The sequence below is a fragment of the Arabidopsis thaliana genome, chromosome 5, assembly GCF_000001735.4.
Source record: "Arabidopsis thaliana chromosome 5, partial sequence".
Taxonomy (NCBI): Eukaryota; Viridiplantae; Streptophyta; class Magnoliopsida; order Brassicales; family Brassicaceae; genus Arabidopsis; species Arabidopsis thaliana.
In genome coordinates, this window is record NC_003076.8 from 489640 (window position 1) to 1517885 (window position 1028246).

Below are 1028246 nucleotides of genomic sequence, written 5' to 3' on the forward strand. Positions count from 1 at the left end.
TTTTTTTGCTATAGAATAATCGTCAATAATAGTCAATTATTGTTTCGAAACACTGAAACGATGAGAATATGAATTATTGTTTGACAATTAATTAGCAATTGGACCCTTCTAGTTTTCTCAATTAATTTTTGTATATCCTCTGAGGTTCTGACTATCTCACACGTTATTTGTGCTTTTTTAATATGGATGTTATTTGTGATTTTTTTCTGATTACTCTTTATCAATTTTTTTATCTTTTATTTTATCTCCTGAATCTTCAAATAAAAATACTCATCAATGTAAAATTGTGTATGCATTATGTATATTTGATTTCAAAATAACGAAACAAAAGCAACCACTAACCTCCTCTGGAGTCCAACTACCTTTTGCTCGTCTCATAGGTCCACGAGTCCTCCTCCAAGATCATCTTCTCATAGGTCCACTAGTCCTCCTGCAAGATCAACATTAAAACTAGGGGTATTAAAATTGGTCAAAATTCATGGATCAATTCAACTCAACTCAACCTATGAATCTTAATAAGTTGAAAATTTTGACTCAAATGAGTTGATGGGTCAAACGAGTTATTGGGTCAATTGGTTTGATGAGTAAAATGAGTTGGATTGTAATGGTTAATGATTTCAATGGTTTACCCAATTAAACCATCAAGTTTTGTAAAATTGAATCAAACCAACCAAAATCTCTAAACAAATACCAATTTAAGTTTAACCAACACATCTAAACCAATTTAACAAAATTAATATTTTTCCAAATTTCTTAAATATACAAGCGATGAAATTGAGAAAAAGTAAACTCGTGATTTTCCCGCAAAAAACGTAAACCCGTGATTTTTCCAGCCAAAAACGAAAACTCAAGATTTTCCCAACAAAAAATATAAACTCGTGATTTTTCCGCCAAAAACGTAAACCCGTGATTTTTCCGCCAAAAACGAAAACCCGTGATTTTCCCGCCAAAATACGTAAACCCGTGATTTTCCCGTCAAAAACGAAAACACTTGATTTTCCCGTCGAAAACGTAAAGTTGTAATTTTCCCGCCAAAAACGAAAACCCGTGATTTTCCCGCCAAAAACGTAAACCCGTGATTTTCCCGCCGAAAACGTAAACTTGTGATTTTCCCGCCAAAAACGTAAACCCGTAATTTTCTCGTTGAATACGTAAACCCGTAAAAAGTGGAATCCGTAAATATCCTATGTTTGATGATAATGAATTAATAATTATTAATAATGATAATTATTTATTATTATTTTATAATAATAATTAATTAAATTATTACTTAAATGAGTTAATTCATTTAACAACTCAACCCATCAAATTAAATGAGTTATGGGGTTACCCAACCCATTTAACAAAATGAGTTGGGTCAACTCATAACTCATTTAACCATAAACTCATTTGATTATAAGTTGAGTTGAGTTGGGTTACCCAATTTAAAACATAACAAAAACCAAAATGAGTTCGGTGTAAGTCATCAAAGGACAATCTTTCCAATCAATCAATTTCATAATAAGTTGTATAAACACACAGATAGAAGATGAAATGTAAAAGATAGTAAAAGTACCGAGGAAATGAAGATACTGTGGCAAGAGTTGCGATTTCAGGTGACTTGAGGAAGAAACAGCCACTGCCTTCGGATGCAGAGGAGCAAGAAGCAGCTAATGGTTGCTTATTCTCCATAAATTGTATCTCTATCTTCATTAAGAAGGGAACGTTAAAAAACAAACCAAAACTTATATTCGAAAAAAACTTTGCCCGTTGAACGAGAGAGAAGAGAGAAAGGAGAAGGAGACTAATTGGGATTAAAACAAATATTGTAACGAATACTTCTTCCGCCGACGTAACTGCTAACCGCCGTTAATTTGGCACCGGCCGGTTTATTCCAAACCGACTCAAATGTTTTTCTTATACTTCTTTTGAGTCGGTTTGGAATAAACCGGTTAAATGAATTGAGAAAATATGTGTTTTTTTACGAAATTTATTCATGTGACTGGGCTAATTATAATATTCTTTCGAATAAAAACGAAAACAGCGAGTTTAATGCGTGGTTTGATAGAACCGGTTATCTGAAATCAAACTATAACCGTAAATGGTGACAAGAAACCCACAGGGGGATTTAACGGACGTTAAAAGTAGAAGAAAGGTTGACGTTGCAAACAAAAGTTTCAACCTCAAACGACACTCTTTAGCTGATGCGTTGACCATTGTACACATCGGCAAATCAGAGGTCCTCAATGATTATGGACCGTCGGATCACTAAGATAACTCATTCTGGTTTTTTTTTGTTAACTGTAGTTTCTTAAGCGAGAGCCGTCCGAATTGGCCCATAATTTAAAGTCCAAAGGCCGAGATATAATCAATCAGTCGAGGTATTTGGGTAAGAAGATATAGAAAATTACAATGCGTTTTAGTAAAAGAAAAGATTACACAAAAACGTAAACAACCAGACAAACAAGAAGATGAAGCAAATGGGGAACTAGAAAAGTAGAGATCTAGAAGAAGTTAAGAATCCAAAAGTATTACAATACGTTTTAATAGAAGAAACATATTACAAAACGTAGACAAGCAAATGGGGAGTGAAATATAGCGAATAAGAGACGACGAAGCACTGGCGATGATGACATCTAATGCATCGAACAACTGTAAGAGCAAAATGTCATGTCATGCCATTTGAAAACTACTTTGTGTGGACAACGATCTTCTTTATGACCATGGCAGAATGGTCGAGTCATGGTATTGTTGGGAAGAATATGAATGTTTGACCTATAATTCATTACAGTATGACCAGGTTTCAGCATATACTCATCTCTCCCAAGCAAACGATTAACATGGAGAGTGGCGCAGCAGTCATCACACGCATAGAACCCACCTTTTCTTGAGTATACTAACTTCTTTTCGCATACCTCACACCAGTCTAATTGATCACTTCCCTCTTTCCCTTCCCGAAATGTGAGGAAATGTTTGTCATGCTTGTACTTTGCCTTGTATGGCAAGGTAGCACACCTGAAACATATAATGTACTTGCATTCCATGCAATTTAGTTTTCTAATATAGTTATTTCCATCACCATCTTCTTGGCAGATTTGACATATCACCGCTTTTTCTTCATCTGGCTCTAAGGCTAGGAATAAGGGATTCTCGTGGCCTTGATATTCAAATGGTTCGAAAACCGAGGCACAGCGCAAATCAAGTGAGAAACCCAGACTATCATAAACAAAACCACAACTTTGACGCCTACAAGCACGACATTCGAAGTAATTCCCTCTTCTTCTGTAATGATCGTATCCAATACTGACGACCTTAAGCGTAAGCGGGTGAGGATGCAACGGATGGTGTTTCTTTCGAGGGGCATTAGCGCATGCTTCGTGTAGAATGAAGTCACATGTATCCATACATGAATAGTAAGTACCCTCATAGATTGGAAGGATGCACGCTTGACAAAACTTGTTTTCATCGTAAACTCTATTGATCTCGAGTTTTAGATGATGGTCATGAGAAAAATGGAGTATAATTGCATCGGTTATCGTCTCGTATGGCTCAACATCCATCTCAGGCTCTTCCGGTATTCCCTCGAGATCTTCTCCATTCCACACGTCTTTTCTCAATGCACATCTTGTATGAACAAAATAATCACCACACTTGTTGCAAGAGTAGGCACCATAATGATTGTCAACCTCTCCACGACAGACTCCGCAAGACCATTTTGCAGATGGAAGAGAAGAGGTAAAAATGATACGGTGGTGGTGACGAGAAATTTTTATGATATGCGGGAAATAGATACAATCTTGATGGACTACAAAGTCACATGGAACACAAACATAGGTGAGAATAGATTCTTTAATCAGGCCGCAAACATTGCAAGGTAAGAAAGCTTTGCTAGGGGAAAAAGTGAGAGGGTGGGGATGTCTTTTTGTGTGGTCTATAAAAGAGGGTACTGGTTTCATCGCACAAACAGGATGCATACTCAGTTTGTAAGTAGAAGAATGATAAATCATGTCTTGGAAACTTATATCACAACAAATGCAATTCACAAGGGCAAAGGGAGAACTATAAAGTTGGAGAGATTGAAAAGGATAGGAAGGATGTTTGATTTCAAGTGGAGACTCCACACATTCTTTGTGGAACTTTTTACGACATGTGGTACAAAAATAGTAGGCTGTGCCAAGATTTGTGATTTTGCATGCACTACAACAGAAGTCGGCACCATTAGGTTCTTTATTGTTGCACCAAAAGAGAGGGAGAACAGGGAGCTTACAGATAAGACCGCGGTTGTGAGAATCAAGCATATAGTGGACTTGTGGATCAGCGCTTGGGAAGTGAGGGGAAATATCGAACAGGACAAAGCCTTGGTCATCATAATTAGCCTCCGGATCTTTTTGGCTGTGAGTTTTGACACGTAAGAGAGGACAAAGGAAAAGAGGTTGGAGAGGGATGTCTTCACCGGAGGAGGTTGAAGAATTGTATAAGAAAAACGTTTTTCCATCAATTTCTTCCTCACGAAATTCACCGACTGGGTTCATGGTTGCTTCTAAAAACGATTTTGGGCAGTTGTGATATTCTTTTTCTGTCTCCTTCTCCCCTCTTTCGTATATTCAACTTGAAACACACAGCTAACCTTGATTAATGTGTATAAATCTTTGTGATTTTCTCAATTAAAAAAGTTTCACAATCTCTGACTCTCTCACACATTCTCCTTAGACATAATAATTGTTTTAAAACAGAAAAATAATATAGTTAATGCTCTCCACTCACCAAAATACTGTAATTGCAACTTAAAAATCAGTGAGTTCATCTCTTTATTCCCTTCCTTCCAACGTGAAAATACAGCTATTTTATAAATCGGCAATGCAGATGTCCCAGTCCCAGTCCCAGATGAATTTAAACCATCAGATCATTTACAACTTTTTTTCCCCTGTGGACTTTACTGTAATTTGTTGGGCCCTAAATAAGCCCATAGGCGGAGGAAGAATTGAACAACATAAAGAAAAAGGCTTTAAACAAATTTGAACACCGTAAATTCAAACGGCTCTCTCTTGGTGACTGTGGATTGTGCGTTTACCATAATTTGATGCGATGATGGAGTTGCTAGTCTACCGAGCTTGGCTTATTGAGCTACCAGAAGCTGTAAGATATTTACAATGTAAGTCGGTTAGCCATAAATTTCACAAAATTGGATTACTTAATTTATGTTGGAAACTGAAGAATGGTGAAAATTGTTGTTTGCTGATAGTTAGAGAAGAGAGGATTGAGAAGTGTCTATCAATGGTCTTTTGGGCCGGCTCAAGTAATTGTGAGCCCTTGCGCAAAAATAAATACTTCGATTAATAAATGAAAATTTTATGGGCCCACGCCTATTAAGGATATATAATATTTTTTGGGCCCCTTTAATTGATGATAATTTTAGCTGAAATTTTATGGGCCCACGCCCCATTGCCCTCCCTCTTAAGCCGGCCTCACTCTATCTTTACCTTCTCTTCTACTACAAATTTTTCACATGCTTGTTCTCTGCTTCCTTAGAATTTAGAAACATAACCATCACAAGCACCTTTCCAAATTTTAAAACAGATTTGGAAGAAGACAAGAAAGTCACAGTAGATGTAGATAATTACAAAGCGTTATCGATAAAAGAAAAAGATTACAAAATGTAGACAAGGAATGAAGATTACAAAGCGAAGACATTTTACTTTATCAAACAACGGTAAGAACAAAATGTCATGTCCTGCCATTTGAAAATTACTTTGTATGGACAACGGTCTTCATCATGATGATGGCAGAATGGTCGAGACCGGGTATTGTTGGGAAGAATATGAACCTCCCTCTTATTATTCATTATGGTGTGACCAGGTTTCGACATATACATGTCTTCTCCAAGCAAACAACGAACATGAAGAGTGGTGCAGCAGTCATCACACGCATAGAAGCCATCTTTTCTTGAGTATACTATGTTTCTTTCGCAGACCTCACACCAGTCTAATTGATCACTTCCTTTTTTCCCTTCTCGGAATGTGAGGAAATGTTTGTCGTGCTTATACTTTGCCTCGTATGGTAAAGTAGCACAAATAAAACATAGAACATAATCACATTCGATGCAATTTAGTTTTCGAAGAAAAGCAATTTTCCGTTGGCAGATTTGACAAGTTGCCTTACGTTCTTGTTGTCGGTCTAAAGCTAGGAATAAAGGATGTTCATGGCCTTGATATTCAAATGGTTCAGAAACCGAGGCACACCGGAAGTCTATTTGGTAAGATCCAACTCCATAGGCGTAGCCACAACTTTGACGACAACAAGCAGAACAGAAAAAGGAATCTTCACCTTGGACTTTTAGCGTAAGTGGGTGACCGTGCAAGGCATGATCTTTCTTGCGAGAAGCATTTGCACATGCCTCATGGAGGACGAAATCGCATTGATCCATACACGAATAATAATTACCCTCATAGATTGGAAGGATGCACGCTTGACAAATAATGTTTTCGTCGTAAACTCTACTGTTCTCGAGTTTGAGATGATGGCCATGAGAAAAATGAAGTATTATTCCATCAGCTATTGTCTCAAATGGCTCGAGAATTATTTCAGGTTCTTCAGGTACTCCCTCGAGATCCTTTCCATTCCACACGTCTTCCCGCAACGCACATCTTGTATGAACAAAATAGTGTCTACACTTGTTACAGGTGTACGCACCACAATTGTTGTTAACCTTTTGACGACAGACTCCGCAAGACCATTTGCCGGATGGAAGAGAAGAGATAAAAGAAATACGGTGTTGGTGACGGCATATTTTAATGACGTACGGGAAATAAATACAATCTCGATGGGCTACAAAGATACATCGAACACAAACATAGGTGGGAAAAGATTCTTTAACGAGGCCACAAACATCGCAAAGTAAGGAAGCTTGTTTAGGGAAAAAGGTGAGAAGGTGGGGGTGCCTTTTTGGGTGGTCTATTAAAATGGGTATTGGCTTCATCGCACAAACAGGATGCATACTAAGTTTGTAGGTGGAAGAATGATAAAGCATGCTAAAGAGAGCTAAATCACAGCAGATGCAATTCACGTTTTCGCTAAAATTATGGTAAAGTTTGAGGGAAAGAAAGGGATAGGAAGGGTGTTTGATCTCAAGCGGAGACTCCACGCATTCTTTGTGGAACATTTGATCAGATCTGAGACAGATATAATAGTCTGTGCCAATTTTCGATAGTTGACATGCACCGCAAGTGAATTGTAAATACTCATCTTTTTTACTGTTACACCAATAGATAGGGACAACAGGGAGCTTACAGATTTCATCACCATCATCATCATGGCTGTTGTCGGAATGAAGCAAATCATGGACTTGTTGGCTGTCGGAATCAAGCAAATGCTGGACTTGTTGATCAACGCCTGTTATGCTGGGGAAGTGAGGGGAAGTATTGTACGGGAGAAATTCAGTATAAGAATTGTTTTCCCCGTAAACTCTAAGACGTAAAGAAGGACAGAGGAAAAGAGGTTGTTGAAGAGAGAGGTGGTCGTCGCCATCAATGGCTGTTTCACCGTAGGAAGAAGGAGTTGTGGTGTCTGTTTGAGATGATAAAGTGTATGTGTGGAATGGTTTCCCATCGATTTCCCTCTCACGAAATACACCCACTAAATTTGAATTCATGGCTGCTTGCTAGCTAGCCTACAAAGATGATTTTGGGTAGTTGTGATATTTGTCGTCTCCTTCTCATCCTTCCATATATACAACATTAAAGACACACACACAGCTAATCTTTACCGATATGTTTAATATTTTTTCAATTATTATTTCGTTTGTTGAACTCTTTTTATATTCTTTGTTAAAGAAAAGTCTTTGTTATTACTTATTCACACTTGATTTTAATAATGATTTACATTTTTAATCGTTCATCACTTTAATAATTCGGTTGACAAAAAAAGAAAAATCGTTCTATCATCTAATATGTACTTATTTAACTGAAGTTTTAAAATTCTGTCCATAGCACGTCTCCATTTCCTAATTTTTTGCTTTAGAATAATCGTCAATAATCGTCAATTATTGTTTCGAATCACTGAAACGATGTGAATATGAATATTTTTGGATTTTTAGCAATTGGACCATTCTAGTTTTATCAATTAATTTTGTATATCCTCTGACTCTCTGAGGCTCTGACTATCTCACACGTTACAAATTAATTGTCAAACAAAAATAAACGTGGCAGTTAATGCTTTCCACTACACCATATTAATTTCGGATTTTTTGTAAATTATAAACAAATCACACTCGGAAATTCAAAATATTAAAAGTACTTTCTGTTTTATATTATACTCAGAGATTACAACTTTGTTTTAAATAAAAGTTGTTTTGTAATTAACATTAAAAAACCAATGGATTCTTAAATAGCCTTTTTTTCCGTCTCTTCTAATAACACCTCCAATGAGAAGTTCTCTGATAAAATTTATGGATTTTTCTGGTTTAACTTAAAAAAAACAAATGTAAACTGATTAAAAATAAGAGAGGTGATTGGTTTTCTGGAGAGAGTTTAGTATAGGAGAGAGTCGGACACATGGCAACTTGTGATTGGATATTTAGTTTCAACAAAAGAAAAAAGAATATCGGACTTTAATTTTTTTTTCCCGCCAAACTCTCTCTCTCGACGAAGCCACGAAGGTGACGAAACCGGTGATTACGAACAATTTACCAATTCTGAATAATTGGGTAAAAACCTGAAATTCCCCTTGACCTATTGCTCAATCTTGCAATCGTTTGCGGGGAATCTCTTTTCTAGTTAAGTTTTATGAGCTTATTTTTGTTGGAATTGGTCAAAATTGAATAATTCGTCTCCGAGTTTTTAGTATCACGTTTAGCTGAATAAGTTACATGGTCGAGTCTTATGCTTGTGATAATTTGTAGGAGTATCACGTTTTGCTACCTTTGATCTATGTTGTTAATCAAGGCAATTCTTTTAACATGAAAGTTTAGTGCCACTGGTTTTTTCCTCTCGTTTATGTGATTGACTTGTTCTTTTGGGCTCTATGACCATAGAGTTCCAATGAAGTACCAAGGACCGAGGAAGGCAGATTTGCTTGTCCGTTACTTAAAGAAGTTTGTTGCTCCGATCCAAATATTGCTTGCCTTATGTGTTATGTTATAGACATGGAACATAGGAATGTGGTTCTTTTGTTTTAATAGGACTTGTAGCAAAGGGATGACCATATATTGAATGATTGTACATCTTGTTTCAAACAAAACTAAATCGGGTATTGTTGGGAAGAACACACAGCCACATGCCACAGCTAACCTTGATCGCTGTGTTGATATTTTTCAATTATTTCATTGGTTGAAGTCTTTTTTAAATTCTTTGTTATTGAAAAGTCTTTCATTTATTTTTCTTTGTTTATGAATCTCATGAGTTTAGTCTTTGTTATGAACAGTTTCTGTGTAGAACATGGATTCTCTGCTTCTGCATTTGTTGCATATTATAATTGCAACTTGTAACAATAGTATAAATAACTCGCACTTGCAAAATCATAGTATTAAATCTCCGGTGAGAGGGAAATCGATGGAAAAGTAATTAGAAAATTATGACGTGTAATACAGAGATAGTTTTTAAGTTTTAACAAAGGTTCTATAGCTAAATCCATGAGAATTTTTTCGATTTTAAATCCGTAATATAATTGTCTAGTCGATAACTATACCAGATTAATATTTCAATTAAAAAATAAAGTTTAGTTCTACGTTACTCTCTAACATGTTCTCTTAGACATGACATAATAGTCGTTTAGTATTATTATCTCTACAGATTGTCAAACAAAAAAGTTGTAATGTTGTTAAACAAGCATACGAATTAAAGATACCCAACTTGAAAAATCATATTACCAAAAACATGGTTAGTGGGATTTAACGGACGTTAGATGCAGATGGTCAACGTTGAGGACAAATGCTTGAACCTCAAATGGCAGTTTTGATTGATGCGTTGACTATCTGATAGTTTACATACGCAATGAACCGTCGGATCATGAAGATAGCTCATCCTACGGTAATTTCTTAAGCTATTAGCGAAACTGCGAGAGGGATATTGATTACCGGTGAAAACCAAAGTGTTGGGTTCATCTTCGATTTCCAAGATCATGGTCGCCTTAATAAGCCTCTCCTTTGTCTCAGAGAAGGCTTTTCTTTTTTTTGTCATCAGAAAAGGCTTTTCTCTTTGTGAGATTTTGAGCCCCAAAATGGTTTTTTTTTTTAACAGATAATGATAGATTTCCATCATGAATTAATGGACTCTTAAATGACTCGTCTATACAGATTTCTTTGAATGAGAACTAGATTCATCCTTACTCATAGAATCTTTAACAAGACATCATCATAGAGTCCAAGACCTTTTAATAGACAAAACTGCAAAACCATCTTTTTTTTTCAAATTCGTATTATCTGTATATGCCTATGAATTCTAACCAAACCAAAGGCAGCAAATTTTGGAAGTTCTCCAAATTTCGAAACAGATGAGAAACATTATAAAATTATATAACAGAAATCAACAATGGTCTTCTTAAAGAACAAAAAGTGAAAACAGAGCACATGTAACATCGATCAAAAAACATAACAAACTTACATATAGGAAGAGGATAAGAAACAAGATTACAATGCGTTTTAATGAAGAAATATGGAGAGATTAAAAAATTACAAAGCGTCTGGCTATGAGTAATGAATTATATGCTTCTGGCAAGATATAGCACAAAATATATAACCATTTTTGTATTTGAAAACTATTTTCTGACGACAACGCTGCCTGCACGTATTGCAAAATGGCCGAGACAAAGTATTGTTGCGAAGAATACGAAGCTTCTTCTCATAATGTTCGCCGAAACCCGTCATATTATACATTATGGTGTGACCAGGCTTCATATACATGTCTTCCCCAAGCAAACAATCAATATGAAGAGTGGTGCAGCAGTCGTCGCATGAATAGAACCCTTTCGTTCTTAAATCTGCGTTGCATGAATAGGTCCCTCTCGTTCTTAAATCTAATATTCTTCCTTCGCATGCATCACACCACTCTGAATGATCATTTGCCTCTTTCGTCTCATAAAATTTGAGGAAATGCTTGTCATGTTGATACCTTGCCTTGTATGGTAAGGTAGCACACCTAAAGCATATCAAAAATCACTTTCAATGCAATTTAGTTTTCTACAATGAGTAGACTCATCTTCCCTTTGTTGGCAGATTTGACATATTGCTGACTTTTCTTCTTCTGGATTCAAAGCTAGGTATAAGAGATGCTCATGACCTAGATATTCAAATGGTTCAGAAACTGAGGCACATCGTAAATCTAGTTGGAATTTATTTCTTCTAGAATTACCAATCTTTGCTCCGAGATCCTCGTAGACGAAACCACAACTTTCACGCTGACAAGCATTACAACAAAAACGTCCTACGTTGCCTTCATATTCACTAGTGATGACCGTTAGTGTAAGTGGGTGAGGACGCAAAGCATGATGTTTCTTGCAAGGTGCATTTGCACATGCTTCGTGAAGGATGAAGTCACATTCATCCATACATGAATAATAGCTACCCTCATAGATCGGAAGGATGCACGCTTGACAAACCTTTTTTTCGTCGTAGACTCTACTGATCTTGAGTTTCAGATGATGGCCATGAGAAAAATGGAGTATTATACCATCAGAAATCGTGATAAATGGCTCAACAACAATCTCAGGTTCTTCAGGTACTCCCTCGAGTTCTATCCCATCCCATAAGTCACTCCGCAGCGCGCATCTTGAATGAACAAAATAGTCATCACACTTGTTGCAAGAGTAGGCACCATAGTCGTTGTCAACCATTTGACGACAGACTCCGCAAGACCATTTTCCGGATGGAAGAGAGGAGGTATAAGATATACGGTGGTGGTGACGGGATATTTTTATGACATACGGGAAATAGATACAATCTTGATGAACTACAAAGACACATCGAACACAAACATAGGTGGGAATAAGTCCTTTAATGAGGCTACAAACATGGCAAGGTAAAAAAGATTGTTTTGGGAAAAAGGTGAGAGGATGGGGATGCCTTTTTGGGTGATCTATAACAAAGGGTATTGGTTTGAATGCACACAATATATGCAGAGTGAAGTTGTTGGTAGGACTATAATAATTCATGCCATCGATACGTTTTTGACAACATGAGCATAATACGCGGTCGGAGGGAGGACTGTAAAGTTGGAGAGAAAGAGAAGGATAAAAAGGGTGTTTGAACTCAAGTGGAGAACCAATACATTCTTTGTGGAACTGGTCACCACATGTGACACAAACGTAATAGCTTCTGCCATGTTCTTGGGTTGTGCATGCACGGCAAATAAATTCGAAAATAGAACGTTTTTTATTGTTGCACCAAAAGAGAGGGAGTAAAGGGAGCTTACAGCTGTCGGAATGAAGCATATACTCGGGTTGTTCATGACCGCTTTGTATGGTAGGGAAGTGAGGGGAAACAACCATCGGGAAAAAGCTACGATTTGAATCTCTCGTGTATGGTTTCAACTTTTTAACTTTGAGACGTAAAGTAGGACAGAGGATCCGAGGCTCAAGAGAGAGGCGGCCGTCCCCACCATCGGAATCAACCGCTGCTTCACCGGAAGAAGGGCTCTCTGTTTGAGATAACAAAGTGTATATGAGAAATGGTTTTCCATCGATTTCTCCCTCACGAAACTCACCCACTGAATTTGAATACATGGCTACTACTAAACGATTTTTTGGATAGTTGTGAACTTGTGATATTCTTCTTCTCCTTCCTCTCCCTCTTACATATAGATGTATACAGGATACAGCTAAGCTTGATCTATATGTTTATCATTTTTAATTTAGTTATAATTGACTTATTGTAATTATCATTTTTTTATGGATCGTCTATTTATTATTTAGAAAGTTTGATAGAGAAACATTATAAGAACAAAAGAAGAAAAGAAAAAAACTTCAATAACAGTACTATTTGTTGATGTGTTAACGTGTTAGAGCATACTAAATTATGATTGATATACTAATTTATCTTAAAAATTTGAATTTAGAAAAAAAAAAACTGAAAAAATGTGAATATTACCTTTTCTAAAAACAAACTACTCTCTCTAAGAGCATCTTTTGTGGGTAAAATCGAAGAGAATGTCTACAAATGATTTACTTTAACTATTTATTTGATTTTTATTTCTTTAAATTATTTAAACTAATTAATAATACTAGTTGATACGTGGAGATACCCATTAAAGATCGTGTTTTCAGTGTCTCCTTAGAAATTTATCTGTTTTGTGCAATTAATTTTGAATTTCCTTTAGTTAAAGATACCTCCATTATTTGTCCAATGGGAGTGTTCTAACATGGTCTATTAATTAGAAATGATAGTCGTTTAGTATATAGACAAATTGTCAAACAAAAAAAGTTGTGAAGTTAAACAAAACTATATAAAATCAACATTTGGAAAATCATATTAAAAAAATGGTTAGTGGTAAGATATTGAAACCCGGGAAAGTCAACAAAGCACATGGGATTTTTAGCGAACGTGAACTGCCGTTGAGGGCGATTGTTTCGAAGTTTAGACCTCAAAGTAACAAACGACAGTTTTGGCTCCCCAGTGTGAACCGTCGGATCATGGAGATAACTCATCTAACGGTAATTACATAGTTTTTTAGCGAGAGCCGTCCGATCTAAAAGTATTAATCACCCTGAGCATAAATGGGCCCAAAAAAGGCCTTCTAAATTTTTTTTTAACATAAGCCAATTCAAAAATATAATATCAACGGATCACTCAAATTTTGAAACTAATCATCTCTCTCCTTTTTTCAAACATACACAGAGAATGGTGGATTCGAAAACCCCTGCGAAAACCAAATTGTTAGATTCGTCTTCGATTTCTAATGTCAGAGTCGTCCTTAGGGTTCGTCCTTTTCTTCCCCGGGAGATTTCGGACGAGAGTTGTGACGGGAGATCGTGCGTTTCCGTAATCGGCGGCGATGGAGGAGATACCAGCGAAGTGGCGGTTTACCTCAAAGATCCAGATAGCTGGTAATCGTCTTTTTGGTTTTCCCTTGTTCAATTTTGATTCTTTATTACTAGAAATTTGAATATGGATTTGGTGATTCGGTGTAATTTGGAGCAGTCGTAACGAAAGCTATCAGCTGGATGCGTTTTACGGGAGAGAGGATGATAATGTGAAGCATATATTCGATAGAGAAGTAAGCCCTTTGATTCCTGGGATCTTTCATGGTTTCAATGCTACTGTGCTTGCTTATGGAGCCACCGGAAGCGGAAAGACTTTTACGATGCAGGTCTGTTAAAAGCTATTAACTTTCACAATTTAGAATTTACGGTTAGAATCTTAATTGGATTCTCTTCGGTCTGTGCTTCCTTGTAATGGTTTCAGCTCTCTTTGCATTTGATTATCAGGGAATCGATGAGCTACCAGGTCTGATGCCATTGACCATGTCCACCATTCTGTCTATGTGCGAGAAGACAAGGAGTAGGGCTGAGATTTCATATTATGAAGTTTACATGGACAGATGTTGGGATCTTCTAGAAGTTAAAGACAACGAGATTGCTGTTTGGGATGATAAAGATGGACAAGTTCATCTTAAGGGACTTTCTAGTGTCCCTGTTAAGTCCATGTCTGAGTTTCAAGAGGCGTATTTGTGTGGCGTTCAGAGGAGGAAAGTTGCACACACTGGTTTAAATGATGTCTCTAGTAGAAGCCATGGAGTGCTTGTGATCTCAGTAACCTCACAAGGGCTTGTCACTGGTAAAATCAATCTGATTGATCTTGCAGGTTGGTTTTTACCATTTTCCAAGCATTTGCTAGAGTAAGAGGAGCATCTACATGTTCTTTTATCTGCAACATTAACAAAAAACTCTATGGCTTGAGCAGGTAACGAAGACAATAGAAGGACAGGCAATGAAGGGATCCGTTTACAAGAGAGTGCCAAGATTAATCAGTCATTATTTGCATTGTCCAATGTGGTTTATGCACTGAATAATAACCTCCCTAGAGTGCCATACAGGGAAACCAAATTGACTAGAATACTGCAGGATTCACTTGGTGGAACAAGTAGGGCTCTCATGGTCGCATGTCTGGTAAGAAGATTAGCTATTGTTGTTAGTTGGGTTCATTGCTTTGATCAGGATATATCCTAAGTGGCTAATGTGATGAATCTATTTGCTTCTTTTGGTTGTCATAGAATCCTGGAGAATACCAAGAATCTCTTCGCACCGTTAGCCTGGCTGCAAGGTCAAGGCACATCTCAAACAATGTTTCTCTGAATCCCAAGGTAGAGACCCCCAAGGTTAAGATAGACATGGAAGCAAAACTGCAAGCTTGGCTTGAATCAAAAGGCAAGATGAAGAGCGCGCATAGAATGATGGCAATACGGTCTCCATTGATGGGTACAAACCAGACTTCAATTTCTCAAAGCTCAGTCAAGAAATTACTCTGTCATAGATCAGCCATTGCAGAAAGTGCTAAGCTTGCCGGCACAGGACAGAGGTATCCCTTTGAATGGTCTGGTCTAGTTTTTAAGTGTTCTACATCTTAAAACCACTTCCCTCATACTTTACTCATGCACAGGGACGCATTTGTGACCGCAAGAAACTTATTTGGTGTGGAAACTCTTGCTGCTTCACATTTATGGGTATGCTCTTCTGCATTCATTGTGAATAACATCGATATAGCTAGTTTCTCTATGTATATTATATTCTACTCCACATTTGGATTTATACTTTCATACAACATAAGAATCTTTTTAAGTGATGGAGTTCTCTGAACATCCAGGAACCTATACGGAATCTGCAGTTAGCTTCTCCAACCAAAGAAGATGAGAGAGACACATCTGGCGAAGAGAATCTATTGGTATCAGAAGCAAGCTTGAGAGGTTTGCTTTCTTGAGCCACTTATTGATGAAGAATCTGGACATTTCGTTTCTCTCCTTACTTTTGTGTGCGTTTATTCTAGATAACACATTGGATGTCGAGAAGAAATATACTGAACTGAGTCCTCTTCGAGAAGCTCTATCTCCAATAGACTCCAATGCAAAACCAAATTCAGCACACGGAAGCTCTCCTTTTCTGAAGCCAATGACCCCAAAAACACCTTTTCTTTCTACAAACCCTGAAATTATGCAGATGGAAGGCACTTGCCAGAAGTTCAATGCATGGAGCAATAATTTAAAGGTATCAACATTCCCAAAATCATGGTATATTTGACAAGAACACTAGAAATCTGATTCTCTATGCAATTTACTTTCTTATCACAGACCTCTCTCATAAAAGAGTACATTCACTTCTTGAACACAGCCAACAGGTAATAATAGCCTCCAGTTTCATCTGCCTACCTTTGATTCTTCATTACCCTTAGGATCACACAAGAACTAACTTCATTCATATATTAATTTATGAACACACAGAGAGGAGCTAAGGGAATTAAAGGTAACCTTACTTCCATAGTCTCTATTGATTTCACTGCATGTAGCTCTGTTTCATTTTTTTGTTTTCAGGGAATTGGGCAGAAGATGGCTGAGTACATCATTGAACTCAGAGAAACAAGCCCTTTAAAATCGGTAACACACTCAATATCTCTCCCCAAATTTGAGCGTTTAGTGCTAAACTATCTGTCATCTACTAACCAAATGTATGGATTCTCAACAGCTTACCGACTTAGAAAAGATCGGTTTCACCTCAAGACAGGTACATAACCTATTCAAAAAAGCCACTGAAGGAGTCCTCGAGAAGCCAGTTTCTGCTTCAACAACACCTTAGTTGTTGTCTCTAGCAAACAACAACACTTGTGTATTATATCAGTTCTATCTCGTGTAATTTCATTATTGTCTGTTCTTGTATGTTTAAGCTTTATAACCAGAGAGACAATGGGCTTGAATCTTAATTGTGTAGTGAGCAAGAAAGAAGCAAACTTTAATACAAACCCATAATAGTCTTAGGATTAATAAAGTCACAAAGATAAAACTTTGCAGAGATATCTTAATGACCAAACCATAAAAACACACACAGAAGAAGAGAAAGACCAACGTCGCCGGCAAAACTACCGGAAAAATCAGCCAATTATTACATATAAGCAAACCTAACATAACATTAGGGTTATTACAGACTTAGGGTTTATGAAGTTCTTCATTTGCAGGTACAAGGGTTGCACTTGCAGTCAGATCCGCATTTGCAAGCATCATTCTCGGCAACGAAAGTCTCGCCGGAAGCCTCGTACTGAGAGTTCATCGCCGGAGCAACACCGAGGACAAGAGTCTCGGTGGCGGTGTTCTCCAAGTCAGGGTACCTTTTGCAACTGTACAAAGCCCCAAAAAAAATAAAGATCATGGGTTAAAAATGATGAATAATTAAAACCAGAAAGATTTGATTAAAATTGTATTATAATCTCATCGAGAAATTAGGGTTTTTGATTCAGAAAATCACAAGAAACACCAGAAGAATCAGAATTATGAGAGATCGAGAAACGCGTACCCTCCGCAACCATTGCCGCACTTGCAGGCAGATCCACAACCACAGCTTCCACCACAGCAAGACATGTTTTTTCTAGAAAATTGGAAGAGATCTGAGAAGATTTATGAAGATGATCTTAATTTGCCTTAAACGATAATCAGTGAATGAAACTTACATATTCAGGAGCTTTGATATTTATAGGCAAAATTAGAATTTGTAGACCGTCCACGTGTCAACGATCTTTGTCCACTCTTATCACCTAAATAATCGTTCCTCAAGTAAATAATTTTAGTTTACAGCCCTTTTCCAATAAACAGAAAAATAAAATATTGAGGATTAGAGTTGGAAACAAAAGCTTTTTACATGTATAAAGATTTACAAGAAAAAAAGAAGTAACAAAATCATAGACTTTACTTCTTTATAACTAGGAGAGCAAAGTAACAATTAATACAAATAAAAGTGTAAAGTATATTTCCATTTGACAATTTAAACATAAATTTTTTTTCAATATTTTCTATGTTCTAACATGTTAACATGTTAGCGAATAAAGCTTATCGAAAGGAAAAATCGTTAAATTCACTTTTTCAGTTTCGTAATTTTCAGTATATGACACATAATTTTGCTTATGTAATAAGTTGGTTTCCGAAGTTTTGTATTAGCTTCGTAGTTGTCATTGTAATACCAATTGTCTAATAAAAAATTTTAGAAGGAAAAAAAAAAATTCCTTTGTTCATTAATCCTCGCGAAAATTTTCATATTTTTCATTAGTTATCTCTTTGATTTACATATATTGAGATTAGTTTAGACTTTAGCTATCACTTCTTTGTTTTATTGTCCTACAGGTTTTCCCTTTAGATATGTCTTTGGTTTCCAATTTGAAAAAGGTATTCAACAAAACAAGATGTTGGCAAAGTAAAGTAGTGTTCCAAAGTTTGGCTTCCATGACTTTTTGTCAAAAGGTGAAGTGAGAGTACACAAAAAAGATGATTCAACTTGTTGAGATGGGCTCTCAAAAGAATAGTGGGCCCATTATTGACCTTGTCCGTTCTATGTGGGTATTTGAATCGAATCTCTCCTCTTTTTTCGATACATTTCCAAAAATTCGATCTATGTAAAAAGTAATGTTAAAAATATGAGAACCATCCATATGGGAATCATCATGGAGTGTCGATAAGTCTAATTCTATAAAAAAGTAAAAGAGTATCTATATGAAAAAAGGAAAGGATCTCGTGATTTGATTTGTGTAGTTTCGAGGTTTACACGTTCACAAGAATTGAAATGAACAGTTGCGTAGTTAATATTATCACGATTACATTTTAAGACACAAATCTCAAAATCGCATAAAAAGTATCGCCCACCGTGGGGCTCGAACCCACGACCACAAGGTTAAGAGCCTTGCGCTCTACCAACTGAGCTAGACGGGCTTTTGTTAAAATCTTGTAGCACAATGTTATTATACCATAGTATACCATATTATATAAACTATGAATGTATCAATCACCTGAAAATATTTTTGTATATTCCAAAAATTTATCCTCTACAATTTCTTTTAAACAAAGTTTTATCATAAACAACAACAAAAACTCATACAAACACCATATTTTCTCTTTTATGTACCTTAAACTCCAAGCAAAGCAACAAAGTAGAAGAAAAATGAAGAAATGATTCGAGTTCTTGAATGCCTATTAACATGATATAAGCAATTCTTCCAGAAGCTCCTCGAAGATCAAATCCTCAACTTCAATCCCAACACATTCACTCTCGAACTGCAAATCCATCCATCCATCGTCTCTCGACAAATCCCTACTCATAACCTTATCAAACGATTGTTGTTCGTCGTATGGCTTGTAACGCAAGTAACAGCTTATTCTAACCCAAACCTCTTTCAAAACACTATACCCCACCGGCATTGGATGGATCTTACATAGGGATGATAACGGTTTAGGATAATAATGGTAAGACCTTTCGTAGATTTCGATTAGTACCTCGTTGATTAGATCGAAAAGAAGCAAGTGGTTGCAGTTACCGCCTTCTTCTTCATTTCTTGAACATTCTGGATCTTGGAACATACATCCTGTTGTTGTCGTTGTCACTTCTTCGTAGACTAATGGATCCAGTGGCTGGTAATCTAATTGCCACATTGAGAGAGATTCTGGTGCATTGAAACCGGAGATCTCGAGAATGTCTCTTACATAGTTGAATTTCACTTTATCTTGTGCATCTATGTTGAGGACTTCTTCATCTAATTGTTTGCTTGTTGAGACAGTCTCTGTATCTAAATCTGAGCAACAAAAAAAAAATAACTTTCTCAATTTGATGGAAAACTTTGATATGGAGAAATGATTGAATGTTAAAGATATATACATACCTCGAGAGATATCAAATACAGAAGCATTTTCGTCAATATCAACTGTAGAAACGTTATTAGGACTTTCTTCTGATGATTCTTTTAACGATCTTGTTTCATGTTCAACGTCAAGCGTAGAGATCTCTCTGTCTTGTTCTGTTTCTGCATCAACGGGTGAATCCTCAGAAGCATCCATTGTTTGGTCAAGTGTTTCATGTTCTGAAGACTGAGAGTGATCTTCTGAGATCTCTGAAATGTTGTCCAAGCCATCTTGTTCTTCCTCTATTGATTGGACAGTAAGGTCATCAATCTTCAAAGCATGAAATTTCATTTGAGGTAACGAAAGAATCCTCCCCAAGAATTTAGGAGCTCTCTTAGAAGGCAACGCTGATTCCTCTAACTCCATCTTTGATTTCTCTGAATTACTACTGTTCTTCGCTTCTCTTTGGAAGCTACACTCATAGAGCTGAAGATATCTATCCAGCGAACCACACAGCGACGAAGCTCTTGTTATTTGCTTCAGTTTTGTACCTTCTGCTTTGTTGTTGTTCTTAGCTGCAGAGTTTCCTTTCAAGTGTTCGAAAATATCGTCTCTCAAATCTTTCGAAAAACCGTACTTCCGAGGTACTTTGTCCAACACAGCATCCATAGTGATACGGTGTTTCTCGTTCTTGTTCTCATTAATCACATGCTTTATCTTCTGTCTTAGATCCTTGAAACGTTTGATCACAACTTGGTTCTTTCCTCGCTTCCTTGCATAACCAGAACCAGATGAATCTTCATCACCCAATTTCAACACTGTTTCATTCATCTTCTGAATCCCATCAGCTCTGTGCTCTGCAGCTATGGAAGGAGGAGACATCGGTATTTTATCGACATCTCCCACCGGGTCAAACGCTTTATTATGATCCTCTCTATTGATACCATGAGTAGGAAAGGATCCAGCTTTAGTCATAGTTTTGGAGCTAAAAGATTGTTGGCTCTGGAAATGCCGGGCTAGAGGAGAACCCGGATCCTGCAATACCTTTAACAAGAAGTTTCTATTCATGTGTATCAAGTTAAGAGCATCAAGACATGCTTTTGACCTTCTAGGTGATGTATCATCATCATTTTCTGAGAAGCCCTTGGTGTGTCTCATCTTTGGGTCAAACCAAGCTTCCTCATCATCACTCTTCTCTTTTTTCTTAAACTCTTTTTCATCAAAATCTGATTTGCTTCCATCAGTGTTATCATCAACTTGAATGTTGTTATCTACTCTAAACTCTTCACTGTCACTGTTGCTTGATTCCTCAGACATGAGATAAAGCGGGTTCAACGAACCAACCGCGGGTGAAATGCCAACCTTCTTGTTAAAGACACGGTTACGTTCATCACCATTTGAGGAATTCTTATCTGAAGATCCAACCTCACTCAATGAATCCTTCTCTTTTGAGTTTGACTGGACAGGATAAGTACAGCTACGGTGGTGACGGCCTTTCTTCTTAGACTTGTCCTCTATTACAAGTGCCTTGATCAAAGCTTTCACAGACCTTTTGATTTCAGAATGTGTTTTTCTTGACCTCTCTTCTGAATTAAGTTTCTTGGACTTCTCCTCTGGATTATGCTTCTTTTTTGTTTTCTCTCCTGAGTTGGAAGACTCTTTGGACTTTACTGCAGAACTAGGCTTCTTTGGTCTTTGCACAGATTCCTAAAGCAATGAGTCCCATTGGTGAGAGAGTTAATAAGAATATACCATACCGCTGTAAGATAATAAGTTTGCATCAACTTACTACATCTGTTTTATCTTCCAGCTTGATCTTGGGTACTGGAATACCATCTGGTGATGATGGTATAGTGTTGTTTACTTCGTTTTTTGTTCCTTAAAGCAGAAAATAGAAAATGTTACAAAAGATAAACAATTATGGTCATGAGCTTCCTTTATTAATATAGGAGCTGAGAACATTAAACAGAACCAGGGTATAAACTTATCTATTACTAAACTTGGCTTCAAGCACATATATCCAACCAAACCAAAACATTTGAGATTATGAAGTGTGCTATCTTTTGAAGTACTAAAACGGAACGAGGACATGGCAAAAACACCAAACTAAGGTACGAGAGAGCAGAAGAATCAACAAAACTGTCTTACCAGGAGCGGTTCTTCTACAAACGGGTCTTTTGTGAGGAAGTCGTTTCTTGATGTAACGCCAATGGTTGTGTTTAAGAATGTCAAATAGACCCCACATGAATCCAGGGTGGTTTTGGATTGGGGAGCAAGTAACTTTGTGACGCAAGTTCTTCCCCATTGGTTACTTGTGGTAAAAAAAAAAAAACTCACTCAAGCTATAACTTTATCAAACCTGAAAAACAAAACATAAGCCATAAAACACATCAATCTCCAGCAAAATTTATAACGAAAACAGAATAAGAATTTTGCAGAAGCAGAACATTTTAATGGTCAGAGAATTGAACTTTGGATCAATCTTTTACATTACCCAGATTGTGAAGGTTGAAGAGCATGAAACCGTTCACATATATCTAAATTTCAAATAATGAAGACACTAAGTAATAACATAAAACGTACTTATACGCATTCTACAACGTACAAGGTCATCAATGGTGATCCCAAATCCAAAACGGTAATCGTGATTTTGGCAATTTACCCAATCATATATACACGAAATGGACACAATTTGGAAACGGAATTAATGTGGTTACCTTTGTGGGAAAGGTGAAATGTTTATGGATTTGTGTGGAACATCGTCTTCTCGGTTGCCATATCCATGGCGAAAGAAAGAAAGAGAGAAGACAGAGCGGAACCATGCGTGCGTGCGTAACATGAACTTTCAGAAATTTGCCGTTTTCACGAATTTTGGATTTATTTATCTTGTTTTGTATATTAAAATGAATAAATGGGCCTTATAACAACATGGGCTAACTATAATAATCTTGATTTTTCATGGGTTCCTTAATGGGCTGACGATTGACCAATTGGCCCAGCTCAGGACAATTTTTAGCCCCTTTTTCAATATCTGGCACAATAATATTAACCTCCCTTTTCTTTTTAAAATGTGAAACTGGTAGTGCGTATATATCAATTCTTCAATAACCTCCCTGTAGAACCAAATAAAAATTAACAAATATAGAAAAAGTTTTTAGTTTTTATTTTGTGTAATTGTAAATTTGCTCTGATTATCTGTCTAAAGAAAATATATCGTTTTACGACATTTGTGATTTATTCGCGACTAAATGTCACATGCAAATTTTATTGGGTGTATTGAATATTTGAAGTTTATAGAGTTAATGTGGTAGTCTTGTAAAATTCGTTCTTTTTTACTCTCCACGTAATGATAAAACCATAACGTAATTTCTATTTTCATTTCCAAGATGGTACTATATTTTTATACTATTTGTATTTGGCTATTTGCTTTCAACCCATTATCAAGTCATTTGACTTTTTGCCATTAATACTTAAATTACTTTCTTTTCTGATCTCTTACAAAACCACCACACTCTTCCTCAAAAGTCAACTCCTTCGTATAAAAAACATCTGTTTTTTAATAGACCAAAAACATTATATATGTTAGTATAATTTTGTTTTTATTTCTTCGATATTGCACGTTGGTTTAGTCAAACCGAATCGGATAGCGCATTCCCGAATCAGAATGTTAACAGGATTTGAATTTTCTTGGGTTAGAAATTAAAAAATTGTGCCAACTTCAGCCCACAAAAAAAAAACAACAATAAGATCAATTATAACTAAAATCTCTTAATTTGGACAATTTTTTTTAAGAAAAAGACGTATATCAATAAATATATAAATAATCTGAACTTAAATCAAACTAATCTTTAGGTTCGTAATAATTAATAGAAAAGATTTTGGCCAAAAGTATTTTGTAGTATAATTTTACTAATTCCACTAACAATTAGAATAAACCAATCCCTAAAGAATAAAACTTCACAAAGTCAACTCTTCACTTTCTCTCTCCCACCTATGTGACTCTGTCTCTTCTTCTTCATTTGGTTCCAACTTCCAACATATATTCAACCAAACTCAATTCTCAAGCATCTCCTTTTCATGAACAACGCCGATTCAAGTGGCTAGAGAAAAACGACATCGTTTTAAAGATTCTAATCTCTCACTTCTCTTAAACAAATGGGAAATGGAGTCACCACTTTGACCGGTTGCTGTACAGGAACTCTCGCCGGAGAAATTTCCCGGCGTTACGACGTATCTCTCGTTCACGATGGACTTGGCCACTCTTTCTGCTATATTCGACCAGATCTCCCCGGAGTAGTATTACCTTCGCCGGAGTCTCCTCTCCGATCAGATCATATCCAAGAAACCACTTTCCGTTCAATCTCCGGCGCATCGGTCAGCGCAAATCCTTCAACGGCGCTCTCCGGAGCTCTGTCATCGGATTCTGATTGTCCGTACAGCTCCGCAGTCTCCGCCTCCGCATTCGAGAGCTCCGGTAATTTTGCCTCTTTACCACTCCAGCCTGTGCCGCGTGGCTCCACGTGGCAATCAGGTCCAATTGTTAACGAGTCGGGTCTCGGGTCAGCTCCGTTTGAGCGACGATTTTTATCGGGTCCGATTGAAAGCGGGTTGTATTCGGGTCCGATTGAATCAACGAAGAAGACGGAGAAAGAGAAACCGAAGAAGATCAGAAAAAAACCTAAATCGAAGAAGAATTTTCTCACATTCAAAACACTATTCGCGAATCTAATCTCTAACAACAATAAACCTCGCTTGAAGAAGAGTGTGATCGAGCCGATCAACGGCTCTGATTCATCAGATTCTGGTCGTCTTCATCATGAACCTGTGATTACTTCCTCACGAAGCAACGAGAACCCTAAATCTGATCTTGAAGAAGAAGATGAAAAACAGAGCATGAACTCTGTTTTAGATGTTCAATGGGCTCAGGGGAAAGCAGGGGAGGATCGTGTACACGTGGTTGTATCTGAAGACAACGGATGGGTCTTTGTCGGAATCTATGACGGATTCAGTGGTCCAGATGCGCCGGATTATCTCCTCAACAATCTTTACACCGCCGTGCAAAAGGAGCTCAATGGGTTACTTTGGAACGACGAAAAGCTTAGATCTTTAGGAGAAAACGGCATGACCAAAACCGGAAAATGTTCTGATGAGGAAGATCCCGAGTCAGGAAAAGAGAATTGTCCCGTGATAAACAATGATGATGCAGTTGCTTCCGGTGCAAGAAACCAAGCGAAGAGTTTGAAATGGAGATGTGAATGGGAGAAGAAGTCAAATAACAAGACCAAATCTGATAACAGGTGTGATCAGAAAGGATCAAATTCGACGACAACAAACCATAAAGATGTTCTTAAAGCTCTTTTACAAGCTTTGAGGAAAACCGAAGACGCGTATTTAGAGCTAGCTGATCAAATGGTTAAAGAGAATCCAGAGTTAGCATTGATGGGGTCTTGTGTTCTCGTGACATTGATGAAAGGAGAAGACGTTTACGTGATGAATGTCGGGGATAGCCGAGCGGTTTTAGGCCGGAAACCTAATTTAGCAACCGGGAGAAAGAGGCAAAAAGAGTTGGAGAGAATAAGAGAAGATAGTTCATTAGAAGATAAAGAAATTTTGATGAATGGAGCAATGCGTAATACTTTGGTTCCTCTACAACTTAACATGGAACATAGCACAAGAATTGAAGAGGTAATTAATTAGTAAACAGATAAGTAGAGTTTTTGTTGTAATTAGAGTGATATATAAATTGATATAGGTTTTGTTTTATGAGGATAGGAAGTGAGAAGAATCAAGAAGGAACATCCTGACGATGATTGTGCCGTAGAGAATGATAGAGTTAAAGGTTATCTTAAGGTCACTCGTGCATTTGGAGCTGGCTTTCTCAAACAGGTAATAACATCACTCAAGATCTACACGTTAGATTATGTATAAATTTTTTTGTATTATGGGGTTTGTAATATGAACCAAACCTTAGACTAATGTTATTGTATTTAATGTTGAGTTTTTTTTTGCCGCAGCCTAAATGGAACGATGCCCTTTTAGAGATGTTCAGGATCGATTATATCGGGACATCACCATATATTACATGTTCACCATCATTATGTCATCACAAGCTAACGTCACGTGACAAATTCCTAATCCTATCTTCTGATGGATTGTATGAATATTTCTCTAACCAAGAAGCCATTTTCGAGGTTGAATCTTTCATCTCTGCTTTCCCTGAAGGCGATCCAGCTCAACACTTAATCCAAGAAGTCCTCCTTCGTGCTGCCAACAAGTTTGGTAAGAACATAAAATAGTGTGTGTTTTTATAAAAGAAACGCCAAATATCTGAATATTGTTGAAATCTGATCTTTGTTTGTTTTTGTTTCATTTTAGGTATGGATTTTCATGAATTGTTGGAGATACCGCAAGGAGATCGTAGGAGGTATCACGATGATGTCTCTGTGATAGTGATCTCTCTTGAAGGAAGAATATGGAGATCATCAATGTGAATATTATTGTTTTTTCATGAATCTGAATCATTTGAAGAATAACAATAACTCGGGTTGATGATTTTTTCCGATTAAAAGTTCTTATTCTCAATTTGATTTTATTTTTTTCCATAATTTTTTCATATGTTGTACTTGTATCTATGTTACTATATAGTTTAGTGAAAATACACCAAAGTGGCATATATATTTTTCATATGATTTTATTTATGTATTTGCTTATATCAAATCCATTTATTAGTTTCTACTTTTCTAACATGTATAATGTAGAAGATTTTAATGTCAATATTATTTGAAAAGATGTAAACAGTAAACACTATATAGCTATATAGTTCTGAAATTCTGAATTAGTCCATCATGAGTTGTACTATCGTCATAATTTGTTTTCCAACGAGATTTTATACATAGAACATAAATTGGCAGTCCTTTTCAGAAAATATTTCCCCATACCAAAAAGTCTAGAATTCTATTTATATATTCCTCAAAAAAAATATTATTAAGATTCAAACTATTGGACACTCAAAAGCCTGTAAATCCCAACTTCTAATGGTTGTCATTTATTTTCATCTGAAAAAGTCGAAAGACGCGTTTGGACAATTTGTCAATGGTTAGATAAAAATCTTAACTTAAATCCAATTTTTACTCACAGATTTCAATTTAAAGTCTTTTTTCCTCCGACTACCAGTTTTCAGTTCACAAACGACAATTTTGGTTTTGTTTTTGTTTTTTTCTTGTTTAGGAAATATACAAAATGTGACTTTTCCAAGATTTCTAGTATGATTTTATTGTCACTTTGAGGAAATATTTTTTTAATCATAATCTATCTTAAAATGTTATCATATTCACATTTTTTTTACTTCAGTCACGGTATATAAAAGGAAAACTAAACAAATATTTTTTAAAGGGATTTTGCGATTATCATTGTCGACCTATATTGCTGTCTTAATTTATTTGTTTTAGACTTTCAGTAATGAAAAGAAACTGAAGAGGGTTAAATAACATTTATTTCAAAATATCTTCTCCTGTTTGTTTTTCTGAGTTTGGTAAAACTACTAAAACATTAGGACTCAATCAAAAGAAAAAACATTCCACTGTAATCTACTTCTAACAGATCTCAAAGACTCGTTCCCATGACTGTGGAAATTCTCTGCTACATTGACTCGCCTAAATTCTCACATAAACCAACCACTTTCCAGATTAATGTGACTATTACGTATGTTGTTTTTGCCATGTGGTTATAGTATTAATAACAGAGACACTTATAGCCACATGGCAAATCCCGAATCCTGCCTAACTATTGTACTCGAGTTGACAAAAAGAAACCTTAAAACGTATGTTTTTATAACAACAGAAAACATCATGAACTCTTAACAGTTTCTGAGGAACCAAACAATAGCATCAAAAAGAGTATAATAAACCTTGTCCCTACCATATAAACCTCTGGACACCATCTTCATGGCTCCACTTAAACGGTCTAAACAAGAACATTGCCATTGTAAACACATTGATAGAGACAAAAATCGTTCCGATGAGAAGCCAAGTGGCGAAGCTGCTGCTTCTGACACAGGAGTGAAGCATGAAGAGGTAAAACGGAATGGTGTAATATCTGAACTCGATCAATGGAGTAGGAACAAGAACACCGCATGTAGCTAAGAAATAGACCAATATCCAGGTCTGCCTTCGAGTTTTCGCTATCGGATCATGAAAGAATAAGTCAGGTTCACAATGCAAAATATATGGGAAAAGTAAATAAGTATACTACAGAAAATGGTTTTAACATACCTAATAAAGTTAGGATTGAGAACCAGGAATAGACGTATACCGGGACTAATATGTACTTCATTAACCAATGCGCATTGATAATTTTTCTCCATAGGTAGAAAGGATAATGGCGATTATCAGCAAGAAGATATGGATGAGCCAAGCTACAAAGAATTTTCAGAAAGTAAAGAGAATTAAGAGTCTGAAGTAGAAAAGCCTTTAGTTGTTTTAAGAAGTATTCAGAAATCAAACCTGAAAAAGTGTACAGAGACAAATCCGGCTACTAGAGCCACAAGAGTTAGTATAAGGCTTAATGACCAATTTCTATGGAGCTGATGGAACTGATGTCTCAGTTGATTTACTGAGAAGTGTAGGGGAGCAGTGAAAAGAGCAGAAACGAGACTAAAATACATTATCTGCGCAAAATGCAGTGAAACTACATGAGCCTCTTTTGCACCTGTGAATTTGAATTGATGGATTAGTAAAAAGGCAATAGACACCAAAAAATTACAGTTCAAGGAAATACAGAGAGTAGTAAATAAGTAAATTGAATCAACATACCGAGGACTATACCCCCGTTCCAGAGGATAAAAATACCAAACGCCACCACAACAAAGATAAAAGGGCTAAACTTGATCAAAATCCTCCACTTCAGATTCCAAGATGTTGAGATTACAGTATAAATATCATACACTAAGTCTGCATTTTTAAACGTAGATATCGTAAGAGATGAGGAACATTTATGCTTATCCTTGAGAAATGCAATAAATTCGCCAAACTATAAACAAAACATGTAAAGAAGCCTACCTGAAGTATCCTCTGTTGAAGGAACAGTTTGACCGTGGTTAAAAGGGTCTGAAGTGTCTGAGCTGATATCAGATTTTCTTTTTCTAAGATTTGATCTCAAAGTTGCTCCTTTCTTATTACTAGACTGATGCAGTTCTTGATTTACTTCTTGTTTTCCTTTTTGCTTAGACGAGTCAAGGGTGAAGTCTAGAATACCTGAGCAAGCAACGAAAAGCATCCAGACTACATTTGTTTGTCGGATAAAAACTGCTAAAGTGCCAAACTGCAAGGACAAACCCGAAATAAATTTGCCTACATAGTCGTAACTCTAAGTTCAAACAATAACAAAAATTCACTAATTTTGCTTCAAATCACTTACCAATGCACTGAGCACATATCGTCTTTTCAAACAAGTAAGGTACATGGCAAGAACTGCGGTTAGGGACGCAACATCTGTATAGTATAGGAAAGTGAAGAACCAATGGAGAGGGTAAAGCGACATGACTAACGCCATAAAAGTCGCTTTTCTATCACTAAGATTCGGCCCCAAGAATCTTATTATCTCATACACTAAAACACCACACAATACTGCAGAAACAGCATTTGTAGACCGCAGGACAGATGTCGAACAAGCTTCTGAAAAGGACTGAGATGTATTTTCCATCAACAACATTCCTGGAAACAAACTAGCAACATGTGCTAGTGAAAGATAGTACCTGCAAAAGAAAGGTTTATATCAACATTTTCAATTCAAAAGATGTAAAATTTCAAACTCTAAGTTAATCCTCTACATAGTAACATGAACAAGTAACAGCTTAAAGAAGCAGTAACAACACAAATTAGCATCAACATACACTGAAAAATCCAGACTTTACTTAAAGGTAACTACTTGAGAATCTACGTAAGAAGGGATGATTCAAAAAGAGAGTATTACAATCCAGGTGGGGTAGTGATCATTGGATCCCAGCTCCTAAAATTCCCATTGCAGTATTGCTGAGCTTGAGGCACATGAAATATCTCGTCCTGCAAAATTCAACAGATGCAGTAATCAACACAAAATCAGAGAGATAGAGGAACCCAAGTTCTAAAAAGGTTTTTTTTTACCATGTAGGGTTCAGGAACAATGTGATTGACGATAATCGACATCGGAATCACCCACAAGCTCGTGATCGCTGCAACGGCTAATTTCCCCATTTTTTCCCTCTAATTTCCCACAAAAGGAACCAATCGGATCCGAATCACATTCGCGGATCAATCATGGGTTTTCGTTGCCTGACGAATAATTCACAACGGAAATCGGATTTTCCCGGAAAATTGAGTGAGCTGAAGAAGACGGTGAGATTACATCGGAGAAAACTTACGAGGAGTCAAATCGAAGTCAACGTATCAAGATTGATGTTGGGCTTTTACTAAAGCCCAAGTAAGTTGTAACAAGAAAGCCCTGTATTTATATATATTTGTAATTCTCATACCTTAAAAAGTCGATATTTCGATTAGTCCTCAATATTTTCATTTAACTACTGTTAGACCCAAAACTTTTGTAGTGATCAAAATTTTCCTATGTAAAGTGATTTCTTCGCTTTATTATCTTGTCAATTTCACTAGTCATGCTAACCAGATCAATTATCACTCTATAATTGATAACAACTGCACAGATGTGTGTGTCTTTCTTGTTTTGGTAATAATGCCTAGCTGATATTGATATGACTACGAATGAATTTGAATTATTGTCAAACGGAAAAGGTTTTCTAAAATTATCCCCATATTATTATTTCTCACATATTCTATCATTTTTTAAGTTTAATGAAAATGTATATTAAAAGTTTTCTATATATATTGTTCTTTTTTTAATGGTCCTCCTTGATAATTATTAGAGGAAAAAGACTAAGCATGTCCTACACAAATAGACAACAAAGCTGTCTCGTGTCCTTAAGAATATACACTGCAAAGCGATTTTCATTAAAAGATGTGGGAATCACAAATAAAGCTTTATAAGATAATGAAAGCATTCAATTAGAATCTCTGGACCCAGATCCCAACCTTTATCTAATTTACTACTATATGTTTTGACTTTAGTTTATACTATTAGTACTTTGTTTTAAGGTAAACTCCATTAATAAGCTGTTTTCTCTTTTGTTTACAAAGGGACAAATAAATTATAAAACTGCATAAAATTAACGTGAAAAACATATATAATCGTTGATTCTGAAAATATGATGGTTCATAACGTGTAAAAGAATTAAAAGATTTGACGACTTGATTATCAATTTATGAACATCAAAGCACAATTTGTTTTTTTCAGACTTTCTCAGTTTAGTTTCCTGATGATGATCATTAGATAGTTTCCGGATGTGATTATTTAGAGGGTGAGGTGAATAATAGTTGTTACTGATCATGATCATTAGATAGAGTGGGTAAAAACCAAGCAAAAGAAATGGTCCCAAAATTTGCATGTGGGATTTGATTCATATATGTCTAAGCAGCATCGGTTGATGTCATAAAGTATCTCATTTTTCTTTTCTCTCCATGTGTAAAAAGCACACCACCTTTGCTATATAAAAAGAGAGAAACCACTCTCTTTGAATTCTATATACATATATCAATATATATACACACACATAGATAATTTTATTGACGACGTTAACACTCTAGTTGGATATTTTGTAACTTGAAAACAGAAAAAAAAATCTGTATTAATATAATTTTGTAATCACTGGAATCAATTAATTGGAAACCTGATCAAAAATTTCTTAATGATACTACAAAACTTTGGAAATTATACCAAGATATATTTATTTTTAGAATATAAGCTGATAAAGCTCAAAAAGTCTTATTTTAACTTGTTATTGTATATGCTTTGTAAGAGGTTGAGAATTTCGATTGTACGATCTTGTTATCTTTTTCATTAAATTGGCTAATGCATAAACATGTTATTTGATCATGTTTGCAACTTTCTCTCGCGACTTTTAATTGTACTATATACATTTATGAAAATATAAATTTTGTACTTGAGAGATATTTTTTCTCCTAATTTTTGACCCAATCATAAGTATAATTTATTAAGCTAAAAAAAGTAAATAACAAAACGTGAAAGATGGAGGACATGATGAGCACCCATGTGCGTAGTCATCGCACCACATGCCTAGTCGCCAATCTTTCATTATCCTTTGCTACACCTTTTAATCCATACTTAATCCCCTAATTTACTTACATCTATATATTTCACAATTTGTTAATTTGGACTTTGGATGGTGGTTCTGGTAGTCGTCGTTTAGCGTATAGCAAGTTTACCAAATCTAAAGTGGTTCACATTTTACGGCTGAGGAATCCAAAGTTATAATTTTCCACGAGTATCACTCATATATTAATTTATACTAAAGAACATCGATATTTCAAATGTTTATGTTAATAATAACAAGTAAAACTACAACAGTAATGATGGATAAAACAAATATTCAAAATGGAAAGAAAAAAATAGACATTTTAGAACAGTCTTGTGTGGATTGTTATTGGTTTTGAACATGAAAGGTTGCGTCTGCAATTTGGAGATCTCAATCTTAGGGGTATGATTAGTAAGTAGTCATAGTCATACCCCAAATTATTGCTGCATTTAATGGTAATCTTATGTTTTGTTTTCTACTCCTATCACAAAACAGTAAAATAGTTATCAAGAAATCTAATTTAAAATAGTAAATTAAAAATAATTTGATACATGTACAAGTTTAGCTTACAAAGATTATTTTATTATCTAAATATACAGAAATCCTCTAAAGTAGTATCATTAGCTTGTGAAAATTACTATCATTAATTCAGTTTACATTTTAAATCTATAAGTAACATCTAAAAGTTTTTTTTATGGTAAATTAAACATCACTTTCTTTAGAGAGGCCGTTATATAGGCAATAATGTTTTCGAGAAATATATAAGAAATAAAAAGATAATTTTTCGTGTTTGATAAGGAAAGAAACGATGAGAACACAAATTAATTAGTGCGAAGTCAATTATTAGTTGGTGATTCATTACTTGCGTGCACGATAAAGGAAGCATCTGAGAAAATTATTCTTTCACGATATTGGGAAATTTTTACCATATACGACATTGTATATCTGAAGATTGAAGAAACATAAGAAACTAAAACATAGAGAAGTTTCAAAAAAATATCGCGAGGACCCCATGCAAAGCAAAGGCACGTGCGTCTGATTTGCATCAAAGTTTGTGTACAAAATTTTTTACCTTTTCGTTTGTTTTTCGATATTTTCCGTTTAATTAAACAAAAATCCGTAATTGTTACAAATATCAACAAGTGGTAAAGAAAGCCGGATGTTTTTTTTTTATCACCAAGATCATTATTCTTAAAGTCAACAAGACTAATCAAATCATCGAGAAAAATTAGTTTATATCATCTAAAATAAAACACTATTGTGTTTCTGCAAATACTTTTAGCGCTTTGAAAAACTGCAGTATTTTAAATTACGATTTCAAAATCTTGAATTTATTCGTTATAAAAGAGAAAAAAAACTTCAATTTATTTTTCTTCTTATCAGAGCTTCTGGAACGGGACATCCAAAACTAGTCATGATATGTGTTTTATAAATATACATTTCTTTGCATGCATGCATATTCAGATTGTGGTTTGTAAACAGTGTTAAGTCATATATTTGTAAGTGTTTAAAAAAAATAATTTGTAACTGTAAAGTATGTTTTGTATATAGTTTTAGATCATATATTTGATTTTCATTAGACAGGTCTTTTTCTAGTTTACTGCTAAATATTAATTTACATAGATAATTTATTTTACTTTTTTTTGGACATCAATTTAGATAGATATAGCATACATTTTTTGTCAACAACAATAAGTATACATATACAATGTATATATTGAACCTATAATAGAAAAAAATCAAATAAATAAACATTTTATGTAATCCCGCCACTTGGGAGACAGATCACTAGTTAGTTGAAATGGAGGCTTTCAAGCTTCGGATCCAACGCACGTAATCTCTCTCTCTTTCTTCTCTCTTTTTTCTTTCTCTCTTCTTTCTCTCTGTAAAACTTGTCTAATGGCAGAGATCTGCTGCGTCAAAGAGATCCAAGAAGAAGACGTGGAGAAGATCCGATTACCGACCCGACCCGAATTAGACATTCCTGACTCTGATCACGAAGATCCAACGGTCAACGAAGAAGAAGGGTGCAAGACTCCAACATCGTCCGATCACAAGATTCCGGAGGTGAAGTATACGTTATGTCCACCGGCTCCGAGAAAACCAAAACCGAATCGATCTTCCGGTACGAAACGGAAATTAACGCCGGTTAATGTTGTTAACCGCATACCGATTGATCTGAGCCGTGAGATCGAGATGTTCTTCGAGGATTTGGACCGTAGGATCAAGAAGTCACGGAAACAATAAGAAGATTATTGCCTTAATTGGTAATGATCGTTCATTTCTAATTCATGACTGTGTGGTGGTAATTTGATCCTTTGAATTTTTCTTCATTTTTTTTCTTTTTTTTTCGTTTTCTGTATAATTAATTAGCTAATAACAATAAGAAAATTTATGTATCATTTAATTTGGATTTATACAACTGATGAAACAAAGTCAAAGCTCACATTATAATTTCTTCTTTTCAATTTCAACATTAACTTACGTTTTCAATGCGTTTATATTAATTGTTATTTTCTGCTTTTGATGTGTTTGATTTTTGGAGTAAACCAAACTTGTAAATGTAATTAGGATAATTAGGAGGACAACTAATCATATCAAATTTCTTTATAAAAAGACAAATAATCAAATCTAAATTTTATTTTGTATTTACTACCAAATCTAATTGCATGTCTCTATTTTTGATATAAATTTAAAATTTTAATAAGAAAATTTAATCTATTAATGTATAACCACTAGCTTTGAAATATGATTTTTGCATAGAATTAGTTTCTTCAAGCTAAGTAGTTCTAATTAGTTATATTAATACAGTAAGAACATATACTACAAGGGGCTCGTCAAAAATAGCTTGAGTAGAAATATAGTTTGAATCATAAAATTATACTCCTTTTGGGTCTTAAGTTTACTATCGAGAAGGTAGTCTTAGTATTACACAAATGTATTTCATATAGAAGAAATTATATATTTTTACCTGATTCGTGTTAATATACACTGAAGGCTCATTTTCCCATTAACACACAAATCTATGCTACCATATCACTAGATAATTATACCTGAATGAGCAGTGACAAAAATAGATGTAACAAACCTAATTAAATTTTGACAAGAAAAAATAAACTAGAAAGATTTTTAAGTGGAAACAAACATCCTTCGTAATGGATCATGCTTCCTGCTTTGGGTACACCTTGTTTATGATCGATGGATGAATTAATATTTTATACCTTTTATTATGTGTGTGCCATTGTGATGTATACAAGGTTAAAATTGCACATCAATCAAGGAGAATATCGTTACCATAAATTTTCAGAATTAGTTAGATACATATATTCTTCTACTTTCATGTGTGATATACTGACTGATAGTGGTATTAAACTATTTCTGTAACGGAGCTGACCGCTATAATAATTAATTAACATTACTAAAATATAGAAATGAATAATGATCTCTTTTGTTAGTTCTTAATCCAGAAAAAATGGTCAAAGTTTTCCGATATATCTTATCTAATAAAACACAAGTAATAGTAAATTACTCTATATTTGGCAGTTGACACTTATACAAAAACCTACATGTCAATAGTAGTAGTGCTATACAAAAAACTCTAAAGTCCTATATGATCATGGATGTACATTACAAATTGAGGACGATATTCATATGTCTCTTTAAAGAACGGATGACGACTCAACAGAAATTGGCTAATGACGATGAATATAATCTCCCGCTAACTTTTTAAAAAACTAGCTAGCTAGTGTAATATTATCTCGTATCTACGGTACTCCCACTATGCAAACACTTACAATTAAAATTTTATCTATATTCATACGAATAAAATATTACGTACAAACAACATTATATATATATATATATAGTTAGTTAAGACCCAATTCCATAAGCATAGTTTTTTCTCTCGTAAAAAAAGATAAGTTTGAAAGCAGAGGAACACACCATGCAGTATAATTTGGAGAACGCAGAAGTGAAGAAGACCGGAGATTCTAACTGCTGGTACAGGATGCTTGCCATGCTTGGTCTGGTTTTCCTGATTCTCCTTTTTATCACAAATTAAATTTTTAATTAATCAATTTTCTTAATTGTATGAGGTTAAATAATATATAATGTGTATGACAAAAAGTTAGATGAATAAATATACCTGAATTTTGTGATTTTGGAGTAGTGGATGATTGAAAGAAGTTTTTTTTATATATATAACGAAGATTGTTCGTAAATATCCACAAAATCATATATCATCTTCTCATGTAACTATGAAAATAATGTATAAGATATATCCCGATCTCATAATTTACATACAAAAATATCAAAATAATGATTCTTATTATATACATTTTTTACTTACCTTGGTAGAATTTTCAAATTTTAGTAGTTTCTCGGGACTGAACAAAAGAGAATGAGATTATAAGAAGTGCAAAGAGTTTGAAATGAAATCCATGAATTACAGATCAATATTTTTGGAAGCGTTTTTAGTAGTATTTTTGTTTTACCTATATATTTGAGATTAGACCCACACCAAGTATTTATAATAATTAGGGATTTTTAATAGTAGTTTTTATTTATATACATAATAAAAAGGCTTTTGTTAATTTTTTAAATTGGTAAACTTTACTTTTTAATAAAAACTTATAACTATATACTTTAATTTTGTTAATTGTGTTCAGATTTCATATACTACATTATAAAAATGTTTTCTCTTTTTTTATTGGTCTACTTGATTTTTTTTGTTAACACGTAGATTGATATTTGGTCCACTTGGATTTGACACGTGGCGAGATATAAACCGTTAGATAATGGGATATCAAAAGTAACACTTGATTAGAATGGCAGGGATCCCTTGTTTCTCTCCTTTCCACTACTCTCCCTCCAAAACAAAAATCACAACAACAAGAAAAAACTTTGAAATCCAAAAAAAAAAAAACCCGAGAAAATTTGAATTTTATTGGGGAAAAAAAGAAAGAAGATCTGGAAGTTTCTATGAACAGTAATGGCGAATCGAGGCGGCGAAAACGGGAAATTGGATCGGAAGAAGACGATGACGATGAATTGGGCGGGGTTAGGCGAGTTTGAAGACGACGACGATCATTTTTTCGATAGCTCTAATCGTATCTCCACCGTCGTACCTTCGGATTTAGCATCATCTTCTGACGAAGAAGAAGGTGAGTTTGATGATTGCCGGATCTCGTTTTCTTCTAATGTGTCGTCCTCCTCTCGCGCTGCTCCTGCGCCGGATATGTCGCCGGATTATGATATTTGGATGTCGGCGCCGGGATCTATCACGGAGCGTCGTCGAAGGCTTCTTAATGGAATGGGACTTGAATCTAAGAAGACTAGGCTCGGAGCTATCTCGATTCAACGCGTGAGTGAACCTGTGGCGGCGACGGGTGAGTGCTCAGGTTCTCGCGTTGCGGAAGTGAAGGTGGAGGAGTCAGATCACAATTCTCCGGTGAATCAAAGAGTTCGTCGATCTCCGTCGATGTCGGTTTTGCTTGTACGGTCTAGATCTGATTCCGATATCGAAGCGTCTTCTGCTGAGAAACAGAGGAAAGAAGAGATGTTAGGGAAAACGTCGAAATCGCGATTGACTAGAACCGCGTCTGCGATTGGAGCTCCGTGTGCGAGGATTTGTCCCTACTTCACCCAAACGCAAGCCTCGCCGCCGGACGCACCAAACGGTCATCATCAGTCTCAAGGCCAACGTAGTGGTCCGTTGCTCTCTTCGGTAGTTTCCAATACTCGTTTTAGTGCTTTTTTCTTGATTAAGAACCTTGACACTGGGAAAGAGTTCATTGTGAAGGAGTATGGTGAGAATGGAATGTGGAATCGGCTTAGCGATTTGCAAACTGGTAAGCAATTGACAATGGAAGAATTTGAGAAGAGTGTTGGTTATTCATCTGTTGTTAAGGATCTTATGAGAAGAGAGAACGCGAATTCGACGATGGATTTTAGGAAATTTAACTCGTATGTGTCAAAGAGTTTGAGAGTAAGTAAGAAGAGAGGAGCTGCTTTGTTAAAGAACATAAAGGACGTTGCTCATTCTATGAGCTCTTCTAAGGTTTCAGAGAAAGAGAAGGATTCAACTGGTAGTGGCACAAGTAGTCCAAAAGTAGCGGAGAAGAACAATGAGCAGGCGAATCAATGGGTGAAAGTGAGGCATTCAGGGAAGTCTCATAAAGATTTAAGTGCTTTGCATATGTGTCAAGAGATTCAAGCTCATCAAGGAGGTATTTGGACTATGAAATTTAGTCCAGATTCACATTTATTAGCAAGTGCAGGGGAGGATTGTGCAATCCATGTGTGGGAGGTTCAAGAATGTGAAATCATGTCAATGAATGAAGGGAGCTTGACACCTATTCATCCTTCAATGTCTGGTTCCACAGATAAATCGTCGGAAGGTGATGCTGCAGAAGTGTCACAAGATAAGAAGAAGAAAGGGAAAACTTCAATGAGTAAAAAAGGAAACCAGATACCAGATTATGTCCACGCGCCTGAAACTGTGTTCTCCTTGTCAGATAAACCAATTTGCTCTTTCACTGGTCACTTGGATGATGTTCTGGACTTATCTTGGTCTCGGTCACAGGTTAGTTTGTGTTCCTTTCTTGCCAACATTAATGCAAGCAGCCATGAATTTCTATTGAAAAAAGTTAAATCATTGGTTGCCGAATATACACAGCTATTGCTTTCATCTTCCATGGACAAAACTGTGCGGTTGTGGGATATTGAAACTCAAAGTTGTCTAAAACTATTTGCCCACAATGACTATGGTAAGAAAGGAAATATATTTCAATTCTCAAATTCCTTAAATTTCATATCGTTTTGGGAGATTCATGTCTTCCTCTATGGTTTTTAGTTACTTGTGTACAATTCAATCCATTGGATGAAGATTACTTCATTAGTGGCTCCCTTGATGCCAAGATCCGTATATGGAACATATCAAACCGTCAAGTAGTTGAGTGGAATGATCTAAAGGAAATGGTTACCGCGGTTTGTTATACTCCTGATGGTCAGGTACGTAATTCTCTTGAACTGTCACCAGCATATACTTGCATTAACGAGCTCGTATTGATATCTCTATGCTCTTTGGTAGGCTGCATTTGTTGGTTCAATTAATGGGCATTGCCGGCTTTACAGTGCAGAGGGTATATATGCTAAAGGCTCATTCTATTTGTAAACCATGTCTATAACCTTAATTCTTCATAAAGTTAACAGACTCATTTTATTTGTTTTTCTGTAATAATTGATCAGATTGCAAGTTGGAACAAACAAACCAGATAGATCTGCAGAACAAAAAGAAGGCTCAAGCTAAAAAGATCACAGCTTTTCAGGTTTCACTCTTTCTTTTTGAAAACGTTTACATTGTTGTTGTTTTTTTTGCCTCTACTTACCATTGAGTTTGCTTATACCAGTTTTCGCCAATTAATCCATCAGAAGTGCTTGTAACTTCTGCTGATTCACGCATTCGGGTTCTTGACGGTACTGAACTTGTTCAAAAATTCAGAGGTATGTAACTGAAACAACTCCATTTGCTTCGTTGTTCAATTTCACAAACTATTAATTCTAAATCTCCTATTCATACATAAACCAGGCTTCAAAAACATGAACAGCCAAATGACAGCATCTTACACAGTAGATGCTAAGCACATTGTCTGCGCTAGCGAAGACTCACAGGTTTACGTGTGGAAACACGAGGAGCCACGACTAGGTATCACCGGTAGAAAAACAGTCACCATGTGTACTTCTTATGAAACCTTCCCGTGCAAAGATGTTTCCGTGGCAGTCCCATGGAACGGCGTTGTAAAAGGTGAACCACCATCCACACAACACCAATCGAAAAGAAACCCGAAAAAACCATCAACTACTACTACTACCCCTGAAAACACGACCACGGGTAAAAAATCAGGCCTCCCACCATTACCTAAGAAAAACAATGACGGCACCGCGGATGGAGCAACAGAACAACATCAAGAAGATGATCCAGCTACGCATATTTCGCATAACGAATCAGAGAACAACACAGGCGAGTCAATAAAGCATGGGGATTCACCTTCTATATCAATCTCCTCTCGGATTTCTTCTTGGTCGTGGTTTGATAGTAGTGGCAGTCATGGAACACATTCAGTTCAGCCAACAGCTTGGGGAATGGTGATTGTTACAGCCACAATCAAGGGCCAAATCCGAACTTACCAAAATTTTGGATTACCACGCAGGGTCGGTCGTCAAGGCTCTCTGTTTTGACACAACCTCTCTCAGTTCTTGTACATATATACGGTGTATTATGTATAGTTCTCATGTATTCATGCATAGTGTATTGAGTTTAATTTGTATACTGTATAGTCACAAAACAAGAAGGAACTTGATATATAGAGATTATATTTCTGATGCGAGAGCCTCTTTACCGTTTAGAGAGTCTCACACTCTCACTTTTTTTTTTTGACATCATCACAGTCACTCAAGTACGTTATCGCATGAAGATATATCCCAATAGTCTACGTGCTCACAAAATCAAAACTCAATTAGGTTTAGAGTGTGTACTAGAATGAAATTGTATCAAATGGAGGGATAAATCTATTTGATGACTAGATCAGTAGTAGAGTTTTATTTATTTCTTTAAGTTATTATAGTTTCGGACCTTTCGGTGTTGGACTATATAGAAAATAATCATGCCCGTACGAGCTCATGCTAGCATGGGCTTTGCTGACTGACATCCCTAGTTTAAAACTATAAGAAACCTATTACATCTGAGTTTAGAACCAACTGATTATTTTGGAACATTTTTGTATATTGATTGTTGAACCCAATATTTAACAAGAAAGAAATAGAAAGCTTACAAAACAGAATGATGTGGTCCAAAAAGGATAAAGTGTTTTGTCTCTCGAGGTACACTGGACGATGCATATGGTCTTTGTCCATACCATCTTCTTTTCTCCTTTTCTCAATTTCGAGCTTCTAACGGTAACGGTACTTATGCTATTTTTCTTTTTATTCAATATTCCAATAAAAATAGTATTCCAACCTGAAATATCAAGACACTAACCAGAATTTCATACCACTATAGAATCGAAACTAATACCAAATCAAAAATTAAAATCCACTAAATTGATAATTTTAGAAACCTTTGTTCCCTTCAATTAACAACCTTAAATCAAGATGATTTGGTTTCCGTACCTACATTGGATTCAGTATTATAAATAGCTATGTTTATGAATGAATGTCAAATGGTTTCGTGGTGTAGTTGGTTATCACGTCAGTCTAACACACTGAAGGTCTCCGGTTCGAACCCGGGCGAAGCCAATTTCTTTTATTTTATTTTAATCTCGTCGAGTTTTGATTATTACCAAATAAAATAAATCAATTATTTTCTCTCCAAAAAGTATGTACAACACATCATTTCATTAGCTACATCTTTTGTTCCTAAGTTTATTCAACCAAATCTCTCTCTCCCTTTGAGTCTCAAAGCTTCAATGGCTCACCAGGTACTGTTTCTCCTCTCTTTTTTTCTCTTTCTCTGGCTCTTTAACACAATAGCCTTTATATACACACGCATATATATAGTATAGACCATGTGTAATGGATGTGATTATATAGGAGGAAGGATGGCCATTGGGTCTGAGACCAGTAAATGCAAGAATCGGAGGACTCACAAGAGGAACTCATCATCATCATCATCATGAACAAGTCTCTGCTGGTTCAATCTCCTTCAGCTCTCTTCTCTCTCCTTCTCCCTCATCTCAATCTTCCTCCGATCTTGATTCTCAGGTCCGATATATACACTTCTCTACTTATACTATAAATATATGCATATAGATATATATAGTTGCATATATACACACTTTTTATATAGACTATATATAGTATAGTAAACTATTCACGGGTTAGCAGATTCTTTTCTTGGTTGAATCCTTACATATCCCTCCAAATTTTCATATTTTGTTCCATATTTGGATAGATCAATGAATTACTTTAACATTATCCATATTTTTGTTTTATTTCAGTTTTATCTTTGTTTTTCGTTTTCTTGCATATTAATTGATGAGCCGTTTGAAACTGTCTACGGTTCTTTTGGAAATTTAGAAGGAATACAATGATTCTACTTTGACTACTAGTTTGGATCTATTGAATTCACATTCTCTTTCAAATTATTAAAATGAATATACTAAAATAGTATTGTTGTTGTTGGTTGAGATGACTTCAGAGCGAACGTGAACCAATCGTATGCACTTTAAAGCTGTGATGGTTTTGTCTGAAAAGGGCACGTTTGTCGGAAATTGTTGATTCTCAAAATAAAGTTATTGTATAAAATTATAATCAGACCAATTTCTCAAATATGTTGGCACCTTTTGTCTTTTGATCACACCGTATTGAAAAGTGAAATCATTGAAAATTTTACCAATAGTCCGTTGAGAATAACTATGTGATTATTTCTTTTGGCATTCACGTAAATTTGAAAACTAGTGATTTGTGTTCAGTTTTCTGCCATTCAGCCAATTTTATACTTTTAAAAACAAGAGGTTCCGTCATTATGCAGTTTAACAAATAAATTATGTTTTTAACCTAACGATTTCGGCATTTTACTCTAAATATTTGGTTCTACATCAGATTTTTGTTCATACTTAACTTTCTCTTTTTGGTCACCATTCACCATCACAGTTCAAATATTGACCTCTTTTGTGAAGCAAACATGGCAACCACTGTGAGACTTATGTTGTCTCAATATTGTTTTTCTTAAATTCCGTATATACACTAAAAAGCATTTTACACATCTATTTTTTGCAGTCGATGGGATCATTTTTCCGCGATAGGAGCTACACACTAGGAAACCTAATCGGGATATCAAGCTTTCTAGAACTTTCAAGAAGATCAAACCGAACAAGGAATGATCAAACAGGCGCTGCTAGAAACCATCAACACCATAAGAATCTCAAAACTTACTACAAGCCATGGATTTTCTCTATATGTTCAAAACTAAGCACAAACGCCACTGTCATTTCCCATAACAGGATTATAAACGAAGAAAATGATGGCCGTAACAATGTGCAGTCTCTTGGACACTTCCTCATTATGGAGAGACGAGCTGTGGGATCAACCATAAGGTCCACACCGACACCGACACCGACTATGTGAATGTCCGATAATTTATAGCCAATTGTGTCTTTAAACGATAATGGAATGTGTAATATGATTTCCTCATGGTCTGACGCAACAGATTCTGATTGTATTTTTATTTTGTCAATTTGAGATTTGGAGTTTAAAATTTGTTTTTGGTTTCTTATGTATAGTTCAAAAACAGTTTTCTTTGCATGAGTTGCATCAATATATTTTTATTGGGCCTCGTTGAAAGAAACAAAATTTCGTATCTAATAAGGCCCAAAAAATTGAAACAATTCCTGATTAAAGCCCAGTTTATAAACTATTTCGTTTGGGCCCAACAATCTCACAATGGCAGGGGTAGATTTGGAAATATAGAAAGAAGGTCTCAAAAATCACTAAACCCTAATCTCTTTATTTTGGAGAAGACTATAAAATCGATTTTCTCTCACAAATCTTATTCTCTTTCGACTTCAGTGGCGGCGCATTCAGAGATTCAAACTCAGGTGAGTGATCATAATCAGATCTTTTCGCTTTATTGATTTCATATGTAGTCTCTTTCGATTAGTGTGAAAGTTTTGGAATCGACAAATCTTTACGAGTTACTACTACTACTAGAGTACATCGCGATTTGCTTATTCAATCGTTTTTGAGAAATTGAATTGTTCGTCCGTAAAATCAGTTTTGGAATTGAGCTGATAATATTAGAAGATAGATATAGCTTATCTGAAGAGAAAATCGCATAGAAGAGTAGATCTGAGATTTTGTTCTTGAACTAAATATGTCACGATTATTGAAATTGGCAGAGAAAATGGTGGCGACAGGCTTATTCGTGGGGCTAAACAAAGGACACGTTGTTACCAAACGCGAGCAACCTCCTCGCCCTAACAACAGAAAAGGGGTAAGCTCTCTAATGTTACTTACTCTGTTTCTTCTACTTAGTCCTATTTGATTCCATTGGTCACTTTTAGTTTAACTATCGGTGGTTGGTTTAAATATATTTTGAGGTTCATAGTAGAATAGGTCTAGATCATGAGCTTTAGAAGAAACCAATCTTTGAGGATAACTTGAAGTTCCTTGCTCTGTTCATTCTATTTGTTGAGTCTAATAGTCAGGGATTAACCAGATTAAGTTAATTGTCTTCATGTCTTTATCATAGTATGTCTTTGATTCTTCGTAGCCTTGTTGAAAATCTGATTTGCATATTGTTACACTTGTTCCGTTTGTTTTTGTTTATTTTTTGGTAATCTGTTTACATTTTCAAGTTGAGTGTTATGATTTCCTTCTGAAAGAAGATGCATTATAGTATTTGAGGGTTTTTCTGATAATGAGTAATTTGTTATGTGTAGAAAACAAGCAAAAGGACTATTTTTATCAGGAATCTCATCAAGGAAGTTGCGGGTCAAGCTCCCTATGAGAAGAGGATCACTGAGCTTTTGAAGGTTGGTAAAGACAAGAGAGCTCTTAAAGTTGCCAAGCGAAAGTTGGGAACTCACAAGAGAGCTAAACGAAAGAGAGAGGAGATGTCCAGTGTTCTCCGCAAGATGAGGTATCTCCTCTTCCATCTTTTTTCAACAAATATCATTCATTATGCATCTTACTATTTGCTCCTTCATAATGAAATGTTTTTCTTCTTGCTGATTCCTCTTGCTTTTTGTTTCTTTGCAGGTCTGGTGGTGCTGGTGCATCCGAGAAGAAGAAGTGATGCGCTGACTCTGGTTCAGCGCTCTGTTTCTTCTAAACCAGTTTTCTGTTTTTTGAATTTTTTGCAGTACCTTGTGTTTCCTTTGGATATTTTGTAGCAGAGATAATTAAATGTTAAAACGAAACCATTATGACTTTTGAGCCAGTTGTCTTCGGGTGTGGCTATGTCCGGTCCAATCTGGTTTGAAACGAGTTTTTCTTGACCCCATTTTGTAGTCTTTCATAAATTGGTCCTACTTCGAGATTTCAAATATTCGTTACAATGATGATTTGCATAATCGATGTTGATGTGCTTGAAAGTTGCAAATGTTGGTGATCTTTTTAAGTAGTGAGCTAAGCATGATCGGCCACAAAGTTATGTTATTGTGATATATACTAATATATGTGATGATTTATTAGGCCTCGTGTGTTTTCTTAAGGGCCAAGCAACTTTTTATGGGCAGTCATCATCATCCGTCACAATCATCTATTATCCCCCACCATGGCCGTTCTTTTTTAATTTATGGGTGAAAAAATTAAACTATAGACTGATCTATAAGGCAGGACGAAATTATCCTTATAACAAACAAAAAAGAAACATATGATCGTTTATGGATATGTGTTGGTACACATACGTGTGTTAAATGTGGTTCTTAGTTATTGGTCAAGTTAAAAAGGAAAGCAACTTGAGGTGCATGGCTTGTGTTATTAAAGGAAATCAAATTGTTGTACAAATTTGAAAATGATTGGTGCATGTACCAATCACATATATTAATCCATTGTGACGTGATGACGTCAAATATGTGAGAAATTGAACGTAAAAGTGGTGACTAACCTAAGGCCCCGCCTTGATTGTGGGCAACGATTGGGACAAGTGAGCAAAAAGAAAAGAAACCTTCTTTTACCAGTAAACAGACAAGGATAAATATATGAATGACCTAAGGTTAAAAATAAAATATATAATCTAAGATATATAAATTGATTATTCATCAACATCCTATATTTCAGATACACTAAGCTCTTCGGATAGTTTGGATCAAAAACTGTCCACAATAATTTTGGTTTGAGTCAACGAAATATTAGGCTGGCAAAACAATAAGGCTTGCAAGTTGCAACTTTATACTTCGAAGTAAACACATGAATTGCCTCGAAGCTATATTTGTATCCAAGATCAATTAAAATTCATCGGTTAGTTTTATTTGACGAAAAGGAAGGACGACCCATATAAAATTTTGATTAGTATGTGAACACGAGAATATTAATGTAATTAACTGTCTTTGTTACTAATTGTTTATATCTATATAATCATTAGATTTTTTAAAAAACGTATACAATATGATCTAATTAGCGGGAGATTGTCAATCGTAATGATAAGTGTAGGCGTAGGAGTTGCATAACGTTGTTAAGGAAATCGTCGACAGTTTTACTTAGCCATATCAAAAAGGTCCCAAATTGAGGGACCCTCATTGTTTTTTTTTTAGGTTTGGCCAAAATTGATGATGGGGAATAATGTAAATAAGTTTTTCGGCAAAAGACTAGCTAGAGAGAGGGCACACTAATATGGAATTTTCATCTTAGTTAAAATGTTTTATAGGACAACTAAATATCCATCACATGTACTATACATAGGTCATAGACACATAGTCAAGATAGACACATACTTGATTTTTTTTTTGTACACCCATTTCTTAAAGTATTATAAATTATGAAATAAAATAATATTTCATTGATTCTGTCATTCCATTCCTACAACAAATACTCTTGCACAGACTTCGGTATGTTTTTATATTACCAATTAGAGCCTTAACTCCAAGTACCACAACACTACACTGTCACACTATAAAATGAGTAAATGAGATCAGTCAAGCGAAGGACCTAGTCTCAGAAAAGTAAAAGCTGCGAAGTTACTGTAAAGAGAGAATGATCTTCGCAGAAAACTATACATGGAGGCATCTTTTTCCGAGTGTAAAAAATGTAAATATATGATACTATAATGTAAAGATCCGGCTCGGTTTTTGAGCCAAGAAGGTTCCATGCTCTAGGCTTCTAGTGACAAGTAATTTTCATTGTTAATTCTTCCAGAGTACATATATTGTTCTTATTATGAATATCACCAAACAAGACTCGTAAATATGTGTGTATCATCTTTTTCCACGTGACGTTAGCTAGTATGCAATATTTTTATCCTCAAGAAACAGTTACCTATAATAACCCAATTTGGCAAAACATTATTCAGATTCGCTGGTACGTTTTCAAGGACCGGTTTGAACCAAATTTTACTACCTATGTTATGACTAGGAGTCATAGCCTATGACCGAATCTAAGACTTCGATACGAATAAAATATTTATGATACGATCGAGTATACGACCATGAAGATAAAACGGATATAATTTCAACCGTTCGTTTTCTTATCCTATGATTGGCTGTACTAAGAACTTGTTGAATTTAAAGATCGAAGCAAATATTTTTTTGAAAAAAATCATTAGTCTTGCAACTAAAGACAAAATAAGTTGTATACATTTACTGATATTTAATTTAACGATTTAACAAAACAAAAAATTAATAAATAGTATTGGTATTTTAGATGTTGGTAAAATGTAAATTTTTGTTAAAAACAAATACAGTAATAGAAAAAAAATGGTGATGTGTAAAAACAGAGAGTTTGGTTGTCTGTCAGTCACATGTAAGCGAAAAACAGAAGTACAGAGTTTGGGATTTTGTTTTGGGCTCAAATTCTCACGCGTGCATCGAAGCGCGTGTAATTTCAAGATCGAATCTCTCGGTTCTTGCGCGTGGGTTCCCACCTCCCTGACGCACCGTTACTTTTGTCGCCTAGTGGTCCGTGACGGTCACGAGCCTCTTGCTCTCTCCCAAGGCGCGTCGTTTATCTTGCTCATTGTCCCGACATTGATTCGGTCGTCGTTTACTACGTTAGATTTCAGTCTCTTTTACTTCAGTTTTTATCTGAAATTCTTTCAAGAAATATCATATTTTATGTTCGTCGTCTATTATTATTTGTTGTTCGAACTTTCACAACTGATATTGTAAAACAATTGGAGTCATTTTAATTACTAGACCAAGTCAGATAAATTCATTTGACGTCTAATATAAATACGGTATACTTAAAAAATTCATAGATGTATGATTTTGTATTTTTCCTCATTTCTTATTTTTGGGTGCTAATTAAGATAGTACAAAAATAGCATGTATCATAGTGCAACTTATCGATGTTGGCCAATGACTTTTATCAATAAAACTCCAAGATTTGTCTTCTAGTTGGTAAAGCATCATTCCTCTAAAATCATTGTTGACAAAGCAAAATTACAGTATTTGTCTAGACGAGTATCTATGTGTTAATCAATACTTATATTCCTTATTAATTTAACTATGGTATTAAACTAATAACAATATTTTGACTTACTACAATAATTCATCATTTCATTTCTTATCCTCGCTATATAAGATGAACTTTTTTGTCCATCAATATTGTTTTGTCGTTTTCAAAACTATATATATGTTTTTTTTTTCTTTTCGAAAACTATATACATTATCAAAGATCATTCATGCATTGCGCAAAAATAATCTAATATACTTAGCGGGTTGGTCTCCACTACTCATATTACGTATATTTATACATACACACACTCGAAAACAAATACTATTACTATTAGTAACTTTATGAAGAAATATTAATTTTGTATTATAAATTAGGCAGCAAGACGATACTTCTCGGGACTGACAAAGAACGTTCCTTTGCAGTGCATAACGAAATCATTGTCCCTTAATTACTTCCAATAATATTTTCTGCAATATATCATTATATAATCACTATGATTCATGCAATAGCTACAAGGTAATACTATTACAATCATTTTAATATTAATCACTATCACATATTAATATATATCGTTTTCCTATTTCTTACTACAAAAAATATTCAAATATAATGCTCTTCCGGCTTTCTGGATGTGAGGGTTAGACGTTAGTTAGTTTCAGCACATGTTTAAATGAAATCTTGTATATATGTCATGAATATGTATTTACTAATTGTTACAAAATCATATGTGATGATTAACTCATGATATGAGGAACAAATCTTTAACAAAGTCAATAATTGAATTTCATTGTTGCAGTAATGCGTGTTAAATTGAAATTTTAGTTCAAATTACCTACGAATTTGAGTATACGTAGTTTAGTTAGATGTTCAAATAGCTAGCTTGTAGATAAAGTCTCAAATAGATTCTTCTTTGCTTTACATCAAAATCATCAAAAAGTCTAATTAAAGTATTCCGTAAAAGAGACTATAATTTTAAAAATGGAATAATCAGAAAACTATGCGGCATTTGGACCGATATCATCATAAACTATAGTTTAAATTTGTTTATGAGATATTAGACTCAAAAGCTCTCCACAATATTTGGTGACATGTAGTTCAGTTCATATGGCTTAAAAAGAAACATAAAGCACGTACAAGTCACATGTACGTAGTATAATCAAGTCTTTAGGTGAATAATCCGGAACTGGTAATGTTCTTTTGGTAATGTGCTTTTGAATGTCATAGATTAAAATAGATAATTTTTTGACAGAAACTAAAGGTCACCGATTTAAAATTCCATTTTAGTTTTCAGACATTTTAATTCCAAGTGTTGTCATACTTTTTCATGGTTAAACTAAAAAATGTTATCTCTAAATTCCAACAAAAAAATGGATTCTTAATATTATGCCTTCTCGTAGCTAATGATATGGATCATGGTTATAGCTGCTGCGACAGAAATACTTTGATTAATGTGCTGCAAGCTAAGTTGGTTAGAGATTTCAATTAAAAAAAAAACAACAACAGGAGAATATGTATATATAACCTCATTCAAAATTTTGAATAAATAAAAATATGTTATATAATAGAACACATTACACGCATGTATGATGATATCTTCATACTGAAAAATGAAAAATAAATTCTGCAACAGAAAAAAAACCCTAATTTTAATAGAAAATCCAAAAAAGAAAACCCAAAACTAGTAACGAAAATTTAATAGAAAAAACAAAAACCTAGTATAGATCGATCGATGTACTAACTTCAAACTAAGTACATAAGATCATACCACACCCAATAAGAAACTAATAAAAGCATAATTGCATCATCACATATATTGATCACTTAGAGAGATGATTGTTTATATATTGCTAGTAGAAGAAGAACTGAAATTATTAGAGACTTCACTCCACGAACTTGTTGCAGCTGCGGTGGATGCTGCAGCAGCGCCATGAATATTCCAGAGCTGTTGTTCGTCTCCAAAAAGTTGTCTAGACAAGTTGAGCTGATTGTTACTATCTTCCATTTTCACTGAAGCTAATTGCGACGCGGTGGCTGTAACCATAGCTGATGAAGCAGACGAAGAAGAGGAGATAAGGTTATGGAAAATGTTCTTAGGTCGATACTGACCCGACCCGGTAACCAATCCGTAACCTGGATTCTGCTGCTCCATTTGATGTTGTTGATCAAACGGGTCTAAACCGCCTAAAGGAAGTTGGTTTGTTGCCGGGAATCTCCACTGGTCAAAACCGTTTAAAAGAGCCGCCGCTCCTCCACTGCTTCCACCGCCTATATGATAAGAAGGAGCTGAAACGGCACCGTATTGTAAGGTGAAGTTGTCTGTGAAGTCTAAAGGAGGCATAAGCTTAAGAGGAGGCAAAGATGATCCAAGTCCAAGTATGTTGTTGTTATTGCTGTTATGATCATGTCCGGGGATTAACCCTGCGTTGTAAGAAGACAGCAACGAGCTTAGAGACGATGACGAAGAAGGTGGTCCCATCTGATTGTTAGCCATGGCTCGGTGGTGGTATTGGTCGTTGCTCGTGGCGCTGTCTTGTGACTTGCTGTTACCGCTACTGGTGCTACCGCCACCTCCACCGCTGCTGTTTTTGGTTCTTTTGTTTCTACGGCAACCGCCACCGACGGGAACGCTCCTTAGAGCACCGCCACGTGTCCAGTAACGACGGCATGCTTTGCAGAAGTGGCGAGGTTGAGTGAGACTGTAGTTGTTGAAGTAACAGAATTTGGTGTTAGTTGAGTCACATCTTGGACACTTCAAGGCTGTTTCAGGTAATGGTATGTTGGCTAGCCTTGCTCTTTCCGCCATCGAACCTGGTCGGATTAACCCGCCAGGTCCACCGGGAACAGCGACTCCGCCGTTACCGTTGTTGTGGTGAAGCTGCGGAGGCGTTTGTTGCTGTTGCGGTGGGAGGGGATGGTGAGGAAGAAACTGTTGGTTGATGTTATTTCCCGTGAATCCAACGGTGGTTGTGATTGGTTGATGCTAAAGAGAGGAAGAAATGATTCAAAAACAACACAAAAAGTTTTTAGAATATGTGAAAATTTTGATAAAGAAGGAAAGAAAGAATTAATTTTATGAGTATATTCAAATTCAACCACAGATATACAAAGATTAAAAGTGACAAAAGGAACAAGAATATTATTATCCTTTTTTCTTGTTTGTTTAATCTCTCTTTATGTTTTTTTTTCTTCTTCTTTAAATTGGTTCTTGAGTACTCATAAATTATAAAACCAAAGAAAGCCAACAAAAGCCATTTAGAGTAAAAGAAGAGATAATCGGATCATGAACTTACTTGTTGTTGCCAGTTTGATGAATGATCAGGATAAGTAGGAAATGAAGAAAAAACCATCTTTGATCTTTCTTCTTTGATGATATCTTCTCTCTTTAGTTTTCTGTTTTTTTTTGAGCAAATAAAGGATTTAAAGCTGATTTTTTTTTTGGTGAAGGCTTATATGAAGAAGTGGAGAATTACATCAATAAAAACAAAGGGAAGAGCTTTAGAGAGAGGAAAGAAGAGGAGATGAGAGCTTAGCGAAAGATAGAGAGAGAAGGCAAAGGTAAAGGAAGAACCTTTATTCATTTATATACATACCCACACATATACACATATATATATATATATAGAATATGTTTGAATATCATATTAATTATATATATAGATGAATAAAATAAGAATTGAGTGTGTCCACAGTGTTATTGCGAGGCTCTTTTTGTTTTATATATTATATACATATTTGCTTAGGGTTTTGGGAAGGTGGAGGAGAGTGAGTGTGTCCGATTGCTTAACCCATAAGTTTCTTTCTGATTCTCTCTTTCTGGCAATACTGCTACTTCTGTACTATGTGTGCAAATTATACATATACACAGTTTTAGAAAATAAAAGAAAAAAGCACTTAGCTTGACTGGTTGTATGGTTTAAACTTTAAAGTCAGTAAAAATCAGAAAACATTGATGTACGTCAAGATATTTAGAAACGTTTTAATTAGCATGCAAAAAATCGAAAAATAAAATAAAAGATGATAAACGTTAGGATTGGATCTAGGTGACGTTAGTACTTAGTGGTATTCAAGAGAAAACTGCAATTGTGATATATCTTAGTTGTTCTATAAGAAAATTAGGGCTGATATGATATCTACTGCTTTTGTGGACTATATCAGCTACAAATCTAATTATACAGAAGAGAAATTGGTTGTGCTTGAATTTTAGTACGTCTATATACCTCAACTTTAACTAAACAAGTAACTAATAGATTGGACTAAAATGGGCCAACACTAATTACTAAATAATATTAGATGATATTGATTTAAAATGTATTGAGAATGAGTAGATTAAGTTGATGAAAAGAATAGTATATAGTATTTATTTTGACGGCAATTGAAAAACAGTCCAACATTCTTCCGAAGTGTCCCCAACCAATTTCGCTTTTCTTTCCCTCGAACCGCCGCGATGTCTCTTTTTTTCCTTTTCCAGACAAAAAACATTATTTTTGCATGGGAATTGCAAATTTTGAACTTTCCTAGCACACGCGCCATTTAAGCGCGTAAATTGAATCTAACTAGCTTCGGTAAACCAACCTAACCGGAGACTAAATTTGTTAGACCAATCAAACAGAAGGAAAATAGCCAATAGATTCAACACGGTTAGTTTTGGTTTAAAACAATAGTTTCTGTTTCCGTTGAAATATCGCATCAAGTTCGAATAAAAAGGAAAATTGGATAAACAAACATTTGTTGGCCTATGAATTGATTTTACAGTCTCTCTCAATTGAACACTAAACCAGATGTATAATTTTTTAGTATACCAATTAGATCATTACTTCTTCTTCTTGAAGAATTTGGGAATAGAAGCTCGGTCAGCGAGTATCAATGGATCCCGAGTTCCAGCAAACCGGGCCTGAGGTTCCAGAAGCAATGCAAGAACTGGATGAAGAATGAGCGGAGCTATGTTGAGATTGGTGATGTGTAGATGAAGAAGAAGATACTCTGTTCTGTTCTTGCTTCTGTTCTTGCATCAGTTTCAAAATGTAAGCATCATCATGGACCGAGAAAGGTGTGCTGCTCACAACAAAATTTACGAAGATTTCAATTCCGATTTAAGAGATAGCAGAACTGATTTTGATTTTGAGAAGAAATGTTGTTTATTTTTACCTATTGAAGTCGAGGTGTACAAGTTGCATATCTTCAGAAATCTCGATTTCGACTACTGCGTGAGGGTTTGTCTATAGAGATGGAAATAGATTAGGATATCGAAAAACATGAAATAGAAACTACGGACGAGAAAGAGATTTTTGAAGTACCTCAAGTAGAATGAATGGTAAGGTAAATCCTTCTGCTGGGCCTTGAGTCTTCACAACCATCTCTTGATTTCTCGACATAAGACTCTCAAGACTTGAGACCTGATGATAACAACATTTGAGTAACATTATAAGCAAAACGTAGAAAGACGGTTTAACATTTCATTAAGACAACATAAAATGATTCAATACACGACGTATCTATGGATTCTAGAAAACCTGCAATATCAATAACTTTTGTCATCTATTGACATGCATAACAAGATCTCAAATTCTAAGAGAGTCTTGTATTTAAATTTTCCATCAAACAGAAAGAAGATCACCTTTTCTCTCAACTCTTTAAGAAAAGCAGCCTTCTTTTGCACACTGCTCATAACTTTATTACGATCCATCTGCAAATAGAGGTAGAGAGATTAGTAGAGAAGACGAAGAGAGAGAGCAATTACATAGATGAGATAACTGAAAGGAAAAGCTTGGAAGCTAAACCTTGACTTCTTCCACATCCTTTTTGCAGGTAATAGGAAGTCCTTTCCACCGGATTTCCTTTTTATCCCTTGCAATAATATCCAACGCCATGAACACATTGAGCGCATCGTAGACTCTCCGCCTTATGTTCTTCTCATTGTACTGATTGAACATAAGAGAATGTTGTTATAGCTTTTTTTTTTTCCAAATAACTCAAGACAGATGATATGAGCTTTCCATCTCGCTATACCTCATTTTCATTCAAAGGCTTCTCTGCGTTTTGCTTAATTGTGGCAAAATCTGAAATAATTTCGTCTGCAACCTGGAATCACAAGAGCCACAGTCTCAAACGTAGATTTTCACATTTTCTGATACAATGCCTCTATATAAGGGCAAGACTCCTGATTAGAAGAAGAATTTGAGACAATGCTCAACAACTAACTTAGAGGATTGCTTCTTGAAGTGAATACTTGTTCATATAAAGATCAATTCTAATGCGTCTTAAACTGAAAACTCATTGATTACATCACCAATTCCTTAATGGAACAAAGAGAGTAATACCTCCTTGTAAGTAGTTATCTTCTTGGCTTCCAACTTCTGACAAACTGTGTGAAGTTAAATCAAAATCAGCAAAACAACAATACTTTCACTTCAGGCATGTTTGAGCTAAGAGAGATATATCACTGACCCATAACACTGAATTGACGAAGCCCGCCTCCAGAAGTTCTTGATTGCCCTTTCTTCTCTGATCTTTTAAACACAAATTCAATACAGACATTTTAGCTCCAAGTAAAAAAACCAGAGACTTTGTGAGTAAGAAGAATAATTAACACTGACCCAATTTCAGAATCATCATCAACAATCAATTTCCTTCTCACTGGAGTTTTCTCAACGCTCACTGAAGGATGTTGCCTCTGCTTCTCTGGAGTGACAAACAACTCCATCTCCATACTCATCCTTCTCTACACAATTTACCAATTAACAAAGTTAGCTACACGAAATCAAATCAATTAGTTGTTCATGTCTCAAATCCATCGTTGACTAAAACCGATGAATCAATAGACACAATCTAAAAAACCCTAAATTGTTGACAGCTCCAATTTCAATTTTTTAACAAAAGCTAAACAAAATTTATGAAATGGGAATCATCAACCAGTTGGATTAGATCTAACGATGGTGAAGAAAACCCTAGTTCAGAGAAATAAAGGCTAAAGCTCGAATCCGTTTCAAAAGATCAAAGAACGAACCAGTGATCGATCTTCCAATGGCGGAATAAAAAAAGATGGAGATTTTTTTTCTAGGGTTTTGGTTTTACTCTTTTTATTACACAGAGATGCGAACAACAACCAAAAAAAAAAAATCGGAGATGAAATTACTTTGGGTGAGAGTTCCCGCTATAAACAAACAAACAAACTGTAACAACAAACAAACACAGAATTCTCCATAGCCCATCAAAAGCCTCAACAAAAACAAAACACACGCACTCTCTGTGTTCGAACCCAACCGCTACGGTGTCGTTTTTCAACTTTGGCGGGGGATTTAAATGGGCCTTTTGTAACTCTTTGTAATTTTAAGCCCGTTGGGCTAATTATATGTCTAAAATCGATCACGTATTAAACTCTTTGATAATCGATAACGTTACCAAATAAATAATGAAAATTTGGCTGTCTCTATTACATATGTTGACAGTTGTGTTTGTATTCGATCCAATTGTTTAAAAAATAATAATATTAAGTTCACTGAATCTTGAAAAAATGTTTGGTACGTATGCATTTAAGTTATTGAAAACATTATCGCTAGCTTATAAAGTTTATGATTTTTTCGTCTTATATATAAGACATGGTCCGTATCATCAACTTGTAACTATTAAAAAAAAAAACTCACTATTCTCATATACTTTTTATTTCTTTTCTAAGATGCTTATAGTTTTACACGTTAGTGCTTTAAGCCTGCAACGTGTGAGAAGGTTGCGTTGCACTTTCACTAGATCGAAAGAATATATGCATAGTTGCTTGATCCTTTTTCTTTTTCTTCTTTATACGATGATCGTACTCGTATAGTACTGAAAACTATATGATAAATTTCAGCATAACTGTTTGTTCAAGTTGTTAACCGATTAAAAGCTTTAAAGTTTGAAAAAGGATATGTTTATGATAATTGCAACCACTTGGTACTTGCCACTTGTTCTCCATGATTGTTTTTTTTCTCTCCATATGAAGATTAAATTAAATTATTTTGTTTGTAGTTTTAACTAGTTCGAGTTGATAAGAAAGTTTGGAGCATGGCCATGAGAACCAAAGCTGTTCCTAGTTCCTACGCTGCTTGATTGCGGAGAGTCATTCTCTTACTCATTGCTTCATCATCATTTCCAACCGTTTAGAGTTTCACTAGCCATGTTTCTCTTCTTCACCTCTTTTTTTGTTTAACCTTTATGTATACCTTCCTTCTCGTATACCTTAATCAGACCGGTATGGACTAATCAATTCCTCATGCTATTCATAGCTATGCACTATCATAAGATTTTGAAACAATATAACTTCAAATTTGATTTGTTTACTTTGATGTTTCTATGTGTTGTCAGAATATATAAATATATGTTTTGTCATTACAAAAAAAAGAAATAGTGTGATCTATTTAAATGTTTGTTTGCTGTTTGTATATCTGTCGTTGTTTTGGGAGATGAGAGGTGGCAACTCCCAATATCTTTTTGGGGTCATCTTCAATGTCTTCTCAGATCTCAATTATTGAGTTTTTAAAGTCATGTTTGATTCTTTCTTCTCTTTTTTTTGGTTCACTAATTCTACTCTTTAATTAGTCTTCTTTTTTTGTCAACTTTCGTTTATATCACATAAACAATTATATCTATTGCAGTAAATATATTATTCATAATGTTCAAGTGTCCCTTGAGGAACTGAACATACAATAAACAAAATAATGTTACCGTATCATATGGTATGCGTATTTATTCCAGTAGCTTTTTCTTTCTTAACATCTGAAATCTAGTAGAGTAATAGACTATTTATTTAATTTTGGAAATTTAATATGTTTTTTATATTTTTCCTATGTTTGCCCAAAATTGTTTTTACACAATCATTACTCGCCTTCATAAATTAAAAACTGACATGGTGAAATACATCAACAAGCTAATATGATACTCATAAAACTGACTCAAAATGCATTTTTTTTTTTTAAAGTAAAAAATATGTTGTCCTCGTAGTTATCCTCAAACTCTTTGATTCGATTGTTTTAGAATTTATAATACACTTAGATAGTCAACAAAGCTGGATTAGTTAATTAAATTCGTAGGCCGATGTATACTAAACACTGATGATGACGCATAATCCTACTTCAATGGATAAATAACTATACATAAAAAATAGTATTAATTTTGTTACACTCACTGGGGGCACAATAATGCAATTCGTCACTACAATTGATTTAAATAATATTTTAGGATTAGTAATCATATCACTCAACTAATCACCAACAATGTCTCCACATAGACCACAACTATCTAGCAAGATTATAACAACACCTATCACAAACAAGAGTTTTCGCTACATATACAATACATACAAAAAAATCATATACACATCGGTAACGAGAAATCATACATATATCATACACATAAAATTCAATTACTCACATCAAACTCAAGACACATCATAATTCTATTCTTGATATATAAAAAGTTGTTGCTTGTAACAAGATAGATGCGAAATTCGGTTTATTACAAGATGATTAAATATTACTTTTTTTTTTTGAAAAGACAAAAGTTAACCGGTTTATTTCCCTTAATTATTTTTGGCATTTGAATGATATGAAGCTTTTTATTTTGTTTATCTAATTAAAAAATTCCGCAAACCGGTTTTAATTATCAAATTTATTGGTTGATAAGCACATGTAACACCACGATAAGCAAAGCATAAAATCGTAAGAGAGAAAAAGAAACATTGTTTAATTTGTCTAGATGGAACCTATAAAAATAAGACTAGTTAATAAGAGATAGAGAGAGAGAGTGGGGATCAGGTGGTATCTAGTTCAGGCTCCTTCTCTCTTTTTCTCTTTCACTCAGCCACGAACGAACCTTCCCCTTAATCCAATCTTCTTCTTACATAAACACCTCTCCTCCCCCACCGTTTCCAAAAGAGAGAAGCTTTCTCACTAACACCAAAAACAAGTCTTTGAAGAAGAATAAAAAGATTGGATTTTGATAAGTTTAGTGAAAATGGGGGAGCTTTTGTGTTCTTCACTGTGGAACCCGTCACGATTCATTGTTGCTTCTCTCAAAAGGTATTTTCTGGGTTTAGCTTCTTAGAGGTTCTTCGTTCTTAAAGGTCTGTTTTTTTTTAGGTTGTGATACTTTGAATGTAAAAAAGGGAAGATTTTTAGTTTCGATATGTATATCTCTCGGATGGGTTTGAGTCGGAGTTTCCCGCCGCTTTTTGGGGGATTTCGGGAAATTCTAGGGTTAGGGTTGGATATTGTCTTCCTCTAGCAGTCTCTGCCACTTTTAAAATCTCTTCATCTTTCTTTGAGAGTGAAAGAGGTTTTTTTATTTGTTTGTGTCTTCCTGGGAATCGAGATTCTGGATCTTAATCAATATGTGGGTTAATTGGGAGATCTGGGATTTGGGAGATCTTGTGGTGGATTGAAGAAAAAGCAAGGTTGTAGATTTTGAAAAATGAAAGGTTCAATTCTTACTGTTTTGTCAATGGAGAATCATCATCCGTCAACGCTTTTATCTATGGATTCTAGTGGCTCATCTCATGAAGAGCTTGATTTGGAGATGAACAATGGTAATAGGCAAATCACTCTTTATAATCCACCAGACATTAATCTGCCTTTGTCTGTAGGAAGAAGCTCTCCTTCTTGGAATTTGGATTCTTGTGATAACATTTTGGATGTTGGTCTTAGCTCTCATGTCTATGAGACCGAGACGTTTCTCAATGTGGTCCCGAGTAAAGTAGCTAAGAAGTGTTTGAAACGAGGGGATAGTATGTGGGGAGCTTGGTTTTTCTTTAGCTTCTACTTCAGACCGGCGTTGAATGAGAAATCCAAGTCTAAGGTCATTAGGGAAAGTGGTGGTGGTGGAGGAGGAGGAGGAGGATGTTTTACTGGGTTTGATAAATCTGATCTCAAGCTCGATGTTTTTCTTGTTCAGCATGATATGGAGAACATGTATATGTGGGCTTTTAAGGATAAACCTGAGAATGCGCTTGGGAAAATGCAGTTGAGAAGCTATATGAATGGGCATTCTCGTCAAGGTGAGCGTCCGTTTCCGTTTAGTGCGGAGAAAGGGTTTGTTCGGTCTCACAGAATGCAGAGGAAGCATTACAGGGGACTCTCTAATCCTCAGTGTCTTCACGGGATTGAGTTTGTGGCTTCGCCGAGTTTGTTTGGTGTCGGTGAAGAAGATAAGAAGAGATGGATGGAGCTCACGGGTCGAGATTTGAAGTTCACTATCCCTCCTGATGCTAGTGATTTCGGTTCATGGAGAAATCTTCCCAACACAGACATCGAGCTAGAGAGACCAGCTCATGTTACTAAAGCAGCACCGAATAACGCCAAGAAGATTCTCAATGGCTCCGGCTTACATTTGACAAGCAATGCGTCTTTCAGTAGCAATGGGGACTCGTCTGATCAATCTCCAGGAGGAGGAGTCATCAACAACAAGAAGAGAAAAGAGTTTCTATCTCCTGGAAGCAGCGAAGAAGAATGCTGTTTGACTGTTAACAACATCGAGACCCACCACGCCAAGGACCCGCCCAGTTGGGTAAACGACTTCACGGGAGTGATGAAGAATAGCTGCGGACCTGTAACTGCTGCAAAAACCGTCTATGAGGACGAAGAAGCTTATCTGGTCGTAATAACTCTACCATTTGTGGATTTGAACACCGTGAAGGTTTCATGGAGGAACAATATCACAAATGGAATCGTGAAGGTCACGGGACTAAGCACTTCGAGGGCTTCGTTTGTGAAGAGACGGGACCGGACTTTCAAGCTGGTTGATCAGATGGCTGAGCATTGTCCTCCAGGGGAATTCATGAGGGAGATACAATTGCCGAATCGGATTCCGGAAGAAGCAAATATTGAAGCATACTTTGATGGGACTGGACCAGTTTTAGAGATTGTGGTTCCAAAATTGAGAGGAGGAGTGGAGGAAGAACACGAGGTTAGAGTTTGTCTACGGTCACACCACCTCGGATGAAAGATGCAACCATGTTTTAAAGTGTTTGTAGAAGCATTTTGTTGTGTACAATGGGGAAATAAGCATAAGCAAAAGCAGAAAGTGCTGTTTTTTAAGTATAACTTTTTCACTTTAGTTTTTTTTTTGTCTTCGTTTCTAAAAAGTATATTCTTCAGAGCAAGTTGTATTTAACCACAATTTTATTTGATTAGTAAACACTATTTTATTTATAAAAAGGCTAAATTGTCTACAACAAAAAATATATGTAACAAAGGTTTTTCATATGTAAACAAAGTAAAATATAGGTTGTGATCATCAAACATGATGTAGTGGTTTATTTTTGTTTTATCTCCAAAAGAAAGTAGTCTTACTTTTATCGTTCTCACTTTTTTCTAGTTTGATCACATTTCTTCGAAGCTTTGTTAAATATTCAACACACTTATGTGAATCTGACATGTAAAGAAATTTTCATAACAAAGCTTTCTACCAAGTGACCACTAAAGCATTGTTAAGAGAAAGGGGTCACCAATGACCAAACAATAGAGAGAAAGTACTTAGATCAAAGAAAATGTAGAACATAAAATCCAACACTAAATTGAGAGAGTTCAAATAAAAAGACAAAATAACTAAGAGAACACTTAGTCGACTTCCTCGATCTTGGGACCAGCACCACCTGATGCAGGAGGAGCTTCATCCTCGTCCATTCCAGAAGCTCCAGGACCACCAGCTTCACCACCAGCTCCTCCTTGGTACATCTTAGCGATGATCGGATTGCAAACACTCTCCAACTCCTTCATCTTGTCTTCAAACTCGTCAGCTTCACCCAATTGGTTACCATCTAGCCATTGGATTGCTTCCTCAATAGAGTCCTCAACCTTCTTCTTGTCTGCAGCTGGAAGCTTCTCACCGATCTTCTCATCACGGATGGTGTTCCTCATGTTGTAAGCGTAGTTCTCAAGAGCGTTCTTGGCCTCGACCTTCTTCTTGTGCTCCTCATCCTCAGACTTGTACTTCTCCGCTTCTTGAACCATCTTCTCAATATCCTCTTTAGACAAACGACCCTTGTCATTAGTGATTGTGATCTTGTTCTTCTTTCCAGTGGTCTTGTCCTCAGCAGAGACGTTGAGGATACCATTGGCGTCAATGTCGAAGCAGACAGTGATTTGAGGGACACCTCGTGGAGCAGGGGGAATTCCAGAAAGCTCAAATTTACCGAGGAGGTTGTTGTCCTTGGTCCTAGCCCTCTCACCTTCAAAAACTTGGATCAACACTCCAGGCTGGTTGTCCGAATAAGTTGAGAAGACCTGTTCCTTCTTGGTTGGAATGGTTGTGTTTCTTTGAATCAAAGTGGTCATGACACCACCAGCAGTTTCAAGACCAAGGGAGAGAGGTGTGACATCAAGCAAGAGAAGGTCTTGGACCTTTTCGTTTCCTTCACCGCTTAGGATCGCAGCCTGAACAGCTGCACCATAAGCTACAGCCTCATCAGGGTTGATAGACTTGCAAAGCTCTTTGCCGTTGAAGAAGTCCTGAAGCAATTGCTGAACCTTAGGGATACGGGTGGATCCACCAACAAGGACAATCTCGTGAACAGTGCTCTTGTCCATCTTAGCATCACGGAGACACTTCTCAACAGGCTCCATACACTTCCTAAAGAGATCCATGTTCATCTCTTCGAATCTAGCACGGGTGATTGGAGAATAGAAGTCAGCTCCACCATATAAAGAGTCAATCTCGATGGTCGTTTGAGCGGTGGAAGAAAGAGTCCTCTTTGCTCTCTCACAAGCTGTTCTCAATCTCCTGAGGGCTCTCGGTTGACCGGTGATATCCTGCTTGTTCTTTCTCTTAAACTCTTGAACAAAATGGTTAACCATTCTGTTGTCAAAATCTTCCCCACCAAGATGAGTATCACCAGCTGTTGCCTTCACCTCAAAGATACCCTCTTCGATTGTAAGAAGAGAGACATCAAAAGTACCACCACCAAGATCAAAGATCAAAACATTCTTCTCTCCAACACTTGTGGCCTTCTTGTCAAGACCATAAGCAATGGCTGCAGCAGTGGGCTCGTTGATGATACGCAAAACATTCAAACCAGCGATGACACCAGCATCCTTTGTAGCCTGACGTTGAGAGTCATTGAAGTAAGCAGGAACAGTGACGACAGCGTTCTTGACCGTAGTGCCAAGGAAAGCCTCAGCGATCTCACGCATCTTAATAAGAACCATGGAAGAGATCTCTTCAGCAGCGAACTGTTTCTCTTCTCCCTTGTATTCGACGACAATCATTGGTTTCTCTGCAGTTCCGGAGATGATAGTGAAAGGCCATAACTGTCTGTCACTTTGGACAGATGCGTCACTGAATCTACGACCAATCAACCTCTTTGCATCTGTCACAATTAGCAAACAAAATAGAGTTTAGTCAACCAAACAATCCCAAAACAAAACATCAACTTCAACTAAAATTCTTTGTTCAAACTAATGAAAAATCCTAAATTCACAGGAAGAGTTCATAATATAACGCAAACAAGTGATTCAAAAACTTCTAAGCAATTAAGATCATCCTATAAACCCTAAAAACTCTTACTTCAACTCAAATACGAATCAACAGAGCATAAGATGAGATTAACCAAACCCTATAAATTCGTACTTTAACTCAAATACGAATAAACAGAGCATAAAGATGAGATTTACATACCGAAAACAGTGTTAACAGGGTTCATGGCGACTTGGTTCTTAGCAGCATCACCGATCAACCTCTCGGAGTCAGTGAAAGCAACGTACGAGGGAGTGGTTCTGTTTCCTTGATCATTAGCGATGATCTCAACACGGTCGTGTTGCCACACTCCGACGCAAGAGTACGTCGTACCAAGATCGATACCGATCGCAGGACCTTCTCCTTTACCAGCCATTATCACACGAAGATAGAAAAAGCTAAGAAAAAGTTTAAGAGCAGCAAAGAGAAAGAATAGAGCTAGGTTTTTAGGTTTGTGAAGAAAGAGCGTTGAAGTCTTGTTTTTTATAAGGCTGAGACTTGAGTTTCCAGAATGTTCTGTAATTATTTATAACCGTTGGATTATGTTTGAGGTTGATCTGACGGTAGCTAAGTGATAGATTCCTTTTCCAAATCCTAGGCAAATATGTTCCTGGAAAAAAAGAGGAAAAAACTGATATTGTCCAAATTTTGAAAAGGGAAAAAGTGATATTGTCCAAAAACTGAAAAGCGCGTGTTGAAAATTGGAAAACTGCTCTATAACGTTCATATGTGGGGTCGATTTATTTATTACTTGACACGTAAGATTTCGTAGTAGAGTAATGGGCCAGTAAGACATACTAAAGGCTGTCATTGGCTGTGGGCCGAGGTGAGGCTTTTCTTTTTACTGATTGGGCATAGGTATAAGCGAAGCTATTTATTTGATTTGTCTGTTACACTACAAAGGCTTTGAGGATAAGAAAATTCACAGTCCTACTGATTTCACTGTTTTGTATATGTTTCAAATATCCGTAGCTTCGTATATAGTTTTGAAATAAAGCATAAAACATCAAAGTAAAAAATCCAGATAAAATCACAAATCCAAAGCTATAACCAAAGCATCAAGGTTGACCAAAAAAATAAAATAAATAAGCATCAACAACACATTCACATAGACCAACTAAATTGAATGCTTAAGATTCACTAGGCTTTTGATCAACATTAATTTAATAAAAACTTCCAATTTATCTCTTCAAATCTAAACCAAATTTGAAACTTCCAATTCATGAAAGCTTTGAGATTTTTTTTCTACTTTCTTTTCACTAATAAAAACCCAAAGAAAAAGAGATTGATTTAATAGCTTTTTATCTCTTCAAGTCTTTTGGTCTTGCTTAAACTGGAGTTGTCACCAGATCTCGTCGTGGAGAACACTACATGGAGAGATCAATTTTGTTTTAGGATTTTGTGGGGGAAAAAGATTTAGATTTTTTTCTTTTCAACAAAACAAGGGTAAAATTGACTTTAGTCTGTGTTAGAAATGATAAATTCAACAAATGTCATAATAAAAAATGGGTTTCTCGTAATTGATTAATTAATTATTATCGTTGGTTCCTTCTCTAAGTAATTTTTATGTTATGCCATTTGGGAAATACTTCCCATTTCAAACAACAAGTCATGTTTCACCTACGAGATTGGAAGGGAACAAACACCATAACCAAAATAAGAGAGAAAATGGCAAACTTTTAATTTTATCCGTCATCGTAGCTAAACTGGTATAGAACCAACCATTGTTCAAAATAGTACTAACCAAAAAACACCACAAAATGGGCTTCTTTAAAAAAGCCCAACATAAAAAGTCTTAACAGATCAAAAAAAAGCAAGTAAAAGAGATAGAGATAGGAGAAAGAGAGAGGTCAATGTCCAACAAATTAGTCGACCTCCTCGATCTTAGGTCCAGCACCGCCTGAAGCAGGGGGAGCATCATCGTCCATACCAGAGGCACCTGGACCACCGGCTTCACCACCAGCTCCTTGGTACATCTTGGCAATGATTGGGTTGCAGATGCTCTCCAATTCCTTCATCTTGTCTTCGAACTCATCAGCCTCAGCCAACTGGTTACCCTCGAGCCATTGAATCGCCTGCTCAATAGAATCCTCGATCTTCTTCTTGTCTGCAGCCGGGAGCTTCTCACCAATCTTCTCGTCTTGGATGGTGTTCCTCATGTTGTAAGCGTAGTTCTCGAGAGCGTTCTTGGCTTCAACCTTCTTCTTGTGCTCCTCGTCTTCGGACTTGTACTTCTCAGCCTCTTGAACCATCTTCTCAATCTCATCCTTGGAGAGACGACCCTTGTCATTGGTGATGGTGATCTTGTTCTTCTGTCCGGTGGTCTTGTCCTCAGCAGAGACATTGAGGATACCATTGGCATCAATGTCAAAGCAGACTGTGATCTGGGGGACACCACGAGGAGCTGGAGGAATTCCGGAGAGCTCAAATTTACCAAGAAGGTTGTTGTCCTTGGTTCTGGCTCTCTCTCCTTCGTACACCTGGATCAACACACCGGGTTGGTTGTCTGAGTAGGTGGAGAAGACTTGTTCCTTCTTGGTTGGGATGGTTGTGTTCCTTGGGATCAAAGTGGTCATGACACCACCGGCAGTTTCCAAACCAAGGGAGAGAGGAGTGACATCGAGCAATAGAAGATCTTGAACCTTCTCGTTTCCTTCACCGCTGAGAATAGCTCCCTGGACAGCAGCACCGTAGGCAACAGCCTCATCAGGGTTAATAGACTTGCAAAGCTCTTTGCCGTTGAAGAAGTCCTGGAGCAATTGCTGAACCTTAGGGATACGGGTAGAACCACCAACAAGGACAACATCATGAACAGTGCTCTTGTCCATCTTAGCATCACGAAGACACTTCTCAACTGGCTCCATACACTTCCTGAAGAGATCCATGTTGAGCTCCTCAAATCTAGCACGGGTGATGGTGGAGTAGAAGTCGATACCCTCGTATAGAGAGTCAATCTCGATGGTGGTCTGAGCAGTGGAAGAAAGAGTCCTCTTCGCTCTCTCACAGGAAGTTCTCAACCTCCTAAGAGCTCTTGGGTTACCGGTGATATCCTTCTTACTCTTCCTCTTGAACTCTTGGACAAAGTGGTTAACCATTCTGTTGTCAAAATCTTCCCCACCAAGATGGGTGTCACCAGCAGTTGCCTTCACCTCAAAGATACCCTCTTCAATGGTAAGAAGAGAGACATCAAAAGTGCCACCACCAAGATCGAAGATAAGAACATTCTTCTCTCCAACGCTGGTAGCCTTTTTGTCAAGACCGTAGGCAATAGCGGCGGCTGTAGGCTCGTTGATGATTCGCATAACGTTCAAACCAGCGATGACACCAGCATCCTTTGTAGCCTGACGCTGAGAGTCGTTGAAGTAAGCTGGAACGGTAACAACGGCGTTCTTGATTGTGACACCAAGGTAAGCCTCAGCAATCTCACGCATCTTAATAAGAACCATGGAAGAAATCTCCTCAGCTGCGAACTCTTTCTCTTCACCCTTGTATTCGACGTAGATCATTGGCTTATCGGCAGGTCCGGCTTGAATCTTGAATGGCCACAATTTCATGTCACTCTGAACAGAGCTGTCAGAGAAACGACGACCGATCAACCTCTTAGCGTCTGCAACAGCCAAATAAAAAACGGATTTAGTAATAAATCAAGCAATAAAGATCTGAAGCATAATCAACAAAAATAGCAATAAATATCTAACAAACTTACAAATTCCAAAAACCAACAGATACTACTAGTCCAAGCAAGAAATTACTAAAATAAGCATAGTTGAATTAATATAAACAGGATCTAACCGATAAGATCTATAGATGAAACACTAAATCCAACATATACGATTGTTATCCAGATCTAACTAGATCTAACTACATCACGACTACGATGAACGAGATCTAGATTTCAAGTATAAGAGAGCTAAGAAAACGAGACACGTACCGAAAACGGTGTTAACGGGGTTCATGGCGACCTGATTCTTAGCTGCGTCACCGATCAACCTCTCGGAGTCGGTGAAAGCAACGTAAGATGGCGTGGTTCTGTTTCCTTGATCATTAGCAATGATCTCAACACGGTCGTGTTGCCATACTCCGACGCAAGAGTAAGTGGTACCAAGATCGATACCGATAGCTGGTCCTTCTCCTTTACCCGACATTTTTATCGGAAGATTTGGAAACTACAAGGGATCTAAGAACAGAGACTGAGGAAAAAACTAGAGAACGAAGAAGACGAATAAGGCGGCTAGGGTTTGTATTTGGTAAGCAATAACGAAGGAAAAGATTTCTTTATATAGAGTTTTGGGTTGAGGCTAGAGTTTCCATCGGACGGTCAAAAATTGGTCGATGAGAGTTTAGATCTATGGCGCCAGGCTGTTTAAAATGTTTCGAGAATGTTCGATGGTTGTGAGGTAAAACCCTAATTTGTACACGTTGGCATTATTCAGTATTTTGATTGGTTTGTGAGAGGTACCATTAGTGCAACTTGTGTGGAGCGTATAGTCTCTCTTTCCACGTGCAAGTTGTTTTAATGCATTGATCTTCCTAAATATGCGGATCATAATTTTCCTTATTTGAAGATGTTAATTAAGAGAGTTCGGTTAGTTATTTTCCCTGTTTTATCTGTTTACATAATCTCCCCTTTTCTTGACAAAAAAAAAAGTTTTTCCTTCTTGTTGCTGTAAAAAAGGAAAAAAATAAATATTTTTGGTTGTTGTTGTAAAAAATATCTTATATTCAGAATTTTACATTAAAATCTTTTTAATGGGAGTATGATTTTATATGTTGTTGTCAAAAGGAAAAAGGCTTTTTCTTCTATTTCAAAGAATATTTGTTAATTTTCCAAAATCAGTAATTGTTCAGAATTTTTACATTATCCAATAATCCTTTTAATGTGAGTATAATTTAAACTTCATAAAGAATTTGGTAAAATTAAAACATAATCTGATTGAACCGCTTTTGGTTATCAATGGGACGAAATGTAATGGGCTGGTTTGAAACGGATAAATGAAATGGACGGTTCATATAGGCATTGTTGTGGCTTGATTTCAAAGCCAATGACTGTTGTTAGGTCCAGTTTCTAAGGACGAATCATCCAATCACTGGTTCTTTCTGAACAAAACAAAGAGCTATAGAGTTACGTTACTGTAGCCGAGACAGAGCCTGCAATCTGGTTATGCCACATACTAGGTTCTTTCTTAAAGTTGACTCACTCTATCCTAAGTTCTACTTACAAGGAGCTACAACAAATTGGTCATAACCGGAGAGCGTTCAAGGAGGTAATATCCCATCTTACTCTGTAGCAAGGCTACAAAAGGAGAGCTAAAGAACTAGGCTACAAAAAGAGAGCTAAAGAACTAACTATCTAGCAAGACTACAGAGCTATAGTGTAGAGATTTCATAACCGGTGAGCGTTCAAGGATACTTTGAAGAGAAGAGGTAATATCTCAACTAGCAAGACTACAAAAAAATGGAGATATAAAACTAACTGTCTAACAAGACTACAGAGCTATAGTAGAGATAGATACGTTCGACACTTAAGCATGAACATTCACATAAACTGTCTCGCTGGTCCCAGTAAGTTCTACTTACAAGGAGCTACAACAAATTGGTCATAACCGGAAAGCGTTCAAGGATACTTTTAAGAGGTAATATCTCAACTAACTCTCTAACAAGACTACAAAAGAGAGCTGTAGAACTAACTATCTAGCAAGACTACATATCTATAGAAGAGAAAGACAGGTGAAGACATTAAAGCATGACCATTTAGCAAGGAGACACAGAGGTTTAAGAATGAAACAGCTCTTTGTTCAAATAGTCTAGGGTGGTGCATTAGAAGATTGATGCAATAGACAATAAGTATCACAACAGAGGCAATTCAAACAACCTAAACTTGAGAGTTACCAAAGGATGAATGAGTATGTACTCAACATAATCACAGAAACTCCAGTGAACCAGACTGTATAAAGTTATAAACATAGTAACGGTATCACATATGACATAACATCATGGAAAAAACTTTGGATGCAGATAAAGCTAACGCGAATCAAGTAAACCTGTAGTAAACCATGATTATATGGAGAAATTCATTTTAGCTAACTCTTTTTTCTCAAATACCCGATAACTGTGATAGAAGTAACAGAGCTACAGAGAAGACCTGAAGAACTGGGAAATCCAGGTATACCATATTCGCCCATGTATGCAATATGCTCTAAACAGAAAACTTGCATACTAAAACTTGAATGATTGAAACACTACGAAAAATGAAGTCTTTTAACTCTTAATCCATCCAAAACCACATTGTCAAAATACATTGATTACTCATCTACTGGCGAAACATCACGACCTATAGAATGCTAAAGACATATTGATTCCAACACATTTATAAGTTTTTTTTTTGTAGAAACTAACAAAGATGAAACCTCATTCTCATTCGAATTTAGGCTCTGCCACCACGAAATGGTATGCAATGACCATTATGAAGATGAAAATCCCCAGAAAATTGGCAAAGAAGCCGAGGTCTTGGTCGTCAAACATCTGTAACACCACACACAATTAACAATATGAGAAGCTTGGTATCAGACTTAGACAAAACTTGTTAAAAATCACCCACCAATCTACACTTTCAACATCATTTTCTATGAAGATGGAGCACATAGTCCAACACAATTAGGTTCATACGTCAGGAACAAGTTTCTTTACCAAAATCACTAAAAGAAAATAACTTTGACGAAATCCAGACATGAGTATAACATCAAAAACATGGAATACACAAAAATAAAAATAAAAAATTGATTGAATCTCATAGCAGTAAATAAAGAAAGAGTTGCATCATCATCACATCTATAAGTAATTGATCATATGAAATAGATTCAAGCCTTAAGATCTACAAATTCGCTACCATCTGAGAATGACGTATCCAAGGTAAAGACCGAAAAAAACAAATCAAATCTCTGAGTGTTTTTACCTTTGGAGAGCTCAAAAGATACAGACTTCCTTCTTTGATTCTTCCCTCTATCGACTCTACGAAGCAGATCGAAAAAGAAGAAGAACTGAAGAATGACTCTGGTTAAAGAGGTGGTTGACTCAAAAACAAATCGTTTGGTAATATGGTAAACGACGTCGTTTTACTTCTCAAAAAAGGAAAAAAGAAAGTGTGGCTGCTGGGATTCGAGCCCAGGTCTCCACGGCCACAACGTGGAATTCTTACCACTAAACTACAGCCACTTTGTTGTACAGTCTATAATATTAATAATTATATTACAATATGTTTAATTGCTCGTCGTTGTCTCTTCCTTTCTTCTTCACTGCAATTGCTCGACGTTGTCGCTTCCTTTCTTCTTCATCATCCCCGACGAATAAGAGAACCAAATGGTCAAGCTTTGGATCGCCGATTCGTTCATCTGAAACCGGGTCTGGATCCGATGACCCGGTTGCATCTTTGATCCATGTGTTCCCTACCATGGATCCTGAGGTTCGTTAGATATTGTGTCGTAAAGTTTCCATTTTTGACTGATGAACAATGCTACTACAGTAATTGCTCTTTTCATATACTTTAAGTTCATCAATCTTCCATTTAAAAAGTGCTAAGTTATATTGATGTAGTTCCTTCATGAAATGAACTAGGTAACAGTTTTGTGTAGCTATTGATTGATATGTCTTCATCTACAGATTAACATTGTGATAACCAAAGCCAAAGCCCTGCATTGCAGAGAAACTTTGATGCAACATTAGCCTTTGTTACTTCTGTGTTGTGAAAAACTGAAAATTGGCGACAGTTTTGTGTAGCCATTGATTGCATAGAAACTTGATGCAACATTAGTCTTTGTTACTTTGTGACTTGTGTTATGAAAATTGGTGATCTTGGCTGTTATGTTTTGCTACAAAAGTCTTTGGGAGTTTATTGCTAATGTAGTCTTTGTTTTTTGGTGGGATCTTGAATTAGTTTGTCAGAGAGGTTATGAGCAACAAGAATTACGTGTTTGAAGAGGCAAAAGAGAGTTTAAGCTCAATTTTGTTCAATGGGGATTCTGATAGAACAGAAGCTGGCTTTTTTGATGGATCTGTGGAAAGTTGGAACGATGAGGATATGATCGATGGAGCTAAATGGGTTGATAGACTTGTATCCGAGATGACAAAAGCGATAAACATTGATGACATGAGGCGACGTGTTGCAGTGATCTTAGAAGCTTTAGAGAGTATCATAAAGAAGAACACCAACGCCTCGAAGAAGGTATAAATTGATGACATTGATAATGCTCAGGTTTTCTTGGGCCTAGATAATATAACAAATAGAGAGCTCCCAATTCATTGCAGCTTGAATATGCGTCGATGAAGGAGAGTCTACAGAGTTTGATCAATGATAACCAAATATTGAAGCGGGTCATTGCGAATCAACATCAGCGTAGCTCTGAAAACGAAGAGAAGGCCAAACAAGTACTGCATTTGAGAGGCGTGGTGGGGCAGTACCAAGAACAAGTTCATAAGCTAGAGGTATAACTAACTTGCCTACTAGAAATTCTCGGAATTATCAATCTTATAAATCAGCGGATTACTGATTTTCCCTTCGTTTTCGTTTGTGGATATCATTCATCAGCTTAGCAACTACGCCATGAAACTCCATCTTCAAAGGTCACAACAACAACAGACTTCTTTCTCAGGGAATTTGCCTCCAGACATCTACTAAAACTATATGATTGTTTACTACATAGTCATTTATAGTCATTAGGACCTTAAGAAGTATTATTAGTCAACTGAATTTCAAGTCATGCAAATTTTAATACTAAAGACTTTACTTGTATGGTTTGTTTGCAAATTGTTTTAGGGCAATTCTCATTAATAAAACAAAAATAATTTCTGTTTACAAATTTATAACCGAAGAAACCGCACAAGGATTAAACCAAACCTGTTATTTAAACCGGAGAATGTAGAAAACCAGGAAACGAGAACCAAAATACACAAGCTTTAAACCAAACTGGTTATCTAAACCGGATCAAGTTTTCCCCGCCAAAGCAATTTTCATTCCCATTGTTCCAAACAGTTTAAACCCTAAACTTTTCCCCAATTTTGCTCACTAAATCTCACGAATCTCTCCTCTCGAGAATCTCCTAGGGTTCCGATTATTTCTCAATTAAGATAGTATCCAGCTCGATGACGGAACCAAATCTCGACGAAGATGGTTCCAAGTCGTCTTTCCAGAAAACGGTGAGTGAGCTTCTTACTTCATCTCCTCGTATTTGATTCAATCAGTGTTCTAAATCCGCCTTTTTGTTCATCTGGGTTTTTCGAATAAAGGTGGTGCTGAGAGATTGGTGGTTGATAAAATGCCCAAAGGAATTCGAAGGGAAACAATTTGGTGTTGCTGGATTCGAAGAGTCCGTCGAGTAAGAGTGCTTTGGACTTTTCAGGTTTCTTTTTTTTTTATGAAACGATTTAGTTTTTGAATTCTTCGAATTTTGCCTTAATAGGACAAGAGCAATGCGTGTGTTTACATCTTCACCAATCACCAAAGCTTTGGATGTTTTCACACTCTTAGCATCTGATGGAATCTATATCACTCTCAGAGGTTTTCTTAACAAAGAACGCGTTCTTAAAAATGGATTTAACCCTGAGGTAATCTAAAGATTGCTTAACTTGTTGGAACTTGATCTATCTAAGAACTAAGGAAGAAGAACTGACTTTGATTTGTTCTTTCTCTTTTGTTCTGTGGTCTGGTCTTGGGAATAGATTTCTCGTGAATTCATCTTCGGGTTTCCTCCTTGTTGGGAACGAGTTTGTAACAGTTGCTTTGAAGGAGACTCTTTTGGCACTGATGTTAATACCGTCCCTTCGACTATCGAGAAAGGTTAGGTCTTGAAGCAATGTGTTTGTGTGTGTGTGTTTTTTTCTGATGCATCTATGTTTTATTGATATGTCCTTGTTTTATGATTTCTTAGCAGCTTGTCCTCCCATTTTATCACCTTGTAAGTACTCTAACAGGAATCTTAAGGATAATCCAGCTGAGAGCAGAGAGAAAAGCAATGTGACTGAGACTGATATTGCAGAGATTAATGATAAAGGTGGTTCTGGAGCAAGAGATATAAAAACTGCAAGGAGAAGGTCTCTTCATCTGCAAATAAAAAGGATACTTGAATCGAGTAAAGTCCGGAAGACTGCTAATGATGGAGATCATGGTAGTGAATTTTTGAATACGGCTAAGCGCGGTGATGTAGAAAGAGATGGATGTGAGGTTATCAATAATGAAGACAGTGAATGGAAACTCGATGAAAGTGAAGTCCAGAATCTTTGTAATGATGGAGATAATGGTAGTGAAGGTTTCATTAAGGCTAAGAGCAGTGATGTAGAAAAAGATAAGAGCGAAGCTATCGATAATGATGTGATATCTCCAGCGGTTGGAAGTGGTATTAAGCATACCGGTGCAGATAATGTTGATAAAGTGACAAGTGCAAGTGCTACTGGAGAATCACTTACTTCGGAACAGCAAAATGGTTTACTTGTAACAACAGCATCTCCACATTCCCTGCTTAAAGACTTAGCCAAGAGTAGCAAACCTGAAAAGAAAGGAATATCCAAGAAAAGTGGCAAGATCCTCAGAAGTGACGACAATGTAGTAGATCCCATGAATTACTCTGGGACGAAAGTCAAAAGTGCGGAAAACAAAAGGAAAATCGATGCGAGTAAACTCCAGAGTCCGACTAGTAATGTTGCAGAACATAGTAAGGAAGGTTTAAATAATGCTAAGAGCAATGACGTAGAAAAAGATGTATGTGTGGCTATCAATAATGAAGTGATATCACCAGTGAAGGGATTTGGTAAAAGGCTTTCTGGTACAGATGTTGAAAGATTAACAAGTAAGAATGCTACTAAAGAATCACTGACGTCAGTACAGCGAAAAGGTAGAGTGAAGGTATCGAAGGCATTTCAAGATCCCCTGTCGAAAGGAAAATCAAAGAAAAGTGAGAAGACCCTTCAAAGTAACAGCAATGTTGTAGAGCCTATGAATCATTTCAGGTCTGAAGCTGAAGAAGCTGAAGAAAACTTGTCATGGGAAAAAATAAAGAGGAAAATCGACTTTGATGTGGAGGTAACCACTTCCCCTTATGCCACCACTTACATGGTTATCCTCTGATATTCCTGTTTGAGTGTTAATGCTCTTGTTGTTATGTAATTCAAAGGTAACACCGGAAAAAAAAGTGAAGCAGCAGAAGACCAATGCGGCGTCTACTGATTCATTGGGACAGAAACGGTCAAGATCAGGTTAATAGAGAGTAGAAAATCTTCACTTCCAAAGGGCTCTGTTGAAAGCATTAGTTAAAAAAAGAATTTTGTTTAATGTTTTGCAGGAAGGGTGCTTGTGTCATCACTAGAGTTTTGGCGTAACCAAATTCCTGTTTATGATATGGTTTGTGATTTGATTTCCTTAACACTAGACCAACCATGGGAACAGAGTCTTTAACATTGTCTGGGTTTGCAGGATCGGAACCTTATCCAAGTAAAGGATGGTAGTGAGACTAACTCCGCTCCATCTAAAGGTTAGTTCTTTAAAGCTGTTTTTTGATGAAAACGGCTTTCACTATATAATACAATATTTGTTGTTTTTTTCTTTCTTCTTCTTGATAGGAAAAGGATCGGATTCTCGAAAGCGAAGAAACTTGAAAATCAAATAAACTATTTCAAACTTTCGTAATTAATAAGTAGGTTTATTATGGTCTCTGACCCTGTAATCATAATTAATAAGTAGGTTTGTTATGGTCTCTGACCCTGTCTGTAATCATTTTGTTGGTCGTGAAACTCTCTTAATATTTTAGTATTACTAGCTTCCTTTATTTTTTTTACAAAGTAAATTCATAGTGGATCTCGTTTGCTTCAAGCTCAAAAGTTTGAAACGACAAAGTATACGTAGTAAGAGAGTAGATAGAATTGTGTTTTGAATTGATATTTTAGAAGAGTTTTGAGTTCCACGGTACACACAATGCTTGTTTCTCTGAACTCAACTGCAAAAAGCTAAGAAGCTCACCAAGAGAAGAAAAAACAAAAGCTAAAGCTCGAAAATGTCAGACCCATTGACATTCAATCTAAAGATCATACTAATACAAAAGCATATCGGCACTAAAGGAAGGAATACATGTAGACATGCAATAGGTTTAATCTCCCCTTTCTAACTTGTTTCCATTGCCTCTTTGTGGTACTTGTCCAATTCAGCATCAAGATCCTCTGCAGATACGTTTTCATCACGTCCTCTTCCACCACTGCCACGACCACCACGTCCTCTAGCTCCCCTGCCACCTCTGAAATTACCACCGCCAAAACCACCACCACGAGGACGCCCCATAAAACCGCCTCTTCCTCTGCCTCTGTGGCATAACAGGTTATCCAAAATATTTAATAGGAGTACAAGGTTCGTGTAATCTACCTATCAGGATATACTTGGCCTAACCAAAAAAGCATTTCGTCAATATACTAACTCAAGAACAAAACATAGGCCATCTTAACAGAAGAACAAAACATAAGTATTTCATCAAGATACTAACTGACTTAGCAATAGATTGATAGACCCTAGCAAATGATACTATGAAGTTTCCATATTGAACAAAGTGTGGAAACAAGACAAACCTGAAGTTTCCATTGAAGTTGCCATTGAAATTGCCATTAAAGTTCTCATTAAAGTTGCCAAGTATCCCATTAGTAGGAAAAGGAATCTGAGCTGTAGCAAGAATGGGAAGAGCTGGAGCAGAAAGATTAGTCCCAACAATCTCTATCTTCATCAGTTTTCCATCCAACTGAACATTGTTGTAACGCTTGACAGCTGCCAATGCATCCCCACGCCTCGAGAAAACAACTTCAGCAGTCCCCTGAAAGCATCATTAAGTTTAATCATGACAAGACGATTCAATAAACAAATCTCTGAAGCACAATAAAGCTTATCAAGTAAGTACCTTTGATCTTCCACTCCTATCATAGTGAATCCCATATCGCTTAAGATCACCAACCTCAGAGAAAAGCTCCTACAAGCAAAACCATCTCAAGATCAGAAACAAAACCACAATTTTTCTCATAAGTAAGACTGGAACTATAATAAACTTCTAAAGCACAAACCTTGATATCTTCGTTGGAGACACCATAGTCTAAGTTTGAAATGTAAAGCTTAGTTCCAGTCTCGATAGACGAGCCACCACCAACAACAGCAGTCTGATGATGCCCAAAAGCCGCCGCCACAGACGCATCAGTCGCGAAGACGTCGTTTTGCCACATCGCATCATGAGCTTGTTGTTGTTGAATCGGCTGTTTTATTCGTCAAAGAAGAAACGAAAACAGATCTCAGCTTTTTTTGATTTCACAAAAACCCTAAAAGGAATTCTCTGATTCTTGAAGGAAGAGAAGGTAAAGGGAGAGATATAAAATCAATGGGCTGACCCTTGAATACGGCGCCGTTCTGGCTCCTACGCGGTTAGCAAACCGACGAGACGGACCGGAATTAGAACCGGAACCACCGCGACCACCGGTGTTATTGCCACCTCCAATGCCTCCTCGGCCGCGAGATCCAGTAGGTTTTCGATTAGATTTGATGATATCATCAAGTGACATATCTAAGCCACCTGACATCTTCGCCGGATCTTTTCTCCGATATCGAGAAATGTAGCTAGGGTTTTGTTGCTCTGAGATTTCAAAGATGGAATTACGCACCGCGAGAGTGAGAGAGAGAGAAACAGATATTATCTTCTCGGAGAATTACGATAAACACCTCAGCTTTAATCAATATTGTTTTGTTGCCCTTAAACTCTTACGTTTTACTAAATAGACCCCTGAGTTCTTAATGGGCCTTTTGGACTCATAAAAATCCAGTGGCCCATCCTCATTGTCCACTTCAACTTATTATATTTTTTTCCCTCCGGCCATTGTCATAATCAAAGATGTGGACAAGTACATGTGAAGCACACGCATTGCCTGTATGGGCACAGTATGTGACTGTATCACAACGTACATACACATTCACGTATTAATATTAGTAAGTCAACCCTTTTTTTTCTTTGTTTATCTCAATTTGGAAAACAAATCTTGCCTTGCTATTTAACAAATTACTTGTACCATGAGTGTTAAAGACATCTTTATAACCTGACCAGAAGATTTTATGTAGAATTCTAGACGAATTATGAAATTTTTAATGGTTAAGTGGACTTTTTTATTATATGATATACAGATTTGTATTCAAATGATGACACATTAATTACTATACAAAATATTTAAATATGTTGATAAAAACAAAATGTGGTTAACAAAAAATTATTGATATCTTTGATCCATGGAATAATAACCGTTGCACAATAGTATTTTTTGAGCTGCCTTTTTTGGCAGTAATATAATATAAGGAAATAAATAGTCAATATCGTTAGACGTTATAGTCTCACATGGTCACATCACTTCCCCATACAAATGAGCCAATGAGCCGGATGTCATGTGCCAGTCGCCGCTAAAAACATGATAGATAGAGTAAATGCCTTCATTATTCTACTTACATAATTCGACTATCCTAATATATAGGTGCTAGATCTAGCAATATAATCTCTTCTGTTTCTTCTTTTTTTTTTTTTTTTTTTTACTGAAGCAGTTACAAATGTAGGTTGGTCCATTCTATTTAGATTTGTTTCGTTGCATGCCAAACAAAATAATGTTAACCGGTTATAGAGTACTAAACAAACAAAATAATCGCTAAATATAAGTTCAGCTTTGAAAAGAATATACTCTCAGCTACCACGACAAGTTTGTTCAACTATCAGTTTTACATCATAAAGCATTATAGGTTTTGATTGTTTAAATCACGAATTAGTATGTTGAAACAATAATAACAATAATAAATATGGCATTAATCTCGATAGTGGTGTGTGTGTGTACCTTTGTGTAAATCTACCACCTAACAATGTCATTATGAGGCTCTCTCAGCAATCAATTTTGCAAGGCAAAAAAAAGAAAGATCCAAATCTCGTAGTTGGATTCTCTGAACTTGGAAACGGGATGTGAAAGGAACATCGATATCTATGAGCACGGGCTATGAATTAATTTTATACATTCTGTATTGTTTCTTTATCCAAATAAGTATATATCTTTCTTTATCTGCCGGTCAAAAACTCTGTAAACGACCGATGAAGTATTCTTGAGTAGAGTTTTAATGATTTTCTTTAGTATAAGATTTATGCTCTTCAGTTGTTTAAAATTTGTACGAGACCTTGTTTAGTTATGTTAGGTTTTCTTCTTTATTTTCTATCAAGAACATCCAATGCAGGTTTGAATATGGATGACAAAGTCAAGTATTTTCGTCTCTACATGAAAGAAACAAACCCACACCACTTTGATTTTGTTGGTTTAGACTATAGTCATCGGTTTAGTTGCATAATAACCTCCCTAAGTTTTGGGGAAAAAATGAAACTAATTAGATGGTTAATTAAATGAAACTCGCCCCTAAATTAGGAGGGATTTGGGTAAGTGGTAACACATTCACTGGAAACATGTGAAGAAAGGAGGATGTCAAGTAGCTGAAAACTCAGTATAGTAACCAACGGCTTCTCACCAACCTTTCATTAATAATTTGGTCATCCCTATATTTTTATTCAACATTTTGTTTTTCAATAGCTTAGAGCACCTTAATACCTTTCAGTGTTTTTTTATAAAAAAAAACAAAAATTGGGATTAATCATCAATCCCCAAATGTAACGTTTACTTAGATTATGTTCATTTTTCTATACACACAAATCATATTCTTTTGTTTTAATCTTCGAAAAACGAGAGGACATTAAATACCCCTAAAAAAGGAGGGGACATTACTACCAACGTACATTAACATGTTTGATAGCAAACGATTTATTTTGTTCGTTTTGAAAAGGGGAAAGTAATGTGTAAATTATGTAAAGATTAATAAACTTTTATGGTATAGTAACATTTTCGAATAATAAGAGAGGGAAAACACTCGCCATTGTCGGCAATTTAGAACCAATATTAGAAGGGTTTTTTTAGAGAAAAAGGACTTAAAAGTTTAGAGACCTTAACAACAACTTATTTAGAAATAGACATGCTTAAGTTGACAACAGCGAGTTTATTTTCTATATCGAAGAAAAATACGAACTTTTTCTTAATTAGATTTCGAATGCATGCACTATCGAGAATCGACCGTCACAAGAAAAAACTAATATACATACTGTACATATCTATATTCAATATTGGTGGGGATGGGTTTAATGTGTATTTATAATTCATGGATAAATTCACACAATAAGGTCCATGAAACTAGAAGGTACCAAAAATAAGCATTAATGACTCTTTGCCACTTATATATATGATTCTCTCATAGTACCATTTTATTCTCCCAAACCTATCTTCTTCTTCCTCTCTTGTCTCTCTCGCTCTCTCTCTTCTACATTGTTTCTTGAGGTCAATCTATTAAAAATGGGATTATATTCACTAATCACAGGAAGAAGAGGACCAAGTGGATTTGGTTCAGCTTCAACAGCTGAAGAGGTTACTCAAGGGATTGATGCAACTAATCTCACTGCAATTATCACAGGTTCACATATGCATATGCATACATTTACAAAAAAATTACATCGCTACGTTTTTGAACATGTTTTAATTATTTATTGCTAACAAAACTTGGTATGTGATTTATTATTATTGTAATAAGGAGGGACAGGAGGAATAGGGATGGAGACAGCGAGAGTGCTGTCGAAGAGAGGTGCTCATGTGGTGATCGGTGCCCGAAACATGGGAGCTGCAGAAAACGCCAAAACAGAGATTCTCAGACAAAACGCAAACGCACGTGTCACTCTTCTTCAATTAGATCTCTCTTCCATCAAATCCATCAAAGCCTTTGTTCGTGAATTTCATGCCCTCCATCTTCCTCTCAATCTCCTCATGTACACATTCTCTCTTTCTCTCATTCAGTTTAAAGCGTTTGCACCGCCTTTTTTAGCGTTTGGATTATTGATTCTTATGACAATTACAGGCTTTGAATGGTTTCCACATTAACAACGTTAATTAACACTGTTTTGGTTACCATTCCTCTGTTATTGTGTAGTACTACTATTTACGTTAGTTAGGTAATAAACAACGACACCCAATAATTATTTATGCAGCTTTTTCTTTTTTGATGTTTAATGCTGTGACAATGACATTATTTTTTCGCTCTAAACATTTGACTTCTTTCTTCTTGTTTTGACAACATCAATGTTACTTTACATTTTCCAATGTGGTATCATTTATTACTACCAAATCTCTACACACGTATCACTAGATTTGTAGATGTGTGTAGCAAGAAAAATAAATGTTATCTGTTTTTATTTTATTTTTTTGGGTGAAAAAAAAAAGTGCATACTTTTAATTAATAATTATAACAATTGTACACAAAATGGATTTTGCAGAAACAATGCAGGAGTAATGTTCTGTCCATACCAACTCTCTGAAGATGGAATCGAATTGCAGTTTGCTACAAATCACATTGGTAAATCCTATATTTATAAAAAAGTTAAAGAAACTTGGTTTCAGAAATTAAACCTGAAAATATTGAAATTTTTAATTCTTGAATTATACTGTATAGGTCACTTTCTGTTGACAAACTTGCTCTTGGACACAATGAAGAACACAGCTAAAACCAGTGGTGTTGAAGGAAGAATTTTGAATGTATCATCTGTAGCTCATATCTATACTTACCAAGAAGGAATCCAATTCGACAGCATCAATGACATTTGCAGGTAAATTCTACAGTTTTTGACTTGTTTCAAAACTAAATAAATCTTGATCTTGTAACCATGTTTTTTCTTTCTCTCAGTTACTCGGATAAGCGAGCTTACGGACAATCGAAACTAGCCAATATATTGCATGCTAATGAGCTCTCCCGTCAGCTTCAGGTCGCCTTCACACACACTGACAAACACAAACACATATATGATATTTCAAAGTGTTAGTACTATCTCAAATTTATAAACACTTGAGAAAATAAAAACTCAAAATCTTTTTGGGGACATTGTTTGGTAGGAAGAAGGAGTAAACATAACAGCAAATTCAGTTCACCCTGGTCTTATTCTCACCAATCTCTTCCAACACACTGCTCTTTTAATGAGTAAGATTTCACATCATTTTCTTAGTTTCTCTGTTTCTCTTCAAATCATTCCTTTTAATTCCGTTTTTGGCAGGGTTCCTGAAGTTCTTCAGCTTCTACTTGTGGAAAAATATACCTCAGGTACTATACTAGTAGATAGAATCCTAAGACTAAGCCAAATTCAAGATCTTACTCTATGACTATGTTACTAAATAAAGACAAATCTAAGAACAATATTTTGATGCTTCTTGTGATGTTGTCAGGGAGCAGCAACAACATGTTATGTTGCTCTGCATCCAAGTGTGAAGGGAGTAACAGGAAAGTACTTTGCTGATTGCAACGAAGTCACTCCAAGCAAACTTGCTAGAGATGAGACTTTGGCACAGAAACTCTGGGATTTCAGTGTTAAGCTCATTAACTCGGTTTCTAAAAAGAACTACCTCGGTTTCGATGACACCACTTGAATCTCTACGGTGTTCTTGTTGAATGTTACCTAAAGAGTGAAAAAAAAGTAAGAACAAGTAGAGATTGTGATGTTTCTTTCCACATTATCGTATGGTAACTCATGAGATGCATTGTTGTATGCTTAAATATTTTATCGAGTGAATATGTAACCGCGTCAATCTTTTCATAGTATGGACAATAAAAAGAAGGGTTGTTCATCACTTGATTATTCCTTGGATGATCAGTGTCTCTAACCTAAGAGCTACAAACAAGAACCGACAAGAGTAAAGTTGGTTGTGTGTGTTTTAAGTAATTAAGATCGGAAATGTTTGGTAATAGATTGTGTCATAGTTGAAGAATAGATGACTTGAGAGTCTAGTTCTCCATCACCAATGTCTCATATAGCCTCCATGGGAGATCAAGAAACAGAGTTGTAAGTCTTTTGACGAATAAGCAAATAGAGATCGAGAGATAGTTAGAAATATCAAGAATATACCAAGTAGTTAAGCATTCACCATCTTAGTAACATTCAAAAGCCAGTACAAGGAAGAAGATCTGGTGAAATCAGATATTCAGATGGGTTAATACGGTTTATTGTGCGACCGTGCAGTTTGAATTTCGGTTTGTTACGGTTTATAGTTAAACCAACTCCAACGATAGGAACCAAAATATTCTGGTCAAGAATTTCATCTTTATTTTTCTTTTAAGAAGAGAAAAATAACAAAAAACAGGAAATTTAACGACAAACTATACAACCGTATAACGGTATTATGTTGGGCCGGGCCCATTACAACGTGATTCACCACGTGGTCACACGTTTCCAATTTCCATACCTTTTTTTCCTTTTTTTTTTTAAAGATGTTCTACATCGTAAAACATCTTTACTGGAGATTGAAAATTTGGCTGAGTTGCAACAATATAATCAATTTCTGTCAATTGATATTGTAGTTAAGTTATCATATAAAAATATACATATACCAGTTACAATCAAATTGGTACGTTCTTTTGTTAATGCAAAAAAAAAAAAAAAAAACTTGATATAGGTTTGTACTTTTTAGTATTGCTGTGTGAGGTAATCCATAATTAAATCCAACAGATTGCATGTTATTGACAAAAATCCATGCTAATTAAACAAAATTACCTAATTTTTAATGACTTTGTGGCTTTGGTAACTGGTCTTTCACTTTTTCTTTTGTCCTTTGGCTTTACCTTTGTTGACTCATCTTGGCCAAAAAATAGATGTTTAATTGTTTATTATGATTTTGCCAAAAAAAAAATTGTTTATTATGATTTCAGTTACTTTTTCAGTCAAGTGTAATAATAATTATACATTTTGTGGATAAAAAGAAACAGACTCATCGGAGACAGACAAAACGTCAGATCGATGGCAACAATATTTATGTAAGGAGAAAAAAACGTTGTATATATATATTTTACAAATTTATTACTTTTTCACAATTTTATTTGTATAATTTGTCTTTGGGAACACCAGCGGAATCTTGTCCGTTGCATTAGCCAATTTTCTGCCACTAAAATTGGATCCACTTTAATCATTTTATAAATACTTTTTCCGTCTAATAAATTTCCGTCCAATGAGAATATAAATATACAAGAAAGAAACATTTTGATCACAACAAAAAAAAAGCAAGCAACATTATATATTTATTCAGACGAAAGATTTTCGATTTTCAACTTTATATTTTTCAGCAAAATGATTAAACTTTTAGCGACCAAAACCACTGGCCACATGAAGTCAACCATTTTAGTTCAATGTCATCTTTTCAATCTTATAATTTCGTTATATATACACATATAATGGTGTAGTCAATGATAATTTTATAGGATGAGACTGTGAACTAAACTATCCTCAAAATTTAGTTCACAGTTTCTATAAAACAAAAGAGAGTTGTCTACTAATTATATTGATATATTTTGTATTTAAATTCATCGAACAATGAACTAAACTGAAGTCAAATTTTCTGGTTAGTGTTTACAAGGCCATGAAGAAATAGGAAACAAAAAAAATGTAAAGATATTCTACGCATTTGGGCATTCTATTTAACATTTTAATATTATCTTTCAGGAAAATTTAAAACATTTGACTAAATCTTATTGATGTTTGCGTCTATTTACAATTTTAATATTATTGTTTTAGTACTTCAAAGCCTTTTCCATCTTTCAATATAGAAGACCCACGGATCTCGCGGTCAACGGCAACCATAAGGTCCATCCGTAACACATTAAGATTCTATGAAATAAATCGATACTTGTATTTTCTTAACAGTTACATGAAAAATGAATTCTAACAACGATTTTTGTTTAGTATAATTTTGTCATAATCAAACATTTGTCTAAGTTTAATTCAGATTTTGTTATTCATCATTCAATACCACCATAAACCCGAAATACGAAACTACGATTGATTCATGGGATTATCATACAATAGTAAAGAAAGACAAAATCTGATTATTAAGAGAAAAGAAAGGCTTATGCGATAATTAAAAGGCTGAAACTTATATTAAAACCAAAGACAAAAAAAAGCGATATTAATTAGAAGAGGCGTTCCCATGGTGATCTTTGCTAACATTGTCGTCATTGTTGCTACGGTTAGCCGGAGGAGCTGCAGGAGACGGCGGAGGGATCTGGTGACGTGGCGGGTTAGTAGGAACGGTGGAAGGAGGATTTGCTGCGAGAGAGATATCGGAGAGATCGTCAAGGGAGATCGGAAAAACGCTCTGAGAAGGTCTTCTCTGGTGACGGCTTGGTCTCTCCGACATGGTTAGCTACAGATTCAGACAACAAGGATTGGGAAGAGAGAAAAGAGAGATAAGAAGAGAGAGATTGTTGTGTGTGAGAGTGATGAGATCGGGAGATAGAGAGAGACTGTTTATATAAAGAAGGTGAAAAAGAAAAATGTGTTAGGTAGACAGTGATTATCCGAATTGAGAGCATGTATATTGTAATTTTGTAAATTCTAGTATATTACAAGAATAAAAAAGTTAATTTTAATAACAAAAACATGAAAGAAAAGTAAGAAAAACAAATGAAACATGAGTTTGGATGTCAAATAATTCTCTCTTTTTTTTTTTTTAAAGTTGTCTTATAATTCACTATTTTTAAAAAATTAGCATAGACTAAATCATTTAGTAAAATAAAGTTATTTAGTACAAAAGATTTTAGGCAATGTGGATTTCGTGTTAGTTTATCAATCAAATGCTCTTTAAGAAAAACTGTATTACCATCTATTTTGTACTGTTTTTCTTTATATACCATTACATCTTCAATTATCATGTCATCTATAACTATGTTTTAATATATATGAACTACGAAGAACATAATTCTTCTTATCATATTTTTTTTTTAAAATGTGTGAAAAGTATTGTTTTCTGTAGAAGCTGGTTCTAAGTAGCAAGACTAACATCTCTATGCATGGTCAAATGGTTCAGTAAATGTTCTGTGCATGGTCAAATGGTTCAGATACAAAATTATGAATTGTACCTTTTTAACAAGTAAATTTACCCCACAGTTCCTTAAAAGTTTATCTTTTGTTAGGTAAGTAATTAAGATTGACCAAAATTTTGTATTTTAAGTATGATTTGTTTTAGGTCAATAAGTTACTACAATGTATCCATCAGATACATGAGTCCATGTGGTGAGGGAGATACAGAATTTAATAATCACCATTAACTGTATTTGAATAGTCTTTACTTTCTGCAAAGTCATAATGTTGAAAAAGTTAATTGCAATTAAATGTAAATCTTCTCCAATAACCATCATAGTTCATTGCATTTAGTGGAAACAAAATTGTTCATTGCATTTGATGAGAATATAGATAATTGGTCTGACAGATCTTATATATATTGATAATATGAACAAACTTCCGATAAGCTTTGTCAACATAAATAAATTAAGAACCCAAATTATTGTAATTTGTTTTAGTTTTTTTTTGTCTAGAAGACAAACATTTCTCCCCCATGTGAGGAGATGTCAGTCTCGTTGGAATTTAATGTTGTTATACGTTCCATAGAGCCATACGACACGAATACAAACATGTATTCAATTTTCTGTGTCTGATTTTTCTTGTTGATAAGATAGATTTAAATGTGACACACAGATGGTGATTTCATATGGGATTGCTGATTAAAAAACTCAAGTAATTTTACAAAAGTACTAGTGCTAGTGCTAGATATTATATCTAGCTAGTAACTTCGATAGATCATCAGTGTCCAGTGACACTGATTTAGTGTCCAATAGAAAGCATCCAAGTTTTTGCCAAAAAAAAAGAAAGAAAGCATCCAAGCAATACATATAAGTTTCATTTGCATTATATTCAACAGTACCATTTTCATATCTTGTTTCAAAAAATACATCAAATTATTTTCCAAACCTTCACATATAATTTGAGAAGAAATATTACAAATTTAATATAGGTTCAGCATAATTTAGAAAATATTATTCAATGTTTAAAACTTCTCCTAAATTTTGGAGTATTGCTATTAATCCTTTTAATGTGAACAAAACATTGAAGCGAAGGTTGCCAGATCAGCAAATCATAGCCGTTGATTCACTTCCAATCCAAAAGCTAACATTCATCAACTGACAAAACCAACCAACCAACCAACTTCTTTCGCTATCTTACGCCAAAGCTCTCTTAATTCCTCCGTTTGCATATTTTCCGGTCAGATCAAAATCAGAATCAGAATCAAATTTCTCGTCGTGTCGGAGTAAATCAAGCCATGGATTCCGGAACCAAAGTGAAGAAAGGAGCCGCTGGAAGAAGAAGTGGTGGAGGTCCTAAGAAGAAACCGGTTTCCCGTTCGGTTAAATCCGGTCTACAGTTTCCTGTCGGTAGGATCGGTCGGTATCTTAAGAAAGGTCGTTATTCGAAGCGTGTCGGAACCGGAGCTCCGGTCTATCTCGCCGCCGTCCTCGAGTATCTTGCTGCTGAGGTAATAAAGTTCTGAATTCAGATCAGCTAATCATTTCATCGGAATTATCGCAGTTTCATCGATTTCACTAGAATTCTTGTGGGTTTTGTTCTGTTGCTTCGTTGACCATCTATAGGTGTAGAATGTCTTCTTCTGATTTTAGGGTAAATTGATAATCATCTGAGGTTGTAAAATTGAATTTGTTAGATACTATATCACGAGTAGATCAACCTCAAGACATGGTTTCACTTTCAATTAGGTTTAACATCTTTGCTTTGCAAATCTCAAAATCTTAGATAGAGATATATTAGCGTTACATAAAAACTAAAGTTGCATAGTCAATAAAACCTAAATAAAACATCTGCAAGTAAACTTCATTGAGAATCTATCATCATGTAACACCGTTTTGAGAATCTGAATACCTTGGACTGATGTGCATGTTACATGTAACTCTTGTCAACAAATCTCTGAGTAACTAGGATATGCAAATATTGCATACTAATCTTTTTGATCGAATGTGACAAAACCCCATTTTAAAGTTTACAAGTCTGATCCGTTATATATATGTTGTCGATTTAGGTTCTCGAGCTTGCTGGTAACGCTGCAAGAGATAACAAAAAGAACCGTATTATACCACGCCATGTTCTATTAGCGGTGAGGAACGACGAGGAGCTAGGGACACTACTCAAAGGCGTAACCATTGCACACGGCGGTGTTTTACCAAACATAAACCCAATACTCCTCCCAAAGAAGTCTGAGAAAGCAGCTTCAACTACAAAAACACCCAAATCACCATCAAAGGCAACCAAATCCCCTAAGAAATCTTAGTACTTCTTTCTTCATTCCTCTGTATAACCTACTGTTTCTATCTCTCTGTACGTTTCTCTGTAAAGACAGAACAGAATATCTCTTTGTTGTTGTGAGAAAGCTTAGTTTCTCTGATCGTCGTTGTGAAATAAAAAATGCAACGTTTCATATAGATTTTGCACAATCAAAAAGTATTCATATAAACAATGTATTATTATTCGACTATCATCATATGAGATCGAAGATTTGATCAAAAGACAGAACAATGATCTATAATTCCGATGGAAAAACAAAACTGATGTAATCTTAAGAGCTTGTGAATTTGGTGACAGCTTTGGTTCCTTCAGAGACGGCATGCTTAGCCAATTCACCAGGCAGAACAAGTCTCACGGCGGTTTGGATTTCACGAGACGTGATCGTCGGTTTCTTATTGTAACGAGCGAGACGAGACGATTCCTGAGCGAGTTTCTCGAAAATGTCGTTGATGAAACTGTTCATGATTCCCATCGCTTTACCAGAGATTCCAATATCTGGATGAACCTGTTTCAATACCTTGAAAATGTAGATCTTGTACGTCTCTGTGCTCTTCTTCGTCTTCTTCTTCTTCTTGACAATCTCGCTCGTTCCTCCTTCTTTCGCGATCTTCTTCTCCGCCTTTGGTGCTGGTGCTTTCTCCGCCGGTTTCTTCTCTGCCTTCGGCGCCATTAATCCACGATACAGCGATTGTGATGAATACTTCTGGGCAATGAAAGATGATTTTTGAGGGTTTCGGTTTTGAATTTATACGTTTCGTGTAATGATGTATAATTGGATCCTGAAATATGACATAGATCGATGACGTGTCGTTAGATGAGGAATTGTTGTCAGACTAATCAACGGTTAACGCTAAAGTCGGCGGTTAATGTGGGCTTTAATGGGCCTTGACTAATATATTTACATAAAATAGGTGAAAATATTTTAGGCCCGTTGAGAAAGTCGCCACGTGAATTTGGAGTGTTTTCTTCGGAATTTAATTGATTTTGGTGTTTGGAACATTTTAAACTAAATACAATTATTTTCTTAATTAATTATTCTTGGTATTTAACGCTTTACGAAATTCCAGTAGTCTTTTCCTTTTTTTTTTTTAGATAAAAGTTTTATTTTGTCGTTTTCCTTTTTTACAAATAACTTTCTACCGTTTAATTAACCTTTTGAATATATATTATCATTATGTTTAACATAATAACAAGAGTTTACCAATCAATTCCTATGATCACTTAGCAAATAAACTTCGATGAGTTTTTCTTAGGTATATATATGCATGAACAACAATGTAAAAAAAATAAAATAGAGGACCAGTAATTCAGTACCATATAGTTAATCAAATATTTTAAAAGTTAACTTTATTCACATGCAAAAGATACGTTGAAAGTGGTACCAGCTGATGGATAAGTTTTGTAAGAAGTATAATGTATATTTGACATTATGGTATAAGTGATTTTATGAACTTTTGATGATGTAAACTTTGTACCAGCTAATGTGTTTCCAAGAAACACTTCTTTCGACACATACAGTTACCAAACTTGGTGGTCCCTAAAAATGTTCGAGAATCCAACCAAAGCCTTCCCAAGGATGTGGGGAAACTCTTAAGTACATCGAACTCATTCCTGCCTTACAAAGTATATCAAAATGTTAAATGTTGTTGAACTCATATTGGCTGGTTTTGGTTTACTTATTCTGATTGGTGATGTACTAATGCAAAGAAATAGTAGGATATATATTGATAGAATGGAATGGAACAACAGGTTTGAGAAAGAAATCATTTGTAGATATGGGGGCTGAATTCCATTTCATATACAGTATTAATGATTCGATTCACGCTAGGTCGCTAGCTACATGCATGGATAAACTATTCGAGCATAATTGTTTTACGACAGTTTTTCTGTCTAAACGTCATTTGACATATATATTTTTCTCCATTAACTGTTTAGTGCTATAAATAAGCGGCCATGATATATTTTTTTCCATCTTCAACGCGATTTTCTTATGGCAGTATTCCAATTTTAAATACTGATTTGTTTTGTTTTCCATGGATAATGATTTATTTATTTTGTAGGTCATGGATAATGATTCTATATGCTATACTAATTACATTTAGAGACAACAATATACATTCAAATGTATATGAATAGCCTAATACTGAAATTATTTGATTCATATATTCAAACGGAAAAGGTTAAAAAAAAACTCTGAAGGCCTGAATTGGTTAGTGGTTACATTACCCGTCCATATGCCTGGAAATATTCGAGATACCCACACTTACTCGCTCACTCATGTGCATAATTGCTCTATCTCCCATGCATCTGTGTGTCCTCACTTGTTGTTTACGGGTGGCTTTTGATATAATAATATTAGTATAATCTCGACTAATATTGTTATAACTCGATATCATTGATGGTAATACATTATCTAGCCAAACAAGTTGTTTAATTGCTCTTGTAAATAAACTCTCACAAAATTTTATTTGTTTTGACATTGTCACTGGCTATTTTTGGCGGGATCACTCGTTTATTTATATTAAAAAACGAATGAAAAACATTCACATATTTTGTAAATTAAGATTATTATTAAAGCATATACAGGTCAATTCTTGGTAGGTGGAAGTAGGTGGCATTACTGAAAGGAAAATACAAGTAAAATTATACTACTATCTAACAATTAATAACTGCATTAGTAAAAAATGCTAAACGATGATGATTATTGATGATGACCCATATGGGTCATTATTACATTACTATACAGATTTTAACTACGTAGTGTGGGTCCTACTTCACGTGATAAACGACCCAACCGCCACGTAAGCAATTGAAGGATGCGTTCCCGTTTCGTAAAATCTATTGCAATCTCCTCTCAGCCAATCATAAGCATATGCCCACGTGGGATAATGGGCCCTATCACGAGCCCATTGTACAAGTCAGCAACTGATACTAGCAGTAGCACGCCGTTTAGATTAAAGATAACATATTTTAATTATTAAAGTATTTATAAATTTATCATATTGATTTAATTATTTTTTCTCAAAAAAATATACACTTTTACATTATTTTTTTCTCTCTTTTTGGACAAAATTAATGCTCTTTTTCTTATTCTACTTACTTCTAAATATCATTTCTCATGGTATTAGCACAATTAGGCGATTCCTTTGAATACAGAAACACGTCAATTTTAACAAAAAGCAAAAAGTAGCATTCGTAAATTGATTCGATTATTTGAATTATTCTGTAATCAACTACACAAATAAAACAAACCCTGTCCATTTTAGGTCATTCCGTGACTATAGCATCTATCATCCTTCAAAGAAAAATATCATTTCCTTGTGTTTTTCTTTTAGATATTTTTTTACTTATAAATATTTTAATACCCCTCTTCCTATTTTTCGGGTCTTGTAGCGTTTTATATATATTTTCACCTGCCTTTCTTCTCCCATCCATCATCATATCTCTCTCTAATTTCTCTCCGTATAACACAAACTACTCTTTAATAAGTATTTATGGGTGATCATAATAGCTCGCAAGCTTCTTACATCCATTTGGTACGACTTTATCAAACTCTTTTTTTTTTTTTCCGTTTCTTGTCAAATCAATCTCTGATCTTGATCGATATTTTATCACTTAACCGATGCTGATCATATCATAATCATGTGTATATATTGGTTGCAGGTGCATCATTTGATAGAAGAATGTATAGTATTCAACATGGGCAAAGAAGAGTGTATGGATGCTCTGTTCAAGCATGCTAATATTAAGCCTATCATCACTTCCACAGGTACACATATTATAGATAGATATATGGTAGTATGGTACAATAGTAATTTATGAAAGATAAGGGTTGGAGAATTGATTAAATTTGCAGTGTGGAAAGAGCTAGCGAAAGAGAACAAAGAGTTCTTCGAGGCATACGAGAGAAGACGAGAAGAAATACCGACCGAGAAAGAGACAGCTCGAAGAATCCGTGATTTGCTTTCACGAACTACAATCTAAGATCATGACACCTACTTTTACTTACATATACATACACTCATCTATATTACCATAGGCATGTGTGTGTATATGTATGATCCGACGATTCTATATATACTCTTTAGACAATTTGTATTATAATCTTCATTAGGAAATGAATAATTCACCTTTGGGGAAATCTCTTTTTCAGCTTAGTTTAAAATCGTTATGATTTATTTGCTCTTTTTCACGTTATGATTTATTTGCGTATTACTTTTCTTTACGTTATGATTTATTTGTAAGTTACCAATTGGATCTTAACCATTTTCAATGTCTAAACAATGTTATTGGAGCATAATATACCTGTCTTTGTGTTCATGGTTTTATGTATTCATAATTGAGTAAATATTTCAGTTGTCTCTTTAATTTTGCTCTTTGTACTGAAAACTAAAATGTAGCCAAGAATAACTAATATAGTTTTTCTTTTAGGTCAATCAAGCATCTGTATCTATCTCCATTTATGAATAACTTTAGTATTCAAATTAAAATAATGATCAAAACTAAAACAAAATTAAGTTTAAATATGGCTCTCTGTACACATATTGAGTAGTTATTCATATACTTAAACCCTTTAGAATTTAAATACATAAATTGTTATCATATGAATATAATCCATCAACAATTAATTGTCATTGAATATGACGATTACCAGTTTACCACCATCATTAAGATTAGCGGTAGATCATTTTTACTTTAATTAGTATGAGTCGTGTTTTAAAAAAATCCAATGCTGGAAAACAAAAGCGTAGGACAGAGATCGAATGGTGAAGATGCCACGTGGAAGGCACGTGGAAGCACGTGGAAATGTTGGCGTCACTACATAGGATTGCGTGTTACGATTTGGTGATGACCGCTAAACTGTGGTGGCTATTTTTGTTTTCTTATCTTTTTCGATTTTTTTGGTCAGTGTTGGAGCCAAAGTTTGGTCTGTTTGGTGAAGACACTCTTCTTCTTTAGTACCGCATTTTCAGTTCTTGATTGGACCGACCTTAATGGTCCACTTGTTTTTAGGATATGTATAGTGGTTTTTTAATAATTAGGTAGAAGTGATCATGTACTTTTTATAAGTATTAAAAAACCATTTACTAGAATGCATGATTAAGAGTTAAATTCTTATAATCAAACATTTATTTGGGTTTCATATAGATAAAAAATTATAACTAAAAGTGAATCAACAACCACTTTGTAAATCTCTAGTTCAATTTGTTGATCTCGGACAACTGCTTGCAAGACACCTTTGGAATAAAGGATGCCAAAAAGATTTCATTTAAACCGCTTTGCCAAATTTTAAGGACAAACAAGTACTTATATGTGAAAGCCAATCAATCTTGTTTCTTCAAAATATATAGATTGGAATTTGGTGGCTTCTTTTATTTCCCAACGTTGCAAAACGAACAAAAAAGTAAGAAAAGAGAAGAAAAGGAATGATAAATGTCAACAACACGAATGAAAAAAGAGCAAACAAGAAAACGAAATGTATAAAACGACAATGTACTTTGGAAATACCAATGAAAACGTAATGTCATGCATGTAGTTCCAAGCTCTTTGGCATTCCGTTTCAATTCTATTATTATTTTTTGTTTGTTATACGAAGAAAAAAGAGTTTCGACGGTCCAGTTTATTTGCGTAACCTTCACATATACTTCTTTGAACGTTAACATCTCAATTTGGTCAATCAGACTGTATTCATTAGTGTAGAGGGAATCAAAATTTTATAGCCACAAGTTCACGAGTATAAGACGAAGAAGAGTTTCAATGAACAAATCAACAAATGATGGAAGGGCTTTTGTATTTTAGTTTAATCAATAATGACTTTTCTTTTGTATTTGATAAATGCTGATATCTAAAAAGAAATTGCATTGTATAACCAAGAAAAAACTATATAATTCATCAACTAAAATTTTGTAGCCACAACGAAGATGCGTTTCAATAAACAAATCAACAAATGATGGGAGAGGTTTTGGTCCTGAATGGATGCTGATTTTCTATTCAGTTTTTGGATTTAGATTTTAATTTTTATATTTTATATTTTAGTTTAAATTTTTGATAAATGCTGATATCTTAAGAGAAATTGCGTTGTATAACCAACAAAAACTATAATTCATTAACTAACTATACTAACCTAAAATTTTGTAGCCACAAGTTTAGAGTATAAGACTAAGATGAGTTTCAATGAACAAAAATCAACAGATGATGGGAGAAGTTTTGTATTTTAGTTTTATCACTAAGGACTTTTCTTTTGTATTTGAGAAATGCTTATACAGTATCTTAAATCATAAGGAGGAATAACTTTTTATACGTCACGACAATTATTATTATTAGAGTCGAAATTAAAAAGTATATGCAGTTTTTTTTTAAGATGGATTTTGACATCATAATGTTTTCTTTAAAAGTTTGACTTGTATTTAACATTTTATAAACTTAAAACAGTCATAATTAAACTCAATAATCTTTAAAACTATTTTATTTAAGTGTGTAACAAATTATACAAAGAGCCCAGCCCATTAAGCTTACAAAACAACCTCTAAGCCCAATAAATAATACGACGACGTTTAATTCTGTAAAAATAAAATTTTCCTCTTCTTCTTCCCTTCTTCTATCTATCTCAATCTCATCGCCGGCGTTAGGGTTGTTTTTCTCAACAATGGTGTCTCTGGCCAAGTTTCACTACTGTGATCAAACACTCCACCTCCGACTCGACACTCACCGTAAACCGCAGCCTAAACCTGTTTCATACCGAATCTTACATAAACCTCCTCCTTCTCGCGTCATCAGAGCTTCTTCGTTTTCATCAAACCCTAAACCCTCTTTCCTCAAAACCACCTGCGTGACCTTAACAACAGCCGCCGCTTTACTCTCCGCTTCCCTCCACCTCTCCACCAAACCCGTCACCGCAGCAACTCTCGTCTCACCTCCTCCTCCACCATCCACGGCGGCGGATCTCACTTCCGATCAAATCTCGTCGCGTCCAAAGGAAGAAGAAGAAGAAGCAGCGCTGGAGAAGCACCTCACTAAGAATCCAAACGACGTCGAAGCTCTTCAATCACTGATGAAAATCAAATTCCAAACCAAAAACATCGACCACGCCTTAGAGATTCTAAACCGTTTGATCGAAATCCAACCCGAAGAACAAGAATGGCGGATCCTAAAAGCTCAGGTACAAACCTACGGCGGCGATTTCGATTCAGCGACGAAAGGATTCGAAGAGGTTCTATCTAAAGATCCATTTCGTGTAGAAGCTTATCACGGATTAGTAATGGCTTACTCCGAATCCGAATCGAAATTATCAGAGATCGAGAGTAGAATCAACGAAGCGATTGAGAAATGCAAGAAGGAGAACAAGAAAGATTTTAGAGATTTCATGTTGTTGATTGCTCAGATTAGGGTTATCAAAGGTAATCCAATTGAAGCACTTAGGGTTTATCAAGAGTTGGTGAAAGATGAGCCTAAAGACTTTAGACCATATCTATGTCAAGGTTTGATTTATACATTGATGAAGAAGAAAGATGAAGCAGAGAAGCAATTTGCAGAGTTTAGAAGATTGGTTCCTGAGAATCATCCTTACAAAGAGTATTTAGATGCTAATGTACTCAATACTAACAAGCTTTTCGCTAAGAATCAGTGAAAATTTGTGTTTTTGTTTGAATATGCTTAGAAATGTGACTTTGAACTTTTATTTGTGATCACTGCGAAATTATTCTACTACCATTTTACAAGCTTTGCATCAGATTCACATACCAAATTTTACAACATGTAGAATTGAATTATAAATAAGCGATCCTTACTACAGCAAGTTTAACGAGTATCATACGGATCTAGGCGGAGATGGAGGAGTTTCTTTTCGGCTTGGTCCCGATGGCGGGATTGGAACGTTTTTTGGTAACATTCTGAAAATCAGGCGTTGTGATGGTGACCATGGTTTTAAGCCGAAGATGGTTGGTTTATGTGGATCTTGTGGTGGTGAATCAGCCAGTCCTCTAGCCCATGGTCTAGACCAGAGCAAACGGCTGGTCTCATCTTGAGTGGTTCCAATGACACAAGCGAAGAGGAGGCCAAAAGAAATTACCACAAGAACATAAGTTGATTTCGCCATCACAATATTACTTTGTTGTACACACTGACACAAGTTGATATGGTTTGGAAGGTTTATATAAACTTTTGGATGTCTTTATCTTGTCAATAAATATTTTTCTTTTTAGTAGTAAACAAAATTATTTTGTAAATTGATTCATATTTTTCTTCTTCATAAAAGCTATGTTGACTAAAAATGATCCAATTCCAACAAAACGTTCCAATCCAATCCGTAGGAACCAAGCAGAAGAAACACGTTTCAATTAGGCCATAAAAGCTATTCACATTTTAACCACAATGCAGGGGAATTTTTTTTCTTTCATTGTTGTTGTAAGTAATATATTGGTTTATCCATTTGAATACTTTTTTTAGATATGGATATAAATTTGTCCTGTCATCAAAGAAAAAAGAAATGCAAGATACAATAATTAACAAACCTTTGATTTTGTTTTTCCCTTTTTTGAGGATAAATAAATAAAATTTAGTCTTTGGTGTAAATCTATATGGATTGAATAACATTAAATTTTCGGTGTAAAGGTAAGTCTTTTTTTTTTTTTGGTCATCTGTAAAGGTAAGTCTATATGGATTGAATAACAATATTTGTTTTGGTGTAAATCCATATGCATTGAATAACAATAGTTTTTTTACTTTTTTCTCCTTTTAAAAGGCTTATTTTTGGATTAAAAAAAAAACATATTTGGTGTGGTGTAAATAAAAGAAAGAATAACAATATTCAAAATCATAGATTAAAAAATATGTTTTTATAAAAATTTCTAAATCACAAATAGAGCAAGACACTATTTATGACATTATTTTCAATATTAGTGATCAAATAACTTATCAGTAGTTTTTTTGCAAGACCTTCCTCTTGATATTACTAATGTTTGGGTTTGGCTTTCAAGTTGTGAAGTGATTGCTCATTGCTCCACGGTCTTAACAAGCTAATACTACTAATCAATTTTTATTTTTCCAATACTTGAATAAATAGTAGAGATTTAGTATCACAAAAACAAATTATGAAGTGTGTTCATATAAAACATTTCTGAATACCAATCTTTAATCATAACCGAGACAAATAAACGCACAAAAGAAAGTAACATCTTCACAAGTTTTGTCTTCCAAAGTAAAGATAAGAGCATAGAAGAAAACAGAGGGAAAAAGAAAGAGAATTACTTCTGAATAATCTCAGGCCAAAACTGAGCGTTTTTAACTTTGGAAATACTCGCCAACACAGTTAACGGTGTCACGTCTCCCGTCACGGTAACCTTCTTTGCTGCGAAGTCTATGTTATACGACGTCACTCCTGCGTTCAACAATCATCAAAGGACCAAAAACAGAGTATTTTTACAAATCAAGTATATATTTTCATGAATAGAAGAAATACTTTACTTGTTAGTTACCTTTCAATTTCGATAGATGTTTCTTAACTTTCCCTGCACAGCCTTTGCAATGAAGTGACACTCTCAAAACAACCACCTTTAAGCAACGAAAGAAAGATTGTCAAGTTTAATCTCAAAACATTAACTCATGATTAAATATTATGGTTTTGTTCGATTACTTACTTGATCGGAAGATGAGTTTTTCTCCGGTGGTGATGGCGGCGACGACTGAGGAGGAGAAGGAGGTGGGGGAGGAGGAGGAGAGAATTTGAAATCCGGGGACGAAACATCTTTATCTTCAAGAGAGCTCAGAGAAGCTGTAGGAGAAGCTTTTGTGGGTTCAGAGAAAGGATTATCGGGAGATAGAACCGGTTCATAATCCAAGAACCCCTCGAAGAAATCGGGTTGCTTCTTCTCCAAGAAAGAAGCAGAAGTTGATAGATACTTTGAGGCGTTTATTATGAGTCGATCTTCATGAAAATTATTTAAATCATCAGCTTTGGTTATCTCCGGTTCATCAATAGGTATTGGAATCGGGTCGGAATCCACAAACCCGTCAAAGAAAACCGGGTTACTCAATAAGTACCTTGAAGAACCCTGAGGTGTGTCACTGCTAAAACAACTAACCGGTGACTTACCAACATCACTGTCACCTTTCTTGCTCTTCCTCTTCGCTAACCGTTTTTGTTCACTACTCTCGAGACCTAGTCTAGTCATAAGAGGAGTATGATAAGTAGAAGAAGACGAAGAAGAGGGATTAAGGTTTGGGGAAGGTGGAGGAGTGAGTCTCCGACCGTCACGTATGATTGGGTTATGACGGTCAATGGCTCGACCACCGAGCCGGATCGTGGCTGAAGAAGAAGAAGAAGGTTGTGAGGTTTGATCCATGGTTGAGCAAAGGGTTGTTGTTGATGCTTGAGAAGCACACAACATGTTTTGTATGGTTTACAAGAAATTTAAGAAAAAGTCTTTAGTGTTTGCAATGAAAATGTGGAGAGATTTCTATAGTCACATATAAAATCAATTAAAAATGTACATATTTTTAGGTTCGAGTTAAAGATATTTTTTTGGGTGATGGAATCGACTTTAGAAAAAAGTAAGTTTATTCGTATTCTTATCAAACCAATGTGTGAGAGATTGATTGCTAGTAGACCTAGAAACCGTGTGAAATTATTTTGATTCGATTGAACTGACGATTTTTGGACCATCTACTACAAATAAATACAGTGTAGTTTACTCTCTTTTAGATAGAAGAAGAAGAAAAAAAAAATCATTTTGTTAGAAAATCATATTTTTTTAAAACACCAAAAAGAAAATAGAAAGGCCAATTCTTTTTGCCAACCCTTAATGATAGTTCCGAATCTCATTCTCACAAACAAAAAATAATCAGAATCTGATGCTTATGGGTTTTATTGACGAATTTATTCGTATTAGCTTTCACTATTCACACCTTTTCTCTTTTCGGCATACGACGACCCAATTAAATGTTCTTTAATAAAAAGCCCATGTTTTGTGGAAATAACTATTGGGCTATTACACGGCCCATTATATTTGCCAAGAGAATCACGAGGGTTTTCTAACTCAAATCGATTTCACAAAGGCATCGTATAAATTTTCTTCTTCAACAAAATTAGGGTTTGGAGCCAGAAAAGAGCAAATAGGCGGCACATCAGTTCTCAACACTCACGATGGGTATGACGAAGAACAGATCCTTATAATCCTTAATCTAATTCGTGTTCGTTTCTTTTGATTCTTCAATTGCGTGATTCTGATTGGATTTGTTTTTGTTTTGGTTTGATTTTGTTGTATAGCGAGAATTAAGGTTCATGAGCTTAGAGATAAATCAAAGACCGATCTTCAGAATCAGTTGAAGGAATTCAAGGCTGAACTCGCTCTCCTCCGTGTCGCTAAAGTCACCGGAGGCGCTCCCAACAAGCTCTCCAAAATGTATGTCTTTTATATATCTACTTATACGTATATATGAAATGTGTGTATATATATCCTCATTTGTTAGGATTTAGTGTTACTTTCCAATTTGGAGACATTTCACTTAGATTTAGAGTAATTGAAGAATTTGGAGTAAGAGAACATATGGTGCTCTGTTTTGGAATTTGCATTTGTATCATCATTTGGGATATCATCAGTAGAATGGATGTGGATTTAGCTTATGACTCGAATATGTATCTTAGATCAATCAAATTTGGGCCTTGTATGTAGTTGATGAACACCTTATTTTGGTTTAGTCGGATTCGGTTTGACAAGTCATTGATTGAAAGTTGTGTGTTATTGATATCCAGCAAGGTTGTGAGGAAATCCATTGCTCAGGTGTTGACAGTGATCTCCCAGAAGCAGAAATCTGCTTTAAGAGAGGCATACAAGAACAAGAAGCTCTTGCCTCTTGATCTCCGTCCCAAGAAAACACGAGCTATCCGTAGACGTCTCACCAAGCATCAGGTCTTTACCCGAATTACCATTTCCAATTATATAATGTTCTTTTGAATTGGATAGCAAATTAGCAATCATAATAACTTATGGTGTTTGTGGTAACAGGCTTCGTTGAAGACAGAGCGTGAGAAGAAGAAGGAGATGTATTTCCCAGTGAGGAAGTACGCTATCAAAGTGTAGTTTCATTCTCCCAGCTCTAGCTTCTAGAAATGAATGATTCAGCCTTTGATTATCGGCTTATGTTATCTCCTCTCTTTTTGTCCAACCTTATTAATTTTAGTTGTACTGAAGTTTTGTTATCACACAACCTCTCTAAAATCATTAGTATTTCATAAATATTGAATTTATTCTGGGTTTTGTTGTCTCTTTGGTAAATTTTGATTTTTCGGTTGTTTAGAGTTAAGGGACGATTGAATGAAGGATTGTAAACGAACATGGTTGATTTATACGGAGAATTTCTGATACGTATCGGCCAAAATAGATAAAATCAGGAAAAAGAAAAGAACAAGTACTTAAAGTCTTAAACGACCACAGTGGGAGTCGAACCCACGACCTTTTGATCCGAAGTCAAACGCGCTAATCCACTGCGCTATGCGGTCAAGACGAATATGCAAGTCTCAAACACTATTTGTTGATTCATATTTGGATTTCGAGACTTGGAGCTTGTGAATGTGAAATCTATTTTCACTTTGGACCAGTGTTATTTTCATGGTTGGTTGGTATCATAAATTCATAATCGTCGGATATTTTACCACGTTCACACAGAAAACCCCAATAATGGAGACTCATTTATTATTTTCTTCATATGTCACTTTCTATCGCCAATTGTTTTTTGGTTTTCTTTGAAAAAATGTCTAAATGACTAAATCCATCGCAAATTTCATTTTAGTGAATTAGTGGCACGGAGAACATTTAAAGTTGATTCTGTTGGTTTTGATAAACATTTTATTCAAATATACTCATGATTTGTTTGTTGACCTAAATCTGATTGTTTTTTGTTTTCAAATAGAAAAACAAACAAAAATAATGCTTCGAGTGGACACTAAGGTTTGATCATGTGTTGTTTGTTGTATTAAGATAGTTTTAAGATATGTCTATGTGATATAACACAAGCAGCCAAAACCACGAGCATAGTTAAGAGGTAATAATATATTTTGTTGTTTCTTGTCCAGAGAATTCATGTTACTCTTGTCTGAATCTTCCTCAAATCTACTCATGTAGACCTCCCTATCTCGATCTAAATTTCCGCCAAACTTTTTTTAATCCCAAAGATTCTTTAAACAGAATCATCATCAATCATGAAAGAGATCAAGAAGACGATGACGAAGCAGATGACGGCAAGACGTGACGACACGCCGTTACACACGGCGGTTAGAGAAGGCAAAACGGACCTTCTTTTGGAGATGATCGGAGAACACGACGGCGTGGAGCTGAAAGAGTTGTTGGCCGAGCAAAACCAGTCCGGTGAAACGGCTTTGTACGTTGCGGCTGAGTACGGTTACACCGACATGGTTAAGATTCTGATGAAACACTCCGACTCTGTCTTAGCCGGAACCAAAGCCAAGAACGGCTTCGATGCCTTTCACATCGCCGCCAAAAACGGAAATCTACGTGAGTTGACTTGATTCTCAAAAGTCTTTGTGCTCAAGAATTACCAATTTTGCATATATATGCTGAAGATCAACTCCATTTTTATCTCTAATTGTGAGTAAATTGCTAATTATCTACTACTGAATAATCCACTTTCATTCTCTAATTATGTGAAAATTGCTATTTGTGTGCTCATTGACAAAGATAGGAAAATGTTTATGTGAATTTGGATTTTGCTTTTGTTGCAGAGGTTCTTGATGTGTTAATAGAGGCAAATCCAGAACTCTCATTTACATTTGATTCATCCAAAACCACGGCGCTTCATACCGCGGCTTCACAGGGTCATGGAGAGATTGTTTGTTTCTTGTTGGATAAAGGTGTGGACTTAGCTGCTATTGCGAGAAGCAATGGTAAAACCGCTTTGCACTCTGCAGCTAGGAACGGGCACACGGTGATTGTGAAGAAGTTGATTGAAAAGAAGGCTGGTATGGTTACAAGAGTCGACAAGAAAGGTCAAACCGCTCTTCATATGGCGGTTAAAGGACAAAACACTGAGATTGTGGATGTGTTGATGGAAGCAGATGGTTCGTTGATCAATTCCGCGGATAATAAAGGAAACACTCCATTGCATATAGCAGTCCGTAAAAACAGAGCAGAGGTAATCGTTGATCAATCTTTTAAGTTATTCTTGTTGCAGAAGTTAGAATCTTTCTTGTATTCTTTGCAGATTGTTCAGACAGTTTTAAAGTATTGTGAAGTCAGTAGAGTGGCGGTTAATAAATCAGGAGAAACAGCTCTTGATATCGCTGAGAAAACCGGACTACATGAGATCGTACCGCTTCTGCAAAAGATCGGTATGCAGAACGCAAGATCCATCAAGCCAGCTGAAAAAGTGGAACCATCAGGCTCTTCTAGGAAACTGAAAGAAACAGTTAGTGAAATAGGCCATGAGGTGCATACTCAGCTTGAACAAACCGGGAGAACGAGAAGAGAGATCCAAGGAATCGCTAAACGGGTCAACAAAATGCACACGGAAGGACTCAACAACGCGATAAACTCCACTACCCTAGTAGCCATTCTCATAGCAACCGTTGCTTTTGCAGCTATCTTCAACGTTCCAGGCCAGTACACGGACGACCCTAAAGACGTACCTCCAGGATATTCACTCGGAGAAGCAAGAGCAGCTCCAAGACCCGAGTTCTTGATATTCGTCGTGTTTGATTCTTTCGCGCTTTTCATCTCTTTAGCGGTGGTTGTGGTTCAGACATCAGTGGTGGTTATAGAGAGGAGAGCAAAGAAGCAAATGATGGCTATAATCAACAAGCTCATGTGGATGGCTTGCATTATGATCTCAGTAGCGTTCGTATCACTGTCTTTTGTTGTCGTGGGAGAGAAAGAGAAGCCTTTGGCGGTTGGAGTAACCGCCATTGGAGCTTTGATCATGGTTTCAACACTAGGGACTATGTGTTATTGGGTGATTGCTAACCGGATTGAAGGATCTAAGTCATCTCCAGCTTCCATGATGTCAGATCCTGAGTTAGCTGATTCCAAACATAACCGGAAACTTTATGCGGTTTGATTAGAGTGAAACAGAGGATTTAGAAAATCATTAAAGAACAGAGAGATTTTGTATCCAGATAATAAAAGAGATAACTCTTGTGTTTATAGTAGATTCTGTATATGTAACAAAAGGGAAATAGTATAAATCAATTTATAAGACTTTTACATGATAAATCATCAATGTTGACTTTGACTAGAGTCAACAAAAATGACGATGCCTATACAAAGAACAAGGGACGAGTAGACAAGAGCCGTCTCTTTAACTGTCTCCGGCATTATAATGACGATATTACCCTTTCTCGCCGCCGTATTCGTCCTCCAACTCCTCTCAACTCTCACGGTCGCGGAGATCAAGTCTTTCACTATCTCCAACGATTCTCGGCCAGTGATTCTCTTGGAGAAATTCGGTATTATTGAGATTGGTCATGTAACCGTCTCTGTTTCCTCTGTTTCAGTATTGTCTCCGATTCTAGACTCGTCGAAATTAGGGTTCTTTGTTCTATCAGAAGAATCTCTTCCTCATGTACTCCTCGAGCTCCAGCAAAACTTTAGCTTCTGCGTTCTTGATTCACACTACATACTTCATTTCTTCACCTTCGTCGATCTCTCTCCTCCTCCTCGCTCCCAGTTCAGTAAATCTTATCCGATAACGTCTCCAAACGATTACTCTCTGTTCTTCGCTAATTGCGTACCAGAAACTAGGGTTTCGATGAAGGTCCACACGGAGATTTATCACGATCTATATCCAAACGGGTCAAGAGATTACTTACTAGCCGGGTCAGCCCAGTTACCGGGTTTGTATCTCGTCTTTTTTCTCTGTTACTTGAGTTTCCTCTGTTTCTGGCTCTGTTTCTGCTGGAATCATAAGCAAATTGTTAAAAGGATTCACCTTTTAATGACGGCTCTGCTTCTAGTGAAATCTCTGACTCTGATTTGTGCTGCTGTGTATAAACACTACGTGAAAGTCACAGGCACAGCTCATGGCTGGAACATTGTTTTCTACATTTTCCAATTCATTAGTGTTGTTTTGCTCTTCATGGTGATTGTTCTAATCGGAAACGGTTGGTCTTTCTTGAAACCGAAGCTACATGTTAAGGAGAAGAAATTGTTGGTGATTGTTGTTCCGCTTCAGGTTTTAGCTAACATTGCTTCCATTGTGATTGGAGAGACTGGACCGTACACCCAAGATTGGGTGAGTTGGAACCAGATCTTCTTCCTAGCTGATATAACTTGCTGTTGTGCGATTGTATTCGCTATGGTTTGGTCCATGTGTTGTCTAAGAGAGACATCGAAAACCGATGGGAAAGCGGTAAAGAACTTAGCCAAGTTACCAGTTTTAAGGAAATTTTACGTTTTGGTTATTGGATATTTGTTCTTCACGAGGATCGTTGTGGTTGTTATGAAGATGAAAGCAGATTTTACGTATCAGTGGGTGAGCAATGCAGCTGAGGAAATTGCAACTCTTTCGTTTTATTGTTTGATGTTTTATATGTTTAGGCCAATAGAGAAGAACGAGTATTGTGATGTTGATGATGAAGAAGAAATTGTAGAGCTTTCTCTCAAGTAAGAAGATTTTTGTGTTTTAAGTTTTACACTTGTAAGGTGATCAAGTACTATAGTGTACGTGGAAATGTATGCAATGATTACATTAATAAGCATAGTAAATTAACAAAGAAGAAAGGGTTGAATAATATAGGCCGACATAATTGTCTCTTTGATGAGTCGTGGAGCTTAAGCGTCAGAATTAAAGCATGCCTTGTTTGGTGCATGTCAATTTTTATATATTGTTTTCAATCTTTTTCATATTATATCCAAGAATTGTTTTTGCTTCCATCTCTGATTCATCCGACATTTTATCCGGAAATTATTAATCGGGAGTTTGAATATTTTTGACATTATTGTACGAATGAAGCAACGATGAATAAGTTAGCAACATATTAATGTATAACCTTAATCGGTGAATTGCTCCGAGTTTTACGATTGAATTCAGGTTTGGATCTTCCACGTATTATATTGTAGGAAAAATATCGTCGCACATGAAAAAGTGAACCATATTATTCTATGTATTATCTTTTGTGTTCGTGATTATGTGTGGTTCACTAATTCCCCACTAATGGTAACAGGCGTGACATGAATTTTGGTAAGACCTTGTTTTTTTATCCTAATATTGTTCCACTAAACTTATATATCACGCAATTAACATTCTTCATAATAGTGTGATTAATGCGAGACCATCATTATAATTATAATGTTTTGATCGTGCTAAGCTAAATCTTGTAATGCGGTTGGTAAAACGACCGGTGTTGACTCCTCCAATTCTAAACACGACACGGCGTACCTTTTTCTCTTCAGTGAGATTCAAGTTTTTTTGGGGGACTGAATTTATATACTTAAACTGTTTGAGAAAAATAAATCAAGATACGTAAATAGATGAAGTCAATAAAACATTTATGAGTATAAAAATTGTTTTGCAAAACGTAATTTTTAAAAAATATATAGTAATCAGAAATTGTTTTTGGCTACAATCTTCTTTTACAAGTGTTGAACAACTTTGGTTTAAACCTTTAAGTAAATCCGTTGGTATCCGATGCTGGAATTGCCCGCTTAATAGTTTCAATATAAGAGTTTATATACACACATCTTCATACAAAAACAAAATATACCATGAAAAATTCTATATATTACAAGTATAAATACAAAACAAAACAAACAAAAAAGTAAATATAATTAAAAGACCATGCATTTAAGGATCACTATTAAAACAAAGAAACAAAAATTCCAAATACTAATTATAATTTTAAGAAAAAGTAAGTCATTTAGTTTGGATCAACAACATCAACGGTAGCAGCACAAGATAATAACCTTCGAAAAATCCTTAAAATAACAGAACAAGCTTGTTCTTGTTTGTTCTTCCTACTAACTCTCCTCTTCTCACCACGACGACGCGGCTTTGTACTCTCAACGATGATGATGCCATTTTCCTCCTTACTCTTACGTCGAGACGACGCTGTTCCCTTAACTCTCCCTAGACACGACGTCTGCGTCCCAGACGACACCTTCTCCGATTTGCTCTCGTCGTCTTCCCGAGAGAAAGTGTAGCTACGGAGATACATCTGTCGACAAGATATGCTATCAACTACACGGGCCGCCGGTAGGCCGCCTCCACGACGTACGGACCTGACGAACTCGGCGTCGGACTCCGGCCACTTATAGAGATTCACGTAGGAGGCACGTACAGGACGAACCGGCACGCGAGGGTCGTGTGCATCGTTGATGCAGCTGGAGATACACACTGAGTTCATTCTCAATGTTTAGTTTTTGATTTGTGATATTACTTTTTTCCCTTCGGTGATTCTCTATCGTATATGTCTAATATATATGGATTTTTTATTTTAAGGTTTAATAACGTGGAGGAATAAGTGAAGCTTAAATTTGAAGAAAAGATAAGTGGAATGATTAAGGAAAGGGGTGTTAATAATTACTTTCACAAAAAGAGTGATACTTGTAATTAACGAGCAGGGGCGCGTCACCCAGACACATTTAAATATTTAAGTTTGTACCCTTGACATAGAATTAAACGTGTCGGAGTGGTTGTGGATATTTTTATGTATTTCATTTTTTTTTTTGTCTCTTTTTCATATATTTTTAACAGTAGTTTTTGTGAAATCACATGTAATTACAATCTTGTGTAGATTTTATAAAATAATTTTAACAAAAAAACTTACAAATGTTAGTTTATCTTAAAAAAGACATATACCTACTAAAATAATTTTATAGATTTAATTTTCTTACTTAGTTTTCAGATATATACAAATTAAATTGTTATTGTGATTAAAAGACAAAATTACTAATTTTGATAATGAAGGAAATATGGAGTTTATTATCTTACGGCTCACTATGCAATGGTTTATCTTCACGGAGATGGTATTTTAACGTGGTTGATGGACCGATTTCTCGGAGACAAGGGATTCTAGTTTTCAAAACCGCGTGACACAAACCACTATGAGATATGGGTGGCCATACTCTGAGCGGTTCACTTTAAAGTTAATATTTTGGTGGAAAAGTTAGCTAAAAACAACACTTAGTAGAGTATTCGACTGTTTTTTATGAAATAAAATATTTGTGTCAAAATGACGAAGATGAAAATAAACAGAGTTTTGCAAGATAATAAAATATTGATTATCATTGAGAATCTCGTATCAGCGGTAAAAAAAAAGTTTAGTTTCTAACTAAAACAGTTTCTAATTAAAACCCTTTTTAAATTTTACAAGATATGTAGTAGAATTGGTTATGGTACTCACTTAAGTATCTATACGATTTGGTCAAGAGACTCTCAGAATTAGGATATAAACGAAAATATAACAATTGTGATTTGGTCAAGAGACATTTACAAATTACAAATTAGAAGGCAAAGTAGTTTATTTCTGCAAACAAACATCTCATAGGTATTATCGTCATCTCACTCACTAACAAAAAAACAGATAAAAGAATTTAAAGAAGCAAAACTATCATTACTACTAACAGGGCCGGTCCAAAATGTTTTGATCCCTAAAGCCCAATAAAAATTGCTTGCTTTAACACAACCTAACATTAAACCCCATACAACATAACTTGGCAAATGCTGCTCTGATGAAGATATTAATTTCTCTCGTTTAGGAATAAGCGAATCCTGACCGTTTTGTATGAAACAAAATATTTGTGTCAAAATGACGAAGATGAAAAAGATAAACGGAATTCTGGAAAATAATAAAATATTGATTATCATTGAGAATTTCGTATCACCGGTCAAAAAAAGAGTTTAGTTTCTAACTAAAACCCTTTTTAAAATTTACAAAATATGTAGTAGAATTGATTATTTTCTTAACTCTTTGAGTACATTATTTTGTCGTAGAACTGTACTGATTGTGAACATTATTCTTAACTCTCTGAGAACTCTATGTTGGGTTTTGTTTTTCTTAGAAAAAATTGGCAATGGATTGGGCCTCCACTTGAAACTACAAATCAGTCGTTTCAAGACAAAGAGATCTTTATCGTATAAGTGTATCATATGTATAACCAAACAAGAATCAACAATAAAATAAAGATCAAACTGTTGCTACATATAAAATTGTAAAATACACATCTTATTGCATCATCTGGTTCTTATTTCAATATTTCATATCCAATGAACACCATTCCGTATCAGATGTTTTTTTCACAATTTTGTGACTGAACCCAATAAAGAAAGGTTTGCGTCTGAACCATAAGCATCTTTAGAATTTGCGGTTGAACCGGCTTACGCAATTTGGGTTGTAATCTTATCTTGAGAACATTTCTTGGATATAATTTGCGGCAAAAGAAAAAATGGATATTTCGTTCGCATTATCGACAACACAAATGAGTAGGACGTTATCGACGGCATCAATAAGCGTTGAACATCTTTTCTGACAAGTTGTAGACAAAATGAAGGCTAAGATTATGAGAACATTTTTTCTAGAAAGAATATTAACATTTTTCGTAAGATTTTTACGGATAACATTAATTTGTTTTATAATCAAAGCAATATATGTAATTAATGAGTATGAGTTTTTATGATATATTAAGATTTAAATGTTTCTGGCTGTTCTTGTTCCTACAAAAGCCTTAGTCAAGTGTATAGATATGTTAATAAAAGGAATAGCATAACCGAAGTGTGCCTTAGTCAAGTGGTTGTTTCCGATCTGCAAGATAATGTCTGGTCTCAGGTTTGATGATTCAAAATTGATATTTAGCATAAATGAACTTTTTTTTACTTTAGATAATAAAATCTATTGGGCCGGCCCTGGACTCAGGCTCTAATAATCAACCAGGCTATAAAACGCTTTACATGTCATTTTATTGCTCTTATTGTGAGAGCCGTGTCTGAAGACAGTGTGAGACACCTTACGTGTCAGCACTGTATTGGTCGGTGTGATAATGTAAAAGCTAAACCTTCGATGAATCCGAATATCTTCCTGTCGCCGATGAAGCTGAATCGATCTCGATGTATCTACTGCTGACGAGCTACTTCGTCTAGAATCGAGTCTTCGACGAGTCTCTCTTGCTACGGCTAACAGACCTGTCGCTGCTTCTCTTTTCGGAGAACTACACAGGCGAGCTTCTCTCATTTCATCCTCTTGTCTCTGGTTGATACTGAGATTATAATGATTATACTATTGAAGCAAATTGTTTCTCCAGTGAAGTCTTTGTTGAGTTATAAACGAAAGATGTGAAGTGTGTCAATTATAATGGCGGATTGTTTTTGTTTCTCTGTTATGTTACTTCGATTAGTTGATCGTTTTTTTTTTTTTTCGGATATTACACAACAGGTGTCTCAAATTGGTGTCAATCTTCAAAAGCGTGGTGTTTGGACAAGTAGTAATAGGTCCTCCTGGATCGGGCAAGACCACTTACTGCAATGGCATGTCTCAGTGTCAGTGCATCTCTCTAATGGGCAGGTTTCATCTTCTTTCTCTTTTTGGATCAAAGAAAGAAGCTTGCTTACTTGTGTACCTGTGAATCTCTTTGTATTGATTGTTTTGCTGTCCCTTGCTTTGTAAAGTTTAAAAAGTTGCAAGTTCAGTTAAAAATTAGTTGTGAAATGTTTGTTGCCTTGTCTTTATTTTTGCTAGAGATATTTGCAGATTCGTGAGAACTTCTCTGTAAGTATAATCTCGTTGTGTTACTTTTTGTTGTTGTTGTTGCAGGAGATCCTGCAAATGATGCATTACCGTATCCATTTTTAAGCCAACTCTTACAAAATGGTAAAAAGAAATCAGGTGTATATTGTTTCTTGACATTGATCTTAGTTTGTCTTGGTTTGTCTCATCTTATGACTATGATGTGGTAGCTTGCATGTTGTATACGGTTGATACACACAAGCTTGATTTCTCTATGTGCACTTCTTGTAGTTGCGTATGAAGAAGAACAGTGCTATCTATCTAGATTCTAGAGTAATTTGTATATAATAATAGAGTACTACCAATTGATACTGAGCCTTAATGGGAGCATCTACTTGTCTTGTGTTGTTTTCTTTTTCTCTTCAATCATTGTTCTGTTATCGTCATTAGTGTACCTTCCTTGTTAAAGCCGGATTGTAGATATCACTGAATCCATGTTTCTTATATATATGGCTTTATTGCTGCAGTGTCTTTTATTATGATAATAATCACTTGATACGTGGTAATATCTATCTATAGGATGTTTTCACTTCTTGTCTAATGTCTACTTACTATTTATTACGTGGGGTTTTCTTGCAGGAACTTGCGGCTACTTGTGCCACTGCGGTTAAGTCAAGTAAGCATGTAGATGGAAGAATAGTGACCAGCCGTTGAGTCAAGAGTGCAGACAGGTAGATCCTTGCGCTCTCTTGGTCAACTGCAGCTACTTACTATCTTGGATCCTTGCCCTCCAAAACTGCTCTGCTAAAACGTTGGTAGCTCTCTGGGAAGATGAGGAACTAAAGTCATTGGCTCCTCTGGCTCCCTCAGCTATACATGGAAGACCATGAATGAATCTAGAGGAGAGAAGCTCAGCAACGGTCAACAGAGCATAACAAATGCGTATGGCTTCAGTGACGATCCCGGGCCATTTCTTAGATTTCTGAGAGAGACAGAGTGGCTGAATGAGAATGATCATAGACATTGTTTCTCTCTTGGTATCAAGAGAGGAGATGGTGAAAGTAATCTGAATGTTTCTTGGATCACAAGATTCAAGTACTCTACGTTATGTAGATCTTCTTCTGTGATTCAAGTATATACCGATTAGAACTATTTTTTCCTTGAAAGTACAGAACAAAAGTGTTGTTGAATTATTTTACTTGTAAAACCAAAAACATAACCAAGGAAATGAAGATTATGCCGTTAAAATTCTTCTCTTTTGGTCGAACGTTGGAGTTTTTTTCCTGATAAATAGTGTGCAAGGCACGTGAGGGAAAAGAGAAGGAAGCTTGTGGAAGAAGTGAAGGCTCATTTGTTTGGTATGATGTGTAAATAAAAAAAAGGTTGATTTGCGCAGAAAGAGACTTCATGAACCTGATGGTGTGCATGAAGCACAGACCCTCTCACTGACCTATCAAGACTCTAGCGGCCAACTCCATGTACCGACCGAAACAGGGGAAGCTCTGTTGAGAAAGCTGGAGACCACAATCTCGGACATAGTTTCAGGTTGTTTTTGCAATGTAGGACAAGTGTTTGTTGACAGCTGTAGAAGTGAGCTAAGAGGACCTCCTCCTCATCCTCCTGCAAATATGAACAACTCAAGATGCGAGTAAGTGAGTTTGCAAGAAACTGTCCCAAGCTGACGAGCTGTGACACAACCCATAGTTATTGTCTTCTCACGAGAATGGAAAATCAAAGAAAGATAAGGTTTGGAAATGCTCTGATACAAATGTGTCTGGCTCTAATGGCTTGCATGATCACTTGGTTTCATCATAGAGGTGACAAATTCAGCATTTGTGTCGTCTTCACTTGTACTAAGGGTGTCTGAGCAAGAAACCTACCTACAGAACTAGTGAAGGCTAATATGCTCTGCAAAATGCAACATGTTCATATAACTTTCGAGAACAAAACGGGTCACAATAAGATAACACAAAGATGAGATCGATCTTTTGTAAGGAAACACAAAACTAAACTAGAGAGCATGAAAACCCTTATCTAATGTATAATTCAATTTCACAATGACCAAGGCGAAGAATCACTCATTAGTAGAACCATGAAACAGGAACAACACTCTATGAACATTCAATTTTCCCATGTAAACTTAGTCCGTTTTTGATCAGATTCCTCTGTATTTTTTGTATTTTATTTTCAAGAAAAAAGAAACGAGGACTTTAAATTCAAAATAAGCAAGAGCGAGCCAGGCCACGTGTCAGCGCTGATGTGACTAACGTCTTTTTGTGTTTCCTCTGATGATATATATTCATCATCGTTCACGCTCTTTCTCTACTTAAAAGAAAGAAAGAAAACCTCAAGAAACCCTCAAAGATGGAGAAAAAAGAAGAAAAGTTTAGTTCGGTCGCAAGAGGTTTGGGGAATTACGTCGATGCTCTTAAGATGATAAATGATTTCTCATCTTCCGCTGAAAGGGAAGAGAGTGAGGAGTTCGATCATCTTGAAGGTGAAATACTTGAGTATTTGGGGAAAAAATCAACGAATCCTGCGTTAAAATTCACTTTCTTGTTGGGTTCAGTTTCTTCGTTCTCCAAACTTGAACGCTTTCCTCTGTATGCTGCATTTTCTCTGTTGAATCTGGTCAGAGAGTACAAATCCGTGGTTTATAACAAGATGGCTTCTATTTACACCCAAAAAGCTCTCCACTTTCTTAAGCCGATAGATCGTTTTCTGGCAGAGAGGCTGACATTGGAAACTTTAGAAGCAAGAATTGATAAAGGTCCTGTTCCAGAGATGCCCGTTGGTTCTCCTCTCATTCGTATTCGGCTGGTTCCGGATACAGAGGATTATGAGAGGCAGAAGTCGTATTGGTTAGGTCTAGATGATGAAGGTTCCAATTTCTGGAAGGTTCCAATTTCTGAATTCAAAACCTATGTGGAGGCCAAAACTGGAGCAGTGAAAGATCTGGAGATAGTTCTCAAATATGTTAAGAAGAATCTGAAGTGGATAGCCTGGATTTGTAGAACTTGCTCTAAGAAGTTCTCTACTCGACAAGCATGTCACGATCATCTGGAACAAGAACATGCTACAGGGCTTATACCGTCTCAGAGAATGCATATGCCTCAGAGGATAAGTGAGGATTGGGCTGATAAGGTATCATCAGTTAGAGACTGGAAACCAGTGGATGCAGTAGCTGCTGTTCAAATGATCAAGGATCAGTCTGCACATGTGAAATCGTTTGTGTATCAGGATGGGTGGTGCAATGACTGGCCTTTAGCTACGGATCAGGTTATAGCGCGCAGCCAGTTACTCAAAGAGATCCGATCACTCCTTGTAACCTTCATCCAACATAAGGTTCTCTCAGATAGCTTTCGAGAGAGGGTGGTGTATTCCTTGGTTCTAAAGCTTGGCATTTCAAAACAGAAGCTTAAAGACTGTCGCCTACTGGAAACACCTCAGAGTATCTGTTTTCTGGAGTGTGATGAACTCAACAGAATCCTTGTCTTTCTGCGGAAGATCAAGAGTAAAAGGGATGATGGTACTAATCTTGTTTGCCAAGCAGTGGATGGTTTCTTGCAGAGTAGTCTGTTTAGAGGAAAGATATCCGTTGACTTGCAGTTTTCGTTTCTACTTCTGGATAAACAACTGCTACTAGGGGAGCTTAAGCATTATGATGATGAAGGAAAACTGCAGTTTCTTGTACCGAGTGATTACTATGGCAAGGTTCGTTCACGTGGTGATGCTATCTTAACGTGGTTACATGACAATGTGAATGTTTCACAAGAAGAGGATGGCTTTGTGTTTCCAAAACCCCCTGACGCTAACAACTATGGGATATGGCTGGCTGTACTACGAGCCATTCACCTCACCGTTAGTCTCTTGGTGGCAAAAATAGCTCGTAAGAAGCAGTTAGTAGAGGATTCCAATGCTTTGCACGAAGCCCAAATTCTTTGTCAACAGAAGAAAAAGGAGAAGGATGAAACGAAGCAGGTTCTTGCAACTCTTCTACCTGAAACATCACCAGAATTTTATGTAGCACATATAGATATCCTAAGTAAGCTGACGGATGACGACGACATTTTAGCTTCCATTGGTAATCTCTTCTCAGGGGTCCTAGAAGAGGTTAGCTTCTAACAGCTCCTAAATCTTCCTTTTTTAAACCTGTTAAACCCTTTTTTAACCTAGGACAATTCCTTTTGCTGCAGGTTGCTGAAACTGACTCTAGTATCCTCTTGATTGAAAAGTCAAGGATTGCTCTACTTGGTGAGCTCAACCAACTAGCGTTTTTTGACTACAGATCTTATGTTGCTAGACACCTCAAAAAGTTTCTGTTAACCAAGCTCTGAGTGAGAGAGGTTTTTTACCATATTTGATTTGTGTTTGAGTGAGAGAGATATGTTCATTTTTCACTTTTTACAAACCAACAAGTTTAGAGTTACCAAATATTGATTTCTGACTCAAAAATAACTTGGTCTCTGTGAATGTGTGTTGTTTTTGCTGCTGGTTTGGATTAGTGCTCTTGCTATAGCTTTGAAAAGGTCTCGTTATGATGATCTTCACTGAAGTTACACGACTCTATAGCTAGCTTGGAACTATGCTTGAAACAGTTGATTTCATTTGTTGTTTAATCTCAAAACTATATCTATATATACATATATGAAGCTACGGATATTTGAAAACATATACAAAACACTAGGACCAACCTAACAAGTCTTTAGAGAGTCTGTCTCCACTGATCCAACCCTAGCTTCCACTGTTGAGATTCTTCAGAGAGAGTCTGTCTCCACTGATCCAACCCTAGCTTCCACTGTTGAGATTCTTCAGAGAGAGTCTGTCTCCACAGATTCAATGTCCGGAGCATTTCTGGTTCTGCGCTGTAATCCCCAGTAAAAGACAATAATGTGTGGCTGCTTTGTAATAGGTTTCTCTTAGTTCCCAGTTTCCACAATACATAGATATCTTCCCAGATTTCTCCAACCAACAGGTCTTTGTCACCTTCTTGCTTCTGTTGTTGCTAGCACACTCACCATTCTTAGGCAGCTGAGATGCTTTCAAAACCGATGACTGGATTCTGCCAACTGGTCCCTGGAAGCAGGAAGCTGTTGAGATTCTGCAGAGAGAGTCTGTCTCCACAGATTCAATGTCCGGAGCATTTCTGGTTCTGCGCTGTAATCCCCAGTAAAAGACAATAATGTGTGGCTGCTTTGTAATAGGTTTCTCTTAGTTCCCAGTTTCCACAACACATAGATATCTTCCCAGATTTCTCCAACCAACAGGTCTTTGTCACCTTCTTGCTTCTGTTGTTGCTAGCACACTCACCATTCTTAGGCAGCTGAGATGCTTTCAAAACCGATGACTGGATTCTGCCAACTGGTCCCTGGAAGCAGGAAGCTGTTGAGATTCTGCAGAGAGAGTCTGTCTCCACAGATTCAGTGTCCGGAACATTTATGGTTCTGAGCTGAAATCCCCAGTAAAAGACAATAACATTTGGCTGCTTTGTAATAGGTTTCTTTTAGTTCCCAGTTTCCACAACACATAGATATCTTCTCAGATTCTCCAACAGGTCTTGTCACCTTTGTAATAGGTTTCTTTTAGTTCCCAGTTTCCACAACACATAGATATCTTACCAGAATCTCCAAGCAACAGGTCTTTGTCACCTTCTTGCTTCTGTTGTTGCTAGCACACTCACAATTCTTAGGTAGCTGAGATGCTTTCAAAACCGATAACTGGATTCTACCAACTGGTCCCAGGAAGCTTCCATTGTTGAGATTCAGTGAGGTGTAATCCCCAGTAAAAGACAATAATGTGTGGCTGCTTTGCTCTGATGGGTTTGGATCACAAAAATGCCATAGACTTCCTGTATTTCAATAACATGTGGAACAAAGCAAAGGCTACAGTCACAGACTATGAGACAGAACACAGAAGATTTCGTATCCCCAAAGAGTTGAACCAAAAGATGGGAAGTGGGTAACTTGATCAGAAGACAACGGAAACGTGACTTAACCCAACCACTGAGATGTTCCTGATTAGCAGCCGAGAGGTGTACATGTGTTTGCATACGGATAGAGCTCAAACAAAATTCTTCATTCTCTGCAGAAGCCTGAGATGTTCTCCACGCAACCTGCATCATCTGTTGCAATTTCCAATAAGCTAGTTAGCCTCTGTGAAGCATTATGTCGAATAGGTGATATGCAACATTTTTGTTCTTGACACTTGGTGACCTCCTCATAGTAATCCGAGCCAATTCCGATGTGGGTTTTTCTTCGTGGTGAATAAAGAACCTATCAATGCCAAAACCAGAGAGTAAATCATCAAAAATTAGGACATGTGATTGTGACTGTAATCGAAATCCAATGGTGAAGAAAACAAGTCCACGATGCTCCTTGAAAGATCGAATTCTCAATCTTCTGTTGTTGGAGAACACAAATCTGTCGCTAAGGTCAAAGCTTTTTCCTCCTCCTTCGATTGCTGTTCTAGACATGATGAATCAGAGTCTGTAATCGTTACTTTCTGTGGCTAGGAGCAGCGAATCCTGACCGTTGGATTGGTTTTTCTTTTTCTTTTTAATGTCCGTGATATTATTGTCTGAAGAAGAAAGAGAGACCAGTTTTGACTTTTGACTTCGAGTAATGAGAAGAAAAAGCACAGTGAGATTGCTGTTCTTGACGTTGAGTCAGAGTCTGTGGCTAGGAGCAGCTTCTTTTGTTTTTTGAATCGACAATGGTTGAGGAATAAACGAAATCCTGACCGTTGGATTTTTTCTTTTCTTTTCTTCTACTTAATAATGTCCGTGATATTATTATTGTCTAAAGGGGAGACCCGAGAAAGAGCGAGACCAGTTTTGACTTTTTGGACATTGTGTGTTTTCGATTCGATCTTTTTTTTCTGAAGGTATGCTTTTGAATTCGATTTTTTTTTTTTTTTCTCGAGATCTTTGCTTCGTGGTGTTTCCTTTGGACTTCGTTTGGTGATATTTCTGGGTTTCGTCTTTTGACGTTTTTTTTTTCTTCTCGATGAAATGTTTACTCAGCTGCCAAATTTCTCTGTTTGATATTGAGTGAGAGAGATTTGTTACTTTTTACAAAATCAACTAGTTTTAGGTTACCAAATTTGGTTTCGGTTTCGATGCTTAAACAATAACTTGGTGTAGTCGGTCTCTGTATGAATGTGTGTGTGTGTTGTTTTTGCTGCTGATTTGGATCTGTGCTTTTGTTATAGCGTTGAAAATGCCTCGTTATGATGACCTTTGAACACGGACTCGTTATATGCTAATTTGGAACTTTGCTTGAAACAGTTGATTTTTATCTGGATTTACATTTGATGTTTTATGCTTTTATCTCAAAACTCTGTATATATGAAGCTACGGATATTTGACCTCTGATATCCTATTTTGAAGTCTCAGCCTTGAGTGCACCACCTGCATGAGGATGTCATGAGATTTTTTTTTTTAGTGGTTTTTGAATCTTGTAACTACTAGTTGTTTTGGAGAAATTATGAGATTGTTCCTAAAATGTTTGGTAGCCCTTGTAATAAAGGTGTCAGCTTTGCTCTTGGGAAATGTTTTCGTTGGTCTTAGATGTTGGTAAATGCATGTTGCAGTTAACAATGCTGGTACTATCAATAAGAACACCAAGATTTGGGAAGTCTCTGCTGAAGATTTTGACAATGTCATCATGGTTAAAGGAGTAGCAAATGTGGCTGCGCCATTTTATCCCTTTGATGTTCCCACGGAAGCAAGAAATTACTGTAAATATGTCTTCTGGATGGTGGAAGATCTGGTGCTGCCCTGGTGAGTTTCATTGTGACTGTAATCCCCTTCATAGCCTGAAACCTCTACTCTGGTGCTGCCCTTGAAGACTTTGCCTTTGTCGTAAGTACTTCCACTTCATAGCCTGAAACCTCTACTCTTTCTTTTCCAGTGTGACTGTGATCCCCATGGATGTCTCTGTCCTTGAGGATCTTATCAGATAGAACACACAAAAAAGGTCTGTTTGGTTCTTGTCTTTTCTGAAGCTATATCCTCAAGGTCTTCTTAAGAAAGGTTTATCTTTTGTGAATTTGATTGTTTTCAACTGCTCATTTTTTTGTTTGTGCAGGTGATGGTTCCTTCTACGTGGCTTGGCACTGGGGAAAATTGGACACTGATGAAGACAATCAGAAAACTACGAAGACGGTCAGTTGATGTTTCACCATAGCTGAGTGTTTCTGTTTGATTTGCTTTTTTCTTCCATTTCTAGAAAATGAGGACATGTGTTTTGTATGGGTTTTCAGGAAAGTTCTCCAAGAGTTAAGGTGTTGGAGTGTTTGGTAATGAAGTAATAGATACAAATATACCTGTCCAAGTATGGAGATACTACTTGCTGACCAACAGGCCTGAAGTAACTGATCGCTGCCTTCTAGGTGTTTCTTCGTTCATCATAGGCATGCATAAACGTGTAAATGTCACCAACACTGGTTTGCTCTGGGGACTCTGCCTTCTAGGTGTCTGACACATTGTTTCCATGGAATGATTTGCAAGCAAAACTGAATGGCGAGTTTCTGAACAACCTAGGCAACTCTGTTAATCGAGCTCTGAGTTTTATAGCAAAGCACATGATAATGCAGGTTGGTTATACTTACTTTCAAATTCAATATTTTTAAGTATTTGGTGTTACCTGTAGATGGCTTTTTAGTTTGGCATATCCAAAAGAAAATATGGGATCTGTTGTATTCTTTTATTCAAACCAGCCAGTTGGTGTGTGCAAGTGAGAGATATTTGAATCGCAGGACATCAGACTATTGTAAAATGTTTGCTTGCGATTTTTGGTTTTCAATCTTTTTTTTGAACAAATAGGTAATTTAAAAACTTGAAAATGATAGAAAGGTGCATCTGGCTTGCAAGAGTCTTTACTATTATGATTATCCTGCTAAAGCTAATGTAACGCTCTCTGATAAGATTCCTCTCTTTGTAAGCTTATATGGACATGGAACGATTAACTGATAGAACATATAAAGATCGTTATACATGTATATGTATATCTGTTCATTCATACACTCTAGTGGATGGTCAAATGTTTGCATTTGGGATAGCATAAATGATCAAATTCTCTTAGAAACAGTTGAGTAATGTTATATGAATCTTGGCGTGGTATGGCTATCTGAGTTTCTGTGCCTGCTTTTTTAGGTTCATAGTAATGTTATATGTTGGGGTCTTAAAGGGTTTATCGATTCTCTTTTCATCGTTGTGTCACATGTATGATTCATCTGGGTCTCTACTTCAAGCAAAGCAAAGACGACGATTCTTCCGGATCCTTTAAAACCAAAGAACTATGGTAAGAGATTTTCCTACTGAAATTGCTTTTAGAAGAACTGCTGCTGGTTTAGTACACCTCTTGTGAGGTCGGTTTGATTGTTTATTTCGAAAATTTTGTTTCTATTTATTTCTAGAATGCCAAGTGTGATTAAAGCTGTCTATTGCATTTTGTAGGTATTTAAGCAGCAAGTAAACCATGGTAGATAACTATGGCAAGACTTGATATTCTATTAGGTAAAATTGTGAAGGCTGAGAAACATCCTAAGGCAAATGCATTGTATGTAGAAGAAATTGATATTGGGGGTGGTGAAATTAATTACCGCTTGAGGAAATGCAGGTTTGTCCAATCAGTCTAGTCATGTGTTTTCTTCCCAATATCATTATCAGTATGTAATCCCTTCTACATTCCAATTGATCTACTGTTGTTTCTGAACAGAACCGTATGGTTTCTGTTCTTTGTAACTTGAAGCCGGCTACAAATGAGGGATATTGTGTTACAAGCAATGGTTCTTGCAGCTTCCAGTAGTGAGGAAAGCAAGGTAGAGTTCACAGGACAGGAGTATCTGAACTGTTTGTAGTTCCGCTATGTTCATTTCGATTGTATAGCAAATTGTTCTTTGCTGGAAACCCTGAATCTGCTAGTATTGGAAAGCGAGTTACATTCAGCTTTTAGCAACCATACAATTTGAGATTTTAATTCTTTTGTGTCGAACTAATTGATGTTTGTCTTCAATTTTTTTTAACTCTTCTGACTGTAATAACAAAGACAGTTGGTCGGGATATAGGAGAAGACAGGGTGGAGAGAGAGCTGATGGGCTTAATTATCTCTCACAACTTCTAGATGGGCTTTCATAAGTTAAAAGCCCATTATGATTTAGTTGGGCTATCAACGTAAACTGAATTGTGATTAGAAAAAAAAAGGAAAAAGATAAACCGAATAATTATGTATGACGTATATGCCGTTGATTTGGAATACTGTATGCAAATCCTGACCGTTACATGTTTAATAATTATGTATAACGTATGCCCTTGTTTTATCGAACGTTAGATTTTTCCTCTGATAAGAGTGTGCAAGGCACGTGACGACCGAAGAGAAAGTCATGTTGGATATTGTATGTCACATGCATGAGGATCCAGTCGCCATGAGACTGAGATTAGGGAGATTAGATTCTAAGGGATATATATGTGAGCAAAGATTCTAATCTCATTTGTTCTTTTGTTGATTCATTGATTTCTTTTATTTTTCTTTGTTGTTCATTGATACAATTGTTTGATTTGATCGTCGATAACCGATAATAATTAAGAGATATTTGAGTTTTAAAAAGCTTATCACACTCATTTGCCAATTATATTCTAATTGCCGTCAGTTCAATGCAAAGGTAAATACCAAATTGGTTTCATCATGCTAGTGAATAGTGTCGATGGAGAATGTTAACACTGGTTATTGATCAACAGTAAAATACAGATCTAGCTGTTGCTGCATATAAGTTTTAAGTACTTATCTTATTGCATCGTAGGTTTCAGTTTAGTTACGATACTGCTTAGTTTCAACAATTCAATGCTTGAGATTTTGATTGTAATGATTAGTTAGACAGAAATTTATATTATGAATGTGTATTAAAATTTTAGTCTAAAGGCTTGACTAGTAAGTATGTCAGATTAATAAGTGAATTATGAAATTACGTAGTCAATAGAGGGACAACAATTTTAAGCTAAAAGATATTAATTTTGTTTAAAACCGAAAAAAAATATCTATTATTCTATTGATGAATGGAATTTTTAAATTTTGGTTTAATTTTAAAACGTGCATGGTAAACTGAAAATTCACTTGGTACGTATTTTTTACGTACTATTATTTAACACAAGTTTTAAGAAAATGTATGTATTTAGCGGAATCACATTTTCAAAACGTAGAAAACTGCATAACATTCAAGGCTAAATAACACAATACAATGTAGTATTTTTAGCAATTGCTTTGTTTGAGCAAAATGGAGACATTATTGTTGCGAGAAAGTGTTTCAACCATGTCAAACAGCTCTTCTTCAAACCATGGTGCATCACCATTAAAGTAGATGCCTCCCAACCAAACAACCATCCTCTCTAGCGTCTTTGCGTTTCTCAGCACCAAATCCATAAACGAAGCCACGAGTTTCAACGTTGCATCATTACAACCCAACATCTTGTAGATCTCCTTTGAGGTAGGAAACACCTCACATGTTGATCTCCAACATTGATCCGGATATAAACCTTTTAAATGATGCATTTTCTGTAGAACATAAAAAATTATCCTATAGAGAATAAGCTCATCTCCAATATATTTTTCAATTAGAGTAACTCAAAAATATAGTAGAGTTTTTTTTTTTTCTTCAATGTACCACTCTATTTTTTTATTTTTATTTTAAAGTGCAAAAAATAGAGTTACTCTAAATGTAAAGCAAACATATATTTTACTCTATTTTAGAATGGAGTTGTAAAGAATTTTGCTATGTAATAAAGTTTAGGGAAAAAGTAGAGTAGACTTGGAGATATACCCTTGGTAAAAATATCAATCCTATATCCCAACGAAAGTGAAAGACATGTGGTTCATGGAATGTTCCTAGTGCGTTATTAGTATGCATGGTCTTATATATAAATCGACAAGGAAATAAAAGAGGTAAAAATACCATTATGTCGTGGCTTAGCTGCAATGTGTGTAATGTTAGAGCATCTCCATTGGTGCATCTTAGCCCATATCTTAGCTTAGTATCTTAGGTGTAAACATTTAAAATTAAATCAAAAATGATTAGAATGCTAAGAAGTGAATCTTAGTTAAGATGTTTTATGTGTGTTAAGAAGTGTAGACATGTTGCAATATGAGTGGTTGAAAGTAAAGACAAAACCAAACAAAAGTAAAAATTCACCTCTGTGTATTTAGCTAAGATACCAAAAAGACAAAACTTATATTCTTAACCATTGGATGTAATACATGCTAAGATACTTTCTTATTTTCTTAACTCACAAAAAAACAAAAATTTATTCTAAAATATTGGTAAGATTCAAGATTAAGAATCAATTGTATCTTAACCATTGTAGATGGTCTTAGCTTCTTTAATCCAGGTGAATTCTGTAGTAACCTTGATATACCAGGGATTACAGATCGAACGAACTCCGTTTTAACAGTCAAAGTTTGGACCTTGAGCGTTGGGAAAGGAACACCGCGGAGCTCGGCGAGAGATAGAATCTGACAAAACGAGATGAAATTAAAAGGTCATGTTTGCTAGAAACCCACTTAGCAAGTTGGCGTTCTAAACCATCAAAGAAACATTATTAACCAAATAATAGTTCTACAGGTTTTAGACTTTAGAGTATACCTGAAGAAGGGTTTCCCCAACAGTAAGCCTCTTAACGTTGTGAAATTTTGATAGCATCTCCAGCGCCATGGTTTGATAACCATCTGCAGTCAAGGGAGAGAGTAGGCTACTGATAATGGTAAGGTTAGCTTCGCTCAAAGAGGAGACATCCACTATAGTAGATGGTGTGCTAGAGTATGTCAGTCTCAAATAATAGATGTGTGGCGCAACAATCGCAACTGGTCCTGTGCGGCGATATTGCTGATTTATATCCAATCTCCTCAGATTCGGTGATTTACTCAGATCAAGACGCTCAAGTAATCTGCATGTATCCAGTGTCAAGCTTTCGAGAATTGGACAGCCAGAGAGAATATTATGAATGGATTCGTCTGGAATTTGACAAAAACGCAGTGTTAAGTTCCTTAGGGATTTCCAAGACACTGTGCATGTGGGAATCATATCAAAAAAGTCCAACGTCACGTCGAGTAGCTTTAAGGAGGAACTGAGATAGAAGATATCTGGAAATCTGTAAGTCTTGGAGTATGTGAAATCCCTAACGAACACAGACAGATTTTGCACATTGCGGGAGAGAGCAAACTCGATCCAGCTATCAACCTGGGGTACAGTGTTGCTGTTAAGGTCCATAACAAGTTTGAAACTAGTGATTATGGGAGCCGTGTAGGAAGTTAGGGTTTGGTTCATCGCTCCGTGCTTGAGTGTAATGTCGAGACAAGGTGTCTCGCACCATACATGCCTCCATCGTCGGGATAAGACGGAAGTTCTCATGGCCAAATCGGTGGGAATAAAGGAGAGAATATGGTGAAGGATATCATCTGGCATATAGTTGATGAAATCTGCACCATCGATTATTCGTTGGATTCTGCGGTGGCTACGATGTTGTCGTCGGCCCCGTCTCTCTCGCCTTTTCGCCATCTAACGCAGATGTCTTTAGGTTTTCTTTTGTCTACAGAAGAATTACGTTTAATATTTATATACAATCGGCCTCCCATGGAAAAGACGGCAAAAGCTATGAATCGACTAATGACCCTTTTAAGCATTACCCTTTAACGGCCCAAAATGTATTTATAAGATTATGGCCGGGCCTAGTAAGACAAGTTTACTTTAACCTTAACTTTAACATTACCAGTACCCCAAAATGCCCAAAATTAATGTATCCTCAATCACTTGTGTTACTTTTACAAGTATCGAATTATCTGTAACGTAATCCCTTAAATAATGTACGTATTAGTCTACTGTCCAAATACTGCGCTTTTGAAGATTGACACCAATCTGAAAACAAAACAGAGCACAACCAACTAATCGAAGTAACATAACATGAATATTCAATAGAGAACAGTATAAACCCCTTCTAAACACTGACCTTGTAGCACAATTCGAATCGGAGACAGAAAAACAAAAACAATCCGCCATTATTATTGGGTTATTATTGACACACTGATAAGACCCAAAAGATGCGAGTAGTGAGTTTGTAAGAAACTGTCCCAAGCTGTGACAACCCATAGTTATTGTCTTCTTGTCTCTTTGTGTATTGTTGCTCAATTTGTTTCACGAGAATAGAAAATCATAGTAAGATGAGGTTTGGTTGTACACAAACAAACAAAGAAAGGAAACGCGTGTAAGTTTTTGAAACTTTTGTTTCTTGAAGAATCAATATATGAGAGCCAATGCTATGTACCAACAATAAAAAGTGGATCTTGTTGTTGTATAAAGAATGGTTTGCGACTGAACCGGATAAAAAAAATGGTTTGCGACTGAACCGGATGCAAATTCACAATTTGCGGTTGAACCGGCTTTCGCCATTTGGGTTCTAATCTTATCTTGACAACATTTCTTGCTTCTCTAATTTGCGCCAAAAGAAAAATGGATATGTCGCTTGCGTTATCGACGGCACCAATGAGTAGGACGATTATCTCTGCCACGAGGCGGTCCCAAGTTTCACAACCTAAAGCTAAGAAAGTCAAGCCGGCGAATAAGCGGCCAACGATGTCGACAAGCGGTTTCTCCGGCGGAACGACAAAGGAGTTGACTTGGAAGTGCGTAGAAGGTTGTGGAGCTTGCTGTAAGATTGCAAAGGACTTTTCCTTTGCAACACCTGACGAAATCTTCGACAACCCTGATGATGTTGAGGTTTGTTTGTTTCTCACCCACCACTTGTTCGACTTAATTACTCTGTTAGGTGTTAAAACGTTAATATATATATAATCTTATGCTTAATCCAGCTGTATCGAAGCATGATCGGAGATGATGGATGGTGTCTAAACTACGACAAAGCTACACGCAAATGCTCTATTTATGCTGGTAACAATCAATCATTATTAGCTATCAGATTGTTCTCTCTGTTTATGGACTGAAACTTTGAACGTTTTCTTCCTTTCCTGAGTTCAGATCGTCCATATTTTTGTCGGGTTGAGCCAGAGGTTTTCAAGTCACTCTACGGGATTGAAGAAAAGAAATTCAACAAGGAAGCTGTCAGGTAACTCTCCTTGGTTGTATAACTCTATTTCACAAGCTCTTACACACTGAGAGTGTTTAAATCAAATGTGTATCTGAATCTTAATTAGGGGATATAACAAATGTGGAAGAGATAAATGTGAAAAATATCTTTTTACGTTGCAGCTGCTGCATTGACACAATTAAGACGATATACGGCCCTGATTCCAAAGAATTGGATAGCTTCAACCGTGCCATCAGAAGTAATCCGAGCTCGAGTTGATTAGTCAGATAAACTCAAAGGAAGGTACTGATTCAGTTCTTTTCTTCGTAATACATACCTTAGAGTTCCCCTCAATGCATTTGTGGATTAGAATGTGTACAATAAATAGCCTTATAGTATTGGAAAATTTTGGGATTATTTTTGACTGAGATTACTAAAGTATGTGGAAGAGAAGCAAATACCAAAAGACAAAAAGTGAGATCCTACTGTCAATCCTCTTCCCTAATATAAGCTGCAAAATTCATGAAACACCAAAAGTCTTTATGCAAAACAAATCGTGGACGAACCTTCTTAAAACATGTCATATCACAGGGTCAAGTCCAAGTTCATCTTCAGGTTCATCACTTTCCTCAAATAGCTGCATAAACCGAGCTTGATCTCGCTGCTTCTTCATCCTTTGCGTGTGCTTAAACATAAAAACGCCTCCAACCACAACAAGCGTTGTACACAAAACGCCTGCTATGATCGCTATCATGAATGTTAACCCGTTATATCCTTCCTCTTGCGGACTTGAAGCAGCTACTGCTTTAGAAGATACTACACACATTTTGTTGCATACAATTCATATATGTTACTCATCATCATATCTTTTCGTTTCTTTTGACAGGAAACAGAAATAAGGAAATTAGTTATTACTCACCGGAGTGGAACTTGGCGCAACCGTGGCAGACAAAAGTAGCATTAATCTCCTTTTCTTTAAAATGCATATAAACTTGGCTAGCAGAGAAATCAGTGGGACAAACTTCCCATACATCGAACTCTTTGTCTGAAACGAGGCTGCCTTGCTCATAGATTCCGCATCGTTTACACTTTTCGCCACCAATTCCAGTCATAGGCTGTAACAGGCAATAGAGTGAAGAACATATATGTATTTATCCATGTTATTAATAGATTGTAGTAATGAACGGATGTAAAAGAGATTTGGGACTAGCCTGCCATGATTCTTGACCGCGGAAAGTGTACAAGACACCTGTTTTGGTAACGTCTGGAAGAACAGTTTTGTTCTCTCCATTGCATTGAAAGTAGACCGTATGTTTGAGCTTGAACCAGTCGTGCTTTGTGAATATCTCAATAGAGTTGAGTGTGATAAATTGCCCTCTTACCAGTCCTGAAATTTTGAATATGAACACATATATTAATCTTTTTCGTAAATATACAAATAAGTCGATATGTCCGAGTGGTTAAGGAGATTGACTCGAAATCAATTGGGCTTTGCCCGCGCAGGTTCGAATCCTGCTGTCGACGATTTTTAATTTTAATTTTACAGAAAATTCCCCATTAATCTTAAATTCTTTGAATCTCTTTTTTCTTGGGACGTTTTCTTTTTTCATCATGCAAAATAACCACAAATCGATCTATGGAAACAATAAAAAGCATCATGAAAAGATCGATCATTTTCGATCGAGTGAATGGATAAAAAGTTTGTTGGTTAACGAAACAAACATCATGTTTTGTTTCCCGGGAAAATTAGTCGTGTGGAATTTATTACCTGGAATCCACATGTGGATGATGTAACAGAAAAGAAGATTTCTCCAGATCATCGGTTTTCGAATCGGCATTTTTATCTAATTTTCAGGGTTTTTTTCCGTTTAGTTCTCTCTGTTATGTTTTCAACGAATATTGAAACAAAAGGAAAGAACAGGAAAGCAAGCTTTCGAGAAAAAAGAGGGACAGAGATCCACGTGCGTCTCACGCTTTCCCTCTAAACACTCTCCCTCTTCAATACCACATTCTATAATACATTATATTTGTAACGTTCGTATAAAATATTCACAAACAAAAATAATGATCATATTTTACATTGAAAAATCCCAAATTTTACCGAATTTGTTAAGCTAATTCTTAAATATTTAAAATTAAAACGAACAAAGTAAGCTTACTTTTGTTATGGTATGGACTTTTTTTTTTTTTTTGACATTCATTATGTCAACAAACTACGAAATCTTTTTACCAAAAAAAAAAAACAACGAAAAACAGATAACAAAAAGATGAGACACACAATCTGTCAAAGCTTGTCAGAAAATGGCAAAACACTAACCGAATAATGAATGTTTTCAAAAGTGAAACAACAAAACCTGAGAAACAGAGAAGATTGAAAATGAGAGACACGAAGACGACGACTAAGAGATATGTCGTCGTCTTCGTTATATCATCCGTTTTGTCTCTCCATCTCCTCCGTTCTCCTCCTCCTCCTATTAATCTTCTCCGGAGAATTTCCCTCCACCGCAGGAACTTCATCACCGGACACCAAAGCCGCAGCCGCACGTGCGACTAACAGAGGAAGGAGGAATAAGCAATCCGCGGAGTTCTTACTCGCGCACAACGCAGCGCGTGTAGCTTCAGGCGCGTCGAATCTAAGATGGGATCAAGGGTTGGCCCGTTTCGCATCTAAATGGGCCAAACAACGTAAATCGGATTGTAAAATGACCCATTCAGGTGGGCCTTACGGAGAGAATATTTTCAGGTACCAAAGGAGTGAGAATTGGTCGCCGAGGAGAGTTGTTGATAAATGGATGGATGAAAGTTTGAACTACGATCGGGTGGCTAATACGTGCAAGTCTGGTGCCATGTGCGGTCATTATACGCAGATCGTTTGGCGTACAACCACAGCCGTTGGATGCGCTCGTTCTAAATGCGATAACAACCGTGGATTCCTAGTGATTTGCGAGTATTCACCTTCGGGGAATTACGAAGGCGAAAGTCCTTTTGATATACCTAAAATAACATTGAAATTAGACAAGATTTAATCAAATATTGTTACTTCAATTCTTGAAACATTTTTTTCTTCCTTTAATGGTCAAGTTTTTTCCGTTACTCCTTCTAATGACTAATGTAATATGGACCGTATTGATGTTCGACGTTATGGGCTTTGGCCTTTTTTAATTATTATGTGGGCTTTTGAATTATTTTAGAATGTGAAACGCTGTCGTTTATGTAGCGAATGTGGGTGTAATTTCGAATCTTCTTCACCGTGTTCGTCATCGTCACCACTGAGACTCTCTGTAGAGAAAAACCCTAGACATTTTCCGGTGAGAAATGAGTATCACTCGTAGCGCGATCAGATCGAGTTTGTGTCTCCGGAAATTGGATCCGGAAATCAGTCGTAGCTCGCTTCCGTTTCTTCAAGAGTGGAGGAAATGCCTATCTACCGCCACGGAGCAGCCTCCTCCTGCCTCTCCGTTACCACCGCCTCCGGGAGGTTCTCCGGGAGAAGGTTTTCTCTTTTATTTCATTCCATTTATCTAGTGTTTCTTTGAGAGCATTTCTCCAATTTGTGAGGGCAAAGATCCTAGATCATAGATTGCAGAGTTTTGATTTGTTTGGAGTGTGTATATCTGAAGCTATTGAAATTGAAAATGTTGGTTTCAAATTTAACCGCAGAGGCTATTATCGAATTTTGCTATCCAAAAATGCGGACTTTGTTTACTTTGACTGTTATGGTTTTGAGACTTTGTTTAGCTCACTATGAAGGATGTTCCTTGATGTGTTTTTCTTATTTCTTTTTGCAGGGAGGTTTTATGGGAAGTTTTCAGGCTTTTCAAAACATGCTCTGAAGACAGACATAATGAACGTACTCGAGGGCTGCAGTCTGACATCAGATGATCTCAAATTCAACTATCCGCGTGGCGGAAACTTAACTCCTGCGGCAGTGTAAGTCTTAAGCTTTATTAATTCTCTGGATTGTTACTTTGGAAGAGAGGAATTCGAATCCAAACTAATGAATTTCTATCCTTTTTCATTCTCGACAATGTTGGTATATATCAGCTTTGTGCAGTTCCCATCCCTTTCCGCATATGATAAAGCACTGCGGAATATCGCAAAGAAAGGAAAGCTATATAGATTAGAAAAGGTAATCCTTTTACATTCTATAGAGTCCATATTTATTTCCGTTTTACAAACAAAGAAAGTATTCGTATGCTAGATGGCTATTTAATCTGGAGTTGATTCCTTGTCGATGATTAGGCTGCTCGTGCTCAGTGGGATCCCATTGTTCCTTATGAGGGGAAAGTGGTAAGCTATGTATTCTGTCATAACTTATAGTATTATCGAGGTTTGTTCTCACTTCTCAGACAACTGGTCTGACATAAATTGTAATTGGTACCAACTAATATTTGATGAAATTTTATATTGTTTAGGTTGCACTACATGGGATTCCGGTGAATGCTATAACAGATGACATAGATAGGTTCTTATCTGGCTGTCTCTATTATCCTGGATCCATCCAGTTCCTCACAGTGTGAGTAATTATTGGGTTTACTAATTCTTATTTTATTAGTACCCTGTTTTGTACTTTACTCGATCCGCATTTGATTAGCCGTTAGTTGGACCTGCAGTCTTGCAAAGGCAGTGCTCTCCTGTTTGATTCATCAGTTGCACTGATGTTTAATCATATTACTCACTAGAATAAGCAAATAGTACAGATGTAATATAAATAGCTTTCGCCGGGAACTATAGGAGGAGTGATAGCACTCACTCCTGACTGTCATATTTTTTTTATTTTCTCGAGTACGACATGTGATATCTTGTCACCTTGTTAGACATCATATCTAGAAATCTTTGTGTTCTATGCCTATAGTCGTGTTGTGCAGCAGTTTCTGGATTACTGATAATATGAGGACATGAAACTATTTTAATGCCTTCTTTTACCATGCAGTCAAGGACTTGGAACTTCAAAGAGGGTAGCATTGGTGCGTTTCACATCACAAACCCAGGCAATGAACGCATACATTACAAAGAACAGGAACTTCCTTCTCAACCAACGAATCACATTGCAAGTTCTGCAGTAATTTCTTAGTTTCTATTCCATTCTCGTGGTGTATTCCAATGGTAAGAGATCCAAAGCACTTTCTTTTGTCTCTACTGTTGGGATGTTTTAGGTCGATTTGGTTATCAAAAATTTCCATCTGCAAACTTCACGATGCTTGATAAACTGTTGTTGTCTCTCTCTTCCCTGGTTCAGTTCGAAGTTGATGAATAACAAATACATGTGTCTTAGTAGAAGCAGAAAGTCTCACATAAGCAGATGTTATACTATGTGATCTTTTTCTCTTTCTTGTATTTTGACTAAAGCTGTTATCATTGGATGCCCATGTGGTGAAGTGATCCATCGTGCTTTTAGAAAGTGAATGAATTTGTACTATAAGGGTTTGGTGGGGGCTCACTCTTCACTAGTGCAATAGAAATCGAGCACAGTAGAATAATATAATGAGTTTTTTTAATTGTTCTCTTGCTTTTCTCTAGTGGGTCATCTTTACTTGTAATTGAAGCAACTTGCTATCATATCTTCTCAGTTCTCACGGTAACCGATCTTTCTTCATGAGTCCCTTTGATTGTGTAGAAGATTTGATGTATTATTAAATTTGTAGATCGTATGACTAGTGAAACTGTGTCAGTGTACCTTCCTTTTGATATACTTCTAAGTGATAGTCAATAAACTCAATGGCCAAACCCCTCTAGTAGGATCTTCATTGAGCTATGGATCAATCAATTTGGTGAGCTTAGTTTTGCTATAGTGGTAAGTTTTCTTTGGAGGAAGGGGTAGTATTGTCAGAATAGTCATTGAAGACTTTTCATTGTTGGTGTCCACCGAAATCTTGTTTAGGGATTTGTGAAACATGAGAGTTTGTGAAAGTATGGACAACACACGGGGACAAATGCATAGAGACTAGAGTTATAGAATGGTGTGTGGTCATGTGAATTATTAATCTTTCAATACTGTTTCTTTAAGACAACAGTTGAAAGTGTAGAAGAAGCTATGGATTTAGCCGAACCTTTTGTTTTTGATATCTTTATATAGTTTTGACTTTTGATCATCTTCCTCTTGTTTTGTTGCTTTTGTTTAGCCATGTACACTAGTAAGAGAAACATCTATTTGTCCTGAACAGCAACATGAGTTTGGTAAATAATCTTATCTGATCATTAGGTGTGAATGATAGGTTTTTGGGTTTGTGATTTGTGTTGTGAAAGTTGACAAATACATTTATATAAACAAGCCGATCCAAATTCTTACTCTACTCCACAGACTCTTGTCTGGTCCCACTAACTAGCTTCACATTATCAAATTCTTCGATGAATTTTGGTAAATGTAACTAAAATATCAAATTCTTCGATGAAGTTTGGTAAATGTAACTAAAATATAGTTTGGTTTAGAACTTTAGATTGTGGAGCTAGTAACATTAATAAAATATATAGTTTGTTAAATTTCAACACAATTTTCCAACTAAATCCTTCGAAATTTCATATTTCCAAGATTTATAGTTAAAGTGTAATGAAACACTTTTTAATTGCATAAAGTTTGCAAGCAAATTATGCCTGTCACCAACAGTTGCTAAAGTGTAAAACTTTTGCCAACTCTTCTCCATTCATTGCTTCTTCACCTTTATTCTCCAATCCCAAATTTACATCTATCAATTACATCAAAACCCAAACAAGCAAAGCCGACAATAATCTCTTTTGTACCACAACCATTTGTTTTTTCCCTAATAGAAAAATCACCAATATTTTATTATTACTTCCACCAAATTCCTAATGACTTAATACAATGTATATATAAAGCAAAGATTCGTCAAAAAGTGAAAGTGTTAACAGAAGTGAGAAACGAAGCACACAAGATCTTTAATATGGAAGACGAAAACACCACAATCATCATGGCGTCACTCTCTGCTCTTTCTCCTTCACACCTCACGAATCTGACTCACTCCATTCTCTCTATCTCCCACCACCATCGCCGCCGCCTCGGTGCAGTCCTCTCCTCTCCGACCCTTTTCTCCCTCACTCTCCGCCACCTCCTCTCTCTATCTCTTCCTGACAAAACTCACCTCATCGCCAACCATCTTCTCTCCCTCCTCCATCCTCTTCTCATCCACCGTAAACACCACTCCTCCTACGCCGTCACCATGAAGCTCCGGGACCTAGACGCGGTGGTCCTCCTCCTCTTTCTCTGCGAAACCCACCAGCTTCATCCAGATGTTCTAGAAGCTTCCGCTGATAATTGGCGGGAAATTCTCGGTAATACGTACTCTAATAATATGTTAAGTAATAATTCCGGTCTTTGGACTTGCGATGCCGGAATCTTGATGCCGTACATAGAAACCCTAGTTAGATGCAAAAGATTTGTTGACATAATGGGAGGCTATAACCATCTTCGTCGAAGAGATCAAAAAGAAGGCTACCAAGTTCCAGCCGCTAGAGCGGCTGTGGTGGCGTTACGGGCGGTTGAGGTTTTCAACGTCGCCGCTTCAAACGCCGGAGAAGTAGAATGCGTGATATGCAAGGAAGAGATGAGCGAAGGAAGAGATGTGTGTGAAATGCCATGTCAGCATTTCTTTCACTGGAAGTGTATCTTGCCGTGGCTAAGCAAGAAGAACACGTGTCCGTTCTGCAGGTTTCAGCTTCCCACCGACGATGTCTTCTCAGAGATCCAACGGTTATGGGAGATCCTCGTCAAGAGTAGCGAGTTACACGTGGCGTAATCTCAGTTTGCGGTGATGGGTACATGTGTAAGAGGAACTAAAGAAGCCTGTACATCGTAATCTAATATACTATGTAGAATAATATATCAAGTAATTGTCATAGATAGGAATGTTTGGACCGTTTTGATATATCGAAATAGTTTATATTTTGAGAAAGACACATTTGTGTTAATAGTACGATGAATTTCGTAAATATGTTGTAATAGAAACCAAATTAATAGTGACCAAAAAAAATAAAATTAATTGTTTCATGTATATGAGCATTGGTTTCAATCATGTATTTGTTCCCATATTCTATAGTCAATCGGTGGGAAAATGAAATCAAAAGATGACATGTCGACAACAAACAAAAGATCGCGTTACAATTTTTTTCCCCATATCACCATCCATTGATGATTTCACGTTGCTCTTCAGTCTCGGGACTAATGGGCTTAAATACATTTTTGAGCTTTCTATATTCGGGCCTTACGTAGCCCAATACAAGTTAGATAATTTAATGGAAGCTTGCTTTACATTCTCAAAGCTGGGCCGATTCTACCAGGACAAATAACGGTTCATATAACTAACTATGATATAAATATCATAACGAAAATAATATCTAAATAAAGTTTATTTTGATCAAATCAATCAATTAAATAGTGTTGATCAAAAAGTCATGTGCATCTATTCTATCGTGAAAACTGGAAAGTCACGAAGAAAAACAAAAGAAGATAAATATTCTAATATTAATAATATTATATAAGATTCGAAGAGTATTTTTCTCAACAAATAATTGAACAAATCATCAACATATCTATCAAACTACCATCGAAGGTTTTGAGATAAATAGAAATGTCTTGAATCTTGATGAGAACCAACTAATAGTTGCACACTTGCACGTAAAAATTGCGCTCGTCAAAATGAAAATACGCGATTAAAACAAGTGATTCCTGGTGAACGCAGATCAAACTGTCGAAGTATAGCTACTTCGATAATTTGTATGTTTTGACAGTGGATTCGATGATATATTCTCTTGTTTTGAAAACAAAGTTCCAATATTGTTATTAACGTAATAACGGTTGGTCTAATTCGCAAATCCACAAATTTTATGTAGCTTACTGTTAATAATTAATATAATATACATATGTAATATGTGCGTAGTTTTTGGGGTATGAGCTATAAATAAAATTCTAATGTATTAACTACATGTACATAGAAAATATTTTTTTAAATTGCAGAAAATAATGATGATGGATACTAAGTTGCAAGCTAAGATGAGAGATCTAATGAAAGGTACAAAATCAAAGTGATAATAGTACGTCCAGATACAATTGCAACTAGCTAGATAACAAAATCAAAATCTAATATTATATAAAAATTTTAGTTAATTGCAATGTGATGAGATGATAATTGATAAAGTACTACGACAATACGAAGAACACTAGTTACTAGATAGATAGTGTTGTGATAATATGTCAAGGTTTGGATCGACCAGACAATATGGGACCTTCACGATGTCTGTCTCATGTTTCCTGCATGCCATGCATTCTATTTACTCTCGTCTACTCTACGTGCCCACGTCTCCACTTTTATTCATTTTCTTATTTGTGATCAATCAAACCTAAAGAAAATGTTAGGCTAAATTGGATCTGTTTTCTTATATATCGGTACGCTTAAACACATATAATTAGCGTTTAAAGATTCCTTTTCTTAAAGGTAGGTTCAGTTTACTTGTAACCTAGGTTTCTCGAAAGATGAGATGTACTTAAATGCTCGTTTATATTTTACTCCAAATTAAATACTGTAGTTGATAACATCAGTTTTCAAATTAGAGACAGTGTCGATGCGAGTGCATTCAATTTTCTTATTAATTGATAAAACCATATTATTCGATTTGTTTTATTTCTTTCTGAGGAGGTTTGTCTTATACTTGCATCGATGCATGCGATGTAAACTTTGTAGAAGCAATTCCAACCATGGATATCGCAGATACTGAAGTAACTCCATAATCAATCATTTACATATCTATCATATACATTAATATTGAAAGTGTTTTGATATTGGTATTTCTCTATATGAAAAAACAAGACAACCCGAGACATTTTAACTTCAGATTATAGTGTGATATCGAATACCAAATTGACCTTTCTATCGAAGATAAACCTTAATATAGATAAAGACATATAGTTACTAAAGAAGTAAGTTAATGAATGTTGAATAAAAACACCAATGGTAAGCTAAATATTAAACAATACAAAAGAGAAAACAAAGCTAATAAGTAAGAAGTAAGAAGCTAAAGAGATAGACTGACATCCATGCTCCCTCAACCAAAAGACAAAACACAGTGCATCAATGGCCCAGCTGTCACCACAACTCTTTTTTTTTTTGATATAGGAACTTGTTTTGTTTTCTATTCTATAATATTTATTTATTCTTCTTTCTTGTTATCTTTTTAAATCAAAACGATCGAGACTGAAGTTGTTCAATTTTTTTCGTAATAAGGATAGGAAATTAATTAAGGATAGAGAGCACATGAAAATACACTGTATGTACTGTAATGGTGCATTCAAGGACCCTTCAATACGTTCCAAGGCCACATGTGATTCTCACAAAATGGTTCAATATTTATGAAAGTTATTTGTGAATATATGTTAAGATAAAATGTACCTGGACCATTCTTTCTATTTGTATTAGACTATCTTACACGTGATTTTCTTACTCTTTTGATTTGACTTCAATTAGATCTATATATTGCATCAAACTTTTTACCAAATTATGCGTCAAGTCACACCAATTGATGAGGTTGGCCTTATCGAACTAGTGGAACCGTCATATGCGAAACCAAATATAAGAAATGAATGAAAGACCTTTCAACAAAATTAATAAGCAAGTAGAAGTAAATCCAATATCAATATAACAATTGGTTAAACCTAAATTATATGCATCCAATACGAAAATTCTTTTTTTGGTATCTTTTAATCCGTTTATTATATTTGTGGAGCCTAAGTTGCGGATCCACTTGTATTCCTTATTTGAATCATTGTTATCATTTCTCATTGTTTGTGACTCGTGAGCTAGAAGAAACAAAAACAAAAGGATAACGTAATTTTGATATTTAAAGTAAACCACTATAAATCATTGTGTGTGTGTTTTTTCTTGTTTTAAAAGATCGAATTAGGGAGCCTAACATGTTTTTGTCTCAAGAGATTATTATCATTAAAAAAAACAAGTGGAAGTGGAAGTTGTGTAACCCACTTGTTGAATTCTTAACTTCGAAGCACAACAAAAAGATAGACGAAAAACGAAAACTCGATCTAACTTCGACATATGCATTAGATAACATATAGAAATTTAAACAATCTCGTTGATGAAATTGGTCTATCAACACACGACAGTGGTTCTCTCTACAGTAGCATCAAATCGGTGGATCCTTATGAACAGAAAAAACGAGGAGGGACAGAGGAAGGCCAATGAGGGGTCATGCAAAATGGAACTTAGCAAAAGTACCAAAAAGATCCATCCTCTTTGAAAATTCATTTCAGCCCCATAATTATCCATGACATGAATTTCGATCTGAATCTCACAACAAGTAAGAGATCAGCTTTTGATAACATTAAAGAAAAAGGTAAAAAAAAGAAAGACGAGAGACTGAGAAAAGGGCAAAGACCTGTAGGGGTTAAGACAGCTAAGAGTGTTCCTCAGTCGCCCCACAAATGTCTTCTCTCCTCTCTCTTCAGTCTTTCTCAGCTCTCAAATCTTTAAATGGTTCCAAGTTCAATGCTCCCAAAACCCACGCCCACACATGCATCCTATGACCTTTCCTTTTCTATCCATTTTCTTCCCACAAATTACCACTTTGCAAACAAAAGCCAAAAACTCATTTACAAGATGAGTTAATAAAGACACTAACACACAACCAATGTGAAAACAGACGTTTACATGAGATATTGTTACCTCTAAGAAGTCATTAATCATATAATGAGAACATTCTTGCTTCCTAAGTTTTTACAAGATTATTAACCTCTAAGAAAGGAGAGACACTTTTAACGCAATAATAACTACATGATGTTATAAATATAGGAGAGAGTAGAAAAGAATATGACAGCCCTACTAAGACAGAGAATCATCATCGAACAGTAAAGAGGAGAATCTCTGAATATCCACTTTAAACTACTGCCCTCTTGTCTTAACTCTCAGAACCATTTAATTTTTCAGTTATTTTGACCCATACCCTTTTTGGCCTCTTTCCCTGCTTTCCAACACCTTCACACTTACTCTAGGGCTTCCACGGCTATATATATATGGTCCCTTCCTTAAACTTGTATCTCATAATTCACAACCAGCACTGCTACTACTAGTTTATCATTATTCCATCAATTTATTCTATATAGAGTTCTTCTCTGTTTATATTACGATATTGCTCGAAGATTACATACCTGAGAAAGATGGTTAAACCCTGTTGGAGAATAGGTGCCGGTATGGAGAGAAGTAAGATCAATCCCACAAAGGTTGATGGTTTGACATGGTACAAAGATCTTGGTCTTCACACCTTTGGAGAGTTTTCCATGGCAATGATCCAAGCCAACAGTGTGATGGAGGATCAGTGCCAGATCGAATCAGGGCCGCTTACATTCAACAATCCGACAGTTCAAGGCACATTTGTTGGAGTTTACGATGGCCATGGAGGTCCAGAGGCTTCCAGATTCATTGCAGACAACATCTTCCCCAAGTTAAAGAGTAAGACACCGACTTTTTTTATTTCCTTTATTGTTGAATCTGCCAGGCACACTAACACTGGTCTCACATGAACAGAGTTTGCGTCCGAGGGTAGGGAGATTTCAGAGCAGGTGATCAGCAAAGCATTTGCCGAGACAGACAAAGATTTTCTCAAGACAGTGACGAAGCAATGGCCTACGAACCCACAGATGGCATCAGTGGGGTCATGTTGCTTGGCAGGAGTGATATGCAACGGATTGGTGTATATTGCAAACACGGGAGATTCCAGAGCTGTGTTGGGCAGATCTGAGAGAGGTGGAGTGAGAGCTGTTCAGTTATCTGTAGAGCACAATGCCAATCTTGAGTCTGCGAGGCAAGAGCTATGGTCATTGCATCCTAATGACCCCACCATTCTTGTGATGAAGCACCGCTTGTGGCGTGTGAAAGGCGTTATCCAGGTAAACATTCATACATGATAACGCATCTGATAACCTGCACAGAGTTTTGCTTCATCAGTTTCTATGAAATACAAAAGCTTAAGAAAATCATATATTGAAGCCTATCTTGTGTAAGGATGTAAAACTGACTAGCAAATGTGTTATGACCTTTAACCAGGTCACAAGATCCATAGGTGATGCATACCTCAAAAGAGCAGAGTTCAACAGAGAACCTTTGCTGCCCAAATTCAGACTACCAGAACATTTCACTAAGCCAATCCTTAGTGCGGATCCATCAGTCACCATTACGCGGCTTAGCCCACAAGATGAGTTTATAATTCTTGCTTCAGATGGGCTTTGGGAGCATCTTAGCAACCAGGAAGCTGTTGATATTGTGCATAATTCCCCTCGACAAGTAAGTTCAATGCCTAACCCATATACAAATACGTTACATACTAGCACAATGCACACCAAGAACTATTCGTTAATACTAATACCTTCACAATCACAGGGAATAGCAAGGAGACTACTTAAAGCTGCATTGAAGGAAGCAGCAAAGAAAAGAGAGATGAGATACTCAGACCTAACAGAGATCCATCCTGGTGTAAGAAGGCATTTCCACGACGATATAACCGTTATTGTGGTCTATCTCAACCCCCACCCGGTCAAAACCAATTCTTGGGCTTCACCTCTGTCAATTAGAGGGGGATACCCGATGCATTCAACATCATGAACAGATCTTACGGCAAAAACACTTCCTGTGTCAAGGGCAATAAATTGGAGCCAGGGTCAAGAAAAGAACTAGTAGTATAGCTAGAAACAATATTAAGTTATGAGATCTTTGATATGTTCTCCACAAGAAAACATGAATTCTCATGTACCCCTGTATGCAAAATTATACACGAGGGTACTTGCATGCAATATCATCAATGTCAACGCTGGTAAAATTCGAAAGCGTTGCAACATATTGGAGTTTAGGCACAAAACAGTAGATAGCCAAGAAATGTGTTGAAACTTAACATTACATTCCCTTTATAAAAGTTTTCTGGCGCTTCATTCAAAATTAACAGAAAGCAAGTATCAACAAAAGTTTATCTAAAATCTATTACAGAAACAAAGAAACTGTGTAGCATCAGAAGCCAGCAAAAACGCAGTCCCACGAACAGAGAATTTAGAATCTGAGGCTCTCTTTCCTTCAACTGCCATAGAGACCAGAGATATGGAAACCAACAAGTACATCTATAGTTCTAATGATGTCTTACATGACAAAGAAATTCTGAAGTAGCGGCTTGAGAGGTCATATGAAATTAAGTAACCTAAGAACGACACATGTTTATGGGATCCATTTTGCATGCAATATTCGCAATCAAGCACAGAACACCAGTAGACCAGCTAAATTTCGTAACCAAGACTAAGAAAAACTAGCAAAATAGGCACAACTCAAAAGTAATCAACACTTCTAATTTCTAACTAGTTCAAAACAGTAAAAAAATGTCTCCCTTACTTAAATATTTGCTGCATGCAGTACAAATTTTCAATTGCTGGTGCTTGTGCTTGATACGAACATGCAATACTAAAAGGACCATCCACATTCCAATATATTAAAACGAAATAAAGTTATTAATCAAACTATACTTACCACTCCAAGAACCTGCAACATGGAAAACATCAATACCAGCCACTTCAGAATTCCTAGGTCCTAAACACATTGATAATTGTCATTTCAGACAATCAGAACTATAGGTTACTTATTGGTTTCTCAAGATCTCATCTGGTGATTGCTCCACGACCGAACTTAGTAAAGATACTACACACATGGACTTCTAATTCAGAAATAAAGAGAGAATGAAGCAGCCAGAGAGGGACTCATAAAACGCTAGCACACTACCTGCCCATATAACAGATTATGGAGTCAAATACGAGAAAAAATCGTATCAACAAGAGTTTGCAATGCAATAAGAATTATCTGGAAAAACTCACCTAACTACAAAGACGGAAAAACTTTATTGAGGAACCTTAGGCAGCGCTTCCTGATACAGCTGCCTCCTGATGAAACAAAGAGTTCAACAAGAGATATCATTAGCTTTTCTATCAATTCTCTCATTCTATCAGATGGACGACACAACAGAAGTTAAAAGACTGTTTACCTTGCCAATAATTTGCTTCTCAGGTAAATCTGAAGATGCATCTGCTGAAGCCTCTTTTGAAAACCTAATGATGGGAAATTCACAAACCACAAAAATCAATAATTAGAAAGCATGGCACAGTACTTCAGTTCTCAGGGACTAGAAGAATTTGAGGTTGCATAGAAAAAGTACCTCAATGCTCTAGCTTTGCGCTTATTTTCTTCAGCAGAATCAACTTTAGTCTCTTTTCCAAAACGAGCGAGCCTAGCTTTCTTCTTTGCCTCTTCCTCAGTCTTATCAGTAGTAGAGGTCGCAGAAGGAACCCCAAATCTGTTCAAAATACAAAGCGAGTATGAAACTCCTTTTTCTCTAAACCCAACCAATAAACAACTATCAAGTACAAAGAAAGTATTGTGACATACCTATCAGCTCTTGCTTTTCGCTTCAATTCCTCTGCTTTCTTCGTTCCCTCTGAGCCATTCACCACTGCTGCAGCTACAGTACCAAACCTGCACCGAAGGTGAAATTCCTTACAACATAGGTTTGACAATAAGTATAAAAAATTCCGTAACCCTAATTTTCGAAACCCCTAAATTCGACGGAATCTAACGAATAAATATTAAAGTCTTTACCTCTCAGCACGAGAATTGCGCTTCTCCTCTTCGGTCAATTTCACCGAAACACCAAACCTCTCAGCACGTCGAATCTTCTTCTGGATATCATCGACCGGAGAGATATCCCCAGAATCAACACCAGCCGTCGATCCAATACCATTAGAGTCGGTTTCTTCCTTCTTTTCACCAGAATCTGAAAATCCCTTGACTTCTCCGTCGAGAATGTCGTCAGTACGATCTAACTCCGTAGTGTTGAGGTCTACAATTTTCTTAGGGTTTTCACCAGTAGATAGCCCTCCGCCATTCACCACCGTAGCCGTGACCTTCTCTCCGTTGGTCGCCATGGAATCGTAGCTCCGTTCGAAATTCGCACTTGTGGAGATTCGTAAGATATCTCTTTCGCGATTTTAGCAGAAGACTATTGTAGGGTTAGAGTCGAACCGTCGAGTCTCGGGGACTTTTAAAGCCCTTCGACACGAAGGGTAATATAGTCAGATTAAAACTTGATTCTTATGGGCCGGATCGGATCTAAATTATAGTCCGATACATTAAGCATCCGAAATAAGGGGCAATATTGTCTATTTAAACTTGCTTACAATCCGGGTCTGATCTAAATAGCCCGGCCCAAATAAAAAATAAAACGACATCGTTTCATAATTTCATTTTTTTATGATTTAATCTTCTCCACCACGTGACCACGTCCACGAATTATCGGCCGGCGAAGTAGGAATGTAGGATTGGAACTTTGTTAACATTCCCGTCTTGTTTCATCCGTTCTTGAATATGTATGATGTATGCATGTCTCGTTTCAACACTTGTTCCTCCTTTTAAGCATCGTTGCACTTTCTCTTAGCGCCGGATTACTGAGAACGAAGTTTAGTGTAATAATCAACCAAAGCAATCAGTGGGTATTACTCAAAGCATTTAGTAGATGTGTTTTAAGTGTGGATGAGATAATGTTTTGCAGACCTCTTTAGTTTTTGTTTGGTCGTTAAATGCTGCAAAAGAACTTAAAGATCTCCCAAACTTTCTTAATATATTTTTATGTCAGTATGTGTTATGTGTTTTGCATCTTTGTTTGACCGTTTGGTATATTCTGTGACTATGTGAAAATCTACAAAAGTCTTCTTACGATCGGAAAATATGAATACAAACTATAAAAGCATTTAGAAGAAAAAAGGTTTTTTAAAAAAAAAAGAAGAAAAAAAAAAGAAAAAAGGTTTCTTTGGTTCATTAATTTCACCTCATATTTCAAAATGAAATCTGTATAGACAATGACATGTAAAATTTTTTAAATTTAGATACGTTCAAAGAAAACATAAAATTTTGATTGTATCTTCTGATACAAATATTAGTAACCACTAACCAGAAGCTTAAGGTCTACCAGAAAAAGAAAGAAAAGAAAGGCATGAAAGAATTATAATATTTTCATATACAAAAAGAATAATTATTTATACGATACGAATTGAGCATAGATGATTCGGTGAGGTAGCATCCAATGGCGTGGTTCACAGACTGAGCTTTTTGACCAGCATTTTGTTTTTGTCCACTTGTCATAATGAAATTTCGACGAAAACAAAAATAGTTTTTTTCGTTGTGTGTGTGTCATTCCAATCGTATTATTATAACATTACAAGCATTACAAAAAGATATCACAGTAATTAACAAAAATAGTTCTTTCAATTGAAATATTTAGTCATCTACCATTTTTTCTTCTTTTAAACTCTTTTTATTTGATATAAAGAAAAATCATCACAAAGCAACCAAAAAAAATTAATATGATTATTAGTATTCACGTATTCAACTGATTAGACTTCACGTATGTGATTATTAGTATTCTCGCAAACAAAACTAGTAGAAGCTTTTGATCAATATCTTTGACCTTCACAACAAAAATTAGAAAGTTCAACGACAGAGATTAATCAAACGCTGACGTACGTTTACCTTTTTCTATTGGTAGTCACCATTGGGTAAGCATGAACCAAGCCTCTTCCTAATTCCTAATTCCAATTTCCATTGAGTATATATATAATATATATACGTAGTCTTATGTGTTTGATCCATAGTTCCTTTAAAACATCATATCTGCAATAATAATCCCCTGAAGAAACAACTCTTATCAAATCCTCTCCATGGCTCTATCTCCTCCGTAAGATCCTTTTTGTTTACTTTATGAGGTTTCTTGATTAGTATAAAGTCGTTTTTTCTTGTTAAATCTATATTCATCTCCTTGATTTTTTTTCCTTTATCAAGAAAAATTTTCGTAGAAGATCGTCAGGTTCCGCTCGATGCTACCTCTGATCCACCTGCTCTGTTCGACGGAACCACAAGGTTGTACATAAGCTACACTTGCCCATTTGCACAACGTGTTTGGATTACAAGAAACCTCAAGGTACTTGTTTTTTATATATTTATGGTATATATGTATGTAAATTGAGATCGAGATGAAAAATTTATAAGCAAGATTTGTTGATTTGTTTGACATTGGGGAGTTTTAGGGTCTGCAAGATGAGATCAAATTGGTTCCTATAGATCTTCCTAATAGGCCAGCTTGGTTAAAGGAGAAAGTTAATCCTGCAAACAAGGTGCCGTTTATTTTTATGATTAATCCTTATAAACTAATTAACGTTCTTTCAAAAGTGACAATAGAAGACTCTAAAAGATTGTGATAATGATGTATGTAGGTTCCTGCCCTTGAACACAATGGAAAAATCACTGGGGAGAGTCTTGATCTAATCAAATATGTCGATAGCAATTTTGATGGACCTTCACTTTACCCTGAGGTATGACCTTGTTGGCATGTTATAGACTTGTTCTTGTCATGTAAGTAACAATATTTCGATGAGATGTTGTTTTTTTGAAATTTTTGGTCTAGGATTCTGCAAAGAGAGAGTTTGGTGAAGAACTGTTGAAATATGTCGATGAAACATTTGTAAAAACTGTGTTTGGCTCTTTCAAAGGTGACCCGGTTAAAGAAACAGGTAAGGTTGATTTTCTTTTGTGTCTTGTCAATTGTTTTGGGCATCTGAAGGCTGAAACATGTGTGTTTTTGACGCAGCATCAGCCTTCGATCACGTGGAAAATGCTCTGAAAAAGTTTGATGATGGTCCTTTCTTCCTTGGCGAGCTTAGTTTGGTATATTAGTCTTATCAAAATGTTAAGTGCGAATGAACCTTTTTTGAATGTGTCACTATGGTTACAAAATTACTCGATTTTGTTTGCTAGGTTGATATTGCATATATCCCATTTATCGAACGCTTTCAAGTCTTCCTCGACGAAGTTTTTAAATATGAAATTATAATCGGACGGCCAAATCTAGCTGCTTGGATTGAGGTACACGTGTGATATATGCATGTCAACATGGTAAAACTTTTGTATGATTTAGCTGCATACTTGATTGCTTTACCTCAATGTGTGTGGTGCAGCAAATGAACAAGATGGTTGCATATACGCAGACCAAAACCGACTCCGAATATGTTGTCAATTACTTCAAGAGATTCATGGTAATTTCGCTTTTTATAAACGTTTAAACTTTTGTTTATTTGGACTCAAATGCCCTTTTTACTTTAATGTTAGGCTTTGCAATTTTGTCTTAACTCAATTTCCGGTTAACGTTCTAAAACAAAACTAACCGATTCCGGTTTTTCTTTATTTGCAGTAAAAGTAACAAATCTGTTGGACTTTGGTAACGATGCCATGATGGCTTATGAAGAAGAAATATTACTACTTGAGAGTGTTATAAATTTCTGGATTTGGTATTGTACATTTTGTGATAAATAAGAGATATTTGGTATTGTTTACTTTCATTCATCAAAGAGAGAGACATGGTTTATTCCGGATAATACAAATGTCAATAATAAAATGGGCTTAATACCTTATTGAATACCTTATTGAATTGTATCAATTACGGCCCATTATGAGTTATGGAGTTCCCGACAAAGATCACAAAACTGCCACGTGTACGATGATGACTGTAATTTCGAGAAACGTAAACGCTTCCACACAAAAAAAATCCGTAGTTTCTTCTACAGAATCAGATCTTTGTATCGTCAATGGCTCCTTCTTTTATGTAAGGATCTATGTTCTTATCCGGAATTTAGAGTCTTTATTGAGTTTGATCGATTTTGGGATTATAAGTTTCGCAAAATTCATGTTTTTTACATTAAGTCTATTCGATTTCAGCTGTATTGGGAATTTAAGTTTTTCTGTGGCTTGATTCTATTGAGACAGTTTTGTAGAAGATCGTCCAGCTCCGCTTGATGCTACTTCTGATCCACCGTCTCTCTTCGACGGAACCACAAGGTTAATCTTCAATGTTGCTTCTTTTATGCTTTTGGTTTTAGCTCTGTTCTGTAGTTTATTGGATTTCCCTTATGTCTTAACCTCTTATTGTTTTGTGTTACCAAAGGTTGTACACAAGCTACGTTTGCCCATTTGCTCAACGAGTTTGGATCACTCGAAACTTCAAGGTTTAACAGCTTCTCCTTTGTACTAGTCTCTCACCTTTAACAATATTTTGGTCGTATTAGGGATATTTGAAGCCGGATTGGTTATCTTGTTGAAGTTTGTTAATTTGACGTCTCACAAACTTTTATCTTTCTTGCATATGTGTACTCTATTTATAAAGTAGTTGGATTCTTTGGTTGGTTTCCGGTGGTTGTAGGGTTTGCAAGAAAAGATTAAACTTGTTCCTTTGGATCTTGGGAATAGGCCTGCTTGGTACAAGGAGAAAGTATATCCAGAGAACAAGGTTTTCTATTTATAACTCACGAGTTCATATGTGACATTCCACTTTTGGTTATGACTTAGTGGAAACTTCTCGTTATCTTTTTCAGGTGCCAGCGCTTGAGCACAATGGAAAAATCATTGGGGAGAGTCTGGATTTGATTAAATATCTTGATAACACTTTTGAAGGGCCTTCTCTTTACCCCGAGGTAACACATCCCTTATACCGAGTATGGTTTCCCTTCATTATTCTCTGATTCCACTATTCATTTCCCTCTCTAGGATCATGCAAAAAGAGAGTTTGGCGACGAGTTGCTCAAGTATACTGATACTTTCGTTAAAACTATGTATGTGTCACTCAAAGGAGACCCCTCTAAAGAAACCGGTGAGACTTTAAACTCTTCAACTGTTTTCAGGGGTGAAAAGGCGACAAAATTATGACCAAAAATTTCATGTTCTTGTTTCAGCACCTGTGTTAGATTATCTGGAAAACGCTCTGTATAAGTTCGATGACGGGCCGTTCTTCCTCGGTCAGTTAAGCTTGGTATAAGCCTCACTAACCTTCTTTGAGATCATACATTTCGCCTTTTGTTTGTCTTAATTCTTATATGGACGGTTTGAATTCTTTGTTTTTTTCAAGGTTGATATCGCCTATATCCCGTTCATTGAAAGGTTCCAAACTGTACTCAATGAATTATTTAAGTGCGACATTACTGCCGAACGTCCCAAACTATCAGCATGGATTGAGGTATATATATATGCAATCTTCATTAAGTCAGAAAAGATTACACTTATCCTCACTAGGGAATGGTACTTAAGCGATCGGTGTTATGTTTGCAGGAAATTAACAAGAGCGATGGCTATGCACAGACGAAAATGGATCCTAAGGAGATTGTGGAGGTTTTCAAGAAAAAATTCATGGTAAGTCATACAACTAGGATATAATTTTTTTAACTGAACTACCACATGATTTTAATGGATCCAAATGTGAGTTGCTTCATATTTTCTTGGGGGTTAGAACATAAAAGCTATATATGCCTTTAAGCATCTGGTTGTTTAGGTGTGAATGTTCGTTGCTTTGGGTTAGTTTTCTGTTTTGGGAATGAAAACCGAGTCGGTTTAGCATCTGGCTCAGAGACAATCTCATCTTTCTCCAACGAGCGTTTTGCGACTTAGACGTTTTGAAAGCAAAGACCATGCACTAATCATCAGCTAGCCTATTACTATGGCCAAATGACTTGTTTAATACTTTCTCGGTTAATGGTCTATACTAAATGTGAGTCTAATTCCGGTTATATTCTTGCAGTAACTGTAAGCAAGCACGAAGCAGTAAAGTGTATGAGACCAAACCACCTTGTACGAACAGGTGGTCTTTGGATATGAAGAAATAAGATGTGTACTTGAACCTGATGATGCAATAAGATTTGTACTTTAAGCAGCAACAGCTTAATCTGTATTCTAGTGTTGATCAAATTATCAACCATTGACATTGTTAATATATTACTGTATGATAGTAATACTATCAAAATCTCACACATTAAGAACCAGATGATGCAATAAGGATAAGGTGTATAGTTAACTTGCAGCAACAGCTTGATCTATATTTGACTGTTCACCAATAATCAATCCTTGACATTGTAATATGATATCAATACAATCAAAATCTCACACATTAAAGTTTTGAAAACTATAGTACTTTAATATTTATACAATAACTTTGGAATCGAAGCAGACATCCTCAGTACAATAATGAGAAATTGTCACATTTGAAAGCAAGCGCTCAATAAACATTACATTAAACAACATCACCTATAACAACATTATAAACCGGCCTCTATATGAATCTATCTCTTCTTACACATATCTACAAGTAGCTCTTAAGCCATACATTCACACTTAGTCTGAAAATCATCCACCTTTCCTCTCCAAGAAAGACAGCACGGAATGGGTTTAAGCTACATAACTTACACAGCATTGCGGTTCTCGGGATTATTTTCAGACCCTCTTTGATCTAGGTGGAGTCCCTGGAGCGAAAAGGGATCCTTGGACTGGCTGAGCCAGAGGATCAAACTTTTGGGAGGCGAGGTAAGAAAGTGCAGTGACGACGTCAGCAATGAGAGGTCTAAGATTTGGCTGCTCTTGTACGCACATCGCTGCTACAGCGAGTGCTTGGTATAACCCTCGCGGAGGGTATTGACCTTGAAGCATTGGATCAGCCATCTGAGAGAATTTCCTCCTGTCTTTAAACAAAGGCCTTGCCTGACATAGAGAGCATTTCAAAGAATACAATTAGAAGGAAGAATCCGCAGAGAAAACAAAGTTTGTTCCCAATTTGTTTTTTTTTCTTACCCATGCGACTAGATTCTGTTCTCCAGTAGATCTTGAACTGTCTATTGCTTTCCGACCAGTTATAATCTCCAACAGAACAACACCGAAGCTGTAAACGTCTGATTTGAGTGTTAGCTGGCCTGTCATTGCATACTCGGGAGCACAGTATCCGTATGTTCCCATAACCCGAGTGGACACATGAGACTTGTCCCCAACTGGGCCAAGTTTAGCCAACCCGAAGTCGGATAGCTTTGGAAAGTAATCATCATCGAGCAAAATATTTGAGCATTTCAAATCTCGATAGATCACTGGAGGCATGGTTTTGTCATGCAGATACTCCAAACCTTTTGCAGCACCGGCAGCTATTTTCATTCTGGTGTTCCAGTCAAGTGGCTGCTTACCAGGTGAAATGTCTGAAATAAAAAAAGCATCACCCGATTGAAATTTAAAGACTTCTCATAGGCATGTGTGATCTTAGAAGCGCATACCGTGCAAATGATCTTCAAGTGAACCTAGGGGCATGTACTCGTAGACTAGAAGCCTTTGATCTCCATCAGCACAATATCCTATTAAGTTAACAAGATTCGGGTGATGAAGAAGACTCAACATGAGAACCTCGACGAGGAACTCCCTGTTTCCTTGTAAACCATTATGATCAAGTTGCTTGATAGCCGCTGTCTACAAATGAAGATATAATGACAGTGAGCTTTCACTACCAAGAAGATTCAAAAGGTTAAAACCAAGCAAAAAAAAGGGAAGGAACCTGGCTAGTGCTGGCCAAGTATCCTTTGTAAACTCTACCAAATCCTCCTTCTCCTATAAGACATTCTTTTCTGAAGTTTCTAGTGGCAGTAGCTAACTCAGAGAATGTAAACGTTTGTGCCACAATGTGATCAGAGCCTTTACTTTTGGATTCACTCAAGGACGACTTGGCCCTAGATTTCTCTACAAAAAAAGAAAGAAAAGAAAGCGATAAGAAGAAATAATTAATCAACACAAGCTGAGCATAATTGTCTCAAGGTCAATAATCAACAAATTAAAGTTCTAAGAATATAGCAAGATACTTAAGGATCTAGCAAGTCCCATTTAAGAGTTTAATCCACAACTTCCACTGGAGAGCAATAACAACAATTAACAGGAAAGAGACATGCAATAACACATCACTGTCAAAATACTAACACAGGTGTTACAGAGTAGTCAAAAGCTAGTGAAATGGAAGGAAAAAAGCAATCTTTAAACAGAAAGTCAAAAACCCTAATCAGCATTAGCAAACGATGATGGCTCACAGGAATCAGAAAGTTTTAGCAAAGGATAAAAATTTCCATAATTTAGTAAGAGAAGGTTAAACCCAGAATTAAAATTGGACAAAGACTATAAAGAGAAATTACCTGAAGTAGACACAGAACAATCAGAAGACTTCCTGTCGAGTTTGTGGTCACCGTTCCTCCTTGTCTTATTCCTCCCACTCGATTTCCCAGAACACGGGATCCAACCCATTAAGCTTCTCACGATCTTCTTCTTCTTCAAATGATTCTTCGTTTCGATTGTGTTCGATGATCTCAAAAGCGAGAGAGAGAGAGAGAAGCTTAGAGAACTTTGAAATGTAAAAAAAGCACGCCAAGCCAATCGCTGGATTTTTCGATTTTTCTCTTTTGATATAAAATATATTTTTAAAACAATTTAATTTTTGTGATACAAATTAATGTGAATGGGTTTGACTTTGACAAATAAAAATTAATTGTCAAAGAAAAAAAGACAAACAAAAATTATATTTTATCAAAGTAGTATCAACTAACTACCCCCATGGAATTTAAATTTCTTTTCAACACACAAAAAGAGATTATTTGATTGAATAAATTTCTTGTGTTGTAAGTTGTAACAATATTGAAATTGAACTTTAATAAGCAACAATCGTGGTCACCATTATAGTTTCCAATCATTTGGGTATAAGAGATTGATTATTCCTATTTTAAAATGGTGTTTATCAAAGACAGATTTTTTCTAAGAATATATATATTTACGATATAAGCTAAATGATATTGAAAGAGATAATGTTGATACAATACGACACCGTACTATGCACGGCTCCAAAAGCAAGCTTATACCAAAAAATATACAGAGAAGGGGTTATTGTTTTACAAGTTTACAACATCTACAAAGATTTCACTACATCCTGAAACCAAACCCTTCGTCCTAATTTCACAAACCAGACCAGACAACGACAATAATAACAAACAATCAAATGTCGTAGTGTCTTTGTTTCGTGAATAGTAGTAGTATTATCAAAGAATCAGACTTTGAAGGGAAAATGTTAAAACATGTGATAGATATATATATATAAGATAGATATGAGCACATTACTCATGTTTTTGGGCTGAGAAATAGTGGGTTTTGTTGATTTTCCGTTAGCTATCCTCAATGTTTTTTATGTCGTTATCATCAGTTGCAGCGGCTGTTTTACGCACAAATTGGCCTCGCACTCGAGGGCGTTGTTCTGCTAGTTTTTTCCGGCTTTGGTATCGTACCTGAGAAAGCCAAAAAAAAAACATTTTTGCGGTTTGCATTTGCTTTCGCAATTTACAAGAATACTTTTTTTTTCCTTTGTTATAGATTTGACCGAGAATTTACCTTCTTTCGGAAGCACCTCTCTTTTCTCTTCTGACGGAACTTTGTCAAAGCAGCTTCCCTTTGAGAGATCTTATTTTCATCCGCCAAGTTTCCGCTACCACTTCCACTTCCGCTTCCACTACCATCGCCATTTCCATTTTTGCCAGCACCATTATCACTTCCCATATTCATTCCTCCAGCATTCATACCGTTACTGCTTCCATATGGCCCATTACTTCCATGACCACTACCTGATACACTTCCATTCACACTGTAATTCACTGTGTTGTTGTTACCTTCAATCGTTTCGTTGTACACATTTGAGGATCCACATTGTGGCGGTAGCTTCTTCCTCTCAGCGACATGGACAAGGTTATAGGAGGCATGATTATTATGATGATCACAGGGTAAAGGCTGAAACGATGAATGCTTCACTGATGAAGATCCTGCTGAGCTTACTTTTGGAGCTCCTGGTTTTGTGAAAGCGTTGTTCTCAGTCGTGGAACTCATATCAAAGTTATTGCTACCGACATGTGAGCGATGATTATGGGGGAGACTCTCATTCATGTTCGAGTGACAATCATATGCTGCTTCAGTCTTTTTTATAAGATCCTGACTATTATTATCCTGAAGCGAAGTGCTTCCTAAGTTCCCACCAGAAATCTTATTGGCATTTGAGGCTGGATTATACCTGCACAAGTCCAACAGTCGATCTCATAGTTCTTCAATAAGGCATTCAAAAGGTTGTGTACGGAAGAAAAAACAGAGGTTTGATTCTAAGAAAGTACCTTGAGAAAGCTGAGCCCTCTGAACGCCTCAGCACATTCCGATCATCCCTAACTAGTGTCCCATCATCTTTAGTTCCTCTATGCCTCTTTGAACTATGTTCCACGTGCATTAGCTCTTCAGAAATTTTAACAGAAGCTTCATTTGTATCTAAAGTTTTCAAGTGAGTGTTAGGCGCCTCAGGTTCTCTGTTATCTTGAAGGTGGCTAGACATAGCTTTGAAACTCGAGCCTCCATCTTCATGCATTTGTTTACTTGAAGGACTTTCGCTACTGAGGTCCAATGGTCCTTTTCCAACTTTCATTTTCCATTTACTAGAGCTCTTTTCAAACGAATTATCCTGTCTCATAATGCCAGTAGTTTTAGATAGGGGTTCATCTTTTGGCTCCAGGGCCAGATCACAGTTTCTACGAATGCTAATCTCCAAGTCTCTACCCATTGTGACATCTTCTGCAAAATAGATGAAAAACATTCAATATCATGTTTTTGAGTTTCAGTATAAAGAAGAGTATGGAAGAAACTAAGAGATCACAGTTTCCTTTCTTTACCAAATTTATCATCATGTTCTTGAGTCTCCTTCTCAGCAGGTGGTGCAACCAACTGATTACTTGGAAACTCAGGGTTAGAATGTACCACTTGGGCGCAAGTGCTATCAACTCGGTCCCATAGAGATACCGCTCGTGGACTGTCATCAACATCCACAGCTTTTTTCGTCCAAGAGCTCTGAACAAAAAAAGGTATGTCAAAATCAACCTAGGTTTTGGAGATAAACCATGTGCAAAATAAAACTTCAAAATGAACTAGAAATTTTCACCCAGTTTATCACTGAATAGATCTAAGTTAAACATCATTGAGTTCTACAATTGGTTAGTTAAGCGCTTCCACCATTTATAAGCATCTGAGTGCACATGCGAAGTTCGATCATCCGACCCCTATCATTTGTGGTTAAGAAATTTTTAAAAGGATAGCTTCTCGGGTGTATATTTAGATTATCGGTATTGCACATTCGTCTTACCTGAGCGCCACTCCCATCACTACTTCCATCACTAGCATTCAGGCCAATGCTCCCATTTTCATTCTCATCACTGCTTCCTGAATCTTGATCAGATTTTTTAATACTTTTCGATTTCACAGACTTTTGAGTTTGATGCGTTCCGCTCTCACTTCCACTACCACTAGACTGAACAAGAAACAAGGAAAACCATGAGAAACCAAAAAGTAAGATACCAATCATGTGGAAAAAAAAAAAGAAGATACCAATCCACAATTAGACCATGAATTTCTAGTTTACTACTTATCACCAGTTGTACCAACAGGTTTTCAGATTAATCATATATGAGCAAGGACATACACTTTGGCATCTTCTCCAAACATGCTGCCAAAGGATCTTAAGCTCATTTTTTCTTATTGGCTTAACAAGAAAGTCAACAGCTCCTTTCGATAAGCACTTAAAGACCAGCCCCATTGAGTCATGAGATGACATCACTGCAACACAAATCTCACAGGGGAATGTAGTTAAAAGCATCTACTTTCCAACATACGCTAGAGAAGACTCAACAAATCGTGTAACTTCAAAAGAAAGAGCTCAATGTAAAACGACCAAGGAAAAAGAACTCACTGATGACAGGGATGTTCCGACGAGATTTGTGGTTCAAAATCTTGCACAAGAGACCGATACCAGATAAGTAAGGCATGATCACCTCTGTTAGCACAATATCAATATGATTGTTTAGATCTTCTAACACCTTCCAAGCTTGTATCCCATTTGACGCCTCAACAACTGCCATGACAGAGTTAATAATAATCAATCAACAAACAGAACCGAAACGGGTACATATATGCGCTATAGATTAAAGTTGGGCCATAGGCTTCAAAACTGACCTTCATAGCTACAATTGCGAAGAAGTGCAGTAACGATATAACGAGTGCAGTCGTCATTTTCGACAAGCAGAACTCTAATGGTTCTCACATGAAGAAACCTTTCCCAACAGACAGTTGCCGCTGTTTGTTGCGACAATGGAATTTGCAGTCCACCTGAACTCCCATTTCTCACATCCATAGTAATTCCATTAGTTTTCTCTTCTTCACTATGCTTCTCTGTCCGACTCTCAACCCTATCGAATTTCGTCTCTCCGGTCTTTCGATCAGTGATTGGGTAACGTGAACCCTCCCCCTCCTCATTAGCATTCATCACACCAACTCTGCTTCGCTGAATTCAAATGATCAAAATATCAAAACACAGCCATAAACCCTAATTTCGATTATTGCAATAGCTAGAGGAGTTAGAATCGTACAATATCTCAGATTAACAGAAAAAAGAGTTGAAGAACGACGAATTCTCAAAAAACCAACTAATCAAGTAACTTTTTGAAGAATCATCAAAAAATCGAATCTAGACAAATTACATCAAATAAAAATCCAACCATACAAAAGCATCTAAATTCCAAGAGAGTACTGATCTTACAATAATCAAATACTAGAACGAAGAATCGAGCTCCAGAAGTTGCATCAATCACCAGAAAAATGGATCTAGCACAATCAGCTAACGGTTGGGAAATAGAAACAAGGAATTCAAATCGATAAACAGAATTAAGAATCGAAGCTTCTTAGAACTTTAGAAGGAAGATAAACACAGTGAACAATTTTTGAGATTATGAGGTTTTTCTGTCTCCCAGAGAGTGGAAATCGGAGACGACCATAAGCCACCGATTTTTATTTTTCCGGAGATAGATAGATATTAGAAAGATTTGTCTCGGGCCAACAAAAAAAAAAAGGAAATTAAAAAATCGTAATATCTGACATGGACAAAACTAGAGGTCCCGAACGTTCGAGAAGTTCCACGTCAGAGCGGATATTTCCACATCATATATTGGCGAGGATTAGTGACGTGGATGGTATATCAAAAACAGTCGTTCAGGAGGCTAGTGGCAGATTATTAAGATCTTTTTGAACTGACACGTGTAATGGTGGGTAAGGAAAACGTCAAGTGGTAAACTCATCTGGACCGTTGAATAGATTTTGGCGGAAGAGACTAGCGTTTAAAGATTTTATAGATGTAGTTAATATTGGGCTTACCATATGGGCCATTCAAAAAGATTTTAACCCAATAAAAAATATTCAAAAAACTATCGTCGACAGCAGGGTTCGAACCTGCGCGGGCGAAGCCCAATAGATTTCAAGTCTATCTCCTTAACCACTCGGACATATCGACATCTCGTTAAAAGCACAATTAATTAACTTAATAAATGCGTTTCTAAGTCTACCCCTTTAGTTTACCCTAGAAATAACATTCACGAGATACGTTGACCTAAAGGGTAAATTTTCCCGCCATTGTTAGTACCAGAACTCTCTGGGCCGCCGCGTCTCCGTCGTCGTGGCTATCTACAGATGGCGGATAAGAAGAAGCGAAAGCGATCAAAAGATGACGAGGCGGAGGAACTTCCTTTCAAAAGCATTCTGGAATCAGACGACGTTATCACGGAGCTTCTCAAATCGTATATTTCCTCTTCTATCAAAGCCGCCGCCGGAGCCGGCGGTGCCTCCTCCTCTTCATCGAAACCTCTAACCCTAGCTGACCTCTCTCTATCATCTTCCTGTCGTGAAGTCGCAGATCTCTCACTCTCCTCCGTGCAGACAGAGATAGAGACAGTCATCGTCCAGATCGCCCGTTCTATTCTCGCCGGTGATGGCTTCTCCTTCAGTGTTCCTTCACGCGCCGCCTCGAATCAGCTGTATGTTCCTGAGCTCGACCGTATAGTGCTAAAAGACAAATCTACCCTCCGTCCATTTGCCTCCGTTTCTTCTGTCAGGAAAACCACCATCACCACTCGTATCCTCGCCCTTATCCACCAACTCTGCCTCAGGAACATTCACGTTACTAAGCGTGATCTCTTCTACACCGACGTTAAGCTTTTCCAGGTAGGTTCTTCTTGCTTTCAATTTTACTTGAGATGATACTTTCTTCCCATTAAATAGAGAATGATAGTCACTGTTTTAGATCCAGCTCTTGTAAACCTGAATCGAAAGTTCTAGCATTGATTCTTTGTAGTTTCGATTTTGGAAGGTTTTTGAACCAATTCGCAACCTTACTGAATTTTCAGGACCAGACACAGAGTGATGCTGTGTTGGATGATGTCTCATGTATGCTCGGTTGCACAAGGTCAAGTCTCAATGTCATTGCAGCAGAGAAAGGTGTGGTGGTGGGAAGGCTTATATTCAGTGACAATGGAGACATGATAGATTGCACAAAGATGGGAATGGGTGGGAAAGCCATTCCACCAAACATTGACCGGGTTGGAGATATGCAGAGTGATGCTATGTTCATACTCTTAGTTGAAAAAGATGCAGCTTATATGAGGTTAGCTGAAGACAGATTCTATAACCGGTTCCCTTGTATCATCGTGACTGCAAAAGGCCAGCCTGATGTAGCTACAAGGCTCTTCTTGAGGAAAATGAAAATGGAGCTTAAGCTTCCGGTACTTGCCTTGGTGGATAGTGATCCTTACGGATTGAAGATCTTGTCGGTGTATGGATGTGGGTCGAAGAACATGTCATATGATAGTGCAAACTTGACTACGCCTGATATTAAGTGGCTTGGAATTAGGCCGAGTGATTTGGACAAGTATAAGATACCTGAACAGTGTAGGTTGCCGATGACTGAGCAGGATATTAAGACCGGGAAGGATATGCTAGAGGAGGATTTCGTGAAGAAAAATCCCGGGTGGGTCGAGGAACTTAACCTGATGGTGAAAACGAAGCAAAAGGCTGAGATTCAGGCGTTGAGCTCTTTTGGTTTCCAGTATTTATCGGAAGTTTACTTGCCCCTGAAACTGCAGCAGCAGGATTGGCTCTGATAATCAGGTTTCTTCCTGATCAATTAGATAGACCAACAAGTGTACTCTACAAATTTCGAATTTTTGATAATGCAATTGCCTGTTTCTTAGCATGTGAATTATTATTGCAAAGATCGAAATTTGGTTTTAAATTTATGGTTGAATCTACACAGAACTGGAAAGATAGCTGTCAGATGATTATTTAGAAGACAACTCTTTTGTTTATTTAGAAGATTGTATACAATATGATGGGCATTGAGATGATATGCAATCTTTCCCCATTCTTTTCTGCATATGGTTTGAATTAGCATAAAATACAATGATGACTGATTAGTAATGTAACAGTCGGAGGCAGCTACTTTCTGCGCTGCAACCACTGATACAGAGACGCCTTTGTAACCATCAACCTCTCCAGAATCGCAGGTCTCCTCGTTGAGGATATACTAACAAATGACTTAGTGTTCTCTTGGTCTGCATCATCTACACAGTGTGCATCCTGTATGATATTTCTTTGTCCAGCAGGAAGAACCACAAGAGACAATTCATCTCGTAGAAGCTTCACTAGCGCTTCTTGCACAGTAATCTCTTGCTTTCCTGAAACGGTATTTGCTTCATCGGTTCCTATGATAATCAACACATCATCTATTACAACGTCACCTGCAAAGGAGATTCAGTTAGTTACAAGTGTTTTTTAGTCTCTACTGGCATAAAATTCAACAACATTTGATTTTTTTGTCCTAACTTAAGCTGCATGTATGCTGTTCCCGTTTGAAATGTTTACCGAGTCAAAAAGTTACTACATGAGAGAGAGAATGTATTGGTGTCTTGAATCTTACCTCGCATATAGTCTTCCTTGATCATTCGCAAAACTGCTAGAACAACAAGTCGAGCCTCAATCTGTAAATGGATGCAAAAGTTTGACATGGTCATATCGCTGAAAGAGTTAAATTGATAGGACTACAAGCACATATGAATATTTCATTGTCTCCAGTAACTTACCTTGGTAAGTCCTTGAAGGTCAATTGCAAGGTTTCCAGCTGTTCTCTCTTGCATGTGTGTAGCTACTTTTTCAATGAGTAGGCTTACAGGTCTCCCTGCGTTATCTCCTTCTTGGTCGCTTATTTTATCTTGGCTCTGACCGTTTTCCTGTATGACTCCTTCGCACCACTCCTCAATAAGTTCCTTGAGAAAGTGATCGTTAGGTTTGTACCTGCAGTGTTGTGGCTTTGTTTGTGAGTAAAAAGGAATGCCTCCTTACTTGTTGCGGAACCATCAGGAAGAGAAATGAAAGTAGACCATAAAAGTAAAAATTGTTCATACCCTGCATTTCGCATGTCCTGATATATAGCCAAGCATTGCCGCACTTCAAGTAAAGAACCATATTTGCTTCGTGCTTTAAGAAGTGTATTATATGTCACCTGAGAAACAATTTTCTAGACTGAGAAATGCTGAAATAAATTTTGAAACGGCTTCCATCTTTAGGAAATGCATTCCGTCAATTTAGACTACTCTAATAATAGCTTTGGACTTTATATGCATAATTTTATACACATCACTGATAATTTCAGTCTGCTGATTCTCTCGAAGGTGGCGTTAGTAGCTGAAAGGGACAAAAAGAAACAAAGCAAATTCGAGGAGGAGAATTACCCAGTTTGGCTTAATCTGATATCTCCTCATCTCCTCAAACAAAGAAAATGCCAACTTCAAACATTTATTTTCCGCACAAATCTGCAAGATAATAAGGTCTGGATCTTCACACCTTTGAGTTGCACAATAATTAACAACAAAGCAGAAATGTTGGCACCACTAAGAGAGAGATTAATACCTTGATTGCTGTTGTGTATGCAACAACATCAGGTCTGGTTCCAGCCGAATGCATAGTTCTCAAAATCTGTGCTGGAAAAGAATTTCTATCAGGGAACTTATCATATTACTGCAAATCCCATCATTGATATTATGAATGTATCTGGAAGCTTATAAACAAAAGCTGGAGAAGTATGATCACCTTAATGCTATATCTCTGTTTTAGGAAAGAGATTTGAATGATTAATTTTAAAAAAAAAATCAAGAGAAAAGTTAACTCACCCGTACAGCACCTTCTACATCGCCTGAACCTCCACACATATCAATCAAAGTCGACCATGTTATTTGATTAGGTGAAAGACCTAGGCTCTTCATCTCATCCATCAATTCTTTTCCTCGATAGTAATCAGTACCACAGGCTTTCAAGAGTATATTATATGTAGCAGTTGTTGGCTTGAAGCAAAATCTCTTTGAAGCTTGGATATAAGGTGAATTAGAATTGCGATTCACCAAAGACCCAGGACCATTATTTTTCAATATATTTGGGCTGGAAGTGCGACCTTTACTAACTATGTCATCTGCATATAAGGATTCATTAACGGAGCTTCCTTTCCAAGATTGAAAAAGACGAAAAGCTCTGTCATACTGGCAAGCTTCAACGCAAGCATGCAGTAGGATGTTGAAACATTGAGAATTAGGCTCGCAGCCAGATGCAAGCATTTCTTCAAATAGGTGATTTGCCTGCTCTACTAAACCTGCATTGGCACATGCACTGATTAATGATGACCATGTATGAGTATTTGGGGTTACACCAACAGATTTCATATCATCTTTGACTTTGAGTGCCCATTTCCACATCTTTGCATCTGCAAAAACCTGATCTTAAGACATTATTCAGAGACTTAGGGATATAAAAGCAAAAACTAATGATAAACTTAGTTTTCCAAAAATACTGATATTGTACCTTTATAATAGTACAATATGTAAAGGCGTCCAACTTCAACAATCCGGAAGATTCCATTCGTTTTGCTTCTTTGTATATATCCTGGGCAAGATCAACCCGTCCAGCCAGGCAACATGTTTTCAGTAGTATGTTGTAGGATGTCATGTCAGCTGTAACATCAAGTATCTGCCCATGACATGTAGAGTTTCAAGGTCAGTCCACACCCACTCCTAAATCTAAAATACTCTCTAGACAATTCAAATACTTGTATTCAAGAGACAGAAGAAAGAACATACCTGCATATTCTTGTATACTTTTAGTGTGTACCCAAGATCATGGGAATTAACATTCATTAGACTGTTAATAACATAAATATTTGGCTTAATGTTTTCTTTGAGAAGATCCTGCCACAAAATTATGAATTAACTACAAATCTCAAATGCAGGATGGCAGACAAAATCGAGCGTAAAGGATACTTACGCAAAAATACAGTATAATTAGGGAATTACCTCATATATGTACCTCGATTTAACGTAATCACCACACAGGCCACAAACATCTATCATCGTTCGGCATATATACATGTTAGGAGTATCCAAAATCTGTTTGCAGGCTTCATATGCTGTCATAACAGAGACCATATCTCCTTTCTTTCCGAAACCATGAATAATTCTACAAAGCAATAACTCTGTATGCGGCAAAAGACATGCGTATCTGCATTCAATAATCATCAAATCGTTAGCAGAACACACTACATCCAGCATTCTTGTAATAACTTTCTGAATTTGAAAACCATTAACCTGAATCGTTATGTGGGAAACAAGGCTTACCTAATAGCTAATTGAGGATTGGAAATTTCAACACAACTCTTTACAACATCAAAAGGATCCACCAACTCTTTGATTTTGAATCCGAGACCTGAAATAAGAAGCAGGTAATCAATTCAAGAGTTCATAGTCACAGTGTAACAGCAAGAATTGATATAGTATTTACCGGCAAGTATCTCCATTAGATCAATAGCTTTCTCCACTTGCACAGAGTTAGCCATTGCTCGAAACTGTTTCCTCATTAATTTCACAGACGAATCATCGACAAGGTCCAATGGAGCAATTCCTACCTTCTCAATTCTCTTCAAAGTGTAAACGACGCTCTCAATCTTACCTTGTCGAAGATTCGACGAAATCCCTTTCGATAAGAGATCATAATCAACCATGGAAGCGAAACGAGCCACATTAGCTCCGGACTCTGCAGCCAAAGTCTCGGCGATGAGAGCGACGTCCTCAATTCGACCATCCTCAGCTAGCTTCGAGGCAAAATCAGCGTAATACTCAAGCGAGCCATCTGGAATCCATCTTACGACATTGGAGAAGTGGCTAGAGAGAGAATGAGTCGCGGAGACTGAAGCAGGAGAAGGTGAATGTTGCTGCGGTAGTGACGGAAGTAGCTTGGTGAAAGAAGAATTGGATTTAGTTTTCCGGTTGGACTCTGGTGCTGTGGCGTAACAGCGACGGTGGTGATGGTGAGGATTGGTTATGGCGGAGGAGGAGCCAAAGACAATAACAAAGTCTCTCATTCCTCGCCAACGGTTAGGATCATCATCGTATCATCATTGTGGCTCAGTTTTTCTGGTTTTCTAATTTCATGTAAATCAAATGGATTGGATTTGAAAGGCTATTTTTACAACTTCCACACCGGACCGGATTTGTAGTGTTAAAATACACCGGTATATATAAACCGATTTGGTACTTTGATTTTAAATTTTAAGAAATAAAATAAGAAAAAGGAGAAAAATGGATGGCCTGAAATTGCAAGCGAAGCGTCTCCACATATTATACACCAACTTCTTGCCCGCCATGTGGATATCGTCGTCATTTCTCTCTCTAACCCCTTCTCTCTTCAGTCTCTCTCTCTCTAGACGATCTCTATCTTGAATAAAATACCGATAATGACCTCAACCAATCCGGTGGTCGCCGAAGTAATACCGGCGGAAACTTCTACAGATGCTACAGAGACGACGATTGCAACGACGGAAGCTGGTGAAGCACCGGAGAAGAAGGTGAGGAAAGCTTACACAATCACCAAGTCTAGAGAGAGTTGGACTGAAGGAGAACACGACAAGTTTCTGGAAGCTCTTCAATTGTAATTTTACCGCGCTCTTTTTTTCTTCCACCAGCTATTTGATTGACTGATTCTTTGTGTTTCGAGCTCTAATTTATAGCTGAATTTTGCGTAATTTCGCGTAATTTCTACTTAATTTGCTTAATCAGATCGAAGTTTGGTTATGTGGTAGATCATCTGGAGTTTTGCGTATGCAATTGGATTTTGCAGAAGCAACAATGTCTTCTTTGATTTGTTAGGTTGGATTGTATATTCGATAGATCAGAATTTATATTAATCGCTGATGAATGTTTCTTCTCATAAAACCGAAGTATGGTTTAAGCTTATCTTAGGTTGCCAAAATGATTGAGTAGAGGACTTGGCATCTGGTTTCTGCATAAATAGTGGTATTTTGCAGAAGTCGTATCTTTCTTTATTAAAAATGTTTAACATGAGAACTGAAAAAACTTACTACAAGTCAGCTTTTAGAGCTATGCATGAAACCAATTTCCAACTACAGTCCTAAACTACAATTCAGATTTTGGTAATGGTTCGTTACTTCCACATATTACATTGCTCTTTTGTGTGTGTGAAAGGCTTCTCTCTCTTTTAGAAAAAAGAATCTTACTTTGTCCTGACAATTTTCTCGTGTCCTTAGGTTTGATCGTGACTGGAAAAAGATAGAAGATTTTGTTGGTTCAAAGACAGTTATTCAGGTTTGAGATCAGCTTCTTTGGATTTTTGGTTTAATATACAACCTTGGCACATTTCCCCACTCAATCATCCTGTGCCTGTTTGATTTACTGCAGATCAGGAGCCATGCCCAAAAATACTTTCTAAAGGTCCAAAAAAATGGGACTTTAGCACATGTTCCACCCCCTAGGCCTAAGCGCAAAGCTGCTCATCCATATCCTCAAAAGGCATCGAAAAATGGTTAGTTCTATTGTAATAGATATTACTTTGGGTTGACAGATGGAGTAACATGTAATCAATCTGATTTCAACTCAAATCTGCAGCTCAAATGTCGCTTCACGTTTCCATGTCCTTTCCTACTCAAATAAATAACCTGCCTGGATATACTCCATGGGATGATGATACATCTGCATTGTTAAACATTGCTGTAAGTGGGGTTATTCCACCAGAAGATGAACTTGATACTCTTTGTGGAGCAGAAGGCATGCGTTCTCATCTGTACTCAGTTTTTATATTTTGCTTTGGTAGTCTAGTCACTCTATCTTCTGAAGTTTTCATATGCTAAATGCGGCTTACATATCATTGTTTCAGTTGATGTTGGATCAAATGACATGATAAGTGAAACTAGTCCTTCAGCATCTGGTATCGGAAGCTCAAGCAGAACACTATCAGATTCTAAGGGTTTGAGACTGGCGAAACAAGCTCCCTCAATGCATGGTAATTATCTGAACAATTGAGGGACTATTTCTTAGTTTTCATTTTGTGGTGGACGCTGTTGTAATGGTTGCTTTGCAGGTCTTCCTGATTTTGCTGAGGTTTATAACTTCATTGGGAGTGTGTTCGATCCTGACAGCAAAGGCCGCATGAAAAAGCTCAAGGAAATGGATCCTATAAATTTCGAAACTGTGAGTTGGAGCTTTACTTGCCTTTAGATTAACTGATATGTGTGTTGCAGCATATCAATCATTTAGTCTTCTTCTTTGAGTTCCCGAATAAATTCAGCTGTGTGAGAAGATAAATATAAAGATCAGTACTTGCAATATATAGATTCACGAGTTGGAAACACCAAAAAGCCAAAGTACCATGATTCTATGGAGATGTTGGTCAAATAATGGGATTGTTACAACCATGAGTCAGTTTTAGGTGTCATGGTACCTATTTGTAGCTGTCAGTGATTGTTCTTTTTCCTAGTATCCGTCACTAATCACAGTTTTTCTTGCAGGTTTTGCTGTTGATGAGAAACCTCACAGTGAACTTGTCAAACCCTGACTTTGAACCTACTGTAAGTTATAATTTTATCATTACTTCTGTGCTCGTTGAGTATGTGAGGCACATTTGTCTTTTCGTGATAAGAATGAGTGAGAAAAAGTCTCTAACAGCTAACAAACCTACTTACTATCTGCCTTGAAGTTTAACTATAGAAATTAAGACTAGTTCGCCTTTAGTGTGTTATGTTTTTAACCGTTCCAATGATTAAATGAGGATTGTTGTGCTCTATGAGATATAATCTAACCATAATTTAGTCTGAATATGTTGATGCTGCAGAGGAAGGTCATGAACACTTAAGCTCTTAGCTGTTTGTGCACTCAACAAGTTATATATCTTCTTGACGACTTCTTGCTCGCAACAACTCTCTACCAGCTATCAAGTAAGTTTGGTGTTATACCGCATCCCTCCGACACCAATATAAAACACTATAATAAGAACGTTCGCATTGACTTAATAGATTATATCGAAACCTAACACCACAGTTCACTAAGGTTTTCACCTTAATGTTTCTCATTTGTTACTGTAGTTATTGTCTCACATGATCGAACGTCATAATAAGAATGATCTGTAGATCATAACTGTTATATTCTCAGCGTTGCTGCTATTATTCTGATTACACTACCCTTAAGGTCTTAAGAATATTGCTCTTACGGTCTACCAAATTGCTATTGATCTCTGTATATGGTGGATTGTGTCAGATGCATTCTACGGTTGTTGTCTGAGGAGAACATAACTGAGTCGTCGTCACAAACAAGAGGAACATATGCAGTTTCGGTCAGAACCAGTCGTGTGAATGGTAGATATATGTATGTGTGTGTAGAAAATGGTTACCAATTGTATCTTCTTTTTGATAATTATTTTTTCATGCCTTTTGTAATATGTAAGTTTCTTTACCTCGTTCTCTGATTGGTTATTTTCTGGTTATCTGTTTAACCAAAAGCTATGTAACACAGTAGCAAATTGTTACTTAACTCGGAAGTGAGATACATAACTCTGTTGTATTGCACTTGTATCAAGCGTTAACGTCCATGATTCGTCTCTGTTATTGTCAATAACAATTGTTCGAAAGCCAGGTTAATGGTAATTAGGAAATTGAACCGTATCGGTATGGTTTTAGCGGGTCTTTAGACTTTTCTAATTGATACTGAGGGTTTGCGAATTTTGTATAAACAGTTGAACACTAAACAGAGAAGAGAAGCTTCGTCTCTTTAATTATCTTCGATTTAAGAGATTCTTTCGCCGTCGGCGAAGATGCTACAGCATCAGATCGTACAATCTCCGGCGAGATTAGGGTTAACAGGTCCTGGCTCTCCTTCCGTACAAAATCCGACGCCTACTCGTCATGGCCATCCAACCTCTTCTTCATCTTCCCAATCTCAGCACCAACAGATCCAACAACAGCCTAATCTACTTCCTTCCTCCACCGTCGCCGCCGCTTCCTCAGCCTCAGCTTCGGCGGCTGTTTCATCCTCCGCCTTGCTATCGCTCCTTCCTCCATTACCGCGAGCTCAAGCTCTTCTCCAGCAGATGGCGGTTTTGACATCTAAGCTCTTCGACGTCTCTCCCAATCGAGCTATCTGGCTCTCAGCTTTCCGTGGCTCTCTCCCTTCGTTCCTCTCCTCACACTCGTTACCACCTCCGCCGCCGCTTGAAAACCCTAGTCCTTCATCCACGAAGGAGATCCTCTCTCAATTCAATTCCCTCCAGACTCAGCTCTTCGAAGCCGTTACAGAGCTTCAAGAGATCCTCGATCTGCAAGACGCGAAGCAGAAGGTGGCGCGTGAGATCAAATCCAAAGATTCATCTCTTCTCGCTTTCGCTAACAAACTCAAGGATGCAGAACGTGTTCTCGATATGCTTGTTGACGACTACTCCGATTACCGCAAACCAAAACGAAGCAAAATTGAAGAAGATGACGAAGACAATGATAATGAGTCTTCTTCTTCTTCAACCACAGTTTCGTCTCAGCTCAAGTTAAAGGACATATTAGCTTACGCTCACAAGATTAGCTACACCACATTTGCTCCGCCGGAATTCGGTGCAGGGCAAGCACCTCTCCGTGGTGCATTACCACCAGCTCCACAAGACGAACAAATGAGAGCTTCCCAGCTCTACACTTTCGCTGATCTTGATATCGGTCTGCCGAAAACAGTAGAAAACATGGAGAAGAAGGTTGAAGCACTGATTGAGCCACCACCACCACCAGAAGCTATGGATATATCTGCTATTCACAACCTGCTTCCGCCGAATATCGCAGTTCCTTCAGGATGGAAACCAGGAATGCCAGTCGAATTGCCTAGAGATTTACCATTGCCACCTCCTGGATGGAAACCAGGCGACCCAGTTGTGTTACCGCCACTGGAGTCAATTGCTGCACCTAGAGCAGAGGATCATCAACATATGAGACCTTCTCAGGGACTCCACAGACCGCCTGATGTCATACAGGTCCGAGCTGTTCAACTTGACATTTTGGAGGATGATGATAGCAGTGATTACAGCAGCGATGATGCAAGCTCAGATGATGAGGATTAATCAACATTGTGATTGATGGTTCTCTGTAAGGTAATGATTTGACCAATGTTACTGCTAATTCTTGATCAAGTTTGATTTTCTACTTGGTTTCGTTTTGTTTAGCAGTGCCTTTATGTGGATAGATGTTAGTATATGCTTCATCGTTATCAGTATCTTTGATGTATCAAAGTTGTTTCTTACGAAAACCCTGGATTCTAATTCAGTTTACAGAATTATTGGTTATCTTTTTTCCAGAATCATTCTTTAGCTTCAAATTTCAAATTATTAGTAAAATTCAGAATGTTCAACTATTGGAGTTATGCAACTTGACATTTTGGATCGATCTCTCTATACGACAAAGTAAAATCCCTCTTAGGTCATACATACATATCAGAGGCTCTTTCTGCCCATTTCTTTATTGTACAGTTTATTGTTCCATTTGGGCTTCTAATAATATAATGGGTTGACAAAATAAGTAGTAGCCCATTTAGATCTAACCTGTTGAATCTGGACTAGCCACGTGGTCGAATATAATTGTAGGGAAATAAAACTAAAATTGTGTTCTTGGAACAAAAAAATATAATAAAAAAAATCTGACAAAAATATCCATTCATTTCTCTTCTTCTTTCACTCTCGGTTGCCTCCTGGTTCTTTTCTAGTTTCTACTACTACTACTACCTCTAATGGCGGACAAGCTAGCTCTTCCTCTTCTCCTTCCCTGCACTCCTTCCTCTAAACCTTATTCTCACGACCAAAACCACCATATCTCTCGGACGCCTTTTCTTACTACGTCTCTTTCGTCACCACCTCCTCCGCCTGTAGAGCCTCTCCTCCACGATGTTTTCCTTCACCAGAACCCTAATTCCAGACAACCCATCAGCTCTCAAACATCTAGAAACCGTAACCGGACTCGAATTGGCAAGTCACGTGACCCTAACCTCGGTAAACCTTGGTCTTACCATGGTCTTTCTCCACAAGGTCAGCAAGTTCTTCGTTCCCTCATCGAACCCAATTTTGATTCCGGTCAATTAGATTCTGTACTCTCTGAGCTATTCGAGCCTTTTAAGGATAAACCAGAGTCTACCTCGTCGGAGTTACTAGCTTTTCTTAAAGGATTAGGATTTCATAAGAAATTCGATTTGGCTCTGCGTGCTTTTGATTGGTTTATGAAGCAAAAGGATTATCAATCCATGTTGGATAACTCTGTTGTTGCTATAATCATCAGTATGCTAGGTAAAGAAGGCAGAGTATCTTCCGCTGCAAATATGTTCAATGGTTTGCAGGAAGACGGGTTTTCGCTTGATGTCTACTCTTATACTTCGTTGATATCAGCGTTTGCTAATAGCGGAAGGTATAGGGAAGCTGTAAATGTGTTCAAGAAGATGGAGGAAGATGGTTGTAAACCGACTTTGATAACGTATAATGTTATCTTGAATGTGTTTGGGAAAATGGGTACTCCTTGGAATAAGATTACGTCTCTTGTTGAGAAGATGAAGAGTGATGGGATTGCTCCGGATGCGTATACTTACAACACTCTTATAACTTGTTGTAAACGAGGCTCTTTGCATCAGGAAGCTGCTCAGGTTTTTGAAGAAATGAAGGCTGCTGGGTTTAGTTATGATAAGGTTACTTATAATGCGTTATTAGATGTTTATGGAAAGTCTCATCGGCCTAAGGAAGCTATGAAGGTTTTGAATGAAATGGTGCTCAATGGATTTTCTCCGAGCATTGTGACTTACAACTCCTTGATCTCTGCATATGCGAGGGATGGTATGCTGGATGAGGCAATGGAGCTTAAAAATCAGATGGCGGAAAAGGGAACGAAACCTGATGTTTTTACTTATACAACACTTTTGTCAGGGTTTGAGAGGGCTGGGAAGGTCGAATCTGCTATGAGTATTTTTGAAGAGATGAGAAATGCAGGGTGCAAACCAAATATTTGTACTTTTAATGCCTTTATAAAGATGTATGGTAACAGGGGAAAGTTTACTGAAATGATGAAGATATTTGACGAGATCAATGTGTGTGGTCTCTCCCCCGACATTGTCACTTGGAATACACTATTAGCAGTCTTTGGCCAAAACGGGATGGATTCAGAAGTATCGGGTGTATTCAAGGAAATGAAGAGAGCTGGGTTCGTACCCGAAAGGGAAACTTTCAACACCCTAATCAGTGCGTATAGCCGCTGTGGTTCGTTTGAACAAGCTATGACTGTTTACAGACGAATGCTTGATGCTGGGGTCACTCCTGACCTTTCCACCTATAACACTGTGTTGGCAGCTTTGGCCCGTGGAGGAATGTGGGAACAATCTGAAAAAGTTCTTGCAGAGATGGAGGATGGTCGGTGCAAACCAAATGAATTAACTTACTGCTCTCTACTTCATGCATATGCAAATGGCAAGGAGATTGGTCTGATGCATTCTCTAGCAGAAGAGGTTTATTCTGGAGTTATCGAGCCTCGAGCTGTGCTTTTGAAGACCCTTGTCTTGGTTTGTAGTAAGTGTGATCTTTTGCCAGAGGCTGAACGTGCATTCTCTGAGCTCAAAGAAAGAGGGTTTTCACCAGACATAACCACATTAAATTCCATGGTCTCCATATATGGAAGAAGGCAGATGGTGGCAAAGGCGAACGGAGTCTTGGACTACATGAAAGAAAGGGGTTTCACACCAAGCATGGCGACCTACAATAGCCTCATGTATATGCATAGTCGGTCTGCAGATTTCGGAAAATCAGAGGAAATCTTGAGGGAAATACTGGCTAAGGGGATCAAGCCAGACATCATATCGTACAACACAGTCATTTACGCCTATTGTAGAAATACTCGGATGAGAGATGCATCTAGAATATTTTCAGAGATGAGGAATTCAGGGATTGTCCCTGATGTTATCACCTACAATACGTTTATTGGTTCTTATGCAGCTGACTCAATGTTTGAGGAGGCCATCGGCGTCGTTAGGTACATGATCAAGCATGGTTGTAGACCAAACCAGAACACCTACAACTCCATTGTCGATGGATACTGCAAGCTAAACAGGAAAGATGAGGCAAAACTTTTTGTCGAAGATCTGAGGAATCTTGATCCCCATGCTCCCAAAGGCGAGGATCTTAGGTTGCTGGAACGGATAGTGAAGAAGTGGCCATAGATAATTGTTGATGAGAAACCTCACAGTAAACTTGTCAAACCCTGACTTCAGATCTGCTGTAAGTGTTAATTTTTATCATAACTTTCATGCTCGTTGAGCATGTGAGGCACCTTTTTTTCTTTTCTTGTTTGTACTTGAGAGAGAAAAAGTCCCACTATTTGCCTTCAAATTTAAATAAGGATAAACTGTTAGAAATAAGAATATTTCATTGTTAGTGTGTTACATCTGTAACCATTCCAATGACTGAAGGAGTATTGTTGCCCTTTGTGAAATATGTAGACACATCAACTGCTGACTTCTGGACTGATTTCAATCTAACTTTAAAATAGTCTGAACACTTTGTTGCTGCAGAGGAAGGTCCTAAACACTTAAGCTCGTAGCTGTTAGTGCAGGATCCGTGGTGAAGAACTCAACAAGTGATATATCTTCTTGGTGACTCATAGTAAGAATTATCTGCATAAGAGCTTCAATGTTTCTCAGCTCTCACTGTAGTTACCGTCTCACATGATCTTAAACTTGATAGTAAGAATTGTCTGTGAATCGGATTGTATTGACCATAACTGTTAGAATCTCAGCGTAGCTGCTATAAGCCTGATCATGTTCTCGAAAGAGTTATTATGGCTCTTACCTAATGGCTATTTGATTTCTGCATTAGGTGTATCGTGTCAGATGCTTCTCACGGTTGTTGTCTGAGAAGAACATAACTGAGGCGTCACACACAAGAGGGACATACGGCAGTATCGGTCAAAACCAGTTTTTCCGGGGAATGGTATATATATATATATATGAGTCAATGTGTCTAGAAAATGGTTACCAATGGTATTTTCTTTTTGATATTTGTTCCTGTGTTTTGTACTTTCTCTGATTTGGTTATCTATTTAACCAAAAGCAATGTAACACAGCTAGCAAACCAAGGCAGCTAACAGTAAATGCCAACGTCCATGTTATTGTCTCGAGCCTTTTTGTTGTTCTTATTGTCAATAACCAATATCCCTAAACCCGGTTAACAATAGTCGGGAAACCGAACCGTATTGGTGGATCCTATCAAATCAAAGCAAACCAGAACAGATAAACGAATTGAACCAAATCAGAGCTAAACCGAAAAAATGCAACTTGAAATTCTGCTGGACCTACATTGGGCCTTTCGGCCTGTATAAATTTCCACAATTTACGGTAATACCCTTGTAAGAAACCCTAAGTAATAATGATGTGCTTTAAAAGCGCACAGCCTCACTTCCAAACCCTTCGTTTACAGCAAAAAATCGAAAATGGTTGCCTCAGCCGCCGCACGACCTCTTGTCACCGTCCAAGGACTTGACGGTGACATGAGCACCGATCAATCCACCACCGTCACTTTACCAGACGTCATGACTGCTCCAGTTCGACCTGACATTGTCAACTTCGTCCACGCCCAAATCTCCAACAACAGCCGTCAGCCTTACGCAGTCTCCAAAAAGGCCGGTCACCAAACCTCCGCCGAGTCCTGGGGAACCGGAAGAGCCGTGTCACGTATCCCTCGTGTTCCTGGTGGTGGAACTCACCGTGCCGGTCAAGCAGCGTTCGGAAACATGTGTCGTGGTGGTCGTATGTTTGCTCCGACTAAGATCTGGAGACGCTGGCACCGTCGTGTCAATGTCAACATGAAGAGGCACGCGATTGTTTCTGCAATCGCTGCTACTGCTGTTCCAGCTCTTGTGATGGCTCGTGGTCACAAGATCGAGAATGTTCCTGAGATGCCTCTTGTTGTTAGCGACTCAGCTGAAGCTGTGGAGAAGACATCAGCTGCGATCAAGGTATTGAAGCAGATCGGTGCTTACGACGATGCGGAGAAAGCTAAGAACAGTATTGGAATTCGTCCTGGTAAAGGTAAAATGAGGAATCGTCGTTACATTTCTAGGAAAGGTCCTCTTGTTGTGTTTGGAACTGAAGGAGCCAAGATTGTGAAAGCTTTTAGGAATCTTCCTGGTGTTGAGCTTTGTCACGTTGAGAGGCTTAACTTGTTGAAATTAGCCCCTGGTGGTCACCTTGGTAGGTTTGTGATTTGGACTAAGTCTGCTTTTGAGAAGCTTGAATCTATCTATGGCTCGTTTGAGAAACCATCAGAGAAGAAGAAGGGTTACGTCTTGCCTCGTGCGAAGATGGTGAATGCTGATCTTGCTAGGATTATTAACTCCGATGAGGTACAGAGTGTGGTGAACCCGATTAAGGATGGTTCCAAGAGAGCGGTTCTGAAGAAGAATCCATTGAAGAACCTTAATGTGATGTTCAAGTTGAATCCTTATGCTAAGACCGCAAAGAGAATGTCTCTGTTGGCTGAAGCTTCAAGGGTTAAGGCTAAGAAGGAGAAGCTCGAGAAGAAGAGGAAAGTCGTCACTAAGGTAAACTCAATGCTCTCTTTTCTCTATGCCTGTCTTTATAACTTGAGTGTCTATTGCATATGGTGGTGATATAACATACACAAATTCCAAAGCTTTTGATTTAGATTGTGTTTGTTCATTACTGTGCTATGCATGATTCACAGTTAGTTTGAGTTTGGAAAAAAAAATTATGAAGTATTCTTATTGTGTTGACCTTGATGGAGTCATATGCATTGCAAATCAGTTGTGGTCTTTGATGTTATTTGGGAATGGTTCTTTGATTGTTTAAGATTGGTTTTGCGGTTACTCATATTCGTTTGTGTCATTTTCATTAACACTTCTGCTGTCCTAAACGACATGATTAACATGATTCAGTTCACTTGTGTACTCGAACCGCCAGCTTTATTGAGATTTTGTATAGTTTTTACTGGTTGCGTGACTGATCAAAAAGTTGTCTCTTTTCTTAATCTTATTTTTTTCCTTCTTTACTGTAGGAGGAGGCCCAAGCGATCAAAGCAGCAGGCAAGGCTTGGTATCAGACTATGATTTCAGACAGTGACTACACCGAGTTCGATAACTTCACCAAGTGGCTTGGCGCTAGTCAGTAATGATGCTCTCGTCATCGCAAAGTCTCTTATATCTAGGCAAAGATTTTGGTTTTCTGATTTATGTTCTTCGTTTGTATTGGATTTATCTGGGATTTTATGTTGTTGAGTTGGTAAGACGATTTTTAAGAACTATGATGGTGTTTTTCAAACTCTTTTCAATCTGTTTCCCTTAGTGCTCTTTACTCGCTATTCAAATTCCTCCATTTGAATATTTGATGATGATCATCTTATCAAACAAGCGCCATGAGTTGATAAGAATAACTGGAACTTCAACTTTATTAGTTATTGCACACAACTCTACACTCAATCGAATAATGTAGATAGTCCATCTTGACTCCAACCAATCGAAAATACGTGCCTCAGGCCCTTTAGTCCCGAACTATGTGTTGTCTTACTTCCACTGGAAAATTAAAAAAAAAAAAGACTTGAGCCTCAAGTTTTCTTATACAGTGGGATAAAATTATAAGCAGCCTTTGCTTGTATGTTGGGAAAGGTTGCTCTTTGACTTCGATCGATGACTTGAACAGATTTGTCCAACTTACAGGAATCCCTGTAACTAGTGCATTGTTTGGACTTGGCTCTTACCTTTACGACGACGATTTTTCCTTGCAAATGTTTAGAATTCAGCAGCAGGGGACGATGGTGTATGCAGATCACGCTTGACGCTTTGGAAAACTGCGATCTTTTGCTCGCTTTTGGGGTTGAAGGTAAGGCCTTCCGCCCTTCCCATTCCCTAGCAAAGCGAAAGCGAAAGCTAAAATTGTTCATATCGACATTGACTCATCAGCAATGTCTATGGATGTTAAGCTTGCTTTGCAAGAGATGAACAAATACCTGAGCTGAAGAATCTTGAATCTGGACTCTGGAGGAAGCAGTTGAACGAGTGTAAGCAGCAATACTCCCCTTTGAGCATCGAGAAGCGTGCAGGGGAGCATATAACTACCACTGGTCCATCCATTAGTTTACTTGGCCTTGTATGGTTCTTTATTAACTTGGCACTTATGTGGTTGCTCTTTAATTTGCTTTTAATAAATTAATTGGGTTTCGTAGATTTTTTTACAAATTCATAAGTTTCGTCACTTTTCCTTGTAAATTACAAGGAGGTTCTTAGATTTTTTTAAAGGTAAGTAAATATGGGGATTATCAGTAAACGGCATAAAACTGAGTCTTTAAAGTCTAAACAATCCGGATAAGTCGGTCAAAAGAAAGTTGTGTCGACCTGATGAAGCTTTGTGGCTCTCCGCTTGGGGCTGAACCAGTCCTATTAGATTATGCACAAGCCCACAAAAGACTTTCTTGTACGTCAAGTTTTTCTTATAATCGTAGAAAATATAAAAGAAAACAAAATACTAAAGTAAGATCTTTTTTTGTCAATAAAGTAAAGATTTCCCCTAAATTAGTTGAAATTATGAATATCTTAACTCCAAAAAAGTTAGTCACACCTTTCCGTATAATATGGTCAGATAACAACTTTCGTCTCTTTCTTTGTAACATTGCAAGGAAATTAGTAATTAGAACTTAGGGTCCGAATGGTGATTGCGTTTTGCGGTGCGGGAGAAGTGCGGTGCAGTTCAAATAATAACAAAAATACGTAAATACATATGTATATGTAAAGATTTTAATACTGTTACAGCACTATTGCGGTGCAGTTTTGGGTGCGGTGTATATCACCATTCATGATCTTAGAATTTATGTAAATATGAGAATATTATTGTCAATAATATTTTAATCAATTGAATATCAAATACTCATTCATAATCTGGTCGATAGACGTTTTCTCTTGAACAACTTCCGAACCAATTATTATAATTTTGTGACCAGATAATTTTATGTGATCGCCCTTTTAAGTTATCACGAAAGAATCGGGTTCAACTTCATTATGTATTTTTTAGAAGATATTGCCTTGATTTTCTCTTAAGCTTAACAAGATATACTCTTGATTTCCCATTTTCCCTTATTAGTTGGCGAAAGAGTATTATTTTAATTGACCTGACGTATAGTTATTAGAACTTCCTATACGAAACCCTAAAGTAAACGATTAATAAAGCCTTAACTTTGTTGCTTTAATATGATAAAAATTTAATTTCCAAAGACTAATCAAAAAGCCAAAAAAGGTTTCTATTTAAGCTCCATTAATAATCAATGGATTTACCATAAAAATGAACTAATTGTAAGCAAAGGAAATAAATAAAAGCTAGCTTTTGGATTAATTGTATGGTTTAAAACTGTTAATAACGACACGTGTCACAATTAACCCCACATGAGGCGGTGCTAAATACTCTGATCCTAAAATCCAAAACTTCACGTCCGTTGGATCTTCTCTCACCAAGTTTTGAAACCGTCCGATCTAATCAACCTTTCGGATATTCGATGTACACAGTACTTACCGTGTGCACATCCCGCAGATGATAAACATTTTAGAAGTCTGGTCTAATTAACAAACCAGCGTCTTAGCAAATAAGCTAAAGAAAAAAAAAAGTATATACATACACACACATAGTATATATATATATATTATGTGTGGATTTCTTCTTTCTGGAGATTAAAATTTTCCAGAGATAAAACCCTAGAGAGATTCTCATCTTCTTTTCTTCAATCTCTCTGAGAATTTCTAGGTTTTCGTTACCGATTGGGTCAATCTGGTGAAACTCAAGGTGTGTGTGATTATGAGTTATTTTTTTTGTTTCCCTTGATTTTTAATGCGATCATGATCGTTTTTTTTTCTTCTGTTTTGTGTTGTTCTAAGTTGATCGTAATTTCTATTTCGAATCTGTTATCGATTGTTATATAATTTGTTTCCTCTGTTTTATTGTTCGTTCTCGATAGTGAAGTCTCTGTGTGTGTGTTTGTTTTGATTTTATTTTTGAAATTGATCGTCTTTGTCTGTGTCTGTGTAGATTCTGGTGAGTAATAATGGTGTTTCTAAGAATTGCCAAAAAAAAAACCTAATTTTTGTTTTTGTTTATTTCCACTGATTTTGTGGTTAGTGATTGACTCTTAGTTGTACTTTCTTATATTTTTTTTTTTTTTGTATGTTGATGTATAAAGACTTGAACTTTGATCATTTGCTTGGTTACAGGTTGAGATCAGATAATTTAATTGGAAGATTTTAGGTTATGGAGAACAGAGGCCAGAAACGAATGGAGGTTGTGGAAGAGTTACCTGCTGATAAGAGAGCTTGTAACTCTCAGGATTTTAGACCAAGCACATCCGGATCATCTGTTCAAGCTCAAGCTAATGATACGAATCCAGGACATGAAAACGTTGACGCTGATATGGATACTTCTTCATCTGCTTCGCCTTCGAGTCGATCAGATGAAGAAGAACAGGAAGAGCAGGATAAGGAGGATTCGGACTATGGATCTTGCGATTCTGATGAGGAAGATCCGAGGCAGAGGGTGCTTCAGGATTACCAGAGGCAGAGATCATCTGGTGATCATGGGAAATTGAAGTCTCTTTTGTTGAATTTGACTGGAGAAACTGATCCTTCTGGACAGTTATCCAGGCTCACTGAGTTATGTGAAGTGTTGTCATTTTCTACTGAAGAATCGCTGTCCAGTGTTATGGCCAACATGCTATCACCGGTGCTTGTAAAGTTAGCTAAGCATGAGAACAATGCAGATATTATGCTCCTCGCAATTAGAGCTATTACTTATTTGTGTGATGTTTATCCGCCGTCAGTAGAATTCCTTGTAAGACATGATACCATTCCTGCTCTCTGCCAAAGACTTTTGACTATTGAGTACTTGGACGTTGCTGAGCAGGTACGTTATACTTTCCACCAAATGACCTTATTGTTTACACCTAAAGAACGCAAGTTTTGATTTCATACTAACTGTTGACTTTTCTAGTGTTTGCAAGCACTTGAGAAAATATCCCGAGATGAGCCGGTAGCCTGCTTGAATGCTGGAGCAATTATGGCAGTGCTTTCGTTTATTGATTTCTTCTCAACAAGCATACAGGTTACTCATCCCAAAACAAATAGCCTTGCTGTGTCAGATTTCTCTGTTTTCTGTTATTGTGACTTGGTTTAGCCCGACTGGGTGACATTAAGAGACTTATGGTTTTAACATCGCATTTGCTTCAGAGAGTCGCAATTTCTACTGTGGTCAATATATGTAAGCAGCTTTCTTCTGAGTCTCCCTCGCCTTTCATGGATGCTGTTCCAATATTATGCACTCTTCTTCAATATGAAGATCGACAGGTAAAAATGATGCTCAGCTCTTTTGCTATTTTTTCTCACTGAACTAAATATTTTTCTGTAAATTATTGATAGCATATATGTTTCCATTTGCAGCTGGTCGAGAATGTGGCTATTTGCTTGACAAAAATAGCAGATCAAGCCAGTGAGTCACCGGCAATGTTGGATCAACTGTGTAGGCATGGACTAATTAATGAATCAACACATCTCTTAAACTTGAATAGCCGCACTACCCTATCTCAACCTGTCTACAATGTACATGAGATTTCTTCTCCATTTGTTTGACCTCTCTTTTCATTATATATAGATAACATCTTGCATTTTGGCTTTGGTTGGCAGGGTGTGATTGGAATGCTAAGAAAACTATCTTCTGGTTCAGCTTTAGCTTTCAGAACGTTATATGAGCTTAACATTGGCTACAGTTTAAAAGAAATCATGTCCACGTATGACATTTCTCATTCAGTGTCTTCTACACATCCTATCAATGCATGTTCTAATCAGGTTTGCGTTTTATTATCAATCACTCTTATATTGTTTGGTATTCATACAAAGGGTTTTCTATTCAAAATAGTCATGTATCCAAAATAGCATTAGGTGAAAGTAAAATATTTAGTCTGATTTTAATGTTGTTTGGAATCAAACTTACAATTCAGGTGCATGAAGTCCTGAAGTTGGTGATTGAGCTTCTTCCAGCTTCACCCGTAGAGGATAATCAGCTGGCATCGGAAAAGGAAAGTTTTCTCGTCAATCAGCCTGATCTTTTGCAACAATTTGGAAGAGACATGCTTCCTGTCATGATTCAGGTTATTTCTGGAATACAATTTTATTCTCTGTGCGTATGAATCTTCTGATTATTCCTCTCTAATAGTAAGATATATATTTTGAATGTTTTGTAGGTGCTAAACTCTGGAGCTAACGTATATGTTTCTTATGGTTGCCTATCAGCAATTCACAAGCTGACTTGCTTGAGTAAGTCCGGTGATATTGTCGAGTTACTGAAGAACACCAACATGTCAAGGTAATTTCTCTTGTAATATATTCGGCAGAGCTTCTAACCCTGTTGTTTTATAACTTTTAATAGTGCATATCGTAATGCTGCAGTGTTTTGGCTGGCATTCTGTCAAGGAAGGATCATCATGTAATTGTAGTAGCACTACAGGTTGCGGAAGTGCTTCTTGAGAAATACAGAGATACTTTTTTGAATTCTTTTATAAAGGAAGGTGTTTTTTTCGCGATTGAAGCACTCTTAAGTTCTGATAGAGGGCAACAAAATCAGGGATCAGCTGACCTTTCACAAAAGCCTGTTACAAAAGAGATTGTGAAATGCTTGTGCCAATCTTTTGAAAGATCGCTATCCTCTTCTTCACAAACTTGTAAGATTGAAAAGGATTCTGTCTACGTTCTTGCAACACGTATCAAGGAGGGTTTCTTTGGACCTGAGGTATTCAACTCTGAGAAAGGCTTGACAGATGTCCTCCAAAACCTCAAGAACTTGTCGGTAGCACTTAGCGAGTTGATGACTGTACCCATTGATGCGCATGTCCTGCATGATGAGAAATTCTTCTCAATATGGAACCAAATCATGGAAAGGCTGAATGGAAGGGAATCTGTGTCCACTTTTGAATTCATTGAGAGCGGAGTTGTAAAGTCACTGGCAAGTTATCTTTCTAATGGACTCTATCAAAGGAAACTTAGCAAAGGGGGTCCTGAATGTGATAGTTTACCATTTATTGGTAAGAGATTTGAGGTGTTCACAAGATTGCTTTGGTCTGATGGAGAGGCAACTTCATCCTTGTTAATACAGAAGCTCCAAAATTCCCTTTCTTCTTTGGAAAACTTCCCAATTGTCCTAAGCCAATTTTTGAAGCAGAAGAACTCATTTGCGGCTATTCCAAATGGGCGTTGCACTAGTTATCCATGCCTAAAAGTTCGTTTTCTGAAAGCAGAGGGGGAGACTTCTTTGCGTGATTACTCCCAAGACTTTGTCACTGTTGACCCACTTTGCTATTTGGATGCTGTCGATCAATACTTGTGGCCTAAAGTTAATATAGAACCTATAGATTCTGTGGAAGCAAAAGATCAAGCTATAGAATGTCAATCTTCTCAATTGCAGTCAACTTCGATATCTTGTCAAGCTGAAAGCTCAAGTCCTATGGAGATTGACAGTGAGTCTTCTGATGCGTCTCAGTTGCAGGTAATTTCTAAAATGACTTAATTTTTAGTCGTGTGGAAGTAGTATGTGCAACCTTTCTTTTTATCGTCGATTAGGAGTGAATCAAACTTATCCTACATGAGTTCAGGGGAAGCAATTATGTACTAGAACTGAATCATCTTCAAATAGTGAAAGTTTTCAAGATGGAGTAAAAGTGATGGCTTTGTTTTTAAGCTGCGCATTAGGTAGTGTTTTGGTTGTTTAGTTGAGAAGAAGTTGTCTTCCTAGGTGTTTCTCCTTCTCTTCAAGCTTCTTGTTTTAGTTATTTTAGTAAATGAATCTTTTGTGTCTCTGGAAACTTTTTATTGTGTCAAGGGATCTCAAGTGGAAGATCAGACGCAACTTCCAGGACAACAGAATGCTTCCTCCTCTGAAACCTCCTCTGAAAAAGAGGATGCGGTACCTAGACTTTTGTTTCGTCTCGAAGGGCTTGAACTAGACCGTTCTTTGACAGTATATCAGGCGATTCTCTTGCACAAACTAAAATCAGAAAGTGAAGCAACCAACGATTCGAAGCTGAGTGGACCCCACAACATCACTTATGAAAGGTCTGCACAACTTGGGGATTCTCGTGAAAATCTGTTTCCACCTGGATCTATGGAAGATGATGAGTATCGCCCGTTCTTGTCCTATTTGTTTACTCATAGACTTGCTTTGCGCCTGAAGGGGTCAAGTCATCCTCCGTATGACATATTGTTTCTTCTTAAGAGTCTGGAGGGCATGAACAGATTTCTCTTTCACCTGATTTCTCTTGAACGGATTAATGCTTTTGGTGAAGGTAGGCTAGAGAATTTGGATGATCTGAGGGTACAAGTTCGTCCTGTGCCACATTCTGAATTTGTTAGCAGTAAGCTTACAGAGAAGTTAGAGCAGCAGCTTCGTGATTCTTTTGCTGTGTCAACCTGCGGTCTGCCACCATGGTTTAATGATCTAATGGATTCATGTCCGTGTTTATTTAGTTTTGAAGCCAAGTCTAAATACTTCCGACTTGCAGCCTTTGGTTCACAGAAAATCCGTCATCATCCACAGCACCTTAGCAGTTCAAATGTTCATGGCGAAGCGCGCCCAGTGACTGGTAGTTTACCTCGTAAAAAGTTCTTAGCTTGCCGTGAAAACATTCTAGAGTCTGCTGCCAAAATGATGGAGTTATATGGAAACCAGAAGGTGGTCATTGAGGTTGAATACAGTGAAGAAGTCGGGACTGGTCTTGGGCCAACACTGGAGTTCTATACGCTTGTCAGTAGGGCATTTCAAAATCCCGATCTTGGTATGTGGAGAAATGATTGTAGTTTTATTGTTGGAAAGCCAGTCGAACACTCGGGAGTTTTGGCATCTTCTTCAGGACTCTTTCCACGCCCTTGGTCAGGTACATCAACTACGTCAGATGTGCTGCAGAAATTTGTCCTCTTGGGGACAGTGGTAGCAAAGGCTTTACAAGATGGACGAGTCTTAGACCTTCCACTTTCCAAAGCCTTCTACAAATTAATTCTCGGACAGGTAAATTGGTTTCTTCAAGTATCTCATTTACATTTCAATATTTCTTTCCGACTTTGTTTGAGTCTTACAGAGCAAGTTGTCTTTTAGGAGTTGAGTTCATTTGACATCCACTTCGTTGACCCTGAACTTTGTAAAACACTGGTGGAATTGCAAGCTCTGGTACGTAGGAAAAAGCTTTTCGCTGAAGCACATGGTGATTCCGGAGCAGCCAAGTGTGATTTAAGTTTCCATGGAACAAAGATTGAGGACCTTTGTCTTGAATTTGCATTGCCTGGCTACACGGATTATGATCTCGCTCCCTATTCTGCAAATGATATGGTACTTATTGTTTTAGTTTTGTGAATAAATCTATTTCTCAAGATACTTGAACATGTAGATTTATACCTGCTTTACTCCTCTTTCTAGGTAAATTTGGATAACCTCGAGGAATATATCAAGGGTATTGTCAATGCCACAGTATGTAATGGGATCCAAAAACAAGTGGAAGCATTTCGGTCTGGATTTAATCAGGTAAATTCTTTAGCTTTACTCTTACCAATAGATTTAACTATAGATTAAATCACTCCTTCTTTTATGCATCCTTCTTCAGGTTTTCTCTATTGAACATCTTCGGATATTCAACGAAGAGGAGCTGGAAACTATGCTGTGTGGAGAATGTGATCTCTTTAGTGTAAGTAAACCTTCAGATGGGACGTGTTGAGTACCCTTTTTCATCAGCTGAAAAAGGTGTTTTCCTTGCAGATGAATGAAGTCTTGGATCACATCAAGTTTGATCATGGATATACTTCTAGCAGCCCACCAGTTGAATATGTTGGTCCTTTTAACTTTGAAAACATCTACTTTTCTTTCTGCATTATGTTGTTCTTTTTCACGGATAAACTAAAAGGTTCAATTGTTTTATATTCCAGTTATTGCAGATTCTGCATGAGTTTGATAGGGAGCAACAACGAGCCTTTTTGCAATTTGTAACAGGATCTCCCCGGTTACCTCATGGTGGTTTGGCGTCTCTCAGTCCCAAACTAACAATCGTCCGCAAGGTCCAGTGGACTGAAAAAACTTCTATTTTCTCACATTGAATGAAATGCTCTCTTCTCTTTTCTCATAGGCTTTTTCTTTTGTTGTGCAACAGCATGGTAGCGATTCTTCAGATACTGACCTCCCTAGTGTGATGACATGCGCCAATTATCTGAAGCTTCCTCCTTATTCATCCAAAGTGATATCTCTCTCGTGAATCTTTTGTTAACCGCCCTCTTACTACTCGTGGATTTCTCTGATTAAATAGCCGGTCTCATGATCAATCTCACTGTGTTGTGTTTCTGTCTTTTTCCTGTCTGTGTGTTTGCAGGAGAAGATGAAGGAGAAGCTGATTTATGCCATAACGGAAGGTCAAGGTTCCTTCCATCTCTCTTAAGTTAGGTTCTTGTAAAAAGTTAGCAGAAGCGGTAGTGGAAGAGAAGAGTGGATTGTTAGAAGAGACGAAAGGAAGCTCTTCTTCTTCTTTTTAACATGGTTTTAAAAAGTTTTCTTCTTTTTTAGGATTTTGTACAAAAGAATAGCAATAAGTATAAGTACTAGGAAAACAAAAGAAACTCTCTTTTTAAACTTATGGAAAAAGTTGTACATAAAGAAATTCCTAAACTGGTTTTAATATTATTGTATATTTGGGTACCCATAATAATTTGACAAAATCACACTGTCAAATCCGAAAATTATGTTGCGTCGCTCGTAATGGAAATGCACACTTCATTCTAATGAAATTCACATTCTTATCAAAAAAGTAAAGAAGATAAGGAATTGATCGATGATGTTTCTTTTCACATGGCTCTTTCTTTTGTACCACACACAAATCCATCATGCCATTCATATTTCTACCTACACGTTCATTATGAGATTGCATGGTTGACTTGATCTTATTTACATACATGTTCCATTACTAGTTAGTTGCAAATGTCAATTGGGTATAATAATAATAAATGATACTATCTTCACCTATCTACTTTTCATATATCAATATTTACTTCTTTTTTTGTCAACATCAATGTCACGTCGATATTTAAACCATTATACCTACTGAAAATAATAAGGATTATATTTTTATTTTATAAGTAGGAGGAATGTCAGATCCATTATTTCATTCTTAATCAGTGTTATTCTACCTAACCTGTCAAATTTGTTGTAATAGCCAATAAAATATTCGAATTTGTATATATATACCATTACCTAACGATATAATAAGGATTATATTTTCTTTTTTATAAGTAGGAAGAATGACAGATCCATTATTAATCAGTGTTTGTTCTACGTAACCTGTCATATTAGTTGCGATACCCAATAAATATTCGAATTCGGATAATATACGTTGATGTTTTGCGTTTTACGTGATGAGTTTGAACTACTACCATTAACAAGTAAAAATGGTTTGTGTGCGTGGCCGTAAGTAATTAATTGTTTTGCATTGTATCGGAGATTATTTCATTATATCATAATTAGCTTTTCCACAGTATATTTTCATTTTGTTAAATCAAATAAACCATATTTTTATGGTCTAACATATTACCGACATTTTTTTTTCTATCGAAACACATTTGTAGCTATATATATCGAGTTCGGTGTTTTACAATTTAAGATACATCAATAACACCATAAAAATTAACAACTTCACAATCAATACCCAACAAACATTATAATAGTAGCGTAGTACATCTACATTAAAATTGATAACATTACTCAAAACATTATACAAACCATGCATGTCACTGATATTAATGAGTTACTCTTTTGGCAGTGCAACAATAAATTTGGCTAGCGACTTGGCATCCCCAAAAGTAGATGGGAAAACAAATACTACCCCTTTTGAGACACACCCAACCCAACATGAAGTAACTTCAAGTCTTTCCCCAAACGATAAACTCTTATCAAGTACTCCATCATTTGTCTCCTCTGAATCACGACCGCAATCGCAACCCTTAATCACTTCATCACTCGAATGTATCTCTACCTTCGTACCATCACATCCAGTACTATTTTCGCCACTGCTTTGTTCCTTGATGAATAAGAAAACATCCCCACTCGTTCTTTTGCTAGTTACAATGCAGGCTGGTGATATTTTCAGGCATGTTTTGGCCCGAAAAGCAATAGGTTCGCCGCGGTCGAGAACCGAGGCTGACCTAAAAAATTCAGTGAGGAAATTACCAAAGTCTTGCTTGAGAGAAGGGAGGTGGAATACTGGTTTGAGTGTGGTTTGAGCTAAAGAGCTTTGGATTTGAGCCCATTTGGTTAAGAAACCTGTCTCAAGGAAGAGATCAGCTATTAGGATGCTGCAGCTTATCCCAATTGAGTACCCACCACTCTCAAAATTAGTCACCTATTAACAAATATATAAAAAAAATCTCAATATTTATATATGTGAAGGAACATTTTTATTTTTTAGACCAAACCAAAAAAAAGAAACATTAATTGTAAGTCTGAGGATTTTAATTAAAATATATTATTAATTATAGTGTATATTAAAATTTGATAGATGACATAAATAATTGAGTTTGCAAATAACCTGAACATAGAACAATGGAGAGTATTGAGGTTCATCTTCATCAATGTCTTTCCAGAAAACAGTCTCTGCTTCAGCTCTGCTTTTGTCTCTCTTCGCCATTTCAAGAAACTCCGGCAGACTCGCCGGAAACTTAGCCTCCACCATCCTCACACCACTATCATTGGCCACTAACTCCAAACCATCATTCCCCGCCGTCTTCCTCCTCCGTAGCCTACCGGAAAGCATCGGCTGCTCCGTCAAGGCTCTCCCTAAAGATTCCTTGATCCACCCGGCGACTAACCACCCTCTCTCACCACCACTATCACCTGCTTCTTTGTAATACGTAACTATGTTAACCGTTCGCCGGAATATTCCTACTCCGACGGGATCTACGACGGATACGGAGCGGATTTCCCGGTGTTGCGTCACTTCCACCGGCATGACAGTCTGTACTCCGGCGATCATTGACTTAGGGATTTTGGTTTCCATTTTGGTTCGAATTGTGAAATTGGCTTTAGACCGTCCTCTGCTATTTATAGGAACTCAAGTTATTACACAACTTGCAAAACATAACTTTGTAATAAAAAAAAGTGGTGCAAATATCTAGCTAGTAGTATAAGAAATGTGCTTTAATGTTATAAATGAAACCCAACAGCGAATACAGATGTGAATAAACCTTGAATTAATTGATACTTTATTTTATCAATGCTTGTTCTCAATTTGCGTAAAAGGTTAATATGGAGTCTTAATGATCATTGACTATTGAGACAAGCAAGAGTCAAGATTTGCGGTTGGGGTAATTAATGATTTGATTTATGAATTTTATCAAAACATAACCTGCAATTAATGATTTGACCTATGTTACTACTTAGTAGCAGTGTACGTAGTTGTGGGTATTCACTCTTGTTTTGTTTGCATCTACAGTTTACTAGTTTAGCCGATACAAAAAAGGGGTCGAATTAATTACTGGCCATCCCTCAGATGGCATGTGCTTCATAGTTTTGAAAAGGACCAAACATATCCTATCAATATTGCACAAAACAAGATAAATTAAACCATTTTGTAGTAGAATCAGAAATATAAATGTTTGATGAGGCCTCCGGGTAATGAAGAAATAACTTACCTTTCTTGTCTAGTAGTCCTTGAATTATGGCGAATGACTTGGCTCAAATCCATCAAGAACTAAAGCTCAAACCTGTAAGGCCATTGATAGCTTCAAACTTGTTGCAGACCTGACGCATTCATGGTGCACATACTAGCTAGTGGTAGTCACACTCTTTACTTGGACAATTGTAAAAGTGGTTGAATTGGTTTCTTCGTTTTTGACCGCAAACAATGTATCAATTTAATTTTTTCATAAATCAAAAACCGTGAAATAAATGATTGATGCATACAAAAAGCATATATATAAATCTGATACGATAAAGACAGGTAAACATCTTAGTAATTTATGTATTAGTAAACAAACATTAATTATATCTAGCTAACAACTATATAATTTGAACCTTAATTATATTTTAGGTAATGTCTATAATTAGTAGGTTGATTAGATGTTTTTAAGAACAAATCATAGTCTCTATCGTATCAATCAAAATGGTTAATATACATTCATTTTTATCAGAAAAGAGATGTTCAACTTCCACCTATATACTATTTACATTATCGTGGGACTGTGCCGCCTAAATTTATATCTCATGAATTGAAACCCATGCATGATTTTGTGCATGAAGGGATATCTATCTATCTAAATCGAATATATATTTTCACATAGATTTGTAAATGTCTATCTCAGAACTTTTAGCAATTCGTCGGTCTATGTATTTATTTGAGTAACAACAATATAATTAGTTGGTACACTATTCAAAAATTCACGAAATTGTTTCTGATAACAAAAAAAAAAAGAAAAAAAATAACAGATCGAAAAAGAAGACATCACTGAATCTGAAGATCTTTGGTGATAGATCGCTGTGTTTGGTTTAAGGGACCATTGCAGATTGTGGCGCCACATCTTCATTGTTTGAGTTTGAGAAACTCTCAAATACCATGTAGTTTAGTTGATTTCTCTTCTTTAACCGAAGCTAAACTCGACATATAGTTTGGTGGAGCTGAACCTTGAAGCCAGATTGTCTTCAAGACATGGTGCTAAAGATGCTAGAAAAGTTGCAGAACGTACAGAACCTTACTATTGGGGAAGTCTTTCTTCAGATATGTTTAGCCATTCTTGCATTCTCTAAAGCCTATAGAGAACTCACTACTATGTTGCAGAGTCACTCGAGATTATGGTTGATGGATAAGTTTTCATCATTTAGGTGCTGCTTCAGTATTCACTATCTTTCTCTGTATATCTTTTGTTAGATTTTATGCCTTGCCGAGCTCAATGGTGTTCATTTTCCGACATTCAAGGTCAAATCATTGACTCTTAGATCAATGATCTTCCAATCTCTTCAACACTTGGATTAACGAAGCTAATGCCTGAGCTCATGTCTTTGTTTGTGGAATTTGTGCTCAGAACTGCATCTGGAGACAATAATTGTACGCGTGGGAAGTGACCTTAATGAAACAAGGTTTAAAGAACTGCATCAGGTGGATTCAACACTTCCTCGCAGCAATAATGTCTCCATTGTGATATTAGATTAAGTTCATTGTATGCTTCATAGGGGGTTTAATAAATCTTGGATCACGTGGAATGTGTTTACATTGAATCACTGAGATAACCTCTTGGGAAAGTTGTCTAGCTAGATTCAGTTTTTGTAAGGAATTGGTCAATTTGTCATTTCTTGAGATGCTTTTGTATATGAATTGGTCATGTGTTTCCTTTGGTTTTCGTGAATTACTCTTAACTAATAGTCAAAGTATACATAATCGTTTACGGTCCAACCATTGCCCCCTTGTCTCTCTGTATGTGATAATGTGCATGTGTTCACATATAAAGTCTTCGAGATAAGAAATGGTCAGTTAAGGATATTGAAAGAAAAATCTACACATAATAATGATAAGTTAAAAAAAATAGCTACATGTATATAAATAAATCAAGTTGTTTGCGCACTCAAAGAAACCATCACAAGTGTGTGTGTGTATAAATCAAACTCTTCTAATGGCTTCAATAAGCTTATTCGAAGCTTCCATAGCCATCTTTTGCTTTATCATCCTTCACTTCTTCCTTGGGAACTGGCCGGTTCTCGGGATGCTTCCGGGTCTGCTCTTGGAGTTCCATCGGATCTATGACTTCAGCGTGGAGGTTCTCGAGAACTCTGACTTGACATTTCCATTTAAAGGCCCATGGTTCACTGGTATGGATATGTTGTTCACTGTTGATCCAACTAATATTCATCATATAATGAGCTCAAACTTCTCCAATTACACCAAAGGTCCCGATTTCAAACAAGTGTTTGATGTTTTTGGAGATGGGATACTCACAACAGACGATTCAGAGTTATGGAAGAATCTGAAGAAAGCTTCTCTAGTGATGCTCAACCATCAAGGGTTTCAAAGTTTGTCAATGAGTACCACGAGAAGTGCTCAAGGATGGGCTTGTTCCTCTTTTCAATCATTTTGCAGAGAATGGAACGGTGGTGGACTTGCAAGATGTGTTCAAAAGGTTTATGTTTGATACGACTCTAGTGACAGTAACCGGTTCTGCTGATCCTAGATCTCTCTCCATTGAAATGCCAGAGGTTGAGTTCGCTAAAGCTCTCGATCATGTAGGAGAAGGGATTATGCATAGACATGTTAGACCGAGACTCTTGTGGAAGTTGCAAAAATGTGTTGGATTTGGACAAGAGAAGAAGTTTTCAAAAGCTGACGCCACTTTAAATCAAGCGTGTGCAAAGTACATATTAGAAAAGAGAGAAGAGACAAGATCACAAGGTTTTGATTATCATTCCAACGGATCAGAAAGTGAGGATATATTGACATACCACATAAAGATAGATACAACCAAGTACGAGCTGTTGAATCCGAGTGATGATAAGTTCCTCAGAGACACCATCTTAGCTTTCGTTCTAGCAGGAAGAGATACCACTGCTTCTGCCCTCACTTGGTTTTTCTGGCTTTTGTTGGAAAACCCTCAAGTTGTCACTAAAATTCGCCAAGAGATCAACACAAGTAATGGTGGCCAAGAGAAGCCATCTTGTGAACCTATGGAGTACTTGAATAACTTGGTATATTTACATGGCGCGTTGTATGAAGCAATGAGACTCTATCCACCGGTTCCATTCGAGCGAATGTCTCCTATAAAACCAGATGTGCTTCCAAGTGGGCACAAAGTTGACTCAAGTATGAAGATTTTGATCTTTATTTACGCGTTGGGGAGGATGAGAGCCGTATGGGGAGAAGATGCATCAGAGTTTAAGCCAGAGAGATGGCTTTCAGAGACAACTAGCTTGAGACATGAGCCTTCTTTCAAGTTCTTAGCATTTAATGCAGGTCCAAGAAGTTGCATAGGTAAGCAACTAGCTATGACTCTAATGAAGATAGTGGTCGTGGAGATATTACAAAACTATGATATTAAGGTTGTCAAAGGGCAGAAGAAGATTGAACCAGCTCCTGGTCCTATTCTTCGCATGAAACATGGTCTTAGAGTTACACTTACTAAGAAGTGTTGATCGTTAAATTAAGAATAAAAATCATTTGAAATCATATGTAGCCTAATTAAGAATGATTCTCTCTACCTTGGTTACAAGATTATACTGCTTATATTTGATTGATGATGTGATTTCCTCATCACAGCTCTTTTAATGTACGGAAGATTCCATACTTATCAACTGAGACTTTTATTTTTATGATTGGTGTGTGTATAATTTATCTGGTTATTAGAAAAAAAAAATCCATAAAGGATGACATCAAAAAGGAGAAGATATGTTTGTTGGACTAAGTTTGTGCACTTTTTCTCTGTAGACATACCAAAAACAGAGCCACTCACTCAGTCACATCTCACATGTCGCTTTCTGCATGTAATATGTCTCGTCAGATTTTCAGGGTCAAACGGTGTTTTTGTCTCGTTTTTAGTTTCACAGAGACCAAAAGATCAAAGAGATATATGTGCTTGTACAGTTGGGATGTTTATACCATAATGCAACAGCTTCACATTAATTTGACACTTTCCCACACAACAATAATGTTAGTTTCTTGAACCCATGTGAGTTTTGCAGTAGGTAGGCTATACTAGGAATAGCAGACTGAACAATAAAGGAACTAAGCAAGATATAGAATCTAACTAAAGAATGCAAAAAAACAGAGTGAATATTTACTGAAACACATAAGCCAAAGCAACAAAAACAAGATCAAGGTACCAAAGTTCCTCAGGCATATACATATAAAAAAAGATAAATATGTAATGAAGAAAAAAAACAGTAATTCCTTTGTCTTTTGTGGATCTGTGAATTTGTTTTTCGTTGTATGGTCGAGCCAAATGGTTATGTTGGGCCTTAGCCTTTTTTTTTTTTTTGGGGGCAAACAAGACCTTGGACTTTATAATAGTTATTACTTCTTTGTTTACTATAGTTCTTTTTTTCGTAAATGGAAATTTATTAGTAATATATTTCACCTATTAAAAAATTGTTTACTTGATTAATAGGAATTTTTTTTACAAAAATATATAACACAAACATCGAGAAGCCTAAACATATACATATCTTGATAATTTAATCTGCAATAATTTCTAAAATCTAATGATATACTATATATAATATTATTAGTATGTTTTACATCAGAATTTTTTGTCTTACTTAGTAGAACAAAATTTAGATAAAAGAACACTTACGTAAAAAAAACATAATACTAGTCCTTTTGCATCAATATCATCAAATATATTATATAAATGATCGAAATATTATATAAACAATCAATAAAAACAAACCTAGTCATATGAAAATATTACATTATAAAAAAAAAGTTATTTTTTATGTCAAAAAAATCATTCACTTCGTAATAGTCAAACAAAAATGACATCTGTTAAAAAGATAAAAAAAATGACACCTGTAACATGTTTTAAAAGTTACTTTCATTCGTTAGAAATTATTTTATCTTTTACTTCATTTTTTTTTGGTCTTTATTCCCAGAAAAAAAAAATATTTATACAGAAAGACAGCGTCTCCGCGACGGTTGAAATCCCTAGCCACCACTCTCTGTCTGATTCTCCCCTCCCCGCCAAAACATGATAACTGGCGATTCAATCGACGGTATGGATTTCATCAGCTCTCTACCTGACGAGATTCTCCACCATATCCTCTCCTCTGTTCCGACCAAATCCGCGATCAGAACCTCTCTCTTGTCCAAACGGTGGAGATATGTTTGGTCCGAGACACCTTCTCTCTCCATTGATTGCCGTAGAGCCGATCCTAATTCGATCGATAAAACTCTATCTTTCTTCTCCGCTCCCAAAATCACAAGCTTTCATCTTCATACAACCTTACTCAACAGGATTGATTCTGTTAATGGCTGCATCGAATTCGCCATTTCTCACAACGCAGAGAAGCTTTCACTGGAGTCTCGTGATTATCGTGTCAGAAATTACAAGTTTCCTGATTTCTTCTACACCAATTCATCTGTGAAGCAACTCTTTGTCGACTCTGGATCTGTTCATTTGATTCCCAGATGCACTGTCTCTTGGACTTCTCTAAAGAACTTGTCTTTGAGCAATTGCACACTTTCTGATGAATCATTTCTTAAGATTCTTTCTGGTTCTCCACTTCTGGAAAGCTTGGAGTTGTTGTATTGTGCTGAATATATGTGTCTTGATCTGAGTCAATCACAGCATCTAAGAAGATTGGAGATTGACCGTAGCGATTGGTTTATGGGGCCAACGAAGATTGTGGCACCGCATCTCCATTGTTTGAGATTGAGACACTCGAGATTACCATGTAGTTTAGTTGATGTCTCTTCTTTAACCGAAGCTGACTTGAACATTTACTTTGGCGATCTTAAAACTGTTACCGCTGGTTTTCTTCAACACAATGTGGTCAAGATGCTACAAATGTTGCAGAATGTAGAGAAGCTTACTATTGGGGGTACCTTTCTTCAGGTTCGTTAGCCATTTTTCTGCCTTCTCTAACACATAGAAATCTGTATGTTGTAGAATCACATAGCATGCTCTTTTAGAATCAGTTGGTTTTGCATAGGCAGATATTGGTTGATCAGGCTTTGATACTCAGATTCATGATTACCTACTAAGTATTTGGTCAATGGCTCTTGTCTTGTTGTGCTTTGGTTATTTATTTTGCTGAGGTTTGTGTTTGGTATGTTGAACTATATTTGCATTGCCTTTCAGATGTTATCTCTTGCCGCGCTCTGTGGTGTACCTTTTCCGACGCTCAAGGTCAAAACTTTGACTCTCGAAACGATGATTATTCGGTCTGTTATTCCTGGTATAACAAAGCTACTACGGTACACACCTGGATTACGGAAGCTAACAATTCACACTGTGAAATGCAGCAGCATATCGGTCGGTATCTTTACCATGAAACCTCTTTTACTCTCCTTCACATATATGATCATAGTAACTATGACAAAATAGTGTTTATCCAAGAACCATGATGAAGTTTTTTGACACTCTTTTTGTATACAAGTTATTAGTTTGCATGATGAAATCCATTTTTCTGTTTGACAGGAATTGCATCTCAATGACTACTTGCGTAAACATAGCTTGAATCAGCGTCAATGCTGGAGATCAAAAGACTCGGTCTTCCCGGGCTCTCTTGAGACCATTTCGATGTTGGCGAGTAAACACGCAGAGTCCAATCTCGTGGCTTTGTTCATGGAACGTCTACTGAAAAGTACAAAAAGTCTAGAAACCATGGTTGTACTCTTGGTAGATTACCTTGATGCATTGGGTTTTGAAGAACTTCTTGCAATGGCTACAACACTTTCTCACAACAATGATGTCTCTGTTTTGATCAAACGAAGCTATATAAAGTATGTATCCAACACTTTCCCTCAACGATAGTGTCTCGATTGATCAAAAGCAAATGCCATTGTTAAATATGTATCATTAGATTTTCGACCTTGTATACTGAATCTGTAAATCAGATTAGTTGTATTTCTAACTTTCAATGAAATTTCTGTAGCTTTTTGTTTTGTTTCGTGTCACTTCTTCAAATCCGATCCAACTTGAAGTGATGTTTTATCGACGATCGAATTTATCAATTTGATATCCATCAAGAACTAACTAGAGATTTACGGACGATTGGTAACGACGGTTACTGGGAGTAGAGATTAGAAAAGTAACTACCATTACCAATCAGTCGAGTGAAAAATTACATTTAATGTCAATGGAGCGAATAATAATTAAGAAGATTTTTAATCTAACCTTAATGAAAAAGAGATTCTAAAGCCATGACTTTTTGAAAAATGAAAGAAATTAAAATGGCTATAAAAGATAGTGACTTTAGAAACTCTAAAATAAAAAATAAGTAAAAGTCTTGATTGGCAAAATTTTAGCTTTTAAATTTTAATACCTCTAAAAAAAGAAAGTAAAAGTCTTTAAATTCTCTACCAATCACCCCCAAATTTGTTTAGATTTATATCAAAATCTACAAAACAGTTTAGACTTTTTAATTGTTGACAAAAAAAGTTTACTTTTTAATACTAACAAATAGTCATAAATTTAAATCCTAAAATTAAATTTAATACTAAAAAAGTTTAGACTTTTGATATTCACTATCTTCTTATACTTTTGTGTCAAATTTTTGTTAAATTTTATCTAAATCCGAGCTCCATGGTGTTCTTTTACCGACGCTCAAAGTCAAAAATTTTGACCATTATGCGACCTGTGGTTCCTGGTAACAATTTACACAATGCAGTTCAGCACCGTACTGGTATCTTTCACTATCCTTCATATATTAATATTAGACAATGCATTTGTTCTTCCCTTTCTTTGGTTGAGATATCTTTAAAATCTTATTCTGGTTTGCAGGATAAATGTGACAGCTTCTTCCGGATCAAGGTTGGAGATCAATGGATGTGGCCTTTCCGACCTCGTGGGATTCTAAAGTTCCTGAGCCGGAACTCATGGTTTTGTTCATGGAACACTTTTGCTGGCAAACACAATTACATTAGAGACATTGGTTGTACGGTTGGGAAGTTTTCATAGATCAAGATTTGAATAGCAGTTTCAAATCGCTCTAACGCTTTCTCACAACAACGAGGTCTCAATTCTGCTCAAGTGAAGCAGTGTTAAAATCATGTAACCATCGGTTTTGGGTGTAGGATCCATCTGTATACTAGTGGGGAAATTGCTTCAGCTTCACCGAATTTAAGCTCTATTAGTGAGTATATTGGTCCTCACATACTATCCTGCTCAGTATGTCTTCTTGTGTCCTCGTTATTATTTCTTTTGATGAGGTCAAGCCTGATTTTTAAGTCCATCACTTTTAAAGAACCCTAACCCTAAAAAATACTTGTATTTGATAATTTTTCAAGAAAATTATGAAAACTTGAAAATAGTTAGCTATTTTAATTTTCCTTGATTTTAATTTTTTTCTTCTAATTATTCCACTGATAAATACTACTATAAATCAATAATCAGCCCCACGACACATATTGCAACACACAGTATTTTTTTTTAAATCTGATTGGCCATGGAAGAGGAAGACCACGCCACCTTTGCTGTAGGAAACCCTAGCCACCGTTTTGATCGTCCTCTAATCAGACGATCAAGTGATTCAATCAGCAATCTACCCGACGAAATTCTTCACCATATCCTCTCCTTTATTCCCGAGACCAATTTAGTGATCAGAACCTCGGTCTTGTCGAAACGATGGAGACATGTATGGTCCAAGACACCTCATCTCTCCTTTGAATGGCTTATGGTTTCCCCTAAATTGATAAACAAAACCCTAGCCAGCTACACGGCTTCCAAAATCACGAGTTTCCATCTCTGTACCAGTTACAGCTACGAGGCTGGCCATGTTCATAGCTCGATCGAGTTTGCAATGTCTCACAACGTGGATAATCTTTCTCTGGCGTTCAGTAGTTTTCCACCGTGTAACAAGTTTCCTGATTTCTTCTACACCAGCTCTTCTCTAAAGCGAGTCGAGTTGAGATCTGCTAGTTTGACTCCCAGTTGCATTGTGTCTTGGACCTCACTAAGGGACTTGTCTTTGACCCGGTGTAATCTCTCGGATAAATCCTTTCTTAAGATTCTGTCTGGTTGTCCAATCCTCGAAAGCTTGAGTTTGAAGTTTTGTGAGTCACTCAAGTATCTTGATCTGAGTAAATCACTGCGCTTGACAAGATTGGAGATAGAACGCAGATCCTGTTTTCGAGAACCAATGCAGTCTATGCAGATCGTGGCGCCACATATTCATTATTTGAGATTGAGAGACTCTGAGGCACACTGCACTTTCCTGGTATAGCAAGGCTACTGCAAAACTCACCTGGATTAAAGAAGTTAACAGTTTACACAATTGAAATGTGCAGCACGTTACTGGTATGGTTACTGTGAACCTCTTCAATTACCTTTCATATATAACCCAAAACAAATAAGCATGGCCTTGCGTTTCTTTTGGTAATCTATACATGAGCGATATGTTGTTTTCTGTTTTGCAGTGGGATTGTGTCAACAGCTACTTGAAGAAACAACGTTGGAGATTGAAAGATGAGATCTTTCCAACCTCGCAGGAGTATGAAGTTGTAAAGCCGAAAGTCATGGCTTCGTTCATGGAACTTTTGCTGGCAAACACAAATACGTTAGAGACTTTGGTTGTACAGTTGGGAAGTTGCATTGCTAGATCAAGATTTAAAGAGCTGTTTCAGATCGCACTCACGCTTTCTCACGACAAAAAGGTCTCAATTATGCTCACGCAAACACTTTAGCTTTGAATGTTTCCAGCAGATTCATCCCCTTGTGGAAGTTACCTTTTTCTTCACCATTCATTTATTTTTTATTTTTAGTATGTAGTTGTGCGGACAAATAATTGCAAATCGTTTTTCGAAAGTTTTTTTTTTTGGTCCGCAACTAATTGCTATCCCAAAATCAGTTTACCATTTCTTAGAGAATCTTTCAAAAAATTTAAGAACCCAAAACCTCAACTTTAGACATTTTTCTCATATCCGATTAACCATGGAAAGTGGATCGCTGAGAGGGAAATTATATTGCTTCAGCTTCACCGAATATATGGTCCTCACATACTAAACTATCCTGCTAAGTATGTCTTCTCGTGCTTTGGTTATTTCTTTTGATGAGGTCAAGCCTCATTTTTCAGTCGATCACTCCTTTAGAAACCCTAATTAACCCTAAAAGAATACTCGTATTTGATAAATTTTCAATAAAATTATGGAACCCTAAAAATTATTTGATAACTTGAAAATAGTTAGCTATTTTGATTTTCCTTAAAAATAGTTTTTCTTCTTGTAAATTATTCCACTGATAATTAATAATTAATTATTATTGATTGATTTTTTTCTTCTTCTAATTTTTGTTCTTCTACAAATCAATAATTTATCCCACTGCCAAGCATTTTGCCCCTTCTTCTTCTTTGCACACATAAAAACGCGACAACTTCTCTTGAGCGTGTCGACTCTTCTTCTTCTCCTTCTTCGATTTCGTCTGCACCTTCTCCTTTTTACTTTCTTCTTCCCATATGCTTGATTCTTTGTGAAGGGTTAATCAAAGATGAGATTCAAACAACCTAGCCGTCGAGATCGTCCCGTCATGTTTAAACGATCAAAAAATGTTTCAGTCGATGTTGGTGTAGACTCAATCAGCGATCTACCCGACGCTGTTCTCCAACATATCTTCTCCTATATTCCGACAGAGTTGGCGATCAGAACCTCTGTCTTGTCCAAACGATGGAGACATGTATGGTCCGAGACACCTCATCTCTCCTTTGAATGGCTCAAGGTTTCCCCTAAATTGATAAACAAAACCCTAGCCAGCTACACGGCTTCCAAGATCAAGAGTTTTCATCTCTGTACCCGTTACAGCTACGAGGCAGACACTCACCATGTTAACAGCTCGATCGAGTTTGCAATGTCTCACAACGTGGATGATCTTTCTCTGGCGTTCCGTAGATGTTCACCGTTTTACAATTTTGATGATTGCTTCTACACCAACTCCTCTCTAAAGCGAGTCGAGTTGAGATATGTTGATTTGATGCCCAGGTGCATGGTGTCTTGGACATCACTAAAGAACCTGTCTTTGACCGATTGTACAATGTCTGATGAATCCTTTCTTGAGATTCTGTCTGGTTGTCCAATCCTGGAAAGCTTGAGTTTGAAGTTTTGTATGTCACTCAAGTATCTTAATCTGAGTAAATCGCTGCGCTTGACAAGATTGGAGATAGAACGCATATCCTATATTCGAGCACCAATGCTGTCTATGCAGATCGTGGCGCCATATATCCATTATTTGAGATTGAGAGACTCTGAGGCACACTGCACTTTCGTTGATGTCTCTTCTTTAACAGAAGCTAATGTCGACGTTAGCACTTTCCATCCTAGAACCTGTTATCATGATTTTGACCCCTTAGACCCTCATGATCTTCTAGTCATGGTGCAAACAATGCTAAAAACGTTTCAGAAAGTAGAGAAGCTTACTTTGGGGGTTAATTTACTTCAGGTAATGTTACCATTCTTTCATTCTTTAAACACTTAGTGCCTATAAATCTCAATGTTGCAGAATAATCATCGCTTTAGAATGAGTTGCCTACACAGTCAATATTGGTTTGATCGATAAGTTTTCGTAAGGCTTTTGATATTATTGTCCTTATTTATCATCATTTCTCTGTAGATGTTCTGAAAATATGCTAATTAGTTTATGACTAAAGGTTTTGTTTTGGCTTTTGATTTGTTGAGAGGTTTGTGTTTTGGTGGTACTCACATCTTTTTGTGCTTTTTCGTCGATCATCTGTTAGATGTTATCACTTTCCAAGATCCCTAGTCTTCCATTGCCGATGCTAAAGGTCAAAACTTTGACTCTTGAAACAATGATTATCCGATCTGTGGTTCCTGGTATTGCAAGACTGCTACAAAACTTACCTGGATTAAAGAAGATAACAGTTTACACAACTAATCCGTGCAACACCGAAGTGGTATCTTTACCATGAATCTATTTTATTACCTCTTATATATTATATTACAAAACTACAAATTAACCAACCCAAAAGAAACATGCACTTGCCTTTCTATGGCTAATCTTTATATATATAATATATGAGCGAGATATATTGTGGAAATCTGAGATATTTATCTACAAGGGGTTTTAAGATGAAATATTTTTCTGTTTTGTAGGAGCCATGTGTTAACAGCTACTTGGACGCGCAAGACTTGAATCCAGATCAATGGTGGAGGTTAGATGATGTGGTCTTTCCGATATCTTCTGAGTATGAAGTTTTAAAGCCAGAAATTATGGCATCGTTCATGGAACTGTTGCTGGCAAACACAAGAACGCTAGAGACATTGGTTGTAGAGTTGGGAAGTTGCGTTGCTAGATCAAGATTTAAAGAGCTGTTTCAGATCGCACTCACGCTTTCTCACGACAAAAAAGTCTCAATTATGCTCAAGCGAAGCAATGGCTGATCTCATTCAACAGCTTTATTTATAGGTGGATTCTCACCTTATTTATAGGTGGATTCTCACCGAAGACTGATTTTATTCGCGAAAGAATGAAATGTACAAGGATTTGTTTCTTTGTACAAAATCAACAGACTTATCTGATACTTGCATTTGTGAGAAAATATAACATGTGGAATATCAATATGCTATAGTTTCATAGTGTGATAACTTGGTCTCCTTCAAGCTCTGATATAACAATCAATGAGTCTTCCATTTCGAGGGAAACAGGTTCTGTCTTTGGAACCGGATTGATTATCTGCAACAACAACAAAAACCGAGTTTGTGACAAGGAAATGTCTGGTTGCCGAGTAATAACAAACAGTACCTTTTTACCGCCTTTTATGTAGCCTATGGCAACTTCTCTCCTTAGCCAAGCTCGCTCTGAAAGCTCCGTGAATGAAGGGTTCTCGCCCTCTTTCATATACAGTTCAATGTCCTGTGTGTTCAAAGCAAACTCAAGATTCTCAGACCAGCAAGGATTGTGAATATTGTAAAAGTTACTGGCAAAAAAAATTGAAGTAAAAGTGTGTTTTTCTTGTTTAACCTTTACGTATATCTCATCACCCTCTGCATCCAAAATGTCCTTCCATACCTCGTTTAGTTCGCTGTTTTCAGCAACTGGTTACAAACAAAAGAGTATTACTATTGTTCGGATTGCGTGTAGATAGACAAGAAACAAAGATCGAGTAGATGAAATGTAACCTTGTGCTGTTACAAGACTCATAACTTCCTCTGCTGCTATGAATGTCAAGGACGGCTTGAGTCTTGTTATCTGGTATGGTTTTGTATCATGTTTTAGCAACTTAACCGTAAAAAAGCTAACAGGAACAGAAAAAAAAAAAAGCCTTTGAATACCTGCTTGCCGAGTTTTGTGTCGACAATTTCAGAGGCTAGATTATGTACCTAAAGAAACAACAATAGTAAGATGAAAGTTCAGTGAAGTAGGATGTGAATAGTATAGGCAGTAGCATTATGAGGTTAATAGTCACTAACACTACCTTAACTCCAAGCTTGTTGCAGATGGTTTCAGCAAGGAGAAGAGTATAAGCAGATTGTTTGTCTGCTCTAGATGGATCTATAAGACGTCAAACTATTCGTTAGTTTGATCATTCATTATTGCCAAAGACAGAATCAAGAAGAATAAATCATGATGCTTACCTCCAAGAAGCAAGTCTCGATCCGATATTACAACGATAGTCAGACGAATATCTTCTTCACCTTTTTCATATTTATTTTGCATGTGCATTATACTTTCCTTTAATGTATCATAATCCATATGATTCCCAACCTGCAAAAGATTGAAAACCATCAATACACAATGATTTTGAAGCTAATTCTTCTTCTTTCCAGTGAAACTGAAATTTACGCTATGTGAAACTTGGATGTTCTTGATTTTTCCTGTAGCTATACTCTGGTCCACTCCTCTTCTGTCCTCTAACGGTACATCTGATAATATTTCCTGTGTTTAAAAAAAACTATCAGTAACTCATTCCGTGAGAGCCCGTCAGAAAGAGACTATGGTATATGAGAGCATACCAATGAACTGCCTGGACCAAGATAACTATCAAACTCCTTGATCATATTCACAACATCTCCACGCCAACCAAGCAAAAGTATAGATTCTTTGGGTCCTTTGAAAGAATCTGATCCCTGTGTAAACCATAGAAATGAACGTCAGAGGTCTCAAAAGCCTAATATCATAGATAGTTCAAGCATTGTAGGGGGGACAGTTCGGAGCCAGACCTTTGATAAGGACTTACTAGGACGCGTTATAATCTTTTCTAGCCGTGATTTTTTTTCCTCATACACTTGCTTCCGAGTATCATCAGTCTCATCTACTGTCATGTTCTCAGTTTTCATGTCTGTATATAAAAAGTCCTTCTTGAGAGGTGCAATAAACAATAGTTTGTCAGTTTCCATGAGCTCTTCATCATCATTTGGATGGAAATTTACTTTCCCATCTCTTAAAATCCCACAGACCACAACCTGGAAGGAGAAATACATCTCTTAAAAGGCCGCAGACTAAAACGGTAATGATTCAAAAACATACTCAAAACATTGTCAATCCTACCTCCTGGAACCCCAGTCTTAACTGTCTATACTTCATCCCAGTTAGATTGGGGAAGCTGCAAAGGTTAAATACATTTTCTGCAACGAGTAGAGACTTGGTACTAATCAGTCTTGATAACAAAACTTAATAAGTCAACATATGTATAATAATAGTATCTTACTTGAGTAATTTAGTAGGTGCCTGTAGATCTTTATCAGGTCCTTTTGACGTGAGCATTGGACAAACAATTTGGATGTAGAATTTTCAACCGGCTCCACTTTCAACCCCGATATGGACTTGAGAAGATCATACATATTAGAGCTTGATACCTGCATTCATATTCAGAAGCAAAAGATAGGAAACAAATCAGCACTAAAAAGACATAAAAACCATTGCTGCACAATCTTCACTTACCTCTACAATGGTTGGGATGGATTCCATCTTTTGTATAGGTTCAAGGGCCAATACAGAAAGAAATGCGTCTGTATCAACTTCATACCTGAAACAATGTTTAACTTAATTGATTTCTCTTTTACAAACTACTGACAGGTTTCAGAAAATATTTATACTTTGTTTTCATTCAGAACCAAACAAACTAAACCATAATGAGAAGTAGTTAATTCTTACCGATCACCTTTCGTTGGTAGTATGATAATGGCGCGCGCCATACAGGCGGCAGCCCTTTCAAACGATTTTGTCATGTTAAGACTACAACTGCACTGATAGAAGAATGAAATCAGCATTGTAAAATATATGCAAACCAACAAGAACAATAACTAATATATATGGCATAACTTAATTTCAGGTTCACGTCTGCATATTACCTCTTTGTAAGGATGTCAAGTTGATCAAAATCTTTGGCGTACGCCTCAGCTAGCTTGTCCATCTCTTTCCTTGGAGTATCAGACATGAGCAGAAGTGTCTGCTTCCTGAAAGCATATAACAAGGAAAAGTGATTACCCAAGTCAACAAAAATGGGTAAATTAAATTCATGGTGTGACCAAATTTAAATTACCTAGCTGTGGTGGTACCTAAGCGGACAGCATGCTGTTGATAACTGTTGAGTTGCTTTAGTATGAAAGGCAGATGACTGTTTATTCCACAAATGATGATATGGTCAGATTCTAGGACTTGCATATGTGCCCCTTCCCTCACTTTTTTCATATGATACTGCCCAAGACAACATCGATCAGGATAACTTTTACCAATTAACCAATAATGTTTATCTCAAGAACTTACCCGAAATTGCTCTGTCATTGTGCTTAAAAGCCGAGAGTAAAACACTATTCCCCAAATGGCTAGGACAAATCCAATGAGTCTTTCGAAGCGTGTCTTTTGCTGCAGTTTGCAGTAAACATATACATAGGCATTTATTTAGTAAGCAAGAACTCCATAGAAATATCGTGAGACTAATATAAGTTGTTCTGTGAAGAAGCAAATCATGACCTCCAGATGAGTATCAGCGTTAACGAGGCATGCCCAGGCCTCCCAGAGGCAGTCTTCTAAGGATGTGTCTTTCCTTCACAACAAGAAGGAGGGGAATAAAAGTAAGAAACCATGCAATGGATATCACAAGAAGTTCTTAAACATAGCTAAGTTACCTGAATTTGAAAAAGAAGAGTCCTCCAATGATAACAAACGAAAAGCATGTTATCAGGAGCACCACAAATACCCTACAATAGCCATGACAAGTGATCAGAACGGATGTCATATATAGTCACATGCCTGCAAACAGCTATACTCGTTAAAACTCTGAGACTACATTGGGGTTTAAGGACGTACGTGCCAAGGTTCTTCTCAAGCTGAGTATTGAAGAGGTAAGAAGACCTTGCAAGACCCCATTTGATATCATGGGAAGAAGGAATGGCCTTGAGTAAAGGATGTTTGTCTATAGCGTTTGATGCACATGCAAAAGGCAAGCCAGCCTTCACTGAATTCTGAATGAGATTTGGAAGCTCTTGAAATATCTTTTGCGCTATTCTCAACACCGCATACAGTGGGATGCATCCTATCACAAGTTTATATGGAAGACTCTGCATATTTAATTAAACAAGATTATATTATTATAAGCATATGGAGTGATAACACATTCAGTGATGAAACTCATTCTATAGATTCACCTTATAGAATTTGGAATTTAAATCTTTGAAGTTTTTATTAGGCGGCTCTGTATCTCCTGTCCTTTGAGATTTGACTTTGAAGGTCCCTGTCATATAGAGAGAAAAAAAATACAATTAGCTAATCAAGAATGAGTCTAATTGTGGAAGAACAGCAACAATGAGACCGTAAAGAATTGCATCAAAGTTGGAAAAATATACAGAACCTGACCTCTGAAACTAGAAGACTTAATCCCACCTAAAGGCAGAGAGTGTAAACTCAAGCTCCTGCAAAAAAAGAATCAGAGATACACAACTTGTAAACATCACAACCCAATGAGCTTTGATTGAATGACAATTTCCAGATTTTGAATCAATTTACGATATACCTTTATCTTACAAACCCAAATTCCATTTGAAACTAAACTCTAAACCCAAATTCAGAGCTCCTAACTAAAACCGTCACATTTTCTAATCGAAACCATTGAACTTGGCTACATTTACTGTAAGCAAAACATGAAGTAAAATTCACCGGAAGAAGAAACAACAAAAATAAACTGTGATATATGCCCAAGCAAGTTTTGAAGATAAGGACGAAGAAGACGCTGACGGAACTAGAGGGTTCGGATTATAAAGAAAAGAAGAGAAGACACAGAAATAAACAGAGGCATTGGCATTTCTTTTAGAATATAGAATTTGTTGAGAGGAGTTACTTAGTATTGATCGCTTAAATGATAAATACCGTGTTCTTTAAGTATCTGTATCAGTTGTTTGGAAATAAAGAGCTTGTTTCTAACAAAAACACTCAAAATCTTCTGAGGATCACAAACTTCACAATCATCATCTTATCACTTATGGATAAAGTCACCACCATGCAATTGTTTTCAGAAATATCAAGTATAAGAAAGAAATTACAAAAACAAAACCTGTGAAAAGAAGCTAATCGATCTCTTGTCAAAGCTTGAGAAGGTAGAATCAATGGCTTCCAGGTAAACAACTGAACAGCCACCATCTTTCTTAATCTTCTCCTTGATTTATCTTACGCTCTTTTTGTTTCTCTCCTTATATATGTGGGTGGAGTATGGACACAAGGCTGGTTTTTTAGATTTTTGCGTGATTATTTTGTTGTTGTTATATTGTTTTGGACCATATTAGTTAGCCCGTGGGGTGTTATGAACATAAAAACAAATCGACTAATTTTTTTTTTGGCTTAGAACTTCATTTGAATAGGTAAACAACGCAGAGGAATCGCGTCCATAGAATAGAATATAATAAAAACAAAATGGTACTCTTATCGCTTTGAATTTTAACTACTTTCTCTTATTCCACTCACTATTCACGTTTTTATATACATACATACATATAAGAGTACATGTGCTAATAGCTGTCCAAACAAAAAAAAGAGTACATGTGCTAATAAACGACTATTTTTTAGTACTTTTGTTTCAATCGTTAAAATCTCATCCACAATTTTGAATCTCGAACGTTACTGGCTCCCAAAATATCCTCTCAATGTTGAGACGCCACATGACATAACAATAAAAATGACAAAGACATAACAAGAAAATGGATTTTGCATTTTTTGACCATTGAGAGAGCTAAGCACTTTACACAATAAACGGTGTTATTGTGTTTATATATGAATTGATATATTATTTTGTTAGTCTATGAGGAGTATTTAAAAATATCCCCAAAAGAGGTTTTTCAAAATATCACTTTTTAGTAAAACATACTATTAAACAAGTTTAGAAAACTTATAAAAAAGTGTCTTAATGTTGTAGGAAAACATTTGGTTCTCATTAAACATAAAATTAACAAATTTAATTCTTTAGAAATAAACTAGTTGTAGTAAAATTCTAATCTACTTGTAGTAAAATTCTATTCTATTTAATATCAGTAAAAACAAGTCAAATTCAAGTTCAAATAAAGAGGGAAAAGCAAAAGTTTGAAAATTTTGAACCTCACTCAATGTAATAATGTATGGTTGTGATGAGTCGAGACAAAATCAAGTACTGCCACGTGGAATAATTCGTGACGTACACGTAGCTCTCTCATAAACCCCCTCAAAACGAAAGAAACTCTGTTATTTCTTCATTACCCAAAATCTAAGCTTTCGTCGCCGGCGAAACCGTAACCGCCACCGGAGGTTCTGTCCACCTTTTTTGCTCTCCGATTATTTTCTTCGTCTCTCGTATGATGTACTGTTTTTGCTTTAATGGAAGCATATACTGAAGCAATTTCTGCTTTTTTTTGTTTCTTCGTTGTCTAGGGATTTTTGTTGGTGCTCGTTATGTCTACGGAACCAGAAGGAGTCGAATCTGACTCCAACGCTGATTTTGCCATAAATGCGTCGAGTTTTGACTACGGTATGGCTCACACATCTGAAACCCTAGCTGATCCCATGAGCTTTCAAGCTCAGGACTTGGTAGTGAACCTCACTGGAGTTGAGCGAAAAGTATTTGTCTCTGCTCGTGATGATAAGGATAGTCTCTGTAACGGGGTTGATTTTGATGCTGATTCAGATCTGCTTAAGAACAAGGATAAGAAAGGATTTTCTAAAGAGAATCTGAAGCTTTTTGACTCAGATTTGGTTTGGGCTAAACTAAGAAGTTATCCATGGTGGCCTGGACTGGTCTTTGATAAATCTGTTGCCTCTAAAGCTGCGATGAGGCACTTCAAGAAAGGAAATGTCTTGGTTGCGTATTTTGGGGATTGTACATTTGCTTGGAATAATGCATCTCAGATAAAGCCTTTTCATCAGAATTTCTCTCAAATGCAGGAGCAGAGTAACTCCGCTGAGTTTCGTGATGCTATTGATTGTGCTTTGGATGAGGTTTCAAGGAGAGTAGAGTTTGGTTTATCTTGCTCTTGTGTTTCAGAGGAAGCCTATAACAAACTCAAGACTCAGAACATAATCAATGCTGGAATTCGTGAGGACTCAAGTGTTAGATACGGTGGAGACAAGTTATCGGATGGAATCTCTTTTGAACCTGCTAAACTTGTGGATTATATGAAGCATTTAGCTTGCTTTCCTTGCTATGATGCGACTGAGAAGCTGCAATTTGTGATTAACCGAGCTCAGGTATTGGCTTTTCAACAATGGAAAGACTATTCTCACTTCATTGACTATGAAACATTTGTAAGGTCGGTGGAATCTGCTGCGACCCTGGCTTCTCTCCCAGAAGTAAATATGGATGAAGGAATATCTGCCAAAAAGAGAAAGACAGATTATAAAGATAATGCTGAACAGACAAAGGAGAAGACTTTGTCAGATTTGACTGTAAAGAAACGCTGTGGGAGCAGATCAACTGAGAAATTGGATGGTAAGTCGCATTCTGAAAAGAAGCGTAAGGTTGAGTCTTCGGAATCTGGTAAGTCTGAGAAAAGGATCAAGAAAAGTCAGCAAAAGGAGGATTCAGTGTCTAAACACTCTAATGAGGAAAGTCTTTTGTCAGTGGGTGATACTAATAAACTGCAGAAGACGGCTGAACCGTGTCATGGAACTGGAGTGGAAAATGAGATGAATTCTTTAACTCCTACACTTAAGCCTTGCCGTGCTTCTAAATCTACGGAAGTTGAGAATGAGAAGACTAAGAAGCCGAGACATCAAGAGCTTGCTGAAAGAAAGATTTCTTCTCCTGATGAGATGCTCTCAAGCCTTCACGCTGCCAATACCTCAACGGGAATACCTGATTCAATCAACATAGACCCCTCGAATTATGAAGATTTTGAAAAGTTCATTAATGAACTGTTTTGCAGTAAACTCAATGGTGACTCAAAGAAGGCAAGTATCACTGAGACATCAGAACCTTGTGATAAGAAAGACTCTGCAGAAGAAGAGATATTACCTGCAAATAAAGAAATCACTGGCTCAGGCTCGAAAGAGCAAATTGGTCTCAAGGACTGTTCTGCAGATTCATTACCACCCTATGCTTTAGTCCTCAACTTTGCGGATTCAGGTTCGGTTCCATCTGAAGAAAAGCTGAACGAGATATTTAAACGTTACGGTCCTCTCCATGAGTCTAAGACTAAGGTCACGATGAAGGGTAAGAGAGCCAAAGTTGTGTTCAAAAGAGGGGAAGACGCAAAGACTGCCTTTAGCAGCGCAGGGAAATACAGCATCTTTGGACCTTCTCTTCTAAGTTACAGACTCGAGTATGTTTGCCCCAAACGGAAAAAAACAACATGACTGATTGAGTCACGGCATCTCTTAACTTTCAGAGATTAGGGTCTGATCAGATATCATCAGCTAGGTCTTATGATGAGAGTAGATTTTCGATAAATAAACGTAACCTAGGATTTATGATGAGAGTAGGTTTTCGATAAATAAAAGTAACATTCGTGTGATGAGACTAATTCTTAACTTTATGACATACAAAACCAAAACTGGAAATACCAATGATAACAGTAAAGTTAGTCGCAACTGAAGATGAGGCTTATAAGTTAAAAGAGTAAATTGATTAAACACCAATAACATTAAACGATCATGTCTTAATTCAAAAACTCATAAAATGTAACACAAAATCAAGTTCTTGAAACATAAAGTAGAACAGAACAAGACTTAAACTGAACTATCAAAAACCATATCAAAAGCTTGAAGCTTTTTGTACGGGTTGCTTAAGATCTTGGCTTCTCCTTCTTTTCCTTGAAGAGGGCCAAGAGTGAAACACCAGAAACCTTCACGACCTTGAACCTAACTCCGGGAATATCTCCCACAGCGTGACCCTTACGACCAAATCCAGCAATCAAGACCTCATCCTGCAACACCATAAACAAGAAATGTATCAGCATATGAATGAAACTAATCCATAGTGTGATGATTGAATAGTCATTTCATGTGACTTACGTTTTCCTCGATGTAGTTCAAACAACCATCATTGGGGACAAAGGCAGCAATCTTCTTTCCATTCTTGATAAGCTGAACTCTAGCACACTTACGGATAGCAGAGTTAGGCTGCTTAGCCTCAATACCACTGCATCATCAAACACAAGAGTCTCATCAACGACCAATGTCTCTACTCAACAAATCAATTATAAGAAAAAGTAAACTTGAATGTTATATCAGACTTACATTTTCTCAAGAACAATTCCTTTAGCGTGAGAAGAACCAGCAAAAGGCTTCTTCCACTCATTTCCCAAGTGAGACTTCTTGTACTGCTTGTCAGCCCACCTCTGGTTAATTCGGAGTCTCTTCAGCTTACGCCCAGCTCCCATACCACGTGTCTTACTGTTAACAAATCATCACAAAATAACATTTGAGAACAACTTCACTCGATAAACCATAGTTAAAACTCAGAAAATCAATAAGAAATTCATCTAAATAATAACAAGACGATAGAAGATTTATCTCTAATACATCAGCAAAAGTGAGCTTCAAAACCCAAGAGACCATAGATACTCATACAGCGAATTTTAAATCTCCAGTTATCAACCATACTAGAACTCCAGAGTAGCTCAAAATTTACACAATCTATTGTGGATCTATACATAAAAAACATTTAGCAAACATATCCAGAAATGAAGACGCATTTGCTATAGAATCAGTTCCAATCAAAAACCACAATCAAAAGTCGAAAACATGTAACAATTTCAAACAAAAAAAAAACACAGCAGACTCTATAGAATCCTTCATAATTCATGGAAACAGCAAGTGAATCAGATAAATAAAACGCTAAACAGAGAAATGAGATAGGAACACGAAGGATAGATCTAATAGAGGAGAAACGTACCCCATGTTTGTTGATGGAGGAGAAAGATCAACAGCAAAGAGCTATTTGCAGGAAGCACAAAGATGATAAGCTCTTAAGCGGCTGAGAAAACCCTAAACCTAGTGAAGGCAGTGACTCTTAATATATGCGAAGCTGGTTCTACCTCCGCGGATTTCTAATACTTGGCCCATCAATTAGTAGGCCCATTAAGTCATGGGCTTTTAAAAAATTGACTATAATTGTCTCAACTTCTCATCATTCTTTTGGGCTTTTAAAAGCTGAACTCTAAACCGTTGGATCTAATGGACGCATTAGATGACATACACGTATACTCTGATGCTAATTAATACTGGGAATAAATACTTCCGCCACATCAGCATAACCCGTAATCCTTACGGAACCGGCTGTAACAGGTAAAAGGGACACACAAAGAGTGCACTGCCCGCACGACAGTCACTGGTTCAGCCCGTCCCCACCACTTAACCGTCGATACCACGACAGACCAACGTGGACAAATCACAACCGTTTACTTCAAAAAGGCAATTTTGATCCAGTGGTCCATGTTTATTAATGCGCCAGCTAAATCCGAAAGAGGAAGAGAGAGAGTCAAAGAAAAGCTCCAGAACCTCGTCAATGGCGGACTGGGATTTTTCATAAAGCCAGTCAAATCCAGGAGGCGATGGAGAATATTGAAAAAGACGAACGTGACAAAAAAAAGTTTAGCTGAAGAATAAATTGAAGATTCGAATCAAACCATTAGTCTTGTGTCGAAGCTGTTTCTACGTCATTTGGTAAGATAAACTTTTGTCTCCTTTCGCTTTCTTAAGGGAAAAAAAAAAGAGATGATTCGTTATTCCAATTTTTGTTTCCGAGATTTTAAAAAGAAAAATAGGGAGCTTGAATTTCACGCTATGTAAAAGTGTCACTCGTAGCTCATTTCTCTCTCTGATTCTTCTATATAAATGAATGTACAGGTTTTGCTGTGAAGAGTTGGTTCGGGTTTAGGTTCGGATTGGGAAGATGGAGGAGATTAGAGGAGTGCCTACGTGGCAGGAAGAGTTAGCGAGCCTAGTTGACGCCGGATTACGATACGACGGAGCACCGATCGATTTAACGGCGGCTACAAAGAGATCGGGTTTTGTGTCGGCGGATGGATCCGGATCCGAACCGAAGGAGACATTGAAAGATCAAGTGACGGGATTCATGAAATCGTGGGGAGAGATGCTTCTTGAGCTCGCGAAAGGATGCAAGGACATTGTGCAGCAGACGGTGGTCACTGATGACTCATTCCTAGTACGGAAGCTCCGGAAACCGGCGGCTAAAGTGTCGAAGAAGCTTAGCTTTCTAAACGAGTTCTTGCCTGAGGATCGTGATCCCATTCACGCTTGGCCTGTGATTTTCTTCGTCTTCCTCTTAGCACTCGCAGGTAATCAAATCAACACAATGTGTTATTATTAGCTTAGTATCTGAGGTTGATTCAGTATTGTTTATATGTAGTTTAAATAGCTTAGTATTGTAGGTTTGATTCCTTGCATTGACATATTGAACTTTGAAGTGCAGCATTAAGCTTTAGTCCAGAGAACGATAGACCAGTGACGGTTATAACGAAACTGCGTTTACATCCTACCGGTGCTACACGTGTACAGCTTCCAGATGGTAGATATATAGCTTACCAAGAGCTAGGTGTTTCAGCAGAAAGAGCAAGATACTCTTTAGTTATGCCTCATTCTTTTCTTTCCTCTCGACTTGCAGGTATTCAAATCAGTGTTCCATCGGTTTTAGTTACTACACATTACGTTTAGTTTGCCTCTAATGTTTGGAATGTGTACTTAATCAAGGCATACCTGGAGTGAAGAAGTCATTGTTGGTGGAGTATGGTGTCCGTTTAGTGTCATATGATCTTCCAGGGTTTGGAGAGAGTGATCCTCATCGAGGTCGAAATCTTAGCTCATCAGCCTCAGATATGATTAACCTAGCAGCTGCTATTGGAATTGATGAGAAATTTTGGTTACTTGGCTACTCTACTGGTAGTATTCATACATGGGCTGGAATGAAATATTTTCCTGAGAAAATTGCAGGTATTATTAACACTGTTCCTATCATTAGCATACCAGTCATGCAAGACTGTTGCTCAGTGGGTTTGGTTTTGTGAAACTGCAGGAGCTGCAATGGTGGCTCCCGTGATCAATCCATATGAGCCAAGCATGGTTAAAGAAGAGGTGGTAAAAACATGGGAGCAATGGCTAACAAAGAGGAAATTCATGTACTTTTTAGCTCGGCGGTTTCCAATTCTTCTGCCTTTCTTCTACCGTAGATCTTTTCTCTCTGGTAACCTCGATCAGCTCGATCAGTGGATGGCATTGTCATTAGGAGAAAAGGTACTAAATCTCCTCCATTGTAGATCACAAACACAAAGAGAGGAGTTCTCTAGGAGAAGGAGTCATCATATCTGCTAACTCTGTTTTCATCTTTCAGGATAAACTTTTAATCAAAGATCCAACGTTTCAAGAAGTTTATCAAAGGAACGTGGAGGAATCAGTCCGTCAAGGAATCACAAAACCATTTGTAGAAGAAGCCGTGCTTCAAGTATCGAATTGGGGCTTTACTCTTTCGGAATTCCGCACACAGAAGAAATGTGCAACCAACGGTGTCCTTTCTTGGCTCATGTCAATGTACAGTGAAGCCGAATGTGAACTAATCGGATTTCGAAAACCCATTCACATATGGCAGGTGAGTTCTGCACCATACAATGCATCAGTTAGTTTGTTTAGTAAAGTTAATCAAACCTTGATTTCTGTTTCTTTAAAGGGAATGGAGGATCGAGTGGCTCCACCATCAATGAGTGACTACATTAGCAGAATGATTCCTGAAGCAACTGTACATAAGATTCGAAACGAAGGTCACTTCTCGTTCTTCTATTTCTGCGATGAGTGCCATAGACAGATCTTCTATGCTTTGTTTGGAGAACCCAAAGGCCAGCTTGAAAGAGTAAAAGAAACAGAGGACACTGTAGTGGAAACAGAGGCACATAAGGACACTTAGTACTAATACAACCACCAAAAAAAGAGTAAAGAAGTAAAAAAGGAAAGGTGAAAATTAGCTATAGCTAGAAAATCAAAAACTAGATATTTTTTGTTTCATATTTTTTAGGGGTTACACCAAGCAGAATTTTATACTAGATGGCATTTTACATTCCTAAAGATGATTTATCAATGGTTTTATTAGATAAGTGAGCTATATTTAATGACATGCTCAAGCAACCTTTATATTTCGTTGTTGTTCTCTTGACTTTCCCATGCTAAATGTTTTTTAGACGTGTGCTTTTGCATTCACCGCCTAGGAAATAAAAAGTTGATAATATAACCGTAATAAAAAATATTTAAAAATTAATTACGATAATCTCGAAATATATTTTAAAAACTATCATAAATTCCCCACAATATCATAAGAGATCACAGAGATACAAAAATTCTATTCAATAAAAGCTTCCGAAATCTAGGCGTAGTAATCAGAATTTTAGTTTTAACCTGAAGGTGCTCCATAATAAATAAATAAAATCTCATATTTTACAAAGCACAGAAACCCTAAGTCATCTGAGAGATAGATAATGAAAACGGAAGAGATGAATGAATCATCAGAGTCTCCTCCTCCTTCTCGTACGTTTTCTTCGTTACCATACGACATCATACTCAATTGTTTGGCTCGTGTCTCGAGATACCATTACCCAACTCTATCTCTCGTCTCCAAGGAGTTCCAATCTCTCATCGCCTCCCGTGAGCTCTACGCTACACGATCCCGCATCGGAAAAACCGAGAGGTTCCTCTATATCTGCTTAAACCTGACTAAGAGCAACCCTAAGTATCGCTGGTTCACACTTCCCCCAGTTCCCAACGAACAAAAACTACTACCCGTCCCTTTGTTTACTTATCATCTCAATTCCTCAACCGTCTCCTCAACTGATTCAGAGATTTACATAATCGGAGGCCTCGTTTGGGGAAATAGAAGCAAGAAAGCGTCCATTTTTGACTGTCGATCTCATCAAACGCGTAGACTCCCAAAAATGCGTTTTCCTCGAGCTTCTGCTGCCGCTCATGTCATTGACGGTAAGATCTATGTTATTGGAGGCGGCGAGATTCGGGGAGAGGTTTATGACCCAACGACCCAAACTTGGCTCACAACACCAGTAGATCACACCACTGAAGAGTGTCAAAAAGTTTATGACAAGCATGGCGTGAATATTTGCTTTGTAGAGATAGACAACTTGCTGTGCCAAACATTTGTATTCAACGGGAAGCTATATTGGCGTCATCCAAGGGGAGATGATTTTGGCTGGGCTAGGGTTAAGGGAGTGGAACAGGAACTCTTCCGTAATCATCTTTCTTATGTGGACAAATCCGGCGGAGGAAGAAGAGTGACAGTGTGGTGGAAGTCTGTGGTGGTGTTTGGCTGTCAAGGTCTTGGCTATTCTACGGAATTTGATACAGAGATTTGGTGTGCAGAGATTTCGTTTGAGAGACGCGGTTTAAAAGAGCTTTGGGGATTTGTAGAATGGTCTAGAAAAGTGTTCACATGTAAGGGATGTGATTCTCCTACGGATTTTGTTATGGATTCTGTCCTTGTGACATATTGATCAATGGGATGTATTTTTGTTTTTTTTAGATTTTTTCTGTGAGGAGTCTTTTTAGTATAATTCGAGAATTTAAGAGACAATAAACAGCTTGTGTGTCTCTTAATAAGCAAATAATTTAAGAACATAAACATCAACACACTTGTGAAAGAATTTGGTAATTAGTCCTCGAATTTAGACCTTCAATTATGTGAAAATTTTACTAACGTTCCTTCGTTTCAATACACAAGATTAGACTATTATGACTTTGTTTGGTTTGTGAGCACAACTCATATATAGGGGTTGTATGCTTGGTTGGTATAGAAATATTGGATTCTGATTTTTGTACATCAATAACACTTCCTAGGGGTTGCTTCTTTACATGAAACCGGCCGATAGCAAAACAAAGCCTATGGCCGGTTTCGATTGAGAGCAGAGCTGGCCCTGACCACAGCCAATTGAAATAATTGCTATGGCCCATTAATTCTCAGGACCGGCCCTGATTGAGAGACGTGGTCTGACAGAGCTTTGGGGATGTGTTGAATGGTCTAAGAATGTGTTTACCTTTGACGGGTGTGACCCTCGTTCCGATTTCTTCTTGAATTCTGCGATTAGCACACATTAATTGATATGTCCAAGTATTTTTAGGATCATTAGATAGATTCTGCTTATGAGATTTTGTTGTAGTATCTGAGAGAGTTTTATATTTTCTTTGTCGGGAATGTTTTTGAACATCTTGAGTATGTTTTCAAGAGATGCATGATGATAAAAAAAATTACATGAATGTAACTCTAAATTACTAAATAAGCATGTGGCCTAAGAACATAAAATATCGACCCACCACTTGTGAAAGGTTTTGTCGTTGGGTTAGGTAATGGTACTTGAAATCTTGTTTGAAATAGTGTTCTCGAATTTAGACCTTTCACGATATGTTATTTATTATTGTTCCTTCGTTTCAATTCTTCTTTCTCACACAAGATTTGACTACGATTTTTTCTTTTTGTATACACAGATTTATTTTGATCATATAATTCCTTGGCCGGTCAAAAAGGCTCATTTAAATAAAAGCCCATCAGACCTTGAATTCCTCTCTAATTGATGATTAGGTTTTTTTTTGGGTAAAGTAATGATGATTAGGGTTTAAAGACTCAAATGAAGAAAAAAAATCGAAACACAAACGACGACGGAAGAGATGAGCTCCCCGAAATCATCATCATCAGAGTCCTCGTCTCCTCCGACGTCGTTTTCGTCGTTACCGTTCGACGTAGCTCTGAATTGTTGGGCTCGTGTCTCGAGAATCCATTATCCAACTCTATTCTTAGTCTCCAAGAATTTAAGATCTCTCATCGCTTCGCCTGAGCTCGAGGCCACACGACTCCGCATTGGAATAACAGAAGATTTCGTTTGCTTAGACCTCAATAAGAAAAACCCTAACCCTAGCTGGTTCATACTTTCCTCAACTCCAAAACAACAGAAGTTACTACCCATCCCTTCGTTTCCTTATCAACATCCCAAATACTCGACCATTCTTTTAGTCGATTCATTGATTTACATTATCGGAGGCATCGTGAATAGACAAAGGAGCAATAGAGTGTTGATACTCAATTCTCTATCTCACCAATGGAGTAGTCTCCCAAACATTGCGCCTACCTCGAGTTTCTCCAGCCGCTGATGTAATCGACGGTAAGTTGTACGTGATTGGAGGCTCTTCGTCCAAAAATATCGGGGATTGGGGAGAGGTTTATGATCCAAAGACACATACTTGGGAGCCAATATTGCCTACAACACTAGATCTCACAGCTCAAAAGAGTGTGGTTCAAGATAGATTAGTAATGGGTGGAAAGGTTTATGCCATGGATGGTTTGAAGATTGAGCTAAAGACGAATATTTGTTTGGTAGAGAAATGTTTGCGTCTAGTGTCGTATTCCAATCATAGTCTTTATTGGAATGATCCAACGGAAGATTGTGTGTGGAGGTTGGTTCGAGGGCTTGAAGAACTTTGTGATCATTATCCATATTTTTTTAATAATCATAATTCGCTTGCAAACTCCGGCGGAGAAAGAAGCGTGACATTGTGGTGGAAGTCGGTGGTGATTCAACCTCCAAATTACCATTGCACTAAGGAGTGTAAAACAGAGATTTGGTGTGCAGGGCTTTCGTTTGAGAGACGTGGTCTAAAAGAGCTTTGGGGATTTGTTGAATGGTCTAAGAATATGTTTACCTTTGAAGAATGTGACTCTCGTTTCGATTTCCTTTTGCATTAATTCACACATTAATTGATATGTCCAAGGATTTTTAGGATCATTGATAGACTAAGAGGATTTAAGGTTTTCTTTTATTTTATTTTATTTTTAATGATTTTCTAATAGAGATTTTATATTTACTATATATTTTGTCACAGATATCAAAAACTGATTGTAAAAATTTATTTATTGTTTTGGATAAATCTAAATTAATTATTTTCTTGAAGTTTATAATTCACCATCAATAGTCAGTAACTAATAAAAATGCATTAAAACAACAAGTCTATTAATTCTAGGTTTTCTTCGTAAATTAGTTTGAAGGTATAAAACCCTAATTCGAAAACCTCCCCAAATCAGGAAATAATGACGACGAAAAAGAGGAAGAAATAATCAAAGTCTCCTCCGACGACGTTTCTTTCTTTACCAGACGATATATATCGCTTTCAATTGTTTGGCTCGTATCTCGAGATTCCATTATCCAACTCTATCACTCGTCTCCAAGGGTTTCCGATCACTCATCGCTTCGCCTGAGCTCGAGGCCACACGTTCCTTCATTGGGGAAACCGAGAATCACCTTTGTGTCTGCTTAAACCTCAACAAGAACAACAACTATAATCCTCGCTGGTTCACACTTTCCCCGATAGCCAAACAGAAATTGAAATCCATCCCTTGGCATCGTCATCAATATCCCAAATCCTCAACAGTTGTTGCAAATGGTTCAGATATTTACATAGTCGGAGGCTTCGTTTGCGGAACAAGTAGCAAGAGAGTATTTGTTTTCGATAGTCGATCTCATCAATGGCGTAGACTCCACGACATGCGTTTACCTCGTGTTTCTGCAGTTGTAAATATAGTTGACAAGAAGATCTATGTTATTGGAGGCTACAAGCCCAGGAATATCAAAGATTGTGGAGAGGTTTATGATCCAAATACCCAAACTTGGGAGCCATTATTGCCCACGACAGTAAATCTCACCATTCAAAACTGTGTGGTTTCAGGTGGCTTGGTAATGGGCGGGAAACGTTATACAACGAATGGCACGAAAATGAACACTTGCTTTGTAGAGTTAGAGAACTTGCTGTTGGGTCTAAGTGAAACGTATAGAGATCTAGTGTGGCGTGAACTGAAGGAAGATGTTTGGCGTGTGGTTAGGGGACTTGAACAACTGTCTCACAATCAAAATTTTACTTATGTGGGAAACTCCGGCGGAGGGAGAAGAGTGGCCATTTGGTGGAAGTCGATGGTGGTGTTTCGCCCTCGAGGTCGTAGCCACTCGACTAAGAAATGTAAAACGGAGATTTGGTGTGCAGAAATTTCAGTTGAGAGACGCGGTTTAGGAGAGCTTTGGGGAAGATTTAGTTTTAGTTTTCGAGATAGTTTTATATATATTTTTTTGTGGGAGTTTTTTTGAACATCTTGAATCTGATTTCAAGAGATAATACACAAAATTAAATTGGTGTTGTATCTCTAAATTACTAAATAAGCAGTTGCCTAAGAACATAAATATCATCCCACGCTACTTGTGAAAGAGTTTATCGTTGGGTTAGGTATGACCTTTAACTCTTGCGTGAAATAATGTTCTCGAATTTAGACCTTCCACTATATGTCCCTTCGCTTCAATTCTTGTTTCTCATATACAAGATTTGACTATGGGGTTTTCTTTTTGTTCGCAACGCACGAATTTATTTTGATCATATTCCTTGGTTGGTAAATATTTGGATTATAATGTTGCATATCAATAACACCTCCTTGGTTTGCTTTTTCTAATGCATCTATGAAACCCGGTAGCGAGAATATCTCTCTATTTTATATTATAAAAGTTTAATCGTGATATTCTTAAAACTATCTTAGATCTCGGAAATTTTCCTAAATTTCCATTTATAAATGTTTCCGAAATTTTAGGGTTTAGCTTAGTCGTAGTAAACATGCGTTGATGCTAGACCTAGACGGAGTAAAATAAATAAATAGATCGAAGGTAAAAAAAGCTCCTATCTAAAATCAAAGCACAGAAACCCTAAAGCCTCCCAGAAAGGCAGAAACAGAACACCATGTTTTGCTCGTGTCTCGAGATTGTTTTTTTCCTTGCCGGAAGACATCATTCTCAATTTCCATCGTTACCGGACGAAAATGAGACGAACAAATCATCAGACTCTCCTCCGACAGTATTTTCATCGTTACCGGACGAATTAATTCTCAATTGTTTGGCTCGTGTCTCGAGATTCTACCGTCCATCTCTGTCCTTGGTCAACAAGGAATTCCAATCTCTCATCGCTTCTCCTGATCTCGAGGCCACGCGCTCCCGCATAGGAGTAACAGAGAATCACCTCTATGTCTGCTTGGAGTCGAATAAGAACAACCCTAATCCTCGCTGGTTCACACTTGCACCAATTCCCAAAGAACAGAAAGTGAAACCTATCATCCCTTCGTTTCCTTATCAACATCCCACATCATCAACTTTTGTCTCTATTGGCTCAGAGATTTACATCATCGGAGGCTTCGTTAAGCGAAAGAGAAGCAGGAGAGTCTTGGTTCTCGATTGTCGATCTCATCAATGTCGTAGGCTCCCCAACATGGCTCTACCTCGAGTTTCTGCAGCCGCTGATGTCATCGACGGTAAGATCTACGTGGTTGGAGGATCAAAGTCTAAAAATATCGACAATTGGGGAGAAGTTTTTGATCCAGAGACCCAAACGTGGGAGCCAATATTTCCCACAACAGTTGATCTCACCACTCAAAAGAGTGTGTTTCCAGGTAAATTGGTTATGGGTGGGAAAGTTTATGACATGGATGGGTTGAAAGTTAACTTGAACCTGAATAGTTGCGTGGTAGAGATAGACAACATGATGTGCCAAATATCAGTTTGCAAAGGGATACTAGTTTGGTATGATTCAGAGGAAGATTTGGTGTGGAATAAGGTAAGAGGACTTGAAGGACTACTGCCCCGTAATTCATATTTTCCTTGCTATCTTGTTTCGGTTGCAAATCATGACCGAGGAAGAAGAGTGACAGTTTGGTGGCAGTCGATGGTGTTTGACCGTCTAGGTCTCGATTGGACTAAGGAAGGTAAAACGGAGATTTGGTGTGCCGAGATATCGTTGGAGAGACGCGGTTTTGGAGAGCTTTGGGGATTCGTCGAATGGTCAAAGAAAGTGTTTACTTATGACGGATGTGATTCTCCTTCAGATTTCTTTTTGCATTCCGCTATTGTGACTTATTGATTAGGATTTGTTGGAATGTTTCTAGAACATTTATTACTATTGACTTTGATTTCAATTATTGAACTTTTTCTTTTCGTATCAATCATTTGCTTTCATTTGTAGTTTCTTTACACAAGATTGTCTTTGAATGTTAATATTTTGTAGTGGCTACAAAACAAGTAAATCTAATCAATAGAGGCCCATTTAAGGCCCATTAAACCTTGAATATTAAAAATTGATTCAGAGTTAGAAAAAGAAAAGAAACACATGACCCCTAAATCGAGAGGCTTCGTTAGGAGAAGGAGAAGCAGAAGAGTGTTGGTTCTCGATTGTCGATCTCAACAATGGCGTAGTCTCCCCAAAATGCGTCAACCTCGAGCTTCTCCTGCCGCGTATGTTAAGGATGGTCTGATCATTGTGATTGGAGGTTGCAGGTCCAAGAATATCGAGACTTGGGGAGAGATTTATGATCTAAAGACCAATACTTGGGGGCGAATACTGCTCCAATCACATGATCCCACAGTTCAAAATGCTTACTTGAATCGCTTTAAACCTAACTTGCAGACGAATGCTTGCTATGTAGAGATTGACAAGGTGTCGTGCCTGATATTTTTATCCGATGGGAAGCTATTTTGGCGTGAAACAAAGCAAGGTTTTGAGAGGTGTAGTGTTATATTGGGAGATGATGAGCAAGTGTCCTCTTATCAACTTGTTTCGGTGGCAAACGCCGCCGGAGGAGGAAGAGTGACAGTTTGGTGGAAGTCGGGGTTAAAAGTTCTGGATCTCTTAAGTGGCACTGAGACTTGGGAATGTTACACAAATATTCGGTGTGCAGAGATTTCGTTTGAGAGAAGAGGTTTAAGAGAGCTTTGGGGATTCGTTGAATGGTCTAGAGAGGTGTTTACCGTTGATGGATATGACGATACTTACGATTTCTTTTTAAATTCTGCTATTGTGACCTATTGATCAGTGGGACTTTATCTTACTTGTACTGTGGGAATTTTGAGTATGATTTTAATAGATAAATAAATGTGATTTGCTAACAACATTACAACATAGATCTAAGCATTCAAGGTTGTGTGGTGCCTGATGGCTTTTGATGAAGGGGAGGTTTTCTACTTTGTATCAGACTTTTGCTTGCTAGTGAAAGAGAGAATAATGGGCACAACATTTTTGTTACTCCATGGGAAAGATAATGTAGAGTGGTCTCAAGGAAAAAATGGTGTGGAGAGTGGTCAAGGGACTTGGATTGCCAAACATTGTGTTTCAGTTTGGTGGTGTACAATGTTGGATCACCCCTATGGTCGTAAAGTGCAGATTTCGCAGAGCTTTCCAAGGGAATCATAGAATCGTCAACAGAGTTGTGTTTCGAACCAAAGGATGTATATTTCGTTCCACTTTCTTCTTGCACTCTGCTACAGTAACACATGGATTTGTATGCTCTCATGGGAGTGTACAAACTCCTAGTGATTGGTGTTTTTATTTGTCCTTTGGAATGCTTAAAGAATGATATACAACAGCAGGAAGAAATCATAGCACATTCATTACAAAACCAATGGAAAATACATACTTTTTGTTGAGGTCGTATCAGAAACATGACAATCAAAAGGCAGAGCCGGTGTTGTTGGATTTTCGAAGCATCATATCTTTGGCTTCATTAATCTTAGAAGCCAGATAGTGACTGCCTCCAGCGTCCGGGTGATTGATGTAAGTCTTAGGTCTAAGACATGAGTAATAGAGGAAAGAGTTGTATAAGTATATGTGAAAGAATGTGTAATAAGATTTAACAATGTACAAGTTAAGCAAAGCGTTTCCCTTGTTGTCTCTGTAGAACAAAGAAACTAAATCTGTGTGAGAGATAGAGATGAAGAGAACTAACCTGAGAGGTTAGAAGTGGGAAAAGAAAACCAACACAATGATCAATGTGATTTTAATCTTTTATTCAGATTTTAATTATTAAACTTTTTATAAATACATCTAAATCTAATAAACTGTTTTTTTTGTCTCATCAACAAACAAGTCAATTTATTTAAATCAATAAAATAACAAAGTTAATCAATTTATTGCGTAAAATGTATTTCTAAATTTCTTTAAGAAGAAGAAAAAAGTCACAAACATTTATAATACTTTGGATATTTTTCCTTTTTAGTAAATTAAAAAAAAAACTGATATAATAATAATAAATCAACTGATATTTTATTAATATTGATCTTATTTATGATATGTTTATGAATTATTGTCTAAATATTTTGAAATTTTGTAGTAATTAACTGGTATCAAATATCTCAACGGTTTGATGCTTATAATCGAATTGTTATAGTTATGCAAAAAAATAATATCAAAAATGATAATTTTGTAATTTTTAAATGATATTAAATATTTTGGAAGTTTTGTTTTAGTAACTAATCGTGTAGTTAATGTAGAAAGATTTTGGGAAGATAGTTAAATGTCAAATATTTAATTCGAAGATTTACTTTCTAATTATCAAAAACAATTATTAAATGCTAGTGGCAGTCACAGTAAATAAGTCTCAACTTGAGGATTTATTTCACAAAGTGATTGCAAAAATGTATATGTAGATGATCAATATGATTTTATTTAGATTTTATTTTTTTAGCAATACATCTAATAAATAGTTATCTCATCGACAATATAAGTCAATTTAATTCAATCAATAAAGAACAAAGTTAATCAATTTATCAAAAGTTATTTATAAAAATTATCCTAAATTTCTTTAAGAAATAGACAAAAGTCAAAAGCATTTATAATATTTTGGATATAACTTTTGGCCATATGCATGGACCCTATAAATACCATCCTTGAAGAAGAAGAAAAAAAAAACTCCGATGACGGAAGAGATGAGTAAAGAGTCTCCTCCTCCTCCTCCGACGTCGTTTTCTTCGTTACCGGACGACGTCGCTCTCGATTGTCGGGCTCGTATATCGAGATTCCATTATCCAACTCTTTCTCTCGTCTCCAAGGGTTTCAGAACTCTCATCGCCTCCCCGGAGCTCGAGGCCACACGATCCTTTATCGGAAAACCAGAGAATCACCTCTGCGTCTGCTTGAGGCTGTATAAAAACCCTAATCCTCTCTGGTTCATATTTTCCCCAATTCCGAAACAGAAATTGAAACCCATCGTCCCATGGTTTCCTAACCAACAATATCCTCAATACCCGACCGTTGTCTCAAATGGTTCACAGATATACATAATCGGTGGATTCGTTAGGAGAAGGAGAAGCAACAGAGTGTCGATTTTTGATTATCGAACTTATCAATGGCGTAGACTCCCCAAAATGCGTCAACCTCGAGTTTATCCCGCCGCGTCTGTAATCGACGGTAAGATCTATGTGATTGGAGGCTTCAGAGGCTCCATGCCCACAGATATTGAGAACTCAGGAGAAGTTTATGATCCAAAGACCAATACTTGGGAGCCAATATTGCTCACATCACTTGATCTCACTGTTCAAAATGTTTTCAAGAAAAAACATTACTTTACGACCAAGGCATGCTTAGTGATTAATAAGGTGTCGTGCCTACTATATGTTTCCGATGGGAAGCTATATTGGCGTGAAGACAAGGAAGGTTTTGAGTGCCGTAAGGTTTATGGACTTGCAGAACAGTCCTCTAATCTGTTTCGTGTGGTGGCAAACTCCGGCGGCGGAGGAAGAGTGACAGTTTGGTGGAAGTCGATGACAAAAGGTTGCGAGTTTGACTGTCTGCTGACTGAGGAGTGTGAAACCAAGATTTGGTGTGCAGAGATTTCGCTTGAGAGAAGAGGTTTAAGAGAGCTTCGGGGATTTGTTGAATGGTCTAAAGAGGTTTTTACCATTGATAGATGTGACTATATTTACGATTTCATTTCACAATACGTTACTGTGACTTATTGATCAATGAAATGTAGTAAAAACTCCTTAGAGATTGGTGTTTGTATTTATCAAATGACTTCTTTTAAAATTCTTAAAGAAATAATATACAACAAGAAGGAGAAACATAGTGGTAGCACATTCATAACAGAATCAATGGAAAGTTCTGTTGGGTTCGTATCAGACACATGACAAATCAAAAGGCAGAACCGCTGTTGTTGGATTTTCCAAGCATCATATCTTTGGCTTCATTGATCTTAGAAGCAAGATAGTGACTGCCTCCAGCGTCTGGGTGATTTGCAACCATCACTCTCCGGTGAGCTTCCTTCACCTTATCTGCCACAACACTCTCCCTGTTATAAAAAAACCACCACACAAACTTAGTCAACCCATTCATTTTAAAATCAATAATCTCCTACACAACCAACAATGAAAAATAGGATTCAAGAACATAATCTATGTAGTTTGCTTTCATCTAAAGGGTGTTAAATCAATAACTTTTGACCTCAAATAACTAGCAGAACAACACTATAACCACATTTTCAAACAGGATTCTGAAGGGTATATAGCTTCTATGAATCTCAGCCTCAGGACCAGTTCAATCTGAGGAGCAAAAACAAAAAGATGAAGCAGGTATAAGAAAGCCGGACGAACCTAACACCAAGAATGAGAGCAGCTTCTCGGCGGGTCATAGAACTTTGGAAACCACCTTCATAAAACCTGCGCATTCTAGGAACACGAGGTCTTGCCTTGAAAGCTTGCCAAGCCAATATACCATATCTACCAGCAACAGCAGCAGCAGCTACAGCAGCACCTGCAATCATTGGCGTAGCCTGTGTATAGCCAGAACCAATAAAAACCAACGTCAGATACAAAAAAAGGAACACACTTTGGCTTTGGAAATCAAAGATAAAAAACATTCTTAATTGATATCGGCAAACCACAGATAAGATCATCTAATGTATCCATTTTGTTGTGACTTTAACATAAGACAACAAAAGGATCCTGATCTGAATTCATCTGAATGTGACACCAATCAAACCCATCTGAATTCTGAAATTTTTTGGTGTTGTCAACGTCGTTTTTGCTGTAAATTTTAAGTTTAATTCGATTACAAACGAACAAGACTGACTAGAATTTCAAGATACTCCTACAATAATTCAGAGCGAGAGAGAGAAATAGATTAATCCAGCTTAAACGGAAACAAGATCAGACCAAAAAAACTTACCATTATTCAGCTAAGTAGTTGTTCGGAGAAAACTCAATCGGAATAAAAAAAACAAAATTTCCTGATAAATTCTTCGATTGTCGAGTTTCTCGATCGAATTGGGGAATGGGTTTAGGGTTCTGGGAGGAGAGAAATAAAAATTCGCTGCTGCTTTTTTTTTGTTTTTTTTTTGCGTGGGCAGGAGGTCGGTTTGAAGAGAACTTCCTTCTTCTTTTCTATTTAATACTGTCGGTTCAACAAATTTGTCGGTTCAACAAATTTGTCGGTTAAGTAAGTCAAAACCGACCATTTTTGTAAGAAAAGGTCAAAACCCCTCTTCCTCTACCGGAGGGTTTGGTATACAGTTTTGTTCCTTTCATATCGCCGCCAAGGCAAAGTACTATACCTAATCTTCCAGAGAATGTTTGATTTCTCGCCAAGTAAATAAAAAAAGGGAATCTTCAAAGATTCTTTGACAGGATTATGTTTGCGATTACAAGTAAAAAAGATATGAATATTTTTTGAAGGAAAAACATACAAGCACAGATATTCATAGTTCATAGTACATACAAGCACAACCTAACGTAGAATAAGATATTTACGACTACAAATAAAAGGTATTACAAATTAATTAAGCTTTAAAGGATCTGCATTACAATACAAATAACATCATCATATTCCAATTCATCCAACATTAATAAAAATAACTTAAATATTCAAAGAAACAAAAGAACATGAATTTTAAAAGGTTATAAAATTTATTATAGTAAAAAAATAAATGACTGGCGCTTACACTGCACAAATGAATTACGAAATGAAGGGAACACATAAGAGACAACAATCTCGGACACATTCATAAGTGGGAAAATAATTATATTAAATAAAATACCTCAGCTGCCTGCTCCGTTGGTCACGGTAACGCCGCCACTCTCCACCTTAGGGGGAGCTGAGAACCGCCGTGGTTTAGGCAATGCAGGCGAAGTTGGATACGAGAGCCGTTTCTTAGCTGATGCCTTGTCTGTGAACCCTTCGTTTTCCTGTGTGGTACCACCTAATGGGCTTTGGGGCTTGAGCCTGGCTCGAGCTGATTTAGTTGGAACCATGTAGCTCGGGAGAGCTGGTGAGCCAGCGAGGCTCTCATCGTCTCTGACTGATGAACCAGCAATGCTGTGTCTGCGGTTCCTCTCGGACAGGACCGAGATTGTGCTTTTGGAGTCGTCGTCATTGGATTTCCTCGAGGATTGGTTTAGCCTTGAGGGAGTTGGAGGTGAGAAGAAACTGTTTTTGTTTCTTGGGGTCCCTCTTGCGGATGATGGTGTGTTTGGTTGAGTTGAGCCATTGCGGGTTAGAGATTTTGCAGCTTCGTTGCGGTTAATAGAGCCCTTGACCGAGGCAGCATTGTCATTGTTGCTGTTGCTTTGTTCTTTCTCGGAACTCTCTAGTGGCCTACCAGCCATCCATCTCTCTAACCAGCTCCAACCCCATGTCGGGTTGCTTGGATCCATGAACATCGGGTTTCCAGATTTAGAGTTGTTCTTCCAGTTTTGCTGCAAACATGAACATATAGGATCATTACAACATTCAAATGAACCACAGATTCAACTTCAATGGATGTGTTCACTTTTTAATTGTATCTTTCCACACATTCAGCATTATAGGTAACGACTGGAGTACCTGATGAGAGTATGAATAAGCCAATGCCCTTTCCCTTCTCATTGTTGCCTCGTACTTGCTTAGCAAATTCGCTTCAACTTTCTCCTTTGATTGAATGCTATCATTCCAGTTATCCCCGTTCTGTGAGCAGCAACAGGAAAAATAGTACTTTTATAAGCAAAGGCCCAAAGATTCCATTTTCAGATAAAAAAAGAGACAGTAAATTGATAGTGTAAGTAAACATCTATTTGATATGAATGGTAATGCTACTATTAACCCTTTCCAGACTAATAAGCAGAAACATAATAGCAACTGCTAGGAAGAAATCAACAGTTCTTACTTCTTAGCAATCCTCTCACCAAAAACAACGGAAGAAACTTTGAATAACAAGAAAAAAACTGAATCAGATGAATATGAGAGACAGACCTTCAAGCCAGCTAGCTCTTTAGCATGTTTCTGAAGGAGTTGTTTCTGGCGAGCCTGATTCTCTTCTGACATCCTGATTCTCCTAGCTCGGATCTGCGACTGTACACGAGAGAGAGTCTGCATACATTTTAGAGTATTTGCAGCTTGCCGCTTAACAACAGATCCTTCCATCAATAACTTAAGTCTGACCAAACCCCTCATTGCCCGCAACGCTCTCCTTGCCTGTATTTCAGATATTACACAAAATAAGATTATACTCAACAAAGCAGCTTCCTTCACACAAAATCAAGTGCCTCGGTCAAACTCATACGAAATTCCGAAGGAATTAAGTTTCTGCAGATAATAAAGCCAATTGCAAGAGTAGAATTACATACCAAATAACCTCTAAATATAGTCTGGATCAAGATAGCAGCGGCTTCTTCGTTTGACTTTCCAGCAAATCGAGTAGGTGTAGCGCGACGAACAACACCAGGAGCAGATGAAGATGGAACTACAGGAACATCAGTAGCTGTAACATTCACAGCATCTGCTGTAGAAGGAGGTGAAAGATCCCTGTTCCGTTCAACAATCACTTCAGCTACTCTCACTTCACGAGGAGCAAGAGCAGGAGGAGGAGAAGAAGAAGATTGTCTAACATTATCCACAACAGGAGGATTAGAGATAACACCATTTTGTCCCTCAGCCAATTTTTGCTTCGACTTCTGAAAACACATCAACATGTCAATATATACAGACTATAACATTAAGTCACATCAATATACAAAAAAAAAAACTTCACCTTTGAATCTGGGCTGAATGCTTTCTTAACACTTGAAAACCATTTAGCTTTTTTCCCCATCTCTATGTAATCCTTCACAGAGAAGAAACAAATTATTCCACAAGGAAACTGAATCTACTGATCTCAGTAGCTAAATTACGACAGATCTCGAAATCTAGAGCTAAAATTCACCAATTGATACTGAATCAGGGAGAGAATGAATCGTACCTATGAGAAGACAGTGACACCAGATCTGATAGACGAAAAAGCTTGAAGATAAAACCTGGAGGAGTCAACTAAACCACAACGCGGCTTCTAAGTAGTGACCTTATCGGAGAAGACGAAAAAGCTTAAGAATCGAATCGATTGGATCTTTGCTGAGGTGCGAAGATAACTTTTCTTCTTCGAATTGCTTTCACATTATCATAATTGCAAATGGAGAAGAGAGAGAGAGGAGAAGACAGATGGATTCAAAGCTGTGTGAAGAAGAGTATTTGTGACGGTGTGTGTTTGTGCGTGATGCCACTTAATTGGGCCTCTTTTGTGGGCCCCATTCTACTCTTCTTTTTTTCCTTTTCTTCTTCTTAATTTACCAACTTCGTCTCTCTTTTACTCTATTCTTTTCACTTTTTTTTTTTAGTGATGAGTTTTATTTCTTAAGTTTCATAAACACTGTTTTGTTAATTTTTCTTTTTATAGTATAGTATCTTTAGATTTATTATTATTTGGTGCATTTCAAAAATAGTATACATAGTTGACATGGTATATTGGTGTTTTCTCTAAAAATGTTTGAAATTTTCTTAAAATATGGATAACGTGTAAACTGGAAAATGTATTGGATTTTGTACCTTTTTTGAAACTAGATAATTTAATGAACAAGTTATGAGGATCGATAAAACAGTGACCATATAAATTTTAAATTAATTTATAACTTTATCCGGTAAGATTGGTCTTTAATTTCACCTAATAAAACAAAATTGTTGCAATAAAAAGTTTTTATTCGTCTTTAATTTTTGTCTTTAGGCGGGTTAAAATATAACACTATATTTTTGCCGTTAAATATCTGTTATTAATCGAATTAAGATTTAAGATCGTATTTTTTGTCGTCAAATACCAATTGTTTATCGAATTAATTCATCTGCATAATCCGTATAAAGTATGTGTGTTTTAATACACGCTTACATTACTACAACCGACAAAACATGTGAACAAAATATGTCCACCAGTGAGACAGCCTTTATCATTTTAAAATATACTCGTTAACAAGCCACCATATACGATACTTAATACTTTCTGGATTTGATAAATCATGAAAATTAGTTGGTCATTGTACTTGTACACCATATCATATTTTATGTTCAGATCCACCCACACTACTAAGTTAATCTCCGATGGATGAACAAAGAAAATATTTGACTCATAATACCTAGTGACACAAACCATAAATAATGCTTTGGAAAAACTCGTTTTATGCAACAGCTATTAGCAGACTGTATTTTGCTCTATGATCGTGTATATCCACCACAAAAGCAATTTCCCAAATTATATGGATTGACATACAGTGAACTAGAACGATGATTGAAAGAGTATATAATTTTTGTCCACTGGATTAAGTATTATCTGCCTGAAATCATTGACTTTTTTCGGAGATAAACCCAAAAGGTTCCTTATCGGTGGCCAGCTTGTACCAGTCTTCCTGTAATTTTTGTGGTTAAGAAAAAAAAAAAAAAAAAAAAAAAGCATATATATGTCCAATCACTCCATGTGGCGTCTTCTCTGTTTCGTTAGTATAACATCCCTAAAATTATTTTCATATAAAATAAGTGAGAACTAGCCGTTGGAATTTGATAATTTATTTTAGCTAATCATATGTCCAACATATCAAAGTCCTATGTATAACTGTTTATATAAAGATATGCCTCTGATAACTTATAATATTAATAGGTATCTGTATATCCAAAGTCGGTAGTTGAATTGGGGATATGGACATTCCACCTAATGTATAATTCAAACTTTGTCGTTGCCAATAAAATAAAAAATAATTATAAGCTATTATGAAAATTTCTCTCCCCGTCGGTCAACTTTGAGTTGGTCTTTGCATTCTAGCAAGTGAAATTTATAAGTTAATTAAACCGGGGGAAAAAAAAGATAACTAAACCAAAATTGAACCGAAAAATCCATTTGGCATTATCTGAAATGTAAGTGGGGCATGGAAATAAGGTCAGGGCCGTTAGCGTTTTAAAGATATTTAGATGAGCCAGTGAGTTTGGTAACGACCCGACATTTAAGTCTTGTCGTTTTGTAACAGAGCAACGGTAGAAGATTCCTATATTGGCTAACACCTAAACCTGAACCCATGATAACGCCATACCTTTTTCTTCCCAGTGAATTTAATTGAATTAACAGTTTACAACTTCATATATAGATTAGTCCATGTCCATCTATATCACCTCAGAGAATTTAATTTCACCACTATTCAACTTTTGTTACTACTTCAGTTCATCTATTTTTTCAGTTAAACATACACATTTAAAATAATATTTATAGTTATAAGAAAACAATTTTATAATAATATTTTTTAAAAGATAGGGTTACGTTCAGCATGAGAGTTTTTGGGAGATTGAGTTGAAACAAGAACTGAGAAAAACATTTAAGAATTGCAAAAGAGAATGAAGAGTTACTGGTTTTTGATCGAACTAGAGATATGAGTCATTTTCTATATTCACTCCAAAATCTAATAAAGAAGCAAACACAATTCTGGTTTTAATTAGCTGAGAAAGGTTCATGATAAGCTATTTCTATGTTTCCTTCAAAACATCATAAAGTTTTTGAAACTGAAGAAATCTAAATTCTCAAACCAACCATATGTTGATCTAAAGTTATATATATGACTTCTTACACCACTGGACGACAGAAGATAATCTATTCTTAGTAATGGCTGATAGTACTTCTTGATAGGGTTTTAGACTGTTTACCTCATTGCTCAATGCTAGGATTCTGAATCAGATAGCGAGCGTTGTGTAAGAGGGAAGTAGTCTCCTCGTTTGATGCATCAAGCAAACGCAACTCCTTGATCTCGTCCTGCCATTTCTCAACATGTTCCTTGTGTATCCTGTTTCATAAATGTGAACAGTGTTACACATGTGAGTGTATAAACATCTCAATCATGGTACATACAGAAACATTATAGAATCTCTTCAAACTCACATGATCAAGCGTTCTTCGAATTCGTTACTGAGTTCCTTGAGCATTGTTTTCCCTGTTTCCAGCAAGTTAGAAACCTACCACAAGAAGCATCAATCAATATCAGATTCTTCCTAAACTTAAGCAATCAGGGAAATGATAAGAGCAGCTTACAGTTTGTGTGAAGCTCTCAATCTTATCGAGAATTTGCGCAATGCTAAGTTCCATCTCATCAGAAGCAACAAGTTTCGTCTCAGCTTCTTCATTCTCAATGGTATGATCAAGGCTAATTCCATCTCTCGAATCTCCTTTTCCCTCTTCATCCTAACAAATTTCACAGGACAAAATCAAAAATCTGATCCACCACAAAATCATCATCACCAGATCAACGACAAATTCAAAAAAAACTTACAGATGCTCTCATGCGTTTCCGAAATCCTCCATTCCCTGCGTCTTCTTCCATTTCAGTGTTCATCAAAACTGCAGTAATTTAAAACGATGCTCATGAACGCATAAACAGATTAAGAATTAAGTTTTCTACTCGATGCGATTGAATCCACTAGCTAAAGCATCGCAGCAGATTCCGATTTCAAAATCTAAAAACCGTACGATTACATCCCCAACAATCTAGCTTAGGATTCTACAATAGAACGGAAGAAACTAGATCGAGATCGACGAAAAAACCTCCGAAAGAGATTAACAGAGAACTTACGCGATGAAGATCGAAGAAATTGCTCAGTACGAATTGGAGAGAAGAAGATGAAGAAGTTTTAGAGAGAGTCCAGTGAGTGTAGAGAATGAGGAAGAAAAGCCAATTTGTTTATTCCGAGAATCCATTTAAATAAGCGTTTAGATTTAAGACTTATTTTATTTTATTGTCTCTGTTTCATAATCATCACTAATTAAGTAATTATGCTTATACAATGCTATTGGCGTTTTAAGTATGGAGGAGTGACTCAAGAATCAAAGCGATTTAGATGCGATTTGATATTAAGCCGAGTAATCCAAACATTTTACAAAAAACATACAGCCAAAATATTCACCTAATCAGATACTAATCGTTTTTTTTATCTATCTCGTCCAAAAAATGTTACAACCTCCGGGACAAAACAAAAAACAATAAACCGGAGGATCGATAAGATATACCTTAAACTAGCTTAACTTAAGAGTGAGCAACTTCTTCTGGCTCAGTGATCACTGCATCGAGAAAGGTTCAAGACTTGTTATAAATATCCCGGGACCTTTTAAAGGGAAGCTCAACGAATACATGTTCAACTGATGATGATGATGATGATGACGACGATGATGACAATAGACGATTTACTTTTGATGAGCTTGGTCCAGCTGATTGTTGTTCTTGTTTTACATCAACAGAATTTTCAGAGATTATGTTACTCTCTCTTGGATGAGGATTATCATTTTCAGCATCACTCTCGTCAAGGATCACAATCGTATCTGCACACAACAGAAAATATTCAAATAAATTTTCTTACAAGAGAGGTTCACCAACATATCAAGAACATACATACATACCTGTTGGAGTGTTATTCACATTATGATCATCCACCATAATAACCTCATTCTTGATAGTCACATTATAATCCTCCACCACAATAACCTCATTTTCGAAAGCCACATCGCTACTCCCTAGACCGGCGAGATTCTCAGCATCAAAAAGCGATTTCAAGAATGAACATTGTGATTCAGCCGCATCAAATCTCTCTTTCAATTCAGCATACTTGTTCTCCATCTTCTTCAGCTTCTCCACTTCTTCCTCTTTCGCAATCAAAAGCTCCTGATTCTTAACACTCAAATCATTGATAATGGCCTCTTTCTCACTGATCATTCCCTTCATCTCCTTCATATACTCCTCTTTCTCACTTCTCTCTTTCTCTAAATCCTTAAGCAAGCTTAGAATTTTCTCCTCGAGTTCCTTAATTTGCTTCTGATATTGAAACTTCATTATCTCGTTCATTTCATTCATCTGCTTAAAACTTTCCTCTATACTTTTGTAATCTTTTTCCAGATTCTCATAATTCTCCTTGAGAATTTCATGTTTTGTCGCCAAAATCTCCTCCTGAACAACCAAATTTCTTCTTGTCGGAGTAGCCACCGACGAGATTTTGTTCTTCCCCGATTTGTTTGAACGAGCTGATGATTTTCCAGTCATGACGTCGAAACCCTAACCCTGGATATCAACACAAACAGCGGTCAAGCTTTTACTAGAGCTTCTTTATCTTTGCCAAATTTACAAAATTTCACAGATTTCTAAAGAAACCCTAAAACTCAAATTCGTTCTAAGCTCCACCGGAAGAAGAACGGGGAAACTAACACTAGCGGATCTTTAAACCAAAATGTACAACGGAAGAAGAAGAAGAATCTTACCCAGAAAATCTTTTGAATCTTCTTCTTCTTCAAACGACCAGAAGAGAGAAAGAGCTAGCTACTGGAAAATGAAAGTAGCTACAGAGAAGGGAAAAAGCAAATCCCTAGAAACAGAGAAAATGAAGCGGGAATACGAAAGGACAACATATTCATGATCAAGTTAATAATTGAATCTTTGTTTAGTGTTAAATTGAACTTAATCCAAATTTTTGTTCTCTTCCCATTCATGTCCTCAAACAAGTAAAATCATTTACTTTAGTTTAGCTTAGATTAAAAAGATAATTCGATATTCAAATAAAATACCACCGTATCTAAAAATCATAATTACATTGACAGTGTATCTTATAATTGGATTTGAAGTGACAAGGAGGATACGACAAAAAGGAATCAAACCTTCGGTGAGACAAAACTGTATTACAAGTAGTTACAACAACAACCCAAAAGACAAAACCTAAAGACTATTGTCTTTCTCTCTCACTCACTATCGTTACAAGCAAACGCTAAGATGACTAGTTTCCTTTTGATTTCATCATCCGACTTTCTTTGTATTCTCACCCTAAAATCCGAGGCGATTTCATTCATCGATTCCATAATCTTCACCAAAGTATTTATCCACAAGACTGTTCGCCATGACTCTCAGCTCTTCGTTCTCATGAAACTGAAACCGTTCCATTGCATCGATACCGTCTTCTCCTTCCACAAGCTTTGGCCCTTCCCCGTTTGGCATTCCTCTTAAAACCTATCCACCAAAGAAATCAAAACCAATTAGGATCATTCCTGTTCCAAATATGACTATGCGACATCAACATATAAGCAAAACTCGTGTCTCATTGAGCTTTTAAGAGCCATTTAATTAGTTGCTTACCAGCTCAATGAACTGAAGACCAAGCCTAGCAGCTTCGATATCAGGAGATCTGACCAGCTCAATGAAACCCCGGAGGCAACCGCCACTGACAATAGAGACTAAATGCTCTTGAATTATCCTTGGTTTTCTGTCTCCTTCTGCAGATTCTACACAGAGATTTCCCAAGACATAGGCAACTTCTTTCCTTATATCAAAGGGGGATGTGGAAAGAATCCGTAGCAACAATGGCATTACTTCAGTAGAATGTATCATTCTCTTGTGTTCAATAGATCCCGCCGCTATATTAGATAGCACCCAAGCAGCTTCCTACAGAATCGAGTATAGTGATGAAAGCTTCATATAATTGTAAAAAATTAAAACCACAACGGGAATGTGATACTGACCTTCTTTAAAACACGGTGCTCGCTTCTTAAGCACTTTGCAAGCACACCAATGATGCTTTCTGAAATTTAGTTTGCAATATAAGTATCTTGAATATATAGGATTAAGGTGATGATGTTTAACCCGGAAAAGATAATAGATACTAGCCTTCAGTGTTCTGTTCACGGATAAGAATTGTTAATACTGCTTTGGGATCAACAGCGACAAAATTGCCTAAACTTCGGAGAACCTGGATTCACATTTTTGTTTTAGAGATAATCAAGAATGCAACATTTGAAAATTAAGGACCACGTAGTGAGTATTCTGATTCTAATCATTCATGCTAATATGAGTATAAATGACATCGATGGGACTTGGAACTGGAAGCAATTGAATAGCATAATCTGAGGTAATATTTTAACTAGAATCCTGTTTCTTTTGGACGATAAGGTCTATCTGAAAGTTACCGGGATGAGAAGTTGTAGGCTACTTGAGGTTGCTAATCTGTCAATAAGTAGTTGAAGAATGCCTCCCTTCAAGAGCATACTTGTAGCGATATCTGAGAGGGCAGATAGGTAAACAATGATCCATGCAATTTCCGTGGCAGTTTCCTCATCCCTGAATCCAACAATCAATAATATTTTGATCAAATTATTCACCAAAATTGAACAATAGAATATCAATGGCATAAAACAGACCCCTATAAATCTAAAGAATCACTAAAAAGCAAGACACCACAACACGCTAAGAAATTGTTGAAATTCAGAGAGATGTAACTTTGCTCACGTTTTCTTCAAGTGTCGAAGAATTGCATCCAGTATCCCATCAATTTTAACAAGTTGTGCTGCTGCCTTTGACTCAGGTCCCTGTATTAAGGTATAATGAAAATAGTTTGTAACAAAGGCTTGTAAATTATAACCAAGGTGATAATATCCGTGCCAGGTTTTTCCCCACCTTAATCAGATTTGACAATGCCCATGCAGCTGTTCTCACTGTTGAACCCTTGTCGGGAAAAATCATACGTGCTAGAGGTGGCAAAGCCCCTTGAGACAAAAGAACATTTCTCAAATCTTCTCCTTCACCGGCAACATTACCAATTGCCCATGCGCACTGCTCAGCCACCGGTGCGGAGCTCTTTTCTGAATATAAACTTGGAATCATATGAAATCTAATCCAACAAAAACAATAGAGTAATAACAGACTTGGTTGGCCAGTACAACAAACCTCCAAGGTGAGCAATGAGTAACGGCAATGCAGGTAATAGAGCTTTTGTTTCTTCAGGTTTTCCAGCAGCAATGTTGGTAAGACACCAAGCTGACTCAAGTAACTGCAGTTAGACAGAACTGTGATCAAAAGATTACAACTCTCCTTAATATATCTTCTTTCAATGCATGAGTTACTTGTCAAAATCTACAGTAAAGTGCCGGACGAATATATAAGCAAATAAATGCAAGAACAAAGGTATAGTATTAAAGCATATATAAGGCAAATGTAACCTGTTCGTCGGGGGAGCCAAATGAAAGACACTGCACAAGTAAAGGTATTGCACCAGCACGGAGCGCAGCTTCAACAGGAGGGAACTCAGATTTTGATAATAAACGCCTGAGTTCCCGAAGAGCAGTCACCCTCTTCTGCATTGCACCTTTTCCCCTGAAAATTGAGATAAGAAGTAGATATCAGAAAAAAATCACGAACAATACCTGAAACAGTGAAGAAAACGAAAAGAATGACAAACAAAAATTGACAGATTCACTTACTGGTATTGAACAGCGGACTTGAGCTCTTCCACAGATTTACTGGCTTGAGCCTCCAATATAGGCTGCTCTTCATCAACCATCATCTCATTCTCAACAAGAGCATCCTCAACATCGCCATTAGTACCCACCCTACAAAGCCGCTTTGCCCTAACCAGTAATTCCCTTCTTTCCTTCGCCACTGTAACAGCTTGTTTTCGTCTTCTTTGTCCCGCAACATTTCCAACTACACACCACCATTTCCAGAATTACAATCAAATCCATGCCACCAATTGTAAATTTATATGGTTCTGAACTAATCAATATACATGAAAAACCAATACTAAAAGGAATGAAGCATCTAAATTTGTTCCTACCCTAATCACCAACTAACCTAATTATCTCGAGAAGCAAACAAAAACACTACACTAACACTACTCAGGTGCCAAAATCAAGTTGAGGGTTTACAGTAAAAGTCAGAAGGAAAATCACCTGAAGACTTTATTGGGTCCCTTCGATTAGAGGCGGAGCCATCATCCGCCATTGAAGAAGCTTGAGCACAGCAAGTTTCTTCGAGAGTAGGGTTTTTGATTCGGTAATTTCACCGGAGTAAGAATAGGATTTCGCCGAAAACGAATTGGTTAATTTGGATCCGTTCCCTCGCGCCCGCCCAGCAAAAAAAAGAAACACGAAAATTTTGCCGACTCATATTTGCATATAATTTCATATTAGTCCCTAGTATTTCCAAGTATACAATAAATAGCCCATTTAACTTTATTACCAATTTCCGAATGGATCAACGATCGTGGTTTCACGAAGTCTTTGACATTCGCCTATGTTGCAAACTAAAATAATGACATGGCGACTCATCATTGGTTCTTTACGTACACCGTAATCTAATGTGACGCATGTGGTAATAACTCTTGTGTCATAATACACGTGTCACGCATCCACATGATCCTCTTCCCTGAACATGATGAGTTCACACCGGCTGGCTTTTTCTCACCCACTTTTCCGTCACTTTCTCGGTTCATTTTCTCGAGAAAATAAAGAAGACGAAGACGAAACCTGAAACCAAAGCCAAATTCTCTCGATTAACAGAAATTCCTTTGGATCTATCGTCAATGGACCTAATACCTCAGCAGCTCAAGGCCGTAACTCTTACACACGTCCGGTACCGTCCCGGAGATCAGCTCGGACATTTCCTCGCCTGGATCTCTCTCGTCCCAGTCTTCATTAGCCTCGGTGGATTCGTCTCTCATTTCCTTTTCCGGCGTGAGCTTCAAGGGATCTTCTTCGGTATAGGTCTCGTGATCTCACAATTCATCAACGAGTTTATCAAAACATCTGTAGAGCAAGCGCGTCCCGAGACATGTACGTTGCTCGAAGCTTGCGATTCACATGGATGGCCATCAAGCCACTCGCAATTCATGTTCTTCTTCGCTACGTATTTCAGTTTGATGGGATGTAAAGGAATTGGATTCTGGTTTGGTTTAAGAAGCAGATGGATTATGAATCTTCTTCATTGGTCTTTAGCTGTTGTTACCATGTATTCTAGGGTTTATTTAGGTTACCACACGGTGGCGCAGGTTTTTGCTGGTGCGGCTCTTGGGGGTATTGTTGGTGCGAGTTGGTTCTGGGTGGTGAATTCTGTGTTGTATCCATTTTTTCCGGTGATTGAGGAGAGTGTATTGGGGAGATGGCTATATGTTAAGGATACTTCGCATATTCCTGATGTGTTGAAGTTTGAATATGACAATGCCAGAGCTGCTAGGAAGGATATGGATTCTGCTAAATCTGATTAATTTGGCTAATTTGATTTGGTAAGTCGAAATTTTCTTCACTGTTTCATTGATTTTGATCTGATTAGGTCTTAGAATAAGCATTTTTGGGAATCAGCTTTAGCTTTTGATACTTGTAGGTCAAGAATGTTTGTTTTGCTATATGAGTAGGTAGTCACATTTGTGTATAATGTACCACTGTAGCATTAGAAAATACAGGAAGAACAATGTTTGTGTAAAAGCAGTTTAAGTCATTCTTCTTGGAGTCCATTAGTTGTTCTGCTCATCCCTCATGACATTGAATCTGTTTTCTCATTGCTTAATGCCGACAACAAATCAGTTCTGTTTGAGTTTTTTCTTGTCTTCTTCTTTGTTCCGCAAGCACATCTCATTTGCTTCATCCATCTGCAGGTCGAGAACTCGGGTATTAGCGGTCTTGTTATCCTTTTTCTTTGTTACATTATATCAGGAATGGCAAGGAGATGGGAGATTCCATTTATGCTACCGTTCTATGATTAGCTGCTCACCTGAACATTTCACAAAATGAAACTTCTTCACACTTATGTTATGAAGTGATCTTTGTATCTTTTTTCCTTTTCTTTCTTTGCATATTCACTTATCTATTGAAAGAAACAGTTTCGTAAATTAAAGAAAGTTATAGAGGTCTGTGGTTTTGGCATCTAAATTGATGTTCTAGTTTGTTAAATTACTGTTACTTATTAACTCGTTGCAAAAAAATAGTCTTACTAGGAACAAGCTTCAATGCAATGCAAGTTTCGAGTTCTAAATGATACACTTCATTATGTGATGAGATTCTTATTTATTTACCCTATGTCAATATTCTAAGATGAGAATCGAGAAGATTGGAATAATGCATTTTTGTTTAAATCATGTTGACAAAATTAGTAAATAAAAACTATGTAAACTATAGTTAAAAACCATTTAAAATGTAAACATTTTGAATAATCAAATATAAAGTTTTTAAAAGTAGTTTTTACATGAATAAATATATTTTTTTAAACCATAAAAATTAATCTAAGTATTAAATACATTCGCGTGAAAAGCGGTTGAACTAATAACATTCTCTTACAGACCCGTCAGATGGGAAAAGTGCTTAACCGGTTTATTTTCAATGCATTGAAATTCAACACTTAGATTTTTTGAAAACAAAAATATTTTCTATAATAAAAAAACTTAGTTAATTCTACCAAAAAAAACTTAGTTAAACGAAAAAAATATTTTCATAATCAAAAAATAGTTTACATAATAAAGATATTGAAAAAACAATAAAAATTAATCTAAACATTACTTCCATGATAAGAGATTGAACTAATAACATCTCTTACAGACCCATCGGATGAAACTAATAACACCTCTCACGGACCCATCAGCATCGGATGAAACTAATAACACCTCTCACGGATCCATCAGATGGGACGGGGTGCTTAGTCCGGTTTATTTTTAATGCATTGAAATTCAACATTTAGATTTTTTGAAAACCAAATTATTTTATATAATAAAACAAATTGTTGACAATAATCAAAAATATAACTAAAAAGATAGTTTACATAATAAGAATATTTTAAAAAAACCATAAAATTAATCTTAGTGTTAAATTTACTTGCGTGAAAAGCGGTTGACCTAATAACACGGCTTAAGGACCCGTAGGATGGGACGGCATGCTTAGTCCGATTTGTTCTCAATGCATTGAAATTTAACACTTCGATTTTTTAAAAACCAAAATAATTTATACACTAACAACGTTTAGTTAAAAAAAATATATACATTTTATATAATTAAAAAGATAGTTTACATAATAAGAATATTTTTAAAAAACTATAAAAATTAATCTTAGTGTTAAATTTACTTGCGTGAAAAGCGGTTGAACTAATAACACGACTTAAGGACCCGTAGGATGGCACGGCATGCTTAATCCGGTTTGTTCTCAATGCATTGAAATTTAACACTTAGTTTTTTTTAAAACCAAAATAGTTTATAAAACTTTAGTTATAATAAAACAAAACAAAAAAAGCATATTCAAAAATATAATTAAAACATAGTTATTTAATAAAAAAATAATTTGCTTAAGGAGAGAGAATGATACCAATTTATGATCGAGATTGAAGCATTCTTGTGTTATCAAACATTCAGAAGAACCCTAGATTTGAAGAAGAACGGAAGATAAAATACCACGGAAGAGAGGAAACTACTTTCTGCGTTTAATGTCTCGTTACAATAATCCTGCATAAAATAGAGCCCAAGTAGGAAAGTTAATTGAAGATGAACAGCTGATGATACCAATTCACAACGAATCAGAATCAAATCTCAAAAATAATTTTAAATAAAAAAATCTCTTACCATAAGTTTTTGGATTTAAAGGATCCGGGAGAATCGTCGTCCTTGCTTTTGCTTAAAGCAGAAACCTAGATGAATCATACCTGTTGACGTGCAAAAATCAGAAAACAGAGTCACGTAACGATAAAAAGAGAATCGATGAACCCTAGAAGACCCCAACATATATGAATCATCAACGACGGAGTGAAATAGAGAGAGAGATAATGAATTTAAGTTAACCTGATCGTAGAGATGGCTCTCTCAGACTGAGATCGCTGATCCTTTAGTCAATCAGAATAAGAGAATTAGAGAGAATGAAGACGACGAACAAGTGTAAGAAATTGTTGTTGCAAAAATTGTAATATTGGGGATAAATAGAAGCATAGCATTAGTAAAAAAGAAAAAAGGAAATAACAGGAGCGTGGAAAATCACTAACGTTAATAATTGGAGTCAAATCAACCGACTCTACCAATTAATAAATATAGCATTCAGTTCTCTCTCTCTAGTCGCCGCCGCAAACCAGACCCCTTTTCCAAACGCCTTTTGCCTCTCCGGTGATCGGCTTCGGCCGGCGCCGTGAGAGGGCTTCTCTTCCTCTCTTCTCTTTTTAGTTTTTCTTTTTTCTTTGTGTCGTTTTCTTTTAGTCAGCGGCGGCTCCTCCTTCTTTGTGGCTTAATCAGAGACTTTTAAGCTGACGGCGAGCGGTTGTTGTTCTCTCAGATGGAGGTTCGTTGGTGGATCTACAATGGGGAACATTGGCTCTCGACGACTGCAGCAGATCTGATGGTTTCCTTCTTCAGCCCCTTCACGGAGGTACCTCTCCTCCGATGAGCCTCCTTGGTGGTGGTGGTTCAGTGTTAAGAAGGTACAGAGGGAGGTGGATCGTGGTTTTCGAGCTTGGCTGTGAAGATCTTACCGATCCTGGGCAGATTTACATGTTTCAAGGCCTTCTAGCTATGCTGCCGCCAACGACTCCTAATGGAAAAATAATTTGAAGTGGGAGAGAAAAGAAAACCATTTGGATGGTTGAAGAAGAAGGAAAGCTCTCCAATAAAGCCCCGGCTTCAAGAACTTTTGTCTCAGCCCGGTATTCGGTTGAGTTTCAGTCGGATTAGTATATCCGTTTTAGGCTTAGGACCGAAATAGTGAAAGCCAAGGAGTCAAAACCTTTCTGAAGTTGCGCTTTTGGCGTAGATGCTATTAGGACACGTTCTACACTCGGATCTTGAGGGACTAATAGCTTGGAATTGGATTGGATCTCAGGATAGGATTTGATGTGCTTTGTGTTAGTAATTGTTTTTGTGTCATTGGGTGAATTTAGGTGGTTTAAGAGATGATTTCACTTAGAGTCGTGGTGTAATTTATCTCGTTATGGTTGAAAAAATACAGTGAATTTCAGTTGGGTAACGTTGAATCCATCTTAGTGTTTCAGGGTGATACTAGACTGATTCATTGTATTTGGTTAAAATATGTTGTGGTCTAATGATTTGTACCTTTGAATTGGTTAATGGAAAGTTGTTGTTGAGCCAAAAAAAAATAAAAAAAAATCAACCGACTCTGCTAAGAAAAGGAAAATCAGTCGATTACTAACGGCTACTTATGGAAACAAATGGAAATTAACCGACTTTAATTTTAAGCTAACAGTAAAAAAAACACTGACGTTATATGTTGAAAATTTGAAATAACCGACTTTGGTTTATTATTTGTATCATCACTATTCAAATTACCTTTACGGCCCAACTAAATAATATAGGGCTTTGAAGAAGCCCATCTAGAAGTTAATATAAATTAAGTTTTTAAGGGCACAAGAATGACGTCATATTAGTAAACCCCAATTACAACTCTGATTCTCCTTCCCGGCGATATGAAACGAGCCGGCGGCGGTGTCGACTTCATCAGCTCTCTACCCGACGAAATCCTCCACCATATCCTCGCCAATACACCTACCAAGCTCGCGATCAGAACCTCCGTCTTATCCAAACGATGGAAGCATGTATGGTACGAGACACCTTCTATCTCAATTGTTTGCAATAGAGTAGATCCTGATTCGCTAAACAAAACCCTAAGTAGCTACTCGACTCCCAAAATCAAGAGTTTCGATGTTACTATAAGCAGAGATGTCACCGTACCTGAGATTGATACCTGGATTAATCTCGCTCTGTCACGCAAGGCTGAGAATGTATCTCTCAGATTCACATCTCATTATAGATTCCGAGATACATTCTTCATCAATTCCTCTCTGAAGCAGCTTAGTTTGACTTTGGTTTATTGCATTCTGAATCCCAAGTGCGTTGTCTCTTGGTCATCGTTAAGGAACTTGTCGTTGAATCGTTGCAAGGTGTCTGATGATTCAATTGCCAAAATTCTCACTGGTTGTTCATTGCTCGAAAGCTTGACATTGAATCTCTGTGATAGACTCAATGATCTTGATCTGAGCAAGTCACTAAGTTTGAGAAGACTGGAGATACTTGGAGACCGTTGGACACCAGAGAGGATTGTAGCGCCACACATTCGTTATTTGAGATTGGAAAACTATCAGCGACCATCTACTTTAGTGGATGTCTCATCTTTAACCGAAGCTAATCTCGGTCTTTCAAAACATGTACTTGACTATTTCACATGTGAAATGGAGACTGAATCGCTTCAATACATGGTGCGACAGACGGTGGTTAAGTTGCAAAACATAAAGAAGCTTACTATTGGGGGAATTTTTCTTCAGGTAATGATGACCAATTCTCTAATGCCTACGATTTTCTATGTCGTAGAGTCGTGCTATAGGATAACTTAGTTGCACATTCAAATGTTGGATTATGGATAAGTTTTCAACTTTAAGGAGCATATGAAGTCTCTCTGTGGAATATGGAAACTTGAAGTTGTTCGGTATAGTAGAGATATATGTCTCTGTAGTCACTTACTTTTTGTGCTTTTGTCATTCTTTTGCTAGATTCTATCTCTTGCCGAGCTCTGTGGTGTTACTCTTCCAGTCTTCCAGAATTCAATATCGAAGCTTTGACTGTTGAAACGAGGATTGATCAGTCTGTGATTCCTGGTCTAGCAAGGCTGCTACAAAACTCTCCTGGACTTAAAAGGATAACAGTTAACATAACGAAGTGCAACACCACACCGGTATCTTTTCTACAGATTATTCTTTTTAAGAACCGTTTCCTTCACTTTTTGGGCTAATGCAGATAGATGTGAGATATTTTGTAGAATCAAAGATCACTTCTAGTAGTTTGCTTGAGCATTCTTTTTTTATGTCGACAGGATAAGCATCTTGACAGACACTTGAAATTGCGAGGCTTGAATCCTGATCAAAGCTGGATATCGAAATATGGGGTCTTTCCAACTGTGGAGCAGACATCTGCAAAGATGAAACATGTGGATTCGTTCATAAAACTTGTCATGGGAAACACAAAGACATTAGAGAAGCTGGTTTTACAGTTTGGAGATTACCTTGATGCAGCATATCAAATGGTTCCAACATTATCTTACGACGATATCCAAATTGTGATCAAGAAAAGACGATCTTAAATAGTACTAGTATATTAGTATATGCTATGGACCACCGTAGATGGCTTAATTGTCTTGGTTAACGTGTCTACAAATTAATTGTTTTGATCTTAAATTTATGATTCAGAGCTTTAGGTTTCTGTGTTCACATTGAAGGGAACAACAGTTATAGCTAGTCTTGTAGGTTAGTCTCCGTGTGATTGTCGTTTTTGATGTGTCTTCACTGATCAGTACACGCAAAAGGCAAAACTTTCCTCCGTCCAAAGCGGATCTCTATATTACGTTTCTGTAGAAACTTAAGGTCTCTCTCACACATGTGGTGAAAAGTGATAGTTGAAGCAATGTTTGAAAATTAATATCTAAAGCTTCTAATTGACAAATAAAAAGTGTCAAAAAGGAAAAAATAAAATTTCAAGGGTTGATTTTTTTTTTTTTTTTTTTTTTTTAATATATATATATATATCATGCTTTTGCTTTAGTTTGATTTATTTGACTTCTTGGTATAGTTTTTGGTTTATTCCATTCACGAAAATTAATTTGAAGAGAAATCTTTTGACTTTTGCTTTGAATGTTTAGATGAATGAAATCTAGAAACCAAACAACAACTTGAAATTTAATTTGGTTTAATATAGATTGGTTTAGTTGGATTCCATTTCCCCCATTCGTTATTTTTGTTTAGGTTATATGTGGCTAAAAAGGAATATATTTGCATCCATTTGTATTTTTGGGTTGATATGTTTGATGGGTTTAGTGAGAATATTGGTAGTGGGAGACAAGAGTTGATTTGGATAGTTGAGTGTTGCTATTGTTTGTCTCAAAAGATTTCCACTTTATGTTTTTAGTCATTTCCAAATCATTAACATCAAAAGCTAGGTCAAATTCATACTTCATATGTCCCAAAATATTTATCAAGGATTCTGCTTTTAGACCATCAACTTCTAGTGATCTCTTATTATTATTGGCCAGTATATAGCAATTCTGGAGTTGGGTCCATTCTATAATCCATAGACAAATTTCTTTCAAAACTTTGGGTAGATTTTTGTAATATCGTCTTTAAGTTTATTATTCAGAACAATGTTACTTCTAGAGATTGTAATTTTACGTATGTAGATTGTAGATCCATCATATTTATTTATTATCGTAGAATTATCCTAAACACGTGTATGAAATATTTTGGTTTAAATCGAACGAGTCACAAAAATCAAAATTTGTGGACATGCAAATTTTGAAATGTACTCATATTTCTTTTGGATATAAGTCTTCGTCCAAAACAAAGTCTTGTTTGTGTATGATGTTGAACTTCACAAATGACTGATAACGTAACGTAATTTCACACGAGTGACCTCAATATAAAAAAGGGATTGTGTTCCATATTCAACAAAACGACACTAATGACCCATGATTAAACTAAGAAATGTAGATTTAAATGTTCTATAAGATTCGTTTCAAAGCAGTCAAAGACTCAAAGTCGCATAAAAGCACAAATTAAAGAAGATTAGTCTATAGGGAATCTTAAAGAATAAGTTGTTGGGTTTACCCATATATGCACTTATTAATCTATATAGTAGGGAACCACAAAGAAATTTAAAAACCAAAGTAGATTAAGAAGTTAATCTCCAAAATAAGTAGAGAAAAATTAAAAATACATTAATCAACCTATAAAGTGATATCATAAAGAGCCTAAAATCGATTCGTCCGTTGAGGACAAAGACAAATAAAAGAAATGTTTTCTTTAAAACCATTAATAAGTGATGCATAAAAATTAAATAAAAATAAAAAACGGAAAAAAAAACAAGTGCAGACAAAACGAAACCAGAACACGGTGAAGAGAAGAGGCGAGAGAGAGAGAGAGAGGGAAAAGGAAGACGATGATGATTTCTCGGAGACCCGTTTCAAGTCCGGGTCGGGTAGAGAAATATCCACCGCCTTTTATGGGGTTTTTGAGAAGTAAGAGCAACGGCGGAAGTACAAGCAGGAGTAGAAGTCGAAGCAGAGGAAGGTCACGCGCTAGTCCTCTTTTCGTTCGCCGGAATAAATCCGCGGCGGCGGTGGCTCAAGAACCGTCGTCTCCGAAGGTTACTTGCATGGGTCAAGTCCGGGTCAACCGATCGAAGCCCAAAATTAAACCCGAATCTCGAGATAACCCGACCCGACGACGATGTGAGTGGCTCCGAAACGCGTCGTTTTATAACAAATTCGCCGGGAAAATCAAAACGATGACGTTTTGGCCTAAATGGAGACTCTGTTCGTTTTCGTGTGCTTGTCGGAATTTGAAGGAGAAAGATTCTCCGAGAAGTCAATTAGATCATCCGACAACGGAATCAGTCAGAGAAATCAAAGAAGAAATCGAAGGAGAAGAAAATTTCGAAATCCCTAAATTATTTGTGTCTCCGGCTACTACTCCGCCTATAAACGCTCTGTTGTTGACGAGAAGCAGATCTGCACCGTATAGATCGTCGTCGTTGGCTTTCAGATTCTGGGAAGAAAATAACCAACGAGAAGTTGAATCACAGCAAAATGTGAGATCGGAGAAAACTGATTCGGAAGTTCCCATCGAGAAAATCAATGGTTTTCACGAGCCGGAGTATGTTGACAGAGATGAAGAAGAATTCACGAAGTTAAGATTTGTACGGCAGCCGGTGTTGACAAGGAGCAAATCGGAGCCGGCGAGGATCGGCGAGAAGATGATGGTGTTGCTTCCCGATGAAGAAGAAGGTTAGGTAGGGTTTAGGTCTCTCACGTGATTAGTCAATAATTGCACTAATCTTAATTAATTAATCGCTGGTATGACTAATTTAATTTGCATTGTTTAGGATAATTTGACTGTGTTTTAGATATAGTAGAGGAAACAAATTTGTATAAAGATTTGTAACCATACATATAACGTAAGGTGTAGATATGTTTGGCATTCAAAAAAAAAATGTTTAACAATACACTATGTAATCATTTTCAATTTGTAAATTTACATTATCTGTTTGATTTTAGTATGCTATTTAAATTTTGGCAATCAAACAAAACATAACTTTTTCTAGCTTCTAGAGCAATTCAAAACAAAATTTACATATTCGAGAATTGAACCGTAGTATTATTCTTTTATGTTTTACGTTATTGTAAAGTACTAAAATGTATAAATGTTTGAGCAAACCATGTTTGACTTGTTGTTATAAGAAAAAAGAAAAAAAGAGCTAATTCTGGCCCAACGTATAGATGGGCTTATATATTGTAGGCCATTTGTTCGATACTAAAGACCAATTGAAGACCCAAAATGTAAATATGTTTGTAAATTCATTTTATTACTAATCCGATATTAGATCATTGATGCATAAGTTAATGCATGGTAATGACATATGAAAAATAAGACAAAAAAAAGATGGGTGGGTGTGAAAATGAAAGGAGGCGTGCCTTAAGGAAAAACACAGCCATGAAATAGCTGTAGAGATGGATATGGACCCATTACAATTTATGATTTATGAATAAGAGAACCACGAAGATGTTAGACAAAATTATTTATGGAGTTCTCTCACTAGCACTTATAATATATAGTAGTACTATATACTATATAATACCAAATATTTAAATTTGACTTCCCCAAGACTGAGACATCTCTGATCACCTATATTCTTGAAAATTCAACTTTTTTTTTATTTGTGATTTTATTAGTATCTCATTTTATGAAACCACAATGATTTGAAAACGGATGTCGTTGGATTTTTAAGATTATACTGTTCAAGGTTTGATGGTTTTCTTAAAAAGGTTTCGAATAAATATGAATCAAAATATAGTTCTTTTCGCATCTCAGTACGGTGACAAGGAATACAAAATGAAGAAAGAAAAAAATGACATTTTGAAATTTCACTTATAAGTCAAAAGGTTTTCTTTTGTTTTAAGAGTATGAGATTCTCAAAAGGTTCATGCATGCATAATTGCATATTCATTGGAATGTACGGATGTACTTCGGTTATATATAAACTATATAATATTTCAATAAGGATTTAAAGCTTTCAAACAAGCTAGTTGATGATTTTTGGAGTCAAACTTTCTTAAACATGACTACATGAGTATAGTTATTGGTCCAATTTGTACGCGTCCATTTTCTATAGGATCGGATAGTCTCTGGCTTCAATTAGTGATACGTTGGAGTTTGAAGTAAAAAAACGAAGATGAATGTTTTGCTCTGTTTAATATTACAGTAGCATTAATATTATCATCCTACACATATATGTTTAATGATGGATGAGGAATATAAAATATGTGTTGATAGTGTATATTGGGGGTGCACGATCCATCCATCGACCGACTTGAAATAAATGGAAAGGTAGAGAGAGTACAGAGATGTACAGTTGTAAGAAATAAGTGGGGGATAGAGGAAACATTATAACATTATCATCTCCTCATTTAATTTTATCATTAAACTCTATATAATGTTTCAACTTCATACCAGCGATTTCTCCAATTAATAATGATGTTTATTTAGGAGAATTTTATAAAAATTCTATATTTGTATATCACCGCCAAATTACAATAACTGTGAATGGAATGTACTTACCTGTTTTTCTAACGACATTTTCTAAAACGAAATGGAATCTATCATAAATTTTATTTTCTAGCTATGTCAGTTTTTGTACTGTAAACTGTAAAGTAATAATACGACCCAAATAAGATTGTCATTGGACTAAAGTCATCACAAAACATAGTTCTAGCAGCGACTTGGATCTTATTGATCCACTATCGACTTAGGTTTACTTTGGAACGAACTTCGTAACTAAATGTTTGGTTTGGTATGGATTTGTTATTGTATGTGTTCAATATTAACAAAGCAACATTTATTTTTCAATAGAGTAAGTAATGCTATATATAAGTCGTCCTTCGACGAAAATAAATGACTACTACTAATGGTCAATAAATACGTTTGGATGCAAGAAAGATGATACTAGATAGGAACACGAATTCAGCTTGGAAGCCATGAGATTGAAAGCTAATATTGTCCCTCACACATGAACTTGTCTTTTCTTATTTTTATTTTTAGATGAATGGTCGTGAAAAGAAAAGAAAATTAATACTATGTTCCAGTCTTTTTAACCCGCCATAACATGTTGCCCATCTATACGAATACAAGAGCACAGTGTTCAAGACTTCAAATACAAGTGGCATACAAATTCAATAATACGAAAGACACAAACATTATTCAAATGGCCATGTAATAAATCAAAATTTTGCATATATTGAAAAAACGGATACAATGTAGGTACCTCTTTGCATGGACCTCTAATAAATTGTTTTTTCTTTTCTTTTCAGTTGATCACCTAGAAAAAAAAGATTCTATGTTATAGTGGAACAGAACTAGCTACTCACAATAGACAGAGTGATTGGGGAAAAATATATAGAATACAAAGTTAGACATATTTACTTCTCTATTTTAATTATTTTGAAGAAACAAAAAACATGACACGTTTTTCAGTCCACGTTATATATAAATATGGCCATCATGTACCTGAAATATCACCATTCAAATTGATTGAGTTTGTTATACAAAAAAAAAAGAGAAGAAGAAGCCAGAAGTCTGAGAGTTTTATAAGTAACGAAAATGAAATCGACCGTCATGATGATTTTCCTCATTATCTACCTCCTCATCGCCGTGCCTTGCTTCGCTAAAGGTATTTTTTTAGTTCTTTGTTTTTCTTAAAACGTTTAACTAGGATTTTTATTTGTATATTATATCGACGTTGTACTATAAAACATAATTCAGGATCGGAGCAAACGGATTCAGAGGTGTACGAGATCGATTACAGGGGACCAGAGACTCATAACTCTAGACCTCCACCGGAAACTATGCACGGCAAGCCACCGTACATCCACCATAATACCTCCGCCGCTGGGCTCGGTGCTCATGTAGGAGGAAAGAGTAAGTTGCCATCTCCACCTTTACTAATATTTATTTATGGCATTTACGTAAATATGAGTCTTTGGTTTTTTAAGGGGAAAAAGGTAAATAACAGTCATTAAATGATATATTTATTATTATCAAATATTCAAATTGTATATTTTATTCTTATTCTTCGAAATTATTATGATCCAATCAAATGAAGTAAATTTCCCTTTCTTGCATATAATGGTGACCAAAACATGCAGGATTAATTAATTAACTCTGAATTTGTTTCCAAATTCCATGTATTTTGATATGTTCTCTTCTCCATATATCAGACTAGAGAGAGAGCGAGACCTTTTCCAAGGAGAAGACTCAGAAGTTGAAGAGGAAGATTACGAGAGTTGTGATATATATATGAGTAATTAATGATGTTAATTGATACAAATTTATACTTTAATTATTTATCATATGAAGATGATCATCGATGTGTGATCAGTACAGTTAGTGTGAATAACACACTACTCTCCTGATGTCATGTCCGGTCTTTTATTTATTTCATTTTTCAATTCTCATGCACCGTTCTCTATATCATTTTTTTCGGTCTGAATCGTTTTGAACTTTTTTTTTTTTAATTATTAAATCAGGGTAATGTGTCACTAAATGAATATCAATATAGTAATTGTTTAAATGTTTGTTTAAAACGATAAATGTATAATAATTTTGCACTCTCCATATACAAAATGTTTGGGATGTTGTTATTACAATTACAAATACGTTTATTATATCATCTATTTTGTATCTATGTTTACAAATAAGTGTATTATATACTAACATAAGAATATTGGACTATATTATATTTGATATTAAGAAAATATTTAGACACTCCAACTCCAAGAATGCAAGATTGCAACTTTGCAAGGTGCCAAGGTCTGAAACAATCCAAACACTTATCATTGACAACTGACGAGGTTTATTTTGGTTGTTGTCTTTCTTTTATTATTCTATGAAAATTATAATTTAAAATTCGCAAGAAATTGTTTGTATTATTGTAACTTGTACATGATATTCAACAAATTAAAATTATGATATAGATGATCATATATGGAGTAATCTAAGACACTGGCTCCTTCGGACCCACCTTTTAATCACTTCCTCAATCATTTTCATTTTTCAATTATTCATTCATTTTAAAACTGGACCATGTGTATTATTTATCACAATTTTTAGCCAGTACAGTACCATTTCTTTCGCCTGAGAGAAAAGTTTATGAATTATGAAAACTTTGTAATAGAGAGTTTGATTTGATTTATTTTATGATCTGTCAATGTTGGAGTATAATTATTTATAAACATGACTTTTTAATGACACACGAACACGAGTACACGACAAATGTTCTATTTAAAATCTATATCTTTGTAGTTTTTAATGACACATTACTATTATTTATATCTTTGCAAACGCTTTTTATTTTAATTAAATTTTAACGGCATGCTTAGTCAGTTTTTTTTTTATGTAATATAAACTTTAATTAAAAGAAAAACCTTTTGCAAAAAAAACCTAAAAAGATGAAAAACACTTTTTTATGAAAATGCCAAGAATAATAACATTAAAGAGAAGAAACAAACTAGGGATACATCGGCCGACTTATGTTGAAAATACTATAGGCCTCATAAACAGAATGGGCCGTGGCTTTAAGCCCAGTTAATAACTAATGAAACTCGTTCAGCTGGGGTTGAACAAGTTCTTGATGTTGGATGTGGAGTTGCTAGCTTTGCAGCTTATCTTCTTCCTTTAGGTATAAAGACAATGTATTTTACCCCTAAAGATGGTCATGAGCTCTGCCATAGCCACCAATGTCTTTTGATATGGTTCACTGTTCGAGATGTAGTCTTGATTGGCATGAAAATGGTACGACTCTTGTGTTCTTCTTTCTGTTTCTAAATGCCTTGCTTGGTTTTGTATCAATTGGAACTAAAGACAGTCATCTGGGCTTGATTCTGCAGATGGTATCTTGATATTATTATTTTGTTTCTAAGATTTGGGAAATTCTTTTTTTGTTTTGTTTTGTTGTAGAGAGGTTGGTCCAGGAGCAGTAAAGACAAACATAATGCACGAGCTCCTTCATATATATACAAGCCATTGCATTTTGTGGTCTCAAGATTCTTGGACTCATGCAGTCTTCGGAGGATGCAGCTAAATCTGTCATTGATGATGTAGTAGCTCCACCTGTAAGATCTGCTCTTTAGGATTTCTTCATCTTATCTACATAATGTGGTTGATCTGCTCCATTGTATCTTCAGTACTTTCCCGTGAACAAAAATTTGCTAAAGAACGTTGGGACACATCATGTCACTTATTTAACGAATTGCAGCAAACTCACACTTGAAGATCAAAGAGCTTCTAGTGGTTGCTTGCTTATGACATAATCCTAGCATCCAAACTCTATCAACTTCTGGTTTCTTGTAGTACTTGTAAACAAACGCACACCTGCTTAAGTAGAATAAGGGCCAATGCTTCACCACTAAAAAAAAGTTTAGTTAAAGTTTTGATTTGATTTATTATAATATTTTGTATATTGATTGATGTTAGAAATTAGTAAGATTCCCATTTAGTGTATGCCAATTTTTTATGATTATGACCAACCTCCATTTTCTAACATATTTTATTTAGTTAGACTTTGCCATTCTTCTACTCAATCTCTTGCTCACTTTTTGTATTACTTTTTCTTTCTATTGCATGAGATAATTTGTCTGAATTTTGTTAGTAAAAACACTTACCAAAATCTAGACGTTAACTTGAACTTGAATTACAAGACGTTTTTATTACTAATGCCAGAGTTTATATCATTCAAGCCAACTGTATGTAAGCCACACAACGCTCTGCAAGCTATGTATTCTTATTATGCAAAAACAACTTTTTTGGTGGACGCAAAAGAACAACATTTTGTGTGATATGATACTACGAGTGGTCTACTTGATATGTTGGTATGATTACCAACCAAATTATACAGGTTATACAGTTTTTTTCTCTGCTCCCACTTGTAGTTAACTAATTATAGACATGGGACCAATTTCCAAACCCTTTCTTATACAGTAGAACTCTTATCAAATTCAACGTAAAGAAAGCGACATTCACCAAACTTTACCATCCAAAGTTGAACTAGTAAAAGTGTCGAACTATTATAGTATTTCTCTCTACTGAAATTGAACTATTTTATACACATTGTTACAAACTGTAGTCTTGACTCTTGAGGTTCCAAAACCAAGAATTATTAAAATCGAACAGAAAATATACATGTAAATCCAACATTTTTACAATTAGTATGTTTTTGGTTTTTGTTTATTTTCAATTTACGTACAAAATTGTGCTTCGTATTTTATATTAATTGTCATTTGAATAATTTATTTCAAACCGATCGGTCCTTGCCGACAATGAAGATGTCGTGTTCCGACGAGGAACAAGAAGTCGTTGAAATCGGAGCCAAAACTTCATTACAGTCCGATACACTGTCTTGTAACGTAAGCAATAACTCCGACGTACTAAAACTCATCGACGACGACGGTTTCGCAATCGGAACTTCCGGCACATCAGCTTCACCAACAAGAATCTGAACCACACTTCTCATAGTGGGCCTGGTGACCGGATCGGGTTGTGAACAAGCAAGGCCCACCATCATAACCCGACTCATCTCCTCCGGGTTAAACTCACTCAACCGCTCGTCCACGGCGGTCAATAACTTCCCTTCTCTATACAAACCCCAAACCCAATCTACCAAACTCGACCTCAAACCGGGTCTTAAACCGGGTTCCGGTTCGGGTCGGGTTATGGGTCTTCTACCAGTGCATACTTCTAAAACAACGGCTCCGTAGCTAAAAACGTCGGTTTTCTCCGTCGCTCGACCGGTTAACAAATACTCCGGCGCTAAATACCCCATTGTTCCAGCGGCGGCGGTTGCGTCCGGCGATTTATCGTGCTCCGTTTGCCTCGCGAGTCCAAAATCACCTAACTTCGGATTAAAATTCGCGTCGAGCATAATGTTACTTGTTTTAACATCACGGTGAATGATCTGATTCTCGCACTCTTGATGCAAATAAGCCAAAGCAGAAGCGACTCCAAGAAGTATTTTTCTCCGGTGAGGCCAGGGTAATGTAGTCGGAGACTCGTAGAGTGCTTTATCAAGTGATCCATTAGGCATTAGATCATAAATTAACAGAATTTCGCCTTTTTCTCTGCAATAGCCTTGAAGACGGAGAAGATTCCGGTGACGGAGGGTTCCGATTAGAGATAATTCCGATAAGAATTCTGTGTTTCCTTGAGAAATGTGGCTGCATCTTTTGATTGCGATAATTTCGCCGGAATCTTGTAAGATTCCTTTGTAGACGGTGCCGAATGCTCCGTTTCCGATGACTCTCGATGAGCTGAAACAGTCGGTGGCTAATTTCAGCTCCTTGTAAGTGAACTCTCTCGGCGATTTCATTATTTCCGATGCTAAAGATTCAGACTTTCGAGTGTATTTGATCTTTTTAGAGTAAACCCAGATTATCACTCCGGCGAATAATGCTAAGAAAAATGCTCCGGCGGTTACTACTCCGGCGACGGCGGCTGGTGATTTTTTACAGAGTTTGTTACGGCAAGAGGACGATGGATCGGCGGTTTTTCTCCGGACGGTGGATAGGGATGGTGTGATTGATGAAGACGGTGACGACGGAGGAGGAGAATTAGGCATCGGCGGTGGTGATTCCGATGATTCTTCGAAAGATGAACTAAAGCTCCACCAATCGACACTGTGAATCTCAGTGCTTCCTTGTGTTGATCCAGAGAATCCAACAAACATTGAATCGCTTACGTAACGATCAAGATCGAGAGGAACCGACAAAATCGGCGATTTAGGTTTCAAGTTTGAGTAAGAGACGTAAACTGTTAAAACCCGACCCGACCCGTCATAAGTGATCCATGAATTCACGGCGTTTCCGCTCTTGAGATCGATGTCGACGTTTCCCAAATCGGCTACCGCGGCTGAAACGACGGCGTTTAGATCCAATCCCACGTGGTTCCCGTTAACGTCTTTGAATTGCACATCCATTAACGTATCGAATTCAACCGCCACAAAACCCGACCCGGATCCGGTTTCTTCGGTTAGACCGAGAAATCCACCGGTGGATCCTAAGTAATCTTCATCAGGGGAGATTACGAAAGCTAATCCACCGCCAATTGAGGAAGGATTGAGATTCGTTACCGAGAAGGAGAAGTAAGTAGTGAAACTCGCCGGAGATTTAGTTTCCGGGTGCCGGAATTTTACCGGTTTCCCATAAAGAGCTTTTCCGGCGGTGGAAGTGGGAACAGAGAGTTCACGAGTGAGCTTAATAGTTCCGTTGTTGAGATGAGCATCGCCGAGAAGTTTGAGGCTTGAGAGAGTCAACGTTCCGAGATCGAATCTCGTCGCCGGGAAATCGCCTCTGACGTCGGAGGAGCAGAGGAAGGAGGCAAGAATGTGGATGAGAGTTGAGTAAACAGAGAAGAATCTCGGAGGAAGTTTCAACATTAGTTTAAGTTTTTCATTGGATTCCTTTGGAGATCTGAGGAAGAATTTGGAGGTTGTTGGGTTCTCTCACTGATACAATCATACAAAAGAGAGACGATGACAAATCTCTACTGAATCAGACAGAGGAAGACGAAAGACGACAGAAGAGAGTGGGAAATAAAAAGCAGAAGTGAAGAAGACAGGTGGATCTGCTGATTGACACGTGGAATTATGAACTGTTTTAAAAAAATGGAATTTTCCAGCGATGGAGAAGGTCCTCACGTGCAAGCGCGTGTTGGCTTCTGTTTGAGATCTCGTCAAAAAAGTCTTTGGAAGTCTTTAGTAATGTTATTGACTTTATGGAACTTATGATCAAAGTACTTCTCGAATTAAAGCACTTATTTATTTCAGCGTTATAGAAAAAAATTTTTTAAAAATTCATTAGTTGTCATAATAGTTACAGATTTTTTTATTATTTATTATTCTATGTAAGAAATAAACTTATATCGTTGTGAAAGTTTTATGTCATATGATTCTTTTTATTTGACTTTTATGTTGCATATTGTACCCGTTTTCTTCAAAGATACTTCCTTTTATAATTTTTCGAAAGGAAAGTTCGTATGGATCATCATATCAGCATAAACAAATAATACTTCAATGTCTTAATCATTATCTCTAACTAATCCACAAGTTCACAACGCAGCCACTCGTTGTCATTACCAGCTCGTGTCGATATTTGTATTCCTTGTTGCTTTTGTTTTATGTGTATTTCTTTATCTCCAAATGTACTAAGAGACTGTTAATAAATTTACTTGGTTGGTAGCAAAAAAAAAACAAGGGAAAATAATCGCCAATCTACGAGACATCGTGTCACAGTTTGAAGTATTTATGTCTATCTGACGTATATTTATTGTGGTCAATATTAGATTTAAGACATCTCTTTTTCTTTTCATTTCCTTACTCTTTTGAATTTATAGTCTAAATTTTGGTTGGTGATAAGATTTCCTCAAGTCCTACCAAAAAAAAAAAGATTTCCTCAAATGGAAACGTACTAGTACAAAACTTAAAAAGCCTCAAACGTATCTTATGGACTTGGGCCTGATATAAACAAACTTGTTATTAACTTGGGCTTCAGCCCAAATTGGCACACAAGCTAACGTTGTACAAGAGTGTTATCTCGCGGAGGTGGGGATAATCCTGATGAAAATTAAAGAGCCTCCATATTAGTATGTTTATGTGGGCTTTTAATTGCGAAGAAACAAAACAGATCAATTACTATCTGGGTTTCTATTGGGCCTAAGGATTTGGGCCTATCCTCTTTATCTACTAGCCCATATTGTTTTTCATACAAAGCAAAGTGAATATTAGTCTTTCAAAGCGGGGATGTTTAATTAAAATCATGTCGGTCCCTGACCTTGTGTTCTAGTTGTAACTTGTACTTGTAACATACTAACATTGAACCCACAACGTATCTGTCTTTCAAAGTTCCAACTAAAATAAACTAGAAAACTAATGCTGAAAAAAGAAGAAGAAGAAAATGTCGATATTTCATGCTCAAAATAATGCATCACTATAGCTTTCAAAGAACAGAATAGAGGAATGGGACCTCATATCCGAAAAACATACCTTTATATAAAATTCTGATGTAATGTCTTTGGTTTATCAAAATCATGTTTTTCTCTTTAAACGTTGAAATGATAGATAATGCTTTACAATGACGTCGAACTAATTTTTTTGAATATTGACCGGTTGAGTTTAATAAGACCGGCGTCCATATTCAAATAGAATTGTGACACAGTAATAATTAATAAAATACAAGTTGAGATATAAAATGAAGTTTGTAACAATATTAATTAGTTGCTGCTCATTTCATAATTGTATGCATATCTATTCAAATTTAACTATACATCTAAGCACTTTTATGGTTGAAGCCAAAATAATTAATTAAGTTTGTATATTTGTGTATATGCATATAATTAATGTGTGACTATGATAATAATTATAATAATACGTTTCTTAATCGTAGACACAAACTTTGGATACCAAGAGGGGAATATGATAGCATCCAATGGACCAAAAGAAGGCAAACACAAAAGGCCAAAAGAGAGGTTGAGTTGCATTATTTATGGAATTTTTAATGTAATCTAATCTAATCTATAATATATGATAATTATTGTACTACTAGTTCATTTTATTTAATATCTAGACAATCGTCTTTCATAAGAAAAAAAAACAAAAATTAAAAACTACGGTCGGTCTTCATATATCTGTATGTCTGCGTTAATATTTATACTTTTTTCAAGACATCTTTTTTCTTCTTTTTTTTTGCTATTTAGAAAGTTCAGACCCATTATCTTAATATTGTGATGCGTCAACTGTATTTGGTAACTAGCAAGTGGAACTAGAAGCGTTTAAGAAACCCATCGCTATTAGACTTGAATCCAAAATCATATTCATAGTAGACTCACAGTCACTATTATCAAAAGGATGATAATAGAAGACTGATATGCTCATGAGCTTCTATATGACTGAAGATGATTGATGAATAAAAAAAACTATGATTCAAAGGGATGATAATAGAAGACCAATGTGCATGAGAATCATAGCTCCAAAAAGAGGGTCCTACAGACAGAGAGACAGGCGTCACGGACTGTCCTATCGTCTTCATCGGGAAATGCCAAAAGATCCTCTCTCTCTCTCTCACATTACACAAATAACATGCAACATGCTATGTTTGGTCCAACTTGTAATTATGCCTTAATCATTTCTTTTGATCTATTTCCTTAAAGGCAATTCCCTTTTCTTGTAACTTCCTCGATTGCACAAACCAAAAGAAGAAAAGCAAAAGATGATCACACTTGAATGAGTAAGAAAATAATTTGTAGTCCATTCAAGAAATCCAATAATTTTATTTTGTCCAAAGCACATGATCAATCGCATATTTCAGATCTGTTTGTACTCTTTTTTTGGGTGCTCGAATTAGAAGAAAAAAACAAATCAATCGTCAATGAACCCATGCTTGTTCTACTTCTAACAAAACTTTCGTTATGATTTTGGCTAACTATGTACATGTTTTTATTTTATTTTTTGAACAAAGATGTACATGTTTTACTAGGTGAAGTTTATTACTAGACTATCATTTCATCGCTTCTGAATTTATTTATTAGTGAAAATAGAGGTTAGATTTAGTGCCAATATATTGTTCGATATCACATTTTGACTTCTCTCGGGTGTACACTAAATTACGTTTAATTCTTCGTATTACTTTTCTTGGCTTTAATTTTGTTTACGAGTAATTTGTACTTCCAAGTTTTGTAAAATCTTTATATAAAAAGTAGTGGAAAAATAAATACAAATTACAAAAAGGCTTTTTTGAGTTCCTAAAACTTTTTGGGAGTCAAAGATGGTGCTCTCTTTAAACAACGGGAACTTTTTGCATCGACCTATATGCTTTGTTCTTGGGACACAGAACATTTTCCTTTGCCAAATACAATTTCTTGGGTGGATAAAATTTTCCTTTTATATTAAAATAGGAGTTGAAACTATGTCCAATTAAATTAATATGTAGATCCGAAACATAGCTAGTACATATCAACGTAGATTTTTTATAAAATAAGTAATAAATAAAGAGCTACTGTTTCTTAGTCTCAAAATACCTTATAAAAAGATATTGTTTTGTTTTATAAAGAATAAAATGAAATTTGTTAAGAAGATATATATATATATATATATCTCAATTAGTCTATATATAGGGAGTATATATATATATAGTTATTGATTACTGCTTCTAAAATATGCAACAATTATATTGGTACGTATATAAATTGTTTTTTTTTAAAAAATAAATAAATTCAATTTGTAGAAAAAAAAAACTTATTACAAATAACATAAAACAATAAAATGCCGAAACTAAGAAACCCTTTAAAGTTATGACCGTAATAGTTAAATGTTGTATCTACAATCCTTTGAAACTATATCTATGTGAATGAAGATTTTAGTTGAATAAAGAATAAATCCAAAAATATCATCAAATTATGCATCAACATTAAGGGTGTCAAAATGGATCAAAATTCATGGATCAAGTCAACTCAACTCAATCCGTAAACTCTAATGAGTTCAAAATTTTGACTCAAATGAGTTGATGAGTCAAATGAGTTGATGAGTCAATTGGTTTGATGAGTAAAATGAGTTGATGAGTCAATTGGTTTGATGAGTAAAATGAGTTGATGAGTCAATTGGTTTGATGAGTAAAATGAGTTGGGTTGTAATGGTTAATGGTTTCAATGGTTTACCCAATTAACCCATCAAGTTTTGTAAAATTGAATTAAACCAACTAAAATCTCTAAACCAATGCCAATTTAAGTTTAACCAACACAACTAAACCGATTTAATAAAATTAATATTTTTCTAAATTTCTTAAATATACAAGCGATGAAATTGAGAAAAAAGTAAACTCGTAATTTTCCACCAAAAAACATAAACCCGTGATTTTCCTGCCAAAAATTTAAACCCGTGATTTTTCCCCCAAAAACGTAACCCGAGATTTTTCTGCCAAAAATATAAACCCGTGATTTTTCTGTCAAAAACTTAAACCCGTGATTTTCCCGCCAAAAACGTAAACCCGAGATTTTTCCGCCAAAAACGTAAATCCATAATTTTTCCGCCAAAAACGTAAACTCATAATTTTCCCGCCAAAAAACATAAACCCGTAATTTTCCCGCCAAAAACGTAAACCCATGATTTTTCCGCCAAAAACGTAAACCCGTGATTTTCCCGCCAAAAACGTAAATCCGTGATTTTCCCGCCAAAAACGTAAACCTAAGATTTTCCCGCCAAAAACGTAAACTCGTAATTTTCCCGCCAAAAACGTAAATCTTTTAAACACCGTGATTTTCCCGCCAAAAATGTAAATCCGTGATTTTCCCGCCAAAAACGTAAACCCGAGATTTTCCCGCCAAAAATGTAAACCCGTAATTTTCCGCCAAAAACGTAAACCCGTGATTTTCCCGCCAAAAACGTAAATCCGTAAAAAGTGGAATCCGTAAATATCCTAAGTTTGATGATAATGAATTAATAATGATAATTATTTATTATTGTTTTATAATAGTAATTAATTAAATTATTATTTAAATGGGTTAATCCATTTAACAACTCAACCCATCAAATTAAATGAGTTATGGGTTGACCTAACCCATTTAACAAAATGAGTTGGGTCAACCCATAACTCATTTAACCCTAAACTCATTTGATTATGAGTTGAGTTGAGTTGGGTTACCCATTTTAACACCCCTAATTAACATACACTAATTGATGATATATATTTTTCAAATAACAATATCATCTAAAATATAATTTAGATTACATCCCTTAAATATTTATACCTTCTCCCAACTTATAAACACACCATAGATGTACACATGCACGTGTGTCTATCTAAACTGCAAGAAAGGAAGAGACTGGCCTTTTCGAAGAAAATAATTATTTACAAAAAATCACTTTCCCTTTTAGAAAATAATTTACTAGTCGACTACAAAAAAAAGGGTAGATCTCTATATGTACATCTCCCAGATCTCTCAACATTATTTATACAATTTTTTCTTTTATTCCTGCAAGAGTTTTTTTTTGTTTATAACAACAAATCCTCTTTCAATATAATCTTTATATATACGTATACTTTCGTGCCTTGAAATTTTCTTCCTCATCTTCTTTGGTCTTTTCTTGTCATTTGGCATAACCAAAGAGTCAAGCACATTCAAACATTCTCAAGCCCTAAAACCCAAAAAAAACTTATATGCTCTTGTTCTTGTTCTTCTTCTCCCCTCAGCATATTAAACCCTAATTAACTATCTCTTTTGTTTGTATACTGTTATAAACCTCCTGATCATCTTCTTGTTTTCTTGCAAGATTTTATAAAAAAAAAACAAAACCCAGCTGTTCTTGTTCTTGTTCTTTAGCTCCGATCCGTTTTAAATTAAAACACAGATATGCAGATGATTCCAGGAGATCCATTTTCTATTTCATCCTCCATGGGAGGGTTTGTTCATCAAGAAACACACCTTCATCATCTTCAGCAGCAGATCCCTGACCTTAACCCTAATTCTAACCCTAACCCAAATGCGAAACCAAACTCTTCATCAGCCAAGAAGAAGAGAAATCAACCTGGCACTCCAGGTATAACTCATTCCACACCATAATATACTCACATGTATACCCAAATCTATGTGCATGTGTGTGAGTCATAGATACTTGTATGTCTATATTTCTACATATACATAAGACGTAGAAAGCAGCTCCATATATTTGCAGATCTGTTTTCTGATGAAAATAACATCTCCATATATATTATTTGCTGAAATAATCACAAACTCAGTATTCACATATGCATATACATCCCTCTCTATATTTCTTATATGTATATTTCCTCCTTTTACTGTATCCGGATGGTCATGTTACATATTTGTTTATTTATAATCTCTACAACATATTTGGAGCCATTAGATCAAAATATGCGTTGATATATCATATTTAAACATAAATATGGACAGATCCAGATGCTGATGTCATCGCTCTATCGCCAACAACACTCATGGCAACAAACAGATTCGTGTGCGAGATCTGCAACAAAGGGTTTCAAAGGGACCAGAATTTACAACTACATCGCCGTGGCCACAACCTTCCATGGAAGCTAAAGCAACGGTCCAAACAAGAAGTGATAAAGAAGAAAGTATACATATGTCCTATCAAGACTTGTGTACACCATGATGCCTCCAGGGCCCTTGGAGACCTCACTGGGATCAAGAAACACTACAGCCGCAAACACGGTGAAAAGAAGTGGAAGTGTGAAAAGTGTTCTAAGAAATACGCTGTTCAGTCTGATTGGAAGGCACATGCGAAAACTTGTGGTACTCGTGAGTATAAATGTGACTGTGGCACGTTGTTCTCCAGGTAATATTTACTAACGAGATTAACAGTTGGTATTGGTTAATGTATAAGTTGAGTTTTTTTCTACATGAAGTATTAGAACTCGGTATTCTATTCATATATAGCAATATCGGATGAAAGCAATGCAAAACAATTCATGTGACAGTGTTAGAACCTAAAAGAATTGTGTAAAAAACTCAAACAGATATAGGTGTATATATCAAGTGTCGGCATGCATGAATGTGTGTGCAATGTCTTGTGATTTGTTATATCTGTTGCGAAAGTTGGAATAGAGCAGAGCATTAATTGAAGACATTCTGACTTATGGGAGCAATTTCTATTTATTTTTGTTTAAGATTTTGAAATAATAGCTGCATACTTTATGAGTATATGATATTCGATGAGATTTTGATGGCATGAGCATCTATTCATTTTGTGTGGTTGTATGTGTACATGTCTATTTGGCTTCATTCTTTTCTTCTATTCACACCATATGGCAAGAAACTAGATATCATGCATATATTTTGTCAACAAACACATACACACACATGCATATATATTATATATATATATATATATATAAGTTCTATGTTTTTGTATATAGTAACAATTAAGGTTTTTGTGCTTTTTTTTTTTCTTTTTTTTTCTAGTTTTATGTTTATTTCTGTCTTCATGTCGCGAGTTTGCATAGGAGAAATAAATGCTTACTCCGGCCAAGAATGTTTTTGTTTTGCAAATGATTTCAAATTCAATGCTCTATTGAATAATAATCAATGCAGTTGTCTCACTCTTAAAATAATTATGTCTTTATTTTTATTATTTATTATCTAATAAATAATCGATCTCTGTTTTATAGGAAAGATAGTTTCATCACACATAGAGCGTTCTGCGACGCATTAACTGAGGAAGGAGCGAGGATGAGTTCACTTAGTAACAACAATCCGGTGATCTCTACGACGAATCTGAATTTTGGAAATGAGTCAAATGTTATGAATAATCCAAATCTTCCTCATGGATTTGTACACCGAGGAGTTCATCATCCCGACATTAATGCTGCTATCTCTCAATTCGGTCTAGGGTTTGGACATGACCTAAGTGCAATGCATGCGCAAGGTACATCACATACCAATCCTCTTTCTAAATTAGTTATTCATATATATGAAATATTTTTTTTTTTTGATGAATATGTTATAATACTATTATCAATTCAATTGCGTTAATTTAGGTCTATCCGAGATGGTTCAAATGGCCTCCACCGGCAACCACCACCTCTTCCCGTCGTCATCATCATCCCTCCCTGATTTCTCCGGCCACCACCAATTCCAAATTCCAATGACTTCCACAAACCCTAGTCTCACCTTATCATCATCCTCAACATCACAACAAACCTCAGCTTCACTACAACACCAAACCCTAAAAGACTCATCTTTCTCACCACTCTTCTCCTCTTCCTCCGAAAACAAACAAAACAAGCCTCTCTCTCCAATGTCTGCCACAGCTCTCTTACAAAAAGCTGCACAAATGGGCTCTACTAGAAGCAATTCCTCCACCGCTCCGTCATTCTTCGCCGGCCCAACAATGACATCCTCCTCGGCCACCGCTTCTCCTCCTCCTAGATCGTCTTCTCCAATGATGATCCAACAACAACTAAACAACTTCAACACCAATGTCTTAAGAGAGAATCATAATCGTGCTCCTCCTCCTCTTAGTGGTGTCTCCACTAGTAGTGTGGATAATAATCCCTTTCAATCGAACCGATCGGGTCTAAACCCGGCTCAACAGATGGGTCTAACCCGGGATTTTCTTGGAGTGAGCAACGAGCATCACCCTCACCAAACGGGTCGTCGTCCGTTTTTGCCTCAAGAACTCGCAAGGTTTGCTCCATTGGGTTGATTATGTGTTTAATTAGGTACTGTGTGGGGGGGACAAGATTTTGGGTTTAATTAGGATTGGAAGTTCCTTTGAGGAGACAAGTCTAATTAAGAACCGTACCCCCTTGTGAAGCGGTCGGAATGTGGGGACAAAGGTTGACAAGACATCATCATATCAATTTACATTGAATGTTATGTACTTTTTTACTATGTTTATGATTATCGCAATTCACATAATATATACCACCATGACATGCATGGATATGTATTTCCGACATTGTCGTTTTGTAAATGTTGTTTATTTTTTCTCGTTCTTGTAATGACATTCAAAAAATTGGTAAATCTTCAGGCTTTTCCAAGTTTGTTAACGAAGACATTGCTTAAATCGAATATTGTGATATATATGTTCAATTCTCTAAAATCCATGGTTTTCTGTTTTAGACACTTCTTTGATTCTATTGTGATGCGATCACTACACTTATACAGTTATATTCTAAATTTAGATATGTTGACAATAACCCTACAAAACGTTCCCCAAGAACAGCTCAAAGCCTCAAAGAAAGTCGCTTCAAAAGTTTTAAAACAAAAGTAAACTCATTTTATAACCAACATTATGCGTTCATATATAACTGTTTTCTTTAATAAAATACAAAATTCTTACATAAAGTATAATTGAAACTGAACCACCTTGTTGAAACTTCCTTTCAAGAGAACTCAAGTTCTCGAGGTGTGTGTCAATGTAACCTTTTGGATTCTGCGTAAATTAAAATATTTTTAACTGATACTCTTTTCAGTAGACTGATAGGCTTGTGCTTGTCTTTATTTTGACTTATCTCTAACCCCACACATACAATAGTATAACTAAATAGCTAGTATTATTTTCCTAGAAAATATGAAATCTGTCGTCTTGTGGATCCATGCGTTATTCGTTTTTCATTGTCAAACACTAAAAGATTTAGTATGTATTTATGTTATTTGCTTCCCCCCACCAATGGTAAATCCTATTATAAGTGCCACTAATAGGATTATTTAAATTTAAATTTTGATGCATGTCAAAATCAAAATCACAAAACAGAGTAATATTTATTTTACATAACATATTATTCTTTCCAAAATCTGAAGCAAAAAAAAAATTAGATGCAAGTTTTGTGATACTGATCCGGTTAATTACACTTCCAACATTTTGGGCCCATCAAGTATTCTGTTAGGCCCATATTTATCTTTCAGTTATAAGGTTGGCCTTTAAGGCTTCAATTCTAATAGGCCCAAGAATCGCAGTTATCTTACGTGGCAGAGTAAGAGCCAGCGTGGAATAGTTAGTCATACGTGTTTAATTATCATTGGTTACTATTTACGAAATTGAAATTTACTTAAAACAAGTTCCACGTGGGTCATAACGATTGGATAGAACAACGTGTTGTTATAACTAGTTACACTTAAAACATGCAAATCAAAATAAAAAAAAGGCTTCGAATTCGATCGAAGAACGATAATTCGAAACACACAAATTTGCTTGAATCAAAGACTCTTCTTCTTCGTTCGTTCGTTTCAGTGATTCCAAAGATTCCAAATTTGTCGGTGTAATCTTCGTTGTATTCAGAGGTGTATGTATATGTATTGAAATCGAGAATGGATCTGTTCCGAGTTTGGTCAGGGATGGATTTCTTAGCTTGGAGAGGAATGGCTTACACACTTCTTCTTCTCAACTTCGTCTTTGCTTGCCAACTTCTTCTTCTCCAACCTCTCGTTTCCGCTCTAGGTATATTTTATTCTCTTTGATTTTCCTATCTTCGCTTCGTTTTCCCCTGGTGAGATTGATGTTTGTTGTTTAGCTGATTTGGGAATCTTAGGGCTTAGAAATTTGCTCTAAATGGCGAATTGCTTCTGTACTTTTCGAAAGTTTTCTCCTTTTCGTGTTGGGCTTGTCGCAAATTGAGGTTCCCTGTGATGGTATTGAAATCGAATTTAGGACTCTGTTTTTGCTGCTCCACATTATGAATTGATCTAATTTGGATACTAGGTTATGAGAGTAATGCATCTTTGTATACTCGTTGAGTGTTAGCGTTGCTGTTTATTTTGGTACAGATGGTCAATCGGTAGATGCTGCTGAGTTATTCGAGAGAGCTTCACAAAGTATCAAGGTTAAGCGTTATAGTGATGCCCTCGATGATCTGAATGCAGCCATTGAAGCAGACCCTGCGCTTTCAGAAGCTTATTTTAAGCGTGCCTCTGTGCTTCGTCATTTTTGCAGGTATAGGAATGAGCTAAAGGTCCTGTCGGTTTGCATTTTTATTCTTATAAGGCGTTAAGCCAGAAGTTGATTTCTCTTCTATTTCTCTGTGTTATATAGATACGAAGACTCTGAGAATAGTTACCAGAAATATCTGGAATTCAAATCAGGAGATTCGAATGCTGAGAAAGAACTCTCTCAGCTTCATCAAGCTAAGAGTGCTTTGGAGACTGCCTCGACTCTGTATGAATCAAAGGATATTGCGAAAGCTCTTGAATTTGTTGATAAAGTTGTTCTTGTCTTCTCTCCAGCTTGCTCTAAGGTTCTCTTCTTGATTGCTATTTGCAGTATATCTTTGGACTCTCTGATCATGCAGTTTCTTATTATTTACATTGTTTTTTCACTTCAGGCAAAGCTTCTCAAAGTGAAGCTCCTTATGGTGTCTAAAGACTACTCAGGTGCAATTTCTGAGACTGGTTATATTCTCAAGGAAGATGAAAATAACCTCGAGGCGTTGCTCCTTCGTGGCCGTGCCTACTACTATTTGGCGGATCATGATATCGCCCAAAGGTTTGGTCTAACTTCAACCTTATTTTCAATCAGAGAGAGTTTGGGGTCCAAAACAGATATACTTAAGTAAACTTTCTGTTTCAGGCATTACCAAAAAGGGCTTCGTCTTGATCCGGAACACAGTGAACTGAAGAAAGCATACTTCGGATTGAAAAAACTGCTCAAGAAAACAAAAAGCGTGAGTTCTGCAAACCTCTTTGTCTTCTTTTAACACTGAGCTTTAGCTGCCAATTTCTTGTGTTGAAAACATGTGCTCTATTGCAGGCAGAAGATAATGCAAACAAAGGAAAGTTGCGAGTTTCAGCAGAGGAATATAAAGAAGCTATTGCTCTGGACCCTGAACACACGGCAAATAACGTTCATCTCTATCTTGGACTATGCAAGGTCTCAGTCAGGCTCGGCCGTGGAAAAGACGGCTTAAATAGCTGTAATGAAGCACTTAACATCGATGCAGAACTGATTGAAGCTTTACATCAGGTTCAAATCATCAAGTGTTAAATCATAACATTCATAACTATTTTAACCAACAGGGTTCTGATTACTACTTCATCAGAGAGGAGAAGCTAAACTGTTGCTTGAAGATTGGGAAGGAGCTGTGGAGGATTTAAAGCAAGCTGCTCAAAACTCTCAGGTTGGTGAAAGATTAGTGTTCAGTGTTTCTGATATCTAAAATGTAGCTTAGATCTTGACTCAACTAAAACACACATCTAATTGTAGGACATGGAAATTCATGAATCACTTGGTAAAGCAGAGAAAGCACTGAAGATGAGCAAACGAAAAGATTGGTATAAGATTCTTGGAATTTCCAGAACCGCCTCTATCTCAGAAATCAAAAAAGCTTACAAGAAGCTTGCTCTTCAATGGCATCCCGATAAAAACGTAGGCAATAGAGAAGAAGCTGAGAACAAATTCCGAGAAATCGCTGCAGCTTATGAGGTTCAACAAAATTCCACATCACTCTTTCATATTCACACACATGGTCATGGTCTCTCTCATTCTCTTGACATTTTAACCTTTTAATTTTACCAGATTCTTGGAGATGACGATAAGCGGGCGAGATTTGACAGAGGAGAGGATCTTGAAGATATGGGTGGAGGCGGCGGTGGAGGATATAATCCGTTCCATGGTGGTGGTGGTGGTGGACAACAATACACTTTCCATTTCGAGGGTGGTTTTCCTGGTGGTGGTGGCGGTTTTGGTGGTTTCGGTTTCTAACTTGAACAACATGATGGAATCATGTAACTTAAGACTAATCTTTTCAAATTATACTCAATATCACATTTTCCTTTCTTTCATCAAAAAAAGTTGTGTGCAATCTTAATCAAAACAATCACACGTAATAACACATCTATAAAACAATCTCAAAGTACAACAAAAACTTAAAGCTCTCGTTATTCTTAAAATTCCAAATGTGGAGACTCAAGAAAAGCTCTCTCTCGAGTTATATCCACAGAGAAGAAGAAGCAGCAATGGCTGCAACGGTAGTGATTCTGATCCCAAACCCGAATCCAGTCCTCTCTGCATCAGATGAATCAGTAGAATCTCCTCCATCATCGCCACCGGAAGCTGAGCCTTTTGAAACAGAGCCGCCTTTCTCAGGGGCCGGAGCAGGAGCCACGCTTGATCCAAACATGGCTAATGGCAGCAAAACTTGATCAACCTGATAAACGGCCAGCTGCTTATCGCTGTAGACAGAGTTAGCCACGGTGGCGCTGACAACTCCAGTGGTGATGTTAACTTGGTTACCGGAGCTAGTGATGTTAAGAGGGAATTTACCGTTTTGGCCATCTCCAGCTTGCGTGCGTAAAGGGTTACTAACGGTTTGAAACTGAGGCATGGTTATGAGTGTAGGTAAGACATGGAACTGAACAAGCTGAACTTTTTGTTGGTCAGACAATGAGTTTAAGGTTCCGGATTTGAGGCTGTTGAAGGCGTTATCAGTCGGGGCAAACACGGTTAAGCCATTACTCGAGGAAGAATTGAGCTGAGTGTTGATTTGGTCTGAGGCTTGAGTGCTTTTAAGAAGTCTTATGAACAATGTGAATTGACCAGCCTTTTCTAGGATTGCGGTTATGTTCGTTGGACCTGAAGGGCCTGGAGCTGGAGCCTGACCATAAGTAGTGGCTATAACGAGGAAGAAGATGAAGAGATTAGAGAAAATGAATGTTCTTGAAGTAGCCATTGTTGTAGTTGTTGTGTGTGTATGTTGAGATGTTTTGGGGTTTGTTATATAGAGAGAGATGTAGTTTGGTGAAGAGTAGGATTCTCTTACTAGTGTGAAGATTATTACTAGGTAACTAAATGAGATTCTATCAACTAAGTCATTAGAGATTGGAAATGTTTCTTTTAGGTTTAATAAAGTTTGTTTGAATTGAGAAAGAGAGAGGAGAGACATTGCTTTGAAGGGAGAGTTTGGGTGGGTGAGGATTGAAAATGAAAAATGAACTGAAAAAGGTGTTATAGTGACCTGTCAAAAAAGCTGTGAAGAAGTGTTATCCAAGAAATATGGATTGCTAATCATACTACTGTTCATTATGATTTTATGTGTCATGTGTGTGCCTATCATCATTCCTTATATTTTAGTTGGCAAAAAAAAAAAGACTTGGAAGTATTGAAAACCAAATCTGATCTCAACCTAGACAAGTCGATTAAAGCTAAACCGAAAACCGAATCCCGACCGGTTAATTGAAAACCGATCCAACCCTTTAGGGACTCTAGCTTCACTCAAAAGATCTACGCTGCTGTCAAACCACCTGAGTACTTGCTGGCTCTTCTGGCAGGTGGGAATTGCTTCTCCTCCATTTCAAATACTCGTTAATAGCTGTTGTGCCGGTCATGGTGAGTCCAAATCCGATCATAGTGGCTAAGACAATGCACATTACCGGCTGCTTCACCTACACACAAGTTAATGAGAGAGAGTGTGAGGAATCAAAAACTCTTCAACAAAGTAAGGTTTCTCTGTGACAACAAAGTAAGGTTTCTCTGTGACATTACATCAAATCTTACAACTCTGTAGAAAAGCTGAGCGAAAAGGACCACAAAACCGAACTGAACGGTGGCGTAGATCCATACATAGTTCTTCTTCACTGCAACAAACCAAACCACTTAAGACTGATGATCAATATAGAATACGAAAAAATATATAATTTCGAAGTAGCTTCTTTATTACCCATTGTTGTTGATATCATTGATGCAAGAAGACCGATAATGCAAGAGAACGGTAAAGCTATTGCAACGGCGCTAGATTTCATATCTATAATCAGAAGCTGTTCAAGGAAACAGAAGTATGCAAGCATGCTTACAATGACAAGAATTGGAATATCTTGCCATACATTATTGAACCGTGAAATCTCGATATCCCTGGCTGCTCTAGAACGGTTTTGAGAATCCTGCACACGTAGAAGGGTAACCGGGAGATTTCTCACCTCTTGCTTACACACATCACATGTTATGTTCCCTTTAATTGTAAACCATTTGATAGTGCACGTTTTGTGGGCAAGAGCTAGTTCCCCTTTGCACATACATTCCATCTTAAAAGCTTCTTCATCTTCTTCCATTTCAACCATACAGATTCTACACACAGCTTCTTCTTCAGGAACATCTTCTCCACCATCATCATTTTCATCTGAACACATATCACATAGTTTGTTACATAGAGTCAAAATATGGCATCACAAAGATATGTCTGGGAAGGTGATTTGTAACCGTGGAGTTTACTCAATTTCGATGCCTGCGTCATCTCTAGTCTCTTCTCATCCCCACGAGACGGAGTAGGAATCACGCGGAAAACACTTGACGGCTTTACACTTCCATCTTTGTTGAAGAATGTGGGGACAGAGCGTGTACGACGAATAGGCAGTAAACGCTCCCCTTTCTAGTAAAAAGAACAGTAAAATCAAGTAAAGCAGAAGATAAACAGCTTCTCTAAAGCTAAGACAAATGGAAAATGAATCAATTCATCAACTGAAATACTCAACAAGATAATCTCCCTTATTAATGGTATAACCAAGTTTTGTAAGATAGAATACTGACCATGGATGTAACCGGATCAACCTCAACGGCATACCTCCCGTTCATGGACTCAGGGTTTGAGTGAGTTATAAAAGACTCTGTCTTCTTAGATTTTCTAGGAGCTAAGAGATTAGTGAGAGACCATGTTCTTGGAATATAAGACTTATCACTACCATCTCCTAAAGGGGACACAACACCTTCCTCAATATCTGCACTGTGGTTCCTGTTTTTGAAATTCTTCTGATTCGTTCTGTTTCTTGACGAGGAAGGACTCATTGATCCAACACGTCTCCCAGTTCTAGGGCTGGACATTGGAGAAAACTTGAACCTTTTGGAAACGGGGCTATGAATTAAGGAACCATTTGCTCTCAAGAAATCGCCATGAGCTTCTCTCGATTGTATATCTAACACAAGGCCTCGCCATCGTTGATGTTGGCTCGGTGATAGCATTTCTGTTATCTCAGTAGAATCTCCAACCTGGAAAACTCAAAAGAAGACTTTTGTATCAGTTCCTCACAAAGTTGGATCCTTGAAAACTCATGTTCCTCAATGAGCAATTACAATCCCTAGATTTTCACAAAAATGTGTGCCTTAAACCTGGAATCTCCGGAAAACATAATTGAAGCAGTTCCATGATTTACAAGTGACAATTCAACAAGTACTAATGATCAAAACAATCCCTTAAACCCTGATCTTATAACCCTAAACTCTCAAGAGCTAAGCTAAATCAGAAAGAAAGAAAAAGAAGATCAATTTTGAGATACCCATGAACTAAAAACCACTGAAATTAGCTTAAAGCATGAATCTTTCAGGAAAAATTCAAAATTTTGGGAATTGAGTTAAGACTTAAGAGTGAGAAAACTCACCATTAGAGCTGGAGAAGTACCTTCGCAAGACCAATGTTCTACTACTTCGCGATATTTATCTTTATCATCCATCACCATCAAATTACAAAACCCAGAAACAGTGAAGTAAAAGAAGAATCTCAGGAAAACAAAGTATCAATCTTTGGGATTAATTTGCTTAAAAGGACTAATTTTTAGGAGAAATGATAATCTGAGAAAGAAGCTTTTGATCAAGAACACTCATATAGGTTGCTTCAATTTTGTGTGCTTACTCAGTGCCTGCCCCGTTTCTCTCAACTAAAGAAGTAAATTGGATTCGGCGGTTTTTATTTTTATTGTTTTGTCTCTATTACTTACTTAAGTAATAACCTCTTTTTTTTTTCTAATTTTGGTATATATCTTTAACCAGTGGTGCATATAATTTTGAATCAAAATTTCCAGCTTACATGTCAAATAAAAATTGTCTTCAACATTCTTGTGAAAGAAGAAAAAGAAAATCATGTTTCTATTCAAAAATTTGAATGCATCAAATGTGTAAAGCAATAGTAAGAAGGTAATCAAGTATGGCAGCCCACTCAAATGTATGTACAGATTACAGATATTCATAACATTTTAAAAAATGATTCAAAAATGGTTTATGGATATTATCTGAACTTCTGCTGAATGTTTTAGAACATTTCACAAATAGGTTATGTGTATTTCTGATCATATTTGGAACAAAATCTGATTAAACAAAAAAAAGAAACAATGAATTTTTTAAAAACAAAATCTGAACATATTTATAACAGAAAAAGAGATTAGGAAAAAAATATTATGTATGAAAATTTTGTTGGAAGAAAAATACAGATTGTCTTTACTTATTTAGATGTGCAATGCTGAGTTTATCTTATACTGCTTTTGAAAGATAAAACAACAAAAAAAATACTTTTGTAATTTATTTATTAATTGGGAAAAAGGAGAAAAAGTATAACATTTCGAGAGAAAGAAGTAAATAACATTGAGAGTGATAAACCTTTGGACAACAATTTAAAATTCTGTCGAGATAAGAACGACTCATAACGCAAAATATGGTAGTTACGCTGACACAAACAAAGAAATAATGGATAAGGCAAAATGTAACACGCATCACACCTAAGTAGGATCGATGTCTCAACAAACACATGTACAAGTGTACATCAAACCGACTAAATGTATAGATTATGTTTATGATATGAATGACTATAAGATGGTTAACAATGTGAATTTTTTTTCACGAAACTATATCAACGACGTGTCGAAAGAGCATGTAATCTTACAAATCTGATAGCATTTTTAGTGCTATACTCTGAAGGCTGAAGCACATGAAAGATGAAATGAAATCATGCTTGACAGAAAATGGGACGGTGACGATATCAAAAGCAAAAAAATAATTGTGGAAGGCCCAACTCGGCCCAACTTAGCCAAAACTGTGTGGCCACCACTCGACTCGTGTTCGATCCAAAACATAATAGGTTTACATTTTACAAATTTTCAGAGTTTTTTTTTGCTAACTTAAAAAAAAAAAAAAAAGAGAGTTTATCTATGCTAGGTTGGATGATTAATATGATTAGCGTACAATATTATTTCTTTTTTACAACCATTCAAAAAAATTAGTTTCCTAAAAACTTTTTAAGAAAATTAAAACAGAAACTACTTGGGATCAACACGTATGTGTTCACCACCCACACGGATATGGACACTGTGTAGGGACAACAGCCAAATTCAACATCAAATAATTATTTCGAAGGCACAGACAATAAGTGGGAGCCACTCGTTTTTGTCAAAAATATTGAATAACAAATTAGCGATATAAACAATTCTCACTTATTCTGTTTAAAAAAACGATTATTGGTAGTTTGGTACTACTACTCAATAATCATAGAAGACCATGAAAACGAAATCCACGTAGTATGTGTATAATCACAAACGGTCAAACATTTAACATTAGCATAAATTCTTGTCACGTGGCAATATTGTGGCGGTAGAATTTTAACATTGTGGTTAGCTTCACCATTAAATCTGTTAAAAGCGCTTCCTCACTCACTCTTCTTCCCCAAAAAAAAAACAAGACAGAGGAAGAGAATCACGAAACCATAGTCCCAAACCCTTCGAATCTATAAGCATTTCTCAAACACAATCAAGAAACTGTGTTTAGCTTTTAGATTTCTACAAGCATGTAAGACGAGATTTTGTTTCTTTTTTTTCTGCATGGTGGATCGAACGGTGAGAATGGGGACGGAGGTGAAGTCGATTAGGGTTCCAAGAAGGGTCTGGTTTGGATCACAAATATCTATAGTTCTCCTCGTGGGTGGAAACCATACCTCCTCCAGGTTTTGTACTCGCTAGATTCTTCGATTTTCTCTTTGCGATTCTTCTTTGTTCTTAAGATCTGTTTAGCAAATCGTACTAGACATTAATCATATTTTAAGATTCCATCGGAGCTGAAGTATTTGAAGAAATCAATGGGTATAAAGATCTTGAAGCTTAATATCTTCCGTGGATCTACGAATAGGCATGCTCTGTTTCGTGCTCTCATCATCGCCTCTGCTCTATCTGTTGTCCCTTTGTTGGAGTTAACCGCTAAAAATCACGTCTTTGGTGATCATGGAGCAGTGGATTTGGTCGATCTCGGCCGATTTGTTATTCCAGGACCGAAATTGTTCTTCCATAAGCTCGTTCAACCATTCTGGGGTAAAATTGAGACAGAGAAGTATCCACAAGTGGTAATTGCTGATCTCGTTGATGAGCTCATGGGGTTAAAGCTATTGCATTATGATGCTAAGATTCTCTGCATTGGTCAGGGATCGGATTCTGCTGTTTCAGGGTTCAAAGAGATGGGTTTCTCAGTTGTTCAAGGGGTTCCTAAGCATCCATTGTTTTCCTTTTTCAGTAGGAAGCATGTCAACGAGCTTGAGCTTAGTGGTGACAAGTCTTTTGATTTCGTGCTCTGTGGGGATGTTGATCATGTTGCTTCCCCTGCTCTTCTTGTGCTTGAGATGGAGCGGGTTCTGAAGCCTGGTGGAACCGGAGCAGTCCTTGTGAGTACTAATGCCAATCGTCTTGTCAAATCCGTGACTTCGGGGCTTAAGCAGTCTGAGATAGTGCGTGTGAACAACTTGGATAAGTTCACCGTCATTGTATTCAAGAGGAATGTAACGGAGACTGCTTATTGTATTGGAAAGTCTCAGCTACCAAGAGATTGCAAATCTGTTGACACCAATAGACCTTACACAGAGTTCATGGAACCTCTACTGGAGCAAAAGCCTGCTGATTTCCCAAAATCAGTAGCTTACTTACCTAAATTCCTTGATCTCTCTCTGAAAAAGAGCCTTGTCTACATTGACATTGGAGCAGCCGAGCACATGGATGCTAATTTAACTCCAAACTGGTTCTTTCCGTTATACCCACTCGACAGCAAAGCATTCAATGTCTACTTTGTCGACCACAACACTTCAGTAATGCTATCCTATGTCAAGAAACCCGGCGTCACCTTTGTTTACCATCCGGATTTGGCTGAGAACAACTCGACAGGGAAAAAGATAACTCCGCTTGAACAGCTAGAACCATTTCCAGAAGATGAGAGATTCGATTTCCTTGCTTGGTTTGAGGAAACTGCGAAATACGCAGACTTTGTAGTCCTTAAGATGAACACAAACCAAGTGGAAATGAAGTTCCTAACTGTTTTACTGGAAACAGGAGTCATATGCTACGTGGATGAGCTTTTCCTCCGCTGTTCCAACCACAAGTCAGACTGCATCAACATGCTTCAAACTCTGAGAGCCAGAGGTGTGTTTGTTCATCAATGGTGGGAAGACTAAACCAATGTAAAACTCAATCTCGCTTCGCCTTAGTCTTATCTACGTCGATTCGTGTCTGTCTTTGTCTCAGTTGTAATGCCATCACCTTCTGTGTTTGCCATAGTTGGTCCTCGGCCACCACAGCTCCTGGCCAAGCACCTATAACTAAATAAGAAGCTGCCTATCTGTTTATCATTGCTATTTAAGAACTCAGTTTCCACTTATAATATATTGAACCATAACGTTTTACGTCTTAATTAAGCATGGCATATATTACACAAGTCGATTGCTTAACTAAATTTGTTCATTCTCCATCTCCATTTCATCCGTTCTTGTTAATCTCCAAAAGCATCTCAACAGGTTGTCTGCAAACTGGGCACAGATTTGTCTGAAACCTTAACGCCTTTGCGCACCCGCTACACATACACTGCCAAACAGAAATACACAAACCATTTCAAAAGAAGTTCAATTTTTTTTTTATATGAGCTAATTTTAAGTATGATGAACACTATACCATGTGTCTGCAAGGAAGAACAGTTGTATCGCGTGGTTCAGACAAGCATACAACACATTCCTTTCCCTCATCGGAACCATCAACCGTGTTCTCAATCCCATAAATCTCAAGCAGCTCATACCTCCTCTTATTCACCCATAGTATCTGCTTCACCACTTCTATTTTAATCTCTCCTTTCTCCTTGGTATACACCACTTGAGTAATCTGCACATTGGTGGAACCAGACTTTCCTTCTTCCGCTGGAGTTGCCTCCGCCTTAACCGCCAACGGGAAGACATCTGTATCCACCTCCTTGAATAGCTCGGAATCTTTAAACGCCGTCAAGTCTATACCCGTTCCAGATGATTGTATGAACTTCTGACCAAGTCCTTCTCCGAAATCAAAAGTGATTGGAGGCAAAGTATCTTCCTTTGTAGCTCTAAGATTACATTCTGCATCTTCTGTAGCAAAGAAAACAACTGTGATCCTGTTCTCGCCAACCAAAACAACAAAAGCTAAGTCATTTATATTACTCCATTGATTGATTCAAACAAGATTCAAACTTTTAACTAAATTTGATCATTTCATAGTTTGAAAGTAAAACCTTCCGGGCATGGATGCATCAAATGTGAAGGAGACAAGAAGTCGATTCGGATTCTCCGGGTCGGGTATGAGCGTTAAAGTCTTCTTCTTCAGATTAACATCGTTACGAATCGTGACGGCTTTCTGGTGGACGTACGTAGGAGGCGGCAGTATAGGGTATCTACCGCCGTGAAACAAAGGATGAGGTAGTTGGTAACTGTTGGGAGGATAGTGATGCAAATGGTTGAAATTGTACGGTAGCATCGGCGGCTCAGTTACTGGCGGAGGAAGGCAGTTACCTGGATACTGGTCAACGTAGTTAGGGTTAGGGTTCAGATATGGTGGCACGGCGGCGAATACAAATCTGTTCGGTGGGAGTTCAAGAGGAGCCGTTTCCATCGCCGGAGGAATATTGCTCCTCTGCCTTCTCCCGCAGCAGAAGATCAAACTGATCAGATTCCCCATGATCGGAAAAAGAAAAAAGGTGAGGTTTTTCGGTGATTCAGTTGATAAGGAGTAGAATCGAAGTAGGTTTTATGATCATTGAGAAAGGGGAGTAATGAGATTGGAGATAGCGACGTCGACGAAGAAACACCAAAACGTTTATTTGTATATATTATAAATTAGTATTAAACTTGATTAATTACCATGGGAAATTGATTATTACTTTTAATCACATAAAACAAAGAAATCATTATCAGTAGCACTAGGCAGGCAATAGGCCCAAGGCCTCACAACAATATCACGGTTACAAAATAAGAAGAAACGAAATGACAAAACCGGAGACACGAGATTGGTTTTGGAGGTTGATCGGAAAACAAAGAAACACATCCATTAATACCGGCGATTACAAGAAGCACTGCTCGTCATTAAGAAACATCTTGCACTGATCGTCATTAAGAAACATCTTCTCTTATGTCTGATTATATAGGAGATCATAATAACGTCGATAAAAAAGAGTTTAAAGTGGAAATCAACCAAGAAATAGAAAGCACTATCAAGATATATTTCAAAATGAATATTTCATTAAAATGGATTAAAAAATAATTAAACACTCGAGTTTTGATCTTGTCTTGTTAAAATTTTACTCATCGTGTTCCTCATAAATTGTCCCCAGCGAAGGCGAAGCTGAAACCCTCATCGGATAAACAAGAATCGCCGGTACAGTTTCGAATGGTCCGATCATCCTAGCCATGATTTGTAAATATACTCTTTCTTCGATTTAGACTTCGGCAGCTTTCGACTGTGTTGAGAAGATCTATGTGGAAATTATTGTTATTGCTGATATTTATAGAGATAGAGAGGAATAGTAGTAGTGTAATTAACTAATCATCAAGTGATCTTTATATATTTGTATACTTTTTTATAGGACGCAGCTTAATACTTATCGCACGTGATATTTATGTTTCATATTTAGGTGATGCTCGAAAGTTGAAACATAAGTATGCGTACACTGCTTTAGTTTGCAGATAAATCATACATGTCTTTATTAAAAATTAATGTAAATTAGATTCTTTTGGTTGAGAAAATGATCGCACCAAACAGAAATAGCGGTGAGACTGGTTTCAGGTTTAAGTTTGGTTTGATATTTGAAGATACTGATTTTTTGTCGTGGACCGGTTATCGTCCCGGTTCGGTTAGAAAGTATATTAAGATTTGTCTTTAATTACCAACTCGTGAGCATATAACAACAGATCACCGAGCGTACAAGATGTGAAAGTTGAATGAAAATTTCACAAAGAACTGAGATTTGATTGTACAAAAGATACAATACAAAATCTCATCTTATACAGTTATAGAAAAAACAACAACAACAACAAGAGTCTATCTTAAACCCAAGACCGAGTAACAAAATGATCATTACAATTTACACGTCCTCGTTTTCTTGTTCTTGATTGTCTTCTTCGGTCTCTCCGCCTTCTAAAATCGTCTCAAGAATCGGAGAAACCGATGGCTTCGCCGGAGAAATGATTTGTGGAGGAACAGCCTCCATCCACCACGCCACATCCACCACCACCGTCAGATTCTGATCGCACCGATTATCAAAGAAACACATATTCGCTTCACTAGATATTATTTTAGATTTGCGGAAGTAATTCAAATTGTTACTTTTTGAGTTGAATTGATACGTGTTCATTTGTTCGTATTTATAGAGAGATTGACGCGTGGAGATATGTGGAACAATGATGGGTTTGACGTAAGAGTCGGACAAGTGGACGATCCACAATGTTTAAGTTAGTTTGTTGACTTGGTCTTATTTGCTAATAATAATGAAACCAACACGAATATTCTAGAACCTCTTGTTGTCGTCATTATCAACAAGTCTCGAATGTGCAACACGTGTGAGCTCTTGTCTCACACGTCTATATCTCCGCTAAGATTTTTTTTTGTTGTTGTCAATGTTAGGATATTTCTTTATGCGTCGTATATTGCAAAATACTAGACACACACTTAGGGTTTGAAGTTTCTCAGCAATTGTGTGGGTACGCTTTGGACAAATACACTACTCTACAAATTAGTTTAGACCGCGTTTGACTCGGTAACGTTAGAAGCAGATTAGACACTAATTAGGCCCAAGTTAAACTATCATGGGCTCATTCGTAAACTTAGTTCTAATGGGCTCTCAACATCAGATCTTAATATTTATAGAGAGCATGAGGTCAAATGCGTAGTTCCGTATATGAGAATTATGAAACTGAACCCATAAGCATTTTAATCACGCTGAGGAAAGTAGCCACTTCTCGTTTAACTAATACGGTAATACCTCATTCTGCCTGTTTTATTGATTTGTTTGGATATTTTGGTGCAATTCGATTAAAAATGTACCTAGAAAACAAAATTAAAATTGAGAAAATAAAAAACGTACCAATTGATAGAAAAAAAGATTATTGTACGCTGAAAAAGTAGAAAGAACTAGATAATTTTTAGTGATGACAAAAACGAAAATCTTCTTTGTGAACTTAAATCGCTGGAAAACATGCCATATGCAGAGTTAATCAAAACATTATTAGCAATCAATTGATATATGTATATATAAATATAAGATGCCTTAGCTTTTTCTTATATATATAATTAGGTTAATTAGAAAATAAGTCAATGGCCTGAAAAGGATTGGATAAGATAAGGATATTTGAAAGGTTGCTTTCATTCTTCTTGCAATTTCCCCCTTATTTTAGTTTTCTTAGCTTATAGAATTCATCCCTCATTTTCCGTCATTTGATATTATAACATAAGATGCATGAGGACGACAAAAATAGAAATAATAAGTGAATAGGTAGGTATACCATGTACTTGTCACTAGACGATTCGATATTTTACATAGAGATTAATCTATTTCTAGGGAATTATTGGCACCTTATGATCGAACATGTCACCTAAAAAAAGTGAGCTTATCACATCGCATAAGTTTTGCAAAAATATTCTTAAACTAATTTTTTAATGTATGTCAGAATAATGTTTCATCAATCGAGAATATGGATTAGAGATATAATTCACTAGCAAAATTTTACAAACGGATTCTTTTTTCTTTTTTTTTTGATAACCGAAATTGATATATGCTTGTATAGGGTGGTCGAAGCTAAGGTCTACCATAGTTAATTGCTAATTTAATTATTATTAGTTGTAAAACACACAAGATGACATCATTATTTGATCTAACACAATAAAAATAGAATTAGGCAAATGAAAATCGGTTTAGTAAACGACAAATCAACAATGTCATGTGTTTTGTTTTCTGATTTTGGTTCAATTTAATTATTTCAAAATAATTTTCTTGATATCCAAAGATCCATTTTTAATTCTTTTATGAGAGAGGTTAGAGCTTTTACCCTCAAAGGCCTCGAAGCTATTTTTTATTTTTATTTTTTTTTGTAATGTGTCATTTTTAGGAGTCCATTTTTCGAACATAACATAAGCATAGATACAATACGGAGCTGATCATTTGACATAATATGAAATTTTCCAACAGTTATTTGTTCGGTGATAAAACAATAATTGAAATCCCAACAAGTAGAAGATATGCAACTAACAAGAAAGATTACGATCATACGGCTGAACAATGAGAATTTGATGTTTCTTAATCACGTAGGATTCTATGCATAATTAGAATATATAGGAATATTATTAAAGACAAGAGAAGATTTAAGAAGCTCGATTATTATCTTACTACATGCATTATTATTATTTGTTTTTTTTCTTGGTACTTGTGTTTTGTTATGTATCTCAAAGCTCCAATTATGTAGAGGTCATCGACCAATAATTAATCAATTGACCACACTACTCTATATTTTAAATAGTAATTGGTTCAACAGGCAAAGACGCTCTTTTATTTGACGATTATTTTCTAGTATAATAAAATCTCACAAACGTCATAATTTAGTTGTAAGGAAAGCAATAGTATAAAAGAAGTATAGGTAGTGTGAGTGCGACAAAGGAAATAAAACACATACAAGACTTGAAACTATTTATGAATTATGACTTCTTTGTTTTAGTAAGCTAAAGTGATACATAAATATAACATATTATATGTGGATATGTACAACAACAAATCTACAATGAATGTCTACGTGCATGGTGGATACACATCTTCTATACATGCACGCGGCATATATGATAATTCATGCAAAATTAAAATAAAGTATCGTTATAGGAGTTATTAGGCCATCTCCATTGGTAAGATACTTTAAAAGTTTCTAAAAAAAAAAAATATAATAATATTTTATTATGATTTAGTTTCTGTCCAATTATAAACACACATATACACATAGTCTCTCAATCATTACTCGAAAGTTTTTCTGCAGAGAAACTATTCTCAATCTCTCTTCTATCTCTCTCCTACTCTATTATTATTTTATATTTTTTAGTTAATAAGAAACTATGTGACAGACTACTAATGGAGATGCTCTTATTATCTAGTTGTGAATTTTGTAGAATTGACATATGTATTATACACAACTAGTTATGAATCTAGATTTTTTAAAAGATTTTATAAGGATTAAATCCACCTATTTTCATTGCTATATATTAACCTACAATTATATCTATAATGCATAATGCATTGGTTATTTATGTTTATTGTTTACAATAATGGCAATGAACGTCTATACAAAATTACAAAGAATATATCTAAACAAAAAGTGAATGTCCTTTTATATATGACCCTAGCTATAAAATTTATTCGAGTCCCCCACATGTTTTGTTATGTTCAGATTATTGTCCAACAGATTTACCAATTATAATATGTTTCCTGTTTCTACAATAATATCATCTACTTGTAATTTGTTGGCTATTGCATTTTCATTTTGTCCATCATGCATTTGGTAAAATATTAGTAGTATTTCGCAAGATGTACCAAGCGTCGTTAATATCTGGTCTCTTTTGTCCATTTTCGTCTTTCAGCATCAAGAGAATGAAAAAATTGGAGAGCTGAGTGACGTGTCGCGATACTGACGCCTGAAATATCCGTAATTTTCAAATTGAGATGAGGTCCAGTGGGCCAACTTATGTTGACAAGTGATATCTCACCTATTATTGGCCCACGTAATCCTTTTATTATCAGGTGTATTTTAAATTATATGTAATTATTTTGTATTATTATAATTTAAAGAAAGTCATATCAAACAGCTGAACACTAAATAAATAAATTATAATTCTTTTTTAAACACTATGTTTTTGTTTTATCTTGATATATGGTTGACAAAAATACAAGATTGATAAAGAAAATGAGTCATTGTGGAAACAAAAAATGATTCCACAATTTGCTATTTATTTTGATAGAAACTATTTAAGTAAGTGAACAAGGCATGTCCCTATTTAGTCCACGTGAAGTAATCGGACGTGTCAATTTTGTTTACTGAATAGAGGTGTAATAATCCGACGTGTCATTCATCTTTGGACTATCCAATAATGTGTGCACAGAGTTGGGCCATGTTCCTCTGTGGACAATCCCACTAGTAATCCTCATACACAATAGAGTCATATTATTGAAATTAACTGCAATGAGTTTTTAGATTGGATAAAACTAAAAGAAATGAAACTGGCTAATTGCAATTGGATAAACTGAACATTTATTTTTAATTTGTATTTCTATGAGTTTCTAAAACATCGGTTCAGGTGTCAATCAACTGCTTAAATCAAATTCTTTATTCGAGATATTGACAGATCCATTCACATCAAATGTATGTTCGATATATCATAGTTCCGTTTCGGTTGTATCACCGGTTTATTCTTTCTCTTTTCCTTCAAAAGAAAACCCGGTTAATTATGGTCTAATTAATACAATCCTCATACTATTCAGTCTTAGTTGATTGTCAAATTAACTTTGTTTTAGTGTTAACAAATTATAATAAGCTTCGAAGGTCAATAACAATAACAGACAGATTATTAATTGCTAATTTACACACACAAAAAAAGACTCTATTGACCATCTAAAGTGAGGTAAGCATCCTTTAGAAGTCGCTGTGCTTCTTCTCTTCTTCTGCGCACAACCAAAAACATCAAACGGACCCATAAGAACTACCAACAAAGTTTCTGAAAAATCTTTGAACAGATGATGGATTGATATAAGCACACCATTAAGTACAGTATACAAACAAAATATGCACACCTTTTAATGTCTTCCACAGCTTGTTTCCTCTGTTGAATTTGAAGTTCCATAATGTGAATAAGCGTTGCTCTCGCCTGGACATAAGAGAAGATGATCAAAACAGTGAAAACAAAAACTGATGAAATCATGTTGTAGTTAAGCGAAGATGAGATCTTCTTTACTTGGTGAGGCCTCAAGGAATTGAGAAGGTGATGCAAATTCTTGAAGATAGAAGAAATTTCACCAATCCTCTTCGCATATTGAGAAGGTCTGTCAACAAGAACATCAGCAAGCTCCAATATATGTAACTGTAGTTCTCTATTCAGTGACCTGAGTTCATTCTTGTAATCTACACACAAAGATATTTGAAACTTTCTTCAACGAAACAAAGAGGCAAATGAACTCATGTAATAAGTTTGATTCCAATTAAGGGAAGAACCAAAAACCGTACTCTAGAAAGCAAATAACAATTGGGTTTTGAGTTTGATTCACAAAGCTAAAACAATGACATACCAAGATTAGAATCTTTGGGATAAAGTTGAGGCACTCCTTGTTCTTCTAAGCTTGGAAGAACATCTTCAGTCTACGAACCAAAAAAAATGAAAACTACTAAAACACATAAAGATGAAGATTTTAAAGAGGGGGAAATGTGGAGGAGACTCACAGTATAGTTGCCTCCAAAACAGACGTAGGTGCCTTCAATCGGAGGAGGAGGTTCAGGAGCAGAATTAGGGTTTTCTGAGTAATCCTTGTAGAGTCTGTAATATGGTGGAGGAGGCGGATACGTAGCTGTAGCCATTATTCCCTACAGATCCAAATAAAAAACTAAGCAAAATCAGTAACAGATTCCTAAAATTAAGGTTTCTAATCGATGCAACAAACGATTCAATCCAAAATCTAAGACTTTACTCCAACGATTCTGGATAAAATTTGCAACCATGGTACAAAGAGAAATTAGGGTTAACAAAAACACGAACCTATTGGGAATGCAGAATCGGAAATTATAACCAGACGAGAATAAGATCGAAGAAGCTTTTGATTTTGCTTTGGAGAAGACGGCGTAGAGCAAGAGGTCAATAATGACGAAACGAGTTTTGATTTTCTCGTAAATTTTCGGTTACGTGTTCGGACGGTTCGTATAAGTCTGGTTTCTTTTGGTTTAGTTTCGGTTTAATTAAAACAATGGCTTTTCAGTTTAATTCGATTTCTGCTGTTTGGATGTGATTAATCACCCCACTAATGATGTTATTCTTACGTTTTTACATTTAAAAAATAGTAAATATTTTTACTTTATAATAAATAAATATATTTTTTGTGTATTCTAGATTTTTTTGTCAATTTAAATAGAAATTAACAAATATTTTAATAACAAAAAAAAATTAAAACAGCTAAAAAAATCATATCTAACAACATTAAATCTTAAGATAACTTAAATTAAATCAAAGACGAAGATAAAAATTCCATTAACATCATCATTTTGATCATAAACTCATAAAGTTTTTACTATTTAAGAAAAAGAAAAACAAAGGACGAGTGAAACAAAAAAAGAGAGCTCACGATAAGAACGTGAGACTTGCCACACCTTATAAACTTTTTTTTTTATCTTCTTTTGTACTTTTGTCGTTTACTGTGTAAGTCATAAACTCACATAAGTTTAACCCAATGAGAGAGCTTATCTCTTTACTACATTTCTCTATAAAAATGATCATCTCAACACATTTCTCCTTCAATCTCAAATTTCACAAAAACCCTCTCAGATTTTTTCTACAAGCTGATCAAAACCCAGAATCCAGTTTTCATAAAAACATCATCTTTCTTTTATTCTTCTTTACACGCTCTGTTTTTCATCAATGGCGTCAAGGAAGCTTTTTTTTGTCAAACCTAAATATATCTATCCAGAACCAAAACCAGAGATGTCCGATGAGAATGTCTTTGAATTCGACGAATCTGATATTCATAACTTAGGCGATCATCAATTGCCGAATTCATTCGACGCGAAAAGATCGATATCAATCTCTCGGTTACGGAGAAAACCGACGAAAACCGGAGATTCAGGTAACCGGGAGATTACAAAGACCGGTTCGCTTCCGGTTAATATCCCCGATTGGTCTAAGATCTTGAAGAGTGAGTATAGAGGTCATGCGATACCTGACGATGACAGTGACGACGATGACGAGGATGATGACGATAGCAACGACGGTGGGAGACGGATGATTCCGCCGCACGAGTATTTGGCAAGACGGAGAGGATCGTCGTTCACGGTGCACGAAGGAATCGGTGGGACGGCGAAAGGAAGAGATCTAAGGCGATTGAGGAACGCGATTTGGGAGAAGATTGGGTTTCAGGATTAGTAATATAATAAGTATGTAATTAATTATAACTCTCTATAGGTAAACTTTTAATTACTTAGAGATCTTAAGTAAGGACTTGGTGTTTTTTTATTGGAGGGGTTTAGAGGATCGTTATAGTTTCGGTCCGAAGGAGAATTTTTCCGATTTCCTTTTGGCGTTATTTTTGTTTTTTGGAGTTTTTGATCATCGTCTATTTTTCTTTTTCTTTTTTGGATATGATCAATAATATTTTATATTTTTGTGTGTTTCAAATATGTTGAATTTTGGTTGTTGTGTGGTTACTTCAATTTTTACAGAAATCTACAGAGAAATAGGCAGTGGCGGAACTAGAACTTGCAGCTCTAGGGGTCAAAATGTATAAAGGAATGATCATAGGGGTCAATTTATGTATTTCATTGGTGTTAATTTAAAAACTGTAGCAAAAAAATAACTAAATTTCATAATTCCATGGGGGTCATATGAAGAAGATAAACGAATGCTAAGATCTATTGAACTCGGTAGAACTAAGGAAATTTGAATATAACAAAGCTGGATTGAGTTTAATTTCAAATATGTTAATTTTGGATCAATAATAATCCAAAAACCAACCAACTAACGAAAACCGGACTAGTCACTACAACAGTTCAAACTAAATTCTTCACAAAACATCTCTTCAAAGTTTGAAAACCTTAATAGTCACGTCTTTTGAAAGTCGTAAATTGAACCATATATTTATATAGTTTGGCTCTAAACGATAGGTTACAAAAGTCTTCAGCTTAGAAATGATGTGTTTTCTACACTTTTCTCTTCTTTTTTTTCTTTTCATCTCACATGAATCAAAAAGAGAAAGCTTAATTACATTAAAGGTTGATGTGATATTTACTTTCTAAATATTTGCTAGAAGAAATTATAATGATAACATTAAATTAAGTTATAGTCATTTCTATTTCGGTTGTCTCCCACTTTCTGCTATGCTTTTACAACAACAGTTCAAGATTTGGAATCGTTTTCTTTCTCCACCAATCGTAGTAATACTTCTTTTTGTGTTTGTTGAAATTTTGCAAGATTCTCTCTTCCTCTGGTTAATACACATAACTTACTTGGTAAGCTTGGCTGCATTTTCTTTTCAAGCTTTTAATCAAAGACTCACTAGAAATTGCAAAGGCAAACATAAAATTATGTGATCAAACTCCTACTGTGAGTTTTTGGTTACAAACAAAAGTTAAAAACAAAAGCTTGATATTTAAAAGATAAACTCAACACATATGCATTTGACTGGCGCACAGAAGACAATTCAAGACTTGGGAAAACAGTGAGCCATCAAAATCGTCAGATAATTCAGGGAATATATTGAATGTGGAGATGTGGTAATCACACTATTGCACACAAAGAGTGGCAAACAAGCGGCGCCCTTGGTTTGGTATAGTAAGAGACAATTGTTTTGGACTGTTTGTGTTGCCATATTCACAAAAATACTATTGAGCTATGTATGTTAAACATTATGGTCAATGAGTAGTAGTGAACATTCAAGTTTTTTTTTTTTTCCACTTCAAGTTTTTCATCTTATTATTATTTTTCGTTGTGATGCAGTAGTACGGCCCATCTTCACCAGTAGTATATCAAAGCCGAAACAGATGACAAATTGTTTAACATGCACTTGGATTATTATTGAGAGTTGAAATACAAAGGCCCGTTACAAGCCCAAACGAAGGTACATAAAAGAAAAGCAGAAAATGAAAACGAAATCGATAGGGATAAGTTTTTCCAACTGACGGAAACACAAACTACACCAGGTGAAATAGATCACCTCCCAAGTGCATGAGACACGAACCAACCACTTATCATCAGATCACAAAAAGCTTAGAAGCTTCCACCACGAAGACGAAGAACCAAGTGAAGAGTCGACTCCTTCTGGATGTTGTAATCTGCAAGTGTGCGACCATCCTCAAGCTGTTTTCCAGCGAAGATGAGTCTCTGTTGGTCTGGTGGGATCCCTTCCTTGTCCTGAATCTTAGCCTTGACATTATCGATGGTGTCTGAGCTTTCAACCTCCAGAGTAATGGTCTTTCCGGTAAGGGTCTTCACAAAGATCTGCATACCACCACGGAGACGAAGCACAAGATGAAGTGTCGACTCCTTTTGGATGTTGTAATCTGCAAGGGTGCGTCCATCTTCGAGCTGCTTACCGGCAAAGATAAGCCTCTGCTGATCCGGAGGAATTCCCTCTTTATCTTGGATCTTAGCTTTGACATTGTCAATGGTGTCTGAACTCTCAACCTCAAGGGTGATTGTTTTACCAGTGAGGGTCTTGACAAAGATTTGCATACCACCTCTGAGACGAAGCACCAAATGAAGGGTCGACTCCTTTTGAATGTTGTAGTCAGCAAGAGTTCTTCCGTCTTCAAGCTGCTTACCGGCAAAGATAAGTCTCTGCTGATCCGGAGGGATTCCTTCCTTGTCCTGGATCTTTGCTTTGACGTTGTCAATAGTGTCAGAGCTCTCAACCTCCAAAGTAATGGTCTTGCCAGTCAGAGTCTTGACAAAGATTTGCATACCACCTCTTAAACGGAGAACCAAATGAAGGGTTGATTCTTTCTGAATGTTGTAATCGGCCAAGGTACGGCCATCTTCTAGCTGTTTACCGGCGAATATTAATCTTTGCTGATCCGGAGGAATGCCTTCCTTGTCCTGAATCTTTGCCTTAACATTGTCGATGGTGTCAGAGCTCTCAACCTCGAGAGTGATAGTCTTGCCAGTGAGTGTTTTCACGAAGATTTGCATCTGAAATAAAACAATAGAACAAGTAGAAACCAATCAGCGAACATATACCAAATCAAAAGCCGTAAGAGAAATCAAAACAACACCAAAGAGAAACGGATCTAAACATAAGAAACCTAAAACAGAGAGAATCGAACAAAGAAAACACAAAAATTGAATAGATCGTCCTTGAAAATCCTAATTTCACAATCAAGCAAGAAATTACACAGATGTAAACACTACGAATCGATATCTTAGTAATCAGGACAAAATTTAGAAGCTGGATTGACGAAACGAACAATATTGTCAAAAGCAATTTATACAAAAGATTCAATAATCCACATAACAAAAATTGGAGATCAGATACGAATCAAAAACAAAAAGAATCAGAAAATATACCTTGAAAGAGAGAGTCGCGAGAGATTTGCAGAGATCGCTTTAGGCTTTGGGAGAGATTGAAGAGTCAGAAAAAGACGAAAGGATGAATTATTATCTTCCACACGAAGGTCTTCTTTATATCGCAAACCAAAAGCCCAAAACCGTCTTTTCTATTAATGAGAATAAAATATCTTTAGCCAAAACAAAAAAAGGAAGATATCAGTTGAGGATTATTATCACGAAACTAAAGGAAGGAATCATATGATACGTGTCATATTTTCCACCGTGCGTTTTTAAAAGACCGACTCAAGTAGAAACATCCTATGGTGGTGGTTGGATTAGGTCATCCATTACATCTGCTTCACTGACATTTTTCTATTTTTCTTTTTGTATATACTTTTCCTCAAATAATTTCTTTCTTTTCTATAGAAGAATTTAATCAATAAGGAAAAAGTTCAAAAAAGATTCTTTCCATTAAGACTATGTCTTGGTTAACCCAACCCATTAAGAATAAGCAATCATAATATATATAGAGAATACTAATACTATATATGAGATTTTTCTTTTAATTTCATGTTGATTATGATAGTTTATCTTCTTGATTTAATTTATCAATACTTGGCATAAAAGATTCTAATCTACTCTAATAAAGAAAAGAAAAAAAAGTATCTACCATTGACTAATTAAAATAAGGAAACTTATCTACCAAATTTGAGTATTTTTTAGAACAATCTTTTTGGTTTAATTCCAAAACTCTAAACCTAATTGTTGGGAAAAAGGACCTAATTTTTAAGAAAAGTTAATAATTAGAAGATCTGTATGTTTTTTTTTTTGATCCAAGTTTTTATTTCTTTTCTCTTTTTTTCATGATAAAATCTATGTTTTTTTAGTCTACAATTAAAGTAATTGTTATTATTTTCTTTATCTTTTTTTGTTGTTGTTGTTAATTCCCTTTTTTTTTTTTTAACAGCAACTTCTTAAAAAAAAAAACAGTTGGGCCTTGAATTTATTTCAGGCCTGCGTTATTAAGCCCAGATAATAACTCAAAACAAAAAAAATGTTGAACCGGAATAAACCCGCGAGATTAAATGCCGGTTTTCAGGTAACATAGAAGAAGAATATATGAGGATTGAAGAAGTATTCAAGAGGCGGAACAATTCACAAGTCCAAGAGCTTAAATTTCTCCTCACTCTTCTGCTACAGACTCGGAACTCTTTCTCTTTGCTAAAATAAGATGTTCAGGATTTTTGTTGCCCGACAATTCATGTATCTCACACTCTCTCTCTTCTCTGTTCTTACTACTCTGTTACATTACCACCAACTCAAGACTTTCTTCCACAATGGCGTTTATGAGACTTGGCTCCAAATCCGAAGCTTTCCATCGTGAAGGCCAAACCTGGTATTCTTTCTTCTGCATTGAATTAGACTAATCGACTTATAAGTCTTTGTTTCCGGTTTCGAGATCGAATTCTCTTCAATGTCGTTAATTTCTCTTGATTTTATATGTAATCAAGCTCTCATCTTTTTGTTGAAATCGAAATGGGCTCTTCCTAGAATCGTTAGTTATTGATGCAAGTTTCAAAGATCATATTTTTTTTGGAATTTAGCTCTGATTGATTTGTGACATCAATAATCAATTTTGTACGGACAAGTATATTCTGTTTTGGGTGGTGGTTTATGTCTCTCTCTTGTCTTACAGGCTTTGCACTACAGGACTCGTGAGTGATGTTACCATTGAAGTTGGAGACATGAAGTTTCATCTCCACAAGGTTAAATTTTCTCTATCTTCTCTGTTTATTTAGTCCTAGTTTTGATGTAATTGCATAAATGTGAAAGCTTGATGATCTAACTGTGTAATGTGTGTTCTTGATTTGTGTGTAGTTTCCGTTACTATCTAGAAGTGGGCTTCTTGAGAGGTTAATCGAAGAGTCTTCAACTGATGATGGATCAGGCTGTGTGTTGAGCTTAGATGAGATACCGGGAGGCGGCAAAACGTTTGAGCTTGTTACCAAATTCTGCTACGGTGTGAAAATTGAGCTTACTGCTTTCAATGTTGTTAGCCTTAGATGTGCAGCTGAGTACCTTGAGATGACTGATAACTATGGAGAAGGGAATCTTGTTGGTATGACTGAGACTTTCCTCAACGAGGTGTTTGGGAACTGGACTGACTCGATCAAAGCTCTTCAGACATGTGAGGAAGTGATTGATTACGCTGAAGATCTTCACATTATCTCCAGGTGTGTTGATTCGTTAGCTGTCAAAGCGTGCGCTGATCCAAGCCTTTTCAATTGGCCCGTGGGAGGAGGAAAGAACGCAACGAGCGGGCAGAACACTGAAGATGAATCGCATTTGTGGAATGGAATCTCTGCCTCTGGAAAGATGCTGCAACATACTGGTGAAGATTGGTGGTTTGATGACGCTTCTTTTCTTAGCTTGCCTCTCTTTAAAAGACTCATTACCGCTATTGAAGCACGTGGCATGAAGCTCGAGAATATAGCGATGGCGGTTATGTACTATACAAGGAAACATGTTCCTCTGATGAATAGACAAGTAAACATGGATGAGCAAGTGATTGAGACACCAAATCCTTCTGAAGAAGACCAAAAAACTTGTCTTGAAGAGATTGTCGGGTTGCTTCCAAGCAAGAAAGGTGTAAACCCGACCAAGTTTCTTCTCAGGCTGCTTCAAACTGCAATGGTGCTTCACGCAAGCCAATCCTCGAGGGAGAATCTGGAGAGACGAATTGGAAATCAGTTAGACCAAGCTGCTCTAGTTGATCTTCTTATACCAAACATGGGATACTCTGAAACGCTTTACGATGTTGAATGCGTCTTGAGAATGATCGAACAGTTTGTTTCGTCAACGGAACAAGCAGGCATTGTCCCTTCTCCTTGCATCATCGAAGAAGGACATTTGGTGAAGGATGGAGCTGATTTGCTAACTCCAACAACGTTAGTGGCAACTCTTGTTGACGGTTATCTTGCTGAGGTGGCACCCGATGTGAACCTGAAGCTGGCGAAGTTCGAAGCCATTGCTGCTGCAATCCCTGACTATGCAAGGCCACTAGATGATGGAGTTTATCACGCAATTGACGTGTACCTGAAGGTAATAAAGATACTGTTTCTAATTTTAACCAGTCCATGTATTAAGATTTTGATGCTGGATTGCAAATTTTGCAGGCGCATCCGTGGATTACTGATTCAGAGAGAGAGCACATATGCAGACTCATGAATTGCCAGAAGCTCTCATTGGAAGCTAGCACGCACGCGGCTCAGAACGAGAGGCTGCCTCTTAGGGTGATTGTTCAGGTTCTCTTCTTCGAACAGCTTAGGCTCAGGACATCTGTATCAGGCTGGTTCTTTGTCTCTGAGAATCTAGATAACCCCGATAACCAACATGGCGCTAATGGCGGTTTACTTAAACCCAGAGGTGAGAACGTAAGAGAACGGGTTTCTGAGCTGGAAAAGGAGTGTATGAACATGAAACAAGAGCTGCATAAGCTGGTGAGGACGAAGAGAAGCTGGAAGAATTTCACCAGGAAGCTTAACTTCAAGAAGAAATCAGAATGCTGCAAGCCAAAGGATCAAGCAACACCAGCAATTTGAGCAAAATCCTCTGTTTTAAGGCAGAGCTACTAGTATTATCTTCCCGCTTAGATTAGCTTTGTTTTTCTGGTTCTTGATGCTACTTTGTTTTCAAAAGTTTTCATCTTTCTCTTAGTATCTCGCTAAGAGTTTTGATGCTTTTAAGATAAAAACAAGAGCTCTTTTCAGAGAAAATTAATTTCATTTCTTATGCAATTTCGGGGTGTATTATGTTATGCAGCCCCATAGGAAACAATCTCAGACACAAATCAACAGAAGGGAAATACAATCAACAAAGAATATCATCAGCGAAACTTAACAAATAAAGACGAAGAATCAGAGTAGTGTTCCCATCTCAGATTCTTAACAGGACGGATAGTCTTTAGGCGGTGGTAGAACGGAAAGCTCAGGTGTTTCCCCGTTCTCGACGACGAAAGCCATCTTCAAACCCCACATTGTATGGACTTCCAAGTGACAGTGCATAAACCAAACACCTGCAACAACACATGCATTGATCAGTTGATCTACTTATCATATATGGTCATCATCATAATCATATATGTGCATTGAGAGATTGATTTATACCTGGATTATCAGCCCTGAATCTGATGGCAGCCCAACCACCGGTAGGTACTCCAACGGTGTTTCTCTCAGGCGGGTCAACGAGATTGAACTTAGCAGGATCTTTCTTGGGATCAAAGTTTCCAACACCGGTTCCAACGACAAAGAAGTTGTAGCCATGAAGATGGAAAGGGTGTGACTCAACGGTTAGGAGATTGGTGTCTTGCAAGACGAGCTCAATTGTAGTATTGAACTTAACTCGGCTAAGTCTTGTCCCCGTTGATGTTCCAAGGTTAGCCGTGAGCGGCACACCGGTGTAGTTAAACGCTTTGGGTGGTCGGTCTGGGAAATCAGTCCTGAAAACACCTGAGATGTTGGAGTAATGTGCTTTCAAGAGTGCAGTTTTGGGCATAATGAATGTGATATTGTTTATAGAAGCTGCGAGATTTGTCCCGTTAACACAAGTCGGGCACGCGTTAATGCCTAGCCCGATCGTGTAGAACAATCGCCTGTCGACTTTTAAAGGAACAAGAGCCGGAAAATTCGGTGTGTTGAGGCTCTTGAGCTTTCCGTTATAGTCCAAAGCAAATGATGTGTCGTTAGGCAAAGGAAGCTTTGGTAGGATTGGTAAGACCGTGTTTGGTACGCCTTTGTATTGAAGAATAGCGGTTACTGTTTTGTTGTCTACGGATACAGGAGCGTCCATAAACGGACTAGCTGCCATGAAGTAGCGGTTTGGTGACCGGTCGGTTTTGACTAAAACATTAGTGGTTTGACCTGGTCCGAGTAAAATGGCTTTGGTTGTGAATGGTTTAGTGTAGACCGCATCGATTTCCACCACGGTCATGTTGTGTCCCGCAATCCCGAAGAATAGCTCGTCGTTTAAAGCTGCGTTGATAATCCTTAGAAGATATGTTTTACCCGCTTCGGCCTCTATGACGAACGTGTCTGAAAATATGCATGTACGAAAAAGATTTAATGATATCTGAGATCCGGTCCGATCCGATAACTTACGGTTTAAAAAGGTTTAGAACTTTTACGTTTCTCGGAACATGGAAATAGCGGTCCAGGTTTTCCGTTAATGGTATGAGCATCCGACATCGGAGGCGGTGCACCCAATTGGTTGGCTTGGTTAACCGCAGTCTCAACGTCTTTGTTCCACCATTCTCCTACAGTCAAATAAAAAACCAAGGCAATGAGAAAAAGAAAAATTTAAGGATGGGACTAAACCGACCGGTTTTGTTTTATTTTCACTAACCGAGGATTATGTTAGATTCTTGGTATGGCTGTGGGAACGGATACGGTTTTCCCGGTGCAGGCAAGATAACAATAGCTCCGTAGACGGTGGCTCGTAGCCAGAGGATGTGTGCGTGCCACCAGAGGGTCCCGCGTTGTCCGGTCACATTGAAATCATAAAGGTAACTCTGTCCTGTTTGGATCGGACACTGAGTTATGTATGCTGGACCATCTGCCCAACCGTTCCGGTACTGTTTAAGCCCATGCCTGTTAAACAAACCGTTATATTTTGGTTCAGAAAGAATGATTAAACTGGTTGCGCCGGTTTGAGACTTAGGAAAGAGATGTTTTACCAATGGATGGACATGTTGTATTGTACATGGTTGGTTACGTTGATGATGACTCGATCACCTTCTCTTGCGTAAACCGTCGGTCCAGGGAACATTCCATTAACCGTGACAATCGGTTTAGCATTGCATATCCGGCTTATGTTCTTCACTTGAACCTGTTCCAAATTTCAAACGTTAATACAACAAACCTACATATCTTGGGTTTACAATAAACCGGTTTAGTTAAACCAGTATAATTTGTATTCCGAATTATCGAACACCTACATCGAATTGGTACTTCTTCACCGCCGCATCCACCGGAGAATAGCCAAGAAACGCAAGAAGATAACAGAATAGAAAGAGAAAACCCATCTTCATCTCCGGTTCAATTTTCCGGTTTGATGCAATGATGAGATTTTATTTGTACTTAATCTTCTACTGCTTTTGGTTATACAAAATGTTGTGAAGAAATAGTCGCTGGTTACAAATGCTTATATAGAGCCATCATGAAAAGAAAAGGTTGGTGAATCACTCTGGATATGAAAATAATAATGTGAAAACACACATAAAATAACATTATTAAGAAAAGCTTAGAGAAATATAGAATCGAAGAAGAAGGCTTGTAAGCAACTTTCTGAAAGACGTTGGCGAATCAGCGTAACGTTTGTTAATATTATGGAGTACCTTCGAAGTTGATATCTCAGCTTTCTATTTATGTTTTTGACTTTTCGTTAACAATGAAAAATAATAATTTCGGTGTATAGTTATGTTATCATCACAAAAGCCCTATAAATCAAAGATGAAACTATTCTTATAATATTTCTTTTTATACCAAAGACCCCCAAGTTCGAATGAATCAATCTATTTTCATATTTTTTTTCTTTCATATAACCGATCGAATTATGTATTTCGAGAACTCAATTAGTATCAGTTAATATTTCTATTTTATTTTTTATTTCTGAAAACTTGCTTTGCAGTAACATGTTGCTTAGCCATTCGTTTAGTCTGTAAATTTATTTTCTTTTTGAGATTATTTGGTTCCAATTATATAGTGATGTTTTGGCGTAACGGAAAATGACTGCTCTTTTTGACCATTTTGTTTTTGTTTTCGGCCAACGAGATCATATGTATAATTTTCTAAATTAAATTCTCAACAAATGTATTTTAATTTACAGGTACGAAAAGTTTGGTCAAATTATTTAAAATTTACGCTGTTGATTAGTCAAAATCATAAACGTTGGATCATAGGATCAAACACTTTGAGTCCAAAAGCCCATAACGAAAAGCCCATATTGTATCATTTACAATGTTTTGTCGCGTATAATCATATTATAATTTTTATAATATTTTACTTTGTAAGATCATCGCATTTGTTGTGAATGAGTGGTTTAGAATCTACTAGAAAGAGAAATGTCAAAAAAAAAAAAAAAAAAAAATACCACAAGTTTTTGGAACTTTTGATTGTTTGTTATTGGGTGATACTATTCTATGTTTCATCTTGGTTTCAATAGCTAATTTAGATATGAATTAGGGGAGACAACACATTGCTTTGGCCAAAGCGAAACGCGTCGTATTAACGTGTCTTAGGACATAAGTAATATAGTCAGGTCCACCAATGACATAGTGACAAATTTTCTCACGCTTTAATTCTGCCACGTTATAAATTACCATCCGCTATTATGCTGAAATATGATATACTATTGTGCTAATGCTACAAATTAACCATAATTTCGCTTTGTCGTATAATCTGAAACATAATATATCTCCACGTTGTATCATTAAAATTTGAGTTTTTATTGCAAGGAGAAAATCAACACTAAAGCATTTTTTGTCGACACCCAACATATATACACCAATACATTTGCTACCCTAATCATATCATTGATTGGCACCCAAACCAAAGAAAAAAAACAAAAAATTCATAGCTTTAAACAATCACGAGAAATAAAATCCAATCAAATCATACGTATCTTATTCTTTAGCGTCGAACATATATGAAATCATTTTATGCTGGCCTATCCAGAACAGGAACTCCTATTATCATCATGAACAGAAACAATGTAGATTCAAGAAAGACAAGATTTTCACAGTATAATATCAACTTTCCTTTCCGTGGCCATGCATATAATAATAACTTCTTAAATTATTGCGGATATAGACAAATATGCAACTTTTTATATCTCTAGGGGATAGATTGTGAGGACTAGTCTCTAAACTTTGACCTAAAAGGATTTTCAGTTATTAAAGAAACTAACTTTTAAGTACCAAAATTTAAATATTTGAAATTCGAAAATATTAGCTAGCGGAAATGCGGAAATTTAGTATAAATAGTTTTATAACAATATGCAATTGGTGTTTGGATGACCGATTCATCAAATAGACAATTCAGCGATTCATAGACCCCAACAAAGTTTGGAAGATTGCAAATATGAAGTATATGAGAAAAAAATATATCAAAATAAAAAAATAGAAAGAAAAAAATAGAGAATGAGTAAAAATAATTCACCGATTACTAGACCCCCACAAAATTTGGAAGATTGTAAATAATATATATGAAATATGAGGAAAAAGAGCGTGTGAGCACCACTTGCATGCGATTGTGCTACTTAACCGATGAGTTAGAATACTGTTGATAGAAAGAGCTAGCCAGAGAGTGGAACACTCGTGTGACCACGTTTCTCACGTGCCTAGCAGACTTGAGAAAGACAATCCACACTATAAAACATAACAAAGGGTTAGAGAAGAAGAGAGTTAATTAAAACACACAAAAAAAGAGAGAGAGAGAGAGAGTTAACTAATAATAGACTTGTCTTGTGTAAAAAAAATTATTCATTTGTTTTTCCATAAGAACTAGAAACAAACAAACGTAGAGAAAAAAAAGTTGCGACTTTGACAAGTTAGCCGAAACAATGGAGAATGAAGAGGGAAAAAGAGAGATGACGAAGAAACAAAGTTCAAGGTTTAAGAGCATTTGCGTCTTTTGTGGGAGTAGCAATGGGAACAAAGCTAGTTATCAAGATGCAGCCATTGATTTGGCCAAGGAACTGGTATGCATATATACAACTTGCAAGTTCTTTATAAAAATTCTTAGGTCTTCTTTAACAATGATAAAACGTTCTGTTTTTGCAATAACATCATGCATGAGGATTCTTAAGAAACCTTGTATTTATTAATACAGTCTCTAATTAATAAAGAGTTTATATGTCAATTTTTATTTGTTTTCTTTGACACAAACCGAAGACAGGATAATTACCAAATTCGGTTTTCAAAATTTGATGAACAGGTGATGAGGAAGATTGATCTTGTTTATGGTGGAGGAAGCATAGGTTTAATGGGTTTGGTGTCTCAAGCTGTTCATGATGGTGGTCGTCATGTTATTGGGTACTTACTCTATGTTTATTCTATAGTACTTACTGCATTAAAATTCTCATCATTTTTTGTTGAGAGTTATGAAAATAAAGGTAGATAGGTATGGTTTTTAATTCTTATTATGATGCAGAGTCATCCCCAAGCTCCTCATGTTGCAAGAGGTATTAATTGAGTTTTCATTAGAAATCAATGTTCAGTGGATCTGAATAAAGAATAATAACAATAATGGTAATGATGATGCTCTTTTTTGTCACTCTGTCAATGTCTCGCAAACAAACTCAAAGTTAACTGGAGAAACAGTAGGAGAAGTGAAGGAAGTTGCAGACATGCATCAGAGAAAAGCTGTGATGGCTAAGCATTCTGATGCTTTCATTACTTTGCCTGGTAATTTTTACTCTCTATCTCTCTCTCCATCTTCTATCTTCATTACAAATAATAAAGATAAACTTATGAAAAATTAAATTATTGATATTCACTTGTGAAAACTTTGCCACTACATTTAGAGTTCCCCAATGTATATGATGCTGAAATATTATAAAGCTAGATGCATATATGTATGGTGATGTTTTAGTGTTTGTTTTTTCCCCTACATAATGTAATGTTAGTGCTTTTTTATAAAAACCTTTTTATTAGTCATTATAGAGAGCTTTAAAGAGTGCGTTTAATAAGTAATAACATGTGGTTAATATGATATGTGGGAGATTCCAGGAGTCAAAGAATTTAAAAGAATCACGACAAATAGTTTTGAAATAATTAAAGTGAATAATCAGAAAAAGTCCTTGATCCATCAACATCCAAAAGCAGTGAAAATAGATGTCGACAAAGGACATCTGTTTCTTATCCAATTTAAGAAAAAATTTATGTTCGCAATTTATATCTGTAAGATTTATATTTCTGAGCAGACATTAAAAGATCGTAATATGAGTTGCAAAATGTTGTTTTTCTTTTTTGGGTAGTGCTGGTATATTATAAAGTTGAATATTCTGAGAGAAACATAATGGTAACTATTGTGATGAGTGCACTAACCTTTGACCTTTGACTTAAAAAGTACCAAAGAGAAGAGAAGGACTACTTTTCATAAATCAGATGTTGACTTTTCTTAAGAGGTCAAAAATGAAAGTGAAAAAAAAAAAAAATCTTCTTGAGTTTTACTATACGTGCCACTTGACTAAGTCAACGAGTCCTCACTGTCGAAGTGTCAATCCTCAGGTGGCTATGGTACACTAGAGGAGCTACTTGAAGTGATAACTTGGGCACAACTTGGTATCCATGATAAACCGGTATGTAAACCGGTTTGGTCTGGTATAAGATAATAACCGACATTTTGATAGAGTTAGCTATTGTTTTCTTTTTCTTGCAGGTCGGTTTATTAAACGTTGATGGATATTACGATGCATTGCTGTTATTCATCGACAAAGCCGTCGAAGAGGGATTTATTCTTCCAACCGCTCGACATATTATCGTATCTGCACCAACCGCAAGAGAGTTGTTTATAAAATTGGAGGTATATCGATAGATGATACGGATTTAACCCTAAACCGAACCATACAGTATATCCAAGTCATGATCCCGTTATGATTTATTATTTTCTAGTTGAATATGGTATCACTAGATCGAATATCTAAACATGCATTATCTTTGTTTCAAGTTATGTCTAAAGCTGGTTAGACTAGACCGAGTTTTTGTTTAATAATCATGAAATTTTTGATTGGTGTGTATTGCAGGAATATGTGCCTCAACACAAGTAATAATATGCATCAAAACTGAGCTCCAAGACGATTCATACCAAAAAATTGTGAATCGGGATGAGTAAATATTTGATTATTTCTTAGTCAATCTAAAAGTCGGATTTGATTAGGGAGTACAAAATGTAAATTTGTTTTGTGATTTTATAATATATCAACTAGTGCATTTCATTTACATTTTAAGTTAAGTTCATATACGTTTACGTTAGATACTGTAAATTTTTGGTCCGATGGTTTTGGATATAAGGGGCTGTTTTGACATTTCCGATTATAGAATAGATCATTTGCCTTCAATTTTTCTAAAAATGTTACGTAGACCCAAGCTAAATTTATTATTTGTTGGGCCAACCTAAACACTAATATCGATTGCAACACTTGGTTGTTGAAAGACCTAGCTACCACTTATATTACTAATCAATTTTTCTTGGTTTGAATGTGTAGATCAAATCGATTCAATTTACTACCAAAAACATTTGTCTGAGCTACAACTTTCGATCTAAAGTCCTGAGCCAAGCAATCTTTAATTATAGAAAATCATTACATAATCTCGAATTGTTTAAGTTACTTAAAATTCATATGTCTCCTCCTAAAACATCCCCGATTCGATCTTATTCTTCTGGTCTCCACGTAATAACTCACATACATTAAAAAAAGAACAAAAATAAAGAAAACCCACTTGATTAAACGAAAACATTTGTTGAATCGAACCAATTAATTGAACAATAAACGAGTTCTGATTTGTAACTGACGTCTCATGTTTCGAGGTTAATTACTAAAATTTTCAAATCTCCAATTCTTATGAACCCACCCACCATGTGTTTTAAGCCCAAGAGAGATTCAGTGAACCAAGAAGGAAAATAATTTAAATTGTCCCTTACACTAATGAAAGGTTATGTTAACAAAAATCCATTTTATTAATAGATTGATAGTACTAATAAATAAATATTTGGACACAAAGCCCAAAAGATCACAATCTAGTTAAAAAAAGATCGACAAGAAAGATTCTTTAAGCTGATGAATGATCTGTACCATGTAGCTTTGTTCCCTTTTTGGTTAACTGCCCAAACAACATCAACGAGACTTTATAAAAAAAAAACTTCCTTATGACCAAACTAAATAACTGAAATTGATTTATTAGTCAAAACATATTAAAGAACTTATTTGTATGATATCATTATACATTCCATATGTAACTGAAATATGACTATCTTGACTCTTTGAAGAATTCTGACTTTTTTTATTCAGTCAAACTTTTAAATTGTGTTGGTTACTCATCGGTACGGATAAAAAAATTCGTATGTGTTATTTCAAAAGTACTTGAAGAATATTGTTTCTATATATATTTATAGTGTTATAAAAAAACAAGTGTGGTCTCTATGTTATGGTTCATTGAACATATACATCAACATAGGACTGAGAGGAGCCCATGTTCCTTTCATTGATGCAAAATTTTAGTTTCTTGTGTTTTAATTTGCTTCCTATCCAATGTACATGTATATATACTTTCACAAGAGAATATGGATAATGTTGAGTATGTTAAATATATAGTGACAAGTTACATAAAAAAAGCCTAAAGAAATCAAATTGGAAAAAATAGTAAGGTACAATGTATGGTTATCGAAAGCCCAAGCTGTACTTCCATTGATGTAGGAGATGATTAGGAACACGTGGATTATATTTGACCAAAAATAGTAGAAATTCTATTTATATTTGTTTTCTTCTTTTGGTTTTGGGTTTGATTTTGTGATTTGGATAGTTCGGTTAAGGATGGTTTGATCAATCAATATAACCATACTAAAATATGATTCAGTTAACTAACTATAGTAACTGTTTCTTCGTTAGTAAAATGATACATTTATTGGAATCTATTGACAAATCTTAATGACTTATTATAACTGGTGATAACAAAATCTAGCTATTATTTTGTATCCAACTACATATTTTGTATAAAATGGAAATTCGTATATGATATTTGTTTAGTTTAAAAGTAGAGTGTATTTGTTTTTTCAATGATGATTTAATGAAATCAAGCTCTTAGTTGAGATCAAAAGACAAATAAAACAAAATGTTTTTTTTTGTTTTGTTTCTTTTCTATTTGAGGGAAGGCCATGAATTCTTATTTTTGACAAATAGTTGTTCTATGCAATTAATATTGATGTCTAATACATATACAGCAGAATAAATAAAAACTTGCTATATAAAGACGTATTATTTATAGCATTCTGTGGAGTATAATGTCGAATCCTGTTCTCATTTCCGATTTTACATATTTATGGTACTAACGCCTTCATTTATTTTTCCATTTTCGTTAGTCAACAACTTCAGCTTTTGATAACGCCTAATTGTATCATCAACTTTAGTTAGTTTTCTCAAATAACGTCATTTTCAAATAAAGTTTTTGATTTCTCTTTTATTATATTTATGCAAAAGGAAAATTATAATTTCAGTATTTTGCAGAACGCTGAAATGTATAATAGAACCTATTCATGTATTTTTGTAAAATTTTAAAGATTGTTTTAATACTAAAATAAGTAAATCATTAAAAAAATTCCTAGACATTGGTCTCTAATATAAGATAAATAGATCTAAATTATGTTTGGATTTTAATTCTAATAAAAAGGTAGCCAAAAGTTATATATACAATATTTAAACAATTTTATTTGTTTAAGATTTGAATTTTATAGTATGCGAGAATCGCGTAAACTTTTCTCGAATGTAACAAAAAATTTCAAATCTTCTCGACACATGTAATCTTTTGCGAGTTAGAAGATTTGATTCCTTATTTTTTGTTCGTATTCTTAAAGTTAGTCACGTTTATATTATTTTTCGCTTTGTAACCGTCCCTTTAAATTTTTAATAAAAATTAAAAAAATTGCTAGAAAACAACATTTTTGTATTACTCAAATCAAAAGTACAAAAATAAATTTAGCTAGCGTTTCACAAAATCAAGTAAAATAATCTCCATTTGAAACTCCATAATCAAGCTGTTTGATGTATTATTATTACATGTAATGAGGAGAAAGAGGGGTCGAGAAATTTAAAGTAATAATAATTCTCTTCTTCGTCCATGGAATAAACTACGATTAGTTTAAAAAGATTAATAAAGATGGATTAAAGAAACTATATGTTAAACCTGGAAAATTTATTTAAAAAGACGTTTTTTTAGCTATAAGAAAAAAAAGAATAATACCTTTATTTTTACATGTTATTTACAAGTAATAATTTTTTTTTTCTCTCTCTCTCTTTGAAGGTGGCACGAGCACCCATAACCTTCAGACCTATAGATACAAATATGTATGTATACGTTTTTTATATATAAATATTTTATATAATTGATTTTTCGATCTTCTTTTATCTCTCTCTTTCGATGGAACTGAGCTCTTTCTCTCTTTCCTCTTCTTTTCTCTCTCTATCTCTATCTCTCGTAGCTTGATAAGAGTTTCTCTCTTTTGAAGATCCGTTTCTCTCTCTCTCACTGAGACTATTGTTGTTAGGTCAACTTGCGATCATGGCGATTTCGAAGGTGACTTCTTTCAAAAACCCTAATCCTCTGTTTTTTTTTTTATTTTGCTGGGGGGCTTTGTACGGACTTTCATGGGTTTTTGTAGCTTTTCCCTCGGCTTTTGCGCAAATGAGACTTTCTGGGTTTTTTTTCCAGCTTTTTATAATTTCATCAGGTGGATCGAATTCGTAGTTTCAGCTTAGATCTCTCTCCCTCTTCATTATCTGGACTTTCCAGACTTGGAGTTCTTCGGGATTGTTTTCGGTTTCTGGGTTTTGTTTTAATTGCGAGATTTAAGCTTTTTTCTTTTTTACTACTGTACTTGGTTTGTGGTTGACCTTTTTTTTCCTTGAAGATCTGAATGCGTAGATCATACGGGATCTTTGCATTTTTGTTGCTTTTCGTCAGCGTTACGATTCTTTTAGCTTCAGTTTAGTTGAAATTTGTATTTTTTTTGAGCTTATCTTCTTTTTGTTGCTGCTTCATACTAAGATCAATTATTGATTTGTAATACTACTGTATCTGAAGATTTTCACCATAAAAAAAAAATTCAGGTCTGAAGCTGATTTCGAATGGTTTGGAGATATCCGTAGTGGTTAAGCATATGGAAGTCTATGTTCTGCTCTTGGTTGCTCTGTTAGGGCTTCCTCCATTTGGACCAACTTAGCTGAATGTTGTATGATCTCTCTCCTTGAAGCAGCAAATAAGAAGAAGGTCTGGTCCTTAACTTAACATCTGGTTACTAGAGGAAACTTCAGCTATTATTAGGTAAAGAAAGACTGTACAGAGTTGTATAACAAGTAAGCGTTAGAGTGGCTTTGTTTGCCTCGGTGATAGAAGAACCGACTGATTCGTTGTTGTGTGTTAGCTTTGGAGGGAATCAGATTTCGCGAGGGAAGGTGTTTTAGATCAAATCTGTGAATTTTACTCAACTGAGGCTTTTAGTGAACCACGACTGTAGAGTTGACCTTGAATCCTACTCTGAGTAATTATATTATCAGATAGATTTAGGATGGAAGCTGAAATTGTGAATGTGAGACCTCAGCTAGGGTTTATCCAGAGAATGGTTCCTGCTCTACTTCCTGTCCTTTTGGTTTCTGTCGGATATATTGATCCCGGGAAATGGGTTGCAAATATCGAAGGAGGTGCTCGTTTCGGGTATGACTTGGTGGCAATTACTCTGCTTTTCAATTTTGCCGCCATCTTATGCCAATATGTTGCAGCTCGCATAAGCGTTGTGACTGGTAAACACTTGGCTCAGGTAAACATTTTTCTGATCTCTAAAGAACAAACTTTTTAAAATAACAAACTGGGCTCTGTGGTTGTCTTGTCACTTTCTCAAAGTGGAATTCTACTAACCACCTTCTCTATTTTTCTAACATTTTAATGTTCTTTACTGGGACAGATCTGCAATGAAGAATATGACAAGTGGACGTGCATGTTCTTGGGCATTCAGGCGGAGTTCTCAGCAATTCTGCTCGACCTTACCATGGTAGTTACTTACAATCTTTGCTGTTCTTAATTTTTTTATTATGTGATAAAATTTTGATTCCTCTGACTTGAGCTTCTCTATTATAAACAGGTTGTGGGAGTTGCGCATGCACTTAACCTTTTGTTTGGGGTGGAGTTATCCACTGGAGTGTTTTTGGCCGCCATGGATGCGTTTTTATTTCCTGTTTTCGCCTCTTTCCTTGTATGACTGGTCTTCCTGTCTTGTTTTTTTTCTCCACGTTCTTGAAATAGCATTATTGGAAATTAGCTGACATGCATACAATTTCTGACAGGAAAATGGTATGGCAAATACAGTATCCATTTACTCTGCAGGCCTGGTATTACTTCTCTATGTATCTGGCGTCTTGCTGAGTCAGTCTGAGATCCCACTCTCTATGAATGGAGTGTTAACTCGGTTAAATGGAGAGAGCGCATTCGCACTGATGGGTCTTCTTGGCGCAAGCATCGTCCCTCACAATTTTTATATCCATTCTTATTTTGCTGGGGTACCTTTTTTCTCTTTATATGTATCTCTCTTTTCTGTTAAGAAGCAATAATTATACTAAGCAGTGAACGCTCTATTACAGGAAAGTACATCTTCGTCTGATGTCGACAAGAGCAGCTTGTGTCAAGACCATTTGTTCGCCATCTTTGGTGTCTTCAGCGGACTGTCACTTGTAAATTATGTATTGATGAATGCAGCAGCTAATGTGTTTCACAGTACTGGCCTTGTGGTACTGACTTTTCACGATGCCTTGTCACTAATGGAGCAGGTTTGTTCTGACGGTTTTATGTTCGTATTAGTCTATAATTCATTTTTAGGGAAAATGTTCAGAAATCTCTCGTGATTATTAATTATCTTGTTCTTGATTGTTGATCACAGGTATTTATGAGTCCGCTCATTCCAGTGGTCTTTTTGATGCTCTTGTTCTTCTCTAGTCAAATTACCGCACTAGCTTGGGCTTTCGGTGGAGAGGTCGTCCTGCATGACTTCCTGAAGATAGAAATACCCGCTTGGCTTCATCGTGCTACAATCAGAATTCTTGCAGTTGCTCCTGCGCTTTATTGTGTATGGACATCTGGTGCAGACGGAATATACCAGTTACTTATATTCACCCAGGTCTTGGTGGCAATGATGCTTCCTTGCTCGGTAATACCGCTTTTCCGCATTGCTTCGTCGAGACAAATCATGGGTGTCCATAAAATCCCTCAGGTTGGCGAGTTCCTCGCACTTACAACGTTTTTGGGATTTCTGGGGTTGAATGTTGTTTTTGTTGTTGAGATGGTATTTGGGAGCAGTGACTGGGCTGGTGGTTTGAGATGGAATACCGTGATGGGCACCTCGATTCAGTACACCACTCTGCTTGTATCGTCATGTGCATCCTTATGCCTGATACTCTGGCTGGCAGCCACGCCGCTGAAATCTGCGAGTAACAGAGCGGAAGCTCAAATATGGAACATGGATGCTCAAAATGCTTTATCTTATCCATCTGTTCAAGAAGAGGAAATTGAAAGAACAGAAACAAGGAGGAACGAAGACGAATCAATAGTGCGGTTGGAAAGCAGGGTAAAGGATCAGTTGGATACTACGTCTGTTACTAGCTCGGTCTATGATTTGCCAGAGAACATTCTAATGACGGATCAAGAAATCCGTTCGAGCCCTCCAGAGGAAAGAGAGTTGGATGTAAAGTACTCTACCTCTCAAGTTAGTAGTCTTAAGGAAGACTCTGATGTAAAGGAACAGTCTGTATTGCAGTCAACAGTGGTTAATGAGGTCAGTGATAAGGATCTGATTGTTGAAACAAAGATGGCGAAAATTGAACCAATGAGTCCTGTGGAGAAGATTGTTAGCATGGAGAATAACAGCAAGTTTATTGAAAAGGATGTTGAAGGGGTTTCATGGGAAACAGAAGAAGCTACCAAAGCTGCTCCTACAAGCAACTTTACTGTCGGATCTGATGGTCCTCCTTCATTCCGCAGCTTAAGTGGGGAAGGGGGAAGTGGGACTGGAAGCCTTTCACGGTTGCAAGGTTTGGGACGTGCTGCCCGGAGACACTTATCTGCGATCCTTGATGAATTTTGGGGACATTTATATGATTTTCATGGGCAATTGGTTGCTGAAGCCAGGGCAAAGAAACTAGATCAGCTGTTTGGCACTGATCAAAAGTCAGCCTCTTCTATGAAAGCAGATTCGTTTGGAAAAGACATTAGCAGTGGATATTGCATGTCACCAACTGCGAAGGGAATGGATTCACAGATGACTTCAAGTTTATATGATTCACTGAAGCAGCAGAGGACACCGGGAAGTATCGATTCGTTGTATGGATTACAAAGAGGTTCGTCACCGTCACCGTTGGTCAACCGTATGCAGATGTTGGGTGCATATGGTAACACCACTAATAATAATAATGCTTACGAATTGAGTGAGAGAAGATACTCTAGCCTGCGTGCTCCATCATCTTCAGAGGGTTGGGAACACCAACAACCAGCTACAGTTCACGGATACCAGATGAAGTCATATGTAGACAATTTGGCAAAAGAAAGGCTTGAAGCCTTACAATCCCGTGGAGAGATCCCGACATCGAGATCTATGGCGCTTGGTACATTGAGCTATACACAGCAACTTGCTTTAGCCTTGAAACAGAAGTCCCAGAATGGTCTAACCCCTGGACCAGCTCCTGGGTTTGAGAATTTTGCTGGGTCTAGAAGCATATCGCGACAATCTGAAAGATCTTATTACGGTGTTCCATCTTCTGGCAATACTGATACTGTTGGCGCAGCAGTAGCCAATGAGAAAAAATATAGTAGCATGCCAGATATCTCAGGATTGTCTATGTCCGCAAGGAACATGCATTTACCAAACAACAAGAGTGGATACTGGGATCCGTCAAGTGGAGGAGGAGGGTATGGTGCGTCTTATGGTCGGTTAAGCAATGAATCATCGTTATATTCTAATTTGGGGTCACGGGTGGGAGTACCCTCGACTTATGATGACATTTCTCAATCAAGAGGAGGCTACAGAGATGCCTACAGTTTGCCACAGAGTGCAACAACAGGGACCGGATCGCTTTGGTCCAGACAGCCCTTTGAGCAGTTTGGTGTAGCGGAGAGGAATGGTGCTGTTGGTGAGGAGCTCAGGAATAGATCGAATCCGATCAATATAGACAACAACGCTTCTTCTAATGTTGATGCAGAGGCTAAGCTTCTTCAGTCGTTCAGGCACTGTATTCTAAAGCTTATTAAACTTGAAGGATCCGAGTGGTTGTTTGGACAAAGCGATGGAGTTGATGAAGAACTGATTGACCGGGTAGCTGCACGAGAGAAGTTTATCTATGAAGCTGAAGCTCGAGAAATAAACCAGGTGGGTCACATGGGGGAGCCACTAATTTCATCGGTTCCTAACTGTGGAGATGGTTGCGTTTGGAGAGCTGATTTGATTGTGAGCTTTGGAGTTTGGTGCATTCACCGTGTCCTTGACTTGTCTCTCATGGAGAGTCGGCCTGAGCTTTGGGGAAAGTACACTTACGTTCTCAACCGCCTACAGGTAACAAAAACCGCAGTAGTTCATTGAAAATCACAGTTTTGCAGTTTGAAAATATTGACATGTATGGATTTAAACAGGGAGTGATTGATCCGGCGTTCTCAAAGCTGCGGACACCAATGACACCGTGCTTTTGCCTTCAGATTCCAGCGAGCCACCAGAGAGCGAGTCCGACTTCAGCTAACGGAATGTTACCTCCGGCTGCAAAACCGGCTAAAGGCAAATGCACAACCGCAGTCACACTTCTTGATCTAATCAAAGACGTTGAAATGGCAATCTCTTGTAGAAAAGGCCGAACCGGTACAGCTGCAGGTGATGTGGCTTTCCCAAAGGGGAAAGAGAATTTGGCTTCGGTTTTGAAGCGGTATAAACGTCGGTTATCGAATAAACCAGTAGGTATGAATCAGGATGGACCCGGTTCAAGAAAAAACGTGACTGCGTACGGATCATTGGGTTGAAGAAGAAGAACATTGTGAGAAATCTCATGATCAAAGTGACGTCGAGAGGGAAGCCGAAGAATCAAAACTCTCGCTTTTGATTGCTCCTCTGCTTCGTTAATTGTGTATTAAGAAAAGAAGAAAAAAAATGGATTTTTGTTGCTTCAGAATTTTTCGCTCTTTTTTTCTTAATTTGGTTGTAATGTTATGTTTATATACATATATCATCATCATAGGACCATAGCTACAAACCGAATCCGGTTTGTGTAATTCTATGCGGAATCATAAAGAAATCGTCGGTTTGAAATGTTAAATCTCCTAAACCGGATCTCTGCACGTAGCTGACACATCGACGCTAGATTACTGACACGTGTCCTTATCAATATTTCTTCTCGAAACGTCTTACTGTTTCATAAAGTCCTTCAAATTTCTGGGGAACTAAGAAAATCCAGCAGAGTAACTAATCCAATGGGTTATGTAATCTACATATCGTTCCCGGCGATTCTTCTCCTTCTGATCGTCGCTATCGCCTTTTATCTCATCGGACGAAAAATCGGCCGGAGAGAAGGGATTCAATCAACGTCGCAGTTACACTACGGACCGCCGTTGGCTAATTTTCCGGCACCTGCACCACCGCATAAAGCTATGGAGAAGCCACCGGAGCCGGTTTAGTGTATGTATGATGACGTAATAATACTTACGTATTACGTAAACGTTCTATATATGTAGTTTGTGTGTTAAATAAGATGTAATTGGGCCGATGCTGAAACCAATTTTAAAACAACTCTTTATTGGGCCTGGGGTTTAAGGAAACACTTCGTGCCGTTTAAATTCCGTACTCACCTAATGCAACCTAGAAACTACGCAGCGTTTTGACGGAAGAAGAAATATTCGCTTCTTCTTTTACAACTTTTGTCCCACAACGCAGAAAAGTCCTCTCTTTCTCTCTCTCGAATAATAATTTTTCATTTGCTGCGTCCTTTTGGTGCTTGAAGCGATGACCATGGCAGCAAATCTAGCGCGACGGCTGATCGGAAACCGATCGACTCAGATCCTTGGAGCCGTGAACTCTAGCTCAGGTGCGGCTAGTTCTGTCGCTAGGGCTTTCTGCTCCTCCACCACTCCGATCACCGCAACTCTCTTCCCTGGCGATGGGATCGGTCCCGAGATCGCCGAATCTGTCAAAAAGGTCCCTCATCCTAATCTCTTTTCTGCGCAGAATTTCGAGTTCTGGAAGTCATAGTTACGAGATAATTGTTTGATTGAATTTTGTACGATAATTTGTGGGAATTCGGCAATTTTGTTGATAGTTTTTGCGTTTTGTACTGATCCAGGTGTTTACAACAGCTGGTGTACCAATTGAGTGGGAAGAACACTATGTTGGGACTGAGATAGATCCGAGAACACAGAGTTTCTTGACATGGGAAAGTCTCGAATCTGTGCGTAGAAACAAAGTTGGTTTGAAAGGTCCAATGGCTACTCCAATTGGGAAAGGTCACCGTTCTTTGAACCTGACTCTTAGGAAAGAGCTTAATCTATATGCCAATGTTAGACCTTGTTACAGTCTTCCTGGTTACAAAACTCGTTACGATGATGTTGATCTCATTACCATCAGAGAAAACACGGAAGGAGAATACAGTGGCCTTGAACATCAGGTTTAGTTTGTTTTAAGTCTATTGATCGAATATTTCAGGTTAGTTCTTCTAATAAATGATTCTAATGATGGTTTTGTTTTCTCCTGACGCATATAATAGGTTGTTAGAGGTGTGGTGGAAAGTCTTAAAATCATTACCCGTCAGGCGAGTTTGAGAGTTGCAGAGTATGCTTTTCTCTATGCCAAGACTCATGGAAGAGAGAGAGTTTCTGCTATCCACAAAGCCAACATTATGCAGAAAACTGACGGTCTCTTTCTCAAGGTCTGCCCGTTTTATAACTCCAAGCATTTCTTATACGGAGGGATCAAAGCAATGATTGTTATTTCTGCTAGTTTTTTTTTTTTTACATTTTGTTCTGAGACCATTTTTATTTTGCTTCCGTTTTTCAGTGTTGTCGTGAGGTTGCTGAGAAGTATCCTGAGATCACTTACGAGGAGGTCGTTATTGACAACTGCTGTATGATGGTAAGCTATGACACCGAATCTACTATTTTTTCGTTAATTAAGTTAGTGGTCGGGACTCGGGATCACCTTGTAGATTTAGAAGTTTGGTTTCTTAGCAACTTGTATTTGAGTTCTGCTTTTCCACTGTTTTTACATGTGGAATATGCGACTGATAATCTTGAGATACCTGCAGCTTGTGAAAAACCCAGCACTTTTTGATGTCTTGGTGATGCCAAACCTGTACGGTGACATTATTAGCGATCTGTGTGCCGGATTGGTTGGAGGACTAGGATTGACTCCAAGGTAAAAACACTTGTTCCTTCATCTTGTGTAATAGTGATCTTTAGTATGATTATGAGCTACATCATCTTAAGGCCTTATTATCTTTGACGCAGTTGTAATATTGGAGAAGATGGTGTAGCCCTTGCTGAAGCAGTTCACGGTTCTGCACCTGATATCGCTGGAAAGGTTGGTCCTTCAAACAATATATCATTCCAATTTCATCATTTACGGGCTAAAGAGTATCATTTATGCATCCAATGTTGAAAGATTAATATGTGTGATTTTTAAATTTGTTGTTGTCTTTCTGTTTTGGGTGATGTAGAACTTGGCGAACCCAACCGCGTTGCTTCTGAGTGGAGTGATGATGTTGCGTCACCTGAAGTTCAACGAACAAGCAGAACAAATCCACAGTGCAATCATCAACACCATAGCAGAGGGCAAATACAGAACCGCGGATCTTGGAGGTAGTTCGACCACCACGGAATTCACAAAGGCAATCTGTGATCATCTCTGAACATCGTAAAATCCAATTCTTTATCGAATCTTCTTTTGGGAGCCTTTTTTATAGCCTCGAATTCTTCTTGTTTTCTTGTTTTACGATTAGAATAAAAGAAAAAGCAAAAAAACGGCTCTTCATGAGTTTTGAAGTTATTGTTTCTGCCTTAAAATTTCTCTGCCGTAAGGCAAGAAGATTCATAACACTGGAAAAAGTGATGTTCTTTCTGAATCGATCAGAAGAATTTTGTTTTGTTGCTTGAATTGTTTACATACTCTTATAACTTCAATCAGTTTATCAATTTCATACATACATCCAAACCTTTTTTTTTCTTTTCACTCGTAGAATAAAATGAGTAAATTACTATGATTATGAATGAAATGACAAAATCATCAAATGAAGAAAACTCATACATTTGTAAACCATTTCAATACAAATTAGTCGGTCCACAAAGAAAAGAGTACTAATTTAGTTTAAAAATTATACTTAAAAAAAATCTAAAAAGAGAATAATAATGTGTCGTTGGTGCACCAACTTCCCCTCGAGCTAAGATTATAAAGGCAAGACGCTTCACTCAGCAGCAGTAACTAAACTTGCCTCCAAAAACCAATCCCAGATCTGAATCTCAACCTAAACCTCAGATTCATCATCATGGCTTCTTCTTCTAACTACGATGGAATCCTTCTCGGTATGGGTAACCCACTCCTCGATATCTCTGCCGTCGTCGACGACGAATTTCTCACCAAGTAAATAAACTCTCAGATCCCTCTTTTTCTATTTGTTTCCAATTCCTTTTGCTGTATCCATTGTCGCTATCTCTCTCTGGGATTTTGGTTTGAATCTAGATTTGATAGTTTGATTCTTCTTCAGTGGCATAAACTCTGTGATTTGTGTGCGTTTTTTTTGTTTATGTTGTTCTCTAATCGTGTTGACAGATACGACATCAAGTTGAACAATGCGATTCTCGCGGAAGACAAACATTTGCCCATGTAAGTATTGATTTATGCTCTGCTTTTGGTATTTGATGGGTTAAAATTAGGTGTGGTAATCAAGAGTGTTGATCATGTTATTTAAACTTTCAAGTAGAGATTGATTCAATGCTTCAGAAGTCTGGATTGTTTCAGCTAAATATCTCATCCTCTCTTTATAATATAGACTATATAGTTGATGGTTTGAGAAACAGAAATTCACTTTGAAACTTTTTTTGTTTCTTTTTTTAAAAGGTATGATGAGATGAGTAGCAAGTTCAATGTTGAATACATTGCCGGAGGTAATTAATCTTTTGTCCTGTTTGACGATCCTGTAACTCTTTTATCGTTTATACGTTGACAAGATTATGATATATTGGTTATTCTATTCTTTCTCAGGTGCTACTCAGAACTCAATCAAAGTGGCTCAGGTAGATTCTTTTGCATTTTTCTTGCACTTTTTATGGGTTATAAGTAACCACTGCTAAAAATCAAGGTTTTTTTTTTTTACTTTCTGGTGGCTGCAGTGGATGCTTCAAATTCCTGGGGCAACCAGTTACATGGGATCCATTGGAAAGGACAAATATGGAGAGGCCATGAAGAAGGATGCTACAGCAGCTGGTGTTAATGTAAGCTGTGTTTCCTGGTTCTTCTTTGGTTTTCTTGTTTTCTGTTTGAGTCAATGCGCAGCTGCTGTTCCGTTTGTCTTTTGAGGATAGTATGAAGTTATTGTTGAAACTGAATTCGGATTTTGTAATCAAAGTGCATTAAAATGACACTATGCTTTTGTATCAGGTTCACTATTATGAAGATGAGTCGGCACCTACTGGAACTTGTGGTGTCTGTGTTGTTGGTGGAGAAAGGTCTCTTATTGCGAATCTTTCAGCTGCAAACTGCTACAAGGTTGATCACCTTAAGAAGCCTGAAAACTGGGCATTGGGTAAAATTCTTTTCCCATCGTTGCATCCTTTTAACACTTCTGTATTATCTCTTCGTGATCTGACTGATCAAATGTGTATTGGGTAGTTGAGAAGGCCAAGTTCTACTACATTGCTGGATTCTTCCTCACAGTATCGCCTGAATCCATTCAGTTGGTATCTGAGCACGCTGCTGCAAACAACAAGGTAATTAAGACATGGTCCTCCATTTCATGAGACTCTGTTTCAGCAGAATCTTTTATTTGTTTACAACTGCTTCTTTTATTGACATCCTCTACATATTCACCTATCCTTCAGGTGTTCACAATGAACCTTTCTGCTCCATTCATCTGTGAATTCTTCAAAGATGTGCAGGAGAAGTTCTTGCCGTAAGCTCTCCCTAATTTTATTTTATCCATTACAGATGTTCTGATTGCGTAAATGTACTGAATAACACTCTACATTGATCTTACAGATACATGGACTTCGTTTTCGGCAATGAGACAGAGGCAAGAACCTTCTCTAGGGTTCATGGCTGGGAGGTAAGAAGTTTCTCTAGCACGACTAAATTTCAGCAGGCTGTTCTGTTTTGTATAGCTGAGATAAGAATTAACCATTTATATGTTTATATATGTATAGACTGAAGATGTCGAACAAATAGCCATCAAGATTTCACAGCTTCCCAAGGCCACAGGAACATACAAGAGGACCACTGTGATTACACAGGGCGCTGATCCAGTGGTTGTTGCTGAAGATGGAAAGGTGAAGAAATATCCAGTCATCCCTCTCCCAAAGGAGAAGCTGGTTGACACCAACGGTGCAGGTACTAATTTTGATAATCGAAAGACCGAGTTGTAACCAAACCTACATTCAACTTTATGCTTATTATTATTATACTAGATAGAAACTGACATGATCATAGAATAAGCTGATCCTTTAGCATTTCAAAATTCAAACGAACTTTCTCCTTGAAACTGATACAAAACATGTTCTTCTCTGTGTCATAGACAGAACCAATACCGACTATTTTTGTTGATCTCTCTTACAGGTGATGCATTTGTGGGAGGATTTATGTCACAGTTGGTGAAAGAGAAATCGATTGAGGAATGCGTGAAGGCTGGATGCTATGCGTCGAACGTGGTGATCCAAAGATCTGGCTGCACTTACCCTGAGAAGCCCGACTTTAACTAAACAATTGGGTTACCCTCAGTTTTGTGATATCTTCCAAATAAAACAACCTTTGAATTATTATTGCTTGAGTGTACTTTTTACCACTTTTATTCTCATTATTATTCCCTAATTAATATTACCACCATAGGTTTAGACAAGACAAGTCATGTTTAATCAATGAAGGCTTCGATGAGAAGATTATATGATATCTACCATCAGCTAATACCTAAAAATGGCTCATTTCACAAACTCCTTAAATGGATCCTCTAACATTATTAAAAAAACCTAAACGTTAGTAGTAGAACCATCTTCTTGAATCAAAGACTCATAACGAATAACGAGGAGAAGCGCAACGGAGGACCTCGAGAAAGAGAGTTTCGTCACAAGCAATACAAAGCTTGGAATCTCCGGAAGTGAAATCGTCGTAAGCTTCATCTTTTGATTGATCAAGCAAAGCTCTGAAGATGGGATCGTGAAGCAACGTGATCTTTATAACGAACCTCTTATAAGTTTCCTCATCTTTACCAACGTACACCACAAGGTGTCCCTTTGGTACGTCATGTGGTATATGATATTGATCCTTAGGATTTCCGGTGGCGACGCGGTGTTTGGCAACTCTGCTTGACATTTGCTTCCATGCCTTTGCGATCAGCTTGCTCTTCTTCATCATGTTTATGAGAGAGATGAGAAAGAGAAAGAGAGAGACGTTTTTGGGGTTTAGTACTAGTGCCGTACATGGGTATTTATACACAAAGTCACTAACATAGGTCTACTATATATATATTCAATGTATGTATTATATGGATGAATAGGTATGGGTAATGATTATTTTTGGACCATGTCGTCTTTACAAATAATACATGATCTACATTAGTTATCATGAAAAACAATACATTCCATTCAATACATATATATTACCAAGAAATATGTATAAATATTTGGAACGTCATTATCAATTTAGTTTTGAAAATAAGATGTCTTTGTTCATCATCTTATTTTATTTGTTTTTTGGGGTCAACTACGGCCAAGCTGTACTTACGACATACGAAATCGTACGAACATGCATCTTCCCTCAAACAATGGCCAATGGGCTTTCGCTTTAATCATTGCTTCGTTTTGATTATTTGGTTTCTTTAAATTTTCATGAATACAAAACAAATCTTTATCGGCATGGCATGCACATTGGCACTCAACTATTTGGCATAGAGATAATGTATGAGTGTCGTCACAGTAGTAGAATCACTTAAAGTGATTTGCATAACTTTAACAATTAGTAGAATCACTTTAACGATGTTATTTAACGAAAGCAGAAATTCTTTAGAGAAGAGCTAAAATTTGAAAGATTTGTTTTTCTTATAAAAAGGAGACGCATTTTATTCAAGTTGTGAAATTGTGGGTCCCAGGGTTCGATCAAATGCTGGAGAAAGATAAGATTTAAAAGATATAAGAAAAGGGATAAGATTCTTGGACAAAGTGCAATTCCACTTACGTACCATACATCGGGATATGTAACTCACATATTACACAAATTATCTAATCCTAACTGATTTGTTATGCTGGATATATCCATTGTGATCTGTCACTGGTGATTTACCAAAATCACAATACTTTTTAAATAATATCATCAATAATTAGACTGAGTAGTTCAGCTGTATATCATCTAATACAAACGATGTTAATGCTGGATCTCATCATCATTTTGATGTATCACAGGTGATTACCAAAATCTTAACGTACATATCATGCCATCATACGTAAGCATGTTCGAAATTGGCCATTATAAATTCTTTATAATTCATTAGGGATTCATGATGTCTTGGTGGTCGACCATATGTTTACTTTTCAAGAAATCAATAAACGAATATAGCTAGTGGATATCTAACACTTGCGCATAAACATGAAATGTTTTACAGACAAATACGTTATACATATTTAAGATTGTATACACCTATATAATACATGTACGTGTATATATATGTAATGATTGTATATACATGTACGTATATATGTATATCATTACAAATCAGGCCGGTTGGAGATTCTGAGACGACCGATTCATCCCCCCCATAGAGACAGCCCGGTGCTTCATCCCATTGCTTCAGTGTCTCTCTTTAAGGAAACGAGAGATTATTAGCCTTCGGATCAGAAAATTAGATTTATTCCTAGCCGTTTGATGTACATGACCTCCAGCTATTGCACGTGAAATTTAATGGTAAGTTTTAACCAGAAACCTACAAAATTGTGTGGGTGATATTTAATTGTAAGTTATAACAAAAAAAAAAAAAAAATTGTCCTCGTCAGCATGGTCTAGTTGTAGTGATCAGATAAGAGATGTTGTAATAAGGTATCCAAGGTTTGATACACCCTAAAAACTACTCCACAAACGTGTGGGTGTCAGGAATTTTCACATAGCTCATACTAATCCCAAGATCAGTCGGATTTCATGGCCCGTTGACCCGAGAACTAACTAGGGAAAAAAGACCTCGCGACCTGGCTCAGAGCTCAGTAAAAAGGAACATGTTCGATTAAAAAGCTTCATCGCCTCGGAGCTCAGGGAGAACCATCATTCTTATAGGCATCCCTTGTTCTTCTCTAATTCAGCAGAAACATGTTCGATTTGTGATGAATCAGGAAAAGAAACGTTAACATGTGATGAATGCGAATTTTTCTTGTGTCTTTCCATATAAGGTGAGATACAAGAATGATGAGCATTTTACTCAACTTTACATATGAAGAAGACACAAATGGAGACTACTCGTGCGAAGCGATCATTGTGAGGAATCAACCATATTCTATGGATGCAAAGAATGTGAAGTGGCACTCCATATTAAGAAATATGTTAAGATTCAATCTAAAAAAAATAACATAGCCGTAGGGCAAACAGATTATTTCATATCAATAAAAAGAGATTTTACGGTTTTTAGTTTGCCAATCTTTGCTTTCAATTATTATTCATTGACCAAATTGTCTTCGTTTTTTTCTTTTTGTTGGTGTCGCACTATACATATATTCTATCAATATAAATATTTTAATCTAAACGTCGTCTCAACAAACCTTTGACTTCAAATTTGTTCTTCCTCTTATTAGTCTTCGTCATATTTTCTTCCTTCTTCCATCTTTTAGTTCTGATAAGTTAACATTTTCATAAGACCTCAAAAATAGCTCCTACATTTGTTATCTTCCTTTTCAAGTCAACAATATTTTTTTTTGTTCTGTTATCAAAGACTCCTTCTTTTGGTGATTAAACTCTGTTCAACTTCTGAAAAAAAGTTTTGATTTTTCTTTTGTCTGTAGTACACAAAGATCTCAAAGGTGAGTTTGTAATTTCCTCGAAAGTTACTTTACCTTTCTTCTATCACGAAGTTCATACTTCTTTAGATTCTTGTTTAGGGAAGACCCAAAGGTTTAATCTTTAGTATAAATCTTGCAAGTTAGGCCAAGAAACATTCTTTCCCTAACTTTTCAAAATTAGGGTTCGTTACAGAATTTGGGGTTTTCTTGAATCTCTAATTTGATTCGACAATTCATCAGGTTCCTTGATGTTACAGAATTTGATCCTTTGTTTTTGATTAGTTGGATTCAAAGATCAAATTTTAGAATGAAGTGAACAAATGAATAGTGCATTTGATTCTCAGTCTTCTAGTGTAGTCAAGTGGTTTAGACTTAGAATCATTGTGATGATTGTTTTGATGTAAATGCTCCAATGAACTAAACTTGCTCACTGTACTTCGTTTGTGTGTATATCAGTGGAGGAACCTCGGTGTTTTAACATCTTTACGAAGATGAAATGCTTCTTATTCCCTCTTGGGGACAAGAAAGATGAACAGAGAAGCCCTAAACCGGTTTCACCAACGTCTAACTTCAGTGACGTAAACAAAAGCGGTTCAGATTTCAGTCCCCGGGATGTTTCTGGAACGAGCACAGTATCATCCACTGGTAGGAACTCGAACACTAGCATGTCAGCTAGAGAAAACAACCTTAGAGAGTTCACTATTGGTGATCTTAAATCTGCCACAAGGAACTTCAGCAGGTCAGGTATGATCGGGGAAGGCGGTTTTGGTTGTGTCTTCTGGGGAACAATCAAGAACTTAGAAGACCCATCGAAGAAAATCGAAGTCGCGGTTAAACAGCTCGGCAAAAGAGGGTTGCAGGTAAAGGTTTCTTCATCTTTTGTTCACAGAATTTGTTAGTGTTGGTTCATCAATGTTTTGGGTTTTGCAGGGTCATAAAGAATGGGTGACTGAAGTGAACTTTCTCGGTGTAGTCGAGCATTCAAACTTGGTGAAGTTGCTGGGACATTGTGCAGAAGACGATGAACGTGGAATCCAAAGGCTTTTGGTTTATGAATATATGCCAAACCAAAGTGTCGAGTTCCATTTATCTCCGCGGTCACCGACAGTACTTACTTGGGACCTCAGATTGAGAATAGCACAAGACGCAGCTCGAGGTTTAACATACCTTCATGAAGAAATGGACTTTCAGGTAAAAATGAACATGAAATCCTCTGTTTCTTCACTTCATCAGTTAACTAAAATGTGTTTTCTTTTTGTAGATAATATTCCGTGATTTCAAGTCATCCAACATTCTACTAGACGAGAATTGGACAGCGAAGCTTTCGGATTTCGGTTTGGCTCGCTTAGGTCCTTCACCAGGATCCAGCCATGTTTCTACTGATGTAAGTTTTGTACATTTTCACTTGACTGGTTATAAGAAATCGTTACAAGATCAAGAAAGTTGTAATTTTTGGGGCTTACAGGTAGTAGGAACAATGGGATACGCAGCTCCAGAGTATATCCAAACGGGTCGCCTCACGTCGAAAAGCGATGTGTGGGGATACGGAGTTTTCATCTATGAGCTCATTACAGGAAGAAGGCCACTAGACCGGAACAAGCCTAAAGGAGAGCAGAAGCTTTTAGAATGGGTGAGACCTTACTTATCCGACACAAGGAGGTTCCGGCTAATAGTAGACCCGAGGCTCGAGGGAAAGTACATGATCAAGTCAGTGCAGAAACTCGCGGTTGTAGCCAACCTTTGCCTTACTAGAAACGCAAAGGCGCGTCCAAAGATGAGCGAGGTGTTAGAGATGGTGACAAAGATTGTGGAAGCTTCATCGCCTGGGAATGGTGGCAAGAAGCCGCAGCTGGTTCCACTAAAGAGTCAAGAAACTTCTAGAGTCGAGGAAGGGAAGAATAAGAAGGTTCTTGATGGTGCTGAAGGAGGTTGGTTAGAAAAGTTGTGGAACCCAAAGAATGTGAGAGCTTGTTGATTCGGGGTCTACGTCAGAAACAAATTAGTGAATTTCAATGCCTTTGTTTAAATACTGTAATTTAACAAACTTATGAGTTTTCTTACATTCCATTTTTTGGTGTGATTATTAAACGATTTATTTGATATTCGAGTGATTTCGAAGATTTTTGCAGAACCTAATGGCTATTTGGGCCTTTGGTCACAATCTTAATAATCTTATGATAAGCCCATTATAAAGGTCATAACGGTCTAAATCGGTTTAAACTAGGTAATCTCTTGCCCACCTTTTGGAATTTCCCAATAATAAGTGGAATAATTTTGATAAGATTGCATTCAACTCATGTGTACTAACAATGGCAAACAATTTGACTTTTGAAGCATTGATTTTGGCTGAAAACAGGGGAAGCCATTAAATTTAGAGATCAAAAAGAAGAATTTCATAAAAAAGTAACGTGAAAAGCGAATAGTAGGCAAATAAAATTGTAAATAGCTTAATTGGTGTAAGAAAAAAAAAGAATCCTGATTGCTTTTAGTGTAAACGAACAGAGGAAAACAAAACTCAATTGAGAGTTAATGATATCATATCAGTGTCAACTAATATAGTAAGTTAAGAAAAAAATTCATATAAAATCTAGTTATAGCATTATCAAAACATAAAATATTTAGTAAGCATTTTATGTCAAAAATAATATATACTCCTGAGTCCTTGCGTAATCGAACTCTGAAAAAACCCTTGATGCATTCGAAAGCATGTGTCATTTTGTTACATCTCTTGGATTATACGAACCACTAAATACTCTTATGCAGTCACATTAATCAGTAATCACGTATTACTTTATTTTATCAAGTAGTATTAACATAGAATTCTTATATAGTTATATGGCATGATTGTTTTGAACATAGAATTCTTAGTAAACCACGCGCTAATATATTTGGTTCTCAACTATGATTGCTAAAAGAATGCATGTTGTTTGGTAGATTTGCTCAATGAACTACCACAATAGTAACATTTATTCATATTCTAACTATATAAACTAATGGATTGACCCTTTTGAAATGGACTATTTTAGTTATAATATTCGATTAATTGACATGTAACATATAATATGCAGAGAGGATAATTGAAAACTAATTAAAAAAAAAAGAGTGTTGCTACTTGTTAATGACTTCAGCATAATCTTCACAACTACTAACGTTGATAAAAAACACCCCATAATTACGTATGCGTTTGATTAATTTTTGCTACCTAACAAAATTATTTTTTCCTAATTAAATTACACAAAAACTGGCTTTTGGGTTTCTCAAATCATTCATGACCCATGCCATAAAATTAAAATATACTGTATTATCATAGGCTGATTCAACATAAATTGACTACTTTTCTCATCTTTTTTATTTGCGAACAATTTAACTTATTTTATTTGGACTAACCCATTTATATTATTCTATTGTGTAACTATTACTCATTAGATCTCATACTTAATGAATTTGTCAATCTAGGTTTATACTCTATACTAATATTTTAACTAAAATAAATTGAAGCATTCGCAAAGCATCCATATGATTCATTCACCGCCAGAACATAGAACCTAGTTCATTTATTATAACCTAAAGAAACTTTAATTGTTTTTATGTGTTCCCAAGAATATTAAAATACAGTACACAAGTTTGTCGACGAGTCTTTGCGTGAGTTTTAACTAATCAAACAAAGGGGGCTGCCTGAAAGAATTGAATTCGATAGTTTTGGAATTCAATAAATTGAGTATGAGCCACGTGGAATTCTTACACTGACACAACAAAAACTAAAATAAAAAATATTTATTGGCGCCGGATATGATTGGGAAACTTCAAACTATGCAACCATGTGTTATTGGACCCATTTGCCTCTTTAAGAAAATTTTCAACATTTAAGCCTAACACTAGTTAGATTTTTTAATTTTAACTAATTACATTTGCATGTTAATCCTTCCTTAAATGCTCATTTACTATAAATTTATTTTTGGGGATTTGGTACAGAGCAGAAAATATTAACAATGAAAAGAAATCATGATTCATTTTTGATTATATCAATTAAAAATAAGTTGAAATAACAATTTTAAATGTAAAAATAAAAATTAAAATCTCCCAACCTTTTTTTCATCTCAAATATTTAAATCTATCTTTTACAGTATTGTCCTAGTAAATCTGAAAAGTCAGAAAGTCAGAATATTCAATCTAATCACATAATTATAAAGTTTTTCATGCCATTCGATTTTGTTTCTTCTATTGCACAAATTAGTAAAACAGAATAAAAAATATCTATTAAACTTAAAATTTTGGAAATAAATACACATCAATCTATATATTCCACTTCAATTCTATTTAACATGAAACCAAAACCCCAAAAAAACTTGATCGATATAGATTCCACTTCAAATCTATTTATGATAAGAAAAATAAATTAGAATCAAAATTAGATTCTACGCCCCCTAATTATTAAATCAATAGAATCAAGGATTATTTTTTTATCAAGTTGATTACTATTTTCCTTAGTAGACACCTCTTTGGAAAATGTTCTTACAACATTAAAGAATGAATCAAGTAATAAAAAATAAAAGCGAAGAACTCGTGACCGTTCATATTAATGATCCAACGGTTACAAAATCTCATGACAAAATCACTAAAGCCCAGATTTTCATATAAATATTGAGTGGCATTTTGCGCGTTTTCTCATTTTTCTTTTTAATTTTTTTTAATTTTTCTGGGTTTCTTTCTCGAATCGAAAAAGGGAAGAACAGCTTTATTTTTATTCGAATCATTCTCGATCCTTTTTTTTTCATCATCAGCCAAAAAAATTCAGTCTTTTTCAGAAGAAGAAAGTTGCGAAAAAGAGAAAGAAATAAAGAGAAAACCAATTTGAATTATGTTTATTTCCAACCTAAATTCTCAATCTTTCTTCCCAAAACTCTAAAAATTGTCTATTTTTAGTAAAAATTCAATTCCGTCTTCAAGTTGCAGAGATTTTAGTAAGTGAAAGGTGAGTTTCTTCAACTTTTGATCTAACTTCTTCTTCTTCATTTCAACCATTTATTTTCTCAGATCTAGGTCCATTTTATTCTCGATTCATAGCCCCCCAAAAAAAAAACTCCTGCTTTGAGTTCATTACTAAATCTCCAAGTTGGTCTCTTTGTTTTCAAAAAGCTTTTAGCTTTGATTTTGATAATGACTTTTAGTTACTGTATCTATCTAATTTAGGAAAAATGAATTTGGACAATTTTGGAGTAACAACATTTTGTGTTAATTCTTTAGAAATCACACATTTTGTCCTCTTTGTTGAAAAGTCTCTGTTGTTTAATTTTCCCGTCAATGTCCAGAGAGGTCTCCCAAGATTTACGCAACTAAATTAATTGATATTTTTGGAGTGTTAATTAAGTCATTATGGAGTATTTGATTTTGATTTGTTATGGATAAGATTTTTGATTTCCTGGTAACGTTTCTCTTGGCAGTTTTTTTTGTTGTTTGAAGATGGTGTCACATGAAGAGAACACAAGTATTGTGGAATGGTTTCTTGGTCCACATCCATACACGTATCCGCCTTATGGTATTGAGATGATTCATGAGGATGATGAAGTAGCAGTAGCTCATCATCATCATCATCACCAGAGCGGTGAGTATTACAGAGAGTATGAAGATCATCGTAGTAGCGATGTAGATAACGATGAGATCATTGCTAGAACTCTCCAAGACGATTTTTTGCAGCTTGAAATCGCAGAAAGTAACGATTATTCGCATCAGAATCAACAACAACAACATCAACAAGAAGGTTATACTAACAACTATAGTAATAACAACAATGGTTATGCTTGGAATGATCAGTCTCCTGCTGTGGATTATTCTTCAGGTTATTATTCATTGGTTTATGCTTTTCCTCTGTGTTGTTATGGTATTAGGGAATAGATTACAGAGATGCGTTTTTGGTTGTTGTAGAATGGATAGGAAATGATAATGATCAAGATGGGAGGAGCGATGATTCGGTTAATGTCTTTTCGTGTTCAAGCCCGAGTGACACGGATGAGTATGTATACTCGTGGGAATCGGATCAGTGTGATGCTGATGGTGAATTTGGAAGGAGATTGAATCAAATGGTTCCCATTCCGGTAAGTACTCTAAGATGTTCAAATTAACGTTAATATTGTTCTTATGATTTTACAATCGATCATAATATGTATGCAGTATATACCGAAAATAAATGGAGAAATACCTCCGGAAGAAGAAGCAGTTTCAGATCATGAAAGACTTCGGAATAGGTATTTGTTTTTGCTCATTCTATGTTTTCTATCATATATAAACCATTCTTGATTGCATTACTTTCCCATTGTTTCAGGTTAGAGATGTTTGACTTCACTGAGGTTAAGGTTCCAGGAGATGGTAATTGCCAGGTATACTTCTTCATACGCAGATCGTTCTGGAAGAATTAGTTAGATTCTGAGTCATCATTTTGAATCTTGAATGCTCTCTCCCGATTTTTTCTTTTCAGTTCCGTGCTTTAGCTGATCAACTGTACAAAACCGCAGATCGCCATAAACATGTTCGACGACAAATAGTAAAACAGGTTTGGTGATCTATTTGCTCTTGAGAATCTTTGCTAGCTTCCATAAGTTGCATGAACTCATTCTTTTTTTTTCAATTTTCATCTTCTGGTTTAGCTAAAATCTCGTCCAGATTCTTATCAAGGATACGTTCCTATGGACTTCTCTGATTATCTAAGAAAGATGTCTCGGTAAAATATCTTCTCTTAGTGAACTCCATAACCGCATTTGCTGCCAATTCTCTTGTTAAAGCCTAGTGTTAAAATTTGGAACAGGAGCGGCGAATGGGGCGATCATGTGACATTACAGGCAGCTGCAGATGCGGTATTCATTCTTAAATCTTGTAAAAAAAAGATGCAGTGATCTTCCTTTTACTTTCCTCAGTTCATAGTTAATCAGTTTGGTGAAACTTTTTAATATTGCAGTATCGGGTGAAAATAGTAGTCCTAACATCGTTCAAAGATACATGTTACATTGAAATTCTTCCTACCTCCCAAGAATCCAAAGGAGGTAAAGAGTTTTCTTTCACTGTAAATTTTGTTTGTCTACTATACCTCTCTCTTGCTGGTTATTACAGTGATCTTTTATTTTGCTCTTGTTGTCTGCAGTAATCTTCTTGAGCTTCTGGGCAGAGGTTCATTACAACGCCATCTACTTAAACAGAGGTAACTTCGAGAAACCTTTTGTTTCACAGACTATGTTTCGCTTCTTTCCTCTTCATCTTAATTCTCTTCTTCTTCTCCATATTTTTTGGTGTTCAGATACATCTGAAACAGAGCTACAGAGGAAGAGAAAATGGTGGCGTTTCGGAAACTAGACAGACCATTGGATCATCATCACTGGGTTACATTAATATTTATTGACTTGAGAGAGATGTTCTTAGACATAGTCCCTTCGTAGAGAGAGAGAGGATGCTGAACAGAGCTCACAGCTTCAAAGCCTTACAATAATATTATTTTCTTCTTTGAAAGAAAGAAAATTTTCTTTTAAAAAAACAGAATTAACAAATTAAATAAAATACACAAAATTTTGATCATTTCCTTATTCAGCTTGTTAACGTTCCAAATTCTAACGGTTCCAACGATTGATTTTTTTCTCGTATATTATAACTTCCTAAGAAATTAACGTTAAGTAACCGATCAAAGGCATTGTGAATGAAATAAACATAGAAATAATTTGCTCAAGTGATTATAAGCTGGCAAACCCAGATGATTTTAAACTGTATCAATCTCGACATCATCCAAAAGAACCTAATTTAAGTTAAAGAAAGAAGAAAAACGATCACTAAGAAATCAAAATCTAACTGTAGAGATCGTCGTCATCAGCTGCAGCTGCAGAAGTGGCAAAGGGATCGGCGGCTGCAACACCAGTGGTGCGTCCGACACCAGCGGTTGAGTCAAACCTGAACTCAGATCCAAACCCTCTGGATTGCTGCAGCGTCTGAGCAAAAGCTTGGTACTTGCGAATATCAGCATCACTCACACTTCTCCTTGCATATTTCATCGACTCTTCGAAATGAGCAGCTCTAATCTCTGAAACTTCATCATCCACCATATCTTCCTCCATGGCCTCTGGATTCTGGCTCCTTCTACGCTCGTTCTCAATATCCTGAGGAACAAAACACACAAAAAAGGGTCAAGATTAGAACAATTAAAACGAATTGGCACTTAAGGTTCCTTAATCACATGTTTCAGGAGGTAATCAAATCACTGACCTTTTCGATGTTTTCTCTGATGGCGTACTTGCAAGCTCTCTGGCAGATCTCGGTGATATCAGCACCACTGAATCCCTGAGTGTACTTTGCGAGTGCAGTAACATCTACATCTTTAGCGACGGGAGATTTTCTCAAGCAGGCCTTAAAGATATTGAGACGGGAATCTTCATCAGGTAGAGGAATGTAGATAAGCTGGTCGAGTCTTCCAGGTCGAAGAAGAGCTGAATCTATGATATCCGGTCTGTTAGTTGCTCCAATAATGAATACCGTCTTCTTTGCATTCATTCCATCCATTTCTGTCAAAAGCTGATTCAACACTCTGTCAGCTGCACCGCCGGCATCACCCGCGCTGTTCCCTCTCTGAGTAGCAATGGAGTCTAGCTCATCGAAAAACAGAACACAAGGAGCAGATTGACGAGCCTTGTCAAAGATTTCTCGGACGTTGGCTTCACTTTCTCCAAACCACATTGTGAGAAGCTCGGGTCCCTTGACACTGATGAAGTTTGCTTGGCACTCGTTTGCTATAGCTTTGGCTAACAGGGTTTTACCACATCCAGGAGGACCGTAGAAAAGAACTCCCTTTGATGGAGACATACCAAACTTCTCGAATTTCTCTGGATGCTCCACAGGGTATTGAACAGTCTCCTGAAGCTCTCTCTTAACATTCTCGAGACCTCCAATATCCTCCCAGGAGACATTTGGAACCTCCACAACAGTTTCACGAAGGGCGGATGGGTTGCTGTTTCCAAGAGCAGTGTGGAAGTGTTCATTAGACACAGCCATGGAATTGAGGATTTCGGCGTCAATTGAGTCATCTTCCAAGTCAATCACATCCATCTTCTCTCTGATACATTGAAGGGCAGCTTCAGTGCATAGAGCTGCAAGATCAGCTCCAACATATCCATGCGTGTCCTTGGAGATTCTTTCTAGATCAACATCTTCAGCTAGCTTCATGTTCTTCGTGTGGATCCTAAGAACTTCAAGACGTCCAATTTCATCAGGAACACCGATATCAATTTCCCTGTCGAATCTTCCAAACCTTCTCAAAGCCGGATCAATACTGTTGGGACGATTTGTTGCTCCCATAACAATAACATGGGCACGTGATTTTAGTCCATCCATAAGCGTAAGGAGCTGAGAGACAATCCTCCTCTCAACCTCACCATTCGTCTTCTCTCTTTTTGGTGCAATAGAGTCAATCTCATCAATGAATATGATAGACGGGGCATTCTTCTCAGCCTCCTCAAATGCTTTCCTGAGGTTGCTCTCACTCTCACCAGCTAGTTTCGACATGATTTCCGGTCCATTGATACAGAAGAAGAATGCTCCGGTTTCATTAGCCACAGCACGAGCAATAAGAGTCTTCCCGGATCCAGGAGGTCCGTAAAGCAGAATTCCCTTTGGTGGCTTCACACCAATTGATTTAAAGAGTTGTGGATGCCTCAAGGGAAGTTCAACCAATTCCCTAATCTGAGCCATCTGTTTCCTGACACCACCAACATCGTCATAACCAACCTCATCAAGCCTTTCTTCGTCCTCCCTCTTAACTGGTTCACCCTCACAGAAAATCTCTGTATCTGGAGCCACCACACAGTACTCAGCAGGATCAGTCTCGATCACTTTGAACTCCACACTCCTCATTCCTCCTCTCACTAGGAAAAGATCTCCCTTCCTCACTGGACGGTACGCCTCCAGAAAGTAAGCTGGTGAAAAAAACAATATAAGTTTAGAAAACACGAACTCCAAAAGACAAGCTAGACTATGATATGAAAGAGAGAATCAAAAGATTAAAGCAAACTTACGTTTCAGGTAAGCATCAAAGAGGTTTCCAGTAACGCCTTCAACTGTATCATCAACAGGCAAGATGTGAACACGCTTTCCATACTTGACATCTGGGCATTGGTGAACAGAAATAACATCTCCCAGCCTAACCCTCAAGTTAGACCTTACAACCTTATTCATTCTGATCTTGGGTTCCTCACATGTTTCATCAGCGAGGGCAATGCATACAGTGTCCTTCCTCTTCTTACCCTGAAAATCCAAAACCCCAATCAAGTAAGTAATCACAGAGATAAAAAGAACAATCCAAACCAATTCTAAACTCAAAAAAAAAAACTTCAGACAAAAAAGTTGTACCCTAACTGAATATGTTTACAAGATCAGACAAAGTAAAAAACATAACTGAATATGTTTACAACATGCTCGTGATATACAGTCAAGACACAGACGATCCAAACCAAGTCTAAACTCAAAACACCCTAACATAGTGACATAAGGAACAAAACCTAACCTTGATGAGAATTGTATCGCCTCGGAAAAGCTGGAGTTTTTCCATGGTAGTAGGATGGAGAGAGACAACAGAGTTGTCATCGTTAATAGCTTCATCGACAACAAGTCGGTTTGGAGACTTCTTCCTCTCTAGAATCGCAGTACTGAAATCCTTCTTAGTTTTCCTGAAACAAATACCCCAGGAAGACAAACAAAATCAGCTTTCAGATGAGATCAAACTAAAAAACCCTATTCTCAATATCGAAAAACCCAAGTAAAAAAATCGAAACTTTATGATCGGAAAACAAAAATCAAAGATCTAAGTACTTACGAGTCGGAGGATTCCGGTTCGTTTGACATAATGATAGCTTAAACTGACAAGAGAGCTCTAAGAAGGAAGTTGGGAAATTTGTTTCTAGAGAGATCGATTGGTGATGATGATGATGATGATGAATGGGATCTCAAGGGAGCTGAACTCGGGATTTTATACGCTCTGTGATTTCCTTCTTGTTGGAAAAATAAGCGACCCTTAACTTTTAAGTTTATCTTGAAAAGTTCCAAAAACTAGGTGTTGTGATAAATACACCCATGTTCCCTTAACATCATATCAATTAATTTATATTATTATATGATTTATCGAGAATCAAAACAAAAATCTACCTATATGAAGAATTAAAAAATTTGATGTAATTTTAAACTTATTTTAATAGTGTGGCGAGGGTACGTAAATGTTTATTAAAAACGTTATGGGGGAAAGTTGAAAATAAAAGTAAAAGAGAGGTGAGGATAACAGTTTTACTTTCTGGTTTTAGCAAACACAAGAAAGGAATAGAAGGTTCTTAGGTAGCGGTACCAAAGCAAGCTACATGTTTTTCTTACTTTTTTATAAATAGAAATTTAATATCTTACCATTTGATTTCTTTGTTCTAAAATAGATTTCCGTTTTTTTTATACGAAGTTATCAACATACGATTCAATTCAATAATTGCAGAAATTTTTGTTTGCATATGAATATATCATCAATATGAAATTCTAAATAAATATTCATAATTATTTATTATACGAAAAAATAATTATTTTCCCAAAAGATAAACCCTTATTGTTGTAAAAAAGTTATCAAACTAACTGAACTTTCATCTAATTAAAAATATTAGTTACTTAAAAAAAAGTTTGGGTTACAAAAGATTAATAGGAATCTAGGATATCATCAATCTAGAACTACGCGCCGTTGTTAGTCTCTTCGATATTAGACGTTGCGCCGTTTTCACTTTGAGATTTGCGATATTATAACTACATGCCGTTTTAAACTCCACTGATCGTCTTCTATTCTAGTTCGATTCTCGACGGAGAATACTCGACGAGAAAATCCAGATCGGGAATCAACTTAGAGAAGAAGAAAATTAAAAAAGAGAACTTCTAAAGATGAATTTGGGGTTCTTAGTTGGAGTTTTCGGCGTTCTTATTCTTTCTCATGCCGCTTATTCAACAATCCAATGTATGTCTACTCTTCCCAATCCAATTCCAGTTCCAATTGAGTCAGATCTACTTTAATTTTCGAGATAGGATCTTGATTTGGGTTTCTCTTGTTTATTTCAGATAGAGGATTGTTGAAGATTATGGAGGAAGAGTTTTCTCGACCACCGATTAATGTGAGTATATAATGATAACGGTTTCTCTTTTCCTCAATTGTGTTTGAATTATATCAGCAATGATTATGCTTTTATATGAATCATGATTGGATTTATTTAAGGTTATTCTGGAGTTGATCATTGGACTAGCTCTGTGTATGTGGGCTGCTTTGACTTTCCCTGGTAAATTTCTCTCGATCCATCCGGATTCTGATGAAAACAGGTTTGTGATCATGTTTCTCTCGAACTCTCTGTTTTGCATCAGTGTTAATCAATCTGAATTCATGTTATCTAGTGAGTGTTTTTACTATTGAATTTTTCTCTGTTCGTACTTTGTTGAACTTGGTGTAGAGTTACTACGGGTCTTATAGAAGCATCTTCTGGCTAGATTTGGTTCAATTATTCAGTTTAATCATGGGTGTTTCTAGTGAATATGTTTTCTTTTGACTGAGAAGGTTTACGGATGTGTTGTTAATCAATTGATTCAAAGAACTTGTGCTCTAGAGATGTTTCGAGGGTCTAGTTTTGATGTCTCTTTAACTCTCTGTTGTGCATCAGTGTTTATCAATCTGAAACATGGAAATTTGGTAGTTATTATATTTCCCGATGATTGAATGACCACCAAAGACTCATGTTTATTGATAAGAAACTGTCGTCTAGAGATGTTCTAGGTCAAACATTGATGTTTCTTTAATACTTTGTGCAGCTAAGGTTTTCTAAAATGCAGGACATTCAAAGGGACATTTTCTAGTTTATATTTGGTCCAGTTACGATTATGGGTTTCAAGAGCTTTAACCAGTTCTGCTCCTGGCTAATTCAATCAGTTTATATTTGTTTCATTGGCTCTTTAGACCCACTTTGGTTCCTTCTATGTCGCAGCCTCTCCCCTACCTTTTTGTACATTAGGTTCTTGAATTGGTTTTGAGTTTGGCTTTTGCTAGATAAAGTGAATATCTCCTGTTAACTGGTTTCTTTCAAAAAATTTGCAGGGCGGTGTTTTTACCAGATAATTCGGATTTCATGATATTCAATCACCGTGGCAGACTGTTCCCACCGCAGATCGACATGAAGTTTTGAATTTTTATCACACTGCTTAGTCAAACACTGATCTGTGTAATGTTATGAGATGTTTCCATTGAAATTCTACTCTAAGTAACTACTCTGCTTTGCATCAATTTTTGATTCTTGAAACGAGTCTTGTGATGTTTCTGTGTGTCAGGTCTCTACTTAGAATCTTTTAGAATGAAGAATCAACATAACAACAAGTGCACAGGTCCTAGCAGGATAGGATACTGTGTAAATAGTCAAATACAAACAATTAAAACAACAAAATTTGCTATTTTATTCATTCCGGTTACAACTTTCTGATACATTAGAAAAAGCATAACCGAACAGAACCGGTTTAGATTCTCTTGGCACTGTTCTGGAAGGTCCAACTCCAAATGTCATGACGTTCAACGCCACGGCCCATGGCACCAGAAAAACCGGGGTACATATTTTGAAGAAAAACCTTAGAGAGATCTAAATGGGCAACGATCAAAGGCTTCTTAGGTTTCTTAACGGTTTCTGGCGCGAGAGTAACTGTAACCTTGGAGTTTCTATACTCAATCCAAGCCTTGTACCTCTCTCCATTACTCAGCTTGAACTCTTTAAACGACCAGTGTTTCATTTTCCCAATTCCTGTCTGAACCCAATAACCAGCTTTCTCAGCAACAACGGAAGTAACAGAGTTGATATTAATCCCGACATGGTTATCATTAATGTCTCCAAAACCTTTGTCCTGAAAAACGTCGAATTCGACAGCAAAGATGTGGTTTTTGGGGTTGCCATTGTTGGTTTTGTTGAATATCCCGAGGTATCCAGCGGGTCCAGGACCGTCACTTTCAATGGAAGGGACGACAACAAAAGCAAGGCCGTGACCAGGGGCGGGTTTGATGCGAGTAGAGATGGAGAAAGTGAAAGAAGTTTCAAATGGATAAGGAGAAGAAGAGTTTGAAGAAGGCTTGAAAGGGACTGGAGTGGACCAAAGACTTTGGCCGTGAGAGAATGGGTTCTCGTCTCGTGTCATGGAGAGAGCTCCGGAGCGGCTGACGCCATCAGAAGCAGGACCGAGCTCAGCGTCTCCAAGGAAGACCAACTCTGAGGTTTTGAGGTTGAGGTTGAGGTTGACGGCGGAAGTGGTGTGAGCTAAGAGCAGAGCAAGAAAACAGAGTTTATGAATCTTCATTGCGTTTTCGTAACTGCTGTTTACTCAAGTGAGAGTTTGAAAGAGTGAAATTATTAACGTGGTGATTTATAAAGAGTAAAACATAAGCCCATGTACATGACGTCATATTGTATGATGTCAAGTAAACGCATCACCTACAAGATTTCCTTATCCTTTCCATAAATTGAACTCGACCAATAAAAAACGTGATTGTTAATAATGGAAAGAAAAAAAAATTAAAACAAAATCATCGAATGGTCACATCAGCACATGACATTTTGTCAAGTAAACGCGTGAAGACACTGTTGTGAATACACTCATTCAGCAGAGTATGTGTACAGTGTACGCATATCTCGTATATTAGATTGTACTTGTCTTTTGCGATGTGAAAGCATAGTATACGGTATCATTATGTGGATGAATGAATAGAAAACACTACGTCAAAAGGATAAGGAAAATCTAGTGGGTTCTTTAATTCTTTACCCACCACATAGACAACACTACGTCGTATAGAAATTTACTTAGAGAGTATTGAAGAGGAACATAGACAACCTTGTGTTTCTTCGGTGTAATTGGTCTAGAAAAGGACCAATGCAATGCAAAGATCGATTGCTGTTTATTTTTCTACGAGAGATATTTTCAAAGAAAATTCACTCAGGAAAAAGTAATTTGCTTTGCATCCCAAATTCTCATCAGTTTATCACACATATGAAATGTTCAACAATCTTACCATTGATTTCTTAGTAAATCGATCTCTGATTTTTCGTTTGAACGATTTTTAAATAGTAATCGTAATATTGTAGTTTAACCCAAAAATACTTGCACAATTGGTTAAAAAGTTCAAATTTTTTAGAGAGATCAAAGGTTCATATTTTCTCAACAAATAAATATTGTGAACTTACAATAAAAAATAGAAAATGGAGGGTTCTTTTGCAAAAAGGAGCAAAAACGGATTGAGCAGTGTAGTTGAGGCTTTAAATATGGCCCATGAGTCGTTGTGGCCCACAACTTAATATAGAAAAAGGTGCAAGTTGCATAGGCCAACGCCAATGTAACCCTCATTAACTTCATTATTAGTCTAAGAAAAACTCTTAGGCACGATCCGCAAGCTACGGACAGCTTGAGATTGTCTTGTCACACTTTATTTTTTTAATCTCTAAAAGTTGACCGTTGAATTTGTATTCGAACAGCCTGTAATATGGGATGGAGAGTGGATAGCCTGTATACATGATTATACATTGTTTGGTTAGATAAACATATACCAATATAGAGAGAGCAGCAAACATACCAAAATCATTCAAATCTCTCGCTTAATTACTCAGATAAACTCTCTATCGGCGAACGCTATGGATTCGGAGCAGCAGACGGAGCTCTTATTACGCATTAGTCAACTAGTGTCTTTCGTCGATCCTCTCTTTTGGATTTCGGATGAAGCAACGAGTTATGTCGTATTAGTCACTAGTCGCATAATCGATCTCCTCAGCTCTATGGATTTGGACTCGCTACCAAAACCGGAGACCAAACTCATGTCACTCACTACTCAAACCATAGCTCTCTTCAACACTATGGATTTGAAATCCCAGCCGAAGCCGCTAAGGAAGTTCATATCATTAGTATCTGAAAACATCCCTCTCGTCAACTCTATAGATTCTGCTACGGATCAGAAGCTCAAGTTGCTCTTTTTTAAAATAAGGGAACTCGAGCCGGAGCCGGAGCTCATATCACTCCTCCACCAAATTTACTACCTCGTCAAATCTAAGGATCCAGAGTGGGAGAAGCTTATTTCCTTATGCCCACAAGTACAAGTAAGCTTTCACGACGGAAAATTTCAGGTGACTGGAAATGTCCAGCGGTGCAGCAATAAAAAGCGGGACTGCCGATTTGAACGCTACAAGTTTTCAGGAGAAGACTACACCCATTTTCGCTGCTCGGCTTGCAATGGCGACGACCATGATGAAGAATATGACAAGGCTCCACTTGAGATCATTCACCCTCTTCATCCAAAACATTCTCTCCAGCTTGTCTTGATTGAAGCTTCTTATAGAACGAGGGAATGTTATTGCTGTGATGAAGATCTCGAACAGATGTTTTATTACTGCCCGGCTTGTGATTATGCTATCAATATAGCTTGTGTGGAGAAACCACGACGCTTATCTGTAGACCATCCCAAGTGGCATGAGCATACTCTTTCTCTGTTTCCAAGAAAGACTCCCTTGACTTGCAGCGTTTGTGCATTGACACATACAAGATGTCCTTTCTATATATGTCCCCCTTGTGACTTTGTGGCCCATCAAAGCTGTTTCAGCTTACCACGTGTCATTCGCATATCTCGTCATCACCATCGTATCTCTTTCACTCATTCTTTTGAGAAAGGAGATTGGTCTTGCGGTGTCTGCCGTAAAAAGATCGACAATGATTATGGCGGTTATTCTTGCATCAAGGACGGTTGTTTCTATGGGGCACATTCAAGATGTGCCACACGAAGAAGTGTGTGGGATGGTAAAGAACTCGAGGGAGAGCCAGAAGAAAATGAAGAAGAACTTAAGCCGTTTGTCAGGATAAGCGACGGAATCATACAACATTTCAGTCATAAGCATCATCATTTGAGACTTGATGAGAACACTGACAGAGATTACGATGAGAATATGGAGTGTCAAGCATGCGTCAGACCAATCTATTTCGGTAACTTCTACTCTTGTATGCAATGTGATTTCATTCTTCATGAAGCATGTGCGAATCTTCCTCGTAGACACCATCATCCAATACATGCACATTTGCTAACTCTAGTAACAGAGTATTACAATGTTATGGTCCATCGTAGCCAAGTTTGTTCAGCTTGTCCTTCGTTGTTGAGGGCTTGTTTCTTCTATAAGTGCGATGAACAAGACTGTGATTTCCAGCTACACGTTCAGTGCGCCGTAGTTTCTGAGCCGCTAGTCCATGAAAGTCATATGCATCCTTTATTCCTTACATCCGAACCATATGAGGCAAGACTTTGTTCGGTATGCAAAAAAGAATCATGGCTTCTTCTTTCCACAAAAGAAACATTCAATTGCATTGAAGAGTGTGATTTTGCTTTGTGTTTTGGATGTGCTACTTTACCTCAAAAGTTGAGGTATAAGCATGATAAGCATATGCTCACTCTTTCTTATGGGAACAAGACAAGTACCATGGCTTATTGGTGTGAAGTTTGCGAGGGATACTTAAATCCAAAAGAGCGATTTTATACGTGTGAGGAGGATTGTTGTGTCACCCTCCACATTGAATGTATATTTGCTATGACCATGAAACCTTATTCGTGGTGGCTCTTCTCCGGTAAAAAGGTATACGTTCTACCAAACAATGGTCATATGACTCACACATTTGCTTCGTTTGTGAGAAGCGTTGTCCACACAAAGTAGCTATTCAGTGCTCTGGAAAAAAATATTGTTCCACGTATTGTCTTGTTAAAGATTGATGGTAGAGGGAAGAGCAAATGTTTTGATGGAGATTGTAAGAAATGTTATTAATATTGTATTCCGTTGTATTGATTAATCAAAATATGTGCAAAAATAGATTCAGTCAGATGGTTGATCTGTATTAAAAACTTGATCCCGGTTCTTCAGTGGAAGGGAAAGCCTCTAACCATGGCTGCAGGAGGACCACGGCGGCACCTCTGATGCATCTCATCAACAGCTTCAGGTGATCCTGAAAAGAGTGCTTCCATTGAACCATCCCTGCGGTTCCTGACCCATCCCTATACCCCAAGCTGCTCAGCGTTCTCAACAGTCCAGTTCCTGTAACACACTTCTTGTAATTTTTCCCTTTATTGCCACCCTCACCTGCACCCAACTTTGAATATTTAGTAGACATCTAAAGCCAATCAGCATGTTCATCACGCAAAGGAACATTTCGCTTGAATAGCTGATAAATGGGGATAAAGAAGAACAGAACGAGCATGAAGATTCCAACGAAACTTAGTTGTAGATAAATATATCACATATGCAGATGTACTTCGGTTATAGAATTGCATCTAACTCAACCTTTTTGATGGTCTCAGACTCTTCAAGTATGAAAGTTTAAATCGCCAACATTTTAACCAATAAAAAGAGTCTAGGATCTGAACAAGCATATCATAGTTTCATCTATAGTATAACTCTCTGTTTCAATTTTTGACAACCAATGTGAAACAATAACCCATTCTATGTCCTGAGTGGTCATGGTGGACACAGGACGAGATGAGCGAAGCCAAAGCAGAGGATGAGCGGCAGAGAACGTAGGAAGAGGAAGAGATGATGATTCTGATGATAACGGCGAACGGAGAGACTACGAGGATTATAGATTCTCAACAGGATTTGTGGAACCTTGCCGAAACTCAGGATTCTTGTTCGAATTCCGACGATGGAGGCCAAACTCAGAAATTTTCTCATGTTTCAGAGTTATTTCCTTTGGTTTAATAATTCATCGCCGAATCCCGGTTATATTATATTTAACCAACCGGTTCGATTGCATCTCGTTCGGTCTAATCAAGATTCATTCTTTTTTTTTAGGCACCCTTAAACTTGAAAGTGTAAAGGCCCATATGAATTAGGCAATGATGGCCCAAGCCCAAAATACTGCAACCGTTCTGCACTGCAACAATTCACATCAAGACAAAGCAGAGGTTTACAGAGGAAGAAGACAGGTAGACAGGCTATGCAAAGAAGAGCGTATCGAGCGTACCATCTAACCAATTTGATTACATGTTTTGTTTATGAAAAACATGTAAAATTTGCAAATGCCGACCTAAATAACTCGAATATAATTTGACATTTTTAACATTGAACTGTTCAGGTTTCTAATCTTTAAATCCTTCATTGACTTTGCGCTCAGACAACCAGTAAACTTTTAAGATGATCTCATGATTTCGATTTTTTAATTATCTTAATAAGCATTACAACAAGAAAAGATCCACAAGACTTATTAGTCACGAAACTGTCGTAATTTACACATTATGATTCTTGAAGTGCGCGTTTTGATTTGTTCTTTTATTATATAAAGTAAACATCTACTGTTAACTAATTATTTTAAATCTCTCTGGTGAGCTGTTTCTTTACCACATAATCAGATTTCGTGATCTTTGATCACTAACAGAGATCGACATGCAAAAGTGTTCGTTTGACGATTTCAGTTATTTCTCTGCTTTACCGTTGGTTCACTGTAACTTGCTTAATCAAACATATTATATCCTTTTTTAATGTAATGAGATGTTTTTGAGTAACTACGCCCATTTCGTTAATCATAACTTCTTCTATCTAAAATTGATGGTTGACTTTGTATTCAGACAGCCTTGAGGTGTTGTCTCGTGATCCGCAAGCTACGAGTTCTATATATACATATACATACAGAGAGCAGTAAGTTTCTTATACGCATTAGTCAAAATAATCATCTCTCATACCGCTCATAACTATTCAAATAAAATCCCTTCTCAGCAGCTCTATGGATTCCGAGTCGGAGCTCATGATATCTCTTATTTCTCAAATGTTAACCATCTCATTCTCCGGGGATGACTCACCACAGATGCATTCAAAGTACATAAGACTTGCTTGTCAACTAATCTCTTTGGTCAACTCTCTGGATTTGGATTCGCAGTCAGAGCCTAAGTCGAAGATCATATCGCTCATAAAGCAAATAATCTCTGTCAGCAACTCTGTTTCAGGACCAGGACCAGAGTGCGAGTTGGTATCACTGGTGACTAAAATGATCTCTATCATCAGCTCTACATATTTTGATCTCAAGCAGTCAGAGCCGGAGCTTATATCACTTACCGCTCAAATATTCTCTATCCTCCTAGCAATGGACCAGCGCTCGGAGCTCTTAACACTCCTTTCTCAGCTAGGCCGTCTCGTCCAGACGGAGGAACTGAAGATCACCAATAACCAACAAGTACCTCTCACCGAAGAAACAGATGTTTTCGACGGCTACACAGAGGTTACGAATTGGGAGTCGGAGCTCATTTTATATATCATTTCTCAAATGGTATCTTTAATAAGAGGTGAGGATATGTGTCTAGAGCTGGCAACAGATCTCACAGGATACGTTACTCAACTTATCCCTCTCATCAAATCTTTAAATCTGGATTCGAATCCGGAGTCGGAGCAAGAGCCGAAGATCACATCACTCATTAGGCAAATAATCTCTCTCAGAAACACGTATGTTTCTGGACCAGAGTCGCAGTTGGTATCACTCGTGACTCGGATTATATCTATCATCAGCTCTACAGACTTGGATCCCACGGAATCACAATGGAGGCTCACGTCAGTCACTTATAAAACATGCCGTATCCTCAACGAAATGAAGGATTCGAATTCGGAGATGGCATCACTCATTAATCAAATACACGATCTCGTTGATGCAGATGAGAGACGAAAGCCAGAGTCGAGGCTCATATCACGCATCACTCAACTAATGTCTCTCACAAACTCTTGGAGTTATACTTCAGATAGGGATTCCAAGATCATATCTCTCATTATTCGAATAATCGATCTGGTCAAATCGATGGATTTGGATTCGAAGACGAAGCCGAAGTCGAAGCTAATGTCACTCATTACTCAAACAATCTCTGTTTACAACTCTATGGATTTGGATTCTCAGCCGAAGCCGCTAAGGAAGCTCATATCACTTGTTTCTCACTGTCTTCATAACGTTAGGCCTACAGATTCGGACTCAGACTCAGATGGGAATTACGTGTCACACGTTGAAGATTCATTGAATCACGAGCCGGAGCTGGAGCTCATTTCACTCATCCATCAGATAGGCTCCCTCGTCATTTCTATGAATCCAAAATGGAAGAAGCTTATTTCCTTCTGCCCTATATTTGAAGTAAGTTTGAATCATGGTAAATTTCAAGTGAGCCAGGAACTCACCTGCAGAAGCAATCGGTTATACTATATCCCTATGAAGTGGGATTGTCTCCAGGTCAACTGGAATTTACTAAAGTTACCAGGAGAAAATGACTTCACTCATTTTCGATGTCGAGGTTGCAATGGTGAGAACCATAAAGGTTATGAACAGGCTCCGGTTGATGTCAAACACCCTCTTCATCCAAAACATTCTCTTCAGCTTGTTTCGTCGCAACCTTCTAGTGTTAGAACGAGGGAATGTTATTGCTGTGATGAAGATCTTGCCCATATATTCTATTGTTGTTTGGCTTGCAATTATGCTATGAATGTAGCTTGTGTGAAGAAACCTAGTGTCTTATATAGAGACTATACGAGGTGGCATGAGCATAAACTTGCTCTGTTTCCAAGACTGCAGGCTTCCAGCTTAACTTGCAACCTATGTGCCTTGGCTGATTCTAGCTCGCCTATCTATATGTGTCCCCCTTGCGACTTTGTCGTCCATCAAAGGTGTACCGGCTTACCACGTGTTATAAGGATTTCCCGCCATCTCCACCGTATATCATTTACCTACTCCTTTGACCAAGGAGATTTGTGTTGTAGTGTTTGTCGCAGAAAGATAGACAATGATTACGGGGGCTATTCTTGCATCAAGGACGGTTGTTCATATGCGGCTCATTCAAGATGTGCAACACAAAGAAATGTGTGGGATGGCATCGAACTTGAGGGAAAGCCAGAAGAAGTTGAAGAAGAAGTCGTTGAACCGTTTGTGACAATAAGCCATGGAATCATACAACATTTTAGTCACCCACAACATCATTTGAAACTTGACGAGAACACGAGCAAAGATTACGACGAGGATAAGTTATGTCAAGCATGCATCATGCCAATCTACTTCGGTAACTTCTACTCTTGTGTGCAATGTGATTATATACTCCACGACGAATGTGCGAGTTTCCCTCGCAAAATGCATCATCCGATACATCCACATCTGCTCACTTTAGTGAACTCTGATGGTGTTATCAACGTTAGAAAGAAATGTTCAGCTTGTCCTTGGATGTGCACAACTGGTTTCTTCTATGAGTGCAGTAAAGAAGATTTCCAGCTACATGTGCAGTGTGCCAACGTTTCTGAGCCACTAGTCCATGAAAGTCATATGCATCCTTTATTCCTAACAACCAAACCAGAAGAGTGGAGAGTATGTTCCGCTTGCAAAGAGTCAGATTGTACTGTGACAAATGAAACATTCAACTCCATAGAGTGTGATTTTGCTTTGTGCTTTAGATGTGCTACTTTACCTCAAAAGTTGAGGTATAAGCATGACAAGCATACGCTCACTCTTTCGTATGGCGAGGAGACAAGTACCATGCCATCTTGGTGTGAAATTTGCGAGAGAAATATAAATCCACAGGAGCGATTTTATATGTGTGATGAGTACTGTTGTGTCACCCTACATATTGAATGTATGCTTGGGGTGGCTTTATACATCAAGCCTGGTTCATCGTGGATCAGCTTCAACAATAAAAAGATGTATGCTCTGGCCAACAATCATCATATGTCTCGACCTCTTTGCTTCATTTGCAAGGAGCGTTGTCCCCACAAAATAGTTTTCAAGTACGATGAAGTTATATTTTGTTCCCAAAAGTGCAGGGGGAAATATAGGTACTAGAAGAGTGAACAAGTAGCTTGATGATCATTACTAATTTGTTTTTTGCGAGTATTCCGTTGCATTGATTAGCCACGATACTGATATGTTTGTTGTGAGATATTTCCACATATAATTTCTACGCAAATAAGTAATTTGCTTTGCATCGATGGTGATTCTTTTTCTTTCAAATTGATATATCTCAAAGTCTCTGGCACAATTTGATCATAAGCAAGACACTTGGTTAACCAAACTGTGGTACCAAGAAGACCTTGTATAATCTGATGGTTAACTCAAAATTTTAATATATAGTAGATATCTATCCAGTGGCGATGGTGATTCATAGAAACATGGAAACAAAAACCCATCAAGATGAAACAGAATGAAAAAAAATACCAGAAAATTCGTTGAGCACATGAGATCAGAGGGAAGATATTTGCCTAACTGGAAAGAGAAGGCAAGAAAGAAGAAGAACACACTCTTTTTCATCACATTGCTCATTGTTCTGTAAATACACTGTCTCAGAATCTGCTGCAACTAACTACCCGTAGATAACAAACATATACACATGGAATGTTTGTTTAATCTAAAAGCCTTGGTTACAGCTTTTCCAGACATCTATAATCATTGCAACTTTTAGAAAATCATCTCTTTCTCTCTCTCTCCCTCTCTCTCAATAGTGAATCAATCAGACGGTTGATCTGTATTCAAAACTTGATCCAGGTTCTTCAGTGGAAGGGAAAGCCTCCAAACCGGTAACCATGGCTGCAGGAGGACCACGGCGACACCTCTGATGCATCTCATCAACAGCTTCAGGTGGTCCTGAAAAGAGTGCTTCCACTGAACCATCCCTGCGGTTCCTAACCCATCCCTTTATCCCCAGCTGCTCAGCGTTCTCAACAGTCCAGTTTCTGTAGCACACTCCCTGTACTCTTCCCTTTATCACCACTCTCACCTGCACCAACATGGCAACATCTTCAGTCCATATTCTCAGACAACTATGGTACCAAGAAGACTGATAATAATCTGATTATCAAATGGTGAGTTAAACTTTTGAATATTTAGTAGATATCTATCCAATCAGTATGATCAAATCGGCATGATGATCCAAAGAAACATTTCGCTCAAAGAGTTGTTAAAATGGGAATAAAGAAGAACAGAACCAGCATCAAGATAACTATACCAAAAACAGAAGAAGTTCCATGAGGCAGGCATAAGATGCAAAACAATAATGCAGATAGATTCGGTTATAGAATTGCATTTCTCACTCTACCTTTTGATGGTACCAAACTCTCAACCTTATGAAACTTTAAAAAACTCCAACATTTGAGACCAATAAAAAGAGTTTATAATCTGAACAAGCAATCATAGTTTCATTCAAAGTATAAATCTTAGTAACACGTTTTGAATGATAAATCAATGAGAAACAACAACCCAATCCTATATACTCAAAGAAGCAAACCTAAAGGCTATGGAATAAGATTCACTGAATTCAAACAAAGAAAAACTATCATCAATCGACATTGAAATGAAAAATACCCCGTTGAGTAGAAAACCAATGAAAAATATAATTTCAAACAGAAACGGATTGACGACTCTCAATACCCAAAGATACCAGAAAAAAAATCTCAACTTTAGCCACAACTTCAACGAATATAATACCGTTTTGGAAGAATCGGATTGCTGGGAAGACCCAGATTCAGCCTGAGTGGTCATCGAGGACACAGGCGGAGATGAGCGAAGCCAAATCAGAGGACGATGACGACTAGGAGCGGCAGAGAAACAAGGAAGAGGGAGAATAAGAGGATTCTGATGATTACGAGGATTGTGTATTCTCAACAGTGAAGAAGAGATTTGTGAAAGCTTCCCGAAACTCAGGAATCTTGTTCGAATTCCGACAATTGAGGCCATTCTCCGTTGGAAGTAATTGTTCTCGTGGCGTGTGTTTCAGAGATTTTGGGTTATTTCCTTAACGATTCCGGTTCTGTTTAATTAACCGGTTCGATTGCATCAGGTTCGGTCATTTTAATTTTTAAACATGGTACCTCAGATGTTATCAAAATATCCATAACTTTCCTTGGCAGCCCAAGGCCCAAAGTGATCAACAAAACGTCAATTGATAATAATAAGAAGAAACAAAACATGTTTTCAATAGTTTTTGCTTCTTTAGAACTGTAACTGTCATTAATTTCAAGTAGATGTGTCATATGTGTGATTGCTAGATATGAACAAAGTGGTAACAAGAAAATACCAATTACTCAAATAACCACGAGAAAGATAGCAACATGCAACGTATGAGAGAAAAATAGTAAAGGTGAATCTGAGACAACATGTTATAGTTTTTGACTTTTTGTAGTTGTGTTCTAAAACAAAAGAGATTTTTTTTATTGGTGTATAAGTGTACTGGTAAGGATTGTTTGTTTAAGGCAATAATAACTTTAGTTAGTGGTCATTTGCAAAAATTTGTAGAACTGTGTGGAGTTTTCAAGACATTTCTCAAATCTTCTTCCGGCCCACAAGAATGAAGCCTAGTCAAACCAATAGCGGCCCATATACGCTCATTCCCTTTTTATTCTTTTTTCTTTAACTTACCCTCGGTTTTAGAAAAATTTTAAGGAATTTTTGTTAATTTCAACATGTAAAAACAGTAGAAGTATGTATAGAAAATTGGAACGGAAAAGCTTTAATAGAATTATTTTATAAAATCAAGTCAGCCTTATTGATCATATAAAAAATCAAGTCAACCTAACATTTAATAAGTGTAAGTTCAAAGTGTTTGACAATTTACTGAAACAAAATGGAATAGTCAAATAAGTTTCCAACTTATTTTGAGAAATAGTCAAAATTCAAAAAAACGTTTCATGGAGACTTGGACTATGATTAGTGGCTTCCTTGTACATAGAGAGGACTCTTCTCAGCCCCTCTCCTCTGAGGAGTGTAAAACGAAACGAAACGAAACAAGGTGGAAACATGGTTGCACGTGTGGCTGCGGCGACTGAGCAAATTTTGAAAAGTCAGAATTTACTTACAAATATTATCATTGTTTAATTACAAGTTGTTACCTAATTCTTTTCAAGGAGTTTGACATTCTTTATTATCAGATTGGTTTGAAAAAGGAGCTTAACCTATGAAAAGTTTTTTTATTTTAACTGCAGAAAACTCATAGAGAAAATAAATGTGTTTGTAAAGAAAAGGATATTAACAAATCAAAATAACATGTTTTGAGAGTAGTAATTTATAAATTAAGAAAGTAAACAGATAAATATAATGATGTTATAAAAATTAGGAAAATAACAAAAATATAACCAATCTTAAAATAAAATAAACATTAGGTAAGCTGTGAAGTTCAATTTCACAAATAATTTTTAGGCAATAATCAAATATTGTTCAACACGAAAAAAAAGACATATACTTCACGTATATGATTTTTTATAATCTGAATTCATATTAAACCCCACAAAAATAATAGAGAATTTAGACCAAATCAGTGAAAATATGGGAAAGGAATATATATATTTGTCTCATGTAGCGAGTTTTTATTATTCATTTTGGAACACAACTACACAAGAAGAAGAAGACCATTCTATTTTCCAGCTGTACTTGTGGGGGAGACTCGTGCCGTGCAATCCAAACAGAGACAAAAATTGCCATGTGGGCCTGAGGTGGACCGGTCCTACTAATTATAACATGTCAACATAATACCCTACACATTAATCATACATCATCATCACCCATCATTTCTGATCATGATTCATGCTTGTTATGCACATACAGTTTCATGATATCGTCCTAAAAATCTCACAAGTCAAAGACTCATAACCACATGTATCGTATCAGTGTAGAAGTTTTCGAACGGCATCTACTAAACTTTGCCATATTAATGATATTAGGATTCTCTTCTTTTTTTTGCTGATTCGGATATGTTTATAACAGAAATTAGTAAACAATTAGTGGTAATTGCATGTAAAAACTAAAAAGCGGTAATTTGTGTACGTCACATTCAAAGCTGAGTCAGAAACACTTGGCATTTGTTAAGTTCATGGTCTCACCTTTACTCTCCTCGTCATCCTGATGCAACTTTATTCTACATTTTTATAATGTTGCTGACGGATATATCTTCTTTATTAATATATAATTATTATTATTATCCATTATAAGTGCTGGATTAGGTTTTCGCATCAGCAAATGATTTGGACGAAATTTAAATATACAATTTTAATTACGTTCATATGTTGTTTTTTGGTGGAGCTCACATAAAACTCTTGTATATACGCCTTTGTGGATAGAAATATTCGAGTTTTTATTTTTCTACAAAATCTGGAGGGATCATGTATTATGTTAGTACATTCAATTTCGTGTATTAGATAATAGAGGACTGGATTGTGCATCACGATATTTTGTATTACTTGTTTTGTTAATAGAAATCGAAAATATCACGACAAAAAAAAAAATCGAAAATATCAATACATTATACATGTAATATAATATTTTTTGCCCATAAAAAAGTAATATACTAGTTTGTGGTTTTATGCTAATATCGTTGATGTGTTATTATTTAGAGAACGTATGTAGTAGAAAAAAAATCAAAGATTAGGCAATTGCTTATACATGTTTATGACATCATTTTTCCTTTCTATTCATTAATCAAACAGTAACAAATGTTGCAGTTGTCCTATATGCATAGCTTCTGTTTATTTATTTGCCCTGAATCAAATTGTCTTTTGTTTTCATATGACAGCGACAAAGGAACAACATTTGTTTATTGTTTACGATGTACGAAAATATATATTAAGTGTATGCTATCTAAAAGAAACAAGTTTTAAGTATTTGGTTAATATATAAAGGAACAAAATAAAATAAAAAAATGTCTGCTGATGTATGAAACGGCATGAACCTTCTTATCTTAAAATTAGTATTGCATTTTTTAAACAATAAGAACAAAATTGTATATCAGAATCACACACGTAAACGTGATCATACGTCGGTCCGTCCAAATAACTACCCACTCTGAAAGTCTTCATTAACAATTATGTGGCTATTTATCTTAGTTGATAAAAAAAGAAACAGTATACTTTGATCCAGAATACCTCTAACTAAATGATACTGTATAGTATTAGATTTAAGGAATTAATTAGTAAAAGAAAGGGTTAAGATTAGCTTAATCTGCCCCCACTAACTTTGTATGAGTGTGAAAGGAACCAACAATTTTATCTACGAAGGCAACAATAACATTTCATTGGTTTTGTACTTCATTAATCATTTAAAATATCTATCGTTTCCTGACCATGGAAATTAAACGCTGGACGATTCTAGACTATTCTGGAGAGTGAGGATTGTTTAGCGATCAACAATAACAAAAAATATGTACAAAAAAATCTTGAAAATATCTAGAAACTGATTTTCTATATATTTCTAGACAGGTTTAAACCTTTTCTTTTGCTGTATATCATTGTGTCAATAGACAAAAAGAAAACAAAACAAGATATGTAACAATATGTTTTAGAAATGTCTATAGCCAAGCATTTGAATGCTCTACTTCCGATCTAGTTAAACTATAATTATGCGATTACTGATTATTTGTATATCTTATAAACATAATAAATTGATGGTTTATATTATCATCATCCAGATATATAAGTCACACCTACCTAGGAACACGTATAGATTTGCTTTCCAGTAAAAATATACACAACTGGTTAAACCAATTGAGAATGATCGAGATATAAAACAATTAGTTATTAAAGTCGATCTCTCCATATGTACATGTATCTATTGGAGAATGCTAATAGTTATTTGTCCCTTGGCAATTCTGACCACTCACAAGTTTTGATGATCATATCCGATGAAGACAGTTTTAACTCTAGCACAATTTCTTGTTCTGATACAATAAAGCTAACTTAATACATCCAACCATTTGATCCAATAAATCATTAAAATTCAACTACATAACTTCATTTATACCTAACATCCATAAATTACGTCTCCATCGACTCTTCTTTTTGGCCTTATTAAAACCAATGAGTCAAATATTGTTTCCATTAATACAAACATATACATATACACACCCACATATATATATTAGTCTTCTTGTAGTATAACATTTTATGCAAGTTGTATTTGTGTTTATGATGTGTTAACCATTATAGTGTTACCTTTTATGGTAAACGAAAAGATACTATGACCCTCAGAAGTATAAACTTTTCAAGATAAACTAAAGACGAATTCTAAATGTTCGGCTTTTTCTTATTTATAGCTATTAAAATAAGAAAGACTAACCAGATATTCGTGTAAAATAATGCAAAACTGAAAACTCAATTGCTGTGTCCTAAGACGATCGACCAGACGTTTGTAAATATGTCATTTGAGATGTGAATTTTGTTAAACTCACATTGGGAAAAATATCTAGGCACACAACTTGTATAATCAAGAGGTTTTGAAAGAAATAAGCCATATAACATATACTTCATGTCCGAAATTTTCAACGGCTTGAAACAGAGAGGGTATCAATTGTTTCCTAACTTTTGATCTAACGTCGGTTGATTACTAAATTATACTACTAAACAGGTATTAGAGTTACGTCATTTTATGCGAAATATTAAATGTTGCGTTATAAACTTATAAGTTATAACTTACACCAATTCGAACCAAAGACCAATAAGAATTGGATTATTCTTCTCCCGTTGTGATGATTGATTTGAAATGCGGTCCTATATGACTTAATGTTAGTCGGTTGTGTTACGTACCGATATTGAATATGTATCCATTTCATCCTTAAGATTCCTTACACATCCAACATTTTAGAACGAAATAAAAACGAGTTGATAAGATTCAAGTTATGCACATATATATTAAAGTGCTTATGGAGGAGTCTTAAAACTTAAGAATTAGTTATAGTAATAATCTTTTGAATTTTTTTTATTTCCCACCTCTTTGTGTATGTGGTGACTCTTCATTTTTATTACACACCAAAGACGATTTCTTGTAACAGATAATAAATTAATCAGAACTAATATGTTTTCTTTTCATTATGATCACCTGACAATTACATAGCACAAAAAGTTATAAAACAGAAGATTATTACGATACAAAATTATAGTACCTATATAGAAGAAATAAACCAACCAACCAATCCACGCCTCTCAAAAACCGGTTCTAACCGGCCAATCTTGCCGGTTTAGATTACCGGACTCGGAAGTTTCCGTGCTTTCGTAGTATACCATTTTTGTCATAGCTAACATTCTCACCCTATATTGTTTTAGTTATTTACATTTTCCTCCCCATTTGTTTTACTCACATCACAGAACACCCATTTGGATTCTCATCACTAAACAACTCAGGCGCACGCATGTGACCATAAGGATCTGCGTAACCTTGTTGGTTCATATATGGTGGTGGTGGAGCTTCTTGTCCATACCCTTGACCGTAACCTTGGTTCATATACGATTCTTGCACGTATCCTTGGTTCGAATACGGTTCTTGTACATACGATTGCGATGATTGACCTTGCATCATGTAATGTTGTTGACCGTATACTTGTCCTTCTGGGTAGTAATACATCGGCTGTGGAGGATAACCGTAACCGTTATACTCCGATTTCTTCACATCCATAGCACCACCGTCTCCTCCACCTCCACCTCCTCCTCCACCGCCGCCAACAGCAACTTCTTTCTTCTTCTCACCACCACCGTCGACTTTCTTTTCTCCAACATCTTTAATCTCTTTCTTTTCACCAGCAACTTTGTCCTTCTTCTCACCGCCAGCTGGAGCCGCCGCTGCAGCTGCCACTGGTGCTCCGTCATCCTTTTTGGCCGGAACAACTTCCACCGTGCGTTTAAGCTTCTCGTTAAGATAAGGAGTGAGTTGTTTCACGTCAATGATCCCCTTAACTATAACCAAATCCTTGGCACTATCAATAGCAACCGAATTAACCCCTGTAAAAAAAAATTTATACATTAATTAATTAACATTAACAGAATAATTAAGCTGGAAGATTAGGCTAACTACTTCTTAGCTAACCATATGATATTTTCTCACTAAAATAATAAATAAGCTAACAATAGGTTGTTGAGTCCAACCTAATTTAAGGAATAATAAAACTTTCTATTGCTTCCGTTATCTTCTTCAATCACCAACCGTATCAATTTGTTTAATTAAAATGGGATTAATGATCATAAACATACCTTTAATTTTGTTGACTATTCTTTTGATTTTGTGTTCGCAACCTTCACAATGTAACTTGGTCTTCAAAACCACAGTACTCTGTATCACATCAAAGAAATTTCATTAGAAACAACGATTATGATCATAGTTAAAATCTTAATTATAACTAAAGGAATCATCTTTATATAAAGATAGAAAAAGTCATCCAAATATATTTGGAATTGAACGAGTGTAAATACCGTAAAGTTTCGAAGTGGACACACACACGTTATAGACCACAAAAACAAATATATATTACTTTTAATATATAGTTTCGCTATCTGAATTTTTAAGTTTGTTTATAAAATTCTTTAATTAGAAGAGATAAATGACAGATAGAGACAATTAATGAATTAATTACCTCTTTAGGTGGTGGTGGAGGAGAAGCTTTCTTCTCTCCTTCCTCTTTCTTCTTCTCTTCTTTTTTCTCACCGGGTTTCTCAACGGCGGCTGGTTTCTTCTCAGCCGGTTTCTCCTCCGCTGCCGGAGAAGGCTTCTTCTCTGCACCGCCTGATGAAGGAGGTGTCTCTTTCTTCGGCGGCGCTACTGTAGAGACAAGTTCGACTGGTCTCTTAATTTTGTCGGCCACTTTATCACGAACTTCCACTGGATCTACGTTTCCGATCACCGTCAATTTGTTACTCTTATAATCAATCTTCACATCTTCCACACCTAAATTACAATTAAAATTCGGGTTAGGGTTTCAAATTCGATAGTAATCAAATCCAGAGAGAAATCAGTTGATTTAAATACCTTTGAAATGTTTGAAGATGCGTTTGATTTTTTTGCCGCAACCTTCACAATGCATATCAAGCTTCATAACGACGGTGGTGATTCCACCATCGGTAGGTTTCTTCTCTCCTTGAGGTTTCGTCGCCGTTTCTTCCTTTTTCTGCAAAATCGAAAGAGAAATTGAAATCAATCACGTGTTTGTTAGAGAGATCGGACAGAGAAATCGAAGAAGAAGAAGATGAAGTGACTAACCTCACCCATCGTAGTAGTAGTAGTAGAGAGAATCAGATTAATTTTTACTTTTTAAGGAAGAATTTGAATATACGCTCTGGAAAAAACCGAGAGAATATATTTTTGGTCTGGTTTGGAGAATAAGGAAAAAGGGCAAGATGAGGAATATATAGACCCTCTTTTTTTTATGTGTGTATGATTAATGATGTGTTTGATGGTGATGATATAACTTTGTAATATATCATTATATATATATATATAATACGAGGTCAGGATTAGTATGCGGGTTATTTTTGTATGCCGTCGAATTGGACCTCATCATTAAATGGGCCCATTTACGACGAGGATAAACGACGACGTTTATTTATTTATTATTGCAGCCAATGAATGACGGTCTTTAAAACTTCTTCCAGTTTTTAACCGGGACTGGTGCAATTGACGAAACGATTCTCGGCCCATTGGATTTGACTTTAAGGGTTTGAGTCAAACTTATTTTGCCTTGACTTTGTACTACCATGCTTTTTGTTGAACTGTTGTTGACGATTTTTATTTTTTTTTGTTACTTTAGATTATGTTATACTTTTTGGAACTTTCTCTCTACCGCTAATGGGTAGTAATAATGTTTTCTAGCATTTGACTGCTGTTGAGTTATATGAGAACATATAGCGCTACTAAAATGAAAGCTAATATCACACACTACATAAACGTGTTAACCAGTTCCCTTTTGTTATCTTTTTCTTCTGTTTCTTCCTAATCTAAACCAATTCAGCTTGATTTGATTTATTCGGTTATGATTCCCTTAATTTACCACGTTTAACCGAAATCGAATCAAACTCCCTAAGTCGAGTACTGATAAAGCGAGAATGCAAAAATGGAAACTTAGGGTAAAAGGGAAAAAAATGGAAGTTTTGGGAAAGTAAGGAAGTGAAGCAAGCAAGGGTTGGGTTTTAGGGTTTTGGTTAGCCGTCTAGGGTTTTCATTTTCAACAATGTCTCAGCTTTTGGGTCGAACCGCTAAGATCTCCTCAGTTGTGAAGAAGCAGAGACTCTGTTTCAGTGAACTGCGGTCTTTCTCCACGGCGGCGACGCCGTATCTGCTTTTAAAGGATACCAACTACAGGGCGGCGTCTGGTGGATCAGTGGTCGACATTAACCTGTATGATCCGAGGAAGAAGGAAATAGTGAAAATTCGCGACCAATATCTGTCGGAGGAGCTCCAATGTACGATGAAGATGGGATCTTCGAGGGGATGGATTGTTGCGAAGACGATATACGAGCCCACATTGTATCTCACTAATATCTTCAACCCGTGTGCCTCTGTTTCGTCACATAAGGTTTTCAATCTGCCTCCATTGGAGGATGATGCTAAAGCTCGTATCTCCAGTATCTCTCTATCAGCCTCTCCAAACCAGCAAGACTGTGTATTGGCAGTCAAGTCCTCTAGTAGTCCATTCCTCAGCCTGTGGCGGCCTGGTGACTCGGCTTGGACACGCATCAAGGTCCCGTTTCCTGCCTCCAATGTGATGATGTATTCTGGAAGAGACCGCAAGTTCTATCTCCTCCCCAGGGAGAGTAAGGAAGAGTGTGAGGGTCCCATTGATCTCATCAACACTAGCTCCGACGACTTCCCTCAGGTGACTCTGTACCAGAGATTCCCTAACTCTGACATCCCCGTGAGTAGGCAAGAACAGCTTCTCTCAAGTATCAAGACTCGATACCTGGTCGAGTCACCTTCTGGCGACTCCTTCATCGTTTACTGGTAAATTCATCATCCCTCTTGCCTTTGCAGAAACCTAGTGTAGGAATAGAATGTAAGAGAGCGAAATGTGTGGGTTATAGGGCATGGAACAGTGTGAAATAGAGAGAAGAATATGAGATATCCTAATGTGTTTCATTCTTGTGTGCATTGTTGTATTGCATCTGATGCAGTTAACCTTTGAACCAAAGATTATGAGATATCCTAATGTGTTTCATTCTTGCCTATAAGGTGTAATGAGAGATCCTTCTATTGGAAGAAAGGAGAAGTGAAGCCGTGGACCGGAAAGAACCCTCCTCCTTCAAGGATCTCTTGCAGGCTTAAGACCAGAACCTTTGTGGTTTTTAGACAAGACAGTGAGCAAGGAATCGGTTCATACACTGAAGACATTGGCGATCTCTGCATTTTCCTAGGCCATAGGGAGGCCTTTTGCGTCTCTGCAACCGAATATCCCGGACTTCGCCCTAATTCTGTCTACTATGCAACCTCGGGCACGGGGTTTGGTTACTACGACCTCTCCTCCAACACTCTCCACGACGTTATCCATGAGGGCCTTTTCTCGTGGATTGCCCCACTCCAGTGAATAGAGCTTATTTGCTCTTAAACTGTTGTAACTTATGTGTTGTTGTTTTATGCCTTTTTCGACTATTTTACATTAATTCGGGATTTGTTTGTATGTTTAACTTATGACAGTCTCGACAAGTAAGCTTAGTTTTTAGTTCAATAACTCCTTCCCTTGTCTTTTTATTTTATTTGTTATTGCTCACTACTCCTATTCGCTTTGTGGGTGATTATTCTCCTTGTGACTTTCTAACCTGCTAGGATAAATTGCTTTTAAATTTGAGTTTCATTTTTGTAGGCTCGACGGATTGAAAAGAAAATTGCATATCCCCAAGACCGGAAAGAACAAGAAGTGGACAATAACACCACTGATACGTTCGGCTATTATCCTCTCGTTATTTGTATCATATTTTCTTATCTGATCCTGTGTGAGTCTGAAAAATATGTAGGCCTTCAGAATCTGATATAGAGAAACAAACACTTGCATAGCTCGGGAAATGCTCCTAGCTCTTCCCGTTTATTTGTGCAAATAAACTGTTTTATTTCCACAAAACGTATGAGCATAGGATCAATAAGATGTATATTTTTACATTACAAATTGTAGTTGTCAACCTTTTTTAGTTTTCAAAACTGTAGTTGTTCTTGTAGTGAAAAACTGTTTGCCTTTGAATATCTGGTTCTTATTTTCCTCTTTGATTTGTTGCCAGAACTGGGAGAAGAAGTATAGAACATTGTGGTGTTTGCTTTGGAGCTGCAGCCAAGTCAAGAATCTAATATAAAAATCAAGGTGTTGTCTTCAGGTGTGCAGTTTTAATGACTGAAGAGTAGTCTCTAACATTAACCGTTGTTTGTTTCATTAACATGAACCTTTTATTTCATTGTCCTTAAAACTTTTTTTAAAGAGATTGAGTTGAAAATTGGATCGTGGAAGGTTTTTTTTTTTTTCAATCAAGAATCATTATATTCAGGGATCTTGAATATTTTTTCCATCAATATTTACAAAACATAATTTTTGATTAGTGGGGGAAATGGTTCTCTGAAACTCATGATGATATGGCGAGAGACAAAACGATGGTGCAAAAGATATGATCCACAACTCGTAAACAAGATCGAGAAAATAAAATAAGAAACGAAAGCATACATTAAAGAAGTTAACAGACAAACTCAGACTCGATAATTAAGAAACTTACATAGAAACTCGATAACTAAGACGAGAAAACATAAAACTCCATAATTAAGACAAGAAAACATAAAACTCCATAATTAAGAAACTTATTATTAGATAGTTCTAGAAGAACACATGAAGTCCATCTCTGAAACACTTAGTCTGATCAACTTAAGTACCCGTACATGATCTCCCAATACTTAGCCTCGGTAACAAAGTGAACTTTACGCTCCTCCCAGTAATCTGTCTTCTCTTTCAAACCCCAAACCTTACCCTCATCAGCCTCACCCTCAGCCTCAGCTTCTTTCTCCTTTGCCCAAATTTCAATCTCTTCTTCTGACATCATCTGTGCAATCTCAACGTCAGAATCTTCTTCACTCTGCTTCTTCATCTCCCACTTCTTGAACCAGTACTCGGACTCATTCTTCATTGCTACCGTCCTCTTCACGAACTCGAGGCGTTTAGCCTCCTGGATCTTGTTTCCAGATTCACCGCAGTGTGTGGTGAGGGCGGAGACAAATAAGCATTCTACATGAAATTGGAATACATTATTAACTTAGTGACATGAAGTTGTTAAAATTTACATGAAATGTTACATAACAAAAACAAAACTCTCATAAATGAAAAAAAGTTTTTGTATCTTAATTTATATCTATGTACAATTAATTCTCTATTCTCCATACAAGTTACAACCAAACACAATTAGAATATTCTTACATTATCAAATAATTTAATGAATTCTCTATTTCTGCTACCATGCTTCATGTAGAATTTCTGTACAATTCTTCTCAACTAATATTTATATTCTTTTTTTTTTGAATTTCTATTTGTTCAGTTGGTAATTTTTTAGAGTAATGTAGTGAAAGTAGAAAATAGACGGAAAAATAAAAGTGTAAAAATATAGATAAAGGTAAAACCTAAACTCATCAATGACTTGAACAAAAAATTTAGTTTTTTTTTTCAAATAATATTTTCAGCGAAAGATGTAAATTAGTCAAATTTTTAGGTTATTAGCGTGACCATAATTAAAACATTAATCAAACTCCATAATTAAAACACTTATCAGATAAAGGTGGAACACATAAATTTCATAAATAAAACACTTTAAATTGCGATTGATAGTTGCTGTGATTCGTCGTTGCATCCAACGGCAGACAAACGAACAAATTTTTGATAACTGTCGATGGTCGTTGTCGCCTAAGTATCCGTACATGATCTCCCAATACTTAGACTCTGTGACAAAGTAAACATGCTGCTCCTTCCAGTAATCAATCTTCTCTTCAATACCTCACACCTTACCATCATCTACCTCATCCTTAACCTCTTTCTTCTTAGCCCATATTTCCATCTCCTCGTCTATTATCATCAATGCTCTCTCCAACTCAGAATCTTCTTCACCTCGCCGTTTCATCTTCCACTTCTTGTAACCGTAATCTGAATCAATATTCATTTCTATTGTATTCTTCAAAAAATTTAGGCGTTCATCTTTTCTTTACGACTGAGTTTTCCTTCCCACTTCTTCACGTATTTCATCGCACTGTATGGTGACAATGGAGACATAAGTTTCGACGGTGATGATGATGGCAGAATCTCCGTCAAGTTGCTACGAACTCTCCTCCAACACTCTTAATGACGTCATCAATCCGCCCCCTTTCTTTGCTTCTTACCTCTGTTTTGCAACTCTCCAGTGATGAAGCTTAATTAGTGGCTTTTAAATTATGTAACTTGGGTGTTATAATTAGGGCCGTTCTAAAGGAGTGCTGGAGGTGCAAAAGTACAAGGTCCAACAATTTTTTCTTAAATTTTAGAGTAAAAAAATTGTAGAAATATAATTTTTAAGAAAAAAGTTTAGAATAAACGGCAAAAATTAGGTTTAGAAGAAAAAGGTGAACACATACATAATTTACATGAGTTAAATAATATTAGACTTAATTAAAACTAGATGTCATGTCTATAACAAAGTCTATCTAAGTCAAAGAAACCATTAATATCCCAAAGTAACTGAAATTGACGCCCAAACCACGACTAAGAGAAAAAATCAAAACCCTCAGATGAATCTAGAGGGTTTCGTTTTTCACCAAAACAATCTCTATTCTATTCTTCTTCAACACTGCAAAACTTGAGATAAAAATAGAGTCTTTCCTCTTGTTTTTCTCTTTGTTTTGCTGATTGTATCTCACTAAGCTGAAGAAGCAAACAACAATAGAAAAGAGATGCGAGCAATTCACATCGTGACGACGCGATTGAGCTCCAGCTTTATTAGGCCTGTTCTTCTTGACTTCGTTTCTTGTTCGCCTCTACGCCAGTTCTCTACCCCTAGGCGCTTTATCTGTGCCGCGAGCAAGGTCAATGGAGGAGGCAGGTCAGGTTCGATTGTTGCTCCATTGGTAGTGAATGAAGAATTTCAGAACATCGATGTCAATCCTCCTAAAGGAACTCGTGATTTCCCTCCTGAGGATATGCGACTCCGCAACTGGCTCTTCAACCACTTCAAAGAGGTCAGAGAATTACATGAACTCTATGTTTTGTTTCTGCAATTCTTCTTTTGGTTCGATGAAATTTTGAATACTGTCCGTAAAGTTTGACACTTTTATCTGTTTATTTTGCTTTGAAGGTCTCACGGTTATTTGGGTATGAGGAAGTGGATTTTCCAGTACTGGAGACGGAGGCATTGTTCATCAGAAAAGCTGGGGAGGAGATTAGAGACCAAGTTTGTCTTTCTACGTTTCGATTTCATTCGTTTTACTTAGCTTCATTCTTAGGATCTTTACTTGCAGTTTAGGTAGAATTTGGGGAAGAATTTAGTTCCTTAGCTTAAACTCTTGCAACCTTGTTGTGTAGCTTTACTGCTTTGAAGATAGGGGTAATCGCCGTGTAGCATTGAGGCCTGAGCTTACACCTTCTTTAGCGAGGCTTGTCATACAGAAAGGGTAACTAATGCAGAATTTTCTCTCAAGCCTTGAGAATTGTCCTTATTCTTCAATGAGCGGTTTATTTATTTTTGTTTGTAAAAATTCTGTATCAGGTAAGGATGTGAGAATGTTGATTCCCATATTCTTTTTGGTCCAGAAAATCTGTTTCCCTTCCATTGAAGTGGTTTGCTGTTGGGCAGTGTTGGAGATATGAGAGAATGACACGAGGAAGGCGACGTGAGCATTACCAGTGGAATATGGATATTATTGGTGTGCCTGAAGTTACAGTATGTATCTCTCATACCTTTAATCACTTTAGGCCTTCTAGTTTTTTGTTATATGAACCTGATCTGTGTTTAAAGTCTCTATAAGCCGGCTAATTTGGTTCACAAACCTTTTCTTTTAGGCTGAAGCAGAACTAATTTCATCTATAATGACATTCTTCAAGCGAATTGGAATCACTGCATCAGATGTGGGTTTTAAGGTTTCAAGCCGCAAGGTATTTTTGCTTACGTTCTCTTTTGATGTGATATGATCATTTTGTTTCTTGGTTTACACTCTAGATACAGAACCAAGTAACTCACTTGCAATGCTAAACATGAGTTGAGATTATTTTGCACGATCTGCAGCATCTGAATATCCACTGTAGCTAACATCTCCCATAACTTCTTCCTTGTACAGGTTTTACAAGAATTTTTAAAAAAGTATGGTGTACCCGAAGACCTGTTTGGAAGAGTTTGCTTCATTATAGACAAGGTTAGCAATCTAAACATCAATTAACAGCTGCTTTGTTGCCAGAATTGGGACAAGAAGTAGAGAACATCGTGTGTGCTTTGGACAAAGATCTCCAAGGAGCTGCAACCACCATTGCAACCGCTCTTAAAGACAAAGGGCAAACCGTTGATTTAGTATTGGAGAGTAAACCGCTGAAATGGGTGTTCAAGAGAGCGGCTCGGGTAAACGCAAGAAGGCCGGTTCTGGTTGGGAAGTTGGTTCGGTCAGTGTCAAGGTTTTGTCTTCAGGTGAGCAATTTCAAGTCAAACTTGATGACTTGGAGTAGTAGTATCTAAGGCTTGAACAAATTGTTCAATTGTCCTTTTTTTCAAAAGCAATTGAGTTGAGATTGGATTTTTATTTTGTCCTCAAAGGTTTCATTAAGAATTTTATTGATGGATCTTCAATACTCGTTTATTCGTCTAATAGTGATTTACAAAATATACTTTTTGACTTCGAATCAGCCACATGTGGCATGTGATTTTTATTTCAAACCGAGAAATGCTAAAAAGAAAAGAAAATGTGCCTTTCGTGAACCTTAAGCTACATTATCACATAATCTTCGGAACTAGAAAAACTCTTTTGCTCCAGTTTTAGTAATGAAAGAGGATGAACATGATATGTTTATATTTCCTAAAAGCTCAAATCTTATCAACACTAGAATGAGTAAATTTCATATAATGAAAATTCATATCGAATGTGATTGACTAGTGGTATCAACCACACATGTTTTTAACTTTTTGACTTGATCATCCATCTACATTATGATGTATCAATGTATGTTTTTTATATTTGTTTTCATGCTTATTAAAGCCATATAAACATATTTTGGTAGATAATTCCAGTATTTAGCCAACAAAAGAAGAAGACGAAGATAATTTTAGTGTTTAGCCAAAATAAAAATAAAAAGATAATTCCAGTATTATATTCTGATTAACAAAAGACCTAAATTTCACTAAAGAGAATTAATCTTTTGGTAAAATAAAAAAAAAGTAAAGAAAATTATCTTCTTTAACTTTTTGTTTTTTTTTCACCTATGAGTCAGTTTGGTCCCTCTCTCTCTCTCTCATTGTGGACATCTTTTCACCATCGCACAAATAACAAGCCTCCCAACCCCGATCGACTTATCCTCCTCCTTCTCCGGCGAAATCCATTAACTCTCCGCCGCGAAAACCACCTTTCCAGAGTAGTATCACACTAAGAATTCTAATGTTGATCCGCCATTATTGAAGCTTCTAATTCTCGTTAATAACCAAAAACCCAAGTCGATTTTCAAGGTCAGTACTCAAAATCTGGGTTTTCGTCAAAATCAGAAACTTTCCTTGACAAATTTTAACAAATCTCTTTCTCGTTTTCTATTGAATTCTCCAGTAGCGCGGTAGTTAGTTTTAGGTGGAAGAAGAATGACAACTACTGGGTCTAATTCTAATCACAACCACCATGAAAGCAATAATAACAACAATAACCCTAGTACTAGGTCTTGGGGCACGGCGGTTTCAGGTCAATCTGTGTCTACTAGCGGCAGTATGGGCTCTCCGTCGAGCCGGAGTGAGCAAACCATCACCGTTGTTACATCTACTAGCGACACTACTTTTCAACGCCTGAATAATTTGGACATTCAAGGTGATGATGCTGGTTCTCAAGGAGCTTCTGGGTATGTAAACCACCTCAATTCTGTGATTTTTATATTAAAAGGCTTTGATGTGTTTATTGTGATGTTTGGTTTAGCGATTTTTAGGGTTTTCATTCTATTGCAATGGCTGCTTTTATGAGCTTAATGAATATATGAAACTGAACCAGTAGATGTAAGTATGATGTGTGGATCATACTTTTACAAGCTTGAATTTGGCTCTCCTGATATGTATTAGTCTAAAATCTACTAATAATCTGCATATTTGAATACTCATCTTTCCTATCCTTATTGGGACAAAAGATACTGTTTAGGCCATTGTCTTTGTGCGTTAATTTTTGTGTGGAAGTTGTTACATGTGTTCTGTGTAGTTTAGTTGATCATATAATCTATTTACAGTGTTAAGAAGAAGAAGAGGGGACAGCGTGCGGCTGGTCCAGATAAGACTGGAAGAGGACTACGTCAATTTAGTATGAAAGGTCTTATCTCTTTCTCTGCCCCTATTATGCTTTCATCTAAATGCCTTTCAAGTTTCTAGCTATGAATTGTGTGGATAATGCCTCTTAAGATTGGTTATACATTTAACTGATATTATGTTCGTCTGGCCTTCCTTTCAGTTTGTGAAAAGGTGGAAAGCAAAGGAAGGACAACTTACAATGAGGTACGGTAGTTTCCTTTTTAAACAAAAAGCTTCACAGTATTTATGCTTTGCAAGATCCATTCACTTCTGTTTATGTTATATGATGATACTGATTTATTGTGCTTACCAGTGTGATTAAACACTTGTCAAGATCACATATGGGAATATCAATTTGTCTCATGATTAGTACTGCAAACGTGTAGCTCTGTAATACGGTATCTAACAGGTGATAGTACTTTCAGGTTGCAGACGAGCTTGTTGCTGAATTTGCACTTCCAAATAACGATGGAACATCCCCTGATCAGGTATGCGTTTCTTCGATAGTTTCTACCCTGGAACGTGTGCAATACTCGTTGTGAACTCTGATGAAATTATATCATGTGAAAACGTTTTACCAGCAACAGTATGATGAGAAAAACATAAGACGAAGAGTATATGATGCTTTAAACGTCCTCATGGCTATGGATATAATATCCAAGGATAAAAAAGAAATTCAATGGAGAGGTCTTCCTCGGACAAGCTTAAGCGACATTGAAGAATTAAAGGTTTCAACCACATATTCTATGTGCAGATGTTCCATAGCTTGTTTAGAGAATTTTCCTGAATTTGAATTATTTTGTTTTGCAGAACGAACGACTCTCACTTAGGAACAGAATTGAGAAGAAAACTGCATATTCCCAAGAACTGGAAGAACAAGTAATGAACATCATCGATACTCTCGGCTTATCTGCTTCCTGTTACTTTTATCATAGATTCTTACATGGTCCTTCTATCATCTCTGTGTATGTCTGAAAGTATGTAGGCCTTCAGAATCTGATACAGAGAAATGAGCACTTATATAGCTCAGGAAATGCTCCCAGTGGCGGTGTTGCTCTTCCTTTTATCCTTGTCCAGGTAAACTTCACCAACAGCTTCGTATGATCTTAGATTGATCCACAAGGAAACCTCAGAAAAATGAAAAAATCACCTGATTGTTGTTGTTTCTCTGCACCAGACTCGTCCTCACGCAACAGTAGAAGTGGAGATATCAGAAGATATGCAGCTCGTGCATTTTGATTTCAACAGGTAAAATCCAAACACCAGATTTGATCTCTTTTCAGCTAATATATCTATGGAACCGATTACTGACACTGTGACAACTGTTTTCACTATTTGCAGCACTCCATTTGAGCTCCACGACGACAATTTTGTCCTCAAGACTATGAAGTTTTGTGATCAACCGCCGCAACAACCAAACGGTCGGAACAACAGCCAGCTGGTTTGTCACAATTTCACGCCAGAAAACCCTAACAAAGGCCCCAGCACAGGTCCAACACCGCAGCTGGATATGTACGAGACTCATCTTCAATCGCAACAACATCAGCAGCATTCTCAGCTACAAATCATTCCTATGCCTGAGACTAACAACGTTACTTCCAGCGCTGATACTGCTCCAGTGAAATCCCCGTCTCTTCCAGGGATAATGAACTCCAGCATGAAGCCGGAGAATTGAAACACGTATGAAGGCCCCTTGTACAATTTCTGTAAAACTGTAAAGTAGCTCTTGAAAAACTTTACCTGGTTTTTTGACGAATAGTCTGTTTAGCGGTAAATGTACCGGTGGTTTATCGAATCTAGGATCCTTGTCGGGTTTAGCGATTTTAAGAATCTTTGCCATAGGAAAAAAAAAACACTTTGCTCTGTGGTGTAGAAATGAATTTTATTAACCATTTGGATTAGTCCATGTTCGGTTCTGTTATTCGGAAACCCGGTTATGGACTTCAATTTTGGAAATTACGAAACTGAACTAATCGATTTCCGGTTTTGTTGAACCGAAATCCGGTTAAAATATTACCATATCAATCATATCATTAGAAATGTAGTTCTGTTTCATGTAATTCGGTCTGAATGTTAATAAATGCTGGGAACATCGGAGCTTGAGAAAGTCCGGCCATGGCGACGATTTCTCAGATACCTTTCTCTATCTCCTTCCCTTGTTTCGAATTTCGGAAACCATCGTTCTACTATCATCAGCCTCAACTTTTTGTTTCGTACTTGAATTCCACGAAGAAGCATAGTTTTATCTGTTTCGCATGTTCCACCAAACAAACCAGGTTCGAAATTTCTCGTCGTTTTTTTTTTTGGTTTTTGCTTCGATCTGTGGAAAATTGGAGACAGCAGACGTACTTCAATTATTGTTTTGGTTAATTGGTCTGCTTGAATTGAATTTGAACAGAGTTCGTAAGAGAGTGAAGAGCAATGAGGAGCTTCGGAGTGAGATTATGCAGTTCGTTGCTTTGGCTGGGCTTCCTGAAGGTCACGTGCCGTCCATGAAGGAACTCTCCGCACATGGAAGGTTCCGATTTCCAAATTCCAAAATTGCAGATTTTGTTAAATTTCTAGCAGTCTAGTAAACTGTTTAATGACGTTCACTAGTTAAACACTCTTTTGATTTCTAGGGATTGCTTCTGAAACTCTTGATTTTTAATTTTAGTTTTGGTTTGTGGGAACATTTTTGTAGAGTTGATCTTGCTAACATTGTAAGACGAAGAGGCTATAAATTCATCAAGGAACTTGTTGCAAACTCTGGTATGGAGGAAGACTGTAACGAGCTAGTCGCTGACTCTGAGGATAATAATACCAACATTGAAACAGGAGGAAGCCGAGCTTGTTTGGAAGATTCGTCAACAGATTTAAGTAAGGAGGCTGAAAAACAAGGAAGTTTGAGTAAAGATGAATCGTCACTGGCTGGAGTTTTGAGCTTGGAAAACTCTTTTTCTAACTTGGGTGACAGTAATCATTCAGGAGAAATCACAGAAAAAATTTTCAAGATTGAGAGTGTGGAGCTCAATGAGATAGCTGACATTGAAAACTCATCGTCTGAAGCTTCAGTATTTGCAAACCATTCTCAAGATTTATATGATACTTCAAGCTGTCCTGACATAGAAGCAGGCAATGTTTCGATGACAGAGGATGAGGAGGTCAACGATGTGGACAAAGATTTCTCTCTTACGTTTGATCATTACACCAGTCCTACCTCTAATCATTACACTAGTCCAGATCTCAATTCCATCAAACATGTTGACATTGCTACTGGATCCTCGTATGATCTGACCTCAGAGAATACCATGACAAATGTAGAGAATTTTCAGAATCAGCAGATTGATGATATTGCTGCAAATCGTTCTGGTAGTGCTGATGATAGTTTAGTTGAGTCTGAGGATAATGATTGGATGTCAGGGCTTTCTTCTTGCACTTCAAGCATAGAAGAAAAAACAACCAGATTTATTCAGAATGGATACTTGGATACAGTTGGTGGTATGTTCGATCTCCTGAAGCCTACTTTAATTCTTCTTGCTTTGATTGCATCTATGTATATGTGTATATGTGATGACATGCCGTTTCTATATCTTCATTATTCATGCATGTTTCTGTAGTAAAACTTTACCCCTATGGTGAAATAGATAATTGATAGTTGGAATTTGTGTCAGCTGATGAAAATGACATACCCAATGAAAGCTGTCCTGAAGAAAGTTCAGAAACAACCAAAGGTGGTGAGTACATAGGAGACAGTCTTGGAGGTCCGAGAATTATGAGTACACCACTAAATGGAAGTGCCCTAGCATTGAAGGAGATAATCCATGCTACAGAAGTTAATAGCTCTGACAGGTGAGTCTAACCATGAAGGTCAAGTCTGTTACTCTTGATCATTATTTGCATTTTATAAGTGGTCCTGGACATTACATCCTAGCTTAAAACATTCGTTGTATTGTTCATATTTCCTTATGTTAAGTACTTATATCATTAGAATTTGAGCAATGCATAAACCATTCTTGACTGAAAGCCTGGAGTAGGTATCCTAGGAGTTTGAGTCGATATGAATTTCTCGTGGTTCACTTCAACATCTCTGACTTTCTAAATTTTCTTTCACAGGAATAGTGATCAGAGAGATGGGAGTGTTGGCTTGGACACGGATCCACATCATGAGGTCTTGAAAGATCCTTCTCATTGAACTCTCGCAAATTGATCTTTAAGTCATTGAACTTTAACTATGTTTTGTATCCATGCTCATAGAACCTTGTTCTGATATGATACAGACCAGGAAACGGGAAAATCAGGTTGAAATTGATCGGCTGAGGTTCATGCTGGTACATTGATTGCTTTCTCTCAATATGTGGACCCGATAAATTAAAATTTGCTAACTAAATTTGTTGATAATTGATTGCATGGTTAGGATCAAAAAGAGCTGGAGTTGTCAAGGCTGAAAGAGCAGATTGAAAAAGAAAAGGTAAGATACTACTCTCACATATTCTTGCAAAGGCTGATACTTGTTTGTGTCCTAATCTCCAATTTCCTGGGTTCAGCTGTCTCTTTCAGTTCTCCAAAGACAGGCTGAAACAGAGATCCAAAAGGCCCAAATGCTTATCTCAGAGAAGGAAGTTGAATTGCAAGAAGCTGAGGAAAGTCTTTCAGGATTGCAAGAGGTAGCTTAATACTGCTTCGTAATTACTGTTTTGTCTTGGTTACAGTTTATACTATCAAGTATTAATACAATTCCAGAGCCAGAGCCATAATTGCACTCTTACCACTGAAAGCCAAGACTATTAAAGTGATTTTTTCTTCAGGTTGTGATTGAATATTGCGGAGATGGTAACGCTGTGGAAGTGACTGGCAGTTTCAATGGGTGGCAACACCGAGTGGGAATGGAACTACAAGCATCCAAGTCAATAGGGTTAGTATTGGTCCCGACTCTTTCTACTTCCGTCGAATATTTGTCTTCTGATGATGAACATGTGAAGGACTCTTTTAACATTTGGGTAATGTTGCTTACATAAGTATGCATTTCTGCTGAATTTTTTGGCAGGAAACAGAAATGCTGGTCGACATTACTGTGGTTATATCCCGGTACATATGAGATAAAGTTCATCGTGGACGGGCAATGGATAACGGATCCTCAAAAAGATTCGGTTACAAGAGGACATATCTCAAACAACATTCTCAAAGTAGACAGCCAATGATCTCTTGCCTTTACTGATTTTTCGAGTCGAATTCACTCCAGATGATCGGTGCAGGCTTAAACAGGTGAAAAGAGCAGAGCAAAACATTTCAAAGGTTTATTAGCCTCTTCAATTTAAGTCTACGATGTTTTGCTTTTATTCTTTGAAGCTTAGGGATAGACTCTGTACAAAATTGTAATTTAAGGTAAAATAATACATTTATAAGGTTTCAAGTCCCTTAGAATGCAACATAAGCATATCATGCTTAAACCGTTCAAGACAAAATGTGTAAAAGCAGAACCCTTATGGGTTACTTTCCTACAAATTTCATTATTTAGAGTTGATAACTGATAAGAGTGATACATTCAATTTTATAGGTTATGATAAATATGTTTACGCCACAATAACTGCTTCCAGTTTCCTTAAAAAGTGTCAGATTCTGATCCTATCCTCTCAGTTACTTCCTCTCAGGTTCTGTGACCGGTACATAGAAGCCATTCAAGTGGACCATTGAAGCTGTGTCTCTTTCTCAACCGGTTCTTAAACTTGTGTCTACTTGATTTCTACGAACACATCTTTCTTGAATTTCTTGCGTAGTGCCTGTGCAGCTGAGTCCATCCGTGCATTATCCTGTATAAACAAATTAACAAAATCTTGTCAGCCTCGGAAAATGAGGAAAGACATGAAACCAGATCTTGTATATTTGTACCTTTCCCGTTAAGCAGATGATGATAGGACCTTGTCTAGATTTCCGGTAACACCCTGAGAAGAAGATTGCGGTTAAGACATACGTTGGATGCTCTTACAGTTAAATAATATTAGACAGGTCAAAGATTTTATACCAAGATATATGTCTGGGAATTCGAGACCTAGTTTGGACAGAGGTTCTGCAACTTCAACCTGCATAATGATAGTGAATGTTTAATCAGCTCAAAGCAAGCCACCCATCTATCAAGAATTATACAACTCTTGGTTCAAACAATGATGTTTGCATGAAAACTGGCAAATTGTTTGTTTAATCAGCTCAAAGCAAGCCATGGCGAAAGAAAAGGCGAGATGGAAAGCAAAACATACATCTGTTAAAGATGTCATCAAGCGCCTCGACGAATATTCTATGAGTGAACCTCCACCCAATTTAGTAAGTTCCGTCAGACATTCCCACTCTTTCTCGAGCTCCTCAGTGTTTGTAGCAGCAAGAACAATCACATTGCGGCACTTAATCTACACCAAATGACCAACGATCAGATGGGTATGGAAATAATGCTGAAACGTTATTTACTTTGAATGGAGTTCTGAGAGCACATACCAATGGCACAGAAAGCTTTTCATGATGCAGTAGTTCTGTAATTCCTTCCGGTAACTGAGCCATCTGAAATGAGAAAAGCAACCAACTTGGTGAGGAACCTTCTGGATATTACGCAAATCATAAGCATGAAGTTGGCCCCACATATATACAGAAATTATATAGTTTTAGCTTATCTTGTCTGAAGATCTATAAAAACTATTATGCTCAAGACCGAACTCACCTCATTCCTGTCACCTGTGCACTGGTCGCTGATAAGATGCCTAAGGTATTCCTCAAACTCTTCATCAGGTGCCTGAATAAATGGCAGTATCAGCTTCTCACATTACAATTGAGTGGTGATTGCTTTTTCACTTGTTGACACCCACATTCATTGAGATGTTAAGGCACATATCTTAACCATGAGTTTGCACTAATATAAAAGAGATACGTACCAGGCGAACTCCAAATGCCTTAGCAACACCGGCCAAAGTAACATCTGAATGCAAAGGACCAACTCCTCCATATATGAATACCTTCCAAAGAATCAATCAGACGAAATCTGTCAAGCACATCTTCCACAACAAAACCTCTCTTTGATTTTGATTTTATGATCATATGTTAGAGTACTTACCATATCACTCGTAGACCTTTGGCGGTCAACTTCCTCGGATACAGAATCTATCTAATAAAAAAAAACACAGTGAAGCAATAATAGAGATTAATGTAAATTCTCTGATTAACATGAATCCATAAGTGAAAACTGATGCAACAAAAACAATGAGTAAATCTCACTCACATCATTCCGAAGGACAGTGGTTTGTTGCACCGACCAACCGACAGAAGTCAACTTCTTACACAAAGACAGTCCTAATTGATCCTCAACAGTGCCAGACCTGAGCTATGGAACAGATAAATGGGTCGGAAGAACTTCATCACACTTAGTATATAAGTAACCAAGCAGGGCCCTTTTCAACATATGGTTGGCCTAAGTCTACTGTCATTGCTTGATATATATCTAGCATGCCATAATGTTCTTTCAACATAAATACTTTCAAGTACAGAGCCTGATAGTAAGAATTAATGACTTACAGAATCTCATCGCCGACAGCAATTACTGAGGCCAAAAGCACCTCGTGTTTCTGTGATTCGGTATCTACGTCTTTTTTCAGTGAAGCAATTTTCTTGACTCTCCCTGCCCTTTCTAATCTCCCATCAGAAAGCAAATAAGCAGGTTTGAATTTCTCTTTACTACTAGTGTCGTTAACAGACAATAATGAGTTGGGAACCGTATCATGAATGCTCCCAATTGATGTATATCTGTATATTCAGAAAAGAAACTCAATATAAGACGGATTGGTCAAGTATGAAAAACTTGTTAAAGTGAAAACAGTGGAGGAGGACTTTTACCCCTGGTCATAAAGACTGCAATACTTGACCTTGCAAGTTAGGAGAAACGCCCAAACATCTCTGCATAAGAAAAGTTAAAGAAAAAAGTCAGAATAATAAAGATCAAATGAGGAAAAGAGATCACAGCACTGTAAAATTTGCTTTAGTTTTTAAATTTCTAAAGACTTTATCTGGGTTGCTCTATCATATTATGGGTGTACCAATTACAGTGACCACCAGTTGATAGTTTAATAGACTTTATCATTATACAAAATATATGTCAGCACAATTGTGCTCAAAATTTTCTGCACGTCACGCATACCAAAACATAAGTAATAATAAGATTTTAACAGATAAAGCAATAAGAAGATATGATTACTGAGAAAGAGAAACCTGTAGGACCAATCCAATATAGGATTCACCCTCATAAAGGGAGGCCATCCAGGTGAACTAGGAGAGAATTGCTCTTGACCAACCTGAAAAAATGCATTAAGAAGTAATCAATCATTTTACTATCACAAAATATTTGCATCTGGATCTTGAGATTAAAGATTTGAAGTGAAGCTAACCGCAGTAGGATCACCAATTCGGACGCCAAGGAAAATAGCTCTGATAGGGTTAGCCTTTAATAATGCCTCCAACCCGGATTTGAAATCCTGGCGAATGATATCAAGTTGCAGATTGTAACTGCCGAGATAGAATAAGATGATCAGTTAACCAGCAGAAAATATCATACACAGAGGAATAGAACGAACTATTCTTACGTTTGAGCAGCATCGTATGTAAAAGCATTGATTTCAGTGAAGGCAGAAGGGCTCTCAAAATAAATGGTCCGGACTGGAAAACTTGATAGACCACCATTAGAACAAGTCTGCTCTTTTTTATGCAAAAAATAACCAGCTCTAAGAAGGTGCAACAGTACCTAAAATCATGAGTCATTATTATTACTTAGGAAACAGTGGGGGGAAAAAAAGAAAACATCCAAAAAGGAGACTTTTGGAAGGGAAGAGTTGTAACTTACAGTGGAGTCTTTTCCTCCATTGAAACTAAAGGCGACCTCTTCAATACTGCACAAGTCAGTAAGAGTAAAATGCATTTAATGATCACGATACAAAACGTCGCTATTGGATTAGAATGACAACAACTATAACTGATTATATCTATCTATCTATCTATCTTGTCAAATCCAATCATTGAAACATCATTAGTACCATAATATTACTAATAGTAACTTTATTTGAGATCAATGATCTTGTCAAATTCCAGAAAATATCTCTATCAACGTTTAAATTCCAATAACAGCATCCTACCAAATGGTCAAGAATTTAAATCTCGAGCAGCATATCAAACAACCACACACCAAGTAAGTTTTGAAAATGAATCTGAAGAATGAGAGAGAGAGAGAGCTCACGAGTAAAGAGCAAGAGCTCTTTTAATGACGAAGATGGCGTTATTGTACTTAGTCTTCAACCTCTTATCGTCACTTTCTCCGATCGCTTTATCGATCTCCATCTTCTTCTTTCTCTCCTGAAAAGGTCCCAAAATGCGAGGATGTCAAAGTCTACGGAAGTGCTTTTGCAATTCGAAACCAAATTTCGGAGTATCTGCAGTCAGATTGAGTAATCCAAAGATTTAGGAGCTAAAGCTTACCTTTATCTCGAGAATCACGTCCGAACTATTTAGTAGATTGGCCGGAGAGCGAAAAACAGAAACGAGAGCAGAGCAGATTCTTCTTCTTCTCGAGAAATGGAATTTTTTTATTTTTATTTATCGTTATTCCAAAGTTTCAATTTTTTATTGCCACACCAAATTTATCTAAAACCCACCAAAAATCTGAGAAATCAAAATAAATAAATTTCAATGATTTTTTTAAAAAAATAAAAAATAATTTGTCTCGGACACTAATAATGGGCTTCAAACACTAAGGCCCAAAAGATAAATATGAGCCGTCCAAATAGAAAAGCCCAAGAATCCGCGTGTTACTACTCATGGCGAGAGAGAGAGATTCATCAGAACAATACTTCGTTTGTGGGCAATCTTCGGAAGAAGTTGCTGACTCCACAGGGCATATCGTTGCGTAAGGGCGTGAAATTAAGCCAATATGCGATAGGGTAGAGAGACCAAAGCCACATCGGTATATTGTACCAGCAGAGCGCGACCAAAACACATATGAGCCAGCAGTAAAACGAAGCCAATTGATCATCGCCATTAAACGTTAAGAGAGCGTAAAGCCTTTCACCTTGTGACGCAGCATCGCCCAGTAATATCATCGGTCTCTGACAAACCATCCTTATTCTATCGTACCTCATCCGCAGAATGTTCACATCGCTCACCGACGACGGGAACGAGTCAAACTCTTCCTCTAACTCATCTAGGTTTGGCGATTCGAGTTTCCAGAGCTTCAAGTCGTTGACAATCAATGGAGAACGAGGATTTTCTCTCTTGTTCCAAAACTTTCGTGTCAGGAACTTGTGTAATCCCGAAAGACCTACAAGTACTATGCAAGGCACAACAACTAAGTAAATCGCCAACCAAACTATCAAAGAGGGCCAATAAAGAAATAGATCAAAGAAAGCAAGCGCAGCAACTTTCCGCATATCACATGTTGAGTATCTGGTATTCGCTAAGAACCAACCACACCAACCGTATAGTGCCCTAAAGATTCTATGACCTCTCGCAATTAACTTTGGTTACTCTCAGACTGAAACTCTTACTCTTCGGCTTCAACATATCCCACACGACCTCGTTTCTCAACGCCGGCTCTGTTCTCGCAAGATTCGCACAGTTAATCTTAACAGCTTCTGCTCTCATCTCTTCGATCTGATACACCGACAATGGAGATTTGTAATGAGCTTTCGGTAACAACCAACGGAAAGGAGCTGAATACCGTGCATACCCTTGCGCAACATAAACAAAGCGAACCGCGAGCTGAAGCTCTCCCATTTTCTTCAGTCCGCTGCTTCCCAACTTCAGAATTGGATACGAGCAAGCATAAATCCAGTCACTTTCTACACGGTTCAATGAAATCCTCACTTTCCCGATCGGAACATCGTTCGCCTGATCCTCTTTAAAGATTTGTCGATTGTCGTAGATTCCAAGGGTTAATACCGTACACTTCTCGTAATCATCCCACGAATACTGCTCGTTCCACTTGGGTGTGACACTATTAACCACGGTTCGAGTCCTGGCCCATTTATTCCCGTATTTAGCCACTACATAACTGTCAATGCCCTGTTTTCTCTCGTCGCTTCCCTTTAAACCCGTCGCACCCAAAATCCCAATTTCTAATTTCCCGAGCAGACATGGCCACAACCCTTTAACAAAAGGTCTATAGTCGCTCGAGTATTGAATGCTTTCCTCAGCGACGTGATAAGCTTGATCAGTGGCTAGTTTCATCTTGAGTCTGCTGGCGAACCTCCTAGAATCACCTGCTGGTTCGACCTCAATGTCGTAGAACAAAGCCGGTGCGGAACTTGGAACTTTGAGCGGAGTCATCTCTGAGAGCTTCTTCTCTAACTTCCCTATTATGCGTTCTTCGTGTTGATCGTCGACTCTGTCTATTAACCTAATGTAGACAGTTCCTTCTAACGGCTCTGATGCAACAAAGATTAGATCCTTGTTCCATGACGGGTTCGTCCCGGAAGAAACTTCCGTTTTTAGAGTGACTTGACCTAGAGTAGCTGTCACATAAACCGAAGGAGTCCGGTTTCTATCCGTGGAAATCAAATCGTGACCAGAAACAATGGTAACCCTAACATAACAGAGCCTTGGAGCTAGGTAGACCTTAGGTCGCGTGTTGATCACGCAAGTGCTCACTTCAGAAGCGTCTGAGAACCAAGCCACTGGATAAACCTCATCAACTTGTGTACCGAACCAAACTGACATCATCAAGTAAAAACCGGTTTTGGTATTACGCAAAGGGTACCGTTGAGGCGCGATTCTTGCATCGGGAGGAGCCCTAGTCGGAATTTCCGAGGCCAGCTTGAAGTTGGACTTGTTTATTACGGTATTGGTCAGACGGTCTTTAAGAGTAACCGACAAGACATCACCTTTGGTTTTGTCGAAAGCAAAGACTTGGTTCCAATCCATATTTGGTCCAACTGGCAGATCTTTGGTAGAGGATTTGTAGTTTCCGAGAGTGATTTCGACGACGGGGTCACATGGTCCAGGGTCTACATCAGAGTTCTTGATGGCTCGGATTACATCTACGTAAAGAAACTCCATCTGTTCGACGAGGTCGTGTAAAGAAGTTGGGCCGTAAGGGTTTCGAGCTCCTCTTTCTCCTCCCAGCTTTGGAGAGATTTGCTTGACGGAGAATTCATCTTTATTGGCAGCCATCTCTGAAACAAAAAGAAAGAAAGAGAGAGATGAATAAGAAAATGAAATTGTTCATGGGTTTTCAAGAGTTCCGTCAAAGGAGCAGGATACAGAGATGATTCACTACAAGCACAATCTGGAAAAATCGAAACCTAGACAACGAGAGAGAAGTAACCTTAGCTGATTGGAATCTTCGATGAGGACTAGAAGAGATATAAACGTTGGCTCTCAAAAGTTCCAGAAGAAATCGGAAACGTGAAAAGGAAAAAGCAGAATCCAATATGTGTTACAGTATATATATAATACATACATTCATATAGAATATACACAAAGAGTTGAATAGAGAAACAGGATTTAGAGAAATGGAATAATCTGCTAAACTTACCTTTAATGGCAGGGAGTCTCCCAAGTCGAAGATTGTTAATAGTACCAGGATCTAAGGTTTGAATTTATCTACACTTATCAATCTCTGTGTGATGATGATGATGCTTGTTACTAATCTAAATCTCATTCACCGTCTCTTTTTCTCCATCTCCATCTTTTTTCTCGATTTATCTACTTCTGAGAGAGTAGAGACTTAAGAGCATCATTATTGGTAATCATTATTGGTGGTATCTAAAGCCAAATCTTAAGCTAAGATTTGTGAAGAAATAGCTCTTATAAAAGAGTTTTTACACTTATATTTAAGTTTTTTCTTTACAAATCTTATCTTAAGATTTGGCTAAAATACCACCAATAATGGTGGTCTAACAGTAACTCTGTAAATTTTTGCATTTTTTTTACGGAAAGCAAATTTTATGTATTTTGCTCGTCTGCAAATTCTTTCATATACATTGAACCTCAAAACCAATGCTTATTTTATAATTAACTCAGATCAAATACTACAATAGTGGCATTGCAGCTCCTTAAACTTGCAGGTTTTTGAACTACCGTATGTTTATACAAAAAAATGATTCAAAATCTAGGACCATCATTGGCCAACTAATCCTTGTAATTTTGTTGGTTAAGACTTTTCTTGTTATAGAACAATTATTGAATTATTAAGAGTTAAGACGCTTTATTTTCACGAGTCACGGTCAACGAATTTCTTTTTGACTTTTCAATGGGAAATTTTTGAGTGAGTGCGTTTCGAGTTTCGACACCTCCTAAATACACAATCGCAAGCAATCACCAAACGCAGTCGCACTTATCAAGATCATACACGTTTTTCTTAACCCAATCCCAAAGTTCGTCTCTACCGTTTCTTTTAAATTCCACTACTAAAGTGTCAATCTTAAAGAAAAGAACCAAATGGCATCAGAAGCATGATACAGGTTTGGTGAATTTATCATGGAAGAGAATCTCAAAAGAACCTAATTTAGTTATATATCTTCATGGTAAGTCAATGGAAAAAACAAGAGTTTCTTCTAAAGATAAAGGACTTTGATCCTTTAAACCTAAATGGATTAGAGCCATCCTGCAACTAAATTTCTGTACCAAGAATACTGAGAATCCCCTCTCTGTTACCTACTCGAAAAGACCATCCCCGTGCCAGATATCGAACAGAAAATCCACCATTTCCTACAAAGAAGATTGCAACAAAGTTAACACCACACCAGTGAGGGTTGAAAGAGATGTTTGATAGCTATGACAAGAGATTATTCTCAAAGGAAACAGACGACAAAAACCAACTTAAGCAGAGAGTAAATGTTTTTGGAGAAGTGTAGGAACTCACAGCTAGAGGGATCGGCTTGTTGAAAGGAGTGTTGGATGTGAGCAAGTCTTCATAGGTAGCGTTGAAACTACAAAAGATTTTGATTTGGAAAAGAAGTTTAATATATGTAAGCCATGAAGCTTAAAGATCTCAAAGCGCTGAGCAATAAATAAAGTACCCAATTACAGGTTCATCAGGCATCTCTGAAGTCCTATTAGACGGATCACCAACCCACTTCTTTCTCATCTCTTGCCACGCAATCTCGGCTGCACAATCAATAAAGGGTAATCAAAATTTAAGATCATGTGTTTATATTTCACATTCTTTCAAAGAAACTGAGTCAATATTGGTGCTGACCAGAAGAACAAAGCATTAATCTTGACACGAATTAACCTGATGAGACAGTCCCTTTTCCTTAACAATTGTGAAGAGTGTTAAAGCTTACCATGGTTGACAAAGATCTCCTCAGACGACTTCTCTTTATCATTGCTCGAATTACTTGACACATTACCAGGCTCCTTATTAGCTTCCATTGTACTGACAAAGAGCCCTTATAGAATCAATCACAATTCTCTTGAAAGCTTGAACCGAGACAGGGGAAACGAGATATAGCACTTTACCTACAGATTGTTAAACCAAGGTTCATTAGCAACTAACTACAATTATTCTCATCGTATTAAGAGAAAGATTGGAACTACAACATGATTCGCACAATCAGAGGCAATGCATATGACTTAATTCGCAATAAAGGGAAGAAGAACCCTAAAACTTTTATTCTGGAACCCATAGGCAAAAGATCCGAAGAGGAAAGTGATAGAACCCTAGAATTAACAGTACTCATATATCGAATAACCGAAACTGTTGATTCCAAGCACAATCTGCCAAAATCAAAACCAAGACAACGAGAGAGAGAGAGAGATGAATGTAACCTTAGCTGATTGGAATCTTCGATGACCAGAATCGACGACTAGAAGAGAGAGATAAACCTTAGGCTCACAAAAAGTTCCAGAAACAATCGGAAACGTGAAAAGAAAAAAGCAGAATCCAATCGGAATCAATGTCTTCTTTTCTAATTCCCTTTTCTTTATCCTTCTTATAATCAGGACTTGATTAGATTCTCCAACAAGTTATTAACGTATATAATAAACTATTATCAGTAGCTTAACAAAACCGACCTTAGCTCAGTTGGTAGAGCGGAAGACTGTAGTAGTAGCTGTAATCTTTAGGTCGCTGGTTCGATTCCGGCAGGTCGGATTTTTTTCATCTATTTGGAAAATTCTGTCAATTTTTTTGTGCGTCATATAAATACGTCTCTTTTTCCATGCTTTTTCATTCTCATTTACAGATTTACTTAATCCACCAGTGATAAAGAAAAAAAAACTGATTTAAGTAATACGTATATACAAAAAAGGAGCAGGCTGCATTGCAGCAATAGGTTCATAACTAAGATAATAATATTTAAGTAATGGCTCGCTACTCTATAGCATCTCCAGATTACAAAAGATAGATAGACTAGTTAGCCGCTTTACATACATGTTTTCTCTTCAACAAACACCATCCTTGCAAGACTATCAATCTTTTTTAATCTTCATGGAGATTCGTTCCTAAGAATCTGCAATCTATCATCCGTTAAGAGACCGAGCAGATCCGAACCATTGACGTGACAGTATTTCACATCTTGAAGCGGAAGATGACTTGACAATGGCAACCGTTGAGAAATAGTAAAAGTCGAAGGATCTTGCAAGATGAGCTCCCGAGTGGACTCGTCACAAGATGCAAAAAGTTGTTTCCTTTCCCCACCAAAGTCTATAATCGCTGTTCTTGGCAAACGGATGGGATCTACAATAGCTTGTGTGGAGGATAGTTTCTGGTAATACGAATCAACACCTCTTCTCTTGTGACAAACATGAAATCCATCTACACCATTACTATTACTATTACTGACTCCTGTTTGAGTCAATGAGGGCTGAGTCGGGACTGTATCATCAGATGATCCAACTCTTGGTCTATAAGAAGCTACTATATGATTGCTGCGGGGACAGTACGAGGAGGATATGCATACACCTGGGTTTCCCGTTTCCGAAACTAATGATGGGCTAGACAAAGGAAAAAAAAACCGAAATTATAACATGTTAGAGCCTCAAAAATGCAATGATAAAATTCTTCAACTTCTGTGATGTGTGACCTCTACCTTCCCTCGCTACCACTAATGTTCCACTGACACAGCCCGATGGAAGAAGCAGATAAGAGGGTACGGACATCAGAAGTTGGAGTGGAATTGCCAGAGAGATGATGGACAGTATGAACTGGATTGGTTGTTAAGCCTGTCATCGATGCGAAAGGTCCCGTGGTTTGACGCATGTCAAATATCAAAACCATTCCATTTTGTAGTCCAGCATAAATATGGTGAGAGCTTTTGAGATCCCACGAGCAAGACCAAGGTGCAGCCGGTAGATCATAAGATAAGACAGTATTGTGGCTCTCCAAGCTTATAACAGATAATTTTTTTCCTAGAGACCCAAATACTGCAAGCCCATTATTGTGAGGGGAAAGGTGAAGATCTTTAATTGCTCTAGTGGTACGAGGCAACAAAATATCATCAATCTCACAAGGCGAATGTAGGCTCATCTGCAATATATTAAAAAAAAAGGTCGTATAGTGCATCATTTTACTGGTATAAGATAAAAAAGAAAAATGAGAGGCAAAACAAAAAAGCTTACTTGCGTAAGCACAAACGTTCCACCAACGCCTGAGAGCCTACGGGCATATAATAATATTTGTCTACCACCATCTATGTCAAATATACGGCCACCGTTTATTAGCAGATCTCCCTACGAAAAATGGATGGTAACGAACTTTATAATTTGCATAATACACATCAACACAATTGCAAAACAAACAATACTTCAACTAAACCAAAACAATGTGTCTGAAGGAGCACTAAGCCACACCTGATGTCTGAAGCTGCAAGAAGGTGACTGTCCATGATGCTCTTGGTAGATATTATGAGCTGCAGGCGTGCACTTACAACTATTTAGACGCAGAGAATTTCAAGAGGAAGAAAACAAAAAAAAGGGGCATGTTATTGTGTGATTACCAGGTATATATTTCTCCTGAGAAGCCACATTAGACTGGCTTTGCGAACCCTTAGTCGTACTTTCCATATTAGCTATTTTCTGCAAAAACAAAAATTCTAGCCATGACGCTAACTAGAGAAACATGTGCGACAATTTTATGAGAAAAAAAAACAAAAATAAATATAATCTTAGGTTGGGAGGGAAATTATAATGGGAACTCTTAGTCAAACTGAGCTCCCTTTTAAGAGTAACGAACCAACTTAATATTCCAGACTCGACTAGTTACTAGTAATCTTAATCTGTCCAAGCACAAAACAAAGTGACAAGAGTGACCACGTTACAACAAACTCTTAGAGTGTACCTTCTTCAGCTTAGTAACTTCTAATCGTAGCTCAGCTTCAGTTATTTTCCATTGAACTTCTTTGTTACTCCAACTCGCAGTCTGCATGACAAATAAGAACATATTAAAAGCTACAATACTAGTACGACGGGCTACACACATATGTTCCTGTCATCTAACACAGACATAACCTACATAGACGACTTATATAATGAACACATAAAGAGGTTTTAGTACTGAGGAAAATCTTATTGCGAATGATTTGAAAGCATTTCAAATAACGAAGCCCAAAATAATGCGGACTAATACTAGCAATATCATGAACTATCTGAGCAGTAAATTTATCCTACCTTCTGTTCAATTGACCTTAACTTGGCCTCCAGAAATAAGATTCTCTGCAAATATCAACAAAAGAATATCAGATTTTGATACTATGATTTGCTTTTACGAATGTATTTCGGAAAAACAACACTCATTGTAAGACCTTGTGTGCTTCATCATCTACTGCAGCAACCCGTGATGCATAGATTTTCCGGACATCTCTCAAGCTACATATTTTGTTGCACAGGGGACACTACAAAAGAAGCCAATGTGATTCGATGAGCAAGATAACTATATCCACTAACAGCAAAGGGATTTGAACAACTTCATAACAACCACAAACCTTCCCTCCACTTCGTCGCTGCTGAAACCACTTGTTGATGCAGGAATATCCATACAAGTGTCCACAGGGAAGACAACTTGTACCATCACACCAGATTAAAAAAGAAAAGAGAACATTAGTTGCACTCAAAATATTAGACGTGACCAGAGTAATCAAATAGTTAAAAGAGATACTAATCACAATCCAGTTCGAAAGTTTTGTATGACAAAAACCTAATCAACTAAGAACTATATAATTGCCAGTAGCAAATTACTGTCATAATTCATCAAAATTGATAGACCTAGATCATGAGATTATCAAATTGCTAAAACAAAACATAATCTATACACTATAGCCTCTAAAGAGCCAACGAATTCCAAAGCTAAATTACTGGAATCGAGAATACCAGACTTGGTGTTGGCCACCGCTGGTCCAAACTTCCATACAGATAGAACAAGACAATCCCTCAGTGTCACCTTGTTTCCATTCGACATCCTCCTGCGATCCGGAAGACGATGAACAAACACCTTGTGACCTATTCTGATTCTCTATCCCTTCACTCTCGTTCTGTGAAACCCTAACAGGTGAGTCTAGGACATCGATGTATTCCCTGGTTTGGCGTTCGGAATCTTCTTCCTCCTCTTCCTCCTCGTCTTCCTCTTGTACTTCACCATAGTCGACATATGCTTCCTCTTCGTCTTCCTCTTCTTCGTCTTCTTCTTCTCCATAGTGTCCAAATGCTTCCCCAAATTCAATGAATCGTGCAATTGTACCTCCGTGACCACTGAAGGGGTAACTCCGGCGAGGCGGCATTAGGTTCGTTTCTGTTACTGTATCAGATTTCGGAAGAGAAGAAGGCCAAAACGTCTCGGCAGAGTCGCAGAGGTATCGAATAAGAGAGACTCCCGGAATTAATAAAAATAATATTTAAAAGTAAAAAAAAATAGTTAAAAGATAAAATATTATAACAATGCGGTGAGCGTGGATCGAACACGCGACCTTCAGATCTTCAGTCTGACGCTCTCCCAACTGAGCTATCCCCGCTTGTTGTTATCATTTAATATTTAAACTTTAATAATCTCTAAACGTAAGCGTCACGTCAAATTGGTCGCAGTCTTCAATGAAATGTTCGTGACTTTTAGGGAAGAAAAGGTGTTTGGAGAGATATGGGGAGAAGCATATTTTCCTTTTTCACTAAGAAGAAAAAAATGGCGATGGCGAGAAGCATCTCTTACATCACCTCTACTCAGCTTCTCCCTCTTCATCGTCGTCCCAACATCGCCATCATCGATGTCAGGTATAACATAATCGATTTATTTCCGTCGATTTTAGTCACTAATCTGATCCTTTACCAAATTTTAGTTCGAATCAATCCCGATTATTGTTCTTAGGTTTGATTTTGCTCTACTATGTAATACTGATATGCGTTTTAAGAGATTACTTTACTTTTGAACTCTGGGGATCAATTAATTATGAACATGTTTTCTAAAACTGGATATTTTGTAGAATCTCTGTCGAAAAACAACTATTAGGGACCTCATGAGCTTGGAACAAAGGTTTTGTGGTTAGATGGGCTGAGAAAGAAACAGACTTTTTGTAATACTTATATAGGTTCTTCTGATACATAGTTATGGCTTAAACAAATTTAGACTTTTTATGAACCTATTGTATAGCTCACATTGGAGGAATTGTATGTTTTTAAGGGATGAAGAGAGGAATTATGACGGGCATATAGCTGGATCGCTACACTATGCGAGTGGCTCGTTTGATGACAAGATCTCACATCTTGTTCAAAATGTCAAGGACAAAGACACACTTGTCTTCCATTGTGCCTTGAGCCAGGTGTGTGTTTTACACTCTTTTCACTTCCCCATAAGATCTTCTTTTCCTCTTTTTTGAGAAACAACACATAGGTTAGATAAGCGGCATCAATTGGCTATTCGTAGAAGGAGATGTACATCTCTATGTTATACATAGTTGATTCATGTTTCATAGGTTAGATAAGTGGCATCAATTGGGTTTTCTTAGAAGATTTATATCTCTTATGGTCTACAATAGGTCCTTCATGTGTCAAAAAGTGGATTCGAGGTCGCAAAATCCAAGTGTTTTCCGATAAGTTTGCCTACTAGTCCATATATTCTTATGTATGTCATGGAGTAGGAACTTATTTTATATTCTTAAAAGAAAGAACAAAGAACAACGATTAGCTTAGCTCCCCAAATCATCAAGCTCAGTCTTTTAGCAACCTTTGATTTGAGGCAGTTCTCATTTCTTTGTTCCTAACATAAATCAGTACTTCGTTGCACTCAACATGAAGTGATTGCTAAAGCCTTGAAACCAATTCTTCCTGCAGGTTCGTGGCCCTACTTGTGCGAGAAGGCTCGTGAATTATCTTGATGAGAAGAAAGAAGATACTGGAATCAAAAACATCATGATCTTGGAACGCGGCTTTAACGGTTGGGAAGCTTCTGGAAAACCGGTCTGCCGCTGTGCAGAGGTTCCTTGCAAGGGCGATTGCGCCTAAACCCTACTAAACCATATTGGGACCTAATTGATGTTCCACATTGTCATGTACTAAAGTTGAATGAAGATTATCATAAATAATCTCTTATCAGTATGTTTGGTTTACATGGAGCACAAACACCAAACTTGCAACAACAATACTAAAAGGGCTTTTATGGTATTGCACGTTTGTGGAGCGTCAAAGCCACGTTGATATCTTAACGCCGTCAAAATAATAATGGATTTTTCGGTATCTTCTCTGGAAGAGGCACGTTACTTTATTAACGCCGTCAAAACTCTCTCGCTGATACAGAGTGTTTGCTTTCTTTTGTAGATTTTTAAAGTCATAAAGCAAAAGCAACGACGACTTCAGAGAACTACAATCATAATTTGTGATCTCTCTCCAATTTTCATCTTTTGGTCGAAATTCCCAATTCCCTGAGTCAAGAACCCTAATTTCAACATGGTAAGATTTGTTCGATATCGCTTGTTTTTTTTTTTATGGATCTAGCTTCCGTTTGTCTATCTTGCGGCTTCCATTTCAGATTGTTTGAAGAAATTCCTGAATTTTGTAGGTTTGCGTTATGTGTTTGGTGCCTCTGTTCCTCGTCCCGCTCATCAATTTAATGCCTCGAATCATCGATTATTTCATGGTAATTGACTCGTGCTTTCTTAATATTCCTTGAAGTTTTGATTTTTCCTTGGAATTTTGATGGGAAGAATGATCAGATTTCATGGGAAATTAAATGTCAGGATCCAAATTTCGAATTTTAGGGTTCTAAAGAGTGTGGAATTCGTTTAGTCTCAAAGGAGATATCTTTATTTGAAAGAAATAACAAAATTAGAGATTAGAAAGGGAAGAAGATAGTGAAGATGATAATCAGGATAAGCGAGAGAGCACATGATCATAATCTTTGCTTGTAAAAGTGAAAAACGAAGAGCTATATAGCTTTTGTTATTTGCTTGAGGTTGGCTCTTGGAAAGTTGAACATGTTAGCAATGTTTAGATCTTAGTTCTGTTGGTGTTTCATATCGATTTCTTTAGACTGTATCTTTTTTAAGTGAAAAAAAAAACAGTGCTTTAGTGAATCTTGCAGGTAGTATTTACTTGTGAACATTTGTTAACTCAAGTACTGTCTGTTCATGCTAAAAAATAAACTAGGCTAAATTGTACGCGTGGCTCGGATGGGAGTACAGGAAGCCAGCGAGAGTTCCTCCAGCTTGTCCTTTCAAGCCAGTTGCTAAAAACGACAACGCCACCAAAGTAAGTGAAAGGACTTTACTCATTTTTTATTCTTGGTTGAGTCGTTTCTTAGTTGAAGCAGTTTAGTTGATGGAAACATAGATTCTATCCTCCAATTGGTGTTATATGTTTATACTTCAATTCAACAATATGCCATGATCCCAGTAGCTTCCGAGAACTGACATTCACTGTTTATCTGATTTCTGAGTTTTTGTCTTTTGAGCCTTATGTGTAACACTTTGTCTGTTTTAGGTGGGTGCGGAAACTGGAACTGAAGGTACAGAAACAATAGCTAAACCTGGCGTTGTAGAGGAGACGGGTGGTATTAAGCAGGATTGAGGCCGAGTCTTTTCTTCAATAAAACCTTTTGTATTTGTGGATATGTTTTGGATAAGAGAAGAAGCTGGAAGTTGAAATTACCTGATGTGATACTGATAATGAATGATGTACGTTGAAAATGCTACGTAACAGATAATTTTCTTATATGTTTACTTCTCTCTCTCTCTCTCTTTTTGTCTAGAATCTTTTTGCATGTGGGAGATTTCGAATTTCTCAGTAAAACTCGGATCACTCTCTGCTAGTTCTTGAGCTTAATGCGTTATATGTTGTCTCGTAAAGTCTAAGTTGCATTATTAGTTTTATGGTAAGTTTAGTTTTAGAAACACTTAAATTTAGATTTAACCACCTAAACTTTTTCAAGCAAAGCCAAAATCATTGTCTTCTTGTTAGTTGCTATAATATCCCTTCGTTTTCTTCAAAGGTTGTTATTATCCATAGTGAAGAGTTTGGAACAAGAAATTTTTAAAGATTTTGTCTATTGCGACTACTCGATATTTGATTTCATCATCAAACATTCAAAATCTAGTGATGACCACTTGTCATTATTTTGTATTGTCATGTTAAATCTTAAATGGAGAGTTGAAATTCATGTCTTTTAATTTTATTTTTTAAGCATAACGTAATGTTTTATAATTAAAAAAAAAAACGAAGTAAGCATCTCGTTTTGCATAATTATAGTCATTATTATTCATATATGAATGGACCAAATTGTTAAAGTTGCGAGCACTTCACTCACAAGCCACGTGCACTAAGCCATCACACTTACGCTAGCGTTTAGGATAAAATCATAAAAATGTTTTACCAAAAATCAAAATAATTTTTAAAAACACTTTAATAAATATCTTCGTGTCTTTGGTTCTGATTTGAAAAGACAATAAAGAGAGAGATTTTGAATAACAGAAGAAATTTAATATCGTTACCTTTAATTTTATATTTTCTGTTTCCATTTTAATTTGAAGATCCTTCCCTTTCTTTCTTTCTCTCTCTCTCTCGCTCGCCGGGAAAAATCGCTGTCCAAATCTCCGGTCATTTCTCCGAGGATCTCTTCTATCAATCCAACGGTTTTGTTTTCATCTTCTCAGATCTCACAGAACAATAGTCAAAGACTGATGCAGAAGAAGCGTTAGTACAAGGTTTTTGTTGGAAAGCAATTGAATCTGAATTCATCTTTCATTTTCACGCTTTGATCCAATTTGAGTTCTCTCTTCCACTGAATCCCTCATACGTAAAACCTAGGGTTTCTAAATTAGGGTTCTCCTGAGGTCTGTTTATAGTGCGTAAAGCCATGTTTAAGAAGATCATGAAAGGGGCAAATCGAAAAGCCTCTAAAGCTGAGGCGAATGATTCGTCTATGTATGGGTTTGATCCACCAGGTAGGTCAGGTCCTGGATCCAATATGATTGTAAATCACGCATCTCGTGGTTCGCTTGTTCCTTCTTCTCCAAATTCAATGGCGGCGGCCACCACACAACCGCCTCCTATGTATTCAGTCGAGCCTCTTCCCTTGTTCAGAGACGTCTCTGTCTCCGAGCGTCAATCCTTGTTCTTGAGGAAACTCCAGATTTGTTGTTTTCAATTTGATTTTACGGATACGTTGAAGAATGCGAGAGAGAAGGAGATTAAGAGGCAAACGTTATTGGAGCTAGTTGATTTTATACAGTCTGGAGCAGGGAAGCTCACTGAAGTTTGTCAAGAAGAAATGGTAAAGATGATTTCGGTTAATATATTCCGGTGTCTTCCTCCGGCTTCACACGAGAATACAGGTCAAGAGCCTGCTGATCTTGAGGAAGAGGAGCCTTATTTGGAACCATCTTGGCCTCATTTACAGCTAATTTATGAGTTGCTGCTGAGATACATTGTTCCTTCTGACACAGATACAAAAGTTGCAAAACGGTATATTGATCATTCTTTTGTGTTGAGGTTGCTTGAATTGTTTGAAACTGAAGATCCTAGAGAAAGGGAGTACTTGAAAACGATTCTTCATAGGATTTATGGCAAGTTTATGGTTCACAGGCCCTTTATTAGGAAAGCAATGAACCATATTTTCTATAGGTTTATTTATGAGACAGAGAGACATAGTGGGATTGGGGAGCTTTTGGAGATTCTCGGTAGTATTATTAATGGGTTTGCCTTGCCAATGAAGGAGGAGCACAAGCTCTTTTTGATTAGGGCGTTGATACCGCTGCATAAGCCAAAACCAATCGCTATGTATCACCAACAATTGTCTTACTGCATCGTTCAGTTTGTGGAGAAAGATTATAAGCTTGCGGATACGGTGATCAGGGGCTTGTTAAAGTTTTGGCCTGTGACAAATTGTACAAAAGAGGTTCTCTTTCTTGGTGAACTTGAAGAGGTTCTTGAGGCAACACAAACTGTTGAGTTCCAACGCTGTATGGTCCCTCTGTTCCAACAGATTGCTCGATGCCTCAGTAGCTCTAATTTTCAGGTTAGTAATCTCTCTTATGGGTTGGTTTCCGTTTTCAATCTTTTCATTAGGTTCTCATTTATGCATAACACCCTTTAAATTATAGAACCTCTGTTATTTAGCTTCTTATTATGTTGTGTGGTAATTTTGCATATCGATTTGAGGCAATGATCTAGGCCTATTGCCTCTAACTCATGTTCTGACTCCTCCATTTGAAAAAAGTACTGCAATTTATGTCCTTGGCATGGTTCACTTTGTCTTTCTGAGTTTTTCGCCTTTCCCATGCTTCTTCACCAAAATGAATTGATCATGACCCATCTCTGTTGATGGGGTTATCTTATGCGCTTGCTTTTACAATCTGCTGAATAAATTATTCTATGCTTACATCATTCTATAGCTTAACTCATCTTGATTCAACTCTGCCAAACAACCAACTCCTCTGAATTTTTTTCAACCGTTGTTTTTCCTTTGGTAATGTGTCATGGAATTCTCACTTCAGCCTGATTCATCTTCTCTGTAGCTCAAACTTAACCAAAATTTTGCTTGATTGCTAGGAATTTTGAATTTTACAATCTCTCATGCTCACATGTATATATCACCATGCAATGCAGGTTGCAGAACGAGCTCTGTTCTTGTGGAACAACGAGCATGTGGTGGGTCTAATAGCTCAGAACCGAGGAGTGATCCTTCCCATCATATTTGCATCCCTGGAGAAAAACATAGAGTCTCATTGGAACCAAGCGGTACACGGTCTAAGTGCGAATATAAAGAGAATGTTCATGGAGATGGACCCTGAGCTCTTTGAAGAATGTCAGCAACAGTACGAAGAAAAACAAGCCAAATCTAAACAAGTGGAAGAGCAACGCCAAAATAGGTGGAGGAGATTAGATGAAGCAGTGGAGGAACGAGAAAGAGAAGATCCTATGATCACTTCTTAGAAAAAAATATATCAAATCATCAAAGTAATAATATTCTCTCTCACTTCTTCTCATTTTCTCTAATCGTTGCAAATTATTATATTTTATTTATTTATTTTGAGGTCTGGAAAAAAAAAAGTCCTTAATCTAAGTCAATAGGAATTTATTTTCCTCTTTTTGAGAATATTTAATACTGATTCTGATTGGCTCAATCCAGCTTTCACAATGATTAGACAAAATAAGTATGGTTTACAATTGAACTAAAAGGAAAAAAAAATAGCATATAAACATGATGCAAGTAACATCATGGATTATTATCATTACCATCCCATGACTCCCTTGGACTGCTATGTTCGTCACTCGTCATAGACATCGGCATCAGCCTTATCCCATGTACCTGGGGGCATATAGCCAGTGGTAGTGCAGTGGCGTACCCTTTTTCTTTTTAAGAGTTCGGGTTGCGGCACAACAGGTTCATTAACTACAAGAGTCCTTTCTCCCATGTTACATCCACTTAGTTCCAGCGCCTTGTCTACACATCTTTCTCCTCTAAGAGAAACGAAAGCTGTACTGTAAAATTCAACAGCGAAATTAAAGAGAGTCTCTTTAGTTATATAATTCAATAACTTCTGAGCCTTGGGAAAAAAATATTCACAAATTGGAACAAGAAAGAAAGCGCAAACCTAGAGAGAACTGTAACTTGCCAGATCTCTCCACATGAAGAGAAATGTTTACACAGAGCCATCTGGATATCAATCTCAGGAAGCGAAGCGTCATATCCCGTAACACGGAACCTAAACAATAACTTGATAAATATTATTAACATGACAAGCTACAACACATGTTACAGAATATGCTAAATAATAAACAGAATGATAATATTATCAAAAATTACCTGTGTATTTTGGATGCCTCAGGAGTAGTTGCAGGAGCACGCGAAGAATTATCATAGAATATTTCGGATGGCTTAACGATAACAGTCCATCCTACAACGTCAGTTCCACTAAGTTGCAATGCCTTGTCTTCGGCACCTTCTCCCTCGATCCTCAAGAAGGCAACACTGTAACACCAACGATACAAAAAACAAAGTGGTATTAATTTGAGAGTTAGCACTTAGCTGGGAGTGAAGAAGCCAGAGAGTAAGTACCTCTTGAGGACACCCCTTTCATAGTCTGTGGGAACATAAACATGTCTAATCTCTCCGCATGAATCGAAATGTTTTTCCAAGATGAGCTCGAGAAGATACTTTTGAAGCGAAGTGTCATATCCCTCAACGGAGATCGTCGTGATAGGGCTAATGCAACAATTTGATTTTATTACACGATCGAGTTCATATATTATTGTATGATCAACAAATTAATTTACCTGGGAGGTTCATGTTTGGGTTTAGGCTTAACGATAACAGTCCATCCTCCCACGTCAGTTCCACTAAGTTGCAATGCCTTGTCTTCGGCACCTTCTCCCTTGATCCACATGAAGGAGACACTGTAGTAAAACCAACGATGCAAGTCGTCTTATTTATTTTTGAGTTTGCAGCAAATTCAAAGCCACAAAAGTACCTCTTGAGGATTTTCTTTTTAAAGTCTCTTGGAACATAAATTTGTGTGATCTCTCCGCATGAAGCGAAATGTTTTGTCAACGCCAGCCTGAGAGGATACTCCTTAAGCGAAGTGTCATATCCTTCAACGCAAATAGCCGTGCTACTGCTACTTCAACAATTTGATTTTGATTGCAGGTTGAGTTAATATTATATGATCAACACGTAAAACAAGAATTTCCACACAAATATATGTAAATAAATTTACGTGGACTGTTTATCACTATCGTTCAATTCCAGCGACTTCAGACGCTAAGTTACAACAAAAAAATCTAATCAGAAATCCTACTACTATACGTACTTCATATATTTTTCTTCTTTCTTGTGCAGAAAGAAACCATTAATTAGTAGAGAAACGTACAGAGGTTAAAGCAGAAGAAGATTACTTTAATGGCGGATTCTTCCATGGTGATAAATTGACAAGATCGACTGCTAGGCTGGTTCCGGAGATATTTTTCAGATCTAGGGATTTAGGTTTGAAGATGGTTTTGTTCTTTCCCCTTATTCTGGTTTGGGACATCTCTAAATAAATCCTATCGTGTATAAGTTACGAACAAACTGGTGGGCCTTATATTTAGTTGCGTTTAAGCCCATATAATCTCTTAAACAGAACAAAAAAAATGTTGAACCGGACTAAACCCGCGAACAAACGGTTGGGCCTTAAATTTAGTTCAGGCCTGCGTTAAGCCCATATATTCCAAATCTTCTTATTCCTTGTGAAACATATTTCTGTTCCACTTACTATATCAGAACCACTTTATACGTTTTAAATGACGAAAGAAAAATGTTTATAGTTTTAGATGAAGCAGTTGAAGAACGAGAAAGAGTATGATTCTTTCCTATGATCACTTCTTAGTAATATTCTTTTTCTTTAACAAAACTGAAGAAAGTAACTTTGAGATTGGAAAGGAAAGTTCATAAATTTTGAAATTTATCTTAGACTATGAGTCAAACCAATGCATACATTTTTATGAATGATGGGGTATACAACTTTAATCTGTCTTAATCCATATTTTTGATTATATATTATGAAAATTTGATGTAGCAAATACCAAATTTTCTACCACCACACACAAATAACAACTGCAACGCCACCGCAAAATGACGGAAGTGTTATTGTTGCCGGGAACTAAATCGGAGAATTCAAAACCACCGCACATAGTGGTGTTTCCATTCCCAGCACAAGGCCACTTACTTCCTCTACTTGACTTAACTCACCAACTCTGCCTCCGTGGATTCAACGTCTCCGTCATCGTTACTCCCGGTAACCTTACTTACCTCTCTCCTCTTCTCTCCGCTCATCCCTCCTCCGTCACCTCCGTCGTTTTCCCTTTCCCTCCTCATCCTTCACTCTCTCCCGGCGTCGAAAACGTTAAAGACGTCGGAAATTCAGGAAATCTCCCGATCATGGCTTCTCTTCGTCAGCTACGAGAACCAATCATCAACTGGTTCCAATCTCATCCGAATCCGCCTATCGCTCTCATCTCCGATTTCTTCCTCGGATGGACTCACGATCTCTGCAATCAAATCGGTATCCCCAGATTCGCTTTCTTCTCCATCAGCTTCTTCTTAGTTTCCGTTCTTCAATTTTGCTTCGAGAACATCGATCTAATCAAATCAACGGATCCGATTCATCTCCTTGATCTTCCTCGCGCTCCGATTTTCAAAGAAGAGCATCTTCCGTCTATAGTCCGACGAAGTCTCCAAACTCCGTCACCGGATCTCGAATCAATCAAAGATTTCTCCATGAATTTGTTGAGCTACGGATCTGTTTTCAATTCTTCTGAGATTCTGGAAGATGATTATCTTCAGTACGTGAAACAGAGGATGGGTCATGATCGGGTTTATGTTATTGGCCCGCTTTGTTCAATCGGGTCGGGTCTTAAATCGAATTCGGGTTCTGTAGACCCGAGTTTGCTGAGTTGGTTAGACGGATCCCCAAACGGGTCAGTTCTATACGTTTGTTTCGGAAGTCAAAAGGCGTTGACTAAAGACCAGTGTGATGCTTTGGCTCTAGGCTTAGAGAAAAGCATGACCCGGTTTGTTTGGGTGGTTAAGAAAGATCCGATACCCGACGGGTTTGAGGATCGGGTTTCCGGAAGGGGATTGGTGGTAAGAGGATGGGTCTCCCAGCTGGCGGTGTTGCGACACGTGGCGGTTGGTGGATTTTTGAGCCATTGTGGATGGAACTCAGTGCTTGAAGGGATAACGAGTGGGGCTGTGATCTTGGGCTGGCCCATGGAGGCGGACCAGTTTGTGAACGCGAGGTTGCTTGTGGAGCATTTGGGTGTTGCGGTTAGGGTTTGCGAAGGTGGTGAAACTGTGCCTGACTCGGATGAGTTGGGTCGGGTCATAGCGGAAACGATGGGTGAGGGAGGACGCGAGGTGGCTGCTCGGGCTGAGGAGATACGGCGGAAGACCGAGGCTGCCGTGACGGAGGCAAATGGAAGCTCCGTTGAAAATGTACAAAGACTTGTCAAAGAATTTGAAAAAGTCTAAAAGTTAATTTCATTTGATGTAATTAACTAATCACGTGTGCAATATTTTTAGTGGGGATTTTGCAAATGTATGTACCAATGATCTCTTTCGTTATTAATCTAGTAAAAAAAAAGCTTTTACGACTCACCAACATACATAGGACTTCGATGGTAGGTTGGATGGTATACATACTTTATTTAAGTAATAAATACACACTTACTATATTGATATTCTTGTATCCTTGAGTAGTAGTAATTGTCAATTTCAAGGAAATACCTTTAACATTACATGTTGCGATAAAGATGCTTTTGCTGGTCTTGTGTTTTAATATCATAGGGTATGTTGAAGAGTGTGTGATCTCAAGGAAAAACTGAAGTAGCTAGAAAAAATTAGAAAACAAAGGTTGCTTTGAATAACTAGCAGATAACGATTATTGAGCTTACTATTATTTTTTTAACATCCAGAGAAAGACATATCATACGTGCATGGGTGAGAATCAAGGTAGATGATGATAACTTAGCTTACTTACTGTTAACATAAAAAACAAAGGTAAATAACATTTAAAGAGGTTCGTCTTCTCCTAAAAGAGAGCCATGTCCAAACTCTCCATCTCCATCCTCTTTTTTCGTGCTCATATCCATCTTCTTCTTATTCGCCATATGCTTCTTAAGCACTTTATCTACCTTCATCAGCTCAATCTTCTTCTTCTTCTTCTTCTCACCCATCTCCATCTCCATCTCCATCTCCATCTTCTTCTTCTTAAGCTCATACGCCTTGCATAAACAACCTAAATATCAAAATATAAACAAGGAAACGGATGATGAGATCCAGGTTTGAGTTTGTTACCAAGAATAAGAAATCAAATATTTGTACGTACTTAAGGGCGTATAGCCAGTATGGCCAGTAGGCGTGATGATGGCGCGCCCTTTTCTTTTTTTAGGTCTTCGGGTTCTATCAAAACAGATTCAACTACAAGATTCATTCCTCCCATTTTACATCCATTTAGTTGAAGCGCCTTGTCCTCACATCTTTCTCCTTGAAGATAAATGGAACCTGAACCGCTGCCGAATTCAACAGAAACAAAGAGTCTTTAATTAGTTAGAGTCAACAACTTGAGAGCTGGGACAAATTGGAGGAAGAAAGAAGCGACAAACCTAGGCAGAACCACAACTTGCGTGACCTCTCCACATGAAGAGAAATGTTCACACAAGGCCATCTGGATATCAATCTTAGGAACACAAGTGTCATATCCCGTAACGCGGACCCTAAATAATAATTTGATTGCAGGAGATGAGGAATATAATTAAAATGACAAGCCAAGTGTCTTACAGATACACAAGAATCTAAACTAATAAAAATTTGATTGCAAGGATCAGGTAGTATTATCAGAATTTACCTGTGTGTTTCAAGTTTGGGCATGCCAGGAAGCCAAGGATCCATGATTTCTTTCTGCCAGAGTGCAGGCTTAACGATTGCAGTCCATCCTCCCGCGTCAGTTCCACTAAGCAGCAATGCCTTTTCTTCGCCACCTTCTCCTTTGATACACATGAAGGCGACACTGTAAAACCAAGGATACAAAGTTTATATATTTTTTTGGGGAAAATCGAAGCCACAAAGTACGGTACCTCTTGAGGATACCCCTTTCAAAGTCTCTGGGAACATAAATATGTGTGATCTTTCCGCATGAAGCGAAATGTTTTTCCAACACGAGCTTGACTGTATACTCACGGAGCCTAGTGTCATATCCCTCCACGGAAATCTTCGTCCAAGGGATACTAGCAACAATTTTGATTGCAGGTGGAGAGTTAATATTATTATATGATCATTCAGCACGTACCACCAAAATAAAATTCCCAAGATAATATATTTACCGGGGCTTTCGAGAGTTTGCACCAATCTCGTTCAATTGCAGCAATTTCATACCCTAAGGTACAACAAAAGATCTAATCAGAGATTCTACTACGCGTACTTGATATATTTTTCTTCTTACTTGTGGAGAAAGAAAACAACATTAATAGAGAAACAGAGGTTAAGCAAAGAGTGAGTAAGAAGAAAATCCATAAGGGGAAGAAGATTACTTTGATGGCGGATTCGTCCATGGTTATTGATACAGAGAAACCACAATTTCTCAATTAATCCAATCACAAACACACATTGAATCGTCGTTCATAAAACGAGAATCCAAATCTCATGTGATAAAGCTTAGAAGTAGAAACAGCTCTATCACAATGAAGAAATAGCTATGAGAATTCAAATAGAACTCTCAGAGAAACAGAGGACAAATGAAGAAGAAGAAGATAACAATTCAACACAAATCTCATGAATGATTATTTTTCCTCTTCGCTTCCTTTTAACGCTTCTTTTCTCTTCTGTTAGCATCCAAACAATCTCAGCCATTAAACCAACTTCTAATCTCCACCCTCCACGTGTCCATTTAACCCTCTTTCTTATTCCTATATCAGTTATAAATTGACAAGAACGACTGCTATGATCTAGGGATTTAGTTCTGAACTAGGTTTCTTTGTCTTTTTTGTTTCGTTAATTCCCTAATTTTATTCTGGTTTGGGACATTTCGTGTGTATGAGTTACGAACAAACTGTTGGGCCTTGAATTTAGTTCTGGCCTACGTTTAAGCCCATATGGTTCTAATCTTCTTCTTTTTTTATAAGTTGAAGCTTGTAGTACTTGGTAATGTAGCGCATCAATAATAAATTGTGGAGCATAAAAATGATAATAAAATGACTATTGTTTGATCTTGGAGTCCAAACAAACTGGATATCTTCAAACCGATGTCGCCAGGCTTTTGCTTCCCGAATCCAAAATTAAGACTCTTCCCGTTGACCAACTGAATGACTTGTTTAAAATCACCTTCAAAGATAGCTTTGGATCCATTTTTGTTAAAAATTAGAAAACAAGGTTGCATTGTAATACCGAAAGCAGATAACGTTAATAGATTAAGCTTACTACTGTTTTTTTCTAACATCCAGAGAATGACATATCATACATGATCAAGGCAGGTGATGATTACTGAGCTTACTTACTTTTAACATGCAAAGACAAAAACAAACAAAGGTAAATACATTATAAAAAAACAAAGAGGTTCGTCTCCTCCTAATTCTCCATCTCCCTCCTAATTCTCCATCTCCATCCTCTTTCTCCTGTCCATATCCATCTTAATCTTCATCTCCATCCTCTTGTGAAGAGAAATAGAGTGAGTAAGAGGAGAGTCCATAAGGAGAAGAAGATTACTTTGATGGCGGATTCGTCCATGCTGATGATAAATTGACAAGACCGACTGCTAGGGTTCCAAAGATATTTGACAGGATTTAGCTTTGAACAAGGTTAATTTTTTTTTGTTCAACTATTTTTTGTTGATTCCCTTATAAAGCTGTTGTTGTTGTTCAGATACTTACGTGTAGTTACGAACAAACTGTCGGGTCTTCAATTTAGTTTAGCCCTGCGTTAAGCCCATATTGGTCTAATCTTCTTATGAATCCGTTATGGTTATAATAGTTCCCGTTAAGCCGAAATTGTAATAATAAATGTTGAACCGCACTAACCGGCGGAACTAAATGCCGGTTCACGGGTAACATTGAATAAAGATGATATAGGCTTTACTTGTTGAATCATGAGATTGCACACGTCTGTCTCTCTCTCTCACACACACAGGATCAATTAAAAAAAGTTTCGAGGGCATAGGTTATTAGCGCTAATTTACACAAAATGGGATTAACAAAAAGTATACTTTATTGACCATCTAAAGTGACGAAAGCATCCTTAAGAAGTCCTTGTGCTTCTTCTCTCCTCCTGCACACAACCAAAACATCAAACGGACCCATAAGAACAACCAACAAAGCTTCTGAAGAATCTTTAAACAGATGATAGATTGATATTAAATTATTAACACACCATAAAGACAGAAAACTTAAGTAGCATATACAAACCTCTTAATGTCTTCCACAGCTTGTTTCCTCTGTTGAATTTGAAGTTCCATAATGTGAATAAGCGTTGCTCTCGCCTATACAACAAGAGAAAGATCAAAACGATGAAAAAACAAAAAGTGTTGAAACCATGTTGTAATTAATCGAAAGATGAGAGCTTCTTTACTTGGTGAGGCCTCAAGGAATTGAGAAGGTGATGCAAGTTCTTGAAGATTGAAGAAATTTCACCAATTCTCTTCGCATATTGAGAAGGTCTGTCAACAAGAACATCAGCAAGCTCCAATATATGTAACTGTAGTTCTCTATTCAGTGACCTGAGTTCCTTCTTGTAATCTACACACAAAGATATTTGAACTCAAAGAGGTACTTTCAAAGAACATAACTTGCAAATGAACTCATGTAATAAGTTTGATTCCAATGAAGGGAAGAACCAAAAACCATACTCTAGACAGCCAATAGCAATTGCATTTTGAGTTTGATTTCACAGAGTTAGGAGAATGACATACCAAGATTAGAATCTTTTGGATAAAGTTGAGGCACTCCTTGTTCTTCTAAGCTTGGAAGAACATCTTCAGTCTACTAACCAAAAAAATTGAAAATTGCTAAAAACACATAAAGATGAAGATTTTAAAGAGGGGGAAATGTGGAGGAGACTCACAGTATAGTTGCCTCCAAAACAGACGTAGGTGCCTTCAATCGGAGGAGGAGGTTCAGGAGCAGAATCAGTGTTTTCTGAGAAATCCTTGTAGAGTCTGTAATATGGAGGAGGAGGTGGATATGTAGCTGTAGCCATTATTCTCTACATATCCAAATCAAAAACTAAGCAAAATCAGTAACAGATTCCTAAAATTAGGGTTTCTAATCAAAAACAAATCCGTCTACCGCCATAAAACAATCTGTTCTCATTAGAATACAACTATGTCATCACTACCAAATAACTCTGCGACCACTAGAAACTAATCTGTCATCACTAGAAACTAATCTGTCATCGTCACGTTGAAGTAGCCGCCACCACCACAACCGTGTTATTCCTAAATCACCACCAATTTGTCCAAAATCGTCAAATGCTTAACAGTAGATTTCAATTGATTCATGAGGAAAAAAGAAAGGTCAATACAAAAAATCCAGTGGCCACAAATGGGTAGGGAGACGAATGAGTTGGTGGCGACAAGGAGAATCTGAGGGAGAGAAATAAAAAAATCCCTTTCACGGGAAGCATAAAAGACAGAGTGAAAATAATAGAACTCACTGGAGATTCGCCAGAGAGATGGCTCGGCGGAGAATTCACGCAGCCGGAGAAGACGATCGGAAGAAGACACGCTCACCAGAGAAAGCAAATCGAGATTTGTTTCCTCTCTTTTAGTTGGGCCTTTAATTTAGTTCAGGCCTGCTTTAAGCCCATATATTCCTAATCTTCTTATTCCTCGTGAAGCTTAAAACGTATTTCTAGAGCCGTTGAGGGATTTGCTATATGGGGGAAGACTCTGTTCCACCCACCTATATCAGAATTCAGAACCATTTTATATGCTTCAAATGACAAAAGAAAAATGTTTTTAAAATATTGGAATTCAATTGTGCAAGTTTCGGTATAATTTGTTTAGGTGATCCTTGCAAGTTGCAACAACTACTTAACGGTTTTTGAGAAGCCTTGTAAAAAAGGTTTTGTTAGGATGGTGATGATGAATGTATGATGGGTGACGACTAATTATGTTTATGATTTTATTTATTTATTTATAAAGTATATGCTTTGCTTAGGTTGAGTAGTGAAGCTAGCTAGTTGGCAAGTAATGGCTTCTTTTGGCGGCCAAGCAATTCTCTATCTCTCTTTCACACACACAATCCTCGACGCCAAGACTTAAATCAATTCCTCCTGATTTATTCATTTTAAAATTGTGATGATACTAGCTTCACAATACACTCAAAAATATTCTTCTTAATGATCTATTGTATGTATAGTAACACGTTAGCAAAAGATAATCATTGAGAGCCAAAGACAACTAATGTGTATAGAGTTGAATGAGTAAAAGTTGGATATCAATCCAGCTCTAAGAAACTCATTATGTAGAATGAATATTAAAAAAACATGTGTTTCTTGAATTTTATAAATTGCTGTCACCGAGTTTATTAGTATACTATACTACAAAGACCTAGACTACAGTTACAAACTACGATAAGGGAGGTTACTTCATCGAATACATATTATTAGCTAATCACAAGATTAATAATGGTTTGATCAAATAATTGGATAACCAAAATAAAAATCAAAGTTTCTTAGAAAGAGGCGCAAACATAGGGAGTGATATTATATATTTAATTCGTTTTAGCTAATATCATTATAACTAAATATTGTATACATAACTAGAATCATGATTCATAATTGTGTGTTGTGTAATTGTGGGTTGGCTCAACTGCACATGAACTGCTCGACCCCAAAATTCGATTGCCTTTTACTTTCCAATTAATTAACTTAATTATTTAATCAGCAACTTAAGTGTACATATATCCGCAATGATTAGTAGTATTAAGAAACAAAAACAGAATTCGACGTATTTTCAAGTTAAATTTGTACTTTAGTAGCTTTTATATATAATAGTTGGTTTCAAATCTTTAATGTAATTTGTTACAAAACGTAATAAGTTTGCAGGAATTTATAATATGCTTGAATTGTGTGTGTTGTGGTACTGTGTTTCGTGTTGAAACTACTTGTGGATGACTCAAGCCATCAATATAAAATTATTTATAAAGTTTTAGGATTTTAGTTAGTGATAATGTGAAATCAAAGGAAAAAAAATCAATAAATTGAGTGGCATATTTAGAATACGCAATCCAGTTTGATTCTTCTTAATATAATACATTACATTCCAAGTGTCAAAATTGTAGTTCATTTTATTAATAAGAAAAAATGGTATATGTAGAATGACACCTTCTTGAACAGAAAACACAGATTTAATTTCATTTTCAGAAAGAAAATAAAATAACATCTTCTAAGATTAGTGTTGACATTGAATCCACATTTTTGTTACTTTAGCTATAATGATGTGTGTCTTTTGAAATTATAAGGATGCTTATGAGTATTTAATAAGTAAAATACTAGTATTTTTTTTTATGTGATTCATAAGACAAGCAAAACAAAAGTTAACCAAAAAAAGAGAAAATCATTTAAAAAAAATTGAAAGGAAAAAAATAAAAACAAGAAGAGAACAACAAGTGGTTCCAGGCTTGCAAACCAAAACTTCCAGAAAGGAATCCTTCACCAAAAGTTATTTTGGGTTTGCTTCTTTTCTCATCTTTTCTCTTACCCATTACATTATATATACACACAATACTATTGTGTGTATAAACAAATACAATCACATACAAATATATATAAATACTTAGACATATAAACCAAACCCACCAAACACTCTTTGATACTTCTCTCCATATATACATATACGACCTCTTGTGTTCTTGAAATACAGAGAGCAAATAAAAAACGGAGGATCATGACAAGTGTTCTTGAGGAGAGTGGAGACCACGCGCGTCTTGTTCTCCTCATCAAGGGCAAACGCACCAAACGTCAGCGTTCTGCGTCTCCTCTTATGATGAACGCTGCTGCAGTATCCAGCGTTTGTAGCGGTGAACGATCATCAGTGGAGGTAAGAGAAGAAGAAGCTGCTGGTGAAGTAGAATTCCAAGGAGCTACCGATGAAGACGAAGATATGGCGAATTGTCTGATCTTGTTGTCGCAAGGACATCAAGCAAAGAGCAGCGACGATCATTTGTCGATGCAGAGAATGGGTTTCTTTAGCAACAAGAAACCGGTGGCTTCTCTAGGGTTAGGGCTAGACGGTGTTTACCAGTGCAAAACGTGTGATAAAAGCTTCCATTCGTTCCAAGCGCTAGGAGGGCACAGGGCTAGTCACAAGAAGCCAAAACTTGGAGCTAGCGTTTTCAAATGCGTCGAGAAGAAAACGGCGTCTGCGTCTACGGTTGAAACAGTGGAAGCTGGAGCCGTAGGAAGCTTTCTTTCCCTACAAGTGACTAGTAGTGATGGTAGCAAGAAACCGGAGAAAACACATGAATGTTCAATCTGCAAGGCCGAGTTTTCTTCAGGACAAGCCTTAGGAGGACATATGAGGAGACATAGAGGTTTAACAATAAACGCAAACGCTACTTCAGCAATCAAAACAGCGATATCATCATCAAGTCATCATCACCATGAAGAATCTATACGGCCAAAGAACTTTCTCCAGTTAGATCTGAATCTTCCAGCACCCGAAGATGAACGATGCTGCGAGAAACCGAAATTCGCGTTTGCATCCAAAGATCAGATTCTTCTCTTCACGGCCGCGTCAAATTCTTTGATTGATTGTCATCACTAATTAAGTAGTTCTTTGTAATTACTTTTTTATTACATTGATATGTTAAATCATTAACCCTTCTCTTATTATTGTCCATTCATTCTTGTAATCTGACATTGATTGAATTAACTTCAAATTATTTCATTCTTTGAAACTACTCATTGCTCCATAATTTAGCACATTTCTAATAATCATCAATATATACACAATAGTATATAAGTATGTGATACTTAACTTTGGGAGAATGATGAAAGATGCTGAGGATGTTCCTTGGAGAACGGAAGAAGCATGTGACGATGACTTTCGCATAAAGTCACTTCGTTTGTTAGCCGCCACTAACTCCTTTGGATACACTTCACTTCCGTTTGGGGTTTTTCGTTTTTTCAGATTCTTTTCTGATATAATAATACATATATCATTTTCATTAGAGTAAATCAAAAGACTACATCTATAATAATCTACAAAGACTCGTTCAAAAATCGGATCTAAAGCGTGTTTTGAGAGTCCAATGTTGAAGTATACAGTAGATGTGATTTGATCCCTAGCTTCGACTATATACTATCGAATTTTTTTATTATCGAATGTGTTTTTCACTAGAAAATACGATAATATACTGACCGATGTCTTGAGATTTTGGACATATATCACAAGACATTCATGTAGCAACAAACGAATCTTCATGATCATGTTATGTAGTATGGGAAACTAACAGTAAACTGTTACAAACTTATTGATATGATATATGCTACAACATCTTCTAGAAATAGGAGCTATTACTACGCTACGTACTGTTAATGGTATAATGGTATCTCTATATCGATCATGTCATGTCTTTATATAGTTTATGACTCAATGACTCATCTATATCTTTCTTTTGAAAATAAGAACATGATATGTAGAGAAAGTGCAACTTCTTACTACTAACAAAACGAATGAATATTCCTAACATTTAAATAGAAATAAAGGACATTTGAAAACGATTGATAGGAAAAGTGATACTGTGATTAACGATGTCTTCTACAAATACATTGGATTATATATAATGCCTTTTATCTCCACTAAAAATTGTTGACAGAAAAACCATAATCGCTCCGATCGAAAAGCTCAGAACATAAAATTGAAAACGAGAGTGGTACCCTCAAACTGTTTTATCCATTTAAAGTAATAGCACTACGTTTAGTTCATTTTGAAAAAAAAACGTCGGTGAGACTTGTAACTAATGCTGTCCTTGTCGCATTTTAATAGATATACAATTACAAAATGTCTATCTACATTTGTAATAAAACAAAACATCGAGCCCATGTAGTGTAATTGACAACGATTACTCATTCACTTGGGTGGGATAAAATAATTATGTTTCACTATTATGAATTATCTTGAAAATAAATTCTTATACTGCGTTTATACATCATTTTACGCAAAGAGGCGTGACAAATTCAATGTTGAATTCGTAAGAATATGTTTATCAATGTATATAGATAGTGGATTATTAAAAAAATAAACATCAAATTAATAAAGACTTAAATTTGATTAAGAGATATGTGTGGATGAATATATAATTTGACTTTTTCTTGAACCATGCCACATGTAACAGAGACTCTGGCATGACTGGATACTTTGCTGGATTACGCTAGTGTACGACGTATATACAGCGAAGCAACCGTTTTCACCCACTTACTGCTTGACAGCTCACCATAAACGACATTATTCTACTAGTGTACTGTAGACCAACCGCACTTGATCATATCAAACCTACCTTTACCTCTTCCCCCTGAACTTTCCTAAATGTCATACAATCACCCCAATCATTTATATTACTCCATTCACTCTATCATTTATAAATTTTGACTTTTGTTCATTTAAACCATTAAGCAATCTCTAGTCCTAGATAAGTAGAAACGAGTATTTAAACCAGTTCTTAAAGAAAAAAGACAAATATTATCTGGTTTGGTTTGATATTTTTTTTGTTTTGTTTGGTTTAGTTTGATTTAGTTTCAATTCTAATTGAGTAATTTATAACAAATTTACGGAAATTGAGTTATTTATCATTTTTGTAGTTAAATGGTTTGATTTACGTTTTGTTGTGAAGAAACAAAAAATCTCTCATTTTCCATCCAATTTCTTGTCGGATTCTAGGTGTAAACCGGATTAGAAACCTCTTAGTTGAGAACTTAATAAGTTCATCCCACAATCAAATTAGTTGTGGGGTCAATTGTAACTATTGAAAGTTTCGAGGCTAAAAACTATAAAAACATGAAAATAATATTTTTCAGCAGCTAATCAACTTGTTTTCTTCAGCGAGCGACATTTTGGAAGGAAGCATTCCATTAGCTTTTTTGCTGTCTCCAGAAAATAAATTTTCAATCTTTCGTCGGAAAAAAGAAGAAGAAGAAGCAGAGCTGGGTTTAGTTTTTTCACGAGAAGCAAAGAGATCAATAAGTCAGTGAGCTTTTTTCTCGTTTCTGACGATGGCGGTTGCGCCGGCAAGAGCTCGTTCAGACTATGATTACCTCATCAAGCTTCTTCTCATCGGCGATAGCGGTTAGCTTCTTTATCCATTTATGTGTTCTCAAATTAGCAATTGAAAAAACTCAAAAGTGTTTGATTTCATCTTCTGAGATTATCTCATGTCTGTTTTTTTCCGATCTTAATTAGGGTTTTATGATTTTGTTTTGTTTGTGCTAATTACTAATAGTAGTAGAGATTGTTGAATTCGTTGACAAATTTACTTCTTTTTGTGTTAAATGGTTTGTTTTAGCTTTATGTGTATATTTATGTTTCAGGTGTGGGGAAGAGTTGTTTGTTACTTCGATTCTCAGATGATACTTTCACTACAAGTTTCATTACTACCATTGGGTATGTCTTCTGCTGTTTACTTCAAGATTTGTCTTAAATGTTGTTGTTGTTTGTTGTCTAAGTTTGTGTTTTTTACAGTATTGACTTCAAGATAAGAACTGTTGAACTTGATGGGAAGCGTATCAAATTGCAGATTTGGGACACTGCTGGTCAAGAACGTTTCAGAACTATCACTACAGGTAATAAGCTGGATTTTTAACGTTGTTTGCTACTAATTGAATCGGTTGATTGATTCTTCAGTCTTGTCTTGATGAAGTAAAAGACAATTAATTTGTTTTTGCAATTTCCTTTAAAGCATTTGGTCCCTTTTTTTTGCCTTGCAGCGTATTACAGGGGAGCGATGGGTATATTGCTTGTCTACGATGTAACGGATGAGTCATCTTTTAACAGTATGTATTTTACTTCTCTGTTCGTCTTGTTACTGTTTTGCAATGGCATTGAGAAAATCGGATTGTGAGACTTGTGGCAACTGAACACGACTGTTTCAAACAGATATTAGGAACTGGATGAAGAACATTGAGCAACATGCCTCAGATAATGTCAACAAAATATTGGTTGGTAACAAAGCTGATATGGATGAAAGCAAAAGGGTAAGTAATCTTTAGTTGCATACTTTACTTTCAAGAGTTTAATTATAGTGTACTGATTTGTGATCTTCTTGTTCAGGCTGTTCCAACAGCAAAGGGCCAAGCTTTGGCTGATGAGTATGGAATCAAATTCTTTGAGACGGTGAGCTAGATAAAAAACAGAACATGTCTGCTGTTTTTCATTAATATGCTCTTGAGGTTACTAATGTGATTACAATTGTTGCAGAGTGCAAAAACAAACCTCAATGTCGAAAATGTTTTCATGTCAATCGCAAAAGACATAAAACAAAGATTGACAGAAACCGACACGAAGGCAGAGGTAAGAACTGCAGGAATCAACCATTAATACTCGATCTTCATATTCTTATACCGACATTTTAGCTGAGTAATAAACATATGTACTGTTCTTGTTACTTTGCAGCCCCAAGGCATCAAGATCACTAAACAAGATACTGCCGCATCGTCTTCTACAGCCGAGAAGTCAGCTTGCTGTAGTTACGTTTAGGAGTATGATTGCTCTTTTTCGCCTGCACCGGGTTTTTTAAATATCTGGCCATCTTTTTCATCTCTTACGTCTCAAATCAGAGATAATTCTCATGTTGTTACCTAGAACGAGTAGGAAATCTCATTGATGGTTGTGATCTTTATGTCTAATTTGTTATCTCCATAATTCCTGTACAATGATCTTCCTGATATGGAAGACTATGTTGGTCAAAAAACTATGTGAAAAAGACTTTGAATTTATAAAAATGAAACTGTTGTAGTGTGTATACCTCTGACTTCACTGTTCAAATCAGGATTTATCTTATTCACTGTGAATGCTGTTCTCTACTAGAACCATAGTTTGAGCCAAAATAAACACGGATTTAAGAAAACACTTGATGGGGTTTATTCTATTATATGATGTTATTATCACAAATCTCATTTCAGAAGCAAAAGAAGAATACAAGTAATCCCACAAATTTACATTGAAGCTACATTATGTTCTACACACAAAAGAGGCAACCACAGAGAGAAGAATCAGGTTCAGTTTGCAATACACAAGATAAAGATTCGAGTATTTTATATGCAACATCGACTAGGGTCACTAGCTGCAACAGCCGGATTGAGTATTAGTCTGGTGTTCTGGTTTCTGCTTCAAGATGTTTCTCTTCACAGCACTTGATCCTTCTTCCAAGAGACTAGGTACCTCCATTATCTGTTTCATCACATTCACTCTATGTTATATATGAATCTCTCTTTTCGAATCGTTTTTTTAAACAGATTTAAGGATCTTTACCTTCAAAGCCAACTCTTCGAAACACTGTTCCACGTTTTGTCGAGTTCTAGCACTACACTCAAGAAACATGCAGTTGAGTTCTTTTGCTAGAGCAATCCCTTCTTCTCTGCTTACTCCTCTCTCAGATTCCTGTAATCATATGTTTTATCCAGTCAACTACCAAAATGACCAAACCGTGTTTTGAGAACAAGTAGTGCGATTTCGATTGCAACTCACTCTATCGACTTTGTTCCCAACGAGCATCCTTACACATTCTTGGTTTGTGGAGTAAAGCTCAATCTCCTTACCCCACACATCTACTAAGTTTGTAAATGTCTCCCTTCTCGTCACATCATAAACTGCATTCACCAAGAAACATTAACTAAACAGTTTACAGACAGAGAGATCTCTTAGTCTCCTTTGATTGATTGATTGATGATGGACGTTACCGAGAATGATTCCTTGGGCGCCTCTGTAGTAAGAGCTTGTCAGTGTTCTAAACCGTTCCTGTCCAGCTACAATGAGAAAACCGAGAATATTATCAGAACCATTAGTTTTATTTACAATAAAACTTCTATAATAATCTCAAAATATAGAATCATTCACCTGTGTCCCAGATTGTGAGTTTTAGCCTTTTGCCTCCTACTGTCAATTGTTTGATCTTGAAATCAACACCTATGAGTAATACTTATGTTAAACCAACAATATAATGCCAATAAGATCCGACAAAACAGACTTCCTTAAACCAAACCAAGACCAGACTGCTAGATTATCAGACAGAAAGTATCTAACTGGGTCTAACCAAAAAAGTCAATATTGTTTCAGTGGCAATTCGATCAAAGACAGATGTTCATCATTCAAGCTCTTCCATTTATAGAATACTACTATTTGATCAACAACTAAAGCACCAAAGACATGACTTAGCTTCATATCAATTTCAGAGCTCTTAAGACATAAATCTGAGACCCTTTTTCAAAAATCATAGAGGAAACAAGTTGAAGAAAACTATTTTACCAATAGTAGGAGCAAGATCTTCAACGGAGCTAGAAATGAAGCTGACAAGCAAACTGCTTTTACCAACACCAGAATCACCAATCAACAAGATCTTAAAAGACAGATCGTATCCACTTTGCCCAGAAGAAGATCCCATTTTCTAAAACCTCAGATTTGCTGTTTCTCGATCTGTAATTCTAGAAGATCAAATCAAATCCTACTTAACCACCAACTACTACAAAAGCAAACTTTTAGATAAACAATAATATGAATCTATGAAGCAGTAATGATGATAATGATAATGATAATGATGCTTCCTCGTTTGATAATTACATCTATCTGCACTCTCTACTTTATAAGTAGTAGCAATCTAAGAAAAAGGGAGAATTTTTATTTGCCTGTGAATGATGCAAACAAATGTTTTGATTAAAATAAGGAAAAGAAATGTGATGAAGAAACTGGAAGATTTATTCTTTACGGAGAAAGAGAGGAGAACTGGTAAAATGAGAGTTTTTTTTTTTTTTTTCTTTTGAAGAAGAAGACAAGACACAGACCTGAGATAGTAACGTTTGTTCTTTGCTTTCTTCTCTCCGACACTTTGCTTCACTCAAACGTCTCTGTTTTGGTTTCCAGGTTCTTTTGTCGACGTGTGTGTGTAGCGTTTTGGAATCGCGGCTGCGGTTGCCATATCTATTAACCACTGCGGTTGGAGACTAACCGTTTTCGTGGGCTACCAATTGAAACGATTTGATTTTGTCAGTTAGTTTGTTAAAGCGTTTTAAATTAGCGATTGTAAAAAGGGAATGAGCATTATTTTTGGACAGACTAATTTAAACAGTCTAAAAAATTAGACGATTCATTGAACCGCTTAGAAAAAGTGGTTGGAATTCATTATTATTTTTAAATTTTAATGTGTCTATACTTTCATGAATTTTGTTTTTTATATCTATAAAACAATTTATGATATGTCACTAGCTTACTATACATATTTTTTTAGTCATTAACATCATTTCTCATTGCTTTAGGCTATATTGTATTCTCTACAATATAAATTGAAATAAGGAAAAAAAAAACTTACAATGACTAAATTTTAGTCACCAATGGAACTAATTATTTTGTAAGAAGGTTGAAAACTACTTTTTTTTTTTTCTAGAAGAGTCGGCGAACAGTGATGGTTAAATGAATTATGGGAGCCATGTTTGGCCTTCGTCTGCTGTCAGCCAAGCCCCTGCGAAACCCCACCCCTGGCCTGTGCAAAAGTTTACGCGCGCATTCTGAGAACGTGCTTTCCACGCTCCGATTAAGACGTCACTAAGAGTCAAAGCACTTTGATTTTCTCTTCTTTTCTCACAAAACACTTTCTTTTTTTATATACAGTATGATTTTTTTTTTTGTCGTCATTTTTTTTTATTTATTTATTTAATATGCCTCTTATGGTAAAACATATTTCAAGAAGGTTTATGTTTCTATAAACTAAAAGTTATCAACGGCAGATGAATAAATATGGAACTAATTTTCTCTCTAAATATCCAAAAATATGAGAATGTTGTCCATGGTTTTGGGAACAGAATGAGTGACGGAAAAGCCATGAAAAGAAAAGGTATCTTAGGAATATCATCTTCCTTTTGCTCGCCTAACCTTTTTTTATTGTTCTTCTCTTTTTGAATTTAAAATATTTTTCTGCTCTCTAGTAAACATTTAAACCATCGTAATAAATTGAGAATAAAGTGTGTGTATGTTTGTGTGTGTGAATGTTCGGTGTGATTTCAATTTATTGGAGGATAGAACTGTTGTGTCGAAATTGACACACCAAGGTGCCAAGTTGAGTACAAAATAAAGATCCTCTAGAGGCTACATCTTCGTCTAACAATCCTCATAAGTCTTCTTCTTCTTCTTTTTTTTTTAGTTTTCAACACACTAATGTCAAGTGTTTTGTTCATTTCTTTTTAGTTATAATATGTCTCTTGAGAAAATGTTGATATTTAGTTTGTTGTTGAGCCATTTATTTTCTGAGACAAATTTGGTCGTTAATGGATAATATTCTTAGAGATAGATCTACAGTACTGTGACTTTTGTGTAAAAACAAATTTGTAGCCGTATTTAATGGGCTATTTCGTATTTGGACAATAGCCTTTTATTTTGTGGGCCATGATATGTCAACACTGCTCAATGCTTATAAATGTTGTCGACATTTAACGAACGATATAACACCAAAAACTTCGAGTTTGTAAAGAAAAATTATGAGAGGATTACATTATGGTTAGCATATCTGACTATAATAAATTGAAAAATTACATTACTGGTTGATGGAAAGACAAATTTTTATTGAAGTGTACTTATTTCTTTAATTTTATTGGAATATAATATTCGATATGTGTTATTATGGTTAGCGTCTGCATATATTAATTTACGATTACATTATTGGTTAATGGAAATACAAAATTTTATTGAACCTTAATTATTTCTATAATTCTGTTATAAAAATATTTAAAACAGAGGTCAATATTTTTAAGAGAATGTTCAACAATCTGGTTAAGTAAGGGGAAAGAAAAAGCTTAGCTGGCTTTGAACCGGCTCGGCATTCCTCTGTCACCCACCAAACCAAACCGAGTCATCCTTCGTCGTCTCTCTTTCTTTTTCTTCAACTTCCATTTTTCGAAAGGCGACGAGAAAAAGTATTTCTCCAGTTTTGGAATTCGCCATGGCTGTTGATAGCAGAATGGATCTGCTAAGCGAAAGAGCTGTGTTGATGAGAGCATCTCTTCAAAAGAGTCAAACCATCACCGATAATGTTGTTTCTATCCTCGGCTCCTTCGATAGTCGTCTGTCTGCTCTTGAAACCGCCATGCGTCCTACTCAGGTGTGGTTTAGAGTGCTCCGATCATCTTCTCTGATTGTTTTCTAATCCAGATCTGGTATTATAGCTCTATGGAGTTTTGCTGACTTGATCGGATTTTGGTTTGACTGTGTTTTGAAATCTCAGATTAGGACTCATGCTATAAGGAAAGCTCATGAGAATATTGATAGGACTCTTAAGGCTGCTGAAGTTATTTTGTCTCAATTCGATCTCCTCCGTCAGGTTTGTTTTACAAATCTTGCTTCTGATTTTACTAACATGGATCGGTATAAATAGATAGAATTGATAATGATCTACATTGAGAATAGATAGTCTTTGATTATGCTCTCAATTCAATTCTAGGCAGAGACTAAAGTACTCAAGGGGCCACATGAGGACCTGGAAAGTTATCTGGATGCAATTGCTCAACTCAGAAAGATTATTCGTTATTTTATGAGCAACAAAAGCTTTAAGAGTAGTGATGGAGTTCTCAACCACGCAAATAGTTTGCTTGCTAAAGCACAGTCAAAGCTGGAGGAAGAGTTTAAGCAGTTGCTAGCTTCTTACAGGTTTGTGCTTCTGCGCCTGATAAGAGTTTAAGAAGCTACATGATTTCAAACTTGATGCTCTTGCTATAACTATGACTCATACCTTGTAACTTCAGGGAACAAAGCTATTGTGGATTTTTAGCTACTTTTTCTAGTTAGTATTTTTTTGGGAACTGGTCTTCGCTCTATGATGGTCTTACTTCTTTAGTTATCTTTCAAATAACCTAGAATACTTAGAATGACCTTTTATCTAAATTATCGGAGTTGTCACCTGACAAAGATTTTTTTTTGTGAAATCAAACACTTGTCAATATACAAGTTTCCTATGATACGAGTGTTCCAGACAACTGGTTTTAGATGGAAGAATGCTAAGGCCAACTCTTTTTTTTTGTTATAATCAGTAAAGCGGTGGAGCCTGATCGCCTATTTGATGGCCTTCCCAACTCACTGAGACCATCCTCAGACGGGGATGGAGGTGGAAAACCCCACGGAGGACATCACAATGATGACGCGGAAACTGCTGCTTATACACTTCCAATCCTCATTCCGTCACGGGTGTTGCCACTTTTGCATGACTTGGCACAGCAAATGGTTCAGGCTGGTCACCAACAACAGTTGCTACAAATTTATAGGTGAACTATTGATTCTTGGTCATTCATCCTGTATGTCGTACAGTTCATTTTCAAATCAGGCTCTTAGCTTAAATTTTCAACTAATAATTGTAGCATGAGTCAAAGTACTGAGTCAAGGTATAGTTTCTTTGAACGATTGCGGGTATACAATTAACTTACATATAATTCTCACCAGTCACCGCTCATTTACAAAGTAGTTTTTCCATGGTTTCTGCAAGTTGTGAGTTTATATTTGACTATCCTTCTGCTGTTTCACTAGTAAAGCTAAAGAGAAATGTTTTTGAAATATGAATTTCTATTGACACTCATCAAATAGTTTGGCTGTGATGTGCACATCGTGTACTCCGCTGTTTGTGCTTACCTGATCTGAAAACATTATTGCTAGATGCAATTCTGTTTGTCTCATATGTGTAATGCATTGGAGAAGCTTTGTCTTTTTTCTTCTATATGAACTACTAGTATTGTCAGATATAAGCAGCGAATTGCATAATCTACTGGCATTTTCCCAATGCATATTTAAGATGCATTTGTGTTTTTGAATTTGTTATTAATCTCCTTCTGTTCAACCTGTTGTGTTTTGTTCAGGGACACACGTTCCTTTGTCTTGGAAGAAAGCTTAAAGAAATTGGGAGTTGAAAAACTTAGCAAAGAGGATGTCCAGAGGATGCAGTGGGAAGTTTTGGAGGCCAAAATTGGAAATTGGATCCATTTCATGCGCATTGCTGTAAGAACTCTAGTTAAGGATGGAAATAACTTTAACATGTTTTGTTCACTTTTAACTCAAGATATTTTGTTCAACAGGTTAAATTACTCTTTGCTGGAGAAAGACAAGTATGTGACCAGATATTCCGAGGCTTCGATTCTCTAAGTGATCAGTGTTTTGCAGAAGTTACAGTGAGCAGTGTCTCAATGCTACTTAGCTTTGGGGATGCTATAGCCAGGAGCAAGAGATCTCCAGAAAAGTTGTTTGTACTCTTAGACATGTATGAGATAATGCGGGAGCTTCATACAGAGGTAATAATCTTCTCATTAATATCATTAAGTCGCCATACATTTACTGAAGAGTCTTCTGTTAAATGGAAAAATTATTCTTTAGTTTCAGCTTTTGGTGGATTTTTTCTGATCTTTAAGAATGTCAGTTTTCAGTATCATGAACTTTGGTACATACTTGATTCACCTTCAAACCTGTATTCATTTGTATAAGCTAGTGAGGTGAAATGTTATAGAATATAGGATGCTGCAAACGTCTAGTTTTATTGACACTGACACACATAACGATTTACCATATTAAGACGTAAAACTTCAGTTTGCATACGCATAGAGTTCACCACTTACTTCTTAGAGATGTCAAACCTAGCTGCTTTGTTTACTTGAGGAGTAATATATGGAAAGTGATTGTCTTTAATGTTTTTCTTCCCATGTGGAGTTTCTATCAATCAGATATGTTTTTGACCAACTGAAATCCCCACCATAATAAACAGCATGGCACACAGAGAAAAAACTTTGTGATACATATGTAGTGGAAGTTTGCTATCTAGGACGACATAAAGTGTGAATTTTCTTATGACCAGTTTATGGTATAAGATTAGATGGTACAATCTCATGAAATTTGTGTCCATGGACAGATTGAGACAATTTTCAAAGGGAAAGCATGCCTCGAAATTAGAGATTCTGCGACGGGCTTGACAAAGCGGTTGGCGCAAACTGCTCAGGAAACATTTGGTGATTTTGAAGAAGCTGTTGAGAAAGATGCTACAAAGACTGCTGTTCTAGATGGAACTGTCCACCCACTAACAAGCTATGTCATCAATTATGTCAAGTTTTTATTCGAGTAAGTACATCATATATACTCAACTTATTTCCTCGAACTATTTGCGTATTGTTCTTCTCCATACTGCTATTTGCGTATTGTCCCTTTCCACGCTTTAATTGATGATCATTGGTGTCAGCTACCAAACAACATTGAAGCAACTTTTCTTGGAATTTGGAAATGGAGATGACTCAAATTCGCAGCTAGCATCCGTAACGATGCGGATAATGCAGGCGCTTCAAAACAACTTGGACGGAAAATCGAAACAGTACAAAGATCCTGCATTGACACACTTGTTCCTGATGAACAACATTCATTACATGGTCAGATCTGTGCGCAGGTATATTATTTTTCTCGTTTAAACTTTAAAGGCTGATCTGGTTTTATTAAAAAAATAAAAGAACGCACTCATTTAGCTTTATTCATATGATAATTTTTCAGGTCAGAAGCCAAGGATTTGTTAGGCGATGATTGGGTTCAAAGACATAGGCGTATCGTGCAGCAACATGCAAACCAATACAAAAGAGTTGCCTGGACAAAGGTTCTGTCTATTTGTCTAACTCTGTAAAGAAACACTATTATATAAAATTTCATTAAATTGTTACTAAGAAACTGTTACATATTTTGTAGATACTACAAAGCTCATCGGCGCAAGGTTTGACCTCATCTGGGGGAGGAAGTTTAGAGGGAGGAAACAGCAGTGGAGTTTCAAGAGGATTATTAAAAGAGAGGTAAGTCCTAAACATGTAAAATAAACACAGTAATTGGCAAATGTTTATATATTTGGTAATGATGATAAATCTGTAAAAAAAAAATGGAACAGGTTCAAGATGTTCAATATGCAGTTTGATGAGTTGCATCAGAGACAATCGCAATGGACAGTTCCAGACACAGAGTTAAGAGAGTCACTAAGACTTGCTGTTGCTGAAGTATTATTGCCTGCTTATAGATCATTCCTCAAACGCTTTGGGTAAAAATCTCCTTTCTCTCTTTACTGCGAAGGCTTTTCTAATATTTGATTGAAATGTAAAAAAACCTAAATGAGATTTTAACCTATGATCGATGCAGGCCTTTGGTTGAGAGTGGGAAGAATCCTCAGAAATACATAAAGTATACAGCTGAAGATCTTGAAAGATTGTTGGGTGAGTTGTTTGAAGGAAAGTCTATGAATGAACCACGCCGGTAAAAAAACAACTAAAAGATGATGAAAACTAATTGTGTAAGGTAAATTTCTATCAAACTCTTCTTTTTTTTGGCTTACCTTACATAACTAGGTTCGTTGCTATTGTATATGCAGTGTCAACTTTTCGTTTTTTGTATTCTACTATTCTTTGGTTGGAATGAGAATGTGTAAATTACTTGGAGACAGAGTTGTTTCCTTTTGTATACGTTAAACGTTTTGAAATAACCATGGCCTAATAAGTCTAATCTCAACTCACAAGGATATGAAATCTTTTTTCTTAGAATGAAATTAATCGGAAATCAAAATCCTAGGCGTAATTTATAAAAAAAAATATGCAGTGAAGGAGCTAAGTTATAAGTTGATATGATTGACAATTGCTTTGAGACGAGCTTTGGTACTAAAGATCGAGCCAATAATATTTGTCCGAACAGCTGAACTAAGCTTGGGGACAAGATTGTCATGCGGATCAATTCTGTTATTTTCTTAATGGATTTTAGGTGATTAATCAGTTGTTATTGAACAGAACAAGACAGATAGAGCTCTACCGACTTGCATACTTAAATGAAAGAAATATGATTTATTAGTAAAATAAAGAGTGATGAGATGGTTTTGTTGTTTTAAAACACACATGTTTGGTAATTGGCATATTCCTTTTAGAAGATCCAAATTCTCCCAACATCTTTACATGGACTTCCCCATTTCCATCATCTCCTTCCACTTTTTTCCCAAAATAATATAAAAAAATGATAATTTGAATCGATGTAATGAGTGTATTCAACCTCTTGTATAATTTGTCTCCATGACCAAAGACAAAGAGAGAAGCCATAAAAACCCTAACAACATCCATTGTTGAAACTCTCTTTGGCACAACACCAAACACACAAAATATGGCCATCCCCTAAAGAAACTGAAGCTCAAGAACCCTCTGAATCTATCAGAAGATCTCACCAATAAAGGGTTTTGAGAGGTTCAAGTTTCTCTTTATGGGATGGCCCCAAACACAAGAGTACTCACAAAAGGTAAGAAGAAGAAGAGATCTCTTGGAGATTATGATTGTGAATGTTCGTGTGTGGGTGTTGTGTAAATGATCATCATCATCATCATCATCATTATCCAATATCATAATTATCAATATGGTGATGATGATGATGATGAGGATTGTGTGTGAATGGAGCGATGAAGATTGCATGAAGGTTGATGAAGACAAGCTTGATGTGTCTTTTGTTATCCCTCGTTTGGGCAACTTCGATCCTTTGGCAAGCTTCGGTTCCCCTCGGAATCAGCAGATTATGATTACTATAGCTCTTATATGTTTATGTTCCGTGTTTACTTTGTTTCCGGTTTAGTTTGGTTTATTGTCTTTAATTTCGTCATGTTTGTGTTGAATGTGTGTTGTTGTTATCCCGTGTGATGCACCATTCAGGTGTGTTCCTATGTGTGTGTGAGGAATAAAAGAATATTCGGTTTTGATATCTAAAATCAAACCCCACTTCTACCTTTCATTAATAGTGAGTGTCTTCAAACAATTTTGTTTTAGCAATCTGTGTATACCTTTATCAAAAATACTTTTAAGCTGGCCCATTCTTAGCCCATTAATAGTCCAGTTTTAGCCAATTGAAATCGGGTAAATTTAAACACATTCATTCTTCTAATATGAGCATCTATGAAGAAACCCAAGAGAGCCCTAATCAAACCGTGTCTGACAAGCTATTAAATAAAAAGTCGTATAAAGTAAAACAAACTAGAAAACCTACTACAGAAAACGTAGGGGTATCTAATTATGTTTTTTTCCGAATAATACATGATTATTGTTTCTAGATAAACAATCCATAATAATAATATTAAAAAAAAAAAAAGATTAGATAACCCTAAATAACCATTATGTTATTCTAAAGTGTTTTAGAAAAAATTAAAATATAGTCGCCCATCTTTTGTTGCGTGTATCCAGCTTGGTTGCTTCTTCAACTTCTTCTTCTCCTTTTTCCTCTCACTATTGAGATCAGTCGCAGTCATCACGAGTTTCTTGACCTCTAGTTTGAGTTCCAGAATCCGTTCTTCAGAAGTCTTCTTCTCCAAGGAAACCATGTCAAGCTTTGACTGCAACCAATCCAGGTTAAAACCGGCTTGTGTCAGATCACACATATCCTTTGAAGCTTTGCTCAATTCTGCTTCGGTGAGATAACCAAGAGGCGTGTGGTAAAGTATCCCGATGATGTCGCAGAGAAGGTTCATTTAAGTATTCCTGAGAGCTTGGTTTTGCACTTTGACATGGTCTGTAGTTTCTGGATATGTCTGAAAAATCCACTTTGCTAACGTTATGTGACAAGAATCAATGGCAAAACCATTGACTCTAATCTTTCTTCGTCTATGCAACAACGGAATTTGGTCCCCCATAACTTGGCTTTTGATTTCGGTATAGGTAATTAATGTCAGAGCAAAAAGTTTTTTTTGTTTTTTTTTTGCTTCATGAATGATTGTTTTAGAACTCGCTCTCTTTATATAGAGGAGGCAGAAGCTTTCTAATTCCTAAACCAAATCGAAATCGAGTTTGTTAATTCTTTTAGATTTCGGTTTAATTTTAAAATAAGATAACTTTAAGATTACAAAAAAGGAAATCATATATATATATATATATATATATATATATATATATATATAACTGTTTTTTTTTAGATTTTGTTTGAACTAGTAATAATTAGTGAACCTGAAAATTCGCATAATGTTTTCCCTTTCTGAAACGTCTCAAATTTATCAATAATTAGTGGATTATTTTTAAAAGTTGCGATTGCTTGATGGGCTGTGACAAATAAACCTAATGTACTCATAATTGGGTAAATACACTATACACATTTTCTGAACCAAACTGTAATGAGAAAATAAGATAAGATCATTATCAGCCAAGGCATGATGAGTCAGTAGTCAAAATCCTACAATGAAGATGTTGAAAACCAGAGCAAACTCAACTATGGGCCCTTTTGAGATCTCCATCAAAGCTCCAATCTTTAACCATGCACAGATGGATTATTCGTGGATCTATGCCACACTCATAGATGAAACCACTGCTCTCAAGCTTTACAGTCAAAGTAACATTATATCACATTCATTGACAACGACCTTAAGTGTAAGTAGATGGGGATGCAACGTATATTGTTTCCTGTAGAAAGCATTTGCACATGTTTTATGGAGGATAAAATCATATTTTATACATGAATAGTAATTACCTTCATAGATAGCACATGCTTGAAAAAACGCTTTTTATAGGTGTTTTCATCATAAAGTTTATGACATTAACATGTTTTTTCAAGCAGTACGATGTTCTATCTAAAAGGTAATTATTATTCATGTATGGAATGTGATTTCATTCTCCACGAAACATGTGCAAATGCTTCCCGCAGAAAACAACATGCGTTACATCCCCATATATCTACTTATACTTAAGGTCGTTGTAAATGGATATGATGATTGAAAAAGGTTACTTCAACTGCAAACCTTGTTATTGTTATTCCAATCACGAGTATCACATAAAAAGGATTGTCACTTCCGACTATGAGCAATCATTTTTTCCTAGCTTTACACCCAAGAGAAACGCCACGATACCATGTCTGCAAAATAGGTAACTATCATTAGCTACTACGATCAAAATATCGAATGTCAAAATTTCTTAAAACACACGCAACCACAAATTTGTTCTAGATCTTGCGAGTATAAGAGTCACTGGATATGAAACCTGGACTATCGATGTGAAGAATCTCCCCGCTTGGCGAGGTGGAAGTGATATGGTCAGGGGAAGAATCGAGATGGTAAACGCCGGTATACTCTTCGGATTTAGCTAATGTATTTCGTCGCAATTTGATTTAGATGAGAGTTTATAAGAGTATACAAGATGAACTTCTTGGCTAATTTATCACATCTTGAAGATTTGGATGGTTGTGATAATGTTCTTCTCCTTCTTTCTCTTTACTTTATATACTATACATAACAAAACTCAACGTGGCTTTGCACATGGTTGTCTTCATATGATAATAATACATTAATGGTTTCAGATCTTAGATCTAGATACAGTTCGTTTCGTGACAGCTGTTTATATTAAAATAGAAAGCTACATTAATTACTGCATTCAAAGTTACTTTATGTTAATGATGTTGATTGGTTTTTTAAATCACATTGGATTCGCACTATGGAACAAATATTGACTTCTTAAAGTTTGAAAGTTTCTTTACGGGCTGAAGCAAGCCCATGGGCTGTAACAAATTCGTAAAGCTATTTAAGATCCCAATATGCTCATTGTTAACAAAAAGTTATTAGTCTGCATGAAAATCAATATTATGAAATTAAATCCGTAATGAGTAATGACAATTCTTTTCTTTTGTTCTTCTGTTTAATTTTACATCTGTGATGACTTATATTTAGTTACTTACGAAACCAATTAAATGCAAAGATTTACAAAAGCGGATGTGAAGAAGAAGACAACGAGCTCTGTTTCCTTCCCAGACGAGACATTATGATCCAATAGACAAATCCTGCGATGATGAAGCTGAAAAACAAAGCATTGTCGTAAACAACGACGAACCCATTTGAGATCTTCGACAAAGCACTGATCTTGTGTAGAAAACCAGGCACGACTGGGATTATTCCGGCGACCAAAGCGACGACCGCTGCGACATTATACCCCTTAGAGAAATAATATTCGCCGGAGGGACTCAAAGAGTACAAATCTCCAATGTTCAGTTTCATCTTCTTGATCAGGTAATAATCGACAAGAATTATGCCTCCGATTGGACCAAGAAGCGCTGAGTACCCTATGAGCCATGTGTACACAAAGCTCTCGCTCGATTTAAGCAATCTCCATGGCTGAAACACGATTCCGAGAACTGCGGTCAAGAAGGCTCCTCTTCCGAATGTGAAAAACTTAGGGTTTAGATTCACAAGCGCATTTGCTGGGGCGACCACGTTTGCAGCTATGTTTGTAGTGAGTGTGGCTAGGGATATTCCGACGATAGCGAGTAGAGTTGTGGCGAGGCCTCCAATTTGACCGAGAAGCTCAATCGGATTGGATATGACTCTTCCAAAGATGATACTTGTGGAGGACGTAACAGCTACGCCAACAAACGTAAACAACCCCATGAAAACAGGAAGACCAACTTGACCGATGATTTGATCCGTCTGTGATTTTGCAAACCGGGAAAAATCAGGGATGTTTAAAGCTAGAGTTGCCCAGAAGCTTATGTTTGCGGTTAGGGACGGGAAGAAGAGAGTCCAGAACTGAGCAGAGGTTAGCTTGGATGATAAGGAAAGCATGTGACCAAATCCACCGGCTTTGAGATAGGACCAGGCAAGGAGGCAGGACGTGAGACTGATCAGAATTGGAGCTGAGTACTTTTCCAGCTTTCTGATTCCATCCATACCTCTCCAGACAATACAAAGCTGAGCCAACCAGAAGACAATAAAACAAGAGAACTCAAGGGGAGAAGTGCCGAGCCAAGGTAGTGTATGAGACAAAGCAGACTTCTTAATATGACCCGGTAAGAGCAAGAAGATAGCTTCACCTCCGATCCATGTCTCGATACCATACCATCCGCAACCGACTAATGCTCTGAGTAGAGTCGGGATGTGAGCTCCACGGATACCAAATGATGATCTAGCAAGGACAGGGAAGGAAATTCCGTACAGAGTGCCAGGCTGAGCGGTGAGGACCAGCGGCACAAGTAGTATTAGATTGGCTGTAACAACTGTGGCGATCCCTTGCCACCACGCCATGCCAAGATCCACTAGGCTCCCGGCGAGGTAGTAAGTAGGCACACCAACTACGAGACCGATCCATAAACTTGACATATCCAACCATGAAAACGTTCTCTGGCTTGGAGTTGTCGGTTTCAAGTCGTCATTCGTGAGGGATGGGTCGAATTGGGACTCGTCGTACCCGTGGTCATTAATTTCTGAGCCGGTCATCGCTGAGAGTCGTGGGCGGATGACACCAGATCGGCTCAAAACCAAGTTGTCACCAGGCAGGATCGGACTGAAGCTGTGCTTGCCCAATTCATAGTGTTTGCTACTTTTGCGTTGAATGTCGAACGTAGACACACAAGAAGTGTAGGAACTCTTGTGGCTTGAATCTGTGAATGAGACATGTTGATAGAGTTTAGCTTTTGTGCGAGATCTTAAAGAAGAAAGAGAATGACGATTGTGTTTGTGGGGATGGAGATTGAGATGGAGACTAAGGCTTAAGCAATTGGAGACCATTGAGTCTTCTTTCTCACACAGAAAAGAGAGAAAGAGAAAGAATTGTGAGATGGAAATTGTGTGGTGGTGTTCTGTTTAAGTTCTCTAAGAAACATGTGGTTGGACATGAACCATGTGTTTAGTGGATGTTTCGTCGCTATCACATCTCATTTTCTTTTACTTAATACGGAAAAAACTTAAAATAAGATTCGATTTCTTTCTTTTTTCAGCAAAAAAGAGTTTTTTTTTTTCTTTTCAATCTTACTTGATTCGTTGACTTCCATTAGCCTACTCATTTAGAGAAATTATTCAAATTAAAGAACGTGATTTGATCCCTAAAGACTTCTTTCTTAGCTATAATTATCTTTCAAGAGAGTATTTGATGGATACAACATACATGAAACAACTCAAACACTTGTTTCTTATTCTTTTTATATCTAGCCTAAGCACCAATAGCCACATTGACTCGTATACTATCAATAGATATACTACAAACACAAGAACATAGTAGTGTGACCAACCTTTTGGCTTCTGAAGATGTTATTCTTTCAAGCGATCAATCTCTTTCTCCCACTTCAGTCCAAACATTTGACGGCCGAAAGGAACGATCAGATTGTACCTGAATACCTGTCAACAAACAAGAGACCACATAAGCAAACCATTATATATCGCAAACAGAATCTTGATTTGTAGTTGAATACTTGCCATGTTATTGATTTGTTTCAATTCGTTTTTCAGCAAATCTGATCTCTCTTCCCATCCCGATTGGTCTTCCTCGAGTTTCATTGTCCATGCTTTCTTCAGTGAAACTCTCCATTCTTTTGCTTTGTTTCTTATCTCTTTGTTGAGCTCCACCCATTCGGGAGCAAACCCGTTCTTGTTAAGAATCCGATACAATGTATCCTCCGCTGGGTCTGCGTGAGGATTTGTATGGAGGTTCAAGGGTTTGCCTTTACCGGGTAAGTTCTCAAAGTGGCCTTCTTCCATTGAATGCCATATCCTTTGCTCGACCACGTTGATTATATCAGTCTCTGACCTGCAACATCATCCCATGTTAGTATCCGTTACAAGCAGGTCAAATCAATAACATATTTCACAAGAAGAAGAATCTCATCTGGGAGATTAATAAAACCACAATGCAAGAAAAAAGCAACAAGCTAAGCTTCTCTGACAACAAAATGTCATATATTCCACGGAAAAACATAAAGCTACTGCGCAATTGTGTCAACATCTAAAAAACAAAAGACTCAGCAACATACTCAGACGCATCGCATAAAGGCCAGCTGTTCTACCTATTGAAAGATCACCAAACACTACAACTACTTATCAAATAAAAGGTTGATGACAGTCCTAAAGACTTGGCCTCTTTTATATTCGAGAGCCTCTCTCACAGCTTTCTCATCAGGCACAAAACCCTTTCCCTTCATTTCTTGCAACAATTCTCTAGCTGATTCTTCTTTTCCCTCTCTTACAAAAGCTTCAAACACTGCAGTGTAAGTGGCAGCATTAGGGCTCATGCCATTTCCCATCATTTCCAACAAGTACTTCTTCGCATCCTTATGTGTTTTACCATCCGCTGCAAGCCCTTTGATCAAAACTGAATACGTATAGGCATTAGGCGAAACACCACTGGCGAGCATACGCATGAAAACCTTGAGAGTCTCCTTGGCCTGGCCTGCATTAGCATAGGCCTCAACAATAGCAGTATGAGCCACCACGTCTGGCATTCGATTCTTATCTTTAATCTGAGAGAAGAGCTCTAACGCCTCATGTGTGCGGCCATCTTTAGACAACGCATCAAACATTTTCACAGCTTCATTAGTAAAACCCTCTGTTCTCATCTTGTGGAATATTTCTTGGAGATTCTTAGGATCCTCTGGTTCCTCAATCGCCGGTTTCTTGCTGAAAGGGTCATACGGAGGAGGTGGAGGCTCCTGCTTCTTTGAATCTTCAGTAACCTGAGTTTCAGTTTCCTCATCTGAATCATCATCAGACAGAGAGAAATTGACTTTGGTGTTAACTCGCTTAGTCTCTGAACTGAATTGCCTTGCAAAAACTCCACCGCAAAACCATGGAAACAGTGAATTTGAATTGCGCTTGGACCTTGAAATTGACATGTGAAGAAGAAAACGCTAAATCAAGGTAAGAGACGTGTCCAGAGATTTGAATTTTCATTAAATTCTCAACGAAACCTATGAACCCTAACTATATAACATATCGATTCCAAAGTCCTAATACGTACAGTAATGTGAGCACAGAAAGATGGAAAGAGACTATACCTTACGAAATCGCGCCGCCCACGTAGCTCCGGCGGGAGTTTCCGGTCATGGACTGCGTCAATCACGGCAGAGAAACGCTCTGTAGTCTTCTTCTCTTTCCTCTTCGATGACGCCGTCAAATCATCGGGAGACGACCACCAAGAGGACGAAGACGAATAAAAGGCGAAAGCTCTAACGAAATCAGAAAACTCGCCGCCGTTAATCGCAGATGAAGTGATATCTGAGGCTGAGAAGCGATTTCCGAGGGATAAACACGATGGACGTGACGAGGGTGACGCAGCCAATGACCTCGCGAGACGAACCGCCATGGCCGAAGCTCAGGGAGAGAGTAGTCGGAATGTTCTGGATAAATGACTTACGTAACCCGGAAGAGTGGTTTAGAATACGCGCCGTTTACGCGTTTAACACATCATGCCGTTTTCTTCATAAGAATATACAAAACGTGCCGTTTAATTTTCGGGTCTGCTTCGGCCCATATAACTAGCCCATTTATAGATTGTTGGATACGTGGATTAATTAAAAAGAATATTTTGTTGATGATCCAATAGATAGAGAAACAAACCCATTAGACATCGTGGGATTTGATATTTTGTTGGACGTACATATTTTTTTTTAACAAAATCACATCCCTAAACGTTATTCAATTGTTTCTTACTTTCTTTTGTTGATGAAACATCGTTTGCCACCACCTATTTTGCTGTGAAAAGTTGCTAATTTTATGGAAAAGGTGTTTCAGACCAAAAACAATAAATCTACATAAATAATATTGAACTCAAAAGTCATGTATTAATTTCTTGTAATGTACATATTTTTTAATTGTGACAGCATAACGTGTCAATCAGTTTAGAATTAGGTACCAACACTTTGACTGTATTAAGACATGATGCATGCTACATAAAAGTTCATGTTTTAATATACAACAATGTTTCTTATCCGTATGTGTATTTTATATATTTCATGATTTGAGATATAATGAGAAGATAATGTTGAAGCTTTTAATAGGACGAATTGTTGTATTGTATGTAACAAGTTGTGTATATAAACTATGGCTGATGGCTCTCACAAGAAAACGTTGTCTTATTTACTCAGTCGTTGTGATGTCCGAGGCGCTTTTTTTTTGTTTGTTTATTAGTATGATCACTGAGATATTCTAACGGACGGGACATAAACGACGATTAAAAAATTATGGTACCTGATCATCGTTGACGCCAAAAATGAGGAAATATTCGGACATTTTTATCCCTAATCCCCAAAACAATTCCCATATAGTGCAACTAGAAATGTGTCTCAGTTTCTGCGATAATTTCCTCGACTTCGATTTGGTGCTTCGACCATTCATCCTTCAAACCCGTCCCTGTGCCAGGTGAGTTTTGTAGATATTCATGACGTTTTTTTTTTTTTTTTTTTTTTGGTCATCATATTCATGAAGTTTAGTTTTACGAAAAATTGAAAATCGAACTCAAATTCTAGATTTCTTTGCGTCAAGAAATTTAGAAGTAATCAGAGACTTAATCAATTTTTGAACTAGACGTTCAAAACATGGAGAATATTTCACAAACGAAAATACCTTTTTTGGACGGATCAGAAATTGTCATATCTCAGATTTGTAATTTGTTTCAAGAAGATTAATTATCTTTTAAGGTTTTTCAAATTTTTAGTTTTTTCAAAAAATTTAAACATTAATTTAAGTTACTAATAATTAGGGGAAAGAAAATATTATAATTAGGAAATATAATATTATAATTAGGAAATATATGTCAAAAAAAAAAAAATCTAAAAATCAATTTTTATTTAGATAATAAGATAATAAATAAATTCTTGTAATATAAACGCAAAACCTCAGAAAATAAAATTCTGCAAAATTTTATCATGTAATGCATACTCTCTAATTTTCTTAATCCTTTTTTTGATACAGTTTATATGTTTTCTTCATTATTCATCTCATCCATGTGATCATGTCTTACTAGCTGCTTGCACCCATTGAATTGCAAAATCTAGAGAAGCCAGGGATATGCAATGAACACTGAATTAGCTTTGATCGATGTTTCCGATTTTCAGATTCAATTGATATTCAGAGGAAAGAATCAAAGTAGTCAGAAGAAATGGAGGAGGAAACAGAAACTAGGGTTTTCCTATCAAACGAACAACATCAAGAAGAAGAAGAAGAAGAAGAAGAAGAGCCGTCGTTGCCACGTTCCATGGTGATCTCTCTCTATCTCGGCTATTTTCTTGCTCGATGGGGTGCAAGGTCTGATCAAATCTTTATATATTAACACCAAACATGATTTTCATAAGATTATTTACTTTGGTATATGATATGCAGAACTTGGGAATTCTCTGTTGCTCTGTATATGATTTACCTCTGGCCAAACTCTCTGTTTCTCACTGCGATGTACGGTGTTGTAGAATCCGGTTCCGCCACTCTTTTCGGTCCCATTGTAGGCCAAATGATTGATGGAATGAGCTATGTTAAAGTTCTTAGACTCTGGCTTGTAACTCAAAACCTCTCCTTCATTGTTGCTGGTGGTGCAGTCGTTGCTTTGCTGGTAGTACCTGATCTTAAGTCTCAGAATTTCCCTGTTTTCGCAACATTGGTCGTGTTGACGAATCTTTCTGGCGCCATTGGAGTACTCTCTACTCTTGCAGGCACCGTTTTGATCGAACGAGACTGGTAAATTAATGTTTTTAGATTATTCACTTCATAAAATGGCATTGTAATTGCACTCTTTGATATGAGATTGTTGTGTTGTTTTTATTACAGGGTTGTTGTTATGTCGGAAGGTCATTCACCAGCGGTTTTAACAAGAATGAACTCTGTTATTAGAGGCATTGACTTGAGCTCTAAGCTACTGTCTCCGGTTATAACTGGTTTGATCATTAGCTTTGTATCTCTTAGAGCATCAGCTATCACATTTGCAGCTTGGGCTACTATTACCGTGTGGATTGAGTATTGGCTCTTTATCTCTGTGTATAACGGTGTTCCTGCTATAGTACAAAGCGATGAGAGAAGGAGTTTAAGGTCGTCTCAATCGCAAGCGGAAGAGACAGATAGTGCATCTAGTTTTTATGTTCCTCTTTTACACGAAGAGGAGTCTTATAGGAATACGCAAAGTAGAAGCAGAATCTTAAGGATTCTTGAGAGAATCTCTGAGTCTTCTTTTGTTAGCGCGTGGAGGAATTATCTCAATCAAGAGATTGTGCTCCCTGGAGTTTCTCTAGCTCTATTGTTCTTCACTGTCCTCAGGTTTCCTTTTTATCCTCTTGTTCTTTTTGTGTTGGCTTTGGTTTCGCATCGCATACATATAGTTTCTTCTCGATACAGCTTTGGAACACTGATGACGGCGACATTGGAGTGGAAAGGGATACCTACTTATATCATTGGTATAGGCAGAGGAATCAGCGCAGGTGTTGGTCTAGCTGCTACCGTTTTGTACCCTCTCATGCAATCCCGTATCTCACCTCTCAGAACCGGAGTCTGGTCCTTTTGGTCTCAGGTATATAGAAAGACTGTGTGAGGTTATTTGATGGATCAAAACTATATATTAACCGGTCTTTGATTTATCTGACTGAATATGATACCAAAGTTGGTTCTTGTTTCTCTAGTGGACCTGTCTTTTGGTGTGTGTTGGATCAATTTGGGTTGAGAAGGAGAAAATAGCATCCTACATGCTCATGGCTGGAGTTGCTGCTTCTAGGCTTGGTTTGTGGATGTTCGATCTTGCGGTAATCCAGCAAATGCAGGTACGAATTTGAAACTGAGATTTTTTTTTGTCTTGTTTATTACTGATTCAAAGTTTTTGTTTCTCTTGAGTTAAGTTGTGATGCTTTGAAAACATTGCTTTAGGATCTTGTTCCGGAATCGGACCGTTGTGTGGTTGGAGGTGTTCAGAACTCGTTGCAATCGGCTCTTGACTTGATGGCTAATCTTTTGGGTATCATTGTATCTAATCCCAAGGTATTTAATCACTAAATGCTTATCAATTATTTCTCTTTTTTTCTTAATGTTAATTTTGTTACATTTGTTTTTGGATGTGATTTCAGGATTTTTGGATGTTGACGTTGATCTCATTTGCTACGGTTTCGTTAGCCGGAATACTCTATACGATTCACCTCTACCGTATTCGAAAACATCTATTTCACTTGGAGAAGATTCCCTTATTGAACAACTTTTTTGCTTCATGAAAAAAGGTATAAAGTATCATAACATTTCTCTATTAGTCGTCAGTGTTTTTGTATCATCTATCTTTTGTATATATGCATGTTTAAGAAAGAAAAAAAAACCATTTGAACTACACGACATTTTGTGTATGATATTGTTATAATGACACAGCGACAATGAAGGAAACGTGGTCACACTGTAAAAATACCTCTATTTCATTAAGTTACCAGAGAGAGATTATTATCTAGGAAGAATCAAACGAGAACCAATTGAAAGTTTAGCGTAAAAATGTGTAATGTGATAAAATTTACCGGCCGTCGAAATTAAGGATAATTCTCAAATCACAAGTTTCTTTAGCACAAAACCTAAACGCAACGTGAGACGATCATATGTCTCGACCATCTTCGACCTTGGGTGTCCTCTGAACGCATAGAATCTTCTGACCTACTCATCACATAACAAAAAAAAAATTATTAAACCTAAAAAAAACTTATTTATGTTAACTCAATCGATACCGAATAACTGATTTGGTATTTTGGTCACCTTTGTATTTTTGTTCTTCATATATATAAACTAACTCAACCAAAAACTTGAAATGTTTTTACCTATTAACCTTCCGTCCATATGAAGCATGGCTCGTCCAGCACTATCCGCACTTTCAAACTCAATGAAAGCAAATCCTCGCGACTCTCCTCTAAAATCTTTTGCTAGAACTGATCTTATAACCTTTCCGAAATCCGAAAACATCAGAAACAACATTTCTTCAGAGACTTGGGCATCAAGATTTGCTATATACAAACTCGTAAATTTTCTTGGACAAGAAGACGATCCGTGATTATCATCGTTGCTCATCTTTAGCTCTGTTACACAAGAAGACGATAGAATAAATGTGTATTCAAATAGCAAAAGGTAGATATGTATTCTTTTTTTCTTTTTTTTATCAACAAATGTGTATTCAAATAAAATTAAATTTATTTACTAAAAAGATTGACTACAAGTTTTGACTAATGACTAATGACTATGACTGGACTTTAAAATAAATAAAAAATATTCAATTTTACAACTATAGAGGGTGACAAATTATAACAAAATCTCTATCTTGTTATCTTAATTATTTTAGTTATTCGGATATTTAACGTGTAAATTGTAAATAAATAAAGAGATGTGGTGAAAGATAAATAAATGGTAAAAAAGGTAAATTTGAAATTAAATCATATTTAATCGAAGTTGTCACTGCGTGCTTTTCAAGAAATGTCAAACTATTTACGCGGACCTAAAGCGTATAGTTTTCATGCGAGAAAATTATTGGAAGTTGAGGAAAAAGAATTTCGAATGAAACTCACCAATATTTCAACTATGGAACCTTATCGCTTTTTCGGTTAGAACAAAATTAAACATACCATAGAAAGAAAAGAAAAAACAGCTAAATACATTTTCCTCCTTTTAAAAAAATAATAATTTATTGCTCATACATGTTAAACTATTTGCCAAATTAATCCCAAAAATGTCCACGATCCATCGCTACCAAAATTTGGCCTCAGTCGAATAAAAAGGCTGAGTTAATGGAATACGCATTATTGCCTTAGCCTTAATAAGTTGTGACGATTTGGTCAAACTTTCGAGAACGGCGATGCTTATTAATAGTGTCAAAGTTCTCTCCTCCACATTTTCTCTAAGACTATCCATTTCTTGTTGTCATTAACAAAAAAAAAAAAAAGGAAAGACGCCTTTGCTCTGAATTTTGAAATGCATTATCTGATGAAACTCTTCTTCTCCCTCTCTCTCTTCTTTGGTAATTTACTATAATCTCATAGCGCCTTATATCACTAGTGGATTCTGTAAAACCTATATGTATGACCGGATTATTATTATTTTGTTATTTGTGTACATGTAGTAGGGATCAATGGAGCAGTGGGTTCAAATCAGCCTTCCCAAGCCAATAAAAATCCGAAGCTGTTTGTGTTCGGAAATTCTTATGCTGATACCGGAAACATGAAGCCCACTGCATTGTCTTGGAAACTCCCTTATGGTATCACTTTCCCCGGTAAACCTTCCGGCCGTTATTCTGATGGCCTTACCGCCACCGATTTTCTAGGTTCTACTCTCACTCTCATTCTTAAAACGTCAATTGTTCTTAATGTTTCTCTACATGATAAATATAATCAAACATACCAATAAGAAAGTTCTATATATAAATTTTCCTTTCTACTATTCTCACACATTAGAAATTTATATCATAACGTCTATATCGTTTGAACATTAATATACTTCTAAAGAAAATTAGCATGAATTTACTAAAGTTAAAATCTTTTATGTTCTTCCTCAAATTCATTAATATAGTATAATTATTTATTGAATTTGACGTCAACAAAAAAAAAACTTACTTCGTGCAGCAAAACAGTTGGGAGCAAAATTACCGTACCTCTGGAGAACTCACGGAAAAAAGAAAGTTAAACTAAACAGAGGAATGAATTTTGCGTTCGGAGGGTCCGAAGTGTTTGACTCTCCGGTTGATCGATCGCCAAACATCTCTACTCAGGTGGGTTTCTTGGTTAACCTTGCCCTTGCCCGCCGTGTCTACACTATCGACGGCGACCTTGCTTCCTCCTACGCTCTCCTCAGCTACTCCGGCACCGACTATTATGGTTTCATCGACCAAAACCCTAATATGGCTGTAAGAAAACATTCATATTTCCTTAAACGACACTAGTCATGCCTATCACTACTTATGCTAAGATTTCGATAGTTTCAAACGTAAATTTCTCTGAGTTTATATGTGAAATAAAAAAGCAATTGAAATTAGATATACCAAAAAAAAAAAAAAAAAAAAAAAAAAAAAAACTAAACCATTTTTTTCGTTTAACGCAAACACCAAATGCAAAAACCAAAAATAAAATAAAATCCAATACTAAAATTATTTCATTTTGATGATATACTCATTTCTTACCTTCATTATGTTGGATCTTTGTATGCAGGCCTACCCAGCATTTGTAGAGTTCATCGTGGAAGATATACAGTATAGTCTAGGGATAATGAACGGCTAAAAATTTAAGAATATAGCAGTTACTTCACTGCATCCGCTCGGATGCCTCCCACGTGTCACCGTTGCATCATCATTTCGGAGTTGCAACGAGTCATATAGCGATTTGGTGAGACTCCACAACGAGTCGTTGAAGAAAGCCGTGGCCAAGCTTAACAAAGAGGACAAGTTTAGGACTAAGGGGGACCGTTTTGTCATCGTTGATCTTCACAAAGCCTTCATGACCATCTTAGAGAAAAAAGGTAATTAACATAAGTTACACGTTTGATCTTTATGTAAAAAAACTTTAGTCTAAAAGTTTTATTTTGGTGTTATCGGTCTGTGGAAATACAGGGAACAAAAGGTTTAAAAGCCCGTTGAAGCCGTGCTGCGAAGGCGATTGTGCACGTATGGATATGAAGGGTGCAAAGAAGTATACATTATGTAATGATCCAAAGTCTGCTTTCTTCTGGGATGAAATTAATCCAACTCAAGAAGGATGGAGATCGATTTACTCGCTATTAGGCAAATCTCTAACCGAGTCTTTGACCAAAGGGTAAAAATACTTTTTGGCATCTAAAAACTCGAACTGTGTTGGATATTTTTTTACGATGAAATCGAAGGGAATAGAGTTAAAAGAAGCATAAATTTAAAGATCTGTTTACTGTTTATGTTCATTTGCTTTATATTTCTCTAACCGTTGGGATTTGATAACATTATAGAGGAAATCTAACCGTTGGGGATTTGATATTATAGAGGAAATCTAAATTAAATTCGATTTTCATTTACCAATAATAATAAGATCAATCTAACCAATAAGGACATTTCGTTTTGGTTGAAACCTTTTTTTTTTTTTTTTTGGATATAACGTTTACAAAGAATCATCTTTTTTGCTCACAAAATTTATATACCAAAAAGGTAATAACAGAGAACAAGAATGATGAAAAATTTCAACTCTATTCCTAATTTTATTCTAAATGTTTTGTTTGTATACAAAACAGAGGCTGTTCCTAACATATGTTGTGGTGGTTGCTACAGATTCATATCAAAATAACAAATGATCATGTGGCTTCTCTAGTTGGCTTACTTTCACTTTCGTGTATCTCTTATTCGAAACAGATGAGCTCACCATTCGAAAGCTAGTTTTGAAAAACACTCAATGTATCACCGCCGCTCATATACGAACCTGCCTAAGGCTAGCTTCTCAATACCCAAGCAACAATTTTCAAACTTTTCGAGTTTCAGTAAAATCGGAGAGCAACCAAATTTTCTGTGCGGCTTTCCGTCGAAAACCAAATCATCGAGAGCATGTAGTCACAAAAACAGTAATACGATATCAATATTTTTATTTAATAGGTATTCATTTCATAACAGAAAATAGGAAATTGTAATTATAACAAAGATAATAAATTCCACTTCTTTTCAGTATCAAAAGATTTATGTGCCCACTCTTAATGACAGTACTTTACCATTTATATTCTAATTTTGGTACGTCTTTATGTAAAGTAAACTCCATCCTCTCTGATATCCCAATAATTTGTCTTCCCATGATCAAATGAGCCACTGGAACCTTGATATGCCCTAATCCTTACAAATCTATTTTGTATGATCTCCCTTATGTCACAATCCATTTTGTTTGTGGTCACAAATTCACCATGAAATCTATAATCATAGATTTCTCCAGGGTTTAAAGAAAGATTGAACAATTGTTTGTCGTTCAATTTACAAAAGATTTTGATTTGTTTTCCAACAGAATTCTTAAATTGTACTAAATTTTTTTCCCACATATTCGTATTACCCAACCCGATACACAAAGCCATGACAAACAAAAAACACAAGTGATTCATCGTTTCAATTAACTTTTGTGGTTGTTTAGTATGGGTGATAAATAAGATATTTAACTTATACAAAAATGTTGATATATATATGTATGTATTAGTATCTTCTAAATAACTTTTATCATTTTAATTAGATTTACAAAATCTCATCTTAACTTTATGAACTTTTATTGCTTTTTCTTGTCTTAAAATTATTCTATTACCAAAAAAAGAATATAAGGTTAAAAGTTTAACTATTGATTAGATTTTGTACTAAAAGATTGCAAGAAATTGATAAGTACTCCCATCTTAATTTATTTCCTAAAAAAATTCTTTCTTCTTCTGGTCTTAAATTTGTTTTACTATCAAATAAAGGTTGCAAGTTTAATGTTTGACCAAATAAGATTTTTAAAATCTTAGTTTTATGATCTTTTGCTAGTCAAAGCTTCCTTCTGGTTAAATTTATTACAATCATTTATTATGAGCCCCAATTCATTTATATTTTACAAAAGATATGATGTTAAAGTTCTTTAACAAAATAGTATATATAAAAACCTTTGCTTTATGTCTTACAATACATTCTCTGATGAAACAGTTTCTCTCCAACCCCTACCCATCTTATAGCTCTCGTCGTAAGTCAAACAGATTCTTACGCCATATCCAGCTTCTTCTGGTAGATCTCAGAAAGACCGTTGCTGAATACAATGAGATTTTTATTTTTATAAAATTTGGTTCGAAAGAGTTTTACCAAAATAATTAACAAGTACGGCTACATAATTATTTATGGTGCATATAACTTGAATGCAAATTGGAAAGTTGACCCACTTGATATAAAAGATTAGTAATAAACTTTTGTAGTTAACACACATACGGTCTACACAATGATTTATGGTGCATTACCAGAATGTTGATCTATATAAAGACTTTAGTAATAAGTAATAACACTCGAATTTCAATCCTCAAATTTCTCTTCTTTAATCCATCTCCTCCACATACTCTCGATTTCCTCTCCATTTTATTTGTCACCCTTTTTTTAATTTAAATTAATTTTTGTCCTTCATAAAACACACAACAAAATCGACTCCTTTTAAGATTTCCATCTCTAAACAAAGCCAAATTAGTAAGAACACATTCAAATTTTAATCCTAAAAATTCTCACTTCCATACCCTTTATCTTTTCTCTCCATTCCTTATAATGAACAAACAAAAGAGAAATATTTGCTCTGAAACTTTAAATGTATTCTCTGATGAAACTCTTTCTATCCTTCTCTCTTTTTTTGGTAATTTATATCATCTTATAGCTCTCATCACTACATATTATTTAACATCTCCATGGCCAAATTTTAAATTTCTCGATTTTTGATATAATATTTTGTGCAGGAGTAGTAATCAATGGAGTAATGGGTTCAAACCAGCTTCTTCGACCAAGAAAAGTACCGAAGCTCTTTGTGTTCGGAGATTCTTACGCGGATACGGGAAACACAAAGCGCGACACAGAGGCTTGGGCTATCCCTTACGGTATCACTTTCCCCGGTAAACCTTCCGGCCGTTATTGTGATGGTCTCATAGCCACCGATTTTCTAGGTTCATTTCTCTCTCTCCCTCTCCATGATCAATGTTAAACCTCTCTCTTTAGTTTAGTCATGTACCCTTCCAACGATGTCTATATGATTTTATAGTATTATCATTATATTATACATTGTTACGGATGTTAATTAATAAAACTATTATGTTGGTTGGTGCAGAAAAAGTATTGGGGGCAGAATCACCGTACCTCTATAGAACTCACGGACGAGATAAAGGGCTAAAAAGAGGAATGAATTTTGCGTTTGGGGGGTCCAAAATGTTGGACTCCTCTCCGAATAGTCCATTCCCCAATATAACTGCTCAAGTGAATTTTTTGGTAGACCTTGTCCTCGCCGGCCGTGTCTACGGAGACATTACTCCCTCCGATGTTTCTCTCATCAGCTACGCTGGAGGCGACTATATTTATTACATCGACCAAAATCGTCCTGCCGCTGTAAGAAAAAAAACATTAATCTTAGATGTCAAGGCTAATTAATTCAGAAACATTATTACACCAAGTTCTCTGCCTTTACATGTGAAAGAACACTTTTGTTTGTTTGTTATTAGAAAAAAATCATAACGCCAAATGTATATATACTTTTATTTTGGGTGATTATTTGATTCTTATCTTCATTAAAATTTGCATGCAGGGCTTAAAAGCACTAGTAGAGAAAGTCGTGGATAATTTACGCGTTAATATGATAGTATTGGGTGGCCTGCTATTTAAGAAGATAGCAGTAACATCGCTGCAGCCGATCGGATGCCTTCCTTCTTACACCTCTGCATCCTCGTTCAAGAGTTGCAACGAGTCACAAAGTGCATTGGTGGAACTACACAACAAATTGTTGAAAAAAGTGGTGGCCAAGCTCAACGAACAGTCCAGGGTTATGAAGAAGGAGCAGCATTTCTTTATCATTGATATACACAACGCCTTCATGACCGTTATGAAGAACAAAGGTGAGAATCCAAGTAACAAAAGTTTCACGTTTGATTCAATATCAAAACCCTAGTCTTATAGGGTTTTTTGTGTGATCGGTTTATGAAAATGTAGGGAGCAAAAGATTTAAAAACCCGATGAAGTCGTGTTGTGAAGGCTATTGTGGGCGTTCAAGTGACGGTGGGAAGTTGTATACGTTATGTGATGATCCAAAGTCTTTTTTCTTTTGGGATGCAGTTCACCCTACTCAAGAAGGATGGAGATCGATTTACTCGGTATTAGGGAACCCTTTAACCGACTTTTTGACCAAACCGTAAAACCAGAATCTTTTTTCTTTTGGTTTCAAATGCTTGAAGCAATTTTTTTTTTAAATAAGTTAATTGGGTTCATAAATTGGCTTACTTCTTTAAACACGTTTGAAGAACTTTAAAATAATGAGAGGATGGTAATAGGTGTCAACTTGAAAATAATGAAAATTGGTAAATAACGAGAATGTTTTAAACATTCATTAGGGCGGCTGGACATCTGTAACTCACGTGTGTCATCGTGTTAAATACAAGGTATATCCATTTTTCAGGGAGTTTTGCGTGGAATTTTTGAAAACCTAGTATTTAATTACTAATTTAAATAGTAGTACTATATGTAGTGGACTAGTGGTATTTAGCAAAAATTATTGATTCGTTATTATTCTTTTAATTTTCTTAAACTATGAAAACCTGAAAAGGTAAAACTTTAAAATCAAAACCCATTTGGTAGTAGTAATAAAGAAACATACGAGGAATTAATAAATACTTCGTTGGGACAATAAATAAAATTTAAACAAAAATAAAAATAGTCAATAATCAAGGAGGGTATGCCAATATTCCATTGACGTAGATAAAGAAACAAAGTCTTTTTGTTTCTAGATTACGCGGCCACGTTTTAAATCTCGATGCAATCTTTGACTGTGTAGGAAACCTAGTCTTACACAAACTACATTTTATTCACAACTTAGCCCACACAAAAAAATCACAACTAGATTCAAAAGAATTTTGTTATTTATCATTCACTACTATAATTATTCATTTGATATATATTTTTCAAAAGTTTAAACAAACGATACGGACATGAACAGTTAGTCTACCGAAGTATGATTTCAGCCTACAAATTTGAAGTCGTACCGTGTCATGAGAAATATAAGTTTTTCCCACAAGTTTTAGGGATTAATTTTGATCTGGAATTTTCTTTTTATGAAAAAAATTGAAAGTCAATAACGAATGAAAAAAATGTTAATGATTGAAAATTATAACATTAAAACGCCAAAAATCATCGCCCCGTCAATTTTGGCAAAATATTCCATTGAACTCCATGGTCTATAATAGTACTCTAAGTCTATAAACTCAATACCTACACCAATCAAAGCCATTGTATCTCTTGTCCCATGCAATTGTATAGTAGTCACACTCAGACAATAAACAAACGTAATTAAGAAACTCTAATGGTGCAAAACAAAATTGAATAAACTCAAGGAATAAAGATACAAAAGTTGACCAGATCATAGTCGTTTCACATCTCTAAGGCTTAGTGGCTTACTATATAAAGCCGCAAAGACATTTTAGTGAGAACACAAATTCAATTCCAATTCTCAAAGTGCTCTCTTTTTAAACCAATCTGCTCTCTTCCACTTACTCTCTCTATCTCTCTCCCATCTCGTTTCTTTTTTGGTCATTAAAAGAGAAACCTTTGCTCTGAATCTTGAAAATGGATTCTTTGATCAAACTCTTCTTCTGCCTCTTTATCTTCTTATGTACTTCGCTCTTATTTGGTAATTAATTTTACATTTATCTTATAGCTTTCATCATAACAATTTCTTTGAACACAATTTTTTAACCATTTTTTTTTAATTATGTAGGAGAAATCAATGGAGTGGAGGGTTCAAATCAAAATCATCACTTGTATCCATTTAGGCCAACGAAGCTCTTTGTGTTCGGAGATTCTTATGCCGATACCGGAAACATTAAAAAGGCTTTCTCTAGCTCTTGGAAATTCCCTTACGGTATCACTTTCCCCGGAAAACCCGCTGGCCGTTTCTCCGATGGCCGTGTGGCAACAGATTTTCTAGGTATCTCTTCATCTTCGAAAGTAAAAAAACTTATCATCCTTAAAACTTATATTGTATCAATCTTGTTTTTATAAATATCTCGATTCCTAATCAAATTTGTTGATAAATTTTTAAAAGGCGTAATCAATTTTACCAACTAAAGTCTGTAACAGTCCAATTACTTGACTGACTTTTAGTTTTAGGCTTTTAGCCTTTGAGATAGATTATGTGGAAATGGGTGTAAAATAAATGAATGATTTGGTTAGTGTTAGGTACCTAACTAATCGATGTTTTAGCCTCGTTAAAAATTAGTATAACCGTATCTCTTAATAATAGGACAGTATTATTATTATATACGTATATTTTACATATATGTAGAGATGTGAAAAATGATGAGACGTAAATTGTACTAATATTTAAATAAGGTTCAGAAAGCAATGATGGAAGAGTGGTCTAGTGTCAATCCAGTGCGCGACTCACTTTTGCTTTTCTTTCTTCTCGCCATCTTCTTATTATTGTACTTTGCTTTTATAAAAGTGAAATTTTTTACTTTAGTTTCTGTTTATTAATCTTAAAAACTATTTATATTCTCCTTTTTATTATCCTATAAACCTTTTTCTTGTAACAAAATTTTTATATGATAACCATTTTGTTTGTGTCTCGATGAGCATATTATGGAGAAAATTAGGAATCATTTCAGTTTCTACTTGTTGTGTTAGACAGTTGGTTTGGTTGGTAAGGGAAATTAGTTCGATTATTTCACCACTTGTCAGTGTTGCGTCAAATCCTTCTTGTCCTCTATATGTCCAATTGACCAGTGTCCTTTTTCTTACGTTGTCATCATTTAGATGTTCTATAATGATACAATACGTTTTTTTTTTGTTTTTGAATTTTAACACGTTAATAAGGTCACACATAATATGACAAATAACATGTAATTTACCTCGAATGCTATAACATGTAGTCATGTACCAATATAATTAATTTATATATTTTGGATTCATTGTATTCGTTTGCTGGTCTCTTTTTTTCTTTCTAAAGGTAATTTTATTATTATTTCTGTTTAATACTCTCATCATAGCGCCACTACCACTAAGCATCAACAAAGCAACATACTTCAGTCTTTTCTTTTTCATCTTTTTATTATTATTATATAAAAAGACTATAAAGCTACACACCAACATATGCACTGTCAAAGTACATACATTATAGTTTAATAAACATTAATCTCAGAAAAAGTCTTATGTCAATAGCCTTTCTATGTAAATTTCTAAGGATTGATGAAATTGTATTAAATTTACATTTTGTCAACGATGAAATGCATTAATTCTCAAATATATCCTTTTTATGTGTGTTTGTAGCTAAATTTGTGGGGATAAAATCACCAATCCCATACTTTTGGAAAGATTACGCGGGAAAGAAACGATTACAGTACGGAATGAATTTTGCGTACGGAGGAACAGGAGTGTTCAACACTCAAACTCCATTGCCTAACATGACAACTCAAATCGACATCTTCCAGAACATTCTCACCACCGGCGACATCTACTATCCTCCCGAGCTTACTTCATCCGTGGCTCTCGTCAGTGTCGCTGGCAACGACTACTCCAATTTCATCGCCCTAAACCGCCCTGCCTCTGTAAGATACGAAACCCTATTTTTTATTTCTTAGATAGTGATGTTAAAATGTATAGTGATTCATTTCTTACCTTCATTGCGTCTTACAGGAATTCCCAGCATTCATAAAGCAAGTTGTGGATCAAACAGAGGTGAATTTGAGACGGATCCACGCTTTGGGAGTGAAAAAGATTGCAGTACCATCCCTGCAACCGCTTGGTTGTCTCCCTCCCTTCACATTCGTAACCTCGTTCCAGCGTTGCAACGAGACACAAAACGCTTTAGTTAACCTCCACAACAACTTATTGCAGCAAGTTGTGGCAAAGCTCAATAACGAGACTAAACAGTCGACTTTCATCATCCTTGATCTCTACAATGCTTTCTTGACTGTGTTCAAGAACAAAGGATCTAATCCAGGTAAAAGAAAAAAATGGCTTGATTTTATCGCATTTTTGCCTCCTTTTTTTGCTTATGCTGATTGGTTTTTTGGGAAATGCAGGGAGTACAAGGTTTGAGAGTCCATTAAAGCCGTGTTGCGTAGGTGTGAGCCGCGAGTATAACTGTGGAAGTGTGGATGAGAAGGGAGTGAAGAAGTATATTGTATGTGATAATCCTAAAACTGCTTTCTTTTGGGATGGACTTCACCCTACAGAAGAAGGATGGAGATCGGTTTACTCTGTTTTACGCGAAAGTCTTACCGCGTCTTTGATTAAAGCGTGAGAAACAAAAGAAACACACATTTTGCTTAGGTTTTTTCTTATGAAGCTCAATGTTTGAGCGCTCTGTTCCTGTTTTCAGTATCTCTTCATTCATTTGTGTTTGTGTGTTTAAAGATTGTGTGACTAATAAAATCTCTTAACTGGTTCATTTCTATTACTCATTAAAACCCTATTTAGTTTCAAAAAAATAATTAACTAAAGCTAAATATAAATAAATCAAGTAACTAATGAACCGGAAAATTAGGTTGAACATGATCCTAATAACAAGCCAAAGGACTCTCAGACTTCTAACTAATACTTAGCCTTACGAAACAGTTAGAAAGATAGTGGTTATTTAAGTATTGTCCACTTTGTTTATTAACACTAGAGTGTAGATTTTCTTCTCAGACAAGCAAATCTCAAAATCCAAAATATGGTTTCGAATCAGCGTGTACGGTTGTTTATGCTCTGTTTTTGCCTTGTTAACAACGCGGTTATAGCAGCCACGGAAGATGAAAACGTCGAGAGAAAGGTAATAACGTAAGAGTGAATAGTGTTTTTGTGTTTTGTCTGGTGAGACAACTGAATCTCTCACCCTTTTCCTCTGTTTCTCTTTATTTACAGCCTTACATTGTGTACATGGGAGAGGCCACTGAGAATTCTCTTGTTGAAGCTGCAGAAAACCATCATAATCTTCTAATGACAGTGATCGGAGAGTAAGAATCAGTTCTTGCTCATATTATCGTCATCGGATTTTTATTCGAAATTATTTACTTTTGCAGCGAGAGCAAAGCAAGAGAACTGAAAATCTATAGCTATGGGAAGAATATCAATGGATTTGTGGCAAGACTGTTTCCTCATGAAGCAGAGAAGCTATCACGTAAGTAACAAAACTGTCAGAACTGTTTTGGCTTTTATCTTGATGTTATTGATTATTGATTGTTTTTTCTTTGTGGATTGTTTCTTTGCAGGGGAAGAAGGAGTTGTATCGGTGTTTAAGAACACTCAAAGACAGCTTCACACGACAAGATCATGGGACTTTCTAGGACTTGTTGAGTCTAAATACAAAAGAAGTGTTGGAATTGAAAGTAACATCATTGTGGGAGTTCTTGACACAGGTAAAGTAAATTTACTAGTTAGAACTCGAATCTGAAAATATCGATAAACCCCGATTTATAACCCTTTTTTATTGTTGTCAAAAGGAATCGATGTTGAATCACCGAGCTTTAATGACAAAGGCGTTGGCCCTCCTCCAGCTAAATGGAAAGGAAAATGTGTAACTGGAAATAACTTTACTCGTTGCAATAAGTATAAATCCTCTGTTTTTATAATCCTCTGTTTCTGCAACTTCTCTACTCTCTTCTTTTTACTGAATTTGGTTTTGGATTAATGTTAAAACAGTAAAGTGATTGGAGCAAAGTACTTCCACATCCAATCAGAAGGCCTTCCTGATGGCGAGGGAGACACTGCAGCAGATCACGATGGTCACGGGACTCACACATCTTCCACAATTGCCGGTGTTTCAGTCTCCAGCGCTAGCCTTTTCGGAATTGCAAACGGAACAGCTCGAGGTGGTGTTCCTTCTGCTAGAATAGCTGCATATAAGGTTTGTTTTCTTCGTTATATCATTACTCTGTTTTCTTGGAACATAAGGAATATCTGAGACACATTATCCTCTGTTTCAAATTAAGGTGTGCTGGGACTCAGGATGTACAGACATGGACATGTTGGCAGCATTCGACGAGGCGATTTCTGATGGGGTCGATATAATATCGATTTCAATTGGAGGAGCCTCGCTTCCGTTTTTCGAAGATCCAATAGCTATTGGAGCGTTTCACGCGATGAAAAGAGGGATCTTGACAACGTGTTCCGCAGGTAATAACGGTCCTGGTCTCTTTACGGTTTCGAACCTCGCGCCGTGGGTAATGACAGTCGCGGCTAACTCACTCGACCGGAAGTTTGAAACTGTTGTCAAACTTGGAAATGGACTCACCGCATCTGTAAGTATTTCTCTTTCAAGAGCTGAAGTATCATCTCAATCTTGCTTGTATGGCAAGTACCATAAGATTACAAGATCTCTTTTGCAGGGAATATCTCTAAACGGATTTAATCCAAGAAAGAAAATGTATCCGTTAACAAGCGGTTCGCTTGCATCTAACTTATCTGCAGGAGGCTATGGAGAGCCCAGGTACATCTCAAGAACAGAACAAAAGCCTTAATCTTTCTCAGTTTTTCACAGTCTTGATCGTCTTAAATCATTTTGTGCAGTACTTGTGAGCCTGGGACATTAGGGGAAGATAAAGTGATGGGGAAGGTAGTTTACTGTGAAGCAGGACGAGAAGAAGGAGGCAATGGAGGTCAAGGTCAAGACCATGTTGTGAGAAGTTTAAAAGGAGCTGGTGTGATCGTTCAACTTCTAGAACCAACTGATATGGCTACTTCAACGCTCATTGCTGGCTCTTATGTTTTCTTCGAAGACGGTACAAAGATCACTGAATACATCAACTCCACCAAGTAAATCAATCAATCTCTTCTCTCTATGTCTTACTTCTATTATTCTTGCTGTTCCTAACTCTTATCGAACTTCACAGAAATCCTCAAGCGGTTATCTTTAAGACAAAGACAACCAAAATGTTAGCTCCATCGATTTCTTCCTTCTCAGCAAGAGGACCTCAACGAATAAGTCCCAACATTCTCAAGCCTGACATATCAGCGCCGGGACTAAACATTCTCGCAGCATACTCGAAGCTAGCATCGGTAACCGGTTATCCAGACGACAATAGACGAACACTGTTCTCCATAATGTCAGGAACGTCAATGGCTTGTCCTCACGCAGCAGCTGCAGCAGCTTATGTCAAATCATTCCATCCTGATTGGTCTCCAGCCGCAATCAAATCCGCCCTTATGACAACAGGTAACTAAAATCATCAAACAAAAAAGCTCAAAGCGTTCTCAAAAGTAAAAGAAAGTTTCAATCTTTACACTTCCTTTACAGCTACTCCTATGAGAATCAAAGGCAACGAAGCAGAATTAAGTTACGGGTCGGGTCAAATTAACCCGAGAAGAGCGATTCACCCGGGTCTAGTCTACGACATCACAGAGGACGCATACCTAAGATTCCTATGTAAAGAAGGGTACAATAGCACAAGCATCGGACTTTTAACCGGCGATAACAGCAACAACACTACGAAGAAAGAATACAATTGTGAGAATATCAAGCGAGGGTTAGGTTCCGACGGGTTAAATTATCCGTCACTGCACAAGCAAGTGAATTCTACGGAAGCGAAAGTGTCGGAAGTTTTCTATAGAACAGTGACGAATGTCGGATACGGACCATCGACCTACGTGGCTAGGGTTTGGGCACCGAAGGGTTTGAGAGTTGAGGTTGTGCCTAAGGTTATGAGTTTCGAGAGGCCTAAAGAGAAGAGGAATTTTAAGGTTGTGATTGATGGAGTTTGGGATGAGACAATGAAAGGGATTGTGTCTGCTTCTGTGGAATGGGATGATTCGAGAGGACATCTTGTGAGAAGTCCAATTCTGTTGTTTCGATCGGATAACGATTACCGTTAAAAAAGACAAGACTGCTTTTTTTTAGACCCTTGTTTGTTTGTTTTTTGTTTTTTAGTGTTTGGTTATGATTTCTATTTCTAGTGTTGTTTTTTTTCTCCTTTTTAGTGTTGAAATAAATAGGAACATATACAATAATTCTCCCAAACTTTAGTCGAATTAAAACTTGAATAGTGTTGTTGGAGAAGGACCAATCTCCAACAAGTTAGTAAAAATGTCTACAAAATTTGGACATAAAAAACTCATATGAAGACAAGGTTTTTGTAACGCCGGATCCGAGAAAAGTGACTGAAATGTTTCCAACAAGTTTGGTGTACCATTTTCGAAGAAAGAAATATCAGAAAAGTGAATTGAGTAGCTTTCAATTTTATTTTGGAACCAAACAATCACAAGAAAGTGGGTCAAACAAATAACAAAAATGTCGACTCTGCTATCATAATAGCAAAGTGACATAAAAGCCACTCTGAACTCAAAGCTCACACTAACACACAACCTAGAAAGGCAATTTATATATTTGTGGCGAAGGAAAGGCCTTCCTTAGATAGCACTTCAAGGCTCTCAACAGAAGGTTGTGCTCGTGCAAGTTTAGCAATTGCATTGTTCTCTTCAGGACTTCCACCTTCTAAAAATGCTCCAACCACTTTCCGTTCTTTAATCCAGTAGCTCCCGAATTTCGGCTTTGGCGATTCCGGGTCATTGTCCCCAAACAATACGCTTTCTCCAACGTTGTCACCGTAGAATTGCCATGAGAGATCAAAGGCTCGAGAGTAAAAGTATGGAAGATAGTCATATTCCGGAATTGAGTTCCCTTCCTCAGCCGCCTTGATTGCCTACAAAATCATTATATCAATCGATTCAATTAGGATGATTTTATACAGCTCCTTCATTAAGACAGGTTGAAGAAGCATTATAATTATTACCTTTACGGCTTGTTCAGCGGATTTGCGAGCATGGTCAACGTGTTCAACGCGTCTCATTTCATTGTAGAGTTTCATTGGGAAGGTGGCTACATCACCAATGGCGTATACATCTGGAAGGCTTGTTTTGAAGAACCCATCAGTCTGCAATCAAAGAAAGATCTCATGAGTAAACAATAATAATAAGAACTATATCTCAGATACAGAAGAAAATGGAGTATGCAAGTCACAAACCTTCAAACCACCCTTCTCTTCTTCAACTTGATCTTTGAAGAGTGATATAATTGGTCTACCACCGACACCCACTATCACAATATCAGCTTCTAACGTTCTTCCGTCTTTCAATTTCACCTCAGTGACCTGCATCATTAAGCAACAGAGAGATATTGTTGAAGCAGCGGAGAGAAAAACTGCTGTTTGTCAAGTTTGAACGGTGATGCTAATTGCTAACCTCTCCATTTGAGTTGGTAGTGAAACCAGATGCAACAGTGCCTTTGACAATGTTAATTCCTTTGTTGGCATAGTAACCCTCGTAGAAGGAAGCAATGCCAGCGGTGAAAAGCCGAGGCACTTTTCAAAGACACAACAAAAAGGAAAGGTGTTAAGCAAAGGGAATACGATGAGAATTCTATGGTAGTGGTTTGGCTTGTATCAACTTACTGCACCAAGGTTCTGGATAAACCATGGTAACGTCGAGGTTGTTAGCCTTCAGAGCAGCACCGAGTTCAAGACCGATGTAACCGCCACCAACAACCACAGCCTTTCCTTTTTCCTTTGTTTCCATTGCATAAGCAAGGTAATCAGCATCTTCGAGTTCTCTCAGGTAGAATATATTCTTAGCATCTGCACCTGGGACGCCAAAATCTGACAACCTTATGACCTACACAATTTAAGAAATTCCTTAGAAGAGATGCAAAAAGAAAAAAGAGACTAAAAATGGAAACTTCCAAAGTAAGAAGTGCAAGGATAGATTGTGCTCACAGAAGAACCAGTTGCAGCTAGCAAAGTTTGGTACTTGAAGACTTGTCCAGTCCCACTGACAAGTGTCTTCGCAGCAAGATCTGCTTTGACAATCTCTGTGCCCAAAATCAGCTCAATACCTGCAGAAACGACATATGAGAATGAATGAGAGACATTGAGCTAAAAAAACGCTTAAAGCACAAAAAAAAAGGAAACTCACCTTTCTCTTTGTACCATTGAGGGAACTGTCTCTCTCCCCCAATTCCAGCAGCAACATAGAAATTCGGAAGTGTAGCTTTATCTATATACCATAAGAACAAACAAATCTAATTCAGAAACCACGCACAGACTAAACTAAATCTCCAAATGATGTAGAATGAAGTTTTTACTTTCGAGGTGGATATATCCCTTGCTAAGTGCAGGACGCTCATATGGAGGAACCTAATTAACACCAAAAAATTGCCAATACTATAAATAACAAGACAAGAATCTAGCTTAAATTTAGTTCCAAGTCATGAAAACTTACTTGTTCCCTGGAAATGATAGCAAGTTCACCAGGCTTGACACCTTGGTTGAAGAACTCTCTCGCCGCGTATCCCTGTGAATCACAACATCCCAAAACAACAATAAATTGGGAATCTAGTTCCTATCTTCCCGTAATCATAGAAATCACTAGATCTAGCGATACAATCTACTCTACTTCTCAGAGTGATAAGGATACAAATGAGCAGTAGTACAGTGTGATGATTCGTAAGCGAAGAGATTGAGGAAAAAAAACAAATCCGATGAAGAAGAAGAACAGAGAGAGACTTACGGCGGCGACACCACCTCCGACGATCACATACTTGAAGCTCTTTTCTTCTGCCATTGATGCGATCGAATCGTCTCTCTTTGATTTGTCTTTTTTCCTTTTCTTCGTCTTTTTGGATCCGAGAAATGTGATTGGGTCAGAGGTTTTTATAGGGGACTTTGTCCAGTATAGAAGGAATCTTTAAACGTGGCTTAATTTAAACCGTTAGATATCCCGCTTCGTGCACAAATCGAAATCGAACCGTTACAAGTCAGCGTCTTATATTTTTGACCCGGTCTTATTTAACACGTGACAGATCTGGTCGATGTAAAACGGACATTCAGATTTAAAATTCCGGTATTACTCGGTTTACTGATTACATTTCACTTTCAGTCTTTCATATTTGGAGAATTTTATTTACATACCAATTACCAAGAGAAAATATATGAAAGGAATCATAAATCTAGTGTCAGCAACCACTAGTCAAATTGATGAATATAGTAGAATATCTTTATGGAGTTGTTGGTTGGTTTTAATTTCTTTATTAGACCAATCTGTAGTTTTATGTATAGTTTAAGACTTTAAGTTTAATTCGATTATTTGTGTCAGTGAATCATTTCCATAATTTATTTGGATATAATGTAAAGACAGTTAAAACAAGGACCTTATCTTGATCCCTAAACCCGATAGTACAAAAAGGATATGTATTTACTACACTAATCATATGATTTTGTTTGCATAAACAAAGATGAATAACCTTAAGACCATAAATTATAGTAATTAATCAAACTACTAATAATCTAAATGATTTATGTCGTTATCTTATGTTTTAAGATCTACTACAGTAAAGAAAGAAACTACCTAGTTTTGTATAATTAGTATATTACAATAACATTAACATATGACCTAATGTGAATAAGAGTATTACATTAATAGTTTTGAGAGGAAAGATGATTTGGATTTTAGTCAAAAGAGGAGAAAAAATTGTCAAGAATGATGACCTAAATTCCAACCAGATAGAATTTCCAGAAATTGGGACCTAAATATTAATGATGTAATGTCACTGTATTAAAGACCTAAACTATTAATGATGTGGACCTTGGCGGCCTAAAACTCTTCCATGCCTACAATAATGAGAGTTTCAAATCCAATTTAATGAGAAAAGAACAGAGATAGGGCTGTACTAGAACACTAATTTACCGGACGTATCAAAAGTACCCTATTGATTTTGACATATGTTAATAAGTTAAAATGTACTTTGTATTATAATTATTCCTTATGATTTTGACATTTGTTACCAATCTTCTTGGAAGATTAGTAATTAGCACTCGAATACAAAGAGTACTATTTTTAGTTTACTGCATGCATGATTTTGACATTTGTTACTAAATCTTCTTGGAAGATGCTAGGATGACGAATACTTCTTACAGTGACAAGTGACAACCATGTAGAAGAAAGGATCTAAATGACTGACTAAATTCATCGGTTACTTTTGTTGTGGTTATAGATATTGACGGGCTTCTGTTAATGGGCCGGTCCGATCTATCAGATTTCGAAGAATACCCACGAATAGTTTTTATGAAGTACTCACTTTGTTGGATCCATATACAATATTACAAATTATTCCAAAACTCCCAAGTCAACTGACCTGTTGTTAGAAATAAATTTTCAAAAATGCGAACATAACTTTCACTTGTACCCTAGATGCAGACTTAGTGCTAAGCACAAGGGCTCAAATATTTGACCATAATGAAAGATGTTTTAACTTAATAGTATAAACTTATTAGCAAGTCAAGAAAAGGTCAACGTTACTATTTAGAAGACCGATATTAATATAGGGTATGTGATAATTTGCAATTGTTACATTATTCACGTATTAAGTTACTTAAATTTTGTTGACACTTTTACGTGCGGATGTGATTCACATAAAGCTTTATTATTTCGGTATGAGAGTATTGAGTATTCTATGTTCTACCTAAAAAAACATGGTGACAACCCTAATTAATATACAAAGTTTACTAAATTATTTGTTGTGGTCCATATCTTCCTGAATTTGCGAACATTTTAAACTTTAAGAATACTTTAAAATGCTTTAAAAATCAGCTTATCTTTAAGAAAACTAGTAAAAATTTCAATAAGTTAATGTTATTTTAACTTTTGAATATTCAAGAGAGAAACATTATAATTTCCCTCGAGCGAAGTGATATGTAGTAAATTATACTTCTAGGGTTATAGTGATGAAAGACCAGCATTATTGTCAAAATGTACATTAGGTCCATCATTATCACCTTTTTCTTAAGTTTTGATCATTTTCTTACCTAATATATACATGAATCACACAATTCTGGAAAAACAATCTTCTTGCCAAACAAAAAATCTGGAGTTTTCATTGAAAAGTGACATGGTTCATAATAATCTACTAAAACAAGATTAAACTCTTGTGCTTAAGAGTTAAAATTTCGAAGACACTTGTCAACGGAAAAATCAGTAGTGATCAACATGTCAATATAGTCTCCATCGAATTGAACAAAAATATTTAATAATCTCGTTCTTACATGAGACCCACAAACATATGAATATGGGTCCCATGATTTGTTCTTCAAACTGCCCAGAAAAATGCAGAATCCTTTTGAAACCTCTTCAAAAATATACCGACAAAAAACCCCAACAAACATAAAGATAGAAGAGACAGAAGCCCAAACAACAGCTTTTCTTGTCTCTCTGCTTCGTCAATAATCTCTTCAGGTACTGTCTTACTCTTGATCATAGATGATTCATCATGATGAAACTAGAGTTTTTCTTTTGTTATGCTTTGTTATGCGATAGTACATGTCTGCTTAAGAAAAAGGTAACATCATAGAAACACGACTTTGCATAAAGTTTATATTCATTTTTCTTGTTTCAAAAAGATTGAACTTTTGATTTGACGATGATTATGTTTCATATGAAAAATTCTCACTTTTGAATTTGACATGATCTCTGTGGAACTAAAGACATGAACCCATTAATATCAAAAGAACCATCTGCAGTTGTTACAGTTTGAGATATGTGACTGTTTCATAGGTATTGTGTTGTGTGGTATGTTCCTTAATTTTTAGTCTCTGATCAAAATATCTTGTTAATAAAGCATTAGTGATTTTTTTTCTCCCATATTCCTCTGCTCTGCTCTGTTTTGCTCTGTTCTTATAAATCTGTGTTCTCTTTATAATTAGAATTTCATAGTTTTGATGCACTCTTTAACAAGAAAAATCACATACCTTCCTTTAAACTGTGAATATAATTTCAGGTGCGTGTGGGATAAAAAGATGTATCTACCGGTTTAGATTACTCGCATTTCCGCGGTTACTAAGATGCTGTGTGACTGAGCTTTAATGTTATGGGTTCATTTGCCGGAAAGTGTGAAATAGTTGAAGAAAAAGAAGACCGTCAAAACTCGATTGGTTACTCAGCGAAATCAACCACTATTCCACATTCTAGATCAAGCATTGTCGACGACAAGGATCTGGAGCGACCGGTACTGAAATTAGGTTACAGAGGTTCACTAGAAGATGACATAAACCAACTTTTCGAGTCTATAAGCATTCGAACATCAGGAATGATTCCTTCTTACCAAGTTGGTGCAACTAGTAGCAGTAGAAACAACACTCCTTTACAACGGAATGCTTTGAAGAGTCCCGCGAATCCCGCAGGACCTCGATCGCCTAGCAAGAGAAATGCGGAACCAGCGACGTTAAAACAAGCTTTGAGAGATTTATGCGTCACTAAGGCATCGGAAACCGCAGCTACCAAACGGATTCCTAAGAGTACTAGTACTGGAGGCTCAGTTTATGGTTCGGTTTTGGTTGAACCGGGAAGTGGAGCTAGCGAAGAAGGGAAAGCGGTTCTTGTCGAGTTACTCGGCGAGGATCAAAGCAGTTCATCGGATAGTATATCGCAGCAGCTTCGTCTTCTGAAGATACATTCTTCTAGCCAAAACTCTCAGACATCAAAGCGGTATTGCGATGAGATGACAATACTTAAAAAACACAAGAACCTGTCTCTTGACGACCAAGAAATGAGTATCGAGAACAAGAACTTCGGTTCATCATCGCCCGGATCAGGAAACAACAAGACCGTGGTTGGACTGAAATCAGTTAGAAAAGTGAGGTTGTTGTATGCCAATACACCGAGTTCCACCATAGTTAACGGGAAGAGAGTGGCTAAGTTAACCAGAACCATTCCAAGAGGAGGAGGAGCTAAACCTGCACTAAGGAACAAAGGTTCCATGAAGAAGAAGGCTACAAATGTGTATGATGAAGTAGATGGCTTCTATGATCCCATTGCAAAGGAACTTCTCTGCCATAGATGCCATTTCTCTTTGAAGAACACTGCAGCTAAGGAAGATCCCTCTAAAGATTCACTTGTAGAACCACATGAGATCTGTGCTAAAGATGAATTGGCTTCTGATTTCTCCAGCTCAAGCTATGAGAGCTCGCATGAGATCAGTGCTAGTGCAGAGACCAAACTTGATAAGATAAGAAGCTCTCTGGATTTGATGAATTCAGAGACCTCTCACGTTTCTTTAACATCTGCATTCCGTAATAAGAACATCAAAGATGTTTCTGAATACGGCAACAATGAGATCATGGAGGAAGATTCTCTATCTGGCAAAGAAGTTGATCAGAAAGATTCTGTCTTTATGTCGGAACAGAGCGTGGAGATTGGTTCTTTCAGTGAGAAATCTGTTGTGATGAATCCAGATAGTCCTCCAAACAAACTCAGTTTAGGCGGAGCAGCCATTGAAGATGTCAACGAAAACTCAGAAATCATAAACAAAGGCGACGGATACAACAGTTCAACCACGAGTATCAGCGAGGAAGAAGTACAACAACAGAGTAATAATATAATGACAAGGTCTAGCTTTGGAAACAGACCTCATATGTCTAAGGATGTGAGATGGGAAGCTATTCAGCATATAAGGGCACAACACGGGCTTGGTTCATTGGGTCTTAGGCATTTCAATCTTCTGAAGAAGCTCGGCTGCGGAGATATTGGAACGGTTTATCTCGCTGAGCTCACGGGAACAAACTGTTTGTTTGCTATAAAAGTGATGGATAATGAATTCTTGGAGAGAAGGAACAAGATGTCTAGGGCTCAAACTGAGAAAGATATTCTCAAAATGCTTGATCACCCGTTTCTTCCAACGTTATACGCTCACTTCACTTCGGATAACTTATCTTGTTTGGTCATGGAATGTTGTCCGGGAGGTGATTTACATGTCTTAAGGCAGAAGCAGCCCGGAAGGTGGTTTCCCGAGCCAGCAGCTAGGTACCTTGGTTCTTACGATTAGTGGTTAACTTTTTTATGCTTTATGATTTGTGATGTTGTAGTTACTAATTGTTTTTGTCTTATAGGTTCTATGTCGCGGAGGTGCTTCTTGCATTGGAGTATTTGCATATGCTCGGGGTAATATACCGAGATTTGAAGCCCGAGAACATTTTGGTACGTGATGATGGACATATCATGGTGACAGATTTTGATCTCTCTTTGAGGTGTACCGTGAGCCCAACGCTTCTAAACTCATCATCTCCACTCCATGCGGATGCAATGAGACTCTCTTCGGGTAGCCGCACTGGATCTAACTGCATCGAGCCATCGTGTTTCCGCCCTAAACTCTCCCGCGGATCAGGGCCCAAGAAAAAAGGCAAACAACACCGCATGATGATGAAAAAACTCAAGAAATCTGACCTAATCGCGCGGTTCAAATCATTGCCACAGCTCGTGGCAGAACCAACAGATGCGAGATCAAACTCTTTTGTTGGAACACACGAGTATCTCGCGCCCGAGATCATTAAAGGAGAAGGTCACGGTGCTGCGGTTGACTGGTGGACATTTGGGATCTTTCTATATGAGCTTCTTTACGGGAAAACTCCATTCAAAGGAGCTACTAATGAGGAGACTATAGCTAATGTGGTGCTTCAGAGCTTGAAGTTTCCTGATAACCCTAATGTGAGTTTCCAAGCTAAGGATCTTATAAGAGGTTTGTTGGTCAAGGAACCTGAGAACCGGTTAGGGACAGAGAAAGGAGCAGCGGAGATAAAACGGCATGCGTTCTTCGAAGGCTTGAACTGGGCGTTGATCCGGTGTGCGATCCCGCCTGAGCTTCCGGATTTCTATGACTATGGAGTTCCTAATCAAGAAGGGAAAAGCAATTACTTAGATTGCAAGGCAGTTGGGGAACATCTTGAGTTTGAGTTATTCTAGAGGAAGATGAAGAAGCTTACGTATTATTACAGCCTTTCATAGAACTCTTGCTTGTATCCTAAGTTACAGAGTCACTTTTTGGTTTATTATTATTTGTTTCATTTTTTTAAAGAAGTATTGTTATTTTATTTTACTTTTTGTCAACTATTGTTATTTGGTTTTAAATATATATAATTTTTTCCAAATAGAAAATTACCTGACATAAATAGATATTGTGGATACTTTTTTTTTTTTTTTTTGATATTGTGGATATTGATTGATATAAATTTTGTTTTTTGAAAATGTTGTGATCCATGTAATGTATAGTCTCTTAAACTTGAAAATCTGCTCAGTGCTGCTCATATATATCTTGAAATTAGAGTTCATAACAAAACTTTTGCCAAGAATTGTTCTTCCTCCAAGCGTAATATATAATTATCACCGAAGCATCCACTTTCAATGTACGATTAAGAGATAAACAAGAGATACTTTGTCAATTGGTTATTGGTTAAAAAAAAAAAGTAACGTACGTACGTTAAAGATCTGTTTATGTTTTTGTAACGCTTAGTTGTTGCCATGTAAGTTGCTGAGGATATCTCAAAACGGTGAAATCCAAACAAAAAACATAAAAAAAAATTCCTTTCATTAGATTGTTATCCTACGTTAACAATCCAAGCCAACTCTGAATTATTTTTTATATTCTTAAACAGAAAAATCAAAAATGGAAATACCATAGAAGAGCAAATAGACATTACAAAAATAAATCGTACTGTTGAATGTACATAAAAAATTTCTTACGCGTAATGCTATGATAGCTTGGCGATGGTCTCGTGACGCAAGATTTTTGGTCATATAAATTTTGGACCGTTAATTTTAAAAACCATATAATAAATTAATAATCATAGAAGAAGAAAAAGTTAAAATGGACGATGGGAATTGCAACTCGGGTGGACCCCACTCAGACACTGATCTTTAAGCAATCGCTTCGTTTCGATTTCGCAATCACAAAAGTAGCAAAAATCGAAAATAAAAAAAACTTAGTAGCGAACGAACGAACCCGCCCACTCATTTAGTTTCCAGATTTTTCTTCCGGATCTCTCTGCTCTCCGAATCTCCCGAGTTTTTTTTTTTTAATTTTTGTTTCTCACCGGCGGCGAGAGGATATGGTGGTGATTCACGGAGTGTCTCTTACTCCACGCTTCACTCTTCCTTCTCGACCTCTCAACACTGGCTTTAATGCCGGCAATTCCACCCTCTCTTTCTTCTTCAAAAAGCACCCTCTCTCTCGTACGCCTCTTTCTCTTTCTCTTAATTTGCTGTGCTCTGTGACGCCATTGTTGTAACTGACTGTAATAATTGATGATTAGCGAGTTCATTCGTCTATTGGACTAGCTTCATGAACTGTACTGTCTTTTCTTTCGCTGGGGAATACCTCTTGATTAGATCCATGTCTGTAGGGAAGATCTTTGCTGGGAAACAATCTGCGGAGTTTGATTCTTCGTCACAAGCTATCTCTGCTTCTGAGAAAGTCTTAGTACCTGATAATCTTGATGATGATCCCAGAGGTTTTTCACAGGTGGATATCTTTTGTCATCTCTGCTCTTTAATCAGTGAGTTATATACAATGCATAGGCAAATTGTTAGAGGTTGAACCTTATGTGCATTACATGAAAATATATAAAAAAACAATAATCTCTTCTTTTTTGTAGATATTTGATCTAGAAAGTCAAACAATGGAATATACTGAGGCAGTAAGAACAGAAGACCAAACAATGAACGTTGTCAAGGAGAGAGGGGTGAAACCAAGAATAGTTCCCCCACCGGGTGATGGCAAGAAAATTTATGAGATAGACCCCATGTTACGAACTTACAACAATCATCTTGATTACCGGTAAGAATCTTTGTTTCAAGTTGTTTCGTTATTACTATACCTGCTTGAGACTTATTATGTAAGCCTCTGAGTCTTATTTATTCAAGGACTATTCTTACAATTGATGTACAAGTTTGTAGCAAGGCGAGATGTTGTTTTTTACTTTTGATTCCGGTTATGTATCCTGCATTTTTGTTGGCTGCAGTTATGGACAGTATAAAAGATTGCGTGAGGAAATAGACAAGTATGAGGGTGGTCTTGAGGCATTCTCTCGTGGCTATGAAAAGTTAGGATTTTCGCGCAGGTAACTATTTGCTACCACCTATATAGTTCTCCAGTAGAATACCAAGTTTAGGCTGTAGTGTCACACTGTTTTCATTTCATCACTAGCATATTATATGTTTTCCTAATGGTAGTTACATTGCTATTACAGTGATGCCGGTATAACTTATAGAGAGTGGGCGCCTGGAGCTAAGGTTTGTTTCTTTTAGTTTTCCACTAGAAAGTTATAAGTTCGTTCTAGTAATTCCTTCATTCACGACTGTAGATAGAATCTTTGCATTTGCTTTATGCTCACAAAGTAAATATTGGTCATATAACAAGGGTAGGATATTGTCCTACAGTCACTATGTGGTCGAAATACTGTAGCACCTGTCTCATGTAGGAGTAGTGATTGGTTTTGCTTATTTAATACTGAATGTAGGAGGTTTAGCATGTTAGTCGAATCTTTATGGCAACCTTTATTTCTTGACTGTATGTGTGTGCATATTTTACAACTAGTTTGGTTGTTTTGCTAACTTCTGCCGTAGTTTGGCTGTTTTGCTAACTTCTGCCCTCGCCTGTTTCAGGCTGCATCACTTATCGGAGATTTCAACAACTGGAATTCTAATGCAGATATCATGACTCGGGTATGGCCTACTGACTACTTTGCGTAAATTTCTTATGCTTGGTATATTCATTTGAGATTTGAAATCTACTGAATTCTGACCAATGATTCTCTCATCAAATCTTTGACAGAATGAATTTGGTGTTTGGGAGATCTTTTTGCCCAACAACACTGATGGTTCGCCTGCAATTCCTCATGGCTCACGTGTAAAGGTAACTAACAAGGCGCTTCATTCATTCATTCTGCTTCCACCAATTATCACATGTTTTATCTTAAAGAGATGGTCTCACTGGTGCAAGCAGTCTATATTATGCACAGAAAGATATGTTTTTCTGCTGCGTATGATTAAAACTTAGTTCCAGCATCAGCCATCAGATATAGAAAAGAGAGAAACCTTTGATTGTTCTGGTCATCTGCTTAGGAATCCAAAAATGCATATTGTATCTACACTGCCTTAACAAATATTCTGCTTATCATTTATGTACATGTGGATAATATTGCTATGAGTTACACAGATATTTGGTTAGAAGCTTCTGAGAATATTATGTAATGACGATGAAGTAATTTCTTATGCACAAAACTCCAGATTCGTATGGATACTCCATCTGGCATTAAAGACTCAATTCCTGCTTGGATCAAGTTCTCGGTGCAAGCTCCAGGTGAAATCCCATTCAATGGCATATACTATGATCCTCCAGAAGAGGTAAGGCTCTACAGTCTTTTGAATAATTATCTTGTGGAAAACAATTGTGCCAGTGCTAGTCTGAAATTTTTGAAGATTTAGATTTCTCGATAAGTTTTCTCAGTCAATTCCATTTAATATATGCTTACAATTTAATATAAAAACATCAACATATACTTTTGCTTGCCCTTCAACGGTTCCAAATTTCTTTTTAGGAGAAGTATGTATTCAAACATCCTCAACCAAAGAGACCTAAGTCGCTAAGGATTTATGAAGCACATGTTGGCATGAGTAGCACGGTGTGTGTCTGGCTCCTTGTCTTAAATAATTATGTTTTGGTCCTTAACATCTGTGTACCAAGCTTCTTTATAACGTATCAATATGCCACACTGTTGGTTTGTTCAGTATGTTTGTTTGACTATAATAACATAGATCCCAATTTCTGGATATTTCTCTATATCACGTGAATAATGTCAGTGTACTTGTTATGCAGGAACCAATGGTCAATACGTATGCTAACTTTAGAGATGATGTTCTTCCCCGCATCAAAAAGCTTGGATATAATGCTGTTCAAATTATGGCCATACAAGAACATTCATATTATGCCAGCTTTGGGTATTCTTTTAACCTTAGTGAGCTCTAGTAGAACCCTAGATATTTGCATTTAATTATTGTTGCAGAACTATACGCTTTTAGGCCTTTGTACCATGATGCTAGCTGTATCTTCAAGCAACTAGTAGTATAGATATCTCAATTCTTATTGGTTTTTCTTACTGAGGAACATGGCCATTTCTATTATGAATGCAGGTACCATGTCACAAACTTTTTTGCCCCAAGCAGTCGCTGTGGGACCCCAGAGGAACTAAAATCACTGATAGATAGAGCTCACGAGTTAGGCCTGGTAGTTCTGATGGATATCGTTCATAGGTAGTGAAGGTTTACATGAAAGCAAACAATGAGATCCACCTTTTGGTCATTTACAAGTCATTGAATCTTCCGACTCTCTAACCTGTGCAGCCATGCTTCAAAAAACACATTGGATGGACTGAACATGTTTGATGGAACTGATGCTCACTATTTTCACTCTGGACCTCGGGGATACCATTGGATGTGGGATTCACGACTTTTCAATTATGGGAGCTGGGAAGTATGTAACTTTTTCGTGAATTTTAATCGAAAATGTAGTGAACATACAACTTCCTTAAGCACTATCAGTTCCAACAGTCTCTTTTGATCTTTTCTAACAGGTATTACGATATCTCCTTTCAAATGCACGGTGGTGGCTAGAAGAATACAAGTTTGATGGATTTAGATTTGATGGTGTAACCTCAATGATGTATACTCATCATGGACTCTCGGTACTTCAAACTTTTCTACAATGGATGGCTAATGCAATCTTTATGTTTTTCCCATCTTTCCAATGTTGTATCAGCTTTAAGTATATCTTAGGTCGGTCTGCTGACCTTCTATTTTGTGGGTTTTGGATAGGTTGGATTTACTGGGAACTACACCGAATACTTTGGATTGGAAACTGATGTGGATGCTGTGAATTATCTCATGCTGGTTAATGATATGATTCATGGGCTCTACCCTGAAGCGATTACCGTTGGTGAAGATGTAAGTTTTCTGATTGGCTAAATAAAAAAGTGCTCTACAGAACCATAAGGGATACATATTGTGTATCATATTAAAGATAGTCCAAAACCAAATTAGTGTGAACTGACAAGAGAAAGTTAGTATATATTTTTTGGTGATCTATGCTAATAAAATCGTTTCATTTCAGGTTAGTGGTATGCCAACATTCTGTATTCCTGTCCAAGATGGTGGCGTTGGATTTGACTACCGTTTACACATGGCCATAGCTGATAAGTGGATAGAAATGCTCAAGTGAGTGTTTTCTGCATTTTCTTTTAAGTTCCATCTGCTTTAATATTTGGTGAAATAAGTGTCTTACTCTCCTCCATGTTATGCTGTGAAGGAAGAGAGATGAAGACTGGCAAATGGGCGACATCATTTACACACTTACCAACAGAAGGTGGTCAGAGAAGTGTATCTCTTATGCTGAAAGTCACGATCAAGCTCTTGTTGGTGATAAAACAATTGCCTTCTGGTTAATGGACAAGGTATAGATAGATTAGACACCGTTTTACATTAAACTCATTATTAAAAGTTATGTGAGCGGTGTTGTTCGGGTTCCAGGATATGTATGATTTCATGGCAGTAGACAGACCATCAACTCCTCTTATCGATAGAGGAATAGCTTTGCACAAAATGATTAGGCTTATAACTATGGGATTAGGCGGTGAAGGTTACTTAAATTTTATGGGAAACGAATTCGGACATCCAGGTACTAAATCGATTTAAGCTTGTTTCATTTACTTTCTGTGCAAAAATTTTGAGTGTACAATTTCTTCATCTACTCCTGCAATATTCAGAATGGATTGATTTTCCCAGAGGCGAGCAGCGTCTTTCTGATGGTAGCGTGATTCCTGGCAACAATTTCAGTTATGACAAATGCCGCCGCAGATTTGATCTTGTAAGTTCTTACAATTTGGCTGAGTACAACATTACTCAAGATATTTTTCTGTGTATTCTGATTCAGAATAGTTCATATATAGGGGGATGCAGATTATCTCAGATACCGCGGACTACAAGAATTTGATCAGGCAATGCAACATCTTGAAGAGAATTACGGTGTAAGTCTCCAAGTTAAAACCTTTGTAGATGATCTCAGTTACCCATTAGCTTTATTCTTATTTTACATTTGAGCAGTTTATGACTTCGGAGCACCAATTCATATCACGAAAAGACGAAGCAGATAGAGTAATCGTATTCGAAAGAGGTGATCTCGTCTTTGTCTTTAACTTTCACTGGACCAGCAGCTACTTTGATTACCGCATTGGTTGCTCCAAGCCTGGAAAATATAAGGTATAATACACATCTAACTCTTCCTTTTCAAACACTGGAGACTTTGGTATTGGTTGTGAAGATAGAATCCGATATCTTTCTACATTTCGACATTCCAGATCGTATTGGACTCGGACGATCCTCTCTTTGGTGGATTCAATAGGCTCGATCGCAAGGCAGAGTACTTCACTTATGTAAGAAAAATAAAACCATTCTAGTCAAAGTTTACATTAATTGTGACTGTTCCAATCTCTTGACCAATCGTGCCAATGCAGGATGGCTTATACGACGAACGACCCTGCTCCTTCATGGTCTATGCACCGTGTAGAACCGCCGTGGTTTATGCTTTAGCAAACCACGATTAGAACTTTCAGACTTTGGATCCAATATCATAATCAAGGAAGAGTGTGTGAAAAAATGTTTTTCCTTCATTAGAGTGAAGTAAAGAATCTGGTAACGAAAAAAATGTCTGTGTATACAAGATCACCGAAAATGTAAAGAATCTGGTAATGGAAAATATCTAAAACATTAAACCAGAAATGTAGCACTTGATTAAAAACCAATTACAACAACCGAAATAAACCGATAATAAACGCCAGCTGGCCGGTCTTGGAAATGGATAAACAACCGAAATAAACCGATGTATGCCACCAAGCATAATTGCAACGGTATAATGCTTCAAACAAATAAATCAAACTAAAAAGGTATCACAACAACTTTTGATTATGATCCCACTAATAATAGTATTGTTGTAAATCTAAAATTTCAAAGGTTTTCAAAAAGGGATCATCTTCATAAGATACCGGTTTAATTTGATTTGGTTGCGATGAATAAATCCGGTTAAGACACCAGTCACGCTCCTTTCGCTTCCATTATTAGGAACAAGAAATCCAACGGTCATCGTAGAGCGCATCAGATAAACGGCTAAAAAGCAAATTCTCTGGAAGAAGAAGAAGACGAAGATGCAACCGACAGAGACGTCGCAGCCGGCGCCGTCGGATCAAGGCCGCCGGCTTAAGGATCAGTTATCGGAGAGTATGAGCTTCAGTAGCCAAATGAAGAAGGAAGACGATGAGTTGTCGATGAAAGCTTTGTCGGCGTTCAAGGCCAAAGAAGAGGAGATCGAGAAGAAGAAGATGGAGATCAGAGAAAGAGTTCAAGCTCAGCTTGGTCGTGTTGAAGATGAGTCCAAGCGTCTCGCTATGATTCGCGAGGTTTGATTTCGAATACATTATTTCAATTCGAGTTTTGGTGTGATTCACTTGCTGCTTTAAGTTTTGTTGTAGTGTATATTAGGTCAAATTCCTATGGCTTATAGTGACTAAAAGGGAAAAAAATTCAACCTCTTTTAAGATTTAGTAGTTGAGTGTTCTAAAATTAGAAAGCTGGATTTGGTCTTATTTAGGGTTTTTTAATATTTAGGTTCTAGATTTGTGGAACTTTTTAGAAATTTAGAGCATGATTTGTGTTCTAAGATGAGCTCTGTGTCATGATCTAAACCCGATTGGGAAAAGAAGAAGCTATGAATCAAGCTCTGAACTGAATTTGTGGTGATGTATGTTTGGTGTATTCAGGAACTTGAAGGTTTTGCTGATCCCATGAGGAAGGAAGTTACTATGGTGAGGAAGAAGATTGATTCTCTCGACAAAGAATTAAAGCCATTGGGGAATACAGTTCAGAAAAAGGTTTGTGGTTTGCTATTGAGAATTGTAATGCTTCATATATGTAATTAGGCACCGCGTTTTGAGATAAATTGCTTTACTGTTTATGGATGATGAAGATATATGTATAGATTGGACCCATTTTATACCGACTTGATACTGAATAATTTTCAGAATGTGTTCAGGAGTCTTATTATTCAAAGCCGTTTTTTTCAAAATGTGCAGGAAACAGAGTACAAGGATGCTCTTGAAGCATTCAATGAAAAGAACAAGGAGAAGGTGGAGCTGATCACCAAGCTACAGGAGGTTTGTTCAATATGATCTCACTTCTCTCTCTACAATTTCCAAGTAGTATTTCGTATTTGAATGAACGTTATGGATGGTCTGCGTTTGGTCCTACAAATTGGTGTGTTGTCTATCAAACTAATCGTGTTTAAGCTGTAGGGCATATAAATTTTACCATTACCTTTGTTTAGAACCTTACAAAATTAGGTAAAGACATTGGTCCCGTAGTTTTGTTCCAAGACTTGGGAAAGACTCCCATTGCAATAGGTGAAGTCATCTTACCGAGTTTTGGAATCCAGTCTGCAAGTTTGTCATTTTAATAGTTAATTTCTTGACTCTAAAACGGGTTTCACAATTTGTGAAAAGTGAAGTCAGTGTGAGACTCTAGATCAGGACTTTCCATGTTTGGGTGCTTGGAAATTATTTTCTCCAAACTAGATCCAACGCATTATCTTAGCACCTCTATTTCGCAAGTGAGATATCCGAAAGAACAATCATGCGTTTTTGCATGTCGTGTCTGTAATTGCACTATATCCTGTATATTCCATTGCAACGCTTGTACTATGTGGTGAGCCTGCTAGATCAAAAGTGTTGTTTATATTCACTATGATCGTGTTCTTATGACAGTATTGAGACAGAGAGACTTAATGTACTTCTCTTCTTTTTTGATGAATGCGCGCAGTTGGAGGGAGAAAGCGAGAAATTCAGGTTCAAGAAGCTGGAGGAGCTAAGCAAGAACATTGATCTAACCAAACCTTAGTGTTGGACGAGCAGAGTCGCTGGGATTTGGCTATTCAAAGTTCTAAAAAAGTCACTTTTTAGAGTATTTTCATTGTTCTTTTATGATTCTAGTAATATATATAATTTATAAAATAAAAAGTAAGAAGATATGTGTTTGAACTAGATGTTGCAAAGAAAATGTAACAAAGTTACGATGGCACTACATTATCGACGTGATTGGCAGAATTGTAATAGTAATGTAAAGAAACTATGTTTGTTCCGGAGCATTTTCGTACATGATTATATCATCAGCCATTTCAAATCTCTCTAATAATATGTTTAAGGCCACAATGAAAATTTTGACTTGAAAATTTGAGCTATAAATGTGAAATCAAACTGATGAGCTTGATAGACCAAGTTAATAGAGAACATAGATATACACTAGAATCAAGTGAAGAGAGTAGTGCATTATCCCTTTCAATTACTTCAGAAAAGAAAAAAATCTCATTCCCTTCCAATTATGTTATATGTAACCAATCAAATATTAATTTGCAGACGAATCCTTAACTAACAAACTTGTCCGATAAAGCCAAAATATTAATATGCTATGTCTTCTTGTAAGAATATGAATCTGCTATGGGATTTAAAATTTAGACCAATTTTTTTTAATATAAAAACAAAATAGAATTCAGAGGAAAATGGAATAATCAAAAGGTTTGGTTTGGTGGAATAATTAACGAGGTTTCCTTGTATGATCATCTCTCACATTATTATATTGAAAGTGCATGCATCTAGAATAAATCAATAATTAATCATTACTTAGCACATCTACAGTGTTCCAAGTTTAAAACCTATCCATTAGGAGATATCTCTCAGAACACATACTTCTCATATTCCTCTATTATTTCCCTAAATCTTTTTTTTTGAAGTTTTTATTTCCATAAATTTTATGTAATGCTTTAATTTTTATCTTTTTAAAACGTCTAACTTTTATTATTAACGTTGATCGTAAGTTTCATGATCTTGAAATAACAAATCGTTAATACATCAAGGAAGATTAAAAAAACAATATTGGAAAAATACGTTCTTAATTGTGTGCAATTTTCGCAAACCGATCGGCGACTTGATTAGCTTTTGTTGGAGAATAGTTGAATTTCAATAATCTTGTGAACAAAGCTTGTCATCTGTGAAATGTTGATATGGCCTAGAATAGTCTCCAAATATATATTTATGCATTTTCCTTTGACGAGTCAATAAGAGTCATTTTACAATCTCCTTGCATGCTTTGTTTTGTTTTGTATGTTCCTTCGCCGAAATGGTGGAGACATTAGTATTGTCACCGTCTTTTACTCAGATCAAAATTCTGCGTAAATTTATTATGTGTGTCAGTGTGTGTGTTCTAAGTGGTGACATGAATCGGTGCCGCCGTGCCGCAATAGTTCGTATATGTTTCTGTTTTAATTAAAGAAATTTGTATGTTAATTCGATACATTTTCCTATAACGAGATGTTCGTGAATGAGTGTAAAATATAAACGTACCGGTCGTGCGTGAGCATGGAGGAAAGCTACAAATCGAGCGACACGATCCAAGTTTAAGATACATACGGAGACATATTGTCTCGCAAAAAGTCAAAGTCACAAACTTTCTAATTGGACCTAAATAAATTTCCTGTTTCAATAATTCATATGTATCTAATAAATAGGTTGGTGTACATATATATTTTAGCTATTATTGAATCCTCTACATAAAATGTATTGGGACATGCTTCTTTCACTCTGCCCATATCTCTTCAATATCTCATCGGTTCACATGAATAGCCGTATACGTACAAATACAATTCAATTGATTAATAGAAGTACACGTCTACGTATATATTAGCATATCCAACATCATTTATGCATGGTTTTTATATTGCTCATATTGATTTCTTGTCTGTTTCCTTATTTTCTTCATATAAAATAACAAAGCATTTCCTTGGAAGCTTCTCAAATAAACATAAAATCCTGAAATTACGAAAGTTAATATTTAAAAAGATGTATAATTGTATACCAAATTAATTAGTGAAACATGCACCCATGCAAATATTTTAAAATATATATAAGAAATTCGTGGACATCTCTGTAATAAGTCACACTCACACTGTCACACGTTACATATATAATTGGGACACTCACATATATATATATATATATATATATATCTACATGGAACCTGAGCTTTGTAAAAGAAAAGAGGTTAAATTATGTGGATTCCAAAATTTGCCAATTTGGTAACCTTGCTCATATAAATACATATCAAATTCTGTGTCAAATATTTTTCATTTTGGTTATAAATTAACGTTGAATAACTACAGAATATATATTTGTCCAAAAAAAGGAGATATTTGTAGTGGAGTTTTATTGTTCCGTCCTCTATTTTAATCGAATGCATTCAAATTACAATATAGGCTTATTGAAACGAACAAAATTACACAAATAATTTGTGGAAAAGAAAAAAAAAAAAAAAAAAAGACGAAACGCGAAAAAAGAATCCAATGAGCGAAACGGCCACGTCATCAAACCGCGAGTCGGGGGCGTCCATAACAAGCCGTTGAACAAATCGCCGACCTTATTGACACGTGGCGTTATATTGTGAAACACACGTGTGCCTGGACGCACACGAAGATTGTCCTTAAGTTATGTGACGGTGCTCACTAAACAAGAGCGAAAGAACAAAAATAAAAAATATGAGCCCCACTTTGATTTTCTAATATTCACGAATCGATGTTATTGTCTCCTCATGTCTTTATAAGTACAATACTTTAAAAATTAATTACTACTTTACTTTGTGAAAAACTGTACTTATTAATATAACTAACTTCTGATTTTAAAATTAGATAGTACAATTGTACTAAAAAATATATTTAGAATTTACCTCGCATCAAAAAATAAATTCCATAGTCTTTAAACGTGAGTCAATTCACTGTTTTTTATTATTCAATAGTATGTATTCAGATCTTAACAAACTCGGTAAAAATTAGTATATAATGTAATAATGTTATTTTGACAAATGAGTAGAAACTTTTACTAATGCCATGTTAATATGTTACGATGTCACGATTTGACATGCTAAATATTTTTAAAAATCTAATACAATACATAGTAGAAAAATATTTGGTTGATGATAAAACATACAAAATATAAAAATATGAATATGATACAACATTTTTTCTGAATTACAGAAGGTCATTTGTATTATGCTTCTAATTAATAACGGGAGGCTGGAGATACAGTCAGACCGAATACATGTATATTTCCAACTGGACTAATATGTATTATTTATAATTTAATTTGAATGGTCTTTATATTAAAACATGTTCCATGCTAATACAAAAAACATCCGATGATGATCAAATCATAACTTTCGAAAGAAAAAAAATGTTCTAACAATACATCTTTTCGGCCAATCTATATATCTTAAATATCAGTTCGATTATTCATATCAAAAATCATGCTAACTGGTATTTAATTACCCGGTCCATCCCTAATACAAACACGACTAAATTAATCATGTGATTAGACAAATAATTGAGAACCCAAAGCATCTTAAGAAAATAAATAACGTTTGACAAAAGAATAACAATATAAAATTGGGTATGTCCTAAGTTTGTCTTGATATATGAAAACAATAAGAATATTGAGATACTAAAAACACCAACCACTAGAAGCGCCAACCTTTACCTAAATACAAAGGTGACTAAGACTAACCTCTAATTTTATAACTAATTCATTAGTTCTTGAGATAAAAGAAGAAGAAATATTGTTTGTTAAATTAAAGGCTTACTTGAGAGCTGAGATAAGCTTAAGATCTAGTATTTATTGTATTCATTATTTTCCTTTGAGACGTTGTCGGAATTTAATTAAAACGTATCCACCATCCTTAATTAATGGGATCGTGTAATTAAAATCCATAGTTCCCTACCACTCCGATCATTTCACATATTAATATTTGCTCAACAAAATATACAGTATAATTTTTAGCTCATAGTTTCTTTGTGGTCATAGCTTTCAATGATAAATAGTTAAATACGACAATATATTCCAGAACAAAGTAAATTTTTAGCCCATAGTGTATTTTCCATCTTGTTTATTCTGTAATTTCTTTCAATTCACTTTTATTGAAAATCATAAATTCATAATAACTGTTTACGAACACTGCTATGATTAATGATAAGTTGCTTTCTAGTAAAGTGTCCCAATCATAGAAATGTCTTTTTCATTGCCAGTTAAGCACAATAATCAGAATTTTTTTTGTTAAACAAAACTAGAAATGTCTATGTCTATCCTATATATCTACATGTAATTTAAAATATAAATTTATACCTTTTGGTATAGCCAAATACATATAATGTTATTCCCATACTCATTAATCATTCAAGTTTGATTATCATATCCCAAAAAAAAAAAAAAAGGTTGTGATCGTGACCTACTCTAAAAGTTGACCATCACGCCAATAAAGATATAGTGGCTGAAGTTACAAAACATTTTTATGTTTTTCCTACGTTATTCATAGAAAGTAATCGACGTTAACATTTCTTGAACACTCCCAATTCACTGGTATGGTCCTCATGGACATAGACAATATTTTTGATCTATGTCACAAAAACACTAAATCGCCAAGGCCTGATTAATTCGTAACAGTTATCATGGAAACAATAGTTAGATTAAGCCTTTAACAAACAAAATAAAAACAAAGTTAGAATTCTGCATTAAAAAAAAAAAATTTTAAACAAGTATAACTGGACCATTTATTAGTTACCTTTGTGACTATTAATTTGGGGATAATTAGTTTATAAGAAAAAAAGAATTAAAAACTCACTTTTTAGGTGGCTGTGTGACATTAGGAATCTCTTTTGAGGAAAGATCATTAGTTTCCATCATTATCCACAACATCTTTAGCTTTTGCTAATGATTTTTATATAACAATACATATATACTTTCAGAATATAAATGTGAAAAAATCAAATGGTTTTATCATTTAAGCCGTCTAAAATGCTTAATAATAACAATTAAAATCACAACGAGAATACGTTTAACTCAAGTCTGGAGTCTGGACCCATGAAACAAATCTTACTATACAATGAAGTGCTATTTTTCTAATATATATGACAAATTTTATTTTCGGCCTAGGATTCTCTCAACTTGTAATTCTTTTTTCTTTTTGTTTATGGGATGGGAATTCGCTTAATTCAGATTTCCTTGGGTAATTAAACGTGTTATTGTCACAATTTTATGAGTATTCAAGCGAATCTAAAAGACCATTATGAAAAGCTGGACCATTTCACGCATACCCAATGACTCCATACAGTAAAAAGGAATTTTAACTTAAGAATACACGCAACGTTTCGATTTAGATATGCAAGAAAAATATTGTAACAGCAGAAAATTTGATTTGTTTCTGTTTTTTCCGCATTTTATTTTGTTTGCAATGAAATTTAAGGAACAGTAAAGAGAACAAAATTATGATTCTGCAAAGCTGTTTGATTGGAAAACAATTGTGAATTACATAATGATTTACTTTTCGTCATTCCATTCCTGGGATTCTGCTCAGTCAAAACATTTTAAACAATATCGATGTATCTGTTTAATATAATTTTCTATAAAAAAACACTCTTACTCAAAAAAAAAAAAAAACTAAGACATTATTTTGAAAAAATCTTTAACCAAAAGTTTCATTTTGAAAAAAAATCATCCAGATAAATTCGATTTTATTAGAGAAACCCCACACCACCACTAGCTAGAAGCAGAAAGTGATTGAAGGAAATAAAGGGGGGCACGCGTTGCTCTGACCTCAATATATATCTGGGAACTATATGAGGAAATAACTGTAATCAACTTTATTAGAATTACCATTCTCAGAAACACAATCATAATTACTTCTTTTCAAAAGACAGAAGTTACAAAAAGGTTTTGTATTTTAAATTAAAGTTGATGTATATGTGGAGTAACCAATCAAATGAAAATATGAAAGCTATCAAATGTTGTACCATGTCCTTTTTTTCTGGCCAATCTCTACACACGAGAAGCACTGTAAATACCTATTTTTAAAAATTATTTTCGTTACGTTCAAATTGTAAATTTTGAATTCCCCCTTGCAGAAAATTGCTTCATGTGATTGTTGTGTCTGTGTATAATGTATATGACGCTATAGTTCGTCCCATTTATCAAGAAGTTAATTATTTGATCCATAAGTTTTTCGGACTACAGACCAAAACATATTGTTATTTTTCTTACTAATTGTTATCATCCCTCTCAAAAAGATGAGATTCAAGTTTTTGTTGCCAGAGAGTTTTGCAACTCTATAAAACAACAGAAAATTCAATAATTCATGTGAAGTCTCATTGTCATTTGAAATTGCAAACCTTTTCTTTTTTTCGTCTTTTGCAAATGGTAATTCACTGAGACTAACCATGTCATGTGGTAACTTAAATACAATCATTGATGATTTTGAAAAAGATTTCGTAATTAATATGAAAGTGGTGAGAAAAAGGGTCGTCAAAAAAGTAAATGGAGTCAAAATCCAGTTCCTATAATAAATTGGGCATGCGTGTTTCTCTCTTTTGTCGTTTTATATTTCAATTTCTCACGAGTTTTTTTAAATTAAACCCTAATTTTTTACTCTTTACTTCTTTGAGATCGTCAACGCTTTTGTCCTTTGAAGGAAAAATAATAGTTTCACAGAAATGTGAAAGTTGAAAACAACTATTCGATGCTATTATTGAAATAAGCGCTCGTTATGATTTACAATTTTCATTTTCTACTTCTGTAAAATATATGAAGATGGATATAAAAAGAAAACTCTTGAGTGACTCACAATAACGTTGAGATTAATGACTGCGTTTATAAAGATCTTTTTAAAATGATGTTTACACTTCTTCTTTCTTTTTTTCACAATTTTACACTTCTAATGTAGGAATCATATTTGTTTTGTCTGATTAAATATAGTTTAATATATGTAAATTAAGTAAGAACATCAATGAACATTAAACATAGAAAATATTAACAAAGAGCAGTTAACTATCAAGGGGACCAATTTGATTAAAGAAATTATTTTTTGTTCCCATTAGAAATTGGCAATAACGTTGAGGTTGTTCTCTCAAATTAAAAAAAAAATATTTTCTATTTTGTTGGTGTGCTCTTAAATTCCCCATTGTTACATTGAGGTTGCCCTCTAAATTTTAAAATATTTTATTTTTTTTGTTGGTGTGCCCTTAAATCACCCATTACACAACAAACAAAAAAAGAGACTAACCAAAAAATAATTTTATAATTAATTTTGTTTCTTCCTACCTACAAGTATTTACTTAACCATTGCCTCGATCTTTTAAACCATCCACATTTTTTGAATCACCATCAACATCTTTCTCTCTTCTTTTTCTTCTCTCTATCTGAGTCCAGAAACATTCACATTAATTACAAACTGAAAAAACATTGAAACTTTTGAATAAACTCACGAGAAGTACTCTGTTTTCTCTTCTTACTCTGTTTCTTGTTGATACAATGGCGTCTCAGAGACATTTAAAAGATCTTCTTGAAGAAGATCAAGAACCGTTTCAGCTTCAAAGTTACATCTCAGACCGACGTTGCCAAATCAATGCTCACGTAACGCATTTACAGGTCAAGAAACGCAGACCCATCTCTCAAAACGCTGGACTTCCCTCGCGTTTCTGCCGCAACGCTTGTTTCTTCTCTCTCCGTGAATCTCCTGACCCGAAAAAGTCTCCACTCTTCGAACTCAAGTCACCAAATCGGAGCCAAAACGCGATTTTCGTCAATATACCGGCGAGAACTGCTTCCATTCTACTAGAAGCTGCGGTTAGGATACAGAAACAGAGTTCAGAAGTGTCTAAAACAAGAACACGAAACGCAGGAAACGCGTTTGGTATATTTGGGTCAGTTCTAAAGAAGCTAACGAACCGGAAGAAACGCGAAATCAGCGGCGGCAAAGAAGCTGGTCGCGTTTCTTCCTCTTCTGTTAAAGATATGTTGAGATGGGAATCTCCGGTTGTACGTAAAATAGTCACAAGAAAATCCAAACGTAACGAAGAAGAAAACGCTTCTTCCCAAACGCATAAAATCGCGTCTGAAACGCATTTCTCACGGAGGTCAAGTAGTAGTGGTGTTTGGTCAGAGAGTGTTACGAACGGAGAGAGATCTTGGGACGTTGATTTCGAAACGTCGATTAGCACCAGCAGCCGATCTAACGGTTCAGATGAGTTTGCGATGATGATGAACGGTCAAGATTTATCGGAAGATAAACGTTTTTGTGAAAGCCCGTTTCATTTTGTTCTCCAAACAATGCCATCAAACGGCGGTTTCAGAACGCCGAATTTCTCATCGCCTGCGGCTTCTCCACGCCACGATTGTCATGAGGTTTGTCTCTTTCTACAAATTAATTATTTAATAATGATTACATTATTGATCATACTCGTTAGTTAGAAATTGAAAAAAAAATACCCCGAAAATAATTGATGTACATAATAATCATTAATATGATACTTAAATTTGAAAATACAAAACTATAGATGTTTCCAAAAATTGTGTATAGAAGTTTAATTAATGACTTAGTTTGACTCGTTTGAATTAGTGACAAAGTAAGAATGATTAGTAAATGACACGAATACCCCTCAAACTTAAGGTTTGGTTGTTTTCGAAGATGCAAAAACAGTTGAAGACAAATGTAATTTTCGTCTTTTCGAAAATGAACTCAGCCTTTTGTGCTGTTGAAAACAAAGTTGATCTCTGTTTCTGACATGCAAATCTTACTCTCTTGTTTTTGTGTTTTTGGTTTTTGTCTACCAAAAATTATTTAGCAATAGAGTCCAAAATATTTGTCTTTGTCTGTGTATTCTAACTCAATCAGTCAAATTAGCAGCTAAGCTGAAGTTGAATTATTCGATCCTAAAGTACTTCATTATGTGTAAAACAGATGGAAAAAGAGAGTTATGAAGTAGAGAAGCTAAAGAAACTAGAAATGGAGGAAGAGGAAGAAGAAAAAGAACAGAGCAGCCCAGTATCAGTTTTGGACCCTCCATTTCAGGACGATGACGAAGACATTCACATGGATGACAATAACATCCCTTCCAGCTTCAGATCTGTACAAAGTACGTTTTCGAACCACTCTTTTGTCTCTAAAGTTCTCCCAACTTTTTTTCATTTAATTCCATCTTACTCTTACCAAACTATTGATTCCTCTTTAAATGGTTATAAAACTGTTGTACGGTTGATCTGTTTTCGAAGCAGAACAGTAGCATGTTCGTGCACGAATAGTGTTTTTGTTATAATGTCTCTCAGTGACGTTTTACATGTTATTAGTGCACGCATATAGTGTTTGTTATAAAGTATCTCACTGACATTTTATAAAGTATTTTGGTTGAAAAATCTTGTGACTAGTGTATTAGATTTGGGAATGTTTTCTTTTTGTTAAATTGGTACATTTCCTATTCTCATATTTATGTAAAGAATTTGCAAGTTAAATTAGGGTTTTGAATGAATGAAAAAACATATTAAAACATATTGAATTCTGACAAGTTCGATCGTTTGATAATATTATACTAATGTTTATTTTTGGGTCTGAATTTACAGAAGCAAAGCATCTGCTACTACAGAAGCTTTGTAGATTCGAGCAACTTGCGGGTTTAGATCCCATGGAACTCGAGAAACGAATGTCGGATCAAGAGACCGAGGAGGAGGAGGAGGAGGAAGAAGAAGAGATGAAAAGTCTTTATCATTGTGAGATTATAACTCAGAGAGTTCTTAAAACATACTTTGAAGAGATGGTAGAAGTTCCGGAAGGCGTAGAAGCATTGATCTCAGACCTTGCAGCAGAGGAATTGCCAAGCGACATCGACGGTGAAGCTGAAGCCGCGATTGTAGCCAAAAGGGTATGCGAGAGATTGAGATCTTGGAGAGATGTGGAGTCAAACACAATCGATATGATGGTCGAACATGATTTCAGAACAGAGAGATTGGGATTATGGAGATCAAAGAACGACGCAGATGTCTCAGAGACGGTTTTGGATATCGAGTTTGAGATTTTTGAGGATTTGGTTGAAGAATTATCAGAAGACATTGGCGGAAACCGGTGATCGATAACATACGATTCTATATTCGGGTAGCTTCCGTCGCAAGTAATGACAAACTAACCTGCGTTGTTTAGATGGATGGTGGGTTCAGGGGTGTATGTAAAAGTTTTGGTTGATGAGAGTATTAAGATTTGTGTAATTCCTTATGAGAACTGAGAAATTCATAGGATCAGTGAAGTTCTCTAAACTCTCGGATCGGGTTCTCGAGTTGGGTCGAGGCTCTCTGATTCGGTAGTTGTACAATTAGAGGGATACAAATCGAATTTATTTCACATGAATTATTATTAGTTCTAACTAAATGGGTAAGTGGGTGCGAAGCAAATCCGTTATGAGCCGAAGAAAATGCATTGGACTTTTAAGCCCACTAGGCCCAACAGTTTTCGTTTATAGTAATTTCCTTCCTTTCACCCAAAAAATCTCATAAGAAATGTATAACACATTAGGCTATAAAAAATACAAAAAATTTGGGACCAAAAAAGGATCAAAGGAAAAGAACACTGTTGGTTGAGCCAATAGCCAATGATATTACTATTATTACACAATATTTTTCCATGACAGGAATTTTTCAGATCGATGTCCAAAGTAATTCGTGTGGTCCATTGTTGTCAGATTAAAACTCCAACCAATTTAAATCATAATTGTCAAGCACGTGGATCTTTCATTAGATCATACACGAAATAAAACTTGGATACAAATTAACAATTGGTTTGATGATTAGTTTCGCGTAAGCAACTGATTTCCACTAATTCTTCGTCTCTAATGCTAATGCAAATGTGAACGTGAATGTTTTCTATTAAGAAAGTTTTTTTTTCGGGAACAATGGAACATATTGAAAATATCTCTTATTTCTTTATGGTTCATGATTTGCACTTGGTCAGTGATATTTTTTGCATTCTAGTTCCAGGCATAAAGAGAACACGTCTTTGTTACTCTTTCTAAGATTTAATATAATTAATTAGTCAAAAGGTGTATTTAAATCAACTATAGTTCTCATGTTTAAATACTACATAATCTTTTTGAAAAAGACATCTCCACTATTATTTTCCTCTTTCGTCGTTGACACCTCGGTTAACGTTTCCCTTTTCCGAAATAAAAGTTCAAAGAATCAAGTTCACTCCTAGTTTCCATTTCAAGAAGAAAAAAAACCTAATTTCATTAAAATTATATGGCAATGATTTTTTTAAAAAGTTATGAATAAAAATATATTTACATACCGTTGCCAATGTATGACGAACATAAACAAAAATAAATATTAAAAAAGAATTACGATTAGCTATTACGTGACTCTTTTTAGATTTAAAAACACACAAAAAATAGTCATCTAGAAGTTTTTTCAGAAATGCATTTTGTTATGTTGCATAAGCATATATAATAGACTGTTCAAGCGTTGCTATGTGGTTGTAATTGTAACAAATAATTGAAAATATATAATAGAATAATTAGTGGTGAGGATAACCATCGGGGTTATGAATATTAGAGATTGCCCGTGAATGGGGTCACGGTCTATCATTCCCTAACGGTCCCCCGACACCACATCGAAACCAAAATATTTTTAATCTCTAATAATTAATCGACCAACCTTTGATTCCATAAGCTCTTACTTCCAAGATTAATATTAGTAGTCTCAAAATAATATACTTTGTTTTTCTCTTTGTGTAGTTCTTTTTTTTTTTTTTTGTGTAGTTCTTTTCTTAATTACTAGTACATGTTTTGTCGTTTGTGTTACGCCGCTATGATATTTAGTTACGAAAAAAAGATGGTAAAAGTTTAGACATCAATAATCACAAAGTTTATCATTAATCATCAAATGTATATATGATTTTTTTTTGTAATCTTCCACTTGGTTTATTAAATAAAAAAATAATAATACCCTATAAGAATTTAGATTAGTGTATGTTTTATTGACAAATCTTAACAAGATCTATAAAAGGAAAACAAATTCAAAAAGGCAATGAAAAAGAGGGGTATGCTTTCATACACATTTGTACATACTGTTAAATTAAAATTCAAATTTTTTGAGATAGCTTTCTCCTTTTTTATAATTTCAACGTTTTACCTTTTGAATCAGCACTAATCCTTTTCTATGAAATCACTTTTTTTTTGTTGGTCATATAGAGCTTCTCCACCTAATTCTCAAGGTCGATGTTAATGGGAGACCCTGTTTAATCTTCTTGTTTTATACGTAAAAACCAGAAAGAAACTTATTTGATGAAAAAGTTCAAATACTCAAGATTACAAGATAATCAATTGGATTTGGGTTTTGGATATTAGTGGTGAGTTCGATTTTCATTTGGAAGAGATAAATGGTTTCCGAGAAAAAAAGTATGGACTTGAACTTTGGTTCAAAACTCTTTGAGTAATTCTAATATATTTCCACCATTTAGCATAGTGACTCAAATTTATTGAAAAAATTTAGCGATACTAGAACAGTAGAACTACTATGTCTCTTACTAATTTATCTCCAACTAGTTATAAGTAATTAAAAATGATTAGAAGAAGACAATATTGGGTGCAACGAAAACAAAATTCACATGAACATCATATTTTTGTTATTATAATTTGTGTCCATAACCAAAACAAAAAGGCTGCAAAGCTCAATCCAATTCGATATGCTGATTTTCTGTTCCAGTCGTGTCATTTTTCTTTCCGTGCTGCGAAACTTATGATACCAAATTTTTATTTTTATTTTGTTACCTTAGTAAGTTAGTATAGTGCTGCAAAACTCAATCCAACTTTTCATTTACAAATTTTCACCAATTTAGAAAGTGCTCGAAATCAACTAAAATCATACTACGTAACACAAATATTAAAGTATTATTTATAGACTATTGGAAAGGCATTAACATTCGGAAATTATATACTCACCGAGTGTGAAATCATTTAACTTGTGATACTAAATTGTGTATATAATCTATACTTTCAAGGTTCCCAAATGCATGCATCCGTCGTTTCAAACCTTCCATCAACATGGGCCTTCGCACTATAAAAACCTTTTTTTTTTTTTTTCCAACTTGATTTTTTTTGTTGAAAAGAAATTCTAATAAGAAAACGCAAAACTAAAAATTAAGGAAAAAGCCTAAAATATCAAAATCCAGCTGGTGGGTGTGACCCCACATTCTTATCGACATCCATCAATGTACCCCTCTTATCAAACATCGATTATAAGCCTATACAATTTGTATTTACCTTTCCAAAATTTATAGTACTCCATTCGATTGAAATTAAGCTAATACAACATATGATTTAGACTTAAGTTTTTGTTTATGTAGATAGATGTTCTACAACATTCTCATATGTAGATTTACTTAATAACTATACCTCTCCATTTTATAAGATGTTTTGGGTGAATATGCGAGATTGTATAACTTATTTCTATATTTTTCTGTTTGAACTGTTTTTATCAATACTTATTATTCCTACAGAGATAAAAACTGTTCAAGCAGGATTTTTTTTGTAGAAACAAGCTTTCAATATAATGGAACCTTATACAAAGCAATATATAAATTTAAACCCTAATTAAGCAAAAATAAACAAAACAAACTATAAATCTTATGGAAATTTGGGGAAGGGCTGTCATAATCGATCGTTCCATGATTTACGACATGTGCATTGAAGAAGCAAGAGATTAGGCAATTCGATTGCTGCAGGCTGCTGCAAAACCTGATATGCGTATTTTATGGTCTTTCCTGCAATTGATTCTTACACACACACATATTAGTCTTCTAGTTCGTTTGAATTCAGTTAGATTCTATTATTCGGTATAGGAAAATGCGTTAATAAATACTTCCGCTAACGTTTTTATTTAGATAATTCTACTAAAAAAACGAATGACTGATATATATATGACTCTAACCAATTCCAGCTTTTACTCTCTCTCTTTTTGAGAGTTTAAATATTTTTCTTTGTTCTACAAATTATAAGTCCCAACAGCTTTTCGTGGCAGATACCTTAATATAACTCACAAATTGTTTTTTTTTTTTTATAACAAGAAAAAGAAAAATTTAACTCCTACTTCTTCTTACATAAAAGTGTTCTTATTCTACTAGCAACCAATCTAAAATAAATAAAATAACTGTTAGATAGCAGTAATGGTGGAAATTACAAAACACTGTGTCTGTACATATGAACACACGTATCATATGTGTACATTGCATGGATCAAACTTCTCTACCTACGTGAAAAGCAAGTCATCAGGTCTGACCACTCTGAGTTTCAGACACTCTCATTAATATTTTTCCTCTTTAATTATATATTTTCATTGTTTCTTCAAGAATTACAAATACATTTTAAGAATTAATTTTCTAATATATTTGTCGGGCTTAAGACAAAAGACTGAGTGAGCAAGACTGAGATTCTTCTGTTCAGCATGTTTCCCTTATTAAGAACTCTCTTCTTCTCTTACAGTTACTATACACTGTCCATGATTTCATCACTCTCTACGTACTCTCTGCTTTTATTTCCATTTTTTTTTTTTTGGTATTTCTGTAATCTTAAGAATTGATTGCGCATCTCTCTTTCCACACCAGTTAACACCTCGTTATATATATATCTTTAGGCAGTTGAAAAATAAAATGTGACTGTACATATATGTTGCTTTTGTTTGTCCTTTCTAAGAAATTATTACATCTTCACTTTAGTATTTCGTTTAAAATAAAAATCCAAATGATATCATTACGTGTTTGTCGGCATCTAGCTACCTCATGTCAAATATTAATCAAGTAAAATTAACTACTGATTGTTCGGGAAATAAAACCCTTCTATATTCATGATATTTTGTACCGTGGTCCACAACTTTTGTGAGAAGAATGTCTTTCAGTTTTAAAATTTAAAAGTTTTAAACGATATGATTGCTGAGGAATATAATATACTGATTCATACACAACTATGGAAAGATAGATCTTGTTTAGCAAATTAAAGATATAGATCTTCAATGATAGAACAAAAATATATTATATAAAACAGATCATGGTTGAGGCAACTTTCCCTTTTGTCAATAAAAACCAAAGGTAGCTTTAAAGAAAATCATGACATTTTCATATAAAAGAAAGAGAATCATAGAATATATTAAAATCCCGATGGCTAATGTTGTAATCGAAGAAATAACAACTCAGTATAAGTGAAAGTTGATCGTAAGTCATATTTTGGATGTGTCGTTGATAAAACTTGCGTTCGATAAATTTTTTGTTAACAATTGTACTCTCATAGAAATTCTATAAATTTTAATTATAATGAAGTACGAAATTTATAATGAATGTAGGTATACTCGGTGATGTACGAATGAATAAAGGCCCTACCGCATACTATTATTATTGTTATATAATTTGAAAATTATGGCATGCATGTGTCCATAACATCGACCCATCTTAGTAGAGTTCAGATTTAGTCTCACTTTCGCGCAAAAGCATGCTACTTCGCCTCTAGCCAATGTGGAAATTATAGGCCACTTCTTGAGCACTTATCAACAAAGTTATGTGTACATATAGGTCGATGCGGTTAAAATATACCAAATTTAAGTTATTTCTAGGGTTTGAAAGCATTCAAGATATTTAATTTTCATTGTTATAATTAATATACCTTCTCATTTTTCCTATAAGGTAGTAATTAAGGATACATCATCTGCTCTTAAATTTGTGAACGGAAAGAGGACCATTCAAACCCATGTGTGATTATGGGATCAAGAAGTTTGTTTAAGTCCTCAGATTATACTCATAGCATCAAAGTCATGTTATCGATCGGGTGACACAAGTTCGAGTGTAATACCATACTGTGTAGGTAACCAGATTTTCTTACTAATACTAATACAAAATCAAAATTGAGTTGTTATGTAAAAATTATAGAGGTGAATGATTTCTAATTCTTTTTGAATTAGATTCCTTAAAATACAAGAAAACAATTTTAAAAAAAAAACGAAAAAGAAGAAGATAAGCTAAGGTGTCAATTAATTTGGCGGTGTTGAAACAATAAATAGGTAGGTGACAAATGCAAACCCTAGCTACTTGTCTATTTGCCCCCAAGCCATGGAAGATGCAAGTTTTTTTTTTTTTTTTTTAAAGATTAAAATTATGAAATTAGAAGTTTGAAGAGTAGAGTCGATATTAGATAAACAAAAGAAAGCAATCGGTTAAACGTTATCGTTTGGGACGTGTCTTCTTAGGGACTGTTGAAGTCTCCCAGCTCAAGTCAATAAAAGGTAAACTTTTAAAGGGTCCTCTAATAGACGGCTATGAATGTGACACGTGTCTTAAGTTCGTCATTTTTAAGTAATAAAATCTTATTATTTTTTCCTGCTTTTATTCTCATAATCTTGGTTCTTTCTTCATTAGTCCACTGATTTATTTTACCAACTATTTTATCATGGACATAATAACCAACTTCATAACTTCCGCCTCACTAAACTCTCCAACATCTATTCAGGAAATTGGACAGGATTATATATTCGGAACATCACGGCCAAACCTGACCGTCAATCGTTAGAGGATCTTATGCGCATTTGGCTAAAAATTAGTTTTGCAGTGATGATGTTGCTTTTATTAAAATTTGTACAAATAACACTCTTTGATCTTATTAGTGTAATTTAACAATCAACTAAAAATGTTTATCTCGCTTTAAATTTAATGTTTGAGTTATGGATATAAAAATTATTTAGTATAAATTTGAATTTGAAACTTTTAGTTTTCTGGAATGAATGTCCGAACGGTATTATATATTGAGAAGAGATTAAAAACTTAGTAGTGAACATTAGGATTGAAGCAATAAAAGTGTCAAAAAGGACACTAAAGCCAAATGGTTAGGGATTAGACAGGTTGAAATGTTGGGGAGCATAAAAGCCAATAATTTGGTAATTTTCAGAGGACCCCCCTCTTATTGCGGCCACTTAATTCTATCTAATTTTTTCTAATAAATTCACACACATGCCTCTGGAGTTTTAGCTTTAAAAGTTCTGTATGCAGAAGAAACTTTTTAAAGAAATACGAACCTTTAAAAGCTGAATCGCAGATCTAAAAGTAAAACAAAAGGTACATGACTCGGTTAACCTCTAATGGAATCGTCATATCAAATGTTTTGGAAAATTATTGGTTTTTAATTAGGGTATATATAGCTTATAGTTCAAGAGATTTACATATATAGCGGCATTTCTTTCTACAAGAAGTAGGATTAATAAACTTATTAGGTTCACAAAGTAAATCACACAGTTTATAAAAAAAAAAAAAAATGTTAGAAAAAAACAAATAAATATGTTACCCAATAAAACTAAATGAATAATTCTATAAGCAACCTTTTGTTTTCTGAAAAAGGTTGTACCAATTATGGAGTCACATGTGCAAATCGCAGTGCAATTATCCTCATAAGTCATAACAAATCCAAATAACGAAATTTATAGTAATAAATTCTACAGAGAACCAAAAGACAAGTACTATATATCTTCCGATAATTATTTAAAAACCCTACAAATCTTATTAGATTTTGAACATAAAACCCCAAAATCCAAAGACGAGTGCCTCCATCTATTATTGTCTCTAAGTGAGACAAAACCTACATTGATATGAATACATACACATCAATGCACACATGTAGTCAAATTATTTGATAGAGATAATGAAAACTGAGCTAGACACATGTTGCAAAACACATACATACAAAATCTCATACAAAAAGATCTGTATATCTATAATTATAAACATATCTCTCTCATCTCTCACTCTCTCTCTCGCCCACACACATTCAAGAAGAATATAAAGTGTTATTAAGTCATGGGACCATATCGTTTCTGTAGCTTACATTCGACCTTTTTCGTGGACTACACGATCTGTCTCTCTCTCACTCTCTCTTTCTATCTCTAAAAATAAAAGCTTCAGTCTTTTTTCTCTCTTTTTTTGGAATTAAAAGGTTTAACCTTTACCTTTTTTTCCCTTCACTATCGATAATTGATCTTCTCTTTCGGCTGAATATAAATCTGAAAAAATGGATCAAGATCAGCATCCTCAGTACGGTATACCGGAGCTCCGGCAGCTCATGAAAGGCGGAGGAAGGACGACTACTACAACACCGTCTACTTCTTCTCATTTTCCCTCTGATTTCTTCGGTTTTAACCTTGCTCCGGTGCAGCCACCGCCACACCGTCTTCATCAGTTCACTACTGATCAAGATATGGGTTTCTTGCCACGTGGCATACATGGATTGGGTGGAGGTTCTTCAACGGCTGGAAATAACAGTAACTTAAACGCGAGTACTAGTGGTGGAGGAGTTGGGTTTAGTGGGTTTCTTGACGGTGGTGGTTTCGGCAGCGGAGTAGGAGGAGACGGTGGAGGAACTGGAAGGTGGCCGAGACAAGAAACCCTAACTCTGTTGGAAATTAGATCTCGTCTTGATCATAAATTCAAAGAAGCTAATCAAAAAGGACCTCTTTGGGATGAAGTTTCTAGGTTTGCTTCACTTCTCCTCTCTCGATTTTACCCTAATTTCTCTCTCTCATCATTTTTCTTGTTTTTTTAAAAGCAATTATATAAAAAAAGACACTATATGCATATTTCTCAAATCAATTCATACCACAAGAGTTTGATTCATTCATATATAATGTCTCTAGCTAGTTTTCCTTCTCTTTTTTCAAGATAATGTCTCCTAGTTTAAACGTTGATCAATAATTTGAAGAAAATTAATGATATTTGTAACTAAAACACTAAGTCGTAGCTTCCATCTTCTTAACAATTTTTTTTTCAAACGTTGAGTATTTTGTTGTTGTTGTTTTGGATTTTCTTTCAGATTTGAAAAGATTTGACCTTTCATACGCTTTCTTGTTAAAAATTAGACCTTTCAAGTGAAAATCCCGAAGACAATTTTAATCTTTTTTTATTCTTGTATTAATAACAAGAAAGAATGTGACCTCAACACTCTTCTTGGGTTCCTCAATTTAAACTTACTTTTTCAGCTGATCTATACAGACGTATATATATAAATGTGTTAACATTCTCACGTATATACGCAGACACACATATTGATGTATAAACTATAGAGTGGTCAGTTTCAAACAATTTCTTTAGGAGTTGTTTTGTTTTGGTCAAGAGAATGACCAGACCTTGGCAGTTTCAGTTAAGACACTATCAGGTGCTTTAAAAACCCAAAAGGGTAAAACATAAACAAGAGTAAAACAAAAAGATTTATTATCTTCTTTGACTTTGATTTTTAGTTTTCTACTTTTCTTTTTACTGATAACTTCTGATTCATCTTTCTTAGCTTCTGAAGATATGTACCCTCTTCTTTTGTGTAACTGAGCATTGAAACATGTTCTTGTGATAAACTATTAGTCCACTAGTAACTAAGTCTCAAAAACAGTCTTGGTCCGAAAGTTAACAACTGTATGTTATAAGAAGACAAACTTTATGTGTGTCACTATCGAATCTAATATTTGCATGAAAATGAATATGAATATCTTATCAATTGTTAATGATTCAAGCTAGTTTCAAGATTAGGGCACTGCTCCGAATTCAATCAAACATGAGCTGATTTAGCTACTTTCTATTCTTATTTCTTTTATTATTATATTCTTAAATAGGATTATGTCCGAGGAACATGGATACCAAAGGAGTGGGAAGAAATGCAGAGAGAAGTTTGAGAATCTGTACAAATACTATAGGAAGACTAAAGAAGGCAAAGCCGGAAGACAAGACGGAAAACATTACAGATTTTTCCGGCAGCTCGAAGCGCTATACGGGGATTCTAATAACTTGGTTTCTTGTCCCAATCATAACACGCAGTTCATGAGCAGTGCTCTTCATGGTTTCCATACTCAAAACCCTATGAACGTTACTACAACAACGTCCAACATCCATAACGTTGATAGTGTTCATGGTTTTCATCAAAGCCTTAGTCTTTCTAACAACTACAACTCCTCCGAGCTTGAGCTGATGACTTCCTCTTCGGAAGGGAATGATTCTAGTAGTAGAAGGAAAAAGAGGAGTTGGAAAGCGAAGATAAAGGAGTTCATTGATACGAACATGAAAAGGTTGATAGAGAGGCAAGATGTTTGGCTTGAGAAGTTGACAAAGGTTATTGAAGACAAAGAGGAACAACGGATGATGAAAGAAGAGGAATGGAGGAAGATTGAAGCTGCAAGGATTGATAAAGAGCATTTGTTTTGGGCTAAAGAGAGGGCGAGGATGGAAGCTAGGGATGTTGCGGTGATTGAGGCATTGCAATACTTGACAGGAAAGCCATTGATAAAGCCGCTGTGTTCATCCCCGGAAGAGAGGACAAATGGTAATAATGAGATCCGAAACAATAGTGAGACACAGAATGAGAATGGAAGCGATCAAACGATGACTAACAATGTTTGTGTTAAAGGAAGTAGTAGCTGCTGGGGTGAGCAAGAGATTTTAAAGCTTATGGAGATAAGAACGAGCATGGACTCGACCTTTCAAGAGATATTAGGAGGGTGCTCGGATGAGTTTCTATGGGAGGAAATCGCAGCGAAGTTGATTCAGTTAGGGTTTGATCAGAGAAGTGCCTTATTATGCAAGGAAAAGTGGGAATGGATAAGCAATGGAATGAGGAAAGAAAAGAAGCAAATCAACAAGAAAAGAAAGGATAATTCGTCCAGCTGCGGCGTGTACTACCCGAGAAACGAAGAAAATCCAATCTACAATAATCGAGAAAGTGGATATAATGATAATGATCCGCATCAAATCAACGAACAAGGCAATGTAGGTTCTTCAACATCAAACGCAAACGCAAACGCAAACGTAACCACTGGAAATCCGAGCGGTGCAATGGCTGCTAGTACAAACTGCTTCCCGTTCTTCATGGGAGATGGAGATCAGAATTTGTGGGAGAGTTATGGTTTGAGGCTCAGTAAAGAAGAGAATCAGTAAGTAATTTCTCTTAATGAAGAAGAAGAAGGTAATCATGTGGTTAACTAATTCTTTTGAGTTAGCTATATATGAGATAAACCTTGACTTAGCTATTATATGTCACATGCTGCTTAGAATTAAGAAATATTTGTTGGGGCTTAACGAATTATATATCAGCATATATAAGATGAGAGTCTAAGAATTATATCAAATTAGGCTTTAACCAACGTACGATTATATATTATGTTTTCATGTATTTATTCTGTAAGACTTTTTAATATCAATCTTTCTCTAAATATTGAATTTTGATCCCAATAGCATACGTATTTTATATATATCCATATGCTAAAGCCTAAAGATCGTATCTCATAAAAACCAATGTTTATAAGAGAAATTATTTGTTTCACATCCAAAGGCATAGGCACGCAAGACCAGACAAGACATGTCATAGGATAACTAAGAAAATCAAATCATGCATGAGTCTCAAGCCACTCGATATTTAAGCGTAATTCTTCTTTACCCTTTAATATGAACATGACATTTTCCCTCGTCCCTAAAATTAAACCAAAATTTCCGGGGGTTGAATGAATAATTTTTGATGATTCATATGAAAGGAATTGACTGAGCCCATACTTCTATGCTTTTCTTTGGCAGACTATGAATAGATTCGAGAGACACTAACATATGAACCAAACGGTTTGTCCATTGGCATGCAGCATTTTTAATGAGTTCTGTTTTTTTTTGGTTTTCCTGAGGACATTAGTTTTTTTAAATACTTGAATAATAATTGCTCAGTTTTTTTAAGAAAATAAGTTTCTTGAAGAGAAACTCTTATTTATAGGGTTTTTAAGTTTTCATTAGGATTAAGAACTTTACAAATCTAATTTACATAGTTTTTAGAAAATTCATTTCTTATTTTTCTTCAAAGGAAAAACACTTTTTAAAATCTTAGTTAAGTAATAAAATGGTTTTTTCAAAAGATGAAAAAACACTATTATAGTATAAATGGGGGACTATAAAATAAATGGTGTAAATCATAATTGCTTTTTCTTCTTCTATTCGGTTTTTGGACCAACTTTTCTGCCATGGAAAGTTCATAACATTTAAAATGGATCAAACATCTCTACTGAATTGTTTAGCTTATCGTTGTAAATCGTGAAACTTGTTTGATCTTGATTTGGTCTAGAAGACTCAACCTAATTAATACATGTACATAAATGGAGATACAAAGAAAACATACATAGAAGGCTAGAGCTGTAAATTTGGGTAATCGTCCTAGAGAGAGAAAGAGATGGAGATGAGAGTTATGTAGATGGAGACAGAGAGGAAGAGTAGTGAAGTAAGCTCTGGTCGATTCAGTGTGTTAATGGTCAGAGAGAAAGTAACCATTTGCCTTTATCTCTCTCTCTCCATGATCTCACTCTTCTCCTTTTGTCCCTATTCCCTATAGAGACAGTGAGACACGAGCACGAGTCAATACAATCCTTCGTACGTACACATTATTGATAACGTTGATTAATTCTGAATTGTCTCTATTCTCATTTAAGTGCTTGTTCGTTTTATGGGTTCCACACAAGACCATATTCATACTTCTAGAGCTTGATGATTCTTCTTGTCAAACTTTATCAACTGTTTGATTTGTGGATATAGGACGATGTTGATACTTGAATAAGTCGTGTCCTATATTTTGTGGAAATTTAGAGAACACGTCACACAATGACTTTTTTGAAGTTCAATGTTTACTCTTCAGAGCAATCCACTTCTGTGGAAATTTCAATCCATTTAAGGGAACTAATTAACAACAAAACGTTGAAGACTCTTTCCATTTACATGAGCTCATGAAAACCTTATATAAAACCTTCAAAATTTTCTAATATATCCTTATATTCATTTAATTTATACTTGTAAAAATTTGCATTTACATCTGAACATTAAGAATATCAGGTTGCGAAAAAAGAAACCCAAAAAGAAGTAGATTGTAGTGTATGCGAAGACTGAAATTAGAGTAATTAACAAAAAAAAAAGACTCATCCTAACATTATCATCACAAAAGATTCAAAACTGTTTTGATGACCCTATTTTGACGTTCAGTCACTGCCATTGTCTCTCTATTCTGTCCACCCTACGACTAGACACATCATCACCTCATTATATGAAATTTATTATTTTAATATTCTGCTCATTCAATCTTCAAATTCTTCTTTCTTTAGATTTTTTTAAAAGTATTTTGTTATTTATGTAGCAGAAAAAGTCTTTCTTTTGTCAACGTAGATATAAGAAAGTTACATCTATAGAACGAGGAGCTACAAAACCCAAAATTAAAAATTCCTGAAACCTAATATCTACGTTAATCTGTTTTGCTTTACCTTGCAAATTAATAAGTGGGAACAAAACTTTAGCAGAAATATAATAAAATTTTCTTTTTTATTAGATTATGAACTTACATACATAATTTACAACAAAATCTTCCCACGATAAGGGTTTATCATAAATGCTTTACAATTTAGATATTCGAGGGCTGATATCATATGCCCAAGTATAGTACTAAAAACATCTAATCCCACAAAAAGAACACCAAAACAAATTATTATATAATCTGTACAATAAAACCAAAACTCCAAAAAATAATGAAATTCCGAAAATAACCTTTTAATATTTGTAGTCTTTGACGTGAAGGCTCTCGGACGCACCTTCACCTAACTGAGCATCACCCTTGTAGCCACCAAGGGTTGCTTCAGAGTTAGCCTTGGCTCTAGCCAAGAACGCCTTTTGAGCCTTGTCCACATTCTCCTCTTTACCTCCCCAAGCCTTGAGTGTACTCTGTTGAAGCGCACGTCCATACGAAAACGTCAAGCTCCATGGTTTCTTCCCTTTGAGCTGATTAATGGCGTTTAAATTCACAGTTGCTTCTTCCTCACTCTGTCCTCCAGACAAGAACACAACGGCTGGAACTGCTGCAGGAACAGTCCTTTGTAAAGCACGGACCGTGTGCTTGGCGATCACTTCGGGTTTAACTTTAGAACCACTGTCAGAACCTGGAGTAACCATGTTTGGTTTCAAGAGTGTTCCTTCTAAGATCACATGGTGATCACTAAGAGCCTTGTAACAAGCCGCAAGGACTCGTTCCGTGACATAAGCACATTTCTCAATGTCATGAGATCCATCAACAAGAATCTCTGGTTCAACAATGGGAACAAGACCGTTCTCTTGGCAAATAACTGCGTATCTCGCTAAACCATAAGCATTCTCATGGATAGCTAACTCAGAAGGCTCATTGTTTCCGATTTTGAGAACAGCACGCCACTTGGCAAAACGTGCACCAGCTTCATAGTACTTCTTGCAACGGTCACCAAGTCCGTCGAGACCAGTGGTTGTGGTTTCACCATTTGTACCAGCGAGCTCAACGGTTCCTTTATCGACTTTAATACCTGGAAGCACTCCAGCTTCCTTCATTACATCAACAAATAGTTTCCCTGTATCAGAAACCAACCACATCAATACTAGAATCATGAGTATAGGATCTGAACAAGCATTGTTCAATATAGTGATTGAATTAACCTAAACTAAGATATATAAACAATAACTTCACAGATCCTTCTATACACATCAGAAACACCAGAATCAACTTCTTCTACAAATCAGAACAGATATATGAACCAGAAAATGGTGAAAGTTCTTGTGAGGTTTTAGAGTTAAGACCTGAAGCAGTTTTCTGGTAGAGTGTTTCTTCGAAGAGAATGATACCACTGATGTATTGGAGAGCTCCAGGAGTGGTGAACAAGAGCTCACGAAGAGCACGTCTGTTTGATTCAACGTTCTCAACGTTAATGCTTACGAAACGTTTTCCGATTGTTCCTGTGGATTCATCAGCAGCGAGAATACCTTTCCCTGGTGTTCCTATGTAAGCGGCATTGGCGATGAGCTCATCTGTGAAGAAGATCGGACAAAAACGAGATTCAGGTGAATTTTGATTTAGGAATTGAACAGTCTTCGAGCTATGATCAAAGCAATTTTGTAACAAAAGAGATGGAATTGGCAGAGAACCACGATTGATGAAACTTGAACAAAATCGATTCGAGCAAACGAATCAGAGGATACTTTTGAATTCCTTACAGGTTCTAATGATTGAATAACGACGATGCCAAATTAGAATTGATAATTGTGGATGAAACTGGATGATCGAAGAATGAAAAGTACGGCGGAAGTAAGATTTACCGGCGAATTTGGATTTGAAGCACGACATTGTGAATAAAAGAGGCGGCGGCGACGGAGAAGATATGATTGTGAGAAATAATGGAAACGATTTTACGTAATTTTTGAAATTGAGATTAATGGGCCTTTAAAAGGCCGCGTTGTAGACGGACATGACGACAAATATAGAGATTTTACGATCGGCCCATAGAAATTGTCGCTTTGTGACTCCAACGACTAGTAGAAATCGTCGCTTTGCCAGTGAAATTATAAAAAAAAGTTTTTTTTTTATCTATTTTCAAAAGGGTCATTTTTGTTACAATTTATCTGCTATTTTTAGTACTTTTCTTGTGGATTCATATTTGGATTTGGGAGAGATAAAAAAACTCGGTCAAATATTGCCAAGGAACAAGCATATGAAAGAATTAGAAGAAAAGTTGGCTTTTTGATCACACAAATATGGTCATCACTAAATTGTCGACATGATAAAACGGGGTAAATTCTGGTGGTTGCGCCCGTGAACTTAGCACTAGTGCATGCGGCTGACCAGAATATTAAAAAGTAACAATCTAGAATTAGATGTAAAAGTAGTGAAGATTATAAAAAATTGGATAATGGAAATCTCAAACATGTGGGTCTAAAGGAAAGTCCACTATCCACACTTGTTAGCGTCATCCGTGACGCCAATTGCTCATTTTCCACTATTTGATCAATAAACTATTTCTACCATTTCACCTTTTTCGAAAAAATAATCATATAAACAAACTTTATCTCCTCAACCATATAACATATCTTCGTAATACTAATAAGTACTTGTTAGGTAAAAATATTCATCAACAAGATAATGGTCAAATTGCAAAAAGAAGTTAATTTTATACTATTGTGTAAAATACATACCTCTCGTAAAAAAAAATATATGAGAAAAAAAAAAACTAGAAAGCTATCATCTCCGACTCATTTCAACGGAATTAAAACTATCCGACCCGAGATTTTTATATGGGCCGGGTGATAACCCATTATCTTCTTCTAGTACCCGTTTCTCTCTTCTCCAATTCCTAAACCCGACATAAACCATCGCCACCATTAAAACCAAAGCAATCACAGCAAGCAAAGACATCCCAACCGTTAATCCTACTCGACTCTTTTTCTTCCCTACACCTTCACGTACCTTAAAATAACCCAATTTACTCGGATCCGCAACACCCAACATCGTCCGAATCGGGTAATTAACCAAATAACAAAACCCAGACCCGTTATTGTAAACCGCCCCGAAACACTTGCAATTATCCACACACATCTCCTCACACTCTCCTAAAGATGACGTCGTTTTATGATCCATCAGTTCCTTAAACGGCACTTCAACGCCGTCACGTCTCACCACTTTAAACTCCGTCGTCTTATCACAAAAATCCGCCGGTGATGAAGCCGCGTGAGTACACTCTCCGATCACGGTTCTGTTATCAATACACGAACAACCCGATCCGGGAGTACATAGACTATACGGACCACACGGATTTGGTAGATCACAAGTTTCACGAATTGCTTCGTAATTCAATGCCCAGTGAGATCCATCCCAGAGATATCCCCGGAGATTCCCGTCGGATTCTAATCGGAGAATTAGTAAACCGTTGACCGGTCTTTGAAAACTATTAAACGCTTCAACATCGATTGGTATACTTCCGGTTTGGTACATACCGAGATAACCATTCGGGTTAATCCGAGCGAGAATTGGACCAGCTCCGTCTTTGACTTTGGCTTTAGCTTGAAGAGCACTGTGTTTCCAGTAAAACTGTTGAGACTCTTCGCTGACTTTAGCGTATAAACCGATGAAATCGCTACCTAACCGCATCGAATATAAACCATTGGGTGAAACCAAAGCCATGGCAGATGTGAAATTCTGGCTTTCGACGAGGGTATTTCCGGGAAAATCAAAACTCTCCCACTCAACGAACGTCGACGTTTTCACCACTTGAAGATTTGAGTCGTTACGGAGGATTAGACGGTCTCCGTTAGTATGAGTTGACCATTCTAACCTTGAAGAAGGATCGATAATTACGAGACTACCATTGAAGAAGAGTTTCGTTTTATGCGACCAGCTAGCTGAGCGGGTCGGGTCGAGAACCCATAGTGGATCCGTTAAATTTGGGTGGGTGACGGCGAGAGAGAGACGTGACCCGTTTACCCTTAAGAACCCGAATGAAAAGTTACCGTTTGAGTCAGTGAGGAGAGGCTGGAACGAGTCGATGGACGAGTCCGGTTTAGCTTCAAAGCCTTTTACCAGCTCCAAAACCGGTTCGACCGCGTTGACTCGTTGCCATTTATGAGAAAAAACCAAGAAAACGAACAATAAAAGTAAAACACGAGTGAAAGAGTTTAAACACAAACCTTCCATTTTTGGAAACTTGAATCAAAGAGAAAGAGAGAGAGGTTTTTTAGCTCTCAGAAATGGAAAGAGATTGTGATGTTTTTTTTTTATTCTTTCATGCAGAGAGACTCCATTGCATCATATACTTAGAAGAGTATATATATATATATATATATATATATATATATATATATTTGTAGAAAGACGCATAATATATTAAAAAATGTTTTGCCGGTACTAGAATATGTTAATTTGAGAAAAAGGAACAAATAAAACAATATTAAACGGCGTCGATGTCGTGGGACTGATATTAAATATTTGAAGTCGCGATTTGATAAAAGATATGGTTTTCTGGTGGGATAAATTGTTAACATACCAACCATTAACCATTACTCGCTAGGCGCAAATGGACCAGTTGTATATAATGCGCTAAACCAAATTATTTATACATAAATTACTGAGTAAAGACAAAATTATTGCGCACACTAAGCATGTGTTAGTGTCAGTATATGTGTGTATACATACATTGATGTACTGTATCATGTATGCATCTAAATATGTAAATGTGTTTAATGTTTTTTTTGTACGTGCATAGATTATTTTACAAACGGAGATCACAGCATCCCTATGTTTCCAAGTGTGCATACTCTTATAATATAGACAGTAAGACAGATATAATGAAATCGAATTTACTATAGTGAAGACTATTTATTTAAAAGGATGATCTTCTCTCAATTATGTCTCCGAGGGTTGTGGAAAACTCTTTATATAAAAAAAAGTTCTAGTCAGTACTTTTTTCAAGCACAAACCACTTGATCCTAATTCTTATTCTCGTGTTAAAAACATTGAAAGCATAAAATGAGGCTGTGCTAATGAGTACTGATTCTCGTGTAAAAAAAAACTGAAGATTTAACGTATATGAATTGCAAGTATATCTTTCAAAGAACGAAATTTGAATTTGATTGGTTTTGAGGTCGTGTACGTGGGATATGCAAATTCTCAGGATCTCCGAATTTGTTCATAATGTGTATGTTTGCAAATATCTCTCAAAAGTTATACATCAAATAAAAGATTATATGCAGAGTAGAAAATAGGCAACATTTATTAAATCACATGGTTTAGAAGAAAAATAGGACTAAGATCCGAGTTAATTAAAGTGATTAGTAAAACAAACAAGCAAAACGATTTTTTTAATAATAAAAACTGTTTGATATACTAATAGGTTATAGAAAAAAAAATATAACAATATATGAAATTTTTTCTATTCGAATGATTTATATTATTAAGGCATTAAGCCCCTAATGCACTGGAGCCAGACACACATTTCCGTAAATCTTTACAAATTGAATGGGGAAATCTAAAACGATTAGGGGTTAAAAATGAAATGGAGTTATATGTATAAAATGAAGTTATGAAAGAAGTCGTACCAAATCTAAAGGGTCAAAAGACTCAAGCTCTCCATTTGTTTCTGTCAGTTCGCTGAATCTCTAGATACAACTTGCAATCTTATTTACACCGCCAAAAACTTAGGGGACGATGGTGACATGCGTGGTATTGCTATACGAATGTGCATGACCTGATGTATAAGTTTGCATCATTTTTTTATTTTTTTTTGAAATTGCATGTTATTGTACGCAATTAAAACATTTCAACGAATCCACGTCAAAACTGTTATATATACCAAATAGACTAAAGCGAAGAGGATATCCCAAATAGTCCAATCTGATAATATCAATTGGATATTTCTTTTTGGATGATTGTATATTTTTCGGTTCATAACCAAGAAAGTTCAAAATGATTTATTTCACAATGATGGGTTTAGGGTTATTATCAACTCACATGGGTTGACTTCTAAAAGGAACATTAAATGTGAGGAGCTGACTAAACCGGCGGGAGGATATGTATGAATGTATCGTAACTAACACATCGAAAGTCTCACCAATTCGGATTTTGACTTACTTTATATCCTGATATTATTAATCTATGTTTTGTTTGGTTGTTTATTTATTTGTTTGTGTTGACATCATTTAAGTTCAACCACACAACAACTCTTTTGTTCCCTTCGGTCTCCCTCTAAAGAATCCAAATTTTCTTACCAAACCTAATCGTTCTATCCTGATGTAATGGATTTTTGTGTATGCGAAAAATTATTTTGTTTTTAGAGTAGTTTATTATTTAGTACAGCTTTGTATTTCACCTTTCTTACTATAAATTATATTTAAATATTTTTTTACGTTCAAGGTTCTAGACTACTGAATTGAGATTTGCAAAGTCAAATATAGTTTATTACTGATATAAAAATCATATATATGATTGTTCCCATTACTGTATCACTTAAATTAATCCCCCTTAAATTAAGTATTATATAAAGATGCAGTTTCCACATATAAACTCTTTTGAGCCACTATTTACATCTTAAATAGCACAAATTTGTTTTCCAATTTATTTTGAAAATTAGTCTATAATAAGCCAGTTTGTAAAAACTTCTCGATTATCAAAAAAAGTTACTACAATATCACATCTATTAGGAATATGGAAGAAAAAGTTGTGAAATGAAGACAAAATTACACCTAAAAAATAGATTTTTGGAAAAATGATCTAGACCACAAAGAAAAAAGATGACCTGATGCATAAAGCATAACACCATTTCCATTAATAATAGTATTTATGTTATAAACAAAAGTAATAGAAATAGTCGATGAAATCGAAAAACGAATCTGGTCGACAGAAATGTATGGACCTTTTTCTGCAATTGTCAAAGCCAAGACTTGTTTGGAAGGAAAAAAATAGTTTACATTTCTTCTACTGAGAAAAATAGATCAAAAGAAATACTATATGATATGTTGTTTTAGTAAAGATAAACAATTGGTCGCAGTAACGGATCTAGAATACATTTATAATGGGTTAATGTATTATATGAATTGAAAAAAAGATTTGAACCTGTTAATGGGATCAACTCAAGAAATTTTAACTATTTTCTCTATTTTTTCTTAATTTTTAATATCAAATTAATTAAAATATAAAAGTTATTGGGTTCAAATGTTCAATAAAATAACTAATTTCTATTTTGAAGTTGTTTGTTGCCTAAGACCTACGCTGCGACTATGACTAACTTCAAATTATAAATAAGGAGTTATAATGTTTTTTTCTAGGTAATTGATTGGAAAAATTGTTGACATTTCCATTAAGAACTCTAATTTTCCAACTTGCTTTGAGAAAAAGGTATTAAAAGGATCGATCCATACCAAACAAATCACATGAATATCTTAGTAAGTTTAAGATTTGACTATATGGCATCTAACAGACTATTCACTGAATATGTTCATTTGGTCTTAATTTTCTGATTTCGAATATTTTTGCAGTCATCATATATTTTATATCAAAATGGGCATTTAAAGCCCACTGTTAATTTTTAATTTCATTATAATGGCCTGCTAGATTCACTTGCAACAATCTATATTCGATGGGCCGAAACTAAATAAGCCCAAGTAAGAAAAAATTAATGTTGACAGTGGGATTTGAACCCACGCCCTTTCGGACCAGAACCTTAATCTGGCGCCTTAGACCAACTCGGCCATATCAACTTTTTGATAGTAAAATTTCAAAGTATGAATATAACCGATTTGCATAGATTTAAATGACAGGGACATGCCCTAAAATCCCTTGGTCCGATTAATAGCCTTCACTTCACGGCAAGTTCACGCCCTAAAAAGTAAAAACTGCGCTCGAGAGACGAAACCGCTATCATCTTCTTCGAGAACTTTCTTCTTTGACGCATCGTCTCCTTCAGGTCACAGTACCTCTCAAGACAATGGAGTTCTGGGGTAAAAATCTCCTATCTTCCTTCTTCTTCTTCTTCGTTCTCTGCGCTTCGTTTCCTGCATTTAGGTTTTTCTTTTTTTAAAAAAAATCTTTTGGTTTCATCATTTTTCTTCGTTTCCTACCGTTTCTTCTATGTGTAATCGTCAGGTTAGCTAAACGTGAGACGAGATTACATGAATACTGGCTATTGAATTTGTAATTAGTTTATAAATCTGTTATAAACCGGTACAAATTCCTTCAATCAAGACACAAAACATACCCCAACAGACAAGCAAAGGAGAAGAAGAAGAAGAAGAAGAAGAAGAAGAAGAAGAAGAAGAAGAAGAAGAAGAAGAAGAAGAAGAAGAAGAAGAAGAAGAAGAAGAAGAAGAAGAAGAAGAAGAAGAAGAAGAAGAAGAAGAAGAAGAAGAAGAAGAAGAAGAAGAAGAAGAAGAAGAAGAAGAAGAAGAAGAAGAAGAAGAAGACAGAGAGAGAGAGGAAAGAGCTTTTGCATTCGTACCTGGGACATAAATGATTAAACCAGACAGCTTCAGAGAGAAAAATCCTTTTAAAGAAACATTGTTCCACTTCAGACCTGCAAAAATTTTAATTACTCAAGCAGATAAAAGCATAATTTTGTGTTATATATCCTTCATAATCAATGTTATTAGACCCTGGATTAAGTGAATAAGAAAGGAACAATCAAACTCATCAATATTATATATATGTATAAAGAGTGCATTCAAAATGAATAATGAATTAATAGTTCACCCGATAAGAAACGGGTTTTTGGTCTAAACTATATATGAAAAGATCCTAAGGATCATTCATTGGCGTATTATCATCATCATCACCAGTTGGCCAGTTGAATCCAGTCTCTGTGATTCCTGCAGCAAATTGTTCCCAGCAGACATCAGGCAAACCATCACTTGTTGTTTCTGCAGCAAAACCAAACTCTGAGACATCATTATAGTCCATTGTGTTTCCCCATGCATCGGTGTTGCTGAAACTCGGTATTGTAGTATCGAAACCCATGCTCCATGTCGTCTCTTCTTGTTTAATAAGTCCTTCAGGAGATGGGAAGGACATCAAGTAATCTGGTTTGCTCATCTCTTCTTCTGATGGATACATCAAGTTCTTGCCTTTTGGATCGCTTGAAGTCATCCCTCCTAAACCCTTGGTGTTCTCAGTCTCTTCGTCATACATTAGCAATCTCTCCCAATCATCAGCTTCATACTTCACCACCTCCCCTCCTGTTGGAGAATCTTGAGGCTGCTGGTGGTGCTTGATGAACTTCTTTCTCGCCTTTTCCAATCCAAGAGCTCCTCCTTTTTCTTTTCCTTTGAAGTTCTTCAGGCGTTCCAAGAAACCCCGGTTCTGAAACAACTTAGCCAAGAAAGAGAGCAATTGCTTCTGACGTTGCTCTGCAGCTTTCAGCCTCTGGTTTACAGTGTCCACATGTCGAGCTGTGCCTCTGCTTTGCTGCTGAAGCTCAACCATTTCCTCCATCAATGCACGCCGCTCTTTCCTCAGCTTCTCAATCTCTCCTCCAACCTCAGTAGGTGACCCTTGGCTTTGGCTAGTGCTACTGCAGCAAGTTTGGTTGGATTGTGGTGATCGACGACGATGAATGTTCTTCAGAAGATGCTTCTTGCCTCTAAGGAAAGCCTCGTTAGCGAATTCCCACTTGTCAGTATCAATCTTTCGAAATCCCTGGAAACATTCCAACCCCAAAAAAACAACTCAAACAAGCTCAAGATAAAGTAAGTAAACACATTTACATCAAGACAAGACCAAATATCTCAAGATATTAGAAAGATTCTACCTCTGAAGTGTGAAGAACATGTGAGTAATGATGTCTTAAACCAGACTGAAGTTAACATTGTGAGAAAATAACAAAACTTCATAAACCAAAATTCTCCATTCAAACGAAACCATAAGTATACAAGATTACAAGCTTATTTCAGATGAGAAGTTATTATAAGATCCAATCGAGGCCAAAATTTCATAGATACAAAACTCAGTGTTACATGATAGAGAGATTAAACAAATCCCAAAAAGAAAAGAAAATTACAGGTAATTTTTTACAAGTTATCAAAAAACGAGTTTCAAGAATCTATACAAAATGGTTTTGGTCATCAAAAAGATTACAGAAACATAAAAACAAAACAAAACTGAAAGAAGAAGAAGAAGAAGAAGAATGAGTCTATCTAGAAAACAGAAACAGAGCAAGAGAGATGATTACATAAGTGTTAAGCTGTCTGACGAAGCTGGAGAAATTGTTGTGTTTGAAATTCCTTGGAAGTATGATTCTGGCAAACTCTAGAGGATCCCAAACTACGAAGCTAGCTCCGGTCAGTCCCCAAGAGATGACCGGGTCAAGAGTCGGGTCATCAACCAAATCAAAAGTCTTGGATAAAAAAGGTGGAATTGGATTCCCTTGTAAGATGTCTAGTGGCATGGGAAGTGGTGACCCAGAGAAACCCATGTCAGTGTCGACGTAGAGAGACCCGGGTATATCGGATCGTCTCGAAACGGGTACTGAAATTGGAGTTGGTTTAGAAACAGCATCTTTTTTTGGGCTCATTTGATATAGTAGAAAATTTACGGGTTTTAGTGAGAGAGAGAGTGAGAAATTGGGGTGTGTGTGATAATTAGGGGGTTTAAGAGAAGAAGGATGAGAGGTTTAATGGTTTATAAAGGTTTAGGGAAGGAAGTAACCGACAAACTGTAGTCAGATAATTGAAAAAAATCTGGGGAATAGAGAGGCGGTGGAAATGGGTGGGTCAGTTCCCGCCACCGTGGATTTATCTTTTTCGTCATCATGTTCCATTGATTCATCAGTTTAGAAGAAATTTGGAAACTTTAGTGACAAATAATTGTACAACCGACATTGAAATTGAAAGTTGTTTCCTTGCAGCTTCACTTAGCTCTCTCTCTCTGTGATTTGGTGAAGGAGAGAAAGTGGTGACGATGGTGGGTCCCACGTCATCTTGAGATTTTTGAAAGGAGGAGTGATTTAGCGCGTTTGCCAGGTCAGCTTTCTAATTTGGAACTGGGCCCTCACAAATCACTGATTCGCTTTTCGTGTTTCCTTTTTCAGAATTTAATATTGTATAATTTTGATTTACGCAATCCTATTGGTTACCGATCCATCAAACGATTAATTCGGAAGACAGGTAAAGTCGTTTTCAAGTGTGGGAACTTACTTAGACGCGAAGGCAAAAATAGTTGACTATGTATCTAGATATTTTCAGTCCCAATGCGTTTTTAACGATTTGGGATTATATTCATCTGTATTAGAGTCTCCGAAAGTTACAGTCTTATTTCATTTCTGTTGGTTTATAGTCCAGACTAATCGCACAGTGAACAAATGTAAATCCAATGAATCATATTGAGTTTGCAAAACCCTTTGACAGCATTTACCAGCTGCTCTTTTTTACCTTCGCTTAGTAACTAATTTAGCGGTATAAATGTACAGCAATGTAATTAAATATAGCTTTCAGTGCATTGCTACAAAGACATAACAACAAAATATTGCTTACCCTTTGGGACTAGATAGATAGATTATATCCCTCACATTGTTTCCATTACTACATTTTTTTTTCCTCCCTGTGACAATAGTCATGTACATTTTAACAATCTGCAACATTAAAAAGGGAACAAAACAGCAGACAAAGATCGCAAAAATAATACATGTATAAAAACCATGGGATTCTGTAGGATATGATTGATAGCTCATGAGGAATGTACCTTTAAAGCTATATCTTAACTAGTGTCTCCCTCCTGGGCAGCAAAAGAATGCTGAGAGTATATGTGCATATCATGATTATAACAACTTTTGAATGGACCGGGGGTATTTTACAAATCCGAGCGGTTGGGCGGAGGAACCGCTGATTTGATCAATGGTCTTAGCAAGTCCATTATAGTTGCAAATGATGGACGCTTCCATGGCTCACTGGTAATGAAACACATACATAAACATGAAGTCTATTCAAGAAGAATTCAAAAAAGAGATAGAAAATCTTAACGTACTTGGTCCAACAACCCTCGATTATGGCTGCAACCTGAGGATTCAGATTACGCGGGATCTCCAGCCGTTTACACTTGAAACCAACCGCAGCTACAACCTATGGAACATTTTTTTGTATGATCATATATAGCATGTTATGAAATGTAGAGTGAGGGACTTCCAAATGCAAAATAATATCATTATTATTTGAGATGTTTAGAGTGGAAAGTACCTGAGCCGGATTTAAGTTACCCCATGGTTGTTGCAATGTAGCAAGCTCCCACAAGATGACCCCGAAGCTGTACACATCTGACTTTTCATTAGACGGCTCATCTCGCAGGACTTCTGGTGCCATCCACTCGGGCTGATATATCAAAGTCAGTAATTATTTAGCTTCCATTGGAAATAGGACCTAGAAGAAAGTTACGTTGTTCAGCGTGTTTTAGTTTCAAACAAACTGAACTTACGGTTCCAGCTGCTGACTTCGAGGAAAGAAACGTGCTGGCCTTCAATCGCGAGAGACCAAAATCACAAACCTGAAATTTCAAGACAAATTGAGGAGTTAGAATAATAATGTTCTGATTGTTTTTAAGACGACAGCTTGAGGCTGCTGTATCTTTTAAGTTTCAGCAGATTAACGCCTTTTTGTAATGTCTCCAAACCAATTTAGAATTAAAAATCATAATTTATATATAAGCTTGTCTCACAAGAGGAATAAAATATCAAAATCAAAACATTGGACACAACAATTTCTAATTTAGATTCAAACCTTGACTGTATATTTTTTGTCAACCAATAAGTTTGGAGATTTTAGATCTCTATGCACAATTGGAGGATTGCGATTGTGAAGATAATTCATTCCCTTAGCCTGTGACAGAGAATTGGAAAGAAAGTTCCATGTGAAGAAACACCAAGATCAGGAAGTAATCACCCATACATGTAACATAAGGAATTAAACATACCACATCATAAGCCATACTCAGGCGACGTCTCTCATCTAATTGCTCCCTTGCTCCACTTTTATGCAAAAGTCTGTATAAACTACCTCTGTTTGAAAGAAATCATGGTATTAGAGTCATTATAGGCCAAAATTCTACACTCAGTACATCAAACCTTCCAAATCCAAGTAATTGTACCTTGACAAATATTCTGTCACTATTGACAAATTTGGAGGTTGAGTGACCGCACCCATGAAGAGAACAATGTTAGGGTGGCGAAGGCGTTTCATTATCGCAACCTGACAGCGAATCAAGATCATTGGAGACATTAATACAACAAGTTCATTACCAAAATCAAGAGAAAATTTTATTTGTGCACCTCTCTTAAGAACTCATTAACACGCTCAGCATGGAAGTCTTGCTCCATGAGAATTTTCACAGCAACATCCTGAAATTGATAGAGAATATTACTGCAATAATCAAAATTAGAATTCTTCTAGTGATAGAATTGTAAAATTCAAACAGGAAGACAAATTTATGATATAAAGACACATATACATCTAAAATGGGACACCTTTTGTCCGTGTTTAATTTCTGACAGAACGGAGAGTCACATATACAATAACTTTGCCTTTTATAATACCAAGCAGATCCAAAAGTCACAACCAAATTTTTAGAGCGAAAAAAAATTCAGCTGCGTAAATTCTGACAAAAAAGTTCTTACCGAGCCATGCCACTCAGCACGGTGGACAGTGCCAAAGGAACCTGAAAGAGCAGTCGCTCAAATTAGAGTGGAAGAATTAAAGGCAACAGAGAAGAATGTAATCTCAAAATGGGTGGCACTTTTTCCTTATTTTGTTCGAGAACAGAGTCCAAAGCAAAACCACTTCCTCAAGAATTTCATATTTCTTTGCATTTTTAGACCGAATCATTAATTTTTCCGTAAAATTATTACCTGCTCCAATCTTTTCTTTTATATTAAGATCACACCACGGGATGTCCATATCATCACCATCAAGTCCAAGTTCCCTATTTGCCCTGTTTGGAACTGGCTGACTGATTGGTGGGGCATTCATAGGTGCTGCTTCAATTTGATTTGACGCACGCATCATGTTCTGTGGAGGCATATTAGCACTGGGTGGCAAAGACCCACCACCATTTTCTGCCAATGCGTCATTCTCTCCACCCGGATTATCATATTGCCTATGAAACATTGAGAATCCCATATCATCTACAACCATTCAAACAAGCAGATATAAGAAATTAGAGTCCAGAAGACAAGTCTTGCACATAAATGCACTAGAATTCATAAGCTTGAACAGCAGACTAACAAGTTTAACCTTAAATATCATTAGGCAAAGAACCCACCAACAAACATACACATCAACAGCCAAAAACAACTAAAGTGAAAAGAGACAAGAAAACAAACAATAGAATCATTCTAAGACTACTAACACTTCAGATACTGAGACATGATCAAGAAATACCCTAAATGATAGGAGATTACTCTTTTAGGGGAAATACAAAACGAGATGTAAGCAGCATGCAAAAAGTTAACATATTATTCAGGTTTTTTGTATGGGAATACCTGATGCAGGATCGAAAACAAGATTAAGAGACTGGCTATCGGAGAAATATTGTTTGGCTAGTAACCTAAAATCGACTGCGGGTTCAACTGGCTTTGGTCGTGGAAACCGCAGAGGAGAAGAAATTGAGATAGATGAAGGACCATTTAGCAAGGAATCAGGCTCCCATAAGTGACCTGGCTTTCCTACTAAATCAACCAGGTACTCCCTGAAACCAAAACAAATTTTCCACGTCATCAACCTAATATTCTGCGAAACATTTGGAGCTATAATTGTTTTTCCAGAAACAAAAAGCAAAGAAAATAGGAAAATAAAGGCTCTTTCGCAATCACTTGTATCATACCTATCAAGCCCAAACCTGACAAGGCACGAAGCGGCATCGTCTCTATTACAATATTTACATCCTTTGGCAATTCGACAGGGTAAATCAATTATGTCAGCCAGTACCTGCATGCACCAAATAGAAGATATAAAATACTTTTTTTCTTTGGAACATTCAACTATCAGTAACCTATTTTTTTCTAATCAATAACACCACTTTTCACATTCAACGTTCTTCATATGTATTCCAATAAAAACAAATGGATGAAGCACAATAATTTATATGATCATTTCACAAGATGTCTTAAATGTCATGGGGATAGCATCAAAGTTGGGATCTCACTTTGAAGAGTAAAGCTCGATGTCTGCAGAGTCCAACAGAGAGGCTACCTATGGGAACCACCACTTTAAAGATTTCTTTTAGACCATCAATGCACTCCTTCCACATGGGAACCAACTCATCTTCCCCCATGATAACTGGACCCCTGGGGAAGCAAGAATTAACGAGTACAATGTGAGAAATCACAGGAAGATATAAAAATATAAGTTCAAAGGGATAGTAAGGATTGTATGAGTACAAACCCCATACGATTGCAGATAAGCTTTGCCAGCTGATCAACAACCTCTTTTGTGGTAATGCAGCTACAAGATATGTCGTGGACTCTATTGTGAAGTTCCTTGAAGGCTGGATCACTACGCCTATCAACTATGATCGCTTCAAGCGAAGAATCAACACCAGAATCAACAGCTCTTAATGATTCAATTGAAGGGATGCGACCACTTTCATGCAGGTCGATGCATAAGGTCCAAATATAGGGATCCAGACCATTCATCATATAAAACCCATCAGGAACTTTATCATAGTACGATAAGCAGCCATTAACCTGATGCAGCACACAAAACAATCATACTCTGCAATGTATCTAAACAACATATCTCATTTGCTACTAATAGACTTTTGGTAAGGAGATCTAACTGAAACTTCGGAAACAAGAGGACCATATCTCTATAACCACGATTCAATAATTTTGGGAAACAAAGCTTAACAGGAACAAATACCCAGAAACGATGTGAAACGGTTTCGGCTGAACTTGGCGAAGTCCGTAAAGCAGACTCGTCCGGTACAGGATCCAGAAAGTTCGGATCGTCGGCACAAGTAGCCTCCGACGAAAGCCTTAACGCCAATGCAAGCTGCAGCTGATAACTCTCCTCCGTCTGCTGCGCCCAGCTCTTCCCAGATGAAGACCCTCCAGCGGAGTCCGCCGCCATCTGTATCCTCAAATCTCCTCCACCACCACCAAATCCAAGCCTAAACCCATCATCTTGAGGAAATCCAACAGATTCGATCTCGTTAGCCGCCGCAGAAAGCGTAGGCATGTAATAATCCCCAGACAAAGAGCTCTCACCGAAACTACTCCCACTGGATTGCCTTTGCAACCCTAGAGACGAAGCATACATATTATTCCCAACCCGATTCGGTTGATTATTCAACCTATGATCACCACCACCACCACCGCTAGGATCCCAATCAAATCCGCCTCTCTCCGCCTTAGCTTTCCCGGTGTTCCCGCTGTTATGGTTGCTCCTGTTTTCGCTCGACAAGGAATCATAGTGAGGCGGAGGAGCTCCGGTGACGGAAACTGACACCTGATCGTCAGAAAATTGACTAAGCAAAGTGTAATTAGATCTTCTACCGGGCATTTCCATGGAAAAGAGAGTTATCGCGATCTAGATGAGAGAGTTTCCCGATCATATAAACATCAAACCCTAGGAAACCGCCATTGTTGAAGAAGTTTGGCGAGCTAGCTAGCCACTTGTTTCTCTCTCTAGTTTTTCATTTTTTTTTTGTACTTTTTAAAAAAGTCTCTCTCTCTCTCTCTCTCTCTCTCTCTCTCTAATGGAATTGGATTTTTTTTTTGTTTTTGCGTTATCATAGGAAATAAACTTACTCGGTGCGTTTCTGTTGATAATTTCGTTATATTCCTCTTTTGTCCTCCTTTTTATGGAACTTTGACATTTTTTTTATTTTTTGTCAAAACAATTCTCCAATTTAGTTTGTTTTTTAGTGTATTATTATTTGTCTAATTTTTGTATTCGACTATGATATCTATTCATATGTTTTGTGCTAATTTAATCGCTAATAAAACTGTTTAAACAATTAATTTGGTATTTCATATTTTGGTGATAAGCAACTGAAATTGGAAGATAAAAAGTAGTATCGTAGTGAAAGTAGAAAACGCAAAGCTAAAAGAGGAACATACACAGTGTAAAATACTAAACCATCTTGCCTATCAAATCCAAATACTATCAAATTTGATCTTTTACACCAATCTGAATCCGTAACATTGGATCCAAGTTTCGTATACCTAAACATGAAATTTTCATTCGGCTCTACGTAGTCTAAAAAACTCGACATAAAATAAATAAAAAGCCTTTATAACGTCCACAATATTTAGAATAGAAAGTGAGAGAATGGACTATAATAAAATAATTGGAGTCGAGGGGGATGTATTCGTGTATGCGAAAATGGATGGGCTCTTCTGTCTTTATATTCCTTAATTTGTCTATTCAAACACATTCGTATTTCTGGTCTTCGGCCTGCGACTTCTATACCATGCATGCATCTTATCTCTCTCTTTTTTTTTTTTTTTCGTTTTCTTTTCTACTTCTCCATTTTTTTTTAATTTGGTTATTTTTATTGCCTTTATGTTTTTTGTGTATTATATATAAATGAACTAATAATACTTCATTATGTTTCGTGTTATTATAAGTGAATTTTTCACAACCATTACAAAAAATTATCTTTTGCTTAAAAGTTAACTTTGGATTATAGTACTTCATAAAAATGTAAAGATTTTGATCAAGTACTTATCAACGCAGCTTGGGTAGTCAATGTGCTGTCATTAATTTATCTATCAAGCTATCCACGCAGCTTGGACAATAAATAAATATTTAAATTCTATTGCATATTTATATCATTTGATCCGCTAAGGTTCATCGAATACTGCCAGGTTCATTGCACTCAACGCATTTTTGTCATTAACTTACGTTTTTTAGCCATGGCTGCTGAGAATATAAAGTTGCTACTATGTAAAGAAACTTTTGGGTTTGATCATATTTGTGCACAAAAAAAAATAAAAAAAAAATCATACTTTTAAAACTAGTATTAATCCAAAAAGTGCTAAAACATAACAAAAAAAAATTCTCCTTAACTACTATACAAACATATATTTTTTTATGCGCATAAATTAAAACTTAACAATTGATTATGATCACATATGTTGAAAAAAATCGAAATTATGTGTGATATGTAAAACCGGAGTATAATATTGGTAAACTATAAATTTAAGAGCATTGGAAAATGTTCATGATTCATGCCGAGAACTCTTCTAAATCTAAACACGAGAGGCCCCGAATAGATCTAACTAAAATGAATTGTGTTTAATATAATAATAGTGTTCCTTAATTCTCACTCGTGCAACTATCCATTTAATAATTTTAATTATTCGTAGTCGGGGACCGTACTTAGTTTTATCATATAAACTCTTCACAGATTTTGTTAACTGGTTTTTCTTTGGATTAGAAAAAAATTAAAACTTTGCGATACATTATGCTCAATTTATCCGTGGGACTTATTTTGAGGAATGGAGATAGATATTGTCATGAAGACATGAATATATAGACCCCACATGTTGACGAAAACTCCGTCAGTCAAATAAAGTGTTAAAAGTCCGTTACGATCCGTCCTGACACCGTTAAAAAAAGCCGTCAAAATAAAGTATGGGCTTGAAACGTTAGTTTTGTTGGGCTAATTTTAAAATCATGGCCCAACTAAAGGAGATATTCGAGTGGACCGCGTAACAGAGGATCCCTAAAATCCCTTCCTCCGATTAATAAATTCCAGCGGACATTTTAGCCTTCTCACATCAACACGCCCTAAAACCGCTCTCGAGAGACGAATCGCTCTCAGCTTCTTCTAGAACCTTCTCCTTCTCCTTCGACGCATCGTCGCCTTCAAGATCACACTACCTCGCACAACAATGGAGTTCTGGGGTAAAAAACATCTCCTATCTTACTCCTTCTTCTTCTTCGTTCTCTGCGCTTCATTTCCTGCATTTAGTTTTTTTTTAGCTTCTGGTTTCATCGCTTTTTTTCGTTTTGCCATGTTTTTCTACTGTTTTTTCTATGGAATCTTCTGTTTAGCTAAACGAGAAACGGGAATAGTGAGTATATGTGACAATCTAGGGTATGGACTGTTCGTCTTCGTAGAAAATTGGGGAAAACTGAAAAGTTTTCTCTCTCGCTAGGTTTTAACTCCGATAGAGGTTTCATTTGGGGATTTTGTTGCAGAATTACTGATTTGTATGCTTTCTATGCGTTTGCAGGTGTTGAAGTTAAGAATGGCAAACCACTTCACCTAGATCCTGGGCTAGACAGGCTCGTGCACATCTCTCAGGTACTTTTGAATTTGCAAGCTTAATTTGATTTATAAGAATGTATTTTACAGTGACGTTTGGTTTATTTTTGTTGAAGGTTGCTTTGGGAGAGAGTAAGAACAATGTAACCGAACCAATCCAGCTTTACGTGACTGTTGGATCGGATAAGCTTCTCATTGGAACGCTATCTCATGAGAAGTTTCCTCAGCTGTCTACGGAGATTGTCTTGGAAAGGAACTTTGCGCTGTCTCATACTTGGAAGAATGGGAGCGTTTTCTTCTCTGGTTACAAAGTTGATGCATCTGATCCATATCCTTTACTATTTGAACATTTTTGTTGTTATCGCTTTAAGCTTTGTTGATGAAAATGTTTTGGGGACTTGTTGCTTTACTCTGTTTTTGACTTCCTTGACTCTATCTCACCGAGCCTGAGGATTTGATTGATGATCAACTTGAGGCTGCTGGTTTCAAAGGTAAATGGGGACTTTTATATCCAGTCCTGCAATGATTTGTCTCCAGTTGTCTTATTTTAGTTTATTTAAGAACATCAATCTCTTATAAATTTATTTGGCCTTGGTTGAGCCAGCTGCTCCGAAATCTGCTGCGAAACAGGTGAACTTTCAGTTGCCAAATGAAGATGTCAAAGCCAAGCAAGATGATGACGCTGACGGTAGTGAAGAAGATTCTTCAGATGATGATGATAGTGAAAACTCTGGAGACGAGGAGGTACTTTTATCTATATATACTAGCTCAATTTGTTATAGAATTTTACTTAGGCTCAGTGACATGTTGATTAAACCTATAGACAGTGGTACTAGAGTTATCTTAAGTATGTTTGTAACTTCTATATTTGCATTTTCACATGAACCCTTGATTACCTATTGTGTTTTAGCCCATTCTCACATTTCTTTAATCCTTATCATGGCTGCTTTGTTTCAGGAAGAGAAGGTTACTGCTGAATCTGACAGTGAGGAAGATGACTCATCAGACGACGAAGAAGATGACTCCTCAGAAGAGGAAACCCCAAAGAAGGTAACATGACAGTCTCTTTTATGTGCTTGTTGATGGGAAACCTATATTTGTTCTATCTTATCTTCCTTTGGGAGCAATTTCTCTGCTTCTGTGGTCAAGCTCGAATCTGATTCTAAGTTTTCTTGGTTTATAAAAGCCTGAAGAACCCAAGAAGAGGTCTGCAGAACCCAACTCCTCCAAGAACCCTGCGTCCAACAAGAAGGCTAAGTTTGTAACTCCTCAGAAAACAGGTGATTAAATCCTTTTTACCAATCTCCCCATTGAATACTTATTTTAACGATAGAAAGGAAGATTGATTTGTTTAATTAAAAAACATTCGGACAAAGCAGATTCGAAGAAACCGCATGTCCATGTTGCAACTCCTCATCCCTCAAAACAGGCGGGTAAGAATTCTGGTGGAGGCAGCACTGGAGAGACATCGAAGCAGCAGCAGACACCGAAGTCTGCAGGAGCGTTTGGGTGCAAGTCGTGCACCAGAACCTTTACTTCGGAAATGGGATTGCAGTCTCACACAAAGGCCAAACACAGTGCAGCTGCTTGAGAAGAAGAAGCAGCATGATGACTACTCTCTATAATATCTACTCTAGAACTTTGATGTCTTTTGGTACTTAAATCTGGAACTTGCGAGTGAGCCAGTTTTAGTTGGTCTTTTTTTTCAGGCATTTCTTCCTGTTTAACTTTATCGTTTTGGTAGCTGAAACTGTGCTAAACCTTTGTTTGTGTTTAGTGGTATGGATATTAAGTCTTTTTGTAGACTTTTCTAGTGAAAATCTACATTTGAAATTCTCTGTCCAAAACATACATTGATTGAAGATTAGTTAGCATGTCACTTTGTAACATAATCTAATGGACCCGAAATTAAGGATTTTTAGGGCTTGTGGTTAATATGCAGCTACTACACCAGTTTGCGTATATAAATATAATAGGAAGAGAAAAATAATAACAAGCAGGTTTGCCCGAGTGGTTAAGGGGGAAGACTTAAGTTCTTCTGCACATAAGTGCGCGTGGGTTCGAACCCCACAGCCTGCATTTCCCCTCTATTTTGTTAAAATTAATAAACTTGTTGTGTTCCTTCCACTTTTGCTGTCTTCCAAAGGTTTCCAACTTCCGCTTCGTATTTCTCTGATTGTGAATTAACCAAATCACACCAAGAATCATAATACTAATTGGTTTTCATGTAGAGTTTCCTTTTTTGCGGTTTTCATGTTGAAGAAAAAAAGGAAACGCAAGTATTAGTTTTCTTTTAATCGAGCTTACTTTTTAAGCTGCTTTGCTCTTTATATACAGATTGCTCTGTTTTGTAAGAAGCTAAGTTTTGGGTTTTGCCTTAATGCAGCGACTACGGCGTTTCGTCTGTGGTAATGTCGGAATAACAATGGAAGTATTCGATGAACCTGATGAGGAAGAAGAACGCCAAATTAGCCAATACATCGATGTGGTAGACTCACCTAGGGTTTCACAGAACGAGAGTGAGTATCAAAGAAGGTCATCAGAAAGTGTTTGTTCATCATCGTCTTCAGGATTGCAGGAGGATAAAGAATCATTATGTTCGATCTGTATGGAAGTTTGGACCAACGGTGGCGTTGTTCGTCTACCAGCTGCACCTTGTCTTGTTCTTGGGATCTCAACAACTATCACAATGTTTATGCTGGACTACAGAATGGAATGGTTTTAGTATTTGACATGCGTCAAAACAGAGGACCTTTGGTTTCGTTGGCTGACGTAACAAGCAATTCGGTTCATATTGTAGATGGATTTCATGTTTGTCTCAAGAGAAGAGGTGATGGTTCTTATTCTCAGAAACAGTCATCCACACAAGCTATAGTAGATGCCATCAGTTTGCCAAGAACGGCGATTAGACTTTGGCGAGGAAATGACACAACTTTTTGCATCGTATGATGAGTCCACCCGTGAACTCATCTTGCAAGATCCTTGGTCTTTTGCTGTCTCACAACGGTTCGCATTGTCAAGTCAACTTCCGCTTCAAGATGTGAAATACGCTAACCTCAATGGCTCGGGTCTGCTCGGTCTCTTAACCAATGATAGATTCCAGTTTCTTAGAAGCGAATCTCCATGATCGTTGTTGTAGAGATTAAAAAACAGTTTGTTGAAGAGCAAACATATATGTAAAGTGACCAACTTCTCTATCTTTGATTGCTACTATTAGTTATAAAATCTATATAGCTACAATATCCATAAATTGTTTAAAGCTTTGAATCTATTTGTTCAGTTAAGTTCTTTTGTCTAGCGATAAGTCAAAAATCATTTGCCTTCAAGGAATCTGAAAAAAACCTTCAAAGTATATTTCTTCTTTACTATAAGTATCCTTTATCTTCCACACTACACACACCATTTCTGTAACAATGGTATCATCAATTCTCTCTATTCACACCAACAAGAATTTAAATAGCTAGCGAATCCAAAAAGAAAGAAAACAAATCATCTTCTTATCCTCGAGCAATTCGTCGCTCGAAAACTCCTTTTTCCCTTCAATGGTTAGGCACAATTGTCCCAATTTGCCCGAATCCCGCAATGAAGAACGCGATTGCTTGTGCGAAAAGGTATAGATAATAATGATTCTTCCCAAAAAACGCGTCATAACATCCCACAAATAACAGATACATTCCTACACCGAGTTCCAACACATGAATTCTGCCATAACACACAAAAAAGGTAATATTAGAATTGGTTTGGTACAGTTTACCAGTAACCGAAATCAAATTGAAAAAGGGAAGAAGTTTTTTACCTATCTCCAAATCTAAAACGAATAACCTTCTTTGAAGTCTTGGTGGCTGATTTAGCCTTAACATCTCCCAGCTTCTCTGTAACAATCCACTCATTAACTCTTCCTCCTTCGAGTAAACCGATAAAGGTAGCTTTTGTTCTGTGAAGAGACATCACATTCTCGAACAGAATCCAAAAGACCATAAGATGCAATGACCTATAAAATACATGTAACCAACAATTAGAACCCTAATAAGACTTGAGCCCCAAGAAACTCTCCGAAAATGTTTTTTTACCTTGGTGTCCCAACGGCGTTGAGGAGAGTAATGACTGAAGGAATGTAAACCGCTCCCCATTTCGGAACAGTAACTTCCGGTACAAGAACTGTAGCGGGTAAGATCACACAGTAGAAGATGAAGGTAACAATGTGTGCCACTAGCTTTCTAACCACGAAGAAGCTATATATCACATGAACTTTCTTCCACAAAGTCACGTTCTGCCAAAAGAAAGTAAACCGGTTCAGTTTTGTTATGTTATTGTATCTTAAAGACTTTCTAATTCGTGTAGAGGGATTGAAGGAAACCTTATTAGTCATGATTTCGAATGCCATTTTCCTGAAAAGATTAGCTGGACCACATGACCACCTGTGCTGTTGATACCTATAAGCCTTGAATGTACTTGGCAACTCGTTTTTAACCTATAGTTTTTTTAAACAAATAATTATTTCACATGTCAACCTTTAAGTGACTCTATAACCATAGTCTATAAAAAATATATTATACTACCTTCAAAGAACCGAGGTACAAGAATTTCCAACCCTTGAGACTAGCTCTCACGGCCAAATCCATATCTTCCACGGTCGTTCTATCTTTCCAACCACCAGCTTCGTTTAATGCCGATATTCTCCATATTCCCGCAGTTCCTATAATTTATTGTATCGAAACACATTCACAACTTATGAATAAAACGGTTCAAAACATGTTCTAACAAAATTTTAATTTAAAATGTGTGTTAAAAAAAAGTACCATTGAATCCGAAGAAAGCGTAAGTAGAAGAACCAACTTCTTGTTCCACCGTAAAATGATAATCCAAAGACATTTCTTGCATCCTTGTCATCAAACATTCATCCGAATTTACTGCAAAAAAGTTGAAAAAATAGTGGAATTCAATTATTTTGTTTAGGAAAAAAAAATATAAAAAAATAAAACAATAAATGTGGTGGTATTAATGAAAGACATTAATAAACAAGTTGGTGAAATTGGAAATCAATTATGAAATGATAGACACCTAGCTCAACTACAAACCCAATTAGATTTCAACAGCTCGTTAGATTTTGTCACATGATGATCTCTTTATTTTGTAAGTTTCTCTCCTCTAAAAGCATAATTATCGAAGTTTTTCAATTATTAGTCGTTTCAGGATCTAATTAAATAATAAAAACAATTTTTTTACATAAAAACATTAAAAAAAAAAAAAAAAAAAAAAGTGAGTGGTGAGAGTGAGAGTGACAGAGACTAGTTGTAGTAGAAGAGAGTAGCTGGGTCCCACGTTGTTGCACATGGAGGGAGATGGATGGTGTTGGCTACGTACACGTGGCGGATCTAGTGAAAATGACAAATCTACCCATACTATTTGAACTACTAAATGAGAAATCATTGCCCCTGTGTGGCCTACACTTCCCAAAATGTTCTCTGCACTCAATTATGGGACACGACAACGATGCCAGTGATGCTATTCCACTAAACTCTACTCTAATTTAGTAATTTTGATCAAATTAGATTCCTAAATTTCATCTTGTTTAATTTTGGTATTTACGATGAAATATTTGGAAATACAAGTAAGAGACGGTATGATTTAAATTTGGTCTAGAAAAGTTAAGAGTTGAATGGTTATAGTAGCCACTATTTATGGTGGATAATTACTTAGTAAAATACAAAATACGTGACAGCTTTTTGGGTGCCAGAAGTTATAAATACATTGGTGGACAATTTTTATTGACAAATAATTTCTTTTCTTTTTTTTTGACAAAAAATAATTTTTTTTACTTTGACTAAAATATGAGGAGAACATTACTATGTTGAAATGAGTGGAAAATCAATTTATTGGAAGAAAAAGCCAAAACACCAAAACCAAATTTTCACCAACTCTTGCAGACATACCAAATACAAATTGACCAAAAAACATTAATAACTTTTACATTTGTTGATGTTTTCAGAGATTTTTCCAAATGTTTTGTTTTCATTAAATATTGAATTAGTTTTTTTTTGGTGAGTCAAATATTGAATTAGTTTAGAAGGGGGTATTGTCCCAGATTATATGCCTCCTAGATCCTTAAAAATTAATTTCGTATCCTTAACTAACAAATTATTTAAATTTATCGTTAAAGAAAAAGTAGTTCCACATTTTAAAGCTAGAACAAAATGGATACGTCAATATCAATATTCGCTAGGTAGGTTACATTGGGACCTCACAATAAAACACCCACCGACACTTCTAGTTAATGTAACTAAAACTTTATTTTTCTAACCATATTTTTTAACCAAAATTATTAAAACTCCATGATTCTAAAATTACTATAATGGGAGGAGCTCTTAACATATCATGTGTTAATATTATATAGTGTTATATAATACACGTTCATAGGTTATCGTTTATCACTTACATTTATATCTAGTTATAGTATTAATTTGACCCATCTCTACTCTCTCTTTTTTTTAGTCCTCCATTAAAAAAATCATAATTTCCCAAGAAACAATAAGGAAAAACATTATACAGTAGCATATAAGTATATCTATCTATTTAACTTATAATGTGCGATCAGATGATTTCGTAATTATTACTACTAAATCGATTTTATGAATAATTGCACTGATTTGTACATTCTAAAGTACTTAGCCTAAAAAGGAAGTAGTAATTGAGAGAGAAAGAATCTCATAACCCGTGACTAACTTTCTAACTAAGCAGTGATTAGTGATTAGCACTTATCAATCATGAGACCACAATAAACAAAAGGGCCAAAACGATCAAATCAAAAGTATGAACCTTAAAAAGGAAGAACCGTTAAAATAACGAGGTTAAATTTTCTTAAAAAAAACTTACCGAATTTCCAGCGAGCTTGAACAAGAGCAAGCTTAGGGTTATGGAGTAGATACGGTACGGTTCTCCATAGAAAATCCGCTTCAGGTTGAAAATCAGCGTCGAAGATTGCAACGTAATCGCAGCTTTTGACATAACTCTTCTTCATTCCTTCTTTCAAAGCTCCTGCTTTGTATCCATTTCTGTTGTCTCTGATCTCATACTTGATGTTTACTCCTTTACTCGCCCACCTGCTACACTCCATCTCCACTAGATCCTGCCACAACAAACGTAACGGTTTAGGTTTGATGTAATTGAGAACCCATTTCGGAAAAGAATCAAAAAGAAAATTACTTTGATCGTTGGATCAGTGGAATCATCAAGAACTTGAATAACGATTCGATCAGAAGGCCATGAGAGTCCACAAGCAGCTCCAATAGATAGTTGATAAACCTGCATTAACAACAACAATCAATAACAACAAAGATCGATAACCAAACAATTGAAGAAAGAAGAGAACAGAATTATGATTTGGGACCTCTCGTTCGTTGAACATTGGGATTTGAATAAGAACCATCGGGTAAGCAGAGTTTCCAAGCTCGATGTCATCTTTGATTGGTTCATATTTGAAACGTTTATCTGGTTTTCGACCAAACAGCTTCACAAGAGAGATAACAATTCCCATGTAAACCCTTTCAACAAAGAGCATCACCGACATTGTCAAACAGATGTAAACACCGAGCCTAAGGGCTGGAACAATCAATGGAGCTCGTATCTGATCCAAAACCATTGACATTTGCATTGTTATGTCGTCTCTGTATCCCATGAACGAGTCTGGAATCACCGACGTCGTATCTCCTAGCTCCATCTCTTCTTACTCCGACGAGAACAAAAAGAAAACAGAGGAGGAATTTAAAGAAAAAAACAGGGGAGGGAAGCAAGAACCCTAGATCAAGGATTCTCTTGTGAGACAAGCAATAGGGAACAATGTGAGATTCTTTAAAGATGTCTCTTTTGGTGTAAGAAATCAAAGCCAAGGAAGGACGAAACAGAAACAGAGAGACAGAGTTTTTCGTTTTTTGCCCTTACGGTGAAAATCTCTGTCTTCTCTGCCTGAGAAACTCAGATTGTCGGGAAAAAGGAGAATTCAATATTTTTTTTATGTGTTTTAGTTTTTTTTTGTATTTAAAGGGTTTTGGTAAGAGAAGAAAGATAATGAAAGGTGGAGAAGGAGAAGATGATTTTTGGAAAGAAAGAAGAGAGAAGAGAGATCTAAAAACAGAAACAGAGGGAGAGAAGACACAGTGTTGTGTGTGTGTGTGTGTGTGAGAAATCAGAGAGAGATCAATGTCTTTATATATAAAGGCTCTGTCCTTGTGTATATTGTTTTAGACTCTATTTAATATTCCATTATTCTTTTATTTTATTTCTCTAGAATATAGAGAAATGAATTTTTTTGCACCATCAATCAACCATAAATTTGCTCTTTCTATATATAACTACCAAACATTATTGAACGACACAAACATTAATGACGTCCAGGCGAAGATACAAAACAAATTGTTATTTTAAGTTTCTGATAAAATAATTTTCTTAAAAAATAAAAATGTCATTGTTAAAAAAAATGCTTCAATCTTCTCGAGGTGACATAGATGTATAATATAATACAAATGTGTAATTGCCTAATTATAATTCGTAACAACTATGAATTATGTATAAGGTTAAAACTCGATAGTTTATAGCCGTCTAGGCGTCCAAAACTATAGGACCATCTCAGTCAAAACAATTTGCTAGCCAGCGTTTATTATTTTATTTTATTTTTAAGCTCAAGAAATCGAAGATTAATCAGTTGATATAATATGTAATCTAATATAGAACTACCAATTAAAGGCTCAAAAAAAGAATCGAAGGCTCAATAACATTTTTTTTTTTTGTCAATCAATCAATCGAGGCTCAATAACATTACTTATAATATTTTAGAGCTGAATGAAAAAACTATGCATTATAGATGAGCATTATGTATATCAGTATTTATACAAATCATATGGACTTGCATAACCGGTTAATTCCAAAAGTAGAGTGATTCTAATGGTTCATTTCTCGAGGAAAATATATCGTCTCATATTGTTTGTCCTCATCTATTGACAAGATAGCGAACATCTCTGATGAGGATAATCGAATGATCGAATCCTTAGTACAAGACATGGATATCATGCAGTGGTCCATATATAGAGTAACATTGAGTTACAATTTTGTGAAATCCAGTAAATTGATATATGTTTTTAGCATTGAGTTATATGCCACTATACCTAATACATTATTTACAATTCAGTGGAAATATGTTATGTCATATATTTCGACCAATCAAAATCGAACAGAAGCTCTCCAAAGGAGAAAATGAATATTCAAGACATTTTAAAACAACGCACATTTGCCATGATGCTTCAAATCCCACCGACGGTCCAGTTTGTTATATTCTAATTAAGTACCATAAATAAAAAGTTTTCTGTTTGTTTAAAGTCAAATTTTTTTAAGTATACAAAAAGTCAATTATTTCATAAACTTCGAAGCACGTTTCGACTTCGTTCATCAATCATTTTTACTTCGTAATCTTTTAAGTTAATATATTCAAATCGCAATTTAAAGGAAATAATGTTGACTAAAAAAGTAAATGGATCTCGATCATTTTTAAAACGATGATAAAATGAAACACATAGCTGGAAAATAAGGACTGCTCAACGGCTGAAGTTGACTCTTATACGGTCATTAGTTTTGGGTTAAAGGAAAAGGATCCATGTGATCCAAACATTTCGTTGCTTCTCTTGGTGATGCATATTCGTTTGGTCTAATTGGATTCAAACTTGAAAGTAACTATTTATAAAATTAATTTGAATTTTAACTTAATTTTATGTATTGAAAGTTAGTTAAATAATTAACTATTTTTGCGGATACTTAAGCCATCACTCACATTACAACACCTTAAACAAACATTTCAGTTTGTAAACTTCATACGAATGATTCATTTTCTGTCGGTCCAGTACCAAAATTTTAAAATAGTTTGGAATCTTTGAAACTTAGATTATTTTTTCGCACTTAATTGTGATAGGATATTTCCTGTTTTAATCAGTTATTAAGTCAGTAAATTGACAAATTAAAGTCTGTATTTAGTTGGCATGTCATGTGAGAACACATACCGAGACAATTATCCAACATAATAGACAGGATTTAATTTGTTGATCTTCTAGACAAACGTGAGTTAACTATTACATATACGAGTATTTCATTAAACTCATAGCATATATTAAAAAAGATACCAAATTACCACTCTTCACTATCATTGTTTGTTTCAAACTTTCAGTTTCAGATTACCATTCTTTAACAGAAAATAAAATTTTATATTTTTCATTGGCTTTGATTTCTTTGAATGTGAAACAAGTATGTATGATGACACATGAGTTACGTTTGTACCTATATATTATCATGGTAACTTAAACCGTAATAAAAAAAATGTGTGCAGAGGTATAATAATGAAAAAAAGAGAGAATAAACTAATAAATAATAAATAATTGGAGAAAATAAAATAGCACTACATATGTTGCATGCAGCCAGCAAAGTAACATGCAGTACCATGCAAGTAAACATAATGTATAAGGACCAAATACCACATGGGTTCTTACAGTTGGACTTTGCTTATTTCACTCACATTTGTCACTATTCTTTTCTTGCTTTCGTCATTTACAATAATTCTGAATCGGCAATTTTATGTTCCTTTCTTTATTAAACCGATCAATAGATGAAATGGAACACCCTAACCAAAAATGAAAAGAATAAATAATGACAGGAGTACCCACGGACAAAGGCAACTAGTCGCAACATAGACTTTTTAGTTTTAACTCTTTATTTACTAATCGGAGCAGTTTAGCTTTGAACGTACCCAAGTCATAAGTATGTTATAGGCCCCTACCACAGGAACAAAGTTTTATTTACAAATAGAATAATTCATTACCAAAACCAAAAAGTTTATGCAAATATTAGTCTTTCAGAAAAGAGAAAAAATGGGCATCTTTGTTACTTTAGCTATAAAAAATATGAAAACAAAATTCAAAGAATCAATCAAGTTTTGTAGAAAACATAATTCAGGAACTAACTGGTGGGATCCAATGTCCATATACATATCATATATAATTGATATCCTATCTACTTTGGCACTGAAACTCCCCTAGACATTTTTTTTTAAGGTGTTATTTCAATCTTTATTTGTCGGCATATATATACGCAAACACGTACATTTGTGCGTATATATTAAATTACGTATCTATCGAATTTTTAAAAATGCTTTTTTAGTCTCCCTCCCCTTTTAAAAGCTGGGAAGGGGTTGTTGAAACCTCTTTAATTAAATGTTTAACAATTATATACTAAGTATGATGTTCGATCATCTGATCATACAATATTGTATATCTTATAGTTCTGAAACATTTAGGAAATTTTAGTGTCCATTTTTATTCGGCGTGATATACGTATATGTTGTATAAACTATAAATTGAAATTAACGGTTCATTAGAACCAAACTTAATAATTTGTCTAAGCATAATTGTTCTACAAATGGGTAAACATTTTATAAAGTCATTAACTCATTATACAGTTAGGGATTTAAAAATAAGAAATACTCAACTTCGGATTTGGTAAAAGTAATATATTTAATCGGCTACGTAGTGTGCAAAGATACTTGCCGTCCATATTGAAATCATGAAGAAAAAACTATTCAACATCAAAGGATCAAATCACCATAATAACATGAAAAATAAGTTCAGTTATATTTTTAATTTGTGTACCAAGTTATACTAAGACTACATTATATATGAGAATTTCGAGAAGCTATCATTGGATATGGTCTACCTTCTATGCGAACCACCGAGTTGATGTATACAATGTGGCTCGAGTGGCGAAGTAGACACCACACCTTAGTCTTCAAGACCAAGTCTTCATCACTCTTATTCTCACCTACTTCAATGTTTCATTACTAATTTTGCTTTATATTTATATATGTGTAATGGGAAAGTTCCTAGGTCAAGTTTTTTTTTTTTTTTTTTCTAATTTTAAAATATTTCACTTTTAGTTGGAGTATCATATATTAATTACTTTTGCCGCTTTTGACAAAACTATAGCCATCTTTGACATTATACTATAAATTATTTGTTCTTACGTCAATTAATCAAATATTTTCCAACAAACACTGGTCTTCATTATATTTAAAAATATACATAACCTGACCAGAATTGCGTTTTAACAACGGATTTTTTTTATGGCTCTAAGATAAAATAAAAAGTCGTTGCATAGCTAGTCGTTATTATTTCGTATTTAGAATTGATATGTTTAGCCACGTGAAGGAGAGGAACTAAAAACAAATATAATATTAACATAAATATGTTCATTATATTAGAGAATTTCTCTTCAATATCAAAAATGTAACTGGACTACAATTTGGAACTTACAAGTTAGTCGACGAGATAAATCTGAAACGATAGATAAAGCTCACCGGCAAGCAAACATGGCACGTGGGAAGCTAAACTTGTTATCAAAGTTATTCTTCAACATTTTGCACTGAAGAATTTTCTTAATAAAATCAGTGAAAAAAAGGCAAAAGGGTAATTCTCATTTCACATTTGTTTCCACAAACTACTTTTGAATTATTATAGAGTTGTCTCTTTTTTCTTAAAATAGAAATTAACAGTTCATAATGTAACAAAATCCTGCATTTTTAAGAATCTTAAGATCATTCCCACACGTAATGAATAATAAATAGTAGTTACTTTAATCGTCGTTCTACTAGTTGGGCCATACTTTGGTATTATTGGGCTCAAAAATAATTAATGGGCTTAAGGCCTCATTAGAAAACGGCAACGCCATTGAAGGAGTCTACGGTGAAGGAAAGAAGCTAACGTCGGCGCCGTCGTTAGTTGCCGGAGACGCGATGAAGCTCGGAGTGTTTGTATACAGATTATACAGAGCTTTAACCTACGGTGTCTCCCCGTTGATTCACCTACACATACGGTGGCGCAGACTCCGGGGATTAGAGCATTTCAGCCGTTGGCCCGAGCGGTTCGGTCATCCCTCCGCCGTAAGACCACCGGGATCGCTTATCTGGTTTCACGCCGTCTCTTTAGGTTACAATCTCTATGACCTTCAAATTTTAACTCAACGAAACAAAACTGTTCAACTCTTCATTGCTCATTGAAGCTAATCTCCAAATCGAGAAATTATGATTTTTGGTTTGTTTGTTTTGAGTGACTCTCAGGTGAAGGAATGGCTGCTATTCCGGTGATCAGACACTGCAATGAAGTAAAGTCAGATTTGACTATCCTAATGACGACGACGACAGTATCTGCATTGTATGTGGCTCATTGTTGTTTCTTACATAAAAATCTAAAATTGAAAAAGTTCAAAGTTTTTGTCTTTTGTAATTTGATTTCTTTGAATCTTTTGGTTGCAGTGAAGTAATAAAGAATCAGCTCCCTGTTGGTGTATTACATCAGGTATGTTTTGATTTGTATGATGATATTTTCTGTGAAGTCTTATAGATATGCTAAAGTTTCAAAATTTGGTCAGTTTGCACCACTGGATACACCTTTAGCTATTGACAGATTCCTTGGCCATTGGAAACCGAATGCGATTATCATAATGGAGAACGAACTCTGGCCTAATCTTATCATGGCTGCTTCAGGACTTCTAGTAATTCTTTGATCCTTCTTGATGTCTATATGGATGTATCACTTGTGCGAAGATATTGAACTCTTTTGATTGTGTTTCTGTTAATCTCTTTAGATTCCGTTGGGATTGTTGAACGCTCGGATGTCTACTAAATCCTTTAAACGGTGGTCGAGTCCGCTCTTACTACCGCTGGTATCGTTGTTGCTATCTAAATTCTCATTGATAGCCCCACTGGTATGTATGCTAACTTCAGCAAGTCATTTTTTTTTAATCTTATCTGATTGTATTAAAACTATTTACCTCAAATGCGACAGAGCACCCTGCAGGGTATACGTTTTCAGTTGCTGCATGCGCCACCCTTTGTCATAAATTATTCTGGTGACTTAAAATACGGTATTGTAGTCCACTTTAAACCTTCAAGATATTCTTATATTGGATATAATGTGCAACCCATTATGTTACTGAATTGCTCATACTCTTTCTGTTAATGCGATAGAAATATCCATGTGTGTTGTCTGCTTTTTGTTCCAGTGGTAAACAAGTTCCATGTATCTAGTGGAACATCTGAAAGTATAAGAGATCTAAAAGTAGAACTCGCAGAAATGAAAGTCTGGATTGCATCTTCATTACATAGAGGCGAAGAAGAAGGTACTTTTGTCCTAAACTAGTATATAGCATAACCTTTTTTTAGCCTCGTAGACTATCGTGTGGATCTGAAGTCACTTCCATGACTTGATTGCAAGTGACTTGTAAGGAAGTAGGAGTTTGGAGCTGATTGACTTTTTATTTGGTATGCTTCTTCTGTTGTTCTATGCATTGCTTAAAACTAATTATCAAAGTGTTGTGTGCAGTCATTTTAGGAGTTCACAACATGCTTCTCGAATCACATCCGGACTCTGTTGTCATAATTGTGCCTCGACATCCACATCATGGCCAACAGATTGCTCATGTATGGTATACCACACCTTCTGCTTATTTCATATTAATGGCTTATTGAAGGTTGATCTTTTTGGTGAATCGAATTTCATTGTCCTCAGCTTTTTTTGTAGAAACTGCGGAAAGATGGCCAAAGTGTTGCTCTAAGGTCTCAAAACGAAAAGCTTACACCAAGGAAGACGAATATATATGTGGTGGATACACTAGGTTAGGGTTTCACTACTTTTAGTTTATCTTCCTAGTGCTAGTCCCTTTTCTTTAAGAACCCTATCTGTGTCTGCTTGGTTTCTTCAGGTGAACTAAGGGAATTGTACAGTGTCGCTCCAATAGCCGTCATTGGAGGCTCTTTCATCCCGGGCTTAACTGGTCACAACTTGTCTGAAGCAGCTGCTGCTGGCTGCGCCGTTATTACAGGTTCTCAATGATAAAGATTAGATGCTTGTATATTATCACTCTTTCTCTCCTTTATCTCAACATTCATGGAATCTTTGATTAGGTTGTCATGTTGGGCATTTCTCTCACATGGTGAAGGCGATGCAGCAGGCGAACCCCTTATCGGTGACACAGGTCTCGACAAAACTAGAGCTCAAAGAAGCTGTCGACTTGCTCCTGAGTAACCCTGAGATCTTGGAAACACATCAGAGAGCTTCTAAAGACGTTTATGAATCTCTATCAAGCTGCATTATCACTAACATCTGGAAACTTCTCAATCTTCATATCTTTAGAGGGAAATCAAGAAATCACATTGAATGCAAATGATGAAATGGCTCGACAAGTCAAAATTTAATTAACAAAAACAAAACCTCTTCTAGGGTATATAAATATCTCTATCTGCAAAAGTCAAATAAAAACCATGGAGAATCACAATATAAGACCATATATAGTGGATAGACTCGATACAAACTATAGAGGGGACTATTGAGCTATTCTCTCTCAAACTGCATCCTGCTTAATTTCATCAAGTGTGGAGGCTTTCCTTTTCTTTACTTTCATCGTTCTTAATTTCATCAACAGTGTGGAGGCACTCATAATCTAACAACCATCAATGAACTAGAAACTAACCTTGACACTCACAATATGTCCCTGCTTCATCACTTAAGTTAAATCCTTCTTCAAAAACCTCATCAGTTGTTGTCATTCTCATACATATAACATGAAGGACATTTGGTTTCTTAATGCTCAACCTGGAACATGGCCGAAAAAAGAAAAAGAGAGAATAGAAATCGATTTTTGCGAATACTCATATTTGAAGAAAAAACTGTTGTAGAAAACCAGTACTTACATTCTTTGGTGGAAACTCTTGACTTTAAAGTGACTCCCAAGTTAGGGTTGTCGGAAGAAGAAGACGAGAGGAGGAGTTTTAGGTATTGTTTAAGTTGTTCCTTCCAGACCCGGGCCTGGACCGAAGTCCATGTGTTTTGAGCAAACAAGTTTTTAGCAGTCCAAAACCCATGCTTCTGAGTTGGTTATTGCATAAGATTAGGCCTGCGTTTTTTGTCCAAACCGAACAGATTGATTGGTTCAAAATCGGTTTAATTGGAAGAATCATGTTCGGTTTACAGTCTGCTTCGGTTCGAAACATTCCTACATGGCTCAAGTTTGTGAAAAATGTGTTTACTACCGTTCCTATATGTTTTAGTCTTTTAGAGGCCATAAAAAAAATTAAAAAAACATGATCAATTTTTATGTATGTTGTATCCTTCTTTCCTGAGAGAAGACTCTTTTAAAGCTATCCTTCCTGTTTTTGAAAAAAAAAAAAAAAAACATGGTTGGTTTTTGTTCAAATAAACATTTAATTCTTCTTTTCATTCAAAAAAAAAAAATGTATCCATTGCAATTGAAATCAAACTTTTATATTATTAAATTAATAATATCATAGTTTTTAATATAAATGTAGTGGTTAGATTTTTTGAAAAAAAAATTGATAAAACGAAAAGAAAAATTAATGCTTTATATTTGCTACACATAAAAATTCAAAATGTTAGAAGAGTTGAGCAAGTATATTCATCAAATTGTTAAAAGCGAACAAAAATATTTTACAGAACTATATATGTTATTTAGCTAGCTTACCCAACAAAGCACCCGTGGCCTAATGGATAAGGCGTTTGACTTCTAATCACACGATTGTGGGTTCGAGTCCCACCGGGTGTGTTATTTTCCTTTTTTTTCCTCTATTCTGTCAAGGATCCATTTTTCAGATTTTACTTTTTTCTTTTAACACATACAAGTTCGAACTTCGAGCCATATATTATCTATACTGAAAATCTAAAGATGTCGAAGATACACAAAAAGTAGAAGTCAGTTCTTGTAAAGGAGGAACTTTTGTCTATTACACAGATCAACTCCCACATTAGTTCACCAAGTCTGGCTTCATCTCCAAAATAAGTCACACTAACTATTGATTACATAGCAGTAGGGGTTAGTGTGCTGCCTTGTTCGTTTTTGTTCATAATCTTGACCATGCTCCTCCATTTGTCCTTGAGATCAGCTGGAGTACGTGTTTCGTGGAACACCTTCTCTCCCATTTCCAGAATTTTCCTCCATGGCATGTTCTTGTTTGCTTCTGCTGCAAATTTCTCCACTCCCACCTGAACCAACCAACCAACACATATATCAACAACAATTCTTATTCAATTCATGAAAATACAGCTAGTGTAGGTTTGGTATATACCTTTAGCATCTCTTCTTCTTCGTACGTCCAAAGTAGCCTCCTTCTTTGATCCATCTTAAAGAAAGAAATGTCCCTGCAAATCCGTGAGGTAACTTTCTAAATTTAATGTGGAAATGAACTCTTGATGTTCCAGTGAGTGAAGAAAAAGGAACAACCTCACTGTCTTTGACTTAGCCACAACTTTGGTTGTTGCCTGCTGGTTCCTCATTCTCCCTGACGGGGAGGTTACTTGAACCGATGAAGTTACCTGCTCAGTTACATCTTCTCCATTTCGTTCGTTACTTGATCCCTTTGATGAGATGTCACTATCGATAATTTTCAATCCTCTCCTTCTTCGCTTCTCATTCTGCTGGACCTGGTCCTGTTCTTTTGCTGAAAACGATTCTTGCATAGACAAAAACGAAGAAACCTCTCTCTTTTTCCCTGCACCTGTATTCAGGATTCTTGTACCTTGATCTTTAGCTGTTTCATCATCTTCAGCGTCTTGAAATTTTTCTGTAGCTACCTTCTCTGATGCTCCAACTTCGTCAATCACTTTACCAGTACCCACTTTCCCTTGATCCGCATCTGGTTTTGATGAACAGCCATCCTTCTCTCCTTGTAACTCATGATCACTTACAATGTCTGTACTCTGCTCTTGGTTTCCAATTTCATCACCAGATAAGGTTATATCCTCATCCCTGCTTTTCATCTCTTTATCTAGATACTTGCAGACCGCCTTTTCCGCCTCAACGGTCTTTTCTCTCAATGTTTTGGATTTCAGTGCAACAATCTTGAGCCAGCAATAAGGACAAAATGGATTCGAAACATCCTCACTACTACTACTACTACTACTACTAGTACTACCCAAATCAGCATACAAACACTCGCCGTGAAACGAAAGAAGACAGTCAACCCCGCAACAACGAGATACCCGCTCGTCTGAAACTTCACATACAATACAAGCATCCAAGTCCAGCAGCGGCTCTACAGATCCTCCTCTATCAGTAGTCTCACTAGTCCCAAGACAACGACGCTTCTTGTGTGGCACATCTCTTTCATCACATTGTGTGTTTTCATTAGCTTCATCATCCTGTGAAAGGATGACCAGAAATCATTCACAAATACATCAACCGTAACAGTTTCTATTTCGCGAGTTCCAAATTTAAAATTCAACCTCCACAATCACACAGAATCCAAAACAAGCTTTGATTATAACATACGAATCAAAATCAAAACCAAAATCAGTCATGTAGCTGCACCAGGAAATTACAAGCTCTAGTTTTCCGATTCTAAAGGAGACTGTTCCGAGAAGCAAATAGAGACGAAGGGAAGAAATAGGTTTACCAGAAGCGAATCGAGGGATTTGCGCGAAGACCTAACCGGAATCGATTTGGTTCTCATCTTCATCTTCGACAGTTTCTTCTCAATCATCAGTCTCGGTTTAAAATTGGCACTCTCGAATTCAACAATGGGGACGTTATATGAACAGTGAAGAGTGTCTCTTCTCAATTGTGAAGCGTACTGAGGAAGATGGATGAATAAACAAAATAAAAAAGTATTATGTGATAAATTTAGCAAATATAGAAGAAGTCAATTCACCTTTTAATTAATTATACGGATAACCCAAAATTTTATGTATATTGAATCAAAAATATATTTTAACTTTTTTTTATTTATTTAGAATTTTTATATATTTACTGACATTAAAATTTCAACTTTAAACAATAGTGTAATCAATATATAAAATCATAATTCATTAACAGAAAAGTTTTACATTCGTAAATGATTCTTTTTAATTGACTTAAATTCTTGAAAATAAATCACATATTTTTTTGACGCATAAAACATACACATGTATATACTAGAGACTATATGTCGGATGATTCATCATAATAATTATTTACTTTTTTTTAACACATATAAATATTTACTATAATGAGATTAAAATAATAAATATATTTAATTTTTTAAATCATGAAACTACTAAGCTAGTTATTATAGAAAGGAAAAAAAACAGAGAGTTTAGTTGATACGCCATAAAACAGGGTTTCTTTCTTCTACATATGTGTTAGGTCTTCATGAGTCATGACCATTTTAGTTCCACAAGCCTTCAACAATTAAGTTAAAAGAAGATTGTAGCTAACTAAATTTTAAAATATTGTTGACTTTTGTAAGTAATAAACTTGCAATGTATAAGTGGGTTAGTCTTATGGAACTTGTTTACCTTTTTTGTTACTATATATGTCTGGTCAATTTGCATAGCAACAATTAAAATTTGTAAAATGAATGTTATAAATATGGTCTTAAATTAGTGTCTGACTTTAACGGCGGGATTTAATTGTTACGTATTTACGATTTTGAAACTAATAGTGAAAAAGGAGACACTGTACCAACTTTAACCTTCACTGTTATATTCATCTTTAGCCTTCTTCACAATATTTTTACCTTTTCAGTTCTAGAGTTATTTAATGGTGGTGTAATAAATCTTACTATCCCATTTATCTATGTGAGGGTGGTAATTAGTTTAACCCAACAAAACCCATCAAAAAAATAAAAAAGTAAATGTATAATTCACATTATATATTTCATATTCACATTAAGCAATTCTCAGTTATATCGTATATATAGCATAAATACTTGGAATTCAATTGTTATATAATATAAGTTCTTACTTCTAATTCCTTATAAAGTCCCTACATTTTACTATAATGTGACAAGTAAATTTAGCTCCTCCAAGAAGGGGGGACCTTTTTCTTGATTACCGATCTTAGTAACTGATGGATCTAAATGAAATCGTCTTTTTAATTTTATTTTTATTTTTGTCGTCTATATGAAATCGTGTATGTTATATAAAAACTAATGAAATCATTTGGGGAAAGTCTCAATTCTCAAAGAACAATAACAAAGGAATTTAGTTGTGAATTATACCTGTACATGTTGGATTCTCCTCAATATCTGAGTTTTTAGTTCTGGCTCTCCTCTTTTTTTTTTTTTTTTTTTTTTTTTTTTTTCTAATGCATGCATGGAGATGAGAGTGAGACTCTGCTAAAAGTTTTTATTCGGATATTATTTAATTTGTTTGACAGTATTAACAAAAGGCTTTTAACTTTTAAGATTCTGTGAAATCATTCATCATGAACCCAACTAATTACCTTCTGGTTCTTAACATTATCTACTACTCGAAGAGTTAATATATAACCCTATAACTTCATCACTAGCTCTATTCTAATAAAGATGTATACGAAATTATGAATAAATATTACATTATATATTTTCGTATGTGAATGTATAATTAAATACACAAAAAGTTAAAAGGATTAGTGGCGATAGGACAAAACGGATAAGAAAGAAATGGAATTTCAAGCTGAATGATGATTCTAAATGATTTTATGGGTCTTAATTTTAGTTTATTTCGAATACAAATCGGTCTTATTTCTCATTTAATCCAGACAAGGAAAACCATATATATATTGGCGTAACACGTAAACATTTAAAAGTTAAAAACACGTTATTTTTGGTCCATATCGAAGACTTTTTACGTAGGGTCTTAGCTAAAATAGTGAAATTTGCATATTATTTTTTTAAGAAAATAGAGTATGAAATGTTGTTATCAAACGGATCCTTTACAATGAATGCAATCATCGAAAAAAAACCATAAAAATATTCTTAAAAAAATTATACACTATGAAAACTGTGATGTCTCATCTCTTTCAAGGGTTTAGGCTTAAAAGCTTCCCTTTTCTCTTATACACTGTCGTTAGTTTTAAATCTCATTACTTATCATCAATCTGTTCAAACCCTATCTACTTTTAACATAGAAAAAGATTCCTTTCCTTCCCTCTCTACCCTTCTCTCTCCATCTCTTACACTATTTACACATCAACAATTTGTTAAGTAGCAATTGAATATGAGAGAGAGAGATATAGGGAGAGAGATTGTGTGTAGAACTGCAAGTTAATAAAGAATGTGGGGGTAAAGAGTACACAGTAGATGAAGACAATGAGACTTAGTTTTCAAACTTCTTCTTTGCTTTGGCTTTTATTGGTCATATCAGACTCTTTATTTATAGATGATCTACTTAGCTCTCTGTGTTGATTCTTAGCTTTCAAAGGTAGCTTTTGGCCTCACCCTATATACTCTATACAGGTTACTGCACATATACATTGGTATGGACTTGCCACTAGTGCCAAACCTTTTGCACATTAATTTTCACATATATATAAGTAGATTTAGATGGTGTATATATAAGACAAAACAATAACTGAAAATCTTAGGACCAAGAATGAAGGCATAACCAAAGAAGGGGGGAACCACATTGTCAGTTTTTATGGAGTTTTTGGGGGACCATTAGTTTCGTTTCACTCTTTCTCTTTCACTTATTTAAGCTTAACTTTGACAAATACGTACCCCCACCTATATTACTACACGAAATTACAATATATTTATATATAAAATCTCATCAATTTCTTTTCAACTACATTTATGTTTCCATGTTTATAAAATTCAGTCAATTAAGACGGTGGTTTAAATGTTAAAGGCCACAAGTAGATTTATGTGAATGTTAAAAAGTCCCAAGTTTAGAAATTCCGTCAAATATAATTAATCCATGCAGATTTTGATTTACCATTTATTGGTTTACACTAGATTTTCAAAAGGAATATTTGGTGCATTCACACAAGGCTCAAGATTGTTTGTTTTTTCTTCAAAAAATATGATATTATCAAAACCTCTAATTTTGTAGCAAAATCAATTTTATTTAAATCTAAAACATGTATTGTCTTGGTTGGTTCACATCATCTTGCAAACTCTGTAACACTATAAATTGTTACAATTTGTATGTTTATCGAAAAAGCGCAACGATAATATTGACATAAACAAGTAGATTAGGTGTCATGATAGTATATATATTATAAAAAAACTAATACGAAAGAAAAAACAGTTTCCCGAAAATAAATTAAAAATTCCAAGTTTGACCCTTGGACACAACAAAATATATCAACCTATATTAATGTTAGAGAGATGATGGATGATGATTGATGATGTGCAAATGAGACAAAATTATATCACACTTTCCTTTTCAATCTTTAAATTCCAAAACAAAAGGTACTGTTGGGTTGCTCCCTTATTAGGTGAAAAAAACCTCACACAACACAGACAATTTCACTCTGTCTCTTTCACTACACCTCTATATCTCCCTCTAGATACATATCCCTATTTATATATGTATTGTTTCGAACACTGCGTGCTCTCACACTTTGTTACACCTCCAAAAGACAAAGTACATAGAAGAAGAAACTTCTTGTCACGCCTCTCTTACCCCTTCCCTTGTGGTCCAATAAAACCCTAATTTTCTTTTCTTTCTTTTATCCATTGTATTAGATCCTATATCTTTCTTCCTTATAGACCATCTCTCATGTCTTCTTATATATATTAAGATATTCACAAGAACTACAAAAGAAAGAAAGGAGATGGAGTGGTCAACAACGAGCAACGTAGAAAACGTGAGAGTAGCTTTCATGCCACCGCCATGGCCGGAGTCTAGTTCCTTTAACTCGCTCCACAGCTTCAACTTTGATCCTTACGCAGGTATATTCACACACCATCGTACCAAGTCTGCATATGTTACATGCTTTCGTTTTTTTTACTTTTAGATGTGTTTAATTCCATATTTGACGAATTCATGAACTTTAAAACCTTATTTATCCCACTTGCAAATGTTCTCAAGAAGTTTTTTTTTTTCTGTGAATGATGTAAAGAATTTCAAATATGACGTCCCTAAACTTCATTCCAAATGTCAACTAAAACGTTACTTTTCTGATGAGAAGCTAAGATTTTCTTATCTTCAGTCTACAATATCTATAAATAAAGTTTCTTACTTTTTTCTTGGGATCCTACAAAAACAATTTCTTGGGATCCAAATGCAAAAAGGTAAAACGTCACTTTTGAAAAGTTGAGATTCGTTTATGGTATAGTTCACTCTAAGAAAAATGGTTGCGGACATAATTTTATTCTTCTTATACTTTTGGAAGTTTTTTTTTTTTTTTTTTTTTTTTCGTATAATGATTATATTGTTGCGCTTCTATGTTTAAATATTTCCTTTTATCCTTTCGGGGCGTTTGCTAAAATGTTTAACAGCAGGAAATTCATATACGCCTGGCGATACACAAACCGGACCGGTTATCTCTGTACCGGAATCAGAAAAGATCATGAATGCGTACCGATTTCCGAACAACAACAATGAGATGATAAAAAAGAAGAGACTAACGAGTGGACAATTAGCTTCACTTGAGCGAAGTTTTCAAGAAGAGATCAAATTAGATTCAGACAGGAAGGTGAAGCTGTCGAGAGAGCTCGGTCTGCAGCCACGTCAGATAGCAGTTTGGTTCCAAAACCGCCGTGCACGGTGGAAGGCGAAGCAGCTTGAGCAGTTGTACGACTCGCTTAGACAAGAGTACGACGTCGTTTCTAGGGAGAAACAAATGTTACACGATGAGGTTTGTGTATTATATTGCACAAAATTAAAATCATGGGATCTAATTACATATTATCGTTTTCTTAATTTATCCCTTAAAGTCTTGATTCTATCAGATTGCCCCCCTTAAAAAATTGGATTGGTGGTGCAGGTGAAGAAGCTGAGAGCTTTACTAAGAGACCAGGGTTTGATCAAGAAGCAAATCTCTGCCGGGACCATCAAAGTTTCCGGTGAGGAAGACACGGTGGAGATTTCATCGGTGGTGGTAGCTCATCCAAGAACGGAGAATATGAACGCAAATCAAATCACCGGAGGGAATCAAGTTTACGGTCAATACAACAATCCGATGCTGGTTGCTTCCTCTGGCTGGCCGTCATACCCCTGATAGATGTTGCTGATCTCAGAGAGAGGGAAAGAGAATGAGAGAACGAGAGAAAGAGAGAGAGAGAGATTGTGTCAAATAGAGCTTTAGACTAGGACTTTAGTAGTGTTATAGACTAAGACAAGCTTTCTCTCATTGTACGATCTTAAAACATAAATGGCACGTTCTTGGATGCGAGATTGAGTCTGAAAATTGTTGAGTTGGTTTTGTTGAACAACTATACTATGAACACTCAGAATTGGCGAATGTCCGAAACAAAACTAGCTATAAACCAAAATAATGACGAGAGTAAACGAGATTGTACAAATCTTGACACTGATGCTCAGCATTTTCCGCTTCCCTTCACCGAACTTGAGACCTCTTGACGCAAAAAAAAGCTGCTTAGGCTTTGTGTGTGTGTGTGTGTGTGTGTGTGTTGTAGCTTGGTAAAAAGCTAATCTTTATATGTACATGACTGTCTCCAGGTAAGCTTTGATTGAAGAAGGCTTTAGTTGTTAAATATTTAAGAACTTTACATTTCGAATCAGAGATCATAAAAATTGTAACCTTGACAGTATTCCAATAACTGTCTCATATTGATAAAACATCAGACGCAAAAGCCATAAAGTGATCAGAAGTAGTACGAAGCTGCCACTCCATTGTTTATATTTGGAACCGTCGTTGCTAGTTTGTTTGGGCCTAGTCAGGAGTTATTTTGGGCCTAACTAAGAGTCAGTGAATCTGAGCTTAAAGTTTGGTAAGATGTGTAACTTGTAATGGGCCAATCAAATTTTGAACCAATTTTAGTATTTTACAAACCAACTTCGAATAGCTGTCTTTAAACTGAAATATACTTGATCCTAAACATTGAACACATGTATAAGTAATAACTAAAATAATTCAATTGAAATTAATTAATTAACAGAGTATTAGTATATGAACACCAAAAAGTCGCCTAATTATATCGTCACAGTATTTCAGTGCACAAGCTATTTTTCTTCTTCGAATGTTCCTTGACGCCTGATTATTTGTAAACTTTTAAGTTAACATATTAAAATATGCAAATATAACTATTATTTGTTTATTACAAATTAATGAAGAAAAACGCCCAATTATAATTTTACACACACACACAAACAATCCCGGGACTTTTCAATTATTTTTCGTTACACACGCCAAACAAACAAAAAAAATCTGACAAAACTTAGACTTCACGAATCTTCACATTCAATCTCCTCACCCAAATCGAATGAAGAATCATATGAAACACATCAAACCTCTTAGCCGGAGAATTCACCTCAAAATGTCTCCTTACCTTCAACACTCTTCTGTACATCCTTAAGTACTGTCTCGGCGATATAGATGTCAATATCGTTTTCAAATTCGGTATGTCTTCCACTGAAACGATCACCGAGAACGATCTCCAGTTCAGTACATCGCTGAACGGAGGAACATATCCTGAGTTTATCAAAACCGGGACGCAACCCGAGTAGAGTGCCTCCACGATCCTCGGGCTCGCAACCTCATAACCGCTAGGACAAATGCAGAACTTGCTGTTCCGCATCATGTCAGAATAAGACGTTCCTCTAGGGAGATACTTGTGGACTCTAATGTCATTATCTTTGTTCTCCCAATGCTGGAGCAAGACTGGCCTTACCGGTCCGTGTACACCCCCTGCAAAGAAGGCGAGGATGGGACGGCTGGAAGGTGACGGTCCACCGACCAATCCAGTTAAGGATCCCGTCCTTAGATTGATCTCCGGTATCGACACATCTTTTCTTGGTTTGAATCTCTCTGACGTGTTGGCATTGCACAAAGCTCTAATCGAATTATGTCCTAGATGTGGATGAGAGAAGCTTGCCTCAGGACCCTATACCAAAAAATTTCAAGATTATAACGATAACTAGCTAACCAGAAGATATAAGCCAAATATATTGTTATAGCGTACCCAATCGTGACAAGAAAGTATGAAATGATCGGCTCCGATGCTGCGGTTCCAATATGGGTATTTATCACCCACAAGATTGATGTAATCCTTGACTGTATTTCGGATGGGGCTGAAATCGCGGGAATTTCGTTCATACACGTATCTTACCATCTTGACGACACTAAATGGTAGATAAAAAACATGAGCCTTGTCGGGATTATTGGTCCGAAAACGTGTATCGGTTTCTATCTCATAGATGAAACTTCCTTCCATAGAGTAGATGCTTTTGCATGGACCGTCATGGAACAACGGTGGCTCGCCTTCTTTGTATACATATATCTTGAATTGTTTCTCCATCTCCAAGTAACTCCTAAACATTTCAATACATAAACAAAACATTGTAACCACATCATGGTAGTGTTAGCAAATCGTCAAAAGAAAATCTGTTTCACTCTCTACTCTAGACCACATGAAAACATTTTTGTGCACATGCTCGAATGTCTTGTCTAAGTTAATATGGTTTTCAAGATCAATCAACAAGTTACGCTATCATTGGTTACCTTATTTTGCTAAACCATGTAAGATGGGCCAATAATAATATTTTTGATTTTAGAAATTTAGCCCTCCAAAAAAATAAGGTATGTGATTCCTTGCTCTGCTTACGCTACGCATATAAGATGGGACACCACAAATCTATTGCATTTACTAATTTAATGGAAACAAACTACTACTAGTATTTAGCAAGAAATTAAATATAAAAACCTACTAAAAACGTAACTCAAATTTAATTGAAACTTCCTGGCCAGGTTTCCCCATCAATTTAGTAAAAAGTAAATCCAGTTCCAAGCCATAATTATGATTCACACTGCCAACCTGTATGACTTCAATTTAATTCAAATAAATTGATAGTTTCCAACCTGTTTGACTTTAATTTAATTCAAATACATTTTTGACGAACCAATAAATTCACAGTTCCAAACCGTGTAACTTAAATTTAATTCAGATACATTCTTAGCGAATCCAAATTGCAGTAACTTCAGAATAATAAATATAGAAAGTAAACATAATTATTCATTTCACTTACCGATGAAAGACCTTAGCGTTCCAATACATAGGACCAAGAGGAACATAGTCCGGGTCGTCCACGGGATCATCCATCGAAGCGGCTTTAATGGAGGCTCGAGCTTTTTGTAGCTTGAATTCTATCTTCTCTAAATTGCTAAGAACTCTTCTTTTCTTTGGTTCCAATGATGCCGTAGAAGAGACGTTATTACTCGTTGCAGTAACGTTGATCATATTCAGTTGAATTGTGCGATTATAATCACCCTGTTCAATCATTGTTATTCTCTAGACTATTGTACATAAATGAAATTAAAGAATGGTTCCATATCAGTAAATAAATCACTTTAAAAGAAATCAAAACTATATGAACATTAGTTAGTTGATTAATTAGTTCAAATTTATATCACCCGACCCTACATATATAAAAAAACTGTAATCTTTGCTTTCTTATTTTGCGGTTTTGATGCGACTGCTTCTCTCGTCCTTAATAAAAACGAATTAAAATTCACATTTGACTAGTTGACAAAATATTTTTTACAGTTGACTGTAGTTTGACCACGGAATTTAAAACATAAATGTTATGATATCTGTTGGTAAAACATTAACATAAGTATTTGTTAGTAACAAATAAGAACAGAAAAGAAATAAATAAAATAGCCGGAAAAGAAAAAAGACATGCAAAGATGAAGAATGAAGAAAGGAATAATTTAGGTATTCCTAAGTAATTTCTCTAACCTGAATAGATTCCACTTTAGTCGATAAAGATGATGCTGGCAACGAGGGAAGTATCTCCGGTAGCAGAGGAGATGGCGCCGGTGCCGGAGCCGTAGACAGAAACGGAGGAGGAAGATGAGAAGTAGTAGTGGACAGAGAGGTTAATAAAGAAGTTGAATCTTTAGGACCAATATTTACAAAGACGAAACCAGAAATGACAACAAGAGGAACCATGAATAGAAAGAGTTTAGTTGAATACGACGTCGTTGAGGAACATGCAGACATGTTTTTACACTTCCCATCAACATCTTCATCTCCCATGATCTCTCTCTCTATTAATTCTCTTTCTCTGAGAAGAAAATTATAAAGAAAGAAGAGGAAGAAGACGAAGAATCAAAACTAATAAAGAAGAGAGCTTTTTTGTTTTTATTTCAACCTTTTTTAGTTTTGCTTTCGGTTTTAGGAGCAGAAGAAGAGAAATTTAAAAGAAGGTGAATGAAAGAATAACATTTGGTAATAAGTGGTTGCTCCCTCGTCACCTCGTGCCAAGCGTCATCTTTCTTTCCACTCTCTCTTCTCTTTTCACATGCAAACTTTTTATTTCTATCAATTTCCACCCCAAACGTTTTATTTCTATCTATTTCTACCCCGTCCCAACCAATCCAAACCAAAACTCTTCTAGTATTAATTAAGTTGTTATATCAACTTTGCTATGCGTTTGCAATGCTTTTTTATTTGAAACTTTGAATGGACTATGTAGCTATCAGAACCAAAACTCTCGTATTAACAACTTACGAATTTATAAAAGAAAACATTACAAAAACTAAGGGTCTTGGTCGATTCACCACAGATCTCTACAAGAACACTTGCCATTCACAAAATGATGAAACCCTGAGGAATCTCTCAAAACTATCTCTCTTTTTACCACAACTGAAATATACTTGAAGAACTCGTGGCAATCACCACAGAGCATTACGTTCTTCATAACCCGAACCGGCTTGCCCCGAGTATTGCTCGAGAGAATTCCATAAGTCACTGCGAGTTTCGCGCTGTGGTGAAACAAGAAACTCTTCTTCATAAACTCATCAACCTCCTGAAGAACATACTCTGTGTTTGGTTCGTATCCAACTTTCAGACATTCCATTATCAGTATCTCCAATCCCCTGTATATGTCTTTCTCTTGCGGGTGGGATGTGTCACGCGCGTGAAAGGAATGTATTTTGTTCTCATGGATTATCCAGCTTTTAGCAGGATGTTTCCGGTAACCTCTTTCCCGCATTTCCTCTCTTATCATTTCAGAGCGATGCCAGAATCCGGAAGCTGAGTAGATGTTGGATTTGAGGATGTACTCAGACGGGGTTTCTGGCTTTGTAGATAGTATAAGCTTTGCTACTCGTTTCGCAACGCTTGTGTTTGAATGTATTCTGCAGCTATCAAGCAGAGCTCTCAAAACAGAGACCTCGGGCTGAACCGGCATTGAGTTTATTGTGTCTTCCGCTTCTTCAAGAAGACCCCAATGACCAAGAACACGGACGAATGCAGTGTAATGTTCAGTCGTTGGTTCAATGTCATAGATAGTCTTCATGGAGAGAAACAGATCACGGCAGCTACTAAGCTTATTTGACTCTGTATACCGAAATGCAGAAATAACAAGAGTGAGGGTGATTATGTCAGGCTTGATCTCTTTCTCATTCATCCTCGACCATAGAGCCAGTGCCTCATCACCATTTCTTTGAAGGATGTAGCAAGAAATCAAGCTGTTCCAAGAAATAACATCATGTTCTCGCATAGTGTTGAAAATCTTTATGGCATCATCTGAGTCACAACATTTCGCGTACATGCTAATCAAAGAATTTCCCAAGCTTATATCAGAAAAGTACCCAGCTTTAAGAGCATAGCAATGGATCTGATAACCCATTTCCCGAAAACCTAATGTCCCGCAGACCGCAAGAATCAAAGTCAACGAAACTTCATCTAAAAACAACTTCTGTTCACAGAGAGTGCGATGGAATAGCGATACAGCCTTATCAGGTAAGCCATTCCGAGCGTAACCACCGATTATAGACGTCGTTGCTTTCGAGCTATCGAGATTAGAAGGCCATTGGTCAAACATCTCCTCAGCATCTGCCATCCTTTCACACCTTGTGCACATATCAAGCAATGCAGTCTGGATACAAGGGTTGAAAGCAGTTCCAAACTTAATACAAAACCCGTGAATCTGTTCGCTTACTTTCTTCTCTGAAACTAAACCACAAGCATCAACAGCGCTTGTTAAACTAAAATCCGTCAACTCAACACCTCTCTGCAGCATATCAGTGAATAATTTTAGTGCCTTCAAGCCATGGCCATTTCTACAGAACCCAGCCATGAGCGCATTATACGTAATAGTGTTTTTTTCAGTTACATTCGCGAATATCTCAACAGCGGAATCCACCATTCCAAATGACATGTAAGCTGTGATCATCTCCGTGAAAGTAACAGCATCTTGCGCCATCATCATCTCGTATAAACTCTCTACCTTTTTCATATCCCAAAATTTAGAATAAAACCCAATCAGAGCGTTGTTCACACTCAACTCCTGCATCAACCCTATCCTAATTGCACGACCATGGAGTTCTCTACCTCTCAATAAGACACTAGAATCAGTACAAGAGCTCAAAAGCGTTGAAAGCGTAAAACTATCAACTCCAAATCCTTCGACTCTATTCATCTCATAAAACAAATCGAAAGCTTTATGAGACTTGCCCTCTTTCACTAAACTCGAAACCACAGTGTTCCAAGACGCCACATCTCTCTGAGGAATTTCATCGAACAACTTAAGCACATCATCACACGAAGACCCAGAATCCTTATCATACAAACTCATCAGCGAATTACTAACAAACACAGAATTCAAAAACCCTGATTTAACTATCAATCCATGAATCTGAATCCCAAGCGAGAATCGGGAAACTCTCACGCAAGCAGTCAAAATCGCTACAAAAGTATACTCATTCGGCTGAACAAGACCTGCTTTTCTCATCCTGAAGAAAACCTTAAGAGCCTCAATTTCAAGGTTTAACCTTGAGAAACCCGAGATAAGAGCTGTGTAAGAAACCACCGTTGGCGAAGACAGAGACACGAAGACGAGAATAGCTTCACGAGGGAAACCAAGTTTGAGATAAGTAGAGATAAGGGCATTTCCAAGACGGGTTTTTTCTTCTCTGAGCTTAAGAAACGAAGCGTGCACAGCTTTTGTTACCTCGACGTCGTGGTATTGAGCAGACAATCGAAGCAGATAGAAAAACCCATCAATAACAGATTCAATGTCTTCCGTTTCTTCTTTATCGAACGATGAAGAAGAAGAAGATGAGGAAGAAGAACATTCATGGATTGTTGCTGGTGAAAGAGACAGAGACGCAGAGAGAGCAAAGAGGCGTTCTGGTTTTCGATAGAGGGAGAGAGAAGAAAGAAGTTTGGGACGATGATTCGGAGGAATTGAAGGTGGGATATGAGGAAAATTGAGGAGGCAGTGATGATTAACGGTGGACATGAATGAATTTTTGAGCTTTTGGGCGCCTAAATCGCCATGGATAAACCTTTCTCACTTGTTCTATTTACTTCAGAAGAGAAGGACCATTTTTGTAATCAAGCAATTTATTTAAGGTCCCTATATTAGTGGGAAATATATACATTTCGCTCTTTACTATTGATATGATCAAATATCCCCGTAACTGAAATTATTTATTTACAAATTTATTTATTAAAGAAAGCAATAATTTCCAAACCAAACCTTTAGTTAATAATCTCCAACCATTCATTGAACTATATAACGATCTAGGATATATTTTCATCATATATTCATATTTTTGACTGTTTGAGTCAATGTTTTGGAATAAAGTTAGGTTTAAGAGATGAGGGGTATTCCTTGGACAAGAAGATTATTTGCGATAACACGATTGGCTGCCTCGGATGGATGAAAACCATCCCAAAACACGTAATTCGTAGCATTCGAGCATGTACCCACCGACAATGCATTACATAGGAACGAAGTTTCCATTGTACCCGTTCCACAACAAGCCCTTCTTGATTCGAAAAACCCTACAGTTTAAAAAACCATTAACAAAAGATATTAATGGGAACAAAAAAAAAGAATGTAGGTGTTAGTCGAAATGTCAAAATACCGTACCATACTCGACAGGGTTTATGACCATGTTCAATAGAGGATTATAGATGTCAAAGACGACCAACTTCAGACCGGGAAGATTGTTGGTTAAGTTAATAGACGTGTTGTTGAGTTTCGTATTGAAGGAAACTGCATCCTGGTTTAGTCTTTCCACGCACATATTGTTCCCGACCCCACCAAACAGGGTTATCGCTGCTGGTAAACAACCTAATGGCGGTAACGTCGTCACTCCAATCCTCCTAGCCCCTAAACCATACAAATTCTGCCAAAAAAGAAAACCGGTTTAGAGAGTAAACCGGTAAAATTAAAACTTGGTGCGTTGTAGTGTTGGTTAAGTTACTTGGACAAAGGTGGAATAGGATCTCAAGAGATGATCTGAGTATTGATCAGGCGTGAAAATCCGGTTAAGGATCGGATTGATGTAATAACTTTGAAGAAAATCGCTTGATCCTGTGCTTAGAAGATGAATTGCACCTGAGAATATCTCATTTGCTCTTTCTTTTCCCACAATGTTCGTCACCTTGTTTTGGTACTCTTTGTAGTTTTTCAGCTGCTGGCTCAATGTTATTGCATTCTACAATAATGATCGATAAGACCATATCAATGTTATTTATTACTAACTTAATATATAGCTACATTAAACAGGCTTGAGGAGATTAATTAGTTACGTAAAATATGGCAGTTGCGTCGTCAAAACCGGAAGCTCCAGATGCGAAATTGGCTCCGGTTAACAAATTTGTCTCATTTGCTTCTTGGCTAAGGTAAGCCACCGGGTAAGATGTAAACCCTAAATTCTCAGCTGCTCAACAACAAACAAATTTTAAGGAAAAAGGAAATGCATGATAGATTGTACTATAATGTGAATTAGCTAGGCTGGTTCGAACCGGTAAAGTCTGTGGCAAGTTTTCCGTTAGAGAAACGGCCAGTTGCACTGTGGGCGACGAAGTCACGTCCGTAGGGAGGAAAATTGGCTTTGACGAGGGTAATACGGTGGTTGTTGTTACCGGCATCAACAACTGAATCTCCCATTATGATTAGAGCCGGTACAAGTGTCTCACCGGTCCCAACGCCGGCGTAGAAACAGGCGATAACCGATAAGCACATCGACATTGTAATAAACATCTTCATTTTCTGTTTGAATGCAGTAAAAGATTTTGAGAGGACTGAGTACGAAGAAGTCGTGAATGATTAGGGTTTTATAGGAAGAGAGATTAAAGGAAGTTGCTTGAAAAAGAAGATAAACTTTTAGTTTGTTTGAAGCCATGCTTCGGTAGTAACGTCGTCGTATTCGAATTTAAAGATGACATACGTTACCTCTCACACTATTCATGCAATAACAAGAAACAAAAGATTTTTCTTTTTACTATTTCGGGACTCATTTGTTAATTAGATTATCATTAATTCGTTGGGTTTAGTCAAACGCGACACGAAGAGATCACATGCTAAATCATGTGAAAGAAACTAACTTTCCCTTATCTTTGTTTGTTTATATCAAGAATAGTTTTCATTATATCTTTTTTCTGTGTTTTGTTTGATCATATAACATCTTAACTATCTGAATCAATGTTTTGGAATAAACTTAGGTTTAAGAGATGAGGGGTATTCCTTGGACAAGAAGATTATTTGCGATAACACGATTGGCTGCTTCGGATGGATGAAAACCATCCCAAAACACGTAATTCGTAGCATTCGAACATGTACCCACCGATCTTGCATTACATAGAAACGACGTTTCCACTGTTCCGGTTCCACAACATGCTCTTCTTGATTCAAAAAACCCTACGTTCAAAAATATAAAAAATTGAAATATTTAAAACGAGAAATTAAAGTGTCGGTGTTAGTCGTTAAATAAAGTTGCGGTTTGATAGAAATCGTACCATTCTCGACAGGGTTCATGGCCATGTTTAAGAGAGGATTATAGATGTCAAAGACGACCAATTTCAGACCGGGAAGATTGTTGGTTAAGTTCATAGACGTGTTGTTGAGTTTGGTATTGAAGGAAACCGCATCCTGGTTTAGTCTTTCCACGCAGGTATTATTGTTCCCGGTTTCACCAAACAAGGTTATCGCCGCCGGTAAACAACCCAATGGCGGTAACGTCGTCACTCCAATCTTTCTAGCTCCTAAATCATACAAATTCTGCCAAAACAAAAAAAGGATTGGACCATCGGTTTAGAGTAAACCGGAAAAGTTAAAGATAGGTACGGTGTGGTGTTGGTTAAGTTACTTGGACAAAGGTGGAATAGGGTTTCATGAGACGATCTGAGTATTGATCAGGCGTGAATATCCGGTTAAGGATCGGGTTGATGTAATAGCTTTGAAGAAAATCGCTTGATCCCGTGCTTAGAAGATGAATCGCGCCTGAGAATATTTTATTTGCTCTTTCGCTTCCAACAATGTTTGTCACCTTGTTTTGGTACTCTTTGTAGTTTTTCAGCTGTTGGTTCAATGTTATTGCATTCTACAATAATATGATGAAACCATAAAATGTTATTAAGTATTCCGGTTTGACTAACTTAATAGCCGGATTAAACATGGTTGAGGAGGAGTTAATTAGTTACGTAAAATATGGCAGTTCCGTCGTCATAACCGGAAGCACCAGAGGCGAAATTGGCTCCGGTTAACAGATTTGTCCCATTAGCTTCTTGGCTAAGATACGGCACCGGGTAAGAAGTGAACCCTAAACTCTCAGCTGCTCAACAACAAACAAAAGCCTAAGGAAATTAAATGAAATGATATATATAGATGGTACGTACTATAACGTAAATAGTGAATTAGGCTGGTTCGAACCGGTAAAGTCTGTGGCAAGTTTTCCGTTAGAGAAACGGCCAGTGGCATTGTGGGCTAAGAAGTCACGTCCATAGGGAGGAAAATTGGCTTTGATGAGGGTATTGAGGCGGTTGTTGTTGCCGGCATCGACAACTGAATCTCCCATTATGATTAGAGCCGGTACAAGTGGCTCACCGGTCCCAACGCCGGCGTAGAAACAGGCGATAACCGAAAAGGTCATCAACATTATAATAAACATCTTCATTTTCTGTTTGAAATAATGTAGTAAAAGATAGAGATAGGAGTGAGTGAAGAGATAGGGTTTTAAAGGAAGATAGATTAAGGAAATTACATTCATTTGTTTGAAGCTTGCATGCTTCGGTAGTAACGTCGTATTGGAATTTAAAGATGGTAGACCTTAACACGCAATTCATCCACAAGAGGACATACGACACCTCTCACATTTTTCATGCAATCACAACAAACAAATTAAAGGATTTTTTTTTTTTTGGTTTTATAACTATTTCGGGACTCATTTGTTAAATAGGTTTTTTTTTTTTTTTTTTTTGTTAAACAGTTTATCATTCGTTGGGTTTAGTCAAACGATATACAAAGAGATCACATGCTAAAACATGTGAATGAAACTAAGTTTCACTTAACTTTTACTTCCTAAATTCAACAAACCTTTATTGTTTTCTTTCTTGAGACTCGTCCTACGTCATCTCCTTTTTGTCTAGACCTAATTAATGAAACCAAAATTCTAATTTGCTTACGTCGAGTATATAGACTGAATTCGGTTATCCTTTTTTTTCGGTTATCCATTAATATGCTTTCAAGTTTTTTGGTTTATAGATCTATTGTTTCGTTATAAACATAATAAGTTGCTAAGCTCCATTTTTTCGTTATTTTTACAACTCACAACTATAAAGTAAATATGAATTTATATAAACAGAGTAAAGTGCACTTTATATATTATTGATCAATATGACAACCAATAATTAAGATTGATCGTCTCTAAGCATCAGCATATAGATAGGATAAAAGTATTAAAAATTAATTTGTCATAGTATATTAAACGAGTTGATGAGAGCTACATTATTCAAAATATGAGCAGTAAAACTGGTTTTGACCATGTGAATATTATTACAGTAATCTTTGAATACACACACTGACTTCTCAAAGCCATTAACACCAAACCTTAGCTGTTGGGTTACTGTTGCATGACCACTTTTTCCGGTTCAGGCCCCAATTGGGTAAAGTGGGCTTTGATTTGGAAAGAACAGAGATCGGGTTTACAGTCAATCCGAACCGATACGATGGATTAAGAAAAAAATCCGGTATGGACTGATTTAACTGAACCATTCGGTTTCGTCCCGTTTCCTTAGTTCACTTCTCTCGTCTATCCCCAGTCGTCGCCGATTCTCTCTTACCGGTGTCAACTCGCTCCACCGTCGGTAAGTTCCACGAGAACCAAATAAGGTTTCCAATCTCAATCCAATTCCAAATCAATTTCGATTCTCGTAGAACTAGTCCAGTGAATCAGTTTTGCTATTCATACTCTGTTCTCTTATGAACTAAGATTACTATCTTCAATTCATAGATTAGGGACACACTTTGCATAGGTTTTGGTGAATTAGCCTGAAATGTTGTTTAGTTTTCGAATTGAAGTAATTGAATAGATGCCTAGAAGGCCATCAGGGAGAAGAAGATTGTCAAAGTATAAACCTTTAGCATTTTCATCGTTTATACGTTCTCTTGCCTTTGCTTCAACGGCTAGACGTAAATTGCCTCTTCCGGATATGTCTTTTGGTTAGTAGTAACCTCAAAGATTGAGACTTTCTCTAGACAGAACATCGTAGCGACTTGATGAGTATGTCTCATTCTTAACTTTGTAGATGAAAAGTTCCATAATTTGTCTAAGAAAGGGAAAGAGAAATCATCGTTGGAATCCTCTGATGAAGAAGACTCTCAGGTAACCGATTTCGTGAAGTTACTCTGCTATTGATTTCTTTTATCTTTTTGTTACGTTTTAATTCGTTGTTTGATCTTTGAAGGGAGATGTCCAAGCAGGTTTTGTGGATTTGATACTGAATCAAACAGCGTTAGGAACTGTGGTAAAAGTAGCAGATGATGAGGATGAGGCATTATTTGCTCTTATCACTGCTCTTAACTTGGCAAGATACAAGGCAAGTCATGTAGACTCACCTCTATTAAGTGAACTTTACATTTATATATGCTTAATGATCGACTTGATCATGTGCTGTGTATATGATTTCATTTGCTTGTTAAGCTTGTTGAAGTATTAAATGATGTTCAAAGGTGTTTATTCGTATTTGCTATTATGCTTATGGTGAGCAATCTATTAACAACCGAATGATCTTTTTTTGTGTGTTCAGGAGAATAAGTGCTTTAGAGAGCTAAAAGAGTTTCTTCTTAAAGTTTGTTCGGAGAAGAATGTAGCGAGTGATCTAGAACTACTCTTAGAGAAAAAGGCCAAAGATGTTGGTTTATTGGTCTCTCAAAGAGTGATGAATCTTCCTCTACAACTCCTTCCTCCACTATATGATGGATTGTTCGACGAAGTCTCATGGGCCACTGAAGACGAGGTTTGATCTTTCAAAGTTAAGTTTAGGCAAATTCTTTTCTTATGAGCAAATTAAAGATCTTCGAAATTTATCAATTTGTAAGTTTCTGTTTACAGCCTACAGAAGAGCTTCGAGGGTCATTCCGCTTCAAGTCATATATTCTAATCGCTAAGATCTACAAGGTAAGTGTTCTGGTAAGGTTATTTTTTCCGGTTCTCGAATTCTCTTTCTTGTTTCAACAATGTCGTGGTGAAGAAGAGAACGAGGAACAATATAACTTAAGCCTGAAGATGAAATTTTTCTCGAGGTACTTATTCTCACATTACCTACTCGACTTCCCGTCTGTTAGCAAAAAAAGTTATACCCTAAACATGTGTTACAAAATGTATTGCAGCTTAGCTCTTGGTCATTCATATTACCTATGTACTCGCAGCTTGTTACATCTCAAGAGGTAAGTTATCTCTTTAATGCCAACATACTTTCCCTGGAATCACAAAAATTTGATTCAAGTGTTTCAGGTTTGTAATCTTTGGTTATAATGGCGATTGGCGAATCTAGTAGTTGAAGAATTGTCAGTGCTGGTCGTGGAGACACAAAAGATTCCTGAATTCAGAAAGAAGTTGAAGTCTCTCATTGACGAACAATAATGAACATCTCTTCTTCTTAAAGATTCAGCTCACCGGTCAGTTGTTATAGATCTCTGCCAGTTTTGATGAGGTTATTACAGTGCTATTTTTTGTCATTCTCAGGCTTTCTTCCCCTGCATATTAGTGGAACTGAAACATTGGTCTACTACCTTTTCTTTTTTTTTGCTCAAGGGTTTATATGAAACAGTGTGAAATGCTATCAATGATTCTTAATTGTAAGTGTTGAAGTTTAGTTAGAAACAGATGTAGATTGGTCTATTTGATTCATAACACTAAAGTTAAATGCACGAGTTAGTGTAAACTTTGTATTTATCTTATAAAAGTATGTGTATAGATATACTCAAATGAGACATTTTCAGAAGATGAAACAGTAGTGTTGACAAAATATACTCAAGTATGTGTTAGTGGATCACAGCGCGTTGGAATACAGTGGTGATCATTGGGAATAAACAATATAGTTGGCTATGTATAAATGATCTCAAAGCTATGCATGTTAACCAGAAATTTCGAGCTAGATTGTGTAAATCAGAACCAAGATTGTGAACAGCAAATGTGTTATCTACTCTCTTCGTCAACCCTTGGACTCTCCCAAAAGACAATTTGCTTGTGATGTTTTTACTTTGGTAACAAATAGACTCTTCCAAAAGAAAGTCTTTGAGCTTGAATACAAAGTTATTTGCAACAGAAAAAAAAGAAAACAAACAAAAAGGAAAGTAAAACCAGAAAAAAATGAAAAAGGAGAAAGAGACACATGTTTTTTGCAGCTTTCGCAGTACAAAAGCATCGCAGAAGAAGCTCCTACCACTTGAAGATATTTTTATAAGAAAACATATATATGATTTATTTTTGTTTACATAGAATCTTTATGTTTTAAAAAAAAATATTGGATAGAAAATAGTTATACAAATCATAATTCTTATTTCTTAGTTGTAACTGATGAACGATTTGATTAATTTTATTCACAAAACATAGGTAATCTAGTTACTTGTAAATTAATTTTGAATTGAAAACTCATAAAACTCAACATAGTAACACAATATGAACACACGTTTTATCCAATCCAAACCAAAAACTGATATGATCAAATATGTATATAAAATTGTTCTAACTGGACCAATCCGAAATTGATATTAAAATGAGATCTTGTGAAGATGAAACTGTTGGAAGAATTATCCCTAACAACAACATATTATTCGTTTCAGTTTTACTTTGGTTAGTATTTTTAGATCCTAAAAAGAAACTCAAAATTTTCCACAAAAAAGAGGATTGATTGAAATCCATATAGCCTTTTTTTTGTAACAGCAATACAATATTATGGGTTAGCTATAAAGATGGAAATTGTTTTTATTAGAATTTTTTTTTTTTGGTTAAATTATTGAATTTACTTTGTCTACATGTATGTGTAAATGTACCTCCTCCTCACTTTATGTTGGTTACTTGTTGTGAGTATATATTATACGAGGATCAAACCTTAACACATGAGGGGACCTAGCACGACTCTTCGACACGTTAACCAATCAAATTTAGACAGCCTTTCTATGTTACAAAGCCCTAAACTTTTAAAATATTAGAATTTATGTGTTTATACGAAGGACCAGTAGACTCGGTCCAAGGGTTAGTATGTTTCTTGCTTTCTCTTTTTTTTTTTTGTTACTACATGCAACACGACAGGTCGTCTCTTTTAATCGTAAGGTTATTGCATGTTGGTTTGTCCTCGAGAGTCGTTCTAAACCGAAGTATGGCGGCTAATAATTTCCACTGCTGGTTAATCACCAGGTTTGCGGCTTCGTACCGGTGAAATAGAAGATGTTAATGTACTTATAAATCTATGTACCGGTAGATATAATTCGTTAGTTAATGCGTGATTTGAATGATGTGATTTATATGTGTACCGTGAAAAAAAAAATGTGTACCGTGAAATGAAAAAGAAATAACTATGCTCGTACATGTAGAAAGTAATTACTTGTGACAAGACTTGAGTTTGCATAAATTATAAATCAGATACATCAAATTTATAACAATATTTTATTTTGCATGACAGTTTTGTTTTTTGATTTTAGATTTTTTGTTTTATTTTTGGTTTTTGATGAAAAGAGAAATGAAACGAATATAAATGATCTTCAAATGAGTTTTAGTTAAATTTTATGTATAAGCAAATAATACATGTACTTGGCAGTTGGCAGAGAGATCATATGTTTGAACGATTTTTCTTAAATACGTATTTATGAATTTCAAAACGATTTTCAGTTTCATTTTATGACACATACGAAGAGCATTTCGATGCGATTCACACCCAAACAGTAAACTAATTTTTGGCAATGACAAATATATTTAGATTAGGCAAATTTTTGAGTGAAAGAAGGGAGGGAACAGAACCGAGTACGTGTTGATTGGTAATAACAAGGGCCACTCATTTTATGAATAAAATACGCTATAAAAAGTGTGTTTTACTGTTGGAAAGATATTTAGCCATGAAAACAACCATAAGTAGTTAAACACAACGCATGGACATTATGTTTTACTGAAACCCTAATACTCTACATAATGTTTTAGACTTTTAGTTCAAAACGATTCATACCCAAATACTGACACCAATCACCATCTCAATTTTGGCAATAAGAAATATATTTAGATGTAGCAAAATTTTGAGTAAAATCAGGGATGGAATGGAACAGAGCACGTGTTGATTTGTAATAACACCAAACGCGAGGGGCCAGTCATTTTATAAATAAAAATGGTGTTTCACTTTTGGAAAAATATTTAGCTATGAAAATAACCATAAGTGGCTAAACACAACACAGGCACATTATGTGTTACTGAAACCCTAAAACTCTATATAATGTTCTAGTTCACAGTGTCTTTTTCAGGCAAATCCTAAAGTCTTTGCATGCCCTTGATTTGGTAGCGAATCAATTTGCCTACGTAGGTGTACTGTATATACTTCTTTGTTTTTTCTTCAGTTTTTTCTTTATTTATTTTAGCTCTGAAGTCTTGGAAGCAATAATTACATAAGATTTTGTTATGGCACATGTGTAGATAACCCTTATCTTATCCCTTTTTTTTTTTAATTCACAATGAAACCAAAACCAGTTTGTTTTTGATCAATTTTGCTTTGACTATTCTTAAGCAAAAATAAAATAAAATGATTGAAACCCACATTGAACTTAAACTCGATTTCAATACCTTTAGTCATTGAGCTGGAACGAAAAATGTTTATGATATTTGGTAATTTGTTAATAAACGAGAATCCAAACTATGTAATAGTAATCTAACAAAATCGAAACAAGTTACTAAGTTAGTCGTATTTTGCTAGATTTGTTTATATGATAGCGAATATACATGTAGAGAACCAGAAGTTGGTCGGCGTTGAGGATAATTGTAACAGTACTTAGCCGCTAACCACTGAATTAATGACACGTGATCTCTCTTGAGTTTACCGTTGAAATTAATATTTCCCACTTGCATCTCTCATTTCTCAAAGATGGGTCTATCATTCAGGCTGTACTATATTCTTTATACACCCAAAATGGCCAATCCATTTAAAAAAAACTTTTCTCCATTTGAACACTGAATCAATGTAGAATGCTAATTTCTTCTTGTTGTCAAAAACTAGACTGTTAATTACTTAATTATACTTTTGCAACTTGCAAGGTAGCAAAAAGTAAAATCTTAAGTAAAAATATGAAAATATTGTAAGCATTTTAATGATTAAGACTTGTTATTTAATGGTTATTCGGTTGAATATAGATATTTTTTCTTAAAACTCTTGACAAAAAACTATATCTCATACCTCATATATACATATAATAAATATTTTATTGAAGACTGACTTTTCTATCTAATATGTTTCGAATTATATAGTTTGTAGGCAGAGACATTTTTTGTTTACCGCGGACATGTCTACGCTAGTGAGGGATTTATACCCAATAAATCTATATTTTTGACGTTGAATTTTGGAATGTAATAAATATATATATAGAGAAAGGGTCCCTATAGAGAAATATACATATGCCTATTAGATTTTTTTTTGAAAATAAAAGGTGGTTGTTTGTCACAATACCAGCCGTGAAAATAGATATGAATATGATCGCCGAGTAAGAAGAGGAGAGGATCATATTTTAGATGGTCATCAAGGTCTTGTCACTTTGACCAGAACTAAAAAAAGTTTTCATCGTTTAACTATCCTTTTCCGTATCTCCACGTTTATCATATAATAAGGTTCACTACATGTGATGTGACCTATCAAGCCATGTATGAGGATTTAATGATTTATATACTACAGCAACTTAGATTTTATTAATTAATCAAGAGTTTACTATTTTTGTAGTATTACAATGCTAAACATGATATGCAATTAATCTAGTTTTTATTCTGATAATCGACAGATCGTTATCAATACTTCTGTAAACTCAATTGATATTTCGGATTCAACTCATCTTTGGCAGTTTTTATTCAGAGTACGGAAATTCAGAACACAAATAAACATGAGATTACATGCAAATTTTCTTCTTTCATTTTTGCAGTTTATGACAATCATGAAACTAGCGTTTGCGTGCAGCGGTTTCTCTTTGTGCGTTAAAGAAGACGGCCGCGACAGGGAGACCAAGATCATACTCGACCGCAAATTTACGAGTGTTGAAGTGATCTCTCGAAGGGATATTAGGAAAGATAACACGTCTTTGCTTCTGCCTGAACAGAACAAACACAAACCTATGTATCCCTATGCTTGGCCTTGGCAATTCATAGCTCACCACCTCTTTGCCTATATTACAATGCAAATATTTTTATTTCTATATAACATGATATATGTATAAGTATTTAAATTACAAGATTCATGAAGAGGCCTTACCAAACGTAGCATCTGTTGTGCCGGGAATGTTTGTAACGATCCTATTGAAACATTCAACAATACTAATATTATTACTTTACAGAAAAAGTTCTGAGAACTCATGGCGATGGAGATCTTTGACCAACTCAAATGTATATAACTTACACCCAAAAAAAACTTTATTAGGGTTATAACGAAATGATTTAAATGCAATGTATATGGAATATGGGCCCAAAATGAAAAGAAAGAATAAATAAATTAAACGTACCAGTGCAGGTGTTCTTTTAGAAAGGGGTCACTAGGACCTGGAACATCTGGGTCTATCATCACCTGTTTTGCATTTCGGTTGAGTTTTACCATTAAAAAAAAAAGACTGGAAAAAGGAATGATAAAAACTAAAGCTACAATTTATAAGATTATTGAGTTAGAAATGGAAAACTTGTAAGAGGAAAAGGAAGTGAGACGTTTTATATGGTTTTTTTTGGCACAATATAAATAAAACCAACATTATTATAAAATAATTTAAATATATGTATTTACCAAAGTGAAGAAGGATCTGAGATCACCACCATGGATCTCAACCCTAGGCTTGGAGGAAACAGAAGAAGGAAAGAGCTCATGGCCATTGGAGACTTGCTTCTTGTTATAACTAACATTCATCTTAGTTGTTGGAGTGAAGAAATCAAGAACATCTCCTACCACTCTCCCCATTATCAATGGCTCTATCACTCTAGTTCCCATATTCTCCATTTTCTTTTGTTAACTTAGAGGAAAAGAGAGATTTGTAGTGATTTGGGAGACAAAGAGACGACCGAGACATCTATTTATAGGGGTTTTCCGTCTTAGAGAGAGAGAGAAAGATAAAAGAATCAATAGACATTAATTCCCAATTATGTGTACTAACCTCTTTCTCTTTTTTTTTTCTTTTTCTTTTTCTTTTTGTTTGCTTTCTCAAACATGTACACCAACTATATTAAAGTAAATTTGGGGGGTTTTAATAAGTAACTTATTTTAGGTGATTTAAAACTATAATTATATTTAATTGAATTAAGAAATATCACTTTTTTGGTATTCACTATATAATTACGTTTGACTTCTTCAGCAACATTGACTGCTTCAGCAACATTGGCATATCATGCATGGTTTCAAGTTTCAACCCCTATCTATGACCAAGACTTTATATAAATACCATATCGATCGCTAGATTTCGTTAATATATAGAATATCTTTTGTGTCACGAAGAACAAAACCCACTAACGTCTAAATTTCGACAAAATTCCTAGCTATATATACCTCGGCGAATAAAAAGCTATTTTTAAGTCTCACTGGTCGATGAATTCAAAAAGAATTTCAGTAGAACATATAATTGGCCAAGATTAAGATATTTGTCATAAAAACACTCTCATCGTACTTTGATTCTATTACAACTCCGGATACAATTATTGCTCAGAGTAGGCCTGGGCAAAAAAACCGCTAACCGATTAACCGAACCGAATCGAACCGAAAAACATGGTTCGGTTCAGGTTTGGATAGCTTAAAATAACCGGTTGAATATTATATGTCTTAGATTTCGGTTTCGGTTTCGGTTAGGTTAATAACCGATAACCAAATGAAAACCAAAGCATATATGTATGATAGATAATATATCACAGTATGTATTGACACTTAACTATGTTTTTCTCTTTATTAGTTTGCAAGTTGAATTTCGTGAGTTGTGAATCAGGTGTTTTAATATTATGGAGAGTATGGACCATCTTTGTGAGTTGTGAATATTTCTCTTTTTTACGTACGTTCTATATCGGTTATTGGTCAAATTTTTTGGTTGTTTCGGTTTTTAGTCGGTTATTTCGGTTTTAGTTTATTTATGGTTACCAAGTTTAATATCCAAACCGAACCGAACCGAAAGATATCCGAACCGAACCGAACCAAAATTCCTCAAATATCCAAATGGTTCTTATATTACTATAACCGAAATAACCGAAACCATGCGCAACCGAACCGAAACTGAATGCCCAGGCCTAGCTCAGAGGCTATTTGAAAGAAACATATCGCAGATTTGGGACTCCTTGCTCGTGGAACGACAACGCATTGTCGCATTGATTCTTAAAAAAACTTCTTTTTATCGAATCAATAAAACCAACGTGAAGAACCGATTCTTCAAATTGGGATTCTATATATGATTATTAGTTACAAAACCTTAAAACTTCCGAAGATTTTACGAATGCATATTTCAACCATAATACTCTATTAATCTGAAATACCAAAAGTGTTATACAAATCAGAAAATCCGTAGACTAATATAAACACACCCAAAGGTTTTGTCCTATTGAATATAATGATTATTAACTTATTATGGATTCTCCACTAAATAATAATTTATTTATTTTCTTATATTAGAAAGTCTTGATTGATGCTTTATTAAGATTTGGTAATTAATCAGAATAAAGGCACAAAGCAAAATATATCAAACTTATATAAAGTTGTCTACAACAAATTCTCCAAACAAGACAACCCTTTAACAATTTAGAAAAAAAAAAAAAGATAAATCGAATTTTCAAAAAGAAAAGAGAAACATCAATGTGCTCAATACAAGTAGACAACGTATCAACGACAAAAAAAAAAAAAAAGTAGACAACGTATCAACTAGCTATTTAGCTTAGGTGAAGCTTAATCCAAAAGATGTAGCAAGCAACAACTTACGACATGAGTCACGACCCCAAACCCCCCCAAAAGAATCTTCTCTATCCCCGGCCTCTGGTTATTAACTTTGGCGACCCCAAAACACCTCTTTGACGAAGGAAGCTCTTTTGGCAAGTAAGAGCCATAGAACTCAAATACGAGAAGCCTGGTCACTATGGTGACAAAGTAGGGATGTTATCAATAAACTAAAGTCTACACTCGCTACAGTCTTAAGACTCTTACCACCACGGATGAAATCAAGGTTGGACTCAGAACGGACCAGGGTAGAAGAAAGTGATTCTGATGAGGTATTAGCTGCTCTGGTTGGAGTACTACTTTAATTTGAAGCAGAGATTTCAAACATTAGGGTAGAAACATATTTGCTTTCAAATTTTATCTTAGCCTTGTAGCTTCCTATATCAGTTTTGGTTGATACATTTCAGAGACATTTTGGACTCGATTAAAGCTTCGATTTTCAATTGGAAAAACCAAACCAATATAACCATTCTTCTACGAATCCAAGATCTGTGGCGATGGCAAGACCACACCACTGCTTACCCAAGTTATAAACATAACCCAAAACACATGATTCAGGTAGAACAAGATGGAGAATAGAGCAAATTCTTGATGAACAATATAAAAAAGGGATGAAGAGATTTTGAATACCAAACAACTTATAAATCCAGCAGCAATTGTCTTAAAGCAACAACAAAATTAAGACTCCAAATGCATAATCCACTAATCCAATCAAAGAAAGCAAAAGAGAAATAACCAAATGTTTTCTTGTTTCCGCATTTTGGAGTATGAAGAAGAAGATCAACGAAGTCTCCTAGCTTCTCTCTCAGACTCGAGCAAGGTGAGGATATCACCTTCCCTCACTGGTCCTTTAACATTCCTCATGATGTAACGATCAGAGTCGGTAAACTTCACTCGAACCTGAGTAACCTGACCCCTTGAACCAGTCCTACCCATGACCTTAACCACCACAGCGTGCTTGATCTGAGAATCCATTCTGATTCAATCAACCAAAACCATGAAAATTCACATTAAAACATCAATCAAATGCATACACAATCAGTACACAGTTTCATGTAAAGCAATCAACTTTACAGAGATTATCACAATCAGAATTCCTTGTTATGAAAGTTTCAATCTTCAGAGTTTCTCATCGTAACAGGAGCAACACTAGGGTTTCAATTATCTAAGAAAACAGGGGCTAACTTCAAATAACAGATTCGATACAAGACAGATTTAGCAGAAGAAAATGTACAAGAGATAGCAATCGATTCGAGATACAACAGACAAGATTTGTAAACGATGAAGATACCTGTAGATGAAGGTTGACGGAGATGCGGCGATAAGCGTGAGAGGCAAAAACCCTAATTTTACAGAGACGAAAGAATAAGGGATTTCTTTGCATTTTATAGGCCTGCTTAATTTCGGTACTCGGTTTTCAATAACCGAATCAGTTCAGTTATTTTAATTTTGTTTTCGCCCAGCCGGTTCAATAATTTGGATTGACCGAATCCATGCTTTTATGTTTAATTTACAAATCCAAGCTTAATTTATCAATTTTGTATTTGTTTCATTGCTTCTTCTTCTTCATTTTTTTTTCGTTAAAGATGGCGTTTTCATTTACTTTGGTTTATTTTTCTTTGGTTTCAATTACACTTTACGATAAAATTAATCACTGAATTTTAATTTAAGAAAAACAAGTTGAATTTTTGGAATAACAAAAAAAACAAATTAAAAAATTTGTATGATAAATGTAAAAAGACAAATTGAATTTTTAGAATCATTAACAATCAAATGACGAGATTTAGAATCTGATTAGTTCTCACGTCGTATTCTAAATTTATCATCCAATGTTTTATTATTTAAAATTTCGAAGAAAAATAAATTTCAAATAAAAAAACTTGTATGATAAATCTACATAACAATGTAAAAACAAGTTGAATATTTGGAATCCTAACAATCTATGACGGGATCCAAAATCCGGTTAGTTTTCACATCCTATTGTAAATTTATCATCCATATTTCTATTATTTAAAATTTTAAAAACTAAAACTAAAAAGATAATAAGAAAAATAAATTTCAAATAAGAAACTTGTATGATAGATCCACATAACAATGCAAAAAAACAAGTTGAATATTTAGAATCGCTAACGATCAATGACGGGATCCAAAATCCGGTTAGTTCTCACATCGTATTGTAAATTTATCATCCAAATTTCTATTATTTAAACTTTTAAAAACTTAAAAAAAAAAAAAAAAATTGTGTGATAAATCTACATAACAATACAAAAACAAGTTGAATATTTGGAATCGCTAACGATCAATGACGGGATCCAAAATCCGGTTAGTTCTCACATCGTATTGTAAATTTATCATCCAAATTTCTATTATTTAAAATTTTAAAAAACTTAAAAATTATATAAAAAAGTTTTAAATAAAGAAATTTGTATGATAAATCTATAAAACAATGTAAAAACAAGTTGAATATTTGGAATCGCTATCGATCAACGACGGGATCCAAAATCCGGTTTGTTCTCACATCGTATTGTAATTTATCATCCAAATTTCTATTATTTAAAAATTAAAAATGCTAAGAAAAAAATTAACTTTAAACAAAAACTTGAATAAAATTTGCAAAAAAACCTTTGAAGAGAAATGGTTGAGAATTAACCTGGCAATGGGCTAGTCATTGTTTGATGGGCTGGAATTGTTGTTGTTGGGCCTCTGAGAGCACGCTCATGTGATCATCTGTTTCCGTTACCGCCTTACCGGGAAAACGAATCCCCCAATCTCCGACGATCGCTCCACCTCCTAAATCTGTCGCCATCTCCGTCTCCGGAGAGAACCTCCAACATCATGACTCCTGAAGCCGCTAACTCCTTCGAATCGCCTCCGTTTCTCTCTGTTTCTACGGTGAGATCATCACAGGCAAACAAATTAAGAATGTCTCTCTGACGTTTATATGAGACGACGTGATGCTTGTGTGTGTATGATCTCTCTCGTCTTATTCATAGCTTTTTAAGAGAACAGAGAGCCGTTGTATATATGATGAGTTTTTCTTGGGCCAGACCAACGAATGATTCTTTTTAAACGAAGGGAGAAGAAAGAACCAGGGCATCATCATCTCGAAGAAGAGAATTGAAATCAGAGAAATTGCGTCTTTAGACTCGAGGAGATAACAGGAAACGAGGTATATTTATAAAACTTATATGTTTAAGAATTGAGACTCAAGTTCCCTTTTTTTCTTCCCAAAGTTTCCTTTTTTCCTTTTCACTTAGGGTTTGTTTAAGTCCAGACTCCAGAGCAAACACCAACCTTAGGTTCGGTGATAATCAATCTAGCCGTTATACACGGTTCGGGTTAAACCTTAGAGGTTTGGTGATAATCTAGCCGCTAGACTCAAGTTTCCTTTTTCCCCTTTCACTTAGGAAGTCCAGACCAACCTTTGGTTCCGTGATATATAATCTAGCCGTTATACGGATTAAAAATTTCCATTTACTAGCTGATACGCTCCTATAAATTGTATTTTGATTGTATTACTACTAACGCATTGCTTCTCATTTTGATCACGTTGATCTATTGTTTTGCAGAACAGGGCTAAGAAGAACAGAACCAAAGTATAGCAGTCTTAAAGATTTTTTCATGGTTTGAACAAATAAAATCACATTGATAAAGATGCTTCCACAATACCTCAACAACAGAATGAACAGAAGCAAACACCAAAAAGTCTTCATAAACATTATCTATAAAGAACATGAGATATGTGTCCCAAAAAACAAAACAAAAGAGAAAACCAAAGAAAGAAAGTGACGAGATTTAACAAATTATGTTAATATGTAGTCAGGGACGACTTTTTAGCGTTGTTGATCTTACTATTTTCACAGACAAAAGAAGACCAGAGCCCATCCTTCTTGTAGTTATCAAACAAAGAATCCATGAGCCCTACACGTTGCCTTGGTGTGCTCAGTGATCTCATCTTTTGCCCTTGCAGACTCTGTCACACTCATGTAAGGCTGCAAACCATCGGAGCTTTGAAACCAGCTCTCGTCCTCCACTAATAGACTCTGCTCCAAACGGCTGAAAAATCTCCTTAGGAAAGAAAATGGAGAGTCTTGTCTCTACAAAGTTGTAAGCTTCACTTTTGTAGGAACAAGCATTTCACTTGGAATGAGAAATTAGTTTATGGATTTTGCAGACTTGGATTGATCACCCCAATGTTCCAGCCGACAGCTTCTCATCCCCATATCTTTAGTGTACAATGACTCCACAAGCATATGAGGACTTCTTCTCTCCTACCAAACTGTTATATGTAATCAAATGCTCTGCTTTTGGTGTATCTACAATGTCTAAACAACACATTAAGGATGATATAGAACATTTATTTCTTACTGGAAATAAAAGAACAAGTTTTGCTTATTACAATATACCAAAATACAGAAAGAACAATAACATTTTGAGAAACAGACACAAAGAAACAAAAGCACAAACTCATATCTCAACCCCTCTCTCCCCTTTCCTTCTTCATCTTCTTTCTTTCAGAGCCTTGAGACATTGATAGGGTAGTGAGCTACAATGTGATTATAAACAGCAAGTGTAAGAAAATCATCAAGCTCAGGTGCAGTACACTGCTTTGTAAACATCTTGCAAGCTTCCTTATACATTCCATTCTTAAACTTGTCTTTCCCAACTTCTTTCTCAATTCTTTCCATCTCTTCTTCGACAACTCTCCCAAACAACTCTTTACTCACTCGAACTCCAAGCCCGTCTCCATCAAGTTCCACTCCATACCTAATCCATTGCCAATTCTGGACACGGCTTATCTCAGCCGTAGCAGCATCTTCCATTAGGTTATAGAGTGGGACAGATCCTGATCCTGTTAACCATGCGGCTAAGTATTGAATTCCTACACGTGTGTTCAGCCTTAAACCCTCGAGTGTACGCACTCCTCGCGGTATTTGAAGCAGATCTTCCTCTGTTATTGCGGCTGCGTCCTCGCGCTTCACTGATTTGATTTGGTTTGGACTTTTTCCCATGTGACCAGTGAATGCTTCCATGCAGATTGGGATGAGTCCTGGATGAGCCGCCCATGTTCCATCATGCCCTGCTCTTACCTCTCTCAGCTTGTCTTTCCTCACTAGATCCAATGCCATCTCATTCGCTTTTGGGTCATCTCTTATCGGAATCTGAGCCGCCTGATCATCATACCACCGAACAAATCAAAACATTTTCAACTTTATTTATAATGTTTTCACAGAGCATTCATGTAGTTTGAAAGAGACATATAGTGAACTAGTGTTAAGAGGGGACTAACCATGCCACCCATGGCGTGGACACCGCGCTTATGACAAGTACGGATGAGAAGATCAGAGTAACTTCTCATGAAATGCTGGCCCATGCCAACTAGGACACGGTCTGGTAAGAGCCGGTCAGGGTGAGCTTGGAAGGTTTTGACATAGCTGAAGATATAATCCCATCTTCCACAGTTTAAACCGACTGAGTGATCACGTAGTTCATAGAGTATCTCATTCATCTGGAAGACAGCCGGGAGGGTCTCGATAAGCACAGTTGCTCTAATGCTTCCTCTCTCTATCCCAGCCATCTTCTCAGCACGCTCAAAAACACTGTTCCATATCTTTGCTTCCCTGACAAGAAACCAAGTAACCTAATTAACCCTAGACCGAAAAACATCAATTTGATGACCGAACCAGGAAGGTACCTAGAATGTTCCATTTTGGGGAGATAGAAGAATGGACCGAAACCGGAACCTTGAGTCTGTCTAAATTTGGCGTAGTTGTGGAAGAAGTAAAGGCCAAAATCGACAAGACATCCAGTGGCGGGTTCACCGTCGATGAGGATGTGAGCCTCCGGGAGATGCCAACCTCTTGGCCGGACAAAAAGCTTAGCGGTTTGGTCGTTGAGCTTGTAAACTCTGTTCCTTGACTTGTCGTGGAACGTAATGGATCCATCCACTGCATCTTTCAGGTTCACATGCCCTCTCATCAGATTCTCCCAGCTTGGAGACAAAGCGTCCTCGAAATCAGCCTGTTCAAACCCCAACACAAAATTTACTTAATTTGGTTAGTTTAAACCGGATATTATATACAGCAGAACATACCAAACCAAACCAAATCGACTTGTATCGAACATAGATAAAAACAGAACCGGATCGAAATACACCAAACCAAACAAATTTGATATTAACTAGCCTGCCAGACCAACTAAATTTGGTCAATTCCTCTGAATAGTAAATTCAGACATAAATATAACAAAACCAAATTTAAACTGATACCAAATTGAACGCGGTCCAATTAAAAGTTTGTTACAGTATTATTCAAAAGTTTCACCAATGTCGGTCAAATCCAATCCAAACCAACTAATGTGTTGTATAAAGAGAGAGTGAAAGAAAATGGACCATAAAGACTTTAGCTCCGGAGTTAAGAGCGTTGATGATCATCTTCCTCTCGACCGGACCGGTGATCTCAACTCTCCGGTCAGCAACGGCAGGAGGGACGGAGGCACAGCTCCAATCACCGTCTCTGATGAACTTAGTGGAAGGATCAAACCCAGGAACGGCACCGGAGTTATAACGCCGTCTTGCCTCTCTCCGGCACTCCATGGCATACTTCACATGGCCACGAAACTCTCTCTGTAACTCAGCCACAAAGCTAAGAGCTTCTCTCGTCAAAATCTTGGCGAAGATTTGGTCGTACCGTCCTCGAACCTCCACACCATCCGGAGAATCATAAACGGCGACGTTTGGTCGATAAACTGAGGTCTCGAGCTCCATATTTATTTTTTTGTCTAAATTTTGTAACGTGATATAGTGATATATAAATGTGATCGTGTAATATGAATTATAAAGGTGGAAATGGATAGGTATAATCGGTGAAACGCATTGACATGTGTGCCTCCTTGGGAAAGTGTGCCAAGTTCTGTATGATTTTCGTCACTATATCGGTTAGGATAGGATTATCACAAATTTTCTATTTATAATAATATCCTTTTCGTCACCATATCGTTTTCATCATCCAATACCTCTGGCTCTGCATAAAACCTAAAACAGTTTTAGTTGTCATGCAAATTAGTTTACTGATTGCTTCTATTGGATGATGAGACCAAAACATCCTTGTTAACGGATTGATTCAGATAAAATCGAGGCACTGTTTTGGGTTCAATCCAAATGTTTTGAAATTTGGTCTTAAACTCTTTTTTTTTTTTTTTTTTTGTTAAAGTGGTCTTAAACTCTTAATATCCCAATATGAGATATTGAGATACATGAATGGGAGAAGTTTAATTTTTATCAACATGCTGTAAGATCTGGAATCAATCGGACTTGTAGGTGTGCTTGGGCCTTGGAATTACCCATCCTCTATAACTTTATATTAGCCCATTTATAAATTAGTTCTACTGGGTTGGTGGTGTACTGGTGTTCACCAAATCTAGGAAAATTAATAACTGATTGATTCAGATAAAATTAATTCTTGTAAAGACAACGGTCATTATTCTTAATTCTTATTTTTTGACTGCATGATAACGATCATATTAACCTATTAAGGGGAAAACTAAACTTCACAAAGATAAAGAAACCAAGTATGACTCTCCTAATATTTCTCCATCCTTGACTAAATATAAAAGTATAAAACTATCATGAACAACTGAACAAGGTTGCCAAGTTATATACTATACCGGTTTAATAAGTCAAAAGCTATTTCATCCATCAGTTTTAGATATCTTGAGAGACAAGTGCACTAACAAAATAATCGTAGCCCAAAGTCCTTAAAATCATTGATATTATCTTAATTATTCAGTCACGAAGCTAAACACCTAATGAGAATCTAAATTAAACAAATCTGGTGACAAATTCTTAATGAATGATACCCATTGATTTGAATTGAATCTTAAAAATGAAAAAGGTTTACAAACATTAGAAACAAATTCCATTAAACTAGTAGTAGTACACACCAAGAGCACTAAACACGGCTTTAGAAACTCTCTCTCACCAAATCATTACAAACCAAAATCAACCCTTCAAAAGTCAGCCTCCAGAATTAGGGCAAAACTGATTCTCTTTTTTAAGAACAAATTGGACATAGAACCAAACCATTCTCATTACACTTCAAACACTTAACCATACTCTTCTTCTCTTCCTCCCTAACCTTGCAGCTTCCGTTGCAAACAACACACATCATAAATCTCATTCCTCCACATCCACGGCAGCAACTGCCTCCAAGCCTCGCCGCCGGAATACCTTCAAGTAATATTCCCAATTTGCCCTCCTCTTCTAACCTCATCACTTCCTCAACACTTCCTACCATCCTCCCTTTAACGAATACCGCAGGTATCTTCACATGTTTCGTTCCCATAATGCCCCTGATCTCTTCCTTAAAAACCGAGTGCATCGACACATCTCGCTCTGAGAATCGAACTTCGTGTGAATCTAATATCGATCTTACCACATTACAATCCTCAAACGTCTTCCGTATCCCTCTAAGAGTTGTTATGTAGATCACCACAGAGTGCTCTCCTCCCGGTGGACATTTCTCTGGGAACTTCTCAAGAATTCTCTCTGTTTTCTCTGTTTTTCTGCTCTCGTGCACCACCGGAGAAATCACCATCTTGATCTGTTCTTTCTCTTGAGACAACTCTCTTTCGTAAGAAGCCACAAGATCTGGATCAAACATTGGACTATAACTCTTCCTCCTCTGCGTAACCGTCACCGAAGATTCTTCAGATTTAAGAGGAAAACTCAAACGCATTACACCTCTCTTCGGTGTTTCAAGAATGTTCTTCGGCTTCAGAATCTGATTCGGACTCACACCTCTCGAATTATTCTCTTTCCCTCCAAATCTCTTACTACTTCCTCTCTTCGGAGATTCAACAACCGATTTCACCGGAGTCTTCCATGATTTACCGAAAATACCACGAGATTTGGGACTAATCTTCTGTGGATTAGAAACGTGCATTGAATCTTCAAGATCTTCCATAAGCTCCCAAGTATTGATAATCTCCGGATCATCTCTCTTAATAGATCTTCTCGGTATGATTTCAGATTCAAAGACTTCGCCTTTAGTAACTTCCAGTGACTTAGGAGAGGTCTCTGCTCGTTCATCGAGATCGAGATGACCATAAGTAGTTGAAGTAAGAGAGACAATGTGATCGCCGCCATTGTTGACTCTAATCTCTCTTATGAGTTTCTTCTTGCCTAGTTTCGAAGAAACACAACCCATCTTTCTCTCTCTCTCTCTCTGTCTCTTGTTTTTTTTTTACTGAGGAAAGTTTTTATTTTTGGGAAGAACAGAGAGATTGAAGAAGAAGAAGAGAGGAGTTATTTTGTTTTTGTTTTTAAAACAATTTAATTACTTTCAACGGTCATATTTTTCGAACGGACGTTGTGGAAGTGTAAGTGGATCGAAAGATTTTTGTCGGAAGTCCCTGATCTTTATGTTTTATTACGTTTTAATCGAATATATCCTTAAAATGTTATGATTGGACCTCTGATGGTAGTACTTAAAACTCCTGATTTATTTCATTTTTCTCCCTAAAGTATTTGTTTGTTTAGTTTTGACCCTGTGACTCTTTTATTTCTTTGTCCTAGATTCTTTCAATTGCAGACTGCAACGGTCTATTATTGTACGTTAAGCGAACGTTAAACGCTTTCCAATTTTACCTGTCCTTATGAATTTATATATTTCAATTACAAAAGTTGACCATTCTTAATTCTTTATTGTATAAACTTATACGTAAAATTTGTTGAAATATTTTGATAAAATTGTTGGAAGCAAGCTTACTTAATAATAAACATATAACAATTTTGTGTTAAAACCTTCTCAATGTATATGATTTTTGATGATATCAATAAATTTTGTAAAGGTAAAGATGCAAAATTGCAAATAATTAAGTTACGTGTAGCAGTTTTATTGTTATTTTTTACTAAAGAGGGACAATATATAGAGGAAAAAGGAGGGCATGCTAATTTCAAAGTAAACAAAAAAAAATAGAAAATCTAGACCAATACCATCACCCAAGATTGCACTTTAAATTAAAAGATTGATAATAATAACAGAATTTGCATATCTGAATCATAATGCCACCATACAGAAACAAACCGTGCTTAGCCTTTTTCAGTCTACCTTTTGTAAAAGGCATTCGTTTTAAAATAAAATTTTATGAGGCACAACAATAAATTGAATTTATATATAGTACAAAGAAATATTAGTTTTTGATAATCGTTATTTCTTGACCCTACTAATGTTGGCACAACTATATTTCCCTCCATTTATGTATAAATTGGATTTTCTTAGCTTAAGATATCGATAAAAATGTAATCATAACAAGCAATTAACAAACATTATTCATAACAACAAGTGCACAAAACGACACAATTCAACCACTAACAACAAACAAACAATTTATATGGCCATATTTCGAAACTTTAGATTTGAATTTCCGAATTTGTTTTAGTTTATTGGTTAAATAACTAATTTTGGAAAAATCTATATACAAAAGGACACAGAAAAAGAAACAAAAGATGATCCAAATTAAAATTTAAATAAAACGGACCACAATGTGTTGACTGTTGATAGACTTTTGTAATCATATATAATCCGACTCGGACCACTTGTAGTTCTCGGACAATCAGCATGTGCCTCTTCCAGTCTCTTTTCATCCATCCCATGATTTTGTCTATTTATTTATTTTACCAAAAAATCAGCTTTAAAATGATAGATCATCATCACCTTCAAATTATGTACACCGAAAATCAAAACTTGGAGGATTATTGTCACAATTCCTTTACTTATATATAAGTACATGTCTTCATTTAAAACCTCTACAGATAACTGCGTTCAGTTTATTGGGGGAACAGAAAGTAGGCTGAACATACACACAACAATTAACATATATCTATACGGTATAAAGTGAGGAAGACGAACACTTAGGCAGCATAAGTTTGCTTGAGATACTCAACAATTTCTGCACTCTCAAACATCGCGACTCCAGTGTTTGGATCTTCCAGGTAAGGCACCTATAACAACATAACACGACCATCAGTGTCAACATACTTTAAACCTTCTCCTCTCTTTCTCTAGGTATGTATTTCTCTAACTCACCTGAAAGTGACCAGCTTTCTCAAGCAATACCTGCCGTTTGGGGCTACCACGAGCACAACTGATGAAAAAGAACAAGTAAAAGGGTAGTATCAATAAAAGACTGACTTTGAACCCTTGAAGAACAGATGGTGGAACTGGTCTAAGAGACTAAGAGTCTTCTTTTTGTGGTTGCCATACCTGCGCTGAATGTGTGGTAACTCCAGTTCTACAAGAACTTCGCGTACAAGCTTACAAAACGGAGAACCCTGCAGGGAAATTCAAGTAGAGATTATTTGTTAAATAAGATTAGGTAATTTGATGATTGGGAAAAAGTGATGAGATCAACACCTCATATGCCCAGAATTCGAGTGGCTTAGGTGGTAGTTTCGCTGGTGTGTACAAGTTACCCTGCGTGGTAAAAGCTCAAGCATTCTGTGATAAAACCGTTGCTTATACCAATATTGTATCAATACATAGTATTCATAATAGAGTTTCGGTGATGCTATGCTACCTACCCAATTTATTATAGCATACTCTTCCGTAAAGAAACATTTGTTCTTTATGAAGTTTTCTTTTCACATTATTGTCTGTAGAGAAAATATGTCAAAAGAATGTAATGGAATTTGTTCTTACCTTTCCCATACGACCAATCATTGCAAAGCCTGCTGTTATAGCCTACAACGTCAAAGCAGCAATGTTAGTTTTAAGCTCCTTGATTCTGAAGCAAAGGAAAATAAACTGCAACATGTGCAAAGAAACTGACCGTTAAAGCACCAAGTGACAGACTTAAAGGAACTGTTCCATCTCCTGAATAAGTTTAACCAAACAGAGGGAAACAGTATTACTCAAATAGAAATGATGATGACAAAAAATGATGCTATTGCGATAACCACAAAAGGATCTCTAAAAACAATCAGAATCAGGCATAAGCAGAGAAACCAACCATATTTCTCGGATAGATATTTGATGATTCCATCTGATTCATACATGGACACTCCGGTATTGGGATCAACCTATGATTAAAGAAACATTATATAATTCATAAATACAGAACATTAAAATCATATTTCTTACCGATGAAAGTGGTGGTAAGGTAACAGAAGGAGCTTTAACAGGGAATATAAGAATATAAGCTCAATTTGGCATTCTAAGGTTTTAGGCAGTTCATGAACAAAAAAGAACTTGATATTGCAAAAATTTAGCAATTACAGATGTATTCTTAAACCACATTCCTGTGATTAACGCATCATGAATTTGAACTCGAAGCAAGGACATTTCAGGGGCAAAGACAATTACTTCCAAGAATGGTTTTCGTGGGAAGAACGAAAAAGAAATAGAAAACCATTAGGATAAAATGCCAAACCATGTACGGAAACTGTTGTTTCCCGCCCATCTGTTTAACCTTCGGGCGGAAATTTGGACTCCCTCTTGGACAAGGATAGTAGAGAATATCAAGATCCAACACTGCAACCATTTCCCTGACCTGCAAAAATCTCCATATTAGTAGAGTTCACTAAGCTGTTGCGATACATCAAGAATAACTACGAAGACATAAATTTTGTTTAAGGGGAACCAGAAAAAAACAAAGAAGCAAAAGCTAAAATGATCAGTGGGATTCGAAAACTTATTTTCATGGTATCAAGCAAAGATTATAAGTAAAATAAAATCTTCAGGATCTTAGCTAATTGTGAAACATCTAAGACAATCACATTGATCAAGTAAAAAAGAACAAAGCATTACCTTCCGGCAGAAGGGACAGCTTCATTCGCATACCGGAAATGGAGAAAAAGAAATCATTCATTCAATATCAAAAGAAAACAGAAACCAAATGTGTCTAAATGAACAATCAAACACACAGTCATTATATATACATACCCTTCAAACTCATATATCTCAATGGGTTTCTCAGGACGAGGCCCGACCTTAGCAGTTTCCTTTACCGTGATCCCTACACATCATAACATCAACCATTATGATTACCATCTATGCACAAACTCCTCTGAAACAAAACAAAAAAGTCCACAGCTTTGAAGGGAACTTTTCGTAATGCATCAAAATCCCTTCTAATAACATAAACCACTAGACACAGAAAGTGATCATGATTACCGCCTAAACGCAACGCATACTGATCAGCTGGAATCTCTTCCTTAGACACAAAAGATGCAGAGTACCTACTCAGATACAACAACGAAATCAAATCAATTCAATGCAGATAACAACAATTGAAATCATCAAGCTTTCGACTGTGTACACACTCAACTCAAGCTAAAAAAAAGAATCAACTCAATTTGGGGGAAAGAGAAATAAACGATTACCCAGAAACGAAAACACCAGTGCCGAATCGGAAAAACAATCCAATTGCTGCACCCAAGACATCGAAGAGTTTTCCGGATTTGACGGCGAACCGTTTTGGCTCCGGTGGCTTGAAACCAGGAGGAGCAGTGAACACAACAACAGCTCCAGTGTCGTCACTGGTCTTCGTGGAGACTGAAACAGACTCGGAAGGTTCAGAGGAAGAAGCTTTGACCATAACTAGGGTTCGAATTGAACTTCTTCGCGAAGAAGAAGAAAGCGATCGGAGAATCGGAGGTTGAGGGAGGATATTGTTCACTAGTATCCCCGCCATCGATTTTTCTTCTTCTAATTTGTTTTTGGCAATTCATTTATTTTAACGTCGTTATATCACACTTAATGGGCCTTACTTTTGGGCCTTAAGAGTCATAATTTAGGTTTCCAATATTTTGCTCTTGACTTGTTGGAGTGAAAAAATATGAGCGTTGTGAAACGGTAACATATAATGGGCCTTAATTTTGGGCCTTAAGCTTTCAGAGATTTTTTACTCAGTAAACGGATCAAAGAGTCTTAAGTGCGTTTACGATTTTTACTATTGTTCTAACGTATAGTTTGATTTGACTTGTTGACAGTGGAAAAAATATGAACGTTGTGAAACGGTAACATTTTTCTTCCCGTTTGAAATTATAATATTTTATTGGAAAGAGATTCAGATAATGCCTCTCTATAAATACTCCTTTCTTGAATCAGAAATCTGAATCCTCTTTACTTGGTTATTTTCTTACAAATGTCGAATACAGTCTTTTTTTTTAAAAAATTCCGTTCTTCTACTTTAGGAGTTCTCGTAGTCAAACTTGTCTACATTGCTCATTAGCCGAGAGAAACAAACATAAGCATCCTCTCTTACAAGGTAAAAATACTCTTGTCTTAGTTATTCTAGTTTTTTTTTTAATCATATAAACGGTTCTTGTTAGCTTATAGATATGTTCTTCATCTTTTTAACATCTTTTATGGAGTTGAACTTGGAATTTAAATTAATGTTCTGTTTTATATACATTGCTGTCTTGACTTCATCTATGAACTATGACATACACTGATTTTTAGCTACATATGTGTCTTAAATAAACTGAAATTTTATATCTAGATATATGTTCTTTTTGTTGCTGTTGAAATTAAGCTAGATATATTTATGTTCTGTCTAGGAAAACATAGAATGAAGATTTTAGTTTTTATGTAAAACATAGGAAGAATGGGTTTTAATTTTTGACTGAAATGTTTGATTTGTATGTAAATGCATGTGCAACGGAAAAAACGAAATACTGATTTTGATTAATTAATTTTGCAGAAGGTTGAAGAAGGGAAAACGAAGCCTTGGGACTATATCCAGTATTTTCCATTTTCTGCTGTGCCAGCCTTTGAAGTTGACAAGACTGTGCAATATTTTGTATTTTCCTCTTTCTTTCCGGATAAAGATACATGTATGTATGTAGATGTGAATGATAATGTTTAGGGTGTGAATGTGTAGATGTATGATAGGGTGTGAGTATATAGATGTATGTTTAGGGTGTGAATGTATAAATAGATGAATGTTTAGGGTGCGATGGTTTAGATGTATGTTAGGGTGTGATAGTATAGATGTATTATTAGGGTGTGATTGTATAGATGTATAAATAGGGGGAGATTGTATAGTTGTATGTATAGGTTGTATAGATGGGCGTGTGAGTGAGCATAGCGCCCAATGCGTGACTAGTGTAGTTCCTACAGCAACCTACAACAAATCGCTAGACACACACAAGAAAATAACAACCACTCTAAAATAACAAAAACAAACAAACCTTGGAATGACAGTCGCCCAAATGACAGGTACCCGAAGCCCCTATTTAATGAATTTGAACCTGACCCGAAATCTTAGTTTATTTTAAATAACTAAACACGAAAAACGTGAATCCGAAATACTCGAAATAAAACTTACACACACAACTAAAAGAATAAAGAAAGTTTTTTAGTAACAAAAATGGTAGTCGAAACATTAAATAAATCTTAAAAGCACAAAAACAGCAAAATAAGTCTAAAAACAGTAAACAAATTTTTTAGTAACAAAAAAGGAAAACAAACGAAACACTAAATAAATCTTAAATCGCAGCACAAAAACAGCAAAATAAGTCGAAAAACAGTAAACAAATTTTTTAGTAACAAAAAAGGAAAGAAACAAAAATGTTAGTTTCGAAACACTAAATAAATCGAAAAACAGTAAAATAAGTCGAAAAACAGTAAATAAATTTTTTATCAAAGCCCCAAAAAAAGAAGGAGAATAAACCATTAAATGACAAAAACACGAAAATGTCATTCGAAACACCTTAAAATGCCAGTCGAAACACTAAATAAAAACCACACTAAAAAATATTATAATGTTAGTCGAAACACTAAATAAAACTTAAAACACAGCACAAAAGAAGCAAAATAAGTCGAAAAGTAAACAAAGTTTTTACCAAAACCCCCCAAAAAAGAAGCAAATAACTTAGTCGAAAAACAAAGCTTGATTCAAGACATTTCATAAATATTGGAATTAAATAAAATTCAATAACAAAATCTCAAATTATGGCAATATATAACAAAATTATGTAAAAAATGGTCGAATCCCCAATTTTGAAGATGATTAAGAGAATTTTCCTATTAGTAGTCCTGAAACTTGAAAAAATTTGTAAGAAAGTGAATGTCAAAATGGAACGATCACTAAGTATATAAAGAGTAAAGACTAACACAATCGCATGTCTTGAATAAGCCAAAAAGTAAGAAAGTAAATACAACAAAAATCCAAACGAAAAACATATACTCCAGATATTACAATATAAATCCAAATGAAAACATATCGACTCCAAATATTACAACCGTTTAATTTTTTATTTTCTTTTAGGTTTCGAATTGGTTGTCACTAAATTCGTAAAAAGCAATTCATGAATATATACTATAAATGAAAAATATAAATTTCGTAAATAAAATTTCCACACAAAAGAAAAACTTGGTCGGTTTGAAAATATATTCATATCAACTTGGTAATCTATTTCTGGTTTTTTGGATCAAGTCAGATGGGAATAAATAATCATGATTAGCATTAAAACTAATCAATATTAAGCAAAAAATTCTAACTTTTCCTTTTATTTTTCTTTCAAATTATCAACGCTATTTTCATTTCATATAGACTTATTTAATGAAACATTAAAAAAAATTGTTTCATGTAGATATATACCCTCTGATATTTGACAAGAAACATATATATAAACTTAAATCAAGATTATCTGAGCGTTTAAAACTTGGTAGAAGCAGGCAACAGCAATAGTTTTTAGAAAGAAGTCTTTGGACGGTGCCTACCAACAGAAAACTGCCACGTGTTGCAAGTATATTTGCTGGAGCCTAGCACGTGAGCCGACCAAAAGCATGGGAACTTAGGCTGAGAAATCTAAATTCCTTTTGCCTTCGTCACTTCGTGTTTTGTCCAAAAGGGATATCACAAAAGAAAAAGGCTCTGTACTTTCCAAAAGAGAATGAGAATGGAATCTCAATCTTGACTGAAATTGTCATTTATAGTAATCCTTATCTGGGTTTGTGTTGCTTCTTTTTGGGTAAACTCATTTCGTTACAAACTACAACAGATAGCTTACATTATTTTCTTAAGTTGAATTACATACTAAGATAATGCGTACATGATTTAACGTTTTACTGTAATACTAGCTAACCTGTGTATACACGAGCTAAAGCTTGTATGTGTATATATACTCCAATTTATATATGAAGTACATGGACATAGTTTGATTAGTAGTTTTAAATAGTTTGAAGATAAAAAAATAAAAATAAATAGTTTGAAGATAGTTTGGTTATAGAGATATCTTTGGTAGGGTAGTGTACAATAATGTATAATTGATAGTAGTAATTACATGATTCCTCTTAATCTTGAGAACTAACTTTATATATAACCCAAAAAAAACACATTAAGAGAATACTATAATATTTGTAAAAAGAATTTTCAAAAGTGAACCAAAGCAAATCATTTGTTGATTTGGCCTTTGAATGTGGGCTGCGTTTGCTCTTTGAAAACAATTTTTTTCCTAGGACATATATGTGGTGACAAATTAGAGAAAATGACATCCATATACAAACACTATTTCTAAGTCCGCGATCATTACCTGTAAAACTAGTGCATTGCATTCACCAAATTTCTGCGCTCTTAATCTTTTGTTGTTGTTTCTCCTAATTTTCGTATGTCAATCTTGTTCTTGGATATAAAAAATTAGTTTCAATTTTAAAGAATAAGAAAAACTGTTCTCGCTATAACATAACTTCCTAGGTTAGACATACTGATGACATGCATATGATTTTTTTTTTCTACCATTAAATTTGGAGTTTGTCGAATATTTTTAATTCGAAAATTCCTACAATATTCTCAATTAAGCCAGAGTAATCAACCAATGTGCTTAGTTTCATCTGAACTAGTCAACCTCTTCGGTTTCATAGAAACCTAACTCCCCTCGCCAATTCGATTTGCAGTCGATTTGATTGATTTTATAAAATTTGGTTATTTTAAAAGTGTATCCCCACAAAATCTAGTGGACCTTTGGACATGGGACAAGCATGGTGAGTTGCCACTAGTAAGGTTTTTTATATATAATATCTCAGTGTAAAGAATAAACATATATATCTAAATGTACAATGACCACATACAAATTATGTAAATGTAATTTAACTATTGCAAAACGTCTTTAGAAATTAGATTAAAGAAGAGTATGTGAATAATCTATCTAAAAACCAATTGTCTGAATCATTAACGAATACTTAGGACTTGGTCAAAGTTTTCCAAAACAAATTCCACCGATTGAGAAATGTAAACAATTTTTCTGCCACCACCACTATAAGAGAGCTAGGAAACGCATTCAATGCCCTACGTTAGTAAGGAAAATTCAATGTCATGCACTGTATCACAAAGTCATAAACATTTAATTGAAACCCTATACCTAGCTAGATAGTTCTTATATACCCACCCATTACCAGTTTTTATTTATTAATTTATTATTTAATAGATTGTGATGACCATACCTATACCTTTCATCTTTTAGTTTTAACTTTTACCTCTATGTTCGTTGTCACACTCATCTTTTAAAGTCACATTCACTTTCTCGTCTCGAGTTATTAGTAAATTAAATCGAATTACGTTTCTTGAGATCATGGATATTAATAAAATTGATTTTGTCTCATACAAATTTATTTGTGAAATCATATGAAAATATAGAACGAAAAAATAATATAGACTGCATTATACGTTCGTCTTTAAAATTAAAAATTAAGAGGGCATAACGCGTTACGCGTGCATACGTAGTATTTGTATATGTAAGATTTTAATGTATAATAAGCTCATGTTGCATCTTAGTATGGGCATGCAATTGCAAGTGTATCCATAATGTTTTTAATTTGTCCGTGGAGTATTGAACATGATCTCTAATTTAAAGGGATACGTTTTTTATTTTTGACGAATGAATATCAATTTATATAGTAAATTACACATGACATGAATTTTTTTGGATTTGATTTCGAACCAAATAATTTCTTCAAGTATATGTATACTAGGAATAATAAATATCTTGCATGGGATCATTATATCAAAGGCGACACAACTTGGAATCGTGATGATACTAAGCTCACACAGTCGTAAATCGTAATATTAAATACGATCATCATGTACACTTGCACCGCCAACTCATGATCATGTAAAGGATACATTGAGTAATGAACAAAATGCACCACCCCGACCACACCACCCCACCCACTATAATATATTGAAGGAAAAGGAGAGAAAAATCAAAGCAGGTCCCACTTGATAAAATGGCACTAACGAAATCCCAAAAAACTCTTATAAATATACAATTTGTATAATACAAACACAAATCTCCAAGCAAAGAACAATAGATAAACGAAAAAGAAAAAAGTAAGAAAAGAAGAGGAAGAAGAGGAAGAAGAGGAAGAAGAGGAAGAGGAACGAATATGGGGAACTGTTTAGTAATGGAGAAGAAAGTGATAAAGATAGTGAGAGATGATGGTAAGGTACTTGAATATAGAGAACCAATTAGTGTTCATCACATCCTTACTCAATTCTCTGGTCACTCCATCTCTCACAACAACACTCATCTCCTGCCTGATGCTAAGCTTCTCTCTGGCCGTCTCTATTATCTCCTGCCTACAACAATGACCAAGAAGAAGGTCAACAAGAAAGTGACCTTTGCGAATCCGGAGGTGGAAGGCGACGAAAGATTACTTAGAGAAGAAGAAGATTCTAGTGAAAGCAACAGCAATATCGATGGTGATGACACCAAGAACGTAACTGTTGTAAGAATGAAGATCGTTGTGCATAAGCAAGAGTTGGAGAAGCTACTTCAAGGAGGGTCGGTCCATGAGATGATGTACCAGACTCTTGAGAAACAACTTTTACTTACTTCGTCTGATGATGATGATCTTGAATGTAATAGCGGCTGGAGACCTGCGTTAGATAGCATACCCGAATCTGAAAGTCTCAGAAGAACATAACAGATAGCTCATATATACTCAAAAAACAGTTTGAGCTTTGTTCAAGGAAAAACTTGTTTTTAGGTTTTGTTTGTAAATAAAGCTTTAAGCTGTTATAGGAAAAGACTGTGTGATATTGATGATAACACTAAGACTTTTTGAGTCAAGCTTTTTGTTTTCCAAGTAAATTTAAATGAAAATTTCATCCATGTTTTTCCATGGATTGAGAAGAACTCAATAGGAAAAGTAACAACCATGTATTAGATTTAATATAACATGAACAAACATTTATATGCACTTATTATTTATCATATGTTTCAGAACCAGCCTTAGTTTCTTGCTCATGTCTCTTCAAATCTCTTCATCAGTATAAGATTAAGTTAATTTTGTTCATAGTCAACAAAGAAACTAATGTGTTTTGGTAAAGTAACGACCACTCTATGTTGAACCGTTTCCGGTTTAAGATATTCTAACCGGATGATTGAGAGTCGTACCGATTGGTTTGAATCGGTTTTGGATTTTGCTGCTCTATCGTCGTGGGAGAGAGATAATCATCAATTTTTCCAGGCAAAAAGCTTCGATTTTGAACCATATAAATCATCTCCCATGGCGGAAATCGAAGTCTTTAACTAAAGAAGAAGAAGAAGATAAAGCTTTGTAATTTATAGAATGGCGTGTGTATCGACATGCTTGATTCTCTCCCCTAGGTTAACTCAAGTGGGTTTATCATCAAAGAAGCCTTTTTTGATTCGGCTCAGATCTCCTGTTGATCGTTACTCTTTTCCCAGAATGTTAACGGAGAGGTGTTTGAGCACTCGTCGGAAGTTTAATCGCCATGGAATCGCTGTGGTGAAGGCTGCGAGTTTAGATAAGGTTAGCGGCGCAATCAAACCAGGTGGATTGGTGGAGAGTGACAAGTTGCCGACTGATGTACGGAAACGAGCGATGGATGCGGTAGATGAGTGTGGCCGGAGAGTAACTGTTGGTGATGTTGCTAGTAGAGGTGGCTTGAAGGTTACTGAAGCTCAGACAGCTCTTCAAGCTATAGCGGCTGATACTGATGGGTTTTTGGAGGTATTCGCTAGTTCAATTTCATGCCCATTAACTCAAATTGAGATGCTTTGAGGAGAGTCTGATATAAAGTATTGATCTTTATTAAGTAGGAAAGTAACAATACATTAGAAATTTGAATAGCTGTCATGAGAATAGTGTATTGATTTGAGGAGATTTTGATAGAAAGTATTGATCTTTACGCGATTCATGTTTCGTTTTAGATGTGTGAAGTTGCTAAAATCAATGAAATGTTTCCTTCATTCAGGTGTCGGATGAAGGTGATGTGCTTTATGTTTTCCCAAGGGACTATCGAACTAAGTTGGCTGCCAAGTCGTTAAGGATACAAATTGAACCATTCCTTGAAAAGGCAAAGGTAGTATTTTTTTTCTGTTAAGATTTATTGATTTCCTTTTAACAGTGAATTGCTTTGAATTTGAATGTTCTGAGCTCTATTATGTGTCTCGCAGGGTGCTGTAGATTATTTGGCTCGTGTTTCCTTTGGCACGGCGCTTATAGCGTCTATCGTTATTGTCTACACGTCAATTATAGCCCTGCTTTCAAGCAAAAGGTATGTGTTTGCCTTGACCGCAATTAAGTTGTCTTGTTATCAAGATATATTATCATTCTGATCAATGGACTTGATTTGGATTTTGCACTAACCTTTTTTGGATTTTGTTAAAAGCGAGGATGATAATCGTCAAAGAAGACGCGGGCGCAGTTATGATTCAGGATTCAATTTCTATATCAACCCTGTCGATCTGCTTTGGTAATTTTAATTTCATGATGTAAAAGGCTCCTACTCTCAACCAATAGAGAGGATCAGTAATTGATTTAACAGAACCTCGTAGTCATATTCTAGTGTTTTTATGTAAGGTACTGGGATCCCAATTATTACAACAGGCGACGAGCTCGAGAAGATGAAGGAAAGGGAATGAATTTCATTGAATCTGTAAGTAGAGTTTGAACTTAAGAGAGTTTTCATGCTTTGCTAAATGTTTCTTCTTTTGCTGCTTATGAGTGATAATGGCTTGAAATAAGTGAGGGTTCATCTCTAGGTTTTCTCGTTTGTATTTGGAGATGGAGACCCAAATCAAGGAATCGAAGAAGAGAGATGGCAGATGGTAATGTGCTGGACTTGAATTTACTTATGTTTTCTATATCCGTTTCAGGTTACTATTCGATAATGTTTTATTTTATTTTTCAATAAAAGACTACTTTCGACATATCTAAAGGAAATGTAGTAAAATGCTTTTTTAAATCTTCTTTTAAAGGTTATGAGTTTAAAAGTACATCACGCTCATATAATGAAATATTAGTAATTTACTCGTTTTTGATACTTATTCTCAGATTGGGCAGTATATAACATCTAGAGGAGGTGTTGTTGCCGCTGATGAACTTGCTCCATACCTTGATGTGCCATCTTCAAAGAGTGCTATGGTATGTTTTGCTTATTGTTTCTTGCAAAGGGAGCTAATAAACTAATTTTGTTATGCTGCTATCTATCTTTGTATTTGTCCTTTGTACTCCTTTACCTCTTGCGCTAGTTGTATCACTAAATAATGTGAAAGACATACCGTTCAGCTTCACAAGTTTTCTTTTTTGATGTTTACAGAACGATGAATCCTACATTCTACCTGTTCTTCTTCGGTTTGATGGTCAACCTGAGTTGGATGAAGAGGTATACAAATCCTCTTTCTGGTGTCTTGAAATGTGATGCCCAAATGTGCATGATCTGCAGGGTTTTCATTGGCCATTTTTATTAACAATTTTTTCATGTTGCTTAGGGAAATATTTTGTATTGTTTTCCGTCCCTGCAACGTACAGCTTCTGGATCTAGTAGACGAAAAGAATATGTGGGAAAATGGTTTGACTGGGTTGCAGATATGGAGAAATTCTTCAAGGAGAAAAAATGGCAATTTAGGTTCTTATCGTTGTTTGCTCCTGGAATTTAATATCTTACAAATATGAGAAGTTTTGTTAATTGCTTTTGTGGTTCAGTTCCTGATAATGGAATTTTCGTTCTTCACAGTAAAACAAGTACATCTGAGAGAGCACTGGTCATTGGCCTAGGTGCGGTTAATCTCTTTGGTGTTATTGTTCTAAACACATTGCTAAAGTAAGCTCCTCATAGATTTATACTCTACCTATTATTCCCTAGTGTGTATATATATAAATGTCTAACGCAACCTTGTTTTTGTGTTCGTTTAGCGAGATGTCTGTCAGGCCAGGTGGATTTCTTACATTTGTTAAGAACATATATCCACTACTTCAGGTATGATTTAGTTTCTGTTCATATGGCAAACTACTATCATTAAATTGTTTCCTCATTCTGGTTCTTCCTATTCGCTTTAAACATGAATCTTATGGGAGTTTCTAAGCATGATTACTGACACAAACAAGTTCTTAATAGATTTTATTTTCGTAATCCAGATGACTGGTCTTTGTTTGAAACTTTTTGACTAATTATATTGATCTCATTCATGACTGTGCAAACGACTATTCAGATATACGCAGGTTCATTCTTTACCATCCCTTTGATTCGGTGGTTTTCAATCAAGAGAAAGAATAATCAGATAGAGAACAGAAACAAAGCTCGGCTACAATTTGCTCGAGCACTTGAATCTCCAGATATCGCACTACGGCGTAAGGTAGGCACATCAGTAGTAACATAAATCTTGGGAGATGTTTATTTGGTTTCTGCCCAAACATGCTCTTTATTCCAAAGAGGAGATAGCCTCGCACTACATTTTCCACTAGTGGGTAAACTCTTGCCAACTAACGTCAAGGGTTAGGTTCTGAATCGTCTATGATACCTGCATATCTGTGGGAGATCTCTTTATGTGATTACCCACTTTTGATTGCTTTATGTGACTCTTTTCTTGCCCTCTAGCACCAGCCAGACTAAAGCACATTTCTTGGATTCTTTTCCTGGAAACTTCATATATATGTTTTTTTCTTATAACTTGGGAGTTGTGAAATAACGCCTTGAAATGATGCAATGCAGCTACTTAGTGCAAGGGATATGGCTCAAAAAACAGTCATAGGGAAGGATCGGATCGTGTACAGTACAGATAGAGATATGATGGAACAAAACTATGAGACAGACGAATGGGACAGGAGATTCAAAGAGTTAGAAAAATCGGATTGAAATGTGAAATCTGGTAAGTGAATGAGGCAGTTTCACAGTTTCTTGCTGCAATTACAAATAATGGGTTTATATGAATCATGTACATCTCTTAATCTCAATATTGACCTCATCCAGTTTTGCATTTGACTTTTAGGGACTTGTGACCTTTTGCTGTTATATGCTAAGTTACGTAGCAGCTCACACATCATCCGCAACACAGAATTTTCCCAACAACGTAAAAACATTCATGGACGCTGGAGTTAAAGCGGATGACACAAGCCATGGCACATACTGTTTAGACATTCTTCCTCTCTCTGAGACAGAAAATAACTGGTTTATAGAGGTCTCTTAAGCTCTAGTGGTAATAGACCATTTTGTGATGCTCCGTAACACAACAAGCTTGGTCTTGTTTAAATCATCCAGGAGATCCAAGTATTGCTTGTTCCTGAGAGTTACTACAAATGCAACAATAGATTATGTACATTAATTTGTATATACGAAAGTCCAAATTCTTGCTCATAAGAATGAATGTTCAATGTATTATCTTCCTCTTCACTTTCTAGAGAAAATTGATGAATTACTCATCATCATTAATTTGCAATTTAAGGACGAAATTGATTTGAAGGGGATTAATGGGGCCAATTTGGAAAATGTATAAAAATAGTGGGAGCAATACAGAAATAGATGACGTGGATGCTAAAAGTAGCGTGGTCTTCACAACACCAATCTTTCTTTCGCCTCCCTCCGTCGTCGTCACCAAGGTAGAAAATTTCGTTCCAGAGAAAGCTTAAAACTTTCCATGGAGAAAAAATCATAAAACTCAATTAATTGTAGAAAGAGACTGAGAGAAAAAAGGTTCCGAAAGAATTAAAAAAAACTATGTCAAGATCTCTGGTGAAACGCGTTGCTCCTTATTTGGCTGGTCGGATTAGAGAAAATCATCGATTGCTTAATTTTTCTTCTGCTTCTGCTATCAAAGAAGCATCTTCTTCTTCTTCGTCCCAACCTGAATCGTCTTCTAATGATGTAGTCCATCTCAGCGACAATTGTATCCGGGTATGATATCTGCTCTTTTGAATTGATCTCTTTGCAATTCGATACACTAGGTTTTTACGAAATTAATTTATATTGGATTTTTGCTCTAATTTGACGGCTTTTTGATGAAAAAGTAACAAAAATTCGGTTTGTTTCGAACACCCATAGTTCACACGATTCTGCAGAAATGGAAAAAAAAAATGAAAACCTTTTCACTTGTTAACTTGCTTAAATTTAACAAAAAAGAATGATATGAACTATGAAGCATTTTTTTAAAATGTGAGGATTTGCTTCCAAAGATATTCATTGGTTATTTTGGATATGTGATCATGGGTTTTGTGAACATGAACTAAACAAACCTCTACCATGTAATTTCTGGCCTTTGCAACATTTCGAATCCTTTTACCTAACTATTTAGATTGTTGGAAGCAGGCATTGTTTGTTATTTTGCTCCTCCCCTTGACCTTTATGAGTGTTATCATATTTTTCAGAGAATGAAAGAGTTACAATCTAGTGAGCCGGAAAAGAAAATGCTTCGCTTGGGCGTAGAGACAGGAGGATGTTCTGGTTTCCAGTATAAGTTTGAGCTTGATAATAGAACCAACCCTGATGACAGGTACTCTGTTCCACTTTCTATTAGAATCAAGATTTGATTTTGGCTTAGTTATAGCTGTTCTTGAATATTACAGGGTTTTCGAGAAGAATGGTGTCAAATTGGTTGTCGATAATGTTTCATACGACTTGGTGAAAGGTGCTACAATTGATTATGAGGAGGAATTGATCCGTGCTGCTTTCGTGGTAAAGCCCTCTTTTTTCCTTTTTGCATCTTTTCAATGCTTATAATCTCAATAGTCACCATCTTCTACACTTTCTTCTCATCATTTTGCTTAGATAGTCTATATAAGCATTTGTGTATGCTTTGCCTGAGCTGATTGGAGTCCATAAGCCTATGATTCTTAACTATCATTTGCAACGTGTCTTCCTTATGCCCTGTGTTTTTGAAAAGGAGACAAGACATAATCTTGAAACTGCATGTTGGTTTAAGTAACCATTTTAAGATTTTCATTTGATTTTTAATGCTTTGGTGTTCAGGTAGCTGTAAACCCGTCCGCAGTGGGTGGGTGCAGTTGTAAAAGCTCCTTCATGGTGAAACTCTGAATCATTGACTCAACTTTCTTCTTTACATGGACTAGAAACCAAATTTGATCATTTGTTTATTACATGTATAATGTCAGAAGTTTTGCTATGTATCAAAAAGGCATAACTAGGGAAAGATACAAAAACTCTGTAGGCTTCTAGCTCAACAAATGATTTGTCCATCCTATTTTTAAACAATAATGGAAAGATTTATACAAAGAGGAATCTTGTATCTTCTCTTAATTTACACAACAGTTGGTCTGTACATGCTCTTGATCATACTTACATAATCTCAAATCACGAGTCCAGCTGATGTCAGTGAGTCTTTGTGAGTACTTAACAGAGAAGAGCGATTCAATTCCTTTAGTTTTCCCCTCTCTACCAAGAACACTCTCTGCGCCATCATCACTGTCTCCAGTCTATGTGCAATCACTATCACCTGTGAATGCAAACATAAGAGCCATGGAACCAGGAAGTTTTTGAATAATATCAGTGATGATTCAATTAAAAGGTTGTTTAGAATGGAAGAATCGGATGTGTGCTTTTACCGTATGGTCTTGCATTACACGTTCAAGAGCTTCTCTGACTAGCAACTCCGACAAACTATCCAATGCTGATGTTGCTTCATCCAAAATCAGTATGGATGATTTCTGATAGAGCGCTCTTGCGATAGCTAGTCTGCACATTTGCCAAATGAGAACAAGACGCAGTAAGCATCGTGAAGAGAATATATGAAACAATCAGTCTTCCAGACCCCACCTTTGCTTCTGGCCTCCGCTTAAGCTTGAACCCCTGGGACCAACTCCTGTGTTGTATCCCTCTGGTAGGTTTCTGATAAATTCATCAGCATTTGCAGTTTTTGCAGCAAGCTCAACTCTCTTCATGTCAATTCCTGTCGTGAGATCTCTGTACCCAATGTTGTCAGCAATTGTCCCTGAAAACAGAGTCTTGCATGTGCAAAAAAAGTTATGTAACTACGATGAACCATTATGAAATTCTTGGGATGAATCACGAAAGGAGTAAATTTGAAGACTGGAACGTACTGTGTCCTGTGAAACTAGACCAACATGTTTCCTCAAACTTTCCAGTTTGATATCCTTGATGTCAATTTTGTCAATGATGATAGAGCCTATTAAAGGGAAGAAAAAAACAAACACACATATGTGCTTAGATGTCAAACCGTTGGTTCTTAATATTGTGATTAAGTTAAGAAGTAAGAATTTCTAACCAGATGAAGGTTCGTAAAGGCGGAGGAGCAATTTGATCAGTGTTGTCTTTCCTCCTCCAGATGGTCCAACAAGAGCTACAGTCTCTCCTGCTTTAATATGAAGATTTAACCCATCCAAAACGGGAAGCATATTTTCGTCATATTTAAATGATATATCGCATAACTCAACTTCTCCAGCAACTTTTTCCAATTGAATGGCCTCAGGTCTCTCGATCACCTAATTTTCAAGACAGGGCCAGAAGCACTTTGCATCATATTTTGAGATAGACAACGAACAAAACCAAATCATTAGGAGTATAAACTGAAGAGAAGATCAGAGGAAAGATAGGGTGTAGTACCTTAGATTCCAAAGAGGTCAAATCAAACAAACGTTCTATCGCTGGCTCTCCTTGTTTCAATTCATTATAAGCTTTTCCCAAATCCTGCATGTTTTTTAGATTCAAAATCCCAATAAGACAGCTCCTCTATACACAAAAAAGTATAGAGGCAAGGCATGGAATGCCACACTGACACAAGTATCTACCTGGACAGGATCGATCAAGAAAGCTAATGATGCCACGAAGGAAACAATTGCACTAGAGCTTAAAGAAGAGCCTGCAAGGATAACAGCTCCAACACAAAATATCGACAATGATCCGAGATACATAACTTGAACAATCTGAGGGATAAGTGACTTCATTTTCTTCTTCTTAAACCGTTCATCTAGGTCAGCACGAGCAAACCTCTGAAACCTCACACTCTCAGAGATCTCTGCGTTATTAGCCTTGACAAACAAAATTGCAGGAAGAACCTAAACATAAAAAGCTCTGCTTTAGTAATTTTCCCGTAAATTAACAAGAAGAAGAAAAACACCAATTGTAGGAAAGACTAATACCTCATTCAAGTAGGTAGAAAGTTGAGCAGAGGCAATCTGTGCTTTTCTAGATATCTTACGAAGCCGGTCACCAAGATATGCTATAAGAAGCGCAACAGATGGTATCACCTAGAACAATACCCAAACTAATAAGAAAACTCTAGAGCAAAAGAGACACAAACAGAGACAATTGATTCACTTACCATTGCAGAGACTAGTGTCAAGGCAGGACTTGCAACAATCATATGTGCCGTCATTACAGATATCTGAATAGCACTGGGCACAACTGTCTGCCATATAAATGAAGTGTAGAGCTTATAGTTGTTAGCCAAAATCACCACAATGTATCAAAAAATTCTGAAAAGAAGGAAACTTTCTCTTCGCAAAACATTCATAACAAGCAAAACACTCACGTTGAGAAGAGCATAGATAGTGTCAGCAACTTCAGAAGCTTCAGCAGTGATCCTGTAAGCAATGTCTCCTGATGAAATCCCATTGCCACCTTCAAAGAACTCTAGTTCTCTCTCTAAAACCCTCCTATACGCGAAAACCCGAATCTTGTAAACAGTATTCAAAGCAGCTTCCCAAAGAAACGCTTGCTGCAGATAATAAGCAACAACCTTAGCCAAAACCAGACCCGCCAAAACGAGACATTCGCCTTTGAGCTTCGTCAAGCTCGCGGCGTTTGCGTTAAGGTTGGAAGTGAAGGAGCCGAGCCTAGGAACAATCTGAGAAAGCGAGACAACAGAGACACAGCTGCAGAGCCAGCCAAGTAGGACGGTTTTAGATTCCGATTGAAGATAGGGTTTAATAGTTTCGAGGGCTTTTAGTGAATTGACTGTTGTATTGGCTCGGAGACGGAGAGCGGAGGGTTTACAGAAGCTCAAAGGTCTCGGAGATGGTTGAAATGGATGTTTGAGAAAGAGAGATGAGCTCCGGCGATGAGATAGCGGCGGCGGAGGAATGAGAAGACACGGCGGCGGTGTTAGGAGGAGAAATGACATTTCTCTCCAAAACAAATTTAATCGAACCAAAACGAATCAACTTCTAATTCTAATTCGGTGATAATTCTTCTGAACCGAACCTAAACCCGAACATTTAAGCGATTGCTAAGAAGTAAGATCTGAGGCCTTTATGAGTTTAATACCCGAGGCCCAACCTGATCTTATCAAGTAAGAGGTTGATATTTAACCCCAAATAGTTTTACTTTACAACTATTAAATAAATTTTAAAACTCATTATACACACTATATTGAATATTTCAAGAGATTTATAGTTTTTGGTAGAAAAACATTTAAACTAAATTTCAGTTAATTTTGTTTGCAATTTAAAACGTTTCGATTAACTTTAGTTGAAATTGTAACATATTGATATATGTATTTTAGATTTAGGTTCGTAACATGGTGGGAGAGGTCCACCACCTAGTATAATTATAGAGCAAATGTCATGAATAAGAAGTTGTTTCAAAACTGTAAAAGTAGTTTGTTGACACAAATGAAAGTTTACAATCAGTTAATAACATATGTATTTTGTTTTGTGAGAGAATTTTAATTTAGTTTGAAATAACTCAGAGAATAAATCTAATTAGATAAAAATATGTGTTAACATTTGTCAAAATATTTAACACCCTTATCTAACTAATATTTAATAAGAAAAAATCAATACTAAATTAAATCATAAAAAATCTCTAAAAATAATAAAATCTGAAAATTATTAATTTATTATAGTAATTAAATTAATTCATTATTTTAATATCTAATCCACCTAGTATGAAATGTTGGACTCATAACCATGAAATGCTGCAGAATGGCCCATAATACACCTAGCTAGTATAAATCTACAAATTTCCATATATTTTGTAAATTATTCAAAAAAATACTCTATATTATTAGAATATATGACGAAAATTAAAACTCTATATTAGATATTTAATTGTAATCAATTTTAGTTCCAGTATTCCTAATTCATTGAGGATTTGTACCACTATATATAAATTATGGAGGGTGAATATATAAACACAAAATTCATTCCAAAACAAAGAGAGGTTAAAAGTAGATGGAGAAGTCCCCGGTGGTCATGGCCGAAGAAGGAGAACACTCGGGAGCTAAGGAACTTCCCAAACCCAAAATCTCCATGTCGGATCTCACCTTTGTCATAGGCGTGTACACAACCAAATCAAAGAAGTTAACAGTTGTAGAATTTGGCGCGGACCGCGAGTTTAACCCTAATGACCGGTTCAAAATAGAAATCGTAGACTTGAGTCGTTTTGAACTGCCCAAGTCTGGTATGGATGATGTAATGATCACTTGGGAAGTCGTTTATAAGAAAGATTGGCAAAACATTGTCACAATCGTTAAAGGTCGAAGGTCATTAGACACAAACTTACGATGGTTGTTCAACGATCTTCTTGCTCCAGAAGATCTAATCAGACGTGGCCTAACCGGCGATGTCAAGGTGAGTTTAAACGGCGACTTACTTGACAAGATCAGCCTTGAGATATTCATTGAAAGCGACCAGAGATATTTTTCCCCTGAAGATACTCTTAGATATCTTCAATGTTTTTTCCCCTCTAAAAACTAATTATTATGTATATACAAAGTCTGTGAAATTTAAAAATATGTAAGCGTTTCTACCTAAATAATCAAGAGCTTTGTTTTGCACCAAAAAATTTACTGCAAAGGCGTTGATGCTTGATGAACAAGAAACCAATCCCCTATTTTTTTTTTATCCCCTATTTTCGAGGGTTTACCGGAGCTCAGAGGTCTCGGAGATTGTTGAAATGGATGTTTGAGAAAGAGAGATGAGCTCCGGCGGTGAGATAACGGCGGCGGTGTTAAGCGGAGGAGAAATGACATTTCTCTCCAAAACAAATTGAATCGAACCAAAAGGAATATCAACTTCTAATTCTAATTTGATGATAATTCGTCTTAACCGAAACTAAACCGAGAATTTAAGCGGTTGCTAAGATCTGAGGCCTTTTAAACCCCGAAGCCCGTTAAAGCCCTTTAACAGCATATTAATATCATGACAATAGTCTTAGTGGTTCCCCGTGCCATGCATAATTGCATATTATTAATTAAATTTATATTTAAACCTATGATATTAAATACATACAATAATAATGTAGTATAAAAATATGTTAACACATAATGTTTAAACCATGAGCAATAAATTTGGAAGTTAATAATATATGCATGTGAAAAGGAGATTATAGGAATTCAATATTTTGTTATAAAAATTACTCCTAATTAATCAATTAACAATTAATGAGAATTAATGCAAAAAAACATAAAAATAATTGAGAGTCATTGTGGTGAGATATAAAGAAGATTTGTAACACTAAAAATATGGATGGTGAATAACATAAAACTCATTCCAAAACAAAGAAAAGAGAAGTCACAGGTGATGATGGCCAAAGAAGGAGAACATTCCGGAGCTAAGGAAGTGAAACTTACCAAACCCAAAATTTCCTTGTCGGATCTCACCTTTGTCATTTACGTAACTACCCGAGAAAAGCTATCATCTTCTACCATAAGTTGTGAGGAGATACCACTTAAGAAATGTGGCGCGGAGCTAGAGTGTGGCTCCAATGATCGATTCCATATACAAGTCGAAAACTTGAGCCATATGGGAATCTCCAAGTCTAGAATGGCTGGTGTAAAGATCGAGTGCGAGGTCATTTATAAGGAAGACTCGGAAGACGAGGCGGTAGTTAGAATCGTTAATGCTGAAAGGCCATTAGGCACAAACTTTGGATGGCTGAACAACGATCTTCTTGCTCCACTAGCTCATCGTGGTCTAACAGCCGAAATCCAGCTGAGTTTCAACAGCGAGTTATTGGACAAGATCGACCTCCAGATATTCCACCGAGGCGAGGGGAGATATTTTTCCCAAGACGATACTCTTGGTTATCTTCAATGTTTTTTCCCATCTAAAATCTAAGTATTTTAGTTATGCAAAGCCTATGAAATATTTAAAAGTACAATTTGTATGCATTTTGTTTGGTCGATTATATGATATTTAAATAAGAATATATTTCTACCTAGATAATCATGAGTTTTGTCAACAAATTGGTAATTAACTTGTAAGGTTTCTGTCTCATTCATTAACTTATACAAAAAAATAATCCGTTTAGAAATTAACCAAATTGGGCTGAAATAGTTTTAGTTACCAGAGCCGAAGCCACGAGGACCAGGCTTGCTTGATGCTGACTCTACAAATTTCTTCCTTGAGTCTGCCTTTCTCTTCCTCCTTGCAGTTCCAGGTGGAGCCTTAAGATACATTTACAAGACCCCATTAAACTCTGGTACATGTTAAAGATGAAGAAGAAGAAGAAGAAGAAATGGAAGAAACCTTTTGTTCTGCTTTCAATGCGTCCTCGAGACCGCTTAATGCTGGAATTGATCCTCCTTCCATCACTCCCATCAAGTTCTTCATTTTCACTCTCATTTGGAAGATTTGTGCTACAAGTGCGCTCACCTGAACCAACAACAACAAAATGGTATTGAGAATCTCCTTCTTCTTGTCTGAGATCTGCACAAAACTAAGCTCACAATCTGAGCGAGAGTACCTGTTGTTCTGTCTTTCCTGAATCTTTAGCGATTCTTTTTCTTCTCTCTGGAGATTCTGCTAGTAACTCTGGTCTCTCTCTTTCCTCTGTTCCAACAGATTTAAACCAAGAATTAGACAACCAAAATCTAGTTTATGAAATGCTTGTTTATTTAATGGAATGGAAGAAAGGAACAGAGACAAACCGGGTGTCATCACTTCAATCATTGCTTCCATGACTAAAAGATTCTTTTCCGCTTCTCGGATTTGTGCTGGACTCACTTTCCCCATTCCGGGAATCATTCCAAGAACTCGTGTCATCGAACCCATTTTCGCTACAGCACGAGTCTGCTTTAGAAAATCGTTGAAGTCGAACTTTGCACTCATTATCTTCTTCTGCAGATCTTCTGCATCTTCTTGACGCATCTATAAAGACAGATGAAGAAGGCCTCAATGGATAGAGAGAGAGGGAGAGGAAAACATAGTTTTGATTGTAATTTTACTGAGAAAGAACTTACAACTTCTGTTGCCTTCTCTACAAATGAAAGCACATCTCCCATTCCTAGAATTCGTCCAGCCATTCGATCTGGATAAAAGGGTTCAAGATCCTCCATTCGCTCTCCACGTCCTACCAGTTTAATCGGTTTTCCTGATACCTAGTAACACCCATTTAAGTGTAAACTATCAATGTTGAGCAACATTAAGTAAATTTCTATAAAATAATTGATTAAAGAAGAAGAAAACAAACCTCCTTGACACTCAAAGCAGCACCACCTCTTGAATCACCATCTAGCTTTGTCAAAATGGCTCCTGTAATTCCTATCTCTACATTGAATGTCGTCACCAGTGCTGTAGGAAGTACAGAAGCTCATCTTAGTATATGACCGATACAGCTACGGTTTTGAATCTAATCCATTTTCAGGATGTCTCGAATCTTCTTGACAAAGGTAAAATAGAAACAGCGTACCTGCAGCTTCTTGTCCAGTCATGGCATCAACAACTAGTAACACTTCTGTTGGATTCAGAAATTTCTTCACGTCTTTTAATTCGTCCATCATGCCTTTATCTATCTGTCACAAAGAGGCAATTTCATGACTGAAGCTGCAATAGATTTATGATACAATGACTCTTAAAGACGAAACATTACCTGAAGCCTCCCTGCAGTATCCATAATAACTACATCAACATTGTTCTTTTTAGCTTCTTTTAGACCTTGCTTAGCTATATCTGCAGGTTTTACATCAGTCCCTGCTGTATAAACCGGCACACCAACCTGACACAAAGAGGGCATCAGGGAATATTGATTTCCGGAATCAAATATCATCACATATTCACACAGAGGTTAAGCCATTTCAATACCTGTTCACCTAAAATGACAAGTTGATCGATAGCAGCAGGTCGGTATACATCTCCAGCAATAAGCATGCAAGATTTTCCCTGTAAACATCATTATTAGTCAGTGTCATTGACAGAAAGTAGTAACAAACAATCCCATCAAAATCTCCACTGTATTCATACCTGCTTCTTTAGGTAACAAGCTAGTTTAGCACAAACCGTTGTCTTTCCAACTCCTTGGAGCCCAGCCAACAATATTACTGTAGGACCTGATTTAGCAAACTGTAACTCAGATACTTCTCCACCCATCAATTTCACTAGCTCATCATGTACAATCTGCAATAAAGCCATGATAAGCCACACTTGAGTACTATTGATACCAAAATGATCATCATAGAGTGAATCAAATATCAAACCATTATGCTAATGAAACAAAAACAAGAACCGGTTTTATTGCTAATTACCTTGACCAATTGCTGATCTGGTTTGACTCCACGAATGACACCCATTCCAACGGCTTGGTCACTAACAGACTGAACAAACCTTCTAACAACTGGGAGACTCACCTGTTAACAAAATTACTTTTATACCACATTCTTCACAAGAACCTAAATGAAACAGAATAAAACACCACTCACATCTGCTTCCAGGAGAGCTCTTCTGATATCCCGCATTGGCTCAGCAATATTGTCCTTAGTCAAGACCTCTGCAAGTTCAAATAACGTAACTAGCTTAAACCCGTGCTCATCTTTTCTGCATCTTCTAATAGCAAACACTACTCTTAACTACAAAGTTTTCTTCATTGAATACATCAATAAAACTTAGTCTCTATTCATTCCTCCTAATTTGAGCTCACGGGCAACGAAATAAGAAAGAAAAAAACCGAACCTTCGCCTTTGAGTTTGCTCCAAGCAGCCTCGAGGCCACCAGTCAACTGACCAAACATCTCGGCTCTCACTTGGCTTCTTCTGTATCTTCCATGGCCAACAACAGTCTTCGATTTCACCCAACTCCATATCTCTCGCTACTCAACACAGAACATCACAAACAAGACTAAATAACCAGAAAATCTTACAAAACCACCAAACTAAAAAACGAAAAGAAGCAAACTTTGAAGCCAAACCGTGGAGAGATTCCTAGAGGAGGACAGAGAAGCTGAATTGATGGTGCCACCGGTGAACGCAGAGCTGAAGGCAGCCTTAATTCTCCTATTTCCGGTACAGCTCAGAGTACAAGGAACTCTATTCACGCTGGAAAATTGAAGAGCCTCCATTACTAGTGAGTGAGTGATCAAAGCTCAAAACTTTTCACGACTCTCCGCAATCTTCTTGGTACTTCTATCTTCCTTTTGGATGGTTCCATTTTATCCGTTTCGATGACGTGGCCCAGTAACAGACCGTCGATGGTGAGCTTTCCACAAAACGCTGCATTTTAAAACTAGAACCATCTCTCTCTTTCTCCTTACAGGCGCGGCTCAGATCCCGACAAGTGTACGGCTAAGATCACGAATCTCTTCTTGAAAGTAATCCTCCGCGATTACCCAATCGGTTATCGGTTCGGTTCCACTCGATTTCGGTTCTTTCGATTATAAAGTTTATTTGAATATTTTAAAATTTAGTTCAGTTTGGTTCCACTTCTTTCAGTTTTAAAATTTAGTATCCATTGTTTTAGATATTTTCTGGTGTTTCGGTTATTTTTAGATATTTTTAAGTATTTTTACTATTATATATATTTTTCAAAAATTAAAAAACTTTTAATAGTGGTAAAAAATTGCAAATTTTAATTTATTTTTTTTAAAATGTAAAAAAATTATATGTATAAACATATTGAATTTAGAACACCGCTTAAGGACCTCATATTATGGACAAGATATTGTGTCCAATTAGTTTACACATAATTAAAATTTAACATTTAAAACAAAAATATTTTGTATAAAAACAAAAACAAAAACAAAAACAAAAACCTTAAATTTTAAATAGTGATATGAAAAATACAACTTAATATATTTTAAAATATAAAAAATGTTAAAATTTAAAGATGTGTATAACATATTGAACCTAGAACACCGCTTAAGGACCTTATATTATGGACGGGATGTTGTATTCATTTAGTTTACACATATTTAAAATTTAACACTTAAAAACAAAAAACATACTATGTATATATAAAAATTATTTTATCTAAAATATTAATTAGAAATAAAAAAAATATTAAAGTTTAAATAGTGGTAGAAAAAATACAAATTTAAAATTTTTTTAAAATAAAAAATTGTTAAACATTTATATATATGTAAACATATTAAACCTAGAACACCGCTTAAGGATCTCATATTATGGACGGGATGTTGTGTCCAATTAGTTTACACATACTAAAATTTAACATTTAAAACAAAAATATTATGTATATTTTAAAAATAAAACACTTGATCTAAAATATTACTTCAAAAATAAAAAAAAAACTTAAAGTTTAAACAAAAACTTGAATAAAAATTGCAAAAGATTTTTTAAAAATTAATGAGAAAAAACCCTTTTTTTCGACATCACTGAGGAAAAACCCTTTAATTAAAAATATATTAATTTCTAAATTAAACAAGAAAATGAGTTGCGAAATAACCTGACAATGGGGCTCATTGTTTGATGGGCTGAAATTGTTTGTGTTGGGCCTCCGAGAACACATCGACCATCTGAGAGCACATGCGATCATCAGTAACCGTTACCGGAAAAACGAATCCCCCAATCTCCGACGATCCCTCCACCTGCTCAATCTCCATCGCGGAGAAAACCTCCAACATCATGAATCCAAAAGCCTTAAATCCCGGCGACATGTAAGCCTTTAACTCCTTCGAATCGTCTCGCTCTCTCTTTCTACGGTGAGATGTGGTCCCAAATTGACGGCGAAGTGAATATCCTCCGTCGTTTATACGAGACGTGATGCTTGCGTGTGTGATGATCTCTCTCTCTCGTCTTCTTCGTAGCTATAACAAGTGAACAGAGATCCGTTGTATATGTATGAGTCTTTCTTGGGCTTTGACTTGTGGAATGATTCTTTCTAAACGAAGGGCGAAGAAAGAATCAGAGCATCATCATCTTGAAGCAGACAGATATCGAAGAAGAGAATTGATAATAAAGCTAATCAGAGAAATTGCATCTTTTAACTCGTGGAGATAGAAGACGCGAGACGCAGGTATTTATAAACTTATTTGTTTGAGACTCAAGTTTCCTTTTTCCTTTTCACTTAGGGTTTGTTTAAAGCCCAGAGCAAAACACCAACCTTAGGTTCGGTGATAATCTAGCCGTTATACACGGTTAGGTGATAATCTAACAGCTATACATGGTTCGGGTAACAAACTTTCCTTTTTTAAGTTGATACGCTCCTACTAATTTCTTTATATACGCTTCTCATTTATCTAAGGGTAATTTGCAAGCCACACCCTTTGATCATGTTTTATTTTCAGGAATTGCCAAAGTGAAAGGTGGTTTTCACGTTTTGTCTTTTCAGCTGAAATTTGACCATTTTGCCCTTGCTGCTACAGATGAGAAATTGTTGAATGTACGGTTTAGTTAGTCAGGTTTAGTTAGGTACACTGTTCCGGTTTAGTTAGAGATATTTTTGTTTCACGTTGAGGAGCGCGCTGTACAGTTAGAAGAGAGATTTTTTCATTATAAACGAAATGACATCAACATTTAATGGCCCAAAAAGTTTAGACGTGACTCTTGTTATAATTAATGCAAAATCATCATTACATGTTATTATATTATAAAATTATTGATAATAATTGTTGAGTTAAAGATGAATCCAGGAACAAACATTAATTGCGAACGTACATTGATGCTCAAGAAGTGTTGATCTTGTCTATTTACGAAGTTTGGAGCCAAGATAAGCATTATCGTGTAAGTAATGAAGTTTTAAAGATTTTTTTTGTTATAACACGCTATGATCTTCATTTTATTCGAAATCGACTTTGTTTTTTTATAGAAAAACCCAGAATTTTTTTATTTCCAATTTTGTTGGTTGAAAATGCTAAATGTGTAAATATTTATGTTTCTAAGTGTGTACATCGAAATTCTATTTATTTTTGTAGATATAATCATGTTTTCAGTTGCATTTAATGGGTTTCTCCTGAATTTATGATGCAGTTGGGTAATGGATATTCCCGTATTTACTATGGTCGGTGAGTGGAGATGCAAATAAGATAAATGGAAATTTGAACCAAAGGAAAACATGTTTGGTCGTTGTGTACGTGTTAAGGAAAACAGGACGTACACGGAATTTGTACGTACACTAAGCGAGGCTTTCAGTTTGAAATCCATAGAGATCAATCCCATAATTAGTTACTGGATGCCGGGAGAGATGTTAGTGATGATAGATACTAAACGCCCTCCTGTCTACATTGACAGTCAAGTGGGGTTGGATACGTTCTTTTTAATTCGTGGTCGGTATCCTTCTCTCAACTTGTTTGTCTCTTTCATTACAACCGTCAAGACACTCGAGAATAATGTCTCTAGGACTCATGGTGATGATGCTGAAAGTTACCGTGTATGTGATAGTGTTTCAAATGTTGATGAAAATAATGAGGCCGTAGATGAGCAAGACGACGATGAAGACGATAAAACAAATGAGGATGAAGAGGAGGGGGACAACGAATATCGTGGTGGGTATGATGATTATCAGGGTGACGATGGATCTATAGGGGGAAGTACCCTCGATCCTACTATTGATGGTAGTGAAAGTAGTGGCGAAGATTATGATTACAACAAGTGGAACGATGTAATTGTAGAAGAATATGGAATAGGGAATGTTGAGGAGAACGTCATTCTCACACCAGGGGAATTCAGTCGTCTGTTGGCAGAGTGTACGTACACAAGTCAGCGTGTACCTGGCGGAGATAACATTTCTCACTCGGGAGACCGCACACCAGCTGTGACTCCAAGAAGTATGTGTCAACATGGTTTGTACCAATGTACCTACACTATACATTGAGAAGTGTTTTTAAGAACAGAAAATCATACAACAAACAATGTCTTATCTCAACCACTGCCAATATTGGTTTAATATTGTATCAATAAATTTTTCTTAATAATTTAATTCACAAACAAAAATGTACGTATATTATTTCACATGTACACATGTACACATGTACATACATTAATTTACCAACAAAAATGTACGTACATTATTTCACCATCTATTTTTATTTAATTATTATGTATGTATTGAGATTATTGAGATATAAGAATACGTAATAAAATAGTTTTAGTTATTAGAATTCGTCCCATATATGTTCCAATAAATAATTTCGTGTACGTACACTATAAATTGAATATACGTACACAGAAAAAATTCGATGAAGGGTATAATTGTAATTTTTCAGTCATCTTCAACCTGTGTATCCTTTTCTGCAAACCTAATTTTGCGGCCGTCTTTATTAGTTTTCTGAAAATCTCATTTTTTTTACGTTTTGATTACTATTTATAAATAAATCTTGTAAACCTAGAGTATCTTTAGTTTAAAAAGCTAAAGTGTTTGTATCTATGAGCTTTTTTTTTGCATTTTGTTCATCTCTGAAAACAAGAAATTTGTTCCTCAATTTTGGAGTTCAATGCAAAGATGTCGAAATATGAAGGAGTGGATAATGAATTTTGAACTTCTTTCTACTTCTCTCTCGAAATACTCCATCTCTTTCTCTTTTTCTTCTTCTTCGATTTCTTTGTTTCAGTTTTTTTTTTTTTTTTTTTTTTCAAAACTGAACCACAGAAACTAAACCGAAATCAAGTGCTGTGTGGTTTGGTTGCTCCCATTAATGATATTTTAGTCTGAAAATAACTGAAAAGACAAACGGTGAAAACCATATCTCACTTTGGTAAACTACGAGAGCAATTCTTTTTTCATCTACTTATGTGAAAATTTCTTTTTATCTAATTAACGTTGTGCTCTGCCTCCTTTGTATTATTTGATCCTGTTATTGAATGTTCCCATACTAGTTTCGATTTGCTACTTGTTCTTTTATTTCCACCTCTGTTCAAGAGATACTAGTTCATTCACAAGTTTGATTAGACTTGGTGGATGTATATATGTTTTGTCTCTTTTCTACTTTTATTCCTAGACTAAGTGGCTTATGTTTTACTCTTCTATATACTTTGAATTGCAGCTTTCAAGAACAGAGGCTAAGAAGATCAGAACCAAAGTATATTTAGGAGGATCTTGAACAGAAATGAACAGAAGCAAGACATCAAACACCAAAAAATTGACCTCTTCATAACCATATCTATAAAGCACATGAGATATGAGATCCAAATAACAAAACAACTGGGAAAACCAAAGAAATAAAGTGACATGAATGTTCAAGATTCAACAATTATGTTGATATGTGGTCAGAGACGACTTCTTAGCGTTGTTGATCTTACTATTTTCGCAGACAAAAGTAGACCAGAGAGAGACTTTATCCCCATCCTTCTTGTAGTTATCAAACAAAGAATCCATGATCCCTACACGTTGCCTTGGTGTGCTCAGTGATCTCATCTTTTCCCTTGCAGACTCTGTCACACTCATGTACGGCTGGAAACCATTGGATCTTTGAAACCAGCTCTCGTCTTCCAATATACTCTGCTCCAAACGGCTGAAAGATCTCCTTGGGAAAGAAAATGGAGAGTCTTGTCCATCACCAGAGTCTTGTCTCTGCAAAGATCTAAGCTTTACTTTTGTAGGGACAAGCATTTCACTTGGAATGAGAAATGAGTTGATGGATTTTGCAGACTTGGATTCACCCCAATGTTCCAGCCGACAGCTTCTCATCCCCATATCCTTAGCGTACAGTGACTCCACAAGCATATGAGGACTTCTTCTCTCCTGCAAAAACAACTCCTTGAAAAACTAACCAGATATATAAAGATCTTGAGAGAGAGACTTTACCCGTTGAGACCGGGAGTATTTCAACATACGATCGCGCTTGATCACACCTTCTTGCTTCCTCAACCATATGGCTTTTATATCTTCCTTCGTGAGAGCACTACTGTCCCAACCATTGCACTTCACCTTTGAGTTACACAGCGAATGGTTCGATACCTGAAGCTCCTCTTTGATCTCAGATTTGGTATTGGACCAATGCTTTCTCTCTGTTTGTCTCTGGATGATGTTTGATGTTGAAGCTTTGTTGGAGTGTGAAGACTTCAATAAAGCAGAAACCTTTCGCCTAACAGCTCGGCCACGCACAATTGCTTGAAGCCTTACAAGTGCCTTAAGCGCCCGCAACGCTTTCCTGGCCAGAGAAGCCCTGAATGCACTCTGAATCTTGATAGCAGCCACATTGGGAGCGAGCTTCTTGACAAAATGTTGTGATGTGAAGGCGTTTCCCGCCATCCGGACAACCTCAGCAGCTGCCTTGGCGGCTGCAACCGCTGCCTCAGCTGCTGCAGCCGTGGCAATGGCTACATTCATTGCATGTTTCCTCTGATCCTGTGTTGCTTCGTTCAAAGTCCTTGTCTCTTGCCCACAAGTGGCAAGCTGCGGTCTCAGCTTCAGCCTTTTAAACACCCATCTCAATCTCCTTGGCTTCTACGTAAAAAGAAGAATCATTTTAGATTCAGAAACATAAACAATTCATAGTGTGTAGAGAAAGAAACAAAACCTTCTCTGCTCTTGCTTTGGCCTCGCAGATGAATAGTCTTTTCATCCAACCGAACCACGACCTCCTCTTCGCCATTAGATGGAGTTCTCTGGTAACAAATGATAAAATCCTCTTATTAAGTTGATCAAGAAAACAGAACAAACATCTAAAGAAGATCCATTAAAGATCGAACCAAAATAGGTATATATCCACAGATTTTGTGTTTCAAGATCATTAGACTCATCAATATATAAATCACATCAATAGAACAAACGATATAATGATGTAACAACACATTAGTGTCTAATAGGTATGGAAGAATCTTACTTTACCTATGAACGAACACAAACCAAATGATGAGAATCAGGAAGAAAGATGATGTGGGAGATTCAGACACTTGTGAAGAGATGATTTCAAGTGATGTCTAAATATAGTGATGATCCTCTCTCTCTCTCACCTTTTCCAACTGTCACTTTCACTATCTATATGATTACTGACTTGTTCAAACCCCTAACTCTCCTTTTTCTTTTGCTTCTTAACCAATCACTTTATAAATTCATACATTCTTTTCTTTCTTCCTACTTTTGGCTTGTGATAAAAGAACATGTGGCTTGTCAACGTATCTAATATCTATGCCTCCAAAATATATATGAAAGTATGTTAAAGTAGATTATACATATTTTAATGTAACCATTATATCGCTTGAAAACTATATACATTGGACTCGTAAATTATTATAGCTTTGGGAGAAAAGAATAATGACGACAATGAGTGATAGTACAGTTTAATCATTAATAGAGAAATAAAATTAGATACATCAAACTTTGGAGATTTTTAATCAAAGACTATTTTGGGTTTCATTTTCTTGTAGTTAGGGGTGATTGTTGTCTTGTTGAGAATGCTAAAAAGTATTAGTCACTAAATGTTTATAACTCACTAAAATGACATTATACGAAATAGCAGTAACGGAGTTTTAATTATGAAACTGAGTTTTAACACCCAAACTTGGTAGAAACTCAAAACATGCACATATTTATTACTTTAAAAGTTTCATAATAATGAGCTAAATTTATCAAAGATTCACAAATCTCGTAATCGGATGAATATCAATAAAAATTAGTTGATGGTGGTGGTCCATATAGACCAAAATTCGTTGTTGAGTAGATCATTACAACTTTAGTTATCATGTCATTGAAACAATGATGAGCCATGTGAGCCATATATATGATATGAACATATATAGAGAGCGACCTATAGGTTTTGTTTAGGCCTTTATAAATAATGCATTGGAGTTTCTCAACACAGTTAAAGATCCTTTTGAGTTGTCATAATGTCCCACCACTCTTTTAACACCAGCTTCTTTTTCCCTTCAAATCCAACAATATTAGTGATCATCTTTTTTCTAGGCATAATGCATAATTTTGAAATGTAAATCTCACTTGAAGTCAGAATTGTTGGTGCATATTTAGACGGGTCTCTATTTATTCAAATCAATGATCTTTACAAATATCTTAACATAACATTTTCATCATTCATAAAAAGATAAAAGGGAAGAAAAAGGTTGCAAGCAAAAAGAAAATAGAAAAAAAATCAATGTACCAATAATGAGATCATAAAGTTATTATCTGTACCTAAGATTACATAGAGAGAAACTATGATCTGTTTCTTAGATCACTACATGACTTTATAATTATTATTATGTTTATTCGTTTTTTAGAAAATTGAAAGAACAAACATTCGTCATTACATTTCAAAGAATGTGGACATTCTCCAAGTGACCCATTAATTCAACTTATAATATTGAAACTATTTGGATCAACCTATAACTTAAGAACTATGTAGACAAGTGACATCGATTATCTGTGTAAATAAATTGATCTGTTTTATAATTTGTTAGATTGAACCATTTGTTCTATGTGTAAATTATCATAAATTAGCTACAAACGGAGTCAACCACAAAACGCAGATCCAAAACGCAAATGCAAAAAGGCAGAGTCTTTAATGACACCCATGAGAGAATACATCAAAACCATGAGAGGTTCATCAATGGCCAAAACCAAAAACCTTCAGCATCAAAACATAAAAGATAGTTGAATAGCCTACATACATAAACTGATTAAAAGCATAAACTACTTAGTTACTTCCTGCGGAAGAGGCGTTGCATTGAGGAGTGTCGATCATCATGGCATTGTTTTCAAACAGAGGAGAACAAGGCCAGGTACGTCGAAAGTAAGGCACCACTTTGTTGAAATCCCAAACGAGTGTCGATTTTCGTCCTTGGTACTGAACTACTTCGACCCTTTTAGTCTCTGTGTGATAGATGAAGATTTGTGTATCACATCTGATGTACACCAAGTCCGACTTCTGATTGAAGAGCGCAAGCAGCTGCGTTTCTTTAGTCCAAGTGCTGAATCTTGTAGCTACCGCTTGGTTCATTTTCCACATCGCCTTGAAATTCACCTTAAACAGCAGGTTCCATTCAAGCACATTGCCTACCTTTTCAAGCTTCCATACCTCCATTACCGACTTATTGCTCCATCCGTATTGTAAAGACCCATCATCGGTTTCTCCCAGAACCTGTTCATCATAGTCATATGTTTTCGGAAGCTTTATCACATCAATCCGTTTCTCCTCACTGTTTGAGTCATATATGGCAATTTTACCTCCTCTAGCATGCCAATAAACAACGCCTTTAATCACTCTCCCTGGAGTCCACGGGCTGAGAGATAGAGGCTCGAGACAAATAAGCTCTGAGTAGCTCCACGTAGAAGTTTTTGAGGAAAAAGTCTCTACCTTCACCTTTGTACTGTTAACAGGAAAGGCTACACACTCTGCCCGGACCACCTTGTAGCTAAACCCTTGATCAGGACTATCCTCAGAAATCAAAGACATACAAAGTTCTTCGAAATGAACTCTGGGACGTGGAAGTTGCTGCTGCTTCTGTGTACTCGGATCCCACAAGTAGTAAGCTTTTGGATGGCGGCCGCAGAGTAGAAGACCATCTGCAGAGTCGATGTAGTATCCAAGCTTTTTCAGAATACCAGAGGATTCAATTTCATCACCAATACTGCTGGTTGAGAGCAAAGGAAGAGATGGCTCAGCGCGAGGGCGACGAGTTCCATCTATGCGTCTTCCAAGGTACATTGAGCTGCAGACGAAGAAGCCAATGAGTTCAAAATTAGGTTTCCACTTGGCTAAGTAAGTGTGACGGAAGCAAGGGCTGGCTATAATCTCAAGCCATCTCTTGGACACCAAAATCAGCTTGTATATCGTTTCTGGTGGAAGCAGGATAAGAATCTCACACATAGTATCATTACTGTTAAGAACCTCATGAGTACTCAGAGCAGAAGTCATCCCCAAATTGGTTTTTAACCTGGCAGAACAAGACATTGCAGACACTGTTTCTTTGTTCATCAGTAATAGAAATCCAACACAATCAAAACAACCACACAGAATCAAAAGACCCACAAGCTACAAAGAAACACAAATCAATTTCAAGTATCTAGTGGATTGAGAAAACTCAATAACCTAAAATCTCCAAAGAGAATCTACCAAAACGCATGCAAAATCACAAAAGATGTTATTTTGGTTACACCCATGAGGAACAAGAACAAAAGTCGGAGAATTTCGCAGAAATTTTTCTGAAACCCTAAGCTTCAAAGTTACGATTTTTAAGAACAGGAAACGATTACAGAGCGAGACTCATCACTAAGGTAGAAAAAAAGACTTAGCATTACGTCAAGAAATTGGAAGATACAAGAGCTAAAAGAGGAGAGAGAAGAACCTTGGTGACGACGAACGCTGAACGCAGAGAAGGGATGCAAACGTTTCTTCACAAGACTAAAGTTATACAATGCTACAATATAAAGGGACAAGTACTTTCTCCTAACCGGATCTCGTTGCGATTGAACCGGGTTCAGTTCAGTTTAAATTTGGTTCGGATTGATGGAAATCCAGAATTCTGATTGGATGAATTGCTTTAATTTGATTTACATTATTTTTATGTTTGGTACGATTTCGTTAGGGTTTAGGTCAATTTGTTACTACAATAAATGTGAACCGGTTATGCTATTTGCTTTTTAACCTTTTTTTTTCTGACATCCCCTCTCTGGTTTCATCTGACGACGGACAAGATTTAAGGGATAATCGAACGGTCAAAATTATAAACTACGGGACAGATTTCGTTTTTTTTTTTTTTTGACAAGCGACGAAGATTTTTCTTTCTTTCAAATTGTGTTTTTCTCTATATTCGATTCGAGATTAAATTCTGAAATATTGTTCTTTTTTTTTTTTTCTCTTTTGTGGCATGAACATAATTGTTTTCTTTTGTTCTAGGAATGTCATTTGTCACTTTTGTTAATGCAATTGAGAAATTTGAGGTTGCAGTTAGGTATGCATTTAAAATAAGATTGTCTAGTAGAAATTGGACTTACGATTTATATGATCTTCATAAGTAAAAAAGGATGCTAACATATTTTAAAAAATCTGTTGTTCAAAAAAAAAAAAAACATATCTTAAAAAATCAATAAAATCTAAGGATGTAAGATATTATTACAAATAGTAGAGATTTATAACTTAACAAAAAATCGAGGAGGGACTAAAAAATAACGCTCGTAATTAAGCCCTAGTACACTTGATCTGTGAAAGAATCTGATTGTTCAAGAACTTAGACATGAATCTATAAGCCTTTTGAGTCAAGTGCACTCCGTCCCAACTTATGAACTTGTGTGGATTCTGACACACCGGAACTCCCACTGCTCCGTATGGCCTCTTTCCGTCGTAGTTGTAAGCTCCACCGGTCCCGCAACACGATTTCAAAGCTACACTCTTGTCGAATCTTTCACTTCGTAGAACGTATTGAAACGCATTGTAGTAATCTCCGTATACTATAGCCACGTCTGGAAACTCTTTTCTCAAAGAAGCTATAGCTTCTTGGAGTTGGTTATTGTGATCCATTGCGAATTCGTTGAGATGCGTCAAGCAACCGTTGTCGTCGTAATCTTTTGTATCTTTCACGGGAAAAGACGTCAAGTAAATCGGAAAACATCCCACTGGAAAGTTTCCCGGGACGACCACGTTAACCGCACCAGCACGGATCACCTCTCTAGCTGCGGCTGTGATGGCTCCAACCACGTGAGGGATGTAGCTTCTGATTTCTTCCATTGGTTTGCCTTGGAAGAAACCGTAGTTGTAGTCGTTGCCTCCTATCTCACCGACCATGAAAAGAGAGTGCTTCAAGCAATCCGAAGAAGAGCCGTGACACGTGGAACGTAGATGACCCTTGAACCAAGCAAGCTGCATGGAGAGAGGAGTGTTTGTTGCCGGAACGTGGAGATTTCTCTCGGAGAAGAAAGAGCTGTTGAGTGCTGTGCTTCCGGAAACTCCGAAGTTAACAAAGACGTTGTGTTCCCGTTGAGGTAAGGGTTTAGGAGTGGGAGATGAAGCCTGCGTGCCAAGTAATCGATCATTAGCAGTCCGTTAGATAGACGACCGGTGGCTTGGTGAAAGTATGTTTGACCGTATGGATAATTAGCGGCGTGAGAAGATCTGGCTCCAACAGGGCCGTTGCGGATTAAGTTTCCAGTGTCGGAGATGGAGTCACCGAATTGGTAGATAGAGTTGATAGGACATTGATCCGATGAATGAACAAGGGACACGAAGAGTATAAACACAAGAAGCGATAATGCTTTGGTCGTAGACATTGTTAGAGAAGTTTGAGAGATTTGTTTGTTGGTTTTAGACAAAGAGAAGGATGAGAGAATTTGTTGCCTATGTGTGTGTATATATAGAGTTTCATAATCTAGCTCCTAGTTAGTCTGTGATTTAGATAGATATATTCAATAATAATTATTGATAGTGATAAATTCAAGAAAAATATTTGATAGAACGAGATCTGAGAAAATATGTCAGAATTTTTATTTTATTTTATATTATTAAAAAACATTATTATTTAATATTTAATCAACTAGAATCAGGCAAAACGAGGCAACGTATCGAAAATTCCTCTTTTTATTAATATCAATATTTTGCCTAAAACAAAAAGGAAATAAATATTAAAACGCTTTCTTTACTTTTTTATTTTCACCTGAAAAATTCGAAATTAAGAATGAAAAAGGAAACGACAAAAAAAAAAGAATGAAAAAGGAAATTTCTAGAGAGAAATCTCTGTGTTCTTTGATTTTTCTTCACCTCATCTTCTTATAAATCATCTGTTTCGTTGCAGAGAGCTCTAAAAGAAACAACAACCTTTCTCTCTGATTATCTTCGCCATTTCTCGTCGAAATTAGGGATTTTGTTCATTAAATCTTCCTGATTTGGAAGGTATTTTCATTGTCTGCTTGAAAAAAATTCAATCTTTGTCGGTTCATTATGAGTAATTGGAGAAGACAAAAACCCAGAAACAACAACAGCAATAATTATAGTCGTCAACGAGGGACGACGATGACGCAATCATCATCAAAGCCACCTCTTGGTATGATCTCTGTTCTCTCCTCTCTGTTTTTTTTCTTTCTTAAATTTGTGATTTTGAGTTGTTCAATTATGTATAACCTTTCGTCGCTTGCAAATCGAGTTCCTTGATGTGTTTCTCATTGGGTTTTCCTCTTTTGTGTTCTTAATTAGGGTTTGTGTTCGTTAAGCAATGTTCGGTCTTTTAATCTCTTCTATGTATTTTAGGTTAGTGAAATTAGAGAATTTGTAATACTAATTGACTCTATCTTTGTTAGGTTTGTGAGTTTTTTTTAATCTTAATTTACTTATGTTTCCTTCTATATACTAATTCCTGCATGTACAGTAGAAATATATGAACTTTAATCTCTTCTATGTATTTTAGGTTAATGAACTTTTGATTCTTAACCCTCTGATTCTTGACAAGTTTATTGTTTGTAGCTTTTGCTTGATCTGTAAGTTATTCTTCATCCTGTGATCAGAATTTCTAACTCTTGGATTCTTATGTTTTTTTGCAGCTAATTGCAAGATCTCTGTTCCAGCGTGGGAGAAGGATTTTTGTGCTGTGATTGGTTCAGTTCCATGGTGGAAAGTTGTAGAGGCCAAGCGGTTTATGCACATATACGATAGAGTGGTCCAATGGGACGACTCAGCTGGTGAAGACGCATTCAAGAACGCTAAATCTCGTTTCTGGGCAGAGATAAATGGTTTAACTTGTGACTTATCTTTGCCTGATCCTGATGTTTACATTGATGATGTTGATTGGGATGCTGAAGTTGACAATGAGTTGATACTTGACCTTGAACGTGGTCCAGACCCTTTAACAGAAGAACAAGAGCATGTTGTGATACTCGATGCTTTGGTTTTATCTGGACAGTATGGCGGGCTTGGTTGGGGAACTGGTTGGGGTGACGCTGAAGGGATTAACGAGGAGAATGTTGGAAAGGGTAAACCAGAAAACTCATGGGGTGATCAGAAATATGATGGATGGAATGAAGATTCTTGGGGGATAAAGGAGAAAACTGAAACTTGGGATCATAACAACAACAACACCAACACTGATTCTTGGGATCATAACAACAACTTCAAAGCTGAAACTTGGGATCAGAAAAACTGCAACAACAACAGCTTCAACTACAAGAAGGTTGAGAATTGGAATGGTAGGGATCAAGGAAGAGAGAACAGAGGGTGGAGAAAGAGAGGAGAAGGGCGACATGGAGGAGAACGAGTGGAGGATTGTCGATGGAGGAATGGGAGAGGGAGAAGCAGAGGCGGGTTTCAGCAACATTCGGCGAATGCATGGGGTTGGACTGAATCCTTCTGAATCAGACACAGAGTCTCTCTTGATAAAACATTTTTTGAGGAAAGAGCTGTAGTATAGTAGGTTTAACTATATAGTGTGAGTGTGTTCCGTGTGTGTGTGTTAGAATCATACTGATGGCTCAAAATTATTTTGTCTAAACGTTTCAGAGGATCTTATCACTTAAAATGATATGCCTATATAAGTTTCTGAGTGATTTTGGAAATTATAATCTAATATACAACTTGTGAATGATAGAGCTCAATTCTTGAATATATACAAAACGCTTGGAGAGTGATGATCGGGAAAATGTACGAGTTTCTCTCATGCCTCTGGCTCGAGAGTTCCACTGTTGGTCATCTTCATGAACCTTTGGAAAGAAAACGAAGAAAGCTTCTGCAGATTTCTCCAAAGAATGTCTCTGCTACATTTTAAAAGATCTTGAGGACTTGTCCTGAAACATAATTGGATCTCAAACTTTTTTTCTACCAAGAATCTCTTACAAAATCTAAATCACAAATACCTCTTGTTTAAGAATATACAGATCGATACTCTTGAATATCAATAGATAACTGAGTCAAAAGAGAAGGAAAACAAAAACAAAAAACTGTTTCGCTAAGTTTAAGAGAAGAGACATGAATTAAGCTTAAGATAACAACACCTAATATGTGAAGTTTAAACACAATATATAAATGATGCATCCATGAAAAACTAACTATATATAAATTAAGCTCATAGAAGCAATTTCTAGTAAAAATAGAAAGCATTTTCGAGACAAAAATACGCACGTGTGTCTGTGAAGCATGAAGAACATTCTCAGAGAGGCATCGTGTGAAGATGTCCTCCACCATTAGAGCGGAGATGAAAACTGAGAATATGCTTTTTGATGGTTAGAACAAAATATCATTGTTCTTTGATTCTCTCTTTCCCCATATAGAAAGTGCCAGTGTTTTATCTGTTTGGTGGTGACAAGAGAAGGTAAGTCTATGATGTGGAGATATAAATAGGGGCAATATTCGATATTGGTGACCTGAAGAGACAAGTAGGATATATACATTGTTATGCTAAGAACAATTGCTTCTTTTGTTTAAAAATTAATAATGAGGCTATTATGCTAATGAATAATTAGAAAGTGCTATAGGAGACAAAATAAAAACTAGAAAGTGATAAAATACTAAAAGAAGTTATTATTCAAATGCTCTTATTATAAATTATATGTATTGTACAACTCTAGTGTTTTATTATTTTTGAAGTTAACCAATACTCTTATAGCTTAGTGTGTTTTTGCTTTGAAAGTGGGTGGTAAAATCGTTTATCTGTTTTTTTAGATAAATTGATAGATTTTCTTGGCTTTGCAAGAATGGGACGAAAAAACTAATAATGTATAGTGGTTGCCAATAAGAGGGTCATCAAATAATATCCAAGTAGCTGAGTGCTAGCTATGATTAGCCACTTTGAAAGATATGAAATAGTATTTTTTTGTTTTTATAAAAGTTCTAAATATTTTTTTTTTAAAAGGAGAGGAAATGAAAGTCTTACTTCATAAAAGTTAGAACAGGACATTGGATGATACATATGAGCTAAAAAAGCATTGTGGAGTCTCTTCAACTTGAGCCACTTATTGAATGGTGATTCCATTTTTCTTTCTCTCATTGGTTTTAATTTGTCCCACCAGCTAATGATCTCAACGTAATTGCCACATAATGATAATTCTGATTTATAGAATGATTGGTAGTTTCCATAATCCATCCCCCTTATATCAAATATTAAAGTCCTTTAAAAACTTTTTGCTATAAGCAGGGCAAGAAAACATATTTAGATTCATCTTGACAGAACTAAAAACTTTCTATAAATGTAGCAACTAAAACCAGAGTTCTCTACCTTGGAATGATCCAGCCTTAGTCCATCATCACAATTCACACATAACAATTGAACTCACAAAACCCAACAAGAACTATAGAAGCAAAGATTTACACTTTCGGATAGCCAAGACCCGGTCTTTGAACCTCTGGTTGCGCTTCTTCATAATCGCGTGCAGATCGGATTGATTCCTCAAAGTCAGTCGAGTCACTCGCCACAGGAAGGAAGCTTCCAATGTCATCTTTAGCACCAAACCCTCCAGCTCTTATCACATCTTCTGCTGATATAGAAGCTTCCATGTTCACTTCACCATGAGGCTGATCTCTACCATCTTGACTCATATCATTCTCATTAGTAGCACTGTGACTTTGCCTCTCTTCGATCTTGGACCCTCCCGGAGATAATACCCTCGGCTCTTTTACTTTACCTGCACCTTTCTCGGAATGATTAATTAAACTATTCATAGAATCGAGTAAAACTAAAGTCGAAGAAGAGGATTTGTACCATTTGAGACATCTAACGCCGCAATTTGCTCCATTTAGTAAGTGAATTTGATTCTCCGAGAATCTAGGAACTACACGAAAAATCGAGCAAAGATGTTTAAAGATCGCTTACCCTATGTGAGAGAGAAGATAGAACAAAGTATGTTTCTTTCTTGTTTTGGGGAAAGTTTTTGGGATGGAGACTCAGTGTGACGTGGCGTCTTCGTAGCCGTTACAGTTACACGTGTTCCCTGCAGTTTCAACTTCGTGTCAAAACTGACAATCTTATTAAAATATTTAAAAGCCTAATTATTAAATTTCAAAACCCTAATTATTTAATATTGGAATTTAATTTGTATCGGAAAAAAGGATTCTGATCGAAAGTCGCTTAAGGAAACTATGTAAACTTTACTTTAGCCAGAACAAAAAGATATTGTACATTATCCATTAGAAACTTGTTGACAAAAGGAATATACATTAGAAATTTCTAGGTTACTTGCTCAACAATTAATCCACACTCGAAAACTATTAGTCGACAAGAAAACATTGGAGATATCTCAAGACATCGTCAACGAACAGAGACTTCCAGTTGCGTGAATCTGCAATAGCGAACACGACTTTATCAAGAACATCTTCATTAAAACTTGGCTTGACTTCTCCCACCAGGTTGCTACCGTCACAGTAACGGTTCTTTGTCCCCGGAAGTTCATCGGTGAACCATCCAATCATAGAATCTAATGACTTTATAACAGTCTCCGACATTAGAAACATTCTTTCGTAATTCCTTAACACGACGTTCCACGACATGCTCACGTCTTTCATATCGGCGGTGAATCCCGAGTCGCGGACATCAGCTTCGATTTGGAACCGCTCGTTCGAGCCAAACACAAGATCCTTCCCCTGTTTCACAACCACTGCTTCTTTTGATCCAGCTGACACGTGGACGATGAAAACAAGATCGGAGAGAGAGATCTTTGGCTCCGCGGGTTGGTTGTTGCGGCGGCGTTTTGCTGCAGATTCTGCTTCAGAGATTAGACGCTTGTACGATAACCAGGCGGGCTTAGCTCCCTCCTTGGTGATGGCTTTAGCGAATATAGAATGTCGTGTGGCTGGTAGAGACTTCCATAGATCTTCCGAGGAGAAGCACTTCGACCACGTGGTGGAGACGCAAGAGGCTACGGCTAGTGACTCAGGGTCCATGTAAGGACCAACAAGGCAGAGAATCTCCCAAGATGGTGGAGACGGTTTGGTATGTTGGTGCTCGTCGTCTTCTTTGTGCATAGCCATGAGTAGTACGACTTTCTCTTCAGTGATCTCATCGTTGCGTTTGCGCTTCAGAGGGTTTTGTTTCATGGTGGCGAGAGAGAAGACAGAGGACACGTATGTGGACATGTGGAAGTTGTCTAATTGTTTACTTCAGTACTTGTTTTATTTTTCTTCTTCTAAAGCTTGGAACTGAACATGTGTATTTATAGCGGTATGAAGATGTTGATGACCAATGTCGAATCCTATTAGGAAACGCGTTAAAAGTTAAAACAATAAAGTGAGACTTAATCTATAATTCAAAAAATAGGAAATATTTGGATTGATTTAGGGTGAGTATATCCGGATTCGATCCAAATATATCTTTGTAATCAAAATACATGTTTAAGGGTTTTTATTTTTACAATAAATAAAATAATTGTTAAAACTATTAGCAAAATAAACTATATGTTGAAACATTGATGTATTTTAGAATGGTTATAAGAATTCTATATTCTAAAATTCTTTAAAACTCAATTTGAAAACTCTTATATTTGAGATTTTCGTATTGAATATATTTTTTTAATTTTTAAAATAAATTTTTCGTATTATTATTTTAAATATTTTATTTTTGAATTCATTGATCATACAACAACACAAATGACAACTATCTCAGCTCTAATATCACACTGAGTATATACTGTTGTTTTATTTCTTTTATATCATCAAAATCAAGAGAATGTGTATATAGACGAAACTCAAAGAGTTTTGACAACTCTGTAATTGAATCCATTTTAATCAAAATAATGAATCAATGCAAGAACAAAAGACAAAGAAACACATGAGATAATTTGCAAGAGCAAATAAAATGCCTTTAGTTATCTTCCGGTTCCTTGATTAGTCTTTTAGATATTGTTCTTCATGGTTCTTTGTTTTCTGAAGCTGCAAAGCTGTATCAAGTTATCATCAAACAATGGAGAAACTAAGTAAAGAGTAAAGTATTCTGATGCTTTGTTTACCTTATGAACTGGAAACTTTGTAATAAGAAATATTGCTTGGTCTCAGTTCCCTGTAGCCGAAAGTGACTCAAACGCTTGCACCAATAACTGAACTTTAAGTTTGCGAGCTGGTGTTAGCTTCGAAACCACTCCTTGAAGTGCGTTATCGACCATCCATTCATCGCCATTTTTCTTGTTTTGGGTTTCTTGATGCCTAAGATTCACCTTTTCCGCTTCAACTTCGGGGTTCGGAGGCAAGAACCGAGGCTCTCTTGGGTTGAATTTCCTTACATTCTCTAAGGCTTTGACGAATCTCCTAAGCAAAATCGCTCTTTTGAGGTTGCTCCATCGGTCAATCCTCACTTTTGAGACCTGTAGAGTTTCACTCTTCTGTCTTGTTTCTTCATTGTTTAGGTTCTGATCTTGACTCTCTTCAAGAGAGATTCCATCTATGACTTCTCCTAATAGTTCCACTGCTTCGGTTTGGTAAAGTTCCATCTTTTCACCATCCACACTTGTGTCTTCTTTCAGTTCTTCTTCTTCTTCTTCTTTTCTTGTTTCTTCAGGCAATGTTTGGTTTTTCTCGTTGTCTTCCATCTGTTTGCATAATATCCGCCACAAGCTCGAGCACTGTTGTTTCTCTTCCAAATCTTTGGATACACCATCAAGTTTTGCACTCTCTTTGAGATCTTCTTGGAGATTTCTCAGTTTTCCTCTAATGATCTCAGCATTAGCTTCATTTTCATAATGGGCCGCCATAGAAGAAATGCTGGATTGACGAGAGATGTTCCTGGACGATGCTGCTGACCCCGGGGTTGAACCACTCCCCATATCTTGTAAGCTTATAGTGTCGAAAGCTTGTGCAAGAAGAGAGACTTTTCTTTTCTGAGACGGTGCTAATGTCGATATGGCTTGTCGTAGAGCATAATCGAGCATCCATTCCTCTGAATTCCTCTTCCCTCCGATTTCCTGATGCCTCAAACGGATCTTTTCGGTTTCTGGATCGGGTTCCCATGGCAAAACACGAGGTGTCTTGGGGCTGAGTCTTGTCAGACTTCCTAAGTCACTAACAAATCGCTTTAGAAGAATGACTTTCTTCACATTGTTCCATCCCTTCACTCTTTTCTCAGTAAACTTTGGTTTGAAGGTAGCTGAAGAAACTTCACTCTTTTCTTCACTGACTTGAGAGTTTCTTTCAAATAGTTCTTGCTCCGTAGTTATATCACTGTCCATAGACTGATCATCAGATGAGTTATCCGGAATTTCAGAGAGAATTTTCTCAAGCGCTTCTCTAACAAGTGTAACTGTTCCGCTTCTTCTTGCATCAATCTGAAGACCACCAGCCTCATCATCATATTCACTTTCAACTGAAGCCACTGATTCAGCATTTGCAGAATCAATTCCTTCTTTCTCTGTTACCATGTGTTTATAGATGAGCTTCCACATTCTCGAGTCTTTCCCTTTCTCAACCACGATTCGCTGTTTAAAATTTCTGATAGGAGGCAAATTTCTGGATTCCTTAGGCGTATTATGAACCTCCTCTTCTCCTTTCAAGTCTTTTTGATGTACCTGAAATCTTGCAAAGACATTTTTAATCTTCTGCTCATCTTTGTTGACTTCACAACCTTCCTCTACTCTCGGTTTTCCTTCTTTAGTTTCATCATTGTTCCGGGGAGTATCACTGTTCTTGGTTTGTTTAGGTGTATCATGGCCATCAAGGACAATATCAAAGGCTTGCACAAGGAGGTCTACCTTCTTTCTCTGTATAGGAGCCAATCTTGATATCGCTTGTCTCAGAGCATAATCCAGCATCATTTCCTCTCCTTCTGTTCTTGTTCCTTCCATTATTGATCGGTGTCTCAGGAATACATTTTCTGCCTCAAATGCAGACTCAACAGGAAGATTACGCATCTTTCTCGGATTAGGAACCTGTACTTTCTCCAAGCTTTTCACAAATCTTTTCAAAAGTATAACCTTTCTCAAGCTGTTCCAGCTCCTCTTGGTCTCTCCTTGATGTTCTTTCTCCTCTTTAAGAGAGTTAGATGATTCCGAAACACTCTCTTCGTCGGACGATGAGTCAGGTATCTCCGAGAGAATCGTTTCAAATGCTAGCTGAATCGATTTAACAGCTGCAGCATTAGCATCATCAATACCTGTCATCTGATCAGTTCCATAGGACCACTTGTGTTCTTGCTCAGTTTCATTACGATTTCCCTCGCTGTTGTCTCTCATGACCATGTGCTTCTGTATAAGGTTCCTCCATGTAGAAAGATTTTGCTTTTCAGATTCTCCCTTCTTTTCTTCTTCTTCTATAAACGAACCCAAAGCCAACCCATCTACTTCTTCTTCCACAGCAAGATGATTACATAAACTTGCATCTGCTGTTGATTCCAAAGCTTCATCAGATTTCATACCAATACACAGAGATGATGATGATTCACTAGTTAAGTTTGTTTCTTCAAGATCCTTTGCTGGTACAACTTCCAGTAGATCAGTAGTGTCTTCATTGTCTCTCCAGATCGTTGGTGAGTTCACTGTTTCGTTCTCTTCATCAGATTTCATATCAATAGACAAAAAGGATGATGCTTCACAAGTTAAGTTTGTTTCTTCAAGATCCTTTGCTGGTGAAACTTCTAGTATATCAGTAGCGTCTTTATTGTCTCTCAAGATCGTTTGCGTTTGCGAGTTCACTGTTTCGTTCTCTTCTCTTGCAGGACTTACAAGATCATCATGACCTCTAGAACCACCATCCATTGGGATTAAACTTTCAAAAGCTTTAACAAGATGTTTTACTTTCTTTTTCTGCGATGGAGCAAGTGTCGAAATGACTTGCCTAAGTGCGTGATCAAGCATCCATTCTTCTGCATTCTTCCTCTCCCCAACCAGCTCTCTTCTCAACCGCATTATTGTTTCACTCTCTTTGCCATCAGATAACTTACGCCTCTCTTTTCGGTCCAAAGACTTGAGAAATCTCTTGAGAAGTATTACTCTTTTCAAGTAACTCCACTTCTTGGGACCTCTCTGATGACCAAATTCATCTCTCATATGAAAAGTAGAAGCAATCACAGACAAATGTGTATCTCTTTCTATAACAGGCTGCATATCCGAGCAACTTGAATCACTCGAATCCGCTCCTACATCTTCTTCCCCCAATCCAACCTCTAAAGCTTCATCCTTCGTCATAGAAATATCATCAGACGAGTCATCATCGGTGATTTCCGCAAGTATCTCATCAAACGCTTGCTTAACGAGCGTTACAGTTTCATTCCATACATATTCGGTTTTCTTTCCATCCTCTTCTCTCAATTCTCCAGAGGAACCTTCTCTGCAAACTTCTTCATTATCTCCCACAGTTCCATCACTCGTCGTTCCATCGACCTTACCATCATCATGATCGTGACCCGTCACAGTTTGCTCACATATAGCGCGCCATAGTGTGGCACCTACAGTCTCCGTTTTAGATTCCTGAACCTTTGATGCAACAGTCTCCATTGCATCCATTCCTCTATCCACATTATCATCAACATCAACCATTACTGTCTCACTAGATCTTCCAATCGATTCATTATCATTTCCACCATCCACAGAGCTGGAAACCTCTTCTTCAAACACCTCTTCATCAGAATCTCCATCTACATTATCATCCACCTCCTTTGATTCTTGATCAGTCACAACCCGACCACCTAAAGGCCCTCTCTTTCTACTCAAAGTCCTCTTCAATAACACCAACCTCCGGTTCACACTCTTCTGCCTATTCATAAACTTCCTCCTCATCGACACAAACCGCTTCAAAGAGGGAACACCAGCATTGTTATCCGCAGCGTGGCTATGACGCCTACCATGCAGAGAACAATACCTATAAGTGCAAACATCATTACTCCTCTTAGAAGAAGAACCTTTCATAGCTGAAGAACATGTAGCTTTAAGCAAACCATTGTATCTCAAGCTTGCTATTCTCTTCAACCTAGCTGCTCCAAGATTCTTCTGATTGTTTTCGACATTCTTTGAAGCAGAAGAGCTCGTTGGTCTCAAGTAATGAGGCTGTAACAATCCAAAATCTCCCCTATCAAGATTCTTTTTCCTTAGAATTTGTCTCGAATTTGAAGTTAAACGCTTCATAGATCTCATCTTCTTCAATCTCTGTCCTGCTCCATATAATGTCCTCGTTGACTGTCTCCTAAGAACCTTCATGCTTGAAATTCGTGAAATACTCTTCGATTTCGCTCGTCTCTTCACCGATCTTGGCCTTTCCTGAAACCAAAACTCACCAGATCTCTCATTCTAAGGAACTCTAAGATTCCGACAAAAACAGAGAGAAATGAAGAAAAACAGAACAGATTGTGAGACTTGCCTGGTCAAGCTCCTCATTCTCATCAGATGATTTCGAGTAAGTTCTGGAATCATCAGACATCTCGGAGGAAGAGGAATCTTCAGACTCGGCAGTGTAGCCGGAGAAGATGGCCGGAATCTGATCAAGAGTGAAGTCGGAACCGGAGAAACCGAAACTGGGAAATCTAGAAAGCTTGATGGGTTTCTTCCACATCTTCCTCTCTCTCCTTTTATGAACTCTTCTGCTGCTTTTACTTGTTGAGCTCTCCTCCCATTTCTCCGGGAACATCGGATTCGACATTCTCTGTTTACTCTAAAGTTTCTAGCTTTTTGATTGATTGTCACCGCAAATCTCTCTCTGTTTTTTTCTCTTTTTCAAAGACAGAGATGACCAAAATTCACAAAATTGCAATTCTTCTTATGTTTCTCTGTGTTCGTCAAAGATCGGAACTTTTTATTCGTTTTCTTTGTTTTGTTTGATTCGTGTTTGAACACTCTTCGAAGATGAGAAAGTCGCCGTAATTGAATTTTTATTTTTATTTTTTTAAGCTGAAGTTGAATTTTATAGCACTGTTAGATTTGGATAAATATTATTTTCCTCGATAGAAATGATGACGTCAAATATCACTTGACCTGTTTTATCAGCTTATATAATATTTTTTTTAAATAATTAGTACAAAAATTGTCTTTATAATTTAGGAAATTTTAGTTTACAATAAATAAAAGAATGTTGTAACTTAACTAAGAATTTAAGTCAATTCTTTAATTAAACGTTTGCGTTATATATATAGACATATTAGTATCAGTTTTTGTTGATAGAAAAGAAATCTGAAAAGAAAGAGCGTTCATTGACTAAGAACATTTAAACGACATTTAATGATATAGTGAGGCACAAAATATCTGTCTCTAATAATTTCAGGCTTAATACACATATTAATTGAGGTTGGTGAATTAATTGAACAGGGAATGTGGGTGTTAGTTCGCTAATAATACTACGTAATTATTTGTGAAAAATCAGAAGATATTTCAACTATTTAGTAATATATATAGAGATATATACATAGTTGACACTTGAAAGGAAAGAATTAGTTGGTATTAATACTAGAGAGGATACTTCAACAGTAATCAGATGTGTTAATGAGTTATTGATGTTTCACTTTGAGTAATGTTCCAAAGTTTAGGTCATATAATATAGATTTGATTTGACTGAATCATAAATCAAGCTTGTATCATGATTTTATGATCTAGTAAAAGTAGGGCCACAAGAAAGGTAGTAGTAGAAAGATGTACCAATAAAAGTTAAATAAATAGAACGCGTAATTGTGGGACCCTTCTTAAACATGTGTTTGATTATGACACATCTACCATGTGATTTCAAATATCCCTCTGAAATCACCTGTTTTTAATCAATTTTGAAACTTGTAGATTTACAACTTACAAGACATAACAAATATATACGCACATCAAAAACAAAAGTTAAATATCAAATTTTCTTACTATATAGCTGATCTTATTTCCTATTTCCTATTTAAATATCAAATTTCCTATTTCGTATTTTTAATTCAATGAAAATCGAGTGTGTTGGAATATGCTTTTTTCACACAAACTAAATTTCAAGCAATATTCACACTCTCTTCACCCATTGATCTTTGCAGGGAAGAACACCTTTTTGTTTTGTTTTTGTAACAAATATTGGTGATATAATAATTTCATAATTTTCTAGAAAACAGAAAAAAAATAGAGTACAAAGAGATAGAACACTAGAAGTATATAAAGATGCAATAATCTCGATAAGCTAGCGATACAGCTTTACTATTGCATGTTCAGAAATGTAAGAGACTTGTGTCGCACCACGAAATATAGTTTTTAGGGTTTCCGACTTTTGATATTCTGGAGCACATTCGATTGATCAGAGCGTAAACATGTTTTAAGGTCTAAATTTTGATTTACAAGGTATAATTACGCTAGATAGGTAGAGATCGAGTAAGAAAAACACTAATTTAGAAACAGATTACTGAACAGTGATATGCGGCATAAAAAACTTATTATCAATTTAAAGCATGACAAGGAAATTTTTTCTCAAAACCATTATTCTTATCGAAATCTATAGACTATAGTATAATATATAGATGCTTAAAAAAGATATAACGTATCAAGAGATTCTATAACTATAAAAAAATCTCGCTTTGATCGTTAGCAAAATCAGAAATCTCTAATTACGCTTTCAACCTACGTGGTGGTGCAAAATCATCATGAGGAATAGGTGCTGGACTACGTCTTGGAATTTTTGGAGTCGGGCTCCAAGAACCATAATCCCCGTGAAATACTTCTTCCCAAATTACATCTCCCTTTGCTGAATCTTGCTTCACCGTAAAACTTTCTCCGGCCACGAAAGCAACCACAATGAGGATAAGAAGAAACCTTACATGGTTCATACGAAGCGCCATGACTCGTGGTTGATTCAACTAGGGCTTTGTATCTTCTCTAGAATATTTAAACGTTTTTTTGTTAATGTGTGTAGTCATTGAAGTTCAACTAGTAGGGACTTTTGATCTTCTCTAGAGTAATTATAAGTTTTTTTTTGGTATAATGCGTGTATTCGAAAAAAGAAGTAGAATATATATATATATATATATATATATATATATATATATATATTCGTGTGGACATCATAAATGCCTAAATGATAATAGTTGATTTCGAGTTTTATTTTCGTTACTTCCAATCAAATTCTCCTTGCACCATATTTATTTTTTTACTGTGAGAACATATATAAGTATATATTGGAATTACGTATCCGAGAGGTTTTTGCATATTTCGTTTATTTATTTTCGATATCCACACTACTGTATTATTAAAAATTTGAAAAATTCAACTAGGGCTTTTCATCTTCTCTAGAATTATTCGTTTATTTATGTCGATGTCCACACTATTATTAAAATAAAACGAGAGGATATGGTTGGATCATCCAAGTTTCGTTTATGACTCTTTGTTCATTTACAAACGTTTAGTTTTCCACTTAAGTTTTGAAAAGAGTTAATTTCCAATATATTCGGCACAGTTTTTCAAGTGTATTCATCTGTTTTTTTTTTTTTTGGTTGGCTATATGGTCCAAATTTTGATTTGCAATATGAGATTGCACAGAGAGAACAATCTTTCATTATGATTAATTATTGTACAAGTAACAAACACCAATCTCCGATATACTTTGGCTCTTTAGCACATTGTTATGCTAGAAGTTAGCGGAAATCTATATGTTGTTAAACGCAGCGTTTAAATTGAACAGTGTAATTTACCTTGAAATTTTAAGACTACATGCTGTTTAGAATTTCAGATGAAAACATCTTGATGTTTTAGAAATCCACGTGGGAATAGCGTAAAATCTTATCCAACGAACTTATTTTGGTTTTGTTGTATTTGTGCAAGTCGTCACGCTAATCGAAAAAAGAAAAGAAAAAAAGAAGCCGTCATGATCGGCCATTTCTCGGCCGAGTCTGAGTCTGACTCTGCGTCCGTGTCACCATTATCAGATCGAGCCTGTCTTATCTCGTTGCGATTCCCTATGCAAAAATCTTCTTCTTTTTTTTATTCCCCCATTTATCTCTGATCTCTTCTCTCTTCTCAAGTAAACCTCTCTGCTTCACGTCTCTTCTTTTCTTGTCGATTTTCCCCAGATAATCAGGTAAATAAGGCTACTTTCTTATTTGATCTGGTGGTCTTTGTGTTGAAATCTCTGGGTTTTCTCTGTTGATTTCAAAGTTCTCTCTTTTTTTTTTTGTTTACTGGGTGCTGTGAAAAATGATCTTGTCAAAGTCTCCTCTTTTCATCGAATTGAAACTCTAATTAGAAAAAAGATCATAACTTTTATTAAAAAAATGAGTTTGCTTTGCTTAATTTTGCGAATTGCTTCATAGATTCATTGATTAGCCTATTTGGGGTAACAAAAAAAAGCTGACACGGTTTCAGATTCCAAAAATAGATCATGACTCTGTTTCTTCTCTGCAGAGGTTTTAATAAATATATGCTTCTTCTCATGAGTTCTCGTTTTTTTTGTCACCTTCGCAGTTGAAAACACACCCAAATTCATCTTCGAATCAATAATGGATATAAGTAATGAGGCTAGTGTCGATCCCTTTTCGATTGGACCATCATCTATCATGGGTCGAACCATTGCTTTCAGAGTCTTGTTCTGTAGATCAATGTCACAGCTTAGGCGTGATCTCTTTCGGTTCTTGTTGCATTGGTTTCTTAGATTTAAGCTGACCGTTTCACCGTTTGTGTCGTGGTTTCATCCTCGGAACCCTCAAGGGATTTTAGCGGTGGTTACAATCATTGCCTTTGTGTTGAAACGATACACGAATGTGAAAATAAAGGCGGAAATGGCTTACCGGAGGAAGTTTTGGAGGAATATGATGCGGACGGCTTTGACTTATGAGGAATGGGCTCATGCTGCTAAGATGTTAGAGAAGGAAACACCAAAGATGAATGAATCTGATCTTTATGATGAAGAGTTGGTTAAGAACAAGCTTCAGGAGCTTCGTCATCGTCGCCAAGAAGGCTCACTTAGAGACATTATGTTTTGTATGAGAGCTGATTTGGTGAGGAATCTCGGTAATATGTGTAATTCGGAGCTTCATAAAGGTAGACTTCAGGTTCCTAGACATATCAAAGAGTACATTGATGAGGTGTCTACTCAGTTGAGAATGGTTTGTAACTCTGATTCAGAGGAGCTTTCTTTAGAAGAGAAGCTTTCTTTTATGCATGAAACACGGCATGCCTTTGGTAGAACGGCTTTGCTTTTGAGTGGTGGGGCTTCTCTTGGTGCGTTTCATGTTGGTGTGGTTAGGACTTTGGTTGAGCATAAGCTTTTACCTCGAATAATTGCTGGTTCTAGTGTTGGATCCATCATTTGTGCTGTTGTGGCCTCAAGGTCTTGGCCAGAACTACAGAGTTTCTTTGAGAATTCTTTGCATTCTTTACAGTTCTTTGATCAGCTCGGAGGCGTGTTCTCAATAGTGAAACGGGTAATGACACAAGGGGCTCTACACGATATCAGACAGTTGCAATGTATGCTTAGAAACCTCACAAGCAATCTCACATTCCAAGAAGCTTATGACATGACAGGAAGGATTCTCGGGATCACCGTTTGCTCCCCAAGAAAGCATGAACCTCCTCGGTGTCTTAACTATTTGACTTCGCCTCATGTGGTTATATGGAGCGCAGTGACTGCTTCTTGTGCTTTTCCTGGTCTCTTTGAAGCTCAAGAGCTAATGGCTAAAGATCGAAGTGGAGAGATCGTACCGTATCATCCACCTTTCAATTTGGATCCAGAAGTAGGCACTAAATCATCATCTGGACGCCGGTGGAGAGATGGTAGTTTGGAGGTTGATTTACCAATGATGCAGCTTAAAGAACTGTTCAATGTCAATCATTTTATTGTGAGCCAAGCCAATCCTCACATTGCTCCATTACTGCGTCTAAAGGATTTAGTTCGAGCTTATGGTGGTAGATTCGCAGCTAAGGTATGTATTTAGCATAGTTGTTTTTGTTGGTCTCTGTTTCTTTTCTTTGTTGTAACCACGCTACTTTTTCGCCTTTTATATAGCTCGCGCATCTAGTGGAGATGGAGGTCAAACATAGATGCAACCAGGTATTAGAGCTCGGTTTTCCTCTCGGTGGACTCGCAAAGCTTTTTGCTCAGGAGTGGGAAGGTGATGTTACAGTTGTAATGCCTGCTACTCTTGCTCAGGTTTTTATCCAAAACCCGAAATCTTGAATTTTCTTTGATTGGTATCAGAGATTTTAGACTTGCCTGAGATTCTTATTGGGTTGTGGATTTTGTGTAGTACTCGAAGATTATACAAAATCCGACTCATGTCGAGCTTCAGAAAGCGGCTAACCAAGGAAGAAGATGCACTTGGGAGAAGCTCTCAGCCATAAAATCAAACTGCGGGATCGAGCTTGCGCTTGATGATTCTGTAGCTATTCTTAACCATATGCGGAGGCTCAAGAAAAGTGCGGAGAGAGCCGCCACTGCCACGTCTTCGTCTCATCACGGATTGGCTTCAACCACCAGATTCAATGCTTCAAGAAGAATCCCATCTTGGAACGTCCTTGCCAGAGAGAACTCAACAGGCTCACTGGATGATCTAGTCACTGACAATAACCTCCACGCTTCTTCGGGCAGGAATTTAAGCGACAGTGAAACAGAGAGCGTGGAGTTGAGTTCTTGGACAAGAACTGGTGGACCTTTAATGAGAACAGCTTCTGCTAATAAGTTCATTGATTTTGTTCAGAGTCTTGATATCGACATTGCATTGGTCAGAGGATTTAGTAGCAGTCCCAATTCTCCAGCAGTTCCTCCTGGTGGCTCGTTTACTCCAAGCCCGAGATCCATAGCGGCTCATTCGGATATCGAATCAAACAGCAATAGCAACAATCTTGGAACAAGCACTTCAAGCATAACAGTTACTGAAGGTGATCTTCTACAGCCTGAGAGAACGAGTAACGGATTTGTGTTAAACGTCGTTAAAAGAGAGAACTTGGGAATGCCATCGATTGGGAACCAAAATACAGAGTTACCAGAGAGTGTACAGCTCGATATACCGGAGAAGGAGATGGATTGTAGCTCTGTATCAGAACACGAAGAAGATGATAACGACAATGAAGAAGAACATAACGGCTCGAGTCTGGTTACTGTTTCTTCAGAAGATTCCGGTTTACAAGAACCGGTGTCTGGTAGTGTTATAGATGCTTAGAGTGTGATTGATTCAAGTGAGTATAGATTCTTAATTAAATTTGCAGAGTTTCCAAAGGGTTTAGTGCACCACTTGTGTATGTTTGTATTGCTTATTGTTTGAAATTCATTTGTGAAATCGAAATATATCTGTAAATTCAGAAAATATTCTCTCATCCATTACAAAATATTTGAGTCAAAAATCATTAGTCAACAAAATAATCTAAAATATATCTGTAATTTGTGTGTGTATGCTGACAAATACGACAATTTGTGTTGAAAAAATAATCTAATATATCTTTTTCGACAAGGAGATGTACGTAAGTATATGATTGGAAAATATATGAAGATTTAAAGGAGACGTGAGATATACAGTATTTGTTCTGTTCACTATGTACAAAAAACACTTACATGTACCCAAGATTCGCAAAAGGCTAATAATGTAAAACTTTTATTTTTGGGCTATGATAAGATAGTAAACTTTTAGTTTGAAAAAATATAGAAGAAGATTTTTTTATAAAAAGGAAAAAAATAAGAAGATTATAAGGTAAAAATTCTTTTTCGCCAAGATAAGGTAATAAATCTAATATCGATATTTTTTTTTTGACCAAGTCATATCGAATTGAAACAAAGGAGACACAAAACCCCATATATATAAACAAGTCTGCATTCACCCAAAATACTAACAAAAAATTGAAGAAAATCGAAAAATTAGTAAGCAACAAATTAAAATGGAAAAAGTTACAAGCATTTTCTTTGTTCTTCTCCTAATTTCTTCATGTAAGTTTCTCAAGGTCATTTCTAACGTATTTTTTTAATATATAATTTAGTTTAGTTTGAAATTTAACTCTGGTAAAATATATATACAGGTCTGATTTTGAGGAGTCAAGGTCAATTTCGATGTAAGAGTGTTGCGGAATGTGATTCTCGTGGTTGCAGAGTAGGAACACATGTAATATGCAATGAACACCACATATGTACATGTGCTCATGGTTCTCCCATTGGTGGTCAGTGTGATGGAGTCGAAGACTGTGACCTTTCTGGCTGTCCACCAAACTCTCATGTTATATGCGATAGAATTGGAGGAAACTTCTGCACTTGTGTCCCCAATTGATTTAAATGGTCTCTAATGATTGGAGTAAATTTAATATAATGTCTTATATATAAAGAAATATCCATTATAATTCATATGTGTGAGATGTAATATCAGTAAAAAAAAATATTGATTTTAATTAACCATTATGCTTTGAAAAGTCTTCGTTGCTTTTAGTTTTTAGACACAAGTAATTTAAATAAATACATATTTTACTTTACATATAATTCTTAAAAATATATATTAAAAATAAATTTAAACTTTAGAGAATTAACTTTAACATGTTTTACTAAAATAATTTTATTGAGAAAATAACTCACATAATTAAATGCTTGGAAAATATACAAAAATTTGGAGGAGACATAAGAAATATTTGTTTGTTACTATGTAAAAGTAACTTACATGTAGCAAATATTAATAACACTTATCGAAAAATTTAAGTTAAGATAATTAAAAGTTAAAAAAATTGAAACATAATTTTATTTTATTTTATAATTTTATTGTTGAAATCTATTTTTCTAAATGTTTAAAAGTTTAAACAAATATGAAGATAATTAAAAGAATTATAGTAAAATAAACTTTTTTATGTCCAAATCAAATAAAGTAAGTCTCTTTTTCTAAAGAAAAAAATGATTAATTTGATATAAAATATATAAAAAATAAATTAGTTTATTATATAGTAATTGATCTTAAATAGTTAGAGTAAAATATCTAAATCTTCAGAATTTTAACATCTAGTAAAAAAGAAGACATGTGTCACATGTGGCCCTCATTTTTTGGTTTTCAACATGTTGACTCTATTCAACTGTGTTTAATCTACATATGATTTTTTGCTGTTAAACAATTTATTCAACACCCCCATTACTCATAGTAAGGTAAAATATTTTTTTTTTCCTTAAAACTTTAGTCAAGGTCATAAGATCGAATGTAATTAAATCACATCTCAGCAACCTCTTAATTTTGTAGATCAAACAACAACACATTTTACTAAACGAAATATTAATAGACTACCATTTTCTTATCTTGGTTTTAAACAAAATCTGTCTTATTGAAAATAAGTCTCTAATTTATTTAAAGTTTTTTGATATTGGTCGAATCCCATTTATACATTAACTTAAAGGTTCCAGTTGCATTATTTCGTACATAAATTCCATCTTCTTGCGCTTGCCAGAAACATATGTTAGGTTTTCTCCCTCCACATATATCATGTATAAAACTTTCTTTCCCAATAAATGCGTTAAACTTCGCATGATGCACATAGTTAGGTCCCTGAAAAAATATATGTATTTCAAATATATAAAACTTGAGACTATCGTAGTAATGAATATGTAATTAGGAGTAAAAGAAGAATTTGAAATTACCATCCATACGTTGCACCATATCAAAGTTTTTGGGAAAACTGTGAACTTGAGTGTCCATACGGTATTAAAGGGAAGAAAATCAACTTTGGTTGCTTGTTGTTTGCCGGATCTACAATTGATCATAAGCTGTTTGTTACCTCCAAGTTGATTCGAAATTTGGATGTTGAAATGCCTAAATATAAGTAAAGAGTCTATTTGCTGGATAGAGATAAAAAATATAAAGAGGAAACATATAAGAATTTTCTCCATCTTTGTTATTATATATTTTTTTTCTCATTACATGAATAGGTATATATACCCTTTTTCACACACTTGTATAATTGTTAATATATTTAACTTCATTTCATTTATTGTGTTTCTTTTATACTCTTTCCGTTTCATATTGACTATCATTTTATAACTTCTAAAAACTATATCAAAGGAAAAAGATCTATCAGCGATAACATAATAAGATTGATCATCAAAACATGTATGTTACAAAAAAAAAAAAAATTGTTTCACGTAATTTGGATTTCACTTGAGAACTCGGCCCACGAAACAGACATCAAAGCCCAAAAGTAAAGTAATCCATTTCTTCTCCAATTTGTTTTCTCCCTCTCTGCTCTGCTCCTCCTCCGTCGCCGCCGGTGAACACTTCGCTGAACTTTTTCTATTCCATGGTTTTGCGGCTGAGAGTTCACTCTTTCTACAACCGTGGAATCTCATTCCTTGTCTCTTCTTCCTTGAGGAATCTTAGTACTGCTTCTTCGCTTTTTTTGAACTCCGACCAAACCATCACTGAGCCATTGGTGAAATCAGAGCTCGAAGCCCTAGTTCTCAAGCAATACTCTCATGGTAAGTTCTACAGTCTCGTTAAAAACGCCGTTTCTCTGCCTTGTGTCCTTCTCGCCGCCTGTCAGAATCTGTCTCTCTCCGCCAATTCGTCCGGAGATTTAGCCGATCGTGTCTCCCGGAGGTTCTCAATCGAAGAAATGGGGCGCGAGATACGCGAAGGCAGGTTTGATATTCGTTCATGTTGCGTCGAATTCATCTCTTCAAGTCTTGTTCTTCCCAATTTAAAACTCAAAGTGTTGATAGAAGCTATTAGAATGGTTCTTGAGATTGTGTATGATGATCGATTCGCTACGTTTTCGTATGGTGGACGTGTTGGTATGGGTAGGCATACAGCGATTCGTTACCTGAAAAACTCGGTTGAGAATCCACGGTGGTGGTTTCGTGTTTCGTTTGCTCGAGAAATGTTTGAAGAACGTAATGTGGATATACTGTGTGGCTTTGTTGGAGAGAAGATCAACGATGTTATGTTGATTGAGATGATCAAGAAGCTGTTTGAGTTTGGGATTCTGAAGATTGAGCTTGGTGGATGTAATAGTGGAAGAGGTTTTCCACAAGAGTGTGGCTTGTGTTCGATTTTGATCAATGTTTACTTTGATGGACTTGACAAAGAGATTCAAGATTTGAGGCTAAAGATGAAAGTTAAGAATCCTCGCGTTGGTACAGGAGATGAGGAATCAACAGGTAATGTTTTCTTTAAGCCAGTGAATATTTATGCAGTTAGGTATTTGGATGAGATACTTGTGATAACATCAGGCTCGAAAATGCTGACGATGGATTTGAAGAAGCGGATTGTTGACATTTTGGAACAGAGACTAGAGTTGAGAGTAGATAGATTGAACACATCGATTCATAGTGCAGTGTCAGAGAAGATTAACTTTTTAGGGATGTATCTTCAGGCTGTTCCACCTTCGGTTTTGCGCCCGCCTAAGTCTGAGAAGGCGGTCAGAGCAATGAAGAAGTATCAGAGGCAGAAAGACGTTAGGAAGTTGGAGTTAAGAAATGCTAGGGAGAGGAATCGTAAGACACTGGGGCTTAAAATATTTAGACATGTCTTGAAGAAAATCAAGCAGAGCAATGGGTTTAAATTTGAAGGTGAGATAGAGAATGAGGTTAGGGATATTTTCCAGAGCTGGGGAGAGGAAGTTATGCAAGACTTTATGGGTTCTCTCGAAGAGCGATGGAAATGGCACTGGCTGCTCACTAGAGGAGATTTTCTCTCTTTGAGACATATTAGAGAGAAATTACCACAAGACCTGATTGATGCTTATGATGAATTTCAGGAGCAGGTGGACAAACATTTGGCTCCGACCCAGGCTAAAAAGGTACTTGAGGATGAGGAGAGGAGAGTAGAAGAAGAAGAGGAACAGAGATATGCTGAAAGGACAGTTGAGGATTTGACTAAGTTATGCATGAAGGTGTCAGCTCCGGAGGAACTTGTCAGAAAGGCTATTAAGTTAGTTGGGTTCACAAACAGCATGGGACGACCACGGCCTATCATTCACCTCGTGACTCTCGAGGATTCTGATATCATCAAATGGTATGCAGGGGTAGGGCGTAAATGGCTTGATTTCTTCTGCTGTTGCCACAATTATAAGATGGTAAAATCATTGGTACGTATCATATGAGGTTCTCATGTATTTGACACTAGCATGAGAAGCATGGATCCACTAAAAAGCTTATTAGACACTACACGAAAGATCTCAGAGTATCAGATCTTGACGGGAGGGAAGAGGCCCATTTTCCATCGGAAAGAGAGGTTAAGATGATGGGAGACAAGAACCTTTCAGACCCTAAACCTGTGGATGGCACACTATCGTTGCTTTTGATCAGGCTCGCATCTGATGAGCCCTTGCATCACTGTGCTGCTAGTTTTTGTGAACGATCAGATACAATTATGCACCGTGTACATCTACTGCAAAACCGTTTACATATCAACCCACTAGACGAAGAGAAATGGGTTCCTGGCATGGGCACCATCCACTCAGCTTTGAATCGGAAATGTCTCCCTTTGTGCTCCACTCACATCAGTGATGTATACTTGGGTAAAATAACCCTTCAGGATGTTGATAGTAGTTCATTCATCGATCTCAGGTGATGTCTGTTACTCTCTTCTACAATTGGTTATAACATCTGCACGAGAGTAAGAAGTAAAAATGGCCATTGCTGAGATCAGGCGAAAATGCGTGCCAACAGGGTGTATCACATACACATTTTGTCTTGATTTCATCATGATAGGAAAATGAATGAATACTTCATAAGCAACTGTCTGGCTGCGCAATGGCATAGTAAGCTTCATAATTGTCAGGGGGTTTGGTTCTTCTCAGGATCAGGAAACAAAGATTTGAGCATTAGTTACCTGAAAAACGCAATGATCATCTGCATACACCTGAGCTGTACCTTGCACGGAGCGAACATGTTTGTTCCTTTACGGTCGTCAGTATCACGCTCAGCATTGTGATCTCATTTGACACACCAAAAGCAGTTGACACGATGGATATTTGTCGAATTGGCGGTTGGCAATTGACAGTTGTATAACTATAATTTTGCAATCGTGTAATGTATGAATCTACATTTTAGTATTGTAGTAGTAAGAGGGACACTTTTCTTCTGTATCATGTAAAGAAAGAAGTGAGGTCAATTACTGTTCTGGTAAACTCGCGAGGACGTCTAGTATAATTGCGAAAATGTAGGAGTGGATATGTGAATACAAGAAGTTTTGAGGGGCCAATTTGCAAAAAGACATGAAAAAGAAAAATGTGTCGCGTGTCCCTCACATGGATTGCCGACGGGAAGCATTAGGGGTAAAGTCGTAAATAAATTTGAGATCTTCATCTTCTCTGTCTCCTCTGTTCGAAGCTGAGCTTTTTTTGGTTGCTTCAGTCACTCAATAGATTCACATGGTTTCAGACAGAAAAGTATAAAGAAAGATTTGAATAGCAAGCGTGCGAGAGTTGAAGAAGAGGAAGGATTGTTTTAAGAGCAAGAAAGGAATTTGAAAACCATGGGAGGAGGTTATGTGTTGTTTGGTTCGGCTAGATCGGGGCAGATGATAATGGTGGCTCTGGTCCTAATGGTTGGATCATTTTACGCAGGCTCTATCTTCGGAAACAATTCACCTATTTACATTTCCCAACCTTCTTCTTCCAATTCTTCTTCTTCTTCTCCATCACAATCTGGTTCGCTCTCTCTCTCTCTCCCTCTGTATTTTTTTAAAGTCTTATCCTTTTCTCTGTATATCGTTAAATTTCCATGCTTTGCTTGATTTTTGTTTTCCGGAGCTATATTGATTGAAACCCACTAGATTTCTATTCTATATCGAACATAGCTCTCAGTGTAGCTCGCTAGTTTCTTTTTTGACCACTTAGGTCTTCAGTTTCTGTTGGATTAGGACATGAATAGATAATGCAACAGTTTTTTTGTTGCAGGTCCATCAAATTTTGCTAACAAAATAGAGCTCACTTACCGGAGAACTTCTGTTTCGATCCCTGAGAGTGGGGTGAATGTTTGTCCATTGAAGTTCAATGAGTATATACCTTGTCACAATGTCACGTATGTGCAACAGCTTCTCCCAAGCTTGAATCTTTCTAGAAGAGAAGAGCTTGAGAGACACTGTCCGCCACTCGAACAGCGTCTGTTTTGTTTGGTTCCTCCGCCTAAAGATTATAAGATACCAATACGCTGGCCGACTAGCAGAGATTATGTATGGAGAAGCAATGTGAATCATACGCATCTTGCTGAAGTGAAAGGCGGCCAAAATTGGGTGCATGAACAAGGTCAGTTATGGTGGTTCCCTGGTGGTGGTACTCATTTCAAACATGGAGCTCCGGAATACATCCAGAGGTATTTGAAATTATCATGTGTTTCGATTTCTATATTGCTTTGGAATTCGAGGGAGAAGAAGGTTAGACCGGGTTTTATACTTTTGCCTAATGCATTCCCCTGAATTTCTGTATTGTAATACAGGTTAGGAAACATGACAACTAATGAAACAGGTGACCTTCTTTCAGCTGGGGTTGAACAAGTTCTTGATGTTGGATGTGGAGTTGCTAGCTTTGCAGCTTATCTTCTTCCTTTAGGTATAAAGACAATGTCTTTTGCCCCTAAAGATGGTCATGAAAACCAAATCCAGTTTGCATTGGAGAGAGGAATCCGCGCAATGATCTCTGCCATAGCCACCAAACAAATGCCATATCCCGCGGCCTCGTTTGATATGGTTCACTGTTCAAGATGTCGTGTTGATTGGCATGAAAATGGTATGTCTCTTGTGTTCTTCTTTTTGTTTCTCAATGCCTTGCTTGGTTTTGTATTATTTGGAACTAAAGAGAGTCATTTGGGTTTGATTCTGCAGATGGTGTCTTGATGAAAGAGGTTAATCGTCTTCTCCGACCCAATGGATACTTTGTTTACTCGGCACCACCTGCGTACAGAAAGGATAAAGATTTCCCTGTGATTTGGGATAAGTTGGTCAATCTAACTAGCGCAATGTGCTGGAAGCTCATTTCCCGAAAGGTACAGACTGCAATATGGGTTAAAGAAGATGACGAGGCTTGCCTTAGGAAGAATGCAGAGCTAGAGCTTATAACTATATGTGGTGTAGAAGATGTTTCGAAAGCTTCATGGAAAGTTCCTCTTAGAGACTGTGTGGACATTAGTGAAAATAGACAACAGAAACCCTCTTCTTTAACTGACCGTCTATCTTCATATCCAACAAGTCTAAGAGAAAAAGGTACATTTCTTCTTAGAAACGAGATTATGTTCTGTTTGTCTCCTTTAATTCACTTGGGAAAATTTTCACCAGGCATCAGCGAAGACGAATTTACATTGGACACAAACTTCTGGAGAGAACAAGTGAATCAGTACTGGGAGTTGATGAATGTTAATAAGACTGAAGTGCGAAATGTGATGGACACAAATGCATTCATTGGTGGATTTGCCGCAGCCATGAACTCATATCCCCTTTGGGTCATGAACGTTGTACCTGCTACAATGAACGATACCTTATCCGGAATTTACCAGAGGGGCTTAACCGGTGCTTATCATGATTGGTAAGCGAATACGATCTCTTTCTCAAATTTTCATCCTTTCTCACTTAAGCTTAGCACCGATAGTAAAACTTGTTCCTCATAGGTGTGAGCCATTCTCAACATATCCCCGTACTTACGATCTGCTACACGCGGACCATCTCTTCACTCACTATAAAATCTACGGTGAAGGTTGTTTACTAGAGGACATCATGCTTGAGATGGACCGCATTATACGCCCTCAGGTATTTTACAAAGCATTAACCTTATCGGTCTCACTACCATTTAGTCATAACCCATCTCATCTTGTTATGTCTGTGACTGGAAATAATGGTTAATGCGGATTTTGGGGTTTTTGCAGGGATTTATCATTATCAGAGACGAGGAATCAATCGTCTCAAGAGTCCGAGACTTGGCTCCTAAGTTCCTTTGGGAAGTTGAAGCACATGAGCTTCAAGACAAATACAAGAAGACAGAAACTGTTCTATTTTGCAGAAAGAAATTTTGGGCAATCCTTTGAAAAAGTCCACGTGTAGAAATTCTTTTTTACTTGTCTTGGTTATTACTAAGAAAAAGAAATTACAGATTACTTTTGTAATGTTTGTTCATTGATTAACTGTAATAGATGTCTCCTTGTACATGTTTTGTTTCGCAACACACTCTCATAACCAAAACTAGAATTAGCCGATGGGCCTTTTTTTAAACTTGTAAACATTTTTGTCCCACATTGAACACTCTGCATAAGCCCAAAGTGAGTCCATTTGTTCTCTTCTTCGTCTTCGTCATTCTTAGTGCCTTGTTCAATGTCGAATTTAGTCTACAACGGAAAAACCCATCGATTATTCCCCGGAAAAAGCATCTAATCCTTGCATTCGGCTCTGATTTCTTCACGAGTTCGCAAGATCAAGTTGTTAGTCTACAGATTTTTGTTCAGGTACATAAATTTGATGGAGAATTTGAAGGAGGCTTTGCGTTTTATCTGCTCATCTAATTTCTGGAGGATGGTTCTGTTTTGGAACATTGCCCTCCTTTTTTCGTACTTTCAATTGCTTAAAAAGAGTATCTTTGCCCCCAAATCAAGTTCCTCTTCTTCTTGCTCCAAATTCAATCATTCACACACACCTGTTTGTGTTATAACTGGTGTAAGTCAGTCATTCTCTGTTGCCTCGAATCATGAAATGTAGTGTTAGTTTCTGTTTTTATATCGTCTGTTGTTGAATTCATTGCAGGCTACTTCGGGACTTGGTAAGGCCACTGCGTTTGCTCTTTCAAGGAAAGGTTTCTACGTTGTTCTTGGTAAAAGACTCTTGCTTTGAATCTCGTTTTCAATTATCTCTTGTTGATATGGAGAGTGATAACTTGGAACATGTCTTTTGTCATATATTCAAAGTGATTTATAAGCTGAGTCTTTCTTGTTGATTTTGCAGTTGGACGGTCCTCGCACTTACTATCAAAGGTTTTCTACGGTCCCTTTGATTTTCCTTGTACCGATAGATAGAAGAACCTCCGCTTTTTCCTTGACGCTAGAATCTTTGTGATTGCCACTTTCTGTTGACAGACCTTGAGTGATATTAAGAGGCAGAACGAGGATGCCAAACTCAAAGCTTTTGAAGTTGACATGTCGTCTTTTCAATTAGTTTTAAAGTTCAGAAGCTCTCTAGAGCAATGGCTTTTTGAGTCAGATTTGCATTCTTCAGTCCAGCTTTTGGTGAACAATGCTGGAATACTGGCAACATCTAGTCGTCCAACTGTTGAAGGCTTTGACAGGTAAGGTTTTCACTTTTCACTATGGTTTCAGAATTTTGAACTCTATTGATTACACTTTCAGTCTCCATCGTTTTCAGGATGATTGCTACAAATTATGTCGGCGCTTTCTCTTTGACCAAACTTCTCTTACCGCTCCTGAGAAACAGCCCTGTGCCTTCAAGAGTAGTGAATGTTACATCTTTTACACATCGTTCTGGTGAATAGTTTCTCATAATCAATCTGATTGAATGATTTTGCGTCCTAAATGAGAATAAGATAGTTATGTCTTTTCTTGGTATATGTTTTTCTATGTAGCTTTTACTGGGAGGTTTGACATGGATTCTGTTACTGGAGTGAACTTTTCAAGATCAAAGCAATATCCTTGTGCTAGGATCTATGAGTATTCTAAATGTAAGGAAACCCACTCATAAAAACAAGCATGTGTGTTTTCCCTTATATTGTAGTGATGCTGATATAGTTTCTGATCTTTTGTGATATAGTATGCCTTCTACTTTTCTCGTACGAGCTGCATAGACAGCTTCACCTCATGGATGATTCACATCACATCTCTGTTGTGTATGCGTCCTAAATACTCATTTCTCTTTACATCATCGCTCACTTATGTTGTCTCTAGTCTCTACTGTTCATAATTGAAACAACCAGTCTTAAATTAAGCAAATTACTATCTTAAACAATTAGGCGCTCTATTATTCCTATATGTTTATAAGTTTTGGGATTATGCCTTACTCATGTGTTTACACTTTTTTTATGGTTTGTTGTAGAGCGGTAGATCCAGGAGCAGTAAAAACAAACATAATGCATGAGCTTCCTTCATATATACAAGTCATTGCGTTTTGTGGTCTCAAGATTCTTGGACTGATGCAGTCTCCAGAGGATGCAGCTGAATCTGTCATTGATGCTGCTTTAGCTCCACCTGTAAGATATGATCTTTTGGAATTCTTCATCTTATCTGCATCAACCTTATGTGGTTGAAGAGCTCTATGTTGATCTGTTTTTGCAGGAAATATCAGGCAAATATTTCTTTGGCGGGAGGACCATTGAATCTTCAACACTTTCCAGTGACCCGAAAATGGCTAAGGAACTTTGGGACACATCATGTCTCATATTTAACGAATTGCAGCAAACTCACACTTGAAGATCAAAAAGCTTCTAGTTGTTGCTTGCTAATGACATAATCCTAGGATCCAAACTGTATCACCTTCTGGTTTCTTGTATAAAATCAGTTTTTGTGTTTAGTATTCCCTTGTTAGCATCTACGTAGATTCTTCTTTTATAATTCTTTTTGTTCAAATTTCTTATTGTTACCAAAGGAAATTTTTGCTTAGGGATTTGTTGTCAACTTTTGAGCCATTCAACTTAAAAGTATGATTAGACCAACATTCTGCTTTTAATCCCATTGTGGTGATCTCAAGTAAAAGTCTCCTTTTCACATTATAAAACTCACGGAACCATAGTTTCTGCAATAGACCCTTCGTGAAGGAAGGTATAAAGATATAAACGAATAAACCGAAAGTCATGAAAAAAAACAAAGAAGAATATTTCATCTAACAGTGCCACCGTTACACGTATTAGCTTAAGAAAAAACAGAGCTTATATAAAGAGAAGCATCCACACCACAATGTGTAATCTCATCGCTAACCAAACCAAGAATCATATTCCCAAATCACAATCCGCTTTTGTGTCTTTCCACTTGCATAAGTGAAAGAGCCAAGACAAAGAAAGGAGCTTCTTCTGTTTTTGTCCATACTTTTGAGAAGATGCAGGACATGAGAGATCAAAATCCTCCACAAGGTCAGATTTTTTCTTCGGTTTCCAGTAACAATGAATCAAACTTATTATAGATTTGTAGTACTTATATCTCTTTACAGGATATCCAGCTGCAGAACAAGTATCTGAACAGCCTGGACAAGACAAGAAGAAGAAGAAACCACGGTTTTTCGAGACAAAGCAGAAAGGAGACAGAGGCTTCATTGAAGGATGGTAAAGGCTAAAGTAGCAAAACTAAATCATTATCTTTTGATAGCAACCAAAACTAGCTACTCAGAAAAATCTTTTCTGTTTTTGTTTGTTTCTTTTGATGCAGTCTCTTTGCACTATGCTGCTGCTGGATTTGTGAAATGTGTTTCTAAGGAAACGAAGGGACACGTGACGCTTCTTTCTTCTGTATCTAAGAATGGCTTTCCTTATCTATAGTTTTACCTGAGAGAGATTGAAGTTTCAGGTTGCTCAGTTTCAATCTCCCTAATCTATTTGTGTGGTGTGTTTATTGAAAGAAGATAATTATACTAATAATGTAAAGGATCATACTATTTTATGGGTCTTACAAGTTTTAGACTTGGTCACACTAGCCCAAAGCAAAAAACTGCTTCAAACTGATTATACAATCAAAATCGAATATCCTACAATGATGCAATTAAAATCAACAGGTTCTTAAATATTTATTACTAAAAACCAAATTTCTCTACACTTGAGAATAATAATATTAGTAATCACCCTGAACCCCAAAATTGTCTTTCGAAAGGTAAGAATATCTATGTACACTGATCATGGGATTAAATCCTGCAAGTAGTTGCAGACGTAAAAGCATGACTACGAAGTTCCATGTGTAATAAACCTAATTGCTTCGGAAGTTTTCGTAACTGAAGCCTGATGATATGGTCCTCAATCTTTCGTGGTCTCCTGCAAGAGAAAGCACTTGTGGTTACCATTCACTCTTTTATTTTTCTGCAAGACTTACTGGTGTCTCTAGTTCCTGAATGATTCAGCTTTAAGTTTTTCCCATTATAGCTGAGATGAGCCAAACACTCCATGAAATCTATTGAACTAGAGAAATAAAAGAAGGTCAACAAAGCTTCAAGTGCTCACCTTGATGTTCTACCCTTTCGCTAGAGTCCAGGAAATTTTCAGCATCAGCCAATAGGAACGGTGATCCCTCGTAGCTCTCCAGAATATCTGGTATTAACAAACAATTTACGTATAAAAAAAAAGAAAAACAACGAATCCTAAATTCTCAATGCCAAAACTGCAGTTGCTGTGCGAGTTTATGCACAAGTGTCTGCTTAATATGTGTGCGAAGGAAAAAGGGAGACCATGTATGAAAATAATACCTGAACTCTGGGAAAAATCAGCTGTCAGATCAGAGAGGCTGAAGTTCTGAGGAATTTGTCCTAACGAGCCAAATGTAGGAGCATCTGGATCGACAAGAGGATCATTCAGGGATTGGTTGCTGGAATCATTGCTGAAAGATGCGATGGTGACATCTCCAACTGTGGACTGTGCTTCACCACCATACATGTATGGAGCACAGTTTTGATATGCAGTCTCAGACTTGATCATTCCTTGCATCAAAGGCATATTTGTGGCCTGCAAGGAGAGCGAGTTTGGTGAAGGATCAACTCTTCTAGAATGGGATGAAAAGTCCACATAAGAAGGTATATTTGTGTTAATTGCTGAGCCTCCATTGAGGTATGGACTTGACAGATTAGGAGAGGATTGATCTGGTTCCTTGCGTTCATAGAGTAATTGTTGCTGATTCACTGTTGAAAGAAATGACGTTAGTTGCAACATGAAAACCTCTTCACAACTCATTACTTCCATGCAGTATCCAACAAGTAAAACATAAAAAGCCTCAAAACAGTAAAAAGTCTTTGGACTCATTAAGCTTTAACAGAGGGATGCGTGAATCAGTGAAACAAGACGCTCAATGCTTCAAACAGATGATCTAGGTCTATCTAAATGATTCTAAGAGACAACAATTATGTATCACTAGAAAATACAAATCCACAGGAAAAAACTCGAACTAGTTCCAAAACATATCTTACTTGGTGGAACATGAGAACCATTCCTGTTTCGAACAGAAGCCCCTGCAGTTGGATGCATCTGGCGCATGTGGTTTATCTGCTGCTCAAGCAGTTCGTTATATTCCATTATCTGGTGCTTCACCATGAGCCTCAGATAATATGCCTTGAAAAATTCGCGGTTCTCTTCTTCAAGCTTCTGCCAAACTGTCAACTCAGAAGGAAAATATACAATCATAATGATCTACTAGAGACAAATAAGTTCAACCTTCATATATCTAGTTGCTAATATCAACCACGATCTATGATTTTTAAATAATATTCTTCCAAAGTGGTTCAAACCAATACAAGCTAACAAGTCAGACTTGGTCTAAGAATTATCCAATCAGGTTCAAAAAAATCCAGGAAGTGTGGAGGTTACCTAGTTCTGTAAAACCAGGTTCGATCTTAGCCTGTTCTAGAAGAGTGTCAACAACTTCTTTCTGGTTCATGTAAAGCTGGAGGCATCGTTCAATTAGATTCTGAACCTGCAAAGAAACAAGGACAGGCCAGAAAGAATAGTATGTCACATATTCTAAAGAGGTTTACACACAAAAGCTGAAGGCCTTCCTTAATAATTCCAATGCACAGGTGAAGAGAAACACACAAAAAAAAAGAGAAGATCTCATGGCTAACAAAATTATTTCCTTTCACTGATTCAACGCATCCCTCTGTAACAAAATTATACCAGTTGTATATCTTCGCGCGATACCCTTCTCACTGTTAAACTTGACATGGGTGAAATATCTGTAGAAGCGATCCTGTTCCTGTCAGAAGAAGTACGCATCTAACTCCTGTCAGAATAACAAACTCAAAAATGTACTTAACTGATAAAGCATACAATTAAGACACAAAAATACCAAGCATTTAACATACTAATCTCCTATTAAACTGAGCTTCAAATTAGAAGCCATAACCCATAAGACATCAATATTCAACATATTTAATACAACATTGAATATATATTTTTTTTGCGATAAAGAGAATAACAAGAGCTAACAAAATCGAATTAGTCGACATAGACCAAAAAAAAAAGAATCCAACAGAGGAAGATGGATTTAAGAGCAGGAGCTTATAAAATTCGAAACCCATAAACTTTTCCAAGAATTCGTAATTAATTTCTTGTTTAACGAAAGCTGGATCAAATCAAATCCTATTAACCAACCATCAACTCAAATAAAATCGAATAAAACACACAAAAGGGGCGAGAAAACCAACAGATTAACAGAAACCGGAAACAGGAAAAAAGAATTTTAAGAAAAATCGAGACAAAAAAAAAAACAAAGGTCATAGTAGAAGAAGCGATCAGAGAAACCCTACCCAAGAAACCTCAAGACTCGAATCAGAAAGCAAATCGTCCGATAGAGAAAGTGGAAACCTTTTTTTTTCTTTTTTTTTTTCTCTTCTCAGTGTATTTAATTTAATTTTAATATTTGCGGAATTGCAAAAGAGAATCTGCCACGTGGATAACGACCCACGTGGAATCCACCAGCTAAGCATCTCCGGTTCGAACCCTAGCTTGCCTTCATTTACGCCAAAAATTAGTTGCACGTTGTTTAAAGGAAAAAAACCACTTTTTCTATTATAATCGAATTTTACTGATAGGATTCAAGTTGAAAGAGCCGGCAAAGATATTAATTCTAGGACCTGCTCTAGCCTAAAGCCTAACAAACAAAGGAATTAGTGCAACCTTAATGGTATGCTCTTAATTTTGTCTCTTAACTATTAAGATGAATTGTTTTATTGAAAAATATTATAGTTAAAAGTTTTTGTAATGGTTTGAAGCTCTTAATCCTTCTTTTATCTTTTATCTAAAAGACACTTCTAAACTATTCACATATTATTTTGATTAATTATACCTAAAATTTATAGTAAGAGACTTGCAAAAATGATAGTTTTAGGCGCCAAATACTCAGTGTCGGTTTTAAGGGTGTGTCAGAGGAGCAAAAGCACAGAGTCTTCAATTTTTTTTTTAATTTTTCTTAAGATTTTAGGGTCCAAAAATTTCACTAATTAAAAAATAATATTAACTAAAATCAGTTTTTATAAATCATCGTAAAGTTTTCAAAAACTTTGAGCCGGCCATGCAAATACTATATAAATATTTGAGGGCATCAACAATAGTAAAAGTCCTTTAGTACAACGGTTGCTCTCAATTTTATAATTCGTCATGTCACAACTTCAAGTCGTGGTAGTAACATTTAGCCATTATTTACTACTCGATGGCAAAAAAAAAAATTGCTTTAGATAGTCATAGTGTTGGGCCAGCCCTCATCAATCCTTCCCAAAACATAAAGAGGTGAAGTGCAAGAATCCCACAACCCAATTAAAACGAATTTGAGACTAAAAAAACACACAAACGAGTTGTAATACAAGAATCTCTTTTACCACAAATTAGAATTAGAATCAGATGAAAGTGTCATGCGATCCTCTTTATATTGCTCATGCGAGGAACTACTAAGGTGGTGAGACACATCCAAAACCTAAAGACGACTCTTCACATTGATAATCTCTTGGATAAAGGAAGAAGATTATCCAAGAGACTGGTTGAAGACTGCTGCTACCATGGAAAAAAACTACTGATCTGAAGCTAAGTTTGATTAAGATACAAAAGCCAAGCAGCAAGAACCCAAAGTTGATAAGATTTAAGCTTTAAATATCTAAATCTGAAAAACTAGAACTGATTCTGTTGGAAGAAAAATCATGGATGTGCCAAGAAAAGAAATAAAACAAGATACGAGAAGGATAGAAAACCCCAGGAACCGGTGCAAAAGAAGTAACTTAAACTAGTTAACCAATACGACGACTTTTCCGAGAGAGGAGGGAGAGCTTGTTTAACAAAGCAAGGGGACAATCCTACTTAATAACCATTAATCACACTGATTTTAAACACAAATCAATACATTCTTGTTTTTTCTTTTGTAGAATTTTGATAAAAAGGTGCATTCAGTCGCATTTTAAGTGATTTGTGTTACAATAATTTTTTTTATGTTATTCAATTATTGATTTTAAAATATTTTCCAAAATCTACTGTTATTTTTGGTTCATCAGCTTGACGATGGCCCTCTCTTCGCCGGATTCTTCACCGGAGATATCTTTTCAGTTTTTTGAATTTTGTAACTCGGTATAACCAATTTGATATTTTCTTTTGTGCCTAACCAGTCGATTTTGTAAGTATTTTTTGTTTACCGGTCGATTTTGTAACCCTCAAAACTCAATAAAACACAAATCACATTCGACTCGAATAATACAAAATAAAAAATTCTAAGCCATTCAAGTTATTACAAATTCGATTCGGATTCGGATTGATGAATTTTGGTTCGGATTTATTGCCCACCAAAACTTTTTTTCACATTTAGTTTTTATGAAAACTAATAATTTGTTTTTCTTTTTGTTCAAAAATATAATTGATTAAAATGAATATGAAACCAAAACAATGCTAGCCTACCCCACTAGGTTCTCTCTTTGAATTTGAAAGAAAAAAGAAAGATCAAAAACTAGGAAAATATTACTAGAGAATCTTTGAAGCCTTGGGACTTTTAAGTCAAATATCCTAAGAAAACTTAACAATATTAAAGGTTCCAGATTCGAAATATTGTAGAACTGTTTCGTGAGTGAAACAAATCTTTAAGGTTCACGAAGAAAAGAAAAAAAGCTACGCATGACAACTCACATTTAATTTGGCCCTACAAGGATCTCTTCTAAAAGATCCTATGACAAAGAAACTTAGAGGAAACCGGTTCTTGAATCACTTGGAATCAAGAACATGGTAGAGCGATTTACATGTAGAACAAAAGAGTGAAATACCTGTAAGCACGAGAAACTCTGCAATGGTTACGGATTTACTATTATCAACAAGGCCTTCATCCTGCTAAGAAATCGTCATAGTGGTCATCATCGCTATCGATATTGTTAGCAGCGGAAGACTTAAGCAATCTCATGCGTTTGATGAGGAAAACATTGTAGTAGTAACTGAGCAGATCCTTCTTACTTTTTTGGGGGAAGGCATTAGAAGCAAATTCCCAAAATCCATCACTACTTGACAAAGGATTCTTTTTCACAAGAGCTTCAAACCTTCGCTCTTCTTTGGCCGTCCACGACTTTAACACTATTTCTTCACCCATTTGATCAAATTCCCATGTAGAGAAAGCACGGTTAATTTCCTTTTCCAAAAGCTCCTGTGCTTCTTTCTTGTGTCGTTTTATGCAATTGGTTGACCTCGGAGAAGCACAAGAACAAGAGTCGGATCTTCCTTCGCCAACTTTTTTGGAGTGAACTGTCTTCTTTAGGCTATATGTTGGCCAAACACCAGTTCCAAGCCATCTTAGAGTATTGGAATCTCCAGGGCTACCGTAGAATTTTCCCTTCTTGGTAGGGGCAATCCAAACCGGTATTTCAGCTTGGAACCTTGGACCGATCGGGATAGCTGGTCTTGTTTTATTGGACCCATGGGTTATTACATCTTTGGACGTCTTGTTGCTAACATCTTTATTGGACCCATGGGTTACATCTTTGGGAGTCTTGTTGCTAACATCTTTAGGGCTTGGTGAGTTTGCATCATCAGCAGATTGTCGTGAAGAAAAACAGAGATGCGAGGACGAAACAGAAGACTTGGGTTTCTTGCTTTTCTTCTCAAAACTTGAACCACTAGTATTCTCTGAAGACTCTCCTGGAGCTGTAGAGACTGCATCATCACTCCAAGGCTGTTCCCATGTCCTTTTGTTCTGGCAAGAGATAAAGATACCTGTCAGAGCCACCCAGACAATGTCTTTTGGCTGGTAAAGAGGACTCTTTGGCACTGGCATGCCATAAGGAGTCACCAGTTTCTGTTTTCGTCCAATCTTTTACATGATTTTCTGACAAACTCTTGCGAGCTGTCCCAACTCTACTTAAATAAAGTGTATAAAATCCAAAAGTATGGTTGTTTTCAAGCATCCACACGCTTGGAGACATAAAAGCGCTGCCTTATTGCCTAGATATAAACTAAATCTATAGTCAAAGAATGTATTACCTTGAAACACCTGTCAGAGTCGTGTTTTGCAGCACCACCAGAAGAAACTCCTCTACCTATAAAAGTTTCTGGAGGCATTGGGAAAGAGTTTTAATTAAAACTATCTTGTTTTCTTTTTCTACTTCTCATAATAAATGTACGAGATCGAATCTCTAGCCACTATATTATAGAGTAACTTCAACGTTTTATTCAGAGTTTTTTATTGGCACCGTGTATATGGTTCGTGTTGGCCATAGGGAAATACTCGTGGTGGTGACTAGGCTCCAAGAGGAGTTTCCTACAAGTCCACCACGGGTAAACCACTGGCTCAAAGACCCAGTGATGATATGGTTCAAGAATATTGTTTACACCTGTGGGGAAAAACAACGGACTATCTGAATTTACAGCATAGCCGCCGGTTTCTCCTACCACACGACTAACACATGCAGTTTTTTTTATCATGTTATATGTACCAATATTTAATCAAATAGAGCTCCTTTTCTGACTTAAGTTCAAAAGACATACCAGATGTTTCAGAAGAAGAGTTGGTCAGTTTCATAGGAATGGACTCAATGGCACACACCATTGCTACACTTTCTGAACTATACACATCCCTTGCCCTCTTGACAGCCAAATCAGTCTAAAAAGAGAAAGAGTCGCCATGTATATTTTCGTGTTCATTAAATTGAAAGTAAGAAAGCAACATGTAGAACACAACAGTGTAAATGAAGATACAGCAGTATCAATAGGTATAGAAACAGCATACCTTGTAAGCGTTATAGGATTTGGACATAATGCTCTCGAATACATCTGGATGCAATTCAAAAGACTCCATTAAGCACTCCTGGACTGATTGGTCAACAATTTCCCTGACATTTGGATTTCCTAATCTCTTCTTGCAGATATTAAGAGAGAAAATATCAGTGCAAATAATCGAAGAAAGTGGGAAAATATCACTGCTTGCAAACAGATAAGAATGCCAAAGAGGAGGATTAACAATCACTATGATCTTGTGTACCTGTGTTTGACCTTCAAACTCAGGTTTTGGAACAATGACTGAGACAATGCAAGTCAGTCCTTCCATAACATGCTCCTCAGTAAAGATAATATCCTTGTCCTGGACAGAATCAACAACAATAAATTTCACCATCAGTTATACAAAACACTGGAAACGCCTCCCTGACACTGGTAACATTAAATGCCCAAACGGGAAAGAAAGCTGTAAACTCTTCTATTGTTAGGTGCTGAAATTTTTTACAGCAAAGTCTACTATGCTGCAGATATGAAACTATTCAAATTCGGTTCAGTCTGTGAAGAGTGGGGTATATTGGCAAATTGAATGCAGCTTTTCGTGAAAATATGATGCATGGCAAAAAATGTTCGAAACCTCATATATAGCGAAATAAAAAGCGTTTCATAGACAAAACTTGGTCAGTGATGTCGACTGGTCTTATACCTCAACAAGCTTCGACTTCTCCACAAGGCTGTTCAGAGTTCTTGTTATTGACGCTTTCACACCATCTATGTATGTTCCACCATCCATGGTGCGGATGCCATTGGCGTATCCCAGAATTTTGTTTGAATATCCATCTACGCACCTGGTACAACAACAAGACAACAAAACTGGGATCAGATCAATAGAATTTTGTTCAGAGTAACTACAACATCCACATACATAAACATACAATAGTACAAAAAGGGCCATACCATTGAAGCGCAATGTTTATGGTGGTACCATTTATCTCTTTTCTAAATCCCAGCACATCGTGAAGCGGTTTCTGAAGAGGTGCAGTCAGTTTGTATTTTTCAAAATAACAGATAGCTTGAAGTTATGTAAGGAAGAAAACTAATGATACTGCCGCATTGCATTTTGGCATCGTCCGACATACAAAAGCTTGACAGGCTTGCTACAACCAAAATAAAATAGTTGTGGAGGCAAACTCTCACCTTATCAGCATTTAGCCAAGTAACAAATTCACTTAAGCCTTTAGCATACAAATATTCTTTATTCGGATCATTATCCTCCATTTCCAAAGAAACTGTAATCTGCACACGCTGTAAAATATAGACCACTCAGTAAAGCAATCTCTGTCCCATTCAAAAGAATCATCATGAACATACAAAAACCAAACCCTTGAAAAATTCAAACAAACATAAGAATTGATTTGATGATCTTACCAGTTTAATATCTTGCAGTGGTGATACCCTCTTCACAGTTCCACTGTACATTGCTGAAACTTACGAAACAGATGTTTGTTCCTGGCAGGAAGAAGAAGCAGTAGAATAAGGTTGAGACACAAAAACATAAAAAAAAGTATGTAACACGAACAAGAACAGAACCACAAAACAATTATACTCCATTACATCAATCAGACAAGAAATGCAATGCAAGACAACCCTGACACCAAAGATGATGCAGAAACAACAACATCCAGATGAAGCAATTAATGAGTAAAACCAGCAACAAGAACCCGGTTACTAGTAATGTCTTTAGGTTAGAACACAGTTACTAGTAACGTCTTTAGGTTACTAAATATGTATAAAAAGCATCTGATAATCAATCATTTGGCGAAAATCAGGTAAAATAAAACTCCAGATCATCAAAAACTCGGTGATAGAAAGAATGAAATTGAAACCAGTCATGTTGATTTTCTGGGGAAAACAAAATCAAAATCACAACCAAAAATGTATAGACAAACAGAACCAATTCAAAATTGAATTCTGAAAATGGATCAAAATCGATTTCTAACAAAGAGCAGAACGACAAATTCGTTATTTAGACAAAACTAAGAGAAAAATTACGAGAGACCCTATCGGTATCATCATAAGCTCCTTAATCGAATCCGGAGTATACGCGAGAAAATCTCAAAATCGTTAGAGAGAGAGAATTTTAGAAAAGAAAAGAAAAAATCTAACCTTACTTTTTTAAGAACCATCAGCGATAATCATCACTCTTATGAATTAAAGGGTGTGTCCATTTCCCAGAAAATTTATGAAACAGTCAGTTATTTATACGGAGAAACATTGAATATATGAGGACCACATAACCAAAAACTCTGAACGATTATAAAAAAAAAAACTCATTTTACAAAATGTTTTGTATTGCATCAAAATATAGATTCAAAAATTCTAAATATTCATTTGGAAAAATATACAATTTTAACTTTATACTCATCGTAAAACCTTATATATATATATAAACTTATAAACAATTATTACCGACTTGGAGAAAATATTGTTAAGATCTAAGAAATATTCTAGGTTTGATGAATATTAGAAAATCATGATCTCCTAGTGAATGTTTTCTATGGATTATCTAATAAAAAGGATTTATTCATAATTATCTTTACTTAAAATATTAATCTATTAATGCTTAATTGCCAAAAAATTAATGTCATATTTGTTACACAAGAAGGAAAATCCTCTATTATCAGAGTTTTTCTAAAAAACTTATGGAAGAAAGAATAAGTGGGGTAAAAAAATCATAAAGGAAATTCTTAAATTGTGAGAAACCATGGAAATCAAAGAGCATATGAATGATCCTAAAAAAAGCATGTAAAAAACTATATGCAGATGAAAAACAAACAATAAAGAGTGTTATTGTGTCAATGTATTATGGCCATGAATGGTGACATAGACCACACCCAAAACCGCACTGCAACAGTGCTGTAACAGTATCAAAATCTCTACATATACATATGTATCCATGTATTTCCGTTATTATTTGAACCGCACCGCACTTCTCCCGTACCGCAAAACGCAGTCACCATTCGGACATATGAATAGAATAAAAGGGACTTTTTTTTTACCGCAAAAACATCATACTCTATTAAGCTTGTTCGAATAGGTTGGCCTCATGAGCCAACCACTCCGGAACAAAAGGGCTTACATGTGAAAAAAGTTCATCTCTGTTTCGTGCGCTCTTAGCGAGACAGTCAGCCCGGACATTACATAAAAATTATTGGATTCAATTGAACTCAGTCTAGCTCTACCACTTTCGATAACAAGTTATGACAAAATTTAAACACATGAAACAATCCAACAATTGATTTTGACATACAAGTTCATGAACTTTGACATTAACAATGGTAATCTATGTTGAAATATATAGCTACACAAAGAATTTATACATACCTTGTGATTTTTCACTAGAAATAAGAACAATCTTCTAAAGATGAGTTAGTGTTGCTTTGATGTCTCTTCTCTGAGTTATGGGTAGGTAGAGGATAGTTTATGTGTGGGGATGGCATTTATAGTGAAGATCTTAAAACCCTAAACAGGGTTAGGTTTCCTTGTTAAGTTTGTTCACGGTAATATAAAACGCATGTGAGCCTGTATACCAGGCCCACAAGATAACATATAAAAAAAATTTCAAGAGCCTCATCGATAGGCCTCTTATCAGCATGACAAGGATAATTCTGCAAAAAAAAAAAAACTTGTTGTCACTGGATAGAGACTAAATATAATATTTTACTAACAAATTTTTATTGAAAATAACTACAGAATATTATTTATAAATGATTTAATTTAATGAAACTAGAACTCTTTAAATTATTAGAAACTAGTGTTGAAGCCATTTGTCCTAGTGATAAGGGTTTAACAGAGAATATAGGATAATTGAATTTAAAAGAATTAAAATGAACAAAAAATAAAAGATTTTAATGTATTTGACAAATTCTATCCAATCACACCATAAAAGGTGGGATTTGTTTGTTTTTATCTTTGATTTCCTTTAAATTCTACTCAAGTCACATTGCCAATAAAACAATCTTAATATTGAGTAACAGTATAATTTAACATAATTCTAAAACCAACAAATTGAATAACAGTAGAATTTAGTAAAATTCTAAAACCAATCAATTGAATAACACTAGATTTAAATAGAATTTCATATTCAATTAAAATCATATGTTCAATAAACACACACACACCCCCACCCACCCCCTTAAAGAATTTTACTGGCGTTCGTTGTAATCTCGAATATTAGGGGTAAAAGTAAAACTGTCAATAGTTGGTATGACGCAGAAAAAAAAAAAAAAAATCGTTAGTAAGAGATCTGAGTATTGAGGAGAGAACTGCGCATCATGAAATTGTTAGTGGAGTCTTTCGCCATAATTACTGTTGTGTATGGGACCACACCAGACCAAGATGATAAACAGAGATTAAACTTTTTTTGAGTTTGAAAGTAAAAATTGTAAATCAATGTTAATGTTTTTTTTTTTTTTTTTTTGTCAAACTGTTAATGTTTTTTTAGTTCTCTTTATTTCTGCTTTGTTTGATACAAAGTTAGTTAGTTTTTAATGTTATTGGGCTAAAGATATGGGCCTGGGACGATCTCTTCTTGTGTGCAAGCTTAAGAAAACAATTTATCAGGGAGATGGGAGGGAAATGAAAGAAGAGGAAAGAGCCGGCGAGACTTCAGCCGCCGCCTGATCGTTCGAAGCAAGATATTGTGTGTTGTTGTTGTTGTGATTTATTCTCTCTGTGACTGTTTGTTTTGTTATGTTCTTCCTTCCGATTCTACTAGACAAGTCGAAATCTGAAGTAGATGTTTGCTGCAACGGTATAGTTTTCTAACTTCTGTTTTGTTCAGTTTGACTATTCTCTGAGAAATCTCCATCGCGTGACAAAATAACTAAAGAAGTGGGCCTAAAAATTAGGACAATTATATATCTGTCAGCCTTTTAAAGCAAATTCGGACAATTATATTTTCGGGCCCAAAGGGTTAAATTAAAATGGGATCAGTGGGCCGGGCCTAAAATAGTTAGCTTTAGAAGAAAATTCCAACAGGGCAAATCTCGAATATCTCCTTCTCCACCTCTTGAGGAGAAGCAAAATCTCATATCCACTAGGGACAATCAGAAATTTATGCAACATTATTAGAAGAATAAAAGTCAAACACCCAAAAATAAGTGATTTTTTGGGCGTAAGATAGTTAAATAATTAGAATCCACAGTAGTAGCATCAAATGACCATATCTTGTATTATGTTTAGAGTTTTATTTTTATATTTTTAGTCAATGATCTGCTAGAGGTAATTTTGAATTTTGACAATTGCCCTAACCACGTTTTTTCCATTGTAGCAATAGATTTAATACAAAATATATTATGAATCAGGTCTTAATTATAAAAGTCTTTCTGAGAGAGAAAGTGTAACCAAACAAAATTTCAGATCAATATTATAAAAGTCTTCTGAGAGAGAAAGTGTAACCAAACAAAAGAACTAGTTTTGAAAACATGCATGTGGTATTGATTTGTCCGAATTGAATATTATTGTGGCCTCTTTCAGTTCCGTTCATGATTTCGAATCTTACTTGTCTTCTTGTATTAATTTAAAGTATGATTGGAGAACATTATTAGGGTAATATATATAATTAATTAACTAACCCCTTACGAATAATAAAAGGAAAAACGAGGAGGAAAGTGAAAGGAATCCTAAAATATTGATTGGTTACAACTTATTAGAATCAAACAATATAAGCAACGCTGGCAAATTTGTCTTTCCCACGTGGTCGCCACTGATCACACTATGTCACATATCTTGGAAACTCTCTCTGGCATCTTTTTTTTATTCTCTCAATTGATTACGGTTGCTAGATCGGAATATATTTTTTTGTTTCTTCCGTCGATCAGAATTACCTAAATGGTAATATCGATCGATCGTTTTTTTTTTGTTTTGTCCCGTATCTTCCATATTTTTTGAGGGATTTTTTTTTTCATTTTTATCTCGTATTCAGTTTGATCATAGATCATATAATAACTTTGTAACCATTGCATTAATTCTCATGTGCACTGTTTTGTAATCACTCGCGCGACACATGTTAAAGTATATTTAAAAACAGATTTCAAGTAAACAATTCGCTTGAATATATATCATTGGATCATACTGTAGTTAAAAAAAATAGGGAAAATGAATCTCATATTGAAACAGAGTTAGGTACATTGTTTATATAGGTACTACAAGCATCACAGTATAAATAATAACAATTCTACGTCTAATATCTAGCGGTAACAGTTCACCTGACTGAACCTACAAAAAATGTTTAGAAAGAAAAAGAAGAATATCATGTCTCGAACATGAAGTTTGATAATAATCTATGGTTTTTAAAACAATCGATCGTATACCATCCATAAATTTTTATTACAAAAGTTTCTGTATCACAACATGTTTGACAAATCATTTGCTTAAAAGTTTTTTAATTTAAAAGCGAATATTAGTTTAACTAAATCTAGAGTGAAACAAAATCGTACGTAAGAAAACCAAATACACTAGAGGAAAAACAAATAAAAAAATCCAGTTTACGATCATAACCCTAACGATTATAAAACATAAATATGGCGTGTCAAAAAAGAATAAATTACACTATAAATAGTGATAAAGAAACCGAGATTCTAGTTTCCTCCATGTGGCAAGATACTACACGACCACCGATCCTCATTGTGAGGAAATTAAACTATTTCTTTCTATGTCGCGATCCACCACATGACCTGTTTTTAAGTTATTGATACCGTTAATTCTTTGTATACATTTTTTTTTGGTACAACAAATTAATTTATATACCGTCTTTGTAATCACATATACGGATTATATTCGATTGATGGGATTTGGTGTAATATACTTATGAGGTCGATGAAGTTTATTTTCAAATCTCTCTTCTTGAATTTGACCGTAAGTTTCGTTTACCAATGCAATGATAAACAAACAAAAAACATCAGATTTTGCCTTATGTAAAATCATCAGGTGGAATCTATTCGAAACTGGACAGTCACTAGCAACAATTATGATATGAATTACTAATGAACATGGGAAGAGATATGGTTACATTTTAGGAGATTCCCTACGTATATTTCCAAGATCCAAAAGAGTTGGAAGTATCGACATGACACGTGGTTACAATGCGTATACGATCAAATAATTGTTTAAAAACCGATACGATATGAGTATTTTACTAATCAAGATGCATATACAATTACATTTGATTATCAATCAATGAGCTGCCACAATCTGAATTAATTTCATTACTTTTCCCAAATAAAGAAAAGAGACTTATTAAAAAGCTTTTTTTTCCTCGACGAAAAATGGTTATAAAAGCATAACCCTGAATCAACAATTCTCATCAGTACCAACTCTTCTTTCTCTGATCATCACATTATTCTCTCTTTTTCTTCACTTTTCTATCGACAAATACCAATACCCCTTCCGATAACATGGGTCATGAATGGTATTTTTTTCAAAACTCGATTAATTGCACAAATGTTTATTATTTTATTCGTAATATATACTAAGTTTTCACGTTTATAGATATATCATAATGTTATATAGTATGCACGTCTTAAAATTCTAACTAGTTCAAAGAATGTCTTAAAATTCTTTAGTGTTTTATCGTCAATATACCAACCACATACAAAAATATTTGGTTTGGTTCTGGTTCCTCCAATGCACTAGGAAAAATCCATAACCAATATATGTTTAGACCATGCATTGATCTTGAATAATTGATGAGAGATACCTGATAAATGTACAAACATATCTATTAATGCTACGTATGGTATGTTTAATAATATCGAGATTGATAAATAAAAAATAAAAAATGTAGGATCGATGCAGAGAGGGAGTTCAAATGGAGCGAGGATGTCAAAGTTGAAAGTGAAGTGACTGAGATCGTTCTTGTTCGCCATGGAGAAACCACTTGGAATGCTGCCGGAAGAATCCAGGTATCTATCTATCTATCTTTATATGCAAACACGTACGTGTGTATGTATGCATAATCGCATATACATGCATGCAACATGTACACACTCATAAACATAAAAATTGCCAAATGCAGGGACAAATTGAATCAGACCTTAACGAGGTTGGACTAAAGCAGGCTGTTGCAGTTAAGATCCAATCCCTTTAACTTCCCTGTCTTTCTTCTATTTATCTAAATATTAAGTATTAACCCATGCATGGTCTTTTTTTGTTTTGTTTGAATGAAAAATATAGATCGCTGAGAGGTTGGGAAAAGAGGAAAGACCTGTAGCTGTGTATTCATCAGACCTCAAACGAGCCAAAGACACTGCTCTTATGATCGCCAAAACTTGTTTCTGTCCCGAGGTTTGTATAATATTTCTCTCTATATACTAAGCACAAAATCATTAATCACTTCCATATGAATGGTGTAATTCATAAATATGTATACAGGTGATCGAAGTACCTGACTTAAAGGAGAGGCACGTGGGTAGTCTCCAAGGCCTGTATTGGAAAGAAGGAGCAGAGAAAGAACCTGAAGCTTACTCTGCCTTTTTCTCTTCCCAAAACGACCTCGAGATTCCGGTAATTAAGCTTATATTGATTCATAATACTCTTTATCACTCCTTAGTTTCTCTATTTTCGATTTACTTAACTATATCTATGCTTAATGTGGGATGCATCTTTTTACGAATCAAAAGGGAGGAGGAGAGAGCTTTGACCAACTTGCTGATAGATCCATGGATGCTCTTGAGCAAATTGCTAAGAAGCACAAAGGAGAGAGAGTGATAGTGGTGACTCATGGAGGAGTGTTGAGGGCAATTTACTTAAGGATCACACAAGCTTCCTCTGCCGGAAAACTCTTGAATGCTTCAGTGAATGTGGTTCATCTCCGTGATCAAAAATGGATCATCGATTCGTGGAGCGATGTATCACATCTATCATCCGTTGGATTTCTTCAACGTGGCTTTGATGGAGACGCCAAGCCCTAGAGAACCTCCTCATTCATATCTTGTGTCGATCTATAAAGACTTCTATAAATAAGTATCTATTTATCTTGATGTTTCTGTGTGCTTTACTTAAGATGCGTAATCTTCTTGTTGATCAATTCCTATCATCTTGTAATTTGTATTACTCTATTAATAAGAGATTTTCATCTTTACTTGTGATGGTATCGACAACTTATAATGAGACTTTATTTGTTGGACATCTCTGATCGTAATTTTCGTTTTGATTTTTGAGGTAAAAGTACAAAGGTTAAAGCAAAGATAAACAAAAAAAAAGAGTTACAGCGAAGAAAGCCCGTGAACGCATTACGAAATACCTTTTTTACAGTCACAATTGTAACGGTGGTCACTTTTGCTAGGCCAGAGAAACAAACAAAAGATTGTTGGCCTTTGACAAATATATAATCTAATGTCTCTGACCAGATGAAGAAATATGTAGAGACCAATCTCAAGTGGTTTCCTGTTATATGTCTAGACGCTGCAGGTTGATCCTAGTTGCAGCATTTTTGATGAGTTCTTTCCGGACATCGACCTGAGATTAAGAAACACAGTATTAGATCAATCAAACTGCAGTTAAGCTTGTGAATAAGCCTGTTTTTTACCCCCAAAAAAATCAATGGAGTCGGAAATTTGAGGGCTTACCCGAGCACCCATAAGAGATGAGAATGTCATGTTTGCTTCCGCTATATCATCGACAACAAGTTGCTTTAGTATCCTTGTTTCTGGATTCATTGTCGTTTCCCAAAGCTGTTCAGGCATCATCTCTCCCAAACCTGCAAAACCAGACAACGAAACAGAACAACAAGTTTGCCATCTTCCTTTCATTACATTCTGGTATTGGATGCTAAAGATTTTAAAACTGTCCTCGTAGCAATCAATATCATGTGAGGATGCCAGACAATGTAGATCACAAAACTCAGATATTTACCTTTGAACCTTTGAATGTTGTAGGATGCGTTTGCAGGGAAGTTACTGGTGATCTTTTTAAGGTCTGCATCATCATAGCAATATTGTGCATTCTTTCCCCTTTCAACCTGATCGTTTTCATAGTATTTGTTAATAATTTTTCTAAATCTAAAGCATCAAAGTTTTGAAGATCATAAAAATATAAAATCTACCTTGAACAGAGGAGGAACACCGACATATATGCAACCTGCATCAAACAAGGCTCTCTGTAGAAGAAATTTTAAGTCATGTTTACAACTAGATTAACTCTGCCAAATATTTAGGGGATATTTTTGTTTAATCCTTAACTAATACCTGATATCTGAAGAAAAAGGTCAACAGAAGTGTCCGGATATGTGCACCATCAACATCTGCATCTGTTAAGATGATTATCTTATGGTACCGCAAATTTTCTTTCTTAAAATCTTCTCCCTGAAACAAGTTATTTATTGCATTGAGTTTTCCATATACACCCAAAAAAAAAAAAAGAGAAAAGGAAAAACAAGAGATGGAAAATGGATACATCACCTTCACACCGAGGCCAAGGCCAAGAATTAGATTTTGAATTTCTTCATTCTTATACATGGCTGCTTCATCCTTTCTTTCAATGTTCAGAATTTTACCTCTCAAAGGAAGAATTGCCTACAAAAACCAAAAACCTGTTGAATTCTTTCAAAGGAAGAATTGCCTTTCAAGCTGTACAGGTTTCCTAATTTCATAGAAAATACAACATATTTGGCTGGTCAAGAGAAGACTCCTTGTATTGATCAGTCTAATCCTAACCTTATTGATCGGAAAGCAAACATAGGTTCTTTAAAGGATGGATCAACAATGGAAAGAAAAAAAACCTAACCATCGCCCTTCTTAGATAGTTACACAATGAAATAGAGGTAGAAGTGTGATTACCTGAAATCGTCTATCACGGCCCTGTTTCGCACTGCCACCAGCAGAATCTCCTTCAACTATAAAAATTTCTGCAGAGATTGCAAAGGGATGTCACTACTTGACCGAATTAGCATGGCTAATGGCTTACCGGTTGTAATCGTTGTAGCCACATAATTAAAGCCTAGATTTCCCTTTTTAACTTCTCACTTGGAATATACAATAAGAAGATCAGATACTTCTGTCATGTTTAGCTTTAATCAATTAAACAAACGACATTTTCATGATGGCCAATACATACCAGATACTTCAGGATCTGTTGATGAGCAATCAGCCAGTTTCCCAGGAAGTGATGATGACTTCAAAACGCTTTTCGACCTGACCAACTCCCTTGCCCTCTTGGCAGCCAAAGCAGCCTAGAGAGAGAAAGCGTGGTGAGGCAGATGAAAGTTAGCAACTGACACATTAATAATAAGCAGAGCAGGGGGTAGATAACATGAAGGACGTTGAAGGCCAAACGCTAAATCACATGAAATAGCCAATTACAAACTGCTGTACCCGTTCTTGTGGGTTGAAACATACACTTGGTGCATGCTTGTAGATGAAGATGCAGAAATATTGATATGTGCATTGAAAAGCATACCTTGTAAGCGTTAAGGGATTTGGAAATAATGCTCTCAAGAATATCTGGATGCAATTCCAAAAACTCTGTGAGATATTCCTGAACTGATTGGTCAACAATTTTTCTCACCTCTGGATTTCCTAATCTTGTCTGCAAGGTGGAAGTGGGATTAGTAGACGAATTATATTAGTTGGGGTAAATTTCCACAAATATGACAGAAGAAATTGCTTCATGTTGACCATACATAGATCAACACTAAAGAGGCAATCATCATCACGTACCTTTGTTTGACCTTCAAACTCAGGATTAGGAACCTTGACTGAGACGATACAGGTCAATCCCTCTCTAACATGTTCCCCACTTAAGCTAATATCTTTCTCCTGAAAACACAGCCAACAAAAATATAAAATAATTATAAATACAAAAAAGAAATGAAGGAAGTATATTATTTATTGAAGGTATGAATCAAGAACGTTTTACTGTAGAGCCTACTATACTGTGTAAGTACAGGTATTCAAATTTAGTCCAGTCCATAGAGAGGAGAAGATAGTCGGAGAAGCCCATGAGATTATGAAGAACATCTCAGAGCACTTATCAATTAAACTATGATCATGAAAAACAGTACTTGGAAAAGCCGATGGATATTTCAAAAATGAAGGGAGAACAAATAATGGAAAAAGGGTCGAAACCTCTGAAAATGAAAATAAAATAGCAACATAAGCAAAGCTGGTTACTGATGTCATACCTTAACAGTCTTTGACTTTTTTGCAAGGGTATTAAGAGTCCTTGTTAATGAAGCTTTCACACCTTCGATGTGTGTTCCACCATCAATAGTGCGAATGCTATTGGCATATCCCAGCATTGTGTCTGAATATGCATCTGAGCACCTGGTACAAAAATGTGCAAAGCCAATAACATCAGATCCATTTAGAATAGTCCTATATTATGTGTATTTGTGTGTAAAACAAACGACAGCATGTCGAGAATAACATGAACAAAGGTTTACCACTTTTATTGACACAATTTACAGGTAAGAGTAAAACCACAAAATCATGCAGCCGAACTGTTCAATTGTGTGGGTCTGGTAAACCTAGGCATATTACCTCGTAACAGAATACTAGTTGGACAATGTAATTATGTAGAATAACATACCATTGAAGGGCAACGTCCACGGTGGCACCATTTATCTCTCTCCTGAAACCCAGCACGTCATGAATTGGATTCTACAGAAAAGAATTGTCAGTTAACTTTTAACGTAGGAATAAGAAAGTAGTAAAATAATTTATGATAATGAAGATAATAATGCTAAGAGTTCACTTCTGTATAAATTGAGTCATAATAGTCCATAGATATGCTGGAGTAGAGTAGATCCATTGATAGCCATCAACTTATCAAAAGTAGTGCTCAACATATCTTGCTCACTTCAGTTAGTAGAAAAAGACATTCATTGATACCACTGCCTTGCATATCGTTTCACAGAACCTTTTCAAAATTCTAATCATCTTAGCCTACTTACATAAAGAATATGATAGGCCTCATATACACCAAAAGTGCCAATGTGTAGATTCTCACCTTATCAGTATTTAGCCAACTAACATATTCAGTTAATCCTCCAGCAAAAGAGTATTCACTATATTGGGTCTTTTCAGGATCATCATCCTCCTTTTTTAAAGAGATGGTAACCTGCAAACATAAAAATAGAGTAATATTTTATGACAAAAGAATCATTCAACAGCAGCCTCTGCCAAAAGTGAAGATGCTTTATGAAGTAAACTACAATGAATTCTCATGTCTTGATGAAAAATTGTCATGGTTTACCATGCTTTAAGTAAAGTAATTTCACCTTTGGATTCAAAAATGCAAGCTCCCTAATTCGTCCAGCAATGGTGTTATGGTCGAACTCGATTGCAGTTGTGAAAACTGAAAATAGTTCATTCCATAGAGGAAAATTAATCATTAAATCAAGTTTTGGCTTAGGCAAGGTAGTCAAGAGTGGAAAACAGGCAAAACCTTCTTTGTCAGGCCAAAACCTGATGCTTGTCCCTTTAGTCCCCTTTGACTCTAGGGGGAGGACGCGACATGTAAGTGTAGTTATGGGCTTTCCACGAGAATAATTTTGCTTATGCTCCATCCCATCTCTCCAAACCGAGACCTCCAGAGCCTGTAAACCAATAGATCAAAGAATCTTCTAAGTTAGCTATACTGATAATTATAGTCATCAGCTAGGTTAAACTTCAAGTCATTCCAAACAAATGTCCTGCAGTTCTTGTGAAGGAAGAGTATTTGACAACAACATGCCCTAGAATTCAATAAGGAAACATTCCAGCTTTTTACTCGTAAAAATCCCATAGTAGCCTAGGGTTTCACAAATCACTGAAGGAGATATAGAGAAAATGATAAAAGAAGAATCAATGTGAGTAAAGATTAGGACACACCTCAGACAAAGCATTTACTACTGATAAACCGACACCATGTAATCCACCAGACACACTGTAGCCACTACTCGTGCCACCAAACTTGCCACCCGCATGTAAAACCTGCAGAATTAAAAAAGATGGCAGGTAAATCGCATAATAATAATAGTATGGTCATGAAGCTCCAACATAAACTGCAGAACCTCGACAAATAAACTGCAGAATCTCCATATTACTATTGTGAAAAAATATAAAAGTTTGTAGCAATACCGTAAGCACAGTCTCCAGGGAAGACTTTTTTGTCGCAGGATGCAAATCCGTGGGTATCTGAAAGAAAGATTTATATATCAACGACACTGGAAAAACTAGAATAGATTATGGTTAACATATGTGTTTGCTCTCCATATGTGGGTAGATGTAAGAAACGAAAAGCTAGCGATACCAAAACTAGCACAAAATCTGCATGATTAAAGAGAAGATGGGACATATCACATACCCCACGCCCATTGTCCACAACACTAACTGAGCCATCTGCATGTAGGACGACATCAACCTTTGAGGCATAACCAGCTTGAGCCTCATCAATTGCGTTGTCAAGTATCTCATAAACCTAAGAAAAGAGATTACATTAGAAAAACATAAAAAGATGTCAAGAGCCAGTTCAAACGAGGGGTTTCAACGGATAAAGCATTTACCAAATGATGCAAACCACGAGATCCAGTGCTTCCGATATACATTCCTGGACGTTTTCTTACAGGGTCTAAGCCTTCCAGCACCTAATGGATCATAAGAACATATAAAGATTGAAATTAAAATCATGACTTCACACAATATATAGTAGAAAAGAGGATAATAAAAAAGATTACTTGAATCTGTTCAGAACTGTAACCCTTAGATGTGGTAGTCTCTTGGGAAGCCTCAGTAGACAAGAACCTCGATGAAATAGCATTTCGTTGTATCAGTCTTTGACTCAAAACACTGGTTAACTGAAACTTTAACCTGAAACTGAAAGATAACTCAATTAAACAACCAATTGAGGAATGCAAACAGAATATTCACTTTAAACCAAAAGAATTCAGAACCGCATGAAAACCACTGATTAAGATAACACTCAAAACGCAAAATTTCACAGCAATTTCTCTAAAATAACCTAAACCCATAAGTCTCCAAACACAGATACTTTATGAAAAGGCTAGAATCAAGAGACTCCAAGTATAAATTTCCAATTTCTAGGCCATTTTATCGGAAACTTAACACGAAATTAGAGAGCTTGGCAATTTCAATAACTCAAGCCAAAGTACTGAACCAAGAATACGAAGCTACTTTCTTATATTTCGCCGAATATCCAGGAACCCAGAAAGGAAAACGAAAAAGGAGAAGGAGCGGAAGCGAGAACCTGGGACTTGGAGAGGAAAATGGAGGCGAGGAGAGCGTCGAGCTGTGACGGTGAAGAGCAGGAGAGAGAGAGCTAGAGAAGAGACGAGGTCGAGAACCCATGAGCCGTAAATAATAGAGACGCAGATAAGAAGCTCTCTGAAGAAGCGCCATGAAATTGGAAGCTCAGAGGTTTTTCTTCTTCTTCAAATTTTGTTTTTTTCCTCCTTTGCTATTTTTTTTTCACCTTCACTGTGTAAAAGATAAAACCCTAAACCCCCAATGTATTTTGAATTTTTTAAATGATTAAATTTTTTATTTAATACAAGTAAAAAAAATAAAATACGAGAACAATAATTTTGCCGCCGTTTCCAAAGCCCAACAGTAGGGCTGGCTTAAAATATGGGCTTATTAGTTAAAAGCCCAAATATTATATTTTTCATAGCCCAATAGATAATTTTGGTGGAATTTTATGTTTTGTTTCCATGGTTTGATTAAAAGAACTTGGAAGTACAGAACAAAATTTAAAAGTGAAGGAGAAGACTAATTTTACATGTGTTGGTTTCCGTATCCGAAGAGTTTATAGGTTAAAGTTCCATAACGCCTTAGTTACCTTTAAATAAATGTTTATAAAAGCGTTATAAAATAAAATTATAAAGAAACCAAATCGATGCATGCATGTTTATCTTTATTTATGTTTCAAACCGTCACTAATAATAATATATGTGAGTTGTGAACTCGTAAAATTACCACATTGCAATCATAATACCAAACATTCAAAGAAACCAATCTATCTTTCTTTTATATAATCAATCAATATACAGTTATTAAATGGCAAGTGTACATTTGTACTCAAAAGAAGAGATTGGTGGATCCAAAACAATAACAAAGATTTTTATCAGACTATATTTCAACAAGTGTCGTCTCATTTCTAATTTCTGTTCGCTTTGGTGCTTGTGTTTGCTCTTTTTTGGGTGGTCGTCTCGTGATACGCCAACTGACGATAAGCTGTAGCTCTTATCTTATCATCATAATTCCATAAGTGACAGAGAGTAGGCAACGAGAATATGATAGAGAGAAGGTGGCTTTTAGAGCAACTTTAAGGACATTTCATATCCTTAAGGCTTCTCTAGTCTATTTCAGCCACACACACACCCCTCAACCCCATACCCGTACGTGTCTTTTCGTAAATTCACATATTTTTGTTTAGTTATACGTGTGTGTATAAATATTTCTCATTAATATTAAATACCAAAATCTCAACTATCTAAAGAAAAAGTTGACCAGAATAAACAATGGATACTATTCCAAACTGACACATTTATAAAGTCACCACTACAAAAAATGTATTGATCGTAATCACTATGTATGAATAAATATTTTTTGTATTTTTTTTTGGATTCAATCATTTTTACTACAATTTTCATAATTTTAAAATCATTTGGTAAAACATTATAATTTTTTTGTTAGATTTGATAGTTGATCTCTTATACTACTAATTCCGATATTTTTTCTTCAAAGTTTGGCGATATGTGAAAATGTCATTTTCTATTTTGTTTATAAATAATAACAACCTTTCAAAACATAAATAGATGAAAATTGTATAAATTAAAATCCATTGTTTGTTCGGTTAATAAAAATGTATGAATAAATTACAAACCTGACTATTTTATGTATCCTTTATCTGGTGGATATGAATTTTAGGAGTAGTCACTATCTTCCCTCTATCAAAATGACAATTTATCTACCCTTAATTTCATGTCTCAATCCGGTTTAATGACCAAAAGTGTCGTATCAAACCGGTTAATCAACCGAATTCTCCAAATGGCGGTCCCAGATTCCCGACCGTTACCACTCAAAACATTTTGTTTTTTCTTTAAAAAGAAAATTCGATTTTGTGCACTCCAACAGTCACACTTTTAAAATCCCCAAAATACCCTTTAGGTACAGAGCACTTTTATTCAAAAGCGAATTTTGTGTAAACGAATAAATACGAAACAGAGAAAAAGAAAGAGAGAGAGAGAGAGAAGAAGAAGCTCTCATCACTCATCTGTTATCTTCCTCTTCTTCTTCTTCTTCCTCTTCTTTTTTCCTTCCACATTTATCTTTATTTTATTTTTTAGTGTACATTTATCTTATTTTACACACACGCCTCTCATTTTTTTTCATTTCAATGGCGATGCAATCTCTTTCCCCTGTTCCTAAGCTTCTCTCCACAACACCAAGCTCTGTTCTTTCTTCTGACAAGAACTTCTTCTTCGTCGATTTCGTTGGATTATACTGTAAGTCCAAGAGGACCAGACGCAGACTTCGTGGAGACTCTTCCTCTTCCTCACGCTCTTCTTCTTCTCTCTCTCGTCTTTCCTCTGTTCGTGCCGTTATCGACCTTGAACGTGTTCATGGCGTCTCTGAAAAGGATCTCTCCTCTCCTTCAGCTTTAAGACCTCAGGTTCGTTTCTTCACTGATATAAATTTCACAAACACCCAACGTGCAAAGTTTCATCCTTTATGGGGATCTTTTAAGCAGGTTGCTAATTTGGAGGATATATTGTCTGAAAGAGGAGCTTGTGGAGTTGGGTTTATAGCAAACTTAGATAACATACCTTCACATGGAGTTGTCAAAGATGCTCTTATTGCTCTTGGGTGTATGGAACATCGTGGAGGTTGTGGAGCAGACAATGATTCTGGTGATGGCTCTGGTCTTATGTCTTCCATTCCTTGGGATTTCTTTAACGTCTGGGCCAAGGAACAAAGTCTTGCTCCTTTTGATAAGTTGCATACTGGTGTTGGCATGATCTTTCTTCCACAAGATGATACCTTTATGCAAGAAGCCAAGCAAGGTGACTCCTTAATCATAGATGGAACTAGCAATACGGATTCAGTATGTTGCTAACGAAGTTTGTTCCCTTTTTGTAGTTATTGAAAACATATTTGAGAAAGAAGGATTACAAGTTCTTGGGTGGAGGGAAGTTCCTGTTAATGTTCCTATAGTTGGTAAAAATGCTAGGGAGACAATGCCTAACATTCAACAAGTGTTTGTGAAAATCGCAAAGGAAGATAGTACTGATGATATTGAAAGGGAACTTTACATCTGCCGGAAACTAATCGAAAGGGCCGTAGCTACTGAGAGTTGGGGAACAGAGCTTTACTTCTGTTCACTGTCCAATCAAACCATAGTGTACAAGGGCATGCTTCGATCTGAAGCTCTTGGATTGTTTTATCTAGATCTTCAGAATGAGCTTTATGAGTCTCCTTTTGCTATTTATCATCGAAGGTACAGTACAAACACTAGTCCTAGGTGGCCTCTTGCTCAACCAATGAGGTTTCTTGGACATAACGGGGAGATCAATACCATTCAGGTTCTACTATTTCTAGACATTGTTATGATTCATCATTGTACTTTAACAATGAAACATCCAAGCTCAAAAGAATTCTTTGTTTGAATTGTGCAGGGGAACTTAAATTGGATGCAGTCTCGAGAAGCTTCATTGAAGGCTGCTGTTTGGAATGGCCGTGAAAATGAAATTCGTCCATTTGGTAATCCCAGGGGTTCAGACTCTGCTAATCTTGATAGTGCTGCAGAAGTAAGTTTCTCTTAGTTTGTTAGGATAATTTTAGATCAGATGTTGTAATACAGTTTTTCTATTATATCGCTCCTCATTTGGATATCGTGCAGATCATGATTAGAAGTGGAAGAACACCAGAGGAAGCTCTAATGATTCTTGTCCCTGAGGCATACAAGAATCATCCAACCTTATCTGTCAAATATCCTGAGGTAACAACATCTGAGTCTGATTTGTTCTTCAAGAACCCATTGCAAAACTCACCATTTTCTCTGCTTCTTTTTTCAACTTCAGGTTGTAGATTTCTATGACTACTACAAAGGACAAATGGAGGCTTGGGATGGTCCTGCCTTACTTTTGTTCAGGTAAATCTTTTGAGTACCTAGCTGTATTTGACCTTCTTACTAGATCAGGTAATCTAATAAAGTTATAGTGTTGTGGAGTAAGTCAAGGGAGTTTCTTGTCACTGCATTCTTGTTGTTTGCATGTTGTGTCTGAGCTCAGGCTTCTTCTATTCCCTGTCGTTTCTCCATTCTTTTTTCGGCTTCTCCTCAGGTTTATCTGACACTTGCTACTTGAATTCGTCACCTAGTGATGGAAAAACAGTTGGGGCTTGTCTTGACCGTAATGGCCTTCGTCCTGCTCGATATTGGCGGACTAGTGACAATTTCGTCTATGTTGCATCTGAGGTATTTCACATTTCTATTAATATATTTTTGGTTGATCATGATTGTCCAAGTCACTCTAGCACCAGATTTTATAGGACTCACTAGGTAAGAGAGGCCTATTCATCTTAGTAGTAAGAACTTATATGCACTTAAGTTGATTCTATTGCATCTCAAGTTGATCCCCTTGTAGCCAAGGAGATTGCCATATTTCTTGATTAAAGTAAGCTATCTTGGAATGCACATTTCTATCCTGAAGATGGAAAATGCTCTTCCTGATGACTACAACTTTGTTTTCTTAAGATCTAAACTAACTTATTACGCACTGACATACTTATCACGTGCTTGTCTTGTATAGGTCGGAGTTGTACCAGTTGATGAGGCAAAAGTCACAATGAAAGGCCGTCTAGGACCTGGAATGATGATTGCTGTTGACCTTGTGAATGGCCAGGTTTGTTGATGAGCAATCCAAATCTTTTTTGAACAAAAATCTTAAAGTTTCTGTAGTGATAGTACCATCCGATCCGAGATATAACTTTGTAGCTGACTCATAGCTCGTCAAACTTACAGGTATATGAGAATACAGAGGTCAAGAAGAGAATATCTTCATTTAATCCATATGGAAAATGGATTAAAGAAAACTCCCGGTTCTTGAAGCCTGTGAATTTCAAATCCTCAACTGTCATGGAAAATGAAGAAATCCTAAGAAGCCAACAGTAAATTTTCCTGAAACTTTCATCTTTTTGTTTAGATATGCCTCTTGTTTCTTTAATAATCCGGAAGGCTATAAATCACATCTTATCAGAGCATTTGGTTATTCAAGTGAGGATGTGCAAATGGTTATTGAGTCTATGGCTTCTCAAGGAAAGGAACCAACCTTCTGCATGGGCGACGATATTCCGCTGGCAGGATTGTCTCAAAGACCGCATATGCTTTATGATTATTTCAAACAAAGATTTGCACAGGTGCATATGGCTCTCTTTTCTAACATTCTTTTAGTCAAATTTTTATCCTCAACTAAAGCACATGTCCTGGTTTCAGGTTACAAACCCTGCCATTGACCCCCTTAGGGAAGGTTTGGTTATGTCTCTTGAAGTAAATATTGGAAAACGTGGAAATATATTGGAGCTTGGACCTGAGAATGCCTCGCAGGTTTTTGACTCTTTAGTACATTTCCTCTGTTTTCACCCATTTTGTTTCACACTATCTGTTTATGTATGGTTTTGTTTTACATGAACCAGGTTATTCTGTCTAACCCTGTGTTAAATGAAGGAGCGTTAGAGGAGTTAATGAAGGATCAATACTTAAAACCAAAGGTTCTGTCCACATATTTCGATATAAGAAAAGGCGTTGAAGGTTCCTTGCAAAAGGCTCTATATTATCTTTGTGAAGCAGCTGATGATGCTGTCCGAAGTGGCTCTCAGCTTCTCGTTCTTTCAGACCGATCCGATAGACTGGTAAAATGTCATATAGTTTCTTCACGGAAATTTTCTCTGTGACAATCTAAATCTGCTTCAAGCTATCTAAAACTTTCTGGTAAATTGGCTCTTTTAGGAACCAACCAGGCCTTCAATTCCAATAATGTTAGCTGTTGGCGCTGTCCATCAACATCTTATTCAGAACGGCTTGCGTATGTCAGCTTCTATTGTTGCTGATACCGCCCAATGCTTCAGCACACATCATTTTGCTTGTTTGGTTGGATATGGTGCAAGGTTAGTCTCTTTGGTTTGTTCTGAATATTCGAAAATTTTCCCTGCCAAGTGATAGTAACGACAACTCTTACTTTAGAATATGTTCCACCATCATATCCATTTCATTAACAAGTATACTTTTTGAAATTTCCCCACAGTGCTGTATGCCCATACTTGGCACTGGAGACATGTAGGCAATGGCGCTTAAGTAACAAAACTGTGGCCTTCATGCGTAACGGGAAAATTCCTACTGTAACCATTGAGCAAGCTCAGAAGAACTACACTAAGGTAAGAATTTCAGTACACGTTCTTAAGATGTTTTCACAAGTCTTTGACCTTAAGGATTCTTAAAGACTCATCTTTTAGTTGTTAAAAAATTATAGAGGATTCTGACTTACACATGGCTTATCTTGCAGGCGGTTAATGCAGGGCTTCTTAAAATTCTTTCTAAGATGGGAATCTCATTGCTTTCAAGGTTCCATTTATCTCCTCTAATATATTCTATCTTAGATTTTTACAACTACTGACTTAACATTTTTCTTTGTTCAGTTATTGTGGTGCTCAGATATTTGAGATATATGGTTTGGGACAGGATGTTGTTGATCTTGCATTCACTGGAAGTGTGTCAAAAATCAGTGGACTCACCTTTGATGAGGTGGGATATATACATTACATTGATACTCTTATTTCTTTTGATCAAATTTCACATTTCTTCTGAGAAAATGCAAATCTTCTTTCAGTTGGCAAGAGAGACATTGTCTTTCTGGGTGAAGGCCTTTTCTGAGGATACAACTAAGCGATTAGAAAATTTTGGGTTTATTCAATTCAGGCCTGGAGGTAAAATACTTTACTTCAATGTTTCTCACTTGTTGATTAAAATCAGTGTGTTTGTTCTTTTACACAACAAGGCTTGTGTATGTTATGTTAGGTGAGTATCATTCAAACAACCCAGAGATGTCAAAGTTGCTTCACAAGGCTGTCCGTGAAAAGAGTGAAACTGCATATGCAGTCTATCAACAGCATCTCTCTAACAGACCTGTTAATGTGAGTTTTTAGTTGCTCTTTCTCAAGCCATCTTCAGTTTCTTGATTTAGTTATCTCTATCTCTTTCTATTTAGGTCCTCCGTGACCTGCTTGAGTTCAAGAGTGATCGTGCACCGATCCCAGTAGGGAAAGTAGAACCGGCCGTTGCTATTGTTCAGAGATTTTGTACTGGTGGAATGTCACTTGGTGCTATTTCAAGAGAGACTCATGAAGCTATTGCTATTGCAATGAATAGGATTGGTGGGAAATCAAACTCTGGAGAAGGTGGAGAGGTACGTACATAAACATCCATTTTCTCTTTAAGATTAGTAAGCAAATTCAAAATATAATGCCCTGTTTTTCTCTGTTTCCCTCTGTAGGATCCTATCCGTTGGAAGCCACTTACAGATGTGGTTGATGGATATTCACCAACACTACCACATCTCAAAGGTCTTCAAAACGGCGATATTGCAACAAGTGCTATCAAGCAGGTCATATTCTCATCTCTGTTATATCACAGAACTCTTTCACCTTTGTTCTGGAAGACAATAATTGATGGTAACTTTTCAAATGTATTCTCTCAGGTTGCTTCAGGGCGTTTTGGAGTCACACCAACGTTCTTGGTCAATGCAGATCAATTGGAAATCAAAGTTGCACAAGGTGCCAAGCCTGGGGAAGGTGGTCAGCTTCCTGGAAAGAAAGTTAGTGCGTATATCGCTAGGCTAAGAAGCTCTAAACCTGGTGTTCCGCTTATATCTCCGCCTCCTCACCACGACATTTACTCTATTGAGGATCTTGCTCAGTTGATCTTTGATCTACATCAGGTGATCAATCTTTTCAGAACTCAATAAAATGTTGAGCTAAACAAAAGGACTAACTTCCAACTTAACAAACAAACAGATTAATCCAAATGCAAAAGTATCAGTCAAGCTAGTTGCAGAAGCTGGAATCGGAACTGTTGCTTCAGGAGTTGCAAAGGGTAACGCTGATATCATCCAGGTAACTTGAAAGTTGAAAATATAACATTGCATCTTGTTACTCCCATGTTCTTGTGCCGTCTCATTTTGTGTCTGCCAAGAAGTTTCATTTTGTTCGTTTTGATATGTTTTTCAGATATCAGGCCATGATGGTGGAACCGGGGCTAGTCCAATAAGCTCCATAAAACATGCTGGTGGACCATGGGAACTTGGACTAACAGAAACTCACCAAGTAAAAACCTTTTGGCTACCATGTGGTACTAATTCTCTTGGACGTTCTGAGTCTCTAAGCAAAAAAACTTATTTCTTCTCTTTTGCAGACACTTATCGCAAATGGACTAAGAGAAAGAGTCATTTTAAGAGTCGATGGAGGCTTAAAGAGTGGTGTTGATGTTCTAATGGCTGCAGCTATGGGTGCTGATGAATACGGATTCGGTTCCTTGGCAATGATTGCTACTGGTTGTGTTATGGCTCGTATTTGCCACACTAATAATTGCCCAGTGGGTGTAGCAAGTCAGGTAAGCTCAAAAAGACTTTGAATTTTTTTATAACTTGGCATCTTATTCATCTTCTCTTGAGTTTCACACTAATGCTTGTATAACACTCTATGAATGGTCTCAGAGAGAAGAATTACGTGCAAGATTCCCTGGTGTACCTGGTGATCTTGTCAACTACTTCTTATACGTAGCAGAAGAGGTCAGCCACTTTTTTTAATACCTCAATCATTAAGACTTTTTTTGGCCTAATCTCATCTGAAGTATAATCTTTTCTTGGCAGGTGAGAGGTATCTTAGCACAGTTGGGATACAACAGTTTAGATGACATCATTGGACGAACAGAGTTACTGAGACCACGAGACATTTCGCTAGTTAAAACTCAACATCTCGATCTGAGTTATCTTCTTTCGGTATATGATTGTATCCAGACTCTATTTCTTCAACATGCATGAAATGAATCACTTGTTCTAATTTCTCTTTTTTTTTGTTTTCACTCTTTTAGTCTGTTGGAACACCTTCATTGAGCAGTACTGAAATCAGAAAGCAGGAAGTTCATACAAATGGACCTGTTCTCGACGACGATATTCTTGCAGATCCATTGGTAACAGAAGTCTTTCACTGCTGTTTTCCACCTGGTTCTGCTGAACTGTAAAGTTGCTAACAGTTTTAATATCTCTAGGTGATTGATGCAATAGAGAACGAAAAAGTGGTTGAGAAAACCGTCAAAATATGCAACGTAGACCGTGCGGCTTGTGGTCGTGTTGCTGGTGTTATTGCAAAGAAGTATGGAGACACTGGTTTTGCAGGACAAGTGAACCTAACGTGAGAAATAAACACTGAAGCTTTGTAGATATCTATATGTTTCAGTTCAGGTTATAGCTAAAACCAAGCTTTACTCTTTCCTTGTCTGCAGTTTCTTAGGGAGCGCGGGACAGTCGTTTGGGTGCTTTTTGATTCCCGGTATGAACATCCGGCTCATAGGAGAGTCAAATGACTACGTTGGAAAGGTAAAACTAGCATCCATATACATTGAAATCAATTTTTGCATCAACTGTTACTTGTTATGAAATCTTCTGCAATGGTTGATCTTTATGAAGGGAATGGCTGGTGGTGAAATAGTAGTAACTCCTGTGGAAAAAATCGGGTTTGTGCCTGAGGAAGCAACGATAGTCGGGAACACTTGCTTGTATGGTGCAACAGGTGGTCAGATATTCGCTAGAGGCAAAGCTGGAGAGAGATTTGCAGTGAGAAACTCACTCGCTGAAGCAGTAGTTGAAGGCACTGGAGACCATTGCTGTGAGTACATGACTGGTGGCTGTGTAGTCGTGCTTGGAAAGTAAGTACACTGCGATAATCCAAAAACCGCTGGACGAGAAAATCTATATCTAATGATGAAATTTTGAAATGTTTTCCATTGAAACAGGGTGGGAAGAAACGTTGCTGCTGGTATGACAGGAGGGTTAGCTTACCTTCTTGATGAAGACGACACTCTTCTTCCTAAGGTTTCTTTCTCTCTTTAAGGTGAAAATATAGATTTCGTTCTTTCAAGATTCATCTGAACAATCTCTATTATACAGATTAACAGAGAGATAGTGAAGATCCAAAGAGTAACTGCGCCTGCAGGGGAATTGCAGCTGAAGAGCTTAATTGAAGCACATGTGGTAAGTCATCTCAAAGATCAAAGATCCAAAGAGCTAGTGGCTTGTCTTTGATGGCATCATATATAAACTCTATTTTGTTTTTGGTTCATAGGAAAAAACCGGAAGCAGCAAAGGCGCAACGATTCTGAATGAGTGGGAAAAGTATCTACCTCTCTTCTGGCAACTGGTTCCACCGAGTGAGGAAGACACTCCTGAAGCTTCTGCTGCTTACGTAAGAACATCCACCGGGGAAGTCACATTTCAATCGGCTTAGAGATCATTCAAGAGCAGGTTGTGGCAGTTGAAACACAAGGATTGATATACATCAATGGTGGAGGACTATGGAGAGCAGATTAATGGAAAATCATTATCATTCACATGTAGATCAAATGTGTGGGACAATATTCTTATTGTCTTGTGATCTTTACAACAATACCATGGTTGCTATAACTGTACAGTAAATTCAGTAAAATAACTGCTTTCAACTGTCATAATCATATCTCATAAAAAATTGCAATTTCTCTTTATTGAATAAGTTTTCCAGTTGAATAATCATTAATCAGAAGAAGAAAAAAATGTTACAGATTTGATAAAAGTCTAACATAAACTAACAACATTCACTCTTTTAAACACTTCATATCGCTCATTATGATTGGCGTAATCCCAAGAGCATACCATTGATGAGTTCCTCCAGTCTCACTTTGCAATCTCCTCTCATCTGCACAAAAAGAAGAATAAAACAATAGATTTTAGTTTCTCTTAATGAGTTCCATGTAAGAAGAACATGACCTTCTGATATCTTTAGACAAGTACCTGAAGATGTAGAGTGTAGAAGATCCTTGCGGTGGAAGAAACGGAAGAAGAGACGCTTATGACATTAAGCCCGTTTTCTTCTAACCTAAGCAACATGTCTGAAACAGATGTCCATTTCGACGTAGCAATCTGGACAGCAATCTCTGTGTCAGTGAGCCAATTTGCTGCGATCCGTTGAGAGGAAGAAGAATCTATTGAGTCCATCATTGCTTTGTTTCTCAGCTGCTCTTGGTGAGTTTTTCTCGAGATCCTCTTCAAGAGCTCTTCTTTTCTCCGAGACAAACGTTGAAGTTCTTGCTTCTGCTCTGGTATGTATTTCACTACTCTCGCTACCGTCATAGGAATGCTCAGCTTCCTCTGCAGATCAAAAGGGTTTCTTTAGTATTCATATATCCATTTCAAGATTACAAAACCTAATCTTGATCCGATATTTTAGATTAGGTTTAAAAGCACAAACCTTTTGATCAGAAAGAGGCAAGAGAGCACGAAGTGAAGAGTACAAGGCGTTAAGTTTTCTACGGCGGTCTCGTTCGCTTGCGTTGTGATTCAGTTTCTTCTCCAAAACCACCGCTCCTCGATCTTCTTCTTGATAATTGTTATTGTTACTGTTAGTATTATTGCTGTGACTAAGACTCATATGATGAAGATTGATGTTATGGCTCTTGGAATCATCTAAAGGATGAAGGAAGGAAGGAAAATGGAGAGTAGGTGAAAAGGAATGAACTTGAGACTGCAGCCATGGATACTCCATTGTTGAAGCAGAGTACCATTCTTGCTGCTTACTTGGAAACATTGGCGTTAAGGTACACATTTTTTTTGTCCACTTATGTTATGTGTGAGAAGAATATATAGCTAGAGAGACTTTGATGGGATGAAGTAGGAAAAAAGATGATAAGACCGAATTTGAGATGGAATCTATATATCTATGTGTCTCCAATTAGTTAGTATTTATAGCTCCATGATTAATGGAAGTTTCTTTAAGCATTTTTATGTGTCGTCTTACTCTCCACACGCAGTCTCGTGCCGGAACGAGTAGGGCACGGGTTCTTCGAAAAACATTATCTATTACAATAGTATTAAATAACTCGATGATCGAGGTTTAATCCAAAACTATAACATATTTTATTCAAATTTGTATTTATAAATTAGTTAATTAATTTTTTCCAAGGAATTTGATTAAGTAGGTTAACCTACTTTGAAAATAAACTAAAAAGGAGCGTAAAAATGTTCTTAAATATATACACAAATTAATCCATTTTTTGTCTTAGTTATATTTTGAACATGTGAACGCAGTTTGAGGGGTATCTAGACTAGTTGTAATCCTTTCATCAATTGGTCAATTCAACATATCACTACCAATTCAGTTAACATCTTCATGCATGTTTGCATACATCATATGATATTTCTTTCTAGATTTAACTTATCGAAGTTTTGTTCATTTCCCACATGAAGTTTTATGTTTGCTGTTTAGTGAACTACCGATCCGAATAAAGTAGACAATTTCAAAAGAACATCAGATCACAGTTATGTAGAACAAATTAAATGTACGGAATACTATAGATTATTTACCATTCAGAGATCCATCCTATACACATTAAAAAGAAAGATTGTACTACACGCAATTGTTGTAGTTTCTCTTTTATTATTAGAAAGTTAGAACATAAAACTCTAAAAGTACTGAATTAACAATGAAAACAAGTTACAAGTAATTAATGATCCACTATCAAAATAAAATGAGCTAATCGATGACGTTTATCTTTCTTTTTTTTAATTTTGGTTTAATGTATATATTAGAGATTTTTTTTTGTCATCACTTCATTTCATATTATTTCTTTCAACGAACAAGGGGTTACAGAAAATCTATCATATAGATGGAATTTGTTAGAACTCGATCCATAAGCTGAATATTTAACCGGTTTAATTAGTTCTATCTTGATCCCGTACTATATATTAACTTATAATTTTTATGTGTTTTATTTAACTTAATATTAGGTTTATAAGTTTATAATTTATATATTGGTATTTCGTACCAGAGTCTAGTTTTTATCAGAATATCACCAATTAAATTAAGGTCTCAAAACTTACAAATGTAAATGACTAAATGAGAAGGTAACGTAAACAAACACAAAATAGGTCATTAAAAATTTAAAAGTCTGTTTGTGTTTATCACCTTCATATATATAAGTCTAGGTTGTTGGTTTCAATGCTCGATCGGTATATTTTATCACCTTCATATATAAATAAGTCATATAAAGTAAGAAATTTTCTTAGATAAAACTATTTTGTAAATATCCACGAATTAGCTAGTGAGAAGATTTATAAACCATTCGACAATGGAAAATCGAATTTATAAACCACAAAGGTTCGACAACAATCCTCATGAATCATATCGAAATTTAATAAGCTGATCAGATATTATCAATAGTGGTCATCAAATTAGTGTTTAACTAACGCATGGTGATTCAAAAGTGGAAGATCACTAATTATGATGGATTAATTGGTTGGATAGTCTTCTCAATCGGTTCTAAATATTAAGGTTCTTTCTTTCACATGTTTTGAGGATCATCCCAAGACTTCCGTCCGGGATAAGAAAAAAAGATCCCAGTTAATGTGAAATGTTCACACACATGTAATTGTGAACAAGTGGAAAGTAAAAACACAAGAGGTAAAAAAGCACGCGGTCTTAGGTCAACGGCACGTGTTAGCCGTAGGGTCGTACCAAAGAACCACATCTCCATGTACACATCATTCATCGGCCACTTCTCCAACGCCTCAGCAGTCATCATCATTCATCGATCTATATATCCATTTGGACATATTACACATTTCGAATGTTCTAAACTCTAATTGCAAGTTAGTAAATACTTATATTTTGAGGATTTGAATGGATCGTTAACAATGCTCTTTTACCTTCATCTTCCAAAATAGAGCTCGTTTCATTAATTTCTATAGATTTATAATTAAGAAAGAAAAAGAAACTATATATATAACAATAGTGATATGTGAAAAATCAAATTAAACGTCCCGAGATAATTATTTTTTTCATCAGTTCAAAAGATAGTAATCATTTTATAATTCATATAATGTTCCTTAACCCTAAAATATGTATTAAAACCAATTAAAAGAAGAAAAAACCCTAAAATGTGTACTCTAGGAATTAAAATAAAACAAACATTTTCAGCATATAGTAAAGGCTTGACCTAACTAAGGTCTTGCCTACGTTGACAACCAATGTTTCAGAAAGTAAAACGAATTAACGTCTTTGATTTTATTAAATTCCTATATATAAATGCTAGAACATAATAAAACACGTTATAAAAATATATATTCCATATTCAAATAACTTGAATTGACTTGTGATTCAATCATTCACGAGTTTATTTTATTTTATTTTTGGGGTTGAAAAATGATTGTTTTATTAGAAGTTAGAAGAGAGCAGAGTATTTAAAAACTATAAGACTATCTTCCCCTCCTAAAGAATGTTAATGTGATAATGGTTTGCACGTCGGCGACAAGCCAGAAACTATATTCCAATGCATAAAAGTAAATCGAAACTAAACTTTTGTCATTGTTGGTAAGCCGTCCACTTATTTATCGATTTATATTAAAAAGCTCTTTGGAAGCTACTATAAGAATCTTCCAATCAGAATTATCTCAGCATGCATAAGAAAACATATATCATTAGTAAGTTTTCTCTAAATATTTTAAAGATTTACAGTATGTTAACGTTTACAAGTTATAATAATGTCATGTCTTCTTAAAAAAATTTCATTTATAAAAATGCACAACATCATGAAAATTTGCGTTCACAATCTATAATTGTTTTTTTTTTTAATTATAATTTTTGAGTAAAAAACATTTGAATGTTGTCATTTTTTTTCACAAAAAGAAAGTAAAAAAGAAGATATAGAGACATTAAATGATTAAAATAAGCAAACAACAAAAAACAAGTTTTGTTTGGGCTAAGCAAAACGTAATTGGCCAAACCTTCATAGCTTGGAGTAATATTTTTTTTTTTGCTAAAAAAAATGTAAGCTTGGAGTAATATTTGTTATTAATAAGTTCAATAACCAAAATGGTATTTCAACCAGGAAACACACAAAAATGATTATCTCACCATCAAATCTAACATAGTCCAAATACATATTACATGATAAAGTGCGTATAAAATAGTTACAAAAAATCACTATTGATAAATTCTCATCTCCTAAATGCCCAAAAATTTCAGGTCCTAAGGATGAGTCTTGAACAGATGAAGAAACAAACATAGAGAAGCTATGTTGTCTCACTTGCTAATGTCTGAGAGTTCATCTAAATCTGCGTTTTGTCTCTCCATAAGCAACCACCCCAAGGACGGTTATGGAGTACCCGCCAATTCCCATAACCGTAACCGGGTTTTGAAAGATCAAGATAGAAATCACCACTGCAACTGCTCCTTTAGCATTTCCAAGAACCTGCACAATGCGTAACACAATCAACATTGCTAGTCTCGTTATCTCCAAGATGGAGCTCTCCTGTGAGAAAAGGAGAGGCAAATAGGTTTACCTGGAGGGTGAGGGCGCTTGTGTGTTTGGTAACCAGAAAATTCAACAGATTGGCTGAATAAGCCATGACAGAGTTAACCAGAAGAAGTATCCACATGTACTGATGTTGTTTTGCAAGCGTCAAGGTCACACTGATCACGTCTGGTTCCATAAATAGCGTAACGGGAAGAAGAGCAATGACAGCTATGGGAGACATATACAACATCAAATTCATTGAGTTCAATTTTTCCCTGCAGGAAGAACAAAAAAGTTACATAAAGATGCACTAGTGTTTGTGGAGATGAATATCTTTGGTAGTTAACAATCTAATTCTATGAATTAAAATCTTAACCTGATAAAGTGATATATTACAACATTCTACCTAACCAATCATTTATGAGATTTCTTGATTTGACAAAAGTTTCCTGATTTGCTCATCTAACTGCTAGCAGAATCTTAAATTCTATTAGGATAAGATCAAGGTCATATTCTGATATATTACTTACCCCTCTGAAGAAAGTAAGATGCCTTGAAGAACAGATTTAAAGGCTCTTGCCGCAGTAGCACTAATGCACATTATGAACCCAAACCAGTGAAATCCTGGCTCACCCTGCAATGTAAAACTGGTACTTAGATCAAGATCATACATACAAAAAATAGCAATAAGATCGTCTCTTCACAATGATACAAATTCAAAACACACAAAACAAGGATATGATATAACCACTTGACAAGCTTCAGAGAAGTACAAAAACAGTATAAAGATATCACCTTTACGGAGAAATAAGGAAGGTTAGATCCCAAAATGATGTTCTACCAAATTCTACACCTGATTAAACCATAAAAGGCTGAAGCTTTTTAGATAACAACAACACTCAAATTTGCCCTGATTTCAAAGTTTAGACCTTTGTCCAAGTTTAGGTCTTTCAACATTAACATCTATTTACGGATCAGTGATCTGAATCCAAATTGGATCTTTCCAAAAAAAAACATGAATTTCAAATCTAGGGAGGTCCAGGAAACCTAACATTCAACACTGACATTGTTAAGAGAATTGAGAACAGAACAAAAAGGCTTACCCCACTGGCGATGACGACACCGGCGACGACAGGGACGAGAGCACCATAAGTAACCCAAGCTTCTCTCTTAAAGGTCATAAGATAAGCAAACAGAGCCGTGAAAAACGGCGTCGTAGCACCGACGGCTTGATTGAAAGAGACAGGAAGGTAACGAAGGGAGATGTTACCACCGACGACGGAAGCACAAAAGACGATGCTGAGAGTAGCAACCTTAAGGAATTGAGAACGAGATTTGAGATGTTGGAGAGGAACAAGCTTGAGGAAAACAATGGAGATGTAGCTAAGGATAGCGCAAGCGGACATGTGACACATTGTGAGAAAAATCGGGAATTTGAATCCGTAATTCGAGAGAAGGAACTTGTTGAGGAGAAGAACACCGATGTTTGAAGAGTACCATGAGATGATTAATGTCGATATGAACAGGGTTTGTTTCTTCGCAGACGACGACATTGTTGTTATGTTTTCTGATCTGGGTTCTTCTTCTTCCTCGACGAGATCGAGATTTCGTTGAGAGAATGAGAGAGAGAGAGAGAGAAAGAGAAAACGAGAGAAATCAGGTCCTTACTTGGAGCATGGAACGGCAAGGACACAAAAAGCTTTTAGATGAACAAATAAAGTTAAGCCTTTGCTTTTATTAATTAATGTCTAACTAAGTAACCCTTGTATTTGTAACGTATTATTTGCTTGTTAATTAAATTAAGTAGATAATATCAAAATCGTTGCCTAAATAACGACGATATTATCAAATCGATATTTGTATTGTGAAACTATATGGATTTGGTTAAAAGATTTAGAGGTTATGGTGAAGAAAATTACATTCAAGTAAGAGTATATAATACTACTATTTTTTTATGTTTCATGAAATATGATAATTTTAATAAGATAAAATATATGAAGATAATTCTGTTGAGGCTATTTGAAATTAATTACAACACAAATCAAACGAACTAATACAATATATCAAACCGTTCGAAATTAGTGTCTTAAACCGAACTAAAACCCCCGCTAATTATAGTGTCGGTTAGATCTAATTCCAATGGCATTATTGTAAATAGTTTGAAATTAGAGAGAAATTTCCCAAGAGTGTCCTTGACAATCTGACACAAGCTTGAGGTCAACTAAATATCACATTCAAAGCTTTGATTTTTATTTTCTCTTTCGACGAAAATCTCAAAACTTTAAGATCCTTTATTTCTGATCTCTCTTCGAAGTTTCGGTTTTTGTTTTCTTAATTGTCAAGTCATTTCATCGATGTCAGGATATCCTCCGACTAGCCAAGGTTACGGTTACGGTTACGGCGGCGGTAATCAACCTCCACCACCTCAACCACCTTACTCTTCCGGCGGAAACAATCCTCCCTACGGATCATCAACAACCTCTTCTCCTTACGCTGTACCCTACGGCGCATCTAAACCACAATCATCATCCTCTTCTGCGCCGACGTACGGATCTTCATCATACGGAGCACCGCCTCCTTCAGCTCCGTACGCGCCTTCTCCAGGAGACTACAACAAGCCGCCAAAGGAGAAACCATACGGAGGAGGCTACGGAGCTCCACCACCGTCTGGATCTTCAGATTACGGAAGTTACGGTGCTGGACCTCGTCCGTCGCAGCCGTCTGGGCACGGTGGAGGATACGGAGCTACTCCACCGCATGGGGTTTCTGACTATGGAAGTTACGGTGGTGCTCCACCTCGTCCAGCGTCTTCTGGTCACGGTGGCGGATACGGAGGTTATCCTCCGCAAGCCTCTTATGGAAGTCCTTTTGCTTCTCTGATTCCGTCAGGTTTTGCTCCGGGGACAGATCCGAATATAGTGGCTTGCTTTCAGGCTGCAGATCAAGATGGTAGTGGCTTTATTGATGATAAGGAGCTTCAAGGAGCTCTCTCTTCTTATCAACAGAGATTCAGTATGAGAACTGTTCATCTTCTTATGTATCTATTCACCAATAGCAATGCTATGAAAATCGGTGAGTTTTCTGATTGATTTGACCCAAATTTGCTTTAGATTCAACAAGGATTGTTAGTTTCTGAAGTTTTTTATCTCTATGATTCTTGTTCAGTATCGTTATTATCTGTCTAAGATGCAAAACTCAAAAGATTCATACTTTGGGTCATATCGTCAGGGTTTTTCTATTACCATGTTGGCAAAATTAACAATATTTGTGGACTTCTCCTTTAATTACGTGCAAAAGAGTATCCCACTGTCTCTATGATCTTGTTGAATCATTTGGTTTCATTATTTTAGTTCTAGTTGAAGTCATAAATAATCATTTAGTTCTGGTTTTGAATTGGTGTTCTTTACTGACTTGTGAAGTCTACATGTTGCAGGACCTAAGGAGTTTACTGCACTTTTCTACAGTCTTCAGAACTGGAGGGTAAGTTCCAATTGTTTTTATTGTTTTCATTACTTTGTTTGGTTTCTGGTAACCATTATGCAAGATTGTTGGGATATTCACTCTTGTGGTTGGTTTTGGCAGTCCATTTTTGAGAGGTCTGATAAGGACAGGAGTGGAAGAATAGATGTGAATGAGCTGAGAGATGCGCTTTTGAGCCTTGGGTTTTCGGTTTCTCCTGTGGTTTTGGATCTGCTGGTTTCCAAGTTTGACAAAAGCGGAGGCAAGAACAGGGCTATCGAATATGACAATTTCATTGAGTACGTTATTCTTTCCGTCTTCTTCTTCTTGCTGTGGCCGTTGCTTATTTATTATTAACGGTATCTGTTTTGCCTTGATGCAGGTGCTGTCTCACTGTTAAGGTACGCTCTCATTTACTCTTTTTATCTCTTATACATCTCCTAGATAAGTGCGCCTAGGTCAAATGAGATTGAAATCTTATTAGTTATAGAAATTAAGTCATTAACCCTGGGGAGAGTTAAACTCAAACTTGTCCTTCAGCCCGAATATCGAACTAAGTTTGTTAGTTTTGTCAAATGTGGTGAGGTTTAGGAGTCAGAACAGCAATGAGTTTGGCCTCACTAGTGATTGCATCTGAGACCGCAACAGTTCTTGTTACATTGTGGTTTGGTGATTCGAGTGTGGTATTTAGAAGTTTAGTAATCTGAATTGTAATATGATGGAAACTGCAGGGGCTGACAGAGAAGTTCAAGGAGAAGGACACAGCATACTCAGGCTCAGCTACTTTCAACTACGAAAGCTTCATGCTCACCGTCCTCCCCTTCCTCATCGCATAAGTTTTTTTTACGGTAACCCGTTTGCACATCTTCTGTTTTTTTGTATGTTCTTTGTTGTGTGAATGCTATTGTCAATGGAAGCTTTTCCGGTTTAGTTGAACTCAAGAGTTTATAAAAAAAATGTGAAATGTATAGTGAGAGATCTTGTGTTATAAAATAATCAAACAACTCATTATGGTTGGATATTATTACATCTTGTTTATTGGAATACATGTATAAAAGAAAAACTTTATGCATATAATATTGCGTAGTTTTATCTTTTAATCAAAAGAATAGTTAAAAAAAAATAGTTATGGCTCCCAATTTTCATACATCTTCAAAATTCTTTTCCGAATTTTCTTTGTATGGAAATTAGGGCTCGGAGTTGCCTTGTCCTATAAGACTGTCTTAGACCGGACCAACTCGTGGTATTCTTAGCCGTGGAGTTGGACTTGGACTGGACTGCTCGTTTAAATAAACCAGACGTCCGTTCAGAGGTTGAGCTGGTCTCGCGTTCTTCTCATAACCCTAGTTATTAACAAAATATGTTTAGTTAAAAAACAGAAATTCAAAAGTGTTCTTAGTAAATGTGTTTATATGAGAGTGTATAGTTCTTACACCGCGACGAGCATCTGTCAATACATCAATTTGCTCACGTGAAACAGTCCCCACCTGCATTTTTGAATATAGGCATACAAATTTGAGTCGGGATTTTATAGATTCTTGATATGGTTCAAGGTTTGCTAGAATTATTTACCTTGTTGATGATGGTCCACATGACATCTTCCGTGCAAGGAGGAGTCGTGAGAGAACCTCTGTATTCATAAAACTTTGTAAGATCCCATCCAAATTCTCTTGGATCTATCTTTCCGATGCTGACCTCTCCATCTTGTACGTCTGCGATCTTATGGATCTTGTCCATGATCTATCGAAAATGTAAGAAGACATAGCAAAAAATAAGCAGAGAGTTTCAGGAAAAGGTTGTAACGGTATGGTAAATGCAATCGCGGTTAACATTACCCGCGAAATGAAAGCATTTGGTTCTCCTTCTCTGAAGAGAACTCCAATCACTGCCAAGTGCCCTTCTACACTTTTGTGTACCATGTGAAGTTCCATTGCCAACCTAAAACCAAATCCAAGTTTGATATTTATTAGCTCGTAGCTACTATATATATATATCAGAAATGATGTCAATCTTTGGGTTTGTTTTCCCTTTACCTCTGTCCATCGAGAAAATGCTCTGAAGGTGCGTGCCAGTGGCTTTGAACCAATTTATAGTCGGTATCATTGATCACGATCTTCCCTGCATCGTCTTCCCACTTAACCTTCATGTCGAATCCACGGTTCTTAAGAATAGCCTCTACAGGTTTGTAATATGTCTGAAGAATCTCTGTAGAATTGTGAACAATGCGAGCTATTTTTGGAGTAAGATTGATTGGCGATTGCCTCTTCCCTGTCCCGCAAATTTTCCATTCAGCCTTGATACTGCTCCATTTCGAGGGATCGGCTATCTCACCGGGTTTGTAATGAAATTCAGTCTCTGTCTCATCTGCAAAATATCAGGAGAACAAGAGTCAAAATACTTCTCAGAGTTTTGCATCAATTAAATCATACATTACGTTCCAAACATTAAGACGACTATTGCATCATTTATGTAATGGACTGTGAATTGAGATTTTACCGGCTAGAGATGAAGAAGAAAGAGCAAGAAATGTTACAAAAAGGATAATGGTTTTCATCTTTTGTTTTTTCTTATTTTCTTCTTCTTCTTCTCAGAATGTGTTTTACCTTTTCGTTTTGTGATGTCTTAAATAGAAGATTAATGTAGGCAAATTTGGGAGGATGTCTAAAAACTTCAATAAATTCTAAGGTTGAAATTTTTGTTATTAAACTCAGCTTCTATTTTGATATGTGATAGTCTATCTAAGAAAGATTTTCATGGTTAGATTGGGTTACGACTCTATTTCCTCTGTGAATAGGCCTATTATTAAGCATATGAGGTCTAATTTAAGTCAAACTTGCAGTCCATTTTTAAAAAGTTTTGAGTTTGGATTAGATTTTTTACTTAGTCTAAAGAGAAAAAAACAATTCTCTTTTAGAAAAGCTTTAAATAGTAATGTTCTAGAATTTGGGAGGGGGACACCAACTTATGGACAATCTTTGAGTTTATATCACTTTTTTGTCAACGAACTTATGTTAATATAGGGTATGTATACACATTATATATACCTATAACCCTAGAAGACTGCAAACACAGAGTAGGCTCCCAAATCTATAATATGAGTGTGATAGACTAATAAATCAGTTAGGCCAAATGGTTGAGACATCAAAGTATTTGACACAATCAACTCATTGCTCTATAGTCTATATACCAAATAAGTTCTTACATTGAACATTGATGAAGTTAAAGTAGAAAACACCACATAATTGACAGCCTAAGAACCCTAATCACGTTCGGAGCATTTGTCCGTTAAATGTCGAAATAGCATGCATTGTAACAAAATGGACCCAATATTATTACAATGATAATTCTTATCCTCTCTTTTGATCTGTCTCTTGTCGAATAGGAAGTAATCACTATTAAGATTTGTCACCTTCTTTTGAGTTATCTTTGTCTTCTTGCTTAAAAGCATCATATAGAAGAACATAATAATGGAGAAGCCACATGGTCCAACTATGGCCTAGGGAAACCATCACGTTTCTAGATTTGAGGATAGGGTGCAACAAAACTTTATGTTTCTTCTCTCATCTTTGAGATTACGATTTGGATACTGGTTAGTCTATTTTGGGTCGGGTTTTTTTATTGATGTGGATTTTTTTGATAGATACAACTCATATTTCTTTTCATAATTAGGAAATTTTTGAATATTTATAGTGTAAACATGAGCAACTCTTTGATGATAACTGTGGCGTATCCACAAAATGTAAATCATACAAGTCACTAAGTCGACATTCTTCTGTAAAGTATATTAGCTTTTGAACAAGAATTAACCTTGAAAACCAAAATAATTTGTTATCATTTCAGAAGCTATAACTATTTTGAGTTTGTTCTAATCAAATCTTATTTTATTTTATTTTTCCAATCTTACTTAAGGACCAAAATTTGAACTTCCAAGTGATATACTAATCCTTCAAAACTGGCTTTGGACATTCATAGAGAGACTATAGACCAAATCACCAAATATCTTGGATTTATGGAAAAGTATATGAAGAAAAACCAAAAACCAAAAATCTCAAAATCCTAATCCATTCTATTATTTGTTGATGATGACTGCAAATTTCTTGTATGATGAATTTTAATGGAATAGTTGGGTTCCACAAAATCAAACCTTTTCTATTAATATAAAAAAAATCTCTAAGGACTTTTAAGGTTTATTTAATTAAGGAAACCTATATAGACCTAAATTTTTTACATGTAAAGAATGTATTGATGACATCTAAACGAGGTAGATATAACTGTTCCGTACATAACTAACTTATAACACTTCTCTCAAGTCTCGAGTATATATATATATACACAAAGTGAGAGACTTGAGACAGAGCACTGAACTAACTTGCAACTCTGTTTTTTCAACTTCTACCAGAAAAAGAGAAAAAGAAGCAAAAGATACTTCAATGGCGCAAACTACTGTCACTGTAGTCGCGACCAAACGCGATGCTCTTGATCCTTACATCAAGATTCTTCAGAATCGATCAAACGACATCGATGTCTCCTTCTCTTCTTACCTCAAACCAGACAACAACGAACAACAACAAAAGGAGAATGAAGATACTGAGCTAAGTATCTTCGAAGCTCGAAGTTACTTTAGCGAAAACGGAAGCAACGATAGTCGATGCCAGACGAGGAATCTAAGTGGTCCAAGATTTTCTTCGGTCGCATCTGCAAAAGTGTCTTCTTTTACCGTGGGACAAACGGCATCCTCTGAAGCTAGCTGGAACAGCCAAACCGGTTTGCTCTCTAACAAAAACCGCCAAGGATCGGACAGAGATGGACGTAGAAGCAGCAAGAAAGGACCAAGATGGTTTTTTAGACGCAGGGCTTGTCCATGTTCTAGCTCCAAGTCCGTTCAGGTCCAAGAATCCAAACCAAGAATCGCAGTGCCCAAAACCGGTTCTGACCGAATCGTCTCGAACCGAATAGTTCATAGTCATCAGACGATATCTTCACCTGAGCCAATAAGATTAACGATCCCTTCAAACACTGTGACTCGGTCCATCGATTACACTGCAAACAAAGAAGCTAGAGCTCCAGTTAGTAATTTTAGCTTCCCAACTCTAAACGAAACTTCACAATTATCAGAAAATCCCAAGAATCCGGTTTTGAATCATATTAAACCGGTACGAATTGAACCGGCTCTGCTTCCGATTAAACCGGTTCTGAATCCTACGAGTCCCAAGGGAGTCATCATAGACGAAGAAGCCACAAGCGACGCAAGCTCCGATCTTTTTGAGATAGAGAGCTTCTCTACTCAAACCGCAGCTCGTCCATGGGCTCCACCAGTACGGGACTCGATGGAAGAGACCGTGTCTGAGTACGGTTACGAGCCAAGCGAAGCAAGTGTTACTTGGAGCGTTATGACCGCCGAGCCGGCCTCGGCCGTTGCAGCTAACTTCTCAAGAATTGCCTTGTCGTCATCGTCTACAGCATTTAGTGGTTACGATAAGAAGAGAACCGGTTTGTTGAACTGTCATTGTGAGAAGGCGGTTATGGTTAACGGCGATAAGCGTTTAGTGCAACCGGTTAAGAGCGTTGGTGTTCAAAACGACGTCGCGGGAAAGGTGTTGTGCAACAATGGCAGTTCTAAACTAAGCGTGACGAGTAGACCAAGGCAATGATGGATACCAAATCTTTGTTCTTGGTTTAGATCCGGTTTTCTCCAGTTATCTTGGTGTGTTTTGGATGCTTCTCGTGTAAAATTGCTCTGTTTTTTCTTCTTCTTTTTTTTGGTTAATATAACTTGTGTAATGATTAATGAAGATTATGGTTTGTGAAGTAAACAAAATCAATGTGTCCTGTATTTATCACAATATTGATCACATTTTTTTGTAATAACCGGAGTAAATCCCGGAGTGAAACCCAAACTAATCCTCAATACTTGTATGTTGTATTTAAGGCGTCTATAGTCAAGAAATAGATTCGTAGCCTTGACCCACATAGCGAATCCTCTATCCACTCGAACAAACCAATGGACCACAAAACACTTGGTTATACGATTTCTTTCTTTAGAAACCTCATCCACTACTTCTTTGAGGTCCCATGGAAACATCAATCTTCAAAGATTGTAGGCGGGCTGAATTGAGCAAAAGAAGATGCCCCATGTGTCTTTGTTGTAGGTACATTCAGAAAACAAGTGGTTCTTGGATTCAGGTGCATTACAGAGGAGACAAAAATTTCAAGAATATTCATGCCCCAATTCCTTAATCTATCACGAGTTGGGAACTTGGGAGATGATTCCAAGCCGTTACCCAAGAGATAATAAATGCATGCATAGGAATATAAACAACTTTATGCAATAAACAGACTGTAGTATTGGTCATCGATTTAGTTTTGTTTATTTGTTAAAAACATAATCCAGCATGTGTTTTTATCACATAAAACCAAAAAGAAAAATTCTCAGTTGATGAAGACGTTTAATTTCTGATTAGTCTTTCGTTTACTAAAAGCTTTATCTTTTAATTTGAATGCTTTTTATTTTGTTAAAGAGTTTACCATTGAAAGTTTGATTTCTTTTTTGGGGATATAACTTGTAAATATGAAGTCAAGAGTTAGGCTCGTAGGTGAAGTGAAGATGGTGCTAATAGCATAAATGGTTCGTCTCAAAAAGACTTTTCCGTTGCGTGCACGAAGTATATAGACGGTCCTTTAGGATTAAGGCAAATTATAGTTTGGTCAATTGACATTATTTTCAACAATGTATACGTTATATACATTCGTATATCATAGCATTTAAAGTTAATTAGCTCCTCTCTTCCCTTAGATAGCTAGATGGATTAGGTCTAAATATTTGGGAAAATGACTTCCCTTTTGAAGTTACGTATATATCCAAGTTAACCAAATTAATCATGAATCCATGACTTAGGATTAATTATGTCTTTCTCAAAAGTCTGATTTAAGGTTTAGTTTCTTGCTTGAAAGCATTAATAAGTCAAGAGTAAGCCATTAAAAAATGTTCCATAGCTTAAAAGCAAACTAGACTTGAAAATATAAATACTAATATCGTATGTAACTTGAACTTCACTACACGAAACCTCAATCATAAATACACATTAGCTCCAAAACCACAACACTGCACATGAAAACTAAACACACGTACACAAGAAACCCCAAAACATTTTGCCTAGAAAGTTGTTTAAATTACCTCTTAAACCTTAAGAAATCATATCCAGAAACTCAATGGATCAACAAGGGATGGTCAAGAAAAGACTAGCCGTTCTCGTCGGCTGCAACTACCCTAACACAAGGAACGAGCTTCACGGTTGCATCAATGATGTTCTAGCCATGAAAGAAACTATTTTGTCACGTTTCGGATTCAAACAAGACGACATTGAGGTGCTAACGGACGAGCCAGAATCAAAGGTAAAGCCGACAGGTGCCAACATCAAGGCTGCTCTACGTAGGATGGTGGATAAAGCTCAAGCCGGATCTGGAGACATCTTGTTCTTCCACTACAGTGGCCATGGAACTCGTATTCCTTCGGTTAAATCTGCTCATCCTTTTAAACAAGACGAAGCTATTGTTCCTTGTGATTTCAATCTCATCACAGATGTTGATTTCCGAGAATTGGTCAATCAACTTCCTAAAGGAACAAGCTTTACCATGATCTCTGATTCTTGCCATAGTGGTGGTCTCATCGACAAGGAGAAAGAACAGATCGGACCCTCTTCGGTCTCCAGCAACATATCTCCGGCTATTGAGACAACGAACAAGACTATAACATCACGTGCCTTGCCCTTCAAGGCAGTCCTTGACCACTTGAGTTCTCTCACCGGAATTACAACTTCCGACATCGGCACACATCTACTTGAGCTCTTTGGCCGCGATGCTGGTCTTAAGTTTCGGTTACCGGCAATGGATCTAATGGATCTTTTGGAGACTATGACGGCCCGTGAAAAACACGTGGACTCAGGGATATTGATGAGCGGGTGTCAGGCGGATGAGACGTCTGCTGACGTCGGCGTTGGGAACGGGAAAGCGTACGGAGCGTTTAGCAACGCGATTCAAAGGGTGTTGAACGAAAATGAAGGTGCCATGAAGAACAAGCAACTAGTGATGATGGCAAGGGATGTGCTTGAGAGACTAGGGTTTCATCAACACCCTTGTCTCTACTGCAGCGACCAGAACGCAGACGCGACGTTCCTTTCTCAACCTTGAATTTTAAACGTTTGCGTTGTTTTCTTTTATTTGTTTTATCACGTTTGCCTTTGGGGTTGTTGTAAATTGTTAACTGGTGGAATGTGTGTATTTTCTATTCTCTGTGGTGTACTCTAAAAGGAAAAAGGACATATAAAACTTGTTTAATAACATTTATCTTTTTTAATGGTACAAAAAGGTTTAATTAAAGCTTTTCTAGAGAATGTACTAATTTAGTTACCAAGTCAGCAGTATTGGAGCTAGAAGAACCAACCTCTTGGGTTGAAGAAATGGCAGCACCAGTCATTTTGTGCTGCCATTTTTCAGTAGGTCCCCACAAGAGTTTAACCCTCTGGCCTTTGATGTCAGTCCAGGAGGAGAGCTCAAGCATGGCCTTCTCAGCAGCTAGACGGGTAGTGTAAGTGAGGAAGGCACAGGTGCCTCCTCCTCGGTGGGGGAAGATAACAATAGATTCGATTTCACCATAGGGGCAGAAATGGTCTCGGATGTCCTGCTCGAGGACACTGGAGTTAATAAGTCTACGGATGTAAAGAGTTTTAATACTTTGATCCTCTGGTGGTTTCAAAGGGCCCGTGTTACAAGCTCTTGCAAGCACCTCGAGTACAAATGGGTTTTCTAACCTGCGGTGAAGAAAAATACATGAAACACACAAACAAACAAAGACTCGAGAATATATATACATCTATATATGTATGTAGAATAGCTTACCCAGAACGACCATGACAATCTAAGCCTCTGTTGATCTCATGGCGGTATAGACACATGGTACCTCTTGTACACTGGCGACCAGCGTCGAATAAAGGACAAATTGGTATGCAGTCTAGTTTCCTACTTTTATCCTCAATTTGGGCCATAAAAAACTACATTGAAGACAAACAATCAATATATCACCAGACCACGTAGATACAAGCAACTAGACGAAATTGGTAGCGCTAACTAATTCCTAAAACATAAGAAGAAGATTTACTCCAATATACGTACGTACAGAAAACATCAACATTTAATATGTACTTCGAAATTTTATTAAAATTATATGATTTTGATCAAGTACATGCAAGATTTTACAAAGGCCATACTAGAACAAAACTTCATGCCAGAATTGTTATCAGTTTTGTTAACTAGTTGTCCAACGGATCTCAATGTGAATAATGCCGTTTCTGGAATTGATAAGATGGTATTTCTGGTTGATCCTTCCATTGTCAACTACATCGTCCAGATTTATGTCTACATGTCCTAGTTCCTCCTATACAGAGATTAAGCAAAGGTATAATAAGTTGAAATGTCTCTGTCTGCTTTAACAGAGATTTTAACAGGCATGAGATCTTTACCTTGGATCGAAAGTGAAAGCCGGTTCCTTTACTCATGACCTCAACGCGTATACTCTCTTTCACTGGAGGCTCCTCTAGTGTAAACTGGAATTCCTCGTTCCATCGAGGGTCTCGTGTTTTCTTCAGCATCTGATCAAGAAAAAGGTAGCCAATATAACTCAAAATAGTTCTTAAGTAGCTTCTCAGCAAAATGCAGATTTAGAATTTTACCTTAGTTTTCTTCTTTTCTCCTCTGAAGAGAACAACAGCATAAGGGTTCGAGTGTTTCTTCTTGCCCTCGACATCTTTTGCAGATTGGACTGCAACCGAGAGTAGACCGGCTTGGCTGAGAAAATCATCGTCCTCTGATGATTTCTCTTCTCTGCTCTCTTTTCTACGCTTAATGCTTTCTTCTCTGAATGGCACATACCTGAGATCAACCTCTAATCTTCCTCTTTTTTTCTTGTCTCCAGAATCCATAACAACATTTGAGTTCTTAATCAGATCAAGATTAAACTCCTTCCTCTCACCCGGGTTAATCTTTTGCAAAGGGATCATCTGCATTCCTAATCTGTCGTGCCCACCGACCTATACAGATACAGAGCCGCTTTAGTAAGAATGGCATAAAATGTTGAACTAGAGAAGAAATGGGATCATTAGATGCATGGACCTTGTCCCAGTCAAAGACTTCTAGTTGAAGGACTTGTGAGTTTGGGTCCTTGACGATGAGCTTAAAGTGTTCGTTCCATTCCGGGTTTAAGTTCCTCTTCTTTATGGTGGTTTTCTTTGCTGGAAGCTTTTCTCCAGTTAAGCTAAGCTTGACATAAGGGTCGGATGTTCCCAACAAATCCTTCTTGAGGAGATTACGAGCTCGAAGAATGCTCACATGTAGTAATCCAACAGGCTTCTTTACAGACGCTCTACATCAGAATTAAACTTATACATCATCAGAGGAAAAGAAACAGAAAGATCTTCTGATTTCTAGTTGATAAACCTTGAGACAACACTTACGTTGAAGAATCAAGAATAGGTATCTCAAGCACTTGTGGCCAATGGTACATGCTTGAAACTTGCCTTTTAATAGTTTCCTGCAAAAATCATTAGATAAAGATAAGTTCTCTGTAACGAGACCGATGAATGAGCATCTCATTTGACTAGATAAACCAACTCCTACCGATAGGAGGATCATCAATGCAGCACCTGAACATATCTGTAGAGCCCCGGTATGGACATGAGATCTCCACCAAGCACTTTCAATCCAAAATCAACATGTGGCTGCAAAAGAGAATCATGTTTAGCAGAGCAGGCCACTTTCAATCTATTTTGTGTCACTCTTGTGTGAGAGGTAGCTTACCTTTTCCATTAACGAAACTACAACCATTCCGAAACAAGGGAATGTCGGCAGAAGAGGCTTCAAAGCTACACGCACTATTGCAAAAAACTGGAGATCTACTAGCTGCAAAGTTAAAACATTTAGATATTCAGCAGTGGAGATGCCTATGTTCCATTCTTTGACAGTTTCACTCTCACTGACCTGAACTCTAATTCGTAAAGACAGAACCTTTAGCACCAAAACAATGTTGGGATTGCCTGCCCATTTGATTGATGGTTCAAACAGAAGCTCCTTCTCATTGGTCTCATAGAACTTAACACCTGCAGGAGGAATCTCTTAACCATTAACACCTGAGAAACAACGGTAAGAGATCACAAGAGCTAAATGAGACAAGGATTTGCCGTGAACTGTAGGTGGAAGCGTTCCAAGACTCAAATTTTCGAACTCAATGGATTCTATACAGAAGGTGCCAATATAATCTGCAAATAAAGGTTGTACAGAACTCCGGATGATCCCGCAAACAGCCTTATCGAGGTAAGGCCACATGTATGAGATAAATTTGTTGAACCAGTCCACCTTAATGTAAACAATAGAAACCAGAATCAGTCAAGTAAAGTAATCTAGCTTAGATGCTTAAGTCTAACAACAGAATCCTATTAAAATGTGACTCACTCTTTCATAATCTGGATTCTTCATCCATAATGGAATGTCTGGTAAAAGATCAAGAAGAACACTGATACTAGTCTCAACTAGTGGCCTCGCAGGTGGATACTGCAATGTGTTAAATCATTAACCCTCAGATTCATAAACTAAGTAGATGTAATCAGTAATTATATGAACAGTAAACGAAAGTCTCAAACTTTGATGAAAAGTAACAAGCTTTAATTCAAAACTAGGCTCTCAGATTCACCATCTTCAAACAAACAGAACAGGCCTCAGACATGAACGATGAACAAAATCAAAACGAAAGATGAGACAAGTGTGTTTGATTGATGTTACCTCTTGGTGTGAAGGCTGAGAATAAATCAAGACGAAGAAACCAAGGATGAGTCCGATAGGGATTCCGATTACAAAACCGATGATCCCCAACACACTGGTGAAGAAACCCATGTTTTTGTTTTGTTTTTCCCGATGAAAATCTTTAAAGAAAAAAAAAGCAAGAGAATTAATAAAAGAAAGAACGAGTCAGAGTCAGTAATAAGGAAACACGAAGGAGAAGGAATCGGGTCCAAAACGGTAACGAAGAAGAGAGAGCCCTTCTGTTTCCAACCGCCAAAATCTTTTTCTATGTGACTAAAAGGTTTTTTCCGATTGGTTACTCTTTTTTTTTTTTGCATAAGAGAAACAAAAAAAAATCACGAGATTTCCGAAGCCGACGTGAAAATGGTTTTTATCTATCTTTTTATTTTCTTGTGTGGATTGCTTGTGATTTTGTTTGTTGGCCTAATAATCAGCTTGGATTTTTTAGCTTTCTTGGAAATAAAAGAAGATCACGATAATTAATTACTTTTATGGTCCCAACTACAAATTGTTGGACTACTATTGGAACTAACAAATAAATACACGAAATTGATTGGGTGAGTTATAATATTACCTTTTTAGTTTTTGATATAGTCAAATTTTATAGTATAACAGATTTGTTAAAATTAAATTGTATCGAAACTTCTTATAGTAATGTACTAATGTGAGAAAATCTGTGTACTGTTATTATAGTATACGCGTTTTAATACTTTTATTATTATCCTACTTAAAGAAAATACCAAATATTTTTCCGTTTTTTGGGTGTGTTTAGTTCTTTTTTTTTTAACTGAAGGATTTTGGTGAATTTTCTGTTGCCATTAAAAATATTTGTGTTTAGTTTTTTGATATTTTAATTCTTTACTTTTTTTTAAGATAATCAATGTTGGACCAACATCCCAAATGTGAACCAAACTCCGACCCGAAAGCCGCTGCTTTCAATACTTTCAATCAAATAGCGTGTGACGTGTGTTAATATCTGCATGCATTGATTATCGGACAATGACAAATATTCTATTTATCCTAAATTTTATTCTCCGTGAAGTACACATTTGGACAAACCAAACGTAGATTTGAGAAAAAAATGCGGAAAACCCAAAGTCTATCCGTGGCGAAGAATAAGAGGCAAAAACGGGGAATATAACCCAAAGTCTAAACCCAATAATTATTTTATTGATAATCAAAATCTATCACGAGAAAGACGACGTTTTGACATCTCAGTCGTTATAAATTTCAATAAATTATGTTTCCCTTGAACTGATTCACATGTCATTTTCATTCCACATATATACGCCAATCGTGTAATCTTTTAGATTATCGATCGAACATCTAAATTTTGTCAACATGTTAATGAATATCTAAGGAACGCTATCGGCTATCGCTTTTTTCAACATAAGTCTAATTTGAGAGATGTTAATCCACCGCATGTTGAGTGGTGTAAGAGAGAAAGAGCCGCCACTAGGCTACTTGTCTCCCAACAACAATATATATCCTGAATTATGAATTATGCAATTATACTTTTCTGGTCATTCAATTATTATTACTTTTGTTTTGTTCAAAATCTTTAGTGTACTACTTTCAAATTTCAACATCCTTCTTTATTTATTTCAACTTTTTTCTCAACATTATCGTTTCTTTTTTGCTGTCGATAACAACAACTTGTTGAGTGTCTTGCAAAGATTAGCCTTTTATGATTCCCCGTTTGATTAGATTTTAAGGCTTTCCGTTAACCTTTAACAGTTAACAAAGTGTGGAGTGCCTAGCAAAGACAATTGTGCTTTGTTGCGCGGCAACGTCAGCAACGATTTTAGACTTCTACTTCTGATGAGAGATACAGTGCGTTGCCATGTTGAAAAAGAAATTAAAAGGAAAACATAACACATTATACGAGAAAGAAGTTTAAAAAAAAAAAAAACTGGTTGAAACTAATCGAATATTTGAAGCATTTTTTATATCTACTAGAAAGTAAGTTTTTTAATGGCTAAAAACGAATAATCCTATTCATTATTTTAAATCAAACACTAATAAGATGTTCTTAAACATTTCAACTAGTTAACCCCATTGTTTTCCCTCTATATATATACCCACCAAGGCACAAACCAACCCACTCACTCACATTATTTAAAACACATGTTTTACTACTTGTCTACATATATCTATATAATCATCGTAGAAATCGATACTTGAGGCCAGCCCAAAATCACACTCGAGTCGAATATATATATATATATATATATCTTAATCCGGCTCGTTATATAAAAGCTCCAGACTTGTCACTAGGGTTGCCGTCAGATTTTGTGATCATGGAGTTTCGTCAACCAAACGCAACAGCATTGAGCGACCCACTTAACTGGAATGTAGCGGCGGAGGCTTTAAAAGGGAGCCACCTGGAGGAGGTGAAGAAGATGGTGAAGGATTATAGGAAAGGAACGGTGCAGCTAGGCGGAGAGACGCTGACCATCGGTCAGGTTGCGGCAGTAGCGAGTGGAGGACCGACAGTGGAGCTTTCTGAGGAGGCTCGGGGCGGTGTGAAGGCGAGTAGTGACTGGGTGATGGAGAGCATGAACCGTGATACGGACACATATGGGATCACCACTGGATTTGGTTCATCTTCTCGTAGGAGGACTGACCAAGGTGCTGCTCTTCAAAAAGAGCTTATTAGGTAATTCATATTCATAGTTGAATCAGACGAAAAATAAATAGAATCATAGAAAACTAGGTTTAGAAACCCGTACATAAACTAGTTTTTTTAAAAAGGAATGCATATTTATATCCAGCGCCTATAGATAAAGAACAAGACATTTTATAATCTGTCTCGACGTTTTTACACCAACAAATGAGAATAATTAGTCGTACTATAAAAGTTCAAATTTCTTTAAATATGATTAAACGAAGACTAAAACGCTCTAAGTTTTACTACATTTTTAAATAAATACGACTTTTTGCCGAAAGAAAACATAGTACTTAAGATAAGAGCATTTTGTGTTCTAATGAAAATTAAACGTTTCTGCATTCTCTATTCTTTTGACTGTCTTATACTTTTATTGAAATAAGCTTTTTTTAACTTTTGTAAATCAGCTTTAACGAAAAAAGAATGTAGTGACTAGTGGAGCACGGAGGCAAAGTTGCTAGCTTTGTACACCTTTTTTTTATTTTTGTCTTTTGGGTTGTAACTTAGATAAGAAGAGGTCTCAGTCCGTAAAAAGTTTAAACGGTATCGATTAAAATTGTTTAAGCTAAAAGAGGTAGTAGTCGAAGTTATTAAATGCATTATATTATATAGTTGACAAAAGTAATTAAAAAATAAATGTAATGGTTTAAAACTGACGGATCCCAAATTATATCAACCAGGTATTTGAACGCCGGGATATTCGCTACCGGCAACGAAGATGACGACAGGTCAAACACGCTTCCCCGGCCGGCTACTAGAGCAGCGATGCTCATCCGTGTAAACACCCTCCTCCAAGGCTACTCTGGTATACGCTTTGAGATCCTCGAAGCCATCACAACACTCCTCAACTGCAAAATTACACCGCTCCTTCCTCTCCGAGGCACCATTACCGCCTCCGGGGATCTCGTTCCGTTATCCTATATCGCTGGATTCCTCATCGGGCGCCCCAACTCCCGATCCGTGGGCCCCTCTGGCGAGATCCTCACTGCCTTGGAGGCCTTCAAGCTCGCTGGAGTATCGTCTTTTTTCGAACTCAGGCCTAAAGAAGGGCTTGCGCTCGTGAATGGGACTGCGGTGGGGTCTGCTTTAGCCTCTACGGTACTGTACGATGCCAACATTTTGGTGGTTTTCTCCGAAGTTGCTTCCGCCATGTTTGCAGAGGTTATGCAGGGGAAACCAGAGTTTACCGATCATCTTACGCATAAACTCAAGCACCATCCTGGTCAGATCGAAGCCGCCGCTATCATGGAGCATATTCTAGACGGAAGCTCTTATGTAAAAGAAGCTCTACATCTCCACAAGATTGATCCGCTTCAGAAACCTAAACAAGATCGGTATGTTCTTGGGTATCAAGCAACTAGTTTCTTGTAACTCAAGTAACCCTTTTGATTTGCTTTCTGATTAAATTGACTTATAGTTTCGTGTTTAAATTAACAGTTACGCTCTGCGAACATCTCCGCAATGGCTTGGACCGCAGATTGAGGTGATAAGAGCAGCGACTAAGATGATCGAACGTGAGATAAACTCAGTAAACGATAACCCTTTGATCGATGTTTCAAGAAACAAAGCTATCCATGGTGGGAACTTCCAGGGGACACCAATTGGTGTCGCCATGGATAACACTCGTCTAGCACTTGCTTCTATCGGGAAGCTAATGTTCGCTCAGTTCACTGAACTCGTAAATGATTTCTACAACAACGGGTTACCCTCTAATCTATCTGGTGGTAGAAACCCTAGTCTTGATTACGGGTTAAAAGGCGCAGAAGTCGCCATGGCTTCTTATTGCTCAGAGCTTCAGTTCCTAGCAAATCCTGTGACGAACCATGTCGAAAGCGCTTCTCAACACAATCAAGATGTTAACTCTCTTGGGCTGATCTCGAGCCGAACGACAGCAGAAGCTGTGGTTATCCTCAAGCTCATGTCAACGACTTACTTGGTAGCTTTGTGCCAAGCCTTTGATCTGAGACACCTTGAAGAAATTCTCAAGAAAGCGGTTAATGAGGTTGTGAGCCACACTGCCAAAAGCGTTCTAGCAATCGAACCATTCCGCAAACACGACGATATTCTTGGAGTTGTCAACCGCGAATACGTCTTCTCCTATGTTGATGACCCAAGCAGCCTCACTAACCCTTTAATGCAGAAGCTGAGACATGTCCTCTTCGACAAAGCTTTAGCTGAACCGGAAGGCGAGACCGACACGGTTTTTCGGAAAATCGGAGCGTTCGAGGCCGAGCTGAAATTTCTCCTCCCTAAAGAAGTGGAACGAGTCAGGACAGAGTACGAGAACGGTACATTTAATGTGGCTAACCGAATCAAGAAGTGTCGATCGTATCCGCTGTACCGGTTTGTGCGGAATGAACTCGAGACGAGGTTGCTAACCGGAGAGGATGTTCGGTCACCGGGAGAGGATTTTGACAAAGTCTTCAGGGCTATATCTCAAGGAAAACTCATAGATCCTCTGTTTGAATGTCTGAAAGAGTGGAACGGTGCTCCGATTTCTATCTGCTAAAACGTTTCGTCAGATCTCCATATATCGAGAATAAACACACCATTCGAAAATATTTGGTTGTGTAGTAATCGTCTTGCCTTCGCCTTTTCAATAATGTCCTGTTTTTTTTTTTTGGTTCAAACGTTCTGTTTCTTTTATGATTATGTCGTGTGGTTGTGGTGGTTCGGTTATGGGTCAATCTTGTTAAACATATCTTTGATCTTCTTATTTTACGTTTTACAATTACCGAAAATTTATTCATCTTTGATAATCTTCTCATACTACTTTTACCAAAAAAAAAAAAAATTCATACTAAAGATCAATATCATGTTAAAATTTAGCTAGTAAACTCTTCCAATATATAGAGATTCTAAATCCGATTTTTTTTTGATCCGAATATCCTAATTTGTTTTATAATAATATCTGATCATGTCTATATTTTTCAACAACAGACTAAAAATATAATATAACAAAAACACAAGACCATTATAAGACGAAATTAAGAACACTAAGTAAATGGACTGATAAAACAAAACAAAAACAAGTCCAGTAGGACTGCAACAATAAAACGTAAAGGCACGAAGTCCCTGAAGAAGAATCTCAAACCAAGAGCTTAGATTCCTCTATGATGATTTCTCGTAGCCACAATGGCCCCTCCCGTGCAACATAAGATTGGTAACGATGATCTCTCGTGAAACTTGTTGCTATTTCATTAGCCACCCGATTACATTCAGTTGCAGAATTAACTATAACTGAAAACTCAAAGGCATCCAAAAATCTTCTAATGTCTGAGATCAAGTGTCGAAAGAGGGGGTATCTATGTGGGTAACGCATTGCTTCCACTACTTTTTGGGATGATATCTCAAAGATGATCTTGTTTTGTCTAAGGTTACTTAAGCTTTCTACTGCCCATAGTAGGCTCAAGAGATCCGCTTCAAAACGTGATGCAATTTTCGAATATGATCGACGACTATGGAACAGAGGTTTACCTGAATGATCACGAAGAATCCAGGCGGCCCCACAGTTCATCTCTTGTTTAATCCAAGAGCATCCAATGTTACACTTACCAAAACTAAGCATCGGGCTTCTCCAAGTATGATGGGTATGAGAAGATGTGGAGAGGGATGTATTTGTTGCAGGTGCATCTGATTTGTTTGCTGCCATCCACGTCTCTGCATCTTCTCGGGCTTTAACCAAAATACTGTTAGCATCATAGCGCTTCCCTTCAAACACAAATGAGTTTCTGGACTTCCATATATGCCACAAAAGCCAAGGAAAAACTTGTGTATTATTGGTGAGACTGTCACGTCTTTCAGCACGATTAAGAAGGTGAAAAAGGTTTAAGAAAACTGAGTTTTTAGAGAAACCCATCTCGGGAGCAGGGATATTAGAGAGTCCCCAAGATTGTTTTGCCACATGACAATGGAAGAGAACATGGCATATGGTTTCAGTTTCCTTCCCACACATTTTACAAGTTAGGTCTATGTGGATACCTCTCGATTGCAATCTGTCTGAAACTGCTAATGCTCCCGCTAGAGCCTTCCACATGAAATGTCTTATCTTAGGCATGGTTTGGACTTTCCATAATCGTGACCATAACTTCTTCTCAATTGGAGGAAGAGAAGTGATTGGAAATTCTTGATGCTCAGGAAGTGCTTCTAATAGTTTATAACCACTTTGAGAATTATAAAGGCCATTCTTTGAGAAGCTCCAAACATATGAATCTTGGAGGTCAGTCGACACTCTTAGAGAGAGAATATAATCAGCATCTTCCCGAATAAACAAATGTCTCACTCTATCTTCGTCCCAGTGTCCCGTGTTACGATCCAACAGATCTGATACTCTTAGCATAACGTCTCTGTTCCGTTGCAAACTTGTCGGCGGTCTCGGGTAGTCATCAGGGATCCATTTTTCTATCCATACCCATGTATTTTGTCCATTTCCAATAGATTTCCTCAAGCCTTTTTTCAGTAACTCTCGACCATGGATTATGCTTCTCCAAGCATACGATGGTCTGGTGCCTACACCACAATCCAAGAAGGATTTTTTCTTAAAATAACGGCTCTTTAGGAATCTCGCTAGAAGTGATTGTGGCTGGTCTAAAAGTCTCCAAGCTTGTTTGCATAAAAGTGCTTGATTGAATTTGACAATATCATGAAATCCAAGGCCACCGTCTTCTTTTTTCTTGCATAGTTTTTTCCAAGCTACCCAAGGTATTTTATTTCGATCATTTCCACTGCTCCACCAAAATTCTGTCATGACACTTGTGAGCTTTTTGCACAGATCTTGCGGTAACTGAAAGCATGACATCGCATAAACAGGGAGTGCCAAAGCTATCGATTTTAACAGAACTTCTTTACCACCTTGTGATAAAGATTTCGCAAACCATCCATGGAGACGCGATTGAAGTTTCTCTTGAATGAAATTTAAGAGCTTCCTTTTAGATCCACTGAAACACTCGGGAAGTCCTAAATATGATCCTTCTCCCCCCTCTTTTCCAATTCCAAGAATCTTTTTAACCACATGTTTTAATACCTCCTCTACCTTAGACCCAAAAATAATAGATGACTTGGAATTGTTGATGACTTGATCCGAGGCTTCCCCATACAGTTTCAAGCAACGCATGATCTCTGATCCCTCATTCGCTGAGGCTTTGCACAAGAGGAGACTATCATCAGCAAAAAGAAGATGGTGAATTGACGGGCCAGAATCAGCAAGTTGTATCCCGTTTAGCCTACCACTTACTTATGCCTTATTTAGTACATTCACTAAAGCTTCTGCACAGAGAATAAACAAAAACGAAGATAGTGGATCTCCTTGTCGAAGGCCACGATCCGGTTTAATATATCCATGAGATTGCTCGTTTAACAAGACCGTGTAAGTAACTGATCTAATGCAGCAACTAATCCACTTTATCCATCGATGGTCAAAGCCCATTTTCTCCATTAGTCTCTCCAGAAAGCACCATTCAACCCTATCGTACGCTTTGGACATATCAGTCTTAATCGCCATAAACTCCTTAGAAACAACATCGTTAGTCCGCAAAGCATGAATCAATTCATGAGCGATAATGATATTATCAGTTATTACACGCCCTGATACAAAAGCTCCTTGTGTATCTGATATGATCAAAGGAAGGATCTTCTTAAGCCTCTCACACATGATCTTGGAGATAATCTTGTAATGCACTGAACATAAGCTTATTGGTCGCATCTCTGACATTTTCGATGGGTTCTTCACTTTCGGTATTAAACATATTTGGGTATAATTCCATTCTATTGGAAAGGAAGAGGAGCTAAAGAATTTTTGGATTTCTGCTGTTACACTTGGCCCCACTATACTCCAGAAATGTTGATAGAAATCACTCGTAAAGCCATCTGCTCCTGGCGCTCTACTTCCTTTTATGCTAAAAACTGCTTTTTTTATCTCCGACTCTAAGACTGGCGCCGTTAAAGCTTCGTTCATAGATGGTGTGAGCCTTGCTTCAAAGCCTTCAAGAAGGGAATCTAAATTTTGTGGCTTTGAGCTGCTAAAGAGCTCTCGAAAATAGTTTATGGCAATCTGTCCTTTGGATCCTTCTGAAAACTGTTCATCACCCTCTTCATCCACAAGCATCAAGATCCTATTTTTTACCTTTCTACTCTTCACACAGTTATGAAAGTAACGAGTGTTTCTTTCCCCTGTGTTAAGCCATTGTTCCCTGCTGCAATGTTTCCAGAATATCTCTTCCTCTTTATAAGCAAAAGCTAACTCAGTCTTTGTCCTCTGCATTACGTTGGGGTCTGGGTGCATTTTAGAAACTTCCTTCTCAAGAGTCTCTTTTAACTTCACCATCCTTATCTCAGAGTTAGTATTTGATGATCTTTTCTAACGATATAATTCTGATCTACATCTTCCTATACGTTCTGCCAAAGAGATCTCTATATCTTGTTGTCCACCACACCATCCTCTTTTCACTACGTCAACAATTCCTGGTTTTGATAACCACCGCTTATCAAAACAAAACCTTCCTTTGGCATTAACACTTTGCTCCGAAGCAAAGGTAATCAAAATAGGTCGATGATCTGATGCCCACATATCAAGATATTCCATATGAGCTCTAGGAAATAATTGAAACCATTCGTCATTACCGAAACTCCGGTCAAGCCGACATTGAATCCATATTTTATCTCGCCAGCCTGCCCAAGAAAACCAGTTTCCAGAACTTCTTATCTCTGCCAATTTGCAATTATGAGCCATGTTACGAAAATCCCAGAAAGATGATTCATTGCGGAGAGGTCCTCCCATTTTCTCGGTATTGGTCATCAATTCATTGAAGTCACCAAGCACTACCCAAGCTTCATTTCTACCAATGCCAATCCCAGAAAGTTGTTCCCATACTAACTGTCTAAGAGCTCTCACTGGATCGCCATAGACACAAGTGAGGAAAAACATCATTGACCCTATATTCACCTTCAAGTCAATTATGCGATTATCAGCACTCAACACTTCAACCTTGTAGCAATTCTTCCAAAAAACGGCTAAGCCACCACTCAATCCTACTGGATCAACCATGAAACAGTTATCATAACCTAAAGAGTCTTGTAATCTCGTAACATACTTCTTTTTTTGTTTAGTTTCCATGAGAAATAGAAAATCTGGAAAAAACGTTCTTTGCATCTCCCTTAAACGACGGCCTGTCTCAGTGTTCCCAGCCCCTTGACAATTCCAACTTAGTATACTCATTGGAGTCTCAACAACTTCTCAATAACCTTAGAAATTTGCTCGGACTTGAACAATTGCTTTGGTAGATTTTATAAACACAGCTATCTATCTTATGCAATTGACTTTCCTTTCAAAGCTTCACTAACTTATCAATAAAGTAGAAAACCAGAGCAAATCCAGATGATGAAGGTTTGTACAAGCAAACCCTAGGCGATCTCAACCAAACTCTGCAAACTAATATGCAACCCACAAGATTAATCCAAACTTGTTGAAAACACAAAAACTTATCCTAATTCCGGCAGAAAACGAGAATATCTCCGGTCTTCAAGCTCCGCTCACTCTGAATTTGATGGAAACTCTTCGTGAGAGAGAAGTTCATAAGCCCAAAAGAGGGACGGCGATGGTGGTGTCTGCTGTTATGATCGGCACGAACGGCGATTGGAAATTGATGATCGCCCTTTTAGTCGGCGTCGCTTTTTTCTTTCTTTCTTATTCTCTTTAGAGTTTATCAAATGAGAATTCATCATGTCTATATTAATGAGAAAGAAAACAGTTTTTTTTTTCTTTCTTTCAAAAACTGGTTATTATAAATAGGGCCATACCGTAGTGGGCTTTTAATAGTTAATGCTACTAAATGCGAAAACAGTAATCCAAAAGTCCAGAACTGGTCCGTAAAAGAGTCAGTCTGGTCCACGAACCACCGAACCGCTGGTTTAAGTTATCTGATACTGCGCGCACACTAGTAAGAGTTTAGTTATCCCACGCTAACATGCGCCAACGGCAAACATTAAAGTAAATTAGGAATTTTCAAGATTTAACAATTTCTTTACACAACTTTCTCTCTCTTTGCTTCTCCTCCGTTTCTCCGTCGTTGCGCAACCGCACAGTTCATATCGTTTCTTCTCCTCATGAAGATTCCGCTGCTTTTGCCGTTGTTGATCGTACCGTTACGTAAAATTTCATTGTGTTGATTTGGTCCCGATTTGAAGAAGCCAGGAAGATACATCTTTGAAACCGGCATCGGAATTTTCGAATCTAGGGTTTTAGAGTGCTGGGTTTCTCCACTAGGTTTCTGTTCTTGATCTTGTTAATTGTGGGATTGATCTGATTTTGGTGTTTGAAGTGCTGGGTCTTACGGAATTGGGAATTTAAGATGGGTAATGTTGAAATTCCGAATTGGCTTAAAGCTTTGCCATTGGCACCTGTGTTTAGACCTACAGACACTGAATTTGCAGATCCCATTGCTTACATATCGAAAATCGAAAAGGAAGCTAGTGCCTTTGGGATTTGCAAGATCATTCCTCCTTTACCCAAGCCATCGAAAAAGTATGTTTTCTACAACTTGAACAAGTCTCTTTTGAAGTGTCCCGAATTGGTTTCAGATGTTGACATTTCGAAGGTGTGTAAAGAGGATAGAGCTGTATTCACCACTAGGCAGCAAGAGTTAGGCCAAACTGTGAAAAAAAACAAAGGAGAGAAGGGTAAGAGTAATTCTCAAAGGAGTGGTGTTAAGCAGGTTTGGCAAAGTGGAGGCGTTTATACATTGGATCAGTTTGAAGCTAAGTCGAAAGCTTTCTACAAAACCCAATTAGGAACGGTTAAGGAACTGGCACCAGTTGTCATTGAGGCATTGTTCTGGAAAGCGGCTTTAGAGAAGCCTATATATATAGAGTATGCTAATGACGTGCCTGGCTCTGCTTTCGGTGAGCCAGAGGATCATTTCAGGCATTTCCGGCAGAGGAAGAGGAGGGGCAGGGGATTTTATCAGAGGAAGACAGAAAATAATGATCCATCAGGTAAGAACGGTGAAAAGTCATCGCCTGAGGTAGAAAAGGCACCCCTTGCTTCTACAAGTTTATCATCTCAGGATTCGTCCAAGCAGAAGAACATGGATATTGTTGATGAAATGGAAGGTACTGCAGGCTGGAAGCTCTCCAACAGTTCGTGGAACCTTCAGATGATTGCACGTTCACCTGGTTCTGTTACACGTTTCATGCCAGATGACATTCCTGGTGTTACATCTCCCATGGTTTATATCGGTATGTTGTTCAGTTGGTTTGCCTGGCACGTTGAGGATCATGAGCTTCACAGTATGAATTATCTTCACACTGGCTCACCAAAGACTTGGTACGCTGTCCCTTGTGATTATGCGCTTGACTTTGAAGAGGTTATCCGCAAAAATTCTTATGGCAGGAACATTGACCAACTGGGTACGTTCTTTTTGAAAACTACTGCTAAAGATGATATACTGTTTCTGTATTTATAGAGATATGTTGTTATTATAATGCATGTGAAAAATGAGGTTTCCTAGAATGATTACCGCATTGACGTTTTCTTTATTAGCATAATTTTCCTACTTTGCAAATGAAAATATGGCTAACATTGACCATGGTATGAAGAGAGTTTATTAATTGTGGTTAATTGTCGTAGGTCTTATTGCTTTTGCGCTATGATAGATAGAAGAGATTGCAATACTCTTAGGAAAAGCATTGTCCTGTTTCTCATTAACACTTCTCTGCTCGTTGTTACTGTCAGCTGCTCTCACCCAACTAGGCGAAAAGACAACTCTTGTATCACCTGAGATGATAGTTGCATCTGGCATTCCCTGCTGTAGGTAGGCCTTTTATTTCATTTAAACTTTCACTTCTGTTATGTGGAGATATGAGGCAGTGTTTTCTTATAACTACTTCCATTCTCTGCTATATCTATGTTTATTTATGTTTGTTTGCCTACGTAGGTTGGTACAAAATCCTGGTGAATTTGTTGTGACTTTTCCGAGGTCTTATCATGTAGGATTCAGCCACGGTAAAGTGCCTTTTTTTTCAAACATTTCTTTCAAGTCTTAGTAATTCTGTTCATTCCATTTGCATTCTACAAAGTGGTTGAGAAAATGTGAGAAATTGAATAAAGCTGTGGAGAAAAAGGGTGTTTATCGACATAGCATGAGGTGAGGATTGATCTTCCAATCAGAAGAATGAAGAATCATATTTCTATTGGGTAGTTATTTCAGGCGCATAGTAAAAAAAGTGGATAGTTTGGCTTAGGTTAGGAATACGAATTACAAACTTTTCGGAATCCATAACTAAGCGGGTTTAATATAACTTTTCCTAGGTTTTAACTGTGGGGAAGCCGCTAATTTTGGAACCCCACAGTGGCTCAACGTAGCAAAGGAAGCTGCTGTGCGTCGGGCAGCCATGAATTATCTACCCATGCTGTCCCATCAGCAGCTGCTATATCTCTTGACTATGTCCTTTGTTTCAAGGCAGGTTACCATGGTCTCTTTGTCATATAACCTGTACGTTTTGATGGACCATGTCAATGCTCATATTCTTGTAATTATTACATTTTCCAGAGTGCCACGATCATTGCTACCAGGTGGTCGTAGCTCCCGACTAAGAGATCGGCAGAGAGAAGAAAGAGAGTTCCTTGTGAAAAGAGCTTTTGTAGAAGATATATTGAACGAAAACAAGAATTTATCTGTTCTTCTTCGAGAACCAGGCTCTCGTTTGGTGATGTGGGACCCTGATTTACTTCCGCGTCATAGCGCACTGGCTCTTGCAGCTGCTGGAGTTGCTGGTGCTTCTGCTGTTTCACCTCCAGCAGTGGCAAAAAAAGAACTTGAGGAGGGTCATTCTGAATTGCAGAATAAAGAAAAGACTTCTCTTTTAGAGGAATTGAGCTTGTTCATGGAGAAGCTGAATGATGTATACTACGACGATGATGATGGTCTGCTTAACGATTTCCAAGTTGATACTGGAACCTTGCCATGTGTGGCTTGTGGCGTTCTTGGCTTCCCCTTTATGTCTGTGGTACAGCCTTCTGAAAAAGCATTAAAAGATCTCTCAGAGAGACAAGGAGAGACAGGTAACAGATCAGTTTTTATCCAAGCTATGAACTGCATCATATGCCTTTTAAAGTCTATTAATTCTGTTTCTATTAACTCTACAGATGCTCAGGAAATTATGACACTGTCATCAGAAAAGTCTGACTGCGAATGGAAAACGTCTTCTAGATATATAAGACCTCGCATTTTCTGCCTCGAACACACTATTGAACTTCAGAGACTGCTGCAATCAAGAGGTGGATTGAAATTCCTTGTTATTTGCCATAAAGGTTTGTCTGCATCATTTGCGATACTTTTTGATAAATTGTTGAATAGAAGAGAGTTATGATTTTTACACCCCCCTGGAAATAAAAATTATCTAAAAGTCTGTTGATTGTTGATATTCTGTTAACCTTTTTCTAAAATTGTTGCAGACTTTCAAAAATTCAAGGCACATGCGGCTATAGTGGCAGAGGAGGTCAAAGTCCCTTTCAGCTATGATGATGTCCTGTTAGAGAGTGCATCTCAGGAAGAGTTGAGTCTAATTGATCTTGCAATTGAAGATGAAGAAAAATACGAACACAGTGTAGACTGGACCTCAGAACTTGGCATCAATTTACGGTACTGTGTGAAAGTGAGGAAAAATTCCCCTACTAAGAAAATTCAGCATGCACTGTCACTAGGTGGCTTGTTCTCCGATACAAGCCAGATGCTAGATTTTACAACTATCAGATGGCTGCAGAGAAAATCACGCTCAAAAGCTAAACCCAGTTCTACCTCAAGTTTCACACCTTGTGAACATCTTGAAGTAAAAGCAGATGGAAAATTAAGGGATAATTTGGATTCTCAGACCGGAAAAAAGGAAGAAAAGATCATCCAGTACTCGAGAAAGAAAAAGTTGAATCCAAAGCCTTCAGCAGAACAAGTTCAGGAGCTAGCTACCCTAGCTAAATCAAAAGATTTTGATAAGACATGTAAAAATTTTAGCAGTAGGTCACATCTGGATAGTGCAATTCGTTCTGAGATGAACAGTGAGATTGGAGACTCTGGAAGGGTCATTGGGGTATCATTTTCCATAAATCCTTGTAGCTCATCTTTCACTGTGGGACATGGGCAAGAACATCCCGAGATCACTGTCAAGTTTGGTTCAGATTTAGATGGGAATGTCACAAATAGTTTGAGTATGGTGAATGGAGACTCTGCTGACCTAACCTTAACCTCCATATCCAGAGAGCAGCACCAAGGACACTCTATGACCAGCAATAATAATGGCTCCAACTCAGGTAGTCATGTTGTGGCAAGCCAGACCATACTTGTTTCTACAGGTGATAATCATGACGGACCAAGAAAATTGTCTGGTGATTATGTCTGCAGTGATGTGTCTGTACGTGGTATTCAGGAAGCGGTTGAAATGAGTGACCAAGAGTTTGGAGAACCTAGGTCTACTGTCACTAATATTGAGGATGAACAGCAATCACAGATTGTGAAACCAACCCAAAGAGAAGCTGTATTTGGTGATCACGAACAGGTGGAGGGAGCAGAAGCTGTGTCTACCAGAGAAAACTTGTGCTCTGAAATAATTCTGCACACTGAGCATTCTTCAGCTCATGTGGGTATGGAAATTCCTGACATAAACACGGCCAGTGAGAACTTAGTTGTTGACATGACCCATGATGGTGAACCTTTGGAAAGTAGCGATATATTAAGTTCGAGCAATGGTGATGAAGCTTCTTCAAATGGATTGCAAGTTCTAAATGATGAGCTTAGCATGGAGAGTGAAGTTTCAAGCTCAGAAAACACCGAAGTTATTGAGGCTCCCAATTCTATGGGAGAAGCAAAGAAGAAGCGGAAAATAGAATCAGAGTCTGAGACAAATGATAATCCAGAGAGTAGCATTGGTTTCATAAGGAGTCCTTGTGAAGGGTTGAGGTCAAGGGGCAAGAGGAAAGCAACATGTGAAACTTCATTAAAGCACACTGAAACGAGTGATGAAGAGAAGAAACCCATTGCGAAAAGGCTGAAGAAAACACCAAAGGCTTGCTCAGGGAGTCGTCAGCAAGAAGTCCCCACGACAACTCACCCCAACCGTTGTTACCTAGAGGGATGCAAGATGACTTTTGAGAGTAAAGCGAAATTACAAACTCACAAGAGAAACCGTTGCACTCACGAAGGGTGTGGAAAGAAATTCAGGGCTCACAAATATCTGGTGCTTCATCAACGTGTGCATAAGGATGAAAGACCTTTCGAGTGCTCTTGGAAAGGATGTTCAATGACTTTCAAATGGCAATGGGCGAGGACAGAACATTTGCGTCTGCACACGGGAGAGCGACCATACATATGCAAGGTCGATGGATGTGGATTGTCGTTTAGGTTTGTATCTGACTATAGTCGCCACAGACGTAAAACCATGCACTATGTCACATAGAAAAAACGGCACTGAATGCTTAAAAATGGTGGCTGAACAAAGTGAAATGGCCTCTCTTTGGAATCGAGAGTTGTTGTAACATGTAATATCTGGTTGGTTTTTTTAGTTCTTTTCTAGTGGTTTAGACCGTTGCTATATCTCTTTATGTAGTATAGATGTGACTTCTTTCCACTTTTGAGAAGGCCTCGCACTCTTGTTTAGATTCGTTGTTAAACATGTAACGATTGGATTCAAAATGTTAATACGCATGACTCACCCATTTAATCCCAGATCTCTTCTTAGGTTCATTGCCTACAGACTTGTTGCAGCAGTTCCCAAACGGTTTAACAAAAAGTATTCTTGTTTTCTCCCAGGTCACAAATATCAGTCTTTTACGGAAATGTATTATAATTGGAAACTTAAGTTTTGAGCTTTTGGTTACGTGAGAAGTATTGTAATGTGTCAATTGGAATTGAGGAACACGTGTATTAAAAATAGAATCTATGTCAGATGTTGTAGTTACGTATACGTGAGTTAATCATTATCCCAATTCTTACTTGTATTGTAAATTCCTTAGAGGGTTTTATTATCTAACGATATAGATTACGCATCTTATTAAAATCACAACATAATGCTGCCAGTAACGATATCTTTTACGTATCATCATTATTATTTTTATTTATTTTTCAAAAAATGAAATAATATTTTATCTCTGCTAATGTAAACCAACAAAAATGGAGGAATAGTTGAACTTGGATAAGATGAATTGAGGTATGAAAAAACAAAATAAGGTAATGGAACTGGTACCTAAGCGTGACAACGACTCCTAATAAGGTAATAATACCAAATACGATAACACACATACCAATTGAAGTAATATGTGCAACTATTACCTAGTCATCAATTGACAAATGGTGTAATGGTATTATTTAATTTACTTTCAAATTATTTAATTTTGTTCCATAAAATTGAATATTTTATTTCTGACTGAAAACAAAAAAATATTACATATACAGTAATTCATAATTATTTGAATGTAAATTAGAAGAAAATAGAAATAAATTTATTCAATTTACATATACTGATAAACATATCAGTTAAAGAAAAGTGTGATTGTAGGAATAGAAAAACAAATTCTTTGGTAATTTTAATTTTATGATTTTGTTTTTTACTTGTCAAAAATCAAAAATATCTGAAAGGAATTAAATAAAGCGTGATCTAATCGTTAAAAAAGTGGGAGACACGTGGACAAATAAGGGAGGCTATTGGGGAAATAGCGGGGTTTTAGGATTGTCTTTAGCAACCGACCTCCGATATTAACCCGACGACGGTGTGAAACGGCGTTAATGTTATAAATATATATCTGCCGGCTCTTTTTCTTTTTTTCAACGGCTGCGATTTTCTCTATCTGATTCTGACCAAACCCATCTTCTAAGGTTTTCTCTTTCTTTCACTTTTTTTTTCTCTTCTCCGTTCCCAAAAATTTTCATCAAAAGTTTCAGCGATCTCCAAGTTCCCGAGGTTGGTTGGTTTTCCAAATTCCCTTTCTTTTCATTTGATCAATTCGTTTTGAAAAGGTCAATGATTTGTTATCAAATATTATTATGTTGTTGAATTTGTTCCAGGTTGGTCTCCAAGTTGATGTAAGAGAGAGGTTGTTAATGATCATGCGTTCCTCGTTTCCATCTTTTGCAGGAAACTCACAATTCTAAACGCAAGAGCAAGCCAAAAACGCATTTTTGGTTGTTTCTGTTTTGTAAAGTTTGAGAATTTGAATAAATGGGGTATGAGCCTGATCCAGATGCTCTTAGGTGGGGTCTTCATGATCTGGAGGTTTGTACACTTACAAATGCTGGTTCTTGCTCTAGTGTAACAAGGTATGAGTCTGGTGGTGGTGGTACTCAAGGCTATGTTAGAGAAGGTTACAATCAGCCTGTGACTGGTTATGTTGACAATGATGCGGTGATTGCTCAGTTTTATCAAGACGAATTGTCTAGAGTTGCTCGAGCCGAAGCATCGGGGATCAATAGTCTTAGTCCTACTTCTGTTGTTGCACAAGACTGGCCTCATCCTCATCAAGGTGGATTTTCACTAATAGTTCTTTTAAGAATTTGTCTATGCAATCACTTTTGATCCGTCATTTGGAATATCATTAGTTTACTTATTGTCTGCAGGACAGGAAAATCAAGGGGAAGCCATTGATATTACTCAGGAAAGTGATATTCTTCATAATCATAACGGTAACATGGAAGATAAGAATGTTGCAAGGATAAGATTTGAAGGAGGGCAAAGTTCCCCATCTCGTGATGATGACTCAGTTTGTTCTGTAGAAATAGAAGAAGAATCTTGGTCAGAGGTTGGGAAGCGACTGAACCAAATGATACCTATTGCTGTAAGTACCTCTCTTCTTTGTGAGTTTTTCTAACCAACTTATCAGAAGCATATGTAAGTTTAAAACCCCTGATTTTGATTTGCATGATGCAGCATGTGCCGAAAATCAATGGGGAATTACCGTCAGAGGATGAGCAGATTTCTGATCATGAACGGCTATTTCAGAGGTATGTTTTAGATGTGGTATCCAATACAAGCTAGAGAACAGTTTCTTGTCACCATTTCCGTGATTTGGTTGGTTTGATTTAACTTGCTCGAAATAGAAATGCAATCATATCTCTAGTCTTAATATTGCCTTAATCAATTTTGATAGCTGAGATTGGTTTCATACTTCTTCTCTGGCTTTTGCTAAGAGTCCAGACAGATTATTTTAACTTGGTAACTAATCTTAGCTTTATACATTTATATGAATGAATATTTAGAAATCTCTTCTTTTGTATGGTTATTATAAACTACAGATTACAGCTTTATGGCTTGGTGGAGAACAAGATTGAAGGAGATGGAAACTGCCAGGTTTTTTTTTTCTTCTTTTCCTTTTCTCACTTCTAAATTCTAATTAAAGCTTTGCAGATAAATCTCTAGCAGTGTCTCACTGGTTTACATTTTTTCTCAGTTTCGGTCACTATCAGACCAGCTTTACCGCTCTCCAGAACATCATAATTTTGTCAGAGAACAAGTTGTTAATCAGGTTGAGATATAGTACCAAGAAAATAATCTATTTCCCTCCATTTCAGTTCTATATTCTTATCACTTTGATGATTTAACACTCTTACATATATATTCCAGCTTGCATATAATCGAGAGATATATGAAGGTTATGTTCCAATGGCGTACAATGACTATCTTAAAGCAATGAAACGGTTCGAAACTTAATTCTCTCAATTCTTACCATTGGAGTTTACTGTTTTAGCTTCATCACTAATGGTGAGATTTTTGTAATATTTTGGGAAGACAGGAATGGAGAATGGGGTGATCACGTTACTCTTCAGGCTGCTGCGGATTTGGTACTTACACAACTTAAGCTCTGTCTTTTCTGTAGAAATTTGGTGTGTAAAATGAAAGAATCTTTAGGGAATGAGGTGAGATTTAGCTACTGAAGTACCTTTTTTTTTTGCTGTTATTGCAGTTTGGTGTTCGGATGTTTGTGATAACTTCATTCAAGGATACATGCTACATTGAGATCTTGCCTCATTTTCAGAAGTCTAATCGCCGTAAGTCACCTACAATTGCAGATAGTCTCTCTTTTAACACAAAATCCCGGATGCAATAAACTAATGTGTCGACTTCTGAATCAGTTATATGTTTAAGCTTCTGGGCTGAGGTTCATTACAATTCAATCTACCCTGAAGGAGGTATGTGCAATTATAATCATTGTTTAATCAAATTAGTTTGACTATTGAGCTTTGTTCTTCTTATGTTCTTGGCAATGTGTAGAGCTGCCGATACCAGAAGGCAAGAAGAAGAAGAAATATTGGGTATTCTGAGCTCTCTTTCTGCTGATGGAGGCACAAAGTTGAAGAAGTCTGCATATCGATATGTTTATTCTTTTTATCTAACTTAGAATAATTAGTTGTAGAGAGCAATATTGCTCTTGTATATACTGAACATAATCTCATTAGCCATAGTCTGCTCATTCTTTTCAATAAAAGTTGTATTGATCTTATAAATAAGAGGTTTACATTACATTTGGGGGAATCATCTGAAGAAGGATGGCTACAATTCTTGCTTACCTACCAAAGCCTCAATGTGTGTATCCCTTACTTACAAAACAGATAAAAACAAGACCAATCTTCGATAAAGAGAATAGTCACATAACTGAACATTCCTATGAGGGACCCCAAAAAAACTAAGAACAATCTGAGGAAAAAGAGCAGAGTCTTGAAACCTTCAATTCAAGTGATTGAATCGTTCTCTATCATTTCCCTGACTTCGTTAACCACGAAATGCGCTTTGTGGCCGCCAATAACTTCAGCTTGTTTCTGGCCATCTCTCCATAGCTGCAGGTTGTTTTGCATAGAGTTTAGTCAGAGTCTAGAACTGAATCATAAGTTTCTTGATATGGGAAAGGATAAAAAGAAACCTGAATCGTCGGCATTTTCTGCGTCCCCCAGTGTCCCAAACATTGAACAAGTAGTAGTTAGATCAACAAGACAACAATCCAAGCATCTGACTGAAACTGATTCGTACAAAAGGCTTACCGTAACTCCTGCACGGGAAACAAGTCTATATGGCACAGCGTTGACATCAACATGATAAAACCGCAGTCTGAAAGAAATAGTTGTTCCAATTAGAATGTACTTCACTGTCAAGATCCAAATCCATGGCAAAACATTCTATGAAAACAAGAATATAAATTACTGAAAACCTTGGATAGAATTCAGCAGCGAGCTTTTCGAGTTTTGGTTTCAAGTAAATACATTTCCTGCACCAAGCAGCCATCCTACAAAATCCATGCAACTAATATCTTCACCAACCATAAAAATACACAATCAAACACATAAGAGAGCAAAGACTTGAGATTTATCAAGCAATTGGCAAATTCAGGAACACCATGAGAAATCCAAAAACTTGGGAAGAATCAGAGTGCAAGTACTCTTTTTTCCAATCGGATTCGTGTTGCTACTAGAATCAATGAACCAATACTATATCGATTTGATCTAAAATCTCATGGAATTAACAAATTCTAACCTAGAAACTCACCAGACAATAACAACTGATTCACCGAGCTTCTGAGCATCCTCCATCACTTGATCGAAGTGGCTCTCACCACAGATAGGTCCGAGCTCAACAGACACCGGCGAGTCATCGAGCTCTTGCAAACCACCGTCCTGCTTCTGGATATCGACTGCTCGGATTCTCTCCGCTGCCAAACAGATTTTATCGGTAAAAGAATGATATTTGAAGTTTCTCGGTCGAGAGAAAGAGCTCGAGGTTTGGCGATATGGAGGAACCAAAGGTGAGATCTTTGGGTTTAAAGATCTCAAAGATGATGACAAATTTACAATTTCTGACATTCTCTTTCAGTCTCAGAGACTCAACAAGATTAGCAAATAATAAGTAACCTCCAATAGTCAATCAATATACCAAAACAAGAATCTCTTAGGAAAAGGCCCCCACATTTTAATGGTAATATCGGATAAAAGCCTCTACTTTTATATGAAACAATAAAACCCAACAACATTTAGATGATCTTACAAATCAATAACCATACACTTCAAGCTATTTTATCTTACAATACGGTTTAATACAATTATCTTACAAGATTTTCAGGTTTATTCCACCGCAGTGGTTCGGTGCGACTATATAAACCCGATCTTTGTTCTTCATATACTAAAACTCAATAATATGGCTATGCAGTGTCGTGTCGTGTCGTGCCAATGTTTTTTTTGTGGTTTAGGACGAAAATAAAATTTAGTTTAAATTTTTATTTAAATAATTAAATAATAAACTAAAATATATATATAAGAAGACAATTTCTATATATATATATATATATATATATATATATATCTTATTATATAAAGTACGGTTTTGAAAGTTACTAACTCACAAGATCATGACACGTGTCAATTTTAACAATTTTAACGATGTTAGATTTTAACATTTGTTAGATTTTTATTCTATTTTTTTTCTAATATAAAGTAAAAGAAACTAAATAAAGAAACATATTTACATATTTATATGTCTATATCTAAAATGTTAAACTTATAATTTTCTTAACTAAAATAGAAAACTAACAATAAGATATAGTGTATAGAATTAGATTATATTTATTAAAGTAAAATAGATATTTAAATTATATTGTAAAATTGAATTTGTAAGATTAAAATTTAGTTTACAGAAATATTAAATTAAATACTGAAAAAATATGTGAGTTACTATTTAAACTTTAAATATCATCAATAAGATGAAGTGTATAAGGACCAGATAGTTCAGATTACTCATGTGTAATGGAAAACTAATCGCATAGTGAATGAATTAGCAAACTATGCGTTTTAGTTACCGTTTAGTCTGCATTTATTTGATGTTTGTCCGATAGTTGCAAGTCCGACATTGTAAGATGATACACATGGGATGTTGTTATAAAATCTTCGAGTGTACTTTTATGTTATGAATAAATCATAAGGAGCTTTTGTCCCATATTCATTATCAAAAAAAGAAAGATGGAGTGTGTAGAATAACAAGATAGTTTATTATAATGAAATATATAATTAAAATATATTGTAAAATTGAATGTCTATGATTGAAATTTTATTAAATACAAAAGTTACTAAATTAAATATTAGAAAAAATGTGTAGATCACTATTTACTATTTAAAATTTAAATATTATTAAAGATTATTTGAAAAAGTTTATATCTTACACCCGCCTAAATATGCGGGTCTTATCTAGTATATAATAAAAGAATAAACAGAAAACAATACTAATCCAAGTGTTCAAATAATATATTGGAATAAATGTTACTAAAATGGATCATATTTGAACATAAGACATATTTGAAATAACTTAAACCAGTTAACCAACAAAATAGATTTAAATGATTGATAAATTTATACAATTATTAATTTATGATACTTATAGGACTATCAAGTTACATAGAATTTTCAAACTAATTTTTTATCTTTTATTATATTATCAAATAATGTTAAATATTACACTAGTCCGACTAGAGAAAAAATATTAATTTATAGTGATTATTAACTTATCGAGTACTAATTTATAGAGGTTTTTTTGTACAAACTGATAAGAAGTTAAACTTTAATTTACAATTATGCTAATTTCTTTTCTTCACCTAATCTATTTGAATGTTATATAATTACTAAATCATATTCACAATCATTCTGTAAAGTAAATTTCATTTAAACTCACTCAACATAAGTACTCCACAAGTGCCAATTGTTATACGCCGTGTAGTGGAAGTGTTCTATAGGTTTAGTCGTGATACACTTGGTTACAAAAGCAAACCTCTTTCATAGTAATAGGGTCCACCTAGTTCTTGTGCAATTCGACATAGTCTGACAACGACCCTTTGGTTGGACCAAGATCCGTATACGCAATTCTCATCTACCAAAACACGAACAAGGATTTTTGGTTTTTCTCTCTGAACATCTTGTAACTTCTGGATAAAATCTTGAGAGGTAAGTTTTTCTCCACCTAGGTCTTCTGCAATTGGACAAAGTCTAACTTTGACCACTCTCTAGTGTCGGTAGGACAAAGATTCGTAGAAGCACTCACCCGCTTCCCGAAAAGGAACCAAGACTTGTGGTTTCTCTCTCTGAAACTCATGGAACCGACGGGCAAAAGCTTGTGAAGTAAGTATCTCCGTCAATTTTCTTTCAGATGAAAGTAATGGTCGTACGATTTTCACAGTATCTCTAGCTAATATCTCCCCAACTAGATCCCTAGTCATCATGTACATAAATGAAATAGAGATTACTAAAAACCCTTGAATTGATTGAATTGATATAGAAGAAAGTTACCTTGAGTAAGAAGTAATCATTGTTTTTGCTGGAACTTTTCTTCTTCTGTCATCTTCAAAGGTCCAAACTTTTGAAAAACAAAATTTGAAAGTAAAAACATTTTTCAACCATATGTTTTTTTTTAATCAAGATTAACGGTCCGCTGATGCATATCTAATACAGTAGAAACTGTATAAATTAATAAATAAATAAAAAAATTAATCCTGATTTGTTGTTCCATTCTTCTTTTGAATAAAAAAATATCAATGCAATAACACAATTGGGCTTCCACAGTGGCTTTGTACATTTTCCAGTGTCCAGAATTGTAATATCTAAGGTCTCCGAATCATTTACACTCGCATAGATGAGATGAGAAAGGGATTAAGGTCTCTGAATCATTTTCTAGTGTCCAGAATTGAAATATTTTGCTAGCTGTCTCTCGATGCAGAAAAGCTAATACCGTCTTCAGGATTCCTAGTAAATGTGGGGCATAGCCATTTGATCATGTTAGGGCCTAACACCTGTGAAAAGCATGTAACTTTTTATGGTCAAGTTCTTAACCAGAAAGACATAACAGTGATGAAGTGATTGAAGACACAAAAGATAAAGGTCAATGTGATGAAAGGTACCGAGGTGAGGTTTTTGTAAAAGCCAACATCGAATTGATGCCTATAGCTTTGTCCTGATTTTCTAGCTAACCATGAGGCCCGCTTTGAATCATAATGCTACAAAGAAAAATTCCCAATTAAGATGAGAAAAAAAGACTTTATACGTCCTATCTTGGAGACTGTAGAGGGAAAATAGAATGCATACCTCAATGGTGGTCATATTGTGTGTGATGAGGTAGATATGCCAACAAAGGAGAGTCCCAAGTGTTATGCTTAGTCCGATCATGAAGATCCCACAAGAAACCTATACCGTCAACAAAATACCGATAACTGTAAGTTGCTTTCTTTACCGATAACTTACTCATCTCTAAGTTTCATATTCTTCAGAAAAGGATGTGATTCCTAGACAAATCTGCTTGAAGCTATAGACAAGTAGAAAAGTTTTTGAGAGAGTGCAGCCCATCTTTTGAGATTTATGAAAATCGCTTAGATGCTAAAGGTTAAGAGTAAAGGAAGACTTTCCAGTAAACCAAACTTACAATGAAAGTTTTGAGCGGAACATTTCCCGCATAGGAATCTCCGTTCTTGAATGCACAGCAAACCAGCAACACCTAAAATAACATTCATACACATAAGAGGAGAGTCTCACCAAAAAAAAAGAAGATTCAGAAATTGAGAATTGGGATTTACGTACTGTAGAGTAGATGGAAGCCACGGTTGCATAAAACACAAGAATGAAGAAAGCCTTATAGTTTGCATAACCAACACAGTTATTTATCCAGAGGCAATGATGGTCCTGCCACATATGTTCATAAAGAACCATTAACCAGTAAATCTCGATACACAAGATTCAGACAATGCTTTGACTCAAAATTGCTAAAATTTACCTACCATCTTCAAGACGCATCTTCTGCAAACCCGGCAATGGTGAGTCCGAAGAGGCTTATATGCAAAGCACTTATCACATTTCCTTGTTTCTGTAACCTATCAGTAAAATCAAACCCCGGGAAAATCAAATCAGAACAACATAATGCTATGCCTACTTGCAATCTCAAATATTCCAGGAGGAAGCAAATTCAGAAACTTAAGGACTTCAAAATTTAAGCAGCTACTTTATATCAAACAGCATCAACGATAAAGCCATTCTTCCTAAGCTTAACACCAACATCAAACCTCCTTTTGTAACACCAAAGAAAAAAGCCATCGACTTTCACCTATTATGAAATTCAAAAGACTAAACTTCTTCAATGACACTATAAGAATCTGTTACCGATCGATCAAGGCAAAAGGATCAATCTTTCTTAATCAGTGAAATTCTAAGAACTAGCAAACCCCAAAGATTCACAGATTCATCACTACTACTAGTTCAAAAGAGCAACAAAACATAAATCCCCAAATGCTTCAAATTCAGAGGTACACAGGGGAGAGCTTACGTTACTATTGGACCAGCCAGAGTCCTCAACATCAGGAGCATAAGATGCAGGAACACGACCTGGATCTACAAGAACGCAAATTGAGAGCGAGAAGAGACAGAGAGACGCCAATAAGCTGAAGAGTAAGGCGTTTAATTTCCCAGCTGAGCTTTGTAAACCAACCCAATCATCGATGAAAACAAACAGTGTGACGTAATACACGAAACCCATCACCAGAATCACCAAAAGGACCGGGATCGAGAAGAATCTCCGACAACTCATCGCCAAGATCTCTCCGTGGCTCGTGAACTCTCGACCGGTTTGGTTTATTCCTCGCCCGCCCAAATTTGATATGGTAACCGAATCGAAATTTCCAAAACTGAAAAATAAGTTAGTCAAATTTGCTTGAAACGAATACGTGGCAATATTTTATTCGCTACTTAACTACTTTACAAGTACGAAACGGGCTCAGTACTAAATGGGCTTCACTGTAAGTTATTGGGCTTATGGTGGCTTAATATGATATGGACTAATTAAATTGGGCTTGTGGTGGCCTAATATGGTCATGATAATGAGGAAGAAATTCAAATTTACTACATAGTATTGGCTTACTTATTGTTGAATTATATATATATATCAATTTATCTTTGAGTTAATATTAAAATCTGGACTTAAAGATTTTGTTTTAAAAAAAGTTTTAAAATGAAAAGTTATCAGTTAAAATTTAAATATAGGGATTTTGGAAGTGTTCATTTGTATGTTTTCCAAAAACTGTAAATCCATACCCAATTGTAGAAATAACTAAAGTTTACAACCATTTAGATTGCTTCTATAGCATTCATTATATCATCAATGGCATCAATTGTACGTTGGCCGTCGATGTTGTTATATTTATGTCATTTTCGGTTGATTTGATTGGAATAACGTACTAATTAAAAATTTACAAGAGAATAGAGCTCAAACGAGGACTTTTCTTTTAGTCTTCCAAAGTTAAATGTTATGTGTGGTTTTGTGAAATAGTCACAATCAATTAGTACGTCAGAAATATTTAAAATTTATATATACATTGCATATATGAGATAAAATAGTACAATAACTTAATATCAAGATAGTACTATGGAAGCTTAGCTACCATAAGTTCAATAGCCACCATGTGACTCGTGTCCCTCATATTTATTGGTACAACATCCTCCTACGTGTCATATATTCTATTTCACTTTCGTCATTTTGGTATAGTAAAATTTCATGATTAATCAACATTCAATCAGTTATAAAATGTTTCATCTAAAAGAAGCTAGTATTATGCTAAAAGCCTATAACAATTCGTATTCGTCAAAGATTTCACCGATCAATCGGTTTTGTATATTTTTATCTACAAAAGGAGAACTTTAGAATATGCAAGAGCATTTACATTTTATAATTCGTAACCAAGTGGAACTGAAACCTAGACATCACTGATCATTCCCTAATTAAGTCTATGGAAAACATACTACATAAAGATAACTAAATGTGTAGGCATGACAATTGATAAGACTAGCTCCTACTATGTTTTCTTTATTTTTAGTTTCCAAAGGAAGGTAGAGAAACCTAGATTGATCTATATAAATTTGTTTTCCCTAAATCATTATAGTGGTCAACGAGAAACTGCTTGTGAGTTGGGACTTGAGAGTTCTCCTAATCTAAATCCATTTAGAAAACTTTCATCATCCGATATCTGCCTTTGGACCACTCATTTTTGGTTCAGACTATATAACTCCTACTAAGTTGTGGAAAAGACCTCATTTTTAAAGTGTTTAGGATTAATAATCTCAACCGAATTTGTTAAGCAAATCTTAAAAAATAATTATTGGTAAATTTAAGTTTACGGGACAACTAACACACACAAAGTTACTGCTGAGATCAATAACTCAGATTATATTGTGATGATCCGAATCCCAAATGACCACCAACTCATTGACAGTTTACTCTTGCTATTTAATTTGCCTTTCATCAGTTATGCCAAATTAAGGACAAAACAATCACTCAAAGTTGTCTTAAATTGCTGGCCCCAACCTGACACAATATCTTTAGATTCTCCCTTCTCCATCTCTACAATGGATTTCTGTGGGGGCAATTCTTCCTTAACTTAATTTCTTTTTGGAATCATATGGCTGTTTTCCTATAAGTTTATGCATGACCAATATATTCATTCCGTGTAATTAGTGTTTTGATACACAATGCATATATCAAGAAAATCTATGGAATGTCTTATATATACTTATCATTATTGCTTTATCAATATAATAACCATGAGAACTGGACAAAAACAAACTAATACAACTTATTTTCATTCACTGCTCAAACTGTTTAGGGAATTAATTAAGATATAGAATTTCTTAGTAAAAAACAAGGGTAACAACTAAAAACGATCATTTGTTGTTACCAAAAAATAAAATTTTGCATAACTAAGTACTTCTCATAAAACGTGCATAATAAAGTTTAACATCACTTTAAGAAACACACAATGGATATCTAATTATTAATGTATGGAAATTTTATGTGACACTATTAAAACTCAATGTTCTGACGAAGTTTTGGCACAAAATAAAGACAAACCCACTTACGTAGCTAAGACAAATCACATACTTCGTTGTACAGATAAAAAAAGTAGTGTACACCTCTTCTCAGAATTACTTGTAGATGATTGCGTCAGATTGCATCAACCATTAATGAAATGTTGCATCACATATTATGTATAGTGTATTGAAGTTTGGACTAACCTTTTGGTTTTCATTGTAATAGAGTCTACCATTTAATTATATGGTATACAAACATTGCATATATATCTCCACCTACCTTTCTTGTTCATGAACTCACCAATAGAAGTGTACTTACTCAATTCCTTTTTGTTCTACAAACTTTACTCTCTTGTTCACGAACTCACCAATAATAGCGAAAATGTGTCCACATGGTATCTTCTTATTTGTAATTCAGAAATAGATATTTAAATCGAAACGAAGAGAAGAGACAAATGGTTCTCAAGTTGAGCACTTGAAAACAAAAGTTCTGGTACAATGTACAACACACCGTAATGTTTGATTTGATTTGGCAAGAAAACCAAATTTCTAATATTACAAAATTAGAACAATAAGAAAATTTCGGGACCAAGTAATAACCCAGAAATAGAAGGTGACACACTATTAAACAAATATTATTACAAGACTGTCATAAAATTGAAACTATAAAATGTCTGGTCTCTGGACGAACTATTCTGTATTTATTATACCTGATAATAACAAATTAACAATATAACATCTCTCTTTTAAAAAGTGACCGAACTGGCCGATCTGTGCTCACGATCTTGTTGTTCTTGATCATAGCATTACCTATAAGGACCTCATTTGATTAATGGAGAGTTGGAGACTAAAGAATGATTCTAGAAAAAATACAGTACATACTACATAACATTATACATCTGTTCATCAACACTCAAGTCAAGATCAAAGGCAAAATAGTTTTTCCATATTCATTGTAATTAACGCCCTAATCCGTCATTGACCCTAGATTAAGAAAATATATATATTGAGACATAGATGATATATGTAAACATGTTCAAACACAGAAAAAAAAAAGTGATTCTTAAAACTAATCAAGAGAGAGATTTACCAAAGATCGATCCAGACTTCAATCAATATCTTCAAGTTTCTTTCTCAAGCTTTAGGTATTTGTAGCCGTCGATTGTTGATGCAGCATCATCAAGATTCTCATATACATATCAAAACCCTAATTTAGGGTATTTATCAATTTCCATGTGAATCTTAATGGTGCTGCGCCTACAAACAACGACAGATGAGCTTTCTTCCATGGATCCGCCGACAACTTGTATAAAATTTACGCACGCACAAGAGATCGAGTATCTATTATTGTACAACATAATAGAACAATATATGAATGAAGAAACGAAAATGATAATTTCTTGCTACACAAAATAGATCTAATCTTTTCGATCTCTATTTTCTTGGAGAAGAAGAAGAAAAAAACGAGAAAAACAAGAACAAGAAGGAGAAAAGCAGTGGGATATGAGGAAAAGTAGATAGGTGAAGTAGAGAGAAAAACCTCACGAATCCAAGGGCTGACGTGTCAACTTATAAGTGGTCCTTTTACGTCATAAGAAAATATATGGAATCTTCTGATTTTAGACCGTGAAGAAAACAAATTGTGTGAAACTATAAGCGAATGCATGGAGCATATAATAGTTGATATTCAATACTGACCGGTTAGTTAATTTTTCGATCTGTCGATCCAAAGTCTCACACACAACAAACTAATCTTGTAACTTTTTCATATCAATAAATGCATCTAATTTTAAAAATATTTATTTATGAGATAATAGTACGTACACATAAATGGGTGCACACAAGACTAGTTAGAGAAAGGGAGTGAGAGGTGCAAGTGAAGAAGAAGGTGAAGTGTGGTATTTATAGAGACACGCAATGACTTCGGTAAATTGAACCGGACCGAACCATATTTATGGTTCATTGTCTCTAAATCGATATCGAAGTTTAAGATCTGAGTCCTACAAGTCCTTAATACCAAATATTAATGGATATGGTAGTAATATTAATAGTAGATTAAATTCCGCTAATGCATAACCCATTAACATATATGTTCGAACATATACAGTATGAACTTGTTGACCAAAAAGATATATATAGACATAATATATATGTTTGCTTTTATAAATATGCACATAACTATATGAATCTATAAAAATATCATTAATTAAGGCCATAATTTTTATATGAATATCACAATATTTCTTTTGTTGATGATTTTTTTTTTTTTTTTTTGACGAAGCATATCAAATAACTGATTGTTCGAACACTAAATATCCCTTGTTCTCAAATGGATACGGAAAAGAAAAACACTATACTATATGTTTATATAGCAAAACATATCACGGATATCGTTTTAAAAAATATATAAAAAGAATACGATGTTTGTTATATGTGTTCATCATCGCTAACATTTAATTAGCATTGTGATTAGTATATATGATACTGCAAAAATAAGAATCTTGAAATGATTATAATACTTTAATTTTGTGAAAATGATAGTGTATATATGTTTTAATAAAGAATCAAGAGAACAAATATGTTTCTGTTACAAGAACTTCAAAGACATAGCCATTAAACAAAACAAACACCCCCAAACAAAACAATTATTAATTTCCTGGTCACAGTGGTTTTTAATTTATCATCGACTCCCAGCTCCTCTAAAGCGTTGTCGAATATTCCTCACGATACCAGGAGAGCATTAGTGTTAATACTACATCCACCAATTAGATTAACATTAGGATTAGATAACATATTAATATTAATTAGTTACATATTTATATATATAATTGACTTGGAACTGAGTGTGAATACACGTAAAGTGCAGTGGGCAAGTTGATAAACATAGTACACTTCAAGACGAAGGAGATATTCCTTGTCTCCCACACTTTCACCTGAAGATCATCAAAAGCCACAAGCCTATATAAAATTAGAGATCAACACCACTATGCATTACTATTTTACTTCTTTATATTAATAAACATATAGACAACTAAATTTATCACTTTAAAAACCAAAAATTATACGTACATGTACAACAAAAAAGCATTTCATTCTCATGGATCCCACTTATTTTTCTCCTTTTTTCAATGAAAGTGATGTCTTTTCTCCTAAATGTGATAAATTTAATTCTTTTTTATATTTACAAAACAAAAACAAGAATAGTCAAAACAGTAACAGTAATAACAAGATACTAGATAAAATATCCGTGAATTTGATCTTAAAATAACAATACAAATTGAGTAGTATAATAAAATTTAGTTATATGAAAGAAGAATAAATATTACTTGACGTTGAAGAGGGAAAAATGAAAGGTTTACAGAGAAAAAAAAAAACAAAAAATAAAATAAAGAAGCCTTGAGATATAACGAAAATGTTGGCTTTCACTTGTGACTGTAATTTTTATTCCAAACTCTTAACTATGAAATTACGTTCAAATGTATTTACGATAACTGCCTGGTCATATACATAATCAAATCAAGTTTTTAACATGTGGTTCGTGCACCACTAGTTTTCTAAAAGGTTAGGATATTAGAACATACGTCTTGAAACCCTAGCATCTATAATTCTTTGTAACCATATATTCAAAATTTATAGATACTCAAAAATTTCCTAAAAGTATTAAAATTTGTCAATAGTAAAAAGCTTCGCACACAATTATTTTGTTTGGGAAGATGAGTTATCTACCCATATCATGGCAGACAACCTGGTACCTTTGCCTCTGTCCACATTATCATAGATTATATATATTTTTGGTTTTATATTCCATTTCTCTGTATTTTATACTTTAGAATCTTATTTACACAAATTTAGTATATGATTTTTTTTTGTATCTTTAGATGTAACTTTTTGATGACATTAAATAGATGGTATATTAGGTCAAATAATCAAAGTGTAACAGTATATACTATTATAGATCTATGTCATATATGACCTATTTAATTTGTTGGAATCTCTCGAAATGTACAAAATAATATTGGTTAGGTTTAAAAATGTTTAAGCACCAACTGGATCATTATATTAAATTAATAATCCAAGTGGTATTAATTACAATTAAACTTTCTTATATGCATTTCTTATAAAACTTTCCCTCGAATCTTGAGAGTCATTTTAGTAATTCGAAAGGAAACTTAGTTTAACAAATTTTCCTATAAAGAAAAACAAAACCGATTTCCTTGTACATTTGCGGATGACTATTTCTACAATTACAGTTTATGAATTCGTTCATAAAGCCTTTTGGCCATACAAATTTTGTATACCTCCAAATTTTAAGCCATATTTAACCATCTTGCTTAAGTAATGACCGTAAAGTCAAGTACATATCTGTCCACATGGGAACATGGATGCTTCTAAGCTAGTAATTATCCACATGATGTTGCAAAGGCACCGTTTTATACATAATGCCACACATGTAAAGCCCGGAATAATATGTGATATCTTAAACCATCACATACCTCCCTAAGATTTGTATGGAAATATATAAAAATTATTATGCTACAAAAATTCATTCGTCTTGTAATGAAAAGTAAAATTGTTTAAACGTACGTTTTAGAAAAAAAAGAAGAAGAGAGAAATTGTGCTATTTACATTACTGTTTTTTTTATTTGCATTAGAAATTTTGTTACTAGGTGCAAATACACTTAAAAATGAAGAATGTGTACCAGGATAGTCGGAGTTCTGTCTTAGGATGATAAATATACAAATCCTATAGGTTGTTTTGCTCCAAAACTGTGGGCTGGTTAAAGTTAGTTTATTAGCTAGGTAATGCGTGATTAGGTCATCTACACATAGTGACTTGGATCTCACGTGGAATAAAGCTTCTGATATCTTATTTTATTGTAAAGCTAAACAATATATATTGATCAGCTAAAACATATTCGATGTAATTTTTATATGCATGTTCAAATTTTCAAGTAAAAATTGGCAAGAGATCTTATTGGGAAAAACCCTCAACTACAATTATAATTGTTTTTTTTTTTGCCTCATTACAAGCTTAAAGGATGTATTTATAGTATACAGAAAAAAGAAAAGACTTATTTTTCTGGTCGGTCATTGGTGGATCCATGAGCTTAACAGAATAAACTTATGACTTGGGCCCATAGAGAAATTTGGGCCTAGGTCTGGGCCTCTGTTGTTAATCATCAGAGCCTTTAGGCACTTGTAGTGTACCTTTCTCGTGGCGTAGTACCTCAACCACCACCATTTTAGGGTTTCTTCGTGCCATTGATATTTTGAGAGGCGAAGGAAACAATACGATTCAGAGAGAGGTAAGATGAATCTATTCGTGTAATTCTAGAATTAATATCGAGTTTAGTCGTTGGAGATTTTTTTGTTCGTTTACCTCAATTTGTTTTGTTTTCTGTGAATAGACGAGTGAAAATGGCTGCAAAAGAAGGTAGTAGGATTTTTGTCGGTGGTTTATCGCCGGAAGTGACAGATAGAGACCTTGAAAGAGCTTTTAGCCGCTTCGGAGACATTCTCGATTGTCAGGTACCAATTTGAAATTTTTGTTCTATGTTTTGTTCTTCTCTGTGTAGGTTGGTACTATTTTTATTCCTTGAGTTTATCATAGCTTGTGCCTGCACTAGTCCTATGAAATTTAGAGATTGTTATCTAAAGCTTTGTGATAAGAATTGAACATGTCTATGAATATTTTTGGAATGTTTTAAGTTGAAAGTGGTATATTTGCTTGAGCTGATCGTGAAAACATATACTTGAAAAAATGAGATTACACTAATAATACAGAAATACAGAGACGTTTGAGGATTAGTTGAAAAGTCTTGCTTTGCATTATTCCTCTTTTCACTTATTGATCTTCCCTTTTTTCTTTTTTTTCCTGGATGCTGGTAATGTATCACTGAAACACTATAGATTGATGAATTAGGGATGATATTGATCAGAGCTACATGGTTCAAGTTGAGAAACTACTCTGTGATAAAGAATTAAACTGCCTGAGATTTTAGGATATACAGTAGTGTTTGAGTTTCTGAGCAAATTGATTTCCACACTTTTGGAATGTGTTTCACAAGGTTGGGACTGTCGTAACTGGTTACTTCAGTTTCTTCTATCATCAAGGAAATTCTTTATTTTGCTCTGGAGGGATGACTGTTTTTTCGTAACTCATGATTGAGATGTGTAATTCTTGAGTTCTCTAAGTATGCCGTGACTGGGTTTTGGTTTACTTCCTGATAATGTTCCTTGTTACTGCTCTTACTAGTAATTAAATGTTTGTTTGCTGGCCTGGGATACCTGATTTGGTTTTGAGTGGTCAATTCGAGATGCTACCCAGTTTAGGCCAGAGTCTCAGTTCTTCTTCAGGTGGTGAAGATATTTAGGAACTCCTTGCAGTAGTTACGTTGTGTAGTCATATTTCTGGATAATCCCAGTCTACATTCAGTTGTCTTGCCGCAAGATTTCGTTTTCTCCTCATACCCTGAGCATCAGTGCAAGCAGTTTGGATTCTTCAGCGTAGTATGAACCTGCAGAACGGAAAATTACACTCAGTTGAAGCAGAGATCTCAAGGTTTCGGTGATCCTTTTCTTATCCAGATTTCCTACTTGTCTTTCTTGTGGGCTGTTTGCTTTACCTCATCTCGCTTCTCCTGCCATGTGTGGCTAGTAGGAGTTACATGGATTTGATCTTTTCCTTTCTCTGTTCTTCTTTTTCAGTCTTACAAATTTCCTAATTTTCTAATGCAAGCCAATTAAAATGATTCTTGTGCCTGGGCCACACATTTTCTATATCCACCAACCCCAGTTCTCTGTGCTTATCTTTTCCGGAAGTTTCTGAAACCTGATAAAGCTCTTTGTGTGAGAGGAATTCTGTATTTCTGATCTGTGGGTTGTGGTGCTATGTAAAGAATCGTCAGCTCCAGTGAATCTGAATGACTTCAGCTGGATCAATGTCAGATGATATCTGCATATTGAGTAGAAACAGATGTTTGATCAGTAATTTTGAGTACAGCTAATTAACTGACTTCCTTCTCTGTAAACCTTCCTCTCTTTAGTTTTGCAACTACATCACATGGCTGTTGAGAATAGGGATGAACTAGTATACTATCTAAGGGCTTAAATTGAGGAATTTTTCATTTTGAACTGAGAAAAAGTTGTTAGTGCTTTCTGCTACCTCTGCTTGAGATTGGAGACTTACTTTAAAGTTGATTCAGTTTCTGGGGATCTGTACTGTGTTTTGCTCTGAAGTTGAGGTTGATTGACTATTTACTACACAAAGCAGGGTCACAGTGTTATGCAGTGAACCTTAAAACGGTTGGGTGTTTCTTGATGTCACATGGGCTTGATATGATCTTTCAGATTTTGCAATCGTTTCATTTTACTACTGCCCTTCTGCTCACTTTTAGCTACACGTATGCATATATCTTTGGGAAATCAGCTTTTATGGTGTATTGTGTATAGATCATGCTGGAAAGAGATACTGGTCGTTCACGTGGATTCGGGTTTATCACTTTTGCTGATCGCCGCGCTATGGATGAGTCCATCAGAGAGATGCATGGAAGGGACTTTGGTGATCGGGTCATCTCAGTGAACAGAGCTGAACCAAAACTGGGGCGAGATGATGGAGAAAGTCATGGCTCTAGAGGTGGCAGAGACAGTGGCTACTCGATTGCTGGAAAAGGAAGCTTTGGTGGAGGTGGAGGTGGAGGTGGGCGTGTTGGTGAAGATGAATGCTTCAAGTGTGGACGGGTTGGGCACTGGGCCCGTGATTGTCCTTCTGCTGGTGGTGGTCGTGGAGGACCTGTTGGTGGTTTTTCTTCACGTGCTAGTGCGTATGGAGGATCTGATGGACGTGTTGACCGCTATGCTGACCGTGACCGCTATGTGGACCGCGAACGATACATAGATGATCGATACGACGGTGCTGCACGCTATGGTGCTAGAGACAGGTTTGACAGCAGAGAAGCCTACATACCCCGTGATCGATACGCCAGTGACAGGTTAGAATCAAGTTTCTAATGCAACTCAGATTATTGTAAGGTTATCAAAGTGACTTGCTTTTCTTACATAACTTTATTCTTATCTGTGATTTTACAGGTATGCAGCCCCGGCTGATCGGTTTGCAGGTGGTGATAGATACAGCCGTGGATCAGACCGTTATCCTCCAGGGAGCTATGACAAAGCTCGGTCCTTTGAGAGAGACATAGCCCCGAGTGCAGGCAGTGACAGGTACGGTGGTGGTAGAGCTGGTGGTCCCATCCGTGGAGGAGGAGAGGAGGGAAGAGGGTTTAGAAGCAGAGCCGGTGCTCCTTATGAGAGACCGAGCAGAAGTGGTGGTGGTGGAGCTTATCCGTCGTCGTCCACTTTTGACCGTTATTAAGACACATTAATGAAAGAAAGTGAGAATGATGCTTGGTTAGAGCTCTATACACTCAGTCGTGTGTGTTGCTTGTGGTAATGAATATCTCTGTAAGCGTTATAGGTGTAAAAGACTTGTCTTTTTTATTTATATATGATTAGTTTGCGGACCTGTTTAGCTTTGTATTTTGATCCTTTATTATTTTTGGTTTGTTTTGGACCATAACATGACTTTTGAGCTTCGTCAGTCAATGTTAAACCTTGCACACATAACTAGCCTTTTTAGTTTCATCATCAATGTACAAGAGACGAGTGTCTTAGGCATCCGCATGTTATTCTAAAATTTTGATTTATTGTTTTGTATACTGTACATATTGCTTCATATTGTCAAAATTTTCGTTTTTTCCTATAAGTTCAATCTATTACCAAATAGGCAAATAAAACGAAGCAGAATATTATTGTAGAGACAAAAGAAAAGTTGAGAAATTAATTAAAACAATAAAGAGTCCAAATCGATTGGATAATAAAAAGGCCTTAAAAGAGTAAAGAGTAAAAAAAAAAGCCACTCAAAAGTCGGAAAACAATCACATCTATAAACGTTTTCTTCACTCTCTCTGCTACTTGTCTCTCAAAAGAAATGCAATTGTGAAAGCCCTAAACTAACCGTGAAGAAGACGATGGATCGCAAGGGAAAGGGTAAACAGGTCGCCGGTAGTGATTCGTATTCCGGCGGACAGAAAAGGAAAAACTCCGTCGAATTCAGAGATGAAGGTTTGAGGATTAAGAAGCGCAAAAACCCTGAGGTTCTTCAGTTCTTCGAAGAATCAGCTGAAGTTGGCTACTACGGAGGCAGCTCCGACGAAGATGATGACGGATTAGGTTTCCTTAACGGTAATTTATCATTATCTTCTCTGGGTTCGTTGATTTTCTTCTTTGCATGGTTTCATTGCTTCGTTTCTTCTTTTGTGAGGTCTCCGATTGTGTCTGTTTTTGTTTCTACTGAGATTTTTACCATCTAAAGTGGCGATTTTTAGGTCATCTCTGTCGAATGGCTGATTCCGTGACTAGGGTTTAGGGTTTGCATTTTGTTTTCGTTTGATTTCGAGCTGTTTTGTCTAGTTTTAACTTTTAAGGCTTTCATACTCTTAAAGCTTGAACATTGCAGAAAGTTCCACACTTTATTATCTTACTATTCTTTTGATGCAGATATGGAAGACGAGCCTGAGGTGGAAGAGAGTAGTAAGGCTGGCAAGGGAGAAAAGGGCAAATCATCCTTTGTTTTTCCCAAGGAAGAAGATTTAAACGAGGAGGAATTTGATAGAATAATGGAAGAAAGATACAAGCCAGGTTCTGGTTTTCTTAGATATGCTGATGATGATATCAAAGATGCCATTGAGATGGATGCTCTTGCTCCAACCTCCAAGGATCCTCCTATATGGAAAGTCAAGTGTGCGGTATGTCAAACTAAGGCTTCTTCTACTTATGCTTTATCCCTGTATGACTATGTTCTTACTTCTGCTCACTCCATTTGGTTTGTTCCTGTAGATTGGACGGGAGAGGCGATCCGTTTTCTGTCTCATGCACAAATTTGTTGAGCTGAGAAAGATAGGCACCAAATTGGAGATCATATCTGTTTTTTCTGTGGACCATGTCAAAGGTTTCATTTTCATAGAAGCGGACAAGGAACATGATGTTCTTGAGGTATTGAACATTTAGCATGCCTATGTTGGATTATTCTCGTACTTATCTGACAGTTTGGAGAATGTTGCTTGGGGATAATCATAATGTGTATGTCATTCTGATTTGTCTAATTTTCCTAGGCATGCAAGAGTTTAGTTGGTATATACGCTACTCGGATGGTGTTACTTCCTAAAGCCGAAACTCCAAATCTGCTAACTGTCCAAAAAAAAACTAAAAAAGTTTCTGAGGGAACATGGGCTCGTGTTAAGAATGGTAAATACAAAGGAGATCTTGCTCAGGTACAATTTACTTTGCTGTATATGTTTCCTTTTCATATTCTTTTCTTGGTAAGGCTACCTCCTAATCTGTTTATGTTATATGTCCTTGTAGATTGTGGCTGTGAGTGACACTCGGAATAAAGCACTAATAAAGCTAATTCCGAGGATTGATATTCAGGCCTTGACCCAGAAATATGTAGCTACCCTGTCTCCTCGCTCATTTATTTGTCTGTGCCACTAATTTTGGGACTGTTTTTCTTGTGCGTTCATGTCATCTTATCGTTTGCTCTGTGCTTTACTCTAACTTTCTGGTGCAGGGTGGGGGAGTTACTGTCCAAAAAGGCCAGACTCCAGCTCCAAGATTGATCAGTTCAAGCGAGCTCGAGTAAAAGCTTGATCTTTTCTTCTCGTTTGGTAAATAATTACCACCTTTCTAATCTTTCTTCTCCTCTCTTTTATCACAGGGAGTTCAGACCTCTCATTCAAGTGAGGCGAGATCGTGATACTGGAATAACTTTTGAACATCTTGATAGTCTGATGCTGAAAGATGGGTATCTCTATAAGAAAGTATCCTTAGATTCAATATCTTCCTGGGGGGTTATACCAACGAAGGATGAGTTACTAAAATTTACGCCTGTAGACCGAAAAGAAACTGGTGATGTAGAGTGGATCTCAGAAATTTATGGTGAAGAAAGGAAGAAAAAGATTCTTCCAACCTGCAGAGAGGGTGGGAAAGGAGAAGGATCAGGGGGTGGAAAAGGAGAAGGATCAGGGGGTGGAAAAGGAGAAGGGTCAAGGGGTGGAAAAGGAGAAGGTTCATCAGATTTCAAGTCAGAAAGTAGCTATGAGTTATATAATCTAGTTTGTTTCAGGTAAGGATTCGTCCATAACTGTACTTTTTTGCAAGTCTTTGTTGTAATTTCATATGTTAAGCACTTCCTATCTTTCCCTTTGTAGTCGAAAAGACTTTGGTCTGATTGTGGGTGTGGATGACAAAGGTGACGGTTACAAGGTATGTAGTTATTCACCATCTCTTAATACCCTATGGCCTGTCTCTGATGATTTTCAAATGTTACAGGTTCTGAAAGAAGGTATAGATGGACCCGTTGTAGTCACTGTTGGAAAAAAAGAAATGCAGAATGGACCGTTTGATTCAAAATTTACTGCCTTGGATCTGAACAAGAAACAAATATCAGTAAATGATGTTGTGAAGATTTCCAAAGGCCCATCCGAGGTGTGATTTTAAATTTCATTTTCTTGTTTGTTTCTGTTGCACTTTTCTTTCACATAATTAGGTGAACAATTTTGTGTAAAAACTTATTAGTTTTCATGCATAAATTATAAATTTAGGGTAAACAAGGAGTTGTAAGGCAAGTATACAGAGGGATCATATTCCTTTATGATGAGAGCGAGGAAGAAAATGGTGGATATTTCTGCTGCAAATCACAATCATGTGAGAAAGTTAAACTCTTTACTGAAGAGTCCAATGAGAAGGTAAAATAGCCCAGTCCCTGCAGCTGTCTTTTGATACAATTGCAAGATCTTCGCGTTCTGATAACATTCTGTTTTTTTCTCAGACTGGTGGATTTGATGGTACAGCTTTTGAAGATTTTGTATCCTCCCCAAAATCGCCGCTATCTCCTGAAAAAGAGTGGCAGCCCAGGGAAAGATACAATAGCTGTAAGTATGGAGGGTTATTATAATCTAGCTTCTTTTTAATACCTTAGGCTTCTCATAAATGATAATCAAATGCAGCCAACCAAGGAGACATAGGTAGCACGTATTCTATAGGCCAAAAGCTGAGGATACGGGTGGGTCCATTGAAGGGGTATCTCTGCCGTGTAATAGCTTTACGTTATTCTGATGTTACAGTCAAGCTTGATTCCCAGCATAAAATTTTCACAGGTTTGTTTTCATGCGTTTACTCCTTTGATATAATACTGTTCTATTGTGCTTATGAATATTTTCAATGATACTATTCAGTTAAAAGTGAGCATCTTGCTGAGGTTCGCGACAGAAACACTGTGCTAAGTACAAGGTAAGCTCACATGAATCTCTTGAATTCTTTACTCGGACTCTTGACTCTGTCCATGCATCTTTATCATTCATTGTCCTCTCTGTCAAATTCCTATTTCTCTTACACGCTCTGTTTGCTATAAAAGTGGGGATGCGGGTACTGGTTCCTTTCAACCTTTTGGCATGCTTGGAACAGAAAGCAGCACTGGAGGTTGGTGTTTCTTGTGCACATTCAGAATTCTTTTCAATTTGGCTGCAAATACGTATAGCATACCTGCTTTGTTCTTAAATGCCCTGAACCAGTTGAACATTGCTAGCCATCTATCCTATTTCCTTTTAACTGTTCTCTTTTCTCGTATGGTAGACTGGGCGATAGGAGCAGGGACGTCAAGTGAGGGTGGTAACTGGAATATAGGAGGCCCTTCTACTGACTCGTAAGTCTAATTCCCAATTATGTAGCCAAATGTAGTTATGGTTTCCTTAGATATAATTGGATATTCTTCAAATTTGGATCTAGTTCCTTCAGATATAACTACTGGGATGTAAACAAATTATTGGGATGATAAGCTTTCTTCAACTGATTTTTGTGTTGATTCCTTCTGCGGTTTGGGGTTGTTTTTTTTTGCTGGTTTTTGTCCCTTGATATATAGATTTTAGGCATGAGAGTCTCAATATTGAACGTAACATGGTTCAACTGTGCCGTGAGAAGTGTGTTAATAATAATATGAATTTCTCCCTGAGCTGATTTATTGCCTAAATCGCTGTAACAAAATTTTGATCTCATGTCCTCCTTACAGGAACCCATGGGGCGGCAGTAAGCCTACGTCTGACGTCTCGGTAAGTCTTGAACTTAATACTTTTATGTCGTTACTTTTACATTTACACCTCTTTTAGCGTCAAAGGGCTCAAGGAACTCGCAGATTTCTTAATGTCACAAGGTTTCTACTCTGCAGCCAACAGTTGCAGATGATAATACTTCAGCATGGGCCAATGCAGCAGCTGAGAACAAACCTGCCTCGGCTAGTGATCAACCTGGTGGTTGGAATCCCTGGGGTAAAACACCTGCTTCTGAAGCTGGCACTGTTAGTGGATGGGGAGATACAAGTGCTTCAAATGTTGAAGCTTCTTCGTGGGAAAAACAAGGAGCTTCTACTTCCAATGTTGCAGATTTAGGTTCCTGGGGTACGCATGGTGGAAGCTCTGGTGGTAATAAGCAAGATGAGGACTCGGTATGGGGTAAACTATGTGAAGCTTCTGAATCAAGTCAGAAGAAAGAAGAATCGTCTTGGGGTAAGAAAGGGGGATCAGATGGAGAATCTAGTTGGGGAAACAAAGATGGAAATTCCAGCGCAAGTAAGAAAGATGGAGTTTCCTGGGGACAACAGGATAAAGGCTCTGACGAGAGCAAGGGAGGATCTGCATGGAGTAATCAATGTGGAGATTTTGGTTCAGGGAAGAAAAAAGATGGTTCTTCTGGTTGGAACAAGTCAGCAGAAGATTCCAATGCCAATAGTAAGGGAGTTCCTGACTGGGGCCAACCAAATGATGGCTCTTCATGGGGTAAAAAGGGTGACGGAGCGGCATCGTGGGGTAAAAAGGATGACGGAGGCTCGTGGGGTAAAAAGGATGACGGTAATAAGGATGATGGAGGATCATCGTGGGGTAAGAAAGATGACGGTCAAAAGGATGACGGAGGATCGTCTTGGGAGAAAAAGTTTGATGGAGGATCATCATGGGGTAAGAAGGACGATGGAGGATCTTCTTGGGGCAAAAAGGATGATGGAGGATCGTTGTGGGGAAAAAAGGATGATGGAGGATCTTCTTGGGGCAAAGAGGATGATGGAGGATCGTTGTGGGGTAAGAAGGATGATGGAGAATCGTCGTGGGGTAAGAAGGATGATGGAGAATCGTCGTGGGGTAAGAAGGATGATGGAGGATCGTCGTGGGGTAAGAAGGATGAGGGAGGGTACTCAGAACAAACATTTGATAGGGGAGGACGTGGGTTTGGTGGGAGAAGAGGAGGAGGTCGTCGAGGTGGCAGGGATCAGTTTGGGAGGGGAAGCTCCTTCGGTAATTCTGAGGTTAGTTTGAGAAAAAACTTTCTTATTTTATTTTTGTAGGCTGTTGAAGTCTCATATTGTAATTTTCCAATGACTGTAGGATCCGGCTCCATGGAGTAAACCAAGTGGCGGATCTAGCTGGGGCAAGCAAGATGGCGATGGGGGCGGTTCAAGCTGGGGTAAAGAGAATGATGCTGGTGGTGGATCTAGCTGGGGAAAGCAAGACAATGGTGTTGGTTCAAGCTGGGGTAAACAGAACGATGGTAGTGGTGGTGGATCTAGCTGGGGCAAGCAGAATGATGCTGGTGGGGGATCTAGCTGGGGCAAGCAAGACAGTGGTGGGGATGGTTCGAGCTGGGGTAAGCAGGATGGTGGTGGTGATAGTGGTTCTGCTTGGGGTAAGCAGAACAATACTAGTGGTGGATCGAGCTGGGGAAAGCAGAGTGATGCTGGTGGGGGATCTAGCTGGGGCAAGCAAGACGGTGGTGGGGGTGGTTCAAGCTGGGGTAAACAAGATGGTGGTGGAGGCAGTGGTTCTGCCTGGGGTAAGCAGAACGAGACTAGCAATGGATCGAGCTGGGGGAAGCAGAATGATTCTGGTGGAGGATCAAGCTGGGGAAAGCAAGATGGTGGTGGGGGTGGTTCAAGCTGGGGTAAACAGAACGATGGTGGTGGTGGGTCGAGCTGGGGCAAGCAGGGTGATGGTGGTTCTAAACCTTGGAATGAACATAGTGGTGGTGGTCGTGGGTTTGGTGAAAGAAGGGGAGGAGGGGGATTCCGTGGAGGTAGAAACCAATCAGGCAGAGGAGGAAGGTCGTTTGATGGTGGTCGATCATCTAGCTGGAAAACAGACAATCAAGAAAACACTTGGAAGAGCGACCAAAGTGGTGGATCAGACTGGAAAAAAGGTTGGGGAGAGGATTCAAACAATAGCAAACCATCCGGTTCGTCTGCTGGTGGTTGTGCTGGAAACTGGCCTAGCTGGGATACTAACTCAAAGAAAGAAACCAATGACAAACCGGGAGACGATAGCAAATCAGCTTGGGGAACCAGTAACGATCAGGTGAATACCGATAACAACAATGACAGTTGGAACAAAAAGCCAAACAATGATGTTGGAACAAGTGGAGAAGCTGATAATGCATGGGGCGGCAAAACAAATGCAGTAGCGCCTTCACCAAGTGGCTCGGCAGCGTGGGGAACCGGTGACAAAAAAACCGGATGGTAAAAGGGAAATCCTGAATTGACTTGTATAGTAAAACTCTCATTATCTCTATCTATGTCTCAACTCTAAACTCTAGTTGAAAGCCATGAGGTAAGTCTTTCTTTAGTCTCTAGACTTTCTTTTGTTTTGGACCCTCATGGTTCGGTTTGTTTTTGTCGTGACTAAGGCTGATCAAGGAAGGATCGACTTTTTTGTAGCTGTTTATAACCTTTTGGCATTATCTCAGTTTTACTATCTTCACCACATTTCTATCTTTGATTAACGCTTACTACCAGTGAACGCAATTAGAACACCGTTTGCACTACTTAAAATTATATGGACAAAGTCAAACTGAAACAGCATTATTGTTGTGCATAACTACATTGATAATTAAAACATGACAAAATACAGTAAAGGAAGCTGAGCTTCTTGAAGTTTACTTGTTACCTAACCTAAGTTGGTCATCACTCCCATCATACTCTGTTCCCATTTCTTAAATAACTATTTTATATATCTCCCCTTTAAATCCAAACAATACGAAGATGCCTCCAGCCAATTGATATGCTCCAATTTGGGACCAAAATAGTTTAGGCATCAAACAAGATTTATAATATCTTATACATTTCCCATATTTTTACAACTTGCAAGTGCTGTGTACCTATATATCTGTATATTCGTTTTTTTGTCTTTTCATTTTTTTTTTGTAACTATGAACCAATAATGAAACTATGATCTCGTATGGTGTGGAATATACCAATATAAAATGATAATCAATAGAATCGACCAGACCTGTCCCGGCCTTAGAGCCACCGCACCGCTATTGTTACCGAATATCAATGTGAAAAGCCCATCATCACTGTCACTGCCGCTGCCACCGCCGGCAGGTCCACTTTTACTGTAACCGCGCGTGATGGTCCCACCACCGTTCGTAATTCCGGGAAAGCTTCCTCCTTGGCCGTTTCTCCCACTATACCACCAAACCGTATTATCAACAACTATAATCATATCATAATAATAATAGTGTTTTGTCAAAACATACTAAAAGTGACATGAGTCTTTGATCAAATGGGCGAATCAATGTAAAAGTTCAAAAAGTGGAAGTAAAGACGAAAACAAGTTGCTCCATCACATGCATCCTTATAACATATAAGAACTTTGAAAATAGTTTCTGTTAAAGGCTTTGAGTAAAATAACTTTGATATTAACAAGCACAAATTAGTTTCCTAAGCCGCCTTGGTAAAATATCGAACTCTTGATTTTTGAAAACAAGATGGCTAAAGAGGGTCAAATTAATGTTAAATTCTAACAAATTACTATTTGGTAGAATTAATGCAACACCAAGTAGGTTACGGAGACGCATACATGCACACACATATATATGACTGTTTATTCCACATATAAGTAGATCGAATCTACAAAATATGTAGTCTTCGCAAAGGTCCCACTAGGTATAGTTTTTTTGCTGGAAAGCAGATGATTCACAGTAGGGGAATACTTTTTAGAGAAAATATTTTTATTGGTCTGTTTTTTTCTTAGTCAAACCTAAATGTGTCTTCACACCTTAAATATGTGAATAACTGTTGCACAAGGAAATTAATATTTTCTTTTGAGAAAACTGTTATTTGTGGGGTTTTTGAGATATACCAACTTGCTAAAGAATGCTAAACCCTAAATTGGTGAAGAACTTGCTAATAAGGACATGAATCTTTTTATTTTCTAATTGTAGTTTCGTTGTTGGGATTTAAAGATATTCCATATCGTCCAACAAAGAAAACCACTAAACCCTAATTTTGTGAAGAAATGGTAATAAAGGAATGAATATCTTTTATTAGCTTTCATATTTATTTGCATGTAGAGAGGAAATACGATAAAGCATGCATCAAGAAAAGCATATATACACTATAGAAAGGCTTTTGGGGTTTTTCAACTTTTACAAGTTTAGATCTCCGATCCACACGCTTCGCACGTGGGATAAAAGCTTTTTTCTGAACATGAAAATAAAATAAAAGAGAAAGGCTTTATGCATGTTCATGTTAACGTCATGGCTTTCTTTGTTGCCATTTCGTAATTATCTTACCACTTTGGTGTGCAACTCACTAAATATCCGAAACATCAAAGACATGCATGTACAATATCATGTTTCTATTTCTTGAAAATTTGAAAAGAAATGTATTACCCTTTACGTCCGAAATTATAATTTTGGAAAAATACAAAATTTCTTTCAAAATAGTTATTATCTATTTGTAAATTAAAAAGATGAATATATTAAGTGAAGAAACCTAATCTTCAAATTTTGAAAAAAGTCAGTTAGGTAAAGCAATATTAAATAAATATCACAATAGACAAACCCAAATTATTTTAGGATTAGCAATCGTTTTTATAAATTCATTACTAAAAATAGCACCAACGTTTTGAAATTCTCACAAAATAATGAAATAACTAGGAAATATACGTTTCTAAAGAAAAAAATGTTGAATGTTATATAGTCTAGAATATAGTGTTAGAAATAATTAAAAGAATCGAATAAAAGTATAGAGGCAAAAATAAACGTAATAAAGTAGATGCTAGTTTGGGTGGAGGAAGCAATTGAATAGATGATTTGATAATAATACCTTGGATCGCCGAAAACGCCGGCATTGACCGTGAGCTGGTCAATGATCGCGGCGGCTTTAGGCTGAACACTGGTGGCTCTGGCATACGCTGGGCTCACTCCGTCACCTGACGGCACGAAAAAAGCTCCGTTAACCATAACGTCACCTTCCGTTCTCCAGTTCCATCCCGACCAATGTTTCTCGTTTGAGTCCACGCGCTTCGTTACCTTTACAAAACAACACAGTAACGTGAGAACCACGCGACACCAAAGCGTCAAAGTCAAAGACACACTACAATGTTTCTCGTCTCATTTAATTTGATTTGGAGGATGTGACTGTGTTAAGTGTCAACGTCGTAGACGACAAATATTGTAACCGGCATATAAGACTTAGCCGGCGCGAGGGATTAACGCGCAAGTGGACCAATATTGCATGACACGTCAGAAAGAGCACACCGATCCCACAAATACTTATCCTGTTTTTAAGAGAGCTTTAAACTTTCCCATTAAAAGTTCTACCAAATTTGAGAAAAATTTGAATTCAAGAACTTGTTTTCTTTGAAGTAGTAAACATTCAAAAACATTATGTGTAAAATGCTTGGTTATGTAAGTTTTTTGTGAAATCGATTTGATACATAATAGACGGGTAAGTAGAATTTATACCTCTTTGGCATTGGGATCAATAGGTGCGGTGTAACGGTTACCCTGACTATTAATTGTAGGGCTAGCACTTCCGCCGATTGCATACATTTCCCATGCCGTGAAGTCGTTGTTCACCACGTGGATATAACCGTGCCTACACCGCGGCATCCTCTGAACAAGCCCTTCTCCGAAATGGTTGAATGCAATTGTTACTTGCATCCCCTTATCAGCCGTGTACCTTTTTAATACAATACCATGACCATAAGCCATTAAATTTGGGTTAAATTGATAAATCCAAAAGTTTAACTCTTTAATTGGAAGATTAGTAAATAAGGGGCTTTTTGGGAAATAAGTGGACATAATTACCGGTCGTCGTGACCTAGGAGCATAACCTCGTCGTGATGAGAGAAATAGTTGTTGGAGATTGTGACGGCGGTGGAAGCGAGGATGACGTCGATGAGTCCGTCCGCACAGTAACCGAGAGAACAGTGATCGACCCAAATGTGATGAGAAGCTGATACTGAGATTCCGTCTCCGTCGGAGACTCCTCGAAATCCAACATGTGTAGGCGACGAAGCGACCAAAGTGTTGCCGGAGGGTTTACAGTGGTGAATGTGAACGTTGTGGATGATGACGTGGCTAACCTGCTGAATCGTGAGGCAACCATGGCCGGTGATTTGGATATTCGTGCCTCTTCCATCGATTGTCTTGTAGCTTCCGATGATGAGCTCGTGTTTGAGTTTGATTCCCATGTCGCTGGAGAAGATGATCCATAGTGGTTCTGGCTGAATCACGGCGTGTCGAAGAGTTCCGGGAATTGGATTCGCTGCGTCGTTGTCGGAGGAATCGGTGACGAGGTAAAACTGACCGCCTTTTCCTCCGAGTGTTCCTTGTCCGAAACCAATTGAGCAATCGGCGAGTCTTTGGCGGTTTGCCGACCAGTTTGGGTCGCAGCGCCAACAATCGTCGATTGGGTTTCCGGTGATGCAAGAAGGTATTGGTGACGACGCCGTGGTGCCGTCGTCTTGTTGGTAAGTGAGAAGTTGTCTTCTTGAGAGAGAATCGTTGAGTTTTCTACATTAAGAAACAGAGCATGTTAAAATGTTAGTTGGGAAAGAAACAGAGAAGATTGCTCTGTTTCTGATATTGTCATTATCATTATAAGAATAACAGAGGTTTTAAAGATTCAAACTTTTTTGAAATTTTAGTTGGATTACTTGAGAATGAGAAAGACCCACAAGATAAAGCATGAAAATGAATCAAACCCTTAAATGAAATCAAATAAAATGTAAGAGAAAAGTTATACCTTTGAACATTAAGAACAACATGTTCAGGGAATGGGTGTTGGTGTGGGAGAGAAAGATTGAAGATAGATGCTGAGGTTGATGATGCTCTTCCATGGTGAGAGAGAGAAACCAAGAGGCAAAACCAGATAATGCAAATGCACGTTGGTTTTTGAAGATTATGGATCCTCCTCTCATGAGCCACCATTATATCTCCTATTATATCTTATGAAAAGACCAGCAGAATTAGAAACTCAAGTTCCTTAAATATGGGTTTATGGGGAATTGTGCAAATTGGGTTATATAATAAACTAGGGCCAAAAGAATTTTATTTGTGTGTTTGCCTTCCTACATAGTATCTCTCTCTAATCTCTCTAGTTTGTTTCAAGTGGAAGAAAAGAAAATTAGAGAGAAAGAGAGAGTGTGTGAAAGGGGTCAGAGAATCCTTAAAGTGCTTAATCAAAACTATTTCTCCCACCTTTCTCCAATCTGATTCTTACTTTTGTAAGAGTGACTCAGTTTACTTGAATTACCCAATCATCCACGTATGACGTATCCCTCTCTCTAAAACAACTTTTCTATGGATTTAGCAGCCTTTTTATATGTCACTGATCACGGGATAAATCAATAATGTAGTTTGCGTTATAAACATGCATATAAAACTTAGACCAAAAAAACATGCATATAAAACAATACTTACCTTGACGAAAATACTCGATGCAGCGCAAGAATTCTCTTAGTTTTTGAAAGATTTATTGATGTAGCGTCATCTTTATCACTTCTTGTGCAAGACATAAGCTTTATTTCTTCTTTTGTTTCTTGTTTAAGTTTGCCTTTTCCAATTTGATTTCCTTTTCTTTGTTGAACTTTACTTTTCAATTAGGGTTTTGTTAAGGCTAAAGTCGGCTGTGACTTAGTTATATAAAGATATGTAATGTCTCTTTAGAGACTTGGTTTATGATTGAATAAAAGAAGAGCTTTCTTCAACATTGAAGTCTTCGAGTTCTTGATCCATTGATCCTTGAACCTCAACTATAACTGTTTTGAAATTTCTGTTTAAGTAAATGGTGATGAAAAGAAAAAGAACAATAATCAATAGAATTTTGACCTAGAGATAACAATTTGACCTAACCCATAATGGTCTTCACTTATCTTTGTCTATTAATCGAGTGTTTTAGTTGCAGTTATTTTTCATCAAATGTATCTTCACTAAAGAAATCGAATCAATGAAACTCTTGTGAATAGTTTTGAATTTCGACAAACCAGTAATATGTTTGCTAATTTAATCAGCCTAATTATAATTTGACAAAGTGGCGCCCCCAACAACCTATCCGTATACAATAGTTTATTGCAATTGCAGTTGTAGGCTTGTGGTATTCGTTTGTTATGGAGAATGTATTCAAAGAAAAAAACAAAATGTTGAAATTGTGAAGAAGAAAAAAAAAAAAAACCGAGGAAAAGTGATAGAATATAAGAAAGAATTACAAAGGAAATAATGTATCATCAATTCAATAAAATCGGCTATATTTATATAAGTGATCGGTACAACTTGACAAAGATTTTTTGTCAGATTCTACTAGGCCAAGTTGGCATTGTTAATGAGTTTTAATTATCACGGTTTTAGGCAACATAATATTAAATTTTAATAAATTATGTAATAGTTACAATTTATAATCATAGTTGTTTAGAAGAATACCTTTGACGTGAAACTACAACTACATGTGAGCAGAGCTATAAACCTAAATGTTTCTGATTCCAACCGAATTTTAAGATTTTGATCCAAAAACTACAACCGAATTTTAAGTTTTTCATCCGAAAACTGATTACAGTAGTTATTATTGCACATAGCCACATTTGTTTTTTAATGAAGGTTTTAACTTTTAACTATTTAAATTGCAGAAAAAGAGAAATTGTTTTTACAAATGCCCATTATGAGTTATGACCAATTTATTTCGAGCCCAATTAAAGCAGCTCAAAAGCCCAACTAGAAGGAAATTGAATTTTCTAATCAGATGTGAACCGGGTTTTAAAGCTGATGAAACCAGACCAGGTGAATTTTTTTGTAAATTTGTTGACTTGGTTTGCCGCCGATCCAACCGTATCTTTCCGTCTTCTTCGATAGAGTGAGAATCTAGGGTTTGGGAGATGAGCAGTCGATTCCGTTGGATCCCCAGCACCACATCTGTATGAAATTAAAGGCTGTGAGTCTATCTGAAAGCTTGATTTCATTGGCTTCGATTTGCTTGAAGAGATAATCGAAGAGATTCCGGTGACGACGGTGATACATTGTTGACTTCCATTTTCTTCCGAATTTTGAAAGGTTCTGAAGCTAGGAGAGAGTACGATTCTCACTATCGTGTTTACTGGTAAGTTAATTCATTGTCCAAATTGTTTAGCTTTTACTGGAATCGAAAGTATGAGTGAGGCTTGATTCATGTTTCCCCAATTTCAGAGTCCCCAATCAAAGGATGGTGCTAACTGAAATGAGCCTTGACTACTCTAATAGGGTTTTAGGTTCCCAAAAGGTGAACAATATTCATACATGAACCAACAAATCTTTCCCATTCCCTGCCGCTGTTGCTAATCGATAGCAACTTGCAGGATAATGTAAAACAAATGGATAAAGAAGAGACGCAGCAGAAGGAAAATATGCTATTCTCTTCCCAGGAATATGCTGCAAAGCTTCAAAAGGCATTTCCTCTTCACTTTAATCTTGTTGAATCCTGGCATATAATTTTTTTTTTCTGATTTGGTTGCTGTATTGATTTGATTTTGCAGGAAAACATGACACTGATGAAAGCTCTAGCACACCGAAAGTATGTGTCTTGTTTTCGTTAGAATATGTTGGCTTTTGAGTTTCATGAACGTTTTCTTTGTTGGTAATCTTTGTTTTGTGTGCTTATTTTGTGAATACAGTAAACTCGTCGAGTTGAGCGGTATTGAGATTCAGAAACTGAGGATTAACTTACGGAGTGTGCAGGAAAAGAATTTGCAGCTTGCTCAGGCAAACAGTCAGATGTTAGCGGTGTGTCCCATCCTTCTATGTTTTGATTTTGTGATGATTGCGAGATTATTTGAAACTATATGATTAAAGTATGGCTTCATTGTCCTTTTTTCATGTTTTTCCTGCCAGGAACTCAATACAAATAGAGACAGAGTAAGCTTTTCTAGAACTGAATTCTCTCAAACTGATGCTTTTCTTGATTCATTATATTACAAGTTCTTCAATCAATTGACATTGTATGTGATTTTTTTTTCAGCTCAAGGATCTCCAGCATGAACTTGGCTGCAAGAATGCTTTACTTAAAGTCAAGAAACATCTTGAGGTAAGTTATTCCGTTGGCCTACATATTTTCCATTGACTATAGTTACCAACGAAAAAGTTTAAAACTAGAGATTTGTTATTGTCCAGGAGCAAGTACTTCCACGTACACATCATGAATCGAAAGACAAGGTGTTTACTTGGATTATCCTTGGTGACATTCTCAGAATAAAAAATTATCACCTTTTCTACATTGTTTTCATACTATTTGGCTTTGTTGTTGACTTGAAGGTTTCAGCAAGCGCTTCTGATGGGGATTGCAAATCCTTTCAGGTGCATGACATAAAACATAAAGATACCAAGAGAAAGCGAACAACAAGGATAAAATGTAAACTGTTTTGCCTAATTTCATTGTTGATCCTAAATGCTTCGCATCCTTACTCTATATTGTTTCATCTTCAGCTTCAGTAAGTGCCGACGTCAAGCCAATACCTGTGAATGATTCTAACAGTAAAGCTAACCGTAAAAGGTCCTAATCTGCTTTATGTTTTATCCATGTTTTCTGTGAAAGATTTTGGCAGTCATGTAAACCTGAATTGTTATTGTTTTTTTTTGTAGAAGAGTTTCTGGAGTAATAGATACTACTGGTATTCCCGAAGAGATCTGTCAGACTGAAGATGACATTGATAAGGGGGTTGTCTCTCGAGGGGTAAACCAAGATATTGACAATGTTGTCAACAAGAAGTTTGTTCCTGATGCAGCAAACCCGGTAAAAGAGAGTGTGCATCGCAAGAGGTTCTTATTCAGTCCAAGAATTACAGTTTACATCAATGTCTACACAAAAGCAGTGGGAATATAAGTATATCTGATTTGTACTTTTTATCTTTTCTTGTTCTTGGTTGTTTCGTTGTAGGCAATGTACACGAAGGCAATCTACCAGATTTGATGTTCAAGAAACTAAACAAACGGAAAAGTTGCTTGAGATGGATGGTGCCAAAGAAAGTAAAGAAACCGCAAGGTTATTAGTTTTTTTTTTTTTTCCTCTTTCCACTTTAATTACTGACTGCAAACTCTGAATTGACAATAGCGTATTGTGATGACACTTTCTCCGTTTCGAGCAGCTTCTCTTTGAGAAGACGGTCTGCTCGGTTAAGGCACGAAGAAGCTGAACCATGTAAAAGCTTACATGAGGGAGACGAAGTCAGGGAGACAATCAAGAGGAGAAGGTTTGTAAGAGGCCTGAATTACTTCATATTTACAAGTAGTATCCTTTTAACAGATGTTACTAAAAATGCGTTAGAGGTCACTAATTTCCTGTATAACTTGTGCAGAGTCTCTTTAAGACTGTCTGCAAGGTTTGATATACAAGAACCGCATGTGACTGAAACCTCGAATGCTGACGATGCAAGGTTTGTTGAAACAAAAATTAAAAAATTTCTCCATCCCGTCGACAGATAACACAGAAATTGAGTTTAGCTAATGCCACTTGTGATTTCCCTCCTGGATAATATCTTCAGAAGCATAGTAATCGAAGAATCTGCTGGATCAAGATCGGAATCTGTAGAACCATCCGAAAGCAGGCATGAAACAAAAGAGATAACCCGGAAACGCAGGTTTGTTAGTGACAGTGAATTTCCTGCATTTCCGCTGATGAATATCAACTCTTAGTTATGTAATGTGACTGTTATCTCTGTGGTGTACTTGCCAGTTTCTCAACGAGAAGACAATCAACAAAGGGTAAATCTCAAACCGATGAAGCCATTAAAGAAATAGCGACAGACCCATCTTTGGTCAACACCATAGTTCAAGAGTGTGATCAGGAAACAGAATCAAAGGATAAGCCTAAAGCTGATGAAAACGAAGGGATGACAAGAAGATCATCTGTGGGAAGACCATCGAGACATGCCGCAGAGAAAGTCCAATCATACAGAGAAGTCTCACTTAGAGTAAAGATGCGACGAAAATGCTAAATCTCCAGCATTGTCTTGTGCTTTTGTATTCTTAATCTGCAAAATTGTTATTCAAAAGCTTACTTCATGCTCTTGTATGGCTTTTGCCTTCTATATCTACGCCTCTGTATTTTGTCGTTACTTTATTATGCTAATTTTTCTTGAATACATTAATTAAAATTAAGTCGTTTAATGTGGTATTGTTTTGATTTGTTTGTTTAGATTATATATTCACACAAATAACAACGTACAATAGGAATTTTCTCAATTTAAGGTTCTATAACACATTACAAGTTATTACTCCGATTCCGAAAACTCTTGTTTTCAAAGGTGGAGGCTTCACGAGACGACGATGGGGCAGAGGAGGCGCGTGGTCGGCACCGCCACCAAAGGAATTGCCTTAGGAACGGTGAGACCCGGTCCTTCAACGGTGTCGACGTCACCGGGATTCATACCGTCCGGTAAACTCCACGTGAAGCAGTGTAGAAGATGAGCCACCGCAAGCTCAAATGCGTACAACCCGAGTTGCATACCCGGGCACGATCTCCGACCCGACCCGAATGGAACAAATTCGAAATTATTCCCCTTCAGATCCGGAGCAATCGGGTTTAAAAACCTACCCGGGTTAAAACTTTCCGGGTCGGACCAAGAATTCGGGTCACGCCCTAGAGCGTAGGTATTGACCATCACACGCGAACCCTTGGGGATGAAGTAACCGGAAATCTCAGTGTCCTTCACCGTCTCGTGGAGGAGGAGAGGGAAAGGCGGGTGGAGCCGGAGGGTCTCCTTGAGGATACACTTGAGGAAAGTGAGCTTCTCGAGGTGCGTGTCCTCCACGCGCCATCTGTCAAGCCCGACCACACTCGTTAGCTCGTCCTGGACCCGTTTCATGTTCTCGGGGCTCCGGAGTATCTCGGTTAGCACCCATTCGATTGCTAATGCCACCGTCTCCGTTCCTCCGAACATCACATCCTTTAGAAAATAAAAAAGTTTTTATTTTTTTTGGTGGTCATATAATCTCACTTATGAAAAATATAATGTTTAAATACCATGATGATGCCTTTTATGTTATCGAGATTAATTTTGGTGACTGAGTTGTTGACTTTGACTTCTTCTTCGTAGAACGCAAGTAATTGATCTACCATATCAGTCTCTTCGTCAACGTTATCATGTTCTCTCTTCTTCTTGTGCAAGTGATCATCGATGACGGACTCAATGAAACCGTCTAGAGATTTTCGGGCTTTCTCAACTCGCCCGTTTATCCCTTGCGGGTCAATCCAACTGAGCCACGACGGGACATAATCCGCTACGTTAAACTCACCAAAGAGCTTAGAGAACTCTTGAATGATCTCAAGGAACTCGTCCAAACGGCTTTCATCAGATGTGGATGAGGAGGAACCGAAAGCTGCTCGGAACGTTATGTCTCTTGATAGGGAAAATGCTAGTTTACATATGTTTAGTGGTTTTCCGACGTTGGAAGCCACTAAACGGACCGATTTGTGGACCTCTTCATCAACAGAGACCCACGACTCGGCCCGTTTACGGCTAAAGAGCATCATGACGTAGAGTTTTCTCATCCGACGCCAAAACGGGCCGTAATTGCAGAATGCAAGATCGGATCCTCCGTAGGTCAAGTATCGGATTGCGATTGTGGTGGGACGGTTTGAGAAAACGTGGTCTTGGACTTGGAGGACTTGACGCGCAATGTCCGGAGAAGAAACGACGAAAATGTGGGAAAATCCGAGGCGGAGATGGAGCAACCCACCGTATATACGGCTGAGCTTGGCCAGACCCCGGTGGTTAAACTGGTTCATCATGAGAATATTTCCAATGACGGGTAAGCCTTTGGGGCCAGGAGGGTAGGGTTTCAGAAGCATCTGCCGCCGTAAAAGGAGGTGGGGGAAGAGAAAAAGAAGAAGAGGGACAAGAACGATGAGAGTCATTAGAGTAAGCATTTTGGATACGATTTAGTCTTTTTTTTTTCTTCTTCTCCTTTTTTTACCATACGATTTAGTCTTTATGGGACTGATTTATATTTTCAAATTTTTGGTTGTGATATCTTTACAGCTGTCTCAACGCTTTTTATTTTCTTGTTTGTATATCTTTGTGTTATTTTGATTGAATTTAACGTATTTGTTGTGAACTTTGATTGGTACAGAGAATAATTAAAGAAGCCACAATGATTAGGGTGATCAATGTGGATATATTATAATAGATTTTGTCTTCGGACAAGAAGAGATTCAAACAAAAAATGAGTCTCATCGAAATCATCCAATCCGTTTATTACTTTTGAATAATTAAACCAATTTTATCATAGCCATGTATATATGATACTCATAATGTATTAACTTGGGCCCATATGATGATCTGGTAGGTCACTATATGTCATGTGGCGGAATGGCTCGTGAAAAATAATGGTGCTTTTTGTTTGGTAAAGTATTGAATCCATGTTTTCATCATTGGCCTAATTACTTTTCTTTCTTTAGAAAACTATATTATGACTTAACATTGATACCCAAAAAAAAAGTATAGTATGGTTCCAGTAAAATACAATTTTGATTGTTATCAAAAAAGTAATTTTTTTTCTTCTGGGTTCGCAGTAGCGAACGATTTTTTTTTATTCAATGAGCGAAAATCTTCCTAAAAAAGTTTCGAACACTTGGAACTTAATTAGTCTCATTTGGAGAGCAATAACGATAAACAATTAACTACATATATGTATATACTTTATACATATATAGTTGGTAATGACATATAAATTTCACGACTCCCACATATATAATATTAGAACTTTTAAATGATTCACACGTGCAGAAGGGATTACTGATGGAGTAGGTACACATACATTGTGATGAATGTTAACTAATTAAGAAAGATACTATGAGATTATGAGTAGATGAAGATTTCGTCTGACAGGATTCCCAAATATTCTACAAAAGTATTTTTTTTGTCAGCTTTCAGTAGTTAGTTCTGTTTATCTAAATTATACAGGTGCGATTAGGTCTTAAACGGTGTCTGTACTGTATGATAAATTGATAATCATATTATCGCTTTTAAAATGTACTAAGAAAATAATGTTGAAGCTAATATTAGTAATTATACAAGGGAGTTTAGTATATAGAGTATTTACATTAATTAGAAAATATAATTTTTAATATAGACAAATTAAACTACTTAGGTGAATAAATTTCTCTAGTAATATACAATAATTAAGTAGAAGAAGAAAAACTCCATCTCAAGTATAAATATTATCTTTGTTTTTCTTATAGTTATCGCTCTGTGTGTCGATCAAACTATGTTAGCAGGTTGTGGCCGAAAAGCTTTGTATATTTTAAGAACTCATTTAGGTCATACAATGATGTTCCCAAAATGGTACATATCTGATAAAAAGGATCTTGGTCTTTACTCTTTACTAATGCGTCGTTCAATCTCATTAGATCATTTTAAATTTGGGGTACACCTAATTTTTATAGTCATATAATCACATGGAGTTAACTTTACACTTTATAAAGAAATTATGGCATATAAAAAGAAAAGCTCTCTTTTTGTTCTTAGATTCAGTACATTTATATTTATGTGATGTAAGATGATGGGAGATCAACTTGTTGGGTGTTGCTGGTCACGACGAGCCTATGTGGAAGTATGGTTGGATATATGATGGGCTCAAAACTTGTAAGTTAGGTCATACCGGCCTACCAAACTAAGTAGGCTAGTCCAACGGATTAACAAACTGGCCCGTAAATTAGTCACTTTCGATATGCTCTCTTATTATGTATGATGTATCCAAGCAAATTTTGATACGTGTGAAACAATAAAAAGTTATATCTTTTTCAGAAACATCAATTATACAACAAAGAATCATAATTTTTCAGTGAAGAAGAACATCAATCAAAATCGATATTTGTATATACAGTAAAACAATTTCCTATAAAATGAATTCTGTAAAGTTTTTCCTAGGTTTATGTTTAGGGTTTCTCCGGGAAGTCAAACCGGAGTTTCTTCGCCGGCATAGGACTCATCACCTCTTCGTCTCCGTTGACCATCGAGAATTCCGGTATCGGCGGTATGTTGAGGTCAAACCCACGGTGGCCACTGCTGACGTGGCTTGTAGACCCCACATCTTCAGAATTCGACACGCTACTACTCACACCGCCTCCGTTCTTTCCTTCGTAGTGGCACCGTTTGTGGCCGCCGAGAGCTTGACCGGTGGCGAACGATTTATGACAGATAGAGCAAACGTGCGACTTCACACTTCCTCCCCCGCCACCGGATATACCAGACGTGGTTATCGCCGACGATGTCGACAGCTCATCTCCTCCGGCAGATTGAGTAAGCGAAAAGCTTTTCCGGTGACTTGCCTTGTGTCCACCAAGAGCCTGGTAAGACGAAAACGCCTTGTCACAGACGCTACACTTGTAGATCGGAGTAGGAAGAGGAGGAAGCAGAGGAGGTGAAGACGAAGAAGAAGGCAGGTCAAGGTCACGGTTTCTATCTCCGTCGCGAGCAAGAAGCATGAGACATAAAGCGATATATTCATCCTCCGTGAGACTCTGACGGTCGAATTCAGATCTTGATCGCTTAGATCGTTTGCCTTTGCTTCCATGAAACCCTAGTGCTGAATCTTGAAACAGAGTCGGCATCGGAGAAGATAATCTTGGAGAAGTAAGAGTTTCAAGTGCCATTATCTTGAAGACTAGCTACTAAGTTCTAAATTGAGAAGAAAGATAATTGTAAATGAAAAGATTTGATTTGAAGAAACAAGAAATGAAAGTGTGTGTGTTATATATAGTAAAGTCAGAGGAGTCTGAAGAGGAAGGAAGTTGCGTGTCGAGAGATGAGAAAGAGTTGAAGAAGAGTGAAGAAGTCGATAATCACTTTAATTTGATATATTTATTTTAATTATATATAATGTTGTGTGGACTAGAGATGAAAAGTGAAAGTATCTAAGTTTGGTTTGGGCACATTTGGTTTGACTTGGTACACGTGTTTGTGGAAGTCGGCTAAGAAGACTTGTTCTCATTTCTTTCTAGTAAGTAAGTAATGCCGCCTTCTTCAATTCTTATCACTTAAGAATATTCTAGAGAGCTCTCACTTAGGTGTTTTGCTGACCAACCAACCAACCAACCAACCAAGTGGAGATACAAAAGGCCAAATTAAGTCGGCTACTTAACCAGTTTTACTGTCTTTTCATAACTTATCGAATTAATACCTACTATTAATGTCTAAACCCATCAATATCAACGTAACCTTTTTAATTTTAATCTCGAGGCCCACTTGAGAGATGAATATGTAACCGCTTAAAAGGTGAGGTTTCGAACTTGGGTGAAAGGAATGACCTAGTGAACTAGTGCCACTATAGTGCCCCCCTTCTAATGTAACCTTTATCTATGTTTCTTCTTTAGGTTTGGCAAACTATATCATGTTGACAAATTTGTATTGGGCATCAGTGATTAAATCTATGATATTTTTAAAATTCATCTATTAATAAAGCATCCAACTAAAAACGAAGAAAAGAATGTTAGAATTAAAAGATATAATGATATAACAAAGGGAATGTTTCGCCAAAGTACGAAAAGAAAGGTTACTATAAACCTAGGAATAGACGAAATTTTTTTAACCATTTTATTAAGTTTATGGTTGAAATATTTATTAACAATTCCTCCACAAAAATTGCAAGTAGAACACTCGAGCCACTTCTAATTTTAACCACTCAAGCCATTTCTACATGATGACCACTCGAGCCATTCCTAATTTTAACGCATAACCTCAAAAAATAAAGAGAAGACAGAATTTAAAGCACAACCTCAAAAAACATATACTGATCAAATTTGTATATATAAATACATCAAAATCGCAATCTTTATAAATAAATAAATAAACAAAAAAATAAAAACAATCTAATTAACATCCCCAGAAAAACAAAATGAAACGTCTCACAATTGTTCTCATTGTTTTAGTGTTTTACATTGGAGATACGCATGGGAGAAACGTATTAATGATAGTAAACAGGTTACCAAAAAACGCAACCCTGAAGCTCCATTGTTATTCAGGGGACGACGATTTTAAGACCATGTACTTGCGTCACAATGATCCACCACAAACTTGGCGTTTCAAAGATGCTTTCTTCCATGAGACACAATTTATATGCAATCTACACCAGGGTTACCATTGGGCGCATCACCGTTCGTTTATAGCTTACAAGTCAAGTATGAACACCTCTCAGAAAAATAATGCAAATGCTACATGGTTCGCCGGTGAAAAAGGAATCTACTTGTCCTTTAACCAGAGGACTCCTGAATTTATGTACATCTGGATGTAAACCAATCATAACCAGTTGCTCTTAATTTTATGTTATAATTAGTATTCTTGGTTTGATGTCAATGTATAGTACTATATATCTAGGATAAATTAATAACACAGAATGTAATATATCGGAGACTCGAAAATATGTCATTACATATGAATGTTGGCTATATATACGTCATATTTTAATTAGGTCGTCGTAGTTTCGAACGGAAAAATTCATCACCATCTCCCTCCTCTTTCTCTCCAACATGAAACTTCTATCGTTTCCTCTTTTTACTTATGTTTGTTCCTTTTTCTTGATGGCTACTTATTTTTTCAAATATTATTTTCTAAGATATTTTATGAGAAAACAAAATATGTTCTAAATCATGGATTATTAATTAGAATATATATCTTTTTGTGATATTAGTAACTATTATATGTTTATGTCACTAGATTATATTTTTTTCAAAATGTATTTTCAACTTATCTTTGATTAATTAGTGAAATTTTTAAGCTAATTAAAACTAAATTTGAAATTATAATGAAACCTTTTATATAACCAATTAATATTTTGACTACTAGACTAAATATTTTATTTTATTTTATTTTAAGTGAATATCTAAAAACATATTTTGCAATTTTCCAAATCCAAAGCTTTTAGTCTTAATTCGTGTTTGGTTCGATCAAAATTGAACATAGTATTTATATACGATTACAATAAACCTTAATAATTTTTACTAAAAAAGCTGTGTGATTAAAGTCATATATATATTCTACTGAAAAATAAAAGATCAATATAAGAAAACTTATGAAAACATAAAATATTGGAAAAGAATAAACAAATGTACTGAAATGAAGATATTAAGGAAGAAAATATTCAATTATTCAAATTTGATTTTAAAAACATAAAATCAATTTAGAAATGTACATAAATATCATTACTAAGTTTCTGTTGTCTATATAAAGATCAACTTGAAACGCACTTAAAAAGAAGACTACCAAAATGTTTTAACTAATTAAAATAAGATAAGAACAAGTTTGGTAACCGATTTGTCCTATTTTAATTTTGTTGTTGTAAAATATCAATGTCTAATTATCAAAAAAGATATTAAAAAATATCAATGTCTATAAACAGAATCAAAGATGTATATAAGTACCCATCATGGAGAAAAAAATGAAAGACCAGAGAGATTTGATCATATTGTTAGTTCCAAAAAGAAAAAAAAAAACAATATGAAGAATCTCTTTATCTTCGTGATTCTTCTTAGTGTATGCATCAGAAATACATTCGGAATAAGTACACTCTTGGTCAAAAATGAGCTGAACAATAAAGTCCTTGGTGTGCGTTGTAGATCTAAGGACGACAACCTTGGTGATCATATTTTGCGCGTTGGCCAAATGACCAAAAATAATTTTGATGATAATGTTTGGAGGAGGACGCTTTTCTGGTGTAATTTGTGGAAAGGACCTGATTTTAAGCTCCACGTAGCGTTTGATGCATACAGATCTCAATGGAAAGCGGATATTGGGCCTAGGTACTTGTGGATAGCAAGAGAGGATGGGATCTATTACACACAACATCCCGAGACACCTCCTAAAAAGAAATATGATTGGCCAAAGGCTTAAACGCCCAAGGATTAGGGTTTCATATTATTCGTGAAGTTCACGTATGTGTGTCTGATGAAGATCATTTCTTTGTTTTTTTTCTTTTCTTTATAATTTGAATAAAATTGGTCACTGTAGAAATCTGACTCTAATGTGTGCGTAAGAAGTGTGTAACGCTCGGCGGTGGAGCTTATGTTACAATCCGTACTTCATTATTCTGTCTGTGATAAGAAATAATAATAATTGAATATGTAGCCTAGTTTTATGCAAAAGTTTTGAATGTTTTCAATTTACAATCCAACTAAAAACGGAACAACATCTCAAACAATTTACAATAAAATCAAAGATTTATATTCTTTATCTCAGATTACGTTTTAATTTCATAAAAAGTAACATAAGAAATTATACCTTTTTGGATTCAACACTGTTTCATTTTTTGGTTAAAATATTATCATCCCATATCGTCTCAATTTTCCTTGTTAGCACAAAGAAATAACATCAAAACCTATTTTCATGAAATAAAATGTGAATATAAATATAACAATAGATTAAGTCTATTCCCCAAATTTATCACGAGAAAATGAACAATCTCTTCATATTTTCGATTGTTATTGGCTTATGCATTGGCGTAAGCAATGCTTTTCACGAGATAGGAGAAAGCAAAGTCGTGTTAAGCAATCAATTGGAACACAGCAAACTCCTCAAAGTTCATTGTCGTTCCAAAGACGACGATCTTGGGGAGCATATTTTGAAAATTGGCCAAGACTACGAGTTTACTTTTGGTGATAACATTTGGCAAACGACTAGTTTCTCATGTCAAATGGATCAGGGTCCTAATTTTAAGCATCACCTAGATTTTGTGGCATATGAGACTTCGTGGAGCAAAGCTCTTGAAGCTTCGTGTAAGTGGATAGGTAGAGAAGATGGAATCTATTTTTCTCAAGATGGAGTTCCTCCCACCAAAAAGTACCAAGATGGAGTTCCTCCCACCAAAAAGTACCAATGGGATGATCCTCATTGAAAATTAGAGTTTTATATTATCTTTGGTTGATCTGAAGAATTGGTCCTCATATGAAAATTAGGGTTTTATATTCTTTGGTGGATCTTTGTACCTCTTATTATGAATAAAGTTATCGATAAAATTTTCTTTAATAACAAACATTCCATTGATATGGATTTCTTTGAAAGGATAAGTAGTTATATAAATACGTGAAAGATATAAGAAATTTGAGGGACTAAAGAGCAAAAATATAGATATTTTGAAGAACAAACGGTCGAAGAACATCTGAAACTATCATCAATCGGAGAAGAAGAAGAATGGCACTGACACTGACACCAACAAGTTCCGTTCATCTTCTCAGTTCCATATCCGTCGCGCGTCCTCGGATCTTCGCCGCTGATTTTAATCTTCGATCGCGGTGGCGACGTCGTCGGCCTGTTACGTCAATTTCTAACTTCCGTCTCAGACTTCCTTCGAAAACTTCGCTTCACTGTCTCTGTTCTTCGTCTTCCGCTTCATCTCCTATGTCGCTCGAAGTCTCCAGTCCCAATTCTCAGGTTTACCCCTCTTAATTTTCGAGCTAGAAGGTTGATCGATCATGTTACTGGTTTTGCTCTTTTTAACGTTTTGTGTCAAAATTTTGGTCAGTTTCTTGATTGTTTGATCTATTCAAGAGCGTATTGGGTTACCCAAGGCGTGATTGCATGGAATGTGGATGTTGGTGAAGGGTCTTGTTACTTTTACGCGAGCAAAAGTGCTGGTTTATCATTCAGCGAAGATGGAATCGATGGTGCTTAATCTTATCTCTAAGTCTCTGTGATGGTTTGATTTATTTATTTTAAACCAAGTTCATTGGCTTTCAGGTTATGATTTAAGAATCAAGCTTGAAGCTGAATCCGGTTCACTTCCTGCAGATGTAAGTTGTGCACTCTCTGCCATGTGTTTGCTTCATAAGAGTACATATTTTTTAGGGAGTTTAGGAAGAAGTTTCAAAGTTGAAGGCTTGATTTCAGGTAATTGAGAAGTTTCCACATATTAGGAATTACAAATCGTTCAAAGTTCCTAAGGATTTGGATATCAGGGATCTTGTCAAAAGCCAGTTAGCTGTTGTTTGTTTTGATGGTAAGAGTTGTCTTTTACCATTTCATTTGATTGATTCGTCTTCTATGTTTTTCATATTTGTTTCCCTTCCTTGTTTAGGATTACTCATTGCCAACACTAAGAAACTTACGGAGACTGAATTATTTAGTGTTTATTTAATTTTTCTGTAGCGGAAGGACGGCTGATTCAAGGAACTGGGTTGCAGTTGCCTGGCGTCCTGGATGAATTGTTCTCATATGATGGTCCCCTAGGTGCACATTTTACACCAGAAGGTGTCTCTCTTCACCTCTGGGCTCCCACTGCTCAAGTATGTTGGAAATGGTTATTGGCGTTACCTTTTCTACTTGCCTTATACATAAGTAACTCTTTTTGTGTGCTCATTTGTGCATTTAAGTAGGCAGTATCTGTTTGCATCTATAAAAACCCACTTGACAAGAGTCCGATGGAAATTTGCCCACTCAAAGAGGCTAACGGTGTGTGGAGCACTGAAGGAGCTTGTAGTTGGGGAGGATGCTATTACGTGTATAAAGTATCAGTCTATCATCCAAGCACCATGAAATTGGAAACTTGCTATGCTAATGATCCTTATGCACGGGGGTAATAGTATTTTTCAATTGGCTTGAATGGATATCCCCCATAAAACTTTTTTGAAAATGAGTCATGTGTGATTTGTATTTTCTCAAGCAGGCTTTCAGCAGATGGGAGGAAAACTTTTCTGGTTAATCTTGATTCTGATGATCTAAAACCTGAAGGATGGGACAACTTAGCAGATAAGAAACCATGCCTAAGATCCTTCTCAGATATAAGTATTTATGAGCTGCATGTGAGGGATTTCAGGTAATTATACTCAATTTCCAGATTCATGGTTTACTTTTTACCATGGGGCAAGACTTAGCAGGTAATTTTCGTTACAGATATACGTACTCTTTCTTACCAATTATCTTCCTCTCTTCCCGCAACCAAGAAACAGTAACTTCTTGAATAGACAAAGAAAATATATATTTTTCTAGCCTATATTTGTTTGGTCAATCTTTGAATCACATTATTGAAATTGTAGAATCATTTTACTTGCTCGTGCATATTTCCCTTTTCTTCTCGTTTGTCTAATTTTTACCTGCTATTTCAGTGCCAATGATGAGACTGTTGAGCCTGAAAATCGTGGTGGATATCTGGCTTTCACTTCAAAGGTGCATATATCTTTGTCCATGCGCATACCTTCATCATCTTTGTCGATATGGGTTGTTTGAATTCACATGTTTTACTGGTGATCCCAAATTCTAGTTGTATTTCTGACACATTTGCTGCTCAGAAAAGATGCTCTGATTCATCATGTTGTGTCATATCTCATTAGATATATTGGCAGGATTCTGCAGGTGTGAAACATCTTCAGAAATTAGTTGATGCAGGTCTTACCCATCTACATCTTCTTCCAACATTTCAGTTTGGTGATGTTGATGATGAGAAGGAGAATTGGAAGTCTGTAGGTATATTTGATGTCTCAAGCACACGCTTAAACTTAATAGACTGTAAACGATTCATTTTTGGGATGCATTTTCTCTTTAAATTTGAGGCCTTATTTATTGAACTCAAGTTAGAGATCAAAAGCCGGAAGGGCCTTAAGTCTTCAGACCAATAGAAACATAAGCAAAAGTAACAAAGTCGTCTGTCTTATTTCTGGTTTTTATTGTAGATATAATTTGACCTTTTTATTGTAGACACCAGTCTGCTGGAAGGATTACGACCTGATTCAACTGAGGCACAAGCTCGTATTACAGAAATCCAGAATGATGATGGCTATAACTGGGGGTAGTTTGTTTTACACAAGTTACTTCATTCTTCATAATGAATCAATCACCTTCATCACAAGTTTTATGTTTTGTGAAGGTATAATCCTGTGCTCTGGGGAGTCCCAAAAGGAAGCTATGCTAGTGATCCGACTGGTCCATGCCGCATAATTGAATTTAGAAAAATGGTTCAGGTTTGCATTTTTCCCATGTTTGGATATTGAAAATAGTAAGTGTATACTGGTCCTGGTTATTTGCAATACTAATAGGCTCATTGAAAGCTAAAATTTGTAGTGATTCATACAATGTGTTGATGACTGCATGATAAAGCCTCATGCTATTTCGAGTTGGCTCTTTATGTAGCTTCTTTTGGCAGGCTCTTAATTGTACTGGTCTTAATGTCGTCTTAGATGTTGTTTACAACCACTTGCATGCAAGTGGGCCACATGACAAAGAATCTGTTCTTGATAAGGTGTGCACCTAACTAAGATTTGATTAATTTTCAGTTTGATAACTAACTGTCTAGCCTGAATTCTCATCTATCTTCCACGAAAAAATGTATTTGCTTAGATAGTTCCAGGTTACTATTTGAGAAGGAACAGTGATGGTTTTATTGAAAACAGTACATGCGTAAACAACACTGCTAGCGAGCACTATATGGTTGATCGTCTCATACGGGATGATCTATTAAATTGGGTTGTTAACTATAAGGTACATGCTTGTAATCTTTTCTGATTATTTTCCATCTTGCTACTTCTTCCCTCCTTGAAAAATATATTAGCTTTTTTCTCATGTATCTTTCAACCTTTGATCGACTGGCCATGACAATGTTTATTATATCCTGCAAAGTATATTTTTTGCTTGTATATTCCAGCTGCCTGATCATGTGCTGATTCTGTCAGGTTGATGGTTTCCGTTTTGATCTTATGGGTCATATAATGAAAGCTACAATTGTAAGCAGCTTTGTTACTCTGCATATTTTATTTGTATGATTGGTAGTTTTCTTTACTCTTTTCTTCAGAAGTTAGTATGTTATTTCATTAGGTTTCTGTGTAAAATTACAAAAGTTTTGAGATGAGTTGTAATATCTATATTCCTTAGGTAAACGCAAAATCTGCAATTGGTAGCTTGAGAAAGGAAACAGATGGAGTTGATGGTTCAAGAATTTATTTGTAAGTCTTGGCTATTTTTCGGACTTGCATGCAAGTTTTACGACATTCGTTATGTCCTTTTCCCTCGTGAAATAATTTTGGCCATATAATTTGTTGTGCTATCCCTTCATCATCAGATATGGCGAAGGATGGAACTTTGGTGAAGTTGCTGAAAATGGACGTGGAATAAATGCGTCACAGTTCAATTTAGGCGGGACAGGAATTGGAAGGTTTGAAAGTCATTACTTTAATAAATTGTACCTTTTTAGTTAATCCGTTGGACATCTTGTCACTTTCTTCAACGATTGTACAACATTCCCTGATCAATTTTGTTTTACCTGAATTGTTTAAATCTCTATTCAGTTTTAACGACCGTATACGAGATGCAACTCTTGGTGGATCTCCATTTGGTCATCCTCTTCAACAAGGATTCATTACAGGTTTATTGTTACAGGTATTTTGCCTTTTTTTTTGTGCAGTTACCAATCAAGATATTGAATCACCAAATTTTTTTAGCTCTAACCGAGGTTAAATGAAGAATATGGTCTTAACTCCACATTATCACATTTATATTCATGGCTTTACCAACAACTTATATTTGTGGTTTTGTTTGGAATAGACACTACAATACGGCTTTATTGTTTTGAGAGATGAGTAATCATCATGTATCCTTATTTGCCACTAGTAAATTATTATTCAAGTAGAGAGATACGCTTATAAATATGTAAAATTCTTTTCTTCACTTCTTTACCTTCCCTATTATGGACAGCCTAACGCTCATGACCATGGTTCAGAAGCTACACAGGAACTGATGCTTTCCACTGCGAAAAATCACATCCAGGTAATGATCTCCGTTAGATATCATATGATATATGGTAATCATATTTCTGAAATCAAGGCTTAAGGATTGCCCGAACCCAATCTTGTTCTCATATTCGCTTCATAGCTGTTCCCAATGCTTTCTCCTTTCTTACTACATTATGTTATCTTACTAGTTGAAATGTGACAGCTGTATGGATATCTTGTAACACTAAGTTCTAGAAAGTCTTTTTCTGATATTATCATTTTACTTCCATCATGGATTAGACTGGTATGGCAGCAAATTTGAAGGATTATATGCTGACCAACCACGAAGGAAAGGAGGTATGTAATTAGTCGCACTTTACTATTGAACCTTTCTCAAAGAATTTTTGCCTCACCTTTTATGTTGTATGGCTCTCATTTTGTAGGTGAAGGGATCAGAGGTTTTAATGCATGATGCTACACCTGTTGCATATGCTTCACTGCCAACAGAAACTGTATGCAACTTCCTTTCTATCACTTTCATCATTTAAGTGAAACAAGCACCAATAAATCTGCGATGCTCATACCAGCATTTCCCTGTGGTTTCAGATTAATTACGTATCTGCTCATGACAATGAAACTCTCTTTGACATTATCAGTTTGAAGGTAATAAAACAAATATGATGTCTGAACTTTTTCCAAATTTTCAATTCGTCAGCTCAATGTTTTCTTCTGCTTGATTAGTATTTAATTCTGAAGCACTTCACTCTGCATGTTGTATCTGCGAGCCAACAGACGTGTATCCACTCTCTATTTATTTGCATCATACATTTCTACTTGAGGATCTGTATAGACTTATTTCTGCTTTGTTCTTGCAGACACCGATGGAAATATCTGTTGATGAAAGGTGTCGAATCAATCATTTGGCGTCAAGTATGATTGCCCTCTCTCAGGTTCTCTACTGTATTCCAACTTAACTTAGTTATATGTAGACTAAGGGACTGCAAACTACGGCTAGTGGGCACTATTCTCGAATCTATTACACCAAGTAGATTTCTGTTCAAATCTTAATATGTTTTATTCTGCATGTAAAGGGTATTCCATTCTTCCATGCTGGGGATGAGATTCTACGCTCGAAATCACTTGATCGAGATTCTTACAACTCCGGTGACTGGTTCAATAGGTTTGCGTTTTCGTTCTTGTAATGAAACATTTCCTCTGATAATATATTTCCCCTACTGATCGACATGAACGGCAACAAGTTTAGGCTGGACTTCAGCTACAGTTCCAACAATTGGGGTGTTGGGCTTCCTCCAAAAGGGAAAAACGAACACAACTGGCCACTGTAAGTGCCGACGGAATCGCCTTCAATAAATCTGATTGCTGAGTAAACCATACGCCCATTGCATGTTTCTGATACCAGTCAGCTCCTGCTGAACATGTCTCTAGGATCAAACCGAGGCTACAAGATCCATCTTTCAAGCCTAAGAGCAGTCACATAGTTGCCACCCTCCACAATTTCTTAGATTTGTTACGCATCAGATACTCTTCACCTCTCTTTCGTTTAGATACAGCAAGGGCTATACAGGTCAGGATGACTACTGTTTAATAAATTCTCTACACTGGGTTCTCTGCTATGAATTATTATCCTTCTTTTGCTATGCCATAAAATACTACCAGAAGCTCATGCAGGTTCTAAGTGACTTATCGGTGGTTGTATTGACTCATTCACAATCACCGCAAATGAGATAAGAGATCTCAAAAACTTGTGGACTGATATGACCTCTATTTTTTTTTTCCTCAGGAGCGAGTGCGATTTCATAACACAGGCCCCTCATCAATCCCTGGTGCCATTGTCATGAGCATTGAAGATGGTCACAGAGGCATCCCAAGTGTATCTCAGATCGATCCAATGTAAGCAAGAAAAAAAAAAACAACTCGACAAATCTTTCAAAGCTTCATATATGTAGACATTGTTCAGTAATGGTGCTGTTACCCCTACAGCTACTCACTCATTGTGGTAATCTTCAATGCACGCCCGTCTGAGTTCTCATATCCCAGTCCCGCTCTAAAAGACAGGAAGCTCGAATTACACCCGGTTCAGGTAAATCACGCATCACAGAAAATAGAACAATATCACAAGCTTTCACCTTTCAGTTTGTTGTGTATTAGAAAAGTTGTAAGATCTCTAAGCGATAAGTTAACTCTGAGTGACTAACAGGTGATGTCAGCCGATGAAATAGTCAAGAAATCAGTTTACGACTCGTTTTCTGGGGGCTTCACTGTACCGGCAAGAACAACGACGGTGTTTGTTGAATCGCGGAATGGTTGAAATTTATCCTTTATAGCAATAACAGGTAAATGTTCTGTTCCATAATATTCTCTCAAGAACATGGCTTGTCTTTAATATAATGCCTCGAAATTTAATATTTTCTATATAATTTTGGCTCACTATCATCTTATTAGTTTTAACTTCATTATATGTATCTCTATAAAGATTGTCAGATTGACTAAGCTCGAATGAGGAATTGTTTACTGCAACAACTCTCGGCGTGTTTCACATTTAAGATATGTCCCACTCCTATATATAAAATATAGTGGATTTCTTCAAATTTGGGCGATATTGTTATCCAATTTTATAGGGATTGCTGTCATTTGTTATCCAAATCTCTCTGTCACCTAGTCTTCGAGGTGAAAAAATCATTAGATATCCACATTTGTTCAACTTTTTAAAGGACATGATTGGTTGGGGAAATTTATAAAGTCACTAAAAGCTACAGCTCCAAAATTAAAACAATTATGTTAGCACGGCTGATCAAACCTCTTCGTCTTGTTCCACGGTCATGTAGCACATGATTTTGATGAATATCGATAACTGAGAGTTTAGGGTTTCGGTGGAAATTGGAATGGACACGTTTTTTCTTATATACGTATCACGTTTTGGTTTTGACTCCAATCAATGGTTTAAATCAAAACATTTCGGATTGGCTATTTTGACAGCGCAAAAAAGAAACAACCAAAAGTCCGATTGGGCTAAACCGGAGATACCCAATTTTGGTCACATACTAAAAACTGCCCCTCATAAGTGTGCAACATTGGTTGCATTACAGAATTGACATTACAGTATTGGCTTAGAGCTCTACCGTACATGAGGAAAACCAAGAGCGGTTCGAAGTCGTGGATGTTCAAACAAAAGAGCGGTTAGTACAAGAGAGCAAAATGAGATTTACACATTCGTACTATATAATATAATACAAATATATATACATGAATAAATGATAAAATATTTTTTACAGCAAACTTTGTTATATATATATATATATATTTTTTTTTATTGGATATTACTACATTGTATGAATATCCATGAAATATTTAAATTTCGTTAAAAATGCCGTAGATATCCAAGCAAAATAGGCATAGACGCTTTAGACTGTCTAAGCGGTTTAGGCGGACAAAAAAATTGGTGATCCGAGTTCTTTTTAATATGGTTGCAAAGATGCTCTTCTACATCATTTCATTATTAGCGTTCATTTGAGAACATAGCCATTTGTACACTTGGTCTCAGATTAATCATTTCTAACAATTATGTAGATTTTGGTCGTTTTCTCTCTGTACAAATTGTGAACAAACTGCCTATTGTTTGCATATAGCTCTTATATTTGCATAGCTCATTTTTTTTGCCTTTGAATCAACTGCGCATATAGCTCTTACGATGTGTTATGTTGTTTTATGTTGACTCTCGTTTCAAAATTTACTTCTATTATAGTACATTAACATTAACATTATTTTCTAAAACCTACGTACCAATGTAATATCCTCTCATCATGTAAGGTCAAATCCTCTCATCATCCTGATGCTAAATCTTCTGATCTTCCTAAGGTTCACTTTACCATCTTATCTCTAAATTATCATTCATCAGCTCTGCTAATTTCCCTTGGTCTTTAGTAGATTTGACAGTCTCTCTTCTTTTTCCCATGTTGTAAGTCTTAAAAAAGAAAAAAACTGCCGACAAGAAAAAAAGAAGCTTCTAGCGGGAATAAGAAGAAAAGTATGGCTGCTAAAGCACCAACTGGAGCTGAAGAAGCTGAACTTGCCTTGCTCGCAAGAAAGAAGCTAGTGACTTGCTCTTGCGAAGAAAGTTATGTACAGGAAGGTGAACAAGGAAGAGTACTGCAGCTTTCATGCTTATGAAGGGTTTCAGCGGGATCTCCAGAAACTTTTCAAAGAAAATGTGACTGCGGCTCTTGCTGGTGACAACCCGAAAACTCGAAAGGAGAGGGAAATGAAAGAGAATTTGAAACGAGCCAAGGAAGAGAAGAGGCAAAGTGACACTCTCAAAATGGCCGAGAACCGGATGAAGAACACGAGAATCAAGCCTCCATGATGATGGTGGTCTGGCAATGACAAGTTGATGATCTAGAATCTTAAGAGAACTCCGATCCTAAACATATTTTACGAGGTTTTTTCCGATGAATATTGTTTCTTATTAATAAATTTTACTATATCTCCAGTTTTAGACATAATTGTTTTTTTTATTGGTCAATCTCAGTGGAATATTCTTATGTTGATTTGTTTGTTGCGATTATTTGCCAAAATCTTTTACAGTCTTCTAAATATTTAGCTTGGTCCATCTATAATACTATAAAATGATCCACGCAATGCGTGAGTTTAATAATTTATTTTTAAAACTTAAATTATACATTGCATATGTATTTGTAGAAAAGGTTGTCGAGTTGATATCAGATCTCAAAGAGAAACATTTATTCAACACTATTAAGCAAGAAAGTTAAATTTAAGTATGTATTGTTGATATTGGGCGACATTATTATCCAATAGGGATTGTTGTCATTGGGCGACATTATTATCCAGTGACAAGTATACGTGATAACGTGTCTCAGCATGCTAGCTGCGGGAACAAAACGCCGGTCACTTTAGTCGTTTCATTGATTCGGAAATAATTTGTATTATGGAGTACGGATATTAAGCCGTGTGCGACGTCAAAAACACCAAACATGGCTTGGATATCACTTTTGTGCATGTTGGTTCTGTTCCAGTAAGTGCTAGTGGTGTTGTCGTGTGAAACAAGACGTAACGGCATTGAAAAATGTCACAAATATACGAAAGTTCGTCCAATAATTAAGTTTATTCTACACAATGACAAACATATTCAAGTTTATTCTACACAGTGACAAAAATCTTCCTACATATTTAATATATATCACTAAAATAATTTGTCTACCTCTTTTATTAACGTTTATTTAATTTTGTTTTGAACAAAACTTCTTTTATTAACTAAGAACTAAAAATAATATAATGCCACGTACTCCTTTGATGTGCCGCGTAGTCCATCTTCTACTCTCTGTTTCTTTCAGATTTCTAAAAAGAAGATACAACATATTAAAGAAAAGGTCGAGTTTTCAAACACGTGTCTTCAACATATTTTTCTTTCCAACTTTTCGTTTAATATTATCGAGAATATCATGGTTGTTTGAGAATATCATGGGGTGTCGTACTTATTCTTCATGATCTTCACTATATTATCCTACTTTACGACCAATGTCACTCACTTTACATAGTGTTTTGATTCTCTATCTATGAATAGAGATACGATATGAACTTTGAAATCATCATAAAAAACTCATCGTAAAAAAAAAAAACACTACACTAAGTTTTCTCTTATATAGAAACACTCGTTATTCTAATTTGCCACTATATCCATTTTTTGCTTATTTATTTATTTGAATTTTTTTAAATTATATTAATCTCTGGAAAGATTGCAAGATTGGGTATGATTGAATGTGGAACTGTGTATCGCAACAACTCGGCGTGTTTCACGTTCAAGATATGTCCCAGTCCCACCTCTATAAATAAAACGACTAAGAGGTAGCCTCCCTAAACAACATACCCATATTATAATAATTCTCGTTTTAGAAATTTTTTGTCTTCAAATAGTGGAGAAATGGATTCAAGATTCACCGATTCCACAACTACCTTAAGGTTCTTCTCACCAATTCATCTTCACATCATATAGTTGTATATGTGAATTTGACATAGATGTATTCATATTGGTATGATTGTATACGTATTTGTTTATGTGATGCATGCAGATGTAATGGTAAGAGTGAAAATGAGAGGAAAAACGGCGATGAAGAAAGAATTAGTAAATACTCCTTTGTGAGTCCACTGTGTATGCGTGGAGGAGATGGATACAATAGTTACTCCAGCAATTCTCTTCTTCAGGTATTTTTTTTTATATATATTTCTTTCATTTTTATAAGACTTATCCATGCCGAAATTTAGAGTCACATTAGTTATTTTGTTGTTTTGGTTTTTTTCGGTTTGTTGAATCCATGATTAAACTGAAACCGAATTTTCTTTTGTAGAACCAAATTGGTTCATCAGTTTGTTTTGGTGCGATTTTGGATACAACGAGTTAAAAACAAAAATAATTAATTTAGTTAATTTGATTGAGTTTACATTACAGTGGTTCTCTACTGAACTAACAAGTTGTTAATTTGTTTCTTTTTATATTTTTGTGTTTTCAGAGAAGAGTGTTATCAAAGGCTAAACCGGTATTGGTTAAGAACACAAAGGACCTGATGATAAACTTAAACTTTCCTACATACATTAAAGTAGCTGATTTGGGCTGTTCATCAGGACAGAATACGTTCTTGGCAATGTCTGAAATTATCAATACAATCAATGTGTTTTGTCAACAGAGGAACCAAAACCCACCAGAAATAGATTGTTGTCTAAATGATCTCCCTAGTAACGATTTTAACACAACGTTCAAATTCATACAATTCTTCAATGGGATGAACATCACGAGCAAAGAATCATACTTTGTCTATGGAGTCCCCGGTTCTTTCTACTCGAGGCTCTTCCCTCGGAGGAGTCTTCATTTCGTACATTCCTCTTATGGTCTCCATTGGCTCTCTAAGGTATGATAAGTGTTGAGACTTTATTTATAACATTCTATGTATAGAAATTGATTAATTTGATGATTTTAAAATTGCTATATATAATGCTAAAACTATTTGATTGTAAGGTTCCTGAAGGGCTTGAGAAGAATAAGATGAGTGTGTACATCACAAATTCAAGTCCTCTAAGCACATACAAGGCTTACTTAAATCAATTCCAAAGAGATTTTGCGACATTCCTTAAACTGCGTTCTGAAGAGATGGTTTCTAATGGACGCATGGTTCTCACTTTCATTGGTCGAAACACTATTGATAATCCATTGCATAGAGATTGTTGTCACTTTTGGACATTATTATCCAAATCTCTTCGTGACCTAGTCGCCGAGGTATGTATATAAATCAAAACATTTTTTTGTTAACATAATCAATATATGTTAAGGAGTTTCAACTGTGAAATGCTCTATGTTAGTGTTGGTTTTCTTCATATTTCCGATGTGAAATCCTAACAATTTGGTCATCATATTTTATTGTATAGGGCCTTGTGAGTGCATCAAAGGTAGATTCATTCTACTTACCGTTTTATGACCCCAACGAAAAAGAAATAAAGGAGATGGTACAGAAAGAAGGTTCCTTTGAAATCAGAGACTTGGAGACACATGGATATGATCTTGGCCATTGTAACCAAGACGAGTCAAAGAGAAGTAAATCAGGGCAAAATGAAGCTAATTACATCAGAGCGGTGAGTGAACCACTGCTTGCGGCTCACTTTGGAGATGCCATTATCAACATATTGTTTAACAAGTTTGCATGTCATGTGTCTCAACATGTTAGTTGCAGGAACAAAACGACCGTCAGCATAGTCGTTTCACTGACTAAGAAAAAAACTTTCCTCATGTCCTAAAGTTTAATCTTGGCGATTAGTGTGGAGTAATTCTTTTTTCAAGTTTATGTTACATATTAAAATTTGGAAAAGAACATAGAGATTGATGCGATTATATTACAAGTGGTCTAGTGATTTGTATTAGGGTTGTGGTACTGGCTATTGGAATTTCTCAAGTGGTACTAGCTATCGGAATTTGTATTAGAATTTTTTTCATGTTTTTTTAATTTATTCACACAGTATTTGAAATCACTTTCCAATAAATCATCCGTTATTTAGTAAATTGTTATACTTCAGTCACGCTTTAAAATTCTCTTACGATGATGAATTGTTGAAAATTTGAGTTGAATTGTGACATCGATTTTAAAATCTACTATTATTTTAACTTACTTGTTACACCATTATTTTTTTCAAAAATCATGAGCTTTATAGTGACGACTTCTCTTAGATGAAATCAAATATACACTTGTAAAATGAAATCAAGTTTTCATGCTAATACTCACCACATCATTTCTACAAAGAAGTTTAAGGACAAAAAAACATTGATTTTTAAAAAATGTTTTAAAAACGTTTACTGTATGATTTCATTTAGTTGGATGAAATCAATTGGTACATGTACGTAGAAATTAGCAATTCCCTTTTTTCTTTCAGATAATAGATTTATATGTGAATGATGAGGCATGGACCATATGAGACAAAAAGAAGATATAAAGAACGAAAGACAACATACATTTGTTTTCCTTTTCCTTTGCCATCAGTCGTGACCTAAACCACATATTATTTTGGTCCCAAATAAGACTTCAAATTCATAAATGATGAAGTTTCCAGATGTATACAATGAAGGCTTCGAAGTGCATGCAGCCTCCTTCAACATAAATCAGTTTAATTTATTTTCTTGAAATATAACAATGGTTCAAGAAATAAAAGTCACCAATCCTTACTCAAGGTTTTTTGTTCTCTCCAATTCATCAACAAAGCATATAGAATATTATACGAATGTGTATTACATAGATGTATGTCTCTGTGTTTAATATTATGCAGGTGTGATTGTAAAAGTGAGTATAAAGTGGATGAAGAGAGAAGTAGTAAATATCCTTTTGTGGGTGCTCTATGTATGAATGGTGGAGATGTAGACAACAGTTACACCACCAAGTCTCTTCTTCAGGTTCTTTCTTCTTCTCTACATATAGTATATGTTTCTATAAGACATGCATACACAAATTAAAGTATCATTTCTTAACATGTGTTTTATCTATGTTTTCAGAAAAGAGTTTTATCAATAACCAATCCGATCTTAGTTAAAAACACAGAGGAAATGTTGACAAACTTGGACTTTCCTAAATGCATTAAGGTAGCCGATTTAGGTTGTTCTTCAGGACAAAACACGTTTTTGGCCATGTCTGAGATCGTCAACACAATCAATGTATTGTGTCAAAAATGGAACCAAAGCCGGCCGGAGATAGATTGTTGTTTGAATGATCTCCCTACTAACGATTTCAACACAACGTTCAAGTTCATAACTTTCTTCAACAAGAAACTCACAAGCAACGGATCGTGCTTCGTCTCTGGAGTCCCTGGTTCCTTTTACTCGAGGCTCTTCCCTCGCAAGAGTCTCCATTTCATATATTCAATTTACAGTATTCATTTCCTCTCTAAGGTCTTACATATACTTTCTTTCATTTTTCACTTATTTGAATTTCCTTACAAGCAAAAAGCCTATAATTAATGATGTTATTATGAACTTGTAAGGTTCCCGATGGATTGGAGAAGAACAAGATGAGTGTGTACATAACAAGTTCAAGTCCTCTAAGTGAATACAAGGCTTACTTGAATCAATTCAAAAGAGATTTTACAACATTTCTAAGAATGCGTTCTGAAGAGATGGTACATAATGGACGTATGGTTCTCACACTAATCGGCAGAAACACTCTAGATAATCCATTGTATAGGGATTGTTGTCATTGTTGGACATTGTTATCCAATTCTCTCCGTGACTTAGTCTTCGAGGTATCAAATTATTACATATATATAGAACTTTGAATATGTTAACCGATGGTTTCAAATATTTTGTCTTTTGTTATCTACTTACATAGGGTCTTTTGAGTGCGTCAAAGGTATATTCGTTCAAAATGCCATTTTATGATCCGAATGAGGAAGAAGTGAAGGAGATTATAAGAAATGAGGGATCCTTCCAAATAAATGACTTGGAGATGCATGAATTTGATCTCGGCCATAGTAAGGAGAAATGTAGCTTACAATCACACAAAGCTAAAGCAGGGCAAAAAGAAGCTAGTTGTATACGAGCGGTGACTGAAACAATGCTCGTAGCTCACTTTGGAGATGACATTATCGATGCATTGTTTCACAAGTATGCACATCATGTGTCTCAGCATGCTAGCTGCAGGGTAAAAACGAGTGTAACTCTAATAGTTTCACTGGTTCGGAAATAACTTTTACCATGGATTAATGATTGATTAGTGTGTGATGCAAAGTTTCCTTCAAAATTAATACTCATCGAATTGTCATATGACTCATATCGTGTAGTATTTTTTGTTTTTTTGTTAAACATCTTGTTGAATTTTTCCAACATATATATTGTTGTTTGATTCTGTTAATGTGAACTATGCATTTATATAATATTTATGAAATAATATTCTATCCAAAAATCAAACATATGTTAAAATGGACTCATTATTTGTATATCCGAAAAACTGAATTCGAATTTGAATCAAAGCAAAAATTATAAACTTATCTATAGCTAAAACCTCCATTTATTTGAAAACTAAAGATATATTTGATTTAAAATCGAATACAAATCGAAACTGTTATAGAAAAGAGTGGTGTGCTTAAAACAATTGTGTGTGGTCGTACTAAAGGAACGTGCGACCATGAAATAGACACAAATACTATTAAGAAGAAGAGACTCACACTCGATAATGGTCAGAGAGCCGACTTGTGCTCCTTAACGCTCCCACCACGGCACCACCCTCTCTCGCTCTATTAATCAACAACATACAATCAAACCAAAATCAAATTACGTTACAAAATTGTCACGAAATAATTAAAGAAAAGAATTCAGTTCATATGTTATATAAAATACATTAATTGATACCAACCGGAGCTTGTAATAATGTGATATATTACTATTGTTGGTATGATGTAACTCGAGCTTTATTAAATCCGTAAGTGTGTGTGTGAGTTATAGACGAAAAGAAAATAATTTATGAAAGTAAATTTATATAATTAGTAGTTATATATATATAGCTAATATAATATAATGATTACATGCAGTCCATGTTATCTAGTCGGTATACTCTTCCCTCATCATTGGGATTAAGCAATAACTAGTCACGCTCTTTTCCGTTAGCCAATTATTTAGCTACTAACCAAGCCTCCCAACAGAGGGAGAGTAGACTTTCTATTATATATGTAGATTTGTTGGCGTCAATTTAAACTATGTATACAACACAAAAAGAATCACATTTTCCATCATAAATTTTCAAATACATTTAGAGTTTTTGTAGGACAATTTTCAAATACTATGTATACAACACAAAAAGAATCACATTTTCCATCATAAATTTTCCATCTTCTGTTGTTCAATGTGAATGAAAATCTACGGAGATGGAGGACAATTGTTGAGGATCATTTAAATGTTGATATAATCGGATAATATATACTCGAAATAAATAAAAATAGGTAATATAACTCTTGAAGATACGATGAGCTGCTCTTGTTGATTGCTTGGTACTTAGTAATATTCTTGACGTGGAATGGGTGCTCTTCACATCATGCATCCATTAACGGAATCTGTTATAATGTATATAGTTCCATCTGCACATTACACACGCCAACGTGTGTTTATTTATAACATAACTTTGTATTAATCTGTCTATTTTAATATTTTATAACTTCATATTCCATAACTAAATGTGTTTATTTTCAATGTTATGGTGAAAGATTCTCTTAATGAAATTTGGAATATGATTACAGATAAGTAATAAATTTTATATATACTACTTTGCGACTACTTGTATTATTGTCTCAAGTCTTGCTTGAAGTCTTATCGTCGTAGCGTTAAGACAAATTAGTTGGACTTGAGTTTTTAGAGTCAATTTTACACAATTCTAGATAACTAAAAGCAATACGTTTTTCTTCTTCTTTCAATATATACATATATTTACGTATACGTATACGTAGAAATATGGTAAACAAATAAATAAAATATAGAAAAGATGAAGATGGAGTGGAGTAATGGTAGAGAGAGAGGAGAAGGGAGAGCCGTAGATTCCGTGAGAGACAGGCTTGCATTTGCACTTATCATTACTCCAAAGTCCAAACCTTTCTCTTAACCTCTACTTCCGTTTTTCACCTTTCTTTTTCTTCATTCATAAAATAAGCATCACTTAACAGTCTAAAGCAATCAAAATAATCGATGATTAACAAAATTCGTATACAAAATAATGTATATAACTAGAAAAAAACAATATGTGATTAGATATCATTTTCGTTTGGTTTAGTTTTTGTAGGAGTTTATAGTAGATGCGAACATGTTTAGATTTAAAAAAAAAAATAGAATAGTTTAATCAACTAAAATTACAAAACTAATAACATTCAGATAAATAAAATAGGAACTAAAAATATAGTGTTGAATCATATAATTAGAAATACGTTTGTGTTTGAACAAAAAAAAATCTATCTTTTAATTTCTATTTTGAAGTGGTCAATATATGCCTAGAATTGGTTAAATTTTACTCATCAATCTAAAAACTAAATTGAACAAGAAAAACTAAAGACACTATTTTACATGTGATCACACCCCGAAGAAATAGTTATACAGAGTAAAAAAACGGGATAATGAGTGGAACAAACAAATATTTGTATAGAAATTGTCTAAAATTGTACATTTTTTGTTGGAAATTGTTACACACACTCTTTCTCTCTCTTTATCTGATTGTAATGTGATTAGTTTGCCAAGTTGGGCAAATGGTAGAAGAGAGACAATAACAGAAGTACTAAAATTTAAGAGGCTACAAAAGGACAAGTCCAAACATATTCACACACTCTCTCATATATTTTTGTTCTATATGTGTGGTGTACCTCTTTGACTCCTCTCTTCCTAAATCACTCACTATTTATGTATCTATCTCTCCACACATCTCTCTCCATCCCACACACATCTTCCTCTTAACACATTACTATATATGCGGATCTCTCATCCTTAACTTATTCATAATCAACAACACAAATCCTCTTCTCCTGATCCGATCTTCATCTTTGATCTTGAATCTCTTGCTAATGGAAGCGTTCGAAGAGGCCACAAAGGAGCAATCTTTGATCCTTAAAGGGAAGCGGACGAAGCGACAACGTCCACAATCTCCTATTCCTTTCTCTATCTCCCCTCCTATAGTTTCTACCCCGGAAAACAACATGGAAGAAGAATACACTGATCTTGATTCCAAGGACAATGCTTTAGGAAATGATGAGGGCAACCACAAAAAGGATGGTGTGATCACATCTTCATCTTCATCAGCCTCTTGGTCCTCCCAAAACAATCACACATTGAAGGCAGCAGAAGACGAGGAAGATCAAGACATAGCCAATTGTTTGATACTCCTTGCCCAAGGACACTCTCTTCCCCACAACAATCACCACTTACCAAACAGCAACAACAACAACACGTATAGATTTACCAGCAGGAGGTTTCTAGAAACTTCTTCTTCTAACAGTGGTGGAAAAGCCGGTTACTACGTTTATCAGTGCAAGACATGTGACCGGACCTTCCCTTCTTTTCAGGCTTTAGGTGGCCACAGAGCTAGCCACAAGAAACCTAAAGCCGCCTCTTTTTACTCCAACCTTGACCTCAAGAAGAACACGTATGCAAACGACGCCGTTTCACTTGTACACACAACCACAACTGTTTTCAAGAACAATAACAGTAGATCACTTGTCGTGTACGGTAAGGCAAGTAAAAATAAGGTTCATGAATGTGGAATCTGTGGAGCCGAGTTTACGTCCGGACAAGCCTTAGGTGGCCACATGAGACGGCATAGAGGAGCTGTGGTTGTTCCGGCGGTGATAGCCCCCACCGTGACGGTGGCCACGGCTGCGGCCAACACGGAGCTATCACTGTCTTCGATGTCGTTCGATCAAATATCGGACGGTCATCAGGATCATCTGGCGATGCCAGCGAAAAAGAAAGCTAGGACGGTCGTGTCACTGGATTTGGATCTGAATCTACCAGCACCGGAAGATGAGAATCGGGTCAACGGATTCAGCTTTGCTTCAAAGCAAAATCACGAACAAGAACATCAACAGAAGAAGCAAAGAGAAGAACCAAAGTCTCTTGTCTTGTCTGCTCCTACTTTGGTGGATTGCCACTACTGAATTTATTATTACATCGTATTATTTAACCCAAAAAAAACATTTTTTAATTTTTGGTTTGCTCTCAGATTGATCATTCATTGTTTCTCTATCAGATTAAACGTGTTTTTTTTTGTCTAACCAATTCTTTGCTTGTTCAAGACTTGCGAGATTCTTTCTTTTTTTTTGTGTCATTTTTACAGAAATATAAAAAGTTAAGCTCTTTGCTAGTTTCGATTTGTTGTTATACAAAGAAAATTGTATATAAATTTACGTCACGTTATTTTATTCTTGACAATTTTTTTTTTTCCTCCCCAAAGAAAAAGTAAAGTTCATGAAAAGGGCGTGACGATCTTTTAAAGAAAAAGTTCTCTTTTCTGTTGACAATAAGGTTTACATTGAGGGGAAAAAATATTAAATTGAGAGTGAGAGAACTGGGGAAAATCAAGATTTCTATTACTATATCTATATATGTGTTTGATTATATGCGCTTTTTTTTCCTCACTAATGATTTTTTCCCCCAATAATGTTGTCATATATATTCACATTCTGTTTACTTGCAATGAATGTTTTTCCTTGATTCCAGGATCTCCACTGAAAGACAAATTTATTTTATTTTAAATCCTTTGAATTTATATAATTTTCCTTGTAAGAATAGACTCACGGTCACAAGACAAAACTATATCAGTTGATTTTCAATCTATATGGAACCAACACTTTCAATTCTTGAGAAAAATATGTAAAACAATATACAGACACTTCAAATCTGAATCTAGCTTATTTTTTTCACTTCAACGTCAAGACCGTATTTGCTTTTCTAGATCAAAAGTGATTGTTGTTTGGTATTCACTGAATACTATTCAGAGTGAAGATTGCACGCTGTTTTGCGTTTTTACTAGTCTAAATGGTTCGGGTTGAATTTGATAATCGGAAACTAAGAAAAAGTAATCGTTTTAAAAACGGGACTATTACAAAAGATGCCAACGAACAATATGGGCCTCTAAACTTAGGATATGGCCCAATTAATATTGATTTACCCTCCTAAACTACAGACTAGTCTAATTTTTTTAACCGTTAATAGTGTTTTATTTACTACAAAAACAACGTTGCACCCCAAAAACAAAAAAAATTAACTGCACAAAACGACAAGAAACGTAAAATCCAAATTCGAAATGTAGTCGTTTTAAAGTCTGTGAAATAGATCAAATTTTGCTTGCGTTCTAAGGTACTCATTTCTTGGGCTTTTCATTTTGTTCTTTCTCCTCCGTCAAATCGAGAGAGAGATTTGGAAAGGTGATACAAGAATAAGTACGTCTTTTCGTTAATGGCTCGCGACTCCAAGAAAGCTGGTGGAGCTTTACCGGCGCCGGCGACTGCTATGGGTAATGCTGCGGCGGAGACATCGCTCCCTCCTGGCTTCCGATTTCATCCATCCGATGAAGAACTCATTAGCTATTACTTGAAGAAGAAGGTTCAGGGAAAACCCATGCGATACGATGAGATTGGAGAAGTAGATATTTGCAAGCTCGAGCCCTGGGACTTAGCAGTTATAATCTTCCTCTGTTTCTTGGCTTTAGATTTCCGTTATGTGGTAGATTTCGTGTTCTTCAAGTTTGTGTAAGTGATAACTCTTCGAGAAGGGTTTTAACTCAATGGCTTCTGGATTTCTTGGCCGGTGCTTTTGCTATTCTTAGGTTGTATAACTGTGAATCATTCCATCCAAAATTAACCTTTAAAGCATTTCTCACGAATTGGTTGCTTGTAATTTAAGAAATGTAGTTTGAGTTAGTGTTATATAGTCTTTGACACTTAGTGGTTTTCTTGCTTTGTTTCAGTGCATTCGAAGTTAAAGACAAGGGACAAAGAATGGTTCTTCTTCAGTGCCTTGGATAAGAAGACTCGCACTGGTACTTCTATGAGCCGAGCAACAAAGCAAGGCTACTGGAAAGTCACTGGAACAGACGGGAAAATCCGCCAAGGAGGAGACGGTAAGGTGACCATTGGTACGATGAAGACTCTTGTGTTTCACAGGGGGCGTAGTCCAAACGGTCTGGGAACCGATTGGGTGATGAATGAGTATCACCTCGCTAAAAATGACGAAGGCGTTCCGGTGAGATATATGTTCTCTACAAGATCCTTTTGAGTTGATGATCTATTTGCTTCTTAAATCATGCATGTGGTACCACATTTTAAGTCTATTTGGTTTTTTATTACACATAATGTTCTTGACTTAGAAGTGGATTTGATCAAATCTCTTATGATTCCGGAATAAACTCTTTATATATCTGTGACTTGTGTTTATGGGATGCATATAGATGCGTATGTATTGTGTAGAGTGTTCTTCAAGCAAAACAATACAGGGAGCAGATATGCACCATTCTTGGAAGAAGAGTGGGATGATGATAATGGTGAAAGAGTTGCGATCCATGTTCCAGATGACGGTCCATTGCCTCTTTGTGTCCTCAACAAAGAAGCTCCATTGCCTCTCATCCAATACAAACGCAAGCGCCGAATCAGCTCAAGTCAAACCACTCAAGACCACCGTTCCTTCACAGAAACAATCATTGACAGTACTGCTTCCGCTGAGCCGCTCGATATCTCAGAACGAATTGCATTAAGAGCGCTCAACGGTATGTTAGATGATCTGGAGAAGGAGCAAGAACCAGTTGTTGTGGATGGCAATAAAATCAACGAGATTCAACAGGTTTTTGCTTCTTCATTCTCTGTTTTTTTAACCCTTTGCTTTGCTTCTTTGCTCTGTTTTTTTCGTTAAGAGTCCACTGAGATTGCAAGTTGAATACTCATGTAGCTGTTATTGTTTTGTGTAGGAAAGTCAGTTGCAGAGAAAGAAACTCATAGATCTGAACCTCAAAGAAGACGCTCCATCGCCTCTTTGTGTCGTCAACAAAGAAACTCCATCACCTCTCAAATATATGATCGATGATCTGGAGAAGGAACAAGAACCAGCCACCAAGAGGATCAACGATCTGGTACTGAAGGAGAATGACGAGATAGTTGTGTTCAGAGAGATGCAAGAGCGTGAAAGTATGAAGGCAGAAATGGAGATAAGCTTTCTTGAAGCGCAAATTGATGCGTTGGATAGAAAAATTGATCATCCTCATAAATAAAAATTATATGAATGAGATCTATATGTATATAGTTAATTTTGCTTAAGATTAACAACTTTAAAATGTATATATTTAGTAATTTTATGATCATTTCAAAGGCATTGTGTATTTGAAATTCATTAGTATTATTTTGTAGTTAGTGAGAGATCCCTATAATTATGTCAACGAAATAAATAGATTGAAAAAACAGATTTGCCTTGCATTCCTAACGACCTCCACATGTTGGTTAGAACCTTCTAGAATCAGAAACAGTAGCTAGGGTGTTGACGTGTCACCTAACTAGATACCGTCACTAATAAAAATATCACCGCACCGTCACCGAAAACTTATATCCAATCTCTCACCTTCGTGGAAGATTTTAAAACCTGTACTCGCTGCGTAATTTCTTTCTTTTGCTTTAAATCCTTTTTCTTTTTTTCTCTTTTATCTTTTTTTCTTTTCCACGGTTGCTTAATTCCAATGCCATCGTGATCGATTCATCTCTCTCTCTCTCTTCCAATTTTCCCAATTCTTTTTTAAAACCCTAATTTTTCAGATATCTGATTATCTCTTGTATTTCTTCTACTCGATTTGCTCCCATAAAAACCCTTACTTTCTTCAAGTTCTGGTTTTCACCGATTGATGGGTCGTGGCTCAGTGACGTCGCTTGCTCCTGGGTTCCGTTTTCACCCGACGGATGAGGAACTTGTTCGCTACTACCTTAAGCGTAAGGTCTGCAACAAACCCTTTAAGTTCGATGCTATTTCCGTCACCGACATATACAAGTCTGAGCCTTGGGATCTACCAGGTTACAACTTTTTCTCTCAATCTCTCTTTTTTGTTGTCTAGTTAGATCGAATTATGGAGCTTGATTATGAATGATCTAGAATTCTGATTGATTCGATTGATTTTGTGTGTGTATAGATAAGTCGAAGCTGAAAAGTAGAGACTTGGAATGGTACTTCTTTAGTATGCTGGATAAGAAGTACAGTAATGGTTCCAAGACGAATCGTGCTACGGAGAAAGGGTATTGGAAGACGACTGGGAAAGATCGGGAGATTCGTAATGGTTCAAGAGTCGTTGGGATGAAGAAGACACTTGTTTATCACAAGGGTCGAGCTCCTCGTGGTGAAAGGACCAATTGGGTTATGCATGAGTATCGGCTTTCTGATGAGGACTTGAAGAAAGCTGGTGTGCCACAAGTAAGTTTTGAGCAATTGGGTTTGTTTTGTTTTCCATTTTTGATCTGAAAGTTGTTTTCTTTTGTGTCTATGGAGAGTTATTGACTTTGTTGAGTCTTTTTGGTGGTTGGTGGAGAAGGAAGCATATGTGTTATGTAGGATATTCCAGAAAAGTGGTACGGGTCCTAAGAATGGGGAGCAGTATGGTGCTCCTTATCTTGAGGAGGAGTGGGAAGAAGATGGAATGACTTATGTACCTGCTCAAGATGCTTTCAGTGAAGGATTGGCTTTGAATGATGATGTTTATGTCGATATTGATGACATTGACGAGGTAGCCTACCTTTTTCTTCAACCGTTCCAGAAATTATTTCTCTTTGTGATTAGTGTGTAGTGTAAAAGTGATTAGTTATATGGTTAGAAAGATGGCTTGGAATATCGCAAATGCGAAAGAGTGATAAATGCAGTGTTTTCGTGTTAGCAAGCCTTGGGTGCCTTTTGCTTATGTGCTGGAATAGTATACCTGTTTAGGTTTAAGATGAGTGATGGATGTTAGTTAGCTTTAGGTCTTGGCATATTGATGATGATATAGATCTTTACATCTTCTGATGGTTTGGATTCATTCATGACATGTCTTTTATGTTAGCGTCTGAATATGATTTCCTTTTGCAGAAGCCCGAAAATCTGGTGGTCTATGATGCCGTTCCTATTCTACCTAACTATTGTCATGGGGAATCAAGTAACAATGTTGAATCAGGCAATTACTCAGACTCTGGAAATTACATTCAACCAGGAAACAATGTTGTCGACTCTGGTGGGTACTTTGAACAACCAATTGAAACTTTTGAGGAAGATCGGAAGCCTATTATACGGGAGGGTAGCATTCAGCCTTGTTCTCTGTTTCCAGAGGAACAAATTGGCTGTGGTGTGCAAGACGAAAATGTGGTGAATCTGGAATCTTCCAACAATAATGTGTTTGTAGCTGATACATGCTACAGTGACATTCCTATTGATCATAACTATTTACCCGATGAGCCATTCATGGATCCTAATAACAATCTTCCACTCAACGATGGTCTGTACCTGGAAACGAATGATCTCAGCTGTGCTCAACAAGATGATTTTAACTTCGAAGATTATCTCAGCTTCTTTGATGATGAGGGTTTGACTTTTGACGATTCTCTATTAATGGGACCTGAAGATTTTCTTCCCAACCAAGAAGCCCTTGACCAGAAAGTAAGACCCGTTCTTCCAACGTGCTTAGTTTATATATATGTGAAAAACTTCTGTTTAACTCACCTTTACATCAACAGCCTGCCCCTAAAGAATTGGAGAAGGAGGTCGCAGGAGGCAAAGAGGCAGTGGAGGAAAAGGAAAGTGGCGAAGGATCTTCTTCAAAACAAGATACAGATTTCAAGGACTTTGATTCAGGTAACACTCAGATGTTCATGGAATTCCTTTTAAAACAAGTCATATGATGACTGATTCTGACTCTTTTGAATCTAAATCATGTAGCTCCGAAGTACCCATTTCTCAAAAAGACGAGCCACATGCTTGGAGCCATTCCTACTCCATCTTCATTTGCTTCACAGTTCCAAACAAAGGACGCAATGCGTCTACACGCAGCACAATCTTCTGGTTCAGTTCACGTGACTGCAGGTATGATGAGAATATCAAACATGACTCTAGCAGCGGACAGCGGTATGGGCTGGTCATATGACAAGAACGGTAACCTCAACGTAGTCCTTTCATTCGGGGTAGTCCAACAGGATGATGCGATGACTGCCTCGGGAAGCAAGACAGGAATTACGGCGACAAGAGCTATGTTAGTCTTCATGTGTTTATGGGTTCTCCTACTCTCTGTTAGCTTCAAAATAGTAACCATGGTGTCTGCTCGGTAATAGGATCAAAGTTGAATCGTCTCAAAGACTTTTTTTGGTGTTTGTACCTCTCCAATCATATAGCCTTTAACTTTGGCAGTGCTTTGCTGCTCAATATTTAAATTTTTATTCGAAGGGTTTGGTGTAGCTTGAATTCTCTATATGGTTTCTAGTTTGAGTTTCTAGAAATAAGAACATAAACAACTTTCTTATGACAATTATTATTTGATCCCGTTATTGTTGGAATCATTGGTCTAAACATGTTACATTGTGAAATGATATTTCGTTGTAAAATCTCTAGTAAATGAGGGAAAAAAGCATTCATAACAAATTGATTTTGAATCTTTGAGAACAAATAAAGAAGAACATGTTTCCCCCACTCTATCTCTCATTCTCAAAAAAATGGAATTATAAACCAATGTTTGTTTCGTCAGAGCTTATAGGTATTTGTGTCGCCAAACTGTTTGGGATTTACCTTCCAAACAAACCCCACACACCAGCAGAGCCTTGCCTTTGCACAGTCCCGTCTTCTTCTTCATCAGACGCTGACCTCTGTCTTCTAAGCATCTCAACTTCAGCTTCGATGGATTGCCCTGACTCCAGTGCTTTCTGCAATTCTGCTATTTGTGCCTGAGACATGCCATTAGATAAAATCGCACTTGAGTTTGAGATTTTAGAAAAAGAGAAGGCTATTGAAAGGTTAGAGGAGGCTTATAAACCTCGAGTTTAAAGCATCTAGACCGTTCTGAAATAAGTTGACCTTCTACAGATTGGAGTTCCTGCGATAATGTTTATGGAATGTGAAACATGTTCATAGAACGCAAATAGGGATAACCTGACAGATAGAGATTACGTACTTGAGATAGCTCAGTGTGGCTACTATTGACTTCATCTATCTTTTCCCTGAGCTTCGCGTTTTCTACTTGAGTTTCCGCAATAGATGACTCCAATGCTCTTTTTTCTTCTTTAATGGTATCGATTCTGTTCCTAATATCTCTCTCAGGAAGACTGTTTCCATTTCCATTGAGAGTTGGATTTGCAGGTGGAGGATAATCTGACTTATCTGACTTGGCTATGGCATAAGCAGCAGTGACAGAGGCTGCAGCTGCAGCGGCTGCTGGTGACTTAAAGATTTTGGGATGTGAGGATTCTCCTGGTTTTAGCCTCATGACAAATATCTGGATGAAAAGAAGACAACAGCCCAAATAAGCATATCAATAAGATTTGACTTGTTGAAATCTATTGCTATGTGCTTACATCATTGTTATACTTCCCGTTATAGCCGCCAAAAGCTACTAAGATGTTCTCTCCAAATACTGATGCTGAACATACACTGAGACCCTGCAGTTGAACCATACAACACATAAGAAAACTCGGAAAAGAAACATGTACGATTGGGTTCTAGTTTTGGAAGTATCAACCTCACTAGCAAGTGGATGTCTTGCTTCTACATGGGTTGATGTAGACCAAACCAGCTTTGACATATTTAGAACAAGGGTCTCTAAACAACCTGCACGGAAAGAAAAGAGTTACCGAGGAGAGATGAATGCAAAGTGTTAACTGGAATCGCATGTTGAGCGAGTAAGACGTAATTCTAAAAGCAGAGACTGCATTTACCAGTACTGTTATCACCGCCCCCAACTATATACCAGTTTTCGTCAATGGTGATTCCAGCGTGTCCTGCCCGAGGAGTTACAACATCTCCCTGAACATGAGGCTGTGACCACTCCATCTGCCATGAGTAAAGTAAATTCATCAGAATATGACTAAATTGGCAAAAAAAATACCAATAAAATGTGCTTACTTACTGTTTGCAAGTCAAGGATATGAAGATCACTGTAGAAAATCGAATGAGAACAACCACCAAAAATCAAGAGGTAGCGATCAGAATGTGTGGCAGCTGTGTGATCAAATCTGGGAACTGGGCGTGTCTGCCTATCATCCAAAAAAAAACAATACAGAGCATTTACTTGTAAGACGAGGTAGACAGAAGTGCAGTAAACATAAGCATGGCCTAGATCTAGCTGCCTGCACTTTTACATAAACTTACTTTGTCTCTACAACATCCCAAGTCATTGTCTCAAGATGAAGAACATGCAGATCATTCAGCAGTCTCCTGTTCTTATCTTCCCCACCAAAAACAAGAACTCGGGATCCAACCAGTGTAATGGAATGTCCACCACGTGAAGCCTAGAAAACATGGAAGATAATATAACTTAACTATCCAAAACAGCTACATATGGAGTGAGCAACAATTTAGATAACAGTTTTCTTACCGGAACATTCCCAAACACATCAATGACTCCACATGAATGTGTTTCCAAATCAATGAACCGCACTGTAAGAAAAAACTCAAACACATAAATAAGAAATTGAAAGAGCATCCAATCAGAAGGAAAGCTGGATACGGCTAACCTAACATGTTATCTGATGACTTCTTGGAGTGTCCCCCGATCAAAAGAAGCTTGTTTCCCCACTTAATCTGCCAAAATGCTTCAAATTTAACATTTTTTTTGAGTATTGATTACAAAATTCTTCTTCATGTTAAGAAAGGACTTACCATGCGATGGTCTGAAATAGCAGGAAAAGCTTCCCGTAAGCTGCTACCATCATCCTCTTGAATGTTATCAGCACTTGATGATTCAGTTTTCAGTTTCAAACTAGACCAAGTCAAACTTCTAAGATCAAACACCTGATAAGTTGAGTTTTTTTCAAATCACCACAGATTCATGAAAACAAAAGGAAGATACAGACACAAAGAAGAAACACACAATTTACCTGGACATCAGATAAGTATCGGCCATTCCGGCTTCCACCAACAATGTAGAGCTTCTCATCAACAACCACTGCCGCATGCTGCGTCATCCAGACAACACACGAAAAGATTTCAGAGAAATTATCTCCAATTTAATCAAATGCTTAACCACAGACAAAGATATAATCAGTGACCTTGTAACGAGCTGATGCTCGAGAGCCAGAAACAGGGAGTGGTGTCCATTCATCGTGAGCTAGATTTGAATGCCAATCACCGACATCTATTTCTTTCCTGATCTCTTCCATTACCAGAGAGACCACGTCACAGCTTCACTCTGCCATTTTTGAGAACAAAAGAGTTTCGATCTAACAATTGGATACAATAAACTCCATAATCAAGTAGAAACGACTTCTAAAATCCAGAATTGAGCTTATCACGATCCTTCATTTTCCAACAATGAGATCCTAGTCTTTCTCGGAGACGATCACGAAATTAAAGTTGGGGACATTGCAATCATACAGAGATCTGAACACTAAATTTGAAAGTGATTTCACGAAAGCTAATTAAGTGATAACTGAGAAATAAAGGGAAGGAGAAACACCAACATAAAGTTAGAAACCGAAATGGCGGCGATGACCAGAGCTGCCGGAGAACGTGAATGGTTCGGAGCCGGAGAGGGAGAAGGATTGTGAGAAGCGAGATCGTATCTCCAAGTGTATATACTAATTAAAAAGTTTGGGTCAATTACGTACACTAGCAAAGGATATGGGTGCTTCTGTGTTTAGTACCCAAATATTAGGGGTACTTCAGAAAATAGAAAACTGTTCCTCGTCATATATATAATTATCAGAAGATACAAGTCTTACTTGTAAATAGTAAAAGATCCGAGCACTTGTAGTTAAATAAAAGTTTCAGGATCCATAACTTGATATTTACTGAAGAGTCTGGGAGAAAATTTACAAGATCTGAATTATGTAAATAGAGAAAAGTAAGGGTCTGATGTGTAAACAGCAGAAGATAAAACTTTTACGGAGTTGATTTTTGAAGAGCTTAGTATTTACCATCCTCCTAAGTCCTATACCGACACAACACGTTTTGGTATCATGAACTGAAAATAGTTGATAAAAGAAAGAAGCAAATGCAATGTAATGGCTGGTTATTGTAAATTGTTACAACAGAAAGAACTCAAGGGAAACAAAACTTCAACAAATTGCAACAAAGTTATTAAAAGAACAAATGAAAATAGTACTTCTCTAACTCCAAATCTGCTTCTCTCCCAGAGAAAAACACATTATATAATGTCGACATATAAATAAAACGAAAGAGAGCTCCTAGAGAGAAATCTCTGCCTCACTCAAAGATGATTAATGATCCCCATCCGATAGCTTAAGCCTCCACAAATGAAGTCAACAGACCAAAGATAGGAACCGAGATGGATTCTCTTAACGGTTTCAATCGGTGGTTCTCTCTGTGGCTGAATCAACTTTCTGTTTTATCATTGTCTCAGCTTGTTGGATTGCTCTCTGTGGCCCTGTGATACTCACTTTCCTGTCCATATTTTCCATTTATATCAAGTTAGACATGAGAGGTATCAAACACATTGTTCTGTTGTAACTCTCCAATAATCGTAACTTTACCTATCAGTGGTTCCAGACATAAAATCACCTCGGTCTGATATTTTAATTCGGGCACCAGTCATCTGCGGGAAGAAAAGTGGGTTTTAAGTTTCAGTGGACCGAAAGAGTTTTAACTAAGGGTTGCCAAATACCTGAGTGATTTCCATGATGTTTCTTCCTCCACGTCCAAGCACCAATCCTATATGCTCATCCGCAACACCAATTGTCACCGTGGTACTAGCTTCTTCCTGGAATATATGTCAAAACACAGCTTAAGTAATGTAGAAAAAAACGAATCTCTAGCTGTTTAAATACCAAAATGCCATCTTATTATCACAGTAAGACGTGACAGGAATTGCATCTCCGATCAAATTTATTTTCGTAGTTTGGTTCATTAAAAGCATCACCAATCCTTTTAATAAGCCTAATTCCTAACAAATATCAGATGTAGATTTCACATTGGTATCTCCTAAAGTTTCTGTAGTACGAATTGATCCAAACAATCATAGTAATAACATCGATAGGGATTTTTCATGTATATATGCGTTTACATAAATAGGGTGGAAGATATGACTTGTAACACCATATTATCCATAGTAGTAACACAAATAGAGATTGATTCATATAAACGCATAAATACTAATAGGGTGGAAGATTGTGAGAAGAGGCTAACCTTGTGGTTTTGATACTTGCCTCCAGAACCGTTGGGTGCGTAGTTAACCGAATTGTATCCCGCTGTTGCAACAGAAGGAAGCGCATACGCATATGGAGGACCATGAAAACCAGAGTAGAAAAGACCTAAAATGCCGAGTTTAAAGGAACTTACAAGAGAATTAAGCTACAACAGACAACCATCATACACAACCCTCAAAATGGAAAGAAGGTCCATGTGAGATGAAAGATACTAAATGCCATTACTATACCTTAGTTGACATCTGACAATCTAAAACTCAGTAGAAAATCCTACTCTAATCTTACATTTTTATCAAGGGATATGATCCAGCATCTACACTTGACACTTAGATTGTTCACATGACCCTAAAACAAGAAATCAAAAACCTTGTACTGTGATTTCTAGCCTATCTACGCCTGTCCATGTGTAGTGACTAAACAGTCTTAAAACAAATAATTTGATAGTGTCAATTCAATTGTCAAAGGAAACTCCGGAAATGATCTAACCATTTACTATATTGCTTTCCAACATGAATAAATGCAATCAAAGACATACAGAACACGATAACAAAAGAAGCTTCAAGGAGGATAACAAACCTAACTAAGCAAGTACTGAGTTGATATACCTGCATATGAATATGGGGAATGCACATTCTGGGAGTAATGATCGTCCTCAGTAAGCTTAGCCAAAATCAAATCGATTGCCCGCATCTGCTCCTCGAAGGTCCCAGATAATGTCACTAACCTATCGCTCAACCCATAAAAGGTATTATCCAGAGGGGATATCTTAATACCAGCTTTAGATTCCTCAATGAATGACCTTTTTGCAAAGAAAGAAATGTCTTGAGGGTTAGTGACAGCAGTACAACTGAAATCAGTATTCCTTGGAAAAAAACATAAAAGCAATGCCATATTCTAGAACTTAAAAGGAACTAGATATTCCATACGCATAAACTACTGCAATCTGAGTCATATCTAATACTCAGAAACTTTGTTCACCTGTTATATATAGGGTCTTGACTTGTTTATGCATGCATTCAGAGAAAATAATTGCTCTCTTAAAGATATGAACCAGAGAAGATTTGAACATAGAAACAATGCAAGAACATAACCAGATACATTATAGATGATATTTGGTGGTTAAGCGTGCTGTAGGAAATGGTGTCAAAGGAAACAGGCTATGGATTATAGAAGGTCTGAAAACCTCAAAGAAACTGCTGCAACAAATACAGAACGGAAACTTACTTGATGGTGGCCCCTCCTTTTCCGATTATACCTCCACAAGAACTGTTAGGAACCACAAGTCTAATTCTTCTCCTAGGCTCAACCTCATTACCATCTTCAGCATGAAGCTAGCAAACAGATAGAAAAGTTAAAACTGATTTCATTGTGACATACTATATAAACTAAATAAACGCAACTGTGACATGAAATACAAATTTGTCAAAAAAGATTACCTCACTGTGCAATTTATCAAGGATAAGTTCCAGTCCATTGACAACTTCTTTGATTGATCCCGATATCATAATAATTCTGTCAGTCGTCCCCGGGAAAAACTCTTGATTACGTGAAAGCTGAATCCTTGCCCCAGACTTTGCCTGAAATTCAGTGATGGTCGAGCCACCTTTCCCAATGACGGAACCAGCTGCCGCATTGGATACAAGAAACCGAATGTGTGTTGGCTTCTCAGCAGAATCTGAAAAGAGGAAAACACATTAGATAGTCAAATAGATAGCATGGTTCACTAAACCGCATCAGTATTGAGCTAATCATTGAATTGAAACAGCGTAATTTAACCATCCTTGGAAAATGAATCTATCACACAGGAAACATTCTCACAAGTTTTCATCAGCAAAAAAAGACATTAATCACACATGTCCGTTGACATATCACAGAGTACTTAAACGAGATCCGATTCACGAATGTGACGAAATACCGAAACAATTGAGTCAGAGTCGAAGGAGAAAAAAAAACAGAAGACCAGATCGGATCGAAAATACCAGCTTCGGAAGAATCATGCGGTTCAGGGGATCTCTTAGCCAGCTCTTCCGGTGAACCTGCCGCATATGACTCAGTAGACTCCATTGCTGCTACAGAAGATAAACGGCATTAACCAATCGACATTATCAATTCAATGAAGAGAAATAAGAACGAAATCGGAGAGAGAGGAAGAGATAAGACTCGTTCATCGAAATCTGAGATTGAGAAGGAAAAATTCCAAAGTTTACCTGTCTTCACACAATTCGAATCTGCTCCCTCCGTCGTCGTCGTCACTTGGCGCCGGTGGTTAAATGAATCTGAGCAAAACTAAGTCTCAATCGTCGTATCGGTGCTTCCTCGGCTTCTTCGTCTTTGTCGCCGAGCGGTTTGTGAAGTGAATGAAGGTGGCTCTGGTGTCCTTCGTCTATCTATCCACTAGCCTCCCTTATTCTATTATTTTTTATTTTTCCTAAATTTAATTTTATTGACCGCCTCTCTATTTCTTTTTTAATTTTTTTTTCCTCTTTCACAATCATCTCACTTTTTATTTGTTAAAATATCAAATCAACTCAACTACAAAATGTGTTAACATCAAAATGTGCTACGAAATAAAACATAATTAGAAAATAAAACACCAAAATTATCATTTTTCTACAATTTTAAAGCAATAGAATGAACATGATAATAATAAAATAAAAATGGCAATATGTGTCTTTTTCTCTCTATTTTCTCATTTTAGAATTTGATTTTATTGCATTGGTTTGATTTATTTTCATAGTTTGTTAGATCTTGAATTGCAGTAAATATATGTTTATCAAATTGTACGGTAGAGTTGACGAAGACGATAGATACGATTAATGGTAATGCATGTTTATGATTTGAATCGGTCGATTTAATAATGTAAGTTCAATATTATTATAAGGTGATTTTGGTTTTTTAGCCCGGCAATAATGGGAAGTGGCTCTTTAGCCAAAATAAATAATGGGAAGTGGCAACCTGTGTTTTCTTCACGACTACAGATTCATTGGTTAAAACCTTCAATAAAATAATCATGTTATTTTGTGAACTTTAAAATTAGTAATCAAATTCCTCACACATTATTATTTTCAATAATTAGATAACTCTTTTTCGCATTTTCTTAATTAATTTTGTACTCTTTAATTAGGAAAAAAACTAATTATTTTAATCAAAAATACTGACAAGTGTTATGGATCCAACCGAGTCTGGTTACATGACATTTTCATATTTACTTACTCAAATTGCGAAGGTTATTCGTTGTTGGCCCAATATATACATTTCACGGGCTCTTGTTGGGCTTGCTTTCAATATTCAGCGTATTTTAACTGTAGCGAACGAAACAACGTCAGCAGGCTAACATGCGCAGTCGAAGCAGGTGGTGATGGTGGTGCCACCTCCCAAATCTTCGTCGTCCCAATAATCTTATCACGTTTCTCTCACTCTCTCTCCTTCGCTTGTGTGTTTAAGCTAAGCCGTTAGTCGTTAAACATCTCATATCCTAAAACGCCGTCGTTTTAGCTATGGCGTTGAGCTCAGCTACGCTTAGACTTACCTCTCTGTCGTTCTCGGCGAAGAAGACGAATCGAAACCCTAGAAATCCAGCTCTCTCCTTCACCATCACTAGCTCATCGTCCTTTGACGAATCACCCAAACCTTCTTCTCTCGCCACTTCCTCTTCTACGTCACCTATACGCGTCTCCTCTAGTTCTACCCCCAAAGCTCGATTCATCGCTCGTCAGAAACAATCCGTCTCCGTTCGTCAGCTACAGCGACCTCTAAGTAACTTCAGCGCGATTCTCTCTGATCTAAATTTCTGTTTCCTGTGGATGATTAAATCTGGATCGGATTGTTTGATTTTGAATTTGCTTTTTGTTTATGGTTTGCAGTTGAGTATATGAGCTTACCTGCGAGTCAGTACTCGGTGCTTGATGCGGAGAGGATTGAGAGAGTTGATGATAACACGTTTAGATGTTATGTTTATACGTTTAAATTCTTCAACTTTGAAGTCTGCCCTGTTTTGCTTGTCAGGGTTGAAGAACAGCCTAATGGCTGCTGCATCAAGCTCTTGTCCTGCAAGGTAATTCTTCTTTTGTTCTTTTGGAAATGATTGAATTTGCAAACAAAGAGAGGAACTTGTGGCGTTTAGACATATGTCAAATCAAATCCAGTTATGATTTGTTAAGACTGTGATGATTTTTGTATTTTCTTGTGCCATATAGCTTGAGGGATCTCCTGTTGTGGTTGCTCAAAATGACAAATTTGATGGTAAGCATATCCCTGTATACGCTTCACTTTGTTAACCCGTTTTGAAAGTACTGCCATGTTGTCAAGTTTTGTGTACTGAAATTATTTAAATTTAGTGATGGTTGTGTGGGCTTAACATTTATTATTTTCTAGTCATGCAGCTTCTATGGTGAACCGGGTATCATGTGATAGCACTCAGGAGGGCTCATCAGAGCAACAAATTACTTCAGATGCAGTCATTGAGGTAGCTAAGTTCTTCATTTTTTTTCCTTTTGCTTAGTTAATCAGTGCATTGCTGTGGTATCTCTGACTTACTTGGCGATTGTAGGTCAATATCGAGATTCCTTTTGCATTTAGAGTCTTCCCAGTGGGAGCAATAGAGGCGACTGGGACACAAGTTCTTGATCAAATTCTTAAACTCATGCTACCTCGATTTTTGTCACAGGTATGCAGGAAAACAGATTTGTATTATTACGTTTTAATTGCTTATTCTGCATCAACGAGGTCCGTTAAGCGATCATTTATTTCTCTATGGCACTATGGTTTTTTAGATAGCAAGATCGTCCTGCTTGAGAGGATTAGTCTGACATCTGAGGTTTCCTGTTGATATTTGAGAAGATCTTTTATATTTGAGCTGTTTGATGAGGCAATATAACATGTTTTGGGCGTTATTTATGTTGGTAAAGCACATGTTGAACCAGGACTCAGGTTTCAGATTAGCCTAGGCTTCTATGGTTTCCTCTGTAAAACTGGCTTGTTGATTCTTTATATTTATGTGCTCCTCCTTCTGCATATATGAACATAAATACATTCCATTGCCTGCAAAATCATCCCAACATTAATCTTATCATGCTCTTTTATTCATTTTGCAGCTCTCCAAAGACTATCATGCATGGGCTTCGGGAGACACTTCAAGGCAACCTCTTGGGACCGGTGAGATCTGATAGTAAAGCAAAAGCTACCGTACGTACCTGGTTCAACGATCCTGTGCCTCCTCGAGTTCAAATAGGGGATGATAGCAAATTCTCGATCTTTTTCAATGTGGTATTCGGGTAAAATAATCACAAAGGAATCTGTAGTCACTGGAATTTCAACCCTTTTCAATAGAATACGTTTGTTTGTTTGTTCCACTGTAATCTCACGGTGTGTCATGTTAATGATCCAACCGAAAGTTCCTTAAACGGATCTCCTTTGTACCAAAAAACTGTCTGGTAGAACTAAAATTGAACCGATAAATGGATGAGCCGGTTCATTGAATACTACTTTTCTGAAGAAAAGCTTTCTCGCTGCATGTCATTTGTGAAGATAACGTGTTTAATTTCAAAATGAAGCCAAAAACAATTTAATGTTTTAATCAGAAGTCATTTGCAACTTGTAGACACAAACGTTAAATTTTAGTCGGTGAGTACTTTTGTTTGTGATTCATGTCAAACGTAAAACATAAAAGAGAACCATGTCAAACGTAAAACATAAAAGAGAACCATCTAAATTTATCTTTTGAAACCTATTATACTTTGACGAAAAAAAAAGCCCTATTATACAATTAAGCATGAGTAAAAAAGAAGCAAATGTTCTAAGCAACGGAGAAATAATTTTTCTTATCGGTCCTTTTACAAACGACAGCCATATATCATTTGTGCGTATCTCAAAGCAAAAGTCTCTTCTCTCTTTGAAAAGACAAAATCAAGCAACTAAGCAAGTAATGCTAACTTCACAGTTACAAGACAAAAGAAGACATTCACATAACGGTGAAACAAGAAAGATTGTGTTTGATATGTTTTCCTTTAATTTCGGTTAATTGGAAAATATTGTCAAGCCATGCATAGCCAAAGTAAATGTAGTTTAAGTGAATATCCTATTCACATTGCCTGAAATTTTCAAAACAAAAAGATATAGACAAAAGATCAATGCATATGTGATATGTCGACTAGCTAGTTATACAAATATCAAAATTTACTAAGTTAAAGATGCATGATTGTATATGGATGTCGTAAAATGTTAAAACCAAAACGTGCGTTTGTTCCCTCTCAAACGAAAGTTTGTGACTTCGAGAAATATTTTTTTTTTCAGTAAAAGACAAAATAGTGAAGAAGATGCAATGCATGAGTTGAGTCATATACATACTAAAGCGTTTCTAGTTTTTGGAGAATTTGCTAAAACCGTAAGCAATGATTTTCCTATAAATATCTAAAACACAATAACTTTCTTTGAAATAACTAATCACAGCCTATATTTTGTTTTCTAAACACAATCACAATGTCTTATCATGATAAACATATATAAACGAAGAAGGGAAGAAGATGAGTGGATATTATAGAAAGAAAACGTACGTTTGTGTAATTTATATTAAGCGATCAGTGAAAGACGTATGTGACTGATGAGACCTAACATAGACCCAAAATCCATGCAACCTTGTCTTTCGTCCCAATGCATTTGTACGCTTTCTCATAGACATTTTCTTATTTGATTATATCATTGATTAAAGTATAATTATAGAGAATGAAAAAAAAAAATCAACTATGCCACCATGTGATATAATTTATTTATTTTTCTTGATTATTGCATGTGAGAATATTGGTTGGTACGAAACCCTCACAAAGATCGATCCAAATTGGGGAAATATTTTTAGTGTTTATATAAACATAATTAACGCAATCTCTTTATTTTGCCACTAGGAAACTGAGCATTATTATACAAAAAGTCACATTTTATTTTGCCACTCGGACTCGGTTCTTATATTATATAATAGGTTATCTTAGTTTTGAAAAAATATGGCCATGAAGGTTATTAAGAATTGCCTTTGCCCATTTATGATACCAATATATAATTGTTTTTTCTTTTGTGTGTTTTAGTACCAAGATGTAATTGTTTGCTAAAGTCTATGAGAATACCAAACCAAAATAATTTGAGGATATCAGAAATAAACAAAAATAATAATATTGATAATGTGGTGTGAAGTTTGAGCTTTCCTTCCCTTTAAAAACTTGAAAGGTCAAAGATGTTGTCATCTCACCTCTCTCCATTTAAAATTTCAGGATCCCAAACCTTAACATTGCTAAAACCCAAAAAAAAAAATCTACCACACCTTTCTCAGGTAGGCCAATGTTTACACCTCCATTTTTGTTCACAATCTTCTTCTTCTGTCTGTGAATTTCCTTTATTTTGATTCCTCATTTACAAACTGGTACAAAGGAAATGAATATCTAATTAACTCTTATTTGTACATCTTCTGATCCATCTCTGTCTTTTCAGATTTTGTATTTGTTTTCCCAATAGATTTGAACTTTAAAACCCAAACAAGAAGAGAGATGCTTTGATTTTGTTACATACAAGTGTTTGTTGCATGAAACTAGTAATTATATATTTTAAGTTAATTTCACTTTAAAACATTTATGAGTTATCTTTATTTTCTTAAGTACATTGTGCAAACTTACTAAGAAAAACAAATCCAACTTTTTTGTTTTTGGGATCATTGTTTTATTAAAATCATTAAAGAATTTGTACTACATGTCTTACTCAAATGTGGATTTGGATATGGTCTTATGCATATCTAATTAATTTATAATTACAGTGACAATTTAGAGATTAAAAAACATGACGTGGGTTGAGATGATCATGCCACGTGTTGTAATCGTAGACCAGATCCTCGCTTCCTTGAGACTCGCCTTCCTTTTGCTTATTTTTAATTTTAGCAAAAGCGAAAAAGTAGACAAAATTAAAATTAAAAATAGATTATTCATTTCCAAAGGAAAACTAAAATAAATAAATTAATTAATTACGAGAAAAAGACAATTAAAGAGTGATTAATTAATTCTCTAATCTCTCTCTCTCTCTGTCTAATGGCCATTGCACCTTCTCTCTTTGAAAAAAATCCAATCTTTTTCTACTTTCATTAATAAATCACCGATTATTTTGTTTTCTCTTCTTCTTCTGCGATCCTTCATTGAATTTGATAGCCCAATTTCGTCTTATAGGAGCTTCATCTTTCACCTTTTTGTTCTTAATTGTGTTTCGCCATTGACGAAGAACACGAAGAGGTACGTCTTTTGTTAATTGGAAGTGGAATTTTGGGTTTTGATTGTTCAATTTGGCTGATGATTGGTATGAATACCAGGTGAGAGAGATGAATTGGAGGACATTTGGGTGTGAAATTTTGAATCTTTTGGATGTTGGGATTTTGTGTTTTCTGGGATCTTCTCAGAAATTCTGTGGAAGATGTGATGTTTGGTTTTAGGGGTTTGAGAATGATTGATGGAGTTACTAGTATGTTGTTTTGAATTATCGGAATTGACGTTAAAAAAGGGATTTTTAGGTTTTGGCGTGAGAGGATGACTAGTATTCAGCCTTTGCTACAAAAATCGGAGTCTAGAGATGATGTTCGTGCTGAGTTTGAGAGAGGTTTGGAGGAATTCATGCGTGGGCACTTGGACGAGTGTATCTCATTTGGGTCTTGTAGTTCTGTTCACAACCCTGAGGATGAGGATAATGAGGATGATCAGCTTGTGAGGAGGAGACGAAGGTCTGAACTTGAAGGGGATAATTTGGCTGAATCATCTGCTGCAAGAAGACGCCAATCTCAAATTTTGAGCCGTTGGGCTGCTAGGCAGGCTCAGGAGATGATTACTACGATTGAGAGGAGGAATCGAGAGTCTGAGTTGATTGCGTTGGCTGGTTTGCAAACGGTCTCTATGCTTGATTCTTCTTTTCTTAGGGAGTCTCAGTCTCAGTCTCCGTCTTCAAGGCGTCAGGGTGCTGCTAGTGAGAGGCCTAACACTCAGGCATCTGGGATTTTGCAGATGTGGAGGGAATTGGAAGATGAGCATGTGCTTAACAGGGCACGTGAAAGGGTGAGGGAAAGATTGAGGCAGCAAAGAAGTGTTGAGTCTAATACTAATTTATCTAGCTCTATTGCTTCGGAGAGTCAGCTGAGTGAAAATAATGGGAGTCTGAGAGACTCAAGTGAGAGTGAGAATGATTTCGGGTCTTGGTCACATGATCGGAATGAGCATGGGGATAATAATAATACTTCCAGTAGGGAACAATCTCCTGATCTTGGTGATGGCGAGAGGGAGAGGGTGAGGCATATTGCTCGTGGATGGATGGATAGTAGGATCAATGATCATTCATCTAATGTAAGGCAGAGAGACGATAACCGTAGACCGGAGTGGCTGGGTGATACTGAACGAGAAAGAGTCAGGATTATAAGAGAGTGGATGCAAATGACAAGTCAGCAGAGAGGAGGAGCTCGTGCAACACCGAGAGAAGATCAGAGGTCTACTTCAGAAGCTGATAGGAATCATGACGCTGCACCACAAGTTGACAGGGTCCGTGTAGGGTTAGCTGTTAACCATGAAGAAGGACAACCACCTCATGTTCGTCGAGACTTGCGGAGAGTTAGAGGTAGGCAGGCGTTACTTGATTTGCTTATGAGGGCTGAAAGGGAGAGACAACGAGAACTTCAGGGCTTGTTGGAGCATCGTGCAGTGTCTGATTTTGCTCACCGCAATCGAATTCAGGTTAGTTTGTAAACTACCAAATTCATGTCTACTTCTTTGTAGGAAATGAACGGCTCTTCTTTCTCATATTCTTTTTCCGTACACTTATGACATTCTGAGATACCATTACAATTCATGAGCTATAAATTTTATTTGCCAGCATGATAAATATGTTATATTCCGAATATACATGCTAATCAAATAAGAAATCTTGGTATTTGATTTTGGATTGTGATAAGAAAAAGTGTTTGGAGGAGCGAGAGATGTATCCTATTTCATGCTAGGACTGGACAACAAACATCAAATATTAACAGTATCTTAGCACCTTAGACAAATGTAGACTGATTTCTAATGCCTTACGCTTTTCTGCAGTCGCTTCTTAGAGGAAGATTCTTGCGGAACGAGCGACCTACAGTTCCAGAGAGAACTCCATCAATGGCTTCAAGGGAACTGCTTCAGCTAAGAGAAAGACAAACTGTCTCTGGCTTAAGGTAAGATTTCCCTCCAATTCCATTTTAATGGATAAAACAATTTTTTCATACAGTTTTCTGTCACTTTCTTGTTCAACTCAATAGGAACAGATTCATTGCATCATAATAATATAACTACACTACAAACCCGTAAAGGACTTTAGAAATATGAATTTTGATATCCTTGCATCTCATGTTCTCTCCCCTGCTCACTGAAGATAACATAAAAATTTCGGCTTGTTCTCTTTCTGATCTTTTTGTTGTGTTCGCATTTTGTCCTTTCATCTTATTCTATTAATTGACAAGTACTTATTGGCATTTAGCTTGCTTGCTGATAATTTGCCCAACTGTCGACTCTGCTTCTGTCTCAGGGAAGGGTTCCATAACGGGAGGGAAAATATTGTCCATGAAAATACTAGCAACACTGATAATGATAATAGCAATACTTCCACAAATGCTCTTGCAATTGCAATCACTGCTGGGAATTCTCAGCGTGTAACCGATGAGAGTTCAACTTCTTCCAGACAAGGGAATGATAGTCCCATTTTGCCTGATAACTCAGAAAGCAACCTAGCAAATGCGGATAGAGACTGGGAAGAGGATACCAATCAAAGAAGGATCTGGCAGGAAAATGTCCCAGTAGATGAGAGGCCAAATTTGGAGCAAACAACTCTAACGCAATTTGATGGGTATGATAACACAGATATAAATCGTGATGAAACCTCTGTCAGTGACATGCACCGAGAAGCTAGTGGATTTGCAGATGATGAATATCGCACACAAGAAGCTCATGGTGTTTGGCATGAGAATAGCTCTAGACAATCCGATGGGAACTGGCCTGGGACACGGTCAGAAGCCCTAAGGAGTCGCCGTGTAGTACAGTTGAGAAGATTAAATAGGTTCCATCCACCTGAGGATGACAATGTTTACAGCATGGAACTCAGGGAGCTCCTAAGCAGGTACTAAAAAGGTTTTAGCCACATTTTTGACAAAGGTGGATTTGTTTTCGTTCTTTATTACCTTGATTTCTGTGAGATTGATGATTTCTACCGTCTTTTCTGTTTGCAGGAGAAGTGTTTCTAATCTACTACATAGTGGTTTCCGTGAAAGTCTTGATCAACTGATACAGTCATATGCTGAAAGGAGAGGACACACTCACGTAGACTGGGATCTGCACGCTAACCTGCAAACAGCAATCCCAGATTCTCCAGAACGTGACACAGACCACCAAGTATTTGTGCGGAACGATAACCAACTTAATGGCATCAATGGTTCACAACTGCTTCCCACTCCACCCGCGCCTCCACCCCAGCCAATATGGCATCAAGATTTGCACCACACTAGCTGGTCTCGTCACTCTATGCATCGGTCTGAAATTGTAATCCTTCCATTGAGGGTTTTAGCCTCGAGTCCTTAGCTAATTAATTATGCTCAATGACATATCATAAGCTTGGTTAAAAGGTGTAATGTAGATATTGCTCTTCTTGGTTGCATTAGGAATGGGAGGTAATGAACGACCTAAGAGGAGACGTGGCAAGACTGCAGCAAGGAATGAGCCAGATGCAGAGGATGCTTGAAGCCTGCATGGATATGCAGTTAGAGCTGCAGCGTTCGGTTAGACAAGAGGTCTCTGCAGCCCTAAACCGATCTGCAGGTGACCAAGGTCGGTGCCTATTCTATCCAACAAACTTGGTTTCTCATTTTTGTGATCTTATGTATATAGTATCTTAAGAAACGAATTATGCAGCAGGTATGAGTGCGGAAACATCAGAGGATGGTTCAAGATGGAGCCATGTAAGCAAAGGAACTTGTTGCGTTTGTTGTGACAACCACATTGATGCTCTCTTGTATAGGTAACTAACTAACTCTTTGCTCAAAAAAAAAATTATTGTCTCTTAAACTCAAAACTGAACAAATCCTTTAAAATTACAGATGCGGACACATGTGTACTTGCTCAAAATGTGCAAATGAGCTTGTAAGAAACGGAGGAAAATGTCCGCTTTGTAGAGCACCGATCATCGAGGTAATCCGAGCCTACTCCATTTTATAAGCCTCAGAGAAGAAGGTATAGAAGAAAGGACCAGCAGAAAGAGATGTGTTTTGGTTTTGGGGTTAACATTATGTAGTTGTAGTATCTTCTTCAAATTCATATTTGATGTGTATAGTCTAAATTAAATTACTTAAAGGGAAGAAAAGAAAAGCTCTTATTGATTATGATTCATGTTTAAATCACATTTTACTTAGCCACATTTTATTTAGAGAAAAATATAAAATTCGGATAATTTTCAAATAAAGATCAAAAAGTAAAAAGCACCAAAGCAGTTTTTTTTTTTTTTTTTTATGGCAAGATTAAAAGAGAAAAGAAAAACGTTGCGAAATTAGATGACTATATTTAAATATGTAGACAATGGCTTCTCTTTGGCCATAGTACCATTCAATACTTTCTATTTCAATGCCATTTAAATGCTTGGTCTAATTTCCATTTATTACCTTTACCCCTTTAACCTAATTTAATAAGCTATTTAATTTCAAATTCGTTTGTATCCACAATTCTTTCTTGGACAAAATATTTCAAATTGTTTATATTTCAAGTTAATTTTGGATAGACAATGAAGCTTCTTCTGTTATTTCTTTATCTGCTAAACGCAAACTTATAAATAATTCAGTATAATTTGGTGAGCTGTGTGTAACCTTCGTTTAAATTATAATACGGAAAACAAATGTTTTGCAGAATTCACGTTGGTAGTATATTCTACCATAAGAATCCGACTAATTATTGTAACCCACTAGCCAACCTAATTTTTAATAACATGTTGTATGGATTCTAATATTTGATTTCATAGTAACGGAACAACAATCATGTTGATTTTTACGGCGTGTATAAAAGTATTACATTTTATTGTAGGTACGTTTATGCACGATCTAATAAAATAAACCTGATCAAAGATAATTAACAATGACCATTACAATTAATCTATGTATTTTATCATCGTGCTTGCCCACCTTTATCCACATTGCGTTTACAAGATCTCCATGAAAAGTAAATCTACAATGTATACTATATTGTATTATTTAACCTTGACCTTTTTGTACGAGCTCTCAAACTTCTAAAACTTATGATTAGATTAAGAAGATTCAAATGGCCAAATAATCTATACAAATACAAATCTGATATATATGAGAAAGGTCTTGATATAATGTGAATTTTTCTAGTATCCAAGCATATAAGCTTGCTAAGTTTAGTTATGCCATACTTTCTTCATTAGAAGTAATGAAAATTTAATTAAATGTCATAAGTTTCAAAAAAGAAAAAAAAAACTGAGTTAACATGTGCCCTATATTGTGGAAATAGAATAATTTCTTAGTTAATTATCACTAGCTAGTCCAATGTCAACACATTGTTAAATGTCATTTTACCAATAACATGTTAGGAAGTGGCTACATACTGACAACAAAATTCCATAGATAAACCAAACAGTGAAAATTCAATGTCCATCAGTAACTATATGATAAATTAAATTGTGACAGATCCAATAGTGATAAGACAAATGTATAATTTTCTCATAGCTAGTTTTAGGATTAATCCAAAAGTGGAAATTATGTGACAAGTTAGACATTACAAACCATTCGCCATAATATATTTCTTATGGGTCTTCATTACTTCACTAAATTCAACTACCATTCAATTGCTACAGCATGTTTTCATAATAGTGCTAGTGAATTTTCTGCTACCTAGTTTTCAGTTAGATTATATTCTTATGTGTAATTCCCAGTTCTCTTTTAGTTGAGTATATCTAAGGAATTTATGAAATCCTTAAAACATATTGGTAGATCAACTCAACTTTTTGTCCAAAAATGGCAGTTAAAAGAGTTAAGAGATTAAGCTTCAAAGCATATGTATTGGTTAGAATAATGTTTCAACAGAACCAGAGTAATGCAAAATGAACTATTATGTAAGAAATAGTACTAATATATAATCAAATATTTTTCAACATGTAAACTTATTAATTGGTAACCGATTTTCCGAGTACGTGACGAATGGGCACCCCTAATGAATATTAGATTAATTTTCTTCAAGACGTCATCCATAACATTAAATTTTCATTAAATTACATTAATTTACAGATCCCAAAGCCGTATTTATCGCTCTAGTTGTCGGCCCAAAAATGTCAGAGATCAACATGAATTTCCGATCAACTTTGTTTGATTACAATATTACTTTAATTAATTAGCTTGCAATATAAGCAACAATCTATTTTCTATTCAGTTTATATAATAGTATTAATTTAAATAGTTGGATCAAGGCATCATTAGCTCTCTCGTGGCTTCTTACACAAGCACACGTAAGTCACGCAACTATTTACATAATCTCATCAACCAAATGGTCCAAATCACATCAACACCTAAACCATCCGTTAATTATCATTCTTTTGAACTTTATTACTTTGTTGTAACCTGACTAACTACTTCTTCTTCTTTTTTTGAACCTGATTAACTTATTTTCAAAACTTTGAATATAATTACCTTTCTAACTTTTCATAACCTTAAAGATGGTGCCATATTGATTATATTTTGTTTTAATTTTCTTACTAGCTACCATCATAATTATGCTTATGTTAATTGGATCGGAAGCCATAATTATGCGCAACATGGTAACACATAATAGAAATATATCGTGGCCGACAAAAATAATTGCTTGCAAAGGCAACTCATTTTCTCTCCTTTTGTTCGTGATATCTCAGTGTTTTGAAATTGTTACTTTTATATAATTAATAGTTATCATCATAACCCATGACACAAAATTTCATAATTCAAACTATTGATCAATTCAAGAGATTCATATATCCTTATTAAGAAAGTACATCGATCAGCTAATGATGAAAATGTACTTTTTGGCCACTAAATAAAGTAAATGCTATAGGATTTCATTGTTCAGTTTCACAACTTTCATCAGTCGATATATATAGGTTTTTTCTTTTATCCAAAAGATGATATACATACTTGTGCATGTGCCTCTCGCTGGAAATATATTTACGATGTCAATAAAACTACTGGAATTTGGTCATTCGTTATCAAAACAGCTAGCAAATTTTAGTAAAGAAAAAAAGATTCCATCGATCGATCGCACATGTATATTTATAGAGTGGGTCGACGTGTAAAGTTGATAAAAACATTACATAAAAATAAATAAAAATCGAAAAAGCTATTCGAAATTATGGAACCTTTAATGAAACGTCCAATTATTGATCATCTTCGTGAACAAGAACGGAAACTTCTTCGCCGCTTGGCCACCGTGATAGCCGTCGTGGTGGATGACGCCATCGTTTGGTTGTAAACAGAGGAGAAGAACCGCTCGATCTCATCTTTGTTGACGATGATCTCATACTTGGACAATGACGTCATAAGCTTTCTCTTGCAAGATCTGATGCCGAGAGACGACGGTGTGGAAGGTGGACGGGGTTTCTGCGGTGGAGGAGGAGGAGTGGTGGCTGTGGTGGGAGGAATCTTGTGGTCGGAAGAAGTGGGAGTGGTGCAGCCGCCGCCGTCATCATCTCTGTTGGTGTTGGCTCGGATCTTGATGGCTGGTGGGAAATTCAAGATGGGCAGATCTTGTATTAAATCAAGATCCATTCTTTTTTGTTTATATAAATATTAAATGTATATGTTCTTGAAGAGTTGTTTTTTTGTTTGTGTGTTTTAGCGTGTGCCTGAACAAATCTTCTTAGAGAAGTGGACTTGTGGGTTTCTTATATATATGTGCTTCTGTCTTTACATACATGCCTTTTTGGTTGTATATGTGTTTATCTTTAATATAATTAGAAAGATAAGCGATGATAGAAATAAATCCACACTACTGCTACTTCTCTTCATTTACATTTGATAGATAAAAGTAAGCCACATGCCAAGTTAATCCATTACTATTAGTGAAAGCTTCCTTACAATCTTTTAAAAATAATGAAAACATATATTTTGAGGAAATAGTGATGTAATGGAATTTCTTACATGCATATTTAAACAACGAAAAATTTACTGAAATAAGTAAGGAATTCATAGTGCCTATTTTTCATGTCAGTAAAAAGAAATTGTATCTTTTATATATTGGGTTATGTTTTATTAACGAACCAATAATAAAAAAAACGTGTGTTACATGAAGCTTAAAAAGCTAGACAGTAAAGAAAATTCAATAGAGGAAGCAAAGAATATTTTAGACAAAAAAAAAAAAAAAAAGAGGAAGCAAAGAATATAAGTTTTTAAGATAAAATTCAGTTGTTTTCTACTGTAGAGAAAACAGTATATGCATCTATATATATACCGAAAGATAGAAAAGTCATCTTTCCAAAATGAAATAAAAGAAAAGAAAATGTAGAAAAGAGGGTATATATTCATATTTTTAGATTGAGAGTTACATCCACTTAAAAAAGAAGAATCAAATCAAGGAAGAGGGAACCTATATAGAATTAATTTACTTTAACAAAAATATTCAAAGAACATATTTTTTTTAAAAAATATCAAACTTCTATCAATCCGAATGTAGACTTAACATGCACGCATATAATTTAGTTTTTAGAAGGATATAAAAAGAAATCAAAATATTATTTTTGGTATCCTGTTTACATGCAAATTTGTTTGGTTAAAGTAGTAACATGCATTTGTTCAAAATAAAAAAAAAGTAGCAACATGCATATGTTTAGAAAAAATAATCAACCAGTAACATGCATATGTTTAGTTGAAGTACATAATAGATAGTTTATATTTATATAAAAAAATAGTTTATATTAATGAAAAATGAAAATCATATAAAAAATGAGGCAGATATATAAAGAGATTCAAATTTTACCTCAAAGTTTTTAATCTAGATCTAAACGTAGAGGTTGGTTAGAATTTATGTCGTGTACCGCTAAGGAAACTAGAGACATGTCATGTGTATAGACTTTAGAGTTTTTGTACATGCATGATGTATCAATTACATGCATATTTAACATATATACATATTTTGTCAAATTATACAAAATTATGTTAAAATATGTTTATAACTACGATCTGGGATATAATTGCAGTCGGTTTAATCTTATTTATTCTCTTTTAAATTAACCAAGATTCCATTGCAGAGAAAGTAGCATAATTTTATTAAGTAAGATTCCATTGGTATATCTTTTAATGATACTATTGACTATGATATTAACTTTTATCCGCACGACATCTACACGTTCGTTTTAATCATGTTTTTTTTTAATTTACTTACAACAGACTCCTCATGCCAATAATCATATTTCAAGAAAACAACTATATAGTTAAATTTGAATCTAGAAGTCAGCTTATACATGATGTATGCAGTGTATATCCAGACTTTAGTTACAAAGGTATTAAGGTAATTTAGTGTACAGAGAATCTATCATCTAAAGAAATGCCACGTGTCGAATTTAGAGGAGGCATGTAGTGTGATGTAGGGTTGATCTGTGGATGGATGCGACTGCCATTATCAGACAGTGAAAGCCCAAAAAAAAAAGGTACAGAAAAAGAAACAATCTCACTGATCTTTTTCTCAGTCTCTCACCGTCTTTTTTTTTTTTTTTTTTTTTTTCATTTTTACTTTAATATTTATATTACTATTTTTTCATATATAATTACAATTTGTTTTATTTTTCTTTTTTACCATATATTTTTTTTTACATTTTCTTTACGCAGAAATGCTTGGACAGTATTTTTATGTTATGGCCTTATGGGTTTGGTATTTCGGGACCACTTTTTTCGATCAATCTTTTTGAACAACTTTTTTTTTTTTCGGTAAATCTTTTTGAACAACTTTAGTTGTTGACAACAAAATAAACGTTTGTTGTTACTCAAGCGTTCGTGATTTAAACTTTTCGTAAGTTTTTGTTGAAGATTTTGGACCATTTGGTATTACTACTCTAGCAGTCTAGCCTTATATCTAAGAGTAGATTAAAAATATTCTTCTAATCTGTATATGATGATGTATACGATACTTAAGTAACACATAGTCACATACACATTAGCGTAACCGGTAGGTTTAAAATTGAGTGCCGGTTTGACAAGAATTTCGAATATGACACGATATATGAAAGCGAAACTATTTACACAAAGATACTTTTGGTTTCAGTTTTACGCGAGTAGATCTATGAACAAAAAAAACTAGCTAGCTACTACTCGATAAAAACAAGAATGGATGTAGAAAATCCTCAATATCATATTATATTTACGTGGTTGACATGACATGAATACATTATACAATTCATACGTGGTTGAGTTAGTATGCATTAGTTTGTTTAATATTTTATTTGTTGTAAAGTACGATGGAGACAAGGGAAGCAAGTAAAACGTAACGTGCATGTCTCCCTAATAATGTATTAATGTATCCTTATAATAACATCAAGCTATTTTCCCAAAATTGTTCCGAATACTATTTTTTTATTAAGTAACCGATCGATCATCGATACCAAGTGGATAACGATCATGATGGTCCTCTCTTGGATGTTTATGCTTCATATCCGATTGTCTCTTATACAAATGTCCAAACCTATATACATTATACATTGATACACACGACCAAAAGAAGAGAAAAAAACTAACTTTGAAAAAAGAAAATAAAATAAACTCCAATATAAAATATCATTACAATTAACAGTCTTGCAAATAGAATGTGACAAAATTTACATCAAAATGTTTATATTTATCCAATATGTTAACTAAAAAGCTGAATTTTAAATAAAAACAACTAACCTCAAAAACATTTTGTTCGATGATATATATTTGGTTAACATGTGGAGGCGATATAATTATATAATCAAGAAAATTTGAAGCTTATAAGATCTTCTCATACATTTGTGTTCCAACTTTCTTCACAAACATCAAAACTTCCTACCATAAACAAAGTAATATATATAATATGTTTTATTTTTCTTCTTCCATTTATAAATCTTCCGAAGTAGATTTCATTTGGTGTCCTTTTTCATAGGATACCAAAAGAATACCGAGAACTCGGAGTGATTGGGAGAATTAGAGAGCTAGACTATAGTTCTCATATAGCTTAAATGGTAAAAACTAATTTGGGGAAAATTTTTAAAAGGATTGGGACCATTCACCAAACCAAACCCCATCAACTTTTCTTGATTCTTTTCTTTTGTCCCCATACCATTTAATTTTGTGAAGTCGTTACGTTACTATTCCGATTGATCCAATTTCACGATTAATAAATGTTTAGCTCTTTTGGTCAGTTTTGATGTTGACATCGGAGAAAGGGAAGCTTTGCACGGTTTAGCTTTCCTAAAGTTTTTGTAGGATTTAATTATTATTGGTCCCTCTTTGTTTAGTAGATTGCAAAAAAGAGGTTTGTTGAAGGGTCTCTCTAGCCCAAAATCGCATGTGAGTCCATCTGTCTTCGAACACCTTTGTCTACATTATTGGGATATAGATAGATTTTATTTTTGTTGTGGGTTTAGATATAGATAAATTAGGTACTAAGCTTTAGTAATGATTTACATCTTTTTTTCTTTTCTTGTCGAGAGGTTCCACTAGATTCTCTATGGAAATCAAACAGGAGGTGGTGGTGAATCTGCATCAAGACGGTCGTTGGCATTGTTGGTCTTGGGTCTTGTCATCTTCAACATTTGTACGGTGCTTTCACTTTTCTAAAGTCCATTTTATTTTTAAAATAGTTATGATTAAAATGATGTAACAGCTTGTAGTTTACAAAGAATTGTACTTTTCTTTGGTTTAGTGAGTTTGTTTTTAAGCAATTTATTATTGTAATTTCTTTACTCTGTATATGATCTCGAATAATTGAAGTATTGTTGAGAGACCAGGTTGGCCGAGTTATGATGAAAATAAGTTGAGTGAAATTATGCAGCATCAACATCAAAATTGCCTTTTTATTCTGAAACCAATGAAACTATAGTGTATATACAAAAACCATGAAAGATAAAAAATAGAAACCTAAATCAGTGGCTAAGAGCTTAAATGCTTTTGTTTCTTACTAAGTTCAAATATTGAAGCAACGAAGAGAGTTCCGAAGGAAACCTTTACTTAAGTGGTGAAGAAAAAAATCCTAATTCTAAACTTTCTCCTATAATCTCCAGAGAAATGGCAACAGTGAGAATCTTTGCTTTAGATGATCTTCGTGTGATTCTCATGTGTTTTGCTTCCCCCTGTCAAAAAAGAATTAACTTTCGTCGAGTCTGAGCCCGAGTTAATCCGTTCGCTCAAGGCAACTAGATTTCTGTTTTCATCCTCCAAGTGATTTCTGCTTGTAACCATTTTTTATCCTATCGTAAAGTTTCTCCTTAGTTTTACGCTTCTTGTCCATTTTCAATCGGTATCTTTCTTCACGTTCCCTCTCGTAAACGCCTTTCCAGTGTACTTCTCCGGTCAATGGCCATAGCCATCTTTCCCTTGGATGGTCTTTATCATCTGCTGCTTCTGCTAAGTCTTCATCCATGCTTTTCAGTAAAGTGAAGTTAAAGTACTTTGCCCACATTAAACCTTTTCGTTGCTGCAACGGATGTTGTTCCTCGAGTGACCCATCTCTCGGGTTTATGTACACCATCTTTCTCCCGCTATGATATGCCCAGACATTAACCAACAGTTCCAGAACCCGGCAGTAACAATGCTTTCTCTAATAATTGTTGGAAAAAGAATCATAACAATCAAATATTTGTGAATATCAGAGAACAAAGTCAAGAAGTAAGAATCTGAGATTTTTACCTCGAGCAGTGATGAAGCCAGTGAGCAACTTTTGGAGTCGTTAAGATTGTTGTGCAGTGCATCTAGAGACTCTGAGAACATCCTGTGATTGTGGTTGAAACTGGGGCGGTGAGTTTAGGGAAATGCTGGTTTTTTTAGTGAATATGTGGGAATATTATTTACCTTGAGAACATGACAAACTCGAGGAAAGACGGAGTTGGCATCACCCAATTGTGGAGAGAAGACCAGTGATGACCATCTTCAGGCATGGGAGGAAGCGCTTCAATGTGTTCTGGTAACCCATACATATGCCGGAATGCATCTTCAAAAGTGGTTCTGCATCAATTACAAAACACGAGGAACCAATGTGAGCGCAGCTATCTGAATATCAAAATACCTAAAGAGAAGTAAATTCACATATCGAGAAATCGCCATTATCAGCATAACTTATGGTTATTACATGTACGGCATGTCTCAAGTAAAGATATGGGTTAGTTCAATATTATGCAACTGTATACTTTCCTCGCCAGTATCAGCATAAATGGAGCAACAGTTAGAGCGGAGGAATACCTGCAGTTTCCTTGGTTAAGGATATCGCACATAGACCAGAATGTAAGAGCATTTTTACTTCCATACGCATCACCATCGATGTCTAATCTTGTCCAGAAGTAAATAATCTCCCCCTTTGTTTCTTGCTTTATAATGTTTTCCAGAGACTCTTCAGCTTTAGATGATAACGAGACCTGTCTCCACAACAAAAGTATCATCAAACAGTGTCAAAGTTACACAACGGATGTAAAGATGGATACGTGTTGGTTTCAAAAAGTAATCGACTCAAGCATTCAAATAAGTTCAAATAGACTGATATATATATAAACTGTAACTTTGTAAATTAGTTATCAACAACACTACTTTTAAAGAACTACCTTCCTACCAGCAGCACGCCATGACTGAAATCCAATCCAAGGTCTCATGTGAATGCTATCCACTTTATTTGCGACAGAAAACATTCCTCCAATTTCACAAAGGATATCTCGATAATAGGTATCATTCAGTAGAGGTAATCGGTCTGCTGCATCTACGTCGTCTGAGCTTAGCCTTCGATCTTTGCTGGACTATAGTGAAGATATGACCAAAAATCAAAACCAGCAATATGAATAAGCACAAGTTTTAAAAACTGTCAACTGGAACATCACAAACCAATAGAGAAAGCTTACCAGGCTCAAACCACGGTACAGAGAGCCATGATGCAGAAAGGGCCAAGCCCCAGCGCCATTGTAAATCTCATAAATACATAAAGGCTCGCCTGTTCGTTCTAGCTCTCCTTCATCCCGTTCATTCACCTCAAATTTGAGCTTCTCCGATTTGCGAGCATTCCGGTATATTTCCTCCCAATCCTCAACATCTCTTTCCATTCTGTCCTCTAGCTACATATCAGATGAAGAAGAGCTAATTCAATATAACAGACCGATGCAGCTCAACAAGACTCACAGAAAAATGACTAGGGAGAACCTAGAAATATGTCTGATGGCAGCAAAATTTGATACCTCCTCAGATTCTACTTTCTCATACTCTTCAGCTCCCTCAATCTCTTCAAGAACATCCCAGTCTAATTTGGAAGGAAGCTCATCGGAAACAAACAGGGTATTGTTGTCAACAGGGTTTGTTGACTCAATAACACCCATGAACTTCTCTTCGACTTGGAAAACAATTCCAGATTTTCCAATGAAAGCATAAGCGGAGTCCAAGATGAAACTTTTTGGCTGCTCTAATTCGCTCCGGAAGAAATTCCACTCCCATGCTGCCACTTGAAGTTGAGAAATGGAACCTGGCAAGAAAGTATCAGATGGGAAATGGAGCATGTTCTCCAAAAGCCGAGCATAACCAGTAATGCATTCTGTTGCCATCAAGTTCTTAGTTAAGAGTCTTCCTGAAGAAGCAATTGTTTGAGCAAATTTAGAGAGCCTTCCATCTGATATCAAGGGTGAGAAAGCCTTCAACAATGCATCAGGATCGTTTCTTCGAAAAAATATTCCATGAACTTCATCAGCCATCTGCAGTTAAAGGTCCACGATTAAGCAAACAACATATTTGGTAATAATCACGAAATTATTAATTTCAGGGTACTCACATATTTTTTCATGATAGGAAAGTCAGGTGTTATGATAGGGATGCCAAAGCTCATAGCTCGTACAATTAATGGAGGAAAGTTTTGTTCCTCTTGGGACGAAGCATAAACAAGAATATCTGCCATCCGTAGAACTCTATTCACATCCTCGTTCAAACCAAAATGCCGAACAGTGCCTTCTGTCAACCCGAGCCTCGATGCAACCTCCTGCATTCATGTATTATTACACACAATTATGTCTTGAGTATACAATCTCAACCAATACTAATCACACACAGTAGCATTAAATTGTCTGAGGATACTCTTTCCCTGACCAAATTTAATGTGTTTTTTTAGTAGCACGGCCTAAATCATATAGTATACACATGGATATAATCCTTATGATAAGAAAATTACTATCAAATGAGCAAGCAAGATGAACTTGAATTAAGAGAAATTTAGAAGAAGTTGTTATGCACAACTTAAAGTTTTTAGCTCAAGACCAATGAGCTTCTGTGGATAGCATTGATTAAAGAAACTAATTATCCTAGTCATCTAGGAAGATATGATTGAAGCCTACCAAAAATATTTCTTACCTGTACAGCATCACTCTGGCCTTTGGTAGAATTACCATATAGAAAAACAAACTTAAAGGAACCGCTTGTATCTTTTCTCCTCCCATATCGTGTTAAAAGTGGTCCCAACATGTGCATTGCCACGGCATTATCCCAAGAAAACTCATCATAAAAGAAGGAGCTCCCAAGCACCAAGATGATCACGTCATCCTCACCAAATTCGTTAATTTCCCTTAGATTTTGTTTTGTATGGGTTTCACTGTAGCTTTCCGCAGCCCAAACATCAACTACAGATTCTGGAATCACAACGAAGTTCCCATCATCAAGAACGCTATGCAACATCTGAACAAATAATAAGATCTTAGTCAAATACAAAACCCACAATTTGGTATATTTGTAGTGGTAATGTAATCTTATTGCGGACAGGAATCTACCGGCAGGGTAAACTGTGGAAAGACAACCACATCTGCTCTCGCAAAAGCACTTCTCCAGTGGGAGATAAGAGAATTCTGGCCCATCCTTTGGTAAACAGGTAACCGATTTGCAAGAATATCTTCATGAACTATCCATATAAGTGGTACTGAACGAAATGGCTCCTGCATAAGGCTGCATAAATATAAAATTTTATTATCATAGAATCTTGGCCACGGAAGTAATTGTCAAAATTTTGAGAAGCCCAAGAGCTTGTTACTCTTCACATCTTAGGCAACAACAGCCAATGTAGTGTGCAATACAAAAGGTCACTCTGGTAGCAGGCAACTAAACAAACTTAATTTACCCACCTTGAAATGGCTTCTTTTGCTTCAAGCGAATCAGCAATAACACCTTCAAAACTGCACAAAATGAATCACTGTAAATTTATCCAGAAATAAAAAAGTATTTCAAAAAGCAATCCGAGAATCATCTGCCTAGAAATCTAATTTGAGAAAATGGCCAGGAAAACGTTTTCAAAGAATTGATCGGACACATACATTGTCCAATCAGCGTGCCCCAACTGCTCTGAAACCAAAACTTTGACATGGCCAGCTAGCTGTTCCCACAATGAGCGTGCTTCACCATTCTCTACGGCAAAAACCTGACAACTTTTAAGGTCACAAGCTTTTCTAAGAGATGCGGGAAATAAGACACATATACGCTTGTGTCCACACTTTACTGCATATTTATGGTGGATTAACAGATTAGAGCATCCATTCTGCTTATACTGTATATATGAGTAAATTCTCAACATCAACGCTAGAGCTGCAAGCATAAAATGCCATAAAGTTTCACCTTAAACACATAACCAAGTTTTTGAAGATTCTTCATAACAGTGACCAACATTAGTGTTCGGGGATCTTTCTTCATATTCCCTAGTACCTGTCATTCATAATATAAAACAGATGAGTGAATAGGAAGTGCATGGAGACGGAGACAAAAAGGATTATATGAGATCGATCAGAGAAAATAAAACAGTGTTGATGTACATAACAACGGTAATTTTCCAAAGCTAATGTGGACATGTAGACTGAAACGACTGATTGACAATGCAAGTAACTGCTAAGTAACCGTGAAAACTCCACTGGCAAGTTCCAGCATGATGTGCCAGAAGACTCTTTGACGCCTTTTACAAAGTTAATTTAGCTTATTCCACACTACAGGCATACCCTAAGGTGCAGCATTTAACTGAAACACATGGCATTTGCCCATAAGCCTGTCTATGTCTAGTCAGGGCGTTTAGTTGATCTAACTACTATTTGTTTCTCCATTGGCTCAGACCCAACACAAAGTTTTAGATCTTTGATCCCATCAAATCCTACTGACTTGTTCAACCTTGCTGGAGGTTATCTACTTTAGCTATGATAAGAAAAGAACATAAACCAGGGTCCACATCAAATCTTTTTAAAAAGAGATCTCTTTCTCATGGAATCTTGGCCAAGATGTCTTCCAAAAGTAAAAACCTTTTATAAAGTCCATTGCCAATGACCCAGGACTACTCGGAAACTCCTCTTCCAAACTTAATGAATAATGTTCCGTTTCCTCAATCAAATCCTCCGAACCCAAGTGCTAAAGATAGAAACATCTAATATATATATCACTAGCTGTACTAGAAGAAAGGCGTCAATATTTTCTGTCTCACAGTGGACAACACTAGCGCTCAAACCACCATCAGTCATAACCTAAATCGGACTAGTTTACAAACTCAAGTGGATCTAACAATCCTAGCACTTAAAAAAGGTCTCTTTCATGCATATATTGAAAAAGGCAATGAAGGAACTCACGAGAGCTAGCCTGGGCGGACGAACACCGATCCTGACCGCTGAACGCAAGGGATCAAGCCCTTTTCCTTCAATCAATGTTCTCGCAATTCCTCCAGGAACATACTTCAACGTACTCCCCAATCCAATTTGACTTCTAACTTGCCCTCCTTTCACATTCCCTTGCCAAGTAATCGAATTCTGAAGCAACAGAGATGACATGACAAACGCACAAACCGTAAACGCGACGAGAAAGTAGAGCAAACAGGTACCACGAGGCTTAAGCAAAGAAAGCAAGCCCTTGCGATTCAACGATCGGCCAATGTGATGAGGTCGGGTACGCAATGAAGGCCGATCCAAACCTGAGTGAGATCGATCTCGCCTATCGCTCGAATTACGCTTGAGACGGAGTCGATCTCTAATAGAATGGAAAGAAGTATCTCCGTTTCCGGCGACGTTGTTAGCGTTGTGATTACCGTCTCTTCCGGCGCCGCCATTGTCATCGATCTCGAGCGAAAGAGAGTTTCTCACCATGGAGAAAGAAGAAAAACTGCTCTGCTTCACTGGTTTGTTTCAATACGAAGAAGAAGAAGAAGCTTCTCTCTCAGTTTCAGGTGCCACAAAACTTCACCATGAGAAAGAGAGAAAGAGATTCAGATTTGAGAATTTGATTTTCGTAAAACTTTTTAGAGTTAGCGAATCTGTTAAGCGGAGACAGTGGTGGAGAGATTGAACAATTTTTATGTCAAAAACTTTTAATAATTCTACTAAATTTACATTTTTCGAATTTAATATATTTTTGTTAGGACGGTGACAATAATTTCACGCGTTTTATCACTCAAGTCCAACTTGCTTTCTTGAGCAGTAATTGTCACTATTAGTGATAATGGAATCACTATCCTTTTCGTATATCTCTATCTAATTATGTCATTTGTCTAATCTCTATCTAATAATCAGTGTTAACCGGCGATGCGGTCATGCAAAGCCATTTCAATTTTTAACTGGACTATATGGTTCGATATAACCGGAGTATTCGACTCTATAGTTGTTGTTTATCGTAACCATTTTTCATCTACATTTATTTTTGAATTGAAACTTGATGAAAAAATTAGTAGAAAATAGTGTGAAACCATTGACTTCTAGCGTGTTGATTGAGTACGAATCAATCAAAATTAAATGAAAACATAAAACTGTTACTTACCAGAATATTTACAAACGAGCAATTATTTACTTATTTTGTATAACCGATTTATAATGCAAATAAAACTATCTGTATTCTCTGCCAATGTTATTCATTGCAGCAGACTACTTTATTTTTGACTCTTCAATGGGGCATGTACATATATAGTTACATACAACTTTCTTCAAACTCAGAATGTATAAGAACAAACAAATCATGACCAAAGACAATTTAAATCGATTAGACGTCATTTGATGAAAGAATAAATGGAAGTTAAGTAACAACAACACATCATCATCCTCATCATCCGCACCCTTCGTTCTCCATTATGCTATTATACTGTACCTCCGTCAATCGCCTATGTTTGAGGGTCCATATTTATAGCTAGCTCTCATATACATGATTTTGTACTCCTTTCTTCTTTCTTTTTGTTTTCTACTTTGTTAGATATTATCTTCGTTCGTGCAATTATTGAGAAATTAATTGCAGTACTTTTTACATTTACACCCATATTTGCATATACACTGGACATAACATGGTTTTTACAAATATATCTTGGGTAGTAATTTTTGATACAATTGAAAGGCGGATATTTATAGTTGGTTTGTAGTCCATTTGATAGTTTTTTCCTGTTTTTACCATTGAGATCATATAATATATTGTTTTGTCGTGTTCCACAAATTTTCTATGATATATACTATGATAATGTAGAGAACAGCTAGTTTAAAACTGGAAATTTCATCCAAGTGTTAGTATAGTCAATCCGTTTTTTAAAATGATGTTTTATCTCTCTTGGATTGGAGTTCAGAGTTCAGACCATGTTGAAGAATGGTAATTTATACAATGTAAAATTTCAGACCAAAAGAATAGTAACGGTCTTAAGTACTAAAATGTTAGGTCTTCTACAACTAGTGAAAAAGATAAAGTGACAGAAAAACTCAAAACGATTTAATTGTTAAAAACGATTTACAATAAAAAAATCAATTCTCAGTTCAAAATATTGTAGATCGTCTAAGCTTTCAGAATATATACTAGGTTGAGAAAAAAATAGATTCACCGTCATAATTAGGGTCGGTCGGATTTTACAATAAACCCAAAAATAAAGTACGGAAGGTAAAAAAGTAAAAAACACAATTACCCGAATAGGCCATGCTCATTGGCCATTTCCCACCACTAGGTTAGTACAAACTGACCAACTGTCCCAATAAAGAAAGACGAAATTACAATGTGAGGCAGATTTTTTGCATTCTTCTCGATCAATCAGAAAGTGACACCTCATAGATTACGTCTTTTTAGTTCTTACTAACGAAACACCCAAACAAAAAAAGATAAATTACAAAATATCATTTTCCTTATCTTATTGACTTGTCAAGATTCTCTTCTTCTTCTTCTTCTTCCTCCTCCTCCAAACTCAGTTCCCTCCGTCCATGGCAGCAACCTTACCTCTATCTCCGATCAATCATCAGTTGTGTCGGTTCGGGAACAACTCTTTGACGACTCACCGGTTCTGTTCTCCTGGCTTCTTGATTTCTTCTCCTTGTTTCATTGGTTTGACCGGAATGGGCTCTGCTACTCAGTTACGTGCTCGTCGTTCTCTGATCTCTTCAGCAGTTGCGACGAATTCGCTGTTGCATGACGTCGGAGCCACCGTGGCAGTGCTTGGTGGAGCATACGCGCTTGTCTTAAGCTTCGAGAGTCTCACCAAGCGAAACGTCATTCAACAGGTCTCTTAATAATCGTTTTAGTTATCCACACAATTTCTCCGTTTACAATTCCAGTTTTATTCGAACACCACTATATGTTGAAAGAAGTTTCTCAAGTTGTGTTTGCAGTAGTACTCATTAGAAACAATGATAAGCCTAGGAAATTTTGTTGTGAATTAGTTTTTTCATTCTGAATTTTTATAAGAATTGGTAACACCTTAGTAAGCAGTATACCACTTTATCATGACCAATCGGTAAAGCGGACAAGAACAAAGTGGTCCAAAAATATTTACCGCTTTATATGTTACCACTTTTCCTAACCTCCCTTTTAACTATCCGTAATCGCCTACCGCTAAAAACATATACCGTTCCTTTGTGTTAACAAAGTAAGAAAAGGAAGAAACAATAACTTTGATTGTTTTATGGTGAGCAGAGTTTGAGCAGAAAGCTTGTGCATATACTCTCAGGTCTGCTTTTCGTACTTGCGTGGCCAATCTTCAGGTATTGCTTTCTCTCTATGTTTGTAAATCTCTCTGTACCTTTTAAACATGTATAGCATTCTGATTTCTTTTTACTCATCTTTAAGTTTAGCGGATCGACCGAGGCTCGATACTTTGCTGCTTTTGTTCCGTTAGTGAATGGCTTAAGGCTTGTTATTAACGGACTATCCATTTCCCCAAATTCGATGCTAATCAAATCCGTCACAAGAGAAGGGAGAGCAGAGTAAGTTGTCTAGTTTTTTTTTCCAACTTTGATATGATTTTTCAACAATCTGATTACACATTTCTTGTTTTCCAACCATCACAGAGAGTTGCTTAAAGGTCCTTTGTTCTACGTTCTAGCTCTTCTTTTCTCTGCGGTTTTCTTCTGGAGAGAGTCTCCTATCGGTATGATCTCGTTAGCAATGATGTGTGGTGGCGATGGTAAATTTTCTGTCAAGTACTACTGTATAACTATTACTACAATTTACAAAATGCGCATAAATGTACTAACTAAGTGCTGCATCAATATGTCTATGTAGGAATAGCTGATATAATGGGACGTAAGTTTGGGTCAACTAAGATACCTTACAACCCAAGAAAGAGTTGGGCAGGAAGCATCTCCATGTTCATCTTCGGCTTCTTCATCTCCATCGCGTAAAAATATTACCAATCCCACTATTAATCATCAAAATGTCTCCTTCTTGACGACGAACAAGTCTTAAGAACTGAGATGAGTTTGCTACTAAACCTAACCGTTTTCTTTTGTAATTTTGCAGATTACTTTACTATTACTCAAGCCTTGGGTACCTTCACATGAACTGGGAAACGACCTTGCAGAGAGTAGCAATGGTCTCAATGGTCGCCACGGTAGTCGAGTCGCTACCCATCACCGATCAATTAGACGACAATATTTCGGTTCCTCTGGCTACTATTTTAGCTGCTTATTTAAGTTTCGGATATTAGATTAATCCCTCATAAACCGAATGTGTATATACGTATTTTTTTAATGAATCCGACCTTACAAATGTTTCCACGATTACGGTACTAGTTGCATAGATTTTACCTCCGAGTCTCTGACCTCTGCCATTTACATAATGATTCAAATATTCATAGCTAATCTTGTTTCGGGTTAGTATACTATACTTAGTAGTAGTGTTCGATACATAGAAAGCAAAATGGAACACCAAAAAGATTATAGGACATTTAGTATGATGTTTTGAAAACATAGTGTTAGCTAGAAACTATATGGGTGATGTGAATTTCCTAGAAAATATATAGGTATAGTTAAACTATAGTGCTATCAATGTAATGTATTCAAATCAAGAAAAAGATACCTAACAACAACTATTATGACTTTGAGATTCACGAGAGGTTAGCATTGAAGCATTGTTGACAATTTACGATATTTTGTAAATGTTTTCACTAAAAAAAACATTTAAGAAATACTTTTTCTCTTTTTTTTTTTTTCTTTTTTTTTTCATTTAAGAAATACTACATTACAAATGTTAGGAAACTTCGTCGAAAACTCAAAATATTCTCTATTGTGCATGACATCTAAAATGGGCAACTCTGTATTTGTGTCCAAATCAATGAACCCAGTCTATGAGAAAGAAAATCTGTCTTTTGAACTATTTTGTTGTTACCTAACAATTGATTTGAATTCGTGATGGAATCCAGGATTCAAGTTTCTTCCGAAAATTGATCAATATTGGGTGCATCTGATTTCAATTATTAAGTCATGAAGACAGTAAAAAGCAAAGATATTTTACGAAAAGATGAATTCAATAATTTCAAAATTCAAAAAGTTTGTGTTTCCATGTTGGAACATAATTACTATTAAGGGAATCCCCCTTAATATAGTATCTGAGTCATTCACAGATACACAATTATATCCGATTGACATATTGCCATTTCGGTAAATACGATTCTAACATCTAGAGAGAAAACTACATCTGTAAAGAAACCATTTAGGGGGTATGTAGGAGCCTAGCAGATTTAATAAAACAGTTTTTATTTTATTTTTTTGGGTAATCTTTACTATTGTAGTGTGAATTGTTACTTGAAAAGTTTTGAAGACTTTTATTCTGTAAACGCTCTAATTGATAAGAATTTTTCATATTTTTGTATTCTAATTGCAATTTTTGGATTTCTTGCTATATATACTCGTGATCAAATTTAGAAATGGAAATATTAACTATGAAAGAAAAGAAAGACGATAGTGTATATAGACTTACACCAACAATGTTAACTCCTTTTCACATGGCACTATAATTTTACTGTGAATATGAAAAGTTTCTTGACAAAAATAAAACAAAATGATATAAATAGATCATCAACATCTACCATTCTATTTTTAGATCGGATACAAAAACAGATCACACGACCTATATATTCTATGCCCAACTTTAATTTGAATCTTTTGAACAAAAAAACCTTAATTTGAAGACTTAGAAAACGTACGTCCCCTAAATTAAATGCGTATTTGATAGTATCCAATGTACTTATTAATTTGTAGTACTTACTTTTTTTTGTAGTTCGCATGTATCCAAAAAATTGCGGTGAAGGACATATAGAATTAAACCGGACAAATACTGACGTAATCCGAAGCGGCCGGTTCTGGTTTACACGCGTGGAGCGGTAGGTTTAAACGTGTCACTCAAAAAGCAATTCAAAAGGGGTACTTTAGTAAAATAGACAAACATGCCAAGTAACGTTTCCGCTTCTCTGCATTAAACACTCGTCACCTTTATAATTCCTCTGCAACGCAGCGAGAATGAGATCTCTCTCTCTAACCTTAAATGGAAACAATCGATATAAATTAAGTAGAGAATACAAAATATTTTGTAATTAAGGAATTTAATTAGTAAATTTTTGAATTCGTAATTAACAAAAAAAAAAAAATTAGGAAAAGAATAAATTTTGTACGGCGATAATTACACGGTTTCGCCGCCGAGAGGAGGAAGAAAAATTCGTTTTCTGATGATGGAAGAGACGACGGATAACACCGGAACAATCAGCTCGCAGAAGAACGTTGCTGCTTCTGGTCACAATCATCACCACCGTTACAAATATATCTCAAATTACGGCGTCGGGAGGCGTTTTCTGTTCTTCGCTTCCTGTTTTGGATTTTACGCTTTCGTGGCTGCGACGTACGCGTGGTTCGTGTTTCCGCCGCATATCGGTCGTACGGATCATGTATCGTCGTCTTCCTTAGGTTGCAGAGAGGACAATGAAGGTTCATGGTCCATTGGTGTTTTCTATGGAGATTCTCCCTTCTCTCTCAAACCAATCGAAACCGTGAGTTTCTCAATTTTTTTATTTTAGGTCTGTTTTTTTTCCTTAGATCACAGGTAATTGTTTGATCTCGGGTTCATGAATTTTTTTCAATCAAAACAGAGAAATGTATGGAGAAACGAGAGTGGAGCATGGCCTGTGACTAATCCAGTAATAACATGTGCCTCCTTCACCAATTCTGGTCTTCCAAGCAACTTTCTAGCTGATCCTTTTCTTTATGTACAGGTATGTTCAAGTCTGATCTCTCTTTTTTGCTCTGTTTCTCTTCTGAAATCTCTGAATTTGGGTGATTTGTGGTCATTAAACAGGGTGATACTCTTTACCTCTTCTTCGAAACTAAAAGCCCCATTACAATGCAAGGGGATATAGGAGCTGCTAAAAGTATTGATAAAGGAGCTACTTGGGAACCTCTTGGTATAGCTTTGGATGAAGCTTGGCACTTGTCTTTTCCATTCGTCTTCAATTACAACGGAGAAGTAAGTTTATCAGTTACCTACAATGACATAGTTTTAGATCATGCATTTCTCTAACTCTTTTTTATTCAAAAGATATACATGATGCCCGAGAGTAATGAGATTGGACAGCTTAATCTCTACCGTGCTGTTAACTTTCCATTAAGTTGGAAGCTGGAGAAAGTTATCTTGAAAAAGCCTCTTGTTGATTCGACCATAGTCCATCATGAAGGAATCTATTGGCTAATCGGATCAGATCATACTGGTTTTGGGGCGAAGAAAAATGGACAACTAGAAATTTGGTATAGTAGCTCTCCTTTAGGGACATGGAAGCCACACAAGAAGAATCCTATCTACAATGGTAAAAGAAGTATTGGAGCAAGAAACGGAGGCAGAGCGTTTCTATATGACGGGAGTCTTTATCGTGTTGGTCAAGATTGTGGTGAAAATTACGGCAAAAGGATACGTGTTTCTAAGATTGAGGTTCTTTCCAAGGAAGAGTACAGAGAAGTTGAAGTCCCTTTCTCTTTGGAAGCGTCGCGTAAAGGTAAAAATTCTTGGAACGGGGTTAGGCAGCATCATTTTGATGTGAAACAGCTAAGTTCTGGTGAATTCATTGGTCTTGTTGATGGTGACCGTGTAACTTCAGGCGATCTGTTTCATCGGGTTATTCTTGGTTATGCCTCACTTGCAGCTGCTATTTCCGTTGTTATCTTACTTGGCTTTTTGCTTGGGGTTGTGAACTGCATTGTTCCATCAACCTGGTGTATGAACTACTATGCGGGGAAAAGAACCGATGCGCTCCTGAATCTCGAAACTGCGGGTTTGTTCTCAGAAAAGTTAAGACGGATTGGTTCTCGCTTGAACCGAGTACCGCCTTTTCTCAGAGGATTCGTGAAGCCTAATTCCTCCATGGGGAAATTTACGCTCGGTGTTATAGTCATTTTAGGACTTTTGCTCACATGTGTAGGCGTGAGATACATCTACGGTGGAAGCGGAGCCGTTGAGCCTTATCCATTCAAAGGTCACTTGTCTCAGTTTACGTTAGCAACTATGACTTATGATGCTCGTCTCTGGAATCTGAAAATGTACGTAAAGCGTTACTCTCGTTGTCCATCCGTTAAAGAGATAGTTGTCATATGGAACAAAGGACCGCCTCCTGACCTGTCCGAGCTAGACTCCGCGGTGCCAGTCAGAATCAGAGTCCAGAAACAGAATTCTCTGAACAACAGATTCGAGATCGATCCGCTGATTAAAACCCGAGCCGTTCTTGAGCTTGACGACGATATAATGATGCCTTGTGATGACATTGAAAAAGGGTTTAGAGTTTGGCGGGAGCATCCAGAGAGACTGGTCGGATTCTACCCGCGTTTTGTTGATCAAACCATGACTTATAGCGCAGAGAAGTTTGCAAGAAGTCATAAAGGATACAATATGATTCTCACGGGTGCAGCGTTTATGGACGTTCGCTTTGCCTTTGATATGTATCAATCAGATAAAGCGAAACTTGGTCGGGTATTTGTGGACGAGCAGTTTAATTGCGAAGACATTTTACTGAATTTCCTGTACGCGAATGCTAGTGGATCAGGAAAGGCTGTGGAGTATGTGAGACCGTCTTTGGTTACAATTGACACTTCGAAATTTTCCGGTGTAGCGATTAGTGGAAACACGAACCAACATTACAGAAAGAGAAGTAAGTGTCTCCGGCGATTCTCGGATTTGTATGGAAGTTTGGTTGATCGAAGATGGGAATTTGGTGGGAGAAAAGACGGGTGGGATTTGTAGATCAGTAGAGTTACTTGTAGGGCAAGTAAGTAGTTCTTCAAAAAAAACAAAAATTAAGCCACAGCTCTTTCTTGATATATTTTTTGTTGTAGGTTCAAAATGTAACTTTAGCTTCTTCTTCTTCTTCTTCTTCTTTTTTTTTTAATTTCTCTTTCGTATTGTTAGATATTTTAGAAAATGGTGAATGGACAACGATTTCTGATTTTCGTTAATATTTTCTTAGGAGCAAATATTTCGTTTACGTATGTTCAATCATAAATTTAAAGGTCAAGTTTGACATATTTTTCAAAGTTTGGGGCTGTCATTACAGTATTCATTCAATAACAGTACTGGGCTGAATTGCAGTTTGGGCTAAAGGACGACTTGTATTGGGCTGAACTTGTTTAATGACCGTTTGTGTGTTATACAATACTAGAACACAGTCCTACTTTGAAACACCAAAAAAGAGTAGAAATTCAACGCAAATTGTGAAGAACACACAGAACAAACCACACAATATGTACTAGCACAAACCAGAATTAAACATTTAACAATATGTACTCAACAAACCAGAATGCTATATCTACTAGACTACTAGTAGTATAGAACCATAATTGCACATTAACGAAATATAAAAATATATAATCATCCATAATTATTTATTGTATTTTGGAATGAATCTAAATTTAAGCCTAAGCCTAGTAATGAGTGAGAGCATTGGTTATTGAATCGAACGAATCATTGCAAAGAGCCAAAGATCCAAAATTTGCAACAAAAACAAAAACTCTACCAAGTGAAGAAGAAAGAGAAGTGTCACATCTCTCTCTCTATCTCTTTGATCCAAACAAATTCCCTCATATATCTCTGCTCTCTCTTCCCAATATTCTTCCTTTTTCTTCAATCGAGATTTTATCGCTTTTTGATTCGAGAATTTCGAAATCGGAACCCACCACCACCACCCTCCATCGTCGCCAACAGATCCAACGGTTCTCTGATTATTTTTATTTGAAAATTGTCTTCTTTGTTCTCCCTCTCGCTGGGTTTGATTCTGAGATTGATTAATCTAAATGGGTCGCATCGAGATTTAGAAGAAAAGGGAAATGTTGGCAATGGAGAAAGAATTTGATTCAAAGCTTGTTCTTCAAGGGAACTCATCCAACGGTGCTAATGTTTCTAGAAGCAAAAGCTTCTCCTTTAAAGCTCCTCAAGAAAATTTCACCAGCCATGATTTCGAATTTGGCAAGATCTATGGTGTTGGTTCTTACTCTAAGGTTTCTATTTTCATTACTATTTTCTATTGTGGCTTTGATTCATGAACCCAGCTCGATTCTCTGGTTGATTTTTTTGTTGCAATGTGGTGTTGATATTGGAAAGGATTGGTTTTTGACCTGTGGGTGATTCATATTAGGTTGTTAGGGCAAAGAAGAAGGAAACTGGAACTGTGTATGCTTTAAAGATTATGGACAAAAAGTTTATCACCAAGGAGAATAAAACTGCTTATGTGAAATTGGAAAGGATTGTTCTTGATCAACTTGAACATCCTGGGATCATTAAACTTTACTTCACGTTTCAAGACACATCCTCACTATGTAGGTATTTCTAATTCTAATGAACATTCCTGTGCTTGAACATTCTGTAGTTGATTGATTTTTCTTATTTCTGCTCGGTATGCTTTTGGTAGATATGGCACTTGAATCTTGTGAGGGTGGCGAGCTTTTCGACCAAATAACCAGAGTAAGATGATCGCTGAATCTTGGGAGATTGATTCATTCAATGTTGTCGGAATTTGACATAACATCATGGTTCCTTTTTTTGTGCAGAAAGGTCGGCTATCGGAGGATGAAGCTCGGTTCTACACTGCAGAAGTTGTGGATGCTCTTGAGTATATACATAGTATGGGACTGATTCATCGAGATATTAAGGTAGTTTCTCTTTCGAATAGCTTCTCTTTTATGGTCTTAACAATAGCTGTGCTAAGTGTTTTTCTTGAAATGGTAGCCGGAGAATCTGTTGCTGACTTCAGATGGACACATTAAGATTGCGGATTTTGGAAGTGTAAAGCCGATGCAGGATAGCCAGATCACAGTTCTACCTAATGCAGCTTCTGGTAACATGACCGTCCATAATCCTTTCTGGTATCTCTGAGCTTTAAGGTCTTATCAATAATTATTGTCAGATTCTGCTTTAAGCCTGTCTCTGTAAAACTGGTGACGTATACAGACGATAAGGCGTGCACTTTTGTCGGGACTGCTGCATATGTTCCTCCAGAAGTTCTCAACTCCTCTCCCGCAACTTTCGGGTAAGAGTTTTCTGTTTCTGTAATTTGCGTTTTGGTTTTGTGGATTGCGATGCCTCTCTTACTTTGTACAATTTCTTTGGTACTCTGTGGAACACCAGGAATGATCTTTGGGCTCTCGGCTGCACTCTCTATCAGATGCTTTCGGGGACTTCCCCATTTAAAGATGCAAGTGAATGGCTGATTTTCCAAAGAATTATAGCCAGAGATATAAAGTTCCCAAATCATTTTTCAGAAGCAGCAAGAGACCTCATCGACCGGTTGCTGGTAAGATGCATCAAAAGCCGTTGTCACCAATCAAATGATATGGCAGTAACTCTTTAAATGTGCGATTCTCTCAGGATACCGAGCCAAGCAGAAGGCCAGGTGCTGGCTCAGAAGGTTATGTTGCTCTTAAGAGACATCCTTTCTTTAATGGAGTTGACTGGAAGAATCTAAGGTCCCAGACTCCTCCAAAACTAGCTCCAGATCCTGCGGTATGTCTCCTCATGTACTTTGGAATTATGAGGCCCTTTATTATCATTATTGTTTTACTCGGTTATTAAGTCAATTTTTTTACATCTGATGCAGTCTCAGACAGCATCTCCCGAGAGGGATGACACACATGGTTCTCCATGGAACCTGACACATATTGGAGATTCTTTAGCCACACAGAACGAGGGGCACAGTGCTCCTCCTACATCTTCTGAATCATCGGGTTCCATAACTCGACTTGCTTCAATAGACTCTTTTGATTCAAGATGGTGGGGGCATTTAAGCTTCATTTGTTTTCTGGGCAGCAACCTTGTTCAAAGCTCCTAAAACTATACTTCAGTTAGACAATCTGCTAATTTTTTTCTTGTGAATATTTGATAAACAGGCAACAGTTTTTAGAGCCAGGAGAATCGGTTCTGATGATATCAGCGGTGAAGAAGCTTCAGAAAATAACGAGCAAGAAGGTGCAGCTAATACTCACCAACAAACCCAAGCTGATCTATGTCGACCCGTCAAAACTAGTTGTGAAAGGAAACATTATATGGTCTGATAACTCGAATGACCTCAACGTTGTAGTCACTAGCCCTTCACATTTCAAGATTTGCACGGTACTCATCATTTCCCTATTCTTCTATCCACCAAAGATCAAAGATGATGAAACTGAAATTGTGACCTCTTCTTGCATTTGTGCAGCCAAAGAAGGTTTTATCATTTGAAGACGCAAAACAGAGAGCTTCAGTGTGGAAAAAGGCAATCGAGACTCTTCAGAACCGCTGAGACAAACTCCACTGAAGAATGGTTCTGTTAATTTCCTCGTTGGTGTTTTGTCTTTCCTTCAAGATTTTAAACTGACCAAACTCCATTCTTCATATGTTTTTTCTATTTCACGCATCCTTGAAAAGACCAGTTGGACACAAAACTGAAAAACTGCTTTTTGAATCCTTTGTATAAGTCAAACAAATGTATTACAAGGTTAAAGTTACATGAGATACTGAATTCAAGCATGAGTGCTCCTTTCACAAAACCGTGGTAAGTTGGTAACAACAGTGTTGAAACATCAAGTATGTGAAAAGATAAGAAGAAAAGCAGTAGACTTGTTGGATTTTGCTAGGCATTGCTCTCTTTGACAGCAAGAGGTTCATACCATTGAGGACCAAAGCCAGCAGCTTTTCTTGCTTCAGCATTAAAAGGCGGTTTCAACGGTCCTCTGAAATGCTCCCTTACAACCGAATGAAACTTGTTGATTATCTCTTCATTGCTATCATCTGATTCTTTGCTGCTGATGGTGAATTCAGGATCCTTGGACCGTTCACATAGATACTTAAACCATTTTACTCCAGCTGCACAGTGAGTGATTTCTTCAGGGTACACAACTTTCTCTAGTAAATCTGCTGTCTCGTTATCGCCTCCATTCCTAAACCGAGATATCGTTGTGGGCAGTACATCAAGCCCTCTAGCCTGCAAATATACTATTTTAGTGACTAAGAGGCAATCAAAACAGAGTAAGTTACAAGAAGTTGAAATGGTTTCTCACCTCGTGAACGCAATGCTCTATAGCCAAACGAGCCAAAAGATCGTGAGATGTGGCAGTAGCAGAGTCCCAAAGACCGTCATGAGCAGGCAATGCACCGTAACTAGAACCAATTTCCTCAAGCCGAGCTGCAAGCAAAGTGAAGTGACGACCTTCGTCCTGAGCAACACGAACAAAATCCGTAAAGAAGTCTCTTGGCATCTTCTCTTGCTTGCCAAAACGAGCAATTATATCCTGCAGATTGATTAAACATTCCCCAGAATCAGCAAAAATGCAAAACCTTTAAGATAGATAATCATCATCATCATCACAGTTCAAAAATCAATCCTTTTACCCAAGATAAGTCAATAGCCCAACTTTCAGTATGAGCAAGACTATGAACAATTGCTTGCCTGCTCTGTAAGCTACCAGCTCTTCCCAGCTTCGGCATCAAACTTGGAGACACCAGTTTCACCGGAAGTCGAGCCGGTCTGTCCGGGACGGGGAAGTCGACGGTGGGATCGTAGGGTTCGGCGATTGCACCTTGAAGCCATTTCACGGCTATCGAATCGCCAAGTCGTGCTTTTTCGTGCGGGTCTGATGTGTTCAGAATCCTGATCGCCGATTCAATTAGGGTTTCGCAATCCATCTCTATATTTCCTTCTAGTTTTTCCCGGCGGCGAGATGTGTAAAAGAAAAAAAAAAACATTTCAACGACGTCGAGCGTAGATAGCACGCGCAACATAGAGCGCGTCGATAAGTCTCGTCCTCAACCAAAATGTCTTCGGTTTTTTACATTTTAATCTACCAATAGGAATTATTTGATAAGGTATATTTTTTTTTACAAGCAAATTGTAACATGCATGCATTAGTGGAGAAAAAAAGCCATGGGCTTGTCTTCTTCTTTTTTTTTTTTTGTCAATTAGGGCTTGTCTTCTTCTCAACGTCTCTTCTTTGTATATGGCCATCGAAAACGAAACAACAATTATTTTTCTTTGTTCTTTTAGATATATTCCTATAGGTTACACAACAACATTGACAAGCACAAGGAGGATTCATGCTTATGTTCTTTTTCTATTACTTTTAGTCTAGGAAGACAAGTAATGTTGTTATTGGTTTCTGATATAACTTGAATCGGAACGTAGGACCACCAGTAATTTTTAACTCGTTCTGTTCTAATATCTACTTTAGTGTAAAGATTATTAAGAGCAAACACAAAACGGTGCTCTAATTTTATTTTATTTTTCCCTTAATCTTGTAGACTCGTAGGACCACCAGTAATTTTTCTGTTTTTAAAAAAGGCTCCACAATCTAACAATAAAACTGATTGCATTCAAAGGCAATGTCAGAGAGTTTGACACATCAATATATTTTTGTGTAAATTATAGTCGACATGCATATCAATTACGATCTGCGAACACACATGAAATTTATTGTTGAGTCTTACTCATAAATGGGTATGCCACAATAATGTAATTCTGACAAAATAAATGCACCAACTTGAATACACACTCTTTTGTTACTGTTCTAAAATATCAACCTCTACACACCAATTGGTCGTTTACTAGTCAATTCTACAATCAAATTGTAAAAAATAAAATAAAATACAAAACAACGCCAATTAAACATGCTTTAATTATTTATTTCAAATTTTAAAAAATAAAAATCAATCGTCGACTATAGCCGTCTAAACATTCCAAATAATCCAAAGTTCGAAATATTGCCTGATAAAGAAACATTTCATATAATAATTGATTGACAAATATATTAAAAAGAATCGATCTTGTTATTTTCTGCTTACTTGTGATCAATCAACACGAACGAAGCTCATGGTATCGTCGTTGATCCAATCATACTTCTCAACGAATGGATTAGGGATTCTCGACAATTCCGGATATCGATCAACTGAATCTTCCCAAACATTCTTATCATCAAGATCCTTTAGAACCTCCCAAACACAATTATTAGACTCGAATCCAGCTCCCATACTCATCATTAGTATCTTCTCACCTTTCTTTAGTCTGTTCTTAGCTTCCATGTAGCCAAGAACATACCATAAACCACCAGAAGATGTGTTCCCGAACCTATGAAGCGCCATTCTCGCTGGCTCGATGTCGAATTCCGTGAGCCCTAAGCTTTTCCCAACTCCTTCGATAATCGCTCTTCCTCCCGGGTGAATACAGAAATGTTGCAACCCTGTTTTTAGGTTTAGACCTATCCCTGAGCTCGCGGGCTCTCTTTTCGCGGAGGTTCTTCGTTTAAGCGCGCGAACTATTGCATAGCGGATCAGTTCCTTGACAGGCAAGACTCTAGGGAGGAGAACTTGGAGGTTCTTGGTTAGGGCTCGAGCTGCGGCTTTTTTTAGGTATTTGGTTAAGAGAAAGCCTGGATGACCATCTCTGTCCTCCATTTGTATGCAGCACGAGTAGGCCTCGTCGTCTGAGCCAACATGAGCCCGGACCACTGTCACGAGCTTCATCAAAGCCTGGTTCTTGAACCTAGCTGCGTTGGTTAACAGAACAGAGCTTCCTCCGGCACGGAAGAGACAGTTTGAGAGCATCATTGACCTATCTTTACCGCAGTACCAGTGAGGACCCATTGTCTCGGTGCTAACCACGAGTGCGAGAGCGTTTTCACGAGTTTCGAACATCCTTTGCACGATATCTATCGATATAACGCTCGCGCTACACCCTAGTCCCGAGAGATTGTAGGATTTGATGTCTTCTCTCATCTTGTATCTGTTGATGACTCGTGAGGTTAGGGAAGGAGATGGAGCGAAGAGTGAGACGTTGACAACGAGAATATCAATGTCTGAAGGAGAGATTGAGCCTTTTGTCTTGTGGAAAAGCTTGTCGAGAGTGTCGAACATGATCTCGTCCATTTCGGAGTGAGCGTCAAGGAGAGTAGGAGAGTCTTCTCTACCTTCAAGCACATTTCTTGGGCCGTACGTTTCCTCTCCTATCCCGGAACTAGCCATAGTACGAAGGAGAAACCTGTACTCTTCAAGACCCAAGTTCTTGTTTCGTTGAACGACCTTAGCACAAGTCTCGGTGTCGAGTTTTCTCTCTTCCATGCCCTTGTAGCACTCGTAGTGAAGCATGTAGCAGTTTCTCTGGTTTCTTCTTTTGAAAACAAACTTGAAGATGTAGAAAACGAAGAGAGTGGAGAGTAGGAGAAGAGAAGAGAGTGAGAAGAGCTCCATGGAAGAAAGAAACAGAGAGTAGAGAAGGAAAGAGAGTGAGTGAGAATTAAGTGAATTGTGTTATCAAATTGTGTCAAAGTTGCAGGAAATGTACGGATTTTATAGAGTTAAGTGATATGGTCACTGGTCAGTTTTTTGTTTTCAAAATATATTTTTTTCTACACCCGTTGTAAATTAATTTTGTGACTTTTGTCATAGACCTATTAACTCCTTTACCAACTACTTTTTTTGCTTTTTGGGAAAATTTTGTTGCGTATAAAAATATATCAAAATATCACTGTGACGTACCTTTCTGTATGATAATTTCGTATGAATATTGACTATATATCCTTTTGGATGAATTTCAAGGTTTATCCTATAAAAAGAAATGAATTAAGTTTTAACTCTGTAGGATCGTTCATACTTTGATTTAAATATATAAATTTGGTACTGGCCTAGTACTACGAACGATCAACATCTTAAAATTGGTGTGCTATGCTTAGGAGCGGTTGGGACTGTTTAATTTTTGTTTTTTTTTGGGGTGTGTTTAGACTTTAGTGCAAGAACTACGTACACATCGGTGGCTTATGTTTAATTAGGAGTTCAAAGCTATTCTCCATGATATCGCTTATTTAAGTGAATCTTTTTCTTCTTCAATTTTGTCCCTAGATTGGACGATGTTGTTGCCGATTCCATGGCCAAAGTCGGCACTTGTTGCAGCAAACTCTTCTTCCTTCAATTGAGTGTAGTTCACCTTTCTTATAATCCAAGTTTAGTCTGTTCAAAAAAGAAGGTGAAAGGAATACAGCAATATTTATGGTAAATTGCCAAATGCGTTTGGAAAACAATAAACACATCAATGAAACCAAATATATCGCATAATTAATCCTTTCACCAACCAAACCCAATAATTAATAAGTTTTGATGACTCGATACCTCTCATGACAACGTTGCTTCGAGTTTGAAATTCGATACTCTAGATAGTTTTAGAGAGATCGTAACATCGAAACCTCCATGCTTAAATGTCTCTTTGTGGTTGATGGATAAAAGCAACTAAGCAAGTAGGTAGTAGGAGTGGAGCATCCATCTGTCAGTTAGTCCCATACGACATGTATCTTCATCATCATTCACATCTCCAATGTTTTGATTAATTATTAACATTATCTTATTTTTGGGTCGATTTTTTTTATATATTTTTTTCTCCATATTTTCAACATTTACGTAGTTAAGTTGTTTTCAACTTTCATACTCTATACTATACATTATACACTATACCCTACTCCATATCCAATCTATTAAAAATTAGGTATATCCACCAATTTATTTCGATTGGTTGTGATGATATAGTAACAAATGAGTAATGTCTCATGACCCTTTTCTAGTTTATTTTTTTTCTTCAATTCCAGCCTGTCACATATTTACTATGGTGTGTAACTCGTCCTTGTATTGCATCATAAGTCATAACATTGTGATGTATATTTGTGACAAAAAAGATTATGAAACCATTGTACTAAAATTTGACAAACTAATCAATGCTAGGCTAGTGGTTCAAGTATTTATTATGAAACTAGGGTTTGAAATTTTTCATTGCGATTATTATTTTTATTTTTTTAGATTTGCGATTTCAACTATGGTTGGCCATTGTGAACATTTTAAATGGCAAACGATATCCTTTAAAAAAAAAAAAAACTTTTCAAGATTAATCTGAATTTAGTCCGGAAAACCTTAGTTACCCAAAAACAAAATAAATTTGATCCATATAAAAAAAAGTGATTCATTTCCCTTTAATGTATCTATTTATATTCCTTTCCACACTATTTGCAGTGAAAATTAAATTCAGTTATAAAGCAGTGGTCAGTTACAACTGCAAGGGATAATAGTTTTGATTGGTTGTGAATTGTGATGATTCAAACTTTTGTTTCACCTCACAGTTTTGTCTTCAAATTCAGTCTGTGACGAAGTTATTTATTCATCTGTTCATTTACTACACTATGACAAAATTTTGTGAAAGTCTAGTGAATTAAGTCTTTTTTTTAACTCCACAGTATAATTATTTTCTAGTATTAATAACATATATAAACAAAAACATTTAAAAGAAATTATAAATTCTGTTGTGGTTCTCAGACTCCAAATTGACCAAAACTTCAATCGAATCACTATCCCAAATTGTGTGTGTCTCTCTCTCTCTCGCTGACACTTGTATGAGTAATGTGATCGAAGAAGTAGAGAAAGACATATCAAAAGAAAAACAAACACTTGACTCGGGTTCCTTCAACTTCGATAATTAATGAAAATCAAGCTAAGCCAATGGTAACCAAAATTTTAAAATTTGATCTGATCTTAAGCAGCTGCCAATCCAATTGAACCGTTTTACACCAATCAGAATCAGTCCAGTTTTAAACTCAAACATTACTTGTTTTTTTTTTTTTTTTTTTTATCGTCATGGACTCAGCAAAATCAAAGGCGGATAAAAGCGACATAATAATGTTGTGTGTGTTGTGTAATAAATTTCACATATACTACTATATAAAAATAAATGGATTGACTTTTCGACACGATTAAACACGAAGGACATGAGAGTCAACAGCAGACGTACAAGAATATACGATCGACGGCTCAAAATTGATAGTAAGAATTTAGATAAAAAGGGGTCCAAAGCCAACTAGAAAATTAAAGAGAGCAAGTATACAACGTATTGAAACAACACTCTTGGCATCTTTTAATTTATGTGATGTTGTCCCCAACTTGACACAATCTCTTACTCTTCATAATTCATATATTTAATACTTCAATCAATTAACACTCCTCACGTCCAAGTTTTTTCTTTTTTTGAGTTTCTTGGAACTGATGATAATAATAGCTGTTGTCGTCTCAATAATCCTATTATCAGTTTTCGTTACAACAAATTCGTTAAGAAATTTGTACATAACTTTCAATCTTTAGTCATTTCATCAACCAACAAAAATAAAATAACAAATCTAACGTTCTCAATGAAGCCAGCAACCTGCAGCAGACTCTAGTCTATACATGATCGCATTGCCTATACAAGAAGTTAGTTCCCGAAGCGCACCCACTTTCCAAAACGCTCTTGGTTTGGCGGTTTTGTACCGCCTTTTTATGGGGTTTTATTGATGATTCTGTTCCTCATTGGTGTTTGCTATGCCTTACTCTGTCAAAAAAAATACACACAGGTTCTTCATTTTTGGTCAATCTGGTGAAAACTTGGTCTCTCATTCAGCTGTGAAATAGCTGTCGTAGACGCATAGATTATCAAACGCTTCAAAGTTTGTTTTCAACCCGAGAAATTGGTTCCCGATTCGAGCACAACCCGCATCAGGCCATCTACACGTTCCTTCTCTTGTACGCAACGGACACACTGCTTCACACACATTTTGTTCAGTAACCGATGAGATAGATTCTGAGACATCTGTGGTGTTGTCCTCAGATTGTTTTTGGGGAATTGAGTGTGAACATTTCTGAGGCCCGTCTTCTACTTCAACTGTGCAATCTCCGTTTCTTGTGAATTTAACTTTGCAGCCGAGTGACTGCACAGCTCGTGATATGACTGCACGCTCTTTTGTAGCCCTCTTTGCTGATTCTCTAGCTGCACGGCTTATATCTCTCTCGTTCAGTAACTCTTCGTTCAATGACTCCATTGCAGAAGATAACTCATCTACCTTTCTCTCTGCTTCTTCTTTTTCCTGTTCAAATTTTTTCGACCCGACACAAGAAACAATCAGAGGCCAAGCATGTTAATTGACTAGAATGTCCAGTCAAATATAAACTTTTAAGAAAAAAATATTTTGCAAGGATAGGTCACCTTCTTCATTTCTGAATACTTAACAGTCATGGCTCTACATTGGTCTTCGGTTTCTGTGACGTTCGGCTCCACAGGGCAGGCCCACCGGAGATGGAACTGGGGCCAGAGAGTTGGGGCTAGAGCTGCTGCAGGAGGTAATAATGGGCCATCATATCTTGAAGGATCATAAAATGGGTTACAGTGGACATGAGAAGTTCCACTGGAGGAACGCAAATCAGCCAAGTAGGCCCAAATGCATCCACAGGTTTCAGAAATCCCACATTGCTGCCTCTCTTTTTCACTGCAATTTATCAAGAAAGTGTTAATATATATACTAAAGTGACTCATGGTCACTTCCTGCACGACCTAGGAACTTTCAATTATACAGAGTTGCTCCAACTCACCCAGAAACAATTATCTTACATATGATGAATTTCTGACTATACAAACTAAACTACAGAAAAGAAAAGTTTTAACTGAGAGGTTACCTATTGCACAAAAAGTTCCCAAAACGACACGAAAGCAAGCAGTCTATGAAATCTACCAGAAAAGTCTGAAACAAAATATTGATGGTTAGAGATTACTTTTAAAACAAAATTTCACCATGACAGCTCTTAACAGTATATACATACCGGAGAAAACTCGAAAGCAGAAGGATACATCCGCATTAGCTGTGAAATGCAATCAAGCCACTGCAAACACCATAAACGTGAACATGATATAATCTTAGGCTCCACTCAGCTATCGTAAGTAGATTTTCCAAATCAAAAGGAATAACATAATTGCAGGTAATAGCTGGTCACCTGCAAAAATATAGGAGAATAGTTGTTCAGCCCATATGAAGAGCTAGAGGATTGAGCAGCTGCTGATCCTGGAGATTGCCGCACTGGAGATGAAGGAAAACTTCGAGCAGAAGAAGACTGAATTGGTAATTCAAAATTACCAGATTCAGACACGTTTGGCATTCCCACCCGATCCGAAAATGGGTGACCAAATGATAACCAATCCTTTTCGACAAGAGCCTGATGTGAAGTCAGAACAGTAGGAAAGACTACATAAGACAATGGTGCATCAAACAAAAATCTTATAAGGGCTGCTTATGCAGTTGAATCAGCTGGCAAGAACACCACCCACAATATCAAGTTACAATCCTAAACTTGAAGTTGATAAGGAATTAAGTAAATTCAGTCACAACAAGATCGAGAAGCCCCAAGAAACCCAAACTATATATAGCACGAGGAATACCTGAAACCCAGAAAATGTTCTGTAGTAAGGATCAAGCAATAAGCATGCAAGAGAAACCAGCTGAGTTGTTCTGTCCCATCCATCACTGCACAGTGACATCACAAGTCAGGATATAACAAAAAATCTACTGAGAATAGTTAACTACCTGATGTAAATAAAAGTGCCTGCTTGAAACAAATGCATCTTTGTCTTATCACATATATAGCTAACCTGCAGTGCACAAGAACTGATGCTGACTCCATAGCAACACGTGCAGCAATCCATGCTACACCAGCTAAGATGCTCTGAATGTGACTCAACCAACCACTATCTCCAAGCACGGATACTGAAGCAGACATACTACTGAGATTACCTCCACCCCACGTCCAGCCACCATGCCTCTACAGATTTCACACAAAAAGAATTATCCACTTTAAGCAAGGGACGAAAAAAACTAAGTATGGTAAATCATGATGTAAGATATCTGTAAATTAATTTAGACGTTCTCCATGACATTGAAAAAGAAACTAAGGTTGCAAATATTAACTTGATAGATAATGTAAAATCATATCCACATGCTTAAGCTTAATTCAATTGAAGGATATCTGATTTAGTTACTGAAACCATTTAGATGTTGTGTGCTAGAAAACTTGGAAAGTGTCGTTGATATGTTAAGAAACTTTAACTGCTTTTGAAATTCTCTGCCAACTACAATTACTGAATTCCCTGGAATTCAATACTTACCAAGAATGATGACGTCCCATCGGATGATGTTGTACCATGCATATCTAAATAATCCCTAAGGCGGGAAAAGCTCTCTCTCATTGCATGTATGTTGTCTATCCCCAAAAAAACAATCTGAAGAAAAAACATTGTCAGTCAAAACAAGCAGTTCCAGAAGACAAAATATTGAGCTCCAAACCACTTTAGGCCATGTACAGACTTCAGATTGCAAATAATTTGAAGATGATTCTGAGCCTCCTCCCTTTGCTCCATTTGCTAATGCATTTTTCCTAGGTCTTGCATCTACGATATAAAGCTTCCTATGACATAAAAACAAAGGAGAGTACGTGAATATTTTTAATAACCAGGTATCAACATTCAACCACATTGCAGATATGAAACAGCAGAGTATTTTTTTATTCTAACCAAACAGACTTTTCTTAACATTTCAGAAAATAATCCCACGAGCAATGGGGTCAACAAGAGTGGTTATTTCAAAGTATATACATGTAATTTATGATTTTTAACACAAAAGCATGCGAGAAATGAAAACACAAAGAGGAGTCATGGTACTATGAGATGACAAAAAGAGCATCAGTAAATCAAATGTAAATTTTAACCAAACGACGGAAAATCAGAAGCTCACCTTCGTGCTCCCTTATGACCAGCTAATTGAGTGCAGAATGAAGCAACAAGTTTCTCATCAGAGTTACTGTAGAAAATGGGTGAAATATATCAAAACTTCAGAATCCATCATTTTAAGCACTTTGAGAATCCAAATAAGCAACTAAATTATCATGCACAAGTCTGGTCATAAAATTAAAACTTCTATATACCTCCTCATGTTCATCATCAGACCAACTAAAGGTTGTGATGAGCGAGCAATCACAGCTCCACTTCCTGCAATTGAGATAAAAAAAAGGAACATGTAAATGTGGAACTATGCCAACAAAGTTCAAACAGAAGTACCACAACCACTGCATATCTACCTGGATGACACCACGAGATCACAGGTAAGCGACATCTTGCCCGGAAAGTAGAAGTCTGGAGCAGCTCTTCATCACTGACAACAAACATTTGTAATGTTATTGTATGTCTATACTTCTCAAAAAGTTGAAACCAAAAAAGAAACAGTGGTTGCCAAGTAGCTAAAGAGAATCTTTGTGTGCAGTTTTCAATTCTCAATCTTTGATAGATACCATATTATGTTTTCATTCCTGTAAAAGGAATCAACGTCCTACCTAATGGATTTTGGAACCATCAAAGCAAACGGATAACTCTGGCACAAGTCATAATTTGAGTTTAAGTTAGTTATACGCCAAAGATCATTGGATAGAGTGAATGAACCGTCTTCAATCATATTCATTGACGCTCGTTGTGAACTTTTTCCGAGAAGGCGAAAATATTCATTAAGCAATCTTTCCTTTGGGTTTGTGTTACCGAATTGGGAAGGTCCGCATGTAAAAGCATAAAGATCCCATACTCTCTCTGGTTTGTTACACCTCAATAGCGTATCAACTACAGTATGTCTCTGCAAAAGTATGCCAACAGAATCATATAGGTTTCAAGGAGAAATGTAGAAATTAGCATAAGATGAAAAAAAATCAAAAGTTTCACCTGCTTGGTACCAGGTCGAAAACCATAGACAACTATTCTCATATCTTTTCCTGCAAAATGCACATGATTCATATGAAATGGTTTAAAACTAACATACAGAGGAACTATATAAAGCGGTAAAGAAAATCCCTTCAATCAACATGGGTGATGTCTACTGCCAAGATAATTACTTTCAGGTAAGAAACAAAGGTAGTAAAAGAGAAGGAACTAAATATCAAAGTGAATTTTGATATACACCGCAAGAAACTGAAAACCCAAATGAATCAAAATCGGTTTTAGCATAAGGTAATACGGAAACATACCAGTGACCTGTAAAAGTCGTGTCGGTGCATTCTCATTGTTGTGATATTTGTTTGATTGAACTTTCGGCGCCTACATACCAAAATTACATGCAGAAAACAGCATTAAAACCCACAGCCGAACTTCACCAAAACTAATCACAGTGTTAGATACAATGACTGACCAGTTTGTTAAACTTCTCGATAGCTACAAATGGAATTGTACCAAGTGGAACAAGCTTTCTGGTTCCTTCACTCTTCACAAAGAAAAACAAGGAATGCAGAAAATCAACAGCATTATTTACATGTGATGCACCACGAAAAGATTACAATGGGTTTACACAAAGAAGAAACAGAGGAAAGACAAGTCATACCAAAAACAGAATACGGAAATTTGATAACAAGAGGGTCCCTGCCTCATCGGTGTTAATGAGAATAACTCCACAAGCCTGAAATCAAAGCCATAAAGAACAAACACAACTTCAATTAAAGACCAAAACACAAGCAGCCCTCCACAATACAATTATGATGGACAAGTTCCAACAAACAGAAATTGATTTCTTGCTAAATTCCAAGAAACCTGAGTGATGCATTCCAATAAACTCTCAAATACAAAGCACAAAGCTTAGAAAACAGTGAGAATTAGAAGAAATTTTGAATTCGAAACATCCAATTTTGACCAAATCTAATGACATACCTCGAAGATGATCCTCTCAGATTCCAGCAAGCAATCCAAATTCGAATACGAGCCTGACCATGAAGCTGACTGAACCAAACCAATCAAAAGAGAACAAGTAAACATTAGGCCTCAATCGATTTTCCCCAAATTGAGCTTCTCAATAAAGAGATGGACAACAACGACAACAACAACAACACAAAACGATATACTCGTGTTGCTTGCTTAATTAGGTTAAGGAAAACGCGAGAGAGAAGCAAGAATTGATAGAAAAGTTACATCGAGTTTAGTCCATTCAAGCACGTCCCAGCTTCCGGTACCTTCCATCTTCTCCGACGAACATCGCAGCGATCGTGATCGCCCGGAGAGAGGTCTCAGCGCCGTCATGTAAAAAAGGAGAGAGAGAGAGGGGAGAGAGAGAGGTGGGAGAGACGGTGATTCGGCTTGGGGTTCACCGGCCGCTCAACGGTGGCAAAGGACGGATTTAGCACGCTGCCTTTTTGCCACAAAGACAATGAGACATCCAAATACGACGCTGTTTCCGTACGGCCAAAGTTTACGTTTCTCACCTTCTTTTTTTTTTCCTCTAAAATAATATTATTTCTCACCTATATAATAAGATTAGGAAAAGGAAATTTGTCTCTTTTTCATAAAATAAAAAGGAAATTTGTTGATTAAGAGTTTCTTAAAAAGGAAATATATTATTTCTCACCTTTATTGTTTTTTAATTCAACCTTAATATATAATGATGAGAGTTTGTTGATATAGTCCATTTATTAATGAAAGAGTTTAATGTAACTTTTGGTAATTAAATAGAGATTTCTTATTTTAACTCAATTAACAAAATATTTACAATATTTTTGATCTAAAACTATGAAATATCAACAGAAAATTAATTACATTTAATATATTTTAAAATATCCTAAAATGGATATTAGTAAATATTAACTAGTGTAATTGTATGATGACCCATTCTATAAAATATTACTAGTTGTATATTATCATCATATAATAATACTATCATCATACCAATATTTGTTTCTTAATGGTAGATATTTCCTTTTAAAATTTTTTATCATCATACTAATATTTGTTTTTAAATGCTAGATATTTCTCTAAAAAATACTAGTATAAAGTTCTTTAATGCTATAACGATTCAGCATGTGCTTGGGACAAATAAAACGATTCAGCATGCTGAATTCTGTGACATGGGACTTGGAGTTGGAATCAAGAATACAAAACACTAATCTTCTTCTCTTGGCCAGCTAGATCAAGTGCGATTCATTCATAAAACTTATATCATAAAATTTAAACATGTAGACTGAAGAAACAATAATCAACTAAGAAATCTATTGACTTTAATTTCAAACTTTGACAAACCCACATACGAATACAGTTGACCAAAAGGGAGGAGAAGACCAAGGACGAGTAATAATAATACAGGACAAAACTTGGACAAATCGGAATTTAAGGAATCTTCTGTATCACCAACGAGTATTACAGAATCTAAAACAACCTTGGCACATACGTATATATGCAGTATGTAACTCACCACAATAAAAATCATAGAACAATATACAACGCATCATCATCCTACTACAAGTCAGAATTTTGCAATCCACGAAGCAGAATAGTAAACGGGGAAGAAGATAAAGAGGTGCTCAGATCATAATACCTCTCATGTAATTAATCGAGCACCTTTCCGTACTCTGGTTTGGTCCAAGCTGCATAGGATACAGGGCGCGCCCACGGTATGGTTTACCCAGTGGGTGAGATCCAGTGCCGGTTTAGGTCAACGAGGTAGTAAAAATCCAGACTTGTGTGTGTCGTCTTGGAGAGCTTCACTAGTTATCTGTGTCCAAGCATTTCTCAAGGGTTTTACTACTGGTACACTCCTGAAGAGCCTTGGCATTGAGTTCTCTGCCAAATCTCCAGACATAATTGAGGCCTACGAGAAGCTCGGTAATGATGGCTTCTGTCTTCTGCTGGTTTGCAAAGAAAAGGGTTTGTGCAAGAACTATGTGCGTCCTTGAAACCAAGCTTTGGTGCTCGTAACTCCGCTCAGATTGCCATTTTATCATGTTGTGAGCTAATGGACCCAACCATTCCAAGATACCCGCCATTGCGTCTGTCCATTCTCTTGCTAGGCCTGGATCATAAACTGTGGAAGAACTCAAGTTTTTCGAGTAAGGTTTTAGCCTTTCTCTAAGCGATGTTCTCACGCTCGCCGGTAACATGTTGTAAAGGTCGTCTCTTGCATCATCTCCTATCAAGTGAGGAGACGCAACAAATCTCTCTATCACGATGATGACATTAGCATAGTGTAATGCTAAGCAAGCGGTACCAAGGGTATTAGGAGCAGCATCTGACAGCTTGGGTCGGGAAGGAAGTGTCAAGTTTTCAACGTGAACAGAGTTAGAATTATCTTCAAGAATGTGATGCTCAGCACTACTATTCCTAGCTCCATTCCGGGCCCTAGTGCTGAGAGGCGTAATCCCATCGTGAGACACCATACAGCCTTTAAATGGGCCAACCTGTGTTAATCGGTTGGCTTTCAATTGCTTTTTCACTGAGGAAATTGAAGGCCTTTCCGGGGTCTGCCCCATCTTCTTGTTGTTTTTGCCCATTCCGATAAGTGGTCCTGATTTGGAGGTGATCTTCCCAAGCTGACCAGAGTAAAACTTGAAACGTTTGTGTTTTTCTGCAACAAGAGGACCTGACTTAGGTGATTCGGCGCTGAGAGAACCCGAAAGGAAATCACTCATCTTCGTGGACCTTGTAGCAGCTGAACCCGATGCTGGACCGGTAAATCTTCCAAGGGGGCCAGAAGCAAATCTAGGAAGACCACTAGACTCAGATTTATGAGATACAGGAGTTAAAATAGTAGAAACGGAGTGGCTGCGGCCAATAAAATCAGAATCTGCAGAGCTAACATCACTTGCTTCCACTCTGTAACTAATGCCAAAAACATGTTTAGTCCTGCTAAGGATTGTGAAAACTGATCTAACCAAGAGAATGACGGTATAGTCATAAGTACGGTTCCAAAGAGACACATCCCGCAGATTCTTCACTTCGTGTCTTTTCCATGTAACTTTTTTCTGATACTCCAAAAGATTGTCAGTAGCAGATTCATTGCTCTTCATTCTCTTGAAAGTCTGTTCAAGATCAGCAAGAATCTCAGTCTCCTGGTAGAGACTAGCATTAGATGATATGAAACGTTCCATTTTCTTAGCTTTCTTATCCATTTTCTTCCACCCAAACTGCCAACCATAAGGGTCAGCTCCAGTCTTCATCATATCACTAAAACAATTCTCAAAGCACTTCAACTTGGGATCGTTGCATTTCCTCGCAAGCCTAGCCACAGCTTTCGCTACATTCTCAACGTTCTCCATCATTTCATCACGTATTAACCTCACAATAAAATCATCATCTTCTGAAACTAACTTCTTTATACCAGTGGAATGTGTAATCTCGTCCCTAAGCCTTGCAACATTCTTATCACTTAATGACTGCCACAAATGAACAAGCTTCGACAACAAACTCGCAACCTCAAACGCTAATACTCCTAGAACCGCCTTATCTTTATGACCATCATGTTTCTTTGGAAACCTCCACAGATTACGAAACCAAGTCTCTGAAACCATCTTCTCTCAACCTGCAATAAACCAATACTATCAACACCAAAAAGCTTCCAAATTTCACAATAAAAAACCAGACCCACGATTGAAATCTCAAGAAAACAGCAAGAAGTAACTCGTACACAAGCAAAAAGGAATTGAAATTGGGGAAATCTAGCTACAGAGCTCAAGTTAGAGAGAAACGCCCAAATTCAACCAACCCTCTAAATCGGTTCTCGAAGCTTAAAGCTACCAACATCGAATTTAGTAAAAGACCCATGATTTGAAATTGGAATTGTCGGCAAAATCGAGAAGATATAGAGCCGACACGGGAACAGTGAAAACCACAAAGCGCGTAAGAATGAAACAGTGGGAGAAGGAAGAGAGAATCTTACCGATCATTCGAGGGAAAAGATGGGAATCAGAGAAAAATCTGGAAAAAAAGAAATTAAGAGAAAGAGAGAGAAGAAAGTGAGGAGGAAGATGCAGTGAAGACTGCTATAGCCACATCCCACATGGTGTGATGAGAGAGAGAGAGAGAGAGGTTAAAGCAGCAAATTGTGGAGAGATAAAGAGAGAGAGAGACTGAGCGAGTCAAGTTCGTCGTCGTGTTTAAAAGAAAGAATCCTATATTTGCCTTTTTCTTTACTACTTTATTTTCAGACTATTTGCTTATTTTGCCTCAAACTTTTTTGATTGTCACTTTTCGATCCTAAAGTGTTTGACAATTTACCTGCCTTTTTCTCCAAGAAAAATCAGAACAGACCACAGCAAATTTATGTATTTTCTATTAAAAAAGAAAGAAAGAATTCATATTACTTATAGAATTAAAAGCTAAGCAGTTGAAAACGTGAAAGCAGAATTTCTAAAAAAAATAGTAAACTGCTACAAACTTATTTATGTGTATATAACATATCTATAAAGAAACTCAAATATATGATAAATCATTTTAACAAAATTTCTATGAAATTATAATAAAAAAAGTCACTTTTGACACTTAAAAGGTTGACAATAACCGTCTCTCCAAAAAAAAATCAAAACATTTATAATTTCTAAAACTATGGTGTAATTTTGCTGAAATCAAAAAGAAAAGAAGGATTTCTATATCATAAGTTTCATTATTGTATCAAACTTTCAAATTTCATGTAATTTGAAAGGAAAAAAATTAAGATATAATGTTGTTTTTGTTTCTTATGTTACATTTTCATGGAATATATATTCATAACAAAAAATGTATTTTAATATGATGAGAGATTACCATCCAAAAGGTCGAACTTATATAAAACAAGTTAATAACTAAACAATACATGTGATCACAATCAATGACAGTTTTGATCTTAAAATAGAAATGATTGAGCAAACCTCAAAAATGTCTTCTTAGGATCACAAAATCTTTCCTTTAGCTTATTAAAGCCGGGAGTTCAACTCTCTCTCCCTTGTAGACTTTTTGTTTTCAAATCTTTTTCTTTCAAAAAATCAATAATTAGTTAATGGGCATAATATTTGGTTTTAATTAAGTCCATAGATTTTTTAGGACCATCTCTAATCACGACAAATATCCTAAATTGTAACACATTTAAAACTTAAAAGTATTGCATTCACAATCCTTAAAATATATATATATATATATATATATATATATATATATATATATGAAAGTTATATAGAAACGATAACTCCTTACTCAACAATTAGCCCAAAAAAACATCCATAATGCATTTAAACTAGGAATTTTAACAAACTCAAATAGGTTGGTAGTTAAAAAAAAACAAATAGTAGATGTACATACGTACCTTTAAAAATATATACTCATATCGAAAGTTTTAAATTTTGCGAAATTAAATACATTTATCTATCAATTAAAATACATTTAATAATGCATAATTCTGTAATATCTATCTTTAATTTCCATATAGAACCAAAACAAAATAAACATATCAAATAGTTTTAACTTAACAAAAACGTTAGGGAAAAGTTGACCTAACTAGCTTGATTGACGTTGAACTTGTCAATGCGAAAGCGATATTTCCAATATATACTACATGTAGTATTATTTATATGGAAGTTTCTAAAAAGGTGTTGAGTGGATTGTTACTTGTTGGAGGATGCTATTTTTTCCTTCTTGCCATAATATTTTACGAGTATGGGATAACTACATACTCATGATTATGAAACGCTCACTTTATTTGAAAAACCTCCTAATACACCAAATATGTCACTAGATTCCAAAACGTAGACCAATTGTATCTAATCTCAAATTCTCAATCAAAGTATTAATTTACCGATGGTAAGAAAAGTTAACCGATATAATTATCAAAAGAAAGAATAAGTCAACAGATTCTTAATCTCTTTATTTTGGTATATGAACATTTGTACAAAAATCTCAAAAGATATGTAACTGTTTAAAATATAAATTCACTGAGATTAATTCTTCAGACTCGTGTTAGCTATAATAATGTCAAGAGTTCTTCTTGTTTCAAGGAAAAACCTTAAAGATATGTATATTTTCTGTAATTATGATGATATAATTTGCTATTCATTGTCACAAACATTACTTTAAAAAATCGTATTTTCATTACTACAATGTTGACTAAGAACAAAAATACATTGATTATTGATATATCGTCAACTGAATTTTCTTCCGAGGGATATAATTCTCAAACATAGCAAGAATCTCATAATAATGTTTCGTGACTACCTTTAGACGAAATTTTTTTAAGATTCGTAACGTGACTTATGGTCTCTTGCTGTGGGGGTCAATGCGAATAAATCTAAATGTATGGGAGTCAAATAAAATACCAAGAAAAATAAAGGAGCAGCACCCAATAAACTATATGGGACCAGAAATCCTTTCATTGGTTTAAAATAGGATTATCCCGAAAGATGAAGGACTAAATTGAAACTGATTGGGGGTAGGAAGAGATCCGTCACAATCATTAATGGCTTCCACGCGGAAACTTGTCGTTTATACAATTTCATTAACTTTCGGGTCGGGTTTATATTCCAAATGGGTCAAATAATATTAGTTTAATACACTAACGGAGTAATTAATTGGTGACTACAATTTTATCAGTTTGGTGCAATTAGAAACGAACATAGTCGTAAAATACGAGTTCGGTGTTATACCTTTATTTACGTTAAAAAAATACGAGAATTTTGTGTCAAATTTCAAATTAATTTCATGAATATATGGAAATTATTAGATACTCTAGCGAAAATAGTGATTATGAGCGTTTTACAAAAATACGATTTTAGCATTGAACTTCCTTTATGTAATTCGGTCAAATGTTGGCATGAAGAAGCAAGTTTGCAACATTAAATTTCATTTAAAAATCGTGTTGACATACTTTAAAATCTAAATATAGGAAGAAGACCAAAACATTAAATTTAGTAAGATTCTAATGAACATTTATAAGTTATAACTTATAACCAACAAAAGTTGGGTTTAGCGTTGTTGCTTTATCTGAAAACTTGCAAACTAAACCATTTTAATAGGACTAATGACAATTAACAACAAAATACACTTAAGCAACAACGTCCTCGTGAATATAATTTGGGCCTCAGGCCCATATTGCTAACGCCAACTGATATTTCACTTTATTCCTTCTTCATCTCACCACACTCTCTCTCTATCTCTATCTCTAACGGCATAGCTGACTCAGTGTTCTCCGGCATTGACTCGCCTGAGAATCAGAAAGCTTAGATCGGTGAGCTTTTAGCTCCATTTTCTGTTTATTTACATATTATTTCCTTTTTTTCTCTCTCCCTTTTTTATCTGGAATTTGTTCTGCTAAATTTTCCAGCTGTTACATTTTCCGATCACGAGAAGAATCACTGGGTTTTTATGTTAATCAATACATGTTCCTGTTTTCTGATCATAAATCTCAGCTATTAACACCTGATTTTGATTCTGCGTAATAAAAACCTCTGATTTGCTTTTATCTTCACTTTCCCCATAAACATTGCTTACTTTATTCGCTCTTCTTTTACCGTTTCCAGCTAAAAAATTCTTCGCTATTCAATGTGTTTCTCGTTTTGTTGATGAGAAAAATATCTGACAAAAAATCATTTATTGCATTTTATGGTGCAGATTCTTAGTTAATGTCGCCTTCTCTAACCAAGTCAGATTAAAAAGGAGTGTTCGTCCATGTTGCTTTGTTTTGGTGTTTGGAGAGAGTTTTCGGAGAGTTAGGTGAGTGTTATTTGGGGTGAGGTAGTGATAAGGTTTGAAGGGGGAGTGATTCATCAAGTGTGTTATGAATTCGAGGGCTGATCCGGGGGATAGATATTTTCGAGTTCCTTTGGAGAATCAAACTCAACAAGAGTTCATGGGTTCTTGGATTCCATTTACACCCAAAAAACCTAGATCAAGTCTGATGGTAGATGAGAGAGTGATAAACCAGGATCTAAATGGGTTTCCAGGTGGTGAATTTGTAGACAGGGGATTCTGCAACACTGGTGTGGATCATAATGGGGTTTTTGATCATGGTGCTCATCAGGGCGTTACCAACTTAAGTATGATGATCAATAGCTTAGCGGGATCACATGCACAAGCTTGGAGTAATAGTGAGAGAGATCTTTTGGGCAGGAGTGAGGTGACTTCTCCTTTAGCACCAGTTATCAGAAACACCACCGGTAATGTAGAGCCGGTCAATGGAAATTTTACTTCAGATGTGGGTATGGTAAATGGTCCTTTCACCCAGAGTGGCACTTCTCAAGCTGGCTATAATGAGTTTGAATTGGATGACTTGTTGAATCCTGATCAGATGCCCTTCTCCTTCACAAGCTTGCTGAGTGGTGGGGATAGCTTATTCAAGGTTCGTCAATGTGAGTGATCAAATCTATTTTCAGTTTTTTTTTTTCCCTTTCTTCCGTTCTTGCAGTACTTAGAGTAGAACATGAATTAGAATATCTTAAGAAAGTCATGGTTTTGAACAGATGGACCTCCAGCGTGTAACAAGCCTCTTTACAATTTGAATTCACCAATTAGAAGAGAAGCAGTTGGGTCAGTCTGTGAAAGTTCGTTTCAATATGTACCGTCAACGCCCAGTCTGTTCAGAACAGGTGAAAAGACTGGATTCCTTGAACAGATAGTTACAACTACTGGACATGAAATCCCAGAGCCGAAATCTGACAAAAGTATGCAGAGCATTATGGACTCGTCTGCTGTTAATGCGACGGAAGCTACTGAACAAAATGATGGCAGCAGACAAGATGTTCTGGAGTTCGACCTTAACAAAACTCCTCAGCAGAAACCCTCCAAAAGGAAAAGGAAGTTCATGCCCAAGGTGGTCGTGGAAGGCAAACCTAAAAGAAAGCCACGCAAACCTGCAGAACTTCCCAAAGTGGTCGTGGAAGGCAAACCTAAAAGGAAGCCACGCAAAGCTGCAACTCAGGAAAAAGTGAAATCTAAAGAAACCGGGAGTGCCAAAAAGAAAAATTTGAAAGAATCAGCAACTAAAAAGCCAGCCAATGTTGGAGATATGAGCAACAAAAGCCCTGAAGTCACACTCAAAAGTTGCAGAAAAGCTTTGAATTTTGACTTGGAGAATCCTGGAGATGCGAGGCAAGGTGACTCTGAGTCTGAAATTGTCCAGAACAGTAGTGGCGCAAACTCGTTTTCTGAGATCAGAGATGCCATTGGTGGAACTAATGGTAGTTTCCTGGATTCAGTGTCACAAATAGACAAGACCAATGGATTGGGGGCTATGAACCAGCCACTTGAAGTGTCAATGGGAAACCAGCCAGATAAACTATCTACAGGAGCGAAACTGGCCAGAGACCAACAACCTGATTTATTGACTAGAAACCAGCAATGCCAGTTCCCAGTGGCAACCCAGAACACCCAGTTCCCAATGGAAAACCAACAAGCTTGGCTTCAGATGAAAAACCAACTTATTGGCTTTCCATTTGGTAACCAGCAACCTCGCATGACCATAAGAAACCAGCAGCCTTGCTTGGCCATGGGTAATCAACAACCTATGTATCTGATAGGAACTCCACGGCCTGCATTAGTAAGTGGAAACCAGCAACTAGGAGGTCCCCAAGGAAACAAGCGGCCTATATTTTTGAATCACCAGACTTGTTTACCTGCTGGAAATCAGCTATATGGATCACCTACAGACATGCATCAACTTGTTATGTCAACCGGAGGGCAACAACATGGACTACTGATAAAAAACCAGCAACCTGGATCATTAATAAGAGGCCAGCAGCCTTGCGTACCTTTGATTGACCAGCAACCTGCAACTCCAAAAGGTTTTACTCACTTGAATCAGATGGTAGCTACCAGCATGTCATCGCCTGGGCTTCGACCTCATTCTCAGTCACAAGTTCCTACAACATATCTACATGTGGAATCTGTTTCCAGGATTTTGAATGGGACTACAGGTACATGCCAGAGAAGCAGGGCTCCTGCATACGATTCTTTACAGCAAGATATCCATCAAGGAAATAAGTACATACTTTCTCATGAGATATCCAATGGTAATGGGTGCAAGAAAGCGTTACCTCAAAACTCTTCTCTGCCAACTCCAATTATGGCTAAACTTGAGGAAGCCAGGGGCTCGAAGAGACAGTATCATCGTGCAATGGGACAGACGGAAAAGCATGATCTAAACTTAGCTCAACAGATTGCTCAATCACAAGATGTGGAGAGACATAACAGCAGCACGTGTGTGGAATATTTAGATGCTGCAAAGAAAACGAAAATCCAGAAAGTAGTCCAAGAAAATTTGCATGGCATGCCACCTGAGGTTATAGAAATCGAGGATGATCCAACTGATGGGGCAAGAAAAGGTAAAAATACTGCCAGCATCAGTAAAGGTGCATCTAAAGGAAACTCGTCTCCAGTTAAAAAGACAGCAGAAAAGGAGAAATGTATTGTCCCAAAAACGCCTGCAAAAAAGGGTCGAGCAGGTAGAAAAAAATCAGTACCTCCGCCTGCTCATGCCTCAGAGATCCAGCTTTGGCAACCTACTCCTCCAAAGACACCTTTATCAAGAAGCAAGCCTAAAGGAAAAGGGAGAAAGTCCATACAAGATTCAGGAAAAGCAAGAGGTAACTAATGTATTCTACAATCTCTGTGATATAATTTTGAGATTTTAGTAACTGATGTGTCCAAACCAGCTCCTTATCACTGTTGGTGCGTTGTATAGGTCCATCAGGAGAACTTCTGTGTCAGGATTCTATTGCGGAAATAATTTACAGGATGCAAAATCTGTATCTAGGAGACAAAGAAAGAGAACAAGAGCAAAATGCAATGGTCTTGTACAAAGGAGATGGTGCACTTGTTCCCTATGAGAGCAAGAAGCGAAAACCAAGACCCAAAGTTGACATTGACGATGAAACAACTCGCATATGGAACTTACTGATGGGGAAAGGAGATGAAAAAGAAGGGGATGAAGAGAAGGATAAAAAGAAAGAGAAGTGGTGGGAAGAAGAAAGAAGAGTCTTCCGAGGAAGGGCTGATTCCTTCATCGCTCGCATGCACCTGGTACAAGGTGAAGATCCACTTCTCTTCTCAACTCCATTTTTATTCACACAAATTAGTAGAATACTCAAAAATGATGTTTTGTTTGCAAAATTTTAAAATTCACTAGTTAACCATGTCAAATAATATTCATAATGCATCTTGTGAAGAACAGGTGTGCATTTATGGTGACAGCTGAATGGTTTATGTGCCTATTATTTCTTTTACTGCTATAGATGACCAATTGAACTTAAACGTTTACAGGAGATAGACGTTTTTCGCCATGGAAGGGATCGGTGGTTGATTCGGTCATTGGAGTTTTCCTTACACAGAATGTCTCGGATCACCTTTCAAGGTATATGAGTTGCCTTAATAAATTGAGTTCCAAAACATAGAAATTAACCCATGGTGGTTTTACAATGCAGCTCTGCGTTCATGTCTCTAGCTGCTCGATTCCCTCCAAAATTAAGCAGCAGCCGAGAAGATGAAAGGAATGTTAGAAGCGTAGTTGTTGAAGATCCAGAAGGATGCATTCTGAACTTAAATGAAATTCCTTCGTGGCAGGAAAAGGTTCAACATCCATCTGACATGGAAGTTTCTGGGGTTGATAGTGGATCAAAAGAGCAGCTAAGGGACTGTTCAAACTCTGGAATTGAAAGATTTAATTTCTTAGAGAAGAGTATTCAAAATTTAGAAGAGGAAGTATTATCATCACAAGATTCTTTTGATCCGGCGATATTTCAGTCGTGTGGGAGAGTTGGATCCTGTTCATGTTCCAAATCAGACGCAGAGTTTCCTACAACCAGGTGTGAAACAAAAACTGTCAGTGGAACATCACAATCAGTGCAAACTGGGAGCCCAAACTTGTCTGATGAAATTTGTCTTCAAGGGAATGAGAGACCGCATCTATATGAAGGATCTGGTGATGTTCAGAAACAAGAAACTACAAATGTCGCTCAGAAGAAACCTGATCTTGAAAAAACAATGAATTGGAAAGACTCTGTCTGTTTTGGTCAGCCAAGAAATGATACTAATTGGCAAACAACTCCTTCCAGCAGCTATGAGCAGTGTGCGACTCGACAGCCACATGTACTAGACATAGAGGATTTTGGAATGCAAGGTGAAGGCCTTGGTTATTCTTGGATGTCCATCTCACCAAGAGTTGACAGAGTAAAGAACAAAAATGTACCACGCAGGTTTTTCAGACAAGGTGGAAGTGTTCCAAGAGAATTCACAGGTCAGATCATACCATCAACGCCTCATGAATTACCAGGAATGGGATTGTCCGGTTCCTCAAGCGCCGTCCAAGAACACCAGGACGATACCCAACATAATCAACAAGATGAGATGAATAAAGCATCCCATTTACAAAAAACATTTTTGGATCTGCTCAACTCCTCTGAAGAATGCCTTACAAGACAGTCCAGTACCAAACAGAACATCACGGATGGCTGTCTACCGAGAGATAGAACTGCTGAAGACGTGGTTGATCCGCTCAGTAACAATTCAAGCTTACAGAACATATTGGTCGAATCAAATTCCAGCAATAAAGAGCAGACGGCAGTTGAATACAAGGAGACAAATGCCACTATTTTACGAGAGATGAAAGGGACGCTTGCTGATGGGAAAAAGCCTACAAGCCAGTGGGATAGTCTCAGAAAAGATGTGGAGGGGAATGAAGGGAGACAGGAACGAAACAAAAACAATATGGATTCCATAGACTATGAAGCAATAAGACGTGCTAGTATCAGCGAGATTTCTGAGGCTATCAAGGAAAGAGGGATGAATAACATGTTGGCCGTACGAATTAAGGTAAATCTACTAATTTCAGTTGAGACCCTCATCAAATCTGTCAGAAGGCTTGAACATCAGTAAATTATGTAACCATATTTACAACATTGCAGGATTTCCTAGAACGGATAGTTAAAGATCATGGTGGTATCGACCTTGAATGGTTGAGAGAATCTCCTCCTGATAAAGCCAAGTGGGTAAATCACATTTTTAGTGACTGCAACACTAGCACGATCGATTTACTCAACAATTACGTCAAACTGAGTATTAACAAGTTGCTCATGAACATTTCACAGGGACTATCTCTTGAGCATAAGAGGTCTGGGTTTGAAAAGTGTTGAATGCGTGCGACTCTTAACACTCCACAATCTTGCTTTCCCTGTGAGTCAGACTATTCCATTATCTACTAAAAACTTAGAATAACTCCGGCTAACTAAGCTGGAACTTGTATTGATGATATGAAGGTTGACACGAATGTTGGAAGGATAGCAGTTAGGATGGGATGGGTGCCTCTACAACCCCTACCTGAATCACTTCAGTTACACCTCCTGGAGCTGTAAGTTTCTTTTTGTTTGTCATCTAAACAACGAAATTTTTATGCAAGTCATAACCATGCTGTGTTTTCACAGATACCCAGTGCTCGAGTCCATCCAAAAATTTCTTTGGCCAAGACTTTGCAAACTCGATCAACGAACACTGTATGCTCATAAACTCTAACAAATCATCTGTCTGAAAAACCAATATTTCTTTGGTAGAATTCTATTGTCATTACTCATTACTAACAGCGAAATTAATTAACGTTCTTTTTCTTACTCAGGTATGAATTACACTACCAACTGATTACGTTTGGAAAGGTATTATTGCTCTAAGCTTTGAATTTATCATATGGTAATTTCAAGCATTGTAGGCACCTGATCAATTATGTGTCTAAATCATGTGAATTCATGTCAGGTATTTTGCACAAAGAGTAGACCAAATTGTAATGCATGTCCAATGAGAGGAGAGTGCAGACACTTTGCCAGTGCTTATGCTAGGTAAGCAAGCTTTCATGTACTTATATGCAATAATTAAAGATAAAATTTAGGATTATGGGTAAGTAACAAAAAATTAGGCTCAGTTTCATGGTAGCTAGCTGGAAATAGTATTACAAGAACAACATAAAGATCAAAGACAGAATCATGGATCCATATGCACTATCATTTTAGCTCTTGTAATCCATACATGAACACTATATGCCAAAGTAGGGATTTCAAATATGAGATTCGATGACTGATGCCATTGTAACAGTGCAAGACTTGCTTTACCGGCACCAGAGGAGAGGAGCTTAACAAGTGCAACTATTCCGGTCCCTCCCGAGTCCTATCCTCCTGTAGCCATCCCGATGATAGAACTACCTCTTCCGTTGGAGAAATCCCTAGCAAGTGGAGCACCATCGAATAGAGAAAACTGTGAACCAATAATTGAAGAGCCGGCCTCGCCCGGGCAAGAGTGCACTGAAATAACCGAGAGTGATATTGAAGATGCTTACTACAATGAGGACCCTGACGAGATCCCAACAATAAAACTCAACATTGAACAGTTTGGAATGACTCTACGGGAACACATGGAAAGAAACATGGAGCTCCAAGAAGGTGACATGTCCAAGGCTTTGGTTGCTTTGCATCCAACAACTACTTCTATTCCAACTCCCAAACTAAAGAACATTAGCCGTCTCAGGACAGAGCACCAAGTGTAAGCTAATATCTCCTCCTATATTTTATCTTCCATATAAATTTTGGGGAAAAAATCGCTCTCCATCTGGTTTTAGAACATGCGGGTCAGCCAGGGTTATGGCATTTTTATATATTTCACCGATCGGCCCGAGCTGGCTCTGGTTGACTCGTATGCCACCCTGCATTGAACAAACCAGTAGGAGACAAGCAAGCAAAACGTTTTAAGATAAGGTCTATGGTAAAATGACAAGGTAACTGATAAATGTGTCGTCTATTTGCAGGTACGAGCTCCCAGATTCACATCGTCTCCTTGATGGTGTAAGTCAATTTTTAACTCTCTCTATACTCGAGTTGTTTCACTTGAGCAACACTGTTTAAAAGTCCTCATTTGATAAAATAACAGATGGATAAAAGAGAACCAGATGATCCAAGTCCTTATCTCTTAGCTATATGGACACCAGGTGAGAATAAAACTGCAATGTTTCATTCATGTGTCTACAGTATCAAAGAAAGTACAGCTAGAGCTAAAAAGCATTTGAAATAGAGTCGGTTAAATATGAAAGTTTGAATCTGTAAATGAAAGCCGGAACGTAGCATTGGTGGATGTTATATGTAAATTAGTTTTTGAGATTGGTCTAATGTAGTTGTTTGACTGCCAGGTGAAACAGCGAATTCGGCACAACCGCCTGAACAGAAGTGTGGAGGGAAAGCGTCTGGCAAAATGTGCTTTGACGAGACTTGTTCTGAGTGTAACAGTCTGAGGGAAGCAAACTCACAGACAGTTCGAGGAACTCTTCTGGTGAGATTATCTTGATCTTTTGTGTTGCTCATGAAAAGGAGAAGTGAGAATACAAGTTTGCTAATATCATTTTTTCGTCATTCACAGATACCTTGTCGGACTGCCATGAGAGGAAGTTTTCCGCTCAACGGGACATATTTCCAAGTCAACGAGGTTAGATGAAATAAAACTCAAACAGACAGACGAAACATTATTTCTGTTTAGTGTTGGTTCTTTATCCTCCTTGCCATTTTTTATCTTGCAGTTATTTGCAGACCACGAGTCCAGTCTCAAACCCATCGATGTTCCTAGAGATTGGATATGGGATCTCCCAAGAAGGACTGTTTACTTCGGAACATCAGTAACATCAATATTCAGAGGTAAAAACATTCGTAATAGAGTTAGTTAATCAAATGTCCAAAACACAAGAAAGCTTCACCGTCCAATACACAAGAAAGCTTCACCTTCTCTTTGCCAAAAAAGATCTTAGAATGTTTTGCTGAATTTGTGCAGGTCTTTCAACGGAGCAGATACAGTTCTGCTTTTGGAAAGGTAAACGTTAACTTTCGACCCAGAGAAATCCGGAAAATCTATTGCTTTGTTCTGATCAATACGTTAAACATATACACACACACTTTACACTTAGGACCAATACTGTTCTGATCTGTGATAGAAACTGGTAAACATCTAACAATTATGATTGCAGGATTCGTATGTGTCCGTGGATTCGAACAGAAGACAAGAGCACCGCGTCCATTAATGGCAAGGTTGCATTTTCCTGCGAGCAAATTGAAGAACAACAAAACCTAAAGATGACTGGAAGAAAGCAAACGCATTGCTTCTCTGCTCTCCTCTATTTAAAGCCAGGAAAAGTCCCATTTAGACATAATAACAGGAATCCAAATAGGCTATTTTCTCTTTCTTTCTTATTTCATTCATAGAGCAGAAGCGACACAAAAAAGTTTTTTGGGTTATTTATTTTCTCTCTAACAAATTTGTAGCGTTTTGGGTCTTTTTCTGGCTGTCACTAGCGTGGCAAATCCAATGTCTGCGCACACTTAGGCGCATTGTCAATAAAATTTCTCCGGCCACCGGAGTGTTTAGCATCTTTTAACCGGCGGCTAATGCGAATATTTCCGGTAACACATATTCCTTATTCTATGTTGGGTTTTGTGATAACGGCAGTGGGCCTTACTAGACAATGATCATCAATAAAACTAACACAAAGTTGAATGCTACAAAGTAGAAAGTGAAGAAAAAATAATATAGACATTGCCGAATGCCAACCAAAAAGAAAAGCAAAATCATCAAATCGAACAAAGTATTTTTATAATTACTCTCGACTCTTGAGCATAATAATCTCTTTGATTAAGCATGAAACATTGTTTTTAATAAAATACTAAACATGTTATATGTTAAGAAAAATTGAATTATTTTTGTAACATGGATATAACTTGAAAAAACATGTGTGTGAAGAACAGAAAAGATTATATAATAATATGGTAGATTAAAAACATTAGATTATACGAGGAGCAAAGTAGTTAGCACCAGCAAAAACTCACATACTCATGTTTAGCATGTGCCCAACACAACACTTACACCTTTTGGGCCTCACGAATGGCCAAGTAGGTGAGAGAGAATCACTGTTATTTACCTTTTTGCCCTCATGTATATTCTCTCGTTAAAAGTATCTGAACCAATGATTATCCGCCACGTAGATACTCTCTGGGTGCACCAAGTTGCAAGAGTAGCATCTAAACCAATCACTTTGAATATATCCAAGATGCCATCCCGGTTCAAGTTTTTATCAAGAGTAAAAGTTCCATTTTCATTTCTCATAATCAGATTCGTATTCACGCGCCTATTATCTCGAACTTATCCAACACGCGCGTTTAATCAACCGTTGGATTCTCAATGGACGGTGGATTAAATTAGCTGAAAAGTAAAGCGGTGCGTTTTACGCGCTTCTTCTGGCTAGCCGCCGCACGTGTCATGCACGTGATAGCGCACGTTAGCTTTGACCATTGTCTTTTGTTCTCTATTAGTTTTTTAACACACGCCCCCTTATTCGATTTCTCACCCACCCAAAGCCACTCACTCTCTCTTCTCTCTCTCTGAAGCGATGTCATCGACGTTTCGAGCTCCGGCGGGAGCCGCTACTGTGTTTACGGCGGATCAGAAGATCAGACTTGGGAGGCTCGACGCTCTGAGATCCTCTCATTCTGTTTTCTTAGGAAGATATGGACGCGGCGGCGTCCCGGTTCCTCCTTCCGCTTCTTCGTCGAGTTCTTCGCCTATTCAAGCCGTCTCCACTGTAAGATTCGATACCTGCTCTTGATTTATTATAGTTACAAGGAGTTTTCTGCTTATGGTCGTGAAAAATTCATGAGATGCTTTTTGAATCGCCTTCACGAATATTCTTAAAAAATTTATGTTATCTGAGATTCTGATTATTATCTTAGTGGAAATGATTACTGGATTATGATAATTGATGCAGCTGTATCGTGAAAATCATTATTTATTCGGTAATTCATAGCTTTTCATATTGGTGATTAATATTTTATGAAATTGAGTTTAGGATTAAATAAGATATAGCAGTGTGAGAGAGAGAGAGATTCAGTGATGCGTTCTCATGTTTGATTTTGTTTTTTTGTTTCTTTTTTTAGCCTGCGAAGCCTGAGACTGCGACCAAGCGGAGCAAAGTCGAAATTATCAAGGAGAAGAGTAATTTCATAAGGTATCCTTTGAACGAGGAGCTTTTAACAGAGGCTCCAAATGTCAACGAGTCAGCCGTGCAGCTTATCAAGTTCCACGGTAGCTACCAACAGTACAACAGAGAAGAACGTGGTGGAAGATCTTACTCCTTCATGCTTCGAACTAAGAATCCATCTGGGAAGGTCCCTAACCAGCTCTATTTGACTATGGATGACTTAGCTGATGAGTTTGGAATTGGTACTCTTCGTTTGACCACAAGGCAGACGTTTCAGCTTCATGGTGTTCTGAAGCAGAATCTTAAGACTGTGATGAGCTCGATTATTAAAAATATGGGTAGCACGCTTGGTGCATGTGGTGATCTGAACAGAAATGTTCTTGCTCCTGCTGCACCTTATGTGAAGAAAGACTATCTCTTTGCACAAGAAACTGCTGACAACATTGCGGCTCTTCTTTCTCCTCAATCAGGGTTCTATTATGATATGTGGGTTGATGGAGAGCAGTTCATGACTGCTGAACCTCCAGAGGTAGTGAAGGCTCGAAATGATAACTCCCATGGAACTAACTTTGTCGACTCTCCTGAGCCCATCTATGGCACCCAGTTCTTGCCTAGAAAGTTCAAGGTCGCTGTAACTGTTCCTACAGATAATTCCGTCGACCTCCTCACCAATGACATTGGCGTTGTTGTTGTTTCAGATGAAAATGGGGAACCACAGGGTTTCAATATTTATGTAAGTTGACACTCATTTAGCCTAATGTGCTATTATATATATTTAGTGTCAGGCTTGTTTGCCCGCCTTTTCTTTCAGTATTCTTTTTCTGGATACTTTCTTGGTTTTAAACTAATGATGATAATGACTCATCTTGTAGGTTGGTGGGGGTATGGGAAGAACACACAGAATGGAGTCTACTTTTGCCCGCCTGGCAGAACCAATAGGTTATGTTCCAAAGGAAGATATTTTGTATGCTGTGAAGGCCATTGTAGTCACACAGCGAGAACACGGGAGACGAGATGATCGTAAATATAGCAGAATGAAATATTTGATCAGCTCCTGGGGAATTGAGAAGTTCAGAGATGTTGTTGAGCAATATTATGGTAAAAAGTTTGAGCCTTCCCGTGAACTTCCAGAGTGGGAGTTCAAGAGTTACTTGGGATGGCATGAACAGGTATTGTTACTAAAACCCTTTTGAAAATTGCGTCACTTTCAGAACTTTATAGCATGGCTTAATCAATAAAATCTTATCGTCGTTGTGTACTGATAGGGAGATGGTGCATGGTTTTGTGGGCTTCACGTAGACAGTGGTCGTGTTGGAGGTATAATGAAGAAGACGCTGAGAGAAGTAATAGAGAAATACAAAATTGATGTCCGCATCACACCAAACCAAAACATTGTCTTGTGTGATATAAAGACTGAATGGAAGCGTCCCATCACCACAGTACTTGCTCAGGCCGGCTTACTGGTAAGCAGTTTTATTTGACCCATAAGGTATGAAAATCTAATAGCTATTGTGTCTTAAGCTGAGCAAACCATTGCTTATTTGTGCAGCAACCTGAGTTTGTCGACCCATTAAACCAAACTGCAATGGCTTGCCCAGCTTTTCCTTTGTGCCCTCTGGCAATAACTGAGGCAGAGCGCGGGATCCCCAGCATTCTAAAGAGAGTTAGGGCAATGTTTGAAAAGGTAAGATCTCTCTGTGCACTTATCTAATCTTGTGCCATTACAGGCATTTGATATTGATGTGCAAAACTTCTTCCTTGTATCAGGTTGGTCTGGACTACGACGAGTCTGTTGTGATAAGAGTAACCGGTTGTCCAAACGGCTGTGCAAGACCGTACATGGCTGAGCTCGGTCTAGTCGGGGATGGTCCCAACAGCTATCAGGTACGGTTGGAGCACAAGCTCTTGTTACTAGTGATGAGACAGTATAGTAGTAAGCAAGCAGGCTAATATTCTGAGTTGTTGTCGGTTGTGCAGGTTTGGCTAGGAGGAACACCGAACCTGACCCAGATAGCGAGAAGTTTCATGGATAAGGTTAAGGTTCACGACTTAGAGAAAGTCTGCGAGCCATTGTTCTATCACTGGAAACTAGAGAGGCAAACTAAAGAATCATTTGGAGAATACACAACCCGCATGGTAAGTATCACATATAACTTCTCTTTAACTCTCTCACTGTGGCTTGAACATTTATATTGAAGAAGAAGAAAAAACAAATGACTGTGTTTTTTAACTTTAACAATGGTAAAATTGCAGGGATTCGAGAAACTGAAGGAGCTGATAGATACATACAAAGGAGTTTCTCAATGAGCACAACAGAGATCATCTTTCGTTTTATAATTCATGTAATGTAATGTCTCTGTCTGAACTGTTACTCTTCGGTAACTCTGATGGAGAACTTGTTCTCGTTTTGGTTTGATTTTGTACCCTCTTTTTTTTTTTTGTTTTTTTGGATTGCTTTGTCTTTGATTGGATAATGAAGCATTACTGTATCAAGGCTAATTAGCCCATCAATAAGCCTTTTTAAAGCTCTGGATATGGAAAAGTCAGAACCTCTCTCTCTTATCTCTCTAAATTTTAGAGAGAGAGAGATTTTGTTCGATGTTTTGCATGCTTTACCAGCTTATGAATCCGGATGTGATCCGGTTTTGTCGATCTATCTCGCTGTCCTATCTCGCCGTCCGGTGTATCCGGTGTTGTTTACGGCTATCCCGTTGCCGTTCTGTTTGTTTCACCGAATTGATTTGGGAAACAATTTGATATCAGTTTTTTCTTCTTTTCTAACTGGAAATTTTCATGGCCTTCTCTCGATCCGTTCCACCACCATCCACAATCAGGTAAGTGTTTTGGTGTTTCGATTGGGCGACTGTTTTAGTCTCATCCACATGAATCAATATCCAGATTTGGGCGAATTCTGGGTTGCTTGACTCCTTCCAACCGTTATAGTTGAAACGGTCCGGCGTTTTTGACGGCTTCAATCACCTCATTTGAGGTCCGTCTTGCCATTCCAGGAAGTCAAGATATCAATTTCCGAAGTCTATTCTTATTAGCAAGTGATGACAAGAGATCAGAAGCTTCACCTCGTGGTTGATTGTTTGCTGACAACTTCTTTCATGCTTTTGTTCTCGGAAAAGATCCAGTGATGAGAAGAGAAAGAATTTGAAGATTAAATTGAATCTTTTATCTTTTTCGGTTTAATAGTTGTTTGTTTTTATAATCCGGAGATGTTTCCGGTTGTTCACTCGCCGGAAATTGTGCCGGCTTCTGTCTGCATATTTTGCTGAAGGGGTTGTGGGTACCGGTTTACTAGGTTATCCGGTTCACCCGGTTTGTAAGATTGGTTTAATGAATAAAAATCCCTTATGAGAAAAAAAAAAAAGCTCTGGATATCATTTGATTACTCCTCTTTCTAAGATGGCTTCTTATGCTTTTTCTTTCTGTTGTTGCTCAGTTGCTCTGTTTAAATATGGACTGTTTTTTTAACCCACAAGTAAAACATTTTGAGAAATTTACACACCACTGTAATTTTTTAATGTCCACAATTATTTAAAAAAACATATTCACACATAAAAAACAGAATGGACGGGAGGGGTATAACTGGAAATTTTTTCACATCGATTAAATTGGTTGAAAACCTAATCGCCTTAAACCCTAATTGTATCATCCTCTTCCTTGCGTTCTCTCTTTCTCTCTCTCGCCGACGACGAAAACATGGGTGCCAAGGCGAAGAAAGCTTTGAAGAAGAACATGAAGAAGGTTGCTGCTTCGGCTTCTTCTTCTCAGCTACCTCTTCCCCAGAACCCGAAACCTTCAGCTGATTTTTTGGTATTTCCTTCGATACTTTCTCTTACTACCACCATTGTTTCGATTTCGTATCAGACTCTTTAGGGTTTTACATTGAATCTCTCTGTATGGGTTTTTGTTGATAGCCACTAGAAGGAGGTCCAGCTCGAAAAGCTCCAGTTACCACCCCACCTCTTCAGAATAAAGCTACTGTGCTATACATCGGTAGAATCCCTCATGGCTTCTATGAGACTGAGATTGAAGGTATAAATTTACACCCTTTATTATTGTGTTTGCTCAATTTAATGCCCTTTGTTGTCACAAACTTGCTAATATGAATAAACCTTTTTATTATCTATCTATGGTTTATGTGTTTGATAATCTGGTTTTCCTTTCTGGGTTATAGCTTTCTTCTCGCAGTTTGGAACAGTTAAGAGAGTTAGAGTCGCCAGAAACAAAAAGGTTATACATTGATTGATACTTTATTTTGTTTGCTCTTGTTTGATACGATGTGCTCTTTCTTAACTCTTTGAATTTGTATTCGTCTTAACAGACTGGGAAATCAAAGCATTTTGGGTTCATACAGTTTGAGGACCCTGAGGTATACTTTAGATTCTGTATAAAATTGGTGAAACCGTTGTGTGCTATATATATACTCTAGATTCAATTCTTGACATTTTTATTTGGTTCTCTGCAGGTGGCGGAAATTGCAGCGGGTGCAATGAATGATTATTTGTTGATGGAGCACATGCTTAAAGTCCATGTCATTGAACCAGAGAATGTTAAACCCAATCTGTGAGTGATTTTAATCGACTTTTTTTCGTAGTGATCAGGGATCTTCTTTGCAAATAGTTAGTTGGCATATCTAATTGTGTAGGTTAGCTATTTTACTTGGCTGCTTATGTACTTTGTGCTATATTGTTGAATGAAAGAGCTCTATATAACAATATACTATCTCGTGTGGTTTAGCGCAAGCTTTGAAGTACAATGTTCTATGGTTTACAGAGTGAGACTTAATGACATTTGAGTCATAGGATGATACTAGATAGGATGTGATAAAATAAGTGAGGATAAAAGAGAGTTTATTGAAAGATCGTTTTCTTGGCTGAGATGGTTTTATTTATGAGTCATAAAATTAGGGTAAAGAAAATGTGATTCTTGTCCCCTACCTTGGTTTCTAATGACTCCATACTCTAAAAGATGTGCGAGACTCTCTAGTGTTTCCAGAAGAGAACATGCATGACCTATTTTGAGAATTGTTCTTTTCAAGTAGTTGTGGATCTTAATGTATCTATGTCCTGAATGTTATAGGTGGAGAGGGTTTAAATGTAACTTCAAACCAGTGGATTCGGTTCAGATTGAGCGAAGACAACTTAATAAGGTTATTCTCTCCACTTTTCTTGTTATCAATATGCCATTTCTCTTGAACAAGTGGCTCTAACTTTGATTTATGTCACTGTTGTATACAGGAAAGGACATTGGAAGAGCATAGGAAAATGTTGCAGAAGATAGTTAAAAAGGATCAGAAAAGGAGGAAGAGAATCGAAGCCGCTGGAATAGAATACGAATGCCCTGAGCTTGTAAGTTTCCGATTACACAATTCTATACACTACATCTTCAACATTGAACTAATAACTGCATGTTTTGTGTCACTGCTTCAGGTTGGAAACACACAGCCAGTCCCGAAGAGGATCAAGTTTAGTGAAGAAGACTAAAAGCTGAAGCTGAACAACACTTTTCCGATAACCTTTTTTGAATAGAAATCTGTTCTGTTGTACTCTTGATATTGGATCAATAACTAAACTTTAAAGTTTGCAATGAAAACTTCTGTTTCAATGATTCAGATTTTCTGTATAGCATCAAGATACTTTCCCGAGACAGCGGGTGTTAGATTCTCTCTGTTGAAACCGCTCTTTCTAGGTGCAACGGTTGCGATGAGAACAAAATTCTCACCATTTCCTACATCGATCTCATACAACTCGGCAAAGACATGTCTAAACTGGTCTTGAAGCTCTTGGTAAAATGTCTTGTTCGGAGGAATGACATTGATAATGAAAACCCCAGAAGGAACAAGAACAGTTCTTGCAGCTAGCAACACATCTTTAGCCACAAACTCAACCGGAGGAGCAGTCATGCCGTGAATTGGATCAGTAGAGTCCAGATCAACCATCAAGACATCAAATCTGGCATCATCATCACAGCTTTTAGAAAGTCTCTTTAAGAACTCAATACCATCTTCAACGTGAACACGAGCTAAGCTTTCCTCTAACCCGAAGTATTGCCTTGCAATCCTCAAGACTTCAGGATCTATCTCTACGCCTGTAACTTCGAACCCTAACTGTAGCCTTAAGAAACTTAGCAATCCACCACCTCCAACCCCAATGCACAATGCCTTTGGTTTAGATTTGAGATGATCATATACATCAGAACCAATCAAGCTAAGACTTGCCACCATTGGTGCCAAGTAAGGATGCACAAGTTCCGTAAGATCAAGCTTGAACTCTGTTCCCATTAATGGCAGAGAAGGATTCGAACAACTTCTGGGAATGATTTTAATGGCAGATTGAACTAAATTTGGCATTCTCTTAAACCTCAATCTCCTCCTAAATTCTCTAACTCCATCATCGATCTCAATCTCTACATCTTCAATTAACATTTCACCAACGAAAGGCCCGACGCATTTTTCAATCTCTACACTGGAGACAACATTATCATCGTAAATCAGAAAAGGCACATCGTCGATTTCTTCTCGTGTTAGGGTTTTAGGTAACAAAGCTACCACAAGAGGTTTCAATCTTATCTCGAGTTTCTCAGATTCGTCGTCTTCGCCGTTCGGTCGGTGATAAACCGCAGGTAAATCAGAGTCAGTATCGTGATCATCACCGATCAAGATCAATCGAGAGATTTCTGGCATGTTAAGGAGAAGCTGTAATTGACCGGACTCAGTGGAGAAGATCCAATCGGATTCTCGGTGCTTGGGGACGAGAATGGCGGCGACTCGGGGAGGAGAAGACTCAGTGGAATGAACAGGCGAGTCGAGGACGGCGACGCGGAGGAGATGAATCGGAGAATTAGGGTTAGGGATAGTGAAAGAGATGAAACGAGAAGGAGAGGTTTTCTCGAAGATTCTCACATCAAGCGCCATTTCCTTGATTTTGATTTCACCATCATCCATCTTCGTCTTTTTATGATGCTGCTTACAGTTAACCGTAATAAAACCAAACCAGAAATAAACCGATAAAACCGGAATAAACCAAACCAGAACAAACCGATCATGTGACTTTCACGTGTTTCAACTCCGAAATTTTCAATTTTTCATTTACTCATCTTCTTCTTCTTCGTCCTGGGCTTTTCATCTCCAGGCCTCTCTCATTTCCTTCTCTGAGTCTACAAACATGTAGAAGCAGGTGTTTTAATTACGTCATAGCAGTAGGAGAAGAGGCTTTAAGTCCTCTTCTTTCTCTAGCTACCGAACCACTTTTTAAAATTCGCCCAAATCACAATTCTGTTTGCACTTAGAATGGCGGATCATTCGTGGGATAAAACTGTGGAAGAAGCAGTGAATGTGCTTGAATCCAGGCAAATTCTTCGATCTTTGAGGCCCATTTGCATGTCTAGGCAAAACGAAGAAGAAATAGTGAAAAGCAGAGCCAATGGAGGAGACGGGTACGAGGTGTTCGACGGTTTGTGTCAATGGGATCGGACTTCAGTTGAGGTGTCTGTCTCGATTCCTACATTTCAGAAATGGCTTCACGATGAACCCAGCAACGGTACGTTTCATTTCTTTCCTGATATTTTTTTTTGCCGAGAGTTTCGGAGTTTCCAAAGTTTGGTGTTTTTTTCTTCCTTTGAACTCAAATGCGATTTCGTTTTCATACTTTAGACAGTGAATTATGGCTTTATGCAAAGTGTAATTGATGGTTATAATTTGGGTTTAGTGAAGAAGCTGAATTGATTAGGCAAAAGACTGGGTTTTTATGTTGTATCAGTTTCACGTTGACAGGAGAAGAGATTTTTAGTGGAGATGCATTAGCTGAGTGTAGAAAAGGGAGATTCAAGAAGCTGCTTTTGTTCTCTGGGAATGATTATTTGGGTTTGAGCTCACATCCTACAATATCAAACGCTGCTGCAAACGTATGTTTTCAAAACAATTTCATGTCAACGAACTTAAGTATAGATTTCTTCCACTGTCTTATGTTTTTTCTTCAAGGCAGGCAGTCAAAGAATATGGTATGGGACCTAAGGGTTCTGCTTTAATATGTGGCTATACCACTTATCATCGTTTGCTTGAGTCTAGTTTGGCGCAACTGAAGAAAAAAGAGGTGAAAAAACGTCCTTGAATGATTTTAGATGGAGTCACATGCTATTGGTAAGAAATCTCAAACTGAGACAAATGATGTGTCTATTATCTTTACAGGATTGTCTTGTTTGTCCTACTGGGTTTGCTGCCAATATGGCTGCAATGGTTGCAATTGGAAGTGTTGCTTCTCTTTTGGCCGCTAGCGGGAAACCTCTGAAGAATGAAAAAGTTGCCATCTTTTCTGATGCGCTGAATCATGCATCAATTATTGATGGTGTCCGTCTTGCTGAACGACAAGGAAATGTTGAAGTTTTTGTTTATCGACACTGTGACATGTATCACCTTAATTCGTTATTGTAAGTACTTCACTTCCCCAACTTCTCCCTTGATATTTGGGTTTTCCATTAATGTCATCTATAACTGTTTGTATAGATCAAATTGCAAAATGAAGAGGAAGGTCGTGGTGACTGATAGGTCAGTATCTTGTGCAATATACTGCTCTTGTCGTTAAGCATATTGTTCTTGTACTTATTTAATGTTGTAGTACTTTCTTATCTGATCATAATTTTGTCCTTTTTTATTTTTCCTATTCATAGTGCTAGCTACAATGGCTAAACCATGTCTCTATGCTTATTAACGCCTTTGGTGGTTTCAGACTGTCGACATATGAAAGAAGTTCTTATGGTTGAATCTCATTTTTGGTTTTGACAGCTTATTTAGTATGGACGGTGACTTTGCACCAATGGAAGAGCTCTCTCAGCTTCGGAAGAAGTATGGCTTCCTTCTAGTTATTGATGATGTAAGTTGATCGAAAATGTTCAAGTAAAATTTTAGTATGTTGGTGTCAACTACTACTTTTGCTGAAGAAAAATAATATTGATCGGTCAGGCTCATGGAACATTTGTCTGTGGAGAAAACGGTGGTGGCGTGGCTGAGGAATTTAACTGTGAAGCTGATGTAGATTTATGTGTGGGCACTTTGAGTAAGGCAGCAGGGTGTCATGGCGGTTTCATAGCTTGCAGGTACTCATTCCTATGTGATCTGAAATTCGTGAACCCAGAATTTGTTTTAGTGGTGGTTAAGATCCCTATAGTATACGGTCCATGAAAGCTTATGATAAAGTGAATCAATAATCAGTCTGTATCGTCTCAATATCTCTATAAATGAAACAGAGATTTCAATGTACTAGTAGACTGGTAACAGCTTAAGTTTGTTGACGGAAACAGCAAAAAATGGAAGCAACTGATACAGTCGAGAGGTCGTTCATTCATATTTTCAACAGCAATCCCTGTCCCAATGGCTGCAGCTGCTTATGCAGCAGTTGTAGTGGCGAGGAAGGAGATATGGAGAAGAAAGGCAATATGGGAGAGGGTAAAAGAGTTCAAGGAATTATCTGGAGTTGACATCTCAAGCCCCATTATCTCACTTGTTGTAGGGAATCAAGAGAAAGCCCTCAAAGCGAGCCGGTTCACACACATCTCTCTCTGTCTTCTATTTCCTTACTCACACACACACATACACTTGTAAAACTGATTGGTTTTTCTCATTGTTGCAGGTATCTATTAAAATCAGGCTTCCATGTAATGGCAATACGACCGCCCACAGTGCCACCCAATTCTTGCAGGTAAACAAAAAAAAAACTTTAAAATCATTTTCTTGTGAAATGAAACCATTTCATCGTATAAATTTCAGTAAAACTCATCATGTATGTTGTTGTGGAATACCTACTTCAGGCTAAGGGTGACACTGAGTGCAGCACATACCACAGAAGATGTGAAGAAACTCATCACTGCGCTTTCTTCTTGTTTGGACTTTGACAACACAGCCACTCACATTCCTTCCTTTCTATTTCCCAAATTATAAAACTTCTTTCTGTTGTCGCAATTATTCCAAAGCTCTAATTCTAAAATTGTTTCTGATATTGTCAGTGAAAGAATCACTTGAAGTACAGAGTTCATTCATTGTATTGTTGTAATCCCCACTTTGCAATGTACTATAACATCTAGATTTTCCTTGGGCCAACAAAGCAAAAGCCCAATTGATAAAAAGTATCACAAGCCCAAACGGAAACTTAGCGCGGGAAAAAGAGAAATCTCATGTGTGTCCCAGGGTTTGTATCTTTTGCAACTACTCTAAAATATACACCGTATTTGTTTGAAATGGTAATCAATCCCATGATCCCATCTAAAAGAAATATCAACCTAATACCATATGAGTGGAGAAAGTATTATTAGAATAAGATTTTTATGCAAAACCATATATTTAGAAATTTCGCATACGTTATGCTATGTTTTCTATTAACATAAACAAATAAAGAATGAATTTCAAATTTTAAACAAGAACATATTTTTAGAAATTAGAGATACACATATTCATACGTTACACTCTAAGCTTTCTAATAACTAGCATGCTTATATGTTGATCCAAATAATATCATAAAACAGTTTCAAAATTGCTTCTTCTTCTTGTTCATCATTGCTTCAAATTCTTAGCTTCAAGACCAAAAATGTTAGACATCTCCAATTATGTCTTCTTCTTCTTCACCCTTGTCACAATTCTCCTATCATGTTTGGTTTACATACTCACGCGCCACAGTCACAATCCAAAGTGCGCGAACCTCCCTCCAGGCCCAAAAGGTTGGCCGGTAGTTGGGAATCTGTTACAGTTCGCGCGCTCCGGTAAACAGTTTTTCGAATATGTCGATGAGATGAGAAACATCTACGGCCCAATTTTCACACTTAAGATGGGAATTCGAACGATGATCATCATCTCCGACGCTAATCTCGCACACCAAGCCTTGATCGAACGTGGAGCCCAATTCGCAACCCGACCCGCCGAAACTCCGACCCGGAAAATCTTCAGTTCTAGCGATATCACCGTTCATTCCGCTATGTACGGTCCCGTGTGGCGATCACTGAGACGGAACATGGTTCAAAACATGCTCTGCTCTAACCGGTTAAAGGAATTTGGTTCAATTAGAAAATCCGCCATTGATAAGCTCGTGGAGAAGATCAAATCTGAAGCTAAGGAAAACGACGGGCTCGTCTGGGTTCTAAGAAACGCTAGATTCGCTGCTTTTTGTATCTTGTTAGATATGTGTTTCGGAGTTAAAATGGAAGAAGAATCGATTGAGAAGATGGATCAGATGATGACGGAGATTTTAACCGCCGTTGATCCACGAATTCACGACTATCTTCCGATTCTAACTCCGTTTTACTTCAAGGAGAGGAAAAATTCTCTGGAACTTCGCCGGAAACTTGTCCAATTCGTCGTTGGATTCATCGAGAAACGACGATTAGCGATTCGAAATCTCGGCTCCGATAAAACGGCGTCGTCTTTCGCGTATCTTGATACTTTATTCGATCTCAGAGTTGATGGTCGTGAAACGTCACCGTCAGATGAAGATCTCGTGACGCTGTGTTCAGAGTTTCTCAACGCCGGTACGGATACGACGGGGACGGCGATAGAGTGGGGAATCGCGGAGCTGATATCGAATCCGAAGATTCAATCTCGGCTGTACGATGAGATTAAATCAACGGTGGGAGATGATCGAACGGTTGAGGAGAAAGATTTGAATAAAATGGTCTTTTTACAAGCTTTTGTTAAGGAGCTTCTCCGGAGACATCCACCGACGTATTTCACGTTAACTCACGGCGTTACGGAGCCGACTAATCTCGCGGGTTACGATATTCCCGTCGGGGCTAATGTTGAGTTTTATCTTCCCGGTATAAGTGAAGACCCGAAGATATGGTCTAAACCGGAGAAATTTGATCCGGACCGGTTTATAACAGGTGGAGAAGACGCCGATTTAACCGGAGTCGCCGGAGTTAAAATGATGCCGTTCGGAATTGGCCGTCGGATTTGTCCGGGGCTTGGAATGGCGGTCGTACACGTGGAGCTAATGCTGTCGAGGATGGTTCAAGAGTTTGAGTGGAGCTCGTACCCGCCGGAGAGCCAAGTGGATTTCACCGGCAAATTGGTGTTCGCGGTGGTGATGAAGAATCCGTTGAGAGCGAGGGTTAAAGCTAGGGTTTAAGTTTCGTTGATTCCACGTCTTTGATTCTTTTAACTTGACCAAACCCGGTTCAAGAGAGAAAATTCGCATTTTGTCTAATTTGCTTTGGTTTAATTAAATGTTTTCCTACTCTTCAATTACTAAATAGAGCCATGCATATTCGATTTACGTTTGTTTTAGTTGGTTTGCATTATTGCATGTCTTCAAATTAAGCTAGTATAAACTAATAATTTAGATGGTTTGACTAAACCAAATAACTGTTTATTACTGAACCAAATTTTCGATTAAATCACTCTTTCAGAAAAGGAAATTTCTTTGACAAAGGAAAAGGAAACATATACTTATTGGATTAATTAGTGATTAGTAGATTATCACGAAAAGGAAATAGAATCGATGGTTTAACTGAACCAGCCATGGTTAGTTTCAGGTGCTTTTCGAGTTAAGTTTTCAAAAAAGGAAATCGATTGTACTTAGTTTGGTTCGTCTCAGGCGGTTTAAGAGTCATTACTTTCAAAAAAGGAAAATAATTATACTTAGTTCGTTTAATCACTGATTAGCTAATTGTCAGAAAAAGGAAATATAGTCGATTGATTAGAAACGAGTAACAACACAGAGTCTATATATACACGATTAGAAACAGAGAGTAGCCATATCATATTCTTTCGCAACAGGCTAACACAAAAATCTCTCTGTCTTTTTCTCCTTCTCTTTCTTTGTCTGTGAAATCGTGAACACAGAATGGGGGGCGTGAAGAGAAAGATTTCTATAGAGCTGATAGAGAAGAAAGATTCAAGAGCTGTTGCTTTCTCAAAACGCAGTAGGGGTCTATATAGCAAAGCCTCTGATCTTTGTCTTCTCTCCGATGCACAAATTGCGATCATAGCCACTCCGGTCTCTTCCAAATCAAACGTTTCTTTCTACACCTTTGGCCATTCCTCTGTTGATAACGTTGTAGCCGCTTTCCTCACGAATCAGCGTCCTCGGGAAGGTCTAGGGTTAGACTATTGGTGGGAAGATGAGAGGCTTTCAAAATCAGAGGACCTGGAGGAACTGAGAGACGCAATGGACTCGATGTCGAAGATGTTGAAAGATCTGAAGGATTTGCAGAATCAACGAGATTGTGAGGAGGACGTGAAGAAGAAGGGTGTTTTACACGGAACTCATCAAAAGCAAACCTTTAATCCTGAATCATGTTCTGTGAATTTCGATGGGTTTAACAAGAACACTGAAGAATTTGATCTTGATGAAATATTTGATTATGTGTCAACAGCTGAAGCTCTATCGATGAACTTGGACATGGACGATGTCTCTGTGGTGACCACGAATCAAAACCCCGTCTCTGCTTCTGAAACTGTTGAAGATAGAGAATTGGTTGTTCACAAAAATATGGATGAGGACAATATCCACGTGTCTGATATGGACGACAAGGATACGATGCTAATGATTTCTGACAAGAACAATGTTTTACCTGAAAACTTGGATGAATTCGATCAAGAGCTAGATCTTGATCAGCTACTTGATTTTGAGACAAACTATGAAAGCCTTTTGAAGAGTTGTGAGATGGAGGATTATGCCTCGATGGTGACTACAAAGCAAAATCTGTGCTCAAATCCTGAAGCTGTTGAAGATGGAGGATTAATGATTCAAAAAGATTTACCGGAGGATAATCTCTGCTTTTCTGATTATTTCAGTGACTTACATTGCTGATATTTGAAACTCCCTCCAAGATAACAGATGTTTCAAGGATTGCTTCGGTTTATTTTCGTTAGAGATACTTTACTCAAGGAAGGTTCCGGTTTGACTTCAATCAATTTTCCATGCTTCATTGGATTTCTGGGATGTTGATCTAACTCAAACCGGTTCAGTTTTGGTTTGCCTTAACTAATGAAGAAACCATCCTTTTTTCTTTTAAGTTTTGTAGTCTTTTCTATCAACTTGTCTTGTTTTATATGTGTGATGTTTTCTTCTTATATTAAAAGTTTAAAACCAATGAGTCTTACTACTCTTTTTTTCTTGTATCAACTTGTGTCTTGTTTAACTGTGGGATGTTTTCTAATCTAACCAACAAATAATATTAAAACCAATATTGAGTCTTACAACAGAAAACATCTGTCTGACAATCTTTGATTAGGAATGTCTCTGCTTTCTTATTAAGTACCAAAACCAGTCATCATCTAGGCCAGTATTTTGTGATTACTTCATAACTTGAAAACAGATAAAGCTTTACCAAAATAGAGCAGAATGGCTCCATAACAAATTGCAGAAGAACCGGTGCTAATTGATTCCATTCAAAACGTGATGCAGAGAAGTGTTTATATGGCGGGGAAAGTTTGGGAAAAAACACCTTGTAATTGGTTCAAATGCAATGTAGGGGGAGCTTGGGTGTTAAGAAATGAGTTGGGTGGTTTTACTTCACAGTCGCCGGGCGATATTTAGTATAAGAAGTGTAGAGGATGCAAAGCTAAGAGTTTTGCTTTGGTCTATTGAAAGCATGTCAAGTCACAAAGTCATGAGAGTTTTTTTTTGCTTGCCAAGAAAAAGGATTGGTAGAAGCAGTTAATAGGCCGCAGGCTTGGCCCCTCTTTTAAAGCTCAATCTTTTGCTTTAAAGAGTTTTTTGTTTAGTTCCAGGTGTGGAAGATGATGGTTTTGGAAACTTTTGGTGCAAACAGGGGAGCAAATCTTATTGCTAAAAGTGTGACAGGAGATCTGAGACTGCAGTCGTATGTGGCAATGGGTCCTCCAAGCTGCCTGGTAAGAGTTTTTGAGGAAGAAAGGACTTGCATCTCTGTTTGTTAATGCAGTTTCGTTTCATGGGCTAAAGTTCTTTTTGTGAACTGATATTTGCAGTCCGTTGTTGAGTTTGTTTAGTGTAGGGAGTTTGTTTTGTCTCCTGTAGTTTAGACCCTCACTTTTTTGTAGCTATATGGCTTTATCAGTGTATAAAAGCCAGATGATGAGAAAAAGAAAAAAAAATTGCAGAAGAACCCTTAATTTATGACATATATAATACCACTCATGAAGAACAGTTGAAATTTCTGACAAGTAAATTGAATTCCAACCAAGTCAAACACGTTTATTCGAGTTTCTTTTTTGTTTTTTCTCAAAGTATAATAAGATGTTGAATTCTGATTAGCTGAAAGATGACACGATTTTATTCATTGTTTTTGGGTCTACCAAAATTGGAAAGTGAGTAAATAAATGGCTTTCTGCGACATTTGGCTTTCCCATGTTACTAATTTATTAAAGGAACAGTTGAACGCAATAAATAAAAACAAAGACATGCACTGATCACACAATTCCTAGACTCCCAAATTATCATTCTAACAGGTAAATTTCACGGTGATATGTTAAATATGTAGCCTGTAGGTCCAAATACAACAACTACTTTTTTTGTTTTTTTTCTATTTTCATTATACATCCTTATTGTTATCTAATTAGTAATTATCAGCATTAAAGATCTGGGACACTCCTGTTTAAAGCTTTCATCGACTATTTGCCTATTAGTTGTAACAATCAGCCTATGGTTATAGGTGAATCTAGACTCATATAATCAATTCTGACTTAAACCTTGTTTGAAAGTAAAGAGTGTTTCTAAACGGTTACCTATAGTTGTAAACATTCATGTCTATAATAAAAACACACCAATATCAATTTACACATAGCCAAATAAGAGTCTCAAATGAGTCAAAATATTAAAACTGATTTATGAAAACACAAATTTTATAAAAATAAATGGTGAACAAATGTTAAGATTAGTGAAAGTTCCTATTTTGAAAAACAAATGTCTTTGAACCCAATTAATATGCCTTGTAAACCAGTCCATAGTATCAAACTCCAAAAAAAAAAAGTTACTTTTAATTTCAAATATTTACATAAAATTTTGCATGCACTACTCTGTTCTTATATAATCTTCGTCTTCTTCTTCTCTGCTTGAGTCAACAAGAAATAAACAGAGCTAAAATGTTTCCTCTAATCTCCTTTTCTCCAACTTCTCTTGATTTCACCTTCTTCGCCATTATCATCTCAGGTTTCGTTTTCATCATCACTCGATGGAATTCCAATTCAAAGAAACGTTTAAACCTTCCTCCAGGTCCGCCAGGTTGGCCGGTGGTCGGAAACTTATTCCAGTTCGCGCGCTCAGGTAAACCGTTTTTCGAATACGCAGAGGATCTCAAGAAAACGTATGGCCCGATTTTTACACTGAGAATGGGGACTCGAACAATGATCATCCTCTCCGACGCAACTCTAGTCCACGAAGCTTTGATCCAACGCGGAGCTCTCTTCGCTTCACGACCCGCCGAGAATCCGACCCGAACAATCTTCAGCTGCAACAAATTCACCGTCAACGCCGCTAAATACGGTCCAGTGTGGCGATCTCTGAGAAGAAACATGGTTCAGAACATGCTTAGCTCAACACGTCTCAAGGAATTCGGGAAACTGAGACAATCCGCCATGGATAAACTCATCGAGAGGATCAAATCGGAAGCTAGAGACAACGACGGGCTAATCTGGGTTCTTAAAAACGCAAGATTCGCTGCGTTTTGTATTCTCTTGGAAATGTGTTTCGGAATCGAGATGGATGAAGAGACAATCGAGAAGATGGATGAGATTTTGAAGACGGTGTTAATGACTGTTGATCCACGAATCGACGATTATCTTCCGATTCTTGCTCCGTTCTTCTCTAAAGAGAGGAAACGAGCTCTCGAAGTTCGCCGTGAACAAGTCGATTACGTCGTCGGAGTTATCGAGAGACGACGGAGAGCGATTCAGAATCCAGGATCTGATAAAACGGCGTCGTCTTTTTCATACTTAGATACACTCTTTGATTTAAAAATCGAAGGTCGTAAAACGACGCCGTCTAACGAAGAGCTCGTGACGCTCTGCTCTGAGTTTCTTAACGGTGGTACGGATACGACGGGGACGGCGATCGAGTGGGGGATAGCGCAGCTGATTGCGAATCCTGAGATTCAATCTCGGCTCTACGATGAGATTAAATCAACGGTGGGAGATGATCGTAGGGTCGATGAGAAAGATGTGGACAAAATGGTCTTTTTACAAGCTTTTGTTAAGGAGCTTCTCCGGAAACATCCGCCGACTTATTTTTCTCTGACGCATGCCGTTATGGAGACGACGACGCTTGCTGGTTACGATATTCCCGCCGGCGTTAACGTCGAGGTTTATCTTCCGGGTATTAGTGAGGATCCGAGAATTTGGAATAACCCGAAAAAGTTTGATCCGGACCGGTTTATGTTGGGTAAGGAAGATGCTGACATAACCGGGATTAGTGGAGTAAAAATGATTCCGTTTGGTGTGGGCCGTAGGATCTGTCCAGGACTTGCAATGGCAACCATACACGTCCATTTGATGCTTGCGCGGATGGTTCAGGAGTTCGAGTGGTGTGCTCATCCACCAGGAAGTGAGATTGATTTCGCCGGAAAATTGGAGTTTACGGTGGTGATGAAGAATCCGTTGAGAGCTATGGTCAAACCAAGGATTTAGTCTTTTATTGTTTTTTTGTTAAGAATATTGAGATTATTGTAAGGTGTGTTTGCTTATAAACATTAAAGTACCCAAATCTACACAATACACATGACCAAAACTACCACAGTCCATAGCACATTTCCATATATCTCCTTTAACTTTCTTTTTTTCACATTTCTTCAAAATTATATTGGTCGGAAGAAAAACGAAAAAAGTAAGGATGGAGCATCATCTTACGGTAGTATGAACAAAAAACAAAACAAAAACCTAACAAAAAACAAAAATCTAAATCAATTTACAATATCAGCGTAGAAACTATACATATAAAACCCAAAGCTACAGAGACTATACCTCTTTCAAATCCTCCTTGAAAAATGGCCAAAAAGATCCCAACTTCAGTAACATTTTCTATCTTTACCATTTCAGTTCTAGACAACGGTTGTGTCCACCTCCCTCGATTCGGCTTCCTTAATGGCTTCTGCAATCCTGAGAGCCCTCATTGCTTTGTAAACAGCAAGATCTGCGTTTTCTGCAAGAATTTGTGCTCGTCTTCTTTTGGCTATGGCAGTTTCCATGGTTTTATCAGCCAAAACTTTGGCTTCTTCCATTCTGAGAATATCGTCTTCTTCCTCTGGTTCTGCCGCCTTTACAGCCACTGTTCACATTAACACAACAAACGAATCAGATCATTTTCACTATACTGAACTTTCTGGAGCTAAATCAAACTTCTATCGAGCTTAGTCACCGATATTCAACTCCTAATGATACTGGAGTTTAAAACTTTATCTAACCTCAAATCGAATACAGTACACCTTAACCAAAAAGAAATGATTTTCAGTCTAATTCTGTGGTAACCTATTCTACTTAATTGTAGTTCGGCAAGACTGTTCCATATTATTCTAACTCTCAAGAGTACACTCTAAGCACTAACTTTCAGCAATTGCAAACAAATGTAACACAAGCCTCAACATTTCACTGCAATAACCAGGCGTCTCTGAGTCATTAGGTTATGGAAACTTACCCATCCAAGGGCTTGTCTGTTTGGCTTTTCCATGGAGTTGACTCCCCTGTCTTTTGAAGGACCTTCTTTTACGAAACACAGGTTTGGAAAGTAGCTGCGTTTTCTTCACTTGATGACCCTGTTTATATACATGCAAACATCAGTTTTGATGATAAAAACAAAACTGAAAATAAAGAATATGATACTAGGACACTGCATCATGACATTACCTGGAAAATTCTGAGGAGTGGTGCTTTTCGCTGCTTCCTTTTTTTCAACCAGTAATCATGTACCGCCTCAACCACCTCTTGCCTACCCAGATATGAAATACTACCTATAGTGGCTGCTTTTTCATCCAAGAGATCATCGGCAGGGCTATGGAAATGATACTTTTCAAACCCATCAATCATCAACTCAAAAGCTTCCCGCTGAAGTTGTAGATATTGGTCATCCTCTTCATTGAGCATTTTCTGGTTCTGCCTTTCGAGCCACTCTTCATCTTCAGAATCCATGTCATAAAGAGCAATACTTCGAGCCATGGCCCTTGAAACCTCATCTTCGTTCACAGATATATATGAAACTGGTGGCCTAGAAAAGGAGGGGAAATTATCGATATACTCTGCATATCCACACACTTCTCTGACCCCAGGAATAGGAATGACTTTCACACTCTGTTCCAATAGATTCCGTTCATAGCATTCTTTATATATATCTTTAAAACCAAGCCAATCTTGTCTGTCACAAAACTCAAGCTTCCAATTATCACCTCCCATCCATACTGTGGCATGTGTAATCCGGTTGCTAGAGAAAGGTCTCATAGTCCTTTGTGCCATGTGGCTGTATCTGATTGCCCCATCTTTCTTAATAACAAGGAACCACTCCTTCGAAGACGAAGCCTCCAACATGACACTAAATCCTTCTTCTCTGGTGCATCTGTCTGAATGTATCATCAATATATTCGCAGAACAACATATAGAATCAAGTTCCTCTTTTGTCTTCGTCATTGGAATGATACTTATCCCATTTGAAACCGGAGATGAGTTACTTAGCACCGAACTTCTAAGCTTTTTCGATGATACTGCTGCTGTCCTGTTTTTCCTACTTCCCGATATATCAAAAACAGGTGTTCCATTGTTCAACTTGTGTGCATTATGAGAAAGATTTCTTGCTCTTCTCCTTCTCAAAGAGCTTCTCCTCTTTTGGAAACTGTGAGAACCTAAATTGCCTCTATACTGAGCATTTCCTCCCGTTAACTTCGAGGCTCTCACTGATGGATGTAACCCAACTACAACTCCATTCCTCGGAGTACAAGGTTCAGGTAAAGCTAATTCAGACTCGGAATCTGATTCTTCAATCGGATTGTTTAGCAAATACAGAGATTTCTCTACGAAAAAGAAGGAGCGTGGTAGAACTCTTACAAATAGAGTGAAATGCATATCCATGAACCATCGAGGAATGACAGCAAAATCTGCTGAAAAGAGAGGTAGACAACTCATGGCCCCAAAAAACTTGCAGACACCCCTTGAGCTAAGGGGAGACCTCTGAAAAAACATCACAATAAAAAGAAACCAAAAGATTACCTTAGTAACATTAAAGATCACAATTACGTACATAAACAAAATGTAGTCCAAACCTAACGATAGTAAGCGCAAAGGTAATTAGGTAATTACCACAAGGAATCGCACGCCATGGTCTGCAAACACTTGGTTGATAGGTTGAGACAAGAAGAAAGACGCAAGTGAAGACAGCCTGAGTTCTTCCCTCCTTATATATCTCATTGCCAAACCGAAAACAGTTAAAAACCAGCAATCCTCACATGACCAATCTACTGTAAGAGTAAGCACTGAAGAAACCCGTTGTGAGAGTTTTCTTCGCCTGCGATAAAACTTCAGGCTTCGTAGTGGCTCTTCTGATCTATCACTTGATGATGGTTCACAAAGTCTCTTCCTTTTCCTACTATATACAATCCCAAACATCTTATCCACAGTCTTTTCATCCCCTACACCTTCATTTCTCACTTTCCTCCGTTTTGTGACCGGAAAGTCATCTACTTTGTCTTCTTTCTCACTAGAAACTTGTTTCGGGCTACAAGGCTGGCTGTTACTTTTACCGGAGGAGACTTTATTGCCTTTGGATTTGTTCTGATTCTTCAAAACGCTATCACAATCTCGATCCACCACGTCATGAGCTCGCCGTACCTTTGGCTCGCCAACGTTAGGCCAGATCCGGCGACCCGAACGGAGGACACGGGCTCCGTCTGCGGCTTTAACCACCCCGAAAACCCTAGTGGTTCGTCTCATTCCCACCGACGGCATCTATGCCGTGCTCATACGACTCCGTTTCTTACTCTAACTGGAGATGCCACAACTGGCTTGACTGAACTCAGAAATTGGCTTTGTTTTAAACCTCTTCTTCGATCTATACCCACTAATCTCTGTAAAAAAACACGAATTTCTTACAGAACCAACCCCGATTCTGACCAGATTTTATAAAAGAAATCACTTTCTTTTCAAGGAAAATTTAAGAAATTGAAACGGCTATTGGAAGGGGAAGAGCTAGATACTTTCGATTTAACCGATTCGATTCGAGATCAAATTAGTACTACCCAGAAAGGAAAAAGAAGAAAGAAAATGAAAATCGCCGAGATCTCTGGAGATCGAAGAAAATTTGAGAAATTCGATTGGGAGGATCGAGATCTGTTCATGGGTATAAATCTTTGTTTTTTTTTTTCTAGAAACGAGTAGACATGGTGAAGAAGAAGAAGATGAAGGATCGGCGGTGAAGATGGTTTCACGAACTTTTCGTTTTGACAAGAAGAGAGGGAACAGAGGTGGCTAGGGTTTATGATCGAAAACCAAAAAAAAAAAAAAAGATCTTTCTTTAGTGGTGATTGGTCGTGACCGTTGGATGGTATTCTCGACGGTTTAGATTGATTCTGGTTCGATGGGTCCAAGGCTATCTTTTTTTCTTTTTTCTCGACTGCGAATTTTTTGGGTTACACGAATATTTAGAAAAATTTAAACGAATTTTAAAAACGGAATGGGCCGAAATTTTCAAAAGGTGACAACATGAAATGACAAGATTGCCCTCGGGTTTAAAGCGAAAGGTGTCTGAATCTCAAGTGTTTAATTACAGTTGTTGGAGGAATCTCTAGTTGTTAGAGCATCTCCAATTGAGAGAGCTCCTCTATTGGCTCTCTCCATTTCTTTATGATTAAATTTCACAAAAAGTGATTAGAGAGCTTTTGTTTTTGTTTTTTTAGGTTTTCATCTTCCAATGGTAGGCTTTCTCTTACATGGGTTCTCTTGAAAAAAATATGCAAATCATAAGATTTAAAGAAAATTCATAGCCATGAAGAAAAATGTTTTCCTGAGATTCAGTGAAAGAAACAAATAAAAAAGAAACATAATGGTGAAGTTTAATGAAGCTGCAGAGCTCTTTTTACCGCATGGTGTAGAGGAGTCCCAACATGACGACCTAAAGAGAAACACAAATGACTCCATTAGCTCAATAACACTCTAAAACTAAAGCATCTAAGATCACATAACAAATTCAAAATCCAAAACCACAATCATGGAACCTCTAACAGAATCAACAATGTCTCAAACTACAAACACATTCCACTAACTTAAACTTGACAAGATGTTAGAGGAACCAGTTCAAAGACAATTATCCTAACACCGAAGCAAAATTTTTAACCATCTGAAATCTGAAATCATCATCAAAGTATACTAAAGAAGCATACCTGCAAGAAACCATCCCATGTATCATATCAAAACATTGGTTTCAGGACCAATTTTAGACATAAGAAGCTACAGGAGAAGACGGATTGGGATTTGGGTTTATGGTTTGAAACTTATGGCTAATTTCCCATGACAGATCCGGAATGACATAATCTGCGAGCAGCCAACTTTGAGGACGAATTCCTATCACACCACAAGGAACCAGAAGATGATCTTTATGTCGTTGGAAAGATCTCGCTTTCAAGTTTCCAGAACACCTTTAGAAGCAAATTCCGAGGTCGCTAGCCAAACAAAACGAAGAAGGAACAATCAACCCTGACTCATAAAACTGATTAGAAACCTGAAACTTTCTTCCCCTGAGCTACTTCATCATTCTTTGATTCTTCATAATACTGGCGAATCATTAAGAACCGTACTCAATAGGCTCATGTTTGATTCATCTCTCTTTCTCATGATAAGAATCCTTGTTGGCCGCACTAAGAACAAAAACCTCTTCTTTCATTTTGAACAAGAACATGACCATGAACAAGCTCTTCTTCTCTTCTTACAAAGCTCTTTATAGAATTCATATCAGTGGTGAATCAAACAATGTGGGCAGTCTTTTTCAATCATCATTGGCTCTTTATCTAAACCAAGTTCACAAAATTTAATAAGAACACATAAGAAAAGTTATGATAAAATTACAACTTTACTTAATTCAGTGAATAAGATTTGATGGGATGATTATCTTCTTCAAATTTCAACGCAATTCAATCTTAATCAAAAGACAGAGAGATGTTAAAGTTGAAGACATTGATATTCACTAAATAATTCTTCCTAAAGACATTGATATTCATCAAAACTTATAAACCTTAATCATTACCAGCTAAATCTGCAAACTCAAAAAACACACTTACTCATAATCAAATTTACCCCAAAAATAGTTTTTCTTAGTCAATGAAGCTTTAATTCAAACCTGGGAAATATTTTGGAGCTGATCGATTTTACTTCGGATGGGACTACCAAATTAACAATTGTTTTTTTCTTCGTTCACCGATGGTGCTGCAACGTCTCCTATTGATGAATTCCACGTTAACGGAGTGTCGACTCACCGGAAATCACAAATCGCCGGTGACATCGTATTTGTGTCGAGAGAGAGAGAGTTGAAAGCGAAGGAAGAAGAAAAAACCCAACTTTTTTTGTTTCGTTAAAAATAGAAAACCAATCGCAGCAAAACACTTGTCGCCTCTCTCAAATTAAAAAAAAACTCTCTCGAGAGAGCGCCTCTCTTCTTTAATTTTCAGTTTATATTTATTTTTTTGATACAAAATATAGAGAACCTGTGAAAAAACACAAGAGAACCTCCCATTGGAGGTGCTCTTAACTAGCAGCAATCCATACGTATTACTAGTTTACTACGAGTGTTTAACAACCAACATACTTCAGAAAGACGACGATACAAAAATACCTCTTGTTATTACGCTATATGCAAATTTTAATTATGCTTAGACATAAAAAAAAAAAAAAGGAGAAATAGCTGAGTATTTTTATGGTAAAATAAAGTGTAAAATTTTATCACAATGATAGATAAGGGCAAGAAACTTTAAGACAACAGAAGGATATAGCTTCGAGACAACTCTGAGGAAGTGAGAACCACAAGAGATGATAAGATTACACAAGACCAAACATTCATTGACTTTTCGTTACATATGATTTTGTTTTGTAGGAATCTCTTGTTAAAACAGAGTAATAATAGTAAGGTTCTATTGCTTCCAGAATCTTCTTTTTAGGTCTTGGGCGTTTCTGATGTTTCAGCCTGAAACATTAGCCACAAATTTTGGGAAGAAAGCTTTATAATCAAGGGAGTAAAAGAATCTTGAAACATTAGCCCTAAATTGGTTAAAAACAGCATGATGTATTTCTCAAGTTTGCTAGAAAGTAGTATAAAAGAAACAGACTCATATAAACAAAACAGCAAAACTTATTTTTCACGTTAAATTAAATGAACATGGCAAGGTTCAAATTTCCTTATTTAAATAGCTTGAGGTAAGTCTTCACTTTGATAAGAGTTATCAAATAAGTTCCAACAATTCAAGGCTGCATGCCCTACTTTTCCTCATATTTGACACTCAAGACGCTTAGAGGAGTTATTTGACTGAGACACTTGCTGATGAAAAACAGAGCGATTAGAAATTCATTTAATTCTTCAGTATTTAACAACGAATATGAGATCAAGAGTTTACCGTGGGGTACAAGCACGGGATACGTTGCGTGTAACTTCTCTTTCCGCATTTGAACCCAGTGGGAGGCCTCGAAGAATGGGATACTCTGTTCATCTACATTCAGAAAAATAAAGACAGGGAAGGGCGATAAATTAAGTTCATCTCTCAAAAATTTAAGATCAGGCTGCTGACATAAGAAGAAATCTATTTGTTTCTTGTTTTCCCTGCAGCGATAGCGACTAAATACGTACTCTTAAATTTTGTTTTTCAACATTTACCTTCTAATTTTTTGAACTTCAAGAGGACGTGAATTTGTCTACACAATCAAGTGAAGCCATGACTTAGAACATTATAGTAGATTGACATAATTGATAAAAAAAGTTTAAGCATTTTATGTTTTTTTTTTAAACAATTATCGGCATTTTCTATATATATACATTTGTTAAGATTTTCATTCATTATTTTTTATAATGGGCTTTAACCTTTTTAAATTAACAAAATATCTTGTTAATGAATTTAGTTTAGTAAAATTTTAGATTTAAGAAAAATAAAACCTTAAATTCTAAGACTTTGATTACAAAATAAGAAATGGAAGACTTTCTAATGTAAGGTGCATGAACTTTGATTATAAAATAACAAACTTTGTTTTGATTAATCAAATAAAGAGTTGGCTTTGCTATTCATTAAGACAATTATGGTTGAAAAGTTCAATTACGTGAATTTGATGAATGGTTTTGCAGACAATAATCTAAATAGAACTATATTTAAAATATATTTTTTTTTGTTTTTTTTTTTCCTTTTTTTTTGTTTACAAAATGCTTATAAAATTGAAAAAAATGTTCTACAAAGTTTTAGTATAACTTTATATATTATTATTCTATGTGATTATGCAAAAAATGAAGTTTCTCAATTTAATAAATTCTTAACTCTTTTCTTTCGTTACTTTTTAATTATCACGGTGTAAGATTTTTTTTTTTAATTTTGATATTTACTTATTTTTTTTCTTTTTTCCTTTTTAATTTAGACAATTTCTTTCCTAGTTACTACTTATAGAGTGCGTGAGTAAGCGTTTTGTAGAAGAACAATATTTTCTATGTTCTTGTTAAAAATATAATTTTGTTTAATCATAATTAAATTCGCATTCAGTGGAATACACATGATCTCATACACAACAGCTTAATTCTTCATACTAATATTGAAAAGGGCAACCGGGTTCAAATTGATGTGACAAACAGTGTTTACAAATTGATTATTATATTGGGGGAAACATTAAATGAAAATATAACAATCAACGTTGTCCGTCGACATATTTTACAAAAAAAACATAAAACGCTTGAACACGACCTAACCCAAATGCAGGATTCTTTATGACTCTTGCATCATCATCATCTCTTATCTAATGTTTCTGCAAGTCTAACGCCACAACTCTGTATCTTTCAAGTTTCAACCCGCTGCACCTCTCTTCTCCCTTGCTGGCAAAGTTCTCAACTTCCATCATAGACTCATAGTTGCTTCTTTCACTAATCTTCTTGCCCCTTTGTCCTTCTCTTCTATCCTTCTTCTTCTTTTTTTGCATCAACAAGCTCCTTTTATTAGTAGTATATGTAATATATATTGTACATAGATGTTTCATATGTGATGATATTTGGTGGACCGGTCCAAGAGTTTGTTTGTACTTTCAGAAAAGCATCATTATTTTTGTCTTTTTGATGTGAAGCCGAAAAGGAAGAACTGAATTATTTATTATTTTTAATGTATTAAAGAGTTTCCGAGTTAGGCCCAAAAGATCAATGTCTCAAGTTAAGCCCAACATGTCATATTTCTGTCGAAGATTCCTTTGCCGTAAGTGGAGAAGATCATTTCCTTGAGGAGAGGATACTGAAGCAGAACGAACAACAGCGCCGGTAAACAAGCGCAAAGGATCGTCGGAGCAACAATCCATTTCCCTTTATTCATCATTGTTATAAGCACCAATGAGAATGCAATAAGCATCGCCGCGATGGAAACGAATAGTATCGAAAGTCCCGTGATCATCTTTGTCGGCAGCGCGACCAAAAAATCGTCAAAGGAGTATCTCGCGGTGAGTATCCCGAGGAATATGGGTACGGCGGTGCAAGCGGCGAAGCAAGAAATCAAATCGGAGACGATGAATATGATGAACCTCTGTTCATATAAGTGAAAGGGGTTACCTTCTGAATTGTCGTCGGAGCCACCAGATACGGTAAAGACCGCCGCGAAAATGACCGTGATGATGAGAGCCGCGAAAGTGACCATGACGATGAGAGCCGCGACTAAGCTGCATGACATGGCTGTGTCTTTCATCCATTTCTCGGCTTCTTGTCGCAGTCCTTGGTGCTCCTTTGCAAATATCTCGATCGGTGTTTGCTCTTCTGTGTTTACTCTCTCCTTCTCGATCTCTGGTGCAATTCTCTCCACTTCCTGCATCATTAAGGCCAGATTTATTTTTAGACCTCTGTTTCCTCTGTTTTGGCTATGCATGAGAGAAATAGAGCAAACCTTGAACCATTGTAACTCGCGTTGCATCCGCAAAGGTGCGCAAATGACACTAGCGAGCTTGGAAGGAGGAGAAGGAAATCCGGCGAGATGAAGCACACCATTGCCGTCGCTGTCCTTGTCTGCGAGCAACAAGTACTTCCTGTCGTCCAGACCGTAGAGGAGATTAAACACCTTCTCTTGTCTGAACTCGACGGCCAAGAGAAACAGAGTACTGCTCGAGCTTGTTCTCGTGGACCATAGAAGCTCGGAGTTGTTTCTGATCATTTCCACCAAGAAATCCACATTCCCATATCTCACTGCAAAGAGTAAAGCTTCATCCACTGTCTCGGAACGTTCCTTCAAGCCCAAGGTCAATGTTTCTTCTGATATTCCCAGTAGAAGCTTCTTGGCTTGTAGATGCATGACCTTAAGTCGGTACACTTCATCTATTCCTGAAACCATCACTCAATTCAGATTTAAATTTCATATGAATCCTATTGAATAGCCTAATACTTACCGGTCCATTTGGAGAGACCTTTGAGCAGTTTCCTCATCAGAGTATCTGGGAACAAATCGAAACTTTTTCTCACTTTCTTCAGAGGAATATATATAGACTTTTTATAAACTTTATGTATACGGAAGAACTTACTCTTATGATCTTTGTTTGCATGTGAAGGTTTTGGGAGAGTTGGCAGCTTTACTTGTATCCCTAGCAAGTGAGAGAAGGAAAAAATTATTTGATTCAAAAGGGAATGACAAAATGATTGATCTTTGTAATGAAGAGGTCTTAGATTTGTACAGACAAGAGTAGATGAAACGTGTCAATGGTCCAAGATAGCAGTCACCAGGAAAAAGATCTGGCTTTGAAGCCAAGACAATGATGGGAATCGACTCGATTTGCAAGTGTTTTGTGACGGCTAAGCGTCTGCTCATGTTGAACAGATCCAATGCGATGTCTAATTGTATAAAGAAAAACAGATAAAGATCAAAACCGCCAAAGATATGGGTTGCTTGAATTCCAAGAAATCCCTTACCGAGCATTCTATAGAAGATGGCATTCAGAAAGAGCAAAGTACCATGATATCCGTCTTCAGCAAGTAAGACCTGAACCGGAGTTCTGGTGTAAAGATAGCGAGCCATTTCCATCTGCGTGTTCTCAACCGCAACCACAACCGGAATCTGTCCATTGATTCCAGGAATCTCTAGCAGCTTAGGGTTCTTGGCGACTAAGGCTTCAGCAATCTCCATATTTCCACTAACCGCTACGACAGTAAGAGCCGTGTGGTACGAAACGTTTTGGCTCATCTTGGGAAGCATTTGTTCAGGTGTCATACGCCACAGAAGCTCTTTAACAATCTCGGGTTTCCCACAAGCACAAGCCTTTAACAATGGCGTCTCGTAAAGGTTTATCCATTCGTCCACTGCGTCCGGATGATCGTTCAAGAAGTCCTTCACGACTTCTACACGACCTTGGCTTATTCCTTGACTTAATTGTATATACTCATAATATACGTTCGTATTCTTTCCTACATCAACAACAAGATCACGCTATGCGAATAAATCAGTATCCCGTGCTATATCCACCTAGTGATTATCTTCGAAACTGAGACTTTGATCTATCCTTTGTAACTTGCTTATTATTTGAGAATGGTATAAGAATTCTTACCGCGAAGCTGGATATTGACGGGATCACTTGGAACTTCTTCTTCAGGATTCTTTTTTGTAGGAGAGACACTGTCGCCTAGGTCAGCATGAGGAACCTTTGTATTAGCGAATTTGAAAGGACTCCTCCGAAGTGTTGCCATCAAAGTTGCGTGTAAGTAATTAGAACTAATTGCCATATTATATTTTATAAGACCAACTCTACCAAATATATAGAAATAAACAAGACAACTAGAGGTAATAATAGTATCTCTATACAAAAATGCAAAGTATATGTCGTTGTCCGATCTTTTTCTATCTAATTATTCTTTGATTGATCTTATACAAGAATATATGCTTTTCTTGGTTACTCATTATTAATTTGGAAAGCTTTTATGTTAGACAGGAAAGTTATTCTATAATCCATATGAAGATAATAAATTCAAAAAAAACTAAAAAAATAAGAAATTCGAATATATATATTTTATTTTTTTTGGTAAGCCGAATATTTTAAAATTGTTAAGGTTCGGAAGCATTAATTTTGGTCGCTTTAAGTGGCCAATTGGCCATTTACCTGCACAGTTTCTAGGACTTTCCTAAGAAATAGCGAACTAGCCTAATAGTAAAACTGTATCTATACTTATATTTATGAAGTATAAATTTGAAATATTTTTTCATTATCCAAATAATTACAATATACGTCATTGCTTATATCCATATGCACACAACATGACAATGAATTATATCGTCTTTCGGAAAATCTATCATAATCGTCGACGACAAACCCTAATACTCATACGTGTCGATCGTTTTTGTCGAGAACCCACTCTTTGATCGATATAATACTATATTAGAAAGAATCGAGTATTCTTAAACCAAATAAGAAAGAAAGAAAAAGTGACAATATATTGGTATTATACCATGATCATCCCAGAAGGTGTTTTTAAATATAAAGATAATGTGTTAAATATGAAAGATTAGTGACCGTGGCACTAAGAAAACACTTTAGATCCCCAAAATAGGTTGTCTTTACATTTATTAATGAGTCGTATGACAAATTAGGATGGTAGGGTTTTAATTGTCAAACTGACCCAAAAAAGTGACATATTTAAAACACGTACACTTTTATGTTAAAACAAAGATTTCATGTTTCGGTCGAAGATTCGTTTGCCGTAAGTGGAGAAGATCAGCTCCTTAAGGAGAGGATACTGAATCATAACAAATAACAGCGCCGGGAAACAAGCGAAGAAGATCGTCGGAGCAACGATCCAAGGGTCGTTAAAGATCGTGAATAAGGCCGACGAGAATGCCACAAGCATCGCCGCTATCGAGACAAACAATGTCGAAAGTCCAGCGATCATATTCGCAGGCAGCGAGAACAAGAAATCGTCGAAAGCGTATCTCGCGGTGAGTATCCCGAGGAATATGAGGACGGAAGTGCAGGCGGCGAAGCAGGAGATCAGATCGGAGACGATGAATATGACGAATATTCGTTCATGTCGGTGAAAGGGTCTACCGCCTGAGTTGTCGTCCGTGCCGCCGGGGACGGTGAAGATTGCCGCGAAGGTGACCGTGACGATGAGAGCCGCTACTAAGCTGCAAGACATCGCAGTATCTTTCATCCACTTCTCGGCTTCTAGTCGCATTGCTTCGTGCTCCTTTCTGAATATCTCGATCGGTGTCAGATTTTCTGTGTTTACTCTCTCATTTTCGATCGCCGGCACGATTCTCTCCATCTCCTACATTATCAAGACTATATATTTTTTAGAAATCCGTTTTAGTTATGCATTTAAGGTGCCTACTCCATTAAATCTATAGCAGAGAGAAACAAAGCGAACCTTAAACCATTGTAACTCGCGTTGCATCTGCAACGTTGCGCTAACGACCGTAGCGAGCTTGTAATTAGGAGGAGGATAGCCAGCAAGATGAAGCACACTATTTCCGTCACTGTCCTTGTCGGCGAGAAACAAGTACTTCCTGTCGCCCAGACCGTAGAGGAGACTAAACACCTTCTCTTGTCTGACCTGGACGGCAGTGTTAAACAGAGTACTAGTTCCCGTGGACCATAGAAGCTCGGAGTTGTTCTTGATCATCTCCACCAAGAAATCCACATTCCCATATCTTACTGCGAAGAGTAAAGCCTCATCTACTGACTCAGAACGTTCCTTCAAGCCCAAGGCCAATGTTTCTTCTGATATTCCCTTTAGAAGTTTCTTGGCTTGTAGATGCATGACCTTAAGTCGGTACACTTCATCTATCCCTGAAACATCACTCATCAATTCAGTTATAGATGTCATGTGAGTGTGACGCCTATCCAATAACTGTATTCGCAGACGAAAACCTAATATACTTACCGATACATTTGGAGAGACATTTGAGCACTTTCCCCATCAGGGTATCTGGAAAAAAACCCATAGATAAAATAACTGAAACCTTTCTCACGTTCTTCAGAGAAATATATTATAGAGACTTTATGATGTTATGAGTACTGAAGGCTTTGAAAAGAAGTTACGTAGATTTCAAGTTACTTTAGATTCACAAAAGAACTTACTCTGATGACCTTTGTTTGAACGAGAAGGCTTTGGAAAACTTGGCTGCTTTATTTGTATACCTAGCAAGTGAGAGAAAAACATATTGGATCAAAAGAGAATAACAATATGGTTGATCGTTGCAAAGAAGAGGTCTTAGATTAGTACGGACAAGAGTAGATGAAGCGTTTCAATGGTCCAAGATAGCAGCCACCGGGGAAAAGATCTGGCTTTGAAGCCAAGACAATGATAGGAACCGACTCAATTCTCAAGTGTTTTGTGACGGCTAAGCGTCTGCTTTTGTTGAACAGATCCAAGGCCATGTCTAATTGTATGATGAAAAACAAATCAAGAAATGATCATCAAAACACCCTAAAACATGGTTTGCTTGAAGATCAAGAAACCGACAGCTTACCCAGCTTTTTATAATATATGGCATTGAGAAAAAGCAAGATACCGTGAAACCCGTCTTTTTCAAGTAACACCTGAACCGGAGTTCTGTTGTAAAGATAGCGAGCCATCTCCATCTGCGTGTTCTCAACCGCAACCACAACCGGAATCTCTCCATTGTTTCCAGGAATCTCTAGCAGTTTAGGGTTCTTGGCGACTAAGGCTTCAGCAATCTCCATGTTTCCACTAACAGCAACGACGGTAAGAGGCGTGTTGTAAAAATTGTTTTGGCTCATCTTGGGAAGCATTTGTTCCGGTGTCATACGACGCAGAAGCAATTTAACAATCTCGGGGTTTCCATATGCGCAAGCCTTTAACAATGGCGTCTCGTAAGGGTTTATATATTTATCCACTGCGTCCGGGCGGCGGTTCAAGAAGTCCTTCACGGCTTCTACACGACCTTGGCTTATTCCTTGATTTAACTGTATATACTCATAGTATTCGTTCGTAACCCTCCCTACATCGACAACAAGGAATACACATATGATAAATATATCTGCATATTCAGATTATTATGCTATGCGAATAGCTAGGTATCCCGCACTATATTCACATTTAAATAAATAAAAATCATCTAAAGATACAATGTGAATAAACTAGTACTCCTAAGTTTGAAACTGAGACATTGATAATGCCTTCTTGTAAATTGCTTATAGGCGATTGATTTTGCCAACAGTAATATGAGAAATCTTAAGTACCGTGAAGCTGAGATGCCGTCCGAATCTGAAGATTGAATTGATCACATGGAGCTTCTTCTTCTGGAACTTCTTTTATAGGTGAGGAACTCTCTTCGGAACTGACTTGTAGGACACCATGAAAAAACTTTGTTTTAGCGAATTTGAAAGGGATCCTCTCAGATGTTTCCTCCAAAGCTTCGCCTAATTGATTAGAACTCATTGCTGTAATAAAGTTTCTTGGACCAACCCTAACAGAATATTAAAAAACAAGAAAACCAACGGTATTTGAGGATATATATATTTATATAGAGTCATAACGGTATCATACAATCTTTGGTGTTTTTCTATCTTATTCTTTGATTGATTTTACATATGAGAATATATCCTTTGCTTGGTTACTGATTAATTTAATTGGAAAGATTTTCTTTTGGACAGAAATAAAGGTTCTTCTATATGAAAAATATATAAATCCGACAAAAAAATAAAGAAGCTCGTACAGTATTTTATTGTCAAGGTTTCAAGACATGTCTTTTGGCTGCTTTAACTAGTCAGTTTTTTGCACAGTTCATACTTCATAGGGTGATATAGTTTGTCAAACCCTAACAATTATTTATATATAAACGCGCTTTAACACAAAAAGGCACAGCTATAAAAAAAAATATAAAACCATTACAATTTACAAAGTACCAACAGTAGAGTAGAACACTTGAAACACCAAACAGAGAGTACAACCCTAGAAACACAAACAATAGAAAAAGATCTAGAAGAAATCTTCTTATTGCGTTACATTAAAAAGGGATCCATATATCTTCTCTCATCATAGAGGTGCCTAGGGTGCGGCTATCTTGAAAATGGTGCGGTAAAACTATTTATCACCCATATCAACGTCCGAGTTGTAGTTTAGTACGTTTTATGATCCATGTTTTCCTATAAAAAAAAACTCATTGCCGTGTTATAAAATGACTTGGACCAACCCCAACAAACTGTGTATGGGATATATATGCATAAGTAACTGTCATGTCTGTACGTATATGCAGGGCATAACGGTAAACGGCAACGTACAATCTTTGGTGGGTTTTATCCTATTCGTTGATTAATCTCAACACAAGAATATATCCTTTGCTTGGGTACTCTTTATTTTATTTGGAAACGTAATTTTTCTGTTAGAAAGAAATATGAAGTTTCTACATGAATATATAAACTGGATTTTTTTTTTAAAAGAAGCTTATTTGTGACAATAATTTTTGGGTTCATGAAACTCTTTATTCACCTCCTCTTAGCTTAACCAATGAAAGTGTGCCAAGTAATATTACATATAAACAAAAATAATTAATTAAAATTAAAATCAGAAAAACCAAAACAAAATTAGATGCAGATGTATAAACATAGATAATCATCATCACTTGCTCCAAACCATCAAGCTTTGGATAGAAACTGTGAGCCTTGATAATCGCCCCATCGTAAATCATTCTCCGATAGTTTCCTCTCAGCAACCTCCACTGTAACAGATTTGCAGCAACTCGGTGCACAAGTGAAAAGAAGAAACTTTGCAAACACTCGTGCCAAGTAAATAGATCCAAAATTTGTATGCAATTTTATTGATAAGTTTAAATGATCAGTTATAGGAGATTTGAGGACTTTTCAAATTCACAAAGAGAGAGAAGATTAATATGAGATTTTTCGAGCTCCCCTCCAACATTTTAATGGATTTGCTGAGAACTTTTTGTTCTATAATTGATGATATAGGTTTCAAGTTTCAGACGTTATGACCGGTCTCAATGATCTCAATGTTGTTAATGACCGTACAATATGTTAATTCCGGTCTCAATGTTTGACCGGTCCAAGAGTTTTTATTTTTCAGGAAAAGCATTATTTTCAGGACTCATAATTACTGTACTAAAGAATTTTCTAATTAGGCCCATTAATGTCTTAGGTTAGGCCCAACATTTCATGTTTCTGTCAAAGATCCCTTTTCCATAAGTGGAGAAGATCATTTCCTTGAGGAGAGGATACTGAAGCAGAACAAACAACAGCGCCGGTAAACAAGCAAAAAGGATCGTCGGAGCAACAATCCATTTCCCTTCTTTACCCATCATCGTGAATAGCGCCGACGAGAATGCTATAAGCATCGCCGCTATTGAAACGAACAGTATCGAAAGTCCGGCAATCATCTTTGTCGGCAGAAAGACCAAGAAATCGTCGAAGGAGTATCTTGCGGTTAGTATCCCGAGGAAGATGAGGACGGAGGTGCAAGAGGCGAAGCAGGAGATCAAATCTGAGACGATGAATATGATGAATCGCCGATCACGTAGGTGAAAGGGTTTACCTTTTGAATTGTCGTCTGTGCCACCAGGGACAGTGAAGACCGCCGCAAAGGTGACCGTGACGATGAGTGCCGCGACTAAGCTGCATGACATAGCCGTGTCTTTCATCCATTTCTCTGCTTCTTGTCGCAGTCCTTGGTGCTCCTTTGTGAATATCTCGATCGGTGTTTGCTCTTCTGTGTTTACTCTCTCCTTCTCGATCTCCGGTGCGATTCTCTCCACTTCCTGCATTAATCAAGGAAACAGTTTAGACCTCTGTTTCCTCTGTTTTAGCTATGCATGAGAGAAACAGAGCAAACCTTGAACCATTGTAACTCGCGTTGCAACTGCAAAGGTGCGCCAACGACACTAGAGAGCTTGGAAGGAGGAGACGGAAAGCCAGCGAGATGAAGCACACCATTTCCATCACAGTCCTTGTCTGCGAGCAACAAGTACTTTCTGTCGTCCAGACCGTATAGGAGACTAAACACCTTCTCTTGTCTGAACTCGACGGCCAAGAGAAACAGAGTACTGCTCGAGCTTGTTCTCGTGGACCATAGAAGCTCGGAGTTGTTTCTGATCATTTCCACCAAGAAATCCACATTCCCATATCTCACTGCAAAGAGTAAAGCCTCATCCACTGTCTCGGAACGTTCCTTCAAGCCCAAGGCCAATGTTTCTTCTGATATTCCCAGTAGAAGCTTCTTGGCTTGTAGATGCATGACCTTAAGTCGGTACACTTCATCTATTCCTGAAGCATCACTTAAGTAAGATTTAAATTTCATGTGAATCCTTTTGAATAGACTAATACTTACCAGTCCATTTGGAGAGGCCTTTGAGCAGTTTCCTCATCAGAGTATCTGGAAACAAATCGAAACTTTTTCTCACTTTCTTCAGAGGAATATATGAACTTTAATGTATACGGAAGAACTTACTCTGCTGATCTCTGTTTGAACGAGAAGGCTGTGGAAGAGTTGGCAGCTTTACTTGTATCCCTAGCAAGTGAGAGAAGGACAAATTCTTTGATTAAAAATGACAAAATGAGTGATCTTTGTAATGAAGAGGTCTTAGATTAGTACGAACAAGAGTAGATGAAACGTGTCAATGGTCCAAGATAGCAGCCACCAGGAAAAAGATCTGGCTTTGAAGCCAAGACAATGATGGGTATCGACTCGATTTGCGAGTGTTTTGTGACGGCTAAGCGTCTGCTCATGTTGAACAGATCCAACGCGATGTCTAATTATATATAGAAAAACAAATCAAGAAATCATCATCATCAAAACCGCCAAAAATATGGTTTGCTTGATGTCCAAGAAACCGCTTACCAAGCATTTTATAGAAGATGGCATTGAGAAAGAGCAAAGAACCGTGATACCCATCTTGGTCAAGTAACACTTGAACCGGAGTTCTGGTGTAAAGATAGCGAGCCATCTCCATCTGTGTATTCTCAACCGCAACCACAACCGGAATTTGTCCATTGATTCCAGGAATCTCTAGCAGCTTAGGGTTCTTGGCGACTAAGGCTTCAGCAATCTCCATGTTTCCACTAACCGCAACAACAGTGAGAGGCGTGTGGTATGAAGCGTTTTGGCTCATCTTGGGAAGCATTTGTTCAGGTGTCATACGACGTAGAAGCTCTTTAACAATCTCGGGTTTCCCACACGCACAAGCCTTTAACAATGGCGTCTCGTAAAGGTTTATCCATTCGTCCACTGAGTCCGGATGATGATTCAAGAAGTCCTTCACGATTTCTACACGACCTTGGCTTATTCCTTGACTTAATTGTATATACTCATAATATACGTTCGTATTCTTTCCTACATCAACAACAAGATATATACACAGAATAATTTAACCCGACACTTTGATGTATCTCCTTGTAACTTGCTTATAGGCGATTGATTAGTTGAGAATGGTATAAAGAACTCTTACCGCGAAGCCGAGATGTGGAAAGAGCTGATTCGATGAATGGAATCTGGATATTGACGGGGTCATTTGGAACTTCTTCTTCTTCAGGAACTTCTTTTATAGGAGAGACACTGTCGCCTAGACCAGCATGAGGAACCTTTGTATTAGCGAATTTGAAAGGGCTCCTCCGAAATGTTTCCTTCAAAGTTGCGTCTAAGTAATTAGAACTCATTGCCATATCAAATTTGCTTGGACCAAAACCTAATAGAATATGAAAAATAAACAAAGACAAATAGAGGTAATCGGATATTATATGTAAAAGCTCAAGTATATGTAGTAGATATCCGGAAGTATATGCAAGGCATAACGGTAACATACAATCTTCGGTGTTTTCTCTATCCTATTCTTTGATTGGTCTTACATAAGAATATATCCTTTGCTTGGTTACTCTTTATTTTATTTGGAAAGCTTTTCTGTTGGAAAGAAAATTAAAGGTTCTTCTGAAAAATATAAATATTCGACAAATTAGAAAGAAGCTTATTTGTCAAGGTAAAACAATATGCAGTGTTACAAACCGGAACCTTAACCTAGAAGATTACATTCCAATTTGGTTTCTATAATTTCCTAAACAAGAAAATCAATTTTAGGTTCTGTTCTTGTTGTGAGACTGAGGACCATCCACGAACAGAAGCAACTAGCTTAACATTTCTCACCATGTCTTAAGATCTTTGTTGCCTAGAGAGAATATCCGGGGAGTTAATCATCCACAACGAGCTTCTTGTCTACGCTTGAGAAAGATCGATAAAACGCCTTGAAATGTCTGTACGCGATGTCTATATCGTCTGTTCCACAAATCTCTCTCACACTGTCTCACAAGTAACGAGTTCCAAAAACCAGAAGCTGAGTCTAACATATTTTGATTTGGAAACATGAGAAAGAGTTGCTAAGGAATGGCAGTAGTTAACATACCTATGCATAGAAAGCTGAGCTATGCCACAATCAACGGTTCGGATCCCTACTCCTGAAGCCAATATAGGTCCTATTGTTGAACCACATCCCATATCGTTTCTCACCACAAACTCCTGCAGAAATAGCAAAAATCTAAATGTCAGTATTTCATTCTTAAATGTGGGTGGATTAGTGCAGAGCATCTAGAAGATCTATGATGTGTAGATTCATCTTAACATTAAGAAGAACACCTAACCTGAATTGGAAGATCATGGAGCTTTGCTACTTCTTTGAAAAGAAAAGAAGTGATTCCACTGGTTGCATAGCGTTGATTTGCGTTATGTTTGATTACAAGACCCTTGTGTAGTTGGGGACGGTGGTTCTCTTCATGCTTGTCTGCAAAGTTGGGGTGGACTCCATGAGCCATGTCTGCAGACACTGCAACCACAAGAACCCAAACACAAGTTTCAGTAGAAATTAGAAAGTAAGAGATAGGAAACCATCCCAATTTTGTAACCACTGTCTCACAAAAATTCTGGAAACTACATATGCATAAACAACTGCAAAAGTAGAAAGTGTGTACCAAGAAACGATTTCCGGATAGCACGGTCAAATGTACACTCAGTGACCTGCTTATTTCCTAGGGAACTCACAATCCGTCTCATTGCTTGAAACATAGTGGGCGCCCCAGCACCTTGACATGAATCTGAACCAACCTATTGAAACAACACATTTTTAGGAAGAATTTTTACAAAAAGGCTCAGACGGTTCAAGGACATCATCAGCTCAAAGCAAAAAAGTTATGGAAGGTTAAATGCAAGTCCTCTTTATTCAACAATTTTCAGGACAATAGTGCTGCTAGTATGTTACTCGATTTGAAGGAACCTAATAAATATCTTAGAGGAAAAGGGTACCTCCTCGTTGTCAAATAAAGCTATCATCCGGATATCATGTTCAGTCGACAGATTTTCTGATGATTCACATGAATCAATGAGAGCTCTCAAAGCACAGAAACTTGATGCAAGATTATCAAGTCTTCCAGAGAATATGAATTCATTATTTGCTCCTCCAAGGCAGCTAGGTTGGGTGTCACAGATATTTAACTCAAGACTCACTATATCCTCGACCTTACAGTCCAGGTCATCTGACAAAATCTGCAACACGATCAGGAAACTTTGAGATATTTGCGGATTTTACAGTTACCCAAATTTAAACTAAATGATACAAAAATTTAGCAACACTAATGGATTATGATGACACTATGATAGAAACTCGAAATGTTGGTAATGATACAAAAATTTAGCAACACTAATGGATGATGATGATACTATGATAGAAACTCGAAATGTTGGTAATGATATAAAAAATTTAGCAACAGTAATTCCACAGTTCTCATGATCTAATATCTTAGAAACTTGGTGCATGTTCAGAAACGATGCAGAGGAATGACTCTAGTGACTAACCAAATTATGTCATACTCATACCTGCATGAGTAATGGATGATGAGCATCTTTGGAGGATACATTTTTGTCCTTGGACTCTGCTGAGGATTCATCTGATTTTGTTGCCAGTAGCGGAACAAGTTGGGTCTCCAAATTTGGTTTAAATCCATCACTGTTCACTGTGCTAAACAATACACGAAGAACAAAACAGCATGAATGAGCTTCAAAACATAACTCCACTTGATGGCAAATGCATTAGCCTAAAACTTCACTAGACAAGCTCATGAAAGAAATTTACCGATCAAGATGAATGGCCAAAGTGGGTACCCTTAGTAATGGCCTTTTCACTTTGACAAGCCTATGAACAAACGAGCCATCACTGGCTCTCACAATTGCTCGCCCCGCAACACTTAAGTCTCGATCAAACCATGTGTGCCACAAACCACCTCCATAAGTCTGAACATTCACCATGAGATAGCCAGACTTGGATGAAGCAGACTTCGGTTTAAGTTTAAGACACGGGCTATCGGTGTGAGCAGCTATGGCATGAAAACCATTACCAGGCACATACCTACAAAATGAGGAACAAATGTAGGTTCCCTGAACCCAACAAATAAGGAATCTAAGAAAGAAAAAAAAAACGATTTTTGTGAAGAACCCTTCAATTATCAAAGCTTGAACTAGTTCCAGGATTCATTATCAAAGCCAAACCAAATCTTATACCATGGAAGCATAATTGAATCGGAAGACTCACTTTTCTCCGACAGCAAAAGCAACCAAACAGGACATGTTTCGTGTAAAGAAGTAACGGCCACCAGGTTTCAGATTCCAGTCTTCGTTTTCACTGAGGAGATCAAACCCAGCAGCCAAAAGCTGTCTCTTCGCCTCAGCTGCCAGCAAAGAGAAAAAGACCAATGAGAGTCGTCACTTAAAGTTGAATACCGAAAAGAAAACAATATTTCAATATACCAGTGGCGTGAAACTGTGTCCAGGATTCATTAAGATAATCCAGAAGATCCCCAACAATCGACGCATTAGAATCACTCCCCGGCGATCTCGAATCGCGATGGGAGGTGCAGAGGATTGGAGAGACGGAGGAGAAGGAGCGAAAGGGAGAGCGATGGAGATAAGTAGGAAAAGAGAGAGACTGAGAGAGGAAGGATGAAGGATTGAAGATGGAGGGAAGAGAATGAGTTAGTGGAAGACGAGCTATGGCCGCCATTAATTTCGCTCCGGACTCTAAAGATGAGGTCTTCTTCTGTTATCTCTAAAGTCTAAACCATCCGCCGACGATTACCATCCGCCGGAGATTTGAAGACCACTTCGACTTCGAGAACCGGATTTTGTTTCTTACTGTGTGTCCCCAGTCTTCTAATCTTGAGGAGCTGAGCTGAGGGCCATGGCCCATGAGGATTATATGGGCTATGGTGCCACTTCTATGGGCTTTGGGCCCATGTACTCTTCACATGATTTTATTTGGACCAAAGAACCTTTGCCTTTTATGGTCCACACTTGCATCATTCCAATTTTATTGAACGCGTGTTAAGGACGTGTCTTTATGTATTGGGCCTTATTAGGCTTCAGTACTTTGCCCTTGGGCCTTATTAGACATAATTACATGAAAGATGATGACATTAATTTGCCAAAAGTCTTTATCTTTATTGGGTCTCCGTAGACTTTACCAAAAGGTGACTGCAACGAAGCTTCGTTAATGGGTTCCACAACGTCACCTACTTGTTTACTTCCTTTTGTTTTGTTTACTTCGTTGCTTGTTACTCCACTCTTCCTTGCCTTTTCTTCTCTCCACTTATCTCTCTCTCTTTTTCTCATCGGCCTTTGCCATGGCAGATATAATCGGCGGCGAAGTTGTGACGGAGCTCGTGAGGCAGCTCTATGCGGTTTCTCAAAAAACCCTCAGATGCAGAGGCATCGCCAAAAATCTCGCCACCATGATCGATGGTCTTCAACCAACGATCAAGGAGATCCAATACAGCGGCGTCGAGCTCACACCTCATCGCCAGGCTCAGTTGCGTATGTTCTCGGAAACCTTAGACAAGTGTAGGAAGCTCACCGAGAAAGTTCTTAAATCCAGCCGTTGGAACATGGTTAGACAGCTACTCCATGTTAGGAAAATGGAGAATCTTCAGAGTAAAGTGTCTAGCTTTCTCAACGGTCAATTGTTAGTCCATGTTCTCGCTGATGTTCATCATGTTCGAGCCGATTCTGAATTCCGGTTCGATCGGATTGATAGGAAGGTTGATAGTTTGAATGAGAAGCTTGGTTCTATGAAACTCAGGGGAAGTGAATCGTTGCGTGAGGCGTTGAAGACGGCCGAGGCTACCGTTGAGATGGTGACAACCGATGGTGCTGATTTGGGGGTGGGATTGGATTTGGGAAAGAGGAAGGTGAAGGAGATGTTGTTTAAATCCATTGATGGGGAAAGACTTATTGGTATCTCTGGGATGAGTGGTTCAGGGAAAACCACTCTTGCCAAAGAGCTTGCCCGGGACGAGGAGGTTCGAGGTAATGACTTTTCTTTGCTGGCCTCTGATTCCATATCGTTTGTTAATTTGCTTGGTACATCTTTGTGATCTCTATTGCAGTGGCTTTGTGGTGTTTCTTAATGGTATATTTTGTTGGTTTATCTTGATGATCATGCTTCTATTGTTTTGTTGTATAGTTGAGTTGCTAAAATTGCTTTCATTTACTGCTTTTATACAGGCCACTTTGGGAACAAGGTTTTGTTTCTGACTGTGTCACAATCTCCCAATCTTGAGGAGCTTAGAGCCCATATATGGGGATTTCTTACTAGTTATGAGGCTGGGGTTGGTGCTACTCTTCCAGAATCGAGGAAGCTAGTGATCCTTGATGATGTTTGGACAAGGGAATCTCTGGACCAGCTGATGTTCGAAAATATTCCTGGAACCACAACTCTTGTGGTCTCACGGTCTAAACTCGCAGATTCTAGAGTCACTTATGATGTAGAGTTACTCAATGAACATGAAGCAACGGCCCTGTTCTGTCTCTCTGTTTTCAATCAGAAATTAGTGCCTTCAGGGTTCAGCCAAAGTTTGGTCAAGCAGGTAATTGGTCTGCTTTAGGTGACACATGCATAGTAGCAATGTTCTTTTTTGCTTTCAGTACTCATATTGTATTGACTCTGTTTGGTAGGTTGTTGGGGAGTGTAAAGGTCTACCTTTGTCTCTGAAAGTCATTGGTGCTTCATTGAAAGAACGACCTGAAAAATATTGGGAAGGTGCAGTGGAGAGGCTATCAAGAGGTGAACCTGCTGATGAAACTCATGAGAGTAGAGTGTTTGCTCAAATCGAAGCAACTCTAGAAAATCTTGACCCTAAAACCAGAGATTGTTTCTTGGTTCTCGGTGCTTTCCCTGAAGATAAGAAGATCCCTCTTGATGTTCTCATCAACGTGTTGGTTGAGTTGCATGATCTCGAGGATGCAACTGCTTTTGCTGTTATTGTTGATTTAGCAAACAGGAATCTCCTTACTCTTGTGAAAGATCCAAGGTACGGTTGGTTATAAAACTCTTTATGATCTGATCTCTTGTAGCCACTTTCAACGGTTTTATTCGTTCTTAGCTAATGTAATTACCATCGATAAATTTTCAGGTTTGGACATATGTACACTAGCTACTATGATATATTTGTCACGCAGCATGATGTTCTAAGAGATGTAGCACTTCGTCTTAGCAATCATGGGAAAGTAAATAACAGAGAGCGGTTATTGATGCCAAAAAGAGAGTCAATGCTTCCGAGAGAATGGGAGAGGAACAATGATGAGCCATACAAAGCCAGAGTAGTTTCCATTCACACAGGTAAGGATTTGTTACACGACCATCTTCTAATGAATAATTTGGTTTGTTACTAGAATAATAAAGTTTTGATATGGATTTCTGTTTTATTTTACAGGAGAAATGACTCAGATGGATTGGTTTGACATGGAACTCCCTAAGGCTGAAGTTTTGATACTACACTTCTCTTCTGACAAGTATGTATTGCCTCCTTTCATTGCTAAGATGGGCAAGCTTACAGCGCTCGTGATCATCAACAATGGTATGTCTCCTGCGCGTCTACATGACTTCTCCATCTTTACCAATTTGGCCAAACTCAAGAGTCTCTGGCTTCAGAGGGTTCATGTCCCTGAACTCTCTAGCAGTACAGTGCCCTTGCAAAACCTCCACAAGCTGTCTCTCATATTCTGCAAGATCAACACTAGTCTTGATCAGACAGAGCTAGACATTGCCCAAATCTTCCCAAAATTGTCTGATCTTACAATAGATCATTGTGATGATCTTCTGGAACTACCTTCGACCATCTGTGGAATCACCTCTCTCAATTCCATCAGCATAACAAATTGTCCCCGCATCAAGGAATTGCCTAAGAATCTGAGTAAGCTAAAAGCCCTTCAGCTTCTGAGGCTATACGCTTGCCATGAGCTGAATTCTCTGCCTGTGGAAATCTGTGAACTGCCAAGACTAAAGTATGTTGACATTTCTCAATGTGTCAGCCTGAGTTCTCTTCCGGAAAAGATAGGAAAGGTAAAGACACTTGAGAAAATCGACACGAGGGAATGCAGCTTATCGAGCATACCAAACTCTGTGGTTTTATTGACTTCTCTACGCCATGTAATATGCGATAGAGAGGCTTTATGGATGTGGGAAAAGGTCCAGAAGGCGGTTGCAGGACTTCGTGTTGAAGCTGCGGAAAAATCTTTCAGCAGGGATTGGCTCGACGATTAGGTTCGTGATTCTCTCCCTCCGAGCCCTTAGAAGCATGTTGTATAAAATACTTAATTGCTAATCTGTAGCAAAGTCTTGTATAATATTATATTTTATGAGCACACTCAAGAGTCAAGAGTCAGTGCAAACTTCGTTCTTGCTCTTTCTCCAGAAATTTATCTAACTATAAAATTTCCATTCAAGAATCAGATTTATGTTAGTATCATTCCAGATTCCTTTATTAGAGTAGCTTTTGAGCCAACGCCATAATTGATTTATGATTTTATTTCAAGAAAATGAAAGCGTGGGTGCCAAGACACCTTTGCCTTTTATTGCCACAACTCCACACACAAATGGGACTAACACAACAAAGAAGTACCCGTTGAAACACAAACATTACATCCTCTAGACGACCACGGCTTTCTGATTTTGGCGACATCCTTCTGTAATATCTTCTTATGGTAGCCAGTTCTTTGTATCGCGGTAGAAAAGTCGTTTGCCATAGGTGGAAGAAATCATCTCCTTGAGAAGAGGATATTGCAACATCAAGAAGAGAAGCGATGGGAAGCTGGCGAGTGGCTTCAGTGGGTATACAAGCGCTGGCTTGTGACGCATTGACGCGGAAAGCGACGTGATAAATGCAACAAGCATTGAGGCAATAGAGATAAACAGAATGGATTGACCCAATATCATCTTTCTAGGAAGTGATACAATGAAGTCATCAAAAGAGTATCTTGAGGTCAGAATGCTGAGGAATATGAGCACAGAGATGCAGGAGGCGAAGAAGGCGAGAGTGTCTGTGAAAATGAACGCTCTGAAATGTAAGTCATTAAGAATAAGAGGTGAACCCGAAGTTCCATCAATACCTCCAGGAACAGTGAATATGGCTTGAAAAGTGACAGTTGCAATGAGAGCCGCCACGAAGCTACAAGCAGTGGCAGTGTATTTCATCCATTCTTCTCCTTCTTTTCGTAGATGTTCGTGATAATGTTCGAATATTTGTCGCGGGGTCTTGTTGTCCTTGTTTTTTTGCACTACTTCACGTTCTGATACCAAGCTCTCTACTTCCTTAAACCATTGAGACTCTCTTTGCATCTTGAGAGCAGCTCCAGAAATCTTAGAAAGTTGGTCGGGAGTAGAGAGACGACCGGCGATATGGAGAATGTTATTGTTTCCTTTGTCGTAAGATCTAAGAAGCGTGACCTTTCTATCATCTAAACCATGTATGAGATTAAAGATCTTCTCTTTCTTGAATTCAACGGCCAGCTGAAAGAGGTTTCGGCCAGAGGTAGGGTTCAAGATCCAAAGAAGTTGAGAGTTACATTTGATAATCTCGATGAAAAAATCCCTGTTCCCACTCTTCGCCGCTTCAAGTAGTGCTTCATAGACTGTTTCTTTCCACCTGATCTCGTTCTTGGCCATGATATCTCGTAGTGATGTGCACATTTGTTTTAGCAACTTTTGAGCTTGAGAATGTCTTTTTTTTAGATCATATGTTTGCTTGATTCCTATGTTGAAAAAAAAAGGAGTACATCTTATATTGTTATGGAAGCCACACTAAATAGCAGAAAACCCTAATATATGATATAAAAAAGCATATATTCATCACATATATAATTAACTCATCATGTGAATACTGCACTGAGTGTGACCACATAGTTAAATCTATCTACTAATTAAACTACTAAATGCACGTTTAATTAACGTCATTTCGAAATGAAGCAGACAAGTCCTGTCTATGTGAACTCTATTGTAGCATAGATCATAGATGCATCAACTTTGGATAAAAATTAGACCATAGTTAGACTTACGTACCAAACCATTTAAGAAGACTTTGGGGTAGTGTCATACAAAAAAGACCTGATGTAGGAAATAGATAGAAACTTCAAGTCGAGGTCAAAAGATAAAGAAAAAAAAAAAGATAGAAACTTCAATGTGTGTATATATAGCAAATGTTTAGGAAAAAAAGTCCAAATTATAAGAGTGTATGTGAGTGGCGTACGATTGTCTCGGTTTGGTCTCGGATTCTCAGATACACGTATACCTAACAAAGGAAGAAATTTATATAGGAACAATTAAGTTCAAGAAAATTAAATGAAAAAAGAACCAAAAAAGGAGTTTAATGGATTATTATATAGATAGATCATATTTAAGTACATACACGAGTAGATGAGGTGTCGCCAGAATCCAAAATTGCAGTGGCTACGAAACAGGTCAGGTTTCACAGCTATGAACTTATAAATAGGTAATCTTTGCCTTGCGTGTTTAGTCACGGCCACAGACGGTAAATGCTTGATGATGTCCAACGCAATGTCTAACAGCCCATGAAACCAAGCTATTATATTGAATGCCCACTTATTATGTTACACTATTTTTATCATAAAGCATGGCCGAAAATTTTTGTAATCTAACAACTAACATATATGACCACAACTAAAACAAATCATGAATTTTGATCACATAATTAAGCAACCGAAATTAGTGGAGTAGCTCACCTTTTCATACGCTATCTACAAATGTTCATGGATATTCTCATATTCATTTAAAACCCAATTTTTCTGTAAAAAGAGTCTTTTTTTTTTATAAATATAAAAGAGATTTTCATCCATTGATGTTCCTTATATTATATATCAGATTAGATTCCTATTAATACTAATCGATCAAAGATTCCTAACATTTCCGGTTGAGGTTTCCATTGTACTACTACAGTCTACAGCACTAGTTGTGTGTTATCATTGCTTCAAGTGCGTTACATATCATTATCAAGTAGTTAAAAGACTTACCAAGAAATCCATAAAATATGGCATCGAGAAGGAGACATGTAGCCCAATATACATCATTATCATTCTCCAAAACAAGAGGAAGGGTTCTCTTATAATGATTGTAATAAAGGTAGTCAGTGACCTTTTTATGCCCTGCATTAGATGCCCGCACAACCGGTATAGCTAGCCCATAGCGAACTGAATTATTACGAGCAAGCGGCTGGTTGAGATGGGGTTCACACAGTTGCTTTACCCTCGTCAAATTGCCATTCCCGGCAGCAATATCGAGCGCTAAACTTTGACAATAAGCATCGTTTTCCATTTGGCCACGACTCGTCATTTCGTCCAATAGTAGCTTCTTGACGATCTCCAATTGACGTCGACTACATGTTTTTTGCCATGTTATCTCAAATGCGTCCATCAAGGCAGTAATTGTCTCTGTCTGCAGGTTCAAGAAGTTTCTTTTCACGCGCTCCAAATCATCGTCGCTAATTTGCTGTGATAGTGATAAATTTTCACAAATTTCACCTAAAACTGCAACCGCACATGAAGAAGAAAATAACATAACCAATTAGATAGAAATTAAATTATCCATAAACAAAATTACATATAAATATTTTGTGCTGAATGTAGAGCATCTAATTTTACATCAAGCAGCCTGATACATATATAAACAAACATAACCTAACTTAGAAAACAAGTTATGAGAACTATGACGTACAATATGTAGACCGTTGGAAGTTACCAAAATCTCCTCCCAATAAAAAATCAGATCAGGAAACGAAGTAAACTTAACGTGGACGAAACATGCGATGTGTTTCATTTACAATGAGAATTGCCACAAGTGATAAGTAGTAATCAACGAAATGATGAAAAGAAAAACTGTTTACCTTGCATTTCGTCCGAAGAACCTGGCACTCCTTGTGAAGAACAAATTGGAGTTGTACTGTCAATTTTCTTCTCAAAATAAATCTCTTTTGTGATTTGCGATTTGATGAAATGTTGGCACAGTGAGCTTGCTTAAATAGACTTTTTTCGCTTAAAGTTAATAATGCGCAATTAACTTTCACATCATCACATTCTCTTACTGTCTTCATACGTCATCGCATCTAGTTTCTTACTAACAGTTTTTTTGTTTGTTTTGAGTTCTCCCAACTAGGGCATGACTCATGTTCTTATCAGTAGGATCATTTTGTTTGTTTGACTCTAATTCTTTTCCTGTTTTGTTTTAATTCCTAAAAGGTCAACGATAATTTGATAAATGTTTAACGATCATTTTTACCAAATATATTATAAAGTCTGTAATTAGAAATATCTCATGTTGTACATTTTAAATTCTTTTGACATTTTCGCATATATATTTTTAAGAAGTCCTTTTTATATGTGACGTTTGTGTTTAGTCCCTTTTGGAGAATCCATCAAACTAGTGAACTTATTCTATTCCTTGTGAAATTTAAATAATATGAAAGCTGTCACCAAGAAGTAGAATTAGTCATCAAAACAATAAAATAAACTTCAGCGAAGTGTTTTTTTCTCCTTTTATTATATTATTGACATTTGGGACGACAAAAGTAAAGTGACCTTTGGGAAAAGAAAACTAGAATCAGTCACCAAAACAATTAAAAAAAACATATGCAAGAGTATTGCCGAATAATTATGATGGATCCCACGTCGAAAAGTTCACTCGTTAATTAGTTTGATTGAAAGTTCATAATTTTAAATGATCAAAAAAACAGTCCAAGTAGGATTCATTGTTGGTTCGAGGGTAAAATGCGGTTTGAGATAGAGCGATTATTAAGAGTCGTTATCACGAAAAAGCATGTTGGATCCCAAATTTAGAATATATGATATTAATAGTTATATATTAAGGAGATGAACAAATACACTCATGCCACTTAAGGAGATTAATAAGTCTAATCCACAACTTTGTTTTGCATTAAGCTGTTATTAGGTGTGTTACGGTGAATAGATAAGTCCGCATGCTTGCCCGTGTCCTATACTTCTTTCTAATAAATTAGACCGCTTCGAAAAACCACCAAATTTTGCGTCCAGTTTTCAGGTTAACCACAGACTAATTAAGGTAAGGGAGGTTTCAGATTTGTAAAAATTGAGTCTTCTACGAATTTTCTAAACGCACCCAAATCAAGTGTCAAGAACCCATTTATTTTTTAGCCACAGTGGTTCAATTATAGTATCACGAATTTCCACATAATCTTCCATACAGAAGTCTGAAAGTTTCGCAAGCACAGATATGATTGCTTTAAAGGATAAAGAGCAGTTTTGTTTTAGAGCAAACAAAAGCTCATTTAGTAGCTGTCAATGTCAGTTTCAGGCCTTCTCAGGAAGTAACGCAGACAGTTCACCAAAACCTGCAGGAGATAGTTGATTCTTTTTACCTCTCTCTCTTCTTTTAAAGGTGCAAAATACAAGACTAACAGAAACAAAAACTTACCTGTGACAAAGATCTGTTTAGAGCTTGCCCTTGGTAGCTTACGTGAAACTTGTCTTTCGCAACCAGTCCCTGAGAGAGACAATGGAGACGTACTATTATAATGCATAGCATAGAAATGGAATCACAGTGTATGTACTTATGTAGGTTTTGACTACCTCTGTATCTATCTCTGCGGATTCCACGTCTATGTTGACATCAGCCATCACTTTGATCATCTCTACGACAAGACCTGGCCTGTCCGCTGTCTCTATGACAAGCAGGCTAGAGAAAACAGGAAACAGGCGAGAATTATGTAAACTATTTCAACAGGGCTATTCTTTATATATGATTTTGTGGTGTCATTAATAATGCTAATAAATATGGTGAATACCTCCTCTTTGGTCCATCTTCTTTCACATGTATATGAGTTGCGATATCGACATCAATCTGTACCAAATAAATCCAAAGCAGAAATGAGACATCAGTAACCTAGAGCTAGCTTTTAATGACTGCAAGCTTCTTTATAAAACTCGACTAAGACATTAGAAAAGAGTTTGTATAAAACACAGGACACAAAAGTAATCATCCAATAAGCAGAGTAAACATTACCTTCTTTTCGGGAGCCTTTATTCCAAAAGTCTCACCCATTGCAAGTTGCTCACTGCATTCCTGCAAAACAACCAAAGGCAATGTTCAAAAAAAAAAAAACAGCTGCATGCAAGCCTCTTTGAATGTGAATGTGATTACGGTAAAGAGATAAAGAAAACTGTAGGCAGACCGGATGGTATTTCAAGAGATTGTTGATGATTGTTAATCGGATTTGTTCCAACAAGTCAGGATCTTCCACTTTCCGGCCAGTGTCTCTGGTGTGAAAAAGAAAATTTATTTCAGGCATCTGTAACAACTGACAATGCAGGTTGCTGAAGATGATATATGCACACAACACCAATAATTCTCAAAAACAGAAAGTTCTTTTTTATCAGATTCACTTGTCTCAAGCTAATTATCTAGTTTAGAAAGAATTCTCCAGAGAAATGATATAGCCCAATGTCAAGCATGAACTTCATAGGACAACTGCAGAATTCTATACTAGCATAATTTGAGATAAGGGAAGATCATATCAGCACTAAGCAGTTTGAGACAAAATTGTGCATCCTATTGAACAAGTGAGAAGTCAATAAGTGATAGAAAATCATCTAAAGCAAAGGGAGACCAGGAAAAGAAAGGCCTTTCTTACCGTTTCGTTATAGAAAATTTGGTCTGCTTAATGGATCCTTCAGTTGAGACAGTTCCTTTTATTACATCCAATCCCAAATCTTTCAGCGCCCGCATCTGCCACACACATATGATTCATAAGCCGAAAACAAGGCAAGTTTACATCTGATTCTGATAGTAAAAACGCTACAAATCAAGAAAAGCTAAAGTTTTTTCACATCGATAAGATAGAACAAAAAACCAAAACAGGATATAGAATCCCTCACTGTGTCAATAAGAGCCCCAAGACGATTTCCAAAACTGAGTTGTACAATAGTAGCTTCAGGGTCAGCATCCTGGTCTATCATAACCATTGGCATTGGAACAACGTCGTCATCGTCTTCCGATTTCTGCGATCAAATTTTCCAGCAAATGTCATCTCAAAGCACACGTGAACACAAAACTCATACGCAGACCGTTTCCCTATTAAACATGAGAAAATCAAATCACATATCAAATAGCATACACATGAACACATAACGACATACTCCCTACATTTCCTTGCTGAGCTTCTGAGAGCGAACATACATGCAAGTCAAATCAATAGATCCAAGAAACATCCGACGAAACAAAAAAAGACTGAAACAAGTTACTGACCGGATACGATGGAGTAGCGGCCGAATCAATGCTGTTAATCGAAGCATATACACGGTTTTTAATACTGCATACAAAACGAACAAGCACGGAAAGATATATCAGCAACCTCAGATACATCATACAAAGAAGAATTTGGAATCGGTACATAGAGAAACCAAACTACCAAGCAACTTATTCTAATTATCTAAAGAAACCATAAGAACTTCAATCTCGAAATCGAAATTTAATCTACCTTTGCTTTCTCAAATCTCTTAAGTTCAAGATTCATAACGACCAATACAACTACTCTAAACGAGAATCTAGTATAATAGTTCCGTTTGCCGGATCGTTCGAGCACATACAGAGCAAAGATTTTTAGTCGAATCAAGCTTAATAGTAGCTGAACATAAAAGACGAAGCAAAGATTACTCAAATCGATTTAGCAGAAGGAGCAAGAAGACTATAAATCTCCATCAATTCTAGTAAAGGAAAGATCTAAGAGCGAGACACGACGCATAAGAAATAGGAAAGAGCCTAACCTCTTCGTCAAGAGAGACATTACACCTCCGACGAACTTCCGGCGATCATCGAACAAAGCAGGCGATAGATCTGGAGAAGCAATTTGAGCGGGAAAACGAGTCTGCCTACTGATTGCAGAAGAAGGACGCGAAGCTAACGAAGAAGAAAACTGAGTAACAGAGAAGATGGAACTCGAGAACGCCATTGAAGTTTGAAACAAGAATATTTTTTTTCTTTCTTTCTCCTCCGAAGTCAGAGAGAACACCTTAATCTATAAAATGGCGAGAGAAATTGGCGTTTAGTGATAACAAAAAGATGATGGAGTGCTGAATCTGCTGATGTGATGTGTGACGTCACTATCGAGATGCTCCACCTATACATCTACTAAGCTTTTATTTTATTTTTATTTTATATGGTTTCTACAAGTAACTAATTGAATATTTGCAAATTGCTATAGAATAATGTGATCATAGTGAGACGAATGTAGATGCAATTATTTGCTTGCTGACGTTCAAACTTCTACGCTGCAAGTTACCAAATATCTTCTCTTTTCTATTCTTTTACCCTCCAAGCCAATCGGACTGGTTTGCTGTTTGCAGATTTTTTAAATTAAACCTGCTAAAGAATTTTAAAAAATATTTTGTTTTGTCTCTAATAAAAAGTTTAAAGTAAAAAAATCTTGTATAAAAAATTAAAAACTTTTATTCGTTGACCAAAGAAAAGGAAAAAATATCTAAAAACAGGGGAAAACATGTATGTCAACTTGGGCCATTAAACCAAAGAATTGTAGACGAGTCTGGGGAAAGGTTCTCACTATTGGGCTATTGTAGCCCATTGGGTCATTAGACCAAAGTCCTTAGCTAACAATTACGCCGGTGCAATGTTCTAGCGGGTTCTTCAATAATCTATACCCGACCCGGTCCGGACCCGAAGCTGCCTAACTGTCTCTTCACTCCAAAGACATTTTCTACCCAAAAAAAACGATTTTGAGAAAACCATCTCACTGATTAGCAAGATGTCGTCGGCTCGTTCTGCGATCACAAAGCTAAAGCTGGCTCGATCCTTTGGGGAGAGGCAGATTGGTGCATCGCGTTCGGTGGTATCGACTCGAGGACCGGCGATTCGGTACTTCAGTGACGATAAAGGTCGTGTGCTCAGCGAAGAGGAACGCGCGAAAGAGAGCATGTATATCCAGGTTCTTCTTCATCGTCGACTTTTTCTAACTCTTGATTTATGTATCGATGCTATAATAGTTTGTTTAGCCGCTGTTGCTTATTTGGATTCAATGTTTGGTTGTCGAAATTTTGCTTCAAGTTAGCGAATACTGGTAAAAATCTGATCTCAGGAAATCAATCAAATTATATGAAATATCGTTTGGGAAATTGCGTTAGCATTGATTTTTAAGCTTATGAGATACACTGATAAAGATCCGAGGCTTATTCTTATCATAAGACTTGAATCCAATTGTTGTCTATCAAATTGTAAAGTCGTCTTTTGATAATAAATGGTCAAATAGTGTGTGGATGAGTTTTTCAAGGCGTATTAGTTCATACAGATGGAAAATAATTGAAGTAAATGTTGTCTGTGTGAATCTGTGATCCAACTTACGCCTCTACGAAAAGTATTTGTTGTAGAAAGGGGAAGAACTGTGTGTTGTTGACATTGTTGTTAAGCAATCTCTATAGCTTTTTGTGTTCCTTTTTGATTTGAGGTTGACCTCATAGTTACAGTTTAAACACAATTTTATAGCTTCGTTGCATCTCACTTGCATTACTCAGGCTCAGAATATTTGGCTATGACTATTGAAATTAATGAAGGAAGCTATTTCTCTTCACGCACTTATAAGAAACCGATCTTTTTGTTGTAGAAAATGGAGAGGGAGAGACTGGAGAAGAAGAAGAAACTCGAGCAAGATAAGCTAGATGGTGAGAAAGGAAGTGCCAACAAGGTAAACTTTCATCATACCATCAACTTCCATTGGTCTCTTTTCATTCAAGTGTTCAGTTTTACGTACGAAATGCCCTGTGGTCAGAAGAAGCGCATTTCTGAACCTGAATTTGGCTTTAATGTCACAGCAAATGATGATCTAACTTAACATAGCAAAGAAATGAACTTGCTCGTTGACTGTTTGCTTTTCACTCTCTTGTGCAGAAACCTGAGACAAACAAGCCATGAGTTTATCACTCACAGTATACAGAATCCGGTCATAAGGCAAGCAGTAGTGAAAAACAATAATGCCTTTGACCTATGTTCTCTCTTGGTATGAGAGATCTTGTACTTGTACAGAGATCTTTAACCTTCTGATGTGTGTGTTTGTGTGTTGTAAGAAATCAAGTTTAAAATAATCGAGAAAAACAACCATATGCATTGATTCAAAATACCAAAATGGTTACCAAACATATTTGTGTTTACAAAAAGCTTCCCTATACATTATTTTTATTCTTTGATCATCATCATCATCATCTGTATAAGAAAATACCCAATCCTATTTCTTTCCCTATTCACATAAAATGAGTAAAACCCTATTAAACTAAAGCCATCCCAATTTGTCTCCCCCTTTCTTCATCACATCCGAAACCCAAAATCCTCGAAATGACCAGGATTCAATTGCTGACCGAACTCAGACATAATCTGTTGCTGCTGCGGCGCCTGAACAGGACTCCCGTGTTGGCCAGTCCAGTCCATGTTAGACCCAGGCATAGCCAAAGTAGCATCAACCGTAGTTATATCATGGATGCTCGACCTTTTCCTCTCCTTCTTCACCGAGTTCTGTCTCAGAAAATACTTCTGAGCGTGACTCGCGACTTGCGTCGGTGTCCTCGTCACCACAACGTTTCTCGAGATACTCCTCCAATCTCCCTTACCATATCTCTTTAATCCGATCAGAAACAATCTGCATCAATAAAATTCATATCAAACAATGTAATTAAATCACCTAAATTTAGCAAAATTGCATTTAATTCCTAAATTCTCAAACCAACCAAAACCCTAATTTTTTTGAAATGATTGATAAAGAAACATACTTGTGTTCGTTCTCTGTCCAAGGAGTTCCTCTTTTGCGTTCACTCTCGCCATGTTTAGACCCAAAAGAGATCTGACCAGCGGAATCCCAACCCGCCGCCGCAGCCGCCGAGTCATCCATGTAATCAGGGACATCAACTCGACCAGAATCAATCTCGAAAACATCATGAACCAAGACCTCGTAATGCTCCCTAACTTCACCAGCAGATTTATGAAGCTGATCAGCGATTCTCTCCCACCGATTAGGAGATCCTTCAGGAAAAAGAACCAAAGCTTGCTCAAACATCTTATCCTCCGACCTCGTCCACTGACTTGACGCCATAATCGTTGATGATTACTCAAGTAGAGAAGAAGAAAACAAAAACAAAAATCTGAAATTTGTTGGATATTGGAAGAAACTGTTAGGATAATTTATACGGATTCTTCTGGTTTTTATTCTTGGGAAAGTTTTTTGTAAATAAGAAAATAAAGAGCTGGAAAAATAAAAATAAAAAAGGGAAGGAAGAAGCAGCTCAGAGACCAACTTCAACACGGTTTCTCTGCAATTGGGATGTCTTTTGTCTCTCTCTTTCTCTCAGTTTTATTTTCAATTTTAATTTTAGGGTTAACACCTGACCTGACTTACTGATTTTTTGCTACCAGTTTGTTACAGTTTCTCCCTTTTTATCTTTAAAAATTTTTATTTAAAAGGAAATGCCACTTTGTTTTTCCAATAAAATGGGAACACGTAGCTATTTAAAAAAAAAAAAAAAAACCAACCGCCTAAAAATACGAAAAAGCAATCTAGAAAGACTTGTTTTATTTAGGTTTCACATTCTCGAATCAATCACAGCACTGCACTGTCTACGTCTTCCTTGTCACTATTTTTGTCCAATCCTCTCTCAACTTCACTTTCGTAATTATGGTTATCTGTGATTTTCCATCTGTTTATGATTTTTTCATTTTACTAACCTTATAATTCTTGTTATGTTTTCGGATTTTTTTTTGGGCCAAGGACGATTCTCATGATGAACAAATATTTTTTTTTATAGTGATGGTCCAACATTTGACGTGTTAATTAAATTATGTACCGCAAAGTTTGACTAATTTTTGACAGTTGGGTCATTAATGTTAGTCAAAAAATCCAATCCTCAACTGTTTTAAGTGTATTGACCAGTAAAAGCTCCAAACACACACTACAATCAATCATATTCTATTCATAGCACTTCCATCAGTTCATGCCTTGGTGAGTGTTACATTATTACTTGTTGAAACACATAATGTTAGATTGTCAGCGTAAACGTGGGAAGTGGAAAACATGAGTATATTTGATTTCGAACGTGTTATAAAATAGTTCGATTTATACTTTTTATTAAATACTCCTGTAGAGAAAGATAACACCGAAATTTGTCTTATCTTATCGGAAGAGTTTCATTGTATTTATTAAACTATGTTCTCAACGACCTTCAACAAAAGAAAACAAAGCAACTTCAACTAATTTTTTTAGTATTTTTTTAGCCGTACTTGTTTCTTTCTTCACACGTAGTTTACTTTACTTGTTTTTAAAAATGGTTTACACACTTTTTACTAAATTAATTGGATTGCAAATATGAAGTGGATACGTTACGAAGTCGACCAAGACGCCAAGACCGACTCTTCACCAGTATTGAGCCACGTGTCTTCTGCCAATTGTTTTGCGAGGATACTTTTTGGCATCGGACTGGTGCATCTACATGACGTGGCCTCTTGTTTAATCGTCACCTGGCTTTCCAATTTCCAAATAAAATCTACTAAGCTCTTGCTATTTTAAGCTTTTTATCTGCTACCATATGTTTCAAGTTTTGATATTATCTTCAAAAATATGGGAAAATAAATACAGAAAAATCAAAAAAAATAACTGTGAGTATGAAAAATATGGGGCGATTATTGGATGATAAAAAGAAGGTATGAAATTTCTGAATTGAAAAAAATACATAGAAAGGAAATTAGAAGAGGGGATAAATTGGTGAGGTAAATTTTGAATCAAACATTAAATTAACAAAAATGTAGTAAAATAGGGGGAAAAAAAAGTTTTTTTTTTTTTTTTGGAAATGTGTATGGGCTAGTAGCCCAAAAACAAGGAAAACACAAACTATTGGACTGGACTGATCAAAATAGTTAATGAGCGGTTTTGGTTTATGTAAAAAAGAGAATGGGCCTTTTAGATAGACTCTTTAAATAGAATTTGACAATCTCTTAAGTTATCTATTTATGGATAAATAAGTGATCCAACTTTAACTAGGTGAATTTGACAATCTTAAACTAGTAGGGAGTCTCACTCATGAACATTTTACATATTTATTTTTAAAATACTACACTTTCTTGAATACACAGCTTTTTTTTTGGGTGATATAATAAGGTATCTTCAAAAATTTATATATGAAATCAGATCCTAATATCTTGCTTTTACTGAAACCAAAAATTGTGTTTACAAAACGGCTCACATATCGGATTGGCACTCAAAAGTCAAATCACATATTTTGCCACGGATTTTATATAACTTCAAATATATGGAGAATGGAATTTTTGTATTTTTCAATTAGAAAAAAATACTATAGGGAAAACAGAGATGGGCAGGTCTGGCACAGGGCGTGTGAGACGTGGTCGGATTGAGGCAACCTGAATTTTGCATCTTATCTAAAATTCAGATTTGACCATCCCACTCACTGTATAAACCACTCCACATTATCTTTTTTATTTATTTCATTATTACTCTTTTGTGTACCCAAAAATGTGAGACTTATTGGTGACCATACAAGTCATAATTTATTCTTGTCGAAATTAATTTATATATAAATGTATGCGTATGTGTGTTGTAGATACGAATATGTGTCAACGTTGCTGACACTAATCTAATTATCATTATTGTGAACAAAGAGAGGCTTAAGAGTGTTCGATTGAAGTAGATATTTAATACTATTTGTTTGGATAAGGTAGTGTTAATTCAATGCAGTGCGCGGCCAACCAAAAAATAAAAAGATCAATTGCAACGTGTATCCAGTTACGGGTATGATTGGGAGCGATAGAACTTTTACATAAACATACACAAATCATTCTACAACACTTTTTAATCAAGTTTCATAGATGGTTAGATGAGTTCTATTCGAATTAACCTTATAGTGAGTTTTGGTGTGGTAAAAATAGTGTTGATTTTGGATTACATATACACATGCGGTTAGTTGGTGGTGTTGGTGATTTTGGATTTTGGATTTCAGTGAACAGCATCAAAGGCTCCGAGTTCGACCCATGAAAATAAAATCAGTCAATCCATTGCTTCTTCTTCATCTTAAAGCGTCGAGTCTAATGCCGATTTCTCTATGGAGAATACTCATCAGGATCATGATACAACCTGCAAACATGTTGCGTTGCCCTTATCACAGAGAACAGATCACTCATCTTTTTTTTCAAGAACTCACTCATGCATATTACCACTCACACATACTATCAAATAACACGGCACTAACACTAAAACAAATTACTAAGTTACAAACTGTACCAACACAAGATTTGCGGTTATTTATTCCTCTAAGTACCAAACTATTCGTGTCCTCGTTTTAAAACATTTAAATGCAGAGACAAAATCAGTTGAAGAAGACCTTAATTAGCTGCAAATATGCGATAATATTTTCCTAGTAATGCCAAGTTGCCAACTATAAAAAATGAGAAGATTGTCGAAAAGAACCAACTAATTACAAAAACTCATTTCCTCAAATTCTGGTCACGCTTCGCTTTAAACCTGTGTGCTTATCCATTGAAAACAAAACAACATCCCACGTGTCACCTTCTTTGCCACACGTGTGAATCTTAAACCACACATAGCCGTTAGAGGTAACGTCGTTACCGTGTCTTATGATATACGGAAGTTAACGCCGTTTGTTTAGTTTTTTCTTTTTAACGTCCGTGACGGTTTCATAACCTCGGGAACTAAGTAAGGAAGAGCTTTTGAAGCAGAGAGTCGTTACGTTTCAAACAACCGATCATAGTCATAGACACAATTATGGTATTAATTTCATTAATTAGTACTAATTCCCTATCAATTACAAGGAACGCAATTACAAAATTTTGTCTATAATAACATCAATTTTAGACCCTCATTTCAAGGAAAAATGTGGGAATGATTCTCCAATGACATATTTATGATTAAAAAGTTCATTTCTCAGGTTCGAAATATTTTGACCATTTTGAAATATACTAATAATGTTGTTTAAAAACATATCTTATTAGAATGTTTATATGGTGTTATAGTGTTGAGATATTTTTTTTAAATATAAATAATTGAGTACAAATCTATAAATTTAAACAATAAAGAGTGTTATTAACAATTAATGATAAGTAGTAAAAAAAAAAGAATATTCTTCAATAAAAACCGTAATTCATTTTTTTCCTATTTTTTAAAAAACAAAACAAAATAAGATAACCATAGGAAATGCCACTCTGTTACAACTCAGCAGTCTAATGATATTTAATAAAATACCAATTTTAGTGGTTTATGGTCAACAAAAATAGTTTACAAGCTTAGCTAGATGTGAATACATACTATATACTACCAAACTAGTTTATGATTTGTATATGAATCAATAAAAGCGTTAGCATAATTAGTATATATAAATGTAACTGTAATTGGACCAAAGAGATAAAGCATCTTGGGTTTAGTAAGCTTTTGAGCTGATGATGCTTATGTGATTAATGTGAATATAAGAATTAGGGAACAATCTTGTTGTTAATAACAATACTTATAACATTTAAATGCCCTTAAGTATCGTCATAATTACATCTTTGTCCCTATCCTTCTCTTTTTCACTTTTCCTAATCTCTAATATAAAACCAACTCTTGTCAAATTCAACAAAATTCTCACACAAACCGACCCGACCCGAATCTGGCCGGTGAGAAAATGGAGGTCCAAAGCAGCAGCAACAATGGTGGTCACTCTTCTTTCTCCAGTCTCCGCGTCTACCTCAACTCTCTTTCCGCGACGCCTTCTCGCTTATCCCGCCGCGCTATTTCCGTCTCCACCTCTTCCGACGAGATGAGTCGCGTCCGCGCCGTCTCCGGCGAACAGATGCGCCGTACTCTCCGGTGGTACGATCTCATTGGACTCGGAATCGGGGGAATGGTCGGCGCCGGTGTCTTTGTCACCACCGGCCGTGCTAGTCGTCTCGACGCCGGTCCTTCAATTGTCGTCTCTTACGCCATCGCCGGGCTCTGCGCTCTCCTCTCCGCTTTCTGTTACACCGAATTCGCCGTCCATCTCCCGGTCGCCGGCGGTGCCTTCAGCTACATCCGTATCACATTCGGTTAGTCTCCCGCGAAAATCATCACTACTCCTCCGATCTGTTCACGGTTTTCTGAAAATTTTAATTTCAAAATCAAAAACCGTAACTGATTTCTTTTCTGTTACATTTCCGTTCAGGTGAATTTCCAGCATTTTTCACCGGAGCAAATCTTGTAATGGATTACGTAATGTCAAACGCGGCCGTTTCGAGAAGCTTCACCGCTTATTTAGGAACAGCTTTCGGGATCTCAACTTCCAAGTGGCGATTCGTCGTCTCCGGTTTACCGAAAGGATTCAACGAGATTGATCCAGTCGCAGTTCTCGTCGTCCTCGTAATCACAGTCATCATCTGTTGCAGTACAAGAGAGAGTTCCAAAGTGAACATGATAATGACTGCATTTCACATCGCATTCATATTCTTCGTGATCGTGATGGGATTCATAAAAGGAGATTCAAAGAATCTATCCTCACCGGCGAATCCAGAGCACCCCTCGGGATTTTTTCCGTTCGGCGCGGCGGGAGTTTTCAACGGAGCTGCCATGGTTTACTTAAGCTACATAGGATACGACGCCGTTTCAACCATGGCGGAAGAAGTTGAAAATCCGGTCAAAGATATCCCCGTCGGTGTTTCCGGCTCCGTCGCAATCGTCACCGTTCTTTACTGTCTCATGGCAGTCTCTATGTCAATGCTTCTGCCATACGATCTGGTCCGTACTTCAAATTTATTATTTTCTTATTGTATATTTCCGTTTTCATAAAGACGGCACGTAGTCTGAGTCTAAAGCTGAAAACGGCGGGGCATGTGTTGTTGTAACGCAGATAGATCCGGAGGCGCCGTTTTCCGCGGCGTTCAGAGGATCGAACGGCTGGGAATGGGTGACGAAAGTGGTGGGGATAGGAGCAAGCTTTGGGATATTAACATCACTTTTGGTGGCAATGTTAGGTCAGGCTCGCTACATGTGTGTCATCGGACGGTCCAGAGTGGTCCCCTTTTGGTTCGCTAAGATTCATCCCAAAACATCTACGCCAGTCAACGCCTCCACTTTTCTTGGTACGTTTCTTTGTCTTCATTCATTCATCAAAAAAACATTTATTTAATTACTGTCAAACAAACAATGATGAAATATAATCAAATCATATATAGTTAAAAATAAATTTTGGTCCAGAAAGTGAGATAGAGGAGTAGTAGTTAGGTTAAAAGGGGACCCCAATGAGAACCGTTTCGGTTGTTTCCATGATCTTTTTATTGATTTGAACTTTTAACGTTTTCTCTAAATCATACGATCCACGTGATTTCATTATATATACGTGTCCATTTCAATATATTTTAAAGATCAAAAGCTTTTGGACGTTACCATTTTAAAAATCTTCTGCTATCGATTTCGATCGTGACAAGGGCTATGTACGTTGTGTAAGTATATCTCAATGTAGGGACATGGTTCAATGTGATTTGTATCATTGTATGGTGTTTAAGACAAGAGTCACAGAGAGAGCATCTGAGTCCGATTGCTAGATGTCGTTGTTCACCACTGGTTTTCTTTTCTGCTCTGTGAAAAGTTTCGTGTTTTTTGATTGTTCAAAGATTCAATCTTTTCAACGGTCTTGATTGTGATGGATTTGGTGGGTCTCTTTGGTTCTTTTTGTGTCTCCTTAGTGTTAAAAATACATATTCCACTTTTTTTTAAATAAAAATACGATAGTTGGATTATTAGTCATCCATTGGACGACTAGTAGTTAATCAATCATTTTTTTATTTCATTTTTTTTGTGAAGATACTACTAAGCCTAGTCGGCTGATATTTTGACAACTCCAACTTTTCGTAATTTCCGGAACATCTGGCTGAGCTATGCAACTCGTGAGTTGTTAGGTACCAGGATTTAGAATAATGACCATCTTTGATAAAATACATAGAAGATTGGAAAACATATACTAACGTTTAGAGCCATATTTATATGCATAATCTTTGTAACAAGCATTGTTTTCCTCATTAAGTTACTCTCATGCCTTTGTCACAAAATGGATCATTATAAAGGGGGTCATCATCGTTCAACCTTATCCTTGCTAATTTTAGCACCCACTAACTCACATTTGCTATATCCATCAATAGCATTGACAAAAAGACAAAATAAAGGAACAAATCCTCCCACTACCATTCATTTCAAATTTGGACTTTTTTCACTAGTCGAATCATCTACAGTTATAGAGAATATGACCATTGACCAATCTTATTAACGTTCGTATATTTTATCCCTTATCAGGCATTTTCACGGCGGCTCTTGCGCTTTTCACCGACCTAAACGTCCTCCTAAACCTCGTATCCATTGGAACACTATTTGTCTTCTACATGGTCGCAAACGCTCTCATCTTCAGACGTTACGTCCCGGTTGGACCCACCAAGCCGTGGCCCACACTCTGCTTCCTCACACTATTCTCCATAACCTCTCTCGTCTTCACCCTCATCTGGAAACTTGTGCCGGAAGGTAAGCCTAAAGCTTTCATGCTCGGTGCCAGTGCGGTGGTGGCTATAGCCATCGTGCTGAGCTTTCAGTGCGTGGTTCCCCAGGCTAGGAAACCTGAGTTGTGGGGAGTCCCGTTCATGCCGTGGACCCCGTGCGTGTCGATATTCTTGAACATTTTTTTGCTTGGTTCGTTGGACGCACCCTCTTACGTCCGGTTTGGATTCTTCTCCGGTTTGATCGTGCTCGTGTATTTGTTTTATGGCGTTCATGCGAGTTCTGATGCTGAAGCGAATGGATCTTTTGGTGTGAAAGATGGACAAGTCATGAAAGAGCTAATTGAAGTGTGAAAAGTATTTATTTAGTTTAGTTTTCTAAAGCATCATGAACCAAAATGTAATTAAACTCTCTAATTTTTTTTCTACATGAGGGGGTTTGAAATATTAATGAGAAAATATTAAATACAACTTTAGGAAAAAAAAGAATATGTATTTTGGTTTAACGAACGACCAAAATGAAATCGGTCATATGCAAGTCAATCTGTTGAGAGAATAGAGAAACTGATGATATTTTTGTTTTACCGTTGTGTACAATTCACAACACACAATATTTTTAAATACAGTACAAACTATTAGGTTACAAGTTTTTGAGATTGAAAGATCAAATCTTTGTCAAACCTATAAGGCAAGATCACGTATGAAATATACATGTGATAGATAACATTAATAAATGGAAACGTTAGATAGACATAGGTCTCTCATAAATACGAGATGGCGTACAATTGAAAACGATGGGTCCCCATCTTTCTCACGGGACACACATACGTGACATTATCCGCAACTTCATATATATCCAACAAGATCACCTTTTCTTTTTCATTTTTTTGTTCACAATCACTTGTTTCAAATTCCTTGAGGATATTTATACATTCTTTTATTATTTGCATTTATATATTCTATATATCAATAGTACTATTGAACTTTCGTAAACAAAGAACCATGCACAAAAAGTTTCAGTTTATTAAAGATGTCTTCATTTTTCTACTTTTATTTCTTATCAAGTATGATTTAGTTTATCTTATTGATTTCATAAAGATGAATGTCTAAGGTAGGATCGAATATGTGATCTCAATTAGTATAATCAGTCCAATTATTCTTTTAGTGAACACTACCAATAGGCAATAATTATGTGAGTAATTTAGTTAGGATAACATACATAATTACATTTTTATATATTTTGAAGTGGATGATATAAATCTCGAATCTAAATGAACTGTGTTTAAGTGGGAGACGACACTTGCTTGTATTCTCTCTCTTTTTGGTAACTATATTCGTAAGGATGGGGTCCAAAGAAAAGCCCAATATTTTCAAGATCGTCACATTGTTGGAAGCTTTATTTTTACATTATTTATGGATTTGTTTATAAGAAATATTCTGCCAATAAGAAGATGTGATTCTATTGGCAATACAAAGATTTGATGTCTTTCTAGAAACCCCACTTTACTCAAAGTAATGAGTTCCCTCTGTAAAAGGGTTCAACTCTAAGCGTGATCAGTGCTTCTTTTTAAAACTTTCCTTTATCCTAATTACAAACCTTAATATTGGATTCTACATTGGATTAACTACCAAAATTTTGACTTTTGAGGTTTACAAAAAGACAACATGTATTTTGTTTAACAACGGCCATGAAAGAACCTATTTTCTTCATTTTTTTTTTTTTTTGGTACAACCTGTCTAAACTAACAAAATATCTTGGATTTAGGATCATTATTATTGCATTATAATTATCGGCTATCAATTTCTGAAATGCACTAGAGTAAATGAAGAAAACTAGAGCTTAATCCTTGATTAAATAAATTATATAGAACACGGGACCACGAAAATGTCAACCTCTTATAAACCATTCAAAGCAAAATCTAAGGCAAGTTGTGTAGAAGATAGAGTGAGCCCATTAATCCATAGCTATATAGGTCTAATCAATTATTTCACTTTTTTGTTGACATTTTTATCACGAAATTTTTTTCCGACTTCTCATGAGCTTTGACATTCGCTTAAAGAAAAAAAGATCTTTATGTATAAAATAGTGTTTTCCAAAAAAGAAATCATAAGAGGAAAGATAGGAAGAAGGATAAGACTTTGATTCTCACCAAACAGCGAAGTTTTTGGCAACTTGCAACACCCTCCACATTTTAATTATCCAAATAAAGTTAAATAAAAAGTTAAACTTAGACATTCTATTCCATGATGTTAAAATCTTGTCGTCAAGTTGGTCTTACTCATATTTCAACATTCTTAATCATACAAATACGGAATCGCAAATCTTATTTATCTGCTTTCTTTCACCAATTGTAATAGATTATTATATTTTGAACAAACAACATTTATGACTTTACAATTTAACAAATATAAGATAGAAAAAAACAAGTTAAAAATATATAATCATCTGTTAATATGGCATTAACCATTCCCGCCAAATTTCCAAATAAGTTGTATAACAAAAAAAAAGAGCAGACTTGAGAAAAAGCCCATCAATATTCGAATGTGATAGTACACTTTAGGCATTTAGGCCTTTGGCCCAAACTAAGTATGTTGTCTCCTTCGCTGCCAAGGATGAACATTCTTGGTTTCACGGTGAACTTCTTGATCCGATGCAAAGTCTTACCCAGAAGAAGCAATACGAGTTCTCTCTCCCGAAACATCTCCGTACTCGCCAGTTATGATCAGGAGGAAGTATCACCGGGACGATATAGCAATGAGTTTTCGAATCGTAACTTGGTGCACGAAATTTTACAGCTTTGTGCTAGAAACGGAGCTGTTATGGAAGCAAAAGCTTGCCATGGGAAGATTATTCGTATTGATTTGGAGGGAGATGTTACTCTGTTGAATGTTCTTATTAATGCTTATTCCAAGTGTGGTTTTGTGGAGCTTGCCCGCCAAGTGTTTGATGGAATGCTTGAGAGAAGCTTGGTTTCTTGGAACACCATGATTGGTTTGTATACACGGAATAGAATGGAGTCAGAAGCATTGGATATTTTCTTGGAGATGCGAAACGAAGGGTTTAAGTTTAGTGAATTCACTATATCGAGTGTTCTTTCTGCTTGTGGGGTAAATTGTGATGCCTTGGAATGCAAAAAATTGCATTGTTTGTCAGTGAAGACATGTATTGACTTGAACTTGTATGTTGGTACTGCTTTGCTTGATCTTTACGCAAAATGTGGGATGATCAAGGATGCAGTGCAGGTTTTCGAGTCTATGCAGGACAAGAGTTCAGTTACATGGAGTTCTATGGTGGCAGGTTATGTTCAGAACAAGAATTATGAAGAGGCACTCCTTCTTTACCGTCGAGCTCAGAGAATGAGTTTAGAGCAGAATCAGTTCACATTATCTTCAGTAATTTGCGCTTGTTCAAATCTGGCAGCTTTAATAGAAGGGAAACAGATGCATGCTGTTATATGTAAGTCCGGGTTTGGTTCTAATGTCTTTGTGGCATCCTCTGCAGTAGATATGTATGCTAAATGTGGAAGCTTGAGAGAGTCTTATATTATTTTCTCGGAAGTGCAAGAGAAGAATCTTGAGCTTTGGAACACGATCATCTCGGGGTTTGCAAAGCATGCTCGTCCTAAGGAAGTGATGATCTTGTTTGAGAAAATGCAACAAGATGGAATGCACCCAAATGAGGTTACTTTTAGTTCCTTGTTATCGGTTTGTGGTCACACGGGTTTGGTCGAGGAAGGAAGGAGATTTTTCAAACTCATGAGAACCACTTACGGTCTGTCGCCTAATGTGGTTCATTACTCATGTATGGTTGATATTCTTGGTCGTGCTGGTCTATTGTCTGAAGCGTACGAGTTGATAAAGTCTATTCCTTTCGATCCTACAGCTTCCATTTGGGGTTCTCTTCTAGCTTCTTGTCGAGTCTACAAAAATCTCGAGCTGGCAGAAGTTGCAGCCGAGAAACTATTCGAATTAGAACCAGAAAACGCCGGTAATCACGTCTTACTATCCAATATATACGCGGCAAACAAACAGTGGGAGGAAATCGCCAAGTCAAGGAAGCTTTTAAGGGACTGCGACGTGAAGAAAGTAAGAGGAAAAAGTTGGATTGACATTAAAGACAAGGTCCATACTTTCAGTGTTGGAGAGAGCGGTCATCCGAGAATCCGTGAGATCTGTTCGACGCTAGACAATCTAGTAATCAAATTCAGAAAGTTTGGATATAAACCAAGCGTAGAACACGAGCTGCACGATGTGGAGATAGGAAAGAAAGAGGAGCTTTTGATGCAGCATAGTGAGAAGCTGGCATTGGTTTTTGGGTTAATGTGTTTACCAGAGAGTTCTCCAGTGAGGATTATGAAGAATCTGAGGATTTGTGTGGATTGCCATGAGTTCATGAAGGCTGCATCAATGGCTACAAGAAGATTTATCATTGTTAGAGATGTTAATAGGTTTCACCATTTCAGTGATGGTCATTGTTCTTGTGGCGATTTTTGGTGACAAAGACAAACTCTGTTTTATTATTGATCTCACAGATAAATAAATTATTTTTTCCAACGAATGTTTTAAATTATGATTGCGTCAATTTGTTGGGCTTATTGGCCAATAGGCAAAACGAAGAGCATAACAAAGCAGCTCTCAGAGAGGCAAAGGTAAAACTTTTCAAGGCTTTGCTGATGATTTTCACTTAATTACTACCTAGTTAATTCGTAGACGCTTTCTGATCTTTATGATATAGATCAAAGAGCTTAAGGCTCTCATAGGTCAGCTTTCTGGAAGGAGTTCACTGTATTGTTCAGATGCATGTCTGAAGAGATATCTGGAAGCGAGGAATTGGAACGTAGGCAAAGCCAAGAAGATGTTCGAGGAGACGCTGAAATGGAGATCGAGTTTTAAACCCGAGGAAATCTGATGGCTATGCATCATTACTAAATCTTGGAATCCTTTTGAGACTTCCTATCTAACCAAAACTTACCCGTTGCGTTTTGCTTTTTACTAGAATGAAGTTTCAGGTGAAGGTGAGGCTGGTAAAGTTTACAAAGCTGGATTCCATGACAGGCATGGAAGAACGGTTCTTATACTGAGACCCGGCTTGCAGGAATCTAATGATCATTTTTCTTAGTTAATGAGTTAACTTCAAAGCACAAGCTAAAACTTCCATTTTCATTGACATTTTTTGTAGAACACAAAATCATTGTATCTCATTGCGAATGCTATTCTGAATCTGCCAGAGGATCAAGAACAGATGTCTTGGCTTATTGACTTCACGGGTTGGTCAATGAGCACTAGTGTGCCTATTAAATCTGCCAGAGAAACTATTAACATACTGCAAAATCACTACCCTGAGAGACTAGCTGTAGCTTTCCTCTATAATCCTCCAAGACTCTTTGAGGCATTCTGGAAGGTTAGACGAATCACTTCATCTATGACTCATAGTTAGACAATACATTGGTTTGGTTAAGACAACTTTGTGTGTGTTTTGTTCGTCTATATGTGCAGGAACATGCAAAGACATTCGTCAAGGTGAAGTTTGTTTACCCAAAGAACCAGGAAAGCGTGGAGCTTATGAGCACATTTTTCGACGAGGAAAATCTCCCAACCGAATTTGGAGGGAAAGCTTTGTTGCAATATAACTATGAAGAGTTCTCTAAGCAAATGAACCAAGACGATGTTAAAACTGCAAACTTTTGGGGATTGTGTAACAGTAACAATAACCAGCTGCACGCGAGCAACGGGTTTTCTGGAGCTGAGATTGCCCCTGAGCCAGTCCAAACACACCCTTGACTGTTTTTAAAGGCAATGTATTGTTATAACCAACCCTTTTGAATCTTAGCTCTTGATGCTAACTAGAGAGGTTGTATGATTTAGACATAGCATTTGAATAAAATAAAGAGGGGTTGTGTGTGTGTATTAGTAACTCTTGCAAGGCTTGTAAGTGAATCCAAAAACTCTTTACACTCATAAGCATTTTATTAACAGGAAGCAGAAAATAAGATTCACATTACCAGCAACAAGCTTTGTTTCTTTCAATCTGAATCTGACCAAACACAAGAAGAAGGGAAAATGAATTCTTTCAAAATTTGAAGGCACAAAGAGATTAAAAAAAGTACATAAAACAAAAATTATACTAGACAGCAGTATTAGCTTAGACTATATAGCTTAGAGTTCTGCAGTCAAAAGTGATGTGCAACGGATTGGAGTTAGAGCCTAGAGGGAGAGAGAGAGAGTAGGCAATTTGAATGAAACTAGATAATCCTCCTTCTGAAGTTTCTGGTGGTTGATTGATAGGTGCGAACCAGCAGGCCAACCCCAATGCCAAAAACCTACACAGACACCAAGACCAATTCCCACACCAGCGTTGAACCACGACATCTCACCATCTTCACCATCTGCGTACTCTCTATTCCAATACATGTCGCTGTGTTCTCCTTCATATTCTTGTTTACTGAATTGGAAATAGGCCCAACAAAATGCGACGAATGTTAGGGCCCATTAATGGAAAACCTATATTTATATAGATAAGCAATTAGGGATTGCGTTGCCGCTTAGCTTCGTCTGAAAAAAGGGGGATCAGTTCCGTCGCCGCTTCTTCGATTTTTGACGCCGCCGCTTCTTCTTCTTCCTCGCAGGTACGTTCTGGGTAACTTAGGGATTGCGTCGTTGTCGGAAACTGCAAAAGCTTGTGCTGTAGGTTTCGATTTGTTGTTTTTTTTTTTGTCTCTGTAGCTTTTGAATCTTAGGTTTGGTTAGATTCGTTAATAAGATAATGGAAAAGTTATGAAATGGGTTGATTTTTATTACCGGATACTGCCGCTGCATCTTCATTCTTTTAGTTTTATTGTATCAATGGCTTCGTTGTTTTTATAATCACATTAGGCCTCTGTCAAGTTCAGTGTTATGGTGATGTATATTTCTTGATTCATTTGCAATTCTCTAGACATTATTTGACATTGCATTTACATGTGATTCCTGTGTTTGTTTAGTGTTACACCTGAATGTTGATGTTTAAGACACAAATCAACTATACACTTGGTTGTTTCTTCATTTGTCATATGCTTATGGATCTCTATTGTTTCTATTTGACATTGCTGTTCATATGTTTCCTTGAACTATGATTATAACAATCGATGCTTTAGGTGCATTTCTTGATACATAAATGGTTTTAATTTCATGATGTAATTGAATCACGGATTTTGAACCCTAACTAAAGACATGGAATTTCTTTGGTTTTTCCCCTTTCAGCAGGTAAGTCACACAGGTAACTGAAAGATGGGGCGTGTTAGAACCAAGACTGTGAAGAAATCTTCTCGTCAAGTCATCGAGAAGTACTACTCTCGCATGACTCTTGACTTCCACACTAACAAGAAAATCCTTGAAGAGGTTGCCATCATCCCTTCAAAGAGACTCCGCAACAAGATTGCTGGATTCTCCACCCACTTGATGAAACGTATCCAGAAGGGACCAGTCCGTGGAATCTCACTCAAGCTTCAGGAAGAGGAGCGTGAACGCCGCATGGACTTTGTTCCCGATGAGTCTGCCATCAAGACTGATGAGATCAAGGTGGACAAAGAGACTCTTGAGATGCTTGCTTCTCTAGGAATGTCTGACACTCCCGGCATCTCTGCAGTCGAGCCACAACAAGCTATGGCACCAATCGCTGCTTTCGGTGGTGGCAGGGCACCCAGAAGATACTGAGATGGCTTTGTTATCATCAGCCAATCAAGGCAAACGACTGGCTCTCTTTTTTCACAGTTAGGGATAAGAAAGACATGTGTGTTCTTGGAAAGTTTATTGTTTCTTTTGATTCAAGTTTTTATGTCTTAAACTCAGAGTGAGACTCTTTCGTATTAATGGGTTTTGAGTTATGTGGAACCAAAATTGGAGTTAAAACTTTCGATAGTAACAATATCTTTTGCTTATCAGATCCGAGTTGATTCATGGGGGAGAAAATATCGAAATTCACCTGAAACTTTCTCGAAAGTTGGGTTAATACTTATTTGGACTTTGAGAAGGGCAATTTGGTAAAATTTCAAAAGTTATAAGGATTATGTTTCGTTATAACCAGAGAGAAGAGATACTAGAGAGAAGGGAAAGATAGAGAATGGATAATGGAGGGAGCGTGTTGTCGCTCTCTGCTCCACACTTCCCTTACTCCGCCACCATTCTCCGACGTCACTCTCCGGTGGCTTCCATATCTTTCTCCCTTAAGCAACCACCACCGCAACCACCAGAACCTCCTGAGAGTCCTCCTGACCTCCGCCGCCCGGAGAAATCTATTGGTTCTTCTTCATCTTCTTCCTCTCCTTCCCCTATCCCTTCTCCTAAAACCCCTCTTAAGATTAATCCACTCAAGGGTTTAACCAATCGCTCTTCTGTGTCTCCTCTTGTTCAATCAGAGGTTTCGAGTAAAGTTTCTTCCTTTGGCTCCTCTCTAGCATCCAAGCTACGTTTGTCCAGCAAGCTCTCTCCTCCTCCTCCTCCTCCACCTCCGCCTCCTGTTGAGGAAACCACCCAATTCCGAGATGAGTTTCGGAGTGACACGAAACCACCGGAAGAAGAAACTCGAAACCCGCAACAGGAATTCCGACAAGAAGGGAAGATATTCGTTGGTAATTTACCGACATGGATAAAGAAACCAGAGTTTGAAGAGTTCTTCCGACAGTTCGGACCGATAGAGAATGTGATTCTAATCAAAGGACATCACGAGGTCGAGAAAAACGCGGGATTTGGGTTCATTATTTACGCGGCAGAGAAGTCTGCAATGAAAGCTGTGGAGTTCGACGGCGTTGAGTTTCACGGCAGGATATTGACGGTGAAGCTAGACGACGGAAAGAGGCTGAAAACAAAGGCTGAACAGAGAGTGAGGTGGGTAGAGGAAGGAGAAGAAGACACGAAAATGTCTAATAAGTCGTCGTGGCATCAAGAGAGAGAAGGGTCTCGAAAGTCACTACAGAGGATTTTAGATACCAATGGAGATAACTGGCAAGCTGTTATTTCAGCTTTCGAGAAGATCAGCAAGGTTTGTCATTGTTAACATCAATCACTTTTGCTCTGTTTTTTGACTTATCATTTGGTCAATTGATGAATAATGTAAAAAGTCTCACTTATACAATGTTTATACTCAGCCTTCGAGGACAGAGTTTGGTTTGATGGTGAAGTTCTATGGAAGAAGAGGGGATATGCATCGTGCACGTGAGACTTTTGAGAGAATGCGCGCGAGGGGTATCACACCAACATCACGTATATACACAAGGTACAAAATGTGTTACATCTCTTGTTCAGATTCTGCTTAGTCAAACATTTCATGGATAAAGTCTTTGTTATGAATTGGTTCACTCTCTTGTCTCATTTCCAAAGTAAAATTGATTGGTATCTTTTGTGTAATTAGTTTGGGATTCCTCAAAGGTTAAAAGAGGATTTGTTTCATGCAGCCTTATTCACGCTTATGCAGTTGGTAGAGACATGGACGAAGCACTGTCTTGTGTTCGTAAAATGAAGGAAGAAGGAATTGAGATGAGTTTGGTGACTTATAGTGTAATCGTTGGAGGATTCTCTAAAGCGGGACATGCCGAGTAAGTAAAATATTGTGCCTGCCTGTATTGGTAAACGTTGTTAATCATTGTATATGCTAATTCGATCTGATACTCTGTTGTCTTTGGAAGAGCTGCAGATTACTGGTTTGACGAGGCCAAACGGATACACAAAACCCTTAATGCCAGTATATATGGAAAAATCATATATGCACACTGGTAAGCATTGATATGATTTCTGACTCTATTAGTGATGTTTGTCTTCATTCTAAAAGATTATGGACATTTTCTCAGTCAGACGTGCAATATGGAGCGGGCAGAGGCATTGGTGAGGGAGATGGAAGAAGAAGGTATTGATGCTCCTATTGCTATCTACCACACCATGATGGATGGTTATACAATGGTCGCTGATGAGAAGAAAGGCTTAGTTGTTTTCAAAAGACTTAAGGTATTATTTGGCTTTAGATTTGGATTCTTTCTTACTTCCTCTTTAGAATCTGAGCAAGTGAAAAGTTGATTTACTTGTTTTGCTATAGGAATGTGGATTTACTCCAACAGTTGTTACTTATGGGTGCCTCATTAATCTTTATACTAAGGTAAGGGGAACAATAGTGTTGTGTATAAAGTGAAAACATTCATCTTGGTATTATTGTGTCTTGATGCTTGCCTCCTGTTAGGTTGGAAAGATTTCAAAAGCCTTGGAAGTTAGTAGAGTGATGAAGGAAGAGGGCGTAAAGCATAATTTAAAGACTTATTCGATGATGATTAACGGATTTGTAAAACTAAAAGATTGGGCCAATGCGTTTGCTGTATTTGAAGATATGGTAAAAGAAGGCATGAAACCAGATGTTATACTATACAACAACATCATCTCAGCATTCTGCGGGATGGGTAACATGGATCGAGCGATCCAGACTGTTAAGGAGATGCAAAAGCTGAGGCATAGACCAACCACACGGACATTTATGCCTATCATACATGGATATGCGAAATCCGGAGACATGAGGAGATCACTAGAAGTTTTTGATATGATGAGACGATGTGGGTGTGTTCCAACCGTTCATACTTTCAATGGTTTGATTAATGGTTTAGTTGAGAAACGTCAGGTATGTTTCACGAATCTATGTCTTGATGTTTTCCTATAGAGATTATCTGATTGAACTAATCTCTTGTCAAATTATTTTTGTAGATGGAAAAGGCGGTTGAGATATTAGACGAGATGACATTGGCGGGTGTAAGTGCAAACGAACATACTTACACAAAGATCATGCAAGGCTATGCATCAGTCGGTGATACCGGAAAAGCCTTTGAGTATTTTACAAGGCTTCAAAACGAAGGTTTGGATGTTGACATTTTCACTTACGAGGCGTTACTTAAAGCTTGCTGCAAATCAGGAAGAATGCAGAGCGCATTAGCTGTCACGAAAGAAATGAGTGCACGGAATATCCCGCGCAATTCCTTCGTCTATAACATATTAATCGACGGGTAATGTATCTGGTTTTGTAGCCACTTTTTGGCCTGCTTCTAGAATTCTCATTCGTTTCCCTCTGGTTTATTTTAGATGGGCACGAAGAGGCGATGTATGGGAAGCCGCGGATTTGATACAGCAGATGAAAAAAGAAGGTGTTAAACCCGACATTCATACTTACACATCCTTCATTAGCGCTTGTTCTAAGGCCGGCGACATGAATGTAAGTTTCCATTCAAGAAGCAGATTCTTGTCACGGGTTTGTAACGAGAAATAAAACTTTTGGAAATGTTTGGCAGAGAGCTACACAAACAATCGAAGAAATGGAAGCACTAGGTGTGAAACCTAACATCAAGACATACACGACCTTAATAAAAGGATGGGCGAGAGCATCTCTTCCAGAGAAAGCCTTAAGTTGCTACGAGGAAATGAAGGCGATGGGGATAAAACCCGACAAAGCTGTGTATCATTGCCTTCTGACTTCGCTTCTGTCGCGTGCTTCAATCGCAGAAGCTTACATTTACTCAGGAGTGATGACTATCTGCAAGGAAATGGTGGAGGCAGGCTTGATTGTTGATATGGGAACTGCGGTTCACTGGTCTAAATGTCTGTGTAAGATTGAAGCTTCAGGTGGTGAGCTCACTGAGACGTTGCAGAAGACTTTCCCACCTGATTGGAGCTCGCATCATCATCACCATGGCTTCTTAGATCAAGTTTCTGATGTTGACTCCGATGAAGATGATGTTGATGGTGAAGATGGTGAGGACGATGAAGATGTTAACTCTGTTTCGGATTTATTATCACCTTACAAGTAAGAAAAAACTGATATTGTAACAACTTAAGGAAAGAGCAATATCAGCATATTTTTGTAATTTTGTTTTCTTGTGTTTTACGTTTTTGCAAAATAAACCTTATTGAACGTACGATTTCTTCATAAAAGCGAAAATAATAAAAAGGAACCTAATAATAAAAGACATTAGAAAATAAATCCAAGAATTGATGAAAGCAACTTTATAAACATTTTGATCCATCACTACATGTGGTTTTGCAGATTAGTTTGCAATTAACCGCCAAAAATGGATTGAAGGATTTGACAGATTTGGTCGACCGTCTTAATCTTGACATAATTGATCTTATTCTTATATGATTAGGATAGGAGCATAACTGAACTTGATTTTTTTTTTTAAAAACGAAAGGAAATTGGCTCTAAAGAAACTTATACAGATTACAATAGTGGACTAGTGTACAGCATTATACAGATTATACAGGTTATTTCTGTCAGTAAATAAAACCAATCTAATCTAAGTATCGATCATGTGCATATCCAAATACTAACTTATAATGTATCTGTAAAATTCATATCTAATGATATAGATACTAGGAAAATGTAGTGTATATATTAAGAATTCAAACAAAACTGTACTATATATTTCACTGAGTGTTAACACCTAATAGAACAAACTACATTATCTTAACAACACATGTATTGACAGTTTGTTTACATTTATTTAATTTATTTAAATGGTATTCTTGTGTCTAACGCATCCACGAAAATTAACATTTATAAAGTTTCTTTTATATATAGTTTTGAAGATATGCAAATCTGACTTAGAAAACAGAAAAATAATTGAGTGTCGATCCTTAATAAAACAGTAGTCAGAACTCTCCTAACTCATGAGCCCATGCCTTTATACGTATTTAATTTTATAAATACTCAATATAAAATTTGGCCAATACGTTGCATGATAGGTTAAAGAAATCATATTAACTATAAACATGTGGTTCGTAAACGTACGTCTCACAAGCAAAGTCACATGTTATAATGGTTGTATAATAAATAAACATTCATACACCAAATTAATCATAATGTCGAAAGACGCGCGTATAATTGTTATCTATCATTGTGTAAGGTTAGGATAAGAACAACAAAATTGCATTATATAATGAATCAATCATGTACGTAATTTAATGTTAAAATGTTCATGTCTATAACATTATAAAGAAAAATGTTTATGACTAGGAAGGCCATAGACAAAAGGAACAATATGACATGGAACAAGATTCAATGGATCTCCCACTTTTGTACCTTATTCTCTTCTCCCACTTTAACTTTTCACCTAACTAACAAATAGATGAAGTTTAGATGAAATTGGTTAACCTAAAATTTAGATACATACTATACAGTGTCCTTTCTTTATGTAGACTAGCTCATTTCCACTATGAGTTTTTGGAAGCTGCCGGCTAAACCACATTTTTTCATCGCACTGCTATCTATCGACATTTAATTCTCGTATGAAGAGATTAATGAAGTGCGGGGTCAAGAAAGAAAATGTTTTGTTTTCTTATTCATCAAATCATTTGAAAAAACGAAATAGAAAAGTAACAAGTCAAAATCTAGTTGAGACAAAGAGAAGTAGAGAGGCGGTGCCCATGTGGTCTCCTATAATTAAGTCCTAGGTACACATACATGACCTTAAACGTTACATTATTATTCCCATTCTAATTAGTAAAGACTTCTCTTATCTTCATAACTATTTCATTCATAAATATGAACCATTTTTAGACGAGAGTTTTCAAACCCATATTTACTGCTGACAACAAAACTAGCCTTTATTGTTATTGTAAAATAGGAACATCAGAAAAAGGACAATTCTTTATTTTTAGTATTTGTCCCATGCAATATGTTCATACTACTGCATTCTAGAGATGAACCTATTTATAAGTAGGTTTCCACTTTGCGCTCATGCATATAACTTGTTGAACGTGTACGAATGTGTAACTGTGTATCTATGTAATATAGAAGACACATATTAAATATTTGGAGTTTTGGACCAAACAAAAGGGACCCAAGAGGCCCCTATAAGTTATGTGACATGATAATTTTATATTAGTTCTCTAGCTAGTTTATTAATGACTAATTATATAGGTATAATAAAACACTCATATGAGAGATAATGTTAAGTAGGGTGGTATTATAGAAGACTAGTTGCTAATTACTACAAAGCTAAATAAGTAATCATGAGGGTCAACGGGGTACATGTTGTTCCATGCATTGCTGGCTTTGCCTGTTGCTCGATGATTTCGAGTAATGCTCTTTTCATGCAATCTTGATAATCATATTTTTAAATCAACTAACACTTGATGATTGTACTTTTCCTTGTTCTTTTTTTTTTTCAAATATTATTCCTATCTTTTATAATAGTAAGCTCGATGATTATTCAACAAAATTTTAGTTTTTAATTAGTAAACTCCGTAGAATCATATGAGTTGTTTGATAATAGGTATAATAAGATATACTATAGTATATTAGTATCCGAACAGTCATATAATGAAAACTTTTAACCAACCAAACTAATTATAACCTTTTTGTACCAACCCACACTAATGATTCTATCTATTAACTGGTTTAGCTCAATCCTTTAATTTTCTGTGCTGATGGAGAAGATAGTAATTAGTAGAAGAAAGACTTATGTGTTTGGATACTTTAGAGAAGAATTATGTTTTAATAAAAAGAAAACATTTTAGTATGTCTCTATGATTAGTACCAAATGGTACAAAGTCCGACATACGTATCACTTGGTCGCACGAGCACAATATTCGTATCTCTTTTGTAGGTTTTATGTTACCAAAGTGCTGAGATTTGTTACTCCTCTATCATATATAGCAAACCATTAGTAAATATAATTATGACTTTTATCAAATTTATATTTTCTTTTAGTTTTTATGTAGGTTTTCTTCTTAAATCAACAATCATTTAAAACAAGATTGTTTGTAAGTGATTTTTTAAAAAATCACAGAACCAAATAAATCATAGGGGATATTCCAGTGAATCGGGATGATGTCGTCTAAAGTTTAGTGGGTTCGGAAAGCATCGATCTATTCTACGAACAAGTGAACCCTGCCCGAAAAGCTTTAGGTCAATTACTATGTCTTGAAAGAAAAATAAACATCAATACAATCTCATGTTTCGAAGCTTGAAAAAGGTAGCATTTTTCTCATAAAACCTTGGACACTTCCACGAAACAAAATGCATTTATCTTGAGTTCTCTAGCTACTAATGATAATGCAAATAAATACTGAAGCTAAACAAAATGTAAACAAATTCTAAGCACAATATTGACCATTTATCAAATCTACCAACTTAAAAGTTAGTAAATATCAACATCAAAAATATTTGAGGTAAATTTCTTAAAATACTTTATTTAGTAATGGATAAAAAACAAAAAAAGTTTAAATCACCGTGGAAGTTGTTGAGAAGTTACTTCTAAGATTTCTTACAACTGTGCTTGGCATTTATTATTTCTTACACAGTTAAAACTCAAGTAGAATAATTATACTAATGTCGGTCTTTAGCAAGGGGATAAAAGAGGCATGTCCAAGATGTTCATGTATTATAATTTCGGTTTTCGTTGAATTGTTGAAATTGTGAACAGTTTCATAAAACCAAGTAAGAGTATTCAAATAACTTTTTGTTAATCAACTGTATAAATAGGGAGCAAATTTAAAAGGATAATATGGCAAAAATGTCGTATTTGAACATAAAATTAAAAAGATGTAGGAACACTGTAGAGTATTCCAAATATTGCATGTTATAAACTTTATTTTTAGACATCTTCATTTGCAAACACGTTACAAGTTGAATAGTCTATCATGAACACTGTAGAGTATTCAAAGTACTGTAAATGAAAAAATGTAATTTATATATAGTCTAATGTATTTAAAAATTTAAACCATAGAGAGGAATATACTGTACTTTTGTAAATTTGGTCCCCTAACTAAAGATCTAGTAGTAGAAGATGGAAATCCACAGTTAATATATGCGTGATTCAACGGTGCCCTCTTTAATTCCTCACATGAGTTTTGCACACAATCTTTCTCTCTCTTTTTCTTATTCTATGTTCCCATATTTATCCCACAAACGTTGATCCAATATCTTACGCAAATTAAGGCAAAACAGGAAATTTTTGCAAAAGAGAAAGATATGGAGGTGTTGGGTAAATAAAGTTGAAAATGTACGAAAATAATGATGCATTTATTTCACAACAATGGGTTTCAACATCAGATTGCTTCTGTTTAAATCTTTTACTACTTTCAGTTTTATATCTCTGATAAACTCTATAATATTGACTGATTCCTAAAGGACACTGTCTCAGGATCTATCCCCTACATTCTTGTTCTACCTTGATGGATCATATATTTTACCTTAGTAAAGAAAATCGTCCAAGAAATTCATCATTAATTAAAAACATACATATAACATAGTCCTTCTTCGAATATAAGACTTCAATTCCTCAAAAAAAATTAAACGAAATAAATTATTTTTAAATATATATTCAAGAAACTGATGTTCATCGAGTTTAATTATTCAGTTGAATTACAATTCTTACTTTTAGAAATTTGTATTGCGACCAAGAAGAAACATTCTTTAAGCTCAAAGCTTCATATAATTTACACATACGTAATTTATAGATAACACGTTGACCGAGAGTATTAGAAGCTCACAGTGCTTATAGGAAAGTCAAAACTGACTGCATCAGTACGATTTTTACGTGTTCGTTTATGGATTATATAATACAAAATAGCTTATACATCAGTTTTAAAAAAATTAAACAAATTAATTAAGATGTAAAACACTATTAAAGTCGTAAAGAGAGAGTAATTAAAAATGAGAAGAAGATTTGACAAGACGAGCCAATAGACAAGAATGTAGTACCGTCAATCAACCTTTATAAAGTAGTAGTAGTATATAAAATTACTAAATGTTTATTGGGATTTGTTTTTCTGCAACATTTTCTTGTAAGCAATCGTTTTTAATGCTTTGTGTTCTGCACAGTGCTTTGTCATTGGCTCGGGACTAACATTTTTTCTAGTATTATTTTATTTTATTTTAATTAAAATATTTAATTTTTCTTGTCTTCAACCAAATTGAATGCTACTGCTGTGTCTTACTATACTTGTTCATGAGTATAATATTATCATCTTAAATTTAGATAACAAAGACAAAATAAAAATTCAAATTCCCATAGAGCCATTATATCGTGTTTGCATGAAACTTTTGTTAGTTAAAAAATACAAATTCAACCTCTCCAACAAGGCAATAACAACCCATGGAGCTAATAATATGTAAACTGCATGAGGATAAGTGTTTTCGTCACACAAGAAGATTGTCAATTTTTCAAAACAGCAAAATATTTGTAAAAAACATAATTCTTCCACTCATGTGTATATCAATAAAATCACAACGACAAAAACATTATTGTAAAATGTAGCAATAAACTATTTGTAAAAATAATATATCTCCATTATAAAAACATTTTTGTAAAATTGATCAATTATTAGATCGAATAGTGTAGAAAAAACCAATATTAAAAATTTGGATTGTAGCAAATCAAATATTGGAAAAAACTATTGAAATCCCGGTTGAACAGAAAACGAATCGAAAAAGCTAACCACAAAGCAAAACAAAAACAAACTATCAACTTCAATCATCGTAATTTTTATAGTTAAGACTTTAGACTAAATAAGTAAAAGCACTTCAAATAACTAACCAGAAAAAAATGGAAAATTAACAACAAATAGAAAAATATCCCAAAATTAAATAGACACATGACCTGACCCCACCAGCTCTCTCTTCTCTCCCCATATATCGCATTCCCTCCAACTCCTTCCTCTTCCATTAATTACTAAACCCAAACCCAACCAAAGATCTTCACAAAGAAAAAAACAATTGGTGGTATCAATGGGGAAGAAGAAGATGAAACTCTCTTCTCTGTTCAAAGGCGGAGCCGGAGGATTACTAGCGGTTCCTCTCTGTTACAATGCCAAAACTCTTTCGTTCCGAGTCGGCGACGACATGATCAAGACGGTGAACTCTGTTTTCTTCGACCACCACCACAACAACAACAATGGAGGAGATTTGTTGGAAGCGGAGACGCCTGAGTCATGGTTTACTAACTCGTCCGAGACAGCGAGTCACTCAACCGAGTCGGATCAAGACCTTGACGCTGAGTCCTTAGAGATGGTGGTTCGTGGCGTTGTTAGATCGGAGCGGTTATTCTTCGATCCAGGAGTTACGAGTTCGATTCTGGAAGAGATTGAAGAGAAATCGAAATCGGATTTGAAATCGAAGGAAACGGTTGCGGTGGGAGAAGATCGGAGTACGCCGATTGAGGAGATTAGTGTCGCGGTGGCGATGGAATCCGAGGATCCGTACGGTGATTTCCGGCGATCGATGGAGGAGATGGTGACGAGTCACGGTGAGTTGGCTAAAGATTGGGAGAGCTTGGAATCGATGCTCGCTTGGTATTTGAGGATGAATGGGAGGAAGAGTCACGGCGTTATCGTCAGTGCTTTTGTTGATCTTCTCTCTGGACTCTCTGATTCCGGCGCCGGAATAACGTCGGCTTCGGTATCGGATTCGGCTCGTTATTCAACCGCCGTTTCGTCTTTGCCGTCGTCGCCGGTTTATTCGTTATCTCAAGGTCAGACGGAGATTCAAGAGGAAGAGAGACGGAGCTGTTAAAAATAAAAAAAGGCTTAAGATTCGGTTTTAAATTTTTTAATCTCCGGTTTTGTTTAGATTAATTAACCCTTTTTGGATTTTGTAAAAAGTAATTAGTGGTTAGAGGAAAAAGAACCATTAAATATATATCAAAAATATTTTTAGAGCCATTATTGTTGATTTATGTGTATAACAGTGCCTTTTGTCATAACTCGAAAGTTACACTATTTTTCCCCCAAAATTCATGAAACTCAGCGAAGTTTATGCCAACAGATTCAGAGAAATTTTGTATAACAGCCCCATTTTAAAAGGAAATATACATAAGAATAAATTCTGTGATACTTCTTTTTATTTAAGCTCTTTATTTTTTACTTCTTTTTTAGGTTTTAAAGGACATAGAATTATAATTTCTCATTTTTTTTGCAGGCATATTATATAGCCTTTCTCATTAGATGTAGGCATGTAGCTCCTTTGGCATCCATATTAAAAATTTTTTTGTCACAAATATTGGACCTTACATTTTTTTTCCCCAAATAAAATTTGGTATTACGAATTTTCGATGGTTACACAAGGACTACTACACTAACATAAACTGTAAGACTCATTAAATATCATGCTCGGATAATTCATGTATTAACATTAATAACATAGAGATTTTATTTATTGATTTGACTCTTAAAAGCATCATCACGTAAGATATTTAGCAAAACCCTTTTTGTGATATCCATGCTGGAGTTAAAATCTTGAAAATAAGCGTAATAGAAACACCCGTAGTGTATGTATAAATGTAATTGTCATGAACTTATGAGATTCAAGTTTTAAAAATACAGAAAAGGATAGTGTATTTACGAGGGTGCATTAAAAGAGAATGTTGGTCTATAGTAACGTTTGAATTGAAATGTTACAAAAGAGATTTGTAATTTGTATTTTGTATTGTGAAGTGAATGGAGTAACATGAGATGAGCAATGGTGCTGTGGTCAGTGGTCACACACACACAGGCCCTGTGAATCCCAACATCATAGACCTACTCACTTCTCTCTTATCTCTTTTCATTTATTACTCTACATTTAATTTTGGGACCAACCTAGACGACGACGTTTATTTGTTTTTGTTTTGTTTGTTTTGTTTTGTTTCCTTTCTTTTCATAATTTTAGAGCTATGCATGTTCTCATTCCTCCTCAATTTCACAAAATTGATTTTTCTATAGGAAACACATATAACATAGGGCTGGTCCTCAAATATATACGAGATAGTATACAATTTGGAGTTTTTCAAGAGTACAGAAAAACTATAGCCAAATATTTGTAACAAATAAAAACACAGAACTGTGTCTGTCACAAACATAGCGTCTAACAGTTACTTTTACACAGCTTGTTTTCTTTGTTTCTACGGTACTTACAAAAACCAGAGTCATTTTTCGTCTTCTACAAGTATATAACAGGGGCCCAAACACAGTACATGCACAAAATCTAATATCTAAATACATTACGTCAAGCACGAGACCAAAAGTAAATGGATACTTTAGATTTGACAGTGAAGGCCCATTTGAGGGAGGTTCTTCGATCCGGCCCCACGTCGGTTTATTTTGATTTAGGATAATTCAAACCCAAAAGCTAACCAAAATCAGTATGGTTCAAGTTTGTTCAACTACAAGAATTTTCCATTCAAATTCAGTTATTGACTGTATCGTACCAGACTAAAAACCAACAGACGATTAACATACTGTATTACATATTTTTAAACTAAATTCGAAACCAAATCGATTAAAGGAGTTTCTTAAATTCAAGTAGTGTTTTGAAGAAACTGAACACTATAACATGATGTGTGTTTTGTATTTTCCATTTGTTCATTGGGAGTCAGGATCTTTACCAAAACCCATCATGGCATGAGTCGCTAGCATCAAGCCTCTTCGACCCATCTCCATTACCCGTCCGACTAATGGAAAGCTAACCGTGTCTCTGTTCCTCAGAGGTTTCTTGTCCCACCTTATACACACCATTCACCAACAAGTTAAGGCAATGAACTAATACAAAAAGTCAGCGTTTATGAGAAAGGTTAGCTGCAGGGTTATTACCAGTCTTCATGTCGAACGATCTTCCCGTCCTCGACATAGAGCTTAATGAGAGAGATCATATCTATGTTCCTTCCCATGATCTTGTAGTGTTGTTTGTTGTCAATTAGTATCTGTTTTTCCCACAAGTTGTTTATGTTATATTTAGATACTAAAAAGGAACCACGAGACCATGTTATAGTAAACGAGGATTCTAACCTCTTTCTTCCCCGGCGAGGTTTCACTTTCTTGAATATGATATTCAACTATTTTCGACTCACCAAACACCTATAGTAAAATAATTATGATGTGAGGTTGAGGGAGATAGTTCCATCATCATAGTAGTTAACAAAGAAGTGACTAGTGAGGGAACGAGAGTTTGACAAAAACCTTAGGGAGTGAATAAAATGCTGATTTGATCTGCTTCACTCTGAAAAAGCCAAGGGTCAAAAATAGAAATTTCAAAGTGAGTAAATGATCTCTGCAATAGTAGAAAGAAAGAATATTTAGTTGGAAGATTGACATACCCCTGAGCATGCGTCAAAGGGTCTTCAAATGAAGCATTTGGTGCATACATGTCAAAATCGTTGGCTTTTGCACTAGACCCGTACCTAATTCAAAATCAAAACTCGCATTAGATATTTAGTAACTTGATGCTTTTGTAATTCAACAAAAAGCCATGAAAAGACTTATCACAATCACAATCTACAAACTAAAAATTTATACAGTGCTCATGTGTGAGAACGACAACAAACTTATGATAAACATTGGGATGCAAGGAACAAGTAGGATTAAGTTAAGCACACAATTGACACCAATTTCGTCAATCACTGCGGATGGATTCACCATGATCTACGGTTAGGCAAATAACCAAAACCAAATCGAAAGAAACCAAAATGAACAAAACATATTCCAAAAAACTGAACCAGATTGAATCTAAACCTATTTGTCCTAGATAAAGCAGTATCTAAACCGGACCTAAATCGGACAGAACAAACCAAGTGGATAATCAATAAGGCCACAGTACTAAATTTCACGAAGAACCTCAATTTTTAGAAAAATCAAACAAGAAGGCTCACAAGTTGAGAAGATGAGGCATGATTTTATCAGCAAATCGCTTGTTCGATTTCAATTCGCAAGCTCCTTTGCCTTCGCATTCCCGCGCTGGATCCATCGCTGTTTCATTTTCACATCACCAGAAAATCGAAGAAGAAGATGAAGAGCCTCTCTCATCCACAAACCAACAATAATCAGATCGTACAAGGAAACGAACCTGAATTCGGATTCTGGTGTTGCTTCTCCACGGATGTTGTAAAGATTTTCCTGAGAAAATATCGAAAGAGACGATTGAGAGATGAACAACAATAGAAACTAAAATTGAAGCGAGGGAAGGAGTGATCTTTGTTAATAGAGATGAAACTGGATCGTGGTGGATTAGCTTCCACGTGACACAATCTTCTCCATACGTAACCGTTGATTATTCCAACGGAGAAAATGTGCCTTTATTTTTCCTAGTCCCTTTTAATTATTAGTATGAGTGAAAAATATTACAAAGTTGAAAATGTGATTCGTGCTATTTAATTTATGTATCACAAAAATTTAAAGCAAAGATGAGGAATAATTAGATTTCAGATCTTCAAACAAAATATACGGTAGGTGACTATTCTTTTTCCGAACCATTTTAGTTACCTTCATTTTGAAGCTTAAAATTTTTGTTTGACTTTGACATGTATTTTTGTCTTAACATTCCAATGCTAATCATTAGTACCATTACTCTGTTAATATATACTCCCTCTTTTGTTTATTAATCTAAATTCTTGAATGGAAAAAATGTTGCAAAAGATATAATTTTGAAGTCTTCTATGTATTTTTAAGTAGTTATTAATGATGAATTGTAGATTTCAAAAATAAATAACTACAAAATTATTGGTTTAAAGTTGTAAAAAATTATTAATCACAAAAGGAATAAATTTATAATCTATTTTTAATAGGTGTAACAAAACTTAAAATTTGGAATAATAACGAACAGAAAGAATAATGTTTTTTTCATTATTTCATGCTATAATAATAATTTAATACTACAAATGAGAATACAAAAAATCTCAACTTTGCGTAAACGACACAAAGTACTAATAAATATTATAACACTAAACGTTTGGAGAAGCAGAACAGCTGTTTTTCTCTATTTATTATTATTTGGTTCTCTGATAACAGCTGTTTTATTGGTCAACTCTATTTGGTTAAACTTAAATCTTTGACCCGAAACAAAAAAAAAAAAAGGCCAAAACGAGGCCCTTGATTGAATTAAAAATCTCTTGGTTAACAACTATTTAAAGATACATCGCCACTTTGGTAATCAATACGCAAAACGTTACTAACAAATATGTGTTAAGCGAAGTTAGTTAGATCATTACTTTTTAACTATTCAACATTTTGATGACCCCAAATATATAAATTCCACCACTTCTTCTCCACCATCACAAATCACATTTTAAAAAGACACTTAAAAGACTCACTTCTTTACAATAAATTCTTCCCGAACGTTCTAGACTAATAAATGTAAATGCCACAATCAGATCAAATATCTTAATCAATGTGACAACACAAATATAAACAATTTTTTTTAAAAATTTTATAACAAAAAAGTACGGATGGAGATGGGTCAGTGAACCCTTTGCTTGACCAAATAATAAAAAAAAAAAAAACTCAAAGGGCCCAAAAGAGCCGTCCGTACGCCTCCTCCTCCAGCCAATTGGGGCTTTCAAATACACAATTCAATTCTGCGTTATACATTTATACGCAGCTGTGAGAAAGAGAGAGAGATAAAGCAAGCAACAGAATAAATTCTTCTCCTTTTCTTTTTTGTTGCAACTAGTGAAAGAGAAAGAGACGATCGCTTATTTTCTTCTTCTCCTACACTCTGCGTTTTTGCTCTCTTTTTACTCCGCATTGCTCCTCCGTTACTATCTTCGCCGGCGAAAATTTGTTTTCTTTTTCCCTGGAGGTAAACAAGCAACTGACGATTGACAAGTTGAATGCTTTGGTCTGTTTGATGTTTATGTATCTCATTATTCGAGTCAAAAGCACTGTAGATTTCAGGGTTCTCTTCTCTTTAATGTCTCTGCTGAAATTTCCAGTTTTTTCATTGCCGTTTCTTAAAATCTTGTAATGGGTTTTAGGGTAACTGTTCCATTGATTCAATGTTGTTCTTCTTCTTGTGATTTTTGTTTTTCTTTCACTCTTTTGTCTTGTGGGGTTAGTACAAGAATGGTTGTCGGAATTTCACAAATTTGTTTTACTAAAAAAATACTTTTTTCTTTCTTTCTGGGATTGAGGTTTGTGTTTGCTAGCTGAGAATAAAAATCAATCTTTAAGAGCTGTAGAATTGAATATCTGGAAGCTTTCATTGCGTAGAAGCTATAGCTTCTTAAGGTTGATGATAAGTGAAGTTTACTTTTAGCTAAGAAAGCTTTTTTGGATTGTTGATTTATTAGGTAAATTCGAATCATGTCAAGGCCTGCTCCGCTTCCACCTCGTTGCCCGATTCCAAAGAAACTTTCTTTGAGTCCAGTTGCAGATACATTCTACTCTTCTTCCTCACCCATTGAATCATACATTGGTCAATACAAGTCTTCTACTCAAGATTCCAGGCTCGAAGATCAACCTGCTTGGCTTGATGAGTTGCTCTGTGACAAAACTGATGGGTTGCTCACTAGAGGAGGTCCTCTGCGCCGCTCAGCTAGCGACTCAGTTGTGCTTTTGGGAGACATTTCTGCTACTTTTTCTGGTTTTGATCAAAGTGAGGATGAAGAAAGTTTGAGTTCTGAAGCTTGTGGGGACTTGGAGTCTGCTTGTGTATATGGTCCCAACTCGCCAAGAGCAAAGAACAACTCTAGCTTCTCTAACAACCCTATTGCTTCTGCCTTTTCGGATTATGGTTCTCAGACACCGCCTCAGAACTTGGATGATACGGTGAAAGGGATCAACCGTTCACCTGTTGCTGAAAATGCGTGTGGTTCAATGGGCATACCAAATGCAAAAAGGTGAGAGAACATTAATCTTCTTAAGACATTATTATTTAACATCATTACTTTATTTGTGTAGAAATTGATAAGCTTTGGTCCCTTAAGAGTAGTATTCTTTATCGGCTAATGTTGCTAATATTAATTCGGCTGCATCAAGTCTAGTCCATAAGCTCCTATGTGGTACCTCTGTGTCTATTCTAGATCAAGATACATCGGTTTCTGGTTTGTCAGTGAGAAGGAAGAAAAGAATAGTTCCATATCTCTGTTTTACACTTGGATTTGTAGTTGGTGGGGATTCTTATGACTACTAAATTGGCAGAAATATGTGTCTGTGTCCACAAGAGTGCTCTTAGAATGCCAATTCGGTACTTTTACATTATCTTGTTGTGTCATATGTTGATTTTTCTATCTTTACTCTGCCAGGAACCCGGGACAGCGTTCAAGGGTTCGTAAGCTCCAGTACATTGCTGAACTTGAGAGAACAGTAGGCATGTTGCAGGTAGAGATTCCATTCAAGCTGTGCGCTTTCTTAAAACACAATCGTTATTTTTTCTGTGGACAGTTATATGTACAAAATGCAATGTTGTATGTTAGATCTCTGTGGTAAGATGATCTAGTTGTTGGTGTTACTACATAGTTAGATGCAGAGCAGTAAAACATTATACAGAAACCTAGCACATTGTTTTTGGTAGTAACCAAATAGCAATCTCGTTTTGCAGACGGTGGAAGCAGATTTATCAGTGAGAGTGGCTTCACTTCTTCAGACACGAGCAACACTGTCCCTGGAGAATAGCCAGTTGAAGCAGCAGATGGCGATACTAAAGCAGGACAAGCTCATAAGGGAAGGTAAATAAAAACATGACATAAACCACACATTCAAGGAGTCTGAATTACAGCTTGTGATCGATCCACTGATGCTTGTTCCGAAATATTTTCTGTAGGTGAGTATCAGTTACTGAAGAAGGAAGCTCAGAGATTGAAATCTGGATTGGGATACTTAGGGAGCACTAACAACAGTAACAGGCTGGTGAGGTCATATTCTGCTGGTTCAAATGTAGCTCCAAGGACAGCTTCGTCCCACTTGGACTGGAATTTGCTAGATCTGACCAAACTCAATCTCAACTAAAGACAAAACCCTCCATAAGAATAAGTAGCTTAAGGAATTCAAGAGTTAACAGTTCTATGTTCGGAAAATGAACAAATCTTTGTCGATTTGTATAAATATGATTTAGGAGTATAAAGTATCCCACTGTCTTGGGATGTAGTCTTTTTTAGCTAAAATGCTCTGATATTGGAGACATTTTAAGGGTTCCTATTTTGTAGCTCATTGAGTAATTGTGGTGGCTTTGACTGAGAGTATTCTTCTATTTCTGGTGTTCTAAAAAGCTATTAATTTGATGAACGTTGGGATCTAATATCACTAAAATGTATGCATTTGAGTATTACTATAACAAATAATTTGGGCTTCATGTTTCATGTTCAACTTCTCAAGAAACTCAAAAACTTCACTTCTCAGCAACATATCTTACACATCATTTAGAATGCGATGCTGTAGACTCCCGATTAGATTTCCTTATAAAATAATATAATACAGACCAAATCTGAGGATTCAAGGTTAATGAAACTGCTAAGCAAAAAACTTATTACATACAGTAACAAGACTTTAAAAGCATAGTCGCTGGAGATGAATATTTATGCACACAAAGAGGTGTGTAAATGGGATTTAGCCCCGAAGTGATGCACGTGGTACCGCTGGTAATCCCCATTCATCTTCAGCCTGTTCATCATTACACCATCATAAAAATCTCTCAGCAGACATATAAAATAAGTTCCAAGTCCAGAGTGTGTAATATTCGGTAGTTATTGAGTAAGAAAAATATGCAAAAAGCCATCATCACTCATTTAGTAATCAAGCAATTTGTGTGAATAAAGACTAGACCAGCCTCATAACTAAAGATAAGTTTGTAATAGGAGGACATTTGTTTTTAGAGGTTTATCATCTGAATTCTCAAATGAGTAAGTGGAAACTCACCTGAGCTCGTCCGGGTGGAGCTCCTGTATGCCCCATTGGTGCTGAAGGCAAGTTGAGCTCATCATTAAGATCCGGTTCCTTATCGGGTTGGAGATAAGAAGGCACTCCGTCTGCTTCAGTCTCGTTCCCCATGTCAGCTTCAAGAGCATCAAGCTCTGAATTCACAAACCGATATAACGTATAAGGAGCAGAATTTAACAAACACAGGGAAATTGTTTCTACCAACCCCAAGGACAAGCAGCATAAAGAGCAGAGAAAGAACTTACCGCCCAGGAGGTCATCTTCGTCAATGTCATCAGGAACATTGTAGCTCCTACCAAGTGTCTCTTGAATTTCAGAACTCTCATCCATTAAGTCCATCATATCATCTTGCAAATTCTGTGGTATACAACAAATAATTCTTAACCAAAACAGTATCTAGGAAGCAAACACACAAGAGAAGCTTGAATAAGAACCAAGACATACATCTATATCTTGAATCTTGACGGTTTTCATCATTCCTTTCAGCTCCTTGTTAGCAGATTTTAGCGCTGTCATCTGCATATTCATTCATGTACATGAGGTTTTGGTTCAATGTGCTATTTTTTACTAAGAAGATAAGAAAAAACTTATGAGTACATACAGTTTGTTGAGCATCTTTAAGGCCTTCAGCAGCAAATGAAACTTGATCAAGGTTAAAAGTCTGATTATAGAGCATGTCACGTTGTCCTTCATACCTAAGGAAAAATGGAAACAGTTGGTATTAAAATCCATATCATCAATGTCCATTGAGAGAAGAAGCAGAAAGAAAACACTGACATCTTCTTTTGCTTGAGAACTCTCATAGCACGAGCTTTGATAGCTTCTAGAGCAGGACCAGGTCTAGTCCTTTTGATCTGATCTTTGTATTTGCAGAGCTCAGCATCAAGCCTCTTAACTTTCTCTTCCACTGAATCTCCTCTTTTATTGATCTGAAAACATCAAAACTGGAATCAACATCAAGTAGCTCCTCAAAAGTTTTAACTATGATCTCACCACCCATCAGTTCATCTAAAATCCAAAGCTAAATCGCTATATCTCGAATAAAGCTGAGGAAAACAATGAAATTGAAAGAAACGAGAGAGAGAGAGAGAGAGAGAGAGAGAGAGAGAGAGAGAGAGAGAGAGAGAGAGAGAGAGAGAGAGAGAGAGAGAGGAGGAGGAACCCGATCAGAGGCATCTTGAATAGACGGAGGAGGCTCTTTGTTATTCTTCGCTCCAAAGATTCTCTTCATGTTTCTCCTTCAAATCAACTAATCTCTCTGCGCTATAATCAGATGATACAGACACAAAGCCTTCTCCGAAGAAGAAGAACTCGATTAAACTTATTTGCGTCCGGCCATAGCTTATATATTCAAATAAAATAAATCGGCATCATTTGTAAATCTTGACATGTAAATTATGTCCTTTACTTTTTTTGGTCTTTTTTCAATAACAGGCCTTAAAACACTTTGGGCTTGTAGCCTGGTAATTCTCGGCGCCGGCTCTTTTTTTTACTTTGTTCCCAAATTTTTATTTATTATTTATTTTTCATTAACATATAGTAGAAATAATTAAATTTCTTAGATTACGATTAATTCATAATTATTAAAAATAATTGATGTAACCACAATTTTATTGTTTTGTTAATAACATGTGAAAAACCTAAAAATATCAAATTCTTTTTTCCAAAATAATAATCTATTAGAAACACATGAATATTTAATTATTTATAAAATTTCTTAACTGTTTAGTTTTGTATAAGATATGGAGAACTGGTATGGAAAACTGAAAATCGACCGAGATGACAAGGCTAAGATATGAGTCTAAAAAAGATTATTTTTCATTCTTATGTTTTACTTTCTTTTTTACTTATTATTTGTTTGAGACAGAGTTGGAAGATGGAAGCCAAAACTGGCTTAACTAAGCCAAAAAATTTATTTTTCGTTCTTATGTTTTGCTTCTTTTTTTCTACATTATTGCTCGACGCATGGACGAGCTTGCTCGCGGTGGTACAGACAGTAGCACACTGCCGCAACCACCACGATCACAAATGCAAATGCCGCCATGACTCCGAACAACACCACTAAGCCGAAAGAAGAGTGAGACTGATGTGGTGGAAGCGGAAAGTCTTGATTCGTTGAGTTAATCATGGTGAGTGAGTTGCTTTTCCTTCACTCTTCTTCTTATCATTATATAGAACAGTGAAGATCAAAACCTGCAACCTACAGACTGTGAATTGCCAAGAGTGTCAATTGTAGTTGAAAACTTGTTTTTGGTTTTTCTAGTAAGTTTGAGATAAACGTATTACCTAGAATTCAAAAGTGATAGAGCCGTTAAAAATTTTCCGAATTGTTGATCTTTATAGGTTTTGAATTGTTGATCTTTTATTGGGAATTCTAGATAATGACAAGGCCCGCCTCGTTGCCCGATTCCAATGAAACAAGTCCCGTTGCATATTAATTCATAATCATTAAAAATATTTGATATGTAAATTATATCAAAAAATTTGTTTTGTTGATAAAATGTGAAAAACGTAAATATATCAACTTTTATTCCAAAATAATAATCTATTAGAAACATATGAGTATTTAACTATTTATAAATTTTTTTTACTGTTTAGCTTTGTATTGAGATATGGAAAAATGGTATGGAGAACCAAAGATCGACCGAGACGACAAGGCTAAAATATAAGTCTTGAAAACATTTTTTTTCATTCTTATGTTTTGCTTGGTTTTTGCTTATTATTTGCTTGGGACGAATTAGAAGATGGAAGGTGAGACTGGCTTAACTCATGGATGTTTCTTAACATTTTGAAGGTTTGAGTGGTTTTCTAGACACATCCACTTATGTATTGATTGAACATTGTAAATAAATTATAACTTGTAATTTTATTTAAATGGATGCTTAAGTAGACGATGTCACACTGATATCGGTATTCTGAATAGAGAGAAAACTTTTCTATTATATATTGATTTTGGTTTTGGATTCAATAACATTTAAGAAAAAACAGTTACCGATTTTATTAAATACTTATAATAACTCTGGTAAATTTCCTAAATACAAATTATTGGAGTGAGGAGTAAAAGTCTATCTCCACAGAAGACATTATGAACATCAAATTAGCCAGAAAAACACCAAAGGGGTTATCAAGTTATAAACATCAAAATTCACACAGAAGGAAAACTCCTTTTCTCTATACACTTCTCTTAAACTTTAACCCCCAAAAGCTCAGCCATTTCGCAACTAAACCCACCACTATTGCTGAATTGGCTCGCCAATGACCAAGCCACTGTCACAGACACAGCAGCTTCTGACACAGTTACTTCGGTTGCAGAGGATTCAAACATATTAGGTTGGTGGTGATGAAGGTGTTTCGTGTAGTGAAGCTCTATTTGAAGACGGTGATGCAAAGATGAAACCAGTCCTTTCTTCATATCAGCTTTCACTTGCTGTATTGGAATCGCTGCGAGAAAGCTCTTTATATACTCTCTACATGACTCTTTACCTCTACACACTACTTCTTCTTCTTCTTGTTCTTCTGATTCTTTTGATCTTTCGGGTTGCTCAGACTTGTTCTTACCACCTTGTTTCTGGTTTCCCATGTCGGCTTTGTTGTCTTTGATGACGGATGGTAATCTTTTGATCTCTGCATCTTTGTCAAATTTCAAGACATACGCTTGGTTGCAACCCTCATAGAGCCTCTCTCCAAGCGTGTCTATGATGTAATAAGCATCGTGGTTCACAAGGAGTACAAAGAAATGATCATTCCAGCTTACAATGTAGATCACAGGTTCGCTTGCCGACTCTTCTGGTTCTTGTTTCATGAGCTCTTCCCAGATACTGTCAAAGGACATTACACCTTTGAGAAAATCTAGACTAGCATCTTCTTTTCCTTCTTCTTCCTCTGATTTCTCTGGATGGAAAAACCCGATGAATGATCTTTCAGGGACTACACAGATGGGTCTGACTTTTGCCTGGAGAACCGTCTCGAGATCGAAATGTTTGTCTGGAAACCGTTCCCGGTATTCCTCGTTTTCACACATATTTCTCCACTCGGATGATCCTTCTCTGATAAGACTGTCAAACTCTGACCTTGTTGGGATTATGTCTCTGTTGGATCCTAACCAATGTGCCATCACTGCAACTAGAGCTGTGCAGGCGCTTTCTCCAGCAGCTCTCTCGCTTCTCTGATCAATTGATGCGAGAAATACTCGAGCCGTGAGTTTCATCAGCCCATCACGGCTTATAATCTCTTTGGTCTCCCAGCTACCAACAACGAAATCATCATCTCCAAACTGGGATAATGGTTTCATGATTGCATCATCAGACCTATACCACTGCAAGAGAATCAACCAAGAGTTAAGAAACAATATATTATGAAAACCGAGAACTATAAAACAAACGTAGTCAATGAACTTACATCAGAGTTAGACTCATCGGATGAACTTAGTTGTCTGCGGTCAAAATCGATATCATCACCTCCTTCTTCAAGACAATCCTTCTTAAGAAGAGGCTCGCCTTTCTGTTTAGGAGATCTAAAACTAAGTTTTCTCTTCTTCCAAGATAACATTCTCTTCTTAGACATTTGTCCTTTCGCCTGCTCCAAGCTTACTACATCATTGGAAACCTCATCACTGCAATGTCCTGTCTCTGCTAATGGACTGCGGTGACTGTAATATATCAAATCCTCGTCTTCGGGGTTTGTAACAGTATGAAATGAGCCTCTAGCCCAATTAGCAGAACGAAGTGTTTTGTAATTAACTGGATCAGCTAAGCTACTTTCATTCTCTTTGTTCTCTTCTGATTCATCTGCAGCATCACCTTCATCTAAAGAATCTGTATCAAAAGGATAACTAGAGTCAGAATCAAGATTTCTCTCCGGACTTTTGCCGTCACTTCCGCTTCCACTGCTTCCATCTTTCTCACTCTCCTTTTCCGATGCCTGTGTACTAGACATGCAATTGTTGAAGGTCTTCATCTTTCTCAGGCCTACTTTAACAACAGACTCAGCTTTCTCAGCCTCTGCGGAAAGAGGAGACCATAGAACAGGAAGAGCAGACCTCTGTCTTTCAGGCAACGATTCTTTAGGAGAAAACTGAAGGGATATCTGAACACAAAACAGACACCACAATGGTTAGAGAAATGAAACAATGATAAATTCAGAGAACTAGCTAACAAGCAAATCAATGACGCACATGAACATGTGGACTTCTCACAGATGATGAGTCACAATCCTTGAGAGGCACTTTGACTTGAACATCATCTTCTTTCATCAATGAAAAGTATTCTGCAATGTTCAGTGATGCCTTTCCAAAGCTACGAACTTTCTCCTTCGATCCTTGATTCAGTCCCTACACAACAAAAAAAAATCCACAAAATTCTTAACATATGTTCCAAAAATCTCTAGAGTGAATCAAAATCTAAATAACAGAGGACCTAAGCAAAGGTACAACCTTTAAACAGACCCTGATCATTCAGACATCAAAGTCAACGAAATTAAAAGAAGATAGGAGATAGAGAGAGAGACTAACACTGAAGACGGTTAAAGAAACGAACCAAGGAAGAAACGATCCTTCCTTGTAAACAGAGAATTCGCAAACCCTCTTAAACTCTTCGTTCCATTCAACGACGCCATCGCCGCGAAATCCACCTTCTTCGGTGAGATTCCGTACGACGGAGCGTTTGAGAGTAACCGATTTAGGTCCTTTCCATTTGATCTCAACAACAGGTCTCTTCCTCGTTGTTGTCCCTCCTCCTCGCTGACTCTGATCAGTACTATCATCGCCACCACCATCGGAATCCAACAAACCATCCATCTGGTGAACAACGACGATCACGTCGAATTTAACGGCGAAGAGCGGAGGCCACGGTGGCCAACGCATGATCTGTTTCATTTTGACCACCATACAATTCACAAGTGGCTGCAACAAAAAACCTAAAAGGTTTGGAATCTTAGAGAAAAAGGGTGTTGGAGTAATCGAGATTTGCGGAGGAAAGAATCGGATTTTAAGAGATGGAGATGGAGGATTTGGTGGACGCGGTGTGATTCAGACGCAAAATATTTGAAATTTGAAGAAAGTGAGAGACAGAGAGAGAAAAGAGTAGAGAGAAGGAATCTCTGCGTTTGTTTTCTTTAGAGTCAACCCTTATAGAGATAGAGAGAGAAAAGGACGGTAATATTAAATTGTTGATTACAATAATTAAATAATGTATATAATTTAAAATTATGTTTGACATTTTTTTCTTCTCTGTTTTTAGTATAAAAGCTTTATATAATTATCATTTTAGAGAAATATAATTAATTCTAAAACTGAAAATTATTTAACGTTGTGTGATTACCTTCTTTTCTTTTTTGTAACTACAATTTTCAAGTAGTCTGTTACTTTCTTTCTTTTTTCTTGTAAATATTATTGTAGAGATTTTGTTCACCGGTAATTATAAGATTATCCGGTTTAATATAGAGAAATGTGAGGAATAAGTCAATCTTTTATTGCATTTATAGATAAACCCAATAAATGCTATAACTAGTAAAAACGGCCATTTATATTGAGTAAAGTTGGATTTTTTATGGCTAAAGTTTAGGAATTTATATTATCTGCCATATTTGCTTACAGTGTTAATTAAAGCTACCAAAATTATTACTTTTGACTTAGTAAAGGAAAATTAATAACGATTAAAAAAACTTGTGTCAACTATTTTATCTGTAAGTTCTGACTAGATTTTTCTAATGATTTTGTTTCCATAAAGTTCTTTAAATTGCAGCCAGTAGCAGGATTCATATCTATAATAGACTCTAGAGGCTCTTTAAATCTTGATCACAAACTTCACAAGTATGACTTTTAATATGCATCAATTGTTTTTCACAAATTTATTTCGACCCCTCATAAGAAACTGTTCTTTTCTTTTTTTGCTTACTCAGAAAATTAATAAAATTTGTAGTGTTAACTAAATCTTATAGGCTTATAGCTAAGCTATTATTTTGTCCAATCCATGTGAAAGATAAGATTTTTAATGTACACGAAGGATAAGTTAGGTATGTCCTAATTCATAAAGATTTAGCTGCTAAGTCCTAACCATATGTCATTGCCTTAAAGTTAATACAGTCCCTACACTAACTCATGCTCCCATGATCCTTTTTGCTTTTTACTTCTTTTGTAATGGAAAATAAAACCACATTTTAATCCAGCGTAAAAAAAAAAAAAATCTTATGTGATGAGTATTTTTTTGATGTTGTGACAAACACGTACATTCTAAAACAATATGAGGTTTTTAGGGTTCGATATTTTGAGTTGCATGTTTATATATATGTGTAATGTGTTGTTCATTTTTCATAGGAACTGAAAATCCCGAAAAAAACTAACTTAATACGTACAATGATTCATTTTTCAATAAAAGTTAGAAAAAGTAAACTAGACTACTTATATTTTTCAAATATAATTAACACTTTAAACAAGGACCAACATATTTAACAATTAGACCCCTACACAAATAAAACTTTATGATACAGTAATCATGATCACGTTTTGTGGACTGAAATTAGGAAATTTAAAAGGGATAGGGACGCAGTTTTGAAATAGACAATTTAATCAGTTTATTTAAATAAAACCAATTTAATAATTTTATAAATTAAAAAGTCGTACCCCAAAATAAACATTTTTAAATGTCAACAACAAACGCAAGCTTTAAATTATTTATTTTTGGAGAAATAACTTGATTGTGAGACCCACTTTTATATTTTTCCTCCATTTTTTTTGTTGTTCTAAAGAGTAAGTTAGGTATTTATGTTGACCAAAAACACTAGCTAAAAGATCATTTTATTCGTTTTTTCCAATCATAAAAAAGAAATTAATTATGTAAATGGAAAATAAAGATCTCAAAATACTACGTGTTTAGGATTAGGAGGTTTGGTGGCTATTATTTTCGGTGACCAATTTAATTATCTGCTTATAATTTAATTTGATTTCAGCTTAGATTCGGTAAGGACTTGAATTATATAATTCGGACAACAAATTAATTGAAATTCGGTTAAGTTATTTTATTTCTCAAAAAAAGAAAACTGGGAAATTACATAGAAGTACCTCAACTTTTAAACGATTTTCACATAAATACTCAAACTTTTTGCTTTACAAGAAAAAGCCCTCACAAAAATTTGATGATCGTTATCGCAAAATTTCCAAATCGTGTTCAAGTTTTTTGACTCTTTGAATTTACTTACAGACAAGAAATCGTGGTTTGTAATGTTAGAAGACTATATATGCTCAAGAAGTAACACAATACAACAAAGTTTCCAAAACAAGTCTAAGACAAAACCTCATCCAAAAGATTGAGAGAATCCAAAAGAGGGCAAGAGAGAATCTTGGCTGTGTGCATATGTCTTCAACATAATCAAAATGGTATATATTATCAGAAAACTCTTTTGTCTTCTTGGCTTTAGTTTTGTACTTTTAAATAGACTGAGAAACTAGAGTTTAAGAGCAATGCTAAAGCTTTTCTCTAGACCCATTTTCACAGGTCCTCCTGTGATGCTTCCTTTCTGCATCATCGCCACAAACTCGTTGTAGTCTATTCGCCCGTCCTACAATACAACAATTCAAATGTTCAACATTATCAACATTCAACCAATATATCAATCCAAAACCGACATGAAAACTCGGTTTACTTCACTGTTTCTCAGGAAAGAGAGTTTCTACTATCCCCCTAGGTTTAACAAGAATCATACTCAATCGTCTCAGTTTTCCCAAGAAAACAGACATGAAAACTCGGTAAGTGAAGTGTAGTTTTAATAATGCAAGGATTTAAGAGGATCATATAAGTGAGATTCCTATGAGTAAAATGTATATAATCCATTGAAATTTGATCATTGTTGAGAAGTATTCAAGTCATTTTATAATTAGGATGAGATGATAAAAGGTGTAAAGGAACTTACATTGTCTTGATCAACATCGCGCATCAGTTCTTCTATGCGGACATCCTCAACACCAAACTCCTCACAAGCTTGTTGAAGCTCGTCTGGGGTGATATAGCCGCTCCCATCTTTGTCAAAGTATGTAAAGGCTGCAAACAAATGGTCCTCTCTCTCTATTTTGTTTAGATGTAATGTTGCAGCTATGAACTCTTTGTAATCTATTGTTCCGCTGTTGTCCACATCAGCCTGAATTATATACACATGAGAGAGAAACCAGATTACTTGCATATCTAGCAAAAACAGAAGTATATAACCACAACCAACAGAGTAAGTTTGAATGATAACAAGATCAGTTCAGAATCTTAGTTAGGGAACTGGTATGCCGGTTAAAACTTACAGCTTGCATCAAGTCGAGAATTTCAGACTCTTTGAGATTCGCCCCTACTCGTTTTAGTCCTGCTTTCAGTTCTTCGAAAGTTATCTGACCACTCTTGTCCGCATCTATCATATTAAACATTTCTTTCAAGCCGGCGATTTCTTCTTCAGATAAGCTCTCAGCAATGACCTGCAAAAAGGCATAAAGAGAGAAACTTAATCTCCGTCGTCTCTTTCTTTCCACATAACAAGAGGAAGATGGGTTAAATGTAGCTATCTTATGTTTATGACAGGAACTTCTTTTATATGGTTTTAAATTTTGTTTAGCATCGGAAAGCTGCTTACTCTAAGAGCCATTTTCTTGAACTTGTTCATTGCAGAAAACTGCTTCATACGGCTCAGAACAGCAGAATCCAAAGGCTTGTCTGGAGCCACACCGTCGACTTGAACCCATGGATGACCTGAGAAGAAGCACAACTCCATAAGAGATAGAACGATGGTAGATCACTCTACATGACAACACACTTTATTCATGTAGTGAAATCTATGCTCAATGGAATTAACAGAAAGAGAATCACAGCGCTTTAACTGGAAGAGAAGGTTTCAGATCAAAATAACTTACATAATACTTGGTGGGCAGTTAACCTTTTCTTGGGATCCCTGACAAGCATTTTCCTCACTAAATCCTTTGCACTTTCAGATATACTTGGCCATGGATCGGACGAAAAGTCAAGATCACCGTGGAGGACCTGTTCGAAAATACCTTGTTCGGTTTCTGAATGTTCAAAGAAACAAAAAGATTAGAGATGTTGTTCAGAGCCTAGTTAGGAAAAGTGACAAATCTCTTATCTGTATATATACAATTCTTACCAGCCCAGAATGGAGGAACTCCGCTTAATAAAATGTACACAATCACTCCAGCACTCCAGACATCAGCTTCAGGGCCATAACGCTTTCGAAGAACTTCTGGGGCAACATAATATGGGCTACCAACAACATCTGTAAAAACATCGTCTGCAAAGAGGAAGGGAATCGAGTTCAGAAATAATTGTTCGACAAGGATCACACTATTCACGTTAAAGACCAAATCTGGAAGTGGATCTTTTAAGATGAGTAACAATGAAATCAAACCTGGTTTAAAGAACATGGAGAGTCCAAAATCAATCGTCTTCAAGAGGGAATCTTCGTGTTTACTGACAAACAGAAAATTCTCGGGCTTGAGGTCTCGATGCATAACACCAAGAGAATGGCAAGCCTCTACAACCCCAACAATGGTTCTAGTGAGCTCAGCCGCTTTCCTCTCTGTGTAGTGACCGCGTTGAATGATCCTGTCAAAAAGCTCGCCGCCTGCACAACACTCCATTACAAGGTGCACTGCCACAACATCCTCATAAGCTCCTTTGATGGAGATGACATTAGGGTGACCAGCCAAGTGATGCATTATCTGAATTTCTCTTCTCACATCCTCAACGTCCTCATCAGTCAATAGCTTCCTCTTAGCAATCGACTTGCAGGCAAACTCCTTCCCCGTAGTCTTCTCGACACATAAAAAAGTCGTCCCAAATTGCCCTTGTCCGAGTTTCCTTCCCAAGGAATAGAATTCCTTGAAGTTTTCAGTCTTCCTCTGCAACACTGACTCAGTCCTAAGCCCTGCACTTGACACTCTCTTCATGTGTTTAGGCTTCTTAGGTTTAGCTGGAGGATCAGGTTTTGACTCCGGCTTGGTCTCTGACTTGGTCTCCTGCTTAGTCTCTGGTTTGGACTCAAGGCTTATCTCCTCTAGCGTTTCAGGCTTGCTTTCAGTTCGAATCTCTCTGTCCTTGGTCTCGACGTCAGTCCCTGGCTTCGGCATTGTGACCTGTTCAGGAGGTTTATTCTGGACTTCATCAGATAATCGAGATCGAAGCTCTCCCGAAACAGCTTCACTTGCAATATCTCCATTACTCATGGAAGCCGAATCATCTCCATCTCTTGGCCGCCACATTGCAGCTGAAACAGATTGCAAGAAGCCATTTCTGCTTGGTCCAACACAAGTATTACCCATTCCCTAACTTGTCTTAAATCTCTTTCACCAGAAATAGCATCAAGATCTGATTACAATAACCTCAAAAACAATCTAATCTCATTACTAATCTGATAAAAGTCAAATCCTTTCGATCTTAAAACCATCAGACATCAAACCTCGGACTTCTCAGACGATTGAATTTCTACACAGCTGAACTGATAAACCCAACTTGGATGAGGAGAAACAGCAGAGAGCTTGCTTATACAGAGGTGAGAAATAGCAAGAAAAATCAAAAGGGTATCGGAAAAATCATGACTTGAAACAAACCCAGAAAATAGAAAGTCACAATGAAGGAAACCAAACAGAGAGTAGAAAGCATCCCCAGATAACAACAACAAAGAAAGAAACAGAGAGATCTGAAGAAGAGTAAAGAGAAAGAATGAGAAAATAAATTGAGTTGGGTGGGAAAATAAAAGGGATAGTTTAATAGCACTACACTTGCATAAACCGTAGGGACATTTGTTAATTTAATGAGAGAGTCAAGGTCTGTATAGAGAAGAAGACGATGAAGAAAGACGAAGAAGAAGATTGAACCAGTTTGAAAAACGCGTTTCTTTTGTTTTGATTATCTATCACCGCCGAGTTTTCCGCTGAGATTTGTCTTAACTCTCTTTTTAATTAATCTTTGATTACAAAGTCCACCACCCTCTTCAATCTTGGCAACGCAGCTTCTTATGTAAGGGTACTTAATTAGTAATATATTAAAACTTTGAGGTAAAAAGGTGATTTTCCATAAAATCAATTTCCTTTCTGGAGTCCTAATAACATCCTTTTTATAATGGTCCCATCATTTACTACTTTTGAAAAATATAACCCGCAAGTGAAAAATGCGCAAACAAAACCCACATATTAAAGAGCAGTCATTAAAAATAAGACATCCACATGTTAAAGCTTGAACAAATCACATGCTCTACACATTCTTGTCTTCGCCCTTATGTTTTACCCTAATTACTCCTTCCGACCACAGCTATTATTGAAGATCAAAACCTAGACCAGAACTAATATTGTAGAGACGGCGAGTTTGGTGTTCTAAACATCATGATCACCACTTTCCATTGTTTTTGCTGGTCCTAACGGAACACTCAAGCACCCTTCCTTTTTCCAGTAGATAAGCCAATGAGATGTCCCTACTGCAATAGAACGGTATGAATCTCTGGACACTCTGTTATTGATTTGATATGGAAAGAATGCTTGCCTAAAACAAAAACGAAGCTCACTATTGTTATCAAGAGATGGTGGTTTGAATCAGTATTTAAGAAGATATGATTTGTGGCAAAGACGCTCACTATGATGTGTATGAGACTTGGTTTGATGTAGTGCAGTATGTTCTGATAGTAGATTATCAATCATCACAACAGCGTTTTTTGGTGACAAAAGTCTGTTCATTGCCTCTGCCACGTCCTGATCAAGTAAACATCCAAGGACCTCCAAAAACAGATGATCCTTATTACAGAGATTCTCAATCTTTTCCGTACTTGTTCCTTGATTGATCCTTTTCACTATGACGAAATTAAATTGACAACTGTTTCCATATCTTGCTATGAGGAACAAAATTTCCTAGTCATGACTATAAAATGAAAAGTAACCTATTCGGCATTCTGTTTATGACACTAATAGAGAACAAGTGTGGGAAAGGGAAATGACGGTATTCAAGTGTGTGTCTTCCATTGACCGGAAAATAAGGTAAGAAAACCCTCACCTTTCTTATCATGTGTTGCGCTTGGAAATGGAAGAATCTCTTTATGCTTCTTTTCGCCACCTCTAAATCCTCCAACTGCATGAACACAATTCTATATCAGATATATGAGTGTGCACCATCAACTAAGTAACAGTCCAAAACCATCTAACTGACTAATGCGCGAAGACACCTACATTGGCTCAATCTTTGGCTGACCAGGTTTTCTGTTCCTAGCATCAAATACTATATTCTCGAGAAAATCCATATTGCTAACACCAGGGATCTCAACTGGAGTTTGGAGACTCAAGAAGAGAACCGCAAGAGATCCTTACATATCATGCAGATGCTCGGCTTTAAACACAATGATTTATGAGAGGGGTACGAGTAGAGATACTCTAGGAATCATATGTTTCAACAACATGAAGATTGAGAAACTTACCTTGAAAAAATGTGTTCATAAGCAAAAAACTTACGAGCCTCAACCTTTCATAATATTAGTTAGGAAATATCAGCAATGATGCAAATGATTCACACAATTGGAATTAGTTAAGCTTGTCAGAAATTTTAGCTAATGCTCTCTTAGTACAGAAATAATATCCAATAGAATCACGGCTAACAAACTTCACAACGTCTATATGTACTAGTGTTTCATTAACATGAAAAATCTCTCCTTTCTTCCACAATTCAACAATCACAAGCACTTAAATCCCTAACCTCAATCAAACGGCTCCTATTCCCGTCATCATGATCCGAGGATGGAGACAAAGTCGACAGAAGAAGAATCGGAGAGGAAAAAGGAGAGCTTTTTACGGCGGTGGATACACAGAGCAGCGACTCAGAAACCTCGCGAAGGCTTATGAGGAAGATACAGTAGAAGCGTATTGAGCAGTTCAGTGTTCGCAACGGAGGCCATAGAGATAGACGAAGCGGCGGCGGGAGGCGGAGAATCGCCGGTTTAGCGTGAGATAAGAGTCGAGGAATCCGATTCTCCCGCCTACTGACACGTGTCCAAGGTACGTTAAAGCAAGTACGATACTTTTCAGTAATAAAAAAAAGTAAGAAGTCAAAAAAGAAAGAAACTTTTTTAAAAAACTAAAACGACGCCGCTTTGTTCGTCGTTATGCATCATTATGCAGTGTAGACTGGTACAGATGTTTTGTGGAAAAACGTGAGCCAACCCCACGTCCCAATAAAAACAACACAAAACCGCATCAACGTCTTTTAACACTCTCTCTCTCTTTCTCAAATCTGCTTAAAAGCGTTTATTAACTACTCTTTATTTTCTCATATAAAAATTCTCAGCGAAGAAGAATCAGATATTTTCTGGTCTTGCTCTGCCTAACTCTCACATGTAAGTTCTTCTTTCTTCCTCCATTCTCTACTGTTGAATCTTGCCTTTTTCCTTACCCCCAATGTATGCTTCTTCTTATTTCTTGTTTTCTTGGCTAGCTTGGTTCTTGGTTTCTTGTATGAGGCTAGTAGCTTTATAATGATTCGTTTGGAAAATAAGAAAATGAGAAAGTACTTCTTACGGATTCGTGTGCTTATTCAATCTTTTGTTGAAATTCGAACAGTAAATCTTAAAAAGCTTGCTTTTATTTTTGCTTTTTTTCTTCTTTCTTGTCACTGATGAATAACGAAGTTGCTTTTTTGTTTTCTTGGTTGGCTGCTGATAAGCACCAAGGTTTCACAATTTTGGGGGTTTCTTTTTTAAGCTGACAAGTGACAAGTCTTTCTTATCTTGAGTTTCTTCCGTCTTTGTTGTTTTGCCAGAGTTTCCCCTGTTACGAAGATGAGCAGAGATTCAGTAAGAATCGTTGGGGTTCTTCTATGGATGTGTATGTGGGTTTGTTGTTATGGGGATGGAGAGTATCTGTTGTACAAGGACCCGAAACAGACGGTGTCAGATCGAGTTGCGGATTTGTTTGGTAGAATGACTTTGGAAGAGAAGATTGGCCAGATGGTGCAGATTGATAGAAGTGTTGCCACTGTCAACATTATGAGAGATTACTTCATCGGTATGTAAAAGAACAATCTTTCTTGGAGATTTCCAGAAATCTGATTACTTACTTGCTTGGCTAGTTTAATTGGTTCATTTAAACCTTATTTTGGGCATCTTGTATGGTTTCCTTAGAAAACTGGTCGGTGCTACTGGTGTTGTTAGGTGAAATGAGGATATCATTCAGTTTTTGCTTTCATTGAACTTCAGTTTCTCATCATCTTGTTAATAAAGAACTAGATAAGCTGCGTAACTTGACTTGGTATTGAGTATCTGTATTTGTGAAACTTGAAAATTGAAGTTGTCTGTTTGTTCTGTACAGGCAGTGTATTGAGTGGTGGTGGGAGCGCTCCACTTCCTGAGGCAAGTGCTCAGAATTGGGTTGATATGATAAATGAGTACCAAAAGGGGGCTCTAGTTAGTCGTTTGGGAATTCCTATGATATATGGCATTGATGCCGTTCACGGGCATAACAATGTCTATAACGCTACTATTTTCCCTCACAATGTTGGTCTTGGAGCCACTAGGCAAGTATTAGCTAAAACGTTTATTCGATCTTGCATGTTTCCCATCTCTGTTTCTGTGAATGCTGTCTATATTTCTTCTGATGATAGATTTGAGTTTCACAGGGATCCTGATCTTGTTAAGAGGATTGGAGCAGCAACTGCAGTCGAAGTCAGAGCCACTGGAATCCCATACACATTTGCTCCTTGCATTGCAGTAAATTTTCTCACCGTCTGCCTAACTTTTATATACCTGGCACTCTTCATATCATTGGTACTTTGGACATTTGTTAAAGTTGTTACCCACTCGCTTTTTGTAGGTTTGTAGAGATCCCAGATGGGGTAGATGTTATGAGAGCTACAGCGAGGATCACAAAGTCGTGGAAGACATGACGGATGTCATACTTGGTTTACAAGGAGAGCCTCCTTCCAACTATAAGCACGGAGTTCCATTCGTTGGTGGCAGGTAAGGCTTTTGTTAATTTGGTTCGGTTATGATAGCCTTACAAAAGTATGTTCGGTCTTTCATGCGTGTTATTTTGATAGGGATAAAGTTGCAGCCTGTGCCAAGCATTACGTGGGAGATGGTGGGACAACCCGCGGAGTAAACGAGAACAACACTGTGACTGATTTACACGGTCTTCTTAGCGTTCACATGCCCGCTTATGCTGATGCAGTTTACAAAGGTGTTTCCACAGTGATGGTTTCATATTCGAGCTGGAATGGTGAGAAGATGCATGCAAATACTGAGCTGATCACAGGGTATCTTAAGGGTACCCTTAAGTTTAAGGTCTGCTTACTTATCACAACTTCAACGCACATTCTCTGTGTTCTGGCAGTAGTCTTTCTGAATGAATATTTCTCTTTCTCCATGTATTTTGTAGATTCTTGAATAGAACATATATATAGCATGTGTGAGTTCTTAGATGAAGGAGTTGATTTTGAATGTTAATTCCAACTTATCATCTCTATGATGTGTGCAGGGTTTTGTTATCTCGGATTGGCAAGGTGTCGATAAGATTTCCACACCACCGCATACGCACTACACAGCTTCCGTCCGAGCTGCAATTCAAGCTGGAATTGATATGGTTAGTGTTTCATACTTCACAGACATTCCTGGACTGAAATAGGAAATTGTTACTCATGTTTGTGTTAGCTAATGAAATAATATGCAGGTCATGGTCCCCTTCAACTTTACCGAGTTTGTCAATGATCTTACAACCTTGGTGAAGAATAATTCAATTCCTGTCACTCGGATTGATGATGCTGTCAGAAGAATCCTGCTTGTCAAGTTCACCATGGGTCTTTTTGAGAACCCTTTGGCTGATTACAGCTTTTCCAGTGAACTAGGAAGCCAGGTCAGTTGCCTAATAACCCTGAGCTAGAATCTGTTGCAAGTACTACAAAGTCTTGATGGAATGTTCTCAATTTATATTAGGCACATAGAGACTTGGCAAGGGAGGCTGTTAGAAAATCCCTTGTGCTACTGAAGAACGGGAACAAAACCAATCCTATGCTCCCACTTCCCAGGAAGACTTCAAAGATCCTAGTCGCTGGCACTCACGCTGATAATTTAGGTTATCAGTGTGGTGGTTGGACCATAACTTGGCAAGGATTTAGCGGTAATAAGAACACGAGAGGTACGTTCTGCAACTCTTATTGCAGATTATACAAGTTCTATCATCTTGTCTGTGACTGTTTATGCTTTGTAAGTTGTAACAAATATCTTGTGACTGTTAATAGACTGTACCCTTTCTTCTGATTCAGGGACTACACTTCTTAGCGCTGTAAAATCAGCTGTTGATCAAAGCACTGAAGTTGTCTTCCGCGAGAACCCGGATGCTGAATTCATCAAATCGAACAACTTTGCTTATGCAATCATTGCTGTTGGTGAACCTCCATATGCAGAAACAGCTGGAGACAGCGACAAGCTAACTATGCTTGACCCCGGTCCAGCGATTATTAGCTCCACTTGTCAGGCTGTCAAGTGTGTGGTTGTGGTCATTTCAGGTAGACCACTTGTGATGGAACCTTACGTTGCCTCGATCGATGCATTGGTTGCAGCATGGCTACCAGGAACAGAAGGCCAAGGTATCACTGATGCTCTCTTTGGGGACCATGGCTTCAGTGGAAAACTTCCTGTTACATGGTTCAGAAACACAGAGCAGTTGCCTATGAGCTATGGAGATACACATTATGACCCGCTATTTGCTTACGGGTCTGGTCTTGAAACTGAGTCTGTTGCGAGCATTGTTGCTAGGTAAAATACTTCACACAGCTTCCTGTTTCATCTGTTGCAGTATTCTCTGACACAAGATTAAGATTCTTAACCCCTAAGTTTTGGTTGCTAACAGGTCAACCTCAGCTTCTGCTACTAACACAAAGCCCTGCTTATACACAGTCCTTGTTTCTGCTACATTGTGTCTGTTTATCTTCCCAAGGTATCATCACCAGTTTCAACTTCCGTTTTGATTTCTTTACAGAAATTGGTGAGAATCTGACATTTCTTCTGGTAACTTTTTTTGTGTGTGTAGCTTAAGCCGACTTTGAGAAGATGAAAAGTTACAAAAGCTTGGAGTAGATAGATTCTTTCGATTATCTGATCTGATCAAGTGAGTTCTTGTTAGCCTAGCAAAAGAGACCCTGAATCTGTGTCGTGTTATGTTCAGAGTTATTGCAACCTGAAACATTATTGGATATTCACACCAGAACGTTCTTCTATTTAGGTTCTTGAAAATTCTAATAGACAAATTCTCTTCTTGAAATCACCATTCTTGAAATTAAGTCACATAACTTCTCAGAAAAAATGATACATCTTCTCAACTGATTAAAACTGACGTCATTTGGGGAACATAACTTACAAGACATAATAAACTTGTGAAGAAAGCAAGAGAACATTATGCTTTCTTTGTAAGAGAAGTAACATATGAATGATGACCTGAGACAAAAGAAGAGATTTTGATGATCACAAGACATAGCCGCAAAACTAGGAATATCCATTGCATAACAGTAGAGAAAATGGCTAAGTATTGCAGAAATTCAAATCTTATTTATATGCAGAGCAATAAACACCTAATAGTATCATCAAAGCTCAAATTTAACCAGTTCATAAGAAAGAGGAAAGATAAGTAATTAATAATGGCAGCGAGACAGCAACAAAAAGGAACAGGCTTCGGGGTTCAATACGAGGACTTTGTCCCCAAATCCGAATGGAAAGATCAACCTGAAGCCACCATTCTCAACATTGACCTAACAGGTTGGTATACAAAATAGTAACTTTGGACTACTTATGGTGGTTTAATTATAATGTTATGATTTGGTTTTTAAAGGTTTTGCAAAGGAGCAAATGAAAGTGACGTATGTGCACAGCTCGAAGATGATAAGAGTCACTGGAGAACGTCCCTTGGCTAATCGGAAATGGAGCCGTTTCAACGAGGTGTTCACTGTTCCACAGAATTGTTTAGTGGATAAGATCCATGGGAGCTTTAAGAACAATGTCCTCACCATCACCATGCCTAAGGAGACGATCACGAAGGTGGCTTATCTTCCAGAAACTTCTAGAACTGAAGCTGCTGCTCTGGAGAAGGCGGCGAAGCTAGAGGAGAAGAGATTGTTAGAAGAATCTAGAAGGAAAGAGAAGGAAGAAGAAGAAGCTAAGCAGATGAAGAAGCAGCTTCTGGAAGAGAAAGAGGCGCTAATTAGGAAGCTGCAAGAAGAAGCTAAAGCAAAGGAAGAGGCTGAAATGAGGAAGCTTCAAGAAGAAGCTAAAGCAAAGGAGGAGGCCGCGGCAAAGAAGCTTCAAGAAGAAATTGAAGCAAAAGAGAAACTTGAGGAGAGAAAGCTCGAGGAAAGGAGACTTGAGGAGAGGAAGCTCGAGGATATGAAGCTTGCGGAAGAAGCTAAACTAAAGAAGATCCAGGAGAGAAAGTCTGTTGATGAATCTGGAGAAAAAGAGAAGATACTAAAGCCAGAAGTGGTCTATACAAAATCCGGGCACGTGGCTACTCCCAAACCTGAGTCGGGGTCTGGTCTCAAGTCCGGGTTTGGAGGAGTAGGCGAGGTGGTGAAGTCAGCGGAAGAAAAACTAGGAAACTTGGTGGAAAAGGAAAAGAAAATGGGGAAAGGGATAATGGAGAAAATAAGAAGGAAAGAGATAACAAGTGAAGAGAAGAAGTTGATGATGAATGTAGGAGTGGCTGCTCTTGTTATCTTTGCTCTCGGAGCTTATGTTTCTTATACCTTCTGCTCTTCTTCTTCTTCTTCTTCCTCTTCGTCTCCTTCTTCATCATCATCTTCTACCAAACCAGAATGATATATCTCTAAGAAAGAAAAATGTTGTGCAAATTGAAGAATGTGTATATTATATACTTTGTGATATATTTCTACAGTCTAATAAAGTTTGATGATGTCATATTTAAGACCTATATATCATAGTTTTATTGAGACAGGATTTAAAAAAAAAAAACTCAATAAACATATGAAACAAATGAAAAAATATCCATAAACCCTAAACCCTTTTAGATTTGAAGACAGAGAGACCTGAAAGCTTTTAGTTCAATCGATCTTGTCTGACCAAAAATCTGTGTATAGGAGAGAACCCAGTTGAATTGGGAACTGAGAGAAGCAGAAAGTAACTTCCTTTACCGGAGAACGAGAAGTGAACGGTGAAGGCGGCGAGGTTGAGAACCATGCCTCTTCGCTCATTTCGTTTTCTAGAATGCGTTTCACAAAAAGAATAAGCCTCTTCTTGGGGCAGACGACCAGGATTCATAGTCGCTCTCTATTGGGAAATCCGACTTTATGCAGGTCTTATATCGTTGGTCCGGTCTCTACTAGTTCTCCGGCGTTTCTGATTTCGAGTCGTAATGGTGATGGTGTTACGGGATTGTACTACCCGATACGTCGTCGTTTCATCGGGCACACTGCGGAACAGTTCTCGGATGATGAGTACGAGTGTGAATTCGAGGAACATAAGGTTCGTGTTTTGTTCATGATGCTAAATTGTTTAGATAAATGGAATCAATCAATCAACATTTGTGTTGATCTCCAGAGTAAAAAGTTTCTCAAAATGGAATTTTTAGGTGTTTGTCGATTAGATTGTTTGGTGGAATGACTATGTAAATGAGAGTCTTTGAACATTTTCTGTTTGATCCTTTATACTTGGGAAATGATTTGATCCTAGGCGTGAATTGGTTTTATAGGCTTCATCTTCTGTGGCCAATGTTGATGAGTGGAAGTGGAAGTTAGGAATTTTGTTGGCCAATGATAGTGAACAAGAAATTGTTTCCAGAGACAAAAGGGATCGAAGAGATTATGAGCAGATCTCAAATCTTGCTAAGAGAATGGGACTTTACAGGTATAGAAAACTGACTTTTATTGGAATCAAATAACCCTATGTGTTTGTGTGCGCTATGTGCTAACCCAATTCTTGGTTCCAATTTAACAGTGAAATTTATGGAAAAGTGGTTGTTGCAAGCAAGGTTCCTCTTCCTAACTACCGACCAGATTTGGATGATAAGCGACCACAACGGGAGGTAACAGTGTCTCCCTTGGTTTACCAAAATCATAATGCACAGTTTTTATTTGTAGTTTTATGCTGAAATTGTAATGCATCTCATCGTGCAGGTGGTGCTTCCGTTGAGTTTGCAAAGAAGGGTAGAGGGACTCCTCCAGGAACATCTTGATAGTCAGCAGCTAAGCTCAGGAAAGGCTAATGAATGCGTAGCTGATTCTCAACCTCCTAAACAGACTGAAGAACTTCCCGATGAAAATTCTGATTCGTTTCTCGATGGTTCTGTTATGGAGAAGGTACTTCAGAGGAGGAGTATGCGGATGCGCAATATGCAGAGAACCTGGCAGGTATTACTCAATCATCTTTACCCCACGCCTCTTGTCTTTTTATCAAAAACTTTCTGCTATAGCAGTAGTTATTTGGTTGAATAATAGGAATCCCCTGAGGGACGGACGATGCTGGAATTCAGGAAAACTTTGCCTTCATTCAAGGACAAAGAAAGACTTCTTCAAGCTATTGCTCGGAACCAGGTGAATTTTAGAGCGGGATATCTTCGCAATGCAGCAATGCATGGAAATTAATTTTTTGATCTCAACTCTCAAATTCTCAGGTGATAGTTGTATCTGGGGAGACTGGATGTGGTAAGACAACTCAGCTTCCACAATACATTTTGGAATCAGAGATAGAGTCTGGTCGGGGAGCATTCTGCAACATCATTTGTACTCAACCTAGGAGAATATCTGCCATGGCAGTTTCAGAAAGAGTGTCAGCTGAAAGAGGAGAACCTCTTGGTGAAACGGTTAGCCAAAATCCTTGTCCTTCAATTGAGCATCGATTCAAAAGCTGTCTGATTACTCCAATTAACACTAATACTTTGTTAAAAGATGCTTGTTTATTCATGACTTCATACCTAACAGAGAATTTCCGATAGGTTGGGTTTAAAGTTCGTCTAGAAGGAATGAGAGGAAAGAATACCCACCTTCTATTTTGTACAAGTGGTATCCTTCTCAGACGGCTGCTTAGTGATCGCAATTTGAATGGAGTTACACATGTTTTTGTTGATGAGATTCATGAAAGGGGCATGAATGAAGGTACATATCTATATATCTAATGTATGTTTAGGTTTCTGCAAATAGAGTCTCATAATAATATGCCCCTCACTTCTTGGTTGCAGATTTCTTAATTATAGTGTTAAAGGAGCTTCTTCCACGGCGTCCAGATCTGAGATTGGTTCTCATGAGTGCCACTTTGAATGCTGAACTCTTTTCTAATTACTATGGAGGGGCACCTACCATTCACATTCCTGTAAGACAATGTTCTTCCTCAATAGTCTTGACACTCTAGATATTCAGCATGATTTCCGTGTTTCGAGTTGTTTCTATGGGAAGCCTTGAATGTATATATATTTTCAGGGCTTCACACATCCAGTGAAAGCACATTTTTTGGAGGATGTACTGGAAATAACGGGATATAAGCTGACCTCTTTTAATCAAGTTGATGATTATGGCCAAGAAAAGACGTGGAAAACGCAAAAACAGTTAATGCCTCGCAAAAGAAAAAACCAGATCACTACTCTTGTTGAGGTACTTGGCTAATTTTTTACATCAACTGGAAATTCCTTAGAATTAACTCTAATTTGCAAGTTTAACTAACTGTGTTTCTGTTGGTCAACTAGGTTTGCTGAGCAGACCAAATATTCCAATAACATTGTTCACCATTGTTTCTTTAAAATTGCAGGAAGCTCTCAGCAAGTCAAATTTTGAAAGCTATAACTCTAGGACACGTGATTCTCTTTCGTCTTGGATGCCTGACTGCATAGGATTTAATCTCATTGAGGCTGTTCTCTGTCACATATGCCGAAAAGAACGTCCAGGTGCTGTATTAGTATTTTTGACAGGATGGGATGATATCAGATCCCTGAGCGACCAAATTAAAGCCCATCCTCTCTTGGGAGATCCGAACAGGGTTTTGCTATTAATGTGCCACGGTTCAATGGCAACTGCTGAGCAGGTTGATTTATATCCTCACGTGTTACTTTGTTTCCTTTCAATTTGAGTCACGACTCTGGAGAAGTACTAATTGTAACTTATTTAACATATTTCGTTGATGTTTACGCAGAGACTCATTTTTGAGAGAGCACCTCCTAATATTCGCAAAATTGTTCTTGCTACAAACATGGCAGAAGCTAGTATTACAATAAACGATGTAGTGTTTGTGGTTGACTGTGGAAAAGCAAAAGAGACCACCTATGATGCTTTGAACAATACACCTTGTCTGCTACCTTCTTGGATATCTCAAGCTTCTGCGAGACAGGTGAATACATTATACTAAAACCTATTGTTGTAAATAGATCTTTCTTGTGTTTTGCATCGTTCTTATTTTTGATTTCAGAACATTGACTCCTCTATATGATTTGATTGCATGATTATCATTGTTGCAATTTCAGAACATCCATTTTGCTATCTGGTACATCTTTTGATAGCTATAAAGCTTTCTCATTTGGTATGTCCAACATTTCCCCTCTATTTGGCCTTCAGAGAAGGGGAAGAGCTGGGCGTCTGTTTCCGGGAGAATGCTATCACCTGTACCCCAAATGCGTCTATGATGCTTTTGCAGAGTATCAACTTCCTGAACTTCTGAGAACTCCTTTAAACTCTCTCTGCCTGCAAATTAAAAGTCTTCAGGTTGAAAGCATTGCAGAATTCTTGTCAGCTGCACTTCAGGCTCCAGAGTCTTTGGCTGTAAGTGACAGATAAATGTGTTCATAGAGATTTCGCCAATTTCCATGTTACTAGTAACATCTTTGATTGATTATCAGATTTTTTTGTATGTGGAAGATATGATTCTTATTGTCTCAAAATTAGTCAACATAACTGTAAATATCATGACAGGTTCAAAATGCTATTGGATTCCTGAAAATGATCGGAGCACTGGATGAGAAGGAAAATCTAACGGATCTTGGTTTGTGTTCTAAGTCCTGTACAAAAAATGGTCCAACTCTTTCTTATACTACATGTATCATGACTGACTTTCCTGCTTGTTGTATTTTTGGCCTGTTCCAACTAGGAAAACTCTTATCGATTCTTCCTGTTGATCCCAAGTTGGGGAAAATGCTGATAATGGGTGCCATCTTCCGCTGCTTTGATCCGATCCTGACAATTGTATCAGGGCTAAGTGTCAGAGATCCTTTCCTTCTACCTCAAGACAAAAAAGACGTAAGTATAAGGACTCATGGACGAACATTTATTTTTATCATGATGTACGGTGATTGGTTGATTAATTGGCAAATAAATGTTTTTAAAACTTACTTTTTGGTCTTTTGAATTTTATTGAAGAGTGGGTTTTTATAGGCGGTTTTAAGCCAATAGATAGATGGATATATAACTTTTTATGAAGTATGTTGTGGTTTAATCTCTCAAACTGAGAGATGATTTCCTTGTTTTATTTTAGTTAGCTTTATCAGCCAAGTTGAGATTCTCAGCCAAAGACTACAGTGACCATATGGCACTCGTTCGTGCCTTTGAAGGGTGGAAAGATGCTGAAAGAGAAGGATCGGCTTATGAGTTTTGTTGGAGGAATTTCCTGTCAGCTCAGACGCTTCAGGCGATACATTCTCTGAGGAAGCAGTTCAACTATATTTTGAAAGAAGCTGGCTTAGTTCATGATGATTTAGCTCTCAACAACAAGCTAAGTCACAACCAGTCTCTGGTTCGTGCTGTCATTTGCTCTGGCCTATTCCCTGGAATAGCATCTGTTGTGGTAAGTCTAAGACCCATGTCTCTGGCTAAGTCTCCTTTCTCGTGTCAGAGATTTCGGTGAAATAACCTTGTTGTCCTTTTTCTTTGCACAGCACAGAGAGACTTCCATGTCATTCAAGACAATGGATGATGGCCAAGTATCACTATACGCGGTGAGCCTCTTCATTCGTATTTCCCAACATCATTACTTGAGTCTCTCGATATGGCCATCTTTTTTATTTAAATGGTTTTTACGGTTTCTATGTTTCAGAATTCTGTTAATTCGCGGTTCCCAACAATTCCATACCCTTGGCTAGTCTTTGGAGAGAAAGTAAAGGTCAATGCGGTACTCATACGGGACTCCACTGGTGTCCCTGATTCCAGTTTGATCCTTTTTGGTGGTTCATTGAGCACGGGAGTACAGGTGATTTCTCTCATTTTCCTCTTTTTAACCCTTACACTAGTCAGATTATGGAATACTCCGGAATCGAATGGATTGAATGTTGTGTTGTTTCCAGGTGGGACATCTAAAAATGCTTGACGGGTACATTGATTTCTTCATGGATCCAAATTTGGCTGAGTCCTATGTAAAGCTGAAGGAAGAACTCGATAAGCTTCTTCAAAAAAAGGCGAGTTTTTTTCAATTTTAAAAGGAAAAAGTGTTCGTAGTGCAGCACTTTAACACCTTTAGTATCTTTACGATTTGCAGCTTGAAGATCCAAGCATGGACATCCACAAAGAAGGCAAGTACCTCATGCTTGCAGTTCAAGAACTTGTGGCTGGAGACCAATGCGAAGGCAGATTTGTCTTTGGCCGTGACACAAAGAGGCCAAGCCAACCGCAAATAGGAGAGAACAAACACTCCAAAGACGGGACAAACCCGAAGAGTCTCCTTCAGACACTTTTGATGAGAGCTGGACACTCACCTCCAAAGTACAAGACAAAACATCTCAAGACAAACGAATTCAGAGCACTTGTGGAGTTTAAAGGAATGCAGTTCGTTGGGAAGCCTCAGAGGAATAAAACGCTCGCTGAGAAAGATGCTGCTGTTGAGGCCTTAGCTTGGTTGACTCATACCTCTGATAATAGTACTGGCCAACACAATGAGGATGCAGATTCTCCACCTGATGTTACTGATAACATGCTTAAACTCCTTGGAGGACGGCGCAGGCGATCCAAGGGCAAGTAATTGAATCTCTGTAGGTTTTTTCGCAGACAGATTTGGTTTGTGTAACTGTGCTTTGGACGATCTCAAATACCAACCAAAGCAGATAGAGAAATTATACTTCAGTAGTCACTATGTAACTATAGTGTCGTTTTTGGGGCAGAACAATAGTGTAGGGTTATAAACATAAAATCTAGAAACTTTAGGGGCTATGATGTATTTTGAACAATAATTGGGGTTATTATCATCTTATATGCCGCCACGTGGCATTTAACTCTCTCTGAGCTTGCTCGCTTACGCAACTCTCTCTCTCTCTCTCTTTGAGCTTCTGTAATGGCTACTTGGAGTGGTTTCAACGTCTCTTCTTCTCCGTTGCTTAGGCTTCGGTCTTCCTCCGTCTCAAATGTCACTAAGCTTCCGTTTCTCTCTCCTATTTGCCGGCGTCGGTTACTGGCAGAACGCTTTGGTCTCGCAACTGTCGTTGTTACGCGCCAAAACCTCACGGTTACTCCGTCGTCTGCGGCGGTGGAAGCTCGTATCTCAGGGAAAAGAGAACCTATGACGCCTCCGTATAACATATTGATCACTGGCTCAACCAAAGGTTTCATTCACTCTGTCTTTGTCAATTGACTCGAGTTTTTAATCTTCAGAAGGGAAAAAACATATTTTTTTATCTCATTGTGTCTCTAAAGAGTGGTTTTTGATTTATTGATTGTTCAGGTATAGGATATGCATTAGCTAGAGAGTTTCTGAAAGCAGGCGACAATGTTGTGATTTGCTCTAGATCAGGTTAGAACCTGTCCCCATTGTTGTCTTGAACTCCTTTTCTAGAGTTTGTGTGTCTGTAAGGAAACATGCAAGCAAGTAATAGAACCAATCTTCAGTAGAATTTTGCTGTTATGGCTGTTCCTGTCTTGCAGCTGAACGAGTTGAGACTGCTGTTCAGAGTCTTAAGGAAGAATTTGGGGAGCATGTGTGGGTACCGCCTTCTTTTACTGTTCTTTTCCATTCGTGTGGTCTTCCAAGGTTTTTGCTTTATGTGCATTGATATCATGAAACCATTTTCTCTTAGTAGGGAACTAAGTGTGATGTTACGGAAGGGAAGGATGTGAGGGAACTTGTAGCTTATAGTCAGAAGAATCTTAAATACATTGACATTTGGGTACACTCTCAAAACTATGAAGAACGTTCATTTGTTGGTGACATCTGTGTTAATGTTGTTCAGAGTATTTTACTATGTTTTCTTTTCAATTTTGTAACCATAGAAATAGTCTTATAATACCATCTTGAGATGATACAGATAAATAATGCGGGATCTAATGCATATAGCTTTAAACCTTTGGCAGAGGCCTCAGATGAGGATCTTATGTAAGTCTTGTGTTAAGCTTGATCCTTCTCTTCGTTAGTTTCTATGTGATTGGTTTCAGTCATTTACTTTTTGAAATCTTTATGCAGTGAAGTTGTGAAAACCAACACTCTAGGTCTCATGTTATGTTGCCGAGAGGTAGTCAAAGATGTTATAAGGAGATGAATTCAGCGTGTCTTTTGTTATTATCAGTTGGATTTACTGACATGTGTTCATGATTATTAGGCAATGAATATGATGTTGACCCAATCTCGAGGTGGTCATATCTTCAATATTGATGGAGCTGGTTCAGATGGGAGACCAACACCCAGGTTTGCTAGATTCATTAAAGTTTCTTGGGAACATGCTTTAGTAAATCTCCTTTAGGCTCTCTTCTCTGTACTGTCTAATAGCATTTTTTTGATTAACGTTTGACAGATTTGCTGCATATGGTGCAACTAAACGGAGTGTCGTTCACCTGACAAAGTCATTACAGGTAATGCCAGAGTTATATCTGTTGAACTCTTCTTCGTTTTCCCTTCTCCTTATATGACTTCTCTAGTAATTCCTGTCTTTCATAGGCAGAGTTGCAGATGCAAGATGTCAAAAATGTCGTGGTGCATAATCTATCGGTATGAATACAATATATTGCTTCATTTCATTTTTGGTTGTTTTTAGTGTCTTCCTAAATACACTGATACAGACATGCGCATAGAGATGAATAGAATGGATGGATTATAGTTATTTGAACAATTTGAATGAATTCAGGATCTAAACATGATCATAATTCTAATGTGTTTTCTCTGGATTATTGTTGCAGCCTGGAATGGTCACAACTGATCTGCTCATGTCCGGAGCAACTACAAAACAAGTTCGATGACTTAACACTGAGGAAATATTTAGATTCCATTTCAAGAGATTCTCTCTAATACGTTCTCTATTGCAGGCCAAGTTCTTCATTAATGTTTTGGCAGAGCCAGCCGAAGTGGTAAGAACCCATTAACTCTTAATTCTTTTTAGCACAACAATTTGACACGATCTCTAATCTCTAGCCCCATGATTCATGATCACACATTCGTTTGCAGGTGGCTGAGTACCTTGTCCCAAACATAAGGGCAATACCGGCTAGCGGATCTATGAAGCCGACTTACATCCGTTTCCTAACTGGAATCAAAGCCTACACCAAAATATTCTCAGTTAAGACGATTAATAGCTCTGCGTAGAAGTAAATCAAAGCATGTAAACTATTTCTGCAAATTACTTAACCAATTTGTTTTTTTCTTTGTCAAATTTTGGGAATTTGTTTCAGAGAGTTGCGTTGGGAGCAAGGAAGAACAGGTATGTTACTGAAGAGTAGGTGTCAAACTAAGTATTAGAATTGTATTGCTTTCTCAGTTTGTTCAATGGTAAATAAAAACCTCTACATTTTGTTCATGACAACTCCAAAACATGCAATCTATTGTACAATTTGGATTTAAGCTCATTTGCAAAAATGTGAGATTTCTCAGTTAATGATTGAAGTGATGATTTAAAAGTCAGTTTTTTTTTTCCAACCATAATAATTTATAGGCACTATTTTGAGAATCAGACCAGATTTGTCGAGACTGGGATCCAAATGCCTGTGGTCTAGTTTACAATTTAACAAGCAGCAAAAATGTCATTCCAAACCAATCAAACCGGGTAAAACCGAAGAACCGCCTCAACCGGACTTGATATCAAAGCGATTAAAATCAAATTACGGTTCAATTTAGTAAAATCGACTAAACCGGTTAGTTCGCAACTTTCTCTTTGCTTCTTCGTCTCTCTCTCTCTGTCGTGTTTGAGAAGACGAAAAGAGTCGGAGAGAAAGATCGGACGATGAGTGCCGAAGATTTCCAGAAGAAGGTTTCCCTCAGAGATTCCCTCTCCGGCGATATTGAGAACGAATGCGGCGGTTCCGGTGTCGGGTCTACTAGTTCGACGGTGGGCTCCGGCGTCGCCTCTCAAACCCTGGTCCTGCTTCGGAGTCTGTTGGAGATTCAGCAGCGCCGAGCTCAGGCTTACGCCAATCTCAAAAGGTTCGATTGATTCATTGGAAATCTCTCAAAGAGTTAGTTTATTTGTTGCGGTTTTGTTAAGTTCCAATTGATCCATTGCCTGAGAGTTAGACTTTGTTGGTGAATGTTGAAATTGAGGCAAATAGTGTGAAGGATAGAGAGGGAGATGTTTTTTATATTCGTAGATTTCCATGTTTTTGTTACTGAGATCTTCCTCTATTAATCTGAGCTGACTATGTTTTCGAATTCAATTATCAGTGGATTCTCAGAGTATGTGGAGTCTGGTGCTGAAGCACTTTATCAGAAGCTGTGCAGCGAGATTACAACGGAGTTCAGTGAATGTTCGAAACAAGTATGGATCTTATCTGAGAGTATTTGATTACACCTTCACAGTGTTGTTCAACCTTGTGTTGTTAAAGATTGAGCCCTTTGATGACAGGTGCGCGAAATGGAATCTCTGTTTCTAAATCCAGAAGTTGGAAGAGCTGATCTTGCTAAACTTCTCAGCGACATTCAAACTCAAGAGAAGCAGAAATTGCATCTGGTTTCATACCCATTTACTCTAATCTAGATATCTCAACGGTTGAACAAAAGTAAGAATCTTACTTTAGTTCACTTTTTTCGCAGACTGTTACAATACAGGTACTGAAGAAGGCAGGAAGACCGTCAGAACGAATGCTGACACATGAGAACTGCAAATTCAAGAAGCCTATGCAACACGAGTGCGTGCATCTTCATGAGATTACTGAAGCTGCAGGAACAGAGGAAGCAGAAGCAGATGCAGAGTTTGATAACGCTTTGAAGGAGGCCATTAGAGGAGTGCAAGATGCTGTGACTAGCATCAATGAGTATTTGGAAGACATTCGGTATGAGATTGAAGCCCTCGAAGCTGATTAATTCCCAATCCATCACTTCTTTACCCTTTTGCAGTAAACTTGCTTTGCTAATTAGCTTAAGATATAAGATATTAAGAAATTGTCAAGGATGTGAATGGAATTTATCTCTCTCAAGTTTATATAGGTTTGGTAACAAATTAACCACCAGAAAGTTAAGCATTAGCAAGACATGTTCCAGGCTTATCATCTATCCATAAACTGCATTGAAACAAGATTTCTCGTTTCTTTCAAGACTTGTTTGTCGCATGCAATTTCAAACACAGCTGAACAATTACAAAAACAATTATACACACCTTTGCCCACAATAATTGAATAAATTATTGGCAATTTTGATTCAAAATCCAAATTTGTGTTTGTATATTTTGTATGTCTTATTACAAATAGTTTACAGCAAAAGCTTTGTCATACAGACAACAAACTGGTCGCTTTGATCCATTCACCGTATGTCCCAAACTCCTTGACTCTGTCAGATACAAAGGTTAATTAGTTTCACGAATAGCAACACCACAGAAAATAAATTATGAGTGTATTTAACTTACATATGGAGATTGGTTGGATCAATCTCGGGAAACAGGTTGAAATAGAATCGAAGCCCATCTGGGCTCATGTCTCTACATAGCAAACCTGTTTCAACAAATGGGAACGTGAGCATCATATAAATCTAATAGATACATGTTTCGTCGGGCAAGCTTTTATTGGAGTTGGGAAAAAAGGCACCTTTGGTCTCTGCAGATAGTAGATGTTCCTTAGCCATGGCAGGAGCAATCTTTAGCGTCAAAGCTGCATCACTAGCAGTAACTCCAACTCTAAGAGTTTCAGTTTTTGTCACAAGCATTCTGATTCTACTCATAACCTAAATGGCCAGAAAGATATTTGATCAGGTAATTGGAAACAAAAGTAAGAAGCACATCGAGAGAGAGAGAGAGAGTACTCAATGCAGTTACAGTGGAATAAATAATCTTAAGAATACCTCTTCGTCGCTGTGAGACTTGTTTTGGATGACCATCACACCGCTATCAAACTTCCGCAGCATTACTGGACTACCCAAACAAAAATACATGACAGATCACTATTTCTACATATTGGATGCACATGCGTAATATTCGAACTTATAGGAGAAAGTATCAAAAAGTACATACACATCAAATTTCTCCCAGAGGGTACAAGCTTGCCACAAATCGTCTGGGGAAATCAACTCTGTGAAATGAAAGATTTCGAATTTACAGGCTGAAGCAAAGAAAATAGAATAAAGTACTCGGAATCAAATAATTCTAGTTTGTGAAGTTCCAACCTGTCCCACGAGCTCGGTTGAAGTGGTAATACATATCAGTAAGGCTGATCATTCCCCCAGCTTTTTCTAATGGGATTCTGACAAAATCTGCCAACTGCAGGTTATGCAAATAAGGATGTCAACCTCAAAATCATGTAGTTCTAAGGACTTGAAGAACAAGAATTCCCCAGATTCTAACAATTTTACAAGCTAAACAGTTGAAGATTCTCTACTAGGACAGTCATAGGTTTTTAGAAACATCGAACAAACGTAAACATATTCCTAACAAATGCCCTTTATAAGTCCATATCAATATCATATCAGCTGCCACTAAATCCAAAACATCTCTTTCGAAGTTATCACTGACAACATAAGCTAATGAACACAAATATCTCTGTTGCAAAGTAGAAGAGAACCTGGCGGGACAATTCTTGGTGGTACAATGCACCAGCAGATTCCTTTGTAACTGGTGAGATAATACCAACGCTCAACATCCACTGTTGCATTTCTTCTTTGGACCCCATTTCTTCATCATCAGTTGAACCGTTCTGACTACTAGGAGCAGACAAAAGCTTCTGCCGCATTTTCTCTGCCAGACTCACCATCTCTTTAGCCTTACTCTGTAAACCCAATAAGTGGACAAGAACTTAGACACAGTTTGTCTTGATCACAAAACCCATAATCAAATAACAAGCCTTTCCTTCTACTGATTAAGAGTAATCCTATAACAGTTGCAAATAAACTCTTCAAGATCACGCATCACAAAGAGCAAACTAACCACCAAAACGTTAAGAAAATCATGTTCCAGACTTATCTTCTATCCATAAATTTTGTAACTTGGTATAACAATACATGATCTACATCGGTAAAAAGGAAGAAAAAGAGTAGTACCATAAGAGCATTCAAATCCTGAAAAGCATCTTGCAAGCTCTTATCTGTGCTCTCCCACTGTTCTTGCTCCTTCCTCAAAATCCCAGCCAATCCCACCATCCTCACCGTTCCATCGTTTCCATACAAACCTTGCGCAACTGTTCCAGATCCTGACTTTGAAGTCTCACTCTCGCTCTTCTCCTCTTCTTCCCATGCCCTACCTCTCCAACATTCCCACAATTTCGACAAAAAGCCATCAAAATCCCCTTTCCCTCTAAACACAATCGTTACAACAATCGAACCGGGATCCGCTTGAAATCGGATTCTAGGCGAATGGAACATAGACTTGATTGATTTCTTATGGGAATAGATGTGAGTAACGGCGGAGAGCGGAATCGAAGAAGGAACAGATTCGTTTGATTGAGAAGGAATCCATATGAGACGATGAGTGGTAAGGATTAGATTTCCAGACCTCAAAGCTGTGAATCGCGGCGGATCATCTTCGGAATCTATATCGATGGAGGAGAGGAGGAAACATTCGACCTCATTGCGACGAAGCACTGGTCTACCACTCGTAGTCACCTCCGCGTTCTCAAACAAACCACCGATTGCGATGCTGCTGCTTCCACTAGCCATGGAGACTCAATTCGGAAGCAGATATATCATACAGCTCGTTCCTCTCTAGTCAAATTAATAGATCGGTTGACCAATTCGAAGCTTGATTCAATTTTAATATCTCCGATGAATTTTCCGGCGACGATTGAAATGCCTGAGGTCAAAGAGATTCAACCGAAGAAAACAAAACAAATACGCAGCTTTTGTGTAGACAACCAAACAAAAACTTAATAAAAATACTCGGTTTTGTAGAATCTTACCTCACCATCGCAGATTTTAGTAGCTTACAATACAGAATCTACTAGACTTCTTCAAAATTTGGCTTGAATCTTCTCCACTAACGCTATAGACATCTTCGATTTCTCCTCAATTAATCTTCTTATTCGTTTTCGGCTCTCGTATGAAGAAGAAGAAGAAGAAATGAAAGCAAAATACGAAATCCCTAAAACTTGTAGACGTGTCGTTTTACTAAATCCAATCCCATGGATTTTATTTGTATATAAAGAGTTACACCAGTAATTGTGTCAATAATGTTTATATGGATCAGTGGTAAAAGCTGAATTAAACGTTCCCATGATCACAGGTTCGAGATTCCACTTTTTTATTTTTTTCAAAAAAATGAACAAAATAGCAAAACGACAATACACACGTGTCAACTGAGTCATTTGTAATGAGTTTAGGTATAAATGATAAATCAGCACTAAGCATTTGTCCAGGCTGAAAAACGTACTTTTTGTATAGTTCAGATAAAAAAAAAACCTTCTCCCCACTAAACACGTCTAGAATCAACCTCGGTTTAGTAAAATTATATTTCAGTCCTTATGAGAAAAAACATATTACGATAATAGCTCATACTTTTTAATTTAACTTTTGAATCCAGATTTAAGTGATGTTGTAGTTTCTGACCATTCAATCCTTCTTTACACCATACAATATTACAATGTTGAAGATAATACGAAACTAAATGAAGAAGTGGAGAAGTTTCATACTAAGAATTAATGACTTTTCAAACTAGACAAGAGTAAGTATGAAGTGATTGATGTTGTAGTTTGTGATCATTCAAACATATCCTTCTTTCACCATACACTGTTGAAGATAACATGAAACTAAATACAGAAGTGGAGAAGTTTCATTCCAAGAATTATATATTTTCAATCAAGATAAGAGTAGATATGGCCATCTTTGAGATGTGAGATAGAGGAGAAGACTTATTATATATATACTAGCTAAAGACTTAAGTATGAGGATGATATATGAATGAGAAACTTCAATGGTTGATTAAAGCGTTGGACACAATGCATGTGATGACGAAGACGTTGGAATCTTGAGATAAGGAGTTTTTTTTTGGTTTTAAAGAAGAATGTGTTGTACTATTGTTATTGACCCATATTTTGTGTCAACGAAACATCAAAAACATCTTTAAGATTCAATTTATAATTATGTAGTTTATTCATGTTGTGTGTGTGATAAAATTAAATTTATAAGTATATAAAATCGATACTATCACATGCAAAACATGAATAAGTTTATCGTTATAATTTATAAATGGTTAGTTGCTAAAATATGTTCTTTTTTTTTTGTCAAAGCTAAAATATGTTCACGGTTGATTACTTTGAGCTGAATTGTTTTATTGTTCAAACTACATATTGCCAAAATAATAAAATAACCAATTTCCTTTGATTATTTACGGCATATTTTGCAACCAAATGACATTTAGTTTTATTTGTAAATCTTGTTAGTGTATATATGGTAGTGCGAAGATTTCTTTTTCTTATGCTAGCATTATGCGGATTATTAATGTATATTTGTTGTGATTACCTTCATTAAAGATTCAACGTGCTTAGTCGTTAAACAAACTTGTACGAAAGCGATGTCGTTAGGTGAATAATTAATGTATAGAATATTGTTTAATCATCATACATACAACTAACTCGTTCCAATCATGTTAGTGTATGTTATTATGACGATATGTGTACAGTGTTAGTGAAATATTAAAACCAATACTCGATCGATAATGACCAATTTGCAATTCTTTAACATTTTTTTTTTTTGGTGAATCTCTTTAACATTTTTGTTTTGTAAAACCGTGAAAGACTACATAACTTTAAAGTTTTAATTACTCTCTAAATTTTAAATATCAAAAGTAATACAATCAAGGGCGTGGAAATCGTGTTCTTCGAACTTCTTTACATTGTTTGTGGTTGGCCATGTGAAGTGTAAGCCGCTTGAGTCTTGACTTGTTTGTCTTTGCTCTTTGTTTATTATTACAACTAATTATTAATCTCAGTATGGCGAATTAAAAATCATATTATCATTTTAATCTCAGTTAAAAATCATATTATCATTTTAATCTCATATTAATCTCAGTTAGAACTTAAAACTAGCTAGTTATAAAATTCTAATGTTGAATTTACGAAAGTCTAAAATCCGGTTTACGGTTTTCAAATGGAAACTCTCAGTCAAATGCGTTAAAAATCCAAACACGATTCAGATTATGTTAGCTCGACCAAAGTCGATGAACTTGTATAGTTTTATATAACGTACACTACTACGTATCGTATGTACAATGTATTTAGATAATTGTTCTTGTTTTATTATCATTTTTGTAATCCATACAATATCTGGCTTTGCAATATCACCATATTCATTATTCATATAGAAAGTAAACTAATATCCAGATATCAGCCACCAATTAAATCAAATGAATTCCATTTTCTCATATATGTGAATATACTTTTATTTTCATATAAATACATACTTGGTGAAAAATCAAATATTGAATCATTCAAAAGATCAACTTCAAAATTCAATATTGGATAATGAAAGAAGATATAGACGTGACATATATTAAAATTTAAAACTTGGATTCACGGAGGGAAAAAACAAGAACTGAATTAACTCGTAAGTTTCTACTTATATAACGAATATTTAAAGTGTTTGATAGTTTAAACTTTTCTCATAATTAAAGGTTGATGATAACCACTACATCACTAGGTATAAAAAAGTTTGGTTTTCTGTCTAAAATTTACAAAATAATCACACCTCTTTTCAAAGTATTAATTTTTTCTCTTTCTTGTATTACGTTTATCCCGATTTAGTAATTGTGGATATAAAAAATACTTTCGATTAATCAGTGAAAAGGTATTTGGAAATAAAATTATTTTATAAAAATATACATTTTGGGAAGAAAATAAAAATATATAATACGGCGGCTCAAAAATAAAAAAGAGTGTTTCTAGAAGAGTAAGAATTTGAGAGTGGCTTCTCTGGACGGACCAACACGACATGACTTTTCCTCACTTTCTTTCTTCTTCTTCTTCTTCTTCTCCTTTCTCTGTTCCTTTTATTTTCGTGCCTATAATGCAAAATTAAATGAAATTAAAACTAAAACAAAATTGAATAAAAAAAAGATTCGTCGACGTCGCCAGCCATTGGCGACTTGTTCTTCTTCGTCTTCAAACCTTGTCCTCTTCAATTATCTTCCAGATCTCTCTCTCTCTCTCTCTTTCATCAAGTCTTCCTTCTCATTCGTCTCCTTCTTCGTCTTCGTCTACCCTTGCAGAAGAAATACGAAACTCCATTTATTTATTACCCTCTCTCTCTCTCTCTCTCTCTTCTCGTTATTTCTTTATTTGATTCTTCGTATTGACGTATTGGCTTGCGTCACCTCAATCTCTTTCTCTTCAATTCCATTTTCCTGGGGATAGATAGATTCATTTTTAGCGCGCAAAATTGAAGATCCGGATCTGTGCATTTCGATTAGCTAGGTCAATTCAATTCCATTTTCGTCTCCAAGAGGTGGATCTGCCCATTTGCAATTCAATTCCATTCTCCTGGGAGGCGTTTTGTCTCCGATTTCAGATATTCAAGCTGCTGGCTGATTCGAGCTACGTCCAATCATCTTCTCCAGGAGGTGTGTTTTAATGAATTTCTGAGAAAAAATCTCTACTTTCATTGTCCAAATCCAATTCCTGGACCCGGGAAATGGATCCCAGGAAATCAATTGATAAGCCGCCTCATCACGATCCAATTCTGGGTGTATCTTCAAGATGGAGCGTTTCTTCTAAAGACAACAAAGAAGTTACTTTCGGTGATTTGGGATCTAAGCGTATCCGTCATGGTTCAGCTGGAGCTGATTCTGAGATGCTAAGCATGTCTCAGAAAGAGATCAAAGACGAAGATGCTCGTTTGATTTATATTAACGATCCTGACAGAACTAACGAACGGTTTGAGTTCACTGGGAATTCTATCAAGACTGCTAAATACTCTGTCTTCACCTTCTTGCCTAGGAACTTGTTTGAACAGTTCCATAGAGTTGCTTACATTTACTTCCTTGTTATCGCTGTTCTCAATCAGCTTCCTCAGCTTGCAGTTTTTGGCAGAGGTGCATCCATCATGCCCCTTGCCTTTGTTCTCTTGGTCTCTGCTATCAAAGATGCTTACGAGGATTTCCGGAGACATAGGTCAGATAGAGTTGAGAACAATAGGTTGGCTTTAGTCTTTGAGGATCATCAGTTTCGAGAGAAGAAGTGGAAGCATATCCGGGTTGGGGAAGTCATTAAAGTCCAATCCAATCAGACTCTTCCCTGTGACATGGTGCTCTTGGCTACTAGTGATCCTACTGGGGTTGTCTACGTGCAGACGACTAATTTGGATGGTGAGTCGAATTTGAAGACCAGGTATGCCAAGCAGGAAACTCTTCTGAAAGCTGCTGATATGGAGTCGTTTAATGGATTTATCAAGTGTGAGAAACCTAACAGGAACATTTATGGGTTTCAAGCCAACATGGAGATTGATGGTAGAAGGCTCTCCCTTGGACCTTCTAATATTATTCTAAGAGGGTGTGAGCTTAAGAACACTGCTTGGGCTTTAGGGGTTGTTGTGTATGCTGGTGGTGAGACGAAAGCTATGCTCAACAACTCTGGAGCACCATCAAAGAGGAGTAGGCTAGAGACTCGAATGAATTTGGAGATCATTCTACTCTCTTTGTTTCTGATCGTCTTGTGTACAATCGCAGCCGCGACCGCTGCTGTGTGGTTGAGAACGCACAGGGATGACTTGGACACTATTCTCTTTTATAGAAGAAAGGACTACTCTGAGAGGCCAGGAGGGAAGAACTATAAATACTATGGTTGGGGGTGGGAGATATTCTTCACCTTCTTTATGGCAGTCATTGTGTACCAGATCATGATACCCATTTCTCTCTACATATCGATGGAGCTCGTCCGTATTGGTCAAGCATACTTCATGACCAATGATGATCAGATGTATGACGAGTCTTCAGATTCAAGTTTTCAATGCAGGGCTTTAAATATAAATGAAGATTTAGGGCAGATTAAGTATTTATTCTCTGATAAGACGGGTACACTCACGGACAACAAGATGGAGTTTCAATGTGCCTGCATCGAAGGCGTAGATTACTCTGACAGGGAACCTGCTGATAGCGAGCATCCTGGATACTCCATTGAAGGTAAAGAAAACTAGTTTCTTAATAATGTTTCTGTTATTAAGAGTAGTATGTTTTTCTGTTTACTGATTTTTGATGATGCCTAAAAATTTTCATGATACAGTTGATGGAATTATTTTGAAGCCAAAGATGAGGGTGAGAGTTGATCCTGTGCTTCTTCAGTTAACGAAAACTGGCAAGGCAACAGAAGAAGCAAAACGTGCAAATGAGTTTTTCCTCTCACTGGCAGCTTGCAATACAATTGTGCCAATTGTTAGCAATACATCTGATCCCAATGTGAAACTGGTAGATTATCAAGGGGAGTCCCCTGATGAACAAGCATTGGTCTATGCAGCAGCTGCATATGGTTTCTTGCTCATAGAGAGAACCTCTGGTCATATAGTTATTAATGTGCGAGGAGAAACGCAAAGGTAATTTAGACATGTGATGGCTACTTTTTGTCATTAATTTTATATTGTCATTGCATCTCATAGTAGATTGTGGCCATTAGTATTTATTCCTTTTCCTTTGCCCAGTGCAGATTTAATGTTTTGGGATTGCATGAGTTCGATAGTGACCGAAAAAGAATGTCAGTGATACTGGGATGCCCCGACATGTCGGTGAAACTCTTTGTAAAAGGTGCAGACTCATCCATGTTTGGTGTCATGGATGAATCCTACGGTGGCGTCATACATGAGACCAAGATACAACTTCATGCTTACTCATCTGATGGTTTGAGAACACTTGTTGTTGGGATGAGAGAGCTGAACGATTCAGAGTTTGAGCAATGGCATTCTTCATTTGAGGCGGCAAGCACCGCCTTGATTGGTCGGGCTGGATTGCTAAGAAAAGTTGCTGGAAACATTGAGACTAACCTTAGGATAGTAGGAGCCACCGCAATTGAAGACAAATTGCAGCGTGGTGTCCCTGAAGCAATAGAATCTTTGAGGATTGCAGGGATAAAAGTCTGGGTCTTGACTGGTGACAAGCAAGAAACTGCCATATCCATTGGCTTCTCATCGAGGCTTCTGACAAGAAACATGAGGCAAATTGTAATAAATAGCAACTCGTTGGATTCATGTCGGAGGAGCTTAGAAGAAGCAAATGCCAGTATTGCAAGTAATGACGAAAGTGATAATGTGGCCTTGATTATTGACGGTACCAGCCTCATATATGTACTCGACAATGATCTTGAAGATGTGGTAAGTGAAATGTTGATTAAAATATCTTGCGTACTCTGCTTATGACTTTCTATGATGGTGATGTAATTGCTCATTTTTGCAATGTAGCTGTTCCAGGTGGCATGTAAGTGCTCTGCGATACTCTGCTGCCGGGTTGCTCCTTTCCAGAAAGCTGGAATCGTTGCACTTGTAAAGAACCGGACTTCTGACATGACTCTTGCCATTGGTGATGGTAATGACCCCACTCTTCTTTCCAAAAAGTAGTCTGCCTGATCCTGTCTAAACAGACCCAGTTCTTTGGTTTTTTATTTTCATCTTCTCATATGCTTTGTGTTTTGACAGGTGCCAATGATGTCTCCATGATTCAAATGGCTGATGTTGGGGTAGGGATAAGCGGACAAGAAGGTCGCCAAGCTGTGATGGCATCTGATTTCGCAATGGGACAGTTCAGATTTTTAGTTCCGTTATTGCTCGTCCATGGACACTGGAATTACCAAAGGATGGGTTACATGATACTATATAATTTCTATAGAAATGCAGTTTTTGTTCTAATTTTATTTTGGTGAGTTACCATCTTACTATGTTTTGTACTATTCCGTCTTAAAACAATGACCGCAGACTAACACTCACCAATTTCACGCAGGTACGTTTTGTTTACTTGCTACACCTTGACAACTGCCATCACAGAATGGAGCAGTGTTTTGTACTCAGTCATATACACAGCAATCCCTACAATAATTATCGGTATTCTTGACAAAGACCTTGGAAGGCAGACTCTTCTTGATCATCCTCAGCTCTACGGTGTTGGCCAGAGGGCAGAGGGATATTCCACTACGCTCTTCTGGTATACAATGATTGACACAATCTGGCAAAGTGCAGCCATCTTCTTCATTCCTATGTTTGCTTATTGGGGCAGTACAATTGACACGTCGAGCCTAGGAGACCTATGGACGATAGCTGCAGTTGTGGTGGTTAATCTTCACTTGGCCATGGATGTGATCAGATGGAACTGGATCACACACGCCGCCATATGGGGATCCATTGTTGCAGCTTGTATATGTGTCATTGTGATTGATGTTATACCCACACTCCCTGGTTACTGGTAAGAGTTCATTCTCTCTACATATCATTCTGTCAGAAGCAAATTAAAAATATATCTTCTGGATACTGAAAGTGTCATCGCTTTTTCTTAAACAGGGCAATTTTCCAAGTGGGCAAGACATGGATGTTCTGGTTCTGCTTGCTAGCAATAGTTGTGACATCATTGCTTCCTAGATTCGCCATCAAGTTTCTAGTGGAGTATTACAGACCTTCCGATGTTCGGATAGCTAGGGAGGCTGAAAAGCTTGGAACTTTCAGAGAATCCCAACCCGTGGGAGTTGAAATGAACCTGATTCAGGATCCTCCACGGAGATGATATGAAGCAACAACACATTCTCAAATCAAAATTCTTTATACCCTTCAGCCCCAACGTAAATATAATTTATATATTCCATTTTTCCCACTTGGTTGCTTACTATTTCACGAATGGTAGAGAGTTTGTTGGGTTGTTAGTGTAAGAATATTTACGTAATCTCTCTCTCGGCTGTATTTTTCTCATTTTGTTGTAACATACGCACAAGTTTTCCTTTGTAAAGAGTGTCGAAATTTGATTTCGGTTTGGTTTACATGGTTTAATTTCGGTTCGGTTGGCATTGGTTTTTCAGAGAAGAAAACAAAAAACAAAATAGTCACCCAATGTGTTTTTCATAGAGAAGTGTGTCGATTGAACAATGCATAATTTGGAAAGGCATACATACCCCCTATAGATTTGCTCTCACTCGCGCAACATGCACTTGGTGCGAGTGGGTGTGAAATAGAGCTCTCTGATTGGTTCGAAAACAAATAGAAATTGGTAGTGTACATGTTGCTCTTTTCATATATTGAGAGACTTTTAATACATTTTTAGTTGAGAATTATGGCTGAGAAAATCACATTTTTAGAGGTGTAGTTTGGATGGATTTCATAAATAAAAATATTCACAAAAACTCGCTCATCATTGATTCTCCGTGAACGTTAGTCAATCTTCAGTTTCAGGTATCAGAATAGTTAAACCACTTCTTCTCCATATTTTGCTCCATTCAATGAGATGATTCAGCTGGTTGAGAAAATTCTGGAAACTTTCCCTAACAAAGCACTGCAATTGTCATCGTGGTGTCGCTAACTTTACCACTGTTGATTTCTTGATCTGGAGAAATTTGGCGCCTTCGACTTGGCTATGAAACACCACTAATCAAGGCTCTTCTCTTCACGTTCGATGCAAGTATTGTTGTTCTAATTGGTTCTGAGAAATCATATTTGTAATGAAGAACAAGATGAAAGACTACAGGTAGCATAACTTTAAATAATTACCAAAACATAATTTTGGGATATCACACAAAATACTCCAATATCTTCTCAAATTTCACAACAAATCTCACCAAATGACCATTACAGTTTTCTTTTTAGTTAAAAGAAATCTTCTAAAATTAACCAAATCCCCGAATATGTTTCAGAATCTTCCAAAACCCTTAATTCAACACACACCCCTAACTGTTAAAACTTTTTAAACAAGTAAGAATCCTAAAAGTGCCAACAAATCAGGCTATCTTGACTTGAGTGAGTCATTAATTTTTTAAAAAACTAGTTGACTAAACAATCCTAATTCCTAAGAAAACTAATGAATAATAGTACTTATTAACAAATTTTAGTATTGTTTTCTTAAAAAAGCAAAGTTAACAAAAAGAGAGTTTGTAATTATTTTTTGGTCAACAATACACATTAAGTAACTAAAAATCATAAATAAGAAAGATTTAAAACTGAAAACGATTATAAATACCTATATGTAATTGTAGTTTTAACAAGAACAAAACCAAACAAAGCTATTAAGAAAATTCCACATATTGTTAATTAATGGATGTTGGTCTAAAATTCTTCGATTTCATACTCGTACTTTATGTAGCTCAAGCTAGAGAAACCGTAAGAGATGTCAAATCCTTCAAGGTAAGTAGCAAGAAAATCCTACATATATGTACACATGTCTAGATATTAAAGTAATATTTTGTATATTAATTTATAATTATTGATTTTTATATTCAATTTTTCATAGTTGAGTGAGAATGTCATATACGATTGTGTGGATATATATAAACAACCTTCGTTAAGTCATCCACTACTCCAAAACCATACAATTCAGGTACTCATTCATCAAACTATCTTTTTTTATACGTGTTTTCATTATCTTGTCAACCTTATTCATTTTTTATATATATGCTTTGTAGTTTGAGTATATCTGAAGCATATATGAAGTTTTTCTTTTGGGGTGCAAATAGTTGTATAATTAAATGAATAAAACTAGGTTAAATAAAATTATAATACATTCATCTAATTTTCACCATGTGAGATAAAAAAAACATTGGAAAAGTGATTCAGTGTGTTTAACTAAAAACTTAAAAATATAATAAAATGATAAAAAATATGTTTTGCCCATTCATCTACCATTTCACAAGAAAATGAGTTGAATGATGTTTAGCTCAACTTTTTGTCTTTTAAACTTAATTTTTATACAATCATTCATCTACACACAACCATTTTTGAACATTTAGTATATTTTTCTTAAATTTTAAGCAAGATTAGATTTTTCTACTTTCTCTTTACTTTTCATTGTTTAATATATTAAATAAATGATTTAACTGACAAAAAATTTGTAAGAGAAAGTGTGAACAAACCATCCAATAAATAATGACTTTAATTGTTTTTAACTTTGCTTTTAAGAAAGTTTAAACTGACTCAAAGTTAAATATTTTTAATTGAGTTGATTAAAATTTATATTATCAATATATTGATCTCTGACAAGAAAATTGACATGTATTCTGGATTATGCATCTTTTAATCATATAGAATACACGTACTCATGGTTATCCCAAATAAAATTTAAGTTTAGTTTTGTGAAAAAGAAGATAATATATAATTTAGTTTCATTCTCACCTTACTCATTTATCATAAAAATATATATATTTGAGCAGCTTAAACCATCTTTTTCAATCTCCAAACCGGAAAAGCAAGTTGAAAGTGAAAGGAAAAGTAAGAAAAGCATCGAGTGTCCTAATGGAACAGTTCCTATACTAAGAAATACAAAACAATATGTCGCAAATGCTCAGTATTGGGAAGAAAAACACTTTAATCCGCTTACAGTCGAAAGTCATGGGACACATGTAAGAAATTCTACTTAAATTTTTGAGTTACAAATATAAATATGCATATTTTGATAATGTTAAAATTTGGAATTTTGGAGATTGCTGGAGTTAGATCACATGGTCAAGGTCCTTACCATGGTTTGGCAGCTTGGATGAGTATACATCCTTTGAACATTAATAGGGACCAAGCTTCATATACTACATTATATGTAGGCAGTGGAGTCAACAATAAATTTAATTTTATTTAAGCCGGCTGGATGGTAAATTTAATATTATAACTATTTAAGTTCTTTTTTATTATTATTTTAAATTAAAACACTCTAATTTAATTTGTAGATAAATCCAAAATTATTTGGTGATGGACGCACATGGAGTTATGGGTTCTGGAAGGTAAATCTATATGTTTTTAAAAACATGATCATATGTTTATATGTGTTTAAAATATAAGTAATATAGTCTTAATTAGTTATCTTAAAGTATGTTGTTTGTCTTTTATGCATCTTCAATTTAACAATTTTTGATGATCATATGGAGTAGGGTGCAAATGGAGCAGGTTGTTATAATACAAGATGTCCTGAATTTTTGTTCAAGTGTCAAAAACTAAATTCTTTGGGCCACAACCTACTGACCCTAAAGGAGAAAAGGGTATATATCTTAGTATTGAACAGGTAACATATACACTTGTCTTAGCATTAAATATTGTTTTGTATTTTATCAAATTAATCTAACATAGTGTATTGCTGTGTCTCTTTTACCATTTTTTAATTATCCATTGAAGGATAAAAATTCAGGAAATTGGTGGCTATCAGATGTGAACTTAACAACAGAAGATGATCAAATTGGTTATTGGCCAAAAGAATTGTTTGATCTTATAAGGAATAGCGTGGACATGATTGGAGTTGGCGGGATAGTTCAAGCTTCTCCTTCTGGTGTAAGCCCTCCAATGGGTAACGGTCATAAACCAACTGAAGATGTCAATGCGGCAGCACGCGTCATGAAACTTGAAATTGTAGATTCTAATTATAAGATCCAGGAAAGTGACAAATACAAGTTAGAAAAACTATTAGACAGTGCTAAATGTTATGGCTTAAAAGATGGAAAGGGCATTGTATTGTTCTCATATGGTGGACCTGGAGGACATTCTTGTGGGATCTAATATCACTAAAATGTATGCATTTTTGAGTATTATAAGAAATAATCTGGACTTCACGTTTCATGTTCAACTTCTCAACAAAACTTCACTTCTCACCAACATATCTTACACATCATTTAGAATGCGATGCTGTAGACACCCGATTAGATTTCCTTATAAAATAATATAATACAGACCAAATCTGAGGATTCAAGGTTAATGAAACTGCTATGCAAAAAGCTTATTACATCCAGTAACAAGGATTTAAAAGTACTCTCTAACCATCAATATACGGTATGGTATATGCATGTCAGATTCACTAATCATTGATGCATGATTGAAAGCATTCATTGTGTACGTTTGGTTTATTTTTATTCTTGTGTTTATCATTATATATACTGACAGCGTGGTACTATTTAGTGGACATTTATGGGGAAAGACCAGAGTCTGTGTGTTTATTATGGAGTTGCACAACATTATATTACGTAATCTCTCTCGGCTGTATTTTTCTCATTTTGTTGTAGCACACAAGTTTTCCTTTGTAAGGAGAACGTCGAAATTTGATTTTAAATTTCCTCTTCTGTCAGTCTATAATAAACTTGATTTTGAATCTTTAATTAATTGTTGGCTTTGTCTCTTCTTTTTCTTTTTTCTGATAAAAACTAAACTGTTAAAATTGACTTGTAACCTTTATCACATTCACATAATAATTAATCAAAAGAGGCTTAGAGTTTCCAGAGATTTGTCCTAAAAATCGATCTGAATACTGACTAATAAGATTACATATCCAACAGGATAAAAGCATGAGGACATCTTCCACAATCCGATAAATAGATAAGGTTTTTGCTGGAGAAGCAGTATAAAAATCCTTCACAGCTTTGCGTCTTATGCTCTTGAAGAGAAGATCAAAGAGACTTACTTTACTTGCTACCAAAAGTACTCGGTTCCACCTATCAGGACTCAACACTCCAGCTGCCAGATAAACAAATTTAGAGATTCCATATGTAAATCATATTCAGTACTAGATAAATTACCATATGGGACAGAGATACAAACCTTTTTGCAACCAAAATCATCCGACTCCAGTTGTTCACCAGAGATCGCCTTTCTCTCCATCATCATCCAAATGAGCCACGGCAATACGCTGATCCACAGAAGCATTTCCTTTTGCCATATAAAGGATTGCCATTTTGAGTCCCACTTGGTCTAGATACTCCATAGTCGTAAGTTAACTCAGTCATTGGAGGGATGTGAGAAATGGCAAAGAAGGCCACATGCACAAAGAGTTGACTGTTATTTTCATAACTAACCGGCTGCCAGAAAACATTAGGTGAGCAACTATGATTCATGAATCGGGCAACGTTCCCAACATTCTTAGCACTGATTATCAGTGGCAGCGGGATTTCAGATTCTTCAGACATCTCTTCACAAGCATCTTCGTCTGCTAAGCCAGGTTCGTAGTTCCACTTGAAAGGGTTATACACATTGGTTGTATCAAAAGTATAATCATCATTAGCCATAGTTTGCTGCACCTTTGATTTGTCTTTGGCCTCACCTACATAGATACATATAAAAGAACCAGCACGAATAGCATCCCATGACCGCAATCCCCATCCTCTATTCGCTGTCTTGAAAACTTCCAGCCTCACTTTTACTCCCATTTGAGTCACCTTGTTTTTGCAAGTCGAGCACGGGCAAGATGGACTGCATTCATATATCATAGGCTTTCGGCTAACTAGAATTCCATTACCGGTGTAGGGGAAGTCACCTCCATTTTTCCTTATGCAGTGACAATCCAAGTTCCCTGGTTTGCATAAGTTGGCACAATCACATCCAAAAGAAGGCTGCATCAGCTTAAACGACTCTGAGTATTTCACAGTTGTGGAGTAGGTGAAATAAGCAGGCCCATTGTCGGTATCAACTTCGTTAACAAGTGAAACAGGTATGCTTTCAACCCCGGAAGTCATATCGGGAAGAATGAGTCCTTGCCTTGAAGGCACACCCGTCTTCCATTTCTGGATTGCAGTCCATGAAGCAAATGCAGGCGGTTGACCAGGAGCTCTAACTAGTTTATACTTGAAGGTGTTGTGTCCAGATTTTCCTTTCTCTACCCATGACTCTTTAATCTCATAGAGTCCATCATAAATATAGATCTTAGCATTATGAGAAGCCTCTTTCAAGCCCCTTATTACCCTAACTGCACTATCTCTACGCAAGCTCTTCTCCAAGGCAAGATTACCCCTTTCGAGCTTTTGGTCAGAAGATTGCTTATCTTTATCAGCATTACCACCCTGACCAGTATAAATCAAAACATCAGGATTACCTTCGTCATTATCATAATATCCAGATGAGACAATGCTAGTGGCGATAGGTTCTTCTTCCGTTTCTCCCTTGACAACCAGATAGTCAATCCCAGCCATTGATGGAGAATGCAACCCCACCAAACACATCTCAAACCTGAAGAAGAATACGTCCCCAATCTCAACACCAGGAACAATACCAGGTCTTTTTTTGGTGTTTGTCCGCACCCCTCTGCCCATACAAGTAGATCCTGATTTCAAATCAGGGCGTTTGATAATCCCACTAACTGCTTCCTTAGCATCCTCAAGTTGTGCAAACCTTCTTCTTAACGCATCAAACCGCATAAGAACACTCAACACCAACTCCCTATTGCCATTCTCTCTATCAGCCACATTAATCCCACTCTCGAAATTCATATTCTCAGGCCGAGAAATGGGACGCTTTTTAGGGATCCTTCTTTTCACAGTTGACCCCTCAAGTTCCGCGTTGCCATTAGACACATCAGGAGATCTAAATGACCTTAAAGGAGTAACCAACGAAGGCTCAGATGCATGCTGAGGAGGCTGCTGCTGATATACCGGTGGTGGATTCTGAGGCTGCTGATGTTGCGGTGGATACTGAGCTTGGTTAAGATCTGGTGTGTGCTGATTCGCTTGAGACGAACTAAACGGATAAAACGATGAGAACCCAGGAGGAAATGGTCCAAAAGGAGGAGCACACACAAAAGGCGGAGCTTGATTTCCACTGGGAAACACAGGTCTTAGAGTACGCAATGGTTTAATATCCAACACTCTCGTCTTATCAGTGTAGTGACCACCATTTCTTTCCATAGCTAAAAATCAAATTCCTTTGAATCTAATCCTCAATTCAAATTGATAATGAAACCCTTAAGCTATCAAAGATCTGGGTAAAGTAAAAAGTCCACCTTTTCTAAACACAACTACGAATCAGAGATCCTCAAAAGGCCAATTGCATGCACAGAGAAACAACCATCATTCCAGATTCAGAGATTACAATAACAAAGCAAAAAGCTTAAAACTTTCAGAAAGAAGAAACCTGAAAATACGCTTTTGGATAGATCACATTCACACACCCTTTTCAAGCTGCTTGCTCGCGAAATAGGGTTTCCGAAAAGAGAGAGACAGAGAGAAAGAGAGGGAAACAAACAGGGAGATTTTGTTGTAGAAAAGTCGGGAAATTTCATTAACATTTTGGGTGTTTATTGACATCTCTGAGACTGTGACATCAATGACATCTGTAACTGTTAGAGAAGCTTAAAATCTAACCGTCGGATCTAAATTGATCTTTTTTATCTTTTTACCGTACAAAAGATCTTCTTATATGACTGGATAACCTGCGTAAGAGGTTGTTGCTTCTGTTTCATTCTCATCCTGTTTAGTGCATTCGTCAGTTTGTGATGTAATGACTTTTTTTCGGTTGCCGGTTTCACCCGTGTGTAAGATGTTGTCGTTTTCCTTTGTGAAATTTATCGTTCCACTCCCTAACTCTTGATTTCTCATAGTTTTGTGCCCAAACGTATATTCTTTATACATTAGGTCCAGATGTGTTTTTAACTCTATAATTGATCTAATTTCATATTACGGGATTGCTCAATAACCAAGCTTTGATTATTCCGAATTTGATTAACAGATACTCTATTTTCAAAAACATACTTCTATGGACATATTCGCATATTTATCAAATAATTTCTTGATTTTATTTTTCTCTAAATAGCAGTCTCCAATAAAGAAGAGAAAATTTATCGGTTTAAGTCACAAATTATTTCATTTCCAGTCACCACTAAACATAAATTACAAATAAGACGATATTAATATATATGGATGCGGATCTCAAGATATGCTTTTTTATTAATGATAATATATAAAAAGTACAACAAACAAAATGTTCGGTATCTTTTTCATTCATAACAAAGATCAAAGAACTCAAAATTCACAAACTTAACACTTAATAAGCGTAGCCACACACACACAAGACATGAAATGAAAAGAGCAGTTAATATAAGACAAAAACATTAACACAATCTTAAGAAAAGAGATGTGTTTTATTAATTGTTTGTTTACTCGATGGCACTAAACTCCTCGATCATATTCTTCTTACCACGGTTGTTCATGATCGCGTGAATCTTGGAGCAGTTACAAGGCATAAACATGCATCCACGAGTACCATTAACCCCGGGCGTGGTCGGACCACCGAGCTTACGTGCGATCACAACCGAGTTAACCACGTCATCGGTTGGATGATAGATGGTCAAGAGTTGAAAGCCTTTGAGATCAGACGAGTCAACGATTGGATATAAGAAAGCTCTGAGAGCATGAGCACTCCTTAGCATAAGAACAGCTCCAGGAGCCATGTGTTTCTCCAAGTGCTCGATGGCTTTGACCTTTGACTCTTTGTCCATCCCTACAAGCGCCGCTAAGAAAACGACGTCATATTGGTCAAGGCCTTCGGTTGCGTTTAGTACGTCCGTTGTGTGGAAGATCATGCGTTTTGAGAGGTCCGGGTCGCGAGAGACGAGGTTTGAAGCGAGTGTGTTTGCGTGTGAGTCGATGTCAAAGTTGTGGAACGTCGTGTTGGGGAGGTGAAACTTGGCCAATACGATGGATGTGAGAGGCATCGGACCCGAACCCACGAAGGCAATCTTGGTGGGGACATGGCTTGAGTGTTGGCTCAGGAGATCGAACTCGAGCTTGCCTAGCTTGAGGTAGTTGGAGTAGTAAGGAAAGATGTGTAAATGGTCAAGTGGGTTTTGGTCTTCTTGTAAAGATCCCAAAATTGTGGAGAAGTGTTGCTCTAAATAACCTTCGGCTTCACCACAAAGCTTGATGAGATTAGCTCTCATGTCTTTGACTTCTTCACACATATTTGTGACATCGATGTTTGTATCCGTGGGTAAGCACGTGGACACGAGTTGTCCGAACAAAGTGTCGACATTTTTGGAAGGTTTTAAGCTCTTGAGCTTTGAGATTTGGTCGTACAAGTCGATGATTTGCTTCACAACGAGATTGTTTTGGCAAGCCATATCGACACTATGAGGTTATTTCAGGGGAGAAGATAAGTAATAATAATCTTTTTTAGACTTTGAACAAATTTTGTGTTGTGGCTTTAACCCTCGCTAAGGGTCGTTATTTATTGGCACTCGTGGGGTCAATTCTTGGCTGAAATTATTTATCTATCAATGATTCGATTCATATACGTTATGAATAATAAGTGGTGGATCTCGTTTATAATGCAATAACTTCAAATTAAGATTAGCAATTCATCGATCTCTAGATTCTCTACACACATAATTATATTCAAATTTTATACTTAGTTTAGACGTATAAAGAAATGGTAAGACTGTAGATGGTTAAAACTTGATTGTTTTATTTATCAGTACAAATTTTTTTATATATATCTTATAAGTTATGTTTTGATGTATCTCGATTTATTTATCAGTTAATATAAGCATGCATCTAACATTATAGATAATCTATATAATCAGGTGATAAACAGAGTATTTTATCTATATTTTGAAGTATCTATTTGCATAATCAACATTTTATAATATGGCAAAAAAAATAATAAAAAAAAATCAACATGTTATACATGATTACTGCAAATACATACATTCATAAATAATTGTGCTAACCATTCCAAACTAAAAGCCTTTACCCACATGGCATGATCCACGACTTGGATAACCATATATTTGCGAATGTTAATAAAACATGTAATATGCATAAAACTTTTTTTCAGTTATATCGTTCATTATTATAAGATCATGAACGGTATGTTATATGAGCCTCCTGGAATTAGGTTATCATAACCCTTCCCGAACCATGAACAGTCCATATTGCGGCTACGAAGTATACAAGATGTGGACAAGCCTCAAAGGATCTCTTATCTCTCCTACTTCTCTTCTATTCGGACCTCAAAAACTTAATTCATATAATTTCTAATATTATCGTTAATTCATATTACGAGATAACGTATTGTATATAGAGTTGGTAAATGGTAATTAATTAAGGCATGTCTCAGAACATTGAAAAGTCACCATGGAAATTTATCATAATATATTAAATACTATATTTATAAGAAATATGATTAGTTTGATATCATATTATATAGCGTTGAATTAGAAACACTCGTCAATATTAGATTCCGTTCACTCCCATGCTTTGTTGGGGATAAATCTCAATTGGAATTCCGTCGGGCTCTAGACTTCCGCTATATTTAATCTCAATTCCGTTCACTCCCATGGTTTATATCATTCCAACCTACATATTAATTGGAATATGTTTTGATAATAAATTGATGTTGCATATATACATTGATTTATATTTATATATCAGTGTCTCTTGCTTAAAATGAATAGCCAATTTGACGTCCTTCTCAACGTATGTTGACATACATGATCCTAAAAAAACAAAATGCGATTTTGTTTTCAGACATCAAATCAAGCACACTACAGTAAACATCTTGTTGAAATGCTTTACATGATCCTGATTGTTTCGTTTGCTTTTGATATCCCTACTGTTTTTGATATTAGATGTATTGGTTACATCTTGTTTATTGAAGTTGAACCAAAATAAAAGAAAGATATATTGGTTACAAGTCTTCATTTACATTAATTGTTTTTGTTTTTGTGTTTACGTTTAGAGTTTACATTAGTTATTATTTTTCACTAGTTTCTCTACTATTATTTTTTATTTTTGTCAACCACTAGTTTCTCTATTTGAATTTATTTTTTCTTTTGTCTATTTATAGTAATCTCAAAAACCATAAATACAACAGAAACCCGAAAAAAACAATGAGTGTGTTAGTAAGTTTTAAACTAACAAGTGCTTGTCAAGTGGTCAACACTCAACAGAACAAAGATTTGCATCCACTAATCAAGACGTTTACCAACACGTCGATTTCAACAAAATAAAAAAAAAATAAAAAAAACTTAGTATCAAGGCCAAAAAAAAGGATATCTTGCTCATTTATTTTACAAATTAGGTTATCTATTGACCACTTATCAAGTGTTTTTCGTATCAAATAACGTCTTCACGGTATCCAACGTTAGGTTAATACGTATTGAAGGTGGCCTTACCTATCAAAGTGTTCGAATCTTTGTAGGATCGGGTCCAAACACAAACAATATTTGACGCTTTACAATTTACATAAAATAGAGTTCTATGGGGTGATTAGTAGTTTCCTTTAATCAAAATCATACATGACGTAAAACATTTTGCTAAAAGTATAAGTGATCATTTAACTCTATATATTTAACTGATCTATAACCTGTTTTTTTTTTTCTTGGTGCAGGACTTCATCGACAATGGATCTTGCTAAAACCAATTCCGTTCCTCGTTTTAGAGGGATTGGCTCTTAGACAGAATTTTCAGATTTAAGCGTTTAAGGTGACGTTAGACTATGTATGAAAAACCACCAATAATTTACATTGTGCTCGTCACTACTTTCGTTACAAAACTCATAGACCATTATAATATTGAGTGAAAGTACTATAAGGAACATACATATATGATTTGGATCCCACCTAGGGAAGGATATATACTATATAATAAATATATAAATAATTCATTATGATGAATTTCTCAAACAAAATGTATCATTTTGTTTGACGAGTATATGTGTAAAATATAAAATAAAGAGAATCTTACACGCCAAATTGTAAGATTTTTTATAAAAAAAACGAAAGAAGACAATTTCTATATTTCATCACTTCTAGTTCTACATATATTATATATGGATTTCAAAGCTTCATTGAAACCAGCAGAATTCTACAATCGAATGAATGGCTTAGTGAGAAAATAATATAAAAAGAGTAATGACTACTATTATTAAATCAAATCTTATTAACTTTAATTATAATGATGCATATAAACAGGAAGATCGATCTTAAAATAAAATAAAACGAGAAAGATACTAACATATACACAAAGAAACATGAGAAGCACTCGCAATGTTAACGATCAAATTATTCATCTTAGTGCCTCCCACGCAAAATATATATTTGTGCCGCGTAAAATCAAGTTTAATCATTCACTTTAATTAAAAATACAAATCGTCGACTCTTATATATCCTCTCTACAAGAGTAAACAGATAACATCAAAAACATTTGATCACACAAAACTTCAATATCTCACAAACGAGAGGCCGGTTAGGAGGAAATTACAAAAATGTCCTCCTACGGCAGACTCGACGAGCATGAGCAAGCGAAACTTGAGGCAAGTCGGAAGACAAAGAAGAGAATTGCCATCATCGCTATATCTTCCATCGTTCTCGTCTGCATTGTCGTCGGAGCCGTCGTTGGAACCACAGCTCGCGATAACAGCAAGAAACCACCGACGGAGAATAACGGAGAGCCAATATCAGTCTCCGTGAAAGCCCTGTGCGACGTGACATTGCACAAAGAAAAATGTTTCGAGACCCTTGGATCGGCTCCAAACGCGAGCCGATCAAGCCCAGAGGAGCTTTTCAAGTACGCCGTCAAAGTCACCATCACGGAGCTCTCGAAAGTTCTCGACGGATTCTCCAACGGCGAACACATGGATAACGCCACGTCAGCAGCAATGGGGGCTTGCGTGGAGCTTATCGGGCTAGCCGTTGATCAACTCAACGAAACAATGACGTCGTCCTTGAAGAACTTTGACGATCTAAGGACGTGGCTTAGCTCCGTGGGAACGTACCAAGAAACGTGTATGGATGCGTTAGTGGAAGCGAACAAACCAAGTTTAACGACTTTCGGAGAAAACCATTTGAAAAACTCGACGGAGATGACTAGCAATGCGTTAGCGATCATAACGTGGCTAGGGAAAATCGCTGACACCGTTAAGTTTAGACGACGTCGTTTGTTGGAGACTGGTAACGCCAAAGTCGTTGTAGCTGACTTGCCGATGATGGAAGGTCGGAGACTTTTGGAGAGTGGTGATTTGAAGAAGAAAGCGACTATCGTGGTGGCTAAAGACGGGTCGGGGAAATATCGGACGATTGGTGAGGCTTTAGCGGAAGTGGAGGAGAAGAATGAGAAACCTACGATTATATATGTGAAGAAAGGAGTTTATTTAGAGAATGTTAGGGTTGAGAAGACGAAATGGAATGTTGTGATGGTTGGAGATGGACAAAGTAAGACTATCGTCTCTGCTGGACTCAACTTCATCGATGGAACCCCCACTTTCGAAACCGCCACATTTGGTAAGTACATATATACAAGTGATTTTTTTTGTCCTAACGAAAAGTTTTTGTGTTTGTGTAGCATACTAAAATACTAGTATATTCTATAAAAAAAAAGAAGATTGATTTATTTTTCCTTGTAATGTTTTAGCTGTGTTTGGAAAGGGGTTCATGGCTAGGGACATGGGCTTCATTAACACAGCTGGTCCAGCTAAGCATCAAGCCGTAGCTCTAATGGTAAGCGCAGACTTATCTGTGTTCTACAAGTGCACCATGGACGCTTTCCAAGATACAATGTACGCTCATGCACAACGTCAGTTTTACCGTGATTGTGTTATCCTCGGAACCGTTGATTTTATATTTGGAAACGCTGCGGTTGTATTCCAAAAGTGCGAGATCTTGCCTCGTCGTCCTATGAAAGGCCAGCAGAATACAATAACCGCTCAGGGCCGGAAAGATCCGAACCAAAACACAGGAATTTCTATCCACAATTGTACTATCAAGCCTTTGGATAACTTAACCGATATCCAAACATTCCTAGGCCGGCCTTGGAAGGATTTCTCTACAACGGTTATCATGAAGTCGTTCATGGACAAATTCATCAACCCGAAAGGGTGGTTACCGTGGACAGGAGATACCGCGCCAGACACGATCTTTTACGCCGAGTACTTAAATTCCGGGCCAGGAGCATCGACCAAGAACCGGGTTAAGTGGCAAGGGTTGAAGACGTCTTTAACAAAGAAGGAAGCAAATAAGTTTACGGTGAAACCTTTTATAGACGGCAATAACTGGTTGCCGGCTACCAAAGTTCCCTTCAACTCTGATTTTTGATATTTTTTGCTGGAAAAGGCTGGTCTGAAAACTGATGCATGGCTAGTCGTTCTTTAATTTGTTTATAACGAACATACAACATTCCCTTCTAAAACATTTTCTTGTATTGGCTTTATTTCAAAGTGTCTGAATTTGTTTCTATATATTCATATAATTTCGGAGGTGTTTCTTCTTAACGCAAATCATATAATATGTATGCGTCAACTTATACAATCAAGTTCCTATTTATGATCATGATATCAAAATAGGTTTTTTTTTTTTTTTTTTTTTTCTCATTGATGATAATAGATTTAACATCGATATACCTATCTAATACATGAACCGTTCAATCTTTTATCGTAGCAAGTAATTAATTAAAACCATATTTAGATTTCGAATAACAAAAATGAATAATGTTTTATTGCATTTGAAATTGAGGCAAGACCAAGTATCTATGATATTTTAAGAAATTTTCATTCGGTGTGAAGCAAACCGCCGTAGAAGGGAATGTCAGTCTGAGGCAACCAAGTGTCTCCCAAAGTGAAATTATATACGGTGAAGTTCATGGCTTGTACCAAGTTCAATAGGCTATATCCTGACCATTGGACCCTTTTACTTGTATCAGCCCCCGGTCCAAAATTGTCATATTCACCATAGGAGATCGTGTCTAGCCCGGTTGTACCATTCCATTCCAGCCACCCTACCGGTTGGACAACATCGCTGATGTATGATTGTATGTAGACCGTCCTCGAGTAAGGCTTCCATGGCCGCCCAAGGAATGTCATGGTCGACTTGGGGTCAGCAGCGAGGTCCGGGGCAGCTCCAATAGTACAATTAATGATGGAGATTCCAGTTTTCTGGTTTGGGTCAGTTCTTCCATGGGCTGTCACTGCATTCTTCTGATTTGCCATCGGTTTTCGGGCATATATGTTGCAGTTTTGAAATATGGCAGCTGCATTTCCGAATATAAAATCTATGGTCCCTGTAACAAACAAGATTATATTTTAACCTCAAAATATATATACTTGCTTTGACTTGTTGTTTTAGTTTATAGTTGAAGATAAAATGATATATCCTACCATATATATCACATTCACGATAGAACTGTCTCAAAGAATGAACGTAAAGAGTATCTTGATAGCCTTCAAAACTACATCGATAAAATGTCGATCCATCCGCATTGTTTCTTACGGCCACAGCCTGGTGCTTCTCTGGTCCAGCTGTGTTTCGGAATGTCACATCAACCGCAACAAATCGGTCTCCCACCACCGCTACAAACGCCATCAAAATTTATTCTTATTTTCTAGTCTCTATGAAGATATCTAGGACTTATTTCAGATGCAAGGAAAATGTAAGAACAAAAAAGATACGTACCAAAGGTCGAAGAATTATACGTTGTCCAACCATCAATAAAACTGTGGTTTCCAGAAATGATAGTTTTATTGATTCCGTCCCCAATAAGCATTATGTTTCTTTTTTTATTTGAAATGACAACATATTCTTCGTAAAGACCTGCCCTTGCATAGATTACGAAGTAGCCTTGCTCCGGGAATGTGTGATTAGGTGCGGCAGCAACGGCCTCAGTTATGGTGGGGAAGTTATCGGTTTCATATGGACCGACGGTCACTGCTTCCCTTACGAGGATCGATCCACCGCTCGTCTCTCCTAGCTCACCTAAATTTCTGTTAGCTTTCCGACAATCTTTGCCCTTGTCGCATGTTTTGCGTAAAACCTACAAATTAGTTAGTTACTCTACCATTAGTTTTAAATGCTTATAAGAATAGTAAACTATGCACATTTTCGTACACACTAACTATCATGTTCATAAATCATACTTCCAAAAGTGATGTACATTAACTTGGGAATCCATGTGAGAGTGTTGATTGGTACGGAAGAAAGCATATGGACCCATGTGATTTTATTCGTTATTTAGTTTTGTTAAAAGTTTCATATATTAATGTTTATAAATTGAAAGTTAAAAGTCAGAATACATTTTCGATATATTCACAGTTTCGTTGACTTCTAATATGTGACTAGGCCATCTGGCCATGTGGAAAATTTGAGTGTTTCTTAATACGTAAACTCCTAACTTTGTAACCTGCATGTGCAGATTTACACTAAATAAATCGAAAATTTATTTATGTTTTGGTTCATAAGATATACTTGAAATTTATTTATATAACATATAGTGGTCCGCTAAATTTATATTCTTCGAATTTCTTTTCGTTCCCCTACTCTATATGAACGTAGGAATTTCTTTAATATTTCTAAACATTCCGACATGATCTACTGGCTAGGCCTTTTTCGTTAGTTTATGTCTAGCTGAAATTAGTAATTGGGTAGTAAAATATTTAGAAACCTACGAAGACAAAACAAGAAATAAAGTAACGAAATTACCTTAATCAAAGTCTCGAGAGGTTCACGAACGGGTTTGTTACCACCACCAAAGATTTTCCCCTTGGAACCTTTATACCTCTTCAAATTACGGTTAAGCGCGTGACTCACAAGCCCCAACGACACACTGTAGAGGCGCGTTAGATTCCCTAACGGCGTTCCAATCGCCGTCGCAAATCCGCTCTTAGCGTCCACAAGACCGTCGAGGCACGTCTGCTGATTAGTCACAACGCCACCGAGAAGACTCGTGACACGATCAACGAGCGCAGCCGTCATCAGCTCCGCCGCTTTCAGCTCCTCCGTAACCGTTTCAAGGTATTCGACGCTAAGCTCTGCTAGCTCACCGCAATCAGCCACCGCACTGACCTCTTCCACCGTCGACGTACCTGGATCAGCTTCCACGCGCTGGGCAAAGCGGTTGATGACTTTGGAGAGGCGACGAGCTTGTTTGAGGCATTGCTTCATTGTGAACTTTCCGTAATGGTAAGGATCGGAAGGTGATGATTTAACGGCGGAGAGGATCGTGCGGCAGAGCTTTGGGTAAGGAGTGGATTTACAAGCGATGTTTGGTGGTAGTGGAGAAGGCTGCGATGGAGACTGTGATGGTGGCGGTGTTGGAGGCTGTGTTGGTGGATGTGACGGAGGCTGTGTTGGAGGCTGCGTTGGTGGCTGTGACGGAGGCTGTGTTGGCGGCTGTGACGAAGGCTGTATTGGAGGATGTGATGGAGGTTGTGACGGAGGACGTGTTGGTGAGACTAGTAAAGCCCATGACAGACAGAGAAGAGCCAAGAACACGAGAGATGAAGAATGAGTTTGCATTTTTTCTAAGCTTTTTTTTCTTCCGTCTTGTTATCTACTAGGAGTTTGTCCTAGTTCATGTATGCATGGTATGAGAGAGATATAGGTATATGCATATGCATTTATAATGCATGGCTTGAGAGAGAAACTTATGAATAATGTAATGCATGTTGCCTTGTTTAGGAATTATTAGTCCGAGAAAATATTATACACAATTTTATACAACTATATAGGGCGATAGGGCACGTACATATATATCTTATTTCATTTTGATCAAATAATAGAAAATTTTAGATGCTTTTCTTAATAAGTTACCGTAAGATCCAATGGAGTTCATCAGGTGGTCGAGTCGTACATTGACCAAAATATATGGATATTACAATATGACATAGTTCGATAGAGAATGGTGATTATTTAATGACTCTAGAGTCGAATCTACGTATATTGCAACTTTTAGAGCGAGTTTTTCGAAAAAATGAGTTTTATAGCCTGTCTAGAAAAATATTAGTTTTACAAAAGTATATCATTGTTTTCCTAAAATCATATAACCATTTTAAAATTAAGACTAGCAATACCCCTCAAATTTCTTACATTTTTGAATTTTGAGGATCGTATATTAGGTTAAATTATGGATTGGTCCATGTCCATGAAACTTAACAAATACATATATAATAGGTTATATATTAGGTTAATACGTGAATATCAATAAACTAGCAAACTTAAAACCAATGAAAATGTCTATAATTCACAAACGAATACGTAATGATTAATTAGAATGAAGTTAAAACGAATACATGTGAGGTGTTGCGGAACTTCGGGGCGAAGGCAAGACCCGTTTATAAGTTTTTTTGTAATCTCAAATCATCACTTTGTTGGTTACACTTACAAGTTAGCCTCCAAATTAATTATACTCTTCCCTAATGTTGGTTGGTTACCAAGATTAATTTCTATTTTAAATAAAAGTCAAATTACAACACACGAAGAGATTAATCAATATATATATATATATCATATCGTGATTACCTCAATAGGTAGATAGAAAATATATTGGTCTATCGAAAGTCTTAAACCGAAATGAAACTTCAAGGATACGGCTATTTGATACGACTTCAACTCAAATCTTAAAATATAAGTCTAATTTACACACAATCATATTATGGATGCACAAAACCTCAGTTGCTTTGAAAGAACCAAAAATCAAACGTTACTAATGGAAAACATTAGATTACTTTATCATAATATGTTTTGAGAACCTTATATATTTTGTAACAAATAATTCATAAATATAACTAGATTACAAAATTTCTTAGTTGGCAATTTGGCAAACAAATTAAAGAGCTGGAATTTTATTTTTTTGTTTTGTTGGCAACTTAGCATTTGTGATGCACAATCCGCAAGACTTGCCGAGTTTTTTGGTTTGGTCGGCCAATATTTCTAACGAAATTGGGTCTTACTCTAGTGTTCACCTTTTTCACAACACAACGTCAAAGTAAACACTCTCGCGGGCTCCAAAGCCCCGCTAGTGGTAGTATCGTAATAAATGTAAAGATTATATCTTAATTCTACCAAGACGTTTTTCAACAGTTGATGTAAGTTATTGTCTCCTAGTTCCGGTTTTACCCTCGCAAACCTCAACGTCGACGACAAACACGGAGCAAACCGGCCGATGATCGGAGAAACGTGACTCGCCGCGCACGTACGAGAGCTGCCGGATTCCATCACCGTGCCAAAGAATCCTATCGCACCTGACGAAAATGTACAGAAGCCTGGTTCAGATTAACCGAACCAAAACCAATCAAAATCAGAAATAGAATATATCCGGTTTACTATATATACCAGGCCGGAGTTCTTCTCTTGTTCTTCTTTTCTTTGCTAGTGTCTCCCGCGTAAGCATCAGAGTTATAAGAGTACTTATAAGTTGGTGCAAAGAAGATTTTTCCTTCATGCCATCCTTTGAACACTCGACCTGCGTCTCTTTCAATCTTGAGCTGTAATTCGTTTCAGAACCAATAAACCGGTTTAGCTTCTTTTTATTTGAGTTTGTGATCAACACTAAAACTTGATTTCTTGGGAGGAAAGGAACCGATTGTGAAACCTGATCTTTGTTGAGAAGAGTGTCCCAAGCGTTTTTATCCAAGAGGGTCTTTGTTTCTGAGTAACTCAAAGCTATTCTGTAGTTCAAATCTCCAAGCCATATGACCCGACTGATATTAAAATGCGGTAAGAAACCCCAAGATTAGCCAAGGCAGAAAATAGTATTTGTGTTAACGATGATATTTGTGTTCTTAAATCTTACTCGTGCTTTGTGATTCGATCAGGGACACGAGTAAAAGAGGTTCTGCATATTCTAGGGAAACTTGTGTTCTTGAGAATCTCGATCACATCTAAGTTTCTGCGGCGTTCGTCTCCTTCTCTCTCACCAGAAGCTAGATGACTGCAGATGAAGCAGAAGCTCGTCTTGTAGAGCTGCAAACTCACAGCTATGCATCCCTATGATGATGAAGAAGAAGAGAATATCAGAAACAGAGTTTTTTTTTTTACTTGTTATGGTTTTTAAGTATGAAAGTGGTAAAGTACTGTACCTTGTTTCCTAAGCAACCCATGATTCCGCGGGTGACGGAGGAGATTCTGAGATGAGAAACGTGTTGAATAAGTTCCTTTCTCATCCACACAGTAAGGAATATACCCACCATTTGCTTTGATGCTACTAAGCCATACTTCATCGTCATTTGGTTGCTTACAAGAGAAGCAACTTTTCCTCCTCCTTCATCCTCGTCTTCATCATCATCGTCATCATCTTCATCTTCTTCGTCATCAGAAAGTACACCGGATTGGTTAACTAGACCTTCAGGACATCTGAAACAAGATTCTCTCCCATACTTTCTTACAATATCTTCAGAGAAAGTGCTGCAGTTACAGATCTTCAGCTTTCTCCTGCACTCTGTTCTGAAACTCTCACTAATCTTCTTCAAAGAAGGTTTCGCAAAGAACATCGATCCAGCGCCAAAAGATGGAGTTTTTGGGCTAAGTCTTCCTCCAGAAGATGATGATGATTTGTTTAAGGATTGATTGATCATCGCTAACCATTTCGCAGCAGGCTCGTTGTCTCCAAGAACAAGGACATTTCCAGCATTCAATGGAACAATCTCCTGAAAACTATGAGACAAGATTAAATCGACAACCCTCAAGACACTAATCCAAGAAATACTCAAGACATTTTGAAATTGTGTACCCTAAAACGTATACATCGAATTCACTATGCACGTGAAGCAAAGCATCAAGATTAAGACCAGAGTGTGGAGATTTTCCTCCCACGTTCCATGTCGCCACAAAGACTCTTCATATAGTCACAAAACCAAAACATTAGAAATAAACATCTCTGTTTCGAGGGATAACTAAAAATAAGAGAAGAAATCAAGAATCTATACAGAGAAAAAAAACACAAACAAAGATGTATAACTATGGGTATATACCTTAAGGATTGGATTTGCTGAGTAGGCATTGAAGATCTGAGATTGCTTGAAGCTAAAAGAGATTCAACTACTATCTCGGATTGAGACCCTGCAAAATTTTTTTAAAAAGAGCCAAGAAATAGCTGCAATATATGAGACAGAGACGACAAAATTCTGAAGATAAACAGAGACACACATGTAGATATATACACAGAGGGACATACTATTAAATATATAGAGTGGATCCGACATGTTTTGTTCTAAGAGTTAAAGCGACTTTCTTTAGATGGTTCTCGTGGTATGAGGGAGAATTCAAGAGCTTTCTTCTTCAGATTTGGTCTTCGAACACTAAAGAATTAACAAACTGTAGCGGAAAGGAATTATTATTGTTTTTACCTTATGCAATGCTTCGGTCTTCTCTTCGTTTTTCTTATATTTTTTTTTTTTAAAAGAAGAGATCTTTATGAGTTTAGGAAGCAAAGATAAGAAAGAAGTAAAATAATTGAAAGAATATATTCTGAAAAAGTCTGAAATCAAGAACACTGTTCCCTTCCTTTGATACTTATATGCCCCTCTTGTTTCTTTGCTTTTTCATTTATACAAATCTTCTCTTCCTTTTCATCTTTTGTTTTATTTTTCTTTCTATTATGTGGTCTATAGATACTTAGATAGACATAGATTCCATTATATATATATGAATCCTTTGACCGAACTTTGATTACTTCAATCAGAAAGTAACGTTTTTCGTGCACATATATATGCGTGTGGTATACGTAGAGCCTAGAGCAGTCCAATAAAAGATCAACTTTAGTTTGTGGTCTTACAATAAAGTGTGTATCTTTTATTCAACGATTTTAAGAATAAAAACTAACTACTAGTTGATTCGGTATTATATAAAGAAACTATTTGATTCGGTAAACTTTTGAACTTGATGTGATTTAATTGAATAGGACGTTTGAACGTAGCTGTATATTTCTGCTAGAACAAAACCAATTTGGAGATATTCTTTTAAAATGATGTTATTATCATATCGAGACTAGAAGATAGGTAAGATGCGTTTTAAAGATTAACAGTATAAATTGGATTTCTTGATTTATGTATTCTGCAACCAAATAAACCAAAAGGTAACACAAAGAAGACATAATCAAATCAAACAACTCTCTACTAGTCTAATCACAGAATCTGATGCTTTCTTTTTCTTTCCATAAAAAACACAGGCAACAAAAGAGATGTGGATGAAGGAATGTTACAAAACAGAAGAGGTTTTATTCACTTTCAGGTGAAGAGTCCTGATCAAGATTCGTTCCCACAACAGGAACCGGGTCTGGCGCACGCCCATGAACCCTGAACCGGTAGATGCAAGTGTGCGAGTCGCTTCCGTGGTTCGAGGTGAAGTCTAGCCTGACAGTATCGATTAGACCAGAGCTTGATGACTCTAAGATGTTGAATGTTTGTGCGTTCGACCTGTCTAGGTCGTAAGTGAACTCTGTTAGAAGTTGCATGTTCTCTGTCTCCGCTGAGGATTCCGGTCCTTGCAGGGATCCTGATACACGGCAATCTTTTGGAGCACTCGATCTGTCGTAGGCTACACTCTGTTCATTTTCACAATGCATCAATCCATCAGGTCAGTGTACATATATAATCCCCAAAATAAGAATGACCCAAAAATGTCCAGAGACAGTAAGTAATGAGCGTATCCAAATGTCTTCTTTATTTCATTTTACTCGGTTATTGTCATTGAAATAACCCCAAACAAACAAAATAGTCTAGTTCCAGTCGTTGCAAATAGAAACAGAAGATAACCCAAAACCCTCAAAGGATCTATTTATGCATACTATTGAACTCTTTGACAAAGGTTTGAGATACTTCGATAGAGTGGTATTGTGTAATCAATTTCAAAAGATAATGCCAGAAAAAAACAGATCTTAAACAAACTCCTAAAGGTCAATGGCATATGGCACACACAGAATTGGAGAACTATGACGAGACCTACTGGATGATGACGAAACTTATTAAGTAACCATAATCCTCTTCAGTTCAGATCTTTTGCAGCAACCGATCTAAACTAATCTCAAGCCTCATTCAAACAATTTCATGCCATCAACAGTCACAAAGAAAATGGCGTCATTTTTTCCAGGCATCTCAATATCAAACCATTGTAAATGCAAACACCAAAGGTAGTAATAAGAGCACACAAGAAAGAAAACTGATACCAACACAAATAGTTTGCAGTACAAGAGTATCATTACCTTAGCTACATGCTCCAATGTGAAAGCCTCTGGTATGATTGGTCCTCTCAGCCTGATTTGCACATAGCCCTCGCTACCTTTCAGAGGAAAACATTGTCCAGGCTCACCGAAGCTCGGAGATAACATCTTAACCGCATTCGTATGAGCGCGCCGCATGGTAGTCGCAAACCAGCTACTCCCTTTACCAACAAGATAAGGATCTGAATGCTCCATCACAAAAGCACCACCAGAAGCCAATGCATAATCAACTCGGCCAAGGCCATCAGCAGCATGCTTTTCAATCTCTTTCTCCATAATATCACGAGCATAAGCCCTCAATTCATCAATGCTAATCTCACTAAAAGCAGAATCATCAACATTCCCCTTCTTCAGTTCCTCATAAATCCTCTCTAACTCATCTTTCGTCACCCAAGGTTTAGCATTTACTTCATCTACAGACTTCTCTAGTGACTCAGTTCTAGATTCTATCTTCTTCAACTCACTCTGAAATGCAGAAGCTTTCCTCTCGATTTCTTGCCTAAGCACTTTTGCTTCCCTCTCCATTTTCTTATCAAGCAATTCAACTTGAACCTGCATCGAATTCGTCGTAGCCTTAACAAGACCATCTACTTCCGCAATTCGGCTTTCCAATCCCGAAAACGCCATCTCCGTTTCATAAGAAGAAATCGGAGAGGACGGAGAAGAAGCCTTGAGAATCATCTTCCTCGTCAATTGAATTAACCCAACAATGATCAAAAGCGCACCAAGCTGCTTCGCAAATATCCTCACCACTGTCTTCCACCGCGCTTTCTCAGACTTAGGAGTCGCAACCTTCCGCGTCCGGCGCTGCGTAGCGGTGGTATTAGTCCCCGTCGCAGCGGAAACAGACCTTCTCGTCACAGGACCCAAATCTTGTCCCTGAGATCGATCAAGGGTAGCTTCACCGCGGCTCAGATCTCTACTCGTACCACCGGCTTCCCCAACACCACCGTTCGCAAGCGATTCGCTTTGAGGGTAATCAAAGTTTGATTTTTTCTCTCCGGCAAGAATCGGCGTCCGTCTAGTCGCTGCCGCCGTATTAGCGGTGATCGACACCGTTGATGCCGACATTTGATCTGGTTTGACTACACAATCGCACCCCTCGGATAAAAAACAAATCTTTACACTAATGTCGAAATCAGAACCCTAAATTCACTAGAGAGAGTTGGAAAATTCGAAAACTTTGTTCGAAATTGAGGAAAGAGTAAACGATCTTCTCTGAACCGTCTTCTCCGTTTGCCAAATTCCTCCTTTAAACATCGGTTTTTTTTTTCTTTAACTCAAATTTTTATTTTATTTCAAAACTTGCATCGCGTCAAAAATAACTGCAGCGGTTACTTTTACCATTAATGACAAAATGGAATTATCTCTTCTAATCATTTTCACCAAGAGAGTAGCTCTTAATTACGATTTACGAGAGGCTAAAGAAGATGTAATTAAGATGAGAGAACTTTGCGACAGTAATTATCTGTGAACCACATTTCTCGAGTTGTATCACAATTTCAACTACAGAACAATCTCTCAGATAGACAAACAAACCAAACAAAACTCGTGTCCACAACTCAAGACCTTCGACTTGCTAAACCGGAGTCTCGCAGCTCCCACGCCGGTTTACTCTCTCTCGAAACATCGGACTTGATTGCTCGAACCAATGGCTTCATCACCAGCAAGTACTGCATTTTCAAACCATCAAAAGATGAATAAATGATGCATGATGTTTTGATCAAGCCTTATTCTGTATTGTTACTGAATGGTTCAGAGGGGCTTACTTGGAATGCAAACATTAAAGGAATCAGTTTTTTTCCTCTTTCGTTTGGGTTTGGCCCTTCGACCAGTTTCTTGTCAACATGAATCGCCTTGTTGCCATTAAAAGAGATCTCTGTGATTTTGTTGAACAGATTGGGAATCCAACTAGTCCCGCATGGAAGAATCTGTCACAAATTTGGAAAATCCGACTTCAAGATTGGTCCAACTACTACAAGACGCGAGAAAAAGAGAACGTGGACAAAACCAATCAACTGACCTTTTCATCGCTTTCGTTCTTATGGCATCTTCCGCTGTTCTCAACAAGAATGACAGGAATAGAAAAACCCTACAATAAAAGATCAGAGGTAAGTGAGTCTATTAACTTGACTACTATCAAGGTCGTTACAGACATTTATGTAAGGAGGAAAAAACTATACCTGCAAATCCTGTTTCTTCAGTTGAGCGCCTGTCTGGATAACTTTTAGAAGAGCATTAGATCTTTTGGAGACAAAGTGGTTATAATTTAACCCGTCTGGTGGAGAGAACTGAGCATGGGTGAGAACAAGAGCAGACTTCTTCCATATCTCTTTACCAAATGCATCAGTTATAGCACCGACAACTTGCCTATCAAGGTCATCCACCCGGTACACATCCAAACGGTCTACGTATAGTAGCACATCTATAGTCATGTTGAGGAGAAATCTGTTCAAATTCAACATCCACGAATCCAAATTAATACAAATGCCACAAATGAGCCCCAAATTAGGAGAGTAACTCCTTAGACCTGGAAACAGTTCATCATACCGTTTTATAATGTTGATGGCTTGATCATTCACATATCCTCCCTCAATAAGACCAGGAGTGTCGATGATATTCAATGTAAATCCCGATCTTGTGCGAGAGACCAAGGTAGGCCTCAGTCCTTCAGACTATAAAGAGGGAAAATCACACACTTTCTATGAGAAAAATTAAAAGAAAGATAGCCAATAGTCATAAAGACAAGCCATGAGAAGAGCATTAAACTTGGCACCTGGAAAGTACTAACTGCAGCAGCTTTCTCGCCTATAACTGAATTCACAGTTGATGACTTTCCAACACCACCTTTCCCCATTACAAGGACCGTTAGCGAGCTCACATCCTACACCAGTTTTTTTTCTTTCTTAAATCTCTCTAAGACAAGAAGAAACAAACAGAAAGCAGATGAAGCTAGAAACAAGAAAGGAACCTCTTCTTTATACTTCCCAAGGATCTCGAGCAATTTAGATTGAGTAGCAGGTGGGAACTGCTGGATACCGATCCATTCACGAAGCGTTTGCAAAGCTGCCATGGACACAAATCCTTACCTACACTTCCAAGGAAAGCAAAAAAGGATCACAAAAGAGAAGACTAAATCATCTGCTAAGAAACTAAACAATCAGAAGACCAAAGAACAAAAATGAGTAATCGCCCATAAAAGAAAAAGTTGTCTGATTCCACTATCTGAATCAATCCTATAACTTTCTAGCAATTAAAGTCTCAGAAAATTAAAAAGAAGATAACTTTTTTTTACTAAGAACAAAAACCCTTAAAATCCATCTTCATTTGCCGTTGTCTCCATTAGTTTCTTTTTTCCAGATCTTTAAATGAAAATAATCTCATTGCTTTAGAAACGAACATGGCGCAAGTGGGCATACCAAAAACTAATAACTTAAGCACTAAACTAATCAAGTATTGAGAGATAATCAGAATCCTAAATCCTGAACTGGGGTCAAATGCCAATTTATCAAATGAGCATACTTCTAAGTGGACGAAGTGAAAACCAGATAAAGAAAGAAAACGAGAGAGAGAGTAACCTACCTGAGCTAGAGTTACTAGTGGCGGATATTCGTCGCCGGATTCGCTGACCTCGTATCAAATTAAAACCCTAGAACTGAAATTGACTTTTGAAGATGATTGATTGCTACAAATCTCAATACATGAAAGTACATTCCTTTCAAAATTCAACCGGACTAAACCGAATGTCGTCGGTCTGCACCAATGACGAATTTGCCCTTTTGGCATTTTTTCTTCCATTTACTGGGTTGGAAAGCCCAATAAGGAACTGAAACGGCCCAGATTACTTGTCCTTGTTTTGTGGATCGTCTTTTCTCTAACACACACACCAGGATTTAATCTGAGACTCGTTTCATCTTTTTTACTCGGCGAGCTTGTGAAGAAGAAACTGGTGATTTCATCTCCTTCGATCACTCCCAAGGTATCGTCTTGTTCTCTCGCTCTTCGCCTTCACTGATGGTGATGATTTTCGTTTTCCTTTGAATGAATGTTCTCTCTGGCTACATTTCTGTGGATCTCCATTATTAAGAATTTTCTCCTCCTTCTAAATTTCGCGATCCTGTTTCATGAATTTGATCCGCTTGTGTTGATTTTGATTCTACAGTTATGTTTTTCGATTATGAGCCTCTGATGCTCGTAGATCCGCTGGATCTGCGATGAATTCTTTTTATATTTTCGATTCGCTAGTCTAGTTTCGTTTGGATTCGTGTATTCGAGATCTCTTCCTCTATTACGTGATTTATGATCCTGAAGATCAAATCCCGTTTGTTTCTTCTGATCTCGCTCTAACTGGATTTACTCTAACATTGGTTCTTTGTATTTCAGATTCGCATTACCTTTCTTATAATCGCCGAGATTGTTCGAGCCTGAATAATCAAAATGGTATTGACTTTTGTTCTATGATTGGTTTTTTTCTTTTTCCTTTTTAGTGCATCTTCGCAATTTGGTGTTAACTTTAGTGTTTGATGAGTGTCTGGCGCGTTTTCTAAAGTTGGAACCTGTGCTTTATAGGTTGTGCTTGCTGCTGCCATTGTGGTCAAGTCTGGGAAAGGTTATTTTCATCTATCTTTGACTTTGTCTTCGAATTCTCGTTTTTCAATATTTTTGCGTTTTTTCTAACTTTCTTCTTTTTTATGTAGTGATTGTTTCCAGACACTATGTGGATATGTCCCGTATCAGAATCGAAGGTCTACTTGCAGCTTTTCCTAAGCTGGTTGGAATGGGAAAGCAGCATACCTATATCGAGACGGAGAATGTGCGATATGTTTATCAGCCTATTGAAGCTCTGTTCCTGCTTCTTGTTACAACTAAGCAGAGTAACATTCTAGAAGACCTGGCCACCCTTACTTTGCTCTCCAAACTTGTATGCTTCTTTCTTTCTTTCTTTCTTTTTTTTTTACTTCTGCTACTTTATTTGAGGAGATTATTGCCTTGACTCTGGATGTGTACTGGTTCTTAGTTCTTTTGAAAAGTGAGTGTTCCAAGTGCTGTTTGATCATTTGATTGTTTCTAGGTACCTGAGTATTCCATGTCTTTAGATGAAGAAGGGATTTCCAGGGCATCTTTTGAGCTCATATTTGCATTTGATGAAGTCATATCTCTTGGGCACAAGGAAAGTGTGACAGTTGCCCAGGTGAAGCAGTATTGTGAAATGGAAAGTCATGAGGAGAAGTTGCATAAACTGGTTATGCAGAGCAAGATCAATGACACTAAGGACGTGATGAAGCGTAAGGCTAATGAGATTGACAAAAGCAAGGTACATGACAGGAGCGCACCCTGCTGTTGTATTCTATTTCTGTAACTCCTATTAATATTTCTTATGTAATTCCTAGATTGAAAAGAATAAGCCAGGAGGATTTTCGTCCATGGGTTCAATGGGATCTGGAAGACTTGAAAGTGGTTTCAATGAATTGAGCATATCCAGTGGTGGCGGCGGTGGTTATGGAAGTGGTTCTGGGTTTGGCATGATTTCAGATGTCGACCCTATCAATACCAAACCAAAAGGTTAGTGTGCTTTAACTAGTGGATCATTCACAAATGACCGTTCAATCCCAAGTATTCAAATCAAAATGCCCTTCCATCTCGGGTTTCTTAAGCGCCTCTATATATATATACTTGATTTCGATTAGATAATCTCTTTGTTTTGAAATTCTTATCCACCGTGCTTAACTTCACAGATCGATCACGGTCTTCTGTTACTGCTCCTCCTAAGAGTTCTGGCATGAAACTTGGCAAGTCGGGAAAGAACCAGTTAATGGAGTCCCTTAAAGCAGAAGGTGAAGACGTCATTGAAGATGTTAAGCCTACTGGCCAATCCAAAGCAGCTGCCCCACCTCCAACTGATCCTTTCACATTAACTGTTGAAGAGAAGCTCAATGTTGCATTGAGACGAGATGGTGGACTTAGTAGCTTTGATATGCAGGGAACCCTGTCACTTCAAATTCTTAACCAAGAAGATGGATTTGTCCAAGTCCAGGTACTCCAACGTTCTTTCTTAACTATTTCCAAGAGCTTCCTATGCATTTTACAGTTTTCTTGAATTCATCACTTTCTGTATTTTATCTTTGTATGAATACATCTATGTTTTACTTTGTCTTCAGATTGCAACCGGTGAAAATCCCGAAATTCTTTTCAAGACCCATCCCAACATCAACCGAGATATGTTCAATAATGAGAATATTCTAGGGCTGAAGAGACCTGATCAGCCATTTCCCACTGGTCAAGGTGGAGATGGTGTTGGTCTTCTCAGGTGGAGAATGCAAAGAGCAGACGAGTCTATGGTGCCACTAACAAGTAAGGCTGTGGAGGTTATCGTGTCTGTTTTTTGACAGGTTTACATGTAAATGTTTGTCCCATTGATGTAAATCTTTTGTCTGATGCAGTAAACTGCTGGCCTTCAGTCTCTGGAAACGAGACATATGTCAGCCTCGAGTACGAAGCCTCGTCCATGTTTGATCTGACTAATGTCATCATCTCCGTACCACTTCCTGCTCTGAGAGAGGCACCAAGCGTTAGACAATGCGATGGGGAGTGGAGGTTTGAAATGGAATTTGGCTTTTTTCACTCTGGTTATCTGTTTATTTGTTCTGAGATGAAAGTCATGATTGTTATATCCAAATCTTATGGTTCATATCTTTGTGAATAATATTAGGTACGACCCAAGAAATTCTGTTCTGGAATGGTCTATACTACTTATTGACAACTCCAACCGCAGGTAACTAATGATGATATCATCAGTTTAAAACTATACTTCAGAGTTTTGTTTTGACATGCGTATATAAATAATACATGAAAAAATCTTGTTGCAGTGGCTCAATGGAGTTTGTTGTGCCTCCAGTGGATTCATCGGTGTTCTTCCCCATCTCTGTTCAGTTTGCAGCGACAAGTACCTACAGTGGCTTGAAGGTATGAATCTTGGTCCTCTGGAGAAAACCCAAGTTCCATATTTTGGTTTATATGAGAATTTTGAAGGCATTTTATATTGGATTACAAATGAGAGGCTTGTTCAAAACGGTGCAGGTGACTGGAATGATTCCTCTGAGAGGAGGTGGTGGTGCGACTCCTAGGTTTGTGCAGAGGACGCAGCTGATTGCCCAGAACTATCAAGTCATATGAAACACTCCTTTGGGGGCATCGGTTGTTTTTAATTTCTTCTATACTATCTGGTGTTGGATTTCGCTCTTTTTTTTGGATGCCAAAAGTACAATCTTAATTTTCTCGGATTTTGCTAGGATATTTCTTTCTCAACTTAATTCTAAGACATTATACATATTCATATCTTCTTTTTTTACCAACTTCTTTTTCAATGTTTTAAGGATACAAGTACGATTTACAATCGTTTTTTTACTTCTTTCACTAGTTCCCAAATAATTCATTGTCATTTCATTGCAAATCATACAAACATTTACTCATTTATACATTTTTGTGTAGTTGTCTGATTAAAGATTGCATCTACATATTTCACATAAATCAGTTTTTTAATTGTTGATATTTTAGTCACAAAAAAAATATTAACCAAAAGAATGATTTACTTAAGTACATTCGATCCCTATATTCACACGGCATTGAGAGAGAAAGTGTTCAGCTTCGTTGGTCTTGCATCAACGTCGTTGCCATTCATTTCTCCACCGCAAAAGTATCGGAATAGGAGCACTTTCCTTGAAGACTCTTCGACCATCTCTTGTTGTATACTCATACTTCCACTGTGGTCCTAGATAGAAGCCATGTAATTGCGGCTCCACCAAGCAAGCCACCAATGTAAATTCACCAGAGGAAACATCGGACCACTGATCCGAGAAAAATCAGACTCGTTAATACAGTTGAAGGTATGATCTGGTCACTTACATGTCCCCAGTTATCTATACGTCTGGACATTAGACCCATTGCCTGCATAGTGATCAAAGCTTGTTAGAACTTGAGAAATATAATACAAATTTATATATTTTTTTGTAATGCAGTTTTTTTTTTTTTTCTGTTTATTACTTACCATATATAATACAAATGAAGTTGTAAATGGGGGAAGATTGGACTTTATTTTCACTGTTTGTACGTAGGCACGTAGCATATCACATCACATGATGAGTAGCCACATGCGACCGACGAACTCACACTATATATAAAATTCCCAGTAATATTTATACATTTGATAATTATAATTATCAACACATGGAAACTTAACAAAAAGGGAGCTGCTTATAATTAAGCTTTGTGGTGGAGCATAAACTCACTTATTTCTCCCTACGACACCTCAAATGTAAAACGTATGACCATTATTATATAGCATGCATGAAAATCCCCTTTGGCACGGTAAGAGAGCGACGACCGCATCAGACAATTTCATCAACAAATGGGCCGGCGGTAAAAACAGCGATATTTGTGGCATTCGTTTGGATGATTCGGAGCAGTGTAAATGTGGCAGTGAGGGCACCGTCCGGTACGTAAATACTGCAATTCCCCCCTGGAAGATTAGCTAATAGATAGCAGGAACTAGGGCTAATCAAAACCGTTTGTACGGCGCTGAGCAATACCCTAAACGTACCGTCCGGCTTTGTCACTGCGTCAGCGATGGTAGTGTTTGAGCCATCACATTTTAAGTAAACGGGGGCTCCGGAAACTGGAGGGGCGTTAGGGTCTCCGCTAATGTTACACCGCAGGACTCCGTAAATTTGGCCTTGGCCTAGGCTGAGGCCAGCGATTGAAAGACCGTGGGAAGAAGTTGAAAGTAAGGCCATGGCTATGGCCATGAGAAGTATGAGAAGTATGGAAGTGATATAAACATTTGATTTCACCATTTTTTTTTCTCCTTTTTACTTTGTTTAATTATGGAATGTATTTTGGCTGTGTGTCAAAAGAAGCCTATGGAGAGCGGTATTTATATTGGAAAAAAAAATGAAAGATTTAGTTATGCGATATTGTTACGGAATGCTTTTTCAATCTACTGTTAAAATTTTGACTTCGCGTCTCACAATCTGATTGTGACAATCAGATTCTGATGTATTAGTTATAAGCTATTCAAGGTTATATCTGATATTAATATTTCCTATAATGTATTTATGTTTTACGTGCACGATAAATTTTGAATTACTAAAAGGTGTTGATTGAATTAACTCCAAGAAAAGGAATTGGAAATATGTGTTATTTTTTAGAAAAGTTTCTATAATAATAGTAATATTGACAAAACCGTCTTTTATGTGAATTTGGAGTAATATTTACGACTTTAACTAGATGAAAAATCATGCGAAGCTTATTGTTATTATTTTCCTCTCCACGCAAGGGTCTTCTAAGTTTTTTTTTTCTTTTTTTTTTGTTGGGTGGAAAAGGTCCTTTTATTTACCCAACCAACCCAAATAGAAGAGGCATTCATTTAACAAACTTCATTTGTATGAGAAAGTAAGTCTACAACAAAGGCTTATGGTCTAACGCTCCAACCGCCATTCCTCTTTTGCGTTTTTTTAATTTTTGATCCCAAGGTTTTTCTTTAATCCCCCGCCTCTCGTTTTCGTTGGTTACTAGAGCAACTGTTGTGGTTAGGTTATGTGTTCTGATCTTTTTGTTTTTTTGTCTTTGTTTTTGCTGTGGAAGAGACTGTGTGAGCTCGGTTTAGCTCCCTTTTCGGGTCCTCATTTTGAAGGTGATCTAATTTTGGATTCTTTTCAAGGTTCATGTAAGTTGCATTTCTTCAACGCTGAAATATTTTATGGAAGTGCTAGTCGGATGCTTGTAAGGAAAAGTTTGCAGTGTTGTTGCTTTGGATTCTTTAACTTTATCTTTGTAGCTTATGTTGTAAAGTTTTTTTTCTATATGTTTCCTTCAATTTGGGTCTTAGTGAGAGTTTCCATTGTTTATGAAAGGATTTCGATCCTTATCGGTGATGTATAACTCAACCGCATTCTATCAATAAAATCTTTAGAAGGAAAAAAAAAAAAATTAGGTCCGAGTCTATGGATACTTTTGCGTAGCTACGTATGATCTGGACTGGGATTTGTGTATTCCTAGTTCCTACGAATAGAAACATTAAAAGTTAAATGCAAATTAACTCCGGTTTATATGTGCTCAATCCAACACAAATACAAACTAAACAACAAAACAATGTTGAAATTAAACGAAAACTAAATTTGATATGTTAATCAAATCAAACTGCATGCATAGAATATCAAGGCCATGCTGAAAAAAACAATATTGGCACAATTTTCTATATTTTTATTTTTGTCGAAGCAGAATTTGTTTTTTTATCCAATAATACATTCTTAGCACAAGTTTTTTTTGTCAACAAAAATTTATATCATTGATTTTAACACTAACAAAATCAACACAAAACAAATAAAACAGTTTTACACGTATATCAATTGCATTAAGGTTCTCCTTGCATCAGCGACTGGTAAATGGGCTGGCGGCGAAATCAGCAATATTAGGCACAATGACGTTGACCAATGACCAGTTTAACTGTGGCAGAGGACGCCATTTGGTACGACAAGGTTGCAATTTCCTACTGGAAGATTAACTCCGAGAGCGCAGAAACTAGGGTCCAACAAAGCATTATCTAAGATGCTGAGCACCATGGTAAATGCACCGGCGGGATTGGTCACTGCTTAGAGAGGCTAGTGGTTGAGCCGGCACATGTTAAGTAAACAGTGGCATTCGAGATAGCAGGGTCTCTAGGGTCTCCGACATGTGAACAATACACGACACCCTCAATTATATGTCGATCCCAGGGAGGGAAATTAGGCCGTGTGAAGGGGAAGAGAGCGAAGCCATGATGAGACACCCATTTGATTTCACCATTTCTTTAACTTTGATATGGATATTATAATTAATGTATTTGTGGTTTACGTGCACGAGAAGTAACTAAAAAGAGTTAACTGCATTAAAAGTCTACAAGAAAAAAAAGAACAAGAAATATGTGCTCTTTTAAGAAGAGTTTCTATCATATTAACAAAATCGTAGTTAATGTGTTTTGTACGAGTGGTAGAAGAAAAGATGTTTAAATGATGTTAATTAATTAGATGAAAAATCATGTTATTATTTTCCTCTCCACGCGTCTTTCCTTGCTTTTGGTTGCCATCGGAGTCAAACTTTCGTAAGAATTAGTTCATTCTGGAGGTTCTTTCTGATCCACACTAGGATCATTTTCCGGTCAGACTGGCAGGTCCAATCCAGTTTTAAACACCTTTAAATATACATTTTTGTGTAGTTGTCTTGTCTGATTAAAGATTGCATCTACATATTTCACATAAAATCATTTTTTTATTGTTGATATTTTAGTCACAAAAATATATTAACCAAAATAATTATTTACTTAAGTAATTAATGAAATTAAATGATAAACCAATTTTGATCAACCACATCAAATGAGAGATCACATGCAGAGATAATCTTTCACTTAATATAGAGATATATAAAAAATTTAATACTTGAACATTATCAGCTGAAGTCCGATAACTTATTTATTCAAATAGCCAAGAACAATATTAATTTAGGAAATATTAGATCCCACAAGAATTTCCTCCAGGTCCACCATATTTGAACAAAATTAACTTCTTTCCATCTTTTAGACCATAACATTTGTTACTATCATCAATAAGTTTCTCTAACTTATATTGGTCACTTCCCTTGACCACAAAATCATTATCTATAAACTTAACTTCTCCAACACGCGCCGACCCTGCCTCATCGTCAGTTGGTAAATGACCATTACCCATTGGTGGGCTTTGACCCGAAGGAGAAGCCTGGACTGTTCCTGTAACTCCAACTATGTTTGCACTCTTACTAATAAGATCAAATAGTTCTTTTGGCCAATAGCCTATATATTCTTCTGATTCATTGCCTCTTATATCTGTAGTCCACCAATTTCCTGTCTCTTTGTCCTTTAATAAAATAGAAAAGTTAAAATATATACTGTGTTAGGTTTTCTATACTACAAAAATGATAATTTTAAAAAACAAAATCATATTTGTTTCAAGAAAGAATGTAACCTGTCGAATAGAAACAGAAATATCTCTGTCCCCTCCTGAGGGGAGTTGAGGTAAAGGTCCACTTAAATGATCTGTTTTTGATACTTGAACAAAACCACGACATATTGTATTATAACAACCTGCTCCGTTAGCTCCCTGTTATTGTTTAGTGTTGATATTTTTAATTTAATTCTTATGGTATATATACATACATAGTATTTGGTGTACATAAGTGGACATCAAATATTATCATATGAAAGAATTATGATATGTACCTTCCAAAACCCATAACTCCATGTACGTCCGTCACCAAATAAACTTGGATTTATCTGTGAGTCAAATTAATGCATTCTATGTTTATAACAAAAAAAAATTATATTAAACAATCTAGAAATAATTTAACAATAGTTACCATCCAGCCGGTTTGGATAAAATTAACTTTGTCGTAGATTCCACTGCCAATATATATATTAGCATATGAAGCTTGATCTCTACTAATATTCAAGTCATGCACACTAAGCGAAGCTATCACACCACGGTAAGGACCTTGATCTGTTGTTCTAACTCCAGCAATCTTCAAATTCTCAAATTTATAACAAGTTTATTATATCCTACACATTAATTTTAAATATATTCATAATTGTAACTCAAATATTCATGTAGATTTGCTTACATGTGTCCCATGACTATCGATTGTAAGCGGATTTAAGTGTTTTTCTGTCCAATATTGAGCATTTGCAACATATTTTTTTGTATTTCTTATTATCGGAACTGTTCCATTAGGACACTCGATGATATTTTTTCTTTCACTTTCACCTTTAACTTGATTTTTTGGTTTGGAGAAAGATGGTTCCAGCTACTCAAAATCAAAGTATATGTTATTGTATACGGTATACCTTTAGAAAGATGCATAGCCTAGAAAATATGTTATTGTTCTATAAGAGATAGAGAGAACCACATGTAAAAATGTAAATTAGTGAATAAATACCTGAACTTTATGATTTTGAAGTAGTGGATGACTTAACGACGGTTGTTTATATATATCCACACAATCATATATGGTGTTCTCATTTAACTATGAATTTGAGATCAATATCATCAATTAATATAAAAACATATATATGAATTAATATCATAAGTTAATCTATAAAATATTAGATTAAGACTTGGATGTGTGTACATATATGTATTATTTCTTCTTTCAATTTACCTTTACGGACATCAAATCTTTTACATTTCCTTTAGATTGAACTATTAAAACTATGAAAAGGAATCCGACGAGTTTAAAAACAAAGTCCATGGATTAGAGATCAATATTTTCTTGAGAGCTTCCAAATAATTTGGTTGATTTTAGATGTACATTTTACACCCAAATATTGAAGTATTTATATTAGTTAAGGGTGTTCAAACTATGTTTGGTTCTAGTTTTTAGTTATCTTTTTATTTATTTATTTTCTTAAATTTATTATCATATAAATAAATAACAAAGTTACACTTTACCCATATTGGATGTAGACATTTCTCCACTTTATTTTTATTTTATTTATAAACTAATTAATTTCTTTAATGTTCTGAATTTGTTTTGCTTTACCAATATTTTTTTCATATTTGTATAAGTTTTTAATTTATTGAGATTTAATCTCATATACATAAATGCATATTTTCATCATCTTATTAGTTTACTTGCATTTAAAAAAAAAACAAAAACAATATACATGGAATATGTTTTACTTTCTTAATTGGTCCATTTAGAACCTTATTAATAAAAAATATTACTCAACTTGGATTTTTTAATAGAACAATTAGTATACACATTAATTTGTTTAATTTTCCCTAAATTTTTGGTTTAATTATATAAGTCTATATCTTTAAAATTTTAATATAAACAATATAAAAATTGAATATGGGAATATAAACAATTTATTATCTACCTATTTTATAAGAAAAAAGAAAGCAATTATCATCAGTATTAAATATAAAATAAAATCTAATAGTTTCATATGAAAATAATTTCAAAAATCTATAAGTTCTTAGAACGATTGAACAAGTAAAGATAATATAAAAAACATTATAAAACATCAAAGCTAAACATAAGCTCACGCGTAACATGGGTACTCACCTAATATACATAAAAAAAACGTTACTATCTCTTAATTGGTCCATTTTACTTATTAATAAGAAACTACTATTACTCAACTTGATTTTTTTTATAAAACAATTAGTATAGACATTATGACATTAATTTGTATAATTTTTCTCCAATTTTTTTGTTTAATTATTTTTTCTGCTTTCTAAGATACACTTTGAATTTAAAATCTACATACCCACCGCAAATTCACTTATTCTGTAGTGGACATAACACGAATACGAAGTATTTCGTCGTTTGTTTGCTAATTCAAAAGTAGCTCATGTCACATCTTCTTCACCAATTATGTCAAAGGTTATTATGGTCGCTTGTTTATATATAAACTCACGTTGCAAAACTTAACAAGCTATCCTTTATAACATATTCATCATGTAAACATGGGCTTAACTAACACATCTCTATAAATTCAAGAAGATGGTTCAGGCTTGCAAGAGCACACTTGGATATCAAAGGACAAGTAGAGGACCACTGCCTGGTAACGTTTAGTCTGGTTACCATCTTTAGGATCATTGGCTTCGAACGTGATGTAGAGCGTGATTGCAGCAGATGGGTGAAAATTTGCTCTCAAAACCTTGACAAGTTCCAAACTTGAATCCTACAATACAAACATGCATCACCATAACCAACACACTAAATATATACGCTATTAATTAAGAGATTCATGCATCAGCAAACAAGAGCAAAAGTTATTTGATTCATTAGAGATTACTAACCGTCTTGTCGTTGTAGAAGGAGATAGCCATGTTGGACAACCTGTTGAGCAAATCTCTGTTGGTTTCATGAGGCTCGCTAACCATATTGTCGTCGTCGAGATGAACAGCTCCGCAACCAAATCTGTGACGCACTTTCGAGAAGTCCACATCAAAACCCTGAAAACACCACAAATCAAAATTAAATGAATCAAACAATTCTTCAAAAGAAAGAAATGGTTGGAGATTACAAACCCCGCTCTTGCCCCACTCTTCGTCTAACAGTCGAAGATCATCAGACAAAGTTTCCCAATCGTCCGAATCATAGTTAGAGAACTTAGATTCATCGTCGGATGGCTCCTCCACTAACTTCAGCTTCTCAGGGGAAGGAATTTCGGATCTCTCATTCTCAATCGGAGATAACATCGCTTATGATTTAGGAGAATCGAGATGGCGATGATAACGAACCCTAAGTTTCTTTATGATTTAGGGAAATTGGGATAAAAATATCTTTTTTTCTTTATTATCGGTTTACCAAAGTTTTCATTCGTTTATTGTTAAAGGGCTTTTCACGTTTACTACGATTTAACTTTTGACAAATAAACCAGAGTAGTTTTTTTTTTTTAAGTATTTAAATAATAATTATTATTTTTTCGTCGAGTATTTAAATAATTTTAAAAATTAATAATGTCAAGAAAAATAAGTGAACCGGTTAGAAAAATAAACACATCAACTAAATTAATTGGTCAACCTTTTTTTGTTTTTTCGTCGTAATAATTGGTCAACTAATATCTAACTTTTTTGCATAAATCGTTTTGCTCACTTTTTTGCATAAATCGTTGCGCAAAATTCTCTTACGGTTCTTGGGATCGAGTCTGAAAACGATCCTGAAGTGGTAATTGTTTATTTTTTGTTGTTGTTAGTGAGAATTGTTTATTTCTCTCTTTGTTTTTGGTTTGTGAGTAAATTTGTGACTTGAAAGTTTATAAAGCTATTTCAATGACAGTTTCTTATGAAGACAACAAAAATCCGGAAAGATGGGACAATGTGATTGAATATTTGGCTAAAGATGAGGTTCTAGTGATCGTCAGCGTACTCTGGTTTCCAAGTTATCATGATCATAGCGGAGATGTAAGAAATATTTGTAGATTAATTTTTGTTTGTGATTTTAACTTTTTTTTTCTGGTAGGGAATATACAAACCAACTGATGATGAATGTGATGCTTATAAAAAAACTCCCTAAGTTTATAAGAAGACTATTACTCACACCATGCTCTTGACAAGTATTTTCAACTGATGAATCACTTTACGAGATTAAATTTCATATTTTTTTAAGAATGATGATTTGATTCACATACCGAATACTCACATGAGATTAATAATTAACATAAGCAAAAGGAAACTTATCTTTGTATATTGTTAATTTGATTTTTTTGTTTAATAGGGGCTGGTAGAGATGAAATTGATGGCACTCCATACTTCGAGATGCAGGATAGTAATGGAGATGTTGACCATGGAGACCGTGGTTATCTCCTTTTTCCCCGTCTTCCATACTCTCTGGTGCTCTAGTATGTTGAGATGGTGGTATGTATTTTAATTTATCATAAAATGTAAGTTTACTATTTTGATTTGAAATAAATACTAGTATACTACTTTCACTTTTCTTTTGAAATGTATGATCTCTCAATAGAAGTTTGTCATCCATCCGCCATTTCAATCCTGTTTCTCACCCCTCCTCCTCCTACTTTGATCTTTTATCTATATTTGTTAAACCATGTCTAATAACTTTATGAGAAATTCCTAAAAATATCACTAAAACAAGTTTTATGGACAATAATAGCACACACTCCATAAACTTCTAAAAATAGCACTACTTAACTTACTATGAAGTTTATTACTAATATATTTTTTCAACAATACCATAATTTTTATATAAATTCTATCATCCAAAATAAATTAGAAATAAATTTAAAGTATTATATTTGGGTTCTCTATTTCTAATTTATGGTATATATTTTAACCATTTAAAAGAAATTTTGATTCCTTTTAATTTTAGTTTATGGTATTATATTTGGGTTTCCTATTTCCAATTTAGAGTATATTTTCACTATTTAAAAGAGATTTTTTATTTTAATATTAGTTTTTGTGGTATTATATTTGGGTTCTCTATTTTTAATTTCGGATATATATTTTTACTATTTAAAGTTTTTTTTAATTCAATTAAATATTAGATTAGTGTTTGCTCTTATTTTTATTTTCTATCTGATATTTTAATTAAGTTGAATTAAAGTTTATAGTGTTATTTGTAAAATTTTAGAAATGTTGTGCTAATTTTTGAAGAAATCCTGTCCAAATAATATTGTAAATGTAGTAATATACACTGTAAAAGCCCAAACAATTTTGTTTTTGCGCTAGGGATCTACTTATTGTTGGGCCGGGGCATCACCATCACAGTAAGAGATTCATTTTGTTTTCTTTAGTTCCTAGCTAACCGTTTTTTCGTTGAAGTACGAGATAGCCTTCTTCGACAAATCTGTTGAGCAAATCTCTGTCAGTATCATCAGGCTAGCTAACTAGGCCACAATCTGTTGGGCTATATTTTTTTTTTTTTTTTTTTATCATATACTGTATGTACTATATATGTAGTTTACGTATAATTTTGAGAAACGTAGGTTAATGGATTAGAGAGAGTCTTACATAAATCACTGTGTGTTGTTAGAGTCTTAGTAATAGTGTCTTACATACATCACTGTTCCCCATTATTCTCTCGAAGATTCGAACACACGTCTTTTTAATTTATTTCTTCTCTCTTTCGACTATCACTTTTTGCATCGTTGTCTAGGTACCATTATCTTTATAACCGACGAATATCTTACATAGTTTGACAGAGCTAATCTGTCTAGGAGGTAATGTCGTTTGATGGGTAAAAAGGTCAGCTGGTCAGGTCATATCGAAGTCAGAGTTTCAGAACAAAGAAACAAAAATAAACTTCGTTCCCTCCATTAAATGACCTCGTCGGAGAAAAAAGACATATCATCATAGATTCGTTTTCTTTGCTATCTGGAGTACAAACAAAAGATCATTAAATTCATTTGTATACGCAACCTTATTTTAGTTACTGCTAATAAGCTAACGTACAAAAAAAAGGGAAGAAAATAGTACAGTAATAAGCCTGTTACATTTTGACAATATCGTAGATAGTAATCATGTTCGGTTACTTAAACCCTAAAATTCCACATCTTTTGATTAATGAAAAGATTGGGGAAAATCACGATTTTGACTGTTTGCTTGACCTAATTAACCGATTCACGCCTCATTTTTTATTTTGGTTTTAAGATTTCGAAATTTAGTTAAATAATAAGTTATAATATTATTTTTGAATAGTCTATTTAGATGGTTGATTGTCTAAAATAATACTATGTCTGTAAAAAGGAATATCGCATTGAAGCGAGGGTCAGAAATGGGTCCAAGTCCAACGGAAGAAGTCCAAGAAGGAATATTTTCTGTCAATTTTCTTCCCAAGCCTTCTTACTTTTTGTTCCCCATGGAAAATATGAAAATGATCCTCTTTTCTGCTCTTTGAAAGTCCAAGACCTTTCTATCTTTTTGAATAAATATGTTTGATTTTCGTCCAAAAAAATGTTTGAATATGTTTAATTTTCCTAATACAATTGTTTTTCTTTTTGTCAAATGAACGACTTGATTACAAAAACGTAAACTAGTAAACTGTTAAGCATGAAATATGATAGTTGAATTTTTCACTAGTGATTAGTGAGAGTGAGAGTGAGAGTAGTGTTTGTCTTGACAAAGTAAAAGAAAAACCTTGTTGATACTAATACACGGAGCTACCAAATATTCTATTTAAAAGGAAAATCTCTGTCTTATGTTGTACACTACTACTTAATTAAATGGAATTATTGTCTTAATCATGCGTAAAAACCCTAGCGTCACTAAACATAATTTAAATTACTATAATTGTGAATCCTGGACCCACATATCTGTACGGACATTATTCATGAAGATCGCAAACTTTGGCGTTTTCCTCTAAAGAAAAAGAGAGCTTTTCTCGTTGAAACGAGAGCGATCGTTGGGGAAAATGGAGAGTGAAGATAAAAAGTTCGGAGAGGAACACAAGTCTGAGAGTGAATCAAATGAAGAATCCATAGTAGCTGGTGTTGGTGCGGGAAGAAACGGAGGGAACAAGAGTGACTCGGATGAAGAATCCGCAGTCGTCGGCGTTGGTGCTGGACGAAAGGGGAAAAACAAAAAATCCTCTTCTTCTTCTTCTTCATCTAAGAAAAACAAGTCGCCTGCAAAAGCATCGACAAAGGTTTTTGATTATTTCTATGTTTAGCTATGTTGTAGTTAAGTAAATGCATGTATCCATATATCTTCGTTCGTTTCTAATTTGTTGATGGGAACTGTGTATCAGAGATTTACTAAAGAAGACGAGGAATGGGCAAAGGTAACATCTGATTTGTGTTAACGATATTTGCTAGCCAAGTTCACGTTCTGAAATAATTTCAATGTGTAGGATCTTCCATCTGATTTTACCACGAATTGCAAAGATTGGTTCCAATACCTAAGTGGTGCTATTAAACAAGGAAAACTAAGTAAGCATTCTTGTTCATGGATGGATCAAGGAACACTAACTAACTAATAACTATTGTTCAATTCTTAGTTGCATTTGTTAAGATACTAGCTAGCTATATTTGTGGGACTAAGCCCACAAGCAATTTTGTTTATTCTTCTTAGGTGTTTGCTGGGCAGTGGCTATTGCTAGATGTGTACAAGCTTCATTTGCTATAAGGGGTATTAAAGTAGAGCTTTCTCCTCAACATTTGATAAACAACATCACTGGCAAGAGTAAAGAGGGAGATATAATCAAATTCGAGGAGCTCTCCGACTACTTGAAGAACCAAGGTCTTGTCCTAGAAGAAGTGTGCAAATTCTCGGGGAGCATAAAGGCAACTTGCCCTAAAGAATGCTCCAAACAAACTTCAGTAAGCCAATTCACTAATTTTCCTTTGTCATGTTTCTTGTTTCTTTATTATCATTCGAGAGTTTTGTGATAGCTAGCTAGAGATCACAACTATTAATAGCTCAGTATTTAGCTCCATCCATCATCTTGTTTCAATTCACTCTTCAGGATGACTCCTTTTACAAGATCAAGGAATTTAATGTGATCACCAAAAAGGATGTCAAGGAAGAAGACTTGCTTAAGCTAGTATATCAGCGTCCTATAGTTGGTATTATTGATTCTTACCAAAGCTTTATGGACCATAAATCAGTATGTTTGAATTTAACCCCTGTAGCTAATTTAACTGAACATACTAAAATTGACTTTTGCTTCTCTTAATGTAACAATGGTAGGGAATATACAAAGGTAGGAAGCCAAAAGATATGTATTTTTGTTGACATGCGGTGTTAGTTGTTAGTTTTGGTACAACCGACGAAGGTGAGCACTATTGGCTCATCCAAAACTCTTATGGTGAAGCCTGGGGAGAAAAAGGCATTGGAAAGATTATAAGGAAGTGTAGCCTGAAAAATGGAGAGTCCTCTTTGTTTGTCGGTGCTATCGACATTGTGGTATGATCATGTAGTTTGACGAGTGTGTGGCTAGTTTCGTACCTTACAAATGCATTTTATACAAATTAGTTTCTCTTTTGTAGGTTTGATGGTGGAGCTTGACATCCAGACTACAAGTTACTGGTACTAGAATTTAACTCAAATAGTTGAGAGATAAGTAGAATTAGAGAATATACATAACAACGGATAGCATCTAAGATAGTGAGATTAAGAAAGTTTGCCACTGAAATAGCTTTGTTTTGTGCTTGCAGATTTGCATGAAGCCTAGCTCAACTTCTGCTCGGTCCGGAGGAGAGAGGGAGAAAGTTGTTGATTCAAGAAAGTGAAACAATTTAGGGTTTTATTTCTAATGCCATATTGCCATGGATTTAAGATGAAGAATTTTATCGATCTTTTGTTAATCTTTTGCCAGATTTTCTTGGCCTATTCTGTCAAAAATGAAAAAAAACCTTTGAAAAGTTCTATATTTACTTGATTGAAAAATACACCACTACAAATATACATTCTTAATCCCACTTGTATCCTTTCTCAAAATCGCAAGGCTACCTACCAACATATTATAAGAGTAAAGATGCTCATTTTTTTTTTGTATTGTGATTCTAAGAATGTTGTTTTATTTTCTTTCTACCAAAACAATGTGATGAACTAATAACTAAGCAATGCCAAACAGCTGGAACTGGTGAAGAATTTAAGCACCTAACCTCTGAGGGAGGAAAAATGAAGGAGTGTAACAACATTATCCATATAATAATAGAAGTAGCTAATGGAAAGAGTAGTGACTTAGTCGCAATAACAGTAAAACACCGAGAGACCAACATTTGGGCATAAAAATACAACTTAATTTCAAATAGAGAAGTTCAAGGAACAAATTGAAACTTGCTAGTGCCCTTTTGCTTCCCCTAGATAGATAGATAGATAGATGCATAAACTCGCCGGTGGAAAACTGCAGAAATGATAACAAAGAATTCTTTAATATTTGGATCAAGGACATCATATATAATGGGAACTTCAACCTAAACATTAGTAAGCACTATATATCCACTGGAAGCTGAACTATACCAGCCACACCCAGACAAAACTTATACATTACAACTAGTACTGTATGCAGCAGGATTACATAAGAATGATTAGGCAAAGGAATCTACATGTACTGAAGCCAATGTAAAATCTGGGCTTAGTATATATACCTTTCAGAAGAGAATTCAAGAAGAAGATGGTTCAGGATTGCAAGAGCAAACTTCGATATCAAAGGACAAGTATCGAACCACTGCTTGGTAACGTTTAGTCTGGTTACCATCTGAAGGGTCATTGGCTTCAAACGTGATGTAGAGTGTGATTGCAGCAGATGGGTGAAAATTTGCTCTCAAAACCTTGACAAGTTCCAGTTTTATCCCCTAGCACAATTATTTCGTCGAAAATCAGCAAAAAACCAACATCGACTAGATTAGTCATTAGAGATTACTAACCGTCTTGTCGTTGTAGAAGGAGATAGCCATGTTGGACAACCTGTTGAGCAAATCTCTGTTGGTCTCATGAGGCTCGCTAACCATATTGTCGTCGTCGAGATGAACAGCTCCGCGACCAAATCTGTGACGCACTTTCGAGAAGTCCACATCAAAACCCTGAAAACACCACAAATCAAAATTAAATGAATCAAACAATTCTTCAAAAGAAAGAAATGGTTGGAGATTACAAACCCCGCTCTTGCCCCACTCTTCATCTAACAGTCGAAGATCATCTGACAAAGTTTCCCAATCGTCCGAATCATAATTAGAGAACTTAGATTCATCGTCGGATGGCTCCTCCACTAACTTCAGCTTCTCAGGGGAAGGAATTTCGGATCTCTCATTCTCAATCGGAGATAACATCGCTTATGATTTAGGAGAATCGAGATGGCGATGATAACGAACCCTAAGTTTCTTTATGATTTAGGGAAATTGGGATAAAAAATATCTTTTTTTCTTTATTATCGGTTTACCAAAGTTTTCATTCGTTTATTGTTAAAGGGCTTTTCACGTTTACTACGATTTAACTTTTGACAAATAAACCGGAGTAGTTTTTTTTTTTAAAGTATTTAAATAATAATTATTATTTTTTCGTCGAGTATTTAAATAATTTTAAAAATTAAAAATGTCAAGAAAAATAAGTGAACCAGTTAGAAAAATAAACACATCAACTAAAATAATTGGTCAACCTTTTTTTTTTCGTCGTAATAATTGGTCAACTAATATCTAATTTTTTTGCATAAATCGTTTTGCTCACCAATTTTTTTTACTTTGGTCTCGTCTCATACCGTCTGGTTACGTCATATCGAACAATGTTCTGTAAATTGTAATAAATAAAAAGTTGTCATTGAATATTTTTTGGTCAGTGGGTAGCGATATTGATCATTAGCAAGTTGGTGCCTGGTACAACTCACTAGCGTAGCCAATAATAACCAATTCCCAAGCACTTGGCTACTGATGATTTTGTGACTATTTAGCCGGGAATTGACTACGCACCCAACTACATGCTATTACTTGAACTTCTCCCGCTCAATTTAGCTTAAGTTTATATATAGCTTCTGAAACCATGTGTACACAAATCACTATAATCTTTTCATACAATGGAGTGAGACATTGTTCGAGAAGTCGTGCCCAATTCCAGACTTCTTCCCTAACACCAACCAAAAAAAAACAATCAAAATTTCGCTAGAATCCTAATTTTCGTGAGTAAATCACGAAATCAAAATCTTTTTATTTATTTATTTTAACCACGAGTAAAAAAACCTTATAAATTAAGAAGTGAGCATGGCAAAGACTAGTATAATGTACATGTTAAACTATAAATATCTTGATTTACAAATAACTATAATAATTATTTTTTTAATGATCTTATCATATTCTTCTGTGCAATAACTATATCATTATTTTTTGCATCTATATTTGACTTCTACTATTATATAGTATGATATTATATATTCATTTTCTATATATACTTAATTAATAAAAATCATCTTTGTGAATTTTTAAAAATCGAACATAATCGGCTACATTTACTTATACCTTTAAGCTTGCGATTATATATATATGCATAGATAGATAGATGTAGATATATCACAAACCTCTCAAGAAATCAAGAAGAGGGTAACTTAGGGTTGCAAGAACGTACTCCAGAGAAATAACATTAGCCACGTGACAGTACATATCTATCTTGAATTCATTACCAATATCTTGAATTAATTCTTGATTACATTTTTACTATAATAAATAACTTTTTTTTTTTTTTTTAAACAAGAAACCGGGAAAGATGTTCTTATCAAAGTGATTTAGATCTTATATCTCCATACAATGATTTAGGTAAAGCTAAGAATCTTAGATGGTACTCTTCACGTAACAGAGACATCAAATTATATTTTATCCTTGCGGCACTTCTTCAATTCTTTATCTATTATTGATTGATCCTCCTAAATTTATTTTCAGTAAAAAAAAAATCCGAAAATCCTGGAAACTATTAGAGGACAAAAATAATTTGTTAGAAAGAGAGAGAGACGAAACAAAGACTGCATGCAGAAGGATTGGTTTGCATTGGATTATTAAGCAAAAAAAAAAAACAAGAAAAAATACAGAATAAAAAAAAATACAGAATCCCCAAAACCCATCTTTAATTTGGCTGATACCAAATCAAAAAAACTTGAGAATTTCTGAAACTCAGATAGAATCTTTGAAGAACTTTTTTTGCGGAAGGACAGGCTTCATGTATGGGTTTCTGAGGAAAAACAAAAAATGCAGAGGGAGAGAATGAGCAAGAAGAAGATTAGTCAAGTTCATTGCATTCCCTCTGGTGATCATATTCTCATGACGGCTTCTTCTTCCAAACACATTCCTCATATCAGATTCTACAAAGCCTGGAAGGGTAACAACGTAATATCATTTTCTTTCTTCTCTGTAAACACATTTCTCAATGATTGCCAATATAAGATGCTTTCTTTCTTGTTCCACAAGAATGTGAAATTATATTTTGTTTTTCTTTTGTTTCATCAGAGATTTTGCTGTGGTGGTAGACTAATCTTTGGTCCTGATGTATCATCTCTGTACCTAACCTCCTTCTTGATTGGAGCTCCTGCGCTTACATTCTGCATAAGGATGCTCGTGTGGATCAAAAGAGGAGATCCTTTCTTCAACTATACCGTTCTAGCTTCAGGATTTATCCTCACCCTCTTGGATTTTACGTTTCTAATGTTGACATCAGCTAGGGATCCAGGAATCATCCCAAGGAACAAAACATCAATGATTCTTGAAGATGATTCAGATAGTTCCTTGACACAATCTATGGAATGGGTCAACAACAAAACTCCTAATCTCAAGATTCCTAGAACCAAAGACGTTTTCGTCAATGGTTACACTATCAAAGTCAAGTTCTGCGATACTTGCTTGCTCTATCGTCCACCTCGAGCATCACATTGCTCCATCTGCAACAACTGTGTCCAACGCTTTGATCACCATTGTCCATGGGTTGGTCAGTGCATTGCCCGAGTAAATTCTTCATCACCACTTCTTGATCATATATATAATATACCCACTCTTTGTTCGAAGAGTGATTGATTCTTGGTGTGAAACTTATGCAGAGAAACTACCCGTTCTTCATTTGCTTCATCTCATCTTCAACATTGCTATGCATATATGTTTTTGTGTTCTCCTGGATCAACCTGATTAGACAACCTGGGAAGCTATGGAGGACAATGTCTGATGATATAGTGTCTGTCATTCTTATTGTATATACATTTGTCGCTGTCTGGTTCGTTGGTGGCCTTACCATTTTCCACTTCTATCTCATGTCTACAAACCAGGTACATTCCTTACCTTTATCATAGGACCACAACTAAATCTTTTTAGCTTGCTTTAGCCTTCTGAGTTTTCTTGTGTTGTGTCTGTTTTGCAGACAACATATGAGAATTTCCGGTACCGTTATGATAAGAAAGAAAATCCTTACAAGAGAGGGTTACTGAAGAATGTTAAAGAAGTACTATTTGCCAAGATCCCGCCTTCGCAACTAGATCTCAGAGCAATGGTCCCGGAAGAAGATGACATGACTATAGCATCTAACGATTCCGAGTATGAGTCAGAGTATACCTCCTCCGTGAGATACGATACAGAGATGGGAGGCAAGCTCATTAAAAGGGATAGCCCTAGGAAGCTTCCTTTGCCAACACGAAACTTAGATGATATCAAGGACATTAGTGATAACTACGACAGATCTACGACAACTAGAGAGGATGCTTCTGACCGCGATCCTTCGTTTTTCTCATCTCAACTAGACTTGCCCAAGTAATCTCTCACTGTTGTATCATCTTTGTCTATATTCTCTCAAACATTCTGAATCTGTGTGGCAAGATACAGACGACTATTCCAGAGGTCGATGTGTCTTTTGTCTTATCCACGATTACTCAGCAAAACCATGTGTAGATTAGAACACCAAAATGTTTAACATTCGGCTTCATTGGCAAACATTATTATTTCCCAGAAATGAAAAATCCTCAAACAACAGATCTCTTACAAGTAAAAAGGAAACAACAGTTTAGGTTCAAAGAGCGTAAGACACTGAGTGATAGCATCATCATAGTCTCTTCAAGCTTTTCTTTCTAGCGTCTACCTTCTTCTTATCTGCCTGAACCTTGGCCAAACCTGCTTCCCTTTTTTGCGTCGTAGTGACCACACTTGCAGAGGCTGCTACAACGACATTAGCTACGTGTTGTTGGTCTTGGGCACTCGTTGTTACTCTCTTTATGTCTGTCATTGAAGAGGGTATTGCAGTAGCAGCACCAGGCGTCTCGTTGTTCGTCTGGCCAACATTTAGAGCGGTTGTTGACTCTGAGATTGCTCCTGTCTTGAACTTGGGTTTTGGTTTAGCATGGATACCTGTGTAAAGCCTGCATACAGTAATAGTATATAAGCATTTCATCTTTTAGCAACGAAAAAGTAGAGAAGGTTTGACAACATTTGAAACCAAAGTAGATAGCTCACCTAGCATGCCTCGCATACTCGTCATAGTTTTCAAGTAGCATCTTGCCAGCTTGTTCATTTAATGCAGATTCTGGAAATGGCTCGATTAATAAGCACCTTACAACCTGTTAACATGTACAAAACACAGATCCTCAGTCTTCAGTTTTAAGAAACCGGTCAAAGAGATGAATACATAAGGGGTTAAACATCTTACAGAGAGAACATGTCTTAATCCAAGACTAGGGTTCCAATCTTTTTTAAGCGTGTTAACACATATCTCTCCATTAGAAGCAACATTAGGATGGAAAATCTTTGTCATGAAGTAGCCTGGAATGTCAAACCCAAGATATTAGAAACCATGAATACAAATTCTATGTGTCTCTGCCTTAACATCTCAGTGGTCAATCTAATTAAGTGACATGCATACCTTTGGGAGGCGAATGTGGAAAATCATGTGACAAGGCCAACTTCATACGGAAAAGTCCGTTCTCATAAGGAGTACCAACTGTATGCCATCAAAGTAGGAAAACACCTTTACTTTACATCATTCAACATCTATAATCTTGCACGAGAATGAAATTGATACGGCAATGATTGTGAACCTGGTCCTTCAATATCAGCACATATTTGTGAGAAATCCTCGTCATTTACCACAACCTTGATGCCATCTGGAGGGGATTCGTCAAGACTCTTCAGCTCCTTGGCAAGCTGCTTGATAACATTGGGTGGTAGATTCTCATTACTAGCCTGAGCATCAAAGAAGACAAAATCAGAACAGATACAACTTCATAGGGCTTTTCACAAGTTTCCAAGTAAGCACAATTCTAAGCAAGGAATACAGAGGGAGAGATAATTACCATGGCAAATTATAAACGCCCCAGAAGTTCTTGTCCTCAAACTCAGATAAACAGGCAGAAGCACCAATGTGATCAAATCCTTGTGGTCTTCAAGACTCAATTGCGATAAAAACTCTGCAAAAGCCACAAAAAGTTAATGCGTCGATTCATACTAAGTGGTCTAAGCAACAATATCCATTAACGTTTCATCGACATATCAATCCGTCAAATCATAAATCCAATTCCACACCAGAAATGAACTATTAAAAGTAAGGCAATTGAGCAAAATCTATGTACAAAAATCTAAACTTGAAACTCTTGGAGGAGAGTGAAGACACGAATTAACTGAGAGTAAAGCAAAATTAGTGAAATTAGACCTTGATAAGAACGAAACGCATCCAAGAAACAAGAACAAAGCCAACCAATTGATGAATCAAAGAAAACCCTAAAACGAATCAATTTGGGATCTACCGCAATTGACGGAGACAGAGACTCTAGGGTTTCCAAGAACAACTCATAAGACCAAATTGAGGCTAAGCTAAATACAAAAATCGACGAAATGTGAGAGAAAGCAACGAATCACATCCCAAGTCGATCATTTCAAGAAAGAATAAAAGAATGGATTTTTCATCAGAAATCTCAACATACGTTCTTGCCTTCTTGCCCAAAATTGAGAATCCGCAGAGAGTGAGAAAAGGCGATCCCTTTCTCGCTACCTCTCTCGAAGAAATGATTCAAAGTCGAAATCGGAGAAGAAGAAGGGAGAGAAGAGAGAGAGAGAGAGGAGGTTCAATTATTGAATTTTTATAAGAGAAATAGAGACAAATGTTTATTTTATTTAACTAAAGGAGCGTATCATTTAAAAAGGATAAAGAAAAAAGTTGGAGGGTACTTTCGTAATTTAAGTGCCAGGCTGGAATTGACCGTTAGCATGTCTTCTTCTTTTTCACCCGCTAACTACTAAAGTAGCCGTTACTTGTATCAGGTGTTGTTCTTTAATTTTACTGATTTTGTTTATGATCATCAACCTTCAAATTTATTATTTTTTATCCAAAAAATGATATGTAAACCTTCTTTAGATGCTAGCTTTATAACAAAAAACATAACCCTAATCAAGGAACTTAAGTAGACTTAATAAAAGCGCTTGTATTTATTTTGGTAGCATTTGGCTAAATGATCAAATCATAATCTTATTATCATTAATGATATATATATCAACTTAGGTTTTCAGTTTTGGCCTATAAAAGTGCTTGCATTTATTAAGTTCCAATTTTTTTAGGGTATAGTTTTTGTTATTAAGTATGTGTTTAGTGAAAACAATTTCTTAAATCTTTAGGTTTTTTACATGGCTAAAATGGCAAATTTGAAAGATTATTGGGAAAATGGCATATTTGAAAAACGGTATGTCAAAAATGGATTTTTCTTTGTAATAGTCCCATGACATAATAATGCCTTTTTTATATAATAGATCATATAATTTTGAATAGTTACACTTTGTGAAATCAAGGTGACTTAGTTAAACTTCTCTAGCTAAATATTTCGATTTTGATTTTGCAGTTTTTTAATCAAAGTGCAATTATATCATTCAACTATATCTTTGGATGATGCGAGACATGCTCTTAAGGATCTTGGGATCGAATCTGAAAATGTTTTTGGAGTGGTAATTGTTTCTTTCTCTTTGTTTTTGTGAGAATTTTTTTGTTTTTGGTTTGTGAATAAACTTGTGATTTGTAGCTTTATTAAGCTACTTCAATAGGTGTTGGTACAGATAAAATTGATGGCACTCCGTACTTCGAGATGCAAGATAGTAACCGTGGCTATCTCCTATTTATTTAGCTAACAAAAATAATCTGATATTAATCAAAGAAAATGTCCTTAGACCATTCAATTTATTTATTTTTTAATCTAAAGAGAGAAAAAAGGATAAAAACTGATATGAAGTTTAAATGACTTTTCATATGCTATCATAAAGATTTGTTTTTTCTTATAAAAATGAAAGTTAATAAATGAAACATTAAGTAAAATTCTACATTATAGTTTGAAAATGATCCCAACTAAGGATAAATGATCCCATAATATTTAGTTCAAACACTTTGAAACAAGTCCATGGACAAACCATACTTACTAGGTCTAGGTCTAGTGACATTTTCGTGCAAACCAAACTTTTGTTTTGCTCAATATCAACTTAACAATAACAAAAAAAGCTACACGGTATCTAACTCCACAATGGATTTTATATTTGGCATTATAATCTTAAGGGCAAACCATACTTTAACATTTAATTTTTACCATTATAGTATTTTAATCATATAATAGTTTATTTGAATATATTGTAAAGAAAATCTAAACCTTCTCTTGCCGCCAACACGCATGTCTTGACGCCATCATTCACTCTCATAAAAGACAAAAAATCTTGTTAAAAGTTAAGTAATCTTAATTTAATTCTACTTGATAAGTTTTATTAATATATAACCAAAAAAATAAAAAAAAGAATATGAGATTAAAATAATGGGGTATGATGTTGAATTTTATTAAACAAACAATTGTAAAGATTAAAAGTTAAATAGATGTTGAATGATTAGGTGGAAGAAAAAGAACATAATGGGGAGTGTTAAAAACAATAAATTAGGATGTTGAAAAAATAAGTCAATGTACATAGTCTTAGAAGATTTATCTTCAACAATGAGACTAAGTTTGAAAGAACCATCAAATGTACACACTCATAAAGACATATTTATGTGTGACCTAATCATATCGAATATCAATAACAAATATAATACCTGATATTTCCAAAATGACATGACTACATTTGCTTATCCCAAAAAGAAAAAAATTATTCAAGTAACATTCAGTTTCAGGCAGATGGTTTGTGAAGTCAATTAGAATAAGCAAATCTAAAGCTGCTTTTGTTACATGCTTTTTGCAACGGCTGCATCACTACGTTTCCGTTTTAGTCCCTAAAAATACAAAGAGATCAAATCAGAAATTCACCACTAAGTATTTTTTCTTACAAACTCGTGAAGAAACCATTAATTGAGAAACATGTGTAAGAAAACCATTATTATAGAGTGAAGGAATAAGAAAAACCATAAGGGTAAGAAGAAGATTACCTTGGCGGCAGATTCTGAAGAGGGTAATTATAATTGCTTTTTGGGCCTTGAGTTTAGTTCTGGCATGGATTCTAAGGCCCATATGGTCCTAATCATCCGAGCCGTAGTGGTCGAATCTAAACAGATAACAACAATTAAAAATTTACAAGAATCTTGTCAAGTCTCTCTTTCACAAGTCTTTGCCTCAAAATCAATAATATCTCTCTCTTCATCATCATTGTGTTTCCTCCTGATTTTTATTCCTCATCTTCACAATATTGGTGTCTTGTGAGATCAAGACTGTGAAATTTGAGATTCAAGATTTGTGTTCTTTTTTTTTTTGTTAGTGTTGAGGATGAGAGAAGAAGATTCCAATTGGTTTGCTAAATGGGAAGAAGAGCTTCCGTCGCCGGAGGAACTCATACCTTTATCTCAATCTTTAATCACGCCTGATCTCGCCATCGCCTTCGATCTCCACCGTAACAACAACTCAAACTCCGGTCAACCTCTACCTCAAACCACACCGCCACAACCCAATTCCTCAGCCGAAATCGCCGGAGACTCTACCGGAGACGAACCAGCAAGAACGCTAAAACGACCGCGTTTAGTATGGACGCCACAGCTACACAAACGTTTCGTAGACGCGGTGGCTCATCTCGGGATAAAAAACGCGGTTCCTAAAACCATCATGCAGCTTATGAGCGTTGATGGTTTAACAAGAGAAAACGTCGCTAGCCATTTGCAAAAATACAGACTTTACCTCAAAAGAATGAAATCCGGCGGCGGAGGAGGCGGCAGCGGTGATTCCGATCATCTCTTTGCCAGCTCACCTGTTCCTCCACATTTCCTCCATCCGACAAGTAGACAGAGCTCCGACCTTTTCATACCCTCTTTTGTCCCAATTTCAACTCAGCAGCAACATATCGCAGCACCACCGTCTCAGTTCCTCCACCGACAAATCTCCGCCGTTAATTTCACTTCACCGACCAAAGCGACCGACCAAGCAATGTTCTTGGCTAGGCAGCAGAGTGAACTACAGCAACCAGTTTTCAAACCATCTTCATTGCATTTACATAGTCAAGTCGCTAATTACACGCAAGATTTGAAATCAGGAGCCAAAACGGTCTTGACTCTGTTTCCAACTCGAGACGATTGAATTTTTATTAAACGTCAACAATCCGAGTTCTGCTTTTTTTTTCTGGTCTTGCTGTTGTGACTAGATCTTTAATGTTTCTAATGTTTCCACGATCTTGAGGAACATTTGGTCTCCTTAAAGATTGAGTTTTACTCTGTAATGAAATGCATAAAAAGAAGTGATCTTTCACTTGTTGTCTAGATTTGATTACACAACTACTTTATTGTTTTTTTTTTTTTTCTATTCTTGTGGGTTCAGATTTGTTCTTAAAAGTTGTTTGTAACTTTGCATTGAAAATATCATAAAGCATTTGCAGGTACTGAAATTCTCTTCCTCTTCTAAAACTCAAGACCCAAATGGCCAAATCCAATTATGTATAGTTGAATAATACACAAATATTGACTAACCAATGATTCATTCAATAGTACAGTGTACAAAGAACATGAAGCAGCCAAAAAGCAAGGACTAGACAGTGCCAGTCAGAAACTGATTCCCAGGATCTGATGGTCTCATATCCTTAATCATGCCTTATAATTGATTATTTATTCATGTACGTAGACTCAGTTATGGGACCAAACCCAATCAAGATTTGTTTCTGTTATAGTTTATCATATTTTTAAAATAGTTAAATCATAATCTTGATAAACAAAAACTATAGGTTATTTATTGGATATGAGGGGATCAATTAAAGCCATCCCATGATGGTGGGTTCATTAGCTGGCATGTTTCTGATCTGTTTCTATAAAAGTCATACCCCTATAAAAATTAAAAAGTCGTCCTAATTATTACTTTATTTATGTTATAAAAGTTATGAATCCCATTAATAATAACAAGGCATATTTCAAACTAGTATTTTTGAAATAGTTGAATAAAATTTATGTCATTGTTGCTAAAACAGTGAACCTGAACATTAATTCTAAGGTGCATTCAATCAGAAGAATCAACGATTAAAAACAAAACAAAATTTGTTTGGAAATACGTTGACTCTGTTTTCTATGTTGACCATAAGAACAAGAAAATGTAATCATTGACCCATAAAACTCCACACTTCCACGTCTATCTACTCTAAACGGGCCACAACCTTTACAGGCCGGCCCATTGTACAACAATTTTTTTTGCAGATTTTGGATTTCGTGGAGAAGCTTGATAATAATAATATATTGTAACAAAAGCTTAGAGATGTCTTACGATAAAAGAGGCCAATGTTTGCAACAAGAACTGAAAATCTAAAGCTACATCAATAAAACCTGTTTGGATACAAGACATTGTGCTGAATACGACCAAAAGGTCAAGGATTCGGGTGCCTGCAACCCAAAAGAAAAAGACAGCACAATTGTCAATGTAAGAGACTTGAGAGACTTGAGCGTTTAACAGAGAACATGAAGAAGGTTTCTAAGAGTGAAGTTAACCTGAAATGATGTACGTCTGACGCATTCAATGTTTGTGCATAAGTCATAGTGGCACTAGGCCACTCTGTATAAGAAGGTGCCGTCATAGCTGGGTTTAAGGGGTGTCCATAGTTTAGGCTGGCTTGAGTTCTTGGCATCTGTGGGAAAATTGCGTCATGGAACGGAAGCGGAATCGGTATCGGATTGAAGTTTTGTACCGGTGGCGCAACCCTCACATACCTGCAACACCGCAAAACTGTTAATATTGATGAAGAAACCATGGCGTACAGATATTAGAGGCAACAGAGGGATTAGTTTAACCTGTTACGGTCATAATCAGGATCATAACGATCCTTCTCTCTATCTCTAATAATGGCAACCCGAGAAGTCCGCCCTGAGTCTCTGATAACACCATTCCTCTCTACATCAACAGGATTACTATTATAATTAACCACCACTTCAGTCTCATTTCTACTCGGACATGCAGTATTATGTTTTGAGTCGAGACGAGGATAGGGAGGAGGAGGAGCTCGTGTTGAAGAATCTTCAGAGTCTGAACTGCTAGGGCTGTTGAAGATACGAGCCCGAGCTTTATCATACTCTTCTTTTCTCTCCTCAACGCTTCTCAAAAGATTCTTCTCTACTCCTGATCCACTACCACTCCCACCAGCTCCTCTGTTAGGCCTAGGCTTGATGGCGATTTTGAAACCCTCAGGCCTACCATGAATCTCAGGTTGCTTTACAGGAATCTCAGACAAACAGACGTAAGGGTATCTACTTTCAACCGTTTTGGTCGCCAGGATTCTGTTCCCTGAGCCATCAACACCACCACCTTCTAAAGCAGTGGTAAATAGCCCGTAATGCTGAGCAACACGGTGAGCAATAAGACGAAGATAAGATGTAGGCAAAGGCTGGAACTCATATTGTTGCTGCTCTGGACTTTGAAAGAACTTCTGTATATCAAGCTCCATACGCAAAACTAGCATACCAAGAAAAAAAACAGAGATAAGGAACATTAACATCCATTGACCATGATACAGAACATATTAAACAAACTGAACATAAGAGTCTTCTCAATTCAGCTGAAACAATAGCCATGGATCTAATCATCAAGTACGAAAGCCAAACCCTAATTCATAAAGAAATAGACCAAAACCCTAAACAAGTCACAAAATTCGAGAAACCAAGAATTCAACAAGTCAATAACGAACTCTATAGAAGACGACTACATAACCATAATCAGATCAAATCATAAAAATAAACATGGAATTAAAGGACTTGCAAGAGAATTGACTTACTGGTGAGACGATGACGAGGGTTCTGAAGAGCCTCGACCAAAAAAGGATCCACCATAGCTTCCTTGTCGCTCATAGCGGCCATCGATGGATGGATGCTTTCTCTCTCAAAATTCTCCTTTTCTCGATCTTAATTATCTTAGAAATCACCAAGGAAAATATAAAAAGGATTGAAATTTCCAGAGGAGAATCGAATTGGAGAGATTGAGAAGCAAATCGATGAGATGAGGAAATCGAAATCCAAATCGAAATCCAAATCCCAGAGAGGTCAAGGAAACGGAAAAAGACCTTATCGACCCTTTATCTCTCTCTCTCTCTCTCTCTCTCTCTCTCTCTCTCTGTCTCGGACACAAAACTAGTGGGGAGAATAAAATAAAGTTGTAGCCTTTAATTTTTCTTTTAACCCAACAAAACGTTTCCAATTTGAAATTTCCCCAAAGTTGTTGTCTTTGGGGCCAAATACTAAAGAAGACAACTTTCCCTTTTGAAGACATGAGAATAGTTTAGTTTAGTTATCACATTCTCATGATTTGGTGTGGTCGGTTTTGACTCTAGATTTAACCTTTTTTTCAAACACGCATAATCATATCATATTTGTAACTTTTACATATGTGAAGTCATGTATTTATTTACAAGAAACCTTGTTTAAAGCCAAACAATCACCATGTTTATTTTCACTACATAGCAGTATTTAGTATACTATATACTATAAAGGATCCATTCACACATGGCACACAACCCAAAAGCTATCTGCAACTTCTACTCATACTTGCCGGTTTGATCCTTCATCACTTCTACCATGAACTTCTCCAGTTTGTTGCCCCTCTCTAGCTTCAGCAGCAGTTCGAATTTCACACGCTCTTCAACCACCTGCTCGTAAAAATATCATTCCTTTACTTAATTAGGTGCCTGCCTGGGTTTGGTGATTACGAAAGAAACTGATAGTGAATATAATAAGCACAATAACTCAACCTTTGCCCTGGCTAGGATTATATCTATGAGTTTATAGGGGAACAGTGAGTTTGATTTCTGTTGAAGTGATTTCATGGCGTGCTTCGCTGCTTCTTGGACTTCAGGGTTATTTGTTGATACTGATCTCCAGTCAAATCCATTGCCATCTGCCTCAAACAGAGCAAAGATATCAAAAAACATTAAAAACTTGTTATGATCAAAGATCGAAAAGGAAACAGTTTTATGCACAAAAATCGGTGGCTGTGACTAAACCAGAGACGGTGATTACCTGGTTTGAAGCCAAGGTCAGAGATAGTGAAGGAGGGGATAATATTCTTGAACTCCTGAAGCTGCTTAAAGTTCATCCATGGCTTCACCCAAACTTTAGCTTCATAAATCTTTTTCTCACCAGCTTCAATAACTTCAAGAGTAAGACGGTATAGCTTGCCAGCAACCACCTGCTCTGTTGCCTTCAATACTCTAGCAAGCTCAAGAACAGCATTCTACGCATAAAATCCAAAAGCTATTAGACCACATATAGAGATAAACACCGTGAACAGAGAAATCATAAAATTCATCACTAAATACTAATACAAAATCCTTAATCTCTAATCTTCAGACTATAAATCAAGAACACTCAGACACGCAAATTACTTGAATTTACGCTAAAAGTTTTAGAATCCTAACCCTAATTGCAGAGAATATACAAATTAGGTTGGAGGAAATCAAACCTCTCGTCTGTTGTGCTCTTGAACAGCGAAGAGTGCAATATCATCGATCTCTTTTCCACCGTTCCAATCGTTCTTGGAATCGCTAAATCCACCAAGCTTCATCTTTACGACGTTGTCGTTGTACGTTCCTTTTTCTTCACTGCAGATCACAAACTGGCCAAAACCCGAAAGGAGAACCAAGGAGACGCAAATTAACATCATACACATCGAAGCACGTCTCATATCCATTGTTCTCAGTGAGCTTCTCCGATTCCCAAGTTTCTGATCTAAACGCCGATGAGAATTTTCTTAACAGTCAGAGGGTGGTTTCTTTCGCCGGTTAAAGACTCTTTCCGTTTAAGAGAAGCAAACAAATATTATGGGCCATTAAATATGATTTTTAAGCCCATTTTATGGACTCATCTGAAAGCCCATTTTAAATCAATGTTGTTAATCCTTTGAAAAAAAAATATGCAAAAGATCAGTTTTCTTTTCTCAACCTCAAAGATCAGTTTGGTGCTGCTTCTCAATATGTGTTTGGTACTTATGCTCAGTCTTTGGCATTTGGTCAAATTTGTCTTGGGAAGCAGAAGTGGAGAGGTTGTTCACACAAACATTACTTTGTTTTTTGTATGGTTAATTTGGCTATTATCTAAAATTTTGTTTCTTATATAGAACACAAATCATTACAATATTTTATTTTTGATTGTAGAAATCATATAAAATGTTCAAAAATGTGTTTTTTTAGTAATTTGATATAGAGATTAAATGAATAAAACAATATAGAATGTTTTCTTTGTTCTATACCATTTCATGTTATATGTTCTATGTAAACAAAACCATTTACTCAAAACGATCAAAGACGCACTTTCTTAATTTTCCATAGTACAGTGTCATAAGCTTCGTTTTATTATCGAACTAGGTCATTGCTGCAAGTGACCCTTCAAAAATTGCACTAGGAAGAAGCCTAGGTGACTCAGAAGCGCAAATTGCAAAATGCAAAAGATTGCACTAGAGATTTTACCTCTAATTACAAGAGAGATTTAAAAGGCAAAGAGAAAATCTGAAAGCCGTGGTTAAGTTATTCATTAAGACAATCCATCAAAGAAACCATGAGTTTCAGTTGCGAAAGTGTGTTGGACAGCCTCAGGTACCAGTTGCGATTTACGAAATGTGTTGAAAGTGTGTTATAGTCCCCTTTTTCCTTCTCAGGTAGCTAATAACCAATCAATATCTTTGCTTTTGAAGGAAAGACAGGTCGTCGCACCATCCAATCTACGTGCTTCAGATCTTCTCTGGTGACGGATTCGTGCTCCTTCTCAATCCTCATCAACTTGTTTAACGTGTGCGCTATTCCCTCCGGCTCAGTGAGAGATTGCAGTTTCTCGAACATGCATGATTCTCTTCTTCTCCATCCTCCTATTTTCCACTTTTGTCTTCGCAAGTACATCAACCCTGATCGATGTCGGAGCATACTCCGTTGTACAGACCCTTTTCAAGAGATGGCTACTAGAACCAATGATACGGCGGAAGTTCATCGTCAATCCAAGCTCTCAAAGTTCACTAACCCTAATTATAATACATATAGCTTTCTTCTTATCTCCAATTAATGTGCTATTTATAAAAATGTTTACAAAGTTTATAAACCTTGATTACATAGATGTTCAATATCATAAGTTTAATCCAATCTGTATATTTTAATGCTGAAAAGATAGCTAAGAAACTATATAGATTTTAATTTGGTATGTTAGAGTTGAATATCTTGTTTAAACCTTGACTATACATAGATGTTCATTATCTTAAGTTTAATCCAATCTGTCATACTAAGCCATGTATATCACAAGAAAGTCTGAAAATGTGCTATATGTCATAGTAAAATTATTAAGTTAATGCTTTTTTGATGTGAGAATCAGCATTATAGATTTGATGGTAAAATGCTTCCATCAGTTTCTCTACTCTTATTAAAAGGTAGCCAAATTTAGTTTAATTACTTACTTTTAATATATATTTTCATTATGTTGATATGAAAATAATTTTATTTTTATTACCTCCAAAGTGATGTATATGAAAATAAATAAAATTGCAAGCAATGGAAAACAATAGAAAACTTAAAGGTAAATATTTTATTTAAGAGTTGAGATAATTATGTACTAAAAGTTTACTACATAATGACACTAATTAAATCTTTAATTCTTGTTTTCTAAAGTTGACTACATTAAGATCTACTAATTAACTCTTTAAACTCTTCTAAATAATTTTGTTTTCAACTATATCTCAAATTTAATAGGGCAAAACCAAAATCTCCCTACTCACTTTGGAAATCAGTAATGTTTGGAACTAATTTTGACTAAATATGCTAAATGCAACAAGTATTAATTCAGAAACAAATTTACTACGCAAATTCGGCAAATGTAAAATGTCAAATATATATAGTAATTAAACATGTTATGTGTGAGTTGTCGAAATGATAAACTAGTTTGTTAAGTACTTCAGTTAGTCTTTGTTCTTCATCATGTTTCTCTATAACTAAGTCCCTTTCCATATTTCATCAATATGCATTTATCTTATTCAAACATCATAACATTACAACATATAACTTTCCTTGATATTAAAAGTGCATACAAAGTATTAAATCTTTAAATACCTATCCGGGTGCAATAACATATTCAAGCCATCAAACCTAATTTCTAAAAGCCCGATCCGATCGACAACGAAATGTTGTCCTCGGACTCGAATTACGCTAGTGATATTAGCGACGATGCCTCCGCCACCGGATCGATAGAGAATCCTATATACAAATGCAAGTATTGTCCTAGGAAGTTCGATAAAACACAAGCATTAGGTGGTCATCAAAATGCACACAGAAAGGAGAGAGAGGTCGAAAAACAACAAAAAGCATTTTTGGCGCATTTGAACCGACCAGAACCAGATCTTTACGCGTACTCGTATTCGTATCATCATTCATTTCCTAACCAATACGCACTCCCACCGGGATTTGAACAGCCTCAGTACAAAGTTGATAGATCATACAAGATGTCCATGGTCTACAACCAATATGTGGGATCCTCAAGCTCTAGCTTTGCAGGACTACAAAGTGACCCAAGTCAAGGAATGAACCAGGATTGGACCTTTACCGGGATCCCATTCCTACCCCAATCTCAACCTCAACCACTATCGTCACCAATATGTTTGGATCTTTGCCTTGGCATTGGTAGCTCCCAAACCCAACCACAACCTCAAGAACCAAATGATGCAACAGAAGAGATGGATGCTGAGAAAGAAAATGATGGTTCTTCCCTTTCTCTCTCACTCAAACTGTGAAATTGTAATCTTTCCCTTTTAAGTATTTCTTAAACTTTCATTCCTCACCTTTGTTTTCTTGCATAGTATTATCGGCTTGTGTCAAATCAGTACTTGTGCACTTGAACATTGTAATAAACTTGGTTGTTATTTGCATTTGAATTTCATATAATAATAAAAACTTGATATTGTTCTGACTTTGGGGTGTCAAATTCTATTTATAAGAATTTGAGATGCAAATCTCAATTTTAGTTACTTTATGATACCAATATAAAAAAAAAAACCACTCTTTCGAAAGGATGCGGGTTTTGAAATACTTTCGAGCTCCTTCTTCTCTCCGTCATCGTTCCTCTCCCATGGCTCAGTTTCTTCGACGCTTCTCTTCCTCTCCCATGGCGAACGAAGACGAATTCCAATCTCCGGTGGAACCATCACAGCAGCAATCTCAGGACTGTGTTTCGGAGTCTTATCTGATAGGGTTTGTTATCGCGAACATAGTAGGGTTAAAGTACTATTCCGGCCGAATCAACGGTCGAGAGATGGTGGGTCTGGTTCGAGAACCCTTGAACGTATATGACAATAATGCAATCAGAGTACTCAACACGCGATCTGAGCAAGTGGGTCACATCGAGCGTACAGTAGCAGCCGTTCTCGCGCCGATGATTGATTCTCACACGATCGTCGTCGAGGGTATTGTACCCAATACTCGTTCTAACTCCAATAGGTACAGAATCCCTTGTCAAATTCATGTATTTGCAAAGTTAGAAGCGTCCTCTACTGTGAAATCGACGATTTCTAGAGGTGGGTTAGTATTGATTTCGGAGTCAGATACATCGTTTGGGTTATCTGAGGCTGTTGTGGTTAAGGAACAGATGGGAAATGGAGATAAGAGGAGTGTTGATAAGATTTTTAAACTTGTTGATGAGAATGTGAAGTTAATGGGGAAATTGGTAGCGGCTGAGCCACCTAGGGAAGTGATAAAGTCTGAACTTTTTGCTCATCAGAAGGAAGGATTAGGCTGGTTACTCCATAGAGAGAAATCTGGAGAATTGCCTCCGTTTTGGGAGGAGAAAGATGGAGAATTTTTGAATACTTTGACGAATTACCGCTCGGATAAGCGGCCTGATCCTTTGCGTGGAGGGGTGTTTGCTGATGATATGGGGTTGGGTAAGACCCTTACTTTGCTTTCCCTGATAGCTTTTGATAGATATGGCAATGCATCCACCAGTACGCCAACCGAAGAGCCTTTGGATGGTGAAGGAGACAAGATTGAAAAGAAGGGTAAAAAGAGAGGAAGAGGCAAGAGCAGTGAAAGTGTAACTCGAAAGAAGCTTAAAACTGATGATGTTGTTGGCATGAATGTGTCTCAAAAGACAACGTTGATCGTTTGTCCACCTTCTGTGATTTCAGCATGGATAACACAGTTAGAGGAGCATACTGTACCGGGAATCTTGAAGGTGTATATGTATCATGGTGGCGAAAGGACAGACGATGTTAATGAGCTTATGAAGTATGACATAGTGTTGACTACTTACGGCACTTTAGCTGTTGAGGAATCGTGGGAAGATTCTCCTGTAAAGAAAATGGAGTGGCTGAGAATAATTCTTGATGAGGCACACACCATTAAGAATGCAAATGCTCAACAGAGCCGAGTAGTTTGTAAGTTGAAGGCTTCCCGCAGATGGGCTGTCACAGGAACTCCTATTCAGAATGGTTCATTTGATTTGTACTCTTTGATGGCCTTTCTCCGGTTTGAGCCATTTTCGATTAAGAGTTATTGGCAAAGTTTGATACAACGCCCGCTTGGCCAAGGGAATAAAAAGGGTCTTTCACGTCTGCAGGTAATAATAATACATTACTTACATGTCTGCCTGTTTTTTGTTTTGCTCTTTGGTGAAAAGTTATTTAATGACACGCTTTTCAGGTTTTAATGGCGACAATTTCGTTAAGAAGAACAAAAGAAAAGAGTTTGATTGGTTTACCGCCTAAGACTGTTGAAACTTGTTATGTTGAGCTTTCTCCGGAAGAACGTCAGTTATATGATCACATGGAAGGAGAAGCGAAAGGTGTTGTGCAGAATCTTATAAATAATGGAAGCTTGATGCGCAACTACTCAACAGTTTTGAGTATAATCTTACGGCTTAGACAGCTTTGCGATGACATGTCTCTATGCCCTCCAGAATTAAGATCTTTTACCACTTCTACATCTGTAGAAGGTAATAATAACAAAACCGGTACATATTCTTACTTCTGGTTGCATAGCTTATATCTTTGTGCGTTTGTGAAACAGATGTGACTGATAAGCCAGAGCTACTGCAAAAGCTGGTTGCAGCATTGCAAGATGGCGAAGATTTTGACTGTCCAATCTGCATTTCGCCACCAACAAACATCATCATCACTCGATGTGCCCACATCTTTTGCAGGGCTTGTATCCTTCAAACTCTTCAAAGAAGTAAACCATTGTGCCCTCTTTGCCGTGGCTCCCTTACCCAATCTGATCTCTACAATGCTCCGCCTCCTCCTCCGGATTCTTCCAATACCGATGGAGAAGACGCTAAATCTTCAACCAAATCCTCAAAGGTCTCAGCTTTACTATCCCTGCTCATGGCATCGAGACAAGAAAACCCCAACACAAAGTCTGTTGTGTTCTCTCAATTCAGGAAGATGCTGCTTTTACTAGAAACTCCACTAAAAGCTGCGGGTTTCACCATCTTGCGCTTGGATGGAGCAATGACTGTGAAGAAACGGACCCAAGTCATTGGAGAATTTGGGAATCCAGAGTTAACCGGACCTGTGGTGTTGCTTGCGAGCCTCAAGGCCTCTGGTACTGGCATAAACCTAACTGCAGCCTCAAGGGTTTACTTGTTTGACCCGTGGTGGAACCCTGCAGTTGAAGAACAGGCCATGGACAGGATTCATAGGATCGGGCAGAAACAAGAGGTTAAAATGATAAGGATGATTGCGAGAAACAGTATCGAAGAGAGGGTCCTTGAGCTTCAGCAGAAGAAGAAGAATCTAGCAAACGAAGCTTTTAAAAGAAGGCAAAAGAAAGATGAAAGAGAGGTTAACGTTGAAGACGTGGTTGCTCTCATGTCTCTCTGAAACTATCAATCATTGCTTAGCTCCTTAACCGTTTTTTTAAGATACATTAACCGGTAATTTACTGCTTTTGGTACGTAACCTCAACCGATGTTTTTGTTGCCTTATCAAGTATCAACTAGACTTCTGTCTCGATTAGTTTAGTTTAATCAAGGGTTAGCTTGTAAATGCGTTTTCTGGTTTCAGGCCGGTTTACTGTGGATCGGTTTAGTTTGGTTTAATTTGACCAAAGTTAAAAGAAAAGATAAGGGTGAACGACCTGTGTCCCCTTAAAAAGTTTCGTATAGTACCGTAACTACATCGAATTCGGAACTCAACCCCAATCCACACAAACTTGAAGTTAAACTCCAGTTTCCCCCTAAATTGAAAGTTCGAATGCTTAATCCCCATTATTTCGATTTTGGTGGTTTATATTTGGTTTACTGTGCCGAAATCACCATTAACCATTGTAACAACAAAACTAAACCGGATTAACCCAAAAATCAACCCATTAGCTCGTAAACCAAAAATCTAAAAAATTCCCAAATCGAAAATATCCCCAAATTGAGAAATCTCCAAATGCCAGAACCGTAAAAGCAAAAGCCCTAAATTGATTTAGAGGCAAAGGTGACATTGATGGATTCGAATGATTTCGCTTTGGATCTTTACTGCGACGAAGACAAAAGCTATATACATTCTTCTTCAACAAAAGCTATATCTTATTCAATAATTGTTCATTATATAAGACAAATATTCATGTTTTTTTTTTTATCACTCGTACTCATGCATGTTCTTTTATTTATTTATGACTTTCATATACTCGAATGAGTACCAAAAGATATTAATTCAAGTATATTTAAACATTCTAAGATTGAAAATAGAAATGGTTTGCTGCAGGACTCGTATGCATTGTGTCTCAAGAAGAACGGAATATGTTCGGAGTTGGAATCAGAACGGCAATTGCAAACGGACAATGTAGCTTCACAACGGCGTAATGGAGGAGATCAATTCGAATAAGAACAATAATTGTAATAATGATTACGAGACAATGTTACCTTTGCCTTTAGATCAATTTGTGGATTTTGCTAGGGTTCTGGGATTTAAAGACTTCTCGATTTGGGGGTATTTTCGATTTGGTTTTTTTCTTTTAGATTTTTGGTTTACGGGCTAATGGGTTGATTTTTGGGTTAATCCGGTTTAGTTTTGTTGTTACAATGGTTAATGGTGATTTCGGCACAGTAAACCAAATATAAACCACCAAAATCGAAATAATGGGGATTAAGCATTCGAATTTTCAATTTAGGGGGAAACTGGAGTTTAACTTCAAGTTTGTGTGGATTGAAGTCGAGATCCGAATTTGGTGTAATTACGGTATTATACGAAACTTTCTGTGGGGACACAGGTCGTTCAACGACGGTCCATACTATTCAGTTCAAGTTTATTTGTTCGTCTTTATTAATGACTGACTTAAGTGCCATTTAAGTTTGTTATAATCATTTACTCGTATGTAATTAGATGAAATTTAGTTGGGCGTTAGATACTTATGATGAGTCCTTCACCTAACATAACATATATTGTTACTTGACGTCAACACAAGAAATCTTCTAACCTTCAAAAAGTCAAAAGAATCAAACAGCGTCAAAATACGAAAGGGGCATTTACTCTTTTCGATATCGTTAAAAGTCAGAAAAAGCGTATAAATAAATTATGAATGTAATAATAGTCAACGATACAACACACAAGAAAACCGTATAAATCCAAACTAAATTATGCCATGCAATTTACGAAATCGTCGCTAATTAAAATTTGCTTCTAAATTTTCTGCTTTAGTCACGACATTTTGATTAAAATATTTCTCATCTCAGCTTTGCGCTAGCTGTGGCAATATCAATAAAGGTCATAAAAGTAGAGTAATTATATCGGTCAGAACACAGAACAGTTTCATAATGTTGAATCCGGTATGGCATTTTGGATTATATTTTCTTATATTGGTGGCATTGATTCAACAGGTAAAACAAAAAATTTGATTCGAATTTCTCACATATAATATGTTGTTGTTGTTGTGGACAACAGAGATTTGAGTTTGCTTGGTCATATCTTGGAACAAAGTGCACATAGTTTTTAACAACAACAAAAAGAAAAAAACCAAGTACACATAGTCGAATATCCGAAATCTTTAACAATATTAAGAATGATATTAATCAAAGAAAAGATTATTACATAATTTTTGTTTGATAGGGGTTGGTATAGACGAGGTTGATGGTTATCTCCATTTTGCTCGTTATCCATACTCTCAAACGGTGTTTGAGTATCTTGAATTGGAGATACGTAATTACTTATTATAAAATGTATGCCTACCATTTTTTGTATGAATTACTAATAAATTACTTTTTTTATATAGTCTCATCTTCTTCTATCAAATAACTTTTATTTGACTCTTATTTCTGAATTCCTCGTCCTTATACTTTTATCTCTTAATTTGTTTGATAAATAATCTCGAATAACCTCGTACAAGTCTCCAAACACTTTAGATCTCAACGAAAATACAAGAAAAATGACTTATTCCTTATAAATTTCATAATCATTTAGCTAAATTCCCCATAAACCTATGAAAAATATTTATTAGAGTAAATTTCAAACACTACAAGAATACAAAGCTTTAGACAATTTTGCTACAGCAAATTCAAATATGCAGGGTTCTTTTTTTTTCATCATAATCATCTCAATCTTGCCTATTTATCTTCTGTAATTGACCTTTCTTTTAATCTTACTAGTAACCGTTAATTTTTCTATCCACCTATTTTCTTTATCTTCCGCAGTTCGAATAGTTTTCTTTGCTTCTGTATTAACTTTCTCGACGCTTTCTTAGAATCATTAGAGTAGCAGAAGAAGCTAATAATAATGCCTACTCGTTGAAGATAAACTTTAATCATCATTCATAAGCTTAAAGTTCTAGAACAAGTATGACACAATGATTCAAATAAATATATG

At 36.6% G+C, this 1028246-nt stretch overlaps 303 protein-coding genes, 29 long non-coding RNA genes, 20 other non-coding genes and 8 pseudogenes across 571 annotated transcripts, besides 2 other annotated features; 190 read left to right on the top strand and 170 right to left on the bottom strand.

Annotated features, from left to right (window-relative positions):
* Positions 1-2615: 2615 nt before the first annotated feature.
* On the bottom strand, positions 2616-4511 carry AT5G02340 (Cysteine/Histidine-rich C1 domain family protein; the record flags this gene model as incomplete). Its single annotated transcript, NM_120312.1, has 1 exon — positions 2616-4511. One exon carries the CDS (start codon positions 4509-4511, stop codon positions 2616-2618), a length of 1896 nt encoding a protein of 631 aa, NP_195854.1.
* A 1038-nt stretch (positions 4512-5549) lies between these two features.
* Positions 5550-7733, bottom strand: AT5G02350 (Cysteine/Histidine-rich C1 domain family protein). The gene has a single exon (NM_120313.2). It carries the CDS (start codon positions 7625-7627, stop codon positions 5672-5674), a length of 1956 nt encoding a protein of 651 aa, NP_195855.1. The 5' UTR covers positions 7628-7733; the 3' UTR covers positions 5550-5671.
* A 1283-nt stretch (positions 7734-9016) lies between these two features.
* Positions 9017-9239, top strand: AT5G00830. The gene has a single exon (NR_144230.1). It is a non-coding gene; the product is annotated as an uncharacterized misc_RNA (transcript).
* Positions 9240-10142: 903 nt separating this feature from the next.
* On the bottom strand, positions 10143-10468 carry AT5G00835. The gene has a single exon (NR_142441.1). It is a non-coding gene; the product is annotated as an other RNA (long non-coding RNA).
* A 518-nt stretch (positions 10469-10986) lies between these two features.
* Positions 10987-12690, bottom strand: AT5G02360 (DC1 domain-containing protein; the record flags this gene model as incomplete). Its single annotated transcript, NM_120314.1, has 3 exons — positions 10987-11108; positions 11322-11918; positions 12381-12690. 3 exons carry the CDS (start codon positions 12688-12690, stop codon positions 10987-10989), a joined length of 1029 nt encoding a protein of 342 aa, NP_195856.1.
* Positions 12691-13768: 1078 nt separating this feature from the next.
* AT5G02370 (ATP binding microtubule motor family protein) lies at positions 13769-16343 on the top strand. Its single transcript, NM_120315.4, has 9 exons — positions 13769-14010; positions 14105-14273; positions 14392-14767; positions 14867-15072; positions 15177-15481; positions 15563-15626; positions 15767-15866; positions 15947-16164; positions 16248-16343. The coding sequence occupies exons 1-9, from the start codon at positions 13805-13807 to the stop codon at positions 16296-16298; spliced, it is 1695 nt and encodes a 564-aa protein (NP_195857.3). The 5' UTR covers positions 13769-13804; the 3' UTR covers positions 16299-16343.
* Positions 16344-16858: 515 nt separating this feature from the next.
* MT2B (metallothionein 2B) lies at positions 16859-17605 on the bottom strand. The gene is made up of 2 exons (NM_120316.2): positions 17461-17605; positions 16859-17284 (listed from the first exon to the last, which is right to left on the bottom strand). The coding sequence occupies exons 1-2, from the start codon at positions 17523-17525 to the stop codon at positions 17116-17118; spliced, it is 234 nt and encodes a 77-aa protein (NP_195858.1). The 5' UTR covers positions 17526-17605; the 3' UTR covers positions 16859-17115.
* Positions 17606-18790: 1185 nt separating this feature from the next.
* On the bottom strand, positions 18791-18863 carry AT5G02385. The gene has a single exon. It is a non-coding gene; the product is annotated as a tRNA-Lys (tRNA).
* A 74-nt stretch (positions 18864-18937) lies between these two features.
* DAU1 (TRM32-like protein (DUF3741)) lies at positions 18938-22631 on the bottom strand (the record flags this gene model as incomplete). 3 transcript variants are annotated; one of them, NM_001342654.1, is made up of 5 exons in its annotated part: positions 18938-19720; positions 19808-21473; positions 21556-21644; positions 21915-22125; positions 22484-22631. In NM_001342654.1, 4 exons carry the CDS (start codon positions 22069-22071, stop codon positions 19125-19127), a joined length of 2508 nt encoding a protein of 835 aa, NP_001318458.1. In that variant the 3' UTR covers positions 18938-19124. The 3 variants fall into 3 exon arrangements, with proteins under 3 accessions (NP_001318458.1, NP_195859.1, NP_001119155.1); NM_001125683.2 differs by lacking the exon at positions 22484-22631 and having other exon boundaries at positions 18991-19242; positions 19425-19720; positions 21915-22166; NM_120317.3 differs by lacking the exon at positions 22484-22631 and having other exon boundaries at positions 18948-19720; positions 21915-22071.
* AT5G00840 lies at positions 22581-22892 on the top strand. The gene has a single exon (NR_142442.1). It is a non-coding gene; the product is annotated as an other RNA (long non-coding RNA).
* Positions 22893-23656: 764 nt separating this feature from the next.
* PLL2 (pol-like 2) lies at positions 23657-26436 on the top strand. The gene is made up of 4 exons (NM_120318.2): positions 23657-25451; positions 25539-25652; positions 25781-26045; positions 26142-26436. Exons 1-4 carry the CDS (start codon positions 23922-23924, stop codon positions 26255-26257), a joined length of 2025 nt encoding a protein of 674 aa, NP_195860.1. The 5' UTR covers positions 23657-23921; the 3' UTR covers positions 26258-26436.
* Positions 26437-27345: 909 nt separating this feature from the next.
* ALG10 (DIE2/ALG10 family) lies at positions 27346-30211 on the bottom strand. Its single transcript, NM_120319.4, has 8 exons — positions 29906-30211; positions 29736-29824; positions 29181-29517; positions 28823-29084; positions 28577-28714; positions 28268-28472; positions 28037-28179; positions 27346-27945 (listed from the first exon to the last, which is right to left on the bottom strand). The coding sequence occupies exons 1-8, from the start codon at positions 29993-29995 to the stop codon at positions 27680-27682; spliced, it is 1530 nt and encodes a 509-aa protein (NP_195861.2). The 5' UTR covers positions 29996-30211; the 3' UTR covers positions 27346-27679.
* Positions 30212-33617: 3406 nt separating this feature from the next.
* Positions 33618-34437, top strand: AT5G02420 (cyclin-dependent kinase inhibitor SMR3-like protein). Its single transcript, NM_120320.3, has one exon. It carries the CDS (start codon positions 33862-33864, stop codon positions 34207-34209), a length of 348 nt encoding a protein of 115 aa, NP_195862.1. The 5' UTR covers positions 33618-33861; the 3' UTR covers positions 34210-34437.
* Positions 34438-34950: 513 nt separating this feature from the next.
* On the top strand, positions 34951-35219 carry AT5G00845. The gene has a single exon (NR_142443.1). It is a non-coding gene; the product is annotated as an other RNA (long non-coding RNA).
* A 1574-nt stretch (positions 35220-36793) lies between these two features.
* Positions 36794-40343, top strand: AT5G02430 (Transducin/WD40 repeat-like superfamily protein). The gene is made up of 7 exons (NM_120321.2): positions 36794-38545; positions 38639-38729; positions 38816-38973; positions 39053-39104; positions 39211-39290; positions 39372-39465; positions 39551-40343. Exons 1-7 carry the CDS (start codon positions 36953-36955, stop codon positions 40198-40200), a joined length of 2718 nt encoding a protein of 905 aa, NP_195863.1. The 5' UTR covers positions 36794-36952; the 3' UTR covers positions 40201-40343.
* An 839-nt stretch (positions 40344-41182) lies between these two features.
* On the top strand, positions 41183-41256 carry AT5G02435. Its single transcript has one exon. It is a non-coding gene; the product is annotated as a tRNA-Val (tRNA).
* Positions 41257-41388: 132 nt separating this feature from the next.
* Positions 41389-43299, top strand: AT5G02440 (60S ribosomal protein L36). The gene is made up of 3 exons (NM_120322.3): positions 41389-41438; positions 41551-41721; positions 42739-43299. Exons 1-3 carry the CDS (start codon positions 41427-41429, stop codon positions 43084-43086), a joined length of 531 nt encoding a protein of 176 aa, NP_195864.1. The 5' UTR covers positions 41389-41426; the 3' UTR covers positions 43087-43299.
* A 119-nt stretch (positions 43300-43418) lies between these two features.
* AT5G02450 (Ribosomal protein L36e family protein) lies at positions 43419-45090 on the top strand. The gene is made up of 4 exons (NM_120323.4): positions 43419-43556; positions 43857-43951; positions 44400-44599; positions 44719-45090. The coding sequence occupies exons 2-4, from the start codon at positions 43862-43864 to the stop codon at positions 44753-44755; spliced, it is 327 nt and encodes a 108-aa protein (NP_195865.1). The 5' UTR covers positions 43419-43556; positions 43857-43861; the 3' UTR covers positions 44756-45090.
* Positions 45091-45404: 314 nt separating this feature from the next.
* AT5G00850 lies at positions 45405-45617 on the bottom strand. The gene has a single exon (NR_142444.1). It is a non-coding gene; the product is annotated as an other RNA (long non-coding RNA).
* Positions 45618-49609: 3992 nt separating this feature from the next.
* AT5G02460 (Dof-type zinc finger DNA-binding family protein) lies at positions 49610-51677 on the bottom strand. The gene is made up of 2 exons (NM_120324.4): positions 51363-51677; positions 49610-51052 (listed from the first exon to the last, which is right to left on the bottom strand). The coding sequence occupies exons 1-2, from the start codon at positions 51417-51419 to the stop codon at positions 49910-49912; spliced, it is 1200 nt and encodes a 399-aa protein (NP_195866.1). The 5' UTR covers positions 51420-51677; the 3' UTR covers positions 49610-49909.
* A 1001-nt stretch (positions 51678-52678) lies between these two features.
* DPA (Transcription factor DP) lies at positions 52679-55316 on the bottom strand. Of its 3 annotated transcripts, none has more exons than NM_180697.3 (10): positions 55076-55316; positions 54666-54790; positions 54517-54578; positions 54390-54433; positions 54079-54150; positions 53850-53990; positions 53687-53755; positions 53367-53465; positions 53218-53288; positions 52679-53124 (listed from the first exon to the last, which is right to left on the bottom strand). In NM_180697.3, the coding sequence occupies exons 2-10, from the start codon at positions 54782-54784 to the stop codon at positions 52923-52925; spliced, it is 879 nt and encodes a 292-aa protein (NP_851028.1). In that variant the 5' UTR covers positions 54785-54790; positions 55076-55316; the 3' UTR covers positions 52679-52922. The 3 variants fall into 3 exon arrangements, with proteins under 3 accessions (NP_851028.1, NP_195867.2, NP_851027.1); NM_180696.2 differs by having other exon boundaries at positions 52682-53124; positions 55205-55299; NM_120325.4 differs by having other exon boundaries at positions 54666-55076.
* Positions 55317-56105: 789 nt separating this feature from the next.
* AT5G00855 lies at positions 56106-56314 on the bottom strand. Its single transcript, NR_142445.1, has one exon. It is a non-coding gene; the product is annotated as an other RNA (long non-coding RNA).
* A 1482-nt stretch (positions 56315-57796) lies between these two features.
* AT5G02480 (HSP20-like chaperones superfamily protein) lies at positions 57797-60357 on the top strand. The gene has a single exon (NM_120326.3). The coding sequence runs from the start codon at positions 58513-58515 to the stop codon at positions 60037-60039; it is 1527 nt and encodes a 508-aa protein (NP_568100.1). The 5' UTR covers positions 57797-58512; the 3' UTR covers positions 60040-60357.
* Positions 58228-58326: a sequence feature (AT5G02480.uORF1).
* A 38-nt stretch (positions 60358-60395) lies between the features above and the next one.
* On the bottom strand, positions 60396-63188 carry Hsp70-2 (Heat shock protein 70 (Hsp 70) family protein). Its single transcript, NM_120327.5, has 2 exons — positions 62713-63188; positions 60396-62404 (listed from the first exon to the last, which is right to left on the bottom strand). The coding sequence occupies exons 1-2, from the start codon at positions 62924-62926 to the stop codon at positions 60657-60659; spliced, it is 1962 nt and encodes a 653-aa protein (NP_195869.1). The 5' UTR covers positions 62927-63188; the 3' UTR covers positions 60396-60656.
* A 917-nt stretch (positions 63189-64105) lies between these two features.
* Positions 64106-66984, bottom strand: HSC70-1 (heat shock cognate protein 70-1). 2 transcript variants are annotated; one of them, NM_001125684.1, is made up of 3 exons: positions 66482-66803; positions 65193-66157; positions 64106-64802 (listed from the first exon to the last, which is right to left on the bottom strand). In NM_001125684.1, exons 1-3 carry the CDS (start codon positions 66693-66695, stop codon positions 64416-64418), a joined length of 1566 nt encoding a protein of 521 aa, NP_001119156.1. In that variant the 5' UTR covers positions 66696-66803; the 3' UTR covers positions 64106-64415. The 2 variants fall into 2 exon arrangements, with proteins under 2 accessions (NP_001119156.1, NP_195870.1); NM_120328.5 differs by having other exon boundaries at positions 64106-66157; positions 66482-66984.
* A 1661-nt stretch (positions 66985-68645) lies between these two features.
* AT5G02502 (Oligosaccaryltransferase) lies at positions 68646-69596 on the bottom strand. The gene is made up of 2 exons (NM_147833.1): positions 69503-69596; positions 68646-69072 (listed from the first exon to the last, which is right to left on the bottom strand). Exon 2 carries the CDS (start codon positions 69070-69072, stop codon positions 68965-68967), a length of 108 nt encoding a protein of 35 aa, NP_680138.1. The 5' UTR covers positions 69503-69596; the 3' UTR covers positions 68646-68964.
* A 94-nt stretch (positions 69597-69690) lies between these two features.
* On the bottom strand, positions 69691-69762 carry AT5G02505. Its single transcript has one exon. It is a non-coding gene; the product is annotated as a tRNA-His (tRNA).
* An 11-nt stretch (positions 69763-69773) lies between these two features.
* Positions 69774-71394, top strand: AT5G02510 (UDP-glucose 6-dehydrogenase; the record flags this gene model as incomplete). 3 transcript variants are annotated; one of them, NM_001342655.1, is made up of 4 exons in its annotated part: positions 69774-70009; positions 70481-70768; positions 70852-71028; positions 71132-71221. In NM_001342655.1, exons 1-4 carry the CDS (start codon positions 69803-69805, stop codon positions 71219-71221), a joined length of 762 nt encoding a protein of 253 aa, NP_001332545.1. In that variant the 5' UTR covers positions 69774-69802. The 3 variants fall into 3 exon arrangements, with proteins under 3 accessions (NP_001332545.1, NP_001332546.1, NP_195871.1); NM_001342656.1 differs by having other exon boundaries at positions 69898-70009; positions 71132-71394; NM_120329.2 differs by lacking the exon at positions 69774-70009 and having other exon boundaries at positions 70489-70768.
* Positions 71395-71539: 145 nt separating this feature from the next.
* Positions 71540-74503, top strand: AT5G02520 (dentin sialophosphoprotein-like protein; the record flags this gene model as incomplete). 3 transcript variants are annotated; one of them, NM_120330.7, is made up of 9 exons in its annotated part: positions 71540-71739; positions 71830-71918; positions 72003-72147; positions 72262-72379; positions 72474-73618; positions 73710-73791; positions 73878-73936; positions 74009-74066; positions 74155-74503. In NM_120330.7, the coding sequence occupies exons 1-9, from the start codon at positions 71686-71688 to the stop codon at positions 74199-74201; spliced, it is 1797 nt and encodes a 598-aa protein (NP_568101.4). In that variant the 5' UTR covers positions 71540-71685. The 3 variants fall into 3 exon arrangements, with proteins under 3 accessions (NP_568101.4, NP_001332609.1, NP_001332608.1); NM_001342657.1 differs by having other exon boundaries at positions 72471-73618; positions 74155-74201; NM_001342658.1 differs by lacking the exons at positions 74009-74066; positions 74155-74503 and having other exon boundaries at positions 71544-71739; positions 73878-73990.
* AT5G00860 lies at positions 73291-73536 on the bottom strand. Its single transcript, NR_142446.1, has one exon. It is a non-coding gene; the product is annotated as an other RNA (long non-coding RNA).
* Positions 74446-76286, bottom strand: AT5G02530 (RNA-binding (RRM/RBD/RNP motifs) family protein). Of its 2 annotated transcripts, none has more exons than NM_120331.5 (5): positions 75949-76286; positions 75631-75816; positions 75471-75539; positions 75148-75386; positions 74446-74888 (listed from the first exon to the last, which is right to left on the bottom strand). In NM_120331.5, the coding sequence occupies exons 1-5, from the start codon at positions 76135-76137 to the stop codon at positions 74693-74695; spliced, it is 879 nt and encodes a 292-aa protein (NP_195873.2). In that variant the 5' UTR covers positions 76138-76286; the 3' UTR covers positions 74446-74692. The 2 variants fall into 2 exon arrangements, with proteins under 2 accessions (NP_195873.2, NP_001190207.1); NM_001203278.1 differs by having other exon boundaries at positions 74664-74882; positions 75949-76244.
* Positions 74868-75171, top strand: AT5G00865. Its single transcript, NR_142447.1, has one exon. It is a non-coding gene; the product is annotated as an other RNA (long non-coding RNA).
* A 2499-nt stretch (positions 76287-78785) lies between the features above and the next one.
* Positions 78786-81334, top strand: AT5G02540 (NAD(P)-binding Rossmann-fold superfamily protein). The gene is made up of 8 exons (NM_120332.4): positions 78786-79087; positions 79205-79436; positions 79941-80020; positions 80117-80270; positions 80348-80426; positions 80554-80638; positions 80712-80758; positions 80881-81334. The coding sequence occupies exons 1-8, from the start codon at positions 78970-78972 to the stop codon at positions 81079-81081; spliced, it is 996 nt and encodes a 331-aa protein (NP_568102.1). The 5' UTR covers positions 78786-78969; the 3' UTR covers positions 81082-81334.
* A 1996-nt stretch (positions 81335-83330) lies between these two features.
* AT5G02550 (uncharacterized protein) lies at positions 83331-83995 on the bottom strand. Its single transcript, NM_120333.3, has one exon. It carries the CDS (start codon positions 83836-83838, stop codon positions 83608-83610), a length of 231 nt encoding a protein of 76 aa, NP_195875.1. The 5' UTR covers positions 83839-83995; the 3' UTR covers positions 83331-83607.
* A 1590-nt stretch (positions 83996-85585) lies between these two features.
* HTA12 (histone H2A 12) lies at positions 85586-87577 on the top strand. 2 transcript variants are annotated; one of them, NM_001203279.1, is made up of 3 exons: positions 85743-86010; positions 86082-86153; positions 86569-86966. In NM_001203279.1, exons 1-3 carry the CDS (start codon positions 85798-85800, stop codon positions 86815-86817), a joined length of 534 nt encoding a protein of 177 aa, NP_001190208.1. In that variant the 5' UTR covers positions 85743-85797; the 3' UTR covers positions 86818-86966. The 2 variants fall into 2 exon arrangements, with proteins under 2 accessions (NP_195876.1, NP_001190208.1); NM_120334.3 differs by lacking the exon at positions 86082-86153 and having other exon boundaries at positions 85586-86010; positions 86569-87577.
* Positions 87016-87537, bottom strand: AT5G02570 (Histone superfamily protein). The gene has a single exon (NM_120335.2). It carries the CDS (start codon positions 87499-87501, stop codon positions 87103-87105), a length of 399 nt encoding a protein of 132 aa, NP_195877.1. The 5' UTR covers positions 87502-87537; the 3' UTR covers positions 87016-87102.
* Positions 87578-90104: 2527 nt separating the features above from the next.
* Positions 90105-91153, top strand: AT5G02580 (argininosuccinate lyase). Of its 3 annotated transcripts, NM_120336.4 has the most exons (3): positions 90105-90367; positions 90495-90600; positions 90688-91148. In NM_120336.4, the coding sequence occupies exons 1-3, from the start codon at positions 90326-90328 to the stop codon at positions 90813-90815; spliced, it is 276 nt and encodes a 91-aa protein (NP_568103.3). In that variant the 5' UTR covers positions 90105-90325; the 3' UTR covers positions 90816-91148. The 3 variants fall into 3 exon arrangements, with proteins under 3 accessions (NP_568103.3, NP_974722.1, NP_001330265.1); NM_202993.2 differs by having other exon boundaries at positions 90213-90367; positions 90495-91153; NM_001342659.1 differs by having other exon boundaries at positions 90213-90600.
* Positions 91154-93410: 2257 nt separating this feature from the next.
* AT5G02590 (Tetratricopeptide repeat (TPR)-like superfamily protein) lies at positions 93411-94540 on the top strand. The gene has a single exon (NM_120337.1): positions 93447-94540. The coding sequence runs from the start codon at positions 93478-93480 to the stop codon at positions 94456-94458; it is 981 nt and encodes a 326-aa protein (NP_568104.1). The 5' UTR covers positions 93447-93477; the 3' UTR covers positions 94459-94540.
* AT5G00870 lies at positions 93780-94085 on the bottom strand. The gene has a single exon (NR_142448.1). It is a non-coding gene; the product is annotated as an other RNA (long non-coding RNA).
* On the bottom strand, positions 94523-97314 carry NAKR1 (Heavy metal transport/detoxification superfamily protein). Of its 3 annotated transcripts, NM_202994.3 has the most exons (4): positions 96467-97313; positions 96305-96380; positions 96078-96207; positions 94523-94850 (listed from the first exon to the last, which is right to left on the bottom strand). In NM_202994.3, exons 1-4 carry the CDS (start codon positions 97214-97216, stop codon positions 94847-94849), a joined length of 960 nt encoding a protein of 319 aa, NP_974723.1. In that variant the 5' UTR covers positions 97217-97313; the 3' UTR covers positions 94523-94846. The 3 variants fall into 3 exon arrangements, with proteins under 3 accessions (NP_974723.1, NP_001332073.1, NP_568105.1); NM_120338.4 differs by lacking the exon at positions 94523-94850 and having other exon boundaries at positions 95462-96207; positions 96467-97314; NM_001342660.1 differs by lacking the exon at positions 94523-94850 and having other exon boundaries at positions 95293-96380; positions 96467-97314.
* A 438-nt stretch (positions 97315-97752) lies between these two features.
* Positions 97753-99220, top strand: AT5G02610 (Ribosomal L29 family protein). 2 transcript variants are annotated; one of them, NM_001203280.2, is made up of 5 exons: positions 97839-97975; positions 98095-98230; positions 98428-98496; positions 98581-98737; positions 98834-99161. In NM_001203280.2, the coding sequence occupies exons 1-5, from the start codon at positions 97972-97974 to the stop codon at positions 98906-98908; spliced, it is 441 nt and encodes a 146-aa protein (NP_001190209.1). In that variant the 5' UTR covers positions 97839-97971; the 3' UTR covers positions 98909-99161. The 2 variants fall into 2 exon arrangements, with proteins under 2 accessions (NP_195881.1, NP_001190209.1); NM_120339.7 differs by lacking the exon at positions 98428-98496 and having other exon boundaries at positions 97753-97975; positions 98834-99220.
* A 33-nt stretch (positions 99221-99253) lies between these two features.
* Positions 99254-99327, bottom strand: AT5G02615. Its single transcript has one exon. It is a non-coding gene; the product is annotated as a tRNA-Arg (tRNA).
* A 232-nt stretch (positions 99328-99559) lies between these two features.
* On the top strand, positions 99560-102113 carry ANK1 (ankyrin-like1). Of its 5 annotated transcripts, none has more exons than NM_001342662.1 (4): positions 99560-99869; positions 99950-100339; positions 100567-100976; positions 101046-102049. In NM_001342662.1, the coding sequence occupies exons 2-4, from the start codon at positions 100027-100029 to the stop codon at positions 101895-101897; spliced, it is 1575 nt and encodes a 524-aa protein (NP_001331983.1). In that variant the 5' UTR covers positions 99560-99869; positions 99950-100026; the 3' UTR covers positions 101898-102049. The 5 variants fall into 5 exon arrangements, with proteins under 5 accessions (NP_001331983.1, NP_001331980.1, NP_001331982.1 ...); NM_001342663.1 differs by having other exon boundaries at positions 100013-100339; NM_001342661.1 differs by having other exon boundaries at positions 100013-100339; positions 100567-102049.
* On the top strand, positions 102092-103555 carry Cand6 (Lung seven transmembrane receptor family protein). Its single transcript, NM_120341.3, has one exon. The coding sequence runs from the start codon at positions 102159-102161 to the stop codon at positions 103443-103445; it is 1287 nt and encodes a 428-aa protein (NP_195883.1). The 5' UTR covers positions 102092-102158; the 3' UTR covers positions 103446-103555.
* Positions 103556-104483: 928 nt separating this feature from the next.
* On the bottom strand, positions 104484-105417 carry AT5G02640 (uncharacterized protein). Its single transcript, NM_120342.2, has one exon. The coding sequence runs from the start codon at positions 105178-105180 to the stop codon at positions 104695-104697; it is 486 nt and encodes a 161-aa protein (NP_195884.1). The 5' UTR covers positions 105181-105417; the 3' UTR covers positions 104484-104694.
* Positions 105418-107864: 2447 nt separating this feature from the next.
* Positions 107865-110147, top strand: AT5G02650 (uncharacterized protein; the record flags this gene model as incomplete). Its single annotated transcript, NM_120343.5, has 8 exons — positions 107865-107988; positions 108205-108333; positions 108583-108654; positions 108787-108828; positions 109075-109171; positions 109259-109310; positions 109366-109567; positions 109878-110147. Exons 3-8 carry the CDS (start codon positions 108637-108639, stop codon positions 110145-110147), a joined length of 681 nt encoding a protein of 226 aa, NP_195885.4. The 5' UTR covers positions 107865-107988; positions 108205-108333; positions 108583-108636.
* Positions 110148-110859: 712 nt separating this feature from the next.
* Positions 110860-113019, top strand: AT5G02660 (ubiquitin carboxyl-terminal hydrolase-like protein, putative (DUF627 and DUF629); the record flags this gene model as incomplete). The annotated part of the gene is made up of 2 exons (NM_120344.2): positions 110860-112608; positions 112692-113019. The coding sequence occupies 2 exons, from the start codon at positions 110860-110862 to the stop codon at positions 112830-112832; spliced, it is 1890 nt and encodes a 629-aa protein (NP_195886.1). The 3' UTR covers positions 112833-113019.
* A 63-nt stretch (positions 113020-113082) lies between these two features.
* Positions 113083-115043, bottom strand: AT5G02670 (uncharacterized protein). The gene is made up of 5 exons (NM_120345.3): positions 114698-115043; positions 114481-114607; positions 114114-114343; positions 113774-113944; positions 113083-113652 (listed from the first exon to the last, which is right to left on the bottom strand). The coding sequence occupies exons 1-5, from the start codon at positions 114965-114967 to the stop codon at positions 113332-113334; spliced, it is 1119 nt and encodes a 372-aa protein (NP_195887.2). The 5' UTR covers positions 114968-115043; the 3' UTR covers positions 113083-113331.
* Positions 115044-115278: 235 nt separating this feature from the next.
* Positions 115279-118554, top strand: AT5G02680 (methionine-tRNA ligase). Its single transcript, NM_001342665.1, has 8 exons — positions 115279-115377; positions 116086-116275; positions 116406-116471; positions 116583-116659; positions 116758-116793; positions 116968-117090; positions 118027-118115; positions 118215-118554. Exons 3-8 carry the CDS (start codon positions 116426-116428, stop codon positions 118243-118245), a joined length of 402 nt encoding a protein of 133 aa, NP_001318459.1. The 5' UTR covers positions 115279-115377; positions 116086-116275; positions 116406-116425; the 3' UTR covers positions 118246-118554.
* AT5G02690 (uncharacterized protein) lies at positions 117551-118065 on the top strand. The gene is made up of 2 exons (NM_120347.4): positions 117551-117797; positions 117953-118065. The coding sequence occupies exon 1, from the start codon at positions 117660-117662 to the stop codon at positions 117780-117782; it is 123 nt and encodes a 40-aa protein (NP_195889.4). The 5' UTR covers positions 117551-117659; the 3' UTR covers positions 117783-117797; positions 117953-118065.
* Positions 118555-119741: 1187 nt separating the features above from the next.
* AT5G02700 (F-box/RNI-like superfamily protein) lies at positions 119742-122108 on the bottom strand (the record flags this gene model as incomplete). Its single annotated transcript, NM_120348.2, has 3 exons — positions 121129-122108; positions 120843-120998; positions 119742-120044 (listed from the first exon to the last, which is right to left on the bottom strand). Exons 1-3 carry the CDS (start codon positions 122038-122040, stop codon positions 119742-119744), a joined length of 1371 nt encoding a protein of 456 aa, NP_195890.1. The 5' UTR covers positions 122041-122108.
* Positions 122109-122823: 715 nt separating this feature from the next.
* Positions 122824-124923, top strand: AT5G02710 (zinc/iron-chelating domain protein). 3 transcript variants are annotated; one of them, NM_120349.4, is made up of 5 exons: positions 122824-123255; positions 123348-123426; positions 123514-123601; positions 123745-123865; positions 124449-124923. In NM_120349.4, exons 1-4 carry the CDS (start codon positions 122989-122991, stop codon positions 123839-123841), a joined length of 531 nt encoding a protein of 176 aa, NP_195891.1. In that variant the 5' UTR covers positions 122824-122988; the 3' UTR covers positions 123842-123865; positions 124449-124923. The 3 variants fall into 3 exon arrangements, with proteins under 3 accessions (NP_195891.1, NP_001330041.1, NP_001330042.1); NM_001342667.1 differs by having other exon boundaries at positions 122931-123255; positions 124154-124888; NM_001342666.1 differs by having other exon boundaries at positions 123745-124923.
* Positions 123843-125452, bottom strand: AT5G02720 (valine-tRNA ligase; the record flags this gene model as incomplete). 2 transcript variants are annotated; one of them, NM_001342669.1, is made up of 4 exons in its annotated part: positions 123886-124378; positions 124482-124677; positions 124774-124949; positions 125331-125452. In NM_001342669.1, 4 exons carry the CDS (start codon positions 125398-125400, stop codon positions 124143-124145), a joined length of 678 nt encoding a protein of 225 aa, NP_001331476.1. In that variant the 3' UTR covers positions 123886-124142. The 2 variants fall into 2 exon arrangements, with proteins under 2 accessions (NP_001318460.1, NP_001331476.1); NM_001342668.1 differs by lacking the exons at positions 124774-124949; positions 125331-125452 and having other exon boundaries at positions 123843-124378; positions 124482-124674.
* Positions 125005-125086, top strand: AT5G02725. Its single transcript has one exon. It is a non-coding gene; the product is annotated as a tRNA-Ser (tRNA).
* Positions 125453-125910: 458 nt separating the features above from the next.
* Positions 125911-126588, top strand: AT5G02730 (CAP (Cysteine-rich secretory proteins, Antigen 5, and Pathogenesis-related 1 protein) superfamily protein; the record flags this gene model as incomplete). Its single annotated transcript, NM_120351.2, has 1 exon — positions 125911-126588. Exon 1 carries the CDS (start codon positions 125971-125973, stop codon positions 126586-126588), a length of 618 nt encoding a protein of 205 aa, NP_195893.1. The 5' UTR covers positions 125911-125970.
* Positions 126589-126784: 196 nt separating this feature from the next.
* AT5G02740 (Ribosomal protein S24e family protein) lies at positions 126785-129209 on the top strand. Of its 2 annotated transcripts, NM_120352.5 has the most exons (6): positions 126785-127055; positions 127351-127492; positions 127607-127691; positions 127805-127852; positions 127978-128078; positions 128496-129209. In NM_120352.5, the coding sequence occupies exons 1-6, from the start codon at positions 126878-126880 to the stop codon at positions 128626-128628; spliced, it is 687 nt and encodes a 228-aa protein (NP_568106.1). In that variant the 5' UTR covers positions 126785-126877; the 3' UTR covers positions 128629-129209. The 2 variants fall into 2 exon arrangements, with proteins under 2 accessions (NP_568106.1, NP_974724.1); NM_202995.3 differs by having other exon boundaries at positions 126793-127055; positions 127978-128958.
* A 1016-nt stretch (positions 129210-130225) lies between these two features.
* Positions 130226-131541, top strand: SGR9 (RING/U-box superfamily protein). Its single transcript, NM_120353.3, has one exon. The coding sequence runs from the start codon at positions 130462-130464 to the stop codon at positions 131311-131313; it is 852 nt and encodes a 283-aa protein (NP_195895.2). The 5' UTR covers positions 130226-130461; the 3' UTR covers positions 131314-131541.
* Positions 131542-134482: 2941 nt separating this feature from the next.
* Positions 134483-135752, bottom strand: AT5G00875. Of its 2 annotated transcripts, NR_142450.1 has the most exons (3): positions 135729-135752; positions 134960-135146; positions 134483-134865 (listed from the first exon to the last, which is right to left on the bottom strand). It is a non-coding gene; the product is annotated as an other RNA (long non-coding RNA). The 2 variants fall into 2 exon arrangements; NR_142449.1 differs by having other exon boundaries at positions 134483-135146.
* AT5G02760 (Protein phosphatase 2C family protein) lies at positions 135615-137485 on the top strand. The gene is made up of 4 exons (NM_120354.3): positions 135615-136029; positions 136105-136466; positions 136624-136860; positions 136957-137485. The coding sequence occupies exons 1-4, from the start codon at positions 135738-135740 to the stop codon at positions 137176-137178; spliced, it is 1113 nt and encodes a 370-aa protein (NP_195896.2). The 5' UTR covers positions 135615-135737; the 3' UTR covers positions 137179-137485.
* Positions 137395-139641, bottom strand: MOS11 (Protein MODIFIER OF SNC1 11). Its single transcript, NM_120355.3, has 6 exons — positions 139204-139641; positions 138994-139080; positions 138764-138901; positions 138593-138656; positions 138426-138491; positions 137395-138333 (listed from the first exon to the last, which is right to left on the bottom strand). The coding sequence occupies exons 1-5, from the start codon at positions 139527-139529 to the stop codon at positions 138462-138464; spliced, it is 645 nt and encodes a 214-aa protein (NP_195897.1). The 5' UTR covers positions 139530-139641; the 3' UTR covers positions 137395-138333; positions 138426-138461.
* Positions 139642-141108: 1467 nt separating this feature from the next.
* GSTL1 (glutathione transferase lambda 1) lies at positions 141109-143153 on the top strand. Of its 3 annotated transcripts, NM_001342670.1 has the most exons (10): positions 141109-141155; positions 141252-141334; positions 141439-141577; positions 141684-141770; positions 141870-141968; positions 142061-142166; positions 142244-142320; positions 142411-142518; positions 142611-142688; positions 142844-143120. In NM_001342670.1, exons 2-10 carry the CDS (start codon positions 141318-141320, stop codon positions 142844-142846), a joined length of 714 nt encoding a protein of 237 aa, NP_001318461.1. In that variant the 5' UTR covers positions 141109-141155; positions 141252-141317; the 3' UTR covers positions 142847-143120. The 3 variants fall into 3 exon arrangements, with proteins under 3 accessions (NP_001318461.1, NP_195898.2, NP_001119157.1); NM_120356.4 differs by lacking the exon at positions 141109-141155 and having other exon boundaries at positions 141212-141334; positions 142844-143153; NM_001125685.1 differs by lacking the exon at positions 141109-141155 and having other exon boundaries at positions 141237-141334; positions 142250-142320; positions 142844-143044.
* Positions 143154-143156: 3 nt separating this feature from the next.
* On the top strand, positions 143157-145601 carry GSTL3 (Glutathione S-transferase family protein). Its single transcript, NM_120357.6, has 10 exons — positions 143157-143254; positions 143416-143487; positions 143594-143654; positions 143849-143935; positions 144021-144119; positions 144193-144295; positions 144378-144454; positions 144551-144658; positions 144751-144831; positions 145217-145601. Exons 1-10 carry the CDS (start codon positions 143238-143240, stop codon positions 145217-145219), a joined length of 708 nt encoding a protein of 235 aa, NP_195899.1. The 5' UTR covers positions 143157-143237; the 3' UTR covers positions 145220-145601.
* On the bottom strand, positions 145568-147929 carry CDL1 (Protein kinase superfamily protein). The gene is made up of 5 exons (NM_120358.5): positions 147627-147929; positions 147002-147183; positions 146727-146916; positions 146260-146651; positions 145568-146169 (listed from the first exon to the last, which is right to left on the bottom strand). The coding sequence occupies exons 1-5, from the start codon at positions 147733-147735 to the stop codon at positions 145906-145908; spliced, it is 1137 nt and encodes a 378-aa protein (NP_195900.2). The 5' UTR covers positions 147736-147929; the 3' UTR covers positions 145568-145905.
* Positions 147930-148041: 112 nt separating this feature from the next.
* PRR7 (pseudo-response regulator 7) lies at positions 148042-152391 on the bottom strand. 2 transcript variants are annotated; one of them, NM_120359.3, is made up of 9 exons: positions 152096-152387; positions 151513-151840; positions 151250-151411; positions 150983-151116; positions 150647-150811; positions 150180-150354; positions 149634-150081; positions 148867-149536; positions 148042-148763 (listed from the first exon to the last, which is right to left on the bottom strand). In NM_120359.3, exons 2-9 carry the CDS (start codon positions 151820-151822, stop codon positions 148644-148646), a joined length of 2184 nt encoding a protein of 727 aa, NP_568107.1. In that variant the 5' UTR covers positions 151823-151840; positions 152096-152387; the 3' UTR covers positions 148042-148643. The 2 variants fall into 2 exon arrangements, with proteins under 2 accessions (NP_568107.1, NP_001330923.1); NM_001342671.1 differs by having other exon boundaries at positions 148043-148763; positions 150983-151411; positions 152096-152391.
* Positions 152392-152760: 369 nt separating this feature from the next.
* Positions 152761-152842, bottom strand: AT5G02815. The gene has a single exon. It is a non-coding gene; the product is annotated as a tRNA-Ser (tRNA).
* A 72-nt stretch (positions 152843-152914) lies between these two features.
* Positions 152915-154755, top strand: RHL2 (Spo11/DNA topoisomerase VI, subunit A protein). The gene is made up of 2 exons (NM_120360.4): positions 152915-153549; positions 153732-154755. Exons 1-2 carry the CDS (start codon positions 153019-153021, stop codon positions 154482-154484), a joined length of 1284 nt encoding a protein of 427 aa, NP_195902.1. The 5' UTR covers positions 152915-153018; the 3' UTR covers positions 154485-154755.
* AT5G02830 (Tetratricopeptide repeat (TPR)-like superfamily protein) lies at positions 154640-158899 on the bottom strand. The gene is made up of 12 exons (NM_120361.5): positions 158203-158899; positions 158040-158127; positions 157719-157923; positions 157506-157613; positions 157231-157395; positions 156549-157142; positions 156289-156354; positions 156111-156191; positions 155784-155881; positions 155463-155673; positions 155300-155360; positions 154640-155120 (listed from the first exon to the last, which is right to left on the bottom strand). The coding sequence occupies exons 1-12, from the start codon at positions 158780-158782 to the stop codon at positions 154819-154821; spliced, it is 2559 nt and encodes an 852-aa protein (NP_195903.2). The 5' UTR covers positions 158783-158899; the 3' UTR covers positions 154640-154818.
* AT5G00880 lies at positions 158423-158899 on the top strand. The gene has a single exon (NR_142451.1). It is a non-coding gene; the product is annotated as an other RNA (long non-coding RNA).
* Positions 158900-159008: 109 nt separating this feature from the next.
* LCL1 (LHY/CCA1-like 1) lies at positions 159009-162340 on the top strand. 5 transcript variants are annotated; one of them, NM_120362.4, is made up of 9 exons: positions 159009-159348; positions 159965-160022; positions 160116-160239; positions 160323-160481; positions 160591-160716; positions 160795-160904; positions 161222-161281; positions 161523-161647; positions 161967-162340. In NM_120362.4, exons 1-8 carry the CDS (start codon positions 159155-159157, stop codon positions 161571-161573), a joined length of 882 nt encoding a protein of 293 aa, NP_568108.1. In that variant the 5' UTR covers positions 159009-159154; the 3' UTR covers positions 161574-161647; positions 161967-162340. The 5 variants fall into 5 exon arrangements, with proteins under 5 accessions (NP_568108.1, NP_001031823.1, NP_001332134.1 ...); NM_001036746.2 differs by having other exon boundaries at positions 161545-161647; NM_001342672.1 differs by having other exon boundaries at positions 159067-159348; positions 160795-161150; positions 161523-161989.
* Positions 162341-162408: 68 nt separating this feature from the next.
* AT5G02850 (hydroxyproline-rich glycoprotein family protein) lies at positions 162409-164124 on the top strand. Its single transcript, NM_120363.3, has one exon. The coding sequence runs from the start codon at positions 162520-162522 to the stop codon at positions 163798-163800; it is 1281 nt and encodes a 426-aa protein (NP_195905.1). The 5' UTR covers positions 162409-162519; the 3' UTR covers positions 163801-164124.
* Positions 164125-164346: 222 nt separating this feature from the next.
* AT5G02860 (Pentatricopeptide repeat (PPR) superfamily protein) lies at positions 164347-167925 on the top strand (the record flags this gene model as incomplete). 5 transcript variants are annotated; one of them, NM_001342675.1, is made up of 3 exons in its annotated part: positions 164347-166980; positions 167252-167364; positions 167578-167922. In NM_001342675.1, the coding sequence occupies one exon, from the start codon at positions 164463-164465 to the stop codon at positions 166920-166922; it is 2460 nt and encodes an 819-aa protein (NP_001332239.1). The 5 variants fall into 5 exon arrangements, with proteins under 5 accessions (NP_001332239.1, NP_001332236.1, NP_001332238.1 ...); NM_001342676.1 differs by having other exon boundaries at positions 167274-167364; NM_001342674.1 differs by having other exon boundaries at positions 164347-167364.
* A 110-nt stretch (positions 167926-168035) lies between these two features.
* Positions 168036-170161, top strand: AT5G02870 (Ribosomal protein L4/L1 family). 2 transcript variants are annotated; one of them, NM_120365.4, is made up of 2 exons: positions 168036-169300; positions 169774-170161. In NM_120365.4, exons 1-2 carry the CDS (start codon positions 168191-168193, stop codon positions 169885-169887), a joined length of 1224 nt encoding a protein of 407 aa, NP_195907.1. In that variant the 5' UTR covers positions 168036-168190; the 3' UTR covers positions 169888-170161. The 2 variants fall into 2 exon arrangements, with proteins under 2 accessions (NP_195907.1, NP_001119159.1); NM_001125687.1 differs by having other exon boundaries at positions 168147-169300; positions 169777-170094.
* A 350-nt stretch (positions 170162-170511) lies between these two features.
* On the bottom strand, positions 170512-170804 carry AT5G00885. Its single transcript, NR_142452.1, has 2 exons — positions 170722-170804; positions 170512-170618 (listed from the first exon to the last, which is right to left on the bottom strand). It is a non-coding gene; the product is annotated as an other RNA (non-coding RNA).
* Positions 170805-172296: 1492 nt separating this feature from the next.
* Positions 172297-179485, top strand: UPL4 (ubiquitin-protein ligase 4). 2 transcript variants are annotated; one of them, NM_120366.4, is made up of 17 exons: positions 172297-172541; positions 172967-173651; positions 173739-173849; positions 173975-174091; positions 174185-174343; positions 174428-174589; positions 174742-174891; positions 174985-175106; positions 175190-176282; positions 176616-177797; positions 177885-178115; positions 178203-178307; positions 178387-178467; positions 178539-178607; positions 178706-178834; positions 178927-179010; positions 179143-179485. In NM_120366.4, exons 2-17 carry the CDS (start codon positions 173004-173006, stop codon positions 179206-179208), a joined length of 4509 nt encoding a protein of 1502 aa, NP_195908.1. In that variant the 5' UTR covers positions 172297-172541; positions 172967-173003; the 3' UTR covers positions 179209-179485. The 2 variants fall into 2 exon arrangements, with proteins under 2 accessions (NP_195908.1, NP_001331961.1); NM_001342678.1 differs by having other exon boundaries at positions 178927-179485.
* Positions 179486-180350: 865 nt separating this feature from the next.
* On the bottom strand, positions 180351-182048 carry AT5G02890 (HXXXD-type acyl-transferase family protein). The gene is made up of 2 exons (NM_120367.4): positions 181348-182048; positions 180351-181161 (listed from the first exon to the last, which is right to left on the bottom strand). Exons 1-2 carry the CDS (start codon positions 181813-181815, stop codon positions 180568-180570), a joined length of 1062 nt encoding a protein of 353 aa, NP_195909.1. The 5' UTR covers positions 181816-182048; the 3' UTR covers positions 180351-180567.
* Positions 182049-184420: 2372 nt separating this feature from the next.
* CYP96A13 (cytochrome P450, family 96, subfamily A, polypeptide 13) lies at positions 184421-185930 on the top strand (the record flags this gene model as incomplete). The annotated part of the gene is made up of 2 exons (NM_120368.1): positions 184421-184817; positions 184885-185930. The coding sequence occupies 2 exons, from the start codon at positions 184421-184423 to the stop codon at positions 185928-185930; spliced, it is 1443 nt and encodes a 480-aa protein (NP_195910.1).
* Positions 185931-187391: 1461 nt separating this feature from the next.
* AT5G02910 (F-box/RNI-like superfamily protein) lies at positions 187392-189624 on the top strand. Of its 3 annotated transcripts, none has more exons than NM_120369.3 (3): positions 187392-188347; positions 188594-188767; positions 188933-189426. In NM_120369.3, the coding sequence occupies exons 1-3, from the start codon at positions 187481-187483 to the stop codon at positions 189266-189268; spliced, it is 1377 nt and encodes a 458-aa protein (NP_195911.1). In that variant the 5' UTR covers positions 187392-187480; the 3' UTR covers positions 189269-189426. The 3 variants fall into 3 exon arrangements, with proteins under 3 accessions (NP_195911.1, NP_001330297.1, NP_001190210.1); NM_001203281.1 differs by having other exon boundaries at positions 187429-188347; positions 188594-188771; positions 188933-189624; NM_001342679.1 differs by having other exon boundaries at positions 188594-189426.
* Positions 189625-190852: 1228 nt separating this feature from the next.
* AT5G02920 (F-box/RNI-like superfamily protein) lies at positions 190853-192138 on the top strand. The gene is made up of 2 exons (NM_120370.3): positions 190853-191752; positions 191872-192138. The coding sequence occupies exon 1, from the start codon at positions 190902-190904 to the stop codon at positions 191676-191678; it is 777 nt and encodes a 258-aa protein (NP_568109.2). The 5' UTR covers positions 190853-190901; the 3' UTR covers positions 191679-191752; positions 191872-192138.
* A 633-nt stretch (positions 192139-192771) lies between these two features.
* AT5G02930 (F-box/RNI-like superfamily protein) lies at positions 192772-194841 on the top strand (the record flags this gene model as incomplete). Its single annotated transcript, NM_120371.2, has 3 exons — positions 192772-193882; positions 194178-194354; positions 194554-194841. Exons 1-3 carry the CDS (start codon positions 192938-192940, stop codon positions 194839-194841), a joined length of 1410 nt encoding a protein of 469 aa, NP_195913.1. The 5' UTR covers positions 192772-192937.
* On the bottom strand, positions 194835-200316 carry AT5G02940 (ion channel POLLUX-like protein, putative (DUF1012); the record flags this gene model as incomplete). Of its 2 annotated transcripts, NM_120372.5 has the most annotated exons (23): positions 199950-200316; positions 199256-199311; positions 199048-199133; positions 198710-198960; positions 198529-198600; positions 198374-198446; positions 198167-198265; positions 197943-198097; positions 197752-197856; positions 197555-197641; positions 197342-197426; positions 197109-197256; positions 196949-197025; positions 196621-196863; positions 196414-196527; positions 196244-196336; positions 196036-196165; positions 195876-195952; positions 195733-195780; positions 195580-195649; positions 195422-195495; positions 195203-195313; positions 194835-195133 (listed from the first exon to the last, which is right to left on the bottom strand). In NM_120372.5, the coding sequence occupies exons 1-23, from the start codon at positions 200033-200035 to the stop codon at positions 195032-195034; spliced, it is 2442 nt and encodes an 813-aa protein (NP_195914.2). In that variant the 5' UTR covers positions 200036-200316. The 2 variants fall into 2 exon arrangements, with proteins under 2 accessions (NP_195914.2, NP_001331896.1); NM_001342680.1 differs by having other exon boundaries at positions 195032-195313.
* A 729-nt stretch (positions 200317-201045) lies between these two features.
* Positions 201046-203460, top strand: AT5G02950 (Tudor/PWWP/MBT superfamily protein). Of its 2 annotated transcripts, NM_001342681.1 has the most exons (2): positions 201046-201169; positions 201293-203460. In NM_001342681.1, the coding sequence occupies exon 2, from the start codon at positions 201314-201316 to the stop codon at positions 203210-203212; it is 1899 nt and encodes a 632-aa protein (NP_001330526.1). In that variant the 5' UTR covers positions 201046-201169; positions 201293-201313; the 3' UTR covers positions 203213-203460. The 2 variants fall into 2 exon arrangements, with proteins under 2 accessions (NP_001330526.1, NP_195915.1); NM_120373.3 differs by having other exon boundaries at positions 201143-203371.
* AT5G02960 (Ribosomal protein S12/S23 family protein) lies at positions 203440-204876 on the bottom strand. Its single transcript, NM_120374.3, has 4 exons — positions 204753-204876; positions 204095-204250; positions 203870-203996; positions 203440-203781 (listed from the first exon to the last, which is right to left on the bottom strand). Exons 1-4 carry the CDS (start codon positions 204755-204757, stop codon positions 203641-203643), a joined length of 429 nt encoding a protein of 142 aa, NP_195916.1. The 5' UTR covers positions 204758-204876; the 3' UTR covers positions 203440-203640.
* Positions 204877-205143: 267 nt separating this feature from the next.
* AT5G02970 (alpha/beta-Hydrolases superfamily protein) lies at positions 205144-208093 on the top strand. Its single transcript, NM_120375.4, has 7 exons — positions 205144-205522; positions 205706-206157; positions 206292-206483; positions 206570-206809; positions 206892-207109; positions 207207-207461; positions 207540-208093. Exons 2-7 carry the CDS (start codon positions 205752-205754, stop codon positions 207771-207773), a joined length of 1545 nt encoding a protein of 514 aa, NP_195917.1. The 5' UTR covers positions 205144-205522; positions 205706-205751; the 3' UTR covers positions 207774-208093.
* Positions 208094-208353: 260 nt separating this feature from the next.
* AT5G02980 (Galactose oxidase/kelch repeat superfamily protein) lies at positions 208354-209361 on the top strand (the record flags this gene model as incomplete). The annotated part of the gene is made up of 1 exon (NM_120376.1): positions 208354-209361. The coding sequence occupies one exon, from the start codon at positions 208354-208356 to the stop codon at positions 209359-209361; it is 1008 nt and encodes a 335-aa protein (NP_195918.1).
* Positions 209362-210529: 1168 nt separating this feature from the next.
* Positions 210530-211312, top strand: AT5G02990 (galactose oxidase/kelch repeat protein; the record flags this gene model as incomplete). The annotated part of the gene is made up of 2 exons (NM_001342682.1): positions 210530-211009; positions 211042-211312. One exon carries the CDS (start codon positions 210530-210532, stop codon positions 211007-211009), a length of 480 nt encoding a protein of 159 aa, NP_001318462.1. The 3' UTR covers positions 211042-211312.
* A 736-nt stretch (positions 211313-212048) lies between these two features.
* Positions 212049-212991, top strand: AT5G02995 (galactose oxidase/kelch repeat protein; the record flags this gene model as incomplete). The annotated part of the gene is made up of 1 exon (NM_001342683.1): positions 212049-212991. A coding segment is annotated over one exon (942 nt), but the record flags the coding sequence as incomplete, so codon positions are not given.
* A 637-nt stretch (positions 212992-213628) lies between these two features.
* Positions 213629-214798, top strand: AT5G03000 (Galactose oxidase/kelch repeat superfamily protein; the record flags this gene model as incomplete). The annotated part of the gene is made up of 2 exons (NM_120378.1): positions 213629-214495; positions 214601-214798. The coding sequence occupies 2 exons, from the start codon at positions 213629-213631 to the stop codon at positions 214796-214798; spliced, it is 1065 nt and encodes a 354-aa protein (NP_195920.1).
* A 146-nt stretch (positions 214799-214944) lies between these two features.
* Positions 214945-216017, top strand: AT5G03010 (Galactose oxidase/kelch repeat superfamily protein). Its single transcript, NM_120379.4, has one exon. The coding sequence runs from the start codon at positions 215045-215047 to the stop codon at positions 215741-215743; it is 699 nt and encodes a 232-aa protein (NP_195921.2). The 5' UTR covers positions 214945-215044; the 3' UTR covers positions 215744-216017.
* A 1548-nt stretch (positions 216018-217565) lies between these two features.
* Positions 217566-218757, top strand: AT5G03020 (Galactose oxidase/kelch repeat superfamily protein). The gene has a single exon (NM_120380.2): positions 217618-218757. It carries the CDS (start codon positions 217624-217626, stop codon positions 218665-218667), a length of 1044 nt encoding a protein of 347 aa, NP_195922.1. The 5' UTR covers positions 217618-217623; the 3' UTR covers positions 218668-218757.
* Positions 217887-218152, bottom strand: AT5G00895. Its single transcript, NR_142453.1, has one exon. It is a non-coding gene; the product is annotated as an other RNA (long non-coding RNA).
* AT5G03030 (Chaperone DnaJ-domain superfamily protein) lies at positions 218679-220095 on the bottom strand (the record flags this gene model as incomplete). Of its 2 annotated transcripts, none has more annotated exons than NM_120381.3 (3): positions 219872-220095; positions 219298-219476; positions 218679-218996 (listed from the first exon to the last, which is right to left on the bottom strand). In NM_120381.3, the coding sequence occupies exons 1-3, from the start codon at positions 219872-219874 to the stop codon at positions 218840-218842; spliced, it is 339 nt and encodes a 112-aa protein (NP_195923.1). In that variant the 5' UTR covers positions 219875-220095. The 2 variants fall into 2 exon arrangements, with proteins under 2 accessions (NP_195923.1, NP_001331589.1); NM_001342684.1 differs by having other exon boundaries at positions 218840-218996; positions 219298-219730.
* On the top strand, positions 219498-219731 carry AT5G00900. The gene has a single exon (NR_142454.1). It is a non-coding gene; the product is annotated as an other RNA (long non-coding RNA).
* A 213-nt stretch (positions 220096-220308) lies between the features above and the next one.
* iqd2 (IQ-domain 2) lies at positions 220309-223494 on the bottom strand. Of its 3 annotated transcripts, NM_001203282.1 has the most exons (7): positions 222915-223355; positions 222708-222779; positions 222304-222630; positions 221930-222151; positions 221525-221644; positions 220740-221397; positions 220594-220644 (listed from the first exon to the last, which is right to left on the bottom strand). In NM_001203282.1, the coding sequence occupies exons 2-6, from the start codon at positions 222765-222767 to the stop codon at positions 220741-220743; spliced, it is 1386 nt and encodes a 461-aa protein (NP_001190211.1). In that variant the 5' UTR covers positions 222768-222779; positions 222915-223355; the 3' UTR covers positions 220594-220644; position 220740. The 3 variants fall into 3 exon arrangements, with proteins under 3 accessions (NP_568110.2, NP_001154693.1, NP_001190211.1); NM_120382.4 differs by having other exon boundaries at positions 220309-221397; positions 222915-223494; NM_001161221.1 differs by having other exon boundaries at positions 220463-221397; positions 222708-222769; positions 222915-223152.
* A 93-nt stretch (positions 223495-223587) lies between these two features.
* AT5G03050 (knotted 1-binding protein) lies at positions 223588-226751 on the bottom strand. Of its 2 annotated transcripts, NM_001342685.1 has the most exons (6): positions 226582-226708; positions 226282-226349; positions 226044-226193; positions 225894-225967; positions 225662-225798; positions 223588-224382 (listed from the first exon to the last, which is right to left on the bottom strand). In NM_001342685.1, exons 2-5 carry the CDS (start codon positions 226342-226344, stop codon positions 225663-225665), a joined length of 423 nt encoding a protein of 140 aa, NP_001318463.1. In that variant the 5' UTR covers positions 226345-226349; positions 226582-226708; the 3' UTR covers positions 223588-224382; position 225662. The 2 variants fall into 2 exon arrangements, with proteins under 2 accessions (NP_001318463.1, NP_195925.2); NM_120383.4 differs by lacking the exon at positions 223588-224382 and having other exon boundaries at positions 224404-225798; positions 226582-226751.
* Positions 226752-226826: 75 nt separating this feature from the next.
* On the bottom strand, positions 226827-228375 carry AT5G03060 (striatin-like protein). The gene is made up of 3 exons (NM_120384.3): positions 228255-228375; positions 227403-228057; positions 226827-227324 (listed from the first exon to the last, which is right to left on the bottom strand). Exons 2-3 carry the CDS (start codon positions 228037-228039, stop codon positions 227083-227085), a joined length of 879 nt encoding a protein of 292 aa, NP_195926.1. The 5' UTR covers positions 228040-228057; positions 228255-228375; the 3' UTR covers positions 226827-227082.
* A 121-nt stretch (positions 228376-228496) lies between these two features.
* IMPA-9 (importin alpha) lies at positions 228497-231920 on the bottom strand. Its single transcript, NM_120385.4, has 11 exons — positions 231705-231920; positions 231237-231459; positions 230976-231129; positions 230704-230806; positions 230434-230618; positions 230266-230345; positions 229947-230097; positions 229648-229729; positions 229503-229561; positions 229120-229425; positions 228497-228993 (listed from the first exon to the last, which is right to left on the bottom strand). The coding sequence occupies exons 1-11, from the start codon at positions 231754-231756 to the stop codon at positions 228829-228831; spliced, it is 1560 nt and encodes a 519-aa protein (NP_195927.2). The 5' UTR covers positions 231757-231920; the 3' UTR covers positions 228497-228828.
* A 218-nt stretch (positions 231921-232138) lies between these two features.
* Positions 232139-233761, top strand: LPPgamma (Phosphatidic acid phosphatase (PAP2) family protein). The gene is made up of 2 exons (NM_120386.4): positions 232139-233035; positions 233405-233761. Exon 1 carries the CDS (start codon positions 232337-232339, stop codon positions 233015-233017), a length of 681 nt encoding a protein of 226 aa, NP_195928.1. The 5' UTR covers positions 232139-232336; the 3' UTR covers positions 233018-233035; positions 233405-233761.
* Positions 233762-235641: 1880 nt separating this feature from the next.
* AT5G03090 (Mto 1 responding down protein) lies at positions 235642-236323 on the top strand (the record flags this gene model as incomplete). Its single annotated transcript, NM_120387.1, has 2 exons — positions 235642-235660; positions 236049-236323. The coding sequence occupies 2 exons, from the start codon at positions 235642-235644 to the stop codon at positions 236321-236323; spliced, it is 294 nt and encodes a 97-aa protein (NP_195929.1).
* An 816-nt stretch (positions 236324-237139) lies between these two features.
* Positions 237140-239216, top strand: AT5G03100 (F-box/RNI-like superfamily protein). 2 transcript variants are annotated; one of them, NM_120388.4, is made up of 3 exons: positions 237140-238047; positions 238273-238454; positions 238593-239216. In NM_120388.4, exons 1-2 carry the CDS (start codon positions 237193-237195, stop codon positions 238339-238341), a joined length of 924 nt encoding a protein of 307 aa, NP_195930.2. In that variant the 5' UTR covers positions 237140-237192; the 3' UTR covers positions 238342-238454; positions 238593-239216. The 2 variants fall into 2 exon arrangements, with proteins under 2 accessions (NP_195930.2, NP_001331434.1); NM_001342686.1 differs by lacking the exon at positions 238593-239216 and having other exon boundaries at positions 237146-238047; positions 238273-238552.
* Positions 239217-240487: 1271 nt separating this feature from the next.
* AT5G03110 (protamine P1 family protein) lies at positions 240488-241823 on the top strand. Its single transcript, NM_120389.3, has one exon. The coding sequence runs from the start codon at positions 240707-240709 to the stop codon at positions 241556-241558; it is 852 nt and encodes a 283-aa protein (NP_195931.1). The 5' UTR covers positions 240488-240706; the 3' UTR covers positions 241559-241823.
* A 2424-nt stretch (positions 241824-244247) lies between these two features.
* On the top strand, positions 244248-245742 carry AT5G03120 (uncharacterized protein). 2 transcript variants are annotated; one of them, NM_120390.3, is made up of 3 exons: positions 244248-244492; positions 244585-244740; positions 245040-245742. In NM_120390.3, exons 1-3 carry the CDS (start codon positions 244423-244425, stop codon positions 245042-245044), a joined length of 231 nt encoding a protein of 76 aa, NP_195932.1. In that variant the 5' UTR covers positions 244248-244422; the 3' UTR covers positions 245045-245742. The 2 variants fall into 2 exon arrangements, with proteins under 2 accessions (NP_195932.1, NP_001330592.1); NM_001342687.1 differs by having other exon boundaries at positions 244585-245742.
* A 485-nt stretch (positions 245743-246227) lies between these two features.
* AT5G03130 (uncharacterized protein) lies at positions 246228-247319 on the top strand. The gene is made up of 2 exons (NM_120391.3): positions 246228-246612; positions 246778-247319. Exons 1-2 carry the CDS (start codon positions 246511-246513, stop codon positions 246919-246921), a joined length of 246 nt encoding a protein of 81 aa, NP_195933.1. The 5' UTR covers positions 246228-246510; the 3' UTR covers positions 246922-247319.
* A 509-nt stretch (positions 247320-247828) lies between these two features.
* Positions 247829-250680, bottom strand: AT5G03140 (Concanavalin A-like lectin protein kinase family protein). The gene has a single exon (NM_120392.4). The coding sequence runs from the start codon at positions 250244-250246 to the stop codon at positions 248111-248113; it is 2136 nt and encodes a 711-aa protein (NP_195934.1). The 5' UTR covers positions 250247-250680; the 3' UTR covers positions 247829-248110.
* Positions 250681-255781: 5101 nt separating this feature from the next.
* On the top strand, positions 255782-259389 carry JKD (C2H2-like zinc finger protein). The gene is made up of 4 exons (NM_120393.6): positions 255782-256396; positions 256771-257170; positions 258003-258259; positions 258372-259389. The coding sequence occupies exons 1-4, from the start codon at positions 256210-256212 to the stop codon at positions 259037-259039; spliced, it is 1512 nt and encodes a 503-aa protein (NP_195935.2). The 5' UTR covers positions 255782-256209; the 3' UTR covers positions 259040-259389.
* A 1072-nt stretch (positions 259390-260461) lies between these two features.
* P58IPK (DnaJ P58IPK-like protein) lies at positions 260462-263166 on the top strand. Its single transcript, NM_120394.4, has 9 exons — positions 260462-260776; positions 261103-261268; positions 261368-261569; positions 261657-261817; positions 261902-261995; positions 262082-262294; positions 262371-262448; positions 262535-262753; positions 262847-263166. Exons 1-9 carry the CDS (start codon positions 260647-260649, stop codon positions 263030-263032), a joined length of 1449 nt encoding a protein of 482 aa, NP_195936.1. The 5' UTR covers positions 260462-260646; the 3' UTR covers positions 263033-263166.
* FLA11 (FASCICLIN-like arabinogalactan-protein 11) lies at positions 263111-264018 on the bottom strand. Its single transcript, NM_120395.2, has one exon. It carries the CDS (start codon positions 263997-263999, stop codon positions 263259-263261), a length of 741 nt encoding a protein of 246 aa, NP_195937.1. The 5' UTR covers positions 264000-264018; the 3' UTR covers positions 263111-263258.
* A 182-nt stretch (positions 264019-264200) lies between these two features.
* AT5G03180 (RING/U-box superfamily protein) lies at positions 264201-267007 on the bottom strand. 5 transcript variants are annotated; one of them, NM_001342689.1, is made up of 6 exons: positions 266715-267007; positions 265850-266305; positions 265523-265691; positions 264987-265442; positions 264812-264903; positions 264201-264711 (listed from the first exon to the last, which is right to left on the bottom strand). In NM_001342689.1, exons 2-6 carry the CDS (start codon positions 266276-266278, stop codon positions 264562-264564), a joined length of 1296 nt encoding a protein of 431 aa, NP_001330262.1. In that variant the 5' UTR covers positions 266279-266305; positions 266715-267007; the 3' UTR covers positions 264201-264561. The 5 variants fall into 5 exon arrangements, with proteins under 5 accessions (NP_001330262.1, NP_568111.1, NP_001190212.1 ...); NM_120396.3 differs by having other exon boundaries at positions 265535-265691; positions 266695-267007; NM_001203283.2 differs by having other exon boundaries at positions 266695-266994.
* Positions 267008-268734: 1727 nt separating this feature from the next.
* Positions 268735-270743, top strand: CPUORF47 (peptide upstream protein). Of its 2 annotated transcripts, NM_001085053.2 has the most exons (2): positions 268735-269021; positions 269204-270743. In NM_001085053.2, the coding sequence occupies exons 1-2, from the start codon at positions 268900-268902 to the stop codon at positions 270507-270509; spliced, it is 1428 nt and encodes a 475-aa protein (NP_001078522.1). In that variant the 5' UTR covers positions 268735-268899; the 3' UTR covers positions 270510-270743. The 2 variants fall into 2 exon arrangements, with proteins under 2 accessions (NP_001078522.1, NP_195939.1); NM_120397.4 differs by having other exon boundaries at positions 268735-270743.
* On the bottom strand, positions 268880-269080 carry AT5G00905. Its single transcript, NR_142455.1, has one exon. It is a non-coding gene; the product is annotated as an other RNA (long non-coding RNA).
* Positions 268900-269037: a sequence feature (AT5G03190.uORF1).
* Positions 270680-272201, bottom strand: LUL1 (RING/U-box superfamily protein). The gene is made up of 3 exons (NM_120398.3): positions 271586-272201; positions 271003-271468; positions 270680-270915 (listed from the first exon to the last, which is right to left on the bottom strand). The coding sequence occupies exons 1-3, from the start codon at positions 272026-272028 to the stop codon at positions 270811-270813; spliced, it is 1014 nt and encodes a 337-aa protein (NP_195940.1). The 5' UTR covers positions 272029-272201; the 3' UTR covers positions 270680-270810.
* Positions 272202-272404: 203 nt separating this feature from the next.
* AT5G03204 (uncharacterized protein) lies at positions 272405-272868 on the bottom strand. The gene has a single exon (NM_001342691.1). It carries the CDS (start codon positions 272756-272758, stop codon positions 272648-272650), a length of 111 nt encoding a protein of 36 aa, NP_001318464.1. The 5' UTR covers positions 272759-272868; the 3' UTR covers positions 272405-272647.
* Positions 272869-272964: 96 nt separating this feature from the next.
* On the bottom strand, positions 272965-273841 carry DIP2 (E3 ubiquitin-protein ligase). 2 transcript variants are annotated; one of them, NM_001342692.1, is made up of 1 exon: positions 272965-273841. In NM_001342692.1, the coding sequence occupies exon 1, from the start codon at positions 273698-273700 to the stop codon at positions 273431-273433; it is 270 nt and encodes an 89-aa protein (NP_001331196.1). In that variant the 5' UTR covers positions 273701-273841; the 3' UTR covers positions 272965-273430. The 2 variants fall into 2 exon arrangements, with proteins under 2 accessions (NP_001331196.1, NP_195941.2); NM_120399.3 differs by having other exon boundaries at positions 273148-273683.
* Positions 273842-277795: 3954 nt separating this feature from the next.
* On the bottom strand, positions 277796-279278 carry AT5G03220 (Mediator complex, subunit Med7). The gene is made up of 6 exons (NM_120400.3): positions 279124-279278; positions 278811-278951; positions 278660-278729; positions 278329-278495; positions 278168-278241; positions 277796-278038 (listed from the first exon to the last, which is right to left on the bottom strand). Exons 2-6 carry the CDS (start codon positions 278943-278945, stop codon positions 277978-277980), a joined length of 507 nt encoding a protein of 168 aa, NP_195942.1. The 5' UTR covers positions 278946-278951; positions 279124-279278; the 3' UTR covers positions 277796-277977.
* Positions 279279-279798: 520 nt separating this feature from the next.
* AT5G03230 (senescence regulator (Protein of unknown function, DUF584)) lies at positions 279799-280924 on the top strand. The gene has a single exon (NM_120401.3). The coding sequence runs from the start codon at positions 279997-279999 to the stop codon at positions 280495-280497; it is 501 nt and encodes a 166-aa protein (NP_195943.1). The 5' UTR covers positions 279799-279996; the 3' UTR covers positions 280498-280924.
* Positions 280925-282020: 1096 nt separating this feature from the next.
* On the bottom strand, positions 282021-283876 carry UBQ3 (polyubiquitin 3). Of its 3 annotated transcripts, none has more exons than NM_180698.3 (2): positions 283633-283874; positions 282021-283257 (listed from the first exon to the last, which is right to left on the bottom strand). In NM_180698.3, exon 2 carries the CDS (start codon positions 283255-283257, stop codon positions 282337-282339), a length of 921 nt encoding a protein of 306 aa, NP_851029.1. In that variant the 5' UTR covers positions 283633-283874; the 3' UTR covers positions 282021-282336. The 3 variants fall into 3 exon arrangements, with proteins under 3 accessions (NP_851029.1, NP_001031824.1, NP_568112.2); NM_001036747.1 differs by having other exon boundaries at positions 282086-283257; positions 283460-283876; NM_120402.3 differs by having other exon boundaries at positions 282113-283656.
* An 858-nt stretch (positions 283877-284734) lies between these two features.
* On the top strand, positions 284735-287409 carry AT5G03250 (Phototropic-responsive NPH3 family protein; the record flags this gene model as incomplete). Of its 2 annotated transcripts, NM_120403.3 has the most annotated exons (4): positions 284735-285010; positions 285311-285380; positions 285493-286716; positions 286791-287409. In NM_120403.3, exons 1-4 carry the CDS (start codon positions 284952-284954, stop codon positions 287214-287216), a joined length of 1779 nt encoding a protein of 592 aa, NP_195945.1. In that variant the 5' UTR covers positions 284735-284951. The 2 variants fall into 2 exon arrangements, with proteins under 2 accessions (NP_195945.1, NP_001331400.1); NM_001342693.1 differs by having other exon boundaries at positions 285311-286716; positions 286791-287216.
* On the bottom strand, positions 287382-289785 carry LAC11 (laccase 11). The gene is made up of 6 exons (NM_120404.3): positions 289607-289785; positions 289346-289497; positions 289015-289259; positions 288797-288925; positions 287781-288704; positions 287382-287689 (listed from the first exon to the last, which is right to left on the bottom strand). Exons 1-6 carry the CDS (start codon positions 289697-289699, stop codon positions 287559-287561), a joined length of 1674 nt encoding a protein of 557 aa, NP_195946.2. The 5' UTR covers positions 289700-289785; the 3' UTR covers positions 287382-287558.
* Positions 289786-292085: 2300 nt separating this feature from the next.
* LOG6 (lysine decarboxylase family protein) lies at positions 292086-294729 on the top strand. Of its 2 annotated transcripts, NM_001342694.1 has the most exons (7): positions 292086-292368; positions 292605-292702; positions 292821-292851; positions 292975-293074; positions 293900-293970; positions 294051-294194; positions 294415-294729. In NM_001342694.1, the coding sequence occupies exons 1-7, from the start codon at positions 292231-292233 to the stop codon at positions 294436-294438; spliced, it is 606 nt and encodes a 201-aa protein (NP_001318465.1). In that variant the 5' UTR covers positions 292086-292230; the 3' UTR covers positions 294439-294729. The 2 variants fall into 2 exon arrangements, with proteins under 2 accessions (NP_001318465.1, NP_001331279.1); NM_001342695.1 differs by having other exon boundaries at positions 292087-292368; positions 294051-294684.
* A 3059-nt stretch (positions 294730-297788) lies between these two features.
* On the top strand, positions 297789-303765 carry EIN2 (NRAMP metal ion transporter family protein). The gene is made up of 8 exons (NM_120406.5): positions 297789-297958; positions 298492-299198; positions 299343-299429; positions 299520-299630; positions 299722-299934; positions 300016-300201; positions 300312-302972; positions 303050-303765. Exons 2-8 carry the CDS (start codon positions 298950-298952, stop codon positions 303425-303427), a joined length of 3885 nt encoding a protein of 1294 aa, NP_195948.1. The 5' UTR covers positions 297789-297958; positions 298492-298949; the 3' UTR covers positions 303428-303765.
* Positions 303766-303874: 109 nt separating this feature from the next.
* AT5G03285 lies at positions 303875-304078 on the top strand. The gene has a single exon (NR_144233.1). It is a non-coding gene; the product is annotated as an other RNA (non-coding RNA).
* A 256-nt stretch (positions 304079-304334) lies between these two features.
* On the top strand, positions 304335-306579 carry IDH-V (isocitrate dehydrogenase V). Its single transcript, NM_120407.6, has 7 exons — positions 304335-304595; positions 304741-305061; positions 305161-305322; positions 305451-305525; positions 305698-305807; positions 305900-305972; positions 306109-306579. Exons 1-7 carry the CDS (start codon positions 304404-304406, stop codon positions 306298-306300), a joined length of 1125 nt encoding a protein of 374 aa, NP_568113.1. The 5' UTR covers positions 304335-304403; the 3' UTR covers positions 306301-306579.
* Positions 306580-306721: 142 nt separating this feature from the next.
* On the top strand, positions 306722-310171 carry ADK2 (adenosine kinase 2). 3 transcript variants are annotated; one of them, NM_001342696.1, is made up of 11 exons: positions 306722-307028; positions 307218-307271; positions 307369-307552; positions 307650-307681; positions 307778-307879; positions 308046-308190; positions 308277-308374; positions 308486-308556; positions 308643-308709; positions 308807-308990; positions 309216-310069. In NM_001342696.1, the coding sequence occupies exons 3-11, from the start codon at positions 307516-307518 to the stop codon at positions 309356-309358; spliced, it is 879 nt and encodes a 292-aa protein (NP_001330384.1). In that variant the 5' UTR covers positions 306722-307028; positions 307218-307271; positions 307369-307515; the 3' UTR covers positions 309359-310069. The 3 variants fall into 3 exon arrangements, with proteins under 3 accessions (NP_001330384.1, NP_001330385.1, NP_195950.1); NM_120408.4 differs by having other exon boundaries at positions 306803-307028; positions 307506-307552; positions 309216-310171; NM_001342697.1 differs by having other exon boundaries at positions 306758-307271; positions 309216-310079.
* AT5G03310 (SAUR-like auxin-responsive protein family) lies at positions 309585-310067 on the bottom strand. The gene has a single exon (NM_120409.2). It carries the CDS (start codon positions 310005-310007, stop codon positions 309663-309665), a length of 345 nt encoding a protein of 114 aa, NP_195951.1. The 5' UTR covers positions 310008-310067; the 3' UTR covers positions 309585-309662.
* Positions 310172-311652: 1481 nt separating the features above from the next.
* On the bottom strand, positions 311653-312230 carry AT5G00910. The gene has a single exon (NR_142456.1). It is a non-coding gene; the product is annotated as an other RNA (long non-coding RNA).
* A 77-nt stretch (positions 312231-312307) lies between these two features.
* AT5G03320 (Protein kinase superfamily protein) lies at positions 312308-314809 on the top strand. 2 transcript variants are annotated; one of them, NM_001342698.1, is made up of 5 exons: positions 312308-312868; positions 313085-313488; positions 313559-313819; positions 313890-314012; positions 314094-314770. In NM_001342698.1, the coding sequence occupies exons 2-5, from the start codon at positions 313120-313122 to the stop codon at positions 314601-314603; spliced, it is 1263 nt and encodes a 420-aa protein (NP_001330499.1). In that variant the 5' UTR covers positions 312308-312868; positions 313085-313119; the 3' UTR covers positions 314604-314770. The 2 variants fall into 2 exon arrangements, with proteins under 2 accessions (NP_001330499.1, NP_195952.1); NM_120410.5 differs by having other exon boundaries at positions 312315-312649; positions 314094-314809.
* Positions 314810-317324: 2515 nt separating this feature from the next.
* Positions 317325-320762, top strand: AT5G03330 (Cysteine proteinases superfamily protein). 4 transcript variants are annotated; one of them, NM_120411.5, is made up of 11 exons: positions 317325-317600; positions 318070-318464; positions 318551-318720; positions 318797-318870; positions 318948-319002; positions 319101-319175; positions 319270-319343; positions 319428-319476; positions 319578-319662; positions 319761-319817; positions 319914-320762. In NM_120411.5, the coding sequence occupies exons 2-11, from the start codon at positions 318089-318091 to the stop codon at positions 319967-319969; spliced, it is 1071 nt and encodes a 356-aa protein (NP_195953.1). In that variant the 5' UTR covers positions 317325-317600; positions 318070-318088; the 3' UTR covers positions 319970-320762. The 4 variants fall into 4 exon arrangements, with proteins under 4 accessions (NP_195953.1, NP_001331866.1, NP_974725.1 ...); NM_001342699.1 differs by having other exon boundaries at positions 319578-319817; NM_202996.2 differs by having other exon boundaries at positions 317588-318464; positions 319914-320178.
* On the bottom strand, positions 320191-323654 carry AtCDC48C (ATPase, AAA-type, CDC48 protein). Its single transcript, NM_120412.3, has 5 exons — positions 323466-323654; positions 323157-323319; positions 322669-322897; positions 320867-322569; positions 320191-320760 (listed from the first exon to the last, which is right to left on the bottom strand). Exons 1-5 carry the CDS (start codon positions 323492-323494, stop codon positions 320452-320454), a joined length of 2433 nt encoding a protein of 810 aa, NP_568114.1. The 5' UTR covers positions 323495-323654; the 3' UTR covers positions 320191-320451.
* A 710-nt stretch (positions 323655-324364) lies between these two features.
* AT5G03345 (membrane magnesium transporter-like protein) lies at positions 324365-326020 on the top strand. Of its 2 annotated transcripts, none has more exons than NM_120413.4 (4): positions 324365-324629; positions 324731-324783; positions 324885-324985; positions 325752-326020. In NM_120413.4, the coding sequence occupies exons 1-4, from the start codon at positions 324557-324559 to the stop codon at positions 325837-325839; spliced, it is 315 nt and encodes a 104-aa protein (NP_568115.1). In that variant the 5' UTR covers positions 324365-324556; the 3' UTR covers positions 325840-326020. The 2 variants fall into 2 exon arrangements, with proteins under 2 accessions (NP_568115.1, NP_001318466.1); NM_001342701.1 differs by having other exon boundaries at positions 324446-324633; positions 324735-324783; positions 324885-325668; positions 325752-325980.
* Positions 325971-327031, bottom strand: AT5G03350 (Legume lectin family protein). The gene has a single exon (NM_120414.4). The coding sequence runs from the start codon at positions 326987-326989 to the stop codon at positions 326165-326167; it is 825 nt and encodes a 274-aa protein (NP_195955.1). The 5' UTR covers positions 326990-327031; the 3' UTR covers positions 325971-326164.
* A 1164-nt stretch (positions 327032-328195) lies between these two features.
* Positions 328196-330369, top strand: AT5G03355 (cysteine/histidine-rich C1 domain protein; the record flags this gene model as incomplete). The annotated part of the gene is made up of 1 exon (NM_001203284.2): positions 328196-330369. The coding sequence occupies exon 1, from the start codon at positions 328315-328317 to the stop codon at positions 330367-330369; it is 2055 nt and encodes a 684-aa protein (NP_001190213.1). The 5' UTR covers positions 328196-328314.
* A 351-nt stretch (positions 330370-330720) lies between these two features.
* AT5G03377 lies at positions 330721-331393 on the bottom strand (annotated as a pseudogene). Of its 2 annotated transcripts, one of them has the most exons (2): positions 330991-331393; positions 330721-330789 (listed from the first exon to the last, which is right to left on the bottom strand). The 2 variants fall into 2 exon arrangements; another variant differs by having other exon boundaries at positions 330721-331393.
* Positions 331394-332437: 1044 nt separating this feature from the next.
* On the top strand, positions 332438-335545 carry AT5G03360 (cysteine/histidine-rich C1 domain protein). Its single transcript, NM_001342702.1, has one exon. The coding sequence runs from the start codon at positions 332447-332449 to the stop codon at positions 335492-335494; it is 3048 nt and encodes a 1015-aa protein (NP_001318467.1). The 5' UTR covers positions 332438-332446; the 3' UTR covers positions 335495-335545.
* A 352-nt stretch (positions 335546-335897) lies between these two features.
* On the bottom strand, positions 335898-337863 carry AT5G03370 (acylphosphatase family). The gene is made up of 2 exons (NM_120416.5): positions 337133-337863; positions 335898-336425 (listed from the first exon to the last, which is right to left on the bottom strand). The coding sequence occupies exons 1-2, from the start codon at positions 337379-337381 to the stop codon at positions 336159-336161; spliced, it is 516 nt and encodes a 171-aa protein (NP_195957.1). The 5' UTR covers positions 337382-337863; the 3' UTR covers positions 335898-336158.
* A 4532-nt stretch (positions 337864-342395) lies between these two features.
* On the bottom strand, positions 342396-344910 carry AT5G03380 (Heavy metal transport/detoxification superfamily protein). Of its 2 annotated transcripts, NM_120417.4 has the most exons (5): positions 344654-344910; positions 344423-344561; positions 344031-344341; positions 343651-343729; positions 342396-343401 (listed from the first exon to the last, which is right to left on the bottom strand). In NM_120417.4, exons 1-5 carry the CDS (start codon positions 344660-344662, stop codon positions 342761-342763), a joined length of 1179 nt encoding a protein of 392 aa, NP_195958.1. In that variant the 5' UTR covers positions 344663-344910; the 3' UTR covers positions 342396-342760. The 2 variants fall into 2 exon arrangements, with proteins under 2 accessions (NP_195958.1, NP_001031825.1); NM_001036748.2 differs by lacking the exon at positions 344654-344910 and having other exon boundaries at positions 342465-343401; positions 344423-344650.
* Positions 344911-345219: 309 nt separating this feature from the next.
* Positions 345220-347112, top strand: AT5G03390 (hypothetical protein (DUF295)). Its single transcript, NM_120418.4, has 2 exons — positions 345220-346390; positions 346619-347112. Exons 1-2 carry the CDS (start codon positions 345621-345623, stop codon positions 346968-346970), a joined length of 1122 nt encoding a protein of 373 aa, NP_195959.1. The 5' UTR covers positions 345220-345620; the 3' UTR covers positions 346971-347112.
* A 1167-nt stretch (positions 347113-348279) lies between these two features.
* AT5G03400 (uncharacterized protein) lies at positions 348280-349563 on the bottom strand (the record flags this gene model as incomplete). The annotated part of the gene is made up of 2 exons (NM_120419.1): positions 348280-348641; positions 349413-349563. The coding sequence occupies 2 exons, from the start codon at positions 349561-349563 to the stop codon at positions 348280-348282; spliced, it is 513 nt and encodes a 170-aa protein (NP_195960.1).
* A 551-nt stretch (positions 349564-350114) lies between these two features.
* On the top strand, positions 350115-352261 carry AT5G03406 (Class II aaRS and biotin synthetases superfamily protein). The gene is made up of 6 exons (NM_001036749.4): positions 350115-350611; positions 350728-350823; positions 350955-351043; positions 351183-351312; positions 351432-351524; positions 351707-352261. The coding sequence occupies exons 1-6, from the start codon at positions 350327-350329 to the stop codon at positions 351803-351805; spliced, it is 792 nt and encodes a 263-aa protein (NP_001031826.1). The 5' UTR covers positions 350115-350326; the 3' UTR covers positions 351806-352261.
* Positions 352262-352649: 388 nt separating this feature from the next.
* On the top strand, positions 352650-355815 carry DPB (Transcription factor DP). 2 transcript variants are annotated; one of them, NM_001203285.1, is made up of 10 exons: positions 352650-353076; positions 353171-353453; positions 353829-353890; positions 354047-354090; positions 354312-354374; positions 354468-354614; positions 354697-354765; positions 354865-354963; positions 355064-355134; positions 355228-355780. In NM_001203285.1, exons 2-10 carry the CDS (start codon positions 353203-353205, stop codon positions 355559-355561), a joined length of 1140 nt encoding a protein of 379 aa, NP_001190214.1. In that variant the 5' UTR covers positions 352650-353076; positions 353171-353202; the 3' UTR covers positions 355562-355780. The 2 variants fall into 2 exon arrangements, with proteins under 2 accessions (NP_001190214.1, NP_850757.1); NM_180426.3 differs by having other exon boundaries at positions 352849-353076; positions 353829-353908; positions 355228-355815.
* Positions 355816-355961: 146 nt separating this feature from the next.
* Positions 355962-359275, top strand: AT5G03420 (5'-AMP-activated protein kinase-like protein). The gene is made up of 10 exons (NM_120421.3): positions 355962-356162; positions 356285-356404; positions 356570-357366; positions 357540-357717; positions 357982-358036; positions 358146-358196; positions 358283-358336; positions 358413-358532; positions 358674-358780; positions 358913-359275. The coding sequence occupies exons 1-10, from the start codon at positions 356002-356004 to the stop codon at positions 359064-359066; spliced, it is 1797 nt and encodes a 598-aa protein (NP_195962.2). The 5' UTR covers positions 355962-356001; the 3' UTR covers positions 359067-359275.
* Positions 356890-357121, bottom strand: AT5G00920. The gene has a single exon (NR_142457.1). It is a non-coding gene; the product is annotated as an other RNA (long non-coding RNA).
* Positions 359225-363507, bottom strand: AT5G03430 (phosphoadenosine phosphosulfate (PAPS) reductase family protein). The gene is made up of 17 exons (NM_120422.4): positions 363367-363507; positions 363128-363243; positions 362738-362783; positions 362481-362638; positions 362286-362403; positions 362110-362192; positions 361738-361797; positions 361420-361647; positions 361127-361223; positions 360962-361012; positions 360783-360863; positions 360572-360643; positions 360352-360414; positions 360120-360266; positions 359888-359945; positions 359755-359807; positions 359225-359675 (listed from the first exon to the last, which is right to left on the bottom strand). The coding sequence occupies exons 2-17, from the start codon at positions 363226-363228 to the stop codon at positions 359598-359600; spliced, it is 1494 nt and encodes a 497-aa protein (NP_568117.1). The 5' UTR covers positions 363229-363243; positions 363367-363507; the 3' UTR covers positions 359225-359597.
* AT5G00925 lies at positions 360621-360805 on the top strand. Its single transcript, NR_142458.1, has one exon.
* Positions 363508-363653: 146 nt separating the features above from the next.
* Positions 363654-366316, bottom strand: AT5G03435 (Ca2+dependent plant phosphoribosyltransferase family protein). 2 transcript variants are annotated; one of them, NM_001342703.1, is made up of 3 exons: positions 366209-366265; positions 364431-366056; positions 363654-364339 (listed from the first exon to the last, which is right to left on the bottom strand). In NM_001342703.1, exons 2-3 carry the CDS (start codon positions 366052-366054, stop codon positions 363726-363728), a joined length of 2238 nt encoding a protein of 745 aa, NP_001318468.1. In that variant the 5' UTR covers positions 366055-366056; positions 366209-366265; the 3' UTR covers positions 363654-363725. The 2 variants fall into 2 exon arrangements, with proteins under 2 accessions (NP_001318468.1, NP_001331813.1); NM_001342704.1 differs by having other exon boundaries at positions 363669-366056; positions 366209-366316.
* An 859-nt stretch (positions 366317-367175) lies between these two features.
* AT5G03440 (zinc finger protein) lies at positions 367176-368805 on the bottom strand. 3 transcript variants are annotated; one of them, NM_120423.2, is made up of 5 exons: positions 368656-368805; positions 368172-368263; positions 367905-367992; positions 367748-367814; positions 367176-367593 (listed from the first exon to the last, which is right to left on the bottom strand). In NM_120423.2, the coding sequence occupies exons 2-5, from the start codon at positions 368257-368259 to the stop codon at positions 367540-367542; spliced, it is 297 nt and encodes a 98-aa protein (NP_568118.1). In that variant the 5' UTR covers positions 368260-368263; positions 368656-368805; the 3' UTR covers positions 367176-367539. The 3 variants fall into 3 exon arrangements, with proteins under 3 accessions (NP_568118.1, NP_974726.1, NP_001330449.1); NM_202997.2 differs by having other exon boundaries at positions 368172-368346; NM_001342705.1 differs by lacking the exon at positions 368656-368805 and having other exon boundaries at positions 367209-367593; positions 368172-368634.
* Positions 368806-368896: 91 nt separating this feature from the next.
* AT5G03445 lies at positions 368897-368980 on the top strand. Its single transcript is given in 2 exon segments — positions 368897-368934; positions 368945-368980. It is a non-coding gene; the product is annotated as a tRNA-Tyr (tRNA).
* Positions 368981-369095: 115 nt separating this feature from the next.
* AT5G03450 (Transducin/WD40 repeat-like superfamily protein) lies at positions 369096-372706 on the bottom strand. The gene is made up of 10 exons (NM_120424.4): positions 372193-372706; positions 371808-371883; positions 371628-371717; positions 371494-371538; positions 371165-371245; positions 370824-370902; positions 370678-370736; positions 370447-370557; positions 369918-370354; positions 369096-369822 (listed from the first exon to the last, which is right to left on the bottom strand). Exons 1-10 carry the CDS (start codon positions 372597-372599, stop codon positions 369315-369317), a joined length of 1893 nt encoding a protein of 630 aa, NP_195965.2. The 5' UTR covers positions 372600-372706; the 3' UTR covers positions 369096-369314.
* Positions 372707-372757: 51 nt separating this feature from the next.
* Positions 372758-372830, bottom strand: AT5G03452. The gene has a single exon. It is a non-coding gene; the product is annotated as a tRNA-Phe (tRNA).
* Positions 372831-372916: 86 nt separating this feature from the next.
* On the top strand, positions 372917-374537 carry CDC25 (Rhodanese/Cell cycle control phosphatase superfamily protein). Of its 2 annotated transcripts, none has more exons than NM_001342706.1 (3): positions 372917-373083; positions 373490-373930; positions 374140-374537. In NM_001342706.1, exons 1-2 carry the CDS (start codon positions 372953-372955, stop codon positions 373683-373685), a joined length of 327 nt encoding a protein of 108 aa, NP_001331919.1. In that variant the 5' UTR covers positions 372917-372952; the 3' UTR covers positions 373686-373930; positions 374140-374537. The 2 variants fall into 2 exon arrangements, with proteins under 2 accessions (NP_001331919.1, NP_568119.1); NM_120425.3 differs by having other exon boundaries at positions 373490-373628.
* An 84-nt stretch (positions 374538-374621) lies between these two features.
* Positions 374622-376155, top strand: AT5G03460 (uncharacterized protein). Its single transcript, NM_120426.4, has 4 exons — positions 374622-374754; positions 374864-374941; positions 375451-375552; positions 375784-376155. Exons 1-4 carry the CDS (start codon positions 374752-374754, stop codon positions 375868-375870), a joined length of 270 nt encoding a protein of 89 aa, NP_568120.1. The 5' UTR covers positions 374622-374751; the 3' UTR covers positions 375871-376155.
* A 544-nt stretch (positions 376156-376699) lies between these two features.
* On the top strand, positions 376700-379613 carry ATB' ALPHA (Protein phosphatase 2A regulatory B subunit family protein). Its single transcript, NM_120427.3, has 2 exons — positions 376700-378316; positions 378907-379613. Exons 1-2 carry the CDS (start codon positions 377156-377158, stop codon positions 379231-379233), a joined length of 1488 nt encoding a protein of 495 aa, NP_195967.1. The 5' UTR covers positions 376700-377155; the 3' UTR covers positions 379234-379613.
* AT5G03480 (RNA-binding (RRM/RBD/RNP motifs) family protein) lies at positions 379420-381216 on the bottom strand (the record flags this gene model as incomplete). The annotated part of the gene is made up of 8 exons (NM_120428.2): positions 379420-379782; positions 379896-380006; positions 380108-380272; positions 380360-380506; positions 380578-380697; positions 380772-380915; positions 381018-381061; positions 381196-381216. 8 exons carry the CDS (start codon positions 381214-381216, stop codon positions 379569-379571), a joined length of 966 nt encoding a protein of 321 aa, NP_195968.1. The 3' UTR covers positions 379420-379568.
* A 348-nt stretch (positions 381217-381564) lies between these two features.
* Positions 381565-383433, top strand: AT5G03490 (UDP-Glycosyltransferase superfamily protein). Its single transcript, NM_120429.4, has one exon. It carries the CDS (start codon positions 381911-381913, stop codon positions 383306-383308), a length of 1398 nt encoding a protein of 465 aa, NP_195969.1. The 5' UTR covers positions 381565-381910; the 3' UTR covers positions 383309-383433.
* A 220-nt stretch (positions 383434-383653) lies between these two features.
* Positions 383654-385612, bottom strand: AT5G03495 (RNA-binding (RRM/RBD/RNP motifs) family protein). Its single transcript, NM_001085055.2, has 7 exons — positions 385366-385612; positions 385159-385211; positions 384913-385062; positions 384684-384845; positions 384442-384552; positions 384165-384348; positions 383654-384074 (listed from the first exon to the last, which is right to left on the bottom strand). The coding sequence occupies exons 1-6, from the start codon at positions 385384-385386 to the stop codon at positions 384165-384167; spliced, it is 681 nt and encodes a 226-aa protein (NP_001078524.1). The 5' UTR covers positions 385387-385612; the 3' UTR covers positions 383654-384074.
* Positions 385613-386714: 1102 nt separating this feature from the next.
* On the bottom strand, positions 386715-388910 carry AT5G03500 (Mediator complex, subunit Med7). Of its 7 annotated transcripts, none has more exons than NM_120430.3 (6): positions 388478-388910; positions 387887-388027; positions 387735-387804; positions 387395-387561; positions 387232-387305; positions 386715-387094 (listed from the first exon to the last, which is right to left on the bottom strand). In NM_120430.3, exons 2-6 carry the CDS (start codon positions 388019-388021, stop codon positions 387034-387036), a joined length of 507 nt encoding a protein of 168 aa, NP_195970.2. In that variant the 5' UTR covers positions 388022-388027; positions 388478-388910; the 3' UTR covers positions 386715-387033. The 7 variants fall into 7 exon arrangements, with proteins under 7 accessions (NP_195970.2, NP_001078525.1, NP_001330957.1 ...); NM_001085056.2 differs by having other exon boundaries at positions 387887-388047; NM_001342708.1 differs by having other exon boundaries at positions 387887-388259.
* Positions 388911-390508: 1598 nt separating this feature from the next.
* On the top strand, positions 390509-391708 carry AT5G03510 (C2H2-type zinc finger family protein). The gene has a single exon (NM_120431.5). The coding sequence runs from the start codon at positions 390714-390716 to the stop codon at positions 391590-391592; it is 879 nt and encodes a 292-aa protein (NP_195971.1). The 5' UTR covers positions 390509-390713; the 3' UTR covers positions 391593-391708.
* A 1963-nt stretch (positions 391709-393671) lies between these two features.
* RAB8C (RAB GTPase homolog 8C) lies at positions 393672-395812 on the top strand. Of its 2 annotated transcripts, none has more exons than NM_120432.5 (8): positions 393672-394112; positions 394355-394427; positions 394506-394606; positions 394751-394816; positions 394920-395017; positions 395094-395156; positions 395241-395333; positions 395436-395812. In NM_120432.5, exons 1-8 carry the CDS (start codon positions 394040-394042, stop codon positions 395517-395519), a joined length of 651 nt encoding a protein of 216 aa, NP_195972.1. In that variant the 5' UTR covers positions 393672-394039; the 3' UTR covers positions 395520-395812. The 2 variants fall into 2 exon arrangements, with proteins under 2 accessions (NP_195972.1, NP_001031827.1); NM_001036750.1 differs by having other exon boundaries at positions 393824-394112; positions 394355-394431; positions 395436-395783.
* On the bottom strand, positions 395798-398061 carry RABC2A (RAB GTPase homolog C2A). Of its 2 annotated transcripts, NM_001342711.1 has the most exons (7): positions 397820-398061; positions 397287-397454; positions 396879-396947; positions 396722-396787; positions 396510-396631; positions 396294-396422; positions 395883-396212 (listed from the first exon to the last, which is right to left on the bottom strand). In NM_001342711.1, exons 2-7 carry the CDS (start codon positions 397420-397422, stop codon positions 396102-396104), a joined length of 633 nt encoding a protein of 210 aa, NP_001332165.1. In that variant the 5' UTR covers positions 397423-397454; positions 397820-398061; the 3' UTR covers positions 395883-396101. The 2 variants fall into 2 exon arrangements, with proteins under 2 accessions (NP_568121.1, NP_001332165.1); NM_120433.3 differs by having other exon boundaries at positions 395798-396212; positions 397287-397925.
* Positions 398062-399745: 1684 nt separating this feature from the next.
* Positions 399746-404566, top strand: EXO70A1 (exocyst subunit exo70 family protein A1). 3 transcript variants are annotated; one of them, NM_001203287.1, is made up of 13 exons: positions 399927-400125; positions 400249-400344; positions 400465-400670; positions 400878-400955; positions 401051-401281; positions 401867-402005; positions 402083-402295; positions 402907-403112; positions 403231-403431; positions 403533-403632; positions 403722-403822; positions 403915-404061; positions 404160-404528. In NM_001203287.1, the coding sequence occupies exons 1-13, from the start codon at positions 399967-399969 to the stop codon at positions 404275-404277; spliced, it is 1995 nt and encodes a 664-aa protein (NP_001190216.1). In that variant the 5' UTR covers positions 399927-399966; the 3' UTR covers positions 404278-404528. The 3 variants fall into 3 exon arrangements, with proteins under 3 accessions (NP_195974.2, NP_001190216.1, NP_001119162.1); NM_120434.5 differs by lacking the exon at positions 400878-400955 and having other exon boundaries at positions 399746-400125; positions 404160-404566; NM_001125690.1 differs by lacking the exon at positions 400878-400955 and having other exon boundaries at positions 400249-400670.
* Positions 404567-404942: 376 nt separating this feature from the next.
* AT5G03545 (expressed in response to phosphate starvation protein) lies at positions 404943-405878 on the top strand. The gene has a single exon (NM_180427.2). It carries the CDS (start codon positions 405408-405410, stop codon positions 405618-405620), a length of 213 nt encoding a protein of 70 aa, NP_850758.1. The 5' UTR covers positions 404943-405407; the 3' UTR covers positions 405621-405878.
* A 137-nt stretch (positions 405879-406015) lies between these two features.
* AT5G03550 (MATH domain/coiled-coil protein) lies at positions 406016-406794 on the bottom strand. Its single transcript, NM_001342712.1, has one exon. The coding sequence runs from the start codon at positions 406504-406506 to the stop codon at positions 406174-406176; it is 333 nt and encodes a 110-aa protein (NP_001318469.1). The 5' UTR covers positions 406507-406794; the 3' UTR covers positions 406016-406173.
* Positions 406795-407206: 412 nt separating this feature from the next.
* AT5G03553 (uncharacterized protein) lies at positions 407207-408107 on the top strand (the record flags this gene model as incomplete). Its single annotated transcript, NM_001342713.1, has 2 exons — positions 407207-407357; positions 407984-408107. 2 exons carry the CDS (start codon positions 407207-407209, stop codon positions 408016-408018), a joined length of 186 nt encoding a protein of 61 aa, NP_001332490.1. The 3' UTR covers positions 408019-408107.
* On the bottom strand, positions 407381-407717 carry MIR822. Its single transcript, NR_142692.1, has one exon. It is a non-coding gene; the product is annotated as a microRNA ath-MIR822 precursor (primary transcript).
* Positions 408108-408525: 418 nt separating the features above from the next.
* NCS1 (permease, cytosine/purines, uracil, thiamine, allantoin family protein) lies at positions 408526-410659 on the bottom strand. The gene has a single exon (NM_120436.4). It carries the CDS (start codon positions 410512-410514, stop codon positions 408715-408717), a length of 1800 nt encoding a protein of 599 aa, NP_568122.2. The 5' UTR covers positions 410515-410659; the 3' UTR covers positions 408526-408714.
* Positions 410660-410675: 16 nt separating this feature from the next.
* Positions 410676-413131, bottom strand: AT5G03560 (Tetratricopeptide repeat (TPR)-like superfamily protein). 4 transcript variants are annotated; one of them, NM_001342715.1, is made up of 4 exons: positions 412773-413120; positions 411786-412596; positions 411199-411529; positions 410764-411120 (listed from the first exon to the last, which is right to left on the bottom strand). In NM_001342715.1, the coding sequence occupies exons 1-2, from the start codon at positions 413078-413080 to the stop codon at positions 411813-411815; spliced, it is 1092 nt and encodes a 363-aa protein (NP_001331042.1). In that variant the 5' UTR covers positions 413081-413120; the 3' UTR covers positions 410764-411120; positions 411199-411529; positions 411786-411812. The 4 variants fall into 4 exon arrangements, with proteins under 4 accessions (NP_568123.1, NP_001318470.1, NP_001331042.1 ...); NM_120437.4 differs by lacking the exon at positions 411786-412596 and having other exon boundaries at positions 410676-411120; positions 412773-413131; NM_001342714.1 differs by having other exon boundaries at positions 410676-411120; positions 411199-412596; positions 412773-413131.
* Positions 413132-413830: 699 nt separating this feature from the next.
* IREG2 (iron regulated 2) lies at positions 413831-417194 on the top strand. 4 transcript variants are annotated; one of them, NM_001203288.1, is made up of 9 exons: positions 414117-414183; positions 414576-414643; positions 414831-415020; positions 415096-415443; positions 415534-416016; positions 416095-416266; positions 416376-416513; positions 416617-416727; positions 416814-417025. In NM_001203288.1, exons 3-9 carry the CDS (start codon positions 414875-414877, stop codon positions 416952-416954), a joined length of 1539 nt encoding a protein of 512 aa, NP_001190217.1. In that variant the 5' UTR covers positions 414117-414183; positions 414576-414643; positions 414831-414874; the 3' UTR covers positions 416955-417025. The 4 variants fall into 4 exon arrangements, with proteins under 4 accessions (NP_195977.2, NP_001332410.1, NP_001190217.1 ...); NM_120438.4 differs by lacking the exon at positions 414576-414643 and having other exon boundaries at positions 413831-414135; positions 416814-417194; NM_001342716.1 differs by lacking the exon at positions 414576-414643 and having other exon boundaries at positions 413833-414135; positions 415534-416266; positions 416814-417124.
* On the bottom strand, positions 417043-417801 carry AT5G03580 (RNA-binding (RRM/RBD/RNP motifs) family protein). Its single transcript, NM_120439.2, has 2 exons — positions 417537-417801; positions 417043-417375 (listed from the first exon to the last, which is right to left on the bottom strand). The coding sequence occupies exons 1-2, from the start codon at positions 417781-417783 to the stop codon at positions 417317-417319; spliced, it is 306 nt and encodes a 101-aa protein (NP_195978.1). The 5' UTR covers positions 417784-417801; the 3' UTR covers positions 417043-417316.
* Positions 417802-418611: 810 nt separating this feature from the next.
* On the top strand, positions 418612-420653 carry AT5G03590 (GDSL-like Lipase/Acylhydrolase superfamily protein; the record flags this gene model as incomplete). 3 transcript variants are annotated; one of them, NM_001342718.1, is made up of 5 exons in its annotated part: positions 418612-418723; positions 418826-419026; positions 419325-419605; positions 419907-420213; positions 420305-420619. In NM_001342718.1, 4 exons carry the CDS (start codon positions 418678-418680, stop codon positions 419973-419975), a joined length of 597 nt encoding a protein of 198 aa, NP_001332657.1. The 3 variants fall into 3 exon arrangements, with proteins under 3 accessions (NP_001332657.1, NP_195979.1, NP_001332656.1); NM_120440.2 differs by lacking the exon at positions 418612-418723 and having other exon boundaries at positions 418924-419026; positions 419418-419605; positions 419907-419947; positions 420056-420213; positions 420305-420653; NM_001342719.1 differs by lacking the exon at positions 418612-418723 and having other exon boundaries at positions 418924-419026; positions 419907-419947; positions 420056-420213; positions 420305-420510.
* A 253-nt stretch (positions 420654-420906) lies between these two features.
* Positions 420907-421244, top strand: AT5G00930. The gene has a single exon (NR_142459.1). It is a non-coding gene; the product is annotated as an other RNA (long non-coding RNA).
* Positions 421245-422836: 1592 nt separating this feature from the next.
* AT5G03600 (SGNH hydrolase-type esterase superfamily protein) lies at positions 422837-424914 on the top strand. Of its 2 annotated transcripts, none has more exons than NM_001342721.1 (5): positions 422837-423047; positions 423148-423351; positions 423513-423787; positions 423984-424290; positions 424385-424914. In NM_001342721.1, exons 1-5 carry the CDS (start codon positions 422963-422965, stop codon positions 424585-424587), a joined length of 1074 nt encoding a protein of 357 aa, NP_001331535.1. In that variant the 5' UTR covers positions 422837-422962; the 3' UTR covers positions 424588-424914. The 2 variants fall into 2 exon arrangements, with proteins under 2 accessions (NP_001331535.1, NP_001318471.1); NM_001342720.1 differs by having other exon boundaries at positions 422998-423047; positions 424385-424603.
* An 831-nt stretch (positions 424915-425745) lies between these two features.
* Positions 425746-428846, top strand: AT5G03610 (GDSL-like Lipase/Acylhydrolase superfamily protein). The gene is made up of 5 exons (NM_120442.4): positions 425746-426074; positions 426162-426371; positions 427712-427989; positions 428078-428384; positions 428467-428846. The coding sequence occupies exons 1-5, from the start codon at positions 426011-426013 to the stop codon at positions 428685-428687; spliced, it is 1080 nt and encodes a 359-aa protein (NP_195981.1). The 5' UTR covers positions 425746-426010; the 3' UTR covers positions 428688-428846.
* A 203-nt stretch (positions 428847-429049) lies between these two features.
* On the top strand, positions 429050-432298 carry AT5G03620 (Subtilisin-like serine endopeptidase family protein). 2 transcript variants are annotated; one of them, NM_120443.2, is made up of 11 exons: positions 429050-429197; positions 429290-429381; positions 429448-429545; positions 429637-429783; positions 429868-429973; positions 430067-430271; positions 430357-430665; positions 430753-430853; positions 430934-431179; positions 431257-431579; positions 431661-432298. In NM_120443.2, the coding sequence occupies exons 1-11, from the start codon at positions 429099-429101 to the stop codon at positions 432233-432235; spliced, it is 2301 nt and encodes a 766-aa protein (NP_568124.1). In that variant the 5' UTR covers positions 429050-429098; the 3' UTR covers positions 432236-432298. The 2 variants fall into 2 exon arrangements, with proteins under 2 accessions (NP_568124.1, NP_001331443.1); NM_001342722.1 differs by having other exon boundaries at positions 431257-432298.
* Positions 432299-432408: 110 nt separating this feature from the next.
* Positions 432409-435089, bottom strand: ATMDAR2 (Pyridine nucleotide-disulfide oxidoreductase family protein). Its single transcript, NM_120444.5, has 10 exons — positions 434924-435089; positions 434636-434707; positions 434499-434550; positions 434330-434410; positions 434131-434249; positions 433810-434029; positions 433601-433719; positions 433384-433509; positions 433153-433293; positions 432409-433062 (listed from the first exon to the last, which is right to left on the bottom strand). Exons 1-10 carry the CDS (start codon positions 434975-434977, stop codon positions 432739-432741), a joined length of 1308 nt encoding a protein of 435 aa, NP_568125.1. The 5' UTR covers positions 434978-435089; the 3' UTR covers positions 432409-432738.
* Positions 435090-437496: 2407 nt separating this feature from the next.
* Positions 437497-441282, top strand: AT5G03640 (Protein kinase superfamily protein). 2 transcript variants are annotated; one of them, NM_001342723.1, is made up of 3 exons: positions 437497-437644; positions 438186-440206; positions 440293-441282. In NM_001342723.1, the coding sequence occupies exons 2-3, from the start codon at positions 438276-438278 to the stop codon at positions 441140-441142; spliced, it is 2781 nt and encodes a 926-aa protein (NP_001318472.1). In that variant the 5' UTR covers positions 437497-437644; positions 438186-438275; the 3' UTR covers positions 441143-441282. The 2 variants fall into 2 exon arrangements, with proteins under 2 accessions (NP_001318472.1, NP_195984.1); NM_120445.2 differs by lacking the exon at positions 437497-437644 and having other exon boundaries at positions 438182-440206; positions 440293-441184.
* Positions 441283-442122: 840 nt separating this feature from the next.
* On the top strand, positions 442123-448063 carry SBE2.2 (starch branching enzyme 2.2). The gene is made up of 22 exons (NM_120446.4): positions 442123-442408; positions 442579-442697; positions 442831-443012; positions 443197-443295; positions 443425-443467; positions 443840-443899; positions 444009-444089; positions 444464-444580; positions 444775-444858; positions 445053-445174; positions 445367-445486; positions 445577-445706; positions 445807-445917; positions 446048-446176; positions 446343-446446; positions 446538-446682; positions 446759-446906; positions 446995-447095; positions 447178-447255; positions 447332-447487; positions 447586-447660; positions 447742-448063. Exons 1-22 carry the CDS (start codon positions 442285-442287, stop codon positions 447829-447831), a joined length of 2418 nt encoding a protein of 805 aa, NP_195985.3. The 5' UTR covers positions 442123-442284; the 3' UTR covers positions 447832-448063.
* Positions 448064-448177: 114 nt separating this feature from the next.
* AT5G03660 (transcriptional activator (DUF662)) lies at positions 448178-450476 on the top strand. 3 transcript variants are annotated; one of them, NM_001342724.1, is made up of 4 exons: positions 448178-448680; positions 449041-449151; positions 449353-449980; positions 450095-450462. In NM_001342724.1, exons 1-3 carry the CDS (start codon positions 448429-448431, stop codon positions 449446-449448), a joined length of 459 nt encoding a protein of 152 aa, NP_001331245.1. In that variant the 5' UTR covers positions 448178-448428; the 3' UTR covers positions 449449-449980; positions 450095-450462. The 3 variants fall into 3 exon arrangements, with proteins under 3 accessions (NP_001331245.1, NP_568126.1, NP_001190218.1); NM_120447.3 differs by having other exon boundaries at positions 448180-448680; positions 449353-449433; positions 450095-450476; NM_001203289.1 differs by having other exon boundaries at positions 448359-448680; positions 449041-449085; positions 449353-449433; positions 450095-450414.
* A 6985-nt stretch (positions 450477-457461) lies between these two features.
* Positions 457462-459328, bottom strand: AT5G03668. The gene is made up of 3 exons (NR_142702.1): positions 458089-459328; positions 457653-457981; positions 457462-457559 (listed from the first exon to the last, which is right to left on the bottom strand). It is a non-coding gene; the product is annotated as an other RNA (long non-coding RNA).
* On the top strand, positions 457507-460600 carry TRM28 (histone-lysine N-methyltransferase SETD1B-like protein; the record flags this gene model as incomplete). 2 transcript variants are annotated; one of them, NM_120448.3, is made up of 3 exons in its annotated part: positions 457507-458544; positions 459101-459275; positions 459757-460600. In NM_120448.3, the coding sequence occupies 3 exons, from the start codon at positions 457672-457674 to the stop codon at positions 460257-460259; spliced, it is 1551 nt and encodes a 516-aa protein (NP_195987.1). In that variant the 3' UTR covers positions 460260-460600. The 2 variants fall into 2 exon arrangements, with proteins under 2 accessions (NP_195987.1, NP_001332708.1); NM_001342725.1 differs by lacking the exon at positions 459757-460600 and having other exon boundaries at positions 457672-458544; positions 459101-459698.
* A 1098-nt stretch (positions 460601-461698) lies between these two features.
* MIR10515 lies at positions 461699-461790 on the bottom strand. The gene has a single exon (NR_182056.1). It is a non-coding gene; the product is annotated as a microRNA ath-MIR10515 precursor (primary transcript).
* A 6181-nt stretch (positions 461791-467971) lies between these two features.
* On the top strand, positions 467972-471408 carry PTL (Duplicated homeodomain-like superfamily protein). Its single transcript, NM_120449.3, has 2 exons — positions 467972-468679; positions 469807-471408. Exons 1-2 carry the CDS (start codon positions 468219-468221, stop codon positions 471119-471121), a joined length of 1776 nt encoding a protein of 591 aa, NP_195988.1. The 5' UTR covers positions 467972-468218; the 3' UTR covers positions 471122-471408.
* Positions 471409-473507: 2099 nt separating this feature from the next.
* FBA4 (Aldolase superfamily protein) lies at positions 473508-475688 on the bottom strand. 4 transcript variants are annotated; one of them, NM_120450.3, is made up of 3 exons: positions 475214-475497; positions 474800-475027; positions 473508-474573 (listed from the first exon to the last, which is right to left on the bottom strand). In NM_120450.3, the coding sequence occupies exons 1-3, from the start codon at positions 475341-475343 to the stop codon at positions 473750-473752; spliced, it is 1182 nt and encodes a 393-aa protein (NP_568127.1). In that variant the 5' UTR covers positions 475344-475497; the 3' UTR covers positions 473508-473749. The 4 variants fall into 4 exon arrangements, with proteins under 4 accessions (NP_568127.1, NP_850759.1, NP_001330598.1 ...); NM_180428.2 differs by having other exon boundaries at positions 473509-474573; positions 475316-475688; NM_001342727.1 differs by having other exon boundaries at positions 473509-474573; positions 474800-475218; positions 475316-475458.
* A 234-nt stretch (positions 475689-475922) lies between these two features.
* On the bottom strand, positions 475923-477793 carry AT5G03700 (D-mannose binding lectin protein with Apple-like carbohydrate-binding domain-containing protein). The gene has a single exon (NM_120451.2). The coding sequence runs from the start codon at positions 477681-477683 to the stop codon at positions 476235-476237; it is 1449 nt and encodes a 482-aa protein (NP_195990.1). The 5' UTR covers positions 477684-477793; the 3' UTR covers positions 475923-476234.
* Positions 477794-479001: 1208 nt separating this feature from the next.
* AT5G00935 lies at positions 479002-479202 on the top strand. Its single transcript, NR_142460.1, has one exon. It is a non-coding gene; the product is annotated as an other RNA (long non-coding RNA).
* A 1957-nt stretch (positions 479203-481159) lies between these two features.
* Positions 481160-481240, bottom strand: AT5G03705. Its single transcript has one exon. It is a non-coding gene; the product is annotated as a tRNA-Leu (tRNA).
* A 43-nt stretch (positions 481241-481283) lies between these two features.
* AT5G03710 (replication factor C large subunit) lies at positions 481284-481988 on the top strand (the record flags this gene model as incomplete). The annotated part of the gene is made up of 2 exons (NM_120452.2): positions 481284-481480; positions 481756-481988. The coding sequence occupies exons 1-2, from the start codon at positions 481468-481470 to the stop codon at positions 481986-481988; spliced, it is 246 nt and encodes an 81-aa protein (NP_195991.1). The 5' UTR covers positions 481284-481467.
* HSFA3 (heat shock transcription factor A3) lies at positions 481503-484687 on the bottom strand. Of its 2 annotated transcripts, NM_001342728.1 has the most exons (3): positions 483703-484687; positions 481978-483170; positions 481503-481534 (listed from the first exon to the last, which is right to left on the bottom strand). In NM_001342728.1, exons 1-2 carry the CDS (start codon positions 484042-484044, stop codon positions 482274-482276), a joined length of 1239 nt encoding a protein of 412 aa, NP_001318473.1. In that variant the 5' UTR covers positions 484045-484687; the 3' UTR covers positions 481503-481534; positions 481978-482273. The 2 variants fall into 2 exon arrangements, with proteins under 2 accessions (NP_001318473.1, NP_195992.2); NM_120453.4 differs by lacking the exon at positions 481503-481534 and having other exon boundaries at positions 482147-483170; positions 483703-484539.
* A 33-nt stretch (positions 484688-484720) lies between these two features.
* CTR1 (Protein kinase superfamily protein) lies at positions 484721-490210 on the bottom strand. 2 transcript variants are annotated; one of them, NM_180429.4, is made up of 16 exons: positions 489374-490210; positions 488897-489198; positions 488658-488799; positions 488337-488440; positions 487996-488201; positions 487363-487638; positions 487132-487172; positions 486787-486855; positions 486606-486706; positions 486432-486516; positions 486239-486337; positions 485937-486005; positions 485702-485833; positions 485493-485587; positions 485211-485415; positions 484721-485069 (listed from the first exon to the last, which is right to left on the bottom strand). In NM_180429.4, the coding sequence occupies exons 1-15, from the start codon at positions 490019-490021 to the stop codon at positions 485319-485321; spliced, it is 2466 nt and encodes an 821-aa protein (NP_850760.1). In that variant the 5' UTR covers positions 490022-490210; the 3' UTR covers positions 484721-485069; positions 485211-485318. The 2 variants fall into 2 exon arrangements, with proteins under 2 accessions (NP_850760.1, NP_195993.1); NM_120454.4 differs by having other exon boundaries at positions 484721-485415.
* Positions 490211-492219: 2009 nt separating this feature from the next.
* Positions 492220-494650, top strand: HD2C (histone deacetylase 2C). Its single transcript, NM_120455.4, has 8 exons — positions 492220-492367; positions 492700-492770; positions 492848-493059; positions 493173-493222; positions 493336-493475; positions 493689-493781; positions 493918-494011; positions 494111-494650. Exons 1-8 carry the CDS (start codon positions 492355-492357, stop codon positions 494320-494322), a joined length of 885 nt encoding a protein of 294 aa, NP_195994.3. The 5' UTR covers positions 492220-492354; the 3' UTR covers positions 494323-494650.
* Positions 494651-494727: 77 nt separating this feature from the next.
* AT5G03745 lies at positions 494728-494810 on the top strand. The gene has a single exon. It is a non-coding gene; the product is annotated as a tRNA-Leu (tRNA).
* Positions 494811-495156: 346 nt separating this feature from the next.
* Positions 495157-495858, top strand: AT5G03750 (E3 ubiquitin-protein ligase; the record flags this gene model as incomplete). Its single annotated transcript, NM_120456.1, has 3 exons — positions 495157-495266; positions 495380-495605; positions 495685-495858. 3 exons carry the CDS (start codon positions 495157-495159, stop codon positions 495856-495858), a joined length of 510 nt encoding a protein of 169 aa, NP_195995.1.
* A 124-nt stretch (positions 495859-495982) lies between these two features.
* Positions 495983-500991, bottom strand: ATCSLA09 (Nucleotide-diphospho-sugar transferases superfamily protein). Its single transcript, NM_120457.4, has 9 exons — positions 500119-500991; positions 499935-500033; positions 499605-499857; positions 497531-497641; positions 497291-497427; positions 497089-497202; positions 496802-497001; positions 496528-496722; positions 495983-496433 (listed from the first exon to the last, which is right to left on the bottom strand). Exons 1-9 carry the CDS (start codon positions 500446-500448, stop codon positions 496271-496273), a joined length of 1602 nt encoding a protein of 533 aa, NP_195996.1. The 5' UTR covers positions 500449-500991; the 3' UTR covers positions 495983-496270.
* Positions 500992-505455: 4464 nt separating this feature from the next.
* KDTA (KDO transferase A) lies at positions 505456-508210 on the top strand. Of its 3 annotated transcripts, NM_120458.3 has the most exons (11): positions 505456-505744; positions 505876-505969; positions 506071-506113; positions 506187-506309; positions 506403-506522; positions 506603-506681; positions 506820-506936; positions 507140-507237; positions 507338-507431; positions 507519-507638; positions 507721-508210. In NM_120458.3, exons 1-11 carry the CDS (start codon positions 505552-505554, stop codon positions 507981-507983), a joined length of 1344 nt encoding a protein of 447 aa, NP_195997.2. In that variant the 5' UTR covers positions 505456-505551; the 3' UTR covers positions 507984-508210. The 3 variants fall into 3 exon arrangements, with proteins under 3 accessions (NP_195997.2, NP_001331079.1, NP_001331078.1); NM_001342729.1 differs by having other exon boundaries at positions 507338-507638; NM_001342730.1 differs by having other exon boundaries at positions 505478-505969; positions 507721-508209.
* A 1092-nt stretch (positions 508211-509302) lies between these two features.
* AT5G03775 lies at positions 509303-509375 on the top strand. Its single transcript has one exon. It is a non-coding gene; the product is annotated as a tRNA-Arg (tRNA).
* Positions 509376-509462: 87 nt separating this feature from the next.
* On the bottom strand, positions 509463-511417 carry TRFL10 (TRF-like 10; the record flags this gene model as incomplete). Of its 3 annotated transcripts, none has more annotated exons than NM_001342731.1 (4): positions 511222-511417; positions 510051-510967; positions 509896-509949; positions 509463-509812 (listed from the first exon to the last, which is right to left on the bottom strand). In NM_001342731.1, the coding sequence occupies exons 1-3, from the start codon at positions 511306-511308 to the stop codon at positions 509898-509900; spliced, it is 1056 nt and encodes a 351-aa protein (NP_001331807.1). In that variant the 5' UTR covers positions 511309-511417. The 3 variants fall into 3 exon arrangements, with proteins under 3 accessions (NP_001331807.1, NP_195998.2, NP_001331808.1); NM_120459.4 differs by having other exon boundaries at positions 509896-509968; positions 511222-511411; NM_001342732.1 differs by lacking the exons at positions 509463-509812; positions 509896-509949 and having other exon boundaries at positions 509951-510967; positions 511222-511411.
* Positions 511418-515142: 3725 nt separating this feature from the next.
* Positions 515143-516992, top strand: HB51 (homeobox 51). Of its 2 annotated transcripts, NM_120460.5 has the most exons (3): positions 515143-515463; positions 516016-516371; positions 516501-516992. In NM_120460.5, exons 1-3 carry the CDS (start codon positions 515346-515348, stop codon positions 516732-516734), a joined length of 708 nt encoding a protein of 235 aa, NP_195999.2. In that variant the 5' UTR covers positions 515143-515345; the 3' UTR covers positions 516735-516992. The 2 variants fall into 2 exon arrangements, with proteins under 2 accessions (NP_195999.2, NP_001330319.1); NM_001342733.1 differs by having other exon boundaries at positions 515145-515463; positions 516016-516980.
* A 758-nt stretch (positions 516993-517750) lies between these two features.
* AT5G03795 (Exostosin family protein) lies at positions 517751-520974 on the bottom strand. Its single transcript, NM_001036751.2, has 4 exons — positions 520435-520974; positions 519722-519963; positions 518659-519007; positions 517751-518580 (listed from the first exon to the last, which is right to left on the bottom strand). Exons 1-4 carry the CDS (start codon positions 520732-520734, stop codon positions 517915-517917), a joined length of 1557 nt encoding a protein of 518 aa, NP_001031828.1. The 5' UTR covers positions 520735-520974; the 3' UTR covers positions 517751-517914.
* Positions 520975-521126: 152 nt separating this feature from the next.
* EMB175 (Pentatricopeptide repeat (PPR) superfamily protein) lies at positions 521127-524039 on the bottom strand. Its single transcript, NM_120461.4, has one exon. It carries the CDS (start codon positions 523943-523945, stop codon positions 521255-521257), a length of 2691 nt encoding a protein of 896 aa, NP_196000.2. The 5' UTR covers positions 523946-524039; the 3' UTR covers positions 521127-521254.
* A 260-nt stretch (positions 524040-524299) lies between these two features.
* AT5G03810 (GDSL-like Lipase/Acylhydrolase family protein) lies at positions 524300-525706 on the bottom strand (the record flags this gene model as incomplete). Its single annotated transcript, NM_120462.2, has 5 exons — positions 524300-524493; positions 524582-524840; positions 524919-525152; positions 525247-525377; positions 525463-525706. 5 exons carry the CDS (start codon positions 525704-525706, stop codon positions 524300-524302), a joined length of 1062 nt encoding a protein of 353 aa, NP_196001.2.
* A 240-nt stretch (positions 525707-525946) lies between these two features.
* On the bottom strand, positions 525947-527875 carry AT5G03820 (GDSL-like Lipase/Acylhydrolase family protein). 2 transcript variants are annotated; one of them, NM_001342734.1, is made up of 6 exons: positions 527700-527875; positions 527369-527615; positions 527140-527270; positions 526806-527039; positions 526456-526717; positions 525947-526357 (listed from the first exon to the last, which is right to left on the bottom strand). In NM_001342734.1, the coding sequence occupies exons 1-6, from the start codon at positions 527703-527705 to the stop codon at positions 526164-526166; spliced, it is 1074 nt and encodes a 357-aa protein (NP_001318474.1). In that variant the 5' UTR covers positions 527706-527875; the 3' UTR covers positions 525947-526163. The 2 variants fall into 2 exon arrangements, with proteins under 2 accessions (NP_001318474.1, NP_196002.2); NM_120463.3 differs by having other exon boundaries at positions 527369-527875.
* An 819-nt stretch (positions 527876-528694) lies between these two features.
* Positions 528695-530821, top strand: AT5G03830 (CDK inhibitor P21 binding protein). Of its 3 annotated transcripts, none has more exons than NM_001342735.1 (8): positions 528699-528801; positions 529002-529156; positions 529243-529319; positions 529402-529533; positions 529744-529953; positions 530049-530239; positions 530327-530383; positions 530451-530821. In NM_001342735.1, exons 2-8 carry the CDS (start codon positions 529027-529029, stop codon positions 530488-530490), a joined length of 837 nt encoding a protein of 278 aa, NP_001318475.1. In that variant the 5' UTR covers positions 528699-528801; positions 529002-529026; the 3' UTR covers positions 530491-530821. The 3 variants fall into 3 exon arrangements, with proteins under 3 accessions (NP_001330821.1, NP_001318475.1, NP_196003.2); NM_120464.2 differs by having other exon boundaries at positions 529016-529156; NM_001342736.1 differs by having other exon boundaries at positions 528695-529156.
* A 4039-nt stretch (positions 530822-534860) lies between these two features.
* Positions 534861-536233, bottom strand: TFL1 (PEBP (phosphatidylethanolamine-binding protein) family protein). Its single transcript, NM_120465.3, has 4 exons — positions 535948-536233; positions 535676-535737; positions 535429-535469; positions 534861-535341 (listed from the first exon to the last, which is right to left on the bottom strand). The coding sequence occupies exons 1-4, from the start codon at positions 536155-536157 to the stop codon at positions 535121-535123; spliced, it is 534 nt and encodes a 177-aa protein (NP_196004.1). The 5' UTR covers positions 536158-536233; the 3' UTR covers positions 534861-535120.
* Positions 536234-538247: 2014 nt separating this feature from the next.
* AT5G03850 (Nucleic acid-binding, OB-fold-like protein) lies at positions 538248-539492 on the bottom strand. Its single transcript, NM_120466.3, has 2 exons — positions 539414-539492; positions 538248-539098 (listed from the first exon to the last, which is right to left on the bottom strand). The coding sequence occupies exon 2, from the start codon at positions 539095-539097 to the stop codon at positions 538903-538905; it is 195 nt and encodes a 64-aa protein (NP_196005.1). The 5' UTR covers position 539098; positions 539414-539492; the 3' UTR covers positions 538248-538902.
* Positions 539493-540790: 1298 nt separating this feature from the next.
* AT5G00940 lies at positions 540791-541404 on the top strand. Its single transcript, NR_142461.1, has 2 exons — positions 540791-541015; positions 541201-541404. It is a non-coding gene; the product is annotated as an other RNA (long non-coding RNA).
* AT5G00330 lies at positions 540797-542213 on the top strand. The gene is made up of 2 exons (NR_144121.1): positions 540797-541291; positions 541692-542213. It is a non-coding gene; the product is annotated as an uncharacterized misc_RNA (transcript).
* Positions 541925-542393, bottom strand: AT5G03858 (annotated as a pseudogene). The gene has a single exon.
* Positions 542394-542459: 66 nt separating this feature from the next.
* On the bottom strand, positions 542460-545334 carry MLS (malate synthase). 2 transcript variants are annotated; one of them, NM_001203290.1, is made up of 5 exons: positions 545306-545334; positions 544514-544902; positions 543818-544143; positions 543413-543743; positions 542465-543293 (listed from the first exon to the last, which is right to left on the bottom strand). In NM_001203290.1, the coding sequence occupies exons 2-5, from the start codon at positions 544886-544888 to the stop codon at positions 542637-542639; spliced, it is 1689 nt and encodes a 562-aa protein (NP_001190219.1). In that variant the 5' UTR covers positions 544889-544902; positions 545306-545334; the 3' UTR covers positions 542465-542636. The 2 variants fall into 2 exon arrangements, with proteins under 2 accessions (NP_196006.1, NP_001190219.1); NM_120467.4 differs by lacking the exon at positions 545306-545334 and having other exon boundaries at positions 542460-543293; positions 544514-545047.
* Positions 545335-545938: 604 nt separating this feature from the next.
* Positions 545939-547731, bottom strand: AT5G03870 (Glutaredoxin family protein). Its single transcript, NM_120468.3, has one exon. The coding sequence runs from the start codon at positions 547326-547328 to the stop codon at positions 546174-546176; it is 1155 nt and encodes a 384-aa protein (NP_196007.1). The 5' UTR covers positions 547329-547731; the 3' UTR covers positions 545939-546173.
* A 1010-nt stretch (positions 547732-548741) lies between these two features.
* Positions 548742-551841, bottom strand: AT5G03880 (Thioredoxin family protein). Its single transcript, NM_120469.7, has 12 exons — positions 551504-551841; positions 551295-551359; positions 551064-551136; positions 550929-550947; positions 550552-550671; positions 550132-550201; positions 549952-549995; positions 549822-549863; positions 549537-549596; positions 549387-549454; positions 549210-549267; positions 548742-549124 (listed from the first exon to the last, which is right to left on the bottom strand). The coding sequence occupies exons 1-12, from the start codon at positions 551812-551814 to the stop codon at positions 549035-549037; spliced, it is 1020 nt and encodes a 339-aa protein (NP_568128.1). The 5' UTR covers positions 551815-551841; the 3' UTR covers positions 548742-549034.
* Positions 551842-552241: 400 nt separating this feature from the next.
* Positions 552242-553880, top strand: AT5G03885 (uncharacterized protein). Its single transcript, NM_001342737.1, has 2 exons — positions 552242-552390; positions 552826-553880. Exon 1 carries the CDS (start codon positions 552268-552270, stop codon positions 552352-552354), a length of 87 nt encoding a protein of 28 aa, NP_001332478.1. The 5' UTR covers positions 552242-552267; the 3' UTR covers positions 552355-552390; positions 552826-553880.
* A 3461-nt stretch (positions 553881-557341) lies between these two features.
* Positions 557342-558316, top strand: AT5G03890 (uncharacterized protein). Its single transcript, NM_120470.2, has one exon. The coding sequence runs from the start codon at positions 557511-557513 to the stop codon at positions 558048-558050; it is 540 nt and encodes a 179-aa protein (NP_196009.1). The 5' UTR covers positions 557342-557510; the 3' UTR covers positions 558051-558316.
* A 206-nt stretch (positions 558317-558522) lies between these two features.
* On the top strand, positions 558523-562800 carry AT5G03900 (Iron-sulfur cluster biosynthesis family protein). Of its 2 annotated transcripts, NM_120471.4 has the most exons (14): positions 558523-559103; positions 559348-559455; positions 559550-559650; positions 559765-559848; positions 559956-560031; positions 560138-560203; positions 560430-560519; positions 560695-560760; positions 560867-561003; positions 561112-561198; positions 561291-561354; positions 561587-561730; positions 562087-562243; positions 562364-562800. In NM_120471.4, the coding sequence occupies exons 1-13, from the start codon at positions 558699-558701 to the stop codon at positions 562228-562230; spliced, it is 1572 nt and encodes a 523-aa protein (NP_568129.1). In that variant the 5' UTR covers positions 558523-558698; the 3' UTR covers positions 562231-562243; positions 562364-562800. The 2 variants fall into 2 exon arrangements, with proteins under 2 accessions (NP_568129.1, NP_850761.1); NM_180430.2 differs by having other exon boundaries at positions 558566-559103; positions 561291-561730; positions 562364-562771.
* Positions 562801-562940: 140 nt separating this feature from the next.
* AT5G03905 (Iron-sulfur cluster biosynthesis family protein) lies at positions 562941-564635 on the top strand (the record flags this gene model as incomplete). Of its 2 annotated transcripts, NM_120472.3 has the most annotated exons (4): positions 562941-563265; positions 563736-563860; positions 563934-564042; positions 564337-564635. In NM_120472.3, exons 1-4 carry the CDS (start codon positions 563089-563091, stop codon positions 564400-564402), a joined length of 477 nt encoding a protein of 158 aa, NP_568130.1. In that variant the 5' UTR covers positions 562941-563088. The 2 variants fall into 2 exon arrangements, with proteins under 2 accessions (NP_568130.1, NP_001332700.1); NM_001342738.1 differs by lacking the exon at positions 564337-564635 and having other exon boundaries at positions 563947-563992.
* On the bottom strand, positions 564439-567533 carry ABCB29 (ABC2 homolog 12). Its single transcript, NM_120473.3, has 10 exons — positions 566876-567533; positions 566666-566752; positions 566484-566591; positions 566133-566399; positions 565948-566031; positions 565610-565826; positions 565425-565510; positions 565141-565328; positions 564930-565059; positions 564439-564820 (listed from the first exon to the last, which is right to left on the bottom strand). Exons 1-10 carry the CDS (start codon positions 567464-567466, stop codon positions 564674-564676), a joined length of 1905 nt encoding a protein of 634 aa, NP_196011.1. The 5' UTR covers positions 567467-567533; the 3' UTR covers positions 564439-564673.
* Positions 567534-568506: 973 nt separating this feature from the next.
* Positions 568507-569130, top strand: AT5G03920 (F-box protein). The gene has a single exon (NM_120474.4). It carries the CDS (start codon positions 568518-568520, stop codon positions 569040-569042), a length of 525 nt encoding a protein of 174 aa, NP_196012.2. The 5' UTR covers positions 568507-568517; the 3' UTR covers positions 569043-569130.
* A 734-nt stretch (positions 569131-569864) lies between these two features.
* Positions 569865-570515, top strand: AT5G03930 (F-box protein). Its single transcript, NM_120475.2, has one exon. The coding sequence runs from the start codon at positions 569868-569870 to the stop codon at positions 570402-570404; it is 537 nt and encodes a 178-aa protein (NP_196013.2). The 5' UTR covers positions 569865-569867; the 3' UTR covers positions 570405-570515.
* On the bottom strand, positions 570467-573786 carry CPSRP54 (chloroplast signal recognition particle 54 kDa subunit). The gene is made up of 14 exons (NM_120476.5): positions 573469-573786; positions 573234-573369; positions 572984-573051; positions 572810-572911; positions 572529-572681; positions 572370-572447; positions 572158-572283; positions 571978-572080; positions 571759-571859; positions 571529-571666; positions 571217-571436; positions 571033-571118; positions 570816-570941; positions 570467-570733 (listed from the first exon to the last, which is right to left on the bottom strand). The coding sequence occupies exons 1-14, from the start codon at positions 573616-573618 to the stop codon at positions 570626-570628; spliced, it is 1695 nt and encodes a 564-aa protein (NP_196014.1). The 5' UTR covers positions 573619-573786; the 3' UTR covers positions 570467-570625.
* Positions 573787-574971: 1185 nt separating this feature from the next.
* AT5G03944 (uncharacterized protein) lies at positions 574972-575169 on the bottom strand (the record flags this gene model as incomplete). Its single annotated transcript, NM_001125692.1, has 1 exon — positions 574972-575169. One exon carries the CDS (start codon positions 575167-575169, stop codon positions 574972-574974), a length of 198 nt encoding a protein of 65 aa, NP_001119164.1.
* Positions 575170-576566: 1397 nt separating this feature from the next.
* On the top strand, positions 576567-577325 carry AT5G03950 (annotated as a pseudogene; the record flags this gene model as incomplete). Its single annotated transcript has 1 exon — positions 576567-577325.
* Positions 577326-578518: 1193 nt separating this feature from the next.
* Positions 578519-580525, bottom strand: IQD12 (IQ-domain 12). Of its 3 annotated transcripts, none has more exons than NM_120478.4 (4): positions 580281-580525; positions 579970-580057; positions 579255-579893; positions 578519-579191 (listed from the first exon to the last, which is right to left on the bottom strand). In NM_120478.4, the coding sequence occupies exons 2-4, from the start codon at positions 580042-580044 to the stop codon at positions 578694-578696; spliced, it is 1212 nt and encodes a 403-aa protein (NP_196016.1). In that variant the 5' UTR covers positions 580045-580057; positions 580281-580525; the 3' UTR covers positions 578519-578693. The 3 variants fall into 3 exon arrangements, with proteins under 3 accessions (NP_196016.1, NP_001332454.1, NP_001332455.1); NM_001342739.1 differs by having other exon boundaries at positions 579255-579896; NM_001342740.1 differs by lacking the exon at positions 580281-580525 and having other exon boundaries at positions 579255-579896; positions 579970-580150.
* A 1333-nt stretch (positions 580526-581858) lies between these two features.
* Positions 581859-583850, bottom strand: AT5G03970 (F-box associated ubiquitination effector family protein). Of its 2 annotated transcripts, none has more exons than NM_001036752.3 (2): positions 583733-583784; positions 581859-583321 (listed from the first exon to the last, which is right to left on the bottom strand). In NM_001036752.3, exon 2 carries the CDS (start codon positions 583300-583302, stop codon positions 582082-582084), a length of 1221 nt encoding a protein of 406 aa, NP_001031829.1. In that variant the 5' UTR covers positions 583303-583321; positions 583733-583784; the 3' UTR covers positions 581859-582081. The 2 variants fall into 2 exon arrangements, with proteins under 2 accessions (NP_001031829.1, NP_568131.1); NM_120479.2 differs by having other exon boundaries at positions 581867-583346; positions 583733-583850.
* Positions 583851-584565: 715 nt separating this feature from the next.
* Positions 584566-585650, bottom strand: AT5G03980 (SGNH hydrolase-type esterase superfamily protein; the record flags this gene model as incomplete). Its single annotated transcript, NM_120480.1, has 2 exons — positions 584566-585393; positions 585507-585650. The coding sequence occupies 2 exons, from the start codon at positions 585648-585650 to the stop codon at positions 584566-584568; spliced, it is 972 nt and encodes a 323-aa protein (NP_196018.1).
* A 381-nt stretch (positions 585651-586031) lies between these two features.
* AT5G03990 (FK506-binding-like protein) lies at positions 586032-587910 on the top strand (the record flags this gene model as incomplete). Of its 2 annotated transcripts, none has more annotated exons than NM_120481.3 (2): positions 586032-586420; positions 586914-587910. In NM_120481.3, the coding sequence occupies exons 1-2, from the start codon at positions 586318-586320 to the stop codon at positions 587717-587719; spliced, it is 909 nt and encodes a 302-aa protein (NP_568132.1). In that variant the 5' UTR covers positions 586032-586317. The 2 variants fall into 2 exon arrangements, with proteins under 2 accessions (NP_568132.1, NP_001331630.1); NM_001342741.1 differs by having other exon boundaries at positions 586032-586623; positions 586914-587719.
* On the bottom strand, positions 587844-588665 carry AT5G03995 (uncharacterized protein). Its single transcript, NM_001125693.1, has 2 exons — positions 588484-588665; positions 587844-588116 (listed from the first exon to the last, which is right to left on the bottom strand). The coding sequence occupies exons 1-2, from the start codon at positions 588544-588546 to the stop codon at positions 587922-587924; spliced, it is 258 nt and encodes an 85-aa protein (NP_001119165.1). The 5' UTR covers positions 588547-588665; the 3' UTR covers positions 587844-587921.
* A 728-nt stretch (positions 588666-589393) lies between these two features.
* AT5G04000 (uncharacterized protein) lies at positions 589394-590260 on the bottom strand. Of its 2 annotated transcripts, none has more exons than NM_120482.3 (2): positions 590060-590260; positions 589394-589982 (listed from the first exon to the last, which is right to left on the bottom strand). In NM_120482.3, the coding sequence occupies exons 1-2, from the start codon at positions 590091-590093 to the stop codon at positions 589666-589668; spliced, it is 351 nt and encodes a 116-aa protein (NP_196020.1). In that variant the 5' UTR covers positions 590094-590260; the 3' UTR covers positions 589394-589665. The 2 variants fall into 2 exon arrangements, with proteins under 2 accessions (NP_196020.1, NP_001190220.1); NM_001203291.1 differs by having other exon boundaries at positions 589398-589988; positions 590060-590230.
* Positions 590261-590465: 205 nt separating this feature from the next.
* AT5G04010 (F-box family protein) lies at positions 590466-591457 on the bottom strand. Its single transcript, NM_120483.3, has one exon. It carries the CDS (start codon positions 591427-591429, stop codon positions 590566-590568), a length of 864 nt encoding a protein of 287 aa, NP_196021.2. The 5' UTR covers positions 591430-591457; the 3' UTR covers positions 590466-590565.
* A 424-nt stretch (positions 591458-591881) lies between these two features.
* AT5G04020 (calmodulin binding protein) lies at positions 591882-597133 on the bottom strand. Of its 2 annotated transcripts, none has more exons than NM_001342743.1 (3): positions 596629-597133; positions 592299-596528; positions 591882-592221 (listed from the first exon to the last, which is right to left on the bottom strand). In NM_001342743.1, exons 1-2 carry the CDS (start codon positions 596905-596907, stop codon positions 592341-592343), a joined length of 4467 nt encoding a protein of 1488 aa, NP_001332504.1. In that variant the 5' UTR covers positions 596908-597133; the 3' UTR covers positions 591882-592221; positions 592299-592340. The 2 variants fall into 2 exon arrangements, with proteins under 2 accessions (NP_001332504.1, NP_001318476.1); NM_001342742.1 differs by having other exon boundaries at positions 591972-592229; positions 596629-597122.
* Positions 597134-598822: 1689 nt separating this feature from the next.
* On the bottom strand, positions 598823-599053 carry AT5G04030 (uncharacterized protein; the record flags this gene model as incomplete). Its single annotated transcript, NM_120485.1, has 1 exon — positions 598823-599053. One exon carries the CDS (start codon positions 599051-599053, stop codon positions 598823-598825), a length of 231 nt encoding a protein of 76 aa, NP_196023.1.
* A 649-nt stretch (positions 599054-599702) lies between these two features.
* Positions 599703-603565, top strand: SDP1 (Patatin-like phospholipase family protein). 2 transcript variants are annotated; one of them, NM_120486.7, is made up of 4 exons: positions 599703-600288; positions 600672-602128; positions 602212-602355; positions 602453-603565. In NM_120486.7, the coding sequence occupies exons 2-4, from the start codon at positions 600707-600709 to the stop codon at positions 603362-603364; spliced, it is 2478 nt and encodes an 825-aa protein (NP_196024.1). In that variant the 5' UTR covers positions 599703-600288; positions 600672-600706; the 3' UTR covers positions 603365-603565. The 2 variants fall into 2 exon arrangements, with proteins under 2 accessions (NP_196024.1, NP_001332745.1); NM_001342744.1 differs by lacking the exon at positions 599703-600288 and having other exon boundaries at positions 600302-602128; positions 602453-603545.
* Positions 603566-604039: 474 nt separating this feature from the next.
* On the top strand, positions 604040-604591 carry AT5G04045 (Putative membrane lipoprotein). The gene is made up of 2 exons (NM_202998.2): positions 604040-604122; positions 604212-604591. Exons 1-2 carry the CDS (start codon positions 604074-604076, stop codon positions 604454-604456), a joined length of 294 nt encoding a protein of 97 aa, NP_974727.1. The 5' UTR covers positions 604040-604073; the 3' UTR covers positions 604457-604591.
* A 799-nt stretch (positions 604592-605390) lies between these two features.
* Positions 605391-606063, bottom strand: AT5G04047 (Plant self-incompatibility protein S1 family). The gene is made up of 2 exons (NM_001125694.2): positions 605797-606063; positions 605391-605704 (listed from the first exon to the last, which is right to left on the bottom strand). Exons 1-2 carry the CDS (start codon positions 606043-606045, stop codon positions 605507-605509), a joined length of 447 nt encoding a protein of 148 aa, NP_001119166.1. The 5' UTR covers positions 606046-606063; the 3' UTR covers positions 605391-605506.
* Positions 606064-606376: 313 nt separating this feature from the next.
* AT5G04050 (RNA-directed DNA polymerase (reverse transcriptase)) lies at positions 606377-609403 on the top strand. Of its 2 annotated transcripts, NM_001161223.1 has the most exons (3): positions 606377-608083; positions 608335-608721; positions 608804-609281. In NM_001161223.1, the coding sequence occupies exons 1-3, from the start codon at positions 606453-606455 to the stop codon at positions 608871-608873; spliced, it is 2088 nt and encodes a 695-aa protein (NP_001154695.1). In that variant the 5' UTR covers positions 606377-606452; the 3' UTR covers positions 608874-609281. The 2 variants fall into 2 exon arrangements, with proteins under 2 accessions (NP_001154695.1, NP_196025.5); NM_120487.7 differs by having other exon boundaries at positions 606377-609403.
* AT5G04060 (S-adenosyl-L-methionine-dependent methyltransferases superfamily protein) lies at positions 609390-612419 on the top strand. Its single transcript, NM_120488.4, has 7 exons — positions 609390-609806; positions 610056-610470; positions 610594-610883; positions 610979-611356; positions 611429-611675; positions 611758-611896; positions 612013-612419. The coding sequence occupies exons 1-7, from the start codon at positions 609632-609634 to the stop codon at positions 612169-612171; spliced, it is 1803 nt and encodes a 600-aa protein (NP_196026.1). The 5' UTR covers positions 609390-609631; the 3' UTR covers positions 612172-612419.
* Positions 612420-612431: 12 nt separating this feature from the next.
* AT5G04070 (NAD(P)-binding Rossmann-fold superfamily protein) lies at positions 612432-614807 on the top strand. The gene is made up of 9 exons (NM_120489.4): positions 612432-612793; positions 612881-612947; positions 613079-613107; positions 613210-613418; positions 613496-613614; positions 613713-613808; positions 613898-613973; positions 614180-614333; positions 614419-614807. The coding sequence occupies exons 1-9, from the start codon at positions 612599-612601 to the stop codon at positions 614551-614553; spliced, it is 1080 nt and encodes a 359-aa protein (NP_196027.3). The 5' UTR covers positions 612432-612598; the 3' UTR covers positions 614554-614807.
* A 77-nt stretch (positions 614808-614884) lies between these two features.
* Positions 614885-615759, top strand: AT5G04080 (cysteine-rich TM module stress tolerance protein). Of its 3 annotated transcripts, none has more exons than NM_001203293.1 (3): positions 614885-615209; positions 615296-615410; positions 615502-615759. In NM_001203293.1, exons 1-2 carry the CDS (start codon positions 615176-615178, stop codon positions 615400-615402), a joined length of 141 nt encoding a protein of 46 aa, NP_001190222.1. In that variant the 5' UTR covers positions 614885-615175; the 3' UTR covers positions 615403-615410; positions 615502-615759. The 3 variants fall into 3 exon arrangements, with proteins under 3 accessions (NP_001190222.1, NP_001190221.1, NP_196028.2); NM_001203292.1 differs by having other exon boundaries at positions 615287-615410; positions 615502-615725; NM_120490.4 differs by having other exon boundaries at positions 614981-615209; positions 615287-615398; positions 615502-615749.
* On the bottom strand, positions 615713-618643 carry AT5G04090 (histidine-tRNA ligase). 7 transcript variants are annotated; one of them, NM_202999.3, is made up of 7 exons: positions 618575-618643; positions 617943-618021; positions 617637-617742; positions 617240-617422; positions 616526-616954; positions 616284-616370; positions 615713-616097 (listed from the first exon to the last, which is right to left on the bottom strand). In NM_202999.3, exons 2-7 carry the CDS (start codon positions 617988-617990, stop codon positions 616033-616035), a joined length of 918 nt encoding a protein of 305 aa, NP_974728.2. In that variant the 5' UTR covers positions 617991-618021; positions 618575-618643; the 3' UTR covers positions 615713-616032. The 7 variants fall into 7 exon arrangements, with proteins under 7 accessions (NP_974728.2, NP_196029.3, NP_001331480.1 ...); NM_120491.4 differs by having other exon boundaries at positions 617240-617742; NM_001342749.1 differs by having other exon boundaries at positions 615771-616097; positions 617637-618021; positions 618575-618633.
* Positions 618644-620702: 2059 nt separating this feature from the next.
* Positions 620703-625368, bottom strand: GYRB3 (DNA GYRASE B3). Of its 4 annotated transcripts, none has more exons than NM_001342750.1 (10): positions 625161-625368; positions 624423-624503; positions 624192-624299; positions 623952-624022; positions 623701-623842; positions 623263-623361; positions 623011-623139; positions 622770-622884; positions 622266-622333; positions 620703-621978 (listed from the first exon to the last, which is right to left on the bottom strand). In NM_001342750.1, the coding sequence occupies exons 2-10, from the start codon at positions 624471-624473 to the stop codon at positions 621118-621120; spliced, it is 1644 nt and encodes a 547-aa protein (NP_001330565.1). In that variant the 5' UTR covers positions 624474-624503; positions 625161-625368; the 3' UTR covers positions 620703-621117. The 4 variants fall into 4 exon arrangements, with proteins under 4 accessions (NP_001330565.1, NP_196031.2, NP_001330564.1 ...); NM_120493.3 differs by having other exon boundaries at positions 620743-621978; positions 623011-623136; NM_001342752.1 differs by lacking the exon at positions 625161-625368 and having other exon boundaries at positions 620787-621122; positions 621246-621978; positions 623011-623136; positions 624423-625042.
* A 4929-nt stretch (positions 625369-630297) lies between these two features.
* Positions 630298-632174, top strand: AT5G04120 (Phosphoglycerate mutase family protein). Its single transcript, NM_120494.4, has 6 exons — positions 630298-630465; positions 630841-630958; positions 631072-631122; positions 631230-631340; positions 631428-631559; positions 631676-632174. The coding sequence occupies exons 1-6, from the start codon at positions 630452-630454 to the stop codon at positions 631964-631966; spliced, it is 717 nt and encodes a 238-aa protein (NP_196032.1). The 5' UTR covers positions 630298-630451; the 3' UTR covers positions 631967-632174.
* On the bottom strand, positions 632161-638505 carry GYRB2 (DNA GYRASE B2). Of its 3 annotated transcripts, NM_120495.3 has the most exons (21): positions 638241-638505; positions 637711-637849; positions 637540-637620; positions 637341-637454; positions 637115-637171; positions 636866-636967; positions 636441-636591; positions 636274-636350; positions 636003-636113; positions 635583-635653; positions 635176-635317; positions 634712-634810; positions 634452-634580; positions 634110-634224; positions 633833-633900; positions 633455-633568; positions 633242-633358; positions 633100-633153; positions 632910-633015; positions 632624-632754; positions 632161-632513 (listed from the first exon to the last, which is right to left on the bottom strand). In NM_120495.3, the coding sequence occupies exons 1-21, from the start codon at positions 638390-638392 to the stop codon at positions 632445-632447; spliced, it is 2199 nt and encodes a 732-aa protein (NP_568133.1). In that variant the 5' UTR covers positions 638393-638505; the 3' UTR covers positions 632161-632444. The 3 variants fall into 3 exon arrangements, with proteins under 3 accessions (NP_568133.1, NP_001318477.1, NP_850762.1); NM_001342753.1 differs by having other exon boundaries at positions 632185-632513; positions 633833-634224; positions 638241-638452; NM_180431.2 differs by lacking the exons at positions 632161-632513; positions 632624-632754; positions 632910-633015; ... (1 more) ...; positions 633242-633358; positions 633455-633568 and having other exon boundaries at positions 633878-634224; positions 638241-638452.
* Positions 638506-640145: 1640 nt separating this feature from the next.
* On the top strand, positions 640146-648849 carry GLU1 (glutamate synthase 1; the record flags this gene model as incomplete). Of its 2 annotated transcripts, NM_120496.3 has the most annotated exons (33): positions 640146-640667; positions 640746-641058; positions 641135-641577; positions 641671-641802; positions 641895-641993; positions 642076-642146; positions 642374-642470; positions 642805-642897; positions 643017-643162; positions 643252-643411; positions 643488-643598; positions 643688-643903; positions 644001-644158; positions 644296-644425; positions 644554-644612; positions 644687-644792; positions 644878-644974; positions 645066-645181; positions 645256-645453; positions 645541-645651; positions 645745-645984; positions 646061-646159; positions 646274-646369; positions 646458-646655; positions 646759-646833; positions 646915-647043; positions 647136-647234; positions 647313-647455; positions 647547-647640; positions 647731-647969; positions 648057-648135; positions 648211-648294; positions 648386-648849. In NM_120496.3, the coding sequence occupies 33 exons, from the start codon at positions 640392-640394 to the stop codon at positions 648545-648547; spliced, it is 4869 nt and encodes a 1622-aa protein (NP_568134.1). In that variant the 3' UTR covers positions 648548-648849. The 2 variants fall into 2 exon arrangements, with proteins under 2 accessions (NP_568134.1, NP_850763.1); NM_180432.2 differs by having other exon boundaries at positions 640392-641058; positions 648386-648799.
* Positions 648771-649994, bottom strand: BHLH101 (basic helix-loop-helix (bHLH) DNA-binding superfamily protein). 2 transcript variants are annotated; one of them, NM_120497.2, is made up of 3 exons: positions 649544-649994; positions 649087-649443; positions 648771-648991 (listed from the first exon to the last, which is right to left on the bottom strand). In NM_120497.2, exons 1-3 carry the CDS (start codon positions 649895-649897, stop codon positions 648920-648922), a joined length of 783 nt encoding a protein of 260 aa, NP_196035.2. In that variant the 5' UTR covers positions 649898-649994; the 3' UTR covers positions 648771-648919. The 2 variants fall into 2 exon arrangements, with proteins under 2 accessions (NP_196035.2, NP_001330787.1); NM_001342754.1 differs by lacking the exon at positions 648771-648991 and having other exon boundaries at positions 649033-649443; positions 649544-649992.
* Positions 649995-653095: 3101 nt separating this feature from the next.
* On the bottom strand, positions 653096-655369 carry AT5G04160 (Nucleotide-sugar transporter family protein). The gene is made up of 4 exons (NM_120498.3): positions 654689-655369; positions 654116-654219; positions 653632-653860; positions 653096-653540 (listed from the first exon to the last, which is right to left on the bottom strand). The coding sequence occupies exons 1-4, from the start codon at positions 655136-655138 to the stop codon at positions 653394-653396; spliced, it is 930 nt and encodes a 309-aa protein (NP_196036.1). The 5' UTR covers positions 655139-655369; the 3' UTR covers positions 653096-653393.
* Positions 655370-655791: 422 nt separating this feature from the next.
* AT5G04170 (Calcium-binding EF-hand family protein) lies at positions 655792-658142 on the top strand. The gene is made up of 5 exons (NM_120499.4): positions 655792-656657; positions 657019-657065; positions 657168-657343; positions 657427-657445; positions 657776-658142. The coding sequence occupies exons 1-5, from the start codon at positions 655940-655942 to the stop codon at positions 657878-657880; spliced, it is 1065 nt and encodes a 354-aa protein (NP_196037.2). The 5' UTR covers positions 655792-655939; the 3' UTR covers positions 657881-658142.
* On the bottom strand, positions 658009-659645 carry ACA3 (alpha carbonic anhydrase 3). Its single transcript, NM_120500.3, has 6 exons — positions 659541-659645; positions 659078-659408; positions 658880-658982; positions 658617-658784; positions 658478-658531; positions 658009-658387 (listed from the first exon to the last, which is right to left on the bottom strand). Exons 1-6 carry the CDS (start codon positions 659596-659598, stop codon positions 658268-658270), a joined length of 834 nt encoding a protein of 277 aa, NP_196038.1. The 5' UTR covers positions 659599-659645; the 3' UTR covers positions 658009-658267.
* Positions 659646-661246: 1601 nt separating this feature from the next.
* On the top strand, positions 661247-662988 carry PKS4 (phytochrome kinase substrate 4). Its single transcript, NM_120501.3, has one exon. The coding sequence runs from the start codon at positions 661475-661477 to the stop codon at positions 662693-662695; it is 1221 nt and encodes a 406-aa protein (NP_196039.1). The 5' UTR covers positions 661247-661474; the 3' UTR covers positions 662696-662988.
* A 1112-nt stretch (positions 662989-664100) lies between these two features.
* On the top strand, positions 664101-665401 carry MC9 (metacaspase 9). The gene has a single exon (NM_120502.3). The coding sequence runs from the start codon at positions 664254-664256 to the stop codon at positions 665229-665231; it is 978 nt and encodes a 325-aa protein (NP_196040.1). The 5' UTR covers positions 664101-664253; the 3' UTR covers positions 665232-665401.
* Positions 665402-665409: 8 nt separating this feature from the next.
* On the bottom strand, positions 665410-666085 carry AT5G04210 (CCCH-type zinc fingerfamily protein with RNA-binding domain-containing protein; the record flags this gene model as incomplete). The annotated part of the gene is made up of 2 exons (NM_120503.2): positions 665410-665851; positions 665940-666085. The coding sequence occupies 2 exons, from the start codon at positions 666083-666085 to the stop codon at positions 665416-665418; spliced, it is 582 nt and encodes a 193-aa protein (NP_196041.1). The 3' UTR covers positions 665410-665415.
* Positions 666086-669305, bottom strand: SYTC (Calcium-dependent lipid-binding (CaLB domain) family protein). Of its 3 annotated transcripts, none has more exons than NM_203000.2 (11): positions 668871-669305; positions 668544-668642; positions 668273-668447; positions 668073-668191; positions 667893-667994; positions 667739-667813; positions 667550-667626; positions 667209-667458; positions 666770-667126; positions 666560-666688; positions 666086-666474 (listed from the first exon to the last, which is right to left on the bottom strand). In NM_203000.2, exons 1-11 carry the CDS (start codon positions 668979-668981, stop codon positions 666346-666348), a joined length of 1623 nt encoding a protein of 540 aa, NP_974729.1. In that variant the 5' UTR covers positions 668982-669305; the 3' UTR covers positions 666086-666345. The 3 variants fall into 3 exon arrangements, with proteins under 3 accessions (NP_974729.1, NP_568135.1, NP_001331162.1); NM_120504.2 differs by having other exon boundaries at positions 667713-667813; NM_001342755.1 differs by having other exon boundaries at positions 668544-668784.
* A 1624-nt stretch (positions 669306-670929) lies between these two features.
* PAL3 (phenyl alanine ammonia-lyase 3) lies at positions 670930-674318 on the top strand. 2 transcript variants are annotated; one of them, NM_120505.4, is made up of 3 exons: positions 670930-671550; positions 672240-672893; positions 672997-674318. In NM_120505.4, the coding sequence occupies exons 1-3, from the start codon at positions 671192-671194 to the stop codon at positions 674066-674068; spliced, it is 2085 nt and encodes a 694-aa protein (NP_196043.2). In that variant the 5' UTR covers positions 670930-671191; the 3' UTR covers positions 674069-674318. The 2 variants fall into 2 exon arrangements, with proteins under 2 accessions (NP_196043.2, NP_001190223.1); NM_001203294.1 differs by having other exon boundaries at positions 670995-671550; positions 672240-672905; positions 672997-674259.
* A 329-nt stretch (positions 674319-674647) lies between these two features.
* Positions 674648-678772, bottom strand: AT5G04235 (annotated as a pseudogene; the record flags this gene model as incomplete). The annotated part of the gene is made up of 1 exon: positions 674648-678772.
* Positions 678773-679513: 741 nt separating this feature from the next.
* ELF6 (Zinc finger (C2H2 type) family protein / transcription factor jumonji (jmj) family protein) lies at positions 679514-685353 on the top strand. Its single transcript, NM_120506.5, has 7 exons — positions 679514-680961; positions 681287-681365; positions 681489-681556; positions 681863-682013; positions 682104-682615; positions 682700-682864; positions 683009-685353. Exons 1-7 carry the CDS (start codon positions 679905-679907, stop codon positions 684997-684999), a joined length of 4023 nt encoding a protein of 1340 aa, NP_196044.2. The 5' UTR covers positions 679514-679904; the 3' UTR covers positions 685000-685353.
* AT5G04238 (uncharacterized protein) lies at positions 679578-679772 on the bottom strand (the record flags this gene model as incomplete). The annotated part of the gene is made up of 1 exon (NM_001125695.1): positions 679578-679772. The coding sequence occupies one exon, from the start codon at positions 679770-679772 to the stop codon at positions 679578-679580; it is 195 nt and encodes a 64-aa protein (NP_001119167.1).
* Positions 685354-686365: 1012 nt separating the features above from the next.
* Positions 686366-689369, top strand: AT5G04250 (Cysteine proteinases superfamily protein). Of its 2 annotated transcripts, none has more exons than NM_001125696.1 (11): positions 686366-686499; positions 686604-687058; positions 687153-687370; positions 687463-687536; positions 687828-687882; positions 687983-688057; positions 688156-688229; positions 688325-688373; positions 688496-688580; positions 688665-688721; positions 688804-689061. In NM_001125696.1, the coding sequence occupies exons 2-11, from the start codon at positions 686758-686760 to the stop codon at positions 688851-688853; spliced, it is 1038 nt and encodes a 345-aa protein (NP_001119168.1). In that variant the 5' UTR covers positions 686366-686499; positions 686604-686757; the 3' UTR covers positions 688854-689061. The 2 variants fall into 2 exon arrangements, with proteins under 2 accessions (NP_001119168.1, NP_568136.1); NM_120507.5 differs by having other exon boundaries at positions 686369-686499; positions 686674-687058; positions 688804-689369.
* Positions 689005-690421, bottom strand: WCRKC2 (WCRKC thioredoxin 2). Its single transcript, NM_120508.4, has 5 exons — positions 690070-690421; positions 689735-689809; positions 689568-689634; positions 689450-689467; positions 689005-689366 (listed from the first exon to the last, which is right to left on the bottom strand). Exons 1-5 carry the CDS (start codon positions 690381-690383, stop codon positions 689262-689264), a joined length of 579 nt encoding a protein of 192 aa, NP_196046.2. The 5' UTR covers positions 690384-690421; the 3' UTR covers positions 689005-689261.
* A 1964-nt stretch (positions 690422-692385) lies between these two features.
* On the bottom strand, positions 692386-692655 carry AT5G04267 (uncharacterized protein; the record flags this gene model as incomplete). Its single annotated transcript, NM_001125697.2, has 1 exon — positions 692386-692655. One exon carries the CDS (start codon positions 692653-692655, stop codon positions 692524-692526), a length of 132 nt encoding a protein of 43 aa, NP_001119169.1. The 3' UTR covers positions 692386-692523.
* Positions 692656-692986: 331 nt separating this feature from the next.
* AT5G04270 (DHHC-type zinc finger family protein) lies at positions 692987-695224 on the bottom strand. Its single transcript, NM_120509.4, has 7 exons — positions 694870-695224; positions 694328-694420; positions 694131-694232; positions 693976-694047; positions 693642-693740; positions 693458-693553; positions 692987-693349 (listed from the first exon to the last, which is right to left on the bottom strand). The coding sequence occupies exons 1-7, from the start codon at positions 695128-695130 to the stop codon at positions 693257-693259; spliced, it is 816 nt and encodes a 271-aa protein (NP_196047.3). The 5' UTR covers positions 695131-695224; the 3' UTR covers positions 692987-693256.
* A 3343-nt stretch (positions 695225-698567) lies between these two features.
* MIR172b lies at positions 698568-698662 on the bottom strand. The gene has a single exon (NR_142746.1). It is a non-coding gene; the product is annotated as a microRNA ath-MIR172b precursor (primary transcript).
* Positions 698663-702619: 3957 nt separating this feature from the next.
* AtRZ-1c (RNA-binding (RRM/RBD/RNP motifs) family protein with retrovirus zinc finger-like domain-containing protein) lies at positions 702620-706120 on the top strand. Of its 5 annotated transcripts, none has more exons than NM_001342756.1 (4): positions 702620-702709; positions 702812-702932; positions 703314-705394; positions 705492-706120. In NM_001342756.1, exons 3-4 carry the CDS (start codon positions 704859-704861, stop codon positions 705772-705774), a joined length of 819 nt encoding a protein of 272 aa, NP_001330679.1. In that variant the 5' UTR covers positions 702620-702709; positions 702812-702932; positions 703314-704858; the 3' UTR covers positions 705775-706120. The 5 variants fall into 5 exon arrangements, with proteins under 5 accessions (NP_001330679.1, NP_196048.1, NP_001330680.1 ...); NM_120510.4 differs by having other exon boundaries at positions 704856-705394; NM_001342758.1 differs by having other exon boundaries at positions 702630-702709; positions 703327-705394; positions 705492-706081.
* Positions 706121-706329: 209 nt separating this feature from the next.
* Positions 706330-713297, top strand: KTF1 (kow domain-containing transcription factor 1; the record flags this gene model as incomplete). 2 transcript variants are annotated; one of them, NM_120511.1, is made up of 19 exons in its annotated part: positions 706430-706643; positions 706959-707206; positions 707298-707453; positions 707573-707731; positions 707823-707906; positions 708028-708095; positions 708175-708582; positions 708668-708722; positions 708789-708944; positions 709061-709204; positions 709288-709390; positions 709466-709615; positions 709694-709748; positions 709873-709937; positions 710091-710160; positions 710384-710434; positions 710524-710563; positions 710680-711807; positions 711887-713014. In NM_120511.1, 19 exons carry the CDS (start codon positions 706430-706432, stop codon positions 713012-713014), a joined length of 4482 nt encoding a protein of 1493 aa, NP_196049.1. The 2 variants fall into 2 exon arrangements, with proteins under 2 accessions (NP_001332032.1, NP_196049.1); NM_001342760.1 differs by lacking the exon at positions 710384-710434 and having other exon boundaries at positions 706330-706643; positions 711887-713297.
* Positions 713298-713327: 30 nt separating this feature from the next.
* AT5G04310 (Pectin lyase-like superfamily protein) lies at positions 713328-718307 on the bottom strand. Of its 3 annotated transcripts, NM_001342761.1 has the most exons (6): positions 718206-718307; positions 717529-718113; positions 716589-717296; positions 716244-716460; positions 715603-715808; positions 713328-713957 (listed from the first exon to the last, which is right to left on the bottom strand). In NM_001342761.1, exons 2-6 carry the CDS (start codon positions 717711-717713, stop codon positions 713717-713719), a joined length of 1557 nt encoding a protein of 518 aa, NP_001318478.1. In that variant the 5' UTR covers positions 717714-718113; positions 718206-718307; the 3' UTR covers positions 713328-713716. The 3 variants fall into 3 exon arrangements, with proteins under 3 accessions (NP_001318478.1, NP_196051.2, NP_001331869.1); NM_120513.3 differs by lacking the exon at positions 718206-718307 and having other exon boundaries at positions 713361-713957; positions 717529-718040; NM_001342762.1 differs by lacking the exons at positions 713328-713957; positions 718206-718307 and having other exon boundaries at positions 715394-715808; positions 717529-718040.
* Positions 718308-719557: 1250 nt separating this feature from the next.
* On the top strand, positions 719558-722939 carry AT5G04320 (Shugoshin C terminus). Of its 5 annotated transcripts, none has more exons than NM_001342764.1 (17): positions 719558-719706; positions 719826-719871; positions 719958-720030; positions 720107-720196; positions 720284-720321; positions 720422-720530; positions 720639-720662; positions 720766-720831; positions 720918-720959; positions 721059-721155; positions 721230-721296; positions 721386-721562; positions 721681-721785; positions 721889-721993; positions 722099-722176; positions 722285-722380; positions 722476-722939. In NM_001342764.1, exons 3-17 carry the CDS (start codon positions 719974-719976, stop codon positions 722735-722737), a joined length of 1413 nt encoding a protein of 470 aa, NP_001331956.1. In that variant the 5' UTR covers positions 719558-719706; positions 719826-719871; positions 719958-719973; the 3' UTR covers positions 722738-722939. The 5 variants fall into 5 exon arrangements, with proteins under 5 accessions (NP_001331956.1, NP_001331955.1, NP_001078526.1 ...); NM_001342765.1 differs by having other exon boundaries at positions 719558-719689; NM_001085057.2 differs by having other exon boundaries at positions 719558-719871.
* CYP84A4 (Cytochrome P450 superfamily protein) lies at positions 722893-724800 on the bottom strand. The gene is made up of 2 exons (NM_120515.3): positions 723766-724800; positions 722893-723688 (listed from the first exon to the last, which is right to left on the bottom strand). Exons 1-2 carry the CDS (start codon positions 724669-724671, stop codon positions 723056-723058), a joined length of 1539 nt encoding a protein of 512 aa, NP_196053.2. The 5' UTR covers positions 724672-724800; the 3' UTR covers positions 722893-723055.
* Positions 724801-726418: 1618 nt separating this feature from the next.
* Positions 726419-727723, bottom strand: ZAT6. Its single transcript, NM_120516.4, has one exon. It carries the CDS (start codon positions 727396-727398, stop codon positions 726682-726684), a length of 717 nt encoding a protein of 238 aa, NP_196054.1. The 5' UTR covers positions 727399-727723; the 3' UTR covers positions 726419-726681.
* Positions 727724-730137: 2414 nt separating this feature from the next.
* AT5G04347 (Plant self-incompatibility protein S1 family) lies at positions 730138-730973 on the top strand. Of its 2 annotated transcripts, none has more exons than NM_001342766.1 (1): positions 730138-730973. In NM_001342766.1, exon 1 carries the CDS (start codon positions 730148-730150, stop codon positions 730628-730630), a length of 483 nt encoding a protein of 160 aa, NP_001330171.1. In that variant the 5' UTR covers positions 730138-730147; the 3' UTR covers positions 730631-730973. The 2 variants fall into 2 exon arrangements, with proteins under 2 accessions (NP_001330171.1, NP_001031830.1); NM_001036753.3 differs by having other exon boundaries at positions 730178-730973.
* Positions 730974-731189: 216 nt separating this feature from the next.
* Positions 731190-731630, top strand: AT5G04350 (Plant self-incompatibility protein S1 family; the record flags this gene model as incomplete). The annotated part of the gene is made up of 1 exon (NM_120517.1): positions 731190-731630. One exon carries the CDS (start codon positions 731190-731192, stop codon positions 731628-731630), a length of 441 nt encoding a protein of 146 aa, NP_196055.1.
* Positions 731631-731808: 178 nt separating this feature from the next.
* Positions 731809-739202, top strand: LDA (limit dextrinase). Of its 2 annotated transcripts, NM_120518.5 has the most exons (29): positions 731809-732166; positions 732258-732399; positions 732473-732525; positions 732623-732731; positions 732881-733017; positions 733108-733307; positions 733398-733547; positions 733837-733897; positions 734074-734194; positions 734426-734516; positions 734595-734688; positions 734871-734966; positions 735065-735205; positions 735397-735447; positions 735596-735666; positions 735783-735875; positions 736009-736099; positions 736415-736486; positions 736732-736788; positions 736875-736943; positions 737038-737094; positions 737307-737381; positions 737523-737611; positions 737696-737773; positions 737878-738016; positions 738233-738342; positions 738433-738532; positions 738650-738785; positions 738926-739083. In NM_120518.5, the coding sequence occupies exons 1-28, from the start codon at positions 731927-731929 to the stop codon at positions 738758-738760; spliced, it is 2898 nt and encodes a 965-aa protein (NP_196056.2). In that variant the 5' UTR covers positions 731809-731926; the 3' UTR covers positions 738761-738785; positions 738926-739083. The 2 variants fall into 2 exon arrangements, with proteins under 2 accessions (NP_196056.2, NP_001330089.1); NM_001342767.1 differs by having other exon boundaries at positions 731822-732166; positions 738650-739202.
* A 115-nt stretch (positions 739203-739317) lies between these two features.
* AT5G00950 lies at positions 739318-739632 on the bottom strand. Its single transcript, NR_142462.1, has one exon. It is a non-coding gene; the product is annotated as an other RNA (long non-coding RNA).
* A 627-nt stretch (positions 739633-740259) lies between these two features.
* AT5G00955 lies at positions 740260-740865 on the bottom strand. The gene has a single exon (NR_142463.1). It is a non-coding gene; the product is annotated as an other RNA (long non-coding RNA).
* Positions 740542-740824, top strand: AT5G00960. Its single transcript, NR_142464.1, has one exon. It is a non-coding gene; the product is annotated as an other RNA (long non-coding RNA).
* Positions 740866-741969: 1104 nt separating the features above from the next.
* On the top strand, positions 741970-744508 carry NAMT1 (S-adenosyl-L-methionine-dependent methyltransferases superfamily protein). 3 transcript variants are annotated; one of them, NM_120519.3, is made up of 5 exons: positions 741970-742425; positions 742536-742668; positions 742974-743369; positions 743477-743734; positions 743884-744508. In NM_120519.3, the coding sequence occupies exons 1-5, from the start codon at positions 742388-742390 to the stop codon at positions 744247-744249; spliced, it is 1191 nt and encodes a 396-aa protein (NP_196057.1). In that variant the 5' UTR covers positions 741970-742387; the 3' UTR covers positions 744250-744508. The 3 variants fall into 3 exon arrangements, with proteins under 3 accessions (NP_196057.1, NP_001331549.1, NP_001031831.1); NM_001036754.2 differs by having other exon boundaries at positions 742058-742311; NM_001342768.1 differs by having other exon boundaries at positions 741970-742668.
* Positions 744509-745072: 564 nt separating this feature from the next.
* AT5G04380 (S-adenosyl-L-methionine-dependent methyltransferases superfamily protein) lies at positions 745073-746752 on the top strand (the record flags this gene model as incomplete). Of its 3 annotated transcripts, NM_001342771.1 has the most annotated exons (5): positions 745073-745174; positions 745270-745393; positions 745493-745885; positions 745978-746235; positions 746322-746752. In NM_001342771.1, 5 exons carry the CDS (start codon positions 745137-745139, stop codon positions 746676-746678), a joined length of 1170 nt encoding a protein of 389 aa, NP_001330836.1. In that variant the 3' UTR covers positions 746679-746752. The 3 variants fall into 3 exon arrangements, with proteins under 3 accessions (NP_001330836.1, NP_001330837.1, NP_001318479.1); NM_001342770.1 differs by having other exon boundaries at positions 745270-745885; NM_001342769.1 differs by lacking the exon at positions 745073-745174 and having other exon boundaries at positions 745244-745393; positions 746343-746683.
* A 2428-nt stretch (positions 746753-749180) lies between these two features.
* On the top strand, positions 749181-750878 carry AT5G04390 (C2H2-type zinc finger family protein). Its single transcript, NM_120521.3, has one exon. The coding sequence runs from the start codon at positions 749527-749529 to the stop codon at positions 750613-750615; it is 1089 nt and encodes a 362-aa protein (NP_196059.1). The 5' UTR covers positions 749181-749526; the 3' UTR covers positions 750616-750878.
* A 1037-nt stretch (positions 750879-751915) lies between these two features.
* AT5G04395 (NAC transcription factor-like protein) lies at positions 751916-752735 on the top strand (the record flags this gene model as incomplete). The annotated part of the gene is made up of 2 exons (NM_001342772.1): positions 751916-752182; positions 752438-752735. The coding sequence occupies 2 exons, from the start codon at positions 751916-751918 to the stop codon at positions 752732-752734; spliced, it is 564 nt and encodes a 187-aa protein (NP_001332275.1). The 3' UTR covers position 752735.
* Positions 752736-752860: 125 nt separating this feature from the next.
* On the top strand, positions 752861-753719 carry NAC077 (NAC domain protein; the record flags this gene model as incomplete). Its single annotated transcript, NM_120522.2, has 2 exons — positions 752861-753295; positions 753420-753719. Exons 1-2 carry the CDS (start codon positions 752897-752899, stop codon positions 753717-753719), a joined length of 699 nt encoding a protein of 232 aa, NP_196060.2. The 5' UTR covers positions 752861-752896.
* A 325-nt stretch (positions 753720-754044) lies between these two features.
* NAC2 (NAC domain containing protein 2) lies at positions 754045-757045 on the top strand. The gene is made up of 6 exons (NM_120523.4): positions 754045-754506; positions 754623-754900; positions 755019-755210; positions 755549-756112; positions 756190-756307; positions 756392-757045. The coding sequence occupies exons 1-6, from the start codon at positions 754341-754343 to the stop codon at positions 756775-756777; spliced, it is 1704 nt and encodes a 567-aa protein (NP_196061.1). The 5' UTR covers positions 754045-754340; the 3' UTR covers positions 756778-757045.
* AT5G00965 lies at positions 755187-755561 on the bottom strand. Its single transcript, NR_142465.1, has one exon. It is a non-coding gene; the product is annotated as an other RNA (long non-coding RNA).
* On the bottom strand, positions 756965-760304 carry AT5G04420 (Galactose oxidase/kelch repeat superfamily protein). 3 transcript variants are annotated; one of them, NM_120524.3, is made up of 14 exons: positions 760117-760304; positions 759706-759845; positions 759535-759612; positions 759317-759448; positions 759172-759238; positions 759033-759094; positions 758807-758946; positions 758565-758691; positions 758374-758488; positions 758178-758266; positions 758014-758097; positions 757614-757934; positions 757476-757535; positions 756965-757386 (listed from the first exon to the last, which is right to left on the bottom strand). In NM_120524.3, exons 2-14 carry the CDS (start codon positions 759814-759816, stop codon positions 757228-757230), a joined length of 1545 nt encoding a protein of 514 aa, NP_196062.1. In that variant the 5' UTR covers positions 759817-759845; positions 760117-760304; the 3' UTR covers positions 756965-757227. The 3 variants fall into 3 exon arrangements, with proteins under 3 accessions (NP_196062.1, NP_001031832.1, NP_001031833.1); NM_001036755.2 differs by having other exon boundaries at positions 760113-760199; NM_001036756.2 differs by having other exon boundaries at positions 759706-760200.
* A 304-nt stretch (positions 760305-760608) lies between these two features.
* Positions 760609-764314, bottom strand: BTR1L (binding to TOMV RNA 1L (long form)). 2 transcript variants are annotated; one of them, NM_120525.4, is made up of 9 exons: positions 764028-764314; positions 763800-763886; positions 763257-763495; positions 763045-763151; positions 762426-762619; positions 761801-761862; positions 761280-761375; positions 761149-761210; positions 760609-761059 (listed from the first exon to the last, which is right to left on the bottom strand). In NM_120525.4, exons 2-9 carry the CDS (start codon positions 763882-763884, stop codon positions 760963-760965), a joined length of 942 nt encoding a protein of 313 aa, NP_196063.1. In that variant the 5' UTR covers positions 763885-763886; positions 764028-764314; the 3' UTR covers positions 760609-760962. The 2 variants fall into 2 exon arrangements, with proteins under 2 accessions (NP_196063.1, NP_850764.1); NM_180433.3 differs by having other exon boundaries at positions 761801-761925.
* Positions 764315-765117: 803 nt separating this feature from the next.
* AT5G04440 (RAP release 2, galactose-binding-like domain protein, putative (DUF1997)) lies at positions 765118-767401 on the top strand. Of its 2 annotated transcripts, none has more exons than NM_001342773.1 (6): positions 765118-765576; positions 765684-765874; positions 766017-766062; positions 766203-766285; positions 766370-766486; positions 766593-767401. In NM_001342773.1, exons 1-6 carry the CDS (start codon positions 765318-765320, stop codon positions 766626-766628), a joined length of 732 nt encoding a protein of 243 aa, NP_001332161.1. In that variant the 5' UTR covers positions 765118-765317; the 3' UTR covers positions 766629-767401. The 2 variants fall into 2 exon arrangements, with proteins under 2 accessions (NP_001332161.1, NP_196064.2); NM_120526.5 differs by having other exon boundaries at positions 766914-767401.
* Positions 767402-769795: 2394 nt separating this feature from the next.
* On the top strand, positions 769796-774386 carry AT5G04460 (RING/U-box superfamily protein; the record flags this gene model as incomplete). 6 transcript variants are annotated; one of them, NM_001203295.1, is made up of 9 exons in its annotated part: positions 769892-770078; positions 770156-771557; positions 771909-772027; positions 772378-772965; positions 773075-773384; positions 773504-773669; positions 773757-773859; positions 773939-774117; positions 774329-774386. In NM_001203295.1, 7 exons carry the CDS (start codon positions 770370-770372, stop codon positions 774054-774056), a joined length of 2592 nt encoding a protein of 863 aa, NP_001190224.1. In that variant the 3' UTR covers positions 774057-774117; positions 774329-774386. The 6 variants fall into 6 exon arrangements, with proteins under 6 accessions (NP_001318480.1, NP_001331156.1, NP_001331157.1 ...); NM_001342774.1 differs by lacking the exon at positions 774329-774386 and having other exon boundaries at positions 769796-770078; positions 773939-774298; NM_001342775.1 differs by lacking the exon at positions 774329-774386 and having other exon boundaries at positions 769882-770078; positions 770354-771557; positions 773939-774283.
* A 2599-nt stretch (positions 774387-776985) lies between these two features.
* On the bottom strand, positions 776986-777777 carry SIM (cyclin-dependent protein kinase inhibitor). The gene has a single exon (NM_120529.3). It carries the CDS (start codon positions 777635-777637, stop codon positions 777254-777256), a length of 384 nt encoding a protein of 127 aa, NP_196067.1. The 5' UTR covers positions 777638-777777; the 3' UTR covers positions 776986-777253.
* On the top strand, positions 777381-777718 carry AT5G04475 (uncharacterized protein; the record flags this gene model as incomplete). The annotated part of the gene is made up of 2 exons (NM_001342777.1): positions 777381-777618; positions 777708-777718. 2 exons carry the CDS (start codon positions 777381-777383, stop codon positions 777716-777718), a joined length of 249 nt encoding a protein of 82 aa, NP_001330593.1.
* Positions 777778-780867: 3090 nt separating the features above from the next.
* AT5G00335 lies at positions 780868-781790 on the top strand. 2 transcript variants are annotated; one of them, NR_144123.1, is made up of 2 exons: positions 781041-781387; positions 781531-781701. It is a non-coding gene; the product is annotated as an uncharacterized misc_RNA (transcript). The 2 variants fall into 2 exon arrangements; NR_144122.1 differs by having other exon boundaries at positions 780868-781790.
* Positions 781791-781865: 75 nt separating this feature from the next.
* On the bottom strand, positions 781866-788463 carry AT5G04480 (UDP-Glycosyltransferase superfamily protein). 2 transcript variants are annotated; one of them, NM_120530.3, is made up of 14 exons: positions 787645-788463; positions 786656-786742; positions 786358-786461; positions 786169-786219; positions 785821-785992; positions 785408-785728; positions 784836-785039; positions 784252-784758; positions 783922-784131; positions 783631-783819; positions 783275-783447; positions 782888-783040; positions 782726-782807; positions 781866-782636 (listed from the first exon to the last, which is right to left on the bottom strand). In NM_120530.3, exons 1-14 carry the CDS (start codon positions 788152-788154, stop codon positions 782247-782249), a joined length of 3153 nt encoding a protein of 1050 aa, NP_568137.1. In that variant the 5' UTR covers positions 788155-788463; the 3' UTR covers positions 781866-782246. The 2 variants fall into 2 exon arrangements, with proteins under 2 accessions (NP_568137.1, NP_001190226.1); NM_001203297.1 differs by having other exon boundaries at positions 781879-782636; positions 786701-786742; positions 787645-788307.
* Positions 788464-789937: 1474 nt separating this feature from the next.
* VTE5 (phytol kinase 1 VTE5) lies at positions 789938-792107 on the top strand. 2 transcript variants are annotated; one of them, NM_120531.3, is made up of 6 exons: positions 789938-790524; positions 790937-791004; positions 791095-791226; positions 791311-791426; positions 791525-791639; positions 791762-792107. In NM_120531.3, exons 1-6 carry the CDS (start codon positions 790228-790230, stop codon positions 791946-791948), a joined length of 915 nt encoding a protein of 304 aa, NP_196069.1. In that variant the 5' UTR covers positions 789938-790227; the 3' UTR covers positions 791949-792107. The 2 variants fall into 2 exon arrangements, with proteins under 2 accessions (NP_196069.1, NP_001330248.1); NM_001342778.1 differs by having other exon boundaries at positions 790013-790524; positions 791525-792048.
* Positions 792108-793738: 1631 nt separating this feature from the next.
* AT5G04500 (glycosyltransferase family protein 47) lies at positions 793739-796735 on the top strand. The gene is made up of 4 exons (NM_120532.3): positions 793739-794282; positions 794382-794504; positions 794588-794755; positions 794828-796735. The coding sequence occupies exons 1-4, from the start codon at positions 793965-793967 to the stop codon at positions 796514-796516; spliced, it is 2298 nt and encodes a 765-aa protein (NP_196070.2). The 5' UTR covers positions 793739-793964; the 3' UTR covers positions 796517-796735.
* Positions 796736-797203: 468 nt separating this feature from the next.
* PDK1 (3'-phosphoinositide-dependent protein kinase 1) lies at positions 797204-800269 on the top strand. 3 transcript variants are annotated; one of them, NM_120533.5, is made up of 11 exons: positions 797206-797766; positions 797904-798084; positions 798177-798229; positions 798316-798417; positions 798494-798602; positions 798716-798794; positions 798893-799058; positions 799133-799267; positions 799362-799534; positions 799651-799873; positions 799959-800269. In NM_120533.5, the coding sequence occupies exons 1-11, from the start codon at positions 797596-797598 to the stop codon at positions 800040-800042; spliced, it is 1476 nt and encodes a 491-aa protein (NP_568138.1). In that variant the 5' UTR covers positions 797206-797595; the 3' UTR covers positions 800043-800269. The 3 variants fall into 3 exon arrangements, with proteins under 3 accessions (NP_974730.1, NP_568138.1, NP_001330324.1); NM_203001.4 differs by having other exon boundaries at positions 797204-797766; positions 799362-799873; positions 799959-800268; NM_001342779.1 differs by having other exon boundaries at positions 797207-797766; positions 798893-799267; positions 799362-799873; positions 799959-800268.
* On the bottom strand, positions 800246-801465 carry AT5G04520 (3-oxoacyl-acyl-carrier synthase-like protein (Protein of unknown function DUF455)). The gene is made up of 3 exons (NM_120534.2): positions 801131-801465; positions 800800-801030; positions 800246-800723 (listed from the first exon to the last, which is right to left on the bottom strand). Exons 1-3 carry the CDS (start codon positions 801422-801424, stop codon positions 800373-800375), a joined length of 876 nt encoding a protein of 291 aa, NP_196072.1. The 5' UTR covers positions 801425-801465; the 3' UTR covers positions 800246-800372.
* A 525-nt stretch (positions 801466-801990) lies between these two features.
* Positions 801991-804084, bottom strand: KCS19 (3-ketoacyl-CoA synthase 19). The gene has a single exon (NM_120535.3). The coding sequence runs from the start codon at positions 803975-803977 to the stop codon at positions 802583-802585; it is 1395 nt and encodes a 464-aa protein (NP_196073.1). The 5' UTR covers positions 803978-804084; the 3' UTR covers positions 801991-802582.
* Positions 804085-804493: 409 nt separating this feature from the next.
* On the top strand, positions 804494-804700 carry AT5G00970. The gene has a single exon (NR_142466.1). It is a non-coding gene; the product is annotated as an other RNA (long non-coding RNA).
* A 2016-nt stretch (positions 804701-806716) lies between these two features.
* Positions 806717-812838, bottom strand: MTM2 (Myotubularin-like phosphatases II superfamily). Its single transcript, NM_120536.5, has 19 exons — positions 812553-812838; positions 812295-812363; positions 811972-812046; positions 811783-811854; positions 811622-811691; positions 811320-811369; positions 810944-811233; positions 810692-810765; positions 810539-810602; positions 810349-810414; positions 809923-810022; positions 809724-809837; positions 809211-809380; positions 809001-809085; positions 808559-808777; positions 808388-808447; positions 808244-808308; positions 807777-808056; positions 806717-807657 (listed from the first exon to the last, which is right to left on the bottom strand). The coding sequence occupies exons 1-19, from the start codon at positions 812658-812660 to the stop codon at positions 807187-807189; spliced, it is 2502 nt and encodes an 833-aa protein (NP_196074.2). The 5' UTR covers positions 812661-812838; the 3' UTR covers positions 806717-807186.
* Positions 812839-813527: 689 nt separating this feature from the next.
* AT5G04550 (type-1 restriction enzyme mjaxp r protein (DUF668)) lies at positions 813528-816506 on the bottom strand. Of its 2 annotated transcripts, none has more exons than NM_120537.3 (2): positions 816286-816506; positions 813528-815928 (listed from the first exon to the last, which is right to left on the bottom strand). In NM_120537.3, exon 2 carries the CDS (start codon positions 815915-815917, stop codon positions 814118-814120), a length of 1800 nt encoding a protein of 599 aa, NP_196075.1. In that variant the 5' UTR covers positions 815918-815928; positions 816286-816506; the 3' UTR covers positions 813528-814117. The 2 variants fall into 2 exon arrangements, with proteins under 2 accessions (NP_196075.1, NP_001330121.1); NM_001342780.1 differs by having other exon boundaries at positions 816034-816506.
* A 2953-nt stretch (positions 816507-819459) lies between these two features.
* DME (HhH-GPD base excision DNA repair family protein) lies at positions 819460-828881 on the top strand. Of its 3 annotated transcripts, none has more exons than NM_001342781.1 (20): positions 819460-819597; positions 819981-820707; positions 820829-822949; positions 823048-823392; positions 823626-823716; positions 823787-825173; positions 825266-825345; positions 825449-825533; positions 825617-825708; positions 825782-825850; positions 825970-826006; positions 826104-826186; positions 826440-826883; positions 827146-827182; positions 827268-827325; positions 827524-827663; positions 827751-827816; positions 827908-828022; positions 828156-828194; positions 828349-828881. In NM_001342781.1, the coding sequence occupies exons 3-20, from the start codon at positions 821032-821034 to the stop codon at positions 828450-828452; spliced, it is 5190 nt and encodes a 1729-aa protein (NP_001331593.1). In that variant the 5' UTR covers positions 819460-819597; positions 819981-820707; positions 820829-821031; the 3' UTR covers positions 828453-828881. The 3 variants fall into 3 exon arrangements, with proteins under 3 accessions (NP_001331593.1, NP_001078527.1, NP_196076.2); NM_001085058.2 differs by having other exon boundaries at positions 819475-819597; positions 819981-820717; positions 828349-828880; NM_120538.2 differs by having other exon boundaries at positions 819554-822949; positions 828349-828747.
* Positions 828882-829434: 553 nt separating this feature from the next.
* On the top strand, positions 829435-833725 carry SIR (sulfite reductase). The gene is made up of 8 exons (NM_120541.4): positions 829435-829956; positions 830309-831085; positions 831225-831521; positions 831618-831815; positions 831902-832036; positions 832120-832236; positions 832330-832488; positions 832606-833725. The coding sequence occupies exons 1-8, from the start codon at positions 829765-829767 to the stop codon at positions 832657-832659; spliced, it is 1929 nt and encodes a 642-aa protein (NP_196079.1). The 5' UTR covers positions 829435-829764; the 3' UTR covers positions 832660-833725.
* A 209-nt stretch (positions 833726-833934) lies between these two features.
* On the top strand, positions 833935-837345 carry AT5G04600 (RNA-binding (RRM/RBD/RNP motifs) family protein). The gene is made up of 8 exons (NM_120542.5): positions 833935-834174; positions 834279-834396; positions 834539-834594; positions 834686-834733; positions 834830-834927; positions 835444-835513; positions 835602-835712; positions 835794-837345. The coding sequence occupies exons 1-8, from the start codon at positions 834061-834063 to the stop codon at positions 835845-835847; spliced, it is 669 nt and encodes a 222-aa protein (NP_196080.1). The 5' UTR covers positions 833935-834060; the 3' UTR covers positions 835848-837345.
* AT5G04610 (S-adenosyl-L-methionine-dependent methyltransferases superfamily protein) lies at positions 835949-837289 on the bottom strand. The gene has a single exon (NM_120543.2). It carries the CDS (start codon positions 837275-837277, stop codon positions 835973-835975), a length of 1305 nt encoding a protein of 434 aa, NP_568139.1. The 5' UTR covers positions 837278-837289; the 3' UTR covers positions 835949-835972.
* Positions 837346-837453: 108 nt separating the features above from the next.
* Positions 837454-840512, top strand: BIOF (biotin F). 3 transcript variants are annotated; one of them, NM_203002.4, is made up of 10 exons: positions 837454-837902; positions 838136-838266; positions 838347-838454; positions 838550-838788; positions 838865-838906; positions 839144-839231; positions 839321-839454; positions 839659-839898; positions 839988-840056; positions 840166-840512. In NM_203002.4, the coding sequence occupies exons 1-10, from the start codon at positions 837653-837655 to the stop codon at positions 840293-840295; spliced, it is 1431 nt and encodes a 476-aa protein (NP_974731.1). In that variant the 5' UTR covers positions 837454-837652; the 3' UTR covers positions 840296-840512. The 3 variants fall into 3 exon arrangements, with proteins under 3 accessions (NP_974731.1, NP_001332170.1, NP_196082.2); NM_001342782.1 differs by having other exon boundaries at positions 837476-837902; positions 839659-840056; positions 840166-840456; NM_120544.3 differs by having other exon boundaries at positions 837476-838266; positions 840166-840452.
* A 285-nt stretch (positions 840513-840797) lies between these two features.
* CYP77A9 (cytochrome P450, family 77, subfamily A, polypeptide 9) lies at positions 840798-842513 on the top strand. The gene has a single exon (NM_120545.2). The coding sequence runs from the start codon at positions 840939-840941 to the stop codon at positions 842466-842468; it is 1530 nt and encodes a 509-aa protein (NP_196083.1). The 5' UTR covers positions 840798-840938; the 3' UTR covers positions 842469-842513.
* A 606-nt stretch (positions 842514-843119) lies between these two features.
* On the top strand, positions 843120-844283 carry AGL99 (AGAMOUS-like 99). The gene has a single exon (NM_120546.2). The coding sequence runs from the start codon at positions 843186-843188 to the stop codon at positions 844152-844154; it is 969 nt and encodes a 322-aa protein (NP_196084.1). The 5' UTR covers positions 843120-843185; the 3' UTR covers positions 844155-844283.
* A 480-nt stretch (positions 844284-844763) lies between these two features.
* On the top strand, positions 844764-845317 carry AT5G04650 (annotated as a pseudogene; the record flags this gene model as incomplete). The annotated part of the gene is made up of 3 exons: positions 844764-844829; positions 845078-845200; positions 845297-845317.
* A 916-nt stretch (positions 845318-846233) lies between these two features.
* Positions 846234-851895, bottom strand: AT5G04670 (Enhancer of polycomb-like transcription factor protein). Of its 2 annotated transcripts, NM_001342783.1 has the most exons (5): positions 850601-851466; positions 849161-850471; positions 848952-849069; positions 848282-848585; positions 848176-848197 (listed from the first exon to the last, which is right to left on the bottom strand). In NM_001342783.1, exons 1-4 carry the CDS (start codon positions 851243-851245, stop codon positions 848359-848361), a joined length of 2301 nt encoding a protein of 766 aa, NP_001330507.1. In that variant the 5' UTR covers positions 851246-851466; the 3' UTR covers positions 848176-848197; positions 848282-848358. The 2 variants fall into 2 exon arrangements, with proteins under 2 accessions (NP_196087.1, NP_001330507.1); NM_120549.3 differs by having other exon boundaries at positions 846234-848585; positions 850601-851895.
* Positions 846259-848031, top strand: CYP77A4 (cytochrome P450, family 77, subfamily A, polypeptide 4). Its single transcript, NM_120548.3, has one exon. The coding sequence runs from the start codon at positions 846410-846412 to the stop codon at positions 847946-847948; it is 1539 nt and encodes a 512-aa protein (NP_196086.1). The 5' UTR covers positions 846259-846409; the 3' UTR covers positions 847949-848031.
* On the top strand, positions 851704-852214 carry AT5G00975. The gene has a single exon (NR_142467.1). It is a non-coding gene; the product is annotated as an other RNA (long non-coding RNA).
* A 646-nt stretch (positions 852215-852860) lies between these two features.
* Positions 852861-853334, top strand: AT5G00980. The gene has a single exon (NR_142468.1). It is a non-coding gene; the product is annotated as an other RNA (long non-coding RNA).
* Positions 853335-853631: 297 nt separating this feature from the next.
* Positions 853632-854026, top strand: AT5G00985. The gene has a single exon (NR_142469.1). It is a non-coding gene; the product is annotated as an other RNA (long non-coding RNA).
* Positions 854027-856048: 2022 nt separating this feature from the next.
* On the bottom strand, positions 856049-859256 carry AT5G04680 (Ankyrin repeat family protein). 4 transcript variants are annotated; one of them, NM_001342785.1, is made up of 7 exons: positions 859037-859218; positions 858447-858896; positions 858174-858326; positions 858020-858079; positions 857888-857932; positions 857392-857822; positions 856049-857313 (listed from the first exon to the last, which is right to left on the bottom strand). In NM_001342785.1, the coding sequence occupies exons 1-7, from the start codon at positions 859209-859211 to the stop codon at positions 856675-856677; spliced, it is 1953 nt and encodes a 650-aa protein (NP_001332497.1). In that variant the 5' UTR covers positions 859212-859218; the 3' UTR covers positions 856049-856674. The 4 variants fall into 4 exon arrangements, with proteins under 4 accessions (NP_001332497.1, NP_001332496.1, NP_001332498.1 ...); NM_001342786.1 differs by having other exon boundaries at positions 856080-857313; positions 858405-858896; positions 859037-859256; NM_001342784.1 differs by having other exon boundaries at positions 858405-859218.
* A 680-nt stretch (positions 859257-859936) lies between these two features.
* On the bottom strand, positions 859937-862950 carry AT5G04690 (Ankyrin repeat family protein; the record flags this gene model as incomplete). 3 transcript variants are annotated; one of them, NM_001342787.1, is made up of 7 exons in its annotated part: positions 859937-860750; positions 860850-861271; positions 861366-861410; positions 861563-861622; positions 861712-861864; positions 861955-862446; positions 862688-862921. In NM_001342787.1, the coding sequence occupies 7 exons, from the start codon at positions 862884-862886 to the stop codon at positions 860142-860144; spliced, it is 1980 nt and encodes a 659-aa protein (NP_001331046.1). In that variant the 3' UTR covers positions 859937-860141. The 3 variants fall into 3 exon arrangements, with proteins under 3 accessions (NP_001331046.1, NP_001331045.1, NP_196089.1); NM_001342788.1 differs by having other exon boundaries at positions 860004-860750; positions 861997-862446; positions 862688-862950; NM_120551.2 differs by lacking the exon at positions 861563-861622 and having other exon boundaries at positions 860004-860750; positions 861754-861864; positions 862688-862886.
* A 1303-nt stretch (positions 862951-864253) lies between these two features.
* On the bottom strand, positions 864254-867165 carry AT5G04700 (Ankyrin repeat family protein). Of its 2 annotated transcripts, NM_120552.2 has the most exons (7): positions 866902-867165; positions 866295-866786; positions 866053-866205; positions 865905-865964; positions 865785-865829; positions 865290-865720; positions 864254-865215 (listed from the first exon to the last, which is right to left on the bottom strand). In NM_120552.2, the coding sequence occupies exons 1-7, from the start codon at positions 867113-867115 to the stop codon at positions 864601-864603; spliced, it is 2010 nt and encodes a 669-aa protein (NP_196090.1). In that variant the 5' UTR covers positions 867116-867165; the 3' UTR covers positions 864254-864600. The 2 variants fall into 2 exon arrangements, with proteins under 2 accessions (NP_196090.1, NP_001331401.1); NM_001342789.1 differs by having other exon boundaries at positions 864254-865720.
* Positions 867166-867350: 185 nt separating this feature from the next.
* Positions 867351-870636, bottom strand: AT5G04710 (Zn-dependent exopeptidases superfamily protein). Its single transcript, NM_120553.3, has 9 exons — positions 870237-870636; positions 870022-870157; positions 869566-869838; positions 869310-869451; positions 868740-868979; positions 868409-868541; positions 868082-868263; positions 867847-867959; positions 867351-867742 (listed from the first exon to the last, which is right to left on the bottom strand). Exons 1-9 carry the CDS (start codon positions 870487-870489, stop codon positions 867634-867636), a joined length of 1581 nt encoding a protein of 526 aa, NP_196091.1. The 5' UTR covers positions 870490-870636; the 3' UTR covers positions 867351-867633.
* Positions 870637-870949: 313 nt separating this feature from the next.
* ADR1-L2 (ADR1-like 2) lies at positions 870950-874268 on the top strand. The gene is made up of 5 exons (NM_120554.2): positions 870950-871790; positions 871989-872350; positions 872439-872794; positions 872897-873102; positions 873197-874268. Exons 1-5 carry the CDS (start codon positions 871109-871111, stop codon positions 874024-874026), a joined length of 2436 nt encoding a protein of 811 aa, NP_196092.1. The 5' UTR covers positions 870950-871108; the 3' UTR covers positions 874027-874268.
* A 57-nt stretch (positions 874269-874325) lies between these two features.
* On the bottom strand, positions 874326-877812 carry AT5G04730 (Ankyrin-repeat containing protein). Its single transcript, NM_120555.3, has 6 exons — positions 877658-877812; positions 876789-877301; positions 876167-876319; positions 876008-876049; positions 875821-875865; positions 874326-875513 (listed from the first exon to the last, which is right to left on the bottom strand). The coding sequence occupies exons 1-6, from the start codon at positions 877662-877664 to the stop codon at positions 874462-874464; spliced, it is 1812 nt and encodes a 603-aa protein (NP_196093.2). The 5' UTR covers positions 877665-877812; the 3' UTR covers positions 874326-874461.
* A 459-nt stretch (positions 877813-878271) lies between these two features.
* Positions 878272-881911, bottom strand: ACR12 (ACT domain-containing protein). 2 transcript variants are annotated; one of them, NM_120556.3, is made up of 10 exons: positions 881568-881911; positions 881050-881113; positions 880680-880802; positions 880436-880530; positions 879977-880061; positions 879808-879867; positions 879590-879645; positions 879375-879480; positions 879220-879288; positions 878272-879136 (listed from the first exon to the last, which is right to left on the bottom strand). In NM_120556.3, the coding sequence occupies exons 1-10, from the start codon at positions 881750-881752 to the stop codon at positions 879074-879076; spliced, it is 906 nt and encodes a 301-aa protein (NP_196094.1). In that variant the 5' UTR covers positions 881753-881911; the 3' UTR covers positions 878272-879073. The 2 variants fall into 2 exon arrangements, with proteins under 2 accessions (NP_196094.1, NP_001190227.1); NM_001203298.1 differs by lacking the exons at positions 879977-880061; positions 880436-880530; positions 880680-880802 and having other exon boundaries at positions 878903-879136; positions 881568-881841.
* A 583-nt stretch (positions 881912-882494) lies between these two features.
* AT5G04750 (F1F0-ATPase inhibitor protein) lies at positions 882495-883980 on the top strand. Of its 2 annotated transcripts, none has more exons than NM_120557.4 (3): positions 882495-882742; positions 883415-883495; positions 883699-883980. In NM_120557.4, the coding sequence occupies exons 1-3, from the start codon at positions 882563-882565 to the stop codon at positions 883720-883722; spliced, it is 285 nt and encodes a 94-aa protein (NP_568140.2). In that variant the 5' UTR covers positions 882495-882562; the 3' UTR covers positions 883723-883980. The 2 variants fall into 2 exon arrangements, with proteins under 2 accessions (NP_568140.2, NP_001078528.1); NM_001085059.1 differs by having other exon boundaries at positions 882530-882732; positions 883699-883960.
* Positions 883891-885148, bottom strand: AT5G04760 (Duplicated homeodomain-like superfamily protein). The gene is made up of 2 exons (NM_120558.3): positions 884571-885148; positions 883891-884440 (listed from the first exon to the last, which is right to left on the bottom strand). The coding sequence occupies exons 1-2, from the start codon at positions 884888-884890 to the stop codon at positions 884113-884115; spliced, it is 648 nt and encodes a 215-aa protein (NP_196096.1). The 5' UTR covers positions 884891-885148; the 3' UTR covers positions 883891-884112.
* Positions 884034-884593, top strand: AT5G00990. The gene has a single exon (NR_142470.1). It is a non-coding gene; the product is annotated as an other RNA (long non-coding RNA).
* Positions 885149-888360: 3212 nt separating the features above from the next.
* AT5G00995 lies at positions 888361-888580 on the bottom strand. Its single transcript, NR_142471.1, has one exon. It is a non-coding gene; the product is annotated as an other RNA (long non-coding RNA).
* A 401-nt stretch (positions 888581-888981) lies between these two features.
* Positions 888982-892839, top strand: CAT6 (cationic amino acid transporter 6). 3 transcript variants are annotated; one of them, NM_120559.4, is made up of 4 exons: positions 888982-889881; positions 889998-890566; positions 890679-890910; positions 892118-892839. In NM_120559.4, exons 1-4 carry the CDS (start codon positions 889479-889481, stop codon positions 892663-892665), a joined length of 1752 nt encoding a protein of 583 aa, NP_196097.1. In that variant the 5' UTR covers positions 888982-889478; the 3' UTR covers positions 892666-892839. The 3 variants fall into 3 exon arrangements, with proteins under 3 accessions (NP_196097.1, NP_001330125.1, NP_001330124.1); NM_001342790.1 differs by having other exon boundaries at positions 889149-889881; positions 891632-892816; NM_001342791.1 differs by having other exon boundaries at positions 889315-890566; positions 892118-892780.
* A 1992-nt stretch (positions 892840-894831) lies between these two features.
* Positions 894832-896808, top strand: AT5G04780 (Pentatricopeptide repeat (PPR) superfamily protein; the record flags this gene model as incomplete). Its single annotated transcript, NM_120560.4, has 1 exon — positions 894832-896808. The coding sequence occupies exon 1, from the start codon at positions 894901-894903 to the stop codon at positions 896806-896808; it is 1908 nt and encodes a 635-aa protein (NP_196098.3). The 5' UTR covers positions 894832-894900.
* Positions 896809-896955: 147 nt separating this feature from the next.
* On the top strand, positions 896956-898196 carry AT5G04781 (annotated as a pseudogene). Its single transcript has 4 exons — positions 896956-897223; positions 897308-897410; positions 897478-897712; positions 897808-898196.
* A 73-nt stretch (positions 898197-898269) lies between these two features.
* AT5G04800 (Ribosomal S17 family protein) lies at positions 898270-900248 on the top strand. Of its 4 annotated transcripts, none has more exons than NM_180434.3 (2): positions 898270-898937; positions 899551-900248. In NM_180434.3, exon 2 carries the CDS (start codon positions 899578-899580, stop codon positions 900001-900003), a length of 426 nt encoding a protein of 141 aa, NP_850765.1. In that variant the 5' UTR covers positions 898270-898937; positions 899551-899577; the 3' UTR covers positions 900004-900248. The 4 variants fall into 4 exon arrangements, with proteins under 4 accessions (NP_850765.1, NP_196100.1, NP_001031834.1 ...); NM_120562.3 differs by having other exon boundaries at positions 898845-898937; positions 899554-900209; NM_001036757.1 differs by having other exon boundaries at positions 898847-898941; positions 899554-900226.
* AT5G04790 (uncharacterized protein) lies at positions 898516-898680 on the bottom strand (the record flags this gene model as incomplete). The annotated part of the gene is made up of 1 exon (NM_120561.1): positions 898516-898680. One exon carries the CDS (start codon positions 898678-898680, stop codon positions 898516-898518), a length of 165 nt encoding a protein of 54 aa, NP_196099.1.
* Positions 900249-900339: 91 nt separating the features above from the next.
* AT5G04810 (pentatricopeptide (PPR) repeat-containing protein) lies at positions 900340-904358 on the top strand. Of its 2 annotated transcripts, NM_120563.5 has the most exons (10): positions 900340-901327; positions 901434-901561; positions 901740-901880; positions 901971-902057; positions 902133-902286; positions 902375-902434; positions 902516-902944; positions 903028-903323; positions 903400-903529; positions 903606-904358. In NM_120563.5, the coding sequence occupies exons 1-10, from the start codon at positions 900410-900412 to the stop codon at positions 904119-904121; spliced, it is 2859 nt and encodes a 952-aa protein (NP_568141.2). In that variant the 5' UTR covers positions 900340-900409; the 3' UTR covers positions 904122-904358. The 2 variants fall into 2 exon arrangements, with proteins under 2 accessions (NP_568141.2, NP_001331918.1); NM_001342792.1 differs by having other exon boundaries at positions 900391-901327; positions 903400-904291.
* Positions 904359-909755: 5397 nt separating this feature from the next.
* OFP13 (ovate family protein 13) lies at positions 909756-911145 on the top strand. The gene has a single exon (NM_120564.2). The coding sequence runs from the start codon at positions 910046-910048 to the stop codon at positions 910826-910828; it is 783 nt and encodes a 260-aa protein (NP_196102.1). The 5' UTR covers positions 909756-910045; the 3' UTR covers positions 910829-911145.
* Positions 911146-912343: 1198 nt separating this feature from the next.
* AT5G04830 (Nuclear transport factor 2 (NTF2) family protein) lies at positions 912344-914497 on the bottom strand. 2 transcript variants are annotated; one of them, NM_180435.4, is made up of 7 exons: positions 914132-914497; positions 913938-914034; positions 913386-913469; positions 913249-913288; positions 913078-913146; positions 912883-912992; positions 912344-912793 (listed from the first exon to the last, which is right to left on the bottom strand). In NM_180435.4, the coding sequence occupies exons 2-7, from the start codon at positions 914030-914032 to the stop codon at positions 912655-912657; spliced, it is 537 nt and encodes a 178-aa protein (NP_850766.1). In that variant the 5' UTR covers positions 914033-914034; positions 914132-914497; the 3' UTR covers positions 912344-912654. The 2 variants fall into 2 exon arrangements, with proteins under 2 accessions (NP_850766.1, NP_568142.1); NM_120565.3 differs by having other exon boundaries at positions 912406-912793; positions 913938-914206.
* Positions 914498-915541: 1044 nt separating this feature from the next.
* AT5G04840 (bZIP protein) lies at positions 915542-918323 on the top strand. Of its 2 annotated transcripts, NM_120566.6 has the most exons (5): positions 915542-915862; positions 916353-916901; positions 917307-917382; positions 917603-917729; positions 917825-918323. In NM_120566.6, the coding sequence occupies exons 2-5, from the start codon at positions 916366-916368 to the stop codon at positions 918007-918009; spliced, it is 924 nt and encodes a 307-aa protein (NP_196104.2). In that variant the 5' UTR covers positions 915542-915862; positions 916353-916365; the 3' UTR covers positions 918010-918323. The 2 variants fall into 2 exon arrangements, with proteins under 2 accessions (NP_196104.2, NP_001330780.1); NM_001342793.1 differs by having other exon boundaries at positions 917603-918323.
* Positions 918301-920296, bottom strand: VPS60.2 (SNF7 family protein). 2 transcript variants are annotated; one of them, NM_120567.3, is made up of 7 exons: positions 920099-920296; positions 919714-919865; positions 919538-919631; positions 919381-919452; positions 919182-919293; positions 918916-919070; positions 918301-918660 (listed from the first exon to the last, which is right to left on the bottom strand). In NM_120567.3, the coding sequence occupies exons 1-7, from the start codon at positions 920165-920167 to the stop codon at positions 918607-918609; spliced, it is 708 nt and encodes a 235-aa protein (NP_568143.1). In that variant the 5' UTR covers positions 920168-920296; the 3' UTR covers positions 918301-918606. The 2 variants fall into 2 exon arrangements, with proteins under 2 accessions (NP_568143.1, NP_001190228.1); NM_001203299.1 differs by having other exon boundaries at positions 918380-918660; positions 918916-919293; positions 920099-920254.
* Positions 920297-920887: 591 nt separating this feature from the next.
* On the bottom strand, positions 920888-921064 carry AT5G04853 (uncharacterized protein; the record flags this gene model as incomplete). The annotated part of the gene is made up of 1 exon (NM_001125699.1): positions 920888-921064. One exon carries the CDS (start codon positions 921062-921064, stop codon positions 920888-920890), a length of 177 nt encoding a protein of 58 aa, NP_001119171.1.
* An 845-nt stretch (positions 921065-921909) lies between these two features.
* On the bottom strand, positions 921910-925083 carry AT5G04860 (splicing factor 3A subunit). 2 transcript variants are annotated; one of them, NM_120568.4, is made up of 4 exons: positions 924446-925083; positions 924110-924265; positions 923335-924021; positions 921914-923251 (listed from the first exon to the last, which is right to left on the bottom strand). In NM_120568.4, the coding sequence occupies exons 1-4, from the start codon at positions 924818-924820 to the stop codon at positions 922121-922123; spliced, it is 2349 nt and encodes a 782-aa protein (NP_196106.1). In that variant the 5' UTR covers positions 924821-925083; the 3' UTR covers positions 921914-922120. The 2 variants fall into 2 exon arrangements, with proteins under 2 accessions (NP_001330657.1, NP_196106.1); NM_001342794.1 differs by lacking the exon at positions 924446-925083 and having other exon boundaries at positions 921910-923251; positions 924110-924333.
* Positions 925084-926924: 1841 nt separating this feature from the next.
* Positions 926925-930915, bottom strand: CPK1 (calcium dependent protein kinase 1). Its single transcript, NM_120569.3, has 7 exons — positions 929326-930915; positions 929065-929208; positions 928817-928969; positions 928540-928655; positions 928217-928384; positions 927841-928065; positions 926925-927489 (listed from the first exon to the last, which is right to left on the bottom strand). Exons 1-7 carry the CDS (start codon positions 930236-930238, stop codon positions 927376-927378), a joined length of 1833 nt encoding a protein of 610 aa, NP_196107.1. The 5' UTR covers positions 930239-930915; the 3' UTR covers positions 926925-927375.
* On the bottom strand, positions 926946-932675 carry AT5G04880 (annotated as a pseudogene). 6 transcript variants are annotated; one of them is made up of 9 exons: positions 932132-932218; positions 931546-932033; positions 929326-931454; positions 929065-929208; positions 928817-928969; positions 928540-928655; positions 928217-928384; positions 927841-928065; positions 926946-927489 (listed from the first exon to the last, which is right to left on the bottom strand). The 6 variants fall into 6 exon arrangements; another variant differs by lacking the exons at positions 926946-927489; positions 927841-928065; positions 928217-928384; ... (2 more) ...; positions 929065-929208; positions 932132-932218 and adding an exon at positions 932652-932675 and having other exon boundaries at positions 930968-931454; positions 931546-931758; positions 931959-932033; another variant differs by lacking the exons at positions 926946-927489; positions 927841-928065; positions 928217-928384; ... (1 more) ...; positions 928817-928969; positions 929065-929208 and having other exon boundaries at positions 930968-931454; positions 931546-931758; positions 931959-932033.
* A 319-nt stretch (positions 932676-932994) lies between these two features.
* AT5G04885 (Glycosyl hydrolase family protein) lies at positions 932995-937240 on the top strand. Of its 3 annotated transcripts, none has more exons than NM_147836.5 (12): positions 932995-933288; positions 933711-933955; positions 934259-934463; positions 934566-934656; positions 934760-934905; positions 934986-935229; positions 935423-935527; positions 935615-935797; positions 935878-936079; positions 936207-936699; positions 936794-936880; positions 936974-937240. In NM_147836.5, exons 2-12 carry the CDS (start codon positions 933730-933732, stop codon positions 936987-936989), a joined length of 1998 nt encoding a protein of 665 aa, NP_680141.2. In that variant the 5' UTR covers positions 932995-933288; positions 933711-933729; the 3' UTR covers positions 936990-937240. The 3 variants fall into 3 exon arrangements, with proteins under 3 accessions (NP_680141.2, NP_001330123.1, NP_001330122.1); NM_001342795.1 differs by lacking the exon at positions 932995-933288 and adding an exon at positions 933295-933458; NM_001342796.1 differs by lacking the exon at positions 932995-933288 and having other exon boundaries at positions 933299-933955.
* A 237-nt stretch (positions 937241-937477) lies between these two features.
* On the top strand, positions 937478-938875 carry RTM2 (HSP20-like chaperones superfamily protein). Its single transcript, NM_120571.3, has 2 exons — positions 937478-937695; positions 937769-938875. Exons 1-2 carry the CDS (start codon positions 937578-937580, stop codon positions 938749-938751), a joined length of 1101 nt encoding a protein of 366 aa, NP_568144.1. The 5' UTR covers positions 937478-937577; the 3' UTR covers positions 938752-938875.
* Positions 938876-938957: 82 nt separating this feature from the next.
* ABO6 (DEA(D/H)-box RNA helicase family protein) lies at positions 938958-945130 on the top strand. Its single transcript, NM_147837.4, has 19 exons — positions 938958-939414; positions 939641-939795; positions 939886-939973; positions 940065-940298; positions 940386-940481; positions 940562-940750; positions 940883-941042; positions 941126-941256; positions 941364-941534; positions 941689-941961; positions 942070-942264; positions 942489-942692; positions 942843-942912; positions 943018-943166; positions 943402-943710; positions 943802-943861; positions 943960-944112; positions 944207-944317; positions 944398-945130. The coding sequence occupies exons 1-19, from the start codon at positions 939157-939159 to the stop codon at positions 944875-944877; spliced, it is 3486 nt and encodes a 1161-aa protein (NP_680142.2). The 5' UTR covers positions 938958-939156; the 3' UTR covers positions 944878-945130.
* Positions 945131-945134: 4 nt separating this feature from the next.
* Positions 945135-947856, top strand: NOL (NYC1-like protein). The gene is made up of 13 exons (NM_120572.3): positions 945135-945454; positions 945574-945642; positions 945774-945832; positions 945929-946015; positions 946154-946221; positions 946309-946357; positions 946445-946530; positions 946637-946694; positions 946780-946830; positions 947019-947069; positions 947145-947186; positions 947284-947394; positions 947508-947856. Exons 1-13 carry the CDS (start codon positions 945187-945189, stop codon positions 947553-947555), a joined length of 1047 nt encoding a protein of 348 aa, NP_568145.1. The 5' UTR covers positions 945135-945186; the 3' UTR covers positions 947556-947856.
* Positions 947857-947923: 67 nt separating this feature from the next.
* On the top strand, positions 947924-949339 carry AT5G04910 (DNA repair REX1-B protein). The gene is made up of 4 exons (NM_120573.4): positions 947924-948255; positions 948493-948586; positions 948674-948778; positions 948862-949339. Exons 1-4 carry the CDS (start codon positions 948056-948058, stop codon positions 949129-949131), a joined length of 669 nt encoding a protein of 222 aa, NP_196111.2. The 5' UTR covers positions 947924-948055; the 3' UTR covers positions 949132-949339.
* Positions 949320-952378, bottom strand: AT5G04920 (EAP30/Vps36 family protein). Its single transcript, NM_120574.5, has 9 exons — positions 952146-952378; positions 951292-952039; positions 950817-951020; positions 950422-950515; positions 950270-950327; positions 950101-950170; positions 949848-949983; positions 949670-949754; positions 949320-949593 (listed from the first exon to the last, which is right to left on the bottom strand). The coding sequence occupies exons 2-9, from the start codon at positions 951904-951906 to the stop codon at positions 949533-949535; spliced, it is 1323 nt and encodes a 440-aa protein (NP_196112.1). The 5' UTR covers positions 951907-952039; positions 952146-952378; the 3' UTR covers positions 949320-949532.
* A 2620-nt stretch (positions 952379-954998) lies between these two features.
* Positions 954999-960240, top strand: ALA1 (aminophospholipid ATPase 1). The gene is made up of 7 exons (NM_120575.3): positions 954999-957355; positions 957456-957762; positions 957873-958533; positions 958621-958744; positions 958855-959074; positions 959156-959614; positions 959710-960240. The coding sequence occupies exons 1-7, from the start codon at positions 955870-955872 to the stop codon at positions 959927-959929; spliced, it is 3477 nt and encodes a 1158-aa protein (NP_568146.1). The 5' UTR covers positions 954999-955869; the 3' UTR covers positions 959930-960240.
* A 1203-nt stretch (positions 960241-961443) lies between these two features.
* Positions 961444-961826, top strand: AT5G04933 (Pol-like polyprotein/retrotransposon; the record flags this gene model as incomplete). The annotated part of the gene is made up of 3 exons (NM_001342797.1): positions 961444-961533; positions 961640-961726; positions 961812-961826. The coding sequence occupies 3 exons, from the start codon at positions 961444-961446 to the stop codon at positions 961824-961826; spliced, it is 192 nt and encodes a 63-aa protein (NP_001331444.1).
* A 974-nt stretch (positions 961827-962800) lies between these two features.
* AT5G04937 (uncharacterized protein) lies at positions 962801-963882 on the top strand (the record flags this gene model as incomplete). The annotated part of the gene is made up of 5 exons (NM_001342798.1): positions 962801-962864; positions 962976-962986; positions 963063-963116; positions 963264-963371; positions 963505-963882. The coding sequence occupies 5 exons, from the start codon at positions 962801-962803 to the stop codon at positions 963880-963882; spliced, it is 615 nt and encodes a 204-aa protein (NP_001331445.1).
* Positions 963883-964491: 609 nt separating this feature from the next.
* Positions 964492-967502, bottom strand: SUVH1 (SU(VAR)3-9 homolog 1). 2 transcript variants are annotated; one of them, NM_180436.2, is made up of 2 exons: positions 964915-967502; positions 964492-964830 (listed from the first exon to the last, which is right to left on the bottom strand). In NM_180436.2, exon 1 carries the CDS (start codon positions 966987-966989, stop codon positions 964977-964979), a length of 2013 nt encoding a protein of 670 aa, NP_850767.1. In that variant the 5' UTR covers positions 966990-967502; the 3' UTR covers positions 964492-964830; positions 964915-964976. The 2 variants fall into 2 exon arrangements, with proteins under 2 accessions (NP_850767.1, NP_196113.1); NM_120576.1 differs by having other exon boundaries at positions 964528-967351.
* Positions 967503-968001: 499 nt separating this feature from the next.
* NAS1 (nicotianamine synthase 1) lies at positions 968002-969400 on the bottom strand. Its single transcript, NM_120577.4, has one exon. The coding sequence runs from the start codon at positions 969197-969199 to the stop codon at positions 968237-968239; it is 963 nt and encodes a 320-aa protein (NP_196114.1). The 5' UTR covers positions 969200-969400; the 3' UTR covers positions 968002-968236.
* A 2746-nt stretch (positions 969401-972146) lies between these two features.
* Positions 972147-974427, top strand: AT5G04960 (Plant invertase/pectin methylesterase inhibitor superfamily). The gene is made up of 2 exons (NM_120578.5): positions 972147-973360; positions 973491-974427. Exons 1-2 carry the CDS (start codon positions 972346-972348, stop codon positions 974168-974170), a joined length of 1695 nt encoding a protein of 564 aa, NP_196115.1. The 5' UTR covers positions 972147-972345; the 3' UTR covers positions 974171-974427.
* A 12-nt stretch (positions 974428-974439) lies between these two features.
* On the bottom strand, positions 974440-977522 carry AT5G04970 (Plant invertase/pectin methylesterase inhibitor superfamily). Its single transcript, NM_120579.3, has 4 exons — positions 976547-977522; positions 975524-975881; positions 975229-975420; positions 974440-975131 (listed from the first exon to the last, which is right to left on the bottom strand). The coding sequence occupies exons 1-4, from the start codon at positions 977360-977362 to the stop codon at positions 974623-974625; spliced, it is 1875 nt and encodes a 624-aa protein (NP_196116.1). The 5' UTR covers positions 977363-977522; the 3' UTR covers positions 974440-974622.
* A 1065-nt stretch (positions 977523-978587) lies between these two features.
* Positions 978588-981432, bottom strand: AT5G04980 (DNAse I-like superfamily protein). 4 transcript variants are annotated; one of them, NM_001342799.1, is made up of 8 exons: positions 981190-981432; positions 980815-980902; positions 980574-980678; positions 979924-980497; positions 979638-979831; positions 979437-979545; positions 979178-979329; positions 978588-979086 (listed from the first exon to the last, which is right to left on the bottom strand). In NM_001342799.1, the coding sequence occupies exons 2-8, from the start codon at positions 980841-980843 to the stop codon at positions 978936-978938; spliced, it is 1314 nt and encodes a 437-aa protein (NP_001332351.1). In that variant the 5' UTR covers positions 980844-980902; positions 981190-981432; the 3' UTR covers positions 978588-978935. The 4 variants fall into 4 exon arrangements, with proteins under 4 accessions (NP_001332351.1, NP_001078529.1, NP_196117.2 ...); NM_001085060.2 differs by having other exon boundaries at positions 981018-981432; NM_120580.3 differs by having other exon boundaries at positions 980815-981432.
* Positions 981433-981841: 409 nt separating this feature from the next.
* On the bottom strand, positions 981842-984390 carry SUN1 (SAD1/UNC-84 domain protein 1). The gene is made up of 2 exons (NM_120581.5): positions 983043-984390; positions 981842-982385 (listed from the first exon to the last, which is right to left on the bottom strand). Exons 1-2 carry the CDS (start codon positions 984129-984131, stop codon positions 982059-982061), a joined length of 1416 nt encoding a protein of 471 aa, NP_196118.1. The 5' UTR covers positions 984132-984390; the 3' UTR covers positions 981842-982058.
* Positions 984388-986795, bottom strand: TOC34 (translocon at the outer envelope membrane of chloroplasts 34). 3 transcript variants are annotated; one of them, NM_120582.5, is made up of 8 exons: positions 986643-986795; positions 986032-986149; positions 985837-985944; positions 985611-985735; positions 985244-985508; positions 985084-985152; positions 984830-984991; positions 984388-984733 (listed from the first exon to the last, which is right to left on the bottom strand). In NM_120582.5, the coding sequence occupies exons 2-8, from the start codon at positions 986131-986133 to the stop codon at positions 984623-984625; spliced, it is 942 nt and encodes a 313-aa protein (NP_196119.1). In that variant the 5' UTR covers positions 986134-986149; positions 986643-986795; the 3' UTR covers positions 984388-984622. The 3 variants fall into 3 exon arrangements, with proteins under 3 accessions (NP_196119.1, NP_974732.1, NP_850768.1); NM_180437.2 differs by lacking the exon at positions 986643-986795 and adding an exon at positions 986346-986380 and having other exon boundaries at positions 984474-984733; NM_203003.3 differs by lacking the exon at positions 986643-986795 and having other exon boundaries at positions 984390-984733; positions 986032-986642.
* A 98-nt stretch (positions 986796-986893) lies between these two features.
* Positions 986894-990558, top strand: AT5G05010 (clathrin adaptor complexes medium subunit family protein). 2 transcript variants are annotated; one of them, NM_120583.6, is made up of 12 exons: positions 986894-987039; positions 987444-987500; positions 987630-987669; positions 987758-987981; positions 988132-988374; positions 988451-988622; positions 988796-989094; positions 989219-989411; positions 989501-989654; positions 989770-989832; positions 989927-990023; positions 990138-990558. In NM_120583.6, exons 2-12 carry the CDS (start codon positions 987498-987500, stop codon positions 990231-990233), a joined length of 1584 nt encoding a protein of 527 aa, NP_568147.1. In that variant the 5' UTR covers positions 986894-987039; positions 987444-987497; the 3' UTR covers positions 990234-990558. The 2 variants fall into 2 exon arrangements, with proteins under 2 accessions (NP_568147.1, NP_001031836.1); NM_001036759.2 differs by having other exon boundaries at positions 987034-987077.
* Positions 990559-991132: 574 nt separating this feature from the next.
* On the bottom strand, positions 991133-991997 carry AT5G05020 (Pollen Ole e 1 allergen and extensin family protein). The gene has a single exon (NM_120584.3). It carries the CDS (start codon positions 991907-991909, stop codon positions 991445-991447), a length of 465 nt encoding a protein of 154 aa, NP_196121.1. The 5' UTR covers positions 991910-991997; the 3' UTR covers positions 991133-991444.
* A 1488-nt stretch (positions 991998-993485) lies between these two features.
* On the bottom strand, positions 993486-993899 carry AT5G05025 (annotated as a pseudogene). Its single transcript has one exon.
* Positions 993900-994537: 638 nt separating this feature from the next.
* On the bottom strand, positions 994538-996426 carry AT5G05030 (NEP-interacting protein, putative (DUF239)). Its single transcript, NM_120585.2, has 7 exons — positions 996279-996426; positions 996057-996143; positions 995742-995924; positions 995481-995642; positions 995344-995397; positions 995090-995224; positions 994538-994981 (listed from the first exon to the last, which is right to left on the bottom strand). The coding sequence occupies exons 1-7, from the start codon at positions 996366-996368 to the stop codon at positions 994601-994603; spliced, it is 1092 nt and encodes a 363-aa protein (NP_196122.1). The 5' UTR covers positions 996369-996426; the 3' UTR covers positions 994538-994600.
* Positions 996427-997489: 1063 nt separating this feature from the next.
* Positions 997490-998329, bottom strand: AT5G05040 (Cystatin/monellin superfamily protein; the record flags this gene model as incomplete). Its single annotated transcript, NM_120586.2, has 3 exons — positions 997490-997809; positions 997928-998083; positions 998159-998329. 3 exons carry the CDS (start codon positions 998327-998329, stop codon positions 997621-997623), a joined length of 516 nt encoding a protein of 171 aa, NP_196123.1. The 3' UTR covers positions 997490-997620.
* A 3670-nt stretch (positions 998330-1001999) lies between these two features.
* AT5G05050 (Cysteine proteinases superfamily protein) lies at positions 1002000-1003818 on the top strand (the record flags this gene model as incomplete). The annotated part of the gene is made up of 7 exons (NM_120587.1): positions 1002000-1002233; positions 1002336-1002368; positions 1002438-1002516; positions 1002659-1002906; positions 1003053-1003152; positions 1003362-1003492; positions 1003744-1003818. 7 exons carry the CDS (start codon positions 1002000-1002002, stop codon positions 1003816-1003818), a joined length of 900 nt encoding a protein of 299 aa, NP_196124.1.
* A 261-nt stretch (positions 1003819-1004079) lies between these two features.
* Positions 1004080-1005497, bottom strand: AT5G05060 (Cystatin/monellin superfamily protein). Its single transcript, NM_120588.5, has 4 exons — positions 1005190-1005497; positions 1004959-1005114; positions 1004680-1004886; positions 1004080-1004435 (listed from the first exon to the last, which is right to left on the bottom strand). Exons 1-3 carry the CDS (start codon positions 1005358-1005360, stop codon positions 1004695-1004697), a joined length of 519 nt encoding a protein of 172 aa, NP_196125.1. The 5' UTR covers positions 1005361-1005497; the 3' UTR covers positions 1004080-1004435; positions 1004680-1004694.
* Positions 1005498-1007069: 1572 nt separating this feature from the next.
* Positions 1007070-1008905, top strand: AT5G05070 (DHHC-type zinc finger family protein). The gene is made up of 4 exons (NM_120589.4): positions 1007070-1007394; positions 1007515-1008006; positions 1008099-1008320; positions 1008413-1008905. The coding sequence occupies exons 1-4, from the start codon at positions 1007257-1007259 to the stop codon at positions 1008800-1008802; spliced, it is 1242 nt and encodes a 413-aa protein (NP_196126.2). The 5' UTR covers positions 1007070-1007256; the 3' UTR covers positions 1008803-1008905.
* Positions 1008799-1011145, bottom strand: UBC22 (ubiquitin-conjugating enzyme 22). Of its 4 annotated transcripts, none has more exons than NM_120590.3 (7): positions 1010958-1011145; positions 1010331-1010444; positions 1010076-1010220; positions 1009901-1009978; positions 1009688-1009800; positions 1009495-1009598; positions 1008799-1009400 (listed from the first exon to the last, which is right to left on the bottom strand). In NM_120590.3, the coding sequence occupies exons 2-7, from the start codon at positions 1010331-1010333 to the stop codon at positions 1009088-1009090; spliced, it is 756 nt and encodes a 251-aa protein (NP_568148.1). In that variant the 5' UTR covers positions 1010334-1010444; positions 1010958-1011145; the 3' UTR covers positions 1008799-1009087. The 4 variants fall into 4 exon arrangements, with proteins under 4 accessions (NP_568148.1, NP_001332674.1, NP_001332673.1 ...); NM_001342801.1 differs by having other exon boundaries at positions 1010687-1011145; NM_001342802.1 differs by having other exon boundaries at positions 1008856-1009400; positions 1010781-1011145.
* Positions 1011146-1013515: 2370 nt separating this feature from the next.
* On the bottom strand, positions 1013516-1014871 carry AT5G05085 (uncharacterized protein). Its single transcript, NM_001342803.1, has 2 exons — positions 1014159-1014871; positions 1013516-1014075 (listed from the first exon to the last, which is right to left on the bottom strand). Exons 1-2 carry the CDS (start codon positions 1014210-1014212, stop codon positions 1013962-1013964), a joined length of 168 nt encoding a protein of 55 aa, NP_001332672.1. The 5' UTR covers positions 1014213-1014871; the 3' UTR covers positions 1013516-1013961.
* AT5G05090 (Homeodomain-like superfamily protein) lies at positions 1013593-1014855 on the top strand. Its single transcript, NM_120591.2, has one exon. It carries the CDS (start codon positions 1013754-1013756, stop codon positions 1014552-1014554), a length of 801 nt encoding a protein of 266 aa, NP_196128.1. The 5' UTR covers positions 1013593-1013753; the 3' UTR covers positions 1014555-1014855.
* A 530-nt stretch (positions 1014872-1015401) lies between the features above and the next one.
* AT5G05100 (Single-stranded nucleic acid binding R3H protein) lies at positions 1015402-1017585 on the bottom strand. Its single transcript, NM_120592.5, has 4 exons — positions 1017220-1017585; positions 1016243-1016900; positions 1015943-1016161; positions 1015402-1015837 (listed from the first exon to the last, which is right to left on the bottom strand). The coding sequence occupies exons 1-4, from the start codon at positions 1017299-1017301 to the stop codon at positions 1015822-1015824; spliced, it is 975 nt and encodes a 324-aa protein (NP_568149.1). The 5' UTR covers positions 1017302-1017585; the 3' UTR covers positions 1015402-1015821.
* Positions 1017586-1017778: 193 nt separating this feature from the next.
* Positions 1017779-1019288, bottom strand: AT5G05110 (Cystatin/monellin family protein). The gene is made up of 4 exons (NM_120593.3): positions 1018899-1019288; positions 1018457-1018670; positions 1018189-1018334; positions 1017779-1018086 (listed from the first exon to the last, which is right to left on the bottom strand). The coding sequence occupies exons 1-4, from the start codon at positions 1019124-1019126 to the stop codon at positions 1017976-1017978; spliced, it is 699 nt and encodes a 232-aa protein (NP_196130.1). The 5' UTR covers positions 1019127-1019288; the 3' UTR covers positions 1017779-1017975.
* Positions 1019289-1019988: 700 nt separating this feature from the next.
* On the bottom strand, positions 1019989-1020351 carry AT5G05113 (uncharacterized protein; the record flags this gene model as incomplete). Its single annotated transcript, NM_001125700.2, has 1 exon — positions 1019989-1020351. One exon carries the CDS (start codon positions 1020349-1020351, stop codon positions 1020094-1020096), a length of 258 nt encoding a protein of 85 aa, NP_001119172.1. The 3' UTR covers positions 1019989-1020093.
* Positions 1020352-1021592: 1241 nt separating this feature from the next.
* Positions 1021593-1022198, top strand: AT5G05120 (C2H2 and C2HC zinc fingers superfamily protein; the record flags this gene model as incomplete). The annotated part of the gene is made up of 1 exon (NM_120594.1): positions 1021593-1022198. One exon carries the CDS (start codon positions 1021593-1021595, stop codon positions 1022196-1022198), a length of 606 nt encoding a protein of 201 aa, NP_196131.1.
* A 244-nt stretch (positions 1022199-1022442) lies between these two features.
* AT5G05130 (DNA/RNA helicase protein) lies at positions 1022443-1025527 on the top strand. The gene is made up of 3 exons (NM_120595.3): positions 1022443-1024018; positions 1024102-1024393; positions 1024468-1025527. Exons 1-3 carry the CDS (start codon positions 1022477-1022479, stop codon positions 1025277-1025279), a joined length of 2646 nt encoding a protein of 881 aa, NP_196132.3. The 5' UTR covers positions 1022443-1022476; the 3' UTR covers positions 1025280-1025527.
* The last annotated feature ends 2719 nt before the right edge of the window (positions 1025528-1028246 follow it).

Excerpts from the sequence above, each read along its gene's own strand:
- AT5G02350 (NM_120313.2), bottom strand. The coding sequence starts at position 7,627 with ATGAATTCAAATTTAGTGGGTGTATTTCGTGAGAGGGAAATCGATGGG.
- AT5G02370 (NM_120315.4), top strand. The coding sequence starts at position 13,805 with ATGGTGGATTCGAAAACCCCTGCGAAAACCAAATTGTTAGATTCGTCT. Across the intron at positions 14,768-14,866 it reads CAATCTGATTGATCTTGCAG|GTAACGAAGACAATAGAAGG; the intron begins GTTGGTTTTTAC and ends TGGCTTGAGCAG. Across the intron at positions 15,627-15,766 it reads TTGCTGCTTCACATTTATGG|GAACCTATACGGAATCTGCA; the intron begins GTATGCTCTTCT and ends CTGAACATCCAG.
- MT2B (NM_120316.2), bottom strand. The coding sequence starts at position 17,525 with ATGTCTTGCTGTGGTGGAAGCTGTGGTTGTGGATCTGCCTGCAAGTGC. Across the intron at positions 17,285-17,460 it reads TGCGGCAATGGTTGCGGAGG|TTGCAAAAGGTACCCTGACT; the intron begins GTACGCGTTTCT and ends GGCTTTGTACAG.
- PLL2 (NM_120318.2), top strand. The coding sequence starts at position 23,922 with ATGGGAAATGGAGTCACCACTTTGACCGGTTGCTGTACAGGAACTCTC. Across the intron at positions 25,452-25,538 it reads ATAGCACAAGAATTGAAGAG|GAAGTGAGAAGAATCAAGAA; the intron begins GTAATTAATTAG and ends TTATGAGGATAG. Across the intron at positions 26,046-26,141 it reads TCGTGCTGCCAACAAGTTTG|GTATGGATTTTCATGAATTG; the intron begins GTAAGAACATAA and ends GTTTCATTTTAG.
- ALG10 (NM_120319.4), bottom strand. The coding sequence starts at position 29,995 with ATGGGGAAATTAGCCGTTGCAGCGATCACGAGCTTGTGGGTGATTCCG. Across the intron at positions 29,825-29,905 it reads TTGTTCCTGAACCCTACATG|GACGAGATATTTCATGTGCC; the intron begins GTAAAAAAAAAC and ends TGAATTTTGCAG. Across the intron at positions 29,085-29,180 it reads GATATGTGCTCAGTGCATTG|TTTGGCACTTTAGCAGTTTT; the intron begins GTAAGTGATTTG and ends TTGTCCTTGCAG.
- AT5G02420 (NM_120320.3), top strand. The coding sequence starts at position 33,862 with ATGGCAGAGATCTGCTGCGTCAAAGAGATCCAAGAAGAAGACGTGGAG.
- AT5G02430 (NM_120321.2), top strand. The coding sequence starts at position 36,953 with ATGGCGAATCGAGGCGGCGAAAACGGGAAATTGGATCGGAAGAAGACG. Across the intron at positions 38,974-39,052 it reads GTTATACTCCTGATGGTCAG|GCTGCATTTGTTGGTTCAAT; the intron begins GTACGTAATTCT and ends GCTCTTTGGTAG. Across the intron at positions 39,466-39,550 it reads ACTTGTTCAAAAATTCAGAG|GCTTCAAAAACATGAACAGC; the intron begins GTATGTAACTGA and ends TACATAAACCAG.
- AT5G02440 (NM_120322.3), top strand. Across the intron at positions 41,722-42,738 it reads CCTCCGATCTTGATTCTCAG|TCGATGGGATCATTTTTCCG; the intron begins GTCCGATATATA and ends TATTTTTTGCAG.
- AT5G02450 (NM_120323.4), top strand. The coding sequence starts at position 43,862 with ATGGTGGCGACAGGCTTATTCGTGGGGCTAAACAAAGGACACGTTGTT. Across the intron at positions 43,952-44,399 it reads GCCCTAACAACAGAAAAGGG|AAAACAAGCAAAAGGACTAT; the intron begins GTAAGCTCTCTA and ends TGTTATGTGTAG. Across the intron at positions 44,600-44,718 it reads AGTGTTCTCCGCAAGATGAG|GTCTGGTGGTGCTGGTGCAT; the intron begins GTATCTCCTCTT and ends GTTTCTTTGCAG.
- AT5G02460 (NM_120324.4), bottom strand. The coding sequence starts at position 51,419 with ATGGTTTTTTCTTCATTTCCTACTTATCCTGATCATTCATCAAACTGG. Across the intron at positions 51,053-51,362 it reads CATCAAACTGGCAACAACAA|CATCAACCAATCACAACCAC; the intron begins GTAAGTTCATGA and ends TCCTCTCTTTAG.
- DPA (NM_180697.3), bottom strand. The coding sequence starts at position 54,784 with ATGAGTATGGAGATGGAGTTGTTTGTCACTCCAGAGAAGCAGAGGCAA. Across the intron at positions 54,579-54,665 it reads GATGATGATTCTGAAATTGG|ATCAGAGAAGAAAGGGCAAT; the intron begins GTCAGTGTTAAT and ends TGTGTTTAAAAG. Across the intron at positions 53,125-53,217 it reads GTACACCTCGACTTCAATAG|CACACCTTTCTCGGTCCATG; the intron begins GTAAAAATAAAC and ends TGTTGTGAGCAG.
- AT5G02480 (NM_120326.3), top strand. The coding sequence starts at position 58,513 with ATGAAAGGTTCAATTCTTACTGTTTTGTCAATGGAGAATCATCATCCG.
- Hsp70-2 (NM_120327.5), bottom strand. The coding sequence starts at position 62,926 with ATGGCTGGTAAAGGAGAAGGTCCTGCGATCGGTATCGATCTTGGTACG. Across the intron at positions 62,405-62,712 it reads CCCTGTTAACACTGTTTTCG|ATGCAAAGAGGTTGATTGGT; the intron begins GTATGTAAATCT and ends TAATTGTGACAG.
- HSC70-1 (NM_120328.5), bottom strand. The coding sequence starts at position 66,695 with ATGTCGGGTAAAGGAGAAGGACCAGCTATCGGTATCGATCTTGGTACC. Across the intron at positions 66,158-66,481 it reads CCCCGTTAACACCGTTTTCG|ACGCTAAGAGGTTGATCGGT; the intron begins GTACGTGTCTCG and ends TGGCTGTTGCAG.
- AT5G02502 (NM_147833.1), bottom strand. The coding sequence starts at position 69,072 with ATGTTTGACGACCAAGACCTCGGCTTCTTTGCCAATTTTCTGGGGATT.
- AT5G02530 (NM_120331.5), bottom strand. The coding sequence starts at position 76,137 with ATGTCAGGTGGCTTAGATATGTCACTTGATGATATCATCAAATCTAAT. Across the intron at positions 75,540-75,630 it reads TCTCCAACGAAGATATCAAG|GAGCTTTTCTCTGAGGTTGG; the intron begins GTTTGTGCTTTA and ends TTTTGCTTGTAG. Across the intron at positions 74,889-75,147 it reads AACTTCAATGGAAACTTCAG|AGGCAGAGGAAGAGGCGGTT; the intron begins GTTTGTCTTGTT and ends GTTATGCCACAG.
- AT5G02540 (NM_120332.4), top strand. The coding sequence starts at position 78,970 with ATGGGATTATATTCACTAATCACAGGAAGAAGAGGACCAAGTGGATTT. Across the intron at positions 80,021-80,116 it reads GTTTGCTACAAATCACATTG|GTCACTTTCTGTTGACAAAC; the intron begins GTAAATCCTATA and ends TATACTGTATAG. Across the intron at positions 80,759-80,880 it reads TGTGGAAAAATATACCTCAG|GGAGCAGCAACAACATGTTA; the intron begins GTACTATACTAG and ends TGATGTTGTCAG.
- AT5G02550 (NM_120333.3), bottom strand. The coding sequence starts at position 83,838 with ATGTCGGAGAGACCAAGCCGTCACCAGAGAAGACCTTCTCAGAGCGTT.
- HTA12 (NM_001203279.1), top strand. The coding sequence starts at position 85,798 with ATGGATTCCGGAACCAAAGTGAAGAAAGGAGCCGCTGGAAGAAGAAGT. Across the intron at positions 86,011-86,081 it reads TCGAGTATCTTGCTGCTGAG|AATTCTTGTGGGTTTTGTTC; the intron begins GTAATAAAGTTC and ends CGATTTCACTAG. Across the intron at positions 86,154-86,568 it reads TGTCTTCTTCTGATTTTAGG|GTTCTCGAGCTTGCTGGTAA; the intron begins GTAAATTGATAA and ends TTGTCGATTTAG.
- AT5G02570 (NM_120335.2), bottom strand. The coding sequence starts at position 87,501 with ATGGCGCCGAAGGCAGAGAAGAAACCGGCGGAGAAAGCACCAGCACCA.
- AT5G02580 (NM_120336.4), top strand. The coding sequence starts at position 90,326 with ATGGGTGATCATAATAGCTCGCAAGCTTCTTACATCCATTTG. Across the intron at positions 90,368-90,494 it reads AAGCTTCTTACATCCATTTG|GTGCATCATTTGATAGAAGA; the intron begins GTACGACTTTAT and ends TATTGGTTGCAG. Across the intron at positions 90,601-90,687 it reads GCCTATCATCACTTCCACAG|TGTGGAAAGAGCTAGCGAAA; the intron begins GTACACATATTA and ends TTAAATTTGCAG.
- AT5G02590 (NM_120337.1), top strand. The coding sequence starts at position 93,478 with ATGGTGTCTCTGGCCAAGTTTCACTACTGTGATCAAACACTCCACCTC.
- NAKR1 (NM_202994.3), bottom strand. The coding sequence starts at position 97,216 with ATGTTGTGTGCTTCTCAAGCATCAACAACAACCCTTTGCTCAACCATG. Across the intron at positions 96,381-96,466 it reads AAAACTCATCTTCCGATCAA|GTGGTTGTTTTGAGAGTGTC; the intron begins GTAAGTAATCGA and ends CGTTGCTTAAAG. Across the intron at positions 96,208-96,304 it reads ACATCTATCGAAATTGAAAG|GAGTGACGTCGTATAACATA; the intron begins GTAACTAACAAG and ends TGTTGAACGCAG.
- AT5G02610 (NM_001203280.2), top strand. Across the intron at positions 98,231-98,427 it reads CCCAACAAGCTCTCCAAAAT|TAGAATGGATGTGGATTTAG; the intron begins GTATGTCTTTTA and ends GGATATCATCAG. Across the intron at positions 98,738-98,833 it reads GACGTCTCACCAAGCATCAG|GCTTCGTTGAAGACAGAGCG; the intron begins GTCTTTACCCGA and ends TTGTGGTAACAG.
- ANK1 (NM_001342661.1), top strand. The coding sequence starts at position 100,027 with ATGAAAGAGATCAAGAAGACGATGACGAAGCAGATGACGGCAAGACGT. Across the intron at positions 100,340-100,566 it reads CGCCAAAAACGGAAATCTAC|AGGTTCTTGATGTGTTAATA; the intron begins GTGAGTTGACTT and ends CTTTTGTTGCAG.
- Cand6 (NM_120341.3), top strand. The coding sequence starts at position 102,159 with ATGACGATATTACCCTTTCTCGCCGCCGTATTCGTCCTCCAACTCCTC.
- AT5G02640 (NM_120342.2), bottom strand. The coding sequence starts at position 105,180 with ATGAACTCAGTGTGTATCTCCAGCTGCATCAACGATGCACACGACCCT.
- AT5G02670 (NM_120345.3), bottom strand. The coding sequence starts at position 114,967 with ATGTCTAGAACAGCAATCGAAGGAGGAGGAAAAAGCTTTGACCTTAGC. Across the intron at positions 113,945-114,113 it reads CCTGTTGCTTGGAGATTCTG|CTCAGAACCATAAATGTTCC; the intron begins GTAAGATATCTA and ends TGGGGATTTCAG. Across the intron at positions 113,653-113,773 it reads GCAACAACAGAAGCAAGAAG|CGCAGAACCAGAAATGCTCC; the intron begins GTGACAAAGACC and ends TGGGGATTACAG.
- AT5G02680 (NM_001342665.1), top strand. The coding sequence starts at position 116,426 with ATGTCTCTGTCCTTGAGGATCTTATCAGATAGAACACACAAAAAAG. Across the intron at positions 116,794-116,967 it reads TTAAGGTGTTGGAGTGTTTG|GTGTCTGACACATTGTTTCC; the intron begins GTAATGAAGTAA and ends TCTGCCTTCTAG. Across the intron at positions 117,091-118,026 it reads CAAAGCACATGATAATGCAG|GCTGAGAAACATCCTAAGGC; the intron begins GTTGGTTATACT and ends AAAATTGTGAAG.
- AT5G02690 (NM_120347.4), top strand. The coding sequence starts at position 117,660 with ATGTTATATGTTGGGGTCTTAAAGGGTTTATCGATTCTCTTTTCATCG.
- AT5G02710 (NM_001342666.1), top strand. The coding sequence starts at position 122,989 with ATGGATATGTCGCTTGCGTTATCGACGGCACCAATGAGTAGGACGATT. Across the intron at positions 123,256-123,347 it reads ACAACCCTGATGATGTTGAG|CTGTATCGAAGCATGATCGG; the intron begins GTTTGTTTGTTT and ends TGCTTAATCCAG. Across the intron at positions 123,602-123,744 it reads TTCAACAAGGAAGCTGTCAG|CTGCTGCATTGACACAATTA; the intron begins GTAACTCTCCTT and ends TTTACGTTGCAG.
- AT5G02740 (NM_120352.5), top strand. The coding sequence starts at position 126,878 with ATGAGTATCACTCGTAGCGCGATCAGATCGAGTTTGTGTCTCCGGAAA. Across the intron at positions 127,493-127,606 it reads AACTTAACTCCTGCGGCAGT|CTTTGTGCAGTTCCCATCCC; the intron begins GTAAGTCTTAAG and ends GGTATATATCAG. Across the intron at positions 127,692-127,804 it reads AGCTATATAGATTAGAAAAG|GCTGCTCGTGCTCAGTGGGA; the intron begins GTAATCCTTTTA and ends GTCGATGATTAG.
- SGR9 (NM_120353.3), top strand. The coding sequence starts at position 130,462 with ATGGAAGACGAAAACACCACAATCATCATGGCGTCACTCTCTGCTCTT.
- AT5G02760 (NM_120354.3), top strand. The coding sequence starts at position 135,738 with ATGGTTAAACCCTGTTGGAGAATAGGTGCCGGTATGGAGAGAAGTAAG. Across the intron at positions 136,030-136,104 it reads CATCTTCCCCAAGTTAAAGA|AGTTTGCGTCCGAGGGTAGG; the intron begins GTAAGACACCGA and ends TCACATGAACAG. Across the intron at positions 136,467-136,623 it reads GTGTGAAAGGCGTTATCCAG|GTCACAAGATCCATAGGTGA; the intron begins GTAAACATTCAT and ends ACCTTTAACCAG.
- MOS11 (NM_120355.3), bottom strand. The coding sequence starts at position 139,529 with ATGGCGACCAACGGAGAGAAGGTCACGGCTACGGTGGTGAATGGCGGA. Across the intron at positions 138,902-138,993 it reads CGAAAAGCAAGAGCTGATAG|ATTTGGGGTTCCTTCTGCGA; the intron begins GTATGTCACAAT and ends TATTTTGAACAG. Across the intron at positions 138,657-138,763 it reads CGCAAAGCTAGAGCATTGAG|GTTTTCAAAAGAGGCTTCAG; the intron begins GTACTTTTTCTA and ends TCCCATCATTAG.
- GSTL1 (NM_001342670.1), top strand. Across the intron at positions 141,578-141,683 it reads GGATTACAAGAAACCTCAAG|GGTCTGCAAGATGAGATCAA; the intron begins GTACTTGTTTTT and ends GGGGAGTTTTAG. Across the intron at positions 142,321-142,410 it reads TCCTTGGCGAGCTTAGTTTG|GTTGATATTGCATATATCCC; the intron begins GTATATTAGTCT and ends TTTGTTTGCTAG.
- GSTL3 (NM_120357.6), top strand. Across the intron at positions 143,488-143,593 it reads CTCTTCGACGGAACCACAAG|GTTGTACACAAGCTACGTTT; the intron begins GTTAATCTTCAA and ends GTGTTACCAAAG. Across the intron at positions 144,659-144,750 it reads AACTATCAGCATGGATTGAG|GAAATTAACAAGAGCGATGG; the intron begins GTATATATATAT and ends TTATGTTTGCAG.
- CDL1 (NM_120358.5), bottom strand. The coding sequence starts at position 147,735 with ATGGGTTGGATCCCGTGTTCTGGGAAATCGAGTGGGAGGAATAAGACA. Across the intron at positions 146,652-146,726 it reads ACTTGAAGATCATTTGCACG|ACATTTCACCTGGTAAGCAG; the intron begins GTATGCGCTTCT and ends TTTTTATTTCAG. Across the intron at positions 146,170-146,259 it reads AACAGAATCTAGTCGCATGG|GCAAGGCCTTTGTTTAAAGA; the intron begins GTAAGAAAAAAA and ends TCTCTATGTCAG.
- PRR7 (NM_120359.3), bottom strand. The coding sequence starts at position 151,822 with ATGAATGCTAATGAGGAGGGGGAGGGTTCACGTTACCCAATCACTGAT. Across the intron at positions 151,117-151,249 it reads TCGGAACATCCCTGTCATCA|TGATGTCATCTCATGACTCA; the intron begins GTGAGTTCTTTT and ends TTTGTGTTGCAG. Across the intron at positions 149,537-149,633 it reads GAGGGCTCAGCTTTCTCAAG|GTATAATCCAGCCTCAAATG; the intron begins GTACTTTCTTAG and ends GGACTTGTGCAG.
- RHL2 (NM_120360.4), top strand. The coding sequence starts at position 153,019 with ATGGCGGATAAGAAGAAGCGAAAGCGATCAAAAGATGACGAGGCGGAG. Across the intron at positions 153,550-153,731 it reads CCGACGTTAAGCTTTTCCAG|GACCAGACACAGAGTGATGC; the intron begins GTAGGTTCTTCT and ends CTGAATTTTCAG.
- AT5G02830 (NM_120361.5), bottom strand. The coding sequence starts at position 158,782 with ATGAGAGACTTTGTTATTGTCTTTGGCTCCTCCTCCGCCATAACCAAT. Across the intron at positions 156,355-156,548 it reads ATGTAGAAGGTGCTGTACGG|ATTTTGAGAACTATGCATTC; the intron begins GTGAGTTAACTT and ends TTTCCAGCACAG. Across the intron at positions 155,121-155,299 it reads CAAGGAAGACTATATGCGAG|GTGACGTTGTAATAGATGAT; the intron begins GTAAGATTCAAG and ends TCTCCTTTGCAG.
- LCL1 (NM_120362.4), top strand. The coding sequence starts at position 159,155 with ATGACCTCAACCAATCCGGTGGTCGCCGAAGTAATACCGGCGGAAACT. Across the intron at positions 160,905-161,221 it reads ATCCTATAAATTTCGAAACT|GTTTTGCTGTTGATGAGAAA; the intron begins GTGAGTTGGAGC and ends TTTTTCTTGCAG. Across the intron at positions 161,282-161,522 it reads ACCCTGACTTTGAACCTACT|TCTGAATATGTTGATGCTGC; the intron begins GTAAGTTATAAT and ends ACCATAATTTAG.
- AT5G02850 (NM_120363.3), top strand. The coding sequence starts at position 162,520 with ATGCTACAGCATCAGATCGTACAATCTCCGGCGAGATTAGGGTTAACA.
- AT5G02870 (NM_120365.4), top strand. The coding sequence starts at position 168,191 with ATGGTTGCCTCAGCCGCCGCACGACCTCTTGTCACCGTCCAAGGACTT. Across the intron at positions 169,301-169,773 it reads AGAGGAAAGTCGTCACTAAG|GAGGAGGCCCAAGCGATCAA; the intron begins GTAAACTCAATG and ends TCTTTACTGTAG.
- UPL4 (NM_120366.4), top strand. The coding sequence starts at position 173,004 with ATGGAGAACAGAGGCCAGAAACGAATGGAGGTTGTGGAAGAGTTACCT. Across the intron at positions 178,116-178,202 it reads CCTATTCTGCAAATGATATG|GTAAATTTGGATAACCTCGA; the intron begins GTACTTATTGTT and ends TCCTCTTTCTAG. Across the intron at positions 178,835-178,926 it reads AACTAACAATCGTCCGCAAG|CATGGTAGCGATTCTTCAGA; the intron begins GTCCAGTGGACT and ends GTTGTGCAACAG.
- AT5G02890 (NM_120367.4), bottom strand. The coding sequence starts at position 181,815 with ATGGAAACCAAAATCCCTAAGTCAATGATCGCCGGAGTACAGACTGTC. Across the intron at positions 181,162-181,347 it reads CTCCATTGTTCTATGTTCAG|GTGACTAATTTTGAGAGTGG; the intron begins GTTATTTGCAAA and ends ATTTGTTAATAG.
- AT5G02910 (NM_120369.3), top strand. The coding sequence starts at position 187,481 with ATGATAACTGGCGATTCAATCGACGGTATGGATTTCATCAGCTCTCTA. Across the intron at positions 188,348-188,593 it reads TTGGGGGTACCTTTCTTCAG|ATGTTATCTCTTGCCGCGCT; the intron begins GTTCGTTAGCCA and ends ATTGCCTTTCAG. Across the intron at positions 188,768-188,932 it reads TGAAATGCAGCAGCATATCG|GAATTGCATCTCAATGACTA; the intron begins GTCGGTATCTTT and ends TCTGTTTGACAG.
- AT5G02920 (NM_120370.3), top strand. The coding sequence starts at position 190,902 with ATGGAAGAGGAAGACCACGCCACCTTTGCTGTAGGAAACCCTAGCCAC.
- AT5G02950 (NM_001342681.1), top strand. The coding sequence starts at position 201,314 with ATGTCTACGGAACCAGAAGGAGTCGAATCTGACTCCAACGCTGATTTT.
- AT5G02960 (NM_120374.3), bottom strand. Across the intron at positions 203,997-204,094 it reads GGAATTGTTCTTGAGAAAAT|TGGTATTGAGGCTAAGCAGC; the intron begins GTAAGTCTGATA and ends TTGATGATGCAG. Across the intron at positions 203,782-203,869 it reads TGAACTACATCGAGGAAAAC|GATGAGGTCTTGATTGCTGG; the intron begins GTAAGTCACATG and ends ATGGTGTTGCAG.
- AT5G02970 (NM_120375.4), top strand. The coding sequence starts at position 205,752 with ATGGAGGAGATTAGAGGAGTGCCTACGTGGCAGGAAGAGTTAGCGAGC. Across the intron at positions 206,158-206,291 it reads CTTCCTCTTAGCACTCGCAG|CATTAAGCTTTAGTCCAGAG; the intron begins GTAATCAAATCA and ends TTTGAAGTGCAG. Across the intron at positions 207,462-207,539 it reads AACCCATTCACATATGGCAG|GGAATGGAGGATCGAGTGGC; the intron begins GTGAGTTCTGCA and ends GTTTCTTTAAAG.
- AT5G03010 (NM_120379.4), top strand. The coding sequence starts at position 215,045 with ATGACCCCTAAATCGAGAGGCTTCGTTAGGAGAAGGAGAAGCAGAAGA.
- AT5G03020 (NM_120380.2), top strand. The coding sequence starts at position 217,624 with ATGACGGAAGAGATGAGTAAAGAGTCTCCTCCTCCTCCTCCGACGTCG.
- iqd2 (NM_120382.4), bottom strand. The coding sequence starts at position 222,767 with ATGGGGAAAAAAGCTAAATGGTTTTCAAGTGTTAAGAAAGCATTCAGC. Across the intron at positions 222,152-222,303 it reads CTATATTTAGAGGTTATTTG|GCAAGGAGAGCGTTGCGGGC; the intron begins GTATGTAATTCT and ends TCTGAAATACAG. Across the intron at positions 221,398-221,524 it reads CTTATTCATACTCTCATCAG|CAAAACTGGAAGAACAACTC; the intron begins GTACTCCAGTCG and ends TCATGTTTGCAG.
- AT5G03050 (NM_001342685.1), bottom strand. The coding sequence starts at position 226,344 with ATGAACACTGAAATGGAAGAAGACGCAGGGAATGGAGGATTTCGGAAA. Across the intron at positions 226,194-226,281 it reads GGAAACGCATGAGAGCATCT|GATGAAGAGGGAAAAGGAGA; the intron begins GTAAGTTTTTTT and ends GAAATTTGTTAG. Across the intron at positions 225,799-225,893 it reads TTCGAAGAACGCTTGATCAT|GATACACAAGGAACATGTTG; the intron begins GTGAGTTTGAAG and ends TTTATGAAACAG.
- AT5G03060 (NM_120384.3), bottom strand. The coding sequence starts at position 228,039 with ATGACTGGAAAATCATCAGCTCGTTCAAACAAATCGGGGAAGAACAAA. Across the intron at positions 227,325-227,402 it reads TGTGAATAACACTCCAACAG|ATACGATTGTGATCCTTGAC; the intron begins GTATGTATGTAT and ends TGTTGTGTGCAG.
- IMPA-9 (NM_120385.4), bottom strand. The coding sequence starts at position 231,756 with ATGGCGGATGATGGCTCCGCCTCTAATCGAAGGGACCCAATAAAGTCT. Across the intron at positions 230,346-230,433 it reads CATTGTCAAATCTGATTAAG|GGACCTGAGTCAAAGGCAGC; the intron begins GTGGGGAAAAAC and ends ACCTTAATACAG. Across the intron at positions 229,426-229,502 it reads AGCACCGTGTTTTAAAGAAG|GAAGCTGCTTGGGTGCTATC; the intron begins GTCAGTATCACA and ends TCGATTCTGTAG.
- LPPgamma (NM_120386.4), top strand. The coding sequence starts at position 232,337 with ATGGACCTAATACCTCAGCAGCTCAAGGCCGTAACTCTTACACACGTC.
- AT5G03100 (NM_120388.4), top strand. The coding sequence starts at position 237,193 with ATGAAACGAGCCGGCGGCGGTGTCGACTTCATCAGCTCTCTACCCGAC. Across the intron at positions 238,048-238,272 it reads TTGGGGGAATTTTTCTTCAG|ATTCTATCTCTTGCCGAGCT; the intron begins GTAATGATGACC and ends TTCTTTTGCTAG.
- AT5G03110 (NM_120389.3), top strand. The coding sequence starts at position 240,707 with ATGATGATTTCTCGGAGACCCGTTTCAAGTCCGGGTCGGGTAGAGAAA.
- AT5G03120 (NM_001342687.1), top strand. The coding sequence starts at position 244,423 with ATGAAATCGACCGTCATGATGATTTTCCTCATTATCTACCTCCTCATC. Across the intron at positions 244,493-244,584 it reads CGTGCCTTGCTTCGCTAAAG|GATCGGAGCAAACGGATTCA; the intron begins GTATTTTTTTAG and ends AACATAATTCAG.
- AT5G03130 (NM_120391.3), top strand. The coding sequence starts at position 246,511 with ATGTATTTTACCCCTAAAGATGGTCATGAGCTCTGCCATAGCCACCAA. Across the intron at positions 246,613-246,777 it reads TCTTGATTGGCATGAAAATG|AGAGGTTGGTCCAGGAGCAG; the intron begins GTACGACTCTTG and ends GTTTTGTTGTAG.
- AT5G03140 (NM_120392.4), bottom strand. The coding sequence starts at position 250,246 with ATGTTGAAACTTCCTCCGAGATTCTTCTCTGTTTACTCAACTCTCATC.
- JKD (NM_120393.6), top strand. The coding sequence starts at position 256,210 with ATGCAGATGATTCCAGGAGATCCATTTTCTATTTCATCCTCCATGGGA. Across the intron at positions 256,397-256,770 it reads AAATCAACCTGGCACTCCAG|ATCCAGATGCTGATGTCATC; the intron begins GTATAACTCATT and ends AAATATGGACAG. Across the intron at positions 257,171-258,002 it reads TGTGGCACGTTGTTCTCCAG|GAAAGATAGTTTCATCACAC; the intron begins GTAATATTTACT and ends TCTGTTTTATAG.
- P58IPK (NM_120394.4), top strand. The coding sequence starts at position 260,647 with ATGGATCTGTTCCGAGTTTGGTCAGGGATGGATTTCTTAGCTTGGAGA. Across the intron at positions 261,818-261,901 it reads GATCATGATATCGCCCAAAG|GCATTACCAAAAAGGGCTTC; the intron begins GTTTGGTCTAAC and ends TTTCTGTTTCAG. Across the intron at positions 261,996-262,081 it reads TGCTCAAGAAAACAAAAAGC|GCAGAAGATAATGCAAACAA; the intron begins GTGAGTTCTGCA and ends GCTCTATTGCAG.
- FLA11 (NM_120395.2), bottom strand. The coding sequence starts at position 263,999 with ATGGCTACTTCAAGAACATTCATTTTCTCTAATCTCTTCATCTTCTTC.
- AT5G03180 (NM_001203283.2), bottom strand. The coding sequence starts at position 266,772 with ATGGTGATGGATGATAAAGATAAATATCGCGAAGTAGTAGAACATTGG. Across the intron at positions 265,443-265,522 it reads GAAATTGAGTAAACTCCACG|ATGAAAATGATGATGGTGGA; the intron begins GTTACAAATCAC and ends ATATGTGTTCAG. Across the intron at positions 264,712-264,811 it reads ACAGAGTTGTAAGATTTGAT|GTGAAGCAGCCGGTAATGTG; the intron begins GTAATGTCACAG and ends ACTTGTGTGTAG.
- CPUORF47 (NM_001085053.2), top strand. The coding sequence starts at position 268,900 with ATGGTGGATCGAACGGTGAGAATGGGGACGGAGGTGAAGTCGATTAGG. Across the intron at positions 269,022-269,203 it reads GGAAACCATACCTCCTCCAG|GCATGCTCTGTTTCGTGCTC; the intron begins GTTTTGTACTCG and ends ATCTACGAATAG.
- LUL1 (NM_120398.3), bottom strand. The coding sequence starts at position 272,028 with ATGGGGAATCTGATCAGTTTGATCTTCTGCTGCGGGAGAAGGCAGAGG. Across the intron at positions 271,469-271,585 it reads GATGCATCCATGCCCGGAAG|GATCACAGTTGTTTTCTTTG; the intron begins GTTTTACTTTCA and ends TGGCGAGAACAG. Across the intron at positions 270,916-271,002 it reads TTCTTCCTTGCAGACACATG|TGTATGTGTAGCGGGTGCGC; the intron begins GTATAGTGTTCA and ends TCTGTTTGGCAG.
- AT5G03204 (NM_001342691.1), bottom strand. The coding sequence starts at position 272,758 with ATGGCTAGGATGATCGGACCATTCGAAACTGTACCGGCGATTCTTGTT.
- DIP2 (NM_001342692.1), bottom strand. The coding sequence starts at position 273,700 with ATGAACACGTATCAATTCAACTCAAAAAGTAACAATTTGAATTACTTC.
- AT5G03220 (NM_120400.3), bottom strand. The coding sequence starts at position 278,945 with ATGGCTACAGCTACGTATCCGCCTCCTCCACCATATTACAGACTCTAC. Across the intron at positions 278,242-278,328 it reads ATTCCTTGAGGCCTCACCAA|GCGAGAGCAACGCTTATTCA; the intron begins GTAAAGAAGATC and ends TCTTATGTCCAG. Across the intron at positions 278,039-278,167 it reads GCTGTGGAAGACATTAAAAG|AAGAAGAGAAGAAGCACAGC; the intron begins GTGTGCATATTT and ends GGTTGTGCGCAG.
- AT5G03230 (NM_120401.3), top strand. The coding sequence starts at position 279,997 with ATGGCGTCAAGGAAGCTTTTTTTTGTCAAACCTAAATATATCTATCCA.
- UBQ3 (NM_180698.3), bottom strand. The coding sequence starts at position 283,257 with ATGCAAATCTTCGTGAAAACACTCACTGGCAAGACTATCACTCTCGAG.
- LAC11 (NM_120404.3), bottom strand. The coding sequence starts at position 289,699 with ATGAAGATGGGTTTTCTCTTTCTATTCTGTTATCTTCTTGCGTTTCTT. Across the intron at positions 288,705-288,796 it reads ATTTCCATGTTCCGAGAAAC|ACACGTTCGTCATAGAGGCC; the intron begins GTAAAAGTTCTA and ends GCATATTTTCAG. Across the intron at positions 287,690-287,780 it reads ATTCAGGGCTGATAATCCAG|GTGTTTGGTTTATGCACTGT; the intron begins GTATAAATCAAT and ends GTGTTGTTGCAG.
- LOG6 (NM_001342694.1), top strand. The coding sequence starts at position 292,231 with ATGGAGAATGAAGAGGGAAAAAGAGAGATGACGAAGAAACAAAGTTCA. Across the intron at positions 292,852-292,974 it reads AGCTCCTCATGTTGCAAGAG|TTAACTGGAGAAACAGTAGG; the intron begins GTATTAATTGAG and ends ACAAACTCAAAG. Across the intron at positions 293,971-294,050 it reads TTGGTATCCATGATAAACCG|GTCGGTTTATTAAACGTTGA; the intron begins GTATGTAAACCG and ends TTTTTCTTGCAG.
- EIN2 (NM_120406.5), top strand. The coding sequence starts at position 298,950 with ATGGAAGCTGAAATTGTGAATGTGAGACCTCAGCTAGGGTTTATCCAG. Across the intron at positions 299,430-299,519 it reads TTCTGCTCGACCTTACCATG|GTTGTGGGAGTTGCGCATGC; the intron begins GTAGTTACTTAC and ends TATTATAAACAG. Across the intron at positions 300,202-300,311 it reads CCTTGTCACTAATGGAGCAG|GTATTTATGAGTCCGCTCAT; the intron begins GTTTGTTCTGAC and ends TGTTGATCACAG.
- IDH-V (NM_120407.6), top strand. The coding sequence starts at position 304,404 with ATGACCATGGCAGCAAATCTAGCGCGACGGCTGATCGGAAACCGATCG. Across the intron at positions 304,596-304,740 it reads TCGCCGAATCTGTCAAAAAG|GTGTTTACAACAGCTGGTGT; the intron begins GTCCCTCATCCT and ends GTACTGATCCAG. Across the intron at positions 305,973-306,108 it reads CACCTGATATCGCTGGAAAG|AACTTGGCGAACCCAACCGC; the intron begins GTTGGTCCTTCA and ends TGGGTGATGTAG.
- ADK2 (NM_120408.4), top strand. The coding sequence starts at position 306,934 with ATGGCTTCTTCTTCTAACTACGATGGAATCCTTCTCGGTATGGGTAAC. Across the intron at positions 308,557-308,642 it reads GTGCAGGAGAAGTTCTTGCC|ATACATGGACTTCGTTTTCG; the intron begins GTAAGCTCTCCC and ends TTGATCTTACAG. Across the intron at positions 308,991-309,215 it reads GGTTGACACCAACGGTGCAG|GTGATGCATTTGTGGGAGGA; the intron begins GTACTAATTTTG and ends TCTCTCTTACAG.
- AT5G03310 (NM_120409.2), bottom strand. The coding sequence starts at position 310,007 with ATGATGAAGAAGAGCAAGCTGATCGCAAAGGCATGGAAGCAAATGTCA.
- AT5G03320 (NM_001342698.1), top strand. The coding sequence starts at position 313,120 with ATGAAATGCTTCTTATTCCCTCTTGGGGACAAGAAAGATGAACAGAGA. Across the intron at positions 313,820-313,889 it reads ATGAAGAAATGGACTTTCAG|ATAATATTCCGTGATTTCAA; the intron begins GTAAAAATGAAC and ends TTCTTTTTGTAG. Across the intron at positions 314,013-314,093 it reads CCAGCCATGTTTCTACTGAT|GTAGTAGGAACAATGGGATA; the intron begins GTAAGTTTTGTA and ends TGGGGCTTACAG.
- AT5G03330 (NM_120411.5), top strand. The coding sequence starts at position 318,089 with ATGGTGTCACATGAAGAGAACACAAGTATTGTGGAATGGTTTCTTGGT. Across the intron at positions 318,871-318,947 it reads CATGAAAGACTTCGGAATAG|GTTAGAGATGTTTGACTTCA; the intron begins GTATTTGTTTTT and ends CCATTGTTTCAG. Across the intron at positions 319,176-319,269 it reads GACGACAAATAGTAAAACAG|CTAAAATCTCGTCCAGATTC; the intron begins GTTTGGTGATCT and ends CTTCTGGTTTAG.
- AtCDC48C (NM_120412.3), bottom strand. The coding sequence starts at position 323,494 with ATGTCAAACGAACCGGAATCCTCCGACTC. Across the intron at positions 323,320-323,465 it reads GAACCGGAATCCTCCGACTC|GAAAACTAAGAAGGATTTCA; the intron begins GTAAGTACTTAG and ends TATTTGTTTCAG. Across the intron at positions 320,761-320,866 it reads TCAGAGAAAACATCGAAAAG|GATATTGAGAACGAGCGTAG; the intron begins GTCAGTGATTTG and ends TTTGTTCCTCAG.
- AT5G03345 (NM_001342701.1), top strand. The coding sequence starts at position 324,557 with ATGAATTTGGGGTTCTTAGTTGGAGTTTTCGGCGTTCTTATTCTTTCT. Across the intron at positions 324,634-324,734 it reads TATTCAACAATCCAATGTAT|AGGATTGTTGAAGATTATGG; the intron begins GTCTACTCTTCC and ends TATTTCAGATAG. Across the intron at positions 324,784-324,884 it reads TTTCTCGACCACCGATTAAT|GTTATTCTGGAGTTGATCAT; the intron begins GTGAGTATATAA and ends GATTTATTTAAG.
- AT5G03350 (NM_120414.4), bottom strand. The coding sequence starts at position 326,989 with ATGAAGATTCATAAACTCTGTTTTCTTGCTCTGCTCTTAGCTCACACC.
- AT5G03360 (NM_001342702.1), top strand. The coding sequence starts at position 332,447 with ATGATATCTCTTATTTCTCAAATGTTAACCATCTCATTCTCCGGGGAT.
- AT5G03370 (NM_120416.5), bottom strand. The coding sequence starts at position 337,381 with ATGGCCTCAATTGTCGGAATTCGAACAAGATTCCTGAGTTTCGGGAAG. Across the intron at positions 336,426-337,132 it reads AATCCGATTCTTCCAAAACG|GTGAGAGTGGTGATAAAGGG; the intron begins GTATTATATTCG and ends ATGTTGGTGCAG.
- AT5G03380 (NM_120417.4), bottom strand. Across the intron at positions 344,342-344,422 it reads CATCTTCAAACATTTCAAAG|GTGTGGAAGATGTGAAGATT; the intron begins GTATTTAAATCA and ends ATTGTAATTTAG. Across the intron at positions 343,730-344,030 it reads CTCCACCACCACCTAAAGAG|AGTACTGTGGTTTTGAAGAC; the intron begins GTAATTAATTCA and ends GATGTGATACAG.
- AT5G03390 (NM_120418.4), top strand. The coding sequence starts at position 345,621 with ATGTCTCAGCTTTTGGGTCGAACCGCTAAGATCTCCTCAGTTGTGAAG. Across the intron at positions 346,391-346,618 it reads GACTCCTTCATCGTTTACTG|GTGTAATGAGAGATCCTTCT; the intron begins GTAAATTCATCA and ends CTTGCCTATAAG.
- AT5G03406 (NM_001036749.4), top strand. The coding sequence starts at position 350,327 with ATGCGAGCAATTCACATCGTGACGACGCGATTGAGCTCCAGCTTTATT. Across the intron at positions 350,824-350,954 it reads GGGAGGAGATTAGAGACCAA|CTTTACTGCTTTGAAGATAG; the intron begins GTTTGTCTTTCT and ends CTTGTTGTGTAG. Across the intron at positions 351,044-351,182 it reads AGGCTTGTCATACAGAAAGG|AAAATCTGTTTCCCTTCCAT; the intron begins GTAACTAATGCA and ends TTTTTGGTCCAG.
- DPB (NM_180426.3), top strand. The coding sequence starts at position 353,203 with ATGACAACTACTGGGTCTAATTCTAATCACAACCACCATGAAAGCAAT. Across the intron at positions 353,909-354,046 it reads ACGTCAATTTAGTATGAAAG|TTTGTGAAAAGGTGGAAAGC; the intron begins GTCTTATCTCTT and ends CCTTCCTTTCAG. Across the intron at positions 354,964-355,063 it reads TTCCTTTTATCCTTGTCCAG|ACTCGTCCTCACGCAACAGT; the intron begins GTAAACTTCACC and ends TCTCTGCACCAG.
- AT5G03420 (NM_120421.3), top strand. The coding sequence starts at position 356,002 with ATGGCGACGATTTCTCAGATACCTTTCTCTATCTCCTTCCCTTGTTTC. Across the intron at positions 358,037-358,145 it reads ACACGGATCCACATCATGAG|ACCAGGAAACGGGAAAATCA; the intron begins GTCTTGAAAGAT and ends GATATGATACAG. Across the intron at positions 358,197-358,282 it reads ATCGGCTGAGGTTCATGCTG|GATCAAAAAGAGCTGGAGTT; the intron begins GTACATTGATTG and ends TTGCATGGTTAG.
- AT5G03430 (NM_120422.4), bottom strand. The coding sequence starts at position 363,228 with ATGGAGATCGATAAAGCGATCGGAGAAAGTGACGATAAGAGGTTGAAG. Across the intron at positions 361,648-361,737 it reads TGCAGTCTTTATGACCAGGG|ATATACATCAATTGGGAGCA; the intron begins GTAAAAGTCCTC and ends CTGAATATACAG. Across the intron at positions 359,946-360,119 it reads TGATGACATCTTTAACAGAT|GTTGAAGTTGCAGAACCTCT; the intron begins GTATGTTTTGCT and ends ATCATTATGCAG.
- AT5G03435 (NM_001342703.1), bottom strand. The coding sequence starts at position 366,054 with ATGGCTGCCAATAAAGATGAATTCTCCGTCAAGCAAATCTCTCCAAAG. Across the intron at positions 364,340-364,430 it reads GGATATGTTGAAGCCGAAGA|CGAATACCAGATACTCAACA; the intron begins GTAAGAGTTTCA and ends GTTGGTTCTTAG.
- AT5G03440 (NM_120423.2), bottom strand. The coding sequence starts at position 368,259 with ATGGAAGCTAATAAGGAGCCTGGTAATGTGTCAAGTAATTCGAGCAAT. Across the intron at positions 367,993-368,171 it reads GGAGATCTTTGTCAACCATG|CCGAGATTGCGTGGCAAGAG; the intron begins GTAAGCTTTAAC and ends TTGATTGTGCAG. Across the intron at positions 367,594-367,747 it reads ACAAGCCGATCCCTCTAGCT|GAAATGGTGGATTTTCTGTT; the intron begins GTGAGTTCCTAC and ends TCTTCTTTGTAG.
- AT5G03450 (NM_120424.4), bottom strand. The coding sequence starts at position 372,599 with ATGCCGCCTCGCCGGAGTTACCCCTTCAGTGGTCACGGAGGTACAATT. Across the intron at positions 371,718-371,807 it reads AGCGACGAAGTGGAGGGAAG|TGTCCCCTGTGCAACAAAAT; the intron begins GTTTGTGGTTGT and ends CTTCTTTTGTAG. Across the intron at positions 370,737-370,823 it reads TCAGGAGAAATATATACCTG|CTCATAATATCTACCAAGAG; the intron begins GTAATCACACAA and ends GCACGCCTGCAG.
- CDC25 (NM_120425.3), top strand. The coding sequence starts at position 372,953 with ATGGGGAGAAGCATATTTTCCTTTTTCACTAAGAAGAAAAAAATGGCG. Across the intron at positions 373,084-373,489 it reads ATCGCCATCATCGATGTCAG|GGATGAAGAGAGGAATTATG; the intron begins GTATAACATAAT and ends TATGTTTTTAAG. Across the intron at positions 373,629-374,139 it reads TCCATTGTGCCTTGAGCCAG|GTTCGTGGCCCTACTTGTGC; the intron begins GTGTGTGTTTTA and ends TTCTTCCTGCAG.
- AT5G03460 (NM_120426.4), top strand. Across the intron at positions 374,942-375,450 it reads GAATCATCGATTATTTCATG|GCTAAATTGTACGCGTGGCT; the intron begins GTAATTGACTCG and ends AAAATAAACTAG. Across the intron at positions 375,553-375,783 it reads AAAACGACAACGCCACCAAA|GTGGGTGCGGAAACTGGAAC; the intron begins GTAAGTGAAAGG and ends TGTCTGTTTTAG.
- AT5G03490 (NM_120429.4), top strand. The coding sequence starts at position 381,911 with ATGACGGAAGTGTTATTGTTGCCGGGAACTAAATCGGAGAATTCAAAA.
- AT5G03495 (NM_001085055.2), bottom strand. The coding sequence starts at position 385,386 with ATGGACGAATCCGCCATCAAA. Across the intron at positions 385,063-385,158 it reads GCAAACTCTCGAAAGCCCCG|TATCCCTTGGACGAAGATTT; the intron begins GTAAATATATTA and ends AATTGTTGCTAG. Across the intron at positions 384,846-384,912 it reads GAAAGGGGTATCCTCAAGAG|TGTCGCCTTCATGTGTATCA; the intron begins GTACCGTACTTT and ends TTGGTTTTACAG.
- AT5G03500 (NM_001342709.1), bottom strand. The coding sequence starts at position 388,134 with ATGAGAACAGATTGTTTTATGGCG. Across the intron at positions 388,028-388,110 it reads GAACAGATTGTTTTATGGCG|AGAATAATGGCTACAGCTAC; the intron begins GTAGACGGATTT and ends TTGGATATGTAG. Across the intron at positions 387,805-387,886 it reads GTTTTGGAGGCAACTATACT|ACTGAAGATGTTCTTCCAAG; the intron begins GTGAGTCTCCTC and ends TTTGGTTAGTAG.
- AT5G03510 (NM_120431.5), top strand. The coding sequence starts at position 390,714 with ATGACAAGTGTTCTTGAGGAGAGTGGAGACCACGCGCGTCTTGTTCTC.
- RAB8C (NM_120432.5), top strand. The coding sequence starts at position 394,040 with ATGGCGGTTGCGCCGGCAAGAGCTCGTTCAGACTATGATTACCTCATC. Across the intron at positions 394,113-394,354 it reads TCTTCTCATCGGCGATAGCG|GTGTGGGGAAGAGTTGTTTG; the intron begins GTTAGCTTCTTT and ends TTTATGTTTCAG. Across the intron at positions 394,817-394,919 it reads GGATGAGTCATCTTTTAACA|ATATTAGGAACTGGATGAAG; the intron begins GTATGTATTTTA and ends TGTTTCAAACAG.
- RABC2A (NM_120433.3), bottom strand. The coding sequence starts at position 397,422 with ATGGGATCTTCTTCTGGGCAAAGTGGATACGATCTGTCTTTTAAGATC. Across the intron at positions 396,632-396,721 it reads CGCCCAAGGAATCATTCTCG|TTTATGATGTGACGAGAAGG; the intron begins GTAACGTCCATC and ends TGGTGAATGCAG. Across the intron at positions 396,213-396,293 it reads TCGAAGAGTTGGCTTTGAAG|ATAATGGAGGTACCTAGTCT; the intron begins GTAAAGATCCTT and ends GTGATGAAACAG.
- EXO70A1 (NM_001203287.1), top strand. The coding sequence starts at position 399,967 with ATGGCTGTTGATAGCAGAATGGATCTGCTAAGCGAAAGAGCTGTGTTG. Across the intron at positions 402,006-402,082 it reads TCCATTTCATGCGCATTGCT|GTTAAATTACTCTTTGCTGG; the intron begins GTAAGAACTCTA and ends TTTGTTCAACAG. Across the intron at positions 403,823-403,914 it reads AGAGGATTATTAAAAGAGAG|GTTCAAGATGTTCAATATGC; the intron begins GTAAGTCCTAAA and ends AAAATGGAACAG.
- AT5G03545 (NM_180427.2), top strand. The coding sequence starts at position 405,408 with ATGGTGATGATGATGATGATGAGGATTGTGTGTGAATGGAGCGATGAA.
- AT5G03550 (NM_001342712.1), bottom strand. The coding sequence starts at position 406,506 with ATGAACCTTCTCTGCGACATCATCGGGATACTTTACCACACGCCTCTT.
- NCS1 (NM_120436.4), bottom strand. The coding sequence starts at position 410,514 with ATGGTCTCCAATTGCTTAAGCCTTAGTCTCCATCTCAATCTCCATCCC.
- AT5G03560 (NM_001342714.1), bottom strand. The coding sequence starts at position 413,080 with ATGGCGGTTCGTCTCGCGAGGTCATTGGCTGCGTCACCCTCGTCACGT. Across the intron at positions 412,597-412,772 it reads GGGCGGCGCGATTTCGTAAG|GTCCAAGCGCAATTCAAATT; the intron begins GTATAGTCTCTT and ends GTCAATTTCAAG.
- IREG2 (NM_001342716.1), top strand. The coding sequence starts at position 414,875 with ATGGAGGAGGAAACAGAAACTAGGGTTTTCCTATCAAACGAACAACAT. Across the intron at positions 415,444-415,533 it reads GTTTTGATCGAACGAGACTG|GGTTGTTGTTATGTCGGAAG; the intron begins GTAAATTAATGT and ends TTTTTATTACAG. Across the intron at positions 416,728-416,813 it reads TCATTGTATCTAATCCCAAG|GATTTTTGGATGTTGACGTT; the intron begins GTATTTAATCAC and ends ATGTGATTTCAG.
- AT5G03580 (NM_120439.2), bottom strand. The coding sequence starts at position 417,783 with ATGAGCAACGATGATAATCACGGATCGTCTTCTTGTCCAAGAAAATTT. Across the intron at positions 417,376-417,536 it reads TATGGACGGAAGGTTAATAG|GTCAGAAGATTCTATGCGTT; the intron begins GTAAAAACATTT and ends TGTGATGAGTAG.
- AT5G03600 (NM_001342721.1), top strand. The coding sequence starts at position 422,963 with ATGAACAAACAAAAGAGAAATATTTGCTCTGAAACTTTAAATGTATTC. Across the intron at positions 423,352-423,512 it reads CATAGCCACCGATTTTCTAG|AAAAAGTATTGGGGGCAGAA; the intron begins GTTCATTTCTCT and ends TGGTTGGTGCAG. Across the intron at positions 424,291-424,384 it reads GACCGTTATGAAGAACAAAG|GGAGCAAAAGATTTAAAAAC; the intron begins GTGAGAATCCAA and ends ATGAAAATGTAG.
- AT5G03610 (NM_120442.4), top strand. The coding sequence starts at position 426,011 with ATGGATTCTTTGATCAAACTCTTCTTCTGCCTCTTTATCTTCTTATGT. Across the intron at positions 426,372-427,711 it reads TGTGGCAACAGATTTTCTAG|CTAAATTTGTGGGGATAAAA; the intron begins GTATCTCTTCAT and ends GTGTGTTTGTAG. Across the intron at positions 427,990-428,077 it reads CCCTAAACCGCCCTGCCTCT|GAATTCCCAGCATTCATAAA; the intron begins GTAAGATACGAA and ends TGCGTCTTACAG.
- AT5G03620 (NM_120443.2), top strand. The coding sequence starts at position 429,099 with ATGGTTTCGAATCAGCGTGTACGGTTGTTTATGCTCTGTTTTTGCCTT. Across the intron at positions 429,546-429,636 it reads TGAAGCAGAGAAGCTATCAC|GGGAAGAAGGAGTTGTATCG; the intron begins GTAAGTAACAAA and ends GTTTCTTTGCAG. Across the intron at positions 430,272-430,356 it reads CTAGAATAGCTGCATATAAG|GTGTGCTGGGACTCAGGATG; the intron begins GTTTGTTTTCTT and ends TTTCAAATTAAG.
- ATMDAR2 (NM_120444.5), bottom strand. The coding sequence starts at position 434,977 with ATGGCAGAAGAAAAGAGCTTCAAGTATGTGATCGTCGGAGGTGGTGTC. Across the intron at positions 434,708-434,923 it reads TCGGAGGTGGTGTCGCCGCC|GGATACGCGGCGAGAGAGTT; the intron begins GTAAGTCTCTCT and ends TGTGATTCACAG. Across the intron at positions 433,510-433,600 it reads CTACCAACTCAAATGGAGAG|GTCACTGAGGTGAAATTGAA; the intron begins GTTAGCAATTAG and ends TTAATGATGCAG.
- AT5G03640 (NM_001342723.1), top strand. The coding sequence starts at position 438,276 with ATGGGTTCATTTGCCGGAAAGTGTGAAATAGTTGAAGAAAAAGAAGAC. Across the intron at positions 440,207-440,292 it reads TTTCCCGAGCCAGCAGCTAG|GTTCTATGTCGCGGAGGTGC; the intron begins GTACCTTGGTTC and ends TTTGTCTTATAG.
- SBE2.2 (NM_120446.4), top strand. The coding sequence starts at position 442,285 with ATGGTGGTGATTCACGGAGTGTCTCTTACTCCACGCTTCACTCTTCCT. Across the intron at positions 443,296-443,424 it reads AAGTTAGGATTTTCGCGCAG|TGATGCCGGTATAACTTATA; the intron begins GTAACTATTTGC and ends TTGCTATTACAG. Across the intron at positions 445,918-446,047 it reads ATACTCATCATGGACTCTCG|GTTGGATTTACTGGGAACTA; the intron begins GTACTTCAAACT and ends GGTTTTGGATAG.
- AT5G03660 (NM_120447.3), top strand. The coding sequence starts at position 448,429 with ATGCAACCGACAGAGACGTCGCAGCCGGCGCCGTCGGATCAAGGCCGC. Across the intron at positions 448,681-449,040 it reads GTCTCGCTATGATTCGCGAG|GAACTTGAAGGTTTTGCTGA; the intron begins GTTTGATTTCGA and ends TGGTGTATTCAG. Across the intron at positions 449,152-449,352 it reads GGAATACAGTTCAGAAAAAG|GAAACAGAGTACAAGGATGC; the intron begins GTTTGTGGTTTG and ends CAAAATGTGCAG.
- PTL (NM_120449.3), top strand. The coding sequence starts at position 468,219 with ATGGATCAAGATCAGCATCCTCAGTACGGTATACCGGAGCTCCGGCAG. Across the intron at positions 468,680-469,806 it reads CTTTGGGATGAAGTTTCTAG|GATTATGTCCGAGGAACATG; the intron begins GTTTGCTTCACT and ends ATTCTTAAATAG.
- FBA4 (NM_120450.3), bottom strand. The coding sequence starts at position 475,343 with ATGTCGTGCTTCAAATCCAAATTCGCCGGTAAATCTTACTTCCGCCGT. Across the intron at positions 475,028-475,213 it reads TTATTCAATCATTAGAACCT|ATGAGCTCATCGCCAATGCC; the intron begins GTAAGGAATTCA and ends TCTTCTTCACAG. Across the intron at positions 474,574-474,799 it reads CTACCAGAAAACTGCTTCAG|GGAAACTATTTGTTGATGTA; the intron begins GTCTTAACTCTA and ends TTTCTGATACAG.
- AT5G03700 (NM_120451.2), bottom strand. The coding sequence starts at position 477,683 with ATGGAAGGTTTGTGTTTAAACTCTTTCACTCGTGTTTTACTTTTATTG.
- HSFA3 (NM_001342728.1), bottom strand. The coding sequence starts at position 484,044 with ATGAGCCCAAAAAAAGATGCTGTTTCTAAACCAACTCCAATTTCAGTA. Across the intron at positions 483,171-483,702 it reads TCAGACAGCTTAACACTTAT|GGATTTCGAAAGATTGATAC; the intron begins GTAATCATCTCT and ends GAATGTTTCCAG.
- CTR1 (NM_180429.4), bottom strand. The coding sequence starts at position 490,021 with ATGGAAATGCCCGGTAGAAGATCTAATTACACTTTGCTTAGTCAATTT. Across the intron at positions 488,202-488,336 it reads GTCAGGTTTGGGCTTGATAG|GGAGTACCTGGTTGATTTAG; the intron begins GTATGATACAAG and ends TTTTGGTTTCAG. Across the intron at positions 486,006-486,238 it reads ACAAAAAATATACAGTCAAG|GTTTGTGATTTTGGTCTCTC; the intron begins GTTTGAATCTAA and ends TTGAAATTTCAG.
- HD2C (NM_120455.4), top strand. Across the intron at positions 492,771-492,847 it reads GGCTCGTGCACATCTCTCAG|GTTGCTTTGGGAGAGAGTAA; the intron begins GTACTTTTGAAT and ends TTTTTGTTGAAG. Across the intron at positions 493,060-493,172 it reads AAAGTTGATGCATCTGATCC|CGAGCCTGAGGATTTGATTG; the intron begins ATATCCTTTACT and ends ACTCTATCTCAC.
- ATCSLA09 (NM_120457.4), bottom strand. The coding sequence starts at position 500,448 with ATGGAGCTAGGAGATACGACGTCGGTGATTCCAGACTCGTTCATGGGA. Across the intron at positions 497,428-497,530 it reads CGCTTTCTTCGGATTCAATG|GAACTGCGGGAATATGGAGA; the intron begins GTACTTTTTTTT and ends AATAAATTATAG. Across the intron at positions 496,723-496,801 it reads AACGCCGTTGGGACACCAAG|GTCATTGCATCTTATGGTCT; the intron begins GTAAAAAAACAT and ends TGTATTTTATAG.
- KDTA (NM_120458.3), top strand. The coding sequence starts at position 505,552 with ATGAAGCTCGGAGTGTTTGTATACAGATTATACAGAGCTTTAACCTAC. Across the intron at positions 506,523-506,602 it reads TCTCATTGATAGCCCCACTG|AGCACCCTGCAGGGTATACG; the intron begins GTATGTATGCTA and ends CAAATGCGACAG. Across the intron at positions 507,238-507,337 it reads ATGGCCAACAGATTGCTCAT|AAACTGCGGAAAGATGGCCA; the intron begins GTATGGTATACC and ends CTTTTTTTGTAG.
- HB51 (NM_120460.5), top strand. The coding sequence starts at position 515,346 with ATGGAGTGGTCAACAACGAGCAACGTAGAAAACGTGAGAGTAGCTTTC. Across the intron at positions 515,464-516,015 it reads CAACTTTGATCCTTACGCAG|GAAATTCATATACGCCTGGC; the intron begins GTATATTCACAC and ends GTTTAACAGCAG. Across the intron at positions 516,372-516,500 it reads AACAAATGTTACACGATGAG|GTGAAGAAGCTGAGAGCTTT; the intron begins GTTTGTGTATTA and ends TTGGTGGTGCAG.
- AT5G03795 (NM_001036751.2), bottom strand. The coding sequence starts at position 520,734 with ATGGGAGATGAAGATGTTGATGGGAAGTGTAAAAACATGTCTGCATGT. Across the intron at positions 519,964-520,434 it reads CTAAAGTGGAATCTATTCAG|GGTGATTATAATCGCACAAT; the intron begins GTTAGAGAAATT and ends ATGATTGAACAG. Across the intron at positions 519,008-519,721 it reads AACGCTAAGGTCTTTCATCG|GAGTTACTTGGAGATGGAGA; the intron begins GTAAGTGAAATG and ends TGAAATGTTTAG.
- EMB175 (NM_120461.4), bottom strand. The coding sequence starts at position 523,945 with ATGTCCACCGTTAATCATCACTGCCTCCTCAATTTTCCTCATATCCCA.
- AT5G03820 (NM_120463.3), bottom strand. The coding sequence starts at position 527,705 with ATGAATGTAATTTCCTTAATCTATCTTCCTTTAAAACCCTATCTCTTC. Across the intron at positions 527,040-527,139 it reads ACGGAACTGCCATATTTTAC|AATGCAATAACATTGAACCA; the intron begins GTAACTAATTAA and ends ATATTATTGTAG. Across the intron at positions 526,718-526,805 it reads CCTATTCCACCTTTGTCCAA|AATTTGTATGATTTAGGAGC; the intron begins GTAACTTAACCA and ends TTGTTTTGGCAG.
- AT5G03830 (NM_001342736.1), top strand. The coding sequence starts at position 529,027 with ATGCCTAGAAGGCCATCAGGGAGAAGAAGATTGTCAAAGTATAAACCT. Across the intron at positions 529,320-529,401 it reads CTGATGAAGAAGACTCTCAG|GGAGATGTCCAAGCAGGTTT; the intron begins GTAACCGATTTC and ends TGATCTTTGAAG. Across the intron at positions 530,384-530,450 it reads AGCTTGTTACATCTCAAGAG|GTTTGTAATCTTTGGTTATA; the intron begins GTAAGTTATCTC and ends CAAGTGTTTCAG.
- TFL1 (NM_120465.3), bottom strand. The coding sequence starts at position 536,157 with ATGGAGAATATGGGAACTAGAGTGATAGAGCCATTGATAATGGGGAGA. Across the intron at positions 535,738-535,947 it reads TCAGATCCTTCTTCACTTTG|GTGATGATAGACCCAGATGT; the intron begins GTAAATACATAT and ends AATGCAAAACAG. Across the intron at positions 535,342-535,428 it reads CACAACAGATGCTACGTTTG|GCAAAGAGGTGGTGAGCTAT; the intron begins GTAAGGCCTCTT and ends ATTGTAATATAG.
- AT5G03850 (NM_120466.3), bottom strand. The coding sequence starts at position 539,097 with ATGGATTCTCAGATCAAGCACGCTGTGGTGGTTAAGGTCATGGGTAGG.
- MLS (NM_120467.4), bottom strand. The coding sequence starts at position 544,888 with ATGGAGCTCGAGACCTCAGTTTATCGACCAAACGTCGCCGTTTATGAT. Across the intron at positions 544,144-544,513 it reads CCGGAGCTAAAGTCTTTATG|GCTGATTTCGAGGACGCTTT; the intron begins GTCCATTTTCTT and ends GGGTTTGAACAG. Across the intron at positions 543,294-543,412 it reads TCCACGCCATGGGTGGCATG|GCGGCTCAGATTCCGATAAG; the intron begins GTTAGTCCCCTC and ends TATGATGATCAG.
- AT5G03870 (NM_120468.3), bottom strand. The coding sequence starts at position 547,328 with ATGGGTTGTGTTTCTTCGAAACTAGGCAAGAAGAAACTCATAAGAGAG.
- AT5G03880 (NM_120469.7), bottom strand. The coding sequence starts at position 551,814 with ATGGCGGGGATACTAGTGAACAATATCCTCCCTCAACCTCCGATTCTC. Across the intron at positions 549,597-549,821 it reads TGATTGGTCGTATGGGAAAG|GGTAACTTGTACACACCAGC; the intron begins GTAAGAACAAAT and ends TTTACCACGCAG. Across the intron at positions 549,125-549,209 it reads AGAAAGCTGGTCACTTTCAG|GTGCCTTACCTGGAAGATCC; the intron begins GTGAGTTAGAGA and ends ATGTTGTTATAG.
- AT5G03885 (NM_001342737.1), top strand. The coding sequence starts at position 552,268 with ATGTCGAATACAGTCTTTTTTTTTAAAAAATTCCGTTCTTCTACTTTA.
- AT5G03890 (NM_120470.2), top strand. The coding sequence starts at position 557,511 with ATGGGGAACTGTTTAGTAATGGAGAAGAAAGTGATAAAGATAGTGAGA.
- AT5G03900 (NM_120471.4), top strand. The coding sequence starts at position 558,699 with ATGGCGTGTGTATCGACATGCTTGATTCTCTCCCCTAGGTTAACTCAA. Across the intron at positions 560,032-560,137 it reads GAATGAATTTCATTGAATCT|GTTTTCTCGTTTGTATTTGG; the intron begins GTAAGTAGAGTT and ends GTTCATCTCTAG. Across the intron at positions 560,761-560,866 it reads AACCTGAGTTGGATGAAGAG|GGAAATATTTTGTATTGTTT; the intron begins GTATACAAATCC and ends CATGTTGCTTAG.
- ABCB29 (NM_120473.3), bottom strand. The coding sequence starts at position 567,466 with ATGTCATTTCTCCTCCTAACACCGCCGCCGTGTCTTCTCATTCCTCCG. Across the intron at positions 566,753-566,875 it reads CTATCTATGCTCTTCTCAAC|ACAGTTGTGCCCAGTGCTAT; the intron begins GTGAGTGTTTTG and ends TTTATATGGCAG. Across the intron at positions 566,400-566,483 it reads TTTCTACCTACTTGAATGAG|GTTCTTCCTGCAATTTTGTT; the intron begins GTATTAGTCTTT and ends TTTTATGTTTAG.
- AT5G03920 (NM_120474.4), top strand. The coding sequence starts at position 568,518 with ATGGAGAAGTCCCCGGTGGTCATGGCCGAAGAAGGAGAACACTCGGGA.
- AT5G03930 (NM_120475.2), top strand. The coding sequence starts at position 569,868 with ATGATGGCCAAAGAAGGAGAACATTCCGGAGCTAAGGAAGTGAAACTT.
- CPSRP54 (NM_120476.5), bottom strand. The coding sequence starts at position 573,618 with ATGGAGGCTCTTCAATTTTCCAGCGTGAATAGAGTTCCTTGTACTCTG. Across the intron at positions 571,119-571,216 it reads GATTGAAGTGATGACACCCG|AGGAAAGAGAGAGACCAGAG; the intron begins GTTTGTCTCTGT and ends CTGTTGGAACAG. Across the intron at positions 570,942-571,032 it reads CAGGAAAGACAGAACAACAG|GTGAGCGCACTTGTAGCACA; the intron begins GTACTCTCGCTC and ends TTGTTGGTTCAG.
- IQD12 (NM_001342739.1), bottom strand. The coding sequence starts at position 580,044 with ATGGCGAAGAGGAGGTCGTGGTTCGGTTGGATGAAAAGACTATTCATC. Across the intron at positions 579,897-579,969 it reads CCAAAGCAAGAGCAGAGAAG|AAGCCAAGGAGATTGAGATG; the intron begins GTTTTGTTTCTT and ends CTTTTTACGTAG. Across the intron at positions 579,192-579,254 it reads AATACTCCCGGTCTCAACGG|GAGAGAAGAAGTCCTCATAT; the intron begins GTAAAGTCTCTC and ends TTGTTTTTGCAG.
- AT5G03970 (NM_120479.2), bottom strand. The coding sequence starts at position 583,338 with ATGTCTTGTTCTGCCAGGTTAAAAACCAATTTGGGGATGACTTCTGCT.
- AT5G03995 (NM_001125693.1), bottom strand. The coding sequence starts at position 588,546 with ATGGTGGAGGACATCTTCACACGATGCCTCTCTGAGAATGTTCTTCAT. Across the intron at positions 588,117-588,483 it reads TTCATGCTTCACAGACACAC|AGACATTCTTTGGAGAAATC; the intron begins GTGCGTATTTTT and ends AAAATGTAGCAG.
- AT5G04000 (NM_001203291.1), bottom strand. The coding sequence starts at position 590,093 with ATGGAGCAAATTGCGGCGTTAGATGTCTCAAATG. Across the intron at positions 589,989-590,059 it reads GGCGTTAGATGTCTCAAATG|GTGCAGGTAAAGTAAAAGAG; the intron begins GTACAAATCCTC and ends ATTCCGAGAAAG.
- AT5G04010 (NM_120483.3), bottom strand. The coding sequence starts at position 591,429 with ATGTCCACATACGTGTCCTCTGTCTTCTCTCTCGCCACCATGAAACAA.
- AT5G04020 (NM_001342743.1), bottom strand. The coding sequence starts at position 596,907 with ATGTCGAATCCGATGTTCCCGGAGAAATGGGAGGAGAGCTCAACAAGT. Across the intron at positions 596,529-596,628 it reads AGAATGAGGAGCTTGACCAG|GAAAGGCCAAGATCGGTGAA; the intron begins GCAAGTCTCACA and ends TTTTGGTTTCAG.
- SDP1 (NM_120486.7), top strand. The coding sequence starts at position 600,707 with ATGGATATAAGTAATGAGGCTAGTGTCGATCCCTTTTCGATTGGACCA. Across the intron at positions 602,129-602,211 it reads GTGGTAGATTCGCAGCTAAG|CTCGCGCATCTAGTGGAGAT; the intron begins GTATGTATTTAG and ends CCTTTTATATAG. Across the intron at positions 602,356-602,452 it reads TGCCTGCTACTCTTGCTCAG|TACTCGAAGATTATACAAAA; the intron begins GTTTTTATCCAA and ends GATTTTGTGTAG.
- AT5G04045 (NM_202998.2), top strand. The coding sequence starts at position 604,074 with ATGGAAAAAGTTACAAGCATTTTCTTTGTTCTTCTCCTAATTTCTTCA. Across the intron at positions 604,123-604,211 it reads TCTTCTCCTAATTTCTTCAT|GTCTGATTTTGAGGAGTCAA; the intron begins GTAAGTTTCTCA and ends ATATATATACAG.
- AT5G04047 (NM_001125694.2), bottom strand. The coding sequence starts at position 606,045 with ATGGAGAAAATTCTTATATGTTTCCTCTTTATATTTTTTATCTCTATC. Across the intron at positions 605,705-605,796 it reads TATGGTGCAACGTATGGATG|GGACCTAACTATGTGCATCA; the intron begins GTAATTTCAAAT and ends ATATTTTTTCAG.
- AT5G04050 (NM_001161223.1), top strand. The coding sequence starts at position 606,453 with ATGGTTTTGCGGCTGAGAGTTCACTCTTTCTACAACCGTGGAATCTCA. Across the intron at positions 608,084-608,334 it reads CTTGTCAGAAAGGCTATTAA|AGTATCAGATCTTGACGGGA; the intron begins GTTAGTTGGGTT and ends GAAAGATCTCAG. Across the intron at positions 608,722-608,803 it reads AGTTCATTCATCGATCTCAG|GCGAAAATGCGTGCCAACAG; the intron begins GTGATGTCTGTT and ends TGCTGAGATCAG.
- AT5G04060 (NM_120488.4), top strand. The coding sequence starts at position 609,632 with ATGGGAGGAGGTTATGTGTTGTTTGGTTCGGCTAGATCGGGGCAGATG. Across the intron at positions 611,357-611,428 it reads AACAAGTCTAAGAGAAAAAG|GCATCAGCGAAGACGAATTT; the intron begins GTACATTTCTTC and ends AATTTTCACCAG. Across the intron at positions 611,897-612,012 it reads ACCGCATTATACGCCCTCAG|GGATTTATCATTATCAGAGA; the intron begins GTATTTTACAAA and ends GGGTTTTTGCAG.
- AT5G04070 (NM_120489.4), top strand. The coding sequence starts at position 612,599 with ATGGAGAATTTGAAGGAGGCTTTGCGTTTTATCTGCTCATCTAATTTC. Across the intron at positions 612,794-612,880 it reads CTGTTTGTGTTATAACTGGT|GCTACTTCGGGACTTGGTAA; the intron begins GTAAGTCAGTCA and ends AATTCATTGCAG. Across the intron at positions 614,334-614,418 it reads ATGCTGCTTTAGCTCCACCT|GAAATATCAGGCAAATATTT; the intron begins GTAAGATATGAT and ends CTGTTTTTGCAG.
- AT5G04080 (NM_120490.4), top strand. The coding sequence starts at position 615,176 with ATGCAGGACATGAGAGATCAAAATCCTCCACAAG. Across the intron at positions 615,210-615,286 it reads AGATCAAAATCCTCCACAAG|GATATCCAGCTGCAGAACAA; the intron begins GTCAGATTTTTT and ends ATCTCTTTACAG. Across the intron at positions 615,399-615,501 it reads AGAGGCTTCATTGAAGGATG|TCTCTTTGCACTATGCTGCT; the intron begins GTAAAGGCTAAA and ends CTTTTGATGCAG.
- AT5G04090 (NM_001342748.1), bottom strand. The coding sequence starts at position 618,041 with ATGCGTACTTCTTCTGACAGGAACAGGATCGCTTCTACAGATATTTCA. Across the intron at positions 617,743-617,942 it reads CGCGCGAAGATATACAACTG|GTTCAGAATCTAATTGAACG; the intron begins GTATAATTTTGT and ends GTTTCTTTGCAG. Across the intron at positions 616,371-616,525 it reads TGATTTTTCCCAGAGTTCAG|ATATTCTGGAGAGCTACGAG; the intron begins GTATTATTTTCA and ends TGTTAATACCAG.
- GYRB3 (NM_001342750.1), bottom strand. The coding sequence starts at position 624,473 with ATGTACAGTGGAACTGTGAAGAGGGTATCACCACTGCAAGATATTAAA. Across the intron at positions 623,362-623,700 it reads AGAAGTCGAAGCTTGTTGAG|GACAAGGATATTATCTTTAC; the intron begins GTATAAGACCAG and ends GATTCTGTCCAG. Across the intron at positions 621,979-622,265 it reads ACTCTGACAGGTGTTTCAAG|AACAAAAGGACATGGGAACA; the intron begins GTAATACATTCT and ends ATCTCTTGCCAG.
- AT5G04120 (NM_120494.4), top strand. Across the intron at positions 631,341-631,427 it reads AAACTTGTTTCTGTCCCGAG|GTGATCGAAGTACCTGACTT; the intron begins GTTTGTATAATA and ends ATATGTATACAG. Across the intron at positions 631,560-631,675 it reads AAAACGACCTCGAGATTCCG|GGAGGAGGAGAGAGCTTTGA; the intron begins GTAATTAAGCTT and ends ACGAATCAAAAG.
- GYRB2 (NM_120495.3), bottom strand. The coding sequence starts at position 638,392 with ATGGCGCTTCTTCAGAGAGCTTCTTATCTGCGTCTCTATTATTTACGG. Across the intron at positions 635,318-635,582 it reads GTGGACGTTGCCCTTCAATG|GTGCTCAGATGCATATTCAG; the intron begins GTATGTTATTCT and ends TTTTTGTACCAG. Across the intron at positions 632,514-632,623 it reads CATCTCTTATGGGTGCTCGG|GTCGATGTCCGGAAAGAACT; the intron begins GTAAGCCCTCAA and ends TCTTAATCTCAG.
- BHLH101 (NM_120497.2), bottom strand. The coding sequence starts at position 649,897 with ATGTGTACCTTAACGCCAATGTTTCCAAGTAAGCAGCAAGAATGGTAC. Across the intron at positions 649,444-649,543 it reads TGCCTCTTTCTGATCAAAAG|AGGAAGCTGAGCATTCCTAT; the intron begins GTTTGTGCTTTT and ends TTTGATCTGCAG. Across the intron at positions 648,992-649,086 it reads TCTACACTCTACATCTTCAG|ATGAGAGGAGATTGCAAAGT; the intron begins GTACTTGTCTAA and ends CTTTTTGTGCAG.
- AT5G04160 (NM_120498.3), bottom strand. The coding sequence starts at position 655,138 with ATGTCGTCGTCTGCGAAGAAACAAACCCTGTTCATATCGACATTAATC. Across the intron at positions 654,220-654,688 it reads GTGTCGTCATCGCCAGTGGG|GGTGAGCCAGGATTTCACTG; the intron begins GTAAGCCTTTTT and ends TTTACATTGCAG. Across the intron at positions 653,541-653,631 it reads CAAGCGCCCTCACCCTCCAG|GTTCTTGGAAATGCTAAAGG; the intron begins GTAAACCTATTT and ends CGCATTGTGCAG.
- AT5G04170 (NM_120499.4), top strand. The coding sequence starts at position 655,940 with ATGTCAGGATATCCTCCGACTAGCCAAGGTTACGGTTACGGTTACGGC. Across the intron at positions 656,658-657,018 it reads TAGCAATGCTATGAAAATCG|GACCTAAGGAGTTTACTGCA; the intron begins GTGAGTTTTCTG and ends TACATGTTGCAG. Across the intron at positions 657,066-657,167 it reads ACAGTCTTCAGAACTGGAGG|TCCATTTTTGAGAGGTCTGA; the intron begins GTAAGTTCCAAT and ends TGGTTTTGGCAG.
- ACA3 (NM_120500.3), bottom strand. The coding sequence starts at position 659,598 with ATGAAAACCATTATCCTTTTTGTAACATTTCTTGCTCTTTCTTCTTCA. Across the intron at positions 658,785-658,879 it reads CAAATGCTTTCATTTCGCGG|ATCATGGACAAGATCCATAA; the intron begins GTAATGTTAACC and ends CATTTTCGATAG. Across the intron at positions 658,388-658,477 it reads TGACAGATGCTCGTCGCGGT|GGTTATGAGAAGAACGCGAG; the intron begins GTAAGAACTATA and ends GTTAATAACTAG.
- PKS4 (NM_120501.3), top strand. The coding sequence starts at position 661,475 with ATGGCGCAAACTACTGTCACTGTAGTCGCGACCAAACGCGATGCTCTT.
- MC9 (NM_120502.3), top strand. The coding sequence starts at position 664,254 with ATGGATCAACAAGGGATGGTCAAGAAAAGACTAGCCGTTCTCGTCGGC.
- SYTC (NM_203000.2), bottom strand. The coding sequence starts at position 668,981 with ATGGGTTTCTTCACCAGTGTGTTGGGGATCATCGGTTTTGTAATCGGA. Across the intron at positions 666,689-666,769 it reads GAGAAAAGAAGAAAACTAAG|ATGCTGAAGAAAACACGAGA; the intron begins GTAAAATTCTAA and ends TTTCTTGATCAG. Across the intron at positions 666,475-666,559 it reads GCTTTCACTTTCGATCCAAG|GAGGAACTAGGACATGTAGA; the intron begins GTAAAGATCTCA and ends ATCTCTGTATAG.
- PAL3 (NM_001203294.1), top strand. The coding sequence starts at position 671,192 with ATGGAGTTTCGTCAACCAAACGCAACAGCATTGAGCGACCCACTTAAC. Across the intron at positions 671,551-672,239 it reads CTTCAAAAAGAGCTTATTAG|GTATTTGAACGCCGGGATAT; the intron begins GTAATTCATATT and ends TATATCAACCAG. Across the intron at positions 672,906-672,996 it reads CAAGATCGGTATGTTCTTGG|TTACGCTCTGCGAACATCTC; the intron begins GTATCAAGCAAC and ends TTAAATTAACAG.
- ELF6 (NM_120506.5), top strand. The coding sequence starts at position 679,905 with ATGGGTAATGTTGAAATTCCGAATTGGCTTAAAGCTTTGCCATTGGCA. Across the intron at positions 681,366-681,488 it reads TCTGGCATTCCCTGCTGTAG|GTTGGTACAAAATCCTGGTG; the intron begins GTAGGCCTTTTA and ends TTGCCTACGTAG. Across the intron at positions 682,616-682,699 it reads AGAGAGACAAGGAGAGACAG|ATGCTCAGGAAATTATGACA; the intron begins GTAACAGATCAG and ends TTAACTCTACAG.
- AT5G04250 (NM_001125696.1), top strand. The coding sequence starts at position 686,758 with ATGGGGTATGAGCCTGATCCAGATGCTCTTAGGTGGGGTCTTCATGAT. Across the intron at positions 688,374-688,495 it reads TTCAGGCTGCTGCGGATTTG|TTTGGTGTTCGGATGTTTGT; the intron begins GTACTTACACAA and ends CTGTTATTGCAG. Across the intron at positions 688,581-688,664 it reads TTTTCAGAAGTCTAATCGCC|TTATATGTTTAAGCTTCTGG; the intron begins GTAAGTCACCTA and ends CTTCTGAATCAG.
- WCRKC2 (NM_120508.4), bottom strand. The coding sequence starts at position 690,383 with ATGTCAGAAATTGTAAATTTGTCATCATCTTTGAGATCTTTAAACCCA. Across the intron at positions 689,810-690,069 it reads GAATCAGTTGTTATTGTCTG|GATGGCTGCTTGGTGCAGGA; the intron begins GTGAGTTTCTAG and ends TGGATTTTGTAG. Across the intron at positions 689,635-689,734 it reads GCTGCTGAATTCTATCCAAG|ACTGCGGTTTTATCATGTTG; the intron begins GTTTTCAGTAAT and ends TATTTCTTTCAG.
- AT5G04270 (NM_120509.4), bottom strand. The coding sequence starts at position 695,130 with ATGAGTTGTCGGAGATTCTTCTCGATCCCGGTCCTTTTGGTGATTCTG. Across the intron at positions 694,048-694,130 it reads TGGCTTCCATCTACTCTACA|GTGTTGCTGGTTTGCTGTGC; the intron begins GTACGTAAATCC and ends ATGTTATTTTAG. Across the intron at positions 693,350-693,457 it reads TTTACAAAAACCTCACCTCG|GTGTTAGGCCCTAACATGAT; the intron begins GTACCTTTCATC and ends TGCTTTTCACAG.
- AtRZ-1c (NM_120510.4), top strand. The coding sequence starts at position 702,822 with ATGGCTGCAAAAGAAGGTAGTAGGATTTTTGTCGGTGGTTTATCGCCG. Across the intron at positions 702,933-704,855 it reads GAGACATTCTCGATTGTCAG|ATCATGCTGGAAAGAGATAC; the intron begins GTACCAATTTGA and ends TATTGTGTATAG. Across the intron at positions 705,395-705,491 it reads GATCGATACGCCAGTGACAG|GTATGCAGCCCCGGCTGATC; the intron begins GTTAGAATCAAG and ends GTGATTTTACAG.
- AT5G04310 (NM_001342761.1), bottom strand. The coding sequence starts at position 717,713 with ATGGTGGCTCATGAGAGGAGGATCCATAATCTTCAAAAACCAACGTGC. Across the intron at positions 716,461-716,588 it reads CTCCTAGGTCACGACGACCG|GTACACGGCTGATAAGGGGA; the intron begins GTAATTATGTCC and ends TGTATTAAAAAG. Across the intron at positions 713,958-715,602 it reads GGCGTTTTCGGCGATCCAAG|TGGGAGAAACGGCCAAGGAG; the intron begins GTATTATTATCA and ends TTGGTGGTATAG.
- AT5G04320 (NM_001085057.2), top strand. The coding sequence starts at position 719,974 with ATGGTGCTAACTGAAATGAGCCTTGACTACTCTAATAGGGTTTTAGGT. Across the intron at positions 720,197-720,283 it reads ATGCTGCAAAGCTTCAAAAG|GAAAACATGACACTGATGAA; the intron begins GCATTTCCTCTT and ends TTGATTTTGCAG. Across the intron at positions 722,381-722,475 it reads GAGATAACCCGGAAACGCAG|TTTCTCAACGAGAAGACAAT; the intron begins GTTTGTTAGTGA and ends TGTACTTGCCAG.
- CYP84A4 (NM_120515.3), bottom strand. The coding sequence starts at position 724,671 with ATGCTTACTCTAATGACTCTCATCGTTCTTGTCCCTCTTCTTCTTTTT. Across the intron at positions 723,689-723,765 it reads ACATAAAAGGCATCATCATG|GATGTGATGTTCGGAGGAAC; the intron begins GTATTTAAACAT and ends TATTTTCTAAAG.
- ZAT6 (NM_120516.4), bottom strand. The coding sequence starts at position 727,398 with ATGGCACTTGAAACTCTTACTTCTCCAAGATTATCTTCTCCGATGCCG.
- AT5G04347 (NM_001342766.1), top strand. The coding sequence starts at position 730,148 with ATGTATATAAGTACCCATCATGGAGAAAAAAATGAAAGACCAGAGAGA.
- LDA (NM_120518.5), top strand. The coding sequence starts at position 731,927 with ATGGCACTGACACTGACACCAACAAGTTCCGTTCATCTTCTCAGTTCC. Across the intron at positions 732,400-732,472 it reads CAGCGAAGATGGAATCGATG|GTTATGATTTAAGAATCAAG; the intron begins GTGCTTAATCTT and ends ATTGGCTTTCAG. Across the intron at positions 737,095-737,306 it reads TTGACATTATCAGTTTGAAG|ACACCGATGGAAATATCTGT; the intron begins GTAATAAAACAA and ends TTGTTCTTGCAG.
- NAMT1 (NM_001036754.2), top strand. The coding sequence starts at position 742,217 with ATGATTGAATGTGGAACTGTGTATCGCAACAACTCGGCGTGTTTCACG. Across the intron at positions 742,312-742,535 it reads ATAAATAAAACGACTAAGAG|ATGTAATGGTAAGAGTGAAA; the intron begins GTAGCCTCCCTA and ends TGATGCATGCAG. Across the intron at positions 743,735-743,883 it reads TTCGTGACCTAGTCGCCGAG|GGCCTTGTGAGTGCATCAAA; the intron begins GTATGTATATAA and ends TTTATTGTATAG.
- AT5G04390 (NM_120521.3), top strand. The coding sequence starts at position 749,527 with ATGGAAGCGTTCGAAGAGGCCACAAAGGAGCAATCTTTGATCCTTAAA.
- NAC2 (NM_120523.4), top strand. The coding sequence starts at position 754,341 with ATGGGTCGTGGCTCAGTGACGTCGCTTGCTCCTGGGTTCCGTTTTCAC. Across the intron at positions 754,507-754,622 it reads TGAGCCTTGGGATCTACCAG|ATAAGTCGAAGCTGAAAAGT; the intron begins GTTACAACTTTT and ends GTGTGTGTATAG. Across the intron at positions 756,308-756,391 it reads TTTCAAGGACTTTGATTCAG|CTCCGAAGTACCCATTTCTC; the intron begins GTAACACTCAGA and ends TAAATCATGTAG.
- AT5G04420 (NM_120524.3), bottom strand. The coding sequence starts at position 759,816 with ATGGAAGAGATCAGGAAAGAAATAGATGTCGGTGATTGGCATTCAAAT. Across the intron at positions 759,449-759,534 it reads GATACTTATCTGATGTCCAG|GTGTTTGATCTTAGAAGTTT; the intron begins GTAAATTGTGTG and ends TCAACTTATCAG. Across the intron at positions 759,095-759,171 it reads GTCATCAGATAACATGTTAG|TGCGGTTCATTGATTTGGAA; the intron begins GTTAGCCGTATC and ends TTTTTCTTACAG.
- BTR1L (NM_180433.3), bottom strand. The coding sequence starts at position 763,884 with ATGGAGTCTACTGAGTCATATGCGGCAGGTTCACCGGAAGAGCTGGCT. Across the intron at positions 761,376-761,800 it reads GCAAGTATCAAAACCACAAG|GAAGAAGCTAGTACCACGGT; the intron begins GTTAGCCTCTTC and ends CATATATTCCAG. Across the intron at positions 761,060-761,148 it reads ATGTCTGGAACCACTGATAG|GAAAGTGAGTATCACAGGGC; the intron begins GTAAAGTTACGA and ends AAATATGGACAG.
- AT5G04440 (NM_120526.5), top strand. The coding sequence starts at position 765,318 with ATGGCGTTGAGCTCAGCTACGCTTAGACTTACCTCTCTGTCGTTCTCG. Across the intron at positions 765,875-766,016 it reads TCAAGCTCTTGTCCTGCAAG|CTTGAGGGATCTCCTGTTGT; the intron begins GTAATTCTTCTT and ends TGTGCCATATAG. Across the intron at positions 766,063-766,202 it reads TCAAAATGACAAATTTGATG|CTTCTATGGTGAACCGGGTA; the intron begins GTAAGCATATCC and ends CTAGTCATGCAG.
- SIM (NM_120529.3), bottom strand. The coding sequence starts at position 777,637 with ATGGATCTTGATTTAATACAAGATCTGCCCATCTTGAATTTCCCACCA.
- AT5G04480 (NM_120530.3), bottom strand. The coding sequence starts at position 788,154 with ATGGTGAGAAACTCTCTTTCGCTCGAGATCGATGACAATGGCGGCGCC. Across the intron at positions 783,820-783,921 it reads TGTACCGTGGTTTGAGCCTG|TCCAGCAAAGATCGAAGGCT; the intron begins GTAAGCTTTCTC and ends TCTTCACTATAG. Across the intron at positions 783,041-783,274 it reads CTTAACCAAGGAAACTGCAG|AACCACTTTTGAAGATGCAT; the intron begins GTATTCCTCCGC and ends TAATTGATGCAG.
- VTE5 (NM_120531.3), top strand. The coding sequence starts at position 790,228 with ATGGCAGCAACCTTACCTCTATCTCCGATCAATCATCAGTTGTGTCGG. Across the intron at positions 791,227-791,310 it reads ACAAGAGAAGGGAGAGCAGA|AGAGTTGCTTAAAGGTCCTT; the intron begins GTAAGTTGTCTA and ends CAACCATCACAG. Across the intron at positions 791,427-791,524 it reads AATGATGTGTGGTGGCGATG|GAATAGCTGATATAATGGGA; the intron begins GTAAATTTTCTG and ends ATGTCTATGTAG.
- AT5G04500 (NM_120532.3), top strand. The coding sequence starts at position 793,965 with ATGATGGAAGAGACGACGGATAACACCGGAACAATCAGCTCGCAGAAG. Across the intron at positions 794,283-794,381 it reads CTCTCAAACCAATCGAAACC|AGAAATGTATGGAGAAACGA; the intron begins GTGAGTTTCTCA and ends CAATCAAAACAG. Across the intron at positions 794,505-794,587 it reads ATCCTTTTCTTTATGTACAG|GGTGATACTCTTTACCTCTT; the intron begins GTATGTTCAAGT and ends GTCATTAAACAG.
- PDK1 (NM_120533.5), top strand. The coding sequence starts at position 797,596 with ATGTTGGCAATGGAGAAAGAATTTGATTCAAAGCTTGTTCTTCAAGGG. Across the intron at positions 797,767-797,903 it reads GTGTTGGTTCTTACTCTAAG|GTTGTTAGGGCAAAGAAGAA; the intron begins GTTTCTATTTTC and ends GATTCATATTAG. Across the intron at positions 798,230-798,315 it reads TTTTCGACCAAATAACCAGA|AAAGGTCGGCTATCGGAGGA; the intron begins GTAAGATGATCG and ends TTTTTTGTGCAG.
- AT5G04520 (NM_120534.2), bottom strand. The coding sequence starts at position 801,424 with ATGGATTGCGAAACCCTAATTGAATCGGCGATCAGGATTCTGAACACA. Across the intron at positions 801,031-801,130 it reads GGGCTATTGACTTATCTTGG|GATATAATTGCTCGTTTTGG; the intron begins GTAAAAGGATTG and ends ATCAATCTGCAG. Across the intron at positions 800,724-800,799 it reads TAGAGCATTGCGTTCACGAG|GCTAGAGGGCTTGATGTACT; the intron begins GTGAGAAACCAT and ends GTATATTTGCAG.
- KCS19 (NM_120535.3), bottom strand. The coding sequence starts at position 803,977 with ATGGAGCTCTTCTCACTCTCTTCTCTTCTCCTACTCTCCACTCTCTTC.
- MTM2 (NM_120536.5), bottom strand. The coding sequence starts at position 812,660 with ATGACGGCGCTGAGACCTCTCTCCGGGCGATCACGATCGCTGCGATGT. Across the intron at positions 811,234-811,319 it reads TTCGACCTGGTACCAAGCAG|AGACATACTGTAGTTGATAC; the intron begins GTGAAACTTTTG and ends ATACTTTTGCAG. Across the intron at positions 810,415-810,538 it reads CTGATGATGAACATGAGGAG|TAACTCTGATGAGAAACTTG; the intron begins GTATATAGAAGT and ends CATTTTCTACAG.
- AT5G04550 (NM_120537.3), bottom strand. The coding sequence starts at position 815,917 with ATGGTTTCAGAGACTTGGTTTCGTAATCTGTGGAGGTTTCCAAAGAAA.
- DME (NM_001085058.2), top strand. The coding sequence starts at position 820,147 with ATGAATTCGAGGGCTGATCCGGGGGATAGATATTTTCGAGTTCCTTTG. Across the intron at positions 827,183-827,267 it reads CACATCGTCTCCTTGATGGT|ATGGATAAAAGAGAACCAGA; the intron begins GTAAGTCAATTT and ends ATAAAATAACAG. Across the intron at positions 828,195-828,348 it reads ACAGTTCTGCTTTTGGAAAG|GATTCGTATGTGTCCGTGGA; the intron begins GTAAACGTTAAC and ends TTATGATTGCAG.
- SIR (NM_120541.4), top strand. The coding sequence starts at position 829,765 with ATGTCATCGACGTTTCGAGCTCCGGCGGGAGCCGCTACTGTGTTTACG. Across the intron at positions 829,957-830,308 it reads CTATTCAAGCCGTCTCCACT|CCTGCGAAGCCTGAGACTGC; the intron begins GTAAGATTCGAT and ends TTCTTTTTTTAG. Across the intron at positions 831,816-831,901 it reads TTGCTCAGGCCGGCTTACTG|CAACCTGAGTTTGTCGACCC; the intron begins GTAAGCAGTTTT and ends TTATTTGTGCAG.
- AT5G04600 (NM_120542.5), top strand. The coding sequence starts at position 834,061 with ATGGGTGCCAAGGCGAAGAAAGCTTTGAAGAAGAACATGAAGAAGGTT. Across the intron at positions 835,514-835,601 it reads AGCGAAGACAACTTAATAAG|GAAAGGACATTGGAAGAGCA; the intron begins GTTATTCTCTCC and ends TGTTGTATACAG. Across the intron at positions 835,713-835,793 it reads AATACGAATGCCCTGAGCTT|GTTGGAAACACACAGCCAGT; the intron begins GTAAGTTTCCGA and ends TCACTGCTTCAG.
- AT5G04610 (NM_120543.2), bottom strand. The coding sequence starts at position 837,277 with ATGGCGCTTGATGTGAGAATCTTCGAGAAAACCTCTCCTTCTCGTTTC.
- BIOF (NM_203002.4), top strand. The coding sequence starts at position 837,653 with ATGGCGGATCATTCGTGGGATAAAACTGTGGAAGAAGCAGTGAATGTG. Across the intron at positions 838,267-838,346 it reads TATCAAACGCTGCTGCAAAC|GCAGTCAAAGAATATGGTAT; the intron begins GTATGTTTTCAA and ends TCTTCAAGGCAG. Across the intron at positions 839,899-839,987 it reads AAAGCCCTCAAAGCGAGCCG|GTATCTATTAAAATCAGGCT; the intron begins GTTCACACACAT and ends TCATTGTTGCAG.
- CYP77A9 (NM_120545.2), top strand. The coding sequence starts at position 840,939 with ATGTTAGACATCTCCAATTATGTCTTCTTCTTCTTCACCCTTGTCACA.
- AGL99 (NM_120546.2), top strand. The coding sequence starts at position 843,186 with ATGGGGGGCGTGAAGAGAAAGATTTCTATAGAGCTGATAGAGAAGAAA.
- CYP77A4 (NM_120548.3), top strand. The coding sequence starts at position 846,410 with ATGTTTCCTCTAATCTCCTTTTCTCCAACTTCTCTTGATTTCACCTTC.
- AT5G04670 (NM_120549.3), bottom strand. The coding sequence starts at position 851,245 with ATGCCGTCGGTGGGAATGAGACGAACCACTAGGGTTTTCGGGGTGGTT. Across the intron at positions 849,070-849,160 it reads CACTCCTCAGAATTTTCCAG|GGTCATCAAGTGAAGAAAAC; the intron begins GTAATGTCATGA and ends GTATATAAACAG. Across the intron at positions 848,586-848,951 it reads ACAGACAAGCCCTTGGATGG|TGGCTGTAAAGGCGGCAGAA; the intron begins GTAAGTTTCCAT and ends TAATGTGAACAG.
- AT5G04680 (NM_120550.4), bottom strand. The coding sequence starts at position 859,211 with ATGGCAATTAGTTCTAATTACTTACACGCAACTTTGATGGCAACACTT. Across the intron at positions 858,080-858,173 it reads GACACGTTTCATCTACTCTT|GGATACAAGTAAAGCTGCCA; the intron begins GTCTGTACAAAT and ends CTCACTTGCTAG. Across the intron at positions 857,314-857,391 it reads GCGAGTTACAATGGTTCAAG|GAAGTGGAGAGAATTGCACC; the intron begins GTTTGCTCTATT and ends TTAATGATGCAG.
- AT5G04700 (NM_120552.2), bottom strand. The coding sequence starts at position 867,115 with ATGGCAATGAGTTCTAATTACTTAGACGCAACTTTGAAGGAAACATTT. Across the intron at positions 866,787-866,901 it reads TTCCACATCTCGGCTTCGCG|GAAAGAATACGAACGTATAT; the intron begins GTAAGAGTTCTT and ends TTGTTGATGTAG. Across the intron at positions 865,830-865,904 it reads TTCAAACAGAGATCAGCAGA|ATACTCTGATGAGGAAACTG; the intron begins GTAAGTTCTTCC and ends ATTTGTTTCCAG.
- AT5G04710 (NM_120553.3), bottom strand. The coding sequence starts at position 870,489 with ATGGCGGCCATAGCTCGTCTTCCACTAACTCATTCTCTTCCCTCCATC. Across the intron at positions 869,839-870,021 it reads GCTTTTGCTGTCGGAGAAAA|GTATGTGCCTGGTAATGGTT; the intron begins GTGAGTCTTCCG and ends CTCATTTTGTAG. Across the intron at positions 868,980-869,309 it reads ATCATCCATTACTCATGCAG|ATTTTGTCAGATGACCTGGA; the intron begins GTATGAGTATGA and ends ATCGTGTTGCAG.
- ADR1-L2 (NM_120554.2), top strand. The coding sequence starts at position 871,109 with ATGGCAGATATAATCGGCGGCGAAGTTGTGACGGAGCTCGTGAGGCAG. Across the intron at positions 872,795-872,896 it reads ACTCTTGTGAAAGATCCAAG|GTTTGGACATATGTACACTA; the intron begins GTACGGTTGGTT and ends ATAAATTTTCAG. Across the intron at positions 873,103-873,196 it reads AGTAGTTTCCATTCACACAG|GAGAAATGACTCAGATGGAT; the intron begins GTAAGGATTTGT and ends TTTATTTTACAG.
- AT5G04730 (NM_120555.3), bottom strand. Across the intron at positions 876,050-876,166 it reads GCGACACCTCATCTACTCGT|GTATACGTGTATCTGAGAAT; the intron begins GTATGTACTTAA and ends TTCCTTTGTTAG. Across the intron at positions 875,514-875,820 it reads AAGTCTTCTTAAATGGTTTG|GAATCAAGCAAACATATGAT; the intron begins GTACGTAAGTCT and ends TTTTCAACATAG.
- ACR12 (NM_120556.3), bottom strand. The coding sequence starts at position 881,752 with ATGGCGTTCTCGAGTTCCATCTTCTCTGTTACTCAGTTTTCTTCTTCG. Across the intron at positions 880,803-881,049 it reads CCGCTACTCCATCGTATCCG|AAATCGGAAGACGATGACGA; the intron begins GTCAGTAACTTG and ends ATTTGATCGCAG. Across the intron at positions 879,868-879,976 it reads ATCTCTTGAAATACCATCCG|GAATGCAGTGAGCAACTTGC; the intron begins GTCTGCCTACAG and ends GTTGTTTTGCAG.
- AT5G04750 (NM_120557.4), top strand. The coding sequence starts at position 882,563 with ATGTCGTCGGCTCGTTCTGCGATCACAAAGCTAAAGCTGGCTCGATCC. Across the intron at positions 882,743-883,414 it reads AAGAGAGCATGTATATCCAG|AAAATGGAGAGGGAGAGACT; the intron begins GTTCTTCTTCAT and ends TTTTTGTTGTAG. Across the intron at positions 883,496-883,698 it reads AGAAAGGAAGTGCCAACAAG|AAACCTGAGACAAACAAGCC; the intron begins GTAAACTTTCAT and ends TCTCTTGTGCAG.
- AT5G04760 (NM_120558.3), bottom strand. The coding sequence starts at position 884,890 with ATGGCGTCAAGTCAGTGGACGAGGTCGGAGGATAAGATGTTTGAGCAA. Across the intron at positions 884,441-884,570 it reads TGGACAGAGAACGAACACAA|ATTGTTTCTGATCGGATTAA; the intron begins GTATGTTTCTTT and ends TTATTGATGCAG.
- CAT6 (NM_120559.4), top strand. The coding sequence starts at position 889,479 with ATGGAGGTCCAAAGCAGCAGCAACAATGGTGGTCACTCTTCTTTCTCC. Across the intron at positions 889,882-889,997 it reads CTACATCCGTATCACATTCG|GTGAATTTCCAGCATTTTTC; the intron begins GTTAGTCTCCCG and ends ATTTCCGTTCAG. Across the intron at positions 890,911-892,117 it reads CAACGCCTCCACTTTTCTTG|GCATTTTCACGGCGGCTCTT; the intron begins GTACGTTTCTTT and ends ATCCCTTATCAG.
- AT5G04800 (NM_180434.3), top strand. The coding sequence starts at position 899,578 with ATGGGGCGTGTTAGAACCAAGACTGTGAAGAAATCTTCTCGTCAAGTC.
- AT5G04810 (NM_120563.5), top strand. The coding sequence starts at position 900,410 with ATGGATAATGGAGGGAGCGTGTTGTCGCTCTCTGCTCCACACTTCCCT. Across the intron at positions 902,287-902,374 it reads TTGTTTTCAAAAGACTTAAG|GAATGTGGATTTACTCCAAC; the intron begins GTATTATTTGGC and ends GTTTTGCTATAG. Across the intron at positions 903,324-903,399 it reads TATAACATATTAATCGACGG|ATGGGCACGAAGAGGCGATG; the intron begins GTAATGTATCTG and ends GGTTTATTTTAG.
- OFP13 (NM_120564.2), top strand. The coding sequence starts at position 910,046 with ATGGGGAAGAAGAAGATGAAACTCTCTTCTCTGTTCAAAGGCGGAGCC.
- AT5G04830 (NM_180435.4), bottom strand. The coding sequence starts at position 914,032 with ATGGATCCAGCGCGGGAATGCGAAGGCAAAGGAGCTTGCGAATTGAAA. Across the intron at positions 913,289-913,385 it reads CCTTTGACGCATGCTCAGGG|AGTGAAGCAGATCAAATCAG; the intron begins GTATGTCAATCT and ends TGGCTTTTTCAG. Across the intron at positions 913,147-913,248 it reads CATTTTATTCACTCCCTAAG|GTGTTTGGTGAGTCGAAAAT; the intron begins GTTTTTGTCAAA and ends ATTTTACTATAG.
- AT5G04840 (NM_120566.6), top strand. The coding sequence starts at position 916,366 with ATGTCAAGGCCTGCTCCGCTTCCACCTCGTTGCCCGATTCCAAAGAAA. Across the intron at positions 917,383-917,602 it reads GAACAGTAGGCATGTTGCAG|ACGGTGGAAGCAGATTTATC; the intron begins GTAGAGATTCCA and ends CTCGTTTTGCAG. Across the intron at positions 917,730-917,824 it reads GGACAAGCTCATAAGGGAAG|GTGAGTATCAGTTACTGAAG; the intron begins GTAAATAAAAAC and ends TATTTTCTGTAG.
- VPS60.2 (NM_001203299.1), bottom strand. The coding sequence starts at position 920,167 with ATGAAGAGAATCTTTGGAGCGAAGAATAACAAAGAGCCTCCTCCGTCT. Across the intron at positions 919,632-919,713 it reads GTTCTCAAGCAAAAGAAGAT|GTATGAAGGACAACGTGACA; the intron begins GTCAGTGTTTTC and ends ATTTTTCCTTAG. Across the intron at positions 919,294-919,380 it reads TCAAGATTCAAGATATAGAT|AATTTGCAAGATGATATGAT; the intron begins GTATGTCTTGGT and ends TGTATACCACAG.
- AT5G04860 (NM_120568.4), bottom strand. The coding sequence starts at position 924,820 with ATGGTGGTCAAAATGAAACAGATCATGCGTTGGCCACCGTGGCCTCCG. Across the intron at positions 924,266-924,445 it reads TTTCTTTAACCGTCTTCAGT|GGACTGAATCAAGGATCGAA; the intron begins GTTAGTCTCTCT and ends TTTGTTGTGTAG. Across the intron at positions 923,252-923,334 it reads CCGATGAGTCTAACTCTGAT|TGGTATAGGTCTGATGATGC; the intron begins GTAAGTTCATTG and ends ATTCTCTTGCAG.
- CPK1 (NM_120569.3), bottom strand. The coding sequence starts at position 930,238 with ATGGGTAATACTTGTGTTGGACCAAGCAGAAATGGCTTCTTGCAATCT. Across the intron at positions 928,385-928,539 it reads TCAAGAAAATGGCTCTTAGA|GTCATTGCTGAGAGCTTATC; the intron begins GTAAGCAGCTTT and ends GCCTTTTTGCAG. Across the intron at positions 927,490-927,840 it reads GCGATGTTGATCAAGACAAT|GACGGGCGAATAGACTACAA; the intron begins GTAAGTTCCTTT and ends GTTGTATTGTAG.
- AT5G04885 (NM_001342795.1), top strand. The coding sequence starts at position 933,427 with ATGATTCGTTTGGAAAATAAGAAAATGAGAAA. Across the intron at positions 933,956-934,258 it reads TATGAGAGATTACTTCATCG|GCAGTGTATTGAGTGGTGGT; the intron begins GTATGTAAAAGA and ends TGTTCTGTACAG. Across the intron at positions 936,700-936,793 it reads GTTGCGAGCATTGTTGCTAG|GTCAACCTCAGCTTCTGCTA; the intron begins GTAAAATACTTC and ends GGTTGCTAACAG.
- RTM2 (NM_120571.3), top strand. The coding sequence starts at position 937,578 with ATGGCAGCGAGACAGCAACAAAAAGGAACAGGCTTCGGGGTTCAATAC. Across the intron at positions 937,696-937,768 it reads TCTCAACATTGACCTAACAG|GTTTTGCAAAGGAGCAAATG; the intron begins GTTGGTATACAA and ends TGGTTTTTAAAG.
- ABO6 (NM_147837.4), top strand. The coding sequence starts at position 939,157 with ATGCGTTTCACAAAAAGAATAAGCCTCTTCTTGGGGCAGACGACCAGG. Across the intron at positions 939,974-940,064 it reads ATAAGCGACCACAACGGGAG|GTGGTGCTTCCGTTGAGTTT; the intron begins GTAACAGTGTCT and ends CTCATCGTGCAG. Across the intron at positions 940,299-940,385 it reads ATATGCAGAGAACCTGGCAG|GAATCCCCTGAGGGACGGAC; the intron begins GTATTACTCAAT and ends GTTGAATAATAG.
- NOL (NM_120572.3), top strand. The coding sequence starts at position 945,187 with ATGGCTACTTGGAGTGGTTTCAACGTCTCTTCTTCTCCGTTGCTTAGG. Across the intron at positions 946,016-946,153 it reads TTAAATACATTGACATTTGG|ATAAATAATGCGGGATCTAA; the intron begins GTACACTCTCAA and ends GAGATGATACAG. Across the intron at positions 947,070-947,144 it reads CCGGAGCAACTACAAAACAA|GCCAAGTTCTTCATTAATGT; the intron begins GTTCGATGACTT and ends TCTCTATTGCAG.
- AT5G04910 (NM_120573.4), top strand. The coding sequence starts at position 948,056 with ATGAGTGCCGAAGATTTCCAGAAGAAGGTTTCCCTCAGAGATTCCCTC. Across the intron at positions 948,256-948,492 it reads GCTTACGCCAATCTCAAAAG|TGGATTCTCAGAGTATGTGG; the intron begins GTTCGATTGATT and ends TTCAATTATCAG. Across the intron at positions 948,587-948,673 it reads TCAGTGAATGTTCGAAACAA|GTGCGCGAAATGGAATCTCT; the intron begins GTATGGATCTTA and ends CTTTGATGACAG.
- AT5G04920 (NM_120574.5), bottom strand. The coding sequence starts at position 951,906 with ATGGCTAGTGGAAGCAGCAGCATCGCAATCGGTGGTTTGTTTGAGAAC. Across the intron at positions 949,984-950,100 it reads AGTCTCACAGCGACGAAGAG|GTTATGAGTAGAATCAGAAT; the intron begins GTATTCTTAAGA and ends CTGGCCATTTAG. Across the intron at positions 949,755-949,847 it reads ACTATCTGCAGAGACCAAAG|GTTTGCTATGTAGAGACATG; the intron begins GTGCCTTTTTTC and ends TTGTTGAAACAG.
- ALA1 (NM_120575.3), top strand. The coding sequence starts at position 955,870 with ATGGATCCCAGGAAATCAATTGATAAGCCGCCTCATCACGATCCAATT. Across the intron at positions 957,356-957,455 it reads TCCTGGATACTCCATTGAAG|TTGATGGAATTATTTTGAAG; the intron begins GTAAAGAAAACT and ends TTCATGATACAG. Across the intron at positions 957,763-957,872 it reads GTGCGAGGAGAAACGCAAAG|ATTTAATGTTTTGGGATTGC; the intron begins GTAATTTAGACA and ends TGCCCAGTGCAG.
- SUVH1 (NM_180436.2), bottom strand. The coding sequence starts at position 966,989 with ATGGAAAGAAATGGTGGTCACTACACTGATAAGACGAGAGTGTTGGAT.
- NAS1 (NM_120577.4), bottom strand. The coding sequence starts at position 969,199 with ATGGCTTGCCAAAACAATCTCGTTGTGAAGCAAATCATCGACTTGTAC.
- AT5G04960 (NM_120578.5), top strand. The coding sequence starts at position 972,346 with ATGTCCTCCTACGGCAGACTCGACGAGCATGAGCAAGCGAAACTTGAG. Across the intron at positions 973,361-973,490 it reads TTTCGAAACCGCCACATTTG|CTGTGTTTGGAAAGGGGTTC; the intron begins GTAAGTACATAT and ends GTAATGTTTTAG.
- AT5G04970 (NM_120579.3), bottom strand. The coding sequence starts at position 977,362 with ATGCAAACTCATTCTTCATCTCTCGTGTTCTTGGCTCTTCTCTGTCTG. Across the intron at positions 975,882-976,546 it reads CTCTCGAGACTTTGATTAAG|GTTTTACGCAAAACATGCGA; the intron begins GTAATTTCGTTA and ends ACTAATTTGTAG. Across the intron at positions 975,421-975,523 it reads GTATAATTCTTCGACCTTTG|CGGTGGTGGGAGACCGATTT; the intron begins GTACGTATCTTT and ends TGGCGTTTGTAG.
- AT5G04980 (NM_001085060.2), bottom strand. The coding sequence starts at position 981,045 with ATGTCGGATCCACTCTATATATTTAATA. Across the intron at positions 980,679-980,814 it reads CAGCAAATCCAATCCTTAAG|AGTCTTTGTGGCGACATGGA; the intron begins GTATATACCCAT and ends GACTATATGAAG. Across the intron at positions 979,330-979,436 it reads CTCTTCTCAACAAAGATCAG|CTCAAGATTGAAAGAGACGC; the intron begins GTTTCACAATCG and ends AACGAATTACAG.
- SUN1 (NM_120581.5), bottom strand. The coding sequence starts at position 984,131 with ATGTCGGCATCAACGGTGTCGATCACCGCTAATACGGCGGCAGCGACT. Across the intron at positions 982,386-983,042 it reads CATTGGAGCATGTAGCTAAG|AGTGTAGCCTACGACAGATC; the intron begins GTAATGATACTC and ends GAAAATGAACAG.
- TOC34 (NM_120582.5), bottom strand. The coding sequence starts at position 986,133 with ATGGCAGCTTTGCAAACGCTTCGTGAATGGATCGGTATCCAGCAGTTC. Across the intron at positions 985,736-985,836 it reads CTGCAGTTAGTACTTTCCAG|TCTGAAGGACTGAGGCCTAC; the intron begins GTGCCAAGTTTA and ends CCCTCTTTATAG. Across the intron at positions 984,992-985,083 it reads AGAACGAAAGCGATGAAAAG|ATTCTTCCATGCGGGACTAG; the intron begins GTCAGTTGATTG and ends AATTTGTGACAG.
- AT5G05010 (NM_120583.6), top strand. Across the intron at positions 989,095-989,218 it reads ATGGATTTGTCCAAGTCCAG|ATTGCAACCGGTGAAAATCC; the intron begins GTACTCCAACGT and ends CTTTGTCTTCAG. Across the intron at positions 990,024-990,137 it reads GTACCTACAGTGGCTTGAAG|GTGACTGGAATGATTCCTCT; the intron begins GTATGAATCTTG and ends AAAACGGTGCAG.
- AT5G05020 (NM_120584.3), bottom strand. The coding sequence starts at position 991,909 with ATGGTGAAATCAAATGTTTATATCACTTCCATACTTCTCATACTTCTC.
- AT5G05030 (NM_120585.2), bottom strand. The coding sequence starts at position 996,368 with ATGGACTTTGTTTTTAAACTCGTCGGATTCCTTTTCATAGTTTTAATA. Across the intron at positions 995,643-995,741 it reads TCGATAGTCATGGGACACAT|ATTGCTGGAGTTAGAACAAC; the intron begins GTAAGCAAATCT and ends GAGAATTTGAAG. Across the intron at positions 995,398-995,480 it reads TTATCCAAACCGGCTGGATG|ATAAATCCAAGTTTATTTGG; the intron begins GTAACTATTGTT and ends TTTGACTCACAG.
- AT5G05060 (NM_120588.5), bottom strand. The coding sequence starts at position 1,005,360 with ATGTTATCTCCGATTGAGAATGAGAGATCCGAAATTCCTTCCCCTGAG. Across the intron at positions 1,005,115-1,005,189 it reads AAGAGTGGGGCAAGAGCGGG|GGTTTTGATGTGGACTTCTC; the intron begins GTTTGTAATCTC and ends TGGTGTTTTCAG. Across the intron at positions 1,004,887-1,004,958 it reads CCTTCTACAACGACAAGACG|GGGATAAAACTGGAACTTGT; the intron begins GTTAGTAATCTC and ends TAATTGTGCTAG.
- AT5G05070 (NM_120589.4), top strand. The coding sequence starts at position 1,007,257 with ATGCAGAGGGAGAGAATGAGCAAGAAGAAGATTAGTCAAGTTCATTGC. Across the intron at positions 1,007,395-1,007,514 it reads AAGCCTGGAAGGGTAACAAC|AGATTTTGCTGTGGTGGTAG; the intron begins GTAATATCATTT and ends TTGTTTCATCAG. Across the intron at positions 1,008,321-1,008,412 it reads ATCTCATGTCTACAAACCAG|ACAACATATGAGAATTTCCG; the intron begins GTACATTCCTTA and ends TCTGTTTTGCAG.
- UBC22 (NM_120590.3), bottom strand. Across the intron at positions 1,009,979-1,010,075 it reads TGCTGATATTGAAGGACCAG|TTGGTACTCCTTATGAGAAC; the intron begins GTTCACAATCAT and ends GATGGCATACAG. Across the intron at positions 1,009,401-1,009,494 it reads GAGTATGCGAGGCATGCTAG|GCTTTACACAGGTATCCATG; the intron begins GTGAGCTATCTA and ends TACTGTATGCAG.
- AT5G05090 (NM_120591.2), top strand. The coding sequence starts at position 1,013,754 with ATGAGAGAAGAAGATTCCAATTGGTTTGCTAAATGGGAAGAAGAGCTT.
- AT5G05085 (NM_001342803.1), bottom strand. The coding sequence starts at position 1,014,212 with ATGATCGGAATCACCGCTGCCGCCTCCTCCGCCGCCGGATTTCATTCT. Across the intron at positions 1,014,076-1,014,158 it reads CCGGATTTCATTCTTTTGAG|GAACCGCGTTTTTTATCCCG; the intron begins GTAAAGTCTGTA and ends TGATGGTTTTAG.
- AT5G05100 (NM_120592.5), bottom strand. The coding sequence starts at position 1,017,301 with ATGGCCGCTATGAGCGACAAGGAAGCTATGGTGGATCCTTTTTTGGTC. Across the intron at positions 1,016,901-1,017,219 it reads CCCTCGTCATCGTCTCACCA|TTTTGCGTATGGAGCTTGAT; the intron begins GTAAGTCAATTC and ends TTGGTATGCTAG. Across the intron at positions 1,016,162-1,016,242 it reads CCTGATTATGACCGTAACAG|GTATGTGAGGGTTGCGCCAC; the intron begins GTTAAACTAATC and ends GCGGTGTTGCAG.
- AT5G05110 (NM_120593.3), bottom strand. The coding sequence starts at position 1,019,126 with ATGGATATGAGACGTGCTTCGATGTGTATGATGTTAATTTGCGTCTCC. Across the intron at positions 1,018,671-1,018,898 it reads AAGAGCACAACAGACGAGAG|AATGCTGTTCTTGAGCTTGC; the intron begins GTTTGATTTCCT and ends TTTTATGCGTAG. Across the intron at positions 1,018,335-1,018,456 it reads TGACCTTGGCTTCAAACCAG|ATGGCAATGGATTTGACTGG; the intron begins GTAATCACCGTC and ends TGTTTGAGGCAG.
- AT5G05130 (NM_120595.3), top strand. The coding sequence starts at position 1,022,477 with ATGCGGGTTTTGAAATACTTTCGAGCTCCTTCTTCTCTCCGTCATCGT. Across the intron at positions 1,024,019-1,024,101 it reads AGGGTCTTTCACGTCTGCAG|GTTTTAATGGCGACAATTTC; the intron begins GTAATAATAATA and ends CACGCTTTTCAG. Across the intron at positions 1,024,394-1,024,467 it reads CACTTCTACATCTGTAGAAG|ATGTGACTGATAAGCCAGAG; the intron begins GTAATAATAACA and ends TTTGTGAAACAG.